This window comes from Cetorhinus maximus, chromosome 11, assembly GCF_964194155.1.
Source record: "Cetorhinus maximus chromosome 11, sCetMax3.hap1.1, whole genome shotgun sequence".
In the NCBI taxonomy this organism is placed as follows: domain Eukaryota; kingdom Metazoa; phylum Chordata; class Chondrichthyes; order Lamniformes; family Cetorhinidae; genus Cetorhinus; species Cetorhinus maximus.
The window spans coordinates 39,541,511-40,694,943 of record NC_135889.1 but is presented as its reverse complement, the minus strand read 5'-3'; the positions used below and the strand labels follow the sequence as shown (position 1 = coordinate 40,694,943).

Below are 1,153,433 nucleotides of genomic sequence, written 5' to 3'. Positions count from 1 at the left end.
GGCCCGCTTCTACCTCCTACCCAAAATCCACAAACAGGACTGTCCCGGCACACCGATCGTGTCAGCCTGTTCCTGCCCCATGGAACTCATTTCTCGTTATCTTGACTCCCTTCTCTCTCCCCTTGTCCAGTCCCTTCCCACCTACATCCGTGATTCCTCTGACACCTTACGTCACATCAACAATTTCCAGTTCCCTGGCCCCAACCGCTTCCTCTTCACCATGGACATCCAATCCCTCTACACCTCCATCCCCCACCAGGATGGTCTGAGGGCCCTTAGCTTCTTCCTTGAACAGAGGCCCGAACAATCCCCATCCACCACTATTCTCCTCCGTCTGGCTGAACTTGTTCTCGCACTGAACAATTTCTCCTTTAACTCCTCTCACTTCCTCCAAATAAAAGGTGTGGCTATGGGTACCCGCATGGGCCCCAGCTATGCCTGTCTCTTTATGGGGTATGTGGAACATTCCTTGTTCCAGTCCTACTCCGGCCCCCTCCCACAATTCTTTCTCCGGCACATCGATGATTACTTCGGTGCTGCTTCATGCTCTCGTCGGGACCTGGAAAAATGTATTAATTTTGCTTCCAATCTCCATCCCTCCATCATTTTCACATGGTCCATCTCTGACACTTCCCTTCCCTTCCTTGACCTCTCTGTCTCAATTTCTGGTGATAGACTGTCCACCAATATCCATTACAAACCTACCGACTCTCACAGCTGCCTCAACTACAGCTCCTCACACCCCGCTTCCTGTAAGGACTCCATGCCATTCTCTCAGTTCCTTCGCCTCCGTTGCATCTGTTCTGATGACGCTACCTTCAAAAACAGTTCCTCTGACATGTCCTCCTTCTTCCTTAACCGAGGTTTTCCACCCACGGTCGTTGACAGGGCCCTCAAATGTGTCCGGCCCATCTCCCGCACATCTGCCCTCACGCCTTCTCCTCCCTCCCAGAAACATGATAGGGTCCCCCTTGTCCTCACTTATCACCCCACCAGCCTCCGCATTCAAAGGATCATCCTCCGCCATTTCCGCCAACTCCAGCATGATGCCACCACCAAACACATCTTTCCTTCACCCCCCCGGTGGCATTCCGTAGGGATCATTCCCACCGGAACACCCTGGTCCACTCCTCCATCACCCCCTACTCCTCAACCTCCACCTATGGCACCTCCCCATGCCCACGCAGAAGATGCAACACCTGCCCCTTCACTTCCTCTCTCCTCACTGTCCAAGGGCCCAAACACTCCTTTCAAGTGAAGCAGCATTTCACTTGCATTTCCCCTAACTTAGTCTACTGCATTCGTTGCTCCCAATGCGGTCTCCTCTACATTGGAGAGACCAAATGCAAACTGGGCGACCGCTTTGCAGAACACCAGTGGTCTGTCTGCAAGAAAGACCCAACCTCCCTGTCGCTTGCCATTTTAACACTCCACCCTGCTCTCTTGCCCACATGTCTGTCCTTGGCTTGCTGCATTGTTCCAGTGAAGCCCAACGCAAACTGGAGGAACAGCACCTCATCTTCCGACTAGGCACGTTACAGCCTTCCGGGCTGAATATTGAATTCAACAACTTTAGATCTTAAACTCCCTCCCCCCATCCCCATCCTGTTTCTTCCCCCTCCCTTTTGTTTTTTTCAATAATTTATATAGATTTTCCTTTTCCCACCTATTTCCATTATTTTAAAATCTACTACTAATACCTTGTCAGTCTTTCCACCCCACCCCCACTAGAGCTGTACCTTGAGTGTCCTGCCATCCATTCTTAATTAGCACATTTTCTTAGATAATATCACCACCTTCAACACCTCTTTGATCCTTTTCTCTATGACATCTTTTGATTATCTGCTCCTATCACTGCTTGCTTGTCCCTACAACCACCACCTCAACTTCTCTCTCCCCACCCCCCACCTTAAACCAGCTTATATTTCACCCCTCTCCTAACTATACTCAGTTCTGTTGAAGGGTCCTGAGGACTCGAAACGTCGACTCTTTTCTTCTCCACCGATGCTGCCAGACCTGCTGAGTTTTTCCAGGTAATTCTGTTTTTGTTTCATATTAATTTATTTCTATTTGTGCCGTCAACTCATCTATCTTGTTACAAATGCAGCGTGCATTCAGATAAAGAGCCTTAAGCTTTGACTTTTTACCATTATTACTCATTCTGGTTCTAATTTCTGCTGCACTCTTCTGCTTATATTTTCTGCCGCTTCCTGCTACACTTTGATTATCGTTCACCTCTTCAACACGCTACACCTCTGCTCTCTCATTTCTTTTTGATTTTTTAAACTTCCCTTCAGTTGAACCCTCCCCATCACTAATTAGTTTAAGGTTCTATCTACAACCCTAGTTATACGATTCGCCAGGACACTGGTCCCAGCATGGCTAATGAAGCCCGTCCCAACGGAACAGCTCTCTCCTTCCCCAGTACTGGTGCCAGTGCCCCATGAATTGGAACACAGTTCTCCCACATCAATCTTTGAGCTATGCACTTACCTCTCTAATCTTATTCGCCCCATGCCAATTTGCACGTGGCTCAGGTAGTAATCCGGAGATTATTACCTTCATGGCTCTGTTTTTTAATTTAGCCCCGAGCTGCTCATAATCCCTCAGCAGAACCTCTTTCCTAGTTCTACCTCTGTCATTAGTACCTACGTGGACCACGACAACTGGATCCTTCCCCTCCCACTCCAAGTTCCTCTCCAACCCAGAAGAGTTGTCCTTAACCTTGTCACCAGGTGGGCAACACAGCCTTCGGGATTCTCTGTCTTTGCTGCAGAGAACAGTATCTATTCCCCTAATTATGCTATCCCCTATTACTACTACATTTCTCTTTTCTCCCCCAACTTGAATGATGCTGTGTGCCATGGTGTTGTGGTCAGTTCGCTCATCCTCCCTGCATTCTGTGCCCTCAGCAACACTGGAAGCAAGAACCTCATACCTATTGGACAAGGGCACTGGCTGAGCCTCCTCCAAAGCTAATTTCTGGATCCCTATACCTGCGTCATTCACAGTCACAGCCTCCTGTCAGTGACCACGGTCCAAATTTGATGTAATTAATCTAAGGGATGTGACTGTCTCCTGAAACAGTGTCCAGTTATCTCTCTGGCGCATCGCAGTGTCCACTACTTGGGCTCCTGCTCATCAACTCTGAGCCGAAGCTCCTCGAGCAGCCAACACTTGCTGCATGTGTGGTCACCGTGGATCGCACTGGCATCCACCAGCTCCCACATACTACAGCTGCAACACATTGCCTGCCCAGTCTTCTCTATTCTATTTAATTAATTAATTTGGGTGTTAAATATTCATGGCTGCATCTCTATGATATGACCTGATCACAGAGCGCAAGCGAGCTGCCCTTGGCAAGACAGGAGTCAGACATTCTCAGAGGCTATGTGAAGACTCTATGGAGTGTCCTCACTGCATATCATCACCATCCTCCTGGAATCGAGCAATTATTAGGGCCTCCGCTGCATCTCCACGACAGGAGCATTCTCACAGAGGGTATTCGAGCTGCCATAAGCCAATGTTATCAAATGTTCAAAATTGCGATGTGAGGATCTATGGGGTCACCTCACTGCATGTCGTCATCATCCTTCACCGATCTAGCAGCTGTGAGGGTCACCCGAGCATGCCTGCCTCGTCTGGCCAGTGCAAGGGCCTCATCCCCGTCATCGTCGCCTTCAAGGACCTCCTCAGCCTCATCCCCGTCGGCTTCTTCCTCATCTGAGGAGACGTGCAGCTTCTCCACCTCCTCCTCAGCCAGCTCATCTCCTCTTTGCAGCGCCAGGTTGTAAAGGGCACAACAGACGACAATGATGCATGATACCCTCTGCGGACTATATTGCAGGGCTCCACCAGACCGGTCCAGGCACCGGAGCCTCATCTTCAGCATCCTGATGGCCTGCACCGCCAAGTTGCGAGCTGCAGGATGAGCCCCATCACACCATCACTCTGCTGCAGTCTGAGGCCGCTGCACAGGTGTCATCAGCCACGGCCTCTGCAGGTAGCCCTTGTCCCCAAGGAGCCAACCCTGCAGCCACTGTGGACCCTGGAAGACTCCAGGGATCTGTGACTGACTGAGGATGTAGGCATCATGCACACTCCCTGGAAACCGTGCACATACCTGCAGGTTGCATTTCTGGTGGTCACATACCAGCTGTATGTTCGATGAGTGGAATCCCTTGCAACTGATGTGATCCACTGTGTGTAGCGACAGAGACATAAGCGCCACATGGATGCAGTCAATCAGACCCTGCACCAGTGGGAATCCTGAGATACAGGCAAATTCAATGTTCTTGCATCCTGGCTGTCGCAGTCCTGGGCGAAATGCCTAAAGTTGTGTGCCATGGAGAAGATAGTATACGTGACCTCATGGATGCATTTGTGGGTGGCGGCTTGTGAGGTCCCACAGAGGTCACCTGTGGAGCCCTGAAAGGAGCCACTGGCATAAAAATTGAGCATTGCCGCCATTTTCACAGCCACTTCCATGTCCCCTCAATGCCAAGACCTGCAGTAAGTGGCAAATGTGAGCCATCAGGTCCCTAGACATTCACAGTCATTGGCGACACTGGTTCTCGGTCATCTGCAGGAATGGCAGGCGGCATCTATAGACCCTGGGTGCCACCAGACGCCGACCAGCCATGGCTCGCCATCACTCCTGGGCGGCATGTGCGGAGCCCCAGCAGCCCTGTCTTCCTGAGGTTGCTGCTCCTGCCTTTGTGCAGCCAGGAGCCTCAGTCGCTCTCTCCTCCATCTTCTCCGCTCTCTGTAGGCCATCAGGCATACACCTAGGTCACCAGGCTCCATGCTCCTGATGTGGTCCACCTGCGGCATGAAAGGGAGAGAGAGACGTGGTTAGCATGGGTGAACTTAGCACCTTTCCTGGCCCTGTGTGACGGCCCCTTAACACTTCTCGGAGAGTGCTGGCCACCCCTCGGATAGCCACAGATGAGTGCACTGCATGGCTGCCCTGTCAACCTGTGAACATGGCGGAGACAGCTCCTAACCGGGTTGCTGAGATTGCAAGGGGCTGTGAGCACCTTCAGCAATGACTGCTACATGGCCAATGTTGGCGAGGATAATTTACAATGTGTGCAGTCCAACTGCTCCATGGTCCAGTAAAGTGATAGTGGACTTGCAGTCTGTGCTGGGGAGAGGGGGGCTGCTGGGGGTGAGGGGCGGGGTGTGGTTAAGGTCTATAACACTTGGTGGCACTTTGGTGCCTCCATGTTGCTTGCTTGGGCGGGCAGTCTAGGAGTCCAACCCCAATCATATCACTGTCTCTGTTGCAGAGGAATGGTCAGTTTATACAGGTGTCCCTACTGCATGGCCACTTCCCTTGACTACCCTGCCCCCAACCTCAATTTCTTGTGCGTGGGATCCAACGCCACGGCAGCAGTTGCCCCCCACCACCCGACCAATTGTCACCTCCGAGGCTGGGCAGCAGTTGCCCCCCAACATCCCCCCCGGCAATCGCCTCCAAGGCGGGGCAGCAGTTGCCCCCCGACATCCCCCCCTCCGACAATCGCCTCCAAGGGTGGGCAGCAGTTGCCCCCCGACATACCCCCCCTGACAATCGCCTCCAAGGGTGGGCAGCAGTTGCCCCCCGACATACCCCCCCCGACAATCACCTCCGAGGCTGGGCCGCAGTTGCCCCCGGACGCCCCCCCAACCCACTGCCCCACAACAGTCGCCTCTGAGGCAGGGCGGCACTTCACCCCGGCCCTCCTGGCGCCCCGAAGCCTGCAAAGCAACAGGCGACCCTGGCAAGCTCTGCAGAACGATGCTGTTCATTCACCTCCAGTTCACCCAGAGTGAAGGTCTCCAAGTGCACGTCACCTGGGTGCTGTTGTGAAACATGTCGATATGCTTTCCCGCCGATGTGGACAGACGATCCGGTGGGGGTCCAAGATCCTGGCGGGATGGCCTGTTACTGGAATGCTGATGTATTACAATGAGCTCTCTGACGACTGTTGGCGGGAATCGTGGCCCACTGTCGGCGGGCTGAGTGGGCGATCACAACCTGCCTTCACGCTGTTGTGAAACCGATCGCGTCATATTGTCTGCGCACGCGCACACCATTTATCACGCCCTCTACCAGCAGGCACGGAAAATTCTATCCCATGTGTGTTACCGTTGCCTTAATTTAGGTGTAACTGGGAGTTAGATTAACAAAGGGAGCTAGGAATTGAACATCAAGCCATTGTTTCCAGGACTGTCACTGATCTTATCTCCTCTGGAGATCTTCCCTCCACAGCTTCCAACCTCATAGTCTCCCAACCTCAGATGGCCCGCTTCTACCTCCTCCCCAAAATCCACAAACAGGACAGTCCCGGCAGACTGATCTTGTCAGCCTGTTCCTGCCCCACGGAACTCATTTCTTGCTATCTTGACTCCATTCTCTCTCCCCTTGTCCAGTCTCTTCCCCCCTACATCCGCGATTCCTCTGACGGCCTACATCATATCCACAATTTCCAGTTCCCTGGCCCCAACCACCTCCTCTTCACCATGGACGTCCAATCCCTCTACACCTCCATCCCCCACCGGGATGGTCTGAGGGCTCTCCGCTTCTTCCTCGAACAGAAGCCTGAACAATCCCATCCACCACCACTCTCCTCCGCCTGGCTGAACTTGTTCTCTCACTGAACAATTTCTCCTTAAACTCGTCTCACTTCCTCCAAATAAAAGGTGTGGCTATGGGTACCCGCATAGGCCCCAGTTATGCCTGTCTCTTTATGGGGTATGTGGAACATTCCTTGTTCCAGTCCTGCTCAGGTCCCCCCAACAACTCTTTCTCTGGTACATCGATCATTGCTTCGGTGCTGCTTCATGCTCTAATCTGGATCTGGAAAATTTATTAACTTTGCTTCCAATTTCCACTCCTCCATCATTTTCACATGGTCCATCACTGACACTTCTCTTTCCTCCCTTGACCTCTTAGTCTCAATTTCTGGTGATAGACTGTCCACCAATATTCATTACAAGCCTACCGACTCCCACAGCTACCTCGACTACAGCTCCTCACACCCCGCTTCCTACAAGGACTCCATCCCATTCTCTCAGTTCCTTCACCTCTGTCGCATCGCATCTGTTCTGATGATGTCACTTTCCAAAACATGTCTTCCTTCTTCCTTAACCGAGGTTTTCCACCCACAGTGGTTGACAGGACCCTCAACCGTGTCCGGCCCATTTCCTGCTCATTTCCTGCACATCCGCCCTCACACCTTCCTCTCCCTCACAGAACCATGATAGGGTCCCCCTTGCCCTCACTTATCACCCCACCAGCCTCCGCATTCAAAGGATCATCCTCCACCATTTCTACCAACTCCAGCATGATGCCACCACCAAACACATCTTCCCTTCACCCACCCCGGCGGCTTTCCGCAGGGATCGTTCCCTCTGGGACACCCTGGTCCACTCCTCCATCACCCCCTACACCTCAACCCCCTCCCATGGCACCTTCCCATGCAACCGCGGAAGGTGCAACACCTGCCCCTATACTTCCCCCCTCTGCACCGTCCAAGGGCCCAAACATTCCTTTCAAGTGAAGCAGCATTTCACTTGCACTTCCCTCAATTTAGTCTACTGCATTCGCTGCTCCCAATGCATTCTACATTGGAGAGACCAAACGCAGACTGGATGACTGCTTTACAGAACACCTTTGGTCTGTCTGCAAGCATGACCCAGACCTCCCTGTCGCTTGCCATTTTAACACACCACCCTGCTCTCATGCTCACATGTCCATCCTTGGCCTGCTGCAATGTTCCAGTGAAGCTCAACGCAAACTGGAGGAACAGTACCTCATCTTCCAACTAGGCACTTTACAGCCTTCCGGACTTAATATTGAGTTCAACAATTTCAGATCATGAACTCTCTCCTCCATCCCCACCCCCTTTCTGATTCCCCTTTTTCCAATAATTTATGATTTTTTAAAAAATATATTTTTCTTTTCCCACCTATTTTTAAATTTATTTCAATCTATTGTTTTATCTCCACCTTTTAGCCCATTTCGATCCCTTCCCCCCACCCCACCCCCACTAGGGCCATCTGCCACTAGCTTCTCCTGCTTGCTACCGTTAATGTCCCCATTAGCACATTCCTTAGATAATATCACCACCGTCAACACCCCTTTGTCCTTTTGTCTATGACATCTTTGGTAATCCCTTCTTTGCCTCCACCTATCACTGGCCTCCTATCCAGCTCTACCTGTCCCACCCACCTCTACCAGCTTATATTTCACCTCATTTCTCTATTTCCTTAGTTCTGATGAAGAGTTACACGGACTCGAAACACCAAATGTATTCCTCTCCGCAGATGCTGTCAGACCTGCTGAGTTTTTCCAGGTATTTTTGTTTTTGTTTGAGCTAGGAATTATCATAGTAGTAATTTGTAAACCTATGTTTGTGCTTAAAATCATTATTTTTTTAATTAATAATGGTTTAATTGAGTTTTGTAAGAAACCTATAAGACTTGGTGATCTCATTACTACTTAATTCATGGCATGCATCTTGAAAAAAATACAAATTGTAAAATAGTTGTGGCAGTTGTTTCAGGTTTCCTTCTGGGATTTGAGCAACTCAGCATTTACCAACCACTGTGCCACAACACATCCCAAGGATGCTCACTGTGAACAGATTTAAACTTTACTTCCAGTCTGTGGGGGAAGGAATTATGCAAATCTCAAGTCTTACTTGAAGCCTCCATGCCTTTCAACATTTCACAGGTCTGACTCATCACAGCCCCTCTTAACCTCTTTGCGGGTGAGTAGAGGTTCAATTCTGTGGATCTTTTTCATGATAGAGCCTTGAGTCTCAGAATTATTCTTGAAATTCGCATCACCCAAAATAATTTTAATTTCAAAGTAGACTCTCCGTTATTCATGGGCGTTACAACATTCCATGAAGAACACTGACATGAAAAATAACTTTGTGAAAGCAGGCAATGTCATTTGTGACCACAGATTTGTTGTAGAACCGTCACATGGCTCAGAATTCATATTACATGCATTGATAAATCGTACTGAGCTGAAGAAGCTCATTTGGCCCATCATACCTGTGTTGGCTCTTTGAACAAGCCATCCAATTAGTCCAACTTCCTTGCTCTTTCCAGCTTTGCAAATTTTAGATAGCTTAATGTATATTTTAGATGTCATGAAATTACAGAGTCATTCAACATTTTTAAGAATATACATTTTAACAGCCAAACTAACAATTGTTAATAGACTGGTGAAAATCTTTCAGTGGTTAACTTGACGCACTCTAAGCGATTGACAACTAAATATACAAAGCCTCCTTGTTGAATTTTGAAGCATATCTGTGACTGTAAGATTAATCTTGTACTTTGTTATGATTTGTCATTCATAATAAATGTAACAGTGCTAAGCTCAGCACAAACTAAGTAAAATAAAACACCATTTGGAACAGAATTAATTATGCAGTTCATTCTTTGGTCTTGTCCCACTGTTATACTCCCACTGCAAATCCATCTTGTCTTACCTAACATTCTCCTTGTCCCATTTTTGCAGTCACACCTGCATTGCTTTCATTTTGCTTAAAATGTGTGATGGCAAGTTACCTTGTTGCAAGCAGTCACCACAATTGCATAAAACCTTGTAGAGTAAGAATCCCCACAACTGGGAACAAATGCTGCAGGAATAAAACTATGGCTTGGCTTGTGTGGATGTTATGTAACAAAATAATAGTGTTTTATGTTTCTTATGTAAGTATTTGTTTCTTATTTTATACAATACAGTTTATTATTGCACTGTTAGCAGCAAAGTTTGACAATAAGAAATCGATTTGGTTAAACTAGGGTCCTTCAGCTAAATCAACACTATAACATTTGGCTATAACATAGTGCAATGCATTGTAGTAAAGAAGTAATGAAAATTGTCTAGGTTTCTATTTCAAGTAATAATGTGAAAGAACAGTAGCTTCAATAATGTCCCATATACTAAAATGTGTGATGGTAAATACACACTGTGATTTTTCTCACATTGGATCAATCAGAAAATGTTTTAAAAGCTGCAGCCTACTCAGAAAGCAAGATTTAAAGCTAAAGCCTGACAAATATATTTACTTGGCTGTCTTCCGTACTTCACTCTTAAATACTTTTGTTTACCAAATCAAGTGTACAAAGTACAGTAGGAGCATTATGCCTTCACTTGGTGTTATTGGGATACAATCGGTAATGTTCCAACTGTCAGCAATCTGACACTTTACAATAAATCCATGAGCCTCAAAAATTCACAGGGACAGCATCCCAAACTAAGTGTGGTTCTGCTCCTGTCGGGAATCTCCAGGGCTGACCACACCTGATTATGCGGGGTCAACGGGAGGTTCCCTTTTTAGAATATCACTGACGGGGACACAGCCCTAGAAAAATCTGCAGTTGTACAGCACCTTTCACATTCCCAGGATGTCCCAATGCACTTTACAAGTGATTTTGAGGTGTAGTCTTGTTGTAATGTAAGAAACAGAGCAATCAATTTGCACGCACAGCTCCTACAAACAATGATGTGATAATGACTAGATAATCTGTTTTTTATGATGTTGATTAAGGGATAAGTTTTGGCCAATGCACAGGATATAGCTCTACTGCTATCATTTGAAATAACACCATAGGATGTGTAACATCCACATGAAAGGGCAGACAGGGCCTTAGTTTAACATCTAACCTGAAAGGCAGCACCTCCGACAGTGCAGGACTCCCTCATTCCTGCACTGGAATGTCAGCTTTAATGTTTATGTTCAAATGGTAATTGAACACACAACCATTTGACTCAGAGACAAGAGTGCTACCAACTGAGCCTATCTGGCACAATAATCCACTCCAGGAAATCTGCAAAATGCACGGAGACTGTGCCCATTCCTAGGTAGAGATTTCTTATGGGGGGGGAGGTGGGTTTGAAAGAAATCTTAAATAGTTTTATTCCCATAAGTCTAATGGGATGAAGGCTATAACCTCATCCTTCACAAAATCTAGGCTGACGCTCCAGTGCTGTACTGAGGTGGTGCTACACTGTCCAAGATGCAACCTTTCAGATGAGACATTAAACTGAGGCCCTGGTTATCCTCTCAGATGGGCATAAATGGCTGGAATTTTATCACCAAGGCGGGTAGCGAGAGTCAGGAAAATTCCCAGCTCAGCCACCCACCTCGGGAGAATACCCGCAATGGCAGGATCGTCATTGCTGGGGAGCGGGTGCAGGCTGCAGTGGGGCCAGCCAACTCAGGAAAGAGGTCAGAGGCAGCCACAGGGGCTGCCATGTGTGGAGGCGGGCTTTTTGAAAACCCACTTCAGTGCTGTGGGACTTCATCCAGTTAGAATAAAAGCAGAAAAGTCTTCCAGCCCTAGCCCTCACACCCCCTCACCCCCCCATGCTCCCCATGCCCCCATCCATGCCATCTCATGCCCCCATTCCAGGCTATGCCCTCCCACCCAACCCAATGGCCCCCCACATCCCTTATGCCAAGATATAGCCATCCACACATCCCCATGGCCTCTCATGCCACCTCTGACAAGCTATATCCCCCGTGGCCTCTCCTGCCCCAAATCCAAGCCAAGTCACTTCCATGCCCAATCACCCACTATACTCTGTATAGAACCAATGAACGCTATAGTGACAATAGGACGTGTTTAAAAAAATTTTAAAACAGTCATTCCTTCATTACTTTTCACTATCTTATAAAAGATCTTTCACTACAGCCCAGTAACAGTTTCAATCATCCAGACTCTTTAAACTATCAATAACAGAAACTACAGACGCTTAAAACCTCTTAACTTTGTGTAAATATACACTGTACAATTGACAGCAGATATCAGAGAGCCAGAGCTGTCAATCAATAAATGTTTTCCCTGGGGCTCAGCTGTTTCATCAGAATACATAATAAGGCTCGGCTGAGACCCCAGGCATCCATTACTCTGATGAAACACCTCAGCCCTAGGGAAAACATTGCTTGAGTGACAGCTATAGCTCTCCGATCTCTGCTGTCAATTTCATAATGTTTATTTACACAAGGTAAGGGGTTTCAAGTGCTTGCGGTTTCTGTTATTAATACTTTAAAGGGTCCAGATGATTGACACTTTTATTGGGTTGTAATGAAAGGACTTTTTAACATTGTGGAAAGTAATAGATGAATGACTGTTTGTTAAAGTTTTTTTTTTACACATCCTATTGTCACTATAGGGTTCATTGGTTCTATACAGAGTATAGTGGGTCAATGGGCATGGAAGTGCCATAGGTTAGCATAGGGGGCAGGAGGGGCCATACGGGTTGGGTGGAGGGCCATAGCTTGACATAGCGGACATAAGAGGCCATTGGGTTCAGTGGAAGGGCATAGCTTGGCATTGGGGGCATGAGAGGCTGTGGGAAGTGGGTGGAGAGCATATCTTGGGCTGGGGGACATAAGGTACCATGGGAGGTGAGTGGATGAGCATAGCTTGGCATGGGGGGGCATGAGGAGGACCTTTTTAACTTATCTTTTAAAAGGTGCCCTCAAGCAGACTATGGTTCACGACTCCTCTGATGGACCATGAACCACAACTTTTTAAAAACCTGACCTGACTCCATGAAAATTGAGGATGATTGGGACATGCCTATCCCCGCAATGGAGCCAGCCAGGTCAGGAATGCCTGATGGGGACTCATGTCCCAAATCAGTCGGCACCCTTAAAAGGCACTCATGAAAATCAGACAGCAGGGGAATAGTGTCAAGAACCCTGGATCGGGACCCGCCTGCCACATCCTGACTCGGTGAAAATCCAGGCCAAGAGATCCCATGGCACTCTTTGAAAAAACAGCAGGAGAATTCTCCTTTACACATATATCACTCAACAACGGTTAAAATCTGATTGCCGTTCTCATTGCTGTTTGGGTGATGTGTGTAAAAAGCTAGCTGCCTCATTTCCTACATTACAACAGTGAGTACACTTCAAAAGTACTTCATTGTTGTGTAAATTGCTTTGGGATACCATGAGGTTGCAAAAGGCACTATATTAATTCAAGAATATCCTTCTTTCTCTCTCTTCAAACATTACAAACTACTGCCCTCCTCTGCTTGAAGCAGAACTGTCCACAAGAGTTAATGCTGCAATTGTAAATCCCAGGCATAATTAATTGGAGTGCATTCTGTGAAGTAGCAACACGTACCTGCTGGTTTGTATTGTAATCTGCTTAATGCAGCTTTCTTCACGTGTTCTATTTTTCCACTGCCACCCCTGTGTTCAACTTAGCAACACAACATAACAAAGGGAAAAATAGAGTTGAGGCAACAATAAGCCGTTAATAGATTGAGACATTCCACAGAAAATTAATTAGCAAACAATGAGTTGTGAAAAAGACAAAATTAATCAAAAAAGGGAAGAGGGGAGAAAGAAGGAAGCCAAAGGCAAAGGTTGGTGGGGGCCGCGGGGGTGGGGGGGAGGTGTTAGAATCTTCACAAAGATCCTCCCAATCTTCAGCTGTATCTTTGCAAAGGATTTGCAGAAACCCCAGAGAAACAAAGTCTACTGTTTCTCAGGGTATCCGCACATCTTCCATTGAAGCTAAGGCCAAGCAATTGGAAGGCCACCCTACAAAGGTTCTAGACCCTGAGAATCTTTCGCCATTTTGACGTTTCTCTGCCAATCAATGTGAAAATTTAAAATATAAGCAAAACTAACTGGGGGTTAAATTGGATGGCTGTCAAAACCAGATGTGGGGAATCACGATGCACAATTTATCTGTGACAATTCAAAATATGCAGGCAACGTGCAAAATTCATGCAACCCAGCAATGAGCACACTGATGAGTGACAGCACGCTTTAGTAGAAGTCCTAAATTCATTCGGAGCTAGCACAACTTAAGTCTGCACATCTAAGCAAAACTGCACCTTTTAAAGACGAGTTTTATTTGGGCTGCAGAGGAGCTGAAACAATTTGGAGAAGATTTGAAGACCTGGAGGGATGAATGGAAATGGCACAACAAGCCAGAGATTGTGAACCCAGGTTTTTGGATGCTGCACTGGAACCCTTGGTGCAGGAGGTCATTGGGAGCAGGTGCTCATTGGTGGTCAATGCCACCAGTCTAGTGCTGAGGGTCTGGATACAGTGCCACAAGAAATTTAGTGACCTTTAACGACCTCACACAAGTGGCCAAGGTCAATGAATGCATCCATACATGCCATAATCTACCAACTTCACCACTAACCTCACACACCACTCAATTCACCACATCCCCTTCACTCACAAACAACAGTCTACATCAACTACAACTCAAACTTTACATTCACATGCTTCACCTCACCCTCATCGGCAGCATGGCTGCAGTGGAAGCTCAGACTGTGGTCACAATCTCTGCTTGCAGCCATGCAAGCCCAACTTGATGTAATGCAAATTCAGACTGCTGCCATCATGGTTATGGACACCAGTGCTCAAAGGGATTTTCAGCATCTGGCTGAAATCCAACAATCTATAGTCTCGCAGATTATTAGGATTATTTTCCCTGGAGCAGAGGAGATTGAGGGGGGACATGATTGAGATGTATAAAATTATGAGGGGCATAGATAGGGTAGACAGGAAGGAACTTTTCACCTTGGATCAATAACCAGGGGGCATAGATTTAAGGTAAGGGGCAGGATATTTAGAGGGGATGTGAGGAAGAATTTTTTCACCCAGAGGGGGTGGGAATCTGGAACTCACTGCCTGAAAGGGTGGTAGAGACAGAAACTCTCATAACATTTAAGAAGTATTTGGATGTGCACTTGCAATGCCGTGGCATACAAGGCTATGGGCCTAGTGTTGGAAAATGGGATTAGAATAGTTAGGTACTTGTTTGACCAGCGCAGACTCGATGGGCCAAAGGGCCTTTTTCTGTGCTGTAGACGTCTATGACTTCATGATTGCTGAGGCACTGCTCTAGAAGATTGGCAATGGCTCCCTGGAGCATGAACTAGTTGTTCTTTCTCAGAATGACAGCATTTGTGCTCTCATGCCTGCCACTCTGTTGGAAGCCTGGCCTGTCAGCCAGCCAGCCCAGACTTGCTGCCAGTCACATCAAGGTGGTGCAGTCCAAATCTGGACCATCAAGGCCTAAAGCTGCTCGAGGGTGTCGTCAAACACATTGTGGCTAGCACTCTGGCCTCCTGATGACCATGTTGTGAGGGCACAGCAGACAACAAGAATAGGGACACCCACTCTGGTAAGTGCTGGAGGGCTCCTCCTGAGTGGCCCAGGTAGCAGAACCGTTGCTTCAGCACCCCGATGGTATGCTCAATGGCATTCCTCTGAACTCATGGCTCTCTTATGAGTGCCGGCCACATGTGGTGAGGTTTGGAGGTGAGTCATCAGCTAGGTGTTGAGTGGATAATCCTTGTCACTGAGTAGTCACGTGATGGCTGAAATGTCGCTGGAAAACCAGACTGATACAGGATGCACCAATCCTGTTTTTTTTAATTCATTCATGAGATGTGGGCATCACTTTTATTGTCCATTCCTTACTGACAGGATAGTGGGAATTATGGGCTGGTTGTGCTGACATTATGGGCTGGCATTATGGGCTGGTTGTGCTGACGTGCCAACTGCGCATTGAGTGAAGGTATCCTTTGCATATGGCAAATGCAAAGCTACATGCGTGCAGCTGCTTGCTCCCTAAACCATGGGGAAGCCCGCTATCCTGGCAAAGCCAGGTACCCACTCATCCTGCTTCTTTCTGTTTAGAGAGAGGACAATGAATTCCCCTCTCTTGGCATACAGAGCTTCTGTGACCTCCTGAATGCAACGATGGACGGCGAACTGTGAGATGCTTGCTATGTTGCATGTTCCAATGTGGAAGGATCCACTGGCAAAAACATTCAGGACTACAGTCACCCACACCACAATTGGCAATGCCATCCTTGCCCTGCTCTGAAGCTGCAGGCCTGGTAAGAAAAGCTGGCACAATTCTGTGACCACCTGCTTGGTGAATTATAGCCAGCAAAAACACACTGGACCTTGCTTAGTTACAAGTAGGAGAAGTGATGCCTGAAGACCCTAGGTGGGTACTCCTCCTGCTGAGACCCCTCCAACTCCCTCTGTGAGAATTTTGCCTTCTTTGTTACCTCTGCTCCATCTCCTTCTGATGTTGCAGCCCAAGGAGAACTGCAAATATAGCCCCCATAACTGGAAGGCACTGGTGTACCCAATGCCCTTTCAGAAGCGAACATTCTTCACCACTCCCTGCAGACATTACCAACTTCTCTGAACTCTCCCAACAGCCAACAACTTCCAAAAGCTCAGCAAGAGCCAGCAGATACACTATGGCGACACCCTTCCATCTTATAAGTCAATGGTTTGTGCCATGGAGGTCAACTCTGTGTTAAGCATCGGCTGCTGGGGGTCAGGAGCCTCACTCTGGCATGGCCATCTTGGCCGCATTTTATGCAGAGGAAGACAGAGGGCAGAATTTTCTCGTTGGCATGCAGGAGCGGGCCCCACATGCCAACACATAAAATGACGCGCGGTGATGTTAGGCGTGCGTCCTGAGGTCATCGCACGTCATTCCGATCTTCCGTTCGGCGGGCGCGCACCGGAGGCGGCTGTGCGCCCACTGAACTGTCAAAGGCCTGTTAAAGCCATTAATAAACTAATCAAACTAATTCTGAATGCTGCCCATCCAATCTTAAGGTTGGCGAGCCGATGAAGAGCCCAAGCGGCCTTTGCATTTTTCATGAAACCTCATCCACGGGCAGGGTGAGGTTTCATGAAGGGCTTATTAAATTAATAAATATTTTCAAACATTTGATAAACATGTCCCAGCTTATGTGACGCTGTCACATGAGGGGACATGTGTAAATGATTTATCACTTTCTTTATTTTGAACTTTGAAACTTACCTTAATCTCCCTGAGGCAGCTCGGACTCTCCCTCCTCCCCCCGCCTGCGCAGGTAGCACTGAGCTCTACCGGGTGTGCGTCATGCTGGGTGGGCCTTAATTAGCCTGCTCACGTAAAATGACGGCGCACAGCTGATCGCAGGCAGTGATCGGCTCCGCGCCCGCCTGCGCCCGCTCCCGAACAGCCCGCCCAACAGGCAGAAGATTCTGCCAGTGAGCTGAGAAGGTGCATGATTCACTGGCCTATATTTTCTCTAGGCCCTCTTCTCAGTCAGCTGTGCTTTTTATTTCTGCTTGCCTCTTCCAATGCCCTTCCAAACAGTCAGCCTCCAGAGGTCACAGCTGTCAGCGAATGCCTCCCAGTTGTCAGTGTCACTGTCCACCATCTTCATCCCTTGCTTGCAGGTATCCCTGTACCAGAGATTTGGATGCCCAGGAGCTCATGATCCAGTGGCTAGTTCACCATACATAACCTCTTTGGGTATATGGTAATCATCCATCTGATGAATGTGGCAAAGCCAGCACAGACGTTGTTGGCTTAGCACTGAGTGTATGCTGATGGAATTAACATGCGCTAGAACCTTTGAGTTGGTGACATTGTCCTGCCAAGACATAGTGAGCGTTCGTCTGAGACAACGAAGGTGGAAACTGTCCAGCCTTTCCTCCTGCCTGGCACATGTTGTCCAGGTTTCACTACTGTACAGGAGTGCACTGAGGACACAGGCTTGGTAGACTCGCAGTTTGGTGTTCTCAATCAGGTTGCTGTTGTTCCAAACTCTCTTACTCAGCTTGGATATAACAACTGCAGCTTTTATGATGCATGTGTTGCTTTCAGCATCAAGTGACAGATTGCTGGTGATTGTGGGGCCTAGGTATGTGAAGCTCTCAACAATCTCCAGCGTCATATTGTCAATTCTGATAAATGGCAGTGTAGCAACATCATAAACCATAACATTTGTGTTCCTGATGCTGATTGTCAAACCAAACTCTTTACAGTCATGAGAGAGTCTGACCATTTACCACTGCAGATGTTCCTCAGTATGGAACATTAGTGCAGCCTTGTCAACATAGGGCAACTCTCTGATCAAGGCTTGGCACACTGTTATCTTGGATCTCAGGCAAGCAAGGCTGAACAGCTTGCTGTCAGTTCTGGTATGTAAGTCAACACCGTCTGTCAATGGCCTGAAGGCATATGACAACAGCAAACAGAAGAAAATGCCAAAGAGTGTCGGTGCCAGAACACAACCCTGGTTGACCCTGACTGCGGATCTCAAAGGGTTCCAATGTTGGCCCGTTGTAGCTGATCTTACTCATTATGTTGTCAGGGAAAGAGGAGATCACATTGAACAGCTTCGGTGGGCAGCGAATTTTCTCCAGGAGCTGTTCACATGATCAAATGCCTTGGTGAGATTGCTGAAGGCAATATATAGTGGTCTCCTTTGCTCATGGCACTTCTCTTGCAGCTGCCAGACTGAGAAGATCATGTCAATTGTAGATCTTCCAGTTCAGAAACCACACAGGAATTTGGGGTATATGCATTCGGTCAGGATCTGCAGACTGACAAGGGCAACACGGGCAAATACTTTCCCAACAATGCTCAGCAGGGAGAAAGCTCAATAGTTGTTGCAATCACTGTTGTGATTGTTCTTGTACAGGATCACAATCTTAGCATCACACATGTCCTGGGGCACTGCCCCCTCCCTCCTGCAGAGACAGAGAAGTTTGTGCAGATGCTGCAGGAGTGCCGGTTACCCGTGCTTGATGAGTTCAGGTCGTATAGCATCAGCACCTGGAGCTTTGCTCATGGCAAATGAGTCATTAGCTTTGCTAAGCTCCTCCTCTGGGGGTTTGATATCCACCTTTGCTATGACTAAGGCAGGCTTTCTAAGGTGTATAGAGCTTCCTCAGTAAAACTGTTCTCTCTAGAGTACAACTCAAAGTAGTGTTCCACCCATCTCTCCAACTGTTTATTGCAGTTAGTGATGACTTCCCTTGCCTTTGCTTTCAATGGAGCTGTTCTCTTTGCTATTGGGCCTGTTGCCTTTTTCATATATGCCCCTAACATTCCCTGTGTCGAAAGACATCTGGATATTCTGGCAAAGTTACCCTCATGAGTTTCTATGTTGCAACGCTGTGCTCCACTACAGAAGTGAGAGAGCAGTTCTGTGATGAGCTTGACACTGCTATCAGCAGAATCCCTAAGTCCTTATCTGCTGGGATATTTCAGCACAAGAGTGGGCTCGGACCATGGAGCATGGTCCTTCTGCCTCAGTCATCATGGCTTGGGAAAGATAAATGACAACAGAGAGAGACTACTTGAGCTTTGCTGCTCTCACAAGCCTTGTGTAACTAACACCTTCTATCAGAAAAAAACCATGCCACAAGCTGTCTTGGACATCCAACAGCAGAATATTGGCACCAGCTGGATCTGATCATCACCAGGCTTGACTATCTGAACAGCATTCTCAACACACAGTAGATAGTAAAAAGCAAGAAACCTGCAAGTTGAATGATGATCCCTTTAAATAGCACTGGAGGAGAGGGTCCCTTTGGCTGCTGAACAAATGGTCAGCTGTGCATGTTTAACAAAGAGCATTAAGTAGAGCGGAAAGGTTGAGAATGGAACGTTAAGTGTCAAATTAGCATTAGACCCTGAGTGATGTCACAATCCGCCCACTCTATAAACTTGCAGTGCCCACATGTGACAGCCATACCATCACTCTGAACAACATGACACTTGGTGGGCAGGAGTGGCTTTAGAGGCTATTTTTCACCTAAAGTAGCACCTGTAGCACCAGAACTATGGAGCCAAATTTTCCACCACAATGCCCTATGGTGGTGGTTCTGATGATTTAAGGATATAGGCCTGAAATTTATCCTTGGTGGGCGCTTGCGATCGGCGGGCCCAGGAGTGGTCAGGAAATGGACTGCCCACAGCGATCGGCCCCCGACCATGATTTCACACTGGCTGGCCAATTAACGGCTGCAAAAAAAAAAGTCCATGGATCACAATCAAGCACCTGAATGCATACCATAAGACCATAAGATGTACGAGCAGAAGTAGGCCATTTGGCCCATCGAGTCTGCTCCACCATTCAATGAGATCATGGCTGATCTGATAATCCTCAACTCCACTTTCCTGCCCTTTCCCTATAGCCCTTGATTCCCTTACTGATTAAAAACCTGCCTTCTCAGCCTTGAATATACTTAACGATCCAGCCTCTACAGCCCTCTGACACAAAAATAAGTGGGAAGGCAAGTGGTGAGGATGACAGTAAGTAGCCTTATGTATGGTACCTTATCGAACACCTTTTGAAAATCCAAATATATTACATCTACTGGTTCCCCTTTATCTATCCTCAAAGAATTCTGATAAATTTGTCAGGCATGATTTCCCCTTCATGAAGCCATGCTGACTCTGCTTGATTACTTCTGCGGTAAATAATTCCACAGATTGACCACTCTCTGAAAGAAGAAATTGCTCCTCATCTCTGTTTAAAATGGGCGCATCCTACAGTGAGATTATGCCCTCTGGTCCTAGACTCTCCCACAAGGGGAGACAACCTCTCAGCATCTACACTGTCAAGCCCCCTAAGAACCTTACATGTTTCAATAAGGTCACCTCTCATTCTTATAAACTCCAATGAGTACAGGCCCAACCTACTCAACCTCTCCTCATAAGAAAATCTCTCCATCCCAGGGGTAAACCTAGTGAACCTTCTCTGGGCTGCCTCCAATGCCAGTATATCTTTCCTTAGATAAGGGGACCAAAACTGTTCACAGTATTCTAAGTGTTATATAACTAATGCCTTGTATGGTTTTAGCAAGACTTCCCTATTTTTATACTCCATTCCCTTTGAAATAAAGGCCAACATTCCATTTGCCTTACCTATTACCTGCTGTATTTGTCTGCTAGCTTTTTGTAATTCGTGCACAAGGACCCCCAAATCCCTCTGTGTTGCAGCTTTCTTCAGTCTTTCTTCACTTAAATAATATTCAGCTCCTCTATTCTTCCTGCCAAAGTGCATAACCTCACACTTTCCCACATTATATTCCATCTGCCATGTTTTTGCCTACTCACTTAACCTGTCTATATCTCTTTGTAGACTCTTTGTGTCATCCTCACCACTTGCCTTCCCATCTATTTTTGTATCATCCGCAAACTTGGCAATAGTACATTCATTTCCCTCATCCAAGTCATTGATATATATTGTAAATAATTGTGGCCCCAGCACTGACCCCTGTGGCACTCCACTAGTTGCAGGTTGCTATCCTGAAACTGCCCCCATATTCCAACTCTCTGTCTTCTATTAGTTAGCCAGTCCTGTATCCATGCTAATATATTACACCCAACACCATGGGCTCTTATCTTATTAAGTAGCCTTATGTGTGGTACCTTATCGAATGCATTTGGAAATATAAACATATTAAATCTACTGGTTCTCCTTTATCTATCCTGCTTGTTACCTTCTCAAAGAATTCTAATAAATTTGTCAGACATGATTTCCCCTTTGTGAAGCAATGCTGACTCTGCTTGATTAGATTATGCATTTCTAAATGCTTTGATCTTACATCCTTTATAATAGACTCCAACACTTTCCCAATGACAGATGTTAAGTTAACTGACCTATGGTTACCTGTTTTTTGTCTCCCTCCCTTTTTGAATAAGGGTGTTACATTGGCAGTTATCCAATCCTCTGGGACTTTTCCAGAATCTAAGAACTCTTGGAAGATTACTACCAGTGCATTCACTCTCTCTGCAGCTATTTTCTTTAATATCCTATCAGGTCCAGGTCACTAATTAACCTTTAGCCCATTAGTTTCCCTCGCACTTTTTCTCTAGTTATAGTTATTGTGTTTATTTCCTCCCCCTACTTTTGCCTCATGATTATTTAGTATTTTTAGAATGTTATTAGTGTCTTCTACCATGAAGACTGATGCAAAGTATTTATTCAACTCCTCTTCCATTCCCTGGTTCCCCATTATTATTTCCCCAGCCTCATTCTCTAAGGGGCCTATATTGAATTCGGCCTCTCTCTTCCTTTTTCTATATTTAAGAAGCTCTTTCTGTCCGTTTTTATGTTACTTGCTAGTTTACCCTCAAAGTTTATTTTCTCCCTCTTTATTTTTTTTTTGGTCATCTTCTGTTGGTTTTTAAAACTTTCTCAATCCTCTGACTTACCAATAATCTTTGCCACATTGTATGTTTTTATTTCATTTTGACACTATCCTTTACTTCCTTGGTTAACCATGGTTGATTTATCCCCTTCCTACAATCCTTCTTCTTCACTGGGATATATCTTTGTTGTGAGTCATGAACTATTTTCTTAAATGTCTGCCATTGTTCATCAACCGTCTTTTCTGCTAAACTCCTTTCCCAGTCCACTGCAGCCAACTCTGCCCTCATTCCTTTGTAATTACCCTTATTTAAGTTTAGCACAGATGTTTCCGAACTAATCTTCTCACTCTCAAACTGAATGCTAAATTCCACCATGTTATGGTCACTGATTCCTAAGGGATCTTTTACTCCGAGATCATTTCTTAAACCTGCCTTATTACACAATACCAGATCCAAAAAGCCTGATCCCTGGTTGGATCCACAACATATTGTTCTAGGAAACTGTCCTGAATATACTTTATGAATTCTTGCTCGTGGCCACCTCTGCCAATTTGATTTTCCCAATCTACATGGAGATTAAAATCACCCATGATTAATGTACTGCCTTTTTTGCATGTCTTCATTATTTCTTGATTTGTTCTCTGTCCGACAGCATAGCTACTGTCAGGGGGCCCATAGACTACTCCCACTAGTGTCTTCTTCCCTTGTTATTTCTTACCTCCACCCATATGATTCCACATCTTCCGATCCAAGATCATTTCTTGCTATTGTACTTATTCCATCTCGTACTAACAAAGCTACCGCACCACCCTTTCCTTCCTGTCTGTCCTTTCAAAAAGTCACATACCCTTGAATATTTAGTTCCCGGCTTTGATTTCCTTGTAACCACATCTCCGTAATGGCTATAAGATCAAACCCACTAATCTCTATTTGTGTCGTTAATTCATTAATTTTGTTCCTAATACTACGTGCATTTAAGTAAAGAGCCATTAATTGTGCCTTTTTATCATTTTTCCCCCTTTGACCCTATTTTCTGCTTTGTTTTTTAATGTTTGTACACTCTGTCCTTTCCTGTCATACTCTGGGTATCATTACCTAAGTAGCTGCCCTGCAATGCCGCCATATCCATTTGCTTTATAAGTCTACTTATCTCCTCTCCAGAACCCCCACCCCTCTATTTAGTTTAAAGCCCTCTCTACAGCCCTAGTTACTCGATTCGCCAGGACACTGGTCCCACCATGGTTCAAGTGAAGCCCATCCCACCAGAACAGCTCCCTTCTACCCCAGTACTGATGCCAGTGCCCCATGAACTGAAATCCATTCCTCCCACACCTATCTTTGAGCCACACATTTAACTCCTTGGCTTTATTTACCCTATGCCAGTTTGCTTAGGTTTGGGTAGTAATCCCAAGATTATTACCTTGGAGGTTCTGCTTTTTAATTTAGTTCCTAACTGTTCAAATTCTTTCAGCAGAACCTCCTTTCTAGTCCTATCAATGTCATTGGTACCAACTCAGACGATGACAGCTGGATCCCTCCTCTCCAGCCCTGAGGAGGTGTCCATAACCCTGGCACCGGGCAGGCAACACAGCCTTCGGGACTCACGCTTACGGCTGCAGAGAACAGTAACTATCCCCCTAATTATACTGTCCCCTACCACTACTATGTTCCTATTTTCACCCCTGACTTGAATGGCTCCTATACCAAGACGCTGTGGTCAGTTCGTTCATCCTCCCTGTAGTCCCTGCTCCCATCCACACAGCTTGCAAGAACCTTGTAACTGTTGGACAATTTCAGGGGCTGAGGCTCCTTGAACGCTACCCCCTGGGTCCCCATACCTGCCTCACCTACAAGTCACACCCTCCTGTCTCTAATCACAGACCAAATTTGAATTACCTAATCTGAGGGGTGTGACCGCCTTCTGGAGCAAAGTGTCCAGGTAACTTTCCCCCTCCCTAATGTGGCACGATGTCTGCAGCTCATACTCCAGCTCCTTAACTCAGATCCGAAGTTCCTCAAGCTGCAAACACTGACTACAGATGTGTTTGCTCCAGATCAGCTTGGTGTCCAGCAGCCCCACATGCTGCAACAGCAACACATCACCTGTCCTGCAATTACTATCTTATGTTATTTAACTTATTAATTAATTACTCTAGTATCCCTGCTCTTTATTGAACACTTTATTGAAATTAATTATTTACACCAGTATCGATCTTTTTAAATGAAGTCTCTGTTTTAAATAAAGTCCACATGCTCACCCACTCGCTGTTTTAAATAAAGTCCACACGCTCACCCACTCTCTGTTTTAAATGAAGTCCATGCTCACTCGCTCTCATACCTCATAAAAATGCAGCCCCCAGATATTTATTTATATTTTATTTCCTAACAGAGATTTCATCCCGCCCTTGGATGAGGTTTGATGAAAATTGTAAAGGCTGCCTGGCTGACTTGCCCGTCCGCCAACTGTAAGGTTGGACGGGCCACGAAAACTGACAGACAATTGCGCCGTTAATGGGCTTAATTGCCCTCTTAATTGTCGGCAGGCATGCTTTGACTTATACGCGCGCTTGCTGAGCGAAACATCGCATGAGTGCACGATGACGTTGGGATGCCCATCTGACAACATCGCGTGCAATTTCACGCCCAATTGGGTCGGGCACACACCCACCCACAAGGCGTAAAATTTTGCCGTAGTGTTTTATAAAAGGTAGAAGCATTATACCTAGTAACACACAATTTACTGTTATAATTATTGTTATTATTTAATATAATAGCAGGTTTTTCATGCCATAAGTCATGGGCAATGCTGGACATTCTGTGGATTGCCTGATATTTACTGCAGTCTAAATGCAACATTGACATGTTGTTAGCTGTAATACAGAAAATTCACTGAGGCACAATATAATGCATATTTTAGCAAAAGAAGATATTTTTCACTAGGTTACCCCAGTGACATCAACAAGAAGACAGCTTTACAAGTGCTCCCTTTCAGGAGGAACTATTAAGATCATAATTTAAATAAACAGCACTGCGTTATGCAACTGATATAAGGTGAAAATTATGACATATTTTACTGATAATCGAAGATACAGTACCTGACATAGTATGGGATTGTGTTTGAGAAAATGAATTCTCTAAGAACTAAGTATGGGAATTGGAGAGGAGACCAGTGGTGCCTGGTCACTACCCCTTTCCTCCTCTGGGATTCTAGGAACTGGGGAGGTCAATGGCTTCCCTTGCAATAGGTGCAGACTGGGCAAATTAATCAAATGAGGCAGAAGAAACTGTCCCAAGCCTCCCATCTCATTTTCATGTCACTTCACCAGATGTGTACTTGTGGTAATCTGATGTGTAATATACCTTTAAGAAGAATATTATAATGGAAGATCACATGATCTTAGTATCCAATATAAGAGTAGTGTGGGCTACCTCAGTAGTCTATAGTTAGAGTCTGTAGTGCAGAGACAGGATTTGAGTTGAAAGCACACAAGTGTAGTTGCTGAGTACCTTTGTAAATAAACAGAATGTGTTCCACCGAAGAAGTGTCTGCTGATCAACTCTGTCTATTGTATCAACTCGGCCAACCCAATGCACACGTGCAACCCGAATCCATAAGTCCCAACAAACTGGTGACCAGGATCCAATAGCACTCATTTGGAGTGATTTCCAGTTGGAACAGACCCTGGACACTTGGAGGATCAGAGAGGGAACAGGCAATGACCTTGTTGTCAAAACGTCAGATCATGGATCAGCTGGAGACCTTCTCTCTATTCTTCTACAGCAACCAAAAGGTCCTGAAACCATCAGCTGGAGCTACTGCAGCATGCAAATTTCCTCCTCCATTTGAAGGCACTGGACCCAACCAGAGGGTGGAACTGCACTGATGGTTCAATGTCCAGGCCCACCAGATGTGTGTGAACTGAACCCTACACAGGAGCAGAGCATTTAGGATATGCCGCAGCACCCAAGCAAAGGTGGATCAGGAAATTTAGCCCCATCATTTGTAATATTTACCTACTGCTTTATCAACCTTGCTTAAGATACAAGTAACTTTATTCTTCCTTTGCTTAAACCTTATTCCTAGTTATTTACATTATTTTTTTTACCTCTCACAGTGTATGTGTCGTATTTGCTTAATTTGCAAATGCTTTGTTTTTTTTCTCTTGGTTCCTAAGAATATCTTTCCTGTAATTTATATGGTTCTCCCTAAGTCCCATGATTAGCTTGTAGTTCTTGCTAATGTTGTCCTTGGAGAACCACTGTATTGCAGGCTGATAACTGTCTGAGTTACCCTTCTTCCTGCTCTGTTTCTGTGAAGGACTACTTCTTTCTGCCTCAGTTTCTTTGCCTCCATTGCATCAACTGTGATGCCTCCATTTTCTACACTGAAACTTTTGAGATGCCCTGGCTTTACCTGCACTCCCCAATGCTAGTTGACAAGAGGTATTGACTGTATTTACCCCTTATTCTCTTTTCACATTATGAAATTGCCCCCTCACAACAATGGCAAGAATCCCCTTTTCACTTTGCACTCCACAAGCCACAAGCCTCTGTACATGCCAAATTGTGTTGCACTATTTCCTTCATCAGCAACATGATTCACTTACCAAGTATATATTCTCCTTCCTCCTCTCTGCTTTACAGAGGGACCACTCCCTTCAGAATACTCAGCTTCCCTCTTGCCTTTTCTTATTATATATTCCGGTACAACTGGGGCAGATGGAAAACCTGTTTATTCACCTCTTCCCACATCATTTTCCAAAGACCCACACATTTCTATTTAAAACAACAACTTTACACATACCTCCTCTATCCTAGAATATTATATACATGTTATGTATCTTTGCAGAGATTAGGTGATCTATTTGCCAATTGCACTTTCATGGTATTTGTAAGTGATGTGTCTCTGACCTCCCTGCGTTTCACCACTTTAACTTCCCCTCCCACTCACACTTTAACCTCACTACCTATGGCTTCCAATGCACTCTGACAAAGCTAACGTGAGCTTCCAGAAGAGTAGCCCATCTTTTGCCAGAATATTCCGGAAGCCTTGGGAATGAACACAGACTCTAGAAACTTCACCCCTTAGTTATAGCCTCCATTTTCTTTTTAGCAGAGGATACTCGGGATGTGGGTGGGACTTTGGGTGTAAGTCCTATGTCAGAACACAAACTGTCTGGAGGTTCCATGCTTGAGGGAGTTTTGTTAGTACTCTTTTTGAGACTGTGGATCTAATGTGTGTTTCCAGGTTTAACTTCAGACCATCTGCATCTTTTCTCAAATTCTTTTCCATCTCCCCCTTTTTGCTTCTTTTTATCTTCCATATTAAATTAGGAGTTACAGCAAGCTGTGTAGATTGCAGCAGAAAGCTACAAAGGGACATGAACAGAAAGTGGGCAAAACTATGGCAGATGGAGCTCAATGAGAGAAACTATGTGGTCATCTAGTTTGGGCTCAGGAAAGACAAATTGGATTTTTTTCTAAATGATGGGAGACTAGAAACTGTTGAGGAGCAAAAGAATTTGGGTAGCCATATATGTAAAAGCAAGATCACACTGAACCTTTTCCTGTCTTGGGAGGAGACAGCCTAACTGCATCTTAGTCTATACAATCATGTGTGACTCTGTCGTAATCTGATGTGTAATATATCTTTAAGGCAAATGTTGTAATGTATGGTCATATGATTTTGATACCCAATATCAGAGTAGCGTGGGCTACCTCTGTAGTCAGTAGTCTTGAGTTAGAGTCTGAAGAGAAAAGACAGAGTTTTGAGTTGTAAGCACACAAGTGTAGCTGCTGAGCTCCTTATGTAAATAAACAGAATGTGTTTCTTCTAAGAACGGTCTACAGATCTTCTCTGTTTTTGGTACCAACTCAGTCACCCTGAAAGAAGTGTGCAACCCGGATCCTTTAGCCCCAACAAACCAGGGGCACTGGATCCAACAGACTCTGTAAGATTTTGGAGGGAGAAAAGAGGATGGAGAAAATACGAAATAGCTATCCATAAAAGGTAACTGGAGGAATAGTGACTTACCAAGAAAGGGCTGCTTATGTCTATTTCTCTTGTCCACACCAGGAAAACCAGCTGAGACATGCTCAAACACCCAATAATTTGACCATGACATCTTTGGGTTTCTTGAGATTGAAGATGAGGATTTGCGCAAGTCAGCCTGGACAGCTTCTATAAACCTCTGAAAGGCCATTTACACAGTAAGGATTGACAGCACATTGCCCAAGCTTTTTGACTAGAGAAAGCTAGTTGGCATGAGAAGAAGGGTAAACATTTTCCAGTGAGTGTGACATTCTGTTAGTCTGATCCTAAAAGTTCATGTTAAACAGTATAGATTGTTTTATAAACAATTTCATAATAACTTGAGTGCATGCAATACTAAAATTAATTAAAAACTAGGAACAGATATAACAATTGTAATAACACAAATGCATAGCTGGTTGGCTGTGATAGAATATTCAATGCTGCTAAATATTATATAAAGTCACTAATGAATTCACATGATATTGATCTTCAGCTACAGCAAGACAGTATTTAATTTAAGAGAGACAGAAGAACATCTGTTTGCTGGGTTTTAAACTAATTATGTCTTGAGTTCTTCCTTCAGTTTGGGAATTTAAATGCACTTAAATTTTATCAAATCACGCTTTGGCTCATTCCATAATCCATTTTATTAATTAACTAGTTATAAATTAAATAGAACCACAGTCGTTCTTATGCTGATAAAATGCATTCAGCTGACGTGTATTCTATTCTGTCCCTTAAGGAGAGTGGAATAGTGATAGTCTTTACCAAAGGCTTAGGATAATAAATAATAGATGCCAGTGTGATAGGATGCCTGTCTGTGATAGGTGAATCTGTGTGTATCTTTCAGTTCCAAACCTGGCTTGCATCTCCTACTGTTTTTCAGTGTTTGATGAGACCTTTCTGCAATTAGCAGGTGCCTCTTGAGAAATGTGTCATTAGTTCCACCTACAGTCAGTAAATGACATCATCAAATGCCTTTGTACCTACAATTTTATTTCAAGTGCTTGATATCTATGTGCAATAAAGCATTACTGGGATCTCAGAAACCTGGAAAAAGTGTTATGGGGGAGTTTGGGATTGGGAGAAGTACTGAGAAACATGCGGCAGTTTCTAATCCTACTTAGAAGCATTGCTCATTAATCCTTACTTGACTGAGTATTTAAGAAAACAGTTAAAGCAGCCAATAATTTTAATTCAGGTATCATCAATAACATTTTATTTTATTATGCTGTTCATCTTCTTGGATCTCTCTCTCCTTTCTGAGACTGCAAGCCAAAGGAGTCACAAATGATTTCTATTGTTCTTATTCCACTGAAATAAACACTATGGGCAGAATTTAATGCCCTCCTCCATGGCGAGTTTAGTGGCCGGGTGGCATTTAATCAGGCAGGAGGGTGGTGGTTGGGGCACCCGCCGCTTTTTTGCCTCCACCCTGATTAAGTCTATGGACTACCTTCCAGCCCCGCTGCCACTTAAGGGCTTCATCCTGCCATTGCTGGTATTAACCCAACAGTGGGAGGGGGAGTCACCATGCCAGGAGAACAACAAGCAAATCTGTGCAGAGTTGCTTAGGGGCTCCTGGGGCCGGGGAGGTGGTGGCGTGATTGGGGGGGGGGGGGGTTCAAAGGCACTCTCCTCAGCACCCATCCCGCCATCACTGACTTGATGCCTGGGATCCTAGGCCTCAAGTGGGTGTTGTACCAGCAGCAGCCACCATCTCCCCAGTGGCACTGCCATTCAATATAGATGCTGGACTCTGATTGGCTGGCAGCTCTCAGCAGGTAGGACTTCTGCCCCCAGGGTCCATCCTGGAGAAGGTCCGCCTGAGTGGCACTTAATTTGGTGGGCCTCCAACTGGCTCTCCAGCCAGTAGGCAAAACCCACATCACCTCAATTCAATCCAGCCTTATGATAGGAAAACAAGATCGTAATTTTGCTTCTGAAACTCAACTGCTTTAAAACTAATTACGCTCACTTAAGGTGTCTTTCTATAGATGCTATTCCATATTCATCAAACGAAAGACTTGCTTATTATTTTAATTCTACACAATTAGGTTTTGCTATAATAATTGCAGTTTCATGCACGAATAAAGGCATTTGGACTGGGTATCAGAACAGTCTTCCCCATGAAACTACATTTCTTCAATTAGCCAACACTTCCATCTCTTTTGTGGAGAAAAGGAAGCAGGTTCCAGAAAATAGCCTTCGACTCATGGGTAGCTTTTTAATTCTGAGAAAGGGCTTGATACCAGAGATTTTCAAGACCAGGGTCAATTCAGGCTGCTGATCCAGGAACCAGTGATCATTTTGAGTTGAGAACAAAATTGGGACTGGGTATGTGCGTCCAGGTTATACTCCTCAAGTTCCATGGATTTGTTAAAATTAGAAGCAACTAAAGAAAGTAATACACAATTTCCACCTGACATTTCATGCCAAGCCTTGCATAACCACATCATAGTCGGCCATCTTTATTCTTTCGATGAGATGGCAGATAAAAGTAAACATGTACTCTACAATTTGAAAACTGGTGCAATTACCTGTTCAGCTAGTTCAATATATGGGTGTGTTTGCTTTAGTCTAGGAATGTGTGTTGTCCCATATGCCTTAAAGCTCTGGGAGGTGTCCAATCTTATTGCCTGAATTTCACCAAATAAAATGAATGGTTTAGCCCACCTGGATCAGTGACAGATACCCAAAATGAAAATTTCACCTGTCTAACAAATAATATATTTCAAGCAGTCTTTCATTAGCTTGGCTGAATCCATGTGCTGATGTATTGTAGAAAGAAGTGTGTTTTTTCATTTAAATTAATTTAGCTAATAATTTTCCCCCTTTCTCCAATGTTTTTTCTCTCATTAACAAGTATCTCCTCTCCCTCCTTGAATTGCAGCTGAAGTGCAGTTCCACCAGTAGCGGTTGCCCTCCAATAACCTGCCCATGTGGGGATTATTCTTGTTGAGGTGTCAGGAGGGGCTGGGGTGGGTGAGGGGTGTGTGGGAGGGGGTAAAGAAACGCCAATCCTGTTCTCATCTGACTTGTATACAGCATGCTTCCATCAGAGGTGACTGCTTAATAATCAGCTGGTTTTTCTCTTCTCAAATCCAGGGATATTCGGGTCAATTGTTATATCCTCATTGTTATTCTGGCTTAGTTTAGCAAGACCTTCCTTAAAACTGTTCCTTACTGATCTGGTCTTGCTATATCTGCTGAGTGGCAAGGGTGAAATGACAAAGTGTGAATGTGGTAGCTAAGAATGAAAAGGATATGAAGCTCAAATTAGCTCTGGAAAGATTTAATCCTTTAAGCACCAGAAATTAGCCGAGTGTAAGGAGAAACCAATAGAGGAATTATGAGTTGAAATTTCAGTTGGCTAATGTGAGTAAGTATCTCAGTTTTTAATGGTGTTACTTGACTTATGTGACACATAAACATGGATATTAACCTCTACTTTGTCCTCAGTGTTACAGTAGAGTAACAGCAGGAACTAGGGCAACCACAAATAGGGCTCCGAAGCACTGGTGCTTAGAAAAGATTGAGGCAGTCAATTCATTTGATCATTGGCATCAGAACCTAAACTACATTTTGACATTTAATCCTAGCTTTGCCCTCTTTCTTACTGACAGTTTCACCTGGGAGAAGAGAACCAAGAATAACCCTCGTTGTAGATTCAGAGGCACAGAAGGTGTGGGACCTCTGAAGGACTCACCACTCGACAAGAGGTAAACTTACTGGACCTGATGCTAGGACAGATAGTGAATTACTGCCCCTTTATATCATGAAAATCTATAGTTAAAGTATCTCATTTCAATGGCAGACCATCCACATGAATTCTGGTTTCCAGGTCATGGGTTCCCACCTGTTAGGCCTGACTGATTTCAGAACACAATCATATGAAAGGGATGAGGATCTATATCAACCTCTGATGGCCTTCCTTGAAGATAACCTCTTGCTGAAAGATGGGTCATCAGTCATCACAGTCTACCTCTTGATGAGAATGGAGAGATGTCACCTTCACTGGAGAACATAGTCGTCCTATACTGGCTACAACTCATTCATCCCAGCCTAATACATCTTGTGATGTATAGGTATGGCACTGAGCTCAGGTAACGTGCCCTGGCATCTGTCAAGCCAGAGATCTCCCAGGCCTTGGATTCGCTGTTGGATGAGATTTACACATCTGCTCATGCCGAAGCTCTCCGCACTGCCACTTCCTCCTTCCAGGAATACCAGACAGTTTCGCCCTCAGTGACTAGACCCTGTAACTCCCTTCCTTTACAGACATTATAAGTGTAATGCCCATTATGAAAGCAAGCAGGTCAACAAGATAGACATTTCCTAGCATGTGAGGTTTTCTGCCAGATCAAGACCACCAATATATGGCTAAACCCCATAAGATAACTGCTATTCTGTGTGATAATAATGATGATATCATCGTAGACTCTTGTTTAGACAAAGGGGACGAGGATCCTGCTAATGTTTTATTAGAATCAGCTGCACCCTGTGTACAGATTCATCAGTCACCCTACCTAGACACATTCTTCAAGCACCATGTTATTCGAGTGACTATTGATAGTGGAGCTACGAGCAACATGATCCGTGCTTCTACAACAATGAGGCTCGGTGTCCCAGTCAAGAGTTCATCCCAATCTGCTAATGGTGCATTATCTTTACATGTTGTTGGTGAAACAAACTTCTCTCTGTCCAGGGGCTATCACAACCTTGCCTTCAAATGCCTGCTCATGGAGAATCCTGATGTTGAGGTACTTGCAGGCACTCAATGATGTGTCAATTTGACCAGTGAAGTGCCTGATGCTAGTTGGTGACTCCACTACCCGTGTTTATGGATCTCGTGCTTCCTCCAGCCCAGTCAGAGTGAGATGAGCCCATGTACTTAGTGCTCCCTGACAGTCAACAACAATCTGACAAGGGCATTTCATTGAAGTGACCCTACCAAATGATCTTGCAGACCTCATGACATTTGCAGTTGAACTGTCTGTTCTTCCTGAAGACCAAAGTGTACCAAGCTACCCAATACTTGGCCACCACCACATATTTTGACTAGCATTGCTGACAAGATCTACATTGCAAACCTCTCCCGTGAACCACAAGTCTTGTCTCATAATGAGCATTTTGCTTGGATACGACCTGTCTTCGCCTCCAGCAACCAAGATTCTCAACCTTCTCAGGACAGCATCACACAGCTGGTTACAAAACAATGCAAGTGTAAGCACCATCAGCTGTTTTCAGAGTCTGTTCTTGTGGACCAGGATCACACCCTGTCTCTGCACACACACTCTCAGTTCAACTCACTCCTCCGCTCATCTTCAGTTCAACATTCCCAGGTTAACAATGGCAAAGCTGGACCCTAAAAGGCTAATGTCAACATGGGACCATACAACCTCCAGGATGCAAGGGCCGCTTTTCCTAGTATGCCAGAGAAAAACTTGTTGAGTTGCAACAAAAAATTGATGATCTTGAAAGCCTTGGGCCGGAATTTGATGGTCCCTTCTCAGTGGGTACGGAGCCGTAAAATGCAGCAAACTATTCTAAACTCCATTGACTTTGGCGGGAATATAAAATCCTGCTGCTGTAAAATTCCACCCTTGGAGTCTTTGTTCGACCTGAAGATGTGGGGATCAATGTTGAATACCTTTAATCCATCATTTTTCATGACGAAGTCAAATAGGGTTATCGACTTGTCACAGTATTCACTGATTTTGGGTGCTAAGTTATCCGTAAACTTCATTCATGACAGATGTTGACTCAACCTTACACAAGATTGCTCAATGGAAACATTTCAGTGCAACAAATCTAACCAACATGTTTTACCAGATTCCATTAGCACAATTTCTCATGTAGTGCTGTGGAGTGGAAACACCCTATAAAGACAAAAGCAAAATACTGTGGATGCTGGAAATCTGAAACAAAAACAAAAATTGTTGCAAAAGCTCAGCAGGTCTGACAACATCTGTGGAGAGAAAGACAGAGTTAATGTTTCAAATCTGTATGACTCTTCTTCAGAGCTAAAGAGAAGTAGAAATGTGGTGAAATATATACTGTTTAAGTAGGGGTGGGACAGGTGAAGCTAGATAGAAGGCCAGTGATAGGTGGAGGCAAAGGAGAGATTGCAAAAACTGTCATAAGCAAAAGGTCGAAGGGGTGTTGATGGTGGTGATACTAGCTAAAGGGGGTGCTAATGGTGACATTAAGAGTAGAAAGCAGGATGAGCAAGTGACAGATGGCCCTAGTGGGGGTGTGGTGGGGAGGAGGGGACGGTGTGGGAGAAAAGATCAAAATAGGCCAACCTACAAAGGTGTTCATGTATACATTCGATCCACCATGAGCATGCCTGGATCTGAAACTGCCCTTGAGGGATTGACATGCTGTGTCCTAGGTGATCTTCTAGAGGAAGGGCATAATCGTTAAACTTGCAGGCGACCTCTGCTGTGGTGGCAACAGTCCTAAAAAACTTCTTCACAACTGACAACAGGTACTACATGATCTGAAACAATGTTAGTTGTGCCTATCTGCCCCTAAAACTGTCATCTGCCTTAAGACCACAACTATTCTCGGATGGATTTGGTCCCAGAACATCTTACAGCTAGCTCACACCATGTGGCCACCTTCTCTATCTGCTCTCCACTGTTACTGCTGGCATCAGTTCAGTGAAAAGATTGAGTGGGCATATTATGTCTGCACAAGTTTCCTATTGGCACAAGCTGCTCTTCCACCCACTAAAACCATTACCCTTTACCATCCAGATGATCGACTCCGGGCTGTCACAGACGGTGCTGTTAAGAAGCATGGCGTTACATCCACCCTGTATGTGACTCATGACAACAGGTTCAATCTTGCTGGTTATTTCAGTGCCAAACTATGTGGTCATCAAATTATCTGTTCCCTTGTAAAATTCGTGTTCTGTCAGCATATATCAAGCACTTCAGTCCATATATCGCGCAGTCCAAATACCATCCTTGTGTCCTCACAGACAATAAACCTTGTGTGTAGGTCCCTGAGAAACTGCAGGGGAGAGCTTCCTGTCAGTTTCTGTGTCACTGCCTTATTTCCACGGTCAGTCGCTATCATGCCTCTGCCAGACACGTGTCTGGATTCGTGAATATCCCATTGCATTTTGCAAGCTGCAATGCACCCGACAGTGAGGATCCTAATGATAAGTGTGTTCCTCCATACACCAGACCTCAGATTCCACTGTTCCTGGGCATTCATTGATGACTCAACATCGATGAGGCTCAACAAAACTCCCTCTCACCAGCAGACCAGCATGGCTAGCTATTCAGTCATGCATGGTATTTTTTTCCCCTCTTCAAGTTTCACCAATCAGTTCACCAAACAATTTAGACTGCTATTCATATACTGGTTTAAATTCAAAAGAGAATTTTGAAAGTGTACAGTATTTAATTTTGTAGTAGTAAATCTTAAAAGTGGGTCCCCCACCCTCAAACACCCACAAATCCCCCCACCCCCAATAACCCCACCCCAGTGCCCAACCTCCCCCTCAATCTCCCCTTCCAACCTCCCTCCCTCCCTACCGCCCCAACGTCCTCCACCCCCTCCAATCATCCCCCAATACTCTCCAACCTCCCTCCAACCTCTCCAACCTACCCCTTTCCCCTCCAATATCCCCCCAGCCCCCCAACCTCCCCCAAAACGCCCCCAAGCTTCCCCCTAACCTTCCCCACCACTCCCCAAGCTACCCTGCCAACATGCCACTCAGACGCAACCCCACCAATCTCCCCCTCACCCCCAATCCCCTCAATCCACCCCAACCTCCCTCCACCCATCAACCCCACCCTGCCCCCCACAACCTCACCCACCCCATTCCACATGCACAGCATCCAACTGCTTCTAAAATTACAGGGATTTCACTTACATTTTTCAACCTAGGGAACTCTAATGACAATTGCTGTGCTGCTACTTCTCAACTTTAAGCAGCTTCGGGGTTTTCTGGTAGGCTTTTAAGAAAACAATTGGAACCACGAAGTTGCCTGAAGGACAGAACAGCAGTGCAGCAACTAGTGAAACTGACCTGAAAGACCAGCTTTTAAAAAATCAGAACTGTCAGCCTGACAGTTCCAATTTTTTTTAATCTGGTGTTTCAGGTCAGAATCTTTGGAGTCAGGGCTGCTCAGTGTGGATAACTTGAGACTTCCATCTAAAGCACCAAGTCAGGTCTGCAGCCCCTTGCCCCCAAGCCCTGACATTTGGTACTGTCTGCACTGCCCACCGCTCCCCCCCATCTCTAGGGCCCTGCTAATACCCATGGGGAATGTTCTCCACCTGTCCAGCCTGTTCGTGCAAACCCTAACATACCAGCTAAGCTGTCTACACCTTCCACAGCTCCAGTATTGTCAACTATGGGGTTAACTATGCAAACTCCATGGCCTATGATGGGTTCCCCAGTCCTATCTCAATCACTGACTTCAGGACAGATCCCTGAGCTGCCAACCCCATACCCCCCACAACCCCAACCTCACCAATTTGGAGATGCTGATTCCTGATCCAGAACCACAATCTTTATTACCTACTCCAGTCTTGCATTTCCTGGTGTTGGGCCCTCTGCTGATGTAGCCATCTGATCCGGTCTTGCAGCCCCCAGCCAGGCTTCTGATTCCTATAGCATCTGCTTTTAGCACACCTATCCAGCTGGCTATGTATGCCACTTGTCCTGTTCCCTCAGTGCCTGGTTTGAGATGCTCAATTCATCAGAGACACCCCCCAAAACATCTATCAGACTTTATCTTTCAGGATTGATGCTAGCATTTGGGGAAAGAATACACTCCAGTGACTAGAGGGTAGTCCACCCCTGTGAAATATGTCTGCATGCTGTGTATGCACACCGTTTGTTGCAACTCTTACGCACATGTTTGGATTGCCTTTTGCAAAGACATTTTTGTTTCTTATTTTTATGATGTTTGGGCACATATGTTCACTTGTTCGCATTTTGATATGAGGAAACCATTTACATGTATTCATCTTGGTTATTTTTGGCACTGTTAATTAATACAAGATAGGAATTTGATGTACAAGGAAGCAAAAAAGAAAGAGGTCACACCACTATGTATTATTACCCTCTGGTGTCTAAGAGCTCTTTCTCATGTGGGTGCGGCCATTTTGTATTAATGTGCAGCTTGATCTTGTGGTTGGGTTAAAGCTCGACATTTCCACCTTAACACTATTGGCATTGTGATCCAGTCTATGTACCAATCTGAACACTGGTGAGGGGAAGACAAGCAGTAATTATTCCTGACTTCCTGGTTTATAAACTGGTGTTCTAATAAGGAATAAAATAAAAATAGTCTTTGTCATCTCACTGGCGACAACATTTTTTTTTGGCAGACCGTCAAACTTATTAAGCGAAGGACATTAATGCTGGAAAATGAAATGGTGGCCAGTAGCAGCCTGCAGATTTAATCTGGGACTGGCAGAGACACTCCTGCTCCTCTTGGCTCTGCAATAAGGTGAGTGAAAAAAAAACTTTTAACTTAGCTTTCAGATGGAAGATGTCAGTAGTCCCTTTAGGGGCCATAGAGAAACTGACCTCTGCATGCACATTTACAGTCCAATTTTAAGAACGGACTGAAACATGCTTCCAGCCCTCTTTGTGCCTACGCAATGAGCCCAATATTAGTATTAGGCATACGCTCTAGACGCTTACAGAGGAGCCCTAACCAACATGGCAAAAGGTGCACTTCCGGCTTAATGAGTATGCTGCTGCTTACCATTCTAGGCCCCTAGATATCCAACTTCTCAGCAATGCAGCTCAGTTTTGCAGCCTACTATGATGGGTTCGTGATACTACCCCCTTCTATAGTGAATTCTTTTAGTTGGTCTTCAGTTACTCTCAACCCTGTTTGCTCCTTTAAGAGATTGTATTGTATTTGTGGAAGAATTCTTCATTGTTGCACTTAGCTTCTACAGTTATGTTCACTTCTATTTGCCTCCAATGCAAAGTGAAGCTACATTTACTGTGCTTCAACGATGTGCCTCACCCCACACTTCAGGAGATCTCTCCATATGGCAATCATTTCCCACAACAACCTCTCCTACTTTGCTTAATCAGGTTTTTCCTGAAATCAGCATTTCCACATTAATCACTCTCACCCTGGGATGCCAGATGAGAAAAAGCTTCCAGGTTCCCACACCGTCAACTCAAAACACCATTATACAATCAGTCTATTACATTTCTCCACATATCATTTACAGGATGCACAGTTAATACATCTCTCACGAGGGTTTTAAATATGTCCTAATTTTCAAACTTGCAGTTTAAAATAAACCTGTACAAAAATAGCTAATTTTATGTCGAACAATTTTGATCTATTACACACCATATACTCTAAGAATGCATCTACGTAAGCTTTTAATGAGTGATTCACAGAAACAAAGGAAATTGTTAAGAACCCCACAGGGTGATGATTAATTGCTCACAGCATGGCTTCTTTCAACATAAATTCCATAGTAATAAAACAATTTCCTTAAATTGTCAGATACTTAGTAGTAAAAACAACAGAACAGACTATTTACATAATAATTGAACAATAGCCTTTCTATAAATTACAGAGCCAAAATTGGATTTTTTTTCATTCATTCTTGGGATGTGAGCATTGTTGGCAAGGCCAGCAATTATTGCCAATTCCTAATTGCCTTTGAGAAAGCAGTGGTGAGCCACCTTCTTAAACTGCTGCAGTCCATGTGATGTAGATACATCCACAGTGTTATTAAGGAGGGAGTACCAGGATTCAGACCCAGTGACAGTGAAGGAAAGACAATATAGTTCCAAGTCAGGGTGGTGTGTGACTTGGAGGGGAACTTGCAGGTGGCGGTGTTCCCATGTGTCTGCTGCACTTGTCCTTCTAGGTGGTGTTGTGTTGCCTTCCATCCTTCAAACACAAACTCATCAATGACTCTGGGATGGTAAATTATATTGTGAGTTTTTATTCAAAGATTACATGTTGCTAGAACGTTCTTAATTGTAGGCCTTTAATTGATCAACTAACACATTCCGACCCTATATCACATGATAGATGATATCATATCTGGTCTGATGATGTATATGGATTATGGACATACCACTTGAAGATATACTATAACGTCCCCCTTTTTTCTGAAGTTAAGATGGTGCAATTATAATAAATAAACAGATAATAACAAGGACGTCAAAAGACTATTTACATCACAGCAAAACTCATGCATTGTGAATTTACAACTTTATGAGTTTATGAGTCCTTGAAACGTAAAGGTATTTTGCTAATATGACCTGATCTGATCACAGTGAAACTTTTTTGAGATCTCTGACTGTGATCACAGTGGATTTGATTCGGAGGAGTGTTGCTTTCTTACACAATGACATTGCACTGGCTGTCATCACCGTGATCTTCCACAGTGCTATGTTCAAATCTCACCTTTGAACGTGTCCTGTTTGTAATAGGATTCCTGGGTGTTGCATAATTGGATATCTCCATAAGCTGATATTGATTTCTGCATAATATCACTCCATTCAGTGTCATCACTTCACACATACTTGGCTCTTGACAAACCTTAGCTATTTCAGCTGGAAACCAGATTCCCTCTGTCGGATGTGGAACCAAACTTTTGGTCCTATCCTCAAACTTGACAATTCCTTACGTGCATGTCGGTCATGCATATCCATCACCCTACTCTGTTTTTCCAGTAACCCATCTTGTAGAACTGGATACCTAGATAGATGATGGCTTGGAAGGGTCGTTCGGATTTGCCTGTCAAACTAAGTTCAGCTGGTGAAGTTAACCTTGCTCTCAACGGTGATGTTTTTAAATGTAGCATTGTGGCCTGGAGATCCTGCTTTGTCTCCCAGCAGTCATTGATAAAGCACTGAACAGTATGGACATTCACTCTGCTAAGTCATTTAATCGAGAATAATGCAGCAGTGACAGAACGCGATCAATGCTCAACTTCACACACATGTCTCAAAATGGCTTGCCTATTTACTATCACCACAAAAACTAAATAGGTCTGTAGCAATTTTGGTCCAGGGGTGTGATGGAATTTTGTGAGGTATTAATGGCGCCTTGTGCTGGCTTGACTGGTGTACCTGACATGCCTCGTACATTCTCACCATGCTCTCTATATCACTGCTGATCCCTGGCCAGTATATGGTTTCTTTCACCAGATGTCTACTCAATGACCATGTTGACTTTTGTCTGACCCAAAACTAATGAAATCAACTTATAGCACATCTTTGACTTCTGTATCTGTATAGCGAATTGGCTTGCAGATTCTATGAAACATCTACATTCTTTATTTGTTTTTGGCAACTTGCTCAAGGTGTCTAAAGTGACTTTATGGATAATACCGTCCTGCTCCATTTTGTCATGTTCAACTTTTAATTAAACTCATAAAGTTGTAAAACGACAATGCATAAAAGTTTTGCTGTAATGTAAATCATCCTTTGACATCCCTGTAATTATCTGTCTATTGTCTTGGTTATTATCACGGCATTTTCTTGATTGGTCTATTGATGGAATTGAATCCTCTCGTGAATTCAAGATTGCATCCCTTTTAAAACTGCGGATTGTAACGAACAAGCCTGAGTATTTAAATTTCAAGTAGAGGACTGACTCAATGGGGATATTCATGGTACCTAGCATCTCCACTGAATACCTTGTTGATCCCATGAATAGTAATGAGCTTAAGGTCACTGCTTGCTTGTAGGCCTGCTATAGCTGGACCTTGTGTATCAATGAGATAAAAGACCTGTGACAACCATGTGTTATCGTGCCAATGCAATGAATTGTTGATCCATTATATACAGTTAACTTAGCTATAGTTGGTTGTACCATTGTCTTCCAATGTTGGAGGTACATATTGTTATGTGCTGTATGTCTCATTTAGTTTGCTGTACTTTGCAAGCCAGTGCATTATGGGATCACAGAATCCATTTTGTATTGTTAGTTCAGTTGCTGAAGTAAACTAAACAAAAGCACAATGTTCAACCATCTCCGCACCTACATGTGTATTGATTAATCTTTAAAAAGTTATTGGCAGTACCAGTGTTAAAACGTAACAAATTGGTGAAGAGGACAATGGACCTTTCAGCCATTTGAAAAGCAAAACTAAAATGAAAGAACTACCAGAAGGAAATTACTAGTTAAAAAAAGCACACCCGCCAATACTCCCGAAGTGCAAATTCAAAAACAACGAGGCCCTGCAGAATTAAAAAAGGCTCACCCAGAAAAGAATTGCTGCAGTTCTAAACGTTTTGAGGGTTTTTAAAGAAAAAAAAAGGCCCACAGTCACTAGGTTCCTCTCCAGCTCAAAAAGTGTGGGAAAATTCATAGGAGAGGATTGGCTGGCTGCAGACTGCCCCCAAAGTTCGAAAAAAAAGCAACACCTGCAGAATGAAAACAAGACAAAAAAAAATTACCTTAAGTTCAAGGAGGTTTCTGCAGTGGTTCTTCAGAAGTTTGGAAAGAGAACACCCATGCCCGCTGGGAGCCCGACAAAACCAGGGAGGCACAGGAAACTCAAGACAGAAAGCTGACAGCTACAGAGTAAGCTTGAAGTAAAAGAGTTACAGCTCTCAATACATTTAAGGCGGAAAATGACTATACTTACCAGACCCAAGGGACATTTTGATAAGACTGTTGAACAGTGGAGCTCCTACACTGAACGCTTTGAGTTTTTTGTCCTTACAAATGGAATTGAAAATTATAAGAAGGTGGCAACTTTTCTTAAGTGTGATGGGAGCTAAAACCTTTAGCTTATTAAGAAGATTGGTGCAGCTTGACAAATGTGGCACCAAATTGTATGAGGACATTGTAAAAGTCCTGGAGACGCATTTTTCCCCTAAGCCGCTTGTCATAGCATAAAGGTTTAGGTTTGGCAAAATAAACCATGAAGAGAGGGAAACAGTTGTGCAGTATGTTGCAGTGCTTAAAAAGCTCACTAAACGTTGTGAATTCAAGAAGTACTGAACAATACCCTTCATGACAGGTTGGTCTGCAGCCTTTGTACTGAAGCAATCCAAAAACGCCTCCTGACAGAGGCTAGTCTCACTTTTCAGAAAGCCACAGGGCAGAATTTCATGTTTGTCGGGCGGGCGTGTAGACGATCTCTGCCGACGAAATGGGCCGTGCCGCCATTTTGCGTGGGTGAGCCAATTAAGGCCTGCCCAACACGTTGCAGGCTCCCGTATACAGGGAGAATTTCAAATGTGCGGCGGGTATGTACAGACCGCCGGTTCCAATGGGGAACTACTGGTCTATATAAAGAAAGGCCAGGCCGCCTCCTTTAGGCTGTTCACCATGGCCAGCGAGCAGTGCAGGGGGTCTGCACAGTGGGCTCCAGAGGAAGGCAGCGCAGAGGAGGAGGGGGGCAGGCTGCAGGGTAGGCCAGCGGGGGGCCAATGTGCCCCTCGGTTCTCTGATGCCTGCCTTGCTGCCCTCCTCAAAGAGGTTGCAGAACGTTGGAAGGTCTTGTTTCCTGAGGATGGGAGGAGGAAAACCACCCACGTAACCAAGCAGGCCTGGCAGGAGGTAGCGGAGGTCGTCAGCTCTCAAGATGATGTGCGATGCACAGGAACCCAGTACCGCAAGCGCTTCAATGAATTGTTGCGCTCTGGAAGGGTGAGTAGCATTTCAGCCTTGACCATTTAACCCAGCAGGTAGCCTTAGCCTTTGAGGCCCCCCCCACCTCACATCTTAGTGCCGTTACTACATTAGGAATTTGGCGCACGCTGGGTGGGCAAACAGATAGTGACCATGCTTACATCAGCCTTAGTGGTTGAGGAGAAGATGGGTTCTTCCCACAGCATGTGTTGGTGTTCGTCGCATTTGAGTAGTCTGGGGGCAACCTGCAGGGGAGGCAGCTAGACACATACTCAGAACTCCAACACTTATTAATGGTGATGAGATGTTGGAAGGGGAGCATCAAGGTGTCGTGGCCAAGAGCCATCTGCTGGCCTCGGCGCCGCAACTAGTTGTGTCTCCTTGCCATGGGCGCTAAGACCTGTGTGTTATTCAAAGTGATGGACGCCGAATGTGTCCAAGGTGGCCGTTGGGGGAGGGGGTTGGGAGCAGCCAGACTATCTTCTGGCGACTGATCACCAGTAGTGTGGACAGGAGCCGCTGGAGGCCTCAGATGGGCCACTGTGGTTGGGGTGCGGCATGCGCGTGCAGACTACATGAGCGATCAACCCCAATAAATGCTCTTCTATGTTCTGCAGGCAAAAACAGAGCACAACAACCAGGAGCGTCAGAGGACTGATGGTGGGCACGCCATGCTGCAGCACGTCACCCACTTTGAGGAACAGGCCATGGAGCTGGGGGGAGGCAGGCGACCAAGTCGGCAGGTGTCGGCGAGGCTGGGGTCCAGCGGGCACGTATTTGAAGCCCACAGTCCCATCCACTCTGTCTCCCCACCACCCAAAGCACTGATGGTTGCTGCAGTCGTTAATGCAGCAACACTGCTCATTCACAGACTGATACAGTCAGACGTGTGGGTCATACACAAAGGTCCCTCGGCCCCTTGAGGATGCGCATCTCTAGCACCTTCCAAAGTTGCCTTATCCCATTTATGACCACTATCCCCATGGCCTAACATGCCATGGCATCGCTGCTGCACATCCAAAGACTTATTACATCTTAGGAGGGTTTGTACCTCCATCACCTTTTCAGCCAGTGCGTCCCACATTACTCTGTCCAAAAAGTCCTCAGCACCTCACCTGTCAACCTCATGGCACTCAACTTAAATAAATGCCACCGCGTTAGTCATCCCTGTGCCAAGGGGAAATGTTGCCTTCTGTCCGCCCAGTCTATGCCCCTCATGACAGTATGAAGGTCAATAATGTGACCTGTCAATCTCCTGTGCTCCACGGCAAATGTCGCAACTGTATGCAATGTTTCCTCATAACTCCAACTCTCCAGGCCAGCATGCATCCTGGTCAGGAACCTCTGCACTCTCTCCACTCCAATGCCAACCCTCCCATGAAGTGCAGGTCACAACTGAACGCAGAAGTGTAGCTGTGGCCTCGACAGCGTTTTCTGCACTTGCAACATGACCTCCCTTTTCCTACATTCTATTCCTCGGCTAATAAAGGCAATTTTGGCTTTGACCTTGTTAAACGCCTTATGTTCCTGTTCTGCTACCTTCACGGGTCTGCCCAGCAAGGTCCCTGTAATCATTGTGAATCCCCACAGTCCTACCATTACTCATGTATTCCCGCACCTTGCTTGTCTTGCCCAAGTGCTTAACTGCACACTTATCCACATAACATTCCATGTGGCATTCCTTAGGCCATCTGACCAGCCTGCCTGTATGCGCGTGTAATGTTTGGGCCTCCTCTTGACTATTTACCGCCCCACCAATGTTTGTCTCCTTAGGTTCTTGAAGGTTAAGTGCATTATGAGCCTTGGCGGGGGAAAGGGATGAAAGGTGTTACTGACTGAACGCTAACTGATGCACTGTCCTTGTTGTTAATTTCAGCATCACCACTGCATGGCCGCCCCCAACAAGTCCAGAGTGCCCCCTCCACACCTGAGGGCCGTCACTTGCAACTTGCGTCACATCCTTTCAGCGAGCCAGGCAGCAGCGCAGCGACGACCACATCGGTGGGGATTATAACGTTGGCTAGTGTACCAGGGCACACTGGAGAGGGCACTTCACAATCGCTGAAGGAGATGGCACGGACAGAGAGTGCCGATGGCACCAGCAGCCGGAGGACTGCAGGGAACCAGGCACATGCTGAGTCTGGCAGTGATGATGTGCCTCTGGAGATGTCAGCCATGCAGCAGCTACAGGACAAGCGGCTGGGTGCACGGGAGCATCTGGCAGGGTTGCATGAGGGTGTGCTTCACTTGGTCTCTGTGATGGAGGAATTCAGGCAGAGTGTCAGTGAAGGCATGAACCTCAGGACAGAGCTTCAGGCTTCCTCCATGGAGAGATTGGCGACTCTCATGGAGAGGGGCTTCCAGCAGATTGAGAATCATCTGATTGGGTTACGCCCTGACCTACAAGCCCTCACAGCGCTAATGGCCACAAGTGGTCATTGCCAGTGTGGGAGAAGTTCTGGGCACCAAGTGCCCCAGCTCGGTGCCCATGCATCTGCGGTGAGCAGGGAGGTCCAATGTGACCTCACGTCGGCGCAGCAGCTGCCTGTCGTCACTGCGAGCTCCTCTCAGGGCGCTCCAGATGAGGGCAGCAGCTCCTCTGCCCCTCTGCCAGTGACCGTTGCATCCTTTGAGGCTGCGACAACTGGGGAGGTGCCAGTTCTGGAACTGGCCACTCCCTCCCAGGCAGGGCCAGCATAGGCTCCACGGGCCAGAGGACGTCCGCCAAGGTCATCGAGGCCATCAGGACAGCAGAGTCAGCAGGCTGTCTCACATGCCACTCTGAGCGGTGGGGCACGTAGAGCAAGACGTAGAACCCGCAAACCTAAGCATAAGGTACCTTAGGCACTCCATGGGTTTGTCACTGGTGATTTTGTGTTGGCCCTAGATTCGGGAATTTTTGTTTCCCAATGTCAGAGCGACGTTTATTCATATTTTTGGTGGCAGTAAAGTCCACATTTGAGACCATGGCTGAGGGTGTCTCCTTTGTGCTGCCTTTGTCTGTTTCGCAGACATCTCATGAGTGTTTGAATGGACATTGATGTTTCTATACTCAGCCCTTAGTTGCAGCTGATGAGGTGGAAGATGTAGCACCTAAGTGTCACGTGTGAATGCGCCAGGCAATGCTGGTCCTGCAGATCCATGTGTGTGGAGCTGGCTGAAGGTTCATTGGGTTAAAGTGTCCCGGATGTCCCTGCCTCCTTGGTGTAGTTGTGGGTCGGCGTGCTGCCCCTCATCATCGTCCTGTGCCTCCTCATCCTCTGAGCCACTGCTGGATTCATCATATGCAGCCACATCCACTGTGTCAAGGTCTTCATCGTCTTCATCTTCATCCCCCCTTTCCAGTGCAAGATTGTGCAGAGTGCAGCATGTTATCACTATCACAGAGACGCGATCTGGGGGGTACTGGAGTGCGCCTCCTGAGCGTTCCAGGCATTGGAGGCGCATCTTGAGAAGATCGATGGCTCTCTCCACCACAGCCCTTGTGGTGCCGTGGATCCTATTGCAGCGCTGCTCAGCTTCTGTTCTTGGATGGCGGAGAGGCGTCATGAGCCACCTTCTGAGGGGATAGCCCTTATCACTCAGCAGCCATCCATCCAGACGGGCTGGAGCGCTGAAGAGCCCTGGCATCTGAGGATACCTTGTGGGCGTTGTGGGAGCTGCCTGGGTACCTTGCACAGACTTGTAGAATTAGCATCCTGTGATCACACACTATCTGCACAATCATGGAGTGGAAGCCCTTCCTGTTGATGAAGGCACCGGGCTCACCCGCTGGTGCCTTGATGGCCACGTGTGTGCAGTCTATAGCACCCTGGACGCGGGGGAAGCCAGCAATGGTCGTGAAGCCTCTGGCTCACTGTGCCTGACTTGCCTGGTCACAGCGGAAGTAGATGAAGGTCAATACCCATCTGAACAGAGTGTCTGTAACCTGCTTGACACAAGTGTGGACAGCTGATTGGGAGACACCGCAAAGTTCACCCACCGAACCCTGGAAGGAGCCAGATGCATAGAAGTGGAGGGCATCTGTGACCTTCAGAGCCGTTGGCATGTGGTGTCTGCCCACACTGTTAGGAGATATCTCAGGGCTAATCATCTGACAAATGCAGTTGACTGTTTCCCTTGACAGTCGGAGCCTCCTTTGGCACTGGAACTCAGTCATATTGAGGTTGCTGCTTCACCGCCTGTATACCCTGGCAGCAGGATAGTGGTGTCTTCTGCGGCCCCTTCCACCTTGGACTACCTCTTGGCCCCGTGCTTGCTCCTGGCCTCCCAAAGGTGGCTCCCCTGGAGGCTGATTGTCCACTCCTGGCCTCCTCCTTATTCTAGCCCTCCCTTTTCTCCTCAGAGGAGCTGCCTCCAGTGGAGATGTCAGAACCCATACCCCCAGGCTAAATGGAGGCCTCCGGAAAGCTGCAGGCCTGATAAAGATTACTGTCTGCAGACTGGTGAGCTGAAGCTTCAAAGTACAGTGAAGGCTGTTGGCAATTAAACTAAACTTCTACCAATCACACAGGCAAGTTTAAAACACTTTCTGCAATAAACACTTCACATAAAACATTAACAACCCCTCCGAGCCCACATATCCCGCCCGTGGATGAGTTTTATTAAAAAGTCGCTTACCCGCCTGCCCGTTGCGCCCGTGTGCCGAGCCGAAGATCGATTGCCGGGTTAAGGGCCTTAACAAGGCCTTTAATTAATGGCGGGCGCGCGTCGCACTTCATCGCGCGTCTGCCCAGCTAAATATCGCGATGGTGCGCGGTGACATCGGCACGCTCGCCCGACGTCAGCGCGCGATATTTTAAGCACTGATGTGTGGGGTCCGCCACCCACGTGTCAAACATAAAATTCTGCCCATAGAGATTGCAGTTTCAATAAGCTGCCTGCAAAAGAAGCACAGCAAGTGCATAACGTGACAGCTGAGTGTGCGCACAAGATAGCAAACAGCAGAGGATGTTACTGTTGTGGAAATCCTGGTCACCACCCATCTAAATGATGGTGCAGAGACCTTGAAAGCCATCAGTGTGGCAGGAAGGGACACACTGAACGTGCCTGTAAAAATAAAAAGCAGCAGTAAATCAGAAAAGGAAACCAGAGAAAAAGGAATCTGCCACCTGGTGTAACAAGAAGTAAAATCTGTATATCATACAGCAGGAGCAGGAGGGCCAGAGTAACACTGAGTCCGAAGGAGAAGGGCTCCCCCCACATCTTGTCAGTGGCAGGTGTTCACAGGGCTACTGGGTAACCCCGCTGCTGGAGGGCCAACCAATACGTATGGAACTGGATACAGGGGCTGCAGTTTCTCTGGTCCCAGATGCTGTGTATAAGGAGAAGCTTAAACATCTTCCCTTGACACCTGCAAAAATCATTCTGAAAACTTACACAGAGGAATCTGTACCTGTGATGGGCAGAATGGAAGTTAAAGTGGAGCTAAATGGACAGACTGCTAAGCTACCATTGTTCGTGGTGAAAGGCAACTACCCAGCTTTAATTGGACTGTCAAGGCTTGAGAAGCTCCAGTTAAACTGGGTATACAGCATTGTAAAAGAAGGAACTGGTCTGACAGCTGTTATAAACAAACATGCTGTTGTTTTCGAAAGAGGTTTGGGAAGCATGAACCGAATTACCATATAATTGAATATCAAAGCTGACTCTCAACCAAAATTTCTGAAGGCCAGAACCGGGCCTTATGCCATACGACCAAAAGTCGAAGCTGACCTGGAGAGTCTGGTCAAGATAGGAGTCTTGTACCTGTCTCCCATAGCGAATGGACAACACCCATTGTTCCTGTGCTCAAGAAAGCTGGCTCCAAATGCATCTGTGGAGATTTCAAGGTTATTGTTAACCCTGTATTTTGTGTTGAACAATATCGACTACCACATATTGAGGACTTTTTGCTGGCCTGGCTGGTGGACAGAAATTCAGCAAAATAGATCAATGCTAGGCCTACTTATAAATGCACATTGATGAGAAGTCACAAGAATATCTTACCATCTTAACACACAAGGGACTGTACAGATATTGCCGTACTCTGGTTGGGGGACTTCAATGTCCATCGCCAAGTGTGGCTCGGTGCACCACTACTGACTGAGCTGGCCGAGTCCTAAATAACATAACTGCTAGACTGGGTCTGTGGCAGGTGGTGAGGGAACCAACAAGAGGGAAAAACGTACTTGACCTCATCCTCACCAGCCTGCCTGCCGCAGATGCAACTGTCCATGACAGTATCGGTAGAAGTGACCACCTCACAGTTATTGTGGAGACGAAGTCCCACCTTCACATTGAGGATACCCTCCATCATGTTGTGTGGCACTACCACCATGCTAAATGGGATAGATTTCGAATAGGTCTAACAACTCAAGACTGGGCATCCATGGGGAACTGTGGGCCATCAGCAGCAGCAGAATTGTACTCGAACACAATCATGGCCCGGCATATCCCCCACTCTAACATTACCATCAAGCTAGGGGATCAACCCTGGTTCAATGAAGAGTGCAGGGGGACATGCCAGGAGCAGCACGAGGCATACCTAAAAATGAGGTATCAATCTGGTGAAGCTATAACACAGGACTACTTGCGTGCCAAACAGCATAAGCAGCAAGTGACAGACAGAGCTTAGCGATCCCACAACCAACGGATTAGATCTGAGTTCTGCAGTCCTGCCACATCCAGTCGTGAATGGTGGTAGACAATTAAACAACTCACTGCAGGAGGAGGCTCCACAAATATTCCCATCCTCCATGATGGAGAAGCCCAGCACAGCAGTGCAAAAGATAAGGCTGAAGCATTCGCAACAATCTTCAGCCAGAAGTGCCAAGTGGAAGATATATCTCGGCCTCCTCCAGAGGCCCCAGCATCACAGATGCCAGTCTTCAGCCAATTTGATTCACTTCATGTGATATCAAGAAACGGTTGAAGGCACTGGATAGTGCAAAGGCTATGGGCCCTGACAATATTTGGGCAATAGTACTGAAGACTTGTGCTCCAGAACTCGCCGCACCCCTAGACAAGCTGTTCCAGTGCAACTACAACACTGGCATCTATCCGGCTATGTGCAAAATTGCCCAAGTGAGTCCTGTACACAAAAAGCAGGACAAATCCAACCTGGCCAATTACCACCCCATCAGTCTACTCTCGATCATCAGTAAAGTAATGGAAGGGGTCATTAACAGTGCTATCAAGAGGCACTTGCGTAGCAATAGCCTGCTCACTGATGCCCAGTTTTGGGTTCCGCCAGGGTCACTCAGCTCCTAACCTCATTACAGCCTTGGTTCAAATATGGACAAAAGAGTTAAACTGCCGAGGCGAGGTGAGAGTGACTGCCCTTGACATCAAGGCAGCATTTGACCGAGGTGTGGCATCAAGGAGCCTTAGCAAAACTAGAGTCAATGGGAATCAGGGGGAAAACTCTTCACTAGTTGGAGTCATACCTAGCACAAAGGAAGATAGTTGTGGTTGTTGGAGGTCAGTCATCCCAGCTCCAGAACATCATTACAGGAATTCCTCAGAGTAGTGCCTTAGGCCCAACTATCTTCAGCTGCTTCATCAATGACCTTCCTTCCATCATAAGGTCAGAAGTGGGGATGTTCGCTGATGATTGCACAATGTTCAGCACCATTCGTGACTCCTCAGATGCTGAAGCAGTCCATGCCCAAATGCAGCAAGACCTGGACAATATCAAGGCTTGGGCTGACAAGTGGCAAGTAACATTCACGCCACACAAATGTCAGGCAATGACTGTCTCCAACAAGAGAGAATCCAACCATCGCCCCTTGATGTTCAATGGCATTACCATCACTGATTCCCCCACTATCAATATCCTGGGGGTTACCATTGACCAGAAATTGAACTGGACTAGCCATATAAATACAGTGGCTACAAGAGCAAGTCAGAGGCTAGGAATCGTGCGATGAGCAACACATCTCCTGCCTCCTCAAAGCCTGTCCACCATCTACAAGGCATAAGTCAGAAGTGTGATGGAATACTCCCCACTTGCCTGGATGACTGTAGCTCCCACAACACTGAAGAAGCTGGACCCCTCTAGGACAAAGCAGTCTGCTTGATTGGCACCACATCCACAAACATTCACTCCCTCCACCACCGATGCACAGTAGCAGCAGTGTGTACCATCTACAAGATGCACTGCAGGAATTCACCAAGGCTCCTTAGACAGCACCTTCCAAACCCATGACCACTCCCACCTTGAAGGACCAGGGCAGCATATAAATGGGAACACCACCACCTGGAAGTCCCCATCCAAGTCACTCACCATCCTGACTTGGAAATATATTGCCGTTCCTTCACTGTCGCCGGGTGAAAATCCTGGAACTCCCTTCCTAACAGCACTGTGGGTGTACCTACACCACATGGACTGCAGTGCTTCAAGAAGGCAGCTCACCACCACCTTCTCAAGGGCACCTCGGGATGGGCAATAAATGCTGGCCCAGCCAGCGAAGCCCACATCCTGTGAATGAATTATAAAAAATGTCATTGATGCTGCTGGGCTTCACAAAGCACCTTCCAAGGTCAAGGCTATTGTGGACGCTCCAGCTCCTCAGAATATCAGCCAGCTTTGCTCGTTCCTAGGGCTGCTGAATTATTATGGGAGGTTTAGCTGGCAATCCTGCTGAAACCCTCTGTGTCAGGACAAAGCCTGGAAATGGACAGAAGCCTGTGTTGCTGTGTTCAAGACGGCTAAAGCAGCGCTGACAGATTCCGAGGTACTGACACACTTTGACCCCTCCTTACCCCAACAACTTGCCTGTGATGCAACGCCTTATGGAGTTGGAGCTGTTATTTCACACATAGTGCCCTCAATTGTGGAGAGGCCCATAGCGTTCGCCTCATAGTCTTTAGGCAAAGCCGAGAGCCAATACACTCAAATCGAATGCTGAGCACTGGAAATCATTTTTGGAATCTGGAAATTTCACCAGTACTTGCTGGGATGGAAATTCACGCTGCTGAATGATCATCGACCACTCACCTCGATATTCAGTCCACACGCAGGCATCCCTTCCTTAGCTGCAAACAGGATGCAGCGTTGGGCATTGATGTTAGTGCTTACATTTATGACATCAAATATCGAAAATCTACTTTGTATGGCAATGCAGATGGTCTTTCGAGGCTGCCTCTACCAGTTAGCCATGTGGACACTACTCAAAGACATTTTCTACTTTGCACACGTGGAGGACACGCCCATCACTTCAGTCCAAATCAAGAAGGCCACTCGAGTGGACCCAACATTGTCCAAAGTCATGGACCTTGTGATTCATGGCAACTCTTACCTGAATTTCAAAGCCTCACCTGACCTTCACCCTTGCATTTCCAGGAGGATGAGGTTATCAGTCACTTCAGGGTGTTTACTTTGGGGCATGAGGGTTATTATTCCACCAATATTGAGGAAACCAGTGTTGGACCCACTGCATTCTGGACACTGTGAAATGAAAGAGATTGCAAGAAGCTACTTTTGGTGCCCTGGTCTGGACCAATACATTGAAGCCAAGACAAAATCTTGTTCTTCATGTCAGAGTGTGAGAAACATGCCTCAATTGACATCTCTCCATCAATGGGATTGGCTGGAAAACCCTCGGTAGCACATCCACGATGATTCCGTTGGACCATTTGAAGGAGCAATGCTCATGGTGGTTGTGGATGCTCATTCCAAATGGCCAGAAGTTTCAGTGATGTCCTTTACTACAGCTGAAAGCACAATTCAAAAGCAAAGAGAAATGTTCAATCATTATGGGTTACTAGAACAACTTATGACTGATATTGGACCTCAGTTTGTCTCACAAGAGTTTGAGAATTTTTTGAGAAGGAATAGAATTCATCACATCACCTCAGCACCATCCACCAATGGGTTAGCAGAGAGATTTGTTCAAACCATGAAACACTCTTTAAGTCCGGCATGAGGACATTCCTCCATTCAAAAGCGTCTGGACATATTTCTGCTGACATACTGAAACACGCCACACGCTACAACTAAAGCATCTCCAGCATTCCTACTAATGGGATGGTAACTGCACACTTGCTTTGACCTGCTGAAACCAACAAAAACACAACAAGTTGTGCAAGATCAACAGCACGACCAAATGGAGAAAAGAGCACAAAGATCAAAGCCAAGAATTTCTGCTCTGGACAAGAAGCTCTAGCCCATAATTATATTCTTGGAGCTAAATGGGTTCCTGTTACTGTGATTGTTCAGGCAGGACCTGTTTTGTACACAGTCCTAACTTTGAATGATCTCACCTGGCGGAGACATGTTGACCAACTGTTGCCAAGTCAAGCGCTTTCTAAGGATACACCTCTTATGGAAGAACCACCTCCAAGTCAAGGAATGTCGATTCCAGTCTCATCTCCTCAGTTTAGCTTGACTGAAGTTGAAGTCACCTCACCTTCATCGGCATTAGAGACAACTTCAGATTCTGCTACAAGTCCTAAGTTGTCACCAGTCTCCAATGAACATTACTCTGTAAAAGCACCAGGAGTCCGCTTAACCCACACTGGGAGAGATGACCTCCTGAGCATCTGAGTTATAGTTAAGGCGAACCCATGTGTTTTCATTGGGGGCGGGATAATCCCCAGGGTTCAGCTGGAATAGAGGCAATCTATCCTCTTTCCCTAGTTCAGAAAATATCTTGTTAAACTGACATTTCCAATAAAGGGGGAGGAATATGTTATGTACTATATGTCTTGTTTAGTTTGCTGTACTTTGCAAGCCAGTGCATTATGGGATCGCAGAATCCATTTTGTTTGTTAGCTCGGTTGCTGAAGTGAAATAAACAAAAGCACAATGTTAAACCACCTCTGTGCCTGCGTGCGTATTGATTAACCTTTAAAAAGTTATCATCAGTACCAATATTAAAATGTAACACATATCCTTCAGTATATGGAGTGTGTTAGGGATGGTTGCCTAGAGCAGTATGTTGAGGAGCTGACTAGATGACAGGTTATTTTAGATCTAGTATGTAATGAAAAAGGGCTAATTAATAATATTGTTGTAAAAGAACCTTTAGGGATGAGTGACCACTATATGATAGAATTTTACATCGACCAGAAACTTCCATGTCGGACGGGCTGGGCGGGAGCGGGCGGGGGTGGGCGCAGAGCCGATTTTATGTGGGAGGGCCAATTAAGGCCCGCCCAACGTGATGCACAGCCGGCACTAACTGTGCGGGCGGGTGGAGGAGGGAAAGTCGGAGCCTGTGCTCTTCCACACGTGCACGCGAAAGAGCACTGAAATCTTCCTGATGCACGGAGCTGCCTCAGGGAGATTAAATACATAATAAAAGTTTATAAATAATAAAGTTAAAATTATTCAGGCAAGTCCCCTCATGTGACAATGCCACATGAGCTGGGACATGTTTATGAATTGTGCAAAAATTAATTAATAATTTTATAAAACCTTCAGGAAACCTCATCCAGCCCATGGATGAGGTTTCCTGAAAAACGCAAAGGCCGCTTGGGCTCTTTGCCTGCCCACCAACCTTAAGGTTGGATGGGCAGCCCTGTTAATTATCTAAATCACTTCCCTAATGGCCTTAACAGGCCTTTGACTGTTCGTTGGGTGCACAGCCGGCTCCAGTGCACGCCCGCCGAACGAAAGATCTAAATGACGCACGATGACGTCGGGACGCACGCCTGACGTCGTCTTGCATCATTTTGCGCATCGACGTTTCAGGCCCACCACCAATCAATACAATCATGGCTGACTCAACACATCAATGCCTTTTACCCGCACTATCCCCATAAACCTTTACCATATTGTTAATCAGAAATTTATCAATCTCTACCTTAAACATACTCAATGGCTGAGCTTCCATGGGCCTCTGGGGTAGAAAATTCCAAGGATTTACAACCCCCTAAGTAAAGGAATTTCTCCTCATCTCAGTCCTAAGTGGCTTCCCCCTTTTTTGAAATTGTGTCCCCTGGTTCTAGATTCCTCAACTAGGGGGAACATCTTACCTGCATCTACCCTGCCTATTCCTTTAATTATTTTGTGGGTTTCAATGAGGTCACCTCATTCTTTGAAACTCTATAGAATACAGGCCCAGTTTTCCCAATCTCTCTTCATAAGACAGTCCCGCCATCTCCAGCACAAGTCTGGTGAACCTTCGTTGCACTCCCACTATGGCAATTATCCTTTCTGAGGTAAGGGGACCAAAACTGCATGCAGTACTCCAGGTGCAGTCTAACCAAGCTTCTATACAATTGGAGCAAGACTTCACTACTCCTGTACTCAAATCCTCTTGCAATAAAGGCTAACATTCCATTAGCTTCCTAATTGCTGCACCTGCATGTTAGCTTTCAGTGACTTATGGACAAGGGCCCCAGGTCCCTTTGTACATCTACACTTTCTAATCTCTTATCATTTAGAAAATACTCTGCACATTTGTTCCTTCTACCAAAGTGGATAACCTCACATTTTTCCACATTATATTCCATCTGCAATGTTCTTGCCCACTCACTAGGTTTGTCCAAATCCTCCTGTAGCCACTTTACATCTTCCTCACAACACACATTCCTGCCCAGCTTTGTATCATCTGTGAACTTGGAAATATTACATTTGGTCCCCACATCCAAATCATTGATATATTATGAACAGCTGGGGCTCGAGTACTCATTCTTGCGGTACCCCACCAGTCACAGCCTGCCAACACAAGAATGACCTGTTTATTCCTACTCTCTGTTTTCTGCCAGTTAACCAATCCTTAATCCATGCCAGTATATTGCCTCATATCCCAAGTGCTTTTATTTTGTTAATCAACCTCCTGTGGGGGACTTTATCAAAAGCCTTCTGAAAATCCAAGTGTACTATGTCCATAGAATCTCCTTTATCAATTTTGTTAGTAACATCCTCAAAAATCTCCAAGTTTGTCAAGCATGATTTCCCATTTACAAACCCATGTTGACTATGCCCAATCAGAGGGTTATGGGGATAGTGTGGGTAATAGGCATTGAAGTGTTCAATCAGCCATGATTGTATTAAATGGTGGAGCAGGCTTGACGGGTTGAATGGCCTTCTCCTGTTCCTGTGTTCCTATGTTCATCGGGAAGGATATTGGCACTTGCCCCAATATCAATTTTGGCCCTCCATGCTTTCCAATCTTTTTGGGACACATAATATTAATGGTTGTAAATGCTTCCAGAGGTGTGATTGCATCTGTGGACCTGGTAATGCTTACTGTTGTATTTCTATGTTTGCTTAATACAAACTTACCAATCTCACAAAAGACTGGTAAACTAAACATACGTTCAGTTTATTTGAAGGTATAGTACAGGAATGCTCATCAGGCAAATCTACTATAAAGATTCAAAATCTAATGTTAACAGAAAAGTATAGCTATAATTCCTTCACACCACATGCTGCTAGCTAAACTGAAAGCTAGTCTACACAATGTCTGCTTGTCACATGGTTTACGTCCTGGCTAATTACTCATTAGCATATTCTCTCTTAAAGCAATCTCGCTCTCCTTTGTAAGAACTTGGCCACTTTGTAAGAACTCCTTTGTAAGAACTTGTTGTAGACTTCATGTATGCACTTGCTTCTATACTCTTTAGTGCTGCCAGTGTGCTGCATATGTTGTCTGCTCAGCTGTGGCTTGCCGTGAGTTCTTGCCACACCTTCTTAACTGAGTTTCTTAAATTGGCATGCCCAATGCCATTTAATGCCACACCGGGGCCTTACAGTGATCCTGGTGTACTGGACAGTTTCTTGGTGGATGAAGAAGTCCAATCTTTCATACAGCTTACTCAGTTTCACCATCTTGGCTGCAGCGCCAATAGTTGTCAGCCTGCAAAGATAGCTTTGTATTTAGATCCGTCTTTTAATAAAGCTTTAGCGTCGTGACCTTCTGGCTTTCTAGGATATCCTTTTGAAAGGTTCAATGTGTATTGGCGCTATTACCAGCTCTGTGATTCTTTCAGAAAACTCAAATTCAGAAAAGTGGAAGTCCCTGCCTTGGTTCCTGCAGTGACTGACAAATTAGTTGATTGATTCTTTCGGTTGCTGACTATATGACATAAATGCCAACCAATGTATCCTAAAATTTATTTTCACAACTAGTTGGTCTTCTAGTGTGGTCCATATTTTCTTGGGGTCTTTCTGATCACCTTCTCATAAGCCTGATGTATTCAGCCTATTAAACCTTTCATTTCTGCTAGCTATCTGAATTTTGACTGCTTATCTGGTTTTGTACAGCCAAGTCAAGGAATCAGAGGTCTATTCTTTGTTTAAAAAGTTGGAATCCGAAAAGAATTTCTGCTGCTTTCCAATTCATACATGAGAATTTTACTAACATCTTGTTGACGTTCCCAGGATTTTCTGTGATTTCCTAGGTAGGAAGAAGTCGACAGGAGTATAGAAAATGTAGAGTCGAAATTGGAAAGGAAATTAGGAAAGCAAAGATAGGGCATTAAAAAAATATTAGCAAGTAAAATCAAAAATGTTTTATAATGCATGAAGAGCAAGGGGATAACAAAGGAAAGTGTAGGGTTGATTAAAGACCAAATAGGTAACTTTGTGTGTGGCAGCAGAAGTTGTGAGAATGATTCTTAATGAACATTTTGCATCTGTCCTCACAAAAGATAAGTGATGCAGACATTGCAGTTAAGGAGTGTGAACTATTAGATGAGATAAACATGACGAGAAGGGAAATATTGAGTTTTGCATATTTGAAAGCAGGTAAATTGCTAGACCTGCATGAAATATATCCCAGGCAGCTAAGCAAAGTGAGGGAGCAAATAGCGAAGACTTTAAGTATAATTTTCTAATCCTTTCTGACTACAGGTGTGCTGCTGGAGGACTGAAGGAATGCAAAACAGGGAGATGGAGCAAATATGCCTTTAAGGGATATCAACATGATGCCACCAGAAGGGAAGTGTGTCATGTGATCCAGTCTTCGTTTCATTTTTGCTTTGAGCACACACAGCTCTGATACCTTCAAGCTTTATACCTTTGTATAACTGTTTTCTTGTGCCTAGTCTTAATAAATGAACCCACAGCATGTTAACCCAATCCCTTATGAGTAATTGTTGATTATATAATTATAATAACACGACAGAGAAGAGATTGAAGAGTGGTCAAATCCTGTGCGTTGCCCTTTGCCAAGCTGGAAATGGGCTCCTCCATGCCCCTTGACATTGACAGGAGGCTCTCTGGCAGGCCAACCAATGCATTCACTATCTTCATGTGCATGACTCTCCTGTATGCTGCCCCATCGAATTCCCCGATTCGAATTGGACCATGGCAGATGGTGGAACTCAAATTCAATAAAAATCTGGAATTAAAAGTCTAATGATGACCATGAAACCATTGTCGATTGTTATAAAAACCCATTTGGTTTACTAATGTTCTTTAAGGAAGGAAATCTCCCACCTTACCTGGTCTGGCCTACATGTGACTCCAGACCCACAGCAATGTGGTTGATTCTTAAATGCCCTCTGAAATGGTCTAGCAAGACATTCAGTTGTATCAAACCACTGCAAAGTCTCAAAAAAGGAATGAAACTGGACAGACCACCCGGCATCGACCGAGGCACCGGAACCAGCAACGGCAAACTCAGCCCTGTCGACCCTGCAAAGTCCTCCTTACTAAAATCTTGGAGCTAGTGCCAAAATTGGGAGAGCTGTCTCACACACTAGTCAAGAAACAGCCTGACATAGTCATCCTCAAGAATCATAGCTTACAGATACTGCCCCAGACACTACCATCACCATCCCTGGGTATGTCCCACCCCAGCGGCAGGACAGGCCCAGCAGAGGTGGCGGCACAGTGGTATACAGTCGGGTAGTGTTGACCTGGGAGTCCTCAACATCAACCCCAGACCCCATGAAGTCTCATGGCATCAGGTCAAACATGGACAGGCAAACTTCCTGCTGTGCAACATGTATCGCCCCCCTCAGCTGATGAATCAGTGCTCCTCCATGTTGAACATCACTTGGAGGAAGCACTGAGGGTGGCAAGGACGCAGAATGTACTCTGAGTGGGGGGGCTTCAATGTCCATCACCAAGAGTGGCTCAGTAGCATCACTGCTGACCGAGCTGGCTGAGTCCTAAGGACATAGCTGCTAGACTGGGTCTGTGGCAGGTGGTGAGGGAACCAACAAAAGGGAAAAACATACTTGACCTCAATCTCACCAACTTGCCTGCCGCAGGTGCATCTGTCCATGACAGTGGAGTGACCACCGCACAGTCATTGTGGAGATGAAGTCCCACCTTCACATTGAGGATACCCTCCATTGTGTTCTGTGGTAGTACCACCGTGCTAAATGGGATAGATTTCAAACAGATCTAACAACTCAAGACTGGGCATCCATGAGGCACTGTGGGCCATCAGCAGCAGCAGAATTGTACTCGAACACAATCTGTAACCTCATGGCTCAGCATATCCCCCACTCTACCATTACCATCAAGCTAGGGGGTCAACCCTGGTTCAATGAAGAATGCAGGGGGGCATGCCAGGAGCAGCCCCAAGGATACCTAAAAATGAGGTGTCAACCTGGTGAAGCTATAACACAGGACCACTTGCGTGCCAAACAGCATAAGGAACAAGTGATAGACAGAGCTAAGCCATCCCACAAACAACAGATTAGATCTAAGCTCTGCAATCCTGACACATCCAGTCGTGAATGATGATGGACAATTAAACAACTCACTGGAGGAGGAAGCTCCACAAATATCCCTATCCTCAATGATGGGGGAGCCCAGCACATCAGTACAAAAGATAAGGCTGAAGCATTTCCCACAATCTACAGCCAGAGTGATGAGTGGATGATCTATCTTGGCCTCCTCCGGAGGTCCCCAGCAAGTCTTCAGCCAATTGGATTCACTCCACATGATATCAAGAAATGGCTGAAGGCACTGGATAGTGCAAATGCTATGGGGCCTGACAATATTCAGGCAATAGTACTGAAGACTTGTGCCCCAGAACTTGCCACATCCCTAGAAAAGCTGTTCCAGTACAGCTACAACACTGGCATCTACCTGGCTATGTGGAAAATTGCCCAGGTATGTCCTGTACACAAAAAGCAGGACAAATCCAACCCGGCCAATTACTGCCCCATCAGCCTACTCTCAATCAGCAGTAAAGTAATGGAAGGGGTCATTAACAATGTGATCAAGCAGCACTTGCTTAGCAATAACCTGCTCACTGATGCCCAGTTTGTGTTCCGCCAGGGCCACTCAGCTCCTGATCTCATTACAGCTTTGGTTCAAACATGGACAAAAGAGCAGAAGTTCCCAACCATCTTCAGCTTCTTCAACAATGACCTTCCTTCCATGATAAAGTCAGAAGTGGGGATGTTAGCTGATGATTGCACAATGTTCAGCACCATTCACAGGTCCTCAGATACCAAAGCAGCCCATGTCCAAATGCAGCAAGACCTGGACAATATCCAGGCTTGGGCTGACAAGTGGCAAGTAACATTCACGCCACACAGGTGCCAGGCAATGACCATCTCCAACAAGAGAAAATCTAACCATTGCCCCTTGATGTTCAATGGCATTACCATTACTGAATCCCCCACTATCAATACCCTGGGGGTTACCATTGACCAAAAACTGAACTGGGCTAGCCATATAAATACTGTAGCAACAAGAGCAGGTCAGAGGCTAGGAATCCTGCGACAAGTAACTCACCTCCTGACTCCCTAAAACCTGTCCACCGTCTAGAAGGCACAAGTCAGGAGTGTGATGGAATATTCACCACTTGCCTGGATGAGTGCTATTCCCGCAACACTCAAGAAGCTAGACGCCGTCCAGGACAAAGCAGCCTGCTTGATTGGCACCACATCTGCAAACATTCAATCCCTTCACCACTGATGCACAAGAGCAGCAGTGTGTACCATCTACAAGATGCCCTGCAGGAATTCACCAAGGCTCCTTAGAAGCACCTTCCAACCCATGACCACTATTATCTAGAAGGACAAGGGCAGCAGTTAGATGGGAACACCACCACCTGGAAGTTCCCCTCCAAGTCACTCACCATCCTGACTTGAGAATATATCTCCGTTCCTTCACTGTCACTGGGTCAAAATCCTGGATCTCCCTTCCTAACAGCACTCTGGGTGTACCTACACTACATGGAATGCAGCGGTTCAAGAATGCAGCTCATCACCACCTCCTCAAGGGCAACTAGGGATGGGCAATAAATGCTGGCTCAGCCAACAAAGCCACATCCCGGAAATACATTTTTTAAAAGTCCTTATCTGAGTCCTCTGCAGCGGGTCTCATCTGCCACTTTGCCCTCCAGTGAACTGGAACCATCCTTTATCATGGCCCTGGTTTCAACCCACTCGTGCCTGATGACTAATCATATTCTGCCCCCAACTCTACGTTAACCTCCACGGTACAAGCAGTGCCAATATCTGAGTTGGTGGTTGCAAGTATCAGCTCAATTGATGGGGCCCCTCCATTAATGTTGTGCAGTTGCTCTCCCTCTTTCTCCACTTCTTTTTGAGGGTCGTTCTTGAGGGCTTCCTTGACCACTCCCAACTCCCACCCACAAAACCATGGCATTTCTCCTCCTGACACCCTCCACCATTACATTACAACAATGACTTGAATGGCTGCGAAGCACTTTGATACATCCTGGGGTGAAAACAGTGCTTTATAAATGTAACTCTTTCTTTTTGCTAATGCCTCCAATGTCATATATAAGCCATGGAACCCATTTTTTGCTTTCTATTTCATCGATCTTCTTGGGCTGCAAATGCTGTTTAATTGTTCCAATCATGTCATGCTACCATCACGATGATGTGACTGGTGCCTAAGTGATATTAATCTGTAATTTCACCAGCTGACCAAACATATACTGAACTGTTTAAGAAGGACTTCTTAAAGACAAGAAAAGACACTGACTAAAATTGGCTGCCACAAGTCACCTGATATCTGATATTGCCAGTGACCAGTTTCTGGAAAGTTCCAACATGGAATACCAATCAGACATGCATCCTTCTCTGGAATTTCATACCTGAGAATGTCAAGAACCACTTCAAAGGGTCTTACTAAAATGTATTGGACCTATATTTAAAATTCTATAAGGCTACCTTTCCAGTGGAGGAAGAAAGCCTGCCAGAACAATAGTTATTTGAAAATGTTTTCCTATCTTATCAAGATGGATAATGAATCATTCAGAAGCTAATGGCTGGGAAATTATAGGCCATGAAACAAAAGCCACCATCGGCTCAGACATCAGATAAACAAATACCTTCTGAAATCATTATGGGGAGAGACAGGTCATGTGACTGAAAGTAACCATTTTGAAATCTCTTTAGTACAGCATGCAAGCTGCAAATGTGAGTCACCTGGAAAAGCTGTCAATGGAGCAGCAGCAACTCTCTTCATTCCTCTCTCAAGTTTAGATTCTTTCTCTTACAGCTTAAAAGTCCAGCACAGGGATAGCAAATTTTCCATCAAAAGGAACCTTAGATGCAAAACTCATCAACTTCTGGATGGTTTAAAAAGAAATTGTCTCTGTCAATTGTAGCTACATGAGCTTCGACTCAGCTCCTCGAATTTAAAGGACTTGGAAAAAACTCTGCCACAGTGATGCAGCCAAGGACTCTCAAAATGTGAACTCTTGATTTCTTTATCTTTCAGCATTGGGCCTCAATTTGACTAAGAAAGTAACTGCCTATGGTTATAACTTGTAAACTTTGCATCCTTGTGTGTATGAATGTGGGTTGCGAAGGTTCGAAAAGCATGGGTTCACCTTTTGAAATATTTTGCTATTTTTATCTGGGTGGGCTTCTAACTCAATAAAATCTAACCCCTTTTTGTTTTAAACCTCAAGAAAGCTTGTGTGACTTGTTTCTTTGCAATCAGTACACAAATGAGAGCTAACCAGCCCCCTAATAACTCCAATAACTAAACAAATTATTTGGCTCACCTTAATACACCCATTAGTCAGAATTTTTCCGTCGGTGAGCTGGGGGTGGGGCCGGCTCGCTGATGGGAAAATGACGTGGGATGTCATTGGGAGGAACCCCCGATGTCATCCCGCCCCATTTAAATATTCAGGAAGGCGGACGGACAGCGAAATCAGCTGTCCGCCCACCAAACTGTCAATGGCCAATTGAGGCCATTGACAGCGTAGTTAAACCAATTAAAGGCCCTGCCCGTCCAACCTTAAGGCTGGCGGGCAGGCCAGGAGCCCCAGTGGGCTTCTGAAAAAACATGAAACCTCATCCACTGGCGGGATGAGGTTTCATGTCGGTTTTTAAAAACTTTAATAAAGTTTCTGTGACATTTATTAACATGTCCCATCTCGTGTGACATTGTCACATGAGGGGGGACATGTTAATAATTTTTTTATTTTTCTATTTTTAAACTTTCAAACACTTTCAGCACTCTCCCTGAGGCAGCACTTAGTCTCAGGGAGATGTGCGCTCTTTCGCGCGCATGCGTGAAAGAGCGCACTCCGACAGTTGGGGAATTCCCCCCCCTCCCACACAGGAAGCGCATAGCGCTTCCTGTCAGGCGGCCCACTGGGCAGGCCCGCCCACTTAAAATGGCGGCGGGGCCGGTTTCAGCAGCGGCAATCAGCTGCCCGCCCACCGCCAAGCCGGTGGGGCCTGCCCGCCCATCAAGGGCAAAATTCTGCCCATTAAGTTCATAGATTTGGCTCTGAAATTCAAACCAAGCTCTTTTCCATCTGCAAACGTATGACAAGCATAAACATTCTAAACAGCTAAATCAAAACTTAAGAACGCTCTTGAATGTTGGTGGATGTAATGTATGTAATAGTCAAACTATATACAAAATTTCTTAAAATATATCTAAAAGTTGGCACACATCTACAATGAGATTTTGGCACTGCAACTTGATTGAGCTAATAGATGCAAAGATAAGTATGTGAACATTGACAATAACAGCTAGGATGTTGGGGATTGTAGCCATAGCAAAAAAACCTGTTTGGTTCTGAATTGTTTGGGAATATCAATTGCAAAGGAAGGTAGAAGTGTCTGTATGTCGCACAGATACGAATGTTAGGGTTGTTAGAAAGTGTTTTTGGTGGAAATCAGTTGTAAAATATTAAATAGTTTGTCATTCCTTACAATTAAACAAAGATAATATAAAAGCAGTTTGAAAATTAGACATTAAACGGATTTATTGCTAGAATCTGTGTTGTTTAATTGACCTGAGCAAGGTTCCCTCCATTCCCAGAAAAATACATAACTAAAAATATTGAAAGAAAGATTAAAAAACCACCCACTGACTTCATAAAATTTTGGCTCAAAAATCGTGATGCCCCTGCCAATGTTCTATTCTAAAAAATGCATTAGGTAATAGCAGTCTCAGATGGAGCTGTAAATGCACACTATTGGAGTGATGCAAGTAAGACAGCTAAAGAAAATCAACCAGGAAAATAACTGTAGTATAAGAGAGCACGTTTTGCAGTGAAATTCTGATTAACAATGTGCCTGTCCATTGAAAGCACAATTTTCACATTTAATTAAATTAATTTTACAAATCTACCTTTTAGTGAATGGTGTGCTTTGCAAGCTGAGCTATGGCAACAGTAGGATAGAATGAAAAACTTATTTTACCAAATTGTGATACAAAGCCTTATTGTTGAAACATAGCATAGCTAGATGTAGTATAGAGCTGTCTCCACGCAATACTGCCCCCAAAAGAAGCCCTAATCCTAACCTCAGCAGCAAGCTTCCTGCATCACCAGTATAAAGTCCTCTTCTCAAATTTTATATTTCCTTAAGTTCAGCCTAACCAGCATTACCCAGTCAATGCTAATTACTGTTGAGCTACTTGAAGTGTTGCTTTGCAGACTCTTCCCCAATGGGAACTACCCTGAGATGAGATAATGAAGGCTGAATTGGTTTTGTAGCCTGAAGTATTTAGAAAAAATAGTGTTAGCCTATTTCACATTCAATTGCACCTGCTTCTCGGAACTTCCTCTCTGGAACTGGAATGGTTCCTCATTTGAAATTAATTTAAATCCAGATCTTAATGAGTCTGGTATCTCAAAACAACACACAACCAACATTAATGGAGCAGTGATAGGGACGCGACAAGCTCACTTACCAATCAGAAGACCAGCATTAGCCAAAAAGGCATGTAGAGGATACAAACCTGAAAAGAACTCATTACTTACAACTAAAACCATGGCCAGAGTTTTACGTTGATCAGGTGGGCATGCGCCCAGCCCGAACACATGTAAAATTGTGCGAAATGACATTGGGCGTGCGTCCCAATGCCATTGCGCACGCGAGCAATATTGAGGTCGACGAGCATGCGCAGGAGTCAGAGCTGTGCCCGCTGACATTTAAAGGGCCAATTAAGGCCATTAGAAACCCTATTGTCCATGATTTCACGTTGCCTGTGCGATTTCGCGCTCGTCACATGGGCAGGTGGGCAGCTGGATGAAATGTTCAGGGTGAAATATAATAGGAAAAATATCTGGGGACTGATATTTTTTGACTTCTGCTGTCAAGTGTTTGAATGTGTTGCATAGACATAGTTTGGTACATTTTTTCCTGTCATTTAACCCGTCCAGGTCCTCAGCTTCCTGAGGCAGCTCTGCAGCAGCTGTCTGCCTTCATGGAGCTCGCTAGAAGCACCCACCTGCACCCTCACTTTTGTCAGCGCCTGCCCTCTTCCCATCCCCTCGGCAGCGCTGAGGCTTTCTCAGTTCACGTTTCACGCTGGCCAGCCGTTAATAGGGCAGCAAGTATGAAATTGCATTCGGGGGCCGATTGCGGGCGGAAGCGCATTTTGCATCCGCTTCCTGGCCCTATGACTTGGCGTGCATGCCAAGTGTGAAATTCAGGCTCATGTTTGTTGGGAAATTGGATTGTGATTTGAATGTCTTTTAAATTGGAAAAAATCTCCCAGTTCATTTCAAGGCTGGGAACATATGCATAAATGTATATATGAGGTCCAGAACATGCAGATCTGCTCACTGTTTCTACCAATCTTAAATTAAAACTAATTTAAATTCTAGTAAATTACATGTAGGTTTAATTGAACCTCTCATTCAATAATATTTAATCACAAGAATATCATAAACAATTTAAAAGAAAATTGCAACCTGGAAGTATGAGCACTCTCTCCACTAACATAAGGTCCTATGAGAATATGTTCAAAGGTGCTTGCGGGTATTATAACAATGTGTGTTTGTGCATTTTCTTATAGAAACATAAGGAAACAACAGAGGAACTGGAAGTTATGGAATCGGTATTTTATTCTGTGCTTTCCTGCTCACTGTACACCTAGTTTAAATCTCTCTCTGTTTACGCATTTACCTTTTGTGAAGACATTCACCCTTTTTTGTTCTCTGCCTTTTCCCTTTATGGATCGTATTCAGTCTATGAATCTTCTGTGTCCAAGAGGTGCAAAATGTCTTCATATAGGAAAACTTATGGGGCAGAGTTTTCTGCTCAGCGTGCGGGCGCAGGCCCGACACGCTTGAGCGTGAAATAACACAATATTTCGGTCAGCAGGCACGCGCAAGAGTCGGCAGCACGCCTGCTGGTAATTAAGAGGCCTACTAAGGCCATTAAAGTATCAGTTAACAGGGGTTTTTCACTGCCCATCCAACCTTACGGTTGGCGGGCAGGCGAATCAGCCAGGCGGCCTTTGCAGTTTTGAGGAAACCTCATCGAAGGGCGGGTTGAGGTTTCCGTAATAAAATTTAAAAAAATAAAAATCATGCACAGAATTTTTATAACGTCCATGCACAGGTGACTCATTCTGATGCATGGACAATTTTTCTGGATTTTAAATTCTGACTTTATTGATTTTAAATTTGCCAGCTCTCTGCCTTCAGGAAGTTTTCCTTCCGCGCTCCCTCATGCTGACTTCAGCACCTGCCCTCTTCCCGCCCCCACACCACCAGCACTGAGCCTTTCAGAGCGCCTTTCACACTAGCTGGTGCTGGTGATGGAAATTTTTGGGGCTGTGCATGGATTAAGTTTTTGTCGTGAAGGAGGGAGGGGGCAGAGAGAGACTGAGTGAGAGAGAGAGAGGTGGGGGGGAGAGAGAAGGGAAGGGAAGGAGGGCAAGGGGAGAAGGAGAGAGGGATGGGGAGAGAGAGAGGGACAGAGTGGAGGAGAGGGACAGAGAAGGGGAGGGGGAGAGGGAGAGAGGCGGAGAGGGGGAGAAGGGATGGACAGACAGAGAGAGAGAGAGAAACAGAGACACAGAGGGAGAGAGAGAAGGGGGCTGAGGGAGGGTCCAGGAGAGAGAGGGTGGGGGAGGGGGGAGAGCAAGATGAGAGGGGAGTGGGAAGAGACTGGCTGGGGAAGTGGCTTGAGGAGCAGGAGAAGAGGGCTGAGGCTTGCATGTGGGGCGTGTGGGCCCAAGGCTTGAGGGGGTGTCGGGGCAGGCCTCAAGACAAGGGCGGGAGTTGACACACAGTCCCATGTATGTACATTTCCAGCAGGCCCGAGGGAGAGGAGAAGGGTCCAGGCCATTAGAACTGGGTGCTGGGTGTTTAGGCTTACAGCAGAGGAAGTGGGATCTGGAGTGAACTGGGGGGGTTGGGGTGTACCACAAGATTGTGGTTTTTAGACATGCATTAGGCAATATATTGTTTTCTTTAATTTTTTTAAATTCACATTATCTTTTTACCTTTTTGTTCTTTCGCCTTCAGGCATAAACCTTGTTGGTATGTCCAGTTCTCTTGGGCAGGCACGGCCTGGGTGTTGGGGAGGACCCCACCCTGGGCTACGATGACTCCTCCTGGCAGCTTGTTGAGCTCCTCGTCATTGCTGATGGTGAGCTGCAGGTTGTGGAGGCTGATGCGGGTCTTCTTGTTGTCCCAGGTCGAATTGCCCATCAGCTCCTGGATCTCTATGGTCAGGTACTCAAGCCAAATTGATAGGGGCTGTTAGCAAGGGAGTTCCAGGAGTTTGACTCAGGGATAGTGAAGGAATGGTGAATTAGGATGGTGTGTGTCTCGGAGAGGAATTTGTTGGCGGTGGTGTTTCCATGCATTTGCTACCCTTGTCCTTCTAGATGGTCGAGGTCGCTGGTTTGGAAGGTGCTGTCATGAAGTCGTGCACCATCTATAAGATGCATTGTAACAACTCACCAAATCCTTCGACAGTACCTTCCAAGCTCTAACACCCGGAAGGACAAGGGCAGAAGATACACCACCTGCAAGTTCCCCTCCAAACCACACACCACTCTGATTTGGAACTATATCACCATTCCTTCACTGTCGCTGGGTCAAAATCATGGAAATCCCTCCCTAACAGCACTGTGAATGTACCTACACCACATGGGCTACAGCAGTTCAAGAAGGCAGCTCCCCACCACCTTTGCAAGGGCGGTTAGGGATGGGCAATAAATGCTGGCCTAGCCAGCGATACCCACATCCAGTAAAAGTTAAATAAAATTCCTGACATCTTCTGGGCTTGCTTCCAGTCTGATGTTTCCCCTCATCGGGGAATCTATAACTAGGCAATACAGTTTCAAAACAAGGGGTGTCTCATTGAAGATGGAGATAAGGAGGGATTTCTCCTCTAGGAGAGTTGGTAATTTTGGAATCCACTGCCCCAGAGAGTAGTGGAGGCTGGGTCATTGAATACACTCAAGGCTGAGTTGGACAGATTTTTGATCGACAAGGGAATTGAGGGTTTTGGGGGGAAGACAGGTAAGTGGAGTTAAGGCCACAATCAGATCAGCCATGATCTTATTGAATGGCGGAGCAGGCTTGAGAGGCCAAATGACCTACTCGATCCTGCTTCTATTTCTTACGTTCCTATGTTAATTCCCCCCACTATCCAGATGCCACTCCATTCCACCTCCTGAGACTTACTTTCAGGTCTTGGCAGCAAGCAAGTAGCCCAAGGTTCTTAAGCTGCTTCTGGAGGCACAATGGGCCTTAGCAACTGGCCCAAATAATACTAATGAGGGCCAAGGCTCAATTTCAGGTCTCCCAGTTGGGGCACTTGTGGTTCCCAGCTCCAGCCTAAAAACGGATCCGTTTTCATCCACATCTGTCTAATCGTAATTACAGCACATCCCAGTAAAGTGGTTGGGTGGAATTTTCCAAACCAGTGAAGGTAGGATTGGGGCAGGTGGGCCAAGAAAATAGCAAAAAAATGCTATTAGGCAAATGTTGATGTCTTCTCGCCTCCTTCTGTCTTTCCCAGTGGCAAGTTGGAACACTCCTTTGGCTGAGTTAGGCTGCCAATTGAGGCTATTAAACCCAGAACCATTTGATGCTCTACCTCAACAGTGCACAGGTCACATGCTGTGTTGGCAACTCAGCAGGTTGGAGAAGGCAAGTGCATAGTGGGAAGTCATTGAGAGCCAAAACCGACAATAAATCACCAACATAAAGGAGGAAAACAACAAGCCTGGCATCGTCAAAGGCCTGCGCTGACATGAATAGATCCCTGAGGCAAACACAATAGATTGTGTTTGGGAAAAGCAAATTGGTTCTTTCCATTGAGGAGACTTGGATACCTACATGGGGCAATTGAATTTCCTGCCTGTGAACTTGCACAGGGACATGAGGTCCAAACATTCCAAAGTAGGGTAGACCACTGAGTAGAAGCTGCAGTGCAGCAAAGGCAGCAACTGCAAAAGGAGCAGCAGCTGCAGCATACAAAACAGCCACAGGCAACTGGACAAAGAGAGGGGATGGCTGCAGCGGGATGTCTAAAAAAGGTGCTATCCTCTTCACAGGATCTATAGGACAAAGGTCAGCTTCCTGGACTCTTAGAGCAGCAGGGCCTCCAAAGGCTGCAGCTCTCCTAATAGCTAGTCACAGACCTCTGCTCCTTCTTGCAGGAAGATCTAAGGCCAGTAGAGGCAAGTGGCTACCCATTGCCACTAATGGTCAAGATGACTATAGCTCATAATTTTTTGTGGCAGCTCATTCCAGAGTCCAGCCACTGACATCTGCAGGATCTCTTAATGCACAGCCCACACCGCATCAGCCAAGGGATGGATCCTTGCTTGGGAAGGCATCACAATAGATTAAGTTCTAGACTGATGTGGCCAGTCAAGCACAGAGGGCAGTAATCTTCACCCCCTACCCACCAAATTTCCTCAGGTCCAGGAATTGATAGACTGCATTCATGTGACAATCAAGGCTCCTCAGAACAGCCAGGTCCATTTGTGAATTGGAAGGGGTTCCACTCATTCAATGTGAATCTGGTATGTGACCACTGTAAGGGGATCTTACAGGCTTGCATGAAGATTCCAGGAAGCTGTTGTGACACCTTTATCTTCTGGCAGTCTCAGGTGCTTCAGCTCTTCTCACCTCCATACAGCCTCAGTGGATGGCTCCTGAGTGACAATGGGTACCCACTGAAGACCTGGCCGCTGACACCAGTGCCCAACTCCACCACAGATGCACATGGGAAGTACTATCGGACCCTTCTAAGTACAGGGCCAAAATAGAGCAAGGCATTGGTTCCAGTGCCTTGACCCATCTGGGGGTGCCCTTCAATGCAAGCTGGCAAGGGTCTCCCAGATGCTGGTGGACTGCTGCGCCCTGCAAACTAGGCACTTCAAGGTGGAGTGAAACTGGAACCAGGCTAATTTGGGAAGCACCTGGCTTCCTTTGTGGAGGATGACAAAGAGGAGGAGGGCCCATGGAGCGTGACCCACCAGGGGTGCTGTTCATGCCTGCTGTCCTTGACCTCTATGCCAGAGAAATCCAAGAAGCCCTCATCCTGGCACGTGGTCAGTGCATGCAGCATTGAACCAGTGCCTGCTGAAGCTCTGCAGACAGTATAGCCACTCACCGCCCTCTTCCAACACAAATGTAATTGCTGCAAAGAGCCACCACCCATAACATTCTCAGCCTTGCATTGTTATCCAAGGGTCTCATACCACTCCCCTACTTTAACCTACCAAAAACAACATGGAATGGAACAGAAACAACACCATGACACTCAAAAGGGGACAACAACGCATACTATTTTGATATAAACATTTCCATGTGACACTAACATTGGATTATGCACCCAGGTGATTCCCTTTAAGAGACTGAGGGTGGAATCATCCAGTCCCTTTGGCGGCGGGCATCATGGCAGTTCGGCGTGAGGTGCAGAAATCAGTTTCATGCCAGTGTGAAATCACAGTGGGATTATCAGATGGTGTCCGCCATGATGGAACGCGAACCCCGCTGGAGCTCAGCGTAAGCCTGATTTGCATCCGGTAATGGGGTGCAAATTAAGGCCCGACCAAAATCATCCCATCAGATTTACCACTATGCCATCGGGAAAACACGCCAGCCCAGAACATGTCTGGACAAGTGTGATGTGCCAAAGTCGGGGCTTACCGTTAGGGCTTTCTCAGATCTCGGACATCCAAGGAGGAGAAGAGGCTGGAGCCCCACAGCCGCCAGACCCTGGAGGAACACATGCATCACATGCTGGGTGGATTCTCATGGGCATGGCTCTGCCGCGAAGCAGCTCAGGAAGGTGGGTGGTCTTGGGTCTTCTTTGGAACACCACGGTATTGGCCATGGGCTACGACGGATGATCGGCGAGGGGTGGGAGATGGAGGTGTACTGGTAGGATGGGCGTAGGGGGTTGGTGAGAGAGGAAGGAGTAGATGTGATATACAGAGGAAGATGTACCAGGTGGACAGGGGAGGGGGGGGGCGGTTTGGTGAGCTTGGGAGTTGGGGAACAAAGGTGTCAGAGGGGGTGAGGCTGGGAGGGGGAAGGAGGGTGTCCAGGGGAAGGAGGGAATACGGGGGGAGGAGGGTGTAATGGAGGAGAATGCTACAAGTGAGGAGGTAAAGGGGGAGGAAGATGGAAGGGAGGGAGATTGGAGGGGGGAAGGTACCCGGGGGGAGGAGGAAGTAAGGGGGAGGATGTCCAGGTGAACGTGCAAGGGCGGGGTCTCTAGAGTCAATGACTGCCTCCTGGGGAGTGAACTGAGGGTGGACTTGGTAGGAGGGAATGGTGTGTGTGAGCGGAGCAGAGGAAGCCGGTAGGGTGGGAGGGTGAGGGTGCGTTGGTAACGGTGGAAGGGACAGCGAGGATGGTTGCTAGGGATTTAGAGGCAGACATGGACCCTCGGGGTGAGAAGAAGGAAGTCAGGAAGTAAATGTGGATGGGGGTGGAACTCTCAGGAAGGTAGGGAACGTGCTCGTTCACCTGAACATCCTGGAATGACAAGGGTTCAGGTTGGAAGGTGACGGTGGGGAGGTGGAAGGTGATGCCAGAGGGATATACAGTGACAGGGGAAAGATCATGGGTGACTTGGGAAGTGGAAAGGACAGGGGAGCTAATGGTAAACTTGACAACTACTATTTCGCAGAAAACAAAAGTGAGCGGAGCCTTTTGTTAGACAGGCACAGGTGCTGATGGGAGTGTGATCAGTGGGTGGGCGGAGATGCAGCTCAGCTCAGATGGACAACTGAAAGAGAACCCCAGCAGGCAGCATTCAAAATGCTCTGGACAGTGAGATGAGTGTGATGGATGAAGGCTGTGTGTGTGTGGGAGAGTGCTTGCACGAGGCTCCAAAAGGACCTGCCACACACACACTTCCCCCTCCAGAATCACTCATGGTCTGGCTGTGTGCAGCTGAATTGCTAGTGGGGGGCGGGGTGGATGGAGCATGAGGACTCACAAAGCCAGTCAATGAAGCTGAACAACACCATTATACATTATTCAGTGAAAGTGAATATACTTGCAGATTATAAAGTGACAAAACGTCTTCACCCGTGCACCCACTTGTGATCAGAATTTCTTAACTTTTTTAGGCCTCATACTTCTTCTAGGTGCTGCCCTGACATCCGCAGCAGGGGTGGAGACAGCCTGTGTAATGGTTGTCCCTGTTGCCTCTGATGACTTTGGTATGCATCCTCTGTAGAGCTGAGGCCTTGAGGGCCAGAGCTTGCTTTGGCTGTCCTCCTGTGGGCCAGCTGCTCCCTCTGCAGTGACAGAAGATGAGGTTGAGAGGTCGTAGGCAAAGGGGACTTGGAGGGAGCGGACAGCCTCTGAGATTCCTGAGTGAATGACCCAGGGGTGTCCAGCTGCTGCTCCTCCTCCCTTCGGGTGCCCGAGTGCCCCTGCCTGGTTCCTTGAGGGGAAGGAGCACCTGGAGGGACATCGAAGTGCCTCGTTTCCCTTTCACATTGCCACTGCAGGAACTCACCCATGGTTACTGCATTGGAGTGCGGAGTGCCCATCTCCGCCTTCCGCTGAACAAAGGTCTCCAAGGCATCCACCATCCTTCCCATGGAGACCTACATATGCGCACATTTGGGTACCACTTCATCAGAGAGCATACAGAAATACTCCTCGAACTCACATGCCGCTCTGTTGAAGGCTTCCAACTGCCCTGCGTGATGTCACCCTGCCTTCTGCTGACTCTCCACGTGAGTTGAAAGGCTGAATCCAGAGGGTCATCATCTGACTCGGACCTCACAGCTGCCTCTTCCCCAGCAGTCCTCTGAGTGCTGGAGAGCTCGGCTGAACCTGACTCCTCCTGCTGCGGACATGTGTCCATGCAGTGACCACCAGATTATGAACCCGAGCCTGCTCTAGGTCTTACTGAGGTGTGTGTCTCTGTGCTGGTGGAGGGTGTCGATCGCTTGGCAGAGCTCCCTGTGAACCAAAGTAGTGATAATCAGTGCATGGCAACAGAGTCAAACGCAGGAGAGAGCACTCACAGTTTCTTTGAGAGAGGAATGATGTGGTACACGATCCTCACATGGGTGTTTGCTGCCAACCTCACCGTCACTGTAGGCACAGTCCACGTTCTCATCATTCGGCGCGATGGCATGCTCCTTAAAGTGAGTGAGGGGCCTAATGTGGGCCACTCCACTCCCAGTCTGGGTCCTCACCCTGCTGTTCTGGGCAGGCTTCTCCTGCATGAAAACAGAAGGAGAGAGTGTGAGCAGGACACATCGTACTGTGTGGAATGATTGTGTGGCGAGCGGAGCCATGGACAGGATGAGGACGCGAACTCCACAAGATATGAGCCTGATGGAGTTGTGAAGGTGTGTGTGAGAGTTAGTGGTGTTGTCCCTTTAGGTGTGAGATCTCTGTGGATGTGTAATGGGTTTGTGAGTGTGTGAGTTGAGAGTGATGATGTGGTTGACTTACCCTGGTGGAGCGGATGAGAGAATTCAACCTCTTCCTGCACTGGGTGGCTGGCCTCCTCTGTGCTCCAGTGGCGCTGACTGCCACTGCCACTGCTTCCCAGGCCAGATTAGTGACTCTGGTGGACCTTCTGCTGCGAAAGTGTGGGTGAGAACATCATGGCAGCCTTCCATTGCATCCAGCAGGTGCCCAAGAGAGGAGTCACTAAATCTGGTGGCTGCCGTCTTCTTTGCTTTTGAGGCCATCTGTCACCTGGTCTGTAGACATGAAATAGGCTATGCTCTGGTGCACTTTAAATATGGCGCTCGGAGCGAGGAAACACTGAGGTCACAGCATGGCGGGTAAACCCAAGCCCACCCGCCAGCAATCTGGTGTGTTTCCAGGGATGCATTATTAATGATAGTGCTGGGAAGGGGATGATATGGCGAGAAATCCCGCTATTGCGAACAGGGGGTAAAACGTCTTTTTCACGCCCACTTCCATACTCTGTGCAAATCTAGGATGATTCTGCCTTAGGAATATTTCCACAGCCATTTTCTCTTACTTCTGTGTAATTGCTATCCCTTAGGCTCCAGCGGACTGTAGGCAGCCTGCTCATTTTCAAGCTCCGAACACATTAGATGCCATTGGAGAATGTCCTTTAGGTTGTGAAGCCATGGGGGCCCTGCCAAACACAACCCTGGCTGCATCTGTACAAGGGCAGCCCCAGTCATGGGAAGTGGGGGGCAGCATTTGTGGCTGTCAGAGTGGCCAATGACAAGTTGTAACCTGGGGATGGCTTGAGGAGCATTCCCAAAGGCATAATTCCTGTCTCCCTCTTCCCTCTCAGGACCCACCTGCACTTCCTTGCAAACCAAGTGTGTGAGAGCACTTTGCTGCATTTGCATGTGGTGTTCAGCCATCAAGGCAAATGTTTGATCAATGCTTCTCAAAGCCACTGCCATATGAAGGGTATTGTGTGCCTCCGTCCACTTGTTGGATTGCCATGTATCACTCTCCATGAGGCTGGCCACTTTTTCAGTGGAAGTGGTCATGTGTTTAAATACCTGAGGCATCATGGCACTCATGGCCAAGATGGACTCCTCCATCTTCAGTGCAAGGGCCCACATACCCTCTGGAAATTCTGATAGATACCCCCACACTTTTGCTGCTCAAAGTTCCTCTCTAGTGTATGATTCCCGAGGCTCAGCATCTTTGAGCATAGCTGGAGGTGACCTGAGGTTTCATATGGGGACCCTCCAAAGCTGTCTTGTCGTCTGGCACCTGCTGCCTCTGCTCACGAGCAAAGTGCTCTACATCTTTTACCACCCATTTTATCTGTGATGCTGGATCCACCAGGGTGAAGGGTTCTCAAAATTCCCACATTTTTCATATCATCAACAAGGATATGACTTTTGGACTTTTATGGCAGAGGACTCAACTGCTGAGTTAAGTGTAGAACCCTGCAGACAGGAGGCTAGGCCCATGAGGGCCTGGGACTGGACATGCCCGGGTTTGTTGAGTGCAGTGTGGATTGTTGCCTGAAACCAGACAACGAGAGGAGACAGAATACGCATTCTTCCCTTTTAAAACAATCAACCCAGAGAAAGACTTCATCTTACACGAAACTAAAGCCCATCAAAATCTTGCATAAATAATCGCTACTAACTACTAAGGCAGGAAGGCAGCAATCAATGCACTTATATGAACCTATCAATACTCCACATATACAATGGCCTGCAGTTCAAGACTAGTGTAGGGGGCAGGAAGACAATGATAAACATCATGCGAGCCCATTAAAAACAACGAGACAACAATCACCTGAAGAAACCCACCAAAATCAGACAAAGAACTAACCTTGATTTGGATTGAGATAAGAAATTTGAAAAACAATATAACTGGGCCACCAGTTACGAAGGGGAGGAGGGTGAGCAGTTTTGGGGTGGTTGAAGCAGAGTTTAAGGAGGGAGAAGTAGCTGAGCCAAGCGGAAAAAGGAGATCTGGAGGTTTGCAGGCCCACAGGCAACATCACAGCGAGGGGCACGGGGTGGCAGGCTCAACCGAAGATAACAAGGCCGCAACCGCAGCCCTCCACGAAGATCGACCACCCACAACCGCGCACTCCACCCAACTGAAGAACCTTTGTAGATTCCACAGACCAGGACCACGTGGGGACGGCAGGCTCCAGAGGACACAAAGAGCGTACCCCAAAACTGCAACCGGCTTACCTGGCTGGATTTCGAACTGTCAAGGAACCCTGGTTGGTGAGCATGATCACTGACCTCTCCTAGTTCAATTTAGTTAGATTTTGGGGGCGGGACAAAGGTAAGGGGGTTAGTAGTGTGATTTTCCCTCGTTATGCCGTGTGTTCCCCGTTCTTAACAAAATGTACTTTGTAGGTCTGTATAATCTCAGTGTAATCCTAATGTTATAAGTTCATTTGTGACTTCAATAAACCCAGTTTTTTTTTCTTGCACCAAAACCAGTTGTCTGCTGCACTTTGTCACAGCCCCCAAATAAGTCCAAGGTCTAGAATCTAGGGAGTGGGAGCGATTCGGACCACTCAGAAGTCAGAGGTGAAACTGACACACACCACCACCCCCTAGAAAGGTGACTGAATGGGTGCTGAGTCATATGTTGATGCCTTCTCAGTGTGATGCTGCCTCATCCCTTGGTGCACCTCCAGCAATGCCTCTGCTGGAAATGAAAGGCATTCATTAGTGTTGCACAAAGGGAGGGATTAATCCCTAGCATTTTGCAGACCATCATATATAATTTACTGATGACAACAGTCCTCCATGACAGTGTGATAACTTCATGCTTTCATCCAGTCTCTGTGCTATCCCATCTCTACAACCGCCTACACTGCTGCTGTCCTGCCCCATTGTCATCAGGATGGTGAAGGATGTGACTTCACCCCTGCATCTCTGTCTCTCCTGTGAGTTGTAGGCTCTCTTCTCCTGCAGTGAGAAAAGGCAGAAAGTTAGGACTATTAGGAGCTCAGTCTTTGTTCAGGAAGATGTGTCATTATGAGATGTGAGTGTGCTAGGGCAGCACACTGAGGTTGAATATCAGTACTGTCAGTGGAGGTGGAGAGTTAAGGTGGAGCCTGGGAAGGCATTCTTCTGTGTAGACACAAATTCTGTGCCTTAGAGGATATCTGTGCGGGAGACTGCTGATGTGTGAGATAAGTAATGACTGCCAGCTGAGCATTGCATGGCACTTGCCTTGCCAGACCTCAATAAGTCTTTGACACATTTCCTGCACTGAATCCATGAACCTCTGTCCCACACTGGCCACCTATATCCTCTACAACCTCCAGCCAAGCCTATTTGGTAAGGATAGCTGACCTCCGCTTGCTATCTTCTGGATAGCAAAGGCACCTGCCTTTGCTCCCTGACTGCTTCCAACATCACCTTCAGGACATGTTTGTGAAGTGGGGATGGGGTGGGGGGCATTCCTTCCCCATCTGCCATCTATTCACCTCTTTCATGCCTCTCACTCAGCAAACCACACCACACAGAGCTGCCACTGAGTGCTACCAGTGTCCCTTCAAGTACTAATCCTTTATTCATGCTTCATCTCAGCCACTCTTCCAAATTGACCACCAATCCTAGAGGTGGGCTCTTAATTAGTTGGCTTCCATAAAGACAGAAGGCATCGCTACTTGGAAGGTCATGTTGCCAACCTGGAAGTGGTCCCACCACCAGGGACTAAGCCTATAAGATTTCATAGACTTATAGATGTATCCAATTTGGATTGTATTTTCTGATCAGGTCACATGCAATATTCACGGGCAAATTGAAAAAAAAATGCACATATTTTCTACAAAGTCATTTTACTGAAGTGTTTCAGCACTGTAGGACAATAATGTAGGCAATACAGGGATATAAGAAACATGATGAATGCTGCAAATCTGAAGTAAAGACAAAATGTGCTAAGAAACACACAGCTGGCTAATCAGTGGTAGTTCCCCAAAACTTTTCCTATTCTGTTATTTATCTATATCTGTGACCATGTCCATTTTTCATTCAATCCTATCCATTTTTACAGAACTGATGATTCTATTTTACATTTGCCAGCTTAGGTCAGAGAAACCAACATCGTGCATACAACCTCCATTCCTCATACAGTGACTGGATCTCACTGATGCCCTTTCATGAGACAGTGAAAATCTTCAAAGATATAGGTCCCAATTATAACCCCCTTCACCTGACAGGCCTGCAAGGAACTAAAATCTTGGCAGTGCCCGTACTTCCACCTTCACGCAGATCCGACACCTACAGCCATGTTTTCCCCCAGATGTCAGGTAACACATGAGGCCCTCAAGGCAAAAGTAAAGAAGACACAATGAATTTGTACAAAACATTGGCTAGGCCACAGTTAAAGTATGGCATGGCCAGTATGATGCTAGGGATGGGATATTAGGAATATTTCAATTGGAACATGGAAGACTGAAAGGTGTTTTAATAACTTTTTTTTTTACATAATGTGGGTTTTTGATCATGAAGGGCTATTGCCTTTGGCAGTCAGTGAGAAGGTGTCATCAATTTATAATTATCACAGAGAGTAAAAAGAGTGGTTTGGAGAAATGTCATTAGGGTTGTTGAAACATGGAATGTTTTGTCAAAATGAATGTTAGAGATCCTAGCAACTGAAGGGAAAATTGGATAAATATTTGAAGCAGAGGAAAGGCAATGGTTGGTTGCGCTAGCAGAGGTGACACAGACATGAGTCTGAATAAGACTGAACGGCCCCTTTCTATGTTTTAAACTTATAATTTTATGACCTTCTCTTTTTCTTGCTAAACTGTAAATACACCACGTAACAGACTCCTCTTGGCCAGGATTTTGCCAGCCCCTGACAAGTGGGCTGGGAGGAAAGTGTGAGTCGGGGGGTGGGGGTGTAAAATCATGGGGAGCTGCATCAGCTCGGCACCTCAACGTGATCCCACTGCCAGAGCACTTTACCAGTGACAGAAAAGCTGCCAATTACCATAATTATAGGCCCAATTAGGAGGCCATTTTAAGGCACCATCAGCATTTTGCCATCAGAGAGGCAACCCCTGCCATGGAGGGAGGCCACCATCTAAATGGAAGTGGTCTCCCTGTGGCAGTCCTAGGACCCAGGTTAAATGGCCCAAAAAGGGAGCTGCGGGCAGGGAAGCACACCCGGGGGAGTCGGTCCTCTCCAACCCTCAGTTCCCTGTTTTTTTTCATGGTCTCCTGCCTGTTTCAGCAGCATCCATCTCTCATAGTAGTGCTTCTGAGACTTCTAGTTTTCTAGTTTGAATATCTTACATAAATTATATTTAAATTGACTGCTTGAATTTATTGCAGATTCACTGTCATTGTGTAAATGACAGACAATCAAATGTAAATCATTTTTATCATTTGATGGTGACTGAGTGACATGACAGATTGGCATATTGTTCTCTCGTCTCTGGAATGAACATTTGAATCTAAACTAAACTAATGAAATGTAAAGTTTCCTCTCTTTTACTCATTGTAAGGATATGTGAGTGAGTTTCAGCAGTCTCAACTCAATTCTTAATGGATATGAACCCACTACAAAACCGACCAGAACCTCCCAAATTGACAATCTCAATCTGAGACATCATAAGGGTGGCTTGTTGGAGAAGTTGAATTGAAGTTTGAAGTTGAATTGGTCTGAGTTACCACATGTTGTTGGAGCAGAGTAGAGGAAGCTTTATGTTTATGATTGAGTTAATACCTAACATGGCATCCTTGACATTGCCACTTGATGTAAATAGCTCAAAAGCGGCCCAACCAATCACATCAAAATCTTTCATTTATTGAACCTTCTTTCTCCACCCCCCCGCACCCCCCCACCCCCACCAAAAACAACAAAAATACTAATTTTTAAACTAGCTTTAGACATGCTGTGTGAATTGAGAATCCCAAAGAGGTTCATATTAAGGGCCTTCAAACCTCAAATGTCTGCATGAAATGAGATGCCAACAGGTAGTTTTCTCACAAATCAGAATGAAAGCATGTGGGCATCTAACCATTAAAGGCAATTCATCAACAGAATCATCAGAAGCACTACTGTGCCCTCAGTGTCAAGATGTTAATGATCATATCAATATGAATAAAGCATTACTTAGATGTAAAAATACCTCATACTATAACTATTAGAAGGTAAATTTACAGTAGGATCCAGCTAGTGTTTTGAAGCCCATGTACATTACCTTTCACAACACATATCCCAATGCATGTTACATCACCAATAAGGGTCAGAAAATGTATGCCATTCAGATATACTCATGCTCTCAACATTTACAACAGGAAAGGATTGTACACAAAAATCACTTTTTTAACTTCGGTTTTCTTTTCAGAATGCAATCACATGCAGTTCTTTACCAAAGCACCCAGTAGACAGCATTGCAAAGATAAAAATTACTTCTGAAGACCAGTTTAATAATCAGGTGTATCATGCAATATCTTGTACATATTATCAAAACAATAACATTTATTTTAAATTGACATTTATTCCCCAGGCTGCTACTAATACTCAACATATGAAAAGGCTTCCTTGAGATATTTTCTGGTCTTTCAATTGGACTATTACTAGGCATTCATTAATGCATATTGGCAAAGTGCTTTTTAGATCTTAAAAGCTGCCACCATTTTTATTTCCATTTGATATATCAATTTTTCTCAAAGTTTAGACAACAACATGGATGATGCAGAATAGAAATTATCAAGCGGAATTGGTGTTAGAATCAGAGATAATTAAAATGTATTGGGAATCTACCTTTAAGTGTTTGGGATGAAACTCAACCATTCGTGAAATATATTCTTACTGTACTCAGAATGTGACACTTACTTTAGACGCCAATTCTGTTTTGACTTTCAATGAGCATCGACAATTTTTCCTGAGCTTCATTGTTAAATTACTGAAATCAACTCATGCCCTTTGAAGGGTCTGCAGCACCATTCAGTTCACCTACAGGATTCAGTACTGGAAGAGTGATTCTGAAAATTGTATTAAAAATCCTCTTTCTGCTGGTGAATTTTAAATTTAAAAAGCTGTGTCTATGCGATACAAACAATTAGCACTGAACCATAAACGTCAGCTTTCATTACTGCAAGACATAAAGGTCCTTGTTTATTTCACCTACACAGCATTTAAAAAATTCAGTGTGCAATTTCATACAGTTTGGTAGGAAATACACTTATTAACATATAATATGACACTGCTGCAGATTAGATTAGCGACAGGAATATTTATATTGTTGAACAAGAAAGTGAAACTACAGGCCAAGTATTTCTGTTAACAGAAAGTAACTTTAGTCACCTTTTTAAGGACAATAGCTAAAAATGGGGGAGGTCTTGTGGTACAGTGGTAGTGTCTCTGTCTCTGAGCCAGAAGCTCTGAGTTCAAGTCTCACTCCAAGACATGATGGCTGAGGAAGGTATATTTATAATGTGCCAAAAGGTTGATTATCAACTTGTAAATCCTTCCAACATATGTCAATGGCATGCTGTGAGTGTCGGAGAGGTTGCTGATCACCCATGCAATGGAAAGAAATTGGAGCCTCTATCATCACTATCCATAGCCCCAGGTTACAACATGAATGTAAAAGTGAGTGTTGCCACAGCACCCCTTGGGGGCCAAGCTGGCTGGATGGCCAGTGTGGACCTGATTGGTGCCAACAGCATGGGGCTCTGGCTGGGGTGGATTCAGGAGTTTCCTTCTTTCCCTAGTGCTGTGGGTCAGACCTATCTTTGGGCAGGGGACTGAAGAAGAAGAAGAAGCAAGCAACAGATGTAGGAAATTGGAGCTCCCTCAATGATCACCCTTGTGGTAATGTGGCTAGTGGTGTACCCCACCTCTGCATCAGTCAAAGGTGGTCTCCAAGGAGTCATTGGTGCCACTCAGTGTGGAGGTTCAAAAACCTGTGGGAGATGTGTTGTATAATGGAAGAATTATAGCAGATTCCAGGATATCTTGCACGGATATAAGTGATAACCGATCCAAGCTGAGCGTTAAAGAAGTAGAATCCCTTCCAATTGCTAAATATTACAGGTTGCTCTGAATGGCAACTAGATTATCACAGCATCACAATGACTCCCTGTGCCAATGGGAATCCAGCCACTGCAGCATGTGCGAGAGGTATTTATGTCTGACTGATCTCAGCAATGTCAAAGTAGACCAAAGAGGGGACCCTGGCAAATATGGCATCAGTGACCTGAGCGATATACTTTTTGGCAACAGGTTGTAAAATCCTGCAAATGCCGCCAGGAGAACCCTGGAAAGAGCCCAAGGTGAAGAATTTTGGGACTGTGGTGACCTTGATGGCCACTGGCAATGCGCGCCCACCTGGCCTTCTTGGAAGGAAGTCATTCTAGGAAACTGCAGATGCCAGCAATGGCCTGCGATGCCTCCTGAGACACTGTTGCTCCACCATGCCGAGAAAGCTGATGCTCCACCTGTACATCCTGCTCTGGGGGTAACAGCATCCTCAAGCTGGACCTCTGTGTCCATCCCCTCTGTCATGTGGAGCAGCATCTGGCTGCGGAGAAAACAGCTGCTGTTGGTGTTGTTGTTGCTCCTATTGTTCCTCATCAGAGGTCTGTGGAATAGCTGCAGTGAAGGCTGAAGTTCAGATCAAGGTGAGTAAAGTCCAATGCGGGTGGAATGACTTCCCAAAAGTTGGAAAACATGCGTCAAGCAGAGAAATCAAGCTCTCTGAATAAGTGCCGTGAGCACAGCCTTTTTCATGGGCAGTCCAGCAGCCATGCAATTTCACTGTTAGAGGCTTTTCAGCCTGTCAGTTTCATTGATCAATGGCTCCCCTCTGGGCTCTCTCTTGATTGTGGTGAGTTCCAAATAGCTTGAGAAACCTGTGTGCTGGGTGTTACAACCAGAATTCTGGATTAAAGTCACAATCAATTGAAATGAATTGATTATTTAAATTGCAGGAGTATGTATATAGTTGGGATAAAGTCTTAGGGAGGAGGCACAGAGTAAAGGGTTAACATCAACAGCACCTGATACAGATGTAACTACTGATGTAATTATGGTGCAAGGTCACATGACTAAGACGCTAAGGTCTTGTGGGAAGCAGAAGTAGAACACCATGTAGAATACTGAGATGTACATAGATCATTAAATAAACAAGAATGTTTTTTAGAAATAATGGTCTATGGTAACATTCTTAGAGTAACAGGCAAACCCTAAAGAAACCCCATCTAGACCCCAAATCCAAGACGAAACATGTTGGCAGCTTATGGATTTTGTTTACTGTTCATGTGCACCATCCAAAACATAGTGGCAGCAGACAGAGCATAAAGGCCCAAAAAAAAACTACAAGAGAAGACTGCAGGAGTGATAGACCTACAAATCCATGGAAAAGGATAGGAGAAAAAGTTGAAGATGAGAATAGAGTATTGTGGGTGCTGCAGATGCAAGCAGACACGCAGACCCAGAATCCAGACAGCAGTGAGTACAGATCACAGTCAAACAACCAAACTTTTGAAGCAGCAACAAATCCAGAGCTTAGGTTAAATATGGAGTCTACACTGCCACTCCCAGAACTGTTCTGAAGCCAGGAGACTCACAACAGGCACAATACTGGGACAACTGGAGGATTTTCCAGATTTTCCAGATACAGAACAGCCTCAGATTTGCTTAAGAAGGAACAAAAGGGTCAGGTCAGTACTTTACTCTATGCAGAAGGGGCCATTGCAGATGATGTTATTACAAGACAGGGCATTAATGAGGCTTCAAGCTCACTTGAGGAAGTCCTCCAGGCATTTGATTCATACTTCAGTGTTCAAAAAAAATTGATCTTTGAGCAATCATAATTTAATAAGAGGAGGGAAAAACTGGCCAAGTCCATGGACTCACTTATTAATAACCTGTACAGACACATGAAGAGTAGTGACTATGGGATCCTCAGAGATGAATGATCATAAAGTGGTTGAGGTCTTAGATGAAACCTTATCAGATCTTTTGCAAATGAGGGAAGATTTAACTCTCACAAAGGCAGTGCAAATAGTGCAATGGACCAAGCTTAGGAAGCAAAACAGCAATTGTTCATGGGGAAAATGATGTACCCTGGAAAAAAATAAGTGAAGCCATTCAAAATTCAGACAAAAAAAGTGAAAGTGCAGTAAAGCAAAATCCCGGGGGAAAAGTGTGCCAACTGCCAACTTGAAATGCCCTCAGTGTCGCGGGAAAACCCTACACAAGTGGGAAGAATGCCCAGCAAGGGGAACTGAGTGCTACAACTGTGGGAAGTTAGGACATTTTAAAATAGTCTGCAGAACCAAAGTTCCTATAGCTCATAGGAAGAAAGAGAGAATAATAATGAAACCCCACGTAAGTGCTAGTGCTGTAGGGTAGGGTTTAAAGTAACTTGTCAGGGGAATGGGAGCCTGAGGGGTAGCTCAAATGGGAAGGAAGTTGGTAACAGGAAGTGAAAAGTAGCAAACGAAATTAGAAAGCAGGTGAAACAAAGGCAAGCATCAACCAGGCTTAGAATACAGAGTAATGTCAAAGAGACAAAGTTAAGGGCACTCTACCCGATGCTCGCAGCATTTGCAACAAGGTAGATAATTTAAAGGCACAAATATAGCCAAATGGGTATGACCTAATTGCCATTAAGGAAATGTAGCTACAGGGTGACAAAGACTTGGGAACTGAATATTCAATATTTAGGAAGGACAGGCAAAAAGGAAAAGAGGTGGTGTTGTACTAATAATAAGGAATGGGATCAGTATATTAGTATGGGAGGATCTCAGATTGGAAGAATGTGGAATCTGAAATAAAAACAGAAAATGCTGGAAAAACTCAGCAGGTCTGGCAGTACCTGTGTAGAGAGAAACAGGGTTAACGTTTCGAGTCCGTATGCCTCTTCTTCAGAGAAGAAACATTAACTCTGTTTCTCTCTCCACAGATGCTGCCAGATCTGCTGAGATTTTCCAGCATTTTCTGTTATTATTTCAGGTTTCCAGCACCCGCAGTATTTTGATTTTATCAAATGTTCCACATTTATCAAAATGTGGAATCTGTTTGGGTGGACCTAGGAAACAGTAAGGGACAGCAAATATTGGTAGGAATTGTTTATAGGCCACAAGACAGTAGTGGTAGTATGGGGCATTGTATGAAGCATGTAGCATGGGTAATACAGTAATCATGGGTGACTTCAATCTGTATATAGACTGGGTAAACCTAATGAGTACTAATGCTGTGAGGGACGAGCTTCTGGAGTGGGTTAGGGATGGTTTTCTAGTGCAGTATGTTGATGAACCAACTAGAGAATAGGCTATTTTAGACCTAGTGTTATGTGACAAGAAAGGGCTAATTAATAATCTTGTCGTAAAATAACCTTTAGGGATGAGTGACCATAATATGATAGAATTTTACATTATGTTTGAAATTGAGGTAGCTCAATCTGAAGCCAGAGTGTTAAATTTGAACAAAGGAAATGAAGATATGAGGTGCAAATTGGCTGAGGTGGATTGGGAAAATACATTAAAATATATGATGGTACATAGGCAATGGAAAGTCTTTAAAGAATTGTTACCATAGTTTACAGCAACTTTACATTCCTCTCAGACACAAAAACTCAAAAAGAAAAGTCAGCCAACTGTGGCTAACAAAGGAAGTTAAGGATTGTATAAGATTAGAAGAAAAGGCCTATAAAATTGCTAGAAATAGTAAACCTGAGGATTGGGAGGATTTTAGAATAGAGTAAAGGAGGACCGAGAAGCTGATAAAGAAAGGGAGAATAGAATATGAACGTTCACCAGACTTGTTTCCGGAACGGCAGGATTGTCCTATGAAGATAGATTGGGGAAACTGGGCCTGTATTCTCTAGAGTTTCAAAGAACGAAAGGTGAAATCTACAAAATACTTAAAGGGATAGACAGGGTAGATGCAGGTAAAAGCAAAATACTGCAGATGCTGGAAATCTGAAACAAAAACAAAAATAGCTGGAAAAACTCAGCAGGTCTGATAGCATCTGTGGAGAGAAAGACAGAGTCATAATGTTTCGCGTCTGAAGAAGAGTCATATGGACTCGAAACGTTAACTCTAGATGCAGGTAAGATGTTTCCCCTGGTTGGGGAGTCTAGGACCAGGGGACACAATTTCAAAATAAAGGGGAAGCCACTTCGAACCGAGATGAGGAGAAATTTCTTCACTCAGAGGGTTATGAATCTTTGGAATTCTCTACCCCAGAGGGCTGTGGAAGCTCAGACATTGAATATGTTTAAAGCAGAGATTGACAGATTTCTAAATACCAATGATGTAAAGGGATATGGGGATAGTGTGGGAAAAAGGCATTGAGGTGGATGATCAGCCATGATTGTATTGAATGGAGGAACAGGCTCAATGGGCTGAATGACCTACTCTTGATCCTATGTTCCAATGTTTCTAAAATCCAAAAAGTGGAAAAGCCACAGAAAGAACAAATAACCTTCTTCTGAGGAGTTAACAAAACAGAAGTAATTTATGGAGCATTAAATCAGAAGTTGATGGTCACCCCTCATAATTAAAACTAGATACTGGGGCAGGTATTTCAGTATTACCTGATGAAGTGAAATGGCTTAAAAATATTACAGTGCAGCCATCCTTCATCCAGTTACAAGGTTCAGGAGGGGCAACACTAAAAGTAACAAGCCAACACTTGGCAAGATTAAGATACAAGGATAAATAAATTGTGGAACCCCTGTATGTTATACAGAACCAGGAGTCATCATTATTGACCAGAAATGCATGCTTGCAGCTGAGGCCCTTTTAAAAGGTTAATGAAATTGCTGCCGAGCTGTCCAGAAATATATTCAGGAATGAATTTCCATCCATATTTTCAAGCTTAGGAAAGCTGAAAACAGAATATTACCTAACCCTAAGGGCAGATACTAAGCTCATATGCCTCTACACAATGAGGAAAGTATCTCACCAACCCTTAGACAAAATCAAGAGCGAGATTAAACAAATGTTACAACAAGGAGTCATCTCTCCGGTAACCATACTGAAGAAGTGATTTTCTGGAATAGCCAGTCACCTTTTCTAAGATTTGGAGAAGACTTCTGTGCCGTCAATCTTCTTTGCGTGTCACCATACATTAAATGTTTGGCAATATTTTGCTAAGCTCTGGTGATTACTCTGGATAACAGATATTTCTTTCTTGCTCCGAGGGAAGTAAGATTATTTTTCAGTGCTAATTCTGCAATCTGTTCCAGTTACCATCAGTAAGTGTTCTTTCTAGATAAGTCACAACTGGAATTTGATTTTCATTGTTGGATTATGAGAGCCCATTGTCAAGACTAGACAATTATTGTGCTCTCTGGATGTCATTTCAATTAATGATGCATTCATTATTATTTTATTAGCACCTCCGGTCAATATATGTGTCCCAGTGCTGTATGCCCCACAGCAGAAATGTAGATAGTGATGCATAACCAAATGGTGCTGGCCCATGAATGTGAACCATATTTTGTGCTTTGGGAGAGAAAAGATAGAATTTAACCTGCCATGTTTTTACAACTCAATTGTTAACTCTGGGCATGATAAGAATTCAGCAGAAACTTCCAGGTTACATTTAATGTAAAATAAGTTGCCTTAAGAAATCCCTGCACACATTTGTTTTTATTTGTATTTATTTCCAGTTAACTTAGAGTCATTTTCTCTAACTACATTCTTTTTGTGGTCTCCAGTTATTGTCATATTCTCAGCTTGTAATTTTCTTAACCTGCATGTCAGTTTAATTTTTATGCTTGCTTTGATATTTCAGTCGCTCATCAGGTCTCTCTCTTTCTCACACATACATTTCTGTCGTTTACAATTATGCTTTTTCACTTATTGATTTCCTTCCTAGTTTCCTTTCCGAATTTGACCTTATTATCTAGATTACATTTTTGTTCTTGTGTATGTCTTTGACCTCCTGCTTTTCCAAAAGTTAGTTGCACAGGGCGGAATTTAGGTGGCGTGCGTGGAAAATATGGCGGGGCCCACTTCACGATGGCATGAAGGCAGGTCGCAATCTTCTGCTCAGCCTACCGACGATGAACCGTGTTTCCCGCCCTCGGTCGGCAGGGAGCTAATTGTGATGCATTAGCATATAATTAAAAGGCCATCCTGTCAGGCTCTTAGAACCCCGCTGTATCGTCTGTCCATGTCAGTGGGAAAGCACACCGACGTGTTTCACAACAGCACGCAGGCAATGTGCACTTGTCGGCCTTCACTTTGAGGGAACTGAGGTGAGTGAGCAGCAGCGTTCTCCACAGCTCACCCGTTGTTTACAGGCCTCAGGGGCGCCAGGGGTTGGGGGAAACTGATACCTGATCCCGGAGGTGACTGCTGAGTGGGCGAGGTGGGGGGAGTGGGGGGTGATGGCGTCCGGGGTCGAGTGCTGGCCAGCCTCAGAGGCGACTGCTGAGGAGGTGCAGGTTTCCGGGGGCAAGTCCTGGCCAGAATTAGAGGGGACTGCTGAGGAGGGAGGGGGTGGTGGAGGGGGGTGGTCCAGATCTGTCCTGGTGCTGCATCCCACACACAGGCAATCGAGGTGGGGGGTGGGGTGAGAGAAGTAGCCACACATTAAGGACACCTGTATAAACTGACCATGCCTCTGCAACTAAGACAGATCAGGCGCATTCACCTACCTAGCCTGCCCACCCATGCAAGCAAAGCAGAGGCACCAAAGGGCCACCAAGTGCCCCATACATTACCCCTCCCCCCCATGCTTCAGGAGGACCACATCAGGATCATGGATCCTGGTGACCTAGTTGTATGGCTGATGACCTACAGAGACCGTAGAAGATGGAGGAGAGAGCGACTGAGGCTCCTGGCTGCGCAAAGACAGGAGCAGCAGGGGCTCCAACTCACGCTGCCCGGGAGCGACAACAAGCTGTGGCTGGTCAGCACCTAGCGACATCCAGGGAAGAATTTTCTACCCGTCAGGGGGATTGTGTGGGGGCAGGCAGGAGCAAGCGCGAATCTGATCGGTGCCTCCGATCGGGAATGCGCCACCATTTTACATGGGCGGGCCATTTAAGCTCCCCTTGCGTGAGGGCGGTTTCCTGTGTCAGGGTCTGCACTCTTTTGCGTGTGCGCATAAAAGAGCACAGGAATCCCCCTGAGGCACGGAGGGACCTCAGGGAGATTAGTTTAAGTTATGAAAAGTTTAATAAAGGTGGAAAAAAATTTTAAAGACATGTCCCCTGATGTGAAACTGTTGCATGAGCTGGGACATGTCCATTAATTTTTTCAAAATTTTTAATTTAATTAACAAACCCTCATGAAACCTCACCCCACCCATGGATGAGCTTTCATGAAAAATGTGAAGGCCGCCTGGGCTCTTCGCCTGCCCGCTAACCTTAAGGTTGGACGGGCAGCATACTTAACAACTTTAATTAGTTTAGTAATGGCCTTAATAGGCCTTTGACAGTTTGGCGGGTGTGCAGGCGACGTGGCTGTGCGCCCGCCGAACTGGCAAACTAAATGACGCGCGATGATATCTGGGTGCACACCCAGTGTCACCGCGTGTCAGTTTATGTGTCAGCAAGCATGCCCCGTTCCCACTCGCCGACGGGAAAATTCAGCCCCCAGGGTCTATAGATGTTGCCTGTCATTCCTGCAGATGACTGAGAACCAGTGTCGCCGACGACTGCGCGTGTCTAGGGACCTGGTGGCTCACATCTACCACTGACTGCAGGAATTGGCGCCAAGGGGACATGGAGGGCATCCACTGCCAGTGGCTGTGAAAGTGACCACGGCGCCCAATTTCTATGCCAGTGGTCCCTTTCCGAGCTCCACAAGTGACCTCTGTGGGTTTTCACAATCCGCCACCCACAAATACATCCATGAGGTCACGTATACCATCTTCTCCAAAGCACACAGCGTTGTGCATTTTGCCCGGGACGGGGACAGCCAGGATGCAAGGACCATTGGATTTGCCCTGATCTCGGGATTCCCACAGGTGCAGGGTGCAATTGACTGCACTCATGTGGCGCTCAGGTCTCCATTGCTACACTCAGTGGACTTCATCAACCGCAAGGGCTTCCACTCACTGAACATACAGCTGGTATGCGGCCACCAGAAATGCATCCTGCAGATGTACGCAAGGTTTCCAGCGAGCATGCATGACATCTACATCCTGAGTCATTCACAGATCTCTGCAGTCTTCCAGGGTGCACAGAAGCTCCAGGGTTGGCTGTTCATCAGAACAAGGAGCCATTGGCAGGGAGACATTCTTAGGAGTTCATTGACAATAGTGAACAGTATGTACAAGTGATTAACACCCATGCCTAGACTGTGCTCCAACTTTTACCTAACTTTCCTAACTCTGCCGTTACGTCTTGGTGCTTCCCGGACATCCACAGCAGAGGTGGAGGCAGGCTGCTGACTGTGACGCTCTGTTTGTGATGGCTTTGTTGGGCATTCTCTGGAGGGCCGAGACATGGAGGGCTTTGGCCTGCTTTCGGGGTCCTGGTGTGTGGCAATGGCACCCTCCTCGGACTGTGGAGCTGGATCTGCGGAGGTCACTGGAAGAAAGGATTCAGATGGGCCGGTCACTCCCTGAGTCCCCTGTTGATCCTCCTCCCTATGGGTGTCCGAGGGCCCATGGCTGACTCTGTGAGCGGAAGGGTAGCTGGAGTGAAATCGAGCTGCCCTGCACCCCTCTCGCGTACATACTGTTGGAGGCCAACTATGGGATCAGCGATGGAGTTGAGCCCCCGCAGCAGTGCAGGAGTGACATCCTGGACCAAGGCCTCCATGGCGGCCGCCAAGCTGCCAGTGTTGACCTCGGTGCATTGCAATGCCAGTGCTGTCACCTCAGCCTGAAGACAGATGGACTCCTCCATTGTGCCTTGCAATCTGAGGAGTGCAGCGGACATCCCTTCCAGATGTTCCCAAGCTTGCATCTGCAGCTCCAGAAACTGTGACGTGACAGAGTCCAGAGGCTCATCATCTGACTCGGACTCAGCGACATTCTGGCCTCCAGCAGTCCTCCGAGTGCCGGGGACGTGGGAAGTCCCTGCCTCTGCCTGCTGTGAATCAGAAACTGTGATGTGCTCACCAGATTGTGATCCCGAGGCTACTGTAAAGCTCGGTCCCACTAAGGTGTGTGTCTCTGCGCTGGTGGAGGGTGTGGGTGAGCGCTGTGACAGGATTTCAGAGAGGGTGCCTTCAGATTCCTCTTCAGATGTTTCTTCAGAGCTTGATTGGAGGCCCTGGTCATGGATTCTGTCGGCTGTTTGGCAGATGTGCCTGCAGAAGCAAGGAGAGATAATTAGTGCTTGGCAGTGGCCTGTGAAAGAGGACACATCACTCACGGCATGGTTGTCTGATGAATGTTTCACTGCTGGATCTTCACTTGGTAGAGCAGCGCTGATCTCACCGTCAGCGCAGGACCGGTCCCAATCATTGCCGGCCAGCTGGATGGCTCTGTTTTCGAATTCTGTCAGAACTTTGATATCCGGCATCCCTCCACCTGTCTGCAACCTTTCCCTCCTGTTGTGAGCCAGTTTATCCTGCATGGATAGAGATGGGGGAGTGTATCAGGATGTCTGCTGGGCCAGATGATAAGTATGCCTGGCCTGTGTGGGTGGTGAGTGGTCCCAAGGACAGGATGAGGACAATGACAGTGTGTGTGAAAGAGTGAATTGTGATGTCCAGTGCACTGGCAGTGAGTGAGGGCCCTGTGAGTGTGTGATGGGTTTGTGAGTGTTTGAGTTGGGAGTGATGGAAAGAGTGACTTACCCTGGCGGAACGGAAGAGATCATTCATCCTTTTGCAGCAATGAGCGACTGTCCTCCTCTGCAGGGCGTTCGTGCTGACCACCACTGCCACTGCCTCCCATGCCAGGTTGATGAAATTGCTACCCATCCTGTGGCCAGAGCAGGGGTAGAGCACGACCCGGCGGGCCTCCACGGTATCCAGCAGTCGCTCGAGGGACCTGTTGTTGAAGCCGGGGGCTGCAGTCTTTTTGCCTTTGCTGACCATGTCTCCCAGACAGCTGTGGTGAGCTGATGGCGATAAGCTTTGCTGGCAGATGCCTTTTAAAGATGGCGGCCGGCATGATGCAACAGCGGGGTGTTGACGAGCGGATGAATGAGAGCCCATCCACCATGGAAACGGTGTGTTTCCCAGGAATGCATAAATAATGAGGCGGGCACAAGACAATATGGGTGAAAACCCACCATTTTCATCCATGGTCCATTTTACCCGCCCGCTACCGCACTACGTGCAATTCTGGGAAAATTCTGCCTACAGTCTATGCGGTCCTGCTGAGGTGTTGCTTTCTTTCAAAATCCTTTGGCTTTCCTGAGGCTGACCTTCATCTTTCTAAGCTGTCTTGCTTTTTTCTTTCAAACCTGTTACCAATTTTCTGATATTTCAAGTTCATTTCTTTGACTGCCATTTCCTTCTCTGTTTCTTCTCTGCACCTGCTGTGTTCTGTTCCTGTCCTTACTTCCAAGGTGCTTTTTGTGTCGGCAGAGCTACCTCTTTTCCTCTCTGCTGCTTTTCTGACCTCTATGCTGTCAGCCTGCTTTGTCTCTCTGCCCCAGCTTTATGAGCTCAGTAAAATGCTTCTCTTTCGATATTCTTCTTTCAACTTTTCTGCGGTGACTGGGGATGCTTAGCTTTGTCAATTTGAATACAAAAGCAGGTGCCCACAAAGTGTTTCCCAGGAATCTGAATACTTCAGAACCAAGACAAAGTCCAAGATCATCATTGCCACTCACATCCTTTCTAAATGTTATTGCATTAGACAAATTGGCCATATGGGACAGTTTAATTTACATGTTCAATAAGGATTTTATAAAGTGATGATAAACTCATTTACCTCATTTAGTTAAGGTAGACTTGGGACCTGCCTCCTTGCCCTGCCCCTGAGGATGGAAGGCAGTTGCAAATCACCACTGCAAAAAAACTGCCAAGAAAACAGCTCAGGATGAAGCATCAGTAGATGATGAGCCAAGGACCCGTCTCTGGGCAGAGTGCACATGATGATAATAAACTAATTTGCAATACTTAGGTTTTCCACTTGTTTAAGTAGGAGCATTTTTTTTATGTTGTCTGATCAAATGTAACTGTAGAAATCACTGAGTCTATTAAATGATTTGCTATTTTTTTTTTTTTGCATTCTACATTAGCTAGGATTTTGCTTTTGACATTCATCCAAAACCTCTGATGTCAAACCTAGGTGGAAATGGGCTAACTTTTGTTTTCTTGTGATCGTTTAAGATTTACTGTCAACTTGCTCCAGTAGATACTGTGTGCTAAGCCCAGGACTGAAAAGAAGAACTCCACGGTAAGAAAGCATAACACTATCAACCAGCACTTACTCAATTACTTGATCACCATTGCTCAGTTTGGGTTCCACCAGGGACACTTAGCTCCATACCTCACTTGGGCTTGAGCCAAACATGGATAAAAGAGCTGAATTCCAGAGGGGACATGAGAGTGACTGCCCTTGGCATCAAGGCAGAATTTGAACGAATGTAGCATCAATGAACCCTAGCAAAATTGATGCCAATGGAAATCTGGAGAAAATCTCTCCACTGGCTGGAGTCATACCTGCACTAAAGGAGATGCTTTTAGTTGTTGAAGGACAATCATCTCAATCCCAGGACATTGCTGCAGGAGTTCCTCAGGCTAGTGTCCTAGACCCAACCATCTTAAGCTGCTTCAACAATGGCCTTTCCTCCACCATAAAGTCAGAACTGGGGATGATGGCTGATGATTGGACAGTGTTCAGTAATGTTCATAGCTCCTCAAGTGCTGAAGCAATCCATATCCACATGCATAAAGACATGGACAACATTCAGGCTTAGGCTGATAAGTGGCAGGTAGCATTCACGGCACACATGTGCCAAGCAATGGCCATCTCAACAAGGGCGAATCTAATAATTTCCCCTTGACATTCAATGGAACCATCACAATGTCCCCCACATCCATACCTTGGAGTTACCATTGAACAGAAACTTAACTGGATCAGTGATATAAATACTGTGGCTACAGGAACATGTCAGAGACTGGGGATTTTGCAGCAAGTAACTCACCTTCTAATTCTCCAAAGTCTATCCATCATCTACAAGGCACAATTAAGTAGTGTGATATTTTATGATCTTTGGCAAAACCCCTGTCGTGAGGGGAGATCCGGTTAGGGACCAATAACATTTTGTTTAAAGTGGATGAAGTTTGAGATTCAAGACACTTACTAAATGAAAAAAGCCGCAAGATTCCACAGGTTTGGAACAAACAAAAAATAAACTTTACAAGTTCAGAAAGATAAAACAATTTGCAATATCTATCTTGTATTCTAACACAGGGTAAATATGAGGTGCATGTGAATTAACAGGCAAAGTCTGGTCAAACACACCACATGACACAATAAATGACAGATGCGACTAAACCCGGTTCCATGGATTTCCCAACAACCCACCCAGGCGTTTGTCACACTATGAGTCAACCAATGTCACTGAAACTTCATCTTTCTCACGAGGGTTTCCAATCTCCACAGTTGAAGATCTCGCTTTGGACTTCTCTCCAAAAGTCACTGCCACTCAGACGGCTTCAACAATGACCCATCTTGCAGAGTTTCAAATTCACCTTCCAAGATTCTTTTCCCCTGGATCTCTGAGTATACTCAAGTATATTCCAAGCACAATTCCAGATCTTCAGCTGTGCCAAGCAGAACATTACTGCTCCAAAGGTATACCTTGGCCCCAACAACCCACAGCATGGAGTCACCACCTTTGCCTGCTGCCTCTGATCTTCAGGGCTTCTTTTGTGCCCACTTCACTTAAAGCCCTTTATTGAATTCAGACCCTAGCACTTTACTCCTTTCTTTTAACTTAACTTAATGGGACCGATCTCTGTCCCCTGTCTTTAATCTCTTATCTGAGACTTCCTTTTGGGACCTCTCCCTGTTTCCCTCCCTGGTTTGAGACCTTTCCCTGTCCCCCTCCCATGTCCTGCTCCCTGGGACACCCACTAATGGTGCTCCGTATCAGATAATCTGACCTGCATTTTTTGCACTATTCTTCTTTCTTCTGCGCAGGCACGCAGGGCCGGTCCTCTGCCTGAAGAACAAGAAATGCCAAGATTGCACATGTGCGGCCAGTTCCCAGCTGGCATGTACGCGCAAGGCCCGAGGTTCATCTGGAACTGGAGTTCCCAATCTCTGAACCTCAGGTTAAGATAAATTTAGGCTTCACCACAGATGGAATACTCTCCACCTGTCTAGATGAGTGCAGCTCAACACCATCCAGGACAAAGCAGCCCACTTGATCAGCACCCTGTCGATCACTGTAAACATTCACTCTTCCCACCACTGGTGCACAATGGAAGCAGTGTGTACATTTACAAGATGCACTGTCAATGCTCCTTTGACAGGACCTTCCAAACCCAAGAACTCCACCACCTATAAGAAAGCAGGCAGCAGACACATGGAAACATCACCACCAGCAAGTTCCCCTCCACATCATACATCATCCTGACCCAGAACAATATCGCTGTTTCTTCACTGTCGCTGGGTCAGAATCCTGGGACATCTCCCTCTAACAGCACTGGGGGTGTATCTACACTACATGTAGCACTGCAGGAAGGCGGCTTATCATCACCATCTCAAGGGCAATTAGAAATGACCAATAAATGCTGGCTTTGCCAGTGAAGCTTACATCTCATGGACAAATGAAAAACACTCTTCTTTCAGGGGACAACTAGAGCACACTGGGATTTGCTTAGTTCTTTAAAATGGAACAAGAACTTAAGGTGGTATTCAGGGGACTGCAGATCCCTGCTCACCGCAAGGATTTCTCCACAAGTAAAATGAATATACTTGCATCATAATTGTGCGCACAAAATATGCACCATCACGGACAACACAAGATTTAGTTTATTGTCCTTAATTGAAAAACTACTAAACTAGAAATGTCTGGCATCTGTGAAAATTATCTGGTTTGATTTAATTTTTGTACCTCATTTTTTTCTCAATTGCATTTACTTCTGTAATTCCCGGCATTGTCCTTCTCCTCTTTGCTGATTGAATTTTCTTTTCAGGGGTTGGTGACATGTCAGGTCGCAGTTCCAGGAGAAAGGTGCCTGTAAGGTGTCTCCTGGCATTATATTGCTGAATTCAATTCTCCTATCCCACCAGCAGATGTGTAGATCCATCAGAAACTGGAAATAAAGGAGTTGGATTTAATAGAGAAAACACCAGGAGCCACATGACGGACTTCAGTCTCCTGGAAGCCAAACTAAAACAGCACCTAGAGCAGAATTTTACTCCAGTAGGCTTTTACGGTCCCGCTCAAGCCAATGGACTTTTGAACAGCTTGCCGCATTTTACAACCCCACCCCTGCCATCAAGTGACCATAAAATTTCGCCCCAAGTGTCTGCCACTTTATCTGAAAGGGACATTGTTATTTTTGTGAATAAAAACAGAAAATGTTGCAAAACGCTCAGCAGGCCAGGCAGTCTGTGGAGTGAGAAACAGAGTTAATGTTTCAAATTGATATCTGACAAAAGGTCATTGACCAGAAACACTGGGGGAATTTTAACCTGATTAAGTGAGCAGTTTACAAGCAGGTGACTGGTTAAAAGGGCTGAAATTGACACATGTCAGGATGCTGACAGCCACCCACTGACTTCCGTCTTTAAATTGAGTGCATTTGGCTGTGTGCTACTCCTCTTGCTCAGCTGAGATCTGTGAGAAACCATGTGGAAATCCAAATACCTGTCTTGATGGCTCCACAAGGTGTGTGCACCTGAGCTGATGGACTTTCTGCAGGAGCCTGTGGTTCATTCCCAGAGTGAGTGACATCCTCTGAGGTGTCCTCCTGTGCCACCTCTTATAGCATGCTTGATGGGCCCATTGGAGATGAAAGGCATGATTTAGAACAGTCGTGGTACAAGGTTGTTGAGTCACATTCTGCACATGATCATATTTCAGTGGTGGCTGGCATCAAGTCAACATGAGTGAGCGTTGTATGTCACCTGGCAGTGTGATATATAATTTTGTCGGCAGGTAGCTGAAAGACTATCCTTCTATTTCTGGTAATCAAGCACACCAAGACTCAACTTGTCTCGAGTACCTCCTCCTGTGCAGCTGTCAGTATGCAGAAGGCTGAAGGGTCTCCTCTGGTTGTCTACCTCTCCCTGGTGTTCTATGTTCTCTTCAGCAAGGAGAGAAAGAAGAGACGTATGAGCCTGAGTAATGGAATGTGTTGAAAAAATGAATGGGTAACATTTGTGCAGGAGCACTGTGAGGGATAGGTGACACATTGCATTAAGATGAGGGTGATGTCATTGATGAATGGTGAGGCAGGAATTCAGAGAAGTGTTATGTTGCAGCTGTGGAATGTGCGAATTTTGGATGCCAAGGCGATCCATGACAAACACGTCTGCAGAAAGTGTAAGCAGCTAGAGGAATTCAGATCAGGATTATTGACCTGGAAGCCAAACTGCAGACACTACACAACATAAAGGAAGGGGAGAAATACCTGGACACTTTGTTCCAGAAGATGGTCACGCCTTTTAGAAGTGGGTCATCTGTTCGGTGAGGGACAGGAGAATGTGACCATGAATGAGGCCGGTAATGGGACTGAGCAGACAGTAGTGGAGGGGTCTCAGACTTTGCAACTGTCAAACAGGCTTGAGGTGCTCACAACCTGTGTGGATGAAAGTGAGGTCTGCAAGGTGGATGAGCAGGCTGGCCATGGCACCATGGTACAGGAAGCCGTTCAAGCAGGGAAGCAAATTAGGATGTAGTGGTAGAAGGGGAAAGTATAATGAGGGGGATTGACACTTCTCTATAGCATAGAGCGAGAATCCATAAGACTGTGATGCCTGCCTGGTGCCAGGGTTCAGGACATCAGCTCTGGGCTGGAGAGGAAGTTGCATTGGGAGGGGGAGTCTCCAATTGTCATGGTCCATGTAGGCACCAACGACAGGCAGGACAAGGAAGGAGGTTCTGCATAGACAGTATGAGAAGCTAAATACCAAATTAAGAAGTAAAACTGCAAAGGTAATAATCTCTGGATTATTACCTGACCCATGTGCAAATTGGCATAGGGCAAATAAGATTAGAGAAATGAATGCGTAGCTCAAAGACTGGTGTGGGAAAAGTGCGTTCCAGTTCTTGGGGCATTGGGGAAAGTGGGGGCTGTACGGTTGGGATGGTCTACACCTGAACCATGCTGGGATATGTGTTCTTGTGAATCACATAACTAGGGGAGTAGAGGGGGCTTGAAACTAAACAAGCATGGATAGATGTGGAAAATTAAGAGGTAGATTCAGGGCAGGAGACCATAGTAGTAACATATGACATTAGGTCATAGAATAGCAAGAAGGGACAGAGAGATAAAACCCAAGGATACACTGTTAGGAAATAGAGATAGTTCAAGTAAGTTATATTGGTATGTGTAGGTGTTAGGAATGAGTTTTAGCATTAAAGTTTAAGTTTGATTTGTATTTCTGTATCTGTATGTTAAGAAAGGTCAAATGGAGTTTTAGTCTCACTTTAAGAAGGTGCATTTCTAATGAGGTTCTTTTACAACTGTTGTAGCTAGGTTAAACAAACAAGAGTAGAAAAATTGGGCTCTTGCCAAGCAACAGGCATCCAGAGAGGCAGGTCCCTTCCACAGACACACACACAAAAACTAACAAAATAGCAGTTTTAAGTTCAGTTTGAAGCCAAGACCCCAGAGAGACTGGACACCAGGAGAGGGAGCTACCAATTTCCCAAAAGAATCAAAAGGTTCCAATGCCAAAGGAGTGAGATGGAAACAGGGGAAAGTCCCAAGCAGACCTTCTAGTCAAAAGGAAGGACAAGAACCTTGAAAAGCTCATGTTAATGAAGTTAAGAGTGAGGGAGAGAGAGAAATGCTCCAAGCTTCTGATTTAAAGAGATAAAAGCTGCGGGAAACAGATTTAAAGTGAGAACAGCTTGCAAGAGGCAAGAAGGTCCAAAAAGATAACTAAAGTCTGTAACTCTTGCTATGGGCATGTGAAGCAGTGGTATACTATTGACACTGAGTTGGTGAGAGAGAGTGCATGGAAAACAGCTTGAATGCATGTGAGAACCCAGGGAAGAGGAATATCGGAAGGCGAGTTTGAAATCGTGGAAGTGAAACCTTGCAGAAGACGCCTGAGAGAAAGTTAGGTTTGGGAGAAGATTCCAAGGTGAGGTCTTGGAGAGTGGAGATTGGAAACATTCATGTGAAGGACACAATGCAGTGAGGCCGGTTGGCTCATGGTGTAGCAAATGTCTGTGGGGGTGTTGAGGAGAGATCCATAGCACCTGGTTGATGTGGCATCTGTCACTTGGTTTCAGAGCGTGGTGTGTCTAACTACAGGTTGCCATAGGTTTACATGGACTGTATATATATTGTGAACAATAAAATATATATTAAAGTTGACCTGTACTCCAGAACATGCCATGCCCCTACCAAACTGTTCCAGTACAGCTACAACACTGGCATCTACCTGGCTATGTGGAAAATTTCTCAGGTGCGTCCTGTACACAAAAAGCAGGATAAATTCAACTCAGCCAATTACCGCCCGTCAGTCTACTCTCGATCATCAGTAAAGTAATGGAAGGGGTCATCAACAGTGCTATCAAGCGGCACTTCTTGGCAATAACCTGCTCACTGACACCCAATTTGGGTTCCACCAGGGCCATTCAGCTCCTGACCTCATTACAGCCTTGGTTCAAAGGTAGACAAAAAAGCTGAACCCCAGAGGTGAGGTGAGAGTTACTGCCCTTGACATCAAGGCAGCATTTGACTGAGTGTGGCATCAAGGAGCCCGAGCAAAACTGGAGTCAATGGGAATCAGAGGGAAAACTCTCCACTGGTTGGAGTCATACCTAGCACAAAGGAAGATGGTTGTGGTTGTTGGAGATCAGTCATCTCAGCTCCAGGACATCACTTCAGGAGTTCCTCAGGGTAGTGGCCTAGGCCCAACCATCTTCAGCTGCTATATCAATGACCTTCCTTCCATCATAAGGTCAGAAGTGGGGGTGTTCGCTGATGATTGCACAATGTTCAGAACCATTCGCGACTGCTCAGATATTGAAGCAGTCCATGTCCAAATGCAGCAAAACCTGGACAATATCCAGGCTTGGGCTAACAAGTGATAAGTAACATTCGCGCCACACAAGTGTCAGGCAATGACCATCTCCAACAAGAGAGAACCGAACCACCGTCCCTTGATATTCAATGGCATTACCATCATTGAATCCCCCACTATCAACGGGGTTACCATTGACCATAAATTGAACTGGACTAGCCATATAAATACTGTGGCTACAAGGGCAGTTCAGAGGCTAGGAATTAGAGGTGACGAGTAACTCACCTCCTGACTCCCCAAAGCCTGTCCACCATCTACAAGGCACAAGTCAGGAGTGTGATGGAATACTCCCCATTTGCCTGGATGAGTGCAGTTCCCACAACACTGAAGAAGCTGGACACTGTCCAGGACAAAGCAGTCTGCTTCATTCACAAACATTCACTTCCTCCACTAACGACACACATTAGCAGCAGTGTGCACCATCTACAAGATGCACTGCAGGAATTCACCAAGGCTCCTTTGACAGCACCTTCCAAACCCATGACCACTACCACCTAGAAGGACAAGGACAGCAGATAGATGGGAACACCACCACTTGGAAGCTCCCCTCCAAGTCACTCACAATCCTGACTTTGTAATATATCGCTGTTCCTTCACTGTCGCTGGGTCAAAATCCTGGAACTCCCTCCCTAAGAGCACTGTGGGTGTACCGACACCACATGGACTGCAGCAGTTCAAGAAGGCAGTTCCACCTTTTCAAAGGCAATTAAGGATGGGCAATAAATGCTGGCCCAGCCAGCGAAGCCCTCATCCCGTGAATGAATATAAAAAAGTATCCTGGTGCGATGATGTTGGCAGCTCCTTCTCATGACAGTAACTTATCCAGGTTAAAAATTACACTGGACTGAATTCTTCCAGCCACAACAGGGAGGATGTTAGAATGATAAAGTAGGAAAGATCTTGCATGTTTGAAGTATTCAGGTGACTATCCAGAGAAACCATTTACATTAGCTGCTCAAATTTAAAGAAGTCATTAAGAAGGCAGTTTGTATTGATCCACTATTGTAAAGCTTCATACTACTTTATCATTGTCCACTTTGTTTGTGATCATGCAAGCACATAAAGGAAACCTTGTTGTACTTATTCTTTTCAGCATACTGTGATATATATGTAATATTTATAGAATTTCACAATGATATAAAATACAGAATCCCTCCGACAGTAATATAATTTTTATCATGCAATGACTGCAATGGTGACAGAGTTTTACAAGGGAAGATTTTCGTGTGTTAATTAGTTCCCAGCGTATTTCAGTTGGTATTGATGACTTTAAGAAATTGAAATTTATTCAGCTGTATGTACCAGTATAATATTGGAAAACCTTATTTAAATCAGTTTTTATTCATGAGCAAAATTTGCAAACGGATCATAAGACACTAATTAGCATCATGTGATTCAGAATAATTAGCATCCATTTTGAAACCTTTACTTAAACTTTACAGTACATAATTAAGATAAAGTGTGGCATATTTTACATAAATTTATTGATATTCTCTTCAGCATCATTTACATAATATGCAAATTAATGTGGCATTGTAATTGAGGCTTTGTTTAAATCCAGATCACCTCATTTTGTTTTGAATAACGTTTATTATTGGGAGTGAGAGTAAATTTACTGCTCATCAAGACAAACATGTTTGTGCTAGAGAATGGAATATCAGTGTCACTATCTCGCACTCCCACATCTGTTATACCAGTTAGGTGCCAAATAAATCTTCCTTAAATTTGACTCAACCACAAGAGTGCCCTCTACTGCACTATTTTGTTTTGCATCCCAAACCAAGACTTTCTGGGGTAATTTTGAGAGTACAAAATAGGCTACTGCTTTACTTTCTGCTCTATTACACAAAATCACCCACTCTTGAGAGTTTTTCCAACAGTTCCAAACTGTGTGCAGATTGTATGCAATAGGCTCACTCACACTGGGCACCTGGATTAAGGTTTCTAAAACTTATTTCATAAAAATTATCCATACAATCAGCAGAGTGAGGAGGCTTTTGGGTGCAATCGTCCTAGATTTGTACTAAGTGCGGTAGCGGGCATGAAAAAAATGTTTTATCCGCCGGCCGCAATGGCAGGTTTTCGTGCCGTATCATCCTATTCCCGCCTCATAAATTATGCAGCCACGGGAAACACGCCATCTCGCTGGCGGCAGGCCTCCAATCGGCCCACCATGCCATATTTAACATGCAACCACGTGTACACTTTTCAATGTTTGCAGCCCAGGACTGCTCTGCTGGAAACATGGCCCCAAGAGCCAGGGAGATTGTAGTCCCTCCCATTTCAGTGGCACATCCCTGGGACACCTTCTGGACACCGTGGAGGCCCACCGCAAAGTCCTCTACCCCCGCTCTGGCCGCAGGAGGCCCATCAGTCTCACCACTCTGGTTTGGGAGGCGGTGGCAAAGGTGATCAGTGCCAACATTGCACACAAGAGGCTGGCCATCCAGTGCAGAAAACAGATGAATAATCTCATCTGTGCTGCCAGGGTAAGTGAACCATCTCATCAGTCTCAACTCACACACTCACAAGCCCATCACAGAATCGCTGGCAGCTCACTCACTACCAGTTCAAGGGACATCACCACTCACTCTTTCACACACACCCTCACATCGCTATCTGGCCTCATCTCCTCTGGAGACTGCCTCCTCATCCCGTCCATGGCTCCACTCAGCATACAGACATGCCTGGCATCCTTTCATTTGGCCTGACATTTGCCTTGCTCACACTCTCTCCATCTGTCTTTATGCAGGACGAGATCGCGCACAATCAATGGGAGAGGTCCCAGACCAGGTGTGGAATGCCGGACATCAAGGTCCTCACTCCATTCGAGAGTCAAGCATTGGAGCTGGCCAGAGAGGACGTTGACGGTGAGGTCAGCAGCGAACACCCACATGAGGATCCTGCACCACAGCATCCCTCTTTCATTGCTACTCTGAGTCCACTGTTCTGTGTTCAAAGTACAAGTTTCTGTGCCAAGTACTAATAATCTCCACTTTCTCTCCTAGGCACATCTGACACTGCACCCTCAGGCCACCATGACCCTGACCCCAGCGCCGAGAGCACCTTGGATGAAGACCCTGAGGGCAGCACCATTGAAGACCCCTCACAGCATTCACCCATACCCTCCACCAGTGTAGCGATACACACCTCAGTGGAATCTATATGTAGAGTAGCCTCAGGATCACAATTTGGTGAGCACAGCACACAACCTGTTCCACGGCAAGCGGAGACAGGGACATCCTTGGTCGCCGGCATTCGGAGGACTGCTGGAGGCAAGGAACCTGCTGAGTCCGAGTCAGATGATGAGCCTCTGCACTCAGTCCTCAGTCAGTTGGTGGAGCTGCAAAGGCAATTACGTGAACATCAGGAAGAGATGTCTGGTGCACTCCTCAGGTTACAAGGCATGATGGAGGAGTCTGCCTGCCTTCAGTCCGAGATGATAGGGCCAGACCATGCCAACTCATCGAGGTCAACAATGGCAGGATGGCGGCCACCATGAAGACATTGGTCCTAGACATTGCTCCTGCGCAGGCTGAATTCCATTGCTGATGCCACAGTTGGCAATGCAATGTAATAGTGTCAATGCAAGATGGGTGCAGGACAGCTCGATGTCACTCCAGCTTCCCCTTCTCATCAAGGAGCCAGCCAGGGGCCATTGGGCACCCATAAGGAGGAGGATCAGCAGCTCAACACCCTGGGGCCATCTGCCCAGGTGACTCCGGGAATGTCCAGTGCATCCAAATCCCCTCTTCCTGTGACCCCTGCAGCCCCAGCTGAACATCCAAAGCTGTTCGGGGCCATCCAGGTCTCAACCCTCCAGAGGTCAAGGCCAAGGTCATCACAGACAGGGCATAGCAGTCAGCAGGCTGCCTCCACTCCCGCTGTGGATGTCTGGGGAGCACCAAGATGTAGCAGCAGGGTTAGGAAGGTTAGGGAGATGTAGTTTCACAGCCTGGGCATGGGTGGTAATCACTTGTACATAATGTTCACTATTGTAAATAAACTCCCAAGAATGTCTCCTTGCCTAATGCTCCTTGTTCTGATGAGCAGTGTTTGTGTCACTCAGATGTGAAACCCTGTTCCTGCATAAGATAAAGGCAGGTGTCTCAGTCCAGGGCCTCTTCCCTGTGCTTTGTGCAGCCTTCAGACCAAAGTGTTGGTCCAGCCTCACACTCCCTGGACACATTACTGATGCCTGCACCTCGATGGTGCTTGTCATTGCTGCCAGAATGTCGTGGGCAGGCGCCACAGAGTTCCGTCATTCTCTCTGTGTGCTCTCAGCATCTTTAAGGTGGGGCTGACCCTCCAGCTCCTCAGCATCCAGTGATGGAGTGGTCCTGAAGGGGTCAGGTGCTGAAGGCTGCCAAAGGATCAGATGCATTTAAAGTTTCACGGCTGCATCTCTATGATATGACCCTGATCACAGAGCACAAGCAAGCTGCCCTCAGCTAGACAGGAGTCAAACATTCTCAGAGGCCATGTGAAGATCTATGGAGTGTCCTCACTGCATGTCGCCAGTGTCCTCCTGGAACACAGTGACTATTAGAGCATCCGAGCATCTCCATGACATGAGCCTGAGCACTGAGGGTATGCACGCTTCCATCAGCCACACAGGAGCCAAACATTCACAGATGCAAGGGGAAGATGTTAAGAGTGATCTCACTACATCTTGCCATCATCCTCCACAAATCTTGCAGCTTTGAGGGACTCCCAAGCGTGCCTGCCTCATGAGGCCAGTGTGATGCCCTCATCGCCGGCATCCTCGCCTTTGAGGACCTCATCACTGTCAACCCTTCGACATCCTCCTCATCGGAGGAGACGTGCAGCTCCTCCATTTCCTCCTCAGCCAGGTCCTTTCCCCGTTGTAACGCCAGGTAGTTAGCATACAGCAAGCGTCGATGATGCGTGACACCCTCTGGGGACTGTATTGCAGTGCTCCACCAGACCTGTCAATGCACCGAAACCTTCTTTTTCAAAATGCCTATCCTTTGCTCCACCAAAATCTGGGTCATGACATAAGCCTCGTTATACTGTCCCTCTGCTGCAGGCTGAGGCCGCCACACGGGTGTCATCTGCCACATCCTCTGTGGGAAGGCCTTGTCCCCAAAGAGCCAAACCTGCAACCTCTCTAGACCCTGGAAAATGTCAGGGATCTCAGGCCCATTGAGGATGTAGGAGTCATGGACGCTCCATAGGAATTTTACGCAGACCTGTAGGAGACATTTGTGGTGGTCACACACCAGCTGAACATTCAACAAGTGCAAGCCCTTGCAGTTGATGTAGTGGACTGTTTACTGCCATGAAGATCTAGGTGCCATGTGAGTGCAGTTGATGGCACCATGAACCTGTGGAAAACCTGATTTCCACGCAAATGCCAGTGCTCTTGCTTCCTGGCTTTCCTGATCTCGGTCGAAATGCACAAAGTTGTCTGCCTCCGCGAAGAATGTGTCCATGACCTCCTTGATCCAATTGTGCATGGAGGCTTGCGAGATCCTGCACAGGTCACCTGTGGAGCCCTGGAAGGAGCCACTGGCGTAAAAATTGAGCACCACGGTCGCTCTCACAGCTACTGGCAGTGGATGCCCTCCATGTCCCTGTGGAGTCAAATCCTGCAGCAGGTGGCATATGTGACCGACCAGTTCCTTAGGCATGTACAGCCTTCGGTGACACTGGCTCTCAGTCCTCTGCAGAAATGACAGCTACTGTCTATAGACCCTGGGTCTAGCAAAGCACCTACGAGAGATGGTTCTCTGTGGATCTTCAGCTGCGGGCGCAGCAGGCCCTGCCACGCCTTCACCTTGAGGGAGGTGGTCCTCCCTTTGCTGAGCCAGGCGCCTCTGCCACATTCTTCTTCTTTTTCTCTACTCCCTGTAAGCCATGAGGCACACTGCTTTTTATGTTTTTTGGTTATCAAGTTCGCTTTGTCCAGCGAATGCTAGCTGCGCCTTTGATATTAACACATTAGTTGCTGCTTGAAACAATATAGGCAGAGAGACTGATACCACATCCCTCCCTCTTTACATGAAAGTACAATTGACAAGCATCACAACATCCCAATTATTTACATAAATAACTATTTACAAGTCAAGTCTCTCAGGAGACTTCCTCGGGTGTGTCGAGCGTCATAGCTCAACGGCCTCGGCTGGTTTTTCTGAGACCCTTTTCCCAGGGGTCAGCTGTCCACCAGGCTCTTCAGTGGAAGTGGGCAAGTTTGTGTCTTCGATCCTCTCGAGTCCAACGGGCCCCACCAGTTCTTCCAAATCGTGTGATATTTCTTCCACTTTCGGTGCAGGTTCAAATGCATATGATGATGGCATTCCTTCTTGTGGGACTATCTCTCTTCTCCAGGGATGATCCACATGTTGCCTAATTATTCGGCCATTTACCGATACATTATAGGAGAGAGGTCCTGTCATGGCACTCACTTTGCCTAATAGCCAATTGGGCCCATCTCCAAAGTTCTTCACAAGAACTGTGTCGCCCAGTGTGAAATTTCTTTCATGATTATGGCCATCATGTCTAGCCTTCTGAGCCTCTTGGTTTCTCTCCACCCTCCCCCTTAAATTCGGCCTGATAAGAGTTAGCCGGGTGCAGAGACGTCTCTTCATTAGTAATTTAGCAGGAGCTATACTGGTGGTTGTGTGTGGCGTCGTCCGGTATGCGAGCAGAAACCGTGACAATCTGGTGCTGATGGAATCCCCATCCAGCTTTTTATCCTGAGTTTAAAAGTTTAGGCAGCCCGCTCAGCCAAACCATTAGAGGCGGGGTGCTAAGGCAAGGTTTTGATATGAGTTATTCCGTTGAGGGTTGTGGAACTCCCCACTGGTAAGTGCAGTCCCTTTGTCTGACATGAGTGCTTCTGGTAGCCGTGCACTGCAAAACTCTGTCACAAACAGTCTATGGTGGCAGCAGACATGGGTGACCAGACTTCGTAGGCATCCATCCACTTGGAGTGTTTCTCGATGCAGGTGCCTCGCGAATAGCCTTGGCCTTTTCTTCCACGGGATGCAGGCCCTGCGCATTGACCTTATGGCCCAAGTAAACTACGTCTTTGACTTGGAAAAGGCATTTTTCTTGTCTCAAGTGCACTCCCGCTTGTGAGAAGCATTTCAGCACCTCCTCCAAATTAGCTAAGTGTCCTTCATCAATTTTCCCAATGGCTAAGGCATCATCCAGGTAAACAACAATGTGGGGCAGTCCCTGAAACAGATTTTCCATGGTACGCTGGAAAATAGCAGACGCTGATGAGACCCCAAAGGGTAGTCGAATATATTGATACAATCCTCGATGTGTATTGATGGTCACGAGTTCCTTAGAGCCTTCTTCCAACTCTACCTGCTGGTAGGCATGGCTCATGTCGAGTTTTGAATATGTGATGCTCCCTGCCAATTTTGAATATAATTCGTCAATTTTCGGTATCGAGTGTCTATCAAGTTTGGCCACTCTATTTACAGTTAACTTATAATCACCTCGTAAGTAAGCACTTTGATCTGGCTTCAGTATGGGTACTATGGGTGCCACCCACTCAGAAAATTGCACCAGTTGTAAGATACCCAACTTTTCCAGCCTGTTTATCTCGGTCTCGGCCTTGTCCCGTAGAGCTTAAGGAATTGGTCAGGGTCTGATAAATCTGGGGGTTGAGTTAGGGTCTACATGGATTTTGGCTTGTAGCCCACAAATCCTTCCTAGCTCGTACTGAAAATGGAAGTGTATTTTTGTAACAATTCCTGTAAGTTTCTCATTCTGATTTGAATAATCTTGGTCCATTTCAATTTAATCTTTTTGAGCCAGTTGCAACCAATTAAACTGGGGCCCACTCCAACTATTACTACAAGGGGTAAATTTGCAGGCTGATCCCCATACTGCACCAGGACTTGACATATCCCTTTCATTCTTATTTCTTCACCCGTATATGATTTTAATTTAGTGTCTGATTCTTCCAAACTTAAAGGACGGACTCATTTATTCAAATGTCTGAAAGTATGTTCTCCTATGACAGACATTGATGACCCAGTATCGACCTCCATCATGATGGGTTGTTCATTGATTCTAATGACTACCTGGATTGGCTCAGTTCTACCCACTTTCAGGTCGTATAATGAATAGATGTCAGATTCTGTTTCCTCTGGTTCTTCAACAAGGCAGATTTCTACCTTTGTTTTTAAAATGCTGTCTCAGCCGATCTTGACAGTGTCACGTTATGTGACCATTGTGGCGGCAGAAAAAGCATTTGATTTTTCTGAACTGTCAATCACCTGCAGGCTGCCTGGATGCATTTCTCTCATTAATGTTGTGGGTTTTCACTGTGGTACTGTTGTTCTTCAATGGTCTGTACATAGTGGGCATTCCCCACCTTTCTGCAGAGTCCGACATTTTCACACCTTTTGTTACTGGCCCTTCCTGCTCTACAAATGGATGGCGCCATTTTGTGTACCTTTTATTGCCTCCGAGTCTCTAACAGCGCTCTCCATGGCTGATGTCAATTCTAATGCCTTACTGAAGTCTAGATTAGTTTCAGATAGCAATTGCTTTTGAATAGCATCATCCCCGATTCCGCATATCAATTGGTCTCTCAACATGTCATTAATTGAAGTTCCGAATTCACAATATTCCGTTAATTCCTTTAAAGCAGCTACATAGCCAGCGATTGTCTCTCCTGGAAGCCTATTGCACGAATTGAATTTAAAACACTGCGTAGTAGCTGAGGGATTTACTTCAGGTGGTTTTTTACAATGTTTATTAACTTGTCGAAATTCTTTGTTTCGGGTGTGTTAGGTGACATGAGGCTGCGGATCAGCCCATATGTTTTGCTCCCGCATGTGGACAAAAGAATCGCCCTCTTCCTGTCCTCCCCCGTGATGTCGTTAGCGATAAAGAAGAACTCTCGGTATTCGACATAATGAGACCAGTCATCGGAAACGGGGTCGAATGGTTCAAGGTGCCCAAACCGTGACATACTCAATGACTAAAACAGCTTTCAAGGTAGTGGCGAAGTAATGTAGCTGGCTTACTGCGGCTTTCTTGATTGCCATCATCCGGTTTATCCTCGTCGCCAGCTTTATGTTTTTAGTTATCAGGTTCGCTTTGTCCGGCGAACGCTAGCTGCACCCTTGATATTAACACATTAGTTGGTGCTTGAAATAATATAGGCAGAGAGACCGATTAACTGAACAAACACTGGTGCTTTATTGGAACTAAGAACAGAGCACTAACACCATGTGTGCTTCTTCAGTCACCTCCAGCTCCAGACTTGACTTACAGTTACCCAAGCTGTGTAGTGATTGGTCAATACAGTCACATGGTCAACTAACTACATTCTCTTAAAGGTACACAGCATTTCACTTTACCACGCTACTCAATCACCAGGCTCCATGATCCTGATGTCCTCCTCCTGCAGGATCAAAGAGAGAGACATGTGGGTTAGCAAGTGTGTCCTAAGAACCTCTCTTGGTTAAGTCTGAAGGCCCCTTCACGCATGCCAGAGAGTGCTGGCCACCACTTGGATGGCCAGTGTGTAGTGTGTTTCATGACTGTCTGAAACCCCACCCACTTCTGCCCCACTCCACTTGACTGATTGGTGGCAGCTTCGGCCATTGGACTGCATGCTGTGTTCTCAGCTCAGGCACAGGCATTCTCCTAACCCGCAAGGCTGTGCTGTTAGCTTGAACCATAAGGGATACTGGTCCAAACCTTAATAAAGATATTGCTAGGGGCTGTGTATGTCTCCACCTGTGACTGCACCATGGCCACCTTTCACAAGTGGACTCTACAACTTGTCCAGTCAGCCAATTGCTCCACTACCCCCTAAAATGCACATTCATTTTCAGTCTCCACCCGAGGAATGTTGAGTTCTGGAGCATCTGGTGACATTTTCTTGCTATTGTGTTGCTTGAGTGGGCAGGAAAATTTCAAAGGCCCAACTCCAAGCATCTCAATGGAGCTGCTGCTGAACGGTCTCAGCTATGGAAGAATGCTCACTTTTTGGAAAAGCTTTTCCAAGTGCATGGCCGTTTGCCTCACCACCAACCCCCCACCACCTTCCCCCATCCCCGCCCCCGCTTCAGCATGTGCTTGTGTACTTCCTTCACTCTGTGCTGCCCTGTCCCCCCACCTCTCACCAGCCTGACCAGCACTGGAGCCCTTGCCCCGACAAAAAGCAACCTGCCTGTGCACCACCCCACCCCTCGCCCCTCCAAATGTGCAGCACCTCTTCCTTGATGTCCTACAGGCGATGCTCGTGAGCACTGCACTAGTTTGTGTGCACTCTCCTCCCAAGTTCCCCTCAAAATCCAGGTCGCCAGGTCCACACCTTTTAAAGGTGGTCATGAAGCACACCGTTCTGAAATCACGCAGACGTGGGCAGTAAATTTGATGTGGGGGGATAATGAGATGCTAAAGAGTTGAAATTAGGTTCCCGATGTGTGACGGCGGCAAATGCAGTCCGCCATTGATGAGTGGATTGGTTGATCGTAAACTGCTTTCACTAGGGTGTAAAATCAACTTTTGGCCTTCTAATGATATTGTCTGCTCACGCCTGCCTTGACACCCGTCGCCAACAGGACCAGATGATTCCGCCCTTTGTTCCCATGAGTTAAACCGGATATGAACTCAGTTCCCACAGACTGAAGTACAGTAAGATAACTCACAACTACAATCAGTCCATCAACCCAGTTAATTTATTACATTTTCATTGCAGGCACATATGCAATTGTATGATTCTAACTTCACAATTTGTGGTTTGTAAAAAAAAGTGAATCTGATTAAAGGGCACTGGTAATCTGTGTACATGATTTCACAGAAACAACCTTCTAATCTTCACTAAGCCATCAAAGAAATATCAAGTGGGATCTGTACTTCTCTAGTAAGGGAGAAAAGTCAGGGCCAAGTTGTTCAGGGCAATTCTAAGTTACTGAAATAAAAACAAAGGGTGCTAGAAAAACTCAGCAGGTCTGGCAGTATCTGTGGAGAGAGAAACAGAATAAATGCTACGAGTCCAATATGACTTTACTTTGGAACTGGGCAAAGTGTCACAATACTGTTTCTTAAGGAATCCCAGGATTCTGGAACCTCTTCCTCCCACCGGAACCTCTTCCCACCTGTGGACCCCTTCCCCCCAAGAATCCCTTCACCCCCGGAACTCCTTCCCCCCTTTTAGTCCTCCTACCCACCCCCCAGACTCCCCCCTCTTAGTCCTTCCAGCCTCCTGACTCCTTTCTCCAGCCTTACTTCTTCCTCCAGCCTTACTCCCTCCCCTCTCCACACTCCTTCCTCCCCATGGCCTCCTTCCCCTCTCTGCACACCTTCCCATCTCCGAACTCCTTCCCCTACACCTTCCACCCTCCTTATTCCTACCTCCCCATTTGCTATCTTCTCCACTATTTCCCCTTCCTTCCCCCATACTCTCTCTCCCCTCCCAACCTCAGCCCCCTGCCACCTTCATTCCCCCCCTCCCAATTTCATCCCCGACACCTTCATTCCCTCCGTCCCAACCTCACCCCCATCTGACACCTTCATTCCCCCCTCCCAACCTCACCCCCAACACCTTTATTGCCCCCTCCCAATCTTACCCCCCTGACACCTCTTCCTCTCCCAGTCAATCCTAGAGCTCCCCCACCACCCTTGACCATCATGCATTGCAAGCATCAATGGTGATTTTCAAACTTGCATGAGCTGCTTCACAGCAGAGCCATGTCCATGAGAATCCACCCAGTATGCCATGTACATTCCTTCAGTATGCCATTGCTGTCGAGCTCCAGCATCTTCTGCTTCTCGGATGTCCACAATGCGAGCAAGGCACTGGCAGTAAGTCCCGACTTCTGCACATCTCATTTGTTAAGATGTGTTCTGCACCAGAATGTTTTCCTGCCAACGTGGACAGATGATCCAGCGGGGGGTGGGTATGAGTCCGGTGGGCTGACCTTAGAATGATATGCTGATGTATTACAATGAGGTTCCCAATGTCCAATGGTGGGGAACGCGGCTCACCATCGACAGGCTGAGCGGACGATCACAAATTGGTTTCATTACATCGTGAAACCGGTTTTTGGCCTTCTCGCCATATTGTCCGCTCACGCCACCAAATACGCCTGACGCCAGTGGGCATGAACAATTCCGCCTCAAGACTTTTCCCACTAGTAGGTAAGAAAGCAGCTGTGAAAATTGAGTGTTATTACAGTATTTCCAGGAGATTGCCATTGTGTTCTCACCTTGCTTTCCCTGACAAGTTTCAGGATACACATAGTTGAACAATGTTAAAGTTAAAGACAAGTTGAAATATTGCTCCAATTGAATGGTTAACATGTTTTAATAAGTAAACTACTTATCCCAAACGGGTTGCATGCAAGGAGTCTAAGACGCTCAAGTTAAATGCGGATGTCAGCAGGTTGGAACCGAATTCCTGACGAACTCACATTTTTCCCAGATTTATGCCCCCTCCCGCACCCAAACCCATATGTTGTTCCAGGTTAAAATTCTCCCCTTTACATCTGTTCACCCTGCTGTCTTTTATTCATTTACTCTCTCTTTAACAATAATTGTACTCTTTTCAAATAATTCCAGGCTTTTTTTTAAAATGTAAAATCTTTTATTTTTCTTCTCCTGCCATCATTCTTTCACCATTTAGTTTTGAAAAGGTTTTGGATAATCTGAAACACTTATTCAGGTGAGTTCCTCATTTAGCGAGAAAACTAAATTGAAGCCCATACCTGACACAACCAGGTAGAATTAATTTGTCCACAGTTCTTTAAGGGTTAAGAGTCAAATTTATCTGGGATTTGACCTACGGTTGGTTATGAAAGATCTGTTGCCTATTGATGCCTCATAGTAGCAGTTTCATGAAGCATGTCCTTGATGCAATAATTTCTAGTGGCAACAAATTGATGTTTTGCCATCTAATATATGGATAAAAAGTATTCAGCATTTGTTATCAATCAATATTTGACAAGTTCAGCTAAATTAAGGCTATAGAATGTGCATTGGTGGAAAGTCTGTGCAAGCCGTTGATGTGAAATTACACTATAAAGGTGGCCTCAGGGATCAGCCCACCACAAAATGGAGACCAGGAGCTGAATTTTACAGCCCCTCCCGCCGAAGTCAATGAAGTTTTGAATGGCTCGCTACATTTTCTGGCCCCGCCCCTGCCGCAATGGGGATGTCAAATTCTGCCCGATGGGCAAACAGCTATTTTCACTAGCTATTGGCAATGCTTTGTGTCTGGAGAAAGCGAGCAAAATCACTTCATGACACGATATTACAGTGCTGCTTTATAAGAGCAGTAATGCCTCTGGAGGAATGCTGAAATATGCTGTGATTGCTTCAGGACCAACCCTTACTAGGAGAGTTATGACGATTAGTCATAATTTATCTTATTAATTTATCATTTATCTTTCTTAACTTTATGTGAATACTCTTTCCACCCTTCTATTACTTGCATCAATTATTTCACTATTTTGCATAAAGAACTGGTGGATTTTGTGTTAGTTGCACGATAACTTCTAGTGAACCTCTTTGAGATAGGTTAATGTAATTTGCATTGAAATCCTTTACTCTTGTGAATTGCATTTCTGTTACAAATGGAAAAGAACGACAGTTTGCATTGAAATTGTTTATAGTTCAGAACCTTGTAATTATTTTTTAATATTCCTTAAGGTCTTATTGAATAAAGTCTCATTATTGCTAAAATGCTTGTTTGACTCTCAGAGCATTCCATTTGTTAAGTACAATCATTTAAATAACCTTAATGTATGGATTTAAAAATAGGTAAACAAACTGTAGAATTAAATGTGTAATTCAATGCCAAATTCTGAAATTCAATTTTGAAAATAGTTTAGACAGGGGTGGGGATGAAAAAGAAGTTGTCAGCCCAGATTGCAAGGAATTTCCCAGGCTCAGCTCCATTCATACATTTTCTGTGAGCTCCCAGTTGTATTCCCACCTGTATTTGCGATCTCTATACTGGGACCAAGCTCGGAAAATAGCTGCCACTAAGGCTGACAGCTGCAACATCTTAAAGAGCAGAAGGCTTAGAGAAATGAAAAATCCGGTTGACTCTGTAAAAGGAGAAAATGCGTCACAGTGGATCAGTTTATCGATTGTGCTGCATTGATTGCAGCTGCAAGCACAGTTTGGTACATTTAATGTTTAAACATGTAGGGTGCAATTTTGGCTAATATATTACACTCCTGTTTCAAAGTCTGATTTCAGGCCACAATTTTAGGTCTAATTGGTGATTATGATCAAAGGAGCCAGGAGGCGCTAAAATGGAGACCTATATGTTTATCACTCAAGCACTGCAGGCCGAATGGCCTCCTTCTGTGCTGTAACCAGTCTATGATCCTATGGGCTGATTAGGAGCAATTTTCATTGAGCAGTATATGTAGCCTTTACGCACACACTTTGACTGAAAGTGGGGAGTGTGTTGGCTGACAGGCAACGGGACATTTCAGGATGGCTCAAGGACCAAAGTACAGGGTGCCCAGGTTCTCAGATGTGACACTGGAGGCCCTGATAAGGGGGTACAGAAGGTTGTCCTGTACCTGCAGGGGTGAAAGAGGCCACCGAGCTTACTAATGCGGCGTATGTGGGAGGCGATCGCCAGTGTGGTCACAGGCAGGAGCCTTGCCCCTAAACGTGTATTTTTATTTAATAAATACGAAGTTTTCACATATTTTTTTAATTGGACTTTCTGATGGCCTTCAAACATGGTAGCACCAATAGGATTCTTGTATTATTCTTTCATGTCAGTGAAAATTAGAAAAGAATCATTGAATCTCCATTATCTAACCTAGATGACAGCATTTCTTTTCCTATTTCCATTTATTTGTTTTCTTACTCCCTTTGTTAATCTCTTTCCAGCACCACCTGAGCCTCTCTCTCCACTGTCTGATGACATGGAACATTCTAGTTGGCAGACTTACTTAGCATGGTTGTAGAAGATCTCTACTCTTGACTCACATTAAAATGCCAATGTCACTAGCTCCTTATAGGTCTGTATTTCACATTGCAAGAATTATAATCAGAAGCATCAATGCCAATAAATGAAAAGGCTATTGGTAGTCTATCTCTGTGCCACAGGATTGTGGATGCTCTACAATACATTGAAGGCTGGTAAGACAGATTTTTGGTCACTCAGGGAATCAAGGGAGATGGGGAGCAGGCCCAGTGGAGTTGAAGCTCAAGATCAGCTATGATCATATTGAATGCCAGAGCAGGGTCAAAGGGCCATATGGTCTACTCTCATTTCTTGTGTTCTTGGACAGGTGTGGAATAAATATGAGAGTTGTTTGAAGTGTGCATACAGCAGTCAGAAAATGAAGCCAAATGATGATTTCAGATGGGCAGGGGATGATGGGAATAATTTAAAAATTACATTTAGCAATGACTTTTTTCACAAATGTACCTTTCAAAATGCAATATTACAAAGATTAGAAAGTCAGAAGCCCATAGAGAAGCAAAGGGAAAGACCCTTCATAGTCCATTGGATCAGCATCAAATTGTAATCATCTGTTCACATTCCCTCTTCTGTGCTCCCAAGCAGTGATGAAATTAGATTTGCTCAAACTGGAAGGTGGGTGGGATGAGATGGGGATGAAGCTCGAGATTTGGCCAACTTGACAGGAAGGGAACTGGGGAACATTGGCATATGGAGTCCAAGGGCTAATCCAGAACCACACGGATTTGAAGGCCAAACCTGGAAGGCGAAGGCAGGAGTTTCTAGGAGTGAAATGTAGCTGATCCTCTGAAGCGTCATTGGTTGGAGCTCAAAATGATTGGAGAAGTCATGACTGTTGCTTTCCAGAAAGCTCAGTTATGACGGATAAAACAGGAGCCAATTGTTACACACTTTTATAAGAATTTATTCACAGGGGTACACATTACAAACATTCACCTCCTAAACTCAAATCCCTGTATCAGTCTGTTCCAATTATAGAAGCCCAAATGAACCAAGTTAATTCCCACCACTTGCATCCAAACACAATTAATATACAAATAACAATGACACCAACCCCCACCCCCACTGACTCCACCACTACCCCTAGGTAACAGTAGTTATGCTAAACAATTCAGTAGGATTCACTTTATTGATGTGCCTTTTGGATCTTGAGAACCATCATCAGTTCTCTCCTTTTTATTCCAACATAAACATTCTCACATTCAGCTTCTCTCAAATCATAGTTCAGGTGAATAGTCATATTCGTGGCTGTCTTCTGCACTCTCCGAAAGAACAAAGATTTCTATTCTAATATGACGATTAAAATTGTACAAAATAATCCAAGTGAGGCTGGACCAGTAGCATAAAAGCAAAATACTGTGGATGTTGGAAATCTGAAATAAAAACAGAAAGTGGTGGAAATACTCAGCAGACCTGGTGGCATCTGAGGAGAGAGAAACAGTGTTAATGTCTCAAGTCGAACATGTTCTGAAGAAGAGTCATATTCAGCTTGACATGGTAACTCTGTTTCCCTCTCGACAGATGCTGCCAGCTGCCTGCGACTGAACTAGTGCCTTAACTGAACTTGTTACGATTCCATACGTTCCCTTTCTTTGGCTACATATCCTACATCTTGGTTGCCTTTATTACTACTGTATAGTACCTTGTGTGAGATCTTGTGATAGCTTACCTTCCTCTGGCCCAGAAGCTCTGGGTTTAAGTCCCAATTCAGGACTTGATGGCCACAGAAGGTGCCTTCATAACAAGGCCAAGCAGGTTGATTATCAGCCTGTAAATCCTTCCTATTTGCTTGATGGCAGGTGGTAAGGCAGGCGAGTTTCCTGGTCAGCCAAACCACTGCAGTACTTTGCCAAACATAATCATAGATCAATCCAATGAAAATTGCAATTGCCATTTGGTTGGAGGTCAATCATCTCAGTTGCAGGATATCACTTCAGGAGTTCCTCAGGACAGTGTCCTAGGCCCAACCACGTTCAGTTACTTCATCAATAACCTTCCTTCCATCATAAGGTCAGTAGTGGGGATGTTTGTTGATGATTGCACATTGTTCTGTACCATTCGCGACTCCTCAGATACTGAAGCAGTCCGCATCCATATGCAGCAAGACCTGGACAAAATTCAGGATTAGGCTGACAAGTGACAAGTAATATTCGAGCCACACAAGTGTCAGGCAATGACCATCTTCAACAAGAGAGAATCTAACGATATCGCCTTGACATTCAATGGCATTACCATCACTGAATACCCCACTATCAACATCCTGGGGGTTATCATTGACCAGAAACTGAACTGGACTATCCATATAAATACTGTGGCTACAAGGGCAGGTCAGAGGCTAGGAATCCTGCGGTGAGTAACTCACCTCCTGACTCCCCAAAGCCTGTCCACCATCTACAATGCACAAGTCAGGAGTGTGAAGGAATACTCTCCACTTCCTGGACGAATGCAGCTCCCACAACACTCAAGAAGCTTGACATCATCCAGGACAAAGCAGCCCCCTTGACTGGCACCACATCCACAAACATTCACTCCCTCCACCACTGACGAACAGTAGCAGCACCAACAATATGCACTGCAGCAATTTACCAGGGTTCCTTTGACAGCACCTAGAAGCACAAGGGAAACAGATGCACCACGTGCAAGTTCCCCTCCAAGTCACACACCATCCTGACTTGGAACTATATGGTCATTCCTTCACTGTCATTGGGTCAAATTCCTGGAACTCCCTCCCTAACAGCACTGTGGGTATCCCTACAACATGCACTTCAGGGGTTCAAGGAGGCATCACACCACCACCTTCTCAAGGGCCTTTAGGATGTGCAATAAATTTTGGCCCAGCCATCCCACGAACAGATAAAAAAAGTACACATGACTGTGCATTAAAAATATCAGAAAAACCAAAAGGACAACATCATGTGTAAAATATAAAATAAATTGATTGTCGATAGTGAAGTGGTTGGAATTCGTGCTGCAGTGTGTCAGGCAAAACATGGTTTGCACTTGATTTCCACATGGTGACATTTTAGCTGCAGCCATGCTGTTTAAGAGGGACTGACAAATTGAAGGATGGGTCAATCCAGCCCCTGCTTATTTGTTGCCAGCATAAAAACAAATGAGGAAATTTAAAGTAACAATACAAAAAAAGGTGAAATGCTGACAGTGTGGTGTAATGATAAAACTTTAACAGTTGGCTGAACATAATTTCTAGCAAAAAGCTAGTTTAATAGAGAGTGATCTCTGATCATTTCCTCAGAGCTGCCTCCTGCCTGCATGGTAAAGAGAACTCAATGACAGCCCTGCTGTGACATTCAAAGGGCATCTACTCACTCATCCCTGATGAACAGGTTGTGTTTGTTTTCTGCTGAATGACACTAGGCTGTGTTGACAGTGTGTTTTAAATATGGTTCTGGTTTTATTTTAAGACTGAGGAATTTCTGTTGAGTTAAGTTACATTACAGTGACATTATTTAATGGTGTATTATGGAGAAGTCTAAAAATGTAGTGCCGTTTCAATTAACTACCTCGGGCATTTAATTGTTTTTTTAACTGGCAAAATACCTGCATCCAAAAGTGTTTGGCAAACCATTTTTATTTGTTTAGCAAATGCTATGAGGGAATTTATATTAAAATCATCACTGATTCTAAATGGTTCTAAATGAAATTATGTAAATTACGTCATTGTAACAACATAATTTTATGGTGTTCTATCTCTTTATAAGGGCAACACCTGTAAATGTAAGTAAGTTAGAATTACTACTAAATATGCTCTATTAATATTTCATACTTAATGTTTAATTTGATATCACTGCACAGTTATAGCTGTACCTTGCAAATTGACACATAATGCTGCCAAGTGTATGACATTTAAAATAACCAGCCTGGCTTTGTCCTCAAGGTTAAGTGCTAGGAATATTAACTCCTTCAACTCTGACTGTAATTGTTAGTCAATAGCCCATATCTGCTCTGTACTACTGCAATAATCATGCTACCTGGCTTCTTGCCAGGACCAGGGACTGCAGTAGGAATCACGCCAAGTTGTTTCACTGCTGCAGTTCTGTGTAAAGAAAGGGGTGTAAACAGCAGAAAGTTCAAGTTAATCATAAAATTTAAGAATATTGCATTACCAAAAGTGTTTGACTAAATTGAAATATAAAGAAATGTTTTCCAAGTGGAAGTTACCAGCAAGAATGAATAAGCGATGCAACTGAGGCTGAAATGCTGCACCTCAAAGCAGCTGTATTAGAGGCACACTGTATAAGACATGTTGTGAACCATCTTCAATCTTAGCTGTCAAGCAGTGGCTTTACATCTACAATGGATGCACTCATGGTACTGGTGCTACTGCACTTCCATATTGACAAAGTAACAACAATAAGAACTTGCATTTATATAGCATCTTTAACATAGTAAAATAAAACTTAATTTAAACAACAGATTTGATTTCTCAGTGACTAGCTTCAAGGAATTAGACAACAAGATTTTGTTATCAGTTTCATTGGGAATCATAGCAATCTCATCCAAGAATCGTGGGCGCTTGTCCAACTCCAATTAGCTGCTGCTGCTTCCTGTTGGGTGCAACTTAGTCCTGCAAGAAAGAGGGAAGAGTGTCAGTGGGCAGAATTTTTAGGTCAGCGTGCAGGCACACGCCCGACCCTATCGCATATCAGATCGTGTGAGATGACGTCGGGCTAGCATCCCGATGTCGTACCACACTCGCGTGATATTTCGGTTGGTAAGTGCACGCAAAAGTCGGAAGCAGACATTTTTTTCTGGATTTTAAAATCTTTATTTAATTGTTTTGAAGTCTTCAGCCTCCTGAGGCAGCTCTCTGCCTTCAGGGAGCTTTCATTCAGCACTCGCCCATGCCCGCACTTATGTCAGCGCCCACCCTCCTCCCGCCTCCACCCCAGCAACACTGAGCATTGCAGCATGCACTTCACATTGGCTGGCTGTTAATTGGCCAGCCAGCGTGAAATCGCAGCCAGGGGCTGATCACGGGCGGCAGTCCATTCCCCAGCCGCTCCCAGGCCCACCGGTCACACCTGCGCACCAACCTAAAAATCCTGCCCTGTGAGTGTGTTGGGTAATATGCTAGTCATAGCTGAATAGCTGGAAGTTTGTGGAAGCTCCTCGATGTGGGTGTGATTGGTATGTTTGTGAGGGTGAGGTGGAGAATCTGATTAGGCATGAGTCCTGATTACTAGAAATTGCTGATGGGGTGAATGATTGGGGTGTGGTGCATTGACCAGTGTGTAAGGTTGGTAATGCGGTAGGCAGGAGATAACATATGAATTTACATTCACTGATCTTGACCACTCCCGTTCGAGTATTGAATTTTTGTGACACTGAAAACATGTCCTCCAGGCCAGGAATTGACCTCTCTGGTTACATGCTCCAAGTCCCTTTGCAATGTGTGCCTCTTGGCCCAAAGCAAATATGACCCTTCTCCTCCTTTCCACCTCCTAAAAGAAGGCCTCCATTGCCACATCAAAGAAGTTGGGAACCCTCTTTCTGGCCTCCTTCTCCATCCTTATTCCTTCTCTGAAACACTTTCTGTTACAGTTCTGACAGATGCTGCAACCTCCCCTTTAAGAGGTGCAGGCTAGCTGTAACTCGGGATCACCTTGTATGCAAGGGTCCCCGGCTGAACATGCAGCCAGTTAGCAGGGTGTTTAGCGCTGGGCTGCACAAAACAATCATTAAGATGAGCGATCAGCATGGGGTAATGGCGCATAATGATTCCCATGTCCAAAAACCAGCACTATCAAATTTTTAGCCTTCAGTCTCCTCACAGGATTGACCAGCAATGAGTGCTGCTCCTGGCTCTGGAACGTTACTATGGGCTGCTACCAAGCCAGGCTTGCCCCCTCACCTCCCCCACCTTTCCTGCAGGATGACCCGACATCCAGGCTTTCTAATTTTGAGAAGCCCCCAAACAAGGAGTTGTATTGTTCAGCCGTGATTAGGGAAAGGAGGCCCAAGGCCATATTTGGATGATGCTCAGGCTAACATCTTCAGATACACATCGTAGAAGTGCACCAACTTCTGCACCTCAGTTTCCACCACAAAGCCATTTCACGAGCCAAGGACTTTTATATTTACTTCTTCTAATAACAAAGTATAAGTGCCTCTGGATTCTTATTCTCATGGCGCGAAGCATTTGGAGAACTTGGCACAAATGTAGTCCTCTGTAAATATCAGATTCATTGCAAAGGCACGTTAACAGTTGCCTCAGTGTTTGCATATGATAATCTAAACTTTGTTCATAAAATTTTTATTTCAGCTCAAGGCTGTAGCCTCTGGAGCAAAAGCTGTGGCTTTACCTCAGCAGACAGTGTGCAAATAATCCTTCATTCGCTTCTGTTTCCTCATCAATGCATTTGAACTTTTGGCTGAAACAATCATTTTCATTTATTTTTCAATGAATGCTTCCCTCTATACTGTTCCCCCTTTCTGATGTTCCTGAACTACACAATCTTATGGTGCTTTTCTACCACAGAAGTGCAACAGACTGTAGATGTGAAGGTCACCCTGTTCCACACTGTGAGCATGTTTGGAGATTCTAGAAGCGGCTGTCATCATAAGTCCACTAAAACCTGAATCTGCAATTCTGCTATCAGGAGAAAAGAGCTGGCTTTAGTAATCTTAACATGGGGAGCTGGGCTCATGTGTTTGTACCCTTTGAGGCTTAAACATGTAAACAGAGGCAAGCACAGTTCCCGTTGCTTAAATCGGGTTTGTTTGTGCAAATTCCTTCTTGCAAAGTTGACATTTCCACATTTTTTAATCACGACATATCCAGTCACGATTACTTTTTACCAACATCTGATCCAATTCCATTGAAGAGGCTGTAAATCAGGGAGCTGTGAGTTGCTCATTACAGGGAGAAAATAAACTATCCTCAGGCATTATACTGTCCATTATATTAGATCAGGGGTCTCGCTTTGGATAACACAATTCTTTCCACATAGCAGCAAAGTGAATGAAGGATGGAGGAACAGAAATTGGAAAGACACTTACAAAAAAACCTGAAGCTTTTTCAATGCCAATTACTGGCCATGTAAAACTGTGGAAATGTGAATTGGGCAAGAAGGTCAGAGTGCAACACTCTAAGCAATGCCAGTCATGAAGAAAAGACTGCACATGGAGTCAGATTTAATGAAATATGTACTAATAAGTAAGCAGTACTATATCTGGCCAAAATAAACGGAGAACCTAAGACACTAAATAATTTTGAAATTGACATTAATATAAATGACCAATGGTTATTTTTTTATTCCTTCACAGGATGTGGGCTCCGCTGCTGGGCCAGCATTTATTGCCCATCCCTAGTTGCCTTTGAGAAGGTGGTGGTGAGCTGCCTTCTTGAACCGCTGCAGCCCATGTGGTGTAGGTACACCCACAGTCCTGTTAGGAAGGGAGTTCCAGGATTTTGACCTAGCGACAGTGAAGGAACGGCGATATATTTCCAAGTCAGGGTGGTAAGTGACTTGGAGGGGAACTTCCAGGTGATGGAGTTCCCATCTATCTGCAGCCCTTGTCCTTCTAGGTGGTAGTGGTCATGGGTTTGGAAGGTGCTATCAAAGGAACCTTGGTGAACTCCTGCAATGCATCTTATAGATGATACACACTGCTGCTACTGTGCGTTGATGGTGGAGGGAGTGAATGTTTGTGGATGTGGTGCCAATCAAGTGGGCTGCTTTCTCCTGGATGGTATCAAGCTTCTTGAGTGTTGTGGGGGCTACAGTCATCCAGGCAAGTGGGGAGTATTCCATCATTGCTTTTGGCTAAAATAAATAACTGCCCATTTTAAATAAGCACATTTAAATGATTGAAAATATTGTTTGCAGTCAGTACTTTTTAATGTAATTTTTATGTGCAGAACAGATTTACTTTATAATTGGGAGAATTAGTGTTGCACCAAACAATTTAGAGCAATTTATTTAAAATCCGCGCAGAGTTCTGTATAAATGTGCAGAAAAGGCGGACTTCAAGGTCAGTACTTGTCAGTCCTGTACCACTTGCTTCACCATGGCTATTGTCCCTAACCTATGTGGTCCCTTAGTCAGGCTGACCTTCAGCAAGCTTACATATAGCTCGTTCAGTGGCAATATTGTGAGTACATAACCTACAATAGTCATTGTGTCAACTCAATTTACAAGGCACACCGGAACAGCCCAAAATAGGAAGCATTGGGCAGAATTTTCCCAGAATTGCACTAAGTGCAGTAGCGGGCAGGTAAAATGGAGTCCTACCCTTTGATAAAAATGAATGGGTTTTCGTGGTATCGTCCCCAGCCTGCCTCATTATTTAGTCACTCCCACGAAACATGCCATTTCCATAGCAGGCGGGCTCTCATTCACCCGCTCGCCATCACCCCGCGGTTGCATCACGCCAGCCGCCATCTTTAAAAGGCAGCTGCCGGCAAAGTGCTTATCACCACCAGCTCACCATCATTGCCCGGGAGACATGGTCTACAAAGGCAAAAAGACTGCAGCCCCCCGCTTCAACAGTGGGTCCCTCAAGCAACTGCTGGATGCCGTGGAGGCCCGCCGGGATGTGCTCTACCCCTGCTCTGGCCGCAGGATGGGTAGCAATGTCACCAACCCAGATAGGGAGGGGGTGGCAGCGGTGGTCAGCGCGAACGCCCTGCAGAGGAGGACAGCCATCCGGTGCCGCAAGAGGATGAATGATATCCTCTATTCCGCCAGAGTAAGTCAGTCTTTTCATCACTCTCAACTCACACACTCACAAACACATCACACATCACACACCCACAGGGCCCTCACTCACTGCCAGTTCAAGGGACATCACCATTCACTCTCTCACACACACTGTCATTGTCCTCATCCTGTCCATGGGACCACTCACCACCCACACAGGCCAGGCACACTTATCATCTGGCCCAGCAGACATCCTGATACTCTCTCCCCATCTCTATCCATGCAGGATAAACTGGTTCACAACAGGTGGGAAAGGTCGCAGACAGGCGGAGGGATGCTGGAAATCAAAGTTCTGCCAGAATTTGAAAATAGAGCCATCCAGCTGGCCAGCGATGACCAGGACCAGTCCCGTGCTGACGGTGAGGTCGGCACTGCTCTACCAAGTGAGGATCCAGCAGTGCAACATCCATCAGACAACCATGCCGTGAGTGATGTGTCCTCTTTCACAGGCCACTGCCATGCACTAATTATCTCTCCTTGCTTTCTCAGGCACATCTGCCAAACAGCCGACAGAGGCCATGACCCAGGGCCTCCGATCAAGCTCCAAAGAAACCTTCGAAGAGGAATCTGAAGACACCCTCCCTGAAATCCCATCACAGCGCTCACCCATACCCTCCACCAGTGCAGAGACACATACCTCAGTGGGACCTAGCTTTAGAGTGGCCTGGGGTCACAGTCTGGTGACCACATCACTTTTTCTGATCCACAGCAGGCAGAGGCAGGGACTTCCCAGGTCCCCGGCACTTGGAGAATTGCTGGAGGCCAGAACGTTGCTGAATCCAAGTCAGATGACCAGCCTCTGGACTCAGTCATGTCACAGTTGCTGGAGCTGCAAAGGCAAGCTCAGGAACATCAGGAAGGGATGTCTGCTGTACTCCTCAGATTGCAAGGCACGATGGAGGACTTGATCCGTCTTCAGGCTGAGGTGATAGCACCGGCATTGCAATGCACCAAGGTCAGCACTGGCAGGATGGTGGCTGCCATGGAGACCTTGGTCCAGGACATCACTCCTGCACTGCTGCACGGTCTTAACTCCATCGCTAATGCCATAGTTGACCTCCAACAGTGTGTACACAAGAGGGGTACTGGGCAGCTTAATTTCACTCCAGCTACCCCTTCTGCTCACGGAGTCAGCCAGGGGCCCTCAGGCACCCAGAGGATGGAGGATCAGCAGGTGCACGCTTCAAGGCCATCCACCCAGGTGACTCTGGGAGTGACTGGCCCATCCGAATCCCCTCTTCCTGTGACCTCCACAGCTCCAGCTTCACAAACCAAGGAGCGTGCCACAGCCACAAGGCAGGACCCCAAAAGCAGGCCAGGGCCCTCCAAGTCTTGGCCCTCCAGAGGACGTCCACCAAAATCATCACAGACAGGGTGTCACAGTCAGCATGCTGCCTCTACCTCTCCTGCAGATATCCAGGGAGCACCAAGATGTAGCGGCAGCGTTAGGAAAGTTAGATAAAAGTAGTTGCACAGCCTGGGCACAGGTGTCTATCACTTGTACATACTGCTCACGATTGTCAATAAACTCCTAAGAATGTTTTCCTGCCTGTGGCTCCTTGTCCTGATGAGCAGTGTTCTTGTCACTCAGATGTGAAACCTTTCTGCACAAGATAAAAGGCAGGTGTCTCAGTCTAGCCTCTTCCCTGTGCTTTGAGCAGCCTTCAGACCACAGTGATGGTTCAGCCTCACACTCCCTAGAAACATTACTGATGCCTGCACCTCAGCAGTGCTGGTCATTGCTGCCAGAATGTAGTGGGCAGGTGTCACAGAGTTCTCTCATACTCTCAGTGTGTTCTCAGCACCTTTAAGGTGGGGCTGGCCCCCATCACACTTGCATCTGCGGCCAGTGATGCTGTGCACCAGCTCCTGAGGTGCTGAAGGCGGACACAGCATCAGATGCATCTAAAGCTTCATGGCTGCGTCTCTGAGATGGCCCTGATCATGGAATGCAGGCGAACTGCCCTCAACCAGACTGGAGTCAGACATTCTCAGAGGTTATGTGAAGATCTATGGAGTGTCCTCACTGCATGTTGTCATCATCCTCCTGTGATCGAGCGACTATTTGGGCCTCCACTGCATCTCCATGACAGGAGCATTCTCACAGTCAAACATTCACAACTGCGATGTGAGGGTCTATGGGGACACCTCACTATATGTCATCATCATCCTTCACGAATCTGGCAGCTATGAAGGCCTCCCGAATGCACCTGCCCCGCCTAGCCAGTGCAACAGCCTCATCCACGTTGTCACCACCGAGGACCCCCTCACCCCCATCCCCATCAGCGTCCCCCTCGTTGGTGGAGACATGCAGCTCCTCCAACTCCAGCTCAGCCAGCTGCTCACCCCATTGCAATTGTAAATGGTGCAGCAGGTGATGATGATGTATGACACCCTCTGTGGACTATATTGCAGGGCTCCACCAGACCAGTCCAGGCACCGGAACTGCATCTTCAGCATCCCAATGGTCTGCTCCACCAATATGCGAGCTGCTGCATGAGCCTCATTATAGCGTTGCTCTGCTGCAGTCTGAGGCTGCCGCACAGGTATCATCAGACATGGCCTCTGCGGGTAGCCCTTGCCCCCAAGGAGCCAACCTGCAGCTTCTGTGCACCCTGGAAGACTGTGATATGTGAGTGACTCAGGATGTAGACATCGTGCACATTCCCTGGAATCCGTGCGTATACCTGCAGGATGCGTTTCTGGTAGTCACATACCAGCTGCACGTTCAGTGAATGGAAGCCCTTGCGGTTGATGAAGTCCACTGAGTGTAGCGATGGAGACCTGAGGGCCACATGAGTGCAGTCAATCGCACCCTGCACCTCTGTGGGAATCCCGAGATCAGAGCAAATCCAATGGCTGTTGCGTCCTGGCTGTCCTCGTCCTGGGCAAAATGCACAAAGTTGTGTGCCATGGAGAAGATGGCATCCAGGACTGCATGGATGCATTTGTGGGTGGCAGATTGGGAAATGCCACAGAGGTCACCTGTGGAGCCCTGAAAGAAGCCACTGGCATAGAAATTGAACGCCGTGGTCACTTTCACTGCTACTGGCAGTGGATGCCCTCCCATGTTCCCTTGGTGCCAAGTCCTGCAGTAAGTGGCAGATGTGAGCCACCAGGTCCCTAGACATGCGCGGTCATTGGCGACACTGGTTCTCGGTCATCTACAGGAATGGCAGGCAGCATCTATAGACCCTGGGTGTCGATTGGCACCAACCAGCCACAGGTCGCTTTCGATCCTGAGCAGCATGTGCAGGAGCCCCTGCTGCCCCTTCTTCATGAGGTTGCTACTCCTGCCTTTGTGCAGCCAGGTGCCTCAGTTGTTCTCCTCCATCTTCTACGGTCTCTGTAGGCCATCAGGCATACAGTTAGGTCACCAGGATCCATGATCCTGACGTGGTCCTCCTGCAGCATGAAAGAGAGAGAGATGTGGTTACCATGGCTGTACTTAGCATCTTTCCTGGCCCTTTGTGACCGCCCCTTACTGCCTCGTGGAGAGTGCTGGTCAACCCTTGGATGGCCAGAGATGACTGCGCTACATGGCTGCCCTGTCAAGCTGCAAGATGGGGGGACACTGGTCCAAACCAGGATGCTGAGATTGCAAGGGGCTGTGAACGCCTCCAGCAGTGACTGCTACATGGCCAGCGTTGGCGAGGAGATTGTACAATGTGTGCAGTTCAACTTCTGCGCAATCCAATAAAGTGGTAACGGACTCGAAATCTGTGCTGGGGGGTTGAGTGGGGGAGGGGAGGGTAAGGTAGGGAGTGATTGGTGGCTCTTTGGTGCCTCCGTGTTGCTTGCATGGGCAGGCAAGCTAGGAGCCTGATCCCAACCATATCACCGTGGCTGCACCTGATCTGTCTTATTTGCAGAGGCATAGTCAGTTTATTCAGGTGTCCCTAATGCGTGGCCATTTCCCTCGCTTACCCTGCCCCCCCATCTGAATTTCCTGTGTGCGGGATGCAGTGCCAGGGCAGCACTTGACCCACCCCCAACCCAGAGCTGTCACCTCTGAGGCTGGCCAGCACTTGCCCCCAGATACCCCCCTTAGCAGTTTTCTCCGAGGCTGGCCAGCACTTGCCCCCAGATACCCCGCTCAGCAGTTTTCTCTGAGGCTGACCAGCGCTTGCCCCAGACACCCCCCACCCCTCAGCAGTCGCCTGTGGGATCAGGCATTAGTTTCCCCCATACCCCGGTGCCCCTGAGGCCTGTAAACAATGGGTGAGCTGTGGAGAACGCTGCTGCTCACTCACCTCAGTTCCCCCAAAGTGAAGGCTGCCAAGTGCACATCGCCTGCGTACTGTTGTGAAACATGTCGGCGTGCTTTCCCACCGATGTGGACAGACGATATGGTGGGATTCCAAAAGCCTGGCGGGATGGCCTTATAATTATATGCTAATGTATTACAATTAGCTCCCTGCCGACTGTTGGTGGGAAACGCGGCCCGTCATCGGCGGGCTGAACGGAAGATCGTGGCCTGCCTTCATGCCAGCGTGACGTGGGTCCCGCCTTATTTTCCACGCACGCCGCCGATCATGCCCACCACCAGCGGGCTCGGAAAATTCTGCCCGTTGTTTTAGAAGATCCAAAGTCTACTCTTCTATATTTCATGTCAATGAAGCAGGTAATTAGTGCAACATTTTATTTTGAGTAGTCTCAACCAAATAAGGAGCCCACAAGATCAAGGTCACTAAACTATTGTCCAATAAAGAGTGAGAATATGGGTTCAATCATATTAAAATCAGAACTGTTGCAATCACAGATCTGCTACTTTGAGATCCATTTCTAAGTGGTCTGAACTAACCCCTACGTTGTCATCAAAAAATACCTAGAAGTTCCAAACACATAGGCACCAATTTTACTTGTGAGGGGAGAGTTTGGGGGTGTGGGTAGGGTGTACACAAGCCCAGAAGCAGGCAGTACACCTAAGGAGTTGAGGGGCATGGTGCTTAATGGCTGTGCCTCATTTAGATAAATGTTCCTGGAGCCCTGTCCAAACTGGTCAGGCCGACTATCTCACCAGCAGGAGGGAGTGGGAATTTGGTGGCAGGAGACTGTAGCCAGAGACCTGTGGGAACAATCTCCTGCAGTCAGCGGAGGGAGGATTAGAGCCATGGAGAGGGAGATTGGTGAGGGGATGTGGGTATCCGGGGCAAGGGAGGTCAAGCACTCCTGCTCCTGGTTCACAAGGAAAAATTAAATATACATTTTCACACTTACCTGCTCAGCTTCTTTTGGCCCACCAGCTGACTCCCAGATGGCCTGGCCTGATGGGAGGGCTGTCAATGTGCCCTCTCCCTGATCAGACCTTGAAATAAAATTGCAGATCAAGTCTTGTTGCCATCAATGGACGTGGTCTGCAGATTTAAAGAAGAACGTGCAGCCTGCCTGCAAGTATGGTTTCCAACCCTTCAGGATTATCCTTGTGTCTCCAGGAATTAGAAATTAATCTCCCAAACATTGTTGCAAAACTACGTAGGGAAAAAAAAATCAAAGAGGCATTTTTTAAAAAATTTTCTTTGAATGCTTCTGTTTATTAATTAGATCAGACATTAATTAACATCAGACAAGGCTGTTTGACTGACAGTCAAGAATCATCCAAACAAACAATGAAGGGTTCTGGTCCTTGACTTAAGACATTAACTCCATTTCTCTCTCTGCAGATGCTGCCAGACTGCTGAGTATTTCCAGCATTTTCTGCTTTTATTTCAAATGCCCAGCGTCCACAGCATTTGATTTTGTATTACTAATGAAGAGTCTATTCACTTTTCAATTGTTGGAGGCAGGCAGGACACCACAATTAGATGTGGGTGCAGGCAGGAGTCATGTGATAACGTCCAGGAATATGTCGAGCAAGCATTAGCAATAGTATCTGCACAGATCCCACTCGCCTACTCAAAGAACAGGTTAATACTGAAACACGGGAAGGTAGCAGAATCAGAAAGAGAAGTGCCTAGCCTCAATTTAACTGCAGTCCAAGCTCCCCCATCCTCCTCCCCCTCTACTGCCTCGAACCAGTTTCCACCAGATGGAAGGATCTACAACCATGGTTACATGGCTTGTTTTGTGTCTAAGAATGATGTTTCTTTAGTCCCGTTAATTTCTGCAATGCAAGAAAGTCACTGATTTTCCTACAAACATACATACTTACGAACATACGAGTTATGAGCAGGAGTAGGCCATTCAGCCCCTGGAGCCTATTCCGCCATTCAATATGATCATGGCTGATTTGATAGTGGCCTGAACTCCATATTCTGCTTACCCCGATAATCTTTGACTCCCTTGCTAGTCAAGAATCTAGCTACCTCTGCCTTAAAAATATTCAGTGACCCTGCCTCCACCGATTATTATATTATTAATGATAATATTATTATCAAACTAATAAATAAAGATGCAATGTAACTGTCATGACATCTATAACAGGCTTCCTCTATTACCACTGGCATTGTGCATTGATGTATGATGGCTTATTCAAATTGGCAAGTAGTTCAAAATAATTAGAACTAGCAAGAATGCAATGATTCACAGTTAAACACAAAACAGTAAAGGATTGCTCTTTGATAAAATTCGTTCTATTTAAAGGAATATGGATGGAAAAATTGGCTCCGTGGCGTGACCTAATGCCACGGGAGCTGGAGTTGCTGAAAATGGTGATCACATTGCTTCCAGCCATTCCAATGTGGCCCATGTGGTGGTCATGCTGGTAAGGGCACAAGCACAGCTGTGCCATATGTGCGCTGGAAATTTTCACACTGAGAGGATTGTGATGTCAAACAGCATCTCAGGCTGATTTTATCACATGTTCTGCCAATTTGGACTGTGTGGGTCCAGTTAACGTCGTAATGAAACACTGCCAGTTGAGCAATGTGTGTTTAGCTGCATGAGTGGCCTCACATTGGGATTATTTAAAGGGCCAGCAATCCAACAGTTGCATTTGACTTACCTTTGCTCTTGCAAAGTACGTGCAATATAGTGAATTCTTAAAAGACTTTTGGTGACTTGTAAGATTTTTAAGGGAGTGTTGGTGCATCCCGACAGGGAAGTTAGAGGAGTTTCTACCCAGTCAACAGGAAACCTATACTTGCAGTTCCTTGGCCTGCAACATGACAGACACGCGGAGCACAGACCACAAAAAGAGGAAGATGTGCATAGAAGGAGGAGGAGGAGGGTTTTTCCACACAAGGGCCGAATCTTTCTCTTTTTTCAGGGTTTTCAGGGAGCTTTTCTTCCCTCCACTGTGGCCAGGAGCAATGTTTATTGAGATCAGACTTGAGCAAGGAGATGACTTGTTAAAGTCTAAACTGAACTGTGCCATCTTCTTCAATAAGACTTAGTGACACACATTAGGGCCAAGGACACCACTACGGTTGGCCATAAAGGTTACCAGGATCGGGGACTTAATTTTCTTCTCTCTTATAGAGGGAAGCAGAATGTGCAGGCACTTGGGTTTGCCAAAGTAACAGGATTCACAATGAAGCAAGAAATCATCAACTGCACACGTGTGGCTCTGTTGGCCCCACATGCAAACAGGAAGAGGTACAAGAACCACAAGGGCAACCACTGAATCAGCAAGCAATGTATGTGAACCATGCCCAGAACATTATGTGGATGGCTGCTCGTAGTGAGTCTGCTGCAGTTACGCGCTGACATCCGGAGGCAGTCAGCCATTTCCACCATCTTTGGGTCAGTATGGTGAAGCAGAGGTCGGCTGCTTGGAGTTGAGGGTTACCCTCTGTACACAGAGCTCATGGCTCCTCTCCAAAACCCAATCATGTGAGGACAACGTGCCCATAAGGAGAGCTCTGCAGCCATAAGTGTAATATTAGATTCTGGCACATACAGGGTTAATATGGGACTAAGTACAGTACTGCCCACACAGTGACATAGAAGGCACAGGACCCAGACCCAGGGTCAGTGTGGGGCTGAGCAGAGACGTGCACGGACCTGAGCATGGAGACAGCTCCTAGCTTGTACCCTTTACTGTACATGTGTAAATAGTTCTGGCAGTAAATAAAAAATTACAGTTAACCTATAGAAGACTACAGAGACTTATTTAAGACATACTATTGTGTAACCAACACCCTCCTAATATGGTGTCAGAAGGGGATAAAAACCCAGAACCTCACTCAAATGCAGAGACAAACCATAATGCTGGAAGGCTGAGAAAATTTCAACAAAGCATTCCAACCTGAAAAGAAGCTCCTAAAGAAGCAGAGATACAGAGGAAAACACTCTAGGGAAAGGCCTGGAAGCTGAAGGCAGAGATTTAAACTTCCTCACTCCAGCAGGAGACTCCATTGAATCTTCTTTAGAAGTCCAACTTCAGAGTACAGAGTTAATGCAACCTGTAAGGATGAGCTAAATCTTTTAAAGTTCCAGGCTATTGCAAGTCCGGAGATCCCTTAAGTAATTCAGTGTCAGAAGTGCCATTTGAAAGAAACGTTTTGCTAAAACCCGATCCCAAGTTGGAGCCTGAACACATGCGCTCCAAACTTGTCTGAAAAAAAATTGAATGAATTAAATATTTTGAGAAAGTTGCGACTGAATAGCTCAGAAAAAAAAAACAAGCAGAAGCTCCAATTCGATTGTCTCCACAGTTTAAAAAGTAAACCGCTGAACAAAAGATGTCAGCAGGCAGCCAATCCAGGCAGCATTGTTAATTTTTTTCAAGAAAAGCGCCATGGTCATTTTGCAGAGCCCGCCAAAACTGGCAAGAGCAGGAAATCCCTTTGTCTCTGAGTGAACGGCAACACCATCTTGAAATTCAGAAAGCTCTTAAAGCTGCGCATACGCTTTTTAAATATTTTAACATGGATTCCACTCTTCCAAGTCAATTCAGACTAATCCAAGGCCCAGAACAATTACAAAATTGGGGTCTTTTGGATGAAAAGATTTTCAAGATATGACCTCGCTTCAGGTTTAAATAAAAAGTTGAAAGACCTGCAGGCAAAGAAAGATCTAACCCTGGAAAAAGAAATCCAGAACTCCACGAGCAGCACAGGATAACCTTACGGGGTTAAAATAAAACATGGTGCAAAGGCCAACCCTCAGTCCAGCTAGTTAAGCAACAAAGACTCAGAGACACGCTAAATCAGGAAAAGCAATATGGAACAGGCCAGCACAGCAACACTGCCAGCGCTGTGGAGCAAAGCACCCTTACAGGAGACATCAATGTCCCACAAGTGCAGCCCAATTATTCCAATGCAACAGGATTGGACGCTATGGTAAACTGTGCAAGGCAAGAACCCTGAAACGCATGGAAGGCACTAAGATGATCCACGAGGTCAAGACTGCAAACCCAGAAGACACACAGCCAGGCTTCTTGGGTGAATCAAAGATCTTGCTTTCTCATTTTGGACTGCAGACATTTGGGTCAATGGCCATCTAACAAATTTTAAATTAAATACAAGAGCCAGCTTGACAGTCCTGTCAGACAAAGGACCATGGCTGATACTACAATACCCCTGTATGCAGCAGAAGGATTAAAACTTTGGGTGAAAGGCACCCTGCAGGCGACACTGAGGTATAAGGGCAAAACAATCCAAGAAACTCTGTTCTTCATCCACAATCAGGACTGGTCACTATTAAACCACAATGCCTGCGTTGAATTGAACCTCCTGCAAAAGATTGACAAGGTCAACCAACAGGGGCCCAGCTCCAAATACAAAAGTGAGTTCCCGAAGCTCTTTACAGGAATGGGGTTCCTGAAAAGCACGTAAGACTCACAATGAGGGAGCATGCCTTTTCACTCCATGAGAAGCCCCCACGTCCTCACAAAGCAGGTACAGCAGCAGCTGGATGGGATGACAAACATGGGAGTCATCTCCCCAGTCACACAACCAGCCGCATGGTGCTCCTGGATGGTCCCAGTCCCAAAATCGAACGGGTCCCTCTGTATTTGCGTTGACCTGACCCAGCTTAACAAGGCCATAATCAGAGAAGCTCATCCCATGTCCTCAGTGCACAAAGACCTAACTAAATGCTCGAAGCGCACGGTATTTTCAAAACTGGACACAAACAGTGGATTCTGGCAACTTAATCTCGATGAGGAGTCCCGGCTCCTGACGACATTTATTACCCTGTTTGGGAAATACTGCTACAATTGCCTGCCATTAGGGATCACATCAGCACCAGAAATGTTCCAATGTACAAAGCTGGCCATTCTGCAGGGCCTTCAGGGGGTCATTTGCTACATGGACAATATCTTGCTTCATGGTGCAACAGCAGAGGAACATAACAAAAGACTCATAGCAGTCTTAGAGCACCTGCAGGAAACAGGGCTGATGCTGTTCAGCAATTGAGAGTTTTCCAAAACATCAATTCGATTCCTGGGCCGCATCATTAACAAAGACATCACGGCTGACCCACAAACAACCATGGCTATCAGCGAGTTCCCGACCCCATCCTCAGTCCCCAACATCTAGCGTCTTCTGGGGATGGTGAACCAGCTGGCAAAGCTTTCACTGAATTTGGCACAGGTCACAGAACCCTTGAGATACCTACTTAAGAAAGAACAAATGTGTTTCTGTGACTCACATCAAGAGAAAGTATTCACTCACATCAAGGCCATGCTGCTCTCCACTGACATTCTGGACAGAATCATCCCAGATTTGCATTAAGTGCAGTAACAGGTGGGTAAAACAACATTTTACTCGCTGGCCAAAATGACAGCTTTTCAAGCCATATTGTCCCAAGCCCATCGCATTAATTATGCATTCCCAGGAAACACGCCGTTTCCATGGTGAGTGGGCTCTCATTCACCAGCCACGCCATCACCTCACCGCTTCATCACACTGGACGCCATATATAAAGTCCAGCCACGAGCACACCTCTCAGTGCTTCCAGCCAAGGGCCACTGCAGTGAAGATGTCCATGAAAGGCAAAAAGACTGAAGCCCCCAGGTTTAATGATGCGCCACTGGAACATCTTTTGGATGCCATGGATACCCGCCACGGTGTCCTTTACCCCCACTCTAGCCGCAGGATGGGCAGCATCATGACCAACCATGCTTGGGAGGTGGTGACAGCGGTGGTCAGCGCCAACGCCATTCAAAAGAGGACAGCCACCCAGTGCTGCAAGAGGATGATTGATCACCATTCCGCAAGGGTAAGTCACTCTTCTCATCACTCTCAACTCACACACTCACAAAACCACCACACACCTACACGGCCCTCACTCACTGCCAGTTCAAGGGACATCACCGTTCACTCTCTCACACCCACCTTCATTGTCCTCATCTTGTCCATGGGACCACTCAACACTTACAGGCACACTTATCATCTGGCCTGGCAGGCTTCCTGCTTACACTCTCCCATCTCTATTCAGGACAAGCTGGCACACAACAAGAGGGAGAGGTCGCAGACCGGTGGAGGAACACCTGAAATCAAGGTCCTCACAGGGCCATCCAGCTGGCAAGCAACAATCTGGACCATTCATGTGCTAACATAAGAACATAAGAAATAGGAGCAGGGGTGGGCCATTCGGCCCCTCAAGACTGCCCCGCCATTCAATAAGATCATGGCTGATCTTCCCCAGGCCTAAAAGGTGAGGTCGGTAGTGCTCGACCAAGTGAGGATCCAGTAGTGCAACATCCATCAGGCAACCATGCTGTGACTGATGTGTCTTATTTCACAGGCCACTGCCATGCACTAATTATCTCTCCTTACTTTTGCAGGCACATCTGCCAAACAGGCAACAGAGTCCTTGACCCAGGGCCTCCAATCAAGCCCCAAAGAAATCACTGAAGAGGAATCTGGAGGCATCGTCCTTGAAGTCCCGTCACAGGACTCACCCGCACCCTCCACCAGCGCAGAGACACATGCCTTGGTGGGACGTAGCTTTAAAGTAGCCCCTAGATCACAATCTGGTGAGCACATAAGAACACAAGAAATAGGAGCAGGAGTAGGCCATTCGACCCCAATAAGATCATGGCTGATATGCCCCAGGCCTCAACTCTTCTTTCGTGCCAGCTCCTCATAGCCCTCAACTCCCCAATATTTCAAAAATCTATTTACCTCCTCTTTAAATAATTTCAGTGATCTAGCCTCCACAACTCTCTGGGATAGAGAACTTCAGACATTCACTACCCTCTGAGAGGAGAAATTCCTTCACATCTCAGTTTCAAATGAGTGTCCCCTTAATCGGTAACTATGTCCCTTAGTTCGAGATTCCCCCACTAGTGGAAACATCTTCACAACATCTACCCTGTCTAGCCCCCCCAGAATCTTGTACGTTTCAATAAGATCATTCATCATTCTTCTAAACTCTAATGAATAAAGGCCTAACCTGTTTAGCCGTTCTTGATAAGATCATCTCAGGAATCAGCCTAGTGAATCTCTTTTGAACTGCCTCCATTGCATTTCTTAAATATGGGGACCAAAACTGTACACAGCACTCCAGGTGTGGCCTCACCAATACCCCATACAGTTGTAACAAGACTTCCTTATTTTTAAATTCCATTTGCCTTCTTATTATTTGGTGCACCTGCATGCTAACTCTTTGTGTTTCAAGGACAAGAACACCCAGGTCCCTCTGTGCTGCACTTTTCTGGAGTCTCTCTCCATTTAAATAATAGTCTGCCTTTTGATTTTTCCTACCAAAATGCATGACCTCACACTTTCCTAAATTAAACTCCACCTGCCAAGTTTTGACCCACTCACTGAACCTATCTATATCCCCTTGCAGATTTCTTATGTCCTCATCACAACATGCCCTCCCAGCTATTTTTGTATCATTAGCGTATTTGGATACATTACACTCTGCCCCCTCCTCCATGTCATTGATATAAACAGTAAATAATTGAGGCCCTGGGACTGATCCCTGTGGCACTCCACTAGTTACGTCTTTCCAACCTGAAACCATTAATCCTGACTCTCTGTCTTCTGTGTGTTAGCCAATCCTCAATCCATGCAAAAACATTACCCCAAATACCGTGAGCTCCTAGCTTGTGCAATAACCTTTTATGTGGCACCTTATTGAATTCCCTCTGGAAATCCAAATACACTACATCTACTGGTTCCCCTTTATCAACTCTGCTTGTTATATCCTCAAGGAATTTGTCAAACATGAAGCAGAATTTTGCCCTCGTCAGGTGGGCACAGTGGGTGGGCCCATGAACAGTCACGAAGCTGACCGCTATCCGCAATCAAGCCCCAACATGGATTTCATGCTGGCTGGCCAATTAACGGTCAGCCAGCGTGAAACGCGCACTGCAGTGCTGAGCACTGCCAGGGTGGGAGTGGGAGGAGCACAGAAGCGTGTGCATGTACGGGGGTGCACACAGTAAAAGCTCCCTGAGGCACAGAGCTGCCTCTGGGAGTTGAAGAATTTTGAAAAGAAAAAATAAAGAATTGAAGAATGTTAATAACATGTCCCCTCTGTGGACGAGCAGCGAAAAATTTCATTTAATTAGAACTTTTAATGACCTTAATAGGCATGTTAATTGTTAGCAGTCATTCTGCCAACTCCCACGCGTGCCTGCGGCCTGAAATATTGCGCGATGACATCAGGACGCTCGTCCGACATTGCATGTCATTTTACGTTCGTCCAGGTCGGGCGTGCGCCTGCATGACAACTGCAATATTCTACCCATGATTTCCCTTTCACAAATCCATGTTGACTCTGTTTGATTGCGTTAAGCTTTTCTAAATGTCCTGCTATTTCTTCCTTAATAATGGACTCATTTTCCCAATGACAGATGTTAGGCTGACTGGCCTATAGTTTCCTGCTTTTTGTCTCCCTCCCTTCCTGAATAGAGACGTCACATTTGCAGTTTTCCAATCCGCTGGGACCCTCCTGGAATCCACTGAGTTCTGGAATATTTCTACCAATGCCTCCACTATCTCTACAGCTACTCCCTTTAAAACCCTTGGATGTAGGCCATCAGGTCCTGGCGACTTGTCTGCCTTTAGTCCCATTAATTTGTCAAATACTTTGTTCCTCGTGATAGAGACTATTACAAGATCTTTCCTCCCATTAGCTCCTTGCTTATCTGATATCTTTGGGATGATCTTGTGTTCTCCACCATGAAGACCGATGCAAAATATTGGTTGAAATTATCTGCCATTTCCCTGTTCCCCGTTATCAATTCTCCAGTTGCATCCTCCAAGGGTCCCACACTCACTTTAGCCACTCTCTTTCTTTTTATATACCCGTGGAAGCTCTTGCTGTTTGTTTTTGTATTTCTTGCTAATTTACTTTCATAATCAACTTTCTCCCTCTATATTAGGTTTAGTCACCTGCTGCTGGTTCCTAAAAAATTCCCAATCCTCTGGCCTACCACTAGTTTACAACGCTTTGTATGCCTTAGTTTTCGATTGGATACTCTCCTACTCGCCTATTGACCGCCTTTGTTAACCATGGGTGGTTCATCCTTCTCATTGAGTCCTTTTTGACCAGGATAAATTTTTGCTGAGCATTATGAAATATCTGCTTAAATGTCTGCCACTGCTCATCAACTGACCTTCCCAGTCCACTTTAGACAACTCTTTCCTCATACCTCTGTAATTGCCCTTATTTAAGTTGAGGGCACTGGTTTGAGACCCAAGTTGCTTGCCCTCAAACTAAATTTGAAATTCTACCATGTTGGGATTGCGACCCCCTAGAGGATCCTTAACTATGATATCTCTTATTAATCCCACCTCATTACACATTACTAGATCTAAAATGGCCTGTTCCTGGTTAGGTTCTGCAACATATTGCTTTAGGAAACAATCTCTAATGCACTCTACAAATTTGTCTTCCATGTTACTCCTGCCAATCTGATTTGTCCAGTCAATATGCAGATTAAAATCACCCATGACATTTGTAGCACCCTCCTTCCATGCCTCCATTATTTCCCGATTTATACTTTGTCCTACAGAGGGGCAACTCTTCGGGGGCTGATTGATGACTCTCACCCATGACTTCTTCCCTTTGCTACTCCTTATTTCCACCCAAACTGATTCCACATCACGAACTATTGCACCTATATCACTACTCACCACCACACTGATGCCTTCCTTTATTAACAAAGCTACCCCACCTCCATTTCCTTTTTGCCTATAATTCCGGAACGTAGAATACCCTTGAATATGGAGTTCCCAGTCTTGGTCACCCTGTAACCACATCTCTGTAATAGCTATCAAGTCATATTCATTTATTTCTATTTATGCTGCCAACTCATCTATCTTGTTACAAATGCTGCGTGCATTCAGATAAAGAGCCTTAAGCTTTGACTTTTTACCATTCTGGTTCTGATTTCTTCTGCACTCTTCTGCTTATATTTTCTTACCCTTCCTGTCACACTTTGATTATCGTTCACCTCTTCACTACCCTGCACCACTGTCCTCTCGTTTCTTTTTGACTTTTTAAACTTCCCTTTAATTGAACCCTCCACCTAACTAATTAGTTTAAAGTCCTATCTACAACCCTAGTTATATGATTTGCCATGACACTGGTCCCAGCATGGTCCAAATGAAGCCCTTCCCAATGGAACAGCTCTCTCCTTCTCCAGTACTGGTGCCAATGCCCCATGAATTGGAACCCATTTCTCCCACACCAAGCTTTGAGCCACACATTTACATCTCTAATCTTATTTACCCTATTCCAATTTGCACGTGGCTCTGGTAGTAATCCAGAGATTATTACCTTTGTGGTTCTGCTTTTTAATCTAGCCCTGAGCTGCTCATAGTCCCTCAACAGAACCATTTTCCTAGTCCTACCTATGTCATTGGTACCTATGTGGACCACAACAACTGGATCTTTCCTCTCCCACTCCAAGTTTCTCTCTGATCCACAGCAGGCAGCGGCAGGGGCTTCCCAGGTGTCCGGCACTTGGAGGACTGCTGGAGGCCAGGAATTTGCTGAGTCCAAGTCAGATGATGAGCCTCTGGACTCAGTCATGTCACAGTTGCTGGAGCGGCAAAGACAAGCTCGGGAACATCAGAAGGGATGTCCGCTGCTCTCCTCAGGTTGCAAGGCATGATGGATGAGTCCATCCGCCTTCAGGCTGAGGGGATAGTGCCAGCATGCCAACACACCGAGGTCAACACTGGTAGGATGGCGGCCGCCACAGAGACCTTGGTCTTGGACATCACTCCTGCGAGGGCTGAACTCCATCGATGATGCCATAGTTGGCCTCCAACAGTATGTATGCGAGAGGGGTGCGGGGCAGGTTGATTTCACTCTTGCTAACCTTTCTCCTCAATGAGTCAGCCAGGGGCCCTTGGGCACCCATAGGAGGAGGATAAAAAGGTGTGCCATTGGGACCATCCCTCCAGGTGACCTGGGAGTGTCCAACCCAACCTTATCCCCTCTCCCTATGATCTCAGCAGCTCCAGCTCCACAGGCTGAGGAGGGTACCACTACCACATAGCAGGACCCCGAAAGCAGGCCGGGGCCCTCAGGTCTCGGCCCTCCAGAGGAGTCCACCAAGGTCATCATAGACAGGGCTTAGCAGTCAGTAGGCTGCCTCCACCTCCACTGTGGATGGACATGGAGCAACAAGACATAGCGACAGGCTTAGGAAAGTTGAGAAGATGTAACTCTTTTGGGTCAAAACAATTAAACTAAATTAACAAAATCAGAGACAAAGTAAAAGCAGCCCCTTAAAGGGAAAGTTAAGAAGGTGTAACTCTTTTGAGTACATTCACAGTTCTTGGTTTCCAGAAGTGGGACATAAACCCACAACCTTCTGATTCAAAGGCGAGGGTGCTATGAACTGAGCCACAGCTGACACCTCAAGTAAGAAGATGTAGTTGCACAGCCTGGGCATGGGTATTAATCACTTGTACATACTGTTCACTATTGTCAATAAATTCCCAAGAATGTCCTCTGCCTATGGCTCCTTGTCCTGATGAGCAGTGTGTGTGTCACTCAGATTTGAAACCTTTCTGCACAAGATAAAGGCAGGTGTCTCAGTCCAGGACCTCTTCTTTGTATAGCCTTCAGACCAAAGTGATGGCCTGGCCTCACACTCCCTGGACACATTAGTGATGCCTGCACCTCGATGGTGCTTGTTACTGCTGCCAGAATGTCGTGGGCAGGCAGAGTTCTGTCATTCTCTCTGTGTGCTCTCAGCACCTTTAAGGTGGGGTTGGCTCCCATCCCTTCATCATCTGTGACCCGTGATGCTGTGCTCCTGAAGGGCTCAGGTGCTGAAGGTGGACAAAGGGTCAGATGCTTTTTAAGTTTCATGGCTGTGTATCTATGATATGACCCTGAACACAGAGCGCAAATGAGCTGCCCTCAGCCAGGCAGGAGTTAGACATCCTCAGAGGCTACGTGAAGATCAATAGAATGCATGTCGTCATCATCCTCCACAAATCTAGCAGCTATGAGGGCATCCCGAGCGCGCCTGCCTCATCTGGCCAGTGCGAGGGCCTCATCCCCATCATCATCGCCTTCGAGGACCTCCTCACCCTCAGCCCCATCGGCGTCAGCCTCATCGGACATGACCTCCAGTTCCTCCATCTCCTCCTCAGTCAGCTCCTCTCCCCGTTGCAGCACCAGGTTGTAAAGGGCACAGCAGATGACAACGATGAGTGACACCTTCTGTGGACTATAATGCAGGGCTCCACCAGATCGGTCCCAGCACCAGAACCTCATTTTCAGCATCCCAATGGTTTGCACCACCATGTTGTGGGCTACAAAATGAGCCACATTATTCTTTCGCTCTGCTGCAGTCTGAGGCCGCCGCACGGGTGTCATCAGCCATGTCCCCTTCGGGTAGCCCTTGTCCCTGAGGAGCCATCCCTGCAGCTTCTGTGGACCTTGGAAAACTTCAGGGGTCTGTGACCAACTGAGAATGTAGGAGTCATGCACACTCCTTGGAAACCATGCGCAGACCTACAGGATGGGTTTGTGGTGGTCGCAGACCAGCTGCACATTCAGCGAATGGAATCCCTTCCAACTGACATAGTCGATCCCCTGTTGTGATGGAGATCTGAGCACCATATGAGTGCAGTGGATCGTACCCTGCACCTGTGGAAAGCCTGAGATCTGGGCAAATTCCATCGCTCTTGCATCCTGGCTGTCTCTGTTCCCGGACAAAATGCAAAAAGCTGTGTGCCCTCGCGAAGATGGCATCTGTGACCTCATGGATGCCTTTGTGAGTGGAGGCTTGTGATATTCCACAGAGGCCACCTATGGAGCCCTGAAAGGAACCACTGGTGTAGAAATTGAGCGCCGCTGTCACTTTCACGGCCACTGGCAGTGAATGCCCTCCATATCTCCATTGCGCCAAATCCTGCAGTAGCTGGCAGATGTGACCAGCCAGCTCCCTAGACATGCGCAGTCTTCAGTGACACTGGTTTTCAGTCATCTTCAGGAATGAATGGCGGCGTTTATAGACCCTGGGTCTAGCTAGGCACTGACCAGCGACGACTCGCTGTGGAACTTCGACATCCTGTGCGGGAGCCCCAGCCATTCCTTCTACCAGAGAGTGCTGCTCCTCCCTCCGCACAGCAGGTGCCTCAGGTTGCTCTGTTCTCCATCGTCTTTGTCTTCAGTTAGCCATGAGGCATACAGCTAGATCACCAGGCTCCATGCTCCTGATGTACTCCTCCTGCAGGATGAAAGAGAGAGGCATGTGTCTTAGCATGGCTGTATCAAGAACCTGTTTTGGTTAAGTCTGAAGGCCCCTTAACGCATCCCAGAGAGTTCTGGCCACCACCACTTGGATGGCCAGAGTTTAGTGTGCTGCATGGCTGCCCAAAACCCACCCACATCCGCCCCACTCCACCCAACCGATTGGCAGCAGCTTTGCCCAATGGACTGCATGCTGTGGTCTCAGCTCAGGCGCAGGCATTCTCCTAACCTACATTACAAGGCTGCACTGTTAGTTTGAACCATGGGGGAGACTGATCCAAACCAGGATGATGACATTGCAAGAGGCTGTGAGCGGCTCCAACAGTGACTGCTCCACAGCCAACTTTAGCAAGGAGATTGTACCAGTCATCCAACTGTTCTGCAGTCTGTTAAAACGCTCATTACTTTGCAATCTGTGCCTGGGGGGTGAAAAGCTCTGGAGCACTCAGTGGCACTTTGACGCCTCTGTGTTGCTTGAGTGAGCAGAGAAGCGATAGGCTCAACTCCAATCATATCAAAAGCAGAAAATGCTGGAAAAACTCAGCAGGTCTAGCAACACCTGTGGAAAGAGAAACAGAGTTAACGTTTCGAGTCCGAATGACTCTTCTTCAGAGCAATAATATCAATGTGGCTGTGCCTGAACTGTCTCAGCTGCAGAGGAATGGTCACTTTATACAAGGTTTCCCTAATGCATGGCCACTTCCCTCGCCCATCCCACCTCCCACCTTCAACCACAGGGCAGCCCTTGCACCACCGCCCCCCCAATTCGCCTCAACCGCAAGGAAGTCCTTGCCCCCTACAACGCACCTCAACCTTGAAGTCCAACAGGCGACCCAGGCAAGCGTTCCACAACATTATTGTGTACTGACCTCCGATTTCCCCTCAAAGTGCAGCCAGCTAAGTACACACTTGTTATATGCTGTTGTGAAACATATCGGCGTGCAATCATGTCAACGTGGGCGGACGATCCAGCTGGGTTGAGGGGGGTGCGGGGGGTGGGGGGGTGATATATTGATATGCAATATATCAATTACAATGAGGCACCCAATGTCCTATGCCAGGAAACGTAGCCTACCATCAGTGGGCGGGACAGACTATCGCAAACTGGTTTCACAGTGTCGTGAAACCGATTTTTGGCCTTTTTCGCCATATTGTCCGCTCATGCCACCGAACACGCCCGATGTCAGTGGACATGGAAAATCCTGGCCTCTGGCCCACTACAACCCAGCCCTGCCCACTACCAAATTAGCTGATGCTTCGTCCACAGGGCTTGGAGATGTCCTCTTTCAGGAACAACTGGGTGCAAGTCGCCAACCAGTGTACTACACTTCCAGAGGGCTGGCGGACATGGAGATGAGATACACTGCCATAGAAAAGGAAGCCGTCGCAGTCACTTGGGCATGCAAGGAGGTTTCTGGCTACATCATCGGCCTCAAGGTCACAATTAAATGGACCAGAAACCACTAGTCTCCTTATTGGACGAGAAAGAACTAGCAAAGAACCCAAAGGTTTCACCTGCACTTCATGAGGTTCGCCAATGAGATGGTATATGTCTAAGGTAAAAATCAGACAACAGCAGACACACTTTCAAGGGCCCCAGTGGGCCTCCTGACAAAACATGATGTCAACTTCACTGAAGAACTGGAAGCCTACTCCCACTCAACGAGAAGACACCTGCCAGCAACCACAAGTAAACTCCAACAGATCCATCAGGAGCAAATGTGTGATGAGGAGTGTGCCCGCATCTGCAGATACTGTCAATAAGCAAGGCCTAGACAGAGACTGAACTGAGGTACCACAAAAACTTGGTTCAAGCAACAAAAGCACTTTACGAGTATAGATGACCCCTTGGTCTATGACAACCAGGGATCCTTTAAAAAATATACTGCGGCCACCAGGTCATTACTACATGCAGAGCATGGGACCAATCTTCTGTCTGGCGGCCAGGCATCCCCAAGGCAATCAATGAGACCATTGCGAATTGCCAGGTTTGTGCGTTGCATAGGCAGGGCCAGAGGGAACCCCTCAGCCTCACATAATTCCCTACCAGACCATGGGAGAGGCTGGGCATCCATCTGTTTGCCTACAACAGCAAATGATTCCTTATGGTGGTGGACTACTTCTCCAGATGGGTGGAGGTGAAGCAACTATATACAACTACCATAGAGGCAGTAATTAAAGTACTGAAAGAGATGTTTGTGAGCTATAGCATCCCAGACAAGATCATGTCTGATAACGACCCACAATTTTCAATGAATACTTTGCACACCTCACCACCACATCCGGCATCCACCACTGCATCAGTTCTCCAAGATACCCACAGTCAAATGAAGAAGCTGAAGCCCACACAGTAAAAGTCCTCCTAAAAGGAATGAGGAATGACGTACAGGTCCACCCCCTTACAATGTAGCCTGTCCCCATCGAAACACATGATGGGCAGGAAACTCTGCACACAACTTCCAATTGAAAAAATTAATGCCAGTAACCAAGGATTACTGGGCATCCAAACAAAAGAGCAATCATACAGACAGAAGCAAGCCTCTGCCTACAACAGAGGGCACTGCGCCAGACACTTGCCACGACTACCAAACATTGACAAGGTCTGTATTAAAGACATTGAGAGAGAAGGTATGGTCATTAACAAGGAAGGACCAACCTCAGTCCTACCAGGCTGGCACTACAGAGGGCACGGTCAGGTGGAAAAGGAGGAGCCTCCACCCTATCCATAGACTGGCACAAGGAGAGTTGTCAACGAAGATACTCAGTTTGCACTCAACCTCCAGACCAACAGGAAGAACCAGCAATGACAGAGCATACCATTCCTCCGACAGAACTGAGAACAAGATATGGAAGGAATAGAAGGCTTCCAGACCACTTGAACTTTTAAGTTCAAGGAATTGATGGGGGAGATGGGGGTAGTGATAATGTAGTAATAGTGACATTGCAGTAAGAGAACTAATGTAGTAGTAGTGATAATATAGGAACAACAATGTAACTATATGAGGCTGATAACAACATAAGACATTAAGTGAACTAGTATAACTCCAAATGCATTGGATAAAGACTTGGGGGGAGGTTTACTATAAGGGTCTGGTACGTATAGGGTTAATGTTGGACTGAGTACAGTACTGACAACACAGTGAAATAAGAAGGCACATAACCCAGACCCAGGTTCAGTGTGGGGTTGAGCAGAGACATGTGTAGGCCTAAGCATAGAGACAGCTCCTAGCTTGTACCCTTTATTGTTCATGTATAAATAGTTCTAGTAGTTAATAAAGACTTACAGTTAATCTACAGAAGACTACAGAGACTTCTTTAAGGCATACCATTCTGTAACCAACCCCCTCCCAACAATAAGAAACCTTGGAGCAGACCATCAGCATTTGCTCAGGGGGAGCCCTCTAGTACTCACCAGAGTGGTGTCCAGATTCATGGTGGTCTGTTACATCCTCCACAGCCTCGCTATGAGGGCACATCCTTTGCCACCAGACATGAGGGGCATCTCAGGAGGAGGAGGAGGAAGAGAAGGAGGAAGAAGCGGGGAGGTGACATCCAGAACACCTTCACTCTGGATGGACTGACTGTGAGCAGCTACTGAGATTTTTTTTTCCTCCAAAGATCTCACCACTATTGCTCCAAAATTCCCCACCTTACAATCCATTTACAGCATCCCATCACAGTGTCCTCATTGCCAAAATCCTGAAATAAAAGCCACAAACAAAAAAAAACATTCCATAACAACTTTCTCCAACAACACATCCATTAATACATAGAAAACTGTACAAGGCTTCAGTGTTGTACATTCCCTTAGTGCTTGTCTTCCGGGTGATTTTGCCTGTCCTAGTGCTCCTATACAGTGCTGCACCAGTGGCTGCATCATGGCTGATGAAAGGCTGCTAATCTCCGCTGTGGGAGACTGCAGATTCAATTGCAGGGTGCCCTCGAGCAGTTCTGGGCCTTCAGGGCCCAGCTTTGGACTGCACCATCTTGATATGGGCAGCAAGAGTTTGGGCTGGCTTGTTAAAAGGCAACTGCAAAGACACTGGGGAGCGGTGGTGTTGGGAGCATGAATGCTGTCATCCTAAGAGGGTACAGCAGGTTTGTGCTCCTTGAAGCCGCTGCCACTTTCCTGAGGTGATATTTCTGAAATCTTAGTGATCTTTTGGAGCACTGATGCTGGACTCTTGTACGAGCCTATATGCCCCTCTGAAGTCAGCAGACTGAGCCTGCATGGCAACAAGTATCTCATGGCTTCAGCTGGAGATTCCACTGCAACAGTGAGGCTTTGGGCAGCTTCTGCCTGTACTGCAATAGGAACTTATGACAGTGGCCACCAGCTGTTGCATCATGGCTGGGTCTGCAAGTCTTGTCTTGGAGCTGACCACCACTTCCACACAGGAACAAATGAACTCCAAGGTCTGCAGGGTACCCAGTGCCATGTTGGAGCCAGACTATTGCATGCTCCTGTACACTGACAGTAGGCTGTCAGGCCTGAAAAAGCACCAAGCATCTCATTCTCATCAGTATTCTCCTGCATGCTGCCCCACCAAAATCCTCAATTGAGTCCCCTGCAGCTGCATTTTTCTGTGACCTCACGCAGTGGGAATCTGGCACATGCACTGAACTTGCCCCATGGCCTGGGTGCAGCTCACTCATGCCCAGTGATTCACCATGTGTAGATCCCAATCTGTACTTTTCTTTATGTGCTGCGCCAGTACATGAGCTGGTGGCTGCAATTGTCAGATCTAGTGATGGTGCTTCCTCATCAGAAGCCTGTAGCAGCACTAACCCTTCCTCAAGAGGTTACAGTGGCTGGATCCGCAGCAGTTCTTGGGCATCTAAAAGCATAGAATCTGAGCAGAAGGGGTGGGGTAAAGGAGGTGGGGTGGGATGGAAAGACCCCTCTTCACATTGAGGACATCCTCCATCATGTTGTGTGGCATTAGCAGCATGCTAAATGAGTTAGACTCAGGACAGATGTAACGACTCATAACTGAGCATCCATGAGGTGTTGTGGGCCACCAGCAGCAGTAGAATTGTATTCATCCACAATCTGTAACCTTATGACCTAGCATATGCCTCACTGAACCATTACCATCAAAGCAAGGGATCACCCCACCTAGTTCAATGAGGAGTGTAGGAGAGCATGCTAGGAGAAGCATCAGGCAAACCTAAAAACAAGGTGCCAACCTGGTGAAGCTGTAAAACAGGACTACAAGCATTAAACACAGTAGATACAGCATGCTATAGACAATGCTAAGTGAGCTCACAACCAATAGATCAAACCAAAGCTCTGCATGCCAGTCACATCCAGTTTTGAATGCTGGTTGACAATTAAAATCAAATCTGTCCTCCACAGATTTCCTCACGTACACACTTTCCAATAAATGTCAAATGGTATTGATCAAGCAGCAAGAACCCTGGCTAACTTTCTCACCCTTAGCTGAGGGATGCCAGAGCAATTACAGTTTTCCACAGTTGCATTGGACAAGAGCTGAACAAAGACCAGAGGATCACTGATGGGATATGACTCATGTCATGTGACACTTGTTTCTAAAACTACAATAACTTATTTTCCTTCAATAGGTTTTGTGCCTATATATTTTGGAAAGTACACCTTCCCTGTAACCTATCAGGCTTGGTAGGTCATTTCAGGTAACATAAAAATCTGAGACAATGAAACTGTCCAGATTTTGGAAGGGTTGAGTTGGGTAGGTATTGCTTCTTATATGTTATACCTACTAGCTTGATGTCATGTTTAGCCTTGGTGAATGTGGTGGCATGTTACACTTTACTCAGGGATTCCAAGCTGCTGTGGCAAATATACTTTTACATGCATGTTGTAGTCTGGAGCTACGTATAATGATGATAGAGGCTCCAACATTCTTTCCATCACATGGCTGACCAGGAATCTCTCCCATTCTTGCCCCCTGCCATTGGTATGTGTTGAAAGGATTTGCAGGTTTATACTCAATCTGTTTGGCCACAACATGAACGCACCTTCCTTGGCCATCAAGTCCTGGGGTGTGATTTGAACCAGGAGCATCTAGCTCAGAGGCAGAGATGCCACCCACTGCACCACAAGACCTCCATAAGTGAATGGACTGAGGGTTAAATGGAGAGCATCAGAGATGCCATGGCAGCCTTTACAAAAATTATATTTTTTCTTCCAATGGCAATTCACAGTATTTCACTGACCTGACTGCCTCTCCCCAAAATTAATGAGCGTACTGCAGCTGTATATCTGTGAAAAAATCTGAGTTTAACTAGATGTGTTACTTTTTCAAAAATATATATATATATCTTGTATCTCTTTGTCACAGCTCAGGCTTTTACCCAATATTCAATCTTGCATTTATGGTTAGATAACAGTTTCATAGCAGATTGAGTCCCTTAGTAATCGTAACTTGAGTCCTCATTCATACTCTGTATGAGGTAGCAGCATTCCCACTTTTAATCCTAAGTATGTATATTGCTCACAGGACTTTAAATGGCACATGCACAATGCTCTCCTGCCACTTCAGAATGCAGAAAATAACACAATGCCAAACCAAGGCATATAGGCTAAAACTAATCCATTAAACTTATTTATTGAGCAAATAATACACAGAAGCCAAAATGTAAAGAAAGGTACTAAAACAGCACTTTGCTTAAAAACAATATAAAACTAGAATCAGTCAAAAAAGATGCTTCTTGTAGCCTCTGATCAACAACAGGACTTTCGTATAAAATATACAGGATTGCCGTTTAGTAGACTTTCAAAATGAAAAATTGCAATGCACAAAGTTCAGTTTACGCAGAGTTTGGATGCTTTTATTAAAACTAAAAATTGGCAACCTGGATCATGACTTATGCAATGGGAACTCTTTTGCTTTAAGGCCATTTCTTGTCAAATAAACAAACAACTTGTGATGTGAAGTGTTAATATCTGAAAACCGCTGTTTGCTTCATACTTCCTTGCTACATATGGTTTTACTCCTCTTTATAAACCCCTGAATGCTCAAAAAAAAGAGTTTTCCGCATCACCGTCTGTCAATCTGCATATATTAACACTTTAAATAAGCTGTTGCAGCATCAATGCTACATTGACTTAAATTGGTTTCTGAATAGCCACTCAACGCTGACTATCTGCATTGCTTCCCGCCCTATCTCAGTACCTAAACATCACAATCATGCTCCAAGCCACAGATTACCCATGAGCAACATCATGAAATCAGTGACTAATTTACAAACATATTGCTAAAATGTTCACATGGCTAAATCACAGTTAATTAGCATGGTTCCAGAGTAATTTTAGTGTTGCATGAGCTGGTGAATCTCAGATTAAGGCCAACCTTTTGTAGTTTAATTGCTTATTCATTATCAAGTTTATATTTAAGTGATTTCTTATATATGGTTCACAGTTTAGCATTGGGATATCTCAGCCATTTGATTGTGAATCCCATTAACTGATATAATCTGCAGTACACCTGTGTAGGGAGCGTTTAAACAGTATTACACAAAAATGTTTGATCTCTTAAAACCTAAAAAAATGAGCACGTGTAGCTCCCTGTGCAACTATTTATGCTTCCTAATTTTCACTTGAGCAACTTTTGTTTGCTGCAAAAGGCATTCACCAAAAGTGGTAATTTAAGATTATTAACCCCTATTTACATTGATGTCTGTTAAAATACAAACATGACTAAACATGACTATCACAACCAGTAGCATTTTATGATCAACATTATGTATTTCATCTGGAAGATGTGGCCTATCCCAGCATAAAACATGTTGGGTCTATCATTATAATCTGATTAAATCAGTGACTGCCTGAAAAGCACAAAATAAGCACATTTGTGAGCTTTTATTGTGCAAGGTCTAGCAGGACTGAAGTAACAACAATGATAAACACAATAGCAGATAGATCACATTGTTCATCACTCAAAGGGATTGTGATAGGTTCTGAGGTCAGATTTGTAGCAAATGGGGTCTGCTTGTCACTCTAACAAGCAGCCATCATAAGAAAAGACAGCTATATAATCATATCATCAAGTGGCACTTTGAAGGGTGATTACAAGAAATGGTAACTGCATGAAAGAAGAAACACATTTATAAAGTGGCTTCTAGACTTCAAGGTCTCCCTTGAGCAAACTTCATAAGCGTAGTTAATGATGTAATGTAGGAAACACGGCAACCAAAGTGTGCACAGCAAGGGTCCACAAACAGCTATGAAATAAATGATCAGATCATACAAAAATATGGTAATATCATACATCAAGCCCATCCCATACAGCTGTGATGCCCTATGCATCACACTGCAGACATTCCCTGCAAACTATCCTAGAAATGGTGAAAAACTTGATAAACATGTAAGCCAAACTTTCGCATTAATATGGAAGTACCATTTGGGAAACACAACCTAGAAAATTCCTCTCTGGCCACTTTAGGCAATCAGAAGAAATGCAGGAGAGCGCATTGACCTGACTCAAATTACAGGATATCTCGCTCCTGTGTGATGTGATCTTTCTCCCAAGGAACTGCAGCTCTCACTTAAAAGTATGCTTTAGGTATGTATGTCTTAGGTATTGACTTAAGGATAAATGTCAGCCACAACAGAAAGAGAACTCCCCTGCTCTTCTTCAAATAGTGCCATGGGATTTATTTTACCTCTACCTGAGAGGGCTGTCAGGGCCTCATTCGAAAAACAGCACCTCTGACAATGAAGCACTGAAGTGTCTGCTTAGATTGTGTGCTGAAGTCTCCAAAGGGGTCTTGAACCTTTAAGCTCAGAAGCTGAACTGAGCCATAGAACCTTCGAACAGCCAAGGTACAAAAAGAGGCCATTCAGCCCCTCGTGCCTGCGCTGAGAAAAGAAACTAGCCACTCATTTTAATCCCACTTTCCAGCACTTGGTCCGTAGTCTTGCAGGTTACAGCATTTCAGGTACAGATTCAGGTACTTATGCAACTTTATTTTACATGGCCTCAACTTAACTTTATTTCCTTATTGCTTGTGTTTCTTACTTAAATATAACAAGCCTTTTTTTAAAAAAAGAATGTGTTTTTCTAATTCTCAGCTACTTACAGCAGTTTCTCACCAACCAATTAACTTATGTTTCTCCTGTGAAGTTATATGCTGCTGACTGCCTGGCTCAGGGTCCTCCTTTCACACTCTCCTCTAGGTACTGCTGACTGCCTGGCTTGGGGTCCTCCTCTCGCACTCTCCTGTAGAAAAACTACAATTCGCCACATTGTGTCCTGGTGCTCCTCCTTCTCCAAACTGCTTTTCAAATTCATGCTTTTCAAACTCTGCACTCTCTCTTGTAATACTGACATACTCCAAGACCTACTTTCCGATCATTACAAAACCCAAATTCCTTTCCCCATCTCCCATTGTGGCTAAGTCCTAGAAGTGCTTCCCTGGGTCTTCAGGATCAGTGCTGCCAAATCCCATGATCCCTATCTTACTGCTACCAAAATCCAAGTGCTGCCAAACATCAAGGACTTAACCCTAATCCTCCCAAGCCTTAGGGCTCCTCTCCAGTGAGTGTGACAAATCTTAGGACCCCTTCAGTACTGCAGTCTAAGCTCGTCTGCACTCAACCACCAGTACCTACTCATACGACAGTAAAATGAAAGAAGTGCACATCTTTCCACTTCACAGAATTACATAATTGTTGCAGCACAAAAAGAGGCCATTCAGCCCATTGTGTCTGCACCTGCTCTCTGAATGAGCATTATGACTTAGTGCCATTCTCCTACCTTTTCCCCGTACCCTTGCACATGGTCTCTATTCAAATAATTATCTAATGCCCTCTTGAATGCCTCAATTGAACCTGCCTCCACCACACTTCCAGGTAGTGCATTCCAGACCCGAACTACACGCTGTGCGAAAGAGTTTTTTTCCTCATATCACATTTGCTTCTTTTGCAAATCACTTTAAATCTGTGCCCTCTCATTCTCAATCCTTTTACGAGCAGGAACAGTTTCTCCTTATTTACTATGTCCAGCCCCCTCATGATTTTGAACACCTCTATCAAATCTCCTCTTAGCCTTCTCCTCTCCAAGGAGAACAGTCCCAACCTCTCCAATCTATCTTCATAACTGAAGTTTCTCATCCCTGGAACCATTCTTGTAAACCTCTCTCTCCAATGTGTTCACATTCTTCCAATAGCATGGCACCCAGAACAATACTCCAGCTGAGGTCTAACCAGTATCTTATATAAGCTCAGCATAACTTCATTGCTCTTGTGCTCTATGTCCCTATTAATAAAGTCCAGGATACTGTATGCTTTATTAACTCCACCTGTCCTGCCACCTTCAATGATCTATGCACATATACAGCCAAGTCTTTCTGCTCCTGCACTTCCTTGAGAATTGTTTCCCTTATTTTATATTATCTCTCCATGTTCTTCCTACCAAAATGCATCACTTCACACTTCTCCGCATTGAACTTCATCTGCCATCTATCTTTCCACTCCACCAACTTGTCTTTGTCCTTTTGAAGCTCTACACTGTCCTCCTCACAATATACAATGCTTCCAAGTTTCATATCATCTGCAACCTTTGAAATTGTCCCCTGCACACCAAGATCTAGATCATTAATATATATCAGGAAAAGCAAAGGTTCCAATACCAACTCCTGGGGAACTCCACTGCAAACTTTCCTCCAGCCGAAAAATATCCATTGACCATTACCCTGTTTCCTATTACTCAGCTAAGTTTGTATCCACGTTGCTATTTCCCTTTTATTCCATGAGCTATAACTTTTCTCACAAGTCTGTTGTGTGGCACTGTATTGAATGCCTTTTGAAAGTCCATGTACACCACATCAACAGTATTACCCCCATTTACTCTCTCTGTTACCTCTTCAAAAAACTCCAGCAAGTTGGTTAAACATGATTTTCCCTTTAGAAATCCATGCTGGCTCTTCCTAATCAACCCACATTTTTCCATACGACTACTAATTCTATCCCAAATAATTGTTTCTAGGAGCTTTTCCACCAATGAAGTTAAACTGACTGGTCTGTAATTGCTGGGCTGATCCTTACAACTCTTTTTGAACAAGGGCGTAATGTTTGCAATTCTCCAGTCCTCAGGCACCTCCTGAGTCTAGGGAAGACTGAAAGATTATGGCCAGTGCCCCTGCAATTTCCACTCTTACTTTCTTCAATATCCGGTCCTGGTGCCTTGTCAACTTTAAGTACCAACAGTTTATCCAACACTCCCTCCTTAACAATTTTGAACACTTCTAGTGACAGAGTTTCATCCTCTGTCACCATGGCCTGGGTAGCATTTGCTTCCTTGGTAAAGACAGATCCAAAGCATTCATTTAACACTCAGCCATGCCTCCTGCCTCCATGGGCAGAATTTTACACATTGGTGGGCATCGGAGCCACAACCGCCAACAATTAAAGGCAACTTCAGGCCATTAAAAAGCCAATTGATCCCAAATTTACGTTGCCCATGCGATTTTGCGCTCATCACACAGGCAAAACAGGCAGGCGGGCAGCCCACTTTTTGCAAAACCTCATCCAAAGTTGGGATAAAAAGGGTCAGCAGCATTGTCACTGTGAGTAATGAGGAGTTTAGGAGATAGTTTGCTGCTGGTTGCTTATTTGAACTTGACAGCTTCATGTCTGTTCTGAGCTTCATTCTTAGCATTTCATCTCATTGGTGTCTCCAAGGTCCCTGGAGGATTTTGACCGTGTGGACACTTCCAGAAATCAGATAGCCTTCAGTTGCCCTGGTAATGGGGATTATGCTCTCTGCTGGAGGCGCCACCTCTGAGGAGGAAGTGAGGGGCAGAAGGGAGAGGAGGCCAGGTTTACCAATGCAGCTACCAGGGGAGAAACCTGTGACAGGAGAGGCGCAGGCACAGGGGGCGCAGGGCCAGCAAGTAGTCAAGGCAGAAGGGGCCACAGAAGACGCCACTATCTTGCTGCGAGGGTTACAGGCAGCGATGCAGCTACCTCAATATGTCCGATGTGCAATGCCGAAGCTGGCTCCACCTCTCCAGGGAGACAGTGACCTCCATTTGTCAGATGATTGGGCCTGAGAAGGCCTCCAACTATATGGGTGAACACCCCATGCCAGTGGCTCTAAAGGTCACAGTGGCCCTCAGTGTCTGTGCCTCCGGCTCTTTCCAGGGGTCAGTGGACTGTTTATGGAGTGTTCCAATCAGGTGTTCACAGTTGCGCCAAACTGGTGACAGAAGCTCTGTTCAGGCAGGTAATGACATTTATTAATTTCTGTATGGATAAGGCCAGCCAGGCTGAGCGAGCCAGAGGGTTTGCAGCGATTGCTGGGTTCCCCTGCACACATGTGGCTATCAAGGTGCCAGCAGGTCAGCCAGGTGCCTTCGACAACAGGAAGGGCTTCCACTCCATAAACGTGCAGATAGTGTGTGATCACAGGATGCTGATTCTACAAGTCTGTACAAGATACCCAGGCAGCTCCCACGACGCCTACATCCTCAGACACTCCCAGGTGCCAAGGCTCTTCAGTGCTCCAGCCGACTGGATGGATGGCTGCTGGGTGACGAGTGCTATCCGTTGAAAAGGTGACTTTTGATACCTCTCTGCCACTCAAGAACAGAGGCAGAGCAACGTTATAATAGGAGTCATGCCTCCACAAGGACGGTGAAAAAGAGGACCATAGGTCTTCTCAAGAAGTGCTTCCAATGCCTGGACTGTTCAGGTCGAGGACTACAATACCCCCTAGAGCTGGTGTCATTAATAGTGGTCGCATGCTGCGCTCTCCACATTCTGGCACTGGCAAAGGGGGACCCATTGGAGGAAGAGGATCTTGATGCAGCTCCATAGGCCACAGAGGATGAATCTAGTATTGAGTCAGAAGAGGAGCACAGGACCACAGAGAATGCTGAGGGTGTAGAGTGTCAGGAAGATATAATAATTCTCATAATGCTATTGGAATTTATTGTAAAATAGAGTAAGAGTGGGATGTGTCTTTATCTGTGTGTCTGTGTGTGTGTAGTGACTGTGTGTGTGTGAGGATTAATTGGATTAAAGGCAGCTGGTCTGAAGGCTTTGATGTAAACATGGTAAACATGGGGCAAATTTAGAATGTAATGTATAAAACGACATTTGTATTTTTAAATAAACCAGACTAGATTGTTTTCAAAGTAGGGGTGAAATGTGTCACCTAGCCAGGTGAAGTTCAGAAACAGTGTGTTTATTTTTCCCAAAGTTTACTGGTAAATCTTAGAGCTATGAGAGATCTTTATTATCAGGAAGGTAAAGTCCAAAGACATTGGCAGAATTTTCCCAGATTTGCACTAACTGGGGTAGCGGGAGGGTAAAACGATGTTTTACCAGCCGACCGCGATGGCAGGTTTCCACACCATATTGTCTCAAACCCGCCTTATTATTTATGCATTCCTGGGAAACATGCCATTTCCATGGCGGACGGGCTCTTATTCATCCTCCAGCCATCATCCCGCCGTTGCATCATGCTGGCCGCCATGTTTAAAAGGCAGCCACCAGCACACTGCTCATCGCTACCAACTGACCACCGCTGCCCGGAAGTCCCTCAAGCGACTGCTGGATGCCATGGAGGCCTGGTGGGATGTCCTGTACTCCTGCTCTGGCCACAGCAATGTGACCAATCTGGCTTGGGAGGCACTGGCAGCGGTAGTCAGCACCAACGCCCTTCGGAAGAGAACAGCCACCCAGTGCCACAAGAGGATGATGATCTCCTCTGTTCCACCAGGATCAGTCACTCTTCTCATCACCCTCAACTCACACACTCATCAACCCATCACACATCCACAGGCCCTCACTCACTGCCTGTTCAAGGAACATCACAATTCAATCTCTCACACACACATTCATTGTACTCACCCTGTCCATGGGACCACTCACCACCCACACAGGCCAGGCATACTTATCCCCTGGCCTGGCAAGTGTCCTGCTTACATTCTTTGCATCTCTATTCAGGCAGGACAAGCTGGCACACAAGAGGGAGAGGTCGAATACCAATGGAGGAATGTCTGACGGACTTTGAAAACAGAGCCATCCAGCTGTCCGGTGAGGATCTGGACCGTTCCTGTGCTGACGGTGAGGTCGGTGGTGCTTTCTCAAGTGAGGATCCAGCAGTGCAACATCCATCAGACAACCATGCCGTGAGTGATGTGTCCTCTTTCACAAGTCACGGACATGCACTAATTATCTTTCCTTGCTTTCACAGGCACATCTGCCAAACAGCCGACAGAGTCCATGACCCAGGGCCTCCAATCAAGCCCCGAAGAAACCTCTGAGGAAGAATCTGGAGGCATCCTCCATGAAGTCCAGTCACAGCGCTCACCCACACCCTCCACCAGCGCAGAGACACACACCTCAGTGGGGCCTAGCTCTAGAATAGGTATGGGATCACATACTGGTGAGCACAGTGAACAGTCTGATCCACAGCAGGCGGCGGCAGAGACTTCCCAGGTCTCCAGCATTTGGAGGGTTGCTGGAGGCCAGGAACCTGTTGAGTCTGAGTCAGATGACGAGTCTCTGGACTCGATCATGTCACAGTTGCTGGAGCTTCAAAGGCAAGCTCAGGGACATCAGGAAGGGATGTCCATTGCACTCCTCAGATTGCAAGGCACGATGGAGGAGTCCGTCCACCTTAAGGCTGAGGTGATAACGCCGGCATTGCAATGCACCAAGGTCAACACTGTTAGGATGGCGGGCGCCATGGAGACCTTGGTCCAGGGCGTCACTCCTGCACTGCTGTGCGGTCTTAACTCCAATGCTGATGCCGTAGTTGGCCTCCAACAGTGTGTACGTGAGAGGGGTGCTGGGCAGCTCGATCTCACTCCAGCTTCCCCTTCCCCTCATGGAGTCAGCCAGGAACCCTCAGGCACCCATAAGGAGGAGGATCAGCATGTGCACGTCCCAGGGTCATCTGCCCTGGTGACTCCGGGAGTGTCCGGGCCATCCAAACACCCTTTTCCTGTGACCCCAGCATCTCCAGCTCCACAGGCTGAGGAGGGTATCACTGCCACACAGCAGGGCCCCGAAAGCAGGCCAGGGCTCTCCATATCTCAGCCCTCCAAAGTACGCCCGCCAAAGTCATCACAGACAGGGCATCACAGTCAGCAGTCTGCCTCCACCTCTGCTGTGATGTCCAGGGAGGTTTAGGGCAGGGATGAAGCAGGGTTAGTGGCAGGGTTAGGGCAGTTAAGTAAAAGTAGTTGCACAGCCTGACCACGGGTGTCTATCACTTGCACATACTGTTCACTATTGTCAATAAACTCCTAAAAATGTCTCCCTTCCTGTGGCTCCTTGTTCTGATGAGCAGTGTTCTTGTCACTCAGATGTGAAACCTTTCTGCACAGGATAAAGGGCAGGTGTCTCAGTCCAGGGCCTCTTCCCTGTGCTTTGTGCAGCCTTCAGGCCACAGTGATGGTCCAGCCTCGCACTACCTAGAAACATTACTGATACCTGCACCTCGATGGTGCTTGTCATTGCTGCTAGAATGTAGTGGGCAGGTGCCACATAGTTCTCGCATTCTCTCTGTTTGCTCTCAGGTCATTTAAGGTGGGGCTGTCCCCCACGCACCTGCAAATACAACCATTGATGCTGTGCACCAGCTCCTGAAGGGCTCAGGTGGTGAAGGCGGACACAGCAACGGATGCGTCTAAAGTTTCATGGCTGTGTCTCCATGCGATGGCGCTGATCATGGAGCGCAAGCGAGCTGCCCTCAGCCAGACAGGAGTCAACCATTTACAGAGGCTATGTGAAGATCTATGGAGTGTCCCCCACTGCATGTTGTCATCATCCTCCAGCAATTGAGCGACTATTATGCCCTCCACTGCATCTCCATGACAGGAGCATTCTCACAGAGGCTTTTGGCGCTGCCATAAGCCAGACTGGAGTCAAACGTTCAGAACTGCAATGTGAGGATCTATGGGGACACCTCACTGTATGTCGTCATCATCCTCCGCAAATCTGGCAGTTATGAGGGCCTCCAGAGTGCACCTGCCTCGTCTGGCCAGTGCGAGAGCCTCACCCCCATCATCGTCACCACCAAAGACCTTCTCACCCTCATCCCCACTGCCACCCTCCTGGTCCAAGGAGACCTCCAGCTCCTCCATCTACTCCTCAGCCAGCTCATCTCCCTTTTGGAGCACCAGGTTGTAAAGGGTGCAGCAGATGACAATGATGCGTGACATCCTCTGTGGACTATATTGCAGGGCACCGCCAGACCAGTCCAGGCACCAGAATCACATCTTCAGCATCCCAATGGTCTGCTCTACCAAGTTGCGAGTTGCAGCATGATCTTCATTATACCGTCATTCTGCTGCAGTCTGAGGCCACCACAGGGGTATCGTCAGCCGCGGCCTCTGCGAGTAGCCCTTGTCTCCGAGGGGCCTCTGTGGACTCGGGAATACTGCAGGGGCCTGCAAGCGACTCGGGATGTAGGCGTTGTGCACACTCCCTGGAAACCGTGCACACACCTGCAGGATATGTTTCTGTTGGCCGCATACCAGCTGCGTGTTCAGTAAGTGGAGGCCCTTGCGGTTGATGTAGTCCACTGAGTGTAGCGATGGAGACCTGAGCGCCACATGGGTACAGTCAATTGCACCCTGCACCTGTGGGAATCTCGAGATCAAAGCGAACCCAATGGCCCTTGCATCCTGGCTGTCCCGGTCCCATACGAAATGCACAAAGTTGTGTGCCCTGGAGAAGGTGGCATCTGTGACCTCATGGATGTATTTGTGGGTGGCGGCTTGTGAGATCCCACAGAGGTCACCTGTGGAGCTCTGAAAGGAACCACGAGCATAGAAATTGAGCACTGCGGTCAATTTCACAGCCAATGATAGTGGATACCCTCCATATGTAAGTGGCAGCTATGAGCGATCAGGTCTCTAGACATGCACATTCGTCGGTGACATTGGTTCTCGGACATTTGCAGGAATGACAGGCGGCGTCTATAGACCCTGGGTGTCGCTAGGCGCCAACCAGCTATGGCTCGCTGTCACTCCTGGACAGCGTGTGCAGGAGTCCTAGCAGTCCTTCTTCCTGAGGTTTCTGGTCTTGCCTTTGCACGGCCGGGAGCCTTAATCGCTCTCTCCTCCATCTTCTTCGCTCTCTCTAGCCCATCAGGCATACAGCTAGGTCACCAGGATCCATGATCCTGACCCTCCTGCAGGATGAGAGAGAGAGTCATGGTTAGCATGAGTATACTTAGCATCCTTTCCTGGCCCTGTGTGGCTGCCCCTTAACGCTTCCCGGGAAGTGCTGGCCACTCCTCAGATGGCCACAGATGAGTACGCTGCATGGCTGCCCTGTCAGTCTGCGATATGGGGGACACTGGTCCAAACCAGGATGCTGAGACTGCAAGAGGCTGTGAGCACCTCCAGCAGTGACTGCTACATGGCCAACGTTGGCGAGGAGATTGTACAACTTGTGCAGTGCAACTGCTGCGTGGTGCAGTAAAGTGGTCGCAGACTCGCAGTCTGTGCCGGGGTGGTAGGGGGTAAGGTCTGGTGGGCTTGGTGGCATATTGGTGCCTCCACATTGCTTGCGTGGGCAGGCAGGCTAGGAGCCTGGCCCCAATCATATCTCTGTGGCTGCGCCTGGACTGTCTCAGTTGCAGAGGGATGATCAGTTTATAAAGGTGTCCCTACCGCGTGGCCACATCCCTCGCCTACCCTGCCCCCCACCTTGATTGCTTGTGCTTGGGATCTAATGCCAGGGCAGCAGTTGCCCCGTACACCCCCACCCCAAGTACAGTCACCTCCGGGACAAGGCAGCAGTTGCCTCCAGACACCACCCCGCTCCCGACCCTGAAAACAGTTGTCTCCGTGGCAGAGCAGCAGTTGCCCCCAGGCACCACCCGCCCAAAAACAGTCGCCTCCGAGGCAGGGCGGCACTTCAACCAGGCCCCCCCAGCACCCCTGAAGCCTGCGAAGCAACAGGCGACCCTGGTGAGCTGTGGAAAACAATGCCATTCACTCATCTCTGTTCCCCCAAAGTGAAGGCCACCAAGTGCACGCCACCTGTGTGCCATTGTGAAACATGTTGACGTGCTTTCCCGCCAATGTAGACGGATGATCCGGTCGGGGTCCAGAGCCTGGGGAGATGGCTTTGTAATGAGATGCTGGTGTATTACAATGAGCTCCCCGATGACCGTTAGCGAGAAACGTGGCCTGCCATCGGCGGGCCAAGCGGACGATCGCAGCCTGCCTTCCTGCTGTCGTGAAACCGATCGCACCATATTGTTTACACCCGTCACCTATCATGCCCGCTGCTAGCGGGCACGAAAAATTCTGCCCTAAAATTCAACAAGTGTGAAACACCTTCAGCCTGTATGTAAAAACTGCTGCCTTCAGGGACTGAAGTTAAGAGAACTCACTTTGAATTCGACTGTTCAGGGTATCGTTTACTTTGCCTGGGTCTTTTTAAAATATGTGTCTTACTGCTACCTTAACGAAAGTGTAACTGGGAGTCAGATTAATTAGGGGATTTAGAAGTTATAATAGTAGTAATTTGTAGATCTATGTATGTATTTAAAGTCATTTCTTCTATTAATAAATGTTTAATCTAGTTTTTTAAAAACCTTAAGACTTGGTGGTCTTATTACTACTGAATTCCAGGCATGCATATCAAAATTTATATAAATTGCAAAACAAGTGTGGCAGTTGTTTCACATTTCCCTTTGGGATTTGAACAACTCAGCATTTACCATCGGCTGTGCCATAACATGGAGACAGACCTGTGTCCTTCAGGGAGGCAGGAACACCAGGGATGCCCTGATCCAACTCTCCTTCAGCTAGGCTGCCAAAGATCTGCGTCCACCTCATGCCAGGTCTGCGATCTCCATCTCAGATGTCTGAAATCACCCTTTCATTTGAACCCAAAGTCCACTCAGTGCCTGTGCAATAAAGTTTAGAGCCATTCATCTCGAGCATTAGATACGGGCGTACCCTGCACCAAAAAAAAGGTGAAGCATTCTCAGGCCATTACGACAAAAGCAAAATTTATATAATTTTCACACTCAAAACAAATCAACATTACCATCTCTGATTTTAATGCCCACACCAGCAAACATATAAACAAAATATTGCAGAACAGAAGATCACCCATGAACAGTCCCTCTTGTGCTCAAGGTGCCTGAAGCTTATGTTTTAGAGTGCTACATCTCAGTGCCCACAGCCCACCATGCCCCGCCCCACCCCCACCCTCGCTGGCAGCGGCATTGGAGACAGCCTGCTGACTCTGCTGTCTTGTTGGCCTTGAAGACCTTGGTGGTCATTCTCTGGCCAGTGGAGCCTGTGCTGGCCCCACCTGGGAGGGAGTGGCCAGTGCCTCGGCCAGTCATCGCAGCCTTATCAGATGCCACGGCCACTGGCAGAGAGGTAGAGGAGCTGCTGCCGTCATTCAGAGTGCCCTGAGAGGAGCCTGCAGAGGTGTCAGGTTGTGCGCCAATGTGAGGTCACTCTGGACCTCCCTGCTCACAGTTGATGGACGGGCACCCTAGTTGGGATACTGGGTGCCTCATCCATCTCCCACACTGGCATTGACCACCTGAGGGCTTGCAGATCCAAGCGCAACCCCAGGAACCCCTCATTCTGTCCCTAGGGCTGCATCTCCATAAGATTCGCCACTTCCTCAATGGAGGAGGCAGTGTGCTCGGCCATGACGGTCAACGCAGTGCTTATGGACTCCTCCACAGCAAAAACCATGGCATGCATACCCTCATGGATCTCCGTCAGATCTTCCCGCACATCCTGCTTGACATCCAGCATCTGCCGCCTAATGAGTGACTCCAGAGGCTCATCATCTGCCTTTGACCCAGCATTGTCTTGGTCTCCAGCAGTCCTCTGAGGTGTCCTGGGCACTCTCTGCCTCCGCCTACTCCTCAAGTGAGTGTAAAGCGCCCTCACTGCGGTGCACTGACATTCTAGCCACCGATCTAACGCCCACTAAGGTGTTGATATTTGCGCTGGTGACTGGTTCAGAAAGCAGATGTGACACAGGTGCATCTGAAGCCCAGTGGTTCTCTGGCATCGGGGTGGCTCTTCAGGGTCCTGCAAATGAGTGCCTGCTGGAGAATCTACGGGAGAACAGCAACATGTCATTAGTTTAAGTCATCACACTATCACTGTGCATGCCAGGCCCCTGGTGATGCAATAGACATCTGGATCATGGTGCCCTCATCTTTCAATTATCAATGGGTCTCCAGGTTCGAGGCTCACATCAATGAAGTGACTACACAAGAATTGTTGCACAATCTGAAACTCTCACCTCTGTGCACTGCACTCTTACCTTCATCAGACACCCCTGCCTCTCCACATCTGGCTGAACGAGGTGGGTGGTGGCTCTCCACTTCTAAGGTGTCCAGTTCAAACCTTGTCAATATTAGGAAGCTTGGGGGGGCCTCCGCCTGTCCTAGATCTCTTTACGTTGTTATGGCTCCTCTTCTTCTGAAAGGACAGAAGAAAGTTGATTGGTCCACTCTCTACCTGCAGCATCATTGCGGCCTGGCCAACCCCACCAGAGGAGCACCTTGCAGGGCACATCCGTGTCATCATTGAACCTTTTGCGGCACTGCACCTATGTGCGCTGCACAACGTCGTGGCTGCTGACCTTGGCTGCCACCTCCTCCCAGGAATTTTTTTTGTTTTGTGCGGTGGCCTTCTCCTGCCAACCCTGGGAATGAGGGTGTCCCGCCTGACACTCACCTCTTCCACGAGGACCGCAAGGCGCTCATCCAAAAAACAGGGGACCGAGTGCCCACCCAACCTGCCCTCCCACCTGATGTCTCCAGCTGCTGTTGAGGCCATAGCTCCAGTCTCCAGACCGCTGAAAATGATTCTCCCCTGGCAGCCTTCAGGGAGCTGCCTCTGCCGTTTTTAAACCGCCCGCCAGGTCGCCATTGGACCTGGCGCTCAACAGGCCCCCGCCCCCGCCTGTCCCTACCCAACCATTGGGAAGACACTTTTCACGCTGTGCGGACCTTAATTGGCCAGTCAGCGTGAAATCGCGGTCGTGGGCCAATTGCAGTCAGGGGCCTGTTTCCCGACCACTCCCAAGCTGGCCGATCATGCGCACACTCCAAGGGTAAAATTCAGGCCCGTGTATAAATCTCCTTTTTGGTCCTTAATCAGCCCTACTCCACCTTTTACCACCCTCTTACTATTTTTGTGCCAATAGAAGACTTTGGGATTTCCTTTTATGTTGGTTGCCAGTCTTTTCTCATGATCCATTTTTGCTTCTCATATTTGCCTTTCCACCTCCCCTCTGAACCTTCTGTACTCTGCTTAGTTCTCAATTGTATTTTCTACCTGACACCTGTCATAAGCACACTTCTTTATTTTAATTTCTATCTCCTTTTCCATCTAGAGAGCTCTGTATTTGTTTGCCCTACCTTTCCCTTTTGAGGGAATATACCTTGACTGTGCCCGAACTATTTCCTCTTTGAAGTAAGCCCATTGTTCAGCTACAGATTTTCCTGCCAACCTTTGGCGCAGTTCTGTTTTTGCCCCATCAAAGTCGGCTCTTGTCCAGTTAATTGTTCTTACTCTGGATAGCCTATCGCCCTTTTCTACCATCATCCTAAAATGTACAGTACAATGATCACTAAATGTTCCCCCACTGACACTTGATCTATTTGGCTCATCTCATCCCAAGAACCAGGTCCATCGGTGCACCCTTTCTTGTTGGACTGGGCACATACTGCTGTAAAAAAAGTCTCCTGGACACAATGTAGGAACTCTTGCCCCTCTTCACCCTTTACATTACCACTGTCCCAGTCTACATTCGGGTAATTAAAGTCCCCTTTTAAAACTACTCTATAATGTTTGCATCTCTCTGTAATTTCCCTGCAGATTTGTTCCTCTACATCCTTCCCACTAGTTGATGGCCTATAGACTACATCGAGCAATGTAATTGCTCCCTTTTTGTTCCTTAGCTCTAACCAAATTGATTCTGTCCTTGAACCCTCTGGGACATTCTCTTTCTCCAGCACTGCAATGCTCTCCTTAACCAATACCGCCACCTCTCCTCTTTTCTTCCTTTAACATCCAGTCCTGCCCTTCCATGAGCCAGGTCACACATCACATGGCAATCTGCACCTGTAACTCTTCAATCATATTCGCTGTACTCTGTGCATTCACATACATGCACAGTAACACTGATTTAGACTTCATGACTTTCTCCCTTACTTCGACTCCACCTATTAGCTTACTATTCTCTATACTTGTGCTATCTGACTCCCAGTCTTTTGTACACCCTGGTATTCCTCTCTAATATTCTCTCACGGTGCCCTGCCACACCTGCTGAATTAGTTTAAAGCTCTCCCAACAGCACTAGCAAAATGCCACATAAGGAACTCAGTCCTGGCTTTGTTCAGGTGCAACCCGTCTTGCATGTACAGGTGCCATCTCCCCCAGAATCAGCCCCAGTGTCCCAGGAATCTAAAGCCCTCCCTCCTATAACATCTTTCCAGCCATGCATTCATCTGCCTTATCCTCTTATTTCTGTACTCACTTGCATGTGGCATTCAGGGTAACCTGGAGATTACTACATTTGAGGTCCTGCTTGCTAATTTTCAACCTAGTGCCTTGAATTCTGATCGTAGGACCACATCCTCCTTCCTACCTAAGTCATTGGTACTGATGTGGACCACAACCTCTGGCTGTTCACCAGCCCCACCCCACCCACCCACCCACCACCACCAACCAGAAGAATGTCCTGCAGCCGCTCTATGACATCCTTGACCCAGGCACCAGGGAGACAACATACAATCCTGGAGTCACGTCTACAGCCTCAGAAACGCCAGTCTGTTCCCCTAACTAATGAATCCCCTATCACTACTGCTCTTCTTTCTTCTTCCTCTCCTCCTGTACAGCCAAGCCGCTCAATTTGCCACAAATTGGCTCTGACTGCACTCCTCTGAGGACCAAGCACCCTCACCAGCTTCCAAAATGGAAAACTGATTTGTGAGTGGGACCCCAGGGAACTCCTGCATTACCTGCCTAGTTCTCTTGGACTGCCTGGCGGTCATCCATTCCCTTTCTGCCTCCAGGTTCCTAAGCTGCAGGGTGGCCACCCCTCTGAACATGCTATCCTTATAGCTCTCAGATGTGCCACAGTGACTCCAGCCACCGTTCAAGCTCTGAAACCAGGAGCTCAAGGTTCTGCAGCTGGCAGCACTTCTTCCACATGTGGTCGTCAAGGACACCAGTAGCATCCATCACTTCCCACATATTACAGGCCACACATTCCACTCGGCCGAGCTACCCTGCCATGTCTTAATTTTATTTAACTTTGGTTTACCTATATTACTTTATTATACTGGCCCTGACTTCCCTTATTCCTGATGTTTCTCACTTAAATCCAAGAATAGGTACTGCTTTAAAAATAATGAGCTTTTCTAATTTACAGCAATTTGAAGACAGTTCCTAACAGCAGCTTCTTACCATCCAATGAACTTACGGTTTTCCAGTGATGTCAATATTTGTTTTTCTTTCACTCCCCTTTCGAACTCAGCATGGGCCAGTTCCGAGCAGCCAATTGGTATGCCTCTCAGGATCTCAGGTGAGTGGTATAGGCCTCAGGCCTCAGTCCCAATTTATACTCTCCTGCTCTGTGATGCTCCCTCGCAGGTCACTTATCCAAGAAGCAATATCCATAGAGACAATGGACTGGATTTTAGTGGGTATTGGGGCTCCATCTCAATATGCTGGTACCATCAGCTGTCTGTGTAGAAGTGGTAGAATAAAGAGGCCCAAAGCCAATTAGGCCATCGGGTTGGGAGGAATCCCTCTACAGCGCTATGCACAGCCAGAGCTGCAGGATTTCATCCCTGTGATCCCATCACTGAGGCTTGGAGCCTCTGGCTCCGATGGTCTCCTGACATGCCATCGGGAGGCCACCTAAATTGTGCTAGCAGCCTCTGCACATGGCACATCATTCTGATGTTGGCAAAATATTGGCCCTTTGCAAAATGGCCCCTAAGCAGGTCTTAATCGGACTAACTGGCTGCATACCTTTGTGAAGTGGACTGCCAACCTGGTTCCTAATCCACCCACGGGAAAGTCTCTAAGACCCTCAGGGGCAGGAAAGTATTAGGGAGCTGTCCTCCACTATTTTCCCAGACGTCCTGGGCCCCTGCCTCCTCGCCCACCTCCAACTCCATCTCCAAAGGGACGAGAAATCCAGCCCTTTGATTCACCATAGATTAATGCCACAAGCAGGCATTCAGAAAACACCACCACAGGCAAGGCAGCATCAGTGACTAAATCACAACCACAAGCCCACATCAATCTCCAACCTCCAGATCTTTGTGATAGTAGTCTGGGTACCTGTGGGAGAAACTGACCAGGGGAAAGCATTGTAGATGTCCTTAGCATTGTTACACATTTCCTCAAGTGAACAACAATATTGAAAAGGCATATTTCTTGACATTTGACATGCAGGTAGTGGACTCCTCCACCTAACTTACCGTCTGCAGTATCTACGATTTGCCGCAATGCCCTATGCCCAAGCAAGTTCGATGCGCATAAACCATTCTATGAATGCTGAGCTGTGTATATAACAGGCTGACCCTCTGGACAGCCAATTCTTCTTCCTCCTCCTCCTCTCCTCACTTGTAATATATTTCCAACTCATTACGCTTTCCTCTTTATATTCACTTTATATATTTTCTGGGACTGATGACTCGAAACTAATGTTGTGAAGGATTAAATGAGTGACAACATGCTGCATGAACTGCTGGCAGGAGCAAATATACTACGGCCCAACATTTTCAACTACATCTAGAAGAAGAAAAGGGAGCATTGAGCTGCAGTGATGCCCTGATGAATAAGCTTTACAGCCAACTTACAGCAGAAGGATTAAAGAGGCACAGGGCTTCATGGTGTGCTTAGATGGCAGGAAATGAAGAACAAAATAGGATAAGAAGGAAGGCAAGCCAAAGATTTTTCTACAAACTCAAGGCTAACTCCTGTTCTCCCAAACCCTGTGTTCAGCAACTCCTTCCCCAGGATTTCCAGAGCTGCTTCCTCATACAAAGTAAATGTGTGCAGGCTTTGGGGCCATTGTCTGTGTTGCTTTCTGCTTGTTGTTCTGTTTGCCTTCAAATAGAACTTAAAAAGTGAACACCAGATATGGTTACCATGAGATGGAGTAATGTGTAGGTATCTGAATGCAAAGCAAGCAGTGTTATTAGATTGAAGATGTCTTATGAGAACATAAGAAAAAGGTGCACGAGAAGACCATATGGCCCATCGAGTCTACCCCACTATTCAATATGATCATGATTGATCTTGGGCTTCAAATTCACTTTCCTGCACACTTCCAATATCTCTTGCTTCTCTGAGAGACCAGGAATCTAAATATCTTAGCCTTAAGTATATTCAATCACAGCACATCCACAACACTGGGGTAAAGAATTCTAAAGATTCACAACCCTTTAAGTGAAGAAATTTCTCCTCATTTCAGTTTTAAATTATCGGCCACTTATGCTGAAACTGTGCCCACTTGTTCTAAATTGCCCAACCTGGGCAAACAACCTTTCTGCATCCACCCTGTCAAACCCCTTCAGAATCCTGAATGTTTCAATGAGGTCACCTCTCATTCTACTAAGCTCCAGAAAATATAAATCCAATTTACTCAGCTTCTCATCATAGGACAACTTCTTATCCCAAGGACCAATCTAGTGAACCTTCGCTGTACTGGATCCAATACAAGTATATCCTTCCTTAAGTATGGTTACACAAAGCCCTGTACAATTGTAGCATGACTTCTTTATTCTTATTCTTCAATCCCATTGAAATAAAGGCTAACATACCATTTGCTTTCCTAATTGCTTGCTGTTCCTATATGCTAACTTTTTGTGTTCCTGGAAGGGGACCCCTAAGTCTCTCTGAACACCAACATTTACAAGTTACACGCCTTTTGAAAAATATTCTGCTTTTCTATTCTTATGACCAAAGTGAATGACCTCACACTTCCCCAAATTATACTCCATGTGTGATTGGTATGTTAATGTTGAAGAGAAGAAATCATAACCTGGTGGCAGTACTGACAGAATGGTTTTGAAGATTTGACTGCAAATATACACGCCTCAGCCCTTAACACACAACAGAAGAAAAGAGCTGGTTTGAAAGTGAAACAACTATCAAGGCTCACCATGTGTAAGGATTCTGTAGCTTTGTAGGGTTCCTCTTCACCATTACCTCTGTTCTGGGGTCGCACCTCACTCCAGCCAGCAGGAATCAGTTCCCAGGTAAGATTGTTCGAATTTGAGAGTGCTTAAATAGTAAAAGTCTACTTGCTGCAAAGTTTAAGCCGGAACAGAAATTAAATAGCAAAGTCTGGAGGGTCTCACTGTAAGCAGAACTCATAGATGGGAGAAAGTCCATTAGTGCTGCTTCAGGGGAAGTTAAAATACTGCAGACTGGGCTAGAAGAAGAATCCATCCAATAACAGCTCCTAGCAGCCAGAAGAATCCTTTAAAAAAGCTTTCTTCACTGTTTGCTTTTATTCTTGAAGCCCTCTAGCCATTTTTCCACCTAAACCACTGCTTTGTCAATGGAACTTAGAGTTAACTGGCAAAAATCAGAAAGAGCTCAAGAGCACCTGACACCATTGATCAATTCATAAATAGATGCAGAGACAAGGGACGAGATTATAACTTCACGGCAGCAGAGCCAGCCGACAGAATAATCAAGCTTGTGATAGTATCTACCCTAATGGAAGTGTTCCAAAAAAACCTTTTGGACCAACCCAATGGTTACACCATGGAAGCACTACTACAAAGTGGGCACAAGTACAAAGCCATACTAATGGGTAGACAGAGTCTACAGTGTTATGATATGGCAGGTGGTATGTGCCAGGCTGACCAAATCCCAAAGGGAAACTTGGTCAGGCTATCACAATGATTTGCAATTTGTATTTATTATAAGAAGATATGTGTACTGAAGTCAGAAATAAAGATTCCACTACCACTTTTGGAGATTTTTAATATTAAATTAAAACATTTATTAACAAAAGAAAAGAAAACTTAAACACACAAGATTACAGTTACACAGTTAAATTTAGTCCTACAGCATTTCTCAAAAGATCTCTACTTAGCTAGACTCAAAAATAAACACCCTTTTCCAGGCAACAGTCGCTATATATTCTTAATCTAGAAAACATCCAGTAATATTATCACAAGGCACCCACTGTTGCTATAAGGAAGGTATTTCACAAGCTTCTCTCTCCCTCTCATTCGACAATGGAAATCCAAGGCTTGTAACAGATCCTTGCTTTCTGGAACAACCAGACATTCCTCTGAGGTGGCTAGAAGCTGCCTCCTTCACAGGACTGTACTCACACAGCACACTCTTCAAAATCCCATGGCCACACATCTCATACAGCTTTTGATTTTTCCTTAAATAAATCTTTTCCCTTTCATTTTTACCCATTGTTCTTAACTGTCTTTTGAAAGTCACCTTTCCCAGAATCTAAAATCTTTCACGTTGTCTTTATAGCCACTACTTTCAGGAAAAATAAACTTAATAACTTTGCTTTATTTATTTATGATATTTGCCAGTTGTTAAACTTCCTTTTTGCTCTCTTTTTGAAATTCAATAGCTAAATATTCACTCCTCATTTATCTCCTAATGCAAATTCCTATTCATGCTGTATCTACTCATATCCTAACTTAGCTCACTCATTTCCACTTCAAAATGCCTGCTTTACACCTAACTCCTTGATGATTTAAACCATGCTGTCTGACTGTCTTCAGTCTAATTAAATTAGTCACACACACATACAGCATACACACAGCCCCCGCAAGCCTGCTTCATAGTATCCCACAGAAATATTGGAAAAAGTGGTATTTTCTTTACAACAGTCTGTGTGTTATTTGTCCACCATTGGCATGAAAGCCATTGGCAAGCAATGCGGGTGAAGCAGCATCATAAATACACCCAGAAAATGCCCAACTTTTAATGCTGTATGCAAGACATGTGGCACCAGAGGATATTGGAAGCACCAAAGCAGAAAGCATCGGCCAGAACAAGTGATTCAACGTTCTAAGAAGCCACAACAGAGACCAAACAGACACAGAATTCCAACCAACCAAGAGCACATACCAAACAGCATAAAGACCTCAGATGATGAGGATCACCAGACAATACACAAAAAGTGAACTGACATTCAGCTAGGTGAGCTTCAAAGAATGTATTGGTACAGTGGTATCAACAGAAACCTTTCCCAATGCCCAGGTTATATGCTTACAGATGAAGGGTCAACATAATATATATGCAAAACTGGATAGTGGTGCAAGGACAAACTTCTTCCACTTTTCACACTTAAATGTGTGTACCCACATACAAGGCAAGCGATGATTCAACCAACCAATGCCAAACTTACTGCATACAATGGCTCAGAGATTCCATCCCTTGGATCTATTAGCGTCACCATAAAAACTCACCTTGGTCACCCCTGATATGTTATATTGTGGACACAACCTGCCAGCATGCAAGGACCTGTCCTTGGTCACCATCCATGGCAACATCAAGACAATGATGAGAACCAGAGACCACAAGGCGCGCCATCAGAAACCTTGTGCTTACATTGGGAGAAGATCACTGAATTCTACAATGCAGACCATCAGCCAACAGTCTATATAACATTGTTTGAACCAAATACGTATACCCATTCCTAACTTACAAACATCACACCGTGGAACCAACGTGGAATTACTATTCAGCAGACAAGTGTGGAAAAACCTACCCAGAAGTATATGATGCCTTGATCGAAAAACAGGGAAAGATGAAAGATGTCCACAGCCAGCATGCAGGTAATGAATTACCCAAATAGAACATTGGATAGGATGTTTCAGTATATCAACCAACTAATGGCAGCTAGAATCCAGCAGAAATCATCAGCATATGCCCAGAACCAAGATTGTATCAAGTGCAAACATCAAATGGCATGGCAGTGTGACAAAATAGGTGCCAAATCAGAACAGTACCACAACCAGAAACACCGAGCAATCCTATTGCGACTAGGACACAGTCTATGACACAACACAAACAAACCACTCCTAACCAACAATCTGAAACCATACAACAGCCTCCAGCTAAGCTCACAATAACTAAGTCTGGATGGGTAAGCAAACCGCCGATACGTTTCAGAGACTTGTAAATTTTGTGCTGTGTGTTAAAGTACATTCAGATAAAATGTTATTTTGTTTGCTATCATGTAAATAGTTTGATTATTTAAAGATAAAACTTTAGTTTATAAAAAAGGAGAATATTGTTATATGATGTGCATACACCTTTAAGAGAGCCTATCTTAAACTTCTGTCAATCACTACCCACCTTGATAGGGTGTGATATATTCAGACCATGGCTTGTAATCAGGCTTCAAGCACCAGCAATTGAGGTCAGATATGCATATAGCATCTCCTGGTTAACAGTACTTGCATATAGTCTTACCGTCAAATAAAGAACCCACATCATTGTCTCACCAGTCCTTGTGTATGATTGATATGTTTACGTCGAAGAGGAGTATGTTATGTTTTTCATCTGCCATCTTGTTGTGCTAAGTGCATGTAAGAATGAGTGAAGGAGCATCCAAGTGAAGGTCAGGATATCTTTGGACAGTTTTGAGTTGCAGACACGCTTAATACAGTGCATTGATGGGAGATCTTAGTAGGTTCTCTTACCCAGTAAAGTCATTAATGTTTGTTCCTACATGATTAGACCCTCTTGGAATATACAGTGACTCACTCCCATTTTCCCTAAGCAGCTCTCCCTGTGCCTATCGATCATGAAGAGGATTCCATTTTGTACCTCATATTTTTAGCTGAATTTCTATAGCCCATCAGAAAACTTGATCACATTCTGCTCTTCTTCACTCCTTCTCACATGTTCTTCCCCAACTCCACCCACCTCCCACTTAATTTTACATCACTATCAATAGAAGTAACATGATGCCTGTGACTTTGAGCTGTTACAGGACTTTAAATCCCGTGGCAGTACATGAGTTTGTACCTCTTATGTGATGAGCTGCCTGTCAGAGAAGCTGTTAAAGCCGAGCAAGAAAATTCTAATGACGCTGACACTGACCCTGGAATTACATCAGGGTTAAGCCTGAGCATGTCAGCCATGTGTGTTTCATATTCATGCCCAGAGGATGCCTCTTAAGTGAAACATTTTTATAGAATGTTTTGATAATATATAGGTGCCATCCTAGTCTTACTCTTTTACTAATTTGCTTTTACTAATTTAACCTGCTGTAAAACAACCTATTTTAATTTTCTCTATTTTCTTTTTCTAATTTCAGTTTTCAACCCAAGTTACCTTTATTGTTAAAATGCACCTTAGTTCTTTTATTCATTTCAAATATTTGTCTCATTTTTTATCATATAGCTGCATTGAAATATTTGTATTGTTTTACTTTGTACTATCCATTCATGCTGCTTAATTAGGAAGTCTGTTACTGAGATCTTTGTGCAGAAATGGGTTAGAGCAACATGTTTATGCCACCTGTTGCAACCTGGATTTGCATCTAGCCCAAAATGCTGGGATCACATTGGCTTGCCGGCTGCTAGAATCCAATAAAATAAATGGATTTTTCTGTCCCAGTCAATGCTTTATGCCCAAATACTAAAGACAAAAACCCAACCAATGGTGTTTTGCAAAACATTTTATCATCTACAACTAAAATTATCCTTCTTACCAACAATACTTTACCATTGCCATATATTTGTACTCCTATTTAATCAATTAATTTACACAACATTAGCTCCATCTAGAATTTATCACAATTGATCTGCAACAAATTCTGGTCTCTATTTTTGACTGAGATATAAATGTGCTAAGAAACCTGTGAAAAAGCACCCGTTTCTAAAGCAAACTCATGTTTCCAACTGTCGTACATCTCAACCTCTGGATGGAATCTTCTGGGTCTGGAGTAATAGTTGGGAGGTGGGAGCAGAAGTTAGAATGATTTCTGCTTAAGGGTGGGTTGGCTGGCCACATGCGATCTTACACTGGTCAACTCATTAGATATGCATGCGTGAGGAGCATGGCAAATCTCGTGGCAAGGGCAGGCAGGAAATCTGGACCATAGTTATTAAAAGTGCAGGTTGCCTGGAACCAGCATCATGTTTGCCTGAGGTGATCTGTAAACAAATTGCAGTGATCCATCTAATCAGCTGATTAGATTGAAGCTCACCTGAGCATTTCAGCTAATGGGAAACCCTGTATCTAACAACGGTCTACCTCGACCATCCCCCACCCAACCATGGTAAAGATCATCGTCTCGTTCCTGAAAGTAGTGTGAGATGCTCTGCAAGGGCTACACTTGCATGGTATGTAAACCCCCAGGATGGTGTCAAACTGGATTTGAAAAGTTCCCGAAAGTCCTTGCATGTGGAGTTAATCATTAAAAAGGTTTGTGTATCACAAGGGTCTGGCACATATCGCGTTAATGTGTGACTTAGTTCGAACCACCCACATAGTGATGTAAGACCGCAGCGGTTCAAGAAAGAAGCTCACCCCTGCCTTCTCAAGGGCAATTAGGGGTTGACATGCACATCCCATGAATGAGTAAAAAAAAGGAGAATGCATGACCTGCACCTAGGGCTCAGTCTAGTATTGGAAAGAACCATGTGCATAAGCAAGCATGGAGACTGCTCCTAAATTGAACCCTTTACTGTATATATGTATATTGTTCTTGTAGTTAATAAATATATAGACCAGGATTCTGTTCTCATTGGGCGGGCTCAGCGGGGGCAGACGGGAGCAGTCGGGAAGCTGACCGCCACCTGCGATCGGGCCACAAGCACAATTTCATGCTGGCAGGTCAATTAAGGCCCATCCAGTGTGAATCATGCGCTGCAGCACTCAGCATTGCCTGTGGTGGGGAGGGGTTGTGGGCAAGCAGGGAGCTTCATGCATGCACACAGGTGTGCGCAGGAAAAGCTCCCTGAGGCACAGAGCTGCCTCAGGGAGATGAAGATGTAAAAAATTAAAAATAAAGAATTTTAAGGTGTTAAAAAACATGTCCCTGTGACTCTGTCACATGAGCAGGGACATGTTAGAAACTAGTATGAAATTTTTTTTTAATGATGGATCGAACCCGTAAGGTTGGACGGTCAGCGAAAAGTTTATTTCAGTTAGATTGTTAATGGCCTTAATAGGCCTGTTAATTGTCGATGGGCACGCTGCTAACTCCGGTGTGTACCCGCCGACCAAAATATCGCGCAAGTGCACGATGACATCAGGACACTCGCTTGAAGTCATCGCGTGTCATTTTACGCTCGTTCGGGTCACGCCCTACTTAAGACTACAAAGACTTCATTAACACCTACCGAACAAGATCCAACACCCTACTATATGGTGACAGCAAATGGACACACCCAAAGTCGTGCAAAAAACACAGAGAAAAGCTAAAATCCTGCAAAACTAAAGAAAAGTTTGAAGAAGCATTTTGACCTGAAGAAGAGCTCGAGAAGCAAACACGCAGAGGAAAATCACTAGGGAAAATCTCCAAAGAAGACTTGGAAGCTGAAGGCAGAAATTTAAAACTCCTCGGTGCAGCAGATCATTTGCAAGTCCAGCTTCAATTCTCAGAATGTAGAGTCAGCAGACCTAGGAGGGTGAGCTAAAACATTAAAATTCCAGGATACAGCAAGTCCAGAGAAACTTTTAAATAATTCAGTGGTCAGAAATTGCCGATTAAAAACTCTATTGGAAAACCCAGATTCCTGAGTGGGCACCTGAACAAGTGGCACCTGAGCTTGCTCCGAAAAGGAAAAGAAATTAATTAATTAAGAAGAAGAACAGCTAAAGAATCAGCTTTAAAGACCAGCAAAGGCCAGGATTCAATGCTTATGTTACCTTAAAGTATAGCGCTGAAACAGAAATGTCTGCAGCTAGTCAATCCAAGCAGCCACTGTTCAAAATATTTTCAAGGCTGAGCACAAGCGCCATTGCAGTGGGAGCCCACCAAAACCAACAAGCGTGGATAAATCCTTTGGGCGGATTTGTCCCAGATTTGCACGAAGTGCGGTAGCTGGCAAGTAAAACAACGTTTTACCTGCCGGCCGCAATGGCAGCTTTTCATGACCTATCGCCCCAAATCTATTGTATTAATTATGCATTCCCAGGTTTCCATGCTGGGCGGGCTGTCATTCACCTGCCCGCCATCACCTCTCCACTTCATCATGCCGGGCGTCATATTTAAAGGCCAGCCGCACACACACCTCTCTGTGCTTCCAGCCCACGACTGCCCCAGAGAAGACAGGATGACTCTGAAAGGCAAAAAGATTGCAGCCCCCAGGTTTAGTGACTCATCCGTCGAGCACCTTTTGGATGCGATTGAGGCCCGCTGTGATGTCCTCTACCCCCACTCTGGCTCCAGGAGTGGCATCGGCATCACCAATCCAGCATGGGAGGCGGTTGCAGGGGTGGTCAATGCCAATGCGCTGCAAAAGAGGACAGCCACCCAGTGCCGCTACAGGATGAATGGTCTCATCCATTTCGCCAGGGTAACTCACTCTTCTCATCACTCTCAACTCACACACTCACAAACCCATCAAACATCCACAGGGATCTCACACCTCAAGGGTCAACACCACTAACTCTCACAAGAATCCTCACGTCTCCATCAGGCTCATACCCTCTGGAGCTTGTGTCCTCATTCCGTCCATGGCTCCGCTCGCCACATGAACACTCCACACAGTGCCATGTGTCCTGCTCACACTCTCTCTATCTGTTTCCACGCAGAAGCCTGCTCACATCAGCAGGGAGATGTCCCAGACCGGTGGTGGAGTGGCCCACATTCAGCCCCTCACTCACTTTGAGGAGCATGCCATCTTGCTGACTGGTGAGGATATGGACTCTGCCTGAGGCAACAGTGAGGTCAGTGGCAAACACCTACCTGAAGATCCTGCACCACATCATCCCTCTCTCAACAGAAATGTCAGTGCTCTCTCTCTCCTGCTTTCAACTCTGCTGCCATGCACTAATTATCTCTACTTTGGTTCACAGGGAGCTCTGCCAAGCGAAAGACATCCTCAGCCAGCCAGTTCCTCAGCTCCATCCAGGTCCTCCCTCACCTGCAGCCAAGAGGACACCTCCTTTGTTGAAGAGCTGGAAATAAGCTGCCTGGGGGACCCACCACAGCGCTCAACCGCGCCCACCACCAGCGCACACCTCGGTCGGACCTAGATCTATAGAAGGCTCGGGTTCACAATCTGGTGGACACCGCACGGACACGTGTCCGCAGCAGGAGGAGGCAGGTTCAGCACTTGGAGGACAGCTGGAGAAGAGGCATCTGTGAGGTCTGTGTCAGATGGTGAACCTCTGGATTTGACCTTCCAACTCATCCTGAAGAGACAGCAGAAGGTGGGGAACATCATGCAGAGCTGTTGGAAGCCCTTGACAGATGTGACATGTGAGTCAGAGGAGTGCGTCCGCCTGCTCTCTGATGAAGTGGTGCCCACATGTGCGCGTATGGAGGTCTCCATGGGGAGGATGGCGGACACCATGGAGATCCTGGTCCAGCAGAACGCGGAGATGTGTGCAGACCTGCACTCCATCGCAGGAGACATGGGTGAGTTCCTACACTGGCAATGCGAGGGGGAAACGGGGCACCTCGACGTCCTGCAGGGTGTTCCTTCCCTCAAGGAGTCAGATCTCGCCCACCACGACCCTTTTTTCACTTTTGATTTAGACAACATAGTCTGGATTCACTTTTTTATAAGCTCCCCCATCTTTTCCCCTTCCCCAGTTACCCATTTCCTTTCCCCATCACAGTTGGCCCCCTGCATCACCTTCCCCCTCTCATCCGTGACCTACCAGCCACAACCCTTTTTCTTCATGGATGTCCAGGTGAACGTGTATGTTCCCTTCCTTCCTGAACATCGCACCCCATCCACATTCACCTCCCCAATGCCCTCCTTCCCACCCCCAGTGTCTGTGTCTGCCTCTGCGTCCCTACCAACCACCCTCGTTGCCCCTTCTATCACTACCGTTGAACTTTCACCCTCCCGCTCTACTGCCTCATTCTGCCCTCGGTCATTCTCACCATTCCCTCATATCACACCCACCCTCAGTTCATTGCCCAGAGGCAGACATGGACCCATCAGAGCCCTCCCTCGCACGTTCACCTGGGCATCCCCTCATTTGGAGCCCTTCCCCCTCTGGAACCCTTCCCCCCCTCCGGACCTCATCGTCCCTTGGAACCCCTTCCCCACTCTGGACCCCTTCCCCCCGGGAACTCCTTCTCCCCTCCGGACCTCTTCCCCCCGCAACCCCTTCCCCCCTCCGGACCCTTTCCCCCCTGGAACACCTTCTCCCCTCTGGACCCCTTCCTCCTCGGAGCCCCTTTGCCTCCCCCCCCCCCCACCCCAGAACCCCTTAGCCCTCCCAACCCCTGGACTCCCACCCTCGCTTAGTCCCTCCCCCTTCCTGACTCTCTCAGATACCTTACTTCTTCCGCCACCTTTAGTCTTTCCCCCTTCCCAACTCCCTCCTCCCGCTTCACTCCTTCCCCCTTCCTGACTCCTTCAGCCGCCCTCACTTCTTCCTCCAGCTTTACTCCTTCTCCTTTCCCAACTCCTTCCTCCACCCTTACTTCTTCCTCCACCCTTACTCCAGCCCCTCTCTGCACTCCTTCCTCCCCCGAACTCCCTCCCCTCTCCATAGTACTTCCCCCCTCCAAACTCCTCCCCTTACACCTTCTACCCCCTTACACCCACCATCCCTATTGCCATCTTCTCCCCCTTTATCCACTCCTCCCCCTTACTTCCTCCCCTCAACCTCACCCCCTGACACCTTCAGTCACTCCCCCTAACTTCACCCTCCGACACCTTCATTCAACCCCTCCCAACCTCACCCCCCAGATGGCTCTTCCTCTCTCAGTTGATCCTAAACCTTCCTCACCCACCCCTCGACCATCAATGGAGCATCAACGGTGACTATCCCACTTCCATGAGCTGCTTCTCCAGCAAAGCCATGTCCATGAAAATCCACCTCTGTTCCTCCAGTGTGCTGATGCTGTTGGTCACCAGCATCTTCTGCTCATCAGGTGTCCACGATGTGAGCAAGGCTCTGGGGTGAGTCACGACTTCTGCAAGTCACAGTTGTCAAGGCATGTTCTGCACCAGCGTCTTTTCCCACCTACATTGGTGGATGATCCAGTAGGGAGGTATGAGTCCGGTAGGCTGGCCTTATAATGATATGCTGATGTATTACAATGAGGTCCCCGATGTCCAATGGTGGGGAACGTGGCCCGCCAATGGCAGGCTGAGCAGACGATCGTAAACTGGTCTCACGACGTTGTGAAACCGATTTTTGGCCTTCTCGTCATAGTGTCCGCTCACGCCACCAAACATGCCCAATGCGAGTCGGTATGGCCGATTCCACCTTTTGTCTTCAAATGAACAGCAGCACCATCTTGAATTTCAGCAACTTCTTAAAGCTGAACCTATACTTCAAATTTTTTTTAACCATGGATCAGAAATCCACTCTTCCAGATCAATTTGGATTTATCCAAGGGCAAGATCAATCATATAATTGGGGACTTTGAAGAAAAATATTCCTTAGATACAGGATTGCTTCAGGTCTGGATAAAAAGACAGGAGTTGAACAAGTTAGCACATTGCTTTTCTCATAGGCCCGATAGCAGATGATATTATTGCTAGACAGGGAATCAACGAATCATCTGCTAAATTTGAAGGAGTACTAAAATCATTCTATGTTGGTTTTAACCTAAGAAATAGTAAAGTCCTCGAAAGGGCTACATTTAGTAAGTGTGTCCAGCAGTCAGTAGAACCTGTCGATTCATTCATCAATGATCTGTACAGGATGGCTGAAGGCTACGAATACAGGACCTAAAATCTGAACTTACCAGCGTTAGAATAATTGTAGGAGTAGCAGATGACGCACTCTCAGACATGTTGCAAGTGAAGGAAGATCTAACCCTTGAGAAAGCTATCCAGGCAGTCTGAACTCCGTGTGTAGCAGAGGTCCACTTTAAGAGGAGAAAGTAAACCATGGTACAAAGGAAACCCCACAGACCAGTTAGTTAAACATCACAGAAACAGGGACACTCCAGGCCAAGGGAAGCAATACCAGTAGAGCGACCATGCCAACGCTGTGGAGCAAAGTGTCCCCACAGACGAGATCAATGTCATGTGATTTCAGCCCAATGCTTTCAATGTAACAGGACTGACAAACTGTGCAAGGCCAAAACATCTAAATGCACAGAAGACCAAAAGATAATTCATGAGGTCGAGACTGCACACCAAGAGTACACACAGCCATGTTTCTTGGGTGAGATCAATCATCCTGGTTTTCATTTTGGAATGTGGACATTTTGATTAACAGCCATCTCACAAACTTTAAATTGGCCATGGGAGCCAGTGTTATGGTCCTGTTGGACAGAGAGCCATGGCTGGTGACCCAATGGCTGATGCCACAGACAACACACATCTATAAGGAGCAGGAAGCATGAAGCTCCCAGTGAAAAGCTCCCTGCAAGCAACACTGAGGTGCATGGATAAAAGAATCCAAGAGACCCTGTTCCTGGTCTACAACCAGAATTATTCACTACTAAGCCACAAAAACTGTGTCGAACTTAACCTTCTACAAAAAATTGACAAAGTCAACCCACAAGGGCCTGGCTCCAACTATAAAGGTGAGTTCCTGAAGCTCTTTACAGCACTGGGGTAACAGAAAAACACATACAGGATCACACTGAGAGAGGATGCTAAACCCATGTGTCTATTCATGCCACGAAAGATTCCCCACCCACTCATGAAATAAATGCAGCATCAGCTGGATGAGATGACAAACATGGGACTCATCTCCCCAGTCACATGTATGGTGTTCCAAGATGGTCCCAAGCCCAAAACTGAACAGGTCCATCGTATTTGCATCGACTTGACACAGTTCAAGAAAACCGTAGCCAGAGAAGTACATCCCATGTCCTCAGTGGATTACAGTCTGACTAAACTCTCAAAAAGCATGGTAGGTTCAAAGCTGGAGGCTGATTGCAGCTTTGGCAACTTCCTCTTGGTGAAGAGTGCTGACCACATTCATTACACTCTTCGGCAGATCCTGCTTTAAACATCTGCTGTTTGGAATCACTCTGGCACCAGGAATCTTTCAACGTACAATGTCGGCCATTTTTCAGGGCTTACAGCGACTCATTTGCCACATGGACGATGTATTAGTTCACGGTACAACAATGGAGAAACATGACAAGAAACTCACATCTAGAGTTCCTTCAGGAAGCAGGCTCTGACACTGAATAAGAAATGTGAGTTCTCCAAAGCATCAGTTCGGTTCCTGGTCTCCATCATCAGCAATGGACCCACAGAAAAATAAAGATTTTTGGGAGTTCTCAACCCCACCCTTGATTCCAGGTCTCCAGTGATTCTTGGGGTTGATGACCCAGCTGACAACATTTTTACCAAATTTGGCACATGTCACAGAACCTCTGAGGCATCTGCTTAAGAAAGGCCAGCCATGTTGATGGGACTCGCAACAAGAGCAAGCATTCACTGGCATCAAGGCAATGCTGCTCTCCACTGACATTCTGGCCCACTATGACTCATCCCTGCCCACCACCATAGCAGCAGATGCTTCGTCCACAGGCCTTGGAGAGGTCCTTTTCCAGGAACAACTGGATGAAAGTCTCTGACCAGTTTACTACACCTCTAGAGGGCTGTCACACACAGAGACAAGATACACTGTCATAGGAAAGGAAGCCCTCACAGTCATATGGGCATACAAGAAGTTTTCAGACTACATCATTAGCCTCAAGGTCACAACTGAAACAGACCATAAGCCACTAGTCTCATTACTGAATGGGATGGGACTAGCAAAGTTGCCTCCCAGAATCCAGAGGTTCCAGCTACACCTCATGAGGCTCGCCTATGAGACAGTGTATATCCAAGGTAAGAACCAAACAATGGCAGGCACACTTTCCGGGGGCATTGTAGGCCTTCCAACAAAACAGGACATCGATCTCATTGAAGAGCTGGAAACATACTCCCAATTGGCAAGGGGACACTTGCCAGCAACCACAAGTAAACTCCAACAGATTCGCCAGGAACAAATGCACGATGAGGAGTATGTCCACATCTGCTGTTACTGCCAAAAAGGGTGGCCACAACAGAGACCAAGCGGTGGTATCATGAAAGCTTGGTTCAAACAACAAAAACACTTTACGGTCATAGACAATCTCCTGGTCTACAATGAGCGGCTGGTCATCCCAGTTTCTCTTTGGCTGGAGGTCCTTCAAAAAAATACACCAGGGCCGCCTGAGTATCACCAAGTGCAGGGCACAGACCCAATCCACTGTCTGGTGCCCAGGCATTTCCAGGGTGCTTGAGGAGACCATAACAAAGTGTCAGGTTTGTGTGCTGCACAGGTAGGACCAAAGAGAGCCCCTAATCCCCATATAGTTCCCTTCCAAGCCAAGAGAGAGGCTGGACATTGCCCTGTTTGTCTTCATCAGCAAATCATTCCTTACAGTGGTGGATTATTTTTCCAGATGTGTTAAGGTGAAGCAACTATACATGACTATCACAGAGGCAGAAATTAAGGCACTGGAAGAGATGCTCATGAGCCATAGCATCCTGGGCAAGATAGTGTCCGATAACAGCCCACAATTATTGAATGATTACTTCATGCACTTTGCACCACATCCAGCTTCCACCACCATACCAGCTCCCCGAGGTATCCACAGTCAAATGGGGAGTCCGAAAGACTGTAAAACCTGTCCTAAAAAAAAAATGACGACTTTCCCACATACTGCTAACCTACAGGTCCACCTCATTACAATGCGGCCTGGCCCCATGCAAACTCCTAATGGGCAGGGAATTCTGCATACAACTTCCAATCTTGCTGAGAAAACTAATTCCAGGGTTAGTAACCAAGGATTACCAAGACACCCAAGGAAGAGAGCGGTCCTACAGGCAGAAGCAGGCTTCCACCTACAAAAAAAGGTACTGCACCAGGCACTTGCCACATCTATGAAAGGATGGCAAGGTCTGGATTAAAGTTCTCAAGAGAGCGGGTACTATCATCAGGAAGGATAATGAACAACCTCGGTCCTACCTGGTTGGCACCCCAGATGGTACACTCAGGAGAAACAGGACAAGTATCCTCCTCATCCCGAGACCACCTGTTCCTACAGTACAGTAGAGAGGCATTGAGGAAGATACCCAGATGGCCGAAAAACCTCCAAGTCAACAGAGTTTCCTGCAACAACAGAGCACACTACTCCTCCAACAGTAGTGCAAATAAGATATGGAAGGGTTATAAGGCCTCCAGACCACCTGAACCTCTGAGCTCAGAGACTTGAAGAGGGGAGATGGGGTAGTAATAACGATGCAAATACAAGGGGTAAACTAGAATAACTTGAAATCCATTTGGATAAAGACATGGGGAGAGGTCTACTATAAGGGTCTGGCACATTTGGGTTATTGTGGGACTGTGTACAGTACGACCCACACAGTGATGTAAGAGAACACATGACCCACCTCGGGGTCAGTCTAGTGTTTGACAGAGCCATGTGCACAAGCAAGCATGGATATAACTTCTAGCTTGAACCCTTTGCTGTATACATGTACAAAGTTCTTGCAGTTAATAAACACATACATTAACCTACTTAAGACTACAAAGACTTCATTAAGACATGCCAAACAGTAACCAACACCCTGCAACAATTTGTAACAGGATTGTCCAACATACTACCAACAGGCCAGTGTCCAGCCAACCAACCTCGGGGGCACAGGCTCAGGATAAGGGGCCGATCATTTAGGACTGAGATGAGGAGAAATTACTTCATTCAAAGGGTTGAGAATCTTTGGAATTCTCTACCCCAGAAGGGTGTAGATGCTCCATCATTAAATATATTTAAGGCTGGGATAGACAGATTTTTGGTCTCTCAGGGAATCGAGGGATATGGGAAGCAGACGGGAAAATGGAGTTGAAGCCCAAGATCAGCCATAACTGTATTGAATGGTGGAGCAGGCTCGATGGGCCATATGATCTACTCCTGCTCTGATTTGTGTGTTCTATCCGGTCTGTCAACCAGTGTTCAAAATACATGCAAGTGGAAATGACAGATTCTGTTAGGATCGGCTCCTCCAATCACAGACTGTTTCTCCTTCGTGTGAGCCTATCATCAACAAAACGGGGACAGAAACAGTGTGTGATTAGAGGGGCAGCGGGCAGAGGGAAGGTGAGTGGTGGCAATCAGCCTGAGGTCTGAGCACTGGGGTGGCGGAGAGAGGCTGCATGGGTGTGGCAGTCTGTTGGGCAGGGGGTGGTGGGGGGAAAGGAAAAGAGGCTGCAAGGGAGCAGCTGTCTGCTGGCAATAGTCGGCGAGGTTTGATAGCTCTGAGGAGCAATGTTCACCAACGATATCTCCTGAGAAATTTATGGGTAACACTATACCCATAGGCAGAACAGCTTCCCTCCCCAATCTTCCTGCTTGCTGCTTCCCTCCCCCAACCCTCCCACTCACTGCCTCCCTCCCTGACCATCCTACTCATTGCCTCCCTACCCTGACCCTCCAGCTTGCCGCTTCCCTCCACGATCCTCCAACTCACTGCTACTCTTCCCGACTCAGCCGCTCACCGCTTCCCTCCCTGACCCTGTCAGGTAAGTGGGAGGTAAATGCCAGTTATGCAGTTGAAGGAGATCACAGAAGGGAAAAAAGCAAACACACCAAGCTATACCTTACTTGTGACTTTGTCAATTAAACAATCTCCTTCAATTGCAAATCAAACAGTTACTTCAGTAGATTCTACTGCATAACATATATAACATATATAAGTATAACATATATATGTATAACATATATTCACATGTATAACATCTTGCACTATGTAGCGGCTCTGATGAATTGCAGTTTAAGAAACTTTCAGTGGAAACAGCTTATTCTGATTTATAGAGTATTGTTGGATGAGACAGGCAGTAATTGATTGCATACTGTTGAATGCAAATGAATAACTGCAGAGATTTTAAAATAAAGGGGTTTGATGGGATAGAGAAGTTACTTTCTCTGTTATGGGAATTCAGAAGAGGGGAACATAATTTTAAGATCAGAGCTAAGCTATTCAGGACAGAAATCAGGAAGCACTTTTTCATACAAAGGGCAGTGGAAACCTGGAAAATCACTTACCCCAAATGTCTGTGGATCCTGGGGGACAGTTGGAACTTCAAGACTGAGATTGTCATTTTTTTACTAGGGAAGGGCATCATGGGATATGAATTAAAGGTAGGTCAAGGAAATTGTGGTACAGATCAGCTAGGCTCTAACAGAATGATAGAACAGGCTTTAGGGCCTGACTGGCCGATTGGTGCTTTTATTCCTAAATTTCTAATGCCTTATGTGTCCAAAATTTGCTCACCTGCCCTGTGGACGAGAAAAAAATTGAAGTATGTCCCTTCACGCAAAAAGGTTTGTAAAAATGGTGGCCTTGGAATTGTGTGTCATAATATGTAACCTACGATTTGATAGGGGAAAGTATTTGCTTATACAGATGAGAGATCTGTGCATGGAGGCATGGCTGAAGCATTAAATGAGTAATTTGCACCTGTATTTACCAAGGAAGAAGATGCTGCTAAATTCATAGTGAAGGAGGAGGTAATTGAGACACTGGATAGAATAAAAATTGATAAAGAGGACGTATTAGAAAGTCTGTGCGTACTTAAAGTTGATAGATCACCAGGACTGGATGGGATGCATCCCAGGATGCTCAGTGAAACAAGGGCGGAAATTGCCGAGACTCTGACCATAATCTTTCAATCCTCTTTGGATACAGGAATGGTGCTGGAGGACTGGAGAATTGCAAATATTATATCCATACTCCAATCACAAACAAGAATCTTAAATTTAAACAAAACCAACTATATAGGTATTGGGGAAAACTGGCTAAGGTTGAATGGGTAAATAGACTAAAAGGTATGGCTGTAAATAAACAGTGGGAAACATTTAAAGAAACAATTCAAAATGTTCAGCAAAAATACATCCCATTAAAAAACAGGAGTTCATCAAGGAAGATCCATCCCTGGCTTACTCCAGAAGGATAGTATTAGATTAAAAGAAAAGGCTTATAAGGTTGCAAAGAACAAGTCTAAGGATTGGGAGTGTTTCAAAAACCAGTAAAGAACAGCCAGAAAGTTGATAAAAAGGGAAAAAATGGAATATGGGAGCAAACTAGCCAGGAATATAAAAACATATTGTAAGAGCTTACACAAGTATATAAAAAGGAAGAGAGTAGCTAAAGTTTATAAACATTGGTCCCTTAGAAGCAGACACAGGAGAAATTATGGGGAATGAGGAAATGGCAGAGATATTGAACAAATATTTTGTGTCTGTCTTCACAGAAGACACAAGTTGCATACAAGAAATAGAGGGTAACCTAGGTGTAAAAAAAAGTGAGGAATTAAGGTAATTAATATCAGCAGAAAAATAAGTCCTGGAGAAACCTAAGGCACTAAAATCCAACAAATCCCCAGGACCTGACAACCTACACCCTAGGGTTCTAAAAGAGATAGTAGCTATGATTTTCCAAAGTTCCCAAGATTCTAGAGCAGTCCCAGCAGGTTGGAAGCTAGCAAATATAACATCGCTACACAAGAAAAGAGGGAGAGAGAAGAACTGTAGGCCAGTAAGCCTGATGTCAAGCCATCAGGGAAGTGCTGGAATCTCTTATGGAGGGAGTTTTAACAATGCACTTAGGAAATGATAGTATGATCAGACAAGGTCACGTGGTTTTACGAAAGGGAAATTTTTGAGGATGTAACTAGTTAGGTTAATAAAGGAGAACCAGTAAATGGGGTATATCTAGATTGCTAAAAGGCATTTGATACAGTGCCACACAAAAATTTAATAAACAAGTTAAGGGTTAATGGAGTTGGGTGTAATGAATTAGCATGGATAGAGGATTGGTTAACAGACAGGAAGAAGAGTAGGCATTAATAAGACAGTATCAAGTTGCCACAAGGTTCAGTGTAAATAGCTGGGGCCCCAGCAATCTATTTTATTGACTTAGATGAAGAGATGGAGTTTAATGTATCTAAGTTTGCTGACAATACAAAGCTAGGTGCAAACGTAAGCTGTGAGGAGGAAAAAGAAAGGCTGCAAAAGGATATAGACAGGTTACGTGAGTGGGCAACAAGATGGCAGATGCAGTATAATGTGGGGAAGTGTGAGGTTATTCACTTTGGTCAGAAAAGCAGAATATTTTTTAAAAGGCGTGATACTTGTAAATGTTGATGTTCAGAGACACAAGGAACATAAAAAGTTAGCGTGCAGGTACAGCAATCAATTAAGAAGGCAAATGGCATGTTGGCCTTTATTGCAATGGGATTGGAGTAGACAAATAAGGAAGTCTTGCTACAATTATACAGGGCTTTGGTGAGACAACACCTAAAAGAGAGACCTATGGTCTCATATTAAAGGAAGGAATACTTGAATTGGAGGCAGTACAACAAGGTTCACTAAATTGATCCCTGGGATGAGGGGGTTGTCCTATGATGAGAGACTGAGTAAATTGGGCCCATATTCCCTGGAGTTTAGAAGAGTGAGAGGTGATCTCATTGAGACATTCAAGGTTCTGAATGGGCTTGACAGGGTAGACACTGAGAGGTTGTTTCCTCTGGCTGGGGAATCTAAAACATAGTCTCAGGATAAGGGCACAATCATTTAGGAGAGATGAGAGACTTCTTCTCTCGAAAGGTTGTGAATCTTTGGAATTCTGTACCCAGAGGTTTGTGAATGCACCATCGTTGACTATATTTAAGGCTAGGATAAACAGATTTTTCTTCTCTAAGGGAATTAAGAGATATGGGGAGTGGGTGGGAAAATGGAGTTTTACACCCAAGACCAGCCATGGTCATAATGAATGATGGAGCAGCCTCGGCAGTCCATGTGGTCTACTCCCATTCCTATCTTGTATTCTTGTGGAAGGATAAACCAACCACCACAGGCCAGTAAATTTAACCTTGATGGAGGGAAAGCTTTTACAAACAATAATCCAGGACAAAATTAACAGTCACTTGGACAAGGGTGAATTAATTAAGGGAAGCCAGCATGGATTTGTTAAATGAAAATAGAGTTTAATTAACTCTATAGCATTTTTTGATGAGTTGGTTATTGAGGGGATGCAACTGATGCCCTATATATGGACTTCCACAAAACATATGATAAAGCGTCACATAATTTGGTTTGTCAGCAAGTTGCAGCCCAGTCATTGGTGGCAAGGATATGAAGTTGGCTGAGTGGCACAAAACACAGGCTAGAGGTAAACAGTTGCTTTTCAAACTGGAGGTAGGTATACAGTGCTAGGACCAGCGTTTTTCATTATGTATATTAGTGACTTAGATTTGGGTGTGCAGGGCACAATTTCAAAATTTGATACAAAATTTAGAAGTATTGTGAACTGTGAGGAGGATAGTGATAGACCTCAAGAGAACATAGACAGCCTGCTGGAATGGGCAGACATGTGACATATGTAATTTATTGCAGGGAGATGCAAAGTGATATATTTAGGTAGGAAAAACAAGAAAAGACATAACAAAATAAAGGGTACAATCCTAAAGTGAGTGCCAGAACAGAGAGACCTCACGGTATATGTGCACAAAATGTTGAAGGTGGCTAGGCAGGTTGAGAAAGTGTTTAAAAAGGCATATGGGTTCCTTGGCTTTATAAATGGAGGCATAGAGTACAAAAACATAGAAGCAATGATGAAACTTTATAAAACACTGATTCTGGCTCAACAGGAGAATTGTGTCCAATTCTGGGCAACATAGCTTAGGAAGGATATGAAGGCTTAAGAGAGGATAGAGAAAAGATTTATGAGAATGGTTCCAGGGTTGAGGGACTTCAGTTAAGAGAATAAATTGGAGAAGCTGGGGTTGTTCTCCTTAGAGAAGGCTGAGAGGAGATTTGATAGAGGTGTTCAAAACCATGAGGGTCTAGACAGTTTAAGTAAAATGAAGTTGTCCCCTTCGGCAGAGGGGTCGAGATCCAGAGGACACAGTTTAATTGGCAAAAGAATCAAAGGTGACATCAGGCAACATTTTTTTTTTACTCAGTGAGTGGTTAGAATCTGGAATGCACTGCCTGAGAAGTATGATAGAGTCAGATGCAAATGTTGTTTTTAAAAAGGATTTGGATAAGCACTTAAAGAGAAAAACAATCGCAGGGCTATGGGGAAAGGGCAGGCAGGGTAGAACTAGCTGAATTATTCTTGCAGAGGGTAGACTCAACAGGCCAAATGGCCTATAGTCTTCTGTGCTGTAATGGTTCTATGATTCTATTCTATGAATTGGATTTTTCATATTTTTTCAGCCAACAGTATGATGCAACAATCTGGTATCTGCAGCTGTTGCTTTCTTCATAAAAGCCAATAATTCCTCTCAGCAAGTGGGAAACATTCACTTTTAAAGTCATTTATCTTGTGGAGGTGAAATGATACAAGTGTGTGATAGGATTGTTCTGTGTAAATTATCTTAATCCTGAAGTTTCTGCTTCAATTCGAGCATTCAGGGCCAGTGCTACGAATAGTAATCATCTAAATATACTGAGTCTTACAGCCTCCATTCTGCCATGCCTAGTAGCCATCACCGTAATTCACTGGCGTTATAGTGATAGAGAAGATGAGGGAGTTTATCATTTTGCTGTGTGGAGAAAAGGCATTTTTAAAATAATTGTTACAGTTTACAAACTGTAGCAGTCAGATCACCATTTATATAACTCTGCTGCTAAATGATTCAAGTTTTATACACATGCAGTTTCATTTTCCAGTTCCCTTTCAGCTTTTCATCTATTTCTGCATGCATATCTGACCTCTATCTGTTTTCCTGCAACATGGTATGCAGCTTATTTGAATTTTCAGCTCCTATCTCTGCATTTTATTATTTTGCACTATTATTTTATGCTAGCTGGACCTTAATCTTAACGTCCAGATATACTTAATCTTAAATTAAACAAATCCCTTTAATTTCCTTAAATGTCTGGAAATTTGGTACTATTATATACTCTTGCAGTGTAGAAAGTACTTGGGTTAGTATTTGGGTTAGACCCCATGAAGTCTCATGGTATCTGGTCAAACATGAGCAAGGAAACTTCCCGATGATTACCACATATCGCCCCACCCCGTCAACTGATGACTCAGTGCTCCACCATGTTGAACACCAGTTAAAAGAAGCACTGAGGGTAACAAGGGCACAGAATGTACTCTAGATGGGGGACTTCAATGTCCATCACCAAGAGTGGCTTGGTAGCAATACTACTGACCAAGCCGTAAAGGGCACAGCTGCTAGACTGGTTCTGCGGCAGGTGGTGAGGGAATCAACAAAAGGGAAAAACCTACTTAATCTCATCCTCACTAATTTACTCGTCACAGATGCATGTATTCATGACAGTAGTTGTAGGAGCACAGTCATCATGGAGATGAAGTCCCCTCTTCACATTGAGGATACCCTCCATTGTGTTGCGTAGCACTACCACCAAGCTAAATGGGCTAGATTTTGAACAGATCTATCAACTTAAAACTGAGCATCCATGAGGAGCTGCGGGCCATCAGCAGCAACAGAATTGTACTTTGTAACCTCATATCCCCCACTCCACCATTACCATCAAGCCAGCAGATCAACCCTGATTCAATGAAGAGGTCAGGAGGGCATGCCAGGAGCAGCACCAGGCATACTGAAAATGAGGTGTAAATCTGGTCAAGCTAGCACACAGGACTACTTGCATGCCAAACAGCAAAAACAGCATGTAATGGCAGAGCTAAGCAATTCCACAAGCAACGGCTTAGATCTAAGCTCTGCAGTCCTGCCACATCGAGTCATGAATGATGATGGACAATTAAACAACAAACTGGAGGAGGTGAAGGCTCGACAAATGTCCCCATCCTCAATGATAGAGGAAGCCAGCACATCAGTGCAAAAGATAAAGCTGAAGCATTTACAACCATCTTCAGCCAGAAGTGCCGGGTGGATAATCCATCTCAGCCACCTCCAGAGGTCTCCAGCATCACAGATGCTAGTCTTCAGCCAATTTGATTCGCTCCACATGATATCAAGACACATGATAGTGCAAAGGCTATGGGGTCTGACAACATTCCAGCAATAGTACTCAAGGCTTGTGATCCAGAACTAGTTGCTCCCCCATCCAAGCTGTTCCAGTATAGCTACAACATTGGCATTTATCCAGCAATGTGTAAAATTGCCCAGGTGTGTCCTGTACACAAAAAGCAGGACAAATCCAACCCAGCCAATTACCGCCCTATCAGTTTAATCTTGATCATCAGTAAAGTGATGGAAGGGATCATCAACCGTGCTATCAAGTGACACTTGCTTAGCAATAACCTGTTCACTGATGCCCAGTTTAGGTTCTGCCAGGGCCACTCAGTTCCTGACCTCATTACAGCCTTGGTTCAAAGGTGGGCAAAAGAGCTGAACTCCAGAGGTGAGGTGAGAATGAGTGTCCTTGACATCAAGGCCGCATTTGACCGAGTGTGGCACTAAGGAGCGCGAGCAAAACTGGAGTCATTGGGAATCGGGGGAAAACTCTCCACTGGTTAGAGTCATACCTAGCACAAAGGAAGATGATTATGGTAGTTGGAGGTCAATCCTCTTAGTCCCAGGACATTGCTGGGCAAGTTCCTCAAAGTAGCGTCCTAGATTCAACCATCTTCACCTGCCTCATCAATAAGCTTCCTTCCATCATAAGGTCAGAAGTGGGGATGTTCGCTGATGATTGCACAATGTTCAGAACCATTCGCAACTCCTCAGATCCTGAAGCAGTCCGTGTCCATATGCAGCAAGACCTGGACAACATTCAGGTTTGGGCTGATAAGTGGCAAGTAATATTCGTGCTACACAAGTACCAGGCAATGACCACCCCCAACAAGAGAGAATCTAACCATCTCCCCTTGACCATTATCATTGCTGAATCCCACACTATCAATATCATGGAGATTACCATTGACCAGAAACTGAAGTGGGCCAGTCATATAAATACTGTGGCTACAAGAGCAGGTCAGGGGCTGGGAATTCTGTGCCGAGTCTCACCTCTTGACCCTCCAAAGTCTGTCCACTATCTACATAGCACAAGTCAGGAGTGTGATGGAATGCGCTCCACTTGACTGGACAAGTGCAGCTCCAACAACACTTAAGAAGCTCAAAACCACCCAGGACAAAGCAGTCCACTTGATTGGCACCCCATCCACCACCTTAAACAGTCACTCCCTCCACTCCCGACACACAGTGTCAGTAGTGTGTACCATCTACAAGATGCACTGTAGCAACTTACCAAGACTCCTTCAACAGCGCCTTCCAAACCCTCAACCTCTACCATCTCAAAGAACAAGGGCAGTAGATGCATGGGAGCACCACCACCTGCAACTTCCCCTCCAAGCTTCAAACCATCCTGACTTGGAACTTCATCATCTTCCTTCACTGTCACTGGGTCAAAATCCTGGTACTCCATCGCTAACAGCACTGAGGGTGTACCTACACCACATGGACTGCAGCAGCTCAAGAAGGCGGCTCACCTTCACCTTCTCAAGGGCAATCTCAAGGAATGGGCAATAAATACTGGCCTAGCCAGCAACATCCACATCTCGTGAACGGATAAATTAAAAAAACAAACACTCCACCTTTCTGGCCAGGCTATCAATGCTCAACTCATCGGACTGGGGTACCATTAAATCAACCCAATTCCCCATTCAACAACTGTCCCAAGCTTTACCTTCTCTCTGCCACTGACCATCACAGAGTTCCTTGGCCCCAGTGCTGAACTAAAAGCTATCACAAAACAAATATAACAAACCAACTTTATCAATTAAACCATCCAATTTTCCATTCAAAATCCAATGAATCACTTTTGAATTCTCTTAGTGCTTGTCCTCCATGTGACTTTGCCTGTACTAGTGCTCCTATGCAGTGCCATCTCAGTGGTTGCAGCATGGTTGGTGGAATGCTGCTAACTTTCAGTGGGGAAAACTGGAGATGGCCTTGCAGGGTGATCTCAAGCAGCTCTGGCCCTAGAAGGCCCGATCTTGGACTGCACAACCTTAACATGTGTGACAGCTGTCTGGGCTGGCCAGCTGACCGGCAACAGCAAGGGCACTAGCTGAGTACAAATAGTGATAGAGCAAATGCAGTCATCCTGAGAAAGGACAGCAGGTTTCTGTTCCATGGCGCCACTAGTACCCGACTGGTACAGCAGTTTGCCACCCGAGCAATGTACTATAGGGTAGATTTCTGAAATGCTGTGAGATCCTCCAATCACCATTGAACATTGGTATCTGCAGCCATGATGGCAGCCGTCTGAACATTCGTGGCAGCAAGGTTAGCTAGCATGACTTCAGTCTGAGCTTCCAGTGTAGCAGTCAGACATTGGGTAACTTCTACTTGCGTTGCAATGGAAGCAGCCATCAGCCATCATCGCTAGGTCCACAAATATGGTAATCGAGTTGGCCACCACTTCCATGCTGGAAAGGATGGGCTCCAAGCAACTGAGCAACTGTTGCCAGACTCCTCTGTGCTCCTTGGCATTGACCACAGATTTTCTGGCAAGCCTGACAATGCACCAAGCGTTTCTGTGTGCATATCCATCAGCCTTCTTTTATATGTTGTCCTATAGAAGTCCGCATCTGAATCCTCTGGAACATAACTTGTATGCAGCCTCACCCTTTGATGAACTGGCATCTGTGCTAGCTTTCCCCCTGCCCTGGCCGCAGGCCAGTCATGCTTGGTGTCTCAACACATGCAGATCCTACCTTTAAGCTATCCCTTCAAGTATGTGTAGTGCCATCATCTGAATTGGTGTTTGTGAAAATGAATGCAAGCAATGGGGGTTCATCTTCATCATTGTCTTCCTGCTCTTCCACCACTTGCTCTTCCTCCACTACCTGGCCAGGTGGTGGCTCTTGGGTATCTGAAAGAAGAAAGACACAAGGGTATGGTGTGGTGAAGGGTTGGAGGAAAACCAAGAGGTGCAATCTTATACCACCTGCAGCTTGTAAATCAGAATAGTTTGTGGGTTTAGGGACAAATGGGATGTAAGGATAAGGCATGAAATGTCATCATCTTCGATTGCTTCAGCCACACCATTGTCCAGGGTCTCAGTCATGGCCATTCGACTGTTCCATCAAGCTGAGGACATGCAGCCATGCCTGTCCCCTCTAGTTAATTACTGCTGCCTGAGGTTATAGATCACCTTGTTCTGCAAGAGAGAGAGAAGTGCGGCAGTGAGTACGGTGCAATTTGTTCGGCTGATGTGGCTGTCATGGTTGAAAGCTGGCAGTGTCCTGGCTGTGAGATGTGAGCGTAAGGCTTGCAGAAAGCTAAGTGTGGTGAGGTGAAGCTACGAATGTGAGGTTTAAGTCGTGATGGAGATTGTGGTAGGTGAGTGATGGGTTGTGGTACATTGTACAGTGTAGTGCATATTCAGCTATGTATGTTTAAAAGAGGGCATCATCTAAAGCAGCAAGGTCAAAAATGACAGGCCTGCAGTCAAATTAGCATTAGATGCTGCCTACTTTGCATACATCTGGCATGCACACACAATGCCTTTACTAAGGTGGCATTTTGCACAGGCCTTGCCAGAAGTGGACAGAAGCGGCTGAATGCCATTTTTCTACTAAACAGGCACTCATAACACCAAAACTACCAGGTTTACAGAGCTGAATGTTGCAGCCTGGGCTTTTTTTGCAACAAAGTCCATGCAGGATTGTATAACTTATGAGCACAAAGGATCCTTCCCATAATAAAATAATGGTCCAGATCTTCCAGTCTCTGGATAGTTGGAGACCGAATGTACCCCACAAGATGCACTACAGGACCCATCAGAAGTCCCAACACAGTGACTTCTTGGGAATTGGCTTAAAAAGTTTGAACTTCCAATGGGCAATTCTCCTGCTCCCCAGGACCCTCTGATAAAGTCTCATACTCTGAGTTAGAGTTGGAGGCTTCAGACAGTTCTGACTTACTTGCCTGAATAGTTACCCAGGAAGCGATAGACTGAAAAATCCTAGTCTAACTGCTGGCTAACAATACAACTGACCCCGAATCACTCACAATGAACCACCCCCCACAACTCCCCCCTCAGACATCCTGACTACTCCCCATGACCTTCTGACTCCCCCCACAACTAGTTCTCGATTACTCCTGACCCCGCCTGGCTCAATCTGACCTGACCTCACCACCCTACCCAGCTGCCACCATACCCCCCCTCACCCATTTTACCCCCATACCCACTTACTTTACCCACCCCTCATGTACCCTACCTCCTTACCAGCTTACCTTCAGTCCGTAGCTTTTCAAAGAAGCTTTGAAACATTTAAACTCTTTACTTACCAGAATGCCGCAGCTAGCACCATAAAAAGGGGGTAGCTTCAGCATGGATTCCCATCGCTGACGTCTCTGAGGTTTCCAGCACTGAGTCAATTTGGAAGGATCCTCCATTGGAAGTTTGCCCAGAAAAATCGGAGGAAGGTAAATGGATATTTTTTTGTCTGATCAGGGACGGAACCAGGAGCTCCGACCTTGATCAGGAGATTTGGGCCAATACATTTTTAAAGAGAAAAATATAAGGCTAGATTTAAAGGAATGAAGGTTGGGTTTAGGTAATACGATTAGGGCTAATAAACCCCTATAGGTTATACATGCTTTGCTTCAATGCAGACGGTTTCTTGTCTGAAATGAGTTAATAACCATGGATCGAGTGTATCCAATGTATTTATCTCCATTTGAGTAACAATAGTTTACATTTTTAGCCAGGAGCCCTCTCACAGCACTGCAGACCTTTTAACCCATCTCCAGTGTTCTCTCTCCACTTGGACCCCTTCCTCTGCCCTCTTACCATCTCTCGGTCTTTTAATTGAGAACTGCTAGTACGACATCAGCTGTCTCAATTTATCTGCTCCTCTCACTCACTCTAACTTGTCTCCCTTTGAACTGGCAGTGCCCTATTATCTCAGGTCCAACCCTAACATCATCATCAAACCTGCTGACAAGGGTGGTGCCATGTTGTCTGGTGAACCGACCTCTAGTAGAGGCTGAACACCAACTTTCTGACACTTCCTTCTACCACCCACTGGACCATAATCCCACCACCTCATAGCAAGCCATTGTTTTCAGGACTATCACTGACATCATTTCCTCAGGGGATCTTCCCTCTACAGCCTCCAACCTCATAGTCCCCCAAACCCATAGAGTCCACTTCCATCTCCTTCCAAAAATCCACAAACAGGGCTGCCCTGGTAGACCCATTATTTCAGCCTGCTCCTGCCCCACTGAATTTTTTTTTATCTCAACTCTTCTTTTTCCCCTTGTTCATTCTCTTCCCACCTATATCAGTGACTCCATCACTTCAACAATTTCCTGGCCCTAACTGTTTCCTTTTCACAATGGATGTCCAATCTATTTACACCTTGATTCCCCACCAGGACAGCTTGACAGCTGTCTGCTTCTTCCTTGGACGGAGGCCCAACCAGTCCCCATCCACCACCACCTTTCTCCGCCTGGCCGGACTTGTTCTCACATTGAGCATCTTCTCCTCCAACTCCATTCACTTCTTCCAAATAAAAGGCATTGCTATGGGACACACATGGTTCCTAGCTACACCTGTTTTCTGTAGGATATGTGGAATATTTCTTGTTCCAGCCCTACTCAGGCTCCCTCCCTCAACTCCTTTTCCAATACATTGATGATTGTATTGGCACCGTTTCCTGCTTTTGCCCAGAAACTGGAAAAATTTCATTGACTTTGCTTCCAATTTCCAGCCTTCGCTCAGCTTCACCTGGTCCATTTCTGACTCTTCTCTTCCCTTCCTCGACATCTCTGTCTCCATTTCTAGGGATAGGCTATCAACAAATATTCACTACAAGCCCACAGAACCCCACAGCCATCTTGACTACACTTCCTCACACTCCGCTTCCTGCAAGGACTCTATTTTAATCTCCAAGTTTCTCCAACCCCGCATCTGTTTGGATGATGCTACTTCCATATTAGTACATTTGATGTGTCTTCTTTTTCCTTAAACAAGGATGTCCCCCCCATATATGGTTGAAAGGTCCCTCCATTATGTCAGCTCTACTTCATGCACTTCCACTCTCAGCCATTCCCCTCCTTCCCAGAAACAAGATAGGATTCCCCTTATCCTCACCTTCCACCCTACCAGCCTCTGTATTCAACAGATCATCCTCCACCATTTCCGCCACCTCCAGCATGATTCTACAACTAAATGCAACCTTCCCTCCACTCGCCTTTCAGCATTCCAAAGGAACCATTCTCACAGTGACACCCTGATCCACTCCTCAGTCACCCTCAACACACCTTCCCTTTCCTACAGTACCTCTCCATGCAGGAGATGCAGCATCTGCTGTTCTAACTCTACCCTTTACATCCTCAAAGGCTCCAAGACTCATTTCAAGTGAAAAAGCAATTTACATGTAATTCACTCAATTTAGTATACTATCTTCGTTGCTCAAGATCTGGTCTCCTCTACACTGGGGAAACTAAAAGCAGACTGGTTGACCAATTTGCAAAACACATTCATCCAGTGTGCAAGCATGACTCTGAACTTCCAGTCACCTCTCATTTTAATGCTGTACCTTGCTCCCACTCTGACCTTTTGGTCCTTGGCCTCCTGCAGTGTTCCAATGAAGCTCAACATAAGCTTGAAAAACAGCACTTCATCTTATGACTTGGGCACATTACAACCTTCTGAACCCAACACTGAGTTTAACAATTTAGGTGGCAGTGTCTTCCCCCATTTTGTTTTGTATTTTTTAACTTGTTTTTTTTTTTCTCTCTTCTTTCTTTCTTAATTACTTTGCGTTCAGACAGCTGCAATCCTGCCATTCACAACTGCCCTAGAGACATCTTTTATTTCTTTACTTCTTCCATTTCCTTTGGCTTTGCACCATGAAACCTTCTGTCATTTAATCTCTCCTGCCCTCCACCCTATCACAGACTTTCCCCTTTGTTTTTCTTCCCACCCTCTCACTTGCTCAGAACATATTACACATTCAATTTTTTCTCAGTTCTGATGAAAGATCACAGCTCTGATTAACTTTGTTTCTGTCTCTACAGGTGCTGCCAGACCTGCTGAGTATTTCCAGCATTTTCTGTTTTTACTTAATACCATTTATTAATTAAGACATGATAAATTACACAAAAGTTTCACGTTCAGATTATCATCCTGACGTGGTTATGATACTGGACTAATAATCCAGACCTGAAATAGAATGTAGTAAGCCTGGTAATTAAATGAATGGCCATCAAAAAAACTGGATTGTCAGAAAGAAACAATTGATCCACTAACATTCTCCAGGGGAAGGAACCTACCATCCCTACCCAGTCTGACTCACACACAACTCCAGCAGCACAATATGTGATTGTTTTTAGTCCCATCTGAAATGGCACCTTCCATCGTAGACAATAAACATGGCCTTGTCAGCATTGGTCTCACACGAAAAAAAAGAATAAATTTTGAACCATCACAAATTTTGAGCAATGTACATTGGTGAACTAGGAAAATTGAAGAATTGAAACATAAAAACTTTATACTCTCCAAATGTTGGTCAGATATTGCCTATGATATTTCGCAACTAGATTTAGTGCCTTGGATTTTCTCTATTTCTATCTTACAAACAAGATGGTCACTGTTGTTTTGTACCAACTATTATGACAGCCTATTATGAATCTATGATGCAGTGCAGGGCCAGAGAGCACACATAATTAAGTTGGCATGACCTGACAACCATGAAAATAGGGCCAGATTCTGTTATTTTTGCATGACATTTGTATTATACCAGTGTGTTTTTCTTTCATCTGTGTTGCTGCTTTAAATCAAGGACTCAGCCTAAACAGTCATAAATAATCATCTGTAATCTGGCAATAATTGTCTATTCCCATTGCACTTATATTTTTTTCTTACCTTTGTCTCGTGTTTTCATTTTACAATTTCTGTGCCCGTTGGCAGCATGCATGTTTGGAGGCGTGAGCGGACAATATGGCGAGAAGGCTAAAAATCGGTTTCACGACGTGTGAAACCAGTTTGCAATTGCCCGCTCTGCTTGTCAATGGCAGGCTGGATATCCCAATGTCAGATGTCAGGAACTTCATTGTAATGCATCTGCATATCATTATAAGACCTGTTATGACACAGCAGTTTGTAAAGGCTGAGTTATTTAAAATCCCAGAGGGAAACTTTAAATAACTGTCATATCCTATATTTTCAATTGGTATGTTTTGAGTTGCAGTTCTAAATTCAGGAATAAGACCACCTGTTCTCAAGAGGTTTTTATATCAAACTAAATGAAACATTTATTAATTTACAACAAATTAAACACATACACATGGCTACAAATTACTACTATCATAATTTTTAACAAATTCCCAAATTAATCTCCACTAAGGCAACAATAACCAATTGACTTAAGCAGACACCAGGCTAAGCATTTTCACCTTACAAATTCAAAATGTGCTTCATTTCAATTTGTTCCTTCACATAGTGGTAGGCTTACAGGCTTATATCTTACATGACTGTGACCTACACACACAAACTCCTTTCTGTTATATCCAGCCTTTCTATTTGAATGCAAATTCTCATTGTATCACCGGGCCCTTTGAACTCCACCTCTTATAGCAATAAAACCCCTTTCATAGCACCAATTTTATTAGTAATATAAACATTGCTTGGTGTCTCCTAGCTAGGTGCAAGATTTCACCCCAGTCTTTGAATGGTTTATTCAACAAAATGCAAATGCACCCATTGCCTTACTGTTTACATCTCAAAACTACTATACATCAAAGCACCCAGACTAGCTGGTTTTAATCCAGTTAACACATACACAGACTAAGCCTCTATTTTTAAAAAAAGAATTTCCAATAATATTATATAAATTAATATCTCTTCCTGGCAGCCCAGCTCTCCAGAATCATCCCTCCACGCTGGATCATCCGAGCACATCACGCAGATGTGTTTCACAATCATACATAAGTGACATGCACCTGGCAAGCTGCACTTCGCTCAGGACTTCGAGGTTTGTTTGCCTACCTTGCTTCGGGCGGCACTCGCGGTCACCAGCACCAGGCTTCGTAGACAGCACCACATAACCTTTATGGGGGGCTCACAGGCAGATCTCTACCTACCAGACCAGCCGTAAGGCTGGGGAGAAGTGGCCTCAGGCAAGGGAAGAGGCTGCAGGGCGAGGGCTATACTGAAAAAGGGGGCTATCCCAGGGTGTGTGTGGGGGCACATATTGATCTGTGTGAATGACCTCAAGATGGTAAGGGCTGAGGAGGCAGTCTCCAGAGGAGATGAGGCCAGATGGGGATGTGAGGGTGTGTGTGAGAGTGAATGGCGATGTTCCTTGAGCTGGCAGTGAGTGAGGTGCCAGTGAATGTGTGATGGGCTTGAGTGTGTGAGTTTAGCATGATGAAATGGTTGCTTTACCCTGGCAGCACAGATGAGATCATTCAACCTCTTCTGTGCAGCATTGGCACTGATCACCACTGCCATTGCCTATCAAGCTGTGGTGGTGAGGTTACTGGACTTCCTGCGCCCAGAGTGGGGGTAGAGGACATCACGGCAGGCCTCCACAGTGTCCAAAGTGCATTCCAGGGATGCGTTACTGAACCAGGGGGCTGCAGTCTTTTTGTCATTTGGGGCCATGTCTTTTGTGCAGCAGTCCTGGGCTGGAAGCACTGAGAGGTGTGCACACGGATACACTTTAAATACGACAGTCAGGGTGAGGAAGCAGCAAGGTGATGGTGTGGTGGGAAAATGAGTGCCTTCCCGCCATCGAAACAGCGTGTTTCCCGGGAATGCATGATTAATGAGGCTGGATTGGAATGATACGGCGTGAAAAGCCACCATTGCGGCCAGTGGGTAAAAAGTTCTTTTTCCAGCCTGTTACCGCATTTAGTGCAAATCTGGGACGATTCTGCCCTATGAAAGGAATTAATGTTGTTTGCAATATTGGGTGAGTTGCAATCCAGGTGTGAACCTGCCATTTCAGATTGGTGGCCAGTAATAAAAACTGACTAATTATTAGTTCCACATTCCTCTCAGGAAGGAGCAATGGGTGACAAGCAGGTCAACCCTTCTCAGATCCACCAGTCGTAGCAGCATCTTTGCTTTACCAGTTACTGAAGTGTCACTCCACCACATGCCCACAACCCTAATTCTGGTCTTTACATTTGTACAGCTGCATTCCATTAATTTACACATTGCCCTTTCTTGCTCTCCAATGGCTTGGCCCAAATGGTTCAGGGACATGGCCTGAATAAATGATTAGGGCTGAGCTCAAGACATTTTGTAAGATTAGGGCTCCTGAAACTGCAAGCATTGCACATGTTACATGGATGCTTTACTGGCCTGACTGGAGGGTGAATTTATTTATACGTTTATTTTTAATACCCTATTTTTAGCATAGGGCTCTCACTACCTCTGTTGTAAAGCCCACTTGACTTTAGGGGCCAGATTTTCGCCAACTTTATGGACCTTTAAAAAAGGTGGGTGGGACCTAGATGTGGAAGTCCTGCCTCCATTTCTGACAGATCCCATGTTTGCCATTAGGGGGAAGAGGGAAACCTGAATTCAGCGGGGCTAGCTGAATGAAGTGCTGAGTTCAAACAGACACCATTTTGGTGGTTCCCAGGGTGTTAGCTGCTGTGTGGGAGTCATGAATTGATGAAGTGGATGTGAACACTCTTGAAGGGTAGATAAGGTCAATTTAACTGTCTTGATCTGAAGTTTCTAAATCACACACTCTTTAAACTGTAAAAGAACTGGCTATGAGTGATTGTTTAAAAAAAAACCTCTGCTGCTGCTTTGGTTGACTGGCTAACTGATGTCACATCTGTTCAAGCAGATTCAATATTTGTTGTTATTTGTTGACATTTCCTTAAGGTCTAGTCATTAGGAATGCTTGGCTGAGTTTCAAAAGCTACAATTACCTCAGCGGGAGTTTTGAGTTAACAGCTGGATTGACAGCTTAAAGAGGCTTTTAAGGGATTAGGGGTATGAATAAAAGTTTATTTATATAAGAGATTAACCACTTGAGGAAATTTAAAAGCTTTGACTTTTTTTTCACTATCAAGTCTGCATAGTGACAATTGTGTTAGATTTTTGGAAGTTTACTTTTTTCATCTTCACATAGCTTCTGAGACCTGTCCATGGTGTATACTTGGCATGGAGGGTATGAGGGACCATGGAGGTGGGTGGGGGGTGTGAGGTGGTGTGAGGGATGAGGGATAGAGGGCCTAAAATTTTCTAAAACAACTGGGACCAAGTTCCAGAGAACCAAGGCGGACCTTCTAACTAGCCCACTCCGAAACACGGTCACACACATGTCCTCCTTATGGGGTTGATGAAGCCGACTTCACCTTGCACCTGCACCTGCACCCGCACCACCCCCAACCCCTACCCCAGAGAGAAAATTTTGCAATTTGGGGCACGTTTTACCGAGGTGGATCTGGCGAGTCAGGAATTTTCTTGATTCGAGCTACCCACTTCAGTAGCCAAAATCCGGCCCTAGATTTTTGAGTTCTCAGGTTTTATTTTATGCTATCACGCTCTTGGAAAATAGTAAATGTCACTGAACTAAAAGCCATCTTGTGAGCAAATGGTCTATACTATTATAATAGTCCCCACTGCGTAATGTCAGCAAGACTGTGGGCCATTAATAAAATAAACTATAATCTGCACAAAATTAATGAAAGGGTAAATATCTATTGATGAGTTTGATGAAATGAATGTTGCTGTGTCCCTGTGTTGACGGCAACCTAAAATGTCAGAAGGAGCCAAGAACAACATTTGATTCTTTTTCCTGTTGTCAGACACATAAATGATCAGTTTATGATGTCTCCACAATGCAATACTTAATATTAATTTATGCTTACTGCATCTCAGGTGGATGCCTAAAACAGGCATTAGCCCTGCGAATATGTCAGTGAGGTGCCGAATGCCCGTTGGTGGGCCCCTTTCCAAAATTAGATCCCGATGAGCAGGCCTGACATTGGGCTTGTGGATGCAGTCATTAGCAAAATGTAAGTTTCAGAAAATGAAAAAGACATTTCCTGAGGAGCTGAAAGAAGCAGGCATTCTTCTCTTGACTCTGTGGATGTCATGATTGTGTCCACCATACACACCCCACCTCCTTCCCCTCCATATGGACCCTGCTTCAACCTCCCTACTCAGGACACACCTGAGGACTTTTGATGACAAGGCAGATGGCCTTAAATTATTTTTCTCCATCAGGTGATTTGCCTGTAGAGGTGACGCCAGTGCCAGCGGCTCACCCTAATTATTCCCAATGAAGCTTGAATATCAATTCCCATGTACGCTCAAGCCTTTTAGTTCAGACAAGCATTGTTTCCATATAGTCCAAAAATAGGTCCAGACTCATTTTTACTGCTTGACATAGTAAAATGTCCCACATTACAAGGAGAGGAGCAGAGAAAATGGACCACAATGCAGGACCTCGGAAAAGTGGTAGGATGCAAACGATAGCAAAAATAGGTTAATAAAATACTTTTAGCAAGACAAAGCAGCTTATGAATTAGGTTCTAGAGAACAGGGCTGTGTCAGCTGAAGTATTTGCCGCCAGATAGGACATGGCGCAAGGGAGGGCGCCATGCCAGAGTAGAAAAAATAAAGTGTGAGCTTGGACAGGTAGTTAAAGGAAGTTAAAAGGATTGCACTGACAAAAAGCATATGCTATACATGGTTTCATAATTAGTTTCTTTATTAAGCACTCTGTTCTTATTAAGAACAAACTTTTTTTTATTCCCCCCCCACCCCCATGATACAGTATTTTTCCCCAGCTAAGGTGCTCTCCAGTGATTTATGCATGTTTTTCCTTTTAATCTCTGATTATAGATCAATTCTATTAAAAATTCATCATAAAAACTCAGAATATATTAGGTAGTCAGATTCCGTGATCAGGTAAAACTTTATGGGAAATCTGGCCTGCAGCCACTGATCAGGGAATAATTTAAAGTGTCAATTTACATAGCCTTTTAAGCCTCAAGCTTCCTTGTCTGTCTTCCTGTCAGCAATACGCATATAGAGCAGAATTTTACATCCTGCAGGCGGGCGCGTGCCAACCTGATTGGGCGTAAGATAGTGCACGATGATGTTGGGTGGGCGTCCCAAAGTCATCGCGCACTTGCATGATATTTCACTCGGTGGGCGCACGCAAGAGTCGGCAGTGCACCTATCCGCAATAAAGAGGCCTATTAAGGACATTAAAGTAACAATTGATGGCAATTTTTCGCTGCCCATCGGGCGAATCGGCCAGGCGGCCTCTGCGGTTCTGAGGAAACCTTGTCCAAGGGCAGGGTGATGTTCTGATATTAATTTTTTAAAATAAAAATGTTTGGGCAGAATTTTTATAATCTATATGTTTAGGCGAATGAGTCCGATGTGTGTGGAGATTTTTTTCTGCATTTTAAAATCTTTATTTGATGATTTTAAATTCGCCAGCTCTCTGCCTTCAGAGAGCTTTAATTGAACGCTCCCCTGTGCCCGCACTGACTTCAGCACTTGCCCTCCTCCCGCCCCTAACCCGGCAGCGCTGAGCCTTTCAGCGTGCCTTTCACACTGGCTAGCCGTTATTTGGCCAGCCAGCGTGAAATCGCGATCGGGGGCTGATCGCGGGCGGTGGGCAGGCCGTTTCCCAGCCGCTCCTGGGCACGCCCACCACACCTGTCCGATGACCCGAAAACTCTGCCCATAGTTTTTTTTAATGGATTGAAGTGTGCTTTACCACACCATATTTAGAAATAAATGGCATAGATAATTTTATCATCAGTGTACAATTTCTTTCATACATTGTGGTTTGTTTGTGCACTTTGAAAGAAGAAATTTGCTAGACTTATTAAAGAATGCATCTGAATTTCTCCTGTTTTGGATTTCTGATATTATCTTGCCTTCTGTGGTGATCTTGCAGAATATCAAGTCTGTTGAAATCAACTGCAAATCGATTCTTAATGTTGTTTGTGGGTTATATGAAAGATTATATACTCTTTGCAGAGATAGGTCTAGGAGTCCAATGGCCAAAGTAATATTTTCCATCAAGTGGGGCAGCTTAGCAAATAGCCTGGATGTGAATCATCAAATGGACATCACATATTTGCCACCTCATTGACTCTGTTGAGGGTTCTGGTTCCCAATTTACAATAGTAGATTGAAACTCTGCATGTTCGCTCATTTGGTTTAACTTAGACTAATTGTTTCCTCCTGCATGATAACTGCCCAGCATTTAGTTTCTGTTGACTAATTTATCATAGAAGAGAAAACCACTGGAAAAAGAAATAAGCAATTACATAGAATTTACAGCACAGTAACAGACCATTTGGTTCAATTGGTTTATGTGTTTATGCTCCTTATGAGAAAAAGAAAAAGGAAAAGGAAAAAAACTGACACAAAAATATATCAGAAATTAAAGAAAACCAAGTAGAAATAGGAAAATAAAGTAGAGGCAAAGGGCAGAATCTTCCCAGAATTGCACTAAGTGCAGTAACGGGCAGGAAAAAGAATGTTTTACTCGCCGGCCGCAATGGTGGTTTTTCATGCCATATCATCCCAATCCCGCCTCATTAATCATGCAATCCTGGGAAACACGCCATTTCGATGACTGGCAGGCTCTCATTTGCCCACTACACTGTCACTTCGCCGTTTCCTGACACGGAGTGTCATATTTAAAGTGCAGTGTTATGACAGAGCAGTTGTTAAAGGCTGAGTAATTTAAAATCCCAGAGGGAAATGTTAAATAACTGTCATAACCTGTTTTCAATTGGTATGTTTGAGATGCAGCTCTGAATTCAGAAATGAAACCATCAAGCCTCAAGAGGTTTTTATATAAATTAAATAATAACATGTATTAATTTAATAAGAAATTAAACACTTACACTTGTCCATAAATTACTATCATAATAACTATTAAACAAATCCCCAAATTAATCACTCCCAGGTAAATCTTCCCCAATGCAACAATAACCCATAGACTTAAACAGACACCAGGCAAAGCACATTTTATCTTACAAATTCAAAATGAGGTTCCTTTCAATTTGGTTCCTTTGCACCATTGTAGGCTGTCAGATGGCTTAGATCTTACATGTCTCTGACTCACACACACAAAACTCTTTTCTGTATATACCTAGCCTTCCCTTTGAAGGCAATTTTTCATTGTATCACCAGGCCCTTTGAACTCACTTCTTCAAACAATAAAACTCCTTTCATAGTACCAATTTTATTAGTAATATAAACATATTACTTGGTGTCTCCTAGCTAGGTGCAAGATTTCACCCCCCAGTCTTTGAATGGTTTATTCAACAAAATGCAAATGTCCCCTCTACCTTACTGTTTAACATCTCAAAACTGCTATACATCAAAGCATCCAGACTAGCTGGCATTAATCCAATTAAGACACACTCACAGACACATATCCTACTACAAGTTCAATTTAAAATAATTTCCAATAACATTATATACATTAATATCTTCATGACAGCAGCCGTGTGCACACCTCTCATTGCTTCCAGCCCAGGGCTGATGCACAGAAAATATGGCCTCGAAAGGCAAGAAGACTGCAGCCCCCCAATTCAGTGACACGGTCCTGGAATGCCTTTTGAATGCTATGGAGGCCCGCCATGGTGTCCTCTACCCCCCTGGTTGCAGGAGGTCCAGCAATCTCACCACTCCAGCTTGGTAGAGGATGGCAGGGGTGATCAGTGTCAACACTGTACTGGTTGGCCATCCAATGCAGATAGAGCATGAATGATCTGATCCATGCCGCCAGGGTAAAGCAACCATTTCATCATACTAAACTCACAGGCTCAAGCCCATCACACATTCACTGGCATCTCACTCACTGCCGGCTTAAGGGACATTACCACTCACTCTCTCTCACACACCCTCACATCTCAATCTAGCCTCATCTCCCCTGGAGACCTCCTCAGCCCTCACCATCTTGAGGCCACTGGCACAGATCAACATGTGCTCCCACACACACCCTAAAAAGCCCCCTTTTACAGTACAGCCCTCACCCTGCGGCCTCTTCCCTTGCCTGAGGCCACATCTGCTCCTTCTCCAAGCAAGCCCTAGCCCTGCAGCCGTTGAAAAGCCACCCCAGCTTTAAGACTGGTCCAGCAGGTAGAGACCTGCACATGAGTCCCCATAAAAGTGATCTAATGCTGTCTGCGAAGCCTGGTGCTGATGATCACAACTGCTACCCAAAGCAAGGTAGGCAAGCAAATCTGGAGGCACCAAGCAAAGTGCAGCTCACCAGGTGCACGTCATTTACGTACAGTTGTGAAACACGTCGGTATGCAATCACACTGACATGCTCAGATGATCCAGTGTGAAGGGCTGATTCTGGCGTGCTGGGCTTATAATGATATGCAGATATATTCCAATGAAGTTCCCGACATCCAACGACAGGAGACACGGCCCGCCATTGACTGGCAAAGTGGACGATTGCAAACTGGTTTCATGATGTTGTGAAACTGATTTTTGGTCTTCCCACCATACTGCCCGCTCACGCCTCCAAACACACCTGCTGCCAACGGGCACGGAAAATTCCACCCATAGATTCATTGCAGTATAAATTCAAATAGGGCATGCTTTAATAAAGTCTCTGCATAATCAACCATTCTTTCATTTACAAATTGATACCCTCCATGTAAACTCTATCCTCATACCCAGCTAAAGATATAATGACAAATAAAGCACAAGAGACTGAAACTGCTACATTTAAATCGAATGGCCTAATAATGTTAAGTCCAAAGGATATTGTGCGCCCGTTGATTTCCAACCAGAAGATTCCTATTTTGAATTTGAAAGCTTTCTTTCAAATGTTACAAAAAAACACTCAATGTAATAAAGCAGACATTTTGTGTGGAAGCTTACCCGCTTTAAAAATTTTCAAGCATCAGTACCAATCGTGGATATCACCCCACACGCTTGTGCACTGCGCTCTCTAGCACAATCTTGTGGAAGTGGCCAATTAAGAGGCCATCTCTGCACGCAATGTCCAACTAAGGATGGTTGGCAAGTTCCCCAGACAGGTGGTCCAATAGGAGGGCCAACAGCGCTGCACAGATAGCAGTGGTACTGGGAGAGGTGTGTGCTACAGAGGCTCAAAATGCCAGCACTCTTGAAAGCCTGCTGCAAATTTAAAAGTAAAGGGCCACAGTTGTTAAGGCTATCAGTATGAAGAGGGAAGTCCTCCACAGGATTCGTTGTGGCTACGGATGAAACCTTTTCAGGTGTTTTGAAACACACTGAGAATATGAAAGTCACCACACAAAGTTCTTTCTCTCTTAACATGATTGATTGCTCCTTCCTATCAACCATCATTTTTTTAGATTTGGCAGGTGGTTTTCCTGTTGGATGCCCTTCTTGCCACTAACCCCCCACCATTTATCCAGGCTGGGGACTGGCACCAGTACATGCTGGCTTGTCTGCACTGGTGGCTGGGTTCTTTCAAAACCAACAAGACCTACAGTGAGACTTGATTTCAGGATCTTCCTGCTCAGAGTCAGGATAGCTACCCATTGAGCCATTGCAGCTCCCCGATATGTAGCGTCATAATAGGCCTAATTGGCTACACGCCTCCATGGAGCGGGTTGCCGATTCACATGACAGCCCGCCCCTAGAAAACTCCCCCAGAGGCGGGACCACGTTCAGGGGCTGACCCCATTCATAACTTTCTAAATTTCCCCATGCTGCTGCCTCCAAAGCCACCTCCATGGGGCCAATAAGATTATGTCCTTTGTGTTGAGCTTCTCTTACTGTTATATAAAATTATACCCACAGGCATCACTGAACACCGAAATCTACCCAAATTACTTATGACTCTATTCACAGAATAACAAGACATGACAGTTGATGGTGTTGATATTTCCCTTGATTGCACTCATAGAGCTCCCATGACACTTAGTATTACGTTGTATTTACAGGACAGAAACAGACGGAGAGAGGGGGCTGTGGACACAAGTCTACACCTGAGTGAGACGTAGATTGAGTGAGTAGTTGGGAATTTGGTTCAGGTAGGTTCTGGTAAGCTTATCTTAAGTTTAAATTTAGATTAAGAGTTAAGTTCTTACTTTCAAACATTGTTAGTTTAATAGTCTAACTCTAGGGAGCTGCCTGCCTGAAGTGGCATTCATCTGTCAATCAGCTGAAAGTAGTTGCCCCCAATAGGTGATAATTACCGTAGCAGGAAGCTGAGCTAGCTAGTGAATCATCAGAGGCTCTATGTATAAGCAGAGAGGTTTGAACCTGCACAGAGGCTAACCAGGTGCTGTGGGAGTTGGAGGAGGATGTGCAATGGAGGGAAGTGATGGAGACGGTGTTTTCATTGGTAGTGAGGAGGAAGCGGGAGGTGCAAAATGGACTAAAGTTCAGAGAAATAAGAAATGAAGTAGAAAAGATAGTAAGGCATTTACAGATTCTGAGGTGGATTCTTCTCAGAAAGAAAGGAGAACAGAAGGGATAGGAGAGTTCAAGGTACATCTAAAGATAAAGGTTTGACTAAAATGAATCTGGTTAAGTTGGTAACTTTCCTTAAGAATGAAATAGGAGATATTAAATTTCCCAAAAATTTATCGAATTTCTCAACAAAAGAATAAGGCTTTGAAAATTAAATATTTAGGAAAACAATGGGTAGAGAGCTTCATTCCAGGAGGCCGTAAAATTGTTAAAGGGGTGATCTCTGGGGTAAATTTTGATATCAATGTGGAAGATGTGATGAGAAATGTTCAGGGTGGGGAAGTAGTAGGAGTTAAACATATTCAGAGCATGAGGAATGGAGTAAGGAGTGAGAGTACTTTGGTTATTTTGAACTTTGAAGGAGGGGTGCTGCCTGAAAAGGTGCACTTGAGATATTTGAGTTTTTTAGAGGATTGGTCTTGTTTGGCAATCCAGGTTCTTGATTGGTAAGGGGATCAAAGGTTACCGGGAGAAGGTGGGAGAATGGGGTTGAGAAACTTATCAGCCATGATTGAATGGCAGAGCAGACTCAGTGGGCTGAATGGCCTAATTTCTGCTCCTATGTCTTATGGTCTTGTAGCGGTTGTGTGCAGAGGTAAAAAGAGATGTGGAGGAGCTCATGATTGTGGAAAATTTGGGGAAGGAATGGAGGTTAAGTGTTGTAACTGTGGGGGTAAACACAGTGCTGCTTATGGTGGGTGTGAGGAAAATATGTGCAGGTAGTACAGAAATTGAGGTTGGAGAGTAAGATGACTTATGCAGCGGCAATGAAAACTATGAGGGGAGGGTGGTAGTAGAGACAGGTATTTCAAGAGATATGGGACGGAATGCGATGGATCCTTTGATTGTGACTCAGAATAAGGTTTCAAGATCATCTGATCTTTCGGTGGTCAGTAAAGTTAATATCTTGGCCTTTGTTACTGAATTGTACTGCACGAACTCAAAGCAGAACAGAGAAAATGAAGATTATTGTTAAGGCAGCTGAGAAGTACCTGGATGTTCATGGTATGTCCCTTGAGAAAATAAGTTGGGCACTCCTGCTAGGTAATACAATGCGACCATCTCAATCTTCTCAGGCCAGTTGATTTCGTGATGGGTTTTATAATATTACAATGGAGTCCCAGAAGGTTGATTGCAAATGCTCAAGAGTTTAAACATTTTTTAGCTAATTTAATTGAAAAGCCAGATATCATATGTATTCAAGAAACTTAGTTAAAACTATGCTTAGATTTTGTGATCCAGGGATATGTGGCAGTTCAGAAGGATGGGACTGTGGGTGATGGAAGGGGATGTGCTCTTTTTCTTAGAAATTCAATAAATTATAGAATTATTAATTTAGATACTCATTTAGAATGCAATGTTGAAATTTGGTGTCATTCTGATCGTTTTCTTTTGATTAATTTTATAAACCTTGTAAAGATCTTATCATTGAAGTCTTAATATCAGGTATCAAAAACCTATTATGTGGTTCCGGGAACTTTACGCACATAGTCCGATATGGGGTAGTGGTCATATAGATGGAAATTGGAGGGTGGTGGAAGACTTATTTGACCATTGTAATCTGGTGTGCTTGAATGATGAAAGGGGTACTAGAATAAATGTTGGTAAAAAGACTTTATCATGCCTGGATCTAATGCTGGTTTACAATGCTTTGGCAGGAAGATGTGAATGGGATGTTTATGAAGATTCTACTGTTGGAAGTGATCATTTTCCTATATGGGTGTATTGACTCTCTGGAGCAGACTGGTTTCATCAAAAAACAGTTAAACTTTATTGGAGAGATATTTTCAGTGCTTGCACGCGCGACCAGATCTCTCATCAGAAAAACCCCATCAAACGGATTGCCCGCACTAAGAGCTCACTGGTTAGAGACCCCACAGTACATCACATGACACATGATTGGCAGGAGGGAGTGCCTATACATCCAGTTACCACATTTCCTCCCCCTTTAGTTTTTTACAACTGCTCTTCACAGAAAAGCATTTAAACAATCCAACAAACATATTTACAATTTCAGGTGATAATAAATCTAAGTCTCTGAGGTGCTCTTCTCATACGGCTAGAATGGCATAGCTCTACCACTGGAGCTTCCTAAACTGGATCAACCGGATCTGGAGTTGCACTATGGGACACATCATCGGAACGTGTCAGTTCAGGATTTGGCAACTCTTCTGAAACATCTGGAATGTCTATTCTAGGTCGATCACAGACCTCAGAAGTCAATGGTACAACGTTAATCACAGGTTGATCAGTTAATTGGAATGTCTCTCTGGCACAGATTTGATCTACGTGCTTACAGACGATTCTGTCTCCCACTTGTACTTGGAAAGATAATGGGCCAATCTCTGAAACAATGGCTTCCGGAGCCCAGCAGGGTTCACTGCCGAAATCTTTGCATGTATACTGTGTCACCTACACTGTGTGAGCTTTACTGTGTATGTCATGGTTAAAATTCTGATTACTCTGGTTCTGCAAGACCTTCCCTTCTAAATTCGAAAACATCGAGTGTAAACATGTACGCAGATGGCATTCCATTAATAACCTTGACGGTGTTGAAAAGTAGTTGAATATGGCGTTGTATGATAACTGAAGAGAAACTGGGAAAGTCGAGGGACAGAATTTTCTGTTGTTGGGGGGGGAGCGCGGGTGCGGGTGAGGATGCAGGCGGGTGCGGACCCAATCGGCACCCGTGATCGGGTCCGCACCGCCATTTTACATGGGCGGTGACAATTAAGGCCTGCCCAGCGTATTTGCCGACTCCCATGGGTAGCGGGAGTGTGCGGGCGGCGGTGGGCGTGCACAGACCGCCTGGTCCAATGGTGACCCAGCAGTCTGTTTAAAAGAAGGCCTGGCAGCCTCCTGTAGGCTGGTGACAATGACCAATTTGAGGGCACATCATAGGGGGTCAGCTGAGCAGGCCAGGCTGGAGGGAAGGGCAGAGGAGCAGGGCAGGCTGCAGGGTCTGCCACAGGAGCAGGCCAGGCTGCAGGGTAGACCAGCAGGGGGCCAATGCGCCCCTTGCTTTTCAGATGATTGCCTTGCTGCCCTCCTCGAGGAAATGGCAGCACAGTGGGAGGTGCTGGTCTCCCAGGATGGGAGGAGGAGGCCCCACCACATGACTAAATGTGCCTGGGAGGAGGTGGCAGAGGTGGCAGAGGTGGTGAGCTCCCATGATGTGCTGCGGTGCACCTGGATCCAGTGCCACAAACGCTTCAACGATTTGTTGCGCTCTGGCAGGGTGAGTACCATGTTGGCATTGGGCATTTAACCAGCAAGTAGCCTTAGCCTTTGAGGCACCCCCCCAAGTCTTACTGTCGTGACTGCATTGAATCATGTTGTGCATTTTTCCTACGCTGGGTGGGCAAGCAGATAGTGCCCATGCTTACGTCAGCCTGAGTGGTTCATGAGGAGCTGAGTTCTCCCCCGCACCATGTGATGCTCTTAGTCGCACATGACTAGTCTGGGGGCAACCTGCAGGAGATGCAGTTAGGCGCATACTCAGAACTCCAGCACTGTCCTATTCAGGGTGATGAGATGGTGGAAGGGGAGCCTCAAGGTGTCGTGGCCAAGAACCATCTGCTGCCCTTGACGCTGCATGTAGCTGCGCTTCCTTGCTATGGGAGCAAAGACCGTGTGGTTCCGAAAGTGATGTACGCAGCATGTGTCCAACGTGGCTGTTGGGGGATTGGAAGCAGGCGTACTATCTTTGTATGAATGATCAGCAGTAGCGGGGAGAGGAGGCACTGGAGGCCTGATATGACCCACTGTGGTTGGGATGCGGCGTGCGTGTGCAGAGTCCATGTGCAGTTTGGAGTAATGAATGGTGTTCTCTCTTTCTCAGGAGAAGAATGCTCATAATGCCTCGGAGCGTGGAGGACTGCAGGCACACCTCCTCATGTTAAGCCGTTTCGAGCAGGAGGCCCTTGAGCTTGAGAGGCGCCACGCACCCAGGTCAACTGGTGTTGGTGAGGCTGGGGTGGAACAGCCAGGTATTTGAGGCCAACAGTGAGATCCGCAATGTCCTCCCAACATCCATAGCACTGATGATTGTTAAATTTATTAGTGTTGCAACATTGCTCGGTCATAGAGTTATCGAGTCAGAGGTGTGGAGCACAGAAAAAGGCCCTTCGGCCCTTCGAGGATCCCCGGGTCAAACACGTACCTAAATCTTCTAATCCCATTCTCCAGCGCTATGCCCATAGCCTTGTGTGCAATGGCATCGCAAGTGCACATCCAAATACTTATTACATGTTAGGAGAGTTTCTCCATCTACCACCCTTTCAGGCAGTGAGTTCCACATTCCTAACACCCTCTGTGTGCAAAAGTTGTCCATCACACCCCCAGTAAACCTCATGACCCTTACCTTAAATCTATGCTACCTGGTTATTCATCCCTCCACCAAGGGGAAAAGTTCCTTTCTGTCGACCCTATCTATGCCCCTCATAAGTTTGTACACCTCAATCATGTCACCCCTCAATCTCCTCTGCTCCAGGGGAAATAACCCCAGTCTATACTATCTCTCCTCATAAGTGAAACACTCCAGGCCAGCCAACATCCTGGTAAACGTCCTCTGTACTATCTCCACTGCAATCACATCCCTCCCATAAAGCGCATTTCAGAACTGCACGCAGAATTATAGCTGTGACCTAAGCAGCGTTTTCTGCAGTTGGAACATTACCTCTCTGCTCCTATATTCTATGCCTCAGCTAATAAAGGCAAGTATGGCATATGCCTTCTTAAACACCTTATGTACCTGTCCCACTACCTTAAGGAACCAGTCAACATGCACACCAAGGTCCCTCTGATCCTTGTTACTTCCCACGGCCCTACCATTCATCGTGTATTCCCGTGCCTTGTTTGTCCTGCCCAAGTGCATCACCTCACACTTATCCACATTAAATTCCATTTGGCACTCATCAGCCCATCTGACCAGCCCGTCTGTATCCTCCTGTAATGTAAGGCTATAATCCTCCTCACTATTTACCACCCCACCAATGTTCGTGTCCATTGGTTCTGGAAGGTTGAGCACATAATGAGCCAGGGGGAAAGGGATGAAGTGTGTCACTGAGTGCACGCTAACTGATCCACTGTCCTTGTTGTTCATTTCAGTATCATCAGAGCATGGCTGGCAGGAGGAGCTGCAGATGCCCCCTCTCACACCTGAGGGCCCTCAAATGTCACCTGTGTCACACCATTTCTGCGAGGCAGGCACCAACGCAGATACTAGCACCTCGGTGGGCATTGGAACATCGGCTAGAGTCCCAGGGCACAGTGGAGAAGGCACTTCACATTCACTGGAGAAGCTGGCAGAGACAGAGAGTGCCAATGGTGCCAGCAGTCAGAGGGCTGCAGGGGACCTGGCACATGCTGAGTCGGGGGGTGATGATGTGCCTCTGGAGTCGTCCGCAATGCAGCAGCTGCAGGAAATGTGGCCAGGTGGGAGCATCTGGGTGTAATACATGAGGCTATACTTCTCTTGGTGTCTGTGGTGGAGGAGTCCACGAGGAGCATCACTGATGCAATGAGCCTCATGGCAGAGCGTCATGCTTCCTCCATGGAGAGAGTGGCAACTCACCTAGAGAGGTGCCTCCAGGAGAACAATCAGGTCCTCCTGGGGTTACGCTCGGACCTGCAAGCCCTCACAGCGGCATTGGCCACAGCTGGTCAGTGCCAATGTGGGAGAGGGTTTGGGCTTCAAGCTTCCCAGCTCGTTGCCCATCCATCCACGATGACCAGGGAAGTCCAAGGTGACCTCACAGCGGCGCAGCAGCTGCCTGTCGTCTCTGCGGGCTCCTCTCAGGACGCTCCGGATGAGGGCGCCAGGTACTCCGCCCCTCTCCCAGTGACCGTTTCATCAGGTGAGGCTGCGACGACTGGGGAGATGCCAGCTGTGGACCTGGCAGCTCTCTCCCAGGCGGGGCCAGCACTGGCTCCACGGGCCAGAGGACAACTGCCAAGGTAATCGAGGTCAACAGGACAGCAGAGTCAGCAGGCTGTCTCAGGTGCCACTCCGAACGATGGGGCAGCACCAAGACGTAGCACCCGCAAACGGAAACGTAAGGCACATTAGGCACACCACGGGTTTCTCACTGGGGCTTTTGTGTTGGCCCGAGATTAGGTCCATATAATTTATTTTTGCTTGCTTACAGTATTGTTTTGCAATTGGGAGAACATCTGATGTTAAAATTAAAATTCAGATGTGTGACCATGGCTGAGGGTGGCTCATTTCCTCTGCATGTGTGTGTTTCAGAAAAATATCATGAGTGTTTGTTTGGACATTCAAATTTATGTCCAAGGTCCTTGGTTCCTGCTGATGACCTGGCAGATTTTGCAATTAGGTGCCGAGTATGGATGGCAAGGCTGGTCCTACTGATCCATTGTGTGGTGTGCTAGCTGAAGGTTCATTGGATTAAAGCCTCCCGGGTGTCCCTGCCTCCTTGGTGTAGTCCTGGGTCAGCGTCTACCCGCTCAGCATTCCCCTGTGCATGCTCATCCTCGGAATCAGTGTTGGACTCATCGTGTGCAATGCAGATAATGCGTCGACGTCTTCATCGTCCACTGCTTCCCCCCTCTTTCCAGCGCAAGATTGTGTAGAGCGCAGCATGCAACTACTAACACCGACACACGATCTGGGGGGTACTGAGCGGTCCAGGCATCGGAAGCGCATCTTGGGAAGACCGATGGCTCTCTCCACTACAGCCCTTGTGGAGGCATGGCTCCTATTGTACCACTGCTCAGCTTCTGATATTGGATGGCGGAGAGGCGTTATGAGCCACCTTCTGTCCTTGTCACCCAGCAGCCATCCATCCAGCCGAGGCAGATCACTGAAGAGTCCCGGCACCTGGGAGTGTCTGAGGATATAGGCATCGTGGGAGCTGCCTGGGTATCTTGTACAGACTTGTAGAATCAGCATCCTGTGATCACACACTATCTGCACGTTCATGGAGTGGAAGCCCTTCCTGTTGATGAAGGCATCGGGCTCACCTGCTAGCGCCTTGATGGCCACATGTGTGTAGTCTATTGCACCCTGGACGCAGGGGAAGCCAGCAATGGCCACGAAGCCTCTGGCTCGCTGTGCCTGACTTGCCTGGTCCTAGCAGAAGTGGATGAAGGTCAATGCATGCTTGAACAGAGTGTCTGTGACCTGCATAACACAAGTGTGGACAGCTGATTGGGAGACACTGCAAAGATCACCCACCGAGCCCTGGAAGGAGCCAGAGGCATAGATGTTGAGGGCAGCTATGACCTTCAGAGCCACTGGCATGGGGTGTCCGCCCACACAGTTAGGGGAGATCTCAGGGCCAATCATCTGACAGATATAGTTGACTGTCTCCCTTGACAGACGGAGCCTCCTTCGGCACTGCACCTCAGACATATTGAGGTAGCTGCTTTGCTGCCTATAGGGTAGTGGTGTCTTCTGCGGCCCCTTCCACCTTGGACTACCTCTTGGCCCTGCGCCTCTTGTGCCTGTGCCTGTACTCCCAAAGGTGGCTCCCTTGGAGGCTGAATGTGCACTCCTTCTCCTTCTAGCCCTCCCTTCCTCCTCAGGGGCGCTGCCTCCAGTGGACATGTCAGATCCCATACCCAGGCTAAGGGGAGGCTTCTGGAAAGCTGCAGGCCCACTAAAGATTCCTGACTGCAGAGTGCTGAGCTGAAGGTTTAAAGTACACTGAAAGCTACTGGAATTCACTCTGAACTGCTACAGATCACACAGGCAAGTTTAATGTCCTTTCTCCAATAAATATTCCACAAAGCAGATTGACAACCCCATTGAGCCCTCTTATCCCGCCCATGGATGAGGTTCATAGCAAAGTCTCCTCCCCGCCTGCCCATTGCACTCATGCGCTGACCCGAAGATCGCACGGGTGCCTAAAAATTGCCGTTGATTGATGACTAAAGGGCCTTAACTGGCCAGTTAATTAATGGCGGGCGCGCATCAGACTTCATCGCGCGCCCGCCCAGTGAAATATCGCAATGGCGCGCGATGACGTCGGGACACTCACCCAACGTCACTGTGCGTCATTTTACATGCGGACATGTGGGGCCCGCACGCCAAAATGTAAAATTATGCCCAAACTTCCAGAGTGCCTTCCAATAATTTTTTCATACCAGGCTTAAAAGTTTGTTCTGCCATCTTGGCTAGACCATTCAATGAGGGATGTCAAGAGGCTGTTTTAATATGTCGGATTCCATTCAGATCCATAAATTTCTGAAACTCAGTGCTGGAAAAGGCTGTACCATTATCAGAAATGATAATTTCAGGTAGGCCATGAATGCTGAAACAGTGACATAGTTTCTCGATAGCTGCTTTCCACATTGGTGATTTGACTTCGTACACATCCATCCATTTTGAATGTGCATCTACAATTAGCAAGAACATGGTACCTGAGAATAGGACCTACAAAATCGATATGTAGTTGAATCCAGGGTCGACCAGGCCATTCCCACGGATGCAGCGGAGCTGAAACAGGCAGCTTCTGTTGTTGCGGACAGTGGAGATAGTGTTTGACTATGCTTTCAATGTCACTGTCAATGCCTGGCCACCATACATAGCTTTGTGCAAGCATTTTCCTCTTTGATATGCCTGGATGTGCACTATGGTGCTCTGTCAAGAGTGGCTCTCTACCTTGTGATGGGATGACAACACTTGTACCCCACAACATAGTTCCGTCTTGACAGCTTAATTCCGTGTTTCTGACATGGAATGGTTTCAATTCTTCAGATACGGGTGAGTTCGACCTTGCAAAACAAAGTCTCTGACTTTCAACAATATTGGATCTCTGTTCATCTAATTTGTTTCGCGCACACAGGCAAAGAATCTAAGAAATTCAACAATAGCACTAATTCTTGTGGAACAGGAGTATTTACAACACTACCTGGTAACAGGAGACAACTGAGTACATCTGCATTTTCAATGTGTAGGCCAGGGCAGTACATAAAAGTTAACTCATACGTAGATAATGTCAGAGCCCAGCATTGTATTCTTGCTGAAGCTCTTGGCGGAATGGCCTTATCCTCGCTGAATAATCCCATTAATGGTTTATGGTCCGACACAATGGTAAAATGTCATCCATGTAGGTGCTGGCGAAACTTTTTTACACCGAATACTACTGATTCTCCTTCTTTTTCTCACTTAGAATAGCATTTCTCTGCATGGGAAAGGGTTCTTGAGACATAACCAATGGGTCTTTCTGATCCATTTTCCATGTTATGTGATAACGTGGCTCCTACACCATAAGGAGAGGCATCACATGATAATACCAGCTCTTTTGATGGGTCTAGTGTACCAATAAACATGACAAATGTAGCAATTTATTTGCTCTCACAAAGTCTACTTTCTGTTGTGAACCTCATGACCAACGGTGGTTCTTTTTTTAGCAGCGAGTGTAATGATGCCAAAACAGTTGACAGGTTGGGTAAGAAGCAGCTATAGTAGCTGATCATACCCAGATTGGTCTTGAATTCCATTACATTGGATGGTGATGGTGCATCTTTTATTGCCTGAATTTTAACTTCTACTGATGCAATCCCATGGCATCCACCCTGTCCTAGATCAGTGACTTCTGGTGCCTGAAACATGCATTTTTCCTTCTTTAACTGTATGCTGGCTTCCATGAACCATCTTAGCACCTCCTGCAGGTTGACACAGTGATGACAACATTGTCCAAATATACTACCACTTGCAAAAAACTCTCTATTGTTCTCTGGAAATTAGCACATGCTGACGACACTCCAAAGGGTAGACGAGTGTACTGATAGAGACCCTTGTGTGTGTTAATAGTCATGTATTCTCTCGACGTGCTATCCAGTTCTGATTGTTGGTAGGCATGGCTCATATCCAATTTCGTTTAGGACTTGCCTCCAGCCAGTTTGGCATACAAGTCATCTATCCTAAGAATGGGGTACTTATTTAGTTTTGCTGCCTTATTTATAGTATCCACAGACGCGTATGGTGTGGTCAGGCTTAACCACTGGAACTATGGATGTGGCCCACTCAGAGAATTGGACAGGTTGGATGTTGCTCAGCTTTTCTAACCTACACAGCTCTGCATCCACATGTTCTTTCAGTGTATAAGGCACAGGCCTGGCCTTAAAGAAAGATGGTGTCACCTGAGGATCAATATGTATCTTGCAGTGCATGCCTTTTAACTTCCCTAATTCATCGCAAAAGGCCATGTTGTATTTCTTTAGAAGGTCTTGCATTCCATCTGACTTTAGGTGAAATATCTCAGACCAGTCAAGTTTGATATTCTGTAGCCAATCCCGACTTAAAAGGCTGGGTCCCTCTCCTTTCACTATTATTACAGGCAGTTGGGCTGTTGCTTGTAAGAGACTGGGACAGTGGTGATGTCCTTTACTTGAATAGGTTCTCCTGTGTAAGTTCTTCATTTAGCGGTTGTCTGCTCCAAGTTTATTGGCTGTCTTCCTTCATTAAGGTACCTGAAAGTGTGCTCTCTTACCACCATAGTTGAGGCACAAGTATCCATTTCTATTGTTAGTGGCTTGTACTGTCACTGTAATAGGCTCAGTCTTCACAGCAGTCACATTGTATCAGGAGTAAGCATTGGGAGCAGCTTCAGCCTTTGCTGTGCCCATTACTTCTATCATATCTGTTTACTGTTTTGCAGACTGCTTCAACTTTGTCTGGCATTGCCTAACCACATGACCCTTCTTATGACAGTAATGGCGTTCTGCCTCTTTGAATTTACAGGTATTTGTGCTGTGGTCATCCCCACATCAATAGCAATTTTGTCTTGAAACCGATGATGAAGCATTTCTGTTCAGCTTCTTAATGTTTCTCACAGTGGCCATTGAATTGCAATTTAATTCTGCTGGTCTGGTTGTCAGGCCACTCTCTGTGGCAGGTTCCCGCCCAACATGAAGTACGGTGCCATTATCCATGTGTTGCCAAGCCTGCGAGTCTCTCGCAGCACTTTCTATGGCAAGGGAGATTTCTAGAGTGCGTTTAAAATCGATATTGACCTCAGCAAGCAATTAGCACTGAATGGCGTCATCCTTGACTCCACATACCAATTGGTCCCGCAGCATATCGTTTAAAACATCTCCGAAGTCGCAGTATTCTATTAACTGCTTGAGGTTTGCTACATACATTGCAATGGATTCTCCCAGGGCCTGAATTCTTGAATTGAATTTAAAACGCTGCATTATCACGGATGGCTTCGGCTGGAAGTGTGTTTTCACTAGGTCCACTAATTCGCTATATGACTTGGAATTGGGCGTGCTCGGGGCAGTCAGGTTATGTCAGGTTAAATCAAGTTATATGTTTTACTGCCGCATACACTTAAGAGGAACGCTTTCCACTTTTTTTCGACGGTTATTTCATTTGCGCTCAACACACTGGCTCCAATATTCAATATTAGCATCATGTGGGTCTATTCTTCCAAACAGCGGCATGACTGGTGAGTAGATTTTTTAAATTCGATGCACTTATAGTAACAGGGTGAGGTGCAGAATCGAAGTTGATTTTACCCTCATTGCCAAATGTGATGACTCTATGGAGCAGACTGGTTTCGTCAAGAAACCGTTAAACTTTATTACAGAGACATTTTCAGTGTTTGCACGCTTGACCAGATTTCCCATCGGATAAGCTCCACCCCACAGATTGCCCATGCTAAGAGCTCATTGGTCAGAACCCCCACAGTACATCACATGACCCATGATTGGCAGGAGAGTGACTATACATCCAGTTACCACAATGGGGAAGAGTAGGGTTGTGTTCAAATGAAGAAATAACTAAGGTGAGTTCACACAGTAAAGTACAGTGGATGGTTTGTCGGAAGCTGTGTGTGTGGATAGCATTAAAGGTCTGGGATTTACAGAAAATGTGGATACTTTAAATAATGACTTACATGATATAGTATTGGGTGCTGCACAAGTGTCTAGTCCATTAAAGAAAGAAATATGGAAGAAAAGAATTGTGCCTTGGTGGAATGCGGTTTGTGATTTGGCGATAAAGGAGAGGAACAAAGCTTATATGTTTGAAGCAATATTGGATTATAGGAAGAAAGCCATAACTAGTCAAGTTATTAGGTGTGAGAAAAAGAAGTATTGGAGGAGTTACTCTGATAGTATAGGGAGAGATACATTGATAGATGATGTTTGGGAGAAGATTAGGAGGATTAATGGAACTTGTAAGATCAAAACTATTCCAGTATTGGTAGATGGAGATGATGTTGCTGAAACCAATCTGGAAAAGGCAAATATGTTGTCAAAGGCTTTTGCTAAGGTACAAGTAGTGATAATTTAGATCCTGAATATTCTAGTATCTGCAAATCTTTTCTTGAAAAAAATCAGGAAATTCTCAGGAGTAGTGAGAATAATGGCAACCCTGTAAATGATTGGTTTATTTTAGATGAGCTGAAACAGGCAATTAGCAATAGTAAAAATACAGCTCCTGGAAGGGATCTAATGTGCTATGAAATGTTTCGCAACATGGGGGATCAGATTTTAGAAGTATTTCTTGAGATTTTTAATTTAGTATAGGAGAAGGGCACTTTTCCTAAGAGTTGAAAGCATGCCATTATAGTGCCGATTGGAAAGCCAGGAAAAGATCTATCTCATCCATCATATAGGCCCATAGCTTTGATGCCGATTTTTTGTAAAATAATGGAGCTCATGGTCACCAATCATCTCTCATTATTTAGAGAGCAAGCAGCTTCTGACGCCGTATCAAAGTGGGTTTAGGAAGTTTCATTCCACACTGGATCAAGTGATGAGGTTAGATAGTGATATCAAGAAAGTTTTATATAATCAAGAAAGCCTTATAGCAGTCTTCATTGATGTTGAAAAAGCATATGATATGCTGTGGAAAGAGGGGCTTTTATTTAAGTTAAAAGGTTTTGGTATAGAAGGGAGCATGTTTAATTGGATGCAGGATTTCTCAGTAGATCTTATCATCTGGGTGAGAGTGGGCATGGAGTTGTCAGATACAGCGGTGGTAGAGAATGGTACCCCACAGGAAAGTGTGATTAGTCCAGTTCTTTTTAATATTATGCTTAATAATATATATGATAATGTGGGTAAGGATATGGACTGCCATATGCAGATGATGGTGCATTTTAAAAAAGAGGCAAAAAAGTTAAGTATGTACTGAACAAAGTCCAAGAAGCCTTAAGGACATTGGAGCACTGGGCTAAGCAATGGGGTTTAAAATTTCCAATTCAAAAACTCAGGCAGTTTTCTTTACAAAGAAAAATCTGGATGGCAATGTTTTATATCTATATTGTAAACCAATTGAGGTGGTAAAAGTGTTTAAGTTTTTAGGGATCTGGTTTGGTTGCACTCAGAAATGGAAAATACATATTGAAACAATAGACATTAAGTGCGAGAAAGTGATTAATTTAATGAGACGTATTACTGGATATGATTGGGGGGAGAATATATCAAGCAATGATACGATCAGTGATTGACTATGGATGCCAAGCGTATGGATCAGCGGCAAAAACCTTATTGTATTTATTGGATGTAATTCAGTCTAAGCATTGAGTCGTTTGTTCTGGTGCTTTTATTTTTTCTCCAAGAATAGCTCTACAGGTGGAGAGTGGAGAAATGCCTCTTGAATTAAGGAGAAGATGGATGGATTTGAATTATTGGGTGAACTTGGTACAGCAGAAAGACAACCATTTAACCAAATGTGTCCTTCAAGATAGTTGGGAGAACGGATTGCAAATAAAGGGGAAATTTTAGGGGGAAAAGAGTAAGTGATTTTGTGGAAGAGTTGGGCCTGGAAGTTTTTAATATAAGCATACATGAATGCTAGTCAGTAATTCCACTCTGCTACTTTCAATATCCAGAGATTGATTTTACAATACTGGACAATCTTAAAGGAAATAGTATAGGTTTTAATTTGTCTAGTTCTGTAAAAGAATATACAGATAAGAATTGATTTGTGTAGTAATCTGATATGTAATATACCTTTAAGACAAGTGTTGTAATGTAAGATCACATGATCTTAATACCCAATAGAAGAGTAGCACGGGCTACCTCTGTGGGAGAGTCTTGAGTTAGACACTGAAGAGTGAAGACAGAGTTTTGAGTTGTGAGTGCACAAGTGTAGCTGCTGAGTTTAGTTTGTAAATAAACAGCATGTGTTTGTTCTAACAATGATCTACTGATGTTCTCTGTCTCTGCGCCAACTCAGTCACTCCGAAACAAGCATGCAACTCGGATCCTTTAGCACCAACAAACCAAAGGGCACTGGATCCAACAAATTGGTGACGTGAGTAAAAGCACGAAAAACCACAGAAAAAATGAGGTAAAAAAGCAAGGAAGAACGAAGGAAATCAGAAGATCTGAAATTGGAGCGTACCTTGCACCGTAGTTGTAAGTAAAAAAAATTTCCTTCTTGATCATTGAAGTAATACCCTCAGAGCATGTCACAGTTTGGAAGAGTGAGCCTTTCGACCCAACCTCGGACGACTGGTCTCACTATGTTGAACCTGTTCTTCCAGGCGAATGACATTGCAGGGGAGGAGAAGAGGCATGCGATCCTTCTGTCCACATGTGGGAATAAGACATACTAATTAATTAGAAATCTGTTGGCACCCATTGCCCCAGACTCAAAGTTTTAACGACTTAGTGAACCGCGTAAAGAATCATTACCAGCCCAAGCCATCGGTGACGAAGCAATGGTTTAAATTTAACTCAAGAATTAGAGCTGCGGGAGAGACAGTTACTAGTTATGTGGCAAGTCTGAAGCAATTAACTGAATATTGCGAGTTCAGTACATCTATCAATGATGTGCTTAGAGATCGTTTGGTGTGCGTTATAAACCAAAATGCAATTCAAGAGATTATTGGCTGAAACAAATTTAGATTTTCAGAAGAAAATCACCCTGGCAATGAAAGGGACAGTGCGAGACTCAGAAGCCATGAGGAGCACAAAATGGCACAGTTCTCCACATTGGGCGAGGAGCCTTAACCAAAAAGAGCGCGAAAGTGCAGAGCTTTCGGAAGCGGGTAGCAGCCACCACTAGCAGACAAATTAAAAGGGCTAACTTAGCAGCAAAAACATGGCATAATATTAACAGAGATGGAAGCAGACAACTTTGTAATGAACCACAGTTTAAAAAGATTGAATGTTTCTTCTGCTATTGATATGGACACCTCATGGGGCATTGTAAAGATAGAATCAGGCAGACTTGCAGACAAAAGCAAAAACCCAATGAGATAAACAGCATTGAAAAGCCTGAAGTAATAGATGCTGATATCTATTCGCTATTTAATTTAAAGGTAGGAAAAACAGAGCCTATCTATGTAACCATGAGAACGAATGAGAAGCCTATCAGAATAGAGGCGGATACTGGAGCAGCCACTACGGTGATTGATGAGCATACTTTTAAATACCTGAATCGTGGAGAATATTAGCTGAATTTAGAAGAAACTGATGACAAACTAAAAATTTACATGGGAGAAGACTTACAAGTCAAGGTTGTATGTAAAGTCACAGTACATTACGGAGCTCAACCAGTGAGATTATCCTTGATGGTAGTAGCAAGCTACCAAGAAGTAGTCTCCTCAGATGAAACTGGCTGAAAGAAATTAAATTGGAATGGACAGAAGTCTTCCAACTAAGAACTAATGGGCTTTCAGGACTACAATAAAAATATGCCTCAGTTTTCAAGGAAGAACTTGGAAAAATTGAGGGGCTACAAGCAAAAATTCATGTAGACCCACAGGTGTCACCAAGATTCATGAAAGCAAGACCTGTACCTTATGCAATGTGGGATAAAGTAGACGCCGAACTGGACAGATTAGAAAAACTGGGAGTGATACAGCCTGTACAATTTTCAGAGTGGGCAGCACCAGTTGTACCTGTTCTCAAACCTGACCAAAGCATTAGAATGTGTGGGGACTATAAATTAACAGTTAACAAATTTGCAAGATTGGATAGACACCCCATCCCTAAAATTGAAGATTTATATGCTAAATTGGCAGGTGGAACAGCTTACACAAAGTTAGATTTGAGTCATGCCTACCAACAATTGGAATTAGAGAAGGCATCCCAGAAGTTTCTCACCATAAATACAAACAAAGGATTGTACCAATACACCTGTTTACCTTTTAGCGTATTTTCTGCTTGTGCCGTATTCCAAAGAACCATGGAAAATTTACTACAGGGATTGCCTCATGTTGTTGTTTATTTGGATAATATTCTCGTGACTGGACTCACTTCAAAGTTCATCAAATATTCCTTTTCAGAAGTTCTGAAATGTTTTTTGCAGGTCGGAGTGAGATTGAAAAAGGAAAAGTGCACATTCCAAGCAAAAGAGGTAACTTACCAGGTCACAAGGTAGATTCACAAGGCCCACATCCAGCTGAAGAAAACGTGAAAGAAATTAAGGAAGCCCCAGAGCCAAAGTAAACATCCGAACTGAAATCATTTTTGGGGATGATCAATTACTATGGATGCTTCTTGCCTAATTTGTCGACAGAACTGGCACCATTGTATTGCTTGCTCAAGAAAAACCAGAGATGATCATGGCAAATACCACAAGAAGAAGCTTTCACAAAAGTGAAACAGTTGTTACAATCATCTACACTTCCAGTACATTTTGACCCAAAAAATGAATTGATATTAACATGTGATGCATCACCCTATGGAGTGGGAGCAGTGCTTTCCCATCAAATGAATGATGGATCAGAACGACCTATAGCATATGTGTCGAGAACAATCAGTATTGCAGAGTAAAAGTACTCTCAAATTGAAAAAGAAAGCCTGCCAATCAATATCGTTGTTAAGAAGTTTCATCAATATGTACAAGGTCCGTCATTCTACAATCATAATTGACCACAAGCCATTATTGGACTATTGAGGGAAGACAAGTCTATACCTACATAGCATCAGCAAGAGTACAAAGATGGGCGTTGATCTTGGCAGCATACGAGTATACTTCTATTCATAGACCCGGAAGGCAAATTGCAAATGCAGATGCACTCAGTCATTTACTCTTGCAAGTAAAAGATGGAATTCCTCAGGAATTTGTTTTGTTATTAAACTTCCTGGACTCATCACCAATATATGCAAGACAAATTAAAGATTGGACAAACCGGGACCCAGTCTTAGCCAAAGCGAGAAATCAAGTTCTTCATGGTTGGTCACAAAAACAAGAATCTGATTAAATTAAACCATATATCCAGAGAAGGCATGAAATAACCAGCAAAGAAGAGTGGTTGTTCCTCCAAAAGGACGAAAGCCATTGTTATCCGAATTTCACAGTGCACAACTTGGAATTTCCAAAATGAAGGCAATAGCACGTAGCTATATGTGGTCGCCAGAAATAGTTGGAGAAATAGAAAACTTGTTGACACTACATCCAGCTTCTCACTAAGTACAAAAACTACCTGTAACACCCCTGGGAGTGGTCAGGAAGGCCATGGGTATGAATGCACATCAACTATGTGGGACCTTTTATGGGAACAATGTTTCTACTTATCATTGATGCTATTCAAAATGGATGGACATATACGAAGTGAGGTCACCCACATCTTCAACGACAATAGACAAGTTACGACAAAATTTTGCAATTAATGGACTAGCTGAGTGCTAGTATCAGATAATAGAACAGTATTCACAAGTGCTGAATTTAACCGATTTACAAGCCTCAATGGTATTGTTCACGTGAAAACATCACCATAACACCCTTTTTCAAATGGACTCGCCAAGAGAGCAGTTCCGACATTCAAATCTGGTATGAAGAAATTGTCTGGAGATTTGATGGTGACTAAATTAGCACATTTTCTTTCCCATTATAGAAACACCCCTCATTCGACAACAGGTGTCACACCTGCGGAATTGTTGATGAAGCGCCGTCCCCGATCAAGGCTGAGCATAATTATGCCAAACTTGGGCAGGAAGGTAGAAAGAAGGCAGAATAGTCAGAAAATTGGACATGATTGTCACAGTCAGAACAGAACATTTAATGTAGGAAAGTATTTGTAAGAAACTTTAGAGAAGGACCAGTGTGGTTGTTCGGTGAAATAAGTGCAGTAACCAGACCTCTTTCCTACCATGTGAAAGTCGAAGATCGAGTAATTAGGAGACACATGGATCACATAAGAAGAGGGGAAACCAAATACCCAGAAATGATTCCACTAGTGTTCGAGATTGAATCCACATCACCTGTTGAAAGAACTCAACCGAGTACAAATTCGTTTGAAGGGCCAAATGTACCTGAAAGAGTCGAAGAACCAGATGCTCAGACGGCTCCAGTAAAGGAGGTTCCAAATCAAACTTCAGAAGCTGTAGGGCTGAGACGTTCTACACGTATAAGGAAACCCCCAGAGAGACTGACTTCGTAAATAATAGATCTGCGTAAATAACTTGATACATTGAAAAAAATTGTAAAATGTATTTTTCAGTAATGGGAGAGGGATGTAGTAATCTGATATGTAATATACCTTTCAGACAAGTGTTGTAATGTAAGATCACATGATCTTAATACCCAATAGCAGAGTAGAGTGGGCTACCTCTGTGGGAGAGTCTTGAGTTCGAAACTGAAGAGTGAAGACAGAGTTTTGAGTTGTGAGCACACAAGTATAGCTGCTGAGTTTAGTTTGTAAATAAACAACATGTGTTTATTCTAACAATGATCTGATGTTCTCTGTCTCTGTACCAACTTGGTCACTCTGAAACAGGTGTGCAACTCGGATTCTTTAGCCCCGACAAACCAAAGGGCCCTGGATCCAACAGTTTGCTTATATTCAACTTTATACTGATGGTTCTAAGAATCATGGGATGGGAAGGATAGGTTCAGCAGTTTTTATTCCTGAAATTAAAGGTAATAATGTGAAATGTTTTTCTGATAGTTTATCAGTATTTTCAGGTGAGTTGATGACAATTATGTTGGCTGCAGAGTGGGTAGTGGAGATAAAGCCATTGAGAGTTGTCATTTGTTCAGATTCATAGTCAGCATTGGCTCTATGCAGTCTTGTTTTCTGAATTCAGACAGGATTTTATTTTTGAAATTTTTCATTTATTGTGTAACATACAACAATTGGGTATTGTGGTGGGTTTTTTTATGGATGCCAGCACATAAAAGTGTGGCAGGGAATGAGGCAGCAGATTTGTTGGCTAAAAGTTCTATAAATCACTTGATTCCAGGTATTGAGATTTCATTAGGAAAGACAGAAATCTATTATTAGGGATAAACTATATGCATTATGGCAACAATAGTGAGATATGGATGAGAAAGGAGAACATTTATATCAGATTCAAAAGAATGTGAAGTTATCTAGTCAATTCACTGAAAAATGTAGAAGGGATGAGGTAGTTATGAAATAGGATTTGTTACTGTGGGTTAAATAAGTCTCTGTATTTAATAGGGAAACATGTTTATGGTTTGTGTCCAGAGCGTGGGGAAGGATTCCTACAATTGGTGGAGCATGTTTTATTACACTGTACTAAGTTTGCAGCTGAAAGGGGAACTATGCAGTCTAACCTACATCAGAAGGATATACAGTGTGATATGATGGCTAGTATTTTAGCAGTTGGATTGGAATATTTATAAAGTTGTGTTGTCTTTTTATATTTCACAGGATTAACACATAGAATTTAGGTTTCCTTATTGCATTGCACTTCTTCCTCCGATACAGTAGGTGGCAGTAATAAACCAAAGAAGTGTGAATTTGCCAGAAATCAAAAGAAGAAAAAAAACCTGCACAGAGGGTCACATGGGCATGAGGTCACACCAGAATGAGACAGCGATTGAATGAGTAGTTGGGAATTTGGTTCAGGTGGTAATTTGCAGAGGGGCAAAGAGGTTTTCTACTATTTTACAGTCTCCAGCAGTTAGTGAGTTTCCTTCCTTGTCTCCAAGCTAGGAGAGTGCAACTTTCTATTATTTTATCTGTGTAAGTTATTAACTAATTGACTAATTAAATAAATAAGGGTGGACAGATATGGCAGGGCTGGTGGTGTGCTGTGACTGCAGCATGTGGGAATCTGCAAAATGCACTGCAATCCTGGACAACTACATCTACAGAAAGTGTCTGTAGCTAAGGCAAATCCGGCTCTGAGTTGCTGAGCTGGAGTCTGAGTTGCAGACATTGTGGGCATTAGGGAGGGGGGAGAGTTATGTGGATATTTTGTTCCAGGAGGCAGTCTCTCTCCTTAGGTTATTCAGAACTTTAGAGTTTGGTCAATGGTCAGTGATAGGAGGGTGTGACTGTGAGTTGGGCAGGTAAGGAGAACCCACATGTAATAATGGAGGAGCCTCAGCCCCTGACATTGTCCAATAGATATATATCTATCTTGTGTAACTTAATAAAATGTTTAGTTTAGTTTAATATAAAACCTCTCAAGAACTGGTGGCCTGATTCCCGAATTTAGAGTTGCATCTCAAACATACTACTTAAAAATATAGGTTATGATAGTTGTTTAAAGTTTCCCTCTGGGATTTTTAAAGAATTCAGCTTTTACCAACTGTTGGGTCATAACAACTGGGGGCTCTGGCAGGATAAAAAATATTTCTAATTCCTTGATTGGTTTGGAATTGGTGAATCTTAAGGTTACAAGTACGAGAAGCACTTTGAATTCAGGAGTTGCTGAGGTATTTTAGAAGCGGTGAGACTGCAAGATTGTTAGATTGTTTTTGGCAATTGCTAAGACTTGTCTGGAAGTAGAAGAGAGAACTCTGATTGGGTTGGAAAAAATAACAAAGTAAGTTAACAAAGTTAAAATTGGGGTTACCTGAGGGTGCTAGGAAATCAGATATAATTAAAAGTGTAGTACAGCAGTTACAGTTGGAAGTGAAACCTGACACTAGTAAGTCACAGCTGGAGATAGTGAGACTTCAGTTGCAAATGAAAAAGCTTGAACTAGAAGCAAAGGGATGGCTTTTAAAAGGAAATTAGAAATTATGAAAATAGAGAAGGAGGAAAGAGAAAAGGAAAGAGATAGAATTCCAACTGAAAAGTAAAACAAGAGATGCCTGTAGGTAATGGAGGATTTATCTCTAGAGTAGAACCCAGTGGGGAGATGTTAAAATTTGTACTTCCAAAGTTTGAGGAAAAAGATATTGAAGCATTTTTATTTCATTTCAGAAGCTAGCTAAACAGATGAAATGGTCACATGAAAACTGAATGTTATTATTACAATCTAAGTTGTTAGGTAGGGTGCATGAGGTATATGCTTTGCTATCAGAAGAAATGTTGGTGAATTATGATGTGGTGAAAAAGGCTATTTTGAGTGCTTATGGGTTGGTTCCTAAAGCGCACAGGCAGAAATTTAGGAATATGAAAAAACACCCTGGGCAAACTTATTTTGAGTTTGGAAGAGTAAAACAAAGTAATTTTGACCGGTGGATACGAGCATTAAAAATAGAAATAACTTATGCAGCTCTTAGGAAAGTAATTCCTTTGGAAGAATTTAAAGATTCAATTCCTTTAGTAGTGAGAACTCATGTGGAGGAACAAAGGGTTGATTCTGTGAGACAAGCAGCAGAGGTAGCTGATGATTATGAGTTGGTCATAGAGCTAAACCTTTTTTCATTATCCTTTCAAATTGGAAAGTGATAAAAAGTGGGAAGGTGAAAGGAAGGTAAGTTATCAGGGAAGAGAAGGAGTAGTTGGAAGTTCCCAGGAACTTTTTTCTCAGAATAAAAACTAAGGTGCTGAAGGTAGAAGTGACATTCGAAAATTGAGATGCTTTCATTGTAATAAAGTGGGGCACGCAACGTCAGTGTGTTGGAAAGTGCAGGAAAATTCTGTTGGAATTGTTGGGGTACAGAAAAGCTCTGGAAGTAAAAGTGCTGTCGGTTTTGAGGTTCAGGCACAGGGGAAACCAGTGGTTTGTTTACAGGTGAAACAGGGAGAATCAGTGAAAGGTAAAGAAGTGGGAATGTGTTCACAGTTTACTCAAGGGAATTCTGAGGAGCAGGTTGCAGAAATGTTTAAAGATGTTGTATGTGAAAGGAAAGTCTTCCCATGTGTACAGGGTGGAATAGGTAAAGATGTTAAAATTTTAAAAGACACGGGCTAGTCAATCCTTAATGTTGTGGGATAGTGATGTTTGTTGTTCAAAGGGAGTATTGCAGGAGAAGGTAATAATAATTGGGGTTCATGGAGATGCTAAATCTATTCCATTGTGGAAGGTAAATTTAAAGACCAAATGGAAGAATGGTGAAGTTATAGTTGGAGTGGTGGAAAAATTGCCCATTACAGGGGTTCAAGTTATTCTGGGTAATGATATAGCTGGATCGCAAATGTGGGTGATGCCTATGATAGTTGAGCAGCCTGTAGAAGCGTTTTCAACAGAGGTGTTATAGAAGGAATATCCTGGATTGTTTCCTGATTGTGTCATAATGAGATCAAAGGCTCATAAGGAAGAACAAGGCAAACAAGATAAGCAAGCAGTTTAAAGGCAAAAAAAGGTGTCAACATCCAATTAGCTGGCACTGTGTTTGATAATATGGTTCAGGAGGAAGGAATACAGGAAAATTCAGCTAAAGTGTTTAACTCAAAGAGGTTAGTGGAATTACAGAAAAATGATTTGCAATTAAAACAGTCATATCAGAAAGCTTACTCAGAAACAGGCAAAATGTATTCCAGTATGTTATTATCTTCAGAAACGTATTTTGATGAGGTAATGGTGGCTGGATCATATCTCAGCAAATGAAAACTGTAGGGAGGTGCATCAGATTATTATCCCATTAGGGTATAGAAATGAGATTCTGAGGGTTGCTCATGAAATTCCAATGGGGGGACATTTAGGAATTAGGAAAACACAGGAAAAGATATAGAGGTGTTTTTTTTTGGCCAGGATTGCATAGGGATGTAGTCAAATTCTTTAGAACCTGTTATACATGTCAAATAACAGGAAAATCACAAGCAGTGATTAAGCTGGTGCCTTTAATCCCAATACCAGCATTTGAAGAACCTTTTACCAGGGTAATGATTGTTTGTGTAGGACCCCCCCCTAAGACTAAAAGTGGAAATCAGTATTTATTGACAATAATGGATGTGTCTACCAGGTTTGTATGGGAATACAATCGGATCAGGGGTCAAATTTCATGTCACAGCTGTTTAAGGAGGTAATGAACAGTTTGGGGATAAAACAGTTTAAGTCAACAGCTTACCATCCAGAGTCATAAGGAGTTTTGGAAAGATGGCATCAAACTTTAAAAACTATGATGAGAGCATACTGTCAGGATTATGCAGAGGATTGGGATACAGGAATTCAATTTTTGTTATTTGCTATAAGAGACACTCCTAATGGACCAACTGGTTTTAGCCCTTTTGAACTCGTTTGTGATCATGAGGTAAGGGGACTACTGAAATTGATTCATGAGAAATTAGTAGGTCAAAATTCAGAAACTATTCTGAGATTACAGATTAAATTTCAGGGAAACGTTGAACAGAGCATGTGAGTTGGCTAGGGAACATTTAAAGACATCACAGCAAGTGATGAAAGTGAAAGCAGATAGTAATGCTAAAACTCTCAATTTTGTTTCTGGGCAGAAAGTACTAGTTTTATTACCAGTACTAGGTGATTCATTAAGTGCAAGATTTAGTGGGCCTTACAGGATTGAAAAAAAATTGAGTGAAGTAAATTATTTAATAAATACTCCAGGTAGAAGAAAGAAGCAGAGGGTGTGTCATGTAAATATGCTTAAAAAGTACTTTGACAGGGAAGAGGAACACAAAGAGGTATTAGTGATGGTGGATAATGAGAAAGAGGTAGAAGTGCAGGACTCTGAAATTGATTTTCCTCTAATCAAATTGGATAATGAGAGGGTGCTTGAAAATTTAAATGAAATATTGAGTTATCTTCCAAGTAAGTGTCAAAGTGATTTGGAAAAGCTATTGCAGTCACACAAACCTATTTGTGGAAATAAGCTGGGAAGGACAAATTTAGGTATACATGATGTATGTATTGAAATATCATCTTCAATGTGGCAGCAACCTTATAGATTAAATGTGGCAAAGTTATCACAAGTACTATAAGAAATTGAATTCATGCTTCAAAATGATATCATTGAGTCTAGTTGCAGTAATTGGAGTTTGCTGATACCAAAACCAATGGAACACAAAGACTGCGTGTGGACTATCGAAAAGCAAATGTGATGACAAAAGCGGATTCATATCCCATAGCACGGTTGGAAGATTGCATTGAGAAAGTGGGACAATCGAAATTTATCACAAAGATTGACTAGCTAAAAGGATATTGGCAGGTACCATTGTCAGATGGAGCAAAGGAGATACCAGCTTTTGTAACGCCAAGTGGACTATATCAGTTTAAAGTCACTCTATTTGGTGTGAAGAATGTACCTGTGACATTTCAAAGACTGACAAAGAAAGTAATTGCAGGTCTAAGCAATTGTGCTGTTCATATTGATGATCTAATCATTTTCAGTCAGACATGGGAGGAGCATTTACAGCATCTGGAAGAATTATTTACTCGACTACAAGAAGCTAATTTGGTGATGAACTTGGCTAAAAGTGAATTTGCAAAAGCGCAAGTTACATATCTAGGCCATACCATTAGACATGGTAAGGTGGCTCCAAGAGATGTGAAAGTCGAGGCTATCGTGGGTTTCCCAATGCCTACAACAAAACGAGAAGTTTTGAGATTTTTGGGCATTAGTGGGTTTTACTGAAAATTTGTACCAAATTTTAGCCAAGTGGTTGCTCCACTAACTGAACTATTAAAAAGGAACAAAAAGTTTCATTGGACATTGGAGTGTTAGAAGTCATTTGATTGTTTGAAAACTGTATTAACTATGAGACCACTTTTTGGCAGTACCCAATTATGCCAAGCAATTTAAGTTGGCCATTGATGCAAGTGAAATAGGCATTGGGGCTGTACTGTTACAATAAAATGACACTGGAATTGAAAAACCGATAGGGTATTTTTCACGGAAGCTGAATGTACAAAGATATTCAATGATCGAAAAAGAGACTTTGAGTTTGTTGTTAGCATTGCAGCATTCTGACATTTATGTTGCAAACAATTCATCAGAAACAATTGTTTATACAGACCATAATCCTTTGAAGTTTTTGGACAAATTTCAAGACAAAAGTACAATGCCTTTCAGATGGAGTCTATTATTACAGCCATTTAATCTACAGATTATATATATTGCTGGAAGAGAAAATCTGTTTGCAGATGGATTATCAAGAGTTTGAAGCTAAAAGGAAAATGGGACATTTTTTTTTAAAAAACCTAGACAATGAACTGGAGTCATTTCTGTTGGTACCAAGGTTCTTGTGTGTATATATAGGTATTGTTATGTTAATGCATGCGTCTGGTAATGTAATATTGTGAGACGGGTTATTAAAATGAAGCTGTCTTTTAGAATTATGACAGTTCATTTTTCGATAGGGAGAGGGATGTCATGAAGCTATTAATATATAATAATATTATTGGAAAATATTTTTCTTTTAAAATAAAGGTTTGGTTTGTGGGTGTGTCTTAATTAGATTAAAACCAGCTAGTCTGGGTGCTTTGTTGTGTATTAGTTTTGAGATATGAGAGGTAGAGTATAGTTGCATTTTTTGAATAGAGCATTCAAGGCATGGGGTGAAATCTAGCTAGCAGAGACCAAGCAATATGTTTATATTACTAATAAAATTGGTATTTTGAAATGGGTTTTATTGTTAGAAGAGGTGGAGTTCAAAGAGGCTGGTGATACAATGACAATTTACATTCAATAAGATATGCTAGGTATATCAGAGGGCAGTTTTGTATGTGCAGGCAGAGGCAATGTAAGATCAAAGCAGCTGTAAACCTCCAACTGCCTCCACAGGAACCAAAGCGAAAAGAACCTCATTTTGCATTTGTAAGGTGAAAAATGCTTTGCTGGTGTCTGATTAAGTCTGAGTGCTGTTGCCTTAATGGAGATTAGTTTGGGAATTTGTTAAAGGTTATGATAGTAGTAATTTATTGTTTCATTTAGTTTAATATAAAACCTCATGAGAACCGGAGGTCGGATTCCTGAATTTAGAGTTGCATCTCAACCAAACCACTTAAAAATATAGGTTATGACAGTTGTTTAAAGTTTCCCTCTGGGATTTTTAAAGAACTCAGCTTTACCAACTGCTGGGTTATAACAGACCCTAGCTATTCACAATCTATATCAATGATTTGGATGTGGGGACCAAATGTAATATTTTTAAGTTTGCTGATGATGCAAAACTTGGTGGGAATGTGAGTTGTGAGGGGAATGCAAAGAGGCATCAAGGAGATTTAGATAGACTAAATGAATGGGCAAGAACATGGCAGCTGAAATATAATGTGGAAAAATGTGATGTTTTCCACTTTGGCAGGAAAAACAGAAATGCAGAGTAGTTCTTAAATGGGGAGAGGTTGGGAAATGTTGATGTCCAAAGAGACCTGGGTGTTCTTGTTCATAAGTCACTAAAAGCTAAGGTGCAGGTGCAACAAGCAATAATAGAGGCAAATGGTATTTATTGCAAGGGGATTTGAGTACAGAATAAGGAAGTCTTGCTGCAGCTGTATAGAACCTTGGTGAGACCATACCTGGAACATTGTGTGCAGTTTTGGTCTCTTTATCCGATGAAGGATATGCCGGCCATAGAGGGAGTGCAACTAAGGTTCATCAGACTAATCCCAGGGATGGTGGAATTGTCCTATGAGGAAAGGTTGAGGAGACTGGGCCTGTATTCTCTAGAGTTTAGAAAAATGAGAGGTGATCTCATTGAACTGTACAAAATTCTTACAGGTCTCAACAGGGTAGATGCAGGAAGGAAGTTTGCACTAATTGGGGTTCTAGAAGCAGGGGACAGCCTCAGAATAAGAGATAGGCCATTTATGATCATGATGAGGAGGAATTTCTTCAGTCACAGGGTGGTAAATCTTGGAATTTTCTACCCCGGAGGTCTGTGGAGGCTCAGTCATTGAGTATGTTCAAAGTAGATGTTGATCGATTTCTAGATACTAATGACATTAAGGGATACAGGGATAGTGCGGGAAGATGGTGTTGAGGTAGAAGATCAACCATGACCTAGTAAAATGACAGATCAGGCTAGAGGGGCCAAATGGCCTACTCCTGCTCCTATGTTATAACCACAACTGGTGTTAATTGCTGTGCAAGCCAAATCCCAGAGGAAAACTTGGCTGAAACAGAGAAGAAGACAAACCAATCTCAGCGGTAAGAGGTCCAGCAACATTTTCAGGGTTTCAAAAATTAAAAGTAAAAGTTTATCAACAAAAATAAAAGAAAACTTAAGCAAACAAGATTATGATTACACAATTAAGGTTAGTCTTACCAAACCCACAAGTAAACACCTTCCAGGCAACACTTCCTTATAGGTGTTAACTATGGAATCCAGTAACATTACACAATGCAAATTGCTGTAGCTTCAATAAAGGTGTACCACATGACCTTTACCCTTTTCCACTCTGCGGTGCAATTCACTTCAGAATAAAACTGCTTGCTGCAGCCCAAGACTTTTCTGGCTTGACTGGATGGGTGATTCAAGCTGCATCCTTCTCCAGCTCAGCGCTCTAGCTATCTCAACAGCTCAAACAGCTCCAGCTGTCTGCAGCCATCTCGAGCTCTCTCTCCAGCTCAACAGCTATCCACAGTACCTCTAATATACCCTTTTCCCCTTTCATCTTTGTTCCATTATTCTCATACACCTTTTTGATACTCAAACCCTTGATTTTCATTTTTCTATCTTGTCTTTGCTTTTGGGTCAATAAAATATCATATCCCCACTACTTGTTTACCTATGAACTCCTGCAAGATGCAAACATTTTCATTATTACCTCTGACTCCCCTTTGATATTCAGACAAACTCTTAACTTATCTAAAAATGCAAATGTTAGATCTAACCTATTTACTTGTACCTCAACTGAACACCTCTATCCTTTTCATGTTTACAAACCCCCAGACAACCTGACTCCTATCAAACTCTTGCCCAGCCTAATTAAATGACACAGACACCCAGCTTTCTTTACAGAATAACACAATATTCCCCAAAATTAAAAAAAATCAATTCTCACACCTATGTTCATAGGCCATTTGGCCCAACAGGTCTTTGCAAGTCTGTTTGGTCCACTTGAGCTTCTTGCTATCCTTCTTCATCTAACAAAGACAACTTATTTATACAACGCCTTTAATGTATTAAAACATCCCAAGGTGCTTCACAGGACATTATGAAACAAAGTATGACACTGAGCCACATAAGGAGATATTAGGACAGATGAGCAAAAGTTTGGTCAAAGGGGCAGGTTTTAAGAAATGCCTTGAAGGATGAAAGCAAAATAGAATAGTGTAGAGAGGGTATCCCAGAGCCTAGGGCCTGGCAACTGAAGTCCCAGTCATCAATGGTGAAGCAATTAAAATCAGGATGCTCAAAAGGCCAGAATCATAATATTAATGAATTCTACGTTCAGTTTGAGGGAGAGAAAAGTGGGTCCTGGAATAGTATTTTGGACTTAAATAAGGACAACTATGAGTGCATGAAAGCAGAGCTACCTAGAGTGAACTGGCAAATGAGGTTAAGGGCTATTTCAGAATATGCAGAATAGATAAATTCCAATGAGAAAAAAATTCCAAGCGAGAACCCACCATCCTGCAGTTAACTAAAGAAGTTAAAGACGGTATCAAACTTAAAGAAAAAGCATGTAATTGCACAAAGATAGGTGGCTGGCCAGAAGATTGGACAGAATATAAAGAACAGCAAAGAATGAGAAAAAGACTAATAAAGAGGGAAATATTAGAGTATGAGGGAAAACTAGCTGGAAATATAAAGACGGATAGTAAGAGTTTCTAAAGATATTTAAATAAGAAAAGTTTTAAAAAGTGAGCGTTGGTCCTTTAGAAAGTGTGTCTGAGGAATTAATAATGGAAAGTAAGGAGATGGCAGATGAATTGAACAGGTATTTTGCATCAGTTTACACTATAGAGAATACGACTAACATCCTAAAAATAGCTGTAAATCAGGAAATGGAAGGGAGGGAGGAACCCAGAAAAATTACAATTACCAGTGAAGTGGTATTGAGCAAATTGTTGGAGCTGTGGGCTGAAAAATCTCCAGATCCTGGTGGACTTCATTTTAGGGCCTTGAAAGGAGTGGCTAATGAAATAGTTGATGCATTGGTTTTAATTTTCCAAAGTTACCTAGATTCAGGGAAGGTTCCATTAGATTGTAAAATGGCAAATGTAACTCTTTTAATTCAAAAAGGGAAGGAGACAGAAAGCTGGAAACCAGAGGCCAGTTAGCTTAACATCTGTCATAGGGAAAATGTTGGAAGCTATTATTAAAGATGTTATAGCAGGACACTTCGAAAGGTTTTTTGAAAGAGTCACATGTGCTGTGGATAAAGGGGAACCGATACTGTACTTAGGTTTCCAGAAGGCATTTGATAGGTGCCACATCAAAGGTTATTTGCAGAAGATAAAAGTTCATATTGTAAAGGTTAATATATTGGCATGGGTGGAAGATTGGCTAGCTAACAGGAAACAGAGGGTAGCCATAAATGGGTCATTTTCTGGTTAGTGGAATATAACGAGTGGTATGTCACAGGGATCAGTGCTGGGGCCTCAACATTTTACAATTTATAAAAATAACTTGAATGAAGGGACAGATGGTATGGTTGCTAAATTTTCTGATGACACAGGTAGGAAAGTAAGTTATGACGAGGATGTAAGTGACATAGTGACATAGGTTAAGTGAGTGGGTAAAGACCTGGCAAATGTGGGCAAATGTGAAATTGTCTATTTTGGCAGGAAGGATAAAAAAGAAGCATATTATCTAAATGGTGAGAGATGCAGAGCTCAGATTTAGAGGGATGTGGGTGTCCTAGTGCATGAATCACAAAAGGCTAGTATGTAGGTACAGCAATAATTAGGAAAGCTAATAAAATGTTATGATTCATTGTGAAGGGATTTGAATACAAAAATAGGAAGGTTATGCTTCAGTTGTACAGGGCACTGGTGAGGCCACATCTGGAGTACTGTGTACAGTATTGGTCTCCTTATTTAAAGAAAGATGTAAATGCATTAGAAGCAGTTGAGAGAAGGTTTACGAGGCTAACACCAGGAATGGGCAGGCTGCCTTATGAGGAAATGTTTAACAGGTTAGGCTTGTATCCGCTGGAGTTTAGAAGAGTAAGAGGACTTGATCTTAAAAATCCTGAGGGGTCTTCACAGTGTGGATGTGGAGAATATGTTTCATCTTGTGGGAGAATCTAGAACTAGGAGTCACTATTTAAAAATAAGGGGTCGCTTATTCAAGATAGATGATGAGAAATTTTTTCTGAGGGTCATGAGTCTTTGGAACTCTCTTCCTCAAACGGCAGTAGAAGCAAGGTCTTTGAATATTTTTAAGGCAGAGCAAGATAGATTCTTGAATAACAATGGGGTGAAAGGTTATTGGGGGTAGGTGGGAGGTTACTATCAGAGCAGCCATGATCTTATTGAATGGTGGAACAGGCTTGAAGGGCTGAGTGGCCTACTCCTGCTCCTAGTTCGTATGTTCATAATTCGAAGAACTGAGGTATATTGGAGGGTTATGGACTTGGAGGAGATTACAAAGATAGGGAGCAGCAAGGCTATGGAGGGAATTGAAAATAAGGATGATAATTTTAAAATCAAAACATTGCTTGACTTGGAACCTGTTGTTGTAAGACATGTATAGTTCGGTAGATCTTATGAAGAGGTTCTTAGTCTTGTGTAGTTTATTAATGTTTATTAACTACATGTAATTATATACATATATGCAGTATAAGGTCTAAGTTAGGAGCTGTCTTCCTGCATGCCTCTACACACGTCTTTGTCTAGTGCAAGACTGTCCTCTAGACTCGGGTCATGTGGTCCTTTAGATCACACTGGGCAGTACTGTACCCAATCCCACATTAACCCTTTGCTATTCCAGACCCTTATACTACATCATTGTAGATCAGTGAGCACGGGGTTGATAGGGGAACAGGACTTGGTACGAGTTAAGACCTGGGTAGCAGAATTTTGGACAATCTCAGGGTATAGAAAGTAGGAGACCGGCCAGAATGCATTAGAATAGTCAAGATTAGAGGTAACAAAGGCATGAATGAGGGTTCAATTTCTCTCTAACGTATAGTGGGAGGATCACTGTGAGAGATGAGGAGAAGGCCCCTCCTGACCATACCTTCTGGAGTACTGATAAGGTATGACCATGGCTTGTAATTGTCTTTTTGGACAATAGCACCCTCTCTCTCAACGTCTTTAATCCAAACTCTGTCGTCCTTGTGTAAATGTGGCAGGAGTCTGATGTGGTTGTAGGCGAAAGCCTTCTGTCTGTAGGACTGCTCTCTGCCCTGGATGTTTTGGTAATCTTTGGCTGCTGACCCTGGTATTAGTTTCTTTGGCAGGATTGGGAGCTGTGTGCAGAGTTTTCTTCCCTCAGGAGTTCAGATGGGGCTAAACCGCATAGTTGGGGGGCGGACCTGTAGATTAACAGTGCTGTAGGGAAATAGTCATTCTTCCTCAGGAGAGCTTTTGTGGTGCGGACCCCTCTTTCTGCCTCCCCACTCAATTGTGGGTATCTTGGAGAGCAGTATGGTGTTGGGAGCCATAAGTGATGGCAAATTGGGTGAAGCAATCATTTGCAAATTTGGACCATAATACGACACTATCTGGTCCGGGATGCAATGGCTTGTGAACATCTCCTTCAACGCTCTCAGCACCACTTCCGTGGGTTATCGTGTACAATTGCTTCACCTCAATCCATTGGGAGAAGTAGTTCACCACAATGAGGAAGGATCTGCCATTGAAGATGAATAAATCAATGCCCGACCACTCCCACGGCCTGGTTGGGAACTGTTTGGGAATAAGGGGCTCCCTCTAGTCCTGCTTGTGTAGTGCAGTTCACTATCATGTCCTCAATTTCTCTTGAAATACCTGCCCACTACACTGGATTGGGCCTGTGCCCTGCATTTGATAAAGCCCAGGTGTACTTTTTGGAGGATCTCTGGCCAAAGGGAGGCTGGAATACCAACCCTCTTGTTGTATACAAGCAGATCATCAATGATAGTAAAGTGCTTCTGCTGTTCAAACCAAGTTTTCATGGTACGACAGCTCGGTCTCTGCTGTGGCCACCCTTGTTGACAGTAATGGTGGATTAAGGCACAGTCCTCATCTTGCATTTGTTCCTGTCAGCTTTGCTGGAGTTTTCCTGTGATAGCCAGCAGGTATCTCCTTACCATTTGGGAGCACGATTCGAGCTCCTCGATTGGGTTGACATCATGTTTCATTGGAAGATACACTGTGGCCTTGGAAAGTGTCTGCCATTATTTGGTTTTCTCCTGAATATATACCATCTTGTATGCGAACCTTGAGGCGTAGATGGAATCTCTGGATTCTGGGGGACATCTTTGCCAGCTCCTCCTCATCTAGCAGTGAGACCAGTGGCTTATGGTCTGTTTCAATGGCAATCTTTAGGCCAATAATGTAGTCCAAAAACTTCTCACATGCCCATGTGACTAAGAGAGATTTTTTGATCCCCTGGATGTGTAATACACTGGCTTGCGACATCCGTCCAGTTGTTCTTGAAATAAGGCTGCTCCAAGGCATGTGGACAAAGCATCTGCTGCTATGCTGGTGGACAGGGATGGGTCATAATGGGTCAGGTTGTCAGTTGAGAGCAGCATGGCTTTGATGCAACCAAATGCTTACTCTTGATACATGTCCCAGCAGCTTGCCTGGTCTTTCTTGAAATGGTGCCACAGGGGTTCTTTGACCTGTGCCAGATTGGGAAAAAGTTTGATAACTGGTTCACCATACCCAGGAATCTCTGTGGGCCAGAATCAAGGATGGGGTTGGGAATTCACTGAAAGCCTTTGTTTTCTGTGCGTCCACCGTGATACCTTTGTTGCTGACGATGTGTCCTAAGAACCAAATAGAGGTCTTGGAGAACTCACATTTCTTCAATGTCAACCCTGCTTCCTGTAAGCATTCCAGGATCGCAGTGAGCCTTTTGTCACAGCATGGCAGTGGAAGAAAACATCGTCCATATGTTGATGACGCACTCTAGGCCTCACAAAATGGCCAACATCGTGCACTGAAAGGTTTCCAGTGCGGAGGTGATCCTGAACGGCAAGCAGTTGAAGCAAAATCTGCCAAATCGGCTGATGAGTATGGTCAGCAATCTGGACATTTCATCTCATGGAAGTTTCCAAAAGCCACTGTTAGTCTCAAGCTTTGAAAACACTGCTTTTAGAGAGTTTGGTCAGACTGTCATCCAGGTGGCCTTCTCTTACCACAGCTTTATTGAGCTGTGTCAAGTCGAAGCAGATACTGATGGGCGTGTTCAGCTTTGGGACTAGGACCATCCTGGAACACCATTCGGTTGGCTGAGTGATGGGGGAGATGACCCCCATTTTTATCATCTTGTCCAGCTGTTGCTGCACTTGCTTCAGGGTTGGTTGGGTGTAGTAACTGTAGCTTTAAGGAATATAGTGACTGTAGCTTTAAGACTTATTGTACTGTCATGTGGCAATGTGACCAAACCAGCCCTAAGTGCAGGGAACCTTAGGGGTGGAGTTTATGTCCAGTTGTGGTTCTTGATGGAAGCATGTAACTGCTGCTGAAACCCTGTAAATAAAGTTCACTCTTTCGTATGTCTGGAAAATTAAATCCATAAAAACTGGTGGCAAGGATAAATTGATTCTGGCCCTGTCCCTCGCCCAGTCAATATGAGTATCTTGTTTTAAACCGAAGAAAAGAAAAATATACTGACCAGGTATGCCACTTTTTCGAAGGATCAACCCCTTCGACTCATCCACAGTGGATGAGTTTCTTTTTCCAAGCAAACGAAATAATGTTGGAGGAAAAAAGGAAAGCAGTTGCCCTAAGCGTCTGTGGGAGTAAAACTCATAATTTAATCCATAGTTTGACGGTCCCGAATGCTCCCGATTCAAAGACTTCAGCAAATTGGTAGATCTCGTAAAGGGACATTTTCAACTGTTATGATCCCCAGCTGAGATTACCCCTGGTGAAGCCTGATCCCAGGGTGGAACCCAGCATGATAGATCCTAACTTTTATTTGTTTGTTTAGATACCTGGAGAGTTGATACTAAACAGAGTCACAGGAGTCAACTGATGAACTTTCAACAAAAGAATAAAACATTTATTCAACAAGAAAAGATAAACTAAATTACAATACTCCTTCACCCACAGCTATACCTTTTACAGATATATACATATTTTTCAGGATAACACAAGTTGGTCTTGGCTTCAAATTGAACTTAAAACTGCCGTTTCTTTAGTTTTTCTGTGTGTGTCTGAGTGGGGCCTGCCTCTCTGGACCCCCGTTTGTAGGCAACAGCCCAATTCTTCTTCTCTTGTTTGTTTAACCTAGCTGCAACAGTCATAAAAAAACTCAGTAGAAATGCAAGCACCTTTTTAAAGTGCAACTAAAACTCAATTTGACCTCTCTTAACACACAGATACAGAAATACAAATCAAACTTAAACTTTTAAAGCTAAAACTCATTCCTAACACCTACAAATACCAATATAACTTACTTAAAATATCTCTATTTCCTAACACAACCCAAACCCTCCATAATCATGCAGGGATTCAAATTTAATTCGCGAGTAAGAGCCCCGGTGAGACCACAGCAACATACGTAGCGAAGTTGAAACAGCTAATTAAACGATATGTTAAGAGATTGTTTTGTCTGTGGTGTGCACAATTATGCCATTTAATGATATTAGATGAAGTAAATATCGATTTTTAAAAGAGAATTAGAAATAGTGCTTTCGATGTTTTCCAGTTGGGGTGGGAACAGACCGTCGGGCATGGTGCGAAAACCAAGGAGTCAGCCAGGAAGCGGGAGATAGTCCCTGCTACCTGAAAATTTTCAAAATATACAGGAAACGGCACCACAGCAAATCTGAAGATAAATTGTTACCAATGTGGAAGTAACCATATTCCTCAAACATGCCATTTTAAAGAGGCAGAGTGCCATTATTGTCATAAAAGAGGACACACACTGAAGCAATGTAACGCAAGATTGAGACAGACTCCAGGCAGCAAACTAAACTGATCAAAGTACATGATGTGGAAGAACCAAAAACCACTAATTCTGATGTTTATTCTCTGTTTAATGTGAAAGTGGGGAAAACAGAACCAATCACTGTTACTCTGCAGGTCAATGGAAATCCTTTGATTATGGAAGTGGATACTGGTGCATCAACCACTGTAGTGGGGGAGCACACATTCAAATATTTAAACAAGGGTACTCAACAATTGAATATGGAGCAGACTTCCGCCAAACTGAAAATGTATACTGGTGAAGCCATACAAGTGAATGGTATTACCACTATAAAAACAGAATTACCTGGAAAAACTCAGCAGGTCTGGCAGCATCGGCAGAGAAGAAAAGAGTTGACGTTTCGAGTCCTCATGACCCTTCAACAGAACTAAGTAAAAATAGGAGAGGGGTGAAATATAAGCTGGTTTAAGGTGGTGGGGGGAGAGAAGTTGGGTGGGGGGGGGGAATATAAGCTGGTTTAAGGTGGTGGGGGGGAGAGAAGTTGGGGGGGGGTTTGTAGGGACAAGTAAGCAGTGATAGGAGCAGATAATCAAAAGATGTCACAGATAAAGGAACAAAGAGGTGTTGAAGGTGGTGATATTATCTAAGAAAATGTGCTAATTAAGAATGGATGGCAGGACACTCAAGGTACAGCTCTAGTGGGGGTGGGGTGGAAAGACTGACAGGGCATTACAGGTATAGATTTAAAAATAATGGAAATAGGTGGGAAAAGAAATCTATATAAGTTATTGGAAAAAACAAAAGGGAGGGGGAAGAAACGGAAAGGGGGTGGGGATGGACGAGGGAGTTCTTTTGAGTGCAGTAAGTTCAGAGAGAGACAGATTAGAATGGGTGAGAGGAGCAGAGAAATTGAGACGACTAATGTCACGCCGACAGTTCTCAATGAAAAGTGGTATTACCACTATACCTGTTTATTACAAGCACCAGACAGCGCAGCTCCCTGTGATTGTCATGGATGGTGAAGGATCAAACCTTCTAGGTCGTGATTGGTTAAAAGAAATTAAACTAAATTGGTCTGAAATTTTCCAGCTGAGAGCTGGAGGACTGCCTGAGCTGGTAAAGAAATATGACAAGGTCTTTTGAGAGGAACTGGGGAAAATCAAAGGCCTGCAGGCTAAGATCTACATTGACTCTGAAACAACTCCTCATTTTTTTTAAAGCCAGGCCTGTGCCTTATGCCCTGAAAGAGAAGGTTGACGCCAAATTAAACCATTTAGAGAAGCTGGGTATTATTCAGTCGGTTCAATTTTTGGAATTTTCGGTTCATAGTCCCTGTCCTGAAACCAGATCAGGCCATCCATATCTGTGAGGGTTACAAGTTAACAGTAAACAAGGCTGCCAAGTTGGACAAGTACCCTATCCCCAGGATCGAGGATATCCATGCCAAATTAGCAGGAGGGAGAACTTACACTAAATTAGATATGAGTCACACATATCAGCAGCTGGAACTGGATGATACATCAATGTGTAACCATAAACACTCACAAAGGATTGTATCAATACACGCGCCTGCCTTTCAGTGTTTCTTTAGCCTGTGCAATTTTCTAGAGGACGATGGAGAGCTTGCTGCAAGGACTACCTCAAGTCGTAGACTATCTAGACGATGTCCTAATAATTGGGTTAACAGAAGCAGAACACTTGGCTAACTTGGAAGAAGTCTTAAAATGTTTCTTGGAAGCAGGGGTGCACTTAAAAAAGGAAAAGTATACCTTTCAGGCAAGTGAAGTCATTCACTTGGGCCACAGGTGGATGCCCAAGGGTTACACCCGGTTGAAGAAGTTGTTAAAGCTATTAAGGAGGCACCCACGCCTGCAAATGTCCCAGAGCTCAAGTCATTCTTGGGTATGGTAAATTATTATAGTCAACTCCTACCCAACCTAGAAATGTTCCTATCCCGTTCACACTCATTATTAAAGAAAAACCAACATTGGTCTTGGAAGTCACCTCAAGAAGAAGCCTTCACAGAAGTTAAACAGCTGTTGCACCCTTCAAACTTGTTAGTATACTATGACCTGACCAAAAAAATTGTTGCTAACTTGCGATGTATCCCCCTATGGCATGGGAGTGGTACTATCTCACAAGTTGGACGACAGTTCAGAAAGGCCAATAGGCTATATATCCAGAACCCTCTCTATAGCCAAGAAGGGTTATTCACAAAGCGAGAAAGAAGGATTATCGATTATTTCTGGAGTTAAATTCCATCAGTATGTACATGGCTGACACTTTACCATAGTATCTGATCACAAACCGCTCTTGCATCTGTTTAGCAAAGAGAAAGCTATCCCTCCCATAGCTTCTGCAAGAATTCAAAGATGGGCTTTGAATTTATCAGTATATGAATATACTTTTATGCACAGACCTGGGATGCATATAGCCAAAGCAAAAGCCCTAAGTCGCCTTCCTTTGCAGGAGAGCATTGAACATGCTCCATCTCCCTAAGAGATCATAGTAACGATGAATTTCCTGGGTTCTTTGCCAGTCTGCGCAAGACAAATAAGAAACTGGACAAATTGTGATCCAGTCTTGTCTAGAGTACGAGAGCAGGCATTGAAAGGATGGTCCCAGGAACCAGTCCCCGAAGAATTGAAGCCATTCTTCACTCGAAGTAGTCAGGATGGTATCCTGTTATGGGGCGCATGAGTTATCGTTCCTTCCCAAGGAAGGGAACTGCTCTTAACTGTGTTGCATTGCGCACATCCTGGAATTTCCAAAATGAAAATGCTTGCAAGGAGCTACATCTGGTGGACAGGTATAGACAGTGATGTAGAAAAAAATGGTTAAGCACTGTCTCCAGTGCCAGCAACTACAGAGGTTGCCTGTTGCAGCCCCACTGCACCCGTGGGAATGGCCTGCTCGACCCTGGGTGAGAGTGCATATAGATTAAGTAGGTCCACTTCTAGGTGCCATGTTTCTACCAATAATTGATGCACATTCCAAATGGTTAGATGTATATGAAGTTAGATCACCAACATCAGGTGTTACTATATAAAGGTTACGCAAAAGATTTCCTATACATGGATTGCCAGAAGTCATTGTCTCAGACGGTGGTACTGCATTTTTTTTTATTATTCAATCACTGGATGTGGGCTTCGTTGGCTGGGCCAGCATTTAATGCCCATCCCTAGCTGCCCATAGGAAGGTGGTGGTAAGCTGCCTTCTTGAACCGCTGCAGTCCATGTGATGTAGGTACACCTACAGTGCTGTTAGGAAGTGAGTTCCAGGATTTTGACCCAGCGACAGTGAAGGAACGGTGATACATTTCCAAGTCAGGATGGTGAGTGACTTGGAGGGGAATTTCCAGGTGCTGGTGTTCCCATCTATCTGCTGCCCTTGACTTTCTGGATGGTAGTGGTCGTGGGTTTGGAAGGTGCTGTCCAAGGAACCTTGGCAAATTTCTGCAGTGCATCTTGTAGATGGTACACACTGCTACTACTGTGCATCGGTGGTGGACAGAGCGAATGTTTGTGGATGTGGTGCCAATTAAGCAGGCTGTTTTGTCCTAGGCGGTGTAAAGCTTTTTGGATGTTGTGGGAGCTGCACTCATCCAGGCAACTGGGGAGTATTCCATCATGCTCCTGACTTGTGCCTTGTAGATGGTGGACAGGTTTTGGGGAGTCAGGAGGTGAGTTACTCATCGCAGGATTCCTAGCCTCTACCCTGCTCTTGTGGCCACAGTATTTATATGGCTAGTCCAGTTCAGTTTCTCGATCAATAGTAACCCCCAAGGTGTTGATAGTGGGGGATTCAGTGATGGTAATGTCATTGAACATCAAGGGGCAATGGTTATATTCTCTCTTGTTGGAGATGGCCATTGCCTGGCACTTGTATGGCATGAAGGTTATTTGCCACTTGTCTGTCCAACCTGTACATTGTCCGGGTCTTGCTGCATTTGGACATGGGCTGCTTCAGTTTCTGAGGAGTCGCGAATAGTGCTGAACATTGTGCAATCATCAGTGAACATCCCTGCTTCTGACCTTATGATGGAAGGAAGGTCATTGATTGAAGCAGCTGAAGATGGTTGGGCTGAGCACACTACCCCGAGGAACTCCTGCAGTGATGTCCTGGAGCAGAGAATACTGACCTCCAACAAGCACAATCATCTTCCTTTATGCTAGGTATGACTCCAACCAGTGGAGAGTTTTCCCTCTGTTTCCCATTGACTGCAGTTTTGCTAGGGCTCCTTGATGCCACACTCGGTCAAACGTGGCCTGGATGTCAAGGGCAGTCACTCTCACTTCAGAGTTCAGCTGTTTTGTCCATGTTTGAACCAAGGCTGTAATGAGATCAAGAGCTGAGTGGCCCTAGCGGAATCCAAACTGGATATCATTGAGCAATTATTGCTAAGCAAGCACCGCTTGATAGCACTGTTGATGACCCCTTCCATTACTTTGCTAATGATCAACAGTAGATTGATGGGGCGGTAATTGGCTGGGTTGGATTTGTCCTGCTTTTTGTGTACAGGACATACCTGGGCAATTTTTCCCTCAGCCAGGTACATGCCAGTATTGTAGCTGTACTGGAGCAGCTTGGCTAGGGGCGTGGCAAGTTCCGGAGCACAAATCTTCAGTACTATTGCTGGAATTTTATCAGGCTGCATTGCCTTTGCACTATCCAGTACCTTCAGCTGTTTCTTGATATCGCATAGAGTGAATCGAATTGGCTGAAGACTGGCATTTGTGATACTGGGGACCTCCGGAGGAGGCCAAGAAGGATCATCCACTCGGCACTTCTGGCTGAAGATTTTTGCAATTGCTTCAGCCTTAGCTTTTGCACTGATGTGCTGGGCTCCTCCATCATTGAGGATGGGGATATTTGTGGAGCCACCTCCTCCAGTGAGTTGTTTAATTGTCCACCACCACTCACAACTGGATGTGGCAGGACTGCTGAGCTTAGATCTGATCCGTTGTTTGTGGGATCACTTAGCTCTCTCTATCACTTGCTGCTTATGCTGTTTGGCATGCAAGTAGTCCTTCACAAGATTGACACCTCATTTTTGAGTATGCCTGGTGCTGCTCCTGGCATGCCCTCCTGCACTCTTCATTGAACCAGGGTTGATCCTTTGGCTTGATGGTAATGGTAGAGTAGGGGATATGCCGGGCCATGAGGTTACAGATTGTGTTCAAGTACAATTCTGCTGCTGATGGCCCACAGCGCCTCATGGATGCTAGATCTGTTTGAAATCTATCCTATTTAGCACGGTGGTAGTGCCACACAACACTATGGAAGGTATCCTCATTGTGAAGGCATGACTTCATCTCCACTCTGACTGTGAGGTGGTCGCTCCTACCGATACTATTATGGACAGATGCATCTGCGGCAGGCAGGTTGGTGAGGATGAGGTCAAGTATGTTTTCCCTTCTTGTTGGTTCCCTCGCCACTTGCCGCAGACTCAGTCTAGCAGCTATGTCCTTTAGGACTCGGCCAGCTCGGTCAGTAGTGGTGCTACCAAGCCACTCTTGGTGATGGACATTGAAGTCGCCCACCCAGAGTACATTCTGTGCCCTTGCCACCCTCAGTGCTTCCTCCAAATTGTGTTCAGCATGGAAGAGCACTGATTCATCAGCTGTGGGAGAGCGGTACATGGTAGGAGGTTTCCTTGCCCAGTTTGACCTGATGCCATGAGACTTCATGGTGTTCAGAGTCGATGTTGAGGACTCCCAGGGCAACTCCCTGCCAACTGTATACCATTGTGCTGCCACCTCTGCTAGGTCTGTCTTGTTGGTGTGATAGGACATACCCAGGGATGGTGATGGTGGTGTCTGGGACACTATCTGTAAGATATGGTTCTGTGAGGATGATTATGTCAGGCTGTTGCTTGACTAGTCTGTGAGACAGCTCTCCCAATTTTGGCACTAGCCCCCAGATGTTAGTAATGAGGACTTTGTAGGGTCAACAGGGTTAAGTTTGCGGTTGTCATTTCTGGTGCCTAGGTCGATGCCAGGTGGTCTATCTGGTTTTGTTCCTTTTTTGAGGCTTTGTAGCAGTTTGGTCAAATTGAATGGTTTGCTAGGCCATTTGAGGGCATTTAAAAGTCAACCACAGTGCTGTGAGTCTGGAGTCACATGTAGGCCAGACGAGGTAAGGACGGCTTATTTCCTTCCCTAAAGGGGTCTAGGGAACCAGATGGGTTTTTACGAGAATGGTTTCATGGTCATCATTAGACTAGTACTTGTACTAAAATTCAGTGGTGGATCGAGTTAGTTACCTGGTGTAATCGTTTCTGTAACCGGACCGTTGTCGTACCATGTAGAAGTGGAGGGCCAGATCACCCGAAAACATGTGGATCATTTGAGAACAAGGGAGATACCCCAACAAACCGATGTTCCACCTGTAACAATTGTAGTCTCCGTTGTGATTGATCAGCCAAGGATAGACATACCAGATGTCTCTGTCGGAGTGGATAACATCGAACTACCTATGCCTAGGGAGGTACTTGATGTTGCTCCGGTTCCAGAGAATGAAGATTCTGTAAGAGATTCTAAAGTCATGGAGCTACGACGTTCCATCCGGATCAGGAAACCCCCTGAGAGACTGAACTTACAATTTCATAACCCGTGTATATATTTGTAATGTCATGAATTTAATTGTTCTTGTGAATACAAATTATAAAGAGAAAATAAATTTAAAGGGGGAAGAATGTAGTCACTGTAGCTTTAAGACTTATTGTACTGTGTAGTATCACATGACAGTGTGAACGAAGCAGCCCAAAAAGCGGGGAGCCTTCGGGGTGGAGTTTATGTCCAGTTGTGGTTCTTGATGGAAGCATGTAACTGCTGCTGAAACCCTGTAAATAAAGTTCACTGTTTCATATGACAAACCTGTCTGGAAGATCAAGTCCATAACAATGGGGTATTTTTTGTGGTGTGAACAGGCACATGGACTTAGCATCCTCCCTCAATGTAATCCTGTATGCGGTCCTCAGTCACCCAAACTGGTAAAGAGTTTCGGTCACTCTTTTTTAAATTTGGAACCAGGTCCTTGCTGGTTGACCTCATCAATTTTTTGTTAGTGGTTGAGGTTGACACAGGTTTTTTGGCTTAAAAGGGAGCATTCTTGGTTGTGGATGACAAACAGGGTCTCTCGTATTCTTTTGTCTTTGTACCTGAGTGTCGCCTGCAGAGTACTTTTCACCAGGAGTTTGATGCTGCCTGCTCCATACAGCTGTGTCGTGGGTAGCATCAGCCATTGGGTCACCAGCCATGGTTCCTTGTCTGAGAGGACCGTAACACCTGTGTCCTATTTAAAGCTGTGGCTCCTGTGTCCAATTTAAAGTTGCTCAGTCCATAGCACCCTCGCCTTTGAATCAGAAGGTTGTGTGTTCATGTCCCACTCCCGGAAACCAAGAACTGTGAATGTACTCGGAAGGGTCACAATCTGTGACTGTTGATAACTCGAAAGAGTTACAAGACACTCGCCTTTGAATCAGAGGGTTGTGGGTTCATGTCCCGCTCCCGGAAACCAAGAACTGTGATTGTACTCGAAAGAGTTGCAATCTGTGACTGTTGATAACTCGAAAGAATTTGGGAGGTGTCAGCTGTGGCTCAGTCCATAGCACCCTCGCCTTTGAATCAGAAGGTTGTGGGTTCATGTCCCACTCCCGGAAACCAAGAACTGTGATTGTACTCAAAAGAGTTGCAATCTGTGACTGTTGATAACTCGAAAGAATTTGGGAGGTGTCAGCTGTGGCTCAGTCCATAGCACCCTCGCCTTTGAATCAGAGGGTTGTGGGTTCATGTCCCACTCCTGGAAACCAAGAACTGTGATTGTACTCGAAAGAGTTGCAATCTGTGACTGTTGATAACTCGAAAGAGTTTAAAGTTTGAGAGATGACCATTGACCAAGTGTTTGCGTCCCAGAATGAAAATCCCTGATCTTTGACCTCACCTAAGAAGCATGGTTGTGTTTCCTCATGGTGATGTACCTCAACCTCATGAATTGTCTTGGGATCAGTCATGCCTCTAGTTGTTTCAGCTTTGCATAGCTTTCTGAAATGTCCTATGCAGTTGTAATTAAAACACTGTGCTAAGACTGCTAAATATTGATCACGCCTGTGGGGCTGCTTGGCTCCACGGTGTTGGCATGGTCACCCACCCTCTAGTGGTCAGTTAGGGTGTTGCTTTCCTTAGCTTGGCGTGCCCCTGCTCCTCTGCTGTTTTACTAGCTGGACTGTGGGGGTTGCTCTGTACCATAGCTTGCTTTTGCCTCTTAAGATGGATATTTGCTACAATTGGATTTCGAATTGCCTAACAATCTGAATGGTCTTTTCCAGACTTAAATCTTCTTTAGCTTGAAGCATGTTTGAGAGTACATCGTCTGCCACTCCTACAACAATCCTGTCCTTGATTAGCTCTGATTTCAGGTCACCATAGTCACAGCCTTCAGCCATTCTGTACAGCTCATTAATGAAGGAGTCAACAGGCTCTCCTGGCTATTGGACACGTTTGTTAAACTTTACTCTTTCAAGGATCTTGTTACTGCTCAGATTAAAATGTCAAATGATTTTAAAACTTCGTCAAATTTTGCTGAGGATTCATTGATGCCTTGTCTAGCTATTATATTCTCAGCTATTTGTCTATTGAATAAAGCAGTATGCTAAACCTGTTCAGCTTCTCTCTTTTTGTCTAAACCTAAAGCAATCATGTATCTAAGGAGTCTCTTTCCCCAGTGTCCCCAATTTTGTGACTGGTCTGAGTTTTGGATGAGTCCCAACATGCCTGGCAAGGTAGATTTTTGATGCACGGTCATTAAAAATTAAAAGTGTGTATAGCTTTAAATGCTGTTAGGAAATCCAAGATAGCACTGCCGTACACTTCTTCTTAATGAGATTTCCCGCACTTGTCGGTTCGGTGGGCTCCCGCAGTAATGAGGGCCACAATTTCTGTGTTTTAAATTTTTAGCAGCAACTCCCTAAATTGACCTTCTGAGTCTTCCCCATAGTATCTAAGTGCTCTTGCTGGGGTTGAAAATGCTGATTTTTTTTTTTTAATTTTCTCTCAGTCGGAGTGAGCTAGACCACCACATGTTCAGGCGCCAGCTCAGGACTAGGTCTGTTTGCACTTCATTTTAAAATAGCAATTCTGCAATAGCAAAATAGCTGACTTAAAAGATTTTTAAAACTCGTTCTGGCCAAGAACTTAAGTTTTTTAGCTCACCCCTGCTAATCTGATTTTGCAGTCTTTGGGTATTGAAGCTGGACTTCCACAGAATTCAATGGAGTCTTCTGCTGCAGTGTGGAGTTTTATTTCTGTCTTCTGCTTCCAATCCTGCTTTGGAGCTTCTCTCAGGTGATTGTACTCTGCTTCTTCACTTCTGATGCTTTCAGTCAGATCAGAATGCTGTCTTGTCAATCTTCCAGGTTTTAAATTTCTTCTCCAGCGTCTGAGGTTTTGGGTTGTTCTGATAGCAGCCGCCATGTTGTAAGATGTGTGTAGTTCATTAGGTCACACGAAAAGGTTCTGAGTCTTGTATAGTTTAACATTAAGTGTTATTAACTACTAGTAACTATATACATATATATAGTATAAGGTCTAAGCTAGAAGCTGTCTCCATGCTTGCCTCTACATACATCTCTGCCCAGCACAAGACTGCCCTTGAGACTCAGGTCATGTGTTCCTTTACATCACACCGTGGGCAGTACTGTACTGAATCCTACGTTAACCTTTTCTATGCCAGACCCTTATACTACGCCATTGTAGATCAGCAAGCACAGGGCTGATAGGGGAACAGGACTTGGTACGAGTTAAGACACAGGCAGCAGAGTTTTGGACGACCTCAGAGGGCATAATGTAGGAGGCCGGCCAGAGTGCATTGGAATAGTCAAGATTAGAGGTAACAAAGGCATGAATGAGGGTTTCAACAGCAGGTAAGCTGAGACGGGGAAAAGTTAAGTGATGTTATGGAGATGGAAGTAGCAATGGTGTGAACATTATGTTGAAAGCTCATCATGGGGTCATTGGAACCTCCAATGTAAGCATTTCTCATGGGAATTCCAATGTTAAAATTCAATACTTATGTGTGTATGTTGCCAGTAATACCATTGGGTGGCATTAAAATGGAAATTCCATTGTAGCATTACAATGTAGTACTGTAGCACATAGTAAAACATAACTTGCTGGCAACAATTCATCTCAGATCCCAATCTATGACAGGATTACAATCTCAATGAGATTTTATGTGAGTGTTGCCTCCTTAGGCTAGATCCAGTGTGTTATGGCTTTCTGCAGGGAGTTTCTACACAGCCTGCGTAGCTCAACCAGTACAAAATGCACTCTTGATCCCAAGGTCATCATTACAAGTTCCATGTTGGGTAATTTTTCTTAAATATTTTAGTTAAAATTCTACTTTCTAGTTGATTTTACAAACTAAAAGTGCCCTTAAACTAAATATTACAATCAATTCTGCATATTGGAAGTTGAGAATCTTACTTATTGAAATTTCCTGATTATGTATCTTCATCATTTGCTGGATTGTCAGAAACATGATTTACAGGGGGAACAGTTGCTAAATAATATGTGGACTAAATACAAGAACTTGCAATTGGTTAAGGACTGCACAGACCTGAAAATAGGTAACTTGAACTTTATTTTTGGTCTGTGTCAAGCCAACGTGTTTGTTTTGATGATGCCAGCGGACACGGACACTGCAACTGAGCATGTGCAGGAACCACTCCCCCCTAGTGTTGCCGCATAAATAAACAGGGCCAATCTTTCCATTTGACTGGGGATAGCTGGCGATGATGAGTAGCGCTGAATTTCACAATCATTCATGAAGTGTCTGAATTCTTCACTCGTTAATTGAAGGCCGTTGTCACTCATCACAATGTCAGGAGTGCCATGATGATTCTGTGCTTTCAGGTGTTCTACAATCTCACTGGTAGTCATTGATGTCAGCTGGGCTAACTCCCAGTGGTTCTGAATAGTAATTGACTGTGATGAGATAATCAGTCCCAGTAAGAGTGAAGATGTCAACTCCAAGCTTCATCCATGTTCTGTCAGGGATGTCATGAGCAGCTCTTCAGCTTGCTTAGCTTACTGTTTCTGAGAAAATGCTGACATGTTGTTACTCCTGCCTGGGGATTCTGGGACAAAGGGATGCAGTTGCAGGATAAGTGCCAATAATTTAGGACCAAGATGAGGTGAAATTTCTTCATTCACAAGGTTGTATCATTAGAATTCTCTGCCCCAGAGGGTTGTGGATGCACCATCATTGGATATAGTTAAGGCTGTGATAGGTAGATTTTTGCTCTCTCAGGGAATTGGGGCATATGGGGAGCAGGTGCATCTCAGTATCTAAACTTCATAAGCTTGAATGTTTTAATTAGATCGCCCCTCATTCCACTGAGCCCCAGGGCATACAGAACCAATTCACTCCATTTCACATCATAGGACAACCTTTGCATCCCAGGGACCAATTTAGTGAACCTTCGCTGTACTGCCTCCAACACATGTATATCCTTCCTTAAATATGGAGACCAAAATTGCACACAGTATTCCAGCTGTGGTCTCACCAAAGCCCCCTATAATTGTAGCAAGACTTCTTTATTCTTGTGCTCCAATTCCCTTGCAATAAAAGCCAACATGCCATTCGCCTACCTAATTGCCTGCTGTACCTGCATATTAACTTCTTGTGTTCCTTTTACAAGTACACCCAAGTGTCTTTGAACAGCAATTTACAAGTTACATGCCTATTCCTGAATTTAGAGCTGCAACTCAAAACATACCAATTGAAAATATAAGTTATGACAGTTGTTTAGTTTCCACTGGGATTTTAAATAACAGCCTTTACCAACTGCTGTGTCATAACAATTGGGGCCTCTTGGTTGGATAAAAATTATAATTCTTTGATTGGTTTGGAATTGGTGAATCTTAAGGTTACGAGTATGAGAAGCACTTTGAATTCAGAAGTTGGTGAGGTATTTTAGAAGTGGTGAGACTGCAAGATGTCTTTGGCAATCGTTAAGACTTGTCTGGAGTAGAAGATATAAGTCTGATTGGGTTGGAAAAAATAGCCAAAAGTTAAGTTGATGATGAGTGTTGATGAGGAATGTGTTCACAGTTTACTCAAGAGAATTCTGAGGAGCGGGTTGCAGAAATGTCTAAAGATTTTGTACGTGAAGGGAAAGTTTTTCCATGTGTACAGGGTGGAATAGGTAAAGTTGTTAAAATTTTAAGAGACACAGGGGCTAGTCAATCCTTAATGTTATGAGATAGTGATATTTGTTGTTCAAAGGGAGTATTGCAGGAGAAGATAATAAGTGGGGTTCACTGAGATGCGAAATCTATTCCATTGTGCAAGGTAAATTTAAAGAGCAAATGGAAGAATGGTGAAGTTATAGTTGGAGTGATGGAAAAACTGCCCATTGCAGGGGTTCAATTTATTCTGAGTAATGATAGGCTGGATTGCAAATGTAGGTGAAGCCTATGGTGGTTGAGCAGCCTGTAGAAGTGTTCTCAACAGAGGTGTTACAGAAGGAACACCCGGTATCGTTTCCTGATTGTGTTGTAATGATGTCAAAGGCTTAAAGGAAAGAACTAGATAAACAAAAAAGGAAGGCAGTTCAAAGGTAAGAAGAAGGTATCGAAATCTAGTTAGCTGGCACTGTGTTTAATAACATTGTTCAGGAGGAAAAAATACAGACAATTCAGCTGAAGAGTTTAACTCAAGGAGGTTAGTGTTGTTACAGAAAAATGTTTTGCAATTAAAGCAGTTATATCAGAAAGCTGATTCAGAAACAGAAGCAAAATGTATTCCAGTATCCATGGGTCAATATTTCAATGAGAAAGTAGAGGTCGGATCATGTCTCAGCAAATGAAAGCTGGAGGGAGGTGCATCAGGATGCTATCCCATTAGGGTATAGAAATTAGATTCTGAGGATGGCTCATGGAATTCCAATGGGGGGACATTTATAGAGTCATAGAGTCATAGAGGTCTGCAGCACAGAAAAAGGCCCTTTGGCCCATTGAGTCTACGCCAGTGAAACAAGTACCTAACTATTCTAATCCTATTTTCCAGCACTAGGCCCATAGCCTTGTATGCCATGGCATCGCAAATGCACATTCAAATGCTTCTTAAATGTTATGAGGATTTCTGCCTCAACCACCCTTTCAGGCAGTGAGTTCCAGATTCCCACCACTCTCTGGGTGAAAAAATTCTTCCTTACATCCCCTCTAAACCTCCTGCCCCTTACCGTAAATCTATGCCCCCTGGTTATTGATCCCTCCACCAAGGGGAAAAGTTCCTTCCTGTCTACCCTATCTTTGCCCCTAATAATGTTATACACCTTAATCATGTCCCCCCTCAATCTCCTCTGCTCCAGGGAAAATAACCCCAGTCTATCCAATCTCTCCTCATAACTAAAACTCTCCAGCCCAGGCAACATCCTGGTAAATCTCCTCTGCACTCTCTCTAGTGCAATCACATCCTTCCCACAATGCGGATTCCAGAGCTGCACACAATACTCTAGCTGTAGCCTAACTAACGTTTTATACAGTTCCAGCATAACCTCCCTGCTCTTATATTCTATGCTTCGGCTAATAAAGGCAAGTATCCCATATGTCTTTTTAACCACCTTATCTACCTATCCCGCTACCTTAAGGGACCGGTGGACATGCAAACCAAGGTCCCTCTGATCCTCAATACTTCCCAGGGTCCTATCATTCATCGTGTATTCCCGTGCCTTGTTTGTCCTGCCCAAGTGCATCACCTCACACTTATCCAGATTAAATTCCATTTGCCACTGACCAGCCCGTCTATATCCTCCTGTAATCTAAGGCTATCCTCCTCACTAGTTACCACCTCACCAATTTTCGTGTCATCCGCGAACTTACTGATCAACCCTCCTACATTCAAATCTAAATCATTTATATATGCCACAAACAGCAAGGGACCCAACACTGATCCCTGTGGAATCCCACTGGACACAGGCATCAGTAACAAAAACACCCCTCGACCATCACCCTCTGCTTCCTGCCACTCAGCCGATTCTGGATCCAATTAGCCAAATTGCCTTGGATCCCATGGGCTCTTACTTTCGTTATCAGTCTCCCATGTGGGACCTTATCAATTTCCTTGCTGAAGTCCAAGTAGACTACATCAAATACATTGCCCTCATCTACACACCTTATCACCTCTTCAAAAAATTCAATCAAATTGGTCAGACATGACCTCCCCTTAACAAAACCATGCTGACTTTCCTTGATTAATCTCTACCTCTCCAAATGTACATTAATTCTGTCCCTCAGAATTGCTTCCAATAGTTTCCCCACCACTGAGGTTAGACTGACTGGCCTGTAGTTCCCTGGTTTATCCCTTCCTCCCTTCTTGAATAACGGTACCACATTGACTGCCCTCCAGTCCTCTGGCACCTCCCCTGTGGCCAGAGAGGTATTGAAAATTATTGCCAGTGCCCCTGCTATCTCCTCCCTTGCCTCACTCAACAGCCTGGGATACATTTCATCCGGGCCTGGAGATTTATTTACTTTTAAGCCTGCCAGACCACTTAGAACCATCTCCCTTTCTATGCTAATTTATTTAATTATATCACAGTCCTTCTGCCTGATTTCTATACCCACGTGGTCCCTCTCATTTGTGAACACTGACACAAAGTATTCATTTAGACCCCTACCTATGTCTTCCGGCTCCACACACAAATTACCACTATGGCCCTTAATGGGCCCTACTCTTTTCCTAGATGTCCTCTTACTCTTAATGTACTTGTAAAATAACTTTGAATTTTCCTTTATTTTACCTGCCATTGTTTTTCATGCCCCCTCTTTGCTCTCTTAATTTCCTTTTTAAATTCCCCCCTACACATTCTATACTCTTCTAGGGCTTCCACTGTTTTGAGCCCTCGGTATCTGCCATAAGCCTCCCTTCTCTTTATCCAATCCTGTATATCCCTCGACATCCAGGGCTCCCTGGATTTGTTGGTCCCACCCTTTATCTTTACTGGAATATGTTAGCCCTGTACTCTCCCTATTTCCTTCTTGAATGAGTCCCACTGCTCTGACGCAGATTTACCTAAAAGTAGCTGCTCCCAGTCCACTCTGGCTAAATCACATCTGATCTTATTAAAATCGGCCTTCCCACAATTTAGAACTCTGATTTCTGGGCCATCCTTGTCCTTTTCCATAACAACCTTGAATCGAATGAAGTTATCACAACCTACAAAATGCTGCTCCATTGATACCTCTACCACTTGCCCGGCTTCATTCCCTAAAATTAAGTCCAAGACCACCCCCTCTCTTGTAGGACCTTCTTTGTACTGCCTTAAAAAGCTCTCCTGGGGTTGTATCTTCCGGTCGGCAAGCGGGGGGGCGGGTCCCACTCGCTGACGCATAAAATGACGTGAGGTGACGTTACCCCGTGTCTTACACATTTTCAGGTTGGCGCGCGCGGAGCCAAGTCGGCTGCATGCCCGCCGACCTGCCAATGGCCACTTAAGGCCATTAATAAAGTAATTGAGGTAATCAATGGACCTGCCCATCCAACCTTAAGGTTGGCGAGCAGGCCGTGTGCCCAGGCAGGCTTCTGAAAATACATGAAACCTCATCCACGGGCAGGATGAGGTTTCATGAGGGATTTTAAATGTTTACAAAATGTTGAAACAAAAGAAATTGACAGTGTCACATGAGGGAATATGTCAGGAATTATTTTTTCACACTTCTAAAATTTTTTGAAACTTCCAGCGACCTCCCTGAGGCGGCACTTTGCCTCAGGGAGAACTTGTGCGCTCTTTCGTGCGCACTCCCAGCTCAGGGAATCACCCCTGCCCGCACAGGGAGCGCAAAGTGCTTCCAAGCGGACATCACGTAAAATGGTGGCGCTCCCCCAATTGGGGGCGCCGATTGGGAACCCACCCATTCCCGCACATCACTCCCCCGACGGGGAAAATGTTGCCCCTGGATGCATTTTAAGAATTCCGCTCCCTCTAAACCTATCACACTATGACTAACCCAGTTAATGTTGGGGAAGTTGAAATCCCCCACTGTTACACACCCTATTATTTTTACACTTCTCTGAAATTTGCCTACATATCTGCTCTTCCATTTCTCTCTGACTGTTTGGGGGCCTATAGTACACTCCCAGCAATGTGATTGCTCCTTTTTTGTTTTTCAGTTCTACCCATATGGCTTCATTTGAGGAGCCTTCTAAGCTCCTCCTTACTGCTGTAATTGATTCCTTGATCGATATTGCGATACCCCCTCCTCTTGTACCTCCTTTCCTGTCTTGCCTGAAGACCCTATATCCTGGAATATTGAGCTGCCTATCCTGCCCCTCTCTCAACCATGTCTCTGTGACAGCAATGACATCATACTTCCATGTGTTAATTTGTGCCCTCAACTCATCTGCCTTATTCGTCAGACTCGTTGCACTAAAATAAATACCATCCAACCTTGCCAAACTCCCTTGTGCCTTAACAGGCCTATGATTTCTATGCCTTCCAGACTCTCATGCTCTCTCTCTTAATTTTAACTGTGCATCTTCCCCTGCTGAACCTCCTCTCAGGATCCCATCCCCCTGCCAAGTTAGTTTAAACCCTCCCCTACAGCACCTCCCCGCAAGAATGTTGGTCCCATTCTGGTTCAGGTGCAACCCGTCTGCCTTGTACAGGTCCCACCACCCCCAGAAACAATCTCAATGTCCCAGAAATCTAAAGCCCTCCCTCCTGCACCTTCTCTCCAGCCACACATTAATCTGGATTAATCTTCTATTTCTATAATCACTAGTGTGTGGCACTGGAAGTAATCCAGAGATTACCTTTTGAGGTCCTGTTTTTTAATCTGTTTCCTAGCTCTCTAAATTCTGCTTGCAAGACCTCATCCCTCTTTCTACCTATGTCATTGGTACCAATATGTACCACGATTTCTGCCTGTTTGCCCTCCCCCTTTAGAATGCCCTGTGGCATTCTTGACCCTGGCACCAGGGAGGCAACATACCATCCTGGAGTCGCATCTATGGCTGCAGAAACGCCTGTCTGTTCCCCTTACTATCAAGTCTCATACCACTATTTCTCTTCCCCTCTTTTTATCCCCCGCTGTGCAGCTGAGCCACTCAGTGCCATGAGCGTGGCTGCACTCCCCAGAGGAACTGTCACTCTCACCATTTTGCAACACAGAAAAACGGTTCTCAAGCGAGATGCACCCTGGGGATTTCCTAACTACCTGCCTGACACCTTTCTTCTGATGATGGAATTAGGAAAACACAGGAAAAAATACAGAGGTATTTTTTTGGCCAGGATTGCATAGGGATGTAGTGAAATTCTGTAGAAGGTGTTATACATGTTAAATAACAGGAAAATCACAAGCAGTAATTAAGATGGCACCTTTAATCCCAAGACCAGCATTTGAAGAACATTTTACGAGGGTCATGATCAATTATGTAGGACCCCTCCCTAAGACTAAAAGTGGAAATCAGTATTTACTGGCAATAATGTGTCTACATGATCTATCTACCAGGTTTCCTGAAGTGATACCTTTAAGAAATATTACAACTAAGAAGATTGTGGAGGAGTTAATTAATTTTTTTTGCAAGATATGGTTTACCTATAGAAATACAACTGGATCAAGGTCAAATTTCATGTCACAGCTGTTTAAGGAAGTAATGAATAGTTTGGGGATAAAACAGTTTAAGTTGACAGCTTATCATCCGGAGTCACAAGAAGCTTTGGAAAGATGGCATTTTAAAAACTATGAGGAAAGCATACTGTCAGGATTATCCCTTGGATTGGGATATAGGCTCGGTAGCACTCCCACAGACCGAGCTGGCCAAGACCTAAAGGACGTAGCTGCTAGACTGGGTCTTTGGCAGTTGATGAGGGAACCAAGAGGAAAAAAATCTATTTGACTTCATCCTCACCAATCTACTTGTTGCAGATGTATCTGTCCATGACAGTATTGGTAGGAGTGACAATCGCACAGTCCTTGTCGAGAAAAAATCCCACTTTAGGAAAAGTTGTACCTCGTTATCTCTGAGGAGCCACTAACAACCACCTGTGGACTGTGCAGCCCAACTTCAAAGGCCATCTGTATTTAAGAACCCAGGCTGACCAGAAGAAGATGCTAAGATAAAGGCCCCATAACCTTCCTTTCAATTCCTAATGACTGAGACAGTTAACAGTCTTTGGAATTCAGATGATGGATACACATCCTTTGTCAAAGACATGGTGGAGAAGGAGAAATCAAGTGACATGGTCCTCTGGCTTGTGGAACAAGTATTATTGCCTTGCTGAGCTGCATAGCTCAGACTGCTATTTACCATATAACTAGCAACCTCACAGACAAGGAGCTCTGCCCATAGGGAATTTTTGGTTCCCATCTACACTGCTTCTGTTGGAAATTCTGTACCATGACCTACAAGATTGTTTCATCTCTACGTGCCTATTTCATCTTATGAAGTCCACACCACTGGAAAAGTGAATTCTACATTGGTTTTCAGCCCACTGACCTCTGTAAAGGAATACCTCATTGGACTTTGATTCTGGATTCTGGACCTCATGTGAACCAATATTTATTTTCTCTGTGGTCTCTGTACTGTAAAACCTTTTCTCTGTCCCTCTCTTTACTGTCTGAGTTATTTAAGGCGACATTGTGACCCTCCTTTCACATTTTGAATGTGTGCAATAAACTAACTCTTTTTTTAGTTCATTGTATCTTGAGTTTGCTGTGGGGTTAATAGAAAATTGGATCACACCAAAACTGAAGGGTTGGGAAATATACCACCACCTATAAAGAAGGAAACAAATCAAAACGTCTTTCTGTTTACAGATGGGTGGTGAGAGGAGAAATTAGTGCTGTTTCAATTAACCCCCCCACCCCCGTCCTGTCCGTAATACTTTAATGTCAGCAAACCCAGATACATTGCTCTTTGTCTCTTCATCTAAGTCATTAATATAGATTGTAAACAGTTGAAACCCAGCACTGATACCTGTTTTCTCCCTCTCTCCTTTCTGGAATAGCAATGTTATATTTGCTAACTGCAAAGCTGCTGGAAGTGTTCCAAAGTCTACGGAATTTTGGAAAATCATAGCTAGCATCCACTATCGCTGCAGCTACTTCTTTTAGGATCCTTGGATGTAGGCCAACAGGTCCTAGGGATCTGTCAGATTTTAGTCCCTTGAGTTTCTCCAGTATTTTTTCTCTGCTGATATTAGTTGCCTTAATTTCCTCACTCTTATTAGCCCCTAGGTTACCCTCTATTTTTAGTATGTGACTTGTCTTTTGCTGTGAAGGCAAAAACCAACATGTTGGTTTAGTGTCTCTGTCATTTTCTCATTTCCCATGATAATTTCTCCTGTCTGTTTCAAGAAAACAATGTTTACTTTAGCTACTATCGTCCCTTTTATATACTAGTAAAAGCTCTTAGTTTCTGTTTTTATATTCCTGGTTAGTTCACTCATTCTACGTTTTTCCACTTTTATCAGCTTTTTAGTGGACCTTGCTGGTTTCTAAAAAGTCTTCCAATCCTTAGACTTCCTATTGCTTTTTGCAACATTATAATTCACTTCTTTTAATCTAATACTATCCTTACCCTCTTTAGTAAGCCATAAATGAACCTTTCTTACTGAGTTTTGTTCTTCAATGAAATGTATTTTTGCTGAACAGCTTGAATTGTGTCTTTAAATGTTTCCCACTGTTTATTATGGCCATATGTTTTAGCCTATTTACCCAAAGAACCTTAGCCAGCTCTCCCCTCATCCCTATGTAATTGGCTTTGTTTAATTTTAAGATTCTTGTTTGTGATTGGAGTATGTAGTTTTCAAACTTAATATGGAATTCAATTGTATTATAATCACTATTACCCAGCAGATCTTTTACTATGATACTAATTAACTGCATCATTGCACAATACTACATCTAAAATAGCTTTATCCCTAGTTGGTCCCACAACATACTGGCCAGGAAGTGGTCACAAAAGCATTCTGCAAACTTATCTTCCAGAATACCTTTGCCAATTTGATTGATCCAATCTATATGAAGATTAAAGTCACCCACAACAATTGCACTGCTTGTCATGAAGAGATTAGTGTCTATAATGTTATTGGAAAGTATTTTTTAAAATTGAGTTTAGTGGTGGCTGTGTCTATGTGTGTGTGTCTTAATTGGATTAAAGCCAGCAAGTTTGGGTGCTTTGATGTATAGAAAGAAGTAGGTTTCAAATGGTAATTAGATAAACATGGGGAAGTTTAGAAACATAGGTGTCAAGGGGGCAATTTGCATTTTAAATAAAGCATTCAAAAGAATTGGTGATATCTTACACCTAGCTAGGAGATGCCAAGCAATGTGTTTATTTATTTCAGCTTACTAATAAAATTGGTGGAATCAAAGGATGTTATTGTTAGAAGAGGTAAAATTAAAATCCTAGTAATACAATGGGAAATTTATATTCAAAGGAAAAGCTAGGTATAAACAGAAAGGAGTTTGTGTGTATAAGGCAGAGGCATTTAAGATCTAATCAGCCTGTACACCTGCAACTGTGTCTGCAAGGAGTCTCATTTTGAATTCATAAGGTCAAATGTGCTTTGCCTGGGGTCTTTTAAATCTATGAGTTTTAGTGTTGCCTTAACGGGGGTGTAACTGAGAGTCAAATTAAATAGGGGATTTTTGTAGTTATTATAGTAATTTTGTAGACATATGTATGTGCTTGCAATTTTTCTTGTATTAATATGTTTTATTTAGTTTTATAAAAAACCTCGAGACTCGGTGGTCTTATTACTACTGAATTCAAAGCCTGCATCTCAAAACATATAAATTGTACCCTTGACACCTTAAGGTTGGATGGGCAGGTCCATTAATCATTTTAATTACTTTTTAATGGCCTTAATAGGTCATTGACAGGTTGGTGGGCGCACAGCCAACTTGGCTGCGCGCCCACCGAACTGAAAATCTAAATGAAGCGGGGTGACATTGGGATGCATGCCCAACATCACCCCGTGTTCTTTTACACGTCAGCAAGCGGGCCCCGCCCTTGCTCGCCAACCGGAAAATGCTGCCCTTTGAACACCTTAGTCTTTAAAAAAAACTCACAGGCAGAGAAAAAGTATGTGGGGGTGCCTTAGAAGCAGGCTGCAAGAAAAGACTCCATGCCCCATCTTCGTGTTAAACTTTCCTCAGAAACATCTCATCGGAATAAATCATCTTTTTTTTGAGAGTTTGCAAAGTTGTGATAAGTAAGGGTCATCAAGGATAGTTTTACCAAACAAGCCATTGAAGGAGCTTCCAGATCTATTGTGACCAAAATTCTGTTAGATCAACAATGTCGAGATGTCTTCAAAATTTATCCTTTTAAAGAAACGTTCCCACACTCCAGCCTCTGCAAGGGGCTGTTTGTTTTTCCTGCTTTGTGTTTGTGTGTGAGTGTATGGGGGTTTGAACATCAGTTTTAAAAAGGGGTAAAATCATTACACTTCTAAACTATAACTTGAATATTAACTAGCTTTATAACTGGTTTTAAAAAAAGTAGTTTGATTTATAATAAATCAATATTTTTGTGTTTACTGAAAAAAGTCTAGTTAGAGTCTTTTTATGCTAGGAGTAACAGTATCAAAGGGTAACAATTGATCAGTTTTGTGGGCAAGTTAAACATTCAAGCTATTGTAACAATCTGTGGGGAAGTGGGGCTAGAATTAACTGCGCAGTCCTCCTATCTCGGTCTGTAACATTGTCATTGGTACCCATGTGCATTACAACAACTGAATCCTCCTACCACTCCCAGGTTCTTCTTCAGCTCATCAGGCAGGCAATAGTCTTCGGGTCTCATACTCTTTCCTGCAGAGAAAAATATCTATCCCCCACTACAATACATTCCTTTTTACTCCCCCCACTTGAATGGCTCCCTGCACCATGGTGTCATGGTCAGTTTACTCATTCACCTGCTGTGGGACAAATTGATGTGGTAAATAAAGGGCTAATATGATTAGAGTTATAAAGTGAGTTATACTTATGAAAACTGTTCTTTTCGCTGTATTTTTCTATTACTCTTAGCTTACATATCTAGCCTGTTTTTCTAGATGTGTTTCACTAGAAATTCTGTAGCTTAAATCTTTCCCTTGCATGCTAGAAATAAAGATTTCCTAACTTTAACCAACTTTGGACTCAGGAGTGCGCAAGAGTTTCACGCTCCTGTTTCCCCTTACTGATGGTTCTTGACTTTAGGATTTTATAAGGACAAACTCACAGACACAGGGCTCGGCTCAACCATAAACTTATTTATTAAAAACATTCCTAATGCCCAGATACAAGAGCTCTAAACTCGTGTAAATGACACTAGACAACACTTAATTGGTTAGCCTGATTTAAATCACTCCACAATTTAACCTCTGCCTCCCATAAACATATCAAAAAGAAACCCACGGCCTATTAAAAAGCCTCTACAGAAAACCCACAGGCAAAACCCCACGTTTCTGCCCAAAACCTTCCTCAATTCAACCCAACCCCTCAGGATTTGGTTGTTACCCTTAAACTACTTTTTAAAGCTCAGCCCCAATGCCTTTGGATTTGGCTGATAACTTACAACTCCCCACACGGTTGGTCCATCCGGCAAAGGTTGTAGGTCTGCGAGTCAGGTTGACTGTTCCTGACCCTCCTTCTTGACTGCAGTGCTGGACCCTTCGATCTTGGCCTTTTATGGCGATCCTTATCGAAAATGTCAAAACACTTCTCCTCAAGGCACTCTGCTGAATGATGAGCATATTCCCTGAAGTCATCCTGCTGAATGGTCAGTGCTTTGCACCCTTTAATCTCTTTAGTCTGTTACATGCCTTGGTCCAGACAGGCTAATTCATTGCTGATGTTGCTTCCACAACCGAAACAATGGACCCCATTCAGGTGAGGTATCTCTGGCTCCCGGACTGATATGCATGTAACAGGTTCCTTTCCTTCTTGGCTGTTGTTGATGTTTGTATGCTAGCCGTTGATTGGGGCCATTTGTTACACTGGTGTTCCAAGCTTCTTAATCTAGTATCTGATGGCAGCTATCTTGTGTCACTGTTGCGATAATGCCCCAGTGTCCTCTCATAGTATCTGTTTTGCTTTGATATTGGAATGTTTTTTAAAAATAACCCCTGGCAGTGTAGCCTGCCTGTGTTTTCATGTTGAGGTTTGGCCTGTTTTATTTGCAGCACTTGTGTACGTAGGTTTTGGGGTTTTTATATTTCATAAACTCCAGTTGGAAGGGATTCCGATCTTGCAAGTGGCATTTGTCCCACAACAACTTGGCGTCACGAACAAGATCCACTGACAGCTCCAATTAAAGGAAAGTCTCCGCGGACAGCAGACACCAGGATGATTAATTTTTATTTTATACTATCTGTGGTTAGTTAGGTCTGACTGACCACTGAGGCCTCCTCTGAATGGTCACAAACATTTGAATGGAGACAGAGTGGCTGAAAATGAGAGGGAAAATACAAAGATTAAATAAAAGGGAGGAAACAACATTGTGTAGGGTATCGCAAATAGCAGGGGGAGGAGGATTAACTCTCTGAGCTCCTCTGAAATGAAGAGTTCCACAAATTTGTTAGACATCTTGACCCAGGGACGGGCTGGTGGGAATACTTAGCGGGTGTTCCCAAAGGGGAAGAGCCTTGTGCATAGTATCACCAACAGCTGGCAGAGAGCTGGGGGTGGGGTGGGGGCCGGGGGGTGGTGGGGTGAGCTTAATGTGTGCCCCTCTGAGGTGAAGAGCCTCGTGACTGTTAGTCACCCAACAGGGTCATGGTGGGAAAACTTAGTGGGTGTTCCCAAAGGGGAAGAGCCCTGTGCATAGGTTCAGAGACACAGAAGAGACCGGATTAGGCAAGAGCCGATCGTGCTACAGAACATAACCTGAAAGTATGGCAGGGAAGGAGGTGAACAGTCAGGAGCTCATCACAGAACACCTGTTATGCAAAAATAATGAATAACATGATAAAGGATGGTTGGGACCCTGAGTGGATCCCAGCCCAAAAGCAAACAAAGGAAAAGACCAACAAAAGGAATAACTTGTATTTAAGTTGCTATTTGTGTGCTGTGTCTTGTGATTTTCTTGTGTCTGCATGTCATGTTAAGTGTCTACAAGTCTCTGCACTAAAGGTTGCTTAACCTTGTGTGTTCTGGTCTTGCATATTGTTGTTTAAGTGGCTGTATTTTAAATTGGTGCAAGTGAAGGAGAATGGATGTTTCGTTCGGCGTGTGTTTTGAGAATGCAAAAGTTTGTGAAAATTTACTTTTCCTGTTTGTTTTAATTAGTTTTATTTGAAGAAAGAAGAATCAAGACCATTGACATAATTTATTTCCTTTGTTTTCTTTTAGATTTTGGGTTGTTAAGACAGATGTCGCATGAATGGAGAATGGAAGATGTGTATTAAAGAATGTGTGTGGATAACGTGTGCGTGTGTGTGTGTGTGTGTGTGTGTGAGCTTTAATGTGTTTTCTTTCCTAAACTGTAATTTTGCATAGGAGTGGCAGCACTGAGTTAAATTAAAATTCACAGAGGATTATGAGTTGGATTAAAGGAAAGTGTAATTGAACAAACCAATGTTTTAAGTTATAAGGTTCGAGTTGAGATTTATGGCCAAAAATCACAACTCGAAAGTGTGTTGATAAACATGTGGGACTTTTAATCTGGATAAAAATTCACATATGGCACAGGATTTTCGGGTGGTCGGTGCCGGGCCCGGGAAACAGGCCTCTGCCCGCGATCGGCCCCGACCACAATTTCATGCTGGCTAACCAGTTAACAGCCAGCCAGTGTGAGACATGCACCGAGAAGCTCAGCGCTGCCATGACGGGGGCAGGAGGAGGGGGATCATGCAATGAAAGCTCCCTGAAAGCAGAGAGCTGCCTCGGGGAGCTGAACAATTTTAAAAACAAAAATAAAGATTATGAAATGCAGCAAAATATGTCCCCACATAGGACTCATTCACCTAAACTCATAGATAAAAATTCTGTCAAAACATTTTTTTCTAAATTAATCCCAGAAACCTCATCCCACCCGTAGATGAGGTTTCCTCAAAAATCCAAAGGCCGCCTGGCCGATTCGCCCACCTGCCAACCACAAGGTTGGACGGGCAGCGAAAAATCGCCCTTAATTAATACATTAATAGCCTTAATAGGCCTCTTAATTGTCGGCAGGCACGCTGCCAACTCTTGTGCGCCTGCCGACCGAAATATCGCGCGAGTGCACGATGACATCGGGACGCTCGCCCAACATCGTCGTGTGCTACTTTACACCCGATCAGGTCAGGCACCCGTCCACCCACAGGATGTAAAATTTTGCCCATGAGAACAAAGTAGTTGTAATGTTCGATAGTGTAAACTGGAATTTTGAAACAATTGATCCCACGTTGGATTGACCTCGGGTTAGAAACTTCTTACAAAGTTTAAAGATTTGAGGTTTTGTTCCCGAAAGTTATCAAAAGAGAAAAGGGAATTTTTAAATATTTGGAAACAATTTACATGAATTCAAAATTGCACTTTTCTGTGCTGAAAGTGTTTGAAATGTACTTGTACGGTCTGTTCCCAAAATATAAAGATCAGCCTGAAGTCTTGAAGTTTGGCAGAAATCCAATTTGAACTTTTCAAAACAATTTAGCAGAAGGACTGCCAAAATTCAGATTAAAGACATGCTTAACTGACTACTTCTTTCAAGTTTGGTTAAATAGTGAATATCGGAGCTTGAAAATTATTTTAAAGGAAGAAAAGATTAATTTTTTTTAAAGAGCTTAAAATTTTTTTGGATAGGGTGTTTTTTTAAAAATTTACATAAAGCAATGCAATTGCATACCAAGTTTTCTCCATCTCCCACTACCACCACCACCGCGCCCCCCCCCCTCACCCCACCGTGCCCCCCCCTCACCCCACCCCACCAACAAGCAGCAGAGTTAACTCTTTTTCTACTGACAGCTGCTTGTTTTTTAAAAATTCATCACAACCTTCGGATTACTGGGCATTATTAGATTTTAAGATTCTAAAATTTACAGATGTAGTTGGACATTTTAATCCATTGGGCTCTTGGCCAGAGCCACAATGGATTGTTTGTGTACTTTTCAAAAAAAACAAACAGGTAATGATGGTTTCCAGCTCAGAGTGAACTCATCAGTTTGAGAATTAAAGCACAGAATAAAGGCTTTGCCTTTCAGAGACTTGACCAAAATCATTCAGGGGATTTGTTATCTTTCCAGACAAGGCACAGGTTGATCAGTGACAGTCAACATGGTTTTGTTAGGGGAAGATCATGTCTTACTAACTTAATAGAAATTTTTGCGTAAGTAACAAGGAGGATTGATGAGGATAGTACAGTGGATGTTGTCTACATTGATTTTAGTAAGGCATTTGACAAGGTCCCACATGGCAGACTGGTCAGAAAAGTGACATCCCGTGGGGTACAGGGGAAGGTGGCAAGTTGGATCCAAAATTGTCTCAGTAACAGGAAACAAAGGGTAATGGACAATGGATATTTTTGCGAAAGGACAACGGTTCCCAGTGATGTTCCACAAGGGCTCAAGTATTGGGGCCCTTGCTGTTTGTTGTATATATTAATGATTTGGACATAAGTGTGGGAGGTATGATTGAGAAATTTGCAGATGACAAAAACTGGCTATGTAGTTGATAGTGAAGAGGACAACTGTTGTCTCCAGGATGATATCAATAGTTTGGTTGAGTGGGCAGAAAAGTGGCAAATGGAATTCAATCTGGAAAAGTTTGAGCTGGTGCGTTTGGGGAGGGCAAACTAAGCAAGGGAATACTCAATAAATGGGAGGATATTGAGAGGGGTTGAGGAAGTGAGAGACCTTGGAGTGCATGTTCACAGGTCCCTGAAGGCACAACAGGTGGATAAGGTGGTAAAGAAAGCATATGGAATGCTTTCCTTTATTGGATGAGGTATTGAATACAAAAGCAGGGATGTAATGAAGGAATTGTATAAAACGCTGGTTAGGCCACAGCTGGAATTTACAAGAATGCTGCCAAGGCTTGAAAATTGTACCATGAGGAAAGATTGGATAGGTTAGCGTTGTTTTCCTTGGGACAGAAGAGGCTGAGGGGTGACCTAATTGAGGTGTAAAAAATTATGAAGGGCCTAGATAGTAAAGACTTGTTTCCCCTAGCTGAGGGGTCAATTACCAGGGGGCATTGATTTAAGATGATTGGTAGAAAGATTAGAGGGGGCGAGGAAAAAATTTTTCCCCCAGATAGTGGTTGAGGCTGAAACGCTCAACTTATTTAAAAGGTACTCGGATCTGCATCTGAAGTGCTGTAACCTGCAAGGAAAGTGGGATTAAAATGAGAGGCTAGTTTCTTTTTCATCTTTTTCTGGCCAGCACAGACATGAGCTCACACAATAGACAATAGCCTCTTTCTACGCTGTAACTTTTCTGTGGTTCTATGGGTGGGGTTTTCTGGCCCCAGCCACCTCTGGGATCATCCAGTCCCACTGAAAGTCAATGAAGTTTTGTCTGGGCTGCCGAATCTCCCACAGCAGGTCTTACCATGGTGGGGCTGGAAAATCCTGGCCAAAGTGTTTGAGTAGGGGAGATATGGAAGTTACCTCTAAACTTATTGAAAATGTTTTTGTCTCTGATGCAAAACCGCCAAGCCTGGGCATATTGTTTGTGAAATTGGAATTGATAAAATGACTTGACATGAGTTGCTATTTCAAGCAAAGGGAAATTTTCCTGATGTTTAAGGGGATAAATAAATTCTAATTTCCCAAAAAAAAGGAAACGCTAATGGAAAAATAATCTGGGTGGTTTCTCGGTGCCAAATGAAATAAATAAAGTTTGTTTTTGGAAGAAATAAATTGAACACTATCAAAAGCTGTCAGCCCAACAACACTGCTATTTAAACTTGGGATAATTTTGAAATGAAAAAAGTCGGGCTCAAGTGGAATGTGTAATTTCTGTTTTAAAGATATCATGAAAACATGTTATTGGACTGTCAAGTTTCTCCAGGGCTCATGAACAAGCTAAGATGGTAACTATTGCATGTGCAAAATGGTATGACGATATGATTAAGGGTAGGAGATAGAGTTAGGGGAAAAGGAGAACACCAAATGGGAAATGGAATAGCTCACTTTGGGTGTAGTTGAATTGAATGTATCAATCCGGTATTGATGTATATGCTAGCAAAAGGAATGGTGTCATAAATATAATTCACTTTATAACTCAAAGTCTTCTTATTAATGCTTTATTTACCATATCAACCCTACAGTCTGTGGTCTTCACAGTATCTTTACAGTGCAGAAGGGGGCCATTTGGCCCATCGAGTCTGCACTGGCATTCTGAAAGAGCATTCCACCTAGTCTTACTCCCCTTCCTTATCTCCATAACCTTGCACATTCTTTTTTCAGGTAGCAATCCAATTCCCTTTTGAATACCTCGATTGAACCTGCTTCCACCACCCTTTCAGGAAGTTTGCTCTAGACTCCAACAACCCTTTGGATGAAAAAATATTTCCTCACATCACGTTTACTCCTTTTGCCAATTGTTTTGCGTCTAGGTCCTCCAGTTCTTGGTGCTCTCTTCAGTGGGAAGAGTTTCTCTCTATTTATCCTGTCCATACTCCTCAGGATCTTGAATACCTCTATCAAGTCTCCTCTCAGCCTTCTTTTCTTGAATCCCAGGCCTCTCCAATCTATCGTCATAGCTATAGATCTTCATCCTGGGAATCATTCTTGTGAATCTCCTCTGTACTCTCTCCAATACCTTCCTCAAGTATGGTGCCCAGAACTGGATGCAGTGCTCCAGATGATGCCTAATGAGTGTCTTATACAAGTTCAACATGACCTCCTTACTCTTGTACTCAATGCCCCTATTAATAAATCCCAAGATACTATTTGCTTTATGAACTGCTCTCACAACGTGCCCTGCCATTTTTAATGACCTATGTACTTATATACACCGAGGTCCCTCAGTTCCTGGACCTCCTTTAGAGATGCCTCCTTTATTTTATACTGTCTCACCATATCTTTCTTGCCAAAACAAATCACCACACACTTCTCTGCATTGAACTTCATCTGCCATTTGTCTGCCCAATCCACCAACAAGTCTATGTGCTTTTGAAGTTCAAGACTGTCCCCATCACAGTTGACAATGTTTCCAATCTTCGTATCATCTGCAAATTTTGAAATCATGCCCTGCACACCACAGTAGAGGTCAGTATATATCAGGAAGAGCAAGGGTCCCAACACGGACCCGAGGAACTCCACTTCAAACCTTCCTCAAATCTGAAAAACTACTATTTATTCAGGACTCTGCGAGTATTCGGGTTTGGGACACATTTCGTTGCCTGGATCCTACTTCTGTACACTGCCGCAGTGTTCAATTCAGGTTAACGGGTCCCTGACCCGTTCACTTTGGGAGAGGAGTGGGTCAGGGTTATCCCCAGTCTGGTCAATTGTATTCTATCTGCATGGAGCTGAAGTGCAAATAAAACAAAAGCAAAAGGCTTTTTAAACAACCAAAAAAGGGGGTGCAGCCTACAATGAGACATAGACATGGTCCACGCACTCCACAAGGCCTCAAAACATATAGGCATCTTGGGCTGGGTCCTTGTCAGGCTGACTGAGATGTGCCTCCAGGTCCAGCACCACCTCCTCCAACTCCTCGATCCTGGATTTCCGCCTCTTTGTCGACCCCCTCATGTACTTCTGACAGAAGACGGGGACATGAGTCTTGCCCACGTTCCACTGTAGCCTCAAGGAGCGGAAGCCTCCCCGCTTCCTTCTCCAACTAGCCCAGAAACAACGGAACGAGTCCAGGAACCGCTCGTCCTCCAGCAGCAGTTAAAGTGACAGTAACTCATCTGAGTACAACAAATTAAACTAAATAAACAAAATCAAGGACGAAAGTAAAAAGCAGCTCCTTAAAGGGATCCTGCAAAAGAAAAACAAATCTCAAAGAAAACTTACAACATCAAATCAAGATACAATTAAAGAGGTCAATAAAGCACCCCAGTCCCCACGGTGCCCACTGAGCACAGAGGGCCTCAATGGTGCTGGTGAACACCACACGATCCCTCACTGGGGACACCTAGCTGCAAACGTAGCCACGGAAGGGGGGCAGACAGTCGGGTCGGACGACCCCCTTAATCACCCGCTGCCTGGACCTGTTGATGGCCAGCTCGGCCAGGCCCAGGAGCAGGTTCACTAGGAGGTCCTCCTCCTTTCCCGCCTCCCTCCGCACCAGGCATCCGTAGATCAGGAATGTGGGGCTGCAGTGCAAACAGAAGAAAAGCAAAAGGTTCAAGTAACTAAAAAGGGGGTGCAGCCTACAACAACTTACATATGAGTGGTTCACAGACTCCACAAGGCCGCAAAAAAAAAGGCGTCTTGGGAGTCCGTGGACCGACACATCCTACGTTGTATGGGACTGCTGCGTGCAAAAACCTCCACCCCAGGTCACCGATGTTAACAAGGAGGACTCCCATGTATAGAGCCCTCCACTGGGGACCTCCACCGCCAGACGGCAACAAGGCACGCCAGGGAGGCAGGCAAGGGGGTGAAGGGTGTGCAGCAACAGCCCACACAGGAAACCCCTCTGCACCATGCTAAAGGGCACAGAGGGTATTTCTGTGAGGCAACTCAGGTTGCAGATCGCCAGCTCCCAAGTGATTGGAGCCAATGTGGAATTCAGTCCGAACAGGGGTACACTCGGACGGAACACCACTGTGCACCTGCGCCTCAGAGACCTGGTATGACGTCGTGGCCGAGCATGACCGTCCTAAGGTCATGGATAGCATTGGCTACTAGCCGAATATCCACCGATGCACAATGCGCCAACTCTTGCAGAAGCATCCAGGCCACTCCTCCAGCACATCCCCGATCCTGGTCACCCTGGCAGCCACAGCCTTCCTCTCCACCAACGTGAAAGTGGCGGAGGTGCAGATTCTGAAGCAGTGGCTGGCAATAGCCACTACTCCTGACGGCGGAGACCTGCGGCGCGAGGCGACCAAGTTCCAGATTTATATCAGGTCCTGGCAAAAGACAAGCAACACCTGCAAGGAGCCATGAAAGCCCATCAAGTCTACAAACAGGAGCTGCATGCCATAATTCAGGCCATGCACCTGGCAGAAAAAATACATTGCTAAGGCACGCCATTTCGGAGGGGGCTTGACATAAAGGTATCACTGCAGGGCCTGAAGGCGGAAAGTCACCACCTGGGTGCGTAGGGACACCAGCACCTGACCGCCCTCCCTAAGCAGGAGGCTCAGAACCTCACAGCGACCTAGTGCAGCCTTTTGTCCCAAAAGAAGTTGTGGATGAGCATTCTGTGGATTTTTGTGACAAACTCCGGGGGAGGGGTCAAAGTGACCAGCCGGTACCACAACATGGCGGCAATCAGCTGGTTTATGGCCAGCCCTTGACCCCAATAAGACAGCACTCGGAGCAGTCCTGCCAGGGCCGCGGACGAGTGGTGACTTTGGCCTCCAGCTCATGCCAGTTCGCCAGCCAGGATTCCTCAGCAGGGCAGAGGTGGACCCCAAGGTAGAGGAGACTGGTCCTGCTCCAGGTAAAAGGCCTGAGCTCCTCCATCTGCCACTGACCAACCAGGAGTCCAGAACACTGGTCCCAGTTGATCCTGTCAAGGGCACCCCCTGGTCAACTCCCCCAGACTTATAGGAGCATCAAGCTTTCATGCGCCCTCTGGGCCGACCTGCGGACCTCCCACAGAACTCTGCGAGCATCCTCGCTAGATGGATCCGGAGAGAACAGAGCAGTGTAGTAGGCTCTGGCAATGGCCCTGTTGTCCTCAGGATAAGACAAGGAATCCATCATCAGCCAGCAGCGTAAAGAGCTGGTGACGGACCCCGTGCCTTTTTTCGAGCGAGAAGGAGCTGCAGTCCAGGACCTGAGGAACTGAATCCACAACCTCACATACGCGCCATGGGACCAGAGTTTCAGGTCCCGCAGTGCACCCTTCTTCTCTTCGTACATCAGCTGCAGGGCTGGGTCCTCATCAGGCTGACCAAGACGTGCCTCCAGGTTGAGCACCTTCTCCAATTCCTCAACCCTGAATTTCCGCCTCTTTGTTGACCTCCTCATATACTCCTAATAGAAGATATGGAGTCCTGCCCGTGTCCCACCTTAGCCCCAAGGAGGGGAAACCTCCCCACTTCCTTCTCCAGCCAGCCCAGAAAGGACAGAATAAGTCCAGGAACCACTCATCCTCCAGCAGCAGTTTATTGAAGTGCCAGTATGCAGACCCCATCCAAGCATAGAATGGAAATTAGTTCCACCCAGACCAGACAGTGGTCTGTGCACGGCACCTGCTGCACCAAGGACGATGGAACACAGGGCACGTATGCCTTCGAAACGTAAAGGCTGGTGAGTCTGGACACTGTGACCCCAGGGGACATGAAAGTGAACATCCTGGAGTCAAGATGGAGATGTCGCCAGACGTCCACTTGGTCGAAGGACATACAAGGTCCCTCAACCTACTCACACAGAGCATGTGAGGCTGGGTACTGAGTCGGTCCCTTACCCTGAGGGTGCAGTTAAAATCCACCCACCCCACCCCCCAAAGAGGATAATGCACTCGCCTGCGTCGATGGAGCCATGATGAGCAGACACTTCATCAAAGAATTTCACTTGCTGCTGTGCGCCCAGGGGAGCGTACACATTCATAAAGTGAAGCACCGCACCCCCACAGTAAGTTGCAGCAACCGGCCTGCAACCGGCTCCTTAACCCCCAAGATCTCCAGCTGAAAATGTGGGGCCAACAAGATAGCTGCCCCGCCAGAATTGGAGGCTAGGTGGCTCATGTAGACCCCTCCCCCCTCACCATTCCAGGAGATGAAGCTATGTGGTTCCTGCAGTGGAGTAGATTCCCTCCAGGAAGCAGACTGCATACTTCCCATCCCTGAGGGCCGAGAAGTTCTGGAACCTGCGCTGTGTGTCCCTGCTGCCGTTGATGTTGAGGCTAGCTATAGCTGTCTTCATTGTCAGAACTGCTGCAACCTGTCACGAATATCTCTTTAGTGCAGGGAGGAGAGGAGTAGTAAGCCTTCCTCTCCTTCAAGAGCCCAGTGAGAAGCATATTGTAGGAATTAGGGTTTTATTTAGTGAGTAAGAATACTGCTTGTTAGGCAAGATCACATGATCTGTTGTAACCAATAGAAGAGTAGTGTGGGCTACCTCAGCAGTCAGTGTCGAGATAGAGTTAAAGTTGAAAGCACAGGTGTAGTTGCTGCTGAGTATATTGTAAATAAACTTAATGTTTCCACCCAAGAAGTGTCTGCAGATCAACTCGATCAGTTTGTTGTAGAGTGGCCAAGTTGTACTATTAATGATAGAGTTGATGAAATATACTTGTGATCTTGCCTAACAAGTAATATTATTAAAGGTATATCATACACTAAACAAAACTATAATTAGCATATACTCATATGGACCCTCCACTTAACATTCCGGTCCAACCCGGGGGCCTTTAGGGCCACGCAGGCGGACCAGAACACAAGCGGAAAAGAATGCCACTGTTCCAAGGCCAACTGGACCCTGTCTCAGCAACTGCAATTACTCACTAAAAAAATCCTGGCACTCCCATACAGGGATGAATCGATAGATGGCATCAGGCGATCTCGCCTGACAATGATTTAAGTTGTTGCCTGCACTCTGAAACCCTGTCCTCCTCAAGGTTGTCATCGCCAGCTTCCCAGCCCTCTCCGGTATAGTATATGGGGGCCGATTTGGAGCTGCCAGTCGGCTCCACCTCCACCTCAATTCTACCCCCAGGATTAAGGGCAGAGGGGACCTCTCTGGTCTTTAGTTGTGGTTTTGGGCCACAGGATGGCGGCACCTCAGAACCCCACTCCGTCCCAGGCGCAGGTCACCCAGCAAATCCAGAAAGAGTTCTGGGCCTAAGACCATGGCGCCCGGCGCCAAAGGCTGATACGGAGTGGGGAGGCCCTCCTTGCCACCGTCGCACGATGACCCAGCATCTGGGGCAGCTAAAGGGTCGCTGCAGTCTGCTGGCAGGCCAGATGGCATCTCAGGGGTGCAAGGGTGATAACCTCACCAACTCCCAAGGGGGTTTGCTCAGGGGGCCGCAGCAAGGCATCAGGGTCTTGGACCTCACCCAGAGGGCAGAGCAAGGACTTGTGCAGTGGAAATGACATTGTCCCCTCATCGGGGGAAGAATCACATTTGACCTCGTGAGGGGTGGCGCCTCTTCCAAGGTAGGCTGGGGGCCGGGGAGACCTCCATCTGTGAGGTCTCCGCCGCCTCTTCCATCCCTCCGGGCGCTCTGCCCTCTGGGGTTTTGGCTAGTCAATCCTTTTCAGGACGACCACTAGCTCGAAGTCACGTGCCCCATTGCTGCCAGATCCGGGACCTCGCGGAGCGATGACACCAGACCCAGCACTTGGCGCTGAGGTGCCATGGGCCCAGGATCACATGCTGCCACACCGCTGGGCCTGGATCTTTCTTCTACCACTGAACCAGTAATTTGGGGGGTCAAAGCATCAGGGTGGGGTTCAAATTGGGTCTCCGGATGCTTAGTCTTCCTCCTCACCCTCTTCCAGCACAGGTTCTCTTCCCCCACCTCGCCGGCAGCCGAGATGGTACTGGTCACCGGCGTCACTTCCCCTTGTGGGGAAGTAGATAGTGTGCTGGCAGAGGGAGGTGCAGCGGTGCCAGCTGCAGCCTCCCAAGTAGTGTTGGCGGCCTTGGAGGCGGGGCAATTCTTTCGCACTTGCCCCACCTCCTTACAGCCATGGCACTGCATGCCATCCTCCGACCACAAGATGCGGTAGGCAGCCTCCATAAAGGGCATCAAACCAGTCCTCAGTGCATTCCTCCCTGGCCAGGCGAACAAAAACCTAGCACCGGAAGGACTACATGTGGTGGAGACTGGGCTCCCCGAGGCCAAGCATGACTGGCACTATCCTGTACCTGTCCTCCTTCAGTTGAAGAAGGTGAGGAGGAAGGAGGGATCAAGGGCAGAAGAATCCAATCCGCAGTCACCTCCAATGGGTCCACTACCAAGTACATCCTGCCCAAGGTGAGCCCCTTGGCCAGAGCCAGGTGCTCCACCCGCTCTAACCTCAGGAAGAACATCGCCTTCCCATTAATACGTGAAGCTGCAACAATGGCTGAGGGACCGATAACCCCAGCCAGAGCCTTCACACACACCTCAATCATCACCTCGGGGTGGATGTAGCTCTTTCCTCTGATGTTTTTTGTGAGAAGGTGAAATGGAGATGGGGCCATAGGATCAGCAGGGGCCACAGCAGCAGCTGCTCCCACATAGGTTTTTTTGGGACGCCCTGCCTCCGGTGATGACGCTGCCTCCGCAGACCCTCGGGAAGGCCTAACCACTAGTGACAATGTGTCAGCCATTGGGTATGAGCTACACCCACCGCGTGCTTTTGTTGATTTCATAAACCAGTATTCTCACTAGGGGGAGGGGCGACAAGAATGAGATAGCCTCTCCCTACAAATAGCAGTCTAAGGGGAAGAGGAAAGGGAGAAGGAAGGGGACAGGGAGGCACTGGAGTGAAAGAGATAGTATGTAGGGTGGGTGGATGTCACTGGATGGGGTGGGGTGGGTTTGCTTATTTTCCAGTTGAGGAGAAGGAGGATGTCTTCACCAGGCAGCTGGCACACTATTTAACACGTGAAGCATTGTTGATATAGTCTCTCTTCACCAGGCAGCACCAGCTACCTGGACTTCACACACGGAGGGAGAGAGGAAGGTGTTGGTGGGGGGGTGGCTAGAGTGGCTGGGGGGGTGGTTGGGGGTGGGGATGAGTGGGTGGGTGGAGGTGGGATGGAGGGTGGAGGGGTTCCACGATTTTGACCCAGTGACAGTGAAGGAACGGTGATATGTTTCCAAGTCAGGGTGGTGAGTGGCTTGGAGGGGAACTTCCAGGTGGTACTCCCAGATGTCTGCTGCCTTTGTCCTTCTGGATGGTAGCGGTTGTGGGTTTGGAAGGTGCTGTCCAAGGAGCCTTGGTGAGTTCATGCAGTGCATCTTGAAGATGGTACACACTGCTGCTACTGTGCATCGGTGGTGAAGGGAGTGAATGTTTGTGGATCAGGTGCAAAACAAGCAGGCTGCTTTGTCCTGGACGGTGTCAAGCTTCTTGTGTTGTTGGAGCTGCACTCATCCAGGCAAGTGGACAGTATTCCATCACGCTCCTGAATTGTGCCTTGTAAATGGTGGATAGGCTTTGGGGAGTCAGGAGGTGAGTTACTTGCTGCAGGATTCCTAGTCTCTGACCTGCTCTTGAAGCCACAGTATTTATATGGCTAGTCCATTTCAGTTTCTGGTCAATAGTAATCCCCCAGGATGTTGATAGTGGAGGATTCAGCGATGGTAATGCCACTGAATGTCAATGGACGATGGTTAGATTCTGTCTTGTTGGAGATGGTCATTGTCTGGCACTTGTTTGACACAACTGTTATTTGCCAATTGTTAGTCCAAGCCTGGATATTGTCCAGGTCTTGCCGCATTTGGACATGGGCTGCTTCATTATCTGAGGACGCACGAATGGTGCTGAACATTGTGCAATCATCAGCGAACATCTCCACTTCTGACCTTGTGATGGAAGGAAGGTCATTGATGAAGGAGCTGAAGATGGTTGGGCCGAGGACACTACCCTGAGGAATTCCTGCAGCGATGTCCTGGAACTGAGATGACTGACCTCCAACAACCACAACCATCTTCCTTTGTGTATAGGTATGACTCCAAACAATGGAGAGTTTCCCCCCCTGATTCACATTGACTCCAGTTTTGGTGGAGCTTCTTGATGCCACACTCCGTCAAATGCTGCCTTGATGTCAAGGGCAGTCACTCTCACCTCACCTCTGGAGTTCAACTCTTTTGTCCATCTTTGAACCAAGGCTGTAATGAGGTCAGAAGTTGAATGGCCCTGGTGGAACCCAAACTGAGCATCAGTGAGCAGGTTATTGCTAAGCAAGTGCCACTTGGTAGCACAGTTGATGACCCCTTCCAGCACTATACTGATGATGGAGAGTAGACTGATGGGGCAGTAATTAGCTGGGTTGGATTTGAGCTGCTTTTTGTGTACAGGACACACCTGGGCAATTTTCCACATTGCCAAGTAGATGCCAGTGTTGTAGCTGTACTGGAATAGCTTGGCAAGGGTCGTGGCAAGTTCTGTAGCACACATCTTCGGTACTATTGCTGGAATGTTATTAGGCCCCATAGCCTTTGAGTATCCAGTGCCTTTAGCCATTTCTTTATATCATGTGGAGTGAATCAAATTAGCTTAAGACTGGTATCTGTGATGCTGGGGTCCTCCGGAAGAGGCCGAGATGGATCATCTACCCGGCGCTTCTGGCTGAAGACTGTTACAAATGCTTCAGCCTTATCCTTTGCACTGATGTTGTGGGCTCCCCCATCATTGAGGATGGCATATTTGTGGAACCTCCTCCTCCAGTGAGTTGTTTAATTATCCACCACCATTCACAACTGGATGTGGCAGCACTGTCTAACACTTGCTGCTTATGTTGTTTAGCATGCAGGTAGTCCTGTGTTATAGCTTCACCAGGTTAACACCTCATTTTAAGGTATGCCTGGTGCTACTCCTGGCATGCCCTCCTGCACTCTTCATTGAACCAGGGTTGATTCCCTGGCTTGGTAGTAATGGTAGAGTGGGGGATATGCCAAGCCATGAGGTTACAGATTGTGGTTGTGTACAATTCTACTGCTGCTGATGGCCTACAGCACCTCATGGATGCCCAGTCTTGTGTTGCTGGATCTGTTCAAAATCTATCCCAATTAGCATGGTATTACTGCCACAAAACACAATGGAGGGTATCCTCAATGTGAAGGTGGCACTTTGCCTCCACAAGAACTGTGCGGTGGTCGCTCCTACCGATACTGTCATGGACAGATGCATCTGCGGCAGGCAGGTTGGTGAGGATGAGGTCAAGTATATTTTTTCCTCTTGTTTGTTCCCTCACCACCTGCCACATGTCTAGTCTATATCCTTTAGGACTCGGCCAGCTCAGTCAGCGGTGCAACCAACCAACTCTTGATGATGGACATTAAATTCCCCACCCAGAGTACATACCGCATGCCTGCCACCCTCAGTGCTTCCTCCAAGTGGTGTTCAACATGGAGGATAAAAACAAAAAGCTAAAAGCTACTGTGGATGCTGGAAATCCAAAACAAAAACAGAATTACCTGGGAAAACTCAGCAGGTCTGGCAGCATCGACGGAGAAGAAATCAGTTAACGTTTTGAGCCTTCATGGCCCTTCGGCAGAACTGAAGCATAGTTAGGAGAAAGGAGAAATATAAACTGGTTTAAGGTGGGGGGGGAGGGGGGGAGAGAGAAGTTGAGGGTGTGGTGATTGTGGAGATAAGCAAGCCGTGATAGAAGCAGATAATCAAAAGATGTCACAGACAAAAGGATCAAAGAGGTGTTGAAGGTGGTGATATTTGTCTAAGAAAAGTGCTAATTAAGAATGGAAGACAGGACATTCAAAGTACAGCTCTAGTGGGGGTGGGGTGGAAAAGACTAACGAGCTGTACTTTGAATGTCCTGTCTTCCATTCTTAATTAGCACTTTTCTTAGACAAATATCACCACCTTCAACACCTCTTTGATCCTTTTGTCTGTGACATATTTTGATTATCTGCTCCTATCACGGCTTGCTTATCTCCACAATCACCACACCCTCAACTTCTCTCTTTCGCCCCCCCACCCCCCCCCCCACCTTAAACCAGTTTATATTTCTCCTTTCTCCTAACTATGCTTCAGTTCTGCCGAAGGGCCATGAAGGCTCGAAACGTTAACTGATTTCTTCTCCGCCGATGCTGCCAGACCTGCTGAGTTTTCCCAGGTAATTCTGTTTTTGTTCAACATGGAGGACACTGATTCATCAGCTGAGGGAGGGCGGTACATGGTAATCAGCAGGAGGTTTGCCCATGTTTGACTTGATGCCATGAGACTTCATGGAGTCCGGATTTGATGTTTTGGACTCCCAGGGCAATTCCCACCTGACTGTATACCAGTGTGCTGCCATCTATGCTGGATCTGTCATGCCAATGGGACAGGACATATGCAGGTGGCAAGTTCTGTAGCACACATCTTCGGTACTATTGCTGGAATGTTATTAGGCCCCATAGCCTTTGAGTATCCAGTGCCTTTAGCCATTTCTTTATATCATGTGGAGTGAATCAAATTAGTTTAAGACTGGCATCTGTGATGCTGGGGTCCTCCGGAAGAGGCCGAGATGGATCATCTACCCGTGTCTGGGACACTGTCTGTAAGGTATGATTCTGTGATATGACTATGTCAAGCCTGTGCGGTTGCAAAACCTCTCTGTTTTTATAATGAGCTGGTGACTCAAACCAAGTTGCAACTGCAAATTCAGCTTCCTGCTTCAGTAATTAACCCCTATTCAGGCAACCACTCTCAACTGATTGACAGGTAATTGTAACTGCCAGACAGTTTCTGTTAAAGTAGGCTTTTTAACTAGTTTGCAGCTTTAAATTGTAAATCAGAGACTAATTGTTAATCTGTATTATAGTTTGAGAAATACTTACCAGAGATATCTCATCACCAAATTCCCAAGTTTGCACTCGTTCCTCGTCGCACTCAGTCCCCATCATCTCCACTCTGTGGTCACAAAACTGTGTTTTGATGGAGGGCTAGTGACTCACTCCCAAGTTGCAACTGCTAAATCAGCTTGCTACTACAGTAATTAACACCTATTCAGACAACCTCTTTCAACTGATTGACAGATAACTGCTGCTGCCAGGCATTTTCTGTTAAACTAGGCTTTTTAGCTAGTTTAAAGTTTTAAAGCTCTAAATCAGAGTCTGACTCTTAATCTAAATTATAGCTTGAGAAAAACTTACCAGAGGTGTCCCACCTCATCAAATTCCCAAGTTAGCACTTGCTCCTTATCGTACTCAGTCCTTGTTGTCTCCACTCTGTGCTCTCACTTACTTTTCCTGAAAGGAATGAAAGCAGAGCGTGATGAATATGAGAAATGGACTCTGTGGGAAGGATGAAATGACAACATTGGTCGAGGAGGTCTGTGCCAGTTTGATGTGAGATGGCAATAAGATGAGGGTGAGTGTCGTCTGCAGGATTTCAAAATTAGCTGTCCACAAGAGTATCTTGAAGGTCACCAGTGCCATGTTGGCCAGGGCTGCCATTGCTGCCCACTTTGCTACTGATGAGGTCAGAACCAGAGGGCTCTTGCTTTTACTACATTTAGCTTGCATTTTACTACATTTATCAGTCTCGGAAAAGAAGAATGAATTCTGGGAGTTGTAGTCCAGAGGCCTTGAAGAGTCACACAGGTGTATTTAGGAGTTATACTCTGCTACCTCACTCATTATTTCATTGGACATAGTTGATCCAATATTGGCTGGGGGAATCCCCATGAACTCAAGTTTTAGGTGTTTGGCCTTCAGGAGAAATGCTCAATAAAGAGGAGAATATTTAGAAGGATTGAGGAAGTGAGTGCATGTCCCTGAAGGTGGCAGAACAGGTGGATAAGGTGGTAAAGAAAGCATATGGAATTCTTTCCTTTATTAGGTGAGGTATTGAATACAAAAGCAGGGGTGTAATGCTGGAACTGTATAAAATGCTGGTTAGGCCACAGCTGGAATTTTGTTCTGGTCACCATATTACAGGAAGTACATAATTGCGCTGGAGAGAATACAGAGGAGATTTACAAGAATGTTGCCAGGGCTTGAAAATTGTAGCCATGAGGAAAGATTGGATAGGCTAGGGTTGTTTTCCTTAGAACTGAGGAGGCTGAGGGATGACCTAATTAGGTGTACAAAATTATGAGGGGCCTAGATAGGGTAGACAGGAAAGACCTGTTTCCCTGAGCTGAGGGTCAATTACCAGGGAAAATAGATTTAAGGTGATTGGTAGAAGGATTAGAGGAGACAAGAGGAAAAACTTCTTCACCCAGAAGGTAGTGGGCATCTAGAATTCATGGCCTAAATTGGTAGTTGAGGCTGAAATGCTCAACGCATTTAAAAGGTACCTGGATCTGTACTCGAAGTGCTATGGACCAAGTGCTGGAAAGTGGGATTAAAAATGAGCGGCTGGTTTATTTTTTTTCTCTTTGTTTTGGCCGGAGTAGACACAATGGGCTGAATGGCCTCTTTCTGTGCTATAACTTTTCTATGGTTCTAAATACTATCATACAGATTTAAATAGCCAAACATCAACTGGTATGGGAAAGTTTAATGATTTTGTCGTCAATTAGGTTTTTTTCCTGTTTTTGGTGCGTATTTTAAACCCAAAGACCCACAGACCTGACACTACACTTTGTTGGATTTCACCTGCCTGTGATCTCTTGTCAGGAACAATACTTTATATTTCCAGATTCCAACACCCAGGAATGGTGTCTTGTATATGCCCATCAACCCATTTACATGGCTATTGACGTACCACAATACAACATGAGTGGGAACAACAGTTCATACCATTTATAATGAATGTACTAGATGGCAATGAGGCTACAGGAGACTCCTATACCTTGGGACTCCAGATGAGGTCTACAAACTGGCACTGCAACAAAGAGTATGCTCGTATCAATATTATCCATCTTCTTCCATCAAACAACCAACCCAGGCCTCAGTTCATTCAATGTCAGGAAAGAGAACTTATCCTCTCTGCTGCACTTGCACAATGTCGGCTTTCTCCTCTCTGAAGCACGGTATGCTGCTGCTGTCGCAACTGTTGATGAACATATTTCAGATTTTGCAGCACAACATTATTTCACTTCAATTCAGCAGCAATGTCTCTAAAAGCTCTATGTTAGGATTCTTGATGGGAAAACAACCAATGTCCAGCATCAATTTGTCCATTTCTTACCCATCACTTGTAAATGTGACTGATAGGAACATGCAAATGTTCTAACATCTGACATTTGCTGGAATGGAGGGGAGGACAAAAATTGACTCCAGTGCTGCACAAAAATAGTGTGCGTGGATCTGCACCATTGAACTCTCAATAGGAATCAAGCTCAATAGGAAAGAATACTGAAATTTAAAGACCTCAGTTTAAAGTAAAATCCTGAAGCTATTCAAGAACAAAATGAAATGTGGAACAAGAAGAGATTATTTGATTCATTAAACCTGTTTCTTCCACAGATCAAGTACAGTCAAAACACTAATAATAAAAACATGAAATTCTGGAAATACTCAGCAGGTCTGGCAGCATCTGTGGAGAGAAAGAGAGGCCAGGGTTTTCCGGTCCCGCCCATGGTGGGAATTGTAGTGGGTGGGACGGAAAACTTGATGGACCAGCCAAAGGTCCGTTGACTTCGGGTGGGGATTTCCAGTCCCATGGCAGGCAGGACCATAAAATTCCAGCCAGAGTTAATGTTTCAGGTTGATGACCTTTTAGCAGTACTTCCAGCATTTTCTGTTTTTATTTCATATTTCCAGCATCCGCAGTATTTTGCTTTTGTATTACAGTCAAACATTAAATGGATTCTAACCCATTCACTTGTCTCCTGAGTGAATGGACTCTCTAATCTCCAAACGTAAGCAAACAAACTGAAAATATTCATTCTTCTTTACGTCTTAATTATTTGATCTTTGCCGGCTACTCTCCACAATGTTTTTTGGCTGCCTCAGCAACATGAATCTACTCTACAGCTACTGTGCCCCATATAGGATCTGGTCTTCTTAGTCTATAACCATCCTTACAATCTCACTAGTCTTGCTGGGAGTAGGTTCCACAAATCCTTTGCCCAATGGAGCAAATATGTTTCCTCTATCTCATCTGAAGAGAATGAACCAGAGTTTTCAACTCTTCAATTATTGTTACAAACGTTTAAGAGGTGCAGGCTGGCTTTAAGTAGTGAAGGCTATCTTTAAGTGATGCTGGCCTCTCATGATTTTGCATCCATCCTCAGGCCATCAGCCATTCAGCAGTGCATTTAGCACTGATTGCAGGCTACAATCATGGTATTGAGCAAGCAGCGTGAAGTTTGCATACTGCTTGCATCAGATGGAACTGGCACTGTTAACTGCAAATCGACATCCTCATGGCCTTATTTGGGGCATGTTGAATTTCACGGCTCTTATATTTTAATGGCAAAGGTAACTGTGGGCAGAATTTTGTACTCACCAGGCGGGCAAGGTGGGCGGGCCCGGGAGCGGCTGGGAAACAGCCTGCTGCCCGCGATCAGCCCCTGACCGCGATTTCACGCCGGCTGGCCAATTAATAGCCAGCCAGCGTGAAACGCACGCTGAAAGGCTCAGCGCTGCCGGGGTGGGGGCGGGAGGAGGCTGAGTGCTGAAGTCAGCGCGGGCACGGGGGAGCGCGCTATGAAAGCTCCCTGAAGGCAGAGAGCTGCCTCAGGGAACTGAAGAATTTAAAACCATCCAATAAAGATTTTAAAATGCAGAAAAAAATCTCCACACATCGGACTCACTCACCTAACCATATAGATTATAAAAATTCTGCTGAAACATTTTTTTAAATTAATATCGGAAACCTCATCCCGCCTTTGGATGAGGTTTTCTCAAAAATCCAAAGGCCACCTGGCTGATTTGCCCACCCACCAACCCTAACATTGGACGGGCAGTGAAAAATCCAGTTTAATTAATACATTAATGGCCTTAATGGGCCTCTTGATTGTCAGCAGGCGTGCTGCCGACTCTCGTGTTCGCCCGCTAACCAAAATATTGTGCGTGATGACGTCGTGAACCTTGCCCGTCGTCACCGCACGCTATTTTACGCTCGGGCATGTCAGGCAGGCGCCTGCATGCCAAGTGAAAAATCTTGTCCCGTATAATTATTGGTTACTGAAATGTGCTATCATTGGTGAATGTTGGTTTTCATACAAATTTTCAAAACTGTATCCTTGGGTAATTTCAGGCATTCGAAATATTGGAAACACTTGGAAAAACGATTAGTCGATTCTTTCAGTCACCATATTAACTTTTGTCCAATTTGACTTAATAAACTGTGATCTTTAATTCAGCTCTCTAATTTGTTCTAAAATCTGAGTTTTAAGAAAAAAGTTAAAAATACAGATATTAATGTTTTTGTTCAACTAGTTGGTCTGTTGTCATTTAGTTTTTCTACCACACAGCATTTCTAACTGAAAATATTCCTATATGAATAAAGCAGCAGGTTATGACTATTAACAATAGTCTCCTACTGGCACTGCACAGTTTGCTCCCTCATCAATTATCCCATATGCATATTATTTATTGAAACTGTCTCTATTCCTACTGGAGATGGTAAAAACTGAATATTACTATTCCACCCAGATTTTAGCTCACAACATGAAGGCTTCTGATTTTGAAATTAGCACTTACCAGTGCAAGTTAGTATCTGCATTTGCTTGTAATAACAATGATAATGAATTGGGTCACTTTTAATACTGCCGTGTAATATTTACACCTGCAACTTGCACTCTAGTTTGTCTAACGTTGCTAACTGAATAGATACACAAAGGACAATGAATGTAGTTTACCGTAATACAGAAGCTACCTTCTTAATCCATTGTGAAACACTGAACAGAGGACATTACTGAATTCATAATCTAAAAGTAAGTGCGCGTAATATTTACAGTGTGTTACTAATACAGAACACTATTAAGATGGTAAGCATATGACTTCAAAGGGACCTTAAGTGGACAAAATCCTGCTGGCTAAGCTAACATTTTAATTAATATTAAAGTCCACCTTGTATATGTGATGGAAAGACAAGGTAATCATTTGTTAAATATGGGTGGATATCATAGTCATGAAACCTAACATTAATAGTCCTATACAAAAGCAAAATACTGCAGATGTTAGAAATCTAGATAAAAACAGAGAATGCTGGAAATACTCAGACATCTGATAACAGCTGTGGAGAAAAAAAGAGTTAACAGAGCAGAATCTTCTCACCTTAGTCCCCACCAGAATGGCGGGACCATTTTCAGGTCAGGAACACCTGATTCTCTGATTTGCACGCCCGTCTGTTGCTCTTTCCAGGAATAAACTAATTATCATCCCGCCTTCAGGTCTCCAGCCAAACTGGATGGGTGGGTGAATGGGATGATGCATCCATTCTGTCACAGCAAGGATTTTGAATTAAAGGGTCCATGGTATGAGTTACAAGGGCTCCCCAGCATGTGGCCTTTTGAGGCTGCAACAACAATAGAAATGGAAAAGAGACCTGGGAAGACTACTCAGGTCTCCCACTCTTACCTGGGTCAAAATCCTGGAATTCCCTTCCTAACAGCACTGTGAGTATATCTACACTACATGGACAGCAGCAGTTGAAGAAGCTGGCTTACTGCCATCTTCTTAAGGGCAATTGGGAGTGTGCAACAAATGCTGGCCTTGCCAGCGATGTCCATCTCCCATGAATGAATAAAGCTGTGGGATGTGAAGGACTGCAATGAGCTAAGTTCTCCCAAGGATGGGAGGAAGAGGACACCTCTCCAACCAAGGAGGCATGGATGGAAGTGGCCGGGGAAGTAAGCAGAAGGGGTGTGGTTACTCCAAACTGGAGACAGTGCACCAAATGGATTCAGGACCTCAGGAGTGCGGTAAAGGTGAGTGGCATAACACTTTCAGGTGCCAAGGCCCACACTCTGACTTACCCAGCATTGTCCTGCACAGCACGCCTCAGCTGTAAACACCTATCAGCTCCAATCATTCCTCTCTCTGCAGGCATCTCACATCCCCATCTGAACTTGCTGGCCAATTGTGTATTAATAATGGAATGCTTCAGTAACAAACCATAATTTTCCCAGCAAGATATAGCCCATTAAACATGTATAGATCTGTTGGACCAAATGACCTGTTTCAGTGTTGTAGTTTCAGGGGGTTATTTTGGTACCAGGATAACAATGGGCACCAGATGGGTACTGTACAAATAAGGCAGGCCTGTTTGAAAGTCTGGTTTTAGCTTGCGATTTTGGCCTTAGTTGCTGACTGCCATCATTTGACTGGGGGCACTGAGTACCTCACCGGCAGATTTAGCAGTCAAGTATTGATTAAAAGCAATTTTTGTGAAACAGTATGGGCAGGATTTTCCCCTTGGCGATTTGGGGGTGGGGCCCGCTCGCCGAGGGGAAAATGATGCAGGATGACATCGGGAGGAATCCCCGACATCATCCCGGTCCCTTTAAATTTTTAGGAAGGCGGGCGGACAGCGAAATCAGCTGTCTGCCCGCTGACCTGTCAATGGCCAATTGAGGCCATTGGCAGGCTCATTAAGATAATTAAAGACCTGCCCGTCCAAGCTTAAGGCTGGTGGGCAGGCCAGGAGCCCCAGCGGGCTCCAGATTATTCATGAAACTTCATCCACTGGCGGGATGAAGTTTCATGTCCGTTTTTTAAACATTTAATAAATTTTGTGTGTTTATTGTTAACATGTCCCATCTTGTGTGACATTGTCACATGAGGGGGACATGTTAATAATTTCAATATTTATCTATTTTTAGACTTTATTTACCTGTCACGAATCTCCCTGAGACAGCACTTTGCCTCAGGGAGCAGTGCGCTCTTTCGCGTGCATGCACGAAAGAGCGCAGTTTGACAGATGGGGAATTCCTCCCAACAGTTCTTTTGAAGAGTCATACGGACTCGAAACGTTAACTGTGTTCCTCTCCGCAGATGCTGTCAGACCTGCTGAGTTTTTCCAGGTATCTTTATCATATTTTACTGTTCACTTGCTGCTGGAAGTTTGAAGAGGACTTTTGAATTACATCGGGAGACTTTCTGGGGCACATTATCAGTATCTCACGAACACTCTATCAACGTTTATTCCAGGAATTTGCAACAAAGAGTAAGCGTTATGCTACTCTACCTTATTGGACACCTTACAGGAGTCACCAAGGGAAAGGGAGCACTTGGCTATGGGCATCTTGCTAGGGGTCCCCTTGTTCTGCAGAGGAAATGGCAGGAGGAAAGGAAGCCAGGTACACCAGCACCACTTGCTGCAGGAGAGAGGACAGGAGGATTATATGGTTATATTACTAGACTAGTAATCCTGAGATCTAGACTAATGATCCGGAAATAAGAATTCAAATCCCACTAAGGCAGCAGGGGAACTTAAATTCAGTTAATTAAATAAATCTGAAATAAAAAGCTAATATCAGGAATGGTGACCATGAAACTGCCAGATTGTTCTTTAAAACCCATCTTAATCACTTAGGAAAATAAATATGATGTTCTTACCTGCTCTGATGTATTAATGACCCCAGACACACAGCAATGTAGTTGACTCTTAATTGCCCTCTGAAATGTCATAGCAAATTGTCTCAAAGGCAATTAGGCGTGGGCAATAGATGTTGGCTTTGCCATCATCCAATGGATAAAAGAAGACCTTCCGTGCCATATCCAAAACCTGTGCATCTTCTCACTCAGTCCCTGAGTCATCATGAAATGTGCCATGTGTATCATCCATTGCATGTTTTTCTGATCTTGACCACTCATGTGAGGGCATTAAACTTCTTGCATCCAGGTCCACAGGGCTCAACCGGTGGCATTGCTTTCCAGTGAGTGGTGGGTAGCCGGGGATGGCGAGGCATTATGTTGGGTGGGATTGTATCCATCACCTTCCTACTGTTGTTGGCATTTATCACTGGCGGAGAAGGTGGCAGACAGCCCACCCGTCCAGGTCAATTGAGGCCCTTTAGTGACCAATTAAGGGCCACTTAATAACTCATTCACGCTGGTATTTTACCAGTGGCGGCAGATGTGGCGGCAGATGTGAACTTCGCCACATGGCGAATCTGCCAGATATATCCTGGCAACTTCTCTGCAGGCTTGGGGGTGAGGAGTGAGGGCCCCCTGATCAGGCACTCTGTGGCTACTCCCATTGAAAGACCTCCCCCCCACCCTCAGGACCAACCCCTTCCCCACCACCATCCACCACCAGGGCCTAGCTGATTGGCCCAGTGAGCCTGACCTGACTTACCTATTTTCTGCGGCCTCCCCCATGGTGGCTGGTCCGGGACCAGCTACAGTTCCAGCAGTTGTCAGCACTCTCAGTGGCGCTGCTGGGACTGAAGAGCTGCTAGCCCTCTGGACGGCAGCTCTTAGGGGCAGAACATCCTATCTTAGAAGGGTGGAAGTCACCTCTGCAGGTAATTCCCTGCTTGATCACTGTAAAATTCAATCAAGTTTACATCATCGGTGGAGTCAGGGTTATCAACACCATCCCATAAAATCCCTGCCACGTCTCAACTTTTATGCAGTGTCGTAGACTCCTAATGTATGAGGAGCACAATACAGTTGGATCAGAAAGCAGATGTTAGCTCATTGTACAAAGGGAGAGTAGGCAGTACCATCGTTATGATTGATCTATTTTGCACTTGTGGGTCAGGTTTAGTGGCTTTTTCAGAAGTGACTACTTTTTATTCCTAGCACCCACAAGAGGGATCAACAGGGAAGTTTGCCAATAGAATTTGACCAGCCCAACAGGAAGTTTGCCATTAGAATTTGACCAGCCCACCTCAGAGCAACCCAATACAACACAATATTCAAAACAATAATGACTTGCATTTATAAAGCATCTTTAACGTAGTAAATCATCTCAAAGCTCATCATAGGACACTGAGCCACATAAGGAGATGCTAGGACAGGTAGTCAAAAGCTTGGTCAAAGAGGTAGATTTTAAGAAGCATCTTAAAGGACAAGTAAGGAAGCAGAGGTTTAGGTGTGGAATTCCAGGTTTGCAGCCTAGACAGTTGAATTTCAGGGGTGTAGTGCTATATTGGCATCCTTGTGCTTCCTTCCAGATTTCACCAGTACCATTCTCCATGAAAACAATGGGATTCATCTGAACCAAGTAAGTTAATAAATTTATATTTGTTAAAGCTTCACATGGCATGTCTGATCTGAGAATATCAGAATCCCTGTCCTGCCCCCAAAAGGCCACATCCCAATAAAACCTAAACATCAACAAATCTGAGCACACAGCACTGTCTACCATATCTGTTCCCACCAAGCCCATTTTTAAGAAGGTTTATAATCCTTCACAGTTACATTGGAAGTTCCTTATATACCATTTGTATTTAATGCAGTGATGAGAGGCAAAAGAAAATGAAAAATGACAGTAGACAGACATAGAAATCAAAAACTTAGATATTTTAGCTAGTTCCAGTGAACTGGAATGTTTGTTCAAAAATATTGATGATATAAAATTGACTTGAAATATAACACACTAAATGAGAAAACATATTCAGTTAGATTACTGGACCAAAACTTACAAATGTACAGTTCCTAATAAGCAAAGACTTGAACAGAAGTGCCTAAATCGATTCCAATGCGCTAAATAGTGACTATCTAATTCTTACAATTTGCTCTGAATCCACGTTAATCACAATAATTACCAACTCAAAAAAAGGCAGGTATTGAATTGGCCACATGGCCATGGGAAGCAGATCAAATGATTCTAGAGTTTTCGATATGGCAGGTTCTAATTCTGCAGCGTAAAGTACAGTACCTACGGAATTTCATTATCCATGCAAGCAGGAAACCAGTCGTATGATTAAGAAACAGCCATATAGAATTACCGTAAGAATAGCAACAGTTAATCAAATCTTTAATTAATACCTAAGTTTTAAAACAATCATTAAGTCTGATGTCCATTAGCCCTCTGCATGGACTCTTTAAACATCATCAGCTCTTGAATTTAGATATAGTCAAAGATGCTTTACAATCATAGTAATTTTGGATCTGCACCCATTTGTTGGTGTGCATTGGTCATTATATTGTTATGATTCCAGCTGAGGTTACCCCTGGACAAGCCTGATCCCAGAGTGAAACCCAGCTTGATAGATCCTAACTTTTCATTTGTTTGTTTAGATACATGGAGAGTGGCCACTGAACAGAGTCACCAGAGTCAGCTAATGAACTTTTAATAATAGGATAAAACATTTATTTAACAAGAAAAGATGAACTATATCACAATAATTTTTCACCCACAACTATACTTTTACAGATATGTACAGATTTGTAATGATAACACAAGTTACAAAAGCTAACTTGTACTCTAATGTTCACAGTAAGTACACAGTCCATGCAAACCACTAAGCAACCTGTGGTCAGACACACCACACTCTGAAACCAAGTGACAGATGCCACTTCAACCAAATGCTATGGATCTCTCCTAAACTCCCCCCACCCCACCCAGACGCTTATGACATCATGAGCCAACCAGTCTCATGGAACTCCATCTTTCACATTAGGGTTTCCAATCTCCACTCTCCAAGAACTCGCTTTGGAATCTTCTCCCAAACCGACACTTTCTTTCAGACACCTTCTGCAAGGGTTTACTTCCAAGGTTTCAAGCTTTTCTTCTGATGTTCCTCTCCCCTGGGTCACCAAATGCATTCAAGCTTTCCTCCAGGCACACACACTCATTAACTCAGCTGTCAACAGTACACCACTGCTTCACATGCCCATAGCAAAGAATTACAGACCTCCATCCATCCATTTGGACCTTCTAGCCTCTTGCTTTAAATCTGCTTTCTTTCAGCTTGAAGTTTGAAGTCTTCCTTTCTGTTCCTTACTTTTAACTTCACTTAACAGTTCTTGTCCTTTTATCTACAAGGTCTGCCTGGTTCATTCTCCTGTTCCACTCCCCTAGATTTTGGGACTTTTCTTTAGCTTGGGACTGGCTCTCTTTCCCCTTTGCTCCAGTCTTTCCTGGCAGCTACTTTCAAAACCAACTGAAATCATACAGCTTCCAAATCAAACTGCTGTTTCTAGATTCTTCAGGGTGTGTCTGTGGGAGGGACCTGCCTCTCTGGACCCCTGTTGCTAGACAACAGCCCAGTTTCTCTACTCATGTTTGTTTAATTTAGCTGCAACAGTCGTAAAACTCTCATTAGAAATGCAGGCACCTTTTAAAGTGAAACTAAAACTCAATTTGACCTTTTGACCTACACAGATATAGAAATACAAATCAAACTTAAACATTAAAGCTAAAATTCATTCCTAGCACCCAGACATACAAATATAACTTACTTAAACTATCTCCTAAAACTGTTTCCTAAAAATATCAACAGATTATCAAAGATTTATTAATACTATTGCATGTAAAAACAAATGGTTAATTTGACCCAATACTCTTTGTGCTGGAAATGTAATTAAATAATTAAAGATTTTATATCCAGAAAAAGACTGATGTAAAAAAAAGTCAGCAAAAATATGAAACCTGAAAATAATTGAATATTTGTGTTATATTGATTTAGTCTACTTTAAGATGAGAGAATTATGTGAAGCAGATCTGAATGTCAGATATTTCCATATTTTAGGATTTTTCTAACATGACATCCTTATTAAACCTCCCACTGAGACATTTATTATAATTGTCAGGCTGCTTCATTTATCATTGTACACACTAACACATACTTACTGACAACAGCTTAGACTGGAAAGAGCATTTTATGAAAGGATGCAGATTAACTGATTATACTTATTCAGCAAATAATGCAGTATCAGTCTGCGCGTCTAAGGTCATACCTTTGGAACCGAAAATCATATATATCATAGTTAAAATTATAGCAAAACTTCAGCACAGGCTGAAAAAAATAGAACAAAGACAGTGCTTGCAGTCAGTTTTAAAATGAACCACGTGTGATTCATCCATTTCATTGTTTCATTCAAAAAATATAAAAACAGTTCATTAAGAAGCTCATAAGTTGTAATTTTTTTCTGATAATGCATGGAATATGAGTATCAGTTTGTGTGCCTCAATTCAAACCATAGTAACTGAGAATCATAGGGAAGAATCATCCCAGATTTGCACTAAGTGCGGTAGCAGGCGGGAAAAAGAACGTTTTACCCATCGGCCGCAATGGCAGCTATTCATGCTGTATTGTCCCAATCCCGCCTCATTAATAGTGCATTCCCGGGAAACACACCGTTTCGATGGCAGTCAGGCTCTCAGTTGTCACCTTGTCACTTCCTCACGCCAGGTGCCATATTCAAAGTGCAGCCACGCACACACCTCTCAGTGCTTTCTGCCCAGGACAGCTGCATAGAAGATATGGCCCCGAAAGGCAAGAAGACTGCAGCCCCGACTCAGTCCCTGGCATGCCTTTTGGATGCCATGGAGGCCCGTTGTAATGTCCTCTACCCCCGCTCTGGGTGCAGGAGGGGCAGCAACATTACCAATTCAGCATGGGAGGCAGTGGCAGTGGTGGTCAGAGCCAACACCCTGCAGAAGAGGACAGTCACCCACTGCAGAAAGAGGATGAATAGTCTCCTCCTTTCCGCCAATGTAGGTGACTCTTCTCATCACTCAACTCACAAACCATCACACGCCCACAGGGATCTCAATCACTGCCATTTCAAAGGTTAATAAACTGCCAGGGATGTCTCCTTGCCTATGGTTTCTTGTTCTGATGAGCAGTGTTCATGTAATTCAGATGTGAAACCTTGGTTCCTGCAGAAGAGAAAGGCAGATGTCTCAGTCGAGGGCTTCTTCCCTGTGCAGTGTTGTAACCTTCAGACCAAAGTGATGACCCAGCTTCACACTCACTGGACACGTTAGCGATACCTGTGCCTCAATGGTGCTTGTCATTGCTGCCAGAATGTCATGTGCAGGCGTCACAGAGTTCCGTCATTCTCTCTGTCTGCTCTCAGCACCTTTGAGGTGGAGCTGGCCCCCCCATCTCTTCAGCATCTGTGACCGATGATGCTGTGCACCAGAAGGGGTCAGGTGCTGAAGGGTGACAAAGGATCAGGTGCATTTAAAGCTTTAGAGCTGCATCTTCATGATAAGACCCTGATCGCAGAACACAAGTGAGCTGCCCTCAGCCAGACAGGAATCAGACAGTCACAAAAGTTATGTGAAGGTCTATGGAGTGTCCTCGCTGCAAAGCGTCATCATCCTCCTGGTATCTAGTGACTATTAGGGCCTAAGCTGCATCTCCATGACAGGGGCCTTATCATAAGGGTAAGTGTGCTGCTGTCAGCCAGACTGGAATCAAACGTTCACAGGTGCAATGTGAGGATCTATGGTATCCCCTCACTGCCAGTCAACATCATCCAGCAGCTATGAGGGCCTCCCAAGCGCACTTGCCTCATCTGGACAGTGCGATGATCTCATTGCTGGCATTGTCGCCATCGAGGACCTCCTCACCTCATCCCCGTTGACGTCCTCCTCATCGGAGGAGACGCACAGCTCCTCATTTTCAACATTCTGATTGTTTGCTCCACCAAGTTGCAAGTTGCAGCATGAGCATTGTTGTACCTTCTCTCTGCTGCATTCTGAGGCCGCCACACAGGTAACATCAGCCACGTCCTCTGTGGGTAGCCCTTGCCCCCCCACTCCCCAACCCCCCAACCCCCCAACCCACCTCAACCGCAGGGCAGCCCTTGCCCCCACACCGCACTGTCAGCCAGCTGGGTAAAAGAGTCCTGCCTGTGCCCTTGCCTGAATGCGTGGTGCCTCAATCTTGAGGTCCAACAGGCGACCCTTGCGAAAGCTGCGCAATGTTACTATGCATTCACCTTCGAGTTCACCTCGAAGTGCAGCTTGCTAGCTGCATGCCTTATAAATGCTGTTGAGAAACATGCCAGCATGCAATCACATCAACGAGCTCGGATGACCCAGCATGGGGGGAAGATTCCGGCGAACTGGGCTTATAATGAGATGTAGATGTATTACAATGAAGTTCCCGATGTTCGGTGGCGGGAAACACGGCCCGCCATTGACGGGAGGAGCAGACGGTTGCAAACGTGTTTCACAATGGCATGAAACCAATTTTTGGCCTTCCTGCCATATTGTCCGCTTACGCCCACCATGACGCCCAACGCCACCGGGCACGGAAAATTTCCCCCACAGACATCATAGCTATGATTGTGAGCGCCTTTGCATAACTTTACATGTCCAGCTTTTTTTTAAAACAATTACTCAGTTCTTAATTTCACTTCTTCCTATTCTTAGACTTAGCTAAGTCATGTCCCATTCCAGAACTAAGCAGGCAAGCAGCTCCCAAACTTTTAACTTGTCTAAGCTGCTCTTTATAGGAGGTATGGGAAATTGGCCAAGTGATTCATCCTTCAGTTTCTCTTCCATCCCTGCTGTTCAGCGCCTCTTGCCAACAACATTGCTGAGATTGGAAAATAACTGTGTGGCCCTGTGGCATGAGCCTATGCCCAACCACCCACAGCATTGTGCAGCTGGAGCACTGTGAAACCATTCTGCCAGGGTGTCTTGTTCTATCAAAAAACAACTTTATGATATTGTCAAAAATAATTTTATCTAAAAAGTTACGAAAGCTTTCCACATAAAGAGGAGAAGGGGAAGGTGGAGTTAGATGGAGCTGCCCCTTCAATAATATGTTTTAGAGGTTATATTATCCATTAATTTTGTCCCTCCCCAAAATTTTAGAATTCAGTCTTGTATTATTTTATAGCAAGCAGGGAAATCACAAGAATAGCATATAAAGGAATCACAAGAATCTCATTGTCAATATGAAAAGAATTTGAAAAGCATTCTATTAAAGTTGATGGGAGTTTTACTGATGGAACACAATTTGTACCTGTGATTTCTTACATGCTAAGTGTCAAACCTCAAGCATATTGTTCTAGCGAGATGTTGAGCAGATATCAAGTGCTTCTTCACAGGGAAGGAGAGAAATTAGACTGCGAGCTGTCCTGGCATGTTCTTGCAAAACTTCCAAGTGACTGGGTTAGGAACAATATTAGCAGCGGGTTTTCTGCCTGGCCTGTCATCCAGAGGATAGCATGTGGTCTCAGAGGACAAAAGAGACAGACAACAATAGGCAATACAAAAAAGGGCCAAGTATTCACTGCAGCCAAGTCCATGACCTAGAAGTAGCTGTTTTCAATATTAGTAGATAAATGCTGAACAAAGCCATGTAACATTCCTTTGTCCATTATTTTTTGGGGTGTTAACCCATTTAAATACATATTAAAACAGAAAATGTTGGAAAAACTCAGCAGGTTTTTTCAGCATTTTGTGTTTTTATTTCAAATTTCCAGTATCCGCAGTATTTTGCTTTTATAAAATACACATGGTGGCTTCTGTGTCAAGACAATAGACAAAGGAAGGTCCTATAAATGTACTAAACACCTTTTATCTTCATAAGCGGTATTTTTTAGACTCATAGTAGAAAATTGTTGATTAAATATTGCATTATTTAGTTAGAATATGTCTTAATGTCCAAAGCCAAATACTTAGGACATTACTTTTGATATTATTTCTATAGCCAAAGGCAAAATGGTTTGGCTTGCAGTCAAAAATCCAGTCAATATTTGTTTTTTTTAAAAAACAGTGAATAATGCTAAACACTTTGAAATTGGAGGTTGGTAATTCAACAGGTAAAGATCAAAATAATAGTAGGCTCAGTGTCAACCCTGGCTGCTGCCACAACATGTGGTAGACATAACAGAAAAAAAGTCCATTACAATTCAGCAAATCTCATTTAATGACATGTCTATGCTTTTCCCAAAATCTTGTTGGTTTCCACAAATCTCATTGACACTGGCATTCATTTTATTGCTCTTTTCTGATATTTTTCATCCATCTTACATTTATTTCATATTTCAAAAACAAATAATTTCTATTATTTATTTATTTCATTCTTCCTCTTGCTTCATTGTATATTTCCAGTTAAATTTGTTTTTCTAAAGGAATAAGTAGAGATAACAGTAGATTAGTACCTAAGGTCATATACTGTAATAAGCTTGTGAATAAAGTTACAATTGTCTAAAGAAAGTTTTTGAGGGTCATTTTATGGATACTGGACAGTGATAATGTTGAACTTGTTACCATTGATCTGTAGCCAGTCTAATCATGTGATCATTTGGAAAAAGACACACAATATAAAAAGCTGACCACCTGTAAGGAATCACTAAATAAAGACAACCCCTTCTGTGGAAATGACAAATGTGTAAAATACAAATGTCTGGAATTTCTGTGCTGATTCTCCGGTGTGACACGACCAGAACCTCCAGAGAAACAGACAGCTAGAAACACAGTTATGTCGTTTCTCATGGGGTTCTGCTGATCCCCTGCTGAAATTGCAACAGGAGGTTAAGAGGATCCTATGGAAATTCAGATCCAATACAAATGAATAATTTAAGGTTTGCAATCCATAGTTTGAATACAAGAGTTTAATACTTTCATGCAGGGCTTAGGAGTATTTCATTTGATCACACAGCACTCTAATTCATTATGATAAAATGTAATCAACATCTAAAATTTGATGCTTTCTAAATTCAAAACATTTTCATGTTTTTGGTTATAATTTAAAATTACTTCATTATTACTGTCCTTCACATGTGTCTGGACAATACTTATGCTGACAATAGGAAAGGCTTGTTCCTAACAGCACACTTACAGTCAAACTGCAAGCACAGTACAAACTTTGTACAAATTGTATCCATTGATAATATTAATGGAGTTTTTTTGACAAGTTGTTGCAAGACATAACCTGCTGCCACTGAGAAGGTGATTTTCCTGGCCCTCCCACTGTCCTGCTCTGGATAGATTCAGGTTACTCAAAACGTTTTTGTATATTCCCAAGCCATTAACATGTCCTTATTGCATCCCCTGATAGAGCATTGCATCAGGCAGTGGTGATGGAAAGAGGAGCATAGCTACAGGCCTGGCTGCTAGCCTCATGACCATCAGGTTGCTGCAGAACAACAGCAGTCAGGTGGTTCAAAGTCCTGAAATTTTCTATAGCGTACCAAAAATAAAAGGTTCCCACTTACCTTCCAGCTTTTTTGCATTTGCCAGTCAAAAACTTTCTTTAGACAATTGTAACTTTATTCACAAGCTTATTACAGTATATGAGCTTAGGTTCTAATCTATCATATATCACTCACTCAAACTGAACAACAACAGTAATAAGTCAATGATTGTTACTCACAATTTAAAGCACAAGATTCACTGATACTGGTCAATTCTTGTTTTTTCCTTTTGTTTTCATTGTTTAGCTGTTTTGCTATTGTTGCTCCATTTATCGCCTTTTATTCCTCACTGCTGTTACTTTGCCAGTCCCTTCCAATCTGAGAGTGATCCAATTACAAGGTCCTAAATCCTTCTTGTGTATCCCAGTGACAGGCCCTGAGGCAGGAGAATAAGAATGCTTCCTTCCACCTCATTTACACTGGTCTATTGCAGGTACAGGCACTGTTCCGACCCATGAGGGAAGCCCCAGAAATTCTGGGGCAATGAAAAGGGGCAGATATTTAGTGCACTGAATCTCTATATCTCTTTTTTTCTATGCACTTTTCAATCCCTGGAGCAATGATGATCAGCCCTGGAAGGACCTACATGTAAATGTACTTTCAAGCACTATCTTTACATTATTATCTTTGTCCAATTTTTGGCATTTCAGAACTAATCCACAGTAGATTAATACTATTAGGTTCTAACTATTATGTAAAACCTGAAAATATAATCCAAAACCAAACAAAGACAAATAACAATATAAATTGCAAAAGAGAATATTACAAATATTCAAAACAGTTGGAAGGAGAACAAAATAAGCTATAACTGAGGCAGTGACACAAATTATCAGGCTTCAGATGTACTGCACGTCTGTTTTGAAACTGGTTTAAGCACATCTAACGAGACCCAAGTTATACTGTTGGCTGTGACTCACACTTATCTTGCCAGGAAGATGATCTGCCCATCGGTACTCGCATGCAAGTTCTAGGGTTTGCATCACTGGTGGTTATTTTTGACATCAATAGTGAGCATCCACTTTAAAAAGACTAATGATAAAGCTTATGAAGTGCGTGAAAAACTTAGGAACAGAAGTTGACTATTCACTTCCATGAGTCTGTTCCGCCAGCCCATTAGGTCATGACAGATCTGTACCTCTCAGCTCTAATTAACCACCTTTCCTACAAATCCCAATATCCTTATCTATCAAAAATCTATCGATGTCAGTCTTGAAAATTTCAGTTATCGCAGCATCTAGAAGCTCAAAACTGGCCATCCATGAAGTGCTGTGGGCCTTCAGCAGCAGCAGAAGATATTCCACCATAATCTGTAACCTCATGTCCCAGTATATCCCTCATTATACCATTACCATTACCATCAAGCCAAGAGACCAACCCTGGTTCAATGAGAAGTGTAAGACAGCATGCCAGAACCAGCAGAAATGTGTAAAAATAAGGTGAAACTACAGCACAGAACCACAAATGTACTACACAGCAGAAACAGCATGCTATAAACAGAGCTAAGTGATCCCACGCCAACTGATCAGATCTAAGCTCTGCAGTCCTGCCTCATCCAGTCATGAATGATGGTGGACAATTAAACAGCTAACTGGAGGATGAGGCTCCAAAAATCTCCCCAACCTCAATGATGGGGGAGCGCAGCACATCAGTGCAAAAATAAGATTGAAGCATTTACAACCATTTTGAGTCATAAGTGCCAAGTAGTTGATCCATCTCGGCATCCTCCTGAGGTTCACAGCATCACGTCGCCAGTCTTCAGCCAATTTGATTCATTCCACTGGATACAGAAAAGGCTATGGGCCCCAAAAGCATTTCTATTGCAGTGTTGAAGACATATATTCCAGAACTAGCCATGTCCCTAGCCAAGCCATTCCAGAACAGTTACAACACCGGCATCTACCCAACAATGTAAAAAGTTACCTAACTTTTTGTCCGCAAAAAGCATAACAAATCCAATCTGACCAACTACTGTCCCATCAATCCACTCTCAATGATCAGCAAAGCAATGGAAACTGCTGTTGACAGTGCTATAAAGTGGCACATACTCACCAATAACCCACCACCAGCACTCAGTTTGTGTTCTGCTAGGATCACTGGGCTCCAGAACATTACAGCCTTGGTCCAAATGTGGACAAAAGAGCTGAAGACCAGCGGAAAGGAAGACCCAGATGCAATCAGCATCAGATGGAAAAGCTGACCCTTGAGTCCTTCGAGAAGAGTAAAACTCCCAGAAGCGATAGCTTACCGGCTAAGTTGTATTCGGCTCCATGGGACTGGATCGGCCCAGACCTGCTAGAAGTGTACGAGAGTATGCTTCTGGCCGGCAGCATGTCAGAATTCATGAGGTAAGGCATCATCACCCTCATCTATACACGGAAGAGAGAAAGGGGGGAAATTAGAAATTGGCAACCATTTCACTGTTGAATGCGGACTATAAAATTCTGTCCAATGTCATCGCCAATCGCCAATTGAGTCAAATCTGCTCTGGAGTTGGTGGTCCACCCTGACCAGACTTGCGCTGTACCCAGCAGGAAGATCTCTGACAGCCCCGTGCTACTCAGGGATACAATTGCCTACGTACAGGACAGGGGAGCGGACACCTGCCTCATCAGCCTGGACTAGGAGAAGGCCTTTGATAGAGTATCGCACACCTACATGGTAGATGTACACTCCAAAATGCGGTTTGGGGATGGAATCGGCAACTGGATCCAACTGCTCTATACAAACATCTGTAGCGCAGTTTCAATCAATGGGTGGGAACTAGAAAGCTTTCCAATTAAATCTGGAGTCAGGGAGGGTTCCTCTCTCTTTCCTGTCCTGTTCGTGTGTTGCATAGAACCCTTTGCTGAGTCCATCAGGAAGGATCTGAGCATAAAAGGAGTGACGATCCCAGACAATGGAGGCACTCAGTTCAAAGCCTCCCCATACATGGATAATGTCACCGTCTTTTATTTGGATCCGCTGTCGGTACGCAGACTGATTAACATCTGCGACCAGTTCGAGTTGGCCTCGGGTGCCAAGGTAAATTGTGGCAAGAGCGAAGCAATGTTCTTTGGGAACTAGGCTAACTGATCCTTTGTCCCCTTCACCATCAGGTCAGATTGCCTGAAGGTGCGGGTTCATAGGGTCCACGACATGCATTAGAAACTGGAAGGAGCGAGTGGCTATGGTGAAAAGAAAACTGGACATGTGGGAGTGATAGTCCCTCTCTATTGCGGGTAAGAACCTGGTCATCAGGTGTGAGGCACTCTTGATGTTGCTTTACATGGCGCAGGGAGGTGTAGTGGTATTATCATTGGACTAGTAATCCAGAGACCCAGGGTAATGGTCTGGGGATCTGGGTTTGAACCCTACCACGGCAGCTGGTGGAATTTGAATTCAATAAGAGTCTGAAATTAAAAGTCTAATGGTGACCATGAAACCATTGTTGATTGTTGTCAAAACCCATCTGGTTCACTAATGTCCAACAGGGAAGGAAATCTGTCGTCCTTACCTGGTCTGGCCTACATATGACTCCAGACCCACAGCAATGTGGTTGACTCTTAACTGCCTTCTGAAATGGCCTAGCAAGCCACTCAGTTGTATCAAACTGTTACAAAGTCACAAAAAGGGAATGAAACTGGACAGACAATGCAACACCAACCTAGGCAATGGCAATCTCAGCCCTGTCGATCCTGCAAAGTCCTCCTTACTAACACCTGGGGGCTGGTGCCAAAAATGGGAGTGCTGTCTCACAGACGAGTCAAGCAACAGCCTGACATAGTCATCCTCACAGAATCATACCTTACAAATAATGTCCTAGACTCCACCATCACCATCCCTGGGTATGTCCTATCCCAGCAGCAGGACAGACCCAGCATAGGTGGGGGCACAGTGGTATACAGCCAGGAGGGAGTTTTCCAGGGAGTCCTCAACATCGACTCCGGATCCCATGAAGTCTCGTGGCATCAGGTCAAACATGGGCAAGGAAAGCTCCTGATGATTACCACGTAACGCCCTCCTTCAGCTGGTGAATGAGTGCTCCTCCATGTTGAACACCAGTTGCAGGAAGCACTGAGGGTGGCAAGGGTGCAGAATGTACTCTGGGGGACTTCAATGTCCATCACCATTGTTAGCACCACTACTGACCGACCTGGCAAAGTCCTAAGGGACATAGCTGCTAGACTGGATCTGCGGCAGGTGGTGAGGCAACCAACAAGAGGGAAAAACATACTTGACCTCATCCTCACCAACCTGCCTGCCGCAGATGCATCTGTCCATGTCAGTATCGGTAGGAATGACCACCACACACAGTCATTGTGGAGATGAAGTCCCGCCTTCACATTGAGGATACCCTCCATTGTGTTGTGTGGCACTGCCACCGTGCTAAATGGGATAGATTTCAAACAGATCTAGCAACTCAAGACTAGGCATCCATGAGACACTGTGGGCCATCAGCAGCAGCAGAATTGTACTCAAACACAATCTATAACCTCATGGCCCAGCATATCCCCCACTCTACCATTACCAACAAGCCAGGGGATCAAACCTGGTTCAATGAAGGGCGCAGGAGGGCATGGCAAGAGCAGCATACCACAAATATCCCTATCTTCAATGATGGAGGAGCCCAGCATGTCAGTGCAAAAGATAAGGTTGAAGCATTTGCTACAATCTTCAGCCAGAAGTGCAGAGTGGATGATCCATCTCGGCCTCCTTCGGTGGGCCCCAGCATCACAGATGCCAGTCTTCAGCTAATTTGATTCACTCCATGTGATATCAATAAGTGGCTGAAGGCACTGGATACTGCAAAGGCTATGGGCCCTGACAATGTTGCGGCAATTGTACTGAAGACTTGTGCTCCAGAACTTGCCACGCTCCGAGCCAACCTGTTCCAGTACAGCTAAACACTGGCATCTACCCGGCTATGTGCAAAATTGCCCAGGTATTTCCTATACACAAAAAGCCAGACAAATCCAACCCAGCCAATTACTGCCCCATCAGTCTACTCTTGATCATCAGTAAAGTAATGGAAGGAGTCATCAGCAGTGCTATCAAGCGGCATTTGCTTAGCAACAACCTGCTCACTGATGCTCAGTTTGGGTTCCGCCAGGGCCGCTCAGCTCCTGACCTCATTGCAGCCTTGGTTCAAAAATGAACAAAAGAGCTGAATCCAGAGATGAGGTGAGAGTGACTGCCCTTGGCTTCAAGGTCACATTTGACCGAGTGTGGCATCAAGGAGTCATAGCAAAACTGAAGTCAATGGGAATCAGGGAGAAAGCTCTCCGTTGGCTGCATTCATATCTAGCATAAAGGAAGACAGTTGTGGTTGTTGCAGGAAAGTCATCTCAGCTCCAGGACATCGCTGCAGGAGTTCCTTAAGGTAGTGTCCTAGGCTCAACCATCTTCAGCTGCTTCGTAAATGACCTTCCTTCCATCATAAGGTCAGAAGTGGGGATATTCGCTGATGATTGCACAATGTTCAGCACCATTCACAACTCCTGAGATATTGAAACAGTCCATATCCAAATGCAGCAAGCCGTGGACATTATCCAGGCTTGGGTTGCCAAGTGGCAAGTAACATTCGCGCCACACAAGTGTCAGGTAATGACCATCTCCAACAAGAGAGAATCCAAACATCGCCTCTTGATGTTCAATGGCATTACCATCACTGAATCCTCACTATCAACACCCTGGGGGTTACCATTGACCAGAAATTGAACTAGACTAGCCAAATAAATACTGTGGCTACAAGAGCAGGGCAGAGGCTGGAAATCCTGCAGTGAGCAACTCACCTCCCGACTCCCCAAAGCCTGTCCACTATCTACAAGGCACAATTCAGGGGTGTGATGGAATACTCAGTCAGGAGGTGGTCCAATCAAGTGGGCTGGATGAGTGCAGCTCCCACAACACTCAAGAAGCTTGATTGGCACCCCATCCACATTCACTCCCTCCACCTCTGACGCACAGTGGCAGCAGTGTGTGCCATCTACAAGATACAGTGCATGAATTCACCAAGGCTCCTTAGACAGCACCTTCCAAACCCATGACCACTACCATCTAGAAGGACTAGGGCAGCAGATAGGTGGGAACCCTACCACCTGGAAGTTTCCCTCCAAGTCACTCACCATCCTTACTTGGAAATATATCACAGTTCTTTCATTGTCGCTGGGTCAGAATCCTGGAACTCCCTTCCTAATAGCACTGTGGGTGTACCAACACCACATGGACTTCAGTGGTTCAAAGAAGGCAGCTCACCACCACTTTCTCAAGGGAAACTAGGGATTGACAATAACTGCTGGCCCAGCCAGCGAAGCCCACATTCTGTGAATGAATAAAAAAAAGGTCTGGTCCATTCCTCACTCCTGCGTTGTGGCGATCACCCGCTTTATCTGGAGGTCGAAAATGGACCATGTTCGCAGTGGCATGATATACAAATCTCTAGATAAAGGGGGAAAAAACATGCCCAACATCACCCTCATCCTGATGACCACCTTTGTGTGTCATTACACCAAGCTGTGCATAGACCCTCGGTACACAAATACCAAGTGTCGCTACGTGCTGAGGTTCTACTGTCCTCGGTGTTGCGAAGGATGGGTGTTGTCACGCTGCCGTGGAACGCTCCAAGTAGTTGGGCCATATGGTACCACCTGTCCCTCGTGGAACAATTTATGCAGAGAAATGCCTTTGACCACAAGTCCATCATGCAGTGGTCAGCACGTAACATCCTAGAGGCCCTGCAGGAAAAGGAGATGGCGGATCCTGTCAGATGGTTCTCCGAGCAGACAGTCAAAGTCATTTGGCAGAATGCCTTATCGCCAGAACTTTTCAACAAGCATCAACACATAGCTTGTCTGGTGGTGAGAAAGGCCCTCCCCGTCAGATCCTTCCCACATGCCAGGAGTCTCATGCCCTATGCATGTTGTCCTTGAGGTGGCTGTGGTGGAGAAGAGGCCATTGTCCACCTCCTTGTGGAATGTGCCTTTGCAAAGAAGGTCTGGAGAGAGATGCAGTGGTTTTTGTCGAGGTTCATCCGGAGCAGTTCTGTGGCACAGGACTCTGTGCTCCATGGGCTGTTCTCAGGGGCACATACTGAGATAAACATCAACTGCAGTTGGAGGATTATCAACTTGGTGAAAGATGCTCTTTGGTCTGCCCGAATCTTGTTGGTCTTCCAGTGCAAAGAGTTGTCCCTGACCAAGTGTTGCAGACCGACACATTCCAAGGTCCAGGACTATGTGCTGGGGGACACACTAAAACTTGGGGCAGCCGCTGCAAAGGCACAATGAGGAAAAGTTATGGTGTAAGGCCTTTCAGCCATTGAGCACCAAGGGGCTGGGAATTCTATAGATCCCTTGGGCTGTATGACTCACATTGAATGTATGCAATGAATATTACATGTATCACAATTGTATTGAAGCACTTCAGAGCGCAACATGATTTATGCAGACAACTTAAATACCATTGCAATATCTGACTGTCTTTTATGGCCATTTTGAAATGTCTGTAATGTTCCTCGATTGTATTGACGCACCTCAGGGTGCAACATGATCTATGTGGAAAACTTGAATATGTTGCGCTTTATGTAATGGCCATTTTGAAATGTTTTGTAATGTTCTTTCAGGTATTTTATGAATAAAGTGTATTTTTGCAAAAAATAAATCAGTTAGAATAGTTGTCCAGTCTGTGTCCCCCAGAGCAGCCGACTTCTGACAGAAACCAAAGTGTGACATCACAGCAAAGCAGTTAAGTGGTTGGTTGGTGGATATTTTGCTTGTTTATCTTTAAAACTCATCCTTTGACTCACCTTCAGGGAGCAGATAAAATCGGATCTGCTGAAGACTCCTCTATTGGGGGGTAGATAAAAGGGCGAGGCACTTACCTCCGGTGAGCAGAGGGAACCAGACCTGCAAGAGACAACTCTACTTGGCAGGAGATAAAAGAGTGAGGCTCGGGGTCTTCGTTTACCTTGGGGAAGCAGAGAGAAACGGACCTGACCTATTAAGGAGCTGGCTAAGTTTCAAAATAAAAATCAGAGTGACATTTCAGGAAAACCGTAAGTTTATTAATTGGTGAGAAATTGCTGTTAGGGAGCATCTTTAAGTAGCTGAAAATGAGAAAAAACATTATTTTCCAAGAAGTAGCTACTTAGATTTAAGTAAGAAACACAAACAAGAGGGAAATACAGTTAAGTCAAGGCCAAGTAATATAAGTAAACCAAACTTAATCCAAGTGAAGTAAAGTTTAGGCATGGCAGGACAGCTCGGTCATGTGGAATGTGCATCCTGTAATATATGGGAAGTCGTGGACGCTACTGGTGACCTAGATGATCACATGTGCAGGAAGTGTCATCAGCTGCAGAAACTTGAGCTTTGGGTTTCGGAGCTTGAGAGGCAGCTGGAGTCACTGTGGTGCATTCGCGAGGCTGAGAGGATAGCACGCTCAGAGAGGTGGTCACACTGCAGCTTAGGAGCATGGAGGCAGAAAGGGTATGGGTGACCACCAGGCGTCCAGGAGAACCAAGCAGGTAGTGCAGGAGACCCTGGGGTCCCATTCGCTAATTGGTTTTCTATTTTGGATACTGGTGAGTGCGTTGGTTCCTCAGATGAGTGCAGTCAGAGCCAATTTCGTGACACTGCAGGCGGCTCAACTGTACAGGAGGGAAGAAAGAAGAAAGGAAGAGATGTAGTGACAGGGGATTCATTAGGGGAATAGATAGATGTTTCTGTGGCAGTAGACATGACCCCAGGATGGTGTGTTGCCTCCATGGTGCCAGGGTCAAAGATGTCATGGAACGGCTGCAGGACATTCTTCTGGGGAGGGTGAACAGCCAGAGATCATGGACTACATTGGTACCATGACTTAGGTAGGAAAGGGATGAGGTCCTGAAAGAGATTTTAGGGAAGAGAGTGAAAAGCAGGACCTTTAAAACAGTAATCTCAGATTTACTCTCAATCCCATGTGCCAGTAAGCAGAAATAAGAGAATTGAGTGATTGAACACATGGCTGGAAAGTTGGTATAGGAGGGAGGGCATCAGATTTCTGATGCATTGGGACCGGATCTGGGGAAGGTGAGGTCTGTACAACCCAGACAGTCTACACCTGCACAGGATTGGGACGAATATCCTCGTGGGGAGGTTTGCTAGTGCTGTTGGGGGGTGGGAGGTTAAGTTAGATTGGCAGGGGGATGGGAAACTGAGGGCAGATTCAGATAGGACAAATTTAGAACAGGAAACAGGGGGCAGAAAATTAGCGAGTGACTCTGAAAAACAGAAGAAGCAAAGATTAAAAAGTGTACAGCACAGGAATTTGGCCGTGTTATATATGTAAATACAAGGAGTGTAGCAAAAAGGTGTGATAAGCTAAGGGCACAGATAGACACATGGCAACATGATATCATTGCTATAACGAAAACTTGGCTTAAAGAGGGGCAATGAAGCAGTCCATGTCCAAATGCAGCAAGACCTGAACAATATCCAGGCTTGGGCTGACAAGTGGCAGGTAACATTCACACCACGCATGTGCCAGGGCAATGATCATCTCCAACAAGAGAGAATTTAACCATCACCCCTTGTCATTCAATGGCATTACCATGGCTGAATTCCCCACTATCAACATCCTGGGAGTTACCATTGACCAGAAACTGAACTGGTTTTGCCATATAAATACTGTGGCTACAAGAGCAGGCCAGAGGCTAGGAATCCTGCAGCGAGAAACTCACTTCCTGACTCCCCATAGCCTGCCCGCCATCTACAAGGCACAGGTCAGGAGTGTGGTGGAGTACTCTCCGCTTGCCTGGATGAGCGCAGCTCCAACAGTACTCAAGAAGTTTGACACGATCCAGGATAAAGCAGCCCGCTTGATTGGCACCCCATCCGCAAACATTCATTCCCTCCACCACCGATGCACAGTGGCAGCAGTGTGTACCATCTACAAGATGCACTGGAGGAACTCACCAAGCCTCTTTAGTCTGCACCTTCCAAACCCACGACCAATACCATTTAGAAGGACAAGAGAAGTAGATAGATGGGAACACCGCCACCTGGAAGTTCCCCTCCAAGCCACACACCATCCTGGCCTGGAAATATATTGCCATTCCTTCACTGTCATTGGGTCAGAATCCTGGAACTCCCTCCCAAATAGCACTGTGGGTGTACTTACACCACATGGACTGCAGCAGTTCAAGAATGCAGCTCACCACCACCTTCTCAAGAGCAATTAAGGATGGGCAATAAATGCTGGCCTAGCTAGTGACACCCACTGTCCATGAACAAATAAAAAAAATGGCAGCTCAACATCCCTAGATAGAGTTTTCAGGCAGGATAGAGAGGAGGATAAAAAAAGGTTGGGGTGTGCATTATTAGTTAAGGAATCAGTTACAGCTGTGAGGAGGAATGATATACTAAATTAATCATCAAATGAAGCCAGATGTGTTGAGCTCAGAAATAAAAAAGGGGCAGCCACATGACTCGGAGAGTACTATAGACCCCCAAATAGTGAGAAGGAGATAGAAGACAAATATGTAGGCAAATCTCTGAGTGCAAGAACAATAGGGCAATAACAATTGGGGACTTCAACTACCCTAATATTAAATAGGATACGAACCCTGTGAAAGGCACAGAGGGCACAAAATTCTTGAACTGCATTCAAGAGAACTTTTTCAGGCAGCACGTAACAAGCTCAATGAGAGGGGTTACAATTCTAGATTTAGTCTTAGGAAATGAAGCAGGGCAAGTAGATGAAGTGGCAGTGGGTGACCATTTTGGAGATAGTGACCATAATACAGTTAGATTTAGCATTATTATGGAAAAGGACAAAGATAGAACAGGAGTTAATGTTCTAAATTGGGGGAAGACAAATTTTACAAAGCTGGCAAAAGTAGACTGGATACAGCTACTTGAAGGAAAATCAGTGGGAAGTATTCAACAGCAAGATTCTACTGGCGCAGTGTAGACACGTCTGCAGAAAGAAGGTTGGTGGCACTGCCAAATCTAGAGCCCCTTGGTTATCCAGAAGCACACAGAAAAAGGAAGCTTATGACAGTCACAAGAAACTTAATACTGTAGAAAGCCTAGAGGAGTATAGAAAGTACAGGGGTGAAGTAAAAAAGGAAATTAGGAAAGCTAAGAGAGGATATGAAAAAATATTGGCGGGTAAAATAAAGGAAAACCCAAAGATGTTTTATCAGTACATTAAGAGCAAGAGGATAACTAAGGAAAGGGTACAGCCTATCAGAGATGCAGAAGGTGTGGGCTAGGTTCTTAATGAGTACTTTGTAGCTGTCTTCACAAAGGAGAGGGATGATGCAGACATTCTAGCTAAAGAGGAGGATTGTGAAATATTAGATACAATAAACGTAATGAGAAATGAAGTATTGGAGGGACTGTCATCCTTGAAGATGGATAAATCACCAGGGCCTCATGGATTGTATCCCAGGCTGTTAAAGGAAGCCAGGGAGGGAAAAGCAATGCTCCAAGGATTATTTTCTAATCTTCACTAGATACAGGTGAGGTACCAGAGGATTAGAGGTCTGAGAATGTTGTACCATTATTTAAAAAAGGTGCGAGAGATAGACCAAATAATTGTAGGCTGGTCAGTCTGACTTCAGTGGTGGGCAAATTATTAGAATCAATTCTGAGAGACAGGATAAACTGTCACTTGGAAAGGAATGGATTAATCAGGGATAATCAGAATGTTTTTTTTAGGGGAAGGCCATGTCTTACTAATTTAATTGATTTTTTTGAAGAAGTAACAAAGAGGATTGATGAGGGTAGTGCAGTGGATGTTGTCTACATGGATTTTAGTAAGGCATTTGACAAGATACCATTGACATAGCAGACTGATCAGAAAAGTAAAAGGCTGATGGAACACAGGCGAATGTGATGAGTTGGATCCAAAATTGGCTCAGCAACAGAAAACAAAGGGTAATGGTCGATAGATGCTTTTGCAAATGGAAAGTGGTTTCCAGTGATTTCCACAGGGCTCAGTGTTGGGTCCCTTGCTGTTTGTTGTATATATTAATGATTTGGACTTAAGGAGGCATGATTGGGAAATTTGCAGATGACACAAAAATTGGCCATGTAGTTGATTGTGAAGAGGATAGCTGTCGACTCCAGAATGATATCAATGGTTTTGTTGAGTGGGCGGAAAAGTGGCAAATGGAATTCAGTCCCGAGAAGTGTGAGGTAATTCATTTGGGGAGGGCAAACAAAGCTATGGAATACACAATGAACAGGAGGATATCGAGAGTGATAGGGGAAATGAGAGATCTTAGAGTACATGTCCTCAAGTCCCTGAAGGTGGCAGGACAGATGGGTAAGGTGGTAAAGAAAGCATATGGTATGCTTCCCTTTATTGGGTGTATAGGAAGGACATAATTGCTTTGAAGAGAATACAGAGATTTACAAGAATGTTGCCAGGGCTTGAAAATTGTAGCTATGAGGAAAAAGGCGATAGGCTAGTGTTATTTTCCTTAGCACAGAGGAGGCTGAGGGGTGACTTAATTGAGGTGTACAAGATTATGAAGGGCCCAGATAGAAAAAACAGGAAAGACCTGTTTCCCCTAGTGGAGAGGTCAATTACCAGGGGGCACAGATTTAAGGTAATTGGTAGAAGGATTAGAGGTGACATGGGGAAAAACTTCTTCACCTAGAGGGAGGTAGGAATTCGCTACCTGGTTTGGTGGTGGAGGCAGATACCCTCAACTTATTTAAAAGGTACCTGGATCTGTACCTGAAGTGTTGTAACCTGTAAGGCTACAGACCAAGTGCTGGAAGGTGGGATTAGAATGGGCAGCTAGTTTTTTTATTTTTTATTTTTCAGCTGGCGCAGGCACAATGGACTGAATCTTCTCTTCCTGTGCCATAACTTTTCTATGGTTCTCTGGTTGAGTTCCAGAGGTGAGATGAGAGTGACTGCCCTTTAAAGGCAGTATTTGACCAAGTGTCACATCAAGGAGGCCTCATAAAATTTGTCAATAGGAATCTGGGGTAAAACTCTCCACTGGCTTGAGTCATACCTGGCACAAAGGAAGATGCCTGTGTTGTAGGAGGCTAATTATATTGCCCCAGGATATTGCTGCAGTCGTTCCTCAGGCTGATGTCCTAGGTCCAACTAAGGTGTTTCATCAATGAACTTCCCTACATCACAAGTCAAAAGTTGGAATGTTCGCTGATGATTGTATAGTGTTCAGTTCTATTTGTAATTCCTTGGATAATGATGTAGTCCAGGCCAACATCAAGCCTGGGCAGCATCCTGGTTTGGGTTGATAAGTGGCAAGAGGCCAGGTGATGACCATCTCCAACAAGAGAGAATCTAACTATCTCCCCTTCAAATTTAACAGCATTATTATCACTGAATCCTCCACCATCAACATCCTGGAGGGTTACTATTGATCAGAAGCCTAACTGGAACAGCCATAGAAATACTGTGGTCGCAAGAGCAGGTTAGTATCTGGGAATGCTGCAACACACCTGACTCCTAAAGCCTGTCCACAAGGCACAAGTCAGGAGTGTGATGGAGTACTCACCACATGCCTGAATGAGTGCAGCTCCAATGGCACTCAAGAATCTCATCACCATCCAGGACAAAGCAGCCACCTAATTGACATGCTCCATAACGTTAAATATTCACTCTCTCCATCAATGACGCACAGTCGCAGCACTGTGTACCATCTACAGGATGCACTGTGGCAACTTGCCAAGGCTCTTTTGACAGCACCTTCCAAACCTGGTCCCTAAACCACCTAGAAGGACAAAGGCAGCAGTTGCATGGGAACACCACCACCTACAAATTCCCCTCCGAGTCACATACCATCCTGACTTGGAAATGTATCTCCATTCCTTTATTATCGCTGAGTCAAAATCCAGTAATTTCTTTCCCATCAGCACTATGGGTGTGCCTACACCACATGGACTACTGCGGTTCAAGAATATGATTCAGCACCGTCTGCTCAAGAGCAATTAGGAATGGGCAATAACTGCTGGCCTTGCCAGCAACACCCACATTCCATGAATGAATAATAAAAAATCCACAGCCTTTTGGGGAGAGTGATTAAGATTTCCACTGCCCTTTGTGTGAAAAATACTTCCGAACTGCCTAGCTCTGATTTTAAGATTATGCCAGAGTACTTTTTAAAATCATCTTCATATCATATTATAGCTATACTCCACTCAAAATGTTAATTCCTAACAGTATGGGTGGACTTTGAATGAGATGGCAACATGCATGCATAATTGAAACCATTTATTATTAATATGACAGTAGTAGTATAACTCCAAGTATAAAAAAGATATTCAAAAATTAAAGTGCATTATTTTTTGATAGGCATTGACTCATGTTCAATGTGTTCCTCAGTAAACTGCTTTCCTGTTTCACATCTTGAATAGTCTCTATTCACTGCTGACATTTGTGACTGGTTTGTTCACTGGCCTTAATTAGCAAGCAGTAAGCAAACATTCACATCCAAATAACTCTTTAGCCAATCACATTTCTATCCAAGTTTTGCTAAACCATATTGAACTAAATTGTTCCATTCAAATAAAAACTTTGGATTTAATATTTTTGATTACGCTGAAAAATATAAAAGTTTATTTGTGTTTATCAAGGTACGGAATGTTAGTTCCAGGAGACAACTTTCCATTTTTGGAATCCAATGTCAATATTAAATAGTTCTAGCTTATGTTTTTGCACAGCTAGCTGCAAAGTAAAGCCCCGCTACTCTGTCTCCCCAACCTCAGAAATGTAGATTGATTGCACAAGTGCAAATTTTTCTGGCCCCATATCCTTTGAGCGAGACTGGTTGTTACATTCTGTTCTGTAGGATTCCTTTAATTAAGCATTTTTATGTTATGCTTGTCATAATATTGCATGATATACTAACATTAGGGCCGGATGCTCACTTGGCTAGATGGTGAGTGTGTGGTTTACAGTCATGCCAACAGTGCAGATTTGATTCCTGTTCTGGCTGAGATAGACTTGAGGTCTGCTTTCTTGCCCTGCCACTGAGAGTGGAAGGCGATGGCAAACCATTACTGACAAAAGCTGCCAAGAATATGGCTCAGAATGAAACAGCCAATGAGTCATGGACCTGGCTTTGGGTAGAGCACATATGACGTGCTAACATGAGTGATAGATTTTCTAAGGAAATCCTGCAACTCATCACGTCTGATTTTAGAAAGAATGTGGTGAGGTCCAAACCATATTTGGTCTATTAGGAAGTCCCCTTTCATGCGAGCTTCCAGATCACATCATTCCTTTGATGGCTCAGAGATAGTTCTTAAGAAGGGAACTGAGGAGGTGAAGAAAGAATTTTTTTCTACATTGCAAAGTGACTCTGAACAACTCACAAACTTAAAAGAACAGATTAACTTCAGAGAATTGCACTTCATCGGATATCACAAAGTGCTGCTCTTAAACTTATCTCCTACACTGATATGATGCCTGAGGGTCAGGTATACCAATGTGCGCCTGTGGTGTGGCATCACAGGCCTTTTGGGTTGTCTCAAATCTTAATGCACAGAAGGACATCTGCAATCACATGAGTGGCTGGTCCTGTATCTTGATCCATTCATGCATAAGCATCCAAGGAGGTTTGCTAGAAAGGTCACATAAGCGGTCACCAAAAGAGAAGATGGCAGCATGAACCATAAGGTTCCCATAAGTGCCCAGTGAAGCCTTGATCTTAATTCGGGTGGAACTGCACTCTGGGTGGCACGGGTAGGTGAGCAAGGGAGACCCAGCCAGATGGGAAGCTAATTCTAACCTGTGCATCCACTGGCATCTGTACATCTTGGGAGAAGATGGACTGTGCCCAGGATGTATGTTATTTCTGCATTGAATATTGTCTGTTGTGGCTGTAGAGGCCGATGCATGAATGGCAACCCCTTCTGCAGCAGATGAATAATGTTGGCCCATGGTTAACTGATGTATTTTCCTTCCATCCGGCTCTCCTTTCCACGATATGGTTGTTTCCTTTGTCCTCTGATTTTTCCACACTTTTCCTGGCTGTTTGTCTCCAGGGACTCTGATCAGCAGTAAGGACTTCCCATGCATTGACTCTGACCCCAGTCAACTTGAGGTCTCGCTTTTAGACATCCTTGTATTGCAGACGTCGGCAATCTGTTGGTCTCGTGCCTATGGCAAGCTCATCATAGAGTATGTCTTTGGGGATGCGGCCATCATCCATTTAGACCACATGACCTAGCCAATGGAGTCACCACAGACAGATGAGGGCAAACATGCTGAGGATCCCTGCACTGTGTACTACTATATTCGGCAATCTGTGCTGCCAGAAGATACCCAATATTTGTCTGAGGCAGTGGAGGTGGAAGCTGTTCAGCCGCTTTTCTTGGCTTGCATAAGTTGTCCATGCTTTGCTACTGTAAAGGAGGGTGCTGAGAACACAAACCTGGGTACACGCAGAGCTTTGTATTTTCAGTTGTTTGCTGCTGGTCCACACTCGACTTCTCAACTTTGACTTGACAGCTGTGGCCTTGAAAAAATTTGGTGCTGATTTTGGCATCAAGGCACAGGTTGTTGGTGATTGTTGGTCCAAGGTATGTGAACTTCAATATCCAGAGTGAGGTTGTTGATGGAAGGTGGAGTCTCTACATCCTGGCCCATAATTTTGGTTTTCTTGATGTTGATTGTCAGTCCAAATTCTTTGCAGGCTGGGGAGAACCGATCTACAAGTTGTTGCAATTCAACTCAGTATGGGATGCCAGTGCAGCATCATCAGCAAACAGTAACTAGGACATTACGCACTTTGGTCTTGGCGTGCAGACTGGCATGCAGGGAAACACCCTTATTTGAGTTACCGAAAGCATACAATAGCAGTATGGAGAAAAATATGCCAGAGTTGGTGCCAACTCTTTACCCCACTGCTGATCTTGATGTTGCTCCATTGTTACTGACAGAACTGTACACATTCTCATGGAAGGAAGAAATGATGTTCAGGAGACAAGGAGGGCAGCCTATTTTTCGCAACAGTTTAAAGAGTCCGTCTCTGCTGATGAAATTAAAGGCCTTGGTGAGGTCTATGAAGGCGCTGCTTGGTCTGAGCTATTTGGGGCACTTCTCCTATACTGCCGAAATGAGAAATCATTTTGACTGTCAACCTACAAATTTTGAAGCCACACTGAGACTCAGGGTAGATGCATGATGCCACCTGGTCAGAGCAACGTGAGCAAAGATCTTCTCCACAATACCTAGCAAGAAGATGCCTCAGTAATTGTTGTAATCAATGTGAAGCCCTTTGTTTTTGTACAAGGAAATTATATTTGCATCACGCATGTATTATGGCACAAATCTTTCCTTCCAACAGAGTCACTAAAAGTTCATGGAGATGCTACCTGAACTTCAGGTGGTGAAATCAGTGCAGCATATGCAAAATATTCAGAAATTTAAGCACAAATCACGTTCAGTACAACTGATGTTTCTGCTGTCTTTTGTGTTAAAAGTTAGACCTATCTCAAAACTGGCTTCACCACTACCCTCCAGCCCCCACCAGGATGAATCAATCACCATTAGGAGGTTTTGCTAATTGCATTTGTTTGCAGGCCTTTGAAGATATTCTAAAGATTAAGCTGGTTCTTTTGGGTGCAGGGGCACTGATATGCACAATTTAAATATTTTTGAATGTATTTTTCTTTTTAATTTACTTGCTCAACCAAGCAAGAAAGCCAGCAGCATGATGTCTCAGGCAGTCCCGGCTATCAGAAAAAAACAGGGCTTGGTTAGGTGAGGGCTGGAAGCTTGCAATAGCAAGGGAGGGCAAATATTGAGGGTTGGAGGGATGGTCGGCCGATCGTGGGAGCAGTCTGGAGATCAGTCTGTGCGGGTCGGCTCATCATGGCAGCAAGGATAGGAGGCCAAAGGCTTGCTTGAGAGGCCAAGAGAGCTCTTCTACTTTTATTCATTCTTGGGATATATGTATTGCGGGAAAGGCAAATATTTATTACCCATCCTTAATTTCCCCTGAAACTGAGTGGGCAACTGGCATTTCAGATGTCAATGACATTGGCATGGGCCTGGAGTCACATGAAGGCCAGAATGGGTAAGGACAGATTTCCTTTCCTGAAGGATATTACCGAATAGGATGGATTTTTACAACAATCTGGTAGTTGCATTATAATTATTAATAAAACTAGCATTTTACTCCAGATTTATTAATTAATTGAATTTAAATTCCCCTAGCTGCCTTATTGGGATTTGAACTCATGTCCTTGAAGCATTAGTCCAGTCCTCTGGACCACTAGTCTAGTAACTTTACAACTACTCTACCGTTGTCCTCATGATACTCATTTGACTGAAAGGTAAATATTATTAACTTAAATTAAGTTAAATTAAGGTGGTGAGCTGCCTTCTTGAGCCACTGCAGTCCATGTGGTGTAGGTACACCCACAGTGCTGTTATGAACGGAGTTCCAGGATTTTGGCCCAGCGACAGTGAAGGAACGGCGATATATTTCCAAGTCAGGATGGCGAGTTACTTGGAGGGGAACCTCCAGGTGTTGGTGTTCCCATCTATCTGATGCCCTTGTCCTTCTAGGTGGTAGTAGTCATGGGTTTGGAAGGTGCTAAGGAGCCTTGGTGAATTTCTGCAGTGCATCTTGTAGGTGGTACACGCTGCTGCTACTGTGCTTAGGTGGTGGATGGAGTGAATGTTTGTGGATGTGGTGCCAATCAAGCGGGCTATCAGTGTGGTGGGAGTTGCATTCATCCAGGCAAGTGGGAGTATTCCATCACACTCCTGACTTGTGCTTTGTAGATGGTGGACAGGCTTTGGGGAGTCAGGTGATGAGTTACTCGTCGCACGATTCCTAGCCTCTGTTCTGCTCTTGTAGCCACAGTATTTATATGGCTAGTCTCCACTGGTGGCACCTTCTCTGAGAAGGGAGAGGAGGTCAGGTGTCCCTATGCAGCTTCCAGGGGAGCAACCTGTGGGAGGAGAGGCGCAGGCACAAGGGACGCAGGGCCAGCAGGTAGTGCAAGGCAGAAGGGGCCACAGAACACGCCACTATCCTGCTGCCAGAGTTTACAGGCAGCTATGCACTACCTCAACATGTCCGAAGTGCAATGCCAAAGGAGGCTTTGCCTCTCTAGGGAGACTGTGACCTCCATTTGTCAGATGATTGGGCCTGAGATCACCTCCAACTGTGTGGATGAACAGCCCATGACAGTGGCTCTGAAGGTCACAGTGGTACTCAACTTCCATGCCTTCTGCTCTTTCCAGGGGTCAGTGGGTGATCTGTGTGGAATGTCCCAATCAGCTGTCTACAGTTGCGTCAAACTGCTGACAGAAGCTCTGTTTAGGTGGGTAATGACATTTATTCATTTCCGTACAGACGAGGCCAGACAGGCTGAGTGAGCCAGAGGGTGTGCAGCAATTGCTGGATTCCCCCGTATCCAGTGTACAATTGACTGCACACATGTGGCCATCAAGGCGCCAGTGGGTCAGTCAACAGGAATGGATTCCACTCCATGAACGTGCAGATAGTTTGTGACCGCAAGACGCATATTCTGCAAGTCTGTGCAAGGTACTCTGGTAGCTCCCATGACGCTTACATCGTCAGATACTCCCAGGTGCCACGGCTCTTCAGTGCTCCAGCATGGCTGGATGGATGGCTGCTGGGTAATAAGGACTATCCTTTGAAAAGCTGGCTTATGACACCTCTTCGCCACTCAAGAACAGAGGCAAAGTAGCATTATAATAGGAGTCATGCCTCCACAAGGGCGGTGATAGAGGGGACCATAGGTCTTCTGAAGATGCGCTTCCGATGCCTGGACCGTTCAGTGGCAGCATGACGATACCCCCCAGTGAGTTTCACTGATCATGGTTGCAAAATCTGGCTCTGGCAAGGGGGGACCCACTGAAGGAAAAGGATCTTGAGGCAGCTGCACAGGCCACAGAGGATGAATCAAGTAGTGAGTCAGAAAAGGAGCACGGTGAGAAGGGCATGGAGGCACACCTCTGTAACCCTCAAGGAGGCAGGGAGACCAGGGAACACCTTGATCCAAAACAGAAACAAAAATTGCTGGAAAAACTCAGCAGGTCTGACAGCATATGTGGAGAGAAAGACAAGAGTTGACATTTTGGGTCCGTATGACTCTTCATATGGACTCAAAACATTAACTCGGTCTTTCTTTCCACAGATGCTGTCAGACCTGCTGAGTTTTTCCAGCAATTTTTGTTTTTGTTTCAGATTTCCAGCATCCGCAGTATTTTGTTTTTATCTTACACATTGATCCAAAGCTCTTTCAGCTAGGCTGCCAAAAATCCAGTCCCACCTCATGCCAGGGCTGCTGCCTCCATCCTGGATGTCCGAAATGCCCCTGTCATGTGAACCCAAAGTCCACTCAGTGCCTGTGTAATAAAGTTTACAGCCACTCACGTCCAGCATTACACACTGGCATATCCTGTACCAAAAATAAAAGGTGAAGCATACTCAGGCCATCACAACAAAAGCAAATTTTATGTTATTGTCACATTCAACTCACATTGACATGACCATTACTGGTGTTGATGTCCATATCAGTAGACATATAAACCAAAGGTATCTGAACAGAAGATCACCCGTGAACGGGCCCTCTTGTGCTCATGGTACCTTAAACTTACGTTTGTGAGTGCTGTATCTTGGTGCCCCCCTCCCCCTTGCTGGCAGCGGTATTGGAGACAGCCTGCTGACTCTCGTGTCCTGTTGGCCTTGATGACCTTGGTGGTCGTCCTCCGGCCAGTGGAGCCTGTGCTGGCCCCGCCTGGCAGGGAGTGGCCAGTGCCACGCCTGGCATCTCCTCAGTCATCACAGCCTCATCAGATGTCAATGGCAGAGGGGCAGAGGAGCTGCTGCCGTCATCAGGAGCGCCCTGCGAGGAGCCCAGAGAGACGACAAGCAGGTTATGCACTAACGTGAGGTCGTTCTGGACCTCCCTGCTCACCATTGATGGACGGGCACCTGTGAAGGCTTGCAAGTCCGAGCACAACCCTAGGAACCCCTGATTCTGTCCCTTGAGCTGCCTCTCCATGAGAGTCGCCACTCTCCCAATGGAGGAGGCAGTGCGCTCGGCCATAAGGGTCAACGCAGTGCTTATGCTTCGCATGGACTCCTCCACAACAGAGACCATGGCGTGCTAACCCTCATGGATTTCTGCCAGATCTTCCCACATATCCCACTGGACGTCCAGCATCTACCGCCTAATGGATGACTCCAGGGGCTCATCATCTGCCTTCAACCCAGCATTGTCCTGGTCTCCAGCAGTCCCCTGACTGCCGGCGCCCTGGGCACTCTCTGCCTCCGCCTGCACCTCAAGCGAGTGTGAAATGCCCTCACCAATGTGCACCAACAAGGTAGCCAATGATCTAATGCCCACCAAGGTGCTGGTATCTGCACTGGTGCCTGGGTCAGTGTGCAGGTGTGACGCAGGTGCAGATGAAGCCCAGCGATCCTCTGGCATCAGGGGTGGCCCTTCTGGATCCTGAGAATGAGTGTGTGCTGGTGAATCTAAGAGAGAACAAGGACGTGTCATTAAAGTCATCACTCTTTCACTGTGCATGCCAGGCACCCTGGTGAAACAATGGAGATCTGTATCATGGTGCCATCGTCTTTCAATCGTCAATGGGAACTCCAGGTTTGAGGCTCCCATCAGTTAAGAGACTACACTAGAATGGCTGCACAAGCCAAAACTCTCACCCTTGTGCACTGCGCTCTTATCTTCGTCTAACACCCATGCCTCTCCACAACCGATTGCACAGGGAGCATGCTGGCTCTTCAGCTTGAACCTGGTCAGCAACAGCAGGTTGGGTGAGCCTCCACCTGTCCGTGACCTCTCCAATTGGTTATGGCTTGCCTTCTCCTGAAAGGTCAGAGGAGCATTGATTAATCCACTCTCTACCTGCAGCACCATTGCAGCCTGGCTGACCCCACCTGAGGAACACCTTGCATGGCACATCCGAGTCATGGCCCTCGAGCCGCAAGGCAATCAGTCCAAGCTGCCAAGGCTCACCCCCTTGGCCAGCTCCAGCGTCATTGACAGTTGACACTCAAACTCTAATACCCCTGAGCTCCATGGGAGTGTGGCAAGCCCTTAACACTTCTGCACACTGGTCCATACCAACATGTTACTCACCCTTACTGAGCGCAGCATTGAACCTCTTGTGGCACTGCACCCATGTGCGCCGCACAGCGTCGAGGCTGCTGACCTGCACTGCCACCTCCTCCCAAGCTCTTTTTGTTAGGTGTGGTGGTCTCCTCCTTCCGTCCCTTGGTACAAGGGTGTCCCTTCTGGCAGCTACCCCTCCAGGAGGATCGCAAGGCATGTCTGAAAAGCAGGGGGTGGGGGTTGCTGAGTGCCCACCTGTCCTGCCCTCCCACGTGGCATCTCCAACCGCTTCTGAGGCCATAGGTGCCATCTCTGCAATGCAGACTGTATGCTTCTTCACTGACGGCCTTCAAGGGCCTGCCTGTGCAGTTTTTAAACTGGCTGCTGGGTCGCCATTGGACCCAGTGGCTGACAGGCCCCCGTTTGGCCCTTCCTGACCAATGGGAAGCCGTGTTTCATGCTGGGCAGGTCTTAATTGACCAGTCAGTGTGAAATTGTGGTCGTGGGTCTATCGCGGTTGGGGGCCTGTTTCTCAGCCGCTCCTGGGCCTGCCAATTGCGCCCGCCCGAACTGAAAATTCAGCCCTTGGTTTTACTTTAAAAGATGCCTCCAATTTAATGAGGTTTTCCAACTCTTGAAAGGGAGTGAAAACAAACACAAGGTAGAATAACTGCTGTTGCCTAGCAACAGGAGGTCCACAGACACAGGGAGAATCAAAGCAGTTTTTTAGTTCAGTTGAAACCAGTAGCCAGGAGAAGCTGGACACAGGAGAGGGAACTGCAGGAAGCAGGTTCAAAGAATGAAAGAGAATCCCCAAACCAGGGAGTGGAACAGGAGAAAGCTCCCAGGAATGCAGTGAAGTCAAGGGAGAAGAACAGGAATCTCAACAAGATCCTGTTCAATGGAAGTGAAAGTAAGAAGCAGAGAGGAAGGCTCCAAGCTTAAAGGGAGAAAGCTGTAGGACACAGACCTAAAGCAAAATAGGCTTGCAAGAAGTCAGAAGATCCAAGGAGACAACAAAAGGTTAGTGACTCCTTACTATGGGCATGTGAAGTAGTAGTGTTTGGTTGGCGCGGCTGAGTATCTGCGAGAGAAAGAGAGAGGGTGCATGGAAGGAAGCTTGAATGCACGTGGTAATCCAGGGGAGAGGGACATCAGAAAGAGGGTTTGAAACTCTGGAGGTGGACCCTTGTGGAAGGCGTCCAATAGAAAGCATTGTATGGGAGAAGATTCCAAAGCGAGTTCTTCGAGAGTAGAGATTGGAAACCCTCGTGTGAAAGACTGAGTTCACTGAGATTAGTTGGCTCATGGTGTCGGGGTGGGGGGGAGTTGATGAGGGAATCAAAGCATCTGTTTGGGGTGCAACTGTCACTTGGTTTCAGAGTGTGGTGTGCCTGACCACAGGTCACCTTTTGGTTTACATGGACTGTGTACTTACTGTGAACATGAAAGTATAAGACAGCTTTTGTAACTTGTGTTATCCTTACGAATCTGTATATATTTGTAAAGATATAGTTGTGGGTGAAGGAGTATTGCAAAATAGTTCTTTTCTTGTTTAATAAATGTTTTATTCTTTTGTTAAACATTCATTAGCAGACTCCTGTGATTCTGCTCAGTAGCCACCCTCCACGTTTCTAAACAAAAAATAAGTTAGGATCTATCAAGCTTGGTTCCCACCCTGAGATCTGGCTTGTCCAGTAGTAACATCAGCTGGGATCATAACAATTGTGAAATATATAATTTACACTTAAAAATTTGTCATAAAAATATAATAATTCTCAGAATACTATTGAGATTTATTGTAAAAGTAGGTTAAAAGTGGGGTTTGTATAGTTTCTGTTTGTTTGTATGTGGAGGGGTAGTTTAATTGAATTGGAGAGAGCTGGTGTGGAGGTTTTGGTTAATCAAAACAAGCTAGGTTTGAAATGCTAAATATGTAAACATGACTGAAGTCTTAGAATGTAAGGTGGAAAGAATTTGCATTTTTAGATAAATCAGGGCAGTTTGAATTTCAAAGAGATGGTACGATGTTTACACCTAGCCAGTGAAGCTAGGCCAAGCAGTGTATTTATTTTTCCTAAAGGTTACTGACAATATTAACACCATGAAAAGATTTATATTGTTAAAAAGATAAAATTCCAAAGAGATATGGGAACAATGGAATTTACATTAAAAGGGAGAAACATGTATAAAGGAGAATGAGGCTATGTATCAGGGAAGGCATTGTAAGATCTAACAGAAGTGTGAGAAGCCTCTAGTATTTGTGCATTAAGCCCACTGTCTACAGAAACTGAAGCTGGGAAAAACCACTTTATATTCTACTGTCCAGGGTATTGTGTTAACTTAATGGATCTGTTTAAAATCTTTTTTTTAAAACCATTGCCTTAACGGGGGTGTAACTGGAAGTCAGACTAATTGGGGGTTTTAGGAGTTATTATAGTTGTAATTTTTAGACCTATGTACATGCTTGAAATATTTTCTTTTGTTAATAAATATTTAATTTAGATTTTTTAAAAAATCTCTGAAGTCTTGATGGACTAATTACTTCTGAATTCAGGGCACACATCTCAAAATAAATACAAATTGCAAAACCGTTGTGATAGCGTGATCAAGTTTCCCTCCTGGATTTGATCTGCCTGGCACACATCATCTGCCATGTCATCACAAATTTTAGTTAATTAGAAAAATGGTGGAAAAAAGTATTTTGGAAGTTTGGTTTAACTGATATCATTTACTTGGCCAGTCTTCTACTCTTCCAAGTTGATACACAATGAATCAATGCATAGATCATCTATCATTTATACCATATTAATGAATTTCAGTAAATTTAACTGCTTAAGTGTAATTCAGAAGTTTTATGCAAAAGTATTGCACAAAAACTCATAAGAAGTGAGTCAGAGGAAGGGTGTGATGGGGAACGTTATGCACAATAATTTGAACAATATTATGGATAGGTTAAACAATTTTCTGTTGTAATTTAAAAGTCAACAGGCCCAATTTTAACCCAAAAATCAAATAGTTTCAGGATGAAACAAACCCCAACCTTCCATCCACCCCACCCAAGCCTGGTCTTGGCAGCACGAGGCATAGTTGATTTTAATTCTTGCACCTTGTCTGCATTCTCCTAGACAATTGTTCATCTGAAATAGGCAAGGAGCAGCAGCAGGGTATCAGGAGGCAGCAGAATGTTGGGCAACAGGAGGTCACAAGCTGGAATCAAAGGAACGGACCTCGTCATTGGAAAGGACATTCAGAAAGCTCTTGCAGTCAGGAAATTTTCATTTTACACATTATTGCCATAGACGACCTATTCTTAATTCAAGATAATTGTGTGCGATAGGTCTAAGATCAAGTAAACACAAAATATTTCTGCTGCTAGGGGTCATCCCTCAGATAGTCTTAATGTTTTACTGGTACTTTTTATAGACCCCATCAGGTTTCAAGATATTTACCCTAAAGTCCTTTGCGAAGCCCACACTTCATTAAGTTTATCCTTATGATTTGAGGCAGCCACGTTAGAGATGGAAAAGACCTGGAAAAGTTTGTTTGTCCAAAGATTCCAAAACCAACATTGAGAGTCCAGGAATATCTAGCTGCACAAAATACAGTCTTAGCATAGGCCATTGCTGAAATGTTTCTTGAAAGAAATCATCTTTTGGGTGTGCCACTTAAGAGTTATTTACAGAGCAATGCTGCAGACTTCCCAGTACCAACAGAGCTTTCACACTATCTTTTATATTGTGAATACTGAAGGGAACAATCCCAACTCTATTATGATAGATTCTGTAATGTGGCTTGAATAAAGTCAGAACCAATCAGTCCTATCAGCAAATGGATCACAGAATGTAGATAATTTACACTGACTGTTCAGTGAAATAATCCTGATCAAAAATGAACTTTTTGGGAATTCTCATTTCTGCAAGAATCAGCTACTGCCAATGAGCTTACATGACTCTCAGATCTGGTGGCATATTTGATCTTGAATAACATTACTGGAACTAATCCTGGCAGGTAAGGGCAGAGAACTCAAGTATGTCTGACAGAAATTCATATTGTAATTGTTGGACAGGCACCAAAGGCAGCTGTCATTGGTGTCAGCCACAGTAAACAACCATGCATTCTTAGTGCAATGCTCACCCCCTAATGACATGCTGCAGCTCAATGCCACAAGCATGTAGTTTGATTATTTTAAAAACAAGAAAATGTAGTTCTTATAACATGTCTATGCATTGAAAAGTAGCGAATTACAAGCAAATTGGATTCTCAGTTACATGGTCCATAGGGGTTTCACTGCCAAGAACTGGGTAGGGTAGGCAAATGCATATCAGCCTAGGGAAGACAGTGTCATACGTGCATTATCTCAATGTCATAATGTCATTCTATTTTAAAGTCAATTTTGCTTTTCCAAGTTGTTATCCTGGACAACTCCAGTGGTGTGTGGTGGAATGAAACACATTTATATTTGCTAAACAGTATATGGCACATAGAGAAAAAACTGTTCAGTTTTAGTGACTCTTACATAGCAAAACTCACTATGGAAATAAATAATCATTGTGCAATTTCAGAATATCTTTATTAATTATTCTTGAATTTCGTGGTCATGAAATATAACATGAAAATTCATTGAAATTTAATTACAGACACAATTTGGCTCTACGAAAAGTTGTAATAGTTCAATCTGAATATAAGCTAAAATTCTACCAAAGAATTAGTACAGTTCAATATGTATTTATATTGTTGACAACCCAAGAGTTCCTCCATAGTGTACTGTGGCAATAAAACTGGAGCTCGGTATGTCTTAGAATACCGCAGGAGATGGTGAAAGTGTGTTGTCACTAGAATAGTAATAGTAATCCAGAGATCCAGGCTAATCCTTTGGGGGCATGGGTTCAAAATCCCACCACAGCAGCAGGTGGAATTTAAAATTGAATTAATTGATAAAAATCTGGAATTGAAAGTTAATCTCAGAAATAGTCAATTGTTGTAAGAACACAACTGGTTCACTAATACCCTTTAGGGAAGAAAATCTGCTGCCCTTACTTGGTCTGGCCTACATGTGATTCCAGACCCACAGTAAGGTGGTTGACTTTTAAATGCCCTCTGAAATGGCCTAGGAAACCACTCAGTTATACCAAGCCGTAACAGAAAAGTCAGAAAGGAATAAAACCGGGCGGACCACCTGGCATCGACCTAGGCGCCGGAAACAACAACAGCAAGCCCAGTCCTGTTGACCCTGCAAAGTCTTGCTTACTAACATCGGCTGGCTTGTGCCAAAATTGGAGAGCTGTCCCACAGACTAGGCAGAACCTTGAGCCAGGCAGTCAGGATCACCTAGGGGAGAGTGCGAGAGAAGGACCCCAGGACAAGCAGTCAGCAGCACCGAGAGGAGAATGTGAGAGGAGGACCCTGGGGGACACAGTCAACTAACCTAGAGAAGAGTGTGAACAGCAATTAGTGCATAATTAAAATGAATTAAGAACCAATGCAGATCTGGTGGTGCTCTCAAGCATGTGTATTGAAAAGATTTTTTCGACTAAATGAGAAAACTGAATAAATTCAGATATTATTTAACTAATTAATTTCTTTCTATTTTTCAATGCAGGTTGCTGAGTGCATTTGATAGCTTTGAGCGCCTTTTGCTTTTGATCGCATTTGATGTCAAAGATGACAAAACACTGCTGACTGTGTGAAAAACTCATTCCAAATTAGAACATTTGATGTCAAATGATCACTAATCGTTGTTGAGCGCATTTGAATGCAAAAATTATGTCAACATTTTCTGCTAGGAGGAGATGTTTGTGGCTGTTGGAGGCCAATCATCTCAGTTCCAGGAAATTGCTGCAGGAGTTCCTCAGAGTGGTGTCCTAGGTCCAAACATCTTCAGTTGCTTCATCAATGACCTTCCTTCCATCATAAGGTCAGAAGTGGGAATGTTTGCTGATGAACACACAATGTTCAGTACCTTTCACAACTCCTCAGATACTGAAGCACTCCATTTGCATCAAGCCTTCGACGACATTCAGCCTAAGTGGCAAGTAAAACTCGTCCCACACAAGTGCTAATGACCATCTTCAACAAGAGAAAATCTAACCATCTCCCCTTGGCATTACCATCGCTGAATTCCCCCACTAGCAACGTTCTGGAGAGTTATCATGGACCAGAAACTGAACTGGATATAAATACTATGGCTACTAGAGCAGTTTAGAGGCTGGAAATTATGCATTAAGTAACTCATCTCCTGACTCCCCAATGCTTGTTCACCATCTACAAGGCGCAAGTCAGGAGTGTGATGGAATTCTCTCCGCTTTCCTGGATGAGTGCAGCTCCAACAACACTCAAGAAACTCAACACCATTCAGGACAAAGCAGCCCGCTTGATCAGTACACCATCCACCAACTTGAGCATTCACTCCCTTCCCCACCGGCGCGCAGTGACAGCAGCATGTACCACATACAAGATGCACTGCAGCAACTCACCAAGCTTCCCTGAACAGCACCTTGCAAACCCACATCCCTGGCCACCTAGCACAAGGGTAGCAAAGGCATAGGAGCATCACCATATACAAGTTCCCCTCCAAGCCACATACCATCCTGACTTGAAACTATATTGCTGTTCCTTCACAGTTGCTGGATGAAAATCCTGGCACTCTCTTCGTAACAGCACTGAGGGTGTACCTGTACCAAATGGACTGTAGCTGTTCAAGAAAACAGCTTACCACCACCTCTTCAATGATAATTAGGATGGGAAACAAATGCTGGCATTGCCAGTGATGCCCACATCTTTTGAAAGAAAAAAAGTCAATATTTAATAAATAACTCATTTATATCTGATTGTGGCATGTGAATCATTCAAATAGTGCACATATTTTAAGTTGGGCTTAGCAATTATAAAGATTTGTGTGTTATGTTATTAAGGTGATATTGTTTCTTAGAGATGAAACATTTTGAATGTGACTATTTTTTAAAGTAATTACCGAAAATGGGAAGTTTTGTCTTTAAGACGTTTTTTTAAAAAAGTTGCAATGAAATAAGGTAAGTACCATGTAATTTTATTCCTTCCATTTCTCTTTTTTTAATTAAATGCTTTAATTGTGACTGCCACTAGCATCATTGGGGTTGATACTTGCCGTGAAAGGTATCACTGATGCTGAAGGCACAGTTATAAAAGGATCATTCAGGTCATATAAGATTTTTTAAAATCAATTTCTTTGTGTTGCTGAGACTCAGCAATTCTTTCAACCTAGTACTTTGTCTTATTAGTAATCATTACTTAGTCAAAACATTTTTTAAAATGCCAATTAACATAAAAATACTTCTTATAATAAAAACACAATACTGGAAATACTCAGCAGGCTAGGCAGCATCTGTGGAAAGAAGCAAACGGTGTCTTAAAATCCTTCTCAGACCTCTCTTCCACCTCCTCCATCCTCACCTCCAACAATAAGTGCAAGGAGCTCATGAGCAACTTTGTCATTAAGATTGAGACCATCTGATCAGATGCCTATGTCATTTCCTTCCTTTACCCTAACTAACCAGATCAAACTTCCTTTAAAGTTCCCCACGGCCCTTGCACTGAAGTCACATCTTTCTCTAGTTTCTCTCTTCTCTTCCCTCATGCCCTCTCCAAGTTCATCTTGTCTGCTCTCACCGTCTGCTCTCTCGACCCTATTCCTACCAAATTATTGACTACCTAACTTTCCTGGCTCCATGTTAGCTAATAATGTTAATGGTTCTCCCTCCTCAGATACTGTTCCCATCTACTTTAAAGTCTGCCGTCATCTCTTCTCAAAATACCAGTCCTTGAACCCTCTGTCCTTGTAAACAACCATCCCATCTCCAAACTCCCTTTCCTCTTCAAAGTCCTTGAAAGTCCTAACACCCCCCAAATCCATGCCCTCTTTCTCACAACTCGATGTTTGAATCCCTCCAGGTTTCCCCTCCCCTGCCAGAATACCAAAAAAGCTATTGTGAAAGTCACAAATAATATTTTATGACTGTGGCACAGGTAAACTATCTATTCCCACCCTTGATTTGTCTGCAGCCTTCACCCAGTTGAACACATCTTCCTCCGCCACCCCTCCACCTTATCTAGCCAATTGTACCTTGCTCCCACATCTTTACCTTTGAGGTCTCCAAAGGATCTATCCTTTGTGCCCTATTTCTGATCGTCAGGCTGATCCTTGGAGACATCAACCAAAAACATAGCATTTGTTTCCATATGTACGCTGATGGCACCAAGCTCTACCTTCTAGCAACACAAGTTACCAATTCAAAACTATGCACTGCACCTTAGTGATACCCACACAAGACTGTCAGTCTAATTTCTGTTATTAGGCGCGGGTTCACATAGCTCGGGTTTGGCGCGAAGAGACGGCTCAGTCACCTTGTGCCGCCCCGCAGAACATTCTGGTAGTTTCCGGCCCACGTGGCCGCTTTTTTTTTCAATCAGGCACGGAGAAGTCCTGAAAAGGTTGATGGCGAATGTTTAAATTTATGTGTCGATGTCGCGCTGGCGGCAGGGATAGACGACTCTGTGTGCGCGCACATTATAGCCAATGCCGGTAACGGCAGGGACGGTTTGAGATGCGGGCGGTGGGTATTTTTAAACGGAGGTTGATTGGCGCGGGCCCGCTGGAACGTGCGGGACCTGCGCGCGCAGGTGTAGCCCTGCCCCCGCGCAGCCCCGGCTCGGCCCGTCCCGCCCCGCCTCGCGCTCCCTGTGTTGGTACCGAGCGGAGAGGATGCACACGGCACTCGAGTGAGGTATTTAAACACCCATTTGTTTCCCTTCTCACAAACCCAGTCGTTGAGTGCTACACGAGGGTGTGTTGCTAGCACATGTGGGCAAGCGCTTAGTCGCGGCGCTTCCGCTTAATATAAATTTTATATTTCTAACGTATATGCAAGAGGAAAATAGAGCGTTAAAAGGAAGGAAGGAAGGAAGGAAGGGAGGGAGGGAGGGGAAGGGAAGGAGAGACGTGTCTCGCTGAGCTCGAGCCGGGTTCGGCGTCACGTGTCGCGATTTTGCAGAGGTTGAGTATTTTTTAAAAAAGGAATAAAATATATTTCAAAGTTACAATGGCGGAATGACCGTCTGGTTTTTTTTTGGGCCTAAAACGACGAAACGTTGGGAGGAATATTTGAGTTGGCTCGATGGCGAGCGTGGTGCGTGTGTGTGTGTCTTTGTTCGGTGTGTGTGTGGGGTGAGGGGTTTATTAGCGGCTGATTTAATGTTGCGCTTGTGGAACCGCCAGTGCGGCAGGAGCTCAGCGCAAACCCCGTGTTAAATTTTTGCTGCGGTGCTGGAGAGGAAAGGCAGGCTCGCCCTTGTAACACCCGACGAGCCGCCCGCTCTCCTGTTAAACCGCTGGGCTGTTTACCGGGTTTAAACATTCGGCTGCTTTTCACTTCAAATCGTGTTTCGTGCCCTTCCGGAGATTTAAAAGAAAATGATGCAATTTTCGGTCCTCGGTTTGGCGCTTTTTTAATACAACGTAAAATAAATACCCCCCTCCCCCCCCCCCCCCCCCGGACAAAGTGGATGTGAACGTATCCGATTTGAAAAATTAAAAAGAGAACTTTCACGTGTTTGCTTTGTGATCAGCAGAATTAAATAATGAACTAAATACAGAACAAGAAGTTTCGTACGGTTGAACCACAAATGCTGAAAATTAAGGGAGATTGGCTCGTAAATATGTTGCAATTTGAAAGGCCATCGTTAACGCATCGCTCCAAAGCGGACCAGGCACACTGATGCTGATTGTGGTTAACACATTCTCTCACTGAATGTTAAGGCTTTGTTGGAAAATTGTAGATTGGAGTTGCTAATGAAATGACAATTTCCTGCATCATCCCAATAACGGTTATTAAATCTTGTTAAAGTATAATTAAATTTTTAATGCCATCAAATTACTGTCCATGGTTTTTGTAGTTAAACATGGCGTTTTGTGTAACAGTGATATGTTTAAAAACCCGAAACATTGCTGTTGCTCGTTATCAACTGCAGCTTGAATTTCAATGTTTCAACAAAGGTCTTTGTATTTTGCAGGCTGAATTATATGCCCAGATTGTAGATGCTTTCACTGTTAATGAATGCACTTTCAAAGTTGAACTTGATGTAACCGGATCACAATACTATCTTAAAATACAGAATTGCTTACGCTATAGATGAAATGTTAGAAACCAATAAATACTTAACACGCACAGTTTTCTAAACCTAAAGTGGTAATTAAAATATTTTCCATATGACCGGTCATCAGTGCAAAAGCAATTAGCTTTCCAGTGGATCCTCAGTATGTTGCTCAAATGTAATTGGAATATACAGTTATGAAACCAGTGTCCAATTTTTAACGTTTTGGTCTCACCGTGCTTATTTTCAGAGGGGAAGACTCAGTTGGGAATAATATACAGACAAAGCTAAGTGAGTTGGGTTTAAAAGAACACAACTTCAGTCCTTTAGACGGTAGTGATAGCAATGATGAGTGTAATGGCTGCCTGACTTTGTAACATGGGCACTGTTTGCATAAACGATAGCCCCATCTGGTTAGTACTGACCAGTCTGAATCCTAGTAATTTTGCAGATGGCCTTACCAATCATTTGCCCAGTTTTGTTTTGCTGACAAAATCTAAGTAGAATGCAGTAGCCTATAAAACTGTTTGTATTGAGTTCTGATCTGACATACAAGTGCACATAACTTGGAGGTACTATCTGCTGCTTGGATTTTACACTGGATCTACGAATCTTGTAAACTTTTTCAACTCGGCATGTGCACCCATTCTTTGCTAAATTCTGTGCAAGTGCCAACCAGCAGAATAACTGTGTTCCATGGCTTGGTTGTTAGTATGTACAGATATATAGAGTCTGTAGCACAACAATCCATTCAGCACAACTGGTTTAGGCTAGTGTTTAAGCTCCACACAAGTGCCATCTTTCCCTGCTTCATCCAACCCTATCAGTATCTCCTATTCCTTTTTCATGCTTATCTAGCGTTTGCCTCAAATATGTCTGCTGTTTGTCTCAGCGACTACTTGTGGTAGAATGTTACACATTCTTGCCACACTTTGGGCAGAGACATTTCTCTTGAGTTCCTCATTGGATTTGTTAGTGACTGTCTTGTATTTATGACCTCTAGTTTTGCACACTCCCAAGTGGAAACCTTTCTTTGTCTACTCTAGGAAATATTGGTATCTATGATGACAGCCTTGCTAAATGCTGATCTTTAGAATTTGTGGTTTATGAATGAATGGTTTACGATTGAAACTACGCATTTTATTGCAAAGTTTGTTACAATTTGTGAAATTTTAACTAGTAGCAAGGTTACTTATTGCCTCTTTTTGGAATAATAGAATATTTACAAAATCAGTGGAAAATAAATCTTCTGTATTTTGTTAAAAGCAGTTATACATGTAGAAAATACACTTCCAATCCTTATATTGTATACATAAGTTCATTTTGGTATCATTTCTTGCACCTAGATCAAAGATTTGTCCTAGTATAGAAGATTATTTGGGTTGATAAGATCACTGTTTTGAATATATTCCCCCTGGCCACACCTTTTGAGGAAAACTATCTGTTGGGTATTGGAACTGTCTCAGTGGTTCACTTTATCATAATGGCATATTAACTAAATGTATTGAAGGAACTGAGTCACTTTTGTATTTATATTTGATCATAACTAGCGTAAAGGATTTTTATTATGTACCTGCAACGTACAATTCAAGCTATTGTTGGTGCCACTACAAACTGAGTAGCCTATCTCTCTCTGTTGGAAACTATTCCATTGCTGAAATGGTTTTCAAAGAATTTATATGGTTGCCATAACACTAGCTTCCAAATTTGCATCCATTAGCACTAATTAAGTACAGTGCTGAGATGCTGAATTGAGGATGTTGATTTATCATTGAAATAACTTGTGTGAACCTGTCATTCTGTAATTACACCCCCTCACTTTAGGATTCTTGTTGAGAATAGTGGTATGCAATATAAAATAGCTAGGCAATAATGTAGTTCGTTGCAGCAATGAAAAGAATGACAATGACTGCAGTTGATTCATAAATGGGGAATGCTGATGTCAATTTTCATTTTAAATGCAACAAATCATCTTGTAACTTACATAGTAAATAAAAACATGATTTTACAAATACTTTATTGCATATGGAAGTATGCAGGCTGTTAATGAGGAAAGTCCAACGACTTATTGACTGTAACCACTTTCATTCTACCGATATGTCGGCTTAGATTAGAATATTTAATGAAGTTGCAGTATCCCTTACATCGTTTATGCAGTTACATTTCTTAGAGTAGACAAGTGCATCTACTGAAGAGGAACTTTCCTAGTGTTAATATTCAAAGTACAGTCCTTGCTAACTCACTATTTAACTTTTATATTACATTTTTATTGTAAAAAATAATATGTCTGGAACAAAGGTAGTGAGAGAAACATCAATGCAGGAAAATTTGAGAGAGAGACTAAAGACTTGATCAACGATGCAGATTTTTAAGAAACTTGAAGACTGAGAGAAATTGCAATGCAAAGTGATTTTTAAGGAGAATTCCAGTGCCTTGTGGTGGCATATAGGGAAGTAGGAAATCCGCTGGGGTGCAATCAGGAATTTATCTTTATAAAAATTCTTTGAATGCGTAGGACAAGATTGAAAATAAGAATTTTGGAAATTAACTGCAGAGATGCAGATAGCTGGTGAGGTTGTTGAGGACCAATAAGTACGAGTGGTAATGGAAGAAAAAAGCCCAGTGTTTCTGCACACAGCTTAAAAACATAATTGGGGTAAGTGATAGAAGTAAAGATATCTAAATATTTCAATGCTATGAGTTTACATTGAATATATGAATCTTATAAAATGTTACATGCACCCAAAGACACTCACTGCTTTGTTACCAAACTCAGTGCAAGATGCCATTTCCAGTGACACCAGCAGCTGAGGAATAACTCATCTTTAAGTATAGGCTCTAGATTATTCACTGAGCTCCACAAATACTGATCATTTGGGCCCCAATCTTGCTAATTCTCCCCCTGTCTTCAGAAATCTTCACATTGTCTATGTCTTATGCTTTCAATAATGGATTAACTTACAACTCTGATCTGTATTTTTCCTCAACCAAAGATTCACCCCCTCCCCCCAGGACCCTTGACCATGTCTGATCCATTTCCTGCACTTCTGCTTTCACCCCCTTCCACTCCCCCCTACAACCACATTAGGGGTCTCCTTGCCACCCCACCAGCCTCCGTGTTTAACAAATCATCTGCCAAATCTTCAGTGTGATGCTACCATCAAACATATCTGCTTTCAGTATTCCAAAGAGACTGTCCCTCTGAGACACCGTGGTCCACTCTAACACCCCCAGTGCCCCATTACATCTTTTCATGTAATTGCAGGAGATGTAACACCTCCCCTTTTACCTTCTCTCTCTCTTTCTCTCCTCACTGTCCAAGGCTCCAAATGCACCTTGCACGTGAAGTAGTGATTTACATGTACTTTCAATTTAGTATATACTGCGTTTGCTCACTATGTGGCCTCTACACTGGGGAGACCAAACGCAGATTAGGTGACTGCTTTGCAGAGCACCTCTGGTCAGTCTGTAAGCATAACCCTGAGCTTCTGATGGCTTGTCGTTTTAATTTTCCACTTTGCTGTTGCATGGATATCTCTGCCCTTGCCCTGCTGCAATGAAGCTCAGTGCAAGCTTGAGGAACTGTATTTCATCTTTCGATTAGGTACTTTGCAGCTTTATGGATGCAATATTTAAGTTCAATTGCAGACCATAATCTCTGCCCCCCACCGTTTTGACTCATTTTCTTTGCATGTTGGTCCTAACCTTGTTTTCTCAATTTTTTGGATGTTCACTCTTCTGCCATTTACCCCTCCACCTTTTTCTTGTCCCATTACAACTCCCTTTTGACCTGCCCCACAAATTCTCATTTACTGCCTCCCATCTCTCCACCCTGCTGTATCAAAGACCCTTCCTTTTTTCCCACCCCCATTTTACCACTACAAAAACTATTGCATTTTTAACGTATCCCAGTTCTCGAAGTCTAGACATGAAATGTTAACTCTGTTTCTCTCTCCACAGATGCTGTCAGACCTGTTTTTATTTGAGAATGTGTGGCTTTGAAACATGCAATTTTCTTCAGTGCAATTTTGTTAAAAGAATGCATTCTCCAATTTATAGTTAAGGTACTTAACCTCCTTAGCCCAAGTAAAAGTATGAAAAAAAAACTTAAATCAGTTAGGATGAATTCTGATTATTTGAATGATGAAACTTTCCCATCAAGCACTTCAATTATTTACAGGTGTGAACATGTTTGAGAGATTTTATACCTCATTTTTGTTAAATCATATATTGATATAGCTGAAACATGTAATAAATAATAACCTGTCCCATTTAACATAATTTGATTTTTTTTTTGTGGAAATTGCCTATGGATTCAATTACTGCAAAGCAGTGCAGATTTACCAGATTGGAAATTTGACCAAGTAGGGCCTGAAAAGTATGTAATGCATTAAGGAACTTTGAGCTCCTGATGGTATTGCAAATTTATCCATTGAATAGTTTAATAGAACCTGGGCCCTTCTTGGACTGTACAATGACCAGACACTGAGCTAGCTGATCAGTAGTCTATTACAAAAGGTCTTAATGTCTTAGTTCGAGATGTGAAAATTAGCCAGGATTTATGCTTTCAGTTGCTGTTAAATGACCCTGTTTCCTAATCGTGTCCTTACTAGATGCGCAATCAGGCTCTGCTGTCATGTGCTTCATGATCAACACTCATTGTCATGGTTCATAGTTGAAAGAGAACTCTATGCAACTGTCCCCAGCAGTGTGTTTGGTGGTGGGGAATGGGAGGTGGTGGTTGGTGATATTTTTAAAATAAAGGGAGGATTAACATGACTCTGAAACTGAAACAGTTATCTACAGCACTAATATGTAAATTTGCTTTGCAGTGAATTGGATTTTAAATTTATAATTTTGGGTTTTAACATTGCCTAATAAAAAATTAAACTGTAATACTTTATTTAGGTAATTTATACCTCTTGTAATTGAAAATATACACTTGCTATTTACAACTCAATGACTGGAATGAGTGAAGTTCAGTCTCCTGTGGCTGCTGATATATGGCACAAAATGGATATGATTCTTTTTACTGTTCTTGCCGCATCGTAGAACAGTTGCAGCATAGATGGAGGCTGTGCAGCTGGTCGAGTCCATGTCTGCTCTGTGAGAATTTGGCTATTTTTACTCCCCTGCCCTTTCCTTACATCCCTGCATTTTTTTTCCTCTTCAGATGCTGGTCTAATTCCAGATTCTAATCACTTGCTTTATAAGAATCTTTTCCTCATGTTGCCATTGCTTCATTTGCCAATCACTTTAAATCTGCCCTTTGCTTCTCTGGGACATGGTTTAAAAATAAGTTTAAGACCGATGAGAATTTTTTTTTTTCTCCTGAGGGCCTGAGCCTATGGAACTCTTGCCGAGAAAGCAGTGGAGGCAGGGTCATTGAATATTTTTAAGGCAGAGGTAGATAGACTCTTGACTAATGGGGATCAAAGGGTAGGCAGGATAATGATGAGACCGCAATCAGATCAGCCCTAACATTATTGAATGGCGGAGCAGGCTCAAGGGGTCGAATAGCCTTCTCCTAATTCGTATGCCAATGGGAACGATTCTCTTGTCTAGACCCCTCACGATTTTGAACATTTATCAAATCTCCTGATTTCCTGAGGGTTCTCGTGTTAAGCCATTGACTTGAAACATGAACTCTGTTTCTCACCACAGATGCTTCCTTATCTGCTGAGTATTTCTAGAATTTATTTGTTTTTATTTCAGGTTTTCAGCATCTGCAGTATTTTGCTTTTGAAATCTCATCTTTCTTAAAGGAGAACAGCCCCAATTTCTCCAAACTGCCGTGTAACTGAAGTCTCTCATCCCAGGAACCATTTTCATAATTCTTTTCTGAACCCTCTCTAAATCCTTCACATCCTTTCTAAAATGCAGTACCCAGAATTGAGCACAATACTCTGGTTGAGGCCAAACCAGTGTTTTATCTTCATAATATGCTTTTATGTTCTACACCTCTATTTATAAAGCCGAGGATTCCATCTGCCTTTTTAACCATTTTCTCAACCTATTCCTCCACCTTCAATGATTTGTGCACCTATATCACTAGGTGTCTCTGTTCCTGTATCCTTTTTTTAGAACTGTAAAGTTCTAGTTCAGTTTATCTTGCCTTCAGTTTATCTTGCCTGTCCTCAATCTTCACGTTTTTCTGCATTAAATTTCAGCTGCCAAATGTTCACTCATTGCACCAGCCTATCTATGTCCTCTTGAAGTCTTCCCATCTCCTTGCAGGTTTCATCACCGGCAAATTTTATTATTGTGCCTTATTTCAATATTGTCATGAATATGTATGAAGAAGAACAATGGTCCTGGTACCAACCCCATGGCAGCATTACTATATGCCTTTGTCCAAGCCAGGAAAAAAAACTATTCAAACTCTTCAATCTCTTGTCACTCAACCAACTTTATATCCATGCTGCTACTATCTTTTTATTCCATGCACTTCAACTTTGCAAGCAAGCCTATTATGTAGGACTTTATCAAATGCATTTTGGAAGTCCATATACACCATATCAACTGCACTCAAGTTTCAGACTATTACAATTGCAGCAATGTCTAATTTAGTGAACTTATGATTTGCATTTTAGAGTTGGCCTGTTATATTTTCTCTCCCTGGTTCTCCACAGCACCACCTTGTACAGAAAAATTAAATTTTTTATGATTTAGAATAAGCTCAAAACTGTATAGTTACCAACGACAGTCTTGAGTAAAGTGGGCAAGTGTTTTCCTGTTGTCTTTCTGTATCATTGATTTCCACTCCCAATGTTTTCCAACAAAGGTAACATTCTTACATCTCCCCACCACAATTTTTACCAGAATAAAAATAACATACATTTCCAATTATTTTTGTTCAAAATGTAAACAAAAGTGATGGCTTGCATACGTTCAAACATTCAGAAGATAATTTCTGCATTTCTTTTCTGTTTTTGGCCCATTGCATGTAAAATTATGTACTGCCCCCTGGAAAACTGTATTGTGCTGACATTCAATTCTCAAAGAATTCTTCGAATTGATCCATAGATTTTAAAGCACCTTCTGAGCTTAACTTGCTAATACAAATGACCTGGATTAAAATATAGTCTATTTAAAAAGAAGCATTTTGTTTGTGCTGTGTTTGCATAGTATATTAAGGTCATTTACATTCAGAAATGTTTTCCAGCAGTGTAAAACTAAAGGCAGATTGTGATTATGGAGGTGATGAGATGCCCCTGAATGCTATAGAGCCATTCAGTGCCACAGGAAAGGCAGGTAAAAGTTGTTTCGTATTCAACAACAACTTGCATTTATGTAGTACTGGGGTGGGCAAACCTTTCTGCTGGAGGGCCACATCTGGGTATGGAAATTGTATGTCATAAACGCTCAAGAAACAAACTATTACCAAAAGAAACATTTTGGTACAAATAAGCATACAATCTTTATAGTGTTAATCATCCCATTATAATGATACATAGAATAATGAAACCAAACCTAGTCTCCTTTCACGCCTTCTTGGTTTAAGAACCATGCAGTTGGTCACCCCTCTATATCTTTCCAATGACATCAAAAGCCTGGTGTCACACTTTCTCTCCACAAATGCTGCTGGCTGAGTACTTGCAGCATTTTCTGTTTTTTCTGATTCCCAGTATCTGCAGTATTTTGCTTTTGTCTTGCCAATATAAATGTTGCTTTACTGTGATTTACAATATGGTGTTGTATGAACCGCCAAGGGAAAGCAGCAAAGAAAGAGAAAATGTGGAAAGACCTAAAAGGCACAATAGAGACAGACAGTCACCCCACCTTGTGGTGAGTACAGTGATCTGTATCCTCTCTCTACCTCTCATTCCTGGAGCTGGGATTTAATAATTTAGTGGCACATCTTGATGCTCCCAAGTAAATCTGTTCCACACCTGTTGAGAATTTTCCCTTTTCTCAAAACACAAAACCCAAACCTAAAAGTGGACATTCTTCACTTTCTATTGTAATCATCACCCTTCTAAAAATCTAAAATTTAGCTGTCCTGTCAGGAACAGAACATACTAGAACTAGAGGTTGCAGTTTAAAAATACGGGGTCTCCCATTTAAGACCGAGATGAAAAGAAATTTTTTGAAGGTTGTGAATCTTTGGAACTCTTTCCCTGGAGACTGGTGGAGGCGAGGTCATTGAATAATTTTAAGGAAGAGATAGACTCCTAACCTTTGACTCCCTTGTTAGTCAGCAGGGGTAGGCAGAATGTAGAGTTAAGGCCACGTGATCTTACTGAATAGTAGAGCAGGCCCGAGGGGCTGAATGGCCTACTCCTAATTCATATGTTCATATGTACTTTTTCAACTCTGATTTTCGGAAGTACCTGAACAATTAATCTCTGATGTCCATCAAAATGTTAAAACGGGATTGCTTGTGAAAACCTTCAGTCATGCATAATTTGGGACTTGTTACAGATTGGAGCATTTATGCTTTGATATCTCAATCCCTTGTTGACCAGCAGAATTTTAGATGGTCTCCAAATCTGCTACCCTTTGTTTCTTTTGCCAATTACCTTAAATTTGTGTCCTCTGGTTACCGAGCCTTCTGCCACCTGAGACAGTTTCTCATTTATCTAATTAATACCCCTTGTGATTCAGAATGCCTCTATTAAATATGCCCTTAACTTTCTGTGGTCTAAGGAAAACAGCCCTAGCTTTCCTCTTCTCCACACTTAACTGAAGTCCTACATCCTTGGTGCCATTATAAATCCCTGTAGCCTTATTTATAATGTAGTTGTTTGGTAGTACAGAACTTGAGTATTGCTGAAAAAAAGACATTTTGTCAATGGTTTGTCTTGCACTCATCAGGACAATCACAAGACTACCAATGTTAGGGGAAGCAAAAACTTTATATTGTATGAGAAGAGAGTGTTTGTAGAGACGTTGCCATGGAGAATGCACCAGTTAATGGTAACTGATGGTTAACTGCCAACCATTGTTTGAAATTTAAACCAGGCAGTTTGAATCTGGTCAAGGCATTGCCCTGAGGAATGAACCAGCGAATGGCTATCACTTTTATTTTGTTTAGCTGAAACAGGTGCAATGTGTGTACATATTCTTTCTGTCTGCAAAGAATATGTAGCTTCCAGTATGTGCAAGTGTGTCACACTGCGAGCCTGAATGACTAAAGTTTGTTGTCAGCTTAATTTTTAGCACACTGAGGATTCTTTAGCAAATGAGTACGGCCTGTACCTTGCCCATCAAAGGCTAGTGGACAGGTACAAAAAAAGGACCAATGGACGGTCGGCCTGTATGTCAAGAAGGTTGGAATACAAAGGGGCACTATGTCAAGAAGGTTGGAATACAAAGGGGCACAAGTTATACTACGTAGCTCTGGTAAAAGCCCATCTACAATACTACATGCAGTTCTGGGCATTGTACTGCAGTAAGAATATAATGGCTTTGGTGGGCAGAGTACAGCTCATATTCACTTGAATATAGAAGATTAAGAAGGTCTAATAGAGGTGTTTAAAATGATTAAAAGATTTTATTGGGTAGGTAGTGTGAAACTATTCCTACTGGTGGAAGGGTCCAAAACAAGGGCCATAACCTGAAAATTAGAGTTAGGCCACTCGGGGTTTATAACAGGAAACGCTTCTTCACACGAAGAGGTGTGGAAATCTGGAACTTCTCATCTAAAACCTGTTGAGATTAGCACCACTGAAAATTTCTAAACTGCATGATGTCACCAAACATCTTCCCGTCTCCGCTAAGCCTTCAGAAGTGACCATTCCCTGGCCCACTCCTCAATTATCCGATACTCCCCGACACCTTCCCCTGCAACCTGCCCGTTGGCCTCCATTCTCTGACCAGCCAAGGCTCCAAAGCACTCCTTCCAGGTGATACAGTAATTTATTTGTACTTTTAACTTGGTATGTTGTATTCGTTGCTCACAACGTGGTTTCCTCTACACTGGGGACCAAGCACAGCTTGGATGATGGCTTTGTGGGACACCTTTGTTCAGTGCACAAGCATGACCCTGAGCTTATAGTACCTATCATTTTAATTCTCCTCTCCCTTCCCTTCCTACTCTGACCTTCCTGTGCCTGGCCTCCTACATTCTTCTAATGAAGTTCAGCGTAAGCTCGAAGAACGGCATTTCATCTTCCAATTGGGCACTTTACAGCCTTCCCAAATCAACACTGAGTTCAGTGATTTCAGATCATAACCTCTGCCCCTTTGATTTTTGGATGGCAGCTGTTGGTGGTGATTTTGCTTTCCAATTTACCAATCCTCCAAATATATTTTCTTTCTTTACTTGTCCCATTACTAACTCCTTTTGCCTTTCATTATCAACCTGCCCCCTCCATCACAGAGCTTCCCATTTGTTCTTACCTCCCCTCAACTCTTTTCCCTCCCTTGTTCCAGTACAGCTACAACACTGGCATCTACCAGACCATGGAAATTGTCCCGATATGTTGGTCCACAAAAAGCAGGTCGAATCCAACCTGGCCAATTACCGCCCCATCAGCTTCCTCACGATCATCAGTAAAGTGATGAAAGTTGTCAATGACAATGCTGTCAAGCGGCACTTATACAGCAATAGCCTCGCTGCTCAGTTTGGGTTCCACCAGAGCCACTCGGCTCCTGGCCTCATTACAACCTTGGTCCAAACGCGAACAAAAGAGTTGAACTCGAGGTGCAAGTGACTGCCCTTGACATCAAGGCAGCATTTGACTGAGCGTAGCATCAAGGAGCCTAACAAAATCAAAGTTAGTGGGAATTGGGGGAATTGCTGGAGTTGTACAAAGCAAGTTGGTTGTGGCTGTTGGTGGCCAATTATTTTATTTCTGAGACATTGCTGCAGGGAGTGTCCTAGGCCCAACTATCTTCAGATGGTTCCTCAATGATCAATAAGGTCAGAAGCAGGGATGTTTGCTGATGATTGCACAATGTTCACCATTCATGGACTATCAGGTACTGAAGCAGTCCATGTCCATATGAAGCAATACTTGGACGGTATTCGGGCTTTGGCTGAAAAGTAGCAAGTAACATTAATGCCATGCAAGTGCCAGTCAATGACCACCTGCAAGAAGAGAAAATCTTAACCATCTCCCCATGACATTTAATGGCATTACATTGCTGAACCCACAGCATCAACACCCTTGAGTTACCATTGACCAAAAATTGAACTAGCCCAGCCTTATAAATGGCGGCTACAAGAGCAGGTCAGTGACTGGGAATTCTTCAGGCGAGTAATTCACCCCCGACTCCCTAATGTTATAACATGGCAGGTGATGTGTGCCAGGCAGACAAAATCCACAAGGGAAAGTTGGCCATGCTATCACAACGGTTTTGCAATTCGTATTTATTACGAGATTTGTGCACTGAAATCAGACGTAATGAGTCCACTAACACCTTTTAGAGATTTTAAAAACTAAAAACATTTATTAACAAAAGAGATTTCAAGCACATACACAAGATTGCAGTTACTTCCTAATTAACCTAACTCCCAACTACACACCCACTTTAAGGCAACAGTCCAAAATAGATTTTAAATTTAAATAGCAAGCCAGCAAGTTTACCACAACAACCACTCGACAGTGGAATTCCAAAGGTTTTCCTCCGCCTTTGGTTACTGGACACAGCAGACTTCTGTAAACGTGACTGGAGGTTTCCCCAAGGCTGTTTTACATGATCCTTTTAGATCTTACATGGCCCTCCTAACACAGCCTTCCATTCCTCTTTATATATGCTTCTCTTTAATCTGTAAATTCCATTGTTCTATATGTCTTTGGAAATTTACTTTTCCCATAATGTAAAAATCTCCCATGTTGCCTTTATGGTCAGCACCTTTGGGAAAAATAAACACACTGCTTGGTCTTGCTGTCTTGTTAGTTGTAAGCATCCTATCATCCCTTTGAAACCCAAACAACCACTTCACTTATCTGAAAATGCAAATTTCCTTCACACCCTACATGCTAAGACTGCATGTTTACTCATTTGCATTTCAAATGCCTTTTACCCCTTTGATAATTTCAAGCTTGTGGTCTATCTGACTCTTAATTCCATTCAATCAGCTACACAGACAACCATCCACACTTACACCCATAAATGTACTTTACAATAAATGGCAATAATGAAAAAAAATGTTAAGTTTCATGACACTAAACTCTGGCCAGCATCTACAAGGTATAAGTCAGGAGTGAGATGGAGAATACTCCACTTTCCTGGATGAGTGTGGCTCCAAGACTTAAGAGATTCAACACCAGCTAGGACAAAGCAGTCCACTTGATTGGCACTCCATCCACCATGATGCACATTGACAGCAGTGTGTACCATTTACAAGGTGCGGTGCAGTAACTCACCAATGCATAATTGAGTAATAGCATGCTACAAATACCGTATATTATGTCATAAAATGACGTATAAAATTATTTTCCTATACCCTTCAAAGTACTTTCTTACAAGGCGAGCGAACATTCTAAAGCTATTGTATGGTAAAATTCATACCTTCATGTCAGCTGCTGTCCCCTAATATATTTCCTCTCTTTCTCATTTCAGTCACTGTACAGACATATTGTGATATAGTCCTGACTGCTGCTCTTGATTTTAAATCTATTTCCTATCATGTGCTGTCTCCAGTTTTAGATTAACAGTAAAATCTGAGACTGAGGTCAGAAGAAAAAGGAGCTATTTAAATATAAGTTTCTGAGCACAGCAACTACATTGGGTCCACCATCTTTGGTAAAGTTGCTATCCCAGGATGAAAATCTGAAGGAGGAGATGAGCCATGTGTATCACCAACCCTTTCCTGACACTCCTGCACTTTAGTTCTAAATGGGGATAAACATTTGTAGTATTTTACAGGATTATATACATTATTTGGCAATTTCATGGATTCCATAATAGTTTTAATGAAATTGGAATGGTGCAATTGACAGTTAAGATGGGCATATTTATAATGCATGTTTATTTTGTACTTCCAACTTTTAACTGCATCATCATCAATATCTCTTGTAATATTATCTGCCACTAAAGCCCTCATTTGTGCCATCAAAGCTTCCAGGTTCAAACTCACCAAGGTAAGTCTACTGAGCTCTGCTCCACACATTCTGACTCATGTAGAACTCTTTAGCTCAAATCATAGACTGTACTAATTCATGCATGCCTTTCACCAACCAACATTGGTTATTAATTCTGTTCTTTCCAAAATCCCTTCAGTATTTCCAAATCTTTATGCCATTCATCATCATTGCAACATCTTCAGAAGATTCTTGAAATTCCATCTCTTTGACTAAACTTCAGATCAGTATATTAAAAATACTTCTAACCTCTCTCTGTATTTAATTCTTTCTTGAGAAATATGTAGGGACATTTTGCAATGTTTAATGCTATATAATTGCTAAAAGCAGAGTAGTTTTTCGTGGGACTACAAATTGGCTGCCTCATTTCCTACATTACAACAGTCACCATACTTCAGAAAGAACTTGATTTGCTGTTAAGCACTTTGGGATGCCTAAGGTCATAAAAGGCACTGAATAATTGCAAGCCATTTTTTAGTTATTGTCTCTGCCCCATTTTAGATTTGTGGCTGGGAAGAGGTTGTAATTCATGTCTGAAGCACTTGCATTAAGAATGGAAACAAAAAAAGGAAAGTCAGATTTTCATAAATTTGTTAAGTCTAAATGTTGATCTGACTGTCAAGTCCGTTTTACATTGTAAAGCCATGTGTGGGCTGAACAGACTGAAAATAAAATGTGAAAAGCATGGTATTCTGCAAATACTAGTCACAAATAGGATTAGTGATGTTTTATTGTGTTGCTTGCAATGAAAATTGTCAGGGTTTAGTAATTGCACCTGAAACAGTTTCTCCCATGTTGTTCCCATAACAAAACAAACAACAACTTGCATTTATATAAGTGCTTTTAATGTAGGTTCACATCCCAAGGTACGTCACAGGATCATTATGAAACACAATTTGACACTGAGTCACTAAAGGTGATATTGGGACAGATAATGAAAAGTTTGATCAAAGTTTCATCAAAAGAAACATCTTAAAGGAGGAGAGAGAGACCGAGAGGTTCCGCAGGTGGTGAAAGTTCCAGAGTTTTCAGCTTGGACAGATGAAGACACAGTTGTCGTGGAACAGTGACATCTTGGAGGGTTGAAGGAGGTTACATAGATAAGGAGGGGATATGTCATGGAGTGGTTTGAAAATTAGAAGTTTAAAATCAAGAAGCCAGTGGATCAGGAGCCAATATTAGTCAATGAGTAGAGGGGTGATGGGTGAAAAGGACTTGGTGCAAGTTAGGATATAAGCAGCAGAATGAACTCAAGTTTACAGAAGGTGCAAAGTCAGAGGTCGGCACGGAGGTTATTGGAATAGTCAAGTGAAAAGGTAACAAACACTGATATAGTCAGCAGACTGGAAGGGAAAAAAAAGAACCAAATTCAAGAATGAGATGAAAGTGATTGTCTTTGACATCAAGGCAGCATTTGATCTAGTGTGGCATCAAGGAAACTCTTTCGAGTTACCAACAGTCACAGATTGCAACTTCTTTCGAGTACAATCACAGTTCTTGGTTTTCCGGGAGTGGGACATGAACCCACAACCCTCTGATTCAAAGGTGAGGGTGCTATGAACTGAGCCACAGCTGACACCTCCCATGGCATCAAGGAAACTCTTTCGAGTTATCAACAGTCACAGATTGCAACTCTTTTCGAGTACAATCACAGTTCTTGGTTTCCGGGAGTGGGACATGAACCCACAACCCTCTGATTCAAAGGTGAGGGTGCTGTGAACTGAGCCACAGCTGACACCTCCCGTGGCATCAAGGAACCCTACCAAAATTGAAGTCCATGAGAATTAGGGGGAAAACTTAATAATGTTGGAGTCATGCCAGCACAAAGGAGATGGTTGTGGTTGTTGGAGGCCAATCATCTCAATCCAGTGACATCGCTGCAGGAGTTCCTCAGGGTAGGCCCAACCATCTTCAGCTGCTTCATTAATGACCTTATTCCACCATAAGGTCAGAATTGGGGATGTTTGCTGATAATTGCACCATGCTCGGTACCATTTGTAACTCCTCAGATAATGAAGCAGTCCGTGTCCATATGCAGTTATACCTGGACAGCATTCAGGCTTGGGTTCATGAGTGGCAACTAACATTTGCACCACATAATTGCCAGGAAATGACCATCTCCATTAAGAGAGAATCTAACCACCTCTCCTTGACATTCAACAGCATTACCATCACTGAAAACCCCCCACCATCAAAACTGTACCACCTAGAAGGACAAGGGCAGCAGACACATGGGAGCACCACCATCTGTAAGTTCCCACTCCAAGTCATACCCTACCCTTAGAACTATATCGCTATTCCTTCACGGTCATGGGATCAAATATCTGGAACTCCCTAACTGCACTGTAGGTGTACTTGCACTATGTGGACTGCAGCAGTCAAGAAGATGGCTTATCACCATCTTCTAAGGGCTGTTAGGATGGGCACTAACTGCTGGCCTCGCCAGCTACATTGGCATTCCATGAAAGAATAATTAAATAATTAGCTTTGGCAGGGGTAAATGTTAAGGAGATGAAAGTAGCCAATCTTGATGATGGAGAGGGTATGTTTTGGAAGCTTTAACATCTCCTGTCCTCCCTCACTGAATCATACAGCGTTCAGTCCATGTTGCTGAGCTCTTGTATCTCTTTCACCTGCTTGATGTTAGGAAAGAGCCTGAACCATGGGGAATTCTGTGACACATTCTGCATCGTTGTTCTCTCAGTTGCAACACGAATAAAGCACTGCAGATAGTGAAGTGTGTACCAGCAAATAATGACCAGGTTAGCAATAGAGCCATCCTGGTGCTTCCATGGACCCTAGCTGCATACCTCATTCAAACTGTGGCAGCTCTGTTAGTGGCATTTCTAATCCGCATATTGCAACATTTTGTTTTTTGAAAAATAACAAAACTAACCTTCCCCTGCCTTTTAAGGTTATTTTTGCTCTTTCTTATCTTCCCACTCTTCATTGAGCCTTTTATTTTTGCTCCCTTTTCTCCTGTCTACTGTTTTCCGTATGTACTTTATTTTTTTTTTCTGTTGCTGCATTTTGTTGTGCACCATTTGCATTTGTGTTTCTGTTAGCGTTGCTAATTCTGAGTGAATCTATTGCAGGAGATTTTTTTCTCTGAACATGATGTCATTCATTGTGCACTGGTTGAACTGACAGGGTAATGAAGCCATCATTCTTTTATAATGTGCGAATGAGGGGTATAAGGACTGTCTTTATTCTTTTTCCATTCTCCAATGTCTATATTTTAATGTAAAATAAAAGGAACAATACACAGAAGGGGAAGCAGAAGCACACCTGATTTCATTCCATTCACGAGTTATTCTGCGAGTTATCAAACATACGGAGCTTCAGCCACAGAGCTGCACCACTCTATAGCTCCTACTATTAATTTGCTTAGTGCATCACATACTTTATAGCGAAGCAGCATCTGGATACTTATCTCTTTTTCTCCCTGTTGGGCTTCAGCTGGAGAAGCTGGTTTAAGTGTAAAAAGATTTGCACACCTCCAATATAAAAATAGCAAGTTGCCTCCGACATAAGTTATTTCTCCACAAACTATTTTTACATCCTTAATTCCTTTGGCTTTATACAATTTTCCAAATCTGTAGAAAAGTCCCAATATCGTTTATTTTTACAGGATTGGGTTGCCGAAGACTATTATATGCTCATCGTGTTCTGGCTGTCAGTGCAGGGAAATAGAACATTTTTTACATTTGACCTCAATGCTAACTTCGCATTCTTAGGCTAGATATAACCTCGGCCAGATTCAATGTAAATCTTCAACTCTGCTGCAAGGGTGCACAATCCCCCCACTGCCGGTGATGTCCCAAGTGACTTCCTGCTGAGTTGATCTGCATCATTTTTGATGCAGGCAAAGAATTACACCTTGAACTAGAAACTGCAAACAATGCTTCATTTTTTAAGTAAAAATGGTAATATTTAGGCACATTGTGTATAAGATAATTATTGCATGAAGTTGCAACAGTTCCTAAGATAACCCTTTCAAGATGTGACTGGTAATGCTCCAAGCAACATTTTTCTGATCTGATGGGAGATAGGCAGGTATTTTGACAATTTAAATATACAGTGTGCTGCTTTAGTCTGTATCTAACCCATGTTGTACAGTATCTTTCCATGTAGTTCAGTATCTTTCCTGGGGAGTGTGAGATGGAACAATGTATAGGGCAGTTTTCCTCTGTGTCTAACCGGTGCTGTAAGTGCAGGAGAGGGGCAGTGACTAGGAGGGAGCAGGAGCTCAGGAGAGGGGTGATAAGCAGGAGGCAATGAGGGCTTGGGAGATGGGCTGCGACTGGGAGGGAGGGGCAGGGAGTGAGGGCTCAGGAGAGGGGCAGTTGAGGAGAGAGAGGGGGCTTGGGAGGGAGGCTGCGAGCAGGAGGCAGTGAGAGTTCAAAAGGGGCAGCACACGAGAGGCAATGTGCTCTTGGGAGAGGGGCAACGAGCAGGAGGCAGCAAGGGCTTGAGCTAGCGGCAGACAGAGTGGCACAGGCATAGACCAATATTGTCACCAGCTGAAGGATGCACAACCATGATAATGATTGTAGAAACCACACATGCGCTGGTTGATGCAGTGCACGTGTGCAGCTGTTCCTGTTTAGGACTAGGAGTTTGTGTTTATTGAATTGTGGAGCTGTCAGCAGATTAAGCCATCCTCTTATTGTAGTCATAGACGACTGTGATAGCATGAGTTTTTTTTGCTTGGAAATACCTTCAAGTAGAAGTACTGGATACCAGTAGAAGGGTTGTGCGATTGAATTTTAACTTCACAGCTATCAAACCTTTTATTAAAAGTAGCATATTGTGTTTAACTCTTTTAACAAGTTTCATATCCAATCTCGCATAACCATACATGTAAAGTCTTTTAATATCAGATACCCAATAAACAAATTGTCCAAATACAAAAACAGTAACAATGGGCAGAATTTTACAGTCCCGTTGCGGCAGGGACAAGGCTGTAAAATAAAGTGAACCATTCAAAAGTCCCTTGACTTTGGCAGGACCGTAAAATCCCACCGGCATAAAATTCCACCCAATGTTGTATTTGTAATTATTTATAGCTGAAATTGAAGGCCCAGATTTTTGCTACAGCAGAGCCCCTCCATTGTGGTGAAAATGGCAGAATTGGCTGAAAATAGTAAGGCCTGCCCCTGAACACTGAACCACTAATTTCCGCTGAGGCAGGAATGGGAGAGGGGCTCATTTTGCACATGTGCAGTTTACGGAAGCAGCTGGCTATTAAGTCATCATTTGCCTCCACTGAATTGGGATTTTGGTAGGCTGGGAGGGTGAAATGCGACATATGCAGATTGGACCAGTTGACAGCAGCTCTGAACTTGGTGGATTAGTTTGATAGCCAGGGTTCTTTGGAGGAGAAAGGCACCCATTTGGGTCTGGTCCTGGGCCACCTTTTGGAGAGGTAAGGTGACCTTTGGAAGTGGTAAAAGTAAGCATAAATGTGCATGAAAAGTGCATAAACTCATTACTGTCAAGCACATTGGAACTTGTCAACAGACCTGTCAAAACCAACTGTCCAGAAACACCTGTCAAAGGGACCTGTCAAGGCATTTAAAGTTGAGCCCTTTAAATCTTTGGGGAAAAAATTGTCTCCAGTGTTTTTTTAAAAAAAAAATTGCTTGCTATTTCATTCTGTTGACATAAGCCTGAGAGTTTCCATTACTGGATTAGTGCTGCATGACTGATTTCAGAACCACCCATTATAACAGTAGGGTGCCTACTGTTTCTACATTTCTCAGTTTGACAGCTGCAAGTGGTTATAGATTCTTTGATGTGGAACTATGAATTCCAGTGCTTGTTGTTATAAAGAATTGTGAGCTTGAATTAAATATTTGTTGTTATAAGGCTTTATTTAGTTCGGGGAATGTAAATGTAGTAAATGGGTTTTTGTGAATGAGTTTTTTTTTCAATAAAGTGAAGTCAGTGTGGGGGTGAGGGCTGGAGGAATGTTTCATATTCTAATCTTTATCTTTAAATTCTCCTGGCCAACCTGTCTCTGCATCCGAGTGTCACCCACTCTGATTCTAATCCAGTCCACCCCCTCTCCTGCCCCCGCAACCAAAAATCCAATGGCCAGGGAGCCATTTTTAAAGATCGGGTTCGCGGAGGTGGGAATTCTCCTGTCTCTGCGCACTTAACCGTAAATCTGGGCCAAGTGTCATGGAAATTATCATGTTTTTCATTATATTGTGGGATATTTTAAAGCAGTTTTGTGGTTTTGTGTGAGTGGCTGATTTAATTGGGTTGGAGATGGGTAGACTGCAAGGTTTAAATTATCAAAGAAGTGAGGTGCTAAACAGGCATTTGAAATGAAGATGAGTAGAGCTAGGCTGAGGTCAGCAGATACAGTGTGAATGAAATTTGCACTTTGCATTTTTAGATAAGTGGTGTTTGATTTTCAAAGTGACAGGGAAAATGTTTACAATTGGCAAGATAAATAAGGCAAAGTTATTATATTGATTTTTTTCCAAAAGTGCTGGTCATAATGATAACATGAAAGATTTTTACTTTCTGGGAAAAGTGACTTCTAAAGACAAGTGGAAACAATGGGATTAGCAAATCATAAGGAATAAATATATTTAAAGAAGGATGGAGGACGGCTGTGTAAGGTGTGGCCATGTGAGATCTTGAAAGGTGACTGTATGAAACTGACTTGAGGAAAAAGCCTTTAGCCACCCTGCAGAAGTTTGGTGTTCCAGTAACCAAAGTTGTGTTGAAAGCCTTTGGAAGTCCATTGTCCAGAGGGTGCTTGTGGTAAAATTGCTGGATGACTTTATAAATTTGGACTGTTGTTTTAAAGTAGGTGTGCAGTTAGGAGTCTGGTTAAGTAGGAATTTTAGGAACTGTTATAACTGTGTAACTGTAATCTTGTGTGTTTAAGTTTTTTGTTAATAAATGCTTTAGCTTAATCTTTAAAATGTCTAAAGGTAGTGGACTTATTAATTCACAGTGCACCACCCTTTTCGTAATTAATACAAATTGTAAAATCATTGTGATAACACGGCCAAGTTTCCCTTGTGGATTTGGTCAGCCTAGCAAATACCACCTGCCATATCATAACACAAAGGATTGGAATTTGAGCAACAGCTGCTACAGAAATTGCACTACGTAGAGGCATTTGCTCAATTTTGCTTTCTGTCTGCTTACCTTGACCAGTTGAAGAGTTAATGTATGTTTCAATAAAGTGTGATGTACAACTGAGATAGAAAAAAACAGGCATCACATTCAGGTGCCCCTTCCTATGTTGGCGGTGAAGTTTGTGCAGATGTTGAACTCCTTAGTTTTAATACAATCATAAATATTATCTGGGTCTTATTTTGGTATGGTATCCCAAATTAAATGGTTTGGAAGCCAGATTTATTGTATTCCTAATTTGATATAAATTGATTTTAGGTCATACAGTTGTAGTTCCATGTTTCTGCAGAAAGGGTAGAATTATCAGCAGCTTGGTGAGCAACTATTCAGAGGTGTCCTGATCCATTTTATATTGCTGCACAAGTACCATTGTACAAATGGTGTAAAATGGAAGACTGCCTGATTGACTTATTTGTTGGTGCTTTGGTTTTGTTTTATTTGAATCAAAAACAGATACTTTCTTTGTGAATAGTTATTTTGTTTCACCTAGCTTTGGATTAAAAAAAGGCTTACATTTATAGAGCGCTTTTCAAGACCACTGGATGTCTCAAAGCGCTTTATAGCCGATAAAGTATTTTTGAAGTGTAGTCACTATTATAATGCAAGAAATGCAGAAACCAATTTGCACACCGCAATCTCCCAGAAACAGCAATGTGATAATAACTGGATTATCTGCTTTTTATGATACTGATTGGGGGATAAATATTGGCTAGGACACTGAGGATAACTCTGCTCTTCTTCAAAATAGTGCTTTGGAATCTTTTACATCCAATGAGCAGGCAGATAGTGCCCCAGTTAACATCTTGTCCAAAACACAGCACCTCTGACAGTGCAGTGGTCTCTCAGTACTGCACTGGACTGTCAGCCTTGATTTTCATGCTGAAGCCCTGGAGTGGGACTTGAATGAATCTCAAATATCTGCAGATGTACCAGTTGAGCCATAGTAACATAATTGCCACAACTGGCACAGTAAAGCCATACTTATACTGGGGTAAGTCTCTGCATCGTTGGATTTGGAGACTTGAGTGGCACAGGAAGATAGTTGACAATCCCTCTGGCCCCTGGCTTTTGTCTGTACCTGCTTTTTGCTGGGATCTGTTGCTTGGGTATCAGTGCCACCCAGCTCCTCTTTCCCAATGTCAGGAACAACAGTGATATACCAATGGGAGCGGAAAACACTGCAAAACTGTCTGGAGAGAAATAGTCGATCCGCAAGCTCCAGCTCACAATGAGAATGAGTGAGAGCAGCTCCAGGTTTATGTACAGCTCCTGAAGCTGATTCCTTATTTGTATTGCAAAAGCAGAAGAAAATACTTTTCTAAGAATTGCGTAAGAACCATAATATATCTGAATGTATAGACTGCCTGATGAATTTATATTATTGCGTAAAACAGAAAAGCAGTATGTTGCTTTCATAGTTTAATAGTGTGGAATCTCCTGAGCAGGTTCTGTACTTAATATCAGCTCGGAGAAAATAGGCATGAAAATCAAAGTAACTGGTGGGTAATCAGCCCAAATTCCTGAATTACAGGTCCCTGATGCTTTACAAAGCAGCCCAGTGGGACAATCAGTGTGCACTACTCTGGAGCCCATTGAGGTGCACTGCAACTTTTGGGTTTTAGCACAAGTGCAATTGCTGGAAGTTGTGGTATTGGTGCAGCCCTCAATGGCAGCAAACATCTGTGGCCTTGATGGCGGCAAACTTCTCCACACTCACTAGTATTGGGAGAGGTAAATCTGGACCAATATGTTGGGATAAATATTTCCTCTCTGCAATGAAGAATCAGAGTGAGTTACGAACATACGAATTGGGAGCAGGATTAGTCCATTTGGCTCCTTGAGCCTGCTCTGCCATTCAATAAGATCCGATTGTGGCCTCAACTCCACATTCTACCTACCCCTAATAACCTTTGACTCCCTTGTTAATCAAGAATCTATTTCTGCCTTAAAAATATTCAATGATCCTGCATCCACCTCTATCTGGGGAAGAGAGTTCCCTCAGAGAAAAAAAAAATTCTCACCTGTCTTAAATGGGAGACCCCTTATTTTTAAACCATGACCCTTTGTTCAGTTACAGAAGTATAATAATTTACTTAATATTTTCCCGGTATGTTGTAAAGTAGGTTTATGGGTGTGAATCTATATGGTTCTGTCTGTGTGATTTAATTACATTTGGAGTCAGGTAGACTGCAAGCTTGAAATTACCAAAAAAAGCTAGGTATAGAAATGTACTTGAAATGCTAATGAGTAAACATGAATGCTGTCTTAGCATGTAAGATGTGAAGGGAATTTGCATTTTTAGATAAGTGAAGGGATTTTTTTTGATTTCAAAGGGACGTTAGTCTTTTTACAACTAGCCAGATAAACAAGGCTAAGGAGTGTGTTTATTTTTCCCAAAGGTTACTGACAATATTGGCAACATGAAAATTTTTATATTATGGGAAAGATACAGTTCCAAAGGCATATGGAACAATGGAAGTTACATACTAAAGAGAGAGAAACATATATAAAGGAGAATGAAAGGCTATGCTGGTGGCCATGTAAGATCTAACAAGAACGTGTGAAACAGCCTTGCAGAAGCCTCCAGTCTTTTGTGCATAAGTCTGTTGTGTCCAGTAACTGAAATTGGAGAAAACCATTTGGAAAATTCCGCTGTCAAGTGGGTACTGTTTTAACTTGCTGTTTTTTTTACATCTAAAATCTATTTTGGACTGTTGTATTAAAGGGTGTGTGACTGGGAGTCAAATTAATTAGGAATTTTAGGAGTTATAGTATGAAGTAATTGTAGTCTTATGTATGTGCTTGAAATCTTTTATTTTAATAAATATTTTAATTTTTAAAAAATCTCTAAAGATCTTAGTGGACTCATTACTTCTGAATTCACTGCACAAACCTTCTTGTAATAAATAGAAATTACAAAACAGTTGTGATTGTGTGACCGAGTTTCGCTTGTGGATTGGTCCACCTGGCGCACACCATCTGCGACGTCATAATAGTTCTAGTCTCCTCCACAAGGGGAAACATCCTTTCAGCATCCACCCTGTTAAATCCCCGCATGATCTTGTATGTATCAATAAGGTCACCACTCATTCTTCTAAATTCCAATGGATATAGGCCCGGTCTGTCCAACTTTTCCTCACGAGAGCCCCCTGCCCCCCACCCCCCATTCCAAGGATCAGTCGACTGAACATAAATGTGTTAGAAGCAGTTCAATCCGTTCTTAAATAAGGAGACCAAAACTGTACACAGTACTCCAGAAGTGGTCTCACCAACATCCTGTTCAACTCTAGCAAAACATCCCTACTTTTATATTCCATTCCATTTGCCTTCCTAACCACTTGCTGTACCTGCATATTATTAAGTTTTTTGTGATTCATGTATCAGGATACCCAGATCCCTCTGTACCACAAAGCTCTGCAATTTGTCTCTATTTAAATAATACGCTGTTTTACTATTCTTCCTGCCAAAGTGGAAAAGTTCACATTTTCCTGCATTCTACTCCATCTGCCAAATTTTTACCCAGTCACTTAAGGAGCCTGAGACTCCTTATGTCCTCTTCACAACTTACTTTCCTACCTATCTTTGTGTCATCAGTAAATTTAGCAACCATATATTCAGTCCTTTTGTCTAAGTCATTAATACAAATTGTAAATAGTTAAGGCCGCAGTACTGATCCTTGTGACACTCCACTTGTCACATCTTGCCGACCCATACTACTCTCTTGCTTCCTGTTAGCTAACCAATCCTCTATACATACTAATATGTTACCCCCTACACCATGAGGTCTTACTTTGCACAGTAACCTTGATGTGGCACCTTATCAAATGCAAGTACACCTTATCTACAGGTTCCCTTTTATCTGCCAGCTTGCATTGAAATTTTCAAAGTGCCCTACTATAACCTCCTTTATAATGGATCCCAGCAATTTCCCTATGATGTACGTTAAGCTAACTGGCCTGTAGTTTCCTGCTTTCTGTCTCCCTCCTTTCTTGAGTAGAGGAGTCACATTCATTATTTCCCAATCTGATGGGATCTTTCTAGAATCGAGGGAATTTTGGAAAATTAAAACCAATGCATCCTCTAACTCAGCCATTTCTTTTAAGACTCTAGGATGAAGTCCATCAGGACCTGGGGACTTGCCAGCTTTTATTTCTAATAATTTTCTTAGTACCCTTTCCCTGATGGTTGTAATTGTTTTAAGTTCCTCCCTCCATTTCACCTCCTGATTTACAATTATTTCTGGGATGTTATTTGTATCCTCTACAGTGAAGATAGATGAAAAATGTTTGTTCATTTCACCTAACATTTTCTTATTTTACATTAATTTCTCAGACTCATTCTCTAGAGAACCAATGCTCACTTTATTTTTTTCCTTTTTTAAATACTTATAGAAACTCTTGCTCTGCTTTTATATTTCTAGCTATATTTCTCTTGTACTTTTTAATTTTTCCCTCATTAGTCTTTTTGACGTTCTTTACTGTTCTTTATACTCTGTCTAATCTTCTGAACTGCCACACTTCATGGAATTATACACTTTTTCTTTCAATTTGATACTATCTTTAACTTCCTTAGTTAGCCACAGATGGTGCATCCTTCCCTTAGAATCTTTCTTTCTCATTCTTTGCTAAGTATTCCGAAATATCTCCTTAACTGTCTGCCACTGCATCTCGACTGACCTATCCCTTAATCTAATTTCCCGGTTCACTTTAGACAGCTCTGTCTTCATGCCCTCGTAATTGCCCTTATTTAAATTTAAAATGCAAGTCTTAAATCCACTCTTCTCTCCCTCAAACTGAATGTATAATTCAATCATACGATCACTGCTACCTAGGGGCACCTTCACTATGAGTCATTAATTAATCCTGTTTCATTACACATTACCAGATCTAGTATAGCCCGCTCTTTAGTTGGTGCAAGAACGTGCTGCTCTAAGAAACTGTCCTGCAAAGACTCTATGAACTCCTCATCTAGGCTACCTTTGCCAATCTGATTTGTCCAATCTATGTAGATTAAATATACCCATGACTATCGCTATACCTTTCTCACAGCCCCCATTATTTCTTCCTGTATAACCCCTCCAACAGTGTGGTTACTGTTGGGAGGCGGCGGAACTATAAACCACCCACAAATGACTTCTTACCTTTACTATTTCTCATCTCTACCCAAATTGGTTCTACATCTTCATTGTCAGAACCAAGGTCATCTTTCTCTATTGCACTAATGTCATCCTTAATTAACAAAGCTACCCCTCCGCTTTTTCCTACATTCCTGTCCTTCCTAAGTGTCATACACCCTTGAATATTCAGGTCTCAATCTTTGTCATCCTGCAGCCATGTCTCTGTAATGGCTATAAGTTCATAAATATTTATTTCTTTTTGTGCTGTCAGTTCATCTGTTTTCTTACGAATGCTATGTGCATTCAGTTACAGAGCCTTTCGTTTCTATCCTTTTACTTTTTTTGAACCTCTAGCTTTATTTGCTGGTGCACTCTTAGGTTTGTACATTTCTGTCCCTTCCTGCCAAACTGAGATCATCATTTTCCTTATTCCTACCTTGCTGTTTTGCCTTGTCTTCGCTATTTAATTATCACAACTTCCAAAATTTGATCCCTCGCGCCTCCCCCCTCCCCCCTCCCCTCTCCCCCCAAAGCCACTTCTACTGCCCTAGGTAAATGACTTGCCAGGACATTCATCTCAGCGCAGTTCAGTTGAAGACCGTTCTAACGGTTCAGCTCCCACTTTCCCCTGTACTGCTTACCAATGCCCCGCAAATTTAAACCCATTTCTCCCACACCAATCTTTGAGCCATATATTTAACTCTACAATTTGATTTACCCTATACCAAACAGCTTTTGGCTGAGGTGGTCGTCCAGAGATTATTACCTTTTGAGGTTCTGATTTTAATTTATCCCCCTAGCTGCTTATAATTCCATCAGCAGAACCTCTTTCCTAGTTCTACCTATGTTGTTGTTGGTACCAAGTGGACCACAACCACTGGGTCCTGCCCCTCTAACTGCAAGTTCCTCTCCAGCCCTGAACAGATGCCCCAAGTCCTGGCACCAGGCAGACAACACAGCCATCTGGACTCTTGCTCTCGGCTGCAAATAACTTTGTATATCCCCCTGACTATACTGCCCCCTACTATCACTACATTCCTATTAACTCCTCCTGCTTGAATGGCTTCCTATACCATGTAGCCATGGTCAGTTTGCTCATCCTCCCTGCTGCCACTGCTTTCATCCATATAGGTTGCAAGAACCTTGAACCTGATGGACAATTGCAAAGGCTGAGGCTCCTCCATTTCTGGTTCCCCATTCCTGCCTCACTTGCAGTCACACCCTCTTGTCCTGATCACTGACAAAATCAGAAGACCCTATCGTAAGAGATGTGACTGCCTCCTGGTACAAAGTATTTAAGTAATTATCCCCCTCCCTCATGTGTCGCAATGTCTGCAGTTTGGCCTCCAGCTCAATAATTATGAGCCAAAACTCCTCAAGCTGCAGACACTTTACTGCAGATGTGTTTGCCGTGGATCACACAAGTGTCTAGGAGCATTCTGCAGTTGCAACACATCACCTGCTTGACCATCTTTATTATGTGTTAATTTATTTTTCTTAATTGTAAATTAATTAATAAACAAACACTGCTACTCCCAATAACCTTTTAATTCTGTTAGTAAACCTTATTACAAATAATGTTTATTACAATTAAGAATAAATTATATTACAATTAAGAATAAATTGCACGAATTTAAGATACTTGAGCAAAATATTCATCAACCAATCACTTATCTGTTTTCCTGTGATATCACACTTTGATTCCTCTCAAGATGCAGTTGCTCTGCTCTGGAGCCACAAACTGGACTGAATTGGATAGATTTTCTAGATGCTACTGTCTGCCTCCGGGTTCTCCTCTTGCCTGCTCTTTTAGGTGCTGCTGACTGTCTTCGGGTCTTCTCTTCACTCACCAGTGTTGGGAGGTGATAGCTAGAAGACGGGGTAGAGTTGCTTGGGTCCAAAATGGTAGTTGAAGTACACAGAGGATTTCAACAGCAGAAATTTGAATGATGATACGCAGAGATTGGGGAAGGTGACAAGACATGGATTCTTAGCAAATGGAGTCTCCAAGCCCTCACAAGGTCATGGTGGCATTTAGAGTGCAGACCAAGATAATTGTTTCAAGAGGGGCAATTTTGATGATAGTGGTATTTCTGGGCCTGGTAAGCAGACAGTGATGAATGGTGGTCTCAATGCTGTTCAGTAGTTCAAGAAGTCAGTAGTTGGTCAACATTCCAGGGTAATCCAACTGTGGTAACTTGGAGCAACAGTGATTAAACTACAGCTGTTTTCTCTCCCAGTCATTGGACCTTTTAGTGTTTTTAAAGTTAACACTTGGAACATAGAAATAGATAGGGGTCCTGAAAATACTTGCCTTCAGGCAATAACAGATGGCAAAGCTGGCAAGAAACACTTCCCAAAATGAGAGATTTAATAAAAAAATGCTCAGAACTTCCTAGACTGCTGGAGTGACACTCTGCAATCTTTAATGATCCATTTGTTGGGCTCCTAGGCTGAGCATCATGTGTTGGGCATAAATCATGTTGTAACATTGCCATTATTTTTCAGTTTAATAATCTGTGGTATAAATTATAGTATAAATCCAGCAAATTAGCAATCCTCATTCACTACAATCGAGGCCTGAGTACTGCGAACAGAATTTTATTGGCTTTGGCGACAAATGTGCAAGCAAACTATGGTGCAACTTAACTCATTGCATAAATCACTCCATTATTTCAGAGAACTTTTACATATTAACAGTGACACACCGTCATTGGTACGGTGCAATATATGGCAATTCAAGTCTGATGACTGCCTGGGGCATTATTATAAAGTAGTGTAAGGAGTGAAGGTCACATGATTCCTGTGTGAAATCCCTTGATTAAAGCAATCCATTTTTAAAATTTTTTAAAAATAATACATAGTTGCACACAACATCTAGAGTACAGTCACATTGTTATTTTACTTCTGTGACAATTTCATACAACAGTGACGCAAAAATGATAACTTCAAGGTCAGGCCACAATCTGGGTGAAGTGCCGAGTAATGCAAAATCCTCTCATCTGAATTGATTCACAGTCCTTACGTTTGACGCTACAGTGGATGTAGTGCAAATGAGGTGACGATGAAAAGAGACATATTGATGTGAATAGTGGACTGAAATAAACTTATGCATGTTTTGTCCGGGGTGGCTTTTCATCCTGAAGGAAGACTGCCTAAAATATCTTCACCGTCCCTTGGAATTACCGTGTCAGCTGTGGTTCAGTCGGTAGCATGCTCTCCTCTGAGTTACAAGTTTCTGGATTCAAGTCCCACTCTGGGGCTTGAGCACAAAAATCAAGGCTTACATTTCCAGGACAGTACTGAGGGAGGGAGTAGCACACTGTCGAAGGTTCCATCTTTTGGATGAGGTGTTAAACCGTGGCCCCATCTGCTGGCTTGTAAAAGATCTAATGGCACTATTTCGAAGGAGAGTAGGAAGTTATCCCCAGTGTCCTGGCCAATATTTATCCCTCAATCAACATCACAAACAGATATTCTTTATCAGGTAAATTCATATTTCTCTGTGCAGTCAATGGTGAACACCACTGCTTCACAGCTGACTGCAAAATCCGGCCATTATTACTGGCTAGCTCTTCAACTGATCCCGATCTTGTTTTTCATATATATATTTTTCTAACTCAAATGTTTGACCTTCTCAAAATTTTATTACAATCTTCCTCAATTCTCTGTGGAGAATTCAATATATCTTTCCCTTTGTTCTTCTAGTGATGATCCAGAGATTGTAACTTTTTATTAAGGATTTCCAAAACAATAGAAATAAGTCTTTTGCTCTTTTACCCTCTCAAAACGTTTTATAATTTTGACACTCTCTATCAGATTCCCCTTTATTCCAGCAAATAAAAGCCCTAATTTTTGAGCCCTTCATTTACATATAATGGGATAGCCATATTGGCAGGCAGTACTGCAACAGTGGTTTAATCCATGCCTCATACAAATTCAAAATATGTTCCCTTCTTGCCACTCCTATCTGCAACATGACCCTGTCAGCTTCTTGCCCACCTTGATACAATTTTTTTGTACCTGCCCCAGGCCCATAACCTACTTGGACATGCCCACAGCTTGCTCTTATTTAGAGCTTGGTGACTATGGATAGTAATAAAAGGAAATGGATGATAACAAGAGGGAAAGGGGTGGGGTCAGCAGCTGGGAACAGTGTTTTGGGGAGAAGCATAAAGTGGTGCTTGGTGAGTTAACTAGAGTGTAGGTCCGGTGCCATTATGAATTCTGTGCTATGGGAGGAAAGAACACCAGTAACTGAGTTAGAAGAGTATCAGGATGAATTCACAAGGGAGAGGCCTTAGTTGTTGAGAACGAGGAAGAAGATTGCCAGTATGAGGGTTAGAGGAGATAAATGATGTTTCTCTGAAAGAGTGTGAAGTTGGATGGGATGCAGTGTCTGCAAATTGGGTCTGGAAGTTTTGAAGTACCTCTTGCAAACCAGCGTGATAGGGGTTCGATGTAGGAATGTGAATTTTGAGCTGTTAATTGCTGATTTTACAGAGTTCCAAATCTCACTTTTTTAGATTAACAATCTTGACTATAAAGCAAATGCTTATGTTGAGTCAGAATGCATTCAGTTTTCCCAGGAAAGTCTGTCTACAGGTTCCCCTAAAGTTGACCACCAATTTTGTGCCTTCAACATTTTGTTCCCCACACCACCATTACCTCACCCCTGCCACCCACCCCCCCAGCCTTTTGCAAGCTTTCTTGTTTCACAAAAAGCCTGCATTTATATAGCACTTTTTGGTTAAAACTTTCACAAAAGTCTTTATAGGGGCATGAAGAAAAGAATGGACACTGAGCCAAAAAAAGACATAAGGACAGATGTCCAGAAGCTTTGTGAAAGGGATATGTTTTAAAGAGGAGAGGTGTAGAGATTTAGGAAGGGATTTCCAAAGCATGAAGCGGAGGACTAGGCAACCTAAGACACACCCACCAGTGATAGGGCAGTGGGAGGGAGTTGCAACCCTAACATCAGTCTGAGAACTGGAAAAATAGTGGATTGGGAAGGGAAAAGAGCGATGGTGGTGGGAGAATTGTGATATTGAAGGAGCGTACGGAGTTAGGGAGGAGAAAGGCCATGTATTTAGGAACTTTCCTCCAATAAATGTGAAGAAATAAAAGTCTGATTAATAAACCGAAGCTTGTGGAATGGGAGATTGAGCATCAGCTTGGATAAAAAAAATTGGCTTAAGGACAGAAAACAGTGAATCATGGTAAAATAAAAACAGAATTACCTGGAAAAACTCAGCAAGTCTGGCAGCATCGGCGGAGAAGAAATCAGTCAACGTTTCGAGCCCTCATGGCTCTTCGGCAGAACTGAAGCATAGTTTCAACAAGGGAGAAATATAAATTGGTTTAAGGTGGGTGGGGGGGAAGAGACACATTGAGGGTGTGGTGTGAGCAGATAATCAAAAGATGTCAGAGACAAAAGGGTCAAAGAGGTGTTGAAGGTGGTGGTCTTTGTCTGAGAAAAGTGCTAATTAAGAATGGAAAACAGGATATTCAAAGTACAGCTCTAGTGGGGGTGGGGTGGAAAGACTAAAGGTTTTAGTTTTAGATTTAAAAATAATGGAAATAGGTGGGGAAAGAAGAATCTATATAAATTATTAAAAAACAAAGGCGGGTGGGGGGGGGAAAAGAAACGGGGTGGGGATGGGGGGAGGGGGAGTTTAAGATCTAAAGTTGTTGAATTCAATATTCAGCCCAGAAGGCTGTAAAGTGCCTAGTCGGAAGATGAGGTGCTGTTCCTCCAGTTTGCGTTGGGCTTCACTGGAACAATGCAGCAAGCCAAGGACAGACATGTGGGCAAGAGAACAGGGTGGAGTGTTAAAATGGCAAGCGACAGGGAGGTTTGGGTCTTTCTTGCGGACAGACCGCAGGTGTTCCGCAAAACGGTCGCCCAGTTTGCGTTTGGTCTCTCCAATGTAGAGGAGACCGCATTGGGAGCAACGAATGCAGTAGATTAAGTTAGGGGAAATGCAAGTGAAATGCTGCTTCACTTGAAAGGAGTGTTTGGGCCCTTGGACGGTGAGGAGAGAGGAAGTGAAGGGGCAGGTGTTGCATCTTCTGCGTGGGCATGGGGAGGTGCCATAAGTGGGGGTTGAGGAGTAGGGGGTGATGGAGGAGTGGACCAGGGTGTCCCGGAGGGAACGATCCCTACGGAATGCCGTCAAGGGGGGTGAAGGGAAGATGTGTTTGGTGGTGGCATCATGCTGGAGTTGGCGGAAATGGCGGAGGATGATCCTTTGAATGCGGAGGCTGGTGGGGTGATAAGTGAGGACAAGGGGGACCCTATCATGTTTCTGGGAAGGAGGAGAAGGCGTGAGGGAGGATGCGCGGGAGATGGGCCGGACACGGTTGAGGGCCCTGTCAACGACCGTGGATGGAAAACCTCGGTTAAGGAAGAAGGAGGACATGTCAGAGGAGCTGTTTTTGAAGGTAGCGTCATCAGAACAGATGTGACGGAGGCGAAGGAACTGAGAGAATGGGATGGAGTCTTTACAGGAAGCGGGGTGTGAGGAGCTGTAGTCGAGGTAGCTGTGGGAGTCGGTAGGCTTGTAATGGATATTGGTGGACAGTCTATCATCAGAAATTGAGACAGAGAGGTCAAGGAAGGGAAGAGAAGTGTCAGAGATGGACCATGTGAAGATGATGGAGGGGTGGAGATTGGAAGCAAAATTAATAAATTTTTCCAGGTCCCGACGAGAGCATGAAGCAGCACCGAAGTAATCATCGATGTACCGGAGAAAGAGTTGTGGTAGGGGGCCGGAGTAGGACTGGAACAAGGAATGTTCCACATACCCCATAAAGAGACAGGCATAGCTGGGGCCCATGCGGGTACCCATAGCCACACCTTTTATTTGGAGGAAGTGAGAGGAGTTAAAGGAGAAATTGTTCAGTGTGAGAACAAGTTCAGCCAGACGGAGGAGAGTAGTGGTGGATGGGGATTGTTGGGGCCTCTGTTCAAGGAAGAAGCTAAGGGCCCTCAGACCATCCTGGTGGGGGATGGAGGTGTAGAGGGATTGGACATCCATGGTGAAGAGGAAGCGGTTGGGGCCAGGGAACTGGAAATTGTTGATGTGACGTAAGGTGTCAGAGGAATCACGGATGTAGGTGGGAAGGGACTGGACAAGGGGAGAGAGAAGGGAGTCAAGATAACGAGAAATGAGTTCCGTGGGGCAGGAACAGGCTGACATGATCGGTCTGCCAGGACAGTTCTGTTTGTGGATTTTGGGTAGGAGGTAGAAGCGGGCCGTCCGAGGTTGGGTGACTATCAAGTTGGAAGCTGTGGGAGGAAGATCTCCAGAGGAGATGAGGTCAGTGACAGTCCTGGAAACAATGGCTTGATGTTCTGTGGTGGGGTCATGGTCCAGGGAGAGGTAGGAGGAAACGTCTGCGAGTTGACGCTCAGCCTCCGCGAGGTAGAGGTCAATGCGCCAGACAACAACAGTACCACCCTTGTCAGCGGGTTTGATGACAATGTTGGGGTTGGACTTGAGAGAACGGAGTGCAGTGAGTTCAGAGAGAGACAGATTAGAATGGGTGAGAGGAGCAGAGAAATTGAGATGGCTAATGTCACGTCGACAGTTCTCAATGAAAAGATCAAGAGAAGGTAAGAATCCAGAGGGAGGGGTCCAAGTGGAGGGAGAATATTGGAGGTGGGTAAAAGGATCCGTTGAACGGGGAGAGGACTCCTGCCCAAAGAAGTGAGCACGGAGACGAAGACGGCGGAAGAAGAGTTCAGCATCATGCCGAGCCCGAAATTCATTGAGATGAGGGCGTAAGGGTATGAAACTAAGTCCTTTGCTGAGCACTGAACGTTCAGCATCGGAGAGGGGAAGGTCAGGGGGTATAGTGAATACGCGGCTGGGGCTGGGATTGGAAGATGGGGTGAGGACGGAGGGACAAGCAGGGGTGGAGGGTCCCCGATGGGTGTTGGAGTCGATGAGTTGTTGGAGCTTGCGTTCCTTAGCACTTGAGAGAAAGAGAAAAAGTTTCTTGTTGAGGCGACGGATGAGGCGAAGAATAAAATGAAACTGGGGGCACGCGCAGCTTTGAAAAAGGGTGCGGCGGTGCTGCTGGAGGGAGAGGTCGAGTGTGTTCATATGGCGGCGCATGGCACTGAGTGTGGATCTCAGAATGCGACGGGAACAGCAGTCCGAGAAACGTTTTATGTTTTGGATTTCCAGCATCCGCAGTAGCTTTTAGCTTTTTGTTTTTATCTTAGTGAATCATGGTAAATAGTTGCTTTTCAAACTGGAGGGTTGTAGACAGTGTTTTTCCCCAGAGTCAGTGCTAGGATCACTTTTTATTTATATATATATATATATATATATAAAATGACCTGGATATTGGAAAATTTCAAAATTTGCAAACAGTGAAGATGGTACCAATCAACTGCTATAGGACATAGGCCAGCAGAATGGGCAGAAAAGTAGCAGATAGAATTTAATACAGAGAACCGTGAGCTGACGCATTTTGGCAGAAGTGATAGGGAGAGAAAATATAGACTTAATGGAACAGCTCTGAAGAGAGTACAGAGACACAAGGACCTGGGGTTTCATGTGCAAAGATCTGACAAAACATAGTGAGAGAGTAATTAGCAAAGCATGTGGGATCTTGAGCTTAATAAATAGAGGTATTGAGTACAAAAGCCAAGAAGCTACGCTGAACCTTTTATAAAGCTATGGTTAGGCTAGAACTAGAGTATTGCATCCAGTTCTGGTCTCCATCTGTACGAGGGATGTGAGGGTCCTTGAGAAGTGCAGAGATTTAGCAGAATGGTTCCGGGGTGAGGGTTTTTAGCTACAGCATTAAATTGGAGAAGCTGGAGTTGCTCTCCTTGGAACAAAGGAGGTTGAGGAGAGCTGATGAAGGTGTACAAAATCATGACAGGTTTAGATAAGGTTGACAAAGAAAAGCTGTTCCCATTAGTTGATGGTACAAGGACCAGAGGGGACAGATTTAAGACTTTGGGCAAGCATTGCAGGGAGTTGTCTGGAAGAACTTTTTTTTAAATGCAGCAAGTAGTAATGACCTGGAACTCGCTGCCTTCAAGGGTGGTGGAAGCAGAGACAATCAATGATTTCAAAACAAAATTGGATGGGCACTTGAGGGAAATAAATTAGCAGGGCCATGAGGATAGAACAGGGATGTGGAACTTATTCGATTTGCTCCACAGAGTCGGTTTGGATGCTGGGCTCTTATACCATAATGACTCCATGTCTAAAATTTACATTAGAAACCACAGTACCTTTTCAAACCAAGCATGTTCATGCATGTCGATTTTTAATTAATATTCTGTTTGGCAGAGAAGCCTCGTATAAAGTTCTGTGTTTTTACAATGACTGCTGTATTCTTTGACTAAGTGATTTAATTATTTTGAAACGTGACTGAGATTTTTTTCTTGTCATGAGCACCTTTAAAATTCGCCTTGGTAAGGCAATAACATTTTGTTACAAGATGAGAACAGTTGATTTAGCGCATTTTCCTGAAACTATTTTCATTTATTTCAGGTGCAGTATATCCGCCATGAAGGTACATCTACATACAAAATTTTGTTTCATTTGCTTACTCACTTTTCTGTTTCACCATTGCAACCACTGTCATGATGACCATGACCATGAACATAATCATGATCATAACCATGCTCCTGAGGAGAACCATATACATAAGCACAATTATTACCAGATCTCTGAGGAGTCGTATCTTCAAAATAATCCCAGCAAGAGCTCTCTACATCATGCAGAAAATAAGCAAATGTACTACATTCAAAAACTGTTCAGTCGTTATGGTGAGAATGGGAAGTTGACCTTTCACGGTTTAGAGAAACTCTTATCAAATTTAGGTCTCGGAGAAGTTAAAGTTGTAGAGATCGAACATGAGCACGATGATCATGATCATGTTTCACACCTAGACTTTTTAGAGCTACTCAAACATAAGCATGTACACTCCCATTCACACACTAATCACACAGCACATGATCAAACTGTACCAGTTCCAAAGGTGAAAGTTAGGCATTGCAAAAACTCTGACAGCCAGAATGCACATACCACTTTGACCACACCCATTGCTTACCATCAACCTCGGCGGCATCACCACAACCATCATCGAGGTGCTGCCCATTCTGCAGGCTCACCGATTCATAAAGAGGGAGACCAACTCCCTGACCCATCAGATGTTAATACATTACAGCAGCAACCCAAAAAAAGCTCAAAAAAACGCAAAAAATATAGAGGTATAACAAAACAACCAGAAGCGACATTAACTACATCTCCTGAGGAATCCTTCAATATTATACCCAAGAATGAACATGATGGAGATGAGCATCTTCACGCTCCTGAGGACGAAGCAGCTTCTCAGCACAGAACAAGGAAAGATTTAAGTTCCTCAAAATTGAATCATGAAGATCGCCTAGAATCTGAGCTTGTGAGTGATGAGGTGAGACTGGCTGAACCAAATTAATTAACGTTTAAATATGTTTTATATATACTATAAATGATGACTAAGTGATTTCAGAATGATTCCCCACATTGATCAAAGCAGAACTGTTAAATATAAGCTTTCCCTTTTTAATTAATTACTTAAGCTTAATTTGTAATCTGTTTTTCTGTGTAATAATATGAAATTCAGCTAATTTATCATTTTGGGGGGAAAAAAAAGTTTCAAGCCTTTGTAATTATTTTGTTTCTCCTTCCCCTTCACCATCTTCCCCACCGCTACTACTTAGAACCTCACAAGCCTTTGTACCAGTTACTGTTTATTTTTTCTGGCTCCAGTTCTCTTTACTTGACACCACAGGATTTAGAGAACCTTCAAGCTGCCATGTTAAGAGGAAGAGTAAAGCCTGCAGAATGATCTCAGGCTGCCCTATAGGTGATTGGTGCCCTCCTGCTGACATCTGTAACTGCAGAGACAAATAACAGCCTTTGCTTTAAAATTGACCTGCGTACAACTTTATCCTATAATTATTGCATAATCCCTGGATCTGTTTGAGTTGACACTTGGAGCTGTAAATAATTGAGCAAATGAGCTTAGACCAGTTAATTTTATACTATTTGCACTTGTTATTGACTCAGATATTAAGGCAGAGCGAACCAAAATAGATCCAATTTAATACCGGAAAGCAAAAATTTCCCCAATATTTTCAGCTTTAAGATGGGAAAATTCATGCTCAAAAGTGCACTTCTGAACATTTGTTGACTGTGATGCCTCAATGGTAAAATAGCTTATGAAGAAGTACAGAAAAAGTGGTCAGGTGCCCAGAAGTCATACCAATATGAGAGAAGAGGGGAGAAAATTCAATAAAAATAACAAATATTTATGCTGTAGTTAACTGATATAACATTTTTGGTATTCATCTTTAAGTGTATTTTTTTAATTCTTATAGTTTCTTTCATGATTTCATGATGTCCCAGACTTTATCGCTGCTAATGAATTTCATTTGAAGTGCAGTCACTGTTATTATGTAGGGAAACCCACAGCTAATCTGTATGCAGCAAGTCCCACAAACAACAAAATGATAAGTAACCAAATCAGGTTATTCCCTCATCCAAAAAAAAAATCTCCAGGATCATGGTGAGCTCACGTGCTTTGTTTTGAATAGTGGCATGAGGTATTTTATATCCAACTGAGAGGACAGATTGGGCCTTGATCTCATTTGTAAAGTAGTAGCAAGGCCCATAACTTTTTCACGATTAACGATTTACGCTGTTTCTTTCCACAGGTGTTGGCTGATCTGATGAGTATTTTTTATTTCAGATTTCCAGCATCTGTAGTATTTTGCTTTTGCATTACTTTCTCATGTTCCATGTTCATTAAGTTCTTGGTTTAAATTTAAAGAACTTCAATGAAGTTACATTGAATGAATTCTGAACTGATTTCTAGTTTACATGGAGCCTCTCTGGTGTAAGACACCATTTGTAGCACTTCAGACTTGAGCAGGCACAATGGCTGGATTTTGTGGAGGAGACAGAAAAGTTGAGTCAGGAAACTTTCAACTCAGCAGACCTGTCTCCTTTAAAATGCCCCGTGTGCTGCCTTTTTGCTCCGGGGAGGTGGGGGCAGGGTGAAGTCAGACCCTCCAGAGGCAGGCCCGAGGTGGTAACAGGCAGGCGAGTGCTGATGCTGGCATGCTACAACACCTGTCTCTGTTTATTGGTACATCAGCCCAGCTGTAGTGATGAATATTAGGCCTTCAAGCTACACACCCCCTGCCACCAGGCCCGTGTATTCTCCATAGCCACTCATCCAGTATCCACCATGGGCAAACTTCAGAAGCCATGCTTTTGAAATGGACATTAAAAAAAATAAACTTTTAACAATCTAATAGAGCTGTCATTCAAACACCTCATACTGAAAAAAAACTCATTGGAAGAAAATGTCAATCCCTTCAAGTTGTTGATCTGCTACAAAAACATTTATTCACCAACCACATCAACGACACACAATCCTGTGATAACTTTTTAAAACTATCAGTCAACCTTTCTACATAACCCGCTGCTGAGATAAGTGGTTCTGTAGCTTTTGAAACTCAACCAAGCAGTCCTAATGGGTTCAGCTATCATAGCAAACCATTACAGCTCCCAAACAGTGAAGCCTATTGAAATTGCAAAACAGATGGTAATTGTTTTCTTTTAAGCTATACCAGATGGCCTGTCAATCAATGCAGTCCAGGAGCAGGCGTCTTTTTCTTTTTCCAAAGGATAGCTGCAGCACCGTTTTTTTTTTCAATTTTAAAAGGCTGTGAACATTTAAATCATTTATTATCACGATACTTAAGAGATCCCAAGCACTGTTTTCTTAATTTTTTTAATGTATAACAGCACTTTTTCCATGGAAAAAAATACTCTAATCCATCTCTACATTTACACAATGCTGATCAACTTATCTTGTTGGATATAGCCCTTTAATTAATCACTGCAGTAACAATACATCTAACCTGCAATACAGCATCCAACTATTTAAACTGAAAGTTTTTTTTGTCTTTCGAAGTCTGTCACTGAAAGAATTCCAGGAGCAGGTGACTTTTTTGGTTCCCCACTTGGGACTGGGGTTTCCACCATGGTTTACATCTCCTCCTGAGAAGCTGTGGACCACATATTCTTACATAAGGGTTACAGCTCCACAAAAATTGTGGGGGGTGAAGTGGGGAGTTTGGTTGGAGCGCCCGCCCCCGCAATAAATCCAGTAATGGCGGGAGTGCTGCATACAGGCAAGCTAACTTCACTCTTATCGTGCACTGATTTAAAAATTGCCAGAAACGGGAATGTTTCTATCAGCCATTTCTGGAGGTCTCCCGAGTTGGCCCAACTCAGCGAAATCCAGGCTAATGCATTTCACTTTATAGACTTGTAAAGAAAAATGAAAATTCTAGAAATCTGCATTATAAAATATGGAAATGCACAGCAGATCAATCATTATCTAAAAGGGAAAAATAGCTTAGTTTAAAATTTTGACTATGGACCACCATGACTACATATCCAACTTTCACCAATATATTTGAAAACCTTTTTGTAGTTTTTTTTCTAATTTTTCTGGAGCAAATTGCTAACACCAAATATTATGTCACTTTTATTCATATGTTATATTCTTAATGTCAATTGTAAAAGTATATTCTGTCTTTTGCAAAGCAGGTAAGGTTTTAAGTGTATTTTCAGTGTAATATATTTGAAAATTTTGTGCAATAGAAACAATTAGTTATTTTCTAATGTTAAACTAACCTGAACAGTTAAAGAACTTGCTGTTTTCAAGTTATGTTCGCTTACATACTTGTTTAAATATTCCAAAATTCTCATCAAATATGTTCTTTCTAGTGCTTGAATGTGTCACAGCTGCTGCAGCACTATGGTCTTAGCACAAATTCTGGGATTTCTACAGTGGAGTTCACATACCTATGCCCTGCCTTGCTGTACCAAATTGATAGCAGGGTTTGCATCCAGTATCATAAGTTGAGTATGGAGCCTGTGGACAACCAAGAATCTGTATTACCAGGTGAGGCATAAAAACTGTTCTAAAGTAAAACTGGAATTTGTTTTTATTGTTACCAAGTGGCTAAAAGCTTAAGTGAGCTTCCATGGATTTTCAGGATCTACATTTTTTTTTAATATAGTGGCTGTCAGAAGTTCAGTTTCAGTTTACTCTTATTTTTCTTAATTATCTGTCCTTGGGATTTGAAACCTGGCAAGGCCAGCATTTATTACAAATCCTAATTGCCCTTGAGAAGGTGGGAGTGAACCACCTTTTTGAACTGCTGCAATCCATGGGGTATAGGTATACCCACAGTGCTGTTAGGGAGCAAGTTCCAGGATATTGACCCAACGGCAAAGAAGGAACGACACTATAGTTCCAAGTCAGGATGGCGTTTGCCTTGGAGGGAAACTTACAGACGGTTTTGTCTTTGTGCATCTACTTTCCTTATTCTTCTAGGTGGTATAACAGGTGCTGTTGAAGGAGCAATGCCCAATTGCTGCATTGCATCTTGTGGATGGTACACATTGTTGCCGTTGTGCGCTGGTGATTGTGGGAATTAATGTTTAAGGCGGTGGATGGGGTGCTGATAAAGCATCCGCTTGGTCTTGGATGGTGTCGAGCTTGATTGTTGTTTGAGTTGCACTCATCAAGGCAATTGGAAAGTATTCCATCACTCACCTCTCTTGGAGATTTTGTCCCAGCAGTAGGGAAGGACCAGTGATATTGGCTGGAATTTTTCAAAAAGGTACCAGTAAGTAATCCCTGCTGTTGGAACCGAAAGCAGGATCTGATCTCACCTGGGCAGATGGTGGGACACTAGGGGGGCAATTTTACTGGTGGTAGCCAATAAATAGACTGCTACCAGGACCGCATCCAATAGAGTACAGTGGCCCGCCTCCCAAAGCTGCAGCCCGATTGAGATGGCTGCTGCTGTGGCTACAGAAGGAACAAGAGGGTGCCTCCATGCTGAGGTGCCCTCGAATGCGAGGTACGTTTGTTTTTAAATAGAACTGGGGCCAGGCAGGCAGGTAAGCCCCAGGGGTGCACCCTGCAGTGGTGATGCAGGGGCTGCCATTGCCACCAAAGGACTCTTCTGTGGACCATGGAGCGGCCATAAAGGCCCAAACCACACCCCGCCTGCTCCCTGCTGATCAGTTTCTATGAGGCCACTAGGGTTTACCTGGCGATCTTCTCACATGCCTGTGACCCCTTCTAATGCTGGTAAAATGCAGGCAAGGGGGCTGGTCATGGCAGGGGAGGGGAAAGATTTGGCTGTTGTTTGGCAGGTGGCGGTGACACTGAGGTTCTTGATTTTGGCATCCCATGATGGTGAATTGACAACGGGCTCTCTTCCCAAAGCCTTCTGCTGCTATTTTGAGTCCGCACCTTCCATCCCTTCTCTAGAGGGCTGGTGAAAACCAGTTCATAGTTCGGAGTCAAATTGATGTGTGACTTGAAGGCGAACTTGCAGGTTGCATGTTCCCATGAGGCTGCTTTCTTCTAGGTGGCAGCAGTTGAAAGGTGCTGCTGAAGGAGATTTGGTGAGTTGCTGCAGTGTAGTGGTATACACTGCTGCAACTGTGCATCAGTGGTGGAGGGAGTGAATATTTAAGGTAATGACTGGGGTGACAATCAAGCGGGCTGCTTTTTAGTGGATCATGATGAGCTTCTTGAGTGTTTTAAGACCAACACTCAGCCAGGCAAGGAGAGTATTTCATCACTCTCTTGACTTGTCTTGTAGATGATGGAGAAGCTTTGGGGAATCTGGAGGGGAGTTACTTGCAACAGAATTCCTAGTCTCTAACCTGTATTTGTAGCCATACTATTTATATGGCCGGTCCAGTTAAGCTTTTGGTTAATGCTTACCCCCAGGCTGTTGATGGTGGGGGATTAACTGCTGAATGAGATTCACTTTTTTGAGATGATCATTGCCTGACACTTGTGTTACACAAATGTAATTTGCCACTTATCAGCTCAAGTTTGAATGTTGTCCCGGTCTTGCTGCATGCAGGCACAGACTGCTTCATTATCTGGGGAGTTACACTAAACACTGCAATCATCAGTGAACATCCTTACTTCTGACCTTTATGATGGAGAAAGGTCATTCATAAAGCAGCTGAAAATGGTTGGGCCTACAATACCAACCTGAGGAACTTCTGCAGTGATTTCCTAGGGCTGTGCTGATTGGGTTCCAATAATCAAAACCATCTCCCTTCATGCTAGGTATGACAACAGCAAGTAGAGAGTTTTTTCTGTGATTCCCATTGACTTCAGTTTTACTAGGGTCCCTTGATGTCACACTCAGCCAACCCCTGTCTTTGTGTCATGTCACTTTCACCTCACTCTGGAATTCCGCTCTTTTGTCCATGTTTGGACCAAGGCTATAATGAGACCTGGAGCTGATGGTCTGAGTGGAATCCAAACTGGATATTGGGGAGTAAATTCCACTTGGAAGCACTGTCGAAGACTCCTTCCCATCACTTGTTGGTGATTGAGAATAGGCTGAAAGGTTGGTAATTACCAGATTGGATTTGTTCAGCCTTTTCCTGACAGGACATATGTGTGTAATTTTCAACTTTGTCAAGTACATGCCAGTGTTGTAGCTTTACTGGCACAGCTTGACTAGAGGCCATTACATTTTTTGCAGTTAATCTCTACCGCATTAGACACTCCTGATAGGATTACACTAGCCAGACTATGTTAGGTAGATGACAGCACTCGTGTAAAAATAAAATCAAACAGTTGCTTGTACCGCAGCTACAAACGTTTTTAATTACAGCTTAAGAACTTTGCGCACACACACAAACTTTTACCAATCTCTCACAGCATTGCATGGCACAACTGCAAGTGAAAGGGAAAAGTTTATTAGTGAGTTAAGGAAAGCTACAGAATAAAAACACTCAAATAGAAGTATATATCTTTGTGCAATGAGGGCCCCTATGTTCAGAAGATGATGAATTTTCTACAGTGAATTTTTACTTTTTAAATCATAGAAACATCAGACTTAGCGGGAGTAGGCAATTCGGCCCTTCGAGTGACCATTCAATCATGGCTGATCTGGTTGTGGCCTCAACTCCGCTTTCATGTCTACCCCCTATAATCCTTGACTCCCTTGTATATCAAAAGTCTGTGTAACTCTGCCTTGAATAAATTCAATGACCCAACCTCCGCCGCTCTCTGGGGAAGAGGATTCCACATACTGACAGCCTTCTGAGAGAAAATATTTCTCCTGTCCCAAAAGGGAGACCTCTTACTCTTAAACTGTGTCCCTTAGTTTAGTCTCCTCCACAAGTGGAAACCTCTTCAGTATCAACCTGTCAAATCCGCTCAGGATCTTATGTTTCAATAAGATCATCTCTTATTCTTCTAAACTCAGTGATTATAGGCCTAACCTTTTCAACCTTTCTTCATAAAATAAGCCCCTCATCCCAGGAATGAGTTGAGCGAACTTCTCTGTATTACTCCTTACACAATTATATCTTTTTCAAATAAGGAGACCAAAACTGTGCACAGCATTCCAGATGTGGTCTCACCAATGCATCTTTACAGCTGCAGTAAAACTTCCCTACTTTTATATTCCATTCCCCTTGCAATAAATGCCACCATTCCATCCGCCTTCTTAATCACTTGCTGTACGTGCATACTAACTTTTTGTGATTCATGTACCAGGACACCCATACCTCTGTACCACCGAGTTCTGCAATCTCTCTCCATTTAAGTAATATACTGCTTTTCCATTCTTCTTACCCAAGTGGACAAGTTCATATTTTCCCACATTATACTCCACGTGTCAATTTTTTGTCCACTCACTTAACTTGTCTATATCCCTTTGCAGACTCTGTACTTCTACTTGACATCTTCCTTTTCTTCCTATCTTGGTGTCGTCATCAAATTAGCTACCATACGTTCGGTCCCTTCATTCAAATCATTGATGTAGATTGTAAATAGTTAGCCCCAGCACTGATCTCTGTGGCAGTCCATTAGCTACAACTTGCCAACACGAAAAAGACCCATTTAGCCCTATTCTCTGCCTCCTATTTTTAACCAATCCTTTATCCGTGCTTATATGTTACCCCCCACACTCTTATCTTGTATAGTAATCTTTGATTTGGCACCTGATAAAATGCCTTTTGGAAAACCAAGTACACCACATTTACAGGTTCACCTATATCCACCTTGCTTTGTTACTTCCTTAAAAAACACGAATAAATTAGTTAAGCATGATTTCCCTTTCACAAAGCCAAGTTGACTCTGCTTGATAACATTATGAGTTTTTAAGCATCCTGCTGTAACCTCCTTAATAGTAGCAATTTCCCTGTGACAAATGTTTGGCTAACTAGCCTGTAATTTTCTGCTTTCTGTATCCCTCCTTTATGGAGTAAAAAATAGCTATTTTCTGATCCACTGGAACCCTTCCAGAATCTAAGGAATTTTGGAAGATTGTAACCAATGTATCTACTATCTCTGCAGCCACTTCTTTTAAAACCCTCAGATGCAAGTCATCTGATCCTGGGGACTATCAGCCTTTAGGTCTAATTTTTTTCCCAGCACCTTTTTCCCTCGTGATAGTGGTTTTTTGTTAAATTCTTCCCTCCTATTCACTTTTTGATTTTCAAGTATCTTTTGGAAGTTTTCTAAGTCTTCTACAGTGAGGACAGACATAAAATTCCTGTTCAAAGCCTCTGCCATTTTCTTGTTTTCCATTATCAACTCCCCAGACTCTGTCTCTAGAGGACCAACACTACCTTTAGTCACTTTTTTCCTATTTAAATACTTGTAGAAACTCTTATCTGTTTTTTCTCATACTCCATTTTCTCCTTCTATCATTTTTTTAGTCATTCTTTGCTGGTTTTTAAAATTTGACCAATCTTCTGACCTACCACTAATCTGTGGAATTGTAGTGTTTCTTCCGATTTCATATCCTTAACTTCTTTATTCAGCCACGGATGATGCATCCTTCATAAAGAGTCTTTCTTATTGGGATAAATCCTTGCCAAAAGTTATTAAGTATTTCCTTAAAAGTTTGCCACTGCATCTCTACTGTCCTACCCTGCAAACTAGTTTCCCAGTTCATTTTAGCTAGCTCTGCTTTCTTACCCTTATAATTGCCTTTATTCGGGTTTAAAACACTAGTCTTAGACCCACATTTCACCCCTTCAAACTGAACATGAAATTCTATCATGTTATGATCGTTATCACCCAAAGGCTCCTTTATCATGAAGTTATTGATTACTCCTGTCTCATTGCTCATTACCAGGTCTAGAATAGCCTACTCCCTTGTTGGCTCTAGAACACACTGCTTTAAGAAATTGTCCCATATAGGCTCAATGAACTCACTTTCCAGGCTACCTTTGCCCAATCTGATACATTCAATTTACATGTAGGTTAAAGTTACCTATGATTATTGCATGCCCCATTTATTTCTTCTTGTATTCTCTGTCCCACAGCATAACAGCTGTTAGGGGGAGCTATAAACTACTCCCATAGGTGACCTATTTCTTATCTCCACTAAGTTAATTCTACATCTTGCTTGTTTGAGCTAAGGTCACCCCTCACTACTGTACTAATGACATCCTTAATTAACAGAGCTACCCCACCACCATTTCCTAGCTTCCTATCTTTTCGAAATGTCAAATATCCTTCAACATTCAGTTTTCAGCCAAGGTCACCCTGCAAGCATGTCTCTGTGATAGTTATCAAGTCACACATATTTATTTCTATCTGTCCTAACAATTCATCCATTTTGTTACAAATACTGCACGCATTCAGATACAGGGTTTTTAACTCTGTATTTTTAAAATTTTCGCAATCTCTGGCCTTATCAACTGGTGCACTTGTACTCTCTGTCCCTTCCTGCCACACTTTGGTTATCTTCACCCAAATTGCTACCCTGCTCTAGTACCTAATTTTTACCCATTGATTTACTACATCTCATCTCGCACGATCCCTTACCTCCACTATTTAGTTTAAACCCCTCATTACCACCCTATTTATATGACTTGCCAGAACACTGGTCCCAGTGCAGATCAGGTGAAACCCGTCCCATACATACGAACATATGAATTAGGAGCAGGAATAGGCCACTCGGCCCCTCGAGCCTGCTCCGTCATTCAATAACATCATGGCTGATAGTCGTTTGGTAGCACAGAACTTGAGTATTATTGAAAAGGGAGACATTTTTGTCTTGCACTCATCAGGACAACTCGCAAGAAAATACCAATGTCAGGGGAAGATTTATACTGTATGAGAAGAGAGTGCTGTCTGGTTGGCAAGTGGACTCTGGTAGAGGCATTGCCATGGAGAATGCACCAGATGATGGTGACTGACAGTTAACTGCCAAGCATTGTTTGAAATTTAAACCAGGCAGCTTGACCCGAAGAATGACCCAGCGAATGGCTATCACTTATTTTGTTTAACTGAAACAGGTGCAATGTGTGTACATGTTCTTTCTATCTGCGAAGAACAGGGCCCTGTATATTAATATATGTAGCTTCCAGTACATGTAAATGCACCACACTGCATGCCCGATTGACAATCTTAAATTATCAGTCTAATTCTTAGCACACTGAGGATTATTTAGCAAAAGCTGTCCAATTACAGAATCACATCTAATGTTGGACGCTGTGTTTTGAGTTTTGCAAGCATGGGCTGGTTGGGTACGGTCTGCACCATGCTCGTTGCAAATAACAGAAGGGACATGCTGTTTGATACAATCCACCAGTCACTGGGACTTATGGCCTCATACCTAGCATCACACTGGCACTGAAATTCATATACCACATTGCTCATTTGAGTAACTGGTGAAGCTAGCTGTTTCACGCTGCTACTATGTAGTAGCAGCACCACTAATAGGATGCTGCTGTCAAGCTAATAAGACATTCTGCCTATCACAAGAGAGTAATGTGGTGTATGAATTTCAGTGCCAGTGTGATGTGTCATGGAAGTATAATAATTTTCATAATATTTTTCTGGTTTATGGAGCTAAGTATAGTTGGGTCTGTCTGTGTGATTTAATTACATTTGTAGTTAAGCAGACTGCAAGCTTTAACTCATTGAAAGAAGCTAGGTGATTGACATGCTAATGAGTAAACATGGATGCTGGCTTAGCATGTAAGGTGTGAAGGGAATTGCATTTTTAGATGAATGAAGGGATATTTGGATTTCAAAGGGATCTCAGTCTGTTTACAACTAGCCAGATAAGCAAGGCTAAGGAATGTGTTTATTTTTCCCAAAGGTTACTGGCAATATTGGCACCATCAAAGTTTTTATATTTTGAGGGAGATACAGTTTCAAAGACATATGGAACAATAGAATTTACATATTTAAAAAAAGAGAAACATATGTAAAGGAGAATGAAAGGCTGTGTGTCAGGAGAAGGCCATGTAAGATCTAACAGGAGTGTGTGAAAAGCCTTAATGAAACCTCCAGCCTTTGTGCATAAGTCTGCTATCTAATGGAACTGAAGCTGTAGAAAAGCCATTTGGAATTCCACTGTCCAGGGTATTGTGTTAACTTGTCGAGTCTGTTTTAAATCTGAAATCTATTTCAGACTGTTGCCTTAAAAGGGAGTGTAAGTGGGGATCAGGTTAATTAGGAATTTTAGGAGTTGCATTATACAAATAATTGTAGTCTTGTATATGTGCTCGACATCTTTTATTTTGTTAATAAATGTTTTAATTTAACTTTTAAAAAAATCTCTAAAGATCTTGGTGGACTTATTACCTCTGAACTCAGTGCACGCATCTCATAATAAATATAAATTGCAAAACAGTTGTGATAGTGCGGCCAAGTTTTTCTCATGGATTTGGTCCTCATGGATATAATCTGCCATGTTATAACAGATGCTAGGTATGTATTTGTAGGCCATAAGTCCCAAAGACTGGTGGATTGTATCAAACAGCATGTCCCTCCCACTTTTGGGCAAGGTACAGACCCAGCCAGCCCATGCTTGCAAAACTCAAAACACAATGTCCAACATTAGATGTCTTCTGCGATTGGACAACATTTGCTAAATAATCCTCAGTGTGCTAACAATTGTACTGACAAGCAAGTTAAGACTGCCAGTCAGGCTCGGAGTGTGGCATGTTTACATGTGCTGAAAGCTACATATATTAATACACAGGGCCCTGTTCTTTGTAGACAGAAAGAGCATATACACACATTGCACCTTTTTCAGGTGAACAAAATAAGTGACAGCCATTCACTGGTTCACTCCCCAGGGCAATATCTTGATCAATCAGAGTCAAGCTGCCTGGTTTAAATTTCAAACACTGCTTGGCAGTTAACTGTTAGTCATCATCAATTGGTGTATTTTCCATGGCAACGCCTCTGCCAGAGTCCACTTGTCAACCAAGCAGCACTCTCTTCACATATAGTATAAATATGTTGTTTCCCCTGACATTGATATTTTCTTGCAAATTGAGCTGATGAGTGCAAGATGAAAAGCTTTGGCAAAAAACTTTTTTTCCCTGTAATTATCATGGCTGATCCAATTATAACCTTAACTCACATTCCCACCTACTCTCAATAACCCTTCACCCCCCTTGCTTAGCAAGAATCTATCTAGATCTGCCTTTAAAAATATTCAAAGTCTTTGCTTCCTTTTGGGGAAGAGTTCCAAAGATTTGCAACCGTCTGAGAGAAATAATCTCTGTCTTAAATGGGCGATCCCTTATTTTTAAGCTGTGACACCTAGTTCTAGATTTTCCCACAAGAGGAAACATCCTTTCCACATCCACCCTTTAAAGACCTCTCAGGATCTTATATGTTTCGATCAAGTTACCTCCTACTGTTCTAAATTCCAGTGGATACAAGCCTAGCCTGTCCAACTGCCCCAACAGTACAGCTCCCACCTTCCTCTGTACTGGTGCCAGTGCACCATAAATCAAAACCCGTTTCTCCCACACCAGTCTTTGAGCCACACATTCATCTCTTTAATCTTGTTTACCCTACGCCAAATTTCATCGTGACCTAGGTAATAATCCAGAGATTGTTACCTTTTGAGGTTCTGCTTTTAATTTAGCCCCTAGCTGCTCAGAATCCCTAAGCAGAACCTCTTTCTAGTCCAACTATGTCGTTGTTAACTATGTGGACCATGACAACTGGATCCACTCCTCCCACTGCAGGTTCCTCTCCAGCCCCAAGCAGATATCCCGAACCATGGCATCGTCAGGCAATACAGCCGTATGGACGAATGCTCTTGACTGCAAGGACCAATCCCCCTGACTATACTGTCGCCTACTACCTCTACATTCCTGTTAACTCCCCTCGCTTGAATGGATTCCTGTACCACAGTGCCATGGTCAGTTCACTCATTCACCCTGCAGCCCCAACTTTCATCCCCACAAGATGTAAGAACTTCAGACCTGTTGGACGATTGCAAAAGCTGCGGTTTCTCCATTTCCACCTTCTTGTTGTAGGAGACAGAGGGTGATAACAGAAGGATGCTTTAGTGACTGGAAGCCAGTGTCCAGTGGCGTACCACAGGGATCTGTGTTTGGTCCCCTATTATTTGTCATTTATATAAACGACATAAATGACTATGTGGGGAGTAGGATTAGTAAGTTTGCGGATGACACAAAGATTGGCTGGGTGGTTAACAGTGAGGTTGAGTGTCTTAGGCTACAGGAAGATATAGACGGGATGGTCAAATGGGCAGATAAGTGGCAGATGGAATTTAACCCTGAAAAGTGTGAGGTGCTACACTTTGGAAGGAGTAATTTGACAAGGAAGTATTCAATGAATGGCATAACACTAGGATGTTCTAAGGAACAAAAGGACCTTCGCGTGTGTGTCCATAGATCTCTGAAGGCGGAAGGGCATGTCAGTGGGGTGGTGAAAAAGGCTATGGGACACTTGACTTTATCAATCGAGGCATAGATTTACAAAAGTAGGGAGATCATGTTGGAGTTGTATAGAACCTTGGTGAGGCCACAGCTGGAGTACTGTGTGCAGTTCTGGTCGCCACATTATAGGAAGGATGTGATTGCACTGGAGGGGGTGCAGAGGAGATTCACCAGGATGTTGCCTGGGATGAAACATTTAAGTTATGAAGAGAGGTTGGATAGACTTGGGTTGTTTTCGTTGGAGCAGAGGTGACTGAGGGGCGACCTGATCGAGGTGTACAAGATTATGAGGGGCATGGACAGGGTAGGTAGGGAGCAACTGTTCCCCTTAGTTGAAGGGTCAGTCACAAAGGGGCTTAAGTCCAAGGTGAGGGGCAGGAGGTTTAGGGGGAGATTTGAGGAAAAACTTTTTTACCCAGAGGGCGGTGATGGTCTGGAATGCGCTGCCTGGGAGGGTGGTGGAGGCGGGTTGCCTCACATCCTTTAAAAAGTACCTGGATGAGCCCTTGGCATGTCATAATATTCAAGGCTATGGGCCAAATGCTGGTAAATGGGATTAGGTAGGTACGTAGGTAGGTCAGGTGTTTCTCACATGTCGGCGCAGATTCGATGTGCTGAAGGGCCTCTTCTGCACTGTGTGATTCTGTGATTCTGATTCTTGTGATTCTCAGCCTCCTTACCTGCCTCACTGTTGGTCACATCCTCCTGTCGTTGACCACTGGCCAAATGAGAAGACCCTAACCTGAGAGGTGTGACAGCCTCCTGGAACAATGTCCAGGTAACTTTCCCCTCCCTGATACAGTGCAGTGTCTGGAACTCAGCCTCCAGTTCAATGACTCAGAGCCAAGGCTCCTCAAGCTGCTGACGCTACAGACATGTTTGCCCTGGATCACACAGGTGTCCAGGAATTCTCGCATTGATTAATTTATTATTATTTTCTTAATTAATGAACCCCACTACTCCCAATGAGTTTTACTACTGCTAGTAAACGTTGCTACTATGAATAAAACCTTTCAATTACTGCTGATTTGCCCGAGGCTTGGAAGATAAATGAGCAAAATACTCACCAAGTAGTCACTTACCAGCTTCCCTCACTGTACCAAATTCCTGTTCCCACCTAGTTCCCAAGTTCACACTCTGACAAGCTACACTCAGTGATGAGCTGCTGTCTTCATGCTGGCTTACTTTGTGCACTTAGCAAGACTACCTATACTAGCTGATATTCTACAGAGATCAGCACTGCTGGCTAGAGAAACTAGAGAAACCTAATTAACTGCAGCTGCACCTCCTGTAGGGAACTTGTTTATCCCTGACTAAGGCTGGAAGAAACTTAACTTTAACAGGAAATTGTAATTAAATTCTAAATGCAAACTAGACTAGATTTTAAAAAGAAACTAACCCTTAAATTTAACCTGAAAATTCCTTTACTCACCAAATTCCCAAGTTCACATTAACAGCTGCACTCGGTGATGAGCTCTGTCTTTGTGCTAGATTACTTGATGAACTTACTCGATTGCTTAATGAAGTTAAACATCAGGGGCAATCAGATATTTCTTTGATCTAGTCCAATTAGCTTTCCAGAATTTTTTTCAGTCTGGCATTAATGGTGATATTGTTATAAAAATTGAAAATCCTTTTGGTTATATGACCTTTGAGTTCCAAGTAACTTTGTTTAACTGTCCTCGAAATACCTACAACATAGCTTCTTAAATTCCTCCTGAAATCCATAGGAGTGCACAGCTGCTATATTATTTTTTTAAGATCAACTCATCATTAAGAAAGGTAGACTCATTCTGACTATTACTCCCACACTGATGGTATTGCTGTAATATCTCATTAACTCAATAGAAAGACTATAATAAAGAAGCTCTTTGCAGCAGAAGATAGTGTACTTTGTGGGCGGAGCTAAATTTCTGCTGTAATTATCAAGGGTTTTTTTTAAGGCTGCTATGTATTTCCTTCTAATTAAAATGCTTAAATAACCCAGAAAACTGCTCTCGTGAACGCCTTGAGCCACAATCATTCGAAAAGTTGCATATTTTTTTAATCTAAAGAGCACTTTTTATGAATAACAGCTTAGGAAGTGGATAAGTGTACTAAAGACATCTGAAGATTGGAAAGGGGCCGATTTAAATGGCACAGATTGTTCTGGCACGTCAGGAAATGCCAACATGTTGCTGGAAGAGACCCAGGTGACTTTAATGCCCAGTCTCCCAGCTTGGCTGATCAGGACAGAGCCCATCATGAAAAGAAAACTGCTTGCCTTTCGAGCAGTTATACCAGGATTGAACGGCTTGCTAGGAAGTTTCGGTACTCTAGCTGAAAGCACAGGTTGTCCACATCCAATCTTGCAGGGGTCATGTGGCAGATAATTTAAAAATGAAAAACTGAATGTAATTAATGACTAGTTATTTAAAGATGGTAAATAAATTCATGCACAATAACTCAGATAATTTATCCATTGTTGTGTGAAATAGCAATGTAGGTCATTACTTGCTCATTTCACTTTCAGGTGTATTGATTTTGTTTTTGTCATTTAGAGGAGGGATGATGAGAGATCTTTGTTTCTCCTTATTCATTTCTGTACACTTTTTTTGTTCTGCATTTAATATAATACCGAATTAACCCAGTGCATATGCTGACTGTGACAGTGTGCCATATAGTTTGAAAAAGCAGATTGTCTGGAAAAAAAGTTGAAATTACGTACACAAAAATGTATAAGTTAAATATTAAGAGACACACCATCACATGATCATTAAACTCAAAGATTTGGTGGATACATGTTGACTTGAAATAATGCCAATGTAGGCTATCAGACTGCTTTTAGTCGGCGCAGCCAAAAAAAGGTAATTTTTGTCTGATCAACAATTGTTTTTCATTTTAAAATAGACAGTGCCATTTACTAAACATTTACTAAATTTTAAGTCAAAGTATAAAGAATTGATACAAGCTCATCTTGAAACCATTAGAAACTGTTAGGATGCATGCAGAACATACCATAATTGGACCAAAGTTGGAATAGCCTATTTTGGAAACCTTTTAAGAGCTGGAACTGGGAAACTCATGATTATATGTGATCCAAAATTAATGAATTAAATTCTGAGTGTTCTGCAAAAAATACAACAAACTTAAACAAGAAATACATTTAAAAACATTTTTATATGGTAAACATTTCTGCTATTACTCTGAAGTGTATTGTGAAGACCTCAATTTTAATATCCATTGGGTTGATGAAGTAATTAGAGCCTGAACCAGAGGCCACATTTCAAATCCAAGATTGGAAGCCAAGCATGTGAGACCAGAATGAATTATTGTGCACAATCTTTGCATTGTGATTGTCACAATAGTCTAGCTGATGAACCTGTATCCTTGGCAGCATTCTTATTTTGCAGAACTAAATCCTTAAAACGTTATTAAAGTCACTAATAATTTTGAAAACAACACTAAAACATTTTCGGGTTATCATTGGATGTCCCAGACAAATGGAAAAGCATCTACTTCTTCACATTGTGGCGTGATCAAGTTACAGAAGGGAAGCTGATTAGTAATGTATTTTTTTGGGCTGCCACCTGAGCTTAAATGTCAATTTCAGTATTTCTTGACCCTTTTAGCATTGAGCCAAAGCTGACACCTTAAAACTTGGATGCTGTTCTAATAGGGTACAGTCATTCGGGTCCTCCAATCTAAGGAAGCATTTACAGGATGCATAATGAATTTGGAGATTAGTTATTTCCTACAAGAAGGCCAATCTGATGAACATCCGTGGCATTGAAATCTCAAATGATCAGTAACAGAAGTAGAATACAGATCATATCCTAAGATATTTCATACATTGTTATAGCACATTTCAGATATTTTAAAATAAAATAATTTCTGATATGACTTGGATGGAATCAATCATGTGTAATGGAACAGAAAATCTTGATATTATCAAGGCTATTATTCTACTTGATGTGATTGGAAACTTGAAAACTGGACAAGCAGTACAAAACTGAATATCTAATAAATTTGTTACTGCTTCCCCACGTGAATGAAACTGCAAGAATAGAATTATGACAATTTCATTATATAAAGATTCTTAAGCGTATCATTGTCAACTGTCTTAATCTTATTTTGATGTTTTTGTGGTAACCGAATATATTCTTCTGAATCAGTTGTTTCTTACACAGTTTGGATTTGGGGACTGCTCTCAATTACCATTATAAGCTTGTTGTCAGTTCTGGGTGTCGTCCTTGTACCTATCATCAATCAAGTGTGCTTCAAGTATCTTCTAACATTCCTAGTGGCTCTGGCAGTGGGGACACTCAGTGGTGATGCATTACTGCATCTTATGCCACATGTAAGTATAATTTGATTTAATGAGAATATAGTTTGCGTTGTGGGTCCTGTTGCTCTGGCATTAAGATGTTTTTTTTTGAATGACCATAGTATTCCATTCACCAACTAGCCTTTGAGGATTGTTTTTAATGCAGTTTATCTTCACCGCAGTTTATCTTCACCTCACTTTATACATTCTTTGACTTTATTCAAAGCAGATTTTCCTTCCCCAATTGGAAGCACTGAGGTCATTTTTTAGCATTCCTGCTGCTAAACAAACTGGATTGGATTTGGGGCTTTCCTGGTGTGTTTTACTGAATTGATTGGATAAACTTGCCTAACCCCTGGGAGCTGATCACTATATTAGTAACATCCAAGAAAGTCTCCTCTTTGAAGGCAAGCTGACAGTGCCAAGTAGAAGTGCTTCATTCACTGGTGCCAAGGTCATAATTTCAACCCACTGGGATATCATGCTCCATCATATTTACAAGTGACACTGAATCAGAGATGCTTTGAAATCATGTCATTTCTTCTGCCTTTCATTCCCCTGTGTAGGAACACCTGAAGTTTTCAAGTACATGAAGGATTCTAGAAAATGTAACACTTTAGTTTTGCGATTTGAATTTGGTTTTGACCAATTTGGTCTGACTCCTTTTGATTCTTGTATAGCTCAAAAGAATTTTGTTGCTGTTCATTTTAGAGTAAAAATGCATCTATTGGTGGCAGTAATGCCTCATCTTTTTTAACATAGATGGAGCAGTCTTATTTCCTCCATTCATTTTTTTTGCCAACCTCTACCTCCGTTTTGTTTCTCTGAGAAATTGCTGTGCTGTCGTTTTTTCCCTTTGCTTTGTGTTTCTTATGCTGAAGCATGCAGATCATGAGCTTCTTATTTTGATTGGTCAGTAGGTAACCTTACATCCACAATTCCTTTATAAACATGACCAAAATTTGAAAGATTTTGTGATCTGATTATAAAAATCATTCCAATACCATTCATTGCAAAATTTGAGACATTGATCCATTTTATTATACTTTATTTTCGTACTAATATGTAACAAAAGCAGTTTGTGTTAGATTATGGTTAATGCTTATGTTCATGTGTTTGAATTGTTCTAAATCTATTGGAACTAAAGTCTGAAATGTGTGCTTTATTACTATTTATCTTTTTTTGTAAAAATAGTCACAAGGTAACCATGATCATAGTCATCATGACCATAACCACGATCATCACCATGATCATGACCATAATCATACTCATGGAAATCATGAAATCTCTGAAGATCTCCTTACAGTCTATAATGGATTGTGGAAAGGACTTACAGCTCTGGGTGGTATCTACCTTCTTTTCATCATTGAACACTGCATTGGCATATTCCGAGACCACAGAGCCAGAATGGTAAGCTCAAAATATGTGCACCATTGCCAGTAATTCAATGTTTTCTTTCCAATCCTTAAATTCTAGAGTTGTCTTAAATTTCAGTAGGGCTGTATGAAACAGATCATGCCAGAGTATTACTTCCAGCTGATCTTGCAGCTAAAAGGAATTACCTTAACTGAAGTAACCAATTCAGAAACTAAACTGTGATTTGGTTATATCTATGTTAATGTAAATTGTAGTTGATACCTGATATACAGTATGATATTCCATGTTAAGTTTGAAAGTGATATACTCCAATCACAAACAAGGATCTTCAATTTAAACAAAGCCAATTACATAGGTATGAGGGGAGAATTGGCTAAGGTTGACTGGGTAAATAGACAAAAAGGTATGGTCATAAATAAACAGTAGGAAACATTTAAAGAAACAATTCAAAATGTTCAACAAAAATACATTGCATTGAAGAACAAAACCTCAGCAAGGACGATCCATCCCTGGCTTACTCGGGAAATTAATGATAGTATTAGATTAAAAGAAGGGCCTATAAGGTTGCAAAAAATAGTAACAAATCTGAGGATTGTGAATATTTTAGAAATCAGATAAAGGCCACCAAAATGTTGATAAAAAGGGAAAAAGTAGAATGAGTGCAAACTAGCTAGGGATATAAAAGATTGTAAGAGCTCTTACAAGTATATAAAAAGGAAGAGAGTGGCTAAAGTAAACGTTGGCCCCTTAGAAGCAGAGACAGGTGAAGTTATAATGGGGAATGAGGAAATAGCAGAGATATTGAACAAATATTTTCTGTCTTTACAGTAAAAGATACAAGTTGTCTAACTGAAGTAGAGGGTAATCTAGGTGCTAAAAAGAACAAATAAATTAATATCAGCAGAGAAACTTGAGGGACTAAAATCTGACAAATCTCCAGGACCCGAAAGGGATGCAGCCAGGAGTCATGGTTCGTGTTTGAAGCAATGATGGCAGATGGGACAGAATTGATGTCCTGCTAATGGAGTTTCTGAAATTACGAGATCGAGAAGAGGACTTCAAAGTTGAGTAATGTGGGCCTCCTTGCAACTGAGAAAGACTGACGGATTCCTAAATCTTCACAATTGGATAAATTTTTCACTTATATATTTCCTGCATAGGGCTTCACACAACAGGAGCATATATTGAAAAATAATGCACAAACAGACCATGATTTTCCATCCAGTCATAGTTCTTTATGCATGCATTATAACGTTGTAAATCCTTAGTGGGTGAGTTTCTCAAGTGGAAATTTAGCTGATTTGCACCCAAAGGTAAGAATGTAGTTAGTTGAAATGAAAATGTACGTGAAGCCATGTCTACCAATGCAATTAAAGGAAGCAAATTGAGTGAACACTTACAGATTTCTTCAACATGTTAAAACTTTCTGCGTGTGTTAGATGACCTCCTGACATTTAAAACTGTGTTCACCTACACTATCACCAGATTTCTAGGTATGTCCCTCTGACCCAAAAGTGGGAACATTTCTTTGTTGCACCTCCCTCACCATTACCTCTGTGACTCTCTCTGCAAAGAGAGTTGCCATACTTGCTGCCTCTTTATCTCTGCCACCTGTGCTACACACCAAATTCCAATTCTAATGTGTATTTTGAAACAGTACAAAATATAGTTGTCCCCTTTAAGGCATGACTGAAACTCTTTAAGTCTCCTGCTGTGTTTGATAACCTGTCTCACAAGCCCCATTTTCCCAGCACATGGTCTAATCTGCACTTGGAGTGATGAATAATTATTAAAATGAGGAGACCTGTTGTGAAAGTCTTCCCCACATGCCAATAACATGAGATGTGTTCATGAACCATGAATGTACTGCTTCTGTACTGTTGATTGTAGCAGTCTCTGTTCATATGCAACAAAACCCGGACAACATTCAGGCTTTGGTTGAAAAGTGGCAAGTATTATTCACACCATAAAATATAAACATCTTTCCCTTGACATTCAACAGCATTGCCATCACTGAATCCCCCACCATCTACATCCTAGGGGTTACCATTGACCAGAAACTTGACTGGATAGTCGTATAAATACTGTAGTTACAAAAGCAGGTCAGAAGCTGGGAGTTCTGCAGTGAGTAACTCACCTTCTGACTCACCAAAGCCTGTCCATTATCTACAAGGCACAAGTCAGGAGTGTGATAGAATTCTCTGGATTAGTGTGGTTCTAACATCACTCAAGGAGCTTGTCACAATCCAGGACAAAGCAGCCCACTTGATCGCATCACATCCACTACTTTAAACATTCACTCCCTCCACCACTTGGCAACAGTCTGTATGATATACAAGATGCACTTGAAGCAACTCACCAAAGTTTCTTTGATAGCACCTTCCAAACCCGCAACCTCCTCCATCTAGGAGCACAAGGGCAGCAGACGCATGGGAACATCACCACTTGCAAGTTTGTCTACCGGTGACATGCCATTTTGACTTATTTTTTTACTGTCATTGGGTTAAAATCCTGGAGCTCCCTTCCTAACAACACTGTAGGTGTACCTACACCAAATGGACTGATGCGGTTTAAGAAGGCGGCTCACCACCAGGGATGAGCACCAGCCACTCATCACCAGGGATGAGCAACAAATGTTATTCTCACTAGTGACACTCACATTGCATGAAAGAATAAAAATAATTATAGACAATCAGCTTTTAGGTTCTTCATGTAGTTACCAGGTGGTAGTTACTAATGAGGAGGCAGTTAATTACTAATGCTGATTTGTAATTACTTGCTGAAATATAAGCACGAACAACAAAACCAACTTGTCCTCCCAAGCCTTCTGTTCCTCAATTATTCATTCTCCATTCCCTCCCTGCATCAATTCCAATATCTAAATACATTATGTTGGGCAGCTAACTAATTTCACTTGTCATTTTCATACTAACCAGAGTACTCTGGGGAAGATGGGGAAAATATACATCCAATATTATATCTCATTTTTCTTCAGTGCTACATTGGTGGAGCTAAAGAAAGGATGACACAAGGGAAATATAACCATTATAGATGGTGTTTGATTGTTGTGACATTTCAAAGAATCAATGATTGTGTAAAAAATGTATTTACTTACGAGGGATAGTTTAATAGGAAGAAAGTATGGGGTTAATTTTGAGGCGTCCTGCCTGTTAGAAATGGGTCATTATTAGCACCCTGAAAATAGTAGGGAAAGACCGTCTTTTTGTCATCTGTACAGTCAGTGCCATTATCTAAGGGTCTTCACCTTCGACTGCCACCCACAGTGGGGCCACTAATGTTTCCAAATTGGGATCCTATAATTCTTATTGGACCTGAAAACGGCAGTTGAGAGCCTGGCTTAAAGGACCAAGTGCCTGCAGTACTTTTTCTGAAAATCCTAGTTGATTGATGTGGAACTTTCTGTAACTTCAGTATTGAATGTAATAGACTAGTTACCTGCAAATTCTTGCCAGAATTTATTCTTTGCCTTCAGGAGGGTAAGTGCGCAGATGCATAGGAATAATTCTTGCAATCCAATCGTGGGCTGAGACAGAGGAAAAGGAATAAGAAATACATAATCATTGAGGAGAACATGCTGGAGCTGAAACACACACTATCAGAAGAAGAGTTTATCCACAGACTCCACTTTGAGAACTTATTGATCCAGAAACAATTATAAGAATCTCACCGAGAGCAATGCGTTTTCTCCCGGCAGACAATAGCAGACTGATGCATCATCCTGGAGGAGAACATTCAGGCTTCTCATCCAGTTACTCCATGTCAGTGACAGTCAAAGCTGCCCTATTTTCTTTCTTACTTGAGAGTCTTTCAAGTTACAACAGGGGACAAAGCACGTGTTAGCCAGTGAGCTGCACATAGCAATATGTTCCAAAATTCTTAAAAAGCTGGTGGAGACACAGGATTACAAAGCTTAAATGGCACCAGCCCAAGCTTTGCTGAAAGTTGCCAGAGTTGGTGACAGCGATTCCTGTGCAGTGGTGCTGACCATCTTTATTTGAACTGCAGTACATTTACAAGCTGTAACTATACAGTATTTAGCAAAGGGTTTAAAATACACTAAAGGTAATTGAATACTAATCAAGTACTTATGTTTTTTCTGACTGACTGCGACCTTAGTGGAATGCTGAAAGTTTGGTGAGTTGAGAGAGTTAAGCGAGGAGGGGAGGGAGGTGGCCCTTCACTTTTTCTAACCTTTTCACCCTGTAAGAATTGGTTCTTGCTCTACTATAGGGGAAGAAGCTAGCTGTTTGGTGAATAGCTGGTGAGTGGGTAAGGTCTATTCTCTTGCCAAGGTTTAAAATGCTACAGAAATTTGTGGTAAGATTCAATTATTTATCTTATAAATGTATTCTATTAATGAAATAATTAAGCAGTTAATGAAAGCACAAGGATGGCAGGACAGGTGATGTGTCATGGTTGCAGCATGTGGGAGCTCCAGGATACCAGTGTGCTCCAGGGCAAACACTTCTGCAGTAAGTGTCTGCGGCTTGAGGAGCTTTGGCTCAGAGTCATTGAACTGGTGGCAGAGCTGCAGGCATTGCTACATATCCGGGAGGGGGAAAGTTACCTGGACGCTTTGTACCAGGAGGCAGTCACACCCCTTAGAATAGGATCTTCTGATTTGGAAGGCAGTGACAGACAGGCGGGTGTGACTGCAGCTGAGGTAGGTGAGGGGACGCAGAGGGCAGGAGTGTGAACTTCTGCAATTGTCCAACGGGTTTGAGGTTCTTTCAGCTTGTTTGGACGAGGGGGAGGGTGGGGTGGTGCTGCAGGGTGGATGAGCTGACTGACCATCGCGCTGTGATGCAGGAAGCCATTCAAGTGGGGGGAGCAAAAAGAAATGTAGTGGTAGTAGGTGCTCTAGCAAGCCACATAAATAGGGAAGTAAAGAGGGTTTAAAACTAAATAGTGGGAGCAAGGTATCAGATTTGGGAAACTGTGGTAAACCAAAAGAGCGGAGTCAAAGGTACCATATGAGAAATGATAAACAGACTGCGATTCGAAGGGACAGAGAATACACATCTAAGAGTAAATCAGCAGATAAGGCTAGACGATACAATAATAAAAGGACAAAACTAAAGGCCCTGTATCTGAATGCACATAGCATTTGAAACAAAACAGATGAACTAATAGTGCAAATGGAAATAAATAAGTATGATCTGATTGTCATTACAGAGAAATGGCTATAGGATGACATAGATTGGGATCTGAATATTGATGGGTGACATTTAGGAAGGACAGGAAGCTAGGAAAAGGTGTTGGTGGCTCTGTTAATTAATGATACTTTTAGCCCATTAAAGGGGGATCACCTAAGTTCAGGAAACCAGGATGTAGAAGCGCTTTGGGTTGAGATGAGAAATGATAAAAGCAAGAAGTCACTTGTGGGAGTGGTGTACAGGCCTCAAAATTATAACTACACGGTAGGACAGTATAAAGGAAGAGATAATGGGTGCTTGTCAGAAAGGTACAGTAATAATCATGGGGTATTTTAATCTACATTAAATCAGACGGGTAAAGGTAGTGTAGATGAGTTTATAGAAGGTTTTAGGAATAATTTCTTAGAACAGCACATTCTGGAGGCAGCCAGAGAGCAGGCTATACTAGACCTGGTGCTGTGCAACAAGATAGGATTAACTGATAACCTCATTGTGAAAGTACCCCTAGGTAGCAGCGATCATAATATGATTGAATGTTACATTCAGTATGAAGGAGCGAAGAGTTCAAGACTAGTATTTTAAACTTAAATTAGGGCAATTATGAGTGGATGTACTGTACTTAGATTTCTAGAAGGCATTTGATAAGGTGCCACATCAAAGGTTATTGCAGAATATAACAGCTCACGGTGTAGAGGTAACATATTGGCATGGATAGGAGATTGGCTAGCTAAAAGGAAACAATAGGCCTAAATGCATCTTTTTCTGGTTGGCAGGAAGTAACGAGTGGTGTGCCACAGGGATCAGTGTTGGGGCATCAACTTTTTACAATTTATATAAATGACTTGGATGAAGGGACTGAAGGTATGGTTGCTTAATATGCTGATAACAGAAAGCTAGGTAAGAAAGTAAGTTGTGAAGAGGACCTAAGGAGGCTGCAAAGGGACATAGGTTAAGTGAGTGGGCGAAGACCTGGTAAATGGAGTGTAATGTGGGCAAATGTGAAATCGTCCATCGTGGTAGGAAGAATAAAAAGAAGCATATTGACTAAAAGGTGAGAGATTGCAGAGCTCTGAGATAGAGGGATCTGGGTCTCTAGCAGATGAATCACAAAAGGCTAGTTTGCAGGTATGGCAAATAATTAGGAAAGCTAATAGAATGTTATTGTTTATTGCAAGGGGAATTGAATACAGAAGTATACAGCTGTACAAGGCACTGATGAGACCACATCTGAAGTACTGTATGCAGTATTGGCCTCCTTATTTAAGGAAGGATGTAAATGTGTTGGAAGCAGCTCAGAGAAGGCTTACTAGACTACTACCAGGGTTGGGTTGGTTGCCTTATGAAGAAAGGTTGGACAGGCTAGGCTTATATCCACAGGTGTTTAGAAGAGTAAGAGGTGACTTGATAGAAACATATAAGATCCTGAGGGGCCTTGACAGGGTGGATGTGGAGAGGATGGTTCCTCTTGTGCAAGAATCTAAAACTAGCGGTCACTGTTTAAAAATGTGTCGCCCCTTTAAGACCGAGATGAGGAGAAATTTTTCTGAGGGTCGTGGGTCTTCTCAAAAACTCTTCTCAAAAATTGGTGGAAGCAGAGTCTTTGAATATTTTTAAGGCAGAGCTAGACAGATTCTTGATAAGCTAAGGGGTGAAAGGTTATTGTGGGTATGCAGGAGGTTATAACCAGATCAGCCATGAACTTATTGAATGGCAGAGCAGGCTCGAGGGGCAGAGTGGCTTACTGCTGCTCCTTATTCATATATATTCATATGTTCTAGCATTCAGTGCAAAACAAATAAGCACTGCTAGTGAGCACTGCTGTTGCTATGCAAAATAAACAGAGAACCTAAGACGTTCTAACAGGCAACTTTGAAATTGACAATGCAAATAAATAATGGTTGTCACATTTTTTGCTGCCGTAATCAACTACTGTTTTAAGTATGGAGGTTTCAAGTGGTGAAGACTGTACTCTCTTAGGTCTGTGTTTAGATGCTATTCCTGCTCTCTGAGGTACCTTTTTAAGAACTTTATTAATTTAAGGAATAAATTATAAAACAAAACCCTTCTTCTAATACAACGATTGGGTAAAATTCAGAATGGAACAGTTCCACATTCGTGTGTTTGCATTTATATAGTATTGTTAATGGAGTAAAATGCCCCAAAGAACTTCACAGGAACGTTATCAGAAAAAATTTAACACCAAGCTATAGAAGGAAATACTAGACCGTTTCTAGGTTTTGTGGAGTGTCTTAAAGCAGGTTCACCTTTTCTACTCGACGTATAAGTCAACCCCATTTTCGGAAGAATTTTTAAAGGTAGACTTTGATGTCAACATCTACAGTATATATACCCAGATCTCTCTGTTCCTGCACCACCTTTGGAATCATGCCCTTTAATTTATATAGCCTCTCCTTGTTCTTCCTTCCAAAATATATCTTTCCACACTTCTCTGCATTCAATTTTATCTGCTATGTGTCCATCTATTACACCAAACTGTCTATGTCCTTCTAAAGTCTATCACTATTCTCTTCACAATTCTTCAAAGTTTTGTGTCATCTGCAAATTTTGAAAGTGCGCTCTGTACTTCCAAGCCTAAGTCATTAATATATATCAAGAGAAGTAGTAGTCCTAATACCAACCCCCGGGGAACCCACTCTAGTCTAAAATACAACCATTTACAATGACATCCCTCCGCGGCTTAAAAGTCGAACAACTGCCCAGCAGCAATTTAACGCTGGAAGCAATGTTAATTGCCTTAAGGCAAGCCTTCTGCCCTTTTCTCAGGAGGAAGTACTGCCTTAGAGCTGTCAACCAATTGGATTGGCCAGCAGTTCTGTAGTTCCAGAAGAGTCACGGGAGTGCTGGTCACCTCTGGGACTGCAGGCAAACCCCAATGGTGAGGAGCACAGGTAAGTCGGGGGTCTCAGCGGCGGGGGGGATGTTGGTGGCTAGGTTCAAGAGACCAAGGGGAAAGGTTAAAGGGGGCACTGACCTTTGGTGGGGAGGGTGGGGTGCATCCAATGGACCTAGGGGGCCCTGAAATAAGGTCATCTCCACCACACTACCTTGCCCAACACCAGCTCGAGCAACTAAAGCTGCCGGGCTTCTCTCATGGTATGAGCCTCCGTACCACTGCCTGTAAAATACCAGTGATGGAATGAGGCCCTTAAATGACCACCTAAGGGCCTCAATAGGTCCAACAGCAGGTGGGCCCCCTGGCGCCTCCCGACCGCCCCCCCCCCCCAATAAAATTGCAGACAGGTCAGGATGGGCAAGTTGACGGCAAGAAGGTCACCTGCTGAATTTTACGAGGCTCCTCCTCTCCGTTCTCCCCCTGCCGTCTTCAAACACATCCGCGGAGTAGCTTAAAATTTGTTTCCTGTCATTTAGCCAACTTTCGTATCCATGCTGGTACTATCCTGTTTTATTCCTTGGGCTTTAACATGGCTGGCAATATTTGTCACCCCTACTGTCTATTAGTTGTGTTCAGTTGCCTAGACCCCAAACTGTCAAGTTCCCATCCTAAACTGCTCACTAACCACTTAAGATATTCCTTAAAACCATCCTCTTAGTTAAGCTATAGGTCAGCGTCTCCCTATGTCAAAGTTTGGCTATCACTTCATCAAATGCCTTTTGTAAGTCCATAATCACCATAACCCACATTACCCTCACCAAATAAACTCAGGCAAGTTTAGTTAAATACAATTTGCTTTTAACCTATCCATGCTGGCTTTCCTATGACAACCTCACACCGTTCTGTGTTTCAATGCTAAGTGTCTCAGCAAGAAATTGTTCTAACAGTGCTTCTGGAGAATAGGACATCAGACAGCTATTTCCTAGTTTCTGTGTTTAACTGCGCATGTGCAGATGGTACATGTTACAGCCCAGTTTGCACTTTAATAACAGTGAGCGCAGATACCTTATTACTTCTATTGTCAGATTTGGCTATAATACTTTCCCTATACCATTTGTATTTATGATCAATGTTTTCACCAGTGCTATTAAGTTATCAATTTTCAAAAATGAAAATATTACAAAATATAAGGAACCTTAATTGTATTTGGCTTGTAAAGCTTCCATTTCTGTTTCATGCAATGTTTACATAACATGGCGATCCTTAATTGATTTAATGTGTTATCAGAAGTTCTCATGAACTGCCAACTCCCCTTATTTCAGTCATTTAATTTGTCTTATTGGCTAGTTCAATTATTTGTCATGCAAAAATTATCAAGGGTAAACTTTTAATTCTATTTAGCTGCTACTGAATAGAAGATGAGAGTTTAGTATTTTGAAAAGCCTTTTGCAATGTGATAAATGTAAAATTGAATTACCAGGGCAAGAAGAAGTGGCTCAAGCAGAAAGTTCTGAGCGGAGAGGCAGCAGTGGGACGAAAATTATCAGACCACCAATTGAACCGTAGATCAGAGGGTGAATGGCTTGACCTTAAGACCATGTCTGGTAAGTATAGCTATATGCTCAGTACAATGATAGGTGAAGCTTTTGCGATGTATAATAACCTCACAATGTGTTTTCAGCTAATACACAAATACATTTCTTAATGAAACGTAAGATGTAGAAGTGTGATACCTATTTGTAAAATGAAGATGTTAGTAATCCATCTTTGATTGTTTTCCTTTGCTGCTTGAAAGCTGATGGTCAAGACAATGTATAACGATCTATAGTAAATGTCAAGCATGGAACACCTGATAAACGGATTTTTTGTGATAAAGATACAAGTTTATCACCATGGGGGGAGCTCCTGAACCCTGTACTTCGGACTCCTCAATTGCATCAGGCCCCCATCCCCCACACAGGAAAGAATTTTACAGACCCCCACCGGTGAGTTTGCTGGCGGGGGGTGCCATAAAGTTCCCCAGGTGGATTTTCCGCTTGACCCTGACCTGTCCACAATTTTAAGGAGGTGCAGGCGAGGCCTAAAGTGGCTCACCCATCCACGCCCCAATTGAGGTCCTTAAGTGGCAAATTATTGGCTCCTAAGGGGCATTTTTCAGCCGGCAGAAGAAATTCCGGGATGAGTAAGAAGCCTGGCAGATTGCACTACTCTGGCCTTGGGTGGGAAAGGAGGGGGGTGGTGGCGTCTCCATTACTTGGTCCCCTTTAGAGATCAGGAGCCCCTCACCCCGGATGCTTCCTCCCCGCCAACACGATCCCCACCGACCTGAGCCTCCCCTCCCGTCCTTGCTACAAGATCCATATACTTACTGGGCTCCAGGATTTAGAATCTGGAGACTGCTGTAGTCCCAGAAGTGGCCACTGCTTCTGATAGCGTGCTGGGACCTTGGAGCTGCTGGCAGCCGTTTCTGAGGTAGAACTTTGCCCCGTGAGGGGCAGAAATCCTGCCTCCAGCCAATTAAGGTTTACTGGAGAGTTAAATAGCTACAGGGCAGCAGGCATCGGCTGGAATTTGTTCCCCACCAACTCATCGGGTGACGGGGTAGGAAATCCTACCATCCATAAAATTCTGCCCACAGGTATCTACTAAGACCTGGCTCAAGATTCGACACTGCTGTGACTTATACAGGTCCCCATTCTGCACCTTACCCCAACAGAGGCCTTTGATGGCTTATGGTGGTTAATTTTTGTCACAGTAAAGATGCACACTTTCCTCCATTCCTATTCATGTCACAATGGATTGTCAATCCAGGAAAGGTATCTAAAATTGTACTCAGTCATAACAAACACCCTGAGCTCAGACAATCAATAACTTGTACAAGTGTACAAAAGTGACAGAAAGGAAAGGACCTGCTGATCCATCTAGCCTCTCCCATATAGTTGTGATGTCAAGTGTATCACAATAAAGAGAGTCCATATTCAGTCGGAGCTATGTAATTTCCTGGGACAGGTGAAGACCTAGGCCAACTCACTGACCGCTTTAGGCCATCAAAAACTAGTCTGAAAGATCACATGGATCATCATTTATATTTATATTATGCACTGAGGTGATTTCCATCCCAGCCAGAAGCAGGTCCAACTTTCTCTTAAAGGAATGCAATAAATCAGCAGTAACTGCAGAAGCTGGCAATCTGTTCCACAGCTCCAATGTTCTCTGGGAAAAGAACATCCAAAATAGTTCTGCCCTTTGTAACTTATAAGCATTTTCCCTGATCCTTCTTAACCTATTCCCTTGAATATCACAAGGCTGAAACGTGAAGATCGTATTCTAAATGAGGATTAACCAAGGTCTTCTACAGGGACAAAATGGAGTGCTTTATTTTAGTGAATTGTCTTATGAATATAACCTAGAATCCTACTTGCTTTAGCTGTAGTTTTGGGGCATTGCTCATTGGAGAATCTTGCACCAAAATACCCAGATCTCTTTCTTTAACCGTTTAACTTTTGTTCAGTTCGTGTAGGGTGTAAGTTTGTTTGGCATTTAATCTACCCACTTTATCTTGCCAAGTTAAGTATCATTTTCCTAACATGGACGCATTCTTCCACTACATCGATATCTGCTTACAGTAGTCAAGCATCTTCTCCAATCTTAGCACACTCATGCCTCTTGGTATCATTGCCAAACCCGTGGATCATTCCCCCAACAAGTTCGTCCAAATTATTAATACAAATGGTAAATAGCAAGGGTCTTAATACCAATCCCTGTGGGACACTACTGGTAACAGGTATCCAAATTCATTGATTACAGCCTTCTCCCTGTGGGCACTGAAAAGTGCAAGAACTATGGGCCCTGACAATATTCCAGCAATAGTACTGAAGACTTGTGTTCCAGAACTTGCCGTGCCCCTAGCCAAGCTATTCCAGTACAGCTACAACACTGGCATCTACCCAGTAATGTGGAAAATTGCCCAGGTACTCCCTGTGCATGAAAAGCAGGACAAATCCAACTCAGCCAATTACCGCCCCATCAGTCTATTCTCGATCATCAGTAAAGTAATGGAACGAGTTTTCAACAGCGCTAACAAGCAGCACTTGCTTAGCAATAACCTGCTCACTGATGCCCAGTTTGGGTTCCGCCAGGGCCACTTAACTCCTGACCTCATTATGCCCTCGGTTCAAACATGGACAAAAGAGCTGATCTCCCAAGGTGAGAGTGACTGTCCTTGACATCAAGGCCACGTTTGACCGAGTGTGGCATCAAGGAGCCCTAGCAAAACTGGAGTCGATGGGAAACAGTGGGAAAACTCTCCACTGGTTAGAGTCATACTTAGCACAAAGGAAGATGGTTATGGTTGTTGGAGATCAGTCATCTCAGCTCCAGGATATCACTGCAGGAGTTCCTCAGGGTAGTGTGCTGGGCCCAACCATCTTCAGCTGTTTCATCAATGACCTTCCTTCCATCATAAGGTCAGAAGTGGGGATGTTCGCTGATGATTGCGCAATGTTCAGCACCATTCGTGACTCCTCTGATACTAAAGCAGCCCATGTCCAAATGCAGCAAGACCTGGACATTATCCTGGAAATTATCCAGGTTTCGGCTGACGAGTAACATGTAACATTTGCGCCACACAAGTGCCAGGCAACGACCATCTCCAACAAGACAGAATCTAACCATCGCCTCTTGATGTTCAATGGCATTACCATCACTGAATCCTCCACTATCAACATCCTGGGGGTTACCATTAACCAGAAACTGAACTGGACTAGCCATATAAATACTGTGGCTACAAGAGCAGGTCAGAGGCCAGGAATCCTGCGATGAGTAACTCACCTCCTGACTCCCCAAAACCTGTCCACCATCTACAAGGCACAAGTCAGGATTGTGATGGAATACTCCCCTCTTGTCTAGATGGTGCAGCTCCCACAACACTCAAGAGGCTTGATACCATCCAGGACAAAGCAGCCCACTTGATTGGCACCACATCCACAAACATTCACTCCCTCCACCATTGACTCACGGTCGCAGCAGCATGTACCATCTACAAGATGCACTGCAGGAATTCACCAAGGCTGCTTAGCTAGCACCTTCCAAACCCACGACCACTACCATCTAGAAAGGCAAGGGCAGCAGGTACACTGGAACACACCACCTGCAAGTTCCCCTCCAAGCCACTCACCAACCTGATGTGGAAATATATCGTCGTTCCTTCACTGTCACTGGGTCAAAACCCTGGAGCTCCCTTCCTAACAGCACTGTGGATGCACCTACACCACATTGACTGCAGCGGTTCAAGAAGGCAGCTCACCTCCACTTTCTCAAGAGCAACTAGGAATGGGCAATAAATGCTGGCCCAGCCAGCGAAGCTCACATCCCCTGAATTAATAAAACAAATTCGGCTGACCACTAATCCCGCTAAATTCTATCTTGTCAAGGAACCTATTATGATGTAACTTTAACAAAGGCTTTCTGAAAGTCCAAGTAGACAAAAGTCTACATAGTTACCCTCCTCTACAAACCTGCTAACCTCTTTAAAAAAATTATAATCAAATTCAAGCATATAAATCCAAAATAGTGAATGATCTGAAGTCCCAAAGAACTGCAACTGTAGTTAGTGCTATAAACATCGTGTTATGTGACCAGTTGATTACACTACTAAGGGCTCTTTGACTACCTTTAACAGAACCAAAAAAATCAAACCTATAATCTTTAACAAAAACAGAAAATGTTCAGATTGTCATCATCTGTGCAAAGAACAACAGAGTTAATGTTTCAGGTCCTGATTAAAAGTAACAGACCTATCATTCTCTTTGGTAAGCATTTCCATTCTCCAGTGAATAGCATCCAAGCACCCACCCTTCCTCTCTCCACATTTGTCAATAAAAATCTCTGCTATAATTCCACACTTGATTCATGTGTAATAAATTGCCTTAGGAATGCACTTAAACACTTTTTTTTTATCCCTACTGAGAAAGATTTTGACCTGCAACATTGTAAACCCATCACGGAACCCCATAATCCTTCCCAAAACCCTCATGAGCAAAATCTCCATCTATCACCTGACTATATTTCCCATTCACAGGACTTACTCTCCCAAATTGGCTGTATTTCTCCTGCCACAATCAATGATCAATCCCTCAATCCCATTTACTCTGCTAATTTGAATTTCCCTTAATTAGCTCTCTTATTCTCTTGCCCTCCTCTTCTGTCACCTTACTATCCTCCTCTTCCACCGTCTTATACCTCTCCACCCCTTTTCCCTTCTCTTGATTTTTCAAGCCCTAGGAGGTGTATCCCCTCAAAAAATTTTGGTCCTTAGGGTAGGGAAGGTTTAGTTCATCACAACCTCCCTCTTTCCTCCACCCCTATTCCCAAAGAGCTGGGATATCCCTCCCTATTAAGGTAGTTTCCATGACTTTGCTTTCTTGTACTCATCCTCTTTTATGTTCACCTCATACCTTCCTTCTCCCAGTCTTCTGGCTCTTACTTCCCCAAAGCAGGACCGTTCCCCTCTTTCCCTTTCCCGCCAGTGTTTTTTTCTTAACTTTGATCCACATTTCTCCCAACTTCTAATCCCACTTGACCTGAATACTGAATTTGCTGATGACTTCATGTAAACAACACCACGAAAATCAAGTGAAATTAATTGTTTTCACCCAGGATCTCAAGCTCTTACAATTTTTCATGCTCAATCCTTTTCCATTTGTGTGCTGAAGTCTTTTTCTCCTCTGTACTCTGCACTTTTTTCCTTGCTGTTGCAATCTCTCCCTAGTCAGCACCAGGATTATTGGAAGTTCTGTCTCCTGAGTTCTTGTAATAGGGAATCAGATGAGCATGATTTGAAACTGGTACTGAGTATCTCAGTCACTTCTTTAAAATTGTCAACGGGCATTATTGTACAAAACAAATATATATTTAATGAAATAAAACAGGAAAATGCTGGAAATGTTCAGCAGGTCTGGCAGCATATGTGAAGAGAGGAACAAAGTTAATTTTCAGACGATGACCCCTCATTAGAAAATGTGGAAAATGTTATTGATGTAATAGGTTTTAAGCAAGTACATAGATGGGGAAAGAACAAAAGGGAAGGTTTGTTTTAAGGTTGAATGCAGGAGAGATTAAATAACAAAAGGGGATGATGGTGCAAGGCAAAAGGGGATGTTAAAAGGGACAGTAAAGATACAGAAGGTGTGTCTGGAGGAGGTGTAAATGGTAAAAGCAGAAATCATCACCAACTACTGCTGTCCAAAGACAAAATACAGCAAAAGAGGAAAAGGGGGCAAAAGTTACGATCTGAAGCTTTTGAACTCGGTGCGTCCAGAAGATCTTAAAGTGCCTAGTCAGAAGATGAAATGTTAAGAATAATTAGAATGGTGCAAGAAGTCAAAGACAGAAAGGTCAGAATGAGAGTGGAGTGGCGAATTAAAGTGACAGGTGACCAAAAGCTCAGGGTCACACTTGCAGACTGGTCACCCAGTCTGCTTTTGGTCCCACCAGTTGAGGAGACCTCATTGTGAGTGGCGATTACTATTTATGAAATGGAACAAAGTGTAAGTAAATCGCTGTTTCAAAGAAGTGTTTGGAGCCTTGGACAATGAGTAGGGAAGGAGTAAAAGGGCATGTGTTGGATCTCCTGCACTTGCATGGGAAGTTGCTGTGGGAAGAGGAGAGTGGGTTGGGGTAATTGAGGAGTGGACCAGGGTGCTGTAGAGGAAAACGGCCCATCCCTTTGGAAGGCTGAAAGTGGAGAGGAAGTGAAGATATGTTTGGCGATGGTATCAAGCTGGAGGTGGCGGAATGGTGGAGCATAATACATTAAATACAAAAGTTGATGGGTTGGAAAGTGAAGATAAGTGTAAATCCTCTTCAAGGGGCATTCTGAGCAAAATTTGCCCTTGGAATGCTATGTGGATAACCATTCTCTTTGGGGTAGAGTATCACTGAGAAAAAGGTGAGTATTGACCTTGCTAATATAAAGGGAGTGTTGGAAAGAAAAGAAATTTCTAAAATATAATGGGTTGGCACAAGTCACCAATTATCAGACCATTTTACAAAGAGAAATGCTTTCTCCAAGAAATTATTGGATTTCCTAAAAGAAGGGAGGCAGTGGCTTAGTAGTATTGTCACTGTACTGGGAATCCAGAGACCCAGAGTAATTCTATGAGGACTCAGGTTCTAATCCACCATGGCAGATGGTGGAATTTGAATTCAATAAAAATCTGGAATTAAAAGTTAATTGATGACCATGAAACCATTGTCGATTGTCATAAAAACCCACCTGGTTCACTAATGTCCTTTAAGGAAGGAAATCTGCCATCCTTACCTGGTCTGGCCTACATATGATTTTGACTCGTAAGTGCCCTCTGAAATGGCCTAGCAAGCCATTCAGTTGTATCAAACTGCTACAAAGTCAATAAAAAGGAATGAAACCGGATAGATCAGCCGACATCGACCTAGGCACCGGAAACGACAACGACAAACCCAGCGCTGTCGACCTTGCAAAGTCCTCCTTACTAACACCTGGAGGCTTGTGACAAAATTGGGAGAGTTGTCTCACACACTAGTCAAGCAACACAGAATCAAACCTGACGGATCATGTCTCAGACACCATCATCGCCATCCCTGGGTATATCCTGTCCCACCAGCAGGACAGACCCAGCAGTGTCACAGGGCACATGGTATACAGTCGGGAGGGAGTCGCTCTGAGAGTCCTCAACATCAACTCTAACCCCCATGAAGTCTCATGGCATCAGGTCAACATGGGCAAGGAAACTTCCTGCTGATTACCACATACCAGCCCCCTCAGTACTCTAGGTTGAACACAACTTGGAGGAAGCAGTGAAGGTGACAAAGATGAGAATGTACTCTGGGCGGGGGACTTCAATGTCCATCACCAAGAATGGCTCGGTAGCACCACCACAGACCGAGCTAGCCGAGTCCTAAAGGACTGCTAGACTGGGTGTCCAGCAGGTGGTCAGGGAACCAACAAAAGGGAAAAACATACTTGACCTCATCCTCTCCAACCTGCCTGCCGCTGATGCATCTGTCCATGTATCGGTTGGAGTGACCACTGCGCTGTCCTTGTGGAGGCAAAGTTCTGTCTTCACATTGTGGATACCCTCCATCATGTTGTGTGGCACTACCACCGTGCTAAATGGGATAGATTTCAAACAGTTCTAGCAACTCAAGACTGGGCATCCATGAGGCGTTGTGGGCCATCAGCAGCAGCAGCAGAATTGTACTTAACCACAACCTTTAACCTCATAGCCTGGCATATCCCCCACTCTACCGTTACCACCAAGCTAGGGGATCAATCCTGGTTCAATGAAGAGTGCAGGAGGGAATGTCAGGAGCAGCACCAGGCACACCTAAAAATGAGGTGTCTACCTGGTGAAGCTACAACACAGGACTACTTGCTGCTTATGCTGTTTGGCATGCAAGTGATAGACAAAGCTAAGTGATTCCACAACCAATGGATCTGATCTAATCTCTGCCGTCCTGCTACATCTAGTCATAAATGATGGTGGACAATTAAACAACTCGCTGAAGGAGGAGGAGCCTCCACAGATATTCCCATCCTTGATGATGGAGGAGCCCAGCAAACCAGTGCAGAAGATAAGACTGCAGCATTTGCTATGATCTTCAGCCATAAGTGCCAGGTGGATGATCCATCTTGGCCTCATCCAGAGGTCCCCAGCATCACAGATGCCAGCCTTCAGTCAATTAGGTTCACTCCACGTGATATCAAGAAACAGCTAAAGGCACTGGATACTGCAAAGGCTTTGGGCCCTGACAATATTCCAGCAATACTATTGAAGACTTGTGCTCCAGAACTTGTCCCATCCCTAGCCAAGTGTTCCAGTACAGCTGCAAAACTGGCATCTACCCAGCAATGTGTAAAATTGCCCAGCTTTGTACTGTACACAAAAAGCAGGACAAATCCAACCCGGCCAATTACGCCCCATCAGTCTACTCTCGATCATCAGTAATGGTGGAAGGGGTCATCAACAGCACTATCAAACGGCAATTGCTTAGCAATAACCTGCTCACTGATGCTCAGTTTGGGTTCCGCCAGGGTCACTCGGCTTCTGACCTCATTACAGCCTTGGTTCAAACGTAGACAAAAGAGCTAAAATCCAGAGGTGAGGTGAGAGTGACTGCCCTTGACATCAAGGCAGCATTTGACCGAGTTTGCCATCAAGGAGCCCGAGCAAAACTGGAGTCAATGGGAATCAGACAGAAAACTCTCTGCTGGTTGGAGTCATACCTAGCACAAAGGAAGATGGTTGTGGTTGAGGAGGTCAATCATCTCAGTTCTAGGATATCACCACTGCAGGAGTTCCTCAGGGTGGTGTCCCAAGCCCAACCATCTTCAGCTGCTTCATCAATGACCTTCCTTCCATCATAAGGTTAGAAGTGGGGATAAAAGCAAAATACTGCGGATGCTGGAAATCTGAAACAAAAACAAAAATTGCTGGAAAAACTCAGCAGGTCTGACAGCATCTGTGGAGAGAAAGACAGAGTTAATGTTTTGAGTCTGTATGACTCTTCTCCAGAACTAAAGAGAAGTAAAATGTGGTGAAATATATGCTGTTTAAGGGGGGTGGGACAGGTGAAGCTTGATAGAAGGCCAGCGATAGTTGGAGGCAAAGGAGAGATTGCAAAAGATGTCATAAACAAAAAGTCGAAGGGGTGTTGATGGTGGTGATACTGGCTAAAGGAGGTGCTAATGGCAACGTTAAAAGTGGAAAGCAGGATGAGCAAGTGGGGGTGGGGTGGTGGGAGGGGACGGTGTGGGACAAAAGATCAAAATAAGCTAAAAGGTGGGGATAAAACAATGAATGGAAATAAATTTTAAAAATAATAGTAATAGAAATAGGTGGGGAAAAAAAAATATATAAATGAAAAAATATTTGAAAAAAAAGGAGTGAGGATGGAGGAGAGAGTTCATGATCTGAAGTTGTTGAACTCAATGTTAAGTCTGGAAGGCTGTAAAGTGCCTAATCAGAAGATGAGGTGCTGTTCCTCCAGTTTGCGTTGAGCTTCACTAGAACATTGCAGCAGGGCAAGGACGGACGTGGTCATGAGAGAAGGGTGGTGTGTTGAAATGGCAAGCGACAGGAAAGTCTGGGTCATGCTTGCGGACAGATGCTGGGAGGATGTTTCCCTTATGGGGAGACTAGAACCAGGGGGCACAGTTTAAAAATGAGGGGTCTCCCATTTAAGACTGAGATAAAGAGAAAATTTTTGTAAGGGTCGTTAGTCTGTGGAATTCTCATCCCCAGAGAGCAGTGAGATAGGGTAATTGAATATATTCAAGGCTAAGAAAGTTGGCCCTTTGATCAACGAGGGAGTCAAGAGTTATTGGAGGTGGGGGGTTGGGGGGGTGGTGGTGTACAGACAGGAAAGGGGCATTGAGGCCACAATTAGGTCAGCCATGATCTTATCGAATGGCAAAACTGGCTTGAAGGGCCAAATGGCCGACTCCTTGCAATTCTTATGCTTTTGTGTTGAGTTGTATCGTGGTTGTGGGAGGAGTGGGGAGAAGAGGTGAGATAGAAGTGCAGGAGATGGAACAGACATCGTAAAGAAGCCTGTCAATCACTTGGTGTGGGGGGAAGCTTTGAGAAAAAAGGAAGGCATATATGGTAGGTTGCATCATCAAAATAGATGCAATGGAGATGGAGAAACGAAGAATGGAATAGAGTCCATAATAAAGGTTATTTCGGAAAAGAAAAGCTCATGGTGTAGGTGGTAAAATATATTGGCATGGATAGAAGATTGGCTAACTAACAGGAAACTAATGGTAGCCATAAATAGGTATTTTTCTGGTTAATGGGATGTAACTAGTAGTGTGCCACAGGGATCAGTGCTGGGCCCCCCAACTTTTTGCAATTTATATAAATGACTTGGATGAAGGGATTGAAGGTATTCTTCTAAATTTGTTGATGATACAAAGATAGGTAGAGAAGTAAGTTGTGAAGAGGACATAGGTTAAGTAAGTGGGCAAAGATCTGGCAAATGGAGTTATCATATGGGCAAATTTGAAATTGTCCATTTTGGCAGGAAGAATAAAAAAGAAGCAGATCTAAATGGTGAGAAATTGCAGAGCTGTGAGGTTCAGAGGGATCTGGGTGTCCTAGTGCATGAATCGCAAAAGGCTAGGCTGCAGGTACAGCAAGTAATTAGGAAAGCTAATGGAATGTTATCATTTATTGCGAGGGGAATTGAATACAAAAGTAGGGAAGTTATGCTTCAGTTGTACAGGACACTGATGAGACCACACCTGGAATACTGTGTACAGTATTGGTCTCCTTATTTAAGGAAGGGTGTAAATGCAATAGAAGCAGTTCAGAGAAGGTTTACTAAACTAATAACAGGAATGGGCAGGTTATCTTATGAGAAAGATTGGACAGGTTAGGCTTGTATCCACTGAAGCTTAGAAGAGTAAGAGGTGACTTGATTGAAACCTTTAAGATCCTGAGGGGTCTTGACAGGTTTGATGTGGAAAGGATGTTTGCACTTGTGGGAGAATCTAGAACTAAGGGTCAGTGTTTAAAAATGTGTCGCCCATTTAAGACCGAGATGAGAAGAATTTTTCTCTGAGGGTAGTGAGCCTTTGGAACTCTGCTTCCACTGCCTTTTAGGAAGAGGGTCTTTGAATGCTTTCAAGGCAGAGGTAGATATATTCTTGATGAGCAAGGGGGTGAAGGGTTAATGGGGGCAGGCAGAAGGTTACAATCAGATCAGCCGTGATCTTATTGAATGGTGGAGGAGGCTCGAAGGGCAGGGTGGCCTACTCCTGCTCCTAGTTCTTATAGGTAGCGAGGTCTCAGGAAGTGTAGTCAAGATAGCTGTGTAAGTCAGTGGGCTTATAGTGAATTGAAATGGAGAAGTTGAGGAAAGGAAGAGTTGGATCACATAAAGGCAAGGGAAGTTTAGGTCTAGAACAGGAAATGGCACCAATACATTCATCAGTGCACCAGAAAAAGAGGTGAGGAAGGGGCCTGACTAGGACTGGAATGGAGAACATCCACATGTCTCATGAAAAGGCAGGCATACAGGTTCCCTTAGCAACGCCATTTATTTGGAGTAAGTGAGTTTAGTTAAAGGAAAATTGTTCAATGTGTGAGAACAAATTAAGCTAGGCAGAGAAGAGTGGTGGACTGGTGGTGAATGGGAATTGGGCCTCTGTTTGAGGAAGATGCAGAGAGCCCTCAGACTGTCCTGGTGGGGGCTGAAAATGGTGGAGGGATTGGACATCCATGGTGCAAAGGAGATAATTAGAGCCAGGAAACCGATGGAAGGCATCGTCAGATTCACAGATAATATTGAAAAACTTTGTGAAAGAAGCTTTGTATGGAACTATTTATGAATAAAATAATGATTTAATCGTTTAGGTAGCAAAAAGTTCAAATTCTCAATTGCACTGCAATAATAAATTATTTCTGGTTTCAGGAACAGACCAACAGGATGGTTTTGGTGAGCAACATGACATAACCCAGGTTACTGACCTTGATGGCACCCTAGGATCCCCATCAAAGATATCCGTTGCCCCTGATTTAAAGTCTGTTTACATTCATGACTCACATAGTGAAATTGATTATTGTGCTGAAAACTATGAAGTTAAAACCATACCTAAAAAGCATCATTCAAACCATTCGCATCATTCTCACGGTCACTGCCATTCTAATAAAGAGATGCAAGATGCTGGAATAGCGAATATTGCTTGGATGGTTATCATGGGAGATGGCATGCATAACTTCAGTGATGGCCTGGCGATAGGTAAGAAAATAAAACCAGTTCCAATGTACAAAAACATATGATTGCTTTAGCGGTGTCCTAGAAGTTGTGCACTTAACAAAACTTGCTCCTTTAATCATTAAATGTGCACATTAGATATTTGAATTACGATTGACTGAAACTTGCAATTCTTTATAGATTGTTTGTTTGTAGTGATGTTCTTAAATTCCAATCTAGATACTTGGGAAATTTTATTCTAAAAAATATTAGGTTATTTGGTAACAAAAGTTTGGATACTGAATTCCTTTGTTAGCTTTGTAGATATGTGTTCTACTTCAAAAACAGTGTTTTTAATATAAAATTAAGCGCCTTCACTTTGAGAACCTGCTTACAAGCAAAATGGTGCAATATTCTGAGCTGTGGATAACTGTTGCCACAACACTGTATTTGCATAGCAAGCTTATCTTTGGGAGACAGGACCAGATTTCTTACTGGGCTCAACTTCAAACTGCTGAAACTCTCTAATGAGGGTAGGCAAATTTGAATATATAAACTAGGATAAATTTGACTTGAAAGCCAAGTATATGTACCTGAAGTTACCAGAATATAAACATTTCCACTATATTTTGAATGACGTATGTATTGCATAAAAGAGCCTGGGAGATGTGTGGAACTTTAAATCATTTCCTGCATATATTATCTGAATTACCAAAGAAACTAATTTTAAAAACCCCTTGCTAAAGAACAACATAATCTTTCTGCTGCAGTATAGTAGATTTATGGAAGTTTGATCAAAAGTGTTGCATTTTGTAAAATGGGGTGGTGTTATGAAGTATATATAAATGTATGTCTTGATGAGCAATATTATCTTTTGAACAATCCCTTTACATTGCACAAATTGCATGCCTTGCAGGTCAGAATTAATCTTAAAATCTCAAAATGACACTGATAATTGCAGCAATACTTCCTACTGTACTGTAAATTTCAAACTAAAATAGAAAGATTTGAATTTCATACAGCACTTTTCACAACCTCCAGAGGTCCTAAAGCACTTTACAGCCAATAAAGTAGCTAAAGCAAGTTGATTTTACAGTTCAGAAATGTTAATATATTTTTGTATTTGAACTATAATTTCTCTAATTCTGACTAGCATATGCAGATTGCTGTAACAAACTCTTTTTTCCTTTTTAGGAGCTTCTTTCAGTGCTTCCCTCACAGGGGGGCTGAGCACTTCCATTGCTGTGTTTTGCCATGAACTTCCTCATGAGCTAGGTATGTTTTTTGTGATTTCCATTAGAATGAATTGTAAAAACTGGGATTAAGCACTTCAGTGACCTTTTAAGATGGGGAAACCATTTTAGCTGCCAAAATTTACGTATCTAATATCAATAGGAGAACCAGAAGAAGCAAAATTTGAGATCACTAGAAATTTAAGGCGGCAATTTTGAGTGTCCTGTTATGGGAAGGACATTAAAACCGTAGAGATCACACATTAGATTCACAAGAATGTTGTCGCGGATAGGAAAATATAGTTAGGACAAGAAAATAGGATTATTCAAGAGGTTGTTTAATAGAGGTTTTTAAAATTACCAAGGGCTTTTATAGTGAATTGGTAAGTACTGTTTTCTTTGATGAGGAATCAGTGACAAGCAGGTCATTAATTTAAAATTGTATAATTTCCTTTTATGCAAATGGTAGTTGGAGCATGGAATCCTATGCCACAAGGATTGTGAAGCAGCAGCCATTGCAATGTATAAGGGAGAATTGAATAAATACTTGAAACAGATGCTGATGGGGCTAGTGTGGGGAAGTGGGTTTAGTTTTTGATGTCTCTGACAAAGAGCAAGCAAAGACACAATGAGATGAATAGCCTCCTTATGTTGTAAATTTAGAAAGTTCTCCCACTTTCAAACCAGTGCCAATTTCAGTAGTAACTCATTCCCTTAATAAACTCATTTTAGACTACTCTCACCTTGACTCATAATAGGTGGCAGCTGCTTTTATTGCTACTTTTGGCTGAGGCACTTAGATGTGGCCGATCTCATCGTTTGGGATTTTGCCATTCGTAACAGGTTGGAAAAGTATCTTTTAAATACGCTAAAGCCTACATGGGGATGAATTTTAGGCTTCCTTGCACTTAAGTTTTAAGATGTGATTTATTTTTGGAGCTGTTGATTTTCTCCTGGATTTTTCTTTCCATGTGCCACATCTACCATTCATTTAGTTTGGAAGATCAACTTCATCTAAGATGTCAAGTTAATTCCTTTCTTAGACTATGTGCAATTTGCTGTTTTATGGATTCTAGCGAAGTTAATTTACTTTCTTGAGGGAAGGCTTTCCTGATCTCTCCACCAGCATAATCAAGTGAATCAACTCTATGTATTGAATCTTCATCCTGCAGCTTTCAATTCTTCACCAACTGCTTTCCATGTAGAAGATTTCCATGATGCCAAAATAATATGGAGCAAGAAATTGTCACATCATTTTATCCATCCTCTCTCAACTTAGAACTTAATTTTGTTTCCAGTGTGTAGTCTGGAACACAGCAAAGGAGAGTTTTGTTTATCTTGGTTCTTGGTTCTAGGACTCTTAGATAAACTAGATGATTGTTCCATCCTACGCTGCTACCGCCCTTGCAGAGAGGGACTTTAATCTGTCACACAGATGCCTCATGAGCTTTTTGAAGACCTAGGCAAAACTGCCACATGGAGCAATAGTCAACATTTGCCATAGATCACCATGTAGATTGAACTAGAGCACATAGCCAAACCCTTGGTAGATCAGTCCTGACATCAGATGTCATAACTCATGTGCAAATCTCTTCCCTGGCTCCCAGAACTTATACTACTTTGTCAAGCTGTTATGGTGCACTGATAGATCATTAAGTGACAAAAAAGAGTAAATCATCTACCTTGGCTGGTGTTCTTTATTCTTTGATTGAAATTCATCCTAGTCAAAATGCATCGTATAAAATGCACTGCATCCACTTGCTAAGCCTCCTTTGACAACATTTTCCAAACCCAGATCGCCTCGACCCTACAAGGGCAGCAGACGCATGGGAACACCACCACCTGCAAGTTCCCCTTCAAGCCTTACACCATCCTGACTTGGAAATGTATTGCCGTTCCTTCACTGTCACTCGGTCAAAATGCTGGTACTCCCTCCCAGCACTATGGATGCATCTACAACACATGGACTACAGTGGTTCAAGAAGGCGGTTCAGCACTGCCTTCTTGAGGGCTGTTAGGAATTGGTGAAAAAAGCTGGCATTACCAGAAACGCTCACATCCCATGAAAAAATAAAAGTAGATATATAAACTCCACCCCGTTCCATCTCCAGTGCTACACAGGAACAGGCTTAGACCAGTCTGCCCCTCGAGTTTGTTCCACGTTTCATTCAGATCATGACTGATCTGCAACTCAACTCCAACTACCTGCCATTGTTCCATGCCCCGTGCCTAACAAAGACTTATTAATAATCGAAACAAAAATGTTGGAAATGCTCAGCAAGTCAGGCAAATCTGTGGAGAGAGAAACAAAGTTAATGTTGAAGGTTGATAACTCATTTAAAAACATAGAAAATGTTAGACATCTAGCAGTTTTTGAGCAAGGGAGGGAAAGGGGTTGAGAGGTAAGAACAAATGGGAAGCTCTGTGATGGAGAGGGCAGGTTGATAAAGAAAAGCAAAAGGGGCTACTAATGGGACAAGTAAAGAAAGAAAATATATTTGGAGGATTGGTAAATTAGAAAGCAAAATCATCACCAACAGCTGTCATCCAAAAATCAAAGGGGCAGAGGTTATGATCTGAAATCACTGAACTCAGTGTTGATTTGAGAAGGCTGTAAAGTGCCCAATTGAAAGATGAAATGCTGATCTTTGAGCTTACGCTAAACTTCATTGGAAGAGTGTAGGAGGCCAGGCACAGGAAGGTCAGAGTGGGAGGGGAAGGGAGAGGAGAATTAAAATGATAGGTACTATAAGCTCAAGGTCATGCTTGTGCACTGAATGAAGGTGTTCCACAAAGCCATCATCCAAGCTGTGCTTGGTCCCCAGTGTAGAGGAAACCACGTTGTGAGCAGCAAATACAATATACTAAATTAAAAGAAGTACAAATAAATTACTGTATCACCTAGAAGAAGTGCTTTGGAGCCTTGTATGGTCAGAGAATGGAGGCAAAGGGGAAGGTGTCGGGGAGTATCGGATAATTGAGGAGTGGGCCAGGGAATGATCACTTCTGAAGGCTTAGCGGAGACGGGAAGATGTTTGGTGACGTCATGCAGTTTTGAGATTTTCAGTGGAGCTAATCTCAACAGGTTTTAGATGAGAAGTTTCAGATTTCCACACCTCTTTGTGTGAAGAAGCGTTTCCTGTTATAAACCCTGAGTGGCCTAACTCTAATTTTCAGGTTATGGACCCTTCCACCAGTAGGAATAGTTTCATACTACCTACCCTATAAAATCTTTTAATAATTTTAAACACCTCTATTAGACCTTCTTAACCTTCTATATTCAAGTGAATATAAGCTGTACCCTACCCGCCAAGGCCAATATATTCTTACTGTGATGCAGTGCCCAGAACTGCATGTAGTATTCTAGATGGGCTTTTACCAGAACTATGTAGTATAACTTGTGCCCCTTTGTATTTCAACCTTATTGAGATACAGGCCAGCCTTCCATTGGTCTCTTTTTTGCACCTGTCCACTAGCCTTTGATGATTTCTGTACTTGGACCCCTAAATCCCTGCTCATCCACAGTTCCAAGCTTCTCTCCATTTAGAAAATACTGATCTGTCGTTCTTAGGACCAAATGGCCACTGAAATTCATTTATCACATTGCTCATTTGTGTGATAGGCAGAACGTCTTTTTGGCTTGACGGCAGCATTCTCTTAGTGTAGATTACCACTTGAGTTGCAACTGCAATGTAGCGGTGTGAAATGGCTAGCTTCACCTGTTGCTCAAATTTTTAAGATACTTTACCCTTCCAGGGTAATCTGAGGTAAACTAGACAATTTTCAGGACGGCAAGTGGCAGCTTTCATGAGTTTGCGCAATATAGAGTGAGCAATGATCTGATCAAGGTAGCCATTATCCCACAGGATAGTTTTGATGCGCCCTATTTCAGCATCAGGCTTGCATGGTGAGCAAATGGCTCAGGCCCTATTTATGAGATTGCCGATAAGGCCAATCTTATAGCGCATGGAACTGTAGGAATCCCAATGCGTATATTCATCCGTGAAGGTAGGTTTGTGATTGACAGTAGTAGGGAACCCATTGGCAGATTTCTCAACTAGCACATTGAGTAACAAGTGCTATTCTCCATTAACAGGAGAACGTCAAGCCAAAAAGACGTCCTGCCTATCACACAAATGAGGAATGTGGTATATGAATTTCAGTGCTGGTATAATGCTAGTATGTAGGCCTTACGTCCCAACAACTGGTGGGTCATATCAAACAGCATGTCCCTTTGCCTGTTCACAGCAGGCAAAGTACTGACCTTACCCAAACAGGCTGTGCTTGCAGAATTCAAAACAGAGTGTTCAACATTAGGGCAGCACTTGCTGCACAATCCTGATTGTGCTGAGAATTACACTAGTGACCAATTTAAGATTATCAGTTGGGCTCATAGCATGGCTCGCTTACACGTGTTAGAAGCTACATATATTCACATGCAGGGCGCTGTCCTTTGCAAGCAAAAAGAGCACGTTCTATGCATTGTGCCTTTTTCTACTAAAAAAAACTTGGGGATGGCCATTCCTTGGCTCATACCCCATGGCAATGCCTTGACCAATCAGAGTTGACCTGCTTGGCTTGAATTTAAGGACAGCGAATAAATCAGGAGATAATGAGAGCATGTAAAAAAGGCAGTACATTAACCATGGGTAACTTTAATCTTCATGTAGATTGGGAAAATCAAATTGGCAGAGGTATCCACGAGCAAGAATTCATTTAGTGTATTTGGGACAGTTTCCTAGAACAATATTTTGTGGATCCAACCAGGAATCAGGCTATTTTGGATCTGGTAATTTGTAATGAGACAGGTTTAATAAATGATCTCAGAGTAAAAGATCCCCTAGGAAACAATGACCATAACATGATAGAATTTAGCAGTCAGTTTGAGAGTGAGAAACTTGGGTCGGAAACAACTGTGCTAAACTTAAATAAGGGCGATTACAAAGGAATGAGGGCAGAGTTGGCTGGAGTGTACTGGGAAGGGAGTTTAGCAGAAAAGACGGTTGATGAACAATGACAGACGTTTAAGAAAATAGTTCAGGACTCACAACAAAGATATATCCCAGTGAGGAAGAAGGATTGTAGGAAGGGGATAAACCAACCATGGTTAACCAAGGAAGTTAAGGATAGTATCAAATTGAAAGAAAAAAACAGATAATGTGGCAAAGATTAGTGGTAAGCCAGAGGATTGGGAAAGTTTTAAAAACCAACAAAAAATGATCAAAAAAATAATAAAGAGGGAGAATATAAACTTTGCGGGTAAACTAGCAAGTAATATAAAAACGGACAGTAAGAGCTTTTTAAATATATAAAAAGGAAGAGAGAGGCCAAAGTGAACATATGCTCCTTAGAGAATGAGGCTGGGGAAAGAATAATGGGGAACCAGGAAATGGCAGAGGACTTGAATAAATACTTTGCATCAGTCTTCACAGTAGAAGACATTAATAGCATTCCAAAAATACTAAATAATCAAGAGGCAAGGCGGGGGAGTTGGGGGAGGAAATAAATACAATAGCTATCACTAGAGAAAAAGTACTCGGGAAACTAATGGGTCTAAAGGCCGATAAGTCCCCTGGACCTGATGGGTTATCTCCTGACATATTAAAGGAAGTAGCTGCAGAGATAGTGGATGCACTGGTAGTAGCCTTCCAAGAATCCTTAGCTTAGATTCTATAAAAAGTCCCAGAGAACTGGAAAACTTCCAATGTAACACCCTTATTCAAAAGGGAGGGAGACAAAAAACAGGTAACTATAGGCCAGTTAGCTTAACATCTGTCTTTGGAAAAATGTTGGAGTCTATTATAAAGGATGTAATAGCAGAACATTTAGAAATACATAATCTAATCAAGCAGAGTCAGCATGGCTTTATGAAGGGGAAACCATGCCTGACAAATGTATGAAGGGGAAATCATGCCTGACAAATGTATTAGAATTCTTTGAGGAGGTAACAAGCAGGATAGATAAAGGGAAATCAGTAGATGTAATATATTTAGATTTCCAGAAGGCATTCGATAAGGTACCACACATAAGGCTACATAATAAGATAAAGCCCATGGTGGTGGGGGTAGTATATTAACATGGATAGAGGATTGGCTGACTAATAGATGATAGAGATTTGGGATAAGCGGGGTATTTCCTGGATGGCAATCTGTAACTAGTGGAGTGCCACAGGGGTCAGTGCTGGGACCACAATTATTTACAATGTATATCAATGACTTGGATGAGGGAAATGAATGTACTATCAGCAAGTTTGCGGATGACACAAAAATAGGTAGGAAGGCAAGTGCTGAGGATGACACAAAGAGTCTACAGAGGGATATAGACAGGTTGAGTGAGTGGGCAAAAACTTGGCAGATGGAATATAATGTGGGAAAATGTGAGGTTGTACACTTTGTCAGGAAGAATAGAGGAGCTGAATATTTAAATGGAGAAAGACTGCAGAAAGCTGCAGCACACAGGGATTTGGGGATCCTCATGCATGAATCACAAAAAGCTAGCATACAAGTTCAGCAGGTAATAGGTAAGGCAAATGGAATGTTGGCCTTTATTTCAAAGGGAATGGAGAATAAAAATAAGGAAGTCTTGCTAAAACTATACAAGACACTAGTTAGACCACACCTAGAATACTGTGAAAAGTTTTGGTCCCCTTATCTGGCATTGGAGGCAGTCCAGAGAAGGTTCACTAGGTTGATCCCGGGTATGGAGCGATTTTCGTATGAGGAGGGGTTGAGTATGTTGGGCCTGTACTCATTGGAGTTTAGAAGAATGAAAGGTGACCTTATTGAAACATATAAGATTCTTAGGGGGCTTGACAGGGTAGATGCTGAGAGGTTGTTTCCCCTGTGGGAGAGTCTAGGACCAGAGGACATAATCTCAGAGTAAGAGGGTGCCCATTTAATACGAAGATGAGGAAGAATTTCTTCTCTCAGAGAGTAGTGAATCTGTGGTGTTCTTTACCGCAGAGGGCTGTAGAAGCTGGGTCGTTAAGTATATCAAGGCTGAGATAGACAGATTTTTAATTAGCAAGGAAATCAAGGGTTATGGAGAAAAGGCAGGAAAGTGGAGTTGAGGATAATCAAATCAGCCATGATCTCATTGGATGGTAGAGCAGACTCGATGGGCTGAGTGGCCTACTTCTGCTCCTACGCCTTATGGTCTAAACAAATGCTTGGCAGTTAATTGCTCCCTGGTGCATTCTCCATGGCAACAGCTCTACCAATCAACAGTCCACTTGCCAACCAATCAGCACCTCTTCTCAATTGTTGTTCCCTTTAGAATTGGTATTCTTGCAAATTGTCCTGATAAGTGCAAGACGAAAACCTTCAACAGCATGTCTCTCTTTTCAGCAATACTCAAGTTCTGTACTACCAAATGTCTATTTTCCCCTTTTGTTACTACTTTAGTTTAAACTTTGAACTCAATCTGCCAAAGTTTTGCCCACTTAATCTATCATTGCTCCTTTGTACCTTTCTGTTCCTATCTATATTATTTACCTTACGGTGAAGGGTATAGTTGGTGCAAAAGGCGATTGCTATTAAACTGTCTTAGTTCAGCTTTAGGTCAAACCAAATCGATGGATATCATGGGGTTTAGTACAATGTAACTTTAGTAGATCATGTGGGTACCACAAATCACTAGTGGTGTGGCAACAGTTTTATGTGCTTTCCAGCCAGTGTTAGTGTAAGGTGTTGGTATGTCCTGTACATATAACCAAAAAAAAAGACTGTTTTTGCCCTCCTTTGGTTAACCTTGTGTCACTTCAGTAGCTGAACTAATGTGTTCATGTGTACCATTAGTGACCTTTTCAGTCCTCCATTTCTTTTGGGACCCAGTTTTCCTCCACTGCCATCTTAATTTAAACAATTTTAAATCATTTCCTTTTTTTTTGCATTATTCCTGCTTTATACAGGTACAACTGTTTCTCCTGTAGTATCCCTTCTCTTCCACTCCTGAAAGCATTTCTTATTTGTGGAAGTGACGTCATTTTTGAGATTAGCAGCTACTTGAGGAAGAACTTCTTTCTTTTGTGCACGTGACCAATTAATCTGCTTCTGGTGGTGTTAGTTGAGGATGACCAATGCCAGGGAGAGCATACTGCGCTACTTCAAGGGATTTTTAATCATGCCATGGTATTTTAAATATAGGCTTTGATTCAAACCAGCATCATAAGCTAATGGGTGGAATTTTCGGTGCCTGCTGTCATTGGGCGTGTTCAGTGGCCTGAGCGAGAAGGCCAAAAATCAGTTTGCGATCGTCTGCTCAGCCCGTCGATGGCAGACTGCGTTTCCAGCCATCGGACGTCGGGAAGCTCATTGGAATACATATACGTACCATTATAAGGCCAGTCCGCCGGAATCACCCCCCACCCCCCACGCTAGATCGTCCGTGGAAAACACGCCGGTGTAGAACACGTCTTGATAAGTGGGATGTGCAGAAGCCAGGTGTTAATGCCAGGATCTTGCTCACATCGAGGAAGATGCACGGGGGGTGGGAGAGGAAGGTCTAAGATCAACTGGGAGAGGAAGAGGTATCGGGGGGTTAACGTTGGGAGGGGGTAGCAAAGGTGTCAGGAGTGGTGAGGTTGGGACGGGGGGGCGGACAAAGGTGTCCGGTAGGGGTGAGGTTCGGAGGAGGGATCAGGATATAAGGTATCGGTGGGGGTGAGGTTGGGCGGAGGAAGCAAAGTTGTCAGGGGTGTGAGGTTTGGAGGAGGAAGGGGTAATGGGGAGAAGACGGCAACTGGGGAGGAAGGTGTAAGGGAAGAAGGTCAGAGAGGGGAAGGAGTACAAAGAGGGGAGGGAGTCCGGGGGTTGCTGTGGTTGGGGGGGGCAAGGAGCACGGAGAGGGGAGGGGGAAGGAGTTTGGAGCGGGGAGGGAGTCCAGGGGGAGGAAGGAGTGTGCAGGGGGTAGGAAGGATTGTGGGAGGAAGGGATTCCAAGGGGGGGAAGGAGTCCGGGAGGGAGGATGCAGGTGAACATACAAGGGAGGGCTCTGATGAGTCCATGGCTGCCTCCTGGGGAGCGAACTGAGGGTAAGCATGGAATGAGGGAATGGTGAGAATGACCAAGGGCAGAGTGAGGTGGGAGGGTGAGGGTTTGACGGTATCAGTAGAAGGGATGGCGAGGGTGGTTGGTGGGAACTCCAAGGCAGACATGGACCCTGGGGGTGGGAAGGAAGAGGTCGGGGAGGTTAATGTGGATGGGGTTGGGATTTTCAGGAAGGAAGGAAATGTTCATATTCACCTGGACATCCCCGAAAGAAAAGGGTTGTGGCTGGTAGGTCACGGAGGGGTGGTGGAAGATGATGCCAGAGGGTTGACATTGATGGGGGAAAGGAAATGAGTGATTGGTGGAGGGGAAAGGACAGGGGAATGAAAGAAAAACTGTATTACGACCATGCTGGCTAAATGAAAGTGTAACGAGTGTTGTGGTGAGTGTGATCAGTGGTTGGGCAGAAATGCACGTCAGCTCAGATTGTCAACTGAAAGCGAACCCAGCAGGCAGCATTGAAAATACTCAGGACATTAAGATGAGTGTGATACAGGAACAATCCACGTGCGTAGAAGAGTGCTTGCATGAGGCTCCGAGAGGCCTTACCACACACACACACTTCTCCCTCCAGAATCACTCGTGGGCTGGCTGCGTGCAGCTGAACTGCTAGTGGGGGAGAGGGTGCAGTGGGAGGACTCGTGAAGCCTGTCAGTGAAGCTGAAAGACACCGTTACACATTATTCAGTGAAAGTGTGTATATTTCCAGATTGTAAAGTAACAAAATGTGTTCACCCGTGCAACCAACTGATCAGAATTTCTTAACTTTTCAATGCCTTAGACTTCTAGTTGTTGCCCTGACATCCGCAGCAGGGGTGGAGACAGCCTGTGCAATGGTTGGCCCTGTCGCCTCTGAAATGTGGGAACCCCGGCTTGCTCTGGCTGTCCTCCTGTGGGCCAGCTGCTCCCTCTGCAATGACAGAGGATGAGATTGAGGGGATCACAGGCAAAGGGGATTTGGAGGGAGAGGAGAGCCTCTCAGATTCCTGAGTGGATGACCAAGACGTGTCCAGCTGCCACTCCCCCCTTCGGGTGCCTGGGCGCCCCGGCCTGACTCATTGAGGGGAAGGAGCACCTTGCGGGGACATCATGGTGTCCTGTTTCCCTTTTGCATCACCACTGCGGGAACTCACCCATGGCTCCCACGGTGGAGTGCAGGTCTGCAGACATCTCAACGTTCTCTTGGACCAGTGTCTCCATGGCGTCTGCAATCCTCTCCCTGGAGACCTCCATATACGCACATATGGGCACCACTTCATCAGAGAGCAGGTGGACGCACTCCTCTGACTCGCTTGCCACACTGTTGAGAGCTTCCAGCAGCTCTGCATGATGTTCCCACAGCTTCTGCTGACTCTCCAGGATGAATCGGAAGGCCAAATCCAGAGGTTTGTCATCTGACTCGGACCTCACAGATGCCTCTTCCCCAGCAGTCCTCTGAGTGCCGGGGAGCTCGGCTGTACCTGCCTCCTCCTGCTGTGGACACATGCCCATACGATGACCAGATTGTGAACCTGAGCCTGCTCTAGATCTAGGTCCCATTGAGGTGTGTATCTTTCCGCTGGTGGAGGGTGTCAGTAAGCGCTGTGCCGGGTCTTCCAGGCTGTTTATTTCCAGCTCGTCAATGGAGGAGGAGTCCTCTTGACTGGAGCTGAGGGACTGGATGGCTGAGGGTGTCGGTTGCTTAGCAGAGCTCCCTGTGAACCAAAGTAGAGATAATTAGTGCATGGCAGCAGAGTCAAAAGCAGGAGAGAACACTCACATTTGCGTTGAGAGGGATGATGTGGTGCACGATCCTCACGAGGGTATTCACCACCAACCTCACTGTCACTGCAGGCACGGTCCACATCCTCACCAGTCGGCGCGGTGGCAAGCTCCTCAAAGTGGGTGAGGGGTCTAATGTGGGCCACTCCACCCCCGGTCTGGGGCCTCTCCCTGCTGTTGTGAGCAGGCTTCTGCATGAAGAAGAGAGTGTGAGCAAAACACATGGCACTGCATGGAATGTTTGTGTGGTGAGCAGAGACATGGACGCGATAAGGATGTGAGCTCCAGAGGATATGAGCCTGAGGAAGATGTGAGGGTGTGTGTGTGAGAGTTAGTGGTGTTGTCCCTTGAGGTGTGAGATCCCTGTGGATGTGTGATGGGTTTGAGAGTGCGTGAGTTGAGAGTGATGAGAAAAGTGACTTACCCTGGTGGAACAGAGGAAATCATTCATCCTGTGGCGGCACTAGGTGGCTGTCCTCTTTTGCAGGCAGTGGCACTGACCATACTGCCACCACCTCCCAAGCTGAGTTGGTGATGTTGCTCCCCATTCTACGGCCAGAGCGGGGGGTTGAGGACATCATGGCAGGCCTCCATTGCATTGAAAAGGTGCCCAAGCGACGCATCATTAAACTTCTGGGCTGCAGTCTTTTTACCTTTCGGGACCATGTCGTGGGCTGGAAACAGTTGTGTGCACGCGGCTGCACTTTAAATATGGTGCCCGGTGTGAGGAAGCAGAGAAGTGATGGTGTGGTGGGTGAATGAGAGCCTGCCTGTCATCAAAACGCCATGTTTCCCGGGAATGCATAATTAATGCAGCAGGATTGAGACAATATGGTGCGAGAATTGCATTGCGGCCAGCGGATAAAAAGTCGTTTTTTTCCCACCTGCTACCACACTTAGCACAAATCTGGGACGATTCCGCCCAATGACAGTGCTAAAAATAGACTTCAAAATATTAAAAACATCAAAAAGTTTTAAAAATGTTGGTTTGGTCTTCCTGGACAACTCAATACTTCCCTGCATTATAAATCTTGTGACTGCAGTGTTTGCATCCCCTTTTCGAAGTTCAGAAATCACGTCAGCAAAATGTATTTTTGTGTATTTTCAGTTTTCCTGCAATACCCGTGATGGGAATATTTGGTACTGTTTCACATTGCTCTGCGAGTTTATGTCATTACTTGTTTTTTTTACATTTGGCCTACACACACAAATTTTTTGGAGTTGTCAGCTTTTTGCGGGTTGTCGGGTATTTTAGGTGGACAAGTTGTTTCTGCAAAAATTTTGAACATTTTAAACCATTGACTGAATTCAGTGAGTTAGTAGAAAGTAACTGGAGAGAGATAATTGTTATATGTATATGACTCTTCAAAATATCTGTTTCACTGCTACTTTTAAACAAAATATAAGGGATTTGTATGCACTTTCAAAAAAGTTAGTTGTTGAAAATTCTGCTTTGATCTCTGGAATTTGCTTATTTTGTTCTCTCCTAGCAGTATTGGTAGAATTATCAAGGAGAAAACTAGATTGCCCACCACATATTTTGAGCGAAGAACAGGCGGTTAAGGGCCTAATATGTGCTGGGGACTTCCAGCCCGACTGCCATCATATTGGGCCACAATGCTTTCAAGCATTCTTAGATGCCTAAGATCAGTGTTGGATCATTTAAAAGAATGGTTCTGTGCCTATTGCAGGACCCTTCTGCCATATTGGGCAAAAACCCATCAGTGCTTGAACTGCACTAGCTCCAACGAATTTTTGTTTCTACAACAGCCTAAATAGTGGTTATTAAGGGGACTGCTGAAGGTTATGGAAGGAAAAAAAAAGTTTTCATAATCCAAGTGAATGTGGGACAGGAGTGCTCCTTTTGGTTCCACATTAAAGCTGGATCACTGCCATCTAGGGCTCGCCTCCTCCTGATCACCTTCCTTCCAGGACTTAACTAGGCCCCATGATTGGCATCCCAGCCAGCTGATTTAGCTCTTTGCTGCAGATGGTAAACTTCCTCTCAGTGCATGACTCGTGTTAGCAGTATGCCAGTGGTTTCCTAATAATGCAAGAGGAGCCATCCGTTTAGGTGTGAAGGTCATTGCTATTGCTTGGTTTGCACTCAGCAAGGGACATCAATAAATTTGCAGGTCACACAGTTGTTATGCTTCAAATGCTCCCAGTTGGGGGCATGAATTGATACTAGAAGAGTGCTAATGTGATGCCATGCTAATTTTTATCAAAAGCTTTTATCCCTCCTATTACATTATCCTATTTTGGCTGATAACACCTTGCTATTTGGCTTCCCAAAGTTTCTGGGATATTTCACTGCTTCCCCCTCGTTCACTTATGGAATGTTAATGTTAAAAATGCTGGTCTAGCATATCCTTCTCCTGTCATGGATAATGCTGAAATGTCTATGCAGTATGTTTGATGAATAAAACTGCAGTAGAGGCGATAGGATTTGTTTAAGAAAATGAGTTTCCTTTTCTTCTTCCACTCTTAATGGGTGAGGAGGAATGAAATGATTTAGTGGTTCCATCATGGTAATATTCCAAATATGATGTGACTCTTTGTAGTTAGGCTAATAAACTAGATTTTGCATCAATAAAAAGGGCCATGTTCATTTGAAAAGAGAGATCTGGCAATCAATTAATATTCTCATGGGAATCTATGGAAAATTAGATGTAAGGATTTGTCATCTTCAATTACAGATGTTACAATGAGAGTTTGTAATATAGAGGCTCTAATTGCTTAGCCAAGCCATTTTGCAGAGGTGACATTAATGATAGCTTTATTATACATAAAATATCTTTCCTATTGTCTTTGGGAAAATTGTAGTATGTATCCCAAAATAAATACTTTCATAGCTATATATTAACCTGAGCTATTTGAGGACTTCAAAGCTGCTGTTAAATGTATTTGCTTTTTGTATTGTGCACTATTGTTTAGAAAATATGAATATTAATTTAGTTTGGTTCAAGTGCACTGAAATGAATGTATTAGTCCATCCAATCTTAAGGACAGTTTGAGAGCATGAAAACTTTAGATTTACATGATACAACTGGAAAGTCACACTGCACTATTGAAGTCTGTTAAGAGATTAATGTCATATTTAAAATGTTTCTTTTTAAACAATGTCTTTGCATTTTTGTACTCAACAATGAAAGAAACAATAACGATAGGATTAGTGTTTTTCATTTTCTCAGCCAGTTGCTATAGGCCGGATGTTTGCTGAGGAGATGGGTCTCAGGGGTCAGGTAGGTTCCTGACTCCACAAATCTGTCTCTGTTAAGGAGGCCCTGTTCACTATATTTTCATTCTGGAGAAGCAGAGTGGGGTGGAGCACGGAGATGGGCCTGAGGAGGCAACAAAGAGGACAGAAGGGAAGGCTAGCAATCTGAAAGGCCCGCCCCTGTTTACTGGGACATTGGCCCAGCTTTGTTCATGACTTCTAGGTCCTCAAGCCCTCAACACCTACCCACCATGCCCCTCCATATCACCCATGATCCCCCTCCCCATGCATCCCCCATATCCACTCTCCTACTATCCATTATGTAGAGAACCAGTGAGCCATTGGCAAAGTCTGACCTCTGAAACTGACATAATAAGCAAAGAAGCTATGAAAATATCCTCTCTTTAAAAAAAACCTGCTTCTTACAACCTCTTAAAAGCTGTCAATCAGTCACAGCCATTCATAGTATCAATGACAGAAGCTTCTATCCATTTCGTGCCTCTTAATTTTGTGCAAGTAAGCATTTAGTCATTGAAAAACCATGTCAAAGATCAGGATATTACAAGGTAATAAATATGTCAGTCAAACAAAGCGTAACACTTCCTTGCATGATATGTCAACATTGTCTGTTGAGAGCTAAATGCATTAGCCATTCTTGGAGCTCAGACATGCGTTCATAATGAGACCATCTAGAAAAATCTAACTGCTTCTGTTGATACAGTTGCCAGCATGGGGGTTATACAGTGACATGGAGAGGGTATGAGGTGGCATGGGGGTGTGGGTAGGGTTTGAAGGCTCGAGAGCCTAACAGCCTTTTATAAAACTGGGCCATAGTCCAGAGAACTGAGGCGGGCCTTTAAACCAGCTTGCCTCCTTGGATGCCTCCAAACTACCTCTGGATTCTAACATCTCCCTGGAGCAAAAATTGTGCGTGACAGGGCCTTACATATCAAGGGGATCAACATGTGACTTAATAAGGCAGCTGTTTCGTGTATGTACAGCAATGAGGCATTAAAAGCATTCTGAATTAGAAATTATAGAGTTGAGTTGAGTGACTTTTTCCGAATCGGTTGAGTAGCTAACAAAACTGAATAAAATGTAAAACAATTAAAACCAGAGGGGATCTTGCAACTTTATTCACTAGTAATTTTTTTCCTCCTACCAGGCGATTTTGCTGTCCTGATTAATGCCGGAATGTCTGTGAAACAAGCCATTGTTTACAACCTCTTGTCAGCTCTGCTTGCATATGTTGGTGTAGTAATAGGTATAGCTGTGGGACAGTATACTTATAATTTAACCCAATGGATCTTTGCTATCACTGCGGGCATGTTCCTATATGTGGCATTGGTGGATATGGTGAGTAATATCTTGGAAATTATTCATTGGATTTTAAAAATTTCTGATCTGAACTAATTAAATTGACCCTAATTTTAAATTGGCTTGGAGGATTTTTTTTGCTGTCTCTTCAAAAAGTAAACCTTTTAATATATTGGTGTACTTAAAAGCATCCATGGGAATGATTTAAACATTAGTTTGCTGATATTTATTTATTCTGGAACAACAAGTTAAAAACCTCAGTAGGAAGTTTCTATTGTGTTACCTAAATGTGAGTTAAGATATCAATTAAATGATTGTGTTATTAGCAATACATATATAGGTTTAAAAAAAACAAATGTTCACAAAGAATAAAGTGTCCCATTGCAATTAGCTTCAAGATCTGGCTGTGTGTAATAATGAAGACAATGAACGGGTCTGGTTCCTGTTCTAAAACTCATCACTACTTCATCAGTGTGCTTCCTTTTTTTTTTGACTGCCTGAAATGATCAATTTTATTTTTTTCAAAGTTCCATTTCTTTAAATGTGAATTTACTATTTTGATTGGAAATGCGTTGGAAATTTCAGAGGACGATTGAAGCCTCATGAATGCTTGTATTCAAATGAGATAACAATTCTTTCTCTACCACTCACCAATTTTTCATTATGTGCAAATTGACTTACATTAAAAAAACACACTGCAGGGAGATAGCTTTAAACATCTATTTTCATCAAGCAAAACCATTGTACTCATTTTCAATGAAGTGAAACCTAAAATGAAAGTTCTTCAAAACAAAAGAATGCTCATGCTATGGATATGTTATTTTTCCTTAAGTATTACTTCTGAATTTTCCTCTCAGTACTAGTAGAGTAGGCCACTGGCCACCCATTCACCACCCTACCAGATGTAAAAGATGGGATGCTGGGGAAGTGAGGAGTGGTGGTGGAAGGCAGATTCCAAACAGTGCAGCTGATTACCCCTGGCTTCCACAGTCCACTCCGGGAACCTCCTGGGGGGAAGAGTTCCGATAGTTTCTGGGGCAGTAGCAGAATATTTACTGCCCCTTTCGGAGAGCGACAACAGTAAGCAACTCTCCCCCTTATCAGGCTCCAAGCACTGACTCTTGTGAGACTAAGCAACATTGAAACTGCAGCCAGAGCTTGAAGGTCTTTCTACCCTCTTAAATTTGGCCTCTACTTTCTCTTGTGCAATGGAGGCAGTACCACCATCGCATTTTCCTTCCTGTTTTTGGTTGGGATCCTGTATGAATAAACAACCGCAAACTAGGAAAATAGGTTGTGGTTGGGATGCTAGATGGAAGATGCCCTTCCACAATCCTGGCTGCCTCCAAGAGGCAGAGGGAACTCTATCCCCACAAACCTATTGCTCAATGAGCTTGACCTTTTGTTGCAATAGAGGTCACTTTTGGAAGGAGAATCTTGTAGGGCATCCTCATTGTTTTTTATCAAAAGCTTTGCTTCCAAGGGAAGGTATTGTCAAAACAAATAATATTTGAATAGGTAAATAACCCTGAAGTGCACAGTTCATTAATAACAGCTAGATATAAGGTTTGAGGGCTATTATAGAATTCAGATAGCAAAATATATATTGAATAGTGGACCAAAATAATATCTTCTGGAAAAAAATTAAATTTACCAGTAAATTTTTATCTTTGTTTTCTTAACATACATTTCTAATTTCATGTGCTGATTTGCAGTTTGACTGATGAATTTCTATTGGAAAAATACATGTCTACTACTGTGCTTAGACTTCTCATTTTACTGTTCCCAGAGTTGCAATAAAACCAATAAATTCTGTACCCTCTTCAGTTTATTCAAACCACTAAAGGGTGAGATCATTGAGCCCATGACCAAAGCATACCTGAACTTAGGGTCAAAAGAAATTGTTTCTAGAATCATCTTCCATTTAGCACGAACTACTGGTACTGATTACACTTCCACAGGCAGTTCGCTCAAGCAAAGGGAGTAGGCCCCCCACCCCCGGTCTCTAGTAACTCCTTGTGAGCAAGATCATAGGGCTCTGGAGAGGTGGGTGGCAGTTGCTATTCCTATAGTGGAGCACAACACAAGAATTTTTTTTTAAGTAACAAAATAATTGTCACCTACCTTCCATTGGCTGCTGCATGGATCCAAAGAATCCTGAAAAAGGTACCTGCCCTGCTCATTACCTTTAAGATATTTTTATTGAGTCCTTCAACAGGCAGTAGGCCCCTTAACAGCCTGTTCCAGGCATCTGCTCTGATTAACCACCCTAAAACAAAAGCCACCACCCCCTCCCCAAATTTAGCAATGTGACCGGCAGAGAACTGAGTCTGTTTTGCACCTGAAAAATTGCCACAGTGCATTGGAATTTAGACTCAAAGAACTAACATGTTTGTTATACTATTTGCAGTTTTCTCCAGTCCAGTGCACCTTGACATTTGCAGGGCATTTTTGAGTCAGCCATAAGATTTCCCACCTTTTAAGAGTTTGGACTGCAACCAAGTTTCAGTTTACAGCACTGATGAGCTACATCTTTTGCAGAAATTTGTCAGCTTAATTTTCTCTGCAGAAGAAAAATTAAGGATGAAAACCTAAGTTCTGTGATTTCAGTTATTGCGTGTCAAGGTGGAATTAATTGAAGGACCAGGTGTGATAGTTCATCTATTAAATATAAATTCCACACACTCCTGGCATGCCTTACACAATCTCCCCTCTGTAAACTTTCAATCATCCAAAACTCTGCTGCCTGTGTCATTACTTGTACCAAGTCCTGATCATCTATTCACTCCTGTACTTGCCCAATTAAGCAATGCCCCATTTTTAAATTCTCATCCATGTTTTCAAATCCCTCCACAACCTTGCCCTTCCCAATCTTTATAATCTCCTCCAACCCCACAACTCTCTGAGACATCTGTCTCCTCCATTTCTGGCCTCCTGAGCATCCCGATTTTAATCATTCCACCACTTGTGACCCAGCCTTCAGCTGCCTGGACCTTAAGACCTGGAGTTCCCTCTTTGTTTATCTTCCTCTCTTTTCTCCTTTAAGATGCTCCTTAAAACCCATCCTTTGACCAAGCTTGTGGTCATCTGCCCTCATATTTCCATCTGTAGCTCAGTATCAAATTTTGTTAAAGTTCCTGTGAAGTGCCTTGGAACGTTTCACTACATTAAAGGCACAACTCAAGTTGATGTTTTATAAGTCTATACACCATGTATAAAATGTGAACTGTCAGCATAACTAGTCTCCATTTTGAACCAAATTCTGTTCTGTTATGTACTGTATGTTTAGCTTGCCGTACTTTGCAAGCCAGTGCATTATGGAATCGCAGAATCCATTTTGTTTGTTAGTTCGGTTGCTGAAGTAAAATAAAATGGAAGCTGCGGTGTTCAATCACCTTCGCGCCTACGTCTGTATTGATTAATCTTTGAAAAGTTATCGCCAGTACCAGTTTTAAAACATAACAAATTAGTGACAAGGACAATGGACCTGGTGGAGTGGCAGTAATGCCACTCAGTGAAAGTAAAGTGAAAGTGCTAGTAGAAAGAAATTACTAGTAAAAATAACTGAAGTGACAGTAAACAAAAAATAACTGACAAAGAGAAAATAAAAATGTGGAAAAATGACAACACTTACCTGATCTATGGGACATTTTGATGAGACTGTTGAACAGTGGAGCTCCTACGCTTTTGAGTTTTTTGTCCTTGCAAATGGAATTGAAAATGATAGAAAGGTGGCAACTTTCTTAACTGTGATGGGGGCTAAAATCTTTGGCTTATTAAGAAGCTTGGTTAAGCCTGACAAACTTGGCACCAAATCTTATGATGACATTGTAAAAATCCCGGAAATGCATTTTTACCCTAAGCTACATGTCATAGCAGAAAGATTCAGGTTTCACAAAAGAAACCAAGAAGAGGTGGAAACGATTGCGCAGAATATTGCAGTACTTAAAAAGCTCACTGAGCATTGAATTCATAAAGAAGTACTGAACGATACCCTCCGCGACAGGTTGGTCTGTGACCTTCATGGTGAAGTAAACCAGAACACCACCTGACAGAGGCTAACCTCGCTTTGCAGAAAGCTATGCAGTCTCCATAGAGCTAGCTGCAAAAGAAGCACAGTGGCTGAGTGCATCAACTCGAGTGCACAACGTGACAGCTGAGTGAGCAGCCAAGAATGTTACCATTGTGGAAAGCCTGGTTACCATCCATCTGAATGTTGATGCAAAGACCTTGAATGCCATCAGTATAACAAGAAGGGACACATTGAGCTTGCCTGTAAAAACAAAAAAGCATCAGTGAATTAGCAAAGGAAACCAGAGAAAAAGAAACATGCAGTCTGGCGTAACAGGAAGAAAAATCTGCATGTCATACAGCAGGAATGGGAAGACCAGAGTGACACTGAGTCCAAAGAAGAAGTGCCCCTCCACAACAGTAATATTCTCAGCTGCTTGCTATCTTGTGTGCACACTCAGCTGTCACGTTATGCACTCAATGCACTCAGTTGCTGTGCTTCTTTTGCAGCCAGCTCTATGGAGATTCTAATCTCTATGGCCACATCTTGTCAGTGGCAGGTGTTCACAGGGCTATTGGGTAACCCCACTGCTGGAGGGCCAACCAATACATATGGAACTGGATATAAGGGCTGCAGTTTCTCTGGTCCCAGCTGCTGTGTATAAGGAGAAGCTTAAACATCTTCCCTTGACGTCTGCAAAAATCATTCTGAAAACATATACATGGGAATCTGTACCTCTACGGAAGTTAAAGTGGAACTAAATGGACAGACTGCTAAGCTACTACTGTTTGTGGTGAAATGCAACTACTCAGCTTTAGTTGAAGGGTCATGGCTTTAGAAGATCTAGTTAAACTAGGCAGAAGTACACAGCATTGCAAAAGAAGGAACTGCTCTGACAGCTGTTTTAAAAAAATAACTGTTGTTGTTTTCAAAGGAGATTTGGGAAACATGAAGGGAATTACTGTAAAATTGAATTACAAAGCTGACTCTCAACCAAAATTTCTGAAGGCCAGAACTGTGCCTTATGCCATATGACCAAGCTGACCTGGAGCATCTGGTCAAGTACCTATCTCCCATAGCGAATGGGTAACACCCATTGTCTCAGTGCTCAAGAAAGATTGCTCCAAATGCATCTGTGGAGATTTCAAGGTTATTGTTAACCCCATGTTGTGTGCTGAACAATATCCACTTCCCCATATTGAGGACCTTTTTGCTGGCCTGACTGGTGGACAGAAATTCAGCAAACTAGATCTATTCCAGGCCTACTTATAAATGCACATTCATGAGAAGTCACAAGAATATCTTACCATCACAACACACAAGGGACTGTACAGATATTGCTGTTTACCTTTTGGAATAACATCAACTCAAGCCTTGTTTCAGAGGGCTATGGACAAGATCCTGAATGGCTTGTCTGGAGTTCAGTGCTACCTAGACGACATCTTGGTAACGGGCAGGACTAATGAGGATCATCTCAAGAACTAGGATGCCACCCTACAAAGGCTAGAGGGGTATGGCCTATGGGTTTGCAAAGACAAATATGAGTTTTTTCAGTCCTCCGTAGAATATTTGGGGCACGTCATTGATGCTGCTGGGCTTCACGAAGCACCCTCCAAGGTCAAGGCTATTTTTTTTCATTCATTCACGGGATGTGGGCTTTGCTGGCTGGACCAGTATTTATTGCCAATTCCTACTTGCCCTTGAGAAGATGGTGGTGAGCTGCCTATTTGAACCACTGCAGTCCATGTGTAGGTACACCCACAGTGCTGTTAGGAAGGGAGTTCCAGGATTTTGACCCAGCGACAGTGAAGGAACGGCGATATATTTCCAAGTCAGGATGGTGAGTGACTTGGAGGGGAACTTCCAGGTGGTGGTGCTCACATCTAGCTGCAGCCCTTGTCCTTCTTGTGGATGCTCCAGCTCCTCAAAATATCAGCCAGCTTCACTTGTTCTTCGGGCTGCGGAATTATTACGGGAGATTTATTCCACAGCTGGCAACCCTGCTGAAACACCTGCATGAGCTTCTGTGTCAGGACAAAGCCTGGAAATGGACAGAAGCCTGTGATGCTGTGTTCAAGAAGGCTAAAGCAAAGCTGAAAGGTTCTGAGGCACTGACGCACTTTGACCCCTCCTTACCCCCTACAACTTGCCTGTGATGCATCGCCTTATGGAGTTGGAGCTGTTATTTCACACATAGTGCCCTCAAGTGTGGAGAGACCCGTAGCATTCGTTTCACAGACTTTAAGCAAAGCAGAGAGCCAATACACTCAAATCGAATGCTGAGCACTGGATATCATTTTTGGAATCTGGAAATTTCACCAGTACTTGCTGGGATGGAAATTCACACTGCTGACTGATCATCGACCACTCACCTCGATATTCAGTCCACACGCAGGCATCCCTTCCTTAGCTGCAAACAGGATGCAGCGTTGGGCATTGATGTTAGTGCTTACATTTATGACATCAAATATCGAAAATCTACTTTGTATGGCAATGCAGATGGTCTTTCGAGGCTGCCCCTACCAGTTAGCCATGTGGACACTACTCAAAGACATTTTCTACTTTGCACACGTGGAGAACACGCCCATCACTTCAGTCTAAATCAAGAAGGCCACTCGAGTGGACCCAACATTGTCCAAAGTCATGGACCTTGTGATGCATGGCAACTCTTCCCCAAACTTCCAAGCCTCACCTGACCTTCACCCTTGCATTTCCAGGAGGATGAGGTTATCAGTCATTTCAGGATATTTACTTTGGGGCATGAGGGTTATTATTCCACCAATATTGAGGAAACCAGTGTTGGACTCACTGCATTCTGGACACTGTGAAATGAAAGAGATTGCAAGAAGCTACTTTTGGTGCCCTGGCCTGGACCAATACATTGAAGTCAAGGCAAGATCTTGTTTTTTATATCAGAGTGTGAAAAACATGTCTCAATTTGCACCCCTCCATCCATGGGATTGGCTGGAAAACCCTCGGTAGCACATCCACGATTTCGCTGATCCATTTGAAGGAGCAATGCTCATGGTGGCTGTGGATGCTCATTCCAAATGGCCAGAAGTTTCAGTGATGTCCTTTACTACAGCTGAGAGTACAGTTCAACCGTTACGGGTTACTAGAACAACTTGTGACTGATATTGGACCTCAGTTTGTCTCGCAGGAGTTTGAGAATTTTTTGGAAGGAACAGAATTCACCGTATCACATCAGCACCATGCCACCCATCCACCAGTGGATTAGCAGAGAGATTTATTCAAACCAGGAAACGTGCTTAAGATTGGCATGAGGACATTCCTCCATTCAAGAGCATCTGGACACATTTCTGCCGACATACTGCAACTGCGCACTTGCTTTGATCTGCTTAAACCAACAAAAACACGGCAAGTTGTGCAAGATTATCAGCACAGCCAAGTGGAGAGAAGAGCACAAAGATCAAAGCCAAGAAATTTTCTGTCCTGGACAAGAAGTTCTAGCTCGTAATTATGCTACTGGAGCTAAACAGGTTCCTGCTACTGTGATTGCTTAGATAGGGCCTGTTTTGTACACAGTCCAAACTGTCTCACCTGGTGGAGACATGTTGACCAACTGGTGTCAAGTCAAGCGCCATCTAAGGATACACCTCTTATGGAAGAGCCTGATTTCACCACTTTGAGTGAGACATCTCCAAATCAAGGAATGCCAACTCCAGTCTCACCTCAGTCTAGTTAAACTAAAGTTGAAGTCGTCTCGCCTTCGCCTGCATTAGGCACAACTCCAGATTCTAAATTGTCATCAATCCCCAAAGAACATTACTCTGTAAAAGCACCAGAAGTCCACCGTAACCCACACCGGGAAAGAAGACCTCCTGAGCGTCTGAGTTACAGATAAGGCGAACCCATGTGTTCTTTTGTGGGGGGCTGAATAATCCCCAGGGTTCAGCTGGGAATAGAGGCAGCCTACCCTCTTTCCCTAGTTCAGAAAATGTTTTGTTAAACTGGCATTTCCAATAAGCGGGGGGGGTGGCAGGAATATGCTATGTGCTGTATGCCTTGTTTAGCTTGCCGTATTTTGCAAGCCAGTGCATTATGGGATCGTAGAATCCATTTTGTTTGTTAGTTCAGTTGCTGAAGTAAAATAAAACAGAAGTTGCAATGTTCATTCACCTCCATGCCTATGTGTGTATTGATTAACCTTTGAAAAATTATCAGCAGTACCAGTATTAAAACATAACATGTTCATCAGTCGCCATTCAGTTTCCTCTGAATGGGCATGTCTTAAACACCCACCCATCTTCTTGGCAGCACGGCTCTAATGCCTGCTTGATCCCATGCACCTACTCATAAGGTAAGTTTAACCCTAAACATATGTTTCTGAGCTGAAAAATTAAGGTTGACTCTTAATGCGAGTAAAGCTCTAAACATACATTTATTAGCAGAAAAATTGAGGAATCGACTTGTAATCTAAGAACAAGTCTTATATGCCAGGTTGACTTATCAGCAATCCAGGTTGACTTATCAGCAATCTACAGTAAGCTTTAAATTGATTTATGGTGGAAGGGCAGGTGCCTGAAACTGTTGTTTGCAGATTAGGCCTTAATTAAGCTTTTTTTTTTCCCTTTTCAGTTACCAGAGATGCTACACCGTCCAACAGATAACCATGTTCAGGCTAAGTTTGGACACTTTGCGCTGCAGAATGCTGGGATGCTCTGTGGGTTTGCCATCATGCTGCTAATTGCCATTTTTGAGGATCAAATTGTAATCCATTTCTAACAGTTTTGATAGTGTATGGTTTTGTTGCCTTATATGTAACAATTCAGTGGCACATAGGCTTTGCAAAACAAATTGTGACAGATATTTGTTAGTACAGTAGATGACTTTTCACAGCAACTGCTGATTTGTTGGTTGGTTTGATGCACGGTTACTAACATGGTTCAGTATGGAAACTTAAATAATCAACTTTTTAAAATGTCCATGGAGAAGGTAAAATCAATGCTTGAATAAATATTTAGCACAGTTAGATCAGGATAAGTGATGTATTTGTAACAGCTGTTTAGAATACTTCCTTTCGCATGCATTGTGGTAGATGTTTGTTTATGGATGGCAGTCACCAACTGTAATGCCACCAGGATTCATGGTGCTGGTTTTATGAGCTCATATCTTCAGTGTCACAAATAGACAAATTAGCAGATTCCAATTTAGTTTTTAAAATGGTGTGTGTTATAACTTGATTGTAGACATTGTCCATTAAATTCATTTATTATTCACTTTTATCATTCCTCCTTCCATTGTAATACCTCAGAACCATGTTTGCTGTTCTAAGTGATCAGCTAGATTGCTTGCTTGTATGTATTAGTTTGGAGTTAATTTTTGTAAGCCCCTATTAGCCTGTCACTGTGTGACATTTCCCTTTTTGTCACTGTATAAATCAATGTAATAGATCATATGTGATCAAGTGCAACTGGCCAAAATATGATAAATGTGAGTTAGTGGAGCCTGTGATTCTTGTGGGTGTTGATCAATGTGATAGTTCATTGTTAAAGCCAAAGATTATGGAACCTAACCAGTTAATTTTGAAGTTTATATGAAAAGTTTCAGTGTTAAGGTACCATAGACTTTGAGTTTGTCACAAGTGAAATTAAAAAGCATTTTGTTTATCACTTTAAAAAAAGTTTTGATTGTTACAAGCCTGTATTATACTAATGTATGAATGAAACTGGCTCTTTCAAGTTTTACTTAATAAAGTCCTGACAATGCAAAACCATGGTTTTATTGTATTGATGTTGCAATAATCTTTGTTTCAGTGTATCTATAATGATAGGTGATATACAGGCACACAAAATTTTAAAATTTTTTAAATTTCTGCCGGAATCGTACCAACAAAATTGATTAATCAGAAATGTGGGGTTGAAAAATAGAAGTGAGTAATTTCCTAAAATCCTAATTGTTTCACATTTGAGGCAAACATTTTAAGAAAATTTTCACCAGCAACACTTCTGCCAAATACAAAGTGAGGTTTGAGCACTGAACTCACGAGTAAACTTCAAGCTGTAATGAAGTGCACCAAAATCATTATTTAAGAATTAAGCTGACAGAGTAGAGCAACACCACGGCCAATCCAGTGTTTAGAAGGCTGGTCAGTAGGGATACGCATAGCAATCACAAAGTTAGTGGAATGTCCAGTTGTGGATAATGTACCCCTTCTCTCGCTGGTCTTGTAAACTGGAGCAATGTAAGCAGGCTGTGGAGAAATTTCTGACTTTTTACAAGGCTTTAGCCACATCTGTCAAAGGGAAGCAAAAAGAACATAAATTATAATATTTATTGAATGCTAGTGTTATTGTTGATGAAATCATTTTCAGTAACAAGATGTCTTATGGCCCCACCCATGTCAGCTCTATTAATTTTAACAAAACCTGGCTCATTGCTTATGATCAAATTCAACATTGTGTTTGAAAAGGGGAATAATAGATCAAGATAAGGCTGATTTAAATGGGATGAAATAGAGACTGTCCATGTTAAACTATGCAATTTTGTTAATGGACAAATTGACAGATCAATGGAGATGTTCAATAATAACATAATGTGACACACTACCAGTTTATACCCCTTACTTGCATCTCATTGTTAACCCTAAAGAAATTACGGAATGTGGGGCTAAGGAGTTGGGTTATAATCAGCCATTGCCTCATTGAATGGCCAAACAAGCTTGAGGGGCTAAATCAGTGCTTCCGAAACTTTTTCCCACGGTAACCCCCACCCCCCCAGTTGAGGTTTGAGAATTGCCATAACCCCAGAGTGAGAGTCAGGTGGGGGTTAGACCTGTGACAAGCAGGGGCACAATTGGGGGTTGTGGGGGGGAGGAGAGGTGGGGAAGAACTGTGAGAACAAGGCTGGGGGGTGGGGCTGATGGTTAAACTGATGGATTTTTAAAAACAAAATCACCTTCATTTTCACTGGCCTTTTTGGAGCAAGAATCAGCTCTCTGTATTGGAAACACACCCAGTATTGAAAAAACCACTGGGATTTAAAGGGGCTTTGCAGCTGTTGGCACTCTGTCTCCACTCCACAGCAGCCATAGCTGCCTTGGTGCTTGCAACTCCAAATTCCCGACTGGGGGGTCTCGACCCACAGTTTGGGAAACCCTGAACTAAATGGTCTATTCCTGTTCCTATGTGATTCAACAACCTTGTCACGCAGGGATGGTTAATCTAACATAATTCATTTGTAACTTATTGAGATGTGGGGAATCAGTACTAAAGAAAGAAATCCTGGTGGTCTTGAATTGCTCCTGAACGTAAATACAGGCTATGGCTCCCTTGACGCCAGCTTCTAGATTCCTACCTCTTCTAAGCATGAAGTATCAGGTTAGTGTTGAATTTAGTTGAACTCGGCAATAGGTAGCAAGAGAACCAAGGTGTCAGCTGTGGCTCCGTTCATAGCACCCTCGCCTTTGAATCAGAGGGTTGTGGGTTCATGTCCCACTCCCGGAAACCAAGAACTGTGATTGTACTCGAAAGAGTTGCAATCTGTGACTGTTGATAACTCGAAAGAGTTTCCTGCTCTTTGCTCTCCGAGGTACTATTCAACCTAGAATACCTCCCACCCCATGTATTTCAAAATATGTTCGTGTGAAACAAACCATCCACACCTTGTGTAAAACTGCTTAAGTCTTCCATTTTTTAAAAAAGTTTTGCATAATTTTGTTAACCTATTGATAATATTATTACACAATAAATGTAAAATGTGTTTCAATTCATTCTAACCTCTCGTGTGAAATGATGCATTTTGGAAGAAAAATGAGGATGCGTAATGTAAGTTAAATTATGAGGGGCATGGACAGGGTGGATAGGGAGCAGCTGTTCCCCTTATTTGAAGGATCAGTCACAAGGGGGCATAAGTTCAAGGTGAGGGGCAGGAGGTTTAGGGGGGATATGAGGAAAAACTTTTTTACCCAGAGGGTAGTGACGGTCTGGAATGCACTGCCTGGGAGGGTGGTGGAGGGGGGTTGCCTCACAGCCTTTAAAAAGTACCTGGATGAGCACTTGGCACGTCATAACATTCAAGGCTATGGGCCAAGTGCTGGTAAATGGGATTAGGTAGGTAGGTGTTTCTCACGTGTCGGTGCAGACTCGATGGGCTGAAGGGCCTCTTCTGCACTGTGTGATTCTGTGAAATGTTCAATGTTAGAGGGTGCAGGAACGGAGGGACCTGGGGTTTAGATGCACATATCCTTGAAGGTGGTAGGACAAGTTGATAAAGCTGTTTTAAAATACACATATGGGATCCTTGGTTTTATAAAGAGGCATAAAGTACCAGAGCAAAAAAAATGGTAAACCTTATAAATCACTGGTCAGGCCTCAACTAGAGTATTGTGTTCATTTCTAGCCACCACACTTTAGGAAGAATGGCAAGGCAATGAAGAGGGTATAAAGGATATTTACCAGAATTGTACCAGGGATGAGAGAATTCAGTTATGAGGAGAAACTAGGATTATACTCCTTAGAGCAGAAACCAGGTAACGAGAGATTTAATAAGTGTTCAAAAATTGGGAGGTTTTGACAGGGAAGATCAGGAGAAACTTTTCATTGGCAGAGTCAATAACCAGGGTACACAGGTTTAAGGTAACTGGCAAAAATCCAGGGTAAGGGAATTATTTTTTAAATGCAGTGAATTATTATGAATTATAAAGCTACCTGAAAAGGTTTTGATATCGGATAAAATAGTAATGGAGTTGGATATAGACTTTTGAGAAATTTGCAGGGCTGGGGGAAAAGGGAAAGGGAGTTGAACTAATTGAATAGCCCTTTCAAAGAACCTGAAACAGTCTGCTGTATGATTTTAACCCCTCACATAAACTGACTCAATAAGAAAGCAAAAATAAATCTAAGAAGGTGTAAGCAAACAAAATATTTGAAATCTTACAAAGGACTGATTTACAGTTAAAATATCAAAGGTGTAAGGACAATAGAAAGGCAAGATAGTAAGAACCCAAAGAAATAGTTTACCTATATATGTAGAAAGTAAAGAACAGGTATTATTTCTAAGGGCCTAAGTAGGGTAGAAGTATAGAGAATCATAAAATGGCAGTGGTTTTCAATATTCTTATATTTTGTACAATGAAATCTCAAATTTTTTCAGAACAACAAATATATACTTTTATTAATAAAACCGATGCTACTTACAACAGGCATTGTATCATAGAGGATTTTGGGATATGATTCCGCCAGTTTTTTAAGATTCCTATCCCACCGTGCTCCATCTATAAAGAGGCCTTGTACATAGACACCTATATATAAAATATGAATATTAGTTAAAATGGAGTTAACAGTTTCCTCTCCTTAGTCCCTGTCCCTTTCCCCTTTTAATCTGCAGTCATGACCCCTCTCCTTAAAAAAAAATCCTTGCAAACTCCAACCTCCCCTTTCTCTCCAAAGTTCTTGAATGGGTTGTACCACCCAAATCCCATTTTCCCTGCAACTCCCTATTTGAATCCCTTCAATCAGATTTCTGCTGCTAGCCCAGTACTGAAAAGGCCCTTACCAAACTCACAAATGGCATCCTAGGCGAGTGTGACCATTACAAACTATCCTTCGACAATCTTTTATCTTTCATCTCTCAGAAGGTTGACCACACCATCTTCCTCCGGTGCCTCTCCCTCTGTTGTCCAACTATACTTATGTGGATCCGTTCTTAATTATCCAGTTATACCCGGAGAATCACCTGAAATGGCTTCTCTTCCCAATTCTTTACCATTGGGGGGGATTTTATGGAGCTCGCAAGAGCAGGAAATGTGGCTTCGTTAGGCAGGATTTGAAATCTCGATTTTGCAATGGCAGGTTGAGATGCAGAGATAAAGTTAGCACCCTATTGGCGGCATGTCCAGCTTCACGCTGCCCTCTGGTGGGTTCGTACCTGTATTATACCTTCATGCCATGAATACTCATCGGCATAAAATTTTTAAAAATTACGTCCCACCTTCAAGGTAAACTCAGCGGTGCACAAAAATCTTGTGACACCCGGTTCACATTTGTTTAAAGGTGATGTGCTTTGTGCAGTTGTGTGTAAGATGAGTGGTTGTACTTGAACTCTATGGCACAAGGGAGGGGAGCAGGAGAATGGCAGCTTGCATAGAGGCTGAAGACCAGCAAGGGTGAATCAGTGAACAGGGGAGGGGGGTTGGGCAGTATTGAGTGGGGTCAGGGGCATGTAGGAGATGAAGTAGCAAGGAGCTGGCATCCTAGGAACAGTGCTGGTAGTGGTAGGAACAGTCAATCATGGTAAGAAAATGAGGGCCCCAAAGGGCAGTGTCAGTATTGTCCATATGTATGTCCATCTCAGGGTGTTGGCTGGCCAAGTCCTTACAGGGCTTTGAGTTCACATTTCAGTTATCCCTGCTGACTGTGATCTCGGATAATGTATTTTACAATGCATAGAAGGGAGAGCCAGCTAAGCCTACAAGTTCAGCCACATATCACATAGTGGCAAGTACAACACTGGGCACTACCATGAGCATTCAATAAAGAGTGATCTCAAAAACACAACAATGTTTCTTCCACAATAAAGGAAATGTTCCTAACTCCCTTCTAAGCATTAATGTGTGCCAACCATGAGGCATGCCAGTACATTTAGCTCTCTGATTAAGCTAGTCTCAACAAATAATCATGGCCTGAATCTTCCGGTCGGCGTGCAGGGGCGGGCCCCGCTCACTGGCACGTAAAATGATGCGCGGTGACATCGGGTGTGCGTCCTGACGTCACTGTGCATCATTCCGATCCTCAGTTCAGTGGGCGTGCAGCAGGGTCGGCTGCGCGCCCGCCGAACTGTCAAAGGCCTATTAAGGCCATTAATAGCTAATTAAACTGCTTCTCAGGGCTGCCCATCCAACATTAAGGTTGGTGGGCAGGCGAAGAGCCCAGGCTGACTTCGCATTTCTCATGGAACCTCATCCATGGGCGGGATGAGGTTTCATGAAGGCTTTATATCTTTAATTAAAAATTTTAATAAAATTCATAGACATGTCCCAGCTCATGTGACACTATCACATGAGGGGATATGTCCGATTAATTTTTTCAATTCTTTTCAGGTTTTCACAATGAAATAAATCTTCCTGAGGCAGCTCCATGCCTCGGAGATTTCTGCACAGGCCCTGACTCTCCCTCACCACCCTGCCTGCACAGGGAGCACTCAGCGCTTCCGGGTGGGCGTCACACTGGGCGTGCCTTAATTGGCCCGCCCACATAAAATGCTGGCGGGCAGGGCAGCGATCAGCTGCGCGCCTGCCCACACCTGCTCCCGCCCAGCCTGCCCGACGGGGAGAAAATTCCCCCCCGTGATTCACAGATGAATAAAGTGAAACCAATGGCATTTAAATTTGAAAAAACACCCATGCTACTTTTGTGCTCTCTTATGTTCTCTTGTGCCTTATGTTCATGGCAATGGAATTGGACAGGAAGGTTTTCGCCGTTATGTAGAGCCTCCCTCTTTGACCAGGAATCTCTTCTATAGCCCACCCATAACTGCAGTGTTTTCAGCTAATGGAAGGGTTCACCAATGAAAAGCAAAACTGCCACACTTAGCTCTCGTGCACACTGCCAGCACTTTGAATTTTTATTATAATTGTGCGGAATAAAGGAAAATGCAAGAAAGCAGAAGTGACGCCCACTTCCGGTTCTGCCAACAGGAGCACGCCATTGACAAAATTCCCCCCTCCATTATCTCTGGAGTCTACTCATCTACTTGCTGCCTTTGGGCTACATCATTGAAAAACGTAATGCCAGGTCCCACATGTACACTGATGTCACCCAGCTCAACCACTGGTGTCCTGTAGGATCACTGTTGGGACCATTAACCTTTACTTATTTTTTTTAATGACCTCAGCACAAGTGTTTGAGGCATGATCTACAAATTTGCAGATGATACTAAGATCTGTACGAGAGTTAGGATTGTAAACAATGCTTGTTTGCTTCAGGCGGATCTTAATGTGTTGCAAATTGGCTCATGACTGGCAAGTGATGTTAAACTTGAATAAGTGTAATGTTATGCATATGGACAGGACAAACACTCAACATTCATGCACCTTTTAGGGAAAGGCATTAAAGGTGGAGGAAGAAAGAGATCCCTGCATCCTAATACATCAATTTCTAAAGGTACATAAGCAAATGCCATGAACTGATACTAAAGCAACATGTTTGAGACTAAACCTGACCTAATCCAGCAAACTTGATGTCATATTTGAACCCGAGATCAGCTATTGACTGCATAGCTGTGCCATCACCAAGACCACCGATTTCCACCTCCATAACATCACCCAATTCCAACCTTGCCACAGATCATCTGCTGCTGAAACCTTCATTTACACCTTTGTTACCTCTAGACTTGACTATCCCAACGTAGCCCAGGCTGGCTGCCCACATTCTACCCTCCAAAAACTTGAGGTCATCCAAAATTCTGATGCCTGTGTCCTTACTCACAACAAACCCCATTCACCCATCACCTCTGTTGTGTTTTTATAATGATATAAAGGCACCAATCGCTCATAAGGGATTTTGTAAACACATTGTGGGTTCATTTATTGAGACTAGACACATGGTATCATTTATACAGAGGCATAAAGCTTGATGATATCAGAGCTGCAGAGCTGTCTGTATGTCCTCTGTTGAAAGCAAAAGTGAAACCAAACTGGATCACATGACACACTTCCTTTCTAGTGATATCATTAAATGCATATTACAACATTTCCCTTTATTTTTAAAGATATTTTCCCTCCTTCCAAAGAAGTATAACTATTTACAACACATGTTCATGTTTAGTTACTATTACCTAAGTGTATAGAACAGGTGAATCTATAAGTCTCTAAAGAGTAAAGGTAAACTGCTGGCACATTCAGATCTTGTAATGGTAACCTTGTCTGGAGGTGTCTTTTCTCATAGTTATCTATGGGATTGTCATTCTTGGATGTTGTTCCTGGTTTCATTTGGGATTTTGTCCTCAATGTAATAGGACTGCATGGCGGTTGTGGAGCTGGAATGGATCTGATTTGTCCTCAGTTAGGTCTCAGCATTGTGCTTTTGTATGTAATGACATCTTGGACCTTGGTTCTGAACAAATCTTTGTCAGCTGCTTGTCATGTACCTTCTATGGGATCCTGGATGCAAACTTGTTGTCCCAACTCTAACCTTGTGCGTCTTTAAAAATGACTCCCTGAGAGATGTCTAGCTCATCCAGGTAAGGTCAAAATGGTCTCAAGTGTTCATGGACATGCTGAATCGAATCAGGTCATCCTACAATGATGGTTTTCCACAGCTTCTGTAGTGTGGAGTCTTTTGCCATTTCTTCTTGTAGCTGCCAGCCTTTGCATCGGCAAATTGTACCAAATATGAATCAGATTGCGTTCTCAAGCAAGTGGAGTATTGCAGCTCCCTTGAAACTGCCAATTTTGTCAAAACATTCTGGAAATTTTGATGTTAGATTGTGAACTGAGGAGACAGGAGTACTTTCTGAGGTTGATCTGCCATATGATGCATGACTAATTCCATGGATTATGACTAGTGCGAGATCACAGCATGCTGGTAGACCTGCAATCACTGGGCCTTTAGTCTCTACAATGCAGAACATCTATGGCACCCAGGAGGATTGATTGTATTTGAACTCCAGGATTATGAATCCTGTGCATAGAATTAGTGGACAGTTGTAGTTGAAAGCTGCGCAATAGTAGGTTTCGCCACGGCCTTCTATGTCTGTGGACACATGTCTTTTAGAATTCGCAGTTGTAATATGTTGACACTTGCCCCCATGTCAATCTTGACCAATAACAAGTAGTTACTAACTTTCTTACAACAGATGATTTTAATCTTGGCAAACACTTCAGATGGTGTGACAGCATCTATGGTTTCCACAAGATTGACGGTGCGAAACCAGTGTTCACTGCTCATCGTCTCATCGTGCATATCTTCGTCATTTTCTGATTTTCAATCATCTCATGTATACATTTCTGACAGAATACTGGATGGTTATTCTTATTGCTTGAAGGTATCCATTGTGTATGGTCTGTTTGGATCAGGGCAGGGATCTTTGTAGCTGCATCAGCCTTTGCTCTAGTGCACTGTCGCTGCCAATGGCCCTTTCTGCCACATGCCTTTCAGAATTGCTGGAAAGCGGGCATTTCCTTGGTGCATGCAGAAGGTACACCTTCCACATTTCTGGCTAGGTTTAGGTATTTTAGTAAGTGCGTCAACAATTGGGGCTGTATTTAGGACCTATAAGCTTTGTTGACCTGCAGGGATCATTTCATACTTACATCCATCCTTGAATGCTATACATTCTGGGCTTGTCTAGCAGATCCTTCTGGAATGCTTCCATGGGAGTAGATGCGATCATCAACTCAACAATACTGTCTTCTAGCTCGACATTTGAATAATCATAGTTTGTACTCTTTCCTCTGCATCTGCTGACAAAGTGGTCTATGGATTCTGAAGGCTGTGGTCGAAATGACATGAACTCTAGTCGATGAATACGGAAGTTTAACTTGATATTGAAATGGTCTTCCAATGTAGTCCATATCTTTCGGGGATCCTTTGGCTCTTCTGTTGTTAAACCTGACATATTCAGCCTGTGCAGACCTTCATTTCCAATTGCTAGGCAAATTTTTATGGCTTGCTTGTCTGGTTCAGACACACCCGAATCAAGAAACAGCCCACAAGCCACTAGTCTCCTTAATGGATGAGAAGGAGTTAGCAAAGATGCCTCCCAGAATCCAGAGGTTTCACCTGTGCCTCATGAGGGTTGCCTACGAAATGATATGCATCCAAGCTAAAAACCAGACAAAAGCAGACTCATTTTCAAGGGCCACAGTGGGCCTCCCAACAAAGCAGGATGTCAATCTCATCGAACAACTGAAAGCATACTCACAATTGACAAGGAGACAACTGCCAGTGACCACAATAAATTCCAACAGATCTGCCAGGACCAATTGCACAAGGAGAAGTGTGCCCACATCTGCAGATACTGGCAACAAAGGTAGCCTCAGCAGAGACCAAACAGGAGGACCATGAAAACCTGGTTCAAATAACAAAAACACTTCATGATTATAGATGACCTCCTGGTCTAGGATGGGTGGCTGGTCATCCCAGTCTCCCTGTGGCCAGAGATCCTTCAAAAAATACTGTAGGGTCATCTGAGCATCACCAAGTGCATGGCACAGGTCCAAACCACTATATGGTGGCCAGGCATTTCCAAGGCAATTGAAGACACCTTTGCAAATTACCAGTGCATTGCACAGGCAGCACCAAAGAGATCCCCTCATCCCCACACAATTCCCTACCAGGCCACAGGTGAGGCTGGGCATTGACCTGTTCGTCTTCAACAGCAAATCATTCCTTACGAGTCAATCAAGAGTCAATGACTACGAAGTCTTCATTAAGACCTACGGAATGGAATCCAACACCCTACAACAGTGTCCCCTCCCATGCCAACATACCCAGCACTGAGAATCACTCAGAACCAGCTCCTATGGACAGTTTGTATGAAGTTTGTATGCTCAGCCTGAAGCAACTGCTCTACTTGGAACTCGGTCATGGCAGGAGACTCCCAGAAAGACAAAGGAAACTATTTCAAGATGTCCTTTAAACATCCCTGAAAAAGTCAGATTTTCCCGCTGACTCATGGGAGTCCCTGGCTTGCGAGCAATGAAAATGGGGAAGGTTCATTCGGGAATAAGACACCTAACACATTGAGAGACTTAATTGGAAATATGCAGAGGCAATGTCAAGGCATCAGAGAGTGCAGACAAATCTCTTAACAATTCAACTACCTGACCCTCCAAGCACCACCTCAAAAGTGGCACAGTCCGCAGATTGCGTTTTGGGCTTAGTTGCCATCTCCAACCCCATAGGGCCACAGTGGAAGCAAATCTTCCTCGGTCCTGGGGGGACTGCCTAAGAAGAAGATGATTTGTTGCTTCCTGACTGTTCAAATTAATGGATGGAGAACTGTAGTACTCAACCAGCACTCCCTGTGAGAAATTAGGAAATTATTCCTCACATCTTCATGCAGAGAGTCATAAACATGTGGAATAACCTATGCAGCGAAGCAGTAGAATTGTTCTTTTGTTTAATAGGTTAATAAAAAATTTTTGATAAAATATCAAGGTATGAAGTCTGTGGCCATTGAGACTTGACAAATGGGAGTCTGCAATTCTATAAAGTCCTATGTTCCTAAGGAAACTGGGAGGTTTGGATTAGGAGGGGAAGAAGTTAGTTTCAGTATGTCTAGTGATGCATCACGGGTAACCTCAGTCTCCTGCAGCTTGTTTGATTGCCTTAGGAAGTTGAAGATGAATTTTTCTGTTTTTCTTGAAACTGACCACAAGTTTTCCTCTTTTTTTTATTTCCACCAGAGTTAACATAACAAGGGATTGAGGAGGATGTCACATGAGGTTTCACCATTGAAGTGGATAGGGTGTGGACTGGTGGGCCTTTTTCATCTTTCTTTTTGCACATCCATAATATACCATGAAAAGGCAGTAAGCATTTAAATCTGCTCTCAGTGAAAGAAAAACTAGGGAAGAGGAAACCTCAAACATGTTTCTAAAATCACAAAAGGAATTAGTTATGTGGATGTGAAGAAGATATGAGTATCTCGGGAAAGATATTAGGAATATAATTATAAGAAAAGAAAATTGGAACTTAAGGAGTAACTAATTTAAATTTTCACGATATCAACTTCTCGATTAGACTACAGTCTACTGCAGTGTGTGAGGATGCCCGGTGAAGGAAACGCACAGTAAGTATTCAAACATTTTTGATTCAACAAGGTATAGAGGGTTACTGGCTTGGTGACAATATAAGGAAATGCAAGCTTTAATTTTGCGGTATTTTCTTTGAAATATTTCCCAATTAAAAAAAGACCTCACATTCGTCTACAAGAGTAACTTGCATTGACAGGAAAAAGGGTGCCGATCTATGAGAGATAGAAGTGATGGACTGGTGACTCAGAGGGAGGGACTATGTTTATGGCAAATTAGAGTTTATTCAGGATGATAAGTCAGAAAAGAGGGTGCTTAAATAATCAAGTCTAGAAATCATAAACACATGGATAAATGTTTCAATACTAGAAGAACTAAATTAGGAGAGGAGGTGGCTGGAGCTACACAGATAAAAATAGGTGGAAACTCAGGGAATCTGCAACTAACTAAAGTCAAAGTGTCTTCCAATGTAATACTGTATATTTGTATAAATATTCACACCACACACCAGCTTTCTGAAATAAAACTGTCAGTAAAATTGCTGCTGTTTGCACTTTCCTTTTTATGCATGTGTTTTAGTTTTTGACTTTCACAAAACACAAGGTGAATGTGCTTCATTCTCCTGTCACCCATAGTGAAGTCTGCAAGCAACAATTCAACACCACACCTTTATATGCCACCTTTATTCAGTTAATAGATATTTGGCTATTTCTTGATTTATTTTGCCCGCTGGTTTTATTCCCCTGCTGCGCAATTATCTTAAAGTTTCCTGCTATGTCTCCCTTTTCCCTTCAATTTCTTTTCCATTAATATTTTTTATTCTACAGTGACATTTAAGGCTGATAGCAACACAACTATCAGCACAGTTAACATTTTTTATGTGCTGTCCTCAAAAGGTAAATACTTTGTTTGTTATAATGAGATGTTGACTAACGAACATTCTATAACATGATGGAAAAACATTTACACTTATAAAATGTATTTTGTTATTTTGTATCTAATTAGTTGCAGTTTCCCTAAGTTAGTCTAAAATAAGCAACAACATTTCCACCTGCATAATATTTCCACCTATTTCTACCTGTGTAATTTTGGACACTTCCACCGCTAATTGAGCCTTTTTGGCTCCGAAACCCTTATCCATGCTTTTCTATCCATTATTCCAAAACCATCTTGTCTGGTTTATCATGCCCCATGATTACAAAGCTTTTCTTTTGATATATGGCAACTTGACTTGCCATAAGCAGAGGCCTTGAATAAAAACATAAGAACATAAAAACACGAGCAGGAGTATATGATGTAGCCCCTTGAATCTGCTCTGCCATTCAATACCATTCATAGCTGATATTTGACCTAAACTCCACTTTCCCACTACTCCTCATATCCCTTGTTTCTGATAGACTAGAAATCTGTCTATCTTAGCCTAAAATAGATTTAATGATGGTGCATCCACAACCATCTGGGGTAAAGAATTCCAAATATTCACAGCCTTCTGAGTGAAGAAATTTCTTATCCCAATCCTGAACGATTAGTCCCTTATCCTGAGAGTCTGCCCCCATGTTCTAGATTCCCCAGCGCGAGGAAACAACCTTTCAGTATCTGTCAAGCCCCTTCAGATTCTTGTATGTTTCAATGAGATCATCTGTTATTCTTCTAAACTCCAGAGACTATTGGCCTAATTCAGTCAGCCCCTCATCATCGGTCAACCCTCAAATCCCTGGAACCAATCTGGTGAACCTTCGCTGTACCACCTCCAAGGCAAGTATATCCTTCCTTAGATATGGCAAACAAAACTGCACACAGTACTCCAGGTAGGATCACCCCAAAGACCTATATAATTGTAGCAAGACTTCCTTATTCTTGTACTCCAATCCCCTTGCGACGAAGGCACAAAAGCTATTTGCTTTCCTAATCATTTACTGTACTTGCATGCTAACTTCATGTGTTCTTTGTATGAGTACACTCGAGACTCTCTGAAAATCAACATTTAAAAGTTTCATGCCTTTTAAAAATATTCTGCTTTTCCATTCGTATTACCAAAGTAAATAACCTCACACTTCACCACATTATACTCCATCTGCCACTTTGTTTCCCACTCACAACCAGTCTATATCACTTTGCAGCCTCTTTGTGTGCTCCTCACAGTTTGCATTACCACCCAGCTTTGAACTGTCAGCAAACCTGTATGCATTACTCTTGGTGTCTTCATCCAAGCACAGAATTTTGCCCTTGTCGGGTGGGCACGGTGGGCGAGCCCGGGAGTGGCCAAAAAACCAACTGCCGCCCGCGATCGGGCCCCAACCATGATTTCACGTTGGCTAGCCAATTAACGGCCAGCCAGCGTAAAACACGCACTGCAACGCTAGCGCTGCCAGGGTGGGGGCGGGAGGAGCGCGAGTGTTGAAGTTCACACATGCGCGCAATAAAAGCTGCCTGAGGCACAGAGCTGCCTCAGGGAGCTGAAGATTTTTATCAATAAAAATAAAGATTTTTAAAGTAATGAAAACATGTCCCCTTATGTGACTCTGTCGCATGAGCAGGAGCATGTTAAATATGAGTGTATAAAGTTTTCTTTTTAATCACTGGTCGAAACCTCATCCCATCCGTGGATGAGGTTTCGCCAAAAATGCAAAGGCCGCTTAACCTTTTGCCACCTGCCCACTGAACGGTTGGATGGGCAGCGAAAAATTCCAATCAATTAGCTGATTAAGGGCCCTAATAGGCTGCTTAATTGTCGGCAGACACGCTGTCAACTCCTGTGCATGCCGACCAACCAAAATATCATGCGAGTGCGCGATGACGCAGGACACTCGCCCGACATCATCGCGTGTCATTTTACGCTCAAGCCTGTCAGGCACACACCTGCATGGCAAGCGAAAAATTCTGGCCCAAGTCATTAAGATAGATTGTAAATAGCTGAGGCCCAGCACTGATCACTGTGGCACCTACCAATTTTAAAATGCCCCGTTTATTCCTACTCTTTGCTTCCTGGCCATTAAAAATCCTCCATCCTAATATATCACCTGCAACTCATGAGCCCTCATCTTGGATATTAACCTTTAGTGTGGTACCTTATCAATTGTCTTTTGAAAATCCAAGTTTACTATATCCACTGGCTCCTCTTCAACTACCCTACTAGTTACATCCTCAAAAAGCTTGAATTATCAATTAGGTTTATCAATCACGATTTATCTTTCATAAAACAAGTTTTACTCTGTTTGATCATCCTATGATTTTCTAAGTACATTGTTATGACTTCCTTAATAATAGATTCCAGCAATTATCCAATGACTGATGTCAGTCTAACTGGTCTGCAGTTTCCTGTTTTCTCTCTCCCTCCTTTCTTGAATAGAGGTATTACATTTGCTAACTTCCAATCTGTTGGACCATTCTAGAATCAAGGGAATTTTGAAAAATCATAATCAGTGCATCCACTATCTCTACAGCTACCTCTTTTAGAACATTAGGATATAGGCCATCTGGGATTTCGCCAAAAATGCAAAGGCTGCTTGGTAGTTCAGGAGTCCCCTGGGGTCCTGCTCGCAAAGCGGTATTCCATTTTGGAGGCTGATGAGGGTGCTGGTTCCTCCAGGGAGTGCAGACAGAGCCAAGCTTTTGGCACCACAAGGAGCCTGTCTGTACAGGAGGGGAGGAAGAGAGGGAGAGCAATAGTAATAGGGGATTCTATAGTCAGGGGAACAGATAGGTGCTACTATGGCCGTCAACATGACTCCAGGATGGTGTGTTGCCTCCCTGGTGCCAGCGTCCGGGATACCACTGAACAGCTGCAGGGCATCCTGAAGGGGGAGGGTGATACGGCAGAGGTCATGGTACATGTTGGTACCAATGACATAGGTAGAAAGAGGGATGAGGTCTTGCATCAAGATTTCAGGGAGTTAGGCAGTAGACTGAGAGGCAGGACCTCTCGGGTTGTAATCTCTGGATTACTCCCAGTGCCACGTGCTTGCGAGCACAAAAATAGGAGAATAGTGCAGATGAGTACATGGCTCAGCTGTTGGTGCAGGAGGGAGGGTTTTAAATTCCTGGATCACTGGGACCATTTCTGGGGAAGGTGGGACCTGGACAAGCGGGACGGTCTACATCTGAACCAGAGCGGGACTAACATCCTTGCGGGCGGGTTTGCTAGTGCTGTTAGGAGGAGTTTAAACTAATTTGGCAGGGGGAGGGTACACAGAATGTTAGCAGAATAGGGACACATCATAATACAGTAAAACAATCAAGTCAGAGGGAGTACAGCTGCATTAAGTTTCAGGGGAGTAAGGCAAGACTGGATGGCCTCTACTTTAATGCCAGGAGTATTACAGGAAAAACGGATGAGTTAAGAGTGAGGATTGCCACGTGGAATTGTGATATAGTAGCCATCACAGAGATGTGGATGAGGGAGGGACAGGATTGGCAGCTCAACATTCCGGGATATAGAATCTTCAAGCGAGGCAGGGGAGGGGGTAAAAGAGGAGGAGGCATTGCATTATTAGTTAAGGAGTCAGTTACTGCAGTAAGGAGAGATGATATCTTGGAGGGGGCATTGAATGAAGCTTTGTGGGTAGAGCTTAGGAATAAAAAAGGGGCAGACACATTGTTAGGTGTTTATTATAGGCTCCCAGATAGTCAGCGGGAAATTGAGGAGCAAATATGTGCACAATTTGCGGAGCTGTGTAAAAACATAACAATAGGGTAATTATATTAGGTGATTTCAACTTTCCCAACACTAATTGGGATAGACATAGTGTTAAGGGCTTGGATGGAGTGGATTTCTTGAAATGTGTACAGGAGAACTTTTTAGGTTAATATGTAGAGGGTCCAACAAAGGACGGCACAGTGCTGGACCTAATTCTGGGAAATGAAGCCAGACAGGTGGCTGAGATGGTGGTGGGGGAGCATTTTAGTGATAGTGACCACAACATGGTACAGTTTAAGCTTGTTATGGACAAAGAAATAGACAAGTTGCAAAAAAAACTGTTTTGGATTGGGGGAGAGCGGATTTTAGTAAAATAAGGCCAATGTAGACTGGGAACAGCTACTTGTGGGGAAATCTACAGAAGAGCAGTGAGGGGTGTTCAAAAAGGAAATGGGGAGGGTACAGGCTCAACATGTTCCCTCCAGGGTGATAGGAAGGAGTAACAAGCCCAGGGAATCATGGATGACCGAGATATTCAGGATCCGATGAGAAGGAAAAGAGAGGCTTTTAGCATGTACAAGGGGAGCAAATCAGCGGAGGCATTAGTGGAGTACAGAAAGTGCAGGGTGGAGCTTAAGAAAGCAATCAGGAGAGCAAAGAGGGGATATGAGAAAGCTCTGGCTGGTAAAAGTAGGGAAAATCCCAAGATATTCTATAAGTATATCAATGGGAAGAGGAAAACCAGGGAAAGAGTGGGGCCCATTAGGGACCAATGGGGCAATCTATGGGTGGAGCCAGAGGACATCGGTAGAGTGTTGAACGAATACTTCACATCCGTCTTCACCCAAGAGAAGAGGATGAAGGTACAGAACCTCTGTGAGGTTCTTGAGAAAATTGATATAGGGAGTGACAAGGTATTGGAGGTTTTGGCAGGCTTAAAAGTGAACAAATCTCCAGTTCCGGATGATTTGTGTCCCAGACTGCTGAGGGAGGCAAGGAAGGAGATCGCAGGGGCTCTGACCCAAATTTTTAATCCTCCCTGGCCATGGGGGAGGTGTCAGAGGGCTGGAGAACAGCTAATGTGGTTCCGCTATTTAAGAAGGGTTGTAGGGATGAGACAGGGAACTACAGACCAGTGAGTCTCACGTCAGTGGTAGGGAAACTATTGGAGAAAATTCTGAAGGAGAGAATCTATCTCCACTTAGAGAAGCAAGGTTTGATCAGGGATAGTCCACATGGCTTTGTCAGAGGGAGGTCATGCCTAACAAATTTGATTGAATTTTTTGAGGAGGTGACCAGGTGTGTAGATGAGGGTAGTGCAGTTGATGTAGTTTATATGGATTTCAGCAAAGCTTTTGATAAGGTCCCACATGGGAGACTTATAAAGAAGGCAAATGCACATGGGATACAGGGTAATTTGATAAGGTGGATTCAAAATTGGCTTAGTTGTAGGAGACAGAGGGTGATGACAGAAGGCTACTTTAGTGACTGGAAGCCCGTGTCCAGTGTCATACCATAGGGATCTGTGCTGAGTCCCCTATTATTCGTCATTTATATAATACTGTGTGCAGTTTTGCTCGCCACATTATAGGAAGGATATGATTGCATCTGTGCTGGGACCCCTTTTATTCGTCATGTATATAATACTATGTGCAGTTCTGGTCGCCACATTATAGGAAGGATGTGATTGCACTGGAGGGGGTGCAGAGGAGATTCACCAGGATGTTGCCTGGGATGAAACATTTAAGGTATGAAGAGAGATTGGATAGACTTGGGTTGTTTTTGTTGGAGCAGAGAAGACTGAGGGGCGACCTGATTGAGGTGTACAAGATTATGAGGGCCATGGACAGGGTGGATAGGGAGCAGCTGTTCCCCTTAGTTGAATGGTCAGTCATGAGGGGACACAAGTTCAAGGTGAGGGGCAGGAGGTTTAGGAGGGATGTGAGGAAAAACTTTTTTACCCAGAGGGTGGTGATGGTCTGGAATGCACTGCCTGGGAGGATGGTGGAGGCAGGTTGCCTCATATCCTTTAAAAAGTACCTGGATGAGCACTCGGCACGTCATAACATTCAAGGCTAAGGGCCAAGTGCTGGTAAATGGAATTAGGTAGTTAAGTCAGGTGTTTCTCACGTGTCAGTGCAGACTCGATGGGCCAAAGGGCTTCTTCTGCACTGTGAGATTCTGTGATTTGTTGGCTTTTAATTCCTTAAATTTCTCCAATACTTTTCCTATGTTCATATTAATTACTTTAAGTTCCTCACTCTTATTGACCCCCCTCAGTTACCCTCTATTTCTGGTATGTAATTTTTGTCTTCTATTCTGAAGACAGACACAAAATATTTGTTCAACCTCTCTGCTACTTGTTCACTCCCCATGATGATTTCTACTGGCCAGGAATTTCCCCTTGGCGATGTGGGGGCGGGGCCCGCTCGCCGAGGGGAAAATGACGCAGGATGACATCGGGAGGAATCCCCGACGTCATCCTGGTCCCTTTAAATATTCACGAAGGCGGGCGGACAACGAAATCAGCTGTCCACCCGCTGACCTGTCAATGGCCGATTAAGGACATTGACAGGCTAATTAACATTATTAAACACCCTGCCCGCGCAAGCTTAAGGCTGACGTGCAGGCCAGGAGCCCCAGTGGGCTGCAGATTATTAATTAAACTTCATCCACTGGCAGAATGAAGTTTCATGTACGTTTTTTAAAAATTTAATAAATTTTGTGTGTTTATTATTAACATGTCCCATCTCGTGTGACATTGTCACATGAGGGGGACATGTTAATAATTTTAATATTTCTCTATTTTTAGAGTTTACTTACCTTTCACTAAACTCCCTGAGACAGGACTTTGCCTCTTCGCGCACATGTGCGAAAGAGCGCACTTTGACAGATGGGGATTCGCTCCCCCCACCCCGCACACCAAGTGCATAGCGCTTCCCATCGGGGATGCCGCTGGGCGGGCCTTAATTGGCGCGCACACTCAAAATGGCTGCGGGCCCCGTTTCGGCGGCGGGGTTCAGCTGCCTGCCTGTCGCCAAGCCGGTGGGGCCCGCCCGCCAGCCAAGGGCTAAATTCTGCCCACTGTCTTTACTTTAGCTAATCTCCTTTTTATATTGTTGCAAAAGCTCTTACAATCTGTTTTATATTGTTGGCTAGTTTACTCATGTATTTTTTTTAACCTTTATCAATTTTTTGGCCTCGCATTGCTTGTTTCTAAAACTCCCCCAACTCCCACGTTTACTACTGCTCTTTGCAACCTTGTAAGTGTCTTCTTTTCAACTATTATCCTTAACTTCCCTAGTAAGTCCTTATTTATTAATGGAACGTATTGTTATTGCAAATTTTGAATCGTTTATTTAAATTTTTCCCATTATTTATTGACTGCCATACCTTTTAATTTATTATCCCAATCAACCTTAGCCATCTCTTCCCTCATACCTATGGGCTGCATCTTCCGGTTGGCGAGTGGGGTGCAGGGTCCACTCGCTGACGTGTAAAATTACGCGGGGTGACGTCGGTCGGGCGTCCCGATGTCACCCCGCGTCATTTACATTTTCAGGTGGGCGGGCGCGGAGCCAAGTCGGCCGTGCGCCCGCCAACCTGTTAACGGCCACTTAAGGCCATTAATAAAGTAATTGAGGTAATCAATGGACCTGCCCGTCCAACCTTAAGGTTGGCGGGCAGGCCTGGAGCCCAGACAGGCTTCTGAAAATACATGAAACCTCATCCACGGGCGGGATGAGGTTTGATGAGGGTATTAAAATTTGTCTGAAATGTATAAATAAAAGAAACTGACATGTCCCAGTTCATGTGACAGTGGCACATGAGGGGACATGTCAGTAATTTTTTTTCTGATCTTCATTCAATCTTTCAAACCTGAGCCATTCTCCGTGAGGCAGCACTTAGCCTCAGGGAGATCTGTGCACTCTTTTGCATGCAAGCACGAGAGAGCGCACTTCAGGTTCAGGGGATCCCCCCCTTGCCCCGTCTGCACAGGGAGCACATAGCGCTTCCTGGTGGACGTCATGCTGGGCGAGCCTTTATTGGCCCGCCCACGTAAAATGGCAGCACGCCCCCAAACGGGGGCACCAATCGGGAACCCACCCACTCGCGCCCGCTCCCGCACAACCCCCGCAACGGGGGGGAAGATCCTGCTCTATGAAATCGGCTTTGTTTACATTTATGATTCTTGTTTTAGACTCAAGTATGTCACTCTCAAGATTAAAAGGGACCTGAATTTTCAGCTCGGCGGGCAGGCTTGATCTGGAAACGGACCACCAACCGCAATTGACCCCCAAGCCCGATTTCACACTGGCTGGCTAATTAACAGCCAGCCAGCATGAAGCGCACACTGATATGACTTGGGGTCGGGGGTGAGAGGGGAGGGTGGGCACTGAAGTCAGCGCAGGCACAGGGGAGCACTCACAGAAAGCTCTCTGAAGGCAAAGAGATGCCTCAGGGAGCTGAAGAATTTAAAGGCAAAAAATAAAGATTTTAAAAACCGGGAAAAAATGCCCACGCATCAGAATCAGTCACCAGAACATATACCATATGAAAATTCTGTGCAAACATTTTTATTTTTTAAAAAATTAATATCGGAAACCTCATCCCGCCCTTAGATGAGGTTTCCTGAAAAATGCAAAGGCCACTTGGCCAATTTGCCCACCCACCAACCACGTTGGACGGACAGCAAAAAATCCCAGTTAATTGCGCCATTAATGGGCTTAATAGCTCTCTTAATTGTCGGCAGGTATGCTTCCGAGTTTAGTGGATGCCCGCCAACCAAAATATCACGCAAGTGCACGAGACGTCTGGACGCTCGCCCGACATCATCGTGTGCTATTTTACGCTTGAGCGTGTCAAGCGTGGGCCCGCACACCAGGCGAAAAATTCTGCCCATGGAATTCAATTATATTATGATCACTTTTTCCCTCAGAGGATCTTTTGTGAGATTACTAATTAAACCTGTCTCATTATATAATACTAGACCTAAAATAGCTTTATCCCTAGTTGAATCCGCAACATATTGTTCTAGGAAACTGTCATGAAAGCATTCTACAAACTCATCTTCCATAACCCCTTTGTCCAGTCTATATGAAGATTGAAGTCTCCCATGATTATTACATTGCCTTTTTTAAATTTATTCTTTTCATGGGATGTGGATGTTACTGGCAAGGCCAGCATTTGTTGCCCATCCCCAATTTCCCTTGAACTGAATGGCTTGCTAGGACATTTTAGAAGGCAGTTAAGAGTCAAACACATTACTGTGGGCCCAGAGTCACATGTAGACCAGACCAGGTAAGGAAGGCAGATTTCCCTTCCTAAAGGACATTAGTGAACCAGATGGGGTTCTACAACAATTGACGATAGTTTAATGGTCACCATTCCTGAGACAAGCTTTCAATTGTTTTATTTTATTAATTGAATTCAAATGCCACCAACTGCCATGGTGGGATTTGAACCCGTGTCCCCAGAACATTAGCCTAGGCCTCTGGTCCAGTGACATTACCACTACCCCACCATTTTCCCTATGCCTTTGTCACAAGCTCCAATTATTTCTTGCTTAACGGTGAAACTACTGTGAAGGGGCCTATAATTACTCCCACCAGTATTTTCTGACCCTTGTTATTCCTAATCCCCATCTATACTGAATCTATCTTCCTGAACTTCTGAGCCAAAATTCTTTCCTATTACTGTCCTTAGGTATTCCTTTATTATCAGAGCTATTCCTCTTTCTTTTCCATTCTGCCTATCAGGACAAAGGTACCACCTCCAAGAGCTACTAGCTAACCAGAGGCTGGCAGTTCTTCAGATCCAGCAGTGGCACCAGGAGTGGTGCAGGAGGCTTGGGATGAAGAAAAGCAATGGAGGCCCTGGGGCAGAGGTAAGTGGAGCAGCCAAGCTGGAGCCAGTCAGGCAGGCCCTGGCAAGGGGGCCCTTCCAGCAGGGGCAGATCTTGCCACCAGTGGGACCTGCCATTGGCCACAGGATTACTGAACAGAAGTGACACCCACCAGCCCATAAGCAGGCTGCCAGGGCATACCTGGTGACCTCTCCACCACCCTCTCCCCTTAAGTGGCCACTTAATGACCTTAAATGGACCAAGACAGGAAAGCTGACTTTCACATTCGCCACCCCTTACTCAATCGGGTAAGGTTGGAAAGGCAACGGGCTCTCCACCCCACACTTTTCCAACCAATTAAATGCCCCCACTGCTTCCCAGCCCACTCCAAGGAGGGTTGTGGGGGTATTAAATTCCACCCGATGTATACCCATGAGGATTTATTCCCCAGTGAGTTACATTTGGCTGGCATTAATAATAATATACAAACGTTTGCATTTCTCATCCATTACATTCTGCTCAATTCAAGATCACAGTTGTGCAGAAACAACAGATGTTGATTCAATTATAGTATAGGCTTGTTCTGTCAAATATACTGTTCTACTGAAAACCCAGTCCAAAATGTTAATCTATCTTTATTCTTTCAGATGCCAGTTGACTTGCCATGCATTTCCACCATTTACTATTTTTAAATCTGTCAACAGCATTGCTGTCAAGCTCAAAGGTTTCATTCTGACTTGAGCTTTAAAGCCCATGGGACTTTAGCAATACTTCTGTAAAAAAAAAAAATACAATATCGGTTTATTCTTTTCTGTGAAAGGACTAATTCTCTTGAATGCATTTTAAAGGGAAATTTGTTTAGTAGAAACAGCATTGGGTATATCTGAAATTAAAATAACCCTATATCTCGTTGGCTAAAATCAAGGGGAAAAAAACTATACAGTACTAAGTTAATTGTTTACCTCTACAAATGGTAAAATTATATTTACATTAAACATACAAACCTATGACTGTCTGCTAATATTAACAGATTATCATTCGGTGGACATACATGGTGATGGATTTAAAACAATAAAAGAATGAATGACATCAGGCTATGTATTTCACAGGTGTCAGCAGTCCGTCACCACCTGATAGATCATAACTGAGGAGTACCTCATTGTCTATTCTGTTTATACTTTGCTTGGTTTCAGTTTGAGATGACCATGCAGAAAAAAAATGCTAGTGCAATTCTTGCAAGTTTGCGTGATGCCCATCAGTAACAGACAGAAATTATTACTGGAAAGAGACACAATGCCTAGAAATCTATTGTGCCCCAATTTTATAAGGATAAAGCAGCATCTAAGCATCCAATATGGGGAGGTGTTAAAACAATGGGTTTTAACAAGAGGCTTCGTTAGCTGAATAGTTTGACCTGAAACCACCCTGTCACATGAGCTGTTTGAATTGCTTTAATTATACAGCTTTTGGATTCCATCTTCAGTCTGCTATTTAACATCTGACAGACAGGCCATACAGAAGCAAGCCCTGGCCAGGTTGGACAACTGGCCCTCATCTAATCTGACTCTGCTGGAAAGATTTTGTACTTTCGCTTATAGAACCGATTCAATCTTTGCGTGACTACTTCATCTTGGGACATCAAAACCATCGGAAAAGCACCACCAGTCTTTAGCCAGCCAAACTCTGTGAAGGAATCCCTCATTGGACTTTGATTCTGGACCCTGGACTCATGTGAAACTATAATTTTTATTTTTATCGTAGTCACTGCCCTGAGCCCCTTTCTTGGGGGGTGGGGGTGTGTGTGTGTGTATAAAATAAACCAACCCTCTTACTTTACCTTTTCTTGGCTTCACTGTAGGGTTATTAAAAATCAAAAACACCTTTCTATTTATGGATAGGTAGTGAGTGAAGAAATCAGAGCTGTTCTAAATTAAATCCCCACCTGTCCGTAACATATGGATGCAAGTGATTGATCTCAGAGACTGCACACTAGTGTGATATTCTTCAGCCAACCTACTTTTCAAGTAAGCCATAGTACACTGAGGGGTTGGAAAATTTATAGAACCCTTCAAGCTGTATGCCTGATATGGAATGTATATTGTGAATATCAAGAGTATTGAAATTGTATTGAGGCACCCAAGAGTGAAACAATACTGTATGGAGACAAGTTGAATCTTATTGCTTTTCTGTAATCCTCAAGTTGAAATGTTTTGTAATGTACTTTTACAAATTTTATGAATAAATTATATTTTGGGAAAATAAACTACTTTACAAGTAAGTAAGTAGACCATGTTTTCTGGGTGTCAGTGTGGCTCAGTATTGGTGCTCTCGCCTCTCTGTCAGAGGGTTGTGAGTTCATAGTTCCACTCCAGAGACCAGGCTGACACTCCTGTGCAGTACCGAGGATGTGCTGCACTGTCAAAGGCACAATCTTCTAGATAACATGTTAAACCAAGACATCAGCTGCTCTCTCAGGTGGATTTCAATAAGGCTTTTAACAAGGTCCTGCATGGGAGACTGGTCAAGAAGGTAAGAGCCCATGGGATCCAGGGCAATTTGGCAAATTGGATCCAAAATTGGCTCAGTGGCAGGAGGCAGAGGGTGATGGTCGAAGGTTGTTTTTGTGATTGGAAGCCTGGAACGAGTGGTGTACCACAAGGATCGGTGCTGGGACCCTTGCTGTTTGTAGTGTACATTAATGATTTAGACGTGGATATAGGAGGTATGATCAGTAAGTTCGCAGATGGCATGAAAATTGGTGGTGTCATAAATAGTGAGGAGGAAAGCCTTAGATTACAGAACAATATAGATGGGCTGGTAAGGTGGGCAGAGCAGTGGCAAATGGAATTTAATCCTGAGAAGCGTGAGGTGATGCATTTTGGAAGGACTAATACTGCAAGGGAATACACAATGAATGGTAGCACCCTAGGAAGTACAGAGGATCAGAGGGACCTTGATGTACATGCCCATAGATCCCTGAAGGCAGCAGCACAGGTAGATAAGGTGGTTATGAGGGCATATGGGATACTTGCCTTTATTAGCCGAGGCATAGAATATAAGAGCAGGGAGGTTATGTTGGAGCTGTATAAAATGCTAGTTAGGCCACAGCTGGAGTACTGTGTGCAGTTCTGGTCGCCACACTATAGGAAGGATATGATTGCACTGGAGAGGGTGCAGATGAGGTTCACCAGGATGTTACCTGGGCTGGAGCATTTCAGCTACGAAGGGAGACTGGATAGGCTAGGGTTGTTTTCCTTAGAGCAGAGAATGCTTAGGGTGGACCTGATAGAGGTATACAAAATAATGAGGGGCATAGATACAGTAGATAGGAAGAAACTTTTTCCCTTAGCAGAGATGTTAATAACCAGCGGGCATAGGTTTAAGGTAAGGGGCAGGAGGTTTAGAGGGGATTTGAGGAAAAATTATTTTCACCCAGAGGGTGGTTAGAATCTGGAACATACTGCCTTGGGGGTTGTAGAGGCAGGAACCCTCACGACATTTGAGAAGTATTTAGGTGAGCACTTGAAATGCCATAGCATACAGGGCTATAGGCCAAGTGCTGGAAAATGGGATTAGAATAGATAGGCGCTTGATGGCCAGCAGACATGATGGGCCGAAGGGCCTGTTTCTGTGCTGTATAGCTCTATGACTATGACTCTATAAAAGATTCCATAGGTTGTTTTTGAGGACTTTCTGGCATAAACTGGCTGCCGCCTACCCTACATTACAACATTGACTGCACTTCAAAAGTACCTCATTGGCTAAAGTGCTGTAGGATATCTTGAGGTCACGAAAGCCACTTTAGAAATGCAAACCTTTCTTTTTCTTTTGGGTCACATGACTCTAAAGTCACAGGCAACCTTCTTAGCTTCTAATCAGTCCACCCTTCTACTACTATTTCATGGTACCCTTGGCACATCCTCACTAACATTATCTAGTTCTCTCCAGGTGAAAATATGTCTCCCTCCTCTATTGTATTTTCATTGAGGAGGTTTTGTAGGCTTAGTTCATTAAAGTTATGAGCTCTCCTTAATTTCATTCCTCTGTGTTACCCCCTGTTCTTTTTCTGGTTCCTTCAGTCAGATGCTCCAGCAGTAGGTGTTCTTGAAAAGTGGCCAAAAACACTCATGAGACATTCAGAAAAGGAACCTGAGTGAACCAAACACTTTGTTACTTACCTGCTGCTCTTCCAATCCGTTGCTTCAATATTCAGTTAGAACTGGCTCCTAAAAGGTTGCCTTCTCATTTCCAACCAGCTCAACATAGTACTTCCATTTGACAAAATACTTGTGGTAATAAGGCCTTCAACACATATGCAAATCAGCTGATCCACAAAATCGCTCTTCCAATCACTGGTGGGTGCAACTTGTGTCTCATTAGTCCAAATATGGTATAACTCACTCAGTAGAATTTCAGAGTCAGCATTTTGAAATTCATCAAACAACCTGTTTGGCCCATTGCACTGTGCCAACTCTCTGAAACAGCTGTCTGCTTATTCGCATATACCGTTTTAAATTTCTCTTCTTCAAACACTTATCCATTTCCCTTCTACTATACTGCTTCCACTGCTGTTTCTGGTGAGATAGACCCCTGTACAACCTCTCCCTTCATTGTTTTGCTATGATCTATTTCAAAGCTATACCCTCAAGTTACTGATTCAGTAGCCAGGGAAATATCAAAATCCTTCATGACTTTTGAAGAAGTCTCTCAGAATCCCTCTTAATTTTCTCTGTTTTAATGAGAAAGGTCTCAGTTTCCCATCATAACAAAAAGAAAATAAGGAAGACTTGCATTTATATGGCACCTTTCACAACCCCAGGACATCTCAAAACACCTTACAGCCAATGAAGTACTTTTGAAGTGTAGTCACTGTTGCAATGTAGGAAATGCAACTCAATTTACACAAGCTCCCACAAACTGCAATATGATAATGATGAGATAATCTGTTTTTGGTAATGGCCAATATTGATCTCTCCACGAACAAGATACCAAGGAGGACTCCCCTGCTCTTCTTCAAAATAGTGCCATGGGATTTTTACATCCACCTTAGAGAGCAGGTAGGGCCAAGGTTTGACATCTTATCAGAAAGACATCGGGAGGAATCATCCCAAAGTTATACTAAGTGCAGTAGCGGTAGGGAAAAAGAATGTTTTACCCGCCAGTCGCAATGTCGGCTTTTCACGCCGTATCATTCCAATTCCACCTCATTATTCATGTATTCCCAACAAACATGCTGGGTGGCTGGCAGGGCGTCCTCTCATTCACCTACCCCGCCATCACCTCAGGCCTTCAGTAAACCAGGTGCCATATTTAAAGGCCGCCCCTGCACAGAGCTAGCACTCTTCAAGGGATAGGAAGCTGCTGCAAAGTCATGGCTGCCAAAGTGAGGAAACATGCTGCCCTCAAATTTAGTGACGCCTCCTTCGAGCACCTACTGGATGCAGTGGAAGCCTACCGCAAAGTCCTCTACCGCTGCTCTGGGCGAAGGCCAACAAGCAAGATCAGCATGGGAGGCAGTGGCAGCAGTGGTCAGCGCCAACGCCCTGCAAAAGAGGGCAGCGACAAAGTGCCAAAAGAGAATGAATGGTCTCATCTGTTACACCAGTGTAAGTCACTCTTCTCATCACTCTCAACTCACACTTACAAACCCATCACACATCCACAGGGATCTCACACCTCAAGGGACAACACCACTAACTCTCTCACATACCCTCACATCTCCATCAGGCACATATTCTCTTGAGCTTGTGTCCTCATTCTGTCCATGGCTCTGCACCTTTTGCTCACACTCTCCTTCTATTTCATGCAGGATAAGCTGGCTGACAACAGCAGGGAGAGGTCCCAGACTGGTGGGTGGAGAGGCCCACATTAGGCCCCTCACTTACTTTGAGAAACATGCCATCGCACTGACTGGCGAGGACATGGACCATACCTGCAGCAATGGTGAGGTCAGTGGCGAACACCCATGTGAAGATCCTGCACCACATTATCCCTCTCTCATCGCAACCTGAGTGCTCTCTCTCCTGCTTTTCACTCTGCTGCCATGCACTAATTATCTCTGCTTTGGTTCACAGGGAGCTCCGCCAAGCGATCGACACCCTCAGCCATCCAGTCCCTCAACTCCATCTAGGTCCTCACCTCCAGGTGTTCTCCTCCATTGAAGAGTTGGAAATAAGCAGCCTGGAAGATCCGTCACAGCGCTTACCCACACCCTCCACCAGCGCAGAAACACACCTTGGATTCACAATCTGGTGGTCACCGCTCAGACACGTGTCCACAGCAGCAGGAGACAGGTTCAGCCAAGCCCCCCAGCACTCGGAAGACTGCTGGGGAAGAGGCATCGGTGAGGGCCGAGTCAAATGATGAGCCTTTGGTTTCGGCCTTTTAACTCATCCTGGGGAGTCAGCAGAAGGCGGGGAAACATCACGCAGAGCTGTTGGAAGCTCTCAGCAGAGTAGCACGTGAGTCGGAGGAGTGCGTCCGCCTGCTCTCTGATGAAGTGGTGCCCACATGTGCCCGCATGGAGGTCTCCATGGGAAGGGTGGCGGATGCCATGGAAATCCTGGTCCAACAAAGTGCAGAGACATGTGCAGAGATGCCAGCACTGACAATGTGAGAGGGAAACAGGGCACTGCAACACCCCTCCAGGTACTTCTTCCCCACAAGGAGTCAGGCTGGGGCCCTCGGGCACCCAAAGGGAGGAGGAGCAGAAACTGGACACCCCTGGGTCATCCACTCAGGAATCTCAGAGGCTGTCCTCTCCCTCCAAGTTCCTTTTGCCTATGACCCCCTAAACCTAGTCCTCTGTCACCGCAGAGGGAGCAGCTGGCCCTTGGGGGACAGCCAAAGCGAGCTGGGGCTCTCAAAGCCTCAGCTCTGAGAGGACCCACACTGAAGTCATCAGAGGCAACAGGGCCAACTATTGCACAGGCTGTCTCCACCCCTGCTATGGATGCCAGGGCAGCACCTAGAAATATTAGGCCTGGAAAAGTTAAGAAATTCTGATCACAAGTGGTTGCACAGGTGAACTCATTTTGTCACTTTATAATCTGAAAACCTATTCACTTTCACTGAATAATGTGTAATGATGTCTTTCAGCTTCATTGACAGGCTACGCGAGTCCTCCCCCTGCATTCCACTACCATGCCCCCCGCACTAGCAGTGCAGCTGCATGCAGTCAGCCCACGAGTGATTCTGGAGGGAGACGTGTGTGTGTGTGTGTGTGTGTGTGTGTGGGGCAGGGCAGGGCCTTTCGGAGCCTCGTGCAAGCACTCTCCCATGCACACAGATCCTTCCTCTATCACACTCATCTCACTGTCCTGAGAATTTGAATGCTGCCTGCTGGAGGTTTCTTTCAGTTGTCCATCTGACCTGACCTGCATCTCCACCCACCCACTGACCACACTCCCATCAGCACCTGTTCCCGCCCAACACGAGTTTCCTTTCACTTCCAGGTTTAGAAGCACGTTGCTGGTAAAATTTGTCTTCAGCTCCTTTCCCCTCCCCCAGTCACCCATGTCCTTTCCCTCATCACTATTGACCCCACCCTGGCATCACCTTCCACCTCCCCACCATCACCTACCAGCCAGAACCCTTTGTCTTTGGGGATGTCCAAGTGAACATGCATGTTCCCTACCTTCCTGAGAATCCCACCCCATTCACCCCGAGGGTCCCTGGCTGCCTCCAAGTCCCCACCAACTACCCTCGCCATCCCTTCTACTGATACCGTCGCACCCTCACCATCCTACCCTACTGGCCCTCTCTCATTCTCACCATTTTCTCCCACCCATCCTTGGAGAGGCGATGGCGTAGTGGTATTGTCGCTGAGCTAATAATCCAGAGACCCAGGGTAATGCTCTGGGGGCCTGCGTTTGAATCCCGGGTGGTGGATGGTGGAATTTGAATTCAATAAAAACCTGGAATTAAATGTCTAATGATGACCATGAAATCATTGTTGATTGCTCACTGGTTCACTAATACCCTTTAGGGAAGGGAATCTGCCGTTGCTACCTGGTCTGGCCTACATGTAACTCCAGGCCCTACAGCAAAGTGGTTGACTCTTAAATGCAAGCCACTCACTCGGTTGTGTCAAACCACTACAAAGCCACAAAAAAGGAATGAAGCCGGACGGACCACCAGGCATTGACCTAGGCACAGGAAACGAATATAGCAAACCCAATCCTACAAAGTCCTCCTTGCTAACAACTGGGGGCTTGTGCCAAAATTGGGAGAGCTGTCTCACAGACTAGTCAAGCAACAGCCTGACATAGTCATCCTCACGAATCATACCTTATAAGTACTGTCCTGGACAGCACCATCACCATCCCTGGGTATGGTGATTCCATCCCTTCGGTAGGACAGATCCAGCAGAGGTGGTGGCACAGTGGTATACAGTTGGGAGGGAGTTGTCCTGGGAGTCCTCAACATCGACTCCGAACTCCGTGAAGGCATCAGGTCAAACATGGGCAAGCAAACCTCCCTTAGCTGAAGAATCAGTGCTCCTCCATGTTGAACAACACTTGCAAGGGCGCGGAATGTACTCTAGGTGGGGGAACTTCAATGTCCACCACCAAGAGTGGCTCGGTAGCATCACCACTGACCAAGCTGGCTGAGTCTTAAATGACATAGCTGCAAGACTGGGCAGCAGATGGTGAGCCGTATAAATACTGTGGCCACAAGAACAGGTGAGAGGCTAGGAATCGTACGATGAGTAACTCACCTCCTGACACCCCAAAGCCTGTCCACCATCTACAAGGTACAAGTCAGGAGTGTGATGGAATACTCCTCACTTGCTTGAATGAGTGCAGCTCCCACAACACTCAAGAAGCTTGACACCGTCCAGGAGAAAGTAGCACACTTGATTGGCACCAGATCCACAAACATTCACTCCCTCCATCACCGATACACAGTAGCAGCAGTGTGTACCATCTAAAAGATTCACAGCCATGACCTTATTGAATGGCGGAGCAGGCTTGAGAGGTCTACTTCTGTTCCTATCTCTTATATTCTTATGTCTTTCAATACGTTAATTTGTGGTCATGTTTATGCATAGAAATGCAAAGGGAGCACATGTCCTGCAACCCATGCCTCCCCCCGCCACCACTCAACCTATGATGCATACTTTTATCATGTGAGATGGGAGCACAGTGGTAATGTTACTGGCCTAGTAACCAGAGGATCGGAATAATGCTCTGGCAACATGGGGCAGGGTTTTATGGGTCACATGGTCCCTGCCCCCCAGCTAAAAAGTCATGCAATTCCACCATGCCAAGGAGCCCAGTTATGTCTAGGGTCAGGTGTCTCAGCATGAGGGGTGAAGGGGGTGGGGTGGGGTGGGTTAATGAGGCCCGCCGGAGGGTTAAAGGGTGGGGGAATGATCTTCAGGGGAGGGCGGGTGCTTTTGATGGGCCCAGGGGGTCTGCAAAGGAAATCCTCCACCTTGCCCCACACCAGTCCACCCACCGAAAGCTGCCAGACTTCCCATATGGCGTTGGCCTCCCCCTGCCATGGATAAACTACTGACAAAATAGCCTGGCAAGACATTCAGTTGTAGGTGGCTCATCATCACTTGCTCAAGGGCAATTAAGGATAGGTAATAAATATTGTCTTTGCCAGCCATGCACAAATCGCAGGAATAAATAAAAGCTATAATATGAGAAACGGATATAAAAATGGATCATGTGGTTAAAAATTTGAAAGGTAAATATTTTACAGAGTAATTCCATTGGGTTCCATAGATAGCAATGTCACTCAAAATTCAAACTCCTTTCCAGGAATTGAGCACATATTCTAGGATGATATTTGAGTGCAGTATAGAGACAGCGTGTTGGCTGTGTTTCCTTTAGTTAAGATGCTGAATTGGGGTCCTATCAAGCTATTTAGGTGGATATTAAAGATTCCATGGCACTATTAGAAGGCAGTTCTCCCGGTGTCTCTTCATCACTAAACAAGAAAGTTTAACTGGTTTTTCAACCCATTGCCATTTGGGGGAACATGGTTCATGTAAAGTAGCTGCCATACCCACATAACTAGAATCAGTGCATTTCAGAGCAATTATGTGTATGTGAAATGCTTCAAAATATTACAAGGCACTGCATTAATGCTTTTCTGTTCTTTCTGAAACATATTAGGGGTGCACTTATAAAGCAAGTTTAGCCCTTGTGCAAAGGGGAAATCTCTTCATATTGACACTGATCTTGCAGTGCACATCTGGAGTGCAAAAACACAGAGTGAAACAGATTTCTTCAACAGGATGGTCTCACACAACTCAGTGTCACCCCAATAAGTGTAGATCATGTGCAGTGTCAAACCTGTTTTACAAAATGTACTGGGATTCCTGCATATTTTTTAAACCTACCTGACCTCAATTAACTCTGCAGAAAGAAGTGATTTTCCCATCCCGATTTTTTAGATTTCTATGGAAAAACTGCTTTACAATTCTGCCAAGCCAAGCATAAGTCGAACAGGACAATTAAAGTTCCAGCCAGAGAGACACCAAGGAGGGCTCTTCAGCTTGAACCTGAACTGCAGCTAACAGTGTCAGACCAGCAACTATAGTGTGCATGCAATTTGGGTTATGGCATATAAAGAGGGATTGCCATGAGATAGTAGGTCTTAACATTTGATGCAACACATGGAGGACAGTCAGTCTCTGCTTTGCTTCAGCAGCTGTAGATCAAAAGTGCCTAGCCCAGGAGATAGAGGTGGAGCTTTTGCGATCAAAGACCAATTTACAGTGATCACACACAGGAACTGGTTTTCAGCCAAGGGAATCCTGCCCAGGAAGGCAGTAACATGCTGGCTGAAATTAAACAATTTAAGGTAGAAACAGACAAGGACCAGGAAAGAGTGATAATTTTTGATCCCCTGCTGCCGTTTTTCCTGAATCCTTAACATATTGTCCATGCTAAGCCACCAGGAGTTAATTTGCTCCCTAATAGCTAGATTAACTATTTGAAGGTGAGTATTGCTGAAAAAGAGACATTTTTGTTGAAGCTTTTCATCTTGCACTCATCTGGACAATTCACAAGAATACCAAATATAAAGGGAATAACAATTTAGACTGTATGAGAAGAGAATGCTGATTGATTGGCAAGTGGACTCTGATTGTCAAAGGCATTACCATGGAGAATGCACCAGTTGATGGTGACTGGCAGTTAAGCCAAGCATTGTTTGAAATTTAAACCAGGCAGCTTGACTCTGATTGATCAAGGCATTGCATGGAGGAATGAACCAGCGAATGGCTGTCACTTATTATGTTTAGCTAAAACAGGCGCAATTTGTGTCCATGTTCTTTCAGTCTGAAAAGAACAGGGCCCTGTGTATTAATATATGTAGCTTCCAGTACACACAAATGCGCCACACTATGAGCCTGACTGACAATCTTAAATTGGTTGTCAGTGTAATTCTTAGCACACTGAGGGTTATTTAGCAAATGTTGTCTAATCGCGAAATCACATCTAACATTGGACAGTGTGTTTTGAGTTTTGCAAGCATGGGCTGGTTGGGTACGGTCTGTGCATTGCCCATTGTTAACAGCAGAAGCGACATGCTGTTTGATACGGTCCACCAGTCTTTGGGATGCTACATACTTGATACTGAAATTCATATGCCAATTACTCATGCATGAAATCGCGGTCCAGCCCTGATTGTGGGTGGCAGTTGGCTTCCCAACCTCCCCCACCTGCCCCTGCCGAGCCTGCTCAACGAGGGCACAATTCTGCCCTACGTGCTTCAATAAGATCACCACATCATGGTATTCTCTACTGAATTTGAAAGGATAGGCAGAACATCTTTTTGGCTTGATGGCAGCATCCTGTTAGTGGTGAATATTATTCGTGTTGCTACTGCATAGCTAGCTTCACTTGTTGCTCAAATATTTGAGATACCTTGCCCTTCCATGGCAACACCTTTACCAATCAAAGTCCACTTGCCAACCAATCAGCACTCTCTTTTCATACAGTATAAATTGCTGTTTCCTTCACATTTGGTATTTTTGCGCATTGTCTTGATGAGTGCAAGACGAAAAGCTTCAACAAAAAAAATCTCTTTTTCAGCAGTACTCATGTTCTGCACTACCAAATGACTAATTTGAAGGTGCAAAATCGAACAAGCCAGATGCAGAAGTGTTGTAAACTGTTGAACCGCTACCACGTAAGGCATCTTCAATAAGGCTTTTGAAAATGGAACTTTCAAGCATGATCAAATTATGTGGCAGTGCACTGATCCACTATTTGACAAAAGCATAGAATAAAAGTATAAACAAATCTTTTAGTGCTTTATAATTTATAATAGTATCATGTCATGCTGTAATAATATCATGCAAAGTACAACCTGTCTTGCCTAACTCACATCATACGAACAAATGCACAAGCATACAAACTTATGAATTAGGAGCAAGAGTAGGCCATTCGGCCCCTCAAACATACTCCGCCATTTGATAAAATCAAGGTTGATCTGATTATGGCCTCTACTTTTTGTCAACCCCCAATAGCCTTTGATTCCCTTGTCAGTCAAGAATCTACCTAACACTGACTTAAAAATATTCAATGATCCTGCCTCCACCACTCTCTGGGGAAGAGAATTCCACAGACGAATGACCTTCTGTGAGAAAAAAAAATTCTCCCCAGTTCTGTCTTAAATGGGGGACTCATTTTTAAACTGTTTCCCCTAGTTCTAGTCTCTCCCACAAGGAGAAACATTCTTTCAACAATCGCTCTGTCAAGTCCCCATAGGCCAGGATTTTTCACTGAGCGCACTCAACCCACTCAAGTGTAAAGTGACGCATGATGACGTCGGACGAGCATTCCGACGTCATCGTGCACTCGCGCGATATTTTAGTTGGCAGGCATGGCAGGAGTTGGCAGCACACCCGCAAACAATTAAAAGGCCTATTAAGGTCTTTTGATTGATTAACCCAATTGATTAAAATTTTTCGCTGTCCGTCCAACCTTATGGCTTCTAATTCTAACAAGTTCTTGCTTATGTGACAGAGTCACATGACAGGATATGTTTTTTTAACACCTCAAAATTCTTTATTTTTTATTTTGAAAACTGTTCACCTCCCTGAGGCAGATCTGTGCCTCAGGGAGCTTTTCCAGCACACGCCCACGCGCATGCGCGAAGTTCGCACTTGTCCTCCTCCTCCCTCTACACAGGCAGCGCTGAGCACTGCAGCATGTGATTCATGCTGGGCAGGCCTTAATTGGCCCACCAGCGTGAAATCGCGGTCTGGCCCTGATCGCGGGCGGCAGTCGGCTTCCCAAACCCCCCCATCCACCCCTGCCGAGCTCGCCCGACGAGGGCACAATTCTGCCCCATATATGCTTCAATAAGATCACTACATCATGGTATTCTCTACTGAACTTGAAAGGATAACAGTGATGCAATTAAAAACAGGCATGCTTGGGTTTGTATAAAACACTAATTAGGTTGCTCTCGGATCAATTTCTTCTATTCCGAAATTTCTAGCGAGTGTGTCTTCCAAAATATAAACCTGTTTCATAATGGCAAGGCATGAAGTTTTGAATCCAGGTGAAGTTGCGCCACAGCTTTTACATTTATAAATAGGAGACAAATAAAGATGCCACACCAATAAGCCAATTCTGAATCAACATACACACAATATTCACCAGTATCATAACTTATCTAGCCATTCAGTACTGGAACGTTATGGATATGTGTATTTAGAATTTTTTATGGGCAGTTTTAATGTTTACACTATATGAAACATAGGAAATATATTGCCTCTCTTGACTGAATTCTCTCTTATGTTGCCTCTCTTGACTGACTTCTCCCCTATGCTGCCTCTCTTATCTGAGTTCTCTCCTTTGTTGTCTCTCTTGACTGAGTTTTCTCCTATTCTTAGTCCCCGTGGACCATATACGGACCATATATTTCTTGAGCTGAGATGGTCCTGCTCTCAGACTAACATAGGATTTAGGAGCAGGAGTAGGTCATTTGGCCCTTCGAGCATGCCCCGCCGTTCATGAGATCATGGCTGATCTGGTTATGGTCTCAGCTCCACTTTCCTGTCTGCCTCCCATAACCCTTGACTCCTTTGTCCATCAAAAAATCTATCTAACTCAGCCTTTAATAAATTCAGTGACCCAGCCTCCACTGCTTTCTGGGGAAGCGAATACCATAGACAAACGACCTTCTGAGAGAAAAAAATTCTCCTCATCTCCGCATTAAAAAGGGTCTCTTATTCTTAACCTGTGCCCCCTAGTTCTAGTCTCCCCCACAAGAGGAAACACCCTCTCAGTATGCAACCTATCAAGTCCCCATAGGATCTTATATATTTCAATAAGATCATTTCTCATGCTTCTAACCTGTTGCCCACTATAAGAAGATTCACAAGAACTGTCTGGTGAAATGTCTGGTGAGGATTTAAGTCTAATTTTCTCCCTGCTCCCCTCTGATGGGAAATACCTAGCTGCTGCTTGGAGCCAGTGCGCAGGATCATACCAATCTCACACTATTTTGACTAACTGCACTGTAAAGCATGTTGGGCCTTATAGTGAGGATAGCAAGTGGTCCAAAATGTTCAAATGTTACTCACTTCTGGGTTTAACTACAGAATATGACTCACTAAATAGGCTGCCTTCAGATTGGAGCAATGCACAAATGTTGCAAATGTTCAAAGGAGTAAGATTACAGTAAATTAAAAGGCATTAACAATCTAATAATTACACAATAGGATTGACTATGAGGAGGTGGTGGTATAGTGATAATGTCACTAGGCTAGTAATCCAGACGCCCAAATTAATACCCTGGGGACACAGTTCAAATCCTACCATGGCAGCTGTTGGAATTTACATTCAATTAAACTGGAATTTTTTTAAAAAGCTAGTCTCAGTAATAGTGACCATGAAACCATTGTTGATTGTTGTAAAAACTCATCTGGTTCACTCATAGCTTTCGTGAGGGAGGTCTGCCATCTTAAATGCCCTCTGAAATAGACCAGTAAGCCACTCAGTTGCATCAAACCGCCAAGATTCCGAAAAGGAATGAAACTGATAGACGTAGGGACTGAAATAACAATGGAAAAAGCAGCCCTGTTAACTCTGCAAAGCCCTCCTTACTAATATCTGTGGGCTTGTGCCAAAATTGGGAAAGCTGAGCCACAGTCTAGTCAAGCCTGACAAATGCATAGTCACCGAATCATTATCTTACAATGTCCCAGACAACACCATCACCATCAACATGCCCTGTCCCACTGGCAGGATGGACCCACTAGAGATGGTGGTACAATGGTATACAGTTGGGGGGGGGTAGTTGCCCTAAGAGTACTCAACATTGACTTTGGGCCCCATGAGTCACATGGTATTAAGTCAGAGATGGAACTGCCGCATCCCTCCATTCCCCCCACCAAAGCTGATGAATCAGTACTCCTCTATGTTGAATACCAATTAGAAGATGCATTGAGGATAGCAAGGGCACAGAGTGATTTCTGGGTGGGGCGCTTCAATGTTCATCACCAAGACTGACTCGGTAGCACCAGTACTAAGAACATAAGAAATAGGAGCAGGAGTAGGCCATTCGGTCTCTCAAGCCTGCCCCATCATTCAATAAGATCATGGCTGATCTGCCCCAGGCCTCAACTCCACTTTCGTGCAGGCTCCTCATCGCCCTGAACTCCCCGATATTTCAAAAATCTATCCACCTCCTCTTTAAATACTTTGTGATTTAGCCTCCACAACTCCCTGGGGTAGAGAATTCCAGATGTTCATTACCCTCTGAGAGAAGAAATTCCTTCGCATCTCAGTATTAAATGAGTGTCCCCTTATTCTGTAACTATGTCCCCTAGTTTGAGATTCCCCCACTAGTGGAAACATCTTCTCAGTCAAGACCCCTCAGAATCTTGTATGTTTCAATAAGATCACCCCTCATTCTTCTAAACTCTAATGAATAAAGGCCTAAGCTGTTTAGCCGTTCTTGATAAGTTAACCCCTTCATCCCAGGGATCAGTCTAGTGAATCTCTTTTGAACTGCCTCCAATTCCAGTATATTCTTTCTGAAATACAGGGACCAAAACTGTACACAACACCCTGTACAATTGTAACAAGACGTCCCTATTTTTAAACTCCAACCCTCCTAGCAATACAGGCCAAAATTCCATTTGCCTTCTTGTAACTTGCTGCATCTGCATGCTAACATTTTGTGTTTCATGCACAAGAACACCCAGATCCCTCTGTGATGCACTTTTTTGGAGACTCTCTCCATTTAAATAATAGCCCGCCTTTTGATTCTTCCTAGCAAAGTGCACGACCTCACACTTTCCTACATTAAACTCCGTCTGCCAAGCTTTCGCCACTCACTCAACCTACCTATATCCCCTTGCAGATTCCTTATGTCCTCATCACAACATGCCCTCCCACCTATTTTTGTATCATCAGCAAATTTGGATACATTACACTCTACCCCCTCCCCCAAATCATTAATATAGATAGTAAATAATTGAGGCCCTACGGCTGATCCTTCTGGCACTCCACTAGTTATGTCTTTCCAACCTGAAAAAGATCTATTAATTTTGACTCTCTGTCTCCTGTGTGTTAACCAATCCTCAATCCATGCTAATACATTACCACCCCCATACCGTGAGCTCCAATCTTGTGCAATGACCTTTTATGTGGCACCTTATTGAATGCCTTCTGGAAATCCAAATACACTACGGGGAGAATTTTCTGGTTGGCGAGTGGAGGCGGGGCGTAAAATGATGCGCAGTGACGTTGGGCAGGCATCCCGACGTCATTACACGCCGTTTAGATTTTGGACTCGGCAGGCGCACAGCCGAGTCAGCTGCGCACTCGCTGAACTGTCAAAGGCTTATTAAAGCCTGTTTAAAACTAATTAAATCAATTAAATGAGCTGCCCGTCCAACCTTAAGGTTGGCAGGCAGGCGAAGAGCCCAGGCGACATTTGCATTTTTCATGAAACCTCATCCACAGGCGGGATGAGGTTTCATGAAGTGTTTATAAATTAAATACATTTTTAAATTAATGTTCCTTGACATGTCCCAGCTAATTTGACACTGTAGCATGAGGGGACATGTCTTAAAATATTTTCAATTCTTTATTTAAATGTTTGAACCTCAAACAAATCTCCCTGAGGTACCTCTATGTCTTAGGGAGATTTCTGCATTCTTTCGCGCACAAAAGAGCACAGGCCCGGACTCAGGGAATCACACGGGGTTCCGGGCAAGCGTCACGCTGGGCAGGCCTTAATTGGCCCGCCCACGTAGAATGGCGGCGCACACCCGATCAGGGGCGCTGATTGGGTTCGCGCTCGCTCCCACCTGCCCCCGCACAATCCCCCCCGACAGGGGGAAAATTCAGCCCTACATCTACCAGTCCTCCTTTATCAACTCTGCTTGTTATATCCTCAAAGAGCTCTAGCAAATTTGTCAAACGTGATTTCCCTTTCACAAAACCATGTTGACTCTGATTGCATTAAGCTTTTCTAAATGTCCTGCTATTTCTTACTTAATGATGGACTCTAGTATTTTCCCAATGACAGATGTTAGGCTGAGTGGCCTATAGTTTCCTGCCTTTTGTCTCCCCCACTTCTTGAACAGGGGCGTCACATTTGTGGTTTTCCAATCCGCTGGGACCGTCCCGGAATCCAGTGAGTTCTGGAATATTTCGACCAATGCCTCCACTATCTCTACAGCTACTCCCTTTAAAACCCTTGGATGCAGGCCATCAGGTGCTGGCAACTTGTCTGCTTTTAGTCCCTTTAGTTTATCAAATAATTTGTCCCTCGTGATGGAGACTGTTACAAAATCTTTCCTCCCATTAGCTCCTTGCTTATCTGATATCTTTGCGAGTGTCCTCCACCATGAAGACCGAGGCAAAATATTGGTTTAAATTATCTGCCATTTCCCTGTTCCCCATTATCAATTTACATCCTCCATCTTGCTCCTCCTCACTTTAGCTACTCTCTTCTTATATACCCGTAGAAGCTCTTGCTGTTTGTTTTTATCTTTCTTGCCAATTTACTTTCATAATCAATTTTCTCCTTCTTTATTGGCTTTTTAGTTTGCTGCTGGTTCCTAAAAAATTCCCAATCTTCTGGCCTACCACTAGTTTTCACCGCTTTGTATGCTTTCATTTTTGATTGTATATTCTCCTTGACCATCTTTGTTAACCGCAGGTGGTTCATCCTTCTCATCTTAGTCCTTCTTTTTGACAGGGATAATTTTTTGCAAAGCATTATGAAATATCTGCTTAAATGTCTGCCCACTGCTCAACAACTGACCTTAATCTATTTTCCCAGACCACTTTAGACAACTCTTTCTTCATACCTCTGTAATTGCCCTCATTTAGGCTGAGGACATTGGTTTGAGATCCAAGTTGCTTATCCTCAAACTCAATTTGAAATTCTACCATGTTGTGATTGCTACCCCCTAGAGGATCCTTAATTATGATATCTCTTATTAATCCCACCTCATTACATATTACTAGATCTAAAATGGCCTGTTCCCAGGTTGGTTCTGCAATGTATTGCTCTAAGAAACAATCTCTGATGCACTCAACAAATTCGTTTTCCATGTTACCCCTGCCAATCTGATTTGTCCAGTCAATATGCAGATTAAAATCACTCATGACAATTGTAGCATCCTTCTTACATGCCTCCATTATTTCCTGATTTATACTTTGTCCCACAGTGAGGCAACTCTTTGGGGGCCTATAGATGACTCCCACCCTTGACTTTTTCTTCTTGTTATTCCTTATTTCCACCCAAACTGATTCCTCATCACAATTTATTGCACCTATATCACTACTCACCACTGCACTGATACCTTCCTTTATTAACAAAGCTACCCCACCTCCTTTTCCTTTTTGCCTATTTTTCTGGAATGTCAAATACCCTTGAATGTTGAGTTTCCAGTCTTGGTCACCCTGCAACCATGTCTCTGTAATAGCTATCAAGTCATATTAATTTATTTCTATTTGTGCCGTCAACTCATCTCTCTTGTTACAAATACTGTGTGCCTTCAGATAAAGAGCCTTTAGCTCTGACTTTTTACCATTATTACTCATTCTCTAATTTCTGCTGCACTCTTCTGCTCATATTTTCCGCCCCTTCCTGTCACACTTTGATTATCGTTCGCCTCTTCACCACCCTGCACCACTGTCCTCTCGTTTCGTTTTGATTTTTTGAACTTCCATTCAACTGAGCCCTCCCCCCCGACTAATTAGTTTAAGGTCCTATCTACAATCTTAGTTATACGATTCGCCAGGACACTGGTCCCAGCATGGCTCAAATGAAGCCCGTCCCAACGGAACAGCTCTCTCCTTCCCCAGTACTGGTGCCAGTGCCCCATGAATTGGAACCCATTTCTCCCACACCAATCTTTGAGCCAAGCATCTACCTCTCTAATCTCATTTACCCTACACCAATTTCCACACGGCTCAGGTAGTAATCCGGAGGTTATTACCTTTGTGGTTCTGCTTTTTAATTTAGCCCCGAGCTGCTTGTAGTCCCTCAGCAAAACCTCCTTCCTAGTCCTACCTATGTCATTGGTACCTATGTGGGCCACAACAACTGGATCCTTCCCCTCCCACTCCAAGTTCGTTTCCAGCCCAGAAGAGATGTCCTTAACCTTGGTACCAGTTAGGCAACCCAGCCTTCGGGACTCTCTGAGTCCTAAAGCACATAGCTGCTAGGCTGGGTCTGCGGTCGGTAGTGTGGGAACCAGCAACCTACTTGACCTTATCCTCACCAATCTACCTGCTGCAGATGCATCTGTCCATGACAGTATTGGTAGGAGTGACCGCTGCACAGTCCTTGTGGAGATGAAGTCCCGTCTTCACATTGAGGATACCCTCCATCATGTTGTGTGACACTACCACCATGCTAATGTGATAGATTTCAAACAGATCTAGAAACTCAAGACTGGGCATTCATGGGGCGCTGTGGGCTATCAGCATCAGCAGAATTGAATTCCACCACAATCTCTAACCTCATGGTTCGGCATATCCCCCACTCTACTAATACCATCAAGCTGAGGGATGAACCCTGGTTCAATAAAGAGTGTAGGAAGGCATGCCAGGAGCAGTACCAGGCACAGTTAAAAATAAGGTGTCTACCTGGTGAAGCTACAATGCAGGACTATTTGCATGCTAAACGGCAGAAACCGCAAGCGATCGGACTAAGTGATCCCACAACAGATCAGATCTAAGCTCTGCAGTCCTGCCACACTCAGTTGTGAATGATGGTAGACGATTAAACAACCGACTGAATGAGGCGGCTCCATGAATATCACCATCATCAATGATAGAGGAGCCCAGCACATCAGTGCATAAGAGAAGGCTGAAACACTTGCAACCATCTTCAACCAGAAGTGCTGAGTAGATGATCCATCTCGGGCTCCCCCTGAGGTTCCCAGCATCACAGAAGACAGTCTTCAGCCAATTCGATTCACTCTGTGATACCAAGAAATGGCTGAAGGCATTGGAAAGTGCAAAGGCTATGAGCCGTGACAACTTTCCAGTAATAGTGCTGAAGACATGTGCTTCAGAGCCAGCTGTGTGCCTAGCCAAGCTGTTCCAGTAAAGCTGCAACATTGGCATCTACCCGGAAATGTGGAAAATTGCCCAGATGTGTCCTGTACACAAAAAGCAAGGCAAATCCAATTACTGCCCCATCAATCTACTGTCAACCATCAGCAAAGTGACAGAAAGGGTTAACAGTACTTACAACAGCAATAACCTGCTCACTGATGCTCAGTTCGAGTTCCACCAGGGTCACTCAGCTCTTGACCTCATTATAGCCCTGGCCCAAAATGACAAAAAAGCTGTGCTCAAGAGGTGAGCTGAGAATGACTTCTCTTGACATCAAGACAACATTTGATCGAGTCTGGCATTAAAGAGCCCTAGCAAAATTGAAGTCAGTGGGAATCAGAGGAAAAGTCTCCACCGGTTGGATTCATACCTTGCACAACGGAAGATGGTTGTGGTTGTTGGAGGTCAATCACCTCAATCCCAGGACGTTGCTGCAGGAGCTCCTCAGAGTAGTGTCCTAGGCCCAATCATCTTCTACTGCTTCATCAATGACCTTCCCTCCATCATAACATCAGAAGTGGGGGTGTTCGCCGATGATTGCACAATGTTCTGCACCATTCACGAGCCCTCAGACACTGAAGAATCTATTTGTGCTTCTGCATGCAGCAAGACCTGACAACATTCAGGCTTGGGCTGATAAGTGACAAATAACATTTGTGCCAGACAAGTGCCAGGCAATGACCACCTCCAACAAGAGAACATCTCACCTCTATCCCTTGACATTCAATGGCATTACCATTGCTGAATCCCCCACTATCAACATCCTGGGAATTACCATCAACTAGAAACCGAACTGGACCAGCCATATAAATACTGTGTCTACAGGAGCAGGTCAGAGGCTGGGAATTTTGCAGTGAGTATCTTACCTTCTGACTCCCCAAAGCCTGTCCACCATCTACAAGGCATAAATCAGGAATGTGATGAAATACTCTCCGCTTGCCTGGGTGAGTGCAACTCCAACAACACAAGAAGCTCAACATCAACCAGGGCAAAGCGCCTGCTTGATTGGCACCCCATCCACCAACTTAAATATTCAATCCCTCCACCACCAACGTACATTGGCATCAGTGTTTACTATCTACAAGATGCATTGCAACAACTCACCAAGGCTCCTTTCACAGCACCTTCCAAACCCTTGACCTCTTACACCTAGAAGGACAAGAGCAGCAAATACATGGAAACACCACTACCTGCAAGATCCCCTCCAAGCCACAAAACATCCTGATTTAGAACTATATTGCTCATCCTTCACTGCTGCTGGGTCAAGATCCTGGAAATCCTTTCGTAACAGCACTGCGGGTGTACTTAAACTACATGGGCTGTAGCAGTTCAAAACGGTGGCTCGCCACCACCTTCTCAAGGGCAGTTAAGGATGGGCAATAAATGTTGGCCTAGCGAGCAACACCCACATCCCATGAACAAATAAAAAAAAAAATAAGCAAAATCCTTAATGGATGGAAAATTTTGGGGATTGCACCTGTGATTACTGAATGCGCACATCCAGCAGGCAAGGCTTCCACTCTGAGGCCGGGATTTTCTGACCCCATCACAGGTGGGACCCGCAGGCGAGGAGGCACCCCAGCCAGAAGTCCATTGACTTGTGGCGGGACCGGAAGATCCCGGCAGCGGGCGGGTGCGGAAAATCCTGCTGTGAGTGTGCATTCATAAAATTGTTCCCAATGACTTTGTTTGCAAAGCAATAGTTGCTATAGCAATGGCAACAAGATTGCTGTCTTCTCAGTAATAACTAAACTAAATATAGTGTATCAACAATAAACTGAATGTACTTCTGTATTATGTGTTCTTACAGGTTTCAGGAAAGTTTACAATCATAAAATTTGGGGAAAAATTAATCTTAATACAAGTGTCTCGCTTTTGAGTGGAGCTCATATGCAACACTGCTTGGTAGCAATCAAGACCAACCATTGCAAAATCACATGACTGTTATGTGTTCAAGTTGTGATCACTTACCATCTTCTGGGGGAACCATGTAATTCTTGTCCTCCAGTACATCATAGTCAAATGTGAGCAGGTCAATGGGAATGGTGTATTTTCTGGCATAATTTTGCTGGCCTCCTGTCAGAAAAGCTTGAGTAAAGAAAAACCCAGACAACCAGAAGACAGGAGGAGCTCCATCTTCAAACCAGTCCTGGCATATTGAAAAGACATTACAATCACAGTGAGTTTACGCATCTCAACAAAGTCCATATTCATGTGCAAAAGAATCAATTTATGCTCTGATTACATAATCATCTATCTTTAGAATTCTATGACAAAGACCTGGAATTTTCAGTCAGCGACAAAGTGAAAGCACTTGCCATTGACCTCAAAGAAAACTGCCTGTAAAGGTCTAGCGAGCTCTGAGGCATGGAAGTCAACTTTCCCAATGTTAATTTCATTCTGGTGTCTGCTATAAGAAATCTATGGCGCCCAGTGACAACAATATCATCAAGCAGACTAAACAGCCAATCATACTGTAGAGTTCTCACAGACAGCAAGCCAGGAAAGAGCAAGCAGGTTTTATCATCCACTTCTTATAATTTTACAGAAAATAAAAATATTGGGATGCACATACGGGAAGTAGGTAAAAGGTGAAATATAATAAATTCTCAAAAATAATGGGCCGTAACTTCCAAGCTCCCCAGTGTTGGATTGGGGGAGGTACACCAATGATGCACTGGGGAATCCCACAGAACTTCACAGGTAAGGGTTTGCACAGCAATTGCCCAGAAGTGCAAACTCCCTCTGGACAATTGCCCTGCATCGGGAACCATTCGAAATAGTGGCTTAAATTACAAACTTTGGATGGTTCCAACTGTGTTACACAAATAGTTACCCGGAAAAAGTTAAAAGAATTAAAACCTCTTCTAACTTCTGGGTAACTATTGTAAAGACCCATAGCGATTCCCCTATGGGACTGTCCCACACTCCCGAGCCCCCTGGGGACTCCCCCTCCACACCCCTGAACCCCCTGGGGACACCCCACCTCCTGACTAACGAACCCCCATGGTATTCCTCACCTCCACGACCCCTCATGGCACTCCCACCACTAGCACGGGACTCCCCCCACCACTCCTAACACCCCCCCACCCGCCCCGACCCAATGCGACCCTCCCACCCATAGGCCCAACCCGACCCGATACCCCCATAGGCTCGACACTCCCCCACCCGACCTGAACCACCCCCCTCCGACCTGACCCGAACCCACCCCCGCAGACCCAACACTCCCCCAAACCAACCCAATCCCCCTACCCCGAGGTCTGACACCCCCCAACCCACTGAGGTCCAACCCCACCCTCCGATCCACCCCTGACCTCCAGTTCCGCCCCCCATCCCAAAATCCTATCCACTTAACTTAGACACTTAACCTTCTCCCGGGCCTGACAATTTTAATGGGACCTTTAACTTAGATGGTTTATGGCAGCTGGTGCCATAAAAAAGGGTGTGTGCCCTTCTTTAATCCGACTCTGTTGGACTGCGACGCTGGATTTTGAGGACTGCTGTGCTGGCTGGATCTTGCCTAGCCTGAGTCAGAAGGTTGGGGAAGACAGGCACGGAAGAAGTTTAATGTAAGCAATTGGGCACGGAGTGGCATTCTGACTCCAATTGCCACTGCGAGTAAGTTACAGTCCATTAAGTGTTTGCAACTCAGGGATGGGGAGGGGCTGTGGGTATCTGTCAATGAGTGGGAAATTCAGAAATGCTGAGAAGGCAGTGGACCTGCAACATTTAATGGCAGGACCAATTAAACTGTTTTTATTGCCTTTCCCATCGAACCCAATTGAAGCAAGGTACAGAAGAAAGCTGCCAGGGACTACTGGGGACTGGCGCTTGTTTTTTTTTTACCTTTAAAGGGCTCTGAGCATTTAAATCACCTCACACTAGATCATTACATCCCTGAAGTGGAGCCAGCAAGGGAGTGAGTGCTGCATGCGGGCTGGCTACCTAAATTCTTATTTTGCGCCACTGAAAATAGCTAGAAACAGGAATGAGGTGGGTATCCCAGGACCGCATCCCACCCACCATTTTAAAGGGTTCCAGAGTCGTCCCAACTCAGTGAAAATCTGTGCCAATATTTCCTCCAGCTGGCAGTTCTTTTGCCCCATATGCAAAGCTGATACATTGACCGCCTGCTATAGATTTTCTCATATCTGGGCTTCAGTATTTTGAGGAATCAAATTGAAAACTGATTTGCAAGTTACTCTGTGTGGAGAAAAACAGAGTTAACGGGCAGGATTTTCCTCGTGGTCATCAGGAGCTTGACATCAAGGTCAAATGGAGATCAGAAGCTCATCCCTTTGGAGGCCAATAGGTCTTTGTCATGAAGAGATATTAATGTGTATGATATGATTTGGAAATTATTTTTAAATTGGAATTGTAGTGGGGTCTGTATCTATGTGTGTGCCTGTGTGTGTCTTAATTGAAGTAAAGCCAGCTTTAGTCTGGGTGCTTTGATGTATAGATAAACGTAAGGAGTGGAAGGTAAAGGGCAATTTGCATTTTTAAATAGACCATTCAAAAGAATGGGTGAAATCTTGCACCTTGCTGGGAGTCACCAAGCAACGTATTTACATTGCTAATAAAATTGGTGGAATGAAAGCATTATTGTTAGGAGAGGTAAAATTAAAAGCCTAGGATACAATAGAAAATTTGCATGTAAGATCTAACCAGCCTGTAGGCCTACAACTGTGCAAACAAAGCAAATTGGAAGGAACATCATCGTAAGGTCAAATGTGCTTTGCCTTGTGTCTATTTAAAGTCTATGAGTTATTGTTGCCTTGGTGAAGATTTACCTGGGTGTGATTAATTTAGGGATTTATTTATAAGTTATTGTGGTAGTAATTTGTAGATGTGAATGTGTTTAATTTGTTGTTAAATTAATAAATGTTTAATTTTGTTTTATATAAAAACCTCTTGAGGCTTGGCTGTTTTATTCCTGAATTCAGAGCTGCATTTCAAACATACCAATTTAAAATATAGGTTATGACAGTTGTTCAAGTTTCCATCTAGGATTTAAACAACTCAGCTTTTACCAACTTCTGTGTCATAACAGTCTTAAAACAGGTTTAATTGGCTGCCCACCATTTGTGGAAGGGTAATTCTGTTGCACCCTCATTCTCATGTCCGGGAAAATAACTCAGGAGTGGGATGGTGCTGGGGAGCCAGCATTCCATCAGTGCAATATTCCACATCCAACCACCCACCCCAATGGGGCTTAAAAATTCAGTTCAACTCTGAACCCTAATGAAAAGTCAACAAGCTGAAATGTTAACTCTAGCCAAAATTTACCAGTTCTTTGTCGAGGGGCTGGGTGGCAGTAAGGCTGGAAAAATGGCGGAGGAAGATATCAGGGAAGTGTGGTCAATGTCTTCCCGCCGCCATTCTTCTTGACAGCAGTGGGAAAGCTGGCAGGCATGTTGCCCACCTGGAATACAAATGAGCCACTTTAAGTGCCCAAGTAAGGGCCTCTTCTTAACCACACGGGCATTTTGCATTGAAGGGCCTGCCGCCACAAGGGGAGACGGGCAGGTGAAACTTGGGGGCTCCAGCATTGAGGTGGTAGGAGGTTGGTGGCTTTCCATGACCCACATAAACAATAGGGCCCCTGGCCACAATGGTTGCACCCGTGGCAATGGCAGAACCTGCCCTCTGTGACATCAACCCCACCACCCAGATTGCCTGGTCCTGCCTGCCTGGCTCCACATCCCCAGATCTCACTTACCACTCTTCAAGGGTGCATGGCCATGCATGGCCATTGATGCGCCCTCATCCTGCAGCTGCAGCCTCATCATTAGCCACCATTGGCAGTGGCACTTTTGAGGTTGCTGAGCCAGCGGCCCTCTAATTGGGGCAGATATGTGCAGGGGTGGGCTGCCATCCTTAACAGAGACAGCAACTCTGGCAGCAGCCACTTAATTAACTACTGCTAGGGACAAACCTTCCTGTCTCCCACTGCCAGCTGAAGTGGGGTCACTTCCATGATATAATTCAGCCCTTAATTTCTGTCACCTGATGTGCTGATTATTTCCAGCATTTCCTTTATTTATTTTAGATTTCCAGCAGCTGCAGTATTTTGCTTCCACAAAATATACTCCTGTAGTCACATTATTCCATGCAACACAGAAGCTGCGAAATAAAATTTCTAATTATTTTTGTATCCCTTTATCTAGTTTTTACATCAAATATGTCTGCAGGTTTATTCTTATATATCTGATGCTTTCCAAATTATGTCTGCAAAGGCACAAAGGGAACCGCAAACAAAAGGACACATGCTTCATTTGAACAGGAAGCTGTCCATGAACAGTCAATAAATAACATAGCTATCCTTGGTGAGAGAAATAAAACAACTATCATCCCTTTATCTCCATCTTTAATCAGGTGTAAAATGAAGAACACACTCAGCAAGTCGGGTAGTACCTTTGGAGAAGGGAAAACAGTTAGGCTAGCCTTTCAGATCTACAACCCTCCATTAGAATTCCAGCTTAAATTCCACCCAGCCAATTTTGGATCCACCTGCCTATGGTATTCAGCATTACTCTAATCACTACTCTCTCTGCTTCATGAGATCCACTCACTCTACCATGCACAGCCACATATTCTCAACACTTGTCTTAAGCAGCACTGACCCAGCCACTTTATTTCACAATTGTCCTGATCTTCAATTTTTTGTTCTTTCAACCACATTTAATAGAAGCTTTTTTCTTCTTTCCAAGTAGCAGTGAAAGCATTTGAAAGGGCTCTCCTCAAAGATCAAAGACTTGAATGTTAATCTAACCTTTTTCTATTTGTTACAGATATTGGTTTTCCTGCTAAGCGATTCCAGCATTAGATGCTTTGATTTCAAATATCTGGCATCTGTGGTATTTGCTTTTCTTTCCTGATAAAACATTCCCCCCTTAAGCAGTCAACATTATTTCCTAAAATATGATCTCCCTTTGACTCTGTCTTTAAGTGTTTAAGGAATTTCTCTCCTCCATATATTAATCATTTAGCTTTATCCATATCATAAAACACTCTCCTGAGAAAATAATTAAGTAAAACTCACAGCTAAAAAAGGGCACTGTGACTTAATTTAAGAATATGATAAAACAGCCTCTCACAACAAGCTATGATAATTATTTAATCATTTATTGAACAGTTAAGTCAATTTTAGAAGCTCTCATCAACTCCTTAAATTTATTCTCTTAACTTCAACTCAGCTCCACAGAACATTTAACTCATCACAGTAACCAACTAAATCCATTTCCGAATCTATTCAACTTTCCTGGGACTGTCAAGTATTTTTGGTTATTTTAGCATGGTGTTTCTCAAAGTAGGGTCCACTGACTGCTGGGTCCGTAGAGACTTTTTAGGGGGTCTGCGAAATAGCCGAGCAGCACGAAACTGAGCAGCAGCCAGAGACGGGAGTGGTGCAGCACATGGAGAGCGGACCTGTGTGAGAAGGCAGCGATGGCAGGAGATAAGCCCCTTCAGCCTGTTTATACCTGTCAGAACAGAAGTGTGACGTCAAAGGAAAACAGGTAAGTGATTGGTAGGTATCTCTTCCTTGTCTCTTTTGATTGGCCAAGTGGTTTAAATCAGGAGACGTTATTATAGCTGAAGAGTACAGTTAAGAAATTCATTTGTAGAAAATTTAACATCCAAATTAATTAATTAAATAGAATAGAGATGGCTGGGCAGGCGATGTGTTGCAGATGTAGTCTGTGGGAGCTGGTGGTTGCCGGTGCAATCCACGGTGAGTGGATGGCTGCTCGAGGAGATTCAGCTCAGAGTTCATGAGCTGGAGTCCAAGCTGTGGACACTGCAACACATCAGGGAGGGGGAGAGTTACCTGGACAGTGTGTTTCAGGAGACAGTCACACCCGTTAGATTAGTTACATTAAATTTGGAGCATGGTCAGAGACAGGAGGGTGTGACTGCAAGTGAGACAGGTATGGGGATCCAGAATTTAGCTTTGGAGGAGCCTCAGCCAGTGCCCTTGTCCAAAAGGTATGAGGTTCTTGCTCCCGGTATGGATGAGGGAAAAGATGGTAGGGAGAATGAGTGAACTGACCATAGCACAGTGGTACATAATGCCATTCAAGTGGGGGGGAGAAAAGAGAAATGTAGTAGTAATAGGGTATGGCACAGTTGGGGGAATAGATACTGTTGTCGGCAGCAAAGACAGAGCGTCCCGAAGGCTGTGTTGCCTACCTGGTGCCAAAGTTAAGGACATCTCTTCAGGGCTGGAGAGGAACTTGGAGTGGGAGGGGAAGGATCCAGTTGCTGTGGTCCACAGAAGCACAAACAACATAGGTAGGACTAGGAAAGAGGTTCTGCTGAGGGGCTATGAGCAACTCGGGGCTAAGTTCAAAACCAGAAACTGTGTGCAGGGCAGATGCATGTACTAGGGAAGGAGAGAGCTGTTGCATTGGGATGGGCTTCATTTGAGTCATGCTGGGACTAGTGTCCTGATGAATCATATAACTGGAGTTGTAGATAGGACTTTAAACTAATTAGTGGGGGCAGGGGGTTCAATTGAAGGGAAGTTTAAAATGTCAAAAAGAAACGAGAGAGCAGAGGTGCAGCATAGTGAAGAGGCGAACGATAATCAAAGTGCGACAGAAGGGGGCAGAAAATATAAGCAGAAGAATGCAGCAGAAATTAGAACCAGAATGAGTAATAAGTGTAAACAGTCAAAGCTTAAGACTCGTTATTTGAATGCATGCAGCATCTGTAACAAGATAGATGAGTTAACGGCACAATAGAAATAAATTAATATGACTTGATAGCTATTACACAGACATGGTTGCAGGGTGACGAAGGCTGGGAAATCAATATTCAAGGGTATTCGACATTCTGGAAAAATAGACAAAAAGGAAAAGGAGGTGGGGTACCATTGTTAATAAAGGAAGGTATCAGTGTGGTGGTGAGTAGTGACATAGGTGCAATAGGTCATGATGTGGAATCAGTTTGGGTGGGAATAAGGAATAGCAAGGGGAGGGAGTCATGGCTGGGAGTCGTCTATAGGCCGCCGATGAGTTGCCTCACTGTAGGACAAAGTATAAATTGGGAAATAACGGAGGCTTGTAAGAAGGGTGCTACAATTGTCATGGGTGACTTTAATCTGTATATTGACTGGACAAATCAGATTGGCAGGGGTAACATGGAAGATTAATTTGTAGAGTGCATCAGGGATTGTTTCTTAGAGTAATACATTGCAGAACCTACCCGGAAACAGGCTATTTTAGATCTAGTAATGTCTAATGAGGTGGGATTAACAAGAGATATCATCGTTGAGGATCCTCTAGGGAATAGCGATCACAACGTGGTAGAATTTCAAATTCCGTTTGAGGGCAAGCAACTCGGGTCTCAAACCAACTTAAATCATGGCAATTACAGAGTTATCAAGAAAGAGTTGTCTAAAGTGGGCTGGGAAAATAGACTAAGGGTAAGGTCAGTGGTTGAGCAGTGGCAGACATTTAAGCAGATATTTCATAATGCTCTGCAAAAATTTATCCCTGTCAAAAAGAAGAACTTGATGAGAAGGATGAACTACCCGTAGTTAACAAAGATGGTCAAGGAGAATATCCAATCAAAAACTAAGGCATATAAAGCAGCAAAAAGTAGTGGTAGGCTACAGAATTGGGAATTTTTTAGGAACCAGCAGCAGATGACTAAAAGCTAATAAAGAGGGAGAAAATTGATTATGAAATTAAATTGGCAAAAAATATAAAAACAAACTGCAAGAGCTTCTCCGGGTATATGAAAAAAAAGTGAGTGGCTAAAGTAAGCGTGGGACCCTTGGAGGATGTGACTGGAGAATTGATAACGGGGAACAGGGAAACAGCAAATAATTTAAACCAATATTTTGCATCGGTCTTCACGGTGGAGGACACTATAATCATCCCAAAGATATCAGATAAGCAAGGAGCTAATGGGAAGAAAGATCTTGTAACAGTTTCTATCACAAGGGACAAAGTATTTGACAAACTAATGGGACTAAAGGCAGAAAAGTCGCCAGGACCTGATGGCCTGCATCCAAAGGTTTTAAAGGAAGCGGCTGCAGAGATAGTGGAGGCATTGGTCGAAATATTCCAGAACTCACTGGATTCCAGGAGGATCTCAGTGATTGGAAAACTGCTAACGTGACGCCCCTGTTCAAGAAGGGAGGGAGATAAAAAGCAGGAAACTGTAGGCCACTCAGCCTAACATCTGTCATTGGGAAAATACTAGAGGCCATCATTAAGGAAGAAATAGCAGAACATTTAGGAAAGCTTAATGCAATCAAACAGAGTTAACATGGTTTTGTGAAAAGGAAATCGTGTTTGACAAATTTGCTAGAGATTTTTGAGGATATAACAAACAGAGTTGATAAAGGGGAATTGGTAGATGTAGTGTATTTGGATTTCCAGAAGGCATTCGATAAGGTATCACATAAAAGGTTATTGCACAAGACAGGAGCTCACGGTATTATTTACTATCTATAGTAATGACTTGGAGGAGGGGGCAGAGTGCAATGTGTCCAAATTTGCTGATGTTTCAAAAATAGGTGGGAGGGCATGTTGTGTTGAGGACATAAGGAATCTGCAAAGGGATATAGATAGGTTGAGTGAGAGGGTGAAAACTTGGCAGATGGAATTTAATGTAGGAAAGTGTGAGGTCATGCACTTTAGTAGGAAGAATCAAAAGGCAGACTATTATTAAAATGGAGAGAAACTCCAAAAAAGTGCAGCACAGAGGAACTTAGGTGTTCTTGTGCATGAAACACAAAAAGTTAGCATGCAGGCACAGCAAGTAATAAGAAAGCAAATGGAATTTTGGCCTGTATTGCTAGGGGGTTGGAGTTTAAAAATAGGGAAGTCTTGTTACAACTGTACAGGGTGTTGGTGAGGCCACACCTGGAGTAGTGTGTACAGTTTTGGTCCCCGTATTTAAGAAAGGACATACTGGCATTGGAGGCAGTTCAAAAGAGATTCACTAGACTGATTCCTGGGATGAAGGGGTTGACTTATCAAGAACGGCTAAACAAATTAGGCCTTTATTTATTAGAGTTTAGAAGAATGAGGGGTGATCTTGTTGAAACGTACAAGATTCCGAGGGGGCTTGACAGGGTAGATGTTGAGAGGATGTTTCCACTAGTGGGGGAATCTCGAACTAAGGGACATAGTTAGTGAATAAGGGGGCACTCATTTAAAACTGAGAAGCGAAGAAATTTCTTCTCTCATAGGGTAGTGAATGTCTGGAATTCTCTACCCCAGAGAGTTGTGGAGGCTAGTTCACTGAAAGTATTTAGAGAAGAGGTAGATAGATTCTTGAAATATTGGGGAGTTGAGGGCTATGAAGTGCTGGCACGAAAGAGGGGTGGAGGCCTGGGGCAGTTCAGCCATGATCTTATTAAATTGTTGGGGCAGGCTTGAGGGGCCGAATGGCCTAGTCCTGCTCCTATTTCTTATGCTCTTATGTTTTTATGGTGCGAGCTTGGAGGCAGGAGTGGAGTATGACCGTCAATGTATACAGGGCAGAGAGGGCTTACTATTTCACCTAGGAGGTGAATGGGCATGGAGGAGCATTGAAAATGACAGGAAGATCATCAGATAGACTTGCAGCTATCAACATTAATGGTGGACAACAGGTGAGTTCAAGAGAAGAGATTTTTAAATATTTAAGTACTACAGAAAGGAAGTGTGCCAAAATATGAGTTTGCCCAGGTATTATGAGTATTATATATTATTGTAATTTAGGTAGGGTACCCACAATTACTAATCCATTCTATGTGAGGACCTTCAACTGAAACATTTTGAGAACCACTGCTCTAATAGTTTCATTGGGTGGAATTTTCCATGTCCGCTGGCAGCGGGCATGATAAGTGGCGTGCGCAGACAACATGGCGTGATTGGTTTCATGATGGCAGGAAGGCAGGTCGCGATCTTCCGCTCAGCCCGCTGTTCCCATCAACGGTTGTCAGGGAGCTCATTGTAATATATCAGTATATCATTAAAAGGCCATCCCACCAGGCTCTTGGACCACCACCGGATTGTCCGTGCACATTGGCAGGAAAGCATGTCAACGTGTTTCACAACAGCAACATGCACTTGGTAGCCTTCACTTTGGGGGAACTGAGGGTGAGTGAACATTATCGTTCTGCAGAGCTCGCCAGGGTTGCCTGTTGCTTTGAAGCTTCAGGGGCGCCGGGGGGTGCTGGGTGAAATGCTGCCCTGCCTCGGAGGCGACTGTTTTCGTGGGGGGGGGTGATGCCTGGGAGCAACTGCTGCCCAGCCTCAGAGGCAACTGTTGCTGTTGTCGGCGGGGGCGCGTGGAGGGTGCAACTGCTGCCCTGGTGTTGGATCCCGTGCACAGAAAATCGAGGTGGGGGGCAGGGTAGACAAGGGAAGTGGCTAAGCAGGAAGGACATCTATATAAAGTGACCATTCCTCTGCAACTGAGATAGTTCAGACGCAGCCACAGTGATAGGATTGGAGTTGGGCTCCTAATCTGCCTGCCCACGCAAGAAATGCAGAGGCACCAAAGTGCCACCAAGTGCTCCAGACCTTACCAGCCCAGCCCTCCTACCCCCCTGGCAGCATAGACTAATATGTACTGGTTTTGATATGTAAAAGAGATAGCGTGCATTTGCATTTTTGGAATAGAGCATTCAAGAAGTGAGATGAAAACTGACACCTATCTAGCAGCTGTCAAGCAATATGTTTATATTACTAATAAAATTGATACTATGAAAGGGATTTTACTGTTAGAGGGGTTTAGTTCAGAGGTTGCTGAGACAATGAGAATTAACATTCATGGGCAGTGGTAGGTACAACTTTAGCAGTTTTTGGGTGTGCAGAGCAGAAGCAATGCAAGATCAACAGCAGCAGCAAGCCTCCAACCATCTCTACAGTAACCAAAGTTTAAAGAACCTTATTTTGAATTCGTAAGGTGAAAATGCTTTGCCTGGTGTTTGGTTAAGTCTATGGGTTGCCGTTGCCTTGATGGAGTTTAGTTTGGGAATTTGTTAAAAGTTATGATAGTAGTAATTTGAACCCATGTGTATATGTATTTTAATCTATGTAAATTAATAAAATGGTTCATTTAATTTAATGTAAAGCTCCGAGAACTGGTGCTCTGATTCCTGAATTTAGAGTCGCATCTCAAACATAACACTTAAAACTATAGGTTATGACAGTTGTTTAAAGTTTCTCTTTGGGATTTTTAAAATAACTCTGCTTTACCAACTGCATCAGTCATAACAGCTGGTCACTCCCAGAGTCACCTGGGTGAATGGGCCCGGAATGTGCACCTATTGATCCTCCTCCCTATGGGCCCCTGGCTGGCTGAGGGGAAGGGATAGCTGGAGTGAGACTGAGCTGCCCCGCACCCCTCTCATGTACACACTGTTGTAGGCCAACTATGGCATCAGCGATGGAATTGAGCCCACGCAGCAATGCAGGAGTGACGTCCTAGACCAAGGTCTGCATGGCGGCTGCCATCCTACCAGTGTTGACCTCAGTGCGTTGGCATACCGGCGCTATCACCTCAGCCTGATGGCGGACGGACTCCTCCATCGTGCCTTGCAATCTGAGGAGTGCAGCGGACATCCCTTCTTGGTGTTCCCGAGCTTGTCTTTGCAGCTCCAGTAACTATGACATGACCGAGTCCAGAGGCTCATCATCTGACTTGGACTCAGCAAATTTCTGGCCTCCAGCAGTCCTCCGAATGCCGGAGTCCTGGGAAGTCCCTGCCGTCGCCTGCTGTGGAGCAGACAATGCGATGTGCTCACCAGATTGTGATCCCATGTCTATTCTAAAGCTAGGTCCCACCGAGGTGTGTGTCTCTGTGCTGGTGGAAGGTGTGGGTGAGCACTGTGATGGAACTTTGAGGAGGATGCCTTCAGATTCCCCTTCGGTGGTTTCTTCGGGGTTTGATTGGAGGTCCTGGGTCATGGACTCTATCGGCTGTTTGGTAGATGTGCCTGCGAAAGCAAGGAGATATAATTAGTGCATGGCAGTGGCCTGCGAAAGAAGAAACATCACTCATGGCATGGTTGTCTGTTGGATGTTGCACTGCTGGATCCTCACTTGGTAGAGCAGCACCAACCTCACTGTCAGCACAGGGCCAGTCCAGATTCTTGCCGGCCAGCTGGATAGCTTTGTTTTCAAAGTCCATGAGGACTTTGATTTCGGGCATTCCGCCACCGGTCTGTGACCTCTCTCTCTTGTTATGAGCCAGCTTGTCCTGCATGAATAGAGATGAAGGAAGTGTAAACAGGACGCCTGCCAGGCCAGATGATAAATGTGCTTGGCCTGTGAGGGTAGTGAGTGGTCCCATGGATGGGATGAGGACAATGAAGGTGTGTGTGAGAGAGTGAATGGTGATGTCCCTTGAACTGGCAGTGAGTGAGGGCCCTATGGATGTGTGCTGGGTTTGTGAGTGTGTGAGTTGAGAGTGATAAAAAGAGAGGCTTACCCTGGTGGAATGGAGGAGATCATTAATCCTTCTGCGGCACTGGGTGGCTGTCTTCTTCTGAAGGGCGTTGGTGCTGACCACCGCCTCCCTAGCCGGATTGGTCATGTTGCTGTCCATCCTGTGGCCAGAGCCGGGGTACAGGACATTTTGGCGGGCCTCCACGTCATCCAGCAGTCACTCGAGGGACCTGTCATTAAACCGGGGGGCTGTGGTCTTTTTTCCTTTGTTGGCCATATCTCCCAGGCAGTGGTGGTGAGTTGGTAGCGTCCTGGCAGCTGCCTTTTAAATATGGCGGCCGGCGTGATGCAATGGCGGGGTGATGGTAGGAGGGCAAATGAGAGCCTGCCCACCATGGAAACGACGTGTTTCCTGGGAATACATAAATAATGAGGCAGGTTTGGGACAATAGGGCGTGAAAACCCGCCATTGCGGTCAGCGGGTTAACATCGTTTTACCCGCCCGCTATCACACAGTGCAAATCTGGGAAAATTCCTCCCATTAAAACTGACTTTGATACACCAGCTGTGCCAGTTTAGGAATTCTCTGATTTAAAGTTCAGGAGTTATTAATCACAAAAACCCACTTCAGAGATATTAACAGAGTAAATTTGAGTCAGCTTACCATGATGCATTTCTTCTAACAGGCTAGTTTTAGCATTACCATTCCACAAAGATAATTGGGTTCTGGTTCTCTACTTCTTTCAGGAAATGAAAAATCTTTCATGTGTTGCAGTAATTTCAATCATTGTGTGTTTTGACTTATCTTTTTATAGATCCTAAAACCAGGCTGCATTTGTTTTCAAGGTCAGTCAGGAGCTAAGCTCCAATGTAAAAATATACAGTAATGCTCCATACTCTTTTTAGTACTGCCACAAACACCTCTCTTCTAAACTCTTCAAACTTCTCAAATTAAAATTAAAAACTTATGAGTCCTTACTATTACCCTCCGATTTTAGGGGAGTACTTGGCTTTAATATGTTTTTTGTCTTTCCCCACACTATCTAGCTAATCTCAAATATTTGACGGATTTTCCTTTCCTGGAATTGTGGAAGAAATAATTTATCAAAGTAAAATACCAGTTCACAGCTATGTATGTTTCAGCCTAACGTGTATTTTTATGATGTTGCTTGAAGTCCCTGCAAAATATTTCCAAATTGTAACTGAACATGTTTAATTGCTCACTGTCACAAGCTTCTGTGTTCATCTAGTATGGAATTTGTACATATGTTCTTGTATACCATTCTACCAAGGAAACGGTGGCAGACTGGCAGGAATGCGTAAGTTGTCCATGCTGATTGAGTAAACAGCATCAACTTGCTCTGTTGTTATTTTCTTTTAAGTGAATTGTTTAGAATTATTAACATTGAAATTTATTTTGTAAATATAATCAATATTTTGCACTATATGATGGATATACTCCTTAAAAATCCACCTTAGCAGGATAGCTTGTTTATTAGTTTATCATTGCAGATATGTGGAATATAATGTGAAATTGGTAGAGCCAAGTTTAATGGGTTGTGAAGAACACCAGTCTCTCAATGCAGCCCACATATGCCATTGACATTGTAGAAAATGACGAGCATCAAAGGTTCTGAAGGACAGTTTAATTTCTTTAAACATTTATCCAGGATTTATTAGCAATACATTTTAAAAATAGACCTAACAGAATTCTTCAGAATGAGCACAAACTATGGCACAAAAAGAACCCGCATTTGATGAATTGCTGAGTGACCATTTTGTGGCTACTTACTGTACTGTAAGTCAGATCACTAATTATTTGAAAACGATAAAACAAGACAAAGGGTGGAATCTTCCCCTCCTTCCATAAGTTCCATGGTGAGATGAGAAAGTCGGAGTGATTCCCGTTGAGGGGCGGGGCGGCCTTTTACACGAGATTGTGCGCTCCCTGCCTCGTTAGTCGTGCATACACGCATTCCGCATTGAATCTTATGGTGGGACGCACATAAAGACAGGTTATCATGTCCGGGCATTATATTTAAAAAACACCTGGACAGGCCTTCACTATCGGGAAGAAGGATGAGGAAGGGAAGGCAGCAAGCTGCAGCTCCCTACTTCAGTGGTGCATCCCTCAAGCATCGCCTGGAGACAGTTCAAGAAAGGCGTTCTTTTTCCCAGGGATGCCCACAGGAGGCATCCAAACTGACCACTGCAGCTTGGGAGTAGGTAGTCAAGGGGTGCAGAGGAGGACCACCCTGCAGTGCAGCAAATGGGTCAACGATCTGTGCCGCTAGGGTAAGTGAACCTTTCACCCTTCCAACCCACCTCACCATTTAGTGAAGTCACAGCCATGGGGTAGAGTGCAGGGTAACTTGTAGGTGCTGCTACTCCCATGCATCTGCTGCCCTTGTCCTCCTCGCTGATAGAGCTTGCAGGGTTGGAGATTGCTGTTCAAGGAGCCTTGGTGACTTACTGCAATGCATCTTATACATGGCACACACTGCTGCAACTCTGTTGGTGGTGAGGGACTGAATGCTGAGGTTGCTGGATGGAATCTCAGTTAAGCAGTCTGCTTTGTCCTGGATGTTGTCCATCTTCCTGAGTGTTCTCGGAGCTGCACTATCCAGGCAACTAGATACTATTTCATCTCATGCCTCACTTGTGCCATGCACATGGTGGTCGGTTTTTGGGGAATCACGAGGTCAGTTACAGATTTAGCAGGCTGAGACCTGCTCATCCATCATATGTGAAGACAATCCATCCCTCTGTCTTTATGCAGGAGAAGGCAGCCCACAACAGGAGGGAGAGAGATAAAACGAGAGGGGGGGGGATACCTGAGTTCAGGCCCCTCATTGCATCCGGACAGCAACCGCCGAGCTGGCAGGGCAGGGCAGTGACCGTGCCTGTGCCGACAGCAAGGTCGGCCTCCCCCAACCCAGACAACCTTGGAAAATTAAGGTGATTGATGAGTGCCAAGTTTATGCCAACCTAGGCAGTCACATAATCTCTCCTCTCTCCATTCTAGGTGCCAGCAGGAAGAGAGTGAGCCCAGCCCCCGTCCCTGAACCCAGCCCCCGCACCTGAGCCCAGCCCCCGCCCCTGAGCCCGCAGCCCACAGGAGACCTCGGAAAAGGATGAGGATGACTTCACACCACTGCAGCCATCACAGCATTCACCTACACTCTCCACCAGCCCAGACACACATTCCTCGATGGGTCGCATATCAAGTTTAGGCTTGGGGTCACAATCTGGCGGTTGCCGTACAGACTTGTGCCCACAGCAGGAGGCGGCACTGACAGCCAAGGTCTCTGGCAGCTGGAGGACTGCTGGAAAAGAGGCCTCTGCTAAGACTGAGTCAGATGATGAGCCTCTGGAAGTGGCCCTGGAGAAGATGCTGGAGTATCAGAGAGTCGAAGGGAAACATCAGACAGCGGTGTCAGAGGCCTGCAACAGAGTGGGATGCCAGGCAGAGGAGTGCATCCAACAACTCTGATGTAGTTGTTCCAAACTACAAGCGCATCGAAGTCTCCACGGGGAGGATGGCGGACGCTATGGAGAACCTGGCCCAGCAGAACACCCAGTTGCACTCCATCTGTTGTAGCCATGGGTAAGCTTTTGCAGTGGCTATGCGAGATGGGGGCAGGGCACCTCGGCCTCCCTCCAGGTGCCCCTTCTCCTCAAGGAGTCAGGGAGGGGCCCTCGCACACCCAAAGGGAGGAGGAGCATCAGGCAGACACCATGGGGGCATCCACCCTGGAATCTCCAAGAGAATCCAAGTATTCCCAATCGCCTCTGCCTATATCCCCATCAGCTTCAGCTGCTCAGGCCAAGAAAGGTGCACCTGTCCCTGAGCAGGAAACCCAAAATAATCCGGGGCCTTCCAGGCTTTGGACCTCCAGAGGATGCTTGCCGAAGTCATCACCGACAACAAGGCAGGGTAGTCAGCAGGCTGCCTCCACCTTAGCTGCGGATGTCGGTGTGCACCTAGACGTAGCGGTAAATTAAGGAAAATTAAGAAGTATTGAATTAGCGCTGGTGGTACAGGTTTTGAATCATTGTATACAGTTTTTGCACTCCCAAATATATGTTATCTTGCACTGACTGGAGGTCTCCTGGATTCATTCTTGCTGCTATTAGTTTTAATGGTTGTGTGCACTCCACCCTTTCCAGTGGGGACCAAGGATGGGTTTCCCCCCCCCTTCCTAATACATGGCTGTGCATGGAGACATCACACTTTGACAAGGGTGATGACTCTCATCTGTGAGAGGTCTTTCACTCCACTGCCCTCAAGACTCTATGGCTAGACCTGGTCACAATGAAGAGACTAATCACATGAGCCCTTATCAGGCAGGTCCATTCCCCCAAGAGGTTGGAGGTTTTGCAGTCACAACTTGGTTGCCATTCATCTGCATGCTCCCTGTAAGAATGCCCCTCCCTCCCTCCCCCCACCTTCTTCCCTAACTCTGCCTGGAGCCGATGGCAAATGGCTCAGAGTGAACAGCAACTTTGCACCTTGCTGGCATCTTGTTGTTGTGAGAAATCTCTGGGCCAGACCTGCTGCCACGTGGCCTTCACCAAATAGTGAGGATTAGCAAATCAAAAACTTGCCATGAACATCGGGAAGAGAAGATCCCAACCTGGTTTCCCGACGTCCGGAAACCGATCTTTTGCTCCCCACCATGTCTTCCACACCCAACTGCCATGAATCCTGCTAATGGTGAAAGGGGAAAATTCCATCCCAAAGTTCTCACACAATTAGAAAATGTTAGCTTCTTAAATTATTAAACCATCATAACAATTGATTAATAACCATGACATCAAACCTGAGTTTTATCTTACCATTAAAAAGTCATTTATTTACCTAACATGGTAGCATAACTGTTCACCAGATGCCAATTTTTATATAGTGTGTATATATTGTTATTTAATACAAGTACCTTGTTTTATTGGCTGGTTAATTTAGATTTTATGGATAGTGTTTAGCCAGGGAGCAACTGTATTTTAATTAGCACATCTTTCAAACCTGAAACTGAAAACAACTGCACAGAATAGATCTTATGATACCTGTAAGTGTTCCCAGATATTAACATACTTGTCAGCTGAAGAGGTGATGGCAGTTAATGTTAAAGGGCAAACATGCCAGTCTACGAATAAACTAAGTTTCTCACTTCATTTGATTCTTGTTCTAAGCTACACTGTACAATGAACTTTGGGATTGAAGTTGCAGAAAGGAAGACAAGACTGGAGCTATCCTGCCTGGTCAACATATTGCACAGTTAAGGCTGCAAAGTGAGGTTTCAGTGAGGGAATATATCATCTGTTCGCCATCCCTGTAGCATAGACATGAACCCAATGAATTTTGGGTTGAAAATGCCCAAGGTGAATTACAAAACTAATGCACACACGGTCTAGTTGATAAGGGCTTCTTAAAACTGATTTACTGTTGTCTTTACATGGAGGTATAAATTGCCTCAAATGAAAATTCGAGCAGGTGTTTGGAATCCAAGGACTGTATGCTTTGTAAAAATTGGAAGAACGTTGAATTTTGGACATTCTCCTGAGTTTTATTTTTAAAGGCTACAAGTTCACTTTGGTCTGTGAGCAAGTTGCTTTTTCCAAGAAATCACATGACTTCAACGAGATAACCAGCAAGACACCTGGTATGATAAGAGTAATTTTGCTTACTTGACTTAACGCAAAAAACTGCTGTTGCCAGGTCCTGGGCTCCTGCTGTTGGCTGAAAGCACCTCGCCTGGGAGAAGTTCTCTCTGAACATTTTATTTAGAATTCAGTGTGTGCCAGGTGAACAAACTGTAATGGAAGACTGTTTCTCTCTCTCTGCCCCTGTATTATCTGTAGTCCAGGCTGAAGTGTTCATGGTCAGCCAGAAAAATCTCGCCTCAGTATAACTCATATAGTGTTCCCTTATGCCAACCTCTGCAAAGGCTTTATTTGTCTTGTCCTTTGTTTAGTGTTTGTGTGTGTATGTGTACGTGTGTCAGGGTTTTTTTAAAGGGGTAAATCGTTACACTTCCGATTACAAATTGTATGTTAACCAGTTTTGCAACTTGTTTTAAAAAAAGGAGTTTTGTTTCATTATAAATCAATTATTCTGAGTTTATTGAAAGAAGCCTGGGGCTGAACTTTCTCCCCATAGGTGGGGGGTTGTGCGGGGGCGGGTGGGAGCGAGCACAAACCCAATCGGCAGCCCCGATCAGGTGCGCGCCAATTAAGGCCTGCCCAGTGTGACACGCACCCGGAAGCGCTGTGCATTCCCTGTGCAGGCGGGGGGGATTCCCTGAGTCGGGGCCTGTGCTCTTCCGCACGTGTGCAAAAGAGCACAGAAATCTCCCTGAGGCACCTCTGTGCTTCAGGGAGATTAGTTTGAGTTCTGGAAAATTTACTAGAGGTGAAAAAAAATTTTAAGGACATGTCCCCTCATATGAAACTGTCACATGAGCTGGGACATGTCCATTAATTTTTTCAAAATTTTTAATTTAATTAATAAACCCTTCATGAAACCTCATTCCACACGTGGATAAGGTTTCATGAAAAATGCGAAGGCCGCTTGGGGTCTTCACCTGCCCGCCAACCTTAAGGTTGGACGGGCAGCGTTCTTAACAACTTTAATTACTTAGGCTTTTGACAGATCGGCGGGCACGCAGCCAACATGGCTGCATGCCTGTCGAACTCACAATCTAAATGACATTTTACGCATCAGCGAGTGGGCCCCGCCCCCAGCTCGCCGACAGGAAAATTCTTCCCCTGGTTAAAGTTGCTTTCTTTCTGTGTCTAGCAGTAGTGAAGGCAAACAATTGGCCATTTTGCTGAGTAAATTAAAAATTTATTTTTAATACTTATGCTGCGACCTGTAGAGTAGTGGGGTTAGAGAAACTGCGCACACCTCCAATCCCGGTCGTAACACAGGCTTTAAGTATAGGAGAGGAATTACAGAATAAAGTTTCCCTTTCTAATAGCACGGAGAAAAATCAGAAGCAGTGAAACACCATAAGAAATTTACATTTCTGGCATCATCAAAATTCCAGGAATAATTTCCCATCTTAAATATTGGCAGGCTGTGACAATGTTTCATTGTGCCCTCCCACAATTCATAAATTATACATCTAGGGCTAAAAATTCATCTGCGCCATTTTTTGGGTAGACAAATTTTGTGTCATACTAGCCTCGATATGAATGGGAATCGAGTTCTCATGACCCGAAATGCTAACTCTGTTTCTCTCTCCACAGATGCTGCCAGGCCTGCTGAATATTTCCAGCATTTTCTGTTTTGATTTCAATCTGAATGAGTATGGGGAAGCTGCAAATCATGGCCCTGCATCCAAAAATCATGGTGATTTTATTTCATGTTCCAAATATTTCATTAACTTTAGAATTAAATGTGTCAATTGCTGTTCAATACTGCTCAATACTTCAATATCAAAATATATAAATTGCAGGTACCGTAGGTATGGAAATATATTCCTACATAGCAATGGTTCTTACTGAGACTGTACAGAGGGTCATGACTAAGCCTTCCAGAGTGCCCATTTTATTCTTTTAGCAATTTCAGGATTTGGACCCATCTCTAGTTGTCCTTGAGATGGTATCATAATCTCTGTGGTGAAGGTGTTCCAAAAATGCTGTTATATTTGCAGTTCCATGATTTTGATCCAGCCACAATGAAGGAATGGCAATATCGATATCTGTCCATGTCAGGATGGCTTGTGATTTAAAAGTCAACTTGAAGGTGATGGTGGTCCTATACCCCAACTGCTCTTGTAACACCAGGTGGTGGGTGTCATAAGTTTGACAGATGCTGACAAAAAAGTCTGAGTGAGTTGCTGCAATGCATCCAGTAGGTGGTACACACTGCTCCTTCTTACACTGGTGATGGAGTAGTTGGATGTTTAAGCTAGTACATGAGGTGCCAATCAAACTATTGCTTTGTCCTGGATGTCGTCAAACTTCTTGGATGTTGTTGCAGTTATACCCAACCAAGCAAATAGAGAGTACATCATCTCACCTATGACATGTGCCTTGTAGGTGGTGGAGAGACTTTGGTGAAGTCAGGAAGTGAGTCTCAGAATACTCAACCTGCTCTAGCAAACATAGCATTTATATGTTTGATCCAGTTTAGTTCTGGTCAATGGTCAAAACCCCCACCCTCTACCCACAGACAGCTGATGGTGCGTGTCTTAGTGATGGTAATGCCATTGAATGTCAAAGAGAGGTGATTAGGCACTCTCTTATTAAAGATGGTCATTACCTATCAATTAAGTTGCATGAATGTTACTCGTCACTTCTTAGCCCAAGCCTAGATGTTTTCCAAGGCTTGCTGCTGACATGAACTGCTTCAATAGCTGAGGAATTATCAATGCAGCTGAACATGGTGCAATCATCAGTGAACAGTTCCACTTGTGATATTATGATGGAGGGAAGAGGGAAGGTTACTGATGAAGCAGCTGAACATAGCTGGGCCTAGAATGTCCAGGTCTTAACTTCTCTGGGCCTTTCATAGCCCATATATAGCTCTATAGGTTATCCCAAATTATCTTTAGGTTCCCCCAGACCAACTCAAGTTAGTTATAGGAACCTTCCTAAAACTGAAGGCAGTCTCCTTAGAATCTTTAAGAGATGTGGCAACAGGCAGGGCAGGTTGCTGTTTTGTATATTGATAATAAACTAGTTTTGCAATAAACAATAGATATGCAATGTTGTAAATGCTCATTGGTATTTGGAGGAGTGCTTGAAATGAAGTCATAACTGAATTCTGATGCACTAAGGAGTAAAGATGTATTTTTTTGCCAATACCTTTAAAAAAGATTGAATTTTAGTGCTTGTTTGTTAGTTTTTCCAGCCATTGTCTTCATTTGCATATTTTGAATCCTTTTGATTGAGCTTTATTTTGAAGATTTTCATTTGGCCAATATGTCTTCCATCTTATAGACCTCAACAGGATGTGTGTTCATATTCATGATGCACCATCTGTCTAATGTAAATTAAATTGAAATGTGCCAAGTTGACACACATGGTTGTGTTGTGAGAGCTGCCTCAATTGTATATTGTATGCATTACTGAGCAAATTACTGTGCATAACAGATGCACAAATGAACTGATTATGCCCTTACATCTATTAACTAAAATTAAGCCAATAAAAGCTAATAATTTTTATTGTGATGTTAATTTTCAAATGATTAGTATCACAAGAGATTGGATGATAGATGGCAGGTTACTAAAAGCAAGTCATTAGAGAGCAAAAGCACTCACCTGTAAGAATTTCAGTCTGACTAAGAAGTCATGCATGTAGCTGCCAAGTGGCTTGAGACTAGGGTACGATTTATTCATCCACATTCCTGGGATCTTTCCTGTCAGCATACTCTTCACCACCTCTTCCAGTTCAGCAGACATCACCACCAGTCCCTAAAAAATTGCCCATATATAAAATGTCAAATTAATAAGATTTTGTACCAACATTTAACAGAAGTGAAGACAGCACTTACTCTCTGAGGTTTAGAAGAATGAGAGCTGATCTCATTGAAACAGACAAGATTTTGAAGCAGCTTGACACATTCAAAACTTGTTTCTCCTGGTTGGGGAATCTTGAACACAGACACAGCCTCAAGATAAAGGGTCGATCATTTAGGACTGAGATAAGGAAACATTTATTCACTCAGAGGGCTGTGAGTCTTTGGAATTCTCTACCCCAGGGGGTTTTAGATGCTCCATCATTAAATATATTCAGGGTAGAGATAGATAGATTTTGTGTCTCTCAGGGAATCAAGGGACATGGGGAGCAGGGGGAAAAGTGGAGTTGAGGCAGTAGTTCAGCCATGATCTTACTGAATGGCAGGACTGGCACAAAGGCCCATATGGTCTGCTCCTTATTTCTTATTTTGTAGATAGTCACATAAAGTTTCCATTCATTGTACATAGTAAAGCAGGAACATAAGAACTTGGCCATTCAACCACTCAAGCCTGTTCCCCCATTTAATTAGATCATGGCTGATCTGAATGTTAACTCCATCAATCCACCTTGGTTCAGTTATCCTTAATAATCTTGCAACAAAAATCTACCAAATTCAATTTTGATTGATTTCAGACATCACCAAATGAAGAAAGATAATATCCAAAAGTAAAATACATCGGTATCAAATAGCTGGCAAGCAAACCAGTATCAAACGTAGCACTCTGCATCCCTTTAGAACCAACGGGGGAGGTCAAGAGGGGGATCCTAAGCAGCCCAGGCTCTTCATAAATTTTGCTCTGACTTGAGCCCTGGAGAGGGTACTCCAGTTTGACTGAACACAGCGTTGGTCACCGAGTTGCAACCCATTGTTCACAAGATGGATCACTGCCAGAGATAAAGCTGAAATCACTGCAATGGAGTAATCTCTGGCCGATGGTTTCATGTTTAGGACAAAGGAAAAATATTCCAAATATCACTTGCTATGATAGGTAGGAAACCATGTGCAACATTTGCTGGGATGTTGCTTAATAAACACAATTCCAATACAATTGCTTCTGCTACAACTAACATTTTAAGTAATAATGTGAGAAATAAGGGAGACAGACATTCAAGCACTGGGGCAATGCAGTGAAGAGCCATGAATTTGATTCAGAGATTTGGGTTATGAGGAGAGACTGGAGAGATTTAGGTTCATCAATCTGAAAAGGATACATCTGAGAAGTGATCTCATAGTGTATAAGACAATAAATGGTATGGAAAAGGTTATTCTGGAATATTACCTCAAAACAAACAATGTGAGTAGGACAGTAGGATAAGTAGACAGAGGTTCAAACTACTGAAAGTTAACTTTGGGTCGATGTCAGGTTCTTCAGGCAGAGAATAATCAATACTTAGGAAGACTTCTTCTAGGCAGAGTGATATGATAAAAACTAGGAATAATTTAGGAAACAGCTAGAAACAGCAATGCTCTTGTAGTCACAATATTTATATGGCTGGTCCAGTTCAGTTTCTGGTCAGTGGTAACCCCCAGGACTTCGATAGTGAGGGATGCAGCGATGGTAATGACATTGAATGTCAAGGGGAGATGGTTACATTCTTTCTTGTTGAAGATGCTTATTGCTTGGCACTTGTGTGGCATGAACGTTACTTGTCACTTATCAGCCCAAGCCTGATTGTTGTCCAGGTTTTGCTGCTTATGGACGTGGACTACCTCAGTATCTGAGGAATCACGAACAGTGCAGAATATTATGCAATCATCAGCGAACATCCTCATTTCTGACTTTATGATGGAGGGAAGGTCAATGATGAAGCAGCTGAAGATTGTTGGGCATTGGACACTACCCTGAAGAACTCCTGCAGTGATGCCCTGTGACTGAGATGATTGACCTCCGACAACCACAGCGGTCTTCCTTTCTGCTAGGTATGACTCCAACCAATGGAGAGTTTTCCCTGATTCCCATTGATTTCAGTTTTGCTAAGGCTCCTTGATGCCACACTTGGTCAAATTATGCCTTAATGTCAAGGGCAGTCACTCTCACCTCACCCCTGGAGTTCAGCTCTTTCATCCATACTTAGACCAAGGCTGTAATAAGATCAGGAGCTCAATGGCCCTGGTGAACCAAACTGAGCATCAGAGCAGGTTATTGCTGAGTAAGTAAGTGCCGTTTGAGAGCACTGTCACCGACCCCATCCATCACTTTGCCGATATCCTCTATCACGGAGGTCTTAGACAACAGGACATGAGAGAGCCTGGACAAACCGCTAACTCCTGACGAACCGACTAAGGCCCTTGAGTCCTTCAAGAAGTGTAAAACTCCCGGAAGCCACAGCTTACTGGCTGACTTGTATTTGGCTCTGCCGGACTGGATTGGTCCAGACCTGCTAGAAATGTACGAGAGTACGCTCCTGGCTGGCAGCATGTCAGAATCCAGGAGGAAAGGCATCATCACCCTCATCTACAAACAGAAGGGGGAAAGGGAAGAAATTAGAAATTGGTGACCCATTTCACTGTTGAATGCGGACTATAAGATTCAGTCCAAGGTAATCGCCAATCGGGTCAAGTCTGCTCTGGAGTTGGCGATCCACCCTGACCAGACCTGCGCTGTACCCGGCAGGAAGATCTCTGACAGCCTTGGACTACGCAGGGATATGATTCCCTATGTGCAGGACAGGGGTGTGGACACCTGCCTCATTAGCCTGGATCAGGAGAAGGCCTTTGACAGAATATCACACACCTACATGGTGGATGTGCTCCCCAAAATTGGGTTTGGGGAGGGAATCCACAACTGAATCCAACTGCTCTACACTAACATCAGTAGCGCAGTTTCAATCAATAGGTGGGAATCAGAAAGCTTTCCAATTAAATCGGGAATCAGGCAGGGCTGCCCTCTCTCCCCTGTCCTGTTTGTGCGTTGCATAGAACCCTTTGCTGAGTCCATCAGGAAGGATCCGAGCATAAGAGGAGTGACGATTCCAGGCAGTGGAGGCACTCAGGTCAAAACCTCCCTATACATTGACGATGTTGTCGTCTTCTGCTCTGTTGGTGAGCAGACTGATCAACATCTGCGACCAGTTCGAACTGGCCTCGGGAACCAAGGTAAATCATGGCAAGAGCGAGGCCATGTTCTTTGAGAACTGGGCTAACCGATCCTTTGTCCCCTTCACCGTTAGGTCAGATGGCCTGAAGGTGCTGGGGATATGGTTCGGAGGGAGAGCATGCGTTAGAAATTGGAAGGAGTGAGTGGCTATGGTGGAAAGGAAACTAGGCATGTGGGAGCGATGCTCCCTCTCCATTGTGGGTAATAACCTAGTCATCAGGTGTGTGAGGCCCTCTCGCTGTTGCTGTACGTGGCGCAGGTCTGGCCCATTCCACACTCCTATGCGATGGCAACCACCCGAGCCATCTTTCACATTATCTGGAGGTCGAAAGTGGATTGTGTTCACAGGGATGCAATCACAAGCCTCTAGATAAAAGGGGAAAAAATGAGCCCCAATATCGCCCTCATCCTGATGGCCACCTTTATGTGCGGTTGCATCAAGCTGTGCATACCCTAGGTATGCAAACACCAAGTGTCACTACGTGCTGAAGTTCTACCTGTCCCCGATGTTGCGGAGGATGGGTCTGGCCACACTGCCGGGGAACACTCCAAGTAGTTGGACCTTGCCGTGCCACCTGTCCCTTGTGGAAAGATTTATGCAGAGAAACACCTTTGACCACAAGTCCATCAGGCAGTGGTTGGCACATAACATCCTAGAGGCCCAGCAGGAAAAGAAGATGGTGGATCCTGTCGGATGGTTCCCTGAGCAGACTGTCAAAGTCATTTGGCAGAATGCCTCATCGCCAGAACTTTCCAACAAGCACCAAGATGTAGCTTGGTTTGTGGTGAGAAAGGCCCTCCCTATCAGAGCCTTCCTACATGCCAGGAGTCTCACCCCCTCTGCACGTTGCACTCGAGGTGGCTGAGGTGGGGATGAGACCGTTGTTCACCGCCTTGTGGAATGTGCCTTTGCAAAGAAGGACAGAGAGATGCAGTGGTTTTTGTCAAGATTCATCCTGAGCAGTGCTGTGACACAGGACCCTGTGCTCTATGGGTTATTCCTGGGGGGACACACTGAGACAAACATCAGCTGCAGCTGGAGGATCATCAACTCAGTGAAAGGCGCTCTTTGGTCTGCCCGAAACTTGTTGGTCTTCCAGTGCAAAGAATTGTCCCCGACCGAGTGTTGCAGACTGGCACATTCCAAGGTCCAGGACTACGTGCTGCGGGGCGCACTAAAGCTTGGGGCAATCACTGCAAAGGCGCAATGGGGAAGGGTCGCAGTCTAAGACATTTCTGCCATAGTGCACTGGGGGGAAAGAATTGTATAGACCCCTCGGGCTGTACGACTCACAATGAATGTACGTAGTGAATACTAAATGTATTACAATTGTACTGAAGCACCTCAGAGTGCAACATGATGTATGTTGATAACTCCAATACCATTGCACTGTCTGACTGTAATGACCGTAATGAAATGACTACAATATTCATTGATTGTATTGATGCACCTTGTGATCCATGTGCAAAAGTTGAATATGATTGCACTTTTTGTGATGGACATTTAGAAATGTTTTGCAATACTCTTTCAGATATTTTATGAATAAAATTTATTTTTCCAAAAAAAATGATTGAGAGTTGATTGATGGGAATTGGCCAAGTTAAATTTGTCCTGTTTTTTGTGAACTGGACATACCTGGGCAATTTTCCACATTGCTGGGTAGATGCCAGTGTTGCAGTTGTACTGGAACAGGTTGGCTAGGGATGGGGCTGGTTCTGGAACACAAGTCTTCAGTACTGTTACCAGATTATTGTCAGGGCCCATAGCCTTTGCAGTATCTAGTATTCAACCATTTCTAGATGTCACATGGAGTGAATCGAATTGGCTGAAGGCTGGCATCTGTGTTGCTGGGGACCTCAGGAGGAGGCCAAGATGGATCAGCCACTCATCATTTCTGGCTGTAGATTGTTGCAAATGCTTTAGCCTTGTCTTTTGCACTGATGTGCTCGACTCCCCATCACTGAGAATGGGGATACTTGTGGATCCTCCTCTTCCAGTCAGTTGTTTAATTGTTCACTATCACTCACAACGGGATGTGGCAGAGCTGCAGAGCTTAGGTCTGATCCTTTGGCTGTGCTATCATTTAGCTCTGTCTTTCACATGCTGCTTCCATTGTTTGGCATGCAAGTAGTCCCGTGTTGTAGCTTCACCAGGTTGACACCTTTTTAGGTATGTCCGGTGCTGCTCCTGTCATGCCCTCCTGCACTCTTCATTGAACTAGGGTTGATCCTGGCTTGATGATAATGGTATAGTGGGGGATATACCGGGCCATGAGGTTACAGATTGTGGTTGAATAAGCTGCTGCTTATAATCCACAGTGCCTCATGGGTGTCCAGTTTTGAGCTGCTAGATCTCTTTGAAATCTATCCCATTTAACACGATGGTAGTGCCACACAACACGATGGAGAGTATCCTCAATATGAAGACGAGACTTCGTCTTCACAAGGACTGTGCTGTGGTCACTCCTACCAATCCTGTCATGGACAGATGCATCTGCGACAGGTAGATTAGTGAGCATGAGGTCAAGTAGGCTTTTTCCCTCTCGTTGGTACCCTCTCAGCACTGTGTGCCCTCAGGCTTATCAGCTCATAATTGTGCTGATGGGTCCGCAACTAGAGGTCTATCATCTGGGTATAACATTGCACTTCCCCTTGCCAGACCTCAGAATTTAATTGAAACACTTCCTGCACTGTACCCATGGCCTGCTGACCACATTCCAGATGTTTGCCTCCTGAGCCACCTTCATTTATGCCTGTTTTGTCTGGCTGATTGGCCTCTTTCTGCCACTGTATGGAAACAGGATGCTCCTCTGGGTCACCACTGCCTATAATAGCACCTCCAGGGAATTGTAGGTAAATCATGGGGCCACAAATTCACGGGTGCATGCCATGCTGCTGCTCCACTGCATTCCAGTCTTTGACATTGGCCAGCATGCTTGCATTCAGAATCATGGCAGCTGGGTGCTCACCACGTCAACGTGCTAGCTCCTCAAAGTGTCCGTCACGCCTAATTGGATGTCGGTCGTGCCAGTGGGCAACTAATTGGTTGTATTCTTCAAAATAGCATTTTATGTCCAGCAGCAACATGGAGCAAGGTCGAGACCCAGAAACGGGGTCAAGGTCCTAACCCTGGAATGAAAATTTAGCCCAATGATTCAGTTCCCCAAAGAAATGCAGCAGGTCACACATTCCCAGTGATTCACCATGTGCTGATCCCAGTTCTAAATTACCCTCCAAGGTATGTGAAGTGCCTGTAACTGAGCTGATGGCTGTGAGTGTTAGAGCATAAGATGGGGCCTTTACATTGGTGCTGTGCTGTTTCTCTCATTCCTCCTACTGGGGCTCCTGTTGCTGGGGCATCTGCAGTTCCTGGGTGTCTGAAAGCAAGAACTCAGAAAAGGGAGGTTGGAGTGAAGAAAGGTAGGGGGCGGGGGTCAATAGAAAGCAAGAGGTCCACCATACCAAACAGCAGGAAGAGGGTGTGCTGGGAGTTGAGAAGAGGCATAAGGCAGGAAGATGTTGTCTCCTCAATGTTCTGAGCAATGCTGGATGCCACGCCACCTCCTCCATTAGGTTCAGGGGATGTGGGTGTCCTTGAACCCCACCGGTTCTGCTCGCTCCCTTTTATTGAGTGCTAGTTTAAGCTGCAAGAGAGAGGTGATGTGCATGCCACACTTGAATAGCTGGAGGCATGTGAAGCCAACAAGAATTGGGTGTGAGGCTGGCAGCATTGATAAGAGGGTGAGGATGAGGTAACATATCTGGATGTTAGGTGTGAATCTGAATATGTGGGAGTTCTGCTGGGTAAGTTATCAGGGTGTCGTGTATTAAGCAGTGTGTGGGCTTGGTGGTGCGGTGGGTATAAGGCGTCATGTGGAGATGCATTTGCTGATGAAAGAAAACTAGATGAGCACTTGAGAGAAATAAACTTGCAAGGCTACAGGGATACAGCGGAGGAATGGGAGTGATTGGATTGCTCTATAGCCAACAGGCATTGACTCAATGGGCCAAATGGCCTTCTTTTGTGCCGTAATGACTCAATGGCCTTGACCATCCACATGAGGTCATTAGACTTCTGCGGCACTGTTGTCAAGTCCTTCGGTCCCGACTCTGAACATTAATCCCTCCGAGTATCTGCTTCCGCTCCTTTCTGGGTATGGTCCCTGAGGGCCTCCTGGCATTTTGCGGTATCATAGTGTCTCTTCTTCTGTCCATCTCCACCAGTAATACCTTTAGCATCACATTCATCACTCTGGAATCCTCTGTCTGCCTTGGCGCTCACTTTGCAGCAATATTTTTGTGCAGCTTTCCTTTAAGGTACAGCCTGCCTCTACCACATGGTTGACAAACAACACAGCTGGGGCCCTCTGTTGGCAGCTTGGAGGAGCATACAGCAGCACAGGAGGACTCAAGTAAAAACGACAATCACGCAGATAATGTGGACTCACAAAAGTTGCCAGTTACGAATCATGATCGCAGCACCTAAAAACCAGGGCATTACAATTTTTAGCCTTGGGAACTCATTCTCCATAAGGCTGGAGAATCTGACTCAATCTAAATTTTTAAGACATGGGCCGAGATTTTACAGCTCTGTTGTGGCGGACTTGCCACAGGAGAATCAGCGGCCCAGCCAAAAGTCCATTGACTATCGGCGGGACCGGATGATCCCAGCAGCAGGCAGGGGCAGAAAATCCCACTCTCAAATAGATAAGATTTTTGTTAGTTAACAGTATTAAGCAATGTAGAGCACTGCAGATAAATGGAGGATGGATAGATCGATAGATTGATGGGTGGATGAAAACAAAATGTATGTATCTCCCATGATGTAAGGTTTAAAGAAATAATGAAATATATTTTTGTGTAATTTTATTCCATTATCTTATTGCCTGAATAATAAAAAATATGCAAGAAATTTGAAAATGCAAAACTATTTTTCAATCTAGCACATGCAAAGGTACACACAAGCAGAGACCCATAAATATACATTTTGCCAATGAATAGGTTTTGTCTATGAATAGGATTTGCAAAGAACAAGCATCAGCATGTTTCCAAAAATCAAAATGTAAGTGATCCAGTTCTCCAGGCGGCTAATCAGATTGGCAATTTTGCTGAATTATACCTATTTCTGTCAAAAGCATTAGTTCCATCATGTCAGAAATTGGTTAAAAATACTTTTGAGTTTGAAATTTTTCCACTACAAAATAAATTTGGGAAATATATTTTCTAGCATTGCAATTCATTAAAAATCTATTAAAAGACTTATGTCAAAGTGAATGATCAATGTAAAGCTTAGTTTGATCTTATTTTCACATAATCTACTGTTAAATGTTGAAATCTTTTGTTCCTGATCTTCTGTCTTCTAACCACTGTGGCTCTAGAAAGCTTAATTAAAACTTTTGGACTCATACCTTTGAAACCAAAAGTATGAAACCACTGTTTCAGGAGATCAATTGTGTACTCAAAGATGGTGGCTCTAGTTGTACTTCAGCTCTGTGGACTTGCTGGAGTTACGGAGAGCGTCAGACACCATTTGTGGAGGGGATAGATCTTGAGCTCCTTAACATGACAGGTAGAATAGAGGGTGGATAGTTGGCTGACACAGAATGAATGCATCACATCATTTACTGGAAATGTGGCAAAGTTCTGTTTTATTCTGTGGCACTGATTACTAATCAGTTGAGCACCAATGGAATGAAATTGTTCCCTGTTAAACCATTTTTTGCAAAGGATGAAAGTTCAACATCAACTCAAGTTCAAAATTCATTTCAGGCGAAGACATGAGGGGATGAAGCTGAGGTCTTTGATGAGGAAGGATCGAAGAAGAGTGAGATTGGAAGGTGGGATAGGGTCAGAAGAAAGTGAAGAGAAGAGAGATCATGAGAGGCATTAGATTCTAAGAGTCATTGAAACTTGGGGCAGAATTTATGGGTGCGATGGAGATCTTGCTCACAAGTTGGAGAACTGGTGGGAACTTTGTGTCACTTCTCCCTGGGAGGTCTGACGCAATTACCCAGTAGCCAGGCACTTATCTTAGCGGCCCCCCTCCCGATGCTGGGTGCAGAGTACCTGTGAATGAGGGACCCTCCCCCACAGCCTGCAAGGCTACTGGCAAATCTCCTATCAATCACTGGCAGAATGAGAACCTTAAGTGGCTACTTAAGAGCCTCAACTGGCCCCCAAGTGGGATGGCCGCCCTACACCCTTCCTGCCCAGAGCTTGATTGGAGGGAGTCAGGAAAGTGGTGGAGTCCTCATCCTGCACCTTCCTGCCCAATCAAATGCCGGCCCTCGCCTCTGAAGTCGCCTTGGTTGGGGGGCAGGGGCAGGCATTAAATTCTGCCCTTGCAATCACTGCCATCTTAAAGGAAGTTTTCTGTTAAAGCAATTAATGAGACAATAATAAAATGAAACTGAAGACTAGGACATGTGAGTAAAATGGGCTGCTGCTGCTGACGAGAAAGGCTGAGAACATACATGTGGCTATGCATGGTGGAGACAATGGATCTCATGAAGTGAAAAGAGCATTGATTAGAGTAATTCTGAATATCTCAATCATGGGTGGATCAGAAACAGATAGAATGGAATTCAAGCTGGAATCTAAATAAATTAGTCAGATCTGGGTCTATCTGAAAATGTTCACTGTGTCAGCTTCTCCACTCTTTTCATTAACCCAAATCTAACTCCTCGAGGGTAGAGCCAGAATGAAAAGCTACCGTCTTTTAAAAAAAAAGATACCCATTTCAATTAGTGACATTGAATAAGTCCATCACATGGAAAGTACCAGACAGAAATCTTTTGGCCAAAGTTTATAACCCAGTCTTATGACCATGAACACCAACCTTAATAGCTTTTTGTATGTTGATGCAGGACTCCCTAATTGTTCTGAGCAGGATATTAAAACGACCCATCTCTTGCACCAGCACAGTGTTCATGCTCTGGTTATATGTAGTTGGATACTTCCTCATAGCAGCCTCAATATCAAAGTCTGCTGGCACTCTACTGAGGATATCAGTTGACACCTCAAAAACAATTTCATCAGTTGATTTTCCAGCCCCACCAGTGGATCGAGACTATAAAAACAAACAAAATATGGGTCATCAAATATTGCTCATCTTGTGAATGATGATAGAAGGCATATAGTGGTAGATAATCCTGGAAAGCATCACAAAATTTTATTCAATCAAATAAATTAGATACCTTATAAAACTACCAAAGCAAAGCTTGAGCAGTTTAACTTTCTCTGAATTGCACGGTGCATCTTTTAACTGAATCCCCAATGATATAAAAAGTTAACTTTGACATGCTTCCTGTAGGAGTAACTTCAGCAAGATAAGTTTATACGGACAGTATCCATTATAACTTAATAACTGTGGAGAAAAGCATTCATTATGGAAATATAAAAAGGGCTACACATATGACTTTGAAATGGGGCGGAAGTATATCAACCTGCACTGACCCAATGATGCCTCAGCCCTCTAATCGTGATTCACCTGAACTCTGAATTTGTCCTTAACTCCCTATGTGCAACTACACACACACTTCCTGTCCACAAATCTTGTTTTCTGTTATGATTTTTGCTCATGCTTTTCTGTCACGTTTACGATCATAAATGACAATGCCAAAATTTCTCAAATTTGCCAGACTAACTCTCACAATGTAGCTACAGGCATTAGTTTTATATGTAGAATGAGCCTCTGAAGTGTGAATCCCAACTCTGCTGCCAACATTTATAAAGAAAAAATTGATCAAATCTGACTGTGGACAATGCCATGAGAAATTTACTAGCAGCTAAATATTTTACTATTACTAGAAACTTCAGTATTTTTCACATTTTCAGAAGCATTTTAGTTTCAGTGTAGGTTGTAACCATTTTCTAATGTCACCATGGCAGACTTTTAATAAATTATTACTTGAAATACCTGTCATGTATACACCTGAACATTAAGTTACAGCATTAACTCTGTTACAACGCTCCGACCTTCCAAACTTTTGGTTCACTGTCAGCCACATGGTATAATGTAGAATATGCCCAGTTGCTGTCAAGCACAGTGTTATAATCAAAGTAGACTTTGTATTCCATCAAACAATTATGCTAAATCTCAGGGTTAACACAAATGGCAAGACACCAAAATAACCTGTATTTTTTTATCTACTGTGTATTAAAGGCTATTCATCCACACATTATTTTGAAGCCAGAAGATAGCTTTTGTTTTCATTGTAGGTGAACAATAATCAATAATTTGTTTGCTGACCATGCTCCCTTAAAAGCAAGAGATTCTATTATGATTTGCAAAAAACCTTGCGATTAATAAACAAACATGAATCTGTTTCAATCAATAGCTCCGCCTTATACCTATTCTGCTTTATAGTATTTAATGTAGGATCGATGAGGACAACTTAATTTCATTTTTTCTCTGGTTCTCCTGCCATGTGAAATGCCACAACAGAAATGTTTCATGTTTCTAACGAACCATGATTGTTCAGCTTGCAGTCATTCAATGTTTATTGAGGGATAACTATTTTAACAGAAATTAACAGTCAGTGCCTATATCTGTTATTTTGTAACCAGCCAAAATTTCACAGAAAGTGTGATTAGGCATTACAATAAATTGTATCCACAGATGTAAAAACAGATAAAAGTACATATGTACATGATAATACAATGTACACATAGATCCACATATCTAACAAATGCTACAAATACAATTGTATATGTGAGATGTACATTTCTCAAATAGGTGTCCAAGTTCATTGAAAGTAAATTACACATCAACACTTGTATGTGACAAATTAAAACATATATGCACATGGAAGTTTCCAGTGTTGGTATCCTTTCCAATGGTTTTGCCTGCTACAACCATCTGAAATGATCTGAAATGTTGTATTGTCAGTTGAAACATACGTCACTAGCAACAATAACAATGTTGATATATGCATAGTGCAAATACAGCTTTTTAGCTACTGCAGAAAGATTATTGGAGAATTCAAAACACTTAGCAATAAAGGTACAACAATTATTAGGCCAATCAATCACTATTCAGTTATAGTAATTTATACATTGTTTCATATACATGCAGAACTAACCATCACAAAGCACTTTTATTTTACTGTAAAATGGATAACAATTACAAACAGTGTTGCAACCTGATTCAGCTATCTGTTTCTCTTATATTTTTTAATGAAGAAATAATGAGACATTTGACCCATTTTGGAAAATAAGTCACAATCAGAGGCCTGTTAATTCTCGTTCCTTTATTGCTAGATTATAAAATATAAACTTTCACTTGTGTTATACAATATTCTTTTTAGGTGCAGATTTGTGTACATGAACTCATTCTTCTAACCCAATAAGAAGAAAATTATTGTTCCTATTTTGTTGTAGAAGATACCCATTATAATCGTAATGAGAAAAGCACTCTGACTTCCATCAAATTCATAGATTCCGGCTGACGTGCAGATAGCATAGCCCGCACGTCAGTGCGTAAAATTACATGCTCTGACGTCGCGCAGGCATGCCAACGTCAGCGGGCGCTATCACGATATTTCGGTGGGCGGGCGAGATCAGTTCGCCCGCCATTAATTGAAGGGCTCGTTAAGCCCCTTAACTTGCCAATTGTGTACGATTTTGAGGGGCCCGTGCGAATTTGGGTCAGCGCATGGGCCCAACGGGAAGGCGGGTAGGAGATTATTGAAGAAAACTTTTGCAATGTCGGGATATGTGGACTCAGAGGGGTTGTTCATGTTTTTCACGAAGTTATAATTGATGAAAGTGTTAAAGACATACCTGTGTGATTGTTAATAGTTCTCATCGATGTCCAAGAGGTTTTTGTGTAAAGTGAAAGCATTCTGCAGAAAGAATTCTTTTTCGGCCTTGCAGATTTTCAGAGGCCTCCATTTAGCCTGGGGCTATGGGTTCTGACCTCTCCAGTGGAGGCATCTCCCCTGAAGAGGAAGGGAGGGATAGAATCAGGAGGAGGCCAGGACTGGACAATCAGCCTCCAAGGGAGGCACCTTTGAGTGTCCAAGTGCAGGCACAAGGCGCGCAGGGCCAAGAGGTTGTCCAAGGTGGAAGGGGCCGCAGACGACGCCACTATCCTGCTGCCAGGGTATACAGGCGGCGAAGCAGGTACCTCAATATGACTGAGGTGCAGTGCCGAAGGAGCCTCAGACTCCAAGGGAGACAGTCAACTATATCTGTCAGATGATTGGCCCTGAGATCTCCCCCAACTATGTGGGAGGACACCCCATGCCAGCGGCTCTGAAGCTCACAGTTGCCTTCCACTTCCATGCCTCTGGCTCCTTCCAGGGCTCGGTGGGTGATCTTTGCGGTGTCTCCCAATCAGCTGTCTACACTTGTGTCAAGCAGGTTACAGACGCTCTGTTCAGACGGGTATTCACCTTTATCCACTTCCGCTGCGACCACGCAAGCAAGGCACAGCGAACCAGAGGCTTCACAGCCATTGCTGGCTTCCCCCGCGTCCAGGGTACAATAGACTGTACACATGTTGCCATCAAGTCGCCAGCAGGTGAGCCTAGTGCCTTCATCAACATGAAGGGCTTCCACTCCATGAACATGCAGATAGTGTGTGATCACAGGATGCAGATTTTACAAGTCTGTGCAAGGTTCCCAGGCAGCACCCATGACGCCTACATTCTCAGACACTCTCAGGTGCCGGGGCTCTGCAGTGCTCCGGCTCGGCTAGATAGTTGGCTGCTGGGTGACAAGGGCTATCCCCTGCAAAGTGGCTCATGTCGCCAGCACGCCGTCCAAGAACAGAAGCTGAGCAGCGCTACAGTAGGAGCCAGGGCGCCACAAGGGCTGTGGTGGAGAGAGCCATTGGTCTTGTCAAGATGCGCTTCTGTTGCCTGCACCGCTCAGGGGGCACACTTCAGTACCCCCCAGATCATGTCTCTCTGATTGTGGTAGTCTGCTGCGCCCTGTACAATCTTGCGCTGAAAAGGGGGGATGCAATTGACGATGAAGACCTTGACGCCCTGGATGAGGCTGCACATGATGAATCCAGCAGTGCCGCAGAGGATGAGGAAGTACAGGGCGATGATGAGAGCTACAACGACGACCCGCATTTACACCAAGGAGGCAGGGACACCCGGGACAATTTAATCCAAAGAACCTTCAACTAGCTCCACACACATGGATCAGCAGGAACAGCATTGCCTGGAACTTCCACACGTGGCACTTAGGTGCTACCTCTTCCACCTGATCAGCTGCAAATAAGGCCATAGTACAGAAACATCAATCTCCACTCTAACACTCATGATAATTATGTGAACATGAAAAAAGCACCACAATGAAAAGACACTCAGCCATCGTAACAAAGGTGGACTTTATTTGTCCACAATTAAAGCCCACATGATTATTCGACAATGTTACAAAAAGGGGTCCCTATTCGAAGGCCAACACAAAATCACCAGTGACATACCCGGGGAGTGCCTAAGGTGCCTTATGTTTTGCTTTCTGGGTGCTACGTCTAGGTGCCGCCCCATTGCTCGGAGTGGCTTGTGAGGCAGCCTGCTGACTCTGCTGTCCTATTGGCCTCGATGACCTTGGCGGGCATCCTCTGGCCCGTGGAGCCTGTGATGGCCCTGCCTGGGAGGGAGTGGTTAGCTCCTGAACTGGCACCTCCCCAGTTGTCACAGCCTCAGTGGAAGCTACATTGACTGGCAGAGGGGCGGAGGAGCTGCTGCCCTCATCCGGAGCACCATGAGAGGAGCTCGCAGCGACGACAGGCAGCTGCTGCGCCGAAGTGAAGTCTAAATCTACCTCCCTGCTCACCACAGATGCATGGGTACCGAGTGCCGGCGCTTGGTGTCCAAAATATCTCCCACAATGGAAAACACCACCTGTGGCCAGAACCTCATGGCACTCAACTTAGATGAATGCCACCAAGTTACTCATCCCTGCTCCAAGGGGAATTGTTGCCTTCTGGCCACCCAGTCTATGCCCCTCCTTACAGAATGAAGAGCAAAAATATGACCTCTCAATCTCCTGAGTTCGATGGAAAATGATACAACTGTTTGAAATGTTTCTTCAGCCGCGCAACTATCCAGGCAACAATGCATCCACATCAGATGCCTCTGCACATTCCCCACTCCTCTGGTTCTTTACAAGCCATGTGCCAATCATGAGGCCAGCTAACCAGCCTGTTTGCATGTGCATTTAATGCTTGGGGCCCGTCTTGACTCATTTGGACCTCACCAATGTTCTTCTTTTAAGGGTCTTTAAGGGTGAGTTACTAATGAGGATGGGGGGGAAAGGGCGTGCCCACCACCAGTCCTCAGGTGCTCCCGGGCATTGTGGTTACTTTTTGCCTGCAAAACACATAAGAGGATTAATTGGGGCAGGTCGCTCATGTACTCTGCACACACATGCACCCACAGTGGGCTGTCTGAGGCCTCCAGCTGTTCACACTACTAATGATGAGTCCCCAGACAGCTGGTCCCAGACAGCTGGTCCCAAACCCCTCCCACAATGGTCCCCTTGGACACATTCGATGTCCATCACTTTGAATAGCACATGGGTCCTAGCGCCCATAAAAAGGAGGATCAAATAGGTGCAGCGCCGATGCTAGCAGATGGGACTTGCCCAAAAGACCTTGAGGCACCCCTTGAACCATGTCATTACCAACAATATGATATGTGTTGGAGTTCTGAGTATGTGTCTACTGGCCTCCCCTGCAGCTTACCCCCAAACTACTCAAATGCCACAGAAACCAACATATGCTGCGCAGAAAGCCCTTCTTCTCCTCAACCACTAAGGCTGATGTAAGCATTGTCAGTACCCATTTGCCCACCAAGCGTGCGACAGATGCCCTATGCAGTAACAACAGCCATACATGGTGGGGGTGGTGGGAGCAAAGGCTAAGGCTGCCTTCTGCCTCAAATAACCCAGACAGACATGGTACTCACCCGTCCGGAGCGCAGCAAATCATTGAATCTTTTCCTGCACTGTGTGCCAGTGCGTCTGACGTCATCATGGGCACTTACAGTCTCGCCCACCTCCTCCCACACCTGGCTGGTAACATGGGGGGCCCTCCACCTCCCATCCTCGGGATACAGAACATCACGTCACTGGCCCACCTCTTCCAGGAGGACAGCAAGGCATGCATCCGAGAATCTGGGTGCACAGTGGCCCCCCGCTGGCCTCTCCTGCAGCCTGCCCCCCCTCCTCCTCCACCTCCTCCTCCTCCTCTGCCCTCCTTGGAGCATTTCTGCCTCTCTGAGTGGCCATGGTGCACTGCTTCAAGCAGGCTGCCTGGCCACTCTTTAAACAAGCTGCCGGCTCCCCATTGGAACCGGCAGTCTGAGGCCACCCCCTCCCGCCCGCGGAAAATGGCGGCGCGGCCCGTTTCACCAGTGGCAATCGGCCGCCCGACCGGCAAACGGAAAATTCTGCCCATATTTTCATTCACAACCTTTTAAACAGTAATCAGTTGAAGAGGAGATTCTAGTTTCATAACAAAATAACAACTTTTACAATGTTCATAGATAATACTTAGTGAAACATGGGCATTTTGGAATAAAATAATTCACATGCAATGAAAATTAAACAACAACACAAAGTTAAAAAGACTTAACTAACCAACACAGCAATTGCCTCAAATTTCTAAACTGACCTGAGATTCTATAACTGTATTTATTAAGTTTCAGCCCTGGCTCAGTTGTAATACTCTTGCCTCTGAATCAGAGGTTGTAAATTCAAGTCCTACTCCGGAGACTAGAACACAAAATTAAGGCGAATGCTTCAGTACAGCACTAAGTGCTACACCATCAGATATGCCATTTTTCAGATGAGATGTTAAACTGAGGTCTCATTTGACTTCTCAGGTAGATGTGAAAGATTCAAGTAAATTACATAAAAATTGCTACACGGGCCTGAATTTTTCGGATGGTGGGATCTTGCTTCCCGCCATCGAAGAGTCGGTGAAAAGCACATCCCCGTCAACTCCAAGTGCCCCACAGCCATTTCACGCTTGAAAGAGCATTAATTGGCTGTAGGCGGGACTTCCGCTGCTCACCCAGGAGGAAGTCCCGCCTTAGAGAGCTGATGGCAATCAGATGTGAAGGATCGCAAGCTTAACCAACTCATATGTTCCAATGCACCTTCATCCCCTACCCTTCCCTTTGACTCATTCTCTTCGAATCTCACCCATTGCTGTGTATTCATGATATCTTTTGAGCTTCCCCTTTCTGACACTAAATGATCTGTCCTCAGCTAAGGCCTCAGCTTCATTCCCGTTTGCTCCTACCAATGAGTTTTGAGTTCTCAGGGATCCTGAGCTCTTCTCCCATTGCCTCCACTTCTTACACTCACTTCTTTGGTAAGGGGTCTTCCTCCCGCTTAGAGGATCCTTTTACCCATTTCTAATTGTCCCCCTCCACCTGGACAGGCCCTCTGGCTGCTTACCCTCTCTAGGTCTTTACACTGAGAACTGCTGACCTGCCATTGGCCATCTTGCTTTCTCTGACCTCCTCACTCACTCCAACCTATCTCCTTCTGAACTTGAAGGACTCCGAACTCTCAGGTCCAACCCTAACATCATCATCAAACTTGCTGACAAAGGTGGAGCCATTGTGTCTGGCCTATATCTAGCACAGGCCAAATGTCAACTTACCGACACTACCTCCTACCTCCCATCCTTGACCATGACCCCACTACTGCCTATTCAGGACTGTCACTGAACTCAACTCCACTGGAGACCTTCTTTCCACAGCCTCCAGCCTCAGACTTCCAACCTCAAACAGCCCATTTCTACCTCCTTCCCAAAATCCATAAAGAGGGCCTTGGTTGACCTATTGTTTTAGCCTGTTCATGGCCCACTGGATTGATTATTTTGACTATTCTTTTTTCCTCTTGTCCAGCTCTTCCTACGAACAGACGTGATTCTTTCAATGCCCTACATCATTTCATGGATGTCCGGCAGATGTCCAACCCCTCTGCACCCCTATCCTCAATGGGGGCAGTCTGAGATCTCTCTGCTTTTTCCTCGAACAGAGACCCAACCAGTCCCCATGCACCATCAGCCTCCTCAGCTTGGCTGTACTTGTTTTCACATTGAATAACTTCGCCTTTAACTCCACTCCCTTCCCCCAAATAAAAGGTGCTGTTATGGGTACCACATGGGTCCTAGCTATACCTGCCTTTTTGAGGGATATGTGGAACATTCCTTATTCCAGTCCTACCTGGGTCCCCTCCCTCATCTGTTTTTCCAGTATGTTGATGACTATATCAATGTCACTTCCTGCTCTTGCCATGAACTGGAAAATTTCAGGCCTTCTGTTCTAATTTCAACCCTCCTCTCACCTTCACCTTTTCCATCTCTTCCCTTTCCTTCCCTTCCTTGACTTCTCTGACTCCACTTCTGGAGATAAGCTATCAACGCGTATTCACTACATGCCCACAGACTCCCACAGCTACCTTGACTACACTTCCTCACATCCTGCTTCCTGTAAGAATGCCATTCCTTTCCCCCAGTTTCTCTGGCTCCATTGCATAAGTTCAAATGATGCAACCATGTATACCAACAATTCTGTCTTCCTATTTCCTCAACTGAGCATTCCCTCCAGGAGGGCCCTCCACCATGTCTGACTTATTGCATGCACTTCTACTCTCATCCCTTACCCTCCCTCCCAGAACCATGATAGGGTTCCCTTGTTCTCACTTTCCACTCCACCAGCCTCTGTATCCAACAGATCACCTCTACCATGATTTTCTTTTATTTCTTTTCGTTTAACTACCTACTTAATCTATCCTTAAATGTTGGCATGATCTTTGCTCCAGTATTCCTCAGCCTCACAACACTCTATGTTAAGAATCATCTTCTTCCTTTTACTGAAATCCCTTATGTTTAATCTGATGTCTACATCCTCTTGTTCTAGACCTCTTAACTACTGGAAACAGTTTGTTTCTATCAACGCTGTGTCATTCCTTCATTATTTGAAACAATAACGTTTATTGCCTATCAAATCACCCAAAAATCTCCTCAGTATTTACAAAAACAGCCCAATTTTTCATGTCTTACCCCCTTTTGTAAAAAATAATAACAATCAGAGCAATTTATTTTGTGGTCTAGATTTTTCCAGAATTTATAAAACATATTCTCCTAGTTTCCTGAAAAGGTACATTGCAAGTGAAAGCTTTTTTTTTGAACAATAAAGCACATTGGGCAGAATTTATCCAAAGGTGGGGTTTCCCGCCTTGCCACTGAAAAAGTAGACAGGGAACACATCCCCATGAAGTGTTAATTGGCTGGATACGAGACTTCCACCCCTCACTCAGAAGGAAATCCTGTCTCAGAGAGCTGCTGGCCAATCGGACCAGCTGGCAACTCTGTAGTCCCATCAGGAGAAGGACTACTGCTGGGTTTACAGTCAACCTTCAGATTCTAAGTGCCAGTAGGCCCGAGAGTCTTGCGGCATGGACAGGAGGGGACACTGTGGAGCTGGGGATGGAGGGAGGAGCAACTTCAGAGGGGTGCCCCAATTGGGAAGTTGGGCCAGTGATCGAGGTCTCCCTTCCCTTCCCGCCCAAGTCCGAGCAGTCTTACTTGCTGGCCACTTAAGGGCCACAGCTGTGCTGAGGGAGTGGGCAGGCTGCACTAGGTCTCGCCCATTTCCCTGTAAAATTTCTGATCAGTCAGTGGCGGGCAGGTAGATGATGGGAAGGCTACCCAGATAATTTTACAGCAACTCCCATCTTTATAGCTAAAGAATCATCAACATTTCCAATTATGTGACAAATTAAATGTATAGGTACTGACATCCAGGTTAATGTGTGATTATGAGTTTGTCTATGCTATTACATCCATCTATTTTCCAAACTGAAGAAGGCTGCAACTTCTCAGTTACATGTTTCGCAGATGAAAGTTTCCAGACTCAAGTTGCAGCGAAATCTGAATACTTATACTGCTTCCCTTTTCTGACTGAAACCTTGGGCAGGATTTTCACCCTTACAAGGATGCAAGAACAGAGACAGGCAAGTGCATAATTTTGCGGGGCCGACCGCAGTATCAGTCTGCTGGCATCAGCCACCCACCGAGCCATTTTGCTCGAGATTGATGCAGGGGTAACAGCTACTGGAATGTTTCAGTTAACCTGCAACCGTTTTGGCATCAGGAGCACAGCAACTGCCTGGAGGTGCCAGGTCAGGGGCCAGTGATCCAGGATGCCTTAGAGGATCCCTCCTGCCTCCTACATATGCGGGTCACCTTGTGGAGAGTTCATTTTAAATTTGTTAATGCTGAGAGGGCAACTCAAAATGGAGGCACTTTCTCTCTCTCTCTCTCTCTCTCTGTCGTTTACCTGCAAAGGCAGCCTGCAAATGCAAATTCAAATCCAATTTTTTAAAGAAATTCATGTAATAACGCATAAAAAATGAAACACATTACCTTTGTGCATTCCCTCAGTGCCTGTCTTCTGTGTGCCTATGCCCTTCCTAGTCCTCCTATGAGGTGTTCTCCGAGTGGCTACAGCAGGAGATGGAAACCTGCTGACCTTTAATTGAAGAGATTAGAGATGGTCAAGGAGGATTACCTCAAGCAGCTTTGGGCCTAAGCGGGTCGTGTTTCAAACTGAATCATCTCAGCCTGGCCTGCAGCAATTTGTATTGGGGAAGAGGGTTAGGTTTGAGGATACCATAACCTTCTATGCTTTCAGCCCTGCCACTGGCCACAGCTTCAGCAGTGGCCAGTCCAATGATGGAGAGCAGCATCTCCTTCATAAGTGTGAAGACATGCAGCCATGCCTGTCCCATGCCGGTCAGGTGGTGTTGCCTTGGATTATGCACTAACTTGTCCTGCAAGAGAGAAGGAAGTGTGTCAGTGAGTGTGGCAGAATCTACCCCTTCAGACATCAGCAGAGGTGCACCAAATGAAGACTCCCATCTGAAAAGGGCTGTTTTCTGCATATCCATCATCTTTTGTAGATGGGTGTGGTGCATTGAGCAGTGTGAAATCTGATGGTGTGGTTGGTGGGATTGGCAGCTGAAGATGCATTCACTGACCTTGATCACTAGTGTGATGTCATTGCACCTCTCCTTTAAGAGGTGCAGGCTGAGTTTAAGTAGTGCAGACTAGATTTAACTTTTAGCATTAGCTTGGGTTATCTTCTCATGATTCTGCACCCCCTGCTCAGGCTGCAGCTGGCCAACACATGTCTAGTACTGGCTACACAGTGCAATCATTTAAATTAACAGGCAGCAAATTTTGTCTGTTACCTGCATTGGAAGTAACGCTGTGCCAATTTTCAGGCCCTGATCAGTTTTGTTCCCCCCAAAATTCTAATATCTCTAGTTCAATTGTGTAAATGGCTCACTATTTAAAAATATATATTGTACATTGTGAAAAGATTTCCTCTGATGAATAAGCTATAATTGGAAGTTGTGGGCATAAAAGATAAGCAGCTATGCCTGATAGTTGAGGGCTTCTCAACAAACTACTAATGAAGTTGAAAGATTGCCATATCTCAAGTTAGATACTCGTTCCCCTGCCAAGTGACAAATAGGTATTCTCAAGGCCTCGGTGGCACTCCAGCCAATGCTTATGATGTTCTGTTGTCAATGTATTCATGAATTATCTATCCCAGGAGCAGAATTATTCTGGCTTGACCCTTTGTCAACATACATGCCTAATATTTTGATCAGGAAAATGTTGATATATAATGACATTCTGTAAATAGCTATCAAGCTATTTGCATTATATGGTAATTCATCAAAGTTGCCTCTATTTGAGTATAAGCAATTTAAGGAATGTTGATGGACTGTAGGTCAGGATGGATGGATAATTTAATTTAACTCAGACATAAAAGTATAGATCTTTGGATTTCTTGTGCTTTGCAATGCATGCACTGGAAAATCACATATAGTGAACTTGCATTTCTCTGATGTATAATTGCGATATATGTGGTCCCTTGCTGTGGGTGAAAATTTACACTACATTGCAACATATTCTTCTAGATTGGAGATGAGTAAATTGAGGTTAGATGATGGTGATGGGTCTTAAATGGAAATTCCTATGATTTTGCTGTTGCCAGTAATGAATTGTTCAAAGCAACGTGGCAGTATCTTATCAATATATATCTACTGAACTATGCCAGCTTATATTGCAATACTGACAAAGAATACAAAATGCTAAATGTATTGATATATAAATAAAAAAGGCAATTAAGAAATATGAAATGTTTAGAAATGTTGAATGACCTGTAGCAGTCATGTGAGTGGCAGAATTATTGCTGTGTAGAATATCTTTTTGAAAAACCATGAAAAGGGAAACTGTTCCAGTGTGAACAAAAAGCTAACAACAGTTTTACAGTATTACATCATAATGGATTTTTGAAACAAAAGTCAATTTCAGTTTAGCATTTGGATATAGGGGGAAGAATTTTTCCCACCAACCAGCAAAAACCAGGCAGGGGGGATAGAAGGAGAAGTGCTTAGCTATCTATGTGGTTGCAAAGTGACCATGATTGGGAATTAAATATTCCAGGATACATAACTTTTAGAAGACATAGGCAAAATGGAAAAGGTGAAGGGGTAGCCTGATAATAAAGGATGGGACAAAGACAGTGGAGAGAAAGGACCTTAGCTCAGAAAATCAAGAAGTAGAATCAGTTTGGGTGCAACTAAGAAACAGCAAGTGGCAGAAGTTGGTTGCAGTTGTTCACAGGCTTCCTAACAGTAGTTGTAGTGTAAGGCAGAACATAAGGCAGGAAATTAGAGGCACGTGCAATAAGGTATTACAGTAACCACGGAGGACTTTAATTTTCATGCAGACCAGGAAAACTAAATTTGTGTTAACAATATGGAAGATGAATTCATGGAATGTATATAAGATAGTTTTCTACATCAGTGGGTAGAGGAAACAGCTAGGATCAGGTTATTTTAGTGCTAGCATTGTGCAATGAGAAAGTGTTGATTAATAACCTTGTAGTAAAAGGACCTCTAGGGAAGAATATCCAATACGATAGGATGTTATTTTCAGTTTGAAAGTGATTTGTTACATATGAAACTAGGGTGTTAAATCTGAACAAAGCAACTATGTAGATATGAGGGGTGTGTTGGTGAAGGTAAATTGGGAAACTGCTATAAAAGATCTCATGGTGGACAAACAATGACTAGCATTTAAAGAATTAAGACATAATTTACAACAAATACACATTTCTTTAAGGCACAAAAACCCCACAGAAAAGTGATCCAAGCATGGTTAACAAGAGGAGTTAAAGATAGTATTAGATCAAAGGAAGAGGCTTATACTGTAACCAAAAGATGAGTTAGTCTGAAGATTGGGATGGTTTTAGAATTTTAGCAGAAAACTGATAAGGAAAAAGAAATGAGAATATGAAAGTAGACTAGCAAGAGACATAAAAACAGATTGTAAATGTTGCTATAGGTCTGTAAATAGGAAGAGATTAATGAGAGTAGATGTGGACCTACTAGAAGCAGAAGGTGAATAAGGAAATAGCAGAGACATTAAACAAAAACGTTGTATCTGTCTTCATGATGGAACACAAAAAAAAAATCCAGAAATAATGGGGAACCAAGGGTCTAGCAAGAATGAGGAAATTAAAGAAATCAGTATAAGTAAAGAAATAGTACTGGAGAAATTAATGGAATTAATCAGTAACAAATCCCCTGGAACTGACAACCTGCATCCAAGGGTTTTAAAAGAGAGAGTTTCAGAAATAGAGGATGCTTTGGTTTTGATCTTCCAGAATTCCTTAGATTCTGGAACAGTTCCCAAGGATTGGAAGCTAGCAAATATTACCTTGGTATTCAAAAAAAAGAGAGAAAACATGGCACAATAGGCCAATTGGCCCATCAGTAGTAGGCAAAATGCTTGAATCTATTGTTAAGGACGTGGTGACAGGGCATTTATAAAATCATAATAATATTAAGCAAAGTCAACACAGATTTATGAAAGGGAAATTGTGTTTGACAAATCTGTTTGACTCTTTTTGGGTAAAAACAGAAAATGTCAGAAATGTTCAGCAGATCTGGCAGCATCTATACGTTTCAGGTCGATGAACTTTCGTCAGAGCTTCTTGAGGATGTAACTAGTAAGATGGATAAGGGGGAGCCAGAGGATGTAGTGAATTCGTATTAGTTTCTTTATCTAAGGAAGGATATATTTGCCACTGAGGGAGTGCAAAGGACTAATGCAATCAGACTAACCCCTGGGATGACGAGATTGTTTTATAAGGAGAGATTGAGGAAACTGGGCCTGTATTCTCTAGAGTTTCAAAGAACGAGAAGGAATCTCATTGAAACACTTAAAATTCTTACAAGGCATGACAGGGTAGATGTTTCTCCTGGCTGATGAGTCTAGAACAAGGAGACACAGTCTCAGAATAAGGGGCAGGCCATTTAAGACTGTGATGAGGAGGACGTTCTTCACTCAGAGAATAGTGAATCTCTGGAATTCTCTACCCCAGAGGGCTTTGGAAGCTAATGACAACAAGGGATATGGGGATAGTGGGGGAAAATGGCGCAGAGCTAGATGATCAGTCATGATCTGTTTGAATTGCGAAGCAGAATGGCAGGCTGAATGATCCACTCCTGCTCCTATGTTCTTATGTGCTTGGCGCCTCCTTTGAGCTGCAGTTCTCTGTCCATTCCTTCTATCATGTGGAGCGGCATGTAGTGGTGGAGAAGGCGGCTACTGTTGGTTTTGTTGCCGTTGCTGCTTTGGTTTTTCTTCTAGTGCTGCTGCTGGTGTGGCTGTTCCTACTGCTCCAGAGGTCCAGGCTACTGCTGCATAAGTTGCTCCCATGCTGCACTGAGGCTGGCAGCAAGGAAGTTGAGATCAAGGCAGTTGAAAGTATCACCAAAAAATTGAAATTGACCCTTGGAGTTGTGATTTCAGTACTACTACTGCAAGCACAAGCCTTTTACTGTAGCTGGGCACAAACGTTGCAATTTCACTCTTTACAGGCTTCCCAGCACATTAATTTCATTAAACAATCACTCCCTGCTGTGGCCTTGTCTCATCGACCCTGGTGAAATGCTGAGAGCTGAGGAAACCCATGTGCTGGCTGTTAAATCCAGAATACAGGATTAAATTCAAGGTTAATTACCTGTTTGCATATCATAATATCTTTCTTGACATCTGCACAGGCATTCCCTCCTCATCTGAAAACCTGGAAATGGACAGGAGCCTGACCACTTTTCAGGGACATAACCGCGCACCAGCACCCAAGGCCTATTCCTCTTGGCAGTTATAACTCTGTCCATTGTGTTGAAATTAGCAGGATCGATTTTAAGTTATGGTGGGCAACAGGTGGATTGCCTGGTGGCCTGCTCATTCTAGGGATGATCAGGCTGGACAAATTTTGACTCCTGTGCTTCGCTTAAATGGAACCAGCAAGCTGAGGGCGCCACATAGAAGTCCCAGTATTGATTGTGGGATTAGGGTTAACTCAATGGGGAGTTGCAAGCTAAATCTGGGGGAGTTTCACAATCATGGAGGGGGAGGGAAGGGGAGCCTAGGCCAGCAGTGCTAAAATTATTTTTGTAGGTCCCAGGGGAGTACTCATGCTCCTCCTGGCCTCACAATAAACAATTGACAACTTACTTTCCCAGGGCTCCTTGGCTCTATCACCAGCAAAACTGGCTCGAGAGTGCTGGGCACACCCTCCAACTAGTTAAAACCTAAAATTGGAAATCAGGCTCTTTATGTACCTCATGGGAGTCCTTTCTGGGGATAAAAAGGAGGCAGGCCGCTGGTAGGCACTTTGGCTGCCCAGTAGTGGATCCATCAAAAAGTGGCAGGTGCCTGATTGTTTGTGTCAACGGGGCAGTAAGTCTACCAAATCTATTCTGAGGAGATTGCACCCCATTAACGACAATTCAGACAAGTTAAAGTCAATACCTGTTTTTCTGAAAACCCAAAATTTTTTTTTGCATCTTGATATGTCTTCACATTAATGTGGTATAAAACTTATTTTACATTATATAACAGCTAACGTTTGAAATGATGATTAGCTCTTGCGTGCTGAATTCATGCATGTCTAAAATTATATTTTTATTCATACTGGAGTTCATCTAGATACTGTAATGACTTAAAGATTGAGAAAGAAAAATAATACCAATTTGTATCTTCTGATCAGCCCAACATAATTTTATACGTCAAACATTGAATCCAATTTTATTCAAACTTTAGCAACCATTTGACATACCTGAGTAAGTAGGATGCTGTCAAACAGGTTCTGGGTCTCCGACTGATCCTTTGTGATATCTGCATTAGCATGCATCCCAAAGATTTCTGGAGTCGGGTTCAAAGGGAGGCTCTTAGTATAGTTTATGTAGCTGATGTACTGCAAGGGGATTAATAGGTTTATCAGATAATTACATGATACTTGTATTTTCATTGCAACTTATGTTGTTTCAACTGTCCTTAATCTTGAAAATTAACAATTCAAAACACGTCCAAAACCTGTCTAAGCAGCCAACAGATATGATTTTTTTTTTGTCTAACCAATGTTTGAAGCATTATATCCATCAAGAATATCCAACAAAAATAAGATTTTTCTTACATCTCCTTCTGGTGGGGCATAATAAATGCCACTCGAGTCAAATGTGTAGGCTTCATTTGATGTAATTTCTTTATTATAGAATTTATTTAGAATTGACCGAAGTGTGCGCCGGTCCCAGTCATCCGTCACTCTACCACCATAGTTGCATTCACCGGTCATATATCGAATAGCATCAAGTGGCACCTCCTGAATAAATGGACATATATAGTCAATGTCAATGAAAGAAAACTGATTACAATGAGCCAATATTAGAGGATTTTTAACATCCTCCCTTTTCAATTACATGTATATTTTCCTTTCGTTCCTGAGCTGATATTATTCATTGTGAATAACCTCATAGATTGAAGGATTACCTAACACAGTAGCCCATGAAAAGCAATAAAATCCTTTTATACTACACATTTTGTAACGCCATGGTTCGGGTGAGTAGTTCAACTTCAGCCAAACTGGTGGCAGCTTGGCATTTTGGAGAAGGCTTGAAAGTCCTGCAAAAGGATTTTCAATAATTCAGTAGTTTTCACTAAAGGAGGAATAAGGTAAAACAGAGTGTATCCTCTCAATGGGAGGGTAACCAGCATTGAACATAACAAAAATTGTGCATCGTTGCTTATTTTAACTTTATCCACTGAATTAAATCCTGGTCTTTACATAGAGAAGTGTTCAGTTAAGCAACGTATGTACTTTGGAGGCACAGAAACATGAGATAGCCTACAGCCCTTGGAATTTAATTCATTGGAAAAATAGGCAACAATCCCTCTTTTTCCCTTAATGGTACATGGTGTAGAAAATTTGAGAAGGAAACAGCAAAATGTATCATTGTGTTAGCAGTCTGTCACTTTGCCAAGTTGCTGTGAGGAGGTTTTGAGTGCAGGATGAATGAAAATTGGAGGTGAAAATTTCTGAGAAGTTTAGAAGTCCATATGATGCAAATCTGAGAGCAGATGGCTCTGCTGTTACCTTTGGTAAATGGTCAGGAATGGCTTACCTCAACAATATAAAAGTAAAATACTGTGGATGTTGGAGATCTGAAATAAAAACAGAAAGTGCTGGAAAAACTCAGCAGGTCTGGTAGCATCTGTGGCAAGGGAAACGGAGTGAACATTTCGAGTCCAATATGACTCTTCTTTGGAACCGTATGGCTTACCTCGTACTGGTTGAGGAACATGTGGAGCTGCTGTACGCTTATCCGCAGATCTGTTTCATTAAACTCATAAGGGATATTCCATCCTAGTGGTCCAAATTTCCGTCTTTCCTGAACCAGTGCATGAAAGAAGCATAGACCATATAGGAGCTTTTTAAATGCAGCCTGTTGGAAAAAATAATACAATATCCATCCCAGTCATTATGTACATAACATCAAGGTAGCTCAGAACCTAATGTACCCCAACAGAATACAAATGTTATACTTATTTTGACCTAATTTTAAAATATATTTTCAAGCAATATTACTGTGAATACTACAAATGTTTTCTCTCATTGCAACAGTGACTGCATTTCAAAAAGTACTTCACTGGTTGTAAAGCGCTTTGAGGTATCTAGTGGCCGGGGAAAGCACTATGTAAATGCCAGTCTTTCTTTCTTTCTTTCAATATATGCCAGCATTATTTTTAAATGGCAAAGCAATAAACAGTTATTGCATCTCTATGTATCAATAATTTTGTTTTCATTAGGTTTGTTGATCAACAAACTTCACAAGTAGTCAATTTTAAGATTTTCTTCACATTCGAAACAATCATTTTTTCTCAGCCCAGACCCAAATAAATTGCCAATAATACATTTAAGGCTAAATATTAGTTTGCCCCATTTTGTCTGAGTTGGTTCCAGAAGAGGTAGCAGCGTGCAAAGTTGGTACCTCATTTAGCTTATAGTAGTGTAGGACCATAGATCTCTTCCCACAGATGCTACATGCTGCCAGATGTCTCTGTGCTCAGCACATAATGAAGGCAGCTTTATTTTCTTAAGGGCGTTCTATCCCACTTTAGAGGGAATAGAATTGAATTAAAAAAGGCTGCTTCTAAATGCTATTGCTGGAATTCTTAACAAAGAAAACAGAACACCAAAGCAGAAAGCGGGTTCCGGGGTCAGGGATACAACACTAGAGGCAATAAAAGTTTCAGATCAGTTGGAATGAATGTGTGACATCACAATCTGCCGAGGTTGAGAGCTTCTTTCGCACTCACGGCTGTGCAGGTTGTGCCAAGTTGCCAGAAAAGCAAGGCATGCTATTTTTCAGAGTTCGGTGCTTCAATAGTGATGGCACCAATGGCATTATGGAGCCCTATTTTGTGGCCATGATCTATAAATCAAGTCCTGAAAACAATGGGCTGGAATTTACGGCTCTCTGCCAGGCATGCTTTTGCAGGGGCGGTGGGGGTTGGGGCCGCATAAAATACGAGGGGTGCCAAGTTCACCACATTCCCGCCTACACCCGAGCTGTCCCCCATAATACAGAAGGTGGGCGGGTGCTAAAATTGGCAAACCACTATTTTTAAATAAATAATTAAGGGTCAATTGAGGTTGTTAACAAGCCAGCTGGCCCAGATAATACGCTGTCCTTGCCATACAACAGTTGGTGTGAGCAGACGGGTGGGAGTGGGCAGGCCTTTTGAAAAAAAAAATTTGTAAAGGCAGGAAGCAAGTGGGCACAGCATTCAGGGGTGCCTTTTGTGCATTGGAGGCACACCCACCAAGGTGTTACGTCCCTGCTTTGGTCTCCCCACCTGGCTTCCAATGCATCCTCCTACCCCCTTTCCCTAGGCTGCCTGATCGCTCCATCAAAAACCGTTCACTTGCCTGGGCCCGGACACCATGGCCACCTTCTTGCGGCCCTCCTTGCATCCCAGCAGCACACAGTACTCAATTCTGGCACAATCGGATTGGCCGACAGCTCTTGAGGGTGGAACTTCCTCCCACTGAGGGATGGAAGCCCCACTCTCAACCGGTTTAGTCCATTGGCAACACGTTGTGGCTGTAGGGCGGGCTTCTTTTAGGTGCCAGCTGCCGGCCAACTCATGCGACAGGAGTACAAGCAATACACCTCCACCTCCGCACCACCCGCAACCTGTGAAATCCAGCCCAATTTGTTAATTCTAAATTATTTGAAATTGGACTGGTACTTACTTGCTTCTTGCAGCTACCAAAGAACTCTGGATCAGAAATGGGATCCATGAGGTAGGATCGGATAATATTAGGTCGAAGACCCTTTGGTGCTTCATTTGTCATTTTCACACCGTTCTGTAGGACAGAAACTGGGAAATTTGGAGATGGGTAGCTTGTGAGCCACAGTCTGAAGTCAGGGTGTGTAGTCTCTGGATTCAGTTCCTGCAATATAATGCCACAGATGAAACAATATTCACTCTAAGGGGGAAAAATAAGCTTTATTGTCTTAAATAAAACACCATGGTAAATTTTTATTTTTAATTAACTTGTAGTGACTCCCAGATAAATGAGACATAAGTAACAAAATTATAATGTACAAGGATAATACTAATGTTCTTAAGATTAATATTTGATACCTTTCTGATATCGGGATTCCTGGTAACAACAGTGAAGGCAATCTAAGTACTTCGATCAAAATGTAATAGTTGAAGCGTGTGTGCTTTATTGCACATTTTCCAATACTTCTGTATACAAATATTTTCCCTGCTTGTAATTTTTAAATTTGTTTCAATGGCGTGGTTATGGTACAGATGATGACATTTAAATCCACAAGTTAGCCAAGAGCAATATCATCAATGCCAGCAAAACTTGAGGCAATTGGTAGTACTATATCAAAAGATGAAATGGCTTAATTGTAAAGTTTATACAAGTCTTGGGACCATTTCTTAACCCAAGCCCTGGAATTATCAATTACTGCATAGCGTTGCTGAATCAAGAACAGCTGCAACTGGACCAGTTTTCCACAGTGAGTGAAAACAATGTCCTTTCACTCATAAGACAAATTCAAAATAAATTGATGGGCCAAAACTCGTCTCTCTGATAGCTATAAGAATTGTAAATGAAATTAATTACATTGATAAAATCCTTACCACAAAACAGCCCAAGTTGTAATATTTCTCCAAATTGATGGCTTCAATTAAAGGGACTGAAAGGATACAGGTGTGGAGAAGGGAAATGTTCACACTTATATAGTAGGCCTGGACTTCTGAGATTCTAGTCAAGGCACAATGTTGGATACAGCAGAAAGAAAACAGCTAAGTATTAGAGTATGTTTGTCTATTCCAAACTTGCACGAACATTTTCACTAACATCAATGGGGGTGAACGTCTGCTCCCGTTGGCGGTGGGCATCATGGCAAGCATGAGGGGACAATTTGGTGAGAAGGCCAAAAATTGGTCTTACGGCATCATGAAACCAGTTTGCGATCAATGGAAGGCTATGTTTCCCACCATCAATCATGGGGAACTGAGGGCAGAATTTTTCCATTGGCGTGCAAGGGGTGGGACCCGCACGCCGATGCGTAAGATGATTTGTGGTGACGTCGGGCGCGCATCCCAATGTCACCGCACGCAATTGCGATATTTCACTGGGCGGGCTTGCGACGACGTCCATTGCGCGCTGCTAATACTTACTGGGCCAATTAAGGTAGTTGAGGTTCCGATTGTCATGGATTTTAAGGCGCCTGTGCGATATTCAGCTCATCGCATGGGCGCAACGGGCAGGCGGCTATCCAAAACATTAATGACCCTCATCCTCGGGCGGGAAAGAGGGACCATTGTTTTTGCAAATCCAGACATTTAACAGTTAGTGCTCAGAAGTTATTGAAAGTTGCGAGTGTGAGCTGGAGAAGTGTCAAACACATAGCAGCTGCTTGGACTCCACTCAGCCTTCAGGTCAGCACTTTTCAGTGAGGATTTGTTTTGGGGCCTGTAGGTTTCAGCAAGCCTCCCTGAGCCTGGGAATTGGAGGTGATCTCTCCACTGGAGGCACCTCACCTGAGGAGGAAGGGAGGGCTAGAAGGGGGAGGAGGCCAGGAGTGCACATTCAGCCTCCCGGGGAGCCACATTTGGGAGGACAGGCGAGGGCACAAGGGGTGCAGGGCCATGAGGTAGTCCAAGGCACAAGGGGCCACAGAAGACGCCACTATCCTGGGTATACCAGGGTATACCAAGTGCGAAGCACCTACCTCAGTATGTTTAAGGTGCAATGCTGAAGGAGGTTCCGTCTGTCAAGGGAGACAGTCAACACTATCTGTCAGATGAGTGGTCCAGAGATCTCAACTAACTGTGTGGGCGGACACCCCATGCCAGTGGCTCTAAAGGTCACAGCTGCCCTCAACTTCTATGCCTCCAGATCTTTCCAGGGCTCAGTGGGTGATGTCTGCATTGTCTCCCAATCGGCTGTCCACACTTGTGTCAAGCAGATCACAAACGTTCTGTTCAGGCGTGCACTGACCTTCATCCACTACCGCTGGTACAAGGCCAGCCAGACAGAGCAAGCCAGAGGCTTCACAGCGATTTCTGGCTTCCCCAGCGTCCTGGGTGCTATAGACTGCACACATGTGGCCACGAAGGCGCCAGCAGTTGAGCCCGGTGCCTTCGGCAACAGGAAGGGCTTCCACTCCATGAACGTGCAGATAGTGTGTGATCACAGGATGTTGATTCTACAAGTCTGTGCAAGGTACCCAGGCAGCTCCCACGATGCCTACATCCTCAGACACTTCCAAGTGCTGGGGCTCTTCAGTGCTCCAGCCCGGCTGGCTGGATGGCTGCAGGGAGACAAGGGCTATCCCCTCAGAAGGTGGCTCATGACACCTCTCCGCCATCCAAGAACAGAAGCTGAGCAGCGGTATAATGGAAATCAGGCCTCCACAAGGGCTGTGGTGGAGATAGCCATCGGTCTTCTCAAAATGCGCTTGATGCCTGGACAGTTCCGTGGGCCCACTCCAGTACCCCCCAGATTGAGTGTCGCTGATAGTGGTTGCATGCTGCACTCTGCACAATCTAGCTCTGCAAATGGGGGCTGCTGTGGACGAAGAAGATGTAAACGGAGTGGCTGGGGCTGAACACGATGAGTCCAGCATCCAGTGAGTCCGAGGATGAGCATGCACAGGGAAATGATGAGGGGGCAAGGCTGACCCGGGCATGCTCCAGGGAGGCAGAGCCACCCGGGACGCTCTAATCCAAGGAACCTTTAGCTAGCAACAGCACATATGGATCTGCAACACAAACCTGGAATGTTTCCTCCGTCCTGGAGACCTCATCTGTCTGGAAAGAAGGATTGGCAATAGGTGCCATCAATAAATCTAAAAGACACACAAATCACTCATCAAATCTCAGGAATTCATGCACCTTCCCAAAAAAAAGAGGCACCCACAGCCATTTGAGACAACATAAATTTAATACTGTAAACAAAGTCTCTTCACATAACAGAAATAAAATGGGCACTTTGCAGTCTTCCAGACTTAATATTGAGTTCAACAATTTCAGATCATGAACTTTCTCCTCCATCCCCACCCCCCTTCCAATCCCTCCTTTTTCCAATAATTTATAATTTTTTTACAACTGTATTTTTTTCTTTTCTCTCCTACTTTTAAATTTATTTTGATCTATTGTTTCATCTCCACCTTTTAGCCCATTTCGATCCCTTCCCTCCACCCCACCCGCAATAGGGCCATCTGCCACTAGCTTGCTTCCCTTAATGTCCTCATTAGCACATCCTTTAGATAATATCACCACCCTCAACACCCCTTTGTCCTTTTGTCTATGACATCTTTGGCAGTCTCTTCTTGGCCTCCACCTACCACTGGCCCCTTATCGAGCTCTCCTGTCCCACCCCCTTCGACCAGCTTATATTTCATCTCATTTCTATATGTCTTAGTTCTGACGAAGGGTCATACGGACTCGAAACGTCATCTGTGTCCCTCTCTGCAGATGCTGTCAGACCTGCTGAGTTTTTCCAGGTATTTTTGTTTTTGTTCCAGAAATAAAATGGTGTTGCACTTCACACAAGGCTCAATTCAACTCATGGTGAGGGCCAACAGGAAAGCACCAGTGATGAGCCCGGGGTGTGCCTAAGGTGCCTTCATCTTTTGTTTGCAGCTGCTACGTCTTTGTGGTGCCCCGTCGCTGGCGCTGGCATCTGAGACAGCCTGCTCTCTCTTATGTCCTATTGGCCTCAATGATGACCTTGGCGGACGTCCTCTGGCCCATCGAGCCTGTGATGGACCCGCCTAGAGGGAGCTCCCAGTTCCACAGCTGGCATCTCCCCAGAGGTCGCAGCCTCACTGGGTGCTGTGGTCACTGGCAGAGAGGCGGAGGAGCTGCCGCCCTCATCTGGACCACCCTGAGAGGCACTAGCAGAGACGACAGGCAGCTGCTCCGCCGACGTGAGGTCCGTTCAGCCCTACCTGCTCACCATAGATGGATGGGCACCGAGGTGGGATACCTGGTAGCCAAACCACCGCCAACACAGGCACTGATCAGGTGAGGTCAATTCCCCTGTAAGGGGATGCAGGTCCAAGCGCAACCCCAGGAACCCCTGATCCTGTCCCTGGAGCTGCCTTCCACGTGAGTCGCCAATCTCTCAATGGAGGAAGCTTGGTGCTCAGCCATGATGCTCAATGCATTGGCCACGGCCCGTGTAGACTCCTCCACCACTGACGCCAAGCCAAGCAGAGCCTTATGTATCTCCACCAAATGTTCCCGAACACCTGGCCACATGTCAGCACTTGGCTGCACCGCCCATGACTCCAGAGGCTCATCATCTGCCATGGACTGAGCATGTGCCTGGGCCCCTTCAGTCCTCTGACTGCTGGCGCCATCGGCACTCTCTGTCTCCGCCAGCTACTCCAGCAACTGTGAAGTGCCCTCACCGCTGTGACCCAGGACACTAGCCAAAGAAATGATGCCCACCGAGGTGCCAGTACCTGCTTGGCAGAGATGGTGTGACGCTTCTAAAGGTGCAACTTCATGCCCCTCAGGTGTCAGAGGAGGTCCCTGCTGCTCTGACTCCTGGCCGTGCTCCGATGATGCTGAAAGGAGGAGTAAGGAAATTCGATCAGTTAGCCTGCAGGTAATGTCAATGTACATGCCTGTCCCCCAGCTCATCATGCGCTCATCATTCCACACGCAATGGGCAAGCCATGGTGGTAACGTCACTCACTGAACAATCAGCGCTGCCATGGGTGTTGGGATGCTACTGGTGATGTGAGTACTGGCCATACATATCTGCCAGTGGAACCCCAACCTCTCTTACTTCAGTGGACCTGGGCGCGTGCCACCTCTCCAGGTCGAGGGTCTCCTGTTCAAAGTGGCTCAGCATCAAAACCTGGCCTGGCCCACCACCAGTCCTCAGCCACTAGGTGTTGTAATGAGAATTCTTCTCCAGTAAATGAAAAAATTGCATTGCTAAGTGATACCTGTACTGTCAATCTCCTCGCGGCCAGCCCAACCCAAGCCCAGTTGGCCATTGCAGGGCTGCAGTGTATCCTTCCCCCGCTGGTGGCTGGCACTCACAAATATGCCTGGTGTGTCCTTTCCCCTGCCCCACATACTGCCTTCATCACAGTTGGGAACACACAGTTGTACCTGCTGTTGCAAGGCAGCACAATGACGTGGAGCGCAGAGGGCAGCAGATCCATCTGTGCCACGCCACTTTGAACATCCCCTCCCAAACTGTCATCACCCTGACTTCGACATGTCATGGAGTTCGCCCAGCGCGCCTGGGTATAGCTCCTCCAGGTTGCCCCACCACAGTCATGTGAGTGTCACTCCACCACATGCTGTGGGTGCAGAACCCATCTCATCACAACCTTCTCATGCTGACAAATGCAGGCAATATCTGGTGGCCCGCCCAGCTAAGGACACATGCTGTCACTCACTCATTGCACTCAGGCCACTCAGACATGGGTGATCTGCCAGCGGGGGAGAAGGTTACATGATGGGTGCAGTGAATGATGCCAACATGCTACTCACCCTTCCCGTACGCAGCAGGTCGTTGAAGCGCTTGCGGCACTGGGTCCATGAGCGCCGCACCACGTTGTGGGAGCTCACAATCTCCGCAACCTCCTCCCACGCACACTTCGTCAAGTGGGATGGCCTCCTCCTTCCCTCCTCGGGGACAAGCACATCTCACCATGCTGCCATCTCCTCAAGGAGTGCAGCAAGGCACTCATCAGAAAACCTGGGCACACAGTGGCCACCCGCCCTACCCTCCTGCATGGCTGTATTAGATGTGCCTTGCCCCCAAACTCTGGCTATGAACAGCAGCCTTGGTGCGGCTGCAGCTTGGCCTTTAAACAGGCCGCCAGGTCGCCATTGGACCTGGCGGCAATTGCCGTTCCGCCTGCGCCCGCCCACTCCCGCCGTCCCCAGGAGTCAGCAAACACGTTGGGTCCGCACAAAATGGCAGTGCAGTCCCGATCGCCGCTACTGCCAGCGCCCACTCCTGCATGCCCCGCCCGATATGGGGAAATTTCTCCCCTTAATTTTAATACATTTGCATCTCATCATTGTGGCAGCACACTGGAATCATCCCCCTATGTCAAATTTACCGTCTACGTCAACGTGACTTGAGAACAGCATGAGTTAGGACTGCCTTAAAGAGCCCTGTGGAGTGGGAGGGTATCCCCTGCCAGTGACTTTAAAGGTGACGACCGTGCTCAATTTCTTTGTCTGCCAGTCATTCCAGGGATCCACAGGGGACCTGTGTGGCATCTCACAGTCCGCAACACATAGATGCATAAAGGAGGTCACAGATACCCTCTACAGCAAGGCAATCGCTATGTGAGCTTTACACTCGATGAAGATTGACAGGCTGCAAGATTCAATCGGTTTGCAGCTATCTCAGGCTTGCCAAGAGTGTAGGGTGCAATCAGCTGCACCCACGTGGCTTTAAGGGCTCCAACGGCAGCAGCCTCTAATGTTCATCAACCATAAAGACTTTCATTCCATCAATGTTCAACTGGTGTATGATCATTGGAAGCACACAATGCTTCCATTTGTGTACGGTACCTTGGGTGTTGCCATAACTCATGCATCCTGTGTCACTCCAAGGTGCCTCAGACTTTCAAAGGGCCTGGGCGTCTACAGGGATGGCTGCTTGGTGATAAGGGGTACCCGCTGAAATGCTGGCTCATGCATTGGCCTCAGAATGCTTCGGAGGAGAGGTGCAACTCAGCACAGAGCTCCACATGGTCCCTAATCAAGCAGACAATTGGCATTCTGAAGTTGCACTTCCGATGTTTGGACTGCTCAGGTGGGGCACTGCAGCACACTCCAGATAGGGTATCCCACACCATCGCTGTGTGTTGCGTCCTTCACAACCTGAGGTTGCAAGGGGTGATTCCTTACCAGAGGGAGAAATGGAGGAGGATGAGAGCTCCTCAGCGGATGGAGAGCAGGGGGGCCAGGAACCTGAAGAGGGTGATGAGTGTCAGCTTCCACGGGACAACGCCACTGAGGAAGCACCATGTGGAAGACATGCCTGTGCCATTTTAATTGCTAACAGATTCCAGGAGGAGTAAAGTGAAGGCAATAGGAGGAGGCCACATTTCCCCTGTCCCTTAATGTCATTACATTGCATTGAAAGGGATGTCCAACCAGTCACATCGAGAGCAAGTTCAGCATTCAGACTTGCACCTTCCACCCTCATGATCCACCAGATCATGATCTCTTAGAAGGTCAGCGGCGCACTCACTCTGGGAAGTGAAAGTCGACACAACAGCAAGAACACTGAGGCAACTTATTGGATGCAGTCGTTAATGAGAAATTACAGCGGCCAGTGAGATGAGGACCTGGTTGGGGATATCATCCTCCTGTCCAGGTCTTGTCCTTTGGCACTACCACTGAGGAGACACAACTGCTGCTAATCCCTTCAGGCTGCTGAGCTGCCCTCACACAATGGTGTGTCGTAAGGAAAAAGAGTTACAAGCACGTTAAGCACACACTTCCAATAACTCTAGCACAGATGCATACAAAGCAACCCTCGAGTGGAGAAACACACTGACTGAAGGCATGGTCCAAAGTCCAAAGACTAATGTCACGCTGCAAACAAACTACTCTTCCATTAGCAAAAAAGCTACTGGAGCCAGATGCAGTGATAGGCATGAGTGAAAAAATTAAGGTGAAATGACAGAAAGCCAAATTTCATTTTGACAAGACTGCCAAACCATTTCCAGAGTTGCGCATTGGAGAGCCAGTCAGGGTACAAACCTTCAATGCTCTCAAAAGGAGTCAGCCTATGGCATCTTGGGACATACGTAGAGCAGTTGTCACCTCAATCTTACACAGTGGAAGTGAACGACCAAATAACTGGCACAACCACAGGCATATACAAACAACTACAGAAGTTGTTCCTTCACTGCAGATGGTCAATAGGAAGATGGGATCTCACCAGCTGCACAGAGTACAGAACAACCATCGCTCCCACAGGTCCATTGGTACACAACAATGGAAATGGAACAACAACAACAACAGTTATCATGGCACCAAAAAGTGCCATGGGAATGACACTCCCCAGAGAAGGAACATCATGCAGATGAACAGCCAATGACAACACGCACACGTACCATTAAGAGACCTTCATAATTTAATGACTATGTATGCAACGCATTTTCAGAAACTAACGAGAATAACAAACAGTTTGTTAATGCATGAGAATGGTTGTGGCGTAGTGGGTAACTTGGGTAACTCTCAGTCACACGTGATAATGCATGCAAAGTTGTCTCTTGTTCGTTATGGAAGAGGGGATGTTCGGCTTTTGACATGCAATCATTACTACATGTCCTACTTGGCTTGTCATGGTCATGTGACCTCTGCCATGAAGGAATGTCTAGGAGCAGCCATGATACGTTTGGTTCAATAAAGACACTACACTAGACACACTGTAGTCTTTGAGCTCGTAATAACATGTACAGCAGAAAAAGAACCAAAAAGAAATGTAATTACTTTTGTTTGGGCAGGAGAAGTAAGAGTACTGGGTAAGTTGGCCTCCAGGTAGTTTGAAATTGGCCAGATCTAGTGAGCTCAACAGCAGCATGGTAATGAGGCTCAACTCTCAGATTAGACCAGGCCTCCAACTAGCAGTTTCAGGCAGCTGGCCAGCCAGCTAATAGTTAAAATCTCTTCCATCATTTCAGATCTTTACTTATACCCCAAAACCATTCTAGGAATTTCTATAGTAGGGAACATGTTTGAGGGCTTTTTTAAGAAGTTATCAATGATCAACGAAATGGCACAAATATCATAAGTAGCAGTTAAATATGGACAATAGACCCACTAAAATTCTTTGAAGAGGGAACTAGGCTTGTATTATTCTAAATCATTTTAGATCAATTAAACATATGGGCTCAGAAATGGCAGTTAGATTTTACTACAGATAAACGTAAGGTAATGCACATAGGAAGAATGTGCATTAGCATAGAAGGATGGTGAAAAGAATCATTGATCTTTCTGTAAAATTTTGCTGGCAATTTTGCACCTGTGTAAAATAATCTTGCCAAAAATGAGCTATTGTTTAATATTACAACATATTTAGGTTGGATACATATTTGAAAAAGCGAAATTTGAAGGATTTAGGAAATAGTGCAAAGGAGTAGGACATTGGATAGCTCTTTCAAAGAGCCAGTACAGACACACCTGGCCCAATGGCCTCCTTCGGTGGTGTATGTTTCTATGTAGCCAGTGTGAAGTACTTGTGAATAAGGAACATTGGGGGCCTTCTGAGGCATAAGATTACAATTAGAACAGGTGAGATTGAGTACATGTCATCAGTGAGGCCAATGCCAGACAGTGAGTGCTGATAATGCTCAAAGAGTGGAAGAGCTCAAAAAAGAACAAAGCTTATTTAAGGCCTTCGGGAACAAAGTTTTGAGTAAAGCTTCAAGCACTGATTTTTTCTGGAGAAAATGATATAAGAGACACAATAGCCTATAAATTGATGCTTCATGCAATTTATAGGCATAAAACAGACACGAAAGCTCCAATATGGTGAGTGAAATGCACGCACACATTTAGCACTGAAAATGCACCACACACCGTCTTAGTAAAGGCAGAAAACAAGATGCCTGGATCTGTGCCTAAACAGTCTCTTTGCATATGTCCCATTTAAATAAGCCCTGAGGATGTGCCTCAAGCATACCCTGCTAATGTGAATCAATTTCTAGACCAATATGTCATTATAATAATTAATGGAACAGACAAGGTAATGGTAAGTGGGATTTAGTTTAGACAATGAGCTGTAGGACACAATTATACAATTCACAAAAACTTCATACAGGGTTAGAGATCGAGAAAAGCATATGTGATTCCAGTTTTCAAAAATGAAGTAAGGCACAAGTAGGAAGTGGGCTCAGTGCCTGTTGTTTCATGCAGTGTTAAAATTCAACCTTCTGATAATACTGCTGAATTGGCGAGCAACCACTGCCATCCAAAAGCTGGAGGGTAGATATTTTGGTTGGCAAGCAGAGAATAAATCAGCCCCAACCTGAAAAGGAAGAGTGGCAAGGATCATTGTCGATCCTAATTCGTTCCTATGTTTGCTGAAAAACCTCCGATCATTGGGCACCTGACTACCTGTGGTCTGGCTAGAACACAGGAACTTAGGACTTAGGAGCAAGAGTAGGCCATTAGGCCCTTCGAGCCCACTCCGCCATTCGATGAGATCATAACTGATCTGATCGTGGTCTTAACTCCACTTTGCTGACTGCCCCGGATAACCCTTGACTCCTTGTCTATCAAAAATCTATCCCAACTCAGCCTTGAATAAATTCAATGACCCAGTCTCCACTGCCTTCTGAGGAACAGAATGCACAAACTAACAACCCTCTGAGAGGAAAAAAGTATTCTCATCTCCACCTTAAAAGGGAAATCTCTTATTTTCAAACTGTGCCCCCTAATTCTAGTCTCCCCATTAGTGCTCTCTTTTGTGTTCATGTTAGCTCACATATAGTTTTTATTAGAAATGGATTCACAATGTATTCCTGTATTAGTATGCAGGGGGTGGAATCAACGAAATTAACTGAGGAAGTTAACTTATGGCTATCAACTGTTATACAGTTTCAGGATGATAAATCAAGATGATGAGCTGAAGGTGAACAAGTAAAACCATAAGATACAAATAAAAAGTTTATTTTTAAATTCAGTTGGTGTAATTTCTAACACAATGAAGCTGGATTGTACATTTATATCCACTTCACTAAATAAAAAATGACTTCTTACAATTTGAGTAACAGATTTGAATGTAAATTATGGATGGGAGGCTTTCAGTTCAGATTTACATTGGCTGCTGGTGGTTGAGGCACTAGCTTCGCCTGCCTGATGTGGCCACTGGGAGGGAAGGACAAATCAACCTTCACAGATGTGCCACATAAATATTCAATGAGTGAGCTGCCAAGTGCTAGCTACACTTCATTGGGACAGTGCGCTGATTGGGGGGGACAAAAAATCTGATAGGTCTATAGAAACATCTTAACAGGAAACAGCAGAAAGATTAGGAATGAAAGGCAGCAGCACTTTATCGTGGGGGCCAGAGGTGAAACACCTCAAGCAGCAAGGAGATCAGAGTAGCAAGGAGATCACATATTAGAAGCCTTTTAAGGATTAGCAAGTGCAATCAACTGTAATAAAAACGAGTGCCAGACCTGCTTACGTCTTTTCCTTACTGCAGCTATGATTCTCTTTGCAGTGCTGGAAATGATTTCCCCTGACCTGTATCATCCATGGTTTGTGAGCAGTTTGAGGAACCTATGGTAACAATGCAGGTAGGGAACAAATGGTGCTGGAGTCTAAACTGCATCATCCGACCTTGATTTGTGCAGATTAATGAATCAGGCCCCCCACCTATTTCCAGCAGGCTGCTGAAATCGAGGCCTGCACAAAAATCATTTGTAGGTATAAATGGAAAATAGTGAGACAAAAATTGGTTGCCTGCTTTTTAAAAGTTCCTACTCTTTTTGAATATTTGATAATAAACTAGAACACAAATTCTTACCGCACAGACTCTTTCTAATGTCGCCATCCATGATGTTGCCAGATGACAATTTTGCAATACCACCCATGAACCTTGCTTCACAGCCATCTCAATCATGTTCATGGCTATTGGTCCTTGGCCCTGTCCAAGGGACAGCGAGCTTAGCTTAGATCCTCCAAATCCCTGTACAGAAAGGAGATGTTAGTTAACATTTTTAACTGCGATCTGTGCATGTATTGGCCAGAATTTTCTCAGCCCCATGGAGTTGGCTTGGATCAGGGCAGGGTGGAAAATCAGACTGAGGTGAGTCGGGTTGGCTTCGCAACATGTTGCCGTCTTCAGGAGATTTTCCCGGAGGTGGGTTCCCAGTCGCTGTGGCTGTCCAGCTGTCTGCAGCGGGTAGCAAGTCAATGTATTTAAAAGGACAATTCACCCTTAATTGTGCACAGCAATAACATTTTATGGAAGGCACACAGGCCCATACTATGTCAGGACCACAGAACACTTCGGAGGCAACTTCACGGCAGGGTGTCAGAGTCCCATCATATGATTTTGCACATTCATGTATGAAAGGGAAGAGAAGTTAAAAAGGCACTTCCACTGTCAGATGCATGTTCATCTGAAGATGTTTCCCCTGAAAACTGATAGATGCCGCTGGCAGTTCTGGCCTTTAGTGTTTGCAAGTCATTTGGATTATTAGGTATGGGCCTCCATCTTGCAGCACCCTCTCTCTCTTCCTGAGCAGTCCCCACCTTCCCCAGTGGGGTTGCTAGCTATCCCTCCCTTGGGGCCCTCTGATTGGATCTCCAGTGTGTGCCTGCTGCCCGCCATCCCTAATTGGAGGACAGTTGCAGAAGTGGCCTGTTAATTGGCTACATCGGTAAGATCATGCGATACAGTGCACCTCTGACATAAGTGGGGTTGAAACTTTCTGATGGTCCCATCGGCTGAAAATTTTTGAAGTGCAGAAAATTCTGGCCATTATTTCCACTTTAAAACACAATTGAAGCTGTATAATATTAACTGAAGGTTTATTTTTCTGTGCAATGAACTATTCAATGTAAAGAGAGCAAAGCTTTTTTAAAAGAAGCATTTAGATATAATCCAATGAGAATGTTTTTCTATTGATTCTCTTATCTAACCCTGAGTGGTTATAGTGAGGGTAATAACAAGTAACACTGGTACATTCGCAGAATGGGAAAATGCAAGTTTAAACCCCAATGCCCACACTGTAAATGTCCAATTTCAGTTAGGTGCCGTTTAGAATCTAATACTGCAATTACGTTACACCAGCGACACTGCAATCAGATGGTGTAGTAGGGCTGAATTTCCAATTGTATATCTCGGCACAAGCCTTTCCAGTAGGAGAATATGGAGATTTCTGAAAGTGCATAGAGCAGTGGGAAGGCAAGGGAAAGCAAGCAGAGAGTTTCAAAAGCACAACCACAAATGAAAAATCGGGAGAGTGGTGGCGGAGTTGGTGTGGGGGGCGGGGGGGGGGGGGGGTGGGGGGGGCAACAAGAATAAGAAATAGTCTAATGGTAAAACAGCAGGGGTACATTGAGATCCAGAATGTTAAAGGAAATTACTAATCAGGGTGGATCATGACCATGGAAGAATTGAAAGTGAGAACAGGGATTTTGAATGTAACTTCTTAGGGTATATAGGATATGGGATATGAATCCTGGAGAGAATGGGAGTTTGTGATTTTGTGAAGGTCAACTCACAGAAGCAGCACAGAATAATAAATTGACATAAAACATGGATCAAAGTTGCTTTCTCTAATCTGTTTAGTTCAGTTTGTCACCTATCAGCTGAACTATCAGGGGAGCCAACATAGTTTAATCATTATTTTGCATCAGAAAGATAGGAAGCTAAAATCACTAAGCTGCCTTAATGTACAAAGATGGTTAACAATAACTCACATCAGTTAAATCAAGCTTGAGAGTGTATCCAGAATGTGCTATGTTTTCACGATGTGGGTAGGAATATTTACACATCGGTTTTGCTCAATTTGGCCCATGAAGGGAAAGACTACATTTATGTATCTTGCTCAAATCATTCAAGGTAAATAAGTTGGATATTTGATCAGAACTCATTTGATGGAAGAACCTGCCAGTTTCAAGGACCAAACTTACTCTGATTATTTGAGTAAATACTTGTTTAATAGCATATCTTTGTATACTGTTCCACAATAAAATGTTCCCATCAGTCCAGGCTCCACCATTTACTGGGGCAAAGTTTTGTAGCTGGGAAGGTGGAGGAGTTATGGAGTTGGATTTCCTTTAACAGCATAGGCAGATTTGACACTTGGAAGCAAGCCTGAGATTGGAGGGGGGTCAGAGATCACTGAGATCAGGGACAGAAATGGGGTGGTGCTTGGGGAGAGTTGGAGATCAGAAAACTGGGGAGCGATCAGAACCGGGTGTATGATAGGGTGGCTGGTGATGGGGGAGTGCTGAGGTGTGATCTTGGAGAGAGGGATTGTTTACAGGTTTGCTTGTTAGGCCTGGAGAAAACACTCCTGCTTTTCCAGGCCCACCAGCAATGCTGTAAAGACACTTACCTGACAGATGCAGCCCTTCATGTTGTGATATCTTTACAGGACAAAAAAGAGACTTCATGCAGCATGTGGAGTTCAAAAGTACCTAACTGAAAACAAATTTATTCTGGTTTGACTATTTATACATACATACATACACAAATGGCCACGAGAAGGAACCACTGCACTCCTTCCTCCTCAATCAAAAAGTTCGCAAAAGTTCAAATTTCATACAACTTATACACATTTCTTGTTTTTCATTTATTTACAAATCCAACTTAACCACTGGTTTCCTATCCCTAAAAGGATACTTCTTTCTTGACCCAAACTTCCAGAACCTGGAGAAGGATCTTGACCCATTTTGGCCTGAGTCTCCAACAAAGACTCATTTTGACCTTGACCTTCAATTGAATTTTCCACTTCATCAGATATGCCTGTCTGACTCTGACTCAGATCTGAACTGGTTTCAGGCACAGCTTGTGTTGGTACTCAACCCTACAAGCTATCCGATTCATCAGGCTCATTTGATTCTTTCCAACTTCCTTCTTCATGAACCTGTGCAGCATTCACTAGGCCCAAAAAAGATCTGGGGCAGAATTCTCCTTTTGGCGAGTAGGGGTGGGGCCCGCTCTCCGACGCGTAAAATGACGTGCGGTGACATCAGGCAGGCGTCCCGACGTCACCGCGCGTCATTTAGATTTTCAGTTTGGCAGGCGCGCAGCCGACAGAGCGCACTCCCAGCTCAGGGAATCCCCCCACCCTACCTGCACAGGGAGCGCATAGCGCCTTAATTGGCCCGCCCACGTAAAATGGCGGCACGCCCCCGACCGGGGATGCCAATTGGGAACCCTCACACTCCGGCACAACATCCCTCGATGGGGCAAAATGCTGCCCCTGAGCTCAGAGATATTATGAGGATATGGCACATTTCTTATTGCTTGAACCTTACTCTTGGTAGAATGTAACCGATCTTTGTCTAACCTGTGACCCAAATACTCTACAGAGTTTCAAAACATTTCACTTCTGTGTGCCTTCAGGGGAAGGGGGTGGCATAGTGGTATTGTCACTGGAGCAGTATTCCAGAGAGCCGGGGTAATGCTCTGGGGACCTGGGTTTGAATCCCACCACGGCAAATGGTGGAATTTGAATTCAATACAAATCTGGATTTAAAAGTTTGATGATGACCATGAAACCATTGCTAATTGAACCCATCTGGTTCACTAATGTCCTTTGGGGAAGGAAATCTGCCGTTCTTACCTGGTCTGGCCTACATGTGACTCCAGACCCACAGCAATGTGGTTGACTCTAAAATGCCCTCTGAACAAAGGCAATTAGGGATGGTCAATAAATGCTGGCCTAGCCAGCTATGCCCATGAATAAAAAAAAGAAAAAATAGACCAAGACTGAAAAGACTTGAGACTGAGGACATTATCTCTAAAGTAGAATTGCATAATTGGGCTACTCCCATAGTGGTAGTACCAAAGTCAGATGGTAGTGTAAGAATTTGTGAGGATTATAAGGTAACTGTAAATCAGGTACTGAAATGTAATCCACCTGATACTTTGCCAAATGTGGAGGATCTGTTCACAATGTTGTCAGGAAACCAGGATTTTTTCAGTTAGATCTGACAAAAAAACCAATCTGCAACTTGAGTTAGATGATGAGTCTAAGTCATATTTGACTATTAATGCGCACATGAGGCAGGATTTTACATTCGTTGGGCAGCCAATTGGGCGTAAAATCACACGTGATGACGTTGGGCGAGCGTCCTGAAGTCATCGTGCGCACTCACAATTAAGAGGCCTATTAAGACCCTTAAGCAATTAATTAATTTATATTTTTCACTGCCCGTTTAACCATTCAGTTGGCAGGCAGGCGAATAGGCCAGGCAGCCTTTGCATTTTTAATGAAACCTCATCCACGTGCGGGATGAGGTTTCCAGCTGTAAATAAAAACCCATGAGATATTTTTCGCCATCATTTTAAACATGTCCCACTTCATGTGACTGAGTCACATATGGGGACATGTTTATATCATATTTAAAAATTTTATTTTTGTTTCTCCAATTCTTCAGCTCCGAGGAGCTCTGTGCCCTCAGGGAACTTTCAGCACGTGCTCCCCCGCACATGCACAGACTTCCATGCTCATCCTCCTCCTGCCCCCACCCAATCAGCGCTGAGCGTTTCAGTGCACCTTTTACGCTGGCTGGCCAATTAATGGCCAGCCAGCGTGAATTCGTGGTCGGGGGCCAATCGGGGCAGCGAATCTTTTCCTGGCCGCTCCCAGGCCCGCCCACTGCGCATACCCGACAAACGGAAAGTCCTGCCCATGGGTCTTTTTCAGTTTCATAGTCTGCCGTTTGTTGTTTCTTCAGCCCTCAGAATTTTCCAAGGGGTGATCCACCAAATTTTTGCAAGGAATTCAGGGAATAGTGCACTTTTTGGGGTGACAGGTTTATTTCAGCTCCAAACAGCTCCAAACATGAAGGCTGGCTGAAAAAGGGCCCAACATTTGGAAAAGCGTGGGAATGGTGGCGGTGGACGGGTGGGTGGGTGCCGAAATTGACAGCCCACCCACCATATTTAAATGGATAATTAAGGGTCAATTGACCCTTATTGACACTGATAATACTCTGCCCATGCCATAAAACATTTGGCGTGGGCAGCAGGGCAAGAGTGGGAAGCCCAGTTTTTTAAAGTTAAATGTTTAAAGGGCGGGAGGTTGCTTTTCAGGGGCTGCCCTTTGTTGATAGTGGGGCTGCCCCCCCTTAGGTCCAACCCCTCCTTCCTTCCTACCCGCTTCCTCCCCTAAACCCTTCCTCTACCCCCACCTCACCACTCTCCCTAACCTACCCAAATCCTCCCGGACCAAACCTTGGACCTACCTGCTCTGGGATCATGGGCCTTGAACTTCTTTTCCTTTTGCAGCCTTCCTGGTGCTGCCAGGACTGATGGAGCTGCCAGTCAATCTGATAAGCTGGCAGCTCCAGAGGGCATGACATCTGCCCCAATAAGGGATGGAATTCCCACTCGGCCCTCATTAGTCCACCCCGCAGCACTTTATGGCTGCCGGGCAGGTCGGAATGAAACATGTTGGTTCCACACCAATTTTGTTTCTGGGTAGAGAGGGGTGGTGACATTTGCACCCCCTCCCAACCCCACCCCCAAACTCTCAACCTGTAGTATTCAGCCCACAGTTTCAACAGAGGTCACTGAATAGCAATCAGAAGCTGGAACCCTGAAAATGTTTTTTTATTTTAAACCTAAGGCACTAAAGCTAAATAATACATCTCTACCATCATCCCAGATGATTTAACCTAAATCAGCATAGAATAGGTAGTAAGCCAGGACTTTCTGGTCCCTGTGGCTCACCTGCTCACTGACTTAACAAGCTAAGCTATCAGGATCAAAACAATACTCAAATACAATTAACACAGGTACCAAAAATATACTTTCCTTTAATACTTTCATGTTTTATTTAAATGGTTCTATGTTATTTTATTGTTTTGTTATTATTTTTAGCAAATAGCTTTGGACAATTTTATCATATTGAGAAACTTACAAATTTAAATCAGTAGTTCTAACTGATTCAGCAAAATAGTTAGTACATTTAGACATACCTGATCTTCAGCAAACTTGAGGAGGGCGGCCATTGGGTCAGCACCAGGTGACAGGATAAATATAAGAGGTGCAATGCAGTTACTGTCAGTAAAAGCACTGCCCAGATCAAATGGAGGAGGCTCAATGAATTGTCGGCCAAGCTTAACAGTCACATATTCCTGAGTCATTGGAATAAACTGAAGAAGAAAAGTTGACTTTTTAACATATGATCTGGCAGCTTCATAAAAAATGTTACTACTGATCAATCATACCGTAAATCATGCTCAGACTGGAGTGTCAGCTTTAATAACTGATCCAGCGTTTTCTTACTGACAAATTTTAAATAGCAATATTTATATATTCACAAATAGAGTATTTTTAAACATTGAACAAATCTGTACTCGGTTAAATTTTAACAGAAGCATTTTTGCCAAATGGGAGTCATAGCATCAGGCATCTCTGTTTGTAGGATCTTACGCCTAAAGCCAGGATATAAGAATTAGGAGATGGATGTTGGGAAGGGCAGTGGGGGAGGCGGGGAGGGGGAGGTTTGGTGCATTCCCAAAATGTTTCACATTAAATATATGATTTGGTGTTTTTAAAGCATTGGAAGTACAACTTGGTCCCTTGGATTTCTGTTTTTGAGGGACTACTTGTGAATCATTCCATTCTAATCAATTGGAAAAGTGAATCTGCAGTTAGTATCCAATAACATAGAATGCCTTTATGTGCCATAAGTAACAATAATTGTATTGGCTGCAGTAATTCCTAAAGTACTCCCACAGGTCCCCATGGGCAACCTCGCCATATGGACAAAATCAACTTATGCCAAAGCTGCCTTCTCAAAAGCATCCCATAATCAGTAAACGTTTATCTATTGATACCATCTCATCAATAAAATGAGTTCAAAGATCCAGCTTTGAAAAAATGTGAAATGGCTTTGCTTTACCCTAAAAATATTTGCTGATATCTCTCGTCTATTGTATGTAAATTCAATTCTTCAGTGACTTTAATTCTCATTTTTTATCTTTTCTAGGTCATTTCACATCTAATGGTTTCTGTTGATAGGTTGTAGATATTGTCCCGTAGGTCTGGGACAACTTTTTTTAATGAGCTATTAAACCATGTACTTAAGTGATACACATTGACTTTTAAACCTTGTCAGGCCTCAGGCAGCGAATTACAAGCATCCTCTGGAAACTTCTGAGCATATCTCCCCACCGACCAGGAAATACCTCACGATGTGGCTCCTGAAAAACAGCATGGAAATTTGAAAAGCCATTAAAAGATATACACAAGCAGACACACACGTGAAAAAGGGTAGTGCTGGTAATGCTTTGTATTGAGAACTGTAAAAGTTCAGATTTTCACCACAATATATTTGTAACCATTGATTTTAATAAAATAAATTGATTTTAATGCCCTTGAGTCAAACCCCTATTTTCTCCCATCTCAGCTGTTCCCCAGTATGGTTTTTCTACTCAGACACTGCTTCTTCCCAATCAAACCTGCTGTACATCGTCAACTCTTCTGTCCCTGTAAATTACTGGCTCCATCTTCAACCTCCCTTTTCTCTTCAAAGTCCTTGAATATGTTGTTACTTTCCAAATCCACACCCATCGCTCCCAACATTCCTGTTTGGATTACGCCAAACAAATCATTGTCGCTGTGAATGTAATGCATTAAATTGCCTTGCTCTTGAGGTTTACAGTTGATTATATTATTCATCCCCAATGCCTCTCCTCCATATCCAGCTTATTAAGATAACCCTCATTTGTTTCACTCAGATCTTTTTGATCGTAGCAAAGTATTTCCAGCATTGGTTTCCTCCTCTTCTTCCTTCTCCTCCTGAAGTGACCTCTGGATCCTAGAGGTAGTGGCTGGGCTCTCATAACTGTGAGGTTATGGAGGACACAGCAGACAGCCACAAACATGGAGACCCTTGCATTCCATTGTACATTGGTGGAGTGGTATCGCACGTTGAGTGACTACGGGCACAGGCACATGACTCATCTCCATACGCCACACCAGATGACTCATGTTCCAGGGAACATGCAGAAAGTAGCTAGCGGGGCCTGCTGTGCTGCATATCTGTAGGTAGGCCTGCGTAGCAGCACTCGAAAACAGAAGCAGCACCATGTGAATGAATTTTGCTCTCTGCATACCTCAGTGAGGAATCTTCAATTGATTGATTGAAGAGATGAGTGTATATTGTCTCTTGAAGAGGTCTAGAGACTTGCATGGTTGAACAATCATTAATAACACATAACTACATACATATTTGCAGGATACAGTTCTGACCAGGTGCTATCTTCATGCCGTCTTCTACCAGACTCACCACTATACTCTGCTACTCCCATGTGATTCTCTATATCATAATGTGGATGGTACTGCTTCCCCAGTTCCACATTAACTCTTACACTCCTGAATACCCTAATACTATACCTCACCCAAATCTTTATCCAAATGTATTTACAATAATGTTTACATGCTACCCAAGTCTCTGACTTTACAAATTTAGATGGTCTGGAGGCTTTACGGCTCTTCCAGATCTCGTTCTTTTCAAATTTGGAGGAGTGGTGGTTTCAACTACTTTGGGCTGACTTTATTGGACTAGAGATTAAGTTGTAGTACTTGGTGTTGCAATTATTTGGGTTTCTACAGCTGGTTCACTCAAATATATGATAGGAGGATCATCATAAGGAATGAGGAGAAGACTTCTACTGCTCCGTCTGATTGTGCTTTCTGGGGTATGTATCAAGTAAGACCGTCGTTGATCTTCATCCCTCAGGACAATGATGCCTTCTCTGTCAAGGTCCCTGATCCAAACTTTGTCACCTCTGTTTAGCCTGTGCAGGTTTCTAATAAAGTACCTCCTATTGTAAGTGGAAGCTTATCACTGTTTATAGGACTGTTCTAGGTCCTGAACCTCCTGATAATCCCCGACTGCCAACCCTGGGATTAATTTCTCCGGTAGCATGGGAACTTGAATGCGGAGTTTTCTGCCCATCAACAACTCTGATGGGGCTAATCCATATTGCAGTGGAATGGATCAATATGTCAAAAGCACCGTTGGAACATCGTCATTTTTCTTAAAGAGGGTTTTAATAGTGCAGATAACCCTTTCTGCCTCACCGTTAGATTGTGGATATGTTGGGAGCTAGTGAGGTGTTGAAATTCATAACTCCTGGCAAAATAAGTAAAGTATTCATTAGCAAATTGTGGGCCGTTGCCAGGCACCATGTGTTCCTGAATGGCATGGATCTCAAAGATTTCTTTCAAATGACCTAATGATTGACTCTGTGATCATTTTGTGTAAATGCTTCACTTCAATCCAACAAGAGAAATAATCAGTAATGAGGAAGAAGGACTTGGCATTGTATATGAATAGATCCACTCCCAAATATTTCCATGGTCTGGTGGGAAACTGGGGATAAGGAGCTCTCTCTGGACTGGTTTGTGCAGCACGGACGCCTGGCAATTTAAAATCATCTCTTCAATTGCTCTTGATATCCCCAGCCACCAAAATGCAGATCTGGCTCGTGCTCTGCACTTTGTGATGCCCAAGTAGCCTTGGTGGATTTGTTGTAGAGTTTCCAGTCAGAGTGAGACAGGAATGGTCAACCTCTCATCATACACTAGCAGATCATCAATCACAATGGAGGGTTTCTGCTGTTTGAAGTAAATTTTCAGAACATTGCCACCTGGATGCTGCAGTGGCCAACCTTGTAGGCAGTGCTGACGGATGCAGAGTCGTTCTTTATCTTGCATCTGCTCCTGGCGCACTTGTTGAAGCTTTTTGGAGTTTGCTGGCAGTTGTGTTGTCATGAACGGGGAATATGACTCAAACTCATCGACCAGATTGACATTGTGTGTCGCAAGATGGTCGACTGTGGCCCTGGACAGCGTGTCCGCAGTAAATTGATGCTTCCCCTGGACGTACAGTGTCTCGTATACAAAGCGCATGAAGGAACCTCCCTCTGAATTCTGGGGGGCATACTGGTGAGTTCTTTCTTATCCAATAGAGAGACCGGTGGTTTGTGATCTGACTCGATTATCACTTTCAGTCCAATAATATAGTCAGAGAACTTCTCACAAGCCCACATTACTGCAAGGGCCTCTTTTCAATAACTGCATATCACATCTCTGTGTCTGACAGCCCCCTAGATGCGTAATATTCTCGCTGGCAGCATCCATCTAGCTGCTTTTGGACAGAGCTGTCCCTAGTTTTGTGGATCTGCTGCAATTGTAGTTAGTAGGGATGGGTCATAGTGAGCCAGGATATCTGGTAAGAGCACTATGTCTTTGATCTGACAGAAGCTTATGGCAAATGACTCCTTTCAGGTCTTCTAGGATGGCCGACATTGTGCACTGAAAAATCTCGGGTGCGAACATAATGCCGAAAGGCAAACGCTTGAAATAGAATCTGCTAAGTGGGGTGATAAACCTTGTTAGCAACTTATATTTCTCGTCTAACGGAACCTGCTAGAAGCTGCTGTTGGCATCAAGTTTAGAGAACACTGTGCTCTTGCAGAGTTTGGTCAAGCTGTCAGCCACCAAGGACATTGAGTGGATTTCCCTCACCACTGCCTTGTTGAGTTTCATCAGGTTGACACGAATGCAAATGGACCTGTTTGGCTTCAGAGCCAGGACCATCCTGGAACACCATTCTGTTGGCTAAGTGACAGGGAAAATGACCCTCATCTTGGTCATCTCATCAAGTTGCTGTTGTACTTGCTTCATAAACTGGCATTGTATTTTCTGTGGTGCAAACAAGGACATGGGTTTGGCATTGTTTCTCAGTGTTATGTTGTATGCAATCCTCAGTCATCCCAATGCGGTGAAAAATTTTTGAAAATCCTTTTTAAAATTGTAACCAGATCCTTGTTAGTTAATATTGTTGATCTTTTGGATGAGGTTGAGGGCAACACAGGCTTTCCTGTTCAAGAGAGAAATTTCTTGCCTGTGGAGCAATACGTCTAGCGTATTGGTTTGTTTTTATATTGGAGCATTGCTTACAACATACCTTTGACCTGGAGCTTGATGGTCCATATAACTGTGTTGTAGGTGGCATCAAACATTGTTTCACTAGCCATGGTTCCTTGTCCAACAGGACTGTGACACTGGATCCTGTGCCTAATTTGAAATTTGTGAGGCAACCATTTACCAATATGTCAGCATTCTAAAATGTGAATCTTAATTTCTGCCAAGAAGAATTGTTGGACTTCTTCTCGGTGTGGCTCATCTATCTCATGGACTCATTTGGGATCCTACACATGTCCCGAGGTTTTGGACTTATGCATCTTTCCAAAGTGTCCCAGGCAGTCATAATCAAAGCACTGCACAATGATGGCTGGATACTGCTCGTGCCTGTGAGTTCTTTTGGGACCACAGTATTGACATGGTCTGCCACCATCTTGTGTTTTGCTTGGGTATTGCTTTCCAAGCTCTGGAATATCCTTACTCTTTTGTTGCTTTATGAGCTGGACTGTTGAGGTTGCTCTGTATCATGGCTCAACTTCAGCATGCAAATGGATCAGTTTTGCTGGCGGACTTTCAATTAGCTGACAATTTGGATGGCTTTTTCCAAAGTCAGATCTTCTTTAGATAGGAGTACATCCGAAAGGGTGTCATCAGCCACTCCCACTACTATTCGATTTCTTATGAGCTTCAGGTCACCATAGTCACAGCCTTCAGCCAATCCGTATAACTCATTTATGAAAGAGTTCTCCAGGCTTTTGGACTATCTTGCTAAATTTTGCTCACTCCAAAATTTTATTGCTCCTTAGGTTAAAGTCAGTGTCTAAGGACTTCATGACCTCTTCGAAGTTATCAGAAGAGCCATTTATTTCTTGTCTGGCCTTTATGCCATCGGCTATTGGACCTACTGAAAATAATAGTATATTCACTTGTTCAGCCTCTTGTTTCGTATTAAAGCCTGATGCTATCAAATATCCTAAAAGTCTTTGTTTCTATAATGTCCAATTTTGTACCGGATCTGGCCCTTCCGTCTGCCTCAATTGTTCTGCAGTGTTGATGTACCACCCGTGGCTGTTTTCAGCACAGGGGAGTGCAGCTCTTTTTTTTTAATGGCGCCTCAGTAATTTTTTTTTTCTTCTCCCTGTGCTTTTCAAGATTTGGCGTGTCCTGGTCACATTTTAAACTTCAGGGTTTCTGCAGAACATCTTTTGAACAAATTGTTTTGGTCAGTTAGTTGCTTTCCTGAGCTTGAAGAGTCAAACTGAAGCTGATTTTTTGCTCTGTCTTCTCTTTAGATACTTTTTTGGTTCATGTGTGTTCGCCATGTGTTATGGTGCCGACTCTGGATCAGGCCTGTAGCATTCTTTAAGCCAAGCACATTAAAGCAATTGATCTGCCAATGCTGCCTGATTATTGTGCCAAATTTAAAAGCTTATTTCAGCCCTTTTATTTGGAGTTTGCTCACCCTTTTGCGATCTGGCTAGGTCCTTTGACTCTACTTTCCATTGGGTCTTGCAACAGACCTCAATGTGCTCTCGTGGAGTCATTTTATACTGCACAGTGGATCTTTCTTCTGCCCTTCAGCCTCCACACCTGTAATGGAGCTCCTTATGTGATCTCCAGCTGTGCATTTGAGGTCTTCAAGTTAAGCGCACTTCTCTCAAGTCAGACTGCAGTTTCTGCACTTCTTTATTCTTACGGAATTTGGGGTCCTTCACCTGCTGCCACCATGTTGTAAGGTTGCATGTTTTCTCATGCACAGGTCTAGAGGCTTGTTTGGTTAAACAATAACTGTTTATTAATAATATATACACACACATACAGGATAGTGCTGAATGGGTGCTATCTTCATGAAAACTTCTACCAGGCTCACTACTATACTCTACTACTTCCATATAACTCTCTACATTATAATGTGGGCAGTTCTGTTTTCCCCATTCCACATTAATTCTTATAGTCCTGAACATCCTAATACTATAATGAACTGTTGCTCGTGCGGCTCACCCATACCACAAATTCCCTGTAAGGGGTGCTGTGTAGAAAAAGGTTTATAAATGCCATAAATTGCAACTCAAAAACCTGCAAATAGTCATTAGGCAGTTGTAAATAAAATGAACAGTAAGTACCACTCCTTCACTGCTGACTGCAACATTTGGGCCATTAAATTAGTGTAACGGGGCTAAGGCCTCACACTCTATATTTTTATAATATATTTTACAAATAGAATCCTCCTAGCTAATTCCTAATTTTTTTTTAAAAATTGGACAGTGACTTTAAAAAGGCTGAAGTATGCCTGTAACCCTGAACCAAAGGAACTTTCTGGCAGTATCAGAGAAGCTGACACTTTGTTATCTCTGAAGGGACACTAATGACCCTGTTGGCTGCAGAGACCAAATTCAAAGGGAATTATACAAAGACCATCTAGATGTTCTAGTACATGAGTCACAAAAAGTTAGTATACAGGTACAGCAAGTAATTAAGAAAGCTAATGGAACACTCTCCTTTATTATGAGAGGGATTGAACATAAAAGTAAGGATGTTATGCTTCAGTTATATAGGGCATTGGTGACCCTGCACCTCGAATACTCTGTGCAGTTTTGGTCTCTTTATTTAAGGAAGGATGTAAATGCATTGGAGGAGGTTTACTAGATTGATACCTGGAATTAGTGGGTTGTCTTATGAGGAAAGGTTGGACAGGCTGGGCTTGTTTCCACTGGAGTTTAGAAGAGTGAAGGGTGATTTGATTGAAGTATACAAGATCCTGAACAGCCTTGACAAGGTGGACGTCAAAAGGATGTTTCCTCTTGTGGGTAAGTCCAGAACTAGGGTGCACTGTTTTAAAATTAGGGGTCACCCTTTTAGGGCGGAGATGAGGAGAATTTTTTTCTCTCAGAGGGTTGTGCAACTTTGGAACTCTCTGCCTCAGAAGGCGGTGGAGGTGGGGTAATTGAATATTTTTAAGGCAGAGGTAAGTAGATTCTTGTTAGGCAAGGGAATAAAAGGTTATTGGGGGTAGATGGGAATGTGGAAATCGAAACACAAGAAGATCAGCTATGATCTGATTGAATGGCAGAGCAGGCTCGAGGAGCTGAATAGTCTACTCCTGTTCCTATTTCTTATGTTCTTATTTCATTAACCTCCTTTCAAATTCTTAATGGTTGGAACATTAATAATCTCAGGAACCCAGGCAAAGTAATATACACCCTTATTCAAAGCCAAAGTGGAGAGGTGGGAGTCATGTGACATGACCCCCTAGCTAGAGGAACCTGTACTATTACCTTGTGGAGCTGCAAAGCTCAGTCTGCCATCTTTCCATCTACCAAGCAGCAGCACAGAACAAGGGCTTTGTCCAGATTTGAATGCCTGGCCCCATTTACACTGTTTCTATTGGATCTTTTGAAGTTCTATAGCATCACCTACAAGACTAAGTCATCTCTGCATGCTTATCTCATCGTGGAAGTTATCTCTATTGGAAATGTGAATTGTCCAGCATCAGTTTTCAACCTGCCCACCTCTGTAAAGGAATACACCCTTGAACTTTTGATTCTGGACTCTGATCTCACATGAAATAGTAATTCTTTACTCTGTGGTCTTTGCCTTGTAAACCTTTCTTTCGCCATCTCCCTCTTTTATTGTATAAGTGAAAAAAAGGCTATGTTGCGATCCTCCTCTCATGTTTGAGTGTGTGTAAATAAACTGACGTTCTGAGTTTACCCTATCTTGAGTTTGCTGTGGGGTTTTTAATAGAAATTGGATCACACCAAAACTGAGGGGTTGGGATATACGCCACTGCTTATAAAGGGGGAAATCAAAATCAAAGCACCTTTCTGTTTATGGGTGGGTGGTGAGAGGAGAGGCGAGGGCTGTTTAAATTAAACTCCCCTCCTGTCTGTAACATTAGCGATAGCTTTACTGGAAATTTTGATTGAACAATATCAAACCAGGCTACTTTACGCTTTCCAGAACCAAACTCAAACTTTGCAATTTAGTCAGCTACCATGCAGTGGTAGGGCATCTGGGCAAACTGGGATTGTATTCCAGATTGAAAGATATGTCTGAAATTTAGGTCAGATTCAGACAAATATTGCCTAAACTGCTGAGAGCATTCAGCATTTTCTATTATTGAGATTCAGTTACTTAGTTTTAACATTATAGTGTCCATATCAAACTCAGGTTCCTTAGATTAAAAAACCACCCTTCCAGGAATATGGATAAGAAACTGTCAGCAAAAGCTAAACACTAGAGATGCTGGAAATCTGAAATAAAACAGAAATTGCTGGAAACAGTCAGCTAAGAAACTGTTGAATTGCCCTCAATAATTTCACCAATATGAAAGCTTGGCTATACATCTGATGGACAAAGTAGACATGAAGCAAGGCTGCAAACCCCTCTCCTACAAGATCAAGCCATAAGTTTATGGCTGGGATTTTCTGGCTCTGGCGCGGTAGGGAAAATCCCGCCCTATGAAAAGTAGAAAGCAACATTTTAGACACAAAAGGAAAAACATCTACCTATGTTGCATCTATTTGAACCAGTTCAAGCGCAATGTGACTTAGGTCCAACTGGATCAATATGGCAGGCACTCATCCCTAATACTAATAGACTACAAAAATAACTATATCTGATTCCTTTAATAATTATATGATTTATATGCTGTGGCAGTCAGTAATCATATACATAAAATATTACTTGTCAAGCTAAATATTAAACTTAATATTGTATAGCCTGAATGTTTTACAGTTTTTCACAAAACAACTGATAAAGAGCCTTGAAAGCGGACATATTACTACTGAAAAATTTCATATTTTTCCCGCCACCATTCCCAACCTACCAAACTGTCATACACAGTCTGCCAACCATTTAACATAATCGCAAACTCCCTCCGGATACCCTTGAATGCTGGAATTTCATCAAGACGGCAGAATTCATCCCAAGACTTTTTAGGAAGCCAGCTGCATGGCTTCTCGTAAGGGTTATCTAAGCCAATTCCACCAGTCAGCAAAAATGTCCACTCCTCATCATTAATCTGAAGATAAAACCAGTATTAATAGACAGAATGTATATGCAATCTAATTAATAAACCATAAATAAGCACAACACAAGGGAAAATATTGCTTCAGTTTGAACTTTTAGCAAAATTTCAACAATGTGACTAGAAGTAAGTTTGCATTTCTTTTACTTAGCAATGCTAGATATTCATTTGTGTTAGTAAACTAATAAACATTACTTGAGTAAAATGTTAACAATATAATGTTACGACAAAACAATTGTTCGCTGGAAGATGCAGCATTTTGTTTTCTTTTTGTACTGGCCTTAGTTGAACTAAAATGTAAATCAGGGGTTGTTATCACACTCAGCACCCCAGGACCCATTTGGGCATAGTGTGCGCCTTAAGGTTGGCGGGCAGGCCGGGAGCCCTGGCAGGCTTCTAAAAAAGCATGAAACCTCATCCACCAGCGGGATGAGGTTTCAGGAGTTATTTAAAAATCTCACAATATTTCAAAATAAAAGTTATGGACATGTCCCAACTCACGCGACGTCACATGACGGGACATGGCAGCGAAATTTTTTTCTCATCTTTATTTGAAGTTTCAAATCTGAGCTACTTTGCCTCAGGAAGATGAGTGCTCTTTCGCGCGCATGCCCCCCACCCCCACCCCCGCCCGCACAGGGAGCGCATCCTGGCGGACGTCACGCTGGGAAGGCCCGCCTACATAAAATGGCGGCAGAAGCCGCCCACTCGCACCCACTCTCACACATCCTCCCCAATGGGGGGAAAATGTTACCCTTAATAAGCCTGACATACTGTGTGCTCCCTAACTTTTGTAACCTACAGTGGAGTATGCTTGGTGTCTTAGGCCTGTTGTGTTTGTAATTGTTTTTCTATATACCTGCCATTTTCATAGCAATTCCCCACTAATATGGTAAATTTCCTTTAATTGAGGTCATGTCATATCTATTTTTTAACAAGAAGACATTGTGGCCTTTAGGCGATTGGACAAGTGGTACACACCCCTTTGCAGTATAATAACAGATTGCGGGTGAATGTCAACTGCTGCCGCCTGAAACAAGTGAAAGCCTAATTACCTATCCAAGTAGCAGAGAAGGAAATCCTGCACTCTGGATTCCACTACCTCATGGGAGGTTCTGCACCATGTGCCCAAAGATTTGTGGGTCGAGAATCAACCTGTTCAATCACTGATGACCCATGGCAACTCTTTCGAGTTATCAACAGTCACAGATTGCAACTCTTTTCGAGTACAATCACAGTTCTTGGTTTCCCGGAGTGGGACATGAACCCACAACCCTCTGATTCAAAGGCGAGGGTGCTATGAACTGAGCCATGGCAGAAACTCACAAGCCTCAGTAGATGTTATCATTGAATTGAGGGACAGCCAATGAGGATTGCACTTTTATATTACTTGTAAATTTATACTGGTCTATTAGATTGGTCTATTAGATCAAGCTGCTTCATTCTGAGTCACATGATCTTAATGATGAGACAGAGCAGCAGCAGAGAAGGAAATCCTGCACTCTGGTTTCTACTGCCTCATGGGATGTCCTGCACCATGTGCCTAAAGGTCTGTGGGTCAAGAATCGACCTATTTAGTCAAATGGTGACCTATGGCAGAAACTCACAACCCTTAGTAGGCATCATCCTGGCACCATTCCCAACCTACTGAGGAAATTCCTGCATAGTCTGGCATAAATTAGTTGAATACAAATTTCCTTGGAAAAATTGAGCCATAATTACACTGAAAAATATCAGGCCTTAGCTATCCTATATTAATGCTGTTCCATTAAAGGAAGTGCATGATTCCCCCTTTAAGCATATTTCATTTATTACCTTTCACTTCATGCCAAAAAGAGTCATATGTTGGGATTTGAAATGACCATTATGGAGCTTCAAGGTAAATGTTTTACAGAAGTAATGCCATATTACAGGCAGGAATGAAAGCTTCCTTAAGACTACTGAGAAATAAAAGTCCTTTTCTTAACAGCTGTGTATATTTTTAAAAATCTTACAGGAATACTGATTTAAAAGAGAAAATTGTTATAATTGCCTTAAATTTTTCTTCAGAATGCTCATAAATATAACTTTCACATATAATAGGTTATTATTAAAAAGTAAAGGACTGACCTGTCCATCGTGCATTAATAGGTTTATAGTCAAGCAAAATGAAAACAGCAGCTTGTCCTTTTCAAAGAGCGATCGGCACACATTCACATATAATGAGTATGTAAAATACTTTTCTAGGATCTTCAACCTAAACGTGTTGAGAGACAAGTTAAATGTTAAAGCACGTACATTTAAAAACGCAATTACAAACCACTTAGATTGCTGTTATTCTCACAGGTTTTATGGTCAATTGCACATGAAAATTCAACAATTTCCATCAGTATGCATGTCAGTTCACATAAAATGCAGCAAAAGTTCCAAAGACATTCAAATTTTGCGGATTGATTTTATAATAGAGAAAATTCTGCTGCATTACATTTCCAGATACAAAGAATCCTTACAAATGTATCAAACAATGTTTCGCTGCAATTTTTTCTAATTTGTTCCTAATATTCAAGAGTGGAGAGTTTTCATTTTCATTGTGGACAATGACCCATTTCATCAAAAGGCATCGCATCTCTTGCAAAATTCAGATATCATTTTGATGAAAAAATATTTTCATTTAAAAATTTAGGTTGCCAAGTGATTGTTATTTCACAGGATAAAGAGAGATTTTAAACTTGCTGCCTGTTTAGGTGTGACAACTTTAACGATTTTTTCTAAGTTACTGTATTGACAGTTAAAAGTGACAATTTCATAAACTCAATTTGGGCCAGTCAAAAACTGGGAACGGGCAGCCTAATAAAACACATTAAAGTAGATTTCTTTTTGTAATGTTACTGGACACTAGTTGATGATGGCATCTTACAGAAAGCAAATGTAAATATGTCTCTCATTCCTACAACTGTCTCTCTAACTCTTACTTAATCTCTAAATATTTCTATGCAAGCCTATACCATTTGCTATTCACTCTTTCTGTATCATTGAATGACACTGAGACCCTAAAGCATGATTTGAGTGTCCATGGGCCGGAAAGCCCAGGGCAACCTCACCTTGGCCGCTTTGGAGAGTTCTGACTGAATTTTATGACCACCAGGCAGCTGGTGAGCTGCCGTTGGGCTCCCATCCTTTTAAGGGACAAGATCTTGTCTCTAACAGCACAATTGGAGGGCTGACAGCTCTTCTGTCTCAGCAGCACCACTGAGAGCTCTGGCCACTGGTGGGACTGCAGCCAGTCCAGTGAAGTGGCATGGATACTGCACTTGGACCAAGATAAGTGTTTGAGGGTCACAGGGGCCAGTGAGACAGGCCCTGGCAAAGGGGGCGGGAATTGGTTGGTGAGGGTGGGGAGGTGCGGGGTGCTAGCATGGTGTTGGCCATTGCTGATGGGGGCCCTCCACAGGACACAAAGTGCCCAGTTAGGAGGTTCCAACCCCCCTAAGCCTACAGGCAGACCACCAGGGTTCACTAGGCAGTTTCCCCAAGTGGCAAAGGACACCTCCCCTTCCCTGCAGCTGATAAAATGCCACTGGTAACAGGAGAGGCCTTAATTGACCACTCAAGTAGCACAATTGGCCTTGGGGCAAGAGGGCCATTTTCATGCCACTGCTGGTAAAATGCCATGGTGGCTGGAAGGTGATGGGCATGCCAGTCCCTGCCCTCCCTGCTGATTTTTTCACACCCCACCTCATCCCACACTGACTCCCAGCCCACTCCTTGAGGCTGCATAAAACCCAGCCCATGTGGGCACAGAGTTCGCCAAAGATGTATGGTGTACTCTTTTTGAAAATGCATGCAAGACCAAAAACCAATATGGCAATGCTTATTTAAAGCACTGCAAGTCAAGGAGAAGACCTAAGCCTCTGAGAAGGCAAAAATTATTGGAGGGATTTGTAAATTGGAAAATGCAGCTTTAGTGATTTCCAAAATTATTTTGTTTTATTATATTTTTTGATTTTCACTTTATACATTGGGATTGGTGAGTGGTATGCATGACTGAAAATATTCAAAGCTTTTGATTGATTGCTATTGGAGTGATTCATCTGTTGCTTTTTAAATGAATGAGTAATTTTATAAAGAGATCGTAACAATTTTTTGGAGATAATTGAAGTAATGCTTTCTGTATTTTTACAGAGGGGGCCTTTTAAAAAGATAAAATAGGACCAATCAGTATAAAGCACATAAAATACTTTTCCACATCCTAGGGAAACTGGTCACAAGCAAAAGGTGGAATAATATGAAGATGTATGTTTTAAATAATCAAACATTAATATTTCAGAGAGGAACAACAGTCAATTAGTTGTGTGGTAATATCAGGTAATCGTCTTTGTAGAGTTATCAAGGGATGGTCATGCTGGAAGTGAGAGCAATGATCCAACTGGCAGGAACAGACTTTGAGCTTTTCAAAAAGGTAAAATAGAAACTATTTTCTAATTTTCTCTCTACTCCCCTGAATATGGACACTTATTGATACTGCAAAACACGACTGCCTACAGACCTCTGGTAGCTTGGATAACTGGTTATCCTGCTCTTGACACTTGATGGTGACAGTCAGCAGGATGTTTGACAATGGACATAACCAACTTTGGGCCTGTGTTCCAAAATAATCATTTTGTAGCAGGGTTTGATGAACAGACAGTCCTGATACCTCCCCCATCCTGGGGATACTAATGATAATGTAGTTTCCCCAGTGCTGACCTGGCTCAGATCTGCTAACTCAGCACAAACCATGAACATAGGAACATTGAATTTAGGAACAGGAGGAGGCCATTCGGTCCTTCAAACCTACTTTGATAAGATCATGGCAGATCCAGTTGTGGTCTCAATTCCACTTTCCTGTCTGCCCATATATAACCCTTGACTCCTTGTCTATCAAAAATCTATCTAATTCTGCCATGAATAAATTCAATGACCCAGCCTCCACTGCTCTCTGGGGAAGGGAATTCCACAGACTAACAACCCTCTGAGAGAAATAAATTCTCCTCATCTTTGTCTTAAAAGGGATATCTCTTATTCTTAACCTGTGTCCCCTAGTTCAGAAATATAATGAGATATGAAGATATGAATTAGGAGCAGGAGTAGGCCACTCGGCCCCTCAAGTCTGCTCTGCCATTCAATAAGATTATGAATGTTCTGATTTTAACCTCAACTCCACATTCCTGCCTTACCAGATAACCTTTCACCCCCTTGCTTTTCAAAAATCTATCTACCTCTGCCTTAAAAATATTCAAAGACTCTGCCTCCACTGCCTTTTGAGGAAGAGAATTCCAAAGACTCATAAACCTCTTAGAGAAAATGTTTTTCCTTGTCGCTGTCTTAAATCGGTGACCCCCCGCCTTATTTTTGAACAGTGACCCTGGTTACATCCTCCTGGTATCTACCCTATCAAGTCCCCTCAGGGTCTTATATGTTTCAATAAAATCACATCTCATTCCTCCAAGCCCAAATTGGTATCGGCCCGACCTCTTCAGCCTTTCTTCATAAGATGAGACCTTCATCCCAGAAATAAGTTCAGTAAACCTTCTCTGTACTGCTACTAATGCAATTATATATTTTTTCAAATAAAGAGACCAAAACTGTACACAGTACTCCAAATCAATTAAAATTTCAGGCCCAGTTTCTGTTTGATTCGATTTATAATATGGCACATTTACACATTAAGTCATGAGGGCATCTGTTTTGCTTTTTCATAAGATGTTGCTTTAAGTAAGGCTTCTTTTATTAAGCCTCACTCTGAATGAGAAATGCCAGGCCAGAATTTTCCAGCCCTATTGGCACCAGGTGTCACTGCGAGCGGGGGACACACAATATGACGAGAAGGCTGAAATTCGGATTTACGCCATTGAAAAACCAGTTTGCGATGGTGCGCTCCAACTGTCAATGGCAGGCCTTGTTTGCCACTACCACACATCGGGAACATCGTTCCAATACATTTGCATCTAATTATAAGCCCTGTGTGCTGGAGTCATCCCCCCACGTCAAATTTACTGCCCACGTCGGCGTGACTTCAGAACGTCGTGCTTCACGACTGCTTTTAAAAGGCATGTCCCTGGCGACCTGAACTTCAATGGGAGCTCGGAGGTGAGGGCACACAGCCTTGTGCAGTGCTCACAAGCATCGCCCATAGGACATCAAGAGGTGTCACGCATTTGTGGGGGGAACAGGCAAGTCACTTTTTCCCTCCTATTTTCAGTGTGGTGCCGGGACAAGGTATTCAGTGCAGGTCAGGCCAGGGGGTTGGGGGAGGTGGGGCAGGGGGGGTGGTGGTGGGGGGGAGTGGGTGGGTGCGGGGGGTTGGTTGGGGAGAAATGGGGGCAAGGCAAGCACAAACGGAAGTACTCAAGCACATGCTGGAGGAGTGGGTGGAGGGCAGGGCAGCACAGACTGAAGGAAATACTCAAACACATGGGAGAGCAGGGTGTGGTGGGGCGGTGGTGGTGGTGAGACTGTTCAGCTGTAGCCCCATCGGCATGCTTGGAATCAGGCCTCTGAAGCTTTTCTGCCCACTCAAACAATGCAAAAACATGAAAGTGACACCAGATGCTCCAGAGCTTTTCACCCCTGAGGCGCAGACAGCAAATTAATGTGCGATTAGGGGGCTGCAGAGCAATTCGCCGAATAGGCAAGTTGTACAATCTACTTGCGAAAGGTGGCCATGGCGCAGTCACTGGTGGAGGTGACTGCGCTCCAGCCCCTTTCAATGTCTATATTAAGGTTTCGACCAGTATCCATTATGGTTCAATGTAACAGTGCAGCCTTGCGATGCAGGTTAGGAGAATGCCTGCAGCTGGGAGCACAGCATGCAGTCCAATGGCCAAAGCTGCGGCCAATCGGTCAAGTGGAGTGGGGCAGAGGTGGGTGGGATTTCAGACTGCCAATGAGTGCATGACACACTGGCCATCCAATTGTTGGCCAGCACTCTCCTGAATGCATGAAGGGCCTTAACCAAGACTTAACCAAGAGAGGTTCTTAGGACATTTTTTTCTATTCATTCATGGGATGTGGGCTTTGCTGGCTGGGCCAGCATTTATTGGAGGAGGTTGAGGTGCATCATCCATTCGGCCCTTCTGGCTGAAGAGTGTAGCAAAAGCTTCAGCCTAATATTTTGCACTGATTGCTGGGATCTCCCAACATTGAGATGGGGATATTTGTGGAGCCTCCTCCAGTGAGTTCTTTAATTGTCCACCACCATTCATAACTGGATGTGACAGGACTGCAGAGCTTAGATCTGATCCATTGGTTGTGGGATCGCTTAGTTCTGTATATCACTTGCTCGGCTTATGTTATTTGGCACACAAGTAGTCCTGTGTAATAGTTTCACCAGGTTGACACCTCATTTTTAGGTATGTCTGGTGCTGCTCCTGGCATGGCCTCCTGCACTTTTCATTGAAACAGGATTAAACCCTTGATGGTGGGGGTATGCTGGGCACAGATTGTGTTTGAGTACAATTCTGTTGCTGCTGATGGCCTACAGCGCTTCATGGATGCCCAGTCTTGAGTTGCTAGATCTGTTGGAAATCTATCCCATTTTGCACGGTGGTAGTGCCACACAACATGATGGAGGGTATCCTCAGTGCGAAGGCGGGACCTTGCCTCCACAATGACTGTGCGGTGGTCACTCCTGCCAATACTGTCATGTTTTTCCCTCTTGTTGATTCCCTCACCACCTACCGCAAACCCAGTCTAGCAGCTATGTCCTTTAGGACTTGGCCAGCTCAGTCAGTAGTGGCGCTACCGAGCCACTCTTGGTGATGGACATTGTAGTCCCCCATCCAGAGTACATTCTGCGCCCTTGCCACCCTCAGCATTTCCTCTAAGTGGTGTTTAATATGGAGGAGCACTGATTCATCAGCTGAGGGAGGGCAGTACATGATAATCAGCAGGAGGTTTCCTTGCCCATGTTTGATGCCATGAGATTTCATGGGAACCACAGTCGATGTTGTAGACTCCCAGGGCAACTCCCTCCTGACTGCATACCACTGTGCCGCCACCTTTGCTGGGTCTGTCCTGCCTGTGAGACAGGACATACCCAGGGACGGTGATGGTGGTGTCTGGGACATTATCTGTTAAGATATGAATCCATGAGGATGACTATGTTAGGCTGTTCCTTAACTAGACTGTGAGACAGCTCTCCCAATTTTGGCACAAGCCCCCAGATGTTAGTAAGGAGGACTGTGCAGGGTCAACAGCGCTGAGTTTGCCATTGTTGTTTCCAGTGCCTAGGTCAATGCCGGATGTTCTGCCCGGTTTAATTCCTTTTTTGTGACTTTGTGACAGTTTGATACAACTGAGTGGCTTGCTAGGCCATTTCAGAGGCCATTTAAGAGTCAACCACGTTGCTGTGGTCTGGACTCACATGTAGGCCAGACCAGGTAAGGGCAGCAGACTTCCTTCCCTGAAGGACATTAGTGAACCAGATGGGTTTTTACAACAATCAACAATGGTTTCATGGTCATCATTAGACTTTTAATTCCAGATTTTAATTAAATTCAAATTCCACCATCTTTGTGGTGGAACCAGTGAAGAGTTTCTCTGCCTCAGAAGGTATTGGAGGCAGGGTCATTGAATATTTTTAAGGCAGAGGTAGATAGATTCTTGTTAGGTAAGGGAATTAAAGGTTATTGGGGTTAGGTGGGAAAGTGGAAATCAAAACACAAGAAGATCAGCCACGATCTTATTGAATGGTGGTGCAGGTTCGAGGGGTCGAATGGTCTACTCCTGTTCCTTATGTTCTTATATCTGCCATGGCAGGATTTGAACCCCAATTCCCAGAGCATTACCCTGGGTCTCTGGATTACTAGTCCAGCGACAATATCATTACGCCATTTCCTCCCCACTGCTAACCTATACGTTTCTCTTTTTGAGGAAGGAGGACAACATCAGGATCATGGAGTCTGATGATTTAGTGGTATGCCCCATAGCTTACAGAGACCAGGGAAGAAGAAGAAGAAGAAAACGGTGGAGGCAGCAGGCTCGGCAAAGGGAGGAGCACCTTCCTCAAGCTGAAGGAGTGGCAGGGTCTGCTGCGCACGCAGCTGAAGCTCCACAATGAGCCATTGCTTGTAGGTGCCTCGCTAGACCCAGGGTCTATAGCCGGTGCCTGTCATTCCTGTAGATGACCGGGAACCAGTGTCACTGAACACTGCACATGTCTATGGAACTGTTTGGTCACATATGCCACCTGCTGCAGAATTTGTGACCGTGAAAGTGACCGCGGCACTCATTGTTTACACCAGTGGCTCCTTCCAGGGCTCCACAGATGATCTGTGCAAGATCCCACAAGCCTCCATGCACAAGTCTATCCAGGAGGTCACGGATGCCATCTTCACGAAGGCGCACAACTTTGTGTATTTCGTCTGGGATCAGGAAAGCCAGGAAGCAAGAGCACTGGGATTTGCGCAGATCTCTGGTTTTCCACAGGTCCAAGGTGCCATCGACAGCACTCATGTGGTGCTTAGATCTCCATGACAATAAACAGTCAACTACATCAACAGCAAGGACTTCCACTTGCAGAATATTCAACTGCTGTGGGGCCACCACAAACACATCTACCAGGTCTGTGCATGCGTCCATGACTCCTACATCCTTAGCAGGTCTCAAATCCCTGACATCTTCCAGAGTCCAGAGAGGCTGCAAGGTTGGATCCTCGGGGACAAGAGCTACCCACAGAGGATACGAGCCTCAAACTGTAGCAGGGTGATGGTAAAACAAGACCCGTACTTTGGTGGAACAAACAATACGCATTTGAAAAGGAGGTTCCGGTGCCCCAACAGGCCAGTGGAGCACTGCAACACAGTCCCCAGAGGGTCACGCATCATTGTCGCTTGCTGTGTGCTGACAACCTGGTGCTGCAATGGGGGCAGGACCTGGCTGACAAAGAGATGGAGGAGCTGCATGTATCCTCCGAGGAGGAGGATGTCGAAGGGCATGACGATGGTCTTCGAAGGAGAGGATGACGATGATGAGGCCACCACACTGGCCAGATGAAGCAGGAGGTCCTCATACCGCAAGATTCATGGAGGACAATGACAAGATACAGTGAGGACAGTCCTGACATCCTCACCTTGCATCTGTGAACGTTTGATTCCTGTGTGGCTGATGGCAGCGCACGTACCCTCAGCGCTCAGGCTCATGTCATGGGGATGCAGCGGAGGCCCTAATAGTCGCTAGATTCCAGGAGGATGATGACAACATGCAGTGAGGATGCTCCACAGATCTTCGCATGGCCTCTGTGAATGTCTGACTCCTGTCTGGCTGAGAGCAGCTCACTTGTGCTCTGTGACCAGGGTCATATCATGGAGACGCAGCCGTGAAACTTTAAATGTACCTGATCCTTTGTCAGCTTTCAGCACCTGACCCCTTCAGGAGCACAGCATCATCGGTCACACATGCCGAAATGATGGGGGGCCAGCCCCACCTCAAAGGTGTTGAGAGCACACAGAATGACGGAACTCTGCCCACAACATTCTGGCAGCAATGGCAAGCACCATCAAGGTGCAGGCATCAGTAATGTATCCAGTGAGTGTGAAGCTGGACCATCACTTTGGTCTGAAGGTTAAACACTGCACAGGGAAGAGGCCCTGAACAGAGACACCTGCCTTTATCTTGTGCAGGAACCAAGGTTTCACATATGAGTGACCCAAACACTGCTCAGCAGAACAAGGAGCCATAGGCAAGGATACATTCTTGGGAGTTTATTTACAATAGTACAAGTACAACATTAAGAACAAGTGATTAACACCCGTGCCCAAGCTGTGCAACTACATCTTCTTAACCTTCCTAACCCTGTCGTTACGTCTTGTTTTTCCCCAGATGTCCATAGCAGAGGTGGAGGCAGCCTGCTGACTGCGACGCCGTGTCTGTGATGACCTTGGTGGGCGTCATCTGCAGGGCCGAGACCTGGAGGGCTCCGGCCTGCTTTAAGGGCCCTGCTTTGTGGCAGTGGCACCCTCATTGGCTTGTGGAGTTGGAGCTGTTGGGGTCACAGGTAGAGGGGATTTAGGTGGGCTGGATACTCCTGGAATCCCCTGGTTGGATGGCCCCGGGGGTACACCTGTTGATTCTCCTCCCTATGGGTGCCCCAGGCTCCTGGCTGATTTCTTGAGGAGAAGAGGAAGCTTGAGTGAGATCGAGCTGATCCACATCCCTCTCGCATTGACACTGTTGGAGGCAAACTATGGAATTAGCGATGGAGTTCAGCCCACACAGCAATGCAGGTGATATACTGGGCCAAGGTCTCCATGGTGACCACCATCCTACCAGTATTGACATCGGTGCGTTGACATGCTGGTGTTAACACCTCAGATTGAAGGCGGACGGACTCCTCCATCATGCCCTGCAATTTGAGGAATGCTGTGGACATCCCTTCCTGATGTTCCCGAGCTTGCCTTTGCAGCTCCAGCAGCTGGGGTGTGGCTGATTCCTGAGGCTCTTCATCTGACTCAGACTCAGCAGATTTCTGGCCTCCAGCAGTCATCCGAGTGCCAGAAGCTGGGAGGTCCCTGCCGCCATGTGCTGTGGATCAGATAGTGAGATATGCTCACCAGATTGTGACCCCAAGGCTACTCTAGAACTGGGTCCCACTGAGGTGTGTGTTGCTGCGCTGGTGGAGGGTGTGGGTGAGCGCTGCAATGGGTCTTCAATTAGGGTGTCATCAGATTCCTCTTCTGAAGTGTCTTTGGGGCTTGAGGCAAGCTCCTGGCTTGTGGACGCCCTCGGCTGCTTCCCAGATGTCAAGGAGAGATAATTAGTGCATGGCAGGGGGTTGTGGAACAGGGGAACTCACTCACACCAGGGTTGTCTGATGGATGTTGCACTGCTGGATCCTTGCTTGGTTGAGCACCACCAACTTCACCGTCAGCACAGGAACAGTCTAGATCATCGCCGGCCAGCTGGATGACTCTATTTCCAAAGTCCGTGAGGGGCTTGATGTCAGGCATCCCTCCACCAGTCTGCAACCTCTCCCTTTTGTTGTGTACCAGCTTGTCCTGCATGAAAAAGGCAGGGAGAGTTAAGCAGGACGCCTGCCAGGCCAGATGAGAAGGATGTCTGGCATGTGTGAGTGATGAGTGCTACCATGGATGGGATGTGGACATGAGCCCCAGGGCAGATAAGATATATATGAGAGAGTGAATGGTGATGTCCCTTGAACTGGCAGTGAGATAAGGCCCTGTGAATGTGTGATGGGTTTGTGAGTGTCTGAGTTGAGAGTAATGAGAGGAGTGAATTACCCTGGCAGAATGGAGATCATTCATCTTCTTGCGGCACTGCGTAGCCTTCCTCTTTCGCAGGCCGTTAGCACTGACCACCACTGCCACTGCCACCCATGCTGGATTAGTGACCTTGCTTGCTGGTCTTTGCCCACAGCAGGGGTAGAGGATTTCACGGCAGGCCTCTATGACATCCAGTAGGCATCCGAGGGAAGCGTTGCTAAATTTAGGGCAGCATGTTTCCTCCCTTTGGCAGCCTTGACTTTGCAGCACCTTCCAATCCCTTAGAGTGCTAGCTCTGCGCAGCGGTATCCTTTAAATATGACGCCTGGATGACTGATGGCCTGAGGTGACATCGGGGGCAAGCAGATCATCCAGCGATCCAGTGTGTTTTCCAGGAATGCATTATTAGTGAGGCGGGATGCACTGGGAATGCAATGAAACAGCATGAAAACCCGCCATTACGACCATCGGGTGAAACGTCCTTTTTGCCGCCCGCTACCGCACTTTGTGCAAATCTGGGACAAATCCGCCCCAGGTTAGGATCTGCTAATATAAAGCATTAACTGGCTTCAGCACATGATAACTATATTGCGCAACAGACTAACCCCTACAGTAAAATTTCTTTTTCTTTCCTCTTCAGTTCTCTGCCCAAAGTCAGGCCCAACTTACATAACCATGGGTAGTGCAAGGAGGCTTGTCCCAAATCCACCCCAGACAGAACAGGGATAAAAACCTATGCTGTCGGCACCAATTCCAATCCACGCCAACCATCCAACCAACTGGGACCCCAAGGAGTCCAAGCTTCTGTACCAACATACATTTTTACATTCCTGTTGTTGCCTGGAGATATGGATAGTGATGGTAGATGCTCCACTTTCTTTCTATCACATGGCTGACCAGGAATCTCTCCCACTCTTATTGTCATTGGCATATGTTGGAAGGATTGATACTCATCTGCTTGACTGCGTTAAGAATGCACTTTTCTTGGCTATCAAGTCCTGGAGTGCAACTTGAACTCGGAGCTTCTGACTCAAAGGCAGGGACTCTACCCACTGCGCCACAAGACCTCTTAATGTAAAACTAAAGAGGGAAAATGTGATAAACAAGAATAATAGGACAGCATCTGACAGGAGTAAAAGTAGTATTAAATTGTCCACCTGGAGATGGAGAAGTACATATCAAGAAAAGATTAGAAAGGACACTGAAGAGATTAAGGGAGAAATTTTCCCTTGCCTGTTTGCATCAGGTGTCATGACAGGCATGAGCAAACAATATGCCGGGAAGGCCACAAATTGGTTTCAGGCCGTTGTGAAACCAGTTTGCGATCATCCACTCTGTCCATCAATGGCGGACAGCCTTTCCTGCTGCTGGATGTCAGGAACTTCATTTTAAGACATTTGCATATCATTATAAGACCTGCTCGTCAGAATCATTTCCCCACACTGGATCATCTGGGACTGTATATAAGTGACGTGCACCTGGCGAGCTGCACTTCAATCAGGACTTCGAGGTTTGTTTGTCTAACTTTCTTCTGGCAGCACTCATGGTCATTAGCACCAGGCTTCACAGGCAGCACCACATCACTTTTAAGGGGGCTCACGGGCAGGTCTCTACCTATCAAACCAACAGTAACGTGGGGTGGCTTTTCAATGGCTGCAGGGTTAGGGTTTGCTTGGAAAAGGTGGAGGAGTGGCTTCAGGCAAGGGAAGAGGCTGCAGGGTGAGGGATGTACTAGAGAAGGGATGTATCCCAGAGGATGTGTGGAGGCAGATGTTGATCTATGCAAGCGGCCTCAAGATTCTAAGGGCTGAGGAGACAGTCTCCAGAGGAGATGAAGCCAGATGATGATGTGAGAGTTTGTGTGAGAGAGTGAGTGGTGATGTCCCTTGTGCTGGCAGTGAGTGAGATGCCTGTGAATGTGGGATGGCCTTGTAAGTGTCTGAGTTTAGAGTGATAAGATGGTTGCCTTACCCTGGCAACACAGGTGAGATCATTCATCTGCTTTCTGCACTGGATGACCGACCTCTTGTGTGCAGCATTGACTCTGACCACCTCTGGCACCGCCTCCCAAGCTGGAGTGGTGAGACTGATGGGCCTTCTGTGGCCAGAGCAAGGGTAGAAGATATTGCAGTCGGCCTCCACAGAATCCAGAAGGCTTCTCAGGGATGCAGGGGGGCTGCACTCTTCTTGGCTTTTGGGGCCATGTCGTTATCGGTGCCTTTCTGGGTTGCAAGCATTGAGAAGTGTGCACGCAGCTGCATTTTAAATATGGCACCCTGCGTGAAGAAGCGGTGAGAAAATGGTGTGGTGGGCAAATCAGAGGCTGCTCACCAGTGAGACAGCGTGTTTCCTGTGGCTGCATAATTAATGAGGCAGTAATGGGATGATATGGCGCAAAAAATCGGTACATCAATCACTATATCGGTGCTGCTTCATGCTCTAGTCTGGAGCGGTCAGAAAAACACCCTTTTTTCTGACCGCTACCACACTTAGTGAAAATCTGGGATGATTCCGCCCTAAGTCTGGGCCTTCTGGTGGTAGTCCACAATGCAGTAAATAACTTGAGAGAAATAATAAAGGGACCTTAAAAGGCAGAAATAGTTGATGTAAAGTTGTGTTCTCTAGCATACTTCCAGCATAGCTCTTCATTTCACCCACGACCAAGCCCTGTCCCCAAACTATGTGGGTGGATTCTAGGGGACAAAGGTTATCCTTTAAAGAGATGGCTACTCACCCCAAGTAACCCCAAGACTGAGCCACAAAGACGCTACATCTGGAGACAACTGCACATAAGGACCTCAATTGCGCAGGCCATCGGGCTTCTAAAGAAGTGGGAAAACTCAGCAAGTCTGGCAACATCTGTGCAGAGAGAAACAGAGTCCTCCCCCCGTTCAACAGATCCTTTCACCCGCCTCCAGTATTCCCTCTCTACCTGGACTCCTCCCTCTGGCGTTTTACCTGCTCACGATCTTTTCACTGAGAACTGTTGGTGTGACATCAGCCATCTTAATTTCTCTGCTCCTTTCACCCACTCCAACCCATCTCCTTCTGAACTTGCTGCCCTCCATTCCCTCAGATCAAACCCTGACGTTGTTATCAAACTTGCTGACAAGGGTGCTGCTGTTGTTGTCTGCCATACAGACCTCTACCTTGCAGAGGCTGAGCACCAACTCTCAGACACTTCTTCCTACCTCCTCCTGGACCATGACTCCACCACTGAACATCAAGCCATTGTTTCCAGGACTGTCACTGACCTCATCTCTAGAGATATTCCCTCCACAGCTTCCAACCTCTGCCTCCCAGCCCCACACAGTCCACTCCTACCTCCTTCCCAAAATCCATAAACAGGACTGTCCCGGTAGACCCATCATGTTAGCCTGTTCCTGCCCCACGGAACTCATTTCTTCCTATCTTGACTCCATTCTCTCTCCCCTTGTCCAGTCTCTTCCCACCTACATTTGTGATTCCTCTGATGCCCTATGTCATATCAACAATTTCCAGTTTTCTGGCCCTAACCACCTCTTCTTCACTATGGATGCCCAATCCCTCTACACCTCCATCCCCCACCAGGATGGCCTGAGGGCTCTCCGCTTCTTCTTTGAACAGAGGCCCTAACAATCCCTATTCACCACCACCTGGTTGAACTTGTTCTCTCACTGAACAATTTCTCCTTTAACATGTCTCACTTCCCCCCAAAAAAAGGTGCAGCTATGGGTAACCGCATGGGCCCCAGTTATGCCTGTCTTTTTCTGGGATTTGTGGAACATTCCTTGTTCCAATCCTACTCAGGCCCTCTCCCACAACTCTTCTTTCGGTACATCAATCACTATATCGGTGCTGCTTCATGCTCTAGTCTGGACCTGGAAACATTTATTGATTTTGCTTCCAATTTTCACCCCTCTCTCACCTTCACACAGTACACCTCCGACACTTTCCTTCCCTTCCTTGACCTCTCTGTCTCCATTTCTGGTGATAGGCTGTCACCAATATTCATTACAAACCACCAGCTCCCACAGCTACTTCAAGTACAGCTCCTCACACCCTACTTCCCGTAGGATTCCATCTCATGCTCTCAGTTCTTCTGCCTCCGTTGCATCTGTTTTGATGATGCCATCTTCCAAAAGGGCGCTTCTGACATGACTCCCTTTTTCCTTAACCGAGTTTCTTCTCCCACTGTGGTTGACAGGACCCTCAACCGTGTCTGACCCATCTCCCACACATCTGCCCTCACCCCTTCCCCTCCCTCCCAGAGCCATGATAGGGTCCCCCTTGTCCTCACTTTTCATTCCACCAGCCTCCGTGTTCAAAGGATCATCCTTCGCCATTTCCGCCAACTCCTGCATGATGCCACCACCAAACACACCTTCCCCTTAACCTCCCCCCACATCCCCTTCAGCATTCCGTAGGGACTGTTCCCTCTGGGACACCCTGGTCTACTCCTCCATCACCCCAACTCCTCACCCCTACCCATGGCACCTTGCCATGCAATCGCAGAAGGTGCAACACCTGTCCCTTTACCTCCTCCCGGTCCAAAGCTCCAAACACTCCCCTCAGGTGAAGCAGCACTTCACTTGCACCTCCTTCAATTTGGTCTACTACATTCGCTGCTCCCAATGCGGTCTCCTCTATATTGGGGAGTCTAAACGCAGACTGGGTGACAACTTTGCAGAACACCTTTGGTCAGTCCGCAAACATGACCCAGACCTTCCTGTAGCTTGCCATTTCAACACACCATCTTGCTCTCATGCCCACATGTCTGTCCTTGGCCTGCTGCAATGTTCCAGTGAAGCCCAACGCAAACTGGAGGAACCGCACCTCATCTTCCAATTCGGCACTTAACAGCCTTCCCGACTTAACATTGAGTTCAACAACTTCAGACCATGAACTCTCTCCTCCATCTTGACCCTTTTTTAAATCCAATTTTTATTTTTTACAATTTATTTATTTATTTTTTAATTTATTTGTTCAATTTTTTAATCCTTTATCCCCAACCTCCCACTCCCCCCGCCCCCCAACATGACCATCTGTCACTTATTTCTATGTTGTGCTTTCACACAGCACTGACCCTTGTTCTGTTATTAACACCTTCTGCTATCTTACCTTTCTGCCACCATCAGCACCTTCTTTACTCTTTGCCACTACCACCAACGCTCCCTTTGTCTTGTGTCCAAGACAGCTTTGTCAATCTCTCCTTAGCCGACACCTATCCCTGACCCTCTATCTTGCTACACCTGCTCCACCCCTCTTAAACAGTATAAAATTCATCACATTTCTACTTCTATTTAGCTCTGAAGAAGAATCTTATGGACTCGACACATTAACTCTGTTTCTCTCTCCACAGATGCTGCCAGACCTGCTGAGCTTTTCCAGCATTTTCTGTTTGTATTTCAGATTTCCAGCACCCGCAGTATTTTGCTTTTATTCTAAAGATGTGGTTCTGGTATCTGGGCTGGTTAGGTGACTCCCTGCAGGTACTGCTGTGAGGGTTTCATGCATGAGGCCCTGGAACAATACAACTCATTGGAGGAACAGGAGGAGCAGGACATGGAACAGGAAGAGGAGGAGGATGGTGTGGATACAGAGGTGCCCCAGCTACAAAGGGAGCTGGCCAGGCCATTGCAGGACTTGAGGTTCTCGTGAGGATGCCATCAACATCAGGGATCATCTGATCCAGGCACTTATCAACTGAGCCCAGGACAGCATGGTCTGCAATTCTGTCTGTGTGAGTATTTCCATTAAAGACAATGTGTTGAATAGATCCACTCTTAACACCAATGAAGGATGTACATCTATCCAGAGGTTTCACTATGCCCATTCAAGGAACCTTGTTCCCTTTCATCACTTCTTCCCTATTTTCCAGTCTCAGCAGTAAGGAATGAAAGCTCACATGTCTGTTGTCATGTGTCAATATTTACATAGGGTTGAAAAAGTGAAAAAGTGCAATTTACAGGTGAGGCAAACTCAACAAACCACTCAGTATTTTGCCTGATGTGGTGGTCACTTCTAAGCAGTTCTCCCTTCATGACCTTGGATGAGACAGAGGCAGCCTGCTTGCTTGTCTCTGCTTACGGCTAAGGTGGGCCAAGCAGTCGGCCTCATCACAGACCTCCAAAACTGCTGCACCAGTGCTATTGCAGGGGCCTGTGCCTCTGTCACTGGGCCCTGCTGCAAAGATGGTCCCTCAGTCAGAGGGCGCAAGGTCAATGATGATGATGATGCCACAAGGCATGGAACTCTCATCCGCCTTGGTAACTGCCTCAGCCCTTGGCTGGCTCTCCAATGACTGGAGGGGGCCACCAATTGGAGTGCAACTGACATCCATTCCAAACATCTCTGCTTCACTGACTGGTCCATGCTACAGAGTGTGAAATGAATTCTGTGAATGCTAGTACGCAGTTCCAGCATACATTCCGAATGCTCCTATATGGCTCCTTCAGGTTGGCTGTTGTCTTAAAGGAGCAGCTTATGTGTTCAATGCGCTGAACCAAGGTAGTGCATCGGAGGTGAATGGAATCCTCCATTCTCAGCCTTTGATCCGCACTGCCTCAGGAACTCTGATGTGTGGGAGCACATCTGCTGCTGCTGGTCTAAGCAGAGTCTCTTTTCTTGTGCTCCTGAGGTTCTGCATCTGTGCCCTGCTGCATGGCTGTGTTTGTCCTCCATCTTTCAAGGGGGACTGCCCACAACTGCCTCTTCCTCTCTCACCTCTTCCTGCTTACTTGTGACGTGTTCATAACCCATTGCCACTCTATCAAAATGCCCACAAGGACCCACCAAAATGAATGTATCTGAGTTGGTACAGGCTGCACTTGTAAGATGGGTACTTTCTCCATTGACTCTACTGGCACGCTTGCTTTGGTGCAGACACAGAAACTGTCCTTCCCCCACAATATCTGAACCTGTGAGAGACACAAGATAAGATCATGACAGCTACCCTTGATGAGTAGAAGCCTCTGCAGCACTGAGGATTCTCAATGGAGCTGTTCTTGGCATGCTGCTGGATGGGGTGGAATTCTATTTATTCATTCATGGATGTGGGTGTGGTGAGGACCGTAAGTAAGTCAAGGTAAGAAAACGAGGGGCCTTAAAGGCAGTGTCAGTATTGTCCGAATATGTGTCCATCTCAAGCTGTTAGCTAGCAGAGCCCTCAAAAGGCCTAGAGTTCACCTACAACTTTCAATTAACCCCGTTGAGAGTGATCTTGGACATTAAGCAGAATCGTCCCAGATTTGCACTAAGTGCGATGGCAGGCGTGAAAAGCAATGTTTTACCCGCCAGCCGCAATGGCGTGTTTCGCACCGCATCATCCACTTTCCAGCGCGTCCCACCTCATTAGTAATGCATTCACAGCAAACACATCGGATCACTGGCAGGCAGGCTCGGATTTGTCCACCATGCTGTGACCTCAGCACTCCCTCATTCCAGCAGCCATATTTAAAGCGCAGAAGAGTGCAGCCTACTTCATGTCTACAGACCAGGGCTGCACCTGGCGACAGGTGGCCCCGAAAGCAAAGGTGATGGCAGCTCTCAAAGTTAGTGATGCCTCTCTGAGGCGCCACAAACTCCTCTGCCCCTGCTCCGGTCACAGGAGGTCCACCATGTCACCAAACCAATGGCAGCGGTGGTCAGCGCCATCAGAGCACAGAGGAGGTCAGCCATCCAGTGCAGAAAGAGGATGAATGATCTCATCCGTTCCGCCATGGTAAGTCAACCGCCTCACCATTCTCAATACACTCCCAAACCCACCACTCATCCATAGGGATCTCACGCCTCAAGGGACAACACCACTAACTCTCACACACACCCTCACATCTCCATCAGGCTCATATTCGCTGGAGCTCATGTCCTCACCCCGTCCATGACTCTGCTCACCACACAAACATTCCATGCATCCTTATCATTTGCCATGGCATGAATCCTGCTCACACTCTCTCCATCTGTTTTCATGCAGGAGAAGCTGGCTCACAACAGGAGGGAGAGGTCCCAGACAGGGGATGGAGTGGCCAACATTAGGCCCCTCACTCACTTTGAGGAGCGTGCCATCACACTGACTGGTGAGGACTTGGGCCCTGCCTGTGGCAACGATGAGGTCGGCAGCCAACACCCACGTGAGATCCTGCACCAGATCATCCCTCTCTCAACGCAATTGTGAGTGCTCTCTCTCTCCTGCTTTTGACTCTGCTGCCATGCACTAGTTATCTCTACTTAGGTTCACAGGGAGCTCTGCCAAGCAACCGATGCCCTCAACCAGCCAATCCCTCAGCTCCATCAAGGTCCTCGCCTCCAGCAAAGAGGACACCTCCTCCATTGAAGAGCTGGAAATAAGCAACCTGGAAGACCCATCACAGCGCTTACCCACACCCTCCACCAGCACAGAGACACACACCTCAGTGGAACCTAGAGCTCAGGTTCACAATCTGGTGGTCACCGCACGGACACGTGTCCACAGCAGGAGGAGGCCAGTTCAACTGAGCTCCCCGGCACTCGGAGGACTGCTGGGGAAGAGGCATCTGTGAGGTCAGAATCAGATGACGAGCCTCTGGACTCAGCCTTCCAACTCTTCTTGGAGAGTCAGCAGAAGGCAGGGAAACATTGCAGAGTTCTTGAAAGCCCTCAACAGAGTGGCACACGAGTCGGAGGGGTGCATCCGCCTGCTCTCTGAAATGGTGCCCACATGTATGCACATGGAGATCTCCATGGGAAAGATGGCGGATGCAATGTAGACCGTGGTTCAGCAGAACACAGAGATGCACATAGATCTGCACTCCATTGCGGCGCCATGGGTTAGTTCCTGCAGTAGCAATACAAGGGGGAAATGGGGCACCTCGACCTCCCTCCAGGTGCACCTTACCCTCAAGGAGTCAGGTCGGGGCCCTTGGGCACCCGAAGGGAGGAGGAGCGGCAACTGAACACCCCGGGTAATCCACTTAGGAGCCTCAGAGGTTGTCCGCTCCCTCCAAGTCCCCTTTGCCTGTGACCCCCCTCAACCTTGTCCTCTGTCACCGCAGAGGGAGCAGATGGCCCACAGGAGGACAGCCAAAGTAAGTCGGGGCCCTCAAGGCTTCGGCTCTCCCGAGGATGCATGCCGAAGTCATCAGAGGCAATAGGGCCAACCATTGCACAGGCTGTCTCCAGCCCTGCTGTGGATGTCAGGGCAGCACCCAGAAGAAGCGGTAGGCCTAGAAAAGTTAAGAAATTCTTATCATAAGTGGTTGCACAGATGAACACGTTTTGGCACTTTATAATCTGAAAATATATTCACTTACACTGAATAATATGGAATGTTGTTTCTCAGCATCATTTACAGGCTTCGTGAATGCTCCCCCTGCATCCCCCCCGCCCACCAGCTCAGCTGCATGCAGTCAGGCTACAAGTGATTCTGGAGGGAGGGGTGTGTATGTGGCAGGGCCTTTCGGAACCTTGTGCAAGCACTCTCCCACGCACGCAGAGCCTTCAACCATCACATACATCTCACTGCCCCAAGCAATTTTAATGCTGCCTGCTGGGGTTCTCTTTCAGTTGTCCAACTGAGCTGACCTGCATCTCCTTCCACCCACTGATTCCACTCCCATGCATCACTGTACCCATCCAACACGAGGCTCTGTTCACTTTCAATGTCGAAAAGATGGTAGTGGTCAAATTGCTCATGAGCTCCCTCACCATTTTCCCTCCCCCAGTCACCCATGTCCTTTCCCCACATAACCATAGAGACCCCAGCATAACCTTCGATCTTCCCATCGTAACCTTCCAGCCTGAACCCTTATCATTCCAGGGTGTCCAAGTGCACATTCCCTACCTTCCTGAAAATCCCACTCCATCCACACTGATCTCCCCAACCTCCTCCTTCCCACCCTCTGTGTCCATGTTTACCTCCGTGTCCCCATCAACAACCCTTGCTGCCCTTTCTACTGATACCATTGTACCCTCACCCTCCCACCCTAACGGCTCCCTCTGTCCCCTGTTACTATAACCAGCTCCTCCTACCATGCCCACCCTGAGTTCACCCCCCAGGAAGCTTAATTGACTCCACAGACCCCTCCCTTGCACATTTCCCTGGACATTCCACTCCCCCAACACTTTCCTTCCCCTTTACATCTTCCTTGACCCTTCCTCCTTCCTTCCCCAGACACCTTCCCCCTCACCAGACTCCCTGTTTCCTCCAGACACCTCCCCCTCCCTCTTCCCCCCATACTCCGTCCTCCCCCAGACTCCTTCCTTCCCACTCCCAACCTCAACCCCTAACACCTTCACCCCCCAAACCTCAATCCCCCCATACCTTTGCACCCCCCAACACCTTTTCCTCCACCCACCATCTCACCCCCACCCCGGTAGCCCTTCCTCTCCACCTCCTCCCCTTCGCCAGTCATTTGTACCAGCCCATAGCGAAGTCCGTGAAGCTCCAAAGCATTAACAAAGACCATGGAAGATGGTGCAAGCCCATGGCAAAGTCTGTAAAGTTCCGAAGCCTCAGCAAAGTCGAAACTGCTGCGTGGAGACCTCCCACCTTCTGAGAGCTGCTTCGTGGTGGAGCCATGTGCATGAGGATCCACCCACTATGCAATAGACATGTTCCTCCAGGGTCCGATAGCTGTAGGTCTGCAGCATCTTCTTCTCCTCAGATGTCCGCAATCTGAGCAAGACCCAAAAGTAAGTCCCAAATTCTGCACGTCACACTTGTCCAGGTGTGTTCTGGGCCGGCCTGTTTTCCGTCTGGGATAACAGTAATTTGGGCATGGGAGGACGATTCCGGTTGGGCCTTAATTTGCATCCCATTAGCGGTGTGCAAATTGGGTTCATGCCGGCCTCCAACAAGATTCACGATCCACCATGGCGGACACCATCGGATGATCCAGCTGTGATTTCACACCTGCGTGAAACCAATTTTTGCCCCTCCCGCTGAATTCTCCCCCACACCCACCATGACACTGGCCACCAACGGGAGTGAAAAATTCCAGCTAATGTCTGTAATGCATAGAAAGGAGAGCCAGCTGAGCCTGCAAGTTCAGCCACATTCCACAGAACGGTAAGTAGAACACTGGGCACTAACATGAACATTCAATGAAGGGTGAACAAAAAAAACACAGCATTGTTTCTTCCACAACAATGCAAATGTCCCTAACTCCCCTATAACCATCAATGCATCCCAATCATGTGGTGCGCCAGTACATTTAGCTCTCTAAGTTGGTCTTAACAAATAACAAAGATGCACGCATAGACAAAGTGAAACCAATGTTCTTTGAATTCAATTTAAATTTGAAAACACAACTGTGCTACTTTTGTGCTCTCAATAAGTCTTATGTTAGTGGCAATGGATTTGGGCAGGAAAGTTTTGACGTGATGCAGAGCCTCCCTGTTTGACCAGGGGGCATTTCCGTAGCCCACATGTGGCTGCAGCATTGTCAGATGACTGTGTGTTTCACCACTGAAAAGGATCCCCCACCATAACCGCACTCATTTCCTATGCTGCCGGCACTTTAAATTTTAATTGTACTCACATGGGAAATGGGAAAAGCATGAGAGTGGAAGTGGTGCAAACTTCCAGTCCCACTGTCAGGAATGGTGCACCATTGACAAAATTCAATAATAGACAGGTTAAGTGAGTGGGCAAAAATTTTGCAGACTGAGTATTATGTGGTAAAATGTGAGGTTGTCCACTTTGGCAGGAAGAATAGAAAAGCAGGATATTATTTACATGGAGATAGACTGCAGACTGCATGAATCACAAAAGGTTAGCATGCAGGTACAGCAAGTAAATAGAAGGCAAATGGAATGTTAGCCCTTACTGCAAGAGGGATGGCATAAAAAAGTCAGAAATCTTGCTACAACTGTACAGGGCATTGGTGAGACCACACCTGGAGTACTGTATACAGTTTTGGTCTCTTTAATTAAGGAGGGATATACTTTCATTGGAAGAAGTTCAGAGAAGGTTCACTAGGCTGATTCCTGGGATGAAGGGGCTGTTTTATGAGGAAAGGTTGAGCAGGTTGGGCCTATACTCATTGAGTTTAGAAGAATGAGAGGTGATCTTATTGAAACACATTAGATTCTCGGGGAGCTAGACAGGAAAAGTGCTGAGAAGGTATTTCCTCTCAGACGAATCTAGAACAAGGGAGCTCAGTTTAAAAATAAAGGGTCTCCCATTTAAGACAGAGATAAAGAAGAATTTATTCTCTTAGAGGGTCATTAGTGTTTGGAATTCCCTTCCCCAGCAAGCAGTGGAGGCATGGTCATTGAATATATGAAAGCCTGAGTAAGACAGATTTTTGATTGACAAGGGAGACTGATAGGAAAGTGGAGTTAAGCGCAAAATCAGATCAGCCATGATCTTATTGAATGGTGCAGCAGGCTCAATGAACCGAATGGCCCATTCCTGCTCCTAATTCTTTTGATTTTATAAGTGTTAGAGGTTCTGGATTTGGAAGGAGCCTTGGCAAGTTGCTCCAATGCATCTTGTAAATGATCAAGTGGACTGCTTTGTCCTGGATGGTGTCAAATTTATTTGTTGTTGGAGCTGCAGTCACCCAGGCAAGTGGATTGTATTCCATTATGCTCCTCAGTTGTGCCTTATAGACTGTGGACAGGCCTTGGGGAGCCACTCACAACAGAATTCAAAGCCTCTGACTTGCTCTTGTAGTCACAATATTTACATGAATGGTCTTATTAAGTTTCTGGGCAATGGTAACCCAAGGATATTGGTGTTGCGATAGTGTGTCAAGGGGAGATGGTTAGATTCTCTCTTAACGGAGATGGTCATTGCCCAGCACTTAAGTGGAGTGAATGTAACTTGCCACTTCTCAGCCCAAGCCTAAACATTGTCCAGGTCTTGATGCATGTGGGCAAAGGCTGCTTCAGTATCTGAGGAGTTGTGAATGGTATTGAATACTCTGTAAACATCAGCTAACATCCCCACTTCTGACCTTATGTTGGAGGAAGTGCACTGCAACCCATTCACCTAAGCATTGCAGTACCTATTCACCTTCCCAAACAGGAATGACCATTTTCTTCCCCGCCTTGCTCATTGTCAGCCACCCTGGCAATCTCCATTGCTCCCTGCTCAATTGCAGTCATGATGTGTAGATTGGGCAGTCTTCCTCTGGTCTGAACCCGTTCTCGAGCATTATGTGCTCTCTTCTCCACCAAAAACAAAAAAGTGATAAGGCACAGCCGGTGTCTGTGGCCAACACTATTGACTCATAAACATTTAAGAAGCTGCATGAGTCTGTGCTAACAGTGGTAAACAGCACTATGGCTCTGAGCTTTGCTGAAGGGGTCAGTGAGTATCCTGTGCACACATTTCTCCCATGTCCAGGAGCAGCATGCATCTTCAGCTTCCTCAGCTGATGAATATGCTGGAGGTTGAAGGTGTAGAACCCTGTCATAAGGGTCTGGCATTGGACTCTCCTTGCCAGTGGGAATAAGGTCATTGAACCTCTTCTGGAACTGGACCCAGTTCCTCCTGACCGCTCTTCATCTGCTCATGTTTTCAGCCATCTCTCTCCATGCCTGCCTTGTTTGGGAGAGTGGCCTTTTCTGCCACCCTCTGGAAAAAGCACCTTCTTCCTCTCCTTCATTGCCTCAAGGGAGACCTCCCGGTCTGTGAGGGGTAGCCTGGCCCGAGGTTCCAACCCTCTGCCTTTCCTGTTTCATGTCTGCTACAGCAATGAGTAAAATGGCTGCCATGGTCTGTTTAAATCAGGCCCATACTCACTCAGTCCTGCCTCCAGACCTAGTTACTAATTAATGCTGGACCCACCCTCCACCCAATTAACAGCCTGACTCCTTAAAAACTGCAGCCTGTGATTGTTTCACCCCTGAGGTGAGGTCTATACCTGGAAACGGTTCCTATATCGGCTTCCCAATCCCAGAAGGAAAATTCAACAAATGATGAAAGACAGGAGAAGCCTTCAGCCAGAAAAGTAGCATCTGAAAAGTGATCTTATAACATATATAATATAGTAAATGCCATTTAAAAGATTAATCTGGAGTCTACTCTAAATTAAAACATGGGAGAATGTCATGAAATTACAAATGCAAACTAATAGGAGGTAACTTAAGAACTGACATCAGGAAGTTCTTCATGCACAAAGTGATCAACACTTGGAATGGATTTTCAAGCAGTGATCCTGGAATCAATTAAGAAACAATTAGATGCAGCAAGCTGGGGAGTGTATAATCAGTCTGGATGGGTAAATTAGGTGGACTGAATGACCTTCCTCATCTATGAGTGTCAAGTGATACTTTGATTCATATGATATTTGAGATAAGCACAAAAAAATGAAAAACTTGAATTATGTTAAATATTAAAATGAATTGGGATAAGTTTAAGCTTTGGCAGGAGCAGAAAACTGGTGATATTAAATCAGCTGCTTGGTGAACAACTCGTCTGATTTTCCATTCCATCAATGTAAAGAAATGTTGGGCGTGGTGGTTGATCAATTCCATCCATTTTCTGCCCTTACAAGAGTTAAAATTTCCCCAATATCTTGTTGAACTGTTCAAAATTAAACCAAGTTTTATCATACCTCTCTGATAGATTGTCAGATTTTTCTGAATTTTCTATAGACATGACAAAAAGGTTGATAAACCAATTCAGGGAATACTGGTACATCGGCTCTATATTGCCAAGATCAGCAATTGAGAAAAATAGGATGGAAGAGTGTATTGCAATAGGTCGGTAGCCCAATCGAGTAGCATCAATCTTTTTTTCTGTCTCCTCAGCTACAGCTTGCTTTTGAGTTATTTCATTGGCAAGAACCTTTGACGAAGATAAAACCTTTATGGCAGTCTCGTCTTCCAAGATATTTCCTTCTGAGGCTGAGAGAATTTCCAGAATCTTATCCTCAATTTCTTTTAGAAGCCTGAAAAATCAAATGGGTTCAAATTAATACAGGTGTATTTATTACACAATCATTTATTTCCTTCAAATAAACAAGAATGTGACTGTAACCGATATTTAGCAACTTAGAAGACCATGGGCTGCACTTTACGTGCCCCCGCCAGGCATGTTTTCAGGGTCGGGGGTGTACACGTAAAATAGGACAGGTGCCTACTCCACCACCTTCCTGCCCACTCCCGGGCTCGCCCCATTAATAATGGGCAGCCACATTGTTAGGTGTTTATTATAGACCCCCAGATAGTCAGCGGGAAATTGAGGAACAAATATGTGCAAATATTTGCAGAGCTGTGTAAAAACAATAACAATAGGGTAATTATATTAGGTGATTTCAACTTTCCCAACATCAATTGAGATAGATGAAGTGTTAAGGGCTTGGATGGAGTGGATTTCTTGAAATGCGTACAGGAGAACTTTCTAAGTCAATATGTAGAGGGTCCAACAAGGGACGGCGCAGTGCTGGACCTAATTCTGGGGAATGAAGCCGGACAGGTGGCTGAGGTGGTGGTGGGGGAGCATTTTAGTGATAGCGATCATAACATGGTACAGTTTAAGTTTGTTATGGACAAAGAAATAGACAAGTTACAATAAAATGCTTTGGATTGGGGGAAAGTGGATTTTAGTAAAATAAGGCAGTATCTGGCCAAGGTAGACTGGGAACAGCTACTTGTGGGGAAATCTACAGAGGAGCAGTGGAGGGGTGTTCAAAAAGGAAATGGGGAGGGTACAGGCTCAACATGTTCCCTCTAGGGTGATAGGAAGGAGTAACAAGCCCAGGGAACCATGGATGACTAGAGACATTCAGATTACGATGAGAAGGGAAAGAGAGGCTTTTAGCAGGTATAAGGGAAGCAAATCAGCGGAGGCATTAGTGGAGTACAGAAAGTGCAGGGTGGAGTTTAAGAAAGCAATTAGGAGAGCAAAGAGGGGATATGAGAAAGCTCTGGCTGGTAAAAATAGGGAAAATCCCAAAATATCCTATAAGTAAATCAATGGGAAGAGGATAACCAGGGAAAGAGTAGGGCCCATTAGGGACAAAGGGGACACTCTATGGGTGAAGCCAGATGACATCACTAGAGTGTTGAATGAATACTTCACAACCATCTTCACCCAAGAGAATGAGGATGAAGGTATCGAACTCTGGGAGAGAGACTGCGAGGTTCTTAAGCAACTTGATATAGGGAGTGACAAGGTATTGGAGGTGTTGGCAGGCTTAAAAGTGGAAAATCTCCAGGTCCGGATGATTTGTGTCCCAGACTGCTGAGGGAGGCAAGGGAGGAGATCGCAGGGGCACTGACCCAAATTTTTAATAGGGTCCCCTATTATTTGTCATTTATATAAATGACATAGGTGACTATTTGGGAGGTAGGATTAGTAAGTTTGCGGATGACACAAAGATTGGCCAGGTGGTTAACAGTGAGGTTGAGTGTCTTGGGCTACAGGGAGATATTGACGGGATGGTCAAATGGGCAGATAAGTGGCAGATGGAATTTAACCCAGAAAAGTGTGAGGGGATATGCTTTGGAAGGAGTAATTTGACAAGGAAGTATTCAATGAACAGCATGACACTAGGAAGTTCTGAGGAACAAAGGGACCTTGGGGTGTGTGTCCATAGATCTCTGAAGGCAGAGGGGCATGTTAGTGGGGTGGTGAAAAAGACATATGGGACACTAGCCTTTATCAATCGAGGCATAGATTACAAAAGTAGGGAGGTCATGTTGGAGTTGTATAGAACCTTGGTGAGGCCACAGCTGGAGTACTGTGTGCAGTTCTGGTCCCACATTAGAGGAAGGATGTGATTGCACTGGAGGGAGTGCAGAGGAGATTCACCAGGATGTTGCCTGGGATGAAACATTTAAGTTATGAAGAGAGGTTGGATAGGCTTGGGTTGTTTTTGTTGGAGCAGAGAAGGCTGAGGGGCGACCTGATCGAGGTGTACAAGATTATGAGGGCCATGGACAGGGTGGATAGGGAGCAGCTGTTCCCCTTAGTTGAAGGGTTAGTCACGAGGGGACATAAGTTCAAGGTGAGGGGCAGGAGGTTTAGGGGGGATGTGAGAAAAAACCTTTTTACCCAGAAGGTGGTGACGGTCTGGAATGCACTGCCTGGGAGGGTGGTGGAGGCGGATTGCCTCACATCCTTTAAGAAGTACCTGGATGAGCACTTGGCACGTCATAACATTCAAGGCTATGGGCCAATGCTGGTAAATGGGATTAGGTAGGTAGGTCATGTGTTTTTCACGTGTCGGTGCAGACTCGATGGGCCAAAGGGCCTTTTCTGCACTGTGGGATTCTGTGATTAATAAAGGAGGTATGTGGGTGCCAAAACCGGCAGCCTGCCCACATTATTTAAATAGATAATCAAGTATCAATTGAGCTTATTAACAAGTTAATTGACCCCAATAATACCGTCGACGCCATAAAATATTTGGCATGGGCAGTCGGGCGGGAGTAGATAGCCCAATCTTTAAAAAAAAAATTTCAAAGGGTGGGAAGGAAGAGGGGGGTTCTATATTTGGGGACTGCCTTTTCCATATTGGGGTGCGTCCCCCCAAGACAGAACCTCCCCTTTCTTCCCACCCACCTGTTGCATTAAACCCACCACTCCAACCACCTCCCCCACCCCCCCAACCTGCCCAAAGCCTCCCTGCCCAAGACTTCGGACTTAGCTGTCCCCGGGATCCATTGGGCCTTCTTCTTCCTCATTGCAGTCCCAGCTGCACCCATTAATGTGCACTTGGCGCTGCTGGGACTGACGGAGCTGCTAGCCAATCGGATTGGCCAGCAGCTCCTTAGAGTGGGACGTCCCTCCCATGTGGGGCAGAAGACCCACGCTGCCCTTATTGAGCCCACCCACAGTGCATTATGGCTGTGGGGCGGGTTGGCGTGGAGCAGGTCAGCTCCACACCGACAATGCTTCGGGAGGGTGGGGATGAGCCCACCGTAATATTTTGCCCCATATTATATCATAAACTAACTTCATCCGAGTACCAATTAAAAGTTTGGTTCAGAATCATGCAGCTAAATTTTCTAAGGACCAAGAGAAATAAAAGTTAGAATAAGTATAAAGTTTATTCATGCCATGATCATTTAGGAATGGTGTCTTATCAAGATTAGGGAACAATGGATCCAAGCATTCAGTATCAATAATCTGCATTATTTTTAATAGCTGTAGAGCTATATAAGGCAGAATGAACTCAATAGCTTGTTTACACCTTCACTGATGACAACATTAACCTCAGGATTGCAGGTGCTATTTCATCTTGTTACAGCCTGTAAATTTTATTCCCACAGAACTTAAAATATTTCAGTCAATATCAGCAACATGTTATTCAGTTTAATTCAGTAGATCATGACTTAATCCATATTAATAGTCGCTTGGTAGTACAGAACAGAGTCTTGCTGAAAAAAGAGACATGCTATCAAAGCTTTTCATCTTGCACTCATCAGGCTAGCTCACAAGAAATTACCAACAGTTACAGGGGAATATCAATTTATATTGCATGAGAAGAGAGTGCTGATTCGTTGGCAAGTGGACTCTGATTGGTAGAGACATTGCCATGGAGAGTGCAGCATGGAACAGTTAACTGCCCAGCTTTGTTCAAATTGGTGAGTATCTGGTAAGTGGTTAAGGTCTATTCTATTCCTAAGGTTTAAAATAGTATGGGAACTGGTAAGGTTAATAAAATATATATAAAAAAGGAAATTAATAATTGAATAGATTAAGTAGTTAATTAAAACACATTAAGGATGGCAGACAGGTAATGTGTCATGGCTGCAGCAGGTGGGAGCTCCTGGTTACCAGCATGATCCAGGGCAAACACTTCTGCAGCAAGTGTTTATGGCTCAAGAAGCTTCAGCTCAGAGTCATTGAGCTGGAGGCTAAGCTGCAAACACTGTGACAAATCAGGGAGGGGGGGAAGTTACCTGGACAATTTTTACCAGGAGGCAGTCACAACCATTAGGATAGAGCCTTCTGATTTGGAAGGTGGTCAGGGACATGAGTGAGGCAAGTAAGGGGACCCAGAGGGCAGGAGTGCAGGGGCCTCAGCTTTTGCAGCTGTCAAACAGGTTTGAGGTTCTTTCAGCTTGTTTGGATGAGATGAGAGCTGTAGGGTGGATGAGCTGACTGACCATGGCACCGTGGTACAGGGAGCCATTCAAGTAGGGTGAGAAAAAAGGAATGTAGTGGTAGTAGGAGCTAGTATAATGAGGGGAATTGACAATGTTCTCTGCAGCAAAAAGCAAGAGTCCAGATGGCTGTGTTGCCTGCCCAGTGTCAGAGTTCTGGACATCAGCTCAGGGCCAGAGAGGAACTTGGAGTACCAGGGGGAGGATCCATTCGTCGTGGTCCATGTAGGTACAATGACATAGGCAGGACAAGGAAAGAGGTTCTGCATTGTCATTATGAGGAGCTAGACATCAAATTAAGATGCAGAGCCTCAAAGGTAATAATCCTTGAATTATTACCTGAGCCACGTGCAAATTGGCATAGGGAAAATAAGATTAGAGAAATGAAAACATGACCCAAAGACTGGTGTGGTAGAAGTGGGTTCAAGTGGGGCACGGGCACCAGTACTGGAGAAAGTTGGGCTGTACCGTTGGGATGGTCTACAACTGAACCATGCTGGGACCAGTGCTCTAGTAAACCACACAACTCGGGAAGTGGACAGGATTTTAAACTAAAATGGGGACAAGAGATCAAATTTAGGAAGATGTGGTAAATCAAAGAATGGGGACAAGGCAAGAGAGAAAGGTACTAAAATGGGAAATGATAAATGGACCATGACAGGAAGGGATAGAATACAGATCTAAGAGTAAATCAGCAGGTAAGACTCGATGTTACTAAAATAATAAAAGGATAAAACTAAAGGCTCTGTACTGAATGCACGTAGCATTAGAAACAAAATAGATAAACTGATAACGCAAATGGAAATAAGCAAGTACGATCTGCTAGCCATTACAGAGACATGGCTGCAGGATGACATAGATTGGGACCTGAGAATTGAAGGGCACATGACATTTAGGAAGGACAGGAAGCTAGGAAAGGGTCGAACATTGGCTCTGTTAATTAATGACGGTATTATCACAATAGAGAGGGAGGGATGAACTAAGTTCAGGAACCAGGATGTAGATGCAGTTTGGGTAGACATGAGAAATGATAAAGGCAAGAAGTCACTTGTGGGAGTAGTGTACAGGCCCCCTAACAGTAATCACATGGTAGGATGGAGTATAAAGGAAGAAATAATGGGAACTTGTCAGAAAGGTACGGCAATAATCATGGGGGTTTTAATCTACATATAAACTGGAAAAATCAGGTGGGCAAAGGTAGCCAAGATGTGGCATTCATAGAATGTTTTTGGGGTAGTTTTTTAGAACAACACATTCTGGAGTCAACCAGGGAATAGGCAGTGGCATACTATCACTGGACTGGTAATCCAGAGGCCAGAGATAATGCTCTGGGGATTTGGATTCAAATCCTACCATGACAGATGGTGGAATTTGAATTCAATGAAATATCTGGAATTAAGCCTAATGATGACCATGAAACCTTTGTCAAATGTTGTAAAAACCCATCTAGTTCACTAATGTCCTTTAGGGAAGGAAATCTGCTGTCCTTACCTGGTCTGGCCTATGTGTGACTCCAGATCTGCAATAATGTGGTTGACTCTTAAATGCCCTCTGAATAAGGGTAATTAGGGATGGGTAATATATGCTGGCCTAGCCAGTGATACCCACATCCCATGAACGAATTAAAAAAAACTAGATCTGGTATTGTGCAATGAGATAAGATGAATTAATGACCTCATAGTGAAGATGCCCTTAGGTAGCAGTGATCATGATATGATTGAATTTGACATTCTGTTTGAGGGAGAGAAGAGTGGTTCCAGGACTAGTATTTTAAACTTAAATAAAGGCAATTATGAGGCTATGAAAGCAGAGCTAGCGACAATGAACTGGCAATTTAGGTTAAGGGATAGGTCAATAGAGGTGCAGTGGCAGGCATTTAAAGGGATATTTCAGAATATACAGAATAGATATATTCCAATGAGAAAGAAAAATTCTGAGGGGAGGAGCCATCATCTGTGGTTATCTAAAAAAGTTAAAGATAGTATCAAACTTAAAAAAAAAGCATGGATGGTGGCAGATCAGAGATTGGACAGAATATTAAAAAAAGCAAAGAATCAAGGCATGGAGGGAAAAATTAGAGTTGGAGAGAAAGCTAGCTAGAAATATAAAAACAGACAGTAAGAGTTTCTCTAGATATTTAAAAAAGAAGAGAGTTAACAAAGTGAGTATTGGTCCTATAAAAAGCGAGCCTGGGGAATTAATAATGGAAACAAGGAAATGGCAGGAGAATTGAACAGGTATTTTGTATCAGTCTTTAATACAGAGGATGCAAGTAATATTCCAGAAATAGCTGTAAATCAGGAAATGGAAGGGAGGGAGGAACTCAAGAAAATTACAATCACCAGGGAAGTGGTACTGAGCAAATTGTTGGAGCTGCAGGCTGGCAAGTCCCTGGATCCTGATGGACTTCATCTCAAGGTCTTAAAAGAAGTAGCTAGTGGGATAGCTGATGCATTAGTTTTAATTTTCCAAAATTTCCTAGATTCGGGAATGTTTCATTAGATTGGAAAATAGTGAATGTAATCCTTTATTCAAAAAGGAAACGAGATAGAAAGCAGGAAACCACAGGGTGGTTAGCTTAATATCTGTCATAGAAAAATGTTAGAAGCTATTATTAAAGACATTATAGCAGGCCACTTAGAAAAATTCAAGGCAGAGTCAACATGGTTTTTGGAGAGGGGAATCATGTTTAACCAATTTATTGGAGTTCTTTGAAGAGATGTCATGCACTGTGGATAAAGGGGAACTGGTAGATGTACTGTATTTAGATTTCCAGAAGGCATTTGATGAGGTGTCACATCAAATGTTATTGCGGAAAATAAAAGCTCATAGCGCAGTAGCTAACGTATTGGCATGGATAGAAGATTGCCTAGCTAACAGGAAACAGAGAGTAGACGTAAATGGGTCATTTTCTGGCTGGCAAGATGTAATGAGTGGTGTGTCACAGGGATTAGTGCTGGGGACTAAATTTTTATAACTTATACAAATGACTTGGATGAAATATCTTGAGATATGGTTGCTAAATTTGTTGATGATACAAAGATATGTAGGAAAGTAAGTTGAGAAGAGGACATAAGTATGCTACAAAGGGATAAAAATAAGTTAAATGAATGGGCAAAGATCTGGCAAATGGAGTATAACGTGGGAAAAAGTTTTGGCAGGAAGAATAAAAATAAAAGCATATTTTCTAAATGGTGAGATATTGCAGAGCTCTGATATGCAGGGGGATCTGGGTGTCCTAGTGCATGAATTGCAAAAGGGAGGTATGCTGGTACAGCAAGTAATTAGGAAAGCTAATGAAATGTTATCATTTATTGCAAGGAGAATAGAATACAAAAGTAAGGAGGTTATGCTTTGGTTGTACAGTGAATTGGTGAGACCACATCTGGAATACTGTGTACAGTATTGGTCTCCTTATTTAAAGAAGGATGCAAATGCATTGGAAGCAGTTTGGAGAAGGTTTACTGGACTAAAACCCAGAATGGGAGGGTTGTCTTATGAGAAAAGGTTGGACAAATTAGGCTTGTATCAGCTGGAGTTTAATAGAGTAAGAGGCGACTTGATTGAAACAATAAGATCTTGAGGGGTCTTGACAAGGTGGATGTGGAAAGGGTGTTTCCTCTTGTGGGAGAATCTAGAACTAGGGCACACAGTTTAAAAATAAAGGGTCACTCATTTAAGACAGAGATGGGGAGAAATTTTTTCTCTCAGAGGGTCTGAGTCTTTGGAACTCTCTTCCTCAAAGGTCAGTGGAAGCGGGGTCATTGAGCAGAACTTTATGTCCCATGGGCGGGCGTGTGCCCGCCCTGATCATGCGTAAAATATTGTGTGATAATGTCAGGCGAGCGCCCCGACATCATTGCACACTCGCGCGATATTTCGGTCAGCGGGTGGCGCAAGAATCGGCAGCGCACCTGCCGACAATTAAGAGGCCTAAAAAGGCAATTAAACAATTAATTAAAAGCTATTTTTCGCCGCCCGTCCAACCTTATGGTTGGCGGGTGGGCAAATCGGCCACGGGGCCTTTGCATCTTTGAGGAAACCTCATCCACTGGCTTCCAAAACTAATTTTTAAAAAAATATTTTGACAGAATTTTTACTATGGGCAGAATTTTTTGCTCAGTGGGCGGGCACAGGCCCAACCCGTTCGAGCGTGAAATAACACGCAATAACATCAGCCGAGCGTGCCGACATCAACGCGCAGTCACCGGCAGCACGCCCACTGACAATTAAAAGGTCTGTTAAGGCCATTAAGTTATCAATTAAACTAAATTAAACTTTTCGCTGCCCGTCCAACCTAATGGTGGACGGGCAGGCGAAAAGGCCAAGCGGCCTTTGCATTTTTTGGAAACCTCATCCACGAGCGGGATGAGGTTTCCAAAAGTAAATAAAAATAAAATAAAAACTTTAAGTTTTCATTAATAACATGTTCCTGCTCATGCAACACAGTCACATGAGGGGACATGTTTTATTACATTTTTATTCTTTTTATTAATTGTTTTATATATCTCTTCATCCCCCTGAGGCAACTCCATACCTCAGAGAGATTATGCAGCGTCCACTCGCTCGCATGCGCGAAGTTTGCGCTCGGCCAGCTCGGACTCCTCTCCTTCCCGCACAGGCAGCACTCAGCACTGCCGCTCACGTTTCATGTCGGGCGGGATTTAATTGGCCCGCCAGCATGAAATCGCGGTACGATGCCTATTGCGGGCAGCGGTCAGCTTCCCACCTGCCCCTGCCCCAGCCAAGGGCAAATTTCTGCCCTATGTCTTTGTTCATATGAGTGAGAACTATGTGGGGACATGTTTTTTACATTTTCAAAATCTTTATTCTTGATTTTAAATTTCTTCAACTCCCCGAGGCAGCTCCATGCCTTCAGGGAGTTATCACTGCATGTGCAGACTTTTGCGATCGCACTCCTCCCACCCCCATTCTACAGCACTGAGCTTCTCAGCGTGCCTTTCAGGCTAGCTAGTCGTTAATTGGCCTGCCAGCGTGAAATCGCGGTCGGTCTCCGATCGCAGGCGATGGACCGTTTTCCGGCCACTCCCTGGCCCACCAGCCGCACCTGCCTGACGACCCAAAAATCCTGCCCATTGAATATTTCTAAGGCAAGGCTAGATAGATTCTTCATAAGCAAGGTGATGAAAGGCTATCGGGGGTAGGTTGGAATGTGGAGTTGAGGTTACAATCAGATCAGCCATGATCTTATTGAACAGCGGAGCAGGTTTGAGGAACTGAGCGGCTTACTGCTGCTCCTAAGTCATATGTATGTTCGTATGTATGTGTGTAAATTCAAACTGGGCAGGTAGACTCTCATTGGTCAAAGCATTGCCCTGGTGAATGAACTAGGGAATGACTGTTCCCTAAGCTTTTGTATAGTTGAAAAACCCAGTCCAGTGCCCAATATACCTCAGATTATCCTGGAAGGGTAAGGTTTCTCAAAAATTTGAACAACAGGTGAAGCTAGCCTTTGCGCATTATTACTATGCAGTAGCAACACGAGTGGTACTTTCCACTAACAGGATGCTGCTGTCAAGCCAAAAATATGTCCTGCCCATCACACAAATGAGCATTGTGCTACATGAATTTCAGTGCTGGTGTGATGCTAGGTATATAGGCCTTACGTCCAATAATTGGGGGATCATATCAAACAGCAAATCCTTTCTGTTTTTCACAACAGGCAAAGTACTGACCTTATCCAACCAGTCCATGCTTGCAAAACTCAAAACACAGTGTCCAATACTAGATGTGATTCTGTGATTGGACAACACCTGCTAAACAATCCTGATTGTGCTAAGAATTACACTGAAAGCCAATTTAAGATTGTTAGTCAGGCTTGCAGTGTGACTCACTTACGCATACTGGAAGCCACGTATATTCACACACAGGGCCCTGTCCTTTGCAGACAGAAGGAACATGTCCATACTTTCATCTTTTTCAACTAAACAAAAGCTTAGGGAACAGTCATTCCCTGGTTCATTCCCCACGGCAATACCTTGACCAGAGTCAACCTGCCCAATTGGAATTTGAACAAGATGGGCAGTTAACTGTTCCATGCTGCATTCTCCCTGACAACACCTCCACCAATCAGAGTCCACTTGCCAACCAATTAGTACTCTCTCCTCATGCAGTATAAATAGTTGTTCCCCAATTATTGTTGGTAATTTCTTGTGAGCTACCCTGATGAGTACAAGACGAAAACCTTTGATAGCATGTCTCTTTTGTCAGCAATAACTCATATTCACAAAATTGTGGGCGGTTAATCTATACTCTAAAATAATCAGCCAAAATAGGCTATTGATCCTTTTCATGTAATTTCAAAATGACCTGGGAAGATATGAATGAAGGGATATGAGGATAGTGTGGGAGGGTTAAGTTGAGGTAGAAACATAGAAATGTAGAAAGAGCAGCCATGATCTTATTAAATGGCGGAACAGGCTTAAAGGGCCAAATGGCCTATTCCAGCTCCTATATCTAATATTCTTACGATCTTACAATGAATTCAACCTCCTTTTATTACTGAAATCATATGTGAATAATAAATGTCTTCATTTGCGTTTGACAGGCTTTATAAGTCACTTGCATCAACATTTTGATAATTTCATATTAATAGAGGATCATATGCGCATAATGAAGCACCCTTAGTATTCCATCCATTTAAACTAATGTTAGAATGCTAGATTCAAAGGTTCCTTTAAATAGAGTTTATATTACAAGGTAGTAACCACATGTGATGTTTTTATGGGTCTTTGTATGAATCTAAATAATAAGGGAAACAAAATACAAGAACTAGACGCTATCCTCCCTGTACTTGAGAAAAGCCCAAGGTTTCTCTTTGCCTACTTCCTCCATGCTTTTATATACAAGAATGTTTCAGATAAATGCAGTCCAATTAATAACTTTTGAAGTGCAATCATTGTTGTTCTGAAGGTCAAACAGCAGCCAATTTACACAAAGTAAGGTCCCACAAACAAAAATGAGAGAAATGACCTGATCATGGGTAAGCAATTGGGATCATTTGCGCCCAATTTTTGGATGCTACAGTGCCCTTGAAGTTTCAAAATACCATCTAGGGCAAGTATGCATACTTTTGGGGTAAATGGCACTGGACATCATATTCACAATCACCTCTCTCGATTCGTCCACTGTTGCTCAATTATCAGATTGCTTATCCTACATCCAGTACACTGTGAGCAGAAATGTGCTTCAGTTAAATATTGGGAAGATTGAAGCCATTGTTTTTTGTTCCTGCTCCAAATTCCTTTCCATAGCAACTACATCCTTCTCCATGACAACAGTTTGAAACTAAACCAGTCTGTTTTCAGTCTTGGTGTCAGCTTCTGACTACATATTTGTGCCACCACTAAAGCCTATTTCCAGTTCCGTAACATTGCCCGACTTCAACCTTGTCTCAGCTCATCTGTTGTTGAAATCCTTTCATGTTTTCGTCACCTCGAGACTTGACTCTTCTAATGCACTCCTGGCTGGTCTCCCACATTCTACCCTCCATAAAATTGAGGTCATTCAAAATTCTGCTGCTCGTGTTTTAACTCACAGGAAGTCCCATTCACCTCTGACCCTTTGCTCGCTGACTTACATTAGCGCCCGATCAAGCAACATCTTGATTTTGAAATTATTATCCTTGTTTTTAAATCAGCCGGTGGCCTCACCCCTCTCTTTCTCTGTAATCTCCTCCAGCCCCACAAAGCTCCAAGATATCTGTGCTCATCTAATTCTGGCCTCTTCTGGCCTCCACCATTCATGGCTGAGCCTTCAGCTGCCTAGGCCCTGAGCTCTGGAATTCCCTGCCAACCCCTCTCTCCCTCTCTGCCTTGCTTTCCTCTTTCAAGGCACTCCTTAAAATCACCTGCTGCTGCTGGCAAGCTCTTCTATACTTCTCATTGAACCAAAGTTTGTAAGTGGTATTCAGCAGGAGGTGACCTTGTCTATATTTGACCTGACATCATGAGGCTTCTAGGGGCCCAGAATTAAAGTTATGGACCCAGCAGAACTCCTTCCTGATTATATACCATTTGCCGTCACCTCTGGTGGGTCTATCCTGCCAGTGGGACAAGACATGCCCAGGCATGGTGGTGGAGAAACCTGCGACATTTCCTGTAAAGCATGATTTAGTAAGTATGATTATGTCACACTGTTGCTTGACTAGTCTGTAGGACAGCTCTCCCAATTTTAGCACAAGTCCCCAAATGTTAGTGAGGAGGGCTTTGTAGGGTTGACTAGGCATTTGTAGTGTCCAGTGCCTAAGCCGATGCTGAGTTAGCCATCAAGTTTCATTCTTATTTTGTTTTTCTGTACAATTTTGACACAACAAAGCGGTTTATTGGGCCATTTCAGTGGGCAGTTTAGAGACAATCTCATTGCTGTGGGTCTGGAGTCACATGAAAGTTAGACTGGGTAAGGAGAACAGATTTCCTTTCCTAAAGGGCATTAATGAATCAGATGGGTTTTTACAACAATACAATAGTTTCATGGGGCTGAATTTAGTTCCTGCGATGAGGCGAACTCCCAACAGTTGGAGAACCAGTAGGAGCCCTGTGTCACTTTTGTGCAGGAGGTCTGGTGCAATTTAGTTGCACTTAGGCACTTAACCTCCCAGTGTCAGGCCTTCCACACAATCAAGGCCTCCGGAGGGTGAAAATCCCAGCCCTAAGAGCCACCAGCCAATCAGCATAAAACCCATCTTTCTACCTCTTTTCAGTTTCGAAGAACTCAATTGGACTCAAACCTGTTTCTCCACAGATGCTGCCAGATATGCTGAGCTTTTCCACCATTTTCTGTTTTTATTCCTTAGGGGGCTAAATTTGGTAACCCTTGAAAATGATCATGGGGATCACAATGTGTGATTAACCCATGCCAATTGATTGCAACGCAAGCAGCAAGGCAACTTTGCCTGTTGGCTTACCAGACACATCAGCAGCAGGTTAATATCATGAGTGGCTAGCACCTCTTAAGCTAGCCAGCACTGCTTGAGGCTAGCCTGCACCTCTTAAAGGGGAAACACATTTTGGCTGGAACAGGAGCTGGCAGTCATGCAGGAAATGACTCTGACCTGGAAAAGAGTGAAGAATGGCACAGCATGGGACAGCACGTGCTCCATTTTGCAATGGAGGCCTTGGTGGGGGAGATGGAAAGTAGAGAAATATCCTGTATCCGCAGGGGGGTCCAGAAGGCATGCTCAGAAGGCAATGGAAGCAAATGCATGTGGAGGTCAATGCAAGGAGTCAGTGCCTGAGGGTCTGGATGCAGGGCCGCAAGAAGTTCAATGTTCCCACATGAATAGTCAAGATCAGTGAATGCATCTTTAAATGATATATCCTACCAAACGCACCACTAACCTTACAAATTGCTCAGTGCACCAGAACCCCATTGTTCACATATTAACAAACACCATCAATCAGGAATCATACATTCATATGCTCCACTGCACCTCATACGTTTAGCACTGTTACAAGCCTCACACAGATACTTCACAGCTGGCATACACTGCCAGTTATTCAACTATGACAAGTCTATCATCCAAACAGATCTCATGACGGTGACATACTTAATCTTGTGGAACAAGGTGGCACATAACTGGAGGCAGCAGGAGCTAACAAGAGAGGAACAAACATACGTGCATGGTCAGCCCTGATGGAGGAGATGGTGCTGGCCATTGTTGGGATGCCTATTGTTGAGGGCATGGACAATGGTGGGGTTGAAACCACCGAAGATGACACTATCTTCATACTTAATCCTCCTTCTCACATCCCACTCATCCCACACTCTTATCTGACTTACAAGCTACAGATGCTGTAAATATGTACCTCACATCTTACCCCTCACCCTGTACCACAATTTTGGACTTGCAGATTTCTCCTTTTAAGTATCCAAGAAATACTGGTCAGAAACAGCAAGAAGACAGTGATGATGAAGATGCACCATCACTTGTTTTCACACTCACAGCCAAGAGCTTAGATACTGACCAGGGATGAGATAGCCAAAGACCAAAAAGTCTGAAAATTACTGGCCAAAGACAGAAAGGCCTGTTTTTTTTTTGTGAGAAGGAATCATGTAATTAAAGCACTTTTTATGAACTGTGGCAAATGCAAATGCTTCTAGGTCACTTCAAATTGGTGTAATTATTATACTTCAAGTGGTAGAAACATTAGTTTTCCCTTTGTTTACCTTCTATCACCATCAAGACTGTGGACCAATGCGTTTGTATCAAATCACCAAGTGACCTAAGCATTTCAGCATTCAATGCAGTTAGTGCATGTAATACAGGAGGAAGTTCAAACTAACAACAGAAAATGACCTTGACGGATTATGTACATGTGAAGTGAAGCAAAGGTCTACGGCAATGCGTCACAAACTATATTCCAATGTCACCTCATTTTAACTTATTACCACCTTCTCAAGGGCAATTAGGGATGGGCAACAAATGCTGGCCTTGCCGTTAATGCCCACATCCCATGAAAGAATATATTAAAAAAAACTCTTGAAAAGTAATATGACCCCCGACACCAGCAAAACCAAAAACAACAATAAAGCAGCATAGCAACAATCAGTACATAATTAAAGTTCGCATGTTATAAATCAACATCTAATAATACATCAAATAAATGTGAAAATCTGTGTTTTCTTAAAGTACTTTGTAAAAATGTTATTATATTTTATGCTCAGTTTTCAGACATGCTCTCCATATTCCCTTGTATTATTGTATGATGTGTGTGCCTGCATGCCATTGTGATGTAAAGATGCTCAGCAGAGCAAGGGTTAATGTGGGAATGGAGAATAGCATGATGCACAGAGTCACATGGTAATACACTGAGAGAACAGTCTAGGAAGAACACCCTAGAAGCAGCCTACCTGCATTGCAGCAGCACCATATCCCAATTACTGGGATCTGTATATCTGTATATCTGCATATAGTTCAAGACTACCAATAAATGGTTCATGTTTAAACATACAAGTCTCCAAATGTCATTATCGAGACATCAAATAAATTCATAATACAACAGGTATCAGAAGACTCAGTGAAGCCCCCTCTCCCCTGTATTCCCCACACATATTATAATCAGCCCCTTACCCCACCACATACACATGCCCCTCTTCCCTATCCACTTCCCCCACACACTCACTCATTCACCAGCCGTGTGCCTAACCCCTCTCCCTCACACACTCAGCAGCCCCTCTTCACAAACCCGCTCCACACTTCACACTCACTCATTCAGCAGCCCCTCTTCACAAATCCCCTCCCACCAAATACTCACTCACTCAGCAGCTCCTTTTTCCAAACCCCTCCCCCACTCATCCAAAAGCCTCTCTTCCCCAAAGATGTAATGGCACCTTGCACCTTTGAGACGCCTTGAATCCTGACAATACCTTGTGCTCGCTTCATCAGCTTCTCTCTGCCAAGTGAGAAAGAGCAATTAGCTTTTATTGGAGTAGAGAGCCTCAGTGACCTCCCTTAGGCAACAGTGGATGGCAAACAACAAAATGTTGCCAAAACCTGCAGCTAGAGTCTGGAAGGAGTCAGGTGCCAAAGGTTCATCGCCATGGTTACTTTCGCAGCCACTAGTAATGCGACCTTTGTCCTGCTCTGAGGTTGGAACTGTGGCAGCTGGTATTTATCATTGAGGACATGCTTATTGAACCGCGACATTGCACACATTGTTCCTCGCTGAATACCCTGGTTGGATATGGTCTCCTATTAAGAACCCTTCACCTCCTTCTCCCTCTTAAAGCAACTTATCCTGGTCTGTGTGGCCTCCATTCATTCTCCAAGTCATTCTGTATTACAAGAGAAATACCTACTAGTGTACCCAAGTCTGGTAGTACCAAGTTTGTGCAGAAGCTTTGAAGTCAGCATAAACTTGAGGTCTTCATAAACTCTGTCTGTGTCTCAAATCGCATCAGATGCCATTCATCCATCACCTCTGTGGTCACTGACCTACACTGGCTCCTGGTTAAACAATACCTTGATTTTAAAATTCTCATCCTTGTTTACAAATTCCTCCATAGCCTACCCCCTGTTTATCTCTATAACCTCTTCCAACCCTCCAAGGTATCTGCCACCTCTAATTCCAGCCTCTTGAGCAGCCTGGTTATAATCTCTCCACCTTCGGTGCTTTCCCTAAAGCTTGCCTCACTAACTCAATTTCCTCCTTTAGGGCACTCTTGAAAAATTTCCTCTCATACCCAGCTTTGGTCATCTGCCCTAATATCTGCTTATATATATTGGTGTCATATTTTGTATTATAATGCCTTTGTGAAATGCCTTGGGGCATTTTATTATGTCAAAGGTGCCATATAAATACAGGTTGTTGTTGTTAAAGAGCAGGTGAGTGGTACAAATTAGATAGCTCTATCAAAGTGCAGGCAGAGGCACAATGGGCTGAATGGCCTCCTTCCGTGCTGTACCATTCTATGATTTTAAGTCCTACACCTTCCTCTAGACTTTTGCACCTTTAAAAAAGTATTTTAAAAAATCAAAGATTCATAGAATTGAAGCAGCAGCCTGAAGGGTTCAATCAGTAGCTAAACTGTAAGTAGTTGATGATCTATTTAACTAGTCAATTGTATATCTTTTTTATTCCTTCATGATATGTGAGCATTGCTGGCTAGGCCAGCATTTATTGCTCATTGCTAATTGCGCTTGAGAAGGTGGTGGTGGTGAGCTGTCTTCTTGAACTGCTGCATTCCGTGTGGTGTAGGTACACTTACAGCGCTGTTAGGGAGGGAGTTCCAGGATTTTGACCCAGCGATAGTGAAAGAACAGCAATATATTTCCAAGTCAGGATGGTGAGTGGCTTGGAAGGGAACTTCCAAGTGGTGGTGTTCCCATCTGTCTGCTGTCCTTGTTCTTCTAGCTGTACTCATCCAGGCAAGTGGAGAGTATTCCATCACACTCCTGACTTGTGAGCTGTAGATGGTGGACAGGTTTTGGGGAGTCAGGAGGTGAGTTACTCACCACAGGATTCCTAGCCTCTGACCTGCTCTTGTAGCCACAGTATTTATGTGGCTAATCCAGTTCAGTTTCTGGTCAACGGTCACCCCCAGGATATTGAAAGTGGGGGAATCAGTGATAGTAATGCCTTTGACTATCAAGGGCAATGGTTAGATTCTTTCTTGTTGGAGATGGTCATTGCCTGGCACTTGTGCGGCACAAAGGTTACTTCTCATTTGTCAGCCCAAGCCTGGATATTGTCCAGGTCTTACATAAGTGTTTAATTATATTCAAATGGTGGATATCAACTGGGGCTTCACTTGTGCTCCTTTATGGATAGGAGTAAACTGCAATTGTTTATTGGGTTTGGAGGTGCATATTAGTGTAACGTGAACCTCTGTAAATAAAAGTTTATAAAGTGTATAAATATAGGGCTCCAGTTCTGTCCTTCTGAAGTAGAACAGTAAGGGTTCCTTCCTGCTGAATGCATATTCAGCTATGAGAGTTCAATAGAGAGCATAAGCTGGAGTATTGAGCTTCACAAAGGCACCAAAAGCAGCACTGCAGGTTGACTGATGTCATGACCTGCCTGCTCTGCATACTTCTGGCAGCCATTCACTGTGCACGTGCCATCACCGTTGGCAATATATTGTCAGGCATCATCTGCCTATAAGGTGTGTACATGTGCTGCAAATTCCATTTTGGACCTCCAAGGGCACTCGTACTGCCAAAAAGGCACAAATAATCACAATTTCTCGCCCACTGGACCCAAATCTAAAGAGCACATCTCAAAATGAGTAAATTCAAGGAAGAAAACACATTGGAGGTGTTGAGATAATTTCATGAGGAAATGTAGCAACTGGCAGATGTGATATAGCCATCGTTTGTGCTGCCATCAGGAAAACTTCTTCATTGCAGGCAACATGGAACCTACGACACCTTTACTGGAATCTGCAGTAGTCCTCCACCTAAAAAATGACCAGGCACCACGTGTTGTCTTCTCCTCCATTGAATAAAAGTAGGGGAGTTATTATTCAGTATTCTTTGAACCAGCTTTCCAAAACTGATGACTGGGGAAGTGCCTTCCATCTCAAAGGTTTTAAGGAACTGATAGCATCCATAGACCTGCCAACTTCCTGATTAATGGGGACACAGATGTGCTGTCCAGCACAATGGCAGCAGCTGGAATAGGCCTTTTCTCAAAGCTTTCCCCCAACTGGCCAAAAGACAGTTTGCATCTTTAACTGCTGTGCAAGTAATTTTTTTTAAAATGGAAAAATATACATGTGCTTGCCTATTCTTTTTCCTCTATGTTTCCCCTCGGTGTCTGCAAATCTTAATCCTTTCAATTCTAATCTGCATCATCGGAGAAGGAGATTGTGAAGTGGTTTTCCTCCAAGATTCATTAAGGATTGAAGTGGCTCTCTTCTTAAATGATCTGATGTTCAAGAAAGACCTGCTTCAGGCTGTATTTCATCTGCTGTTGTCCTGATCCTGGCTACATTCTACCACAGATGTGGAAATTTTAGAGGACTGGTGGAAAGGCACACATATGAGGCAGAATTTTCGATCGGGTCGGCGCCACCATTTTACGCGGGTGGGCCAATTAAGGCCCACTCAGCGTGAAACGCAGTTCCCAAGGACAGCAAGAGTGGGTGGGCTGCGGCAGGACTGCTATGACCACCGGGTCCAATGGCGACCCAGTGGCCTGTTTAAAGGAGCTCCTGCAGTCTTGCAAAAGCTGTCAAACATGGCCAGAAGAAGGGCTCCGCAGAGCGCTGCTGGTGAGCAGGCCAGGCAGGAGGGAAGGACAGGGGAGTACTGTGCCCCTCGTTTCTCAGGCGACTGCCTTACTGCCCTCCTCGAGGAGGTGGCAGCACGGCAGGAGGAGGCTCCCCCCACATGACCAAAGTGCCTGGAAGGTGGTGGCAGAGATAATGAGCTCCCACAACATGGTGCGACGCACCCGGATCCAGTACCGCAAGCATTTCAATGATCTCTTGCGCTTGGGAAGGGTGTGTACCATGTTGGCATTGGTCACTTAACCCAGCAGGTAGGCTTTCCACACCCTGGCCGCCCACCCCCCCAAACCCTGAGTGTAGTTACTTCATTGAATCGTTGATGGCATGTGCCCTTCGCTGGGTGAGCCAGCAGATATTGCCCGTGCCTAGGTCACCCTGAGAGGGTGGTGATGAGATGGGTTTAGCACCCGCAGCACGTGATACAGTGACACCCACATTACTGTACTGGGGGCAACCTGAAGGATCTGCACCTAGGCACCGTGCTGAAACTGCAAGACATGTCAAAGTCAGGGTGCTGACATACCAGGAGGGGAGCTTCCAGGTGGCGGGCCATTGATCCATCTGCTGGCCTTTGCGTTCCATGTGCTTGTGCCTCCTTGCTTTGCAAGGTGAGCCCATGTGGTGCCAAATGTGATGTAGGTACAGGCCTGACATCTTTGTGTGGGTGAGCGGTAGCTGCAGGGTGAAGAGGCACTGGAGCCCTGCAATGTCCCATTCTTGTCGGGGTGGGACAGCAGTGAAGAGATTCCAGGTACAAGTTGCATTAATCAATGCTCTTCTCTCCTTTTCAGTTTAAGAATGCTCATAATGCTGCCGAGCGGTTGAGGACTGGCAGAGGGCTGGCCCAATTGGCGATCATTACCAGGTTCGATCAGGAGGCCCTCGATGTGGGGAGGCGCCATGTGCCCAGGTCCACTGGTGTCGGTGAGGCGGGGGTGCCACAGGCAGGTATGTTTGCCCAACACGGAGGTCACCATTAGTGTCCCAGCTGCCATGGCACTAATCAATGTTCAGTGATTGAAGTTTGCAACATGGGTTGACCATTGCTTATGGAAGGATGAGCGCATAATGATCCAGGAAACAGGGACGCACATTGATATTGTCTCCACGTTAACTAATCAAATGTCCTTGTTCTTCCTTTCAGCATCAGTGGAGCAGGGCCGGGAGGAGGAGGCACAGAGTCCCCCTCTCACACCTGAGGGCCCTGAAGTCTCTGACCCACCAGCATCATGCCATCTCTGCCAGGCAAGCACCAGCACAGATACTAGCACCTCGATGGGAATTAGATCATCGGCTAGTGTCTTGGGGCACAGCGGTGAGGGCACTTCACAGTTGCTGGAGGAGCTGGCGGAGACAGAGTGCGCCCATGTTGCCAGCAGTCAGAGGATCGCAGGGGACCAGGCATATGCTCAGTCAGTGGCTGATGTGCCTCTGGAGTTATCCGTGAGGCAGCAAACGCTGGAAGTCCAGCAGGGTGTGCGGGAGGATCTGGCGGAGATACACAAGGTTATGCTTGGCTTGGTCTCTGTGGTGGAGAAGCCCACGCGGACCATCGCCGTGCAATGAGCCTCATGGCCGAGCGCCTTGCTTCCTCCATGGAGACACTGGCGACTCTCATGGAGAGGCTCCTCCAGGAGGCCAATCAGGGCTTCCTGGGGATGCGCTTGGGCCAGCAAGCCCTCACATCGGCATTGATCTCAGCTGCTCAGTGCCAGTGTGGGAGATGGTCTAGGCACCAAGTTCCCCAGCTCAGTGCCCACCCATCTAAGGTGAGCAGGGAGATCCGAAGCAACCTCATGTCGGCGCAGCAGCTGCCTGTCGTCTCTACGGGCTCCTCTCAGGGCATTCTGGATGAGAGCAGCAGCTCCTCAGCCCCTCTGCCAGTGACTGTTGCATCCGATGAGGCTGCGGCGACTGGGGAGATGCCAGCTGTGGAACTGGCCAGTCCTTCCCAGGCGAGGCCAGCACAGGCTCAACGGGCCAGAGGACGGCCGCCAAGGTCATCGAGGCCAACAGGACAGCACAGTGAGCAGGCTGTCTCAGATGTCAGTGCCAGCGAGGGGGGAGCACCAAGACGTAGCACATGAAAGTGTAAATTTGAGGCACCTTAGGCACACCACGGGTTTCTCACTGGTTCTTTTGTGTTGCCCCGCATTGAGGTCATGATTAGTTGGATCATTAAATTTAGACATGTGACCATGGATGAGGGTGACTCTTTTCCTCTGCAGGTGGATGGTTATCCATGATGTTATGAGTGAGTTGTGTCACATTGAGCTTTACTGATAAGGCCCTTAGTTAATGTTCCTATCCAGGCAGGTTTTGCACTCAGGTATCAAGTGTGGAGCCTGCAGCACAGGCTTTTGTTGAAGGCCCATCTGAGGAACCTCCTAGCTGAAGGTTCGTTGGATTAAAGCCTCCCGGGTGTCCCTGCCTTCCTGGATTATGCCCGGGTCAGCGTCTACCCCCTCAGCATTTCCCTGTGCATACTCATCCTCAGACTCACTGCTGGGCTCATCGTGTGCAGCCGCAACAACTGCGTCTACATCTTCTTCATCCACAGCGTCACCCCTTTCCAGCGCAAGATTGTGGAGAGCGCAGCATGCAACCACTATCAGCAACACACGGTCTAGGGGTACTGGAGTGCGCACCCTGAATGGTCCAGGCATCGGAAGCACATCTTGAGAAGACCGATGGTTCTCTCCACCACAGCCCTTGTGGCGGCGCGGCTCCTATTGTAGCGCTGCTCAGCTTCAGTTCTTGGATGGCGGAGAGGCGTCATGAGCCACCTTCTGAGGGGATAGCCCTTATCACCCAGCAGCCATCCATTCAGCCAGGGTGGATATTGAAAAGCCCCGTCACCTGGGAGTGTCTGAGGATGTAGGCGTCGTGGGAACTGCCTGGGTACCTTGCACAGGCTTGCAAAATCTGCAGCTTGTGATCACACACTATCTGCACGTTCATGGAGTGGAAGTCCTTCCTGTTGACGAAGGCACCGGGCTCACTGCTGGTGCCTTGATGGCCACATGTGTGCAGTCTATTGCAACGTGGACATGGGGGAAGCCAGCAATCGCCACAAAGCCTCTGGCTCGCTGTGTCTAGCTGGCCTGATCCCAGCGGTAGTGGATAGACGTCAATGCATGCCTGAACAGAGCACCTGTCACCTGCTTGACACAAGTGTGGACAGCTGATTGGGAGGCATCACAAAGATCACCCATTAACCTCTGGAAAGAGCCAGAGGCATAGCAGTTGAGGGCAGCTGTGACCTTCAGAGCCACTGGCATGGGGTGTCCGCCCACACAGTTAGTGGAGATCTCAGGGCCTATCATCTGACAGATAGTCTCCCTTAACAGTCAGAGCCTCCTTTGGCACTGCACCTCAGACATATTGAGGTAGCTGCTTTGCTGCCTGTATACCCTGGCAGCAGGATAGTGGCGTCTTCTGCGGCCCCTTCCACCTTGGACTTCCCGTTGGCCCTGCGCATCTTGTGCCTGCACCTCCCCTCCCAAAGGTGGCTCCCCTGGAGGCTGAATGTGCACTCCTGGCCTCCTCCCCCTTCTGGCCCTCCATTCCTCAGAGGAGGTGCCTCCAGTGGAGAGCACAACTCCCATTCCCAGGCTAAGGAAAGGCTTCCTGAAACCTGCAGGCCCCAAAAAGGATCTTCGCTGTAGAGTGCTGACCTGAAGGTTGTGAGTTGTGTCCAAGCAGCTGGTATGAGTTTTGAAGTATTTCTACTCACACAGGCAAGTGTCAGTAACTTTCCAAATTAAATATCTGAGCACATTCGCGACCCCACTGACCCCTCTTATCCCGCCCGTGTATGAGGTTTATACAAATGTGTCCTACCCACCTGCCCATTGTGCCCGTGCGACGACCTGAAGATCACGCGGGCCCCAAAAAATTGCCATCAATTGGTGCCTCAAGGGCCTTAAGTGGCCCGTTAATTAATGGCAGGCATGTATCGGAGATCATCACGCGCCTGCCCACCGAAATATTGCGATGGTGTGCCATGACGCTCGCCAGACATCACCGGGCGTCATTTTCTGCGTCAGTGTGCGGGGCCTGCCCCCGCACGCCAATGGGAAAATTCTGCCCATGGTCATCATCCTGAGATTACACAACAATCATTAGTACTGAGCTTAAGTGCCAGATGGCCATTGAGTCACTGGAAAACTGCCGAAATAGCATCAGATTTCTGAAGACCTGGGAACAAGTGGTCTGTTTTTAATTTCCAATCATTTGGAGGCTGTAAGAGACACCCATTCCCATTCTGTTATTTAAGGCGTCTATTGCAGCAGTCATACTTCCATCCCAGAAGGTGTGACTGTACTTCATTGAGAGGGGAGAGCACTCAGCCGCTGATCATTCTGAAGTTACCACCCACACTAGAATTGACTGGTACTGAACTCTCATCCATTCTGTTGCCATAGATTCTATTGATATACTGCTCCAACTCAGCCAGTTTCTACATCACATTCTAGGGTATCATTCTCAATGCATACATATATATTTTATCCTCCACAATGCCAGAGAAACTCCCAAACCAGGTTGTGAAGAAGACAATGAGACCAGGATGCTTTGGCGGAGACTGTTTATTGCTTGCCACAGAGATTACTTCTCCACTCTAACACAATCCATCTCTGGGGCTGGCTGACTCGTCTTTATATCCCCCTCTGGGGCTGGCTGACTCTTCTTTATATACGCTTTCTCTCTCTTCTCCCTCCTCACCCCCTTCTCTCTCTTCTCCTCTGAGTATAATTAACTAATCAATACCCAACATCTGTTCATTTTATACGAATTAGGAGCAGGAGTAGGTCACTCGGCCCCTCGAGCCTGCTCTGCCATTCAATAAGATCATGGCTGATCTGAATGTAATCTCAACCCCACATTCCTGCCTACCCCGATAACCTTTCACCCCCTTGTTAATCAAGAATCTATCTAGCTCTCCCTTAAAAATTACCTTGAACTACTAGGTACTTAACATCCATCAATAGAATCTATTAGATAGTAACAGATTTCCTTCATTTCTTTAAATTAAATTGATATGCAAACAAAAACTATTCATAGGAAAAGATACAAAATGATAATACATGTTTCTATATGTTATCTTTTCATACAATCAATCTTTAAAATGCTCCATATTCCTTTTGTCTTGAAAAAAAAATTAAATAAGATTACAACATGAAAATTTCCATGTTATCCATTATAACACAAGATGTCCCTCTTTGGACAAACAATTCTTTTTGTGAAACAATCTGACAGCTGGTGACTTGCGTCAATCCATTTTATTTTGGAAATCTCCCTTCTTTCTAGTATCTCTTTTATACTCGCAAGGTCAATCCTCAACCTCTTTTCTGTGACACTCTTTGTCGAATGAACATTGTCCCAGAGCAAACAGTTATCTAGATAGCATTCTATAGGCACAATTTTCCCCGTTGCCCCTTATATAGGAGTACGTTTAAAATACTTGATAAATACATAGCCATATCTGTCACTCCTACCAGCGCAAGAGTCCCTGCAACTAAGGTGCTTTTAACTATTCTCTTTATTTTTTGCGATTTCCAGGCTAATGGACATTTGTCGTTTCCTCCCACTAAAAATATAATGAATCCTATTGTACTCGAACAACCACTGAAAGGTTAGCGTGTGAGGTGTCACTGAAAATGACACCACTTCTGGGTCACCCAGGTCGGGAAATCTGAGCGGACACTCTTTTAAACTTAATTTCTTCAATGTCTTATTTGTTTTTAGCACTTACCCAACAGTAGCACATTTCAGCATGGTGCTCAATTCTAATATATCATAGCACGTATCTGGTCTAGTTTGTGTGCATAACCAGTTTAATTGCCCAATTAAGCTTCTTAATTGATCTGCTTCTTTCTTGGTTGTAGAGTCTTCCTTTTCTAAGGACCTGGCCCAATTTATTGGGATCCTATTAACGTTCCCTAGGTAAGACTGTTGATTCAGGGTTATTCCCAACTTAGTCTGCCTAATGTCCAACCCTATATACTTAAAAGCTCCAGAAGCCCAGCTTCCAATTTTGAATTCCTTTATAATTTTATCACAAATTTCTCAAGTGCCATTGATCCACCCCACAGAAAATCATCAATGTGTATTAAGAACTTGCCTGCTAGTTTTCCTTCATAGTAAAAAGTACTAAAACATTGCTGGATCAGCTTTTAGCTGAATACAACCAGCTTTTAGTAGGACGGAGCCAACTGAAAAATACCATACCCTGGATGCATCGTTTAGCCCATGACCACACTTGTTTAGCTTCCATAATTTCCCCTTTATATCTCCAGCTTCTTTTGGAGGCTTTAAGAATACCTCTTTGGAATTGTTCCCCTTGCAAAAATGCAACTTGGACATCAATGGATTTACATTCCCACGAGCATGTCACTAAAAGTGCTAGGAAAATCCTTAAACTTACTTTTCCTGCTGGCACCCAGCTGTTCCTCAAATCCCCGAGCTACAAGATAAGAACAAAAAACTGCGGATGCTGGAAATCCAAAACAAAAACAGGAATACCTGGAAAAACTCAGCAGGTCTGGCAGCATCGGCGGAGAAGAGCAAAGTTGATGTTTCGAGTCCTCATGACCCTTCAACAGAACTAAGTGGAAATAGGAAAGGGGTGAAATATAAGCTGGTTTAAGGTGGGGGGTGGGGGTTATTGGGACAAGTAAGCAGCGATAGGAGGAGATAACCAAAAGATGTCACAGACAAAAGAACAAGGAGGTGTTGAAGGTGGTGATATTATCTAAAAGAATGTGCTAATTAAGAATGGAGAGCAGGACAAGCAAGGTAGCTCTGTAGGGTCCCCCTTGTCCTCACTTATCACCCCACCAGCCTCCGCATTCAAAAGATCATCCTCCGCCATTTCTGCCAACTCCAGCATGATACCACCACCAAACACATCTTCCCTTCACCCACCCCGGCGGCATTCCGTAGGGATCATTCCCTCCGTGACACCCTGGTCCACTCCTCCATCACCCCCTACTCCTCAACCCCCACCCACGGCACCTCCCCATGCAAACACAAAATATGCAACACCTGCCCCTTCACTTCCTCTCTCCTCACCGTCCAAGGGCCCAAATACTCCTTTCAAGTGAAGCAGCATTTCACTTGCATTTCCCCCATCTTCGTCTACTGCATTCGTTGCTCCCAATCAGGTTTCCTCTACATTGGAGAGACCAAATGCAGACTGGGTGACCACTTTGCAGAACACCTTCGGTCTGTCCGCAAGCATGACCCAGACCTCCCTGTCGCTTGCCATTTTAACACCCCACCCTGCTCTCTTGCCCACATGTCTGTCCTTGGCTTGCTGCATTGTTCTAGTGAAGCTCAACGCAAACTGGAGGAACAGCACCTCATCTTCCAACTAGGCACTTTACAGCTTTTCGGACTGAATATTGAGTTCAACAACTTTAGATCATGAACTCCCTCCTCCATCCCCACACCCTTTCCGTTTCTTCCCCCTCCCTTTTGTTTTTTCCAATAATTTATATAGATTTTTCTTTTCCCACCTATTTCCATTATTTTTAAATGTATTCCATGGTTTATTTCACCCCACCCCTACTAGAGCTATCTTGCTTGTCCTGCTCTCCATTCTTAATTAGCACATTCTTTTAGATAATATCACCACCTTCAACGCCTCTTTGTTCTTTTGTCTGTGACATCTTTTGGTTACCTCCTCCTATCACTGCTTACTTGTCCCAACAACCCCGCCTCTTCTTCCCCCCACCCCCCTTAAACCAGCTTATATTTCACCCCTTTCCTATTTCTACTTAGTTCTGTTGAAGGGTCATGAGGACTCGAAACGTCAACTTTGCTCTTCTCCACCGATGCTGCCAGACCTGCTGAGTTTTTCCAGGTATTTCTGTTTTTGTTCCCCGAGCTACAAGTCTGGCCTTAGCTTTGTACGTGCTATCAGGAGTACTTTCTCCATACATATTCATCTATGGGACAATGCTGGCTGCCATTTGTCTGGCACCTCCGTGTAAATGCCAGACACTTTTCAACTGTCAAATTCTTTTTTTTGCCTCCTTTATCAATTTACTATTTAACTTGTTAGTAGCCACAAGAGTTTGTCTATCGTAGGGGCTCCTACTTCTTGTGTCACTCCTCATCTGGTCTTTGGTCCTTGCTCTTGTTAAATTATGCCCCCTACTAGATCTCTTGCCCCTATCTGGACTACTACTACTTCTTGATCTGTCCCTCCTGTGAAAAGACTTCCTTTCACAAGTTCTTGATCTTTTCCTTGTGCTGTAATCACCATTAGGCCCAGTGTTGGAACTTACACTATGTTTTCTGGCTTTCCATATTTTTACTTCCTTCTGTCAATCCATAGATGTAATATTCCGCCCCTTGTCTTGCACATTCAGCCAGTTCTTGTATTTCTATGACGTTTCCAGCCCTTCCTACTATGGCGGCTTCCCTCCACTCACCAGCCCCTTCTGGCATGTATGCCATCCTAGTTCCAACTTTTAGCAGTTGACCTTTGTGATAAATGGCCCTATCCTGGTCTTCACTGTCACTTGGTCTGCGCTCAGTTAACCCGTTATCTGCCACAATCTGCTGTTCATAAAGGTCCAGCGTGTGTGCGTGAAGTGCTTGGTGCATCTTCAGTTTCCATCCTCCGTTCAGGTTCATCAATGTGTAATCAGTACCAGTAAGCCACGTGGAATTTACTCTAACAGTTTGGTTACCATGTTGTAAGATAATCGTTTTGTCATCAGTGCCTCTAGCTTTTCCAGGGCCTCTCCATTCTTTCTATCCTTCTCTTTTATAATACACCCTGTCCCCAAGCTTAAAATTAATTTCTGATTCAGAAATTAATTCTGAATGCCATCGTGACCTATAATAAGTCTTCCATTGGAGGGAGACTTTAATGAAACTGTAGTGATGGACCTCAAAATATGGGATAAAGAAAAATATAGATTTTTTTTCTACATTTTGTAGATGTAGCAACCAGACTTAGTCTGTCAATGATAATTTACAGGAAAGACAAAAAGGTAATTAACAATAAAATAATGGAAAGATGGATAGGAACAGGGTTGGGAGCACCAACTAAATTCTTAATGGATAATGAAGGAGGATTTGCCAATGATGAATTCAGGGTTCAAGATCTCAAAGGTCTTCTGATTTTTTCTGAAACATCCGCCTTAATAAATGCTCTCCTCCCTGCATGCATGGCATTCCAATGTTCTGAAAAAGTTAAACTAATAGTAGTCCCCTACAAAGCCAGGGGGTGGTCCATCATTGAAGGTATCTTCAGATTTCTGCCATAAACTAATTGATAGGGGGCTGTAGCCCCCAACCAACTGAAGCATGTTTTTTGCATCTACTGTCCACGCTAAAGCAGTTGGCAATTTACAATTCAGTTGGTCAGCTAAAATTTTTCAGAGCATTTCGTCAATCACGGTGTGATTTCTCTCAGATATTCCATTGCTAAAAGTACTTAATGCTGCTGTATGCATTGCCACAATATTCAAATTTTCACACATACTCCTGAATTCATCATTGGCAAATTCTCCTTCATTATCCATTAAGAATTTAGCTGGTGCTCCCAGCCCTGTTCCTATCCATCTTTCCATTATTTTGTTAATTACCTTTTTGTCTTTTCTGTAAATTATCATTGACAGACTAAGTCTAGTTGCTACATCTACAAAATGTAGAAGAAAAATATATTTTTTTCTTTATCCCACATATTGAGGTCCATCACTACAGTTTCATTAAAGTCTCTCTCCAATGGAAGACTTACTATAGGTCGCGATGGCATTCTCCTTTACTTTTACAAATATCATGAATTTCACTAACAAATCTAGTTCATTCCTCATCCAGTACCTCTGCATCCTTTTACAGAATCTTCAACCTATGGCCAGAGGGATGTGCAAATTGTCAATGTAGTTTTGTAATAATTTGCTTTATTTCCTTTAAATCCCTATCCCCAGCTGCCATTAATACCTCTTTAACATTCTGTCTAGAGATGATTGGCCTTAAAGGCCTATAATGTCCCGACTGTGTAAGTTGCAAATCTACAGATCTCTCAAAAACAATTGCTTTATCATGCTCTATGTCCAACTTCATTTGTGCCTTTTTCATTGAAGGTTTCCTTAACAGTCAGGGTATTTCACTCGATACCACATCAGTACTGATAAAGTGATTTACCCCTACTATTTTACACAGAATTACTATTCTTTTTAGTATTTTCAATGTGTTACCATCACTGAATCTGAAACAAGTAGAACTGTCATATTTTTTGGCTTTACTTCGGTTTTCCTTATTTAAAGAATCTATGTAACACGTTAGCCAGTCCACTCCACATGCTGTGGGTGTACACCCACCATCTAGAACTGTGCAATTGAACAAATCTGCGACTAAGATACTCATTATCGGCTGAAGCTTCTGGTGACCAATACAATTCCTTCTGAATGATCAGTATCGTCCTCCTGGCCTTCCATCCCTTTCACGTCATATGTTGTCTCAAAAACCCTGTTTTTCATTTTTGGGCAATTCAATGCACAATGATACTTAGAACCGCATCTGAAGCATTTGATGACCTGGGGTTCATCCTTCTTCCATAATTGCTGAACTCCCGCCGCCTGTTATTGCTCCCAAAAGGGTCACTGTCCTCATACTTTTTGTTTGTAATTCTTCTTTAATACAGGCATTTGGGCTCAGTTTTCAAAGGGCCTCGAAATGCTGCTAGTATTGTACCCTCCATCTTTGGTGCCACTGCTGAAGAGACCACTTGCACCATAAAAGCAGCCGGAAATAAATGCTTTCCCAGAAATTTTTTTAAGACTTTGGACATTTGATCCAAAAGCGTTTCTTTCTCTTTGAATCTAATGCCAGTTAATACAAAAAGTCTATCTACGTTTGATAACCCAGCACAGTTCAATAATTTAAAGGCAAGTGATGATTTAGGAATTTCCATGTGGAATCACTGCAATCTCCAATATAGTCAGTTAAGCTCCATGATGTATTCTATGGAAGAATTGCCCTTTTTTTTCTAAATTGGTCCAAGTCTGATCACACCTTGTAGGCATTGAATAAGTCATCATTCTTATCAATTTTGTCCATTAATGTTAAGAGAATATCCAAACTTCTTCGGTGTCCAAATGATGAGCCTCTAACTCTGAAAATACTTTGCACCTGATCCTGATGGGAAGTGAAAGTGCCAAAGCCATACCTTGCTTTTTCTTTGGTAAGAACATGATCTGTGTCCATATATCTACTTCATTCTTCCATTGATCGTAAAGCTCTGTTTCACAAAACAGTGGTGGAAAATCATAGCCTGCCACCTTATACCTGGTTTCGGTCATCTTTCTTCAGAGAGTCTCCAATTGCAGTCTTCTCTCAAAAAAAAAAATAACTCCAACACTAACCTTCTGTCTGGAAGTCAATCTCAGTCCCCAATCTTCACTTCCAAGCAATCATCCTCTGCTATTAATGCCAGAGAAACTCCCAAGCCAGGTGATGAAGAAGACACAGACTAGGACGCTATGGTGGAGACTGTTTATTGCTTGCCAAAGAGGTTTTTTTTTCTCTCTACTCTAATACAATCCACTCCAGTGCTGGCTGACTCTTCTTTATATACACACCTGAGTATAATCTGGGTATAATCAATACCCAACACCTGTTCACCTTATTACCTTAAACTACTAGATATTTAACATCCATCAACAGAACCTATTAGATACTAAAACACAAGCATCCTTCTTATAAACACAACGCTTAAGATCTGCATCTCGAGGTCTTCAGCTGAGAGCAGATGTAGCCTGACTCTCCGGGAAGAAGAGCCTCTTTATCTTCCAGTCCCAAATCCTCTGCACTAAACCTGCTCTGTGCATAATTGTGCACTTATTTCCATATCACAGACTACTTTAAGTGGGAATCTCTGGCCTGGTGCTTAGGAGTGAAAATGTGACTGGCAGAGTGTGTGAACAGGAAATTGCATAGTCAAGAAGCAGTGGGATTCGATCCATTTGATTTCTGTGGCACATCTAGAAGGGCACAACAGAAAGGGAAGTAAGATAGATAAATGAGCAGCATGTGAACACATATACATTCAGGGTATATTTTGAGAATAGGTTATACTTGTGCTGCAGGAACTGTACATAAATGAAAGAACATGTAGCATAAGGAAGGGGATGTAAATGGTATTCTGGTACCTCTTGCAGATTGTTGGCAAGTTCTAAATGGTTTTCAAGGCATTATGGGCAAAATGCATGAAAAACATGTTTATTATAGAGCATTGTTGCATGCTAAATTCCTCCACTTATATTGGTGTATTGGTGAGATCAATGAACTTCTTCCAGTACTCCAGTTGCCATTGGGGGTTAGAGGGTAGGCATTGGTGGATATGACACTGAATGACAAAGCACTTTCTTCCCTTTGTCTGCACTTCTCCAATCACCGCAGTACACTAATTTTGTATGTTGCCAAAAACGGCATGGTGGTACCACATGCACCCACGTTCAAATTATTATGCTGTTTCACCACTTTTGGTCACAGTACTTATGACGCTTTTCCTTTAAAAGTCTTTCTCTATTGTTTATTAACAAAAACAGCATTTAGTTCAACATCATTGCTTTTATCACACAAAGTGAAAGAGAAAAATTGGATGTTATATGCATTGCTCTAGAAGGTTTTTTTAGATACCTTTTGTTTTCTGCACTTTGCAAAATTAAAGCCTGCTTCTCATCTTCTAAGTCTGGCCTTTCTCTGGCCACTACAATACCAAGAAGCTGGTCTTGCATCCCCTCAGTAGTAATCATGAAGTTTAGCAGGGTCACCTGTAGGTCAGGGGATAAATTCAAAAGTGAGAACGTTACTAGCAATTCTTTGTAATTATCATAGAACACAATTATTTTGAATCCATTTCCTGTTATCAAATATGTAGCAATCATATCATGGAATTAACCAGGCTCTCTCAACACAACTTCCTTTTGCTCCAATAGTTAATAGTGGCCAATCAGGGGTGATGTAGAATTAGGCTAGAGCTATTATTAAGCATAACATTAAAGAAAACCCTTTAGTAATTCAACTCATCTGCCCACTAATTTAAGAATACTCATGTGTTATTTTAGTGTTAACTTTCCTAATGTGTTAGGTATATTTCAGTAATTTGTACAACATGATTATGTGAAGCACTAAGTCTGCACTTGTCATTTTCTTTTGCGGACGGTGGCTATAATAAAATGTATACAATATCACTGCAACTTAAGAAAAAAGTCAAGATTCTAATATGGAGGTTTAATTATGTTATTTACATCTCCTTAAGATCAGGACTGTTCACTGCCAATGTTCCTAATGCAATTCAACTGATCTTTTGAGCACTATTTTTTTCTATTGACTGTATAATTGTAGAGTGTCATGTTTGCTACATGATGTTAATTATGGTTAACTTACTTTTTAAGCAGCACTAGTTGATCATCCATGGTGTTTCACGGAGAGTCAAGTTCAGTGTAGTTCAAGTTCACTTCAGGTGAAGTGGAGTTAGAGGACAGGGGATACTTGGATCAGGGCATACAGATATAATTAAGTTCCCATTATGAAGTCATAAATCTTTCCCTTATTTTCATATTATATGTTGATTTATTGTTGCTATTTATAGTTAAATACAAGAGTAACAATTTCTCTGAAGTGTATGCTGAGGAGCTGGGACCTTGGTTTCATTTTTGGTCCCAAGTTGAGCATACAATCACATATCCACCCTATCACTTAGACCTCTGTAGCATCCTCTGACTTCACCCCTGCATCAGCCCTTGTTACCGCTAGAGTCCACTATTCCAAAGTCCTTTTGATTTTCCAAAGCACTCTTGGTTGGCCTCCCTCGTTCTACACTTCTAAACTTGAGGTCATCCAGAACACTGTCTTAACTCACTTAACCAAGTCTGATTCGCCCAACACCCATGTTCTCGCTGGCTGACATCAACTCCCAGTTAAGCAATACCTTAATTATAAAATTCTAATCCTTGTTTTCAAATTCTCCTTGGCCTCACCCCTCTCTATCTCTTTAATCTCCTTCAGCCCCATAACCTCCTGAGATGTCTGCATTCATCAAATTCTGGCCTCTTCAGCAACCCTGATTTAACTGCTCCATAATTAGTGGCCATGACTTCAGCTTCCTGGATTCTAAACTTTGTAATTCCTGCCATAAACCTCTCTGTCTTGCTAACTTACTTTCCTCCTTTCTGATGCTCCTTAAAACCTACCTCTTCGACCAAGGTTTTGGTCATCTGACCTGATATCTCCTTATGTGTCACGTGTCATATTTTGTTTTATAATGATTCTGTGAGCTGCCTTGGGACGCTTTATTACATTAAAGGTGCTATGGAAATACAAGCGTTGTCATTATGAGTCATAAAACTGAGGTGCTACAGCATCACAAAAGATGGAGAGTTGTAACTGATGCAATTAGAATCAGAAATGAGAAAAGTTCATAGGAAGTGCATACTGACAAGAGATTTATATTTATAGTTACAGTTGTGAGGTTTATATGTTTTAAGGTTATACCTTTTGGTTTATAAGTTTACTTTGGCCAGAATTTTGCCCTTGGTGTGTGGGCTCGGTGGGGGCGGTTGGGAAGCTAACTGCCGCCCGTGATCGGATCAGGAAGGCTATTTCACGCTGGTGGGCCATTTAAGGCCCGCCCAGGGTGAAACATGAGAGACAGTGCTTGTGCAGCCTGTGCGCTGCCTCAGGGAGATAAAGATATATGAAAAAAGTTTAAAAAATAAAAATGTAATGAAACATGTCCCCTCATGTGACTTTGTCACATGACCAAGGACATGTTATTAATGAAAAAGTAAAGTTTTTATTTTATTTTTATTTGCTTTTGGAAGCCTCATCCCGCCCATGGATGAGGCTTCCAAAAAAGTGCAAAAGCCGCTTGGCCTTTTTCGTCTGCCCGCCAACCATAAGGTTGGATGGGCAGCAAAAAATTGATTTTAATTAACTTTTTAATGGCCTTAATAGGCCTTTTAATTGTCGACAGGTGCATGCCAGAATATCGTGAGAGTGCGCGATGACATCAGGATACTCGCCCGGCATCATCGTGCATCATTTTACGTTCAGTTGGGTCGGGTGCGTGCCTACCAGCGAAGCGAAAAATTTTGCCCCATAATTTGGAACTGTGGGCAGAATTTTCAGGTCGGCGTGCATGAGCGGGGCCCACACGTCCATGCATAACATGATGCGCGGTGACATCAGGCGAGCATCCCGACATCACAGCGCGCCATCATGATATTTTGTTGGCCGGGCGCGCAATGATGTCTGCTGCACACCCGCCATTAATTAACAGGCCATTTAAGGCCCTTGACTCACTAATCGACGCTGATTTTTCAGCGCCCATGCAATCTTCAGGTTGGTGCACGGGCGCAATGAACAAGTGGGTACAACACATTTGTATAAACCTCATCCACAGGCGGGATAAGAGGGCCCAGTGGGGTCGCAATTGTGCTCTCTCAAGTATTGATTTTTCAAAGTTTTTGAAACTTGCCTGTGTGATCTGCAATACTTCAAAATGCATACTAGCTGCTTTGGCTGGACTCTTAACCCTCAGGTCAGCACTCTGCAGTGAGGAATCTGTTTTGGGCCTGCAGGTTTTTGGAAGCCTTCCCATAGCCTGGGAATGGGAGCTGAACTCTCCACTGGAGGCACCTCCTCTGAGGAGGAAAGGAGGGCTGGAAGGGGGAGGAGACCAAGAATGCACATTCAGCCTCTAGGGGAGCCAACTTTGGAAGGACAAGTGAAGTCACAAGGGGTGCAGGGTCACAAGGTAGACCATAGTGGAAGGGGCCGCAGAAGTCACCACTAACCTGCTGCCAGGGTATACAGGCACCAAAGCAGCTACCTCAGTATGTCTGAGGTGCAGTGCCGAAGGAGGTTCCATCTCTCACGGGAGACAGCCAATTATATCTGTCAGATGATTGGGCCTGAGATCTCTGCAAACTGTGTGGACGGACACACCTTGCCAGTGGCTCTAAAGGTCACAGCTGCCCTTAACTTCTATGCCTCGGGCTCCTTCCAGGGGTCAGTGGGTGATCTTTGCGGTGTCTCCCAATCAGCTGTCCACACTTGTGTCAAGCAGGTTACAGACACATTGTTCAGGTGTGCATTGACCTTCATCCACTTCCATTGGGACCACGCAAGCCAGACACAGCAAGCTAGAGGCTTCGTGGCCATTGCTAGCTTCCCCCGCGTCCAGGGTGCAATAGACTGCATACATGTGGCCATCAAGGCGCCAGCAGGTGAGCGTGGTTCGTCAACAGGAAGGGCTTCCACTCCATGAACGTGCAGATAGTGTGTGATCACGAAATGCTGATTTTGCAAGTCTATGCAAGGTACTCAGGCTGCTCCCACGATGCCTACATCCTCAGACACTCCCAGGTACCGGGGCTCTTCAGTGCTGGATGGTTGCTGGGTCACAAGGGCTATCCCCTCAGAAGGTGGCTCATGACGCTTCTCCAGCATCCAAGAACAGAAACTGAGCAGCGGTACAATAGAAGCCATGCCTCCACAAGGGCTGTGGTGGAGAGAATCATCAATCTTCTCAAGATGCGCTTCCGATGCCTGGACTGCTTGCGGGGGCGGATCCCAATATCCCCCAGATTGTGTCTCTGTGATGGTGGTTGCATGCTGCGCTCTCCACAATCTTGCGCTGGAAAGGGGGGACGCAGTGGACGATGAAGGCGTCAACACAGTGGCTGTAGCTGCACACGATGAGTCCAACAGTGAGTCCGAGGATAAGCACGTACAGGGAAATGCTGAGGGGGTAGATGCTGACCCGGGCATACTACAGGAAGTCAGGGACACCTGGGAGGCTTTAATCCAACGAACTTTCAGCTAGCACACCACAGATGGACGTCCAGCACAAGCCTGGGCTGTAGGCTCCATACTCAATACCTAAGTGTCAAATCTTCCAGGTTGAGAACAGGAACTAAGGGCCTTGTTAATAAAGATGAATGTCCCACAAAGCACTCTTAACATTTTTGGAAACCATACACATGCAGAAGAAAAGAGGCACCCTCAGCCATGGTCACATGTCTGAATTTAATATCATAGACAAAGAAACATAATGAAACAAAATGACAAGGTTGTTCCAATTCAAAGCAAATCATAAAGACCTCATCTTGGGCCAGCACAAAAGCACCAGTGATAAACCCGTGGTGTGCCTAAGGTGCCTTATGTTTACGTTTCCGGGTGCTACATCTTGGTGCTCGCTGGGAGCAGCATCTGAGGCAGCCTGCTGACTCTGCTGTCCTGTTGGCCTCAATGACCTTGGCAGTCGTCCTCTGGCCCGTGGAGCCTGTGCTGGCCCCGCCTGAAAGGGGCCTGCCAGTTCCACAGCTGGCATTTCCCCAGTCGTCGCAGCCTCATCGGATGCCTCATCACTGGGAGAGGGGTGGAGGAGCAGCTGTCCTCATCCGGAGTGCCCTGAGAGGTACCCCCAGAGATGACAGGCAGCTGCTGCGCCGATGTGAGGTCGCTTCAGGCCTCCCTGCTCACTGTGGATGGATGGGCACCGAGCTGGGAAACATGGTGCCCACACCATCTCCCACACTAGCGCTGAGCAGCTGAGGTCAATGCCGATGTGAGGCCTTGATGGGTCTCCTGGAGGAGGCTTTCCACGAGAGTCGCCACTGTCTCCATGGAGGACGTATGGCGCTCGGTCATGTGGCTCATTGCTTTGGCGATCGTCTGCGTAGACGCCTCCACCACGGAGACAAAGCCAAGCATAGCCTCATGGCTCCGCCAGATGCTCCCGCACACCCGGCCACATTTCCTGCCCCTGCTGCGTCGCGGACGACTCCAGAGACACATCATCAGGCACCGACTGAACATGTACCTGGTTCCCTGCAGTCCTCCAACTGTTGGCGCCATGGACACTCTCTGTCTCTGCCAGCTCCTCCAGCGACTGTGAAGTGCCCTCACTGCTGTGCCCCAGGATACTAGCCGATGTTCAAACTCCCACCAAGGCACTAGTATCTGTGCTAGTGCCTGCCTGGCAAAGATGGTGCGATGCTGGTGAGACTTCAGAGCCCTCAGGTGTGAGAGGGGCCTCTGCTGCTCCTCCTCAAGGCCTTGCTCCGCTAATGCTGAAGGGAAGAACAAGGACATTGGATCAGTTAACGTGGAGGCAATGACAAAGTGCATCCCTGTCCCCCGGATCATTATGCGCTCATCCTTCCATTAGCAATGGTCAAGCCATGTTGCAAAATTAAATCACTTAACATTCAGCAGTGCTTTGGCTGTTTGGAGAACAATGGTGCCCTCACTGCTGGGCAAACATACCCGACTGTGGCACCCCAGCCTCACCAACACCAGCAGACCTGGACGCATGGCACCTCTCCAAAAGCAGGGCCTCCTGCTCAAACTGGCTGAGAATGGCTAACTGCACCTGGCCGCCGCCAGTCCTCGCACACTCTGCAGCATTATGAGCATTCTTCTGCAGAAAATGAGAGAAGAGCATTGATTTGTGCAAATTGTACATGGCCTCTCTTCGCACACGGCCCACCCCAACCAGAGTGGGGCATAGCAGGGCTCCAGAGCCTCCTCACCCCGCTGCTGCAGAACACTCACTCAAAGGTGCTAAGCCTGTTCCCCACTCCCTCCTTGGCCACATGCTGCCTACATCACATTAGGCACCACAAGGTATATCCTTCCATAGCAAAGAGGCACAAGAACGTGGAGCGCAGAGGGCAGCAGATGGTTCATTGCCATACCACCTTGAAGCTCCCCTCCCAGCATGTCATCACCCTGACTTGGACATGTCCTGCAGTTTAAGCACAGCGCCTAGGAGCAGCTCCTCCAGGTTGCCCCCAAAACAGTTATGTGGGCCTCAGTGTATCACATGCTGCAGGCGCAGAACCCATCTCTTCACCACCCTCTCAGGCTGACCTCGGCATGGGCAGTACCTGCTGGCCCACCCAGCAAAGGACACATGCCGTCAATGATTCAATACAGTCATTAAACTCAGACTTGGGTGGGGGGGGGGCGTGCTGCGGGAGGAAAGCCAACCTGCTGGGTTAAGTGACCAATGCCAACATTGTCCTCACCCTTCCCGAGTGCAACAAGTCATTGAAGCGCTTGCGATGCTGAATCCAGGTTCGCCACACCATTGGGAGCTCACCACCTCCGCCACCACCTTCCAGGTACGTTTCATCGTGTGTGGGAGCCTCCTCCTCCCGTCCTAGGGAACCAGCACCTCCCATCGTGCTGCCACCTCCTCGAGGAGGGAAGCAAGGCAGTCATCGGAAAAACGAGGGGCACACTGGCTCTACCCTCTGGCCTGGCCTGCCCCGATACCATACCCTCCGGACTGGCCTGCCCTAATGGCCTAACCTCCATTGCCCCTCTGCAGAGCCCTTCACCCAGCCATTACGAGCAGCCTTTCCAAGGCTGCCAAGCCTTCCTTAATACAGGCCACCGGGTCGCCATTGGACCCCGCGGGCTGAGTGCGCCCGCCCCTGCCCACCCACTCACGCTATGCACGGGAGTCGTGAAGTACACTGGGTGGGCTTTAATTGGCCCGCCCATGTAAAATGGCAGCGCGGACCCGATCGCCTCCGTGCCCACACCCGCTCCGACCCCCGCCATCCAGAAAATTCTGCCCTGTAACTTTAAATGTAGGGTAGATAAAAGGGGTCATGTGACAGGTGCTGAGTCTGCCTGATAATATGCCTAAGCACTATGGGTGTACCTACACCTCATGGATTGTAACAGTTCAAGAAGGCAGCTCACCACCACCTTCTCAAGGGCAATTAGGGATGGACAGCGATGCCCACATCCCATGAATGAATCAAAAATGTTGTTTAATTGTTAGAGATCTGAGGAAGACTCAGATTGTCTTATGAGAGGGAGGCGCAAGATATTTACACTTGGAACAATGACAGCAGTTTCTAAGTCCAAAATGAATAGACCCCAAGTCTCCAAAGACTTAGAAAAGTTTTGTGGATATTAAGTTGTAAACAGTTGTGCTGTAAATTATTCCTTTCCTTCTAAGATTATACTTGGGATCAAGGATAACTAATTAGCATTTCTACTTTTATACAAAGCTAATGTTTTTCCTGTTGCCATGGGGAAGAGGGTGGAAGAAGCCATTTTGAGATCAGGTTGCAGGCTTCCCTTTAAACCCAGGAATATCGTAGACAGACGGTAATCGTGGTTTTGTCGTGTGTGGTCTTAGTAGCTAACTAAGAAGCAAACAGGCATGCACCTTAAGCAGAGAATTTGCTGACTCTGTCGTTCACTGCATAGAACGTGAGTGTAAGCTCACACTCAAATTGAAGACTGAGTTCATGAGGAGTTAAAAGAGGCTGGAAAACTTGCCTAGCTTCAAGCTAGAGAAAGAAGTCTACAGCATAACCCTCAAAATGGGAGGTGGTTCTGTGATTAGAGGTTACCAGCTGGCAAAGTAAAAAGGAAGCAACCCTTTGGAAGTTGGGAACACCTGTGAACTGTTCGTGATAAGAACCATAGTTCCATGGAAAATACAATGCATGATAAGTAAAAAGGAGCTGTTTATTTCTATAGTTTAAAGTACAAGTTGTCTACAAAAGAAAATAGTGTTTAGTCAATAGTGTTGTCTGTTATTTGATAAAGTGAAAGTTATAAAATGTGAAATGTGATGTGTTTTTCTTTCAGCTGTTAGCTGAAGTTTGAATTTCTCTGTAAAAGTTATTGCTCTCTACAGAGATCATAACATTATTTATTATACACATATATTGAAATGCGTAGCTGTTCATGTTGTAATTGTTGTGTGACATTCAGTACAACAGTTAAATTGTGACAGTGTCAAAATGGCCTGGAAATTTAACAATGATCTGGAATTAAACAGTACTCCAAAGCTAAAAAGTATACAATTTTTTGTCAAATTTCAAACCTTAACAGATGTTTCTGGCAGGTAATGAGGATTTCTCAACTTTGTTGTGATGTAAAAGCGGAAATCTGGGGCATATTCAATTGTGGAATCCCCCAGTCGAATGCTCAAGCTTCCACCCTGCTTGAATGTTTGTTTCAGCAGCAAAGGTTCTAGGATGGGATCTAGCTCCTCACCAATATTTTCCAGCAAAACTGAAAAATTAAATCATTAACATTGTCCTTAAGAAGATCCACATTTAGTTCTACAGTGAGCTCATAACAGATAATTCTTTGTAAGGTAATTGCTCTTTGATATGTAACAACAGCCCATTTCATCTATTGTATCCATGTTTACCCCTTGCGTACTGAAGGACTATTTCAAAATACCATTTCTTTTAGATAACATCATAAAGTCAAATTGCTGTATATTCCCAGTTAGAAATATTATAAATTAAAATTGGAGAGACAATCAGAAGAAAAAAAATGCATTAAACCATACTGCAATCAAGAATGATGTCTTTTCAGCATTGAACTCTAAACACAGCCAAAATAAACACAAAGACAGAGAATGAAACCCCTGCATTATATAGAAACAGTTACAAATAATTAGCAACATGAGACTACAAACTCCAATCTCCCTGTTGGAGTAATGCCGTGACAGATTAATCTTCCCTTTGTTGTACTAGATTCTCAGTGTAACATGCTCTAGTTTTAAAACAAAATTCTGACATTTGCGGTATTGATAGCAACACAGGCCCTCAAATTCCTTGGGACATGATCTCAGTGATAAGGTTGGTGTCACACTCTCTGGTGCTCTCCTGCACTACACCTGTCAGAATGTGCACACTCATGGGAAGCCATCCCATTCACAGACAACAAACAAATGCAAAATCACTGCTGGGATCTATCTGATGCCTACCTGTCATTGACATAAAGTACAGTATCAGACCCTCCCTGATGGGCTGTGCACATGCTTCACTCAACCTGACCCCAAATATCAGCCCTGTGAGCCAGGGCACCAGGGCTGAATAATAATTTAAATAACTTACATCTGACCGGGCCACATCTACTCAAGTGAAGAGCAACATGCCTCACTTCACTTGGTGTACCATTCTCTAATGATATGCTGGGTCTCAACTATGCCGGAATGGCAGGAACATGCAGCATATGGATTCCTTGCCCTTGGCTCCCTTGCCATCTTTTGTTTTGTAAAGGGTGGAAATAGGTTCTACACTTTATAAGCTAAGAAACACCCACATATTTGCCATTTTTTGAGGAATTCCACTAGTCTCACAGAGGATCTTCAAGCCTGGAGTAATATATTTCAAAAGTAGGCAAAGACCATTGGTGCATCTGGTCTTCCAATACAATTTTCTCAAATCTAAAATTCAGCAAGGATTAGACATTTAGACAGGAGGTTAACTATTTCCTTTTTGAAACCTCGTAAAAGTTTCCTGTACAACAGTTGCACTTCCACTTTATTCCACAGGCTTATTAGCCTTTTACTAAACACATTTTGTCTAACTGCATATTTACTTCAAATTTTCTTATCTGGAACCAATACTTTCCAGTTCTGCATTGATCTTCTTCATGATCTTCAAAACATTTATAAGTTCTCCCTCCTATACTCCTCAAGAAAGTAACATCCCAAGGTATGCACTTTTCATGGCTCAGTCATCTCCAACAGTATGGGCGGGATTTTCCAACCCCTCCTACTTCCAGGGTCGTCCGGTCCTGCCAAAAGTTGGTGATTTTTGGCTGGGCTGCCGAATCTCCCATAGCGGGTCCTGCCACAATGGGGCTGGAAAATCCCGTCCAATGACATAGCTTTTCCAAGTTAAGGGAACAAACTTAGCCACAACTCTAGATCAGGTCTCACTAAAGCTACACAACATTTTAAGATCACTTTTTGACACATGTGCCACATAATTTGCTCGATAGCCATACATTTTGTTTATATAATTACCTAAAAATATTGGGCTGCTAGTGTTAGTAAACTATCCGCTAGCATTCAGAGACCTCTCCTGCTCTGATACTTCCAATATATTCTACAGCGTACTTATTTCACATTACCTTTTTTTAAACAAAATGTCATTACTTTTCATTTACCTGCACTAAACGTGAAAATATCACTTTTCTATCTCCACCCAACTTCACCAAATCCTCCTATATTTGTATACATATATTTGTGCTCATTATTTGCTGCTGTTCCTAATTTATAAAATCTGAATGTTTAAATACCTCTGATCCAACTCCAGCTACTACTTCACCCCACCATCAATTCTGGGAGACACACAAACAACTGGCTTCCATTGGGCTCCTAAATATTTACTTTAATTATTCATTTTTTATCCAGATTAGTACATTATTATCTATCCCATGAGGCTCAGTCTTATACAGTAATCTTTTATACTCACATGATCAAACAATGGTGAATATGAATTTAGATTTTAGTGTTGCTCACTTATGTTATTCATTTATGATCATCATTAAGAAGTTGTATATACAGTGAATTATAAATACATCTTTGCAATTGTTCATTGCACACTTTACATTTAGACTGGGCGGATACTAACATTGTTAAACTTTTCACCTTATATTTTGATGCTAAAATTCTACTGTGGTCTTACAGAAATTTAACTGCCGCAGGTATACATTTTGTACATTCATTAAATTTACATTCAGGGTCTGCCAGTACTAGGTTATCAAATCTGTATCATTTGAAAATTTTAGAAATAACACTACCTGTTAAAAACTATCAAACAAGAACTACACATTTTACTTAGGTAACAAACAGAAACATGGAGGAAAATTTTCTCCCCGTCGGGGGGGTTAGAACCATAGAACACTACAGCACAGAAAACAGGCCATTTGGCCCTTCTAGTCTGTGCCAAAATATTATTCCGCACGGAGCTGCCTCAGGGAGATTAGTTTGATTTTTAAAAATTTTAATTCAAAGAAAAAAAAAATTTTTTAAGACATGTCCCCTCATGTGGCAGTGTCACATGAGCTGGGACATGTCAATGAATGTTATTAAAACTTTTATTAAACTTTAAAAACCTTCATGAAACCTCATCCTGCCCATGGATGAGATTTCATGATAAATGTGAAGGTTGGATGGGCAGCTCAGTTAATTATCTTAATTGGAATTTAAATGGCCTTAATCGGCCTTTGACAGTTCAACAGGCGCGCAGCTGACTTTGGTGCGCACCTGTCAAACTGAGGATCTGAATGACGCACGGTGACATCGGGACACACGCCCGACGTCACCGCGCATCATTTTACGTGTCGGCAAGGGGGGACCTCACACGCCGACTCGAAGATTCTAGCCATGTATTTCTGGTTTGGCACTTGTACAATTGAAGGATTTGCACCAGCCCAAGGAAAATAAGCAGATTTTCCTTTCCAGCATGCCAGGCAAAGAGCCTGATGGACAGATTCACTCATCGCAAATTCAGGTACGCGCTACATACACCCCATGAAAGTTCGTTCACCAAGGTGCTGAAGAATATTACTAACAGCATGGGAAGCTATTGGCTATGCTACACAACAGGGCTGTTCTGAACAAGGGTAGTTTGACGCTCTTTATTGTAAATTGGAGCTACACAATACAGCAACTATCCATAATGTTAAAATCAATATGCCTGGAATAATCAGTCAGTTTAAATTATCAATTGGATCCTTTCCTTGATGGATAGTGCAAACTGGAAATTTTGTCACATACTGCCCATGCTTTTCTGGCCATGTTCCTGCTAGATGATAACATTACCCTAAGTAATGCCCAAGTTCTAAAACATGGAACAGTATTTCATTCAAAATGCTGATTCTTCTTGATTTTTATCTATTCTTTGTATAAATTGCAAAGGAGAATTGTGAATCATTTATTGTTATCAGTATGAACTATTGAATACCATACTATTATAGTGATTTTAAAAAGTAACAGATTAAATTTATTTTTGTCTTTCAAAATGACTCACCCACAGTACTTATATTGCCAACATATGCCGTTATTTTGAATGCACTATTTTATATAAGTGCTGAAAGAATGCCAGTCCAGTTATTTTTCTGTGTCAATTCAATTGTATGGTTTAGAGGTTAGTTTCCTTTATGGTAAATTGCACCTCCTTTAGGCAGTGTTTACAAACTGTATATCTGTAACTTACCAGGAGTGCCGAACTGAATGCAGTTTTCCAAAGTTCTTGCAAAGTCAGAGTCACTGAGCTTAATTACATGAAGACTGTTGGCTTTTTCCATGTTTTTTACCCATTTATTTGCCTGGCCTTGAGGATCTATCATTAGTGGCCATCTTCGAGCATTCCTACAAGAAGCCAAAAGATTTATGCAATATTAAAGTGTGATTTGCTATGATTTTCTATTACAAATGAATGTAATTGTAAGTAATATGAATAGAACTGTAATAGAAAACAGCATAATAGTATCAAAATAGGTTGATTTTATGACTATTTAACATACTTTAAAAAAGTAGGCCAGAATCTAATCTTCATGATATTTTGTGAGGACAATTATACCTTAAGAGACATATTTAGCAAGTTAATGGTGAAAACAGAGCAATATAACAAAATGGAAAGAATAATATAAATGCCAGGATTTAGAAAGCTAAAGGCAGATTGCACAATCACATTTAGGTATGGTGATCATTATTTGAAAGAGGGTATAGTTCATGTAGACAGGTAAATTAAATGTTGCTTTCTTAAACCCCTTTCCCTTGCCCCTTCCATCCACATATCCAATAAGTTTGAGAGGTCCATGGACTTACTTGTCTTAAGATTGAGACCATTTGATTAGTTGCCTCTACTGCTCCCTTCTCTTCCCCAAGCCACCAAGCCAAAAAGCCCCTAGGCTTTACTCTTGCCCTAGCCTTGGAGTCATATCTTTCTCTAATTTTTCTCCTGTCTCCCCTCATGTCTTTCCAAGTTCAGCTTGTCTATGTAACTCAACTCCTGCTTCACTGATCCTCTTCCACCAAACTGCTGATCACTTAACTGCCCTTCCTAGCCCTCATGTCAGTTGATATTGTTAATGGTCGTGATTCCTTAGGTAGCATCCCCCTTCTCTTCAAATATGCCATCATCACTTCTTCCTTCAAAAAACCCACCCTAATCCCTTCTTACCTGCAAACTATCTCTATCACCATTCCTTTCATCTCCTTCAGTATGTTGTCAATTCACAAACCTTTGTCCATCTTTCTTGCAATTCCATGTTTGAACTCCTTCAGTCAGGTTTTCACCCTTGCCACAGCATTGTAACAACCCTTATCAAAGTTACAAGTGACAGTCTATGTGTCAATAGTAAACTACACCTCTGGCTGGGATATAATGTGGAGGCATTAGCACCGCACAAAGTCCCTTTATGGTCTGGAAGGCAGGGGGAAAGCCCGTCTCTGCCAGCTATGGAAGCCACGATGCTATTTTGCACGGCTCAGGCAAATAGTTGTCTCAGGTCATGGCTTACGCCATTCTGAGGCAGGATGTCCCATCTCCAATGACCAATCAGAGAACCGGCAGCTCTTCAGTCCCAGCAGTGCCATCAGGAGAGGTGACCACTGCTGGGACTGCAACATTCCTCAGACCAAGCGAGCAATGGAGGCCAGAGAAGAAGGTAAGTGGGGTAGGCTTGTCAGGGCCAGTCAGGCAGGCCCACCAAGGGTGTGTGGCAACGGAGAGCTTAGAAGTAGCCTTTTTGTTGGGAGGGCTCTCTGTGGGGCACAGTGTGCCAATCAGTAAGGGCACCCCTGAGCCAACAAGCAATGTGGCAGCCTCAGCGTGTAGCATGGGCAATATCCCTGTGATATATTTTTTCTATTCATTCGTGGGATGTGGGTGTCACTAGCTAGGCTAGCATTTATTGCCCATCCCTAGTTGCCCTTGAGAAGGTGGCAGTGAGCTGCCTTCTTAAACCGTCGTAGTCCATGTGGTGTAGGTACACCCACAGTGCTGCCGGGGAGGGAGTTCCAAGGTTTTGTCCCAATGACAGTGAAGTAATGGCAATACATTTCCAAGTCGGGGTGGTGAGTGGCTTGGAGGGGAACTTCCAGGTTGTGGTGTTCTCATCAGTCTGCTGCCCTTGTCCTTCTAAATGGTAGCAGCTGTGAGTTTGGAAGGTGCTATCTAAGGAGCCTTGGTGAGTTCCTGCATTGCTGGCACTGTGCGTCAGTGGTAGAGGGAGTGAATGTTTGTAGATGGGGTGCCAATCAAGCAGGCTGTTTTGTCCTGGGTGGTGTCAAGCTTCTTTAGTGTTGTTGGAGCTGCACCCATCCAGGCAAGTGGGGAGTTTTCCATCACACTTCAGACTTGTGCCTTGCTGATGGTAAACAGGATTTGGGGCGTCAGGAGGTAAGCTACTCGCTGCAGGATTCCAGCCTCTGATCTGCTTTTGTAGCCATTGTATTTATATGGCTAGTCCAGTTCAGTTTCTGGTCAATGGTAACTCCCAGGATGTTGATAATGGGGGAAATTCAGCAATTGTAATGCCATTGAATGTAAAGGGGCAATGGTTAGAATGTCTCTTGTTGGAGATAGAAAGAGGCTCTTAGGAAGCCTCCACTAGTAAAAAAGAGCAAAAGCGGGTGGTGATGGCACACTGCCCCCACCATTCCACCCAATTTTACAGCCCCCCAACTGTCAGCCAGTGCAAATATGGAGGAAACATCAGGTTAATGTGTTTAAAGCAAATCATACTTCTGCAAGGTTAAATTATAATCCTCATACTGCTTGATTTGCTTGGGGAATTATTATTTTTAAATTCTGGAAGCAACCTTCAAGCAAAATGATTAATTGTGAGGCTTCATCAGTACTGTGAGGGACTAAGACCTCAAACCTTATACTTCTATGAAATATACATTTACTCATTGCTATTCCTTAATTTTAAAACTGGACCATGGCTGAACCTCTGTCTGCCTGGGACCCTAAAACAAAAGAAGCCACTCTGCAGTTTCAGGAAAACTCACACCTCGTTATCTCTGAGAAGCCACTAATGGTCACCTGGGGACTGCACAGTTCAGCTTCAAAGAGAACAATACAAAGGCATCTGATAACCCAGGCTTGGTCTGTTAAGACAAAGGGCCCTAAACATTCCTTTCAACTCATAATGGCTGGGACATTTAGCCCAGCCAAGTTCCAGACTGTGGTTACACATCCTTTTGTTGAAGCTCTGGTGGAGAGGGAGGGGGGTGGGGGGGGGGGGGGGGGGGGGGGGGGTGTCATGTGACATAGGCCTCTGGCTTGTTGAACAAGTAATATTGCCTTGCTGAGCTGAACAGCTCAGTTTGCTCTTTAACATCTGACTAGCAGCTACACAGAAAGGAGCTCTGCCCAGGTTGAACACCTAGCCCCACCTGCACTGTTTCTGTTTGAAGTTCTATGCTATCACCTACAAGACTGATTCATCTCTGTGCACCTATCTCATCTTGTGAAATCAACACCACCAGAAAAGTGAATTCTACAACATCGGTTTTCAGCCCGCCAACCTCCATGAAGAAATACTTCAATAGACTTTGATTCTGGACTCTGGAACTTACATGAGCCAATATTTATTTTCTCAGTGGTCTCTGTACTGCAAAACCTTCTTTTCTCTATCCCATTCTTTACTGTCTGAGTGCGGAGGTGACTTTGTGAACATCGTTCACACGTCTTGAGTGTATGCAATTAAACTAACCCTTTGAGTCCATCCTATCTCAAGTTTGCTGTGGGGTTATTAATAGAAACTTGGATCGCACAAAAACCAAGGGTTGGGGAAATACACCACTGCTTATAAAGAGGGAAACAAATCAAAACACCTTTCTGTTTATGGACAGGTGATGAGGGGAGAAATTAGTGCTGTTTATATTAACCCTCTTCCTGCCCATAACAGTACCACCTGTTTGGTATCATTCATTTGTATCAACTGTTTGCTACTTACGATATGATGATACCATTGTCAATGGAAAAATTGTCAGTAGGTAATCCAGCAATATTCCAAGATCGAATTTTTACAGGATCCCCCAAAGTAGTTGTCAGATGGAAATCGTCAGAACACGGGATGTGCATTGCCTTACACTGTTCCACCCATTTTTGCGTTTGGTGCTACAAAATATCAGATGTCATGATTAAGATGAGTACTAAAGACAAAGTATAGGAAAGTAGTAAGCATGAAGCATGATGTGTGTGCAATGGATAAAGAAAAAATATGGATGATAAAAAAAATCATTGCTTTGATTCGAGGAAATCTGGATGAATCAAAATGTCAAATTTCCTAAATATTTATTTTAGGTGTTTATATTAATATTGATGGAGGGGATGTGGATTGCAGTTCCATCTCGTCACTGTCATATTCCTGATCTCTAGCACAATGCTGTGATGAAACACTAAGTGGAGGCCAGTGACTTTAAAATTTACTTGACTATTTTTGATAAAATTACCATGAAAGAACCTGGAAAATACAAAGTTCAGAAATCAATGATCATTACAGAGTTATAATAGATGCTAACAAAATATCTTTCACACACATGTACAGAGAAATTCTGACTACTTTGTCTCTGTCAGAATAAGTTGGAAAATAAAAGATGTTTTGTTTTCACTTAATCTTTACGCATTAATATGCCCCCATTTCTGTTATTGGTATCTAATTATCACATTATTCTATTCAGACGTTTCATCCACCTGGCCCAAAATAAACCTTTAAGAAATCAACTGATCTTTTCAACCTTCTCTTGAACCTGCCAACTGTTGGCTATGGGTTTCCCTGCCAAGGTAGTAACATCACTACCTACCGATTAAAATGAATGTCAGTATTAGACCCTGACTTTTGAATTTCAATGAGGCCTTTGCCTGCCTTGGGCTCTGGTGAGTACTATGATATTATTTAAATTCCCACACAATGCCCCATCAGTCATGGGGGTTTAAAATTGGGACCTCAATTTTTACTTTAATTGCTCCAATTACCACTAGCGATTGGGAGGCTGGGTGGGCTGGGGTGGGGTGGGTTGGGAGGGGTTCAAGCTGTGATCCTTTGCACTCAGTTGGCCCTCCATTGGGCACAGGGTGCCCAAACAGGATGGGCCCTGCACCTTCCCCCCGAACCCTCTCTACCAAAGCTCAGGCTAAGAGGTAAAGCCTGCCAGGTAAAATACCAGCAGCAGTAGGAGAAGCACTATAAGTAGCCACTTGAGGGCTTCAATTGGCCCAAGGACTGGCAGCCCGCCCAGCACCCACCCCACTGCTGGTTAAGCATCAGCAAAGGTGGGCAGGTGACGGACATAGCAGCGCCTGCCATCCCAATCAATTTTACGCCTTCCCCATGCCTGACCCCACATGAGTATAAAATTCTGGCCTGTGATTATAATTCAAGGGTGAATATTAATTTTTGCACTGCTAAACTTCGATGTTCCAGGTGTCTCTCGGGAAGAAATCAGCTATCCTAATGACACTGGCATGTTCAGGTCTATAATTGAATGTGAAGCAGAGAGTGATCATGGAACAGAGTGCTTTGTAAACTAAGTGGGAATGTGGGAATTTGGTGGAAGTTTGAAGTCAGTGCTGAGGGGGAAATATTGCTGCTTTTTATTATTTTTGTTTTAACTCCAGGAGTTGGTAAATATTTTTTCTTTTATTTCTTAGCTAGAATTGTAACCTAGTATTGCTTTACTTTAATAAGTAGGGCAGGTGCTTTGCCATGACTAAAACATGTGGGAGTTTGTGGAGGGCACTGTGATCTCGGAAATCATATCTGCGCTAAGTGTCTGCAGCTCAAACAACTTAGGCTCAGTGGGGTTGAGCTGGAGTCCAAACTCGTGGCAATTGCAGACATCAGGGAGGTGGACAGTTACCTAGATATTTTACTCCAGGAGGCAGTAAAACCCCTTAGGTTAATTAGAGCTATAGAGTTGGTCAATGGTGAGGGACAGAAGAGTGTGACTGCGAGTCAGGCAGATATGGGGATCCAGGATGTAGTGACAACCTTGGTTCTTCACTTTAACCAACTAGTATAAGGTATCTGCTATTTATATACATGAGAACATGGACTACAGAGTGGATGGGCAAATTGACCATAGCACCATAGTGCAGGAAGCCATTTAGGAAGAGGGGTGAAAAAAAATGTGGTAGTGAAAGGATACAGTATAGTCAAGGGGATAGATAGTTCTCTGCAGCCATGATGGGAAGTTCTGAAAATTATGTTACCTGTCTGGTGCCAGGGTTAAAGACATCTCCTCATGACTTGAACCAAACTTGGAGCAGGACTTTCTCTCTGCGGGTGGCAAACAGATGTCAAGACTATTTCCGGGTCTCGAACCCACTCATGGACAGGGGAGTGGTGGAAACAGTCACCCATTGAAATTTTCACAGGAACACCCAAGTAATTGACAAGGAGACAGTTTTTCCATCCAATTAAGGGTGGTGGGTGAAACTTTGAAGTTGGAGGGCCACTAAGAGGCCCTCCAGCTTGAGGGAAGCAGCAGGCTGCAATAGAAGGTAAATACGAGTCGGGCAGTTAAGCACGGAGGCACCGTTTCTATAACATTTTAAAATGTTTAATTAGACAAATGATTCTTGCAGCCAGACAACCACTGTTGAATTGGAGGGAACCTGACACCTGAACAGGATCTTTATCTGAATGCTCGTGGCATTCATTACAAGATGGATAAATTGATAATGCAAATAGAAATAAATGAGTATGATTTGATAGCCATTAGAGAATGTGGTTGCAAGGTGACTGGGAACTGACTATTCAAGGGTATTTGACATTTTAGAAGGACAAGAGGAAAGGAAAAAGGGGTAGGGTAAGCTTTGTGAATGAAGGATGATATTAGATGTGGGGTCAGTTTGGGTGGCGATAAGAATTAGCAACAGAAAGAAGAAGCTGGTCAGAGTGGTTTACAGGCCTACTAATCGTAACTACACAGTAGGGCAGAGTATATATCAAGAAATAATGGGGGCTTGTGAGAAAGCTCCTGCAATAATCATGGGTGACTTCAATATTCACATCGATTGGACAAATCAAATGGTTCATAGAGTATTCAGGCCAGTTTCTTAGAACAATACATTCTGGAACCAACCAGGGTGCAGACTATTTTGGACCTGGTCATGTGTAATGAGACAGGATTAATTAAAAACATCATAGTTTTGCAAGATTCACCAATCAACTTTCTTTAATTTAGGCTCTTCATGTTCGACCATAGCCTCCGTGTATTTCAAATTTCAAATGTTTACAATTTTTATTCATTCATTACTAAAATCATGTTAGTGTGATTCAATATCTATGACAAGAAGTGAATGTACTCTTAAGAGTTTTTTTTTAAACAAGTCTAAGAAACTAATTGGCTTGAAATTGAAAAATAAACCTTTGTTCCAACTCCCATCAAGACAGATAAGTTTATTTACATGACGGGAAAACAGAGTGTGAACCACAGTATTGGTCTCCCAAACCAGCAAGGGCCACTGTTACACGGAGTGGTTTGATCCAGTTCCAATTTGGACTTGATTCAATTTGAAAGTAATCAAGAACAGGGACTACAATTTTTTTCGCAGGCCTACTGCTGTGCATGTTTTAATGTCTGTAAATAGGTTTCTTGTTCAGAGAACAAGAGATTGGATACAAAGGAGACTCGGCAAGAAAATACAGTTGCACCTCCCTGCCCTTTCCCAAGCTGACATGAAGTCAGGGCTCAGACTTTCCAGCTTTGTCCCACACATGCATCAGAAAAATATCAGCTGCGACACATACATATTTTCCGGCTTTTTCCAAAAAAAAGAGATACTTGTGCTGCATCTTTTCTTTCACAGTAATGATCCTCCTACTCTAATTTATTCTACCCAAGATCTCAAAACTAGGGACTTCCTTCAGTCAGGTGACAGCTCAAGTCAGAAAGTCATGGGTTCAAGTCCCACTGAGATAACTGGACTGAAATCTAGGCCTACATTCAGTGCCAGCACCAAGGGATTGCTGCAACATTGGAGGTGCTGTCTTTGACATGAGACTTTAAACTGAGGCCCCGCCACCCTCTCAGATGTGTGAAAAAGGATCCCACGGCCACACCTTCAAAGGAGGGCAGGGGGAGTTCTCCCTGCAGGGTCCTGATCAATATTTATCACTGAATCAACATTACAAAAATGGATTATTTGGTCATTAGCAAATTGTTAAATTGCCAATTTAGACACAGCAAGTTTATGTTTCACATTATATTTAAAGAAAAAAATAAAAGGTAAAACCTTTAGGCTATCTATTACCTAAATCTATATAATCAACAGTGCCATAAAATGCATTATGTACCAGAATTGTGCCATTATATTTGAAGTACGCAAGAATGTTGTTAAGTGTTTGTTCAGTAGGTCTCACTAAGATTCTTAGAGGCTTGTAAGGCTGAACAGTAGTGTTTATTGGTAATACATAACTATTTACATATATACACAAGGTATAACCCAAATAAGAAGCTAACTTCATGCTTACTTCTACAGAGGTCTCTGCATACTCTCTGACTGACCCTTGTCATGAGGCCCTTTACATCACACTGTGGGTGGTATTGTTCTCGTCCCACATTAACCTTTGCTATGCCAAACACCGTTATACTACAAAGAGTACAATAATTAGGAGCAGGGTAGGCCATTCAGTCCCTTGAGCATGCCCCACCATTCAATAAGATCAAGGCCTCAACTCCACTTTCCTGTATATTCCTCATGACCCTGACTCCCTTGTCGATCAAAAATCTAACTGAGCCTTGAATATATTCAACGATCCAGCCTCCACTGCTTTCTGGGGAAGAGAATTCCATGGTTAACAACCCTCTGAGAGAGAAAAAAGACTCCTAATTTCTGTCTTATTTGGGAGGCCCCTAATTGTTAAAATGTGTCCCTTAGTTCTAGAAACTCCACATTGGGAAACATCCTCCCAGCACCCACCCTGTAAAGTCCCCTCAAAATCTTAATTTTTCAATAAAATCACCTCACATTCTTCTAAACTCCAATGGGTATAAGCCCAACCTGTTCAACCTTTCCTCATCATTATCCCACAAAAAATATACAAAAGGGTTTTCTCGATATAGTCCACCAAATATCACTCACTCATCACTTTCATCATTTAGTTTCTTGTGGCAATCTCTGCTGTCCACCAACTGGCTTCCAATATTCAAAAAGAGAGTTTCTCAATTATGCCATTAGTAGCCAATCACAGGCTTGGATGCATCAGGGATTGGTATATTTCTCCCTCGTCCCCTCCCCGTCTACCTAAAGGCAGGGAGATGCCAAATTTGAAAAACTTGAATCTATGAGCCAACGAGACTTTATGCAGCTGCCTAAAATTTTCCTGGTGGTATGTTTAGTATATATCAAGTTAATATTAGATTATTTTTATTTGCAAAAGGAGGATTTTCAGCACATCATATTTGCTTGAGCCCAGGCCTTGCTAGGACTTGGGTCCCGGTATTTTGCATCTTGTGCAAACCCCTTGCCCTGCCCTGCTTAAATTTAAATGAAACCAATTACAAGGGTATGAAGGCCAAGTTGTAATCTTCCAAAATTTCCTAGATACTAGAAAGATCCCAACAGACTGGAAAACCGCCAATGTAACACATCTGTTCAAGAAAGGAGGGAGACAGAAAGCAGGAAACTATAGGCCAGTTAGCATTATGTCTGCCATTGGAAAGATGCAAGAATCCATTATTAAAAGGTAGTAGCAGGACATGTAGAAAATCATAGTAAAATCAGGCAAAGTCAACATGATTTTGTGAAAGGGAAATCATGTTTGCCAAATGTATTAGAGTTCTTTGATGATGTAACAAGTAGTGTGGATAAAGAGGGACCGGTAGATGTGATGCATTTGGATTTACAAAAAGCATTCGATAAGGTGTCACATAAAAGATTACTACACAAGATAAGAGATTATGGCATTGGGGGTGATATATTAGCATGGGTACAGGGTTGTCTAACTAACAGAAAACAGAGATGGGATAAATAGGTTATTTTCAGGATGGCAGATTGCAATTAGTGGAGTGCCACAGGGTTGATATTTGGGGCCTCAACTATTTACGATATATATTTACAATGAAGGATCTGACTATATAGCAGCAAAATTTGTTCACAATATGAAGATAGGTATAGGTAGGCAAGTTGTGCAAAAGATACAAAGGCTTGGATGTTCCAAATAAAGGCTGTGTCAAAACATCTGAGATAAAGCTTCCTGAGTAATTTGAAGCAGTAAAGAAACAGAAAATATCAAAGCAAAATATTTAGAAATCACTTTAAATGCTATTATGAATATTACTGTGAAGTATTTTGATTTCACTCCATGAACAGTACCCACCTGCAGCTAGGAATGCATATTTTATAGATAACTGAGTGCTGCGGTGGACTAAACACTGGGAAATTGCATGGTCATCTAAATTACATAATTTAAACCATCCAGCAAACATTGTTCATGGACTTCCCTAAATAGTGAATATTCTAAGCTAAGATGGATATTAAAATCAAAATTTGCATTAAGAATAAATATTGCCACCATTACATCAATTCTACCCAAAAGAATGTTATATTAGAAAAAAGCTGATATTAAAAAGTACATAGAAAGATTGGTGAAAAATTCTACTTATCCAATCCACTTTCTTGGCTTCATTTTTAGGTTACCTGTCTATAGGTTGATGTGAAGGCCCCAAGATATGCCACAATTCCAGAAGAAATCAGGATGTCACCTGTCAGGTTAGTGTATTGTACTCCTAAATTTATGGCAGTATCATTCCAGCGAGTCTTCTCACCACCAAGCCCACCTATGAGCTGTTCTGCTCGATCCAGCTTTTTACTGCACAAGTCAACCTAGAAGATAAGCAACCTTCACTGTCACAATCCGACAAAATGTTGAGAACTTGGTTTATTTTCTGATCCATTAAAAAGGTCAGATGTGGGATTATGAATACAAATGTTTGTGTTTTTATATAGGATTAAGTACTTGAGGGGATTTAAATGTGTTGACTGGGCTTTTATCAATTAATGTTTTTTAATATAGTGAAGTCTGTAATAGGTAGGTGGAACGTTGTTTTATTCCATTTCAGCATGGCTTCAGCATCGATACTGGGTGAGTTGGCATGGAGAGTGTAAGGGCAACGAGTAGTGGGTGATGGGTGACTGGTTGGCATAAATTGGCACTAAGTTGGAATAGGGAGTTTATGAGGCCATGGGATGAGTGGGGAATCATAGATTGGTATGGAGGAGATGAGGGGCCATGGAAGGTGGGTGGAGGTACATGAGTTGGCATGGAGAGTATGAGGAGCCATGGGAGTGGGTGGGGCCATGGGTTGGCACAAGTTGGCATGGATGGGGCATGGGGTGTGGGTGGGGAAAGGAGGTGAGTGTGGGGGTTGAGGGCTAGAGAGCCTATTTTTCAACCACACAACTGGGATGAAGTCCCAGAGCACTGAGGTGGGCCTTTTAACCAGCCCACTTTGGCACTTAGTTGTCTCTGTGGCTGCCCCCACCGCCTCCCCCACCTCCCCCCGCAACCGCCCCCCACCCCCCGCAACACACACATACACAAACACCCTACCCAGAATGAAGATCCCATTAATCGGGGCACTTTTTCCTGAGGCAGGTGCAGAATGCTGGGAAATTTCATGATTCTGTTCACCCACTTCAGAAGCAAATGCCCATGCTGCAGTGTCCACCAAATCATAAACCTAGTGTACAGGTACTAAAAATGATTTAAAAGGCTAATGGAATGCTGGTCTTCATCTCAATGTGGCTAAATATAACAGGGTGGAAGTTAGTGTACAATTGTATTAAGTACGGATTTGACCCCATCTAGTACTGTGTTCAGTTCTGGACACACCTCAGAAAGGTTGTGTTGCCTTGGAAGGGTGCGACGCAGATTTGCCTAAATGATACCAGGTTAAAAAGGGTTAAATTATGGGGACAAGTTGCATAGACTAGTCTTGTATTAATCAATAACAACTTATACAGGTATTTGTATAGCACAACTGAGAGAATAAAACATCCAAAGGTGCTTCACGGGAACATTATAAAACTAAATATAACATTGAGCCACATAAGGTTAGGTCAGATGACAAAAGAGTTTTATAAAGAAGTAGGTTTTAAGGGTGTCTTAAAGCAGGAAAGTGAGGGGGAGAAGTGTATGGAGGGTATTCCAGAGCTTGTGGCCTAGGCAACTGAAGGCATGGCCACCAACGGTGGAGCAATTAAAATCAGGGATACTCAAGAGAATTAGATGAATGCAAATATCTCGCCCAGTTCTTGGGGTGAAGGAGATTACAGAGATATGTAGGGATTTGAAAACAGGATGAGAATGTTAAAAATCAAAATGTTGCTTGACTGGTTGCCACTGTAGTTCAGCGAACATAGAGATGATAGGGGAACGGAACTTGCTGCGAGTAAGGACACAGGCAGGAGAGTTTTGGATGACCTCAAGATTATAGACAATAGAATGTGGGAGACCAATCAGGAGTGCATGGGAATAGTCAACTCTAGAGTTAACAAAGTCATGAATGAGGGTTTCATCAACGTACGTGCTTAGGCAGGGGCGAAGTTGCAAAAATGTAAAGAAGCGGTCTCAGTGATGGTGTGGATATGTGGCCGGAAGCTTACTCAAGGTCAACTATGACACCAAGGTTGCGATTATTCTGGTTTAGTCTCAGGGAGAGGGATGGAGCCGGTTGCTAAGAAATAGAGTTTGAAGCAGGAGCCAAAGACAATGGTTTCAGTTTTCCCAATATGCAATTGGAACAAATTTCCGCTATCCAGTCTGGATATTGGATAAGCAGTCTGGTAATTTAACAACAGTGGAGATTATGAGAGAGGTTGTGGTGAGGTAGGGCTGGCAGTCATCAGTGAACATATGAAAACTAATGCTGTGCTTTTGAATGGTGTCTTTGAGGGGCAAAGGATAAATTACTGGGGTACACCAGAGGTAACAGTTCAGGAGCGGGAAGAGACACCATTGCAAGTAACACACTAGCTATTACTGGATAGATAAGAACAGAACTAGGTGAGAGCAATTCCACCAAGTTGGCTAATGGACTGCTATCATTTATTATAACAGGAATTGAACATAAAAGTAAGGATGTTATGCTTCAGTTATACAGGGCATTGGTGAGATCGCATCTCGAATACTTTGTGCAGTTTTGGTCTCCTTATTTAAGGAAGTATGTACATGAGTTGGAGGCAGTTCAGAGGAGTTTTATAGATTGATATCTGGAATGAGCAGATTGTCTTATGAGGAAAGGTTAGACAAACTTGGCTTGTTTCCACTGGAGTTTAGAAGAGTAAATGGTGACTTGATTGAAGTATATAAGATTTTGAACAGTCTCAACAAGGTGGACATGGAAAGGATGTTTCCTCTTGTGGGTGAGTCCAGAACTAGGGGGCACTGTTTAAAAATTAGGGGCCGCCCTTTTAGGACAGAAGTGAGGTGTAATTTTTTCTCTTAGAGGGTTGTGCGACCTTGGAATTTACCTCAGAAGGCAGTGGAGGGCGGGGTCATTGAATATTTTTAAGGCAGAGGTAGACAGATTCTTGTTAGGCAAGGGAATCAAAGATTATTGGGGAGAGATGAGAATGTGAAATTCGAAACACAAACAGGTCAGCCATGATCTTATTGAATGCTAGAGAAGCAGAACGGCCTACGTCTGCTCCTATTTTGTATGTTCACATGAATGACAGTGGACAAGCATTGGAGGAGGATGGTGTATCAGCTCTGTCAAACATTGCAGACAGGTCAAGAGGACAAGGAGTGATAGTTTACCTTTGCCAAAGTCACATAGGATGTCAACTGTGATTTTGAGAGGAGCCATTTTGCTACCATGGCATGGAGGGGAAACCTAATCAGAGGGATTCAAACATGGAGTTCCAGGAAAGATGAGCAGATTTTGGAGGTGATAACCCATTCAAGGACTATGGAGAGGAAAGGGAAGTTGGAGGTGGAGTGTTAGTTTCCTTTCATCGCTACTTCTTGTAGCACTTGGAGGGTTGCATCGTATTGGGTACTTTGCTTGATTTGAGCAAGGCGCTTGTCTGTCAGGTTCAGTGTCGCTGCTGGGTTGATGACTTCCAGATCATGTCGAGCTGATGCTTCATGTTGAATCTAAAAGATTTCACATTCTATTGTAGCATCCTCAACTTTCCTCATGGGGACCACTGCTTTCAACAGCAGTTTCCCTTGCTTGTATGTCATGTCCAGATGATATCTCTGTAAACAAAGTAACATTCTTTGCAGGCACTTTGGAGCAAACTGTAGTGGTTTGAGGAAAATGCTTTGAGGTGGCTTGAAGTGATTGGACTCTACTATTACTTTGTCTCTCTCAAGCAGGTATTGATGAAAATGCTCACAAGCAAAAACAATAGCCAGGCACTCTTTCTCGATCTGAGCATAACGCCATTCCATTTGCATTAGTGTTCTGGATGCAAATGTGACTGGTTGTCCTTGCTGCATTAGGGTTGCTCCAAGACCTGTCGTGCTGGTGTCACACTGCAAGGTGACTTCCTCATTGACATCAGAGTACTTCAGCCCTGGTGTTGTCATCACTAGTTGTTTGATTTTAGTGAACACTGCTTCTTGTTCTGTGCCTCGATACCGCTGCACCTCTTTGGCAATGAGCTTGCGTAATGGTTTATGCTTCAATGACAATTGGGCAAAAATTTTGCTAAATAGTTCACAAATCCAACAAATCATTGCACTGCTTCCACATCTGTTAGTCACTGCATCACTGCTGCAGTTCACCTTGTCAGGATCTGGGCGAAGACCTTTTGCTGTCAGTACATGACCTATGTACTTGACATCAGGCATCTTCAGTTGTAATTTTTTCTTGTTCAGCTTCAGGTTCATCTGGAGCGCTCTCTCTGGTAGTCACATTAAATTCTGATCATGGTCAGCTATGGCTTCTTCCATTGTGTCTCCACATCCATGGACTAGTAGATCATTCACTATTGATTCCACTCCAGGAAGATCACTGATTATCTCATGCTGTCTGCGTTGATACTCTTCTGGAGTGTGGAAATGTCAAATGGCATGCACAACTATCTGTATCTCCTGAACAGCATCCAGAACGTAGTTAGAAAGCTGCTGCTTTCATCCAGCTTCACTTGCCAGTAACCATGCTTCGCATCTAGGGTGGTAAAGATCTTTGCCTTGGCAAGTTGCAGCAAAATTCCTTTGATGGTTGGCATGGAGTAGTGAGACCTCTTTTGTGCTTTATTTAGGTCCTTTGGCTCTAAGCACACTCGCAGCTTTCCAAATTGTTTCACTGCTAACATGCTGCTAATCTAGTCTGCAGGAGTTGTCACTTTCTTGATTACACTCCCCTCTTTTCCAGCTCTTCTTGCTTGACTTGAGGGCAGCTGGGACTCTTCTAGGCAGATGCTGAATTGGTCTTACACTCTCAACTACTTCTGGATGATATTCTCCTGGAAGACATCCCAAACCTATAATCACATCTTTGTACTCCTTCAGGATCTGTTCTGCCAACAATGGTATTGTGTGCTGAAAGGTGTTGTAAATCTCTACTGGCACGTTTAGGATTACCAGCTCAAGCTTTGGACTTGCTCCAGCTGAGATGAGTAGCTGTTGCATCCCATCTATGATCTGGAACTCTAGATCTTCCTTCTTGCCATTGCATTGGGCTTACAGACTAATTTGTCTTCTTGGTATGAGTATCATGCCATCTTATAGCCTCAACCTTACTTTCAAGGGCTTCATTTTTGGATTGCCATGTTCAGTAACTTCACACAGATCTGTGAAGGTCATTATGTTGCATGACACACCAGTGTTTATCTGACACTTCTTGTTCGCTTGATACTCTCCTTCTGTGGTCATTATTGTAACAGTCAAAAACCATTTATCACTTATAGACTTGATGGAACCAACCTGTTGTATCATGTATAGTGCTTCATCAGACACTTCTGCTCATATCTCTCCAATGGCCATCTGTATAGGCTTATTTTGCTTCTTTCTAGCCAAACACTTGTGTGTGATATGATTCAGCTTCTTGCTGTTAAAACACAGTTTTACCTAAGTTGGACAACACTTCTATTCCCTTTGTATGATGTCATCCGCAGTATTTGCATCCTGACCTTTGTCCGCGATTGTTCTGACTTCCGGCCTGGAATGTCTCTCAGCATAATGTACCTCCTAGTCTGTTGTGCCACAAATGTGCTGTAACTGACATTTTACAACCTTGCATTTTTACACATGTCTATTGCTTTATTGAATGTAAGTTTCTCCTTTATCAGTAGACTTGCTCTCACTGACGGGTCTTGTATGTCTAAGACAATTCTATCTTTAATCAATCAACTTTTAGTTGTCCAAATTCACATGATTCTGCAAGCTGTGTTACTGCAGTCACATACTGATCAATGGGTTAATTTTCACCTTGAGCTGTAGTGTTGAATAAATAGCGTTCATAAGTTACGTTCACTCGGGGTTCAAAGCCTGCATCCAAGGCTTTCAAAATCTCTGTCGTCTGCTTCCTTTGTTTGTTGAATAGATTTAGGGTGCAATACAATTTGCAGCAGTCCCTCCCCAGCAGTGTTAAGTGTGGCTACTCATATCGGCTCCGGCTTGTTAATTAAATCTATTGCAAGCTCGTAGTTTTGCCATTGCAAGTGGAAAAACTACCAGTTCTGCCACATAGCAGCTTTCATTTCTACCAGAGCAGGGAGGGGAAAGCTTACAGCCATGTTAACTCACCCAGTATTTTATTTGCAGCCTTCAGTTTGTGTTTGCCTTTCCTTGTCCTTTTTAAGCAGCCTTTAGCAGACTTAAACATTTTTGTGTGCCCTTCTGAGCTGTGACTTCTCTGCAAAATTTCCAGGGTTTCAAAACTCTATTTTAGCTCCACTTCTGACACCATATTTTGTGCTTAATGACTGCAATGCTTTCTCAGTGTAAGTCTTTATTGAACTGCTTGTAAAATAGCAGCTTACAAAGAGCATCCCCCATGGCAGAAGTCACATGACTAAAGCAAGCCAGATAGGACATGTAGTACTGTTGCATTTCAAAACCCAAACATCCCCCTTTTCTTAAAGAACAAAAGACACAAACAGCCATCACTTCTGGCCTGGGATCCAGCTACAATCCTGGGCCTCGGGTGCATGTCCTCCCAGCAGCAGCCACCACCTCCCCAGTGGCACTGCTGTTCAATAGACCTGCAAGCCTCTGACTCACCAGCAACTCTTGGTAGGCGGCTCTTCCACACCCAGGATTATTGATCCCAGGGGAAGGCCCACCGCTGGCCTACCAAGTGCCCGAATAGCACAAAATGGCACAGGCCTTCCCTAAAGAAGGCAATGCGGGGCTCTCGCCAGCTCTCCAGCCAGTGGCCAAGACACCCATTGCCTCCACAAGATTCTGTCCGCCCATGTTAACATTTAAAAAAAAGTTAGATAGTTGAAGGAAAGGAGAGGAATCTGACATAGGAACAGGGCCGGCATGTGGAATTAGGAATACTGCTTGTGTGAAGGTTAAACAACAACGTGGCTCAGTTGGGCCAAACAACATAATTCCATGTTGTAATTTCAAAGTAATTCTAATGTAAGACTTTCACATTTGAGACTCCAGGGCCAACATTTTCCATTTGGCGGGTGGGCAGAGCAGGAGCAGACGCAGGTGGGCGCGGGCCCGATCAGCATCCGCAATTGGGGCCGCGCCGCCAATTTTGCGTGGGTGGGCCAATTAAGGCCTGTTCAGCGCATTTCTGACTCCCGTGGATAGCGGGAATGTGCGGGTTGCGGCGGGCGTGCACAGACCACTGGGTCCAATGGCAACCTGGCAGTCTGTTTAAAAGAGGGCCTGGCAGCCTCCTTTAGGCTGCTCACAATGACCACCTGGAGATCCAACCGCAGGGGGTCTGCTCAGCAGGGCACTCTGGAGGGAAGGGCAGAGGAACAGGGCAGGCTGCAGGGTCTGCCACAGGAGCAGGGCAGGCTGCAGAGTAGGCCAGCGGGGGTCAATGGCTCCTCGTTTTTCTGATGATTGCTTTGCTGCCCTCCTCGAGGAGGTGGCAGCACGGCGGGAGGTGTTTGTCTCCCAGGATGGGAGAAGGAAGACCCCCCACATGATCAAACGTGCACGGGAGGAGGTGGCGGAGGTGGTGAGCCCCCGCGACATGGTGTGGCGCACCTGGATCCAGTGCCGTAAGCGCTTCAATGATTTGTTGCGCTCTAGAAGGGTGAGTACCAGGTTGGCGTTGGGCATTTAACCCAACAGGTAGCCTTAGCCTTTGAGGGCCCCCCTCCCCAAGTCTTACTGTCGTGATTGCATTGAATCTGCCACACAGGTCCACAACTGGCATCTCCCCAGTCGTCGCAGCCTCAGCCGATGAAGTGGACATTTCTCGTATGCTGGGTGGGCAAGCAGATACTGCCCATGCTTACATCAGCCTGAGTGGTTCATGAGGAGATGAGTTCTCCCCCGCACCATGCGTTGCTCTTAGTCGTACATGACTAGTCTGGGGGATGATGGAGGACCTGCAGGAGATGCAGCTAGGCGCATACTCAAAACTCCAACACATGTCCTATTCATAGTGATGAGATTGTGGAAGGGGAGTCTCAAGGTGTCGTAGCCAAGGGCCATCTGCTGCCCTCGACGTCACAAATAGTGGCGCCTCCTTGCTATGGGAGCTAAGACCGCGTGTTTCCTGAAGTGATGGACGCAAAATGTGTCCAAGGTAGCCATTGTGGGGGCGGGGGGGGTGGGGTGGGGGTTGGGAGCAGGCTTACTACCTTTGTGTGACTGATCAGCAGTAGCATGGGGAGGAGGCACCGGAGGCCTGATACGGGCCACTGTGGTTGGGGTGCGGCGTGTGCGTGCAGAGTCCATGTGCGATTAGCCGCAATGAATGGTCTTCTCTGTTTTTCAGGAGAAAAATGCCCCTCTCACAGCGCTCTGGATGAGGGCAACAGCTGCTCCACCCCTCTCCTAGTGACCGCTTCATCGGGTAAGGCTGCGACGACTGGGGAGATGCCAGTTGTGGACCTGGCAGATCCCTCCCAGGCGGGACCAGCAAAGGCTCCACGGGCCAGAGGACAGCCGCCAAGGTCATCGAGGCCAACAGGACAGCAGAGTCAGCAGGGTGTCTCAGAAGCTACACTGAGCGATGGGGCGGCACCAAGATGTAGCACCCGCAAACGTAAGCATAAGGCACCGTAGGCACACCACGGGTTTCTCACTGGTGCTTTTGTGTTGGCCCTAGATTAGGGAATTATTATTTGTTTATGGTTGAAAAACGTTTTGCTTTCATTTTGTGTGACCTTATGATGGAGAAAATTAAAACCAGATGTGTTACCATGGCTGAGGGTGGCTCCTTTGTTCTGCATTTGTATGTTTTACATACATGTCATGAGTGTTTGAGTGGACATTGAGGTTTATGTACAAAGCCCTTAGTTGCAGCTGATGAAGTGACAGATGTAGCACTTAAATGCTGACGATGGAAGCGCTAGGCAAGGCTGGTCCTCCTGATCCATTTGTGTGGAACTAGCTGAAGGTTCATTGGATTAAAGTGTCCCAGGTGTCCCTGCCTCCTTGGTGTAGTCCTGGGTCAGCGTTTAGCCCCTCATCATTCCCCTGTGCTTCCTCATCCTCAGAATCAGTGCTGGACTAATCGTGTGTAGCCGCATCCACTGCGTCAACATTTTCATCGTCCACTGCGTCTCCCTTTTCCAGCGCAAGATTGTGGAGAGCGCAGCATACAACCACTATCACCGAGACACGATCTGGGGGGTACTGGAGTGCGCCCCCTGAGCGGTCCAGGCATCGGAAGCGCATCTCGAGAAGACCGATGGCTCCCTCCACCACAGCCCTTGTGGAGGCGTGGCTCCTATTGTAGCGCTGCTCAGCTTCTGTTCTTGGATGGCGGAGAGGCGTCATGAGCCACCTTCTGAGGGGATAGCCCTTGTCACCCAGCAGCCATCCATCCAGCCAGGCTGGAGCGCTGAAGAGCCCCGGCACCTGGGAGTGTCTGAGGACGTAGGCATCGTGGTAGCTGCCTGGGTACCTTGCACAGACTTGGAGAATCAGCATCCTGTGATCACACACTATCTGCACGTTCATGGAGTGGAAGCCCTTCCTGTTGACAAAGGCACCGGGGTCACCTGCTGGTGCCTTGATGGTCACACGTGTGCAGTCTATTGCACCCTGGACGCGGGGGAAGCCAGCATTGGCCGCGAAGCCTCTGGCTCGCTGTGTCTGGCTAGCCTGGTCCCAGCGGAAGTGGATGAAGGTCAATGCACACCTGAACAGTGTGTCTGTGACCTGCTTGACACAAGTGCGCACAGCTGATTGGGAGAAGCCGCAAAGATCACCCACCGAGCCCTGGAAGGAACCAGAGGCACAGAAGTTGAGGGCAACTGTGACCTTCAGAGCTGCTGGCATGGGATGTCTGCCCACACAGTTAGGAGAGATCTCAGGGCCAATCATTTGACAGATGTAGTACCCTGTCTCCCTTGATAGTTGGAGCCTCCTTCGGCACTGCACCTCAGTCATACTGAGGTAACTGCTTTGCCACCTATATACCCTGGCAGCAGGATAGTGGCGTCTTCTGTGGCCCCTTCCACCTTGGACTATTTCTTGGCCCTGCGCCCCTTGTGCCTGTGCCTGTACACCCAAAGGTGGCTCCCCTGGAGGCTGATTGTGCACTCCTGGCCTCCTCCTTATTCTAGCCCTCTCTTCCTCCTCAGAGGTGCCTCCAGTGAACATGTCAGAACCCATACCCAGGTTAAAGAGAGGCCTTCGGAAATCTGCATGCCCGATAAAGATTCCTGACTGAAGAGTGCTGAGCTGAAGGTTAAAAGTACACAGAAAGCTGCTGGAATTCATTCTGAACTGCTACAGATCACACATGCAAGTTTAAAAACTTTCTGCAATAAATACTTCACAGACTAGATTGACAACCCCACTGAGCCCTCTTAGCCCGCCTGTGGATGCGTTTTATTAAGAAGTCTCTTACCCACCTGCCCATTGCACCCGTGAGCCAAGCCGAAGATCACACAGGCGCCTGAAAATCGGCATTGATTGCCAATTTAAGGGCCTTAACTATCCCATTAATTAATGGCGGGCACGCATCGAACTTCATCAGGCGCCCGCCCAGCGAAATATTGCGATGGCGCACAGTGACATCAGGATGCTCGCCCAACATCACAGCGCGTCATTTTACGCGCTGATCTGTGGGGCCCTTCCCCCGCACATCAAGCAGAAAATTCTGCCCTGGTGAACAACTGGATTTCTTTTACTTTCCTTAAAACTGTTTTACATCTATAATATGGTGTCGCATTTTATCTGGTGAATAATGTCAAACTGTGTTTGACATGTGCTATGCCCAAAATAACAGACAGATAACATTTCATCCATTATACAAATTTCAAATATTAGTTCTACAATAAATGGTGTTTAAATTACCTGATTTTCCAGGTCTGCTTTTTTTTGTTTATTGGTTTCCAATTGCTCCTGCAGCTTTTCCAGCTTATCTTGCACTTCCTTAAGTGCAGCTTGCTTCTTTCTTAGACCATCCATTGCTATCTTCAATTCACCTTCAGCCAGTGCTAGTTTCTCTTTCTTGGGAGCTACAACTTTAGCTACTCTAATAAAAGGGGGTGGTAGAAAAAAACTTATTCCATCTCATACAATGTAAAATTGTGGCTGGTGAATTGAAAAATTCGATTTAAAATATTCCATGAGCCAAATACTTACTTGTCGTAGGAGTCGATTGCAATAACCCATTTGCAGAGACCCTCAGCTGCTGTGGAAGCATTACGAATCTTTTCTGGAATAAATTCTGGGTTTGTTATGTATTTATTCCTAATGACATTTATGTATGCTGAAGGAATATTGTCCTTGTCATATTCGTGGAGAGACTGCAAAAGCTTCATGTCGCCCAATACTTTTTTGGCAGGGCCCCAGAAATCTTCAATCTTTTTACCTGATCCAGTCGGATCTGGAATTCTGTCTGGCTTTATCCCTTTCAAAATACAAATTGCCTCCATAACTAGCTTTACTCCAGCTGGGGGGCTCTTCATAGACTTCATCACAGTAATATCCTAAAAAAAATGAGCAGTGTTATATCACAATAGCTTAAATATAATTGTTACAAAATTCAGTTACGCACGAGATATTATCTCAACATCACTGGCCCTTTCATATAGGGGACCCTACAATTTAGGGAGTGGAGAAACTGTTCAATATCTAGTCATATGATAGCATGACAGAGGCAGGGGGTGTGGTGTAGCAGGTTGTAACAACACCCCCCAGCAAGAGGGTAGCCAGGGAAAGGATAGGCCCACTCAGGGACAGAGATAGGAATCTGTGTGTGGAGCCAGAAGAAATGGGAGAGATATTAAATGAATACTTCTCATTAGTATTCACCAAAGAGAAGGACTTAGCGGTCGATTTGTCTAGGGAAGAGTGTGTAGATAGCCTGGATCATGTTGAGATCAAAAAAGAGGTGTTAGGCGTCTTGAAGAATATTAAGGTGGATAAGTCCCCAGGGCCAGAAGGGATCTACCCCAGAGCACTGAGGGAGGCAAAGGAGGAGATTGCTGGGGCCTTGACAGAAATCTTTGTATCCTCACTGGCTACGGGTGAGGTCCCAGAGGACTGGAGAATGGCCAATGTTGTTTCATTGTTTAAGAAGAGTAGCAGGGATAATCCAGGAAATTACAGGCCGGTGAGCCTTATGTCAGTGGTAGAGAAATTATTGGAGAAGATTCTTCGTGACAGGATTTACTACCATTTGGAAGCAAATGGGCGAATTAGTGAGAGGCAGCATGGTTTTGTGAAGGGGAGGTCGTGTCTCACTAACTTGATCGAGTTTTCCGAGGAAGTGACAAAGATGATCGACGATGGAAGGGCAGTGGATGTTATATACATGGATTTCAGTAAGGCCTTTGACAAGATCCCTCATGGCAGACTGGTACAGAAGGTAAAGTCGCATGGGATCAGAGGTGAGCTGGCAGGATGGATACAGAATTGGCTTGGTCATAGAAGACAATGGGTAGCAGTGGAAGGGTGCTTTTCTGAATGGAGAGCTGTGACTAGTGGAGTTCCGCAGGGATCAGTGCTGGGACTTATGCTGTTTGTGGTATACATAAATGATTTGGAGGAAAATGTAACTGGGCTAATTAGTAAGTTTGCAGATGACACTAAGGTTGGAGGAGTTGCAGATAGTGAAGAGGATTGTCAAAGGATACAACGGGATGTAGATCGGTTGGAGACATGGGCGGAGAAATGGCAGATGGAGTTTAAGCTGGACAAATGCGAGATAATGCATTTTGGAAGGTCTAATACAGGCAGGAATTATACAGTAAATGACAGAACCCTTAAGTGCATTGACGGGCAGAGGGATCTGGGTGTACAGGTCCACAGGTCACTGAAAGTGGCAATGCAGGTGGATAAGGTAGTCAGGAAGGCATATGGCATGCTTGCCTTCATGGCAGGGGTATTGAGTATAAAAGCTGGGAAGTCATGCTGCAGCTGTATAGAACCTTGGTTAGGCCACACTTGGAATATTGCATGCAATTCTGGTCACCACATTACCAGAAGGATGGTGGAAGCAGGTACGATAGTGGTGTTTAAGAGGCAGCTTGTCAAATACATGAATAGGATGGGAATAGAGGGATACGGACCCTGGAAGTGCAAAATGTTTTAGTTGATAGGCAATATGATCGGCACAGGCTTGGAGGGTCGAAGGGCCGGTTCCTGTGCTGTAATTTTCTTTGTTCTTTATTCTTTGTTCATCATTTGTCTTCTTCTTTATCATTGTATACATTGGATTCTGTGATCACGCATAAGCCCCATACGTGTTTTCCCTACTTTTATTAAAGTGAACTGAGAAGTACACTGGTGAGGCAAGGCCAATTGTAAACCAACTTATTCTGTATATAATACATAACGAAACCAAATGTAGTTTCCTGTGAAATTCAATCTATTTCCTATCTTGTTACATAAAATTTTACCAAATGCTGCCCTTGTTGTATGTCAAATACCAAATCACTGCAGATTACGTTTTCCAGTTGGACATGGATAGACTTCTGACTCCTCCCCACACCTTCTCCCCTACTTTTTGTTTTGAGGATTTGCACAAGTCGGCCAAACAATATTATCATCTTGATGGAGGAAGCTTACCATATTTCATGGCACTTACATTGACTGTTCAGCCACAGACCATGTGTGCACAAATAATTGAAAACATTCCAACAGATCTAGCAACTCAAGACTGGGCATCCATGAGGCCACCAACAGCAGTAGAATTGTACTCAACCACAATCTGTAAACCCATGGCCTGACATACCGCCCACTACCATTACCAGCAAGCCAAGGATTAACCCTGGTTCAATGAAGAGTGCAGGAGAGCATACCAGGGGCAGCACCAGGCATACCTAAAAATGAGGTGTCAACCTAGTGAGGCTACAACACAAGGCTAACTGCATTCCGAACAGCATAAGTAGAAAGAGATAGACAGAGCCAAGCAATTGGATCAGATCTATACTCTGCAGTCCTGCCACATCCAGTCATGAATAATGGTGGGCAATTGAACAACTCACTGGAGGAGGAGCCTCTAAAAATATCCCATCCTCAATAATGGGATAACACAGCACATCAGTGCAAAAGATAAGGCTGAAGCATTTGCAACAATCTTCAGCTTGAAGTGCCGAGTGGATGATCCATCTTCGTCTCCTCCGGAGGTCTCCAGCATCACAGATGCCAGTCTTCAGCCAATTTGATTCACTCCAGGTGATATCAAGAAATGGCTGAATGCACTGGATACTGCAAACACTATAGGCCTTGACAATATTCCAGCAATTGTACTGAAGACTTATGCTCAAGAATTTGCTGCACTCCTAGCCAAGCTGTTCCAGTGCAGCTACAACACTGGCATCTACCCGGCAATGTGGAAAATTGCCCAGGTATGTCCTCTACACAAAAAGCACAAATCCAGCCCAGCCAATTACTGCCCCATCAGTCTACTCTCAATCATCAGTACAATAATGGAAGGGGTCATCAACAGTGCTATCAAGCAGCACTTACTTAACAATAACCTGTTCACTGACGCTCAATTTGAGTTCCACCAGGGCCACTCAGCTCCTGACCCTCATTGCAGCCTTGGTTCAAACATGGACAAAAGAGCTGAACTCCAGAGGTGAGGTGAAAGTGACTGCCCTTGGCATCAAGATAGCATTTGACCGAGTGTGGCATCAAGGAGCCCTAACCAAACTGGAGGCAATGGGAATCAGGGGAAAACTCTCCATTGGTCGGAGTCATACCTAGCGCAAAGGAAGACGGTTATGGTTGTTGGAGGACATCACTACAGGAGTTCCTAAGGGTAGCATCCTAGGCCCAACCATCTTAAGCTGCTTCATTGATGACCTTCTCTCCATCATAAGGTCAGAAGTGGAGATGTTCACTGATGATTGCACAATGTTCAGCACCATTTGCACTCCTCAGATACTGAAGCAGTCCATGTCCAAATGCAGCAAGACCTGGACAATATCTAGGCTTGGGCTGACAAGTGGCAAGTAACATTTGTGCCACAGAAGTGCCTGGCAATGACCATCTCCAACAAGAGAGCATCTAACCTTCGCCCCATGACATTCAATGGCATTGCCATTGCTGAATCTCCCACTATCAATATCCTGGGGGTTACCACTGACCAGAAACTGAGTTGGACCAGCTATATAAATACTGTGGCTACGAGAGCAGGTCAGAGGCTAGGAATCCTCGGCGAGTAACTCACTTCCTGACTCCCCAAAGCCTGTCCACCATTTACAAGACACACGTCAGGAGTGTGATGGAATATTCTCCACTTGCCTGGATGAGTGCAGCTCCAATACTCAAGAAGCTTGACACCCCCCAGGACAAAGCAGCCCGTTTGTTTGGCACTCCCTCCACCACCAATGAACAGTGGCAGCAGTGTATACTATCTACAAGATACACTGCAGGAACTCACCAAGGCTCCTTTGACAGCACCAAGCCCACAACCACTACCATCTAGAAGGACAAGGGCAGGAGACACATGGCACCACCACCACCTGGGAGATCCCCTCCAAACCATTCACATCTTGACTTGGAAATATAATCACTGTTGCTGGATCAAAATCCTGGAACTCCCTTCCTACCAGCACTGTGGGTATTCCTATAAGATGTGGACTGCAACGGTTCAAGAAGGCAGCTCACCACCACCTTCTCAAGGGCAATTAGGGATTGGCAATAAATGCTGGCCTAGCCAGCAACTTCCACATCCCATGAGTGAAAAAAAAAAATTCCATTCCAATTCATCTCTGCAACATATTAATCAATCCTATTGTCTCAAATTGACCTGGTATGTGAGAAACTCAATTCTATTAGCTACTTGAGTATTGCTAAAAAAAGAGACATGCTGTTGAAGGTTTTTACTCATCAGGACAGATGCAAGGATTGCAAATTTTAAAGGAAGCAACAATTTATATTTCATTCTTGCATCTGTCCTGATGAGAGAAGATGAAAAGCTTCGATAGCATGTCTCCTTTTTCAGCAATGTTCACTGTACTTCTGTACTACCAAGCAACTATTTATTGGCTACATCATCTGGTTCCACATATTGGACACAGCCAGATTTCTCAGATATCTAAGGGGCAATTTATTCTTGTGGGCCTGGTAGAAGCCAGGTGAACAGCCATCACCATGGACTGATAAGTCAGTCGCCAGCCCGCCCACCCGAAACCCAGCTGCCCTGCTGTGATATTACACTGGGAGCAGCCTTAATTGGTTCAGATTGGGAGTTCTGCACCCATCTGGGAGGAAGTTGCACCCTAGAGAGCTGATTGGTCGGCTGCTCTGTAGTCCCAGCAGCACCAGAATCAAGCAGTGGCCACTGCTGGGACTAAAGGCAGTCTACAAGGAAGAAGGCTGATGAAGTGCAGATGAAAAGGTAAGTCTGGGAGATAGAGTTACCAACTGTGATCAAATGTATTCCTGGAGGTTTCATCACATGACTCTCATGACCCCACACTCTAGCCGTTCGTTGGCCAACACATCCACTGTTGTGATGTGCTGCTTTCTGATGCCAATTGGAAAGCATAAAGACTCATTACCCAATTGGATGATGCTTGACTGTCAGCCAAATTGCCTTTCCCCCAACCCATTTTTAGTATTTTTATATCTGGTAAAGAGAAATATTCAAAGAAAATTAAAAGAAAAACTCTTTTTTAATGTCCCTATGATGTTTCTCCAGGATTTCACACAGCAGTGTCCTGGAGATTGACCTTCTCTTCCTGAAGATTCCAGGTCAGTCCTGGAGGGTCGGCAACACTATTGGCAGACCCCAGCGAGGGGGGTGTGGGGCTGCATTTGAGAAGCTGGTTGTGGGGGTTGATAGGGAAGATTAAAGGGAGGTACAATGTTGGGGGCTGCCTCTGATGGGCATGTGGGACCCACCCAAAGGAGGTCCCCCCCTTCCTGTTCACAACAGCCCGCACAATGAAAGTTGCCAGCCAATCTGCCTTCCCCTCCCGCATGCAAAATAGTGGCGGAGGCAGAATGAGGCATTTAAGTGGCCACGTAAGGGCCTCAATAAGCCTATGGGCGGTGGGTTGCCTCACACCTTCCTCGCCACCATAATATGAGAGACAGATCAGTGGTGGGTGGGAAGTCAGTGGGAAGGCCACCTGCTTTATTTTCCAAGCCTCCCACCTTCAAATATGTCAGCAGTGGTGGGGAGGACCCACAAAATCCAACCCCATGGAACTTGGCTGCTGAATTCCCACAGTTCCTTCATAGGTTTTGATCTAAACTTGCTCTTCTCCAAATATGCAGATTTCACTCCAATTATGTCACCAGGGCCTATTATTTTCAATTTAGTCCAGTGTAGGGAAGAGGTTCTGGCTTCAATGCCAAGCCATCTTAATAGAAAAAGGGGTGGGGGGAGAAGAGACCCCTGGAGGTAAGTAATTTTCTTTTTTTAAAACTCTTCTTGCAGAGCCAGGAGGAGCATAAGGCCTTCCCTGCATTGGGCTTTCCGATCTCCAGATTGTGAGGTACACCAAAACCCATGTATCTGGGATTGTTTCTTCGGAGAAGACTGTTTTCCATCTGCCTTACCCCCACACTCGCATGACTGCCATCCCGTGTAAAAATCAAAGTTCTAGTTGGGATTAATCCGCTGGAGATAAGTTTAATTTATCATGCCATTTAATAACCAAAAATTATTCCTAGAACAAATAATTGCAAAAATTTAAAATGTGTTGGTCTGTCTACACTTATAAAACACATTATAAGCTATCAAGGTGAAAATTGATAATTGCATGCCTCTTACTCAGGGAGGTCAGTAAAATTAACACTTTTTTCCTTACCTGTGTAGTAAGTGTGTCGAGGGCAGCAAGTGCAGATTCCAGGATAGGTAAGGCTTTTGCCAGATCAGCATCGCATTCATCCTTAATTGCTTTTGCAGCCATGGCTTGATCATTCGCTATTAGTTCATCAGCTTTCACAATCTCCTCTGTTCTTGAGACCTCAATAGACTCTTTTTCAATAATTATCATCATTTCATCCACGGCTGAACTAGCAACTATCAGTTCAGGTTGCAAGGCCTCCAGTTCAGCCTGCATGGAGGCTACCTGAGATGCAGCAGATTCTAGTTTTTCTAGACCGACTTCATATCTCCTTTTCATCTTCACTACTTCACTAGAGGCAAAATATACAAAACATTACCAACACCTTATATACAAGTTTATTTACTGGTTCATTATAAAGTTAAAACCGCAATGATCTTCACTGCCATTGGCTCAGGTGATGGGGTCCAATTCTTGCTGCCACATGTGGCACAGATGTGATCGTCTCCCTGTCGAAACACATCCATTTTATCCACTGCTCCTCTGAGGTTCAGGTATGATGTTTTCCTACTGAATGATGTAATGACTACTATGCCTTGCCTTCTTCAGTCTATTCTTGCAACTCATTCATATCTTTGCTGCCTTCCTCTTGATTTGGGATCCTTAACTTTAAAACCCAGCAACATTTCCATGTTCAATATTTCAGAATGAAGATAGTTTGTGAAATTGTTTTCATCTCCAAAAACTCAATCTTCAAAAGTACTAATGGAGAAACACTTACCAAACAGCCAGAAATCTGGCCCAAAAGAAGCTGCACAATGTCTATTTTTTTCAATTCTTTCATGGCATATGGGCATCGCTGGCTAGGCCAGCATTTATTGCCCATATGTAAAAACAAAAAACTGCGGATGCTGGAAATCCAAAACAAAAACAGAATTACCTGGAAAAACTCAGTAGGTCTGGCAGCATCAGCGGAGAAGAAAAGAGTTCACGTTTCGAGTCCTCACGACCCTTCAACAGAACTGAGTAATATTAGGAGAGGGGTGAAATATAAGCTGGTTTAAGGTGGGGGGGGGGGGGTGGGGGGGGAGAGAAGTGGGGGGGGGGGGTGGTTGTTGTGGTTGTAGGGACAAGCAAGCAGTGTTAGGAGCAGATAATCAAAAGATGTCACAGACAAAAGAACAAAGAGGTGTTGAAGGTGGTGATATTATCTAAACGAATGTGCTAATTAAGAATGGATGACAGGACACTCAAGGTACAGCTCTAGTGGGGGTGGGGTGGAAAGACTAACAGGGCATAAAAGGTATAGATTTAAAAATAATGGAAATAGGTGGGAAAAGAAAAATCTATATAAATTATTGGAAAAAACAAAAGAAAGGGGGAAGAAACAGAAAGGGGGTGGGAATGGAGGAGGGAGTTCAAGATCTAAAGTTGTTGAACTCAATATTTATTGCCCATCCCTAATTGCCCTTGAGAAGATGGTGGTGAGCTTCCTTCTTGAGCCACTGCAGACTAATCAGAGACTTAACTTGACAGGGTTGAGGATCTCTTTAAATATTGCCTTTGAAAGCTTTTTCTCCACCTTTCCCACCACGATTTGCTAGACACTAAAGGATATGCATTTTCAGGTGGCCACACACACCAATTGAACAAAAGGACCCTGATTCAGGCAGAGGACCATTATCATCATATTTAAATGATATCTGCACTTGTTAAACTAGCCAAATCTTTCTGGAAAAATAAAGGCAATTCATGACACATGCTGTTTTTAATGCATAAAATGGTAAGCAAGTTCAAGGAAAGGAAAGCTATGCCTTGAATTGAAAACCCCAAAACTTGCTGGTAGATTTAGGCCATTTGCTTTGCACAAATGGGATCTTGCCTTTAGCTACCCCATTATTTTAAGAACATGCTGAACTTGCACATTAAACAGAAATTAAACTTGCCACAGGAAGTTAGCACTGATAATCAACAGCGGGAACCATTTTAACAATGTGTTAATTGCCAATTCAATGCTAATCAGTATCTCTGTCCCACAAAAGGAACAATTGAAACCTTCCAGTCTTATTCCTGCATGCAGTAAATTGCAGGGAGATTTAGAAAATTTCGCATTTTAATTTTTTAATTGTTTCTTACTTTTCCTTTTGTCTCTCTTTTCAGTCTCTCTCAATCCAACATTTCCCTCTTTTTATTTTTCCTTCTGAACTTGGTTTGACTCCAATTCACCCTCCTTCTCCATTGTTCCTTTATTTCTTTCTCGTCCCTTAAATCTGCTTAAGATCCTGTTGAACTCGCCATTCATTAAAGTTGCAGCTGCCCTGTTGCCCTTGTCATGCTGCTATCAGCTCACAAATTACAACATAATTTATATTCAAGCTGGAGGGTACAAGAAAAAGTCTAACTAACAAGGCACATCACAAATATACTGCTGCAGCAAGATTTGGCCATCATATTTACTTGGGCTTATTGCAGACGACTGCCATGGATAACTATTGAGTGTCTGGACCGATAAGATTTTCGACTTCATTTTGGATTGTGAAAATGAACGAAATGTCACTTTTTGATGGTAGGTTCAAAGAGAGGTCAGAGTGCTATATGTTTTTCAACTTATTTTCTTACTCTCCTTATTCAAATAGATGGGGAAGTGAAAGGGAGAAAGCTGTTCTTAGACTCCATTGGTTTCACTCTTGAATCACATCCACAAATGTTTCACATCATGTATGGGAATCTATGGTATTTGTTTTCCATCACAATAATTTGTTACTAGTTCATCTGTAAACCTGTGGCTCCGAATTTGAACAGCTAATAAATTACTTTTGAAGTCTAGTCTTTGTTGTAATACAGTCACAATGAGAATGGGCTGAATTTTACAGGCTGCTGGCAGATGGGAAAGCAGGCAGGTGAACCTGAACAATATATTACCATGCCATCGGTGATGTGCCCGCTGCCTCACTGTGATTTTATGAGCGGTGGGGAAAGTGTCTGTAGACTTGCTGTACTTGGATTTCCAGAAGGCATTTGATAAGGTGCCACATGAAAGGTTATTGTGGAAAATGTCATGGTTTAGGGGGTAACATGGTAGCCTGGATAGAAGATTGGCTAGCTGGCAGAAAACAGAGAGTATGCATGAATGGGTCTTTTTCTGATTGGTAGGATGTGACGAGTGGAGTCCCGCAGGGGTCTGTGCTGGGACCTCAACTTTTCACAATTTATATCAATGACTTAGGTGAGGGGAGCGAAGGGATGGTAGCTAAATTTACAGATGATACAAAAATAGGTGGGAAAGTACGTTGTGAAAAGGACATAAGGAGGTTGCAGACGAATATAGATAGGTTGAGTGAATGGGCAAAAATCTGGCGGACGGAGTATAATGTGGGAAAATGTGAAGTTGTTCGCTTTGACAGGAAGAATAAAAAAAGCAGAGTATTACTTAAATGGAGAAAGGCTGGAGAATTCTGAGGTGCAGAGGGATCTAGGTGTTCTAGTGGATGAGTCACAAAAAGTTAGTATGCAGGTATAATTAAGAAAGCTAATGGAATGCTATCTTTTATTACGAGAGGAATTGAATATAAAAGAAAGGATATTATGCTTCAGTTATATAGTGCATTGGTGAGAACACATCTTGAATATTGTGTGCAGTTTTGGTCTCCTTATTTAAGGAAGGGTGAATACATTGGAGGCAGTTCAGAGGAGGTTTACTGGATTGATATTTAGTATGAGCGGGTTGACTTATGAGGAAAGGTTAGACAGACTGGGCTTGTTTCCACTGGAGTTTAGAAGAATGAGGAGGTGACTTGATTGAAGTATATAAGATCCTGAATGGTCTTGACAAGCTGGACATGAAAAGGATGTTTCCTCTTGTGGGTGAGTCCAGAACTAGGGGGCACTGTTTTAAAAGTAGGGGTTGCCCTTTTAGGACAGAGATGAGACATTTTTTCTCTCACAGGGTTGTGTGACTTTGGAACTCTCTGCCTCAGAAGGTGGTGGAGCTGGGGTCATTGAATATTTTTAAAGCAGAGGTAGATAGATTCTTGTTAGGCAAAGATTATCGGAGGTAGATGGGAATGTGGAATTCGAAACACAATCAGATCAGCCATGATCTTATTGAATGGCGGAGTAGGCTCGAGGGGCCGAATAGCATACTTCCGTTCCTATTTCATATGTGTTTGTATATGTCGGATGGCTCTCCTGCCCTGTGGCCCAATTGAGGCCCTTAAGTGCACAATCAATGCCGTGTCTTCCCACCCCCCTTGCCGGCCCCTGCCAGCCCAAGATCCTGTAAGCCCATGTCCATCGCTGAATGCCTCCTTCTTGGTCTAACTGCAGTGCCAGCAGTGGCTACCACTCCTCGTGACATTGCTGGTAATGCAGAATTGCCAGCCTCCGATTGGCCAGCAGCTCTATGTGGGTGACTTCCTCCGGGAAAGGAGTGAAAGTCTCACCTCATAACAATTAAAGGCCTGTCAGCTGAAAAAATAAAGTGAGGTGAACCATTCAAATGGGGGCAGGCTCATTGTGACATTTACACCGGGACACAGGAAATCCGTCCTCAACGTTATCAAGCCCAATGTGTTCTTGAAAACCTCAATTGGTTACCATGTCTTCTGCCAGTGGGGGGAGCATATTGCTCAAAACTAGTTAAAGGTTCCTGCTGCTGAAATAAATTGCAAAGACCAACTGATTACTGCACATTACTTCCTGTGAGTGGAAAACAGGTTTATATTCAATAACCAGTGGCCTTTCTAAACTCACCACCCACTCAATTATTGCAACTTTTAGTTTTCTTTGAACTATGCCATGTATGCTATTTGGGGGAAATAAGGCATTCTGCTGTCCTTTATGGGTGCTAAGTTTGATTTTAAACAGGCACAAGGACTCAGACAATTCTACTTGAGAATATAGTCAACCCTCATTAATCCAGTGATGAGGAATCTGTAACAAAATGATACATTCTCAATCCACTTGGACAAACTAGGCCTGACTACTTGATCAAATGTCAGATATAGCAATTTTTGAAAACCTAAAACTACAAAATGCTCCGTTTAATTTGTACTTACGTTCTTTTTGTTTCAAGTAATATTTGGAATGTGGAGATCAGTTCCAAGTAAGATGTAGGAGTCACATAGTTATATCTCTGAAGTTCTGTATGGAATGTTTCAGACAATGCAATTGTTGAGGTATGAAAACTCTTGCACATATCGATGCAGCCCAGACGTATTTCCTCTGACATTTCAATGTCCCCCAAAGAGCGTGTTGCCACAGCTTGCAAAGCATCTTCAGGCCAAGACTAAATAAAGTGAAGTGGTAACAAATAAGTAGCAAACTCAACTTAACATGAAAATTCTACTGAAAACAACGGAAAAAAAGACTTTATTTATATTGTGCTTCAGGACCACCAGATGTCACAAGCGCTTTTGAAGTGTAGTCACTGTTGTAATGTAGGAAATACAGCAGTCAACAGCAAACTCCCACAAACAGCAATATAATAATGATCTGTTTTTCTTGTGATGTTGTTTAAGGGATAAATATTGGCCAGGCACCAGTGATAACTCCCTTGTTCTTCTTAAAAATAGTACTGTGGGATCTTTAACATCCACCTGGTTCTGAAAGGCAGCACTCTGTCAGAACTGCATTGGAGTGTCAGCCTTGATTTCTGTGCTCAAGTCCCAGGGCTCCAGATATTCAGAGGGAAGAGTGCTACCAAATGAGCCACAATGAACATACTGTGAAGTGAGAGCTTTATTCCTTATCCAAATTGGTATTTGCTTTAAGATTTCTGTGATGTACATTGGAATCAATCGATTATTAAAATCTGTTGATGTAACATATTTGATGCTGTAAAATAGCTGGTGAAATTCAGAAAACTGGTCTAGGAATTTATTGGCTGCATGCCCATTTTTCAGGATACAAAACAGACGCCTACTTATCAAATATTGTGTGCTGCACTCACGTGTCTGGCCCACACCAGAAATCCACCGCCCTTTATACTGGTAAAAGCAAAATACTGCGGATGCTGGAAATCTAGAACAAAAACAAAAATACCTGGAAAAACTCAGCAGGTCTGACAGCATCCGCAGAGAGGGATACAGTTGACGTTTCGAGTCGGTATGACCTTTCATCAGAACTAAGACATATAGAAATGAGGTGAAATATAAGCTGGTAGAAGGGGGTAGGACAGGTGAAGCTGGATAGAGGGCCAGTGATAGGTGGGGGTCAAGAAGAGATTGCCAAAGATGTCATAGACATAAGGACAAAGGGGTTTTGACGGTGGTGATATTATCTAAAGGATGTGCTAATGGGGACATTAAGGGAAGCAAGCAGGACAAGCTAGTGGCAGATGGCCCTTGTGCGGGTGGGATGGGGTGAAGGGATCGAAATGGGCTAAAAGGTGGAGATGAAACAATAGATCGAAATAAATTTTAAAATAGGAGGGAAAAGACAAAAATATAGTTGTAAAAAAATGATAAATTATTGGAAAAAGGGGGATCGGAAAGGGAGTGGGGATGGAGGAGAGAGTTCATGATCTGAAATTGTTGAACTCGATATTCAGTCCGGAAGGCTGTAAAGTGCCTAGTCGGAAGATGAGGTGCTGTTATTCCAGTTTGAGATGGGCTTCATTGGAACAATGCAGCAAGCCAAGGACAGACATGTGGGCAAGAGAGCAGGGTGGAGTGTTAAAATGGCAAGCGACAGGGAGGTTTGGGTCATGCTTGCGGACAGACCGAAGGTGTTATACCCTTTATATTGGATTGGGTTTCTCTTGTTCAGCAACTCATGATGCTAACAGAAGCAAAGACAGCTCAGTTGTCCAATACGTAGAGATGGTTTTTACCGGTGGGATGATAAGACTCCTCACTCCCACCCCGAAAGGAAAGTCGGCCAGCAGCCGGTGCACCTGGAAGAAGCCCACCCTGCAGCCAGAAAGCACTGCTGACAAGCTAAACTAGGTGAGAATAGGACTTCTGATCGGCCAGCAGCTCAAGTAATACTGGCAGCTCCAGAGCTCAGTAGTGTGTACTGCCAGGACTGCAAGGAGGAGCAGCAAGAAGAACAATGGCTGCCAAAGACAGGTAAGTCCCAGGCTTTTAGGGTGGGGAGGGAGGGGCCTGCTGGTCAGTGTCTTGGAGGACGGGCAGTGAGGAATGAGGGGAGGTGATATCTAGGAGAGGGGTCGCCCCAATGCACACAGGTATGATGTGTTTCCCCCCCTTCCTTCCCATCTTTCTTCAGCTTGGCCTCAAAAAATGGCCTGCCACTCCCACCCGCCTGCCCATACCAATCCTATTATGACATGGGCAGTGTAAGATCCTGGCCAGTTGGCTTGGTAACAAACTCAATCGACCTTTAATTCTTTATTTAATTTTGGCAGGGGGGCTGGCGATTTTGGCACACATCCACCTAACATAATATAAGGGACAGCTTGGGGGCAGGTGGGAAGACAGTAGGCCCTCCCGCCCCACCAAAAATACCACCAGAGAGGGTGCTGCAAAATCCAACCCATAAGGTTGGTTGCTGGTTTGTCCTTTCAGTTGATGGTTAACTTTTGAGTGTGCTTTGGCCTTTATTCTCATTTCCATAACTGATTTCTGACCTGAAAATATGTTCTTGCTAGCGCTGCATTACTTTGACTACTTCATTGCAGTCTTGGTAGTCTGGTAGCACTATCTTTGAGGCTGGAGGAATATGCAAAGCCAAGTCAGGAGAGAAGAGAAGCATCTGGAGCAAGAAGGTGGAAGAAGAAACTGCAAGCAGCTTTCATCAACTGAATAAGCTGAAGGGTCATGAGAACTCAAAACGTCAACTCTTTTCTTCGCTGCCGATGCTGCCAGACCTGCTGAGTTTTTCCAGGTAATTCTGTTTTTGTTTTGGATTTCCAGCATCCGCAGTAGTTTTTTGTTTTTAAGCTAACTTGGTTCATCGCTACCCAGTTGCTGCCTCACCTCCTGAATATTTCCAGCATTTTCTGCTTTCATTCAGATTTTCAGCATCCACAGTATTTTGATTTTGTTGTAGCTACTCAATTCTTTACAAAGCATTCAACAATATTATCTATCACACCTGCCTTATTACCAGTGCTGGTTTTCCATGTCCATTGTAGAACATAAAGGAAAACCGTTTTTACATAGAATTATCATGATGTCTCATAAACTTTGAAAGATGTTCAACCTCTATATACAAACAGGAATTTCCATCATTCTACAAAGGAAAATCACCTTTGAATCCTGAAACATGATACATTTTAACAGCTGCATTGCAAAAGTATCTACAGTAAATGACAAAACAATCCAAAGCCAAATCATTTGGAGAGAAAGAGTAGGGTTAGACCTATGAGAACTTAATAGGTGGAGGGTTTTCACAGGGGACTGGATTTTACAACACCCGCCCCCCCCACCGGGTGTATTTTCAGTGGGAAAGCACATCATTGGGAGTGCCATATGCTCAACAGGGTCACCCACCCCACAAGGTGTCAAGCCCACTTCATTCCTCGCCACCTGCCCTCCAAAACCCACACCCCTCTCCCTCCTCCCTGGGCTCTAAGATCCTTCCCCAATCTAAAAGCCTGGGACTTACCTGAGTCCGGCAGCCATCACGCTTCTTCCTGCTCCTCCTTGCAGTCCAGGCAGCACCCATTGCTGACCTCTGGTGCTGCTGGGCCTGCTGGAGCTGCCGGCTCAGATTAGTTGGCAGTTCTCGAAGGCAGGACATCCACCCATTCAGGGGCGGAAGTCCCAATCTCACCTCATTTAGTCTGCCAGCAGCGCTTTATGGTTGTGGGGCAGGCTACTTTCAGATGCGTAGGCTGTCAGCTGGCCTTCCTTCCTGTGGGGGGGCAGGGGGAGTGGGGGCGAGCGGTCCATCTTCCCATAAACTTAAGCCCAGAGTATTTAGTTAGCTCTATTTATGCTTCTTCTGAGCAAAAGGAAGCAAATCCTGCACTCTGGATCCCACTATCTTGTGGGATATCCTGCCACATTGTGCCCAAAGATTTGAAGGTCAAGAATCAGTCTGTTCAGTCACAAAGACCCATGGCAGAAACTTATGATCCTGAATAGACGTCGTCCTCAAATCAAGGGACAGCCGACAATATAAGCTCCTCCTCAGCCTATTGACCAATGGCTAATTATAGTGGTAAAATTTCACTTGATAACTTAGAATTTTCCATTTAAGCTATTACTGCTTCAGTTGTGGCTAGGAGGAATTTCATCCCCTAAATATTTTAAAGGGGTTAATTTTCATAGTATTATTGTGTTATGGGATTGGGGAAATGTTCTAATTCAGTTTTTCTTGAGGCTTGTTAATTTTGTACTGCTATTCTTTAGTTCCACATTTACCGATTAAATAATTATTTGCAACGACAACTATTCCACTCAGCATTGTGACTCCTCTTAGGTTGACACCTTTCTCTGAACCCCCTCCAATGCTTCAACATCCCTTTTGTAGGTAGAGTGCTCAAAGTGCACTCAGTATCCCAAATGTTCCCTCACCATCTTATCCATAGATAGAATAACTTGTTTCAGTTTGTAATTGAATGTCCTTCTAATGCATCCAAGTGGATGGTTAGTTTTGTTATTGTCACTGGCTAGATACTTTCAGTGAACAGTCAGTAATCTTTTTTATTTTCTCCACAAACTGACATTCTCATGTCATGAACCTGGGTTCCATGTTCTGGACCACACATGTTTATTTACATTAAGAATCATATGCCATTTGACCAAGTGTGGCATCAAGGAGCCCTAGCTAAACTGAAGTCAATGGGATCATGGGGAAAACTCTCAACTGGTTGGAGTCAAACTGAGCACAAAGGAAAATGGTTGTGGCTGCTGGAGGTCAATCATCTCAGTCCCAGGAGATCACTGCAGGGATTCCTAAGGGTAGTGTCCTAGGCCCAACCATCTTCAGCTGCTTCATCAATAACCTTCCCTCCATCATAAAGTCAGAAATGGGGATGCTTGTGGATGATTTCACAATACTCAGCACCATTCGTACCTCCTCAGCTACTGAACAGTCTGTGTCTATATGCGGCAAGCTCTGGACAATATCCAGGCTTGGGTTGATAACTGACAAGTAAATTCATGCCACAGAAGTGCCAGGCAATGACCATCTCCAACAAGAGAAAATCTAACCATCGCCCCTTGGCATTCAATGGCATTATCATCGGTGAATCCCCCACTATCAACATCCTGGGGGGCATCATTAAACAGAAATTGAACTGGAAACAAAAACAAAAATACCTGGAAAAACTCAGCAGGTCTGACAGCATCTGCAGAGAGGAATACAGTTAACGTTTCGAGTCCGAATGACTCTTCATCAGAACTAAGAAAAAATAGAAAAGAGGTAAAATATAAGCTGGTTTAAGGTGGGGTGGGACAGGTAGAGATGGATAGAGGGCCAGTGATAGGTGGAGATTGCCAAAAGATGTCATAGACAAAAGGACAAAGAGGTGTTGATGGTGGTGATATTAGCTAAAATATGTGTTAATGGTGACATTAAGGGTAGAAAGCAGGACGAACAAGGTACAGATAGCCCTAGTGGAGGGGGGTGGAGGGAAGGGATCGAAATAGGCTAAAAGATAGAGATAAAACAATGGATGGAAATACATTTAAAAATAATGGAAATAGGTGGGAAAAGAAAAATCGATATAAATTATTGGAAAAAAGGGGATCTGAAAGGGGGTGGGGATGGAGGAGAGAGTTCATGATTTAAAGTTGTTGAACTCAATATTCAGTCCGGAAGGCTGTAAAGTGCCTAGTCGGAAGATGAGGTGCTGTTCCTCCAGTTTGCGTTGAGCTTCACTGGAACATTGCAGCAGGCCAAGGACGGACATGTGCACCTGAGAGCAGGGTGGTGTGCTGAAATGGCAAGCGACAGGGAGGTCTGGGTCATGCTTGCAGACAGACCGAAGGTGTTCCGCAAAGCGGTCACCCAGTCTGTGTTTGGTCTCTCCAATGTAGAAGAGACCACATTGGGAACAGCGAATGCAGTAAACTAAATTGAGGGAAGTGCAAGTGAAGCGCTGCTTCACTTGAAAGGAGTGTTTGGGCCCTTGGACGGTGAGGAGAGGGGAAGTAAAGGGGCAGGCATCATGCAAACAGTCTGGCTGCTTGCTCTGTATGATCAGGATCATATCATTGAGATGTAGCCATGAAACTTTAAAAGCAACTGATCCTTTGCCAGCCTTCAGCACCTGACGCCTTAAGGAGTCACTGGTGACAGATGCTGACGAGATGGGAGCCAGCCCCACCTTAAAGGTGCTGAGAACACACAGAGAGAATGACGGAACTCTGTGATGCCTGCCCACAACATTCTGGCAGCAATGACGAGCACCATCGAGGTGCAGGCATCAGTAATGTGTCCAGCGAGTGTGAGGTTGGACCATCACTTTGGTCCGAAGGCTGCACAAAGCACAGAGAAGAGGCTCTGGACTGAGACACCTGCCTTTATCCTGTGCAGGGATCAAGGTTTCACATCTGAGTGATACGAACACTGCTCATCAGAAAAAGGAGCCATAGACAGGGAGACATTGTTGAGAGTTTATTTACAATAGTGAACATTATGTACAAGTGATTAACACCTGCTGTGGCTCAATTCATAGCACCCTCGCCTTTGAATCAGAGGGTTGTGGGTTCATGTCCCACTCCCGGAAACCAAGAACTGTGAATGTACTCGAAAGAGTTACAATCTGTGACTGTTGATAACTCGAAAGAGTTACATCTTCTTAACCTTCCTAACACTGCCACTACATCTTGGTCTTCTCCAGACATCCACAGGTGGAGGCAGCCTGCTGACCTGTTTTCCCTGTTTGTGATGATTTTGGCATGTGTCTTCTGGAGGGCTGAGACCTGGAGGGCCCCGGCCTGCTTTCAGGATCCTGCTGTGTGGCAGTAACACCCTCCTCGACCTGTGGAGCTGGAGCTGCTGGGGTCACAGGAAGAGGGAATTCGGATGGGCCGGACACTCCCAGAGTCACCTGGGTGGATGGCTCCGGGGTGTGCACCTGCTGAACCTCCTCCCTATGGGTGCCTGGGGGTACCTGGCTGACTCCTTGAGGAGAAGGGGAAGCTAGAGTGAGATTGAGCTGCCCCACACCCTTCTCACGTACACACTGTTGGAGGCCAACAGTGGCATCAGTGATGGAGTTCAGCCCATACAGCAGTGCAGGAGCGACATCCTGGACCAAGGTCTCCATGTTGGCCACCATCCTGCCAGTGTTGACGTTGGTGCGTTGGCATGCTGGCGCCATCACCTCAGCCTGAAGGCAGACAGGCTCCTCCATCATACCTTGCAACCTGAGGAGTGCCACTGACATCCCTTCCTGATGTTCCCAAGCTTGTCTTTGTAGCTCCAGCATCTGAGGTATGACTGAATTCAGAAGTTCCTCATCCGACTCAGACTCAGCAAATTTCTGGCCTCCAGCAGTCCTCTGAGTGCCGGAGATCTGCGAAGTCCCTGCTGTTGCCTGCTGTGCATCCGAAAGTACAATGTGCTCACCAGATTGTGATCCCAAGGCTATTGTGAAGCTAGGTCCCACCGAGCTGTGTGTCTCTGCGCTGGTGGAGGGTGTTCGTGAGTGCTATGATGGGTCTTCAATGTAGGTGCCTTCAGATTCCTCTTCAGAGGTTTCTTCGGGGCTTAATTGGAGGCCCTGGGTCATGGACTCTATCGGCTGTTTCCCATGTTTGCCTGCGGAAGCAAGGGGAGATAATTAGTGCATGGCAGTGGTCTGTGAAACAGGACACATCACCCACAGCATGGCTGACTAATAGATGTTGCACTGCTGGATCCTCACTTGATAGACAGGCGCCGACCTCACTGTCGGCACAGGAACAGTCCAGATCCTCGCCGGCCAACTGATGACTCTGTTTTCAAAGTCCGTGAGGACCTTGGTTTTCAGGTATTCCTCCACCGGCCTTTGACCTCTCCCTCTTGTTGTGTGCCAACTTGTCCTGCATAAATAGAGATGGAGAGAGTGTAAGCAGGCACCTGCCAGGCCAGATGATAAGTATGCCTGGCCTGTGTGGGTGGTGAGTGGTCCCATAGATGGGATGAGGGCAATGAAGGCGTGTGTGAGTGAGTGAAATGCTAATGTCCCTTGAACTGGCAGTGAGTGAGGGCCCTGTGGATGTGTGATGGGTTTGTGAGTGTGTGAGTTGAGAGTGATGAGAAGAGTGAATTACCCTAGTGGAAAGGAGGAGATCTTTCATCCTTGTTCGGCACTAAGTGGCTGTACTCTTTTGCAGGGCGTTGGTGCTGACCACCACTGCCACCGCCTCCCAAGCCAGATTGGTAATGTTGCTGCCCATCCTACAGCCAAAGCGGGGATAGAGGACATCATGGCGGGCCTCCATGCTGTCCAAAAGGGACTCAAGGGACACATCATTAAACCTGGGGGTTATAGTCTTTTTGCCTTTCAGGGCCATTCTGTCTTCTGTACGGCAGTCCTGGGCTGGAAGCACTGAGAGATGTGCACGCGACTACACTTTAAATATGGCACCCTGTGTGAGGAAGCGGTGAGGTAATGGTGTGGCAGGCAATTGAGAGCCCACCTGAAATTTGAAACAGGGCGTTTTCCAGGAATGCATAATTAATGCGGTGAGATTGGGACGATATGGTGTAAGAAGCTGCCATTGCGGCCAGCATGTAAAATCTGGGACGATTCTGCCCGAGTCTTTGAATATTTTTAAGGCAGAGCTAGATAAATTATTGAGCAGCAAAGGGGTCAAAGGATATATTGGGTAGATGGGAATATGGAGTTGAGGTTACAAGCTGATCAGCCATGATATTATTGAATAGCGGGACAGCTCAAGGGGCCGAGAGGCCTACTTCTGCTCCTAATTCGTATGTTCATATGCAAAACACAGACATCTTCCTCTTAAAAGCTTACTAATTCTGGAAATTTGGGAAAAAAAACAGGGATTGCAGCAGGTCTCTCTCACCGTGCCCATAACAACCATGGGGAGAATTTTCTCTTCGGCGTGCTGGGCCCACCCCGCACGCTGACGCACAAAATGACACGTGGTGATGTTGGGTGTGCGTCCCAATGTCACCACACGTCATTCCGATCTTCCATTCGGCGGGCACACACCGGAGTTGGCTGCGCGCCCGCCAATCTGTCAAAGGCCTGTTAAGGCCATTAATAAACCAATTAAAGAAATTGACAGGGCTGCCCATCCAACCTTAAGGTTGGCGGGCAGGCGAAGAGCCCAGGCAGCCTTCACATTTTTCATTAAACCTCATCCACAGGCGGGATGGGGTTTCATGAAGAGTTTATCAAATTAATAAATATCTTTCAAAAATTTCAACAACATGTCCCAGCTTATGTGACACTGTCACATGAAAGGACATCTGGAAATGATTTTTTACCTGCTTTATTTAAAATTCTCATTAAGAAATTAATCTCCCTGAGGCAATTTCTGCCTCTTTCGCATACATGCATGTGAAAGAACGCAGGCCCCGACTCTCCCTCCTCCCTCCGACCGCGCAGGTAGCACTGAGCGCTACTGGGCGTGCGTCATGCTGGGCGGGCCTTAATTGGCCTGTCCATGTAAAATGGCGGCATGCAGCTGATCACGGACGGCGATCAGCTCCACACCCGCTCCCGACTGGCCTACCCGACAGGGAGAAAATTCTCCCCCATGTTGTGGGAACATCACCTCCAAGTTCCCCTCCAAGGCATATTTGTGAGTGAGTGCCATAGTGTTGGATTTCAGGGTGAGGGTGTAAATAAACAATCCACTTTCTTTATTTATACCCACAAAAAGCTCGCTATTGGCTTTTCAAATGGTCTACACACTCAAAGGATGTTTGCTCTTGTGGGTGAATCTAGAACTAGGGATCACTGTTTAAAAATAAGGGTTCACTTGGCTTTGACATATCTCACCATTTCTTCATCATTATTTGGTCAATATCCTAGAATTCCCCATCTAGCACCACTGAAAGAGTATTGTTACCACAGACACTGCAGCAATTCAAGGAGAAGCCCCACAGCCACCTTCTTAAAGCAACTAGAGCTGGGCAATATAGGCAGTTTGCCAGCATTGCTCACATTTTAAGAACAATTTCTCTTTAAATCTACCAATATATTTACAATAAAATCTTAATTCTCCAACCACCTTAGGATTTCAAAGGTCTCTACATTTTGAATACCAGTACTTGTACCAGCACAACATATAATTTTCCATATTCAGTTTTGATTTAAAACCATGTGCAACAAGACAACTTACAACCAAGTGTAGTATTGTGATAGCTACATGATCCAGGTACAAATTGCTGATTAATTATGTTGTGTGAAGATTAACAGCCAACATTCAATACACTGAAATTAAATTCCTTGGTATACTAGTTTAACAGAGCAATATAACATGAATATGCTAAGCATTCCCCCGCTAATCTGCCTACAGCATAATTTCAATTCTCCCTTGTTTATTAATATAAAGAATTATAAATTGGACTACGTTAGCTTTTGGATGCAGGGGCCAAATTCACAACCTGCCTGCACCGGTTCCATTGGAGGTGGCCAGCAGGTAAATTTCATGCCAAACTTCATTACCATGATTGTAACATGGAGCCAAGAGTCTGCCACACTGCTGGCTGCCTAGTCATATAATGGGAGTCTAACAGCATGTGACGCTAGCATGTGTTGCACCTCACTTCCATCTCTAAAGACGGAGCAAAGCGGCACTGAAAAGTGCTTTGTGATAATATCCAGGGCATCACCAAACCAGCAATCTGCCGCCTGGCTCGCCGTGGCGGTGTCAAGCGGATCTCGGGTTTGATCTATGAGGAGACTCGCGGGGTGCTGAAGGTTTTCCTGGAGAATGTGATCAGGGATGCGGTCATCTACACTGAACACGCCAAGCGCAAGTCTGTCACTGCCATGGACGTGGTGTACGCTCTGAAACGCCAGGGCCGCACTCTCTATGGATTCGGCGGCTGAACAACTCGACCTTGCTTCCATCTCTAAAGGGAAACTGCACTGTTGAACTGAAGGCTGGCAGAAAGTGATGTTCAAACGCTAAAGGTCAAGAAAAATGATGGATCAGGTAAGTGAGAGGGCTATAAAATTTAGTGACACTGCATAGGAGGCACCACTGATCCAGGTGGAGGCCACAAGGGAGGCCATGTTTCCACTGGGGGACCAGGAGGCCCGCAAACAGCATCCTCTGAAGGGAACAAAAAGGCCGCAGGTCAGCAACATTCCCTTTAAGGTGTGCGAAAATCTTAAAAACACCATGGCCAGAATTTTCCAGCACCCCTGTGGCGGGTTTCCCTGCGGTGTGGCTGGCGAGCCATTGAAGTTCCCATTCACATCTGCAGGACCAGGAGATTCCACCAGTGTGAGGAGCTGGAAAATCCCAGCCCATGCAGTGTAACAAGGCTGCCACAAACAGAGATTAGAGGGAACTTTGCCCGTAACACAGGCAACAAGGGATTGTACAAGAATGAATAGTTCATTTTTGTTTGTATAGTTGGATGTGCTGTTAGATAAAGGAATTGTAAAAAGGTTTTTGTTGGTGGCTTCTATTGTTGGTGGTCAAAGCAATGCTGTGGTGGAGTGCTTAAGGTGGATGTGAATATAAAGAATGGCAGGTCAATGTTAATCTGGAGAAATTGGTTCAGTGGAAGCAGAGCTTCATAATCCATTCTCTGATAGCTTTTTTGGTTTCAATTCAATTTTAATTTTACTTTATTGTCCGTATAAAGGTATTTCAGGCACATTGCTCATTCATTAAAACATTACATAAAGAAGAGTATTAACAATAAAAAGAAAGAAAACCAGTGTATCATAGTGGATAGCTTTAATTAAAAAATGTATTAAGAACTTTTCCAATGCATTAAAATAATCAGCCAGTGAGTCCAACCATAAGTATATATATTCATCCATATATCAAACTTCTGTTAAAACTGCTTTTAGAGAAGAGCACAAACAAGCTTTGGAACCAATTTGTCCTGCAACTGAGGGATTGTATCCTTTTCCCTAAACGCAGCCAGCAGTAATACTGAGACGGGGTGATTCTCATTGTTCATGACACACTACTTTTGTCAAAATTCTTCGAGAGCAGGTTTTGTCAAGAAAGATCTACTCATCAAATACATTTCTGGCCTGGTTCAATAATCTCTGCACCCTTAAAGAGTCTACTTTCCAAAAACAACAGTACAAGGAGAGACATGTAAATTGGATAGCACTCTCAACTACAGCTGTATAGAAGAGTTTTATCATTATGGGATCTACTTGAAAGGATTTTAATTTTCCAAGATAGTATACTCATGTATGTCCCTTGGCCACCACAACTGTGCACTGTTCCCTTCAATTCAACTTATTATCCACTTTGATACCTAGATACTTGTAGTTAGTAACTATTTAAATATCCACATCATCTATCTTTACAGGGTCTTCATGGGAATGATATCATTAACTGGCTTTTTCCTAAAGTCTAGAACCAGTTCTTTCATCTAGTTTTCATTCAGTTTAAGAGAATTGCCATTGAACCATTTTATGAACTTTTCCATCACGTCCCTATAGTTTCCCTCATTATTCCTTATGAGACCCACAAACACCATATCATCGGCATACTTCAGGATCATTATGTCTTCATACTCTGATTGCCAATCTTTGATATAGAGGATAAAAAGCAAAGGTGAAAGTACACAGCCCTGAGAAGACCCAGTATATGTTAACATGGACTCCGAGTATTTCATGGAAACTAATACTCGTTGGGTCCTGTTGCAAAGGAAATCACTGATCCAAAATATGAGAGTAGGATTGACATCAAGGTTTTCAAATTTATTAATAAGCTTGAATGCTTATATAAGCTGCAAGGGGCTCAAAATGCCTTTTCTTTGCCTCCTGGTGTTTCCCCTCTTTCGAGGTGGCTTCCAGATCCCAGGGGGTAATGGCTGTGTCCTGATAATAGTGAGATTATAGATTATGGAGGATTTAGCAGGCCACAAAAACTTGGAGATTCTCTTTGGACTGTACTGCACTGCTTACTCAGAGCCATCAAGGCAGTGAAACCATGTTTCAGGAGCCCTGGTCCATGATGTTCCAAGTGGCTCAGCTGATCAGAGAGAGCCAGCATGGATTTGTAAAGAGTAGGTCTTGCCTGACAACCCTGATTGAATATTTTGTAAAGATGATTGAAGTAGTGGGCAGGGGAATGTCTATAGATGTTACTTGTATGGGCATAAGAACAAGGAGCAGGAGTAGTCCAATCAAGACTGCTCCGCTGTTCAGTATAGGTAATCTTGGGCTTCAACTCCACTTTCCCACCTGCTTTCCACATTCCTTGATTTCCTGAGAGATCAAGAATCTGTCTATCCCAGCTTTAAATATATTCAACGATAGGGTAGAGAGTTCCAAAGCTCCACAACCCTTTGAATGAAGTAATTTCTTCTCCTCTCTCCTAAATGATTGTCCCCTTATCCTGAGACTGTGCCCATTCTTTAGACCACCCAGCAAGGGGAAACAACCTCTTAGTGTCTACCCTGTCACGCCCCTTCAGAATCTTGTATGTTTCAATAAGATCTCTTCTCATTCTTCTAAACTCAAGAGAAGATAGGCCCAATTTACTCGGCCTTTCATCATAGGATAACCCTCTCTTCCCAGGGATCAATCTGGTGAACCTTCACTGTACTGCCTCTAATGCAAGTATATCCTTCCTTAAACATGGAGACCAAATTCCACACAGTATTCCAAGTGTGGTCTCACAAAAGCCCTGTACAATTGCAGCAAGAGTTCTTTATTCCTATACTCCAAACCCCTTGCATTAAGGACCAACGTGCAATTGGCCTACTCAATTGCTTGCTGCACATGTATGCTAACTTTATGAGTAGAATTTTCGGGTCATCGGGCACGGCAGACAGGCCCGGGGGCGGCCAAGAAACGGTCCACCACCCGCGATCGGCCCCCGGCTGCGGTTTCACACTGAATGGCCAGCCAGTGTGAAAGGCGTGCTGAGAACCTCAACACTGCAGGGGTGGGGGCAGGAGAAGTGCAAGCGCAAAGGTCTGCGCATGCGGATAGGAGCGCGCACTGAAAGCTCCCTGAAGGCAGTGAGCTGCCTCAAGGAGCTGAACAATTTTCAAATCAAAAATAAAGGTTTTTAAAATCTGAAAAAAATGTCCTGACATGGGACTCATTCACAATAACATCAACAGAATAAAAATCCTGGTCAATAATTTATATTTATTTTTTATTTAATTGTGGAAACCTCATCCCGCCCGTGGATGAGATTTGCTAAAAAATCAAAAGGCCGTCTGGCTGATTCACCCGCCCTCCAACCATAAGGTTGGACGGGCAGTGGAAAATAGGATTAAATTAATTGACTAAGGGCTTAATAGACCTCTTAATTGTTAGCGGGTGTGCTGCCGACTCTCGCGCACGCCCGCCGATCAAAATATTGCGCGGGTGCACGGTGATGTTGGGACGCTCGCCCGACATTGCGCACTATTTTATGCCCAATCAGGTCATGTATGCACCCGCCCATGGGGCATAAAATCCTGCCCTATGTGTTCCATGAATGAGTACATTCAAGTCTCTCTGAACTTACAATCTTCATACTTCTTAAAAAATATTCTGCTTCTCTATTCTTACAACCAAAGTGAATAACCTCACATTTCTCCACATTATACTCCACCTGGTATCTTGTTACTCACTCACTTAACCTGACTATATCTCTCTACAGCCTCTCTGTGGTCCCCTCACAGCTAACATTTCTACCTAGCTTTGTATTGTCAGCAAACTTAGACACATTACTTTCTGTCTCTTGTCTAAACCATGAATATAAATTGTAAATAGATGAGGCCCCCAACACTGATCCCCATCAGTCTGCCAACTTGAAAATGCCCCATTTATGTCTACTTTTGCTTCCAGAAGGCATTTGATAAAGTCCCTCAAAAGAGACTGTTAACTAAAGTTGAAGCTCATGGAATTGAAGGCAAACTATTGACCTGTTTGGGAAATTCACTGAGTGACAGGGAGCAGAGTTGGGATTATGGGCAGGTATTCTATTGGCAGGATGTGAATCATGGTGTTCCACATGGATCTGTGTTCAGGCCCCAATATTCACTGTATTTATTAATTACTTAAATGATGGGATAGGAAGCTACATATTCAAGTTTACTGATGACACAAAGATAGTCCGCATTGTAAGCAGTGTAGATAAAAGCATAAAATTACAAAGAGATATTAATAATCAAGGTGAAGGGGCAAAAATATAGATGGTGGTAAGTTTCTAAAGCTTTCTAAATGGTGGTAAGTTAGAAACAATGGAGGTCCAAAGAGACTTAAAGATCCATGTACGTTATTAAAATGTCATGAACAAGTACAGAAAATATTATAAAGGCTAATGGAATGTTGGTTCTCCTATCTAGAGGGATAGAATATAAAGGGGTAGGAGTTATCTTAAATCATATAAAGCCCTAATTAGATCTAATCTGTTGTACTGTGTTCAGTTCTAAGCATCACAGCTTAGGGAAGGTATATTAGCCTTGAAGGAAGTGTTGCATAGATTTACCAGAATGATATCTGCACTCTAAAGGTTATCTTGGAGGAGAAAGTACACAAACTATGATTGTATTCCATGAAATTTAGAATGTTAAAGGGTGATTTGATCAAAGTTTTCAAGATATATGGGGAACTGATTGAAAGACTGGGCTGATTGAAAGAAAAAAATTATGTTATTTGGGAATCTAGGATGAGGGGGCATAGCCCAAAAAAGAGCTAGGCCTATCAGGAGTGAAATTAGGAAAACTTCTACACACAGAGTAATAGAAATTTGGAACTCTCTTCTGTAAATGGTAGCTGATGCTGGGTCAATTGTTAATTTTAAACCTGAGATTGATAGATTTTTGTTAACCAAAGGTGTTAAAGGATATATGAGGCAAAGGGGGATATATGGAGTTACGTCACAGGTTGCCAGGATTGCATTGAATGGCAGACAGAATAGGCTTGAGGAGCGAATTGGCCTACTCCTTTTTCTATCTGATTCAAAAACTTACCACACAGAGGCGGTTAACCAAATATAATTCATTTTTCATTCAAATAAACATGTGAGTGATACACTTACCTGAAACCAGTTTATGGTGCAACAGTTGACAAGTGCTGGGAACTTCCTTAGCCTGTTACGGAAAGCATCTCCAATTGGACTCATTGCTAAAACGACATGTAACTGATTACGACAGCGCTCAATAAACATGTTGAAAAGTGCCAGTGGACTTCCATCAGTTTGCTTTGATTTATCTCTTTGACGGTCAATTAGACGCATACGTTCACAAACCTCCTGTTTCTCATCCACAGCAAAGAGATTTGGCACTTCTCCTGCATTCAATAAATTGTTGACGTCTTCTAGAAATGACTCTTGTTTAATCTGAGTGTCAGTAAATAAAAAAACACCTTGCATCTCGCCTTCAGTAGCTTTTCGGAATATTTGTTTTAAATCTTCTCGCCATTCACTAGAACCATAACTCTTGGAAATTTCCACTTGAAACAGAATATAGTCAGCCATATGTGATGCAAGCCGGGTTAGTGACTGACGACCACTGCCCCCAACTCCCACCAAAAGTGCATGGCTATGGGGCTGCTTTAAGATACGGGAAATTCGACAGACATGCTCAATTGCAAATCTGAATACAACCAGGTTCATGGGCTTCTTACTGAGGTTATTAAACTCATCCAAATGACCTTCAACCACTTTTCGTAACTTTCTGCTATCAAAGATTTCTCTGTAGCCTTTGTCATCACCTTTCGGGTCACTGAAATCACAGAACATAAGGCTACGTAGCTCATCTTCCATCACTTTGCCATCACCATCAGCATCAAGGTGTATGAAGAGTTCATTAAAGTCCTCTTCCAACTGACTCTCCGTCACTTCTCGGAGGCAGTCAACAAGCCACGCTCGATCTCCATCATCCACCAAACGATCATAATAGACACGTAAAACCTGCATTTCAGACACAAATAAACTATAATTAATTCTGAATGTTTGTGAGAGCAATAAAAATAAAAACAAAGGCTTGCATTTATATGGCTCTTCTACATCTTTGTGACAGTCCAAGGCACTTTAGAAGTAACAAATTACTTTTGAAGTGTTATCCCTGTTTACTTTTTCAGGAAAATGCAGAATTTTCTATTCCAGGAAGTCAGTTGGTGAAGGATAGAACTGCAGCGAACCTCTACACACTTCATATTTGTTTACAGCATTAGACATTAAAAGCTACATCTTCTAACCCAATAATCACAGTTTTAGTTTGTGCCTATGTATACCTCTTTTAATTCAACCAGAAGGTCGCCAATAAAGAGATACTAAGTGGCCCTTTTGAGAGGAGCAGTAAAAATATAACTGTAACAAAAAACCCCCAAAACTTTAAAGGAATTTTAGCCAATCAGATTAAAGTGATATTCCGAGGGTGATGATGCACTCCAGTGTCCCTAGTGTGCCCACCAGTTGTGGAAGCCCTAAAGCATACCAGCAGACACTGCAGGTTCCCTCTCCAGAGATACCTGGGTATAGACAGTTTTTAAAGTTCTTCCAAGGGATGTGAACGTTGCTGACCAGGCTAACATTTATCGCCCATCCCTAGCAGAAGAGAAGCAGCCAGTCAGAACGAACAACCCTCGCGACTGCCCAACTGCCCGACCATCTTGATCAGGCCTAGGAGCAGTCCCATGAGGAGATCGTCTGATCTGCGCACTCCTCGCTGCACTGGGCAGCCAAAGATCAGGAGCGTGGGATTTAAGTGAAACCAGAAATTGAGGAGCAGCCCCATCAGATAATGAAAGAGGGGCTGCAACTTCTCAGACTCTACACTGATGTGAAACACAGACTCTTCCACATCACAGAAATTACAGGTGGCCCAGAGTCCATGAATCAACTTAACAATTTATTACATGGAACCACAGCATGCAACACCAACCACACCAAATGTCCTGTGGTTAATGGGAGGACTCCTGTGCAGCAAACCTCCAACCAGGGATCACTACCTCCTCCAGATGGCAGGATAGGACACCATGGTGTGTCCGGTAAGTCGACAAGCACAAGGAAATGGAGGATGTCACAATGATCCTGGACCAGACTCCCAAGTTTTAGTACAATCTGGTTAGGGACTAGTAACTTTTTGTTTAAAGTAGACAAACTTTGAGATCCAAGGTACTTACTAAGAGAATAAACTCACAAGATTCCACAGTTTCTGAATAATCAAAATAAACTTTGCTATACACAGTTAGAAGAGTAAAACAATTTACAATATGAATCTTATACTATAGCATTCAGAATCAATATGAAGTACATGTGAATTAACAGACAAACTGTGCTTGAACATAGAACGCTGCACAATAAATGGCAGATGCGACCAAGAAAGGTCCCACAGATTTCTAAGCAGCCCACCCACACTTCAGTAAACACTGTGAGTCAACCAATCTCATTGAAACTGTCTTTCTTGCAAGAGATACCAGTCTTCACCTTCGAAGATCTAACCTCTGAATTCCCCCCAAAAATAGCTTTGACTTGGACTGCCTCAATGACTGCTCACCTCCCAAGGGTTTCAATCTCGTTTCCTGACACTATATTCCTCTGGATTCTCGAGTCTGTACTCCAGCACCAACTCACAAGCACAACTTCTGCTCTTCAGCTACACTGAGTAGCATTACACTGCTCCATAGAGTAACCTTTTCCCCAATGGCCCACAGCAAGGAATCACCAACCTTCTGCTGTCTTCTCAGTTCTCCAGGGCTTCTCCCATGCCCTCACTACTTGGAGGCTACTAACCACAACACTTTTATTACTTGGAGTCTCTTTCTTTGCTCCTCCTCCTGGTAGCTGCTTCCCCAGTTCTCTCTTTCTCTCGGACCTCTCTCCTTGCCCCCTCAACCTGGGTTCCCTCTCTGGGTTCCATCTTTGGGTCCTCTCCCTGTGCCCTCTCCGTGACTCCCCTCTGTGCCCTAGTAATTGGGGTTTTTGCGCCATTTTCTTTTTCACACAAGTGCATTGGGCCCTTGTCCTCTGCCTAAAGAACTCCAAACGTTGGGCTGTGCATGCACAGCTTGCTCCCAATCAGCACATGCGCAGAAACTCCCAGGGCACTCTGGGAATCAGGTAAGTCGGGATTCCTAACAGTGTGCAAGAGCAGCCCATACAAGGTACTCCTTCATGTAGAGCGTAATGGCACAGAGGGAATTTCTGAGAGATGCTCAGGCTGAGGCTCCTGAGGGGGTGTTTGGGGCCTGGCACCAATGAGAAATTCTGTCTGAGCAGGGATCAGCTCAGATGGGAATGCTCCACACACCTGGGCCACCTCAACACCTTGAGTTCAGTAAGGGTTGAGCATTACTTCTTAAGATTCTTGATGGCTTTGGCTGCAAGCTAGACACTGCCCAAGGACACACATCATGCCAGTTCTTTCAGCAACATCCAGCCCACTCCTCCACTATCCAATATATCTCCAGTTCTGATCATGTTGCCAATTTGATCCCTCTCTTCTGCCAGCCATATAAACCCTCATTGATGGAGGTGTGGATTCCTAAACAGTGGCTCCCAGAGGATAGCTCTGACTGGAGGTGACCATATTCCAAACCTTGATCAGTTCCTGGTGAAAGACAGGCAACTCCTGCAAGGAGGCACGGAGACACCCCAGGTTTTATAAATAGAAGTTGCGTGTCACAATTGAGGCTGTGCAGCTGGCAGGAGAAACATATCACCAGTGCACACCATCTAAGAGGAGGCTTGGTGTGCATGTATCTCTACAGATACATCTTTACGCCTGAAGGTGTAAAGTTACCGCCTGGGTGCGAGGGCATCTAATGACTGATAGTTTTCCCTAAGTGGGAGACTCAGCACTGCAATAGAGGCCCAGTCCACCCTTTTGTTCCAGAAGAAGTCAACTAATTTCTTCTCTTTTTGGTTACAAACTTAGGGGGAGGGATCAAATTGACCAAATGGTACCACAACATAGTGGCCACTAGCTGGTTTATGACCAGTTCTCAGCCCCTGTAGGACAGCATTCAGAGTGGACCTGTCCAACGCCCTAGGCCAATGGTGACTTTGGCCTCCAGCTCTCGGCAGCAGGGCTAAGATAGCTCCCAGGTGGATAAGGTGGGTGGTGCTTCAGGCAGAAGGCCTGAGCTCCCCTGGGAGATTTTCATCAATCACTGACCCACCAGGAGCCTAGAACACTTTTCCCAATTGATCCTGATGGAGAAGGCCTGGAGTAGACCTGCTAACACCCGCAGGTCAACGGAATACATAACCATGAGCCATCCATGAGGATCAGCAGCAATACCTCTCCTTGTGATGGCCTAAGCAACTACAGGGAACCAATTTAGTGCCAAAAGGGTTAATGGGGAAGTTGAATTATATGCCTAAGCCTAAGAGAAAAATACTGCAGCCTTGAGAACAATACCATCTTGTCTGACCACAGTTGTAGGATGAGCCCTGAGACATTCCACTTTGTTCTTTCTCAGGCCGAATATAATCAGGATCATAATAAGCATTAATGAAAATTTACGGAAATATGGATTGGTCAGTTAACTTATGCAAATAAGCAGATAGGTTTGTGCAAAATTTACTGACTGGCTGTAAAAATGCTTTTAACAAGTCTGCGTGTTTTCTGCTACAAAACTATACAGTAGCTCTTTTGTGTGCTGTCTCCCTTGTGCACAAGAAATTAATGGGGTTTCTACGTACGAAATGATGTCTCGGAGTGATTAATCTCCGACAGTTTCTTGAAGGTTCCGCCGAGATGACTAACCCCTAGGGTTGGGTCACGGAGCACCAGCGTTAGGACCTCGCAGTTCAAGGACTCCTCAGTCCGCGGCAGCCCGATTTGGGCTTCTGGGGTTCATTGACCCACGATCTGCCTTCGCCTGCCTGTGGCTGACTCTCAGGGTAAGTCATCGATTTAAGTGTTTAGAAGATTAGTTGTCGCGGTCCGGGACCGCTCTGGCCAGAATATACTCGGAGTTGGAGCCCCTGGAGTTTAGGTTTAGAATATACTCGGGGTTGGAGCCCCTGGAGTTTAGGTTTAGAATGTACTCGGGGTTGGAGCCCCTGGAGTTGGTACTGAATGTGTGTGTGCTCGGGGTTGATAGCCCCTGGAGTTGGTACTGTGTGTGTGTGTGCTCAGGGTCGATAGCCCCTGGAGTTGGTACTGAGTGTGTGTGTGCTCGGGGTCGATAGCCCCTGGAGTTGGAACGCTGAGTGTGTGTGTGATTGCGGCTCGGGGTCCAGGACCCCTTGAGCGTGTGAGTGGACTGATTGGTGAAAGAACCTTAGCAGTAGATTGGGGGTCAAGGACCCGCCAAGGATTGGCCTTTAGTTATTAGATAGAAAATGGGTAATATGGCATCAAAGAAACCCCAGGTTCCCCCTCCAAAGGGAACCCCAAATGCTTATATGTATGTCCATTATGGACCCAAAAGGTCCGCTACTGAATCTTCTGTAACTTAAAAAAAATGAATTGATCTAAGTTACAAGAGCTGTTTGTGCTGAAAAGAGAGAGAGAGAGAGGGTACCCCTAGGGGGTTAATGAGCAATTGACGAGCAGCAGCAGAGAAAATGTGAGCTTTCATCAGTTTGAGGGTCCCTATAGGTGGAGCCTTCAAGACCCCTTTATTCCTCCCACTGCTACTTGAAGCTTTGTTTAGAGTTAAGTTCAATATTTTAGGAATATAAATACATACCTTGAAGCATTTGTATGTGAGCCTTAATGTGTTTTCTTCCCTGAATTGTCTTTTGTGTGTGTAGTTGAGCACTTTAGAGTCGAAAGCCCCATATTAGATTAAAGGAAAAGTTTATTCAAACATTCCAAAGTTTTGAGTATAAGGTTTGAGTTGAGATTTCTGGCAAAAATTGTAATTTGAAGGTAGTGTAAAGATAAAACAGGGCTTGCCTTTGTTTGAGATGAACCAACCCTTGTACCACCCCCTTGTAGACTAGTAAGGAATAACCCTCATCATCAGCTTCCGAGCTGATTGGGATTAATACATGCGAGTTTGTATTCTAAAATTCTGAGAAAAAAATTACTTGAAATTCAGAAGGATTCTAGGAAAACCAAAAGACATAGACACAAGGTCTAGGTGGTTCCAACTGATAAAAAGGGGTTTCTTTTGAAGAGATGAATTAAATATTAAAGGAAATCTGCATCCCAACAGCACTGTAATTTGAATTTGGGACAATTTTGAGATGTAAAGTGCAGTGTAATTTAACAGGTTACTTTGAATAACGAGGATGTTATCTAAGATAAAGAATGTGTCGATAAACATACGGAAATTATAACTTGGATACAAATCATTACACATGAAAAAGAGGTTGTTTTAATTTTGATAGTGTAAATTACAGTTCTTACAAAGTTTAAAAATTTGAGGTTTGGTTCCTGATAATTTCTCAAAAGGGAATTTTCATTTTAAAAGGTTTGACAACAATTGGCACTAATTCAAATGCTGCAAGTTTTTGTATTTGTAAAGTCTGTTCCCAAAATATGAAGCTAAGCTCAAGACCTTGACAAAGTTTGGCAGAAATCTAATTTTTGGCCGAGTTAATGAATCTGGGATAATTCTAAAAAAGGGTCAGACACAATTTAGTGGGTAACTTTTGAGACAATAAAATGTTTGAGAAGAAGATAAGGAAGCAAAACATGTCAATACCTGATTTCTGTTTTTAAAACTGTTATGAGAATATTTTATTTATTTTAAAGTCTCTCCAGGCAACCTGAACAAGATAAGATGGTAGCTGTTGCATGTGTAAAATGGTATGAGGCAAGTAGGAGAATGTGTTAGGGAAAGAGGACATAATGTACAAACTGTTTTAAAGGAAATGAATTTGATAATCTGGCCATCAGCTGAGGCATTGGAACAGCACAGGGGGAGATAAGCAAAGATCTAGAGACAGAGATCCTCGTTGACAATAGAGAAACTGAACTCAAGAGAATCTTAGGATGATCATGGTCAGGGAAAAAAAACTTAGAGGTAAAACTATGTGGAATCTGTAGTTCAGGAATTGAAATGTAAGGAGAAATAATACTTAACAACAATTTACCACAAGATGGATACAGGTAAAGGGAAAGCTAGAAAAAGGCTAAATAGATGTATTACTGATTATATTAATGTGCCTGTGAGCTACAAAAATTAAGACCACATAATGACAGGCAGAGTTAAGCGGGTCCCAGAGAGAACCATCACTGGAAGTGAAGATACTGAGCCATTGAAAGATAGGATAAGAAGGTGCATTGTTGAGTTGTTTAAGGAATTGAGGTCTGACATGAGACAGCAGCAGGAGAGAGTAAACTGGAAGGAGTGGGGGTGCCGATGGATTCAGATCAGGGAACTCATTTCACAGGGAGAGTCATTAAAGAAGTGTGTAATCTTATGGAGATTAAACAGAAATTCCATATTCCTTACCAACCCCAAAGTCCAGGGATGGTGGAAAGGATGAACTGAACTTTAAAAACATCTATAGCCTAAGCAATCCAAGAGACAGGCAACAGCTGGGCCACGACGTTGCCCAGCATTCTGATACGCCTCAGGGCTACACCAAATAGGACTACCAGGTTCACCACATTGAATTGAAAACAGGAAGGGCCATGCAATTCCCTGAAGACATTTTAGTGGGAGGAGGAAATGTAGGGCCACTGAAAGGAAAAATATGGACTATGTAAGGGAATTAAGTAAGCAATTGCATGAGTTAAGGAAGGAAGTCAGAGACCGACAGGTGATTAAGGGTATGGAAACAGGCAAATCCAAAGAGCAACAATGGACCAAGTGGGGAATAAGGTGATGGTCAAGGTGAGCTCGGAGTGAACTTTTATGGACCATACGAGGTAATTATGACAGGTGATACATGTGCACTTGTAGATAAGAGAACGGGAAGTAAATGGAGGCATTACACACAGTTAAAGATACATGACAATTGACCAAGCGGTAACCCGGAGAATGGGAGTCGATGTTAATGTCTCCACAGATCTACGATCCTGGTCGTGGGCATATCAGTACTGGCAACAAGGTCGGGGATCATCCCGCATTGCATGAGGAACTTTGGTACAGCACGGACAGTGCCAAATGTGACACGCAAAGGGGAATGATAAATGTAACAGTAGGAGAACAAGTGCTTTCAAATTGTAGTAAGGGTTTGCTTCAGATCGGGCATGGGAGGTCTGCCACTACCCAGCCACCTTCCACATCTACTTCCACAGTCCAAGTAGAGATAATTGAAGCCCTTCAAACCACACCGACTGACCCATCTTGTCTGACTATATATCCAGGACCGACGAATGGTTTGGCACTGGTTAATCAGAAGTTTTGTTTGATAATGTACACCATGAGCTAGTACCCGTAGTCTTGAATGTATCCGGTGTCGTCCTGCCCCAGTGGTGCTCAACCCATACCCAATCACTCTATACGGCTCTGATGCGCCAATTGATGACTGAAGCAGTTCAGTTCAACGGCGAGATGCAATCAGGCTTGGGAGGGAACCGTGTTAAGCGCAGCCTGATAAATGATGCTGCTACGATATTCAATATAGGGACATCAGTGGTTAATTCAGAACCTGGCAACTGTTGACTAGAAGGTCTGTACCCTGAGCTTTAAGCTTAAGGAGATTCTAGAGCGGGGACAGGGAATTCATAACACCCAATTAAATACAGACCAGGACATGACACAGTTAATCCAAAGCCTGACTACTGTGCTCGAAAGTCATGCGGAGACTATCAATAAATTAATTGAAATAAAGAAAGATATTTCAGACGAAGCGAGCAGAAATGATGTATGCAGCACCTATGGATCTTGGGCACTGGAACAAGCCCGAGAAAATTTAAGACAGATTAATGAAGGGGTAGTCCCTTTATGGGTAACTAATGAGCATTTATTGAATATCTCCTGACACAAGAATCATGACTTGACCAGTTGCCAGCTCAGAGGTTTGACACACGTATATAGAATGAATGTTGAATGTATAGTGAATAGTAATATGCTAATAGGCATTGTATTAATAATAGCTGTCATACCTATGTCAACACCCGGCAGGACATTATATAGAGTAGAAAATATTGGGGCAAAGGGGGGATGAACAGAATGGCACAGCAGATGTGGGTTGCACCTGGGTTTTTCGCCATGGCAGCTAAAATAGCTTCACAATGTCTGCTTTGTCAATGACATAACCCAGGCAAGACGCCCACAGTGACTGCTGGTACGGGACCCCAGCCATGGGGCCCATTTTTACACCTACAAATGGACTTTATACAAATGCCTAAATGTATGGGATGTAATTATGTTTTAGTTATAGTATGTTTGTTCTCGCGATGGGTGGAGGCGTATCCCACCTGATGAAATGATGCTGTTATTGTTGCAAAATTGTTGTTACGTGAATACATACCCAGGTTTGGGATACCAGAGATTTTATCGAGTGATAATGGGCCTATTCATAAAGTGATAAAGGAACTGCTGAAGGCCTTACAATGCAACCATCACCTTTCCTGCCCATACCACCCCCAGTCTGCTGGGGCGGTCGAAAGAAAAAAAGCTCAGAAAAAGTCCACCATTGAAGACTGCCATCGGGGACCAAGTCCTGGTAAAGACCTTCAGGAGAAAGAACTGTTTGGAACCTCGAAGGGAGGGGCCTTTCCAAGTCCTGCTCACCACCCATACGGCCATGAAGGTTGAAGGACGACCCTTGTGCATCGCACGTCAAGCGGACGCTGACCTCGGATGGAGTGCTTGTGCAGGAACTTTAACTGAGCCGTCAGAATGTTGACTCTGATTTGGATCCTGTCCTGCGTAGTCCTTGCGGGGGCATGGACTACTAATTCTGCGGTTCAACGAATGCAGGCCGTAGCCTCGCAAGTTAATCAGACTAAATGTTGGATTTGTACTAATTTTCCTGTTAATTCCTCCTCCTCAGAGATGCATTTTTTGGCTTTCCCCTTAGATTCTACATGGTCCCTAGGTAATACAGGGGCCCTCGTTCATCGAACGCCCATTTGGAGACGGGAGCCCACCTTTGTGGTTGTTAAGGGGCCAGCCTGGCTATGCGTCAGGAGAAATTATACCAAGGGTAGTACTTGGGTGGGCGAATTGCCATTGGGTTTCTGTGCCTACCTTGCTGATTATAACTACCAGGAGGGCCGATTTCGGTTCCACAACTAGTCTGGTCCTATGACCACCTTTTGGGAGTGCAAGGCCAGTGAGACAGTGTGTCTTTCGCAGGTCCCAAGATCTGAGGTCTCACATTTTAACGTGGGTGGGTGTGATTGCCAATGATCATACAATCTCACCTCAAAATATTCCACCTCCGCTTGCACCTCTAATAGCTGCTACACTGAAGAATGTGGACCTTGCAATTACAAAAATCAGTCTGGTTGCCCCGACTTGCTGGCCCTGCGAGCGTTGCAGCTCAGTCAGACCTGCCGCATCCGCTCTCTCTGCTGACTACAAAACCTCCAAAGTCCTGATGGCAAGCCAGTTATCTATTCCCTCCCTCTCCTCAGGAATCAGGACCCCACTGAGGATGAAGCCCGGCGACTAGGATACATAGAACTTGGCTAAGGGTGGTGGATTGTCCTTTTAGGACAAAAGCGGGGAAGAAGTGTGGTGGCCTAGGCAACTACAGGGAACCCATTTAGTGCTAAAAGGGTTAATGGGGAAGTGAAAAATTTATTGATTGTCTGTAAAAATGCATTTAACAAGTCTGCGTGTATTCTGCTGCGAGACTGTACAGTAGCTCTTTTGTGTGCTGTCTCCCTTGTGCACAAGTAATAAATGGGGTTTCTACGTATGAAATGATGCCTCGGTGTGATTAATCTCCGACATCCTCACCATCCAGCAATGACTGTTCTCCAGAAAGCTAGTTGGTGAATGATATACTGGAGTCACCTTTACACACTTATATATTTATTTACAGATTTGCATATGTCATGAAGCTATTAATGTATATAATATTGGAAAATATTTTTCTTTTAAAATAGAGGTTTAGTCTGTGGGTGTGTCTTAGTTGGATTAAAGCCAGCTAGTCTGGGTGCTTTGATGTGTACTAGTTTTGAGATGTAAACAGAGAGGTAGAGTGTATTTGCATTTTTTGAATAGAACATTCAAGAGGTGAGGTGAAAACTACCACCTAGCTAGCAGATACTAAGCAATATGTTTATATTACTAATAAAATTGATACTATGAAAGGGGTTTTATTGTTAGAAAATGTTGGTGATACAATGAGAATTTACATTCAATGGCTGTACTAGGTATAACAAGACAACCGTTTTGTGTGTACAGAGCAGAGGCAACGTGAGATCAAAAGCAGCTGTAAGCCTCCAACTGTCTCCACAGGAACCAAAGTGAAAAGAACCTCATATTGAATTCGTAAGATAAAAATGCTTTGCCTGGTGTCTGGTTATGTCTATGGACTGAATTTTCTGGTTGGCGGTGGCGGGGGGTGCAGAGCAGGAGCGGGCACGGGTGGGCATGGACCCGATCGCCGACCGCGATCGGATCCGCGCCACCATTTTACGCAGGCAGGCCAATTAAGGCCCACCCAGCGTAATGTGCGACTCCCAAGGATAGCGGGAGTGGGCAGGTGGCGGCAGGAGTGCATTGTTCGCCGGGTCCAGTGGCAACCTGGCGGCCTGTTTATATGAAGCGCTGGCAGCCTTTGCAAAGCTGCTCACAATGGCAAGTGGAAAGGCTCACCAGAGGGCTTCTGGTGAGCAGGCCAGGCTGGAGGGTAGGCCAGCGGAGCAGGCCAGGCTGGAGGGTAAGACGGGGGACCAGTGTGCCCCTCGTTTTTCAGATGACTGACTTGCTGCCCTCCTTGAGGAGGTGGCAGCACAGCAGGATGTGCTGGTTCTCCAGGATGGGAGGAGGAGGCCCCCCCACATGACGATACATGCCTGGGAGGAGGTGGCGGAGGTGGTGAGCTCCCGCATTGTGGTGCGGCACACCTGGATCCAGTGTCGCAAGCGCTTCAACAACTTTTTGTGCTCTGGCAGGGTGAGTACCATGTTGGCATTGGTCATGTAACCCAATAAGTTGGCTTACCCCGCTGCTGTCCCCAAACCCCAAGTCTGAGTGTAATGACTGCATTGAATCATTGACGGCATTTGTCCTTTGCCAGTTGGGCCAGGAGATATTGCCCAGACTGACCTCAGCCTGAGAGGGTGATGAAGAGATGTGTTTTGCCCCGCAGCATGTGTTACACTGAGTCCCACATGACTGGTTTGGAGGCAACCTGGAGGAGCTGCACCTAGGCGCTGTGTTTGAACTCCAGGACGTGTCCAAGTCAGGGTGATGACATGCTGGGAGGGGAGCTTCAAGGTGGTGTAGCAACGAACCATCTGCTGCGCTCTGTGCTCTGTGTGCTTGCGCCTCCTTGCTATGGATGGATATACCATGTGGTGCCTAATGTGATAGGCAGCATGTGTCAAGGGGAGGGATTGGGAGGTGGGGAGCAGGCCTAGTGTCTTTGTGTGAGTGTTCAACAGCAGCGGGGTGAGGAGGCACTGGAGCCCTGAAATGTCCTACTCTGGCTGGGGTGGGCTGTGCACGAAGAGAGCTCATGTGCAATTTGCACTAATCAATGCTGGTCTTTCATTTTCAGGTGAAGAATGCTCATAATGCAGCTGAGCGTGCAAGTGGTGGCAGCCAGTTGCAGATCGCCATTCTTAGCCCACTTCAAGCAGGAGGCCCTCTGGAGAGGCGCCATGCGCCCAGGTCCGCTGCTGTCGGTGAGGCTGGGATGCCACGGCCAGGTGTTTATGCCCAACAGTGAGGTCAACATTGTTCTCCCAACAGCCATAGCACTGCTGAATGTTACTTGATTTAATTTTGCTGCATGGCTTGACCATTGGTTATGGAAGGATGAGCGCATAATGATCAAGGGCACAGGGTTGCACTTTGTCATTGTCCCCACGTTAGCTGATCCACTGTCCTTGTTCTTCCTTTCAGCATCATCGGAGCAGGGCCGGGAGGAGGAGCAGCAGAGGCCCCCTCTCACACCTGAGGGGCCTGAAGGCTCACCAGCGTCACACCATTTCCCAGCTCAGTGCCCATCTATCCACAGTGAGCAGGGAGTTCTGAAGCAACTTTACATCAGTACAACAACTGCCTGGCATCTCTGCGGGCACCTCTCAGGGCGCTTCAAGTGAGGGCAGCAGCTCCTCCGTCCCTCTCCCAGTGACCGTAGCATCTGGTGAGGCTGCGACGACTGGGGAGATGCCAGCTGTGGAACTGGCCGCTCCCTCCCAGGTGGGGCCAACACTGGCTCCACGGGCCAGAGGACGACCGCCAAGGTCATCGAGGCCAACAGTACAGCAGAGTCAGCAGGCTGTCTCAGATGCCACTCTGAGCGATGGGGCAGCACCAAGACGTAGCACCCGGAAACGAAAACATAAGGCACTTTATTAGGCACACCACGGGTTTTTCACTGGTGCTTTTGTGTTGGCCCGGTATTTATGCCCAACAGCATGAGGTCCTTATTTTTTGTTTTAATTTGTAACACTACTGTATATTTTTTGGAATAAGTTGGTTTGCTTGACATATTAAATTCAGATATGTCACCATGGCTGAGGGTGCCTCTTTTCTTCTGAATGTAGATGGTTTCCAAAGCTGTAATGATTGCTTTGTGGGACATTCAGCTTTATTAACAAGGCCCTTAGTAATTGTTCCTAACCTGGCAGATTTTGCACTTAGGTGTCGAGTATCGAGCCTACAGCCCAGGCTTATCCTGGTGGTCCACCTGTGCTGTGCTACCTGAAGGTTCGTTGGATTAAAGTCTCCCGGGTGTTCCTGCCTCCCTGGAGTATCCCGGGTCAGCGTCTACCCCCTCAGCATTTCCCTGTGCATGCTCATCCTTGGACTCACTGCTGGGCTCATCGTGTGCAGCTGCTGCCACTGTGTCGATGGCTTCATTGTCCACTGCGTCCCCCCTTTCCAGTGTAAGATTGTGGAGAGCACAGCATGCAACCACTATCACCGAGACACGATTTGGGGGGGTACTGGAGTGCACCCCCTGAGCGGTCCAGACATCAGAAGCACATCTTGAGAAGATCGATCGTTCTCTTTACCGCAGCCCTTGTGGAGCCGTAGCTCCTATTGTACCACTGGTCAGCTTCTGTTCTTGGATGGCAGAGAGGCGTCATAAACCACCTTCTGAGGGGAAAGCCCTTGTCACCCAGCAGCCATCCATCCAGCCGGGCTGGAGCACTGAAGAGCCCCGGCACGTGGGAGTGTCTGAGGATGTAGGTATCGTGGGATCTGCCTGGGTACCTTGCACAGACTTATAAAATCAGCATCCTATCGCTTCAGACCTCCCTGCTCACCATGGATGGATGGGTGGCGAGCTGGGAAATGGTGTGACGTTGGTGAGACTTCAGGCCCCTCAGGTGTGAGAGGGGGCCTCTGCTGCTCCTCCTCACGACCCTGCTCCGATGATGCTGAAAGGAAGAACAAGGACAGTGGATCCTATCCTGTGATCACACACTATCTGCACATTCATGGAGTGGAAGCCCTTCCTGTTGACGCACAACGGGCTCACCTGCTGGCACCTTGATGACCACATGTGTGCAGTCTATTGTACCCTGGACGTAGGGGAAGCCAGCAATGGCCGTGAAGCCTCTGGCTCGCTGTGCCTGACTTGCCTGGTCCCAACGGTAGTGAATGAAGGTGAATACGCACCTGAACAGAACGTCTGTAACCTGCTTGACATAAATGTAGACAGCTGATTGGGAGACACCGCAAAGTTCACCCACCGAGCCCTGGAAGGAGCCAGAGGCATAGAAGTTGAGGGCAGCTGTGACTTTCAGAGCCACAGGCATGGGGTGTCCACCCACACAGTTAGGGGAGATCTCAGGCCCAATCATCTAACAGATATAGATGACTGTCTCCCTTGAGAGGCGGAGCCTCCTTCGGCACTGCACCTCAGTCATATTGAGGTAGCTGCTTTGCCGCCTGTATACCCTGGCATCAGGATAGCGGTGTCTTCTGCGGCTCCTTCCGCCTTGGACTACCTCTTGGCCCTGCACCCCTTGTGCCTGCGCCTGTCCTCCCAAAGGTGGCTCCCCTGGAGGCTGAATGTGCACTCCTGGCCTCCTCACCCTTTTAGCCCTCCCTTCCTCCTCAGAGGAGCTGCCTCCAGTGAACAGTTCAGCTCCCATTCCCAGGCTAAGGGAAGGTTCCTGAAACCCACAGGCCCAGAAAAGCTTACTCACTGCAGATGCCAACCTGAAGGTTAAGAGTCCAGAAAAAGCAGCTGGTATGCGTTTTGAAGTACTGCAAATCACACAGGCAAGTTTCAAACACTTTCAAAAACAAATACTTGACTGTGCACACTTGGGACCCAATTGAGCCCTCTTAACCCGCCCATGGATGAGGTTAATACAAATGTGTCCTACACACCTGCCCATTGCGCCCGTGCACCGACCCGAAAATTGCACGAGCGCCGAAAAATCGGCGTCGATTGGTGGGTCAAGGGCCTTAAGTGGCCCGTTAATTAATAGCTGCCACGCGTCGGACATCATCACACGCCCGCCCAGCGAAATAACACAATGGTGCACGGTGATGTCGGGACACTCACCCGACATCACCGCGCATCATTTTACGCGCGGACGTGTGGGGCCCTCCCTCGCACGCCAATGGGAAAATTCTGCCCTATGGGTTGCTGTTGCCTTAATGGCGATTGGTTTAGAAATTTGTTAAAAGTTGTGATCATAGCAATTCGTAGCCATGTGTATATACTTAACTTGTGTAAATTAATAAAATGTTTAATCTAGTTTAATATAAAATCTCCCAAGAACTGGTGGTATGATTCTTGACTTTACAGTTGCATCTCAAACATAACACAAAATTATAGGTTATGCCAGTTGTTTAAAGTTTCCCTCTGGGATTTTATTTTAAATAACTCAGCTTTACCAACTGCTCAGTCATAATAGCACATTGCAAACATACATCCCTTAACCCAACAACCACGGTTTATGGCTATTTATACATCTTTTGAAGTAACCTTTAACAACTAAGTGCCCCATTTGAAAGGGGCACCTCTAACCCATTGTAACAAAAATCCAAGGCTTTAAAGGAAACTTAAATCAAAATAAATAATATTCCTGGGGTTGATGATGCACTCCTGTCATTCCTCGTGTCCACTGATCACAGAATGCCTTGAGCCTACCGGTGGACACTGGGCACAAACATAGCTGCAGAAAAGAGTCAGGCTGTCAGACCTAATGACTCCCTCGACCACCTGCTGCCTGGACCTGGTGATGATCATCTTGGCCAGGCCCAGGAGGAGTCCTGCAAGGAGATCCCCTGATCTGCACATGCCCATCCATGATGCATGGCCAAAGATCCAGAGCCTGGGATTGAAATGATACCAGAAATTGAGGGGCAGCCCCTTCAGATAATGGAACAAGGGCTGCAACCTCTCACACTCTACATAGATGTGAAACATACACTTCTCCAGATTGCAGAAATTACTGACAGTCTGGGGGTCTGTGAATCGACTTAACTATCTATTGCACAGGTCTGCTGGATGCAACACCCTCCACGCCAAATCTCCCAGGACTCCTGTGTCTATTTATAGTGAATGCCCAGTTACTACCCACTATATACATGCACATTAACATGAGAAATATACAATTAATACAGCAGCCAATTGAGCAGTTATTGGCTATTCACAGCTATCGTGTGCATGAGCCTGTAGAGTTACATAGGTGCCATTAATGATGGCCTGGACTTTGAGGAATCCTACCATTTGAAAACGATAGCATTCTTTCTCTTATACTGTTGCTAGCTGTCCTGGGAAATGTGACAAAGATCTCTGCTCTAGTAAGGAAATCATCAGTCATTTACTTTACATACCTATCCACTGCTTTTTAACTCATATTTCTGGTGTCACTAGTGGCATGCTGGAATGAGATTGAGGCATAAAAGTTGGTTGCTGTAGTGTAGTGGTCATGATAGCTATTGGTAGTGATGTGCCTATACTGAATTTTATACTGAATACAGTGCTTGTCAGCTCCTCTCTGGTGAATTACATTCTACAAAGAGTTCCTTTGATAAATCAGGTAAGTGCTCCTCTGCCGATATATTCAGGTTCGGCTCTATTGCAGCCTCAACTTCCTGGTATCCTCTCATGGAGCAGTATACGCAGCCTCCATGCACACAGTTCCACTGAAGGTGTAGAATACGCTGGTTAACAGATGACGTTGTGCTTCAGCATGGCTCAAGGACTGAGGGAGAGAGCACATAGGTTCTTGGGCACCTGGGGTGGAGGAGGTACAGATGAGGAGGAAGGTCCTGCAGCTGTTGGGAGAGGAATGCTACAGAGGCTGTAGCTCAAGTGCCACAACAAACTTAATGACTTAAAACAAGTTGTCAAGGTAAGATCCCATCTCATAAACACACTTTTTAATAATTGCACCAACACCAGCATTACATCCTGATCACACTTCATCCCCCATCTAACTATACATTAACATTCAATGTCCCACATTATTGCATCCTTTGAAAGCATTAGACACACCTCAGACACATCTCTAGCTCTTCAACCATGTAAGGCATCACACACAAATACATCCACTAATACTCTCATTCACAATCACCAATCATTCTCTACGAGGGTAAAATAGCCCATAATATGCACCAGCAGGACCTGACTGGGGGAGGTGAAGTACAACTGCATGAAATCACTCCCTTTAAGGAGGCAGTGCCAGAGGTGATCAGGAGAGGAAATGCAGATGCCATGGCTACAGACAGAGCAGGGGATAAGTTAAATCAAGATATTTGGCCTCTCCAGTTTCCACGACTATTTCAGATCCCTAGTTCTTAAACCGATCCTTACTCACAAGCTCCATGTGATCTCATCAACACATCCTCCCATTGTGGCACACATGCTGTACTTTTACCCTTTCAGCTTTCTCACTGCAGGATCCCGGGAGAAAGATCAACCTCACTCATGCAACGCATCCTTGGAGGAACTTGAAGAGGAGGAAGAGCCAGCTTGTTCCCCACCCCTGGACAAAGAGAAGGAGAAGGAGAATGAGGAAGAATACACTGTGTCAATACCACTGTTGTGCAGAGACTGGCACTATGTGTAACTTAGAGGCTAGGGTACAACATGGGTCCCCATGGTGACATGCTCCAGGGAAACAGTAGTGCATAATGTTACTGAACTAGTAATCAGGAGATGTGTTCAAATCCCACCATGGCAGCTCATGGAATTTAAATTCAATTAATCTGGAATTGAAAGCTAATCTCAATGATGGTGATCATGAAACTATCATCAATTGTTGCAAACACCGATCTGGTTCACTAATGTCCTTTAGGGAAGGAAATCTGCCGTCTGGTCGGGTCTGGCCTAAATGTGACTCCAGACCCATGGCGAAGTAATTGACTCGTAACTGCCCTCTGAAATGGCCTAGCAAGCCACTTAGTTACAAGGTCAATTAGGGATGGAGAACAAATGCTGGCTTTGCCAGCCCATCTATGTCCCATGAAAGAATAAGAAAACCTAGTGACAGAAGTGATGTCAGGTAGAAGGAACAGCACAGTTGCCACTTTGCCAAAGGCAAGCTCACATACTAGTTCTGCTGTAGAAGAGTAAGATGAGGACCTTGTAGAGCCAAGCTTTAGAAGAAGACCAATAGATTTGACAGACCAAATGTTTGGTGCAATGAACAGTTGGCCTGAAAGCTTATGGGTCATGACTAGAAGGATGGAAGAACTTTTGCATGGTTTCACACAAAGTCTGAAATCTATCTTCTCTAACATGGGTAGGCAACCCAGGCTACTGAATCCTGTGCTGAGATGGTGCAGTCTGAGCTAGGCCATCATGGCCAGTAGTCTCTCAAATCGAACGCAGGAGGACATCTGAACTGCCACCTTGTGTGCTGATATCACTTGGATTGCACTTTGCAGAAGCACCAGAGTAGGCAACAGCATTTATAGATAGCCACTAAGAGTGAGTACCAGGGTGAATAGTTTAAAAAGTGTTCTTGGTTGTATCATGTTTTTATTCTTTGTTCTTGCTCTAGATAAAGTGCGATTATAGCAATTGTGTCATGCTTGAATTGGCGGTCTTTTTGATTATGTTCTTCATGGGGAAGGAACTGAAAGGATTGAGTGGAGATGGTTAAACTTGATGGATCCTCAGTGGAAAGTAAGGAATGTCTCAACAGCGCATCAAAGCCTGATGGTAGAGCTTGTCTCAAAAGTGGTCTTCAATTAGATGGTGGTAAGAGCATCCCTCTTAGGTGTGGGGTGTCTACCTGGGACTCTCTGATGCTCCCTTAGTCACCATTCTTTCCCTCCTCCTCCTCCTCCTTGTTGTCTTCCTCCTCCTCTTGAGGCTCCTGAGCTTGACCCACTGCCATAATTGCTCATTGTAAGGGCTCATGATCGCCAAACTGTGAAACATGCAACAAGTCATCACAAATCTGGAGCTTTGTCTGCCTTGCTGCCCCTCCTCTCCCTCTCTCTTCCAGCAATTTATCCTGCTCAGCCTGTTGTCATCTCCTCTTCCCATTCCTCCTTCAGACCAAGGAGGACACTTAGCAAGAGCCCCATGACCAATCAGACCCTTTCTTTTGGTGATTCCTATAAGGTCTCCAATAAGGTACAGTAGCACAGCGCTCAGTGTTATTAGGTGAATTCCTCAGAGAATTTCCAAAATAAATGTTGGCAGTGTCCATGAAGTCTCCCAAAATGTATCAAAATCCTCTTCAAACACAGTTTGATCAATTGATCTCTAGCAGCAAGTGCATACTGAAAGCTGAGCATGACTAAGTAGTGCTCAAAATCCTCACCAATGACTCCCTCGCTTCTGATCAGCTGGTCACTGTTGGGAGAGGTTGTTACTTGTGAGGCTAGGCAGCAAAATTGTGTACAACCTCTTTAATGAGCATTCAGAATCACTTCAATTAGTCATCGGAGCCTGAATCACCTTGGGTCAGTCTTTCCTAGTGGGCACTTCAAGTCCTTTACCATGCTGCTATCTAGTACTAAAGGCAGGACAACCAGATATTTCAGTTCAACTTGGCCACCTTGGAGATTCTTTAGTACCCAATGTAACCCAGGAAAATCACCCGCTTAGTTTTGGCACAATAAGTAGTACAGGTAGGAGCAGAAAGATGCAAAGGGATACTGATAGACTGAATTACTGTGCAAGAGTGTGATAACTAGAGGTCAATGGGGAGATGAGTGAAGCCATCCACTTTAGATTGAAGAAAGATAGTCAGAGTATTTTTTAAATGTTGAGAAACAAAGAACTGTGGAGGAGTGGAGAGATTTGAGGTCATGTATAAATCCGTAAAAGCTAGTGGGCAGGCAGAAGAAATAATTAATAAGACTAATAGAATGTTTGCCTTGATCTTAAATTGGTTGCAATACAAAGGGGTGGAAATTATGGTACAGTTGTATAAAGTTCTGGTTTGACCCAATCTACATTCAGTTCTGGGCACAGTATCTTAGGAAGCATATATTGGCTGTGAAGGATGCAGCACAAAATGATCCAATGCTAAAAGAGTTAAATTATGAGCATAGATTGCATAAATTTGTAATCTTGAGTTAGAAGATTAAGGGACAATCTAATTAAGAATTCAATCAGGTAGTCAGAGAGAAACTATTTCTGCTGGTGGGCTGTCCAAAACAAAGCAACAAAATCTTAAAATTAGAAGGAATCTATTTAGGGATGATGTCAGGAAGCATTCTTCATACAAAGGGTAGTGAAAATCTGGAACTCTATCTATACCCACCACCCCCCTCACCCCCAACACACACATACACACACACCCCCAAAGAAGCAGCTGTGGGTAGGTCAACTAAAAATATCACAACTGAATTGTACTTTTGTTAACGGATATGGAATTAATGTAAGTAATTGGAACTGAGTTATATATAAGCTGTTAAAATTATGTGTTTTGTAAGATTGTTGTGTTTTGGAACTGCATCTTTAAATTTAGGGTAAAATAAAGGGGGACCATGCAACCTATTCTGCAGTCTTCTGGACTGTAAGCCTGATTGTTTGTTTGTTAGAGATCAAAGGAAGTCCTGGGCTGTTTTATTGGGAAGAAGGTACAAAGTATTTGTGCTTAGAGAAAATTGCAAGTCTCTGAGTTTGCACTGAGTCTCTGAGTCTCCCAAAGTCACAGAAAGGTGTTGAAGATATTGAGTTATACATAGTTGTATTGTAAGATGTCCATTTACTTCTAAGATGAAAGAGAGTTGGGGTCAAGAATAGCTGATCAGTAATTATACCTAGATGCAAAGTTAATGTGTTTAGTCATGGCATCCAGTAGGCAGCAGAGGGAGCCATTTTTGAGATCAGGTTACAGGCTTCCTTACAAATCAACGAATATCACAGAGAGACAGCAATTCTGTGTGGTCAGCAGAAAGAAAAGGCTGACTAGCTTTGTGAGCTACCACAGCCAAATGCGGGAACGAGACAGTTTCTTGTTGGAAAGACTCATCCTGCAGCCTTCTAAGGATTTATGGAGATTCGTCCTAGCATGGCCAGGAGGAAGAAGAATCATCAGAACATACTTCACTGTTGGCGGTGGATTTAAGAAACTCTCTGAAAACTGAGGAAAGCGCCTAGAGATGGTCACTCAAAGTTACTACTCAACGAAAGGGTGCATTGGACCCATTGGAAGCTGGAAGCGATAATGGGCTATTGCTATAAAAACTGTAATTCTGTGGAGAGTGCAAAGTGAGCTAAGTATAAAAGGGGAACTGTTCTTTTTATTGTTCAAAGTATAAGTTGCTTATAAAAAGAAAATAGTATTTCGTCAATAGTGCTTTAGTCATCTGTTACAGTAAAAGTTTCAAATGTGAAATCTTGTCATGAGATTTGTGCAACTATCAGCTGTAAATTTGAATCTCTTGTTTAAAGTTATAGGTCTCAATGGAGATTGTAATACAGCTATGACCTAGTTAAACAGATGGAACAGGCATAAGCAGCTGAATGGTCTACCCCTGTTTCTATATTGAGGGAGAAAAGATTGTTGAATAAGGAAATAACATGATTACTAGTGGAGGATTTTGTGGTACCTAACATTTGTCACCATGTTTTCCTTCAACACCAGTAACTTACCAAAGTGCATTTGTCATATTCACTGAAAAATTAATCAGTAATAAATAGGCCCAGCCCCACTAAAGCATGTAAATACAGATTTCACCTCATGAACCCAGAGACGCTTGATCACAGCTGGAACTTCTGATATCTCCGGACTGGAAAGACACACCCCTTGAATAACACGGGAAAAATCTCGCAGGTTAAACAGATAGTGAGACTTAGCCGGTGTTGGGAGGAGATTCTTCATTGCTTCCTTGTAAACAATCAAAGTGGCATGAATGATCTGTGGAGTCAGAGTTCCAAATTCTGACGGGAACGTGAATCTAAATGAGAACACAATAAATGCAATCAAAGTTACAGCATTATTTTAATAGGAGATACATAGTTTTTCTTATTTATAAAAAAAAATGCACATTTTTAAAGGACAGAAGTGTCAGTAATCTCATAATTTTGCAGATATTTTCAACTATATTATTAGACTATAAACAAGTGATAGTACATAGGGCAGAATTTTTACCTTCAGACCCACTAGCAGCTGGGAAACGCTCACAGCAAGTCAGGAACCTCAAGTGGGGGAATGGACTTTGATGTGGCTTTTTAACTCAGTCACTAGCACCTTCTTTCTGGGTTTCCTGACCAATCAGTGCAGGCAGGCAGATGACAACCCACACCTGACTGTTAAAGGCTCTCTATTTAGAGGGACCCCAGTAGGGGCACAATGGAAGCATGCCATAACTATCAACACAAGATATATACAGCAACTTTAATGATGGAGTCTCAACATAGAAAGGTCAACCCAACACCAACACCCCACTTCCTGGTTCTCTAATGAAGCCCCAGATGCCATGCTGAGGGTTATAAGGGCCGATAGAGAAAAGCTGTTCCGAGCAGACAAGAATAAAAGACCAGCTTTGGAAACAAAGCAGACATCTCAAAATGGCTAAAGGATGCCAGCAGTAGGAGTGTGACACCTCAAATTTGGACACAGTACTAAAAGAGGTTCAATGGCCTCATCACATCAAGAATGGTGAGCGGCATCCCACATTAAAGCTTCAACTCCTACATTTTAAGTCCTCTGGCATTCTCCTGCATAGTCCTCCTGAGACCAAGAAACTTGCAGCTCTACCCAATTTTCTCTTGCTCGAGCACCTTCTAGGGAAGAGGCAATACTGGACCTGGTACTAGGGAATGAACCCAGCCAGGTGATCGAAGTTTCAGTAGGGGAGCACTTCGGGAAAAGTGACCATAATTCAGTAAGTTTCAAGATACTGGTGGATAAGGATAACAGGAGTCCTCGGGTTAAGGTGCTTAATTGGGGTAAGGCTAATTATAACAATGTTAGGCAGGAACTGAGGAATCTAGACTGGAGGCAGATGTTTGAGGATAAATCAACAACTGACATGTCGGGGCGGGGCTTTCATACGTCAGTTGACAAGAATTCAGGACCAGCATGTTCCTGCTAGGATGAAGGATAAGCATGGCAAGTTTCAGGAATCTTGGATAACGAAGGATATTGTGAGATTAGTCAAAAAGAAAAGGGAAGCATTCATAAGGGCTAGAAGGCTGGGAACAGATGAAGCCCGTGGAGAATATAAAGAAAGTAGGAAGAAACTTAAGCAAGGAGTCAGGAGGGCTAAAAGGGGTCATGAAAAGTCACTGGCAACCAGGATTAAGGAAAATCCCAAGGCCTTTTATACATATGTAAAAAGCAAGAGGGTAGCCAGGGAAAGGGTAGGCCCACTCAGGGACAGAGGTGGGAATCTGTGTGTGGAGCCAGAAGAAATGGGAGAGATACTAAATGAATACTTCTCATCAGTATTCACCAAAGAGAAGGAATTAGTGGTCGATTTGTCAAGGGAAGAGTGTATAGATAGCCTGGATCATGTTGAGATCAAAAAAGAGGTGTTAGGCGTCTTGAAGAATATTAAGGTGGATAAGCCCCAGGCAGATGGGATCTACCCCAGAGTACTGAGGGAGGCAAGGGAGGAGATTGCTGGGGCCTTGACAGAAATCTTTGTATCCTCACTGGCTACGGGTGAGGTCCCAGAGGGCTGGAGAATGGCCAATGTTGTTCCATTGTTTAAGAAGGGATAATTCAGGAAATTACAGGCCGGTGAGCCTTACGTCAGTGGTAGGGAAATTATTCGAGAAGATTCTTCGTGACAGGATTTACTACCATTTGGAAGCAAATGGGCGTATTAGGGAGAGGTAGCATGGTTTTGTGAAGGGGAGGTCGTGTCTCACTAACTTGATCAAGTTTTTCGAGGAAGTGACAAAGATGATCGACGATGGAAGTGCAGTGGATGTTATATACATGGATTTCAGTAAGGCCTTTGACAAGGTCCCTCATGGCAGACTGGTACAGAAGGTAAATTCGTACGGAATCGGAAGTGAGCTGGCAAGACGGATACAGAATTGGCTTGGTCATAGAAGACAGAGGGTAGCAGTGGAAGGGTGCTTTTCTGAATGGAGAGCTGTGACTAGTGGAGTTCCACGGGGATCATTGCTGGGACCTTTGCTGTTTGTAGTATACATAAATGATTTTGAGGAAAATGTAACTGGGCTAATTAGTAAGTTTGCAGATGACACTAAGGTTGGAGAAGTTGCAGATAGTGAAGAGGATTGTCAAAGGATACAACGAGATATAGATCGGTTGGAGACTTGGGCGGAGAAATGGCAGATGCAGTTTAATCTGGACAAATGCGAGCTAATGCATTTTGGAAGGTCTAATACAGGCAGGAATTATACAGTAAATGACAGAACCCTTAAGTGCATCGATGGGCAGAGGGATCTGGGTGTACTGGTCCACAGGTCACTGAAAGTGGCAACGCAGGTGGATAAGGTAGTCAGGAAGGCATATGGCATGCTTGCCTTCATTGGCAGGGGTACTGAATATAAAAGCTGGGTAGTTATGCTGCAGCTGCATAGAACCTTGGTTAGGCCACACTTGGAATATTGCGTGCAATTCTGGTCGCTACATTATCAGAAGGATATGGAGGCATTGGAGAGGGTGCAGAGGAGGTTTACCAGGATACTGCCTGGTCTGGAGGTTATTAGCTATGAGGAGAGGTTGGAGAAACTCGGATTATTCTCACTAGAGCGACGGAGATTGAGGGGCGACTTGATAGAAGTTTACAAAATTATGAGTGGCATGGACAGAGTAGATAGTCAGAAGCTTTTTCCCAGGGTGGAAGAGTCAATTACTAGGGGACATAGATTTAAGGTGAGAGGAGAAAACTATAGAGGAGATGTGCGGGGCAAGTTTTTTACGCAGAGGGTAGTGAGTGTCTGGAATTCGCTGCCAGAGGAGGTGGTGGAAGCAGGTACGATAGTGGTGTTTAAGAGGCAGCTTGACAAATACATAAATAAGATAGGAATAGAGGGATACGGACCCCGGAAGTGTAAAATGTTTTAGTTGACGGGCAATATGATCGGCGCAGGCTTGGAGGGCCGAAGGGCCTGTTCCTGTGCTGTACTTTTCTTTGTTCTTTGTTCACCTACTCACATTCTATCTGAAGAGCTGACACTGGCACTCCTCTTCATCTTATTGTCACATCCATCCCTCACATTCACCATCCACAAATGTGTTTCCATCCTCTCAAGTATTACATTCCTCACACACATAACTCTTCTTGCAGCTAGGTGAAGAGAGTGCAGATGGAGAAAGTGCAGAAGAAAGTGGAACTCTGTCCAATGCTCCCACTTCTCACTCTTTGCTTTGTCAGCCCCCTCAGTCAGAACCCCACATGCTACCTCCTGTCCCAAGGGTGAGGTCTTCCCCTGCACACGTCCAAGTGGGACAGCCTTTGGCAGGGCCCTCATGGGCCCCAAAACTCAAGAATTTCAGTTTAGCAAGGGAATGAGTAGCTTGCCTCAAGCTTTGCTGAAGCTACTGGGGTAGCAACAACAACTTACATTTATATAGTGCCTTTAATGTAATGAAACATCCCAAGGTGTTTCATAGGAGCAATATAAACAAACCATAACACCAAGCCACATAAAGAGATATTAAGTCAGATGGCCAAAAGCTTTCTCAACGAAGTCGGGTTTAAAAAGTGACTTAGGAAGGCAAGGTAGAGAGGCAGAGAGGTGTAGGGAGGCAATTGCAGCGCTTGGGGTCTAGGCAACTGAAAGCACAGCCACCAATGGTGGAGCAATTAAGATTGGAAATGCACAAGAGGCTAGAATTAGAGAAGTGCAGATAATGTGGAGGGCTGTGGTGTTGGAGGAGGTTACAGAGTTAGGGAGGGGAAAGGCCATGGAGAGATTAGAAAACAGAGATGAGAATTTTAAAATCAAGACATTTCTTGATTGGGAGCCAATGTAGTTCAGCAAGCACAGGAATCATAGGGTAACCGGATTTTCTAGCACCACGTAGATGTAATAGTAAAAAGAAGAGGGAGGCTTTATAGTTTCACAAGGAGAATCACTGGATATTTATAAATATGCCGCTATATCAATTTTCAAATAGTCGTTTGGTAGTACAGAATTTGAGTACTGCTGAAAAAACAGGTATGTCAAAGCTTTTTGTCTTGCACTCTTCAGGACACTTCATAAGAATACCAATACAGGGGGGAAAATAATAATTTATTTTTTTATCAATTTTATTGTAAATGTTTCTGAACCATAAACTTTATTTCAAGTCTCCATTATCCATTTATCTCCATTATCACCTCCCCTCTGACAAATGGCCATCAGCTTTGTGGAGAATGTCATGATTTGAGTACAAGATAAGCAAAGGATGCCAACAAGATTGAACGATGATTGACTATGGGAATGTTTTGTGTTGGGCAGGGGGGAGCAGTGGACTCAGAGGTGGTGTGCCATATTACTTTACAGGCATAGGTTAGCTGAATTGTGCCATTATGTGTCGGTTGTGGGCATCCTCATAGCATATTATGCTCCTGTTGCTCTTCCACCTTTCAGGCTGCGAAGTGGTCATCACCTTCCTCCCCCTCATGTCAAATTCTCTCTGCAGTGCAATGTTGTGCAAGGCACAGCAAACCACAACCATTCTGGACACCCTGGCTGGTGCATACTGAAGGGCAACCCCAGATCTGTCCAAGCACCTGAATCACAACTTCAGCAACACAACAACTTCCTCAATCATTGTTCTTGTGCTCATATGGCTCAGTTGTGGCTTTCCTGTTCATCTTCTTACAGGTGTCATCAGCCACATCCTCAGAGAGCAACCCTTATCTCCAAGGAGTGATTGCTGACTGTTTGAAGATGCAAAGGTCTGTGAGTGATGTGATTGGTGCAGAATAAAGGCATCATGGCAGCTTCCAGGGTATCTTGCATTGACATGCATGATAATCTTCTGATGGTTACAGACCAGCTGCACATTATTGAAATGGAATCACTTTTGATTGACAAATACTCCTAGGTAATCCAAGGGTGCCTTAATTGCCATGTCTGCATTTTATGATTCCCTGTACCTGTGAGAATGCAGCCATTGCAGCAAATCCAAGAGTCCTCTTAATCTGACTGGCCTCATTAGTTGCTAAGTGTAAGTAAGTGGTAGCCCTGGCAAGCATGGTATCGGTCTCCTTGGAGATCCACTTGTGGACAGTAGATTGTGAAAAGCAGCAGGTATTGCCAGCAGATCTCTGGAAGGAGCTAGCGGTGAAGGAATTCAAGGCTGTAGTGACCTTGAAAGTCACTGGCAATGCCTGTTCAGCTAGCCCAGTTAGAAGGAGCTCCTGTTCCAGGAGGTTGTAGGTGTCAGTAACAGCCTGCTTCCTGAGATACTGTTGCTCAGCATTGTCCAGAAAGTTGATCCTCTGCCAGTACACCCTGTGTGGAGCTATCGTTTCTTTTGAGCTGGAGGGTGTTTATCCCCACTGTCCTGTGGAGAAGGATGTGGCTGAGGAGAAGGCAGCTGCTGCTCCTGGTGTTGTTCTTGCTGCTCCTCTTGTTCTTTATCAGATGTCCAAAGTACAGTTGCATAAGCTGCTTCCATGCTACCATGAAAGCTGACATAAGGGAATTGCAGATCAAACTCAAAAAGGTCCAAGATAGCAGAAATGACTTGAAAAATGTTAGATGTACAACAGTGAAAGTACACTCTCAAAATAAGTTCTGTGAGCAAAAGCCTTTCATTTAGACAAGGAAACAGATGTCCTGTGAATCAGGAATGTACTTAAAGTCTTTCCAGCCAACCAATTTCACAGCCCTGTCAATCTTTGTTCTTCTTGCCTTGTTGATCCTGGTGAATTTCAGGCAGCCTGAAAAAGCAGTGCACTGGCAGTGCACTGGCAGAACACAGGATGAATTCTGCTTTCAGTTGTCTTTTTACAAATTTAATTTTCAGATCTACCACTCCATAGAGGTTTCCCACTTAGTCAAATGTGCATCAGTTAAATTAGGAATGAATGAGATCATGTTGGGTTTCCGACACTCCCAACACGCCAACGTGAACTGATACTCACCCAGCAACCCTCCAACTCCTGTCTCCTCTTGCAGGTTAAAATTCTGCCATATAGCTATACTTAGATATGCATACTTAGGAAAATACAAAGGAATAACTTACTGCATGAAAACTGAAAATCAGCAATCAGTGGTCTGGTAAATTATTTCCCTGCTTCTCTACAATTGATTTCTACAAGTCAGGAGAATGTCAAGCTTTGTTGCGGTCACAGTTGAGTGCTATGTGCTAATTTAATGTTGCCTTATTAATGCTATATGTCAAAAAACTTCTTAATGCAGTGCACTAAAAAATTCAAATTTATATATTCAATTTGTTAATAAAACATAAAAGAGGTTTAAACCAAAAATTCTACAAAACATTGCTATCTCTAAAGCATTTTGAGTGGTACAACCCACAAAATATTACCTTTTGGATGTTCATAAACACATGAAACATCACAATTCCTAATCTTAAATCAAAAAATCTGCTACAATTTTATGAATCTTCCCTAAATGTCGTTAAACAAGACCACTACAATGTTCACTTCTATCATGGATCAATAGCAATATTTAATTCCCCATTATTGACCATCACCAAACATTAAATGAATCATTTGCAATTCCCCAAATTACTCAATGTTCAAAAATATATTAATAAGTTACTTTATAGATAAAGTAACTTCCAAGTCATAGCGCAGAATTAAATCCAGGCGACAGGGGCCTCGCCTGCTGGCTGGAGAGCAGGTGAAAGGCCTGGTGCCTTCATTTGGGAAGGCCTGCTATATTAAGTGCCAATCAGATACTTAAATGGCCAATGGCAGGTTTTCCCCAGGAAGAAGGACCCTGAGAGCAGAAATCCCACCCCCCTGCCCCCTCAGCAGCTGCTGGCCAATCAAAGGCCAGCAGCTCCCCACTACAGGCAGCACCACAGTGAGCATTGGTAGCTACCAGTAGTGCACCTATCAGAGGCCCAGGATCAGCAAGGGATGCAGGCCACAGGTGAGTGAGGGTGGACTGAGGGTTCCAGGAAGAGGCAGAGGGATCAAAAGAAAGGGCAGGGAGTAGTTCTCAGTGGGCTTCCGTCAATCCTGAAACAAGTGAGCCCTTTTGGTAACCTGCAAGCAAACCTGACAGGGTCTGCTTTTTGGACTCCCCATGTGATGACTTCCCACCAGCTGGTGAAATGCATTAATTGCCCACTTAAGGGCCTCAATTGGCATCAGGGCAGGAAGACCGTCCACCAGCCTTCCGATCCTGGACTTTATCAAGACAGAGGCAGGAAAGCAGCAGGGTCCCCGCACTCTCTAGTCCAATTAAATGCACCCCCAGCCTCCAAACATACTTTGTGGGAGGACATTAAATTCTGTGCATTATGTTTTTTGTTCCAACTCTAACGTTCAGAGCAATAAGGAAATAACAGGAGAGTAGGACTACTTAAATAATTCATTCAAAGAGCTGGCACGGACACAATGGGTCAAATGGACATCTTTTTTGCTGCAATATGCATTTCTAGCTGGTTTCCATGCTTCAAAAACAAATTTGGGGCATAGGTTTTAGCACAATGTCTCTAAGGTGTAGAATAATTTAAACAGAAAATGATTCATAGTAAGTACATTTATGCAAAGTTTTAAACTGAAGTTCCCCTCCAAGACACACATCCACACATCATCCTGACTTGGAACTATATCATCGTTCCTTCACTGTCACTGGATCAGAATCTAGGAACTCCCTTCCTAATAGCACTGTGGGATTACCTACACCCACATTGACTGCACCGGTTCAAGAAGGCGGCTCACCACCACCTTCTCTAGGGAAATTAGGGCAACAAATACTGGCCTCATCAATGATGCCAACATCCCATAAAATAATTTTTTTAAATTAGTGAGAGTGGCCAGAGAAGGACTGCCTATCCTCATACCAATGCAGCTGAGATCTAAAAGGCAAAAGACCTGTGAATTGAACTTGCCAATACTCCACATTACTGTGTCATGAAAATACTTAAGATGCAAGTTAAATAGCTGTATTTAGATTTTAAAGCTTACATAACATTACCAGGAGGGATTAAGTCACTGTCTGAGCTTACTAGTATCTTAGTTAATTATAGAGATGAAGGGAATGAACTTACTTGGCAAATCCAGCAGTAATAAAATGGTTTGGACAACTTTATTTGTGAGGAATGTGTGGTGGAAGCCAATCCTGCCCAACTTTTACTTTAAATAGCTTTCCCCAAGAAAGCACTTGTTTTAAGCAATTTTTGCTATTGTTTCCACTGACATCTGACTGTTTCTCACAAGGTTGGATAGTGACATAGTTTCAGACCTAGAATAACATACCCTCACCTGCTACTCACCCTATGGTATTCACAGGAGGAGGTATGGCATTCCCTCTGGACACCTGTTGTGATGACCTTTGGCTCAGAAGCAGTACGTAAGGAATATTTGTAATTTCTATGAATTGTCTGTGGAATACCTAATTATTTTTAAGAATGTTTGAAAAGGACCTTTATGAGTTTGCATCAATTGTTAAGGGGATCAATTTTAATTATCTTGAATGATAAGAAATACTGGTCTATGAGACCAGACACCCCTTGAACTGGAAGCAGTACCAGCTGGAACAAAGTTAAGATACAGAAGCCATGTGGGCAGAAACAAAGAAGAGCAGCATCAAGAGAAGAACACAAAAGGCACATTTACATGAAGCTGTGTGTGTAATACAGTTAAAAAGGACAGAAAGCTGAAGACAAGGTTACAGCAGAGATTATGAATTGGACAATTCTATGGCTATGCTTCCATTTTGCCAGAACCAACCAGACCTTTTAACAAGGTTTATTAAAGGAGTGAGATAAACAGTCACTGGGTAATCTGTGCCATTAAGGCTCGTAAACCTAGCTAAGGATGTTCTGTAGGTTTGGGTGATGACTGTCTCTGGGGAACTCAGATGGAGTGGAGCTACCATTAGAGATGACTTCAACCTGAATATTGTAGTGTACATGACATTTAAGAAGGACAGGAAGCTAGGAAAAGGTGGATGGGTGGCTCTGTTAATTAATGATGATATTAGCACATTAGGGAGGAATGACTTAAGTTCAGGAAACCAGGATGTAGAAACGGTTTGGGTAGAGATGAGAAATGATAAAGGCGAGAAGGGAGTGTTGTACAGGCCCCCTAATTGTAACTACACAGCAGGACAGAGTATAAAGGAAGAGATAATGGGAGCTTGCCAGAAAGGTATGGCAATGTTCATTGGGGATTTTAATCTACATATAGACTGGAAAATCAGATGGGTAAAGGTAGCCTAGATGAGGAGTTCATGGAATGTTGTCAGTAAAGTTTCTTCGAACAGCACATTCTGGAGCCAACCAGAGGGCAAGCTATACTAGACCTGGTATTGTGCAAGGAGATAGAATTAATCTCACAGTGAAGGCATCCCTAGGTAGCAATGATCATAATATGACTGAATATTACATTTAGTTTGAGGGAGGGAAGAGTGAGTCCAAGACTAGTATTATGAACTTAAATAAGGGCTATTGTGAGGGCATGAAAGCAGGGCGAGCTAAAGTGAACTGGCAAATGAGGTTAAGGGATAGGTCAACAGAGATGAAGTGGGAGACATATAAGGAGATATTTCAGAATACATAGAATAGATACATTCCAATGAGAAAAAAAATTCTAAGGGGAGCACCCACCATCCATGGTTAACTAAAAGAAGTTAAAGATAGTATCAAACTTAAAGAGAAAGCATATCATTGTGCAAAGATGGGTGGCAGGTCAGAAGACTGGACAGGATATAATGAACAGCAAAGAATGACAAAAACATTAATAAGAAGGGAAAAATTAAAGTACTAGAGAAAGCTAGCTAGAACTATGAAAGGGGATAGTAAAAGGTTCTAGAGATATTTGAAAAATAAGGGTTAATAAAGTGAGTGTTGGTCCTATAGAAAGTGAGACTGAGAAATTAATAGTGGAAAATAAGGAGATGGCGGATGAGCTGAACAGGTATTTTGCATCGGTCTTCACGACAGAGGATACAAATAACATCCCAGAAATAGCAGTAAATCATGAATTGGAAGAGAGGGAGGAACTCAAGAAAATTACAACCATCAGGGAAATGGTACTTAGCAAATCACTGGAATCGTGAGCTGACAAATCCCCGGGTCCCAATGGACTTCATCCTAGGGTCTTAAAAGAAATGGCTGGTGCGATAGTTGATGTGCTGGTTTTAATTTTCCAAAATTCCCTAGATTCGAGGAAGGTTCCATTAGATTGGAAAATAGCAAATGTAACTCTTTTATTCAAAAAGGGAGGGAGACAGAAAGCAGGAAACGATAGGCCAGTTAGCTGAACATCTGTCATATGGAAAATGTTAGAAGCTATTATTAAAGATGTGACACCAGGGCGCTTAGAAAAATTCAAGGCAACCAGGCAGAGTCAACATGGTTTTGTTAAAGGGAAATGATGTTTAATCAATTTATTGGAATTCTTTGAAGGAGTCACATTTGCTGTGGATCAAGGGAAACAATTGGATGTACTGTACTTGGATTTCCAGAAGGCATTTGATAAGGTGCCACATCAAATGTTATTGTGGAAAACAAAAGCTCATAGTGTACGGGGTAACATATTGGCATGGATAGCTGATTGGCTAGCTAACAGGAAACAGAGGGTTGGTATAAATGGGTCTTTTTCTGGCTGGCAGGATGTAATGAATACTGTGCCATAGGAATCAGTGCTGGGGCCTCAACTTTTTACAATTGATATAAATGACCTGGATGAAAGGAGAAAGGTATGGTTGCTAAATTTGCTGATGACACAAAGATAGGAGGAAAGTAAGTTGCGAAGAGGACATAAGGAGGCTACAAAGGGACGTAGATAGGTTAGGTGAGTGGGCAAAGACCTGACAAATGGAGTATAATGTGGGTAATGTGAAGTTGTCCATTTGGCAGGAAGAAAAATAAAGAAGCATACTATCTAAATGGTGAGAGATTGCAGAGTTCTAAGATTCAGAAGGATCTGGGTGTCCCAGTGCATGAATCACAAAAGGTACAGCAAATAATTAGGAAAGCTAATATAATGTTATTGTTTACTGCGAGAGGAATTGAAAATAAAAGTAGGGAGGTTATGCTTCAGTTGTACAGAACACTGGTGAGACCACAGCCGGAATTTTCCGTCCCCATTGGTATTGGGCGCCATGGCAGGTGTGAGCAGACAATATGGCGAGAAAGGCCAAAACTCGATTTCACGATGTCGTGAAACCAGTTTGAGATCGTCCACTCCACCTGACAATGGCGCACCGCATTTCCCGCCGCCACATGTGGGGACATCATTTTAATACATCTGCAAATAATTATAAGCCCAGCTCGCTGGAATCATCCCCCCATACTGGATCATTTGAGCAATCACACCGACGTGTTTCACAACAGCATTATAAAGCAGCTGTTGAGCTGAGCAAAGGGAACTCGGAGGTGAGTGCACACTAACCCTTTGCAGCGCTCGTGAGGGTTGCCCATTCGACTTCAAGGAAGAGGTTCAGAGCATTCTGGCGAGGGCACAGGCAGGTCGCTTTTTCCCGACTGGCTGACAGTGCGGTGCCAGGACAAGGGCAGCACTGCAGCTGGGGTGGCAGGGGCATGACTGCGGTTGGGGGGGTCAAGGCAGCATGGTCTGAGGCGAGGTGGGGGAAGCAAGGCAGCACGGGCTGATGCGAGTGGGGGGGGGCAAGGCAGCACGGTCTGATGCGAGTGGGGGGGGCAAGGCAGCACGGTCTGATGCGAGTAGGGGGGCAAGGCAGCACAGTCTTAGGTGAACTTGGCGCGGGGTGCAAGGCAGCACGGTCTGATGCGAGTGGGGGGGGGCAAGGCAACACGGTCTGATGCGAGTAGGGGGAGCAAGGCAGCATGGTCTTAGGCGAACTTGGCGGGGGGTGCAAGGCAGCACGGTCTGATGGTAGTGCACAAGCACATGCAGGGTTGTCGGGGGGGCGGGGAAGCGGCCACGCATTAGGGAAACCTATAAAGTGACCATTCCTCCGCAGCTCAGACAGTTCAGGCGCAGCCACATTGACATGTGTGGAGTCGGGCCTCTGAAGCATTTCTGCCCGCTCAGGCAATGCAAAAACATGAATGTGCCACCAAGTGCTCCAGAATTTTCACCCCTTGGATGCAGGCAGCAAATTAATGTGCATTTTAGTGGGCTGCAGAAAAATTGAACAACTGGGCAAGTTGTAGAATCCCGTTGTGAAAGGTGGCCATGGCGCAGTCACGGTTGGAGATGCTCACAGCCCCTTGGAATGTCTTTATTAAGGTTTGGACTAGTATCCCTCACAGTTCAAGCTAACAGTGCAGGCTTGCTCTGCAGGTTAGGGGAATGCCTGTGCCTGAGCTGACAGCACAGCATGCAGTCCATTGCCGAAGCTGCCGCCAATCAGTCAAGTGGAGTGGGGCGGAGGCGGGTGGGGTTTCAGACAGTCTTGAAGTGCACGACACACTGGTCATCCAAGTGGTGGCCAGCACTCTCCTGAATGTATAAAGGGGCCTTTAGACTTAACCAAGAGTGGTGGTTAGGACACATATGCTAACCCACGCGTCTCTCTCTCTCCTTGATCCTGCAAGAGGAGAACATCAGGATCATGGAGCCTGGTGATCTAGCTGTATGTCTCATGGTTTACAGGGAGTAGAAAAGCAGGCAAAGAGTGTGCTGGAGGCACCTTGCTCGCCAATAGGAGGAACACCACCCTCAAGATGAAGGCAGAGCCTCCTGCACATGCAGCTGAAGATCCACAGTGAGCCATCACTCATAGGTGTGTCGATAGACCCAGGGTCTTTAGATGGCGCTTATCATTCCTGCAGGTGACTGAGTGTCGCCGAAGATTGTGCATGTCTAGGGAACTGGTCGGTCACATCTGCCACCTGCTGCAGGATTTGGCGCCACGGGTCATGGAGGGCATCCACTGCCAGTGGCTGTGAATGTGACCATGGCGATCAATTTTTATACCAGTGCCTCCTTTCAGGATTCCACAGATGACCTCTGTGGGATATCACAAGCCTCCAGCCAAATATGCATCCATGAGGTCACGGATGCCATCCTCGCGAGGGCACACAACTTTGTGCATTTCACCCAGGACCAGGAAAACCAGGTTGCAAGAGCGATTAGAGCACCGGTGCAGGGTGCCATCGACTGCACTCACGTGGCGCTCAGATCTCCGTGGCAACAAGCAGATAACTATGTCAACCGCAGGGGCTTCCACTCGCTGAATGTTCAGCTGGTGTGCGAACACCACAAACGCATCCTACGGATCTGTGCAAGGTTCCGAGGGTAGTATCCACGACGCCTACATTTTCAGTAGCTCTCAGATCCCTGATATCTTCCAGGGTCCACAGGGGCTGCTGGGTTGATTCTTCGGGGACAAGGGCTATGCACAGAGGCCATGGCTGATGACACCCATGTGGCAGCCTCAGAGTGCAGCAGAGAGAAGGTATAATGAGGCTTATGCTGCAACTCGCAGTTTGGCGGAGCAAACCATCAGGATGTTGAAAATGAGGTCCAATGCATGGAACGGTCTGGTGCAGCCCTGCAATACAGTCTGCAGAGGGTGTCATGCATCGTCATCGCCTGCTATGCCCTTCACAGCCTGGTGCAACAGGGAGAGCAGCTGGCTGAGGAGGAGATGGAGGAGCTGCATGTCTCCTCAGATGAGGAGGACGTTGATGGGGATGAGGATGAGCAGGTCCTTGATGGCTTCATCGCCGTCATCCTCGCCTTCGCACCGGCCAAACGAGGCAGGCGCGCTTGGGAGCCCCTCATAGGTGCTAGATTCGTGGAGGATGATGACGACATACAGTGAGGAGACACCACAGATCCTCATGTTGCATCTGTGAACATTTGACTCCTGTCTAGCTGATGGCAGCACACAAACCCTTTGTGATACGGATCCTGTCATGGAGATAAAGCAGATGTCCATAGTCCCTACATTCCAGTAGGATGATGATGACATGCAGCGGGGACACTCCACAGATACTCACATAACTTATGTGAATGTCTGACACCTGTCAGGCTGATGGCAGCTCGCTGGCGCTCTGTGAACAGGGTCATATCATGGAAATGTAGCAGGGAAACTTTAACTTCTCCTGATCCTATGGAATTGTTTGTGAGCTGTACCCTTCAGGACCACACTGTCACTGGCACAGATGCTGATAAGATATGGGGCCAGCCGCACCTCAAAGGTGCTGAGAGCACACAGAGAGAATGCCGCCGGCCCATGACATTCTGGAAGCAATGATAAGCCCCGGTCGAGGTGCAGGCGTGATTGATCTGTCCAGTGACTGTGAAGGCACACCCATCGGTGTGCTGGGAAGGTTGCATAAAGCACAGGGAAGAGGTTCTTGTGCAGGGATCAAGCTTTCACATCTGAGTGACATGAACACTGCTCATCAGAACAAGGAGCCACAGGCAAGGAGACATTCTTGGGAGCTTATTTGCAATTAGCAATACCCATGCCCATGCTGTGCGGCTACATCTTCTAAACCTTCCTGCTGCTACGTCTTGGTGCTCCCCCGACATCCACAGCGGAGGTGGAGGCAGACTGCTGACTGCTTCGCCCTGTTTGTGATGACGTTGACAGCATCCCCTGGAGGTCTGAGACCTGAAGGGTCCAAGCCTGCTTTCGGGGTCCTGCTGTGTGGCAGTTGCCCCTCCTCGGCCTGTGCAACTGGAGCTGCTGGGGTCACAGGAAGAGGGAATTCAGATGGGCTGGACACTCCCAGAGTCACCTGGGTGGATGACCCTGGGATGTGCACCTGCTGATCCTCCTCCCTATGGATGCCTGAGGGCCCCGGCTGATTCCTTGAGGAGAAGGGTAGCTGGAGTGAGATTGAACTGCCCTGCCCCCATCTCATGTTGACACTCAGAAGCCAATGATGGCTTCAGCGATGGAGTTCAGCCCAGGCAGCAGTGCAGGACCAATGTCCTGGACCAGGGTCTCCGTGGCAGCCGCCATCCTACCAGTGTTGATCTCAGTGCGTTGACATGCCGGCGCTATCACCTCAGGCTGAATGTGGATGGACTCCTCAATCGTGCTTTGCAATTTGAGGAGTGCAGCGGACATCCCTTCCTGTTGTTCCCAAGCTTGCCTTTGCAGCTCCAGCAACTAAGTTATGACTGAGTCCAGGGGTTCCTCATCTGACTTGGACTCAGCAAATTCCTCTGAATGCCGGACACCTGGGAAGTCCCTGCCGCCGCCTGCTGTGGATCAGACAGTGCAATGTGCTCACCAGATTGTGACCCCGAGGCTACTCTAAAGCTAAGTCCCACCTGGGGGAGGGTGTAGATGAGCGCTGGTGGAGGGTGTGGATGAGCGCTGTGACGGGTCTTCAATTAGACTGTCATCAGATTCTTCTTCTGAGGTTTCTCCGGGGCTTGAGTTGAGGACCTGGGTCGGACCCCCTCGGCTGCTTCCCAGATGTGCCTGCGAAAGCAAGGAGAGGTAATTAGTGCACAGCAGGGGACTGCGGAATAGGGGAATAGACTCACAGCATGGTTGTTTGATGGATGTTCTACTGGATCCTCACTTGGTTGAGCACCACCAACCTCACTGTCAGCACAGGAACAGTCCAGGTCCTCATCAGCCAGCTGGATGGGTCTATTTTCAAAGCTGTGAGGACACTGATTCCTCCACCAGTCTGCGACCTCTCTCTTTTGTAGTGTGCCAGCTTGTCCTGTGAATACAGATGGGGAGAGTGTAAGCAGAATGCCTGCCAGGCCAGATAACAAAGATGCCAGGCATATGTTTGGGTGGTGAGTGGTGCCACGGTCGGGATGAGAACACGATCCACAGGGCAAATGAAGCTGTGTGTGAGAGTGAATGGTGATGTCCCTTGAACTGGCAGTGAATGAGATCCCTGTGGATGTGTGATGAGTTTGTGAGTGTGTGAGTTGAGAGTGATGAGAAGAGTGACTTACCCTGGCAGAATGGAGGAAATCATTCATCGTCATTTGGCACTGGGCGGCTGTCCTCTTTTGCAGGGCATTGGTGCTGACCACCGCCCCCCAGCTAGATTGGTGACCTTGCTTGCTGGTCTTCGTCCAGAGCGGGAGTAGAGGACATTGCAGCGGGCCTCCACTGTGTCCAGTAAGCGCTCAAGGGAGGCGTTGCTAAATCTGGGGGCAGCATGATTCCTCCCTTTGGCAGCCATAAGTTCCCAGTAGCTTCCTATCTCTTAAAGAGTGCTAGCTCTGTGCATGGACAGCCTTTAAATATGGCGCCTGGTTACTGAAGGCCTGAAGTGATGGTGGGATGGGCGAATCAGAGGCTGCCCTGCCAGTGACCCAGCATGTTTCCTGACATAATTAATGATGTTGGAATGAGATGAAATGACGTGAAAACCTGCCATTGCGGTCAGCGGGTAAAACGTGCCCACTACCGCACTTAATGCAAATCTGGGATGACTCCGTCCCACATCTGGAATACAGTGTGGGTCTCCTTATTTAAATATGGATGTAAATGCATTAGAAGCATTTCTAAAGGTTTACTAAACTGAGGGTTATCTTATGAGGAAAGTTTGGACAGGCTAGGCTTGTATCCACTGGAGTTTAGAAGAGTAAGAGTTAACTTCATCGAAAGCTTTAAGAATCTGAGGGGTCCTGACAGGGTGGATGTGGAGAGGGAGTTTCCTGTTGTGGAACAATCTAGAACTAGGGGTCACTGTTTAAAAATAAGGGATCGCGCATTTAAGAGAGAGATGAGGAGAATTTTTTTCCCTCAGAGGGTCGTGAGTCTTTTGGAGCTCTCTTCCTGAAAAGCCGGAAGCAGTGTCTTTCAATATTTTTATGGCAGAGCTAGATAGATTCTTGATAAACAAGGGGGTGAAAGGTTGCCAGTGGTAGGTGGAAGGTTAGAATCAGATCAGCCATGATTTACCGGAATGGTGGAGCAGACTCGAGGGGCCAAGTGGCCTACTCCTGCTCATAATTCGTATATTCGTATGTTTGTATGACTTGAGGACCAAGTCCACTGAGTGAAAAAAGTGAGATCTCCGACATTCCAGAGGCCAAGTTTCAAAGACTGTGAGATTGCACATGGTGCCACATTTGTGCGGGGAGTGATGTGAATGCTTGTAATCTCATGACATAGTTTTTGTTGTATCTGCTATTCCATGTGTAATTTATTGTTCATACCAACCGTAATTTGTATGTTAATTCAAGTTTAATTTACGTGGGTTCTGAGTTAAAGCAAAAGCTACAAAAAGCGGAATATTGTTGATAATTTCTTCATTTGGGGGTCAGTCAGCAAATTTGGTTATTTTGGTTAATGGTTCTCCAACGGGGTTCTTGCGCATCTTCTGGGTGCCACCTGAACATTAGGATCAGTGAAGGTGATTGGCAGCTCATGTTGTACAGAAAGGGCATGGCATTGATGTGACCTTCATCTCAAGGCAACTGGCTCCTTGCACAGAGTCACTATTGGCTGCATCTCTGTAGGGGTCTCCTGAGCTGCCTGGTCTCACATCCTCCAACTGAAATACAGCAATGCGTGGGGTGGATGGAAGTTTTCTCCTGTCCCGAGAGACAGTAGTATCATGTAGCTGAGACTCCTGAGTAGCTGGATCTTCATTATCCTCTTCATCATTATGATCTATCTCCTCCTGTGATGCCTGTTTCTGTAGTCAAACTGGAGGAAAGGAGGGTAGAAGCCAAAAATAGGTGAGCATCGCCCTCTGGAGATTAAGGAGACAGGGAAGGAAGTGGAGGCAGCTATGGTTGGAGAAACCCCCTCCAGTGTCCTGCAAGTGTTGGGCATTGCAAGATGATAGCATAAAAAGGGTAGGTCTGCCAAATTTTGGAGTGCACCCATTGGCATTGGAGAGATGAAGTAAGAAGAGTGGATATATGAGGCTGTTAAAGTGGAGAAAGGGATTTTAGAGTTGTGTGTGGCAGTAATTATTGAGAGGAGCTGTGCAGCCATAATGCAAGATGCCAAGTTGGAGCACTCCCTTAACTAAAATGCATTATGAAGGATTAGCTTTTGAAGTGTTGTTTTAAAAGGGTGAAGCTTGTGCTGTTGCCCAGAATGTGCCAAGGAAGAAATATGGGAAAAAGTACAGTTTTTACATTGCCTACCCTTTTGAGCATGTAGAATTTCTTGTCACACTGTTCTTCAGTCCTCAGGGTGTTAGTGAGTTGGCAGTCAGTGCCACTTCCCTCCAAGTGACACAAGAGATAACAATTATGGGAGATTTGGTGACGGCCATACTTAGAAAACTCTACATTCTGCTTTCAATACCCTCCAAGATCACTCAGAATGCTGAATGAGGAAATTGTGCATTCATCTCCTCCGGCTTGGTGCTATGCCCTGCTGACCTCAAGACACTGAAGACACTTGCATACTCATAACTCTGTCCAGCAATATAAAAATATTGGTGAAACAATTTGAGAGATAAATGAAAGAACTAAGCAAGCAAGTGTACATGTTTGTCCTCAAATGATGAAGAGGATAATGACCCAGCTACTCAGGAGTCTCAGCTACATGATACTACTGTCTCTCGGGGCAGCAGCAAGTTTCCATCCACCCCACACATTGCTGTATTTCAGTTGGAGGATGTGAGACCAGGCAGCTCAGGAGACCCCTACAGAGATGCAGCCAATAGTGACTCTGTGCAAGGAGCCAGTTGCCTTGAGATGAAGGTCACATCAGTGCCATGCCCTTTCTGTACAGCTTGAGCTGCCAATCACCTTCACTGAACCTCAAGTATACACACTGCTGCACAGAAGTTTCCTCCTGGTTAGCTAATATATTGCTTTTATACCACTTTTCATGAATACTTACACCAATGGGTATGCAGAAGGCAAATTCAGGAAGCTTGTGTGTCCCTCAAGAAACTTTGAATGGATACTACTTTTTTTTTAAGGTGCAACAACAGTTCATCATTTTAAGAGCGGCCAAAGATTGAAAGCAATAAAGTAAAAGCAAACAAGTGAGAACATAATTTATAACAGCACTTTCGCAGATCATTCTAAGCCTTTCCCATGCTGACATTTTTTTTAAAACTGAGTTAGATAAAGTTGGAAGTAATTTAAAAGTGACTAAAACTTCTGCCAGTTCATTCCAACATTTAAATCTTTAAGTAGGGCAACATACCTTATGTTAAACTGCCAGTCAAGAATCCGAGAGAAAATGATGAACATGGTTTGATCATCAAATTCATTAATAGTCACAGTATTAAAGTGCCTCATGAATCGAGGTGTAATTGGATTTCGACCGCCACCTAAGAACAAAATAACTTTGTTATTAACATAGCAAAACTCATAATAAAACAGCAAAGGAAACAGTGATACAACACGGATTATTGTTCTGGGAGCTGGGTACAAAGTCCTAAGTGAGACACCTTGAGACAATCGCTAGCCAATGCCTGTTGCATAAACTGGTATTAGTTTGGCAATGCCATTTAGCAAAGCCAGAAAGATTATTAGTGAGCAAAATGGAAGCAAAGTCACCACAAAATGTAAATTTATAAATAAGGAAGCAATTATTTTTTGGTATTAACTTAAAATAGAATTACAGAGATAGAAATTCAACCTTATTGCATCTATTTTTCAGGCATAAACCAGGCTTAAGGCCCAATTTGGGGGGATCAATGTCCTAAGAATGTCTGAGAAATGTACAAACAACATTGAGTCTGGTCATTTTAGGCATCCCTGGCAGTGATATCAAAAGGTATAAATTCCCTCACATATGTAAATAATGTGCCTAACGCCTGTTTTAGGCTCCTGTGGCATAACCCATCAGTGGCCCCCAACATAAGGTAAGTTCTTTTAAAAAGAATTAAAGCAAATCTTTCTGTGGGATCAGGAAGAACAAGGGTGATTCTCCAGGCTCCATAGTCCTCTGGAGGGTTACCATTGGTCTATGATTGGACCATCTCCCATTTTCCTTTCATGCTGTTTCCAGAATTTACCTGAGAGCATGTCAGCGAACAAGTCAAGTGGTCCAAAATTTGATTCTCCAGCCAAGTGAACTACCTGGGGAGGAACAAGAAGTGCCGGCATTTTTGGTTGCTGGTTTGGTTGCATTGCAACCATAATAATACCTCCACTCCCGATACCAGGCACTGATAAATTTCCATTCATAGAATTCTTACTTTAACACTGACAGAATACTGCAGCCTAGATTTTTCACTACTGGGGGGGGGCAGGGGGAATGATCAATTTAAACCAGAAATTTGTGCCAAATTGGCATAGAGGCTGCAAAACCCATTTGATGTCTACTCTGAGGAGGCCCAAACTATTTTTGATTCAGGTCTCATTTGAACATAACCTATGAATTCTGGGTGCCAAATAGGCTGTAGCCCATCATTTGCAGTAGATTGGTAATCCGCTTATTTCTGCCTGAAAATTACAATCAGGAAACTCAAGGACCCCAATTTGCACATGAATGTCCATCTCCATGTGAAAGAAGCAGGGATGCTTCTCGCCCATTTGCAGATCAGCCTGAAAGTTGCACCAGGCAGGCTTTGAGTATCAATGTGGAAAATAAAAGGCCACCCATCCATTTTAATTGAGGAAGTTGCCAGAAATTATGCATTGGTTTTCCGAAGAAGGCTTATAAGCATAAACTAGGAAACTCTAGGGGCGGAATTTTACAGACCCATCACAGTGTGGGTGGGGCTGTAAAATACAGTGAGCTGTTCAAAACTGCATTGTCTTCGGTGGGAATGGAAAATCCCGCCAGTGGGAGGGGCTGTAAAATTCCACCCTAGGTGGACTGTGGAGCCCGCCAGTAAGTTTGCATGTAATGATTCAGAACATGGAGTCTTGCTCCAATTTGCATCAGGGCTTTGTGCAGAGCACAGAGAGCATATCTATCTAACATTGACTGAATGGCCAAATCCATGAATATGACAATTGTGACAGGAGCTCTGCTGAGAAGTCCAAGCTCCAACACCCTGCCATATTGGGTATGGAGCCCACTGTTGACAGGGGCTTTCGAAACATTGCATTCTCCCGCACTCTATTCTCACTCAGAACAATAAGAGTGTTGAGGCATATCTGAAAAGTCTTCAATACAAGTTCTGAAGGCTGTAAGCACTGAGGAAACGCTTTGTAGGAGCACTTGAATAGGTAAAAGGGCATAAACAGGGACTGAGGATTTCCACATCAGTGATTCTTAATTATTTCTGTTAACCAATAGACACAGGTAGGATTGAGTTGTTGGATAAATTTGTTTTTCTCTTCTGGACTTGGCTTGGTGTTTACATTTGCACATAGGTGAGGACAAAACATTCCCACAAGGGTTTGAGGAAGGGCAAACAAATCTGGTGCTCCTTGGATGATGAAAGAGATAGAGAGTAAGATGAAGCTGAAAAAGACTGCATATAGCAGATGTCAGGTGGGTAATACAATTGAGAGTCAGGCTCAATCAGCTTCAAATGGAAATTGAAAAAAAAATAAGAGAAGCAAAGAGAGAGTACGAGAAGAAACTGGTAGAGAATATAAATGAGGATCCCAAAGTCTTTTACAAGCATATAAATACAATGGGTGTGGTAAAAGATGGGGCCAAATAGGGATCACGAAGGGGATTTATGTATGGAGACAGGTGAGGTACTAAATGAATACTTTGCATCTGTCTTTACCAAGGAAGAGGATGCTGTCCAAATCATGGTGAAAGAGGAGGTAGTCCAGACAATTGGAGGGTTAAAAATTGTTAAAGATGAGGCACTAATTAAGCTAGCTGTACTTAAAATTGATAAGTCACCAGAACCGGATGAGATGCATCCAAGGATGTAGAGCCACTGGTCATAATTTTCCAATCTTTCTTAGACAGAAGTAGCTCCAGAAGACTGTAGAATTGCAAATGTTACAGCCTTGCTCAAAAAAGGGTGTAAAGATAAGTCCAACAACAGCAAGCCAGTCAGTTTAACCTTTATGTGGGGAAGCTTTTGGAAACTTTAATTTGGGTCAAATGAACAGTCACTGGACAAATGTGGGTTAATTAAGGAAAGCTGACACAAATTTGTTAAGGGTAAATCATGTTTAACTACCTTGCTTGAGTGCCTTGATGAGGTAACAAATAATATGGTTGATGTGGTGTACATGGACTTCCAAAAGGTATTTGATAAAGTACCACACAATTGAATTGTAATTGGAGTTAGAGTTCATGGAATAAAAGAGACAGTAGAAACATGGATACAAAATTGGCTGAGTGACAGGAAACAAATAGTAGTGGTAAATAGTTATTTTTCAGACTGGAGGTAGGTTTATAGTGCATTTCCCCAGGGGTCAGTGTTAGGATCCCTGCTCTTCCTGACATATATGAATTCATCTAGACTTTGGTTTACATGGCACAATTTCAAAATTTGCAGTTTACACAAAACCTGGAAGTATTCTGAACTGAGAGGAGAATATCCTTAAACTTCAAAAGAATGTAGACAGGTTATTGGAATGGGCGGACAATGGCAGATGAAATTTAATGCAGTGAAGCGTGAAATGATTCTTTTTGGTTGGAAGAATGGGGAGAGAGAATATAAAAGGCACAATTCTAAAGGTCATGCTAAAGCAGAGATGCCTGGGGTTTATGTGCACAAATCATTGAAGATTAAGAGAGTGGTTAATAAAGCACAGGGGATTCTGGGCTTTATAAATAGGGGCATGGAGTACAAAAGAAAGGAAGTTATGATAAAGCATTGGCTTGGCCTCAACAGGAGCATTGTGTCCATTTCTGGGCACCACACTTTAGGAAGGATGTGAATGCATTAGCAAAGTTGTGGAAAGATTGTTGATAATGGTTTCAGGGGTGAGGATGGAGAAGCCAGGTCTGTTCTCCTTAGAGAAATGAGGGCTGAGAGGAGATTTGATAGAGATATATGAAATCATGAGGGGATCTAAACAGCGTAAATAGAGATAAACTATTGCGTTTGAGGAAGGGTTGCGAACTGATTTAAGGTGACTGGCAAAAGAAGTAACAAAGACATGAGGAAAAGCTTTTTTTAATCATCGAGTGGCTAGGATCTGGAACATACTGCCTGAGAGTGTGGTGGAGGCAGATTCAATTGTGACTTTCAGATCATTATCTGAAGAGGAAAAAATTGCAGGGCTACAGGGAAAAGGAGGCACTAGATGAATTGCTCTTGCTGAGAGCTGGTCCAGGCACAATGGACCAGATGGCCTCTTTCTGTACTGTAACCATTCTATGAAAACATATAAAATTGGACTGAAGGCAACAAGTGGTGGCAGCAAGGAAAGTGGGACAGTTGATTTATTGAGGATGGGAGAGTTGGTTCTTGTGAAAGGTCCTTGGATGAGTTGCTCTTAGAGCTCTGGTGGTTAAAGGCACTACCGGTTCATTCGCTTCATGCTTCTCCTCCTACTGCTGCTGCACTTCTTGCTGCCAAAGTGACAGTCCCTCATGTTGGCAAGGTCATGCAGTATGCAGTGGATGACCACAAATCTGCATACTGGTTCAGGTATCTGGATATTGCAAAGCACCTTTGGAATGTTCCAGGTAGAGAAATGTTGCTTGAGCATGCAAGATGCCTGCTTGATGATATTTCTGGTGGCAGCATTGCTCTCATTACAGGCCAGTGGTGGAGCTGTGCCCATTTTCTAAGTCTAAAAGCAATAGACCTTGTTGCCCAGTAGTCAGCCTATAAGATGACAGCTTGCTTAAAGTAAAGGTGACTCAGAGGACTCTTGCATCATGACTGATGCCAGGAAAGAGGGCACAGTCCTACATGATTTGCCTGTAGTTGCAAATGTGCTGCAAGTTGAGGGAGTGGATGCCTTTCCTTTCACCCATGCAAGTTGGCGATGGGCAGCATGCAAAGTGGCCATGACACCTTGCACCCTGTGGAAAGCTGCAATGTAAGCAAAGCCAAGCATTCTCTCATCCTGCTTCTCTCTGTTTATGGGGACAATTTTTTATTTAATTTGCTCATTGTATGTGTCACTGGTAAGGCCAGAATTCCGTTCATCCTTAATTGCCCAGGAGAAGGTAGTGGTGCACTGTCTTCATGAACCACTTCAGTCAGCATGGTGTACGTACACGCACAGTTCTGATAGGGAGATAATTCTAGGATGTTGATAGAGTGCTAGTGAAGGAATGGGGATAAATTTCCAAGTCAGGATGGTGTGTGACTGGGAGGGGAATTTGCAGATGATAGTGTTCCCATTCGTCTGCTGCCTTGTTCTTCAAGGTGATAGAGGTCACAGGTTTGGAAGGTGCTGTCAAAGAAGCCTTGGCGAGTTGCAGCAGTGCATCTTCTGGATGTTACACATTGCAGCCACTGTGCCCTGGTTCTGAAGGAAGTGAATGTTTAAGATGATGGATGGAGTACCGATCAAGTGGGCTGCTTTGTCCTGGATGCTGTCAAGTTTTGTGTGTGTTATTGGAACTGCATTCATTTACGCAAGTGGAGAGTATTCAATGACATTCCCTGTGCCATTTGGATGATAGACAGACTCTGAGAAATCAGAAAATGAGTTACTCATTGCAGAATTTCCAGCCTCTGACCTGCTCTTATAGCCACAGAATTTATGGCTGGTCCAATTAAATTTTGATCAATGGTAACCCTCAGGTTGTTGATAGTGGGGGATTTAGTGATTGTAATGCAACTGAACGTCAAGGGAAGGAGGTTAGATTTTCTCTTGTTGGAGATGGTCTTTGCCTGGTACTTGCGTGGTACGAATGTTACTTGCTATTTATCAGCCCAAACATGAATGTTGTCCGGATCTTCCTGCATGTAGACATAATTGCTTCAGTATCAGAGGAGTTGCAAATGGCACTGAACACTGTGCAATGATCAGCAAGGATCCCCACCGTTGGGCCTAGGCCACTACCCTGAGGAACTTCTGCAGTGATGTGCTGAGGCTGAAATGATTGGCCTCTATCTTCCTTTGTGCCAGGTATAACACCAACCAGTATACAGTTTTCCCCCAGTTCTGATAGATGACAATTTTGCTACGGTTCCTTGGTGCCACATTCAGTCAACTGTTGCCTTAATGGCCAAGGTCTAAATATGGACGAAAGAGCTGAATTCCAAAAGTGGCGTCAATGAATATCACAGGGATAAATTGCCACTGGTTGGATTCATACACAAAGAAAGATGGTGCTGGTTGTTGGAGCCCAATTATCTCAATTACAGGACATCATTTCAAGATATCCTGAGGTTAGTATCCAAGGCACAAACATCTACAGCTGCTTCATGAATGTCACCCTCATCTTTTTTTTTATTCTTTCATGGAATGTCAATGTTGCTAGCAAGGCCAGCATTTGTTGTCCATCCCTAATTGCGCTTGACAAGGTAAGGTGATAGTGAGCCACCTTATTGAACCACTGCAGTCCATCTGGTGTAGGTACACCCACAATGCTGTTGGGAAGGGAGTTCCAGGATAAAGACCCTGGAATAGGCAATAGAGTTCCAAGTCAGGATGGTGTGTGGCTTGGAGAGAACTCGCAGCTGGGGGTGTTCCCATGTGTCTGGTGCCCTTGTCCTTCTAGTTGCTGGAGGCCAGGGTTTGGAAGGTGCTGTTGAAGGGAATTTGTCAAGTTGCTGCACCTTGTACATCTTGTATATGGTACACAGTGTTGCCACTGTCCATCGGTGGTGGAGATAGTGAACGTTTAAGGTGATGAAAGGGGTGATGATCAAGTGGGCTGCTTTGTCCTGGATGGTGTTGAGCTTCTTGAGTGTTGTTGGAGCTGCATCTTACAAGGCAAGTGCAGAGTATTCCATCACACTCCTCACTTGTACCTTGTAGATGGTGGAGAGGCTTTGGGGAGTCATGAGTTGGGGGGTTAAGCAATGGCAAAGCTGTTGAATGTAAAGGGAAGATAGTTCAATTCCCTCATGTTGGACATAGGCATTGGCTGGCACTAATGTGGCGCAAATGTTACCTGCCAGGGATGGAGGGATCGTCGTTAATGAAGCAGCTGAAGATGGTTGGACCCAGGATACTTATCTGAGGAACTCCTGCAATGATGTCCTGGGATTGAGATGTTTGACCTCCAACAACCACCTTTGTGCTAAGTTTGAATCCAACCAGTGATGAAGTATCCTTTGAGTCTCATTGACCTCACTTCTGGAATTCAGCTATTTTATCCATATTTGGATCTAAGCTGTAATGAGGTCTGGAGCTGATAGGCACTGCGATTGAGCGTCGATGAGCAGGTTCATTGCTGTTGATAGCACTATTAGCAGCACCTTTCATCATTTTTCTGGAGACTGAGAATAAAATGATGGGGCAGTAATGGGCCTAATTGGATTTGTCCCTCTTTTTGTGGAGAGGACATATCTGGGGAATTTGTAAAATGTTGGGTTGATGCCAGTGTTGTGGCTGTACTGAAACAACTTGTCTAGTGGTGTAGCTAGTTCTTGAGTACAGGATTTTAGCACTACATCCAGGATGTTGTCGTGAACAATAGCCTTTATTATATCCAGTGCCTTCAGCCCTTGCTTGATGTCACATGCAATGAATCAAATTGGCTGAAGATTAGCATCCATGATGCTGGTGACCTCTGGAAGGCAAAATGGGTCATCCACTTAGGACTTCTGACTGAAGATGGTTATAAATACTTCAGCCTTGTTTCCTTCATTGACATGCAGGGCTCTGCCATCATTGAAAATGGGCATGTTTATGGAGCCTTCACCTTTAGTTAGTTGCCTAATTGTCCACCACCATTCAGGATTGGATGCAGCAGGATTGCAGAGTTGTGATTGTAAGAATCATTAGAAATAGGAGCAATAGTAGGCCATTCGGCCTCTCGAGCCTGGTCTGCCATTCAATAGGATCATGCTTGATTTGATTGTGGCCTTAACTCCACTTTCCTGCTGGCACTCAAATAACCCTCGACTCCGTTGTAGATCAAAAATCTGTCCAATTCAGTCTTGAATATGTTCAATGACTCAGCCTCCAGTGCTTTCCGGGGAAGAGAATTCCAAAGATTAACGACACTCAGAGAAGAAATTCCTCCTCACCTCTGTTTTAAATGGGAGACCCCTTATTTTTAAACTGTGCCCCTTAATTATAGATTTCCCCATGTGGGAAACATCCTCTCAGTATCTACCCTCTAAAGCCCCCTCTGAATTTTATATGTTTCAATAAGATCACCACTCATTCTTCTAAACTCCAACCTGCTCAACCTTTCCTCATATAACAAAGCCTTCATCCCAAATATCAGCTGAGTAAACCTTCTCTGAATTGCTTGCAATGCAAGTATATCCCTCCGTAAGTAAGGAGACTAAAACTGTTCACAATAGTCTAGATGCGATCTCACCAACGCCCTGTAAAGTTAGACAATAAAACTTCCCTGCTTTTATGCCCCATTTCCCTTGAAATATAGATCAACTTTCCAATTGCCTTCCAAATTACTTGCTGTACCTGCATGTTAACTTTTTGTGATTCATGTACAAGGACACCCAGGTCCCTCCATCCCACAGTAATCTGAAGTCTCTTTCCATTTAAATAACATACTGCTTTTCTATTTTTCCCACATTTTTCCACATTACCCTCCAACTGCCAGATTTTTGCCCACTCACTTGACCTATCTATATCATCTTGCAGGCTCTTTGGCCCGGATTTTCCAGTCTCACCGCAAGTCAAGGGACTTTTGAATGGCCCACCACATTCCCCGCAGCGGGTCCCGCCACGGCAGGGCTGGAAAATCTTGGCCTTTGTACCCTCCTCATAACCTGCTTTCCTACCTATCTTTGTATTGTCAGCAAATTTGGCTAAAATGCACTCAGTCCTTTCATCTAAATCATTAATATAGATGATAAATAGTTGGGGCTCAAGCACTGATCGCTGTGGCACTCCACTAGCTACTGTTTGCCAACCTAAAAATGACTAATTTATCCCAACTCTCTGCTTCCTGTTAGTCAGTCAATGCTCTATCCATGCTAATATATTTCCCTTAACACCATCAGTTCTTATCTTCTGTAGTAACCTTTTATGTGACATCTTATTGAATGCTGATTGGAATATCCAAATACTGCTTCCAAATCTAAACACATCTATTGGTTCTCCTTTATCCATCCTGTTTGGTACATCTTCAAAAAACTCTAATAAATTTCTCAAACACAATTTCCCATTCATAAAACCATTCTAGGCTCTGCATGATTGTATTATGATTTTCTAACGGCAGGATTTTTAGGTTGGCATGCGGGCGCAATCAGCAGGCCCGGGAGCAGCCGTGGAACAGACCGCCGGCCACAATCGGCCCCCAACTGCGACTTCAAGCTGGCTGGCCAATTAACAGCCAGCCAGCGTGAAGAGCGCACTGAAATGCTCAGTGCTGCCGGTGTGGGGGTGGGAGGGGACAGGCACTGACGTAAGTGCGGGTGTGGGCTAGCGCTGAATGAAAGCTCCCTGAAGGCAGATAGCTGCCACAGGGAGCTGAAGACTTCAAAACAATTAAATAAAGATTTTAAAATCCACAAAAAAAATGTCCACGCATCAGAATCAGTCATTTGAACATATACATGTTGAAAATCCTGTCCATACTTTTTCTTATTTAATAACAGGAACCTCATCTTGCCCTTGGATGAGGTTTCATCAAAAATGCAAAGTCTGCCTGGCAGCTTCACCCATCCACTAACGTAAGATTGCGGACAGGCCACGAAAGAGCGGGGACTATTGCACTTTAACAACTTTAATTGTCTTCTTAATTGTCGGCGGGCATGCTTCCGACACTCATGCACACCCGCTGACTGAAATATCGCACAAACGCGGAATGATGTCGGGACACTCGCCCAATGTCATTCTGCGCGATTTCACGAACATTCGGGTCGGGGGCATGCCCGCATGCTGACCTAAAAATTCCGCCCCAAATGTCTGCCACTACTTCTTCAATCATGGATTTCAGCATTTTCCCAATGAGAGGTGTTAGGCTAACTGGCCCACAGTTTCTTGCTTTGTTTCTCTCCTTTCTTGAACAGATATATTACATTTCGAGTTTTCCAATCCACTGGTACCTTTTCAGAATCTAGGAAATTTTGGTAGATTACAACCAATGCATCCACTATCTCTGTAGCCACTTAATTTAAGGATACAGGCCATCAGGTTCAGTCTACTTGTCAGCTTTAAGTCCCATTAGTATTTCCATTACTTTTTCTCCAGTGATGGTAATTCCTTTAAATTCCTACCCCCCACCCCGCACCACCTTTTACCACTTGATTTTCAACTATTCTTGGGATGCTTTTTGCGTCTTCTACTGTGAAGACAGGTACAAAATACTTGTTCAAGCCTCTGCCATTTCCTTGCTTCCCATTGTTAATTCCCCAGTCCCATCCTCTGAGGGACCATCACTTATTTGAGCTACTCTTTTCCTTTTTAGCTATTTATCAAAGTTTTTAGCATCTGTTTTTATATTTCTTGCTAGTTTACTCTCATACCCTGATTTCTCCCTCCTTTTTTTTTCGTCACCCTTTGCTGGTTTCCAAATTTTTCCCAATCTTCTGGTGTACAACTAATCTTCACAGCATTGTATGTCAGCTCTTTCAATTTGCTACCATACTTAACTTATTTAGCCATAGATATTGCACCCTTCTCATAGAGTCCTTCTTCCTCAATGGTATGTATCTTTATTGAGAGTTATGAAACTTAAATCCTTATTCTTAAATGTCTCCCACTGTTTCTTACCCATCTTATCTTTTAACTTTTTCTCCCCAGTCCACTTTAGCCAACTCTGTCATCATACTTTCGTTATTGCCTTTATTTAAGGTTAAGACACTAATTTCAGGCCCAAATTTCTCACCCTCAAACTGGGTGCAAAATTCAATCATGTTATGATCTCTCTTGCCTGGAGGATCCTTCACTATAAGGTCATTAATTAATGAATTAATTACGCATTACCAGGTCTAAAATACCCTACTCCCTCATTAGTTCTAAGAAACTGTCCTGAATATACTCTATGAATTCATCCTCCAGGACACCTTTGTCAATTTGATTCACCCAATCTATATGGTTAAAATTGCCCACAATTATTGCAGTAAATTTCTTACAAGCTCCCAAACAAGAATCTTAAACTTAAACAAAGCCAATTACATAGGTATGAGGGGAGAGCTGGCTAAGTTTGGCTCCTTATAGCCCTATGCCAACTTAATGCCAATTTATGCCAACCCATGCCTCTACCCATCACCCTTTGCCCTTACACCCCTGTCATGAAAGTATAATAATTTTCATAATATTTTTCTAGTTTATTGCAAAGTAGCTTTACGAGGGGTCGTGTTTTTATGTCTGTGTGTGATTTAATTACATTTTGTAGCCAAGCAGACTGCAAATTGAAGTTATCAAAAGAAGTAAGGTGTAGAAGTGCCTTTGAAATGCTAAGTAGGTAAATGGGGTCTTAACATGTAAAGTGTGACAGGAATTTGGATTTTTAGATAGATGAAGGGAGATTTGAATTTCAAATAGGTTAATGAGAATATTGGCAACATGAAAAGATTTATATCATGAGAAAGTTCCAAAGACATACGGAAACAATGAAATTTACATATTAAGAAGGGAGAAACATACATAGAGGAGAATGAGACTGTGTGTCAGGGGAAGGCATTGTAAGGTCTAACAGAAGTGTGTGAAATAGCCTTGATGAAGCCTCCAGTATTTGTGCATAAGCCTGCTGTCTACCGAAACTGAAACTGGAGGAGCAGGCCATTTTGAATGCCACTGTCAAGGGTAATGTATTAATTTGCTGGGATCTGTTTAAAATCCAAAACTCCATTTTTGGACTGTTGCCTTAAAAGGGGTGTAACTGAGAGTCAGGTTAATTAGGGATTTTAGGAGTTATTATAATAGTAATTTGTAGTTCTACATATGTGCTTGAAATCTTCTCTTTTGTGAATAAATATTTTAATTTAGTTATTTTTTTAACAATCTCTAAAAGTCTTGGTGGTTTTATTATTTCTTGGGGAGAACTTTCCCCATATCGGGTGGGGTGAGTGGGAGCGGGTGCTGGCGGTCATTTCCATTTTGCACTGGAGTGCCAATTAAGGCTTGCCCAGTGTGTTTGGCGACTCCCGGGGACAGCGGTTGTGGACAGGCGCAGGCAGAACTCTGCTGGCGCCTATCAGGGTGCTCCGGATGAGGGCGGCAGCTCCTCCATCCCCTCTGCCAGTGACCGTGGCACCCAATGAGGCTGTGATGACTGGGGAGATGCCAGCTGCAGAGCTGGCAGCTCCCTCCCAGGCGGGTCCATCACAGGCTCAACGGGCCAGAGGATGTCCGCCAAGGTCATCAAGGCCAACAGGACATCAGAGAGAGCAGGCTGTCTCAGATGCCAGTGCCAGCGACGGGGTACCACCAAGACATAGCACCAGCAAACAAAAGATGAAGGCACCTTAGGCACACCCCGGGTTCATCACTGGTGCTTTTCTGTTGGCCCCCACTCCCCCATGCGTTGCATCGAGCTTTGTATGAAGTGCAACACCATTTTATTTCTGTTATGTGAAGAGACTTTGGTTACAGTATTAAATTTATGTCGTCTCAAATGGCTGTGGGTGTCTCTTTTTTTGGGAAGGTGCATGGATTCCTGAGATTTGATGAGTGATTTGTGTGTCTTTTAGATTTATTGATGGCGCCTATCGACAATCCTCCTATCCATACAGATGAGGTCTCCAGGATGGAGGATACATGCCAGGCTTGTGTTGCAGATCCATATGTGCTGTGCTAGCTAAAGGTTCCTTGGATTAGAGCGTCCTGGGTGGCCCTGCTCCCTGGAGCATGCACGAGTCAGCCATGCCCCCTCATCATTTCCCTGTGCATGCTCATCCTCGGACTCACTGCTGGACTCATCATGTTCAGCCCCAGCCACTCCATCTACATCTTCTTCATCCACAGTGTCCCCCCTTTGCAGAGCTAGATTGTGCAGAGTGCAGCGTGCAACCAATATTAGCGACACTCGATCTGGGGGGTACTGGAGTGCGCCCCCGGAATAGTCCAAACATCTGAAGCACATTTTGAGAAGACCGATGGCTCACACCACCACAGCCCTTGTGGAGGCGTGACTTCTATTATACCGCTGCTCAGCTTCTGTTCTTGGATGGAGGAGAGGCATCATGAGCCACCTTCTGAGACGATAGCCCTGGTCTCCCAGCAGCCATCCAGCCAGCCGGGCTGGAGCACTGAAGAACCCCGGCACCTGGGAGTGTCTGAGGATGTAGGCGTCGTGGGAGCTGCCTGGGTACCTTGCGCAGACTTGCAGGATCTGCATCCTGTGATCACATACTATCTGCATGTTCCTGGAGTGGAAGCCCTTCCTGTTGACGAAGGCATCGGGCTCACCTGCTGGCGTCTTGATGGCCACATGTGTGCAGTCTATTGCACCCTGGACGCGGGGGAAGCCAGCAATGGCCGTGAAGCCTCTGGCTCACTGTGTCTGGCTGGCCTCGTCCCAGTGGTAGCAGATGAAGGTCAGTACACGCCTGAACAGAGCATTTATGACCTGCTTGACACAAGTGCGGACAGCCGATTGGGAGACACTGCAGAGATCACCCACTGAGCCCTGGAAAGAGCCGGAGGCATAGAAGTTGAGGGCAGCTGTGACCTTTAGAGCCACTGGCATGGGGTGTCCACCCACACAATTAGTTGAGATCCCTGGATGTCTGAGGTAGTGTTGACTGTCTCCCTTGAAAGATGGAACCTCCTTCGGCATTGCACCTCAGACATATTGAGGTAGGTGCTTCGCGCTCTGTATACCCTGGCAGCAGGATAGTGGCGTCTTCTGCGGCCCCTTGTGCCTTGGACTACCTCTTGGCCTTGCACCCCTTGTACCTGCGCCTATTCTCCCAAACGTGGCTCCCCAGGAGGGTGAATGTGCACTCCTGGCCTCCTCCTCCTTCTAGCCCTCCCTTCCTCCTCAGATGAGGTGCCTCAAGTGGAGAGATCACCTCCCATTCCCAGGTTCAGGGAGGCTTGCTGAAACCTCCAGGCCCCGAAACAAATCCTCACTGAAGAGTGCTGACCTGAAGGTTATGAGTGGAATCCAAGCAGCTGCTATGTGTTTGACACTTCTCCACCTCACACACACAACTTTCAATAACTTCTGAGCACTAACTATTAAATGTCTGGATTTGCAAAAATAATGATCCCTCTTTCCCGCCCATGGATGAGTTTCATTAAAGTTTTGGATAGCCGCCTGCCCGTTGCGCTCATGTGATGAACCAAATATTGCACAGGTGCCTTAAAATCCACGGCAATTGGAGCCTCAGCTACCTTAATTGGCCTGGTAATTACTGGCGGGCGCGCAGCAGACATTGTCGCGCGCCCACCCAGCAAAGTATCGCGATGGCGCACAGTGACACCGGGACGCGCGCCCAATGTCACCTCGCGTCATTTTACACATCGGCGTGCAGGTCCCGCCCCCCCCCCCACACGCCGACAGAAAAATTCTGCCCCTGAATTCAGTGCACGCATCTCAAAATAAATACAAATTGCAAAACCGTTGTGATAACATGATCAAGTTTCCCTCATGTATTTGATCCACCTGGCACACATTATCTGCAACTCACCCAGTATTCACCATGGAGCCTTCACTGTATTAAAAAATACACTCCCATTCATAAAAGCTCACTCAAAACTTTTAAATCCCCTCAAATACTTAACTCATTATAAAACAAACAGATTTGTACTCATAAATCCACATCAAAGACAGCTAATCTTTTAATAACCTCTTTGAGCTGTCAATCAAAATGTGAACTTTGGCACCCCTGCTGAGACAATTGTAGACTGTGAATAGCAGCCAAGAATTAATAATAACATAATGATAGCACTTGGAGAAATGTCAACAAATAGCTATTGTGGATCAGATTTTTTTCAACTCTCTATGACACAGGCAGCCTATTCTTTTAATTTTTAAAGGGCTGGGGATTTAAATAACTTCACAGCTTAAGGTTTTATACCCCTCTCTGACACAGGCAGGCTGTTTTTTAAAAACATTTTACAGGGATGAAAGATGTAAATAACTTTCCAGCTTGATGGTACTACAGATATTATCCATCCTTTACAAGCATTTACTTCTACTCTAAAAATTCATGACTGCCACACTGTGAGATAAGACCCTAGCCATAGCTAAAGTGGGGTTTGTTTGAACTGAGCAGTGAGCTCAAGTGATCCTGCTGAGCTCGAATTTCCCTCATGTGTGAATTATGCCCCAACGCTTTTCCCTACTGGTGAAAATTGGATCTGTCAGAAGTGGAGGCAAGGCCTCCAAATCTGGGTCAGCCTGCCATTTTTAAAGATTTGCTGCGTCCCCATGACTTTGTGAAAACCCTACACAATAAGTGAGTGAGCATTAAGGTGGCAGATGGAGTATAATGTGGGGAAGGATGAGGTTATTTACTTTGGTTGTAGGAATAGAAAAGCAGAATAATTTTTTTAAAGTGTGAAAGTTGTAAATGTAAATGTTCAGAGAGACTTGGGTATACTCATACAAGGAACACAAAATGTTAGCATGCAGGTACAGCAAGCAATTAGGAAAGCAAATGTCATCCAATCCTCTTGCCTTTATTGCAAGCAGATTGGATACAAGAATAAAGATGGCTTTCTACAATACAGGGCTTTGGTGAAACCATACCTGGAATAGTGTGTGTAATTTTGGTCTCCATATTTAAGGAAGAATATACTTGCATTGGAGTTGGTACAGCAAATGCTCACTATCTTAGATCCTGGGATGAGAGGGTTGTCCTATGATAAAGGCTGAGTAAATTGGGTTTACTTCACTCAAAGGGTCGTGAATCTTTGGGGTTTTCCACTGTAAAGGGTTGTGGATGCTCCATCGTTGAATATATTTAAGGCTGAGATAGACAGATTTTGGTCTCAGGGAATCACGAGATATAGGGAGTGGGTGAGAAAGTGGAGTTGAAGCCCAAGATCAGCGATGAACATACTGAATGCTGGAGCAGGCTTGACAGGCCTTATGGTCTACTCCTGCTCCTATTTCTTATGTTCTTATTATTTCTTGATTTATACTCTGTCCTGCAGTGTAGCATCCCTGCCTCTGAGCCAAAAGCTTCGAGGCCCAGCCCAGGACTTGATGCCCAAGCAAGGCTCTTTCATAATGCGGCCTAATAGGTTGAGTGTCGATCTGCAAATCCAATACTTGCCAATGGCAGACAATAAGACTGGGTGAGATTCCAGGTCAGCCTTGTGACAGAATAGAAGTTTGAGCCTCTATCATCATTATCCACAGCTCAGAATTACAAAATGCAGGTAAAAGTGCATGTTGCCACAGCAACTCGGACTTCGAGTAAATTGTGACATCACCACTACAGTATAACTTCTTTTAGGGAGCCTATAAACTACTTCCACCTGTAACTTCTTTCCTATTTATTTTTTCCACCCAAACTGTTCCACATCTTGATCTTCTAAGCCAAGACCATTTCTCACTACTGTACTGATTTCATCCTTTATTAACAGAGCTACCATAAAACCATAAGACCATAAGACATAGGAGCAGAAATTAGGCCATTCCGTCCATCGAGTCTGCTCCGCCATTCAATCATGGCTGATAAGTTTCTCAACCCCATTCTCCCGCCTTCTCCCCGTAACCTTCGACCCCCTTACCAATCAAGAACCTATCTATCGCGGTCTTAAATACACTCAATGACCTGGCCTCCACAGCCTTCTGTGGCAATGAATTCCATAGATTCACCACTCTCTGGCTAAAGAAGTTTCTCCTCATCTCTGTTCTAAAAGGTCTTCCCTTTACTCTGAGGCTGTGCCCTCGGGTCCTAGTCTCTCCTACTAATGGAAACGTCTTCCCCACATCCACTCTATCCAGGCCTTTCAGTATTCTGTAAGTTTCAATCAGATCCCCCCTCATCCTTCTAAATCCTACCACACCTCCTCTTTTCTTCCTATCCTATCAAAGTATCAAATACCCTTGAATATTCAGTTCCCAGCCTTGGTCACCCTGCAACCACATCTTTGTAATGGCTGTCATAGCATACTCATTTACTTCTATTTGTGCTATCAATTCATTCATATTGTAACGAATGCTCCATGCATTAGGAGAAAGAGCCTTTTTGTCTTTTTACCATTTTTCCCCTACTCTGACCTTATTTGCTGGTGCACTCTTATGTTTTTACACTTTGTCCCTTCCTGTCACAATTTGGTATCATTAGTGTGTTGCTACCCTGCACTATTGTCTTGCCCTTTCTCTTTAGCTTTCCAAATCTCCCCTCACATGAACCCTCCTCTTCCCCACTATTTAGTTAAAAGCTCCCACTACAGACCTAGTTATACAATTCGCCGGGATACTGGTCCCAGCATGGTTCAGGTGAAGACTATCCCTATGGTATAGCACCCTCTTTCCCGGGTACTGGTGCCAGTGCCCCATGAATCAAAATCCATTTCTCCTATAGCAATCTTTGAGCCACACATTCTGCTCTCTGATCTTATTTATCGTATGCCAATTTGCTCATGGCTCAGGTAGTAATCTAAAGATTGTTGCCTTTCCTGACCTGCGTTTTAATTTAGCACCTAGCTACTCATACTTCCTCAGCAGAACATCTTTCTCAGTCCTACCTATGTCATTGGTACCCAGGTGAACCATGGCAACTGGGTCCTTCCCCTGCCATTCAAGTTCCTCTCCAGCTCCAAGGAGATGTCCTTAATCCTGGCACTGGAAAAACAACACAACCATCGGGACTCACGCTCTTGGCTGCAGAGAACAGTATATATCCGCCTAACTATAATCTTCCCTATTACAGCTACGTTCCTTTTTTACTTCCCTGAATTGATGGTTCTCTGCACCATGGTGCTGTGGTCAGTTTGCTCATCCTTCCTGCAGTCTCTGCTCGCGTCCACACAAGCTGCATGAACCTTAAACCAGTTGGACATGTGCAAAGACTGAGGCTCTTCCATTGTTACATTATTGATCGCCTTACCTGACTCATCTGTAGTCACACCCCCCTGTTCTTAGCCTAAGAACAAAGGAACAAATTGTCTAGATAAACTTCCCCCTCCTAATAGATAACACTGTCTGCAGCTCGGACACCAGCTCATCAAAACCAAGTTGATGTTCTTCAATCACTTGCTAACACCACCCCGCCACCCCTCAAATCTTTGCTAATCTTTTGCAAATGCTATATACACTGCTGGTCAAGCAATAGAACATGAATGAACCAGACAGATTTTTGCAACAATCTGGTCATCATTTCTGATGCAAATTTTTTATTCCAGACAAATTTAATTATTTATATTTAAATTTTCCCAGCTGCCATGGTGGGATTTGAACTCATACCTCCGGAGCATTCGCCTTTGCCGCTAGATTATTAGTCCAGTAGCATTACAACAATGTTACTGTCCCTTCTGGTGTAGAGATCCTCAGTGACTTCCCTGATACAACTGCAATTTTGAAGGTACAGCCAATGTCACCTGCTACAGCCTGGAAGTTGCTTAAATGTTAAGGGCCACCGTTCCCTTGGCAGCTACAGGCACTGCAGTGCATGCCCTGGTTCAAGGTTCCACTTGGGACTGTGCAGGTAATTGGTAATTGTGCAGGTGCCTGAAACATAGGGCTTATTTTTAACAGTGAGATCCGGCTGCAGCGAGGGAAGCCAGCAGCAGGTCAAGAGCCTGAAATATCTAGGAGTGGGCTTTGCTGAGTTTTTCTAACTCAGTCATGGCATTAGCATCCTGCTTCCGGGTTTCCCAATCAATTGGAACACTGGGGGTGAGGCTAGGGAGGTGTGATGACAACTTGACCTGTCTGTCAAAGGATTTATATTTAAATGGCCCCTTTAACTCATCCATTCACCCATTTGGGAAAAACGGTGGTGTAGTGGTAATGTCACTGGACTAGTAATCCAGAGGCCCAGGCTCTGGGAACAAGAGTTCAAATCCCACCATGGCAGCTGGTGAAATTTAAATTCAACTAATAATCTGGAATTGAAAAGCCATTCTCAATAACAGTGACCATGAAACCATTGTCAATTGTCGTAAAAACCCACCTAGTTCACTAATGTCCTTTAGGGAAGGAAATCTGCTGTCCTTACCTTGTCTGGCCTACATATGTCTCCAGATCCACAGTGGTTGACTCTAAACAGCCCTCTGAAATGGTGTGGCAAGCTACTTGGTTCAAGGGCAATTAGGGGTGGACAACAAATGCTGGCTTTGCCAGCGATGCCCACATCCCATGAAAGAATAAATAAGAAAATAAATTCTCCAAGTGTCTGCATTTAGGCAGAAATATTTGTATTGGAGTGCCAATGTGGGAGGGCTCACCACCACCCCTCAACCCAAGCCACTCCCCTAGTTCTCAATTACTTCCCTGAATGTAAGGCTGCAGGCAATAAGGGCCCACAGAGATGTGTTATCCCAGATGGAAAGGGGGAAGAGTTCAGCATCTGTGAGCAAACAAGTGTGGCTCGACTTGCCAGAGGAGGTGTGCAGCAGGAGTATGGTCCCACAATCCTGGATACAATGCCCAAAAAGGTTCAATGGCCTCATCTGAGCAGGAGAGGTGTGTGACATGTGACTTTCAAGTGCAAACCCTTCACTCTGCCATCCCCAGTCTTCACCTTAATTGCATTTCTCTCCAACAGACCTGCAGCTCTGTCTATCACTTTCTTAGGGCACCTCCACACATCCCCATCTGAACAGCTACCACTGACACAAAGGATAAAGTCTTACCTTTAAAGCCTTTAAAGATTTTCCAATGTTTGGACAAAAAGTGGATCCTGATCCCACTAGTGATGCCTATCTGCCCATCCCATCTGAACAAACTTACCAAAGGCAACCAAATACAAGGCCTCCTCTGGGAGCGCCGTCCAGTTAAGGATGGCAGGCGGGATGTCTACCCATTGGGCCAATGGGAAGACCTACAGAGTTGTGCTGTCAGCAGTCCCACCTGGAAAGTTGGGCTCTGCTGCAGCAGGCAGGAGACCATGAAGACGTAGCAAAATTTAAAAATAATTTATTGCCATAGCTGCAGGCCATATACTGTAAAGGGGTCTGTGGCTGAAGCTGTGGCCGTGTGGCAAAAGCAGCTCCAAGTTTAGGAGGTGGGGAGGGGGTGGGCTGCACCAATAAGGGAAGCTTCGCTGGCCTTTTGACCTGCTGCCAGGAGGCCACTCTAGGGATCAGCTGGGGCTTCACCCGCAGTATGGGGCCATCTACCACCGATGTCCCAAATCTGGCTCCAAATGGCCAGCTAATTGGTACTAATTAGCTACCCACCAATGTCAGGAGGGGGGCCACTTCTGTTGCTCATCCACCTCCAGCAAGATCAGCTAGAGGCAGGAATACAGCGGATAGCCAACTTGATGCACTATTTTCAAAATTTCCCCTCACCTCCCCAGCAAAACCGCCTCCATGCGCTAGTGAGTTTGCACTCCAAACACATCTTATCGACATCTCGCACCCATCGCTCACAGTCACCCTCCACAAATATTGTCACTCCATCGTCTCAAAACATTCCATTTTTCACACTCATAACTCTCTGCTTTCCCTGCTTGCAGGAAAAGAAAGTGTAGGGCACCAGCAAGAGACAGCAACTTGGGAGTAGCCCTCTAGCCATAGTCACCCTCACTGCTGCAAAGGAGGACGCATTGAAATTCACCTGAGTTGTGGAGTCCCTATTCATTGGAGAGGGAAAAAGGTGGTCTCCCAGATACTTTGTGATAATCACTCATGTTGATGTGCTGTCACCTGTAACTGAAATGTTATCATCAGGACAATGATGACTTTGATGTCCAGCAGTTCTAATTAATGTTGTTCATCTTCCATTGTCTTCCAAGCAGGAGCTGATCTGGAGGAGGCCGGGGATTGCTCAGAGGAGGTTGCGCTCTTTAAGGATGCATACTCGCATGATTCGTGCACACTTTCCACCAGCTCAGATACACACACCTCGGTGGTGCCTCCAAGGTAGGTAGCTACATGGTCACATGGTGAGTCACGCATCACAAGTGAGCAAGTGCAGGTGTTGGAGAAAAAGACAGCAGTGGGGACACCCCTCGGAAGGCGCAGGACAATCCAAACTCTGCTCAATTGAATGCATTTGCTGAGCTTCGGGGTCATCTATGAAGAAGACTATTCTGCAACAGCAGCAGAAAATTTGTGACATTCTGTCAGCAGTTCCAGAGGCAGTGCACATCATTGGAGAAAGAACAGAGGAGTCCATCTGAAACATGGGGGAGGCTCTTCCGGTTGGCAAGCGGGGACAGGGCCCACTCGCCGACGCATAAAATGACGTGGGATGACGTCGGGTGGAAATCGCAATGTCACCCCGCATCATTTCCATTTTCAGGTCGGCAGGGGCGCAGCCCAATCAGCTGCGCACCGCCGACCTGTCAACGGCCTATTGAGGCCATTTAAAAAGTAATTAACATAATTAATGGACCCGCCCGTCCAACCTTAGGGTTGGCGGGCAGGCCGGGAGCCTTGTCGGGTTTAAGAAAAAGCATGAAACCTCATCCACGGGCAGGCATTTAAATATTTAATAAAGTTTTCAGTAAAAGTGATGGACATGTCCCAACTGTCACATGAGGGGACATGTCAGGGAAATCTTGCTATCATTGGTTTAACATTTTTTAATTTGGATCCAATCTCCCTGAGGCAGCACTTAGCCTCAGGGAGATCAGTGTGCTCTTCCGTGCGCATGCACGAAAGAACGCACTCTTGGCTGAGGGAATCCCCCCCTACACGTACAGGGAGTGCAATGGGGGAAAGTTTTTCCCATGAGTGCCATGATGTCTCAGACATTTGCACTGATGTCCAGTTCCATTGAAAGAATGGCCACCTACATGGAGAATTGGACACGGTAAGCAAACAAGGGCATGCCAGTCGTCACCAATAGCTTGCACACTTAGTCTGCCAATTTAAATAGGTTCAAGGAAAGTTTTTCCTTGGCCATTCAGTGCCTTACTGAAATGCAGTAAATTGGTCTCCAGCTTTAGTTTAGAAGGGAAGTGCAGGTGATCCATGAGAGAAGGTGGGAAACTCAAGTCTCCATTGTCCAGACATTGCCATTGATGCATTTCACCTACCAAATGGACATCAGTCTTGAGGTAAATCATATGACAGGAGTAGACAGCAAGCAGTGGTGTCTGTGAAGTGCTGATAAGGTTCCCCTCACCTTCCCCCTCACCAGTCTCTATATTCAACGTATTATCCTCCACCATTTCCACCACCTCCAGCGTGATATCACCACCAAATACATCTTCCCCTCCCCTCCCATTTAAGCATTCTGAAGGGACCCCCACCTTCCACGACATTCTGGTCCACTCCTCACCCCTTCCCATGGCAGCTTTCCATGTAAGCACAGGAGAGGCAACACCTCCTTCCTCCTTACTGTCCAAGGCCCCAAACACTCCTTCCAGATGAAATAGTCATCTACTTGTACTTCTTTCAATTCAGAATACTGTACCCGCTGGTCACAATGCTCTACCTTGGGTACAGAGTTACTGCTTTGCAGAACACCTCCATTAGTTCGCAAGCATGATCCCAAGCTTCCAGGCATCTGTTATTCTAGTTTTCTACTTTACTCTCACAATGACCTCTCTCTCCTTGGCCTCCTATAACTCAACGTAAGCTCAAGGAACACCATCTAATCTTTCAGTTAGGCATTTTACAGCCTTCTAGACGCAGCTTTGAGATCAACAATTTCAGACTGTATTCTGCCATTCGTACCTCTTCTAGATACATCTTGCGTTTCTTTACTTGTCCCTTTCCTTTACTTGCCTTGTACTATCAATCCTTATGTCATTTAATCTCTCCTGTCTTCCACCCATTGCACAGACCTTCCCTTTTGTTCTTTTTTCCACACTCCCTCCTTGGCAGTACCACCATTAGATTTGGCTGCTAAGAAGATAGAGGCAGACCCCGGTGTGAGGTGAAAACTCCAATGGCGGCTTTGGAGCCACAGTTGTCAGTGCCACCAAGGGGGCACCTCCATGGGCCATGGAGCAGCGAGAAAAGGAGGCCACACTGCCCACACTTGCTTAAAATGGTTTAAGTTTCTAACTTTTTCCAATTCTGATGAAAGGTCATCAACCTGAAACCTTGGGCTGGATATTACCAGCTCTCTGGACCCAGGCTGGGAGGCAGGAGGGCTCATAAAATGGCGGTGCAAGGTGTCAGGAGGGAAGACCGACGTCTTTACACCACCATGGATCATTCCAGAAGCAGGAATTACAGCAGTGTGGCTGCCCGCTGACTGAAGGCAGGCAGCTAATTCAATTAAGTGGCCAATTATTGGCCATTTTAGCATGACACTGGGATTTTACCGCTGTCAGCACAGCCACCTCATACCCCACCCCAACCCCCACCCCTGCCACAAGGGAGACTGCCGGGTAAACTGTGTCGGCCTCCCAGTGAGTTCCTGAGGGGCCTCCTTTTCTCGCTGCTCCATGGCCCATGGAGGTGCCCCCTTGGTGGCACTGACAACTGTGGCTCCAAAGCCGCCATTGGAGTTTTCACCTCTCACTGGGGTCTGCCTCTTTCTTCTTAGCAGCCAAATCTAATGGTGGCACTGCCAAGGCTGCCCAGCTGCTAGCCCTCTTATTGGGCTCTGAGGGGCAAGTCACCTTTGTTAATTGGATGGTGGCACGGTAGCAACTTCTTAACTGGCAGCCACAGGTAAAATTTCCCCAGAGCCCCAACATCTTCTTTCAGTCCAGGCAGCTGGGCTACCTTGACTCTCATAAAATTCAGGCTGTTAGCTCTGTTTCTCTCTCCAATATACGTCCTAGTCTGTTGAATACTTCCAGGATTTTCCATTTTTATTTCAGATTTCTAGCATTGGCAGTATTTTGTTTTTGTTTTTGTGGGCAAAATTCTGGTAGTCTACCTATTTTCCATAGCCAGCTAACCAACTGACAGCATTGAAAAGCCTAAACTTATGGATTATCTAATTGTAGCCAGAGCATCACTTGCAATGGCTTCTCTTCCTGCTCCTGCAGCATTACCTCTGGTGTCCTCCAAGGAGCTATCCCTGGTCTCTTTCTATTTCTCACCTACATGCTGCCCATCGACGATATCATCCAAGGACAAAGTGATAGTTTTCACATATACGTTGATGACACCAGCTCTACCTCACCATCACTTATCTCGGCTCCTCCACTGCTGCCAAATAATTCGACTCCATCTACTGGACGAGCAGAAATTTTCTCCGATTAAACCTTGGAAAAATCTGAAGCCATTATTTTCGGTCCCTACTCCAAACCCCTTTCCCTAGCTATTGACTCCAACCCTCTCCCTGGCAACATTTGAGATTAAACCAGTCTGTTTGCAACCTTGGTTTTACATCTGATCCTGAGATGAGCTTCCAAAGTCATATTCGCATCATCACAAAGGCTGCCTGTTTACATCTCCATAACATTGTCCTATGTCACCCTGTCTCAGCTCATCTGCTGCTGAAACCTTCATTCATGGCTTCATTTACTCTAGACTCAGCTATTCCAAAGCATTCCTGGCCAGTCTCCTACATTCCATCATCCATAAACCAGAGGTCATCCAAAGCTCTTGCCTGTTTCTCAACTCACCTCAAGTCTGGTCTCCTATCACCCTGTATTCGCTAACCGACATTGGCTCCTGGCGAAGCTAGATCTTGAGTTTAAAATTCTCATTCTTGTTTTCAAATTCCCCCCATGGCCTTACAAACAAAGAAGTGAATTATGAACAAGAGTAGGCCCATTTGGCCCCTTGAACCTGCTCTGTCATTTGATAAGGTTGTGGTTGAACTGATTGCGGCCTCGACTTTCTTGTCCACCGCCTGTACCCTTTGACTCCCTTGTCAATTAAGAATCTAACTAACTCAGCCTTAAAAATATTCAATGACCCTGCCTCCACTGCCCTCTGAGAAGAGAATTCCACAGACTAACAATGCTCAGAGAAAAAAATTCTCCTCATCTCTATCTTAAATGGGAGACCCCTTATTTTTAAACTGTGTACCCTAATTCTAGTTTCTCCCATAAGCAGAAACATCTTTTCGGCATCCAACCTATTAAGTCCCCCTCATTCTTCTAAACTCCAATGAATACAGGCACAATCTGTCCAGCCTTTCCTCATAAGATAACCCCTTCATCCCAGGAATCTGTCGAGTGAACCTTCTCTGCACTGCTTTTGATGCAATTATATTGTTTCTTAATTAAGGAGACCAAAACTACACAGTACTCCAGATGTGGTCTCACCAACGCCTATAAAACTGTAGCAAAACACCCCTACTTTTATATTCCATTCCCCTTGCAATAAATGACAACATCCATTTGCCTCCTGATCTTTTGTTGTACCTGCATACTAACTTTTTGTGATTCATATACCAGGACACGCAGATCCCTCTGTACCACAGAGTTCTACAATCACTCTCCATTTAAATAATATGCTGCTCTTCTATTCTTCCTAGCAAAGTAAACAAATTCACATTTTCCCACATTATACTCCATCTGTCAATGTTTTTCCCATTCACTTAATCTATATATATCCCTTTGTAGACTTCTTATGCCCTCTACGCAACTTACTCTCCTACCTATCTTCGTGTCATCAGCAAACTTAGCAACCATATATTCAATTCTTTCATCCAACTCATTGATTTAAATTGTAAATAGTTGAGGCCCCAGCACTGATCCTTGTGGCATTCCACTGGTTACGTCTTGCCAACCCAAAAATGACCCATTTATCTTTAATCTCTGCTTCCTGTTAGCAAGCCAATCCTCTATCCATGCTAATATGTTACCCCCTGCACCTTGAGCTCTTATTTAGTGTAGTAACCTTTAATGTGGCACCTTGTCAAATCCCTTTGGAAATCCAAGTACACTACATCTACAGTTCTCCTCTATCTATGTTGCTTGTTACTTCCTCAAAGAACTCTAATAAATTAGTCAAACACAATTTCTCTTTCACAAAACCATGTTAGTTCTGCTTGATTTCCTTAGGATTTTTTAAGTGCCCTGATATAACCTCCTTAACAATAGATTCTAGCATTTTCCCTATGGTCTTGCCCTGCCCTATATCTATCATCTCTTCCAGCCCACAACCCTCCAAGATATCTGTACTTCTCTAATTCTGGCCTCCTGTGCATTCCCAATTATAATTGCTCCATTAATGGTGATTGTGCCTTCATTTCCTAGGCCCCAAACTCTAGAATTCCCTCTCTATACCTCTCCGCCACTCTGCCTCACTTTACTCCTTTAGGGCACTCCAAAAAAACCTACCTCTTCAACCAAGCATTAGGTCATCTGACCTAATATCTCCTTATGTGGTTCAGTGTCATAGCTTGTTTTATAATGTTTCTGTGAAGCTTGGGGCATTTCATTATGTTAAAGGCATTATATACATATACACGGTTGTTGTTATTCTTTGAATGAGGCAAAATATATCATTGGCACCATAGTTGTATCAATACTTTTAAGACTATTTTGTTACTGTCATCATTGTTTCCACTCTTCATAAATATTTATAATTTGTTTTATAAATACAGTTCTGGAACACATGTCCCTGATTACTCACCTGGTGGTCCCATTGCACACATAATTTGTATGTCCACAAGTTTAATTGTGGTGCAGTCCTTTAGATCATACCAGTTCCAATGGTCTAACCACTGACGTAGAAGCTCAACAGGTGGCTGAGCACCATAGACTTCTCGTTGTGGCATGTTCACATCATCCACAAATACAACCTGGAAAAATATAATAGCATTGAGTAACATGAAAGGTGCCACATTTCAGGTTAATTTCCAAAGAACTAAGTTTTCCATAATTATCTCTAATCATGTTTGACATAGTGTCAGACATTATTTGATTAATCACTTAAATGATGTAAAGCAGCTACAAGAGGATTTGGACAGACTTAGTGAGTGGGCAAGAACATGGCAGATGGAATATACTATGGAAAAATGTGAGGTTATCTATTTTGGTAGAGGGAACAGATGTGCAGAGTATTTCCTAAATGGTAAGAGATTAGAAAGTGTAGGTATACAAAGAGACTTGGGAGTCCTTGTCCATAAGTCTCTGAAAGCTAACATGCAGGTGCAGCAATTAGGAAGGCTAATGGATGTTAGCCTTTATCGCAAGAGGATTTGAATACAGGAGTAGTGAAGTCTTGCTTCAATTGTATAGAAGCTTGGTTAGACTGCACCTGGAGTATTGTGTGCAATTTTGGTCCCCTTACTTCAGAAAGGATACTATTGCCATAGAGGGAGTGCAATGAAGGTTCACCAGACTTGTTCCAGGGATGGCGGGACTGTCACATGAAGAGAGATTGGGCAAACTGAGCCTGTATTCTATAGAGTTTTGAAGAATGAGAAGTAATCTCATTGAAACCTACAAAATACTTAAAGGAATAGTCAGGGTAGATGGAGGTAAGATGTTTCCCCTGGTTGCGGAATCTATAACCAGGGGACACAATTTCAAAATAAGGGGGAAGCCACTCAGGACTGAGATGAGGAGAAATTTCCTTACTCTGAGGGTTATGAAGCTTTGGAATTCTCTACCCAAGAGAGCTTTGGAAGTTCAGTCATTGAGTATGTTCAAGGTAGAGGTTGATAGATTTCTGATTAACAATAACGTAAAGGGTGATGGGGATAGTGTGGGTGAAAGGCATTGAAGTGTTCGATTAGCCATGATCGTATTGAAAGGTGGAGCAGGCCCGATGGGCTGAATGGCCTTCTCCTGTTCCTATGTTCCTATGCTCCTAACATAATTTGTAATTGTAGCTGATATCTAATGGTGTTGTGCACTGGCAAATTAACAAAGAAAAAGGCCAGGGATAAATTTTCTGATTGGGTACCCTGGGTACAACCTCACCTGCAGGAATATGCATCAGGAAAATGGCTTTTAATTTTCCATCTATTAATTTTAATAGAGAGAAAATCATTGGCTGCACACCTAACAATTTCCCAATATCTGCTCCTAACAGATGAGGTTCTGCACTGAGAGCATGCAATTGTAAAATTTATTATAGCTACTGTATTACAAGGTTAACTTTCTATCTTTGCACTTGCAATCAGCAGGGCTCCCTGCAACCAAGGCAAAGTCAGAAAATTACCCTTGATATATATTTTATTAATATAAAGTAGATGAATTCCATCATATTGCTCAATGTAATTGTGAACACGGAATGCCATTCCTAATGTTTATCACAGTTCTGCAGTAACCTAGATGCAACAGTAGCTTGTCTATTGCTGCAACGCAACAAATTTACTAAAGCAATAAATCATGCGCCTGACACACAGTAAACAAATTATACATATTACTGAAACACAAAACTGGAGGTCTCGCAAATAAAAGGTGATGCTATTTACTTACCATTTTACAAAATTTGGTTAAGATGTGAGTAACTTTGTTCTTCACTCGCGAACTTTCTATTTGGTTTTATATGCTTATCTCTTTCCACGGTGTATTTGAAATAATTGCTTAATATACAAGTACTGTAATGAATTCATTTAATCTGTCTTCTACCTACTCAAAATGAAAGATATACTTTTCTTCCCCTTCCTTTCCATGGTATTTTAAGAATTTATGCGAAAGCTGACATTGGTTTAATCCTTTTCCAAGAGATATTGCACACTGTTGAGACGTAAATGAATGGAACTTTGAACAGTTGTTCATTCACAGTGGTTAGGCCTGACTGACTGTCTGACTCTAGCTGTAATATCTGACCTCAACATTAAAGTAAAACATTCCTTCAGATGCAGAAATACATGCATCCATCCCAGCAATACAAATAAAAACTCTCATCTCAACCATTTAATGGCTTGATCAGCATGAAACACTAAAAAAATCAAATAATTAATTCTGCATTCCCAGTGGGGAGCAGTGCTCAGAAAGAGAGCACACAGTGGGAAATCGCAGGTACATAGCTGTGAGTTCTAAACCATTAAAATGAATGCATAGAAAACCAGTCCTTGGTAGTACAGAACTTGACTATTGCTGAAAAGAGAGACACTTAGACCATAAGACCATAAGACATAGGAGCAGAAATTAGGCCATTCCGCCCATCGAGTCTGCTCCGCCATTCAATCATGGCTGATAAGTTTCTCAACCCCATTCTCCCGCCTTCTCCCCGTAATCTTTGATCCCCTTACCAATCAAGAACCTATCTATCTCCGTCTTAAATACACTCAATGACCTGGCCTCCACAGCCTTCTGTGGCAATGAATTCCATAGATTCACCACTCTCTGGCTAAAGAAGTTTCTCCTCATCTCTGTTCTAAAAGGTCATCCCTTTACTCTGAGGCTGTGCCCTCAGGTCCTAGTCTCTCCTACTAATGGAAACATCTTCCCCATGTCCACTCTATCCAGGCCTTTCAGTATTCTGTAAGTTTCAATCAGATCCCCCCTCATCCTTCTAAACTCCATCGAGTATAGACTCAGAGTCCTCAAACGTTCCTCATATGTTAAGCCTTTCATTCCTGGGATCGTTCTCGTGAACCTCTTTCCCAAGCTTTTTGACTTACACTCATCAGGACAAATGCAGGAATTCCAAATTTCAAACAATAACAACAATGTCTACTACAGGAGAAAAGGAGAGCTGATTGGTTGGAAAGTCAATTCTGATTGGTCAAGGAGTTGCTATGGAGAAAGCAACAGGGAACTATGGGTTCACCATGCTTCTGGGTAATTCAAAAAAGGTGCGAGGCTTAAACGTATTCCTTTTGTTTGCAGAGAATGGGTCCCAGCATATGAGATGTATATCACTTTTAACAAGTGTAAATGAGCCACATTACAAGCTTGACTGATTACCTTAAATTCATCGTTAGTGTAGCTAGTAGCACAGTCCGGATTGTTCAGCAAGTGCTGCTCAATCACAGAATCATATCTAACAATAAATGTTTTGTTGGGTTTTGTAAGCTCAGGCTGTTTCAGTATAGTCGGTACTCTGCCTGCTACAAACTGCTAAAGGAACATGTTGTTTGATTCAATCAGCCAATCATTGGGACTTAAGGCCTAGGTACCGGATATTGCACCAGCACTGAAATTCATATACAACATTTCTCAATTATGTGTTAGGCTGTTCATAATAGGCAGATCACAGACCATACTCAGCCAGCCTACACTTGCAAAACCCAAAACAAAACATCTACTATTAGATGTGATTCCAGGATTGGGCAGCACTTGCTGAACAACCCTGAGTGCACTAAAAGTTACATTAACAACCAATTTTAGATAATCAGTTGAGCTTGTAACATGGCTCATTTACGCTTGCTAGAAGCGGCATTCATTTATACGCTGGTACCTGTTCTCTGCAAACAAAAGGAACGTGTTCACCTTTTTTGAATTACCCGGATGCAAGGGGAGCCTATGGTTCCCCGTCGCTTTCTCCCTGACAAGGTCTTGGCCAATCATAGTCAACTTGCCAACCAATGAGCACCCATTTTCTCCTATAGTATAAATTATTGTGACTGTTTGAAATTTGGTATTCTTGCATTTGTCCTGAGAAGTGCAAAACAAAAAGCTTTGGCAACATGTACAGAAAACCTTAGCCCGTGAACTCCCATTTCCTAACTGGGAATGTTGGAGCACAGATGCAATCCTGATTGGATGGGCTGCCATGTGGTAAGGATTGTCTCAGTGCATCCAGAGCATTGTATTTTTTTATCCTTTTCCTATGGAAGTACTATACTAACTTGTATGGCATAGCACACTCTCATACAAAGTTTATCAACAGGGCAAGGACCTCCCTGGTCTGTTTGAAAGTTGTTTTCTGCCTAATTTCTATGTGACATGGGTTCCGCAGTACACCCCGGGTATTACTGCACCACAGCAGAGGCATCAAAATTACAATTGCCATAATGTATCACTCACACACCCATCATTTGTCAGCAGGTGCTATAGCTCACAACCCCATTTCAAGAATCAAGGAAGAGAGAAGCACTCAATTCCAAACAGAGCAGCAGGCCATCAAGAAACACTTTGCATGTATTTTTAACAACCAATTGCTAACTTTGAGGGTAAGATTGCTATTTTTTTTTCCTGCCTAATTTTCTCCATTTATTGGCCATGGCACTTGTAAAATGGTGACATAAAATTTAAATGATCCTAAGGAATACTTCATTTTCAGTAACTTTCCAATGTTGCTAGATTATTTGTTGATTATTGCAAAAGTATTAATTTTATACCATTTTTTTGCCTAGAGGTGGGCCAAAAACTCCCTTCCTTCTTTTGTCCAGCTTAGACATGATGATGTTCTGAGTCTGAGCAGCAGTAGTTTGGGCTGAGAAGTTAATCAGCAATGGTTTGTATATATCTTTGTTCAGATGATTCAATAGGAAATCCTGAAAGAAAATATTACAAAGTTGATAATTGTACAGCACATACGTTTCAATTTCAAATACACAGCTAAAAGAGTTATATCACAACATAATTATTTTTCATTATATCACTAAAAACATAAACTTTCACAATCCACCAAATTTAATGTTTTCAGCATAATGCTAAAGCAACATACAAATATGATTGATAGCAGAGTTCCATATGCATCCTGTTCTTTTCATGCCAGGAGCAGTGTTCAATATGATTAGTTGATGATATAATATTTATGGTAATTCACTGGAGATTTGTAAATCATGCTAGCCATCTTTATGAATTTGACTCCTATAGAACAACAAACAGGTCCTTAATTTCCCAGAAGGAAAAAACAGTTTGGACCAGTACTCTTATTTCAAAGTTTTACTGGCGTTTAATTTTAAGGTATATAAGACCAGTATTCTAATTTCCCAGTTGTTACTGTTTTTTCCATCTGGGCTGTCAGTGTGTCTGTTTCATTGGGCAGGAAATACTACTGGCGAGGAAATAGTGAAAAGGCAGTATATGTATACTGTGGGCCTTTTATAAATAATTCTTGTAACAGAGTCTGCGCTGGTTATCAGCACAGCCTCCAAACACAGCTTTTTCTTTGCTGGGAAATACAGCATTCAATGGATTTAGTGTGATCGCCTGTATACCAGATCACCTCATGGTTGGTGAGGCGCAGTTCCATCATCAAAACATTGTAAAATCGCGACAAGCATTTGTGTTCAAATGCAGAGGGCAGTAAGAAATCCAAATACCAGCATGTGAAGCAATTTTCACAATTCAGATTTGACAGTATTCAGAATCTCCATTTTGTAAAAAAAAAGTGGTCCAATCACACAGGTTCTCAAAAGAGAAACAAATTTATTTTTAATCTGCAAATTCATCACTGCCTTGGCATTGTGCATATTTTGGCAAGAGTTACAAGATTCTTGACTCTTTGGAGTCACATTAAGGTATAATTGTCTGTTTATATGGGGCAGAATATTGCTGTCGGCGTGCGAGGGCGGGCCCGACACATCGACGGGTAAAATGATGCACCATGACGTTGGGCGTGCGTCCCGATGTCATCACATGTCATTTTGATATTTCATTCGGTGGGCGCGCACCAGAGGTGGCTGTGCGCCCACCAAACTGTCAACGGCCTATTAAGGCCATTAAAAAAGCAATAAAGTTGTTATCCACGCTGCCCGTCCAACCTTAAGGTTGGCAGGCAGTCGAAGAGCCCAAGCGACCTTCGTGTTTTTCAGGAAACCTCATCCACGGGCGGGATGAGGTTTCCTGATGCCTATATAAAATAATTAATTAAGTTTTGCAAAATTCACAAACATGTCCCAGCTCATGTGACACTGTCACATGATGGGTCATGTTTAAATAATTTTTTGCTTCTTTTGTTAAAAAGTTTTATATCAAATTAATCTTCCTGAGGCAGCTCTGTGCCTCAGGTAGATTGCTGCGTTCTTTCGCGCACATGCACGAAAGAGCGCAGGCCCCGACTCTCCCTCCTCCACCTGCCCGCACAGGTAGCGCTGAGCACCACGGAACGCGTATTACACTGGGCGGGCCTTAATTGGCCCGCCCACATAAAAGGGCAATGCGCAGCCGATCGCGAGTGGCAAGCGACGATCGGGTCCGCGCCCGCCCCCACCCACGCTCACTCCCGCCCAGCCCGCCCGACACAGGTAAGTTTGAGCCCATGATGTTCTATTGTCCACAAATACAGTGAGCTCAAGTGCTCCATCTTGGCTTGGGAGCTGGTGATTCGGAGGGAGGTTTCTAAGGAAGACAGGTACGTATGTATGAACTGCCAACTTTAAAATTACAATTTATCGTCATTCACAGGATAAGATTGGATCACAAGACAATTATGGATAATTTATTCATCTAGATAGATCCCAAGGTCCCCTCAATTCAGTAATCCAAAATTTGTATCTGTCCATTTATGAGTGGGTGCAAGCAAATAAAATTAATGCCCAGGGATAATACCTTTTGTCATATTTTTACTGTTTTCCCCCATAAGATACTCAGGCCTCTTCTTAGGTGAATTCTTGTCCATAGACCTGAGTTAGCACTGTCAGAAAGTGGCCGTGTGCAGACCCCCAGAAGCACCGTTTCCAGAAGTGAAAACGGTGTCAATTCAATAGCTGCTTTCTTCCTCTAGCTGTGAGAAGTATCTGAGATACTGGACCAAATATCTCCTTCCAGTTATTCCACAACACTCTGGTGAAGGCGGTGGAGTTCACGTCCTGCATTTAAATTTCTCCAAGCCCAGAAATTCAGCTGAGGTCATTGGGGGGTTGGGGGGGTGTGTGGGGTTGGAATGGGTGGGGGCATCTGTGGGGCAAGCAGAAATTCTGCCATGCTGGAGACACAGCCCTTTCAGGAAATGCAAGCCTTTATATTCTTTTGCAACTGCAGCACTAAAGATTCAAGACATATCAAATTAAAGTTTGCAATTAGCGCAGTTAATGTGCAATCCATTATCATGCTCATACTGCATTCCTGTGGGCACTATTTCTTTGCAGCTATTTTTATTTTAAGTAGGCTAATACATAATGTTAAAATTGGGGCACATAGGAATGTAGTGCAAGCACATTAAACATTCATGACTGAGCTTACTTAAGAATATAAGGACCTAAAAAAATAGCAGCTGAAGCTGCCTGTTTGTTCACCTGCTCTGCCAATCAAGAAGATCATGGTTGATCATCTACCTTAACACTACTTTCCCCATACTATTTACATATCACTTAATTCCTTTAGTACCCAAAACTCTATTGACCTCTATCTTGAATATAATCAAAAACAGGGCATCCACAGCTCTCCAAGACACTTATAGTCGTTTAGCAGTACAGAACTTGAGTATTGCTGAAAAAAGAGACATGCTAGCAAAGCTTTTTGTCTTGCACTCATCAACGGTAAAGGGGGAACAACAATTTATACTGCATGAGAAAACAGTGCTGATTGTTTGGCAAGTGGACTCTGATTGGTAAAGGCATTGTCATGGAGAATGCAGCATGGAACAGTTAATTGCCCAGCTTTGTTCAAATTCAAACCAAGCAGGTCGATTCTGAGCAATCAAGGCATTATCTTGGGGAATGAACAAGGGAATGACTATTCTCCAAGCTTTTGTTTAGTTGAAAAAAAAGCAATGTATGGATGTTCCTTCTGTCTGCAAAGGACAGGACCCTGTGTGTGAATATGTGTGGCTTCTAGCATGAGTAAGTGACCCAAACTGTGAGACACAAACTCGATACTTTATCAAGTGATGCAATTAATTAACTTTATTTGATGAAGCTGCTTGTTTCACCAACAACAAAATACTTACAATAATGTAGACACTTTTCCCCGTTCCAGTTGGACCCACAAATATAGAAGGTTTTTGATTTGTTGTCATAAGTTTCATTAAGTTCATATAACGAACTGTATCTTTAGTTGGAACAATAATTTGATTGAACTCCATATCTTTTGGAATTGGGGGTACGGAATTCAATGTTTCCACCCAGAGTTCCCATCTGCCTGATCCCTAAGAATGAAAGATGAAAAAAAGCTAAAGGTAAATTAGGTGCAGTAAACTCATATTGATCAAGAAAAAGGCACTACTATGGAGGCAAATATAAAGCAACATTTTTCTCACATTTCCAGGTAACTCAGTTTTATGATTATTAAAATTGGGGCCAAAATTCAGAAGTCCTGCATTGCTGGCAGAATAATTCTCTCACCTGCCCTTGGATACAAAATCATGGGAACAGGCACATTTAACAACTCAGGACTGGTGTTCCAGCCATGTAAGGGTGCAGCAGAGGTGCCAGTCACAACAGTACTCAGGAAAATTGGAGCTTACTATGCTAAGGGCGGAGCTAAAATCCAGGAAGGGCAGAAGGGGAAGATCGTCTAAGTTATAAAAATGCTCCTAAGAAAGCACATTGTTATTTTAAAGGTAATTTACCTACTGTGGCTTCTGGTCAGTTCTGAATGGATTCTTACCATCCATCAGTTGACATTTCCCTTGTGTCTATTGGGGGGTTAAATAGATGAATTCCCTGGGAAGACCACTAGGTCCTCCAGATATATCCCCTTTATGTGGAGATGAGGCTGGAAGATTTCCATGTGCTTGAATGAAAATTAATGCAGAAGGTAAACAGCAGGGAAATCAGGGCAGAAACAGCCTGCACCCAAAATATTGACATGATCTCTGCTTCAATCACCAATTTCTATTCATTGCCTGTTAATAAAAGGAAAACCACAAATAATTCAGCCAGGATTTTCCAACAAACTGCTGCACTCAAGGCCCCCACTGGTGGTGCAGGGCTTTGGAAAAGTCCACCCTTATACTTCCTAGCATACTGACTATGTATTGTAAGTGATATGTCTTTTGCTTCCCCTAGCCCTTTTCTAAATCTCTCTTTGCATAATTTCTCTTTGCATACCTCTAGCAAGGAGCGCTGACCATCAAGAAAGCATTTTGGTTAATTGTGGGCAACTACGATGTCTACCACAAGCCCACCGTTACTGGTCAATATATATATGTTGGGATTCCTACAGTTCCATACCCAAAAGATTGGCCTTATCGGCAACCTCATAAACGGTCCGAGCTTTTTGCTCACCGTGCAAGCTTGGTGCCGAAATAGGGCATATCAAAACTATCCTGTAGGATAATGGTTACCCCGGTCACATCATAGCTCACTGTATATCGGACAAACTCATCAATGGGCTAAAGGGGGCCACTTTGGTTCCTGAAAAATGCCTGGTCTACCTCAGGTTACCCTGGAAGGATAAGGTGCCTCAAAAATTTGAGCAACAGGTGAAGCTAGCCATTTCATGCTGCGACTATGCAGTAGCAATGCAAGTGATATTCTCCACAAACAGGATGCTGCAGTCAAGCCAAAAAGATATTCTGCCTACCACACAAATGAGTAATGTGGTATATGAATTTTGGTGCCAGCAAGATGCCAAGTATGTAGGCCGTACATTCCAATGACTGGTGGATCATATCGAACAGTACATCCCTTCGGCAAAACGGGCAAAAGGTGTGTAGGCAGATGCCTAGGGGCTGGTTGGTTGCCCACTTGCTTGACTACAGAGGTATTGTGGCACAGTAAGTAAACAAATACAAGAAAGATGGGAAAAATGAGAATATCACATAACTTCTACCATAGGCTTAGAATCCGTTTTAGTCAAAGTGCTTATTCTATTTTCAATTAGCAATTTAATACATACGTCTTTAATGAACACATAATCATAAATAAGACCCTCTTCGGGAATAGGAACAGTGGGGAGTTTCGCTGGAGGATCAACTTGAAGATATAAATTAAACAGTGTTCTTGTCTCCTCAGTGAGAGATCCATTGGTTATCTCTCGCACAAGCGTATCAAACTTCAGTCGATCATCTTCTATGAAGGAAGCACCAATAGACCAGAATAAGGAAAATAGAAAAATTCCCTGTGAAGAAGAAAGCAATAGTGAGCAGAAGCAATCATGCAAAAATCCATTTAATAAAGAACACTAAAAACTTAATTTTGCATTAAACCTAGCACACTCAGATGGAGACATACTATTATAACTTGCAACTTAAGATAAAGATGTTAGGCCAGATTTGGCTGGAGTCGCCCCATTAGTTAGACTTATTCATGCATGGCTTGTTTAAAAAATGCAAGGGCGCAGTGAGGGTAACAGGGCATTTGGGACCTCAATGAATAGCAGAGCTAACTCCTTAACCAGTGGGATTTAAGATTTGATAACTAAACAGAGGAAGGAATGAGAAGGAGGAGGTATTAGAGGTGGTCAAATCAGGTTGAAAAAGAGAAACAATGAGAGGGAAAGGTTGAATTAAGACAGCAAGAAAAACAACAGAAAATGAAAGCAAGAATAAAGCTTAACTTTAAAATTTTACATTTTAAAATCTCATGAATTCATAACTTGAAGGAATGAGTGTCCACTCATATAATTGTTCACTTCCTGGGTAAGGTAAGTTAAATGGCAGCCATTAATAATGATCACATCATTAATAGGGTCCTTACACTGTGATGTCTTAACTTCCTGTGGCAAGTTTAATGGGCAATTAAAGTGCAAATGCAGCAACTTCATGAAAATCATATGGTAGTTAAGTATAGATGCCATTTTGGCAAAGCTAATGGACAAGCATCACAAATCAGTCAGCAGCTTGTGGCAGTCCACAATTTACTAGTACAATTAAAGCCCAACGCAAACTGGAGGAACAGCACCTCATCTTCCGACTAGGCACTTTACAGCCTTCCGGGCTGAATATTGAATTCAACAACTTTAGATCTTAAACTTCCTCCCCCATCCCCACCCCCTTCCCGTTTCTTCCCCCTCCCTTTTGTTTTTTCCAATAATTTATATAGATTTTTCTTTTCCCACCTATTTCCATTATTTTTAAATCTATAACTGTAATACCCTGTCAGTCTTTCCACCCCACCCCCACTAGAGCTGTACTTTGAGTGTCCTGCCATCCATTCTTAATTAGCACATTTTCTTAGATAATATCACCACCTTTAACACCTCTTTGTTCCTTTTGTCTGTGACATCTTTTGATTATCTGCTCCTATCACTGCTTGCTTGTCCCTACAACCAGCACCCCCCCCACCAACTTCTCTCCCCCCACCCCCCCAACAACCTTACACCAGCTTATATTTCACCCCTCTCCTAACTTTATTCAGTTCTGTTGAAGGGTCATGAGGACTCGAAACGTCAACTCTTTTCTTCTCCGCCGATGCTGCCAGACCTGCTGAGTTTTTCCAGGTAATTCTGTTTTGTTACTAGTACAAGTTGGTGGCTGATTTGCACATTAATAATAATGTGCGTTATTTAGACACTATTACTTTTTCAGCAAAATCCACCCCGTTAGGTATAGTTTTTCTCGTTCTTTGAGTTAAATTCAATCACATGCCTAGGATTCTCCATTACCCACAAAGGAAAATCAGCAGCAGACAATATTTTACTATGAACTTTACACCCTGTAGCGCAAAGTGATCTTGTCCCACTATGAGGTATATTTTATACTTATAAGAAAATGAGTCTTCTGTTCAACATCTCTCATTGGATGACAGGAGGTTGCTTTGAGACCCTAATTTCCAAGAAAGCACTGATGCATAAATGATAAATCACCCTGTCAGGGAAAGAAATGAGGAGTAGGTTGGAAGGCACAAGGAGAATGAGGATGAGCTATCTTATGTTCTTTCTCACTTGTGCAACTTCACAGGCAAATAAAAGTATGCAAGTGGAGCAAATAAGATTGTTGAGAACCCAAAAATCTTCTGCAGGCCTCTTTAGAGAACATCAGTTTCAAAGCTTAGTAATGTATAGGGGTGTTTGTTACAAATAACTTGAAAACAATGTAAAAAGCACATTCTTTGACTTTGTGGGCAAAACCTATGTACATTTTTTTACCCAATGAGGGTAACAGGGCATCTGGGACCTCGATGAATAGCAGGGCTAACTCCTTAACCAACAGGATTTAAGGTTTGACAACTAAACAGAGGACGGAATGAGAAGGAGTATGTATTAGAGGTGGTCAAATCAGGTTGAAAAAGAGAAAGAGAGGGAAAGGTTGAATTAAGAGAGAACGGAAAAATAAACAGAAAAGAAAAGCAAAAATAAAGCTTAAATTTAAAATTTGACATTTTAAAATCTCATGAATTCACTTGAAGGAATGAGTCTCCACACTTACAATTGTTCACTTTCTGGGTAGGGTAGGTTAAATGGCAGTCATTAACAATGATCACATTGCTGTCCTGTGCTGTGCTGGTAGTAAACATAACCTGCTATTTGAGAAAGTAAGTGAAAACAGGGAACTATAGGCCAGTTAGCCTAACATCAGTAGTAGGCAGAATGCTTGAATCGATTATTAGGGTTGGTGAAAGGGAACTTAGAAAATACAAGTAAGGAGAGTCAACAAAGATCTATGAGAGGGAAATTTTGTTTGACAAATCTGCAAGAGTGTTTTGAGGATGTAACTAATGAAATGGACAAGGGGGAGCCAGTGGATCCAGTGTATTTGAATTTTCAAAAAGCATTTCATTAGGTGCCTGACAAGAGATAATTACGTAACTAACCATCACCATCCCTGGGTACGTCCCGTCCCATCGGCAAGACAGACCCAGCAGAGGTGGGGGCACAGTGGTATACAGTCGGGAGGGAGTTGCCCTGGGAGTCCTCAACATCGACTCTGGACCCCATGAATTCTCATAGCATCAGGTCAAACATGGGCAAGGAAACCTCCTGCTGACTACCATGTACCGCCTTCCCTCAGCTGATGAATCAGTGCTCCTCCATGTTGAGCACCACTTGGAGGAAGCACTGAGGGTGGGAAGGATGCAGAATGTACTCTGGGTGGGGGACCTTAATGTCCATCACCAAGAGTGGCTCAGTAGCACCACTACTGATGGAACTGGCTGAGTCCTAAAGGACATAGCTGCTAGACTGGTTCTGTGGCAGGTGGTGAGGGAACCAACATGAGGGAAAAGCATATCACCCTCATCCTCACCAAGCTACCTGTTGCAAATGCATCTGTCCATGACAGAATCAGTAGGAGTATCTACCACACAGTCCTTTTGGAGACAAAGTCCCGCCTTCACATTAAGGAAAGCCTCCATCATGTTGTGTGGCACTACCACTGAGCTAAATGGAATAGATTTCAAATAGATCTAGCAACTCAAGACTGGGCATCCATGAGGCGCTGTGGGCCATCAGCAGCAGCAGAATTGTACTCAAACACAATCTGTAACTCCATGGCCTGGCATATCCCCTAATCTACTACTTCCACAGTAGCAGCAGTGTGTACCATCTACAAGATGCACTGCAGGAATTCACCAAGGCTCCTTAGACAGCACTTTCCAAACCCACGACCACCACCATCTAGAAGGAGAAGGCCATCAGGTAGATGGGAACACCACCACCTGGAAGATCGCCTCCAAGTCAATCACTATCCTGACTTGGAAATATAAAGCCGTTCCTTCACTGTTGCTGGGTCAAAATCTTGGATCTCCCTTCCTAACAGTACTGTGGGTGTACCTACACCACATGGACTGCAATGGTTCAAGAAGGCAGCTCACCTCCACCTTCTCAAGGGCAACTAGGGATGGGCAATAAGTGCTGGCCCAACCAGCGAAGCCCGCATCCCATGAATGAATTTTTAAAAATAACCAAGAGATTGATTAAGAGGGGAAAAGATAGAGTATGAGAGTAAACTTGCAAGGATCATAAAAACAGACTTTAAAAGCTTCTATAAATATGTAAAAAGAAAAATATTAGTGAAAACAAATGTAGGTCCCTTAAGGTCCAAAATAGGAGAATTTATAATAGAGAGCAAGGAAATGGCAGAGCAATTAAACAAATTCTTTAGTTCTACCTTCACAGAAGACGACACAAATAACTTCCCAGAAATGCTAGGGAACCAAGGGTCTAGTGAGGAGAAATAATTGAAGGAAATTAGTATGACTAAAAAAATAGTGCTGGAGAAATTAATGGGGCTGAAAGATAATAAAACCCAAGGGCCTGATAACCTACATCTCAGGGTATTAAAGGAGGTGTCTATGGAAATAATGGATGCGTTGGCTGTCATCTTCCAGATTCTGTAAATTCTGGAACAGTCCCAGCAGATTGGAGAGTGGCAAATGTAACCCCACTATTTAAAAAAGGTGGGAGGGAGAAAATGGTGGATTACAGACCGGTTAGTCTAACATCAATAGTAGGGAAAATGCTAGAGTTTATTATAAAGGATGTGATAACAGAACATTTAGATAATATCAACGGGATTAGACAAAGTCAGCATGGATGCATGAAAGGGAAATCATGTTTGACAAACATACTGGTGTTTTTTGAGGATGTAACTAGCAAAATAGATAAGGGAGAACTAGTGGATGTGATGTATTTGGATTTTCAGGAAGCTTTTGATAAAGTCCCACAAAGGAGATTAGTGTGCAAAATTAAAGCACATGGGATTGGGGGTAACATACTGGCATGGATTGAGAATTTGTTGGCAGAAAGGAAACAGAGGGTAGGAATAAATGGATCTTTTTCAGAGTGGCAGGTGGTGAATAGTGGGGTACCACAGAGATCACTGCTTGGGCCCCAGCTATTCACAATATATATCAATGATTTGGATGAAGGAATCAAATGTAATATTTTCAAGTTTACTGACGAAACGAAACTTGGTGGGAATGTGAGTGGTGAGGGAGATGTTAAGAGGTTTTAAGGTGATTTAGACAAATTGAGTGAGTGGGCAAATACATGACAGAAGCAGAATAACGTGGATAAGTGTGAAGTTACCACTTTGGTAGAAAAAACAGAATGGCAGAGTATTGTTTAAATAGTGATAGATTGGGAAAAGTTGATGTACAAAGGGACCTGGGTGTCCTTGTACACCAATCACTGAAGGCAAGCATGCAGGTGCAGCAAGCAGTTAAGAAGGCAAATGGTATGTTGGCCTTCATTGCCGGGGGATTTGAGTACAAGAGCAAGGATGTCTTACTGCAACTGTACAGGCCTTGGTGAGACCACACCTGGAGTATTGTGTGTAGTTTTGGTCTCCTTACATAAGAAAGGGTACATTTGCCAAAGAGGGAGTGCAGCGAAGGTTCACCAGACTAATTCCTGGGATGACAGGAATGAGGAGAGTTTGGATCGACTAGGCCTGTATTCACTGGAGTTTAGAAGAATGAGAGGGGATTTCATTGAAACATATAAAATTCTGACAGGGCTGGACAGACTGGATGCAGGGATGATGTTTCTTCTGGCTGGGGGACCTAGAGTAAGGGGTCACAGTCTCAGGATATGGGGTGGGCCATTTAGGACTGAGATGAGGAGAAACTTCTTCACTCAAGAGGGTGGTGAACCTGTGGAATTCTCTTCCACAGAAGGTTGAGGAGGCCAAGTCACTGAACATATTTAAGAAGGAAATAGATAGATTTCTAGACTCTAAAGGTGTCAAGAGGAGAGAGAGCAGGAGTATGGTGCTGAGATAGAGGATCAGCCATGATCATACTGAATGGCGAAGCAGGCTCGAAGGGCCGAAAGACCTACTCCTGCTCCTACTTTCTATGTTTCTAATTACTCATGGGATTGGGGGTAATAAATTAACATGAATTGAGTATTGAAAAATGGGACATTCTCGGTTTGGCAGGTTATAGCTAGCAGGGTACCACAAGGTCGATGCTTAAGCCTTAGCTATTTACAATCCACGGGCTGGATGTTGGCAGAAAAGTTGAGATTTGGGAGAGGGGTTTGTATTTGGGTCGCAAACCCACCTCTGACGGGAACCAGGGACTCTGTTGTTTTTGCGGAGATGAATGTTTAATTGGACAGGGGTCTGCCTACCAATTAGTGGCCGAGGGGGCAGAAACAGAGGTGGGCCAGATTTAAACACACATCAGCAATGGAAGATCTGCAAGGAGCTGCTCCCCAATCACAGGCTATTTCTCCCCTGCATTTGTTGCTGACAGGCTCACCAGTGATCATATCAGCAGTAAATTCGGGAAAGAATCAGTCTCTGATGGGGGAGCAGCGAGCACTGTGAAGGTGAGTAGCCTCTCCTTTGTTTTCACAGCATGCATCTCTCTCTCCCCCTCCTGCACAGGTGCCGGCCCCCTAAAGGAGCACAGGGCCAAGGTGATGGAGCAGGTTGGGTAGGCCAAGCGGATCATCAGAGCCATAGCCATAGTGTCCGTGCAGCCCCCCCACCCCTCGCCATGGAAGCTCGAGTGTCCGAAAGGGCGGAGTGAGGAAGCGCAATTTGGCATCGTCACAGCCATTGCACTTTATTTCAGGTGTAGTTGTTTAAGTCTGGTTCATTTTGGCAATCTATCAACACAGAGCTGCTAGTCCACAACCTTACCTGAATATGCCCCTTTTGGCTGTGTCATTCTCTTCGTTGTTTGCTTACTTAATTGATCACAGATATAAATTTTTTAAAAATTGAAATAAAATATCAAAATCTGCAGATGCACACAGAGCTGGCTAAGAACATGAGATAAAATCATACTGCTTCCTATAGTGCTGATTGCTCCGTGGGCCGTCTCAAGCAAGTGAAGCAAGCAAAGACTTGGGAGAGGGGCAACAAGAAGGGTGGCAAGCAGGAAGCAACAAGTGTTCAGCATTCAGTTGGAGGTCAGGAAGGCTGTAAAACCTTTCTTGCCCCGCTGACATGCACCCAATTTGATCCATGCCTAGCGGATCAAGTAGTCTGAGGCAGACAGCTTCTGATTGCCAGCCGGCTGCTTCCATGATAACTTGAAACAGGTAAGAAGTCGGGCTTTTAACAAGCCCCTTAAAGACCTCGTTTGGCCTTAACACGGGTGCGGGCGAGTTGGCTCAGTTCATAGCACCCTCGCCTTTGAATCAGAGGGTTGTGGGTTCATGTCCCACTCCCGGAAACCAAGAACTGAGATTGTACTCGAAAGAGTTGCAATCTGTGACTGTTGGTAACTCGAAAGAGTTTCCCAGGCTCACCCTCCCCCCACCAAACTTCATGAAAATTTCCTATGTTGTGATCTGCAAGTTGTCCTGCATAACATTGGGGCCATTTGTTTTGGTCACCCACCTCTGTTCAGATTTGCTCCTGGCAGCGAATAACCAGTCCATTATTAATGACCTCAATGAGGGGACTGAGTGTAACCTATCCAAGTTTGCTGACAATACAAAGTTAGGTGGGAAAGTAAGCAGTGAGGAAGACACAAAGAGGTTGCACAGGAATATAGAAAAGTTGGTTCAGTGGGCAGGTGAAATACAATATGGCCAAGTGTGTAGTTCTCCACTCTGGAAGGAAAAGTAAAAAAAAGCAGAATGTGTTTTGGATAGTGAGAAACTGGGAAATGTTTGCATTCAGAGGGACCTGGGTGTCCTTGTACAAGGATCATAGGAAGTTAACATGCAAGTACAGCAAGCAATTAAGGCACATGGTTTGTTAGCATTTGTTACTAAGGGAACGGAGTATAAAAGTAAAGAAATGTTATCACAATTATGTGGGTCTTTGGTTAGGCTTGGAGTACAGTGTGCAGTTAAAGGAAGGACATACATGCCCTGGAGGGCGAGTGCAACAAAGATTCACTAAACTGCTAACTGCGGGGAGGGAATTGTCCTCTGAGAAGAGATTAGTAGGCTAGGCCTATATTCCCTAGAGTTTAGAAGAATGAAAGGTGATCTAACTGAAATAAATAAAATTATAAAGGGGCTTTACAGGATAGATGCTAAGAAAACGTTTCACCTAGTTGGGAATCTAGAATACGAGGTCACAGTCTTAGAATGAGGACTCAACCATTTGGGAATGAGATGAGTAGAAATTTCTTCACTCAAATGGTTGTGAATCTCAGGAATTCATCACCCCAGAAACAGTAGATGCTCAGTTGTTGAGTATATTCAGGACAGAGATCAATAGACTTTTGGATACGAAGGGAATTAAGAGATCGGGGAATAGTGCCGGAAGGTGGAATTGTGATAGAAGATCTGCCAAGATCTTGTTGAATTGCAGAGTAGACTCAAAAGGTCAAATGCCCTTCGCCAGCTCCTATATCTTATATTCTTATATCATTCCTGTTTAGTAAAAGCACACAAACCAATACTGGTAGCTGACTTTAAAACACCCTCAATAGGCCAGGCTGAAGAAATAGCCCCTGCATAAACAGGATCTAACTTTTCCTGATGTGTCCTCCCCTGCCTTTGGGATACATGATAATTTACTAAACACTGCCTTATTGTTCATAAAGTCAACAAGCAACTGCTTAGACTGATTTTTAAAAACTGATCTGTTTCTGCAAAGGATAGCACTCTTAAGACATCACCTAAGTAATAAATCTTTTCAAATTAAGAAATATAAATGAAAAATAAAGGGCTGAATTTTCTGCTCCCACTAGCAGCTGGAATTGTGGTGGGCTGGGGCAGAAAATTTGGCATGATGGCAAAAATCAGTTTCCCACCGGCGGGAAGTTTGGAATTTTGTTCTCATGACTTTGATAGAGGGTTAAAGGTGAGTCGTGTTTCCCATTGATCTATGTCGGGAACCACATTTGCATTCATTTGCATCTCATGAATGTTCATTAAAAGGCCAACTTGCCGGAAATACGTTCCCCCTCCAGACTAAGTGCCCCACCAGCGGATAATTAGAACGTGACTTCGAGGTATGAAGAGGCTTATTTTGCCTACCTTTGACAGCGCTGCTGCGAGATCTCGCTGCTTCTATCACAAGCTGCACCAAGGTCGGGCAAGGGAAGCAATACCAGCAAGGAGGGAGAAGACAGAGGCAGGACTGGGTGGGGAGAGGGGGTGTTGGTGAGGTGGTGGAATATGGGGGGAAGGGGGAAGACAGAGGCATGATGTGGAGAGAGGCAAGGAACAGAGTGGAGTAGTGAAAGAGTAGGGAAAGAGTTATAAGTGTTAGAAGATTGTCCAACCGGGAGTCAGAGACTGTCCTGTGGCTAAGGTCACACTGTCGGGGGCAAACTGAAGAGACCGTCCTGGGGCTGAGGCATGTCTCAGGGGGCATATTGAGGACATTATTGGGGCTGAGGCCGTGCTTCGGAGCATTTTAAAGAGACTGTCCTGGGCTGAGACCACGCTACTGGGAGCATATTAAATATACTGTCCTGGGGCTGTGCAGGCCACATTAGAGGCAAGGTGCACATGTCTTGGTTCCGGTCTTAGGCAGGGGAAAACCTGTCTGAGCAGTGACGGTCTTACACAGCATTGTGTGCAGGAAGTGGTCAGTCATCTAAAGAATTTGGTCCTGGGGGTTAGAGGCATAGTACTGTGAGGCAAATGGCACAGTCATGGTCAGGGTAGGCATCTGCATCCTGTAAGTCGGGAGCTGAAAAGACATGGAGGGGTATTGGATGGTCTCATGGGGGACCCTGGAAATTCAAAGTGCAGTGGCCTCGAAAAGGGGAGGGGTCAGGTCGATGAAGGACATGGGAACATCAACATTAAAGATTTTGGGGCAGGACAGGAATAGCTACATGGACAATGATAGGTTCAGGAGTAACAGCGGGAAGCTGGATAGTGATAGGAGGGAGGAGAATTAAGATGCAGTGACTATGTAGGAGGATGGGAAGAACTTAGTGGGTGACCGGTCGGGAGGTTGGCCCACTCATGAATCTAATGAGCACCAGGTTCACCCTCAGTGATAATGATGCAGTTGGAGAAACAAGTTTGCAAAAATCAATATGGGAGGGGTCTCAAGGTGGAAGGAGTTGTGAATAATTACTTCGGGCTGGTTGAAACTCTTTCGAGTTATCAACAGTCACAGATTGCAACTCTTTCGAGTACAATCACAGTTCTTGGTTTCCGGGAGTGGGACATGAACCCACAACCCTCTGATTCAAAGGCGAGGGTGCTATGAACTGAGCCACAGCTGACACCTCTTTCGGGCTGGTTGAAACGGCACCCTATAAGCGTCTTGCTCAAATCATGAGGAGCAGGGCTCAACTGACTGCTGGGCTCGAGGGACTCATGCACAATGAATGAGCTTGGCTTGTTTTCTAATAGTAGGCTTTCAGACGGCAATCAATTAAGTTTTATGTGCTGTAGTGCACATGGTGTTAACTGGCATCTGATCCTCACAGAGGCATTTCAGAATGGATGCAGCCTCCAATAATCAATGCCCACATCTGCTGCACAGAGGCAGCATGAGCCCTACAAGTCTCCATCTTCCCAATGCACTGGTCATTGCATTCAAGGCACCAAGCTTGTAGTCAGGACAGAAGTGCAAGGACTGGGTATCCATAGCTGTTGTAAAGGCCACTGGAGGAAAACCAACACAAGGCTGGTTGCGGTTCCTAGGACTTGGGGCAGGATTTTATGTCCCGCAAGCGCACGCCCAACCCAATCAGGCATAATATAGTGTGCCAAGGTAAGCGTCCCAACGTCATTGCGCAATATTTCGGTCGGCGGGCACGCACGAGAGTCGGCAGCATGCCCAGCGACAATTAAAAGGCCTATTAAGGCCCTTAATCAATTAATTTAAACATATTTTGCACTGCCTGTCCAACGTTACTGTTGGTTGGTGGGCGAATCGGCTTGGCAGCCTTTTTACTTTTTAGCAAACCTCATCCACAGGTGGGATGAGATTTCCACAATTAAATAAAAAGTGAGTATAAATTTTTGGGCAGAATTTTTATTCTGTTCATGTTTTTGTAAGTTAGTCTCATGTCACGATACTTTTTCAGATTTTAAAAGTCTTTATTTTTGATTTTAAAATTGTTCAGCTTTCAGTGTGCACTTCCCCGCGCAATCGCAGACTTGTGCGGTTGCTCTCCTCCCGCCCCATCCCAGCAGCGCTGAGCTTCTCAGCGTGCCTTTCACACTGGCTGGCTGTTAATTGGCCAGCCAGCCTGAAATCGCGGGAGCCGATTGTGGGAAGCTGACCGTTTCCCAGCCGCTCCCAGGCCCACCCGCCATCCCAAAAATCCTGCCCTTGGGTTTTTGGACTCTATGAACACCCTCGTTGTAATTGCGCATTCAGGTCTGAGGGACAGACCAGCACCTATCATCCTCCAAGATGATATTATCCTGCAAGGGGTTGCCTTGGTATGCAATGGCAGACTAAGGAAAAGTCAAGGGCTGGAGAATGCAAAGCTGCTTTCTATATGGAGGAACACAAGTCAATGGGAACTAACATTGATTGCTTAATTGTATTAGTTCATAGAAACAAGGGGCAGGATTTTTGGGTCGTTGGGCGGGCACCGCAGGCGGGCCTGGGAGTGGCCGGGAAACGGTCTGCTGCCCATGATCGGCCCCTGACTGCGATTTCACACTGGCTGGCCAATTAACAGCCAGCCAGCGTGAAAGGTGTGCTGAGAATCTCAGTACTGTTGGGGTGGGGGGCAGGAGGAGTGCAAGCACAAAGGTCAGGGGAGCACGCATTGAAAGCTCCCTGAAGGCAGGGAGTTACCTCAGGGAGCTGAACAATTTTATAATCAGAAATAAAGACTTCTAAAATCTGAAAAAATGTCCCAACGTGGAGCTAACTCACAATAACATGAACAGAATAAAAATTCTGCCCAAAAATTAATATCTATTTTTTATTTAGCTGTGGAAACCTCATCCCGCCTGTGGATGAGCTAAACTAAAAAATCAAAAGGCCGCCTGGCCGATTTGCCTGCCCACCAACCATAAGGTGTGACTGTGAGATGCACAGTGGTGTCCTTGTGACGATGGAGGCAACACTGGGAGCAGACCAACCCTACAGCCCCAGCAGTGTGACTTTCCACTGGCATCGCAATGAGACCAACGCAGCGCTGTGGCAGGTAGGTTATGTATGTTATACTCACCTTGAAGTCACGAGCAAAGTGAGGTCTGACCTGTGCGCGCCACTCTTTTTCAAACAAGATTCAGACAGACGTGATTTCCCACTGGGTGAGGTTGGACGGGCAGCAAAAAATATATTTAAATTAATTGATTAGGGGCCTTAACAGGCCTCTTAATTGTCAGTGGATGCGCTGCTGACTCTTGCGCGTGCCCGTCGACCGAAATATTGCGCGATTACGCAATAATGTCGGGATGCTTGCCCAACGTGATCGCACACTATTTTACAACCGATCGGGTCGGGTGTGCATCCACTCTCGGGTTGTAAAATTCCGCCCAAGGGCGAATTGTGAATACATGCTATAGGCAACGCTGCCTTCTTGATAGTTTTGATGCAAATGGGAAGAATGGCCCATTGGTACAGCTCGGAAGACCGTCGTCCTGAGGATCAAGAGCCAGCGAGGCCCCAGGAAGACCTACGGCAAAATTTCCCCATCCTGCCCTAGGCGGGTTTCGTGGCGGGTGGTAGCGGAGAATCTAGCTGGAGCCAAAAAATGAGAAACCCGCCAGCATAAAAATAGTTTGCAATTCTCTCGATGGCGGGTTAATGGAGGGTCAGGCATCCCGTTGCCTAGTGGCGTTCACACCATCTCGTGAATGCTCATTAAATCAGCTCCTCGCCAGTATCACGTGCCGCTTTCACATCTTGCATCACACCAGTCAGAAATCACGTCGGTCTGAATCTTGTTTGAAAAAGAGTGGCGTGCACAGGTCGGACCTCACTTTGCTCGTGACTTCAAGGTGAGTACAACATACATAACCTACCTGCCACAGCGCTGCGTTGGTCTCATTGCAATGCCAGTGGAAAGTCACTGCTGGGGCTGTAGGGTTGGTCTGCTCCCAGTGGTTGCCTCCATAGTCACAAGGACACCACTGTGCAATGGTACTCAGGTAGGGCTCAACTTTCGGACGCAGACCAGTACTGCGACCGGGTGTGGTGGGGGAGGTTGTAGGGGCGTTCTGCTCCAAGTGGGTGCCATTGTTGACCAGAAGGACACCACTGTGCAGCAGTACTCAGACAGGGCTGAGCATTCAGAAACCAGCATTTTGACTGGGGTAGGGTTGTGGGGAGGAAAGGGGAACACACAGGGGGGAAAGTGAAGGGAAGGCTTAGCAAGCGGTTGGCCAGGGAAGGGGGGTGATGGAAGACAATGACAGGAAGGCTTTGCATGGAGATGGAGGAGGAGGGGGAACGATGGCAGGCAGAGGGGAGACCAATGGGTGGGAAGCTGGAGTCCAACAAAGGAAATTGAAGCGCTCACAAACAAACAGGGATACCACATGTATGAATGGGAAGGGATGCACGCAAACTCTGGAAAAGGAAAAGAGGGGTTGTTAGTGTGGTACAAGAAGGATGGATCGAATGGAAACTCATGGTTGGGAAGGGGGACAGTGTAGTCTTCAGTCATCAGGCCTATGGGGAACTCATTGAAGAGAAAGTCCTTGATCTGGGGCTTGCAGTCAGGAGTCAGAGAGTAGAAAAACTCCTGTGGCTCTGTGGAAAGGAGTCAGAGAATAGATACAGTCCTGGGCATAGCCACAGTCAAGAGTCAGAGGGTGGAGACAGTCATGGGGTGCAGCTGTCATACTGCAGGAGGAGCAAGGGCTGTGTGCTCTATAGGAATAATGCACAGTTTGGTGTGCAGGGCTGACTCACAGTTGCTCTCCATGCCTTTGTCTGTCTCTGTACTGGACTGCAGGTGGTGCGGTGATGGTTATTGGAGGCATCTGCAGCCTGTATTTAGGGAACACATAATAAAGGTGGGGGGTATGGGGTGGGAATATGTGAAGTGTTCCTGGGGAGGGTTTGCCTCAGTAGGTGATTGTGCATACAGCCTCTAGATGGGAAGGGTAAAGGTCCACATGGGGCATGGGCACGTCAGTAGTAGAGGGGAGAGGGTAGGAATGTCGACCACAATGGGATCCAGCATTATTGGCGGAGGCTGGAGAATAACAGGAAGGAGCTCTACCTTCACAACATGAGGTTCTAGGTAGATTTATGGGACATGGACAGTGACAGAGGGAGTGTTGAATCTTGTTTCGAAATAGTAGCGCAGAACCACCATCTCCCTCTACTGGAGTTATGGTGCAGTTATAAATCGAAAGTAGAAGCAATTCTGAACAGGAGGAGTCTGAAGCTGTGTGGGAGGGGTGCACTACTGGACTAAGGGGCATTTTCTGGGGGCGCCCTCTAACTTGTTGGTGCTGCAAGAGTGAACTGGAGACTGATTAGAGAGAAAGGAGGAAGACTTCCTTGAGAAGAAAGCCATTGGAAGCCCACGCCTTTATGAGCACAGTAACAGAAGTCAATTGCTTAACAGCATAGTCACTGCATCTTAACATTAACACGTAGGGATGTAAAATTTAGGAATGCAGGCAACCATTAAAGGGGCACAGGTGCAACATATATGGCATTCCATCAATGGAGGCTTGTCATGTTCTCTCCAGAATTGGCATTTATAATGGGCCAAAGGGCATCCAGTCATTAATGATGAGCAACTTATTGTTAATTAGTATATCAGATCAGAGATTGGAGCACTGAGCTAGGGTAGGTAGCGCATGTCATTCAAGCCTTCTCATACCACTAAGAGATTCAGATGTTAAGTATCTGGGATGGCATCTTGGTCTCCTCAATGTGTGTGTTAGCACCTTAGATACAAGGCTGCATCAGCAACAAATCAAGTAGGGCAGAAACCACTATAGACCATTACAGTTGCTGTAGATAACAAACTGTGAGCGTCACTATCTTGACCCACTAATCATTAACATGTTCAATCTTTCAATTCAGAGAGAAGGTTAACTAAAAATTGGATCCAGGGCTCAATGCTGCCTTCTTGAGGGCCCTAATGCAATAGAGGAAGTGGAGGAGAGAGAGGCAATGCAGTACGCTGCTCTACAAGGAGGCCCCACCTGATGTCCAGGTTCAAAGGGAACCAGAGCAAGGATAAGAGGATCAGGAGGAGAGACACAGACAATGGAGGTGACTCGCCAGACCTAGGGTATACCAAAGAAGACTCTCCTATTTACAAATGATTGACAGACAATGCTGCACACATCTGTGCTTGTCCCAAGCTCTGGTAGATCACATCTGCCACCTTCTTTGTGAAGACCTGACGCCCCGTGGAGTTGGAGGCTAATCCCTGCCAGTGGCTTTAAAGGTGACTGCCACACTCAACTTCTTTGCCTGCAGGTCATTTCAGGGATCAACAGAGGACCTGTGCGGAAACTCGCAGTCTGCAACACGTGGATGCATAAAGGAGGTCACAGATGCCCTCTACAGCAATGCACATCACCACGTGAGGTTTGCTTTAGACGAAGATAGCCAGGCTGCGAAATTCAGCAGGTTTGCAGCTATCTCAGGCTTCTCAAGAGTGCAGGTGCAATTGGCTGCACCAATGCAGCTTTAAGGGCTCCATGGCAGCAGCCCCAAATGTTTATCAACCGTAAAACATTCCATGAATGTTCAACTGGTGTACGATCATTGGAAGCACATAATGCACATTTGTGCCAGGTGCCTTCGGATTTGCCATGACTCATATATCCCGAGTCACTCCCAGGTGTCTCAGAGTTTCAAAGGGCCTGAACGCCTGGAGGGATGGCTGTTTGGGGATAAGGACTACCCACTGAAATGCTGGCTCATGACACTGATTGTGTCCGCCTCAGAGACGTTTAGAGGAGAGGTACAATGGTACAACGCAGCTCACAGTTCCACACAGTCCCTAATTGAGCAAACCACTGGCATTCTGAAGGTGCACTTCAGACATTTGGACCACTCAGGTGGCACACTACAGTACACTTCCGATATGGTTTGTCGCTGTGTTGCACCCTTCACAACCTGGCATTGCAAAGATGTATTCCCTTGTCAGAGGGTGAAATGGAGGTGGATGAGCGCTCTTCAGAGGATGAAAATCAGGAGGCCCAGGAACCTCAAGATGGTGATGAGGGTCAGTTTGAACGCGATGATGTCATAGAGGAAGCAAGACATGGGAGATGTGCCCATGACACCTTAATCACTGCCAGATTCCAGGAGGAGTAAAGTGAAGGCAAGGGGAGATGGCCACACTTCTCCTGGCCCTCAATGCCATTCTACTTCATTGAAAGGGATGTCCAACCATGCGCATCAAAAGCTAGTCCAGCATTCATACTTGCACCTTCTAGCCTGATGATTCACCAGGCCATGATCTCTAAGAAGGTCAGCGGTGCCCTCTGTAAGTGCTTGCTCTGGGGAGTGAGGGTCCATTCAACAACAAGAACGCAGCAAAAACTTACTTGAAGCAGTCGTCACCACATAAATGAGAAACTACAGCAGGCAGTGAGATGAGGACATGGTTATAGATTGCCTCCTCCCATCCATATCTTGTCCTTTGGCACTACCACTGAGGAGATACAACTGCCGCTAATCCCTCAAGGCTGCTGAGCTGCCCTCACACAATGGTGTAGCATGAGAAAGAAGGGTTGTTAGGACATAAATCATACGCTTCCAATAAAGATTTGAACATATCTCCCTGACATCACACAAGAGTGCGGAAGCTATCTTCAGTGACGTTCACATCACGTGAATGTGAATCACACAGAGGGAGACTATCACTGAGTCTGAGGATGACTAAACCTTGAAATAAGAGGACTCACTTGACCAAGCCATTCACATAAACATCAAATTTATTTACAGAAGTGGAAGCACACCCGTGACCCATAATTGAATACAATGGCCAGAATTTTTAGCTTGTCGGGCAGGCGGCACCCGGCCCGAACGAACGTAAAATGACGCACAATGACATTGGGCGAACGTCCCGACGTCATCACACACTTGCGCGATATTTCGGTCGGCAGGTGCGTGTGGGAGTCGGCAGAGTGCCCACTAACAATTAAAAGGCCTATTAAGGCCATTAATGTAATTGAATGAAAATTTTCACTGCCCGTCCAACCTTACGATTGGCAGGCAGGCGAGAAGGCCAAGCGATCTTTGCATTTTTTGCGAAACCTCATCCATGGACGGGATGAGGTTTTGATCTGTCATTAAAAAAAAAATTTAAATTTTCAAACTAATTTTGAACATGTCCATGCTTATGTGACAGAGTCACATGAGGGGATATGTTTTTTAACACCTTAAAATTCTTTATTTTTATTTATATCTTCATCTCCCTGAGACAGGGCTGAGCTCTGCAGCACGTGTTTCACGCTGCACGGGTGTTAATTGGCCCACCAGCATGAAATTGTGGTCTGGCGCCAATCATGGGTGGCAGTCAGCTTCCCGACTGCTCCTGCCCACCGCTGCTGAACCCGCCCGACCAGGACAAAATTCTGCCTAATATTTCTTAACTTTTCTGACCCTACCTCAACGCCTGGGTGCAGCCCCAACATCCACTGCAGAGAAGGAGGCAGCCTGCTGACTGCTACATCCTGATGTCTGCAATAACCTTGGCAGAGATCCTATGGTGGCCCAAGATCTGAAGCGTCCCAGCCTGATATAGGTCTCCTGCTCAAAGGCAAATGCACCCTCCTTGGCCTGAGCAGCTGGAGTGGATGGGGTTACAGGCAGAGGGGACTCTGGGTGGCTGGACACCCTTGGAGTATCCTGGAGTGTCCGGCTGATGCTCATTCTCCCTGGGGTTCCCGTGGGTCCCGCCCTGACTCCTTGAGGAAATGGTGCACCTGGAGGGAGATCAAGCTGCCTCGACCTCCCCAACCTGTCACCTGTTGCCCACCAGTGTGTGTGGCCATGGAGTCCAGGGCCAAGCACAAATCCAGAAAATTCTGCTGAACCAAGGTGTCCATAGTGGTCGCCAACTTTCCCATGGTGACCTCGAAGCACTCGCATATTGGCGTCATGACAACAGACAGAACGCAGACAGAATCCTCCATCCTTCGCTCTAATCTGCTGAGTGACTGCCGAACCTCTGCCTGATGTTCTGCCACCTGTTGTTGCATCTCCAGCATTGAGTTGCTGGCCACTCGCAGCAGCTCATCATCTAACTCAGAGTGAGCGGGTGATGGTCTCCAGCAGCCCTCTGAGTGCCAGAGATCTGGGCTGTCCATGTCTCCAAGTGCTGTGGGAACATATCAGGGAGGTGTCCTCCAGTAGGTAAGTCCGAGCCTAATCTATAACTATGCCCCACCGAGGTGTGTCTCTCTGCGCTGGTAAAGGGTGCGGGTGAGCGCTGTGACTGTTCTTCCAGAGCATCCTCTTGTGACGTGGTCTAGGGGCTCAGACTTATGGTGGGCAACCCTGCGGGCCTTGATCTGCTAGTGCCTATAAGATAGAGAAGATAGTTTTGGTTGATGAGCAAGAAGATTATAAGGCTGCTAGTCACACACAGTGATTGTCAGGACATGATGAGCTGATGGAGGTGCGATCCGTACTAGGTTGCTGAGACAACCTGATCTCCCCTCTTCCCACAGGAACGATCCCTGTCCTCCCCAGCGATCTAGGCTGCAGCCTCCTTGAATTCACTGAGGCCAATTATGTCACTGTGCCTTTTCTGGTCTGCGCTCTTTCCCACCTGTTGTGGGCAAGCCTTCCCTGGGTGAAGACAAAAGGTAGGCGATGAGAAGGGATGGAGCAGAGGTAAGGAAAGACGCATGCCCCCTGTGTGTGGTGAACCCTCTCCAGAAGGGATTGAGGATGGAGTATGATAGATGAGATGGTGGTGACGTGAAAGTTTACATGAGACAATCAATGGTGGTATGTGTCCCCCGCTAATGGTTGTGTGAGATCCCTGAAGAGAGTAGCCTTTTGAGTACATGATGCCATGATGAGAGCTTGGTATTGGAGGGAGTTGAAGGATGACTTACCCTGGCAGAGTGGATGAGATCATCCATCCACTTCCTGCACTGGATTGCGTTTCGGGTGTGGTGGCCAACCGCGCTAACGTCCCCTGCGATGGCCTCCCAGGCTGGAGAGGTAAGCCTGGTATGTTTTCTGGAACCATCCCTGGGGTATAGGACATCCCTATGTGCCCACCCTCCTCTGATCAAGGCCTGGAGGTCCCTGTGCCTGGAGTAGGGTGTTGTCTTCTTCTTTAGACTTGCAGCATTTTTCTTTTGGCTGGAAGACATCTTTGTGCTTGTCCTGGAGACAGGTGGCCTGGAGAGAGTGAGAGGTGTGTGTTCAGGTGGCGTTTAAATATGGCATCTGGACCTTCAATTCCACCAGGTAACAGCAGTTCCTGACTCATCAGTTCCTGACCCACCAGGTAATCCGGTGTAATACTCGTCTATGCATAATTAATAAGCTTCCAAATGCTGGATTGGGAGTGATTTCCCACCATTCCAAGCAGTGGGATATGCGCCGTGAAACCCGCCCACCACTACACTTGGTTTCAAAAATGGAAAATTCCACTCCCAGATGCTGACTAGGAGGGACCAAATCCCCAAAGATGTTTAGTGTGACGAAGGGCCTACAGAACGTGCTGCTCATACATGGAGATGAGTGATAGACCGTGCCGCAGATGCCTTCTATTGTCTAGGGATGTTGTGGCTCATATTTGCCACATTCTCCGTGAGGAATTCACACTGCATGGATTGGGCGGGCATCCAATGTTGGTTGCACTTAAGGTTAACACCACATTCAACATTTTTGCCTGCGGATCCATCCAGGGCTCCACTGGGGACCTCTGCGGAATCTCACAATCGACAACACATAAATGCATAATGGTGGTGACTGTTGTCCTTTTCAATAAAGCTCACTATTACATGCAGCTCTGCATGAATGAAGCAAGCCAGGCTGCCAGGGCTGTGGGATTCGCAGCATCTAAGGCTTCCTGCAAAGAGTAATGTTCAGCCTTAAAAGCAGAGATGAAATAACGCTGCAGGGAGGCACAAAAGGCTCCGGTGCTCGATGATGATTACTACATTTACCAAAACCTTGCAGTCATAAAATAAAGGCCATTGCAAAATACACATGGGTGAAAAGACTCTATCATGGGTTGCGATTAATACTTGTAACATCCACAAAGAACACACATCAGGATAATCAGTGACCTTCCATGAACAATTCTCATGAGGTCTCATAGTATGAGCCGCAGATGCAAGGATTACACGTGCATTGTCCAGCCATCAGTTCCATCTAGGAACTACCTTTGTGTTCATGTCACTTATGTGGAACTAAAGGCAATTGACTGTGATGAGATTGAATGAGACCTCATGGAACCGAGGGACAAGATGGGAGATAACTGGGTGGGGAGGGGGTGGGTTTTTGGTACCCTTGAATGAACCTGGAACATTGCATCACATCCATGAGCCATTCAAATCCTGAGACTTGGAGAGGGATAAAAGCAAAATATATTTATGAGTTAAAAGTATATACAGTGATTGAACATCCTTGCAACCATTGTGCATTCACAACTCCTTAATTTTCCTTACCCTAATACTAAATCTAGGTGCAGCCTCAACATCCACAGCTTAGATGGAGCCAGCCTACTAACTACTATAGCCTGTTGTCTGAGATGACTTTGACAGGCATCCTCTCGAGGGCCCTGGCCTATTAAGGGTCTCCTGCTCCGGGGCAGGTGCATCCTCCTTGGCCTGACCTGCTGGAGTTGATGGCGTCACAGGAAGAGGTGATTTGGAGTGGCAGGACATCCTTGGAGACTCCTGGGTGGATGGGCCTGTGCTGTCTCGCTATCCTCCTCCCTTTGAGTGCCCGAGGGCCTCTCCTTGACTCCTTAGCGAGAAGGGGAAGCTGAACAGAGGTCGAGGTGTCCCATCCCCTTCTCACAGTTCCAAGCGCATATCTAACAGCAACTGTACATTCTGCTGGACTGAGATTTCCAAGGCGGCCACCATCCTTCCCATGGAGACTTCAGTGTACTCGCATGCCAGAGCCACGACATCAGACAGAGCATTGACAGACTCCTCCATCCTTCATTTCAGTCTGTTGACGGCTTCTGACAACCCTGCCTGATGTTCCCCTGCCTGTCTTTCCATCTCCAATATTTCTCTTGTGCCGATTGCAGAGGTTCATCATCAGACTCGGATTCTGTAGGGTCTGGTCTCCAGCAGTCTTCTGAGTGTCAGAGACTGCGACTGTCAATGCCCCCACAGACTCATGTCTGTGAGGTAATCACCAGATTGTCAGCTTGAGCCTACTCTAAAACTAGGTCCCACTGAGGTGTACGTATCTGTGCTGGTGGAGGGTGCAGATGAATGCAGTGATGGTTCTTCATCAGATTGAAGGTCTGCCTCCTCAGCTGAGGTGGCCTGGGGGCTGGGGCTGAGTCGTCTGGAGGAGGCCCTCTGCCTTTTCTTGCTGATGGCTGGAATAGAGAAAAAAGATAATTAGTGATTAACTAGGCAGGCTCCTACAGAATAGGTCACTCACAGTCATTGGCCCCATGTTGTCGATGTATACTGGCTGGACCCTCATTGGCTTGTTGTGGTACATCGATTTCATATTACACGCAGGAATAATCCTATTCTCTCCAGCGAGCTCTGCCGTGTGCTCCTCGTACTGGGAGAGCGACCGCAACTCCTGGGTCCCCCCTCCAGTCATCAATCTCTCCCTATTGTTGTGGGAAATATTGCCCTACATAACGATAGATCGATTGATTGTGAGCACTACAGATGGAAGAGCAGTTCAGATCCATGCATGCTTGCTGTGTGTGCTAAGCCAACCCAGTAACTGAAAAAAGACAACATTTGTGAATCTTACATGAGATAGTGATCTTAAAGTGGCTGGTAGACATTCAATGCTGATGTCCCATCAGCTGGTAGTGTGTGACATCCCTATGGAATCTAACCCTTAGATTGCCTGATGCCCCTATGAGAATGAGTTTGAAGTGAGGAGAAGGTTCATTCATCCTTTTCCTGCACTGCAGAGCAGTCCTTTTTTGTGACCCATGGGCATTGACCCCCCTGGCGACCTCCTCCCAGGTGGGCATGGTCAGGTTGGTGGACCTCCTGCTGCCATCCCTCGGACCTCCCGCCTTTCCTGGATGATCTGTAAGAGAATCTCCACGGAGGCAGCATTGAGCCATGGAGTGGAGGGTTTATTTCTTTTAGCTGCCATGTTAATTTACATCTTCAGCCCACACCTGTCCTGCAGTGAGTGAATGTGTGTCTGGGTGCTGTTTACACATGGTGCCAGGGCCTTCGACCCCATGAGGTAACAGCTGGGCGGATGAATCCCTGACCACCCTAACACGAGATTTGACAAGTTCCTTGGTATGCATGATTAATGAGCTGAAAACTGGAAGATCTGGTGTGAAAATCAGCCCTGCTGACAAGCAGGAATCACGCCAACCTTATCGCCTGCCACCACACTTAGTCTCCAGAATGGAAAATTCCACCCAAAACTTCAGTCCTATTTTTTTTTAAGACAATCAAAATTTAGACCTGCTGCCTAGCAAAAAAAGATGTAAGGAACTTCCTGAACAATTCCTGGAAACATATGGACTGCCCTCTGTCGCAAACATGATTTGTGCCTAGGATGTATTACGTTATAGCATTCGTTCTGCCTGACATGGTAAGCAGGGTTTAAAAACCAGGTCATCGCACAGAAAATGGCCAGGCCTCTTTAATGCATAATAACTTTCACAGAGATATTCCATTCACCCACCATAACAGTAGTGGAAAAGCCGCAAAAACTTTAGAAAACTGGTGTAAATTCCATTTATTTCCACAGTAGTCTAGTGGAAGCTCAACAGTGCACTACAATGCAAGGTTAAATCAGTGACTTTGAATCAGGTCAAGTTCTCACTGGGTTAACTACAAATTACCCTAATTAATTGATAGATAAATGCACACACTGTACATAAGAAGAAAGGGTTCATCTACAAGAAATTCTGAGACACTGAAACAGATAAAAGTATCTTGAATAAGACCCCTAAAGTGTATCATTGTATCATACTGGTAAATTCACCAGCGTATCTCAGGAGAGTGAATTGAAATTATAGTCTTAAGATCCCTAATATAACTTCTTTTAAGAAAGGCACATATTCCAGAAACACAAATCTATGGCTGAACAATTTTCTTTTTAAATGCCTATTTGTACATAAATAAGAAAAAAATGAAATGAAAGTAAAATCACTCTGAAGATAAGTAAATGGGATAAATATTTAAATGGATGATTATTCTGCGTTTGGAGTATACACATTCTTCATAAAAACAAAAAACTACTGCAGATGCTGGAAATCCAAAACAAAAACAGAATTACCTGGAAAAACTCAGCAGGTCTGGCAGCATCGGCGGAGAAGAAAAGAGTTGACGTTTCGAGTCCTCATGACCCTTCAGCAGAACTGAGTAAAGTTAGGAGAGGGGTGAAATATAAGCTGGTTTAAGGTTGGGGGGAGGTAGTTGTAGGGACAAGCAAGCAGTGATAGGAGCAGATAATCAAAAGATGTCACAGACAAAAGGAACAGAGAGGTGTTAAAGGTTGTGATATTATCTAAGAAAATGTGCTAATTAAGAATGGATGGCAGGACACTCAAGGTACAGCTCTAATGGGGGTGGGGTGGAAAGACTGACAGGGTATTACAGTTATAGATTTAAAAATAATAGAAATAGGTGGGAAAAGAAAAATCTATATAAATTATTGGAAAAAACAAAAGGGAGGGGGAAGAAACGGGAAGGGGGTGGGGATGGGGGAGGAAGTTTAAGATCTAAAGTTGTTGAATTCAATATTCAGCCCGGAAGGCTGTAAAGTGCCTAGTCGGAAGATGAGGTGCTGTTCCTCCAGTTTGCGTTGGGCTTCACTGGAACAATGCAGCAAGCCAAGGACAGACATGTGGGCAAGAGAGCAGGGTAGAGTGTTAAAATGGCAAGCGACAGGGAGGTTTGGGTCTTTCTTGCGGACAGACCGCAGGTGTTCTTCAAAGCAGTCGACCGGTTTGCGTTTGGTCTCTCCAATGTAGAGGAGACCGCATTGGGAACAACGAATGCAGTAGACTAAGTTAGGGGAAATGCAAGTGAAATGCTGCTTCACTTGAAAGGAGTGTTTGGGCCCTTGGACGGCGAGGAGAGAGGAAGTGAAGGGGCAGGTGTTGCATCTTATGCGTGGGCATGGGGAGGTGCCATAGGTGGGGGTTGAGGAGTAGGGGGTGATGGAGGAGTGGACCAGGGTGTCCCGGAGGGAACGATCCCTACGGAATGCCGCCACGGGTTGTGAAGGGAAGATGTGTTTGGTGGTGGCATCATGCTGGAGTTGGCGGAAATGGCGAAGGATGATCCTTTGAATGCGGAGGCTGGTGGGGTAATAAGTGAGGACAAGGGGGACCTTATCATGTTTCTGGGAGGGAGGAGAAGGCGTGAGGGCGGATGCGCGGGAGATGGGCCGGACACGTTTGAGGGCCCTGTCAACAACCGGGGATGGAAAACCTCGGTTAAGGAAGAAGGAGGACATGTCAGAGGAACTGTTTTTGAAGGTAGCATCATCAGAACAGATGCGATGGAGGTGAAGGAACTGAGAGAATGGGATGGAGTCCTTACAGGAAGCGGGGTGTGAGGAGCTGTAGTCCAGGTAGCTGTGGGAGTCGGTAGGCTTGTATGGATATTGGTGGACAGTCTATCATCAGAAATTGAGACAGAGAGGTCAAGGAAGGGAAGGGAAGTGTCAGAGATGGACCATGTGAAAATGATGGAGGGGTGGAGATTTTAAGCAAAATTAACAAATTTTTCCAGGTCCCGACGAGAGCATGAAGCCGCACCGAAGTAATCATCGATGTACCGGAGAAAGAGTTGTGGGAGGGAGCCGGAGTACTACTGGAACAAGGAATGTTCCACATACCCCATAAAGAGACAGGCACAGCTGGGGCCCATGCGGGTACCCATAGCCACACCTTTTATTTGGAGGAAGTGAGAGGAATTAAAGGAGAAATTGTTCAGTGTGAGAACAGGTTCAGCCAGACGGAGAATAGTAGTGGTGGATGGGGATTGTTCGGGCCTCTGTTCAAGGAAAAAGCTAAGGGCCCTCAGACCATCCTGGTGAGGGATGGAGGTGTAGAAGGATTGGACGTCCATGGTAAAGAGGAAGCGGACATTGGAGAGACCAAACGCAAACTGGGCGACTGCTTTGCAGAACACCTGCGGTCTGTCCGCAAGAAAGACCCAAACCTCCCTGTCGCTTGCCATTTTAACACCCCACCCTGCTCTCTTGCCCACATGTCTGTCCTTGGCTTGCTGCATTGTTCCAGTGAAGCCCAACGCAAACTGGAGGAACAGCACCTCATCTTCCAACTAGGCACTTTATAGTCTTCCGGGCTGAATATTGAATTCAACAACTTTAGATCTTAAACTCCCTCCCCCATCCCCACCCCCTTCCCGTTTCTTCCCCCTCCCTTTTGTTTTTTCCAATAATTTATATAGATTTTTCTTTTCCCACCTATTTCTATTATTTTTAAATCTATAACTGTAATACCCTGTCAGTCTTTCCACCCCACCCCCACTAGAGCTGTACCTTGAGTGTCCTGCCATCCATTCCTAATTAGCACATTTTCTTAGATAATATCACCGCCTTTAACACTTCTTTGTTCCTTTTGTCTGTGACATCTTCTGATTATCTGCTCCTATCACTGCTTGCTTGTCCCTACAACCACCCCACCCCCAAAACTTCTCTCCCCCCCACCGCCCTCCCAACCTTAAACCAGCTTATATTTCACCCCTCTCCTAACCTTACTCAGTTCTGCTGAAGGGTCATGAGGACTCGAAACGTCAACTCTTTTCTTCTTCGCCGATGCTGCCAGACCTGCTGAGTTTTTCCAGGAAATTCTGTTTTTGTTTTGGATTTCCAGCATCCGCAGTAGTTTTTTGTTTTTATCTCTGTGTTTAATTGACTGCCACTCCTCTTCAAGAAATGCCTACCTTGAAGAAGTATTGCTCTGCTCTCCGACAGGATTTCCGCCTGTCTCTTCTGCCTTGTTCACCTTCATTGCTTTCCATTTCTCTCCTGGTGTTTGACAAGGTGTTTACTAAAACCCGCTTTCACAGCCATATTTCCTTTCTCAGTGACTGTCTCCATCTCCGACTCACCCCACGGGGATTTCAACTGAAATTCCATCCCTCTTGTTTCGAACCCACCCAGGATTACAGGTATCTCCGGGACATAAAACGTTTCTCGGACTGCTGTTCCCATCGCATTCTGAGATCCACACTCAGTGCCATGCGCCGCCATATGAACACACTCGACCTTTCCCTCCAGCAGCACCGCCACACCCTTTTTCAAAGCTGCGCATGCCCCCAGTTTCATTTTATTCTTCGTCTCATCTGACGCCTCAACAAGAAACTTTTTCTCTTTCTCTCAAGTGCTAAGGAACACAAGCTCCAACAACTCATCGACACCAACACCCATCTGGGACCCTCCACCCCGCTTGTCCCTCCGTCCCCACCCCATCTTCCAATCCCAGCCCCAGCCGCCTGTTCACTATACCCCCTGACCTTCCCCTCTCCGATGCTGAACGTTCAGTGCTCAGCAAAGGACTTAGTTTCATACCCTTACGCCCTCATCTCAATGAATTTCGGGCTCGGCACGATGCTTAACTCTTCTTCCGCCATCTTCGTCTCCGTGCTCACTTCTTTGGGCAGGAGTCCTCTCCCCGTTCAACGGATCCTTTTACCCACCTCCAATATTCTCCCTCCACCTGGACCCCTCCCTTCTCTTGATCTTTTCATTGAGAACTGTCGGCGTGACATTAGTCGTCTCAATTTCTCTGTTCCTCTCACCCATTCTAATCTGTCTCTCTCTGAACTTACTGCACTTCCTTCTCTCAGGTCCAACCCCAACATTGTCATCAAACCCGCTGACAAGGGTGGTGCTGTTGTTGTCTGGCGCACTGACCTCTACCACGCGGAGGCTGAGCGTCAACTCGCAGACACTTCCTCCTACCTCTCCCTGGACCATGACCCCACCACTGAACATCAAGCCATTGTTTCCAGGACTGTCACTAACCTCATCTCCTCTGGAGATCTTCCTCCCACAGCTTCCAACCTGATAGTCGCCCAACCTCGGACGGCCTGCTTCTACCTCCTACCCAAATTCCACAAACAGGACTGTCCCGGCAGACCGATCGTGTCAGCCTGTTCCTGCCCCACGGAACTCATTTCTCGTTATCTTGACTCCCTTCTCTCTCCCCTTGTCCAGTCCCTTCCACCTACATCCGTGATTCCTCTGACACCTTACGTCACACCAACAATTTCCAGTTCCCTGGCCCCAACCGCTTCCTCTTCACCATGGACGTCCAATCCCTCTACACCTCCATCCCCCACCAGGATGATCTGAGAGCCCTTAGCTTCTTCCTTGAACAAAGGCCCCAACAATCCCCATCCACCACTACTCTCCTCCGTCTGGCTGAACTTGTTCTCACACTGAACAATTTCTTCTTTAATTCCTCTCACTTCCTCCAAATAAAAGGTGTGGCTATGGGTACCCGCATGGGCCCCAGCTATGCCTGTCTCTTTATGGGGTATGTGGAACATTCCTTGTTCCAGTCCTACTCCGGCCCCCTCCCACAACTCTTTCTCCGGTACATCGATGATTACTTCGGTGCGGCTTCATGCTCTCGTCTCTGGAAAAATTTGTTAATTTTGCTTCCAATCTCCACCCCTCCATCATTTTCACATGGTCCATCTCTGACACTTCCCTTCCCTTCCTTGACCTCTCTGTCTCAATTTCTGATGATAGACTGTCCATCAATATCCATTACAAGTCTACCAACTCCCACAGCTACCTGGACTACAGCTCCTCACACCCCGCTTCCTGTAAGGACTCCATACCACTCTCTCAGTTCCTTCGCCTCCGTCGCATCTGTTCTGATGATGCTACCTTCAAAAACAGTTCCTCTGACATGTCCACCTTCTTCCTTAACTGAGGTTTTCCACCCACGGTCGTTGACAGGGCCCTCAAACGTGTCCGGCCCATCTCCCGCGTATCTGCCCTCACGCCTTCTCCTCCCTCCCAGAAACATGATAGGGTCCCCCTTGTCCTCACTTATTACCCCACCAGCCTCCGCATTCAAAGGATCATCCTTCGCCATTTCCGCCAACTCCAGCATGATGCCACCACCAAACACATCTTCCCTTCACCCCACCTGGCAGCATTCCATAGGGATCGTTCCCTCCGGGACACCCTGGTCCACTCCTCCATCACCCCCTACTCCTCAACCCCCACCTATGGCACCTCCCCATGCCCACGCAGAAGATGCAACACCTGCCCCTTCACTTCCTCTCTCCTCACCGTCCAAGGGCCCAAACACTCCTTTCAAGTGAAGCAGCATTTCACATGCATTTCCCCTAACTTAGTCTACTGCATTCGTTGTTCCCAATGCGGTCTCCTCTACATTGGAGAGACCAAACGCAAACTGGGCGACTGCTTTGCAGAAAACCTGCAGTCTGTCCGCAAGAAAGACCCAAACCTCCCTGTCGCTTGCCATTTTAACACTCCACCCTGCTCTCTTGCCCACATGTCTGTCCTTGGCTTGCTGCATTGTTCCAGTGAACCCCAACGCAAACTGGAGGAACAGCACCTCATCTTCCGACTAGGCACTTTACAGCCTTCCGGGCTGAATATTGAATTCAACAACTTTAGATCTTAAACTTCCTCCCCCATCCCCACCCCCTTCCCGTTTCTTCCCCCTCCCTTTTGTTTTTTCCAATAATTTATATAGATTTTTCTTTTCCCACCTATTTCCATTATTTTTAAATCTATAACTGTAATACCCTGTCAGTCTTTCCACCCCACCCCCATTAGAGCTGTACCTTGAGTGTCCTGCCATCCATTCTTAATTAGCACATTTTCTTAGATAATATCACAACCTTTAACACCTCTCTGTTCCTTTTGTCTGTGACATCTTTTGATTATCTGCTCCTATCACTGCTTGCTTGTCCCTACAACCCACCCCCCCCACCCCCCCCAACCTTAAAACAGCTTATATTTCACCCCTCTCCTAACTTTACTCAGTTCTGCTGAAGGGTCATGAGGACTCGAAACATCAACTCTTTTCATCTCCGCCGATGTTGCCAGACCTGCTGAGTTTTTCCAGGTAATTCTGTTTTTGTTTTACACATTCTTCATGCCTGGTTTGTTCTGAAACTTGGGGAAACTTGTTTCCCTCTTGCATCATATACATGAAATAATTACTAATATTATTCCAGGAAAATTACTCAAATATCAGGAATAGAATAACTTTTATAATATTAAGAATAAATGTCTCAACTAAACACCTGCACCATAACCATAAAAATGATACAAAGCAAATAATTCACCTTTGTTCATTCATCATTACTGTTTTCTTTTCATCATCTTTTTGTGTTAACATTAATATTACTCTTTCTACATGTCAATAACCATTCTAACCTTTCCAGCTTCGTATTTTATTGCTTTATTCTCCTTCTCTACTTCCAATACCCATTTTGGAGGTGAGAACAACTTCTTTAAAAAAAGATTTTCATTGGCAACAAGCAATCTTGATTGGCAAGGGTTTATCATAGATGTGATCAGATCTATTTTTTCACCAATATTGTACTCAAACAAGGAAATGCTTACCACATATAGGGAACATAGGAACATAGGACTTAGAAGCAAGAGTAAGTTATTCAGCCTTTTAAGCCTGCTCCACCATTTAATAAGATCATGGTTGATCTGGTTGTGGTCTCAACTCTACTTTCCTGTCCACCTCCTATAACCCTTGACTCCCTTGTCTATCAAAAAACTAACTATTCCTTGAATAAATTCAATGGCCCAGCCTCCACTATGTTGTGCGGAAGAGAATTCCACATATTAACGACCCTCTGAGAGACAAAAATTCTCCTAATCTCAGTCTTATTCTTAAACAGTATTCCCTAGTTCTAGTCTCACCCATAAGTAGAAACATCCTCCCAGCATCCACCCTGTCAAGTCCTCTGAGGATCGTATATGTTTCAATAAGATCACCTCTCATTCCTCTAAACTCCAATGGGTATAGGCCCAACCTGTTCAACCTTTCTTCAAGCAATAAGCCCTTGATCCCAGGAATTAGTTGAGTGAACCTTCTCTGTACTGCTTCTATTGCAATGATATCTTTTTTTTCAAATAAGGAGACCAAAACCGTACACAGTATTCCACATAAGGCCTCACCAATGCTGTGTAAAGCTGCAGTAAAATTTCCCTACTTTTATATTCCATTCTCCTTGCAATAAATGCCAACATTCCATTTGCCTTCCTAATCATTTGCTGTGCCTGCATACTTACTTTTTGTGATTCAATTACCAGGACACCCATACCCACTCTGTACCACCGAATACTGCAATCTCTCTCCATTTAAATAGTACACTGCTTTTATATTCTTCCTGCCAAATTGGACAAGTTCACATTTTCCCATATTACACTCCATCCGCCAAAGTTTTGACCACTCACTTAACCTTTCTATATCCTTTTGCAGACTTTCTACCTCCTCTTGACAACTTACTTTCCTACCTATCTTGATGTCATCGGCAAATTTAGCTACCATACATTCAGTCCCTTCCTTCAAGTCATTGATGTAGATTCTAAGTAGTTGAGGCCCCAGCACTGATCCCTGTGGCACTTACCACTTACACCTTTCCAACCCAAAAAAGACCTATTTATCCCTACTCTCTGCTTCTGGTTAGCTAACCAATCCTCTATCCATGCTAATATGTTACCCCCCTCCACCATAAGCTCTTATTTTGTGTAGTAAGCTTTGATATGGCACCTTACCAAATGCCTTATGGAAATCCAAGTGCACCACACCTACAGGTTCCCCTTTATCCACCTTGCTTGTTATTTCCTCAAAAAAACTGTAATAAATTAGTTAAACCCAATTAGTTAAACACACTTTCACAAAGCTATGTTAACTCTGCCTGATCACATAATGATTTTCTAAGTATCTTGCTATAAACTCTTTAATAATGGATTCTAGCAATTCCCCTATGACAGATGTTGGGCTAACTGGCCTGTAGGTTCCTGCTTTCCATCTCCCTCCTTTCTTGAATAAAGGTGTTACATTAGCTATTTCCCGATCCACTAGGATCTTTCCAGAATCATAGAAATTTTGGAAGATTATAAACATTGCATCTACTATCTCTGCAGCCACTTTTTCTTTTAAAACCCTAGGATGCAGGCCATCTTGTCCTGGGAACTTGTCAGGCTTTAGATCTATTAGTTTTCTCCAACAACTTTTCTCTAGTCGTGGTGATTGTTTTAAGTTCCTCCCTCCAGTTCACCTTTTGATTTTCAAGTATCTTTGAATAATCGTTCAAGTAGATGAGCAGCACTTAGACAATTGAAGCAGCCTAAATTTAACCTGATATGAGAAAAAACAATTTTTATTTTTCATAAATTCCTATGTACATAAGTACATGTCCTATGTACATTATTCCAATATACATGGAGCAAAGCATTCATGACAATACGATTTATAAAGCAGAAATTATCAAGATTCTTCAATTGTTATGAACATCATAAACTCTAGAAACTTTTAGGCCAGAATGTTGAGGTCAGCGGGCAGGCATGGTCGGCAGGCCTAGGAGTGGCTGGGAAACGACCCGCTGCTTGCAAACGGCCCCCGAGCGCAATTTCACACTGGCCAATTAAGGCCTGCCGAGCGTGAACGGCGGCTCCCCAATGGTCAGGAAGGGGCAGGTGGGGAGGGGGCCTGTCGGCCACTGGGTCTGATGGCAGCCCAGCGGCCAGTTTAAAATGGGCACAGTCAGGCCCTGGAAGGCTGCCGGTGACAAAGACGTCTTTGGTGTGTCAGCAGGAGAGTAAACATTATGGATACAAATGCAGCTGCAGACGCCAGTCGGAAGGGCAGTTCAGGTGGGCACTCAGCCCCCGTTTTTCTGATGAGTGCCTCGCAGTCCTCCTAGAGGAGGTGGCTATCAGGAGTGGCACCCTTGTTCCCAGGGATAGAAGGAGGAGGCCACTGCATCTAACAAAAAAAGGTTGGAAGGAGGTGGCAGTGCTGGTCAGCAGCCATGATGTGGTGCGGCGCACCTGGGGCCAGTGTCACAAGAGGTTTAATGACCTGCTGCGCTCAGAAAGGGTGAGTACTGTGTTAGCATGGATCAGTTGAAGTGTTAAGGGCTGGCCATCCCCCTGTGGAGTTGAGGGGTGTTAAGAGTCTGACTGCCAATTGCCAATGATGCCGGAGCTGGCCAAGGGGATGAGCCCTGGCTGCTTGACCTGAGTGCCTTGCGGCTCGAGGGCCACGACTCAGATGTGCCCTGCAAGGTGCTCCTCCAGTGGGGTTAGCTGGAATGCAACGGTGCTGCAGGTGGAGAGTGGGCTAATCAATGCTCCTCTGTCCTTTCAGGAGAAGATGGCCCATAACAGCATTGAAAGGTCGCAGACAGGCAGAGGCCCCCCAAACCTCCTAATCCTAACCAGATTTGAGCAGGAGGCCCTTGAACTAGTGAGCTGGCACACATCTCGGTCAACAGGCCGCGGAGAGGCTGGGGTGTCAAACGAAGGTAAGAGTGCAGTTCACAGAGGTGAGAGTTTCAGATGGTGCAAACATTCTTGTGTAGTCTCTTCATTGATGGGAGCCTCAAAACTGGAGTCCCCATTGATCATTGAAAGATAATGGCACCATGATGCAGATTTCTATGGTCTCACAAGGGTGCCTGGCATGCACAGTGACAGTGTGATGACTTAAACTAATGATATGTCTTTGTTCTCCCTTAGGTTTGCCACCACACACTCAATCTCAGGGCCCCGAAGACACATCCCTGATGCCAGAGGATAGCCAGGCTCCAGATGCACCTGCATCAAACCCGCTCTCTGAACTAGGCACCAGCGCAGATACTAGCACCTCAGTGGACTTTAGATCTTCGACTAGGATGCCGGTGCACAGCGATGAGGGAACTTCACACTCGCTTGAGACGCAGGAAGAGGCAGAGAGTGCCCAGGGCGCCAGCAGTCGGAGGACTGCTGGAGGTCAGGACGAAGATCAGCCGAAGGCAGGTAATGAGCCTCTGGAGTCATCCATTAGGCAGCAGATGCTGAGTGTCCAGCGAGATATGCGGGAGGATCTGGTGGAGATCCATGAGGTCTCTGTTATGGAGGAGTACATGCAGAGCATGAGCACTGCATTGACCCTCATGGCCGAGCGCACTGCCTCCTCCATTGAGAGAGTGGCGACTCTCATGGAGAGGCAGCTCCAGGAACAGAATCAGGTTTTCCTGGGGTTGGGCTCAGACCTGCAAGCCCTCACACAGGCAATGACCTCAGGTGTTCAGTGTCCATGAGGGAGATGGATGAGGTACCCAGTATCCCAGCTTGGTGCCCATCCTTCAGTGGTGAGCAAGGAGGTCCAGTGCGACCTCATGTTAGCACATGAGCTGCCTGTCATCTCTGCGGGATCCTCTCAGGGTACTCTGCATGATGGCAGCAGCTCCTCCACCCCTCTTCCAGTGATTGTGGCATCTGATGAGGCTGTCCCCTCCAGGCGGGGCCAGCACAGGCTCCACTGGCCAGAGGACGACCGCCAAGGTCAACAGGACAGTAGAGTCAGCAAGCTGTCTCCAATACCTGTGCCAGCGTGGGGGAGCACCAAGATGTTGCACTCGCAAACGTAAGTTTAAAGCACCATGAGCACAAGAGGGACTGTCGCGCATGATCTTCTGTTGTGTAATGTTTTGTTTAATTTAACTGGGCTGGGGTTGAAGACCAGAGAAGGTTCTGTTAATTTGTTTTGACTGTCAATATGAGATAAATTATCTTTTGTCGTAATTGTCTTGAGTATGCTTCACCTTTTTTATTTAATGTGGTGCAGGGTACGCCAGTATGTAATGCTGTATGTGGGTATCTTGAAACTTTACTGCACAGGCACTGAGTGGACTTTGGGGTCAAAGGAATGGGCTGTTTAGACATCCAGATGGAGGTGGCAGCAGACCTGGCATGAGGTGGTAGCACTTAGCTGAAGGACTGTTGGATCAAGGCATCCCTGGTGTCCCTGCCTTCCTGGAAGTTACAGAAGTCTGCCTCCATGCTTTCAACGTTCGCCTCACCGTGCTCCTCTTCTGACTCACTACTGGATTCATCATCTGTGGCCTACGCAGCTGCGTCAATATCCTCTCCCTCCAGTGGGTCCCCCCTTGCGAGTGGCAGATTTTGGAGAGCGCAGCATGTGACCACTATCAGTGACACCCAGACTGGGGAGTGGGAGTGCTCCCGCTTAACAGTCCTGGCATCGGAAGCGAGACTTCAGAAGACCTATGGACCTCTCTATCACCACCCTTGTGGAGGCATGGCTCCTGTTATACCGCTGCTCTGCCTCTATTCTTGGGTGGCAGAGAAGCATAATAAGCCACCTTTTCAAGGGATAGCCCTTGTCACCCAGCAGCCATCCATCCAGTTGGGCTGGAGCGCTGAAGAGCCTCGGCACCTGGAAGTGTCTCAGGATGTACGTGTCATGGAAGCTGCCAGGGTACCTTGCACAGAATTACAGAATATGCATCCTATGGTGACACACTATCTGCACATTCATGGAGTGGAATCCCTTCCTGTTACCGAAGGCATCCTGGCTGACAGATTGGTACCTTAATGGCCACATGTGTGCAGTCGATTGCACCCTGGACGCTGGGGAAGCCAGCAATCGCTGCAAATCCTCTGGCCCACTCAGCCTGGCTGGCCTCATCAGTAATGAATGAAAATCAATACCTACCTGAACAGAGCTTTTGTCATTAGCTTGACACACCTATAGATAGCTGATTGGGAGACTCCACACAGATCCCCCACTGACCCCTGGAAAGAGTCAGAGGCATAAAAGTTGAGGGCCACTGTGACCTTCAGAGCCACTGGCATGGGGTGTCCACCCACACAGTCGGAGCTGATCTCAGGCCCAATCATCTGACAGATGGAGGTCACTGTCTCCCTTGAGGGGCGGAGCCTCCTTCAGCATTGCATCTCAGACAAATTGAGGTAGCTGCATCGCCGCCTATAAACCCTGGCAGCAGGATAGTGGCGTCTTCTGCGGCCCCTTCCGCCTTGGACTACTTGCTGGCCCTGCGCCCCCTGCGCCTGCGCCTTTCCTCCCACAGGTCATTCCCCTGGAAGCTGCATTGGGACACCTGGCCTCTTCTCCCTTCTGCCCCTCTCCTCCTCAGAGGAGGAGGTGCCACCAGCAGAGACCACAATCCCCATTATAAGGGTAACAGAAGGCTGCCTGATACCTGGAAGGATCCACACGGTCTAAATTCTCTGTGGTCCTTGAAGATACCAAGGACTCCTGAAATGAAGCTTGGGAATGCTAACAATGAAGCCTTGAACAGAGATGAAGCTGTCAATAAGTCACCAGCAGCTAACTATCTACCAAATTCCTCACTACTCACACTGACAATGCTTGCTGACTCTTTTTATCCTGCCGTGGATGAGGTTTTTGAAATCGTTGGCTGGCCGCCTGAATGTTTTGACCGTGCAACAAGAACGAAATCGCACGGGCAACGAAAAATCAGCATCAATTGACTTTTTAATGGCCTTAACTGGCCTCTTAATTATTGTGGGCGCGCTCACCTGACGTCAACATGTGCTATTTTATGCTCAAGTGTGTAGGGCACACATCCGCACGCAGAGCAAAAAATCCTACCCTTAAGATCCTGAGGGGTCTTGAAAGGGTGGATGTGGAAAGGATGCTTCCTCTTGTGGGAGAATCTAGAATTAGGGGTCACTGTTTAAAAATAAGGGGTTGCTCATTTAAGACAGAGATGAGAATTTTTTTCTCTCAGAGGATTGAGTGTCTTTGGAACTCTTTCCCTCAAAAGGCGGTGGAAGCAGAGTCTTTGAATATTTTTAAGGCAGAGCTTGATAGATTCTTGATTAACAAGGGGTGAAAAGTTATCGGGATTAGGCAGGAATGTGGGTTTGAGGTTACATTCAGATCAGCCATGATCTTATTGAATAGCAGAACAGGCTCAAGGGGCCGAGTGACCTACTCCTGCTCCTAATTCGTATATTTGTATGTAAGTGATCCTCCTACAGCATTGATCATAGGGTCCAATAGGCATGGAGAGGCACTGTACAAAAGGCATCCTTTGGGAGAGCGAGAAGGAGGAGCAGGGCAGAGATCAGTGATTCATAATTCTGGCTAGTGTCCTGTCCCTCAGCTCTGAGCATCTTTTTAATTAAGACCAGGAATGAGGTGTGATAATGAGTGAAACAGGTGAGAGCGCAGCAGGGAGCCTCAAAGGGTGTCTCAAATTGGGGAAGAGAGCCAAGCCAAGAAATTAGCTCAGAAGCTGAGGAGATCAAAAGTCAGTGAGCAAGCAGATAGAATTTGGGAGACCACAAAGCATGACCAGTGGTGGTAGGCTTGCATTTAAACTATGACAGAGTAAGAATTTACATTTGAAATTTCCATTATAATGATTACACTGGAAGTTATTACTGTATATGTTTACATAAAATATCTCCAAATATATATTATTTTAAATCATAAATATCTTTTATTATACCTCAGAAAGATAAAAACTTTAAAAGTTAGCTGCATGAAAAGTAATACCTACCTCAAGCCAAGAACAAATATCACGTTCATTTATTTGTTTGATTTTGGCAACATCTGTAAACTCTTCCATTAGACAGTCCATAAGGTTCATGAGTGACTGAACCAAGCTTGTGTCAGTTGTAGGAGCTAGCTCCTGCAGATTGAAAGTACAATTTGAGAATCTTGTTATTTATAGTCAGCATTTATCAGGAGCATTAGGCTGGCTTTGTTAAAAAGCAAGGAAAGAATTGCAGAAAGCCCGTAAAAATGATGCAAAGATGCTAAGGTTACTGAGTAATGGGAGAACCACCATAGAAATTCACCCAGAAGTATTATACATTATTTTGTCAAATTACTGTTTTTAATATTTGGTTATTTATCTCAGATATGTAATTATGCAGCTACAGAATAATTTAACCGTGCAACATATATAACACACAGACACAAACCACCAATGCATCACAATCAATTACGTGGGATAAAGAAAGACAAAGTATTTGATAGTCCCACCTTTTGGGTGTGGGTGGGTCGAGATTCACGGCCTGCCACAGACATTTCAGACAAAGTGGGCAGTACCTAAAATTGGTGCACCCACCTGGTTTCCATGATTATAGCATGGCCCTGTGCTAAACTTCTCTCTGTAGCGCTGCCAGTGGGTGATGCATACTGCTCGGCACCAGATAGCGTTCTGAAGAAGCCACATGTTTCACGCAGATTTCCCATCTTAAAAATGCTGTCCTATAAAAAACTGCTGGACAATCACTTTGGAACATTCAGGAGAAGGAGTATATGGCACTCCTCCAGGAGAAGGGCTCCTTGCTTCAACGACATTGCCCTGGAGGAACTGGTCAAATAAGTGGACACCAGGGCAGACGCCATGTTTCATTCGGAGGAGAGTAAGCCTACCAGATGGAGCCTCAGAGAAAAATGGGAGCAGCTAGCAAGGGAGGTTAATGCCCAGGAGTGTTGCACCCAGGATATGGAAGCAGTGGCAAAAGAAGTGTAATGGCCTCATTCATTGGTCAAGGTAAATGAAGGCATCTGCACATCAAATTTAAATTCACCCCATGGGAACAGACTGCAAGGCAGGGGGGCATGTATAATCAGGTGGGAAGGCGTGGTTTGGAGACCTTATTGCCTTCCAGACTCTCCCTAATTAAGTCAGGGGTATGGAAGTTCAAGGCCAACCTTCCTGCCTCTAGGCCAACTGAGGCCCTTAAGTGGCCAATTAATGGCCACTTAAGAGCATCAACCCACCGCACCAGCAGTGAGGCAGGGTGGCGTATACCACATGGGGAGACGGCCAGGGAAGCCTCTGGGGTCCCCTCTGTGCCACAGAGAGGGCCTCCCTCACTAAACAACCCCCCTGCCATTCATACTGACAGCCCACCATCCCCTTTGCCAGGGCCTGCTTTACTGGCCCAGTGAACCTACTCCACCCACCTCTTTTCTGGGGCCTCCTTCAGTACTGCTGCTCCAAGCCTCTTACAGTCCCAGCAGTGGCCACTGCTCCAGGTGGCACAGCGGGGACTGAAGAGCTGCTGGTCATTTGATTGTCCAGAAGCTTTTGGAAGGGGGATCTTGGCTTTTAAAGACATGGGAACACTGGTGGCAGGTAGTAGATAGCCTGATAAGCATTTAGTTCCATTGGGGCTCCCAGAGATGGCTGCAGCAGTGTTACCCTAGCTTTCTGGCTAGGGACAGGGCCACCACCATGACCATTAAATTCAAACCCACATCTCAGACCTACCACAGCATCCAACTTCACACTGAGCAATGCTCACACCCCATCACTCACATCCCTAACATTCTCATGCTACACCTTGTTACACTCTTCTATTTGGCCTAAACGTACCAATCATACGACAAGGATTGGTAAAACAATAATGTGGTTTCTTTATTAAGAAATAAGACAATATGCATACAGTGTTAACTGGGAAGCTATGTATACATAGCTACATCTACTGCTACAACTGACTACTACATAACACCCTGTCTCAGTGGTTGTGATTGACAGCAGTTTATGATATGCTCCTTTAAAGTATATGTACATAATATCACAAAACATCTCACCCATATGTACCTCTTCCAATGTCAGCTGCAGGTATGAAATAGGATCATGAATAAAGCGTGTGGGGTGGGGGGAGGGATGACGGTGGTGCAGCAGGGAGTCTCAGAACAGAGCAGGAGAGTCAAGCCAAGGAACAAGGTCTCCTCTCCATGTCTCTGCAAACCAGTAACTATTCAGCTTTGTCAAGCATATCACTCAAATACATTTATACACAGTCATTAGCATTCTGTCCTCTCTCTTGCAGTAGGTGGCATAAAACAGGCGAGAAAGCATCCCCTGAGAAGATGGTCCATAGAATTATCAGGACCAGTGGCACAGAGCCAGAGGACCTGGCACTGCCAAGGCCATTGAGTACAATGGCAAGCTGCTGTCTTATGCATTTTCTCCACTCACATCTCACCCTCTTCCTGAAGAAAGATGCCATGAAGATGGAATGACCGGAAATCTTGCTTCCCTCTCCAAGCATCTTCCCCTTATCCTTACTCTTGTCTTATCAATTTGCGCTTTCAGAGATTCAAGATCTGATTCCTGTTTAGCCTCCGAAGAGCCTCCAGGAAGAGAAAGAACAACTCTATGAGAGTGACGAGGTGGCACCATCTCAACTTTACAATCTCAGGTACCAACTCAAATACTGCCACTATGCAAACATTAGAGGCAAGTTTAGCATTGGGTTAAGTTACCGGTGATGGGAAGGCAGCAGCAAGGTCGGGGGATAGAGTAATTCGTGTGCAACTCCTCGGAGGGCAAGGTCACAAGTGAGTTCTGCTGTAGAAAACTCAAATTAGGAACTCATTAGGATGGACTCAATGAACTTGGTGCATTAGCAGGCCTGCCAAACTGGCTAGAAGCATGGAAGAGTCAGCTCCAACAAGGCATAATGAATTCTGTGGAAGTCGTGGGCCATTCTATGGCAGCATTGGCAGTATCGGTTGGCCCCTGTCTCAGCAGCATAGGCAGAGGCTTCCCAATATCTCCATGCTGCAGTGAAAACTCAGACAGAGGTCATGAGATCCCTGGTTGCTGCCATCCGGGCAGACAATGCTGCCATCATGCACACGAAAATCAACGTTGAAAGGGGCATGAAGGCACTCACTCACAGCAGTCCAGCAACCTGTGCTCCAACAGACTACGAGAATTGTTGAGATGCTACCCCGCGAGAGTGGCAATGCACCATGGAGCACAAACCTGCTTTCCTCTCTCATGATGGCAGCATTGGTGTATCCACCACAGCCACTCCATCAGAGCCTTTCTTTTGCTTCCCAGCCAGCCATCCCAGATTGCTACCACTATGCCTAGGTGGTGCAGTTCAAAGCCAGGCCTCCAAGGCCTAAGATGCTCGAGAATCTCCTGCAGGACCATCTGTTGTCTCCCCCAGTGAAAGTTAGGTGCCTTCCACCAACCATGTGCAGTCACTGAGGTAGCACTGCACAGGAGCACTAAATCAGATGAAGGCACCTGCGAGACAGGCGCTAAGGGTGTGCACAAGTATGATTAGTTTAGTTTTTTTTTGTATTGTTGAAGAATTGCTGCATTTCGCTGTTGGTCTTTACCTAATGATGTTGGCCAAGGGGATTTTCTGATAGGAATCCTGAAATGGATGTGTTGTTAAGGAATGGTGAGTCAATGCTAGGATGGGGAACTTCATTTTGACTGAAGCGAAGCCTCACAATGTAATTCCTCTCATTCTATCCATTTGCACATAGTGGATGTGATCTGCTCCTTGCCTCTTCTTCCTCTTCCAGATACTCCGTCTCCTGGGGCAGCCTCTAGGTCCCAGGATAGAGTTGCTGGGCTTTCAGAATTGTAAGAATGTGGAAGACAAAGCACACCATCACAAATACCCTCACCATGCTGACCTAAGCAACAAAACTGCTGCCTGAGGAGCCCAATGGCTGGTCCACAGTTTTGTAGGTTATTTCATGGCTTTCATTGAAGACCTTCTGACTTCACGTAGTGGGATGGTTAAAGAGGGTTATGAGACATGTGTGGAGTGGGTAGCCCTTATCACAGAGCAGCAATCCTTCTTAAGAAGTCCAAAGGCAGTCAGTATTGCAGACCAGTGCAGGATTAGGCGAGGGTGCTGCCAGGATAGTGGCTATTCACTGAGATGAGCGAGGTAGTGTCAGACAATGATGGAAAATTCAGACAGATGCCTATCACTCCCTTGCCATGTGCGACCAACAAGATTGCCACTTGTCTATCCTTTCTCACTCAACAAATATCAATGGTGATGTGGGGTGGGGGCAGGGTTTGACACACTCGGGTCGCCAGCAGATTTTGCCCCCATCTGCAATGCTACTACATAATGGGAACACTAGCAAGCAACAGTAATAGCCCTACAGTTCACCCTTGAAGGGAGAGGCCAGTGCAGCTATTTCCTCTCCTTTGTAGGCCTCAGTCTCTGCTGTTAAGCGATGTTTGTTAAGAGATAAATTTTGGCTTAAACAATGGCAGAACTCAAATAGTGCCATGCCATCTTTTCCATCTACCCAAGAGGACTGTAGTTAGTTAGTTAGTCTTATCTAAATAACAGCATCTTCAACAATACAGAACACGCTCAGCACTAAATTATCAACCTGAATGATGTACTCAAGTCTCTGTAGCAGGGCTTGAACCCACAACAGGCAGTATCATGCTTGACCAGGTGATTCAATGTACAGCTCCCTGGGGTCTAATGTACTGCTCCTGAATGAACACATTTTTCAAATGTTTAGTGCTACGAGTTTCAGAGAATTCTTCACCCATTGTGCTCCCAATGCAGAAACATTTTTAAAAATCAGTTAACTAAAAATTCTTGTCGATCAAATGTTTCACCAGGAAAAATGACTATTCTGTACTATTGCCTGCCATCCAACCACATGTGCAGGCAGGTACATCCATCAATAAAACATCGCACTCACTCTGGTCTTGGTTAGTCTGTTCAAAAAGCTCGCCCAAAAGGGCACATTCTGATGGGTCGCAACCTGATTGATCAGGATTAATGGGGAAATGCTCCACAATTGGGTAGATGCACAACAAGTAGGACGCTGATCAGTGAATTGTAACAGAGTGTTATTGGCGTTATCCTGGTGAACACATGCAGCCCGACACTTCAATCAATAAAAACACACACTCACTCTGGACCTGGTTCTGAGGCTATGTTGGTGAGCACATGTGTCGTGTGCAGGCAGGCAGATAAATCATTGAAGGAACAAACTTACTCTGGCCCTTGTTTTGAGGTTGCTTTGGAAATGGCTGAAAAGAGGAGAAAAATCGAGAATTTTAAGATGAATGGATTAATTCATCCACATTCATCCCAAATTCTGCAAGCCTCCCTATGTGTCCCATTTATAATGAGAAATTCATCAACAAGAAGAAATTAAATCTTGAGAGGCAATTCACTAAAAGCTCACTGCATTAGGCAAAAGTTTCCTGCTGGAAAAGCCCAAAAGAAAGTGATAAAAAGAGCTGAAGAACACGGCAGAGAAATATAGGAATGTGCTCGCTAAGTGTGTGAAATCATCAGGTAGCTCAACTGCTGCTAGTTTGTGGCATTCAATGACTGTGAAATGAGGATAGCCATTCACAGATGGTGAATATATAAAGGAATGTTTTATCAAAGTCTCAGTCAGTTAAAAGCCAAAATGAAATTGTTCAAAAATTAAAGACATGCCTTTATTTGTGAAGACTGTGAAGGACAGACAGTGAAAAAGGCAACAGACATCACCAGCTACAGGATTGAGGGTATAAATTCAGCTCCAGTGTGTGCAAGTGTTTTCAAGTAAGAATTTCATTTAAAAGCAAGTTGAGAAGCAAACTGAAGGATGAAAGTTTACAGTCCTGCTTGAAAATGAAAATGACAGTGGCCTAGATATTGAATGGCTCTCCAAAGAATTCCAACAGCAGAAATCCCATTAAAGAATGACAGGCTTACTTTAACCTTGAGAGCGGACATTGGGAACATCGAAATCTGACAAATCGCGGAGTTCTCGCACAGGAACGGGAAAACAGCGTGAAAACCCAGATCATATGACCAGGAGCCATTGTAGACAAGCGTCCCAGGCAGGGGACAGGGAGAGGTCCCAAAGGGAGAGGGGACAGGGAGAGGTCCCAATGGGAGAGGGGGACAGGGAAAGGTCCCAAAAGGAAGATTCCCAGACAGGGGACTGGGAGAGGTCCCAGAGAGGGGACAGAAAGGGGTCCCAGTTAAGTTAAAAAGAGAGGAGTAGAGAAAGAGGCTGCAAGTTGGAAAAGGGCTACGGTTAGCAGACTTCAATTGAAGAGGGCTCAGGAGCAGCCATGAAGATCCATGAAGACAGTGGAAGATTAGTGACTCCATGCTGCGGGCCAGTGGGCGAAGGTACCCCTTTCGACTAGTAGTGTTCTGCTCAGTATGACCAAAAAGCAGAAGCTGTGCTTGTGAGTTGGTGTTTGAGTGCAGACTCAGGAATCCAGGGATCAGAATCCTGGGAAACAAGATTTCAAGTCCTACGAGATGGGCCGTCCTTGACACCATCCGAGTTGAAACATCTTTTGTGTATAATTCCAAGGCTAGATCTTCAAAGGTGAAGACTGGAATCCCTCATGAGGGAGAGAGAGGATTGGATTGCATTGGAATTTTCCACTCTGGGATTAAGTCCCGTAGTGAAAACAGGAAGTCGGAGTGATTTCTGCTGTTGAACAGGGTGTGCTCTTAAACTCAATCGTGTGCTCCCTGCCTCATTATTTATGCATGCGTGTGGCCCCAATGTGACCTTCTTTCTCCCCTCGGTCACCCTTGAAACTCCCCCATCACCCTGAACCCTATAACTGTTAACCTGGACCTGCCTTCCCTCCCCGCAAAGCCCACACCAGTCACAGTGCCCATGCCCACCCTGATCCTGCCCACTTGTGTTGGCCATGCCACCATTCTTGTCCCCATCAAAGACCCTCCCACCCTACCGCATTCCACTTCCCCCTCTCAAAGTGACTATCCATTCCTAACACCAGCACCCTCAGCTCTCCCCCCAGGACTCCAGCATTGATTTGACTGACCCCACCCTATGAAACATTCCCCGCTCACTCCCCTCTTCCCCTTCATGCCTTCCTTCCCCAATCACTCCACCACTGACTCCCCTCTTCATCTCTTCCAACTCCCCTTTCCCTCGTGTATTCCACCAACCCCCACTTTGTCTCTTCCAACACCCCTTCGACTCATGTATTCCACAGAACCCCCCGCCCATCGTCTCTTCCACCAGCCCTTCCCCCCATGTGTTCTACCAACACCCCGCCCCCAACTTTGTCGCTTCCAGTTATCCCTTCCCTTCGTGTCTTTCAACACTGCCCCCAATCATCTCTTCCATACGCATCATCTCCTGCTGGCAGCATTGACTGTCTGGTAAGTAATGAAAGTCTCCCCTGCAGGGAGCACACCACTTTTGTAAAGTCGGGAAATAGGATGGTGTAAATTCCCGTTGGCGGAGCAGTAGATTGGACAGAGCTAGAAGATTCTGGCCTATTGGGATTTTAATGAGCATTCATAAGTTGAAAAATGAGTTCCCAATGTTGACTAGCAAGCAACGCGGCCCGCCATTAAACCGTCATGAAAGTTCAGTGAGGAAGATTGTAAACTGATTTCCTAATGTTGGGAAACTGCTTTTTAGCCTACCTCTACATCTCCCGCCCACCACGATTCCTGCTGCTGGCAGGGGAGGGGGTAAGATTCCGCTCAGAGTTTCAATGAGATTGGCTGACTCACAGTATTTAGTGACATCTAGGTGGGTTGTTGAGAAATCCGTGGACTCTGTCTTCCTGTGCAGTGTGGTGTGTTCGAGCACAGTTTGCTTGCTAATTCATATGTGCCTCATATATACTCTGAATGTTAGAGCATAAGATAGATAATACAAAATGTTTTATCTTTCTGCCTTGGTATAGTAAAGTTTATTTTTGTTTCTTCAAAACCCAAGGAATCTTGTGGCTTTATTCTATTAGCAAGTCTTAAGAAAGACAAGCCTAGGAAGGGTGTCCTGCAGTCAGGTCCTTGTGACATCCCAAGACAGCACGAGAGAGCGGCAGACAGATCAGAACCAGCGCGAGTGCGGGGAAGCTTCAAAAAGTGACGTAAGCACAAAGGTGAGAGCTGATTGGTGAGTAGTGGGTAAATGTTTTTCTCCAGTTTAAAATAGATTAAGCTAAGGAAAGGTAAGAGTTCCAGTTTGTATTTAAAGTACATAAATAATTTAATGATTTTTTACTTAACTTAAAATAAGGGGGTTTTTTTCAACTAGAGGCATGGCAGGGCAGCTCAATCCCGTGTTATGTACCGCCTGCAACATGTGGGAAATCCAAGACATTCTTTGCGCTCTGACCAACCAGGTGTGCAGGAAGTGCCACCAGCTGCAGCTACTTGAGCTCCAAGTTTCAGAGCTTGAGCAGCTGCTTGACGCACTGAGGTGCATCCGCGAGGCTGAAAGTTTCATGGATAGCACGTTTTTAGACGTGGTCAGCCCACAGCTTATTGAAGTGCAGACAGGGAGGGAATGGGTGACCATCAGTCAGAAGAAAGGCTTCAGGAAGGTTGTCAGGAAATCCCCAGGATGCATCTCACTCAAGAACCGTTTTTCTGTGTTCAAAAACGGTGAGAGTGATGGTTCTTCTGGGGAGTGCAGCCACGCTCATGGCACTGTGAGTGGCTCAGCTGCACAGTGGGGGAGGAAAAAGAGTGCAATAGTGGTAGGAGACTCGATACTAAGGGGAACAGACAGGCGTTTCTGCAGCCGTAGACATGACTCCAGGATGGTATGTTGCCTCCCTGGTGCCAGGGTCAAGGTTGTCACTGAACAGCTGCAGGGCATTCTAAAGGGGGAGGGAAAACAGACAGAGGTCGTGGTACATATTGTTACCAACGACATAGCTAGAAAGAGGGATGAGATCCTGCAAGCAGAATTTAGGGAGCTAGGAAGCAGATTAAAAAACAGGACCTCAAAGGTAGTAATCTCTGGATTACTTCCAGTGCCACGCGCTAGTGGGTATAGAAATAAGAGGTTAGTCCAGATGAATGCATGGCTGGAGAGATGGTGCAGGAGGGAGGGCTTTAGATTTCTGGGGGCGGCGGGACCTGTACAAGGCAGACGGGTTGCACCTGAACCGGAATGGGACCAGCATCCTTGCGGGGAGGTTTGCTTGTGCTGTTGGGGAGGGTTTAAACTAACTTGGCAGGGGGATGGGATCCTGAGAGGAGGTTCAGCGGGGGGAGATGCACAGACAAAATTAGAAGAGAGAGCAAGTGAATCTGGAAGGCATAGAAATTATGGGCCAGTTAAAGCACAAGAGAGTTTGGCAAGGTTGGATGGTATTTATTTTAATGCAAGGAGTGTGACGAATAAGGCAAATGAGTTGAGGGCACAAATTAACACATGGAAATACAATGTAATTGCAGTCACAGAGACATGGTTTAGAGAGGGGCAGGGTTGGCAGCTCAATATTCCAGGATAAAGGGTCTTCAGCGAGACAGGGAAGGAGGTAAAAGAGAAGGGGGTATCGCAATATTGATCAAAAAATCAATTACAGCAGTAAGGAGGGGTGACATCTTAGAAGGCTCCTCAAATGAAGCCATATGGGTAGAACTTAAAAACAAAAAAGGAACAATCACATTGCTGGGAGTGCACTAAAGGTCCCCAAACAGTCAGAGAGAAATGGAAGAGCAGATATGTAGGCAAATTTCAGATTAGTGTAAAAATAATAGGGTAGTAATAGTGGGGGATTTCAACGTCCCCAACATTAACTGGGTTAATCATAGTGTGATAGGTTTAGAGGGAGCGGAATTCTCAAAATGCATCCAGGAGAACTTTTCAAGCCAGTACGTAGAAGGTCCTACAAGAGAGGGGCGGTCCTGGACTTAATTTGAAGCCAGGCAAGTGGTAGAGGTATCGGTGGGGGAGCATTTTGCAGATAGTGATCATAACTCCGTTAGATTCAAGGTTGTCATGGAAAAGGACAAGGATGGGCGAGAAATCAGAGTTCTAAACTGGGGGAAAGCTGATTTAAATAAGATCAGATATGATTTGGCTAGAGTGGACTGGGAGCTGCTACTTTTAGGTAAATCAGTGTCAGAGCAGTGGGACTCATTCAAGAAGGAAATAGGGAGAGTACAGGGCCAACATATTCCAGTAAAGACAAAGGGTGGGACCAACAACTCCGAGGAACCCTTGATGTCGAGGGATATGCAGGATTGGATAAACAGAAAAAGGGAGGCTTATGGAAGATACCGGGGGCTCAAAACAATGAAAGCCCGAGAGGAGCATAGAATGTGAAGGGGGAACTTAAAAAGGAAATTAGGAGAGCAAAAAGGGGGCATGAAAAAACAGTGGCAGGTAAAATAAAGGAAAATCCAAAGTTATTTTACAAGTACATTAAGAGTAAGAGGATAACTAAGGAAAGAGTAGGGTCCATTAAGGACCTTAGTGGTAATCTATGTTTGGAGCCAGAAGATGTAGGTAGGGTTCTAAATGAACACTTCGTGTCGGTGTTCACAAGTGAGAGGGACAATGTGGTAATGGAAATCAAGCAGAGGGACTGTGATATAATTAAAGAAATTAGCATAGAAAGAGAGGAGGTTCTAAGTGGTCTGGCAGGCTTAAAAGTAGATAAATCTCCAGGCCCGGATGAAATGTATTCTAGGCTGTTGAGTGAGGCAAGGGGGGAGATAGTAGAGGCGCTGGAAATAATTTTCAATACCCTCTGGCCACAGGGGAGGTGCCAGAGGACTGGAGGACAGCCAATGTGGTACCGTTATTCAAGTAGGGAGGAAGGGATAAACCAGGGAACTACATGCCAGTCAGTCTAACCTCAGTGGTGGAGAAACTATTGGAAGCAATTCTGAGGGACAGAGTTAATTTACACTTGGAGATGCAGGGATTAATCAAAGACAGGCAGCATGGTTTTGTTAAGGTGAAGAGGTGACCAGGGCTGTAAATGAGGGCAATGTATTTGAAGTAATCTGCTTGGACTTCAGCAAGCCTTTTGAGCCCATGGGATCCAAGGCAATTTGGCAAATTGGATCCAGGATTGGCTGAGTGGCAGGAAGCAGAGGGTGATGGTCGAGGGGTGTTTTTGTGACTGGATGCATGTGTCCAGTGGGGTTCCACTGGGATCGGTGTTGGGTCCCTTGCTATTTGTGGTATATATAAACAATTTAGTCTTGAATGTAGGAGGGTTAATCAGTAAATTCGCGGATGACACAGAAATTGGTGGGGTGGTAAATAGTGAGAAGGATAGCCTTAGATTACAGGAGGATGTAGACAGGCTGGACAGATGGGCTGATCAGTGGCAAATGGAATTTAATCTGGATAAGTGGGAAGTGATGCACTTGGGCAGGACAAACAAGGCACGGGAATACACGATGAATGGTAGGACCCTGGGAAGTACTGAGGATCAGAGGGACCTTGGTGTGCATGTCCACCGGTCCCTTAAGGTAGTGGGACATGTAGATAAGGTGGTTAAGAAGGCATATGGGATACTTGCCTTTATTAGCCAAGGCATAGAATATAAGAGCAGGGAGGTTATGCTGGAACTGTATAAAACGCTGGTTAGGCCACAGCTAGAGTATTGCATGCAGTTCTGGAATCCGCATTATAGGAAGGATGTGATTGCACTAGAGAGAGTGCAGAGGAGATTTACCAGGATGTTGCCTGGGCTGGAGAGTTTTAGTTATGAGGAGAGATTGGATAGACTGGGGTTATTTTCTCTGGAGTAGAAGAGATTGAGGGGGACATGATTGAGGTGTATAAAATCATGAGGGGCATACATAGGGTAGACAGGAAGGAACTTTTCCCTTTGGTGGAAAGATCAATAACCAGGGGCATAGATTTAAGGCAAGGGGCAGGAGGTTTAGAGGGATGTGAGGGAGAATATTTTCACCCAGAGGGTGGTGGGAATCTGGAACTCACTGCCTGAAAGGATGGTAGAGGCAGAAACCCTCATAACATTTAAGAAGTATTTGGATATGCACTTGCGATGCCATGGCATACAAGGCTATGGGCCTAGAGCTGGAAAATGGTTAGGTACTTGTTTGACCAGCGCAGACTCGATGGGCCGAAGGACCTTTTTCTGTGCTGTAGACCTCTATGGCTCTATGAATCTCAAACTTTGGGCAGAATCGTACATGTCCACTGGCATCGGGCGTGCTCGGCAGCGTGAGCAGACAATATGGCAAGAAGGCCAAAAATAGGTTTCACAACATCATGAAACCAGTCTGTGATTGCACACTCAGCACAGCAATGGCGGGCCACATTGCCCATCGGATGTCGGGAACCTCATTGTAATACATCTGCATATCATTTTAAAGCTAGCCCACCGGGCTCATCCCCCCACGCTGAATGACCCCGCACATCGGCGTGATTGCATGGCAGGTCTCTACCTACCAGACCAGCCATAAGGCAGGGGTGGTTTTGCACTGCTGCAGGGCTAGGTCGTGCTTGGGGAAGGGGGAGAAGTGGCCTGAGGCAAGGGAAGAGGCTGCAGGGTGAGGACTGTACTGAGGAAGGGGATTATCCCAGGGTTTGTGTGGGGGCACAAGTTGATCTGTGCAAGTGGCCTCAAGATGGTGAGGGCTGAGGAGGCAGTCTCCAGAGCAGATGAGGCCAGATGGAGATGTGAGGGTGTGTGTGAAAGAGTGAGTGATGATGTCCTTTGAGCTGGCAGTGAGTGAGATGCCAATGAATGTGTGATGGGCTTGAGTATGTGAATTTAGAGTGATGAGATGGTTGCCATACCCTGGCTGCACAGGTGAGATCATTCATCCTCTATCTGCATTGGATGGCCAACCTCTTCTGTGCAGCATTGGAACTGACCACCGCTACCATTGCCTACCAAGCTGGAGTAGTAATGCAGTTGCTCCTCCTGCGGCCAAAGCAGGGGTAGAGGACATCATGGCAGGCCTCCACAGCGTTCAAAAGGCACTTGAAGGATGTGTCACTAAATCTGGGGGCTGCAGTTTTCTTGCCTTTCGGGGCCATGTCTTATTTGCAGCAGTCCTGGGCTGGAAGCACTGAGAGGTGTGCATGCGGCTGTACTTTAAACATGGTACCCAGCATGATGAAGCGGTGAGTTGATGGCGTGGCAGGCGAATCAGAGCCCACCCTAATCGAAACGACATGTTTCCCAGGAATGCATAATTAATACGGTAGGTTTGGGACGATGCAACGTGAAAAGTCGCCATTGGGGCCAGCGGGTAAAAAAACGACTTTACTCGCCCACTACCACACTTAGTGCAAATCTGGGAAGATTCCGTCCTTTGTCTCCTTTAAAATAACGTTATTGGTCCCTAACCAAATCTTACCAAAAACTTGGAGGTCAGGTCAAGGATCATAAAAAGTAAGAGTATTTTTTTCATTTAAGGAAGGAGTTGCAGATAATTAAATGTCTTGTTCTGTTGTTTTAAACTTTTATTAACATTGTACTATTGTACTTGTGAGAAAACATCATTCAATCAGCAACTTCTTGTCAAAATCTTTAAAATGTTGATAATCAAATGTCTTCTTTCATTAATATTAATACATATTAGTTTACGAATGTCAGTAAAATGGTGTTGCATAAAAATCCATAAATGAGTCTCTATTTCGCTTTTCATTATTATCTGGCACTTGAATAACAGCATTGTGACTCTTATTTGCTTTAGACTAAATTTTAAATAATATCTCTCCTTGTCATTAAGGTTTTGGCTGCCTGTGCTAGACCATGGAGTTTTATAATGGTAGCACCACTAGGTTCTGTTTAGTTTTCCATAGATTCCTGTGGAAAAAGTGTTGGGTTATGATGGATTGATAGAATGAACATAAAGTAGATGTATATGAAAATTATATTGAGCCATAACTTCCGTGGAGCGGTAATCACAGTCGATTTGCCATTCCGCCCCTATTTGCCCACACTAAAATGCAGCCGCACCTTTCTCGCCCAACCTTCCGGCTTGCACCGGGTAAGAAAAATGCAGTGCAGCAGGTTCCTGAGGTCTTCTGTCAAGTGCAGAGGAGTTGGGGGAAATAAAGATACGCCCTCTTTTTACAGCACTAGCTGGCATAAATCAGTAAGCTAGGGAGAAGATAAGTGTGTAAGGTAAGTGGTTGGGATGGTGTGGGAGGGTGGGAGCGGTGGGGGGGGGCGGTGATGATCAGTGGATGGGCTCGGGTGGTCAGTGGCGGGGGTTTGGGTGGTCTGTGGGGAGGTGGTCAGTTGGAGGGTCAGATGGTTAGTGTGGGGGCCTGGTCATTGGGAGATTTGGGTGATCAGTGGGGAGGGTGGTAAGTAGGGAGTTGGGTGGTCAGTGTGGGGCCGATCAGTGTAGGGGATGATCATTGTGGGGGTGGTCAGTGAGGTTAGTCAGGAGGGCATGGGAGGGTAGTCAGGGGGTGGGGAGGTATCTGGGGCTGTGGGAGGGTAGTAGGGAGGTGGGTGGGGTAGTCGGCGGTTCCTGTGCTGGGTCAGGGGGCTAGTCAGGGGGGTGGGGGGATAGTTGGGAGAGCTGGGAGGGTAGTCGGTGGATAGGTGTGTAGTCGGGGGAGTTCTGTGGAGGTTGGATGGGTAATTGGGGGTGGGAGCATAGTGAGTGTTCCTTGAGGGTTCGAGAGGGTAGATGGGGTGTGGGGGTCCAGCCAGAGGGTCCCGTGAAGTATTGGAAGCTAATCGGGGGGATCGGGAGGGTATTCGATGAGGAGGGTAGTCAGGGTGGGTGGGGAGTAGTTGTGGGGGAGCACAGGGGATGATCAGGAGGTCCAGTGGGTGGGGCTGGGGGTGGGGGGTCAGTGCTATCGTTACCAGGAGTTAGAAGTGGTTTTAATTAAAAGTGGGTACTATTCCTGTACGACAGTTGGAACCATCCAAAGTTTGCAATTTAAATCGGGGTTTTGGATGGTTCCCAGTGCAGGGTACCTGCCCAACAGGTGGATGTGGAGGGGTCCCTCAGCATATCCTTTGGGTATACCCCGAGGTACAATGCCCTGGAGATCAGAAGTTATAGGCCAATATGTTTACAGTAATCATATCCCATTTGCAGGAATCACATTCCATTTAGATACAAGACACTTAAAACTAGCTTGTTACCTTGGCTGCTTTTCGAACAAATTGAAGGCACACTGGCACCATTCTGTCAAACAATCCTTCAATTAATTCCTTGTGCATGGGACGTACACCATGTGGCATCTTATTCATCCAAGATACCATTACGGGCTTCCATCCCATCATAAGAGGTTCCATGTAGACCATTCCACACCTTGAAACCTAAAATATAATGAACAGATATTCTCACTAAAAATGTAGTATGCAGTCTGGCACTAAGTCCCATTTCAAAAAACGTTTTCCAGGAATTCCCGTGAAGCTGCTCTCGCTCCTGGTATAACTTTGTCAGAATGTATACAAATGGGTTTCAATCATACATCCAGCAAAATTATTGCAGTAATGTGGGACAGCTCAGAGGAAATTCCTGCTGTTAATATAAAAGTTGGAAATTTATGCAAAATACAAAATGTCTTCATACCTCCCTATGTTTCCTTTCCATTCATAGTATCATGTTGAAAATAATAATTTTTACAAAATGCATTTCACTAAGGGCTGGTTACATGATTGGCTGCTCCTAGCAAGATGGAGCACTTGCAGGGCAAAGCATTGGGAAATCATTTCCCACAACTGATGATTTTCTATCAAATCAAATTAATAAATAGAGTCATGGACTGTAGTCTGAGCTGCACCCCCTATGAATGCCATTCCTCGCTTGAAGCATTGTCATGAAATCAGCCTTATATTTCCATCAAAATTCATACATGATTACTTACAGTAGCAGGGGAAGCAACCTCCAAATCCATTGGCTCAAAAATAAGACTCATTTGGGGAGACATCTGAATGATCTCTCCACTCATCAGACACAATTTCTTGTTGTCATCTAGCACAGTGTTCATATTCTCAATCCAGACTGCATCAACTGGTCCATCAAAGATTAACCACTTCCTGTCAGGGGTCTATTTCGAAATAAAAAAGTCTTCATTACATTTTGAATAGACCAAATCAGTAATTACAACTGTTCTAAGGAATTGGACATTCAGAGGCAATTAAAAGGAAGTTGAAAATCTTTTCCTGCTAACATGGGAGAGTGAAGATATTTGATCCAATTTGAAAGCCAATCTGGAGCCACAAAAAAAAAACTGCAAAGCTACACACTAGACTTGGAAATTGTGCAACAGTTAATACTACGTTCACTATTTTATTTCAAAAAGAAGTGGATAACCATCTGGTTAAGAACAGGTGTAAAGGCTATTAACAGATAAGCGAAGACTTGGATGATCCATAAGCCTTTTTATATCCAAAAGCTTCAGCAACACCCTATTTTTCTGGGTCTTTTGAGCCACTGTTGGATTCTTTGGTTCTTTTTCTGGCTGATACCAGATAAGAATGGCAATGAGTTGAAATGAAAATAGGGAAAAAAACATCAGTACTGGAAGGTTGGTTTACTGCTATTCTTCTGAAATTAGAATTGCAAACCAACAGTGCTTTATGGAAAACTGCAGCCAGAATCCTGGTAACATCAGTTGTATGTACAACTGGTCAGAGTTGAAGAAAGCAAATGGAATTTAAATAAAGATTTTAAGCTTATAATCTGATTATTTTTGGGAGTTGGGGAGAAATTTCATATTTTTATTGGAAATATTACCTATGTTGTTCACTTTCTCAAGAAATGAAGTTGGTGAGTTCACGATGGTGAAGATTACATGGAGAAGTTTCAAATAGGTTTAATTGGCTGAATAGATGTTTCTTTTTCCCTGCTTTCTGGAGAACAAGAGAAAGTCCACCACTCAAGACAGATATCTTCATAATAAGGGAAAGACATTCTACTTCATTGTTAAAATATTAACAATGTTATGAAGGGGATATCTAAAAATTAACTATGTTTCTCAATTGCTCTAATTTAGGCTGATGTACACTTTAGGGAAGATGAATTGAGGTATTCTGGGGCAGACATTTTACAAGTACCCCTTTGTGACTCCAGTGGCATCATAAAACAGGAGAGTGGATGTTGCGCCACAAGCAAATTGGCATAGGGTCAATAAGATTACAGAGTTGAATGGGTGTGGAATAAATGGGTTTCAATTCATGGGGCATTGGAACTAGTGCTGCGGAAAGAGGCAGCTGTTCCATTGGGATAGGCTTCATTTGAACAATACTGGGACCACTAGCCAATTGGGTGAGAATAATGAAAAATGGTAAAAAGTCTAAATTAAAGGCTCTTTATATGAATGCATACAGCATTCGTTAAAAAGATTGATGAACTGATAGCACAAAGAAAAATAAAAGGGTATGATCTGATAGCCACTGTTGAGATGGGGTTGCAAGATGACCAAGGCTGGGAACTGAATATTCAGAGGTATTTGACATTTCAGCAGGAAAGGCAGAAAAGAAAAGGAGATGGGGTAGTTCTGTTGATAAAGTATGGAATCAGTAGTGTGAGAAATTATCTTGCCTTGGATGATTAAGCTGTATAATCAGTTTGGGTGGTGATAATAAATAGCAAAGGAAAGAAGACGCTGGTGGGAGTAATGTATAGGTCTCCTTAACGTTAGCTACACTGTAGGACAGAGTATACAAGAAGAAATAATTGAGGCTTATATGAAATATCCTGCAATAATCATGGGTGATTTTAATCTTCATATAGATTGGATGAATAAAATTGGCAAAGGTAGGCTGGAGGATGAGTTCATAGAGTGTATTCAGGACAATTTCTTAGAGTAGTACATTCTAGAGCCAGGGAGCAGGCTATTTTAGATCTCGTAATGTGCAATACGACACAATTAATTAATGTGCTCAAAGTAAAAGAGTCTCTCTGCAACAATTATCATAACATGACAGAATTTCACAATCACTTTGAGGGTGAGAGGTGTAGGTCTAAGACTAGTGCTTTGAACTTGAATAAAGATGATTACATGGGTATGAGGACAAAGTTGGCTAAAGAGGACAGGGAAAATAGATTAAAAGATGAGGTGGTAGACAATTGGTAGCAGGCATTTAAGGTGATATTTCATAATTCTCAACAAAGATATATTTCATTGAGAAAGAAAGACACCATGGGTGGAATTTAATCAAGCCAGCTGAAGCAGGCAAGTTGGCAGGCCTGGAGAATTGTACAGGAGGCTGAGTGCCCAACCACTAGTGATGGGAATATTGTCCTACCTCTAGTGAAGGGCAGGAAGGGCCCAAAGCAAGAAACCCACCTGCTGGTAGCAGGAAGTAATTAGGCTCGTTAACAAATCATTTGAAATCAATTATCCCTGAGCTCACCATGATTTAATGATGGTTCAGGGATTTAACAGGACTTACACGGGTCTCCCATGCCTCCAGAGCGACACTCAGCAAACTTGAGGGATCAAGGGTCCTGGCATCGGAAATGAGGAGACCGCTAAAATCCAGTTCCCTGCCCTTGAATCCAACCTTCCCTTCCCCCCATCGCCAGCGACCTCCTCCCCATGACTGTATCCCATCCCACTTTCCTCTCTCCACAGATCAAGTGACAATCTCTAATGAAGACCTCAGTGTATTATTGCCATTGGCCACCACTCTGGTTGATGCTATCATTAATGGAAAGCAGATGGCCTCTGATTAACTGGCCAATCAAGGGGGCAGGATTTCTGCCCTACTGGAACCTTAATTCAGTGGGAGGCCCAAGTCTGTCCAAGTAAGTGCCTGCTTATCTTGTAATTGCATTGGTCCTCCCATAGAATGGTGACACAAGGCCCCCACCAATGCTCCAACCACTGGGCAGAAAACCCTTTGCCACAACTAAATTCCATTCTATGAGAAAGCTGAACCATCCATGGATAACAAAGAAAGTTAAGGACAGTATCAAATTGAAAGAAAAGACATACAATGTTGCAAAGGTTCATGGTAGGCCAGAAGATTGGGAACACTTTAGAAACCACTAAAGAATGACTAAAATAAAAAGAGGGAGGAAAGGGATTCTGAGCAAATTAACAAGAAATATCAAAACATACAGTAAGTATACGAAAAGGAAGAGTAGTTAAAGTAAATGTTGATCCCTTAGAGGATGAGACTAGGGAATTAATGAGGGCAAACAAGAAATGGCGAAGACTTTGAACAAATATATTGTATCTGTCTTCACTACAGAAAAAGGTACTAGACAAATTAATGAGACTAAAAGCTGACAAGCTCCCTGGACCTCCTTCCTAGAGTCTTAAAAGAAGTGACTGCTGAGATAGTGGATGCATTGGATGAAATCTTCAAAAGTTCCCTAGATTCTGGAAAGGTCCCAGCAGATTGGAAAACTGCAAATGTAATGCTCCTTTTCACGAAAAGAAGACAAAGCTGGAAACCAGAGGCCAGTTAGCCTGACATTTGTTATTGTGAAAATGCTTGAATCCATTATTAAGGAAGTAGCAGCAGGACATTTAGAAAATCATAATACAAGCAGGCAGAGTAAACACAGGTTTGTGAAAGGGAAAATATGTTCGACAAATTTATTAAAATTACTTGAGGATGTAACAAGCAGGATGGCTAAAGGGGAGCAAGTAGATGTAATGCATTTGGATTTCCAAAAGGCATCTGATAAGGTGCCACATAAAAGTTTATTGCACAGGAAAAAACCTCATAGTATAAGTGGTAATATATTAGCATGGATAGAAGACTGGCTAACCAACAAAAAACTCAATCAGGATAAATGGATGATTTTCAGGTTGGGGAAACTGTAGTTATTGAGGTGCCACTGGGATCAATGCTAGGCTCCCAAATATTTACACTCCATGAATGGAATTGTCCCAGGTTTGCGCTAAGTGTGGTAGCGGACGGAAAAAGGAAGTATTATCTGTTGGCCGCAATGGCGGCTTTTCATGCCACAACATCCCAATCCCGCCTCATTAATTATGCATTCCCGGGTTTCAATGGTGGGTGGGCTCTCGTTTGCCCGTTATGCTATCACCTCGCCACTTTATCACCCTAGGCACCACATTTAAAGCGCAACCGTGCGCACACCTCTCAGTGTTTCCAGCCCACAACTGCTACAAAGAAGACATGGCCCCAAAAGGCAAAAAGACTGCACCACCACCACCACCACCACCTCTCCCCCCACCCCTCCCACCCCCCCCCCCCCCCCAACCACCTCCACACCCCAGTTTAATGACACGTTCCTCAAGCACATTTTGGACGCAGTGAAAGCCTGCCCTGAAGTCCTTTACCTCCACTCTGGGCAGTCACCAATCCAGCATGGGAGGTGGCAGCAGCACTGGTCAGCACCAGTGCCTTGCAAAAGAGGACAGCCACTCAGTGCCGCCAAGGATGAATGGTCTCATCCGTTCCGCCAGGGTAAACCTTCTCATCACTCTCAACTCTCACACTCACAAAACCATCACACGTCCACAGGGATCTCACACCTCAACACCACTAACTCTCACATGCACCCTCACATCTCCGTCAGGCTCATATCCTCATTCAGTCCATGCCTCCGCTCACTACACAAACATTCCATGCAGTGCTATGTGTCCTGCTCACACTCTCTCCAGAGCAGGGAGAGGTCCCAGACTGGGGGGTGGAGTGGCCCACATTAGGCCCCTCACTCACTTTGAGGAGCGTGCCATTGCTGAGGATGTGGACCGTGCTGGCAATGACAGTGAGGTCGGCGGCGAACACCGTCATGAGGAATCTGCACCACATCATCCCTTCTTCAATGCAACTGTGAATGCTCTCTCTCCCGCTTTTGACTCTGCTGACATGCGCTAATTATCTCTGCTTTGGTTCACAGGGAGCTCTACCAAGTGACCTACACCCTCAGCCAGCTAGTCCCTCAACTCCATCCACATCCTCACCGCCAGCCAAGAGGACTCCTCCTCCATTGAAGAGCTGGAGATTAGCAGCATGGAAGACGTGTCACAGCACTTACCCACACCCTCCACCAGCGCAGAGACACATCTCAATGGGATCTAGATCTAGAACAGGCTCAGGTTCACGATTTAGTGGTCACCGCACGGACATGTGTCCACAGCGGGAGGAGGCAGGTTCAGCCAAGCTCCCTGGCACTCGGAAGACCGCTGGGAAAGAGGCATCTTTGAGGTCCAAGCCAGATGACGAGCCTCTGGATTTGGCCTTCCAACTAATCCTGCAAAATCAGCAGAAGGCGAGGGAACATCATGCAGAGCTGTTGGAAGCCCTCAACAGAGTGGCACGCGAGTCGGAGGAGTGTGTCCAACTGCTCTCTGATGAAGTGATGCCCACATGTGCGTGTATGGAGGTCTCCATGGGGAGGATGGCAGATGCCATGGAGACCTGGTCAAGAAGAATGCAAAGATGCGCTCAGACCTGCATCCATCACAAGAGGGAAATGGGGCACCTCGACATCCCCGCAGGTGCTCCTTCCCCTCAAGGAGTCAGGCCCTGGCCCTCGGGTACACAAAATGAGCAGCGGCTGCAGTTGGACACCCCTGGGTCATCCAATCAGGAATTTCAGAGGCTGTCCTCTCCCTCCAAGTCCCCTTTGCCTGTGACCCCCCCCCTCAACCTAGTCCTCTGTCACCGCAGAGGGAGCAGCTGGCGCACAGGAGGATAGCCAAAGCAAGCCAGGGCCCCCAAAGCCTCAGCCCTTCAGAGGACCCACACCAAAGTCATCAGAGGCAACAGGGCCAATGATTGCACAGACTGTCTCCACCCCTGCTGCAGATGTCAGGGCAGCACCTAGAAGCATAAGGCATTCAAAAATTAAGAAATTTTGATCACAGTTGGCTGCACATTTTGTCACTTTTACAATCAGAAAATATATTCACTTTCACTGAATAATATGTAATGGTGTCTTTCAGCTTCATTGACAGGCTTCACAAGTCCTCCCACTGCAACCACGCACCAACGCCCCCCTACCCCCGCCACCAAAATAGCAGTTCAGCTGCATGCAGCCAGCCCACGAGTGAGTCTCTAGGGAGAAGTGTGTGTGTGGCAGGGCCTTTTGGAGCATCATGCAAGCACTCTCCCATGCACGTGGATTCTTCCCGCATCATAGTCATCTCAATGTCCTGAGCATTTTCAATGCTGCCTGTTGCAGTTCGCTTTCAGTTGACAATCTGAGCTGACCTGCATCTCCGCCCACCCACTGCTCACACTCCCATAGTGCACCTGTTCTCACCCACCCCGACTCTCGTTTCACTTTCGATTTAGCCAGCATGGTGGTGCTACACATTTTCTTGTGCTCCCCCATCCTTTCCCCTCCCCCAGCCACAGCATCACAGACTCACACAGTGCAGAAGAAGCCCTTCGGACCATCGAATTTGCACCGACATGTGAGAAACACCTGACCTACCTACCTAATCCCAGCACTTGGCCCATAGCCTTGAATGTGATGACGTGCCAAGTGCTCATCCAGGTACTTTTTAAAAGATGTGAGGCAACCCGCCCCCACCACCCTCCCAGGAAGTGCATTCCAGACTGTCACCACCCTCTAGATAAAAAACACATTCCCCCCTAAACCTCCTGCCCCTCACCTTGAACTTGTGTCCCCTTGTGACTGATCCTTCAACTAAGGGGAACAGCTGCTCCCTATTCACCCTGTCCATGCCCTTCATAATCTTGTACACCTCGATCAGGTCGCCCCTCAGTCTTCTATGCTCCAACGAAAACAACCCAAGTCGATCCAACCTCTCTTCATAACTTAAATGTTTCATCCCAGGCAACATCCTGATGAATCTCCTCTGCACTCCCTCCAGTGCAATCACATCCTTCCTATAAAGTGGCGACCAGAATTGCACACAGTATTCCAGCTGTGGCCTCACCAAGGTTCTATACAACTCCAACATGACCTCCCTTGCTTTTGTAATCTATGGCTCGACTGTGGATAGGCTGTAAATTCAGAGTAGAACAGAATTGTACGATAGTGGGTTGGTGCCAGAGAAGCCAGAATGGTAAGGTTGTACTAGCTATAGAATTGAATTGTTTTGTAAATGTAGTGATTTCTTTATAGCCACACTCCTAACATCAGTTGATTGCTCTGTGATGAATTATCCTTAAAGACTCAGCATTAGGCCTCCAATTTCAACATTGCCACAGTCACTCTGCCTACTGTATGCAAGTGTAATGAAAGAAAGACAAAAGCTAAATTTATATAGCACCTTTCACAATGGCCCAAATCGCTTTATAGCCAATTAAGTACTTTTGGGTTGTAGTCACTGGTATGACATAGGCAATGTTATCAACTGGCAAAGCAGGCTTAAGGGGCCGAATGGCCTACTCATGCTTGTAATACATATGTTTGTATGTAATTCTGGATGGATGAGATAAGCTGGGCTAGATGGCCTTTGTCATCCATAATTATCTTGGGAGCAGAGGGTGGAATTATGGCTGGAGTCTGTCTATTTTGTTGCTAATGAAAGTTTACTCTGAGCAGGCTTTGTGGCATGACACTGCCAGGACAGGAGTGCATAATGGGCTCATAGTGAATCAGTAACCTGTTTTACACTACACATGATTCTCAAGAGTCTTTTCCATTGACTTCAATTTTGTCCTTTTGTCTACTTACCTATTATCACACTCTAGCTTAGTGTTTTTTAATGAGTTTTTTGAGGTATTGAAAAATACATGATAAAGTTGGGTTACATAGATATTGAAAATATATTGCAGGTAGAAGCAGCAATCAGCAGAGTCTTCAGACTTGCTAATCAAGAAAACACATATACAATTGTAAACCATTTAGTCTTTGTCCTCTGGCCTCTTAAAAGTTGTATTGCACAGAGATGCCCAAGGGCTTCAATGCTTCTCACTGACAGTGAAGATCAATGTTGTTGAATCATTCCACTTTGTTGCTCAGGAGTCATTTGATCTTTCTACCCTGTGAGATTACTGATAAATAGAATCCAATTATGCTCCCTCCCCCACATGAAAGAAGTATATTGAATAATATCATGCACCCAGGCAGAAGGAAGTCTTCTTCTACTTCCACAGAATGGAAAAGATCTTGAGTGGTTTATCTGGCTGGCAAGTATTGAATCTTTCCCCAAATATGAACTTACTGTCACCATTTCCAAATGGTGCAATGTGCAGAACATATTAGTGAAGGCTGAGGCAGTCACTGAAATCAGTGTTATCATCTGCACAGTGTTAAAAATAACTAATGGGATATTTTCCTGTCAAATTAACAGCGTTGCATGATGCTGTTGAACTAAAATTTGTACTCTTTGGTTTGTTTAATAGTCATGGTGGGATCACCTATCGGGTGCACAAAACTAACACTGCATTATATCGTTGCTGCTCATAATATTAATGACCCAGGCTGCACACAGGTCAGATAGCAGTTGAAACCAGGTGCTAACAATGGGTGTTATCATTTTATTAGGACCTTTCTGTGATTGGTGAATTGATTGGTGAATCTTGAAAGAGCAAAAAATATCATGCGTGACTGAGGGGGAGGGTTAAAGTGTGGAGAGGGGAATAAGGGTCCCAGAAACAGAAGAAGCATCAGGGCCTGTGATTTCTCTCCCTGCCCTGGTCTTGAGTATTATTGCCAGAATGTTGTCAGGGCCCATAGCCTTTGCAGTATCCAGTAACTTAGGCCATTTCTTGATATCACGTGGAGTGAATCGAGTTGGCTGAAACTGGCATTGGTGATGCCGTGGACCTCAGGAGGAGACAGGGATAGATCATCCACTCGACACTTCTGGCTGAAAATGGTTGCAAATGCTTCAGCCTCATCTTTTGCACTGATATGCTAGGCTTCCCCATCATTGAGCATGTCAATGTTTGTGCAGCCTTCTCCGTCTCCAGTTAGTTGTTCAATTGCCCTCCAACATTCATGACTGAGTATGGCAGGACTGCAGAGCTTAGTTCGAATCCTTTGGTTGTGGGATCACTTAGCTCTGTCTACCGAATGCTGCTTATGCTGTTTGACATGCAAGTAGCCCTGTGTTGTAGCTTCACCAAGTTGACACCTCATTTTTAGATATACCTGGCTTGCCCTCCTGCATTTTTCACTGAACCAGGGTTAATACCCCTGTTTGATGGTAATGCTAGAGTGGGGGATATGCTGGGCCATGAAGTTACTGATTGTAATTAAATGCAATTCTGCTCCTGCTGATAGCCTACAGTGCTTAATGGATGCCCAGTTTTGAGTTGCTAGATCTGTATGAAATCGATCCTATTTGGCACAGTGGTAGTGCCACACAACATAAAGAAGGGCATCCTCCTGAGGGTGGACTTCGCTATCACCATTCTTATGCACATACTTCTGTCATGGACAGATGCATGTGCAAAAGATAGAATGGTAAAGACGAGATCAATAGGTTTTTCTCTCTTGTTAGTTCCCTCACCACGTGCCACAGACCCAGTCCAGCAAATTTGTCCTTTAGGACTTGGCCAGCTCATTCTGTGGCAGTGCACTGAGCCATTCTTGGTGATGGACATTGAAGTCCCACCCAGGCCTTTGCTACCCTTAGTGCTGCTTCCAAGTGGTGTTCAACATGGAAGAGTGCTGATTCATCAGCTGAGGGGGGCGGTAGGTGATAATCAGCAGGAGGCTTCCTTGCCCATGACTGACCTGATACCCTGAGACCTGATAGGGTCCAGAGTCAATGTTGAGGACTCCCAGGGCAACTCCCTCCCGACTGTATACCATTGTGCCACTACCTCTAGTAGTCTGTCCTGCCAGTGGGACAGGACATACTCATGGATAGTGATGGTGGTGTCTGGGACATTGCATGTAAGGTATGATTTCATGAATATGACTATGTAAGGCTGTTGCTGGACTAGTCTGTGGGACAGCTCTCCCAATTTTGGCTCAAGCCCCCATATGTTAGTAAGAAGAACTTTGCAGGTTAGTAAGGGCTGGGTGTTATCGTTTCCAGTGCCTAGGTCGACGGTGGGTGATCCGTCCTGTTTTGTTCCTTATTGACTTTTCTGTCATGCTTTGATACAACTGAGTGCCTTGTTAGACCATTTCAGAGAGCATTTAAGAGTCAACCACATTGTCGTGGGTCTGGAATCACATGTAGGCTAGACCGGGTAAGGACAACAGATTTCCTTCCCTAAAGGACTTCAGCGAACCAGATAAGTTTTCATGACAATCTACATTTGTTTCATGGTCACCATTATTGAGACCAGCTTCCTTTTAAATTCTGGGTTTATTAATTGAATTTAAAGTCCACCAACTGCCATGATGGGATTTGAACCCATGTCTCCACAGCATTAGCCTGGGGCTCTGAATTGCTAGTCCAGTGAGGTCTGGGGAGCTGGGGTCAGGCAGGCAAGCCCTGGAGATCAGGCAGAGTGAGGTTGCTGAGGGCAGGTAGTGCTATGGACCTTAGAGGTGCCCAAAAAGGAGGGCTCCCCTTCCTGGAGCCTATTGGGAGGCTGCCAGGTTTCACTGGATGGTTTCCCCAAGCAGTGGCAGATCTTACCTACCCAGTCAAAATGCCTGCGGAGGCAGGAAGAGATCCTTAATTGGCCACTTAAGTGACTCAATTAGGCTCCTGGCAGGCAGCGCATCTGCCTGCTTTCCCACTGCTGGCAAAATGGCATAGTAGCAAGAAGATGTCAGGCACGGCAGTCCTCCCCAACACATTCCTGCACCATTTTGCCAGCCACATGGCCTCCAAGTCCACTGTCAGGGGCAGGTAAAATTCAGGCCTATGTTCAATTTAGCTGTTCCAGGAGAAAGGAGCCTGGATGTAAGTAAGAATCGTAGAATTAAAAGTCTGGAGCTCCAATAGTGCTATAAAATATGATTACCTCTTTCAAAGGATCTGAAGAATATTTGAAATCTAAATATGCATACAGGTACATGCATCATTATGAGGTAGGATAGTCAGCAGCAGAGGAGAACCATCCTTTAAAATTATTTCCATCCTTAATACTGGGGAGAGGAGAGTGGATAAAATGCAATCAAGTGAAATTGTGCACTGTAAAGGAGGTTGCTGCTTAGGATTGAACTGAATCATTTGCTGTGGCTCTTTAATTAAGCCACAATATTAGCACCTTGCTTCCATGTTCCATGGCCAATCGGAGAAGGTGGACAGGATCACATGCCAGATCTGTCTAATTGAAGGATTTCTAATTAAAAGGACCCTGGCCTGGATCAGAAAAACTCAACCGTATGTGTATTTTTGAGGCTGAAGCACCAGCAGGAATGCAGAAGAGAATTGGAAAGGCTGCTCTGCAGGGCTCACTCTTTCCTGGAGGTCCTGCTGTGGAATTTGAGGGAGTGAAGTGAGGTGATGTTTGCTTAGGACAAGTTACGATCAGGTGAGGAAGATGAACTGGCTCACTTCTTTTCAGCCTCCTCGGTTGGTCACAACCAAAAAAATATTTTAAATCTCTTTTCCAAATCCAAAATGTATTTTTTACTATCTTTGCAGTGAACAATAAGGAGCCAATCAAACGAGGTGTTCTTGAGTCAAAGAAAGAGCAAGTTTATTAGCCACTAAACCCAAGAGGAAATAATAGAAGATGCAGTATCACACACACGGAGGTATCAGAATTAAGGAAGTTACAGTCCAAATAAAATTTAGAAGAATATACAGTCAGAAGTCCTTTGCTTGTCTTTGAGGTGTAGATTGTTAAAAGTTGTGGCTGATTTAAGTTATCTGGTTCCTTAGAGCAGGTAGATGCAGAAGATGTTGCAATTATTACAAGATCCCAGTTCATTGGTAGATTTTGGGTATGCTGATTTCTTGAACCGGATGCTGCGCTTATTCCCAGGGAGAGAGAGATCTCTTCAGCATGCTTCACTTCAGAAAATCTCTCAGATGGTGTATCCTGAGGTTCTTTCCAATGAACATTCATTATCTCTTGTGCTGGATTTTTAGACCGCAAAGATAGGGCTTTACTTAAGAGGGAGAGAGAGAGGTTCCTTACTGCTGCATTAGCAGCTTCTCCAGATTCCTTTGCTTCTGCTTGGCAAGCCCAGTTTTTAAAGTTCTGCTGTAGATGTATATCCCAAAGTAATTTGATTACTGTGTCTGCTGTAGTGATTGATGTAGGACAAAGAATCATATTTTGATGTTTCATCTCAGAAACTTTTGAAACATTTCAAGATAGTAGAAACTAACAGAAGATGGGGATCTTTCGTTCTCCACAGTGCCTGGTGGTTGCACATCCTGGCTGGCTAGCAGTTCCCCACTGTTTTAATAGGATTACAGTTGATTAAAGTCCAGCACTTTGCATTTTTAATATCTTCCTTAGTGTTGGGTTTCGATGTTTGTAGATTACCAGAATTCTCTCTCTCTTCACACTTCCTTGGTGGGATCTTGTTTGCTTTTCTCACTTTCATCTTGGAAGGTGGTCTTGCATTTTAAAGCATTTTGTTCTGTCTCATTTTAAACTCCAGAATTTCAGTTGAAGATTTTTTTTAAGTTATTTTTCAAAAAAGACCTGTAATTTCAGACAAACGTGAGGAAGAGGACAGCTTGTCCAATCAAGCAAGCTTGGATTGAAGTGGCCGAGGAAGTCAGCAGCAGAAGCATATCTCCTCCAACCTGGAGACACTGAGCCAAGAAGATCCAGGACCTCAAGGCACAATATTTTCAGGGACGAAGCCCCATATTCTGACTTCCTCAGCATTCTCCTTCACAGCACTCCTCAGAACAACACGCCTTGCAGCTCCACTCATTCCTCTCTCTCTAGGCACTTCCTCACATTTCCAACTGAACACTCGGACTCATCCTCATCCTAATGCCTTCTCACACCCATGCCTCACAGTCACCCTCATTAAATGTTGTCCTTCCCTTCTATCAGTACAAACCATTTTTAATGCACACATCTCTTTGCTTTCTCTCCTTTCAGGAGAAGCACAAACTTTAGGGCGCAGCAACAATCCAAAGTGCGGGGCCAGGGGGGAGCGGCAGGAAGTGGGATGGAGGGGAGAGGTAGCACTCCAGTGACGGCACATACAATGCATGCCTACGTGGTCCACTGGGAAGGAAGCCTTGTTCAAGGAGGTTGTAGATGTCGTCAACAGCCTGCCATGAAAGCCTGAGCCTTCTGAGACACTGATGCTCAGACATGCCAAGAGAACTAATCCTCTGCCCATAGGCCCTGTATTTGGGTTCTCACCTCCTTAGGGCTGGATCTCTGTGCCCTTTGCTTCTGCCCTGTGGAACAGAGCCCACTCACCAGCCTGAATTGGATAGCAGGCCTGCCCTCCAACATCCTCAGGTTATGAAAGCTGCTATACAAATGCAAATCTTATTTTATTATTTTTTACCTACGTTTGGAAATATTAGTCTAGTGTGAAAGTGAATTATGTTTGTTTGAGGGTTTCATAACATCCTGTATGGCATAGGCTTTAATATTTGGTTTTTATAGCTGTATATTAACATAATTCACAAGTACTTACGGAAGAAACAGCAAATGCTCTGTAGCTAACAGCCAGAATGCCATCGGACCATTCGTGTGACACCTTATCAAACTGCCCATATAGTTGCCCCATAGTGATGGCCTTGGGATTAATAACTGTGATTTGAACTTTGTTCTCCTCCATAAGCCCCTAGACAAAAGATAATAAGTGCAGCATTTACAGAATTATTTGACTGATATCATTGATGTAAAGAGTAGCATGCTGAAACCTAATTACTAACTTTAAGTGATCGTTTAAAAAAAAAAACTTCAAATGGCAAAACTGGTCAATTTAAGGCCATGGTATTAGATGGATACTGATATGTGGCACACCATTATGACACAGTAGTAGATAACTCACGATCTCAGTGTGATACTGATATTTCCATTATTTGATAAACAACATATTTTAATTTTAGGACAGTGACATCTGATGCATAATAACTTCTTTAATGTGGTAATGGTGGGGGAGAGCACTGAGCAGGAACTGGTCAGTCCCTGTGGGCCCCTCCGTGCAGGGAGCATTGGCAGGCTGAGGGGCAGAACCAGATGCCATGAGGTAAGTGAGAGAGTAGCAAGGAGCAGAAGTCCAGGACTTGGGAGTTGCAGCAAGATGAGAGCCAAGGCCACAAGTAGGGCAACTCAAAGCCTCTGATGGTGACTGGAGAACCGGGAAGTGAAAGTGGAGCAGGCATAGAGCTGCTGGAAGCCTAGTCAGACTGCCTGGGCAGCATCCTTGAGTCCAAAAAGCCTCAAGGAGGAGGTTCCCCTCATGTCTGGGAAACAAGGTGATCTGGTTCAGGTGGTCATGGGAAATCAGCAATCCAAGCTCCACCAACTAAACTCTGCTCAGCAGGTCTGACAGCATCTGTGGAGAGGAAGACAGAGTTAACATTTCGAGTCCGTATGACTCTTCTGATGAAGAGTCATACGGACTCAAAATGTTAACTCTGTCTTCCTCTCCACAGATGCTGTCAGACCTGCTGAGTTTTTCCAGCTATTTTTGTTTTTGTTTCAGATTTTCAGCATCCACAGTATTTTGCTCTTAACTAAACTCTGCTACCCAGCTGATTAGAGATTAGGAGTTAAGCTCTCAAAGGTCTCCTGGTAGATCTGGAATGTCAGTTGCAAATATCCACTACAAATGTCCTCTGCATTAAGCTTTTCCATTACGTTTATAAAGATTTTATGCCAGTGAAATAAAGGGTCCGTGTGCTTGAATCTTCTGTTACATTAATATACATAATTAGCAATTAGAATAGTTAACTTTCTCATTGAGGCAGCAGATGCATGCGAACACCATCACCTGCAAGTTCCCCTCCAAGTCATTCACTATCCTGACATGGAAATATGTTGCCATTCCTTCAGGGTCACTGGGTCAATATCCTGGAATTCTCTCCCTAACAGCACTGTTGATGTACCTACACCACACGGGTTGCTGTGGTTCAAGAAGGCGGCCCACCACTAGCTTCTCAAGGGCAATTAGAGAAGCGCAACAAATGTCAGCCTTTCCAATGACCCCCATATTCCAAGAACAAGTAAAACAAGCTAAGGGATGGTTTTGGCCATATCCTTCAGTTTGCACTGCATTGTATTATATTGTAAACATATATTGTTGGATAAATGATAGATAGATATAACATTCTTTGTGATTAATGTCATTGTTCCAATTTACATTTTATTAATATATTTATGTAACTGAAATGTTCATTTTAACTTACATAGTGCTCCAAAAATACATTCATTATAAAATACAACTGACTGATAACAATAAAATAAATGAAGTTGCACCAGACAAAAATTCAATATTAATTTCTACCTTTTCACAAATATCATGTAAAGCACCAGCCAGAACTCTATAAGCTGATGTTTTTCCACCAAATGGTTCTCCAACAATCATAAAACCATGACGCACAATCATCATTTCATAGATTTGTAAGATCTTCTGTGAGAAGAATTCAGTCATTTGCAAATTCATGTGTTCACAATTCTCTTTGATTGCTTCCAGCAAGACACGGTAGTCAGGTTTTGGTAGTTTTATTCCAGGAAACAAATCTGATGTGATTCCCTAGCAATATTAAAAAAATGATTTACTACAGTATAATGCGTGTTAAACTGCTGCCTGATTACTAGCTTTTCAACAAATCTATGATGTTCTAGTACGCAAAGAACCAGCAAAGCATCAATGTATGTGCTATAGTGAAAGTCTATTAATTTTCTTTAGAAGTGACTGTGCTTTGTCAGGCAGATTATTTATCTCTACAGATTCAAAGATAATTTTAATTGAATTTTTGACTTAATAAGTGAATGGCCTGTGATTTAGTCCAAATAGTTGATTTAAACAATGCCGGCAGGAGATCACTAGACAATGATGTAAATTGCTTTCTGAGATTCTGTACCCAGAAAGCATTATATTGGTAATCTTATTCAAAAGGAACCACACAGTAAAGTGTAAGTTCATTCATAGAAGAGTCTCAATGCGTGCAAATATACAGGCTCACAATAGTGCAGCTGTAACTAATATTTATATAGTGCCCTCCATGTAACACGTCAGCTCTTAAAAGGAATAGATGTGGACATTGAGGAGCAAATGCAGAAATTTAGCTGGATGGACTGAAGGAAAACAAAACTTCACGAGAGCATTTTAAAGGTAGGGAGAAAGGTAATGTGGTGGAATAGTTTATGGTAGGGAAACCATGAAAGGCTCAGACTTCAATGATGGAACAGAAAATGTCAGCAAAAAAGTTGTAATCAGGTATTAGAGGAATCCACAGTATGTGCTTGGGACAAATAGCTGGAGAAGGTAACTCAGAAAGAGCAAGATGTGGCTTTCAATGGATCTGAAAGTAGAAGATGATGACTCTAAAATCAATTCACTGTGACAGATAGAACCTGTTTAATTTAGTAAGAGCGTGGGGCCAAGTGCAAAAGATTCAGAGCACAAAGTTTATGGGTCACCTAAAGTTTGTGAAGGATGGACATGGAGAGGCTGGTGAGGAAAGCATTGATAAACTGTTCCTTGAGGTGGGGTGGTTTGCCAATTGTTCAGGTTTAGTTCTAAATACATTTTTAGACTTTTCCAATACAGCTCCCACTATTAATCACTGCCAACCCAAGTCCAATGCTTATGAATAACAGTGGGAGTGTCAAGGGGTAATTTTCTGTGTAAGTTTAAGGCATCAAGCCCAAGTCTCCGAAGCGAAGGCTAGCATCAAAGACATTCTCAGAGTGACCAAAATTGTACACAGTTCTTCAGCTTCAGCCAAACCAGTACCCAAAAACCCACTAATACCCCAGAACTTATGTTTTTTTTAATCTTCTTTACTGCTGTCATACATTGAAAGAATTAAAAATGATCTCTTTCTACATCAACGCTTAGGGCAAAATTTTATTTGCATAGCATCACTTCTTGTGTGAACATTGATAATATTGAAGAACACCGCGTGGACAGTGTGTATTACACAAACAAATTTTCCCCCTTAATGTATAGAATGTTGTTTGAAACAAAGTCATCTGATTATTTGCATTGCATTCTTTAACATTTTTAACAAATTGACTGTAGTCACATTTTTGTTCAACTGTTAATATTGCAATTAAGCTATTGTACAGTTTTCAAAATATTAATAATGGAAAACAAAGCTAAAAACATAAATGAGAGGAAAGATGGTTTTACCTCAAAAAGTGGCAAGTCATGAGACAAGAATTTGGGCAGATTTACATCAATAATCGATCTCAGCAGTAAAACCTCTTCATTTTCCGTTGGATATTTCAGCTAAGTACAAAAGAAAAGCTGAATGTACAATGTAATTTATTTATCATAAAGATTTTATTATATATGTGGCATAATAAGCTTTTCTCACAAAATCTGCTGCATTAGGATAACTATGCATCATACATTACCTTTATATTTCCTGCAGCAGTTAAGACAGATTTCACTGCACGCATCCCGTAGTCATAATGGGGCTGTGAAGATAGTTGTTCTGAACAAAGCCGATAGGTAGCTACGATCTTAACTGACAGAGGTCGAGCGCTGACAAAGCCACAGGAATAAAGTACAATCTCTGCAATCATTGCATAGTCTGGTACCATCATAGCTACTGTTCTGAAGAGTGCCTACAATATATTCATGATGAAATAACTGATATGTTAAAATATGGTAATACATTCATGACAAAAATCATACTAGAGTATGCAAGTATATTTCAAATTTACAGGTGGAATTTTAAGTGCCAGTAGTGTTTCTAGAGGGAAACCTTAGATATCAGTTAGATTCCCAGCTGCCCCTGGTAAAATGGGGCTACAGCAACTTTAACATTCACATGCAACCAACTGCCCAAGCAAAACTAGTGGGAAGTGAGCAGAAATCGGCTTCTGTGTGAGAGCTGTGATGAAAATATAACAATTTTCATAATTTTTTCTGGATTATCGTGAAGTAGGTTAATGGGGGCAAGTATAGTTGGGTCTGTCTGTGTGATTTAGTAACATTTGGAGTGCAAGCTTCAAATCATCAAAAGAAGCTAGGTGCTTGACATGCTAATGAGTAAATATGGATGTTGGCTTAGCGTGTAAAGTGTGAAGGGAATTAGTATTTTTAGATAAATGAAGGGATTATTTGGATTTCAATGGGATCTTAGTCTGTTTACAACTAGCCATATAAGCAAGGCTAAGGAGTGTGTTTATTTTTCCCAAAGGTTACTGACAATATTGGCAACATGAAAGTTTTAAATTATGAGGCAGATACAGTTGTAAAGACATATGGAACAATAGAATTTACATATTAAAAGAGAAACATATATATAAAAGGCTGTATATAATGAAGCCTCCAGCCATGTGCGCATGAGTCTGCTATGTAACTGAAGTTGGTGAAAAGCCATTTGGAATTCCACTGTCAAGTGGGTATTGTGTTAACTTGCTGGTTCCGTTTTAAATCTAAAATCTATTTTGGACTGTTGCCTTAAAGGGGTGTAACTAGGGGTCAGGTTAATTAGGAATTATAAGAGTTATTGTAGTAGTAAATAATTGTAGTCTTATGTATGTCCTTGAAATCATTTATATTTTATTAATAAACATTTTAATTTTTTTAATATTTAAAAGTTTTGGTGAACTTATTACTTCTGAATTCAATGCACACATCTTCTCATAATAAATACAAATTGTAAAACCGTTGTGATAGTGCGACCAAGTTTCCCTTGTGGAGTTGATCAGCCTGGCACACATCCTCTGCCACATCATAACAGAGCTGAGGGACTGTGGTATCTTGCACTATAGAAAACTAGGCGGAGTAGGAGGGAGTTCTGAGGTTGAGGAGGCCTAAACTTTCCTTGTGAGGCCTGGAGGAACAGTCTTGCTCTGCCACAAAGGAAAGCTAAAAAAAAAAATTACAAGTAATGTCCTCTTCTCAAATGACTTTATCTGGCAGAACGGCCACAGAGGCTTCCCTGCTCAAATTAGAGTTAAATTCATAGGTCTGTTAGCATTATCAGATTCCCCAACTGTATTTTTAAACAAGAGGCCCACTGTCATCAAGTGACAGCATTTGCCACCTATTCAAAATAGGTTAAAATTGAAGACAGCACATCAATGGGTAAGTCACCACATCAGTTCAGCAGGTGGATAAGTTAAAATCGAGTCCAGAGAGTAAAAAAACTTTTGCTTATAATTTACCAAATAAATGTTGTCAAAATTGTCATACCTTTCCAAAAATCAAAAAAAAAGTTAAATTCCAATGCAGTTAGGGAGCATTATCAAACTATTATACAGTTTGAAATTTTCTGGCAGCTGTATCAACACTTATACATCTGATTTATATCTACAGTATCTTTAGGTATTATGGATGACCATGGAAGGGTTGGCTATTAATCATATAATGAACAATAATATTCAACTCATTGTTAGCTGACCCAAACCATGTCAAGGAATATGCAGAAATACCTTAAGGTTGTCTGGCAACTCTGAACGACCAGCATAACCCGGATTCATAGTAATGAAAACAGCACATGTTGGGTTCAGTTTCAGTTCAGTTCCTTCAAACATCAATGTAGCTGACTCAGCTCCAATACCTGCAGCACAGAAAGAGAATAGAAAACGCCAATATATAACTGAACACATAAAGAAGACATCACTGGTGAGTATAAGGCTGCGCAGAATAATATTTCTTATCATAAAAATCAATTCACACTAAATTATTGCACAAACAACAAACATGATAACCAAAGTGTGACAGGAAGGGACAGCATACAAACTTAAGAATGCACCAGCAGATAAGGCCAGAGTATGCAAAAGTGGTAAAAAGACAGAATCAAAAGCGTTGTGTTTGAATGCAAATAGCATGCATAACAAAATAGATGAATTATTAGCACAAATAGAAATAATTATGTATGACTCAATAGCCATTACAGAGGTGTGATTGCAAGGTGACCATGGCTGGGACTTGATTACTCAAGGATATCTGACATTTCAGAAGATAGGAAGCTAGGGAAAGATGGTCAGATAGTTCTGTTAATTAAGGGTGGCATCAGTACAGTAGTAAGAGATAACCTTAGTTCAAAAGATCAAGTTGTAGAATCAATTTGGGTAGAGATAAGATATAGCAAAGGTAAAAAGAGTAATTTATAGGCCCCCTAACAGTAGTTACACCATAGGACAGAGTATAAAGAAAGAAATAATGGGCAACAGCGATCATAACATAATAGAATTTCACATTCAGTGTGAGGGTGAGGAGTGTGGGTCTATGACTAGTGTTTTAAACTTAAATAAAGGCAGTTATAAGGATATGAAGACAGAGGTGGCCGAAGTGAACTGGGAAAAGAGGTTAAAAGATCGGACAGTAGAAAAGCAGTGGCAGACATTTAAGGAGACATTTTGTAACACATCAGCAAAGATACATTCCAGCGAGAAAGAAAGACTCTGGGGGCTGAATTTTCCCCCCATTGGGGGCGAAGTTGAAGGGCGGGCACGCACAGGCGCACTTCCAATCAGCGCCCTCAATCAGGGGCCATTTTACGTGGGCAGGCCAAATAAGGCCCGCCCAGCGTGATGTCCGCACAGAAGCGCAATGCGCTTCCTGTGCGGCCGGGGCGGGGGGAATCTCAAAATCGAGAGTGCGCTCTTTCACGCATGCGCACGAAAGAGTGCACACATCTCCCTGAGGCTAAGTGCAGCCTCAGGGAGATCGGCTCAAAATGTAAAAAATCTAAAAATAGAGAAGTAAAATTTCCCTAACATGTCCCTTCATGTGACAATGTCACATGAGTTGAGACATGTCCATAATTTTCACAAAAACTTTATTAAAATTTTTTTAATGAAATGTGGATGAGGTTTCATGCTTTTTCTAATTCGCACCGGGGCTCCTGGCCTGCCCGCCAACCTCAAGGTTGGACAGGCAGGTCCTTTAATTACTTAATTGACTCTGTCAATGGCCTCAATTGGTCATTGGCAGGTCGGCGGACGCGCAGCTGATTTCGCAGCGCCCCCGCCTACCTGAAAATTTAAATGGGGCGCGGTGACGTTGGGAGTTCCCCCCGACATCACCGCATGTCATTGTACGCATCGGCGAGCGGGCCCCGTCCCCGCTCGCCAACGTGTAAAATCCTACCCTAGGAGAAAGATGCACCATCTGTGGCTAACTAAAGAAATTAAAGATAAGGAACAAATTGAAAGAAAAGGTGTACAATTCAGCAAGATGAGAGGTAGGTCAGGAGATTGGACAGATTTTAAAAATCAACAAAGAATGTCTAAAAGAATAATAAGAAGGGAGAAATTAACATACAAGAAAAAGCTAGCTAGAAATATAGAAACAGATAGTAAGATTTTCTACAAGTATTTAAAAAGGAAAAGGATAGCCAAATTGAGCGCTGGTCCTCTAGAGAGTGAGGGTGGGGAATTAAGAATGGAAAACAAGGAAATGGTAGGAGTATTGAACAGGTATTTTGTGTTGGTCTTCACCATGAAAGACACATAAACCATCCAAAAATACTTGAAAAACAATAGGTAAATGGGAGGGAGGAACTTAAAATAATCACAATCATCAGGGAAAAGGTACTGGAAAACTATTAGAGCTAAAGGCTGCCGAACCCCCAAGGCCTGGTGATTTGCATCCTGGGGCCTTAAAAGAAGTGGCTGCAGAGATAGTAGATGCATTAGTTGTGGTCTTCCAAAATTCCCGATTCTGGAAAGCACCCAGCGGATTGGAAAATACCTAATGTGACACCTAATTTCAAGAAAGGAGGGAAACAGAAAGCAGCAAACTATAGGCCAGTTAGCCTAACATCTGTCATAAGGAAAATGCTAGAATCCATTATTAAGGAGGTAGTAAGAGGACATTTAGAAAGTCATAATGTGATTAGGCAAAGTCAATATGGTTTTGTGAAAGGGAAATCCTGTTTAACTAATTTATTAAATGTGAAATTGTCCATTTTGGCAGGAAAAATAAAAGAGAACCATATTATCCAAATGGTGAGAGATTGCAGAGCTCTGAGGCGCAGAGGGATCTGGGTGTCCTAGTGCATGAATCACAAAAGGCTAGTATGCAAGTACAGCAAGTAATTAGAAAAGCTAATAGAATGTTACCATTTGTTGCAAGGGGAATTGAATACAAAAGTAGGGAGGTTATGCTTCAGTTGTACAGGGCACTAGTGAGGCCACATTTGGAGTACTGTGTACAGTATTGGTCACCTTAGTTAAGGAAGGACATAAATGCATTAAGCAGTTCAAAGAAGGTTTACCTTACTAATACCTGGAATTAGTGGATTGCCTTGTGAGGAAAGCTTGGTCAGACTAGGCTTGTTGGAGTTTAGAAGAGCAAGAGACAACTTGATTGAAACATATACGATCCTGAGAGGTCTTGACAGGGTGGACATGGAGAGGGTGTTTCCTCTTGTGGAAGAATTTAGAACTAGGGATCACTGTTTAAAAATAAGGGGTCGCCCATTTAAAACGGAGATGAGGTGAATTCTTTTCACTCAGAGGGTCGTGAGTCTTTGGAACCCTCTTCCTGAAAAGGTGGTGGCAGCAGTATCTTTGAATATTTTTAAGGCAGAGTTGAATAGATTCTTGGTAAGAAAGGGAGTGATAGATTATCAGCGGTAGGTGGAGTGCAGATTTCAGGTTACTATCAGATCAGCAATGATCTTATCAAATGGCGGAGGAGGCTTGGGGGCTGAATGGCCTACTCCTGCTCCTTGATTCTATGTTCGTATGTTCGTAGAATTTTTTGGGGAAGCAACAAGCAACGTGGATAAAGGAGAAGCTGTATTTAAGGTGTACTTGTATTTCCAAAAGGCTTTTGATAAGGTGCCACATCAAAGGTTACTACAAAAAATAAGAGTTCATGGTGTTGGGGGAGCATACTAGCTTGGATAGAGGATTGGTTATCTAACAGGAAGCAGGGAGTAGGGATAAATGGCTCATTTTCAGGATGTGACTAGTAGAGTGCCACAGGAATCAGTGCTGGGCCTCAACTATTTACAATCTACATCAATGACTTGGATGAATGGACTAAGTGAATGGTAGCTACATTTGCAGATGACACAAAGATAAGTAGGAAAGTAGTTTGTTGAAAGGACATAAAGAGCCTACAAAAGGATTTAGATAGGTTAAGTGAATGGGCAAAAAATTGGCAGATGGAATACAATGCAGGAAAATGTGAACCTGTCCACTTTGGCAGGAAGAATAGAAAAGAAGAATATTACTTAAATGGGGAGACTGCAGAACTCTACGGTACAGAAGGATCTAGGTGTCCTTCATGGTACATGAATCACAAAAATTTAGTATGGAAGTACTGCAAGTGATTAGGAAGGCAAATGGAATGTTGCTGTTAATTGCAAGGGGAATGGAATGGAAAGATACGGAAGTTCTGCTACAGCTGTACAGGGTCTTAGTGAGACTACATCTAGAGTACAAAGTACAATTTTGGTCTCCTTACTTAAGAAAAGATAAAATTGCATCAGAAGCAGTTCAAAGAACTCAACTGATTATCTGGTATGAAGGGGTTTATCTTATGAGGAAAGGTTGAACAAGTTGGGCCTGTACCCATTGGAGATTAGAAGAATGAGAGGTGATCTTATTGAAACACATAAGATCCTCAGGGGACTTGACAGGGTGGATACTGGGACGATGTTTGCACTTATGGGTGGGACTAGAACTAGGGGACATAGTTTAAAAATAAGAGTACAAACATAAGAAATCTTTTCTCTCAGAGGCTCCCTTGCTTTTGGAATCTTCTTCCCCAGAGAGCAATGGAGGATGGTCATCGAATATATTCAAGGCTGAGTTACATAGATTCTAGATTGACAAGGCAGTCAAGTGTTATGAGGGAAAGAGAAAAGTGGAGTTAAGACCATATTCAGATCAGCCATGATCTTATCAAATGGTGGAGCAGGTTCAAGGGGCTGAATGGTCTATTCCTGCTCCTAATTTGTTTGTATGTGTGTATGTACATATGTACTTACATTACTCTCAAAATAATGGTGAGGCTAATAGCATTGACATGCAAATGTCACAGCAACTTCAGGTGAAGTTAGTTAGGCAGTTAAGCAGGGAAAGCTAAAGGTTGCTGTCAGAGGTGCACTGCTCTGCTTTCAAGCTGAGAATAGAACTTAACTACAGCAGAGTCAGTTTAAGTTTCCATTTTGGTAACTGGAAAATAAATTGTAGTAAAAGATACATGCAAATTGAAGATCAGAGGTTTACGGATCATGATCATAACTTTCTTATTTAATACAAAGTTAGATTGGATGCAACAAAATATTGTTTAAAATACTGAAGTGACAAAACAACTGTCCATTGACAAACACTGACAGCAGCTTAATTTATGCTCCATTTTTACTGCATAAGAAAAGGGAATGGATTTAATTCAATGATGATCTATGCATTAAAAATCACAAATTAACAAACCTCTTTGGATAGTTAGAATTTGCTGGGCAACAACAGAAAGCACTTCCAGATCAATTCTGTTGAATTCATCAAAGCATGCCCACGCACCACAGGAAAGCAATCCCTGAAATCAGAATCAAGTTTGCAATTAAAATTTCATCAATATTTCGTACATTCAAATTAATTTATTAAGAATCTGTATTTTGATATAATACACACCTTAAAAAATTTTCCCAAGGCAATGTAGTCCAGTCCATCAGAGCAGTTAAATACAACACATTGTTTGGCTACAGCCTTGGCCAAGTCTTTAGTCGTCTCAGTCTTACCAGTGCCAGCAGGTCCTTCTGGTGCTCCTCCAAGGTGGAGATTTAAAGCACCAAACAAAGTTCTGGACATTTATTTAAGACCAAAAATATATACATCAGAGCTCACAAATATATGTATATGGAAATATTAATAATTTCAATTTAGTTTTATTCAAAAGCTTCTGTGTTTTTGTACACTTTTGTAACTTTAAACTTTTCTGAGACATATACAAGTTTGTAACATAAAAGTAACAGAATGCAGAAAAATGTTGTGAGAGGGTAACATATTATTATTAACAAGTTGACTCAGATACAGATTTAGTTTCTTTCTGCCTCATTATTCAGGTTCAAGCTAATACAGTGCTTCTCTAATTCTACCTCTAAACACATGCAACCCAGGGTACTTATTATATAGTCGATCCACAGGTACACTGGAGTACTTAAAAGGCTCTGTTGCAACCTTCATTCCAGTCCCACATCATCCACTATTTTGGCAGATACCAGTGTCAAACCTCTTATTGAAACAAAAGCTAATATAAATAATTATAGGCCAGTTAGCTTAAAGTTTGTGGGAGGGAAAAATTTAGGGTCTTTAACTAAGGACAAAATTACCATTTTTTTTTGTTCATTCACGGGATGGGGGCTTTGCTGGCTGGGCCAGAATTTATTGCCCATCCCGAGCTGCCCTTGAGAAGGTGGTGGTGAACTGCCTTCTTGAACCGTTGCAGTCCATGTGGTGAAGGTACACCCACAGTGCTGTTAGGGAGGGAGTTCCAGGATTTTGATCCAGCGACAGTGAAGGAAAAGCGATATATTTCCAAGTCAGGATGGTGAATGACTTGGAAAGGAACTTCCATGTGGTGGTGTTCTCATCTATCTGCTGCCCTTGTCCTTCTAGGTGGTACTGGTCGTGGGTTTGAAAGGTGCTGTCTAAGGAGCCTCGGTGAATTCCTGCAGTGCATCTTGTAGATGGTACACACTGCTGCTACTGTGCATCAGCGGTGGAGGGAGTGAATGTTTGTGGATGTGGTGCAAATCAAGCAGACTGCTTTGTCCTGGACAGTGTCCAGCTTCTTGAGTGTTGTGGGAACTGCACTCATCCAGGCAAGTGGGGAGTATTCCACCACACTCCTGACTCATGCCTTGCTTGTAGATGTTGGACAGGCTTTGGGGAGTCAGGAGGTGAGTTACTCATCGCACGATTCCCAGCCTCTGACCTGCTCGTGTAGCCACAGTATTTATATGGCTAGTCCAGTTCAGTTTCTGGTCAATGCTAACCCCAAGGATGTTGATAGTGGGGGATTCAGCGATGGTCATGCCATTGAACATCAATGTTGGATTCTCTCTTGTTGGAGATAGTCATTGCCTGACCCTTGTGTGGCACGAATGTTACTTGCCACTTGTCAGCCCAAGCCTGGATATTGTCCAGGTCTTGCTGCATTTGGATATGGACTGCTTCAGTATCTGAGGAGGCGCGAATGGTGCTGAACATTGTGCAATCATCAGCGAATATCCCCACTTCTGACCTTATGATAGAAGGAAGGTCATTGATGAAGCAGTTGAAGATGGTTGTACCTAGGACATTACTCTGAGGAACTCCTGCAGTGATGTCCTGGAGCTGAGATGACTGACCTCCAACAACCACAACCATCTTCTTTTGTGCTAGGTATAACTCCAACCAATGGAGAGTTTTCCCTCTGATTCCCATCGACTCCAGTTTTGCTCGGGGTCCTTGATGCCACACTCGATCAAATGCTGCCTTGATGTCAAGGGCAGTCACTCTCACCTCACCACGGGAGTTCAGCTCTTTTGTTCATGTTTGAACCAAGGCTGTAATGAAGTCAGGAGCTGGGTGGCCCTGGCGGAACCCAAACTGGGCATCAGTGAGCAGGTTATTGTTAAGCAAGTGCCACTTGATAGCACTGTTGATGACCCCTTCCATTACTTTACTGATGATCGCGCGTAAACTGATGGGGCGGTAATTGGCCAGGTTGGATTTGTCCTGCTTTTTGTGTACAGGACATACCTGGGCAATTTTCCACATTGTCGGGTAGATGTCAGTGTTGTAGCTGTATTGGAACAGTTTGGTTAGGGGCACGGCAAGTTCTGGAGTACAAGTCTTCAGTACTATTGCGGGAATATAGTCAGGGCCCATAGTCTTTGCAGTATCCAGTGCCTTCAACCGTTTCTTGACATCACATGGAGTGAATTGAATTGGCTGAAGACTGGCATACTGTGATCCTGGGGACCTCCGGAGGAGGCCGAGATGGATCATCCACTTGGCACTTCTGGCAGAAGATTGTTGCGAATGCTTCAGCCTTATCTTATGCACTGCTGTGCTGGGCTCCTCCATCATTTAGGATGGGGACGTTTGTGGAGCCTCCTCCTCCAGTGAGTTGTTTAATTGTCCACCACCATTGGAGTGGCAGGACTGCAGAGCTTAGAACTGATCCGTTGGTTGTGGGATTGCTTAGCTCTGTCTATTACTTGCTGCTCATGCTGTTTGGCACACAGATAGTCCTGTGTTATAGCTTCAACAGGTTGACACCTCATTTTTAGGTATGCCTGGTGCTGCTCCTGGCATGGCCTCCTGCACTTTTCAGATACACTCTTGAGATATACAAGAGCACAAGAAATAAGAGGAGTAGATCATATAGCCCGTTGAACCTGCTCTTCCAATTAGTATAATCCTGACTGATCTTGGGCTTCAACTCCACTTCTCTGCCCGTTCCTCATATCCCTTGATTCCCTGAGAGACCAAAAATCTGTCAACCCTCTGGTGCAGAGAATTCCAAAGGTTCACAACCCTTTGGGTGTAGTAATTTCCCCTCATCTCAGTGTGAAATGATTGGCCCGTTATCCTGAGACTGTGCCCCGCATTTTAGATTCCCCTTCTAGTGGAAACAATCTCTTAGCGTCTACCCTATCAAGCCCCTTCAGAATCTTATACGTAAAGAATATAAAGAGGGAATGAGAATTTCAACAGGGATAATTGTGCTTGATAAATCACATCGCATTTTTTAAGGAGGCTATAGACATGAGATGGGAAGTGTAGTGACTGTAGTGTTCATGAACTTTAGGAAAATTGTTGGAAAAATACCACATAGGAGATATTATTAGAGAACATGAGGGCATTTGAAATTAAGGTAAGGATAGAAAACTGGATTAAAATTGGTTAGAGGAATGAAAACAGAGAGGAGTTAAGGGCAGTTTTTTAGGATGATAATAGTGGCCCCCAGGTTTGTTCTGGAGCACCTCTGTTCATTGAGTATTGGATAGAGGCCTGAAGGGATTGTTGTTGAAATTTATAGAGGATACCAAAAAAGGACCAAATATATGTAATCATTCTAAAAGTTAAAAGGAGTTACAAAAGGATATTGATTATTGTGTTTTTATAGTGATAAGAAGGCACCAATCATTCATAAGAGATTGTGCAAACGTGTTGTGGGTTCATTTACTGAGACTAGGCACATGGGAACATTGATACAAAGGCATAAAGCTTAAAGACACATCAGCAGCAAAGCTGTCTGTGCTGTGCTCTGTTCGAAAGCAAAAATGAAACTGAAACTGGATTGCATGACACACTTCCATCTAGTGATGCCAGGTTGAAATCTCTTAATGGTATATTAGAACACTAATTAGATAGGCGAATGGGACAAAGAATAACAGATGGAATTCGATATCAGTTTGTATGAAGCAAAGCATTTTTCTAAAAAACAACAGTAGTAATTATACTTTGTATGAAAGTAGGCATGATGCAGTGAAAGAGCAGAAGGAGTTGGGGGTATAGGTTCACAGAACATTAAAGGTAACAGCTCAAGTTGATAAAGTCTTTAAAAAGCTGATGGAATCCTCGGTTTTAGCACAACGTATGGAATATAAAAAACAAGGGGTAAAGATAAGTCTAAATAAAATCTTAAGACTGCAGATGGAGTTATCTGTGTAGAATTGGGGTCCACACAATAGGAAGGATATTAAGATTATAGAAGATACAATGCAGATTCGCTAGAGTACAGCCAGCTAAGAATAAATTAGACTTCAGAAAATAGTCTTGTTTTGTTATTACAACATAAATCACAGGGCAATATAATACAAGTGTCTAAAATGCTGAAAGGATGGGATAATGTCGATTGAAACAGACTGCTTCCACTAGTTGAGGGGTATAGAATGAGGGGCAATAGATCACAGATTAAATCTAAGAAACTTAGAACAGAGAGCAAGAAAATCTTCTTTAGGCATAGAGTTGTAGGGCTGTGGCATTAATTTCCAATGGCAGTGGCTGAGGCAGAAACCATTCAAGAGTAAATTGGTGAGTCAATGAAAGAGAAGGGGTTAAAGGCATATGGGAAGATTATGGGAAGAATATACTTTCTATTATTTAGGACTACTTTCTTTCATGGAGAATAAATACTTATGGACTGATTGAGCCCAATGACCTGCTTCTATGTTGTAATTTCTAGGTATAATTACGCCTCCAATCCAAATCCAAATATGACCACCATAATTTCAAAGAGTGTAGCTTGGAATGTGAATGGTTGAAAATTCAACAGATTTCTGCAAAACAATACAGGCCATCGGTGACTCAGAAATAGAATGGCTTCTCCAAATCATCTGTTATGAGGTGGCAGATGATGTGTGCCAGGCAGATCAAATCCACGAGGGAAACTTGGGGATCACATGGTCACAACTGTTTAGCAGTTTGTATTTTATTTCGAGATGCATGCCTTGAATTCAGAAGTAATAAGACTACCGCGACTTCAGAGTTTTTTACAAAACTAAATTAAACATTTATTAACAAAATAAAAGATTTCAAGCACATGCATAGGTCTACAAATTACTACTATAATAACTCCTAAAACCCTTAATTAATCTGACTCCCAGTTACACCCCCATTAAGGCAACAGTAAAAACAAATAGATTTAAACAGACCCAGGCAAAGCCACAAATACCCTGAATAGTCGAATTCAAAATGAGTTTTCTCAGCCTCGGTTCCTATAGACAGCAACTTGATGCACAGAGACTAGAGGCTTTTCACACTTGCGTTAGATCTTAGAATTCCTTCTCCCCTTACACGTAGCCTCACCTCCTTTATACATGTTTCTCCCTTTTAATTCAAATTCCATTGTTCCCTTATGCTCTTGCAACTTTACTTTTCTCATTATATAAAACTTCCTCAGTACTAATTTTATCAGTAACTTTGGGAAAAATAAACGCACTGTTTGGCTTAGCTTCTTCTAGCTAGATGTAACATCTTACCATCTCTTTGAAATTCAAACTACTCTGGCTTATCTAAAAATGCAAATTTTCCTTACACCTCACATTCTAAAACTTCAGCATGTTTACGTACTTAGCATTTCAAACCTAGCTTCTTTTTTGATGACTCAAAGCCTCCAGGCCAGCTGTCTCCAATTCAATCAAATCCCACTATTAACCCACTTTTCAATAAATCACAATAATATTATGAGAATTATTATATTTTCATGACACATCTGTCACTCACATCATTGATCAATAAAAATGCCTCTAACATTTTCTATAGTTTTTGAAAACACACATAGGGAACAGTACATAAAACAAAAAAATGCTGGAAATATACAGCAGCCAGTATCTGTGGAGAGAAACAGAGTTAACGTTTCAGATCGATGACTTTTCATCGGAACTGAAGAAAGGAAGAAAGGTAACAATTTTTTAAGCCAGTAAAATGGGGGAGGGGCAAGAAGAACAAATAGGAAAGTGTAGTAATTGTAGCTTTAGGAATGTAGTGACTGTAGCTTGAAGACTCATTGTTTTGTATAGTATCACATGACTGTGTGAACGAATCAGCTGTAAGTGCGGGGAACCTTAGAGTGGAAGTTCTTCTTCTAGTTGTGAAGCTTGATGGAAGCATGTACCAGCTACTACAGCCTGTAAATGAAGTTTGATGTTTCTAATGAGAAACATGTCTGGAAAATCAAGTCCATAACAAATTGGCAATGAGAATAAATCAGGTCTGGCATTGTCCCTCATCCAGTGACTGTGAGTATCTTGTTTAAATAGAAGAAAAGGAAGACCACCAGAAATACCGCATTTTGGCAGGACTGACCCCTTCGAACCATCCACAGAGGATTAATGTCAATATGTAGAACATCTCAGGTTCTATTTCCAGGCAAGCAAAATAACAGGAGAGGAAAAGAAGAGAGCAATTCTCCTAAGCGTTTGTGGAAGTAAAATCTATAATTTAATCTGAGTGACAGTCCAAAACGCTCCTGACTTGAAGACCTTTGGTGAATTGGTAGACCTCGTTAAGGGGCAATTTCAACCCAAACCCTCAGTCACCATGCAAAAGTTCAGGTTTAATTTGAGGGCTAGAGCCCTGGAGACCATTGCTACATACATGGTGAAATTGAAACAACTGACTGAACACTGTGATTTCGGGGAGGCCCTAAGTGATATACTCAGGGGATGTTTGGTCTGGGTTGTGCAAGGTGATGCCATTCAATGACAATTATTAGCTGAAGTAAACCTTGATTTGAAAAATGCTGAGAATTTCCAGCACTTTTGCTTGTATTTGAAATTTTCAGCATTTTCAGTATTTTACTTGTGCATTAATACAGAAATAATTGCCATTAGCATAGTAGAATATACCAAGGCACTAAAAAGGAGCATGATGAGACAAAAGTGACACCAAATCACTTTAAGACAATATTAGGACAGGTGACAAAAAGCTTGGTTGAAGAGTTAGGTTTTAAGATGCGTCTTAAAGAAGAAGAGGTGGAAAGGTTTAAGGAGGTAATTCCAGTAATTAAGGCATAGGCAGCTGAAGGCACAGCCACGGATGGTGGAGGGATCAAAATTAGAGATGTTCAAGAGACTAGAATTGGGGGTGCACAAAGATCTCAGATGTTACATAGATATGGAAGGGCAATTCTCATCCTTGAAAACAGGAATTAGAATTAAAAATAGATTTGCTGCAGGACCGGGAGATCAATGTAGATCAGAAAGAACAAAGGCCATGGCTGACTGGGCTTGGTGTGCTTTAGGATACATGCAGCAGAGTTTTGGATGAGCACAAATTTATGAAGGATGGCCAGGAGAGCATTGGAATAGTCACATCTAGTGGTAAAAAATGCATGGATTAAGGTTTTAGCAGAAGATGAGCTGAGGCACAGGCAGAGATGAACAATGTTATGAAGGTGGAAGTAGATAGTCTTTGTGATGGAGAGGATTTGAGTCCGATGCTCAGTTCAATGTCAAGCCAAGGTTGAAAACGACATAGTTCAGCCTCAGACAGTGGCCAGGAAGACGAATGGAGTCGGTCGCCAGGAAATGGCGTTTGTTCCTAATATTTAATAGAGCTGAGAAGAAGCTGAGTGTGCTGTTCACACTCTAAATGCATGGGTCAAAGTAACAGGAGGATTGCAGAAAGAATGTTTTACAGGATAAAATAAAAGGAAAAATTTTCATTTATTAAATATATGATGCGTAAGCAATACTTTTTCTTGGAATTTGGGCTTAATGTAGCAGTTTTCTTCTGTATTTTGCTCCCTCTTGTCTCCCAGTAAAACACATCTCCCCACAAGTGAAATAAATGGAGAAATAACTTTAAAGAGCAATATCTCCACATAAATTCCACCAGCAATGGTTCCATGGGTTTGTTTTCATGTCATTATGTCATCCTTTCAGTGTCAAACTGTTGGGCAATGTTCTAGTCCTGGGGTCTAGTTTAGTCTATTGGGACTGATGACTGAAAAGGATGGCAGATGATTTTTTATTCACTCATGAGGTGTGGGCATTGCTGGCTAGGCCATCATCCCTAATTTCCCTTGACAAGGTGATGGTGAACTTCCTTCTTGAACCGCTGCAGTTCTTAGGGTGTAGGATGGCATGGAAAGTTATGAAAACCATCATGCCATAGTTGAAGGACAATTCCCTGGAGGCAGTTCTTGAATCTGTCCATAATCTAATCGAGTGGAGAAGGTGCATAATAGAAGTTCTAAGCAACCGTTTTTGGAAACAAATGTTGACGATCTAGTCAGGAAAATAATTAAGCACATTCCATTAAATGCATTCAGTACTATTTGTGTTCATGATTTGATGCTTTTGGGTATATGTTGATATCTTCTTTTTCAAAACCTATTTTATTTTTTAAAATCATACATGCAGAACTGACACATAATTTAGAACCCTGTACCTTAACCAAAGGTCACTGAGTAACCCCAATTTACAGGGAATAGTTCCTTGTTATTATAGAGTTTTGCTTTATTGTTAAAACGTGAAACCAGGGATTATGTGGGGAAGGGAAAAGTTACTATAGATTCTACTTTAATATATATCTTAGGAATTACTGGATTCAGGTACTGTGTTTTCTACATCTTTGATTTTGCTTGTAGGCTAACAGATTAATATAATTTATCCTAATGTATATCATATTCTTACTCTTATTAATAGCTGAGCAATATTTCATTACACTGTATACTATTTTGTTTACTCAAGAACCAAATGCAAAAAAGCTCACCTGTAGCATCTGTCTGTAAGTGGAGTGATAACAAGGCGGTCAGTGTTTCCAAGATATTCATAACCATAGGGTAAACCTGCATTGATCATTTTTGTCTGAAGTTCATTGTCCTATAAAGTAAAGAATACAAGTAGCTACAAAAAGTGACATTCACGTCACACAAGTGCCAGGCAATGACCTTCTCCAACAAGATGGAATCTAACTATCCCCCTACAATTCAATGGCATTTTCATCACTGAATTCCCCTATCGTCAACATCCTGGGGGTTACCATTGACCAGAAACTTAAATGGACCAGCCACATAAATACTGTGACTACAAGGGCAAATAGGGGGTTGGAAATTCTGAGACAAGTAACTTCCTCCCTGAACCTCAAAGTCTGTCCACTATTGATGAGGCGCAAGTCCAGTGTGTGATGAAATCCTGTCTACGTACCTATACATTTGCTCCCCTCTACCACCAATGCACAGCCATAGCAGTGTATACCATATACAAGATGCACAGCAGCAACTCACCAAGGTTCCTTCAACGACACCGTCCAAACCTACAATCTCTACCATCTAGAAGGACAAGGGCAGGAGATGCATAGGAACACCATGACCTGCAAGCTCCTCCCCAAGCCACACACCATTCTGACTTGGAACTATTTCACCATTCCTTCACTGTCATTGGCTCAAATCCTGGAACTCCCTCCCTAACAGCATTGTGTGCCTAAACCACATGGACTGCAGTGATTCTAGAAGGCAGCTCACCACTGCCTTCTCAAGGGCAATTAGGGATGGGCAACAAATGCTGGCCTTGCCAGCGATGCCCACATCCCATGAACAAATGAAACAAAGTTATCAAATTTGCCAAGGAACTAACAGGGGAATTTGGTTGGTATTTCTTAATTACCTATCATTTTTACCATACAATTAAAATGTTGTAATTTTATTTCAAATCATAGGCATTGTTCCCTAATCTTTTGAATAAAGAAATATCTGCAGAATATCATCTCTTTCCACTATGAACCTATAGATGCTGAGACTAGAAATTCAACAGTATTGTTACACTGCCAGAAGTGCGCCAGGGCAGGATTTCTGTCTATCGTTTTACTCTGACGTTGCACCTGCCAGAAAATCGAGCTCATCTCATTTGAACAGTGAAGTAGACAGGATGTGTAAGGTCAGATTGCAACCTCATAGTTAGACCTGGGGGTTTTAGATACACATGTAGAGGCTGGAGTAAAACCTGAGATGGACTTTGACTGTAGGCATGCTGGAAAGGAAGAGCAAGGTGGTTGAGGGTGAACTGTCACTGAGGAGCAGGAACTTGGTGTTGCAGGTGGATATATAATCAGTCCATTGGTAGTGTAGAACTTGAATACTGCTAAAAAGAGAGACATGTTGCTGAATCTTTTTGTCTTGCACATCAGGGCAAAAACAAGAATGCCAAATTTCAAACAATTAGAACAGTTTATACTACAGGAGAAAAGGGGTGTCGACTTTGATTGGTCGAGGCATTGCCATGGAGAAATTAATGGGGAAATATAAGCTCTCCATGCTTCCAGGTAATTCAAAAAAGATGCAAGACATCAATATGTTCCCTTTGTTTGCGAAGAACGGGTCCACATGTATGTCACTTCTAGCAAGTAAGCTTCAAATGCTGCGATGCACCAGGGAGGGAGAAAGTTACCTGGGCATTTTGTTCCAGAAGGCAATTTCAACCCTTAGGCTAGGGTCCTCTGATTTGGTCTGTGGTCAAGGACAGGAGAGTGTGACTGCAAGTGTGGCTGGTATGAGGATTTAGATGGTAGAAGTTGTCGAGCCTCAGCCCTTGCAATTGTCCAACAGGTTTGAGGTGCTTGTAGCTTGTATAGATGAGAGTGGAGGCTGGAGGGTGGATGAGCGAACTGACCATGGCACCATGGAGCAGGCAGCCATTCAAGTGGGGGGAGTAAATAGGAATGCAGTTGTAGTAGAGGATAGTATAGTCAGGAGATAGACGCAGTTCTCTGCAGCCGACAGCATGAGTCCAAAAGGCTATTCAGGGTTCAGGACAACTGCCCAGGGTTGGAGAGGTACTTGCAGTGGGAGGGGGAGGATCCAGTTGTGATCCATGCGGGTACCAACAACATAGATTGGACTAGGAAAGAGGTTCTGCTAAGTGAGTATGAGCAGCTAGGATCTGAATTAAAAAACAGAAGCACAAAGGTAATAATCTCTGGATTGTTAACTGAGCCACAAGCAAATTGACATAGGGCAAATAAGATCAGAGAGTTGAATATGTGGCTCAAAGATTGGTATGGGAGAAATGGGTTTCATTTCCTGGGGTACTAGCACCAGTATTGGGGAAAGAGGGAGTTATACCATGGGGATGGTCTTCACCTGAATAGTGCAGGGATCAGTGTTTTGGTAGGTCACATAACTAGGGTGGTAGAGAGGACTTTAAGCTAGATAGTTGGGGAAGATGTAGTAAATTAATGAGAAAAGACAAGGCAATAGAGCAGGGTAGTCATGTAGGTAATGATAACCAGAGGCCAGAGATGAGAGTGATGGAGGAAGGTTCCGCGTGTGTGGGAAAATGCTTGCACAAGGCTCCAAAAGTGCCAGCCACACATGCACGCACACACTTCTCCCTCCAGAATCACTCGTGGTCCGACTGTGTGCAACTGAATTGCTAGTGGGGGCAGATGCAGGGGGAGGACTTGCTTAGGCTGTCAGTGAAGCTGAACAACGCCATTACACATTACTCAGTGAAAGTGAATATATTTTCAGATTGTAAAGTGACAAAATGTGTTCATCCGTGCAACCACTTGTGATCAGAAATTCTTAAGTTTTCTAGGCCTACCACTTCTTCTAGGTTCTGCTCTGACATCTGCAGGAGGGGTTTGACAGCCTGTGCAATGGTTAGCCCAGTTGCCTCTGATGACTTCGACATGGGTCCTCTAGAGAGCCGAGGCCTTGAGGGACCTGACTTGCTTTGACTGTACTACTGTGGGCCAGCTCTCCCTCTGTGGTGACAGAGGACGTGGTTGAGGGTGTCACAGGCAAAGGAGACTCGGAGGGAAAGGACAACCCCTGAGGTTCCTGAGTGGATGACCCAGGGATGTCCAGCTGTCACTCTTCCTCCTCTCAGGTGCCTGATGTCCCCAGCCTGACTCCTTGAGGGGAGCACCTGGAGGGACATCGAGGTGCCCCATTTCCCTCTCGTGTTGCCTCTGCAAGAACTCACCCATGGCTACCGCAACGGAGTGCAGGTCTGCATGCATTTCCAAGTTCTGCTGGACCAGGGTCTCCATGGTGTCCGGCATCCTCCCCATGGAGACCTCCATACATGTGGGCACCACTTCATCAGAGAGCAGGTGGAGGCACTCCTCCAACTCGCATGCCACTCTGTTGAGGGCTTCCAACAGCTTTGTGTGATTTTCACCCACCTTCTACTGACTCTCTGCGATGAGTTGGAAGGCCCAGTCCAGAGGCCTGTCATCTGACTAGGACCTCACAGATGCCTCTTTCCCAGCAGTCCTTTGAGTGCCAGAGAGCTCGGCTGAAACTGGCTCCTCCTGCTGCGGATACGTGTCCATGAGGTGACCACCAGATTGTGAACCCAAGCATGCTCTAGATATAGGTTCCACTGAGGTGTGTGTCTCTGTGTTGGTGGAGGGTATGGGTAAGCACTGTAAGGACATGGATGAAGCTGAGGGACTGGCTGGCTGAGGGTGTCAGTCGCTTGACACAGCTCCCTATGAACCAAAGCAGAGATAATTAGTGCATGTCAGCAGAGTCAAAAGCAGGAGAGAGAGCACTCACAGCTGTGTTGAGAGAGGGATGATGTGGTGCAGGATCCTCACATGGGTTTTCGCCGTTGACCTCACTGTCGCTGCAGGCATAGTCCACGTCCTCAGCAATAAGTGCGAAGGCACGCTCCTCAAAGTGAGTGGGGGTTTAATGTGGGCCACTCCACTCCCAGTCTGGGACCTCTCCCTGCTGTTGTGAGACAGCTTCCCCTGCATGAAAACAGATGGAAAGAGTGTGAGCAAGATGCATGGCACTGCGTGGAATGTTTGTCTGGTGAGCGGAGCCATGGATGGGATGAGGGCACGAACTCCAGAGGATATGTGCCTGATGGAGATTTGAGGGTGTGTGTGAGAGTTAGTGGTGTTGTCCCTTGAGATGTGAGATCCCTGTGGGTGTGTGATGGGTTTGAATGTGAGAGTTGAGAGTGATGAGGTGATTGACTTACCTTGGCGGATGAGGCCATTCATCCTCTTCCTGCAATGAATGGCTGTCCTCTTTTGCAGGGCGTTGGCACTGACCAGTGCTGTCACCATCTCCCATGCTGGATTGGTGACCTTTCTTGCTGGTCTTCACCCAGAGTGGGGGTAGAGGACTTTGCAGCAGGCCTCTACTGTGTCCAGTAGGCGCTCAAGGGAGACATCGCTAAATTTAGGGGCAGCCATCATTCCCAGCAGCTTCCAATACCTTGAAGAGTGCTAGCTCTGTGCAGGGATGCCCGGATTACTGAAGGCCTGAGGTGGCAGCAGAGTGGGCGAATCAGAGGCCGCCCACCAGTGACCCAACGTGTTTCCTAGATTCCTAATTTATTAACAATGTGGCACGCGCCTGGAATGGGGCGATATCGCAAAAAAACTCCATTGCAGCTGGCGGATGAAATGTCCCTTTTCCTGCATTAGTGCAAACCTGGGGCAATTCCGCCCAGAGTGTGACAGGAAGGTACTGAGTGTACAAATCTACGAGTGCACTAGCAAATAAGGTCAGAGTTTGCATGAATGGTAAAAAGACAGAATTAAAGGCTCTGTATTTGAATGCATACAGCATTCATAACAAAAGGATGAGTTGATAGCTCAAATCGAAATAAGTATGACCTGATCATCATTTCAGAGATGCGGTTGCAAGGTGACCAAGGCTGAGACCTAAATATCCAAGGGTATTTGACATTTCAGAAGGACAGAAAGCAAGGAAAAGGTGGTGAGGTAGGTCTGTTATTTATGAATGTCATTAGTGCAGTAGAGAAAGATGACCATAGCTTTTTTTTTATTCTTTCATGGGATGTGGGCGTCAGTGACTAGGCCAGAATTATTGCCCCTCCCTAACTGCCCTTAAAAAGGTGGTGGTGAGCTGCCTTCTTGAGCCGCTGCAGCCCATGTAGTGTAGGTACACCCACAATGCTGTTGAAGAGATCAGGAGTTCAGGAGATCAAGGTGAAGAATCAGTTTGGGTAGAGATAAGAAATAGCAAAGGTAAGAAGGATAGTTTATAGGCTCCCTAACAGTAGCTACACTGTAGGACAGGGTAAAGAGGAAGAAATAATGGGGGTTGGTAAGAAAGTTACTGCAATAATCATAGGTGATTTTAATCTATATATAGATCGGATGAATCAAATTTGCAAAGGTAGTCTGGAGGATGAGTTCATGGAGTGTATTTGTGACAATTTCTTAAAACAGCACATTCCAGTGCAAACTAGGGGGCAGGCTATTCTAGACCTAGTAATATAAAATGAGACAGGGTTAATTAATGACCTCAAAGTAAAAGAGCCTATAGGAAACAGTGATCATAACATAATAGAATTTCACATTCAGTTTGAAGGTGAGAAGTGTGGGTCTAAGACTAGTGCTTTAGATGTGAATGAAGGCAAATACAAGGATATGGAAGCAGAGTTGGCCAAAGTGCACTGGGAAAATAGGTTAAAAGAGAGGATAGTAGAGGAACAGTGGCAGATATTTAAGGATAAATTTGATAACTCTCAGCCAAAAAAATCCATGAAGATAGGCTCTAGGAGGAGGATGCACCATCCATCACTAAGGAAGTTAAAGATAGTAAAAAATTGAAAGAAAAGGCATACAATACTGCGAAGATTAGCGGTAAATCAATAGATTAGACAGATTTTTGAAAACAACAAAGGATGACTAAAAGAATAATGAGAAGTGAGAGCTTAGAGTATGAGAGAAAGCTAGCTAGAAATACAAAAAACATATAGTAAGAGTTTCTACAAGTATTTAAAGAGGAAAAGGTAGCTAAAGTGAGCATTGGTCCCTTAGATTGTGAGACTAGGGAATTAATAATGGGAAACAAGAAAATGGCAGCAGCGTTGACCAGGTATTTTGTGCCTGTCTTCACTGTAGAAGGCACATAAACATCCCAAGAATACTTCAAAATAAAGAGGTAAAAGGGAGTGAAGAACCTAAAGCAATAGCAACCACCAGGAAAAGGATGCTGGAAAACTATTAAAGCTGACGGATGACAAGCTCCCAGGACCTGGTGGCCTGCATCCAAGGTCTTAAAAGAAATGGCTACAGAGAAAGTTGTGATTGGTTTTTTTTTGCATTGGTTGTGATCTTCCAAAATTCCCTAGATTCTAGAAAGGTCCCAGAGGATTGTAAAATCACAAACATAACACGTCTATTCAAGTAAGGAGGGAGACAGAAAACAGGAAACTATTGGTCAGTTAGCTTCACATCTGTCATAGGAAAAATGTTAGAATCCATTATTAAGGTGGTAATAACGAGACATCTAGAAAATAATTGTGCAATCAGGCAAAAATCAACATGGTCTAGTGAAAGGGAAATTGTGCTGGACTAATTTATTCAAGTTCTTTTATTAAAATTTGGCAGATGAAGTCAAATGTGAGAAAATGTGATCATGTCCACTTTGCCAGGAAGAATGGAAAAGCAGAATAATATTTAAATGGAGAGAGACTGCAGAACTCGATTGTACAGAGGGATCTAGGTACATGAATCACAAAAAGTTAGTAGGTAGGTACAGCAAGTGATTAGGAAGGCAAATGAAATGTTGACATTTATTGCGATTGGAACCCTGTATAAAAATAGGCAAGTATTGCTACACTTGTACAGGGCCTTAGAGTGATCACATCTGGAGTACTGTGTACAGTTTTGGTCTCCTCACTTAAGAAAGTATATAACTGCATTAGAAGCAGTTCAGAGAAGGTTCATTTCATTGATTCCTGAGATGAAGGGGTTAGTTTATGAGGAACGGTTGAGCAGGCTGGGCCTATATCCATTGGAGTTTAAGAGAACGAGAGGTGTTCTTTTTGAAACATATAAGGTCCTGAGGTGGATGCTGAGAGGATGCTTCCCATTGTGGGGGAATCTAGAACTAGGGGACACAGTTTAAAAATTAGGGGTTTCCCATTTAAGACTGAGATGAAGAGAATTGTTTTCTCTCAGAGGATTATTAGTCTGTCGAATTCTCTTTCCCAGAGAACAGTGGAAACTGGATTCTTGAATATATTCAAGACTGACTTAAGATAGATTTTTGTTCGACAAGGCAGTAAAGGATAATGAAGGGAAGACAGGAAAATGGAGTTGGGGCCACAATTAGATCAGCAATAATGTTATCAAATGGAGGAGCAGGTTCAAGGGGCCGTATGGTCTACTCCTGTTCCTAATTTTTGTGTTGTATGTTCTTGTGTAAATACACCACATTATCTCAACTGATTATCTTAAATTAGTTGTTAATTTAGCTAATAGCATGCTCAGGATTATTCAGCATGTGCTGTCTAATTACAGAATCACATCTAAGAATTGATGTTTTGTTTTGGGTTTTGCAAACACAGGCTGGTTGACTATGGCCTGTACTCTACATGTTACAAACAGCCAGAGGAACATGTTATTTGATTCAATCAGCCAATTATTGGGGTGTAAAGCCTACATACCTGACATTGCATTGGCACTGAAATTCATGCATGATTTTGCTCAATTGTATGGTAAGTAGAACGTCTTTTTGGATTGATGGTAGCATTTTATCAGTGGAAAATACCATTTGTGTCTCCACCTCATAGTAGCAATGTGAAATGGCTTTCTTAACCTGTTGCTCAAATTTTTGAGGTGCTTTGCCTTCCCAGGGTAATTTGAGATACACCAGGCACTTTCAGCTGCAAAAGTAGCAGCCCTTGGCCCATTTGCAAGTTTGTGCAATACACAGCAAAAAATGATATAATCTGGATAGCCACTGTCCTGCAGGATAGCTTTGATGTGCTCTGTTTCTACATCAAACTTGCAAGCGCAAGGAGTTTAATAACAGCCACTGTGATCTCCTTCCACATGGCATTGCCTGCTTGCCTCACAGGTCTGCCTTCAATCTCAATCCCTTAGATTGGATTTCAGCTAAGAGAACAGTGTGATTAGGCTCCTTGAAATTGAAGGTTGTTCTATTTAATATTTCTCTAATTGGGGCTGTTCAGTTCTGTTTCTTCTTCCAGTGTTACTATAGACCCTTTAAGCAGCAAAAGGTTATATATAATGCCGAAAAGAGAGGCACGTTGCCAAAGCTTTTCGGCTTGCACTCAACAGGATAAATACAAGAATGCAAAATTTCAAAGCATCAGAATAATTTATACTACATGAGAAAAGGGGTGCTGATTGGTTAACAAGTCGACTCTGATTGACCAAGGTATTACCATGGAGAAAGCAATAGGGAACTATAGGCTCCACATGCTTCCGGGTGACTCAAAAAAGGTACAAGGCTTGAACAGCTTCCTTTTATTCACAGAGAACGGGTCCCTGCGTATGAAGGTATGCCGCTTCTAGCAAGCGTAAATGAGCTATGTTATGAGGGTAATTTGAGGTGGACCAGGCATGTTTCAAGTCCAAAAGTGGCAGCCTTTGGCCAATTTGCAAATTTGTGCAATACACAGCAAACAATGATGTAATCAGGATAGCCACTGTCCTGCAGGATAGCTTTAATGTGCTCTATTTCTGCACCGAGTGCAAATGTTTCAGCAGCACAATTAATGATGTCCTCAAATATGTAGTGAATTTGTCCAATCACTTACTCTCTGAAAGCGAAGGATTTGTCGTGACGCATAGCTTCAACTTTGGTGTTCCTACGTCCCACATCAAATGAGGAGAGATATTTGCTGAGCTTAACTCCTCTATTCACAACTATCCCACCACAAGGCAGCATCCAATAAAGACGCTGAGTCCTTGAAAGCATGCCTAACACATCTAGTGCGCACACATTGTGAAGTAACTCATGACTTGTCTGATTTTCACAGGCCGTGCAAGTGTCTGGTTGCATTGCAAGGCCTCAGGACCAACCCAGACATACATATTTACAAGCCTGACAAAGGAGCAAATGTGATTATGTTGACAAAATGCACGGTATTCTTAATGACATTTCCAAATCCATATCTATTGGCTCTGCCCCCAAAAATGATTGCACAGCCTTGCTCAAAAGCAAGCTACAAAAATGTTTGTTGGACTTGTGTAAGTTTAACGAGCTGCCTTGTGACATATATGATAGGATTCGTTCTCATGGCTCAATACATCCACACATGAATGGGCTGCCTAAGACACACAAAAGTGATGTCCCATTTGTTGTAATATGCTTTTAAGGGATAGGAGAATGACATCACTAGAAAGGAAGTGTGTTGAGCTATCCAGTTTAATTTCACTTTTGCTTTTTCAACAGAACACAGCACATAGCCCTGGTGTCTTCAAGCTTTCTGTCCATGTATAAATGTTCCCATGTGCCTGGTCTCAATAAAAGAGCCCAAAATGTGTTTGCACAATCCCGTATGAGCGATTGGTGCCTTTATATCATTATAAAAACATAACATGATGTGCAGCAACGGTTCCTTCTAAACAACACGGTGCTCAGCCTGCCAGCAAGATTAAGTACAGGTACGACATGGAGAACAGTTTTAGATCATGCTACCCTTGACATTTTGGTGAGACCACAATGAAGTCAAAGCATCAGAGAGTGTTGCAGGAAAAGCTTTAAAGAAACATTGCTCAAATAAAGAGCTGGTGAGCAGATGGATCCCTTGTGATGAGATTGCAACGCATAGCCTGTAAGTTCAGTGAGCAGGACAACACGTCAAGAGGACTAGCACCAGGTTAGCTCAGTTAGGAAATGTGAGTGACCAGAGTGTGGGCCAGATCAATAGCAAGCGAGGGAAAGCCAAATAACCAAAAAAGTAAACACTAAGTTATCAAAATTGGGCCAGAGAAGGTTGCGATTATAACAGACTGAGCATCGGAAAAACGTATGAAAATGGTTACAGCGAAATTCATCCATGATACTGCAGGAGAAAGAAGGTCAAAGAGATATTGTCAAAATGTCCACAAATTTCCCCAGCTTATATCGGGATGTAGCTAACCGAATATCCAAACTCAAAATATTTAAGCACCATGGTTGCTCGATTCGGGTATGTCTGACCCAGGCAAGCAAGCCATAAAAATTCACCTACCAATTGGGAATGAAGTTCTACACAGACTGAGCACATCAGGATTAACAGCAGAAGAACTAAAGGATCCCCAAAAGGTATGGACTACACTGGAAGACCGGTTCAGAATCAGGTTATTCATCAATTAGCGTTCATGTCATTTCGACAACAGTCTACAGAATCCATAGACCACTTTGTCAGATGCAGAGAAAAGGATATCTTTGCGATTTTTCAAGTGCAGAGTTAGCAGACAGAATTGTTGAGTTGGTGATCGCATCCATTCACGTGGAAAAATTCTAGAAAGATCTACTAGAAAAGCCAAAAACGTATATCATCGAAGAGCTACTCAACGATGGACATAAGTACAAAGTGATCCTTGGAGGTCAGCAAAGCTTACAGGTCCCAAGTACAACCCCAATTGTTGATGTGCTTACTAAAACACCTAAGCCTAGTATGACCTTTGGAAGGTGTGGCTTTTTGCATCTACCAAGGAAATGCCCTGCTGTCCACCAATTCTGCAAAACATGTGGCAGAAAGAACTATTGGGAGCAGCAGTGCACTACAGCAAAGGCTGATGCAACTACAAAGAGCCATGCACTCAAGCACACCATACAAAACGAGTACCTTCAAGCAATAAGAATGACCATCCAGTATTCCATCAGAAACATACAGGTGATGTGATTAACAAACCAAAGCATGCCAATGATGTGCACGACGAGATGAAGAGCAGGAAACAGGTGATTCACACCATCAATCTCGTGGAAAATATAGATGCCATCACTAACTCACACACAGGCATAGATCAGACGAGAAGACTCACAAAAGAGATAGTTTATTGGCCAGGTATGAACAATGACATTGAAGTCGTCGTCAGGAAGTGGGAGGCATGTCAAAAGTATATGCCAAGTCAGCACAAAGAACCACTCATTCCACATGAAGTTAATACGCATCCTTGGTCTGAAATCATATTTGGTCTCTTTCAAGTCCATGGCACTGATTTCATCGGCCATCATCGACTACTTTACCAAGTATTCCATTATTCGACAATTGCACAATATGTCAAACACAACTGTCAGGTACATTCTATGTGCAATTTATTTGGTACGCCTAGAGAGATCATGATAGATAATGGTCTGCAATTTACTGGTAAGCCATCTTAGGATATGTGTGAGAAGTGGAATATCAATCACACTACTTCTTCTCCTCATTACCCTTGATCTAATGGCCTAGCTGAATGAATGATTCTCATGGTGAAATCCATAATTCTCAAATGTAGACAGACCAAGCAAGATCTACCAATGTGGCAGCCAATGTGGTACCGTTATTCAAGAAGGGAGGAAGGGATAAACCAGGGAACTACAGGCCAGTCAGTCTAACCTCAGTGGTGGAGAAACTATTGGAAGCAATTCTGAGGGACAGAATTAATCTACACTTGGAGAGGCAGGGATTAATCAAAGACAGGCAGCATGGTTTTGTTAAGGGGAAGTCATGTCTGACCAATTTAATTGAATTTTTCGAAGAGGTGACCAGGTCTGTAGATGAGGGCAATGCATTGGACTTCAGGAAGGCTTTTAATAAGATCTCGCATGGGAGACTGATAACGAAGGTAAGAGCACATGGGATCCAAGACAATTTGGCAAATTGGATACAGAATTGGCTAAGTGGCAGGAAACAGAGGGAGATGGTCGAGGGGTGTTTTTGTGACTGGATGTCTATCTCCAGTGGGGTTTCCACAGGATCAGTGTTGGGTCCCTTGCTGTTTGTGGTATATATAAACGATTTAGACTTGAATGTAGAAGGGCTGATCAGTAAGTTCGCAGATGACACGAAAATTGGTGGGGTGGTAAATAGTGAGGAGAATAGTCTTAGATTACAGGACGATATAGACGGGCTGGTCAGATGGGCTGATCAGTGGCAAATGGAATTTAATCCGGATAAGTGTGAGGTGATGCACTTGGGCAGGACAAACAAGGCACAGGAATACACGATGAATGGTAAGACCCTGGGAAGTACCGAGGATCAGAGTGACCTTGGTGTGCATGTCCACCGGTCCCTTAAGGTAGCGGGACAGGTAGATAAGGTGGTTAAGAAGGCATATGGGATACTTGCCTTTATTAGCCGAGGCAGAGAATATAAGAGCAGGGAGGTTATGCTGGAACTGTATAAAACGCTGGTTAGGCCACAGCTAGAGTATTGCGTGCAGTTCTGGAATCCGTATTATAGGAAGGATGTGATTGTACTAGAGAGAGTGCAGAGGAGATCTACCAGGATGTTGCCTGGGCTGGAGAGTTTTAGTTATGAAGAGAGATTGGGTAGGCTGGGGTTATTTTCCCTGGAGCAGAGGAGATTGAGGGGGGACATGAATGAGGTGTATAAAATTATGAGGGGCATAGATAGGGTAGACAGGAAGGAACTTTTCCCCTTGGTGGAGGGATCAATAACCAGGGGGCATAGATTCAAGGTAAGGGGCAGGAGGTTTAGAGGGGATGTAAGGAAGAATTTTTTCACCCAGAGGGTGGTGGGAACCTGGAACTCACTGCCTGCAAGGGTGGTAGAGGCAGATACCCTCAAAACATTTAAGAAGTGTTTGGATGTGCACTTGCGATGCCATGGCATACAAGGCTATGGGCCTAGTGCTGGAAAATGGGATTAGAATAGTTAGGTGCTCGTTTGACCGGTGCAGACTTGATGAGCCAAAGGGCCTTTTTCTGTGCTGTAGGCCTCTATAACTCTATGACTCTACACATTGCAATGTTACAGCTGAGGGCAACAAGTGCAACTATTCCATCACCAGCAGAGCTCATGTTTGGCAGACCAGTGCATACCAATTTACCTACTCTTCCCCATTCTACTCTCTCAGAAACTAGAGGGCAACTTGTAAAACTGTAAGAGAAGATGACCAACATGCATGATAAAAACGCAGGCACAGAACTTCCAAGTTTAGAGTTAGGACAACAAGTTTGAATCCAGGATCCCACAGAAGGTATGTGGCAACCAGCCAAGGTGACAAGGGTTGGTTCAGAACCAAAATCCTATGAAGTCATTACCCACAACAGTGAGGCATAACTGAGGGCAAATCAGATCCAGTGCAGCTCCTCAACCACCTTACAGTCCTACTGCATCTAGGACAAGATCCAAAATGCAAGCAGGAACAACATCCAAGAATGACAATCTCACAGATCACTGTGAGCAAATAAAGACACTTCTAGACAAGGTTACCATGACAAGATCTGGTCAAATCAGCAGATTACCTCTACACTTTAGAGACTCAACTGTTCCATGTACTTATGTAATGGTAACGAAACATGAACATGTATTGTAAGTAGTTATACTTCTTTGGAAGGTGGGGAAAGTATCTTTAAAAGAAATATACCTTTAAGAGATAAGAGCATGACATCACTGGAAAGGAAGTATCTTGCGATCATATATTTCACCCCTCTCCTATTTTTACTTAGTTCTGTTGAAGGGTCATGAGGACTCGAAACGTCAGCTGTACTCTTCTCCGCTGATGCTGCCAGACCTGCTGAGTTTTTCCAGGTATTTTTTTATTTTTTGTTTGCTATCCAGGTTAGTTTCACTTATGCTATTTCAGCAGAACACAGCAGGCACAACTCTGCTGTTGATGTCTTCAAGCTTTCTGTCCATGTATAAATGTTCCCATGTGCCTCGTATCAATAAATAAATCCACAATGTGTTTGCACAATCCTTATGAGTGATTGGTGCCTTTATATCATTATAAAAACAACACCATTGAGCCCTATTTTATCAATGACGTGTTTTGTGCAGCGTGAACTGGCCAAATGGTTGAGTGAACTACTACAGACAGTACTTAGTGACTTTTCCACGTACACAGTGAAGGATTGCTTCACCTTCACCACTAAAACTATACATGGCCTACATATTGATAGCAACACTCAGTCAAGTTCAGTTTTAATAACACAATGTACACCCAAATAGATAATGTAGCCATGAGATTCCTTCTAGGTCCAGCGTTCACTAACATTTTTGTCGGTTTCCACGAGAAACGTGTTCTGATAGAATGAGCCCTAATCTCCTACCCCATGCATATTTATGATAGGCACCAAATTAAGAAGCAGGAACTCAAAGGTTATAATTTCTGGATCATTACCTGAGCCACATGCAAATTGATGTAGGACAAATAAAATTAGAGCAATGAATGTGTGGCTCAAAGCCTGGCATGGAAGGAGTGGGTTCCAGTTCTTGGGGTACTGGCGCGAGTATTTTGGAAAGTGGGATCTGTGTCATTGGGATGGTGTCCTTGCAAGCCACATAACTAGGGAAGCAGAGAGGGTTGTAAACTGAATAGTATGGACAAGGGATCAAATTTGGGAAGATGTGGAAAACCAAAGAATCGACAGGAAGGCGCAGAGAGTACAAATCAAAGAGTAAATCAGCAGATAAGGCTAGACGCTACAAAAAAAATTAAAAGGACAAAACTAAAGGCTCTGTATCTAAATGTACATAACATTCAAAACCAAGCAGATGAACTGATAGTGCAAATAGAAATAAATAAGTACGATCTGATAGCCATTACAGAGATATGGGCCGGGATTTTCCGTGCCTGCCGGCGGTGGGAGTGTTCGGTGGCACGAGCAGGCAATATAGCACGATTGATTTCACGACAGCGTGAAACCAGTTTGTGATCGTCCACTCAGCCTGCCGATGGTCGGCCGCGTTTCCTGCCATCGGACATCGGGAACCTCAATGTAATATATGAGCATATCATTATAAGGCTAGCCCACCGAACTCATTCCCCACCCCCCTGCCCACTCCCCTCTGGATCATCCGCCCATGTTGGTGGGAAAACACGCCGATGTGTTTCACAACAGCACATAAACGTTGTGTACCTGGCAGGCTGCACTTCGCTCGGGACTTCAGGGTCTGCTTGCCTACCTTGCTTCGGTTAGCACTCACAGTCATCAGCGCCAGGCTTCACAGATAGCACCACATCACTTTTAGGGGGGCTAACAGGTAGGTCTCTACCTACCAGATCAACCACATGTGGGTGGCTTTTCAGTGGCTGCAGGGCTAGAGTTTGCTTGGGGAAGAGGGGGAAGTGGCCTCAGGCAAGGGAAGAGGCTGCAGGACAAGAGCTGTACTGGGGAAGGAGGGTATCCCAGGATGTGTGTGGGGGCACATGTTGATCTGTGCAAGTGGCCTCAAGGTGCTGAGGGCTGAGGAGGCAGTCTCCAGAGGAGATGAGGCCAGATGGACATGTGAGGGTATGTTTGTGAGAATGGGTGGTGATGTCCCTTGAGCTGGCAGTGAGTGAGATGCAAGTGAATGTGTGATGGGCTTGAGTGTGTGAGTTTAGAGTGATGAGATCGTTGGCATACCATGGCTGCACGGATTAGATCATTCGTCCTCTATCTGCATTGGATGGCCAACCTCTTCTGTTACCTACCTGTTAGCCCCCCCCTAAAAGTGATGTGGTGCTATCTGTGAAGCCTGGCGCTGATGACTGTGAGTGCTAACCGAAGCAAGGTAGGCAAGCATTGGCACTGACCACCACTGCCATCGCCTGCCATGCTGGATTGATGATGCTGCTGTCCATCCTGCAGCCAGGGCAGAGGTAGAGGGCATCGCTGCGGGCCTCCATGGCATCCAAATGGCATTCCACTGATGCATCTGAGATGTGTGTGCGCAGCCGGACTTTAAATAAGGTGCCCGGCGTGAAGAAGCAGCGAGGTAATGTCATGGCGGGTGAATGAGAGCCCGCCCGCCATGGAAACGGCGTGTTTCCCGGGGATGCATAAGTAATGCGGCGTGCTTGGGACGATACGGCGTGAAAACCCGCCATCATGGCCAGCAGGTAAAATGTCATTTTACCCGCCCACTACCACACATAGTGCAAATCTGGGACAAATCCACCCATGGCTACAGGATGACATAGATTGGGACCTGAATATTGAAGGGTACATGACATTTAGGGATGGGACAGGGAGTTAGGAAAAGATGGAGGGGTGGCTCTGTTAATTAATTATGGTATTAGCACATTAGAGAGGAATGACCTAAGTTCTGGAAACCAGGATATAGAAGCAGTTTGGGTTGAGATGAGAAATGATAAAGGCAAGAAGTCACCTGTGGGAGTGGGGTACCGGCGTCCTAATTGTAACTACACTGTAGGACAGAGTATAAAAGAAGAGATAATGGGAGCTTGTCAGAAAGGCACAGCATGGGAGCATTTTAATTTGCATATAGACTGGAAAAATCAGATGGGCAAAGGTAGCGTCGATGAGGAGTTCATAGAATGTTTTTGGAATAGTTTCTTAGAACAGCACATTCTAGAGCCAACCAGAGAGCAGGCTATACTAAACCTGATATTGAGCAACGAGATAGGATTAATTGATAACCTCCTAGTGAAGGCAACTCTAGATAGCAGCGATCATAATATGATTAAATTTTACATTCATTTTGAGGGAGAAATGCGTGCATCCAAGACTAGCATTTTAAATTTAAATAAGGGCAATTATGAGGGCATGAAAGCAGAGTGAACTGGCAAATGAGGTTAAGGGATAGGTGAGTACAGGTTCAGTGGCAGACATTTAGAGGGATATTTCAGAATACACCATAAGACCATAAGACCTAGGGGCAGAAATAGGCCATTCAGCCCATCAAGTCTGCTCTGCCATTCAATGAGCTCATACACAGAATAAATACAGTCCAATGAGAAAGAAAAATTCCAAGGGGAGGGCCTACCACCTCTGGTTAACTAAAAAAGTTAAACACAGTATCAAACTTACAGAAAAAATATATAATTGCACAAAGATGGGTGGCAGGTCAGGAGATTGGAAAGAATATAGAGAACTGCAAAGAATGACAAAAAGTTTAATAAAGAGGGAAAAATTAAAGTACAAGAGAAAGCTAGCTACTAATATAAAGACGGAAAGTAAGAGTTTCTATCAATACTTAAATAAGAAAAGAGTTAAAGTGAGCATTGGTCCTATAGAAAGTGCGTCTGGGGTATTGATAATGGAAAGTAGGGAGATAACAGAGGAATTAAACAGGTGTTTTGCTTTGGTCTTCATTATAGAGGACACAAGTAATATCCCAAAAATAGCTGTAAATCAGGAAATAGGAGGGACGGAGGAACTTGGGAATATTACAATTACCAGGGAAATGGTATTGACCAAATTGTTGGGGCTGCGGGCTGACAAAATCCCAGGTCCAGATGGACTTCACCCTAAGGTTTTGAAAGAAGTGCCTAGTGAGATAGTTGATGCTTTGGTTTTAGTTTCCTAAATTCCCTATTCCATTAGATTGGAAAATAGCAAATGTAACTCATTTATTCAAAAAGGGAGGAAACAGAAAGCAGGAAACTACAGGCTAGTTAGCCTAACATCTGTCATAGGGAAAATGTTAGAAGCTATTATTAAATATGTTATAGCAGGGCACTTAGAAAAACTCTTGGCAAGCAGGCAGGGTCAACATGGTTTCATGAAAGGGAAATTATGTTTAACCAATTTATTGGAGTTTTTTGAAGGAGTCACATGTGCTGTGGATAAAGGGGAACCAGTGGATGTACTGTACGTGGATTTCTAGAAGGCATTTGATAAGGTGCCACATCAAAGGTTATTGCAGAAAATAAAAGCTCATGGTGGAGGAGGCAACATGGATAGAAGATTGGTTAGCTAACAGCAAGCAGAGAGTTGGCATAAATGGGTCTTTTTCTGATTGGCAGGATGTGACAAGTTGTGTGCCACAGGTATCAACGGTGGGGCCTCAACTTTTTACAATTTATATAAATGACTTAGATGAAGGGACTGAAGGAACGGTTGCTAAATTTGCTGACAACACAAAGATATGTAGGAAAGTAAATTGTGAAGAGGACATAAGGAGGCTACAAGGGGACATAGGTAGTTAAGTGAGTGGGCAAAGATCTGGCAAATGGAGTAAATGTGGGCAAATGTGAAATTGTGCATTTTGGCAGGAAGGATAAGAAGGAAATATATTATTTAAATGGTGAGAGATTGTAGAGTTCTGAGATTCAAAGGGATCTGGGTGTCCTAGTGCATGAATCATAATAGGCTCGTATGCAGGTACAGCAAGTAATTAGGAAAGCCAATAGAATGTTATTGTTTATTGTGAGGGGAATTGATTACAAAAGTAAGGAGGTTATGCTTTAATTGTACAGGGCACTGGTGAGACGTCTGGAGTACTGTGTACAGTACTGGTCTCCTTATTTAAGGAAATATGCAAATGTGTCAGAAGCAGTTCAGAGAAAGTTTACTAGACTAACACCAGGAATGGGCGGGTTGTCTTATGAGGAAAGGTTGAACAGGTTAGGCTTATATCCACTGGAGTTTAGAAGAGTAAGAGCCGACTTAATTGAAACTTTTAAGGTTCTGAGGAATCTTGACAGGGTGGATGTGGAGAGGATGTTTCCTCTGGTGGGGGAATCTAGAACTAAGGGTCATTGATTAAAAATAAGGGGTTGCTCATTTACGACAGAGATGAGGAGAATTTTTTTCTCTCAGAGGGTCATGAGTCTTTGGAACTCTCTTCCTCAAAAGACGGTTGAAGCAGATTCTTTAAATACTTTTAAGGCAGAGCTAGAGAGATTCTTGATTAACAAGGGGGTGGAAAGTTATCAGGGATTGGCAGGAATGTGGAGTTGAGGTTACAGTCAGATCAGCCATGATCTTATTAAATCGCAGAGCAGGTTCGAGGAGCCTAGTGGCCTATGCCTGCTCCTAATTCGTATGTTCATATCATCTATTAGAACATGTTACAGGAGGAGCTTTTACAACAACTTTCTCTAATTTTACAGTTGAAAGCAGGTTCTCTTCTCTATTGTAGTCTCTTAATGCAAAAATACGACACAAGAGGATAAGGGGATATAAGTAGAATGGAAAATAGGGAATTGATCAGGGATAGTCACGTCAGTAACTAAAACTTCAAAAACATAGAAGCCCCACAAGATAACAAAATCACGGAAATGGCCAAGGCTATGGATGAAGGAAGTAACATGAAGGATGAGGTTGATGGAGGACAGAGGAGTAATGAAGATGAAGGAATAGAGACTAGGAGAATAAAGGAGTCAACTGAAAATCACTTGGTGCAGAAGCTGAAGGAAAAGAAATGAAGACTATTCAGGTATGTGTAGATGCTAGATTTGGGATGGTAGTAAATGAGGGGTAAGAAATTAATTTCTGTAGTGCCACTTCCAGCCACGCTGCACAGCCAACGTTAAATCCCTGGGGACAGGAAGCACCAGATGCCTCTATCACGTTGATGTGATGCCAAGATTCCAAATTTGGATAACAGAAGTCCTGGCAACACCTGTGTTACCCAATCCTGAAAGAAGAAACATGAAGCAGCAAGGTATCTTGTGCCCAGTAATAATATTATTTAAAGGGTCAGACACTCTGGTTACTGGTAAGTAAGATTTATAGAACTTTTTTCTGTTGGAAAGTATCTGAAAGTGCACAGAGGAGTAGGTGATCTCTCCACACAAAAGTTTCAACAGGTATGATGACAGCAGTGTTGGTGCCTCTGCACCTATAGCATGACAGGGGAATGGAACAGAGGCTGCAAGAGGGCAGGTACTTCATCATGCTCTCTGCCAACTTGCAGTCAGACTCCTCCATGCTCTTGGAAAGTGACAAGAGGCTATAAGGCAGGTTGGCCAACGTATGGCCAGTGACTCACCATGTGCTGATCCAAACTCTATAATATCCTCCAAGGTAAATGTAGTGTGAGTATCTGAGCTGGTGGCTGCAATTGTCAGATCAAATGTTGGGGTCTGTTCATCCATCCTGTGCTATTGCTCTCTCTCTCTTCCTCCTTGGACTGCTGTTTCTGGGCAGGCAGCAGTTCTTGGGTGTCTGAAAGCACTGACTCAGAAGGGGAAGGACATTGAGGGAAGAGAGGTGGGGTGGGACGCAGGAGGTGGTCACGGCATCAGCAGCTTGCTTATCATGCCAGATTGCAGGATGAGAGGGAGCTGGGAGTTGAGAAGGGCATAAGGCCATCTCCTCAATGACGTTGGAAGCTGCGGGCCCCATTGCAGTCAGTCACATGATGCAGAGAACCATCTTCTCTTTAGGATTCTTGGGGAAGAGAGGTGGGGTGGGACACAGGAGGTGGTCACGGCATCAGCAGCTTGCTTATCATGCCAGATTGCAGGATGAGGGAGAGCTGGGAGTTGAAAAGGGCATAAGGCCGCCATCTCAATGACGTTGGAAGCTGCGGGCCCCATTGCAGTCAGTCACATGATGCAGAGAACCATCTTCTCTTTAGGATTCTGAAGGTGCAAGTGGCCTTGTCCCCCTCCAGCTCTGCTCTGCTCCTTTCTAATTATGTTAAATTGACCTTCAAGATAGAGGGAAGAATGTCAGTGGTTGTGCAGAACTGTGTTTGGGTGATATGCCTGCTAAAGCTGAATAGCGGGGGGTATTTAGAGGCAGTGAGAGGTGGGTGTTAGTTTGGCAACATTGGTGGTGTCTGAGGATGAGTTGGAGAATCTGCATGTTAGGCACGAGTCCCGAGTTCAAGGGAGTGCTTCTGGGTAACTGATGTCGTATTGGTGCATTGAGCAAGGTGAGAGGTTGATGTTGTGGTGGGTAGGAAAAGTGATGTCAAGATTGACATTGAGCACCCATATGAGGTCATTACACCTCTTGTACAACAGCTGCCAGGTCATTGGGCCCACATTCTGTGAGTTGATCTTCACAGCCACCTGCACCCACTCCTTTCCGAGAGTGGCGCTTGAGGGTCTCCTAGCCCCCTGTAGAATGATGGCATCTCTCCACCTGCTGACAAATGCTTCCAGAACTGCACCTGTCAGTCTGAATCCCTCTGTGCGTCCTGGTGTTCAGTTGGCAAGAATTGCCATTGCAACAGTCTTTTTTTCAGGGGCAAGCTGTCTAAGTAAAAGCAAGTTACCAATACCACATGGCATGTAGCAATGCTGCCAGCACTTCCTGTTGTGTGCAGGAGAGAAGAAAAACAATGCTGGAGGTGCAGGAGTTTGCACAGAAATCATTCAGATGAGTTGAGTGGACAAGTTTTCTGTCTTATCCACATCACGCTGTGATTCACAGCCAACACACCCAAAAGTCAAGGTGAATCAATTTTGCACCCAATAACTTTAAAAGAGACGTTTGAGGGATAGAAAAGGGTTTGCTACTCATTGAGGAAAATGTGCTAGAGGAGTATGGGTCAGATATCACTTGACAATGGCTGCCAAACCACTGCCACAGAGATCAGCTTACGGCAAATAGTGGAAGGCAGGCAGAGGGGTTGTTAGGTGGAATGTGTTCTCCCAATTCCCTTTCAGCCATATCTCATTAAGTGCAATGACATCGATGGAATGAATTGAGCCCCTCTCCTAACCCCTCACCCCCAACAACAAGCACAAGGAGCTCGTGGGACTTCTCTGTCACTAAGATTTAGACCTACCCCATCAGCAGCCTCTGCTATTTCTCTCCCTTTGCCTAGCTAACCAGGCCAAATTTCCTCTACGGTTTTCTCTGGCTTAGCCCTGAACTCACATTTTTCTCTAGTTTCTCTCTGATTTCCCCTCATGCCCTCTCCAAGCTTATTTTATCCATAAAACCCAGCATGTCCTCCTCCCTTCACCCTATTCCTAATAAACTGCTGACCACCCAGCTTCCTAGGTTAACTGATATTGTTAATGGTCCCTGGTCCTTCATTTTTTTTCTTTCATGGGATTGGGCGTTGCTGGCAAGGCTAGAAGTTGTTGCCCATCCCCAATTGCTTTTGCAACTGAATGGCTTCCTGGGCTATTTCAAAAGGCAATTAAGAGTCAACCATATTGCTGTGGAGTCACATGTAGGCCAGGCCAGGCCAGGCAAGGATGGCAGATTTCCTTCCCAAAATGACATTAGTGAACCAGATTTGTTTTTACAACAATCAATTATAGTTTCATAGTCACCATTAATGAGACTAGCTTTCAATTCTAGATTTTATTAATTGAATTTAAATTCCATCAGCTGCTGTGGTAGGATTTGAAACCCTGTCCCCAGAGCATTAGCCCAGGCCTCTGGATTACTAGTCCAGTGACAGTACCACTAAGCCACCATTCCCCTCCTACAAATATACCCCTTGGCCCCTGAAATATCATGCCCATCCTCAAAAACCAACCCCTGGCCCCATTGCCCTTGCCAACAACTTTCCCCTCTCCAACCTTCCTTCCCGCCCCACAGTTCTTGAACATGTATTGTTTTCCCAGAACTCCATGTTTGACTCCCTCCAAACAGGTTTCTGCCCCTGCCACAGTACCAAAATGCCTCTTATCAAAGTCACAAACGACATCCTAAGTGACTATGCCAAAAATAAACTATCCCTCCTTGTCCCCTCAACCAGTCTGCAACCTTTGACATGCTTGACTACAGCATCCGCCTTCAATGCCTCTCCATCGTCATTCAGCTGGATGGGCTTCACTTGCCTCGTTCTATTCTTATTTGTCTAATTGTATCTAGAGTATCAGTTGCAATAGCCTCTCTTCTCGGACCGCAGCTTCTATTATCCTCCAAGGATTTATCCTTGACTCCCTGCTATTTCTCATCTGCATGATGCCCTCGGAAACATCCAAAAACACAGTATCTGTTTCCAAGTATACGCTGTCCTTTGTCTCTTTTTCTTTCTGGGTTTTCCAGGGCTTGGGAATACAGCTAAAAGGAGGCAAAGATTGCTGCAAGTAGACATAAATACCTTTTCAGGACTGCTAGTGAGGGCTGCTCCCCCGCTGTCTACCTTGGAACTGTTTTCTCAATACCCCGAGCACCTGCCACTGCCAGATCAGCGACTCCTCCCTCAACATCATGGAGCTTGACCCTAGGATCACAGACATCACCAAGCTAAGAGAACACCCCTCCCAAGAACAGACCTCCCTCTCCCCCACAACAGGTCAGTCATCTCCAAGATTCAGACTAACACTAAGGATTCAGATAGTTTCCCCCCACCTCCCCCCAACCCAACCCCTGCCACACTACCACTATCCAAAGTAGAAAACTGAATGCTTCTGGCCTGTGACCCCCCTCTGAAGCATTCCATGTCTGACAGGCAGTCAATCAGGTTGGCTTCTGGATAGGAAATTTGCTGGAAAAAAGAGAGGAAATCAGGGCGCTCCTGGTTCCCAAACACAGCTCCTCGAACTCTGCTCAGAAATCGATCCCCAATAAAGACCAAGACCATAATGTCTAACGTGAACAATTTTAGCCTGTTTAATCAAAATTTGACAATTGTGTCAAGGTGGTGTGGCAAATTGCATGATGAACAAGGCAGATTCCTTTCTGCTTACATTAGCATTCAAACAGCAGTTGTTCTTCAGTCCTTTATTGCATCAAGTCTTGCTATTTTTGAAACCATGGATAGAATTCTACACAGAGGCAGTGGCCCCACCCCATGGCTTAAAAGTCAGAGGTGAGCCTGCCTTTGCATTGCCAAGAAACCAACAGCCAACCATCAACTCACTCAAAGTGAGACTTTCACCCCATCTTGATAAGCAAGGGAGTGAAAGGTTATGGGGGGCAGGCAGGAATGTGGAGTTGAGGTTAAAATCAGATCAGCCATTATCTTATTGAATGGCGGAGCAGGTTTGAAGAGTGAGGTGGCTTATTCCTGCTCCTAATTCGTATGTTCGTATCCGGGAGGAAGTCTCGCCTCCAAGAGTTGCCAGCCAATAAAATGGCCAGCAGCTCACTAGTCCCAGCTGCACCACCAAAAGCTGTGGCCTCTATTGCAACTGCAGGCAGTTTCCTATGACAATCATGGCTGGAGCCAGATCAGAAGGTGAGTGGAGGGTTCCAGTGGGGCCAGGCTTACAAGCTCTGCTAAGGGGGTGGGAAGGTAGTGGGGTCAGGGGGCAGGGATTGAGATTGGGAGGGGGTGGGGTGCAGAAAAGGGCAGGGAATACCGTTTGTGGGAAGGTGCATCCATTGAGCATAGAGTGCCCAAACAGGGGAGAATCATCCCAGCCCACAACAAGGGTGCCAGGCTTCCTCGCCACGTGATATGCCAACCCCCCAAGCTGGTAAAATACCAGCGGCAGTGGGAGAAGTTCCTTAAGCTGCAATGCCACCCAATTTTATGCCTTGAATGCCTCCCAGCCCACTCCTTGGATGGGGGGATGGGTGGAAGGGTTAAGGTTAGGGGTAAGGTTATTCCACCCCATGTATTGAATTTTTTAAAATCATTTGCAATGCATGACTTCATTGTGAAAGTAAAGTGTTGGGTTTCAGGGATTCAAAGCATTATCACTCCTGAAAGAGCAAAGCACTTTCCTAGAATCTTCCACACATTCATTTTATTTATATAACAAAGCAATTTTTCACATAAATAAAAGTGAGGCTAATAACTAGTTCTGGTTTTATGTGTTATTTGAGCTGAAAACCAAAAATCTATCTTCTGGTTCTTTTTCCTACATTAATTTCAATTCTTAAGCAATAGAATGGCTAAGATTACGAATTCATCTAATTCAAACTATTCTTAGAGGCAATTTACCTAACTCAGGGCATTATAAGTATTCACTTACCACCCAGTAGTATCTCAGTTGGCTCAACCATTCAAAGTCATTTTCATCAGTGACTTTTTTCTTTACAAGAACTGTCAATACATCTCTGGCATGAACATCTAGCACAACCAATGCCCCAAGAGTAACACGATTCTGCTTGGATAGTTTTCCACGCACTAAGGTAACAATATCATCAATCTGCTTATTATTCAAATCCAGAAACTGCTCAAGGACCTAAGAAATAAATTGAGTAGGCAATTTTACTGTATGTAATCACAATCAAACCCAGTTTACCATATATGCAGCAAACAATTTTTCCACCATTATCAATGAATCTGAAAAAAAAAACTAGTCCATTGTTAGCACAAAGTTCTGTGGATGCTGGAATTTTGAAAGATAAATGGAAAGTGCTGGAAATACTCAGTGGGTCTGGCAGCAGCAGTGAAGAGGGAAACAGAGTTAACGCTTCAGGTCAGTGACCCTTTGTCAGAAGTGGGAGTGCTTAGAGATGTCACAGTGTTTAAGCAAGACAGGGAAAGGGAAAAGGGAGGAAAGAGCAAACGGGAAGGTCTGTGATGGGGTGGAAGGCAGAAGAGATCAAATGACAAAAGTCAAATAGTGCAAGGCAAAAAAGTGACTGTAATGGGGCAAATAAACAAAAGATGTGTCTAGAGGAGGCATAAATTGGAAAAGCAGTATCACTACCAATGCCTACTATCCAAAAATAGGGGCAAGGGTTATGATCTGAAATTGTTGAACTCAACACTGAGTCCAGAAGGCTATAAAAGTGCTGGTGCTGTTCCTCGAGCTTATGTTAAATTCATTATAATTTTGTATTACAATCCCAGCTGATGTTACCACTGGACAAGCCTGATCCCAGGGTGGAACCCAGCTTGATAGATCCTAACTTTAAATTTGTTTGTTTAGAAACTTGAAGAGTGGCTACTGAACATAGTCACTAGAGTCAAGCTAATGAACCTTTAACAAAATAATAAAATATTTATTTAACAAGGAAAGATGAACAATATTACAATACTTCTTCAACCATAACCATACCTTTACAGATATATACAGATTTGTAAGGATAATACAAGTTACAAAAGCTATCTTATACTCTAATGTCCACTGTAAGTACACAGTCCATGTAAACCAATAGGCAACCTGTGGACAGGCACACCATACTTTGAAACCAAGTGACAGGTGCCACCCCAGACAGATGCTATGGATCTCTCCTCAACTCCCCCCAGATGCTTGTCACACCATGAACCAAATGGTCTCACTGAACTGTGTCTTTTATATGAGGGTTTCCAATCTCCACTTTCCAAGAACTTGCCTTGGAATCTTCTCCCAAATCGACACTTTCTCTCAGGTGCCTTCTGCAAGGGGTTCACCTCCAGGGTTTCAACCTCTCCTTCCAATGTTCCTCCCCCCTGGGTCACCATATATGCATTTAAGCTTTTGTCCACCCACTCTCTCTCACTGGCTCAGCTGCCGACAGTATACCACTGCTTCATATGCCCATAGCAAAAAGTTACAGACTTTCAGTTGCCTTTTTGGACCTTCTGACTTCTCACAAGCCTTTATAAGACATTGACTCTGCATCCTGTAGCTTCGAGCTTTAAGCTTGAAGCTTGGAACGTTCTTCTGCCCCTCACTCTTAACTTCGCTTAATAGGACCTTTTTCCAGGTTCCTGTCCTTCCTTTGACTAGAAGGACTTGAGACTTACTCCTGTTCCACTCCTCTGGATTCTTTAGCTTGGGAACTGGCTATCTAAGCCCCTTTGAGTCTCTGCCTGGCAGCAACTTTCAACTAACTTTAGCTTGGAACTGAGCCTTCTGAGCCTTCTAGACTGTTTCTACCTGGCAGCTGTCTTCAAAACTGAACTCAAAAACTGCTGTTTCTAGTTTTTTGTGTGTGTACATAGGAGGGACCTGCCTTTCTGGACCCCTGTCGCTAGGAAACAATCCAATTTTTCTACTCTTGTGTTTGCTTAACTTCTCTTACATTCGTAAACTCTCATTAGGAATGCAGGACTTCTTAAAGTGAAACTAAAACTCAGCTTGATCTTTTCTTGATCGTTTTTGTTTTGATCTTTTCTTAACACAGATACAGAAATATAAATCAAACTTCAACATTAAAGCTAAAACCCTTTCCTAACACCCATTAATACCAATATAACTTACTTAAACCATCTCTATTTCCTAACATTTGTTTTACTCTACCAATTTTAAAGAAAGCTTCAACTTGATCATTTAAATCATTGATGATAACTGTCAATTTAAACCACCTGCATATAATGCATTACAAGGATGCCAAAATTGTAACAGTAGAAATTTCATTGCATTCTTCATCATAATTGCAATATTTTTTTAAAATAGCATTAAATTAATTGAACAGAATAGATCAAAGGCAATGTTTTGCAGCCTTACTCTATTTTCAATGATAAAGTTTAAACAGATGAAATTTAAAAATCAAAGCTTTAAAATTTCTATTTATTTTAACTATAGTAAATGTAGAGTTTATAAACGTATTTACATAAAACCACTTTAATTTTAAAAGTAGATTATTTTCCACCCGTTACTTTTGCTTACCTGTAGACCTGCTTTAATAGAATTTTGAACCTTTTGAGTCCAAAACATCTGAGACACACACAACACTGTCTGACCAGGCCAGTTTCTCACCCAATCTATACGTGGAGTCTTTGGATAAGCTTCAATCGCTTGGCCAATAACCTTTGCATTTAATACAAAACAAAATCTGTAAAACCAGCTTTTGTGCAGTTAATATTCATTTTAAGTGCTTTCATTGTTATGATTTTTAATGCAATTTTTGGTTTTCTGCTGTTCTAGGTATAGAGAAAGGGGTTGAATCAATACAGCAGTTAATTTAGTGCATAAATCATAGAAGCAGTAATCATAACACTTATATTAATTGTACAACATTCCACCGTAATCATCTTGCGTCACACTGGCTGGATGAACTACTTCAAATAGGGGAAGGGAATAAGTTATAAAAGTTAGTTTTGCTTTCACTGTAGTAAAATGCTTAGGGATAGAAATTGGACCTTAATGCCTCATTTTCAGGTGTAAAATGAATCCATAGAGGGCCAAATTTGTGGCCAACATCCTGTGCATCAAAGATATCCAACATGATAATAGGTTAAGCCATTTTTCAGGTATCCCTGGTGTTAAGCCGCTTACCTATGTAAATGAGGGGTATTGTGCCGGCTTTAGGCCCACTCTGCTAAATTGGACTCCAATAAGGGGAGTAGATGCAAGCCTTGCCTTGGGCAAGCAGTCTGAAGTTAATTGATTTAAAATGGGCAAGTTGCCTGTGGAGTGGCGACAAGTGCTAGTAGTTCATTAAATAATGGAAATGGGGCCTGAGGCCAAACTTTTGTCTAACTTTGGGCCTGTTAGTTAGATCATACGCTGTCTGAAAACCACTAGTTAAGAGCCCGCATTCCCGCCATAACCAACTTTTAGACCTTAAACTTCAGCCCAATCTTCCGGTTTCTGGATCGTTGGAGACTGGACGTATCCACCTAGATAAGCGTTGGGATGCCTTGGAAGTCCCAACACATTGATTCCGTGGGAATTGACCAGGAAGTTTGAACTGCCGATGGGCAATTCCCTTGTTCCCTGGGACTCTATAAAAAAGTCTTCAACTCTGAGTAAGAGTCGGAAACTTTGGACGGTTCCAACTTACCTACCGGAATAGTTACTCAGGCAACGTTAGACAGAAAAATCCTAGTCTAACTTCTGGGTAGCTATACAGCTGACACCCCAATCACTCCCACTGACCCCTCACCGATTCCTGCATCGACCTCCTGACTACTTCCTCAACCACCACCCCCTGACCCGACCTGACTCCCCAGCCCCCTAACTCCCGTCCTGACCCCTGATTGCCCCGACCCAACCTCATTACCCTACCCACCTGCCACCTGTACCACCCTACCCAGCATCCACCGAACCACCTGCCACCCTACCACCCTATCCACCTGCCATCTTACCCACCTACCACTCTACCCACCTACCACCTCAACAATCTGCCATGCTACCCCCTAACCACTTACCTCACCCACCCTACCCTCCTTAGGCACCTACACATTCACCCATTCACTCACACATTCACTCAGACACTCATACCTTAACATGCTGCAAAGCTGTTTAAATATCCCAGCTTTTCAGCGTGTTAGTGAACACTTAGCAGGATATGGCAGCCAGTGCCATAAAAAGGGGGTGTGACTTGTCTTTCCCCAACAATCCAGTGCAGGAGGAAGCAGTTGGATTGAAGGTGCGCTCTGTGTTTCTGAAGAAGCTAGGATTGAAGTCCCGGCCAGAAATGTGGAGCTCCAGCGTGGTGCGGGAAAGTAGGAGCGGAGTGACAATCCTACGTTGATTGCCGCTCTTCAAAAGATTCGGGCGTTTATAATAAGGGATGAAATGAGTCAACATTTGGAAAGGAATAGAGTAACTATAGTCAGCATTGAATTGTAAAAAGCAGGTAGTTGTTTGATTACTTTAATAAAAAAACATTTAGAATAAAGCAACAGTCAATGCTTTTTATATGGATCTTCAGAAGGCTTTTGATAAAGTGCCAAATAAGACATTTCTGAAGATTTCGGCACATGGTACTAAAAGGAATCTAACTGCATAGATAAGAAAATGACTGGGAAATTGAAAGATGGAATATTTATAAGAACCTTTCACAACTGTCAGATATCCCAATGTTTCACAATTAAGGAATTTTATTTTGGAATTGCAGTTATTATTTATTTGTAGCTAAATTTGGCTGTTAACTTGCATAAAGCAAATTACCACAAACAGTAAAAGTGACGATTCCTTTCTTTGGTGATATTGATTGAAGGATGGGTATTGCCGAGGACATTAGGAAAACTCTTTATTCTTCTTCAAATACCACCACTGGATCATTTAACATCCATCAGAACAAGTAGACAAGACTTCAACTCAACATTCTTGCCAATGAACAGCATTGTTAACAAAGCAGCATCTTTCAGTAGTGCAGTGAAATGTCAGCCTGGTTTATGTACTCATTCTGGATTGGGATATGGACCCACAAACTTCTGAGTCAAAAGTGAGCCAAATTGACACATAGTGAAGAGGTTTGGATGTTTAAGTTGTTATAGCTCATTCATTCCTTCATTATCTCAACTTGACAATTCCAACACACTCCTGGCTGGCACCAAAACTCTGCTACCAGTGTCTTAACTCACAGCCCTGGTCCCTTATCACGTTGACCCAAATTGGCTCCCAGTCAAGCAATGCCTTGATTTTAAAATTCTCATCCTTGTTTTTAAATTCCTCCATGTCCTTGCCCCTCCGCCCCCAGAACCCTCCAAGGTATGTGTTCCTCTTATTCTAATCCCTTGTGCATTCTTCTTGTGAAACTTAAGCAAGGAGTCAGGAGGGCTAAAAGGGGTCATGAAAAGTCACTGGCAACCAGGATTAAGGAAAATCCCAAGGCCTTTTGTACATATGTAAAAAGCAAGAGGGTAGCCAGGGAAAGGGTAGGCCCACTCAGGGAAAGAGGTGGGAATCTGTGTGTGGAGCCAGAAGAAATGGGAGAGATACTAAATGAATACTTCTCATCAGTATTCACCAAAGAGAAGGACTTAGCGGTTGATTTGTCTAGGAAAGAGTGTATAGATAGCCTGGATCATGTTGAGATCAAAAAAGAGGTGTTAGGCGTCTTGAAGAATATTAAGGTGGATAAGTCCCCAGGGCCAGATGGGATCTACCCCAGAGTACTGAGGGAGGCAAGGGAGGAGATTGCTGGGGCCTTGACAGAAATCTTTGTATCCTCACTAGCTACGGATGAGGTTCCAGAGGATTGGAGAATGGCCAATGTTGTTCCATTGTTTAAGAAGAGTAGCAGGGATATTACAGGCCGGTGAGCTAAGGCTTGTCAGTGGTAGGGAAATTATTGGAGAAAATTCTTCGTGACAGGATTTACTACCATTTGGAAGTAAATGGGCATATTAGTGAGAGGCAGCATGGTTTTGTGAAGGGGAGGTCGTGTCTCACTAACTTGATCGAGTTTTTCGAGGAAGTGACAAAGATGATCGATGATGGAAGGGCAGTGGATGTTATATACATGGATTTCAGTAAGGCCTTTGACAAGGTCCCTCATGGCAGACTGGTACAGAAGGTAAAGTTGCACGGGAACAGAGGTGAGCTGGCAGGATGGATACAGAATTGGCTTGGTCATAGAAGACAGAGGGTAGCAGTGGAAGCGTGCTTTTCTGAATGGAGAGCTGTGACTAGTGGAGTTTCGCAGGGATCAGTGCTGGGACCTTTGCTGTTTGTAGTATACATAAATGATTTGGAGGAAAATGTAACTGGGCTAATTAGTAAGTTTGCAGATGACACTAAGGTTGGAGGAGTTGCAGATAGTGAAGAGGATTGTCAAAGGATACAACGAGATATAGATCTGTTGGAGACTTGGGCGGAGAAATGGCAGATGGAGTTCAATCCGGACAAATGCGAGATAATGCATTTTGGAAGGTCTAATACAGGCAGGAATTATACAGTAAATGGCAGGACTCTTAAGTGCATCGACGGGCAGAGGGATCTGGGTGTACTGGTCCACAGGTCACTGAAAGTGGCAACGCAGGTGGATAAGGTAGTCAGGAAGGCATATGGCATGCTTGCCTTCATGGCAGGGGTATTGAGTATAAAAGCTGGGAAGTCATGCTGCAGCTGTATAGAACCTTTGTTAGGCCACACTTGGAGTATTGCGTGCAATTCTGGTCACCACATTACCAGAAGGATATGGAGGCGTTGGAGAGGGTGCAGAGGAGGTCTGGAGGTTATTAGCTATGAGGAGAGGTTGGAGAAACTCGGATTGTTCTCACTAGAGCGATGGAGATTGAGGGGCGACTTGATAGAAGTTTACAAAATTATGAGTGGCATGGACAGAGTAGGTAGTCAGAAGTTTTTTCCCAGGGTGGAACAGTCAATTACTAGGGGACATAGATTTAAGGTGAGAGGAGAAAACTATAGAGGAGATGTGCGGCGCAAGTTTTTTACGCAGAGAGTAGTGAGTGTCTGGAATTCGCTGCCAGAGGAGATGGTGGAAGCAGGTACGATAGTGGTGTTTAAGAGGCAGCCTGACAAATACATGAATAGGGTGGGAATAGAGGGATACGGACCCCAGAAGTGCAAAATGTTTTAGTTGACAGGCAATATGATCGGCGCAGGCTTGGAGGGCCGACGGGCCTGTTCCTGTGCTATACTTTTCTTTGTTCTTTGTTCTATTCCCAATTATAATTGTTCCACCATTGGTGGTCGTGCTTTCAGATGCCTAGGCCCCAAGCTATGGAATTCCCTCTCTACACCTCGTCAGATTTATCCTTCGCCCTTTTTGAACAAGGGTGTAGCGTTTGCAATCGTCCAGTGCTCTGGCACCATCCCTATTGCTAAAGAGGATTGGAAATATTGTGGCAGCACCTCTGCAATACTTGCTATTCCTCAGCAAACTAGAATGTATCTCCTCGAGGTTGGGTGATTTTTGCCAGCCATTCTAGTGCCTCCTTTTTAGTTATTTTTATTTCACCCAGTACCCCAGCAACCTCTTTGTTTACTATGGCTTTGGCAAAGTCTTCTTCCTTGGCAAATACTGACACAAAGTGCACATTTAGTACCTTGGCCTTCTGCTGTTCTGCCAAAGTTCTCCACTTTGGTCCTCTGACATCGCTTTTACTGATAATATACCTATAGACGATGTTTGGATTCTCCTTTAGGTTATCTGCAAATCTATTCTCAAACTGTCTCTTTGCCCCTTTTATTTCCTTTTTCACTTCTCCTCAATACTTCTATATTAAGCCTGATTCTTCCTTGAATTATCAAACAGGCATCAATCATATGCCCCCTGTTCTCTGCCTCATTCAGCTCTTTGAACCCTTTACATTTTTAGAGTTCTGCCATTTACTGGCCTTCATTTCCCCTTGTAGGAATGTACCAAGACTGCACCCAAACCATCTCCCCTTTAAGACTGCTCCATTACATTTTAGCCTGCCAACTTTTGACTCCAATTATGCAAGCCACACCTCTTCTCAATTCTCTGAAATTCACCTTCCACCAGTTAAGTATTTTTATACTGGATTCCTCCTTGTTCCTCTAAACCTAATGTATTATGCATGTGATTTCTGACAGTGACCTCAGAATATGGGCACACAGCCATAGGGAGAACTTTAGCTGAGAGCAAGATTCAGGCAGGCAAGACAAGTAGCAAACATATGCATGTCAACAATGTGAGGACTGGACAACTTTAACTCCAGATTAATTTTAAAATGATTGGCAAAGTGCCCACTTAATATATTAAGTAATAGGTAGCCCACCCATTTTCACATGAGCGTAATTTCCAGTGGACCACCAGAGGTCTATTTAAAGCAGGAATGCACCTCTGAAAGGGTGTTGCTTTCCCTGATGCCAAATTTGCATGTAACACGAATATAGTGATGAAAGTGAGGAATGTTGGATGCTCCTGGAACCTGGAGCTAGAGCTGCAACTGCAAGATGCTGAGCTGCCATTGCTAGAAGAAGGATCATTAGAAGAGCTACCTCCAGATTTTCTGATGTCCGGATGTCCAAGAGGAGATTACTGGGGGGGCAAGGCCTGAACGATTCTTTCCCAGCACTCAAAGGAAGATAGCCAGGACCAATATAAATGGGTAATTGAAAAAGGTGACCATCAACGGTCAATACCAGGCATGTCACCTTCAAGACTTGGATTCAATACAGGAATTGGTCCAATTACTTCACAAGAGCAACAGCAAGGGTGAGTGCTGCTTTTCATTTCTCCACTTCTCTCACTAACACCTGACAACAGCACTTTTACCACTTCCCTCTGCACTCTTTTCCTATTTGCCCACTCCTTTCACTAACAGTTCCTTACTCTCCACTATGTCTTTTACAACCAATCACAAGGGGCACTATACTGTCACTTATTTTTATTTCAAATTAATTTCTTTCTTTGCTGCCTTCACACACAAGATGCTAACACTTCTCACATAGCACCAATTGTAGAATCAGCAACTCTCTTTAAGATTCCTCCTCACTTCACATTCCAGACGTTTCACATTCTATACATCACCTCTCCATTCTAATTCCTTCTTGTTCATTTTTCAACTGTCAGCAGATGCACAATATCCAAAAGCCCTACACAAATGTACTTCCATTTTCATTAGACACACATTAGCGTTCACCCTCTCTTTCTACAGGATAAAGCAATGAGAGGGGAGAACAACCGACATCATGGCTTTCACCTAAACAGACAATCCCAGAACATTGTTTCAGGGGTTCCTCAGGGTAATGTCCTAGGGCCAACCATCTTCAGCTGCTTCATCAATGACCTTTCCTCCAACATAAGCTTAGAAATGGGGATAATCATAGATGATTGCATAGTATTCAGTACCATTCACACCTCTTCAGATACTAAAGCAGTCTGTCTCCATTGGCATCAAGACCTAGGCAATATTCATGCTTAGACTGATAAGTGGCAAGTGACATTCACACCACACAAGTGCTAGGTAATGATCATCTTCAACAAGAGAGAATCTAACCATCTTCCTATGACATTTAAAAGCATTACCATCACTCAATCCCCCTATCATCGACTTCGTGGGGGTTACCATTGAACAGAAACTTAACTGGACTAACTTATATAAATACTGTGGCTACAAGAGCAGGTCAGAGGCTGGGAATTCTGCGGCAATTCAATAAAAATCTGAAATTAAAAGTCTAATGGTGGCCATGAAACCATTGCTGATTGTGGTAAAAACCCATCTGGTTCACTAATATCCTTTAGGGAAGAAAACCTGCCATCATTACCTGGTCTGGCCTACATGTGACTCAAGGCCCACAGCAATGTGGTTGACTCTTAAAAATGCCCTCTCAACAAGGGCAATTAGGGATGAGCAATAAATGCTGGCCTAGCCAGCGATGCCCATGTCCCATGAACGAACAAAAAAAATTAACTCACTTCCTGACTCGCCAAAATCTGTCTAGCATCTAAAAGGCAAAAGTCAGCAGTGTCCGCTCTCCTGGATGAAATCAGCTTAAACAACACGCAAAAAGCTTGACACCATCCAGGACAAAGCAGCTTATTTGATTGGCATCCCATCAATCACTCAAACATCCATTCCCTCCACCACTGGTGCACAGTGACAGGATTGTGCATTACCTACAAGATGCACTGCAGCAACTTCCCAAGACTCCTTTGACAGCACATTTCAAACTCACGATGTCTACCACCTGGAAAGACAAGGGCAGCAAATACATTGGAACACCACCACCTGCATGTTCGCCTCCAACAACACCATCCTGACTTGGAACTCTATCACCCTTCTTCACTGGCACTAGGTCAAAATCCTGGAATTCCCTCGCTACCCACACCACATTCTACAGTCATTCAAGAAGGTGGGCACATCACTTCTCAAGGCAATTATGGATGGGCACTAAATGCTGCCCTTGCCAGCAACGCCCACATGCCAAGAACAGACAACACAAAATTACTAAAACTGTCAATGCAGCTCCCTCTGGAGGGGAAGGTTGTGCAGGATGCAGCCTATAATGTAAGAGGCTCTTTGGGCCATTTTTATTGAGCCTCTAGACACGGGAACCTTTTTTTGGAAAGCCTTATTATTGATCTTGGTGGTCCCATAGCACTGTGTTATTCAGGAGCGTTGGGGTTGTGGACAGGTACCAAGAGCCCTATATATTAGAGGCATATCTTGTCCCTCAATTATCATCCTGTCATGTCCCTGGGTGGATTGAATATTGGGGGGAAAGGTGACTGTCATAAGATGAACAACTGCCTATAAACATTGGATAAACTTATATGATTCAATTTCTGTAACTGGTGACGAGTTGTTGGATTTGAATTGAGGAGTAGCCCTTCCTATCTGTGAAAGCTGCTGGCTGGTCTTCAGGCACTGTGATGACGACAAATGTGCCAGACACAAGGGAAGCCTGCAACCTCTGCACATTCCTGCATCCTCTCATGTTAATTGGTCGCGTCAATGGAGAAAATGATATACTGTTGACCCTGGCCAGCAGGGCATTAGTGACCTACTTGATGCAGCTGTACACTTCAGATTTGGATATGTGGGAGATGTCCCTCTAGCAACCAGTAGAATGAGCCCATGGAAAAGAAGTTAAGGGCTCTAGTGACAGACAGACAATGGCAAAGCATAGTCACTGAGTCCAGCAGGTGGCAGGTCTTTTTGCAGGAATCTGCAGAGGTACACAACAGCCTGCCTGGAGAAGACCAGCCTCCTGATGCCCTCATCTACAGATTCATCCAGGAAAGTGTCTTGACCTGTAGACTTTGTGGTCTGAGTAGGGCTTCCTACAAGCAAGCACCCCCACCTGTTGTATTCTAGTATTATCACCTGCTCCTCGTGCTGGTTGCTGAGGCTATTGGTCCTCCTTTACCTCCATCCAAACCAAAGTGGATATAATGGCCTCCGTGCTAAACTGTGAGCTTAATCAAGAGAAGTAAAACAAAAAATCTCAGAAAGAAACTAGTTGGAAGATTGGACATCTCCTAGTAATAGTTGCAGAGGTGTGCAGCTTTAAGTAGTGCTTCATGTTGTCCTAAGAGTTTAATTCAATTTGGTTTAATGAGCAGCTTGAGTCTTGTTCAGGACTAGTGCAATTTCACATTAAAATTTCATATGTCCAAATAACCTTATAGGAGCTCCAGTTGCATGCTTTCATGAGGCCCCCACCAGTTTCTGGTGTTTGCCTAAAAACTGCATGGTTAAAATGGTGGCCAGTAGAAACAAGGCTGTACATACTCCAAGGCAATTTTAACAGCATGCCCTGGGTTGGGTAGGTTAAAACTGCCCCCTATTTAGCAGATATTACTGACTTGGTGAAATTGTGTATAATATCCATCAAATATCGCATGAATTATATTTGCTTAGCAAAGCATAAAATAAAAACAATCCTAACCATAGAGAGGAAATTGCTAGTTTTACCCTAAAATTGATAAATAAAAGGCACACACTACCTTATGAATGGATTTCACCATGGCTGACTCGAGTTCTAGCAGCCACTTTTCCACTTGGCCTCTAGCTTTTGCAGTGGAAATTATATCAATAAGCTCCACTATTTCATTTTCACTGCTTTTCATATGGGTTATTTCCAAGATGTCAGTAAATTCAACTTTTGCAATGCCCTCAAAGCATTTCTTCAAGTGAGGCTGTACTCTGTAGCAAGAATCAAAAACTTCAGAGTTTAAAATGCACAGTTTAACAACTTCCATGATCTCCATTACTTTTCAATTTCTGCCTATTTCCTTCATTAAGCAGGTTTTTTCTGAAAATCTACGGAACAGTTGATTCAATAATACGTATAGATTGTCAATGTCTAGGTTCTCTGCTACCAGTGTCATTCTAAAAAGTACGTTCTGTGTGGTCCACAAAAGCGACTACACAGTGCTTGTTTTTCTGAGGATTACCTGTCCTACTAGGCCACTGGCAGATAGGATGCGTGCCAATTTCCTGGACAGAGCTGCCTACCATATTGGTATAGTTAAAAAAGGTGTCCTTTGCTCACATCTGAAGCAAGCGTTAGGCTCTTTGAATATGCAAATAAGGGAACTTATTGCTTGAAGTCAGCTCACTAAAATTGGTTTGCCCAAGGCAGTTGGCATCTAGGGAATCACCTGCCAAACAAGAAGGCAAGTAACATCTGAATCTGGAACCAGGAGGAGCAGGAATGATCCTCCCAATTCCGCATTAAACTAATCACTGCTGCCGATTTCAACCACTACCCCTACCTGATCTTCTCCATTACTGATCTCCATCAAACCCCCTCTCCATCTCCTGGCCTGGACCCACAATCTCTGCTGCTCCAAATCCCCAATCCTCACCCCGCCCACATGCCTCCACCCCCAACCTCAGTCTCTTCTCTCAATCCCATGGCGCCAGCTCTGAGCTAAAGTTTGACTCAATCCAGCCCCCCATCACCAGCCTAATCTAGGATGCAACACCCAATTTAATCCGCACCTGACCTCAGGCCCAAACCCTGGGCCCACTTGCTTGAGGGCCACTGTGACACCAATGGTAACTTAATATTGCTCAACACTTGGATGGCAAACTCCACGAAAATATGGCCCAAGGCCCAATATCTGGACCCTAGGTATTTAAATTAGATAGAATTTTTTAGGAAGCATCACACAATTTGTTTATGTTAGCTGATCCACAACCGCTACACAACTCTCCCAATCTCAGAAATATTCACCCAGTAAACAGATTCCCATTAAAAGGTCTTTTCAGTAGCATGCAATCTTTTGAGAGTTTATACAGGAATAATTATCTTAAACCTCATAGCAGCAACACAAAGTTTTAAGTTGATTATGCATCGAAAATATCATACCTGGTAGGATCTTTGGTCTCTGAAAGGATCTCCAGCAGCTCATCATTAGACAGGAAGAAAAATCGTGGGAAGAACAGACGCTTCTTTTCCAAATAATTATTAAGTCCTTTTAGGATCAAATCCAGCAGAGCGTTTGACTTCTTCAGTTTATCGATCATTTTTTCTATAGATACCACTGCTAGAACATGCGTGTCCTGGAGAGGTAACATTTTACTTAATATAGCTGGTTCCATTTAGAAAATCAGTCATAGAAGTCAAAACACACATGGAATTAACTAATATGTGGAAATGTCTTCTGCTTTTAGAAACTGAATTGGAAATCTTGCCATTTCTTATTTTAATGGTAACAAATAGGAATGTTCATTGCTTCAATTTTCTCCTGGGTCTATTTATTGTACAGAAGTTCATTCACCTTACTGGCAGAAACCTGGGCAATCAAAACCAACTAGCATTAATGCACATTTTGTGCCTCTCATGTGGCATCAATGGCAACTTAAGTTGTAAAGTAATAGTCAAAAATAGCAATATATAATGGGCAATAAGAAATTAGTTAGGATATGAAGCAAAGCATTCACTGATGTTCTTTCCTTTCAAAGATTTGAGTTATGGATCTATGTCAGTCAAAACAAAGGGCTAAATTTTATTCAAAATTCAGAAGTCCCCTCAGCAGTACTGAAAGCAGGGGTTAATCCCGCGTTGGCAGGAAGCAGGACCAAGTGCAGCATTTTGCCAACAGTGGCCAATCAACAGGCCACTGTCTGAATCACTGTCCAAACAAGGATGGCTGCCTGCCTCCCAGAGCCACTGACCCAGTCAGAGGGCCAGCAGCTCAGCAGCACCACCATTAGTAATAGCCATTGCTGAGGCTGCAGGATGACGAAGTGGGCACCTACATACCGAGGCACCCTTGAAGACAAGATGTTTCTTTCTGAAAGCTGGAGCCATGCAAACAGGCCTTGCTGATCAATGGGGCAATATTACAGCAGTAGCACCTTAGCCACAGGGGCAGCCATTGCCTCCAGGGGTTCATTAAGGAGCCCCCCCCCCCACCAGGAACCTGCAGAGAGGCTGCCAGGATTTACCTGGCAGTCTCCCCTGACTGGGCCACCAGTAATTGGGATGTACAACTTTGTTGCTTTGCTTAATATCCTACAATCTCCTATTGCCCATCATGTATTACCATTTTTGACTATTACTTTATAAGTTAAGTTGCCAATGATGCCACGAGAGACACAAAATGTGCATTATTGCTAGTTGGTTTCAATTGCCCATGTTTCCGCTAGACGAGCGCTCCCAACGTGGGCAAAATGCCAATGGGATGACAAATAACCCTTAATTGGGCACTTAAGTGGTTCAATTGGCTGCCCAGTGATAAAACCTCAGGCTCCCATCATGGCACCTTCCACCATATCGCCAGCCTTCCACCTCCTAGCCCATCATCATAGGGCTGGTAAAATGCAACCCAAATTATTTGTTTTTTCTTTCAGTGTTAAGACTTGTAGGGTTCAATTTTAACTATCATTGTATTATGGTAAAGCAAACAAACAACCAGCTGGGCCTCATTTAAACATGGTGCTTTCTGAATTCCTTCCCAAAACAAGCGGCTGCTAGGCAGTTAAAATCACTACTCAGGCTGCAGGACGAGAAAGAGGGCACCCTCAAAGACTTTCTTTCAGTAAGCTGGAGCCAGGCCCTGCCGATTGGTGGGGAGATATATTACAGTGATAGGAGGCCACCTCCACATTCTCAGGTGAATGGTCCTGGAGGGAGATAAGAATGCCAGGTGAGGAACCCCATTGGAGGAGAGGGGAAGCCTTGAGCAGAAAAAGCCTATAATTTCCTTGCCAGATGAGAATGATCTGGGTATGTGCCGTTCCATCCTACACCATTTGAAATGAGATCAAAACACATTCTAAGTAGAGAACTCAAATCTATAGAATACTGCAGAAACTAGAACTCTGAAATAAAGACAGAAAATGCTCGAAATTCACAGCAAGTCAGATTACATTCGTGGAGAGACAGAGTTTATAAAGGGTAATTTTAATCTGCCAAAACAGGTGGGTTGGCATCACATGAGATGCAAAAATTTAAAACATCTCAAATCCAACCCCAAACTACCTCCAAACCACTCAGGACTACATGCATGCTTAACAGCTGAAGAAGCAAACTATAGACACAACTAAGCGGTCCTATAATCAATGAATCAGATCAAAGCTCTATAGTCCTACCACATGGAGTCGTGAATGGTGGTGGACTATTAAACAACTAACCAGAGAAGGAGGCTACAAAGACATCCCCATCCTCAATGACAAAGAAGCCCAGCACATGAGTGCAAAAGACCACACTGAAGCATTTGCAACCATCTTCAGCCAGAAGTGCCTAATGGATCATTCACCTCAACCTCCTCCTGAGGTCCCCACTATCATAGATGCCAATCTTCAGTCAATTTGATTCAGTCCATGTGATATCAAGAAATGGCTGAAGGAACAGGATGCATAAAACACTAGGGGTCCGTCTACATCCCAGCTGTAGTATTCGCTGTGCCCTTAGCCAAAGTGTTCCAGTACAACTACAACACAGGCATCTACCTGACAAAATGGAAAATTGCTCAGGTATATCCTGTCCAATAAAAGCAGGACAAATCCAATCTGGCCAATTACTGCCCCATCAGCAAAGGTGATGGAAGGTGTCATCAACAGTGCTATCAAATGGCCCTTGCTCAGCAATAACCTGCTCACAAATGCTCAGCCTTGGTTCAACATGGACAAAAGAGCTAAATTACAAAGGTGAGGTGAGAGTGACTGCCTTTGACATCAAGACAGCATTTGATCGATGGTGGTATGAAGGAGCCCTAGCAAAATTGAAGTCAATGGGCATCAGGTGGAAAACTCTCCACTGGCTTGAATAATACTGAGCACAAAGAAAGATTGTTGGAAGCCAATCATCCCAACCCCAGGACATCACTGCAGAAGTTCCTCAGGGTAGTGTCATAGGCCCACCTATCTTCAGTTGCCTTATCAATGGCCTTCCCTCCATCATAAGGTCAGAAGGGGGGATATTCACTGATTGCACAGTGTTCAATACCTTTTGCAACTGCTCAGGTGCTGAAGCAGTCCATGCCAGCATACAGCAAGACCTGAATATCATTCAGGCTTGGGCTGAAAAGTGGCAAGTAACAATCACGCTACTCAAGTGGTAGGCGATGCTTATTGTTACTAACCTGTTAGGAACTGTTAACGTTCAAAGAGAAATCAGAACATCTATTGATTAACTGACAGAGCTATACCACAAGATTTCACATTTTTAGACAAAAAAAACCTTATATCATATAAGAAATAAACAAAGTAAGCTCTATTAACTTAATACTATAGTTTATAATTATTTATGCTATGAACTCAGTTCTACTTTTTGCTGTTCCCCAAGAATTCCTTTATATGTCACAACAATCTTAAATGTTCATTCACTTCTTTAAGGACCAACCCAAAAGGTATGCCACAGCCCTCCAGAATTCACTTAAATGCTCCCCAGTGCTCCAGCTATTCTCCAAGGTAATATTTTATGGGGATCCTTCCATTAGCTTTCTGGTTAAGTGTCCCTCCAACTTTTTTTTTTTTACAGACCTCACGACTGTGGATGTTCCTTGTTCAGGTTGCCAGCAGAAACCCACAGCCTTCTCATAGCTTTCCAAGCTAACTCAGCTGACTGCTTTCTGCTACAAAACTCTGTGAAGACCCTTGTAGATTTCTTCCACTAGCTGTAAACTAGAGCAAAGCTTCCACCTGCTTTTCCTTCATGAAATCCAAACTGAGATAGGACCCCACAGTATTCCACAAGTTGAACGTGAAGTTAGTATTTTCTCTGCTTGAACTACAAAGCTAACTGGCTATCATCTTCTGTTGGTTCCCTCAATCCGATGAGATGCAGTCTACACCAAAGCCAAGCTGCAACTGCCTCTGTCTGTTCCCAAACTGAACAGCTTGCTTCTGTCAGCAAACACACAGAGATAAATTAAACAAAAAGAACCTTCTAACCAAGGCTCCATCCTGAATTCCTATCTCTGTGGCATGCTTTGGAATGGGTTACACAGAAATGCAAATTAATTATTTTACCTTCAATGCTACTCTTTGATTCTTTAACCCATATAAATGATTCATATTGCTAATGGAGTTTTATGACTCTCTTTCCCAGAATTGCTGGCTTTTAGCTTATTTTGTTGAGATAACGATATACACCCTGGCTCCACCCAAACAATGGGTCATCCATTGTTTAAGTTGTTTTTCACTATCAACTCCAACCTTGCAATATGAACACAGTGGGGCAGGCAGTGGCATAGTGGTATTATTAGTGGACTAATATTCCAGGGTAATCCTCTGAGAGCCCAGGTTCAAATCCCAATACGGCAAATGGTGAAATTTGAATCCAACAAAAATCTGGAGCCAGGACTCTGATTAATAACCATGAAATCATTGCCAATTGTTGTAAAAATCCACCTGGTTCACTAACATCCTTTAGGGAACTGGTCTGGCCTACATGTGACTCCAGACCCACAGCAATGTGGTTGACTCTTAATAATGCCCTCTGAACAAGGGCAATCAGGGATGGGCAATGAATGCTGGCCTAACCAGTGATGTCCACATCCCCATGAACAAATTTTTAAAAAGGTTACCTTTAAATGTAATAAACACAGGCTTACTTGAATTGAATTTACATCAGGGTTATTACCAGATTCTCAATCAAATGTCCACTTATCTTACATTTAACACTTTACAGCAATCAAACCTAAAAGTTATATTCCTGAAATTAAAAGGTATATTCTAAAACCTATGAATTATGAGCCAGATTTTTGCAACACCATTTCCAACAAGAGCAAATCTAACCATCTTCCTTTGATATTAAGTGGCATTAGCATCACTGAATCACCCATTATCAACATCCTGGAGAGTAGGCTTACCTGCTACAGTCATATATACTGAGACTACAAGAGCAGGTCAGTGACTGGGAATTATGTGGTGAGTAACTCACCTCCTGATCCCCGCAAAGCATATCCACCATCTACAAGGTTCAAGTCAGAAGTGTAATGGAATACGCTCCACTTACCTGAATGAGTGCAGCTCTAACAACACTCAAGAAGCTCAACACCATCCAGGACAAAGCAATCCGCTTGATGGGCACTCCAATCACCACCTTAAACACAGGCTCCTTTGACAGCACATTCTAAACACGCAACCTGTATCATCTAGGAGGACAATGGCAGTAGATGCATGGGGATACCTGCATGCTTCCCTACAAGTCAGTCACCATCCTGACTTGGAACAATATCACCATTCCTCCACTGTTCCTGGCCAAAATCCTGGAACTCCCTCTCTAACAACAATGTGAGTATACCTACACCACTTGGACTGCAGCAGTTCAAGAAGGCACCACCACCTTCTCAAGGGCAATTAGGGATGGGCAATAATGTTAGCCTTGCCAACAATGCTCACTTCCAAGAATGAATAAAAGAAAGCTTACTTCCATACATAACGGAGGCAGGACAGGTGACAAACACCCAACCCAGTCCCAGGAGGTGGACTGACCATTCAAATATTGTGATGAGGCTGGGAGCCTGACATTTAACCTGCATTTCAAGTTTAAGCTGGCTGGCCAGAATCCCAGGCACTGAAGAATCCAGAAGCTCAAGGATGGTGAGGACAGCTTTGGGGAGAAGTTAAGTGCCATTCCAGCCCCACTTGTTTGCCAAGAGAAGCAGGAATGTTTCAACCCAGCCCACCATGCCAGCGGAACCATCCCTCCCCTTGCAATAGGGCCAAAACCCCTGACAAACCCACTCCAAAAATTCACCATCATTGGAGATCAAGCCCCCTTTGGGATCAGACTTCTCCTGGCCAGGATCAGGAAGTGGATCCCTCCAGGATCACCCCTCCAAACCCCCAGGCTCATGGATTTTCCCCCAATACCACCCACATTCCCACCAGCAGCTCCAGCGTCCCTATCTGCACCTGCAGCCTATTCTGGAGTGCTCCTGCCTGTCAATCAAGTGGGATCATGTTGAAAACAAATTGCAGTGGAGTTAAGCCCTCCATTGCTCAAAAAATCCACCCTTATCAATATTAGCGCCAATGTTTCACCAACTTAATCATTAATGGTGTTTCTCTTTCCACAGATGCTGTGATCTATTGAGGACTTTCAACATTTTTGATTTTATTTCAGAACTCAATTCTACATTTAGCCCAAATTGTACCTGACAAGGGAACAAATAATATTGATGCTGGATGTCAAATATAAAAAGTTATTCCATTCCTCAGCAATGGCATCATTTACCTTGACAAGAAAGGTAAAAGGTAAAGATAACTAGGCTTTACAGTCAATGATGGTCATAGTTCCATGAGTGTTTGAAAATATCATATTAAATACATGATGGGATACCTTTAGAAATCTGATTCCAAAATGCTGGTCCTCACAATAGCTAACAGCTGAATTTCTTTCCAATTTTCCCCAATTTCACTTGAAGTTGTTGACTAGTGCTGAAATAAAGATCCACAGGCTACAGTGGCCTTCCAATGCCCTGCCTAACTGGCTATTCATCATGTGCAAGACCAGACAATGGGCGGAATTCTCCAGTCCCGCCAGTGGTGGGAACCATGGCGGTCAGGACCGGAAAATATGGAGTGAGGCCAAAAGTCAAAAATCCGCTGGTGGGAAAACAAGTTGCAATCTTCCCCTCAGCACTTTCGTGGCGGGTCGCCTTTCCCGCTGGTGAACATCGGGATCGTCATTTGCACATCATGAATGCTCATTAATAGGGCTGCAGACCGGAATCTTGCGCCCCTGTGAAATCTTCCACACCACCAGCAGAAAATCAGGACTTCTGTTTTCCAATTTGCAAACATGGCATGGACCCGGCGTGGGAGATCTTTCACTTACTTGCCACTAGACACTGCCTTCGCCGTTTGCACTTATTTTCTTCTGGGCGCTGGCAGTATATATTACGCAGCAGATGGCATGCACACAAAAAGGTGGGGTTGGAACTCATGAAGGAAGTGGGGGGAGGTTGGAACATAAGAAGGAAGGGGGCATTGGCACACACGAAGGAAGGGGAGAGGTTGGAACATCAGAAGGAAGGGGGGCGTTGGAACACACGAAGGAAGGGGAGAGGTTGGAACATAAGAAGGAAGGGGGGCATTGGAACACACGAAGGAAGGGGGAAGGTTGGAACATATGAAGGAAGGGGGGAAATTGGAACACACGAAGGAGAGGGGGAGGTTGGAAGAAACGAAGGAAGGGGGAAAGTTGGAACATATGAAGGGCGGGTAGTCAGGAGGTGAGGTCCAAATGGGGGAGATCTGGGGAAGGGAAACTCTGCAAAGTGGTGGTGGTGAAGGGGGAATATAGTGGATTATAGGGCGGGTTGGATTAAATTGACATCAGTGTCCTGGGGGCAAACTGATGGTGCCGCGATTGAGAGGGGACTGTCAGAGTTACACTGGGAAGTGGGACACGGTAGGGTGGGAGGGTGAAGGTTCCAGTTTCTAGGGTGAAATGTTGGTATGGAGGGTCATGGAGGGGAACAAGAAATGTAGCATGAATAAGGGGAGTGGGCAAGGTCAGGATGGGCATGGGAACAGTGATGGGTGTGGGCTCCACGGGGAGGGAAGGCATTGTAGTGTTATTGTTATAGGGTCCAGGGTGATGGGGGAGGTTCAAGGTTAACAGAAGGGAGGTTGTATGTAATGTTGGGGGGAAGGGAGGACGATGGTAATGGCGGGGGAAGTTGGTGGGTGACATGGGGAAGGTAAAAGGCAGTAGAGCGGGTGCGAAACCTGGTGTGTACCAACCTGGCCAAGACAGCTCAGTAGAAAAGTGACACCCTCGATGTTCAAATGTAAAGAAGTCATTTGGGAGGAGGATCCTCTCAGGTAGGTGGAGCTCAAAGTCTGCACAACTGGACAATTAAAGGAGTACCCTAACAATAATGGAAACAATGATTGCTGTGATCATTTCAAACCCTAACAGTATGGTGAAGCCCACAAGACAGCAGGTCCCGCCCAAAGGGTTCTCAAAGCTACGAGATTCCAGCAAGGTGTTCAGCTGTTATTCATTCTGAGCCATAAGCCCTTGGCTGCTGTCAAATTGAGGGATAAAGGGGCAGTGGGGGGTGGCTGACCACAAAGGCCATGTTGAGGAATGGCTGCCAGCTCACAACTCCATCCTCCCAAGTTCATGGTCATGCCTGACAAGGTTTCATGTGAATAATCTTTACATTATGACAAGGCAAAGGTCCGCCTGTAGACTCTCCAGGGTTGTGGAGTTAAGTGGACTAGCGTGAGAGGGTGGCTTCTCAAACAAGGCTCTCATCAGCTTTGCCAAAGAGCCATGGGTCTATGCACCAGCTTGTATAAAGGTGAGGGAGATCCAGCCTTGATCACCCAGGATGTCCTTCACCTGGAAGTGATGGAGTGCACGCATACCTTAAAGCAACAAGCAGCAACAAAAAAAAATCCAGGAAACTTCCAAACATGCAAGTGGATATAACGCTCCTCAGAAGGGCATGCACCCAACCCAACTGAGCATAAAATGATGCGTGATGATGTCAGGCAAGCGTCCCAATGTCATCGTGCACTTGGGCGATATTTCAGTCGGCGCCTGCGGACAATTAAAAGGCCTATTAAGGCCATTAAAAAGGTAATTGAAAGAAATTTTTCACTGCCCATCCAACCTTGCGCTTGGCCTTTTCACTTTTTAAGAAACCACATCCGCGGGCAGGATGAGGTTTCCAACAGCAATTAAATATTAAATAAAAATTAAAACATTTAATTAATAACATGTCCCCACTCACGTGACAGAGTCACATTAGGGGGCATGTTTTAAAACATTTTCAAAATCTTTATTTTTAATGTTCTAAACTGTTCATCTCCCTGAGGCAGCTCTGTGCCTCAGGGAGCTTTTCCAGTGTGCACCCATGTACATGCGCAAACTTGTGTGTTCGCCCTTCTCCTCCCCCCTCACACAGCCAGTGCTGCTGCGTGCATTTCATGCTGGGCGGGCCAGCATGAAATCGGGTTCAGCCCCGATCGCAGTTGGCACCCACCCACCCCCTCCAAGCCTGCCCGAAGAGGGAAAAATCCTCCCCATATAAAATAGAAGCAGGAGTATCTCATTCGGCCCTTCGAGCCTGCTCCGCCATTCAATATGATCATGGCTGATCTTCTATCTCAACGTCATACTCCTGCGCTCTCTCCATACCTCTTGACACCTTTCAAGTCCACATATATTTACAAGTGCCATAACTATATGTAATGACTGTACACCCGTGCCACCAGTGTGCATTCAGAATCTCTTAACTTTTCTAACCCTTTCACTTTGTCTCGGTGCATTCCCGACATCTGCAGCAGAGGTGGAGGCAGCCTGCTGACTACCATGCCTTCTTGCCTGTGATGACTTTGGCAGGCATCCTCTGGACGGCCGATGACTGGAGGGCCCCGGCCTTCTTTGGGTCTTCTGCTCAAGGGCATGTGCACCCTCCTCGGCCTGACCAGTTGGAGTTGATGGGGGTCACAGACAGACTGGATTTGGAGCGCCTGGACACCCTTGGAGTGTCCTGGGCGGATGCCCCGGGGCATCCAGCTGACACTCCTCCTCCCTTTGGGTGCAAGAGGGCCCTTCCCTGACTCCTCGAGGAGAAGGGGCACCCAGAGGGAGGTCGTGGTGCCCCAACCCCTCTCGCCTAAGCAACACTGGAATGCAGTCAGGGCCACAGAAATGGTGTGCAGGTCCGAGCACTCAATTCCCAGAAACTGGATGTTCTTTTGGATGACGGTCTCCATGACATCTGCCATCCTTCCCATGGAGACTTCGATGTACACACATACCAGTGACATGACTTCAGAGAGCACATGGACGGACTCCTCAATCCCTCATGCCACTCTGTTGAGGGATCCTGCTGCCACTGAGTGATGTTCCCCTGCTTCTCTTTGAATTTCCAGCAATTTGTCTATGGCTGACTCCAGAGGCTTATCATCTGACTTCGCATTAGCAGGTGCCTCTTCTCCAGAAGTCCTCCGAGTTCCAGAGACCTTAGCTTTCACTGCCTCTGCCTGCTGCGAACACATGTGAGAGATGTCTACCAGATTGTGAGGCCATGTCTACACTAAAGCTATGATCCACCGAGATGTGTCTCTCTCTGCTGGTGGAGGGTGCAGGTGAATGCTGTGATGGCTCGAGTCAGAATTGTTCCTCCTCCTCGTCTTCCTCTGAGATGGGCTGGGGAATGGGGCTTTCTTCTGAGGAGGACGTTGGCCTCCCCTCTTCCTGTTGGCACCTGGAATAGAGAAAAGAGAGAATGAGTGACTGCCTAATCTGTCTCAAACATTACACCCATCAATCATCTTCTGAAGTTTTCACATTAACTCATGCTTCCTCACTGGATTGCTGGGAGAGGCCAACCTTGCCCTCAGCACAGGCATGGTCTCTTTCCTCATGAGTTCTGCCACCTGCTGCTCAAATTGAGTTGGGGATCACAGCTCTGGCATCCCACTTCCCATCTTCCTTTTCTCCCTTCTGTTGTAGGCTGTCTTCTCCTGCATAAAGACAGATGGATGGATTGTGAGCAAGTTTGATGAAAGAGCAGGTTGTAGGCTCCTAATACTGTGGCTACTAACTGTCCTCCTGACTCCCCAAAGCCTGACCGCCATGTACAAGCACAAGACAGGAGTGTGGCAGAGTTGTCTCCAGTTGCCTGCATGAGAGCAACAAGCTTGACAGCATCCAGGACAAAGCACCGTGTTTGACTGGCATCCCATCCACCACCTTCAACATTCAGTCTCCCTAGCACCGATGCAGAGTGGAAGCAGTGTGTACCACGAACAAGATGCGTTGCAGCAACTCACCAAGGCTCCTTTGATATCACCTTCCAAACCCATGAGCTCTACCAGCTAAATGGGCAAAGGCTGCTGGTGCATGGGAAAGCAGCACTTGCAAGTTGCAACCTACTCCACACTCCATGGCTGTCCTTTTGACTGTGGCTGGGTGAGAATCCTGAAGTTTCTTCCCCGACAGCACAGCGCATGGACTGCAGTGGTTCAAGCAGGCATCAGCCTACCAACTCCTCAAGGCATTGAGGGATAGGCAACAAAAATGCTGGCCTAGACAGTAACACTCACGTCCCACGACAGAATCACAAAATGAATGGTGATATGAATTTAGAGTATTACACCTTGCTAAATAAGGAAAAGCAAAGTTGGAAATGTTCCTTTTCTTCAATGTTAGCAGTGAGTCAGACTAGCATGTATCCATGACCCAATGTCAGAAGGGGAAAATAGAAGCGCAGAGGAGAAGTGACGGAGTATACTGTGCTATATTCTCTTCACATTCCTAGCAGCTGAAAGATACAGAAGGGAAATAGGCTAATGTAAATGTAAGCCCAAGTAGTAGAAGGTTTATTTACCTTAGTGGAGCAGATGAGATCATGACCCTTTTCCTGCACTGCAGCGCAGTCCTCCTCTGGACCCATGGGCGCTGACCACCCTGGCAATCTCCTCTCAAGCCAGAGTGGTCAAATGAGGTGGCCTCCTGCAGCCATCCCTGGGGTAGAGGATGTCCCGCCCTTCCTGCACAGCCTCAAGGAGATGCTCCAGGAGGCATCGCTGAGGCAGGGAGTTGGAGGTTGCTGCCTTCTCCTGCTCATCCTTTTTCCAGGGTCCTGGCATTGTTAATGAAGGCCGGCCCAGGTACCTTTCAAATATGGCACCCAGACATGACGGCGGGGCAGCCGACTTCCTGCCCGATCTACCAAGAGATTCAGCATGAACCTCGTGCTGCATAATTCATGAGCTGAACATTGTGCAATTCAGCAGGTTTATCCACTATGCTCTGTGGCTATTTTCCCATGCAGACATCACAACTGAGCCCAATCTTGTTCTTCCCCCGATGTCCATGTATGCACACTTTCCAATGGGAATTACAAACCAGTGATCATTTGCAAGAAACACTGACCCAGATCTTTCAGTCACCAATGAGGTCAAGACGCACGCTGTTGACCACAACAAAATCTCTACACTTAACTTTTTGCGCTGGAGTTTAAGGGACTTCCTGCCCAGCTGCAAGGTGCAGTCATCAGTGAAGGCAGCCATGAATGGTAGTGGTGAGATGCAGAAGCGCTGAGGCCACACCCCCTTTCGTGTCAGCAGCACAAGAAATGCAATTTAGATCTTGCAGCCTACAGCGTCAAGGTGAGTTTTAGTACTTAAGCATTTTTTAAAACTATTTTTAATCCTTCAAAGACCTTTAATTGCTTCAATTAATTTGTATAAACTTTAATATAATGCACATAAAAATTGATAAATCTTAAAATGAATTTAAAATGTACTTAAAATGAAATAAATGGTCATCATCAGATATCCCACAATTTGAGGATGACATCTACTCAAGGTTGCAAGTTTCTGCCATGGGTCCTCATGTGACTGAACAGGCCAATTCTCGACCCACATATCTTTGAGCCCCTGGGGCAGGATGTCCACTGAGGTAATTAGATCTGAGTCCAGGATTTGCCTCCTTTTCATTCCTTCTCTGCTGCCGCTATGCCTCATTATTAAGATGTTGTGATTCAAAACATGATGCAGCTTGGTGGACAAGCGGTTGCCATTTTGAACAACTGGTCGTAAACTCCTCGCAGTCATCAATGTCAATACTACCATGCTTCAAGGAGAGCTTCAGAGTGTCTTTGAAGTGTTTTCTTTGTCCTCCCTTGGAATGGTGGCAATTTTAGAACTGAAGAAACAATACCTGGCAGGGGAGATGCTTTTCAAACATCTGGACACAGTGTCCAATCCATTGAAGTTAATTTTGCAGGAGTTTTGCCTGAATACTTATGGAACTGGCTTCAAGAGGGGTACTAGCATTTGATCGATGGTCCTCCCATTGAATCCATAGGATACGACCGTGTAATTGCTGATGGGCTTTCTCTAGCACTCTTATGTGTCACTGATAAGACAATCCAGGTCTCAATGTAGTACAGGAGTGTGGTGACAACAATTGCTCTGTACACTCAGGACTTTTGTTGACTTGCTGAGGTCTTTGTTATCAAACACTCGCTGCCGTAGTTTGTAGAAGGCTGAGCTGGCACAGCTGGTCCGGTGTTGGATCACCTTGTCAATGGTGGTCATTTGAGAGAGGTGGCTGCCAAGGTATGGGAGTGCTCAATATATTCCATACTCTCCTTCAACATATACGGGAGGTGGAATATTTGGCTGATGACACATCAGTTGATATATGATTTTGTTTTGGCAATATTCAAGGACAAGTGACTAATTCCATTGGAAGATCCAGGCCAATGTTTCCCTCTCTGGCAGAAACCAGGAAACAAGCCTAGAATGTTCCTGTTACGTAGCTTGGTACCATGACAGCAGTGCGTTCATCCACCAGGCCAAAAGAGAGCTTCATAGGTCAATTAATAGAGAAAGTGATACATGTGTATCAATGGAGTCTACTATGGGATACGTGCTCTTGGATGCCTCTCAAAGATAAGTCAAGCAAAGCTCCAGAGCAACATTCAAAATTGTAAGAATGAAAACAAATTCAATACATTAACTTAAACAATTTCTTTGATTAAAATATCTAAATTTTTCACAATTAATTGTGCATTCTTGAATTAAAAAGTACTGCCAGGAAAAGTAACTCCACATATGAAAAGAATTTCTAAACAAACTATCTAATTCAAAAATATTTTTAATTGTAACCTGCTTCCCCCATGGAGGTCCTCATTTTGTTTCTTCCCATTCAGGTAGAAACCAGTCTACTGTCAAGAACAAAACCCATCAGCAAGAAGATCCACTGGAAATCCCGAAATCAGTACCTGATCCAATCTTTGATATTTATCTGGGGCAGAATTTTCTGCCTGTCGGGCGGGCAGAGCTGGCGCGGCCATGGACAGGCGAGGACCTGATTGGCACCCGCGCCGCCATTTTGGGTGGGCGGGCGACTGGGGAGATGCCAGCTGTGGAACTGGCAGATCCATCCCAGGCAGACCCAGCACAGGCTCCACGGGCCAGAGGACGATCGCCAAGGTCATCGAGGCCAACAGGACAGCAGAGTCAGCAGGCTGTCTCAGATTCCACTCCAAGCGATGGGGCGGCACCAAAACGTAGCAATCGTAAACGAAAGCATAAGGCACCTTAGGCACATCACGGGTTTCTCAGTGGTGCTTTTGTGTTGGCCCGAGATTAGGTCCTTATAATTTTTTTCTGCTTGATTAACGTTTTGTTTTGGATTTGTGAGAACTTCTGATGGTTAATATGTGTTACTATGGCTGAGGGTGGCTCCTTTGTTCTGCATTTGTATGTTTAAGATAAACGTCATGAGTGTTCGTTTCGCCTTTGAAGTTAATGTCCAAAGCCCTTAGTTGCAGCTGATGACCTGGCAGATTTAGCACTTAGGTGCCGAGTATGGAAGTGCTAGGAAAGGCTGGTCTTGCTGATCCATTTGTGTTTAGCTACCTGAAGCGTCGTTGGATTAAAGTGCCCCAGGTGTCCCTGCCTCCTTGGTGTAGTCCTGGGTCAGTGTTTAGCCCCTTAGCATTCCCCTGTGCTTCCTCATCCTCAGAATCAGTGCTGGACTCATCGTGTGCAGCCGCAGACAATGCATCGACATCTTCATCATCCACTGCGTCCCCCCTTTCCAGTGCAAGATTGTGGAGAGCACAGCATGCAACCACTATCACCGACACACGATCTGGGGGGTACTGGAGTGCGCCCCCTGAGCGGTCCAGGCATCGGAAGCGCATCTTGAGAAGACCGATAGCTCTCTCCACCACAGCCCTTGTGGAGGCATGGCTCCTATTGTACCACTGCTCAGCTTCTGATATTGGATGGAGAGGCGTCATAAGCTGCCTTCTGAGGGGATAACCCTTGTCACCCAGCAGCCATCCATCAAGCTGAGCCGGAGCACTGAAGAGCCCCGGCACCTGGGAGTGTCTGAGGATGTAGGCGTCGTGGGAGCTGCCTGGGTACCTTGCACACACACTTGTGGAATCATTATCCTGTGATCACACACTATCTGCACATTCATGGAGTGGAAGCCCCTCCTGTTGACAAAGGCACCAGGCTCACCTGCTGGCACCTTGATGGCCACATGTGTGCAGTCTATAGCACCCTGGACGCGGGGGAAGCCGGCAATGGCTGCAAAGCCTCTGACTCGCTGTGCCTGGTTTACCTGGTCCCAGCGGAAGTGGATGAGGGTCAATGCCCGTCTGAACAGAGCATCTGTAACCTGCTTGACACAAGTGTCACAAGCTGATTGGGAGACACCGCAAAGATCACCCACCGAGCCCTGGAAGGAACCAGAGGCATAGAAGTTGAGGGCAACTGTGACCTTCAGAGCCACTGGCATGGGGTGTCCGCCCACACGGTTAGGAGAGATCTCAAGGCCAATCATCTGACAGATGTAGTTGACTGTCTCCCTTGACAGTCAGAGCCTCCTTTGGCACTACAACTCAGTCATATTGAGGTAGCTGCTCCGCCGCCTGTATACCCTGGCAGCAGGATAGTGGCGTCTTCTGCGGCCCCTTCCACCTTGGACTACCTCTTGGTCCTGCGCCCCTTGTGCATGCGCCTGTACTCCCAAAGGTGGCTCCCCCGGATACTGAATGTGCCCTCCCTTCCTCCTCAGAGGAGCTGCCTCCAGTGGACATGTCAGATCCCATACCCAGACTAAAGGGAGGCCTCCGGAAAGCTGCAGGCCCGATAAAGATTACTGACTGCAAAGTGCTGACCTGAAGGTTCAAAGTTCACAAAAAGCTGCTGAGATTCATTCTGAACTGCTACAGCTCACACAGGCAAGTTTAAAAAACTTTTTGCAGTAAATGCTTCACAGGCCAGATTGACGACCCCACTAAGCCCTCTTATCGCGCCCGTGGATGAGTTTCGTTAAAAAGTCTCTTACCCACCTGCCCGTTGCGCCTGTGTGCCGACTCGAAGATTGCACAGGCACCTGAAAATCGCCATCGATTGACGAATTAAGGGCCTTATCTAGCCCGTTAATTAATGGTGGGTGTGCGGCAAACTTCATTGCGCGCCCGCCCAGCGAAATATTGCGATGGTGCGCGGTGACGTCAGGACGTTCGCCCGTCATTTAACGCGCTGATGTGCAGGGCCTGCCCCCCGCTCGTCAAGCAAAAAATTCTGCCCCTGGAATCATCTGAAGTAGAAAAATTCAGTGCTAAATATTCAGATTTATATTGAACATATTTCTTACTGTGCTTTCCTTTAACAAGACATGCCACAATTGCCAATAAACAAATACTCAACTGAAAAAATAGTTGCTTTAAAAAAATGACTTGATCTACAATTCTGACAAATCCTTTTTGGAAATAAATTAGTAACATCCTTCTGCACATATGTTACTGTTTTATCTGTCGTTTTCAGGTAATTTTCAGAGCCTATCACCTTTTAAATTCACTGTTAGTAGAAATGGCCATGTTAGACACAGGTCAAGAAGAAAGGTGTTAACAGAAGCAGTTTTGCCATCTTCCAACACTGCGACCTCAGCAACGACCAGCAGACAGTTTAATAATGCTGTTACTGACATGAAGATAATTTAATTCTCAAAAAAAGCCAATTAAAATATAAGTACAATTCTTTATTACATATTGTTGCCTTAGTAAATCGCAAAATTCATATCCCATCATTAGGAAATAAGGTTTTCAAATTTGTTAACAAACTGTTTTGCATATATTAAGTCCTAATGTAGAAACAACTCTAAATTCAGACAATGGAGCTGTTAGCTGAAGTTGAAGCTCTCCTTCGCCTCCTTGAATACCTCCTCCTGCTGCTCTCACACTAAAGGAGCTTGAAACACAGTTTCAAGTCCACTTTTGCCAAATCACATCTCAGCTTTGTTACAGACAGGGGAGAAATAGTAGGATGGTTCCTCCCCATGCAACTTTTCCACCTCACAACTGACTGCAGATAAATGTGTTTTAAAGAGAAAAAATGTTTACCCCCTTGAGTATTGTGCTCTCAAGAAAAGACAAAAGACAGATTTTCTTGTAAGTTTAAAACAGAGGATAAATGTTTATTTCCCAACACCTGCATGTATTCACAGGAACACGCATGCACGCGCACGCGCGCGCACACACACACACACACACACACACACACAGCGAAGATCCGGTTTGGTTCTTCAAACAGGTAGGTAAAAGGCTAACCCTAATGTTCTGCCTGCTGGTAGATTTCAGGCAGGGTCCTTCCTTTGCTGGGCTGGATCTGTTCCCTCTGAGTCTCCCAGGACTGAGGCTGATGTCCAAAATATGTGTTCATAAATATTCCTTATCACAACCTGGTTTCTGTCAGGTGACCATAGTATCAGTTTTTCATTGTCTACACAAATGGTTTCTGATGACTTGAGCAATAACACACAGTATTCTATGAATTTCACCCATTTGTATCTCCCGTAATAGAATTGGTTCATTCACATACACAATTCTGTGGAATTTCATTCGTAGCCAACAAGTCTGAAATCCCTAGTGTGAACTAGCTCTCAATGAAATGTTCCAAAAGGTCATTTGCATTTTAATGTCCTGTCCAAATAAGCAGGCTAACCTCCAGTCTTGTGTAGCTCCATGTATATTGGTCGACAAGAAAAGAGGCCACCTTACCTCTCAACTCCATTCTGTTTCAAAGTCAATATGACCCTTCTTCAGCTCTGAAGAAGGTACATAAGGAGTCAAAACATAAACTCTGTTTCTCTCTCCATAGATTGTTCAGGGATTTGATCATATCTGGCAAGACCAATATTTGTTGCCGCTACTTTCTTGAACCACTGTCCCCTTTTGATGTAGGTACACCCACAGTGCTGTTAGCAAATGAATTCCAAGTTTTTGACCCACCTATAGTGAAGAAAATTATATACTTCCAAGTCAGGATAGTGTGTAGCTTGAAGGGGAAGTTCCTGTTAGTGCTGCAATCCATTCACTTACACCAAACATCCTACTCAGGAACTCAATACCTTCACCACAGACTGGAAGTGACTTGAAAAATAAACTTAAATTAATTTTCCTTTAACTAACACAAGAGACTGTTGAGTACCTCTGAGTGCCTCAGTGTTAAAATATATAATGCTCCTTCTAATAATTTAGACAGTAATCGAGCTTTGTTATCCCTATATTTATCTCGTCACATAAATCACCCCTGCTCACATTAAAGACGAGGTTGATATTTTGGCACAAAAGCTAAAACAGACGCTAATATAACCAACCTGACAGCCAGAAATGACAATTGTAAAGCTGGCATGAAAATACTTAGCAACACCAGTGATAATGGTATCAATTAAGTATGCAATTAAAACCAATATTAATTGAGATTAAAAATTTGAATCTTTAATCTAAAAAGTTAATAATTTTATTAAAATTGACAGCCTGACTAAAAATCTAGCTTTTCAAACCATGTCCCAACCAGTAGCAAGGATGGTATGCACATTTATTTGTCAAGCTTTTATGTGCTTTATGGCTATGTAATCAAACAAAGCATTTTAAATAATATTTTAAGATATATGAAAATTACTTAGAAAGACCTGCAGATTTCTGAAACATGTCAGATTCAGCCTGGTTCTATCAAATTTCAACCCAGTTAGTGAGAACAATTATGACACTCATATCCCATGTGACGTACAGAATCACAACACATCACAATAATACATTTTAATATATTGTGAACTCTTCTATAATTAATTACTTTACCAATGAGTCAAAACAACTTCTGCCAAAGGCAGTCATCTTGTGGCCTTTACCCTAAGTAATTGACAGCTTTATAATGCTTTTCACCAAGTCAAGCAACACTTTATCCCAGACCAATGAGCTTAATTGAATTTCCACTGAAAAGTCAAATTAACACTTTTTCATTCCAAAATCATGAATCTTTGAACATTTGCTACATAATAAGAGCTGGTGACAGGTTCCACAAAATTCTTTTAAACTGCGAGATCTTCATATAAAGCACATACACAAACCACAAAAACACTGCACAGTTGTACAGCAAATGCAGAAAGATACATTGTCACTTAGAGATATCCAGGTGCTAAAAAACTGAAGACTGCAGACAAATGTGAATCAAAACATACACTAGCTTTTGTAAATTTGTGTAAGTATGCAAAAGGCACATTTTTTTGAACTTCATTTAGGGTTTTGTTTCCTTTGTTCCATGTTCATAATCAATTAAGCTGTAGTAAAAATTATGCTGTGAGAAAAGACCTTATGATCTGTCATTTAATGTATATCACAAATACAATATTGTTTTAAGACTGGGTAGTTCACAACAAAAAAGACTGGCTAAAAAAAAATTTCTGCACCTATTTTCAGGCTCCTGATTTATGATCTTCGCATACCTGGTCCCATTCTTTGTACTGTCTTGTTATTCGCCTGATTGTAGGCATGCAGCAAAGCATGGCCTACTCTGCTGGCTGGTTGCATGCTCGACAGGGGCCCTAAGAAACTGCAAGGCTAATGCATGTTCGAGCTAACCTGCAGTTCTTAAAAAGTCTGTACCTCTTAAAAGGAGCTACTTTGACAGAATGGAAGCTGCTGCTGACTGCCAGTACTGCAATTGGCTGCAAGAAAAAATAAAACAAATGAAGCACCAAGGAAGAGAGGATTTCACATGCACGAATGTGGTGCTGGAGGCCTTAATGATGGGGCTCAATAGGAGGAGAAAGGCGACGTTTCCTTAGGGGGCCAGGAGGTCCTCAAAGAATGCCCTCTGCAGAGAACAGCAGCAGGTGGCCAGAGAGGTGAATGGAAGAAGTCTGGCCCCAAGGACATGGTGGCACTGCCAGAAAAAAATTCAATGACTTCTCACAGCCGATCTAAATCAGTGAATGTATCTTCACAAGCTCTCATACCCACCACACCACCAACCTCTCATGCTTTTCAATGCATTATTGTCCACCCATCACCAGTCTCTGGCAGTCAAGACTCAGGGCTAACATTCAGATTCTGAACTTCACACGTCTTCTAATGATGTCAGGCCACACACCCCTCTGCCTCCACATACCTTCAGCTATGATAGGCACATCACCCAAACACGTCGGCCTGAATTTTTCAGCCAGTGTGCAGGGGCGGGCCCAACACACCAGAAGATAAAATGATGCGCGATGACGTCAGGCATGCGTTCCTACGTCATCGCACTGTCTCACAATGTTTTGTTTGATGGGCGCACGCCGGAATTGGCTGAGCGCCTGCCGATACCTGATAGGCCTATTAATGCCATTAATGAATAAATTAGTGTAATTGTTTACGCTGCCCGTCTAAGGTTGGCACAGCCACATGAGGAGGCACGTTAAATTAAATTTTGAAACCATTTATTTATTTATTTCAAAAGCACTTCAATCTCCCTGAGGCAGCTCCGTGCCTCAGGGAGACTGAAGCACTCTTTCGCGTGCATGCGCAAAAGAACACTGGCCCTGACTCTCCCTCCTCCCCCCACCTGCACAGGTAGCGCTGAGTGCTACGGCTCGCATCTTACTCTGGGTGGACCTTAATTGGCCCTCCCATGTAAAATGGTGGCGCGAAGCCAATCGTGGGCAGCGGTCAGCTCCACGACCGCCACCCCCCACTCCCGCCGACTGAAAAATTCAGGTCATAATTACACAATCACTGACATTCTTCCCTCTCTTTAGCAGGAGCAGGTCTCATGCAATAGAAGGGAACAGGGCACAACAGGGGGGCATACGCACACCTGCGCTTCCTAAGCCTTATGGAGGAGTAGTGCCTCCACAGCATGGGTTTAGCTGCAAAAGAGACCGTTGCATCCGGCATCACCGAGAACATTGAGGAAGGCATTATGTAACTGCCTTATGCCCTTTCTTATATCACACCTCACCATGCTCTCTGGCATGAAGTGCAAGCTGTTGATGATGCAGCCATGGACATCTTGCTTTCCATCCTACTCCCCCTTCCTTCATTCCAACCCTGCCCTTCTGATTTTCTGCTTTCAGATACCCAAGACTGACACTTGCTCAGCCACAGGAGCTCCAAGAGAAAGGGTGAGAGTAAAGCCACAGCACTGATAAAGAAGCACCATTATTTGATCAACACTTGCAACCACCAACTCAGATACTGGAACTTTAGACATTAGTATAGAATCGGATCTGCATCAGGAACAAGTGGGCTGCAGCCAGGCTCGGGGAAAAGAATAGCTCATGTGCCAGCTCACCGTAGGTTGAGGTCACAGATGAGTTCTTCTATACAGGGCTCTGATGAGGGCTTCAATGAGTCGACCTACAGGGCAATGCCGATGAAAGTGCACATCGAGATGCTTGGTGCATCAGCAAGCCTGGCAGGCAGCCTCTCGTGACTGTCAAGAAGCATGGAGGAATCCAGCTTCAACGTGACCAGGGCATTTTGCAGAGCCTGGCGACCAGTTTTTCTAGCGTGAAAGTGGTAGCCAACTCCATAAATGCACTTGTGGACACAGCATGATGCAGCATCTGGTGGCTGGTCTCATCTTCCACTGCAGCACAGGCAGAAGCCGTCCAATGTCTCAGTGCTGCAGTGGAAGCTCAGGCAGAGGTTATAAGATCCATGCTCGCTGCCATGAGATTACCAGGATTGCTGAGTCACTTCCCCAGAGGAGTGGTGATGATACAGTTGAACACAAGCATGCTGTCCTCACTCAGGATAATAACATTACTGATCCCACCACAGCCACTCCACCAGTGTCCTTGCTGTTGCTTCTCTGCCAGTTGGCTCAGACTGTTGTTGTCCATGCCAAGTGAGGCAGTGTCAAGCCTCAAGGCACAGAATTGCTCAAGGGTGCCCTTGCAGGCCATTGGCAGTCTCCCCATTGAAAGTCAGCAGCTTTCCATCATGTTCCAGTCACTGGGTTAGCATTGCTTAGGAGCACATTGTGATGAGGCGTTGCAAATGGATAGGAAGGTGAAGAATATTGGACCACGGTGGTGAAGGGACGCTCTCCTAAGGAAATCAGAGTCTGAGTAGGTACTCCTGGACAGCTGATCCAGAGAAGAGGTTCTGAATGTCTCCTCCATGCCTTCTCCTCTTCCTCCTCTTGAAGTGCCATACATATCACTAGTAGCAATGGTGGTGTCCTCATGATAGTAATGTTGTGGAGGACATAGCAGATCACCACAAACTTTGATACGCCCTCCAGAAAGCACAGCAGGGCTCCCCAGAATGGTCCAGGAAGTGGAACTTCTGCTTAAGGACATGAAATGCCTGCTCCACTATATTTCTGGTAGAGGCTTGGTTTTCGTTGCATGCCTGTTTTTCTCGAATGGTCAGGTGGTAGAGGTGGGTAATGAGTCATGTGTACAGGGCGTATCGAGCGCTGTATTCAAACAGCCACTCTCTGGTTCTTCTTTCTGGCACAAAGACAGTGGGATCAGCAGACAGCCTCAGGGTGTGACCATTGTGACAGTAACCAGGATATTAGGCTTTCACTAATGATAAAATATTTCACGCAATAAAGACAATAAAAATATAATTTCTCCAACATCTCAGGAAGTTTATACAGTAAATACATGATACCCGATCTGTGTTGTGTTAGCTAATCTCAGTCAGGGCAATTGTAGTAGTGCTATAACTGGCTACAGCAGTTCTGGATTAAGATAAGGAAAATAAGCAGCATCTCCACTCTTGATCACTGTCCATCAACCCACTAGTAGTACACGCATGTGGGTATCAGATGAGGACACATTCAAGGTTAATTCTGATAATCCTCAGTTTCAACAGCAATCATTATGAGGCTTAAAAATTAAAATGAGTCATTTAAAGGAGGCCAATAAATGCAGGCTTTGCACTGCAATTAGTTATCAGTTATCTGGGTGATATTATTATAACCACCATTCTGCAATTATTTAACTTACCATTATAACTAGTTTCATAAGTTCTTTCCAAGTCTTATCTACAGCAGTAAACCGTCTTCCCTCTTCAGGCATCTGGGCCATGATATCAGGGGAGCTGAAAATAGGTTCCAGGTATAGCCAGGTTGCCTGAACTTTTAAACATTCATCCATGATCTCCTGCAGCAGCAACAATTTATTTTCCCACACCCTGTGTTATACAAAACAGAGATTTGAACTTACATTAATTTTTGAGTTTATTATTTTCTAACTGCAGCCCTATTTTTCTTGATTTCTGATTTTTGCATAGCAATACCCCATGTTGGGTAAAAACATAAAACAAAACAGTAAAATATTCTACAAGCACATAAATAAAAGTAAAAATGGGAATAGGACCATAAAAGATGGACAGGATAAATTCACATACAGTAGTGGTGAAATGGAAGAAATGCAAATAATTACTTTACTTCAGTATTTATCAGGGAGGCAAATTAGGTGGACATGACACCAGGAGATTAGAAATAATATAAACACATTTAAAATAAAAAGCAGAGAAACATTAAATAAACCAATCAAATTCAAAGAAGATAAACCCTTGATCTAGATGGACTACATCGGTGTGTTTGAAAAGCATTTAGGAAAGACATAGTAGAGGCAGTATTAAACATATTTAATAATTGGATGGGAGTGCCAGAGCACTGACAGATAGCTAAGGTTGTAACTATATTTAAGAAGGGCAATAGTGCATGTCCAGGAACTATGGACCAGCCAGTTTAACATCAGTGGTAGGAAAAATAATCAAATCATTACTAATGGGGAAAATAAAACATTTAGAAACCAAAAATGAATAATCAGCATGGATTTCAAAAGGGAAAGTCTTGCTTGACTAACCTTATTCAATTCTTTGATGATGTAACAGAGAGAATGGCCTGGATTTTCATCCTCGAGGTGGGTAAGGGGAATCAAGAAAATCACCCACCTCAGGAGAAAGTGCCTGCCAAGGCAGGATTTTCATTGCTGGGGGCTGGGTGCAAGCTAGAGTCAGGATTAGAGCAGAAATCCTGAGGCTGTAGTAAGAGCACTCTGCCAAGTTTTGGTAATCATCATTTACAAAAGATGCAGGGCGCATGAAAAGACCGCACAGAAAAACAATAATAATGATATCATGCCTTAAAATTATGAGTATTGTTGAGGAGAAGGAAACAAAAAATTATCCATTCCAGAAAAAGCTAAATAGAGGTACATTAATTCCTGTAGGCAGCAACATATTAATGTATTGATTAAAAATATCTTCTGATTCATTTTACTGGAATTATAAATATGTTCTAAAATAATTTGTTTCCACCATTTTACTCAAAATATTAAGCAGAAGAAAATTTTATGAACATGTTTATGATGTTGTTAGACAAAAAAAAGTCTTGCATGACCTTGGGAACACTTCCCAGCCAATGAAGTATTTTTGAGGTGGAATCATTATTGTAAGGTACAAAACATAGCAGCCAATTTGTGCACAACAGCAAAGTGACCAGATAATGTGCTTTATTGGTGTTTATTGAAGAATAAATATTGGCCAAAATGTCGATAGGAATTTCCCCTGCTCCTCTTCGAATAATGTCATGGGATCTTTTATGTCAACCTGAGGAGGCTGATGACGCCTCGGTTTAATATTTCATCTAAAAGCTAGCATCTCCAACAATGCCACACTCCCTCAAAACTTCTGTTCAAATGTCAACTTGATATTTTTGTCATAGCAACCAGAGTAGTTCTTCCTTCAAAAAAAACAAGAGGTGTTTTTTTAATCATAAAGATAACTTTGGGGGCTAATATAGAAAAATTAATTTTGAATGATCTAAGATCAGAGAATTAAGTTTACAAACTTAAGGAAACCTTGTGCTTAATGCAATTTCAGTGCAGGTTTAACTCACACTTAAGAGTTATTAATATAGAGAAGACCGCTACCTGGTGGTACTGAATGTGATTTCTCCTGAAGCATTCATAAAGGAAATTAACAGATTTTGGTTCAATGGAAAGTAGAAAGATATAAACTTAAACCTTTGTAGGAAAAATGAGATGAAATATGGTCTGAGCTGTAGTTGTACATCAATCCAATTCTAACCTGATGATGCAACAGCAGAAGAAAAAGAGCTAGAGATGGCCATGTCAGGCAGAACTCTTATGTACTGTGTGCGAGTAAGAGCTTTGCACTGTACGCGCCTAAAAATCTGAGAGATTTACAGCCCTGTGATTTCAGAGTTGTATGGCTTGCTTTAAATTAAATACAAATAGAAACCAGTAAATTTAAGAAACTTTAACTTATCTTCCCTAACCAGCACTATTAAATTCTTGTTTTATGTAAAAGTAAAAACTGAAAATCTGAAATTAAAAAAAAGAAAATGTTGGAAATACTCAGCAGTTCTGGCAGCATCTGAGGAGTGAGGAACAAAGTTAACAATTCAAACTGACGAAAGATCATCAACCTGAAATTTTAAATCTATTTCTCTCTTTACAGATGCTGCTAGGCCTGCTGAGTATTTCCTGCATTTTTGTTTTTATATTATTGTTATTGCTGTATGTGCTTGCTCAAAATTGTTAAACATTTTGCAAAGATCCACTTATACAATTTTTGAACTTATAAAATTCCATAAAGACAATGAAAGTGAACTACCTGATTTCTTTCTCAAATGGCTGTATAAAAGGAGATCCACGCATTGTCTGGGTCTTTACAATGTGGTCATCTAGTAACATCTGGATATCATCAACAGCTGAAAGTATATAAGTCCCTGTTTCTCGATATGGAAGGAGAATGAATTCCATTCCTTCCCACTCCTTCACCATTTTTTCCAGGGCTTTCTCCAGTGAATATTCTTTGCTAGCTGCCTCACTAATACCCTCAAACTGATCCAAGAAAGGTTCAAGATTCATAGTGAGAAACTTGGTAATAGTTGTGTCTTCAGAAGGCTTGAGTGAGAATCCCACAATATCAGATAAGGCATCCCAGTGTCGATCACGTAAACCAGGATTGCACACGACATGAATAAGGGGAATATGCTCCTTGAATTCCTCAACTTTTTTCCTAACAGTATTGGCAATCTTGAATGCATTTGGCGAGTCTGCTAAAGTCCGTTCCAACTTGTATAGACCACGCCAATAGTTTCCTGCATCTGCCTCTACCTGATCTGGGTTGGCCTCAGTAAATGGTCCCTCCATCCAAGCTTTATACTTGGCATTGAACTCTACTGTCATGTCATACAGCCTTAGGTATGGTTGAAGAATATCATTGGTCTGTTTACGCTGAGGATACTGAGACTCAGTCCATCCAAATGCTTGTTCTTCTACATTAATCTGATCAATCTAGTACAATGAAAAAGTGAATATTATTTAAATTAATTTTTAAAGAATTATTATTGACAAAACATAGCATTAATAAGACTATGTTGGTTAAATGTTACACCATCATATTTTCAACTTCAAGTATTACTTGTGAAGACATTTGCCTTGCAAAATACTGTATAATTTTAGACTAATTATTCTACCTTGATACACTACATACATGGATTCACAGCTAAAGGTTTATTCACAATGGATTACTTATGCACCCAACAATTTCTCTGCTCTGAAATAAAATGATCCATATGCATTGCACATGTTAGGATGCAATCACAGCAATTATCCTCTACTCAGTCAAAGTAATAAATTATGTCATTCACAAGGTTCCTGTTTCCTGAAAAAGACATAGCAACCAATCAAATCTATTTAATTACTAGTGCTCTATAGAGCTAATTCAAAATAAAAATAACTTTTTCACAATATATGATAAACTGAAACTTCTCAATCATCTGTTACCTCTGTTTTTAATATTGAGATTCAATATGCACCAAGAGACTTCAAAAAGTGAATTGATTACACACCAGGAACAAAGAACACATTTATTGACAAAGGATAATATAAAACATCAGTTTCCAAAGATATAAGATTTTTTAAAAAGTGAAGATAAAGAGGTGAAGTTTTCCAAATGTAATTGCTTCAGGTCAATTTTTTCTGTTTGTACAAAAAACAGAAGAATTCTTTTGATTGCAATTTATGACACCTGCAAGAATGTGCAATTTTCAAACAGGCATGATCAGAGGATACAATTCAATTAGTGGGAACAAAAACAAAGCAGTCAATTATATCACAACTTTGATACTTCCCAAACAACTAAGCAGCTAATTAAATCAGGCTTGACCAACTTACGGCCTACAGGCTGGATGCAGCTCGCAAAGTCCCTCTATGTGTCCCCCGGAGCCAGTTTTCAAAATCCCAGTCAAACAGCTAAGTTTGACTGGGAGATTCTGCATGGAGCTGCACCTCCAATCGCAGGCCAGTTCTCTCCCGTATTTGCTGATGATAGGCTCACTAGTGAGCCTATCAGCAGCAAATGCGGGAGAGAAGCAATTTCTGATTGGATGCACAACGAACACCAGCCACAGTGCGCTTGGGGCCAGTGGAGCCCAGGGGCGGGGAGCTGAGGGCTGGGGAACCCACAAGCATGTGTAGGAGGGAGCGTAGCAAGGGTGGGAGAGAGAGAGGGTGAGACGGGGGAGGGGAGGGAGAAGGCAAGGGGGAGAGAGGGGGTGTTGGGAAGGAGAGAGAGGGAGAGATGGTGCGAGGGAGAAGAGAGGGTGTGAGGGGGAGTGAGGGGAGATGGGGAGAGAGGGGAGATAGGTTGTGAGGGGGGAGAGATGGTTTGAGGGGCAGAGGGAGAGGGTATGTGAGGGATAGAGAGGGTGTGAAGAGGGAGAAGGTGTGGAAGGGAAGAGGGGGAGGCTGTGAGGGGCAGAGGGAGAGGCTGTGAGGGGGCAGAAGGAGAGCTGTGAGGGTGCAGAGAGAGGAGAGGGAATGTGTGGGGGGCCAGTGTGTGTCCACAAGTCTGGCTCGTTCCCAGTCTCAGGGTTTTCATTCACCATCACCCACACAAACCATCAGGCACTCTCATCCACTCTCGCAAGAGGTGAGGGTGAGTGAGGGAACACTCTGACATTGGGGGTGAGCTGAACACACGCACTCTCACCCTATTACACCCTTATACTCGTCTTGTACTCATCTTTATTTATTACTCATTGTTTTGTTTTTTTCCCAGCAAGTTGTTTGATTTCATGTGTAAATCATGTGTAACATTGCCCCGATCTTTATCTTTCCAAAATTTACTCACTGGTCCCTTGAGTGAGAAAAATTTTAAAATGTGGCCCCCCAGGCGAACAGGTTGGACAACCCTGAATTAAATAGTATAAATGATGACAGAGTATTCTGGGAATACAGAATTACCACACACAGTTGTGGAGCAAGCAATTGTGTGGGCATGCATTTCAATGAACTAAGTTCAGAAAATTTGTTTTAACAAAGATCCGGAACGTGTGGCGGGCCAGTCTAATGAAAAAATATGAGAAAGTGTTTGGTGAGAACATAAGAACATGAGAGACAAGCGCAGGAATAAGCTAAATGGTCCCTCCAGCCTGCTTCGCCATTCAGTAAGATTATGACTAATCTTTGACCCCAACCCCACCTTCCCCCCTTTTCCTTGATTCTTTAAGAGTCCAAAAATCTATTGATCTAAGCCTTAAACATACTCAATCACTGAGTATCCTCAGCCCTCTGGGTTAGAGACTACCAAAGATTCCTTGGAGTGAAAAAACCTCCCCTCATCTCAGTCTAAAATGGTTGACCCCTTAATTTAGAGGAGATACTACCGTGAGCAGAGGATCTACAGGCAGAGGCAAAGCTACCCAAATATGACTCAGAACCAGTGCTGAAGGACACTACTCTCTAGGCAGATGGTCAGAGATACCTGTGCCCTATGATGGCCATGCCCTGCCAGTGGCAGTCAAAGTAACTGTGGCCTTGAATTCCTCCCCTGCTGGACCCTTTCAAGGCTTAGCTACAGACCTCTGTCGTATCTCAAGGCAGGATTTTCCCCTCGTTGGGCTGGCACGGTGGGCTGGCCCAGGAGTCGCCGCAAAACCAACCGCCGCCTGCAAACGGGCCCTGACCGCGATTTCACGCAGGCTGGCCAAGTAACGGTCAATCAGCATGAAACGCGCGCTGAGACCCTCAGCACTGCCAGGGTGGGGGTGGGAAGAGCGCAAGTGCTGAAGTTTGCGTATGCGTGGGTATGCACTCAGTGAAAGCTCCCTGAAGGCACAGTGCCGCCTCAGGGAGCTGAAGATTTTTAAAATGAAAAATAAAGATTCAAAAATAAGGAAAACATGTCCCCACATGTGACCCTGTCACATGAACAGGGACATGTGAAAAATGAGTTTAAAAGTTTTTTTTCAGTCACTGTTGGAAATCTCATCCCGCCCATGAATGAGGTTTCGCAAAAAATACAAAGGCCACCTGACCTATTCGCCCGCCCGCCAACCGTAAGGTTGGACAGGCAGTGAAATATTTAATTTAATTAATTGATTAATGGGCTTAATAGCCCTCTTAATTGTCGGCAGGCGCTGACTCTCATGCGTGCCCGCTGACCAAAATATCGCGCAATAACATCAGGATGCTCACCCAACGTCATCACACGCTATTTCACGCGCATGCGTGTCGGGCGCGTGCCCGCACGCCGAACTGTAAACCCTGCCCTATGAGTTTGCTGCACATTTCTGCATCACCCTGCGGACAGATGCCCTCTTAACCAAAGCTGGACAACACATCATATTCACAGTTGGGGTATCACAAGCTCAGAAGGCACTGGGTTTGCTGCCATGCCAGGATTCTCCCAAGTGCAGGGCATTGTTCAATTCATTCTTGTTGCCATTAAGGCATCCACTGACTGACCAGAAAGGTTTATTAACAGGAAGGCTTACCAATTCCTGAATCTCCAGCTGGTCTGCCATCACAAGAAGAACTTCCTTCATATGTGTGTATGCTTCCCTGGTAGCTGCCATGATGCATTTATTCTCCGCCATCAAGCCTTCTACTGCAATTCCATCTAATCCCCCAAGTCCATGGATGGATTCAAGGGGACAGGGGCTATCCTTCGAGGAGATGGCTTCTCACCGAAATGGTGGCAGAGAGTTGTTACAGTTGGCACAGGGTTGTTACAGTGAGAGCGATCTGCTCAACACAACTCCATTGAGCAGTCCATTAGACTGCTAAAGATGCGTTTTTGCCGTCTGAATCGGTCAGGTGGTATCCTGCTTTACACATCTGCAAGTGTCTCCTGAATGGTCATGGAGTATTGCATTCTTTGCAATATGGCCCATTAAAGAGGTGTGAACCTTCATGCTGCAGGTACAGTGGCAGGACTGATTTCAATGGGCGAAGAGGAGCAGCAGGACATGGGAGAGGATGGGAATGCAGAGGGAGAACCTTTTGCTGCGTGAGGTGGTTCAGCTGAACCACCAGGTGCCCACACCAGGTGTCAGAACGATGTCTTGGCAGCAAGCTATAAATGTGAGGGAATATCAGCAAAGGTTCAGCTAATGTATTTCAAGGGCTGATGGACTTTTCATATGGATGTGAACGGTTCAAGCCTGCGCTGACACAAGGAATGGTAACCATGCGTGAAGATTCTGGAATCTTACCATCACAGAGCCTACTGCCTGGAGTCTTCAATGTCACTGCTGAGGAGCTCCTGTATTGTTCACACACTGTTATGACTGCTTTGCATAAAGTTAACATAGGCTGGAATTTTCTGGCCCCATTGGCATTGGGTGTCATGATGGATGGGGGCGGGCGGGGAAATATGGAAAGAAGGTCAAAAATCAGTTTCACGCCAGTGTGAAAGCACAGCAGGGTCATCCGATAGTCTCTGCCATGACGGAACACTAATCATGCTGGAGGCCGGCGTGATTCCTCAGGAAAACACGCTGGCCCAGAACATGCCTGGACATGCAGAAGTCGGGACTTACCATTCGGGCCTTGGTCAGATCACAGGCATTGGAGGAGTAGAAGATGCTGGAGCTCTACAACTACCGGACCCTGGAGGAACACATGCATCATATGCTGGGTGAATTCGCATGGACATGGCTCTGCCACAAACAACTCATGGAAGGTAGGAGGTCTCCATTGATGTCTTGGGTCTGCTTCGGAACATCACAGTCTTGGCCATGAGATGCTACAGCTGATCAGCGAGGAGGGCGGGGTGGGGAAGAAAAGAAAGACCAAATGTGAGTGGGTGAGGAAGATATTAAGGGCGGAGTGAGGTTGCGGGGTGGGGTTGGGCGAAGGTGGCAGGGGGAGGGATGAAGTTGGGAGAGGGGGGCGAGGGAGTATAGGGAGGAGGGTGCAACGGGGGAGAACACGGCAAGTGGGGAGGTAGGTGTAAGGGGAAAGAAGGTGTCTGGGGGAAGGAGGGAATTCAGAGGGGGGAAGGTCCGGGAGCAGGGAGGTGTCCAGAGGCAGGAGGGAGTAAGGGTGGAGGAGGTCCAGGTGAGCGTGCAAGGGAGGGGTCTGTGGAGCCAATGACTGGGGAGCAAACTGAGGGTGAGCGTGGTAGGAGGGAATGGTGAGAATGGGAGGGGGCACAGTGAGCCGGAAGGGTGTGAGGCTGAGGGTGTGTCGGTAGCGGTAGAAGGGACGGCGAGGGTGGTTACTGGGGACTAGGAGGAGGTCAGGAAGGTCAATGTGGATGGGGGTGGGATTCTCAAGAAGTTGGGAACGTGCACATTCACCTGGACATCCTGGGAAGAAATGGGTTCGGGATGGTAGGTGACAGCGGGAAGATAGAAGGTGATGCCGGGGGGGGTCAACAGTGATAGGGGAAAGGACATTGGTGACCGGGGGAAGTGAAAGAACGGGGGAGCTGATCAAAAGCTTGATCACAACCAGCACTGTCGAAATCGAAAGTGAGTGGAGCCTCATGTTGGATGGGCCCAAGTGCTGATGGGAGTGCAATCAGTGGGTGGGCGGAGATGCAGGTCAGCTCAGATGGACAACTGAAAGAGAGCCCCAGCAGGCAGCATTGAAAATGCTCAAGACAGTAAAATGAGTGTGATGGATGAAGGCTTCGCGTGTATGGGACAGTGCTTGCACGAGGGTCCAAAAGGCCCTGCCACACACATACTTTTCTCTCCAGAAGCACACGTGGTCCAGCTGCGTGCAGCTGAACTGCCAGTGGGGGGATGCTGTGAGAGGATTCGCGAAGCCTGTCAATGAAGCTGAAAGACAACAGTGTACATTATTCAGTGAAAGTGAATACATTTTCAGATTATAAACTGACAAAATGTGTTTCCCCGTGCAACCACTTGTGATCAGGATTTCTTAACTTTTCTAGGCCTATCACTTCTTCTAGGTGCTGACCTGAAATCTGCAGCAGGGGTGGAGACAGCCTGTGCAACGGTTGGCCCTATTGCCTCTGGTGACGTCAGCATGCATCCTCTGGAAAGCCGAGGCCTTGAGGGCCCTGGGTTGCTTTGACTGTCCTTCTGTGAGCAGCTGCTCCCTCTGCGGTGACAGAGGACAAAGTTGAAGGGGTCACAGGCAAATGGGACTCGGAGAGAGCAGACAGCTTCTGAGATTCATGAGTGGATGATCCAGGGTGTCCAGCTGCCCCTTCTCCTCCCTTCAAGTGCCCGAGAGCCCCGGCCTGACTCTTTGAGGGGAAGGAGCACCTCAAGGGACGTCAAGGTGCCCCGTTTCCCTCTCGCGTTGCCAATGCAGAAACTCACCCATGGCTACCACGATGGAATGCAGGTCTCCGTGCATCTCCACGTTCTGATGGACGAGGGTCTCCATGGCGTCTGCCATCCTTCCCACGGAGACCTCCATACACGCACATGTGGGCATCACTTCAGAGAGCAGGAGGACGCACTCCTTCGACTCACATGCCACTTTGTTGAGGGCTTCCAACAGCTCTGCATCATGTTCCCCTGCCTTCTGCTGGCTCTCCATGATGAGTTGGAAAGCCAAATCCAGAGGCTCTTCATCTGACTCAGATCTCGCAAATGCCTCTTCTGAGTCTGCCAAGTGCCGGGGCGCTCGGCTGAACCTGTGTCCTCCTGCTGTGGACAAGTGTCCGTGCGGTGATCATCAGGTTGTGAACCCGAGCCTGCTCTAGATCTTGGTCCCAACGAGGTGTGTGTCTCTGCGCTGATGGAGGGTGTGGGTAAATGCTGTGATGGGTCTTCCAGGCTGCTTATTTCCAGATCTTCAGTGGAGAAGATGTCCATTTGGCTGGAGGTGAGGACTTAGATGGATCTGAGGGACTGGCAGGCTGAGGGTATCGGTCACTTGGCAGAGCTCCCTGTGAACCAAAGTAGAGATAATTAGTGCATGGCAGCAGAGACACAAGCAGGAGAAAGAGCACTGACATTTGTGTTGAAAGAGGGATGATGTGGTGCAGGATCCTCATGTGGGTGTATGCCGCTGACCTCACTGTCACCGCAGGCACGGTCCACATCCTCACCAGTCAGCGCAATGGCACACTCCTCCAAGTGAGTGAGGGGCCTAATGTGGGCCACTCCACCCCTGGTCTGGGACCTCTCCCTGCTGTTGTGAGCCAGTATCTCCTGCATGAAAACAGATGGAGAGTGTAAGCAGGACGCATGGCACAGTGTGGAATTTTTGTGTGCTGAGCGGAGCCATGGGCGGGATGAGGACACAAGCTTGAGAGGATATGAGCCTGATGGAGATGTGAGGGAGTCTGTTACAGCTAATGGTATTGTCCCTTTGAGGTGTGATGGGTTTGGGGGTGTGTGAGTTGAGTGTAATGAGGTGGTTGATTTACCCTGGCAGAACGGATGAGAGCATTCATCCTCTTCCTGCACTGGATGACTAACCTCCTCTGTGCTCCAGTGGCGCTGACTGCCACTGCCTCCGCCTCCCAGGCCGGATTGGTGACTCTGGTGGACCTCCTGCGGCCAGAGCCGGGGTAGAGGACATCGCAGCCACCTTCCACTATGTCCATCAGACACCCCAGATAGGCATCACTGAATATGGGGGCTGCTGTCTTCTTTGCTTTCAGGGCCATCTGTCACCTGGAGCAGTCCTGGTCTGGAGACATGAAGGAAGCAAGCGCTCTGGTGCGCTTTAAATATGGCGCCCAGAACAAGGAAGCGCTGCGAACGCGGCAGGGTGGGCAAATCCAAACCTGCTCACCAGCAATCCGGAACACTTCCTGTGAAAGTATTATTAATGAGGCGGGACATGCCAGGAATGGGACGATATGGCGTGAAAACCCACATTGCGGCCAGCAGGTAAAACAATTTTTTTCCCGCTTGCTACAGCACTTCGTGCAAATCTGGGATGATTCCGCCCATAGTCTTGCATTTATCATTAACAATAAGTTCATTTATTCACACTAATAAAAAGCAAAAGACTGCAGATGCTGGAAATCTGAAATAAAACAGAAAATGCTAGAAAAACTCAGCAGGTCATATGGACTCGAAACGTTAACTGTATTCCTCTCCACAGATGCTGTCAGACCTGCACAGTTTTTCCAGCTTTTTTTGTTTTCATTTCATTTATTTACATATTGCAGTTTTGAACAAAAAAATCAGCAGTGCACATCACCATATCACCAGGGTGACCCACTCACTGATCTACCTAATGCAGTGCCCTATGCACTCAGATACTTCCATCAAGTGGTGGCTTGTTATCTCAGAGAAGGCGAAGAGAGCCTGCCCCCTTCTCCAGCCTAGCAGCTGAGATGATTGTGCAATCATCTTCGTCATGGATAGACCCCTTGACGCCTCTTGAGACTGCTCTGTTGCATCCTTGCAATGGCAGCCCTCATCACTGTGTCCTGCTGCACTGATGCTTCCTTTGTCAGAAGAGCCAAGCAAGCTGAGGATGATGACGGGACCACGTGAAATGTGGCATCTTCATCCTCTTTGGCAATTCCTCAGTCCTTGTTGGACACTGCTGATGGTTTCAGGGAGGCTGCCATTAGATGCAACTGGTCACCAAAGCGATTGGCCTGTCCAGCCTGCATAGCACTTCTTGTATTCCATGGACATTGTTACTCAGGGTCTGAACAGACTGCATAGCGCACCATGCATTCTGTGCATGACAGGATACTGCTCCTGCAGGCGCTCCAAGTCCTGTCACATATAGTTCTCCAAGAGGTTGGCAACCCTCTTATTGGAAGGTCTCATGCTCTCAAAGCCATGAGGAATGATGGAGTTCATCTGCCCCATAGATTCCCCCATTTGCAGCCCACAATCATGTACAGCCTCAGGGAGCTCTAACAGGTGAGAGAACATCAGCTGCTGCTGCTTCAGGAAACACCCTCCATGTTGTGACTGAAGAGGCCCTGAATCACTGCCCAGCTGAGCATTGCTATGACTGTCCTCCCTCCTCCGAGGGGGACTGTGCACAGAAGTCTCTGCCTCTGACACTTGGTGTTGTACTACTCATCCAGTGCCACCGTATCTAACTGCGTGGAAGGATCCACTGAGATGAAAGTGTCAGCACTGGTGAATGGTGTGCTAGTCAGATGTGATGCTGCATACTTGAACATCTCTTCATTCTGCCTGTGTCCAAGGGATGCCTCTGGAGAAGGGGGTCATGCATTGCCACTGAAACCTGTGGGAAACACAGGAAGAGTTCATCAGAATTAGCCTTGGAGACCTGAAGGCTCTGCAGTGATGATGCCTTCCACATCACCTATGCTCGGCATACTTTCTAATGAGGTGTGGCACAAATTCTCCCTTCCAAAACACATGTATGGGCCTCTTCAACAACCATGTGCGTCTGGGAATGACAGTCTCACCACCACCAACTATTTCCATAGCGGTCTCGTCAGTGGCCCTTAGTGAATTATGAAGGATTCCCATCCACCCATCTTGGCCCTTTCTCGACAGTTATGTGCCTGCTTCACTAGCAAAGATAAAAGAGAGAGAGAAAGGAAGATAACACACTGCAATCTTTCATGGTCAAGATCAGCTCTTTCAAAATGTTAGAAACAGCATTTGTCTATGGTGGCATGTCCTCAGAAGCAGTCTGGCTCAAAGATTCTCCGATGGGTGAGTGAGTGTCCTGAGTACACCTCTTTCAAAGTTGAGGAGCAGCATATGCCCTGTGTCTCCTCAGTTGTGAGTAATGTAGGGCTTATACCCAAAGATCTGTGCCATTTGTTGGAGGTTACACTCACCTTGCCAGATCATAATAGGTCACTGAGCTGTTTCCTGCACTAGATCCATGTCCACCGGAACTCTCCCCTGGTACTAATGATGTTTACAATTTCAAGCCATGCCCTCTTGCCTTGGGCAGATGGCATCCTCTTTGAATCTGGGTTGATGATGTCCTTCCTCTCTCTCATGGCCTTAACCAAGGCCTACAGGTCAGCATCAGAGAATCTTGGTGCCGCCCTGCCCCGGCTTCCTTGTTTCCCGTTCTGCTGAGACATTGTGGCAATTGTGGCACTGGAGCTGAAGACTTACAAAAGTCAAATGTGTTTTTGGCTTAGTCAGAGAATAGCATCAGCAAGGAGTGTCCCGACTGTTCTGTCCTCTTCTTTTCGAACAGGAAACCAGCACTCACCAGCATCCTACTTGGTGCGAACACAAAAACAATGTTTCCCTGTTCTTCACAGCAGTAGTTGCTTTCATCTCTCTCTCTTTCTCTCTCTCCCTGTGTGTCCATCTCCGAAAAGCAGCATGGTTGAAAACTGTCAGCTGTTCTTCAATAAATTTCAGTTTGAGTGTCTTTCCCCATGACAACCAGATTACGTAGATCTGTCCCCATGCAATGGTATGACTCCTATCCCCTTATCCAGAACATTCTGTTTCACCTTACGCTAAAGGAGACATTTATAACATAACTGTTGTAAAGTTCAATGCTGATAACACTTTGTTTTCACTACTTTTCTTTCACTTGTAACATTTTCCCACATACATCTGTACACAAGTCCAAGAACAAGGACAAAGGTTAGCATTCCCTATTTCATCCAAAATATTTTGAGAAACATTTATGCGTAGCTCTGAACAAGAAGGGTGAAGGTAGGGAACAAGGGACTTGCAGAGGTTTTTCTTACTTTCCCATTAAGAAAGGGGACTCTCCTAAATAGTTTCACTTCATAACGGAAAAATGAGAGGCAGCTCACAGTATTTCAAACTTTCTTTTCTGCCATTTGTCAACACTTCTTCCTCACTTACAATGGTTGCTGGTGCTCCTTTAAATTTTGCCTGCTCCAGAGGTGGCCTGACTCTGTTCACATCCCCCTGGTCACCAGTTGGCCACCTGGCCTGTCGCCTGACCAATTAGGACCCTGCCTAGGTCAAAATTATGTTCGCTTCCTGGTTCTCAGCAGGGGTGGGTTTGCAACCCAGAAATGGACCTGCCTCCCATTTCCTTCCTCCTCCAGAAAAATCTGGCTGATAGCACACCCTATTTGGGATCTCCTCAGTCCCTCTGAGAACCGTCTTCCCAACATATACAATCATGCCAGCAGGCCGCCTAATTTATTTAGAGGCCAGCAACTGCGTCCATCCTACTTCCTGCCCATGGGCCCAAAAAGATCCCCAATCTAAAATTTTCCTCAGTATGCATTTTGCACTTGGAATAGTATCCAACTTCTCACAAGTCAAATATTTCACACAATAGTCAGTATCTTTTACCAAGATTTTTTTTTCATACAGCACTCTCCGTTTAGACGTAGTGAATTTAGTAATTCAATTATTTTTAATTTTCTCCCCTTCTGCCCTGTGGGCTGGTTCCTTGAGCAGGGTGGCATGTTACTCCATAGGCATTAGGAGCCTTGACAGCAAGTGACAGTAAGCTATTTGACTGTGGGACTATCACAGCCATGTACAAGTCTGACTGCACCTGATAACAATGTCACATCCATAAATTATCTACAGCCTTTATACTGTTATGACATCATATATATGTAGTATAATTTTGTAACAAAATATAACTATTTTTTCATAAAATAAAAAACATTAACTGGCTTTATAAAATGTGAAACACCAGCTTATTCGTTTTTGACGCCCATGGATAAGTTTATAGTCATTTATTTTCATTACTACTTTGAAGAAGCTGTAACTCAATACCTTCTCCATTGCTTGATTCAGTTTCGCATTTAACGTTTGAGCCTTTCGTAGGTACCGACTGACTTCTGTCAGTTCTGCAAAAGTGTAGAACTCTTCCACTTGCTTAGCATAGCTTTCCAACTCCTCTACAAATCTTTCAGTACGAAGCTAAAAAATTAAATAAACCATGAAAGAGGCACCATATTAAATTTAGATAGTATACATTTTTTGAATAATAGGTTGACTCTCATTTTTCACTAACAGTCATGAAAATGTTGAGCCCAAAATTCCAATTAAGCCCAGGGCTGAGGAGAGCCAGATCTACCACGTACAGCTGGATTCTGGGGCAGGACCTGGTTCTGCTGAGATCCTTTATTGTTTTCTTCACTGCAGGCATTGAGGGGGGGCCATGCCAGATCTCCAGTCCACTCTCCCCTATATCAAGGGGCATGTCAGTGGGGTGGTGAAAAAGGCATATGGGACACTTGCCTTTATCAATCGAGGCATAGATTACAAAAGTAGGGAGGTCATATTGGAGTTGTATAGAACCTTGGTGAGGCCACAGCTGGTGTACTGTGTGCAGTTCTGGTCACCACATTATAGGAAGGATGTGATTGCACTGGAGGGGGTGCAGAGGAGATTCACCAGGATGTTGCCTGGGATGAAACATTTAAGTTATGAACAGAGGTTGGATAGACTTGGATTGTTTTCATCGGAGCAGAGAAGACTGAGGGGCGACCTGATTGAGGTGTACAAGATTATGAGGGGCAGGGTGGATAGTGTTCCCCTTAATTGAAAGGTCAGTCACGAGGGGACATAAGTTCAAGGTGAGGGGCAGGAGGTTTAGGAGGGATGTGAGGAAAAACTTTTTTACCCAGAGGGTGGTGACAGTCTGGAATGCGCTGCCTGGGAGGGTGGTGGAGGCGGGTTGCCTCACATCCTTTAAAAAGTACCTGGATGAGCACTTGGCACGTCATAACATTGAAGGCTATGGGCCAAGTGCTGGTAAATGGGATTAGGTAGGTAGGTCAGGTGTTTCTCACATGTTGGTGCAGACCTAATAGGCCGAAGGGCCTCTTCTGCACTGTGTGATTCTGTGATTCTGTGACAAGTCTAAGAAATTTCTGAGCCACCTGTTTGCCAATAAAATGCCTCAGTGGACTCTTACTGGCTGACAACTCGCATGTGCCCAGATGAGATCTTCTAAAACCCAAACCTTCACTAAGAAAAGGTGGTTGATTCTTTAAACATGTAACTACCTTTTTTTAAGCTTAGAATTCTCTTAAGAAGTGAAATATTGTATATATTTTTAATTCTCAAACCACTGGAGGGCCCTTGGCAACTGTAGCAGAGTAGCTTTTGGTCGTTTCCACTAGTGTTGCCAGCCTTCCAGAATTAAAGATTAACCTCCTGGACATTGCTAAGAGCAAGCAGGAAGGAAGATCATACAGGCCTTCAAGGCATTTTTAATTATCCTTGCAAACTTCTCTTTATTAGTTATAAAAAATATTGGAGATGGGAAAAATGGTTTGACTGGACAGGGTCGTTGGAGGCAGGAGGTCATTTGATGAAACCTCCGGGAAAATGTCTGATCAGAGTTGGCAATCTTACTTTATTGTGTACTGGTGTATCAATGTAGGCGCCACTCATACATCTTTGAAAGCACCAATGTGCCCACACTGTTTATGCAGATGACAGGTTGCCATACCTCAAGACTGGGTTTTGGGCTTTGGCAATTCTGCTGCTAGGATGGACCGAGTGCAACATCAGCCCCAATGTTTTTAATGTGCTCCATAAAAGTATTTTATATCATCTTTGAAACATAATATATACTGATCACATATTTTCTAATGATTGACTGCAGACTTACTGTAATATCAGAATTGTTAAGCCTCCCAAATGAACACTACCATAGATTAATGACATGGGACTAAGTTAACATTAACAAGACAACCAGCACAAGCAAAAAAAATAGAAACCACAAGTGAGTAGAAATCCTCCAAATTAAGTTAAAACAATGGCATGGAATTTGAGTTAAAATAGTAGTGAGGCCATCGCCAATTAATGTTATTATGGAGTAAATCTAATAGTGACTTCTGGATTCTGCATATGCAAGTAAATATGGAAATCCAGAACTTGCTATCTGAATTAACTTGCTCCTTCACAAGCTGCGCAATAGCAATACATTGCAAATAGTCTGAGCATTAAAATCTATGTAGTACAACAACAACTTATATGTATATAGTGCTTTAACATATTGAAATATCCCAAGGCACTTCACAAGAGCATTATAGAACAAAGTATAACGCTGAGCCATATAACATGATATTTGGCCAGATGACCAAAAGCTTGGCGCAGGATTTTGCCCTTGGCAGCGGTGCTCAGCGGGGGCGGTTAGGAAGCCAATGAAGGCCTGTGAAAGAGCACTTCAATCTCCCTGAGGCAGCTCTGTGCCTCAGGGAGATGAAGCATTGTTTAAAAAAAAAATAAAGGGAATAAAAATGTTTCCTAAAAAATGTAAAGGCCGCTTGGCCTTTTCGCCTGTCTGCTAACTGTTAGGTTGGGCGGGCAGCGTAAATTTGAATTTAATTAGCTTCTTAATGGCCTTAATAGGCCTTTCATTTGTCAGCAGGCACACAGCCGACTCCTGCACGCACCCGCCGAACGAACGGAATATCGCAACACTGCGCAAAGACGTCGGGACGCTCACCCAATGTCATCTCGCATCATTTTACACTTGGAAGTGTCAGGCGCACGCCCGTATGCCGAGCATAATATTCTGCCCTTGGTCAAACAGGTAGGTTTTAAGGACTGTCTCAAAGGAGGAAAAACAAGATCATAAGGCAGAGGTTTAGGTAGGGTATTCCAAAGCTTTGAGTCTAGGCAACTGAAGACATGGCCATCAATTGTGGAACGATTAAAATTGGAGATGCGCATGGTGGCTAAAATTAGAAGAACGTGGATAATCGGAGGGTGGTGTGGCTGGTGGAGATTATAGAGATAGGAAGGGGTGAGCCCGTGGAGAGAATTGAAAACAAGGATGAGAATTTTAAAATCAAGACCTTGTTTAATCAGAAACTAATCTAGATCAGCGAGCACAGGGGTGATAGGGAATGGGACTTAGTGTGAGTTAAGGCACAGGCAGCAGAATTTTGGATTTCCTCAAGTTTACACTGTGTAAAAAGTGGGAAATGAATCAGAAGTGCATTGGAATAATGAAGGTATGAATGAGGGTTGCAGCAGCAGATGAACTGAGACAAGGGCATAGTCGAAGATCAGAATAGGCTGTCCTAGCACGAATCTGAGATCTGAAGCTCACCTCGGGATCAAATGTGACACCATGGTTGTTAACAGGCTGGCTTAATCTCAGACTGTTGCTGTGAATAGGGATGAGGTCAGTAGCTAGGGAACTGAGTTTGTAGTGGGGTCTTTTATATTTAATTGGAGGAAATTTCTGCTCATCCAGTACTGAACGTTGGATAAGCCATCTGATAATGCAGCACCAGTAAAGGAGTTGAAAGAGGTGGCAGTGAGGTAGAGCCAATTGTTGTCAACATTCATGTGAAAACTAACACTGTGCTTTCGTACGATCTCGCCAAGGCACAGCACATAGATGAGAAATAGGAGGGAGCCAAGAATAAATCCTTGCTGGACATCAGAGATAACAGTGTGGGAGCAGGAAGAGATGCCATTGCAAATGATTCTCTGGCTACAAATAGATAGATGAGAATGGAATCAGGCAAGAGCAGTCCCACCCAGCTTGACGACAGTGGAGAGGCATTGGAGTGCATGGCGTTGTCAGCTGTGTCAAACGCTACAGACAGATCAAGAAGGATGAGGAGGGAAAGTTTACCTTTGTCACAGTCACAAAGGATGTTATTTGGGACTTTGGTAAGAGCTGTTTTGGTAATGTGGCAGGAATTCAAACATGAAGCCCCAGGATAGATGGGAATGGATTTGGGAGGCGACAACAAGTTCAAGCACTTTGGAGAAGAAAAGGAGGTTGGAAATGGGATGATAGTTTGCAAGGATGATGTGATCAAGGATTGGTGTTTTGAGGAGAGGAGTGGTGGTAGCAGATATAAGGGCATAAAGTTGCAGCAGTTACCTTCAGGATTTAATTTGTGTTGGATTTCTTTTTTAAGTTTAATTTTTTTAACATTTTCTTTTCTGTCTCTTTTAACTTTCTCTCTGAGTCCCATATTTCTTTAGTTCTCTTTATTTTGCTTTCTGTACATAATTTAAATCTAATTATACTCCGTGGTTTTGACTCTGAATATCTTATTGAAAATTCTTCTTTCTGATTAGGCCCCATCTAGAGTATTGCATCGAGTTCTGATCACCATGCTTTAGGAAGGATGCGAGGATCCTTGAGAGGGTGCAGAAGAGATTTACCAGAATGGTTCCAGGGATGGAAGTTCTTAGTTACAAGGTTAGGTTGAAAAAGCTGGGGTTATTCTCTTTGGAGCAACAGAGATTGAGGGGAGATTTGATAGAAGAAAATAAGATAGAAGTATACAGGTTTGGATATGGTAAACAAGGAAAAGCTGTTCCCATTAGTGGAACAGTCAAAAACCAGAGGACGCCGATTTAAGGTGATTGGCAATATAGCCAACAGCAAAATGAAGAATAACTTTTTTACACAGCATGTGGTTAGGATCTGCAATGCACTGCCCGAATGTGTGTTGGAGGCAGATTCAATTGCAGCTAATGAGAAAAAAACTGCTGAGCTACAGGGAAAGGGCAGGGGAGTGGAAGTACCCGGGTTGTTCTTGCAGAGAGCTGGCATGGACACAGAAGGCCAAATAGCCTCCAACAGCACTGAAACCATTCTCTTATTCTATGATTTTATGCTATGGTTATGACACACCATCTGCCCAGCCATGTCTATGTAACCTCATTGATTTATTTGATTAGTTAAGCGTCAGCTGTGGTTCAGTTGGTAGCATGTACACCTGTGAGTCAGAAAGTTGTGGGTTCAAGTCCTAACCCAAGACTTGAGCACAAAGATCTAGACTAACACTCCTGTGCACTGCCAGAGGTGTCTGCTTTTGGATGGGATGTTAAACTGAGGCCCAGCTGTCCTCTCAGATTAGACATGAAAGATCCCTTGGCACTATTTCATAGAAGAGCAAGGGAGGTAACCCCAGTGTTCTAGCCAATATTTATTTCTCAATAAACATTACAAAAACAGATTATCCACTCATTATCACATTGCTGTTTATGGGAGCTTGCTATGCACAAATTGGTTGCTGCATTTCCTACATTACACCAATGATTAAGTTTCAAAAACTCTTCATTGGCTGTAAAGCCTTTGGGATGTTCGGTGGTCGGAAAAAGTGCTATATAAATTCAAGTCTTACGATTTTAATTAGTTACTACCGTTACTGGCTGTAAAACAAAAGAGAAAAAGAAGTAGCACCTCCTTCCTGCTCTGCACTGAATTCCCACTTGCACCAAATTCCTGACTTTAGCACTCTGTTAACAAAGCACTTTACATTTACTCTGTGCTCCACACCTCAAAATCTGGCCACTATGTCTATTTCAACAAAGGCAGGGAGGAGAGAGTTGTTTGAATGCATTCACATTACACGTCTAATGTTAATACAAAGCTTTCCTGTGATGTCAGGTTAGGACCACAACCGTGTCAGTGCAAAGCAAATTGAAGCAAAACCTTATCAATACTGAAATGCTTGAATCTCTCACCCTGAGTCCTTGTTGGTACTGTTCTTCCTTCTCTGCAACCATCCTCTTGTGTTCCTCAAAAATCTCTGCCATTCGTCCAATCCAGTGAAATGTATTATTGTTCAGTCGCATGTCACTAGGGGTAAGTGTAACATAATCCACAAGAAAAGCCAAGCGGTTTTTGGCTTCAACCAGCTTCAGCTCAAGTTCAGCCATGTCCTTCACTTCAACCTGTTTCATGTAGGCCTGCCGAAAGAAACATTGATTTAAAAATAACTGCCACTTGGATCTCCAAAGTGTATAATAACTTTTCTACATTTGAATTAGAACTCACAAATTGCCTAAAATATGAATTTTTTTCTTAAATACTGCGCAGTACAATTTGTTTTCAGCAGTGATTTCAATATCTCCAAATCTGTGGTTATTCTCCTCAAGCAGCATTTCAACAATAGCATGGCCTATAGCAAGTCTATCACTTCTGCATCAGAGACCACAATATATATTACAGGTACAGTGTCTCAAATCCGGCTATCCGAAAACTGGCAATGTCTGAAAATCGGACATCTTTTGAAGCTGCGATGCAAGAATTTTTATTATTATTAGATGAGTGTGGTAACTTACCGGCTTGTTGAGCTAGGTGATGTATTGGCGCAGTGATGCACCGATTAATTATTGGTTTTGCACACCCGAGTGATACAAACCACCTTGACGCAACCCAACCGGCCAGAGCTGCCCAACCCGAACCACCCGGCCCGAAAAACCAGCAAGATCCAAAACCCGGCACGGACTCAGTCCTGATGTTGCCAGTTTTGAGACACTCTACCTGTACCTATTTTTTTTTTAAACACACAATCTATTTTGTGGATTGTAATCAAAACAATCATAAAGCAGCCTTGAATTCTTCCATATTGGCCATTGTATGATAGACAATAGGATCAATTTAATATGGCACCTTTTTACGAAAAACATCAGTTTTCAGAATCATTGTTATCCTACACAAATGCATTTATATTACTCCTGTTATCAACTCATGATGCCATGTTTTGTGTAGTCAACTGGATTACCAAATATAAATTTATCAGTAATAAAAACAGAAAATGCTGGAAAAACTCAGCAGGTTTGGCAGCACCTGTGGAGAGAGAAACAGAGTTAACATTTCGAGTCCGTATGACACTTCTTCAGAGCTAAAGAGAAGTAGCAATATGATGGGTTTCATACTGTTTAAGAGGTGGTGAAGCAGGTGGAGCAAGACAGAGGGTCAGGGATAGGTGGCAGCTAAAGAAGGGTTGGCAAAGATGTCATGGACACAAGACAAAGGGAGTGTTAATGGTAGCGGTAAAGGGAGCTGGATAATCCCACCCTTTGAAATGGACATGAGAAAGTAAACCTCAAAAATTCAAATACACAGCCATTCATACCAAAAAAAAAACCAGAACCTTTGTCCGGAATTTTCTGGCCCTGTTGGTGTCAGGTGTCATGGCGGGCAGGAGGCAATATGGTGAGAAGGCCAAATGTTTTACGCCGTTGCGAAGTCAGTTTGTGATCATCCGTTCCACCCATCAATGGCAGGCCACATTTCCCACCACCGCACGTTAGGAAAGTAATTTTAATACGTTTGCATCTAATTATAAGTCCTGCTTGCCAGAATTATCCCCGCACGTCAAATTTACCGCCCACGTCGACGTGACTTCAGAATGCATGCTTCACAACTGCCTTTAAAAGGTGTGCACCTGGTGACCTGAACTTCGAGGGGAACGCGGAGGTGAGTGCACGCAACCTTGCGCAGCGCTTGTGAGCATCGCCCATAGAACATTAAGGAAAAGGTGCCACACATTTGTGGGGAGCACAGGCAAGTCGCTTTTTCCTGGCTGGCTCCAGTGTGGGTCAGGCTTGGCAGAGGTGGAGGGTGTGGGGTAAGGCAGCACAGACTGAAGGAAATACTTAAGCACATGATGGAAGTCTGGGGGGGCATGCAGCACAGTCTGCAGGAAATACTCAAGTACATGGCAGGGGGTGGGGGGTGTGAGGGAAGCGGCCACACAAAGCCTGGAAAAGCTTGTCGAAAGTAAGCATTCTTCTGCAGCTTGGTTGACATGCTTGGAGTCGGACCTCTGGAGCTTTTTTTGCCCCCTCAACAACACAAAAGCATGAAAGTGCCACCAAATGCTCTAAAGCTTTTCACCCCTCAGGCGCAGGCTGCAAATTAATGTGCATTTTAGGGGACAGCAGTGCAGTTGGCCGACTGGGCAAGTTGTAGAATTCCCTTGTGAAAGGTGGCCATGGCGCAGTCACTGGTGGAGACGCTCGCAGCCCCTTGCATTTATTATTAAGGTTTGGACCAGTACCCATTATGGTTCAAGCTAACAGTGCAGCCTTGCAGTGTGTGTTAGGAGAATGCCTGTGCCTAACCTGAGAGCACAGCATGTAGTCCAATGGTCAAAGTTGTCGCTAATTGGTCACTTGGAGTGGGGCGGAGTGGGTGGGGTTTCAGACAGCCAATGAGCGCACTACACACTGGTCATCAAATTGGTGGCCAGCACTCTCCTGCATGCATGAAGGAGCCTTCAGACTTAACCTTAACCAACGTGCTCTTAGTACACATATGTTAACCCACACATCTCTCTCTTTGATCCTGCAGGAAGAGAACATCAGGATCATGGAGCCTGGTGATTTAGCAGTATACCCCATGGCTTACAGGGAGCAGAGAAGAAGAAGAGAGCAGCAAAGGCGCCTGGCACGGCAAAGGGAGGAGCACCTCCCTCAAGATGAAGGGGCGGCAGGGCCTGCTACACACACTGAAGATCCACAGTGAGCCGTCGCTCGTAGTGCCTTGCTAGACCCATGGTCTACACATGGTGCTTGTCATTCCTGCAGATGACCGAGAACGAGTGTCACCAAAGACTGCGCGTGTCCAGGAAACTGGTCAGTCACATATGCCACCTGCTGCAGAATTTGGCATCACAGGGACCAGTGCCAGTGGCTGTGAAAGTGACTGTGGCATGCAATTTTTATGCCAGTGGTTCCTTCCAGGGCTCCACAGGTGACCTGTGCAGGATCTCACAAGACTCCACGCACAAGTGTATCCAGGAGGTCACGGATGCCATCTTTAGGAAGGCAAGGGACTTTGTGCATTTCGCTCGGGATCAGGAAAGCCAGGAAGCAAGGGCACTGGGATTTGCGCAGATCTCTGGTTTACCAGAGGTGCAGGGTGCCATCGACTGCACTCATATGGCGCTTAGATCTTTGTGCCAACAAGCAGTCAACTATGTCAACTCGCTGAATTTTCAGCTGGCGTATGACCACCACAAACACATCCTACAGGTCTGTGCACAATTCCTAAAGCATGTCCACGACTCCCACATTCTTAGCAGGTCTCAGATTCCTGACATTTTCCAGGGTGCAGAGAGGCTGCAGGGTTGGCTCCTCTGAGACAAGGGCTACCCACAGAGGACGTGGCGGATGACGCCCGTGCAGTGGCCTCAGACTGCAGCAGAGCTCATGCCTCAACTCTGACTTTGGTGAAGTAAAATGATAGGTATTTTGAAAATGAGGTTCTGGTGCCTCGACAGGTCCAGTGTAGCACTGTAGTACAGTCCCCAGAGGGTGTAACTTGCGGCGTGCTCCACAGCCTGGCGCTGCATTAGTGGGAGGACCTGGCTGAGGAGGAGATGGAGGAGCTGCACGTATCCTCCGATGAGGAGGATGTCAAAGGGGATGATGATGATGAGGTCCTCGAGGGCAAGGATGCCGATGGTGAGGCCATCACATTGGCCAGGTGAGGCAGGTGTGTTTGGGAGGCCCTCATAGCCACAAGATTCTTGGAGGATGATGATGAGGTGCACTGAGGATAGTCCTGACATCCTTACCTAGCAACTATGAACATTTGACTCCTGTGTGGCTGACGGCAGCGCACATGCCCTCAGTGCTCAGACTCATGTCATGGAGACGCAGTGGAGGTGCCAATAGTTGCTAGATTCCAGAGAGGACAATAACGGCATGCAGTGAGGACACTCCATAGATCTTCACATAGCCTCTGTGAATGTCTGACTCCTGTCTGGCTGAGGACAGCTCACTTGCGCCCTGTGATCAGGGGCATATCATGAAGACACAGATGTGAAACTTTAAATGCACCTGATCCTTTGTCAGCCTTCAGCACCTGACCCCTTCAGGAGCACAGCATCACTAGTCACAGATGCTGAAGAGATTGGTGGCCACCCAACCTCAAAGGTGCTGAGAACACACAGTGAGAATGACGGAACTCCGTGATGCATGCCCACAACATTCTGACAGCAATAACAAGCACCATCGAGGTGCAGGCATCAGTAATGTGTCCAGTGAGTGTGAAGCCATCCATCACTTTGGTCTGAAGGTTACACATTGCACAAGGAAGAGGCTCTGGACTGAGACATCTGCCTTTATCTTGTACAGGAACCAAGGTTTCACATCTGAGTGTCACAAACACTGCTCATCCTAACAAGGAGCCATAGGGCAAGGAGACATTCTTGGGAGTTTATTTACAATAGTGAGCACTATGCAAAAGTGATAAACACTTACCCAGGCTGTGCAACTAGGAGCTGCCTTTTAATTTGTCTCTTGATTTGTTGGTTTAGTTTATTTGTTTTGATTCGAAGGAGTTACATCTTCATAACGTTCCTAACCCTGCCACGACATCTTGGTGCTCCCCCAACATCCACAGCGGAGGTGGAGGCAGCCTGCTGACTGCTATGCCCTATCTGTGATGACCTTGGCAGGCGTCCTCTAGAGGGCTGAGACCTGGAGGGCCCTGGCCTGCTTTCAGGGTCCTGCTCTGTGGCAGTGGCATTCTCCTCAGCCTGTGGAGCTGGAGTTGCTGGGGTCACAGGAACAGGGGATTCAGATGGGCCGGACACTCCCAGATTCACCTGGGTGGATGGTCCCAGGGTGTGCGTCTGATGATCCTCCCTATGGATGCCCCAGGGGTCCTGGCTGACTCCTTGAGGACAAGGGGGAAGCTGGAGTGAGATTGAGCTGCCCAGCACCCCCGTCATGTTGACACTGTTGAAGGCAAACTATGGCATCAATAATGAAGTTCAGCCCACGCAGCAGTGCAGGACCAATGTCCTGACCAAGGTCTCCATGAAGGCCACCATCCTACCAGTGTTGACCTCGGTGCGTTGGCATGCCAACACTATCACCTCAGACTGAAGGTGGATGGACTCCTCCATTGTGCCTTGCAATCTGAGGAGTGCAGCGGACATCCCTTTCTGATGTTCCCCAGCTTTCCTTTGCAGCTCCAGCAATTGAGGTATGACCGAGTCCAGAGGCTCCTCATCTGAATCAGACTCAGTAGATTTCTGGCCTCCAGCTATCCTCCAAGTACCAGGGACCTGGAAAGTCCCTGCTGCTGCCTGCTGTGGATCAGACAGTGAGATGTGCTCACCAGATTGTGGTCCCGAGGCTACTCTTGAGCTAGGTCCTACCGAGCTGTGTGTCTCTGCGCTGGTGGAGGGTGTGGATGAGTGCTGTGATGGGTCTTCAATGAGGGTGCCATCAGATTCTTCTTCCAAGGTGTCCTCGGAGCTTATGTCGAGGACCTGGTTCGTGGACGCCCTCAGCTGCTTCCTAGATGTGCCTGTGAAAGCAAGGAAAAATAATTGGTGCATAGCAGGAGACTGCAGAACAAGAGAACTGACTCATAGCATGATTGTCTGATGGATGTGCACTGCTGGATCATCACATGGTTGAGCACTGCCGACCTCACCATCAGCACAGGAACAATCCAGATCGTCACTGGCCAGCTAGATGACTCTGTTTTCAAAGTCTGTGAGGACTTTGATTTCAGGCATTTTTCCACCAGTCTGCGACCTCTCCCTTTTGGTGTGCCAGCTTGTCCTGCATGAAGACAGATGGAGAGAATGTACACAGGATGCCTGCCAGGACAGATGAGAAGGATGCTAGGCATGTGTGGCTGTTGAGTGATGCCAAAGACACGATGAGGGCATGATCCACAGGGCAGATGAAGGTGTGTGCGAGAGTGAATGGTGATGTCCCTTAAACTGGCAGTGAGTGAGATCCCTGTGGATGTGTGATGGGTTTGTGAGTGTGCGAGTGGAGAGTGATGAGAAGAATGACTTACCCTGGTGGAACAGAGGAGATCATTCATCCTCTTTCAGCACTGGGTGGCTGCCCTCTTTTGCAGGGCTTTGGCGCTGACCACTGCTGCCACCACCTCCCATGCTGGATTGGTGACCTTGCTGATCTTCGCCCAGAGCTGGGGTAGAGGACTTCAGGACGGGCTTCCACTGTGTCCAGTAGGCACCCGAGGGAGGTGTCACTAAATTTGGGGGCAGCCTGTTTCTTCCCTTTGACAGCTATGATTTTACAACAGCTTCTGATCCCTTAGAGAGTGCTAGCTCTGTGCAGGGGCTCCCTTCAAATAGAGCACCCAGATTACTGACAGCCTGAGGTGACGGCAAGGTAGGCAAATCAGAGGCCACCCCACCAGAGATCTAGTGTGTTTCTCAGGAATGCATTATTAATGAGGTGGGACACGCCAGGAATGGGATGATACAGTGCCAAAAGCCACCATTGCGGCGGTGGGTAAAAAGTCCTTTTTCCTGCCCACTACCACATTTTGTGCAAATCTGGGATGATTCCACCCTTTGAAATAAAACTTAAATCTCCTCAAGTGGTCAATCAGTTGTAAAAACAAACAAACATCTATTCAGCAACCACATCAAAGACAGATAATGCTTTAATAACCACTTTATCCATCAGACAGAGTACACAACCTCCTGTTGAGCTAAGTGGTTCACTAACTCAGCCAAGCATTCATTATGGGCTCAGAACACCCCATTGCAGCTCCAAACAATGAAGCCTATTGAAACTGAAATAAAAGATAGCTCAGATTTTTTCTAAGCTACACCAGATGGCCTATGAATCAAAACAGTCCAGGAATAAGTGGCTGCTTTGTTTTCCCTAAGTTAAGACTACAGACCCATTTTCTCCAAAATTTAAAGTACAATGGACATTTAAATCACTTCAGATAATTAAACTAAAATTCCTAAGCACTGTTTTCTTCAGTTTTGAATGTAGAGTAGCACTTTTCCCAATTGAAAAAGCGCTCTAATGTATCTCAACACTTACACAATACTGGTGAATGTCATGGTCAACTTACCTTTTCAACAAAGAGCCCTATGAGCAATAATTGCATAAAAATGCACCTAATTATAAGGCAACATTGAATAATGACATTTGAAGTCGTCAAAAGATTTAACACTTACCTGTCAGAATGTTCCTGGCTCCTCCACAGACTTTCCCAAGGTTCATGAACTCTCTTGCCTGGTGGATTTTCAAAAGATTTCCAAAGCCCACCTGATCCAATTAAAATACTGTGGGACATGAGAAACAAATTTCCCCTAGACCTGTAAATGGTGACCCCGACATCACCAGGCTTGCGTATGGGGTTGCAACCCAAACCTAATCCAAGCCTCTTCCTACCTATGGGAAGTTTGTGTGGGCAAGGTTTTATCAGAGAAATAAAAAAGATTCCAGTATCGAAACCTAACTTTTGAGATTCCCCCATCTATTCCCAACTTTTGTGGGACACAAAAATCTGGCCTCGTATCTCCATTCCTACACTGTTGCACCTACAGCAGGTGGGCTGCAGTGATTCAAGAAGGTGGCTCACCACTACCTTTTTGAAGCAATTAGGTATAGCTAACAAATGCTGGCCTTGCTGGTGATATCCAATCCTATGAAAGAATTTTAAAAAACTCAGCTGCAGGTAGGGACAAGTGAGCAGGCTCCCTCCACCTCCTCGGAGGCCACAATGAGAGCACTATGTAGAAGAGGCCAAGTGCGGAGGCAACCGTGTTGGGCAGAGAACTAAGTCATTCACTGGGCTACGCCTGTCTCTAGCTCTCATAAAGGGATGAGTAGCCATCTCTTCAAGGGATATCTCTTGTTTCCTAGAGTATATCCACAGAGTTTGGGGGATGGAGTGAATGGTTGCAGCAGCATGGACTGCCAGAGGATGAAGGAGCCTTGGAAGCTGCCAGGAAAGCGAGAACACACATTGAGGAAGTTCAGTTGTGGTTGCAGACCAGCTGATCTTTGAGGGAGTGATTGCCCTTCCTGTTGATGAATCTGACTGGCTTGATGGCCACATGGATACCTGCGGTGTGTGACTGCTTGTGAGATGCCGCCACGGTTCCCAGCTGGTTTTTGGAAGGAGCCAGAAGTGAAGACGTTCAAAGCCATAGTGTCTTTGACGGTTATTGGCAGGGCATGGTGAGTAGTGCTGCGAGGAGTGACCTCTTTGGTGATGAGGGCTCAAATGTCTATGTCCATCTCCCTGGAGAGTCACAGTCTCCTTTGGCACTGGTTCTCAGTCATCCTTCTTCGACAGTAGATCCTGTACTGAGGGTATGGTTTTCGTTTCATTCCTGCCTCTCATACCTTCTTCTACCCTCCTGATGCCAGGGCAATGCCCTTCATGTGGAGCATGTTTCTCCTCATCACTACTGGAACCAAAAATCTGAAAGTCATGCACCCATTGGCAGCTGCTGCCTTCCTAATGTTCAAGTGATCCCCAATTGCCTTTGGCAGCCTTGCCCCATCCTCTGATACATACCCGCAATGCCACGAGGGTGACGACCACTTGCACTGCCCAAGCATTTACTGCTGCTCTTCCTGCAACCTAGATCCAATGGCACCTGTGTTCCAATGGCCAAGTCCCTCTCTGCATCGTTCACCATATCATACGGCCTACCTAATTCACCAGGGTGGCCATGACTGGCTCCGTATTATGATCCACCTCCATTCACCTGGCCTTCTCCAGACAATGCACGCAACCCGTGCGCCCCATCAAAATCACCATATGCCATTTAACGAGATCTCAATGAGCTCTTTAGTAATGTTAATTGGCGGTGTTAATGGATTGGGCAGGAAACTCACTGGGGCCGGGAATGGCAGCAGGAAACCATCACATTTGTGGGAGCCAGTATTTTCTTTCCCTGTCTGCCTCAGTTTCCACCCCCGGCAAGACCTGAAAATTCAGTCCACAAAGTGTGATATTAAGGCGACATTGATTAGAGGATGTATCTTATCTGTGTTTTCCGCTACTGTGGATATCATAACAGGTCCAATAATCTTAAAAAAGTGGTCCACTGAAGGTTTTTTTGCGTCATTTCCTAAAAGTGGTTATTTTCATTGGCACTTAATTCTTACACCACCTTATAAGTAAAACAAAAAATTACCCTCAAATCCATTAATGCTTGCGTATTTGCAGGCGTCATCAGGGCTTTCTCTGCTATCTTCTCAAATTCAAGACATAACCTGCCATTAATAAAACAAAACTAATTAATGATCAATTAAAGCACAGGGTGCAGAGAAAGATGATGGAGAAAATGTTCCAAACTGGAGGAAGATAAGCTATAAGATGTGTATGCAGCAGTAAGGGGTAGTTGGAGAAGACATGTGGACTGGTAATGTAGAGAAGGGGATCATGAGGTTTTGGAAAAGGTATCAAAGGGTATGAGGTAATTTGTGGGGTATGCCATTAAAAAGCTGTTTGACAACCACAACGAGGGTTGAAGGATGTGGGATCACTAAGAAAAGGTCATGTTTATAAAAATCCAAGTCACTCAGGTAGGTGAGACAGTGGAGGAAGTGGGGGAGGCAATCAGGTCAGGATCACGTTTGGGGTAGGTGGGGATGTGAGTTGGTCAGGAAAGGCAGGCAATCAGGCTGGAAAGAGTGACTGATCAACCTGAGAGATAACAGTGGCTGGTGGAGTGCTCCCAATCTCCAGGGAAGGCAATCAATCAGTGGTAAAAGGGGAGAGAGCTTTGGCTTTTAATGCGCTTTTAACTAAACTCGGCTCATTGTTCATTATTAAATATAATTATGGCATGTCTCCTTGTTGGTTCTAGGACATGTTGCTACAGAAAACTATCCTGAGCTTACAATGAAATTTGCTGCCTTTCTGAAATGAGCTAGACAGCTCATCCCATCTATATGAGTGTTAAAATCTTCCATAAATCCAAGTTGTCTTCACTACATAGTGGTCTAATATCTGCTTTTATGTTCTGCCACTTCATAGCTACTACCAGAGGCCTATACCCAACTCCCACTATAGTTTTGAGTCCTTTTCTATTCTTAATTCTACCCACCATAAAGTTTTCACTGCCTGCTTACCTGACATTATATCCTCTCTTATCATTGAAGCAAAAGTTCCTCCTTCCCTCCCACCCACCCACAAAAGGCTACTCCTCCCCCTCTACCTGTATACCTAAACCGTATATTCAGTTCAGGTTCCAAAGTGCACCCCCTCATCCTCGCTGCAGAACCTGGGCAATGAGTAAGAAAGGATCAATCAAAACAGGGTTAAGTATGGTGGGACCACTTATGTGCTGAGCCACTTTGGTTACCAATGAAGGCCTATTTAAGAACCCTAGAAATACTCAGCAGATGGGGCTCTGGCAAACAGGTCCTCAATGACAGAACAGGTGGTGGAAGATGTGCCATCTGCAATATCTCAACAACTGTTCGGGTGGACAAAGGTTGCAGCAGAATGAAACTTCCAATCGTCTTGGTTTACTTGCCATTGGATCAAGGTTTTGTTCTGTCAAGACATGAGTAGAAGCTGGTGTGCAATGGTTTCCCCATGCTAAAAGGTGCCAGCACAGGCATCTTTCTTTATGAGTGCATCTCTCAAGCCCTTCGTCAACCAGCAAATGGCAATGGGAGCAGGATTGTACTGTCTGGAAGCTTCTAGTCATGATCTAGCTCGGAGGTGGCAGTTACAAGATGGTCATCTATCACTTGGACAGGACAAGGGTGCCTTTCGGCAGCTGTAATTGTGACAGAGCAGCCCTCTTTAGGACCCACTCTGCTCACCCCTTACTGGAGAGAGGGCTAGAAAAGGTTCCCTAAATACAGACTGCCTCACTTCTCCCAACTGGACAGCCACATCTGGAGGGATCACTTTCTATTGCAGAAACACATAAAAGACAAAGTAGTAAAGTTTGAGGCCTGGAACATCAGGACATTCATGGACACACTCACGAATGAATGCCCAGAACGTCGCACTGCATTTGTCGCCCAAGAACTCCAGTGATATGACATCGACATCACTAGTCTGAGTGAGATCTGATGAGCTGCTGATGGACAATTCAAGGAACACAGTGTTGGATTTGGCATTAAGAATGAACTTGTGAACTGGCTTCATGAGTTCCCTCTTGGAAGAAATAAGTGCCTCATGGCTCTTCGATTCAAACTAGCAAGGACCAATTCACCAACATGACCAATGCATGTGCCCCAACTCTGGACGCCAACAATGAAACCAAGGAAGATTTCGATACCAAACTTAACCAAGTTCTCTGTGAGGTTCCGAAGGAGGACATGCTTATTCTACTCAGAGACTTTGATGCCAAAGTTGGAACAGATTCCAGTCCCTAGAATGGAAATGTTAGCAAGGAAGGAATTGGGAATGTGAACTTTAAAAGCATTCTTCTCCTTACCAAATATGCAGAACATGGGCTTACCATCACCAATACCCTGTTCCGTCAGAAAAACAAGTACAAAGCATCATGGCAATACCCACTGTCCAAGCACTGGCTCCTGATCCATTGTGACATTATCCATGCCCAGAATCGCAAAGGTGTCCACACCTCCAGAGCAATGACAGAGGCTGATGACTGCTAGACCGATCACCAACTGGTATCGTTCAATTATGTCCATTAAACTGGCTCCAAAAAGACGGGTACAACAGAAGAGATATCCACGAAAAATCAAAGTCAAAGCCCTGAAGGATCAAATCAAAAGAGACCAGTTCCAAAACTCCTTATGGAAAAACTTCCAAACTTCGATCAAGAACAGAAGAGCTTCCACAGTGCTTGAATGTTCTTAAGTCCAATATCATCAATGCCTGCAAAGAGACACTTGGATTTTCCGTCAGGGAACACCATGATTGATTTGATGAGAATGATCTGGAAATAAACAAACTGATTAATCATAAGTGCAAGACTTTTTACGGCTGGCTAAATGACCCAACCTCAAAGCAAAAGAATCTGGCTTACTAACAAGTAAAGGCCAAGGTACAAAGATGCACTAGCAACATAAAGAACATGTGGTGGCCAGACAAGGCCAAGGTAATTCAACATCTCACTGGCATGAATGATATGTGTGGTTTCTTCACTACCACAAAGGCCATTTATGGCCCAAGTACTCAAGGGCCAGCTTCTCTGAGGCCTAAGGATGGGGGAGATCTGATCAAGGAAAGTGGATTTGTCAACACCTGTTGGAGAGAGCATTTTTAAGGCCTTTTCAATCAAGAATCAATTGTTGATGAGAGTGTTTTCAACTCCATCCCACAACACTCAGTCATAGATGAGCTTGGAACTCCGCTAATACCTATGGAGTGATGAAAGCCATCACACAAATGAAGAAGAAAGCAACAGGAGGTGCTGGGATCCCCACAGAAATCTTTAAGCATGGAGGAAAGGAACTAACATTACAGCTCAATGTTTTTATCCTACAGATCAGAATGAAGAGGAAGTTCGAAATAATCTTAAGGACACCTTGATTGTGACAATCTTCAAGAAAGGGGACAAAGCCTACTGAGGAAATTACAGAGGCATCTCCCTGCTTTCCATTTCAGGAAAGATCATTACAAGAACCCTTCTGAATTGACTTATTATGCTTGCTGAAGAGCTGCTCCTCGAATCTCAGTGTAGGTTTCGGCCATCAAGAGGCACGGCTGACATGATTTTTACAGCTCGCCAACTACAAGAAAAATGTTGCAATCAACATCAACCTCTCTACATAGCGTTCTTTGACATGGAAAAGGCCTTTGAATTTGTAAATCGTGAGGCACTCTGGAGGACCCTGCTTCGTGATGACATGTGAGCAATAATCCTTAACAATGGACCCATTACAGACTCTTTTGAGGTTAAGAAAGGAATCAAACAAAGTTGTGTCATTGCTTTATTTTTATCTCCTTTGCTGCCATGCTCCATCTGACTAGAGACAAGCTCCCTGCTGGATTTCAGCTTATTTATCGAATGAACTGTAAACTATTTAATCACAGGCAGCTTCAATCAAAAACTAAAATCACCCTGACCTGAATCATTGAGCTCCAACATGCTGATAGTGCAGCAGTAAATGCTGTGTGGGAAATGGATCTCCACAGAATCATTGACATACTTATTGAGGCATACAAGAAGATGGGACTTACACTCAACATTCAGAAGACCAAAGTCCTCCATCAGCAAGCTCCAAATGCATATGATTAGGATTTATGATGAATATCTGGAAAAACATCAGTATCCTCTCACAAGCAGGCACCACAAGTATCAAAGCTCTGATCATCCGCTATCAGCTTAGTTGTGTCGGTCATATAGTTCAGATGTCAGATACCAGGCTCCCAAAGCAGGTCTTCTTCTTCCAGGTTGATCAGGATAGGTGCACCAGAAGAAGGCAGAAGAAGCACTTCAAGGATGTGCTGAAAGCCAACATGAAGGAATGCAACATTGACCTCAGCTCTGAAGGGACCATTGCCTTGGATCAAACCAGATAGTGGCAGTGTTTGGGGGAAGGATCCCAGGGCTTTGAGACCCAACGATGACAAAATGAAGAGGAAAAGCAAGAGCAGCAAAAAGAATACACCATGATGCAAACTGATAACATGATCATACATCCCACATATCAACAAATGCCCTACGTGCCATAAAATCTGCAGATCCTGAATCAGTCCCAAATCAAATAATAATATTCAGTTCCCAATCCTGATTTTCTTGCAGCCATGTCTAAGTAATGGCTACTATGTCATATCCTCCAACTTGAATTTGTCCTTGGAATTGATTCAATTTGTTCTTTATACCGCCTGAGTTTGTATAAAAAATGCTTATTTGGGCCACAAACACTAACCTGTCCTTCTGCACTAATGTTGATTAAATCTCCTGAGTTAAATGTTTTACATCTTTTAGTTTTCCTTTATCTGTAATGCTTAAAGCACAATTTCTGACCATTACTCTATTCTCTTCCTTTTCATTTGTTTTAGAATTATTTATACTACCTTTTCTGCTTTAGTCCTCCACCACACATATTTATTAATTTAAAGTACTTGTGGTTGCTTTATTCATCCTTTCCAACAGAAGCTTGACTCAACTGGTTGAGGTGGAGCTTGTCCCCACAGTTCAGCTTGTTCCTATATAGTGCTGGTGCCCCATGAAATGGAACCCCTCTGCCCCACATCATTCCTTCAGCCCCATGTTCACCTTCCTAATCTGCCTATCACTACATCAGTTTGCACATGACTTGGTTAATAATCCAAAGATTATTACCCTCGGTGTTCTTTTTTTAAAATTTAGCTCCTAGCTCCTGGTACAATCTGAACAGGATCTCTTGCCTTCTCTTTCCTATACTGTGAGTTCCACTATGGACTACAATGACTGAATCCTCCCCCTCACACTGCAATATCCTTTTAAGCCGGTTTGAGATGACCCTCATCCACGCACCGGGTAGACAGCATACCATTTACTAGGTTGGAATTAAGTATCTAGTGTTTAGCAGAAATAGGATAAAGTGTTGTGGGGTTTAGCAGCAGAAAGAAGGTTTGGAAGAACTAATTAACAAGCACTAAGCAGCTCCAATTATCATTGTGCTTAAAAGGTTTTGGAATTATATGAGGATTTGTACAGAACATACTATTTTTCAGAAACAGTTTTGGAATAGTACTAACGCTTTATTTGCATCCTGATGATATTTGTTTATCTTGTTCAGAAGTTTCTCATACAGCATTTCTGCCCGTTTCACAAGAGCCCTTATGAGTTCATCACAGTGAACCTCAAACATCCCCAGGCGAACAACCTGAGCAAATATTAAGGCAGTTACACAAAATAAAGAGTACATTAGTATGGCTGCATGAAAAACACAATTGTGAGAGCAAAGAAGTTGTTTTATTATATGATCTGCTAACTACCTAGTTAATACAGTAATGTTAATATTACCATCTAGCATACAGTTATCAATGTAGATTAAAATGCTTCATAAATGGAATAATGAATAAATTTAGTTGTAAAAATTAAGAAAATATACTTATATTAACTCATTCTTATGTAAATGCATAATTTACATAATTTATCATTTAAGCCTGAGTTAGTAGGTACCTTTTGAGACTCATACTTAATTTCCTCTTTCAGTTTCAGGTACTTAAGAATTTCCTGTGCCGTCACTTCAAATGTATGTTCTTCATTCAGGAATTGCTCTACATCCAAGTCAGCTTGCCTATTGATGAGCATGGTATACTTATCATACAGTTTGGTATGCTCTTGGGGTCCCAGACTTTCTTTGGCAATAATGTCTATAACTTTTCTTTTGTTTTCCTCCAGGATTTCTTCCAAGATTATTGGTTTCAGAGTGGTCTTAACACCAGACTATAACAAAGAACAATTGAAAATATATTTCTTATAGGTGCACAATGGACAACCATAAAAGTAGTAATAAACTAGTAAATTGTGTGAGATAAATGCTCTTAGGTTGAAATCTCACTCAATTGGACAGCAGATTTCACAAACAAGGTTCAGAAATCACCATACCAGGTTGCAGTATTCTAGTTAATAATTTTAATGATAGATAAACTACGAGAGTCAAAAGCCAGTGAGCTGACATCCTCATCCAATGATTCAATTGAGCTTAACTTTTCTCCTGTTTTACTGTTCAATTTCAGGTGAATAGGAAGGAAATCTTGGCAAGTACACAGGATCTCTACTGACATTGGCATCCAATATATTTTTGGGCATCATTTCAGCAAGATACTGGATGCACCCCTCAAGTAGCGGTGGACATATTTAAAAGAAGTAGAAAATTAATTGTAAGTTCCTTGAAGCTAGTCCCACTCTGTCAAGGACGGAAGGAGGAGGCCACCCCACTTGACCAAGCGTGCGTGGGAGGAGGTTGCGGATGTCGTGAGCTCCCACGACGTGGTGCGGTGCTCATGGACCCAGTGCCACAAGCACTTCAACGGCCTGCTGCGCACGGGAAGGGTGAGTAGCATGTTGGCATCATTCACTGCACCCATCATGTAACCTTCTCCCCCGCTGGCGGACCACCCATGTCTGGGTGGCCTGAGTGCAATGAGTTAGTGACGGCACGTGTCCTTAGCTGGGCAGCCCAACAGAGATTGCCTATGCACTCGTCAGCATGAGGTGAAATGGGTTCTGCACCCGTAGCATGTGATGCAGTGACACCCACATGACTGTGGTGGGTTCAACCTGGAGGAGCTACATCCAGGCATGTTGGTCGAACTCCACGACATGTGGAAGTCAGGATGATGACATGGTGTGAAAGGGTCTTCAAGGTCGTGTGGCACATATGAATGTGCTGCCCTCAGCCCTCCACATCATTGTGCCTCCTTGCAATGGCTGGTACAACTGTGTGTTCCCAACTGTGATGAAGGCAGTATGTGGGGCGGGGGAAAGGACACACCAGGCGTATTAGTGTGAGTGTCAGCGCCAGCGGGGGAAGGATGCACTGCAGACCTGCAGTGGCCAACTGGGCTTGGGGCGGGCTGGCCGTGAGGAGATTGACGGTACAAGTATCACTTATCAATGCAATTTTTTTCATCTGCAGGAGAAGAATTCTCATAACAGCGCTGAACGGCTGAGTACTAGCAGTGGGCAGCCCAGATATTGATACTCAGCCGCAATGAGCAGGAAGCACTGGACCTGGAGAGGTGGCACGCGCCCAGGGGCCACTGGAGCCAGAGAGATTGGGGTTTCACGGGCAGGTGTGTATGGCCAGCACTCACATCACCAGTAGTCTCCCAACATCCATGCCATTGCTGATTGTTCAGTGAGTAATGTTACCAACATCGCTTGCCCAGTGCGTGTGGAATGATAAGCGCTTGATGAGCTGGGGGACAGGCATGTACATTGACATTGCCCGCAGGCTAACTGATCGAATTTCCTTACTCTTCCTTTCAGCATCATCAGCGCACGGCCGGGAGCAGGAGCAGCAGGGGCCCCCTCTGACACCTGAGGGGCATGAAGTTGCACCATTAGAACCGTCACACCATCTCTGCCAGGCAGGCATCAGCGCAGATACTGGCACCTCGTTGGGCATATCTTCGGCTAGTGTCCCGGATCACAGCAGTGAGGGCACTTCACAGTCGCTGAAGCAGCTAGCGGAGACAGAGTGCCGATGGCACCTGCAGTCGGAGGACTGAAGGGGCCTAGGCACATGCTCAGTCCTTGGCAGATGATGAGCCTCTAGAGTTGTGGGTGAAGCAGCCAAGTGCTGACATGTGGCCAGGTGTTCAGGAACATTTGGTGGAGATACATGAGGCTCTGCTTGGCTTGGTGTCAGTGGCAGAGAAGTCTATGCAAGGCCGTGGCCGATACATTGAGCATCATGGCTGAGCGCCAAGCTTCCTCCATGGAGAGATTGGCGACTCTCATGGAGAGGCAGCTCCAGGGACAGGATCAGGGGTCGGTGGGGCTGCGCTCAGACCTGCATGCTCTCACAGGGGCATGGACCTGCATGCTCTCCTGGGTGTCCCTGCCTCCCTGGAGTATACCCGGTCAGCGTCTACCCCCTCAGCATTTCCCTGTGCGTGCTCATCCTCGGACTCACTGCTGGACTCATCGTGTGCAGCCGCAGCCACTGCGCCAACGTCTTCATTGTCCACTGCATCCCCCCCCTTTCCAGCGCAAGATTGTGGAGAGCGCAGCATGCAACCACTATCTGTGACACACGATCTGGGGGCTACTGGAGTGTGCCCCCACCCCCCACCCTGAGCGGTCCAGGTATCAGAAGCGCATCTCAAGAAGACAGATGGTTCTCTCCACCACAGCCCTTGTGGAGGCGTGGCTCCTATTGTACCACTGCTCAGCTTCTGTTCTTGGATGGTGGAGAGGCGTCATGAGCCATCTTCTGAGGGGATAGCCCTTGTCACCAAGCAGCCATCCATCAAGCCGAGCCAGAGCACTGAAGGGCCCTGGCACCTGGGAGTGTCTGAGGATGTAGGCGTCGTGGGAGCTCCCTGGGCACCTTGCACAGACTTGTAGAATCAGCATCCTGTGATCACACACTATCTGCACGTTCATGGAGTGGAAGATCTTCCTGTTGACGAAGGCACCGGGCTCACCTGCTGGTGCCTTGATGGCCACATGTGTGCAGTCTATAGCACCCAGGACGCGGGGGAAGCCAGCAGTTGCCTGAAAACCTCCGGCTCGCTCTGTCTGGCTGACCTCGTTCCAGCGGTAGTGGATGAAGGTCAGTGCACGCCTGAACAGAGCGTTTGTCACCTGCTTGACACAAGTGTGGACAATCGATTGTGAGACACCGCAGAGATCACCCACTGTGCCCTGGAAAGAGCCGGAGGCATAGAAGTTGAGGGCAGCTGTGACCTTTAGAGAGACGGGCATGGGGTGTCCACCCACACACTTTGCTGATATCTCTGGACCAATCATAGTGTTGACTGTCTCCCTTGACAGACGGAGCCTCCTTCAGCACTGCATCTCGGGCATATCGAGGTAGTTGGTTCACACTCTGTATACCCTGGCAGCAGGATAGTGGCATCTTCTGCGGCCCCTTGCGCCTTGGACTACCTCTTGGTCCTGCACTCCTTGTGCCTGCGCCTGTCCTCCCAAAGGTGGCTCCCCCGGAGGGTGAATGTGCACTCCTGGCCTCCTCACCCTTCTAACCCTCCCTTCCTCCTCAGATGAGGTGCCTCCGGTGGACAGATCACCTCCCATTCCCAGGCTCAGGGAAGCTTGCTGAAACCTACAGGCCCCAAAAAAAATCCTCACTGAAAAGTGCTGACCTGAAGGCTGAGTGGAGTCCAAGCAGCTGCTATGCGTTTGAGACTTCTCCACCTCACACTCACAACTTTCAATAACTTCTGAGCACTAACTGTTAAATGTCTGGATTCGCAAAAACAATGATCCCTCTTTCCAGCCCGTGGAAAGTTTCGAATAGCCGTTGCGCCCATGCGACGAGCTGAATATCGTACAGACGCCTTAAAATCCAGGACAATTGGTGCCATAACTACCTTAATTGGCCCGGTAATGACTGGCGGCCGTGCAACGGACAACGTCACAGCGAAATATCACGATGGCACACGGTGACATCGGGACTGGCGCCCGACGTCACCACACGCCATTTTACGGGTCGGCCTACGGGTCCCGCCCCCTGCACGCTGATGGAAAAATTCTGCCCTATAGCTTTGTCAGAATTTCAGGTTTGCACATGTGAACAGTATTTCTGCTGCACTTCCAACAAAGTTACCCCAGTAGATTAGGGTCAGTTCCATGAATTTCCAGCCAGTGACTATATATATATCCTGTTTTCCATCATTACAGGGCGGAATTTTCCCCTCTAGGACTAAGTTCCATGGCGGGGGTGGGGATAGGGAGTGTTTCCCGCCGCCAGAGGCCGCTATATTGAGCGACCCCAGCCTCATTAATTATGCAGTCAGGGGTTTCCTGATGTTTGGCATGGTGGAGAGGGCTGAATAGGGTGCACCCTACCATCATTTCCGGGCACCATATTTAAAAGGCGCCCAGACAGTAACTTACCAACCACACTGATTGAGGAGATGGCCAGAAGAGGACATGGAGCTCCGCCATCCAAGTTTAGTGATGACTCCGTGGTTGTCCTCCTCAACGAAGTGGAGGCCAGGAGGGACGTCCTCTTTGCACAAGGTTGGAGGAGGAGGCCGAGTAGAGAGAGGGACCCTGCATGGGAGGAAGTCTCCAGGACATTCAGTGACCAGGGTCCCCCTCTAATAAGGACTGCCCTCTAATGCTGAAAAAGGATGAATGACCTAATCCGTGCTGCCAGGGTAATCTCAATGAATAGTACAGGAGACATGGGCCTCAGTGGCACCATGGGGTCATGCCTCATAGCCCCACTGCAGTCCATCCACTCTGCCACTGTGGATCTCTCACTCTTCCACACAGAGAGCTCACATGCTGTCTAGGAGGGGAGGGGGTCAGGGGGTAAAAGGGCTCAAGTGTTGAGGGCACCAACAAGCACTGCAAATGACATGCCTTCTGAGCCTTATCCTTATATCTGCATGGGCTCATCGTGCTGGAGGGTGCTAGCTCAGAACCCTTCGGGACAACCTGCAATGCATCAATCACATGGCACACAATCCAGTGGATTACTTGTAAGGATAGAAGCATGAGAAAGATATATGAAACCCAGTTGCTCTCAACTCCATCTTCTTGCTTTGCACAGGAGAAGTTAAGCCATAACCTTAGAGAGAGGGAGAATACAGAAGGAGTCAGCCACAATTTAAAGAACTGACTGACTTTGGGGAGCGGGTAACCCAGATGACAGGGATGGAGCAGGACAGATCCATTGGAGGTGGAGGGATTGGCCTGCGGCCTCCATCCTGTAAGGATCCATGCATTTCATCAAAATCTCAGGGTCAAGGGTATTTCCGTTTTGGAGGCAGCTTATGCAGTAACTTGCACTCTCCTCTTTCACTTACAGATGCCACCAGGAAGAGGGCAAGGTCCGAGACTGAGGAAGCCCCGACCAGCATGAGCACAAGCCCGTAGAGGAACGAGGACATCGCTGATCAAGAAAATGCACCTGTAGAGGCATCATAGCAGATACCTGCACCCTCCACCAGCCCAGAGACACATACCTCGGTGGATATTAGTTCTAGTTTAGGAAGGATCTCACATTCCGGTGGCCACTGCATGGACACGTGTCCGCAGCATGAGGAGGCAGAGTCAGCCAAGCTCATCAGCACTTGGAAGAGTGCTGGGAAAGAAGCATCTGTGAGGCTCACTCCCGATGACAGACACCTAGAATTGACCTTCCAAGAGATGTTGGAGTGGCAGCAAGAGAAGGGGGAAAGGGAGTAATTTACAGGTAAGGTATGGCAGGGCAGCACAACCACGTGGAATGCTCCTCCTATGCGATGTGCGAAGTCAGGGACACTTCCAGTGCCTATGGCGACTATGTGTGCAGGAAGCGTCTCCAGCTGCAGCTACTTGAAATCCGTGTTTCAGAGCTGGAGCTGTGGCTGGGGTCACTGTGGAGCATCCATAAGGCTGAGATCTTCATGGGTAGCATGTACAGTGAGGTGGTCACACCACAGGTAAAGAGTGCACAGGCAGAAAGGGAATCGGTGACCACCAGACAGAGTAAAAGCACTTGGGTGGTAGTGCAGGGTCCATTTCCCTCTCAAACAGATTTTCTGTTTTGGATACTGCTGGGGAGATGGTTTCTCAGGGGAATGCAGCAAGAGCCAAATCCATGGCACCACGAGTGGCTCAGATGCACGGCGTGGGGTGGGGGGGTGGCGGTGGGAGGTAGAAACAAGAGTGGGAGGGCAATAGAGATAGGGGATCCTATAGTAAGGGAAACAGATAAACGTTTCTGCAACCGCAGACGTGACACCAGGACAGTATGTTGCCTCCGAGGTGCCAGGATAATGGATATCACTGAGCAGCTGCAGAACATTCTGAAAGGGGCGGGTGAACAGCCCGAGGTCATGATTTGTATCGGTACCAACAACATAGGTAAAAAGGGGGAAAGGGTCCTGCAAGCAGAACATAGGGAGGTAGAAAATAAATTCAAAAGCAGGACCTCAACGGCAGTAATCTCAGGATTACTCCCTGTGCCACTCGCTAGTACTATGGGGGAGGGTTTAAACTAGAGTGGCAGGGGGATGGGAACCTGAGCAAGGAGACATATGAGAGGGAAACAAAAACAGAAATAGAAAAGTGGAAAGCAAAGTGGAAGGCAGAGGAAACAAAGGCTAAGAAAATTGGGCCATAGTACAAAAAATGTATAAAAATGTTAAAAAGACACATCTAAAGGCGGTGTATCTGAATGCATGGAGCATTCACAATAAGGTAGACAAATTAACAGCACAAATAGATGTAAATGGGTATGATATGATTGCGGTTACGGAGCCATGGCTGCGGGATGACCAAGACTGGGAACTGAATTTCCAAGGATGTTCAATATTTAGGAAGGTCAGGCAAAACGGAAAAGGAGGTGGGATGGTGTTGTTAGTTGAGGATGAAATCAGTGCAATAGTGAGAAAGGAGATTGGCTGAGGAAATCTAGATGTAGGATTAGTCTGGGTGGAGCTAAGAAGCAAAAGGGGCAGAAAACATTAGTGGGAGTTGTCTATAGGCCTCCAAACAGTAGTGGTAAAGTAGGGAATGACATTAAACAGGAAATTAGAGATGCATGTAACAAGGGTGCTACAGTAATCATGGGTGAATTTAATCTGCATATAGATTGGGCAAACCAAATTAACAATAATACTGTAGCAACTGAATTCCTGGAGTGTGTACGAGATGGTTTTTTAGACCTGTACGTAGAGGAACCAATGAGGGAACAGGCTATCCTAGATTTGGTATTGTGCAATGACAGGGGAGAATTAATAATCTTGTTGTGTGGAGTCCTTTAGGAAAGAGTGACCACAACATGATAGAATTCTTCATTAGGATGGAAAGTGAAGCAGTCCATTCCAAAACTAGGGTTCTAAATCTAAACAAAGGAAACTACAAAGGTGTGAGGGGTGAGTTGGCTAGGGTAGATTGGGAAACTTTATTAAAAGGCATGGTGGTGGATAGACAATGGCTAATAGTTAAGGAACAAATGAATGCATTGCAACATTCCTCTCTGGTGCAACCATGGCCAACCAAAGAAATTAAGGATAGTATTAGGTCCAAAGAGGAGTCATATAAAGTTGCTAGAAAAAAATAGCAAGCTTGAGGATTGGGAGCAGTTTAAAATTCAGCAAAGGAGGACCAAGAGATTGGTTAAGGGGGAAAAAGTAGAGTATGAGAATAAACTTGCAAGGAACATAAAAGCGGACTGTAAAAGCTTTCATAAACGAAAAAGATTAGTGCAGACAAATGTAGGTCCTTTACAGTCTGAAACGGTAGAATTTATAATGGAAACGGCAGAGCAATTAAACAACTACTTTAGTTCTGTCTTCACGGAAAAAGATACAAGTAACTTCCAAGAAATGTTAGGGAACCAAGGGTCTAGCGAGAAAGAGAAATTGAAGGAAATTAGTATTACTAAAAAAGTAGTACTGGAGAAATTAATAGGGCTGAAAGGCGATAAATCCCCAGGGCCTGATAATCTATATCCCAGGGTACGAAAGGAGATGGCCATGGAAATAATGGATGTGTTGGTTCTCATCTTCCAAAATTCTGTAGATTCTCAAACAGTCCCGGCAGATTACAGGGTGGGAAATGTAACCCCAGTATTTAAAAAAGGAGGGAGGGAGAAAAAAGGGAATTACAGATCAGTTAGCCTAACATCAGTAATAGGGAAATGCAAGAGTCTATTATAAAGGACATGATAACAGGACACTTAGAAAATATCAACAGGATTAGACAAAATCAACATGGACTTATGAAAGAGGAATCATGTTTGACAACCCTGCTGGAGTTTTTTGAGGACATAATTAGTAGAATAGATAAGGGAGAACCAGTGGATGTTGATGCTGATGCCACAGAACTAGGTGGGAATGTGAGTGGTGAGGAGGATGTAAAGAGGCTTCAAGATGGTTTAGACAAGTTGAGTGAGTGGGCAAATACATGGCGGATGCAATATAATGTGGATAAGTATGAAGTTATCCACTTCAGTAGGGAAAACAGAATGGCAAAGCATTATTTAAGTGGTGATAGATTGGGAAATGCTGATGTACAAAGGGGCCTGGTTGTCCTTGTACACCAATCACTGACAACACGCATGCAGGTACAGCAAGCAGTTAGGAAGACAAATGGTATGTTGGCCTTCATTGCAAGAGGATTTGAGTACAGGAGCAAGGATGTCTTACTGCAGCTGTACAGGACCTTGGTGAGACCACATCTGGAGCAGTGTGTGCAGTTTTGGTCTCCTTACCCAAGAGAGGATATGCTTGCCATAGAGGGAGTGCACCGAAGCTTTACCAGACTGATTCCTGTGATGGCGGGTCTGTCGTATGAGGACAGATTGGGTGTACTAGGCCTATATTCACTGGAGTTTAGAAAAATGAGAGGGGCTCTCATTGAAATATATAAAAATCTGACAGGGCTGGACATACTGGATGCAGGGATGATGATTCCTCTTGCTTGGGGGATCTAGAATAAGGGGTCTGAGGATGCGGGCCATTCAGGACTGAGATAAGGAGAAATTTCTTCACACAGACAGTGGTGAACCTGTGGAATTCTCTACCACAGAAGGCTGTACAGGCCAAGTTAATGAATATATTTAAGAAGGAAGTAGATAGATTTCTAGACACTAAAGGCGTCAAGGGGTAAGGGGAAAGAGTGGGTGTTGAGATAGAGGATCAGCCATGATCATATTGAATGGTGGAGCAGGCTTGAAGGGCCGAATGGCCTACTCCTGGTCCTATTTTCTCTGCTTCTATGTGTCAAATCAAGCAGAGATATCAGAGGCACTCAACAGGGTGGCACGCGAGGCGGAGAGTCCATCCGCTGCTGGCTGAAGTGGTGCCTGTGCATGCATGCATGAAGGTCTCCACGGGTAGGGTGATGGACTCCATAGAGAACCTTGTCCAGCAGATTCTGCCAGAGATGTGCGCAGACCTGCACTCCATCTCTGCAGCCATGGATGAACTTCTGCAGTGGATATGCAAGATGGTTACAGGTCACCTCGACGTCCCTCCAGGTATCCCTTGCCCTCGAGGTGTCAGGCAGGGGTCTTTAGCCACCCAAAAGGAGGAGGAATGGCAGTTAGACACCCCCGGGACCTCCAATCAGGACTCCCTAATGGTGCTTGGCTCTACTGAATCCCCTTGCCTGTGACCCCTTCAGCCTCGCCCTCTGTCAACACAGAGGGAGCAACTGCCCCGCAATAGGACAGCCAAAGTAAGCCAGGGTCTTCCAGGCCTCAGGTCACCAGAGGACAGCCTCTAAGGGAATCCAAGACAACAGGGCCAACAGGTCAGCAGGCAGTCTCCACCCCTGCTGCACATGTCGGGGGTGCACTTAGAAGAAGTGATAGGGAAAGAACGTTAAGAAGTCCTGAATTCACACGTGGTTGCATGAGTGCACTACACATGTTACACATATCACATTTTTGTAAATATAGTTCACTTGCACTTTAATCATGTCTGATGTGTTTTTTCTGCAATGGTCCTTAAGCCTTTGCGCGCCCACCCCATGTCCCCCAGAATCAGGCATCTGCAGGGAGTCAAAGTTCTTTTCCAGAGCTTTTGTGAGCCATTGCAAGAAGTCTCCCGTGCACACTGAGCCTTTTCCCTTTATACTCTCATCTGTCCCAAGGCCCTAGCATTGTGAAAACTACATGCTGGGATTCCCCTTCAGTTGTCCAGTTCAGCTGACCTGCACTTCCCCCACCACCGATGACCCAACTCCCATAAGCATCTCAAGATCTCCACAACGAGGCTCTGCATAGTTACGACCAGCCATGGTGGTAGTAGCATTTGAGGTTCACACTAATATCATTTCCCCTCCCCATGTCACCCACAACAATCCCCCATAACCGCTGACCCCCACCAGGAATCACTTTCAACCTCCCCACCGTCACCCTTCAGCCGCCACCCCCATCATCTTCTGTTCCGTCCAGGTAAATGTAGAAGTCCCTTACCTTCCCGAAAATCCCACCCCCATAATGATAAACATATGCCCACCCTCATCCTTCTGACCCCCGAATCCGCGCCACTTTCTGTATCCTTTCCAACAACCTTCAGCGCCCCTTCATCCAACATCATCACACCCTCACCCTCTCACCCTACCAACTCTCACTGCCCCCTTTAATCATCCTACCACCTGTACCCTCGGTATGCCCCCCAGGAATCCACCATTGACTCTACTGACCCTCCCTCTGAACCCCTTTCCCCTCAGTAGCACCCCCAATGCCCCTCCACACATTTTCACAAGCCCCCATGCCCCTTTACACCTGCACAAGCACACCCCCACAACCCAACATGGCCCTTTCCACCCTCCCGCTCCATGCTAGCTCATCCATTGCAAAATCCGCCGCTGAATCTCTCTCTTTCCCCTACCACCCCCAACCTCCCCAACCCCCTCTAGGCTTACACACCCATCTCACCTCTTCATTTCTCTCCTCCCTGTTTTCCCCCCACCCCCCCAGCACAGACCCTCACCGCCCAGCAATACTTCCTAAAGCCTTCCACCTGCAGCCTGATGACCCGAACCCTGGAAGAAGTTGCTGGTTGAAGACCCGAACCCTGGAAGAGGTTGCTGGTTGAAGGCCTGATCCCTGGAAGAGGTTGCTGGTTGAAGACCTGATCCCTGGAAGAGGTTGCTGGTTGAAGACCCGAACCCTGGAAGAGGTTGCTGGTTGAAGACCTGATCCCTGGAAGAGGTTGCTGGTTGAAGACCTGATCCCTGGAAGAGGTTGCTGGTTGAAGGCCCGAACCCTTGAAGAAGCTACTGTGCTGAGAACAACCACCTCCTGGATGTTGCTGCGCAGAGAAGATCCACATGGTTGATGCTCCACCCACCCACTGCTGCATGCGGTGTTCCAGGGTCCGGTCGCTGGAGGCCTCCATCTTCTCCTCATCTCCGCAAGCTGCCCCAGGCCTTCTTAAGGTAAGTGCTGACTTTTACATGCCATGTTGGTCCAGAATTGTTCGGGAATGGCATGATTTCCCATTGGCGGCATGGACGATGAGGCGGGGAAGGCAATTCCAGTCAGGCCTTCATCTGCATCCCATTAGTGGGATGCAAATCAGTTTCACGCTGGCCTCTGGCAGGAATTGCGACCCGCCATGCCAGCCATGGCAGGCAGGAACGGAAGAACCCTATGTCATTTTACACTGACAGGAAACTGATTTTTCAGCTCCCGCCACATTGCTCCCCCCCACCGCATCCACCATTAAATGCGCCAAGTGGGGGACTGGAAAATTCCACCCATAGTCTCAACGTGGCATAACTCATATCTGTGTGAAACAAGCATCCAGCATTACTACAGTGAATGAAGTAAGCTTAAAGGGCTATAGGGCAAAAATAGATATGTTAAAAAGTGCTGTAAAGACTTGATCAACGGTTTTCCCAATTTTCTTTTAGTTGCTTTCCTACATGATCCACTGCTATACGTCTTCCAGTTTTGCACTTTTTCTCCATTCTAAAGGGGTTACTATTAATTTACCATTGATAGTGCTCTGTATCTTGGAAACAGAGGGGCAGAAATGGGTCAGAGGCCAAGCTGGAAAGGCATATGGTGCCCACCTGCTGGTATCCTAACTACAGAATATATAAGCCAATGCATTCCTAGGTCCTACTGACTCAACAGTAGTGCTGACTGAAGCTGTGCATTACAAAGATAGCTGTCAGTGAGCTCTGCCACTCCTGCAATCTAACCTGTAGCTGATCTCTATTGTAGGCTCTACATTGCCAATAGATCCAAGGTCACCAGTGAATGTGTATGCTACATAGTCATTCCAAGATTCTTTAATTACATCAGTAGCATTAATCAGTCAACTGTTCACAGTTGTACCAAGCAAATTACAGAAGTATTCTCTGTTTTGGAACCATTTCATCAATTTCCTCATCAATACATCAAGGTTCTATAACTTTACCAAGTAGCAGGATTCTGCAAAGTTCAAAGCACCATTAATTATCTCTACCATTGAAGGTGGGCGGATATAATGTTTTTGCCCCTTGTTTGTTAGTCTGTTTATAAATGAGACATCTCAAAAGCTAATAGATGCATTTCAATGAAACCTGGTAGACAGATAATATAGTATGGCCCAAGGAAGGACTGATTAGCTTTTGGCAAAAATCTGGATCCATGTCCTAGAATTTTTTAAAGGATCCATTAACATTGGGAGATAGAGAAAATTGACTTTTTTTAAGAATGCTGTGGGTTGCTTTATTTAGAATTTTGTTGATTGTTTTAGAATGTTGTCAATTGTCTCAGCTGCCGTGATGGTATTTGTCACAACTGCCAAAATGTGTACAGAGTTTTCAGAGCAAGTTGTTGGATGTGGATTGGCCTGACGCCTCCTCAGTGAGATGGAATCTCTTAATAAAAAATAATTTATTTTAGCTTTGTAGTCACAGCGCATCAACCAGGCAGGTAAAAACCTGACAGCAGGTTGACTACCTTTTATACAGTGTCAGGCATTACCATTTTCATCAGGTTTCTTCTGTCTGTCATGCTTTGCTGTTAAGAGTAAACTTACCCAATTGCCAGTTGATTACCTGTGACATTGCACTTTGTAAGTCGAAGAACAAGGTCACTCACTTACCTATCTCTGATGTTTTCAAGCTAATAGTGAGGAAAAGATCAACTAGACCATCAAGCCTTTCCCAAACAATGATGGCTAGAGCACCATGGCTGAACACCTCTTCTCAAACCCACTCAACCACATCTCCCACCCCTGCAGCCACGTTCTCCGACCCCTTCAGGCGATTAAAAACCATACCTGGAGACCATCTGGACCAAGTATTATGTAGAAAACCATTTACCTTCTATAGGATGGATGCATTGTCTATCCCAGTCAAAAACTAGTCCAGCTCCCTCTTGGAGACATGCAGAAAGTCAGAACCCACCATCCCAACTGGTAATAGGTTTCAGAGGCATACAATTCTTTTGGAAAAGAAGGACCACCTAATATCCAGTCTATGCCTACTCTTAGTTTTTAATCCCTGTCCCTTGGTCACTCAAATTCTTAAAATTGACTAATTTATCAATAGGACACTATCAAGTCCTTTAATTATTTTACAGACTGTCAGGTCACTAAGCCTGTATTGCTCTAAAGTAATTATTTATTTATTTATTCATTCATGAGATGTGGCATCACTGGCTAGGCCAGCATTTATTGCCCGTTCCTGATTGCCCTTGAGAAGGTAGTGGTGAGCTGTGTCCTTGAACCGCTGCAGTCCATGCGGTGTAGGTACACCCACAGTGCTGTTAGGGAGGGAGCTCCAGGATTTTTACCAGGAGATAGTGAAGGAACAGCGATATATTTCCAAGTCAGGATGGTCGCTTGGAGGGGAATGTCCAAGTCATGGTGCTCCCATGTGTCTGCTGCCCTTGTTCTTTTAGATAGTAGTGGTCATGGGTTTGGAAGGTGGTGGCTAAGGACGCTTCATGAGTTCCTGAAATGCATCATGTAGATGGTATACACTGCTGCCACTGTGCATTAGTGGTAAAGGGAGTAAATATTTGTGGATGGGGTGCCAATCAAGCGGCTGCTTTGTCCTGGATGGTGTCAAGCTCCTTGAGTGTTGTTGGAGCTGCACACATCCAGGCAAGTGGAGAGTATTCCATCACACTCCTGACTTGTGCGTTGTAGATGGTGGACAGGCTTTGGGAAGTTAGGAGGTGAGTTACTCACTGCAGGATTCCTAGCCTCTGACCTGTTCTTGTAGCCACAGTATTTATATGGCTAGTCCAGTTCAGTTTCTGGTCAATGGTAACCCCACAATGTTCATAGTGGGGGATTCAGCGACGGTAATGCCATTGAATGTCATGGGGTGATGGTTAGATTCTCTCTTGTTGGAGACTCATTGCCTGGCACTTGTGTGGTGTGAATGTTACTTGCCACTTGTCAACCCAAGCCTGGATATTATCCAGGTCTTGCTGCATTTGGATATGGACTGCTTTAGTATCTGAGGAGTCACAAACGGTGCTGAACATTGTGCAATCATCAACGAACATTCCCACTTCTAACCTTATGATGGAAGGAAGGTCATTGATGCAGCAGCTGAAGATGGTTGGGCCTGGAACTGAGATGACTGACATCCAATAACCATCTTCCTTTGTGCTTGGTATGGCTCTAAACAGCGGAGAGTTTTCCCCATGATTCCCATTGACTCCAGTTTTGTTAGGGCACCTTGATGCCACACTCAGTCAAATGATTTCTTGATGTCAATGCAGCCACCTCTGGAGTTCAGCTCTTTTGTCCATGTTTGAACTAAGGCTGTAATGAAGTCAGGAGCTACGTGGCTCTGGTAGAACTCAAACTGAGCATCAGTGAGTAGGTAATTACTAAGCAAGTGCTGCTTGATAGCAATGTTGATGACCCCTTCCAACACTTTACTGATGATCAAGAGTAGATTGATGAAGCGGTAATTGGCCGGGTTGGATTAGTCCTGCTTTTTGTGTAAGGGACATACCTGGGCAATTTTCCACATTGCCAGGTAGATGCCAGTGTTGTAGCTGTACTGGAACAGCTTGGCTAGGGGCACAGCAAGAAGTTCTGGAGCTCAAGTCCTCAGTACTATTGCCGGGATGTTGGCAAGACCCATAACCTTTGCAGTATCCAGTGCCTTCAGCCTTTTCTTGATTTCACGTGGAGTGAATCGAATTGGCTGAAGACTGGCATCTATGATGCTGGGGACCTCTGGAGGAGGCTGAGATGGATCATCCACTCGGCACGTCTGGCTGAAGATTGTTGCGAATGCTTCAGCCTTACCTTTTGCACTGATGTGCTGGGCTTCCCCCATCATTGAGGATGAGGATATTTGTGGAGCTTGCAATAGACCAAGGTCTTTGAGTCTGAGTAGCTGAGGCTCTTTAAATTGGGAATCATTCTTGTCTGGACTTTTTTCAAGGCCATTATATAATGTGGGGGAACCAGAACTGAACTCAGTGCTCTCAATATAGTATGACCAACAAAATGTTTAGTGGCAAAATAGTGTTCTTCGATTTATACTGAATGCTTCTACTCATGCAAAGCAATACCCTGATGGCTTTAGCCACAATTCCTCTACATAGAATCATACAACATAAAAAGGGTCGTCTGTTCACCCCATCATATTTGTGCCAGTTCTTTGAAAGAGCTGTCCAATTTAATCCCACACCCAGGTTTTTCCCCATAACCATGAAAATTAGTTCCTATGGAATTTGAAAGTTCCTATGGAATTTGATTGCACTACCCTTTTGCGTAGTGCATTCCAAATCATAACAACTGTGTGAAATCATTCCTCTCTAGTTCTTATGCCAATTATTTTAATTATATTACCTTTGGTTATAACTCACTTGCCAGAGGAAACAGATTCTCCCTTCTTGCTCTGTCAAAATCTTTAATCATTTTTAATACTTAAGTCTTCCCTTAACCATCTCTGCTCTAAGGAGAAAATCCCAGTTTCTCGAATCTCTCCACATAACTGTACTCCTTCATCCCTGGTATCCTCCTGGTTAACATCCTCTATATCCTCTCCAGTGTTTCGACATCCTTCCTAAAATGTTGTGCTCAGAATTGCCAATGATCACAATATCATTGTTGATATCAATCCAAAGATTTGTTAATGTTTTGCATGGCCTTCTTGTTTTTGTGTTTAATGCTTCCATTTAATAAATGAATATACTTTCATATAGTTTCTCAACTGCCTTGTCAACTTGCCTCGCCACCCCTTTAAGGATTTGTGAATATGCACCTTCAGGATCCTTTGCTTTTAGATTGCCATTTAGATTATACTTCCTCTCTATATTGGTTTTTCCAAAGTACATAATTTCACACTTTATCATACTAAATTGCATTTGTCATGTGGCCCATTTTACTAGTCTTTCTATTGCCACCTCAAGTCTGTGACTATCCCAATCACTATTTACTATGTTACCAAGCTTTGTATCATCTGTAAACTTCAAAATTATACTCCCTACACCCAAGTCCGGGTCATTTAGATATATGACAAGAAAGTAATGGTCCTAACTTTGATCCCTGGGTGACCCCACTGCAGTTTCTCTCTCATCAGGAAAATATCCATCCACTGGTCTTGAGCCTTCAGTGATCTTAGCACAATAATACCAAGATCTTTTCCTCTCTCAACATCTTTCAGTACAACATCTTTCAGTTCCTTATAAATGATACATATGTTATGCCTTTGGTTCTACCAACATGCATAATACTCCAATCATCTAAATTAAGCACTATTTGCCATTGTGTGGTCCAGTCCCCCAGCACATCTAAATCCTTTTAGATTTAATTGCACTCCTTCATCATCTTAACCCTACCATAGACTTTGGTGAAATCTGCAAAGCTACTTAGGATAATCGCAACATCACTGCCAAGGTCATTAATAAAGACACCAAAGAGCAGGGGGCCTAGGACCCACCCCTGGAGGACACTAGGGCCTGAATTTTTCAGGCGGCGTGCAGGCAGGAGTGGTTGCGGAGCTGACCACTGCCCACGATCGGCTCCACGCCGCCATTTTACATGGGCGGGCCAAAGGCCGACGTCATCGCGCGTCATTTTACCCGCTGGCATATCAGGCCCACCCCCGCATGCCGCCTGAAAAATTCAGGCCCAGGATATCGGGAATTTCAACGTCTTTTAAGTACAGAGGGGTTTTTTGTGTTATATGTCAACCCCTTTAGAGAAGTAGAGGGAGTAAGTATCACACTTTACTGGGAGGCCCAGAGCCCAACTGCCCCCTAGCAGAGAGGGCAACATATATCAGGACTTTCAAACTCTCCATCATGTTGGCAGCTAATATGTAATCCCAATGGCGTGAGCGCCCATCATTTCTAAGTTAATTTCAAGATATCCCTGGGATCCCACAAATTCTGACAGGCTCAATTGCAGAGGTCCCAAACATATACATCTCAGACCCTTGGCCCCTCTGTTTTCTTCTGCTTTCCTTTTCAGGTAGAAGGAGGTGGGTGGTATAGTATGGTATGGTAAGTAAAGCAGCCACTAATAGCTGAAAGCTGCATTTGGACAGAGGTTGGAGGGAAAATGTCCTCTCAGTCCTCTTTGCTTTTCCCCTGCACAATCCCCTAAAATGACCCCTACACCCTCACTCTCATTTGTGTTCTGCCCCTTTGCCTTCCCTTAAGCCGTTTTCTTTCCTATACTATCCCTTCACCACCCCTACCCTACCCCGTTTGAACTATCCATTCAATCCCTCTACTCTCTTTCCTCTTCCCTGCTCCACTATCAGTCACCTTATTCCTAACCTTTATCAGTTTCCCTTCCCCCGAACCACCTGCAAAAGAGTGGGTGACAAAAAGACCTCCCACTGTCACCAGTTTTCTTCCTCATCTCCTTTCACATCTAATTTCATCCAAAAATCATTTGCTTTCAAATTTGTTTAAAATAATCAAATTAGATGATGGGAAGCAACTGTCTTTCTCCCCATGTAATTTTTCTCCCTCACTGTCTCATGTGCATTAGAAATCTGAACCTTAGAATCACTGGTGTCAACAGTTAGCATTGTCATTTTCTAACTATCAACAAAACACTGGTAAAATCAGTTGGCTCTTGAAATCGGCCATGGGCTGAATTTTCCCCCCGTTGGGGGGGACGTTGAAGGGCGGGCGTGCTTCCGATCAGCGCCCCCAATCGGAGGTGCGCCGCCATTTTATGTGGGCGGGCCAATTAAGGCCCACTCAGCGTAACATCCGCACGGAAGCGCTATGCGCTCCCTGTGCGGGCGGGGGTGGTCGGGGGGAGGAATCCCAAAATCGAGGGCAGGATTTTACGCGTCAGCGAGCAGGGGCGGGTCCCACTCGCCGACACGTAAAATGACGCGCAGTGATGTCGGGGGGAACTCCCGACGTCACCGCGCCCCATTTAAATTTTCAGTAAGGTGGGAGCGCAGCAAAATCAGCTGCGCGCCCGCTGACCTGTCAATGGCCAATTGAGGCCATTGACAGGGTCAATTAAGTAATTAAAGGACCTGCCTGTTCAACCTTAACGTTGGCGGGCAGGCCAGGAGCCCCGGCAGAAACTAGAAAAAACATGAAACCTCATCCACGGGCGGGATGAGGTTTCATGTAGGCTTTAAAAAATTAACAAAGGTTTTGTAAAAATTATGGACATGTCCCAACTCATGTGATATTGTCACATGAGGGGACATGTTAGGGAAATTTTATTTTTATCTTTTTATCTTTTTTACATTTACAGCCGATCTCCCTGAGGCTGCACTTAGCCACTGTGCGCATGCGCGAAAGAGCGCACTCTCAATTTTGGGACTCCCTCCAGTCCCGCACAGGGAGCGCATAGCACTTCCATGCGGATGTCATGCTGGGCGGGCCAACATAAAATGACGGCCGCCTCCGATTGGGGGCCCCAATCGGGTGCACGCCAGTACATGCCCGCCCTTCAACTTCCACCCCAACGGGGGGAAAATTCAGCCCCGAGAGTGCACTCTTTCGCGCATGCGCACGAAAGAGCGCACTCATCTCCCTGAGGCTAAGTGCAGCCTCAGGGAGATCGGCGAAAAATGTAAAAAAGATAAAAAAAGAAAAATAAAATTTCCCTAACATGTCCCCTCATGTGACAATGTCACATAGAACCATGGAAAAGTTATAGCACAGAAGGAGGCCATTCAGCCTATCTTGTCCATGACAGCTCGAGGACACCCAGGTGCCCTTTCTAATCCCACCTTCCTGCACCCGGCCCTTGGCCCTGCAACTTACAGCACTTTAGATGCAGATCCAGGTACTTTTTTTTAAAAGAGTTTAAAGTTTCTGCCTCGACCACCAACTTGGGTAGCGAATTCCAGACACCCACTACCCTCTGCGTAAAAAAGTTCTTCCTCATGTCCCCCCTACACCTTCTGCCACTTATCTTGAATCTATGTACCCTGGTTCTAGAATTCTCCATTAAGGGAAACAATTTTATCCTGTCCACTCTACCTACTCCCCTTACAACCTTGTACACCTCAATCAGCCTTCTTTGTTCTAAGGAAAATAACCCCAACCTATCCAATCTCTCCTCATAGCTACACTTTTCTAACCCTGGCAACATTCTTGTAAACCTCCTCTGCACTCTCTCCAGAGCTATTACATGAGTTGGGACATGTCCATAATTTTTACAAAACCTTTATTAAAATTTTTTAAAGCCTACATGAAACCTCATCCCGCCCGTGGATGAGGTTTCATGTTTTTTCTAGTTCCCGCCGAGGCTCCTGGCCAGCCCGCCAACCTTATGGTTAGACGGGCAGGCCCTTTAATTACTTAATTGACGCTGTCAATGGCCTCAATTGGCCATTAGTTGATTTTGCTGCGCTCCCGCCTTCCTGAAAATTTAAATGGGGCACAGTGACGTCAGGAGTTCCCCCCCGACGTCACCACGCGTCATTTTACGCATCAGCGAGCGGGCCCCGCCCCTGCTCGCCGACGCATAAAATCCTGCCCACTGAGTACAAGTGCTAAAAGTTGAAGAAAAATATTTATGTATTGTAGTTATAGCTTGAAAGTGACCTTCAATTGTGCAGCCTGAGCACAAATATAGGCCCTGATTTTAACTCGCCATGAGTGGCAGGCATGAGACCAGAAGTGTCAAGCTTGCCCTAGTTACTGACATGAGGGCACTTTAACTCTCAGGCCTCATTTAAAAAGATGAAGCCTAATTCACACTTAAACCCAATGTCAGGGGCAGCAGACCGTTGGCCGTGAGTTGGAAGAGGAAGGTAGGAGACCACTGCTGAATTGTTATTTTCAATAAGGCCCTCGGCTACCTGTTAAGAGGGGACCTTCAAGTAAAAATAATTAATGAAGACATGGAAAGACACAGAACATAATTCAATGAACCATATTATTGTAAAATATGTAACTTCAGTCATTTTAAATTTTGTTTTGGCTTGAGAAATTTCAGTTACAGTTGAAAAAAATTTCAAAAGCATTTTGAGCAACTTATGGGAACTTGGTATCTGGGTTTCACAACTACAGAATGATGGATTCTTACTCTAAAATAACAGTTATCGTGTGTCACACAATAGGACACATTTAAGATTGAAAAATTGTATCAAAACATCTGCTACATGAATAACAAGTAGTGAAGGAGTTTTCAATGAAACATGTGCTTTATATAAAAATATATATTTTCCATAGCCATGAATGCATCTGACAAGCTTGATCTCCAAGGTAGAAAGCACTGCTGATTGCTTAGCTCTGAAACCGCCCAGCAGTAATTCCACCATAGACTATGGAACTGCAGTACACAGTGCCAGTTATGTTATAGATTTTAAAATTGGGACTGTAGCAACACCCCCTTCTTCTGCTGTCATTTCAACTGCCACTGCCCCTATCCTGTCCTGTCACTGCAGTTTAATTCCCTGGTCACTGTAGCTGCCATCCACTTCCTTTAAACAGAATAAGAAACAAAATTACCTAAACAGATATATGAATTTTTAACAGTGATCAGGCTACTAATTTGCAGTTTCCACGTAAATGTGCCCATAATCTAAGATATTAAACACTAACTATATCACTAACACATCCACAATGCAATCTGCCTTATTTAATCATTGTAAATCACTGGTCCTGATAATGCATCAGACATTACATAGCACAAAATTGCATATTTTTAGCCTCAATATGAGCAACACTACAGGAGAGCTGGTCACATATATTTACAATGATGTAAAGGTAAAGAGCTACTGGTCCAACTATCCAAACCCTGTCCTGCACATTTCTGATGCCAAATGCATCATTATATATACTCTGCCCACTCACCCAGAGCCACCTAATCTTCTGGGAAGCACAGCAACAGTTTCCATAAGTATGCAGAATAACCCAGCTCCACCTCAGCATTATCATATTCCATTCCCTCCACTGTCTACTTGTCTGAACTAGAATACTGGATGAGCAGAAATGTACTAAATATTAGGAAGGCTAAATCCATCGCATTTAGCCCCCACCAGAAGCTCCATTCCGTAGCCACCAACTCCACTTTTCTCCCTGACTCTAAGGCTAGACCAGACTGTTCATAAGGTCATTAGAATATATGAAACAGGAACAGGAGTAGACCATATGCCCCTCGAGCCTGCTCCATCATTGAATACGATCATGGCTGATCTTCTACTTCAATTTCACTTTCCTGTCCATTCCTCATATCCACATACTGAGCTCTGAAGAAGAGTCATACGGATTTGAAACGTTAACTCTGTTTTTCTCTCCATAAATACTGCCAGACCTGCTGAATTTTTCCAGAATTTTCTGTTTTTGCCCCATATCCACTGATTCCCTGAGAGATCAAAAATCTATCAATCTCAGTCTTGAATATACTCAACAACGAAGTATTCACAACCATGTCAGGTAGACAATCCCAAAGATTTGAAACCCTCTGAAGAAATTTCTCATCTCTATCCTAAATAATTGATCTCTTATCCTGAAATTGTGCCCCTGTGTTTTAGATTCCCCATTCAGTTGGAAAAAAAAATCCTTGGTGTCTACTATGTCAAGCCCCTTCAGAATTTTGCATGTTTCAATTCTATTACTTTTAATTCTTCTAAACCCCAGAGTGTATAGGCCCAATTTATGCACCCTCTTATCATAGGATAACTCTCTTATCCCAGGAACCAATCTAGTGAACCTTCACTATACCATCTCCAAGGCAAATATATCCTTCCTTAGATATGGAGACCAAAACTGTGCACAGTACTGCAGGTGTGGTGTCACCAAAGCCCTATATAATTGTAGCAGACTTCAATCGCCTTGCAATGAAGGCCAAAATGTCATTTGCCTTTCTAATTGCTTGTTGCACCTGCATTTAAACTTTCTCAGTTCCTAGTATGTGTACCACCCAAATCTCTCTGAACACCAACATTTCAAAGTTTCATGCCTTTTAAAAAATGTTTTGTTTTTCTATTCTTACTACCAAAGTGAGTACATACACACTTCGCATTATATTCCATCTGCCACTTTGTTGCCCACTCACTTATCCTGTCTTTACCTCTTCTTTGTCCTCCTCACAGCTTGCATTTCCACCTAGTTTTGTATCGTTAATATACTTAGATACATTTCTCTATGTATTTTTGTTTAAGTAATTAATATAGATTGTGAATAGCTGAAACCACAGCACTGAACCTTGCGGCACTCCACTAGTTACATACAGCCTGCCAACTCGAAAATGTCTCATTTATCCCCAATCTCTGCTTCCTGTCTGGTAACTAATTCTCCGTGAATGCTGATATATTATCCCAAACCCACGGGCACTTTTCTTTCATATTAACCTCTTGTTTGGCACCTTACTGAATGCTGTTAGGAAATCCAAGTATACTACATTTACTGTTCCCCTTTATCTACCCTGCTAGTTACCATCCTCAAAAAACCCAAATAAATTTGGCAAACACAATGTTTTGCAATCTTGATGTTGTATTTGACCCTGAGAAAAGCTTCCAACTAGATATCTGCACCATAACTAAGACTGCCTATTTCCACCTCCATAACATTGCCCGTCTCCACCCTTGGCTCAACTCATTGATACTGGAATCCTCATCCATGCCTTTGAAACCTCTAAACTTGATCTGTAAATAAGAGGTCATTCAAAACTCTGTTGTCTATTCCCTAACTCATACCAAGTACCATTTACCAATCACCACTGTACTCAATGAACTGCACTGATCTTTAAATTCTTGGGATGAATTTTATGGTGGCAGACCAGAGAGGGAGGTGAGTCTGTGTCAACACTTAGTGGGACCCAGAGTCACATCTCGTCATGGCAGCCAATTAAGTGGCTGCCAGCAGAACTGCTTTCCCTATTAAGAATGGCTGCCTACCCCCAAGAGCTACATATCAATCAGAGGACCAGCAATTCCGCAGTTTCAACATAGAAAATATTAGTGGTAGCCACTGCGGGGGCTATAAATGGAGAAAGAAGGTGCATCAGTGGGCATACGCCCTCAAATTGAGGTAAGTGGGGTCTAGGGCCTCAGGGCCTGAGGAAGGCCCCAGCAAAGGAGGCGGAGATTTCTGAGAGCATGCGGTGCTATTGCCATGGTAAGTGCCCAAAATGGAAGCACCCCACCCCCACCTCCCTCTCACAGAGCCCACCAGGAGACCTAGCAGTCTCCATATGTGATAAAGGCTCCCACCCATTCCCCTCAACCCCTGCTACTGGTAAAATGACAGTGAAGGCAGGGAGAGACCTTTAATTGGCAAATGACTTAGTTGGGCTTCGAAGGGTGTGCCGTCCGTGATCTTTCCCACCACTGGAAAACTGGCATGGCAGTTACTTCAGGAAGATGATTGAGATGCCATCTGCCATCTTCTCACATCATCTTGCCAGCCTTCCTGCCACCCAGGCCAAACAGCCCCTGGTAAAATCCAGCCCTTCATATTTGCTTTCAAATCCCTCCATGGCTTCACCCTTACATATCTCTGTAATAACCTCCAGCCCTACAACCTTCCAGGATATCTTCTAATATCTTCTAATGCCAGCCTCTTCAGCATCCTCATTTTAATTATACCTTCAGTGAACCGTGAACAGCCAACAAGCAATAGAGCAGTGCAGCAATTTGGTTTAGGCAGGCAGAATGGGATAGAAAGGGACTGAAAGTTTAATGGTAATATTGTATCATCGAATATGGTCCACAGAAAAAAGAATAAAATTAAAAGCTTGTTTTCGGAATGTGTGACACATTCACAATCAGTTAGATGAACTTGTGACACAAATAGAAATAAATGGTTTTGCTCTAAGTGCCATTAAAGAGACATGGGGCAGGATTTTTCTTTACTCTATCATGGGATGGTGGCATTGCAAGTGTGAAATCGTGCTCGGGGTTCCATCATGGGCGGCAGACCATTGCGTAGCCACTCCCGGGCTCGCCCAATGAGGGAAAAGTCACCCCCATGATGTTGAGAAGAGAATTAATGTTCTAACTATATGTGTCAATGCCTTGAAAAAGCAAATGTGGTCACAAATCTTGTAAAATGTTTAGAATTTGTTGTATTGGGAAATTATTGGAAATGCCATGCAGAATTATGACCTTGTGTTGCTTAATAAATCTGCTGTCATTCATAACCATGGTCTATACCTTGTGTGGCCCTTTATCAGTAACATACAAGTCTCAAATCTATGAATTTAACAGCGCTGTTCCACACTTCACTGCAAGGTTGTGCAATTCACAGCAAATGACATTGATGCAGGATGCCATGGAGGGTGCATCATGTAGGGCTTCCCTCGGTCTATCAAGGTGTCAAAACCTCATCTTCAAGAGGCCAATGGCCTGCTCAATGGTGACCCTTTAGTTTATGTGGCTGCTGTTATATTTGTCTTCCGCCTGTGTGTTGGGGTTGCATACAGGGGTCAGAAGCAATGACTTGCTTTGTCCCCCAGGATCCAGCCACAATGCACTCAGGTGGCTTGAAGAGCTGAGGCAATTGGGACTGCCTCAGGAGTTGTGAGTTGTGGCAGCTACCAGAAAACCTCGCAGGCACTCGCATGAAGTTCTTACGGTGGTCACACGCAATCTGAACACTGAGCAAGTGAAAGCCCTTACTGTTCATAAAGGAGCCTGGCTGTTGCAATGGAGCCTTTATGGCCACATGTGTCATACATCTCATACCTTGAAGAGTAGCAGGAACACTGAAAAGAATCAAAATAAATTCCTGGGAGCTGTGGCACACCATGGTTTGGTCCCAGGAGAAGTCAAAGAACTCTGAAGGTCCGGTATAGGGGAACCCTCGGTGAAATTAGCAGTTGAATGAAGAATGTTCTGTTGGGATTTTGGAGCTCAAAGGAAAAGCTTTTAAGAAATATGTGTTGTTCGCAGTTCTTGCTCTGTTTAACTCTTGTATTGTAAAAGAATTTTGCCCTAAAACGTGAAACCTTCAGGTGTAATTCATTCAGTTAATAACTGGGGCCAGGATTTCACAGCCCTGACGCAGCTTGTCTCCCCCTGGCAGATGCAGCGAGCCATTTAAATCTCCATTCAGTTCGGTGGGACCGTAATATCCCACCAGGTGGGAGGGAGCGTAATATTCTGGCCTGGGAGTTTGAATTTCTTTCTAAAAAGGTACTGGTCTTCCTTGAGTTCATAGCAACCTCAATGGGTTTCTATTTGACTTTCCCTCCCCATGGCAGCCTGAGATCACATAGGCACTTCTTAGAACTGAGGCACTTATCCAGAATTCACCATACCCCTTTTCAGAACTATGTTTTACTTTAAGTTAAAGGGACATTTTAAAACATAATTGTCTTGTAAAGTTCAGCATTCATAACAATTTGATGTATTGGCTAGCCTTATTGTACATGGCATCCATGACCTCCTTTATCAGTGATGGGCTGCTGCGAGAGGCCACACCACTTCTCCAGAGGATCCTTGCAATGACCCAATGGCATAAAAATTGAATGCCAATGTCACATTTAAGATGACAGGCATTGGGCAGCCACCACATCCCAGTGGCCCCAACTCCTGTTCCATCATTCCATGTAGCTCTGTAACCACTTCCCTGGGAAGGTGCAGTCATCATAGGCATAGATGCTTGGAGATGTTGATGAATCTTTGCCTCTGCCTGGTGCCTTCTGTGATCAGGCTGCACAGGCTGCCCCATGCGCCCTCCTCGTTCACGTTCAAGGCTTTCCTCTGGCCACTAGAGCTCTTCTTGCCTCTGCAAAGGCACATCACCTGGCTGCATGCCCCTCTCTGGATCACTCACCTTCTCAATGAAAAATGAGCCAGAATACATTAACATTTCACCCATCAACTGATAATAAAGCCTCCACTGCTTTGATACTCCTTGTGACATTGGTCCTTTCTTCATTGGGTTCTTAGGACCTTGCCAACACTTTCCCAGTAGCAGAAACCCTCTTAGCCCCTCCCTCTCCAGAGCCACCAAACCTGATAGCCTGGCTTTGTTGAGAACATACACTGCAGCCAGGTTCACAGACTTACCTATTATACTGCTGACACTGCTGGCTGGTTTCACGCCTGATTTCACCCTCTGTGATTCCCATTTGTCCCTGATAAGATCGCAATTCCCTGGTAAAACCGTGGCCTTTTGCCTCCTAGGCCTGAACTCTCAGCTCAGCAGGCGAGCGCGATCAGTGGGCCTGGGATCAGCTGGGAAACGGACTGCCAACCGTGATCCGCCCCCGTCCCCGATTTCACGCTGGTTGGCCAATTAATGGTCAGCCAGCATGAAGCGTGCGCTGAAAAGCTCAGCGCTGCTAGGGTGGGGGCAGGAGGAGGGCAGGCGATGATATCAACGCGGGTGCGGGCGAGCGCTGAGAGAAGGCTTCCTGATGGCAGAGAGCTGCCTTAGGGAGCTGCAGACCCGAAAACCATGAAATAAAGTTTTGGAAATCAGAAAATAAATGTCCGAGCATCACAATCAGGCACCTGAACATATAGCTGATAAAAATGCTGCCCACAGATTTCTATTTTTATTTGATCTAATAATGGAAACCTCATCCCGCCCTTGGATGAGGTTTGATGAAAAGTGTGAAGGCCGTCCGCCAACTGTAAGGTTGGACAGGCCATGAAAAATCGGAGACAATTGTGCCATTAATGGATTTAATTCTATCATAATTGTCAACAGGCATGCTTCCGACTTTCACGCGCGCCCACCAAGTGAAATATCGTGGGAGAGTGGGATGACGTCGGGCACTCGCCTGACTTGTTCTCGTGCGATTTTACACCTGATTGGGTTGGGTGGGTGCCCGCCCACGGGACATAAAATTCTGCCCTATTTATGCAAAGGTCTGCCTCCTTTCTGTCTTAGATCCACCACGCCAGCTGCCTTGGAAAAATCGGTCGATGGCAGGAATCCGTCAGGGATTCCTGCAGAATTTTACCAGCCTCCCCACCTTGATCCCAGTTTGTGTGGGCCAGTAAAACTCAGGTCATGGTTACAATTGCCCAAGATTGAGAAATAAATATTCCAGGATACAAACATTTCAAAAAGACGGACCAAACGGAAAAGGAGGTGGACCAGCCCTGATAGTAAAGGATGACATAAAGGCAGTAGTGAGAAAGGATCCTGGCTCAGAAGATTGTAAAGGACAACAGAAGGACAGCAGTGCAGTGCGAATGGATTTTGGCTCAGGAGATCATGAAGTGGAATCAGAATGGGTGGAAACCTGGAATAATGAGGGTCAGAAAACACTGGTTGGAGTAGTTCATAGGTTTATAGGCCCCCGAACACTGGTTACACCATCGTACAGCGCGTTAAGCAAGAAATAATTGTGTGGAGGCTTTAACATTTATATAGATTGGACAAATCAATTTGATAAAGGTAGTTTGAAAGAGTTTGTAAAATGCTTTGTGACAGTCTCCTGGAACAATTTGTTGTGGAATCAAGACATAAAGCTATTTTGGATTTAATATTGTACAATGAGGGTGGTTTAATTAATAATTTAATTGTAAAAGATCTTCAGGGGAAAAGTGAGGATCATATAATTGAATTCCATATTAGGATTAAAAGCGACATACTCCAGTCCCAAACAAGGATCTTCAACTTAAACAAAGCCAGTTACATAGGAATAAGGGAACAGCTAAGGTTGATTGGGTAAATAAACTAAAAGGTCTGCGGTAAATAAACAGTGGGAAACATTTAAAGAAACAATTCAAAATGGTGAACAAGATGACATTCAAATAAAAAGCAAAAACTCAGCAAGAAAACTCCATCCGTGACATACCATCAAATTAAGTGATACTTAAGGTGGCGTAGTGGTATTGTCACTAGACTGGACTGTCACTGTTACTGTCACTGATATTGTCACTGGACTGGTAATCCAGAGACCCTGGGGACCCGGGTTTGATCCCACCATGGCAGATGATGAAATTTGAATTCAGCAAAAATCGGGAAATAAAAGTCTAATGATGACCATTGTCAATTGTCGTAAAAACCCATTTGGTTCACCTTTAGGGAAGGAAGTCTGCCATCCTTGCCCGGTCTGGCCTACATGTGGCTCCAGGCTCCAGAGGCTGTTGGCCTCTGAAATGTATCAAACTGCTAAAAATGAACACCCAGACCACCCGGCATTGACCTTACAACCCTGCCAACCCTGCAAAGTCCTCCTTACTAACATCTGGGGGCTTGTGCCAAAATTGGGAGAGCTATCTCACAGACTAGTCAAACAACAGCCTAACATAGTCATACTCATGGAATCATACCTTACAGATCATGTCCCAGACACCACCATCCCACCATCAACGTCACTAGGTATGTCCCACCAGCAGGACAGATGCAGCAGAGGTGGCAGCACAGTGGAAAACAGTCAGGGCAGAGAGGGAGTTGCCCTGGGAGTCCTCAACATCAACTCCAGTCCCCATAAAGTCTCATGGCATCAGGTTAAACATGGGCAAGGAAACCTCCTGCTGATTGCCACATACCGCACACCCCTCCATGTTGAACACCACGTGAAGGAAGCACTGAGGGCGGCAAGGACTCAAAATGTACTCTGGGCAGGAGACCTCAATGTCCATTACCAAGAGTGACTCGGTCGCACAACCACAGGCCGAACTGGCCGGGTCCTAAAGGACATAGCTGCTAGACTGGGTCTACGGCAAGTGGCGACGGAACCAACAAGAGGGAAAAACATACTTGACCTCATCCTCACCAACCAGCTGGCCACTGATGCATCTGCCCATGACAGTGTCGGTAGGAGTGACTACCACACAGTCTTTGCTGAGACGAAATCCCATCTGCACATTAAGGATACTCTCCATTGTGTTGTGTGTGGAAATACCACCATGCTAAATGAGAAAGATTTCAAACCGATCTAGCAACTCAAGGCTGGGCATCCTTGAGGCGCTGTGGGCCATCAGCAGCTGCAGAATTGTGCTCAACCACAATCTCTAACCTCATGGCCCGGCATGTCCCCAACTCTATCATTACCAAGCCAGGGGATCAACCCTGGTTCAATGAAGAGTGCAGGAGGGCATAACAGGAGCAGCAACAGGTAAATCTAAAAATGAAGTGTCAACCTGCTGAAGCTAAACAGAGGACTACTTGCATGCCAAACTGCATAAGCAGCAAGTGATAACCAGAGCCAAGCAATTCCACAACCAAGGTATCAGATCTAAACTCTGCAGTCCTACCACATCCAGTCATGAATGGTGGTGGACAATTAAAGAACTCACTGAGGCAGGAGGCTCCACAAATTTCCCCATCCTCAATGATGGAGGAGCCTAGTGCATCAGTGCAAAAGATAAGGCTGAAGCATTCACAACAATGTTCAGCCAGAAGTGCCGAGTGAATGATCCATCTCAGTCTCTTTCAGAGGTCCCCAGCATCACAGATGCCAGTATTTAGCCAATTTGATTCACTCCATGTGATATCAAGAAACAGCTGAAGGCACTGGATAGTGCAAAGGCTATGGCCCTGACAATATTTCGGCAATAGTACTGAAGGCTTGGGCCTCAGAACTTGCCATGCCCCCTAGTCAAGCTACAACACTGGCATCTACCTGGCTGTGTGGAAAATTGCCCGGGTATGTGCGGTACACAAAAAACAGAACAAATCCAACCCGGCCAATTACCGCCCCATCAGTCTACTCTCCATCATCAGATGGAAGGGGTCATCAACAGTGCTTTCAAGCGGCACTTGCTTAGCGATAACCTGCTCACTGACGCCCAGTTTGGGTTCCGCCTGAGTCACTCAGCTCCTGACCTTACAGCCTTGGTTCAAACATGGACAAAAGAGCTGAACTCCACAGGTGAGGTGAGAGTGACTGCCCTTGACATCAATGCCACATTTGACCGAGTGTGGCAACAAGGAGCCCTAGTCAATGGGAATCAGGGAGAAACTCTCCACTGGTTGGAGTCATACCAAACACATGGGAAGATGGTTGTGGTTGTTGGAGGTGAATCATCTCAGTCCCAGGACATCATTGCTAGTGCTCCTCAGGGTACTGTCCTCGGCCCAACCATCTTCAGCTGATTCATCAATGACTTTCCTTTCATCATAAGGTCAGAAGTGGGGATGTTCACTGATGATTGCACGATGTTAACACCATTTGTGACTCCTCAGGTACTGAAGCAATCCATGTCTAAATTCAGTAAGACCTGGACAATATCCAGGCTTGGGCTGACAAGTGGCAAGTAACATTCACGCCACACAAGTGCCAAGCAATGACCATGTCCAACAAGAGAGAATCTAACCACCACCCCTTGACATTCAATGGCATTACCATCACTGAATCAGCCTACTATCAACTTCCTGGGAGGGTTACCATTGACCAGAAATTGAACTGGACTAACCATATAAATACTGTGGCTATAAGAACTGGTCAGAGGCTAGGAATCCTGCAACGAGTAACCCAGCTCCTGACTCCCCAAAGCCTGTCCACCATCTACAAGGCACAAGTCAGGAGTGTGATGCAATTATCCCCACTTGCCTGAATAAGTGCAGCTCCCACAACACTCAAGAAGCTTGACACCATCCAGGACAAAGCAGCCCGCTTAATTGGCACACAATCCACAAGTATTCACTCCCTCCACCACCGATGCATAATAGTAGCAGTGTGTACCATCTAAAAGATGCACTGCAGAAATTCACAAAGGGTCCTTAGACAGCATCTTCCAAACCCACGACCACTACCATCTAGAAGGACAAGGACTGCAGATAGATGGGAATGCCACTACCTGGAAGTTCACCTCCAAGTCACTCACCATCCTGACTTGGGAATATATCGACGTTCCTTCACTGTCACTGGGTCAAAAACCTGGAACTCCCTCCCTAAAAGCACTGTGGGTGTACCTACACCACATGGACTGCAGTGGTTCAAAAAGGCAGCTCACCACCACCTTCTCTGGGGCAATTTGGGATGGGCAATAAATACTGGTTCAGTCAGCGACGTCCACATCCCGTAAATGAATTTTTTAAAACTGTTCGATTAAAAGAAGATGCTTAATGCTGAGAAGGCTAGTAGTAAGCCAGAGGATTGGGAATGTTTTAAAACTTGCAAAGGACAACCAAAAATCGATAATAAGGGAGGAAAAAAGAACATGAGTATAAACTAGCCACAAATATAAAAGCAGATTGCAGGACAATGGGGAATGAGAAAATGGCAGTGACACGGAACGAATATTTTGTATCTGCATTCACAGTAGAGGACACGAATTACATACCAGAAATAGTTGGTAGCCAAGGGGCTATTAAGAGTGAGGGACATAAGATAATTAACACCAGCAGAGAAAAAGTATTGGAGAAACTTAAGGAACTAAAAGCTGACAAATCCCCAGAAACTAATGGCTTAGATCCTAGGGTTCTTAAAATCTGCAAAGATAGTTGTTAATTCATTCTGAAGCCAGATGGTGAAGTAGGAAACCAGGCGCCAATATTTTACTTAACGCTAGATATATTTATGGAATGCAATGTTACATATGTCTGCCTCCTCTCAAACCAACACTCAGTGTTCCAGACAACTCTCTTTATACTCTTCTGAGTGCCAATAAAAATAAATAACAAATAAACTAATGAACAAATTAGCAGCCCCAGGAAACCTCTCAAATGAAGAAAAATAATGATCCTGGGGCTGATGATGCACTCCAGCCCCTGCAGTGCCCATCGGTCACAAAACGTCTCTCTTTATATATGCTCAAGGTACTTAATCAATCAATACCCTTCACTAGTGTATTTTTAACCTAAATATTACAATTAACATACCATTAGCAATAGTGGATACACTGGTTATGATTTCCCAAAATTCCCTCGATTGTAGAACAGTCCCAGCAGGATGTAGAACATGGGAGCACAGCCTCAGGATAAGGAATCAAGCATTTAGAATGGAGATGAAGAGAAATTCTGTCACTCGGAGGGTTGTGAATCTTTGAAAATATCTACACCTGCGAGTTCTGAATGCACATCATTGAGTATTTTTAATACTGATAGCAATAGATTTTTGATCTTTCAGGGAATTAAGAGATATGGGGAACAGGTAGGAAAGTAGATTAAAGTAGAAGATCAACCATGATCGTACTGAACGGCAGAGCAGCCTCAAGGGGCCAAATGGTCCATTCCTGCTCCTATTTCTTTTGTTCTTGTGTGCAGCCACGCTTTCCATTGCCATGGTCCTAAGCTCTGGAATTTTCTCCATAAACCTCTCTGCTTTTCTTCTCTTTCCCCCTTAACGTATAGCTCTTTGAACAAGCTCATCTGCTATAAAATCTTCTTTTATGGCTTGGCATCCAATTTTGTTTAATAATACTTCAGTGAAGTGCCTTTTTTATGCTTCCAGGGGGCAAGGACATCGCAGGCTAGGTCAATATTTGTTGTCCATCCCTAATTACCTTGGGACATTTGATTACATTGAAGACACTATATAAATACAAGTACTTGTTGTTGGTGGTGGCAAAAAGCCAGATTAAAAAGTCAATGGTGAGGCCGGGAATTGGAAAATCATCTTTGGCTCCCTTACACAATAGAAATTAATCCATGAGATCAAGTTGGTGGCCCTAATTTACCTTCCAGGATAATAGCTTTATATGGGTGATCTCCCCCTCTGCCATAAACAACCCCAGCTCTCAAATGATGGAATGCAGTGAAACAGTGTTCAATGAATGCATGAACCAAAAGTTTATTTCACAGGTCCAATATTCTCCAGGAAAAGAACCATCAAACATTCAAACTAGTTTTTCAATTGCATAACTTGTAAGTGTTTCTCTGGAACACTAACCTACTCAGTTGAAATAAATGTGATCTAATCTCACCATTATCTTGTATACCTTAACTATATCACCCCCAAATCTAAGCTTTTCTAAAGTTTAGAGACCCAGCTCAGTGAGCCGATCAGGGTAACTAAGATGTTTTAAACTTGGAATCAACCTTGTGGCCAAAATTAGTATGAATGAAGATAAACATACAAAAGTGATTTTGTGGCTTCGAGCACTGAACTAACACTCTTTGTTCTGGCAAACTTGTTTTTAAAATAATCACAGCTTTTCAATGTACAGATTTTTTTCCAACTCTTGGCACTAGATTCACAATTTGCAACACAACATCATAAATGTCCAATGGGATTATTTGTAAATTCTCATTTATTTAGATGGACAGGTCATGAAGAAATGAGGATAATTTCTACAATTCTGAAAAAAAACTGATTTCCTGTCATCCAAAACAATTGTGAAAATGTGTGTATTACCACTAATATGAATGTAACAAAATAAAAATAATGTATGATTTTGAGTCTCTATTAATTTTGGACATTTATCAGAATGTAAACATCACTTACCCATTCAGTATACAACTTTGTCTCAACTCTTGGCACTTTATTCACAGTTTTCAGCATGACTTCATAAACACTCAAGAATATTAGTTCAAAATCCTTGAACTCTGGTTCAAATTGAACACTGTTGTTTTTTAAGATCAGACGCAAAATGAAACCTGGGTGTTCATAAACGCGTATGGAATCCTAGATATAAAATTCCAGACAAATACAATTGAAATGAAAACCTATCTCAATGGGTTGCACTCTTACTTCTTCAGTATTTACATGTGGCTATTAAATCTGAATGGAATGCAAGCATAAAGTGCCAAGTTTCTTTAAGCACATAATAATTAAATCTAAATATAAGGATTTGAAAATGAGAAACTTAATGAATACTAGCAGTGTATTATGCAAAATAACATGTGGCGGCATATTATGCTTAGGAATTAATCAGGCAACATGCAGGATTTTAAGTTGTGTAACATAAAAGTTGTTTCACATAAAATCTAGTGTATAGCTTACATCCATGCAAGTCTTGATGGCCTGTAAGTGCAAGGGAACAATTTAGACACGTGTCTTCTTATTAAAACAACTGTGCAGGCATCCCTCAGCATTTCATAGTATTTCTCATTTCTATCAATGAGCCAATGGATTCTATCAAAAGCGACACTGTTCTCCTTATTGATGATAACTACGATATACAGAGTGTTATCGCTCCAGTGACAACATCTTTTTTTTATTTTTCAAGTTATGAGGAGCAATATAAAATACCCTGAAATTCAACAAAAGCGAGGTTTTATTTGTTTAAATAGTACAGGTAATATCTAATTAGTTGGACCTAGAAAGGAGAAAGTGCATGGTGACACAAAAGCTGCATCCTTGGTGAATTTTACAAGGTACGGTAGGTGTGGTTCTAGATGCTAGTACCTGCTAGGAGTGGCACTAATCAATCTCCCTCCATAAACGTTTCTGGCCTCTGTAATCTATCCAAAGCAGGGTTGGGGGCTTTATATTACAAGGTTCGATGTAAGCATTCCCAGGCTATGGACATTGGCACACTCATGCATCAAGCACATGCACACAATATTTCCAATATTGCAAAATTGGAGCTATCATACTTTCAAACATTACATGTTAGAAAAGGATGAAACAATTTCTGAAATTGTTGCATATGAACTGTGGCCACTTTTGGTTGTTTAAACTGTAACAGCAACCAAAATGTTAGGCAAGTGAGTCATATACACTAGGGGCTGAATTTTCCCCCCCGTTGGGTTGGGGGGGGGGCGGTTGTGCGGGGGCAGGTGGGAGCAAGTGCGAACCCGGTCAGCGCCCCAGCTCGGGTGCGCGCCGCAATTTTACATGGGCGGGCCAATTAAGGCCCGCCCAGCGTGACGCTCGCCAGGAAGTGCTGAGCACTCCCTGTGCAGGCAGGGTTGGGGGTGGGTGGGGGGGGGGGGGGGGGGGGGGTGATTTCCTGAGTCCGGGCCTGCGCTCTTTTGTGCATGCGTGCGAAAGAGCACGGAAATCTCCCTGAGGCACCTATGTGCCTCAGGGAGATTTGTTTAAGGTTCAAACATTGAAATAAAGAATTGAAAATATTTTAAGACATGTCCCCTCACGTGACAGTGTCTCTTAAGCTGGAACATGTCAAGGAACATTAATTTAAAAATGTATTTAATTTATACATTTAAAACACATTATACACATTAAAACACTTCATGAAACCTCATCCCGCCTGTGGATGAGGTTCCACAAAAAATGAGAAGGCCGCCTGGGCTCTTCGCCTGCCTGCCAACCTTAAAGTTTGACAGGCAGCTCATTTAATTGATTTAATTAACTTTTAACAGGCCTTAATAGGCCTTTGACAGTTCTGCGGGCGTGCAGCTGACTCAGCTGTGTGCCTGCTGAACTGAAAATCTAAATGACGCGCGATGACGTCGGGGCACCTGCCCAACTTCGCCGTGCGTCATTTTACGCGTCGCCAAGCAGGCCCCGACCCAGCTCACCGACCGGGAAATTCTCTCCTAGATTTTCATGGTAATAGCTCCAAAAGCCTAAACTCAAATTGCCCCCTGCAAAATCATCAATAGAGCAACAGCTTAAATATATTATCTAGGACATTCTATAAATTTGAGTATTGTTGAAAAAAGAGACATGCTATCAAAGCTTTTCATCTTGCACATCAGGATAGTTTGCAAGAAATTGACAAGGCCAATCAGCACTCTTTTCTCATGCAGTATAATTTGTTGTTTTTGATAGCATGTTTCTTTTTTCAGCAATACTTAAGTATTGTACTACCAAACAACTAACTCTATAAACTATGAAAAACATGAAATAAAACTTCCATCACTATTTGTCAGGAAGTTTCTATAGTCTGCATAATGATGAATAACTAAGAAGTATATTTTGCAGCACATTGCACATACCGGTCGTTGTACAATCAGATCAGTATAGTCTTGAATGGACTTTAGGGTTAAGCTTTGCAGTTGTGAAGTCATCAGAGTAGCAGCACAATTAAAGAAAGACAGTAGTTTGGCACGATTGGTATTGCTGGGAACCTGCTTCCGTTTATTTCCCAGGTAATAAATATTTTGGACTTCAGGAAACCATCTAAAACACATTCGTAAAACCACCAGTTAAAACCTGGGTATGAAAACTTATTTTTCACTTGCAATAAAGGCTACAATACTTTGAATGTTGCATTTATGTGTTGGTGACACATCTTACAAATAACCTTTGTTTTCCAGATAAATATGTACGATAAAAAAATGATCAAAGATCAATCCAAGCTGAAAGAAAAGCACATATAACTATTCCAATTTGACATTTCTTTAGATTGGTCATACTTTTTAAGGAGTTGATCTTTTGCAGAATCAATTTGCCTCATAGACAAGACCTGGAATGCAGTTAGCTCCATTGAATCCTTACGATTACGAAATTCATCAACATCAATAAACCGTAACTGCCTGCAAAAGAAAAATAATTATCTTTCATACACTATTTCACTCCATTTCAAAAGATAAGAAGTGGTGGCATAATGGTAATATCACTGAACCAGTAATTCAGAGGTTGAGACAAAGGCTCTGGGGCCATGGGTTCAAATCCCACCACGGCTGCTTGTGGAATTTAAATACACAAAGCTAGTCCTGGTAATAGTGACCATGAAACAATTGTTTTTAAAAACTAACCAATCTGGTTCACTAATGCCCTTACATGGCCTACATGTGACTCCAGATTCACATCAATGTGGTTGCCTCTTAAGTGCCCTCTGAAATAGCATAGCAAGCCACTCAGTTGTATCAAAGCGCTACAAAGCCTACAAAAAGGAATGCAACTAGACAGATAACCTGGCATCAGCCTAAGCACTAGAAATAACAACACCAAACTCAACCCTGTCAACCCTGCTGGACATTTGTGCCAAAATTGGGGCAGCAGTCCCACAGACTAGTCAAGCAACAGCCTGACATAGTCATACCCATGGAATCATACCAAGTAGCTCAATACCATCCAGGACAAAGCAGTCTGTTTGATTGGCACACCATCCAACACCTTCAATATCCACTCCCTCCACCACCAACGCACATTGACAGCAGTGTGTACCATCTACAAGATGCGTTGCTCTTTCGACATTGCCTGCCAAACCCATGACCTCTACCATCTAGAAGGTCAAGAGCAGCAGATGCATAGAACGCCACCACCTGGAAGTTCCCTTCCAAGCAACATACACCATCCTGACTTGGAACTATAATGCCATTCCTTCACTGTCGCTGGGTCAAAATCCTGGAACTCCCTCTCTAACAGCACCATGAATGTACCTACATCATATGGACAGCAGCGGTTCAAGAAGGCAGCTCACAACCATCTTCTCAAGGGCAATTAGGGATGGGCAATATAAATGCTGGCCTAGCCAGTGACGCTCACATCCCTTGAAAGAATAAAAAATGTCCCAGACACTACCATCACCATCCCTGGGCATGTCATGTCCCACTGACCAGATAGAGCCACCAGGGGTGGCTGCACACGGTATGCAGTTGGGAGGGAGTTGCCCTGGGAGTTCTCAACATCGATTCTGGTCCCAAGAAGCCTCATTGCATTAGGTCAAACATGGTCAAGGAACTCATCTGCTGATTACCACCTACCGCACCCCCTCAGCTGATGAAGCAGTATTCCTCCATGTTGAACACCAGTTGGAGGAAGCACTGAGGGAGACTAGAGCACAGAATGTACTCTGGGTGGGGGACTTCAGTGTCCATCACCAAGAGTAATTCAGTAGCACCACTACTGACTGAACTGGCCAAGTGCTAATGAACATAGCTACTAGAATGGATCTGCAATAGGTGGTGAGGGAGCCAACAAAAGGGAAAAATCAACTTGACCTCGTCCTCACCAATATATCTGTTGCAGATGCATCTGTCCATGACAGTAATGGTTGGAGTGACCACTGCACAGTTCTTGTGGGGACGAAGTCCCGTTTTCACTTTGACGATACCCTCCATTTTGTTGTGCGGCACTAACACCATGCTAAGTGAGATAGATTTTGGACAGATCTAGCAACTCAAGATTGGGCATCCATGAGGCACTGTGGGCCATCAGTGGCAGCAGGCAAGAAATTGTAGACAACCTCAATCTACCATTACCATCAAGCCGGGGGATCAACCCTGCTTTATTGAAGGGTGCAGGAGAGCTTGCTAGGAGCAGCACCTGGCATACTTAAAAATGAGGTGTCAACTTGGATAAGCTATAACACAGGACGATATGCATGCCAAACAGCAAAAGCAGCATACAATAGGCAGAGCTAAGCGATCCCACAGTCAATGGATCAGATCTAAACTCTGCAGCACAATGCACAGTGACAGCAGTGTGCATCATCTACAAGATGCACTGCAACAACTCACCATGGTTCCTTAGACAGCACCTACCAAACGACTTCTGCCACCTAGAGAAGGACAAGGGCAGCAGCTGCATGGGAACACCACCATCTGCAAGTTCCCCTCCAAGCCATACACCATCCTGACTTGGAACTATATTGCCATTCCTTCACTTTTGCTGGGTTAAAATCCTGGAACTCCCTCACTAACAGCACTGTGGGTGTACCTACACCACATGGACTGCAGCGGTTCAAGAAGGCAGCTCACTACCTCATTCTCAAGGGAAATTAGGGATGGGCAATAAATATGCTGGTCTAGCCAGCAATGCCCACGTCCCATTAAAGAATAAAAAAGTAAAACAATACATCCTAAAAATTCAAAACAGATTTATAATTTCTTACTATTAAATAAATTAAATTGAACTCTATGGTCCTGTCACAGCAGGCAGCGGAAAAGTCATTTTGTTGCATACATAAATGTATCTTTGTTCACAAATAAATTTGGGTTTTTAAATGTTTTTCGTAAAGGGCGGAACACATGGAATGTAGATGGCAAGGAAAATTCCCCAACCCAGGTAGGTAACAACACCTAGCAACACCAAGGTACTATGTAATACCATGTGTCAGGTGGGGAGAAAATTACACAGTGACAGGCAGAATTCACAGACGTCTCCAGAAAGGTGGTATCAATAACAAGATGTAAAGAGTTGTGTTGGAACTTATCCTTTTATTTCTAAGATGAAAGATAGTTGTGATCAAAGATAACTGATTAGCGCTTCTAATTAGATATAAAGCTAATGGGCAGAATTTTGCCCTCGTCTGATGGGCTCGGCGGGGGCGGTCGGGAAGCCAACCGCCACCTTCGATCAGGGCTGAATGGCAATTTCACACTGGTGGGCCAATTATGGCCCGTCCAGCGTGAATCGCATGCTGCAGCGCTCAGTGTTGCAGAGGGGAGGGAGGAAGGCAAACGCGAACTTCGCGTATGCACACGGGTGCACGCTGGAAAAGCTCGCTGAGGTATAGAGCTGCCTCAAGGAGATGAGCAGTTTTGAAAATAAAACATGAAGAATTTTAAGGTGTTAAAAAACATGTTTCCTCAAATGACTGTCACATGAGCAGGGACATGTTAGAAATTAGGGTGAATTTTTTTTTAATGACGGATCAAAATCTCATCTCGCCCATGGATGAGGTTTCACAAAAAAATGCAAAGGCCACCTGTCCTTTTCGCCTGCCGCCAACCGTAAGGTTTGATGGGCAGTGAAAATTTTAAACCAATTGGATTGTTAGTGGCCTTAATAGGCATTTTAATTGTCGGCGGGCATGCTGCCAAATCCCCCGTGCGCCCGCTGACCGAAATATCGCACAAGTGCACAATGACGTTGGGACGCTCACCCAACATCATCACGTATCATTTTACGCTCGAGCGAGTCAGGCGCATGCCTTCCCACTCAGCGAAAAATTCTGCTTAATGTGTTCCCTGTTGCCATGGAAAAGAGGATAGAGAAAGCCATTTTGAGATCAGGTCACAAAGGGTTCTGTTTAACCCTAGAAATATCACAGATAGAAGGAATTATTTCTTGTGTAGTCTGCAGCCAACTGAAAGGTAGAGAGCAAGGAAAAGATATAATTAGCCAGGCCTGCAGCATTAAGCAGAGAAAATGCTGACTCTATCATTCACTCCATTCACGCTCAGTTTGAGGACCGAGTTTGTGAAGAGTTAAAAGAGGCTGGAAGATTTGTCTAGCCCAAGGCTGGAGGAAGAATCTACAGTGTAACCCTCCTAGTTATAAGTTACCTGGCAAGAAAAGTAGAAAGGAAGCAACCCGCTGGAAGCTGGGGGCAATTGTGAACTCTTTGCTATGAGACTTGTAACTTGGGGCAAATAAGTCAACAAGAAACTGTATATTTCTGTTATGACACAGCAGATGGTAAATGTTGAGCTGCTCAAATCACAGAGGGAAGCTTGAAACAGCTGCCACAACTGTTTTGCAATTTGTATTTTTATTTCCAGATGTGTGCCTTGAATTCAATAGTATGGGCCCAGCAAGACCTAGAGGTTTTTTTACAAAACTAAATTAAATATTTATTAATAGAAGAAAAGATTTTAAGCACATACATGGGCCTACAAATACTATAATATTATAATAACTCCTAGGTCTCCTAATTAATCTAGCTCCATTAAGGCAACAGTAAAACAAAATAGATTTCAACAGTCCCAGGCAAAGCACACAATACCCTGGACAGTGATATTCACAGTGAGTTTTCTTAGCTTCAGTTCCTGTACACAGCAGCTGGATGCATAGAGGCTGGAAGCTTTTCACACTTGTGTTAGATCTTAGAGTGCCTTTCTCCTTACACATAACCTCATCTCCTTTATACATGTTTCTCCCCTTTTAATGTAAATTCCATTGCTCCAATATGTCTTTGCAACTTTACTTTTTCCATAATATAAATCTTCCATAGTATTCATATTATCAGCAACCTTTGGGAAAAGTAAACACACTGTTTGACCTAGCTTTGTATGGCTAGATGTAACATCTCATCATCTCTTTGAAGTTCAAACTACTCTGGTTTATTTAAAAATGCAAGTGTTCCTCACATCTCACATTCTAAAACTTCAGCCATGTTTACATATTTAACATTTCAAACCCAGTTTCCATTCTGATCACTCAAAAGCTCCAGGCTAGCTGTCTCTAATTCAATTAAATCCCCCCCCCCCCCCCCCACACACACACACACACATACACACAGAGAAACTAATCCAACCTCTACTATTAACCTACCTTTAAAATAAATCACAATAATATTATGAAAATTTTATATTTTCATGAGAATTTCTATATTTAAAAGTATAAGTTGCCTACACAAGAAAATGGTATTTAGTTAGGAGTGTTTTAAGTCACTTGATACAGTAAAAGTTTTTTAAGAAGTAAAATCTTGAAGTGCCAACCTTTCAGCCAATAACTGGAAGTTTGAAATTCTCTTTAAAAATTATCAGCCTCTACAGAGGTCATACCAATCTAAACAGCCAACACTGACACTCACCCACATCTTACAGTAATCTCACACCCATCACTTTCCACAATTGGTGTAATTCCATCCAGTTCATATAATTCATTTCTCATACTCAAAACTCTCTCCGCTGCTCGGAGAAAAAACAAAGTACAAAATTCCAGGGAAAGGCAGAAAACCAGGGTGGCTGTCCAGTGTTAGCCACCCTGACTGCTGCGGAGGAGGTGACAATGGAGATCAGCAGAGTGGTGGAGTGCATAAGCATTAGCAATTGAGATATAGGATCTCACAGATATCTAGTGACAGAATTACAGATCAACTGTCACATGGCACATAAGACTCATGTTGAATTGCTGTCACCTCTAACTGAAATGCAAAAATCTGAAAAATGATGACTTTGAACCCTTTCCCCTTGTCACTTCTAATTCACGTCTTTCATTTCTCACAAGTTCTTCAGGTGTGACACAGAGCTAGAGAGGTAGGAAATGAAAGAGTCCGAAGAGGAGGTCCCATGCCTGACTACACACTACTCATGTGCACCCTCCACCAGCTCAGGTACATACACGTTGGTGTGACCCCGAAGGGGGATAGCTACATTGTGACATGGTGAGGAGTACATCACAGGTGAGCAGAAGCAGCTGTTAAAGGCAGAGACAGTAGTGAGTACCCGTCGGAGGGTGCAAGACACTCCCAAGCTCTGCTCAGATAGGCACAGATGCTGAACCTCGGGTGTTATTCATGAAGAGGGCAATTCTGAAGTAAAAACATAAAAATGTTCTGTCAGCATTTCCAGAGGTACTGCCCCCCATTGGAGAGAGCTTGGAGGAATCCGTCTCTAGCACGAGTGTCATGATGTCTCAGGCCTTTGTGCTGATGTCCACCTCCCTGGAAACAGTAGCCACCTGCATAACGTACCTGACATAGCAGGCAAATGACCCTCGCCATGACATAGCATGTGACCCTCACCATCCATACACTAAGTCTGCAACTTTAAATAGGATGGAGGAAATCCTCGCCAAGACTGTTCAGCATCTCATTGAAGTGCAGCAAAGTGCTCTCCAGCTCTTGGCTAGCAGGAAAGTGCAACTGGTTCATGAGGGGGAATATCAAGGAAAGGGCACAAAGAAGTAGGAACTCTGTTCAAGGCACTTCTGGTTCTCATATCATAACTACCATTTCCCTCCCCACACCAGTTAGAGCCCTATATGCTGCCTCTTGCCCCAGTCTTCGAGTTTAGTCCTACACAGATGTAAGTTGGGCTTTTTTGGCTGGGCACGCATTGGCCCCAAAACCCAGATGGCAGACACCCTCAAAGTAGGGGGCGGTCAACGCGAATGGTAGCATACTGGTAGGGCAGAATTTTGCCCTCGGATGGCGTGCGGGCCCCACCAGCTGGGCGGCAGGCGGACAGCCGACCCCCGCCACCGAAACAGGGCCTGCCGCCATTTTGAGTGGGTGGGCCAATTCAGGCCTGCTCAGCAGCCTGCCCGACAGGAAGCGCTATGCGCTTCCTGTGCGGGGTGGTGGAGGGAATCCCTATCTGTCAAAGTGTGCTCTTTCATGCATGCGCGCGAAAGGGCGCACTGCTCCCTGAGGCAAAGTCCTGTCTCAGAGAGATTCGTGAGAGGTAAGTAAAGTCTAAAAATAGAAAAATATTAAAATTATTAACGTGACGCCCTCATGTGACAATGTCACACGAGATGGGACATGTTAATAACAAACACTTAAAATTTATTACATTTTTTAAAAACGGACATGAAACTTCATCCCACCAGTGGATGAAATTTCATGAATAATCTGGAGCCCGCTGGGGCTCCTGGCCTGCCCACCAGCCTTAAGCTTGGATGGGCAGGTCTTTAATTATCTTAACTAGCCTGTCAATGGCCTTAATTGGCCATTGACAGGTCAGTGGGTGGACAGCTGATTTCGCTGTCCGCCCGCCTTCCTAAAAATTTAAATGGCCCGGGATGACGTCGGGGATTCCTCCCAACGTCATCCCGCGACATTTTCCCCTCGGTGAGCGGGCCCCGCCTCCAAATCGCCGAGGGGGAGAATCCTGGCTGTAGTGTTACTGGACTAGTAATCCAGAGTCTTAGACTAATGCTGTAGAGATATGAGTTCAAATTCCACTATAGCAGCTGAAGGAATTTAAATTTAATTAATAAACCTGGAATAAAAAGCAAGTATCATTAATGATCACGAAACCTCCAGGTTGTTGTAAAAACCCATCTGGTTCACAAATGTCCTTCAGGGGAGGAAATCTGCTGCCCTTACTGGTCTGACCTACATGTGATTTCAGACCCATAACAATGTGATTGACTCTTAACTGCCCTCTGAAATGGTGTAGCAAGCCATCCAGTTTTAGGCAGCTCACCACCACCTGCTCAAGGGCAATTAAGGATGGGTAACAATATTGGCCTTCTCAGTGATGTGCAGTGGCTCAGTTCATAGCACCCTCGCCTTTGAATCAGAGGGTTGTAGGTTCATGTCCCACTCCTGGAAAACCAAGAACTGTGATTGTACTCGAAAGAAGTTGCAATCTGTGACTGTTGGTAACTCGAAAGAGTTTCCAAGAATGAATCAAAAAAATCAAGCAACCTACCTCAAACTCTGCCAAAACCACAGGCATAGTAGTGGATTGAGTAAATTGTTTAAAAAAATACTTTTTAATTGCACAAAGGGATTCACTTGAATGGTTTATAACTATGTCACTGTCTTAATCTATTTGAAAGTGTAACTGAATCATGCACTTCATTTCAAGTCATTGTCCAGTCATCTCAATTGTTGCTTCCCACCTTCCAAATCGATATTAGCCTTAAGGAAATGATATCACAGAATCACAGAATCACAGTGCAGAAGAGGCCCTTCGGCCCATTGAGTCTGCACCGACACGTGAGAAACACCTGACCTACCTACCTAATCCCATTTACCAGCACTTGGCCCATAGCCTTCAATGTTATGACGTGCCAAGTGCTCATCCAGGTACTTTTTAAAGGATGTGAGGCAACCTGCCTCCACCACCCTCCCAGGCAGTGCATTCCAGACCATCACCACCCTCTGGGTAAAAAAGTTTTTCCTCACATCCCCCCTAAACCTCCTGTCCCTCACCTTGAACTTATGCCCCCTTGTGACTGACCCTTCAACTAAGGGGAACAGCTGCTCCCTATCCACCCTGTCCATGCCCCTCATAATCTTGTACACCTCAATCAGGTCGCCCCTCAGTCTTCTCTGCTCCAACAAAAACTACCCAAGTCTATTCAACCTCTCTTCATAACTTAAATGTTTCATCCAAGCCAAAATCCTGGTGAATCTCCTCTGCACCCCCTCCAGTGCAATCACATCCTTCCTATAATGTGGCGACCAGAACTGCACACCGTACTCCAGCTGTGGCCTCACCAAAGTTCTATACAACTCCAACATGACCTCTCTACTTTTGTAATCTATGCCTCGATTGATAAAGGCAAGTGTCCCATATGCCTTTTTCACCACCCCACTAACATGCCCCTCTGCCTTCAGGGATCTACGGACACACACGCCAAGGTCCCTTTGTTCCTCAGAACTTCCTAGTGTCATGCTGTTCATTGAATACTTCCTTGTCAAATTACTCCTTCCAAAGTGTATCACCTCACACTTTTCAGGATTAAATTCCATCTGCCACTTATCTGTCCATTTGACCATCCCGTCTATATCTTCCTGTAGCCTAAGACACTCAACATCCCACTGTTAACTACCCGGCCAATCTTTGTGTCATCCGCAAACTTACTAATCCTACCTCCCACATAGTCATCTATGTTGTTTATATAAATGACAAATAATAGGGGACCCAGCACAGATCCCTGTGGTATGCCAATGGACACTGGCTTCCAGTCACTAAAGCATCCTTCTGTCATCACCGTCTGCCTCCTACAACTAAGCCAATTTTGAATCCACCTTATCAAATTACCCTGTATCCCATTTGCCTTCTTTATAAGTCTCCCATGTGGGACCTTGTCAAAGGCTTTGCTGAAATCCATATAAACTACATCAACTGCACTACCCTCATCTACACACCTGGTCACCTCCTCAAAAAATTAAATCAAACTTGTTAGGCATGACCTCCCTCTGACAAAGCCATGCTGGCTATCCCTGATCAAACCTTGCCTCTCCAAGTGGAGATAGATACTCTCCTTCAGAACTTTCTCCAATAGTTTTCCTACCACTGACGTGAGACTCACTGGTCTGTATTTCCCTGGCTTATCTCTACAACCCTTCTTAAATAGCGGAACCACATTAGCTGTTCTCCAGTCCTCTGGCACCTCCCCCGTGGCCAAAGAGGAATTAAAAATTTGGGTCAGAGCCCCCTGAGATCTCCTCCCTTGCCTCCCTCAGCAGTCTGGGACACAAATCATCTGGACCTGGAGATGTGTCCACTTTTAAGCCTGCCAACACCTCCAATACCTTGTCACTCCCTATATCAATTTGCTATGACCAGTGTAGAAGACAAGTAAAGGGTGCGGAGGGATTTTTGGCTGTGAGATTGATTGATTTGTGTGTATCGGATAGGGCTGGGGGAGTGGTGCTTCACACACTCAGGTAACCTGAACAATGCCTGGATGAGTCCATCACAGGCTTTTCTGGCAGCTAAGATAAATGATTGTAGGAACCCTGACCGCCAGGCTCCCACTCATCTAGCTCCCTCCTCCTCTGAGGGTGCAGTGTGATCCTAACCTTCCTACTCCTGCGGCTCCAGATCCCCCTGCAGCAAGGTGCAGCAGACTACTACCGTTCTGAACATCCTTGCTGGTACATACTGAAGGGAGCCCCAGATCTGCCCAGGCACCTGAATCACACCTTCAACAACCCTCAATGGCAGCTCTTGTGTTCATGGAGCTGTGGTTGTATCTTTCCTCTATATCAGTGATAGGGCTCTCCACGGGTGCCATCAGTCAGGTTCTTAGAGGGGAGCCCTTGTATCCAAGGAAGCACCTGCACTCTTTGTTTGGAGGTGCAAATACTCAAAGGAGAAGTGACATTCTGTTTGTCACACACCAGCTGAACACTGAGGGAGTAGAATCCCTTCCGAGTGACGAAAACTGCTGGTTTATCTGAGGGTGCCATGATTGTCAAATGTGTACAGTGAGTGACTCCCTGAACCTCTGAGGATCCAACAACTTCAGCAAATGCCAGAGCCCTCTGGTTCCGACAGGCCTCATCAGTAGCAATGTGGCCCTGGCAAACAGCATCGATCATCTAGGAGATGCGCTTGTGGGCATAAGGTTCTAAAATCAGCAGATCCCTGGAAAGAGCCAGAGGCAAAAAAATTCAGGGCTGTGGCGACCACCTGGTCCACTGGGCAAGAGGTCCTTTTTCAAGAGCCTGCAAATATTAGCAACGACCTGCAGTGAAGATCTGAGCCTCCTGAGACACTCGTTCTCAATCACATTGAGAAAGCTGATTTACTGTCTTGTACCAAAGGTATTGCTCCCTTACAACTAAAGTTCTGTGTCCAGTTCCCCTTGTCATGTGAAGCGTCAGATGACTAAGGAGAAGGCATCAGCAGTTTCTGTTAGTGTTGTTCCTGCTGCTGATGGAATTGCTGGTACTGCTTCTCCTCTTCCTCATCAGAGGTCCAAAGTAACATAAGCTGCTCCCATGCCATAATGAAGGCCAAGAATAGTGAAGTGCAGATTAAGGTGAGTAAAGTCGAAGATTGCAGAAATGACTTCCAAAATGTTAGAAACCACCTGTAAACTGGTGAAAGCACACTCTCAGAGCAAGTCATGTGAGCAAAAGCCTTTCACGTGGGTGAAGGGGCAGCTATGCTGTTTCAATCTGTAAAGGCTTTCCAGCCTGTCGATTTTACAGCCCTGCCAATCCCTGCTGTGCTTTCACCTTGTTGACCATAGCAAGTTTCATACAGCATGGGAATCCCATGTCATGGCTGTTAACACCAGAATGCTGGGTTAAATTTACAATTAAATGGTTTCTAATATATTAAAATCATACACTCAACATCCCCAAGGGGTTTTCCTGCATATCTGCAATTACTCACCTGTTAAAGGCAGAAGTTAGCAGGGTCATGTCAGGTTTTCAACACACCAGCATTTTTTGTCGATTTAACCCCCATCCCCAACAGAACTGCGCCCCACCCTTGCATGTTAAAATTCTTCCCAAAACATAAAGGTAGGATTCTGAAAAATGTAACTTGAAGGACAAAGCCTCCATTGTAACATCCAGTACCTGCCTAGAATTAATGTGATTAATTTCTTTGTTTACCTCGTGACAGGAATTAAACAGCTGTTAAAAACAACTGTATTATGCTCCTATCCTTATCAAATGGCATATCATCCAGCTTACTATGGGAGGTCAATCAATATTTTAGAAGGCAGAAAAATAGCTTGTACTTAAAAGGCTAACTGACAATTTAATAATGAATTATATATTTTTTAATTGCATGGCATTATCACATTAATGCTAAGTAAAAGTATTAATACTTACTAAATATGAGATAGGTCACAATGACTTTAATTTCACTGCAGAATCACATATCACTATTTCATTGAGGCTCATTATGTTTCATAGTTATGCTATGAATGCCTGAATCTTATCCCCCCACTACAACATAATACAAAGTCAGGTCATATTTGCAGATTCTTTTACATATCCAGCTGATAATCTTTTTTCTCACTGTATTATCTCAATATTGTAATTTTTATTATTTTCTACTGCTAAGAATGGAATCAAATTAGAACTGAACAACTGTACGTCAACATCTGTTATTCAATTATCTAAGGTTGGAAATTACTCTGAGCAATGTTATCTGATGACCAATTCCTTGCTTTGTTATTGTAATGGAGGTGAAAATTTGTTCAGTTTATATTAGTTAACACCCTGTTAAAACTGTGGTAAACATTCATACAATAGAAGAAAGAGTGGATGAATGCAGGGATTTTTTTTCCCCCAAAACCCGAATTTGCTAATTCGGATACAGCAAGACTCAGCAAACGTAGGCAGGGAATTTCCATGCAGTGCAGCCACCAATTAGATGTACTAGCAGGTAAGTCAGCCACTTTCTTTTCATAATTAAAGTCTCAACAATCAATTACTGAATTGTTTCTCCCACCCACCAAAGAAAAAGCAATCTAGAAGCACGAAAGTTTTCTGATTTCAGTTGAAGATTTTACAATGAATACATTTTAGTATAAGAACTCACTTAAAAGAACATTGCCAGAGATCCAGGACAGCCAACATAGTGGGATTCACTGAATTAAGGTTCGCCTTTATTAAGTTGCGTGCTATCAAAAATGACTTGTTCCATGGCTTTGGTACCACTTCCAACCTTAAAAATACGAAGAAATATAGGTTACACAAAAGTTTGTCCAGTGTTAGGTCTTTAAGGTAAAATTTCAAAGATGCAGACATGAAAAAAGTTGAGAAATTTGTGTAAAGTTAAATTTCATGAGTAAGTTTTCCTGGCATCAAAGCATTCATAAACATCATTATTTCATCAACCTAGGATTCCACTGAGATTTTCAAGTAGGTACTGACCATTATAAAATTGATTATCATTTAAAACTATAATAAAATTCTAAATCAACTTGAAATCTGTTCCACCAATGTTCTGTTGTAAAGTTGCCTGTTTACCTGTTGTATCAGTAAAACAACATGTATGGAATAGAATTTCACAGGAACTTATATTTATAGGGCACCAAACATTCCACATTGCTTCAAACCAACAGAAACAGGCACTAAGCAGCAACAGAAAAATAATTCAGCAATGGTCAAAAGAATAGTAGACAGATAGGTTTTCAAGAACTTTATGAAAAGCAAGGCAGAAAGAATTAAGGAAAAAGTTGCACCTATATGCGAGGCCAAAATATCTGGAAGCTGATTATCTATACAACAGATTACTGCATATAGAGGAATAAAAAGATAGTTTACCTATCATGTGTAGTCTCTTCATTCTTTGAATAATATGGTGCTCCTACATGTAGTGAGAATAAGCCTATGTTGATTGCTTCTGGATAAACCACGGGTCCTGACACTGGAGTGCTAATTCATGTATTTTACAAACACTTGACAACTTGTCACAGTAGTACAGATTATTCAATGCCAGAAGTGATCTTCTATTCTGCCAGTGTATGAAATTTTAGGACCTGCAGCAACCCATTTTGACCAAAAGTTAAAGTGGAACTGGCTACCCTCTAATGGCCCGCTCCAATAAAACAACACCAAATCAGGACCTGCAGAATTGGATGGGTATGACTGTAGTACATAAAGAATGCATATTCTATGAGTGAAGACACTGCAAGGGAAATGGTCTATCTCTTCTTTATTATGCATCATCCACACATGAAACATAATGAAACAGCATCATTCAGGAAAGAGAAGGCAACTGCGGAGAACCCATAACACTAGCTGTCTACTAAAGGTGCTGCATTCTACAGTTAAATCTAGAAGGCAATGTCTGCTATATGTATGCAGACATTCCAGCTTGCACACTTACTAATGCTATGAATTGAAACCAGGCTTAAAGCTTCCCTGGAAGTGGCCTTTAACCTCCTCTGTGGGTTGTGTCCCTATAAAGTAGCAGAAAATGCAATCAACCAACTTCTTAACTCTCCATTGCTTGGTTTGTCTTGAGTCTTTGCATCACAGGAAAAAAATCCTTGTTGAAACATCTGAAGTTGTTCCATACAGAAAGCATAAATTCTGTGGTGAGTTTAATGGGTAATAAATGTGGAAATCCAGCAAGTTCTTAAAAATTGCAGAGGCTAAAGCCAAAATGCCACTTGTGCAAAGCAAATAGTGGAACAATGCAAATCGACCAGCAAGCTGCAGATTTGTAACTCACGGTGAATCTCTTAATCTCATGAACAAACTGGCTGATTTGTGCATTAATAACAGCATGCATTATTAACACAAATTTATTTTTCCAGCAAGATCCAGCCCAATACTTTAGGTCTCATTACAAAATGTCCATACTAACTTTTGCAATGTATAAAATGATGGGACAACTTCTTCACCTAAAAGAAACTGAAAAACGATCCAAGATAAAGGGGGAAAAATTCAACGGCTCCCATTTTGTCAGGCGTGGCTCACTTGGCCGCACTCTCACCTCTAAGTCACAAGGTTCCAGGTTCAGGTCCCTCTCCAGGACTTGAGCCCAAAAAACTAGGCTAACACACCAGTGCAGTACGGTGGGAGTGCTGCACTATCTGAGATGCCATCTTTCAGATGAAATCTTAAACCAAGGCCCCATCTGACCTGTTGGGTAGAAATAAAAGATCACATGGAACTATTTTGAAGAAGGGCAGGGGAGTTATTCCCAGTCTCCAGGCCAATGTTTATCTTCAGTCAACATCACAAAAACAGATTATCTGGTCATTATCACATAGCTGTTGTTGGGGGTTTGCTGTGTGCAAGTTGGCCGTCATGTTTCCTATATTACAACAATGCCTAGGTTTCAATAGGAATTAATTGGTTTTAAAGCATTTCCTGGTCATGGGAGTCACCATATAAGTGCAAGTCTTTTTTCTCTCTTTCTTTCTGGAGTGGCAGTCACAATTTGCGACCATTCTTATTGGACAGGCAGCGCAAAAACCTCACGCAGCCTTCTCATTTAAAGGATGTCTGCATGCAGACTATCACTGCTGGCTGGCTGCATGCTTCTAGCAGGGCCTAAAAACATGCAAGGTTAGCACATGTTACAGACAGCCTGCAGCATTGGGAGGCAATCTGTTCTTAATAGGAAGCTGCCTGAATCACAGGAGACTGGTGCTGAATGTTCTGTAAATACAAACAAGGGAAATGGAACACAAGGGGCAGAGGGTTCTGAGTTTCACAGATGGAGCACTGTGCACAGCCTTAGTGATGGGGGTCATCAAGAGGAGAGAGACGGTGTCTCCACAAGGGACCAGGAGGCCCTCTAGGAATTCCCTCCAATGGGAATGGGAGCAGGTGGCCAAGGAGGTCAATTCCTGGAATCTGGTCCGAGAACCTGGTAGCAATGCCAGAAGAATTTTAATGATCTCATGAGGAAGGTCAGTGAATGCATCTGTACATGACATCTCCTACACACTGCACCAATAACATCTCATGATGCTCAGTACACACCCCCACACCCCCATCACCACCCACCAACAATCCCTATCACCCAGGGCTCAGGCCTAACATTCACATACTCCACTTCATACAACTTCCACTGATCCCAGTCTCACATTCACCTCTTGCTACCTCCACATATTGCCAGTTATTTGGCTCTGCAAGGCACATCAACCAAAGGAAGCACAACACAATTACTCACATTTTCCTTGCAGGACAAGGTGGCACACAACAGAAGAGAGCAGGAGACAACTGACAGCGGTCAGGCACGCTTTCATTTACTAAGCCCAAGGAGGAGGTGGTGCACTATGAGGACGGAGCTCATAGCATCAGACATCATTGAGACCCCTCATGATGACAGTACATTACTGCCTTATGGCCCTTCACAACTTTCAATGTACCCTGATTCAGCAATATGGCATCTCATGCAAGATGCAGATGGTGTGACTTTGGACCAGTTACACCCCACCACCCACCTCAACTCTACCCCCCTCCTTCTGATTTTATGCTTTTGGATACACAAGAACTGCCATGTGTCCACCCACAGCACACCCAGGCAGAAGAGAGACAGCAATCTCATATTAGTGATGTGGAGGTACTGATGATTGCAGCTACCAGCCCAGATACCAGCACTGTGCAGGCATAAGAGATTAGCATAGATTCAGGCTCAGTGCAGTCCTGACAGCCTTGTGTCACTGTCAAGGAGCAAGAAGGAGCCCAGCACCAACATGGCGGAGGGCATCATGAAGAGCATGGAGACCATCCTTTCCACCAAGGAAACAGTGGCCAACTCCATGACAGCACAAGTGGACCCAGCCATGATGCAGAGTCTGGTGGTCGCTGTTTCAGCTACCGATGCAACACAAACAGAAGCCAGCCAATGTCTCATTGCCACTGCCTAAGTTTCCACATCAGCAATGAGATCCATGTTTGCTGCCATGTAGGCTCAAACTGCTGCCATCATGGCTCAGGTCTCAATGTTCAAAGAGGCATGCAGGCACTCGTAGCCATCATACAATCTGTGCTCCAAGAGATTACAAGGATTGCTGAGGTGTTGCCCTGTATGAGGGGCAGTGGCATTGTGGAGCTCAAGCTTGCTCTCCTTTCTTAGGATGATAATGTTTGTGCTTCCATAAGTCCATAAGACCATATGATATAGGAGCAGAAATTAGACCATTCGGCCCATCAAGTCTGCTCCGCCATTCAATCATGGCTGATGGAAGTTTCTCAACCCCATTCTCCCGCCTTCTCCCCGTAACCTTTGGTCCCCTTACCAATCAAGAACCTATCTCTCTCCGTCTTAAATACACTCAATGACCTGGCTTCCACAGCCTTCTGTGGCAATGAATTCCATAGATTCACCACTCTCTGGCTAAAGAAGTTTCTCCTCATCTCTGTTCTAAAAGGTCTTCCCTTTACTCTGAAGCTGTGCCCTCGGGTCCTAGTCTCTCCTAGGAAACATCTTCCCCATGTCTACTCTATCCAGGCCTTTCAGTATTCTGTAAGTTTCAATCAGATCCCCCCTCATCCTTCTAAACTTCATCGAGTATAGACCCAGAGTCCTCAAACGTTCCTCATATGTTAAGCCATTCACTCCTGGGATCGTTCTCGTGAACCTCCTGTGGACCCTCTCCAGGGCTAGCACATCCTTCCTGAGATACGGGGCCCAAAATTGCTCACAATATTCTAAATGTGGTCTGACAACCGTCACTCTGTGAATGCCCATGTTGCTGCCTCCCAGAGCACCAGCCCCAGACTGCGGAGGTAGTGCGATACGAAGATGGGCTCTCCAAGCCCAAAGCAGCTAAAGGGAATCCTGAAGGCCATTTATAGTCTTCCCCCTGCAAACATCAGCAGCCTTCCACCAGCCATGCTGCAGCCTCTGGGGTGCCACTGCATAGGAACATTAGCACAGGTATCCACAAGACAGGCAATAAGATAATGGCCAGGGATGAATAATTCAGTTTTGTTTGTATTATTGGATTTGTTGTTGAATAAAGATATTCATGAAAAGGTTTCTTCAGGAGGTTTTTATTGTAGGATGGTGGGCCAATGGAGACTCTGATGAATATCTAGTTCATGGATCATGTCAATATTTTAGAGGTAAGGTTTAGGCGTGGGAAGATTAAAGTTTAACTGTAGAAAATGGTATAAATGCAACTAAAGCAACTTGGAGTCTTTCACACTTAAAAGGTTGGGGCCATGTTGATTTAAGGGGTTAACAGCTAGAAAGGTAAGAGCCATAAAACAGCAAGTGGGATTACTTAGCTGGAGACGTGATGTCTACACTGCTTGCAAAGAAGCAGTCCAAAGAGATATTTTGTTTTGGGAGGTAGAGCTAAATTAGTTTAAAACCATTCTGTGAACCCCAAAAGGCTATGTTATCATGGACATGAGTGCAACTTAAGAAGGTTCTCTGATTTCAATTTCTGTGCGTTTTGCTGGGAGAGGTTGAATGCAGTTTAGACCTAGTGTGGTTTGCAGCTTACAGAGAAGCCTTGGGGAATTGTTAGCAGGCTCCCCACAGTTAGGACTCAGCAAAGTCCTGAGGAGCTGAGAAGATGTCACTGGTGACATGCTGAGAGGGTTAGGGCTCAGAAGCCCTGGGATCCATTTATAGCTCGGTGCAGCCTGGAAATTGGAGGGTCGGAAAACCCCAAGGGTGTTGCCAGCTTAGCAAAGCTAATGGTTTGCGAAAGAGTAGCAAGTGTGCCAGTATTTAGAGGCAGGAGTGCAGCTTTGTGAATCCTGTGGGACACAGTCTCAGGAGAAGAGATTGAACCTTCAGGCAGTGAGCAGGCGTCGAGGCAGTCCGAGTCAGAGCTGGTTTTGGGGGAATTCAGAGGCTAGATCTTCGAAAGTGAAGAGTTAAAATCCCTCATGAGGGAGACAGTATTTTAACAAGTTTGTGGTTCACAGTGGCCACTGACATCTGGGTGGGTTGCTGAGAAATCTATGGGACCTGGCTTGGTCGCTTCTGCAATTTAATGTGCAGTATGGTGTGCCCAGCCATAGTTTGCCTGGTAATTCATATTTACCGTATGTTAATTCCGAATGTTAGGGTGTAAGATAAATATTGTGAATTGTTTTAATTTTCTGACTTTGTATAGTAAAGTTTATTTGATTGTTTAAAACCATGAAATCTCGTAGCTTTATTCCCCTAAAGTCTACTTTAAACAAAAAGTTACTGGTCCCTAACCAGATCGTAATGGGACATTCTGATAGGTGGGTAGGAGGGGTGGTGGGGGGGGGTCTTTGATGGATGTAATGGCAGGAATTATAGATCCATAGTTGTAAAGGGCTATAGCTTTTTAGAAATCAGAGTCTCAGCAGGTACTCTCAGACAGCCAATCCAGAGTGAAGGGGTGAAGGATGCATTGCCCTTCCTCCTCCCCTCCTCCTCTTCCTCCCAAGGTGGCCTCCAAATTCCTGGTGGTAATGGCTGTGCCCTCACAATGGCAATCTCATGGAGGGTGCAGCAGACCATCACAAACTTGGCTCTAGTGTCTATTAGAGGGTTCCCTTGAGCTGTCCAGGCATTGGAAGCATTGCTTGAGCATGCCAATTGTCTGTTCCACGATGTTCCTGATGATTCCATTGCTCATTATAAGCACATTGTCCTTGCATGGTCAGGTGACAGGAGAGTGTCATTAGCCACGTATACAAGCGATAGCCTTTGTCCCTGAGAAGTCGCCCTCTGGTTCTCCATGGATACCAGACGTTGGCAGGAAAAGCTCACTGCCTCAGAATGAAGGGATTGTCGCTTTGAGTGCCAGGATGGCAGGCATTCACCAACATGATGTATTGTGCACAGTGGCACAGAAACCGCACATTTATAAAATGTTAGACTTTGTGATTCTTATTCCTTTCCCTTTTGACATAGGGGTGTCCACAAAGCCATGTTCGTACAGTCTATGGTGCCCTACATCTACGTGAATCCAGCTATCCTGACAAAGTGATGTTCCTTCTCATCCTCTTCTTTCTGCTGAGGTATTCGGCTCTCCTAACATAACATGGTCTCTCTTACCTCCAAGATACATCAATGGATGGTGCACTAGGAAATGTTGGAATATCACCATTGGCCACCTGGGAAGATCAGGACACTCGAAAGTTCAACACCACTGTGACCTTAATGGCACTGGTCGCGTGATCCTCACCCCGATGTCGGGCTCCAGCTCGGTTTGAAGATGGTGGCACACTTCCGTGACCTTGTTGAACTAGAGTTGGACCCGGCATTGCTTTTGGATGAGGTTGAAATAGGAGAAGTGCTCTTGAAAACCCCATAGTGAGTGCGGACTTCTTTGCAGAATCTTTCTCCTCCTCCCTCTTAGCAGAGCTGCCCGTCTTTTCAGTTCTCACTCTATTTGCTGGTCATGTTGCAGATCCAGAGACACTGCAACCTCAGACCCCATACCTAATGAATCAATGCAGCAGCTCACCCAAAACCGGCAAAAGTAAGTCAGAGGAGTTCCACTAACTTTTCCAGAAGTAAGTCAAAGCACCTCACCAGAAAGTTGGATACTTGGCCCTCGCCAACCTCTCCCCCTCCACCCCACCTCACTGGGACCTGCCAAACTGGCCCTGGTGCCTTGAGACCCCACTTACCTGGTTGGGAGGGTGGTGTACTCCCATGGTTTCCTTTTTTTCCAGGTGCAATCACAGCAGTGGCCATCACTCCTGGTAGCACTGCTGAGACTGCTGAGCTGTTAGCCCTCTGATTGGCTGGCAGGTCCTAGAGGCAAGCAGCCATCCTTTAAAGGGACAGCATCCCCAATGCAACCAATTAATGTTTGACCCCTTAAAATGCGGACGTGTGTCCTGTGGATGGCCGAGGTGGGGTCGCCCCCAGCTTTCAGGCTCGTTGTCTGGATCCCTGCCAAGATGATAACATTCCGCCCATAGTGTGAGACAACCCAAGAGAGAGAGAGAGAGAGAAAAAGTGTGGAAAATAAGCTGAAAGACACAGGTTAAACTAAAGAATAGGAGAAATACACAAGAAAAGGTGCATAATTTTATATTTATTTATATTCATAAGAAATGCATAGGCTATCAAATAATAACCTTTGCATATATGTTATCTTGTACCACAGATATGTAAGTTGAGCTGCTGTGGCGAGTCCTTAAAAATGTAAGCAATACACATTCTTGTCGCAAAGTTCTACTTATCCTTCCTATTGTCATATGTAAATAAACTTGTAATAATTCCACTTCATACAATCCTTCTTACTCTGCACGATGAATGGGGAGCTCTTTCTTGACTTCCTCTTTCTCTCTGGGATCTCTTAAAACAAAGTCCACTGAAAATGTGAGAAATATATTTGTAAATGATTTGTAAATATTCAAATTGTCATTTCCATATCAATATTTGCACATGTGTAGCCAACTGCCGCGTAATATACAATTAAATATTTTTGTGCTATTCCTGACTAATGTTAAATAACATTTCCAGAAGTCAGAAATCACTCAAAGCAACACAATGTATTTGGAATGTATCTCATTTTCAAGAAAGTTTAGAAAGAGAAAGGGTCCAATTCTTCAACACGTAACATACAATGTGAAATTAAATATTTTGGACGTAGATCCTTCATCAGAACCAGCTCTCTCTTTTCAGTATTTTCTGTTTTAATTTCAGATTTGCAGCATCTGCTAGTGTAAGAAATCTATTGTCTGAAACTCTTCATTTGTTTCATCTCTTAAGTGGGGGTGATGAAAAGACATGGATAAAGATTCAAAGAACAGAATTTTACCTAATTCCTAAAGGTAATGGACCAACAATTTCAGGGTATTCATTTAACATTGCATTCTACATTATTCAGCCCAACAGAGTTCATTCCACTGGTGACATTCCAAGGGTCCAGGTGGACGCAAGAAACAATATTTCCCATAGATTATAGGCAGAAATCATATATATTTGACATGGGTATCAATAGTTATCATAATAAACTTTATTTTCCTAACTAGATATCCACCTACTTTTTAAAAGGAATTAATCAATAGAAACCACAGGCTGAATTTTTCCACAAGATGTCCTGCCACTGAAACCGAAAGTGGGACCTGACCTTGTGCTGGCAGGCAGTGGGACCTAGATGGCATTTTACCAGTGGCAGTAAATTAAGAGGCTACTGCCTCAGCCAATGTCCAATTGACGGCTGATGTCCACCTCCCAGAGTTGCCAGCCCAATTAGCAGTGCCTTAGCGGCAGGACAGCCATGGATCCTGGAGCAACCACAAAGGAGGGCCCCCTCCCACCTCAAGAACCCACATGGTGACGGCCCATCCCGATACCAGTAACATACTGGCAGGGGCAGGAGATTGTCCTTAGTTGGCACAATGGGCCACCTGGTGGGCGGCTGTGCCACTGTGGTTCTTACTGCTGGTAATTCGCCATGGCAGCAGGATGATATCGGACTCCCCTACTGATTTTACCAATCCTCGTGTCTGCCAGTCTTCTCCAAAATTCCAGTCCCACATTTTGCAAGAGTCCATTCCGTATGGTTGGTAGGTATGTTGGTAGGGAAGATATATATTTGAATCACCGGAGTTGCTTAAGGCTTGCTAGTTTTGCACTGAGGTATCTGATCACAGTTCAAGCCAATTTATTTAAATTATGGTTATCTTCACATTATCAGTGTCCGCTTTTTTTAAACACATAAATAATATTACCCTTCAGAATTTTCTCCAATGGGAGCAAATTTAGTTCTTCTAGCTTAATCTTATATTTGGTCACTCTCTAAAAACTCTCACCAAAGCATCCATTGACATTACAGTACATAGTTACATACAATATACAGCACAGAAACAGGCTATTCACCTAACTGGTCTATGCCAGTGTTTATGCACCACATTAGCCTCCTCCCAACCCGCTTCATCTAACCCAATTAGCATATCTTTATATTCCTTTCTTCCTCTTGTGTTTATCTAGCTACCCCTTAAATGCAACTGTGCTATTTGCCTCAATTACTGTTTATGATTGTATGTTCCAAATTCTTACTACACTTTGAGTAAAGAATTTTCTCCTGTATTCCCAATCTGAAGAAAAAGGGCTTGCATTTATATAGTTCCTATCATGATCTCAGGGCATCCAAAAGCACTTTATAATTAATAAAGTGCTTTTAAAATGCAATCACTGTTGTAATTCAGCAAGCAAGTGGTCAATTTACACTCAGCAAGCTCTCACAAACAGCAATGTGATGATGAACAGATAATCTGCTTTTGTTATATTGATTGAGAGATAAATATTGGCCAAGTGACAGGGATCTGCTCTTTTTTGAAATAGTGCCATGGGATCTTTGTGTCCATGTAGGAGGACATCCAAAAGATACCGTCTCTGACAGTGCAGCATTCCCTCAGTACTGCACTGGAATGTCAGACTAGATTTTTGTGCTCAAGTCCTGGAGTGGAACTTGAGCACACAACTTTCTGACTCAGAGGCAAGAATGCCAGCAACTGAGCCGCAGCTGATATCCAATAGATAGTAATAAGATAATTGGGTCACCCATTTAAAACAGAGATGAGGTGAAATTATTTCACTCAGAGGGTCATGAGCCTTTGGAACTCTCTTCCTGAAAAGGTGGTGGAAGCAGACTCTTTGAATAATTGTAAGGCAGAGGTGGATAGTTTCTTGACAAGTAAGGGGGTGATGGGTTAGCAGCGATAGGTGGGATGCAGATTTCAGGTTACCATCAGATCAGCCAAGATCTTATTAAATGGCAGAGCATGCTTGAGGGGCTGAATGACCTACTCTTACTCCTTGTTCGAATGTTCCCAACACTATCTTATATTTATGACCTTCTGGACTTCCCTACAATGGAAACATTTTATCTACATCTACCCTATCAAATTCTTTTAACATCTTAAAGATCTCTGTCAGGTCACTTCTCAACCTTCTATTTTCTAGATTGAAGAGCCACAACCTGTTCAGCTTTTTCTGATACCTATATACTCTCAGTTCTGACATAATTGTTGCAAATCCGTTTTGAACCTTTTTCAATGCTTCAATTTTTTTCTTATAAATTTCAGACCAGATCAGTGCATGGTACTCCCATGTGGAATAACAAAGCTTCTATTAAAGCCTAACACAACATCTCTGCTTTTCAATTCTATTGCACTGGTGCTTGGTTTGCTTTTTTTATGGCTTCATTAGCTTGCATTGCTATTTTAGTGATTTGTGTTATCAGTACCCCTAGGTCTCTTTGTTCCTCTACTCATTTAGTCTCATCCAAGCAGCAGGTGCCCTGCTTCTTCTTCATACCTTTTTTCCTTTGTTAAAACAAATTTAAAAATTAAGCATACTAGTAGTGTGCAAATATAGTGAAACCTCATTTAAACTAAATTCTGATAATAAATGCCACAAACTTACCCCCTAACCCCATCCCATTGGAAATCTATTTTATTCGGCAATGGAACTAAAATCTTGTTTAAAGCAATCTTTACTGATTACCTCAAGTTTCTCATGAAGTTTCAGTATTTCTTATAATAGTTAAAATAATTCTGTACCTATGGCTTTCTTCACACTAAGAAGATAATCTTCTTTCATTTCATCTGAAAGAGACTCAATGGTACCAGTGTGTGTTTTGAGATGGAATGGCACCAAGGATAATACATCTTCCAACCAGCTGTCTGCCATAGGAGCCACGTGTTCTGTGTCTATTCCATGGTTAATGTAATAGTAATACCGCTGCAAAATTAGAAGCCAAAAACATGGAATTAATAACTGATAACACTTTACAATAAAATGTCATTGGCTACAAGGTAAGTGTGTTAATGCTACTGAAACCACGGGCACCATCATACTTCTTTAACAGTGAAATACTAGTAGATAATTCCAGGACAACCTAAAACTATCTTTCAAGTATTTCAATGCTTCTGATCTGTGATCTAATCTATAAAATAAAGAAAAGGTGACAGCTGGATTAATGCACCAATGTCTAGTGGTACACTTCTAAATACCTTGCGCTTTAAAATTTAGAATAATATTATAGAGTTCAACAGTGGGCGTGAGCCATCCCAAGAAACTTTTGAAATAGCACATAGGGTAGAGACATACCACCTAAGTGTCCTAGGTTACGTAGTACACTCCTCTTTCATTGATTAGAAGCAAAGGAACATACAGGATAAGTGGAATACCGAAGTGGGGTTTGTTTAATATTGGTCCAATAAAGAAACAACATAGGGCTGAATTTTCTGGCTGGCGGTGGGACAGAGCGGGAGCAGAAGCGGGTGGGCGCAGACCTGATCGCCGTCCGCAATCGGGTTCGTGCTGCCATTTTTCACGGGCGGGCCAATTAAGGCCCGCCCAGCATTATTCACGACTCCCGTGCAGAGGAATAGGCAAGTGGCGGCGGGCGCACTCAGTCTGCCGGGTCCAATGGCGACCTGGCAGCCTGTATAAAGGAAAGCCTGGCAGCCTTGGAAGGGCTGCTCGCAATGGCTGGGCAAAGGGCTCTGCAGAGGGGCAACGGAGGTGACGCAAGTCCAGAGGGTAGGCCATCGGGGCAGGCCAGGCTGGAGGGTAGGCCATGGGGAAAGGCCAGGCCAGAGGGTAGGCCATCGGGGGAGGCCAGGCCGGAGGGTAGGCCATGGGGGAAGGCCAGGCCAGAGGGTAGGCCATCGGGGGAGGCCAGGCTGGGGGGCAGGCCAGACCAGGGGGCAGGCCAGACCAGGGGGCAGGCCATCAGGGCAGGCCAGGCCAGAGGGTAAGGCAGGGGGCCAGTGTGGCCCTAATTTCTTGGATGACTGCCTTGCTGCCCTCCTCGAGGAGGTGGCAGCACGGCGGGAGGTGCTGGTTGCCCAGGACAGGAGGAGCAGGCCCCCCAACATGACAAAACGTGCCTGGGAGGAGGTGACGGAGGTGGTGAGCTCCTGCAACATGGTGCGGTGCACCTGGATCCAGTGTTGCAAGCGCTTCAACGACTTGTTGCGCTTTGGAAGGGTGAGGACAATGTTGGCATTGGTCACTTAACCCAGCAGGTCAGCTTTCCCCACCGCTGCACGTCCCCCACCCAAGTATGAGTTTAGTGACTGCATTGAATCATTGACGGCATGTCCTTTGCTGGGTGGGCCAGCAGATGCTGCCCATGCCGAGGTCAGCCTGAGAGGGTGGTGAAGAGATGGGTTCTGCGGCCGCAGCATGTGGTACATGAAGCCCACATGAATGTTTTGGAGGCAATCTGGAGGAGCTGCACCTAGGCACTGTGCTTGAACTGCAGGACACGTCCAAGTCAGGGTGACCACATGCTGGAAGGGGAGCTTCAAGGTGGCATGCTGCTCTCTGCGCTCCACATGCTTGCGCCTCCTTGCTAAAGAAGGGTATACCATGTGGTGTCTAATGTGACGTCAGCAGCATGTAGCCAAGGGGGGCGGTGGGAGGGGTGGGGAACAGGCTTAGCACCTTTGTGAGAGTTTTCGGCAGCAGTGGGATGAGGAGCCCTGACATGTCCCACTCTGGTTGGGATGGGTTGTGCGCGAAGACAGTCTATGTAAAATTTGCACAAAACAATGCTCTTCTCTCATAGTTAGCCATTCTCAGCCGGTTTGAGCAGAAGGCCCTGGATTTGGAGAGGTCCACTGGTGTCAGTGAGGCTGAGATGCCATGACCAGGTATGTATGCCCAGCAGTGAGGTCACCATTGTTCTCCCAACAGCCATACCAGTGCTGAACGTTAAGTGGTTTAATTTTGCAACATGGCTTGACCACTGCTTATGGAAGGATGAGCGCATAATGATTCGGGAGACAGGGATGCACATTGTCATTGTCTCCACGTTAACTGATCCACTTTCCTTGTTCTTCCTTTCAGCATCAGCTGAGCAGGGCCAGGAGGGGGAGCAACAGAGGCCCCCTCTCACACTGAGGGCCCTGAAGTCTCACCAGTGTCACACCATCTCTGCCAGGCAGGCACCAGCGCAGATACTTGCACCTCGGTGGGAGCTAGAACATCAGCTAGTGTCCCGGGGCACAGCGGTGAGGGCACTTCACAGTCGCTGGAGGAGCTGGCAGAGGCAGAGAATGCCCATGGCGCCAACAGTCAGAGGGCTGCAGGGGACCAGGCATATGCTCAGTCAGTGCCTGATGATGTGCCCCTGGAGTCATCCAAAACGCAGCAGAGGCAGGAAATGCAGCTGGGTGTGCGGGAGCATCCGGAGGAGATACATGAGGCTATGCTTGACATGGTCTCCATGGTGGAGGAGTCTACACAGACAATTGCCGAAGCAATGAGCCACATAACCGAGCACCATGCATCCTCCATGGAGAGAGTGGTGACTTTCATGGAGAGGCTCCTCCAGGAGACCTATCAGGGCTTCCTGGGGATGCGCTCTGACCAGCAAGCCCTCATATCGGCATTGGCCTCAGCTGGTCAGTGCCAGGGTGGGAAGTCATCTGGGCACAAGGTTTCCCAGCTCGGTGCCCATCCATCCATGGTGAGCAGGGAGGTCCGAAGCGACCTCACGTCGGCACAGCAGCTGCCTGTCGTCCCTGCGGGCACCTCTCAGGGCGCTCCGGATGAGGGCGGTAGCTTCTCCACCCCTCTCCAAGTGACCATAGCATTGGTGAGGCTGCGACGACTGGGGAGATGCCAGCTGTGGAACTTGCAGATCCCTCCCAGGCGGGCCAGCATAGACTCCATGCACCAGAGAATGACCGCCAAGGTCATCGAGGCCAACAGGGCAGCAGAGTCAGCAGGCTCAGATGCCTCTCCCAGCAATGGGGCAGCACTAAGACGTAGCACCCGGAAACATAAACATAAGGCATCTTAGGCGCGCCACAGGTTTACCACTGGTACTTTTGTGTTGGCCCGAGATGAGGTCTTTATGATTTGCTTTGAACTGGAACACTATTGTCATTTTTTTGGCTTAAGTTTCTTTGCTTGACATATTAAATTCAGACATGTGACCATGGCTGAGGGTGCCTCTTTTCTTCTACATGTGCATGGTTTCCAAAAATGTTATAAGTGCTTTGTGGGAAATTCAGCTTTATTAACAAGGCCCTTAGTTACTGTTCCTAACCTGGCAGATTTGGCACTTATGTATTGAGCATGGAGCCTACTGCCCAGGCTTGTCCTGGAGGTCCATCTGTGGTGTGCTAGCTGAAGGGTCGTTGGATTAAAGCCTCCTGGGTGTCCCTGCCTCCCTGGAGTATACCCGGTCAGCGTCTACCCCCTCAGCATTTCCCTGTGCGTGCTCATCCTCGGACTCACTGATGGACTCATCGTGTGCAGCCGCAGCCACTGCGCCAACGTCTTCATTGTCCACTGCATCCCCCCCCCTTTCCAGCGCAAGATTGTGGAGAGCGCAGCATGCAACCACTATCTGTGACACACGATCTGGGGGCTACTGGAGTGTGCCCCCACCCCCCACCCTGAGCGGTCCAGGTATCGGAAGAGCATCTCAAGAAGACAGATGGTTCTCTCCACCACAGCCCTTGTGGAGACGTGGCTCCTATTGTACCACTGCTCAGCTTCTGTTCTTGGATGGTGGAGAGGCGTCATGAGCCATCTTCTGAGGGGATAGCCCTTGTCACCAAGCAGCCATCCATCAAGCCGAGCCGGAGCACTGAAGGGCCCTGGCACCTGGGAGTGTCTGAGGATGTAGGCGTCGTGGGAGCTCCCTGGGCACCTTGCACAGACTTGTAGAATCAGAATCCTGTGATCACACACTATCTGCACGTTCATGGAGTGGAAGCCCTTCCTGTTGACGAAGGCACCGGGCTCACCTGCTAGCGCCTTGATGGCCACATGTGTGCAGTCTATTGTACCCTGGATGCGGGGGAAGCCAGCAATGGCCGCGAAGCCTCTGGCTCGCTGTGTTTGGCTTGCCAGGTCCCAATGGAAGTGGATGAAGGTCAATGCCTGTCCGAACAGAGCATCTGTAACCTGCTTGACACAAGCGTGGACAGCTGATTGGGAGACACCGCAAAGATCACCCACTGACCCTTGGAAGGAGCCAGAGGCATAGAAGTTGAGGGCAGCTGTGACCTTTAGAGCCACTGGCGTGGTGTGTCCACCCACAGAGTTAGCGGAGGTCTCAGGGCCAATCATCTGACAGATATAGTTGACTGTCTCCCTTGAGAGACGGAGCCTCCTTAGGCACTGCACCTCAGACATATTGAGGTAGCTGCTTTGCTGCCTGTATACCCTGGCAGCAGGATAGTGGCATCTTCTGTGGCCCCTTCCACCTTGGTCTACCTCTTGACCCTGCACCCCTTGTGCCTGCACCTGTCCTCCCAAAGGTAGCTCCCCTGGAGGCTGAATGTGCACTCCTGGCCTCCTCCCCCTTCTAGCCCTCCCTTCCTCCTCAGAGGAGGTGCCTCCAGTGGACAGTTCAACTCACATTCCCAGGCTAAGGGAAGGCTTCCTTAAATCTGCAGGCCCCAAAAAGAAATTCCTCACTGCAGAGTGCTGACCTGATGGTTAAGAGTCCAGACAAAGCAGCTGGTATGCATTTTGAAGTATTGCAGATCACACAGGCAAGTTTCAATAACTTTGAAAAATCAATACTTGAGAGAGCACACTCGCGACCCCAGTGAGCCCTCTTATCCCGCCCGTGGATGAGGTTTATACAAATGTGTCCTACCCGCCTGCCCGTTGCGCCCCTGCATCGACCCGAAGATTGCACGGGTGCTGGAAAATCGTCATCAATTGGTGAGTCAAGTGCCTTAAGTGGCCCGTTAATTAATGGTGGGCGCGCAGTGGATATCATCGTACGGCCGCGCAACAAAATATCGCGATGGCACGCAGTGACATCGGGACACTCGCCAGACGTCACCGCGCGTCTTTTTACGCGTGAACGTGCGGGGCCCACCCCTGCACACCAACAGGAAAATTCTGCCCATAGACATAAACAATTGTCTTCTGTACTACAAATTTCAATTTTCTAAAAACAGCTTATGTTAAACAGTAATAAGAAACTGTCACGTCTTCCATGTTTATCTATCAAAATGTCACTATTAAAGAGTAGATAATGTTAAATAATTCAATATTAATTTCTGAACTGCTGTTAAGTCATTGACATGTTTCATTTCATATGTTTTAGGGAAGAATATGAATATAAACAAAGCAAGACATTCAAAAAAAGGATCATGCTGGCAAGAATTGCAATCTCAGGACTAAAATAATTACATTGAATAAAATAGTTCAACACTTCAGTTTTATATAACATTATACTCCAGAAAGAACCACTGAGGTTCTTTGTTCCAATTAATCATCTCTTTATTATTGTTCAGTGAACAATGATAGGTTACCCGTAAGTAAAATCTTTGAAGACCATGCAAGATAGATAAGCTATATTTCTTCTTCATTTCCCACACTTTAGGAGTACAATGTCCACTATTTATGCTGCCCACGCTTTTGGCAGCCATCTATACTGCGAAATTACAATGACAATTTTCTATCACCATAGAAATCAATTACAATGTATTAAACATGCCGGCTATATTGGGCCATTAAGTAAGCTCTTCGTACCTCAATAAAGCGCGATTACCTGAATTATTTACTCTCCTTTCGCCTGCCATTTAATGGTTATGATTGTTAAAGTTATAGGTTGAAAGGAATAAATAAACTGTAAAGAAAGGTGTCCTTATCATATGAAATTTACTCAAAAGAGGTTCAAGTGCCAGTGCTGCAAGGAAAAATTCAGCTGGTCAATTTCAGAGTTCTTGAACTGCTGCTGCTGCCATTGAATCATGGAATTTGAATCATTAAGGCGATGGGATAAATACATTAAAATTGACACTTGTCTGCACTATTTTGTTTGGCATATTTGATTCATCCTCCACCATCTGCCATGTGCTAATATAAAAGCAAAATACTGCAGATTCTGGGGCTCTGGACTCAACATTGAGTTCAATAATTTCAGACTGTAATCTCACATGCACTCCCCACGCACCACCCACCCCTCCCCCCACCTGTCTTTTTTTGTCTAATTGTATTCTCAGGTTTTGGTCTTGGCCTTACCTTTCTCGTTTTTGCTTTAAGACAGCAGCTGTTCATTATCTTGCCATTTAAACCTCCGCGGGACACATTTTTTGTATCTTTACTTGTCCTATTACCTCTCGCCCCAACTATTTCGTCATTTAATGTCTCCCGTCTTCCGCCCTATCACAGACCTTCCTTTTGTTTATTTCCACCCTCCCCTATTTCAACTCCTTAAAAACTATTACATTTCTATCTTTTCCCAGTTCTGATGAAGCTTAACAACCTGAAACTTTAACTCTGCTTCTCCCTCCATAGATACTGCCAGGCCTGCTGAGTATTTCCAGCATTTTCTGTTTTTATTTCTGTCATATGCTGCCCCCTTTAACGCACTTAGATTGAAGTACTGCCGAAAAAAAGACACATGTTGTAAAAGCTTTTCATCTTGCACTCATCAGGACAATTTGCAAGAATACCAATGTTAAAGGGATAACAATTTATACTTCATGAGAACAAAGTGCTGATTGATTGGCAAGTGGAGTCTGCTTGTTACAGCCATTGCTATGGAGAATGCACCAGTTAACTGATGACTGACAGTTAACTGCTAAGCTTTGTTTAAATTCAAAACAGGCAGGTTGGCTCTGATTGATCAAGGCATTGCCCTGGCGAATGAACCAGAGAATAGCTGTCGCCTGTTTTGTTTAGTTGAAATAAGCGCCTGTTTTCATTATTATATTATTTATTCTTGCAAATTGTCCTGATGAGTGCAAGGTGAAAAGCTTCAACAACATGTCTTTTTTCAGCAATACTCAAGCTCTGTACTATCAAACAACTATTTGCATGCTTAGATTTACTCAGTAAATTTTAATGATACATAGCAAATCCTCTCGAGAGCATCTGGAGCTTTCATGGTTTTATAGTCGACCACTTATAGCAAGTGCTTGGTGTTAACACGATCCTCCAGCTAGAAGTGATGTAGACTGTATAACAAAGTAAACAAATTTAGAGGGGGGGGTGGGGTTAGAAGGGATACACACCAGTCCCAGTCTGTCAAAAAATATTGTTGTAGGCTGCTGTGATATCTGGACTATATATTTAATAATGTGAAAATTCCTTGATTTAGCAGCCTTAAGAATTAATTGAAACCTGGATGATCAAAACCCTGGAGGCAGACATGAAACAGCTAATGGTAACCTTCGACTCAACCTGTTCAATTTATTTGAAAGATGATAGCAGTGAAGAATATATTGATTATTCAATTTAACTATCCACTGCTTGGTTACTGGTTTTCCTGTGTCCTTGCATCATAGAAATGAAAACAGTTGGGACTCCCTAATTATTCTATGTGAGTTCAAAATGCCAGCTCTAGGTTGTATGCTGGGTGATAAATTGGAACAACTTTGTGACCCAAATGAAATTGGAATTACTCTTAAGGGTAAAACTTCAGATGGATTGAATGGTGGGCACACAAACTTAAGAACTGAATAATTCTCCCAAATGACAATGAGTCAGGGCTTAGAGTACAATTTCCAAACATCTTCGGCAGAATTTCACTGTTATCGGGCGGGGTCAGCGGGGGCAGGCAGGGGTGGTCAGGAAGCCGACTGCTGTCCGCGATCGAGGCTGGAAGGCAATTTCACACTGGCGGACCAATTAAGGCCCACCCAACATGAAACACGAGCGGCAGCACTCAGCGCTGCTGTGTGGTGAGGGGGGGGGGAGGGAGAGAGGAGGAGAGGAGGGCAAACGTGACCTTCGTGCATGCGCATGAGTACGCACTTCATAATCTCCCTGAGGCACAAACCTGCCTCAGGGGGATAAAGCATTTCAAAAATAAATAAAGAAATAAATAATATAATAAAACACGTCCCCTCATGTGACTCTGTCACATAAGCAGGAACATGTTATTAATTAAATTTTAAATTTTTTATTTTATTTTTATTTGCTTAAGGAAACCATATCCCGCCTGTCGATGAGGTTTCCTAAAAAATGCAAAGGCCAGTTGGCCTTTTCCTCTGCCCGCCAACTGTAAGGTTGGCCGGGCAGCAAAAAATTCTATTCAATTGATCCTTTAATGGCTTTAACAGGCCTTTTAATTGTAGGCAGACGCACAGCCAACTCCGGCACATTGACGTCGGGACTCTCAGCCGATGTCAACACATGCCATTTTACGCTCGAGCGGGTCGGGCGTGCGCCTGCCCGCCAAGCTAAAAATTTTGCCCCTTGTAAAACAGGACATGAATAAGTTATCTCCGAGCGATGCAAACACCCAAGGCACCATGAGCCCAAATAGAGCTAAATTTAAATCAACTGTTCAACAGAAGCTTGAGATACTTTCAAACATGCAGAAATTTGTGTCTTTATTTTAAATGATCCTGGATAAATAATTTTGAATTAAAAGTAGTTTCAGCCAATGGCTCGTCCAAGGTGTCTTTTCTTTGGCTAAGTTCATACATAAACAATACCTTGCATTTATACAGCACCTTTATAGTCAAAATTCAGCCATAAACAACATGCTATGTGACTGGAACAAAAACAAAAATTGCTGGAAAAACTCAGCAGGTCTGACAGCATCTGTGGAGAGAAATACAGAGTTAACGTTTCGAGTCCGTATGACTCTTCTTCAGAACTAAAGAGTAGAAATGTGGTGAAATATATACTGTTTTAGAAGGTGGGACAGATGAAGGTGAAGAAGAGTCAACGGACTCAAAACATTAACTCTGTCTTTCTCTCCACAGTTTTTCCAGTTTTTGTTTCAGATTTCCAGCATCCGCAATATTTTGCTTTTATCCTATGTGACTGTGTGTCATAGAGTTGATTTTCCAGGCAACTTTTTCTGGTGGAAACATTGTACTTTACAGCAGCAGGTAAATGTGTACACCTAGCCCTATAACTAAAGAACTCCCTCTGAAGTTTCCCCATGCCACAAACTGATTGGTTTACACAGATCATGTGATTTTAAAACAGACTTATTCTTAAAGCTATTTTCCTATATTTATCAAAACTATAATTGCTACATTCCTCTCCCTTTAACTTTTCTGTACATTTTGTATTTAAAAGGAAATTTATCTCATGACATTACAATGTTCACACAGGTCATGAAATTATAAGTTCAGTGGTTTCCTGATCCATGTGGAATGTCATAACTCCATGACTTCCGAAACTTTTGCAGGAACCACAGTCTCTGGAACCGCATTAACTTCAGGCACCTCATTAGGCACAGGCAGTTCAGTATCATCCATCCTGACAGAGACATCTGGCATGTCTACCCTTGGGTCAACAACTTTAACAGGAATCACAGGTTCAACAATGGTTACAGGTGGAACATAATTCTCTTGGGGAATCTCCCTTCTTAAATGATCCACGTGCTTGCGGGTGATCAGGCCTTCCACTTCTACATCGTACGCAGGGGTCTGGTCACAGAGCTTACTTTACCAGATAACCACTTTGGTCCTCCAATGAAATTCCTTACATATACTGCTTCACCAACAGTAAATTCTTGCTCATGACTATGCAAATTATGAGTCGCTTTTTGGTTTCCCTCGACTTTTCTCCACCTTCCCCTCCAAATTGGGAAGTATCAGGCTTGGTCTTGTTCGAAGATTACACCTCATCAGTAACTCTGCAGGTGCTGCACTTGTAGTAGTGTGGGGGGCTGTTCATTGTCTTTTCAGAACCTTCTTCCATCTTGTCTTCTTCTTTCTACCACAGAGTTTAGTCTCGTCCTTCATTTTGACTTCACAATGGCCAGATTCCTCTCAGGTGAAATCTCAACTTGTCTTAGTTTAGTGGTTAAGCTACCCATGACTTTATTATCTACTTGCACCTTGGAAAGTTCCATGGCTTTTCCTTTAAAGGCCTCTTTAACTTCATTCAGCTGATCTTTCAGCTCTATCTCCTTCTTGTATCTGTTGGCTTCCTCCTGGACCTTGAACATTGCTGGATCTTCACTGCCAACTGGTTCTTCAGCTTGTTCAGAGTGCCTTTAAATTCTAATAACTGGAAAAACTCAGCAGGTCTGACAGCATCTGTGGAGAGGAAGACAGAGTTAACGTTTCGAGTCCATATGACGCTTCATCAGAACTGAAGAGAAACAGAAATGAGGTGAAATATAAGCTGTTTAAGGGGGGTGAGGTAGGACAGGTGGAGCTGGATAGAGGGCCAGTGATAGGTGGAGGCAAAGGAGAGATTGCCAAAGATGTCATAGACAAAAGGACAAAGGGGTGTTGACGGTGGTGATATTAGCTAAAGGATGTGCTAATTGTTTTATCCATTGTTTTATCTCCACCTTTTAACCTATTTTGATCCCCTCCTCCCACCCCACCCCCACTAGGGCCATCTGTCACTTGCTCATCCTGCTTTCTACCCTTAATGTCACCATTAATACGTCCTTTAGCTAATATCGCCACCGTTAACACCCCTTTGTCCTTTTGTCTATGACACCTTTGGCAATCTCTCCTTTGCCTCCACCTATCACTGGCCCTCTAACCAGCTCTACCTGTCCCACCCCCCTTAAACAACCTATATTTCACCTCATTCCTATTTCTCTTCAGTTCCGATGAAGAATCATACGGACTCGAAACATTAACTCTGACTTCCTCTCCACAGATGCTGTCAGACCTGCTGAGTTTTTCCAGCTAATTTTGTTTTTGTTTCAGATGTCCAGCATCCGCAGTATTTTGCTTTTGCCTTCAAATTCTTCCGGTTTCTTTCTGTGATTTTCTAGAGGTACAAACTTTGACCTGAGGGACTCTTGTAGTGTGTGAAGGTCTTTGAACAGGTTTTCCTTTTCTTTGCGAAGTTCACTTGCTTCATCTTGAATTCTGTAATTCAGCAGAGTTTCTTTGAGTTTCTTCTGCTGTTCTTCCATGCTGCTGTTAAGGGCAGTCTTCATTTCTTCAGGTTCTGAATGGCGACACACTTCCCTTTCATCCTGTTGCGGTCCTTGGACTCTCCAGTCTCTTTCCAAAGTACCTTGCCTTGTTTCCTTTCCAACTCAGGAACTCTTCCTGCTTCCTTCTGAAATCTCACTCGCCATTCCAGGTTAATTTCCCTCAACCAATTACAACCTAGAAGGCTTGATCCTTCGCCTTCTAATACCATCACTGGAAGTTGTGCTGTTTGGTGTTTATAATAAACAGGTACAGTGGTAATACCCTTTACTTGGATTGCTTCGCCTTTATAAGTTTTCAATTTGGCAGAAGTTTGATCCAAATTTAATTGTTGAGCACCTTTATTTACATATCTGAAGGGTGTGCTCTCCTACTACAGTGATAGAAGCACCAGTGTCTACTTCAATTTTTAAGGGCTTCCCATTCACCTGCCAAGTCACAGTGATTGGCTCCTACTTTTACACCAAATAAGGAATAAATATCAGAATTGGTTGTTTCTGGTTTTTCCACATTATAAACTTCATTTGACTTTGTTTGTTGCCTGGAAGCCTATCTTAATCTTGCTTTGCAACTTTTCAATATGTGCCCTCTTTTATGGCAAAAATAGCACTCCGCCTGTTTAAATTGGCAATCTTTAGGAGTATGATTGTTCCCTCTGTGATGACAATTAGTTTTTGAATTTGCTGCTGAGCTGATTCCTCTAAATTTTTGGCTAGCGGGGAATGTTTCCCGTTTCACGGCAGACCCCTGGCTTTTCACGCCACTCTTGGCTGACCATTCCACCCCCCCCACCCATTTAGAAAATGGCGCCATTTTGTGCACCTTGAATAGCCTGTGAATCTCTTAGAGCGCTTTCCATCATAAGCACTATTTCCAACACTTTCTTAAAATTAAGATCCGCTTCAGCCAACAATCTTCACTGAATAGCATCATCTTACACACCACAGACCAAACAATCCCTGAGCATATCCCTTAGGGTTTCACCGAAATCAAAATATTCCGTTAGTTGCTTTAATTTCGCCACGTACATAGCAATGGTCTCCCCCGGGGCTCTAATCCACAAATTGAACCTGAACCTCTGCATTGTGACTGAGGATTTGGGTTGAAAATGTCCTTTAACGAGGGCTACCAATGTACTGAAGATCTTTGAATCAGGAGCACTGGAGGCCGTCAGCTATGAATTAGATTGTAGGGCTCACTCCCACAATTACTTAGGAGAATTGCTCTCCTCTTTTCCTTCCCCATGATTTTGTTGGCTTGAAAGTAGAATCCAAGGCGTTCTACATTGACACCAATCCTCTGTGGATGGCTCATGGGGATCAATTATGCCAAAGTGTGGCAGATGAGTATACACTCGGATGAGTATATCTTCCTTTTTAAAAATTATTTTAGATACTCACAATCACTGGGCGAGGGACAGCACCAGATCTGATTTATCCTCGTCGCCAGTTTGTTAAAGAGTTGATTTTGCAGGCAAATTTTCTTGGTGGAAACATTGAACTTTATTTATAAGGCAACAGCAGCAGCTACATGTGTACATCTAGCTCTATATCTAAAGGAGAATTCCCTCCTAGAGTTTCCCCGCACTACAAACTGATTGGTTTACAGAGATCATGAGATCTTACAACACAGGACTATTCTTAAAGCTACAGTCCCAAGTTTATCAAAACTATAATTACTACACTGTGACAAAGGCAAACTAGCCCCCTCCTTGCCCTTCTTGACCTGGCTCCAGCCTTTGACAAGGCTGACCACACCATACACCTCCAATGTCTCTGCACTGTCGTCCAGCTAGATGGAACTTCTCTCACCTGGTTCCATTTTTATCTAATCGTAGCCAGAGTATCACTTGCAATGGCTTATTTTCCTGCTCTTGGAAACTTACCTCTCGTGACCCCCCTCCCTCCCAAGCATTTATCTTTTCCCTCTCCTATTTCTCATCTACATGCTGACCTTCGGGGACATCACATGTACACTAATGATACTCAGCTCTACCTCCCCACCACCTCTCTCAACTTCTCCATTGTTGTTAAACTACCAGACAGCTTATCCAACCTCCTGTATTTGTTAAGCAGAAATTTCCTCCAATTAAATATTGGGAAGACTGAAGCCATTGTTTTCAGTCTCTACTCCAAACTCCATTGCTTAATTATTGATTCCATGCCTCTCCCTGATAAGAGTATTAGACTAAACCAGTCTGTTCTCAACTTTGGTGTCACATTTGACACCATCAGTAAGTCCGTCTCTTTCTAGCTCTATAACATCTCCCAACTTAGCTATTGTCTCAGCTTATCTGCTACTGGAAATGTTATTATGTTAAAGGTGCTATATCTGGTGGATCCAGATTGTGAAGTGCCAATGGTCTGTTCAGTGGTCAATCAGATGGGCACGTTGCAGGCATTGTACTTTCCCCTGCAGTAGAGTGATGGTTCCTCACAGGCGTAAGCAGCCATGTCTTTAAGAAACCAAGAATCCATCCTTGAAGGTAAACAGAGAGCTGGAAAAGTTGTGGCACCTGGGAATGCCTGAGTATAGGTTCATCGTGGCTATTTCCCGGGAACTGTGAAGAGCTGCAAGATGTGCTTTAAATGGTCGCAGACTAGTTGAACATTAATGGAATGGAAGCCCATTCTGTTGATGAAGGCCACTGGCTGTTTTGTGGGAACCTTTATGCCAACATGCCTGCAGTCTAGGCACCTTGCACCTGTGGAAATCCAGCAATGGCTCTGAAGCCGATGGTCCTCTCCACCTGACCTTTAGGGTCCTTTTGGTAGCACATGTGGTCGCCGGCTTCCTGAACAAGGCTTCTGAAACCTCCTTGATGTAGCAGTGGGCTGCTGCCTGGGAGACCCTCCCACACATATCCCAATGGATCCCTGAAAATATCTAGGTGTGTAAAGGTTGAGTGCAAAATTGGTGATCAGAGCCACAGGTTTTAAGTGCCTATCAAAGCCCTGAGTTTCAGCTCATACTGAAGTGCAGCAAATAAATCAATGATGGCCCCAGAGTACCGCAGTGGTTGCTGGCGCTGCCTCCCAGACATTTGAAGGTAGTTTAGGCGAGTCCGGTAGACTCTTCGCCAAAGATACGTCCTTCTTGCCACCAACGGCTGCTGTTGCTTTCCTAGTGCAGGGCCATGGTCTCACCCAGACTGCCTCTGGCCTTTCTTTCCTCTGAGCCTCTGCTCTGTAGCATGTGGGGCTACACAAAGATTGGGTCCTAGGTCTCTTTCCTTGCCATGTGATGACCCCTGAAATAGGATTCTGCCTTTGTTATCCTCACCTTGCCACTCAGGTCCTCTGAGAACATGCTGATAGCACCTCTGCACTCTGCCTTGCTATGTATGCAGCACCCCCTCTGCATTCAGCCTTGCCATGTATGCACCATCCCTTCTGCAAGCAGCCTTGTTGTGAATGTAGCAGCTCCTCTCCACCCACTCTTGCGTATATGCAGCACCCCCTTGAAGTAACCAGCAGGCCGGCAATAGAGCACCTCTGTCAAACAATGTCTGCCAGGCCCTCTGCTCCCTTCTGCTTTCACCCAATGATTTCCTTAGCTGCCTTGCTGTAGTAACACAGAGATCTTACCTCAGTACCACCACCTTTAACCAGGTGGCACTGGATCCATACATGCCACTGATAAAATTCGAAACTCCCATTAAATTGCAGTGAGCAATATGCAAATTCATGGGAAGTGCCTGCTCAGCAATTCAAATTGTAGTCCCGTCACGTCTTGGCAGGAAAACCACCTTGGTGCTTGGAAGATACTGTATTTGGATAATTAAAAGTACTTTATAATTTTTTATCATTGTTCTATGTTCCAGGTAAACATTTATATCTATGGTGTTTTCCAGTTCACAGAAACATTGGGCAGAATTTTCTGTGAGACGTGCGCGGGGCGGGCCCCGCACATCAGCGCATAAAATGACGCACAGTGGCGTCGGGCGAGCGTCCCGACGTCACTGCGCACCATCGCGATATTGCCTTGGGCAGGCGCGTGATGAAGTGCAACGCAAGCCCGCCATTAATTCACAGGCTAGTTAAGGCCCTTAACGCAGCAATTGACACCGATTTTCAGGCGCCCGTGCAATCTTCAGCTCGGCGCACAGGCGCAACGGGCAGGCAGGTAAGCGACTTTTTAATAAAACGCATCCACAGGCGGGATAAGAGGCCTCAGTGGGGTTGTCAATCTAGTCTGTGAAGTATTTATTACAGAAAGTTTTTTAAACTTGCCTGTGTGATCTGTAGCAGTTCAGGACGAATTCCAGCAGCTTTCTGTGTACTTTGAACCTTCAGCTCAGCACTCTGCAGTCAGTAATCCTTATCGAGCCTGCAGCTTTCCAGAGCTTCCCTTTAGCCTGGGTACGGGTTCTGACATGTCCACTGGAGGCAGCTCCTCTGAGGAGGAGGCTAGAATAAGGAGGAGGCCAGGAGTGCACAATCAGCCTCCAGGGGAGCCACCTTTGGAAGTACAGGCGCAGGGCCAAGAGGTAGTCCAATGTGGAAGGGGCCGCAGAAGAAGCCACTATCCTGCTGCCAGGGTATACAGGCGGCAAAGCAGCTGCCTCAATATGACTGGGGTGCAGTGCCAAAGGAGGCTCCGACTGTCAAGGCAGACAGTCAACTATATCTGTCAGATGATTGGCCCTGAGCTCTCTCCTAACTGTGTGGGCGGACACCCCATGCCAGCGGCTCTGAAGATTACAGTTGCCCTCAACTTCTATGCCTCTGGCTCCTACCAGGGCTCGTCGGGTGATCTTTGTGGTGTCTCCCAATCAGCTGTCCACATTTGTGTCAAGCAGGTCACAGACGCTTGACCTTCATCCACTTCCGCTGCGATCAGGCAAGTCAGACACAGCGAGTCAGAGGCTTCGCGGCCATTGCTGGCTTCCGCCGCGTCCAGGGTACAATAGAGTGCACACATGTGGCCATCAAGGTGCCAGCAGGTGAGTCCGGTGCCTTCATCAACAGGAAGGGCTTCCACTCCATGAACGTGCAGATAGTGTGTGATCACAGGATGCTGATTCTACAAGTCTGTGCAAGATACCCAGGCAGCTCCCACAACACCTACATCCTCAGACACTCCCAGGTGCCAGGGCTCTTCAGTGCTCCGGATCGGCTTGATGGATGGCTGCTGGGTGACAAGGGCTATCCCCTCAGAAGGTGGCTCATGACGCCTCTCCGCCATTCAAGAACAGAAGCTGAGCACCGCTACAATAGGAGCCATGCGTCCACAAGGACTGTGGCGGAGAGAGCCATCAGTGTTCTCAAGATGCGCTTCCATTGCCTGGACCGTTCAGGGGGCGCACTCCAGTACCCCCCCAGATCCTGTGTCGGTGATAGTGGTAGCAAGCTGCGCTCTCCACAATCTTGCGCTGGAAAGTGGGGACACAGTGGACGATGAAGACGTTGACATAGTGGATGCAGCTGCACACGATAAGTCCAGCAGTGATTCGGAGGATGAGGAAGCACAGGGCAATGATGAAGGGCTGAACACTGACCCGCCACTAGACCAAGGAGGCAGGGACACCCGGGAGACTTTAATCCAATGAACCTTCAGCTAGCTCCACACAAATGGATCAGGAGGACCAACCTTGCCTGGCACTTCCATACACGGCACTTAAGTGCTACATCTGCTCCTTCATCAGCTGCAACTAAGGGCTTTGGACATAAACCTCAATGTCCACTCAAACACTCATGACATGTCTGTAAAACATACAAATGCAGCACAATGGAGCCACCCTCAGCCATGATAACACATGTGTATTTTATTTTGATCCATCATATAGTCCAACAACTGCAAAAAATAATAATTCCCTTATCTAGGGCCAACATAAAAGCGCCAGTGAGAAACCCATGGTGTGCCTAAGATGCCTTATGCTTACGTTTACGGGTGCTACGTCTTGGTGCCGCCCCATCGCTCAGAGTGGCTTCTGAGACAGTCTGCTGACTCTGCTGTCCTGTTGGCCTCAATGACCTTGGCGGATGTCCTCTGGCCCGTGGAGCCAGTGCTGGCCCGCCTGGGAGGGAGTGGCCAGTTCCACAGCTGGCATCTCCCCAGTCATCGCAGCCTCAACAGATGCAACGGTCACTGGCAGAGGGGCGGAGGAGCTACTGCCATCATCCGGAGCGCCCTGAGAGGAGCCCGCAGAGACGAAAGGCAGCAGCTGTGCCGACGTGAGGTCGCTTCAGACCTCCCTGCTCACCATAGATGGATGGGCACCAAGTTTCCCAGCTTGGTGCCCAGACCATCTCCCACATTGCCAATGACCAGCAGTGGCCACTGGCGCTGTGAGGGCTTGCAGGTCCGAGCGTATTCCCAGGAGAAGCTGGTTGTTCTCCTGGTAGCCCCCCTCCAGGAGAGTCACCACTCTCTCCATGGAGGAAGCATGACGCTCTGACATGAGGCTCATGGTATCACTCATGCTCCACGTGGACTCCTCCACCATGGACACCAAGCGAAGCATAGTCTCATGCAACACTCCCAGATGCTCCCGCACACCCGGCCGCATTTCCTGCAGCTGCTGCGTCGCGGACGACTCCAGAGGCACATCGTCACGCACCAACTCAGCACGTGCCTGGTCCCCTGCAGTCCTCCGGCTGCTGGCGCCATCAGCACTCTCTGTCTCTGCCATCTCCTCCAGCGATTGTGAAGTGCCCTCTCCACTGTGCCCCGGGACACTAGCCGATGTTACAATTCCCACCGATGTGCTAGTATCTGCGCTGGTGCCTGCCTCCCAGAAATGGTGTGACGCAGGTGACAGTTCAGGGCCCTCAGGTGTGAGAGGGGGCATCTGTAATGGAGCCTGGTCGCCAGCCTCTGATGATGCTGAAAATAACAACAAGGGCAATGGATCAGTTAGCATCCAAACAGTGACACACTTCATCCCTTTCCCCCAGGCTCATTATGCGTTCAACCTTCCAAAACCTAAGGAGATGAACATTGGTGGGGTGGCAAATAGTCCGGAGGAGGCCCAAACATTACAGGCGGATACAGACGGGCTGGTCAGATGGCCTAAGGAATGCCAAATGGAATGTTGTGTGGATAAGTGTGAGGTGATGCACTTGGGCAGGACAAACAAGCTACAGGAATACATGAGGAATGGTAGGACGGTGGAAAGTAAGGATGATTAGAGGGACCTTGCTGGGCATGTCAACAGGCCCGATAAGGTAGCGGGTCAGGTACATAAGGCGTTTAAGAAGATAAATGCCATACTTGCCTTTATTAGCCAAGGAATAGAATGTAGGAACAGAGAGGTCATGTTGCAAGTGCAGAAAATGCTGCCGAGGCCACAGCAATACTTCTGCGTTGAGTTGTGATCAGCGCTTCATGGGAGGGATGTGATTGTAGTGGAGAGAGTGCAGAGGTTGCTGACCAGTATGCATGCTGGGCTGGAGGATTGGAGTTATGAGGACGCATAGCATATACTGGTGATATTTGCCGTGGAGCACAGGAGATTGAGGGGTGACATTACTGAGCTTCATAACATTATGAGGGGCATAGATAGGGTGGACAGAAAGCAACTTTTCCCCTTGGCGGAGGAATGACTAACCTGGTGGCATTTACTTAAGGTAAGGGGCATGGGGTTGACAGGTGAGGTGATGAGGAACTTTTGCACACAGTAATGTGGGACGCACTAGCTGAAAGGGTGAACATGTAATAAGTATTTGGATGTGCAGTTGCAATGTCATGGCATACAAGGCCAGGGCATACAAGGCCATGGGGATAGTGGTCAGAAATGGGATACGGCGACTTTGGAAGGTGCTGGACACGTGCATCTTCGAAGGGCCGAGGGACCTTTGTCTATGACCCACATGCCTGACTCTATCAGTCTGTCAGTGTTGCTACATTAACGATTCCAACAATCATCAGTGCTTTGGATGGTGGGGAGACAGAGTGGATGTGACAGTGGACCTCAAAAACCTGGCCGCTCCACCCCAGCCTCACCAACACCTGTGGACCTGGGCACATGGCGCCTTTCAAGCTCCAGGGCCTCCTGCTCAAAACGGCTCAATATCACCGACTGGGCCCAGCCGCCTCCAGTGCGCAAATGTTCACAGACATTGTGCGCATTTTTCTCCTGCAAAACAGAGAAGACCATTCATTGGGGCTAATCGCACATGTACTCTGCACGCGCACGCCACACCCCAACCACAGTGGCCCATCTCAGACTTCCAGTGTCTCCTCTCCACGCTACTGCTGATCGGTCACAAAAATATAGTACGGCTGTTCCCAAATCCCCCAGCCCCCAAACGGCCACCTTGGATACATTCTGCGTCCAACACTTTCAGAAGAACACGGTCTTAGTTCCCATGGCAAAGAGGCGCAGCTAGGTGCGGCGCCGAGGGCACCAGACGGCTCTTGGCCACAAGACCTTGAGGCTCCCCTTCCACAATCTCATCACTGTGAATAGGACATGTGTTAGAGTTCTGAGTATGCGCCTAGCTGCATCTCCTGCAGGTTGCACCCAGGCTAGTCATGTGCAACTAAGAGCAACACATGATGCGGGGAGAACCCATCTTCTCATGGACCACTGAGGCTGATGTAAGCATGGTCACTATCTGCTTGCCCACCCAGCGTGCGACAAATGCTCAACATGAGTCAATGCAGTCACGACAGTAAGGCTTGGGGGTGGAGCCCTCAAAGGCTAAGGCTACCTACTGGGTTAAATGCCCAACACCAACATGGTACTCACCCCCTTCCAGAGCGTAACAAATCATTGAAGCGCTGACAGCGCTGGATCCAGGTGCGCCGCACCACATCATGGGAGCTCACCACCTCCACCACCACCTCCCAGGCACACTTCGTCATGTGGAGGGGCCTCCTCCTCCCATCCTGGGGCACCAGCACCTCCCGCTGTGCTGCCACCTCCTCGAGCAGGGCAGCAAGGCAATCATCAGAAAAGCGAGGGGCACATTGGCCCCCCCGCTGGCCTATCCTGCAGCCTGCCCTCCTCCTCTGGCCTTCCTTCAACATTGATCTGTTGTGCAGACCCCCACTGCGGTACGAACTGCAGCTGGCCATTGTGAACAACCTACAGGAGACTGCCAGGCCTTTTTTTAAACAGACTGCCGGGTCACCATTGGACCCGGAAATCTGTATACACCCGCCGCAAACTTCAGACTCCCGCTCTCCATGGGAGTCAGAAATGCACCGGGCGGGCCTTAATTGGCCCACTCGCATAAAATGGTGGCGATCGGGTCCGCGGCCGCCCGCATCAGCACTTGCTCCGCCAAACAGAAAATTTTGGCCATAGAAACTAGGAGCAGGAGTAGGCCATTCGGCCCTTCGAGCCTGCTCCACCATTCAACACTACATTCCCGCTTTGTCTCCCAGATACCCCTAAATGCCCCTAATATCCAAAAATTTATCCATTTCTTTCTTGAATATACTCAGTGGCCCAGCCTCCAAAGCCTTCTGTGGTAGAGAATTCCACAGGTTGACGACCCTCTGAGTGAAGAAACTTTTCCTTATCTCAGTCCCAAATGGCCTGCCCCATTCCCTGAGACTGTGACCCCTGGTTCTAGACCCCCCCAGCCAGGGGAAACATCTTCCCTGCATCCAGTCTGTCTAGCCCTGTTAGAATTTTATGTGTTTCAATCAGATCCCTTCTCATTCTTCTAAACTCTAGTGAATACAGACCCAGTCGAACCAATCTCTCCTCATACAACAATCCTGCCATCCCTGGTATCAGCCTAGTGAACCTTCGCTGCTCTCCCTCTACGGCAAATATATCCTTTCGTAGGTAGGGAGGCCAAAACTGCATGTAATACTCAAGGTGTGGTCTCACCAAGTCCCTGTATAACTGCAGTAAGATATCCTTACTTCTGAACTCAAATCCTCTTGCAATGAAGGCCAACATACCATTTGTCTTCCTAATTGCTTGCTGCACCTGCCTATTTGCTTTCATTGACTGGTGTACAAGGACACCCAGATCCCTTTGTACATACACATTTCCCAATATATCACCATTTAAATAATGCTCTGCCTTTCTGTACTTCACACCAATGTGTATAATTTCACATTTATCCACGTTATACTGCATCTACCATGTGTTTGCCCACACACACAACTTGTCTAAATCGCCCTGAAGCCTCCTTGCATCCTCCTCACAACTCACAACCCTGCCCAGTTTTGTGTCATCAGCAAACTTGGAAATATTGCATTTGGTTCCCTCATCCAAGTCATTTATATATATCGTGAACAGCTGAGGCCCAAGCACTGATCCCTGCGACATACCACAGGTCACCGCCTGCCCCTGGAAAAAGACTCATTTATTCCCACTCTCTGTTTCCGGTCTGTCAACCAGTTCTCAGTCCATGCCAGTATATTACCCCCAATCCCATGTGCTTTAATTTTGTCCACTAGCCTCTTATGTGGGACCTTATCAAAAGTCTTCTTGAAATCCAAATACACCACATCCACTGGTTCTCCCTTATCTATTCTACTAGTTACATCCGCAAAAAACACCAGATTAGTTAAGCATGATTTCCCTTTCATAAACCCATGCTGACTTTGACTAATCCCATTAATGCTTTCCAAGTGTTCTGTTACCACGTCTTTTATAATAGACTCTAGCATTTTTCCCATTTCTGATGTTAGACTAACTGGTCTGTAATTCTCTGTTTTTTCTCTCCCTCCTTTTTTAAATAGCGGGGTTACATTTGCCACCCTCCAATCTGTAGGAACTGCTCCATTGTCTATCGAATTTTGGAAGATGACCACCAATGCATCCAATATTTCCAGGGCCACTTCCTTTAGTACTCTGGGATGTAGATTATCAGGCCCTGGGGATTTTTCAGCCTTTAACCCCATTAATTTCTCTAGCACCATTTTTTTTTACTAATACTGATTTTCTTCAATTCTTCCCTCTCACTAGACCCTTGGTTCCCTAACATTTCTGGGAAATTATCTGTGTCCTCTTTTGTGAAGACAAAACCAAAGTATGTGTTCAATTCTTCTGCCATTTCTTTGTTCCCCGTTATAATTTCCCCTGTTTCTGGCTGTAAGGGACCTAAGACAAAAACAGAAAATACTGGAAAAACTCAGCAGGTCTAACAGCATCTGTGGAGAGAAAAACAGAGTTAATGTTTCGAGTCCGTATGGTTCTTCTTCAGAACTCTGAAGGGTTCTGAAGAAGAGTCATACGGACTCGAAACGTTAACTCTGTTTTTCGCTCCACAGATGTTGTTTGACCTGCTGAGTTTTTTTCAGTATTTTCTGTTTTGGTTTCAGATTTCCAACATCCACAGTATTTTGCTTTTATGTAAGGGACCTACATTTGTCTTTGCTAATCTTTTTCTCTTCACATACTTATAGAAGCTTTTACAGTCAGTTTTTATGTTTCTTGCAAGATTACTCTCACTCCATTTTCCCCTTCTTGATCAATGGTTATGTCCACTTTTGCTGAATTCTAATCCTCAGGCTTGCTGCTTTTTCTGGTAATTTTATATGTCTCCTCTTTGGATCTAATACTATCCCTAGTTCCTTTTGCAAACCATAGTTGAGCCACCTTTCCTGTTTTATTTTTGCGCCAGACAGGAATGAATAATTGTTGTAATTCATGCGTACATTCCTTAAATATTAGCCATTGCCTATCCACTGTCAACCCTTTTAGTAAGGTTCCCCAATCCATCATTGCCAACTCACGCCTCACATCCTTATGGTTCACACACTTGTGGTTAGGCGTTCTTAACGCCATTCTATAAGCCAGAAAATTCTGAAACCCAGAAATGACTTGGTCCCAAATTGGAGAGGTTATAATGTATTATCTTGTGCTGCTATTCTTTTGGCCACTCCCTACTGGCGTGAAACTCCTGTGACCTGGAAACTGACAATGCCAGGCATCCAGCCAGGGACACTTTACTTTGTTATACAAGTTGTTGTATACATTTATTTGAAGGATAAAGTTTAACTTGATTCCAATTTGTGGTGAATCTGCTTTGTTCAAACTTTTCTCATTTCACAATTCATTTTAACAGTGCTCCCTTTTATATATTAGCTCCCTTTTCTTAACAAAACATTTTCACAGAAAGGATTGCTTATAGATTTTTTTGCAGTTTTTTTTAAAACAAAACATCTAAGAACTTATAATTTGACAAAGAAAACTAATTTTCAAATATAAAAATACATAAGGCATTATATAATAATCCAATCATTATAAAACAACTTATCTTCTAATTCACTATGACCAATGTCTTGGGAAAAAGGCTAGTATATAAATTAGCAAATGGAGAAAAATACATCCTTTTATTTTTTGCAATGTGCTTCTGTTGTTTTGAAAGACATTGAGGATAACTACCATCATTAATCTTTCTTACACTATTAAATACAATGAGAAGCCACAACTGGTGTCTCCTATTTGTCATTATTGGGACACAGCAAATACTAGCATTTCAATTATCGTCATAAATTATTTTCGGCTGGATAAAGAGAAATAGCCACACAAGAAATTTTAAATTATTTAACCAGAATCAACTTTGAATGTGCATTGATGGAAAGCTACTTTCCTAACCTTGGTGTTACAGACAGGAGTGAGAAATTGAACTCCTTTATCCTCTCCCCGTACGTCCCTGAACAAAGGTGTTTATGAACTATTTTTAAAGTTGGCATATTTCCCCAAACCCTCAGTTTGTGTGATCCAATTTAAAAATAACTTGCAGCAAACCCGTGTTATGATTAACTAAGAAGGTTAGTTAATTCACATTCAAACCTGGGGATTGGGGGAGAGCTCCCAACCTCTCACACACACACACATATACAATCGGCAGGCGGGGGCGGGGGGGGGCTAGAAAAAAGGAAGATTTTCAACTATGGGCAACAACAGTAAAAGAACCACAGAAATTAATATTAGTTCATTTGATTTCCAGAGTCTGGGAAGTCAAAGTGCAGAAGCTGTTTTCTTCATGGCAGAGTTCAGTCCAGGTGAGTTTCTGGTTGGAAACAACACAGCAGGTGCAATGTCAGTTCCCTGCTGCATTTCTGTGGTTTAAACTCGGGCTAGGGCATCAACAATTACATTGTCCTTTCTTCCGATGTGGACAATGTTTAGGTGACCTGGTTACATTCAAAACCTGCCTTTATTGGGGAAAGGCTATTCAGGTACTAGAGTTCTAGAATTTTTTTTTCCCTCTTGGGGGGTCAGGCATAGGCGAAGATTTTGGTTTCAGAACACAGTCCCTGCTCCCTCCTTCAAATCCTAATTACGTATTGTCTTAAGGGTTTTGGGTTTTTACTTGGCAGTTAGTACCCAATTGGTAACAACAGTCAAGCTGGTCTTGGTTATCTGTAGAGGTATTCTGTGCTTCTCACTATGTAAATGTGAGTTCTTTTGACTGTTGGGCTGAACTGCTCTTGTCAACTTCAACTCTTCCCTGTCCACCTTTGTAACTTGTGAATTTATCTGCTCAAACCCAGGCACTTTTACCAATCTGACTGCCAGTAGATTGGTGGGCTGTAATTTGATTTTTGCCTCCTGTAGGGATTCTGGTTTAGTATCAGGCTTGGGTGCAAGCTGCGAAGCTTCAGTTACAGCTGCAAGGCTTTATTAGTTGGAGCTGCAACATATTGGTAATCTCTTCCCCTGAACCTGGGCCAGCTTTTCTGGACCCAGGTGATAGGGATGTTGCCTTGTGGGTGGGGTCTCTCTCACTGCACATCATGTAGAGCTAGTGGTGCAGCCTTGTTCGTCTCTAGAGGCTTTTAAATGCAATGAGCAGTCCTGTCTGGTCTCCTCGCAGTTCTGCATTTAGCTGAATGTATATGGAGTCCAATTTTGCTAGAATTTCTGTGTTTGTTAGCCGGATAGTATGGGGTTCAATGAGGGCCTCACCCACATCTCCCTGCAATTCATCCTCACTGTTCCTCTCGTCCTCTTTTGTTTTGGGAATGGGTTTTCCCTAAACTGCCCTATGCCCTCTGGAACACTACTACCCTCAGGTGGATGTTCAGCTCCTGCTGTACTCCCCTGTTGCTCTTCAACTAAGTGGCTCAACACCCTCACTCTTTCTTCGTCTATGTGGGAGCTTCTCTGGTCCCCATTTAAACCCGCCATGAAGCTATCTGCTAAACAGATCATTGGCTTATTAGCTCGCTCCTTTGGCTTGAGAATGGGCATTCCCCTAACTTGTTCCAGGTCCCTGGAACATTTCTGCCCCCAAGTGGATGTTCAGCCCCAGCTGTACTCCCTTGTGGCTCTTCAACTGGGTGAGGTGTCTCACTCACTATCTACTTGTATGTTTGGGAACTCCATTTGTCCCTATTTAAATCTGGAAAGAAGGTCTCTACAAGCCTTTACCTTCCCTGTTATAACAATTTGCCTTCCCTCAGGCATCTCCCTCACTGTCCCTTTTCCTGCTCTGGGACTTCTCTCGTCCCCGTTTAATTCTGGGAAAATTGTATGTGCCAACCTAATATCTGGGTTGTTCTTTGGGTCTGTGTTAAATTCAGCTGGCCCTTCCTGGACCTCTTTTAACTCTACTGGCATAACTTCGGCTTTGTTAAATTCAAGCATCACTTGCCTAGCTATTTCAACTGTTACAGGTTCTATTCCACTCTTCAGGGCCTCTGAACATTCTATAGCTCCTGCACTCGTGCAAAATTCAGCTGGTTGTTTTTGGCCTCTTTAAATGCAAGTGGCTTTTTCTTAGCCATTCCAACTGCAATGGGCTCTATCCCCCCCCCCCACACCCAATCATTCCCGAGGAGGAAATCTATCCCTGCTACCAGCAGCTCAGGGACAATCCCTATTGTCACTAGCCCTGAGACTAGGTACACTGCAGGTGGACCCGATGGAGGGGGACAGACATATTCTCCTCCCAATCCACTAATCAGTGCCTTAGCTTTCAGGGAGGATTCAGAGAGTAGGCTTATGTTTCCCTCCAACCTTAAGGGCCGAATGGCCGCTGTATCCTGGAGCAGTGCAACAGACTTGCTCACATTCTGGGATGGGTACTGGGACACTGTTGCTGGAAGGACAAAACCCCAAAAGCTCTCTGGGAGTTTGTCTGGCTCGGCCACACATAGGGCCATACCCTCAGGGGTCCTGGTTTCTGCAGCGAGGATCCCTGTCTGCTCTGCTGCACTAACTACTGGGGCATCCTTCTGGGGGCTACTCTAGTGGAGCCTATAAGACCCATAGGATTCTGTTTTAACCTCCAGCATTCAGGTCTGAAGTGTCTTATTTTGTTACAATGGGGACACACCAGTCTCCGGATGTTCTCCTTTCAAGCTTGAGTAGGGTTTCACACCCACTCACCTTTTTTAATTCATTCATGGTGCATGGGCATTGCTGGCTAGGCCAGCATTTATTGCCCATTCTAATTGCCCTTGAGGAGGTGGAGGTGAGCTGCCTTCTTGAACTGATGCAGTCCATGGGTGTAGACCCGGTTATATCCATGTGGCCCTTCTTATTATTCCAATGGTTTTGGGGGTGGTTTGGAAAGGGCCTTCCTGAGTTGCCAGGCCTATGGGTGGGGTCATAGCTGTCTGCTGTGATGGCTGCATCCCTGGCTGTGAGGAGTTGAGAGATGGTGACCAGCTGAGTGTTCAGCCGGGAGCTGCTGGAATTCTTTCCAGTTAGTGTTTAAGCAGCTGTCTGAGCCGGGAGGCTAGAAATATAATATTGAAACGATCCAAGAGGCTAGAAGCATTGAGTTATGTGATGTGGCCCATTAATGAGTTACTGGTGTCTCACAAGCAGTTTCTGCGCTTCTGGCCAAAATCCATTGTTTCCCTTAGGAGCAAAATGATGGCTGTTAACACTTCTTCAGGTATAACGAGTTTTGATGTGTCTGTCTTTGTTATCATCACGGCTGGGAGGGTCAGTTCATGTGTTAGTTGACTAGTTTTGTTATTATAATGTGGCCTTTCAAGGGGGTGTGATATTCCACAAAGCTGAGAGTGGAACTCTTTATTCTTGTAATTTCTGTTGGTAGCTCCCAGAACAGATGGCCAATCTTGTGAGTCATCTGATCTGTAGCAACCATTTTGTGGTTCAGCAAAAAAAAAGCAAACAAAAAGAATAATGTTTTGATGCATACAGTTTTGACTTCTTTTCACATATTATTAACATTGAAGTTTGTTTTGGGGAGACGTTTCCACTGAAATTCATTTGAGTAACGCCAATTAGAAAATCTGTCATGAACCAGCGCTTTGGGCGATGTTTTACAATACAATTTTCTTTAAAAATTCCTTGATCAACTTAACAGTGGTAACTTGGGGCCTTTTGATCAACACAGCCGAAATGGGTTTAATTACATAAAGTAAGCACTTTAACTCAGGACTCTAGTCTACCACCTGAGTACCCATAGGAACATAGGACTTAGGAGCAGGAGTGGGCCATTCGGCACATTGTGCCGACTCCACCATTCAATAAGATCATGGATGATCTCAAGACCACTTTCCTATTTTCCCCCCATAACCTTTGACTCCCTAGATTCAATGACCCAGCCTCCACAGCATTCTGGAGAAGAGAATTTCACAGAATAACCACCCTCTGAGAGAAAAACTTTCCCCTCATCTCTGTCTTAAAAGGGAGACCTCTTATTTTTAAACTGTTTTAAACTTGTTCTGGTCTCCCCAACAAGAGGAAACTTCCTCCTGGTATCCACCCTATCAAACCCCCTCAGGAGCTTGTATGTTTCAATAAGATCACCTATCATTGTTCTAAACTCCAATGGGTTTGGGCCCAACCTGTTCAACATTTCTTTATAAGATAAGTCCTTCATCCCAGGAATGAGCGAATGAACCTTTAAGAACTGCTTCTAATGCATTTCTATCCTTTTCTACGTTGCTTGTTACTTCCTCAAATAACTCTAATAAATTAGTTAAACATGATTTCACAAAACCTTGTTGACTCCGCCTGATTGCATTATGACTTTCTAAGTATCCTGCTATAGCCTCCAAAATAATGGATGCTAGTTATTTCCCTATTACAGATGTTAGGCCAACAGGCCTATAGATTCCTGCTTTCTCTCTCCCTCCTTTCTGGAATAAATGTGTTACATTTGCTACTTTCCAATCCATTGGGACCCTTCCAGAATCTAAGGAATTTTTGGAAGGTTATACTGTATTTTTATTACGACCGGACTCTGGGTGCCTTGGATAGATGGGAGTTGGAAACCATGCTGCTACAAATTGGTGAACATTTCATAACTATTTACAGAGATAGGTTTTAGCAGGTCTCCATTAGAACCTTCTTCTCTCAGGTTCTAGTTACATGTGATCTGACATCACTGATGAAGCACTCTAGCTACAAGCATAATAGCTATTAGCCCTTTATATTGCTACTTCCTACTTCCCCCCACATCCCCCAAGTCTCTTGCACCAGTGGTGTCAATCTCCAACTGTGTTCTCAGCTGTCTTTGAGGATATGTAGGATGTATATTTGCCACAAATCTTCTCCTTGGAAGGCAGCGAGCTCCGCAGATGGAGATTTCTGCTTCTGGTCCACAGTTGAAAGGCAATGAACAGAGATTTTCATTTTCTTCTCCTTTCTCTTTCTCTTGGTAGTTTTAGGAAATGTTGGACTGTTGGCTGCTCTTGCCTGAAAGAATGAAGCTCGTTCAGTGCCTGCAAAGGCATGTACAGCTGTAGAGGGTCTACAAACTTCTGGTGCTACAACGAACGAAGTATTATGTAATGCCTCATTCATGAACAAATCACATGGGCAACGAATTTCTTCTTCTGTAGATAGTGGTTCAACTTACACACTCCTTTTGATGTGAGTCTGCTCCTCAGTGGGCCTGAACATCTCTGGAACTTCATCAGAATGTATGCTATTACCAGCAATGAACAAAACATGCAGAGGCAGAAAAATTACACTTTCTTGTACACCTATGGTGTTAGTAAGATCTATGGTAAGCACCTCTGTACCTTTTTGATCTCCAGATTTAACTTCAGATTCACCAACAGCAGGGATTTGTTCTACAATGGTTGCATTGGCAATAGTAAGAACTTCTGGTCTCAGTTCTTCCTTGTACAAAACAGTTGCTGCATCAGGTTGTTGTTGTATGTCATTGGTGTCTTCAGCAGAATGAACAGACAGATTTGCCTCTATCGCTTTCTTCAATAATATGCTGATCTCCCTCAGCAGAGGGCTATCATCATCATCATCTAAACTGTCATCAAAAAGTAAAGCAAGGTTCAGGATCTCCTACTGCAACAAACCATCGATATCAGTAGCATCTTGGTTATCATCCTCTTCTACGCTTTCTCAAAAGAGCAAATTAAGGACTAGAATGTCTTCATACAGCTGGTCACCTTCATCCTTGGTGCACCTGTCTCACACTTCATCTAGCCTCTTCTCAAAGAGAAATGAAAGATCCACGATATCCTCCTGTAGTCATAGGGATGGAGTTTTGTGTGTGAAGACTGATTCAGTGTTGTGAGTCAACTTGAGTTTCTTCTGCAACTGATGAATAAAGAAGATGCAAAGTTCTGCAAGCTTCTCTGCTCAACAAGGAACAATGTTGATTAGGAATTATATAGAGTGTATCAGTGAGCTCTATACCATCATAACAAAGTGTAACAGTCATCTCTCCTCACACTGAGTGGAATACCTGCTGCACTGTGAAGTTGAATGGTACATGTCTGCAGAAATTCAGACTTCAGCCTGGTATCGGAAAGAATGGACACTCCTGCTCCCATGTCCAGTTTAAAATTTGTCTGGTCGATATAAACTGGTCAATATACGCATTGGGATTCTTCTAGTTCTACATGCTATAAGATTGGTCTTGTGGGCAACCTTGTAAATAGGGGCCAAGCCATTTGCTCACCATGCAAGTTTGATGCTGAAATAGGGCGCATCAAAGGCATCCTGCAGAATAATGGCTACCCTGATCAGGTCATTTTGTGTTATATATCACGCAAACTCATGAACAGGCCTAAAGCCGTCACTTTTGGCCCTGAAAAGTGTCCAGTCTACCTCCGATTACCCTGGAAGGGCAAGGCATCTCAAAACTTTGAGCAACAAGTAAAGCTAGTTGTTTCACTATGCAGTAGCAACACGAGTGGTATTCGCCAATAACAGGATGCTGCCATCTAGCCAAAAAGGCATTCTGCCTATCACACAAATGAGTAATGTGGCATATAAATTTCAGTGCCAATGTGGTCCTAGGTATGTAGGCCGTACGTCCCAAAGACTGGCAGATTGTATCAAACAGCATGTCCCAGCTACTGTTCACAGTGGACAGGGTACAGACCGTACTCAATCAGCCCGTGCTTGCAAAACTCAAACCACAGGTCTCCATGATTCTGCAATTGGACGACATTTGCTAAATACTCCTCAATGTGCTAAGAATTACACTGGCAACCAATTTAAGATTGTCAGGCGGGCTCACACCATTTGCGTGTACTGGAAGTTACATATATTAATACACAGGGCCTGTTCTTTGCAGACAGAGAGAACAAGTAAATACTTTGTGCCTGTTTCAGCTAAACAAAATAACTGACAGCCATTTGGTTACTCATTCCTCAGGGCAACGTCTTGACCAATCAGGGTCGAGCTGCCTGGTTTAAATTCCAGACAATGCTTGGCAGTTAACTGTCGATCACCATCAGTGGCGCATTCTCCATGGCACGCCTCTTGCCAACCAATCAGCACTCTCTTCACATACATTATAGTTGTTTTCCTCCTTATATTGATATTCTCGCGTGTGTCCTGATGAGTGCAAGCCAAAAAGCTTAGGCATGTCTCTTTTTTCAGCAATACTCAAGTCTGTACTACCAAACAACTATCTCTTCTTTAGTTTGATTTATTAGTTGCCTGTTAATTAATGTTTGATCTATATTGATTTTAGTTTGTTTGTTGCAGTAAAAGTCTTAAAATACAAAATTTTGTCCTTCAGTTCTTTCCATTAGTCATTGGAAAATCCATCTCTTTGTAAAAGTTATTGGTCTCTACGGGGATCGCAACAATACTGCGTGCTTACTTGCATCATCCTCTTGGAGTGGTCACTTACCAGCTGCACATCAAAGGAGTGGAAGCCCTTCCAATTCACAAAAATGCCTGTTCAGATGCCGCCTTCATTGCTACGTGGTGCAGTGTACAGTACCCTGGGGCTGTGGTAATCCAGTGAGTGAAGCAGAGCCAACAGCCCTCTAAGTTTGACTGGCCTCATCTGCCTCAAAGTTGATATAATTGCAAGTCCTCACAAATAAAGCATCAGTGACCAGGCTGATGTAGTTGTGGGCTGCCAATTGCGAGATTTCATATGTCAACAGCTGAGTCCTGGAAGTATCCAAATGTGAAGAAACTGAGGGCTGTGGTCACTTTGACAACCAGAGGCTAAGAGTGGCCACCTATTTCTCTTGGGAGGTCTTCTTCCAAAACATTGCACAGGTCTGCATGCACCTGCAGCAAGAGGCTAAGCCATCAGTACAGTGCTGTTCAGAGAAGTCGAGAAGGATCATCCATGCTGAGGGTGTTGCCTTTGAGATGCAACCCTGTGTCCATCCCCTCTGTTTTGTCCAGCTTCATATGGCTGCAGAGAAGGTAATTGCTGCTGCTGGAGATGCTGCTCCTGCTGTTCTGACTGCTGATCTGGAGTAAGTTGCACCCCCTCCTCAAGTCCAACCAACTTTAGAAAATTTAGACTCAAATGTCAAAGGGAAGTACCACAGACAATAAAATAAGATTACCTTAAAAGACATCAAAGGCACTTATATATTAGTTGCTCAAAGTTGCTGACCAACAATATCAGATGCTCCTGTCAGAGCAAGCCTTTCACTTTGACTTACCTGATTCACCCCTTATATTGCTCATATCAGGTCAGTTTCACCCTACAATGACTTCCCACTGTACATTTGCCTTCCCCAACCTGGTGAATTACAGATGCAGCATGTGACCAGTGCACTGTTGGAAAAGAGGGTTCCATGCTTAAAATGGATCTTAACTGCCTTTTAAACTACCTCAAGTAGTTCCCTGACAGACCTACAGGGATTCATAAGCCGCCCTGAGGAAAGCAAAAGTGGGTAGCATCATGTCAGGATCCCAACCCAACATCCTTTTCCAGGATTTTTCCATCCTGCTCACTCCCAAACCTGCCTCCACTGGCTGGAAAAATTCTGTCCAAGATCATTTTTTAAAAACATAACAGTAAGATGCAGTTTCAAACCAGCAACTCTTCTCTGTTGCTTTGAATTAATAAAGTTAAAAATTGTGCTTACTTTTAAGAAATTTTGTTGAACAAGAAGTACAAAAATATCAAATAAGTAAGAAAATTAATAAGTATTTTAAGTAGCAAGTATGTTTTTCTCACAAGAATGTCCTTCTCCACTGTTGAAGGAGATCCAGATGTTGAAGGTTCAATTTCATCCAAAGCAAGGGGCTGTCTAGCTGTACAATCATGTTGCCTGTTATTAAAATGGCCAAAAGTAAATAAAATAAGCTGTTGTAAATAAATGGGAGACCTTTACATCTTTTAATATGACAGGAGCAATATTATGAAAACTAAAACTTTATACATTTAAATATTTAGCAAAAAGGTATGCATTAAAGAAAAGCACAACTTACAAGTCCTGAAATCACACACAAGGCTGCCTCACAAGCAGAATTAAAATAGGGATCGAGCTATTTGCATAATTTTGCAGCACTCTAGTTACCTCTCACCTGATACGCTGGGAATACCAGGATTGCAATGTTAGGCATCAGTAGCCTGTGAAGAACTGCAAATTCTCCCTGCATGGGAGTAGGATGCCTGATTTGTGAGAAAAATTTAATTATGGTCTCTGTTAATTCCAAATGGGATCTGTCCAGCTGCAGTTCTGCTCAGGAGCTCCTGGCACATTATGGGATATCAGCTAATTTGCAGTGAACCAGGTGTCCCAGGCCCCTTTGCAACACCACCATCACTGAGGAACACTGGGCACCTTAGGCATTTTGTAAGCCTCAGGCATCCACTCCATGTTGTGCTTAATTTACACTTTTATTGAAGTTTTTGATCTATCTTATATTCTTGCAGGCAGGGCAGTGCAGATGGTAAGCTTCTGTAAGTGATCCAACCTTGTCACACTCAGGAATATGCCCATATTGCACATTGTCTAATTATACAAGAGCAACTATGACTACTATTTTGATGCAGACTATTCATATGGTACTGGAAGTAGCTCTTCTTTGCACTGGGACAGAATTCTTGTGATCCACTTAACAATGAAATTAATCTAAAACTGTACAAGCTGGTTGTTAAAGCATTGAAGTGTCTCCTAAATTCAATGTTTATTTGTGCCTGGAATCAATAAATGGCCATTATATGCAACCACTTCATTGATCAGATTTTGCATGTCATTATCAAGCTGGATCCTGTTGCAAGGCCACAGCTGTGCTGAGAGTTTATGCTAATTATTCAAATGAACTGACCATACAAAATTGCTGCAGTCATCTCAGTGCAATATAGGCTAATTTGACCCATTTCGCTAACCAATCCCAGTACTAATTTTGCAGATCTTACAAATTTGAGCTCTTGAGTAACTTACTTCAAATTTCAGGCATGCTCAAACATCAGCCTACTGCACCATCATGTCACCGTCTTTGAAAACACATTTTACAGCAAGGTTAAATACGTTATGTGCAGAATATGTACCTACATTATGATATTAACCAGAGTACTTCTAAACTGCTCGCGTTCCTTCTTTGGATGAGAAAATCCATCAAAGTTTGACCGAGTTCCTCCATTTGAGCTGACACCAGAAATTCCAGGCTCCCAAGCTTTGTTTCGTTTGCGTTTTTGGGGAGGTGAACCCCCTATGATCAAGAAATTATACAGGATGTTGTTTTCATTTTTTAAGCACAGCAAAACAGTTTGCAATGGTTTATTTCCATTATTCAGAGATTAAAATTCACAGTAAAGGTATTACATCAATTTGCCTCATATCATAAACGGCTACTAAAAATCCTATAGCAGCCCAATTGTTGATCATGTGTTGGAAATGTTATAAGTATGAGGCAGCGGGAATTTACTGCCTTCCCCGGAGAAAGGTTTGTCGGCGGGGGGGGGGTCACGGCGGACCATGTGATCTGGAGGGAAGGAGGGGGTGGGGATGCCGCTGACTTCCCACCTCCCTCCGATTTAGTCCAGCGCAGGAAAACTCAAGGACAGCCTTCCTGCCCAGAGGCAGGCAGGGGTGACACCACACCACGCAAGAAATCCCTGGCAGATAGGTCTGGGTTCAGGCGTGGGATTACGCCTAACGGAAGAGCATGCTGGCCTTGAAATCAACCCCCCCTCCCCTGAACCTCCCTGTCTGGCACTGATGAACCCACCCCATCACGGTTCTCCTGAGGCTTCATTGACAATTCATGGTTTAGGCTACACTGCAGTAACAGCAGTGGCCACCACTATTAGTGACTCTGCTAGTACTAGACAGCTTCCAGCCTCTGGTTGGCTGGCAACTCTCAAAAGCAAGACATCCACCCTGCAGCAGGATTGCCAGGGGAATATTCCCCTCACAGGAGCCAAGAAGCCCAACACTAACCAGGTAATTGCCTGTTTGGGATTAAATCTCATTGGGTCTCCCAGAAATGGCCATGGCAGAGTTACCATTGGCTTATCAGTCAGTAGATGGGCCCCCAGTTGGTAACTGTTAAAATCTGCCCACTAATAAAAAATATTCTTGTGATGGGGGGGTATCAAGAAAAATTGACCAGCTTCAGATTTTCCAAGAAAATACAATGCCCAACCATCTTCAGCTGCTTCATCAATGACCTTCCCTTCAGTTTAAGGTCAGAAGTGGGGATGTTTACTGATGACTGCAGAGTCTTCAGTCTCACTGGCAACTCCTCAGATAATGAAGTAGTCTATGCTGCATGCAGCAAAACCAGGACAATATTCAGCTTGGGCTTATTCATGGCAAGTAACATTCATGCCACACAAGTGCCAGGCAATGACTACCTCCAACAAAAGAGAATCTAACCATCTCCCCTTGACATTCAATGGAATTACCATCAACAAATCCCCCATCTGTAACATCCTTGGGCTTACCATTGACCAGAAGCTTAGCTGAACCTGTTACATAAATATTGTGGCTACAAGAGCAGATCTTGGGACTTCTGTAACAAGTAAATCACCTCCTGATTCACCAAAGCCTGCCCACCATTTACAAGGCGCAAGTCAGTGGAATACTCCCACTTGCCTGGATGAATGCAGCTTCAGCAACATTCAAGAGGCTTGACACCATCCAGGCCAAAGCAACCCAATTGATTTTCACCCCATCCAACACCTTAAACATTCACTACCTCCACCAGCCATGCATTGCATCAGTAGTGTATACCATCTACAAGATGCACTGCTGGAACTCGCTAAGGTTCTTTTGACAGCACCTCAGAACTCAAGATCTTTACCACCTAGAAGAACACAGGCAGCAGGAACATAGGAACCCCACCAACTGCAAGATCCCCTCCAAGTCACACACCATCCTGACTTGGCAATATATCACCTTTCCTTTGATTATGCTGGGTCCAAATCCAAAAGCTGTGTCAGCATACGTACATCAAAAGAACTGCAGCATTTCAAAAAGGCAGCTCACCACCACCTTCGCAAGGGCAATTAGGGATGGACAATAAATGCTGGCCTTGCCAGCAATGCACACATCCAAAGAATGAATTTAAAAAAGGTCGGTGTCATCTTATTCAGTCAAAATTGCAACAAAACCAACTAAAGATTTAGAATTTTCATACAAAACAAGAATGAACACTTGGTATGATGTATGATGATCATGCAGCTTTTTAGTATGATGGCTTTTCTTGATTGCTGAAATAAATATTGTTTAAAATGATACTTAATTTAATTGATATTTTATGTTAACACTTATCAACTGTCTCTCTTGATTAATGTACCATAAGATCAATAACCCTCAAACCCTGCCCTCAATTTAGAATACCATTTTAATTTGCACTGGTTCCACTGCATTTGGCTCACTCTCATTTTTTGTCAATGCCTCTGAATACTACTATAAAGCTATATACTGTTTAACTGCCAAAATTCCATAACGAGAATTTACCAGCCTTTCAGTGGTTAACCTGAATATTTCTAAAAAGTATCCCCTTGAATCAATGTAAACTTCACTTCTGTTTCTCCTCAGTTTCAAACTATAGTTACTTTAATTCTGCATATTCCTATCTATAAATACATATTCACCATGTCTTCTGCTTCCCACCACCACCAATCAGTTATTTAAATGATAAATTACTAAATTTTAACCAATACTGAATCATTTGTGCTTAATTTCCAATAGGAATTTTAAACTTTTCTTAATACAATTTTTATGAGAAACAGTGCCTCTTTGTTAATTGTACAAAATGGGCATCAGATTTTATATGAATTTAGACAAATGTAATGTCTTTTCAATACAATAAATGAGCAAAGCTCAAATATTCAGAATTTGTCCAAACTTGTTTCAGCCCTAGGCCTGAGTCCAGAATGAAGTTGAAAAGAATTGAACAGACTCCACCCACAAACAATTTAATAAAACAACTGTTACTCCTACCCTCCTGGAACCAGCTCACCCTCCTATGCCCACCTGATAAGCCTCCCTGATAAATGTTGAAGCAAAATCTTTTTTAATATTTCTGCCATTTTGCTAGTGCTGTATGTGATTTTATCCCACCAAACCTTTAGTGGCTCTATTCCCATCCCAGCTTACCTTTTTTATTTATGTGACTGTAGAGTATTTTAGTGTTTTATGTTCCTTGATAAATTAATTTCATAGTTCCTTTTGCCTTCCTAATTGGCTTTTTGATTTCTCTCCTAATCCCTTCATATTCTACTGGTCATGCTCTCCCTGCTGTTCATGTGCTCAGTGTTGCTTTATTTACTCTCAAATTTTCCTGAATGACCTGTTTTTATCCATTGTTTCTCATTAGATGTTCTTGTTTTCTTTAAGCAGAATATTTTTTTTTCTGGGCTCTGGTTGACTCTGTTCTCCAATCTATTACCTTGGTCTTTATGATGCTTCTTTCCTTCTCAATTATTATCTTAAAGTACATTATATTATTCTCACTATTGCCCAGATATTTCCCTACTTTTATTTCTTATAAAGAAACAAAAGAAAGATTTACATTTATAATAGCACCTTTCACAGCCTCAGGATGTCAAAATAAAACTCTGCACAGCCAATAACGTACTTTTGAAGTTTAATCACTACTGAATTGTAGGAAACGTGGCAGTCAATTTGCACACAGCAAGACCCTGCAAACAGCAACGTGATCATGACCAGATAACCTATTTTTAAGATGCTGACTTAGGGAGAAGTATTAGTCAGGACACTGGGAATAATTGCCCTAGTCTTCTTTGAAATAACAGCTGTTTAACGTCTCACCCAAAAAGCGACATCTCCAAAAGTGCAGTACTCCTTCAGCACTGCATTAGAGTATGAGTCTGGATCAGTTTGTTTTATGCTCTCTATTACTGTTTTGTTTATATTCAAGTGTGTCTCATTTCTTGAACTTTGCTCCTATCCTTCATCTAACTAGTTTAAAGCTTATGCCAACTCCCTGTTCCACAAGACCACAGGACCCATTGCAGTTTGGGTGGAGTTCCTTCATGACCCAGTACTGGTGCCAGTGCCTCTCGGGGTGAAGGTGTAAAATATTTATTATCAATGAAGTGAAAACTTTCCAAATTATTTAATGTAATTGTCATTGAGAAAAAGATTGATGGAAAAACAATGATGAAATCTATACTTGAGAAGACCTTATGAATATGATTCTCTCTCTATTCATTATAATAGAATACAATTGCTATATATCTGTGATTTCAAACTCACTTGTTAAATTACTTTGCTCATCCTCATCCTCTGCTTGAAGGAAGAAAGAAGGTGAGGCTGATTGCCACAGTGGCTTGGACCGGCTCTGAAAAGTTGTACAAACATAACTAAAAACAATGGTCGCTTTCTTTAAGAGACTACTTTTCATTATTGGTGCAATTATGTGTTGTGCTTTGGGAGGTTGTTTTTAAATATTTACTGAGCACAATTATACTGCTTCTAAAGTTCCTTGAAGCAATTACTTCTACAGTAGTTATCATTGCTCTATTGATATTTTAAACAACGGCTATCTTACATTTAACAAATATACAATGTTTCAAAGCAATAAAATTTAAAGGTAGCATTATCTTAAGTTTCTGCAGTTAACAACTAATATTCATATCTGTGTTGGATCTATGATAGGTTGAAATAGCTGGATAAGAATAATCACGTCTACTACTATTCACTGAAATAAAAATAGATTTTGAAGCCTATTATAGGTACACAGAGAGAAAAAAAGTAGCATAACTGTATTGAAAATATTTTGACATCTTTAGTGCTGAGTGGGAGGTCTTGTGGTGCAGTGGTAGTGTCCCTGCCTCTAAGCCAGAGGCTCCACGTTCAAGTCCCACGCCAGCACTCAATGACCAAGGAAGGTGTGATAAAACGTGGCCAAAAAGGTTGAGCATAAATTTGTAAATCCTTTCAACATATGCCAATGGCAGGCAGTAAGAGTGGGAGATTCCTGATCAGCCATGTGATGGAAAGAAATTGGAGCCTCTACTATCACTATCCATAGCTTCAAGCTACAACATGCATGTAAAAGTGTATGTTACCATGGCTCCTCCTCAGGGGGCTGCTTGGCAGCTGACTGGTGTGGATCAGATTGGTGCGAACAGCATGGGGTTTGATCCTCATTCCAGTTGTGGTGGATTCAGGGCCTGCCTCCTTGCCCTACCCATGGTGGAGGTCATGATGCTATGGGTTGGACCTGGCTTCGGGCAGAGAACTCAAGAAGAAGGGCTGAGTAACCATTATAGGTTTCAAAATATGTCTTATAATTTCTGCAAAAAATGTCTTACTAGGACACCACTGACTCTCCACCTATGATGTAGTGATAGAAAATGTACAACCGGTTTTAAAAGGTTTGTTTTGCTTTACAGGAAAAGCAAGAAAGACAGCGTAGTTGCAGCTGATATAATGGGAGACAATTAGAATGGGCACAACAATAACCTCAGGCAGATACAAAGAGAGTACAATATAGTCCAAGGGGACAATATGGCCAAGCATCAGTGTCAGACTAACAACGCAAGCAAAGAAAAAAGTAGTGGCAAAAGATAATTGGTCAATCTTGCAGGAAAAATAACACCATGTTAACTACATTGATAATGCAGATCAGCCAGCTAGTTCAGGGGATGAAGAGATAGGTGGTCCCACCATTTGCTTTGCACAAACAGCATCTCACCCCTAGCCACCCATTATTTTTAAGAACTTTCTGAAGTTACACATTAATTACCCAGAAAACCCAACACAGAAAATTAGGGCTTATAATTAAGAGCACAGGTACCCTCTTAACAACATAATTGCCGATGCAATGTCAATCAAACTCTTCATTCCAATTTAATCAGTTCAATTTGATTCAGTGTGTAACTAATCCTTAGAAATTGTTAAAATTTCAGATTTTACTTTTTTTTAAAACTTTTCTTTTTCCTCTCTCTCTCAATCCAATTTTTTTCTCCCTCCCTTTATTTCTCTTTCGGTATCTGATTTGACTCTAAATTTATCCAACCTAATTTGTCCTCCTTCTCTGTCATTCTTCTATTTCTTTCTCTATCCTTTAATCATATTGGTTAAGGGGATAAACTGTTGGTTCTATCACTAAGGTTCCAGAAGACCTGTTGCACTCCCACTTCCAGCAAGTGACGGTATAAATTCTTCGAGCTGAATAGTGCAGGAAAAAATTTAATTGCATAAGCCACAAGATGCTGAGCTTCAGCAAGATCTGGCCCATCAATGTAAAAAGGCACTTTAATATGAGGTATCTTAACCACTCCAGTGTATTCCTTTTAAGAGTTGAACTTATTTTACTTTTTCCTGTCCATTTCTTCCTGGAGTTTAGAAAAAGGATGGGTGAGGATTTTTTCTCTGCAGAGAATTCCTAGGAACATCACTGTGTTAATAGGAACAGGAGAAGGCCATTCAGCCTGTCGAGCCTGTTCCGCAATTCAATACGATCATGGCTGACCAAACACTTCAATGCATTTTTCCCACACTACCCCCATAACCCTTTACGTTATTGTTAATCAGAAATCTCCACCTTAAACATTCAATAACTGAGCTTCCAAAGCCCTCTGGGGTTGAGAATTCCAAAGATTCACAACCCTCTGAGTAAAGAAATTTCTCCTCATCTTGGTCCAAAGTGGCTTCCCCCTTATTTTGAAATTGTGTCCCCTGGTTCTAGACTCTCCAACCAAGGGAAACATCTTACCTGCATCTACCTGTCTATTCCTTTAAGTATTTTGTAGGTTTCAATGAGATCACCTCTCATTCTTCAAAACTCTAGAGAATACAGGCTCAGTTTGCCCAAACTCTCTTCATAAGATAGTCCTGCCATCCCCAGAACAAGTCTGGTGAACCTTCGTTGCACTCCCATGGCAATAATATCCTTTACAAAGTGAGGGGACCAAAACTGCACACAGTGCTCCAGATACGGTCTAACCAAGCTTCTACACAATTGAAGTAAGACTTCACTACTCCTGTACTCAAATCCTCTTGCGATAAAGCCTAACATTCCACTAGCCTTCCTAATTGCTGCACCTACATGTTAGCTTTCAGTGACTTATGGTCAAGGACCCCAGGTCCCTTTGTACATCTACACTTTCTAATCTCTTATCATTTAGGAAATATTCTGCACATATGTTCCTTCTACCAAAGTGGATAACTCACATTTTTCCACATTATATTCCATCTGCAATGCTCTTGCCCACTCACTGAGTCTGTCCAAATCCTCTTGTAGCCGCTTTACATCTTCCTCACAACACACATTCCCGCCTAGCTTTGTATCATCTGTGAACTTGGAAAAATTACATTTGGTCCCCACATCCAAATCATTGATATATATTGTGAAAAGTCCAAGTACTGATCCTTACGGTACCCCACCAGTCACAGCCTACCAATGCAAGAATGACCCGTTTATTCCTACTCTCTGTTTTCTACCTGTTAGCCAATCCTTAATCCATGCCAGTATTTTGCCTCCTATCCCATGTGCTTTTATTTTGCTGTGAGGGATTTTATCAAAAGCCTTCTGTCAATTTTGTTAGTAACATCCTCAAAAAGCTCCAACAAGTTCATCAAACATGATTTCCCATTTGAAAATCCACGCTGACTATGCCCAATCAGATCATGATTGTCCAAGTATCCATTTATCACATCCTTTAGAATAGATTCTAGCACTTTCCCGACTACTGATGTAAGGCTAACTGGTCTGTAGTTTCCCGTTTTCTCTCTCCCTCCCTTCTTAAATAGTGGGGTGACATTTGCTACCTTCCAATTTATATCTATAGAGTTTTGGAAAATAATCACCAATGCATCCATTATCACCACTCTGGGATGCAGAATGTCAGGTCCTGGGGACTTATCAGCTTTCAGTCCCATTAATTTCTCCAATAAAACCTTCTTACTTATACTAATTTCCTTCAACTCCTCATTCTCCCTAGTCCCTTGGATCTCCAAATCTGGGAGATTTCCTTGATCTTCCTCAGTGAAAACAGACACAAAGTAACCATTTTGTTTCTCTGCCATTTCTCTATTCCCCATTATGAATTCTCCTGTCTCTGCCTGTAATGGGCCCAAATTTGTCTTAGCCAAACGCTTCCTTTATACATACCTAAAGAAGCTTTTACAATCTGTTTTTATGTTTTTTGCTAGATTGCATTCATATTCTATTCTCCCTTTCTTTACCAGTTTCTTGGTCTTCTTTTGCTGTATTCTAAAAACCTCCCAATCCTCAGGTTAACTACTACTTCTGGCAACTTTATAAGCCTTTTCTTTTAATCTTATACAATCCTTAACTTCCTTTGTCAGCCATGGTTGACTGACTTTAGGGGGGTTTTTGCACCTTGAAGGAATGTATAGATGCTGTAAGCTATGTAATAGTTCTATGAAGACTATCCATTGCCTATGTACAGGCATATCTTTTAATGTATTTTCCAAATCCACTTCAGCCAAATTGTCCCTCATGCCTTGATAATTTCCTTTATTCAACTTTAACACCCTTGCTTCGAGTGAACTACCTCACTTTCAAACATAATGTAAAATTCTATCATATTGTGGTCACTCATCCCTAAAGGTCAAAGGCACTTCATTCAAAGAGCTACAAAAGCAAAATGCTGCAGGTGTTGGAAATCTGAAATACAAACAGAAAATGCTGGAAATACTCAGTAGGTCAGGCAGTATCTATGGAGCGAGAAACAGTTAACGTTTCAGCTCTGTGACCTTTCATCCAAAGAGTTCCTGAACTTTAAATCCTAGATATCAATTATTTTTATGGTGGCTTTTGAACTGTAATCATTGCAAATAGAATTTGCTGCCGCAAGCCATGACCTTTAACTCACTTTATGTATTTGGGTGACATTATAACACTAATTTATCCAATCATTTGATAACATGATAAACAACTGCAAGAAGATTAGAATGGTCATCACAAACCCAAGTTTAAATTGCTTCCTTGAAATCACTCCATGTATAATATCTGTGGGTGATAATTTTATTCCATTTTGTTACACTTTTTGCTGCCAATAGCCAACTATACAGTCATACTGTTTGAGTGTTCCTGGGAATTGATGTACAACAATCAAACTGAAAGATTAGAAATGTAATCGTGTGCTTCAAATTTATTCAAATAATTTGCCATAATGAGTTCCTCCAGAATGTAGTATTGTCTTAAATTTTTATCTAAAGGTACATTACCGCAGGTAACTGGGGTAAAAATGAGACCACATTCCTAGGCAGCTTTCCTTTATTCTGTGCCTGTAAAATGCAAGAAAAATATTCAAATTATCAATGAAATAGATGAATTTTATGTACAACACAAATACAAAATCAGCTAAATCATTTTCGCAAACATTAAATGTAAAAGAAATTTAGAAGCATCAAAATTAAATGAAGGAGATAAGACCCTGCAGTAGAAATGTTACCAGAGAACAACATTAACATCTGGGAACCTGAGAATTGATTCTAATCAGCAGTGACTTTAACTGGCAGTTCATGTTCAGTTTCAATGGGCTAACCCTGTTTATGAAAGCTCAACACCAATGAAAGGAAGAACAAAGAAATGAATGAAAGAGGGAACAAACTTGCATTTATATAGGATCTTCCACATGCTTGGAACATTCATAGCCAATTAATTATTTGCAAGCACAGTCACTGTTATGGGGAAATGGAGAAGCTATTTGCACACAGTAAGTCGTCAAAAAGAGCAATGAGGCAAATGACCAGTTTATTTGCTTTTGATGGCTTTCATTGAGGGACATATATTGGCCAGGTCACCCAGGAACACTCTTCTTTGAATAGTGCCATTGGGTTTGTCACATCCAATAATCAGGCAAATAAGGCTTCAATTTAACTCTCCCCCGGGCCTCCTGAACCTAGCTCCCCAACCCCCAACCCTGTAGTTCCAGCAGTTGCTCTCACTGGCACTGCGCAGAATACAGAGCTGTCAGCCATCCGATTGGCCAACAGCTCACTAAGGTGGGACTTCCTACTGAGATAGGGGTTGAGGTCTCGCCTTAAAGCCATTAACGCAGCTCCCAGCTTTAAATTTCTGTGGCGCAGCCGACAGGGTCATGGACAGGCTCCCCCACCCAGGGACTACAAAATCCAACCCAACAACCTAGAAAATTGAGAGGCACTATGTCCATTTTTTAAGTGCTAAATGGGTACTTAAACCTCCTATAACAGACAGGAGGTGCACACTCATTATGAACTGCAAGTGCATCACCTGCCACATTGGTATAGATGAAGAAACAGGCATCTTGGGCCTGCAACTCTTTGGATATGCAGCTAAGTGGCCCAGTGCAGTTTGAAGACCCCTCTGCAATATTGGTTCTCCCAAGGCAGCTGGCTGCATTCAGGGGCTACCCAAGGAACATGGCTGGCAACACAGCAGCCTGATCGTCAAGAAATATAATCCAACCAATCACCGTCTAATCACTCTACTCTCAAACATCAGCAAAGTAATGCAAGGTTTTGCAAACAATGCTATCAAGCATTGCTTTCTCACTAATAAACTGCTCACCGATGTTCGGTTTGGATTCTGCCAGGGCCAGTCGATTCCAGACCTCATTAAAGCTTTGGTCAAAACATGGGCAAATGAGCGGAGTTCTAGAGGTGAGGTGAGAGTGACTGCCCTAACATCAAGGCAGCAATTGACCAAGTGTGGCATCAAGGAGGCCTGGCAAAATTGAAGTCAATGGGAATCAGGGGGAAACACTTCACTGGTTGAAGTCGTAACTAGGGGGATCGTTGTGATTGTTGGAGGACAACCATCTCAGCTCCATAGCATCATTGCAGGAGTTCTTCAGGGTTGCATCCGAGGCTCAATCATCTTCAGCTGCTTCATTGATCACCTTTTCTCCAAGATAAGGTCAGGAGTGCGGACGTTTGATGATTGCATGGTATTCAGTAACATTCGCAGCTCCTCAAGTACTGAAGCAGTCCATGTCCATATGGAACAAGATCTGGACAACATTCATGCTTGTGCTGATAAATGGCAAATAACATTCACGGCACACAAGTGGCAGACAATGATGATCTCTAACAAGTGAGAATCTAACCATTTCGCTGCGACATTAAATGGTATTACCATTGCTGAATCCCTCACTACCAACATTCTGGGATAACCATTGACCAGAAACTTAACTGGACCAGCCACATAAATACTGTGGTTATAAGACCAAGTCAGAGATTGGAAACTCTGCAGTGAGTAACTCAATCCCTCCTGAGTCCCCAAAGCCTATCCACCCTCTTCAAGACACAAGTCAAGAGTGTTATGGAATACGCCCCACTTGCCTGGGTGTGTGCAGCTCAAACAACATACAAGGTGCTTGCAAAGCAGCCCGGTGGATCAGTACCCCTTTGTTAAACATTCAATCCTTCCACCACTGGCACACTGTGGCTGCAGAATACCACCACCAGCAAGTTCCCCTTTAACTCACATACTGACTAGGTAATATATTGCTATTCCTTCACTGTCACTGGGTGAAAAACCTGCAAGTCCCTCCCTAACAGCACTGTTGGCATACCTACATCACATGGACTGCAGCAGTTCAAGAAGGTAACTGACCACCACCTGGAATTGCAGGGACAACCACACCTCATGCAGAAATTTAAAAAAAAGATCTGCTATCTGCCCACCGACAGCAGTCTAAGGAAAAAGAGAGCAAGCAACAGCAAATTTTTTCCCACCACCGTCCCCTCTCCCCACCCTACCCCCACTAGGGCCATTTGTCACTTGCTCATGCTGTTCTTACCAGAGTGCTTACCCTGGTCCGGCTATTATCACATTCTGCTTTCTACTCTTAATGTCACCATTAGCACTTCCTTTAGCCTGTACCACCACCATTAACATCCCTTTGACCTTTTGTTGATGACATCTTTTGCAATCTCTCCTTTGCCTCCACCTATCGCTGGCCTTCTATCCAGCTTCACCTGTTCCACAGTGTATATTTCACCACATTTTTACTTCTCTTTAGCTCTGAAGAGTCATATGGACTAGAAACTTTTAACTCTGTCTTTCTCTCCACAGATGCTGTCAGACCTGCTGAGTTTTTCCAGCATTTTTTGCTTTTGTTTCAGATTTCCAGCATCCGCAGTATTTTGCCTTTATCTTAGAGGTGCTGAGTGGGTTGGTTGACCTGCCAGGCGGCCTCCTGTCACCATCAAGGAGCAGGGAAGAGTTTGGCTCCAAGTTGGTAGAGGGCGTTGTTCAGAGCTTTCCCTCTCCATGGTCTCTGCTTCATCTCCCTGTTATGCTGCAGAACCAGAGCACTGTCAATGTTGCCCACATATCTGTTATAACCTTCATGGGGGCAGGTCACCTGCTCCTCTGACATTCCTGTGAAGATGCAGCAGCACTCTCCAACAAATTCAGAAACTCACAACAACTCCAAAAACACCCTAGAGTCCTTTCAACCAATTTTCAATGGCAGAAGTCCTTGAAAATGACCTTCCCTGCAATTGGAGCACCTGGCCCACCTCACGCTTGTTTGCTGAGTGACTGTCAAATCCATTACTGGAATGGGTGGTCCAAATTTGGTATCCTGTTATTATATTAGCCAGCTGGACTGTGTGACATTAGGATAGCACACATTTACAACCTGCCGGCACACGCTGGGGATGCTCCTGTATGTACCCTATTCCTGATAGAATGCTACATGGCTTGTGCAGGAAGCAGTCAGTGGTGCTTTGCACCCTAGCAAAGCAACACTAGTCCCCCATAGTACCGCTGAATTTCATGCCTATACAATCTTTTGTGGGTAAATGTTACTGTCAACATTCACCTGACCCCCCACTATCACTAGTTCTGTCCAGCTATGCCAGTTCTCAACTAGCCCAAGCATTGGCAGCCATCAGTGACTCTAGGCCACAGCAACCTTCAATGATCCCATACTGGGGCAGCCTTAATAAAATCATCTTTGATAATCTAAACATTGAAATAAATTAAGTGCTTACTGATAAGTAGGCTGCAAGATTGAATTTATATGGGGCAGTGTTATTTATAGATTCATGTTATTCACAAATTGCAGAATAGAATGAAAGTTGAATGTGATTTTTAAAGATCAGTGTGGCAGAAATGGGTTGCGATTCTAGGAACACTGGCACCAGTACTGGGGAAAGAGGGAGATTTACCTTTGGGCTGGCCTTCACTTGAACCAAGCTGGGACCAAAGTACTGATGAATCGTGTAAGCAGGGCTGTAGAGAAGACTTAAAAATAAATAGTGGGGGTGGGAGGGGGTCATGTGAGGGGATACTTGGAAAGTTAAAGAGAAAGGACAAGGCCACAGTGCAGGATAAAGAAACGGGTAATGATAACCAGTGTTACAGGATGGGCCAGAGTATACAAATATAAGAGTGCAATAATAAATAAGGCCACAGTAAGCAAAAACAGTAAAAAGATAGAATTAAAGGCTCTTCATCTGAATGCTTGCAGTATTCATAACAAGATGGGTGAATTGATAGCACAAAGAGAAATAAATGAGTATGATATACTAGCCATTACAGAGATGTGGTTGCAAGGTAATCAAGGCTGGGACCTGTATATTCAGGGATATTTGATATTTCAGAAGGACAGGAGGAAAGGGAAAGGAAGTGAGTAGCTCTGTTAATAAAGGATGAGATCAGTGCAATAGTGAGAAATTATCTTGGTTCAGAAGGCCAAGATGCAGAATCAGTTTGGGTGGAGACAATGGAATAGTAAAGGAAAGAAGTCTCTGGTGGGAATAATTTATAGACCCCTAACAGAAACTACACAGTAAGACAGAGTATACAACAAGAAATAATGGGAGCTTGAGAGAAAGACACTGCAATAATCATGGGTGACTTTAATCTTCACATCGTTTGGACAAATCAAATCAGCAAAAGTAGCTTGGAGAATGCGTTCATTGAGTATATTCGGGACAGTTTCTTAGAACAATGCATTCTGGAACGTATCAGGGAACAGGATATTTTGGACCTGGTAATGTGTAATGAAAGGGTCTCGTGGTGCAGTGGGTAGCATTCCTGCCTCTGAATCAGAAGCTCCAGCTTCAAGTCCACTCCAGCACTTGATGGCCACAGAAGGTGCATTCATAATGTGGCCCAAAACAGTTGGCTATCAACCTGTAAATCCTTCCAATACATCTATGGCAGGCAGTAAGAACGGGCGAATCTCCTGGTCAGCCACGTAAATAATTTTTTTTTTGAATCAAAAGCAAAAAAAAAATAAAGCCCCCCAAACTATAGCCTCTGGCAACGGGCTAACAACGTGTTGCAGGAAAAACTAGCTATGGAACCGGACATAAGCTCATTATCTGACTCATGCATTAATTGACGCGGAAAAGCCTCTTAGTCTAATATGTAATGAGACAATATTGCTTAAAGACCTCATAGTAAAAAATTCTCATGGAATTTCACATGTAGTTTGAGAAATGTAGGTCCACATAACTAGTGTCTTAAACTTAAATAAAGGAAATTAAAAGGGTATGAAGACAGATTTGGCTACAGTGGACTGGGTAAATAGGTTAAAACAGAAGGCAGTAGAGAAGCAGTGGGATTTTAGGAGATAGTTCATAACTCTCAACAAAGATATATTCCATTGAGGAAGAAAGACTCTTATGAAAAGGATGCACGATCTGTGGCTAACTAAGGAAGTTAAGTTGAAAGAAAGGTAGTACAAATGCTGGACCAGAAGATTGGGAAAGCTTTAGAAAACAGCAGATTGAAAACTGTAACACCTTTGTTCAAGAAAGGAAGGAGACTAAAACAGGAAGCTACAGGCCACTTAGCCTAATGTCTGTCATTGGGAAAATGTTAGATACTATTATTAAGAAGGAGTAGCAGGACATTTAGAAAATCAGAATACAATCAGGCAGAGTCAACATGGTTTTGTGAAAGGAAATTCATGCTTGACAAATGTATTAGTGTTCTTTGAGGATATTAACAAGCTGAGTGGATTAAGGGGCACAGCAGATGTAGTGTATTTAGGTCTCCAAAAGACAGTCAATAAGCGTTTGGGGTGATATATTACATGGATAGAGGACTGGCTAACTAACAGGAAACAAAGTCATTTTCGGGATGGCAAACTGTAACTAGTGAAGTGCCACAGGGATCAGTGCTGGGGCCTCAACTATTTATGATCTATACTAAAGACTAAATGAAGGAACTGACTGTATTGTAGCCGAATTTGCTAACAATACAAAGATAGGTAGGAAAGCAAGTTGTGAGGAGGATACAAAGTGTCTGCAAAGGGATATAGATAGATGAAGTGAGTGGGAAAAAAATTGGCAGATGGAGTATAATGTGGGAAAATGTGAGGTTGCCCGCTTTGGCAGGAATAATATAAAAGCAGAATATTATTTAAATGGAGGGAGACTACAGAATGCTGCAGCACAGAGTGATCTTGATGTCCTTGTACATGAATCACAAAAGATCAGCATGCAGGTACAACAATTAGGAAGGCAAATGGAATGTAAGGTGGATGGAGTATAAAAGTAGGGAAGTCTTGCTACAATTATACAGAGCATTGGTGTGACCCCTCCTGGAGTACTGTGTACAGTTTCAGTCTCCTTATTTAAGGAAGGGTATACTTGCATTGGAAGCAGTTCAGAGAAGAGTCACTAGGCTGATTCCTGGGATGAAGGGGTTGTCTTACGAGGAAAGGTTGAGAAGGCTGGGCTTACAACCATTGGAGTTTAGAAGAATGAGAGGTACTCTTATTGAAATATATAAGATTCCAAGAAGGCTTGACAGGGAAGATGTTGAGAGGATCTTTCCTCTCATGGGGGGATCTAGAATTGGGGAGCACAGTTTAAAAATAAGGGGTCTCCCATTTAAGACAGAGATTAGTAGGAATTTCTTCTCTCAGAGGGTCATTCATGTTTGGAATTGTCTTCCCCAGTGAGCAGTGGAGGTGAATCATTTAATCTATTTAAGGCTGAGTTCAACAGGTTTTTGATTGACATGGGAGTCACGGGTTATGGGGGGCAAGCAGGAAAGTAGAGTTAAGGCCACAATCAGATCAGCCATGATCTTAAGTTGAATGTTGGAGTAGACTTGAGGGGGCCAAATAGCCTACTTTTGCTCCTATTTCTTATGTAATGTAAGCTAATACTTATCAAAAACTTTAAAGTGCTCTCCACTGACCTCTTTGTGAGCTGGCAACTAAATCGTCAGTCATTACTCTTAAATTGAATTAATACTTTGACGTAGATTTTAATTTGTTGATGTATTAACTTCAGAAGTTTATGATTTTTTGGAATTACATCATTATTTACAATACTACTTTGGGAGTACAATAAATATCACATTTCATAAAACGACATTAAATATTCTGTTTAAAAAAGCATGCACAAGAATGCAAGAAAAATGCTACACACAGATGAAAACTTGGCAAAGCTCTGTGAATACCTGGCTGTCATTTCATGCAAAGAACGTGTAACATTATTTTAGCAAAACTTATTAGAAAAGCAGTAATGTTTGTTGTTACACATTTGGTATCAAATGCAATTCTGTATCAACTTTGAACTCCAAGAAGAAAGCGAATGTGATATCCAAACTGTGCCATGAATGATAATAGAACATGTTTTTCCCATTGGTTTTATTTTAATGGGCAAGTTTATGTTTCATGTGAAATACATTACAAAATGTTTAAACCAGTGATGCTGTGAACTGAATTTCATTACTCCCTCGAACAATATCTGTGACTTAAAGTCACTTCCAGTTCCTCGTGTGAATCTTATTAAAATATCACAGGACTTTCTGTGCAGTAACTTTACCTGTTTTTCTCCCTCTGGATCTGCTCCCTCTTTGAGGCACTGGCAGAGCGCGGATTCCTCCATCGAGAAACTTTTCAATGTTATTGTTGACAGGCCGTTGCTTAGCAACAACACTCCCACTCAATCTTTGGCACTGGAAATTGCTGGGCCGCAACTAACTAAACTGTTTGATTTGCGCTTAAATCAGGCATGAGCTTAATCAGAGTTTCCCCGCCGTGGCAAACGCCTGGCCAAAATCTTCCAAGCCCGCTGCATGTCCAGTCCTGTTTGAAAATGGCAACGCCGTTTCCAAGGTAACGGTTGTCGAGAAAGTTCTGCAGAATCAAGAGGCGACCAGCTGGAGCCATCCGGCAACAGGGGTCGGTCGCCCGGCTTTCGCTACTCAACACTGCCCGAAGTGGCACTGAGTGGAGTTTGATCGTTCTCTGAAGATAAGAGAATTCCAATTGCCCTAACACATTTTATCGCCCTTTTAATGGCATATTTCGAAATATTGATTGAATCACAGAATTGTGATGGTGTAGAAGGAGGCCATTCGGCCCATCGTATCTGCAGCGGCTCTCTGAGCATTTTAACTTAGTGCCAATCTCCTGCCTTTTTCCAGTAACCCTGCACATTGTTTCTATTTAAATAATCATCCAATGCCCTCTTGAATTCCTCAATTGAACCTGCCTCCACCACACTTCCAGGCAGTGCATTCCAAACCCTAACTACTGGCTGTGTGAAAAAGTTTTTCTCACCTCACATTTGCTTCTTTTGCAAAACACTTTAAAACTGCTCTCTGGTTCACGATCCGTTTATGAGCAGGAACAGTTTCTCCCTATCTACTCTGTCCAGACTCCTCATGATTTTGAAAACTTTTATCAAGTCTCCTTCTTAGTCTTCTCCTCTCCAAGGAAAACAGTCCCAGCTTCTCCAATCTTTCCTCATCACTGAAGTGTCTCATCCCTGAAACCATTTTTGTAAACCTCTTCTGCACTCTCTCCAATGTGTTCACATCCTTTCACATTCATGCCATCACTAAGACCACTATTTCTACCTCAGTAACATTGCCTGACTTCACTCCTCTCTCAATTCATCTGCTGCTGAAACCCTCATCCATATATTTTCTATCTTTAGACCACTATTCAAATGTACTCTGTTGGTTGATTTCCACATATTGTTCATTCATCACCCCAGTGCTCCCTGACCTAAAATGGCTCCCAGTCAAACATGCCTCAATTTTAAAATTCTCATCCTTGCTTTCAAATCCCTCCATGGCTTTGCCACTCCTTATCTCTGTAATTTTCTCAAAACACTCCAAAATATCTGTGCCCATCTAATTCTAGCTACTGAATACCCTCAATTTTAATTGCTCCACCATTATGTACCTGCATCTTCATCTGCCTTGGCCCCCTATGCTCTGGGATTTCCCTCTAAACCTGTCCGCCTATAAACCTCTCTTCCCTTCTGTAAGATATTCCTTAAAACCTACCTCTTTGACCAAGCTTCTGGCCATCTGCCCTAATAACGTCTTATGTGGCTCAGTGTCCAACTTCATAGCCCTGTGAAGCACCTTGGGACATTTTATTATATTAAAGGCTCTGTATAAATACAGGTTGTTGCTGATGATGTTAGGTATTAAGTTCAGAACTGCACACTGTCTTCACACCCTAACTCTTCTCCTCCAGTCAGTTGTACACTAAGGTGGACCTTCTGGGGAACAGTTTCCCTGTAAAGTTTAGAATCCTTACATTTAAGATACACATTCTGGTCCATTTACAAAATATTGTGTTAACTTCACAATTGGTAGATTTTTTCCACAAAAAATGTAGTTGAGGTAAGTGCTATATTGTTTATCCTAGCTTACCACACCAGCAATAATATCATTTTCACAGAAACTATCTCTATAGCTATTCTGTCCTTCAATAGACACAGTTAGCCCTCAGGCACATTCTTCTTTAAAAATATATATATATATATATACTTGCCACGCTGTTCTCAGAGATACACTTTCCCATAAACTTCTCCCACCAGAGTTTGGCGGCTTCCACCCACAACCCTTACTTAAAAACATTCTCTCTGTAACCTAGGGTGGCCATATTTTCTAAACGGACTCCAAGGACATGGCCCAAAAACCATCCACACTATCCAAGGCCATAGAACATGTTGTGATCTGGCTCCTGGGACACCCATATGTCTCAGCTCCAGCTGTTGCTTATTAGTCTGGTTACCAACTTCCCATGTTACTCAGACATCTTGTCGTAGCATGGAAAGCCTGACTAACTGGAAAGCGTTGTCAAAAGTGAGGTCTTCCTTGGACAAGGTCAGAGGGCAAATCGTCTGCAACACCCACCACAATTCTGTCTTGGATGAGTTCTGATTTCAGATCTCCGCATTCATATTATCCTTTTGCCATGTGGTAGAGGTCATACATAAAAGAATCAATAGGCTCCCCAGGCTGCTGGACTCTCCCGTTAAATTTGGTGTGTTCCAAGATCTTGTTGGATCTCAGGTAGACAAAGAGGTCAAAAGATTTTAAAGCAACTTCAAACTTAGCAGTGACTCCATCTATGGCTTGCCTGGCAATGATAAATGATATTGTCTGGCATTGGTCCAACTGAATAAAGTAATGTGCTAACTTGTTCTGCCTCCAACTTTTTATTTAACCCTGCAGCTGCGCCATATCAGAGGAACCTTTTTCTCCAATAACTCCAATTGTGAGATTGGTCCAGGCCACACGTAAGGCACATTGGGGGTGGCAATAATGAAGTGAGATCCATGGTTGAGAAATTTTAAACTGTGGGTGCCCCTTTAAGAGATTGAAAGATTTCAAAATGGCACCGCCGATATTGCCGAGGAGATTTTTGTGCGCTTCGGACTTTTGCCACAATTTTAAAATGGCAGTTGCTGTAGGGTGGCCAAGTTGTGCTATTAATGATAAAGTTGATCTGCAGATGCTTCTTGGGTGGAAACATTAAGTTTATTTACAATATACTCAGCAGCAACTACACATGTGCTTTCAATTCCAACTCTATCTCTACACTGACTGCTGAGATAGCCCTTGCCACTCTCCTATTGGTTAGTATAGGTCATGTGATCTTACCTAACCCGTATTATTCTTAAAGGTACATTACACACTAAATAAAACCATAGTTACAGCATTCCTCCCCCTTTAACTCAGTTAAACATATATTCAGCAGGTTTGACAGCATCTGTGGAGAGGAAGACAGAGTTAACGTTTCGAGTCCATATGACTCTTCTTCAGAACTGCTGAGTTTTTCCAGCTATTTTTGTTTTTGTTTCAGATTTCCAGTATCCGCAGTATTTTGCTTTTGTACATATTATATTTACAAGTACGCATTTTTCAAGACAACATAAGCCAGGATTTCCGGGTCAGCGAGCAGGGAGGCGGGGCCCACTCAAAATGACGCGCGGTGACGTCGGGCAGAACTCTCAACGTCATTTCAATTTTCAGGTAGGCAGGGGCTCAGCAGAATCAGCAGTGTGCCCGCTGACCTGTCAATGGCCAATTGAGGCCATTGACAGAGTCATTAAAGTAATTAATGGGCCTGCCCATCCAACCTTAAGGTTGGCGGGCAGGCTAGGAGCCCTGGCGGGCATTAGAAAAAGCATGAAACCTCATCCACGGACGGGATGAGGTTTCATGTAGGTTTTAAAAAATGTAATTAAAGTGTATTTAAAAGTGATGGACATATCCCAGCTCATGTGACAGTGTCACATGAGGGGACATTTCAGGGAAATTTTTTTTTCTATTTTTAAGATATTTTACTGTGGAGCCGATCTCCCTGAGGCAGCATTTAGCCTCAGGGAGATGAGTGTGCTCTTTCATGCGCGTGTGCAAAAGAGCGCACTTTCGGATCAGGGAATCCACCCCCACCCGCACAGGGAGCGCATAGCGCTTCCGTGCAGACGTCACGCTGGGCAGGCCTTAACTGGCCCACCCACGTAAAATGGCGGTGCACCCCTGATCAGGGGAACTGATCGGAGGCGAGCCTCTGCGTGCCTGCTCTTCAACATCCCCCCCGGACGGGGGGAAAATTCTGCCCATAATATTTACACTGGGTAAGGAATTTACAAGTTCAGTCTTTCAGGTGGTTTCCTGGTACCTGTGGAACGTCGCAGCTCCACAACTTCAGATTCTTTGTCAGGAACTTCCTTTTCCAGGGTTGCCTGAACATCAGGTGCTTTAGTGGGCACTTGCAGTTCTGTATCCTCAACTCTTACAGGAACATCAGACATGTCAGTCCTGTGTTGGGTATCCTCCACAGGAAACGCAGACCTGGTCATGATCACTGGTGGAACCATGTCTTGGTGATTTGTCTCTCTCTTCCTCAAATGGGCTACATATTTATGAATGATCAGGTCTTCCACCTTCACATGGTAAGATAGAGGTCCAGCCACCGCACTTAATTCACCTAGTAACCACTTTGGTCCTTCCCTGAAATTTTTTACATATACCGACTCTCCCACGGTTATTCCTCTCATGTCTATGCCAGTCGTGTATAGTTTTCTGGCTTCCCTGAGTCCTTTCCACCTTCCCCTCTAAATTTGGCACTATTAAGCTCAGTCTCATCCTGAGACAGCGTTTCAACAATAACGCCGCAGGTGTGACACCTGTTGTTGTGTGAGGGGTAGTCCTATAATGAAAAAGAAAGCGTGCTAGCTTGGTTGGCAAGAAATCACCAGTTAGCGTTTTCATGCCTGACTTGAACATTTGAACCGCCCTTTTGGCCAGTCCATTTAAGGAAGACTGGTATGGTACAGGTTTCACATGAGTGATACCTTTGAGGCTGATAAATCGTTGAAACTCAGCACTCGCAAACGCCGTGCCATTATCAGAAACGACTACTTCTGGTAGTCCATGAATGGTAAAACTCTGACGTAGTTTCTCAATTGTAGCAGCCGACGTTGGTGGTTTCACCTCATATACGTCCAACTATTTTGAATGGGCATTGACAATGAGCAGGAACATTGTTTCCAGGAAAGGTCCAACATAGTCAATGTGAAACCACACTCAGGACCTACTCGGCTGCTCCCATGGGCGTAACGGAGCTGTCAATAGCAACTTTTGCAGTTGCTGACATTGCACACAGTGCTTTGCTAAACTCTATTTCACCATCCACCCCAGGCCACCATAATTAGCTGTGTCTTCATTCGGGAAATTCCTGGATGGGCACTGTGTAGTTCAATTAAAAGTGGTTCCCTTCCATTTACAGGAACTATCACTTGTGCTCCCACAATAAGATGCCATCCTGGCTGGTTATTTCATGTCACCTGTGGATGTACAGTTGCATTTCGTCAGGTACTGGCACTTGTTCTTGTACCTGAGATAGGACTGGGTCCCAACTTGACCAGTCTCTGATCTGTTGAGCGCATACTGGCAAGGAGGAATCTAAGAAATTTAACGGTAAAACAAGTTCTTGTGGAACTGGGACGTGCTCCTCATTTTCTTGTAAAGGCAAACAACTAAGGGCATCGATGTTTGTAATTTGATTGCCAGGTCTATGTACAAAAGTGTATTCGTACGCTGCCAGAATTAAGGCCCACCGTTATATTCTTGCTGAGGCTATGGGTGGTATACCTTGTCCTCACTAAACAATCCTAGCAATGGTTTGTGGTCTGAAACAATTGTAAAATGATGGCCGTGTATGTACTGGTGAAATTTCTTGACACTAAAGATGATTGACAGGCCTTCTTTTTCTATCTGCGAGTATCCCTTTTCTGCTGTGGTGAGCGCTCTTGATACATAACCTTTGGCCATTCTGTGCCATTGTTCATCCGATGTGAGAGCCCTACTCCCACTCTGTAGGGAGATGTGTCACATGTCAGCACCAATTCTTTCGTCTGATCATAATGCATTAATAGATTGGACAAGTGCAATAATTGCTTCACCTTTATGAAAGCTTCTTTCTGGGGCACCTCACAAGACCAACATTGCTTCTTTTTGAGTAGAGAATGCAGGGGGGCCAGCACTGTGGACAAATTGGGTAAGAACCACCCATAATAGTTGATCATTCCTAGGAATGACCTGAGCTCTGAGGAGTTCTTTGGCGCAAGTGCATCTCTTATGGCTCTCACTTTCTCCTCAACTGGGTGGAGGCCCTGTGAATCTACTTGGTGACCCAAATAGATTACTTCCCTCACTTGGAAAGTGCCCTTTCTTTCTTTACAAACACTTCAGCTTGCAAGAAATGTTTTAAGACTTCTTATAAGTTTGCCAAATGCTCTTTTTCAGTGAATCCTGTCACCAATACATTGTCTAAATAGACTACAACCTGGGGCAGCCCCTGCAGTAAGCTTTCTATTGTTCGCTGAAAGATGGCACAAGCGGAGGAGATACCGAAAGGCAGTCATGTAAATTGTACAACTTTTTGTGGATATTAATTGTGACAAATTCCCAAGAGGCATGATCCAATTCTAATTGTTGATAAGCATGACTCATGTCAGGCTTTGTGTACATTGTCCCTCCTGCCAGCTTTGCATACAGGTCTTCAATTTTTGGAATGGGGTACCTGTCTAGCTTAGCTACTTTATTAACCGTCAATTTGTAGTCTTCACAAATTTGGACGCTTTGGTCAGATTTAAGGACGTGGACTATGGATGCTGCCCATTCTGAGAACTGAACAGGTTGTATAACGCCCAGTTTCTCGAGTCTGTTCAGTTCAATGTCGACTTTTTCTTGCAAGGCATATGGCACTGGTCTCGCCTTCATTAAGTGAGGGGTTGCTTCCAGATCCACATGAATCTTGGCCTGCAGTCCCTGGATTTTCCCCAGTTCATCCTTAAAGACGGTGGTGTACATTCTAAGTAGCTCTGGTAGCCCACTTGCTCTCAACTGGAAAATTTCAGCCGATTCTAACTTAATCTCCTTTAACTAATTTTGCCCCAGGAGGCTTAGCCCTTCACCTACTACCACCTTCAAGGGTAGCTTTGCCGATTGGCTTCCATAATGGACAGTTACTCTGCTTATGCCTTTTACTTGAATGTCTTCAATCGTTTATGTTTTTAGCTTGGCAGTTGTTTCTTCTAAACTTAATTGATGTTCACCATTATTCAAATATCTGAAGGTTTATTTCCTCAATTACTGTAGTGGAAGCTCTAGTGACCACTTCCATTCTAACAGGTTTGCCATTTACTTTCACTGTGACAAATATTGGTTCTGTCTTTCCAACTTCCAGAGTAAACAACAAGTAAATGTCAGAATTTGTTGTTTCAGGCTCTTGTACATTGTAGATTTCATTGGGCTTCTTCTTTTGTTTACAAGCCTGCTTGAATCTTTTCTTGCATTGCCTCATCATACGTCCATTTCTATGACAATAGTAGCATTCAATTTTTTTAAACTGCCAATCATTAAAAGACTGATTGTTTTCACCTCTATTAAAATGATTCTTCGATTTCACTGCTAAGTTATTTTTCTTTATTCTTTGGCTAGCGGGGGCTATTTCCTGCTTCTCGGCAGAGTCTCACCTTTCTCGCGCCACTTTTGGTTGAGGTTTCCTGTCCGATGTGGAGTACGGCACCATTTTGAGCATCCTGTATTGCTTTTGAATCTCTTAGGGTGCTTTCCATGACCAGTGCTATCTCTCGCGCCTTCTTGAAATCCAGATTCACTTTGGACAATAATCTTTTCTGAATAGAGTCCTCTTTCACATCACACACTAAACGATCTCTGAGCATGTCGTTCAGAGTGTACCGAACTCACTATGTTCCATTAACTACTTCAAATTTGCAACGTAGCATGCAATTGTCTCACCAGGGGCTCTATTTCATGAATTAAACCTAAACATCTGCATCGTGATTGAGGGCTTGGGTTGAAAGTGACCCTTCACGAGGTCCACCAATTCATCGAAATTCTTTGAATCTGGGGCACTAGGTGCTATCAAACTTCGAATCAGACTGTAGGCTTTGCTCCCTCAAGTATTCAACTGGACCGCTCATCTAGTCCCTTCCCCTGTAATCTCACTCACTTGAAAAAAGAACATGAGGCGTACTATGTATTGAGAACAATCATCTATGGCTGGCTCAAAATGATCAATTCTCCCAAATTGCAGCATTTTGAGAGAGGATAACTTCTTCAATTCTAATGGAGCTTGCTACTTACAATCACTGAATGAGGTCCAGTGCTGATTTCTTTTTAACTTGATTTCTTCTGTTCAATTGTGTTTTGTCCTCATCACCAGTTTGTTGTAGGGTGGCCAAGTTGTGCTATTAATGATGGAGTTGGTCTGCAGACACTTCTTGGATGGAAACATTAAGTTTATTTACAATATACTCAACAGCTACTACACATGTGCTTTCAAATCCAACTTTATCTCTACACTGACTGCAGAGGTAGCCCACACTACTGTCCTATTGGTTACTACAGATCATGTGATCTTGCCTAACAAGTATTATTCTTAAAGATACATTGCACACTAAATAAAACCATAATTACTACAGTAGTGATGGGCTGGGAGGAGGAAAAAGCTACAAAATGGCCACGGGTCAGGTCTGGTTTGGGAGAGTAGAAGTCTCGTTGGCTGCAAAATCCAATATTTTGCGAGGCACCCGGGTTTTTGTTTAGATGGGAGTTTCTGCGTGTTCAATGGCTTTTTTCTTTTTTCTTTTTGTTGCACTCCTGAGGTCGGGCTAGCGACTAACATGCAACTGAGTTTTCTGCCTGTCTGGTTTTTAAAATAAATAATTCACAGGACTAGCTTCCCTGGAATGTTAAAAAGGCTGTATGTCACCCTGCAGGCTGCTGGCTGCTAGCTCTGCTTTGTTGAAGCTGCTTCCACAGGGATCCAGAGGAGACTTTAGCTTGAGCTTAACTTCTGACCTTTTTTTACGCTGCCAGGATTTTCTGTCTCTGGAGCTTTTCAGGTAAGTTTTCTTAGCTTCTTGTTTCTTGAGTGAGGTTTTTTCAGAGCAGAAATTTGGTGCTGTTGTAATTTTCTTGATTCCTTTAGTCTTTTTATAGAGGACGTGGATTTTGATCCAGCTGCCACCATGTTTTGTTGGGTTGTCGCTACCCATGGTGTGTACTGCTTAGATGCCATTAAGCAGTCTTGCAGAAGTTACCAAGAAGTCCTTATTAACATTACTGAACTATGTACATATTTACAGTAGAGGGTACAGGTATGAAGAGGACTCCATAGCACATCCTTAGCTCTACACTGCTGACCTAAGTTCTAGGTCAGGTGCCTTCTTACGTTACCAGTGGGCAGTACTGTACTCAGTCCCAGTTAACCCTTAATGTATCGGATCCTTCTACTACATGGGACATCTACATGTCCCAGCTCCAGCTGTTGCTTATTAGTTTGGTTGCCAGCTGCCCATGTTACTCAGGCATCTTGACTCCAGGGCTATTTTCTCTTAAACCAAGCTTTACAGAAACACTCCTCCTTGATCTAGGGACTATCCAGGGAATTGGTGGGGCATGAAGCATGTGCACTACTGCCACAGAGAACAATCTCGACATAAATTAAAGTTTTTTTAATTATCCATTCATGGAACGTGGGCATCATTGGCTAAGCCAGCATTTATTGCCCATCCCTAATTGCCTTTAAGAAGTTGGTGGTGAGCTGCCTTCTTGAACCCCTGTAGTCCATATGGTGTAGGTACACCCACAGTGCTGTTAGGGAGGGAGTCCCAGGATTTTGACTCAGCATCGGTGAAGGAACAGCAATATATTTCCAAGTCAGGATGGTGTGTCACTTGGATGGGAACTTCCTGGTGGTGGTGATCCTCAGAATGATTCTACTGTACCTCATTTTGGAAGTCACCCTATTGTAACCCTCTCCCAACAACCCCTTCCTGACAAATTCAAAGACACCTTTCCTCCAACTTTCCCAGTTCAGATAGTTATTTGCCACATCCAACTCCCCTCCTACTTAGCAGCACTCTCTGTCTTTGCTCCTTTTCCTTTTGATCCTGGCTATAGCTCATACCTAACTTTGTGATTTGTTACAGGGTGATACTCTGTGCTGCAGATGACAATTCCAGACTAATCACAAGTGCAAGAATTCCCAGTTGCACCAGAAAGTCCTATTACAGAATGAAGCAACATCATCAGATATAAACCATAACTGGGATTGGGTAGAAGAAGAACATTAGTGAATGTAGCTGAAGTGTTATTGTGTGCAGTTTTGTTCTCCTTACCTGAGGAAGGATGTTCTTGCTATAGAGGGAGTACAGCGAAAGTTTACCAGACTGATTCCTGGGATGGCAGGACTGAAATATGAGGAGAGATTGAGTCGGTTAGGATTATATTCGCTGGAGTTCAGAAGAATGAGGGGGGATCTCATAGAAACCTATAAAATTCTAACAGGACTATACAGTGTAGATTCAGGAAGGATGTTCCCAATGGTGGGGGAGTCCAGAACCAGAGGTCACCGTCTGGGGATACAGGGTAGACCATTTAGGACTGAGATGAGGAGAAATTTCTTCACCCAGAGAGTGGTGAGCCTGTGGAATTCACTACTACAGAAAGTATTTGAGGCCAAAACATTGTATGTTTTCAAGAAGGAGTTAGATATAGCTCTTGGGGCGAAAGGGATCAAAGGATATGGGGAGAAAGCGGGAGCAGGCTATTGAGTTGGATGATCAGCTATGATCATAATGAATGGCGGAGCAGGCTCAAAGGACCGAATGGCCTACTCCTGCTCCTAGTTTCTATGTTTCTATGTGTCTCCTGGCCACCTCACTTGGGACAGTATTTCAACAGCTGATTTGATGTCTGGCTATGCCACTGGATGTACAGTTTTGTATAATCAATTTGTTTTTTTCTGCTGCAACTAAAAAAAGTGCAACATGCAGTACTTCTAAAATTATTCATAAAACATGGAAACAATGGGCAAAGTTTAATGCTGGCCAAGGGAGCCTGGAAAGAGGCAGGTGTGGCAGTTGTATAGCAAGGAAAGCGCAGTGTAAAGTCCACAACATTAGGATTGAATCGCCGAATTAATCTGGTGGTGGGGAGGAAGCGGGACCCCCAATGCCAACAGCATGAGGCGGGAAGCTAATTATAATGGTTTTGCATGAATATTCATTAAACCATAAACCTCAGTGATTAAACGCTACCCATGTTGGCATTGCGTGGGATTCACGGCCCTTCATTTTCACGACCAGTTAAATCCAGTGGTGAGCAGGCAAGTCAATCCTCAAGTTGGAAGGTGAGCGAGTTGAGCTTCCTACCACCATTTGGAGATTTTTTTGGAAGAAGGGAGAGAAATCTGAGAAACATCAAAAGGAAGGTCAGGTGCAATTGAGGGCATATCGAGCGTGCCTCTAAGACTAAACTTCTCAAAGACCAGGGTGAGCGCCATTCAGCCACAGGCACAAGATGTTTGGTGAAGGCCAGGTTTCCATTGGAGGACGTACCCTCATCAAGGCTCTGCCTATGTTGAACTTCTGCGGGCAAAATGGGTTTCAGCCATCCAGTGTTCCTGGAGCTTGGGCGGAGGAGAATGACATAGGGTGTGGTCAATTTGTAGCCAGGAGGACAACAAGGCGCACAACATGCAGCATGGCCAGATGCTGAGGATGATCAGGAGGGAGGCAGCCAAGAGCCGGACAAAACAGAACAATGGCACGTCCTAGAGCCTATCGCTCCCACATCAACGACCCACAGCCGTTGGAAAGGCAATGCCAATGGCAGCTGAGGATGTCAAGGGAGACAGTCACAGACCTGTGTGATCTGCTGCAGGAAGACCTTCAGCATTAAACTTGTACACCAGCAGCTCCTTCCAGGGCTCTGCAGGGAACATGTAGGCGGCCACACATCGCTGCATAAATATCTTCTTCAAGAGGGCCGGAGAGTTGTGCGCTGCAGAACAGATCTAGAGAGCCAGGCTGATTGATCTGAGGGCTTTGAGACCATTGTAAGCTTCCCACAAGTGCAGGGGGTTATCGACTACAGGAATGTGGGACCAGCCTGCAACCTTTATCAACAGAAAAGGATTCCGCTCCATTAACGTGCAATAGGCCTGCGACCACAGGAGACGTATTCTCCATGTGTGTGTTTGGTTACCAAGGAGTTCCAATGATGAATATATTCTTCACCACTCCCAGATGCCACAACTATTTGAGGCCATTGCATGCCCACATGGATGGATTCTGGGTGGCAGGGTCTATCCCCTCATGACCTGGCTGATGACACCAGTCAGAAAGCCTAACAGTCCAGCTAAGGGGCACTACAATAAATCCCATGGTTCCACAAGAACGCATCAGATTGTTAAAAATTTCAGTTTTGCTGCCTGGATCATTCTAGTGGAGGGTTCCAGTATGCACCTCAAAGGGCCTTGAGGATTATAGTTGGGTACAGTACTCTGCATAACCTCATGCAACAGAGGGGGGAGGCATGGGAAACAGTGGACATGGAGGAGCCTCAACCGATGAGGAGGATGGTGGAATCAGATCAGAGCAGGCAGGCCTGCATGCTGGGGTTCCAGCACCAGGAGCCAAGGCAATGTACTGGAGGCCTGTGAGTCCCTCATTCTCAATAGGTTCCAACAGGCGTGATGCTTTTGGAAACCAAGGGCTCCATGGCTTACATCCATGAGACTTTTGCATCTCCACCCGACAGCACTTCAACAATCTACCCCGACATGCCACTCCATCCTTGCCCCCCAAATCACAGAGGTTTCAATACTCTCCCTTCACTCATATACAGTTGCAAGTTATTCTGTAAATGATTGCATGGCTTACCAGGTCCCAACAGACAAACCATCCACCACATATGAATAAAATGAACAGGCTATTTAATCACACATTAACATAGACTGCAGTATAATGTTTGAACACCTGTGCAAGCATTGTGACCTTACATGCTCTTTATTTATGCTTTTGGTCACTACCAGGTGGTGCAACCCCAACACCTGCTGCTGATGTGGAAGCAGGCTGCCTAATGTGATGCCCATTGCCTGACGTGACCTTGGCAGCCGTCCTATGGTTTCCCAGGCCACCGTGGCATGCTGAAGGGCTCCTGCACAGGTGCAGTTGCACTTTGGCCTTGGTTACTGGAGGCAGAGAGGCTGAGGATTGAATAGTCACCTCACAACACCTTGAGAGGAGAAGAGGCAGTCTGGCCATCCTCCACCCTTTTGGTGCGCAAAGGCATCTCCCTAACTATCTGAGGAGGACAGCACCTGGAGAGAAGCCCAGGTGTCTCGACCCCCTTTGACCTGGCAACCAGTGTATACATACCAGAACAATGGTATGCAAGTCCAAGCTCATGCCCGGCATCCACTGACTGGTCTGCTGAAACTAACTCTCCAAGATGGTGGCCAACCTCTCCATGGAGGAAGCCAACCACTTGTCCACCTGAGACATGGCAGAATTCATGGCTGGATGGACTCCTCAATCATCTGCAGGTGTCTACACAATGCCTCTGGCAGCTCCACCAGATGTTCCTTTGCCTGTCACTGCATCTCCAATAGGTCTCATGTGGCCAAGACCAGACACCTGTCATTGGCCTGGAGCTCTGACTGTCAGGGCCATCAGCGGTCACAGCCTCCATCAGCTGTTCCGGCGTGTCTGTGATGTGCTCACCAGATTGTAAACCCAACTCTAACTGCGATCGCATTGCCACTGAGGTGACTATATTTATGCTGGAGGAGATTGCAGGGAAAGATGTGACATTGCACCCTCTGAGGCTTTGACACTCTCTTCCTCAGAGGTGAATCATAAGGTCATGCTTAATGTAGCAGACAGTTCCTGCAGAATGAGAGAAACTCCATGAGAGAACAGAAAGAATTAGTTTCACGCTATTCACAATCCCTTTTCCCATTCCTCTGTGACACACATCTCCTGTCTGCCAAGTGGACAACACCAAACTCTAGGCCTCCTCATACTCTTCTCTCTGCACTCCTGCTTTGCCATCCATGATCGCCCAGTCACCCAGCTCTCCGGCCAATTCCATGGCCTCCTCCTCTACAGGTGTGAGCGATCTAATGTCAGGCACTCCTTCACCCTTCTTTGCAAGTTCTTTGACATTATGAATAATTTTCTCCTGCAGCCAGAAGGGGAGAATGTGTTTCAGCATGATTGGCATCTAACACCCCTATCAGCATGCCTTCCTTTGACAGATAACTCATCTCCCAGGTAACCTGTCCAAACTCCCACTCACATGCCACTTGAACCACAATGCAAGTATGAGTGTGAAAGTTTGGGCCCAGATCTATCCAGGTCTTATGATGCATTGGCTGTGGTGCCTTACACTTCATTCATCTGCCTGTCCACACCTATCCCTTACTGAGACCCATTGCTTGCTGCCCTCAATGAGAGCCAAATTGATCTAACAGTAACATTGTACTTACCCCAGTGGTATGGAAGTCGTTCCTGTATTGGACCAAGGAATGCCTGTGGACTCCACGGCTGCTAACATCCACTGCAATCTCTGTCCAGGCTTCACTGGTCAGATGGGAGGGTTTCCTGATGTCATCAGTGGGGAAGAGAGCCTTCTACCATTCCTGGGCAGCCTGGGGGAGAACCTGCAGGAAGGCATTGCTGAACTGTGGGGTCAAACTTTGTCTCCTCTGAGCCATGTGCTGGTTGAGTCTGCATATGAAGGTGCTGATCCTGGGATCCTGTGTCAGAGATGAAGGCTGAGTCCAGAGGTGAAGGTATTGATCCTGTTGTCTTGTATGCACTGGATGCATGTCCAGGCACTACTTAAAAATGCTATCCTGACCTCCGGCTCCATCAGTAATGGTGTGTTCAGTGACTTCATGCCCTACCTGGCTGCATAACTGGTGGGCTCCACTCCTCCACCACGTGTATTGGTCAGTCACTATATAATCATGGTAGTCCAGCCATTCCTGCCATGAGTTCTGCCCACTTCTGGGTCCACCATCAAAACCCGCCCTGGGTGATTAAATTCTGCCCAATGATTTTTGACTATTATAGAATCAAATCTATATTAACATATCTTTCTAAATCTGCATCATTCCTTAGATCATAAATCTTAATCTCAGCATTTCCCCAATGGGAAATCTTTAATAGCTAATATTTTAATAACACAATAAATTATAGAGATAACAGGATGATTTGCCTGCCTCATAATCTCACTGAAGTGTGTTTTCGAAACAAGGTAACTCTAATCCTTTTATAATTAGTGCAGCACAATTACACCCCATTTTAAAATGATTTTGTTGAGCAGTTTCTTGAAAGGAATACCATAATGCCACACAATAATCACCTTATCCTGGAATTTACTGCTTGTAATTACAATCCTGAAGCAAAGAAACAGGATACTTTGAAAAATGAACAAATAGAATTATCTTCTTTCCAGCTAAGCTCCTTGCTGGTGTCACTATTCTTCTGTTTCAGAGAGACTGAAGTGTTTGATTTTTCATATCTGAGCTTCTTTTCACAAGCACCAGGACTTTCCCTCCAGCTGGGACAATATTCTAAATTTGTATTGAACATTAACTACTGTTAGAAAATAATTCAGTGGCTGTCCAAGATGATGTTTTCTTTACATTGTAAATTCATGGTAAACATTCAAAAAAATTAAGTCATATTCAGCCATTACACCTAAAGTATACATATGAAAAGATTGCACCAAATGTTTTACATAGAATTTATAACACAGAAACAGGCCATTTGCCCAAATTATCAATGCTGGTGCTTATGTCCCACACAAGCTTCCTCTCACCTTACTTCAGCTCTCCCTAATAGTGTAAACTTCTATTTTCTCCCTCATGTATTAATCTAACTTGCCTCGAATGCATCTAAGCTATTCTCCTCAGTCACTCACTGTGGCACATTCTAACCACTTGCAGGATAAAGAAATTTCTCCTGAATTCCTTATTGGATTTATAAGTGATTATCTTATATTGATAGCCTCTAGTACAGAGCTCCCCATAAGTGGAAACATCTTCCCTATATCTTCCCCTTCAAACCCCTTCAAAATTTTAAAGATCTCTCAGCCTTCTCTTCTTCGGAGAGGAAAGAACCCCATCAAGTCTTTTCAATCTCTACAAATATTGAGCTACAAACTGATGAGTCTGACTGCGATGCTCTCTGGGTGTCATAGGCTTGAATTTTTGTACTCACATCGAGTGTGCAGCGTCATAAGAGTTCCCAGCTCCACAAACCCAATGTCCATAAAAGTGGTCCGAACTTCTAATTTTCAGTTCAGGGGATTGGCTATAATAGGAGTCGCGGTGATGACCCCGAAGTAGTGTAGGGTTGGAGGGGGGGCCCAACTTGGGTTGGGCAACTTGGGCAGATATGAAAAGTAGGCCTTCTGAAAGGTCCCTTTCTGGGGTAGGAAGCCCATGGTACAGTCCCTATGCTTCGGAGGACACATCACTAATCTGTCAGGTGAGTGGGAACTCAGTAAATGTTGTCCAACTAGTTGTTGACCCTGGAATGGATGGCCCATCATGGACTTTCCCTAAAATTGTCATTAGTGCTGCCTATTCACAGTGCACTGTACTGAAGCATTTAAATCGTGGAGTGGCTTCACAAGACACAGCCATGGAGATGGTATCATCTTGGCACCACTGCCTGGTAAGGATATTCTGTAGTAATGTAGTTAACTATTATGCCTCAGTGCCATGGTCCTTAGCCCATCCACTTGCCCTTTTGCCACCCATCTATCAGGATGCACCCACACAGTTGATCCTTCACCAGGTCCCTCACAATCATCACACTATCATGGCATAACAGTGTGACTCTAAGAGGAAGTAAGCCAGTAGGGGCAGTTAGTGGTCAGGAGCACGGCTTGCTATCTGGGAGTGACAGCCAAAACATCCAATTGAGTGAGGCCAATCCCTCCACAACATCTCAACTGTGTTTATTGGTGATATGGTGAAAATGTAAGCACACTGATGTGAATGAGAGTATTGTAAGATACATGGCTCACAACCCTTTTCATTTCACATTTGTAGTGATAGAATGTCACACAGAGGAGACAATGGGGAAGGAAGGAGTGGGTACATCTGCTTCAAGGTTCAGCAATCAGGACCTGCAAATATTAGTGGATGGGGTGCAGAAGAGGAGACAAGTCCTATACCCTGCTGGCTGGTGCAATCCTCCAGCCACCACAAATAAGGCCTGGCTGGAAATGTCTGCTGTGGTGAGCGCAGCAGGAGAGCACCAAAGGTCCTGGAACAAGTGCCGGAAAAGATTCCATGACCTGCTGCATTCCAACAAGGCTAGTAGCTGGGCTCATCCGCACTGAGGTCCAAATGAAGGGCCACATCTGCATGCTGCACCTAAGGTGCAAGTTCTGTCTCATACCTCTGCATTGAGGTTTGAATGTCTAAGCTGCTCATATAGGCTTGCACAGAACAGATGTGAATGAGCACTGTGATGCACAGAAACATTAAAGAGAATTCTCCCTGCAAACACTATATATCAGACTAACATAAATTCATGTTGTCTTTGTATTTGAAGAGACCACAGAAATGAAGAGTGCAGGAGGGCCTGCCAGGAGCAGCACCAGGCACACCTAAAAATGAGATGTCAACCTGGTGAAGCTACGAAACAGGACTACTTGCGTGTCAAACAGCATAAGCAGCAAGTGATAGACAGAGCTAAGCGATCCCACAACCAACGGATCAGATCTAAGTTCTGCAGTTCTGCCACATCCAGTCGTGAATGGTGGTGGACAATTAAACAACTCACTGGAGGAGGAGGCTCCACAAATATCCCCATTCTCAATGTTGGAGGAGCCCAGCAGGTCAGTGCAAAAGATAAGGTTGAAGCATTTGCTGCAATCTTCAGCCAGAAGTGTCAAGTGGATGATCCATCTCGGCCTCCTCCTGAGGTCCCCAGAATCACAGAGGCCAGTCTTCAGCCAATTCGATTCACTCCACATGATATAAAGAAATGGCTGAAGGCACTGGATACTGCAAAGGCTATGGGCCCTGACAATATTCCGGCAATAGTACTGAAGACCTGTGCTCCAGAACTTGCCGTGCCCCTACCCAAGCTGTTCCAGTGCAGTTACAACACTGGCATCACCCCAGCTATGTGGAAAATTGCCCAGCTATGTCCTGTACACAAAAAGCAGGACAAATCCAACCCAGCCAATTACCGCCCTATCAGTTTACTCTTGATCATCAGTAAAGTAATGGAAGGGGTCATCAACAGTGCCAACAAGTGGCACTTGCTTAGTAATAACCTGCTCACTGAAGGTGGTGGACTTTATTGAATCATTACAGACCTTGTAGTAATGGTGCTTCCATAATGGTGTTGTGGATATCTATAGACATAATAGCCTTGTGGTGAGACGATGGTGAAGGTAGGATATGATGATGAACAGACTATTAACCTAGGAAAACTAACCATGCAGAAATCAAAATATTTTGAACTTTGAAACATTAAAGTAATGGAATTCTCTTATGGTGACTGAGTTTGTGAACTGTGCCCTGGTCTGTGTCTTTTGATAATGTGCCAAGGGATGCTGCTGGAAACTATTGAAAATAAAGTTTCCATATACAAAATATTTTTGGGTTCAGATTGGGTTACACCAGGGCCACTCAGCTCCTGACCTCATTACAACCTTGGTTCAAACATTGACAAAAGAGTTGAACTCCCAAGGTGAGGTGAGAGTGACATCAAGGCTGCATTTGATCGAGTGTGGCATCAAGGAGCCCTAGCAAAACTGGAGTCAATGGGAATCAGGGGAAAAACTCTCCGCTGGTTGGAGTCATACCTAGCACAAAGGAAGATGGTTGTGGTTGTTGGAGGTCAGTAATCTCAGCTCCAGGATATCACTGCAAAAGTTCCTCAGGGTAGAGTCCTCGGCCCAACCATCTTCAGCTGCTTCATCAATGACCTTTCTCCCATCATAAGGTCAGAAGTGGGGATGTTCGCTGATGATTGCATGATGTTCAACACCACTCGTGACTCCTCAGATACTGAAGCAGTCCATGTCCAAATGCAACAAGACCTGGACAATATCCAGGCTTGGGCTAACAAGTGGCAAGTAACATTCGCGCCACACAAGTGTGAGGCAATGATCATCTCCAACAAGGGAGAATCCAACCATCGCACCTTGATGTTCAATGACATTATTATCACTGAATCCCCCACTATCAACATCCTGGGGGTTACCATTGACCAGAAACTGAACTGGGCTAGCCATATAAATACTGTGGCTACAAGGGCAGGTCAGAGGCTAGGAATCGTGTGATGAGTAACCCAACTCCTGACCCCCCAAAGCCAGTCCACCATCTACAAGGCACAAGTCAGGAGTGTGATGGAATACTCCCCACTTGGATGAGTACAGCTCCCACAACATTCAAGAAGCTTGACACCATCCAAGACAAAACAGCCCGCTTAATTGGCACCACAGCCACAAACATTCACTCCCTCCACCACTGACGCACAGTGCAGGAATTCACCAAGGCTCCTTAGACAGCACCTTCCAATACCACAATCACAACCATCTAGAAGGACAAGGGCAGCAGACACATGGGAACACCACCACCTGGAAGTTCCCGTCCAAGTCACTCACCATCCTGACTTGGAAATGTATCACCGTTCCTTCACTGTCACTGGGTTAAAATCCTGGAACTCCCTCCCTAAAAGCACTGTGGGTGTACCTACACCACATGGACTGCAGTAGTTCAAGAAGGCAGCTCACCACCACCTTCTCAAGGGCAAATAGGGATGGGCAATAAATGCTGGCCCAACCAGCGAAGCCCACATCCTGTGAATTAATTTTAAAAACTATAGAATGAGAGAAACCATAATGGGTAGCAACTTGATACATTTCTCTTCTGTTTTTGTAGACCTAAGTGAAGAATGCCATCACAACTGTTTTACCTGAAGAATTCAACACCTTACAGAACTCAGTCTTACACTCACCCGCTCTAGCAAGCACCAGCTTAGAGAATGTGGGTAGTGAGCTGGAGGAGGTATCACTAACTGAAACGCAAAGTACAACTGAGGCGGAGCATGTGTTAGTGGAATTTGAGGAGTGATCACCTGCTGCCTGGGTTCCCAGCATAATTCCTTCCTCAGTTGTGCTTGAAGATTCAGACCTCACAGGGTCTGCTTATCAAAGGAACTTGCTGTCTGAGCATGATTGTATAAATTAGTCCCTTTAGTTCACACAAAATACCTTACAAGGTCTGGCTGTGAGTAAGGAAGAGTCTTATGGCTGCACCTATGTAGTCATGGATAAACATTTTTGTCTGAATTTTACCTTGCTGTTGATGGTAATTCTAGTTTCTTTTGGAACAGAGTTTTCACTAACGCAATCTTTAAGCTCAAAGGAAGTATCTCATGGATTTTGAGAAGATTTCTAGTGCAGCTTCAACATTCTGCAAAAGTGGATTGAGAAAATTTTTAGAACAAATGTTTTATTTGTTACCTCAAAGAGCTAAATAGAGGCAGAGAGTATGAAAACTTGGATGTGATAGAAAACACTGGTCCAGCCTCAGCTGAAGTATTGCATCCAAATCTGGGCATCACACTTTAGGAAGGATGTGAAGGCATTAGAAAGGTGCAAAAAAGATTTACGAGACTGGTTCCAGGGATGCGAAACTTCAGCTACGTGGATAGATTGCCAAAGCTGGGACTGTTCTTCTTACAGAAGAGAAGGTTGAGTGGAGATTTGATAGAGGTGTTCAAAATCATGAGGCGTCTAGACAGAGTCGATAGGGAGAAATTGTTCCCATTAGCAGAAGGGTTAAGAACCACAGGATATTGATTTAAGATGAATGGCAAGAGAGCCAATGACAACATGAGGACAAGATTTTTTTATGCAGTGAGTGGATAGGATCTGGAATGCACTAGCTGAGAGCGTTGTGGCTGCCTTATGATGCTGCGACCTGAATTTTCATAACGATGGAGAACCCCTTGGAGAATTGTTGCGAAAATGACAAAGGAGGCTGAAATCTGGAAGTCCTGCCACAAAAATGGCTCCCATCATTTTCGCAGGAGGGGAATGGGAGTGGATCGCTTTTCATGCATGCACGGTTCGAAGAGGCAGCTGCCCAAATAAAATGTAGCTGCATCCAGTCATGTCTGATTTTCATTTCTGATTACCCAGGAGTGGGAAACACAATATGTACCCGTTGGTTTGCCTCTATGGTGAACTTATGTGAGGGTGCCATGCCCATTCCTTGGCACAAAACGCAATGCGTCCTTCCCTCACACACTGCCCTTTGTGCACCTGGTTGCCTGGGAGGAGCAGGTCTAAACTTTGGGAAGTTGTTTGGATAGCTAGGGTACTCTTGAATAGGTGCAGGGACCCCTTTGGAAATTGCTCAAAAGTTGCATTAACTGCCACAGAAGTGGCAAAAATGCATTAGCAAGTGTCTGGCTTTAACCCAAGGGAGGAGGAGGGAAGGGCTGTTGGACTTTTCAGGGCAATATGTTTTGCCCCTGCTGACTCCCAGGCAACCAAGTGCAAGGGAAGTGCGCATGGCATTTTGTACCAAGGAAGTGCCAAAACGGGCATGGCACCCTCACACAAATTTGCCATAGAGGCAAGTCAAGTAGCTAGCAACGACACAATGAAAACATTTGTGTTGTAAACCTGTATGATTTAAGCTCCTGAGAAAGCTGAGCGTGAGTCAACACAAAGTTAATTGGAGGTAAGGAAAATACTCTTTGTGGTAATGGATACGTGGGGCACACAACAGGCATAGAAAGTACTGCAGCCTTACTTTGGCAGCTTCCTTCAAGTCAATGTCTTCCTGACCTCTCCAGCTTACTTAGTTAAAGCATAAAAAATTGGCTCCATCGATATCTACTCCCATTGTTGTTAAATCAAATCTGCTTTGAGGAGGGTGTCCATCTGCTCCATTCATGAATGAGAAGTGCTTCATCATCAAATATATTTAAGTGCTCCTCTGCAGCGTAATCACATCTGATACTCCAATGGGCATCCAGTTGTGTAGGCAGGAAATCAAATAATTTTGCATATGCATTTACAAAAAATGAATATTGTGGGTTAACATGTCAGGTTCCACATATACACCGACAACTCCCAGCTCTAACTCACTACCACCACTCTTGATCACTTCACTGTCTCTGGTTTGTCACACTGTTTAGCCAACATCCAGTACTGCATGAGTACAAATTTCCTCAAATTGAATACTGGGAAAACTAAACTGCAAAGGCTATGAGCTATGACAACATTCCAGCAATACTGAAGGCTTGTGCTCCAGAACTAGATGTGCCCTTAGCCAAGCTGTTCTAGTAGAGTTACAATGCTGGCATCTACCAAGCAATGTCGTAAAATTGCCCAGGTATGTCCTGTCCACTGAAAGCAGGACAAATCCAACCCAGCCAATTACCACCCCATCAGTCTACTCTCGATTTTCAATGAAATGAAAAGGTATCAACGACAGTGCTATCAGGCAGCACTTTATACAGCAACAGCCTGCTCACTGACACTCAGTTTTGGTTCTGCCAGGGCCAGTCAGCTCATGACCTCATTACAGCCTTGGTCAAACATGGACAAAAGAGCTGAACTCAAGAAGTGAGGTGAAAGTGACTTCTCTTGACACCAAGGCCACATTTGACCAAGTGTGGCCTCAAGGAGCCCTAGCAAAACTGAAGCCATTGGGAATCGAGGGGAAACTCTCTACTGCTTGGAGTCATACCTAGTACAAAGGAAGATGGTTGTGGTTGTGCTGCAGGAGTTCCTCAGGGTAGTGTCCTAGGCCCAACCATCTTCAGCTGCTTCATCAATGACGATCTTAAGGTCAGAAGTGAGGATGTTCACCGATGATTTCACAATGTTCAGCGTTATTTGTGACTCATCAAATACTGAAGCAGTCCGTGTCCATATGCAGCAAGACCTGGACAATATTCAAGCTTAAGCTGATAAGTGGCAAGTAACATCCACACCACACAAGTGCCAGAGAATGACCATCTTCAAAAGAGAGAATCTAACATCTGCCTTGATATTCAATGACATTACCATTGCTGAATCTACCACTATCAACATCGTAGGGATTACCATTGACCAGAAGCTGAACTGGACCAGCCGTATAAATACTGTGGCTACAAGAGCAGGTCAGAGGCTGGGAATTTTGCAGCGAGTAACTCACCTGCTGACTCCTCAAAGCCTGTCCTCCATCTACAAGGCACAAGTCAGGAGTGTGATAGAATATTCTCCACTTGCTGGGATGAGTGCAGCTCCAACAACACTCAAGAAGCTCACACCATCCAAGTCAAAGCAGCCTGCTTGATTGGCACCCCATCCAACACCTCAACATTCACTCCCTTCACCACCGACACACAGTGGCAGCAGTGTGCCACCTACAAGATGCCTTCCAGCAGCTCACCAAGGTTCCTTCGCCAGCTCCTTCCAAACCCATGACCTCTGCCACCTAGAAGGGCAACAAATATGGGAACAGCACCACCCTTCAAGTTCCCTTCCAAGCCACACACCATTCTGACTTGGAACTAGATCGCTGTTTCTTCACTGTCACTGGGTCAAAATCCTGGAACACCCTCCTTAACAGCACTGAAAGTCCTATGGTGGACGGACATGGACTGCAGCGGTTCAGGAAAGTGGCTTACCACCTTCTCAAAGGCAATTAGTGATGGGCAATAAATGCTAGCCTTGCCAGCGATGCCCACATCCCATAAATGAATAAATAAAACATCTCCAGTAGTATCCACAGTATTTTGCTTTTGTACATCTCTTCAAGGCGCATCTTTTGTTTCTATATTTGTCTCATTATCATCTCATTTTGTCTTGACCATCACCACTTCTAACATTTACCACCTTGCCCTCCACCCTATCACAGATGTCTCAGTGATAGCTATTCTCTCCCTGACCCAATTTTTCTGGCTCTGTACATTAATAACAGCAGCAGTACTAGAACCAGCAATTCCTCTTGTCCCGATATTGTTTTTCTTGCCAACAAGACAATCCTTGAAGTATTAATCTGCTCAACTGGAACATCTGGCTGTAAAAAAAACATTTTAAATCTCAGTCAACAATAAAGCAAACACCTCAACAGGCCATTTATTTGTTAGGAAGATCAAGCATAATACCGCGCTGTGAGAAAATACAAACTGCTCTGTAACTGGTCAGAACTGGTTCAGCATGAAATGCCTTGTGTATATTAAATGTTTGTGTTTCTTTATTTGCAAGATAAAACATACCTCTGGTCAAATTCTTTCAAGGTTTTGAAAATCACGAATTCTGAGTACAGTTGAACTCAGTAACATATTAGCAAGGTGCCTTTATGCTTTGTATTAAGAATAGAGGTCACTTCTGTTTTACCAAAGGGCAGAGTTGTAAAAGCCATGCCCTGATTATAGCAATCTCTCTCTCTCCCCCTCACCCTTTAATAGTCATCTTTTTGCTTTCACTCTCTCATCTACTCACAAAACCTGTCCAGTGTCTGTCCTGGAACAGTCTGTCCTGGAACAAAATGCAATGAACCCCTTATTCACAGGAATTACACATATTCACCTTGTTACAAAGAATGCAAAGCCACTGGCCGGGATTTTCCGTGCCCACTGGCGTAGGGCGTGTTTGATGGCATGAGCGGACAATATGGCAAGAAGGGCTAAAAATCGGTTTCATGACACTGTGAAAACAGTTTGCAATCATCCACTCAGCCTGTCAACGGTGGGCCACAACCCTGTCATTGGACGTCAGGAACCTCATTGTAATACATCCGCATATCATTATAAGGTCAGCCCGCCGGATTCATCCGCCCCTGCTGGATCGTCCACCCACATTGGTGGGAAAACACGCAAACGTGTTTCACAACAGGATATATAAGGCGTGCGCTTGGAGGGTTGCACGTCAATTGGGACTTCAAGGTTTGTTTGCTTACCTTGCATAGGTCAGCACTCGCAGTCATCAGCACCAGGCTTCACAGGCAGCACCACATCACTTTTAGGGAGGCTCACGGGCAGGTCTCCTCCTACCAGATCAGCCATATCTGGGTTGCTTTTCAATGGCTGCAGGGCTAGGGCTTGCTTGGGGAAGGGGGAGAAGCGGCCTCAAGCTAGGAAAGAGGCTGCAGGATGAGGGATGTACTTGGTAAGGAGGTATTCCAGGGTGTGTGTGGAGGCACATGTTGATCTATGCATGTGGCTTCAAGATGGTCAGGGCTGAGGAGGGCGTCTCCAGAGGAGATGAGGCCACTTGGACATGTGAGGGTATATGTGTGAGAATGGGTGGTGATTTCCCTTGAGCTGGCAGTGAGTGAGATGCCAGTGAATGTGTGATAGGTTTGAGTGTGTGAGTTTAGAGTGATGAGATGGTTGCCACACATTGGCTGCACAGATTAAATCATTCTTCTTCTATCTGCATTGGATGGCCAATCTCTGTGCAACATTGGCACTGATCATTGCCTACCAAGCCAGAGTGGGAATGTTGCTGCCTCTCCTGCTGCGAGAGCAGGGGTAGAGGACATCACAGTGGGCCTCCACAGTGTCCAAAAGGTGCTCAAGGGCTGCAGTCTTCTTGCCTTTCAGGGCCATGTCTTCTTTGCTGCAGTCCTGGGCTGAAAGCACAGTACTTTAAATGTGGTGCCTGGCATGATGAAGCAGCATGGTGACGCCATGGCAGGCGAATCGAAGACACCCACCATAGAAACAGTGTGTATCCCGGGAATGCATAATTAATACGGCTGGTTTGGGACGATATGGCGTGAAAAGCCGCCATTGTGGCCGGCGGGTAAAACATTTTTCCTGCCCACTACCACACCTTGTGCAAATCTGGGACGATTCCGCCCACTGTCTAAACAAGATGTTTTCAATCTATTTTAGAACATTTTATTAATGCTTGTGGAGTTTACCTTTCTTTTTTGTTAAATTAGGAATTCTCATTTTCAATTTTAAAAATGTTACAAGGACAGCTATCTATTTCCAAAAGCTATATTACACATTGTTGACTATGTGGACCAATTTTTTGCAGTGATTTAGAAAGATCAAATCAAATCTCCTCTACAGTGTTCATGTCATGTCACACCCTTCCCTTTCCTACTGCCCCAGATTCATTTTCAACCAGTGCAGTGGGGGGTTGCTTCAATTCCCACCTGGGCACCGAGAAGGCAGTTGCAATAACTTTCTTAATGAAAACTGTTTTCCCCTATCCAATCTGAAATAAAATGTTTCCCTCCATTTTCACCTTCCCTGAAAGAGATAGTTTATGCTGAAGTGAACCCGCATTCTTCCAATACCTTAATTCAAATGAGCAGTCTTCATGCACAATCTAGATATTATATAGACTATTCAACAAAGCAGAGCATCACAACGGAAGCTGATCCCTATCCTCAGAAGACTGGCTGTTTTGTTCCATCCATAGCTGGCACAATGAGGCCAAATGTCCTGGATAAAAATTAATCAGCTCAGCGCAGACCAGAAATCAGACACAAGACCTTTGGGACCTAAACGGCTAATCAATGCACCAAGCAATAAATTTATTTAGTGAATCATTGGGGAACAATGGCCTATTTCTTTTTAATGAGAGTCAGTCTTCCATTTTCAAAATCAGAACCAGGCTGTCATCTCACTCAATGAAAATGTCAAGCGTTTTTGAAAAATTTTCTGCACAATTAAAACATATTATAATATATTAATTCAGTTCAGTATGGCAGCCAAACTCAAGGATCTAAAACCAATTTGGTCTCTTTATATTGTGACACAGGACCAAAATGTTTTCCAAATTCCATGACTCAATGCTGTAACCTACTCAATTTTAAGCCTGCAATTCAATTCTTTACCCCTTCCCAAGGGAATTTTCAAAATTCCAGTTCTATGATTTAAAAAAGTACTTTAAAATGGTTTCAGAGCTTATGATACTGCAGCTAAAAGGTAAATCAAAACATAAGCTTTAATTTAACTCACAAAATACAGTTTAATTGAAATACTCAAAAGAATTGTGTGGAATTAGAAAAGGAGTGAGGTCTTTAGATTTTCCTTACCAGCCAAATTACTTCTTTACAGTTCAATCTGTACAGTCTCCATTTAAAACAACAGTATTGAGTCCATGCCTTAAATATGTTTCAGCAATAAATAGGCACGAAGCTGACTATATAGAATTTCAGAAATTCACTCAAAGCAGAAGTTAAAACCACATTAATGCTGCAGCTGTATTTATGAATATGTGGGAAGAAAGTAATATTCAATATCCAGCCTCAATTTGCATATATTTATATAACATTTGCATATATTCTATTACAATCTAATCAAATTTTCCAGTTTAATTAACACTTCATTAACAATTGTTACACCATTTAAATATAGAAATATCTTCAATATATTTAACCTGCTAGTACTTGAAAAGATTAATTCCACAGAATAAACATCCTGGCATGGAACTTACGTTGGGGCACAGTTAACAAAGTGGGTCCATAAAGCATTAGACACTGCATTGGTTTTGCTCAATTTATTTTTATTCATTCATGGGATGTGGGCTTCGCTGATTAGGACAGCATTTATTGCCCACCCTAATAGCCCTTGAGAAGGTGGTGGTGAGCTGCCTTCTTGAGCCGCTGCAGTCCATGTGGTATAGGTACACCCACAGTGCTGTTAGGGAGATCCTTCCCAGATTTTGACCCAGCAACAGTGAAGGAACAGTAATATATTTCCAAGTCAAGATGGTGAGTGGCTTGGAGGGGAACTTCCAAGTGGTGGAGTTCCCATCAATCTGCTACCTTTGTCCTTCTAGATGGTAGCGGTTGTGGGTTTGGAAGATGTTGTCTAAGGAGCCTTGGTGAGTCTTTGCAGTGCATCTTGTAGATGGTACACACTGCTGCTACTGTGCATCGGTGGTGGAGGGAGTGAATGTTTGTGGATGGGTTGCCAATCAAGCGACCTGCTTTGTCCTGGATGATGTCAAGCTTCTTGAGTGTTGTTGGAGCTGCACTCATCCAGGCAAGGGGAAAGTATTCCATCATACTCCTGACTTGTGCCTTGAAGATGGTGGACAGGCTTTGGGAAGTCAGGAGGTGAGTTACTCGCTGCAAGATTCCTAGCCTCTGACCTGCTCTTATATGCACAGTATTTATATGGCTAGTCCAGTTCAATTTCTGATCAATGGTAACCCCCAAGATGTCGATAGTGTGGGAATCAGCGGCAGTAACACCATTGAATGTCAAGGCAGTGATGGTTAGATTCTCTCTTGTTGGAGATGATCATTGCCTGGAACTTGTGTGGCACGAATGTTACTTGCCAGTTGTCAGCTGAATGCCTGGATGTTGTCCAGGTCTTGCTGCATTTGGACATGGACTGCTTCAGTATCTGAGGAGTCACAAATGGTGCTGAACATTGTGCAATCATCAGTGAACATCCCCACTTCTGACCTTATGATGGAGAGAAGGTCGTTGATGAAACAGCTGAATAGGGTTGGGCCTGGGACACTACCCTGAGGAGCTCCTGCAGTGATGTTCTGGAGCTGGGGTGACTGGCCTCCAACAATCACAACCATCTTCTTTTCCGCTAGGTATGACTCCAACCAGCAGAGAGTTTTCCTCCTGATTCCTATTGACTCCAGTCTTGCGAGGGCTCCTTTATGCCACACTTGGTTAAATGCTGTCTTGATGTCAAGGGCAGTCACTCTCACCACACCTCTAGAGTTCAGCACTTTTGTCCATGTTTGAACCAAGGTTGCAATGGAGGTCAGGAGCTGAATGACCCTGGCGGAACCCAAACTGAGCATCAGTGAGCAGGTTATTTCATAGCAAGTGCCACTTGATAGCACTTGATAGCCGCTTCCATCACTTTACTGATGTTCATGAGTAGACTGATGGGGCGGTAATTGGCCGGGTTGGATTTGTCCCGCTTTTTGTTTATGGAGCATGCCTGGGCAATTTTCCACTTTGCTGGGTAGATGCCAGTGTTGTAGCTGTACTGGAGTAACTTGTCTCGGGGTGTGGCAAGTTCTGGAGCACAAGTCTTCAGTACAATTGCCAGAATATTGTCATAGCCTTTGCAGTATCCAGTGCCTTCAGCCGTTTCTTCATATCACATGGAGTGAATTGAATTGGCTGGAGACTGGCATCTGTGATGTTGGGGAGCTCTGAAGGAAGCCAAGATAGATCATCCACTCAGTATTTCTGGCTGAAGACTGAAGCAAGTGCCTCAACCTTACCTTTTGCACCGATGTGCTGGGCACCCCCATCATTGCGGATGAGGATATTTGTGGAACCTCCTCTTTCAGTGAGTTGCTTAATTGTCCACCAGCATTCACGGTTGGATGTGGCAGGACTGCAGAGCTTAAATCTGATCCATTGGTTGTGGGAGCGCTTAGCTCTATCACTTGCTACTTACTGTTTGCATGCCAAACAGCATGTACAAACATGCTGTTTGGCATGCAAGTAGTCCTGTGTTATAGCTTCACCAGGTTGACACTTCATTTTTAGGTATGCCTGGTGCTGCTCTTGGCATGCCCTCCTGCACTCTTCAATACATGAATACAAACCACCTGGACCAGGGGGTTTATCCCCTTTGAGTTTGTTTAGTTTATTATATCCATCCCTTTTTAAATTTTATGTGCACTTATTTCATTATTTGTGTCATCATTCAATGTCATGTCCACCTATTCTACCTTCCTGATAAATATTGAAGCAAAATAATTATTTAATATTTCTTTCATCTATCATCACTTGTGGTATTATCCTGTTTATCCTTTAATGGTCCTATTCCCATCACAGCCTTTTTGTCTTGATTTGCCTGTAAAATTTATTACTATTTTCTTTTATCTTCCCTGACAATTTAATTTCATGGTTTCCATGCTTCCTCTTTGCCTTCATAATCATTTTGTTGACTTCTCTCCTGATCTCTTTCTGTTCTCTCTTATCCTGCACTCCTCTACTGTCCATGCACTTAATGCATGCTTCTTTTCTAACCCTCAATTGTTCCCTTATGTCTTCATTCATCCATAGAATCCCATTAGTATTTAATTTGTTCTTTCCTCTTAGCAGAATATATTTTTCCTGAACTTTGTACACAGTTTAAAATGTTTCCCATTGTTCTAAATTGGTGTTTGCCAATATTGTTGCCCATTTTGTTTTCGCAAGTTCTATTCTCACCTTTTTTATCCATTCACGGGATGTGGGCTTTGCTGGCTGAGCCAGCATTTATTGCCCATCCCTAATTGCCCTTAAGAAGGTGGTGGTGAGCTGCCTTCTTGAAGCGCTGTAGTCCATGTAAGTACACCCACAGTGCTGTTAGGAAGGGAGTTCCGGTATTTTGACCCAGTGGCAGTGAAGGAACGGTAATATATTTCCAAGTCAGGATGGTGAGTGACTTGGAGGGGAACTTCCAGATGGTGGTGATCCCATTTATCTGCTGCCCTTGTCCTTCTGGGTGGTAGTGGTCGTGTGTCTGGAAGGTGCTGTCTAAGGAACCTTAGTGAATTCCTCAAAATCATCATTTCTGTACTCTATTAACTTGGTTTTTGTCATACTTATGTCCTTCTCTATCATCATCTTAAAGTGTATTATATTATGGTCACTATTGGCTGGATACTCCTCTACTTGTACTTCTTGTGACTGCTCTGTTCATTCCCCATTACTAGATCCAAAAGTGCATCTTTCCCTTGTTGGGTTTTCTACACATTGGATTAGAAAGGAGTTGTACACATTATAGGAACTCCCTTATCCCCTTACCTACCTCTTCTGCCCAATTAATATCAAGGTATTTGGAATCCCCATGATTATTATTGTTTTTATACGCAATTCCCTAATTTGTCTGCATATTTCTACCTCCATGTCCCTTTCACTATTAGGTGGGCTGTAGACTACACCCATTAGTATGATTGATCTTTATATATCTATATGGATTCTATTTTTGTCTTGCTGATAGCTGTGTCCCTTTTTTCTACTTCCATTATATTAGCCCAAACAAATACAGCTACTCCACCTCCCTGTTTTTCCTCTCTTTTCTAAATGTGTTATACCCTGAAATGTTTAATTTCCAGTCCTGGTTTTCTGTAGCCATGTCTCAGTAATTCCTTCTAGGCCTGGTTCCTCCCAAAGCATGATTACCCCCACATCTCCTTTTTTATTATGGGCACTATACATTGAGATACAGACATTTTAACTCATTTTTAATAGGATTTCCTCTCACTTGATGTTTAACCACATTTTTAGACTCCTGATCTACAACTATTTAATCCCTTGCCAACAATGTCCTCCCTTACCTTTTCTTTCCTATGCTTTTCCATCCTATTTTGTTTATATTTAGGCTGGTTGCATTTCTTGTAGATCTCTCCTCCACTCCCCTTTAGTAGCCTTTGCCAACTCCCTATTTCCACTTTTCAATAAGCCACAGGCTCCATCCTGATTTGGGTGGATCCCTTCCCACTGGTACAGTCCCTTTCTGTCCAGAAATGGTGCCAGTGCCCCATGAAAAGAAACCTATTTTCCCAAACCAGTCCTTTAGCCATGTGTTAATTCTCTTGACCTCTCTGTTTCAATGCCAATTTGCACCAGGTTCAGGCATTAATCCAAAGTCTCTTATCCTCAAGATCCTGTTTTTATCTTAAGAGTTTAACTCATGATATTCTTTCATCAGAACCTCCTCCCTGTTCCCTCCTGTGTCATTTGTTCCAACATGGAACACAACAACTGAATTTATCCTCTCCCTTTTCAAGTTCCTCTTTAATTGCCAATGCCTTATCCTTATCCTCGCGCTTACTAGGCAACACACCCTTTGAGATAAAACAGCGAGAGTTCAGGAGATAAAACAGCAAGAGTTCAGGGGATGAAACAGCGTGAGTTCAGGAGATAAAACACCAAGAGTTCAGGAGATAAAACACAGAGAGTTCTGGGGGTGAAACAGTGAGCATTCAGGAGATAAAACAGTGAGAGTTCAGAAGATAAAACAGCAAAAGTTCAGGAGATAAAACAGCAAGAGTTCAGGAGCTAAAACAGCTGAGTGGAGAGACAGTTGGGAATTGAAAACAGCACAAGTACAGAAACATAAATTTCTAAACAAGCACACAGAAAGTAAGAATTTATAGGCACAGGAGAGGGAGCTGATTTATGAGTAAGGGCGAAGAATTTCTACTTTCTACTAATCTCCAGTTTACAGTTAATAGTACAAGAGTAAGGTTAAAGTAAGTAAAAGTAACTAAAGTTTAAGCAAAAAAGTGATTTAAAAGTTTAAGGTTAAGTCATGGCAGGACAGCTCAGCCAAGTGGAATGCCCGTCCTGCGGCATGTGGGGAGTTGTGCACACTTCTCGTGACCATGTGCAGGAAGTGTCACCAGCTACAACTGCTTGAGCTCCATGTTTCAGAGTTTGAGCAGCAGCTGGAGTCACTGAGGTGCATCCGTGAGGCAGAGAACTATGTGGATAACACATTCAGAGAGGTGATCACGCCGTAAGTTAGGGGCAAACAGGCAGATAGGAAATGGGTGACCGCCAGGTAATCCAAGAGAAACAGGCAGGTGATGCAGGAGTCCCCAGAGGTCTTGCTCACTAACCAGTTTTCCCTCCTGGATATCGGTGAGAACGATGGATCCTTGGAGGAGTGCAGCAAGAGCCAACCCCATGGCACCATGGGTGGCCCAGCTGTACAGGAGGGGAGGAAGAAGAGAGGGAGAATAGTACTGATAGGGGATTCTTTAGTTAGGGGAGCAGACAGGCGTTTCTGTGGTCATCAACTTGACTCCAGGGTGGTTTGTTGCCTCCCTGGTGCTAAGGTCAAGTATGTCACAGAATGGCTGCAGGACATTCTTGTGGGAGAGGGCAAACAGCCAGAGGTCTTGGTCCACATTGATACTAACGGCATAAGTAGGAAGGGGGATGTGGTCCTGCAATCAAAATTTAGGGAGCTAGGTAGAAAATTAGCAAGCAGGATCTCCAAAGCAGTAATCTCCGGATTACTCCCAGTGTCACATGCAAGTAAGTAAAGGGATAGGAAGATAAGACAGATGAATGTGTGGCTGGAAAGATGGTGCTGGAGGGAGGGATTTTGATTCCTGGGACACTGGGACTGGCTCTGGGGGAGATGGCACCTGTACAAGCTGGATGGGTTGCATCTGAACAGAGCCAGGATTGAGTACCTTGTGGGTAGTTTTGCTAGTGCTGTTGGAGAGGGTTTAAACTAACTCAGCAGGGGTGTGGAAACCAGGAGTGAAATTAGAAAGTAATACCAGCGTGCACGGAATGTTGGGAAAGGCAGATAGCACTAAAATGGAGAATAGTAAGTTAATAGGTGGAGTCGGAGTAAGGGAGCGAGTAATGAAGTCTAAATCAGGGTTACACTGCATGTATGTGAATGTCCAGAGTATAGTTAACAAAATTGGGGAGTTACAGGCACAGATTGCCTTGTGGGATTATGATGTTGTGGCGATAATGAAAACCTGGCTTAAGGGAGGGCAGATCTGGGTGTTAAATGCTCCTGGTTACAAAGTGTTCAGAAAAGATAGGAAAGGGAAAAAAGGAGGAGGGGTGGCATTTTTGGTTAAGGAGAGTATTGCAGTACTGGAGAAAGAGGATGTGTCAGAGGATTCAAGGACAAAATCGATTTGGCTAGAGCTAAGGGATATAAAGGGTGCAATTACATTGCTCAGTGTAATATATTGACCACCAGCTAGTGGGAAAGATATGGAGAAACAAATCTGCAGGGAAATTACAGAGAGATGTAAACATCATAGAGTACTTATAATGGTGGGCTTTGATTACCCGTACATTGACTGGGATAACGGTAGTGTAAGGGGCAATGAGGGACAAGCATTCCTAGATTGTGTTCAGGAGAATTTCCTTCAGCAATATGTGTCCAGTCCAGTTCTTGGGAATGAGGTGGGCCAAGTAGATCAAGTGACAGTGGGGGAATATTTAGGGGACAGTGATCATTGTATCATAAGGTTTAGGATGACGGTGGAAAATGACATTGGTCAATCCAGAGTAAGAATAATCAACTGGCAGAGAGCGAACTTCAATAGGGCAAGAACGGAGCAGGGCCGGATAGACTGGAACCAAAGGTTAGCAGGAAAAACAGTAGCTGAACAATGGGCTACCTTCAAAGAGGAGATGGTTTGGGCACAGTCAAGGTACGTTCTCTCAAAAGGGAAGGATAGGACAAACAAATCCAGAGCTCTCTGGATGACAAAGGAGATAGAAATTAAGCTAAAGAAAAAAAAGTGTGCTTACGACAGGTGTCAGGTGGCAAATACAATTGAGAACCAAGCTGAATACCGAAGGTTCAGAGGGGATGTGAAAAAGCAAATACGAGAAGCAAAAAGGGATTATGACAAAAGACCTTTTTTGCAGCTAACAGAAAAAGAAATCCCAAAGTATTCTATGAGCACATCAATAGTAAAAAGGTGGTAAAAGGAGGAGTAGGGCCAATAAGGGACCAAAAAGGGGGACTTACACAAAGAGGCAAGAGGCATGGCTGAAGTGTTAAATGAATACTTTGCATCTGTCTTTACCAATGATATAGATGCTGCCCAGGCCATGGTGACAGAGGAGGAAACTCAGTCACTACAAGCATTTAAAATCGATAAGGAGGAGGTATTGGATAAGCTGTCGGTACATAAAGTTGATAAGGTACAGGGACCGGATGAGATGCATCCAAGAATATTGATGGAAGTGAGAGTGGAAATTGCAGAGGCACTGGCAATATTCTTTCAAAGTTCCCTGGATTCGGGGAGGTGCCGGAGGACTGGAGAATAGCAAACATTACGGCCTTGTCCAGGAAAGGTTGTATAGATCTGCCATGCAACTACAGACCAGTCAGTTTAACTTCAGTGGTGGGGAAACTTCTAGAAACAATTATTCGGGATAGAGTTAATAGTCACATGGAAAAATGCGGATTGATTCGGAAGAGTCAGCATGGATTTGTTAAAGGAAAATTGTGTCTAACTAACTTGCTGATGTTTTTTGAAGAGATAACAAAGATGCTTGATGAGGGCAAGGCTGTTAATGTGGTGTATATGGACTTCCAAAACGCTTTCGATACAGTGCTGCACAACAGACTTGTGAGGAAAGTTATAGGTCATGGAATAAAAGGGACAGTAGCAACGTGGATACAAAATTGGTTGAGGGATGGGAAACAGAGAGTAATGGTTAATGGGTATTTTTCAGGCTGGAAGAAGATTTGTAGTGGAGCTCCCCAGGGGTCTGTATTGGAACCCTTGCTTTTCCTGATGTGTATAAATTATCTAGATCTTGGTGTGCCGGGGACAATTTCAAAGTTTGTGGACGACACAAAGCTTGGGACAATTGTAAACTGTGAGGAGGACAGTGTAGAGCTTCAAAAGGACATTGACACATTGGTGGAGTGGGCAGATATGTGGCAGATGAAGTTCAATGCGGAGGAGTGAGGTGATACACATTGGTACAAAAAACATGGAGAGACAGTATAAAATAAAGGATACTATTCTAAAAGGTGTGCAGGAGCAGAGAGAACTGGGTGTATATGTACATAAGTCATTAAAGTTGGCAGGACAGGTAGAGAAAGCTGTTTCTAAAGCATACAATATTCTAGGCTTTATTAATAGGGGTATAGAGTTCAAGAGCAAGGAGGTTTTGATGAACTTACATAAGACACTGGTTAGACCTCAGCTGGAGTATTGTGTACAGTTCTGGATGCCACAGTATAGGAAGGATGTGAACGCATTGGAGAGTACAGAAGAGGTTTACGAGAATGGTTCCAGGAATGAGACACTTCAGTTATGAGGAAAGATTGGGGAAGTTGGGACTGTTTTCCTTGGAGAGGAGAAGGCTAAGAGGAGACTTGATAGAAGTTTTAAAAATCATGAGGGTTCTGGACAGAGTAGTGAGGGAGAAATTGTTCCCGCTTGTAAATGGATCAAGAGCCAGAGGACACAGTTTTAAAGTGTTTTGCAAAAGAAGCAAATGCGAGGTGAGAAAAAACTTTTTCACACAGCGAGTAGTGAGGGTTTGGAATGCACTGCCTGGAAATGTTGTGGAGGCAGGTTCAACTGAGGCATTCAAGAGGGCATTGGATGATTATTTAAATAGAAACAATGTGCAGGGTTACGGGGAAAAGGCAAGAGTTTGGCACTAAGTTAAAATGCTCAGAAAGTCAGTGCAAACACAATGGGCCGAATAGCCTCCTTCTGCACCATAACAATTCTGTGATTCTTGGCTCCAAAGGATACTATCTTTATCCCTAATGATAGAGTCCCCCATTCCTACAGCATCTATCTTCTGCTCTTCTCTCCACCGCCATACAGCCTTCTGAGCCTTGGTGCCTTGATCTGCATTGTGGCTGTCCTCCCTGCAATTTTTCACCCTGTTCTCACAGGTAGTGAGTGCATCATACCTGTTGGACAGGACTAGTGTGTGCAGGACCTCCTTCTCAATCTTTCCTAAATCCCCACTAACCAGCTCCCTGTCAGTTATACCCTCCCTTTCCTGAACCTGTGCTCTCCTCGGTTTTTGACTATATTCTGGATAAAACTGTCCAGAAGTTCTTCCTTTTCCTTATGTGACAGATTCTTTCCAACTCAAACTCCCGCTAAATGGGCGAAATTTCATCCAGGAGACAGGGGCCCCACCAGCAGAGCTGGAAATCAGCAGGATTCCTGAGTGGGCAGGAAGGGGCCGGCCAACTGGGGTCACGCAGTGACCAGCCAATTAGGGAAAGTGGCACATGAGGGTCAGGAAGAGATATTAATGTAAATAATGTTATTGGTTATTATTTTTTTAAAATAGAGGTTTAGTCTGTGTGTGTGTCAATTGGATTAAAGCCAGCTAGTCTGGGTGCTTTGATGTATAGTAGTTTTGAGATGTAAACAGTAAGGTAAAGGGTGCATTTGTTGAATAAGCCATTCAAAGACTGGGGGTGAAATCTTGCACCTAGCTAGGAGACACCAAGCAATGTTTATATTACTAATAAAATTGGTATTGTGAAAGGGATTCAAAGGGCCTGGTGATACAGTGAAATTTTACATTCAAAGGGGAAGGCTGACTATAACAGAAAGGAGTTTTGTGTGTGCAGGTCAGAGGCATGTAAGATCTAAACCTGTAAGGCTACAACTGTCTGCAAAGGAACCAAATTGAAAGGAAACTCATTTGGAATTCGTAAGGTGAAAAATGCTTTGCCTGGTGTCTGTTTAAGTCTATTGGTTATTGTTGCCTTAGTAGAGGTTAATTTTGGAATTTTTTAAAAAGTTATGATAATAGTAATTTGCAGCCATGTGTTTGTGTTTAATTTGTTGTAAATTAATAATTGTTTAATTTAGTTTGATAAAAAATCTCTGGAGGTTCGGTGGGTTTATTTTTGAATTCGGAGTCGCATCTCAAACATACCAATTGAAAACATAGGTTATAACAGTTGTTTAAAGTTTCCCTCTGGGGTTTTAAACAACTCAGCTTTTAAACAACTCAGCCTTTGTCATAGAATGAGCCCATCCAATTACATGGCAGACAGACTTTTGCTGCATTCACTTATAATGGTGCATCAAGTGTCTGGTGACATCTCTCTCGGCGCTGCTCCACTCATGTGACCAACACTCTGACCTCTATTAAAAAATGATAAAGGCCTAATTATAATGTTTGCAGAAAGAACAGCATTAATCTTGTTCCATAGGAGGGTGCTGTAAGATTATTCCTAATTAAAAAATTACATGATTATTTTTATAATGCAAAATTGTGCTGCTTTTGGATCATTTTTGTAGCATCATATATTTCTCACAGCCCAGGCTCCTTTGTCAAAGAAGTCGTGCTGTACTGAGGTTAAGTTGACAAAGAAAGGTTCTGGCTATTGTCCCTGGTTTTGATGTTACATTCTGTGCCCCTCAGACTGTTCCATCGGGCCCTCCCTCTCTGATCTGTGCCCCTCAGACTGCAACTTTGTGAACTCCTTCATCCTCCTATGGAAGGCAGCAGGGAAATGGCTGGCCTTCCAACTCACCGTTTCAACACCACCAACTTTCACTAGTAGGGGATCTGATGATGCGTGATCACTGCTCTCCACTTGCTTGGTCCCAAAAAGTATGCGTAATACCATTTAGCAGCATGCAAATGAATGTTAACAGCCGCCTTAACTATCCAGATTGGTTTCCTGCTGCATTGATTTGGATTCAGCACCTCGCTGCCGTAGATGATTTTATCTCTTAAGTTCGGAGACCGAGAATTATGATTGACACAACCTCACACTATATCCAATAATTTTATTGATAATTTTAAACAAAACAGTTTCAATTAAATCAGTGATCCCTCAGGTGGTCAATTCGAGATGACCGTAGATCTCTTAGGAGTGATCTTTGGCCGAGATCTTTTGTTTGGTTCACCAGGACTTTACCTGTCAATACGTAGTTTCTGTCTTAATTCGTACCTTCTGTCTTCCTCCTTGAGTGCTCCTCTGCAGGACTTTTTCAGGAGTTTACATACAGAATGCAGTTTGTGAAAGAGCTCATGCACAACCCTCTTCTGGATGCGGATTGGTTACTTGGGTGCATGATTGGCTGTTGGTTGGTTAGCCTATTCCCAAGTTGAACTACTTCTTCCTGTCTTGCTGTGATTACCTTTCTAGTTTCAATCAGCCTGCACTGATTTCAACCAGTTTGCTGCAATTAACAGTACTATTCAATTAAAATTGTTCTATTCAATTGCAGGTTACAATAAATTCTAGATAAAAACAAAAAGCTACTGCGGATGCTGGAAATCCAAAACAAAAACAGAATTACCTGGAAAAACTCAGCAGGTCTGGCAGCATCGGTGGAGAAGAAAAGAGCTGACGTTTCGGGTCCACATGACCCTTCAACAGAACTGAAGTATAGTTAGGAGAGAGGTGAAATATAAGCTGGTTTAAGGTGGGGGGCGGGGGGAGAGAGAAGTTGAGGGTGGGGTGGTTGTAGAGACAAGCAAGCAGTGATAGGAGCAGATAATCAAAAGATGTCACAGACAAAAGGATCAAAGAGGTGTTGAAGGTGGTGATATTATCTAAGAAAAGTGCTAATTAAGAATGGATGGCAGGATACTCAAGGTACAGCTCTAGTGGGGGTGGGATGGAAAGACTAACAAGGTATTAGTTGTAGATTTTAAAATAATGGAAATAAGTGGGAAAAGAAGAATCTACATAAATTATTGAAAAAAAACAAAAGGGAGGGGGAAGGAACGGGGTGGGGATGGGGGGAGGGGGAGTTTAAGATCTAAAGTTGTTGAATTCAATATTCAGCCCGGAAGGCTGTAAAGTGCCTCTACAATAAATTCTTCCTAATGACTCTGAGCCAGAGTTTGGAGGGGCATCTCCTGTAGACATGTTTGCTCAGGACAGTCTTGCTGTCCACAAACTCCCACACTCTGCAGTCTAGACACAGCCTGCTCTGCCATATCTTAGACTAGCATTATTTTATTTTATTTATTTAATTAAAGTCCTTATTCAATGACTATTTGTAGGTATATTTAATAGTTTTAACAGGTTAAGCCATAAATTTAATACAGCATTTATACTTTCATGGCCCTGGTTTAAAGTACTGCCCTAGTTGAGAGAAAAAAAGTACCCTTGAAACTTACCAACCAAATACCCACCTGCATATCTATTTAATGTCTCTCGACATCAGCTCTCAGGTCTCACTGTCTCCTACTCCCTCTCCCTCTCTTGGGCCACTCCTTGTTTTATAAAAGTTCAGAACAGAGACTATTCCCTCACTGCGCCTGATTTCCTCACTCACCAAATTCCACAAATTAAATCATTATGCCAACGAGCTTTGCCTTGATCAGGGCTTGGTAGTTAAGACCTGTGACCAACAGTCAATTGAAGACTGTGTCCTACTCTGTTGTAATTGACTGAATTCAGGTTAATTACCTCTTCCACTGAAGGTGGGTGGAGGTAATGTATCGGTCGCTTTGTTAGTTTGTTTGTCTGGAAACAAAATATCTCAAAAGCTAATGGGTGGATTTTAACAAAAATGGTACCCAAGGTATGGCCCAAGAAAAACAGATTAGTTTTTGGCAAAGATGCATATCCGGATCCTGAAATTTTTTTAAAGGGTCTGTTAACATTGGGAGATGGGGGAATTGAGTTTTTAAGAATGTTGTAAGTTGTTTTACTAGAATATCATTGATTCTTTTAGAATGTTGTGGATTGTCTCAGCTGCTGTGGTAGAATTTATCACAGCTGTCAAAATGTAAGCAGGGTTTTCAGAGAAGCTGTTAGAAGTGGATTAGCCTGAAGCCTCTTCAGTGAGATGGAAGCTCTTAAATAAAAAGATTACGTCTTTCAGCTTTACAATTACAGGGCATCAAACAGACAGGGAAAAGCCTCAAGGAAGTGCTGCATAATTGTGTAATAATGTTGGGTTAACACAGCATGGCAAAGGTATGTGCTCTACCTTTGTTTAAACTGAATTAAAAGTAATTGTAGGAACAGCAGAAGAAACAAACTTGGGTTAGGCTTCAATTAACTGTTGGCCAGTGCATGTACAGGTGACTAATGTTTGATTCATGTGACCATGGTGCCTGTGTGCCAAAGAACCTGAGCACAATTAGCAGAAACGTACAAATTGGGAGCAGGAGTAGGCCATTTGGCCCCTCTGTCATTCGATAAGATCATGGCTGATCTGATTATGGCCCTTCTGGCCTCAATTCCGCTTTCCTGCCTACCTTCATTACCCTTTGACTCCCTTGTTAGTCAAGAACCTATATCTCTGCCTTAAAAATATTCAATGACCCTGCCTCCGTTGCTCTCTGGGGAAGAGACTCATGACCCTCACAGAAAAAAAGTTCTCCTCATCCCTGCCTTAAATGGGAGACCCCTTATTTTTAAAACTTGCCATTCTGACCTAGGGGCATGGCCAGTTGTGTGGGCAGGAGCAGTTAAATCAGTATAAGAGATTGTGTTTACTCCAGCATAAACTTGTTATGGGTGTAGCTCTTTTGTTTTATTTGCTCATATGATGTGAGCGTCACTGACAAGGCCAGGCTTTATTGCCTGTCCCTAATTACCCTTGAAGTGGTGGTGAGCCACCTCTTTTTGAACTACTGCAGGCCATACGTTGTAGGTACTTACGTTTAATATTCAGAGACCTTTAGCACTCTCATTTTATTCCACCCAGATTATGTTGATATCTGGATGGGAATCAGATGGAAACTCCACGCCTGTTCCTTTAGCAACTGCTTTGTAGATATTATGGTGCAAAGATTTTTGATAACATAGTTCAAATTTTTTGTTTCACTTACCTACACTTAATGCTGTTTCTAGTTAAATGTTTAAAATTTAATCTACTTATTAAATAGTAGACAATTAGAGTTTACTGATGACACAATTCTGATTTGCTTAACCAAGTGACAAAGGAAGTGAATTTCTGTAGGGTTGACCTGCACATCCAGTGCCATTTCTGCAGAACTGCAAAAAATTCTGGAAAATGGGGTAAACCTTATTTTTCCTGGATCTCTGCTATTCCTCTACTGAAGTTACAATGGATAAGAGGGAGCACCTCAATGGAAATTTATCTCCATAGCATTAACTGCTATTGGGTTGTTACACTGTTGAAACATTGTTTCTTGCACTTACAGGTAGACAGCTGTTTCGACATGCAGATAGAGCTGCCCCAGGGCCAAAACCTATTTTCTTCTCTGCCATTGTGAACCAGATAGCATATCCAGGCTGAACAGTTAATGTGTAATGGTAACTAATAGAATGTCTACCACATTCTCCTGTCAGAAAATAGCAGCCTGCTAAATGTAAATATATAGAGTAAAATTACCTGGTAAACACAAATAATGGGCAAAATTTAGTGGTTGCAGTGGTGGGCCATCTCCAGGAACCCCAATGGGATTAAATCCCAATCAGGTTGTCTGCTGACTGCCTCAGGGTTCCCAGCTCCTACAGTGGTTATTTCTCCCCTCTGAGAACTGCAATCCTATCAGTGACTGGTAGCTGTCCAGTACCAGCAGCACCACCAGAAGCAGTGGCCATTGCTGGTACTGCAGTAGGGGCCAAGCGAAGGATTGCTTCTGGATCCTGAGGACACAGGAAAGTGGGGCCAGTCAGGTAAGTCCTGGTGAGGTGTAAAGGGCAGGGGGTATCTTCCTATGGGTCTCACCCTTGGCATCAGCAGGTCCTTCCATTGGACACAGGATGTCCGAAGAAGAGGGATCTTCCACCAGGCCACAGGCTTCCCTGTCCAGGGTTACCTGGTGGTTTGCCCACTTAGCATGGCCCCTGCCTGCCATGAATACCATCTGTGGTGGGATAAGGTCCTTAACCGGCCCTTAAATGAGCTTCAGACTTCCCACCCCAGACTTAATTGCAGGGGAAATTGGAAGGGCGATGGGCTCTCCAGCTCGAGCCTTCCTGCCCTATTATATGGCCCTCCAGCCCTGCCTTCCAGCCTACTCCTGGGGGGAGCATTAAATTCCACCCAATATATGGAAGCAAGAACAGCCCTCATGAGGAAACAAATTCTTGGTAATTACACTATCAAATCCCGTAACCATCTAAAATCCATCGATTATATTATCCCCCCCCCACACAATAAACATCAGCATACAATCCATGTTTATGGAGTCTGTCATCTTGGAAGCAGCACTGAAGTAGGCAAGAATATGGAAACTCCATTGGGAACCAAGGCCCACTTTCTCACCCCCATTGTTACCCAAGCCACCACCCCCCACCCCAGTTCCCCCTCAACATTCATTACTGCCATAATCCCAACCAATTTAAATAGGAGTATGTCAGAAAATTTCCCCAGTGCCTTTCCTCATTGTAATTGCATTCATTTTCAAAAATTTGTTGACCTTTGAAGCAAACAACCACTAATTATCCATGGATATCAACTGTCGTATTGACAGAAACATTTCAATTACCTCACCTAATTATTATCCTTATTACATTGACATTTTGAGAACCTTTAGTTATCTTGACCAAAAATAGTGTTGCAGATAATATATCTATCAATCGTTAATCAGAAAGGGAGAGGAGAGGAGAAGGCACTTTCACCTTTTTCTTCCAATGAAGAAAATCTCCCAATGAGAAAAGTGCAAAAAAGATAAACAGATCGTGGTGAAAGGGAAAAACACAAAGAACAGCAAAGGGTGACAAAACAAATAATAAAAGCTACAAAAAGGGAGCATGCATAGAAACTTGCAAGGGATATCAGAATCACACAAGATTCTTACAATTATAATAGGATAAAGAGGGTGGTCAAGTGCAACGTACACCCCTTGAAAATGGATTAAGGTGATATTGTTAATGAAAATAATGAAATGGAAGACATGCTGAATAATTACTTTGTGTTGGTATCGACAGCAGAAGAAGCCAGCATGCCAGATGTTTCAAGAAAACTAATATTGAATCAGGAACAGGAATTCAGCAAAATTCAAGTAAGCTAAGTAATAGTAATGAAAAAAACAATTACACTAAATAATGATAAATCCCTAGAATCAGAAGGGCTTCATCCCAGGTGCCAGGGCTTTAAAGGAAAACATTGTACATGCCTTAACTATATTCTTCCAAAGTTCTCTCAATTCGGGAACTGTTCATTCAGATTGGAAAATTGCATGTCACTCCATTATTTTTGAAAGGTGACAGAGGGAATCCAGGGAATTATAGGCCAGTTAGCCTTACACCTGTTGTTAAGGCATTGCTAAAGTCTATAATGATGGAAGGGGGCCAATTAGCTCAATTGGCTAGTGTGGGGCTCAGAATGATGCCATAAGTGTGGATTTGATTCCCGTTCTGGCTGAGGTAAACCTGGCACCTGCCTCCTTGCCCTAAGCCTGATGGTGGAAGGCATTGGCAAACCACTACTGACAAAAGCTGCCAAGAAAAACAGTTCAGGATGAAGCATCAGCAGACAACGAGCACATGACCTGCCTTTGGGCAGAGCACACATGACCTGACATGATAATGCGGAAAAGGGTGACTGAATATCTTGAAAATTTTCAACTGATCAAAGAGCCAGCATGGGTTTTAAAAGAGGTGACAAACGTTGTGGACAGGTGAATGTCTATGGATGTTACTTATATAGATTTCCAGAAGGCATTTGATGAAGTCTCTCATAATAGACTGTTAGCTAAAGTTGTAGCTCATGTAATTGAAGGAAAATTATTGACCTAGTTAGGGAATTGAATGAGTAGCAGGAAACAGAGTAAGGAAAATGGGCAGGTACTCTAATTGGCAGAATGTAACTAATGCTGCCTCACAAGGATTCAACTATTCACCATAATTATTAATGGCATGGTTGATGGAAAAGAAAGTCACATACCCAAATTTGCTGATGACATAAAGGCATACAATATTGCAAGTAGTATAGATGGAAGAACAAAATTACAAAGAGCTTTTTTTGATTAAGGGGATGAGCAAAACTGTGGTAAATGGATTTCAATGTAGGCAAATGTGAGGTCATCCTTTTTGGATCTAAAAATGATAGAACAGAGTACTTTCTAAATGGGGAAAAGTAGAGGTCCAAAGAGACTTGGGGATTCAGGTACATAGATTATTAAAATGTCATAAACAGGTACAGAAAATAATCAAAAAGCTAATGGAATACTGGCGTTTACAACTGGAGGACTAGAGTACCAGGAAGTAGAAATCGTGCTTCAGCTATACAAAGCCCTGGTTAGGTCACACAAAGTATCTATCTATGAATATTTCTGGGCACCACATCTTAAAGGATATATTGGCCTTGGAGAGAATGCAGTGTAGACTTACTAGAGTGACACCAAGACTCCAAGGGAATTATGAGGAGAGATTACACAAACTAGGGTTGTATTCACTGGAATTTAGAAGGTTATGGGGTGATTTGATTGACGTTTTAAGGGAAAGAGAAAGGGTAGATATAGAAAAACTATTTCCCCTGGCTTGGCAGTCCAGGACTATTGAGCAAAGTTCAAAAATTAGAGCCAAAACAATCAGGAGTGAAATTAGGAAGCACTGCGACACACACAGGTAGAAGTAATTTGGAACTTTCTTTGACAAATAAAATTGATGCTAGATCAAATGTTAATTAAAAATCTAAAATTGATGCATTTTTGCTAACCAAAGGTATTAAAGCAGTATGGAGCAAAATGGGGTGTATGGAATTAGGTCTCAGATCAACCATGATCTTATTGAATGGCAGAACAGGGACTAATTGACCTACTCCTGTTTCCATGTTCCTAGCTTGGTGGTAAAATGTTACTGGACTAGCAACCCAGAGATCCGGACTGATGCTCTGGTGGCCCGAGTTCAAATTCTATCACGGTAACTGGTGGAATTTGAATTCAACTACTCAATAAATCGGGAATAGAATGCTAGTTTTAATTAACGTTTGATCTAGCATTAATTTCATTTGTCAAAGAAAGCTAGTCTCACTAATTGTCACCACCAAACTAACCTGCCTTCAGAGAAGGAAAATTGCTGCCCTTACCTGGTCCGGCCTATTTGTGACTGCCAGCCCATAGCAATGTGGTTGACTCTTAACTGCCTTCTGAACTGGCCCGGCAAGCCACTCAGCTGTAACAAATCACTACAGAAAAGTCAAAAGGGCTGCAGTGGTTCAAGAAGGTGGCTCCACCAGCTTCTTAAGGGCAACTAGGAATGGGCAACAAATGCGGGCCTTGCTAGCAACAGTCACATCCCACGAACAAATAAATAAAATATTCCTGTGCACTCATTGTCTATTGATATTGCTTAGCGTTGGTCCGGACTAAGCATTCTGTACAAGTCCTTTGAAATCTATGAGCTCAGTGTCATTTACTTATATTAATAATAAAAGGTCATAACATTGAACAACTGTAACCTTGTACCTGTTACCGCAGGTAACATTGTATCAGGAATATTGTATCATAAAGTAAATATGAGTCATGCTATTGCTTGAGGAAATTTTTTTCTTTTTTGTAACTTTCACTGTCTAGGACAAGTCCAAGAACTGCAGTAGAACACTACGGAGACAGTAAGTTCCTGAATTTCTTCAAGAACTATACTGGACTTCAGCCAAATTGCTGGCAGAATGCATCGGAAAAGGCAGGGACCTGGTTATGTCAGATCCCTGCCAGTTCATAATCAGATTTGCAATGCATGCCTTACAAAGCTAGTGATGTCAAGGAGATCGAACCAAGGTGACTTTGTGCTTGGAATTCCCAGTTCCCCAGCTTCATAGAGCATAACAGCCTCCAGAAAAGCACTAAGATAAAAGCAAAATACTGCGGATGCTGGCCCAGAAAAGCACAGTGGACTCAACTGGCAAGGGAGGTGGGGCAAGGTTTGACCTAAACCAAATGAAAGAAAAGGTAAATTTCTTCCTTTCAAAATAATTTGGATTGGCCATTCTATCCATGGGCTGGCACTACGGTGTTTGGGGAAGGGGTAGGAAGGGGAGTACTTGAGCACTCCTCCAGATATATGCCCATAATGCATGCCCATTAATCCCAGCATAATAGAAATATAGAATGGCCTCCTTCGGTGCTGTAACCATTCAATCTGTTGTGTCCATGCTGGTTCTCTGCAAGAGCAACACACCTAGTCCTATGCCACTGCCTTTTCCCTCTAGCCTTGCAAATTTTCTCTCTTCTGATAAGTATCCAATTAGCTTTTGGAGGCCTTGATTGAACCTGCCTCCACCAGACTCTCAGGTAGTGCATTCCAGATTCTAACCACCCGCTGCGTAAAAAAAGTTGCTTTCCCACATGTCACCGTCTTTTGCCAATCACCTTAAAATTGGTGTTCCCTGCTACTCGATCCTTCCACCAATGGGAACAGTCTCTCCTTATCTACCCTGTCCAGACCCCTCATGATTTTGAGCACATCTATCAAACCTTCTCTTCTCCAAGGAGAACAGTCCATCTTCTCCAAACCATCTGTGTAACTGAAGTTTCTTATCCCTGAAACCATTCTTGTTAATCTTTTCTGCATCCTCTCCAATGCCCTCACAACCTTCCAAAAGTGTGTTTCCCAAAACACAACACAATCCTCCAGTTCAGGCCAAACCAGTGTTTTATACAGGTTTATCATAACTTACTTGCTTTTGCACTCTATGCCCCTACTTCTAAAGCCCAGGGTCCAACATGCTTTATTAGCCACTTTCTCAACCTGCGCTGCTATCTTTAATGATGTACGCAATGGGTGCACAAATATCAGGATTGTGGCTCTCAGATTTTCAGAGCCTTTAGGGGCTTCCTGTAAAGAAACTGCAAACCAAAAAAAAGGTAAGGTGTCCGGTGAGTTACTCTTTGCAGATCATCTGATAGAAAATGCACTTTGCCACTATTACATTACACTATCAGATGGAACACTGTAATCATAGCAATAAAATCAGCATATTGCCCTGACATACAGCACAGCTCTATTGCACATGCTCATAATTTTTATATAATAAATGGCATGACGTGACTCAAATAAAACTGAGGCCAATTGAATTTAGGGGCGGTTTAGGGCAGAAATTTCCACGTGATAGGTGGCGTACGCAGAAAATATGACTGGGCCTGCTTCATGACGGCACGAAGGCAGGTCACAATTGTCCGCTTAGCCCGCTGATGGCAGGCCGCGTTTCCTGCCATCGGTCAGTGGGGAGTTAATTGTAATATATTAGCATATAATTAAATGGCCATCCTGCCAGGCACTTGGAACCCCACCGTATCGTCTGTCCATGTCAGCGGGAAAGCATGCCGACGTGTTTCACAACAGCACGCAGGCAACGTACACTTGGCAGCCTTCACTTTGGGGGAACTGGGGTGAATGAGCAGCAGCGTTCTCCACAACTCATCCATTGTTTGCAGGCCTCAGGGGCGTGGTGGGGCGAGGGGGGGCAACTGATCTCTGGCCCCGGAGGCGACTGCTGAAGGGGTTTGTCCAGAGGCAAGTGCTGGCCAGCCTCAAAGGGGACTGCTGGGGTGGGGGAGCCTGGGGACAAGTGCTGGCTAGCCTCGGAGGCGACTGCTGAGTGGGAGGGGGTCAAGTGCTGCCCTGGCGCTGCATCCCGGCCACAAGCAATCGAGGTGGGGGGCAGGGTAAGTGAGGGAAGTGACCACACATTAAGGACACCTGAATAAACTGACTATGCCTCTGCAAATAAGACAGATCAGGCGCAGCCACCAGTGATATGATTGAGATCAGGCTCCTAGCCTGCCTGCCCATGCCAGCAACGCGGAGGCACCAAAGGGCCACCAAGTGGTCCATACCTTACGCCCACCCCCCACCCCCCCGGCACAGACTTCGAGTCCGCCACCACTTTATTGGACCCTGGAGCAGTTGGACTGCACACGTTGTACAATCTCCTCACCAACGCTGGCCATGTAGCAGTTACTGCTGGAGGTGCTCAAAGCCCCTTGCAATCTCAGCATCCTGGTTTGGACCAGTGTCCCCCCATGTAGCAGGTTGACAGGGCAGCCATGCAGCGCACTCATCTCTGGCCATCCGAGGAGTGACCAGCAACAGGACCAGGAAAGGTGCTAAGTACAGTCATGATAACCACGTCTCTCTCTCTTTCATGCTGCAGGAGGACCATGTCAAGATCATGGATCCTGGTGACCTAGCTGTATGCCTGATGGCCTACAGAGACCGTAGAAGACGGAGGAGAGAGCAATTGAGGCCCCTGGCTGCGCAAAGGCAGTAGCGGCAACCTGTCTGTGATGACTTTGGCGGACATCTTCTGGAGGGTCCCATCCTGCTTTCGGGGTCCTGGTGTGTGGCAGTGGCACCCTCCTCGGCCTGTGAAGCTGGATCTGTGGAGGTCACAGGAAGATAGGATTCGGATGGGCCAGTCACTCCCAGAGTCACCTGGGTGGATGGCCTCGGAGCGTGCACCTGCTGATCCTCCTCCCTATGGGTGCCCGAGGGCCCCTGGCTGACTCCATGAGTGGAAGGAATAGCTGGAGTGAGATTGAGCTGCCCCGCACCCCTCTCACTTACACAATGTTGGAGCCCAAATATGGCATCAGTTCTGGAGTTAATCCCTCGCAGCAGTGCAGGAGTGATGTCCTGGACCAAGGTCTCCATGAAGGCCACTATCTTACCAGTGTTGACCTCAGCGCATTGCAATGCCGGTACTATCGCCTCAGCCTGAAGGCAGGCGGGCACCTCCGTCATGCCTTGCAATCTGACGAGTGCAGCAGACATCCCTTCCTGATGTTCCCGAGCTTGCCTTTGCAGCTCCAGCAACTGTGACATGACCCAGTCCAGAGGCTCATCATCTGACTTGGACTCAGCAACATTCTGGCCTCCAGCAGTCCTCTGAGTGCCGGACACCTGGGAAGTCCCTGCTGCCACCTGCTGTGGATCAGACAGTGCGATGTGCTCACCAGATTATGATCCCAAGGCTACTCTAAAGCTTAGTCCCACCGAGGTGTGTGTCTCTGCGCTGGTGGAGGGTGTGGGTGAGCGCTGTGATGGGACTTCAGGGAGGGTGCCTTCAGATTCCTCTTCAGAGGTTTCTTCGGAGCTTGATTGGAGGTCCTGGGTCATGGACTCTGTCGGATGTTTGGTAGATGTGCCTGCAAAAGCAAGGAGAGATAATTAGTGCATGGCAGTGGCCTGCTCTACCAAGTGAGGACCCAGCAGTGCAACATCCATTACTCACGGCATGGTTGTCTGATGGATGTTGCACTGCTGGATCCTCACTTGGTAGAGCAGCGCCAGCCTCACCGTCAGCACAGGACCGGTCCCGGTCATCGCCGGCCAGCTGGACTGCTTGGTTTTCAAATTCAGTCAGAACTTTGATTTCCGGCATCCCTCCAACTGCCTGCGACCTTTTCCTTCTGTTGTGAGCCAGTTTGTCTTGCATGGATAGAGATGGGGAGAATGTATCAGGATGCCTGCTGGGCCAGATGATAAGTATATCTGAAACAAAAACAGAATTACCTGGAAAAACTCAGCAGGTCTGGCAGCATCGGCGGAGAAGAAAAGAGTTGACGTTTCGAGTCCTCATGACCCTTCAACAGAACTAAGTAAAAATAGGAGAGGGGTGAAATATAAGCTGGTTTAAGGTCGGGGGGTGGGGGTTGGTGGGGGGAGAGAGAAGTTGGGGGGTGGGGGGGGCGGTGGTTGTAGGGACAAGCAAGCAGTGATAGGAGCAGATTATCAAAAGATGTCACAGATAAAGGAACAAAGAGGTATTGAAGGTGGTGATATTATCTAAGAGAATGTGCTAATTAAGAATGGATGGCAGGACACTCAAGGTACAGCTCTAGTGGGGGCGGGGTGGAAAGACTGACAGGGCATTACAGGTATAGATTTAAAAATAATGGAAATAGGTGGGAAAAGAAAAATCTATATAAATTATTGGAAAAAACTAAAGGGAGGGGGAAGAAACGGAAAGGGGGTGGGAATGGAGGAGGGAGTTCAAGGTCTAAAGTTGTTGAATTCAATATTCAGTCCGGAAGGCTGTAAAGTGCCTAGTCGGAAGATGAGGTGCTGTTCCTCCAGTTTGCGTTGGGCTTCACTGGAACAATGGAGCAGGCCAAGGACAGACATGTGGGCAAGAGAGCAGGGTGGAGTGTTAAAATGGCAAGCGACAGGGAGGTTTGGGTCTTTCTTACGGACAGACCGCAGGTGTTCTGCAAAGCGGTCGCCCAGTTTACGTTTGGTCTCTCCAATGTAGAGGAGACTGCAATGAATGCAGTAGACTAAGTTAGGGGAAATGCAAGTGAAATGCTGCTTCACTTGAAAGGAGTGTTTGGGCCCTTGGACGGTGAGGAGAGAGGAAGTGGAGGGGCAGGTGTTGCATCTTCTGCGTGGGCATGGGGAGGTGTCATAGGTGGGGGTTGAGGAGTAGGGGGTGATGGAGGAGTGGACCAGGGTGTCCTGGAGGGAACAATCCCTACGGAATGCCGCCGGGCGGGGTGAAGGGAAGATGTGTTTAGTGGTGGCATCATGCTGGAGTTGGCAGAAATGGCGGAGGATGATCCTTTGAATGCGGAGGCTAGTGGGGTGATAAGTGAGGACAAGGGGGACCCTATCATGTTTCTGGGAGGGAGGAGAAGGCATGAGGGGGGATGCGCGGGAGATGGACCGGACACGGTTGAGGGCCCTGTCAACGACCGTGGGTGGAAAACCTCGGTTAAGGAAGAAGGAGACATGTCAGAGGAACTGTTTTTGAAGGTAGCATCATCAGAACAGATGCGACGGAGGCAAAGGAACTGAGAGAATGGGATGGAGTCCTTACAGGAAGTGGGGTGTGAGGAGCTGTAGTCGAGGTAGCTGTGGGAGTCGGTAGGCTTGTAATGGATATTGGTGGACAGTCTATCACCAGAAATTGAGACAGAGAGGTCAAGGAAGGGAAGGGAAGTGTCAGAGATGGACCATGTGAAAATGACGGAGGGGTGGAGATTGGAAGCAAAATTAATAAATTTTTCCAGGTCCCGACGAGAGCATGAAGCAGCACCAAGGTAATCATCGATGTACCGGAGAAAAAGTTGTGGGAGGGGGCCAGAGTAGGACTGGAACGAGGAATGTTCCACATACCCCATAAAGAGACAGGCATAGCTGGGGCCCATGCAGGTACCCATAACCACACCTTTTATTTGGAGGAAGTGAGAGGAGTTAAAGGAGAAGTTGTTCAGTGTGAGAATAAGTTCAGCCAGACGGAGGAGAGTAGTGGTGGATGGGGATTGTTTGGGCCTCTGTTCAAGGAAGAAGCTAAGGGCCCTCAGACCATCCTGGTGGGGGATGGAGGTATAGAGGGATTGGACGTCCATGGTGAAGAGGAAGCGGTTGGGGCCAGGGAACTGGAAATTGTTGATGTGACGTAAGGTGTCAGAGGAATCACGGATGTAGGTGGGAAGGGACTGGACAAGGGGAGAGAGAAGGGAGTCAAGATAATGAGAAATGAGTTCCGTGGGGCAGGAACAGGCTGACACGATCGGTCTGCCGGGAAGCATTGGTCTACAGTTCCTCTGACATGTCCTCCTTCTTCCTTAACCGAGGTTTTCCCCCCACAGTCGTTGACAGGGCCCTCAACCGTGTCCGGCCCATCTCCCGCGCATCCGGCCTCATGCCTTCTCCTCCCTCCCAGAAACATGATAGGGACCTCTTGTCCTCACTTATCACCCCACTAGACTCTGCATTCAAAGGATCATCCTCCGCCATTTCTGCCAACTCCAGCATGATGCCACCACCAAACACATCTTCCCTTCACCCCCCCTGGCGGCATTCCGTAGGGATTGTTCCCTCCAGGACACGCTGGTCCACTCCTCCATCACCCCCTACTCCTCAACCCCCACCTATGGCACCTCCCCATGCCCACGCAGAAGATGCAACACCTGCCCCTTCACTTCCTCTCTCCTTACTGTCCAAGGGCCCAAACATTCCTTTCAAGTGAAGCAGCATTTCACTTGCATTTCCCCTAACTTAGTCTACTGCATTCGTTGCTCCCAATGCGGTCTCCTCTACATTGGAGAGACCAAACGTAAACTGGGCGACCGCTTTGCAGAACACCTGCGGTCTGTCCGTAAGAAAGACCCAAACCTCCCTGTCGCTTGCCATTTTAACACTCCACCCTGCTCTCTTGCCCACATGTCTGTCCTTGGCTTGCTGCATTGTTCCAGTGAAGCCCAACGCAAACTGGAGGAACAGCACCTCATCTTCCGACTAGACACTTTACAGCCTTCCGGACTGAATATTGAATTCAACAACTTTAGACCTTGAACTCCCTCCTCCATTCCCACCCCATTTCCGTTTCTTCCCCCTCCCTTTAGTTTTTTCCAATAATTTATATAGATTTTTCTTTTCCCACCTATTTCCATTATTTTTAAATCTATACCTGTAATGCCCTGTCAGTCTTTCCACCCCGCCCCCACTAGAGCTGTACCTTGAGTGTCCTGCCATCCATTCTTAATTAGCACATTCTCTTAGATAATATCACCACCTTCAACACTTCTTTGTTCCTTTATCTGTGACATCTTTTGATAATCTGCTCCTTTCACTGCTTGCTTGTCCCTACAACCACCGCCCCCCCACCCCCCAACTTCTCTCCCCCCCCACCACCCCACCTTAAACCAGCTTATATTCCACCCCTCTCCTATTTTTACTTAGTTCTGTTGAAGGGTCATGAGGACTCGAAACATCAACTCTTTTCTTCTCCGCTGATGCTGCCAGACCTGCTGAGTTTTTCCAGGTAATTCTGTTTTTGTTTTGGATTTCCAGCATCCGCAGTAGTTTTTTGTTGATAAGTATATCTGGCCTGTGTGGGTAGTGAGTGGTCTCAAAGACGGGATGAGGACAATGACGGTGTGAGTGAAAGAGCGAATGGTGATGTCTCTTGCACTGGTGGTGAGTGAGGGCCCTATGGATGTATGATGGGTTTGTGAGTGTGAGAGTTGCGAGTGATGAAAAGAGTGTCTTACCCTGGCAGAACGGAGGAGATCATTCATCCTTTTGCGGCACTGGGTGACAGTCCTCTGCAGGGCTTTCACGCTGACCACCACTGTCACCGCCTCCCAAGCCGGGTTGGTGACTTTGCTGCGCATCCTGCAGCCAGAGCGGAGGTAGAACTCATCCAGTCGGGCCTCCACGGCATCCAGCAGTCGCTCGAGGGACTCATCGTTGAAACGGGGGTGCTGCAGTCTTTTTGCCTTTGTTGGCCATGTCTCCCGGACAGCAGTGAGGAGCTGGTGGCGATGAGCGCTTTGCTGGCGACTGCCTTTTAAAGCTGGCGGCCAGAGTGACGCAACAGCGGGGTGATGGCGAGTGGGCGAATGAGAGCCTGTCCACTATGAAAACGGCATGTTTCCCGGGGATGCATAAACAATGAGGTGGGCTCGGGAAGCTATGGCATGAAAACCCACCATTTTCGTCAGCGGGTAGGACTCCATTTCACCCGCCCGCTACTACACTTAGTGCAATTGTGGGAAAATTCCACCCTTAGTCTTCAATTCTACTTGCCTGTGGCAACCTGGAGGCCAACTGGAAAAGTTCCTATGGTGTTCCTTTGAGGATGTTCCTTTGAGGGTGGGATGGAGCCAGGGATCCAGCCTGCAGACCAGCACTGCAAAATTCTGTGCCCACTTGCCTTTCCCGACAAGGTTATTCAAAAACCTTAAAGCTATGCAACTTGCAATTGTTCAGCTTTTGTATGAATTACTGAATTAGTGAATAAAAGTACAATGGCAATATATTGAACAGACTAGGCTCGAAAGAAGAAAGGGATGCCTTTAAATTCAATTCAAGAGCTCTATTTAATTTTCGCAGAAACAAAATTTGTTGGTACAGAAAGTGCACTGGTGCTATGATGTTATATTGCACAGACTGGGGCACATAGTTCATTGTGTGATTCTACATGCAGCGAGTTTGTAATCTTAGTAGTGTATGAAATCACAGAGCAGAGAAGAAACGTGTGTTTGGTTGGTGGCAAAAGGGGCAGGGGTAGTGGGGGGGCATGTGGAAGAGTAAGCCAGTGAACAGCTCTCTTGCATCTCCTAGCAGCCAGTTTAGCTATACCATTGATGTAGAAGAGTGTGTCATCTATCTCGATGTCAGGGGGAGCAGGAATTCCAGGGGTTGCGTCCAGTGCATCCTTTTTTGATCTTGTTAGTCAGTGTTACTGAAAACATTTTAAGAAGCAAGGGAGTCCTTTTGAAGGGTTTATATGGAATTAGTCATCTCTTACAACATTACAATAATTGTTAATGAGTCACCCAGGACTGAAATGAGGAAATTTGTCAGGAGACTAATGTATGGGAACAGGAATTTGTGGGTTACATTAGTAACAGTAATCCTTTACTCATTAAGTGTACAGAACACCACCCAAGGATCTAAATGAACTGTGGTGTGTATAGACCCGAGACTGTCATTTCCCACTATTTTATCATAGACTTGAAAAGGACACTAACAGCTGCCAAATCTGCAGGATTTTCATGAGTCATTTGGCATATGTAGGTCCATTAATACAAGTTCCACAGGCGATGAAAATTCCCAGATCTGCTAAATTCTGCAGTTTTGTCTGTGAATTTTTATAACAATTCTGCATATACCTGAGCCCCTGGGACAACCGAAAGATCGTGCATTTATATAACCCTTTTGATGTCATCAAATGAGATCACTCAAGCAAACATGGTCGACAATTTCCACACAGCAAGATTCTCCTTAGGCAGTCCCTCGGGACTGAGGATGGCTTTCTTCCACTCTGGGGTTGTGGGTCTGGAGGTAACTAAAAAGCCCAATGCTGGATCCCCACATAATGCCACACGTGGAGCAGGTAGTGTTTGATGAGGGGGGTGGGTTGGATGCTCAGATTTTGGTACGCTCCTTCCGGAGCATACCTTAATAATTTATTAGTCGTCTCCACCTGAGCCAGTCAGAGACATTCAAAATGGCTGGCACCTTTGTGGATGCTTCTTCTCCAATTTGGGCAGTCCCGAGCAAGAGATCCTGACATATCGGTGGGGATTTTTGCATTTTTTCAGCAAGGCTTTGAGGACATCCCTGAAACCTTTCCTCTGCCCTCCTGGTAACCGCTTGCCATGACGGAGCTTGGAGTAGAGAATTTGTTTTGAGTCTTGTGTCAGGCATGCAGATGATGTGACCCACCCAACATAGCTGAATAGTCATAATCAGTGCCTCGATACTGGAGATGTTGGCCTGAGAGAAGACACTGATATTGGAGTGCCTATCCTGCCATTGAATTTGCAGGATGTTGCGGAGGCATCACTGGTGATATTTCTCCAGCGGTTTAAGGGTGCCTGCTGTACGTTGTCCATGTCTGTGGCACATACAGGAGGGCAAGCAGCACTGCAGCCCTGTAGACCACGAGCTTGGTGCTGGGTTTCATGTCTTTGTCATCAAACACTATTTTCCTCAGTCGGCCAAAGGCGATGTTGAGTTTCATCATCGATGTCTGCCTTCACTGAGGGGAGGCTCCCGAGGCATGAGAAATGATCCACGTTGTCCAATAGCTCGCAGTAGAAGAATGAACTAATTGACCACCTCAGCAAGCCCCCTTGTAGGGTAAATGAATGTCTCATGAACCTTTGTCTCACCCTAGCCTGGAAACAGTACACCACAGCTGTCAGCACATACACCCCACCCCTAGATGCAGCAGATGATGCCAAAGAGGAATTCTACTCTAGCCATGATCACTTGTCCCATATCCCAAAGAGAGGCAAGCTGATCCTCCTCAGTGATTTCAATGCCAGAATTTAGAGGGATACAAGCCTCTGGAAAGGTTTGATTGGCAAAGGTGGTGTAGGGAAAGCTAACACCGACAGAGTCCTCTTTCTGATGAAATGCCTAGAACATGCTCTGATCATAACGAACACCCTATTTTGTCAGGGTGACAAATACAAGACCTCATGGTAACACCCTCATCCAGACATTGGCACCTGCTGGTCTACGTCATTGCCCAAGCGAGGGACCGCAAGGATATTCACATCACCCATGCCATGAAAGGAGCTGATGACTCTGGATTGACCATTGCCTAATCCGGGCTATGAGCTCCATTCCACAAGCAGGAATCACCAATTAATCAGTTTGGGAAGTACTGGTTAAGGTAGGAATGTTGGCCTGAACAAATGGTACCCATGGAATCTTTCACAACCATCCAAACAGGTAAACAGGATGATGGCTCAATCAACACCTGAGCCAAAAATCAGTACTCCCTCAGTGCTACACTAGAATGTCAGCCTAGTTGAAGTGGACTAATGGGATTTGAACCCACAAGCACTGAATAAAGGCAGCCTGCAGACATCATACAGAAGCTCGCAAGTTCAATTCTTGCTTACTGGCCTCAATTGGAGTAGTAGTAGGGGTACTGTAATTGGCCTGTACTACTACTGTATTAGAGAGGGGAAACCAGACAGGATCTCCTCTGATAGTAAATCAGATTGGAAAGTTGTGACAAGCCACTGAGTCTATTAATTGGCAAGCTGGTGAGTTTTTTTTTCTTTCAGATCAAAATTGAACGGAAATTCCTTCCTGGGCTTTTCCAGTCCAGTATTTTAATAAATTTTCTTGAAGCAATACAAGATACACCGTGTTACTTTTTCCTTGTTTCAAGATAAAATAAACCGCCATCATTATGTTGTCCTGAATTCTTGCTGTAGACTGATGAGACAAGTCTTAACTGGGAATATAAGTGGCAGGCCATACCATTCTTGGCTGAAAGTTATTTAACTGCAATCTTTACAAGATATTTCAAAGGATCAACTGGTTTTAAAACTTGATTTGCTGAATGTTCATTTGCATAATTGCTAAATAATGGAAAGCTGCTTTGTAAAGTTACCTTCTTCAGGATCATACCTACTTCAAGAGCTTATTTTTGCTGGCAGGAATATAACTGCTATTGGTGTGAAGCCTACTTGTTACTCACTTTATTTTCACAGCTTTTACAAAGCTGTGGCATTACAACTGCTTTCTTGTGCAGCCTGAAAATATAGAAACTGAATGCAGTCAGCAAAAACCAATTTGCACAGTGTGCACATGCTTGCAAGCCCATCAGCCCCCACTCCACAGTCATGGTGAATAATCAAGACAATATAACAAATTCCTGACTCATATCACTTTACAACTGCTATTGGTACTAAACTAGCAGGTGTTGCTTAATAGCAATAGAACATGGTTGGTTTCATATGTATCAGACAGTATAAGATCATGCTTTCAAAACAGAGCTTTGTGTTCAGTTTCTAGATCCCTTTGCAGTGGAGCCAAAACTTCAATCATGAATCGAATGAGAAAGTTAGCTCACAGTAACTCCCACTTACATCATACAATAAATATAGTGCAGAAGTGAATTAAACCTATTTAAATAAAGAAGTTCTATTAAAATTTTGTCTTGATAACTGGAAAAAACATTACATGAACAAGAAATAATTAAAACATCTAAAATCTGTTCACACTTCTGGCCAGAAGTACACTGTCTACCATTCTGGTAGAATGTTATTCCGTATGTGAGCAAATCATAAAAGTATGAGCTAAGATACTACACATCCTTCATTAGCCAAGAGTAAAGCAACCATGTGATTTGTTATCCTTTGCAGTTTTCAATTATTTGAAAAAAAATTGCAAAAGCTAGTCTTAATTCTTGTTTGATCTTTCCAAGTTATTATGTCTCCATTCTTGTTTCAGGGCACCACACATCAGAAAAACCTCCTGTCAAAGCCGACTTAAACTGATGAGCGACACTAAGGGCTCTGACATATGTTGTTTATTTTTTTATGGGATGGTGAGTGTTGCTCGCAAGGCCAGCATTTATTGCTCACGTGTAATTGTCCTTGAAAATGTGGTGGTGAGCCGCCTTCTGGAACCGCTGCGGCCCACGTGGCGTAGGTTCGCCTTAGTGCTGTCAGGGAGGAGGTTCCAGGATTTTGACCCAGCAAGTTCCAAGATATAGTTCCAAGTGAGGATGGTGTGTGGCCTGAAGGGAAACTGGCAGGTCATGTTCCCATACATCTGCTGACCTTGATCTTCTAGATGGCAGAGGTCACAGGTTTGGAAGGTGCTGTCAAAGGAGGCTTGGTAAGTTGCTGTAGTGCATCTTGTAGATGGCACACGCTGCTGCCACTGTGCGCCAGTGATGGAGGGAATGAATGTTTGAGGTGGTGAATGGATTGCCAATCTAGCAGGCTTTTTCTTGATTGGTGTCAAACTTCTTCAGTGTTATTGGAGATGCACTCATCCATCCAAGCATTCTAGCACACTCCTGACTTGTACTTTGTAGGTGGCGGACAGACTTTGCCGAATCAGGAGGTAAAATACTGGCCACTGAAAACCGAGTCTCTGATCTGCTCATGTAGCCACAGCATTTATACAGCTGGCCCAGATAGGTTCCTGGTCAATGTTGATCACTCCATCAACAACTCCCCCTTCCCCCCCACACGATGTTGTTACAACCAGTCCCTGGGCAAGGTCCCCCTGACTTGTTATGCTCCCAGGTCAGGAGGAATTAACTGGTTCCCTTTTTTTATTCAGCCCTCTCAGTTGGTCACAACAAGGTTAAATTTAAAAGAATTTCTTCCCTCGTGGATACCGTTCCCCAGTCCAAACGTTTTAAGTTTTAAAAGGAGCCAATTTAACCAGGCTTTCTTGAGTTGAAGAAAGAGCAAGTTTATTAGTTACTAAACGGGAGAAAAAATAATTAAAAAAACACAATTTCTAATTTCTAATCTGTGTGAATGTGAGGCCAAAAATAAAAGTTAAAAAAATATACAAATCAGCCCTTTGGCTTGTCTGTGAGGAGTAGATGGAGAAATGTTGTGGCTGTTAAGTTGGGACGATTCAGGTAGAGCTGACTTTGGCAGTTGGTTTGGAGATTCTTGGTTCTGCAAGTTAGCGGAAAGGAGTTGTCCTGTTTCCTTTTAGATTGTGGCTTTGCTGACTTGTAACTTGCTTCCAGCAATATGAGAGTGTGTTTTTTTTTAACCTGCAAGCGCAGAGATGCCCAGTTGGTGTTCTTCAGCTGCAACATTCACAGCACACACACCAGAACAGAACACCAGACTAGCACACAGAACTAGGGTTGCAGTTAACTTTTTAAATCCCCTTTCCTTGTGTATTCCTGGAAGGGAAAACACAAACATGTCTTTCACCCAGATCTGTTTACTTTTCAACTCAGTTCATGTTCACAGTCTGGGATATAACTCAGCAGAAGGTGGCTTCGGCTGAGATGGTAATCATTTTTCATTATCGCTGCAGCCACAGGGGATTACAGTTCAGTTTGCAATGTATCTTTTCCTTTGAAGTGCTTTCTGAAGTCGTCCATTTCACACTTTTTAAGTGTGACATTCCATTCTGCCTGAACTAGTTGGTCAAGTAATCCACAAGAATTTTTCAGCAAGGATCCCAGCCAGTTTTTGCTTGTATGTCCTTTTTTAAACAATACATGCCTTACTTAAAAGTTCCAGATGTCCATAAGTAATTCGGGGATAGGATCATGGTCATGATAATGTTGATAGTGGGGCATTCAGTGATGGTAATGCTGTTGATTGTCAAGGGAAGATGGTGAGATGCTCTGTTAGAGATGGTCATTGCCTGGCACTTGCGTTGCACAATGTTACCTGCCACTTAGTTCAAGTTTGAATGTTGTCCAGATCTTGCTGGATGTGGGAGCAGATTGCTTCAGTACTGGGTACTGCAATCATTAGCAAACATCCCCCCTTGTGACATTATATTGGACTACTTTACATCTCTCTGGTAGTCGCTCGAAATGAAGAAGACGCTTGCCACGGATTACATAGGATATACTGCACAAAAACAGGTCATTTGTCCCAACCAGTCCATACCGGTTATTATGCTCCACTCAAGTCTCTTCCCACCTTTTTGCATCTAAATCCACCATCATAACCGGCTATTCTCTTCTCCCTTAAATGCATTTATAGTATTCATTTCAACCACTCCCTGTGGAAACAGGTTCCGCATTCTTAGCATGCTTAAGTAAAGTTTCTACAGAATTCTCTATTGGATTTCTTGATGACTATCTTATATTACATCTGGTTATGCTCTGCCTCACAAAAGGAAACATTCTCTCTGTATTCATTCTGTCAAAACCTTTCAATACCCAATAGGTCACCCCAGAGCCTTCGCTTTTCAAGAGAAAATAGACCCAGATTTCTTGATATATATGCCCATGCGTTTCTGGTTGCAAATCTTTTCTGCATCCTCTCCAATGCCTCTATATCCTTTTTTACATGGGGTCCAGAACTGCACATAGTACTTCAAGTGTGATCTGTTATGGGGAAGGACAATGATGATGCAGCTGAAGATGGTTGGGCTTATACTATCCGGAGAAATCTGTTAGGTATCAATACCACTTAAATTTTTATTTAAAAAAAAATTCCAGCATGCATTAGCAACCCCAGCTGGAGATAATTATAGCTTGTGAAGCGACATTGAATAGAGTTCAGTAACCATGGGACACTGGGTCAAATCCTGGAACTCCCTTCCTAACAGCACTGTGGGTGTACCTACACCACATGGACTGCAGCGGTTCAAGAAGGCAGCTCACCACCACCTTCTCAAGGGCAACTAGGGATGGGCAATAATTGCTGGCCCAGCCAGCGAAGCCCACATCCTGAGAGTGAATAAAAAAAAAAAAGAATTCCCAACAGCAAGGTTTCGGTTTTCTCTCTTTCTTTCACTGTAGAAACATAGAAAATAGGAGCAGGAGTAGGCCATTCGACCCTGCTCCACCATTCATTATGATCATGGCTGATCATCCAAATTTCTTCTCATCTCAGTCCTAAATGGTCTACCCTGTATCCTCAGACTATGACCCCTGGTTCTGGACTCGCCCATCACCGGGAACATCCTTCCTGCATCTACCCTGTCTAGTCCTGTTAGAATTTTATAGGTTCTATTAGGTCCCCCCTCATTCTTCTGAACTCCAGCGAATATAATCCCAACCGACTCAATCTCTCCTCATATGTCATTCCCACCTTCCCAGGGATCAGTCTGGCAAACCTTCGCTGTACTTCCTCTATAGCAAGAACATCCTTCCTCAGATAAGGAGACCAAAGCTGAACACAATATTCCAAGTGTGGTCTCACCGAGGCCCTGTATAATCGCAGCAAGACATCCCTGCTCCTGTACTCGAATCCCCTGGCTATGAAGGCCAACATACCATTTGCCTTCTTTACCGCCTGCTGCACCTGCATGCTTACCTTCAGCAACTAGCCTATGAGGACACCCAGGTCTCATTGCACATTCCCCTCTCTCAATTTATAGCCACACAGATAATAATCTGCCTTCCTGTTTTTGCTACCAAAGTGGATAACCTCACATTTATCCACATTATACTGCATCTCATTCACTCATGGGGTGTTGTGAAATGGATTCCTTCAAGGACAAAAGTGCTTTACAAACAATGACAAGACAGGAAAAGGCTCTCTGGTTAATGCAGCCTGTCCTGCACAATTGAAGTACCTTGTGCATCACAATATATCCAGTAATTTCTCACTTAAAGTCCCAGTTGCATTCTTTAAAATCACGACTTTAAGTGAAACAACATTCAGTCCTATGGGACCCTATGATTCACAATGTTAAAACTGGAGCTAGGTTCTGTTGGACATTTCTCACCCTGGAAATCCAATGTACAAGTGTTAATACTGTACATGTGCAGTACTGTGCATTCCTAACTGAAATAATTTTTTTTAAAAACAAATAAAAGAAATGCTATATAAACTCAAATTAGATAACACTCACCAGTCTCTTCTTCTTCTTAGCTAGTCCCTCTGGTTCGGAGATAACTTTCTTCCATCCTGGTTTGATGGCTTCTGAGATGACTGATAAGTCATATGCAAGATCTGCAGACTCTACAACATGTGCGGCAGGTGGTGCTTGGATGGTCAGTTAGATGAGTTGTTTGGAGGTTTATAAAAACTTACTTCATCACCTTGCCACTACATGTTCCTGACTAAGTCTCTCGCAATCAGTGCCTTCCTGACAGAACCATTTTGGTCGATCACCATGAGTTGCTGAAGATGCTTGACCTCTTCGGGGATGCTTTGAGGACATCCCTAAAGCATTTCAGTGGAGGTGCCTTTGAGTGATTAGCACCTCCATACTGGGCATTATGGCTTGGGAGAAGACCTTGCTGTTGGACTGCCTTTCTTGCCATTGGATTTGGAGGATCTTTCAAAGCTTTGAAGTGCCTGCTGCAGCTTGCCCAGGTCTCAAACATAGGACGGAGATCACCGCTGCCCAGTAAACCATGACCTTGTTTGGGTTTGAGATGCTGGTCCTCAATGCTTTTATCCTCAGGTCAGCTGATCTGTTGGCACATTCATCGGCGCTGCCAATGTTTGCCTTCAAGAGGGGCTCGCAACATCCGGAGGATGATCCATACTGATCTTAAATCAAAGGGAGGTGGTATTGTACCTTGGGAGCTGGTTGGAAGATGTCCCTTGTTTTCCAAGTGTTGATAGTGAAAGGCCCATTTTCTCATACACTTTGAGTAAGCGCAGCACAAGCGTATTTGCATAAAGAAATTAAGTGTGATTTTGGTTTTGAATTGAAGATGGCGTAGGTTGAACAGCCAGGTCCTGATGGAGGTAATGGGGCAACAAACCAGGATTGTCAACAACATTGAAACATTTATCAAAGGACCGTTGAATGGTTTATTTTTTCTTCTGCCAGAGGCTCTCTTTGTAGCAGTTAATGCCATCATTGATTGCCCTGTTCACTTTGGCACTGTGCTCTCCATTGCCACTGAGTTGGAAAGCTCTAGAGAATCATGTTGTTGACAAAATTTGAAGGATATGGTTTCAGTGCAGTTTTCCTTTGCAGCTCGTTGACAGTCTAGCTGCATCACTGGATAATTCCTCTTCATGGGAATCGAGCAATTCCACACGCAAGCCTTATCCACTTCATCAAAGCCAACACTCCAGCCAAGGTGATGATTTCATGCTGAACCTCAGGGCCAGCCTCGTGAGACCTACAGTGGTCGCTGACAGAGTCAAGCTACACCGCACACCATTGAGAAACTACGGCTTGACTTCATCTCATGAATCAGCAGTATTGTCGATAACCTTGAGGATATTGTAGGCTTGCCAAAGTTCTGTGACTGATGGTGCTTTCTCACCATCTGTTGCCTTGACGAGCTGGGAGAAGGTATGGTGTAGGTAGAAGGACTTGAATGTTGCTTTTGCTCCCTGATCCATGGGCTGTAGCAATGAAGTAGTGTTGGGTGGCTGGGAAACCACCTTCACATTTTCAGATGTCAAAGTTGATAAGCAATCATCCAAGAGGGACAATACTTTGAAGGCAATATTTTCTCTGGGGCAGGGAAGGCATACAGAGAATCATTCTTGAAAGAGTACCCTTTCATCCAGGCTTTCTTATTTGAACGTCAAATGGCACTCTGATCCTCCCTGGAATAAATCCTCAAAGCCGTTGGTGTTTCGGACAGGTATATCACCGAGAGGTTAAACTTGAAATTGCCTGCAGTGCTTCCACCAAGCAGAACTGCCTGGTGATCATTGGCAGCTTTAAAATCTGGCACAGTTTTCTCCTGTTTTAATGCATGTTCTCTGTGGCATACACTTCCAATAAAGCCCATCTCATCAATGTTAAAGTCTTCTTTCGCTGAGTTTCTTCTATAATGATTTTCTTCAAATTGGCAGGAAATTCATCAGCCGCTACTGTATTGGCACTGGCTGCTTTGCTGGCCTCTTTAATGTTATGCAGATAGGAACGTTTCAAATGCTCAGAACATCCATGACTTTGCTTGGATGACCAAACTAAGAAGCACCTGGTATTGGTTTTGATCTTTGATCCAGGCTGCCAAGAGTCTTTCCATATTCTCCACGATACTGCTTCTAGTCTGACTTACCTTGCTAGCACTTAAAAGGTCTGTTTGATTTTGTCAGCGTTACCACAGGTTGTTCTCATTGTTATAGGGGGGTAGCCCAAGCACTCTTGAAATATCGACTGCTCGTTCTCCAGCCTCAAAATATTTTAAAACCTCCAATTTCATTGCTCTGGTCACGGTTTTTCTTATTTTCTTAGCAACAGCAGACTCCCCACCATCACTTGCTGGGAGTTTCTGACTCCTGTTTAATCTGAGGGATTGGAGCACTGGATCACAAATCTGCAACAATCTCAAAGAACTTTAAAATGGCTTCTCTGCCTCACCGTCATGAATTTCCTCTCACCAGATCGAGAATGGCCTCTCTGCCTCATCTGCTGCAAAGTTGAAGAAAGGCGAGACTTGGGCTATAAAACTAATCAGAAGATTGCAGAACCAGGCTCAAGCGTAAATACTGCAGCTTGTATTTTCACCCAAACAAGCCCAGAGACAAGGAAAGTAATTTTACCTGTGTCCAGTGGCAAATGCCTCATTCACAGATTTTAAAATGGCCTCTGCCTCACCTAATGTAAAGCTCCACAGGAGGCACACCTAGGATTCCAAAATTAAAATGGCTTAAAGTCAAGAAACGGGCCTGTTGTACACAAAAATGAGCAGCTATGCTTCAAATTCTCCCTTGTAAAGCAGGGGACTTACTGTACACTCCATAGCTTAAAATGTGATCTCCTGAGATAGGTAACAGAAATACCCAGGCTAATTTGGGAGGCGGGGGAGGGTGGGAAAATCACTAGGAAATCAAAAGTACTGCCGGTTACTCTGGCCCAGATAATTAGATGCAATACCCACCTTCTGTACAAGCTGAACCCAATCCCAACCAAAAATAGGTCCAGCTCTTGCTTAAAGGAATCTAGTGAATGTGTGAGCACCATACAAGCTGGCAGCCTCTCCCAAAGGTCACTATTCTATGGGAAAAGAGCCACCCTGTGATATCTAACCTGGATCTGATCTCGTACAATTTAAAAGTTAGACTCCCCAGTCCTCCTTAACCTATTTAACTGAAACAATGCATCTACTGAAACATAAACTATTCCCTTTATCTTACAGATCAAACCATCCCAAAGTCTACACATATATAGGAACATACAAAATAGGAGAAGTAGACCATTTGGCCCGTTGAGCCTGCTCCACCATTCAATAAGATCATGGCTGATCTGTTTGTATTACTAATTCCATATTCCCATCTACCCCCAATAACCTTTGATTCCCTTGCCTAACAAAAATCCATCTACCTCCGTCTTAAAGATATTCAATAACCCAGCCTCCATTGCCTTTTGAGGCAGAGTGTTCCAAAGTCGCACAACCATCCAAAAGGAAAACAATTCTCATCTCTGCCCTAAAAGGATGCCCCCCACCCCCGCCTGTCGTTTTAAAACAGTGCCCCCTAGTTCTGGACTCGCCCACAAGAGGAAACATCATTTCCACGTCCACCTTGTCGTTACTGTTCAGGGCCTTATATACTTCAATCAAGTCACCCCTCACTCTTCTAACTGCCAGTGGAAACAAGCCCAGTCTGCCTAACCTTTCCTCATAAAACAACACATTCAATAAAGGTATCAATCTAGTAAAACTCCTCTGAACCGCCTATAATCCGGTAACATCATTTGTTAAATAAGGAGACTAAAGCTGCACACTTTTATTCCAGATGTGATCTCATCAATGCCCTGTATAACTGAAGCATTACATCCTTACTTTTATGTTTGATTCCTCTCGTAATGAAGGAGAACATTCCATTAGCCTTCTTAATTACTTGGTGTACCTGCATAAACACTAAATGTCTGGAGTTCCAGTTCTTTTATCCTATTTTGATAAATAAGGTGCTTCAAATTGTGAATTAACCTCGTTTGCACCGCTTCAAAAGCCTCAGTATCTCTCATCACATGTTGACCAAAACTCAGATTCTAACCAAAGCCTGAACACAGACTTTACAAGGTCAAAATATTGTGCTTCACCCTAATGCAATTACCCTGTAAATGTAGCCCAACACCTTATTTCTCTCTAGTTATCTCTGCCTGTAGATGCCTTTTCCTGGTGTATGTACGTATATTCAACATTCACTCTGTCAATATACGTAAACACTGCACAATTCAAAGTTAAACATAAACATACTTTGACAGCTACAAGCCCAATTTTCCTATACATTAGGATCCACCTGAAACACTTGAACATTGTCTATAGTCCTGAACACCCCCCAGCCCACAATTCTTAATATCATATTTAAACTTTGTGTTCCAACACCTACATCTAGATCATTAACAGTAAAGAGCAACAAAGCTAATAGTGACCCGTGTGACACCACAGGTGAATGGTCTTCAAGTAGATCCATCTATAACTAATTCATGTCCATGGCTTTTCAGCCAACTCACAATTCAGCTCAATAATTACCACTAATAACGGAGGCTTTAATCTTGTAGAGAAGTCTCTTATGCAATACCTTCATCCATCAAATTTGTCATGTCATAACCTTCCTTTGAAGCCTGAATTTCAGATTTAGGTTTTCTGAATTAACAAAGCTGACATCTGACTCCATTCAGCATAAAGAACAAGCAGTTGTTACATATTGAGCCACTGTTGTAGGAATTTCTTGGCTCATTCCCAAAATAAATTCTTACATCTGAGAAGGAGGTTTAAAATACACCCAACTGCCTTTAATTCTCTGACCAAGAAATATGCAATGCTTTTACCTTTTTAAAAATATAAAATTAAAAGGCAGACAAGGCTTAATTCTGGAAATTGTTGAGTGGAACTTCTTCTGAAGCTATGATTAAAGTTTTATTTGAAAATTATAAATATATTTGTTTCATAAATTACAAAGACCTTTATTTGAGCTTGAATGAAATAAATTGACAAAATGCTTCCTGAGAAATTAAATTTATTATAATTTGCAAAATGTCAAAAAATAAAGAGATTTCCAAGCATGGAAAGCTATATTTCATCAGATTTAATTTTCAAATTACAAAACATTAACATGAATGTTTCAAAATTAGATATGTAGCCTTACAGTTTTAAACTTTCACAAGGGAAAATATCATCTTCATTGGGTTAAAGATTCCATGGCTTCCATAGTAGCCCTAACCCAGGCATTCTACATTTAAAGCTAGGATGCGGACCTCCTGCATTGTTATCCAGTCAAAACTTAATATATCTAAAAGCATAAAATATTAATCTCTATGAACCTATTAAAATATTTCTCTACATATAGGTAGGTAATATATTCCCAAAGATTCCCAATTCTCATTTGTGACAGACCACTTCCACGTCTATTACCCCTTCAATAAATGAACTCTGTTGCCTTATGATTCCAAAAAAAATAACTGTCACATATAAAGTGGAAAAAGTGCAGAAAAATATTTGCTCCAAATATTTTCAACTACTCTTAATATTCCTTCAATTTAATATGCAGAATCATCGCACCCAAATCACATCAGCAAAACAGTTATTACCTTTATGAACTTTAAGATTTCCTTCTGAAATTGTTGTGGACAATGCCAAATTTGCTTGCGCTAAATTATATGAATAGATAAAGGCCAAAGTTTTCCACCTCTGCATTTGAAAGCCCAAAAATCTTCTCCTATTCACTATAGTGAAACAACCTTGGAATAGGTGAGCACATAAGTAGGAAAAATCCTAGCCACATTATCACATGGAAGCAGTTCAGAACTTTTATAGTGGTTTGTTCAGAGTTTACTTTTGAGATTTATGCACATTTATACTAAAAATACTTTAAGAATCAGATTTTTACCAGGTCATCAACCAGCAATGAATCCTAGAACAACTACAACGAATGCAAGATTTTAAACAGAAAGCAATTTTCACTGCAGGGAATCATTGTCTTTTACACTGAATTTTATTGTTTGGAAGAACATAATTTTCAACCTGCAACTACAATTGCAACATACCACTTGAGCAAGTTTGAACAACCTGTTTTCATATTGAAGCATCAGGTTTTCTCAGATAATCACAACATATTCAAACAAATTATCCTTTTCATGGTGTTGTTGCAACTGTGAAAAGACTTGAATAACTATATTTAAGTTGTGAACTATATTCACTGACCCAAGTTACAGCTCTCCAGTATATGCAAGCTGCCCTAAAAAGGAGGTATTTTGGATACTATCAGAACCATTCGACATGGAATGAATCAAATAGAGATTTAAGACATCACTTTCAATTTGCTCATTATCCTAAGCTTAATAGCCATAATTCTAAACCATTTCATAAGAGTATCTCCTATTGCAATAAGTGCAAAAAAGTTGGTGTGCTTCCATGTAACCTTTTTTAAAAGTTTGAAAGTGCTAACATATCAATGCCCCACTGGATCACTGCTTAAATTTACCAAGAAAACATTTATGCACTTAACGAGTCATATATATCTGGATCACTTTTATAAAGTGACCAAGCCCAACATAAAAAGGGGAAGTTTTCCCAAAGTGCAGTTCTCTCACAACTAACTATACTCCAATTTCAGAATACTAATTCCCCTGTAGCTTCATGGCAACTTTTGTATGAATCATCAAATCGGAATCGTTTGGGAACGATGGTCGATTCTTCAGAAATATTTTCTTTATCCAAATGTCTGCACACACCAAATGTGAGGGATCGTGTAGAATTTTCTTCTAAAGACTTAAAGCATTCTTCTGACTGTGAAGCACATGGCATAATTTCAGAAACAGGATTACTCATCAATTCTTCTGCTTGCAGCCATGGATGAAAAAGACATGCTTCAGCGTTTTTTCGTTCCCTTCAAGATGAAAGAAGTAGTTATAATTTGTCAAACAATTTTTTCTTTTAAGTATGATGAAAGGATAGAGATAAATTAGAAGTGAAAAAAGTTGCTCACTCATATTAAACCAAACTTTTATGCATCTGCCATCCTTATCAGGCGCTCGAACCACCTCAACTGGCCCCTCTCAATCTAAAAGAGCAGCGACTCTACTCTGAGGCTCTCCTGGATTGCCAAACTCCTCACCCTGTCCCGGAGAGTAAGCCTAGCAACCCTGCGGCGAAACCTCATTTCTGCCGCTTTGGACAAACATCTACAAATCATGACATCCACCTTGTTTAAAAACCTGAACAATTGACATACTTAAAGTACACTTAAAAACTCTAAGGTAACAATTAAGTTATTCAACCCCAATCAGTTGCATTCCACAAATTATACTCCCATGGTCGCAAATGGGACTGGATTTGATTCTCCAAACCTCTTCAAATTTAAAACTAAGCCCCTAATTCAGTGATCTGGTCAAGAATTACAAACCTACTCTGACCATTTTCATTTCTGCTGAAGGGCAACAATCCAATATGCCAAGTACAGCAAAATCTTTATTACCTGGCATGCACAGGCAATAGGTGGTGCTGGTTAATCAAAAGTGCCAGTTAACAGAAAGTTCCATTTTCCAATGAAATATAGCGCAATACGTGTAGCATGAACTAACATGCTAGTACTCAGGAAGTAAAGAATATTCTTTTTATTTCTAATCTTCAATAGTACATTAAAACATAAATTAAAGTATAAAATAATGAAGTATGTCGTGATGGGTGCCGGATAACTTAATAATTGCTTCTGATCGGTAAAGTGACGATTTGTATTAGGAGAATATCAGAAATTCTGGTTAGGAGAGAATTTAAGTTCCACAAAGTTTACTGTAGCTTGAGAACATCCAGGTGGACCTACAAATGGGCCTAAATAAATCTTTCATCCATCCACAAGAATCTAAAAAGATTGCCAGTCAGGCTTCCTTTGGCAAATGCAAAATACTGTGGATGCTAGAAATCAGAAATTAAAATAGAAAATGCTGGAAATATTCAGCAAGTCTGGTAGCACCTCTGGAGAGAGAAAATGTTTCATCAAGGTTTCAGAAGGTCACAGACCTGAAATGTTAACTCATTCTCCCCACAGATCCTGCCCGGCCTGCTGAATGTTTCCAGCACTTTGTCTTTATTTCAGGATTCCTATGACCTTTTGCATGCTTTTCAAGCGCTCATTCATACATGTCATCCTTCAGCAACTGTACAATTTGAAAACTAATTGTTGATTGTCATCCACAACCAGAGTAAGCCAGATATTAATTTTATTATAGTTATCTGCCAACTTCACTTGATTGTAAAGCAGCAAGAAACTCTGAATAGACAGCTGAAAAGACTGTTAAAGAACCTGATTGATTACAGTTCCACCAACAGTGCCATGCCAACTTATTTGATTTCTAATCCTTGCGTTGTAAGATCAAGTAGATGCACAACTTAGAAGTTTAAGCGCATTGATTTGTGGCTTTGAGTGGCTACCAATGGTAGGGATGATGGATTTAACGTGCTATATAGTTGAAGCACAGTGGAGCCCATTTAAGTTTAACAGGTTATCTGCTTTGCCATTCATATATATGAGCTATTGTCTGCTTTCATTTCTTCTGCTGCCTTTGCTATTCTGCCCTATTACTTCTACTGTCCCAGCCATTTTAAACAAACAGTTATTTTCAATATCACAGGTGATTGAAAAGCTACCATGCTGATTTAAAATACTACTGGTAACAAGATGGTAAAACATCAAAGAAAGAAAAAGGACCATGCATTAGTAGAATATCACAGCTTTTAGCTTACAGTAATGCTGATGCTGCTTCCATATAGAGCACATAGCTGTCTATCAAATTTCATAATTCTGGATAACTCAGGTAGTCATAGGAAAAGCATCCATGCATTGAAATGTCATTCAATCCCTGGAAACAATATTCTGGTTAAGAGCAGATAGAAGGCAATTTGTTCTCTGTTCCGTGCCAATGTGTACTTAGCAAAAGATTCCCAAAGTGATTTTCATTGCCTTTCGAAAAAAAGACACAATCTCTCCCATGACAGAGCATGAAACATAGTTCACACAGGACACTTCCCAACATGCTTGACACATTTAACCTGGTCTAACACTTGAATCCAAATAAAAATTGAATCCTCTATTTTTCTTCAAGGTTTATTTCACCAATGCTAATTTCTAAATTGAGAAAAAAGTCAAAACGACAACTGTAATTTGGTTACAATCACAGAAAACATTAAGGCTATCAAAAACACCATGTGACAACTTAAACAAATTTGTGTAGCTCAAAAAACAACTTATTGCAGAATCTGAACCATTTTAAGATGCTTATTCATCGGTACGTTACTTTATTTTTCCCATCAAAAGTATACTCACTCAGGTTTTTTGACTAGAAGCTGCTGAATAAATCCAATGGCAGTTTTAGAGATGCCTTCAAATGTTTCTTCTGAATAATCAACATTAACTTGAGAGATATTGAGAAAAGTCTCTTGTTTATCTTCACCCTGAAATGGAGACTTTCCTGTCAGCAGCATATAAACCAACACTCCAATGCTCCTGTAGATAACAAAGAAAAAGTTGTAAAGCAGAATCTATAATTGTTTGTCCTATTTCAATGCAAAGAACCCCAGTTATATGTGTATCGTTACACAACTTCGGTATCATTTCTTAAGGGGGCATGGTGTATAGTAGTTGGCACAGCTATCTCATTAAAATATCACACATGTGCAACTTTGAAAACATCAAGGTGTCAAGTCAGCACTTTGCAGTTTCAAATAGTGTGAAGCAGGAATGTGTCCCCAGGCCCTACCTTAACCACCTTCTTCTACGTAGCTATGCTGGATAACACAACAACGGATCTTAAGATATAAATTGTGATACAACTGAAGTTGATCAAGATTGAGAGCATCAATTGAAGTTTCCAAATAAATTATACATGAACTTTTGTATGCAAATGGCTGTCCCTTTAGTACATTCTGAAGGGGCATTCAGCTGAGATTTGCAGCTCCTGCTAGTAACTGCAGGCTGTCTATTAATCTAATGTAATGTAGCTCCTAGGAACCCATGGGAGATCATCGATCACTGGTGACAAATTGGAATTGAATATGCTGAGAAATCACCTATTTAAGTGTTATATCTGATGATGCAAGAATTGATAAAAGAAATGATGGTTCATATCATTCAGAGAGGAAGTTTTTTTTTTAATTCGTTCATGGGATGTGGGCATCGCTGGCACAGCCAGCATTTAGTGCCCATCTCCAATTGCCCTTGTTCAGAGGGATTTAAGAGTCAACCACATTGCTGTGGGTCTGGAGTCACATGTAGGTCAGGCTAATGGACATTAGTGAACCAGATGGGTTTTTATGATATTCGGAAATTGTTTCACGGTCATCATTAGACTTTTAATTCCAGGTTTTTATTGGATTCAAATTCCACCATCTGCCGTGGTGGGATGCGAACCCCGGTCCTCAGAGCATTACCCCTAGGTTTCTGGATTACCAGCCCAGTGACAATACCATTACGCCACTGTCTTTAGTATACTATCTAAGCACGTTTGGAATTAGTGAGATATCAAGGTCCCAGTAAACTGATGGTTCATAAGGTGGCTGTCCTGACCAATCCCCTGTTGGAATATAAAACATGAAAATGCAAAATATAGAATGCACACTCAAAGCTGGAAAGCTTTCACCGAAGCCTCCTTTGCACCATACATGATACTTGATGGCAGGACAAGACCACCAACAGTAGAGTACAGGAATGTGAAGGCATTGACATTGAGGCTATGATCATCAATGCTTAGCTCCACTGGGTTGATAATTTTAGGATAGATGACACACCATTACCAAAGTAGGCGCTTATGGTGAACTGGTGGATAGCGGGAGAAAGCAGGACAGGCAATGCAGGCATTAATAAAAACTGAAGATTCACCTGAAGCAGTGCACCATAGTCATTAACTCGCAAGAAAACCTGGCCATTAACAGTCAGCAGTACATGCTAAACTGTGTTACAAATGAGGTTTCAAAAGGTTATTATGTTTTGGGACTGTCTTTAATTTAGGGTAAAAATTAAAGAGGTCATGTGACCTGCCTAACATCAGACCTGAGGGATGTGGCTGTTGCGATTAATGGGATAAAAACAAAAAACTGCGGATGCTGGAAATCCAAAACAAAAACAGAATTACCTGGAAAAACTCAGCAGGTCTGGCAGCATCGGCGGAGAAGAAAAGAGTTGACGTTTCAAGTTCTCATGACCCTTCAACAGAACTGAGTAATATTAGGAGAGGGGTGAAATATAAGCTGGTTTAAGTTAAGGTGGGGGGGGGGGGGGGGGGGGGGGGAAGAGAGAGAGAGAGAAAGAGAGAGAGAGAGAGAGAGAGAGAGAGAAGTGAGGGGGTGGGTTTATGGTTGTAGGGACAAGTAAGCAGTGATAGGAGCAGATAATCAAAAGATGTCACAGACAAAAGAACAAAGAGGTGTTGAAGGTGGTGATATTATCTAAACGAATGTGCTAATTAAGAATGGATGGCAGGACACTAAAGGTACAGCTCTAGTGGGGGTGGGGTGGAGGGAAGACTAACAGGGCATAAAAGGTATAGATTTAAAAATAATGGAAATAGGTGGGAAAAGAAAAATCTATATAAATTATTGGAAAAAACAAAAGGAAGGGGGAAGAAACAGAAAGGGGGTGGGGATGGAGGAGGGAGTTCAAGATCTAAAGTTGTTGAATTCAATATTCAGTCCGGAAGGCTGTAAAGTGCCTAGTCGGAAGATTAGGTGCTGTTCCTCCAGTTTGCATTGGGCTTCACTGGAACAATGCAGCAAGCCAAGGACAGACATGTGGGCAAGAGAGCAGGGTGGAGTGTTAAAATGGCAAGCGACAGGGAGGTTTGGAGGTCTGGGTTGTTTTGCTGGAGAGAAGGTGCAAGGTGTTCACACTTGGAGACAATGGTAGCAGCATCTGTGTTTAGAGGTTAGACTACTCATCTCCAAAGTCACAAAAGGTGGTGAAAATGTCAGGTTTGTAAACAGTTATGCCTTAAATGTCCATTTACTTCCAAGATAAAAGGGTTGGGTCGAAAGACTGGCTAATCTGCATTTCTGCCTAATTACAAAGCCCATGTGATTCACTTTGCCATGGAGATGAGATTTGAGATAGTGCCCATTAGAAGCCATTATGAGATCAGGTTGTAAGTTTTCCTAAAAACATATCATCGAACCTCTCAGACAAGTTAATCTGCCAGGATCGGGGAGAGAGGGAGCAGTTAGAGGTCGAATGTTTGGTTTACAGTGCAGGAATACAGGCAAATCGAAATGACAGGTCTTATGTGAGGATTTGAAATGAGACTGGAAGATCTGCTTAGCTTGCACTAGAGGGAGAATCTCCAGGAAAAACCCTCATGGTGAAAGAGTGTTTTGGGGATAAAAGTTACCAGGCAAGGAAAGAAAAATAATGGAAACAAACCCTCAGGTCCTGAGAATCACTTTGGACTTGTTCCAGGAGAATTGAATGTCTACTTAAGGGACAGCATAAAGTATGTGTGTGAAGTGGGCTTTTTGGTTGTGTTAAAGAAAAGGGGAAAGTTTTGTTCTGTAGTTTAAAGTGCAAGATGCCTACAAAAATAGCGTTTAATTAATACTGCTTTTAGTCTTCTTTTTATTTTTACAGTAAAAGCCTTAAACGTGAAATTTTGTTGCGCCATTACTGAAGTTCCAATTTCTTTTTAAAAGTTGACAGTCTCTATGGAGATTCTAACAACTGAGAGCAACAAAGATTTTGAGCTACATTGCAATGCCAGTATGGAGGCAAAATGCGGAAAGACAAAAGGTCAGCAATATCAGGCAAAACTGCATAGGTATGTGGTTATGTGAAGCTTGCAATGTACGTTTCCTGCCATGTACTGGCTTGGAGAGTCATCAATACACCCATCTACCATTAAATTTTGCTCACTTCTTTGCTGGCACCATCATTCTCAGGTACGAGAGATACTACTACTACTGCACAATTTTAACATACCACATGTCGGTTTCTGTGGAAATTGGATCATAGTTCAAGATTTCAGGGGCTGCAAGAGAAAGAAAAACTACATTAAGTGGAAACATTCCTATGAATACATTTTATGAAATAGAAATCATATTTTACAAATTTACTACAGTTTTGTGAAGATATAACTAGAAAGCTAGATAAAAGGGGAGCCTGTGGATGTAGCATATTTCGATTTCCAAAAGGGATTCAGTAAGGTGTCACAGACAAGGATTATGCAAGGGCTCAGGGGTTGGGGTAACATATTAGCATGGATAGAGGATCAGTTTACGGACAGAAAGCAAAGAGTAGGAATAAATGGGGTACTTTCAAGTTAGCTGGCTGCAACTAGTGAAGCGCATCAAGGATCAGTGATGGGGCTTTAGCTATTTGCAATCTATATAACTGACTTCGATGAAGGGATCAAGGGTAATGTATCCAAGTTTGGTGACAATACAAAGCTAGATTGGACAGTTAAGGTCAGAGGACAACACAGTGGTTGCAAAGGAATATACACAGGTTAAATGAGTGGGCAACAAAGTGGCAGATGGAGCATAATATAGCAAAACATGAGGTTATTCACTTTGGTGAAAATAGAAAAACAGAATATTTATTAAATGGTGACAAACTTTTATGTTTACGTTCAGAGAGATTCCAATGGTTTTGTACAAGAAACACAAAGTGCCGACTATAGCAAGCAATTAGGAAGGCAAAAAGTATGTTGGTCTTTATTGCAAGGGGACTAGAGTATAAAAAGGGGCATCTGGTTCTTGTCATTTCTGCCAGTGGGAACAATCTCTCTCGACCTAACCTATCTAGACCCTTCATGATTTTGAGCACCTCTATCAAATTTCTCCGCAACCTTCTCTAATAAGAATAACCCCAGCTTCTTCAATCTATCCATGTAACTGTCCCTTATCCCTAGAACCATTCTTATAAATCTTTTCTGCCCCCTCGCTAAAGCCTTCACATTCTTCCTAAACTGCGGAATACACTAGTTAAGGCTGAAAGAGTGTTCTATAAAGGTGTTAATGATTTCCTTGTTCTTGTACCCTATACCTGCTTATAAAGCTCAAGATCCTATATGCCTTTTAGACACTTTCTCAACCTGCCCTGCCAACTTCAATGATTTGTGCACAAATTCCCCCAGGTCTCTGTTCCTGTGCCACATTCAGAATTGTACCCTTTATTTCGTATTGCCTCTCCTTCTTCTGACTAAAATGTATCACTTCACACTTTCTACATTAAATTTCATCTGCCACATGTCCACTCATTCCACCAGCCTGTCCATGTCCTCTTAAATATATATGAACATATGAATTACAAGCAGGAGTAGGCCATTCGTATCTTGAATTCTATCACTACCCTCTTTACAGTTCACAATAATTCCAAATTCTGTGTCACCTGCAAATTTTGAAATTGTGCCTCGTACACCCAAGTCTAAGATCATCAATGTACAAGAGAACATAAGAAATAGGAGGAGTTGGCCGTTTGGCCCCTTGAGCCTGCTCTGCCATTCAGTAAGATCATGGCTGATCCGATTGTGACATAACTCCACTTTTCTACCTACCCCCCATAACCCTCCACTCCCTTGTTGATTCAGCCTTGAATATATTCAATGACCCAGCCTTTGGGGTAGAAAATTCCAAAGATTAACCAGTCACAGAAGAAACTCCTCCTCTTCTCCATCTGAAATGGGAGACCCGTTTTTTTGAAACTGTGCCACCAATTCTAGATTCGCCACAAGAAGAAAATTTCCTCAGAACCTTATGAGTTTCAGTGAGATTACCTCTCTTTCTTCTAAACTCCAATGAGTACTGTCCCAACCTGCTCAGCCTTTCCTCATAAGGCAACCCTTTTATCCCAGGAATCAACTAAGTGATTCTCTGAACTGCCTCCAATCTAGTATATCCCTCCTTAAAGGAGCCCAAAGATGTATGCATAACTCTAGGTACAGTCTCACCAATGACCTGAACAATTGTAGCAAAACTTTGCTACTTTTATACTCCATCCCCCTTGCAATGAAGGTCAACATTCCATTTGCCTTCTTGATTACTGCACATACTAATGTAAGATAGTCGGTGGTAGTACAGAAATTGAGTATTGCTGAAAAAGAGTGACCATAAAACGCAGGGACAGAAGTAGGCCTTCAGCCTATCGAGTCTGCTCCACCATTCAATGAGATCACGGCTGATCTGATAATCCTCAACTCCACTTTCCTGCCTTTTTCCCCATAGCACTTGATTCCCTTACTGATTAAAAATCTGTCTATCTCAATCTTAAATATGCTTCACGACCCAGCCTCTACAGCCCTCTGTGGTAAAGAATTCCAGATTCACTACCCTCAGAGAATAAATTCTTCCTCATCTCCATCTTAAATAGGCACCCCTTTGCTCTGAGAATATGCCCTTTGGTCCTAGACTCTCCCAGAAGGGGAAACAGCTTCTCAGCATCACCCTGTCAAGCCCCCTAAGAATCTTATGTGTTTCAATAAGGTCGCCTCTCATTCTTTTAAACTCCAGTGACTACAGGCCTAACCTGCTCAACTTCTCCTCATAAAAAATCCCTCCATACGCGGGATCGGCCTAGTGAACCTTCTCTGGACTGCCTCCAACGCCAGTACAGCGACCAAAACTATTCACAGTATTCTAGGCGTGGTCTAACTGGTGCCTTGTATAATTTTAACAAGGCTTCCTTATTTTTATACTCCATTCCCATTGAAATAAAGGCCAACATTTTATTTGCCTTCCCTATTACCTGAACTTGTATGCTAGCTTTTTGAGAGATGTCAAAGCTTTTTGTCTGGCACTCATCATTACACTTCGCAAGAATACCAACATGAGGGGAAAAGACAATTTATACTATAAGTAAACAGTGTGCCAATTGGTTGACAAATGGACTCTGGTAGAGGCGTTGCCATAGAGAACGCACCAGTGATGGTGACTGATAAGTAACTATCAGCACTTTCTTCACACAGCATGAATTGTTGTTTCCCCTTATATTGGTATTCTTGCTAAGTGACCTGATGAGTGCAAGACTAAAAGCTTTAACATGTCTCTTTTTTCAGCAATACTCATGTAGAAGTTAAGTTTTGAGATCAAAGATTTTGGGCAAAAAGTAGCGAGTTAACCTATACGAGTAATATTTTTGACGGGTTGAAATAATTCATGCCAGGGCTGATGGTGCGAGCACGACCCAACTGGCGCTAATTTGGCACAGCCTCTACCATTCCCCTAGGCTCTCTCCCACTCCCCAGCCCTGCGCACAGCATGGCAAGAGAAGGTAGGAGAGCAGGGTTGGGGGGGGGGGGGGGGGGGAGGAGGGCAGAGAGAGAGAAGAGAGAGAGAGGAGGGCAGAGAGAGAGAGAAGAGAGAGGGAGAGGGAGACCGTAAGAGTGTGTAGGAGAGGCAGTGAGGTGGTGGTAAACAAAAAGAGTTAGGATACTTTTGACCAGAAGTTGGGGTCAACCTTTACATGAGAAGGACTATTACTCGAGTACTTCCTGTACCTTATGTTAACTTTTTCTGATTTATGCACAAGGACACCAGATCCCTCTGTATCGCTGCATTCTGCAGTCTCTCTCCATTTAAAAATTATTCTGCTTTTCTATTCTTCCTGCCAAGGTGGGCAACCTCACATTTTCCCACATTATATTCCATCTGCCAAATTTTTGCACTCACTTTATCTATATCCCTTTGCAGACACTTTGCATCCTCCTCACAACTTGCTTTCCTACCTATGTTTGTATTATTAGCAAACTTAGCTACAACACAGTCAGTCCCTTCATCCAAGTCATTAATATAGACTATAAATAGTTGAGGCCCCAGCACTGATCTTTGTTGCATTCCATGCATTACAGTTTGCCAACCTGAGAATGTCCCATTTATCCAGACTGTTTCATGTTAGTTCACTAATCCTCTATCCATGCTAATGTATTACCCCCAGTACCATGAGCTCTTACCTTGTGCAGCAACTTTACGTGCGGCACCTCAAATGCCTTTTGGAAATTCAAATACACTACTTCTACTGGTTCCTCTTTATCCACAATGCTTGTTACATCCTCAAAGAACTCCAATGAATTTGTCAAACATGGTGTCTGAACTTCCTCAGAGTGGCAACCAGCGTGGGATCAAATATCTCAACTACTTCCTCATTCACCATGACTCCAGCAGCATCATCTTCTTGTACTCATTTGGCACCTCAGCTATGCCCCTTCCCTCCTAGTATAGATTCCCAAATCAGTACCACCCCTCCTCTTACTACCTTTTTACTATTTCTATGTTAGCTTTTTTGTTAGCTGCCATTAACTTCTCACATTCTCTGTGCCTCTCATTTCCTTTTTCACTTCCCCTCCGAACTTTCATATTCAGCCCAGTTCTTGCTTGTATCATCAACCTGACATCTGTCATACGCCCCTTCACCTCCTTCATCCTCCACTCTCTTATCATCCAGGAAACTCTGGCTTTGTTTGTCTTATCTTTCTACATTTTAGGAATATACCTCGGTTGTACCTGAACCAGTTCCTCTTTAAATCCAGCCAATTGTTCCATTACAGTTTTGTTTGCCAATCTATTATTCCAATTTACCTGGGATAGGTCTGTTCTCAACCAAATGAAATTGACCTGCTTCCAATGAAGTATTTTAACTTAATTTTTCTTGTTCTTTTCTATAGGTTTAGATTAGCTATGATCGCTGTTCCCTAAATGTTCCCCTACTAACACTTGATCCACCTCATTCCCCAGAACCAGATACAGCAATGCCTCCTTCCTTGTTGGACCAGAACCTTATAGGAAAAAACTTCTCAAACACATTTTAGAAACTCTTCTCCCTCTGGACCTTCTACTCTACAACTTCAGTCCCTATTAGGATAATTCAAGTACCCCCTTATCACTACCCTATTGTTCCTACACCTCTCTAATTTCCATGCAGATTTGTTTCTCTATATCATGCCCACTAATTGGTAGCCTATAGATTACATCCAGTGATGTCATGGCACCCCTATTGTTTCTTAACTCTAACCAATAGATTCTGTCTTCATCTCCTCTAGGTCATCCTCTCTCTTCAGCATTGTAATACTCTCTTTAATCAACTCTACCACCCCTTCTTTCTTTCCTTCTCCATATGTCTCAAACACCTTATATCCAGGAAAATTTAGTAATCAGTCCTGCCCTTAATGATCCTGAAGAAAACTCCTGCTGGAAATTGCACTTGTACATGTCAGGTAAGGAAGTTGTCTTTAACAAAGGAAAACACTCCAAGGTATTTCACAGATTTATATTAGAAAAAAAAAGATGCTGAGGTTTTTAAGTAAAAGGGGATATTTGGTTCAAAGGTTGATCAAAGAGGTGTTTTTTTTTACGATGGTCTTAAGGCAGGGGTGTGGGGAGTGCAGAGAAGTACAGGGGTTTAAGTAAAGTAGGAAAAAAAGGCTCAACACTCTTTCTATCAACAAGCTGAATCACCAAAATACCTTTTGCTTCAGCAAATATTCACAAGAGGATTCTTGGGTACCAGCACTTCCAGAATAAAAAGTTTACAAAAGGTCATGTAACATGTTATGTCCATGCAGTATGAGACATCCATGCTGGCTTGTTGATAGAATAATCCAAAACTAAGTGCACTGAACTGGGAGTGTGGATTGGATAGAGCTATAAAGCTGCAGCACCAAATTGATTATTTACATTGTTTGAAGTGTGGTTCGCCACTAGGAGCATACAATTGGTACATCTCAACAAAAATACACTCAAATTCCATTAATTTTACTTTTAAAAGGACATTTATCTTACCAATGTACTCTGGTGTTCCAGTGATTTCTCTTAATTCACCAACATTGTCAACTCGTCTGGACAAGCCAAAATCAACTATCTTTATATCACCCAAAGGCGATGAGCTGGTTAATAAAATATTCTGTGGCTAAAAAGAAAACCACACAAAAATAAATGCAAGAAATTAGCAAACATATAAAATGTTAGCAAAAGTAGCTTTTGATGGAATTTATTATGGATCTGTGCCTGGTGACATCACCAACCCAATTTATAAAAAGGTTTAGCCATACTGTACAAAGTTGGTATATTCAGTAACATATTTGTAGAATCTCAGTGAAATTCCCTATACCATATATACTCGTATAAAAGTCATTTTCTATGACTAAAGTTTTATCCAAAAAGTAGGGGGTCAACTTTTACATGAGTAATAGTTTCGAAGGGTTGAAATTCATCCTCCCCCATCGTCTCGCTGTGGTAGAGTTGGCAGGTTGGAGACTGTCCCTGCCAACCCTGCCCCCAATAGTAAAGCAAAAGGAGCCAAAAAGTATTTTCATCATGTGTTCATGTGCGCAGATACAAGGAGCTTAACATCCACCTTCAATGTTGAGTTATTCTATGATTCTATCAATGAGTAGTTTTGCACCAGTGCGAGTTTGACTTCAGCAACGAGTGGGTGGTAAGTACGAAGAATTTGGATTTTATGGCGAAAAGTCGGAGGTCGACTTTTACACAAGATCAACCATTACTCGAGTATATATAGTAACAACATTTACATGATCCGAGTTTAACACTGCCAGAGACGGCCACGGTATCACTGGGCCACACAAAGCATCTCGATAATGAGTTACATAGCCCAAGACTTGTGAAGTCACCTGCCTATCCTCATTTGCACGATCTCTATGAGCTGGTTAAGCCAAAAAGAGAAATACTAAAATAAAGAATCCTAGACAAACATAAACAGAAGTGAAAAGAGAACCAATCTCAACTGTCATGTTGTCCATTTTAAAAATGAGGAACTAAAGGTTGGCTTACTGCTAATTTCCACAAAGCACTTGAAAAGAAATTTCATGCAATTTTTTTGTGTCTTTTAATTTCCTCTTTCCCACAATGCAATATTTTAGACTAGTCTTCAGAAAATGGTGCTTGAACTTGTTATTTTTCAGTACTGCTAGTAATCTTGTGCTAAACTTCAAAACTTTCAGGCTTGAACAATTTAAAATAGTTTTCGACATATGGCATTAATCTACTATATAATAACTTAAATTTCACAAGGTACTGTTACCAGTTCAAACCTCTGGGAATATTAAGGCTTAAGGTCTGGCCACTCGAAGAATGATTTAAACAAATACCAACCTCTTTTCTCCTTTCATTTCAAACCACTTTTTTAAAAATCAAGCCAAGATATAAACTTCCACAGTTCCCAATCATGGGTATTATGGATTTCAACACTTCCATGAAGGGTGATTAGAGACCAATCATTGCTCCACATAAGGAGGAAAAAAAAACATGCAGCTAACAAGTTTACAGGGCTGTGTCTTGTACACTTATTAAACTGATTGCCTGGATGTTGACTGTAAATATATTCAATGAATTAATACTGTCACTGCATTTAAACCGAACTGCATTTAAAAATATAGAGCAATATAATCTTATGATGTTGCATAAATGATAAAGAACTGCAGCAAAGAAAACTTGCAAAATTGGCTTGCTACACAACTTCAAACAATCTAGTATGGATTAGAAATGCATTCAAACTTTCTGCAATGCATGGCATAATAATCCACTCTCTTCAAGTTACCTAGAAATGGTTAATGTTTAACTTGTAGTAGTGATTTGTATCACAAAATTTTCTAATGCAGCTTAGTGAACAACCACGTTCTAAATTCTGAGTTATTCCAAAATGTCTCACCAATTATTCATCAGGACTATTATTGTGCAAAGATTGTAAATTGAACATAAACTAGTGGTTATTTCATATCAAGCATTAAACAAAACATAAATGAATAGCATGCCTTGCAAATTAGTCAACTATCAGAAGGGAGTTTATTATAGACATGGTTTCCTGTCCCAAGCCAAGTGAATTCCTACCCTGAATATGCATCATAAATCTTGACCACACCTAAACTAAATGTTTATTACAAACTGCCAATATCAGCACCATCTCAAATTTTGTAACACAACAGTTTTGCATGTTCCCAGCCAGAGCTAATTTCCTGAATTTGCTTTAATGAGGCATACAAGAGTTTACTGTGTTCTTAACAAAGCTGCATTAGTAGCATTCGTCAAGGAGGCATCAGTTGTTCCTAGCTGTTGTAAAGACGGTTAAGCTGGAATGTTATACATAATAAATGGTCTATTCTTGAAAATATTCAATGTCAATAGGTGGCAACTATTTTTAATAAATTATTTGTGCTAATAGCTAATATAAACTTTTTTGTTATTATATTGAGGCCCTCTTTCCCTTCCAATGGTTACTATGAAGGGCATGTGTGTAGAGAAAGTTGAAGTTGAAGATAGAGTTAGGGCAGTACTCATTTTGTTCATTCATCTTGTTTGCTCAGTACAAAGATGGAATGGATTTCAAATCAGATTACCAAGTCCTGATAACTTTTGTTTAGTAAGAAAAAATTTCCCCCGTTTTTCTGCCATCACAATTACTTCAATTGTTCCCAACAGTGAAGGTGGCACTATGTACCTGCTGTATACTACACACTACCAAGGTCCTTTGAGTACATAAAATACTCTATGAAGAAGTTACTGTGTTTCAATCCATTATAAAATGTATTCAAACCCACCTTCTCTCTTAAAAGTCTAAATGTAATGTGCGCATTTTAAATTTAATCAAAAATTGTTTTGTCACTTCTTAAAAATAATCATTTCAGAAATCAAAAGAAAAAAGGACGAATTCTCATTACCCAGGTCCATTAAAATATACAAAGCCTGGCCTCCAATTCCAGATAATACAACATGAGCTATTTTAACAACAGTAATATACTATTTATAATAGAAAAACAGCAAACAAAAGTTACCCATCTTAAAATCTAAAATCATTTAAAATGTTTTTGTAAAGCTTTTATTTCAAACCAGTTTGTCAATGCCTCGCTCATAAGGCACTTCTCCAAAACAATATCTTGCACCAAAATCAAAACTAAAAGTTACCTTTAAATCTAGATGTACAATATTGTTTTGGTGTAGAAAAACTACTCCTTCAAGAGTCTGTCGAAGAAGTCTGATCACATCCTTTTCTGAGGGAGCTTCATCTCGGTCAGCTACACAAAGATTAAAGACTTCTCCTCCAGCTGCACTGGAAAAGAAAGTTTAAGTATGAAAAACTAAATCAATTCTAATTCTCATTTCCCCCTGGCCTTCTCTGCTAATTATTTTAAATCTATATCCTCTGGTGACGAATCCTCCTGATAGCAGAAACCTGATAATAGAAACAGTTTCTCCTTATTTATTTCATCAAAACCCTCAATTTTGATCTCCTCTATTAAATCCCTCCTTGACATTCTCTAGTTTCAAAGAAAACAATCCCAGCTTCTCTGGTCTCTCTACATAACTCAAGCTCCTCATCCTTGGTACTATTCTGCTACATCTACTCTGCATCTTCACTAAGCCTTCACTTCCTTTCTTAAGTGTGGTGCCCAGAAATGGGCACAGTCTCCAGCTGAGGTCTAATCAGCCACTTATAAAGGTTTAGCATAACTTCCTTGCTTTTGCATATGCCTATATTTACAAAGCCAAGGATTCTATGCCCTTTCTTAAACAACTTGTCCTGACACCTTCAAAACAATTGTGTAAGTAAACCTCAGGATCTCTGTTCCTCCATGCACTTTAATATTGCATAATTTTGTCTTTATCGTCTCTCCCTCATTATTCCTTCTCTCTGTATTAAGTTCTTCATTCTCTCTGTATTAAGTTTAATCTGTCATGTGTATGTTCATTTCAGAAGTCTGGTACTATTCCCCTCACTGTACTTCATTTTCAAGCTTTGTCATCTACAAACTTTGAAATTATGCACCCTATATTCAAATCCAGGACATTAATATACATATCAAAAGGAGTAGTCTGAATACCAATCGCTGTTAGACATGACTGCACACCTCCATCCAGTCTCAAAAACAAATCACCTCTACTTTCTTCTCACAGCAATTTTGTATCCATGTTTCCAGTGTCACTTTACTCCTATGGGCTTAAATTTTGCTAACATGTCTAATATGTGGTACTTTATCAAACACCTTTTCAAAATCAACATACATGACCAGCCTGAGTGAAACTGTATCCCAGAAAGCAGTCAACATTTTTGAGATGAGGGGAGAAATTGACAAAAAAATTACTATGCTAGGAAATGAATGACTTAGAAAAAAAGTGTCATTTTAAAAAAAGAGGAAGAAGATAGGAAAGAGAATAGTGGAACAAAGAACAATTAATGTTTAAATATAATGGTTTATTTTATGTACGTCATTAATATTCCAGTGGCAAAGTTAATCTTAACAACTATACAGCTGTGTTAGCTCTAATATTGTACTGTGTTTCAGCAGAGGAACAGAATACTTACTATTCTAATATGAGGATAATTTCATTTGTTGTTTCATACACCTCGTACAGGTCTACCACACGTGGATTTAATTTTGCCATTTCAAGTACAGCAATTTCATGTATGATATCAGCTTTACAATCCAGACCTCGACGCCTTTTCTTCAGAAACTTAGCTGCATATTCTTTCCCGGTAGCTTTTTCTATACATTTTTTAACGACAGCAAATTTGCCTCTGCAACAGGGTAAAAGGATTAACACAATAGAATGAACTGTAAACATGCAATTTATCTTAGACGTTGAGCTTTCAATTTCCTATTTATAAATCAGTGCACTTTTGTGAAGTTTCATCTGCAACAGATACACCCAGTAAATATCAAACTTGCTTTAGACATGTGGGCAGCCCTGGGAACAAAAGCAAAACTATTAAATTATGAACCACAGGAGAGATTCCATGGAAATACAAAAGCATGAAAGACTGTATATGCAAACCTGCAGCAGTGCATCAACAAGCTGCAGCATAATGTGGTAGAAAGAGGACTATCAAATAGACTTCTTGATCTCAGCCAGGCTGTCAGATGAAGCTACTTATCAATTTCAAAATTCTTCTTAGGAATGAGAGACATTAAGATTTTAGTCCTTCACTTCCATTACTCTTGCCTCATCTTAAAAACAAAAATTAAGAGATGGTGCTGCAATAACAAGGGGAATCAAAATTAAACATTAAAGCTATCTCCTTACCTCTCATGCCATTGCAAAATATTCCACTTTTATATACCTTGAAATTTTAAAACTGTGCTATATTTATTACTAATGAAGATCAAGAGCTCTTAACTGAGCTAAAAAGGTAAAAAATACTTGTTTCAGGATTATCCTAACTAAATTCAAAAGAGTTGAAAATTTGAAATGATTTGGGCAATATTACATATTGATGCAAAGAGACACATGTTGCTAGAGCTTTTCATCTTGTACTCATCAGGACAAAAGCAAGAATGCCAAATTTCAGACAATTGCAACAACTACAGGAGAAAAGGGTGCTGATCGGTTGGCAAGTCAACTTTGATTGGCTGAGGCATTGCTATGGAGAAAACGATGGAGAACTATAGACTCCCCATGTTTCTAAGTAGTTCAAAAAAGGCACATGGCTTGAACATATTTTTTTTTTTGCAGTGAACAGATCCCTGCGTATGAATGAATGTCACTTCTTACGAGCCACATTATGAGCTTAACTGATTATCTTAAATTGGTTGCTAGTGCAGCTATTAGCACACTCAGGATTGTTCAACATGTGCTACTCAATCGTGGAATCACATTTCATAGTAGACATTTTGTTTTGGGTTTTGCAAGCGCGGGCAAGAAAGGCTGTCAATAGCAACATCCTTACCCGAATTAAATTGCTCAGCATCGAGGGCTAATCACTCAAAACTGGCTCCACTGGGTGTGCATGTAGTTTGTATGCATGACACCAGACTTCAGAACCCATTAAACCAGAGTGGAAGCAAGTCATCCTTGATCCGAGGGTCTGCCTAAGGAGGTAACTTTGTACTCAGTAAGGCTATTTCTATATAATGGGTGCGGTCAATATTCAAAAAGTAATAACCAAGTGCCCCAGAAAGGTTTTCTTTAGTCAGTAAAAGATCCAGATCTTGTGAACACTATGATCATTATAATTCTGAGACCCACTGCCTTTTCTCTTACCTATAGGTTAATACGAAACATTCAGATGGTTCCCAGAGATCACGTATTAAACCTGATTATGTTCCTGATAAAGAGTTGAAGGATTGCTTCTTGAACCAGTACTTATTCTTTTTATATTAGGGCAGAATGCCAAAAGCTTTGTCAAAGAAGTTTCAAGCAGCATCTTAAAAAAGGAGAAAAAAGACACAAAGAAATTTAGGGAAGGAATCCCAGAGCATACAGCCTCAGTAGCTGAAAGAAGTCGCCAATGGAAGAGCAATTAGAATCAGGGGCCAGAATTGGAAAAGTGCAGGTATCTCAAGAGATTTGTATTAATGCATTCTTGGTGTCATATTTGACCCCAAGAAGGGTTTCCAACAACATATGCATGCCATCGCTAAGGCTGCCTATGTATGAATGGAGAGGGTTAGAAGGGGGAAGGGGCAAAGCCAGGGAGGGGCTTGAAACCAAGTTGAGAATTTTTAAAAAGTAAGGCACTATTGGAGCCAAAGCAAGTTAGTGAGTGGTAAACGTGACAGGACTTGATGCAAGTTTGGACATGTGTAGAGTTTGAGGACCTCCAGTCTACAGACAGTGGAAAATGGGAGGCCGGCTATGTTGGAATTACAAAATCCAGGAGTAACAAAGGCATGCATGAGGTTTTCAGCAGCAAATGAGCCGAGTTAGGGGTGGAATCAGGTGATGCTATGCAGGTGAAAATAGGCAGCCTTAGCGATGGCATGCATATGTAGTTGGAAACCCATCTCAGGGTCAAATACGACACCAAGGTTGCAAACAATCTGATTCAGCATCAGACAGTTGTCAAGGTAGGAGACAGAGACAGTGGTTAAAGAATGGAGTTTTTGACAGGGACTGAAGACAATGACTACAGCCTTCCCAAAATTTAACTGGAGGAAATTTCTGCTCTTCCAGAATTGCATGTCATACAATATAGTGACAGTGGAAGGCTAAGAGAGGTGATGGTGTATATAGATGAGAAACAGGAGGGGGCCAAGGATAGATCCTTGGGGGACAGTTGCAATGGTGCTGCAGCTGGAAGAGAAGTATTGCAGGTGGCAATTCTCTGGCAATGACTAGAATGGAACCAGGCGAGTGTAGTTCCTCCTGGCTGGACAGTGGAGGCGTTGGGGAAAGATGATGAGGTCAACAGTATCAAAGGCTTCAGAAAGTCAAGAAGGGCAAGAGGGATAGTTTACCACTGTCATTCACATAGAATGTCATTTATGACTTTAATAAGAACCATATCAGTACTGTGGGGCAGAGTGGAAACCTGATTGGAGGGATACAGAGTGCGCTCTGGAAAAGATGGGTATGGAATTTGAAGGCGATACCATGTTCAAGGATGAGAGGAAAGGAATGCTGGAAATGCCACAGTAGTTTGGAAGAACAGAAGGATCAGGAGGTTTTTTGTTAAGGAGAGAGAACAGTTAACAATATCAGAAAACATGTGGGTCATAAGGGATGTTGGATCATCAGCAGTTGAATGGAAATAGGGTAGAGGGAGCAAGAGGTGGGCTGAGTGACAAGATGAGCTTAGAAAGAGCACAAAGGGACATAGAAGAGAAACTAGAAAAAGATGAGTGGGGTGGGCAAGGGTGGGGAACCTTAAGAGGAAATTTGGCTCAGTTGGATCAGGGATGGCGGGGCAGAGTGGCAGAAGCAGATGAACAGATGGTTGCAGCCTTAGTCACAAAGCATTCTACACACTCCACACACTTCTTGTCGGAGATAGCAGAGAGGAGTTTAAGATGACGGTTTGTGCTAGAAAAAAGCTAGCAGTTATCTTAGTATTCCAAGATAATCGTTGACTAGTGAGCAGTTTTGGCAGACGAGAAAAGGACCTGATAGTGCTTCATGTGATCTAGTCACATCTGGTTGTATATGGCTAAACTAGGTGCCCATCACATAGTTTCAAGTCTGCATCCTTGAAACTGAGCAATCGAAGAGAAGGGCTGGACCAAGGTAAGAGGGAGTAAAAGTTCTAATGGGGGTCAGGGTAAAGATGGGGTTGGGAGTGTGAAATGTTATGGTGTAGAGAATCAAAGGCTAGACAATACTTTAGCTCAATACCGTATATTTGTGGGCAGCGCTGGCTAGGCCAGCATTTATTGCCCACCTCTAATTGCCCTTGTTCAGAGGGCATTTAAGAGTCAACCACATTGCCGTGGGCCTGGAGCCACACATAGGCCAGACTAAGCAAAGACGGCAGATTTTCTTCTCTAAAGGACATTAGTGAACCAGAAGGTTTTTTTTTACAACAATCGACAATGGTTTCATGGTCATCATTAGACTTTTAATTCCAGATTTTCATGGAATTCAAATTCCTCCATCTGCTGTGACAAGATCACTATGCCATCACCTCCCTCTATTGTAGTAGTGTAGCGTACTGAGTGGATAACAGAAACAATATTAATATCTGGGTTCTTTAACTGCAACTCTTGAAGCCAAACTCACTCATTTTAAGGGAAATTCAGCCAAGATTTCTTTTTTTATTAATTCGCAGGTTGTGGGCTTCCCTGGCTGGGCCAGCATTTATTGCCCATCCCTAATTGTCCTTGAGAAAAAGTGGTGGTGAGCTGCCTTCGAGAACCGCTGCAGTCCATGTGGTGTAGGTACACCCACAGTGATGTTATGAAAGGAGTTCCAGGATTTTGACCCAGCAACAGCGAAGGAACAACGATATACTTCCAAATCAGGATGGTGAGTGACTTGGAGGGGAACTTCCAGGTGGTGGTGTTCCCATCTATCTGCTGCCCTTGTCCTTCTAGATGGTAGTGGTCGTGGGTTTGGAACGTAGAGTTTGGAGGGAGTGAATGTTTGCGGATGTGGTGCCAACAAGCGGGCTGCTTTGTCCTAGACGGTGTCAAGCTTCTTCAGTGTTATAGGAGCTGCATTCATCCAGGCAAGGGGGAGCATTCCATTACACTTCTGACTTGTGCTTTGTAGATGGTGGACAGGCTTTGGGGAGTCAGGAGAGGAGTTACTCTTTGCACGATTCCTAGCCTCTGACCTGCTCTTGTAGCCACAGTATTTATATGGCTAGTCCAGTTCAGTTTCTGGTCAATGGTAACCCCCAGGATGTTGATAGTGGGGGAATTCAGTGATGGTAATGCCATTGAACATCAAGGGGCGACGGTTGGATTCTCTCTTGTTGGAGATGGTCATTGCCTGACACTTGTGTGGCATAAATGTTACTTTCCACTTATTAGCCCAAGCCTGGATATTGTCCAGGTCTTGTTGCATTTGGACATGGACTGCTTCAGTATCTGAGTCATCGCGAATGGTGTTGAACATTGTTCAATCATCAGCAAACATCCCCACTTCTGACCTTATGATGGAAGGAAAGTCATTGATGAAGCAGCTGAAGATGATAGGTCTAGGACACTGATTATATATAATCAATCATTCAGGGATATGGGCATCGCTGACTAGACCAGCATTTAATGCCCATTCCTAATTGCCCTTGTTCAGAGAGCATTTACGAGCTCGAGTCACAAGTAAGAACGGCAGATTTCCTTCCCTAAAGGACATTAGTGAACCAGATGGGTTTTTACAACAATCAGCAATGGTTTTGTGCTTCCTACTGAATTCAAATTTCATCATCTGCTGTGGCGGGATTCAAACCCGGGACTCTGGAGTACCAGTCCAATGACAATGTCACTATGCCACCACCTCCCCTCCATTACCCTGACGAACTCCTGCAGTGATGTCCTGGAGCTGAGATGACTGACCTCCAACAACCACAACCATCTTATTTTTCACTAAATATGACCACAACCAGTGGAAAGTTTTCCACGATTCCCATTGACTCCAGTTTCGCTAGGGCTCCTCGATGCTACACTCGGTCAAATGCTGCCTTGATGTCAAGGGCAGTCACTCTCATCTCGGGAGTTCAGCTCTTTTGTCCATGTTTGAACCAAGGCTGTAATGAGGTCAGGAGTTGAATGGCCTTGATGGAACCCAAAGTGGGCATCAGTGAGCAGATTATTGCTAAGTAAGTGCCACTTGATAGCACTGTTGGTGACCCCTTCCATTATTTCACAGATACCAAGAGTAGACTGAGGGGACAGTAATTGGCTGGGTTAGATTTGTCCTGCTTTTTGTGGACAGGGCATACCTGGGCAATTTTCCATTTTGCTGGGTAGATGCCAGTATTGCAGCTGTACTGGAACAGCTTGGCTAGGAGCACGACAAGTTCTGGAGCACAAGTCTTCAGTACTATTGTGGAATATTGTCAGGGCCCATAGCCTTCGCGGTATCCAGTGCCTTCAGCCATTTCTTGATACCACATGGAGTAAATTGAATTGGCTGAAGACTGGCATCCGTGATGCTGGGGACCTCCGGAGGTGGCAGAGATGGATCATGCACTCGACTCTTCTGGCTGAAGACTGTAGCAAATGCTTCAGCCTGATCTTTTGCATTGATGTTCTGGGCTCCTCCATCATTGAGGATGAGGATATTTGTGGAGTCTCCTCCTCCAATGAGTTCTTTAATTGTCCACCAACATTCACGACTGGATGTGGCAGGACTGCAGAGCTTAGATCTGATCCGTTGGTTGTGGGATCACTTAGATCTGTCTATCACTTGCTGCTTATGCAGTTTGGCATGCAAGTAGTCCTGTGTCATAGCTTCACCACGTTGACACCTCATTTTTAGGTATGCCTGGTGCTGCTCCTGGCATTCCCTCCTGCACTCTTCATTGAACCAGGGTTAATCCCCTGGCTTTATGGTAATGGTAGAGTGGGGGATATGCCAGGCTATGAGGTTACAGATTGTGTTCGAGTACGATTCTGCTGCTGATGGCCCACAGAGCCTCATGGATGCCCAGTCTTGAGTTGCTAGATCTGTTCCAAATCTATCCCATTTAGCACGGTGATATTGCCACAGAACACGATGGAGGGTATCCCCAATGTGAAGATGGGGTCTCGTCCCCACATAAACTGTGCGGTGGTCATTCCTACCAATACTGTCGTGGACAGATGCATCTGCGGCAGGCAAGTTGGCGAGGATGAGGTCAAGTATGTTTTTCCCTCTTGTTGGTCCCGTTACCACCTGCCGCGGGCCCAATCTAGCAGCTATGTACTTTAGGACTCAGCCAACTCGGTCAGTAGTCGTGCTACTGAGCCACTCTTGGTGCTGGACATTGACGTACATTCTGCGCCCTTGCCACCCTCAGTGCTTCCTCCAAGTGGTGTTCAACATGGAGGAGCACTAATTCATCAGCAGAGGGAGGGCGGTACGTGGTAATCAGCAGGAGGTTTCCTTGCCCATATTTGACCTGATGCCATGAGACTTCATGACGTCTGGAGTTGATGTTGAGGACTCCCAGGCAACTCCCTCCCAACCATATACCACTGTGCCGCCACCTCTGCTGGGTCTGTCCTGCTGGTGGGACAGGACATAACCAGGGATGGTGATGGTGGTGGTGGTGTCTAGGACACTTTTAAAATATGATTCTGTGAGGATGACTATGTCAAGCTATTGCTTGGCTAGTCTAAGAGACAGCTCTACCAATTTTGGCACTCGCCCCCAGAAGTACGTAAGGAGGACTTTGCAGGGTCGACAGGGCTGAATTTGCCGTTGTTGCTGCCGATGCCTAGGTTGATGCCAGATGGTCTGTCCAGTTTCATTCCTTTTTTGTGACTTTGTAGCGGTTTGATACAGCCGAGTGGCCTGCTGGGCCATTTCAGAGGGCATTCAAGAGTCAACTGCACTTCTGGGTAAGGACGACAGATTTCCTTCCCTAAAGGACGTTAATGAACCAGATGGGTTTTTACAACAATCGACAATGGTTTCATGGTCACCATTCGCCTTTTAATTCCACATTTTTATTGAAAACAAATTCCACCATCTGCCTCAGCGGGATTCAAACTCAGGTCCTCAGAGTATTACCCTGGGTCTCTGGATTGTTGGTCCAGCGACAATACCATCACCTCCCCAAAGCAAGATGCACCAGCAAAACTTAGAAAATGAAAAGCTTGCAAAAAATATGCTTTTTAAAAAATTCCAAGATACACAGAACTTATGCATAACAAAAAAAATAGAGATACAAGGCCCAAAGGAGTTAAGGATTAGGGTAAACTGGCAGAGACCCACAAAACATGTGGCAAATTTTGTTTTTTTATTTGCTCGTGGGACGTGGGCGTCGCTGGCCAGCATTTATTACCCATCCCCAATTACCCTTGTTCAGTGGGCATTTTTAAAGAGTCAACCACATTGCTGTGGGTCCGGAGTCACATGTAGGTCAGACCAGGTAAGGATGGCAGATTTCCTTCCCTAAAAGGACATTAGTGAACCAGATGGGTTTTTACAACAGTCGACAATGGTTTCATTAGGCTTTTAATACGAGCTATTTATTAAATTCAAATTCCAGCATCTGCCATGGCGGAATTCAAAGCCTGGTCCCAGAGCATTAACCTGGGTCTCTGGATTACCAGTCCAGTGACAATACTATTACGCCACCACCTCCCTCTTATTGCAACAGCCCTTCTTTAAATCTTCCATTCCATTCTGTTTATCCCTCTCACCTACCACACACAGTGCTGCACATCTATCACCCTGTCCCCATAACCCTCCACTGGTTTTCTACCACAGCAAATTAATTTGAGCTGTAACTTCTGAGCTCCAGGGCTGTGTATCTGGGGTTACCCCAAAGATGTGCTGGATAAAGATAAGAATCGCATGGCAATTGCCCAGGAAGTTCAAATTTCCTTTGGGCAACTGCCCTGCACTGGGAACCATCTGGAAATGCGTTTTAAATCTCAAACTTCAGATGGTTCCAACTGTCATAGTTAGCCAGAAAAAGTGAGAATTAAAACCACTTCTAGCTTCTGGATAGCTATAGCACCGAGCCCGAAATTGTCCCTACGGGACTGCCCCCCTCCCCAAGGAACTCGCAGCACTCTCTCTCCAAACCAACCACCCCCCGCTAAACGGGATTCCCCGAATCTTACCACAGGATACCCCCCACTAACCTCCCTTCAACGCAGGCCCAACCTGAATCTCCACATCCCACCACTGGACTAAAACAACCCTCGCCCCACCCAGGTCCCCCCACCCACACCCCCCAACCCCACCCAGGCCTAGCCCAACACATCCCCCCCCCGCCACCCCAACACTCCTCTACCACACCAAAGCCCGACCTGGCCTGACCTATAAGCATCCCCCCCCACCCCAAACCCAGGTCACCCTGCCCGGCACCCACCCCCCCAACCCCGGAACAGCCCAACTCGTACCGCCCGCCACCACAAACCGCCCCCCACAACCACCAAGCACCAACCCACCTCTACCGCAACCCCAGAATGGCCTGGCCCACAGCCCCCCATCCCCAGACCAGGCCCGACCTCCCCCACTTCAGCCTGATCCCCCACCGCAACTACAGAAGGGAACAGACCAAGGTCCAGCACGACCCCCGCCCCCCCAACACACCGCCCACCCAGATCCTCTTCACAAATTCCTTCATTATGTCAATCTCTTCTCCTTGCAAGGTACTCTCAGGCATAAATACAAGTACTTCCCCTCACCAAGAATTCTGCAGCCATTATTTCAAGCCCTGCATTACAGCAACAGCAGTTACTTTTAAAAAAAAACTTACCAATCTCTATTTGTAGTGATGCAGTTTCCAAACAGAATGAAGTCACAGCAGCTGCCATGATTCCATCCAAAATACAAAAGCTTGATAACCACATATGTCCACTTCCTAGTACACTAGCCCTCAAATGTTAAAAACTGTATGGCTCAAGTTCTCACATTTAAAGTTCACTATTTCAAACTTACACAATGCCAATTTAATTTTTTCCATTTATACCCAAAGCAGACATAGATTTGTAAAAATGTAAAATTATTGCAGCTAATGCCTCAATAGCAAGAAATCCAACATCCCTATTTAAGAACATAAGAAATGGAGCTGGAGTAGGCCATTTAGCCCTTCAAGCCTGCTCTGCCATTCAACAAGATCATGGCTGATCATCTACCTCATCTTCACCTTCCCACACTATCCCCATAATCCTTATTTCCCTTCGTAGCCAAAATTCTATCGACCCCTTTCTTGTACATACTCAACGACTGATGACATTCACAACCTTCTTGTCCCTCTAAAGCATATCCACGTACTACTTTCTTTGGACTTGATTTGCATGCAGTAATGAAGCTCCCATCTAATTCAGGTAGACTCTAGGTACACCAGCAGAAGACTCCAGGAAATAAGGTCACAGGCTGGATCTGAGTAGGAAAATGCTGGTATGTGCAGCACATCTTTGTTGAGGCCCCTACCAGTCTGCTTCTGCTTCGTAGATGAAGTTAAAATTGGCTCATTATTTAAACTTGAGAAACAATGATGAAAGATGAAAGCTACACCAAGGCTTTGCACTCAGTCGTGCATGCAAGGGCACCCGTTTTCTAGTGCACTCTTTAAACCAGCAGGTTTATTTCTGAAACAAAAACAGAATTACCTGGGAAAACTCAGCAGGTCTGGCAGCATCGGTGGAGAAGAAAAGAGTTGACGTTTCGGGTCCACACGACCCTTCAACAGAACTGAAGTATAGTTAGGAGAGGGGTGAAATTTCTGTTTCTGGCTGCTCATGGATTGTGTGGTTGTATTTTCAAAGATTGAAAGTGCTGGTCCCATTTAGTTTCACATTTAAGTAGAAAAAAAATCAAATAAACATGTTTAATTCAGAATCTATATACAGAAAAATACTTGCATTGTGTTACAGTGGATCCATGGAATTTTTATAACAAATGAAGGGGGCTTCAGAAGCAAAAAGGTTGAGAACCCCTGACCTAGGAAACACAACAACCAATTTGTACACAGCAAGCTCCCACAGACAGTAACGTGATAATGGCCATATAATCTGTTTGCTCGAAAGATAAACAGTGGCCAGGACACCAGGAATAAGTCCTCTGTTCTTCTTTCATAGGAGTGGCATAGGATTCTGTGTGCCTGAGAGGACAGATGTCTCGTCTGATAGACTGCACAGCACTCCCTCTATTTCACTGGGGTGTCAGCCTAGATTCAAAGTCTCTCAAATGGCACTTGAACCCACAACTCAGAAGTGAAAATCTCATTTACAAACCGACCCACAGACAATATTGAGGGTACCTGACCTTGGAACCTTTATTCTGCAAGGAAAGCAGGTAAATAAACTATCCAAGTTTTGAAGGTTTCACTCTACACTGCTGCTCCATGTCATTATCTATGGTGTCCCTTAAGGATCATTCCTTGGCCTCCTCCTATTTCACATCTATATGCTGCCCCCCAGTGACTTTATGCGAAATCAGAGTGTTAGTTTTTACATGTATGCTGATGAGAACCAGCTCTGCCTCACCACTACTGTTGCAAAATGATCAGATTGTTTATCTGACATCTAGTACTGGATCAGCAGAAATGTCTTCCAATTTAATATTGAGAAGGCTGAAACCATTATCTTCGGGCCTTGCGCCAAACTCCGTTCCACAGCTACAGATTCCATTCCTCTTCCTGGCACCTGTCTCATACTAAGCCAGTCTGTTCGCAATCTTGGTGGCATACTTGACTCTGAGGTGAGCTTCTCTATTTGTTTCGTCACTAAAACCACCTATTTCCACCTCTGTAACATTGTCCAGTTTCGCCCTGTCTCAACTGAGCTGAGACTGAAAGAAAAACAGAAAATGCTGGAAAAACCCAGCAAGTCTGACAGCATCAGTGAACAGAGAAACAGAGTTGACGTTTTCGAGTCCATGTGACCTTTCTTCAGAGCAACAGAGAAGTAGAAATGTGATTAAATTTATACTGTTTAAGGTGGGTGGAGCAAGTTAAATAGGATAGAAGGCCAGTGATAGGTGGGGTCAAAGGAGAGATTGACAAAGATGTCATGAACAAAAGGGCAAAGGGAGTGTTAATGGTAGTGGTAAGGGCTTAAAAAAAAGTACTGATAGCAGTATAAAGGTAAGAAAGCACAATGTGATAATAGCAGAACAGGGGTAAGTACTCTGAAAAGAACAAGTAACAGATGGCCCTAGTGGGGGCGGCGGTGGAGAAAAAAAGGACCGAAAATGGGTTAAAAAGGAGGGATTTTAAAAAAGGGATAAAACAATGAATAAAAATAAGTGGATAAAAAAATGAATTTTGAAAAAAAGGGATAAAAAAGGTGAAGATGGAGGAGAGAGTTCATGGTCTGAAGTTGAACTCAATGTTAAGTCTAGAAGGCTCTAAAGTGCCTAATCGGAAGATGAGATGCTGTTCCTCCAGTTTGCGTTGGGCTTCACTGGAACACTGCAGCAGGCCAAGGATGGACATGAGAGCAGGATGGTGTGTTGAAATGGCAAGCAAGAGGAAGGTCTGGGTCATGCTTGCAGACAGACCGAAGGTGTTCTGCAAAGCGGTCAGCCAGTCTGTATTTGGTCTCTCCAATATAGAGACCACCGCATTGGGAGCAGCGAATGCAGTAGACCAAATTGAAGGAGGTGCAAATGAAGTGCTGCTTCACCTAGAAGAATGCTTGGGCCCTTGGATGGTGAGGAGGAAGGAGGTAAAGGGGCAACTGTTGCACCTTCTGCGGTTGCATAGGAAGGTGCCGTGGGAAGGGGATGAGGTGTTGGGGGTGATGGAGGAGTGGGCCAGCGTGTCCAGAAAGGAATGGTCCCTACGGAATGCTGACAGGGTGGGGGGGGGGGTGAGGGGAAAATGTGTTTGGTGGTGGCATCATGTTGGAGTTGACGCAAGTGGCAGAGGATGATCCTCTGAATGCAGAGGCTGGTGGGGTGAAAAGTGAGGGCAAGGGTGGGACCCTATAATGGTTCTGGGAGGGAAAGAAAAGTGTGAGGGCAGAGGCATAGGAGATGGGTTGGACACGGTTGAAGGCCCTGTCAACCTCAGTGGGTGGGAAACCTCGGTTAAGGAAGGAAGACAGACATGTCAAAAGTGCTGTTTCGGAGTGCGGCATCATCGGAACAGATGCAAAGGAGGTGAAGGAACTGAGGGAATGGGATGGAGTCCTTACAGGAAGCAGGGTGTGAGGAGCTGTAGTTCAGGCAGCTGTGGGAGTCAGTGGGTTTGTAATGAATATTGATGGACAGTCTATCACCAGAAATGGAGACAGAGAGGTCAAGGAAGTGAAGGGAAGTGTCGGAGATGGGCCATTCATGCCTTCATTATCTCTAGTCTTGCTATTCCACAGCACTTCTGGATGGTCTCCCACATTCTACTCTCCATAAACTTGAAGTTACCCAAAACTCTGCTGACCTGTTTTAACTTTCACTAAGTTCCATTCCATCACCTCTGTGCTCGCTGACCTACAGTGGCTCCCAGTCAGGCAACCTCTTGGTTTTAAATTTCTCGTCCTGTTTCAAAATGCCTCAATGGCCTCTCCCCTTCCTATCTCTAAGATCTCTTCCAGTCCCACAACCCTCTAAGAAATCTGCAATCATCCAATTCCAGCTTCTTGGGCAACCCCACTTTTAATCGCTTCAATATTAGTGGCTACTCCTTCAGTTGGCTAGGCTCCAAACTCTGGAATACCCCACGCCCCCCAACGCTTTCCACCTAGGTTTTCTTCTTTAAGACACTCCCTAAAACCACCTCATGACTATCCGACCTAATAACTTCTGTGGATCAGTGTCATATTTTGTTTTAAAAAGTGTTCCTATAAATCGGCTTGGGACGTTTTGAAGTGTTAAAGGCGCTACATAAGTACATAATTCAGTGAACATAACTGCCAAAATGTAGGGATCCAAGGCAACTGTTGTAGACTAAAAAAAGTTACAAAGTTGTAGGAAAGTCGGATGACACACACAGCCCCCTCCCTATAAACTTCAACCCAAAGTTCAATCCTATCCCATTAACAGCACAAGTGACCAAATTGCACAAGTATCGCAAACTAATGAGTTTATTTATGTGCGTGTGCTTTTAAGTGTTGTGCTCACCTGCCCAGTTCCTTCGGTGTCACCGTGTAGTTACTGTAGAAGGAGTCCGTCATGAAAGCGGTCTGGACGTGAGCGAGTAAGACGGGCCGCTTGTCCCTGTCCGCCATCCTCCTACAACGGCTCTCACACATTCTTGCTCCTCCTCCCACACCTTGTCTAAACTCTAAATTTCCACCACCGCACAACCGGCTTCTTCAACACGAAATGAAGACACGTAAGAGTGCGACACCCGCCACTACCTTCAGACCGCCCCTTCACCTTCACGGATTTATAAATGATTACGCTTCTTCCTCAGATGGACAGCGCAACCGTTAACTCGTTCAGATGGGACAATTTCCTTCTTTCGTCCAACAGGCTCCCGTGCTGCTGGCAGGCGCCCACTGATTGGAGGAAGGGCGCGAAGGGGCGCGCTCCTCCTGAAGAGGCTGTGCGTGCGTGCGTGCGTGCGCGCGCGCGCTCTCCTCCTGAGGCAGACGGGTTGCGTGCGCGCTCTCCCCCTGGAGCAAGGCCATCAACCGCCGCGCGCGCGCGCGTTATCGCCCGATCTTTTTAAAATTTCCCAACGCGTCAGGTCAGGAAACCAATGGACAGAAGGGGAACGTCACTGGATTTAAAAATAGACCCGTTTAAACTACCGCCTGAAGCAAAACTGCTGCTGCTTGTTTAAGTTCAAAAATACAGCCAAGGGGAATTACTGGTGTGTAGAAGTTCAAACTTAATAAGGGGAGAGATGATACTCTTTCGAGTTACCAACAGTCACAGATTGCAACTCTGTCGAGTACAATCACAGTTCTTGGTTTTCTGGGAGTGGGACATGAACCCACAACCCTCTGATTCAAAGGCAAGGGTGCTATGAACTGAGCCACAGCTGACACCTCCAGGGGAGAGATGATAGTGTGCTCATTCTGGTAGCAATCTAAAGATTGCATACTTTTATTCTCGTGCCTTCCAGAATTTAGATGCGAAGATTTATAACACTTAATAGTCAAGCTTTACAGAATTATTCATTCGGAGCGAGAATTGCTTGAGATCTTAGAATAACGCAGTACAAAATTCGGCTCATGCCGTCTCTTTGATAGAGTTATTAATTCCATTCCCTGCTCTTTCCCCATTTCCCTGTTCGTTTTTTGCCTTCAAACATTTATCCGATTCCTTTATGAATGTTACTGCTGAATCTGCTTCCACCACCCTCTCAGGCAGTGCATTCCTGGTGTGCAAAGTGGCTGAAGTTAATAGTGATTGCGGGGTCCCACCGACTAGCTCAGAAGTGGGAGCGCCACTGCCTCAGTGGTCAGCAAGACTGCCGCCGCAATTTGTCAGGGGTGGCCGCTATTGTGGTTCACCCCCAAGAGATGCCTGGTAATCAGGGGGCAGATAGGTGAGGAGGACCACAGGAGGGTTGGGGACTGACGATGGTGGTGGTGGAGGAGGAGGAGGGAACAGGGATGGACGTACAAACTCCCAAGGAGGTTAGTGGGCTCAGGAGGTGTTGGGCCAATCAGGCAGGTCCCAACAAGGGAGGAGTGGTGGTTGATGAGGGCAGCCGGTGACATTGTCGTAAGGGCGGCCATTGCTTCGGGGGGAGCTCTCCATGGGCCAAAGAGTGCTCAAAAAAGAGGGTGGCCTCAGAGCCCACCAGGTCTCTAGGGTTTATCTGGCAGCCTCCCTACCGCTGCTGACTAAGTGACAGTGTAGACTGGAAGAGGTCCTTAATTGGCTCAATTGGGCTCCAGGCAGGAGGGCCATCCACCACTTTTTTTTTAAACACATCTTCACGCACTTTTTTTCCCCTTTAAGGAATAGTGGGAAACTCTTTCGAGTTACCAACAGTCACAGATTGCAACTTCTTTCGAGTACAATCACAGTTCTTGGTTTTCCAGGAGTGGGACATGAACCCACAACCCTCTGAATCAAAGGCTATGAACTGAGCCACAGCATAGTGGGAAGGTGGTGGAAAGATTCCTGGCTGATTATCAGCCCATTGAACTACATCATGAACATCCTTCCATGGCCAACAAATCTTGGCATGGGACTTGAAAGCAGAGCTTCTGGCCCAGAGGTAGGGACGTGACCGCCTACACAAAACCTCTTCCCCACCACTGACAAAATGGCATGGTAACAGGAAGATGTCAGGCACTCTACTCGCCCACCTTCCTTTCACATTTTAGGCCCCCCACTGCCACCTCCCAGCCTGTCCCCAGACAGCTATTAAAATCTACCCAGATGTTTCCTCCAGTCGCCTTTGGTTCTTTTGCCTATCACCATAAATCTGTTTACTGATGTTTCTGTCACTGGAAACAGTTACTCCTTACATACTGTATCAAAATTATTCCTGATTTTGGGCTTTGGTAAGTTAATTAGTTCAATTTAATTAACCATAGCCCATGAGGGACCAAAGGCATTTCTTTCGATTAGAGAGAAAGACAAGTAGTTCTATAGCTCAGGGTACCACTTTGCATCAAGGGCAAGGTAAGGAAGCAGGTATCCATGAACTACCACAGCCAATACAGAGATTGAACTCAAGCTTTTGGCATTATTCTGTACCACACTCTAGCGATCCAGCCCCACGTAATTTCCCCCTAACCTTCTCTGCTCTAAGGAGAAAAGCCCCAGTTTCTCCAGTCTCTCCACATAACTGAAGTCCCTCATCACTACTTCTAGTAAATCTATATTGCACCCCCTCCAAGACTTTGGCAACCTTCCTAAATTTGTTAAGGACTAAACCCAATTAATGAAGATTTTGAATCTTTGCCAAGGGCAGGGAGAGGCAACATTATACACCAAATGCAGAAAGAAGTAAAAATAATGTAGCAAGCCTTGAGACTACCTGTTACAAGATGGGAAAACACCTGCTCTCACACATTGATTGTGTGAGAAAAACAAAAGACTCCAAAGAAAAGTGATAACAAATTATCAATGGTGAATTTATTCCTAAAGCAAGATATTTTCTTTAAATTTGGCCTCTAGGTAAACATTGAGGTCAGACCTTGCTGTCACTGACCAAGCAGAGAGTAGAGGTCTTTGGTAAGAATTCCTCATGCTTAGTTGAGACAAGACAAAACTATGCTTTATACTTTGTGAGCATAATCTTAGTATATTATTTGTTTGAATATCTTTCATTTATTTCTAGATGGATTTGTTGTTCTGCATTTATTTTTAGGTGGATTTCATATCCTGCAATTACATTTAGGTGGATTGATTATTTTAATTATTTTACACTTTATAATATTACAACCATTATTATAATGTAATGTAGGATTTATTCTCATAAAATATTATGAAGTAATCATGTTAAAAGTTGTAGACTCACTCTTTATACCTCAGGACCTTAACTTCTCGAGAATTCTTAAATGGGGAATTCTATGTACTGAGAGTGGTTAACTCAGAAGAGTTAATTCTACTATAATATACCTACCAAGTTTATTTTATTCTGATATATCTTTGTTCAGCCTAAATACTCCTGGGAGGGAGGATATTTTATTTTAGGACCAAGTCTGAAGCTTTTATAGCTGCCTAAGCTCTTATAATAATTTAAAATCACTCCTAGTTGAGGATTAAGACTAACAATGAGTTCAACTGAATAAATTTTGCTTGCCGAGAGGGTAGAAATAGTAGGACCATTACAAAGTGAGGTGGCCAGAATTGAACACATACTCAGGCTTAACTTTATAAAAGTTTAGCATAACTTCCTTGCTTTTGTACTCTTTCTCTATTAGGAAAGCGAAGGATTCCATCTGCTTTTCTTACAGCCTTCTCTGCTTGGTCTGGCATCTTCAAAGATTTGTGCACGTACACCCTCAGGTGTCTCTATTCCTGCACCTTTTAAAATTGTGCCATGTAGTTCATATTGCCTCTCTTTATTCCCTCTACCAAATGTCGCACTTCAGACTTCTCTGCAGTAAATTTCATCAGCTGTGTGTATGCCATATTACCAGTCTGTCCATCTCCTCCTGAAGTCTCTTACTATTCTCCTCATTGTTTAGCTTACTACATTTCCAAGTTTCATATCATCGGCAAATCTTGAAATTATGCCCTCCAAACTCGTCCAGCTTATTAATTTATTATAAATATTATTTCAAAAAGAGCAGTGGCCTAATACTGACCCCTGCAGAACACTATTGTAGACTTCCAGTCTGAAAAACAACCATTTGCTACTACTCTCTGCTTTTTGTCCTGTTAAAGGGGAGAAGGAAAACACCCAAAGATATAGAACCATTAACAATATTGGCTGACATGGAGGCAAGGAGGGGAAGCTGAGAATAAAGTTGAAGGGGCAAGAGGTGGGTCTCATGGACAAGATGAGCCCAGAGAGGGCATGAGGAGACATAAGAAAAAAACAAGAGAAAGGTGCACGTTCAGGGCAAGGCACGGGGTAATTTTAGAGGAAGTTTGGCCCCTATGAGCTTGTGAAAGGGAGGAAAGTGGCAAAGACAGCTGACCGATGATCGCAATTTTAGTGACAAGGAAGTCCATGAGCTCCTTGTATTTATTGTTGGAATAAGGGTGGGGAGATAGGAGAGAGGAGCTTACAAAGAATGTTTGCAGTAGAGAAAATAAGTCAGGGGTTATCTTTGTATTCCAGGATGACCCTGAAATAGAGAGCAGTTTTAGCAAACAAGAGCAGGACCCAATTTTGCTTTGTGGTCCAACCAGATCTGACAGTGGATGGCTAAACCAGTTGCCTGCTGTATCCTTTCAACTCTGCATCCCTTGGACCTAAGGAAGCAGAGATGAGGGCTGTACCAGGGAGAATGGCCAGGGTCAGAGAGAGTAATGGCTTTATTGGGTGCTAGGACATCAAATGTAGACAGTTGGTATTTTAAAAGTGCACTTGTAAGTGAATTGGAAGAAAGCTTTTTTCCAGGGGGGG

General features: G+C 44.3%; 3 protein-coding genes and 2 long non-coding RNA genes across 9 annotated transcripts; 2 read left to right on the top strand and 3 right to left on the bottom strand.

The window, feature by feature from the left end:
• Nucleotides 1-265,687: 265,687 nt before the first annotated feature.
• LOC144686532 (uncharacterized) lies at nucleotides 265,688-283,126 on the bottom strand. The gene is made up of 2 exons (XR_013577944.1): nucleotides 282,989-283,126; nucleotides 265,688-266,881 (listed from the first exon to the last, which is right to left on the bottom strand). It is a non-coding gene; the product is annotated as an uncharacterized LOC144686532 (long non-coding RNA).
• A 47,756-nt stretch (nucleotides 283,127-330,882) lies between these two features.
• slc39a10 (solute carrier family 39 member 10) lies at nucleotides 330,883-435,220 on the top strand. Of its 4 annotated transcripts, none has more exons than XM_078551849.1 (10): nucleotides 330,883-330,947; nucleotides 367,146-368,070; nucleotides 371,445-371,622; nucleotides 385,616-385,785; nucleotides 386,947-387,162; nucleotides 396,641-396,764; nucleotides 408,616-408,942; nucleotides 410,092-410,172; nucleotides 425,323-425,513; nucleotides 434,086-435,220. In XM_078551849.1, exons 2-10 carry the CDS (start codon nucleotides 367,162-367,164, stop codon nucleotides 434,230-434,232), a joined length of 2,343 nt encoding a protein of 780 aa, XP_078407975.1. In that variant the 5' UTR covers nucleotides 330,883-330,947; nucleotides 367,146-367,161; the 3' UTR covers nucleotides 434,233-435,220. The 4 variants fall into 4 exon arrangements, with proteins under 4 accessions (XP_078407975.1, XP_078407973.1, XP_078407976.1 ...); XM_078551847.1 differs by having other exon boundaries at nucleotides 385,601-385,785; XM_078551848.1 differs by lacking the exon at nucleotides 330,883-330,947 and adding an exon at nucleotides 347,509-347,596 and having other exon boundaries at nucleotides 385,601-385,785.
• Nucleotides 435,221-435,349: 129 nt separating this feature from the next.
• Nucleotides 435,350-1,050,044, bottom strand: dnah7 (dynein, axonemal, heavy chain 7). Its single transcript, XM_078551851.1, has 64 exons — nucleotides 1,049,785-1,050,044; nucleotides 1,042,222-1,042,281; nucleotides 1,037,275-1,037,359; nucleotides 1,033,099-1,033,255; nucleotides 1,031,775-1,031,868; nucleotides 999,214-999,394; nucleotides 995,945-996,014; nucleotides 987,827-987,952; nucleotides 975,599-975,718; nucleotides 975,179-975,362; nucleotides 972,777-972,956; nucleotides 939,106-939,372; nucleotides 938,679-938,806; nucleotides 933,193-933,271; nucleotides 923,975-924,199; nucleotides 918,290-918,436; nucleotides 905,989-906,674; nucleotides 903,348-903,534; nucleotides 880,479-880,672; nucleotides 879,109-879,307; nucleotides 869,661-869,801; nucleotides 867,090-867,302; nucleotides 842,382-842,491; nucleotides 833,802-833,970; nucleotides 833,604-833,706; nucleotides 828,642-828,769; nucleotides 826,611-826,823; nucleotides 826,384-826,482; nucleotides 824,530-824,778; nucleotides 822,712-822,861; nucleotides 809,189-809,371; nucleotides 808,461-808,637; nucleotides 793,359-793,490; nucleotides 756,840-757,061; nucleotides 754,948-755,145; nucleotides 751,451-751,606; nucleotides 746,842-747,010; nucleotides 720,545-720,671; nucleotides 701,115-701,334; nucleotides 679,046-679,918; nucleotides 663,038-663,267; nucleotides 658,002-658,332; nucleotides 651,370-651,716; nucleotides 651,079-651,259; nucleotides 640,311-640,496; nucleotides 633,619-633,782; nucleotides 629,865-630,019; nucleotides 625,724-625,914; nucleotides 617,497-617,630; nucleotides 585,582-585,917; nucleotides 560,930-561,056; nucleotides 558,620-558,814; nucleotides 549,966-550,058; nucleotides 548,829-549,005; nucleotides 542,689-542,850; nucleotides 530,878-531,078; nucleotides 528,902-529,063; nucleotides 527,758-527,943; nucleotides 527,401-527,538; nucleotides 511,053-511,283; nucleotides 500,918-501,070; nucleotides 479,223-479,400; nucleotides 438,645-438,748; nucleotides 435,350-435,742 (listed from the first exon to the last, which is right to left on the bottom strand). The coding sequence occupies exons 1-64, from the start codon at nucleotides 1,049,845-1,049,847 to the stop codon at nucleotides 435,536-435,538; spliced, it is 12,033 nt and encodes a 4,010-aa protein (XP_078407977.1). The 5' UTR covers nucleotides 1,049,848-1,050,044; the 3' UTR covers nucleotides 435,350-435,535.
• LOC144686531 (uncharacterized) lies at nucleotides 456,610-458,483 on the top strand. 2 transcript variants are annotated; one of them, XR_013577942.1, is made up of 2 exons: nucleotides 456,610-456,726; nucleotides 458,190-458,483. It is a non-coding gene; the product is annotated as an uncharacterized LOC144686531 (long non-coding RNA). The 2 variants fall into 2 exon arrangements; XR_013577943.1 differs by having other exon boundaries at nucleotides 456,648-456,726; nucleotides 458,168-458,483.
• A 66,658-nt stretch (nucleotides 1,050,045-1,116,702) lies between the features above and the next one.
• Nucleotides 1,116,703-1,148,924, bottom strand: LOC144686527 (serine/threonine-protein kinase 17B-like). The gene is made up of 7 exons (XM_078551845.1): nucleotides 1,148,564-1,148,924; nucleotides 1,134,987-1,135,199; nucleotides 1,133,588-1,133,732; nucleotides 1,130,450-1,130,576; nucleotides 1,124,658-1,124,706; nucleotides 1,121,022-1,121,201; nucleotides 1,116,703-1,118,588 (listed from the first exon to the last, which is right to left on the bottom strand). The coding sequence occupies exons 1-7, from the start codon at nucleotides 1,148,692-1,148,694 to the stop codon at nucleotides 1,118,312-1,118,314; spliced, it is 1,122 nt and encodes a 373-aa protein (XP_078407971.1). The 5' UTR covers nucleotides 1,148,695-1,148,924; the 3' UTR covers nucleotides 1,116,703-1,118,311.
• Between the last annotated feature and the right edge of the window lie 4,509 nt (nucleotides 1,148,925-1,153,433).

Coding starts and splice junctions, on each gene's coding strand:
- slc39a10 (XM_078551847.1), top strand. CDS start 367,162: ATGAAGGTACATCTACATACAAAATTTTGTTTCATTTGCTTACTCACT. Junction 368,071..371,444: donor CTGAGCTTGTGAGTGATGAG/GTGAGACTGGCT, acceptor TGTTCTTTCTAG/TGCTTGAATGTGTCACAGCT. Junction 385,786..386,946: donor TACTGCATCTTATGCCACAT/GTAAGTATAATT, acceptor TTGTAAAAATAG/TCACAAGGTAACCATGATCA.
- dnah7 (XM_078551851.1), bottom strand. CDS start 1,049,847: ATGGAGGAATCCGCGCTCTGCCAGTGCCTCAAAGAGGGAGCAGATCCA. Junction 880,673..903,347: donor TTATGAAACTAGTTATAATG/GTAAGTTAAATA, acceptor TTACCTCTCCAG/GACACGCATGTTCTAGCAGT. Junction 529,064..530,877: donor TTGGTAGCTGCAAGAAGCAA/GTAAGTACCAGT, acceptor TTTTTCCAACAG/GCTGCATTTAAAAAGCTCCT.
- LOC144686527 (XM_078551845.1), bottom strand. CDS start 1,148,694: ATGTGTGAGAGCCGTTGTAGGAGGATGGCGGACAGGGACAAGCGGCCC. Junction 1,135,200..1,148,563: donor ACACCGAAGGAACTGGGCAG/GTGAGCACAACA, acceptor ACCCTGTTGCAG/AGGCAAATTTGCTGTCGTTA. Junction 1,133,733..1,134,986: donor ATTATCCTCATATTAGAATA/GTAAGTATTCTG, acceptor TTTCTTTTCCAG/TGCAGCTGGAGGAGAAGTCT.